General features: G+C 44.1%; 4 protein-coding genes and 1 long non-coding RNA gene across 13 annotated transcripts in view; 2 read left to right on the forward strand and 3 right to left on the reverse strand.

The window, feature by feature from the left end:
* MAF (MAF bZIP transcription factor) overlaps positions 1–269,884 on the reverse strand; it is a 309,074-nt gene extending 39,190 nt beyond the window's left edge. The window contains exons 1-3 of one of the 5 annotated variants that reach the window (XM_081118788.1): positions 268,251–269,456; positions 255,897–255,957; positions 252,222–253,140 (exon numbers count right to left, since the gene is read on the reverse strand). In XM_081118788.1, the coding sequence (XP_080974914.1) occupies positions 255,924–255,957; positions 268,251–269,377 (1,161 nt within the window). In that variant the 5' untranslated portion in view covers positions 269,378–269,456 and the 3' untranslated portion in view covers positions 252,222–253,140; positions 255,897–255,923. Of the gene's footprint in view, positions 1–252,221; positions 253,141–254,656; positions 255,667–255,896; positions 255,958–263,988; positions 264,131–266,163; positions 267,834–268,250 lie in introns of those variants that run through there. The other 4 variants (XM_081118789.1, XM_081118787.1, XM_081118790.1 and 1 more) reach the window with 4 other exon arrangements.
* A 588-nt stretch (positions 269,885–270,472) lies between these two features.
* On the forward strand, positions 270,473–279,863 carry LOC308547862. 4 transcript variants are annotated; one of them, XR_013997558.1, is made up of 5 exons: positions 270,473–270,695; positions 271,481–271,867; positions 274,491–274,557; positions 274,778–274,861; positions 279,392–279,863. It is a non-coding gene; the product is annotated as an uncharacterized lncRNA (long non-coding RNA). The 4 variants fall into 4 exon arrangements; XR_013997560.1 differs by lacking the exon at positions 279,392–279,863 and adding an exon at positions 275,149–276,172; XR_013997559.1 differs by lacking the exon at positions 279,392–279,863 and having other exon boundaries at positions 274,778–276,172.
* Positions 279,864–293,481: 13,618 nt separating this feature from the next.
* On the reverse strand, positions 293,482–939,436 carry LOC308547363 (uncharacterized protein). 2 transcript variants are annotated; one of them, XM_081117608.1, is made up of 8 exons: positions 939,371–939,436; positions 931,839–931,976; positions 904,700–904,837; positions 876,273–876,367; positions 648,087–648,168; positions 518,218–518,251; positions 379,305–379,381; positions 293,482–294,757 (listed from the first exon to the last, which is right to left on the reverse strand). In XM_081117608.1, the coding sequence occupies exons 4-8, from the start codon at positions 876,329–876,331 to the stop codon at positions 294,695–294,697; spliced, it is 315 nt and encodes a 104-aa protein (XP_080973734.1). In that variant the 5' UTR covers positions 876,332–876,367; positions 904,700–904,837; positions 931,839–931,976; positions 939,371–939,436; the 3' UTR covers positions 293,482–294,694. The 2 variants fall into 2 exon arrangements, 1 of the variants encoding a protein (XP_080973734.1); XR_013997504.1 differs by lacking the exons at positions 293,482–294,757; positions 518,218–518,251; positions 648,087–648,168; ... (2 more) ...; positions 931,839–931,976; positions 939,371–939,436 and adding exons at positions 330,793–332,273; positions 394,872–395,075.
* DYNLRB2 (dynein light chain roadblock-type 2) lies at positions 939,028–950,323 on the forward strand. The gene is made up of 4 exons (XM_081117609.1): positions 939,028–939,747; positions 941,851–941,926; positions 948,117–948,284; positions 949,159–950,323. Exons 1-4 carry the CDS (start codon positions 939,745–939,747, stop codon positions 949,200–949,202), a joined length of 291 nt encoding a protein of 96 aa, XP_080973735.1. The 5' UTR covers positions 939,028–939,744; the 3' UTR covers positions 949,203–950,323.
* Positions 950,324–981,820: 31,497 nt separating this feature from the next.
* On the reverse strand, positions 981,821–1,110,500 carry CDYL2 (chromodomain Y like 2). Its single transcript, XM_081117610.1, has 7 exons — positions 1,110,238–1,110,500; positions 1,022,248–1,022,836; positions 1,006,035–1,006,252; positions 1,002,066–1,002,238; positions 995,535–995,745; positions 993,020–993,163; positions 981,821–987,817 (listed from the first exon to the last, which is right to left on the reverse strand). Exons 1-7 carry the CDS (start codon positions 1,110,259–1,110,261, stop codon positions 987,659–987,661), a joined length of 1,518 nt encoding a protein of 505 aa, XP_080973736.1. The 5' UTR covers positions 1,110,262–1,110,500; the 3' UTR covers positions 981,821–987,658.
* Between the last annotated feature and the right edge of the window lie 42,933 nt (positions 1,110,501–1,153,433).

Consider the following 1,153,433-nt stretch of genomic DNA (forward strand, 5'->3'; position numbering starts at 1 on the left):
TCTCACCAGACGCTGCATCTACCAGCTTCTTGATCTTGAACTTCCCCGTCTCCTGAACTAAGAAATAAATGTCTATTGTTTAAGCCACCCAGTCTGTGATATTTTTGATATAGCAGCCTGAATGGACCAAGACATCATCTCTGTTTTATTCAGGTAAGTCCTCCCCCACTCCCACCTTTGGCTCTCTTTGAGGAGAAACAATAAGGCTCTGGCTGCATCTGTGGCTTACAGAGATTCAGGAGCACCACAGTCTCTTGACCACTAGTTAATAATACAGACATCTGATTGTCCAGCAGAGATTCCGATTCAGTAAGTCTAGGAGAGACCCAGAAATCTGTGTTTTAGCAAGCCTCCCAAAGGATTCAAATGCAAATGGTCTAAGAGCCACCTCTGGGAGACCCTGTCTCTAGAGAGCCATTGGCAGCAGATGGATTCCAGAATCGCCAATCCACTTCCAAGTAAGAAGCCTGATGGTCCAGGACAGGGGCAATGGCCCTGTTATAGGCTGGCAGTAACTGGGTCAGTCCTGGAGCCCAGAAAAACAGAACTCAGGGTTTTGCTCTTGAGCTTAAGAACTTTCTCTGTGCCATCGGTGCTCCAACTCTCTGCCAGATCAAAGTGCTCAGAGGCTATACCCTTCTAAGACTCAACTGAAAAGGTCATGAGTCGTCACAGGGGGGAGCTTCATTTTGAGTGAAAACATTCTGGACAGTCCAACATGGTATAGAAGAAAGGAGCTTAAATTCAAGTTGAGATGAGTAGTTATGAGACTTTGGGTGTGTTGCTTAAACCTTCTGAGCTGCAAAATAATGCCTACTTCAACTCTAACTGAGCTGTCTATATGCAAATAGAGGCCCGCTTTTCTACAGATTAAAAAATAATAGTAATAGTTAATATTTATTGAGAACTTACATGACTACCACTCTGCCAAACGCTTTTGTTTACTATTCATTGGGTACTCACAGCTCTAAAATGAGAGATATAACAGTGCCAACCTCATAAAGATGCGTGAACTCAGACATACTGCTGAAGTGACTTGCCCGAGTTCACAGATCTAATGGGGACATCTGAGCTCAGAGACTGGGCCCAGTGGGTACACTCGTAAGCAGATTGGCTTGGACAATTCAGATTTTGAATTTTCTGCCTCACTGTCAATCATGGCTTCTGTTTTTGCTTTTTTATTTGGAAAATACGGTCATTGACCTGACAGAATTTACAGCATCCAAATTTTTTGGACAGAGGGGAGAGTAAGAGAGGAAGTAGGGTGAAGAGTCTCTTCTGTCCAAAACCTGAACCAAAGGTCACTAGAAACCTTGTATTGATTGACAAATAAATTTGAAGTGAGCCACATACTCCACTTTGGAATTTTTGTGCCAGCAAATTCTATCTGAATAGTGTACATTAGGGGACTTTTTATATAGCAGGTCCTTGACCCTTCAGACCGATCCAAATATATGTTTGAAGTGGGATCCTTTGGGACTTGGGGGCCCACCACAGATTTGTCATCCAAGAAAGGACGGTTATGAAAGGAGCTAATGTTTACCCAGTGCTCTGTGGCTACCATTTTTCCATCTTTCTGTCTCTTGAACATTTCCCTAGGGAGACGTCTACATTACACCAGCTGGAGGGAGCTTGGGAAAGCATCAAAAAGCACAAATGTATGTGTATCATAAAAGAATCTTTTAAAAAATAATTTGGATGGAAATCAAAACAGTGTGTGTGGGTAAGTCCAAGTGGAGAACATGATTGAGACTAAGCAACTCCATCCTCATATGTCAGCACTGATCAGAGGCCACTGTTCTGCGATCTGAGTCCAGTGTGATGTCTTGTGCTCTATGAGGTGATGGTGAAGATGGCGATGGTGGTGGGGATGAGATGGCAAAGATGAGGGTGGTAAAGCTACCCTATTGGTTTCCTATGGCTGCTGAAATGAATCACCAAAGGCTTGGAGGCTGCAAACAATAAGAATGTATTCTCTGCATTCTGGAGGTCAGAAGTCCAAAATCAAGGAGCTGTCAGGGCCCTGTTCCCTCAGAAAATTCTGGGGAGAATCCTTTTTGCCTATTCCAGTGTCTGGTGCTTACTTGGCTTTCCTTGGCTTGTAGCTGCATCACTCCAATTTCTGCCTCTGTGTTCCCATGGCTATCTCCCCTCTGTGTCTAGTGTATCTAAATCTCTCTCCTTACAAGGATACCAGTCATTGGACTTAATCCAGTATGACCTCATTTAAACCTAACTCATTATATCTGCAAAGATTCTATTTCCAAATAAGGTCACATTCACAGGTACCAGGTGCTGGGATGTCAACATATCTTTGGGGCGGACACAGTCCAACCCACAACAGCTTTTAATAATACTTGACATTTATCGAGCTATTGCTTTATGCCAGGCACTGTACCCAGCACTTCCCAATTACTAGATAGACCTATTTGAAATTGGTAGGTCCTAAATGGTTGGACATCAACAATTTCATATGGCTAAACCTAATATCTCATTTAACCCTCCATAATTAGTATGTACTCTTACTATGCACTTCCTACTGTATCTACTAATAGATGAAGACACAGAGGCACCTATATTTGTCAGGGAGATAAAATAGTGGGTGAATTTAGGAATTGTACAGACACTAGTCAAATACGCCCCTTCCTCCCTGTGTTACCAAGAGGGGCTACCTAACTCCTCTGAGCCTCAGTTTCTCCATTTATAAAATCAGACATTTTTTTGTAATAAGGCTTTGTGTGTAAAAATACAATAATCATTCAAGTCAATAATTTGTAGGCTTGAAGAAACATTTTGTAAAGTGTCTGGTCCTTAGTAGGTGCTAAGTGTGGTCCTGGGAGCAGTATGCTTGAAAAATCACCTGGGGGTGGGGCATTTGTTAAGATTGCAGGTTCCTAGGCCCTACCCAGAGCTACTGAACTGGAATCTCCTTCTCTTCGTTCATCGTTAACAAGCTGGCCATTTAGAGAACCGCTCTAGAACCTTGACAAAGCATTGCCAGTTTAGGGGGAATTCTAGCTTGCTTTTCACAAAAAGGCAATCTCAATTATACAGATTTGGAAAATATAAATATGGGGCTTGCCAGGGCCACAGCCTGGGGACGGTGGAAGTGTGCTTGCAACTTTGATCTGGAGTGCCTTCTTGTCACATTGCTGCTTCTGATGACAGTGGGAGGAAATAGGAAGGCCATCAGCCCGATAAGCTGCCCTGCTTATGTTCAGAAGCTATGTTCAGCTATCTTCAAGAAGGGAAAAAATTACATTTAGGAAAATCCAGAAAAGGTTGCACGTGTTACTTACTCATGTTTGTAGCAGAAGGCACTCTGCAAACGGAGCCTTTTTTTGATCAACCTAATTCTGCATCAAAGTTGGGAGAATAGGCTCTAGGGAAGGCTCACTCCAACACCTGTGGGGACTGGACCAAGTTTACAGCCGGAGTCTCCATTTCTAATGGTTACCAAGCGAATTAACACACTGTTAAAAAGGACTCTACCCTCCTCTCTTGGCAAATATATGTTCATAACAACCTAGAGGGCCAGGTTCAGATGTAAAAGTTTCGAATTCTTGGAGTTCTGTTCCAAAATGTGGAAGCACGGGGAATGCCAGCTTCCCACCTAAGACTCCTTCCCAACATAGTGGGCCTCCTGTGTATATGTCATATTGGTTTCCTGTGGCTGCTGTAACCAAGTACCACAAACTGGGGGGCTTAAAACAATGGAAATTTATTCTTTAAGAGTTCAGGAGGCCACCAGTTGGACATTAAGGTGTCAGCAGGACCATGCTCCTCCTGAAGTCTCCAGGGGAGGACCCTTCCTTGCCTCTTCCAACTTCAGGTGGTGGCCAGCAATCCTAGGTGTCCCCTGGCTTGTGACTGCATCATTCAGTCTCTGCTTCTGTCCCCACAGAATCTTCTCCCCTGTGTCTCTCTTCTTATATAGACACCAGTCAGTGGATTTAGGCCCACAGGATCCAGGATAATCTAATTTTAACTTCACTAATTACGTCTACAAAGACTCTATTTCCAAATAAGGTCACATGAATTTGGGGGACACTTCAACCCATGTTCATACTGCAGTCTGCGTTTCCAGCTCTGTCCCTGGCATCCTCCCCTGTTAGCCACCCATCAGCCCAAGGGAGCACGCACTGTTCGCGGGTGTCTGAGCTGGCGTAGAGGCCACACCGGACCCAGAGGTGGGCCAGGGGGAGTTCTAGCTGCCTGGGTGTCTGGGTGGACCTGTCTCAGTGGTGCAATGTTGTCCTCACCACTTGGGGAGCGGGTCGCCGCAGGAGGGTTAGAGTGAGGCCCCCGAGAAGCAGCCCCCAGCACAGGGTGTCATGCAGTGATGCCAGGAAGCAGTGACAGCTGGGGGAAGGATCAGCACGATCGAGTAAGGCAGAGGTGGCCTGTAGGTAACGATAGACCACAGTGAGATACATTTTCAAGTAAATGCTCCCGACACACGGAAACAGAAATAATGGACGGGAAGTCCTACCTCAGCAATGAGCTTTTCTCCTAGTTGCTAGAAGTAGCATTAAGGTTTTGGGGCAGCCCTCAAGGAGGCCCTCAGTGATTTGCAGAGCAGCTGGGAGGAGTAGATGACTGCAATAGGAGTAATTAATGAAAATAAACACGATATGATGGAGTCAAAAGGAAAGGGGAGTTGTTAATTCTCATGAATTAAGCGGTGCTCGAGGGAACACACGCGTTTTACGGGGGAAGATCAGGAGCCTGCTGAGTCTTGAGGCGGGTGTGAAAGGGTGGGTGCTGTTAAGCTGCCGATGTAGCAGCACTTGGGTGCCACTTCCCAGGCTGCTGCACCCTCGACTCTTCCTAGTGCTCAGACACCCCCTTCTCCTGAGAATTGCCCGTGGCCAGCAGAAGTCTCTACATCTAAAAATGCCTGGACATTGTGACCTGCCTTTGGGGATAGTCTGTAGTTATTGTGACCGATTTGGGGAAACAACTCCAGAGCCCCTTGTGGGGTCAGCCTGAGACTGGACTTCAGCTGTACCCACATCTCTGCCTAACTCCTCGCCTTGCTCCATCCTGGCTCCCTCAGCCCCGTCAAGATCCGCCTTCTCACACTCCACTCTAGCGAACTGGACCTACGACAGCGTGGAGGTGTTTTCAATGACTCTGCTGCTGATCCTTTATTTGGTATCAATTTACTCTGAAGTATCTGAACTGCTCTTTCCTTGATCCATTGCCATGCCAGTCCAACCATGACCACCCCTGGCTGTGATGAGTGAACTATGTCTCCCAAAGCAGCATGACAGGCGGGAAGCAAAGAGAAAGAAGGGTGAGCCCTGAAGATGTGGCTCAGTGGGTGAGCGTCGACCTAGGGACCAAGAGGTCACAGATCGATTCCAGGCCAGGGCACATGCCCGGGTTCCAGGCTCCATCCCGTCGGGGGCGTGCAGGAGGCAGCCGATCAATGATGTTTCTCTCTCATCAATGTTTCTCTCTCTCTCTCCCTCTCCCTTCCTCTCTAAAAATCAATAAAAACATTTTTTTTTTTTTTTTTAAAAAAGGGTGAGAGAGGAGGAGGACAGTAGAAATAAGACAGAAAAGTAAAAAGCAGAGATGGGAAGGAAGAAGAGGGGGGGAAAAAGATGATGTTTGGATATCCAGAGGTAACCAGGAGGAAGAATTTGGAGCTAGGAGATTGGACAGGATATGTGCACATTTAACAGTTGAATGCTTGCATGGAACGGAGATAGGAAAATAGGGTTTAACGAGCGAGGGCAGTGGGTAAATGTTGCAGCTCATTCTTAGAAGAATTTTATTTTAGAAAAATGCATTACAATTCTTTACATCCAAGGCACCCACTCTTCCTCTGATGCATTAACTATAGAAACTTGCATTTCTACCTGTGGACAGCAAGGGCCACACCGAGGATGCTTAATCTGCCGGCCCAGCCCAGGACGCTTGGGTATGGAAAAAACTGGTCCTGGTGTCTGGTGCCTCATGATAAACAGGTAGGGGGGGGGGAGATGGCAGCCAGTCATCTCTTGGAGTCCTGGGATAGACATCGACAGTAAAGTGTGGCAAATCCTGCTCCGAGGCAAAAACAGTGCCAATTAAGCTGAAAGTCTGTGGCTAAACCTAGGGCGCCACTGTGGTCATTTATGTGGCCCTAAGTGGGGAGGAAACTCAGGGTGGTATCTCATAAACAGCCATGGCCCAGGCCTTGAGGAAGTCACTCCAAATTCCTTGGGAGAAGGGGTTATGAAACTCATGGGAGGCTTGGGGGATTAATTTCTCTTTTAACTTTGAGATCATAGAAACAGCAGAACTGTGACAACCATTGATGTGATATCAGTTACTTGGACAGTAGTGCTCCCCCACCCCCAAAAGCAAAATATTAATGGAAACACCAAGAGTGGGAGCCATCTGAGCAGAGAGGAGCCTTGCAAGTTGGACTCCTAGGAACCAAGAATTTGTAATTGGTTTCAGTCACGAGTCTCCCAAAAGCTACGGTAACGGTGAAATCACTCCCTTTAGTCTTTGATATTAGTGAGGAGCTCCTATGCAAGTTCTCAAGTTACTCCAGATCAGTTTTCCATGCCATCTTTCCCATCAAAACTTCAAGTAGATCTCTCTATTTTCTCCTTAGTTCCATAAGTAGCATTGGCAGATGGTTTTTTGGGGAGTTTATCACATGCCCTGGAACAGTGTTTTACCCTCTAATGAGCGTGATTCTGGGTGCAAAACCGCGAAGCTGATCTCAGTATGGATGCTGGGCTGTCAGCTATGCTCACTCATGAAGTCAAAGACTCCCTCTTGCTAATTCATTTCATTGAAGACACCATTGAAATCCACTGATGTCCATGCAGTAGCAAAAATGACAAAGCTTTGGGTTGCTCATAAGTGTTCAAAACCACAAGTGTTAAATTTGCCCATGCCAAGGGTCTATTTACCAGATTCTGAGCTCCTTGAGGGCAGGAAATAGGGAATGTTTCTGAGTCATCTCTGTATCTCTGGTAATCAGCATTGTGATAGGCATTGTGAATGAATAAATGAAAGGGTGGAGGAATGGAGAATGGGTGGATGGGTAGGTGAATAGATGAATGAATGGACAGGTGGACAGGTGGATGGATGGATGGATGGATGGATGGATGGATGGATGGATGGATGAAAAGGGTTTGTGTAAGACAAAAACTAGTAATTCTTTTCAGCTAGTGATAAACAAAGGAAACCACCTTTCTAGGGAAGCATATCATATTGCATTAGTCATAAGAAGCTTTCTCACATTCACAATATTTCAGAGATACTACAGCCTGAGCAAAAGTTTATAGCATCTTCTTTTCATGCTCTTTGAAATTGGTAAAAATTTTCCTTACTCTGGAGCGGCGTAAGCATAAATCTTTATATTCTAAAAAGACCCCCAAAAGTTGCCTGGCCTGTGGGGCTCAGCAGTTGAGCATTGATCTATGATCCAGGAGATTGGGGTTTGATTCCCAGTCAGGGCACATGCCTGGGTTTCGGGCTTGATCCCCAGCAGGAGGAGTGCAGGAGGCAGCCGATCAATGACTCTCATCATTGATGTTTCTATTTCTCTCTCCTCTTTTCCTCTCTCTCTAAAATCAATAAAAATATATTTAAAAAATAATAAAAAGACCCCCCCAAAGCTTATGTTATAGCCCCAAAGCTATACATACATCTCCTTTAGTCTGTTCATATGCTTTTTTCCCCCAATTACTAAGAGAAAGGAAAACAAACTTTTTTAAAAAGGTGTTTTAAAATATCCTTTGATAAAACATTTTGCAAGTCTTTGAAGGGATGTCACAAAAATCTTAGGTAGTTTCTAAAAATTGTCCAAATATGGTAGTGTGCCATACCCAACTACTCAGCCATCATTACTGACAGGGTTAGACCCGACAAAGGAAATAATATTCTGAAAACGAAAGTGTCTGAGAACCAAACACAGGCCACACCAAACCTCCCAACACTCTGCTTTGGGCCTTTGGAAACCTTGAGCAACCACAGCCGAATTTTATCAAGCTCTTTGGCCCTGTCCTCAAACAGAAAAGCCAGTATCTTCACATGCAGGCAGCTGGAGGGGCTCTCCTATTTTGCCCATGTCCCATTTAAACGAAACAGCAATTTTCCCAAGAAAAAAAAAAGTGGTACAAAGGTCCTGATGGTGGAGGGAGGGTCCTTTTAGGACCAATTTACACCTACTATGTTTCTCAACTACAAGTTATTTTAAGGAAGTTCATTTTCAGGTATTTATGGCACATGAAGGCTAGACATGGCTGGCATTAGGTGATGATTTAACAGAGCGTCACTAACCCATCAGCCATCTCTCAGCCTGTGAGCAGAAGCTAAACCAAGGTTGGCAGCCCACCACCACCTTCCCCAGGAGCCAGGCAGCACTTCCTTCCTTATGCAATGTGCCCTTTCTTCCCTCCACGTGCATTTCTGCTGCAAGAAAAGGCAAAAAGCCTGTGCTGCTTTCCAGTGCTTGAGCATCCAAAGGGAAATGCCAAATTCGCTGTGCAAAGTCACCGTTAGAGGGTCCCACTGGGTAATTACAGAATACCTGAGTGGCAACCCCATGCTGAGCGGAAATGAAGGCATCCAGAGATTTGCCAGAAAACCTTCAATCTGCCTCATTACTGTTCTCTGGGAAATAAAAAGACAACAAGCAGAGAAGCAGGGAGCGTTTTCAGTTCTGCACGCATCTGCAAAAATGTACCCACATTTTGACAATAGTCATAATAATGACAATACTATGATAATCACAGTAATATAATGATCATAATACGTGAGGGACGAAGCAGGGTGGGTTTTTAAGAAAGGCTGGGAAGTTGTTTTAAACGGTGCCAGGCAATGTCAAACTCTCCACTTCAACTTCTGTTTTCCAGGCACGAGCGCATTGCTTTGGGGGAGATCTTGGCACTACAAGAGCTCAACAAACTTCACACGCGTGCCTTCTCTCTTCCCTGCCCATCTCTCAACTCTCGCCTGGGCTCGTCCAAATGCAGAGCTCCAGGTCCAGCCAGGCTGAAGATGAGCTGCTCCCGGCCAACAGCCTCAGCCCGGATTTCCACCGAGGCAGGCGGCTCTCTTTACAGATTGCACAGTTCCGTGGTAAAAATAGAAACACGGGGCGCCACATGTATATGCAAATTTGCCAGCCAAACTCGGTGCTGAAAATAGTTATTTACTATTTGGCTTGCATATTGGCCCAAAAAACCCTCTATACCTATTTCATGCTCATTTAAATTCTTTCAGAGTTCCTGACCCATTTAAATTCCTTGAGGAATGCTTGGCTTCACACGGGCGTTCGTCTGCTCCTCTCCCCAGCTGCTTTTAAAGGAATACTGCCTGTCATTGCAGATTGGACTTTGGAGAAATAGACTGACCCCCATTTTTTTTTAAAGGCCCACCCTGGGCGCTGCTCAGCTGTGTGTGGCCTCCGACCTTAGGACCCTGGTTTCCTTCTAGAGAGCTCCTCAGGTGCAAGGGAAGAGGGGTTTTAAGCTACACACCTGGAAGATTTGGAGAGCAGTTTTCTGGAAGCATGGGCCTTGGACACCCACATTGGAGTCACGTGGGAGAGGGTGCTTGTGAAAAATGGCAGTTCCTGGCTCCTCCCCAGACTCACTAAATGCGAATTTCTGGGAGTGGGACCCTGGGTAGACTCTGCCCAAAGCTTCCTTAAGAAGCTCATTGAGGGGATCTTGATGGCCTACAAGGGTTGGGGATCCATTACTGAGAAACCAGCCAGAAATCATGAAAAGATACGGCTAGGGAGCTGAAGACCTGAAATCCAGGCAAGCCAGAGGGCACCGTGGCACTTGTCACCAAGTGACAGTACTGATGTCCTGAAAGGAAGTGACATGGGAATGGAGGTGAGCATCCAAAGCCACCAATGTACCCTGATCTCTGCACCAGCCCTCTTTCCAGGAGAGGTTCTGATGCTCACAGATTAAGCCCCTGTTCCCTAATGGAAATGAGGCAAATTTAGTCACTACAACATTGGCTGGGCGATGGGGGGGGTCTTCTCTGTCCCCATACCCAGGCATGAGAACTTGGGAGAGTTTGGGGTTTTAACGCTGGACAGTTTGCATCCAAATCCTGGCTCCACCATCTACCTAACTCTACAGAGGAAATAGTAACACAGTTCCTACCCAGTAAGTTTATTGGAAGGATCAAAAAAGACCCATATTGAGAAGCACTGGGGGCAATACCAGCCACGTAGTGAGCCCTTAACAAACATTAGCTGCTTTGTTAATGCATTTATGTCCCTGTGGAGTTTGTAGCATTCCAAGGATTCCCCATAAAGTCCATCCAGGCGAGCAAGCTCGGTTTGGAAAACAAGATGTGACGCAAAGTGAAGCCTTGAGGTGTCTCCAAGAAGTCCCTGTCATTACCGTCTGCTAGAACAGGAAGCTGAGTTTACCTGACTTTGCAAAGACGCCTCCCCTTCTATTGAAATATCCATCCAAGCAGACACCTGCTCCCCCGTATGGACATGGAACCTTGCTCGTGACCCATTCCCACATGTCCTTAATATGAGACAACTCACACCCGCGTGCATGCCCACACGCACATTCTGTTATCACTTAGTTGCATCCACATGCTCCTGCACAAACCCCTATCACAACTTCCTGTGCATTCACAACACACCTCCGTACAGATACAACTGTACAAATCCACTCAGGCTGCCAACCCCCAGCCCCACAAACACACACATACACGGGCCACTGCTACGAATATGGCACAGATTTGACTCTCTGGCAAAAAACCACGAAACAAACAACAAACACCTTTGGAAACCCATTAAAAAAAGGAAGCCAGAAGTGAGCATTCCCTCCGCCTTATGTCAGCAGCTGCTGATCAGAGAGCAGGGCCATGAACATGAACGAACTCTCCAGAAACGGCTTTGTCGCCCTCCATGTACCCTGCCTTCCGTGTTGTTGTGTGTGTTTTTTTTCCTTCAGCAACAACAGAAATCTGTAAAATGACTGAGGGTGGTTAATTAAGCATTGCAGCCCATATTCCGCTGCAATTTCAATTGGATATGGTTCTCTCTTTCGCTTCCTGTTATGCAGGATTGCAGCGGGCTGTTAGACACCTGCCAGGCTGCCGGCCCAGCTGCTGCTCTGCGACGGGCAGGGAGGAAGCGCTGGGCCCTCGGCCTGGAGAGGCGCTCCCTCTGCAAAGCAGCCTCTTCCTGGGGAGGTGGGGGGGCTGGGGGGGGCAGACACAGCTGAAGTGAGTCCACACTGGAGGCTTAAGGACCCACAGCTGGCAGGGAAGGCCTTGGCCTATTGTGAGGGTTGTGGCAGGAGGCCAACTGTTTGCCCCCAAGTTCCTTAGCCCCAAGTCCAGCCAAGACCTAAGTGTAATTAGAGCTGGAGCATCTACGCAGACCAGAATCAGATGTAATTCTTGGGTTAGCCTGGTTCCCTTAACATCAGGAACAGTGTGCAGAGCATCTGTTCATTTATTTGTTCACTCACTCATTCATTCAGTAGTCACCTTATGGAAACTTCCATGGGTTGGCTTCTCTGCGCTAGGCAGTGGCCAAACAAAAAGATATGGCACAATTTTTAATCTTAATTATACCAACACTGCTAATTATAGCTCTGATTTATGGAGAACCCATTATATGCCAAATAATTGACCAATGAGGCCCTCCTTTGTTCAAGGAAATCACTCCCTGTTTAATGGGGAGGTTTTGCACCATTTGTGATTACTCAGATCTTAGAGTGCAGCAGAGAGAGGGGCACCTGGGGCCAGAGAGGGTGAGGGAGAGTCAAAGAAAACTTACTGAAGAACCCCCGAGGCTGCCATGCTGTGAGGAAGCCCAAGCTGGCTGCTGGGAGGGGCCCAATGGAGAGAGACAGCAAGTTGTCTCAGTCCGGGCTTTTCTGCCCCAGCCCATTGAGTCATCTTAGTTTGCCCCAAACATCACTGAGCAAAGCTGAACCATGCCTGCTGGATCCTCTGTGGATTTTGGACCCATGGAATTTGGAGAAATAATAAAAAAAAATTGTTATTTTTAGCCATTAAGTTTGGGAGAGGGGAAGTTTGTTATGCAGAAATAGAGAATCAGAATAGTGACCTAATAGTGGAACCTTGCAGGTGAGTGAAGGAGGTAAAGGTGAGGGAAGGACATTCCAGGTGGAAGAGAATAAGCACAATTGAGGGTGTGCGTGCCTGTGAGTGCTCAGAGCTCTAAGTGGTTGGGTCTTACTGATGTATGGGGCAAGAAGGGGCTGTGGAAGGACTTGTATTCTAGCCTGAAGAAGTTTCACCCTGTTCCCAAGATCGTGGGGATTTTAAGCAGAGAATGAGAAGGTGTGATCACTGGCAGCAGAGAAGCGGGGATAGAAAGTGTCACGACAAGGTGGTCTGAGACAGTGGTGGTCTGAGAGAGCCATGGCAGTGGGGTGGAGGAGAGAGAAGAGACCCGAGAAATCTCTACAAGGTCCCAGAGAATGTCTGCATGAGGCATTAGGAGAAAAGATAGGAGAGGGAGGACGACATCCAGGTGTCCGGGTTGGTGGCTGTTTTGCTACCCACTGTGAGAGAGAACACAGAAGAAGCAGGTGTGTGGATTTGCAAGGAGAGGCTAAGAGGAACCGATTAAACAGAACATTTCTAGACCATTCCAGGACCTCTGCCTAATACAAAGAGGCAGACAGTGTGTGATGACTGTGACTATCATGTGGCCATCAGAAGAGGCCCTACACTGTGGACCTGCGGTTTTCCTAACAGCTTTGCAAAGCAGTTTAAGTGGGGCACCTAATACCCATTTCAGGAATATGGAAACTGAGGCTTAGAGAAGTCAAGTCATTCTTCCAAGGTTTCAGGGCTGGACTCTAAGTGCTCAGAGTCCAAAGTTCACTCCCTTAGGATGCATAAGTCACCTGACACTTGTTTCTAAGTCCTCTTAAAATCCCAAGCCTGAGATCCCATGAGGAGGAAGGCTATTTCCAATCAGATAAGAGTTATCTCCCAGGCAGCTTAGAACAGAGGGCAGAGCAGGCAGACAAGACCTGGCTCTTATCTGGTTAAGAGATACAGGCAACCTTTACATATTAATTTCCCTTAAATCATGAGGGCTCAGTTGTCCAATTATCTTTCCCCAGGACTAGTTACATGGGTCATTGAGTCAGTGCCCGAGATGGAGAAATCTCTTCTTTCTGAAGATCCTTTGGGTTGTAAAAGGTAAACCCAGCCTGAGAAGCAGAGTGGCCTTTTTTAGAGAGAGCTTAGCCATGAAGAGCTGAGATTTAATCCGGGTGCAGCTGACTCAAGAGCTAGTGTGCTTAAGCTCTATGTCATGTGTGTGCAATTTCTCTAATCTAGAGCAAAACAAAGGAATTTTGGCACAGGATTTGGGCTGGAGGGTAGGCCAACGAGAGCAGAGTGTCCTGTGGGTGTTGTGCATGAAAGAGGTATGCTTCCAGGCCCTGCGTGGCATTCTGTTCCACACAACCGCTTCCAGAGGTGCCTCATTCCTTCCTTTGGAATCTAGAATACTGTCCAACTCCTGAAGCTAGCTCAGTGTTTCTCAAATTATTGACCTTTAATCAGCATTGGAATCAGCAGAGCTGGTGTTCCACGAGAGGGCAGCCTCTGTTAATGATACAGGTTCCCAGTATCGGCCCGAAGGGGATCCGAAGCAGATTCAGTGGGCGGGGCCCGGGAATCTGAATTGCAAGTCTTTCCTTCAAGGTGCTTAGGGACAATGACAGCTGAGGACCATTGGGAAGAAATGCTAATTGTCCATCAGAAATACTCGAGTCTACAAGGGTCTATCCAGAGACTAGTTTTTTTCCCATCTTCCGGCCACAAATCTCAGGGCAGTGCATGAGTGCATGGACACATCCACACCTGGGACAGGGGCAGGCATCTGCTTATTGCTGTAAGAGCTCTTCCCTGCCCTCCCTCCTTCGCTCTGGATGACAGAACTAGCCACTGAGAATGACAGTTCCCAGCCCCTCCATGGACAGATGGTGCCCTGATAGATTTGGGAAATGGAACGTGTTGGAAGAAGACTGAGGGGTGAGAGGATTTTTACCCTTCATCCTCTTCAGGTGTCACATCGCCTTGCTGGTCCCAGGGCCCGCTCTCCACTGTCCAGCTCCTCTCTGCAGATGGCTCCCTCCTCTGGCCTCTGGTCCCCAACAAGACACTCCCTGGGTGACAGTGGCTCTCTGCGTATGCTGATCTCTGGGCAGGCTTACCTCTGCCTTTTTTCCTTTATAGCTCTTCCAACACCTTGGGAACTAGTTTCTCCTATTAAATTTCCTCCTCTGAACCTTGACTGTGTCCTGACTGATGCAAGGACTAACTTAGCAAAGGTCCCATCATATGAATGACTAGCCACCAGCGAGTGTGTGCTGCTGGTGGGCCGGTCATGGTGCTAAAAGCTTTATATAGTACATCATTTATTCGTTCACAAGTATTTTATTGAGCACCTATTATTGAGCAGGTGGTACTAGCATTAGGTTTTGCAGGCAGAAGCTACAGGTAGTGTTGTGGGTTGAACGTGTCCCCCAAAATATACATTGAAGTCCTAACGCCCGGTACCTGTGAGTGTGATCTTGCTTGGAAATAGGTGTGTGAGATGAAACTAGTGAAGATGAGGAAAGACTGGGTGAGGGTGGACCCTAAATTCAATGATTAGAGTCCTTATAAAAGGAGAGACACACAAGGAAGAATGCCATGTGACAGCAGAGGCAGAGATTGGGGTAATGTCACAACAAGACAAGGAACTGATGGTAGCCACCAAAACCAGAAGAGGCAAGGAAGGATTCTTCCCTCGGGCCTTCAGAGGGAGCGTGGCCCTGCCAGTACCTTGATCTCCAACTTCCCGTCTCCAGAACTGAGAGAAGTTATATTTCTGTTGTTTGTGGTCCTTGTTGTGACAGCCCTAGAGCTGATCCAGGCAGAAAGAAAGAACTCAGAAGTCTGTACTGACCAATACCACCTCTTGGGTGGGTGTTCCAGGACTGATGCTAAGCCATTCCAACAAGACCCCAATCACTAGGGCTCCCAAAACACAGATTCTATAAAAAGCATAGATTCAGGGGCCTTGCACACACAGACAACCTGGGGAGAAATTGCACTGTCTTTCAGGAACCTTGGAAGAGGGACAAGAGAACAAAATTAGATTGTGGGGGGTTAGAACGAGAGACCCCAAGATGTGCCTCAGTGGTAGATGGATTGTTTTGAGCTAAGGGAAGTTTTAGATTTTAGCTTCAGGCTCAGGAGAATCTTCTGCCCCTTCCTTTAACTACCTAGAAGAACTTGAAATAAAGGCTTCGCCCATAAGAAAAGATCATCAGACATAACTTCTTTTAAACTATCTGAACTATCACCCTGCAGTGACCCTTAGAAGCCCCCACGGTGATGACCTCATCCCTAGCTCAAGATATCTTATATACCCAGGTCCCCCTTCTGTCCCTGAACCTCTCCTGCATGTGGGGCCTCTGACTGTCATGTATGCTGGGTTCCCATACATATGTATGTATTAAATTCGGTTATTTTTTTCCTTGCTAATCTGCTTCATGTTTATTTGATTATTAGACCAGTTGAAAGAACCTTGAGGGTAAAGTTCCTTTCTCCCCCCTCAAGATTATGGTTTTCTAAAAATGCCTGCTGTGCCGTACTTTCGGTGCATTAACTATATTTTGCACATAATATGTAACATCCTATTTTTTTCTTGTAAGCAAATGGAAGGTCTATGTGATGATCGCCATCAAGTGAGCCACACAGGAGTAGCTCGTGAGATCTGATTCCACGACCTGTGCTCCGTGCACCCTGGCCCGCTGCTCCTGGCTGCCAGGCAGCCCACGACCGTCCTTTCCTCCTGCCCCTCGCCCTGGTCTTGGCGTTCACCTAGTCCAAGCTACGAACAGAATCTCTGGGAAGGAAAAGATAACTTTATCAGAGCGTCCCATTGTTGGATCGAAGATGTAAGAACCACACCAGATTCTATTATCTCCCTGGTTTCTCGCCGCAGAGAGAGAAGTGCTGGAGGAGAGGCCTGCTTTGTGTCTATCTGAGACTGGGATCAGACAATCAGTCCCATGCCCTCCACAGCTGGTAGGTCATTGCCTGGATGGGGCCCAGTGGAGAGATTCTCCACACAGATTTTCTGTAATAAGGTAAGATATGGCGATTGTGCAAGAGGTAGTGGCCCCCAGGGTAATTGAGATGCCATCGCAATCTACCTGGGGATCTCTAGAGCCTTCTACGGGAATGTTCTTAGGTAATTCTGAAGGGACTTGAATTCGGGGACAAAGCAACATTTCAGCTCCTTTGGAGATAATGTCAGGGTCATTCTTTGATGGCACGAGCTCCTAGTCATGTAATCATCACATGAACTGTTCTCAACATCCCTCCCCTTAAACTCTTGTATACGTGTCCCTTTTCCTTAGGAAAGGAATAGAATGGGGGAACGGTGACGAGCACTGTCTTTAGTGATGGGCTGTCTCTAAAAGGCTGTTTCTTTATATCAGTGGAGCTTGATTGTGAGTCCTTCACGGTAGGAGAAGCTCTTTACTAAAGTTGATCAAAAGTGAGCGTCCGCTCCCTCGGGCCAGCCACTGTCTCCCTGGGAAGAAGCCGGAGGCCGGGCCCGGGTGCTCTCGGGTCCAGGCCACTGATAGAATGTGACGCGCTCTGGGAACCAGTCGCTACCCCAGTGCGATCTCTAGGAACTATTCAGGTAGGTGCGACATTATCAAGAAGCGGCGTCTTATTTGGTCCTGGCCTCAAAGCTTCTAGGTAAACATTCTTTACGGTTGACAGAGGAAATTAGTCTCAGAGAGCTTAAGGGACTCACTCCGTATCACACTAGATAGTGGCAGAGGAGGAGTGGAGTGCGGGTTTATCTGGCTCCAAAGTCTACCTTTGTCCCGAGGGGCCAACTCTCTGTCCAGTACTGAGCAACTCTGACTGAGTAAGGGACTAAACCACATCCAAACCATAGCAACGCAGCATCAATCCAGTTTAAAATCAGCTGATGTCAGCTGGCCCTTTTGTTTCTTGTCATCCTGCCAACGAAACCCCGAGGTGAAAGCTATTGGCATCCCTGTCTCACAGATGAGCGTCTGAAGTCACCTTGTCCAAGGTCTTTAGGATACTAGCCAGCAGTGTTTGTGTTGTGCCGCTGTGATCTCTGCTCTGTGGTTTTTCTAAAGCCAAGATATCACCTCCCTCGGGCTGTGTGCCAGGCTTTCCTTAAGACAGAGATGATTGGGGGCCACCTCCGCCCCTCCTTTTATTCAGTCCCTCCACTTGCTGAGAAAGCTCTCTAAGGGGAGTGGTGGCTTTGAAACAGTAAAGGGAGGTCTAGAACTGATTCCAGCATCATCTAACTTGATCTTTCTTTGCCTCATCTGTACAATGGGACCATAGTAAAACCTCCCTCTTAGCATTACTGTGGGGTTTTACATACAAAGCAAGCACCTAAGGAATACACTCATTTATAAATGTGATCAGGGAGTCAAGTGGCCAAGGAAGTAGTAAACGCTTAAAAGTCCTATACCCGTTTAAGCGATTAATCTATTAAAAAATCAGCTTCACAGAGATTTCAGCAGCTTCCAGTCATGATATATCTACTCCATGTTTCAACGACTCACGATTCAAAAAAAAAATTTCCTCCAGTCTTTAAGTTGTCTGCATTAAGGACTTGACCTGGTTCCTCTCCTGCCCCAGGGTCAAGAGAAGAAGAAACCTCAGGGCCCAGCAAAAGCCCTTTGCAGAAAAGAGTCACTCGAGTCTCCCTGTTTACGGCCGTTGCCTGTGTTGCTGCGTGGGGTGTCCTCTGTCTCTGGCTGAGTCTGCTTGAACAGCCACTTCTTGCTCCCTACCAGGCATTTTCCAGGATATCTGTGGGGATGAGGCCTGGGTCATGTCAGTGCTCATGTCATGAAGTCCTGCTCCATAGCTTAACTCAAGGCCATCATAACATTATGGGGTAGCAAAGGGGACCCAAGTAAGACAGAATGAAAAATACATTAGAGGGGTTTTTCTTGGCAATTATTCTTGATAGCACTGAAAACAGCAAAAAGCTTCCTGCTGAAAGAAAATACCAAAACGTGGCAAAGCCTCTTGTGGAAGAACTGACTTCACAGGCGTTTGCTGTGAGCCTATTGTGTGCTAGGCATGATGCTGGGGAAATAGAGGTGAACAGGCACTGCCCGGGCCTGGGAGGGCGTCACAATTCTGCAAGAATGTCAGACTGTAAATGAGGAGAAAGAGTCCCAAGCCAACCATCCCTGATAGCTGTGCAAACTATTGAGGTGCTCAGAGCTCCAGCTTCCCGTCTGTAAACCAGTACAATATTGTGACCCGCCTTACAGAGTTTGAGACTCAAATTCGATGATGCATAAGAGCACTCAGGAGAGCACCTGGCTGACAGTGAGCACCCACTAAATAGCAGTATCATCATTCACGTGATCCCCACAATCAAGTGGGCTCAGTGCTATCCCCGGGAAGAATCGAGCTCCATAGAAATAAGAGCTGTGGGTCTTGGCTTTCTCTGCCTGAAGGAGTGCTGGGGAGAGCATGGATCCCCACCCTCCCATTTCCTTTATGCACAGGTTTCTTTGCTGGAGCTGTGGGTCCACACCTAACCTACCCATGGGCAGTCCCACATGATTAAGTCCAAAGGAACCTCCTGGATAGGGGCCATATATTTTAAAGCCCTCACGGGTGATTTTAAAGTACAGCTGAGGTCATGACCTGCACTATGATTCCCAGGGTCCAGTGCACACTGAAAACCCAGGCCCCATGTTCACAATTATTAAGAATATTCAAGACTATGGGAGCAGCGTATTACACCAGGGGCCGGGTACCCCTTTCTCTCTGAGGAAGCCACCGGGGCTGAGGCTGAGAACCACTGTGTTTGCAGGACATGCCTGCCTCTCTCTGCCCATGGAGCCTTTTGTCCCCAGAGAACACCAAGTGGCTTATCTGGCTGGTAAGTTTGGGGGAAGGAGCAACCATGCTGGGCCCACCACGTCCCTGCCTCTGTTCTGGGGATGGGCCTGTCTGCTCTGCTCTCCTCCTTTCTAACTAAGCTTTACAGAGGTGCCCCCTGCCTCGGAGGCCTCAGAGGTCTAACACTTCCTTCCAGGGGGGTTTTGTCTCATCCTGGGATGCGAACTCTGCAAGCCCTCTGGAAAAATCTGAGGAATAGAAGAATCAAGCCTTTCCTTTGAAAGCGGCTCCCGTTGGGGTTGGGGAGGGTCTGAGGAAGATAGTGCCTGGCTGCGGTTGAAAGAGTGAGTTCTGAAGACCAGCCCTCAAGTAGGGGGACAGACTGTGGAGCTGACCCGGGAAGCCGCCAGCAGGCAAAGACCCAGGGAGAGTTTTCTCATCATGGGAGAGAGCAATGCCAAGGCCGTGAGCTTGCATGGAGCTGGACATGCCACAGGGGCTGGGAGAGGCAGGATGGGGCTGAACTTTGGTGCAGACAGGGCAGTGCACACCGAGCAGCGCCCACCTGGTGAAGCCTTGCAAGGGGACCCCCTCTCCAAGAGTCTGTGTAGGGGAGCAATGGAAACTGTCATCACAGAGGCCCCCCAGGGGTCCAAAGGCAGGTGGTGGGAAGCCACCCGGTGGAGGGCTGAGCCCCTGAGACCCCCGCCCACCAGAACTGGCTCCCAGATCAGCGGTGCTTTCCAGGGCATCCTTGATGGGGCTGCATGGGGGTGCTGATGGGTGCCCTGGCTCAGCCGCAACAGTCTCACTGCCCAGCAAACCCGCTCCAGGGTCTGCAGCCTGAGCGCCGCGTTTATCATTCACTGCACTTCTCTGATTGCCATCCCGGAGAACCTAACTTGAGAATTAAGAGCAAATATTTGACTTTTTCTTCCCTTTTCTCCCTCCCCTCCCTGTCTTTTTACGCAGTCCTGTTTAGACTGGATGCTGGTTAATGGGCGACCTTCGCCCTTTGGCTAAAAGCTGTGACCAGGAAATCCCACCTCCCATTAATGAGAGTTTTGTTCGGAGAGCCCAGCACACAGCTTCTGCTCCAGGGACGCATTGTCTGCAGGGCTTAGGCAGAGAAAACAGAAACGTAAAACAAACAAAGAAAAAGAAAAAAAAAAAAACCTCCCACCGTTGAATTAAAGCAGCAAACTCCAGGCCCTGAGCAGGTTTCAGTCTCTATTAAGACAACAAAAGGTCCTAAATGCCAGGCCCCAGCACAAAGAGTGGAGGGAAGTAGGGTCGCCGGGGAGGGTTCACGGAAGAGAGGGAAATAAGCAATTAACCGCTGTGGGGGGTGTGTGTGTGTTTTAGAGTTATCTCCGGGTGGGTGAGCCTGCGTCCAGTCCCCAACAAGTTTTGCTGCCCCAAGCATTTCAGATTTCAAAGCAGGGGCCCCAGGAGGGCTCCGCATCCGACCAGGTGTCCCGCACTGAGACGCGGCATCCCATAGGTGCCTTGACCTTCATCCCTCTTATGCAATGCTTGCTCCCTGGCTCTGAGTGGAGCCCAGCACACTCCCATCACATGGCCAAAGTTGCTTGCTGCCTTGTTTCTCTCTCCTGTGTTGGTGCTGAGTGTGACTTTTTAAATTAAGGCTTTAATTTTTTGTTTTTTATGCTAAACCGTTCTGGCCCACCGCCGTATCTTTCACCCTAAAAAAGTGTAACCCCTGAGAACCAGGGTTCTCTGTGCCATGGTCCACCTCGATTAAATTGTCCAGCTCTTAGGACTTTTGTGTGACCCTCAGCAATTGCCCAGGGCAGGGAGCGCGTCTGCCCTGTTAGCCACCCTGTTCCCCCTCCCCGGAGCCCAGGAGCGCGTGTGGCGTGAAATGCACACCGCCTAAGTGTTTGACCATGGAAGGCTGGCATCGGAATAAATGCTGGTTATTGTTTGTATTATATCGGTCACAATGGCTAAAAATGTAAGACAGCCAGCTTTTGTTGACTCTTGACTATTTGCGTGTCAGATTAACCTAAGATCTCTGCAAGTTCCTAAAAATGATGGAGAATAAAATGAAACCCCGATTTTTATTTTTTATTTTTGAAGGGAGAGAACATGAGCAATGATTTAATAATTTCTGTTTGTTTTTCTAAGAGGTTGTTCAAGAGTCCTATTGAATTATACGTCAATAAAAAGCGTACTTTAAAAGGTCCGCTAAAGGGTCCCTTGCAGGCTTTGATACAATCAAAATGCTTGTATTTGGGTTTATTTTTGATCAACACACGGAGAGAAGAGGAAAGGAAAGCAGAGGTGTGTGGGGGGAGAGGAGAGGAAAGGGGAGGCGAAGAGGGGAAGCACTCGGTCACAAAGTACCTCCCCTAAAAAAAAAAAACAAATAAGAAATCTGAGGCTTGACAAAGGGGAGACCGCCTTCCCTGCCTTCCCCAGAGGTGTCTGATTTGATAGGATCCTGTTTTCCCATCTTTGTGGGGGACGATGAGACTCCCTAAGATGGAAAAGTGGGGGGCCCCTGCGTTTCAGTGCCCACTGGTCCACTGACCAGCCAGACTCGGGGAGTGACCTCTCCCCTGCCCTTCACCTCCTCCCTGGGGAATGGGGACACTGGCTTGCGCAGCAGGCTGGTTTTGAGGACCACAGGTAACCCTCCCCGGTGTGAAATCGGAGCACTGCTGTTATGAAATTTAAGGAAGCACTTTTTTCCCCACTGGAAGGAAAAAACCATTATAGGACAAAGCTGGAGGCCGACAAGGAGGGCTTGTGCTACTCCTGTCTCGTGGGATGGGCGTTTTATATGTTTACATAGTTATTACGCACATATTCCAACTTTAGACATTTCTACATAAGTCTATACATTTAATGTAGATGCGTTTTATCATATGTGATCTCTGTGTGTATCCACACATATGTGCACACATAACACGTTTTATTATATAGATTGTATGTGTATATGTTCATATACATAATACATATAATAAAGTGCATGTACATTTTATGCACCCATATGTACACACATATTAGGCATTATTGAGCACTGTGTTCCAGGTACATTGCTATGGGCTTTCACACTTGATTTTTTTTTTTTTTTTTTACCTTCATCTGAGGATATGTTTATTGATTTTTTTTTTTTTTTTTTTTTTAGAGAGAGAGAGAGAAACATCTATCATTGCCTCCTGTATGTGCCCCAACTGGGGATTGAACCTGCAACCTAGGTATGTGCCCTGATTGGGAATCGAACCCGCGACCTTTTGGTGAACAGGACAACTCTCCAATCAACTGAACCACCTGGCCAGGGCCACATTTGATCTTATTTAAGCCCCATAATAGTCCTTCAAAGTGGAAACTACACTATTGTCCCTCTGTGTGGGTGAGGAAACTGGCTCAGAGAAGTTAGGTTACTTCCCCAAGGTCTCACAGCCTGGTAGGGACAAAATTGAGAACCAAGCCCTGGTTTGCCCTGTGCCAAAGCGCAGCACTGATAACCACTTGGATTTCCTGCCTCTCACAGAAGAGCGTGGCCTCAGAGGACTCAGAAGACCCTCAGGCTTCGCCCACGGGGCCCTCTGTCACCTGCATCCCTCACATGCCCGCGGGGCCTGCCTTCCTGCCTGCGTGCACAGTGACAGTGCCTCTGATACCACGGTGCAGCAGTGGGGGGACCACCACTCTGAATGACTCAGAACCCCATTCTAGAAGAGCCGTGGCAGCCGGGACACGGAGCTAGAGGCCCAAGGATACGGGATTGAGTTCTGGTCGACTATCAATCAGGCCGTTGGCGGTCTAATTCCTGGTGAGTAATGGCCCCTCGGACTGTCTCCCTCTTGGAGAAAGTTTTAATTAACCCACCGACCACAGGCGACGGAGAGAAGTGGCCAGTGTGAGGACGGCTCCGCACATTAAGACCTTGTGCCAGAACCCGATCAATTGATACGGTCGTCCCCTTAATCAAATCGAGTGTCCCGATCTCAGACGCCTGGTCCCCGGCGGCACCGACGGCCGGCCCCTCCGTGACAGTCCCCACGCCTGTGATTTCCTACAGAAAGTTTGGTAACGACGGCGGCTCCTGTGATTTCAGCTGCGGAGCGCAGACACCCGCCTTCAGGCGCTCCGCTAGACCTTTTATCCATACTCAGGAAAAAGAATTGATTGATTTTGAAGTTCAGTGTTGGCATCTGCTGTTATTCAAAACCAGGACCTTGGCTGCGGCCCTACACGGAGCTTTCGGCACTGCCACCCGTGTGCGGCAAATGAAGACAAGCTGTTGTCAAATGAGAAATGCAAAATAGTCAATCTGTTTGTCTGTTTAATGTAACTGGGAACATAAGCTGCTGAAAGTGGTACCATTCGGCACTGTCAGATGGGAGACACTCTCCAACAAACAAAAGCCTAATGACCCGTTTTACTCGGCACTGCGGAGTTGCTCCTAATGGTACTTCCCATATGCACTCGAACATGCTTTTATCTGAAACTGCAAATGGTATGATTTTCCGTCCAACACGAGCGTGTAATCTGTGTGTGTGCGTGTGCGTGTGAAGGAGAGAGAGCGAGGGGGCGGGAGGTGTCCCCGCTCCTGGCCCCCGGAGGAGGCTGATTTTCTCGACGTCTTAAAGCAGGAAGCATATTGCAGGAGCATCTGACTCTCATGTTCCCTTTACACCTGTCATTGTACTGCATTAAAGGGGGGAAAAATCAAGTCATTAACCATGATAGATATGTTTTTAATAAGTAAGTGTTGTGCCTCGCCAGGCGGATAAATAGCGGGGCTTAAGATGGTTTCAGAGCCTGGCGCAGGATTACAGCGGCGAGTGAAAGGCGCCGCCGGCGTCTTCAAAGAGGGTGCAGTTTGGGAAGCGGGGGGCCCTCAGCCTCGCCCAGGGGAAAGCCTTCAAGAGGGCTCCCGGCTGGGCTGGCCTCGAACTTGCCTCTTACTTTGGGAGCTGTCCACACTTTTGTTCCTGAGGACTTCTGGTGCCTGGAGAAATGCATTCTCCCCAAAGGATGTTGGCCAAACCCACCGCCTACGGATGCCTTTAAAAACGCGTCTCTGTCGCCCTAGCCAGTGTGGCTCAGTGGTTACAGCGTCGGCATGCCCGGGCAGAAGAGCCGCAGGTCTGATTCCGGACAAGGGCACGGACCTCGGTTGCAGGCTCGATCCCCTGGCCCCAGCTGGGGCACCTGCAGGAGGCAGCCAATCGATGTGTCTCTCTCACGTCGATGTCTCTTTTTCCCTCCCTCCCTTCTACTCTTTCTTAAAAAAAAAAATTGAAAAAATATCCTCGGGGAGGGTTAAAAAGCAAAAGTGTCTCTCACTGGCACAGTAAATACGGATGCCTGTTGGTTCACCCTGACTGACAGGAGCACTGTGTTGAGAAGGCTTCTGAGGCACACCTGTAGAAAAGTGGGCTGTAACTGGACCCTCATATTACTTGTCTGCTGCTACAAGTCTATGTTTCTTTAAAAAACAGAAACAAAAAACAAGTTAGGACAATCAGAGCCCAATTCTTCACGCTCAGGGTTCAACCAAGACTCCCGTATTTATACCAGGAAGTCAAATCCACTTTGAGCCATGACAAAGTGTGGAGAAAAAAGAGGCACGTTAAGGGGGCTGATACACTCCGCTCGAAAGGCTCGCTGCAAAAGAACACGTCTGGCCTCAAACAGCGTTTGGATACATTCAGAGGAAATAAGGCGAAAGCATATGGTTTACATTTCCTCTATAAAGAAATATGGGTGGGAACCTTGTGGGACCCAAGATGCAATAACAAATACAGATACTTGACAAGGCTTGGCAGGCGAAGACAGAATATTTCTGTGTTTACCTGACAATGTGACTGGAGTCCAGCCCACTGGGGAGCAATCCATTTGGTTGTGACCGGTCGCACCCTGGCAGAATGTCCTTGCAGAGACATTAATGTCAGCCTGGGAAGCATCGCTCCCTCCCCCTTCCAGGCGAGCAGTCCCCCCAATGAGAACTGCTGATACCTTCACACCGGCTAATGATGAACAGTTACACCCCTTGGACACTGGGCAATACTGCATCGTATTACTGTGCAATATTACTGTGTAATTCTATGTAATAACATGCAGAAGGGAAGTGTTGACTTTTTTTTTTCAAGCTTCCCATTCAAAGCCTTTAAAAAAAATCTAACTCTGATCTCTTTTGGTATGTGACCATTTGAATTTGAATAACTTTTTTCTTTTTTTTTACCATTCATTTTTGTTTTGCTTATTTATTTATCATTTATTGGTCTCACTCTCAGGTCTAGCATTTTGGATTCTGTAAATTGGGGACAAAGGAGCCAAAGCGAAGTCAGTGAGAGCAAGGAAAAGAAGTGTTTGCTGAATTAGGATTATGAGAAATGGAAACGGGGGGTCTGGAAATGGGGGTAGGGGGAGAGTGAGACACCTCCCTCTCTATCTTATCTATTTTGTTTCAGAACAAAAGTGTCATTTGTATACTAGAGACTAAATGATTATTTCTGTGTCCATCACACCTATCATCAAGGAAAACAAAGTTAATAAATATGGGTCCCCCCCCCCCTTTCTTTCCATGACAGATCAAAAGTCACCTGAGTGGTATTGCCATGCAGCTGCCTGGATTATCCTTGGCCTCTGAATAATAAATAGGGAGTTTCTAGAACCACCAGCTCATTAATGAGCCCTAATTCAGAATGGATGGCACAATGTTCAGTAATTTAAGCAACGTGGACAATGAAGGTTCTCAACTCTGGTACAAAGAGCAGCCTACAGAATCCTGTGGAATAAGTAATTACAGCTAATATCTATTTCAGCTTGTATTAGAGCATCCAAAGAAAGGAGGTCGCGGCAGCGGGCTGGGAGCTGACCCCTGGAGCATCGCGGAGGGAGAGGGAGTCAGCAGGGCAGGTGAACTGTTTCTATTACTTGGGCTCGCCCATGAATAAGCCCCTGACAGCTCTCACCAGCACCTGGTGGCGGAGCTGCAATGGCTCAGTCACTGAGCATGTCCACTGCCAGCTGGGCCTTTCAGCAAAGGATGGCCAACAATGCAGAGGTGGCTCCAGGCCCGACCTACTTGCAGCCTCGGTCTGCAGTTGGAACAGACAGGGAGCAAAGTTCTGGATGTGTTTCCTCCCTGGGGCCCCTGGGAAAGTGTCTGTGCCACTGAGGGGTGCACCCTACCAGAAGGTGCCCCTGGTGGACAGCTGAGGGTCTACAAGGCTAAAGGCAAGGAGGTCATGAAACCAGCAGAGTCACCGGGAGGGGCTGGGTTGCAACTGGGGAGTTTAGACCCTCCTGGCACACTGGAGAGCTAACAGAGAAATTGGATACAATTTGGTGCTCAGTTTTAATCTGAGCTGTAGCAGGCAGGGTTCTTGGTTGCAAGCAATAGAAATCAGCTCTGGAAGATTTAAGCAGAGATGAATTCACTGAAAGGGTCATTGGGAAAGCTGGAGAGTGCTGCTCAGAAAACAGGAATGTGGGTTAGAAAGAGGCATCCTGTTCTCAGAGCAGTTCTGCAGCCACGGGCTTCGTGGTCTCTGTCACTGAACTGCCATGGGGCACGGGCTTGCTTCCCATGCCCCCACAGACCCTGGATCCTGGTGCCAGCACAGACACTCTGCCCTGTGAGTGGGTCACTCCTGACACTTCTTCGCAAGATTCTGTAAGTTGGGGACAAAAGGAACAAAAGAGAAGTGACAATTGATTCCAAGTCTTGGACTGTTGCATCTGATTGGTCAAGACCTGGTCATGTGCCTGCCAGCCCTCAAGGGACGCTGGGAAGGCAGCATTGACCTTTCTGGCTTCCCTGTTGGGACGGGGTCTCTGCCTCCCAAAGAGTCATAAGGTGGTAAATTCCTGTTAAATAAGACTGGCTACTGAATGCAGGGCCACACCAGTGTGTCCAACGTCTGCTCTCCCTGCTTTGTCTTGACTCCGTGTGACCTGCAAAAGCCACGTACCCATCTTAAATCTCTGCTCCTTGTGCAAAACTGAGAAAGAATGGTGCCACCCTCACAGGCTGTCATGATGACAACACCGGGCACTTCATTAATTCATCCCACACAGTTATTGAGTGCCTGCTGTGTGCGAGGGGCCAGCTTCATAGTGATGCTCACAGCAGAGCAACTCCCCTGCCTGCAGGGTGGCCTTTGGCTTCCTAGTGAAGATGAAGAGAGGTAAGTGGGATTGTGCTAGAATGACCATCAATGTGGGGTCCGACCTTTGATGGGACCCCTCTCAGCTTTGCATGCCATGTGGCATCAGACTAATGCTTACTGCAATGAAAGCTCACATGGACATGTGATTCAGCACCATGGCCAACAGATTACTGTCATTCTGGTGCACTAATTTATATGCATGAAAATATAATGTGAAGGGATATAGCTACTGAGCTGCCTCAGTTTCCCCATGTAGCTAGAGCAGCGTGATCTGAGCTTAGCCAGACTGGTGTGAGCAGAGATTCTTCCGTCCCCTTCTGAGAACATGTGTGATCTCCACAGCCCGGGGCCCGCGGCCTCACTGGTGCCCAAGCAGCCAGCCATCACTCACGGAGGCTACAGGAAACCCCAGAAGACAGGAAACGGTGGAAGCTGCTTCCTATGGGTCCCTGGATTGTTCCTAAGGTCAACTCTTCTTGCTTTTGTCTATCTGCTTTGACGGGTGGAAAATACATGAACAGACAAGAGCTCCGGCAACACGTCCTAGGAAACGACTGAAACAGCGGTACAGTAACAGTAACTGCTAGCACTTACTGAGCGCTCGTGTGTGTCAAGGGCCGGGTTGCACGGAGGCAGACCAACTCTTCTAGTTTTAGCCCTGAAAATCTTGTGTCCCAGGAGACCCCTCGGTTTGGGCAAACTTTAGGAAGTTTTTTTTTTGGATTTTTTTAACCCATTGTTTTCACACAGGGAAACAGCCTCGGTGGGTTACAATCTTGTCTCAAGCTCACACAGCTAAGGAAGAATAGAGCAAAGAATCCAGTCCCGGCTGTGGAGTCCAGGGCTTATGCTCTAACCACTGGCCAACACTGCCTCATCAGACCATCTGCTATCAAAGCTGTGGAACTAGATGGAGAACCTTCCCCAGAATCCCGACAAGCCCACTCCGCACTTCCTCTGTGCCCTACCCTTTGCCTCAGAAGTCCTTCATGACAGTAACTATGGGATTGGAATGTGCAAAAGCAGAACCCCCTCCCTGTCCTCTAAACCCATTGGCCCTGGGACCACCTGCCTGTGCCTCAGTTTCCCTTCTTTTAATGACAATGGTGATAATATCTGACAGAGCACTGGGAGGGGTCAGACCATGTCACGTCTGTGGTGTCCCTGAAGGCCATGGCCCTCCTGACCCAATCGATGGGGCTGTCTAGACAATCAATACTGGTCACTGCAGCTGAATTGACCCGACACAGGTCCACATTGATCATTTAAGACACCTGGAATGGTCGGATCAGCTGCGCCATGGTTCAGGGACTTTGGTCACAAAGGCCCTGGTTAAATAGGAATCTAGCCTTTTAAAAATATAAGGTGTTACTTAAAAAAACCCTTGCAATTCAGAAGCCCTTGGATGATGGGAATTGGATTTCCAGGCCGAGGGTGAAAGCCAAGTCTCACCTCCATCACATAAGGGCCCACGTGGCTGCAGGTCGGCTAAATACCCAATCTGAGCCTCGATTTACTGTTCAGAAAAGTGGGAGTGAAAGGGTATTTACCTCAGGGAATCACGGGGACCAGGCAATAAGAGGAGGTGGTGAAATGCTTAGCGTAGAGTCTGGAGATTTTAGAATGGACCGTCATTGCTATGATTTATTGTGAACAGGAACTTCATCCCATGTAAAAGTGCGTCATCTGTTGGCGTCTCCAAAACACCAAAGCCCTGCTAGACACTGCCTGAGTCTGTACTGAGAGATGCCTGTCTCAGTCCTCAGAATAATGCCCGAGTTTTCAAGGAGACAACTAACAGCAATTGCAGGTGGTGGCGGCGCTGGGAAGCCGCCGGCGCAGATACGAAGCCCGATTTCTCCTGACTCTGGGATCTGTGCTCTTTCCACGACCCAAGCTGCTTTCCCAAAGCCCAGCGGTGGGAATAGGAGAGATAAGAGGATGCAGGAGTCCCACCTTCAGGGGGCTGGGGGGCTACCCGGGTGACGAGCCATTGATGCCAATAACATAACACGAACACCACCACGAAATAAGTGTAAGCCGGGTGTAATCTGGCCCCGTGGGAGACAGACGGGCAGAAGAGCCTTCAGTACAGACGTGGAATTCGACCTGAGCACTGGGTGAGAGGTGGATTTTTAAGAAACGATGATAAGTAGGGAAACTGAGGCCAGAGGAACAGCCACTGCCGTGGAGGAAGAACAAAGTCGTCAGGCTAATTCAGGGAACGGCCTCAATTGGCCCAGGTTGAGCCATGGCCAGCTGCTCACAAGTGCCTGGTTATATAATCGCCTTTATTGGCTATTTGTAGAAGATTCACTTAAGGCTACCTTTCTGTCGGCTTTGCATTTCTCCCGTTTCCCCTCCCTCTGCTCCCTCTCCCTCTCCCTGTTTCTGCACCCATCTCTGTCTCCCCAGAAGTCCAGCTTCCCTTCTTTCCTGCTTAACAGTGAGCAACCCAAGTGAGGACTTATGTTTTCATATTCCAGTTGGGTTTTATATGTAAACTGTTTTGCCCTAGATTTTGGTGCATTGCCTCGCATTATAGAGCGTGAATATTTTATCTGGACATATATTTCATTTTTAAAGGAGGCTCCTAACACGTGTCCACAGCTAAAATGCTTCCACTGGAATACACTCCAGCAGCGGAACAGTATCCCAGTCCCCACCCGCAGAGGGAACGGATGTCAAGTTTGGTTAGAAATGTGCTCCCTGCACTAAACTTCTCCCATAAATGACGAGGCTGCCATCAGCATATCTCCCTCCCAGCCAGGCAGGGGACATGGAAACCCCCCCCCCCCCCCCGTCGTTTCAATTCCCGGCTCCTGCAAAATGAATATATTAAAAAAAAATCTCCGTGGCTGCTTTCACTCCAAGGACTTAGGAAATTGACTAATAATGCAAATATCTAGAGGTTAATAGCCTGGTGACATTACTGTAACTTACACGGTGTCTTAAAGGGCATTATCCATCACATGGCCGGCAGTGGTCAGTTAGCAGAACGAGTAGATAAAGAGGAAAAGAGGAATGAGCTCCCAGAATCGGGAATTAATAAAACCTGGGGATTTCCCAATCCCCCCACCCCCCCTTAATTTTTTTCCTTTAATGGAGCCAGGCATCATGTAATCTTAGTCTCATTTGCACAAGGTTCGGCCACCCTTATTTTTTATTTATTTATTTTTGCGCGTGAGGCCGATCCCTGACAGGGTACGTGAATGGGAATGCGAAACGCCCCTGTGGTCTCATTTTGCACTCGTGGGGAGGGAAAAGTCAGTGAGATCCAACCAAGGGCATAAAGGAGTCCCTGTGATGCCATTGGCTCTGGTTGCCTTGGACAAAAGGGAGCTAGCTGGAAGTCTGATGGAAACGGCTCCTAATAAATTCGGTTCGTAACCAGGCCAGCTCTCCGGGCCCAGGTTGACCGCCCTTACTGATCTGTCACCCTCACCTTTGGAGTTTGAGTGGCATGACTGCTGTCCCATCCCACAGAGGTGGTTCATCTCACCCCTGAGTGGGTTGATGCAAAGCCACTTCCCTGTCCCTGCTCAGGAACCAAGATCCTTTCAGTTGTCATCGGCTCTCCTGGGTAAATTTCTCTCCCTCTGCTACTGTTCTGGGCTCTACCAGGGAAGGGTGGAGTGGTGTTATCTTTGGGAAATTGTAGATTCTCAGCTCCTGCTGCTAAAAGGAAAATTACTGCCCTGAGCAGTCCCTGGTCGGGTTCCAAAGGAGTCTTGTCGCATTATTTAAATTCTGAATTGCGATATGATTGAAGTTGGTACCAAGTTGCTCTTGGCAGAGGCTGGTGGCTGGCAGGTGCTGAGTGTAAGGACTGCGTTGCTTCAGTTAACTGCTTTGGCTTGGCTGCTCCCGGCAGTGCCAGCCACAACCCAGGCTGCTGCTGCTTTTAAATTCTTTTTTTTTTTCCTTCTGCAAAATGCACAGAATCCAAACACCCATCCCTCCGCACGGGCCACTCCCCGGGTGGTGTCTTGTGGGCTCCTTAATCCGATTTCTCGCTGGGTTCCTGCCCCTTGCCAGGCTGGCTGGCCCATCAGCTGCCTCTCTCTCAGCTCTGAGCTGCACTGAGCCCAGGAGGAAGGAAAGGTGCCCCGGTCCAGCGAGCGACCTGCTCCGACTCCATTTTTTTCTTGCCTGTATATAGATTTTTCTCCAAACGAGCTCGTATTTGTACCCTTTGACCCCGAGAATGGCATGCAGGCATTGGCTTCTTTTGGGAAATGGAAGCAGGCACCAAGCAGCTTCTTCAATGATCCTTTGGGGCTAATGTGAGTTTTTCCAGAACTATTTGGAATGTCCAGGATTTAGTGCACCACAGTTTCACCAAAGCTGCTTGGTGTGTGTGTGTGTGTGTGTGTGTGTTACTTTTAAATGTATTTTATTTTTTAAATTTTATGGGGCAGCTTGTGTCTGCCCTCAGGGGCCCTCCCCTAGCCCCCTGGGTGCTAGGAGGGGTGGCTGCTGAGCCCAGGCCCGGCAGGAAGACCCTCCCTCTGCAGCTGGTTCTCAGTCCAGAAACTTCTGCCGTTTCACTCCAGAGACTCAATTTCACAGCTTGCCAGATTTTTTTTCCGCAAGCCCTTCAGCCCACTCCTGTGTCGCCTGGATGCCACCCCAGCATGTCCAGGTCCACTGAACTACGACAACACCCTGAAAGTGGTCCGAGGCTGTGCAGTCACGAAGGAGAGTGAAAACGCATCCCCGCCACCTCCGCAGGCCCCGGGACCTCGGCAGTGTCCTCAGGTCTCTCTGAGTCCTCGGCTCCCCCACAGGAAAGTGCAGGATGGCCATGGTGGGAGGGGAGAGGGGGGCTCAGGAGGGAGGGCTGCCGGTTAAAGCCCTTCCCACTGGGCCGATGACCTTGAGGAGCTTAGAAAATGTGTCCGAATCTCAGGGTTTCAACTCCATTTCTTTTCCCTTCCTCCCTCCCCCCCTCCTTCATTATTACGATTGTTACAAAAGCAATACTCGTTTCTGGTACAAAATATTAAGATTTTTGAACACCCCCTCCTAGGCTTTTTGCATACGTAACCACAAAACCACACATTTGCAAGACAGAGCTAACTGGCCCCGCGCTGAAGAGTCACGGTGTGCATTAAGTAAGACAATGGATGTGAAATAATAATATTGGCAGCTACCTTCTCTGGTGTCTGATTTGATTTCAGTTCCCTAACTTCTACATACGCCTTGCACACGGGCCAGCTGTGTGTGGATGTCCAGCACGTATGCCTCGCTCCTCGTTGGCTTCCCAGCCATAGCCCAAACCAGTTCCAGAATGATCGCTCGCTATTTTGTTCGAGTTTCCGCAAGCCACAGCAGAGAGACAGAAATCCCTTCCTCCTAGGCCCTTTTTGGGATCCACGGGACACTGTCTAAAAGAAATCTCTCAGTTATCAAGGTCAGGAGAACACGGCAGCTCCTCTGTAACCCAACGAGCCGCTACCTTCGTATCTAATCGCAGCGCCTGTCTTCGTGCCTGTCTCCCCGGGAAGAAAACATACCTTTCCTTGTCTCCCGCTGCATCTGCGATAAGGGTATTTGATGAGTCAGACTTTCTGGGCTGCACACGAGACAGGCACCTTCGCAAGTTTACATATTCTGCAACTGGGCAAGAGTCTGTTTTATGTTTGGCTCTTTGGGACTCCAAAGAGGCCCAAGAACATCTGTCTGAGGCATCATCTGATCAGTGTGGGATGAAGGGGGGTGGGGAGGGTGGAGAGAAAAGGAGTTGCATGTGGTTAAAAACAACCTTGGGATCCCAGAGAGGTGGACAAGTTATATAGAGCCACGTGACCCTCGGCAGAGACGGACTGCCGAGCCTCAGTTTCCTCATCTGTAACGGGGAATGACAATACCCATTGCACATGCCTTTTATGAAGACCGACTATAATACGTGGGAAGTGGTTAGGCTCGTGCTTGGCACAAGGGCACAGGGCACTGGCTTGATAAATGAATGCTTTAAAAAGAAGGGGGGGGCAACATTTTTTCCCACTACAATGATTAATTTTCCATGAACAGCAGGAAAGGGAAGGAAAGAGTCTTGCAGAATGGAAAGCAGAAGAACTGGTATTTTTTTTTTTTTTTTTTTGAGGTTCTCTGATGAAAAAGCAGAGTAGAAAGGAAGTAGGGATCAACACTGAGAAGCCGAGCCCTCTCTGCAGAAACGGCTCCATCACTGCCCACTTCCACAGTGCTGAGATCTCCAGGCATCGCCTCCCACTGCAAACATTATTAAACACACCTGTCAAAATTGACTCCACATCTCAGTGGCTGTCCAGGGTCTTGTATGAGAACTTTGCCCTTCCTCCAACACCCTCTGTTATTTTTATCTTGTTCTCATTTACTCGGAATCCCAGGAACCAGGCCCCTGTTTCTGTCTTCCTTGGTGGGGGCCACATTTCAGGCCAGCCTGATTTTTTTGTTTTTTGTTTTTGTTTTTTGTTTCTTTTCTTGAAGCATCTCCTAACGCCTTGGGTGAGGAATCCCAATTTTAGCCTTGCTTCTTCAGAACCCCAAGCCCCAGTCTTGGGAGTCTTTCCCCATCTCATTTGACTCCCACGTGGGGAAGAATAGACCCTGAAGATCTCAGCACAGGTTTCCAGCCAGGGGAGGGCAAAGGCCCAGCCTTGGAGCCAGGCAGACATGGGTGCGAGCCTCAGAACGCCCCAGTTTAGTCTGGGAAAATCAGAGAGACTCTGACTTGTTCACAGGGACATTTAACATAATGTCGCTTGCATTCTCAGGGCTCTGGTGATGAGGCACATGTAAGGACATATGGCCAGGGAGAATTCTACAGTTGGGATATAGCTGCCTTCCACCCATGGTGACTATTGTTTCTAGACTTCTCTGATTCCGAGACATGGGCACTGCACATTGTCACACTTCTACAGTGGTGATGTGGTTAAAACTGGTATGAGTGTTTCTTGTGGTGGAGCCCTTGCTTCCTGTTTGCCCCTGGGAAGCTGTTACTAAATTCACGGCACATCTTATGGTCAACAGCATCTTCAAACTGAGAAATATGGAGTCTGGTGGCCAAATATTTGCAGGACCTTCAGCTTTCCTGGAGGAGCAGCACATTTGGGGGAATGTTTTCAGGGTGACCTCCACTCTCCTGATGGCCACTTTTCTTTTGAGTAGTCATCCAGGGCTCTTTGAAGGCTGGGTAAATTTTCTAAAAAAATTCGAGGCTGCAAAATGTAGTGGGAACGCTGGGCCTGCACCAGATTGCACCTGGCAAGGCCTTTCATCCAAACTCAGGCTCCACTGTCCTCTAGGGAGATGGAGACTGAAGCAGGGGGTGGGGGTGTGGTGATAAGCAGGAAGGATAGTCTTCTGAAGGTGATGGCAAGTCCCTGAAATTTGGGTTCCTGTTTGGCAAATTCAGCGGGAGTTGGCTCAGGCTTCCCACAGCAGTTCCAATGGGAAGTTTCCTCCCCACAGGAACTGACTTGGGAATGGAAGGAAGAGGCAAAATCACTTGTGTGTTCATGAATTCCTCTGTAGGACTGATACCCAGGGCACCCACACGGACCGGAGAAGCTGCTGGGTGCTGTGCACTGTGCTAGAACTTCTGTGTCCATTAGCTTATTAACTGCATTCGTTAATTCATTCAAGTATTTATTGAGCAGCTGCTATGTGCCTGGCACTGTTTCAGAATTTGGGGGTCTAGAAATAAACTTAGTGAAGTCCCAGCCCTCAAGGAACTTACATTCCAGTGGGAGGAACCAGGCAACAACACATAAAAAAACCATGTAACGGGCCAGGAGGTGATAGGTGTATGAAGAAAAAGCCAGTTAGGGGAATGTGGAATTGGATAGATGAATGAGAGAGAGCTGAAACTACTGCTCTTTTCACTATAAAAATATTTATACCCTATTACTAATGATAGAAGCTACCATCTGTTGATTATAAGTATTTTAAACATAAAGATCAATTTAAAAGATTGATACTCTTACAGTGGAAGCATCATTGAGCCATAACTAGGTGCCACACACTTAATGCTGTAATTGAATCCATCCATTTTAAAGATGGGAAAACTGCGGCTGGGCTTGGTTAAGCAGCTTTCCCCAATTCATAATACTGAGTGGTGACTCTGGCTTTCACAACCTGCTCTGTCTGACTCTGGAAACTATGTTTTCAACCAAGTTTCTATAAAAACGTAGGTGGGTGGTATTTTATTCACATAGATGAAGAAACTGAGGGTCAGAGAGCTCATAAACCAGTCGGGGCAGAATTAAAATCCAGAGCTATTATACTTCAAAGCCCAAGTTAATTCCTCTCTCCACATCCCTTCTCATTAATCAGGGGAATCTTAAATGACCAAGAGAGAGGCTAGAAGTGAAACTTTCCGATAGGACCTAGAAATGCATGCCCAGTGCTCCTCATCTACCTACTCCTGGGACGGTCCCTGTAAATTTGCAGGACCTGTGGTGGCCCTAGGAACAGTGCCTGCTGTTCTGAAAATCTTGTGTGAGCTGTTGGTCCTTGCAAGGCAGACCGGCCCCTGATCATGACTGAGAATCAGTTGTCATTTTCACCCACATGCATAACCTCAATATGCAAAATATGGGCTTTATTTTGGCGAAAACAGAGTCCAACTTAACCCCAGGGCGTGGGCACATGTCAGAACGTGACTCACCCCATCTCGAGCTTTTTCCACTCCTGATTTGATGATGGAAGATGGCTTTGAAGTTACTGGTGACTTTACTTAGCAAATGACCGAAACAATAAAGATTGTACTGACAAGCTCACCACACTCCGCTTCTAGAGAACTTTGAGCCTGTGCAATGTTCTAGATGCATCTCTCCACAGAGCCATGTTTTCTCATCAATGGAGGAGGCAGCTGCCCACACAGCATGGTCTGCAGGACACTGGGAAAGCCCTCCTGCCCACCCAGGCTGTCTCCTCCCTGACACCCATGCTCCTGCTCCAGGGTAAACAACTGCACCATTCACGATGCAATTTTCATTTCTCCAAGCCTCCGTTTTCTCTTCTGCTAAATGGGATAAATGATACCTTCTTTGAGTTGCCAAAGCATCTTCTTTCAGTATGCCATTGTCCCAAAGCCACTGGAAACTGCCAGCAGTCACTGCTTCCTGAATGACAGGCCACTTGTCATCTTATAGCTTGCCAAGAATTGCCATCAGAGGAAATAGAAATGTTGCAAGAGGATGGGTGGAAAGTGAGGGATTGGAGGTCCTAGGGAATATTCAATGGGCATAGTAGAGGACCCTGAAGATAGTGACAGAGGAGAAAGCACCCACAAGAAAGACACAAAACAAATGGTTATCATTGACTCTATCTTCCCTCTCTGGGCTGGTTGGCAATACCAAGACCTTAGACTAAAGGAAGGGGTGAGGTTAGAGAGGCCAACGTTTGTTGAACACCAACAACGTAGCAGTCACTTGAAATGAGCCACTTCGTGGATTCTCATACTCCCCCTCTAGGGAAGGTTTATTACCCTTATTTAGCAAAAGAGCAAAATTAGGGCTCTGAGACATGATAATGTTATATTACAGTGAGAAAGGGATCTAGCCAGCAGTTACCTCGCCCATGCTGGGGCCCTGGGATCCCGGATTCCTGCCTCCCTCTTTCCCTCCCTCCTCCCTTTCTTCTCTCCTTTCTTCCTACCATCTTTACTTTCTCCCTCCCTTCCACAAATTCTCATTCATTCCTGGCACAAGAGCTACAACAGTGAGTAAAACCAGCACTCTTTCTGACCTCCTGGAGGTAACAGCCCAGGGCTGGAGGCAGACCCTTCTTATCCATCACCGACCCACATTCCTCATACCTTGGCTGCTGACATAGCTCTGGACTCCAACTGACTCGTATCTCACTAGACACATGACACTGTCTACATTTTTCATGTGACAGTTCCGAGCAGACTGCACTTTCTGCTCACCTGCTCCGTTCAGAGAGAACTTATAACCTGCAGGTAGTGGTCATTCACTTACTATTATCTTCTTATAACATGGGCACAGCTTGTTACATGATAGTGCCATGTAGTTCTCTTTCCAGGCCTTAAGGGGAGGATGCCCCATCATTCATTCATTCATTCATTCATTCATTCATTCATTCATTTTTCAAATATGTTTTGAGCATTTATAAATGTGCCAGAAATCACACTGTTATAGGCACTGGGGCTACAGAGGTGAGCAGGACTGACATGGTCCCTGTCCTTTGGGTCCTCAGGCCAGCAATAAAGATGATATTTATCAAGTGGCCCACCTGAGTACACCTGTTCCCAGGTTGCACCTATGGCAGGACACAGCTCTGCTGAAGAGCCACCACCGTGTCGTATGCAAAACTGTAAGGAGAAAATTGGATATGGAGCATAATCATGCTCATCAGGAAGGGCTTCCTGGAGGAGAGGAATTTGATTCCTCTTACCCAGTACAAGAGCAATTTCTAGAGTGACCACCATGTTCATCCTCTTAACTCCCTAGGGCCAAAAAGATACAGATAGGTAACAGCCCCCCAAACTGCCTTACAAATAGACAGGATGAGCCATCAACTCAGACCTGCCCTCGAAAAGAGGCACCGAAACTCCATCACAGGGTGTCATCTAAGTCACGGGGTGACCTACTGCCGACAGCCCCTAGCACACCCTCACTCCTTCTTGGGAGGAATAAGTTAAACATTCCATTTTTCTAGGCTACATCCATTTCATGACTCCTTTTAAAAGCATCTGTGCTGCATATTATATCGCTTAACAGTGTTTGCATCTCTTCCCGGAGTATCAAAGGGTGTGCCATAAAATACTCTGAGGCTAGAGGAGACCCAGGGAAAAGGGCATTTTAGGACATCAGGACACACAGCCTCTGCTGAAAGACTCCCCTGTTTTCCCGAGTCCAAGCTGTGATTTGGAAGAGAAAAGCTGTAGGTGCCTCCCCCACAGCAAACCGGCTTGACCCAACCTCCACAGGTGACTAGCAAGGACTGCAGCCAGAACCGCCCAACCTTAGTGAAACTTGCAGAGAAAAAAAAAAAGGTAAGGGGCTGAAATAAAATAGGAAATATAAAATAGCTAGGGAAGCTGGGAAGTTCACGTGTGTGACGGAACTAGAGGTTTTCACCCCCGCAGATCTGCCCTTTCAGCAGGCTCGTTTTCACTAAGTGCCCCCCGCGCCCTGAGAATCCAGGCAGAGATCCTGGAACAGTCTCGGGTGTCAAGGCCTGTTTTGGGGGGGGTCCCCTTCTGATTCTTCTATGTCTAGGTTGAAACCCAGATAATTACTAAACCATCGAGAGAGAAACAATGGCTAATTAAGATGAACTTTAAGGGGGAGAACTTAATTAATTTGACTTTATCTGAAACTCTTTCTAATTGAAATAAACTTTAGAAGTTCTATGGATCAATGCTCAGACTAGGTGTAGAAAGGTACATACAGAGCTTCGTTATAAAGCAGAAGGCTGGAAACCCGGATGCTGGCTAGTGTATTAACATTGACCTTCAGCCCCCTTCGCCATGCCCAACTGCTTGTGAAAATGCTCATTTATACACAGAAATAGCAAATTACGGCTGCAACAGATATGAAGTAGGTGTAAGGGGTCTGAGGCAACAACCACGGATTTCACAACAAACAAGTGGGATGTGTGTCATATTTCTTCTTATTACTAAAATATTAATTCATCTATTTACCCACTCATTTATGCATTCCCATATTTATTCCTCCAATAAGTAATTATTGAGCAACTATGACACAGTAGGGTTGTTTGGGAAGTTCTAGGCATAGAATGAAGAAGCATTGGGATAACTGTCTGCCCTCCTGAGATTTACAGTCTAATGAGGGTGGAAATAGGGAAGTAGTTCTGTCTGTCTGTGTCTCAGTGTGGGGTGGACCATGCTTCATTAGGACAACTGGGGATTTAAGCTGAAGCTTGAATATTGAGAAGATATTTAAAATATGCAGCTGCCAGGAGAGTCTAAGGTATAGCCAAGGGTGACATCTATGGCTTAGTAGAAGGATATGAGTCCAACCAGGCCTGGACTGTGCGGCCGATGGAAGGAGGTCCAGGGTCAAGGCTTAGGGGAAGCCAGGCACAAAGTGAAGCTTGAGGCAGAGGTGGGAGCCAGGTCCAGGAGGGCCTGGTTGGCCATGGATTTTATCCAGGTTCAGCGGAAGTCATTGAAGGGGTTTTACTGAGCAGTGACCTCGATCTGATTTGTATTTTTTGAAAGAGCAGCAGACAACAGATTGTAGTGAAAAAAAGGGTAAAGGAGAGAGCTGCTCCTTTTCTGCTAAACGTCAGCCAAACGAGACCCTGGGACTCCTGAAAAGGAACGAACTTCATGTTAGGGCTGGGGGTCCTTTGCTTGTATGTGCAAAGGTGTTTATATGTGTAAAGGTGTTCTAAGAACAGTACTGTCACAACCAGCCACTTTGAAGGTCCCCAGGGTCTAGGTGGAAAATAAATGTGTGACCCTCTAGATCAGCTCAAGGAAGATAATTTATTTTTCTGGATCATGCTTGAGACCCGAAGAGAACAAGATGTTTGCTGCAGAGAAAGGCAATAGAGAGGTGCCCAAGAATTCTTTGCAAAAGATAGAAAGAAAGTGAACAATAATATATTAGCTGTCTCCTGCGAGCCAGGCATTGTGCTGGGTGCCAGGAGTAACATGGTTAGCAGCACGAGGCCTTCCTTTCCTAGGGGAGCCAGGCAAAGCATCGCACAAATAAATGAAAGACTGCACAGTGTTCAGGTCAAAGAGGGGGGTACCGAGTTTATGGGTATTTGGGGAGATTGATCTAGCCGGGTTCAAGGTCATGGCTGAACAAATACGTATCCATCCCTTATGCTCAAAAAAGAATAAGTTAAAAAATTAGTAAAAAGGAGGGACAGGAATAAACTTGAGGCTGTAAGGCTCATGTAGAAAATGTGAATGAAGGTGAAAGAAGGGACAGGAAGAAATACCTAATGTTGGAAATTTCACGTGCTGCAGTGGGTGTCATGGGAGGAGGGGACATCTGGGGGAGGGGGCCATACTTTGCATTGGGCCGTTGGCACCAAGATACAGGGAGGGATCCTGGGTAATTTCCCAGCTGCCTGTGCAGCTTCTTGGAGATTTCCTCCCATCACACTGGGGCATCTGAGAGCTGCAGCAGCACCCATGCTGACCCCTGGGTTTCCCATAGGTCAGGAAGTAACAAGGGGAAGCGTGGGCCCAGGAGCAGGAACCATTGGTTAAGTAGAAGTGGCACAGCCTTGGGAGAAAGTGACCATGAGCTTCCAGCTTCTAAATTTCTCCCCTTTATTTTCCACAGCGGGCCCATAAACAGTGGGTAAATGTATTTATTGAATGATTACAACGTGCCTGTAGAACCATCAGAACTTTCCAAAATTTATGCCTCTCAGCTAGAACATAAGCTCTGTGGAAGGAGGGAGATTGTCTTCCTCTCCCCTTGTCTGCTGTGCTTAACACTGAGTACTCATTGCTTCAACCACGAATGTGTGAATTATCCATTCCCATGACCTTGACAAGTTACTTTAAACTGCGTGCTTCCGTTTCCTCATCTATAAAATCTGGGCAACGGTAGTGCCCTCTCCCAGGGTTATTGTGAGGATTCAATGAAATGACTCATTTTGAAGAGTGCGTGGCCGCCGACAGAGCTTGATCAATGATAGCTGTTGATGCCGCTGTTATTATTATGACCATCTGAGCAGTCGTTATTATTCATGCTATCAAACTAAGAAATGGGAGCTCAGGAAGGCAAAGTCGTTAGAAAAACCCAGATAATAAGCAGCAGAGTCCAGATGTGGGGTTAATGCAAAGCTCTGTGTAGGAGAAACTGGCGAATGCACAGAGAGGGTGTGCTGTGCACCAATGAAAGATGACCTACAGGAAAGATGGGAGGAGTGTTAGTTTCCTCCAGCTGCTCTAACAAACTACCACACCCTTGGTGGCTTAAAACAACAGAAACGTATTCTCCCAGTGCTGGAGGCCACAAGTCCAAAGTCAAGGTGTTGGCAGGGCCATGCTCCCTCTCAAGGCTCCAGGGTAGGATCATTCCTTGCCTCTTCCAGGTTCTGGTGGTTGCTGGAAATCTTTGGTTCCTTGGTTTGTAGAGGCATCACTCCAATTTCTGCCTCCATCTTTCCAGAGCCTTCTCTTCTGTGCCTTCTCCTCTAAGGACACTTGTCATTGGATCTGGGGCTCACCCTCATTCAGGATAACTTCATCTCGAGATCTTTAATTACATCTGCAAAGACCCCACATTCTGGAGAACATCTCTCTTTTGGGGGTCACTGTTCCACTCTCTATGGAGGTACATACCCTCAAGAGTAAATAGAAAAAAGAAAACTGATCTTTGGGAAGACGTTAGCCTGGAGTCAACTCTGAATTACAACCACGGATGTCACTGGCATTACCACGTGCTTTAGGCATGGCAAGCACAGTGCTAAAGTCATTGTCTTCAGATGCTATCTCTCTGAACCTTCATCACAGCCATGTGACTCCGGTACTGTCCCAGTCCTCTTATCATGGAAGAGATAAGCGAGGCTAGAGAGAGGAAGTAACTGGGCCAGGCCTACGGCTAGCTAGCGGGAAAAGGGATTCCAATGTACACACACACACACCCCTTTTGAGGTCTAGCAAGGACCAGAACAAAGCAAGATACAAGTACACTACTGGAAGCTGATGTATAAAGTGAAAAGATGACAGTGAGGAGGCATTTTCTTTGTCTTATCCATCAAAGAGAATGAGCTTAAACCGGAAAGGGCAGAATCAACATGGGAACCAAAGCCCAAGACATGTGAGCTCCATAATAAAGAGAGCTCCAATCCAGGCAAAATGCATTCAAGTGTTCAAGGAAGGTATTGGGTCCTCAGTCTCCGAGTTGAACAAGGAGAGACAACTGAGCCAAAAGGTTAGACCTACAAGAACTTGATTCTGACAGCCAGTCTGACTCCTGGATCCATCACTTAACCTGTTGTGCAATTTTGACAACCACTTTGTCCATTTCAACCTCAATTTTTAATCCACAAAATATAGCTTTGTCCATAACGTCTGAAGACATCGACACTTTATTGTTTTTTTTATAGACTGAAGATTGTTTTGGTGACACCATGCACAATCCCTTTGTTTTCAGAATTTATGACCTCCTGTAGAAATAACAACCTCTTAGGGTTGTTGTGAGGGTCACATTAATATCTGTAAAACTACTTATTATGATGCCTGGCATACTAGGTGTTCAACAAATTTTATTTAAGATGTTTTGGCCAATTCACTACCCAAAAAAAGTGGATGAACAGGGCTCTTTTCCCTTCCCAGTTTAAAATTTTTTTCATCCCAAATTGCAGCTTTTAAAAATATGCACTATAAATATCTAACTTAGCACATCTATATTTAATGAATTTGTGTTGAATATAGTAACATTTTATATGTTTCAACAGAAATGATCATGACATTAGATTTTTCTACACCTTAAATTAATTTTAGAGACACTGAATTAGGGCAGAGGTTGGCAAGCTTTTTCTGTAAAGGGCCAGATAGTAAATATTTTAGGCTTGTAGATCACATGGTGTCTGTTATAAAAGCTCAACTAGGCAGTTTTATCAGCCAGCAGCCTCAGAGAATATGTAAATGAGGGGGCGTGGCTGTGTTTCCATAAAACTTACTTTCCAGAGCCAGGTGGAGGCTGGATTTGACCATAGTTTTGTGGCCCTTCTATGAGGGTGCTCAGGAAATTTGGAAGATGTCATCAGTAATTTCTGAGGCCTCCAGGGAAACAAGGTCATGTCTGGGGGCCTCTGGACAGGAAGTGAGAAGATTTCCAAAAGAAAGGAAAGCAGGTGAAGGATTCCAGAGGGGATACTTTTGATTTGGGTCCTGAGGTTCAGAATAACTTGCCCGAGGCAATTCCCATTGACAATAGCCTCGGTGGGGTTTGAACATGGACATTCTGTGTGTTGACCTGCTCCCAGAACGAACAGGAGATGATTTGACCAGCAGGGGAAGCTAGTGTGGGTGTTCAGTGGAAGATGGTTGGATTTTTACTTTTTAAAAGGTTTTTAAAAGCCCACTTTCTGGAGAATGGCTTGGGATGGGAGCCTTGGGGAAGCGGGAGGCCAGTGTGGTGGTGCCTGAGGTGGAAAGAACAAAACTAGCTCCTGTGTTGGTTTCTCACAATGACATTTATTTTCTTATGACATTTATTACTAGAGAATGTGTTTTATATCCTTAAAGCACTTTTACTCACTTCTGTCTCTATTTTCTCAGCAATAGGCTCTCTTGGAGGCAGATGGGTTGGGACAGCTGTGACCATGTACAGATAAAGCCCTGAGTTATTATGTGACAGGAGAGAAAGCTGAGAGGCACCAATTTGACAAGGGCGCATGGCTAGCTTTGGAAAAACTTGCTGTAGGTGAGTCAGCTCCACCCAGAGTGGCCCACAAGTAGCTAAGGTGAAAATAGTGTTTTCCCAGCTCAAACCGAGCTCTCTCTCTATCCGAATGATGACTCACTTTTGTCATCACTTTTGTTGGAAAGTGATGTATTGAGCCTTGCAGTGTGCCAGGGACCGTGCCATGAGGCGTCTTGTCTGATTTACCTCTTTTACTCTCACAAGTCCACGTGGAGACTATTCTTAGGCTCCCATCGTATAGAGGAGGAAACTAAAGCTCAGTCCTAAAAACGTGAGCACTTGCAAGAACCTTAACTCACACGTAAGCAGCTTGGTTTGATCATAAAATCCCAGGCTTAGGTGCAAAGCTTAGCTGTGCTATTTCCTTTAGATATGAGAATCAGATAGGAAACTCCCCGAGCCTCAGTTTCCTTCTCAGTGCAATGGGGATAAGAATGCCCTCCTCTGAGTTGGAAAGATTAAGTGAAACAGTCAGTCATTCAATAACAAGCACACATTAAGTAAGTGCCTCTGTAGCTGATGAACACCTGGCATACAGTAGATGCCCAGTACCTACTACTTCCCTGAGCATCTCTCATTGTTTTCCTCACTGGTTTTCGGAGAGCCCTGGCTGGCCAAGAAATAGTTGTAAATGAGAGGCCCTATTTTTTTAAAAATCATATTTTGTTTCAGACCATCTTTCAAACCAGGAATGCACTGTGAAACATTTAGGGCAACTGTACCTTACAGGACCACTTGGTTGTGCTGGAGAGGAAAACAGAGGCAAAAGGGGGAATTTCACATCCTTGTGGGCTCCTGGGGGACAATGGAAATCATGGGAGAGGAGCCCTGTATGAAAAAAAAAAAATTGTTTTGATCTCTTGCCAATATCTTAATGAAATAGGAAAGCGAGAAGGAGCTAACTCTCTGCAGGGTCTAAATCCCTTGAGCTGAGCCGGCTCTTGTATGGAGACAAAGTGGAGGCAGGTTGGGGAGGGACATTGTCACTGCGAATTGGAAACCTTTCCTTTGGCTAATATAACTCCATTAGGTTTTGGAAGTGAACCCAGGTAGCCAGGGAGGAGGGGGGAGGTCCTGAAAGTAATATTCTCCAGCCAGCGTGTAATTAAAATGGAGCCCTTTGCAGACTTGCTCCTCTCAGTCACTCCAGCCACCCTCTAGCTGATCAAATGCCAGCAAGCCGCTGCCTTGAGCTTTGGCTACTTTTCTGCCAAGCAGTTTAACTATCAGTTCTGTGTTGCCTAAACTATGTTTAGTGCTAAGGTCACACCTGGATGCAGAATCAGATGCACCTTCCTGGTGTCTGGCTTTAGCTCTTCCCAGGAACCACAGCTCTGACACACGGAGGGGCTGCTTGGCAAGTGTCTTCTCTCCCTTTCTCCCAACCTGCCCCTTTCCTGCTGTGATTATTTTTTAAACTCACATTTCACTTCCCACATTCTGGTTCTTACTCTTCCTGGAGACTCAGACCAGCCAGAAAACACTAGGGCATGTCAGGTTAAAGGAAACTGCATTTCCCCCTCTCTGCTCGTGGTTTCAGAGTTGACCCATCTCCCCAACCCAGTTCCTCATAAAATGGGGGTGGTCAGCGAGTGATGGAGAAATGGGTGGTAACAATCTGACTCTGGCCTGGCCAGCTGGACTTTAGAGAAACTTTATGTAGGAAGAAAACACTGTGCAAATGAACTTTCATGCTATTGGTGCCCAGTGATTCCAGGACCATTTCTTCTGGGTCCATAGTGGAATTCATAAAGAAAAATGCAAGAGCCATAGCCGGTTTGGCTCAGTGGTCAGAGTGGCGACCCGTGGACTGAAGGGTCCTGGGTTCGATTCCAGGCCAAGGGCATGTACCTTGGTTGCAGGCTCGATCTCTGGCCTTGGTCTGGGTGCTTGCAAGAGGCAACCAATGGATGTGTCTTTCTCACATCGATGTTTCTCTCTCTCTCTCTCTTCCACTCTGAAAAGCAATGGAAAAAAATATCCTCGGGTGAGGATTTAAAAAAAAAAAAGGAAAAGAAAAGAGAAAGGACAAATGCAAGAGATGAATGATTGCATTAAAAAATTAGCTGTTGCAAACCTTCATTTAGGGTCTTAAAAACTCAAAAACTATACCGTAAACAATGAAATGGAAGAAATGCATTACCCCCAAATGTGAGCGAAGCGATGATTCACATCGCTGCTGGTGCCTTTCCCCAAACTTACAGCCTCCCAACCCTGCACCCCGGCGGTATGACATCAGCCCAAGATGCTTGCTCAACTTTCATAAAATGAAAATTAAAGCCACCTTAGAAAATTGTACTATTATTGACCTCTGGTATATAATCTAAGTAAAAACAGTATGTTTTCTATTTAAACGCAGCTTCAAAACAAGTTCGAAATTGCCTTCTTCCAACTCAGTCCCCTTTGCTCACTCCTCCCCACGTGGAGAGGTCGGTTATGTGCTGAAGAGCCGTAGTGTGTAAAGAGCAAATACACAAATTAAATAAACTCGAACTCACCACGGGGAAGGAGTAAAGATTATCGATCAGGCCATATTGAAGGGGCCAGCAAATCAATCAGCGAAAGTTCAATCTTACGAATAATCAAAGCTATCTCAGTTAAAATACATCTGCATCATTTTTTACTAATCAAGTTAGGGAAGCTGTTCTGTCATCGACTCAATGCAGGTAGAAGCGTGGGTTAAAAAGTAACCGCCCTGCTGTTGTGCTCAAAGGGGGCAAAGGTCACCTATAAATGCGGTGTGGCAATCCAATTTTATGGTTCAATCCCCCTTGCGACCAGGTCACTCCAAGCATAATTTGACACTAGCATGCATTTCATTTTTGAGAAGAATGTGCTGTGAGAGGTGGATTTGCTCAGGAAGCTAAAGTTCCAGGGTCCCCCCGACTTGTACAGACGGCCCCCGAGATGCCAGGGAGAGCCCTGGCAATTTTGTATTTATAATTTTGTAAGCGATCGAACCTTTTTATAAGCTCCGGGTCTCATAAACTAGGTCCACCTTTGAACAGAGTTGGAGGAAAGGTTAAGAAGCTATAAGGGGAATGCCCGGGTCATGGGCAAGGCTGGTGCCTTGGTTCAACTAAGATGGAAGGAAGCTAAGAGATGGGACTCTGGTCCTCTCACGGGGGTCGGGGTGGGGAGAAGTGCCGGTGAACAGGACGGAGACCCCCACCAAAGCAGCCTGTGGTGAGGATGCTCTGTTTCTGAGAAAAGGGAGAGATGCTCAGACAAAACTGCTCGAGTTCACTGAGCAGCTGGAGGCAGCCATGTGCCCTGCTGGCCAGTTGGAGGCATGAGCTTGGGCACCCGCCCCAGCGCCTCCCAGCAGGTATCGCCCGTCTCCGTGTAGCAATAAGGAACACGGGGCTTGGAGCGAGGAGGGGACTCGCTCAGGGTCACAGAGTGAGAGCAGCAGCTGAAGGGTTAACCCCAGCCAGGTCAGCCAGACTCCAAATTCCCCTCCCCTACACAAAGCCACCTTTCTTATCTCGCCAAGCCTCATAAACCCTGCACATGGAGGCCAACCCCACTCTGACGAGTGACAGAGCAGGGTAGGGAACCCTGAAGTTGCAGAACCAGAACAAAAACTGACCTCTGGGCTCACATGGGAAATCGCTTCAGGTATCTCAAGAAAAAGGTGGGTCGTTCGAGGAAGGAAGCATCTCGCATTTAGTCCATTGACCCACAGTGAGATCAAGCCCCTTAACAAATAAAGAGCTAATGGGGGCCTCATCCCGCGTGGAAGATGAAAAATATGTCTGAACCTTTTGCCTGGCCTGGAAAGCCACACTCGGAGTGGGGGTGGCCGCCACTCCCACGGGCCGGCGAAATGGGCAGCGGGACTTGACTTCCGGCCAGGAAAGGGCGGTGTCGCATAAAGTGGCTTTGGTTAAAATTTAAATGCTAGGTGACTGCACTCAGAGCTTAATAGTGGTTCTAGATGAACTGATAGACGTATGTGTCTACTCCCCCACCCTACAGGGCTCTGCTATCCAACTACTAGCTTTGACACTTGGTTTTCTTTCTCGATGCTGCAGACTCAGTTTGCTCACCTGCAACCTGGGACAGTAAGCGTGTGCTTCCCAGCAGAAATGCTGTGAGAACTGAGCGGGCAAATATTTGTGGAGATGCCAGCCTGGTATCTGGCATCAGCACTGCCAGTTTCCACTGCATTCGAGCTATTGTCCTGTATTATTTTAAAAACACCAGGCTACTCACTTTGCTGTTATCTCCCTACCAGGTTTTGTGGTTCCTGCAGGATCAGACCACTTCCCTGATGGGTCCCCAGGAACCAAACCATCATGATTTGGTCAGTTCTGAGTAGTTCTAACTAATGATCAGCACCGAGTAAGCCTAACTAATGGTCCTTTTTGATGACTTTTATTAGTTCTTAGTTCTAAGCCCTCCTTTCCCCATATCCCTGGCCAGGTTGATAGTATCACTTGAAGGGGAATATGAGCTCTGTGTGTGTCCATTACGATTATCAGTGGAGCACATAGTAGGTGATCCAAGAATATTGGTTATTGAATGGGTTTGGATACTAAGGCAAGTATCTAGAGTATTAGTTCTCCCACTGACTAGCTGGATTCCACAGAAATCTCACTCCTTTTTAAAAGCAGGGATGATAGCAGTGACTGCTTCACAGGATTGCTGCAAGGTTACATGAGACAGCATGTATATGGGGTTTAGCATGGCGCTTGCTGCAATGTAAGTATTCCAAAAACGCTCTCCAGCCCTGATATTACGGAATTTCCTGTTTCAGTGGAGTACCCATGAGGTCTCTCCTGTGCAGATGTGATGAGGAAACATCGCCCTGGGGTTTCTCTGCCTTCCACATTTGTCTCCATTAATATCAAGTCATAAGTTGGCTCTGTCCCCAAGCACTAGTACCCCAAGCTAGTTTTTAACGGGCTGAGCTGGGGCACCATTTTCACATCTTGGGTGAGCATCCTGCCTTTCTCTTCCCTTCTGGGCTTGCTCCATAATTGCTTTTAGAATCCCTAAGGGCCTCCAGTTGGTGCCAGGGCTGGGTGTTTATATCCATTGGGCTTTATAAGCCCAGTGATACTATTTACTTGGCACAGAACTGACATGTTATTTATTCATTCAATTATGCGTAGCATCTCATCTAATCCTTGCAACAACTCTCTTAGGTAAGACAGTGAAAAATAACCACGATCATAATTATGACAGCTAATATTTATCAGACATTCACTCCATGCCAAACAGCATCTTCAGGAGGCCAGTACTATTACAAGCCCCATGTCACAGATGAGTAAACTGAGACACAGTTTGATGAAATAACCAGCTCACACAATCAGCAAAGAGGGAAGTCAGGCTTCGAGGCATCTATGCCTGGACCTAAAGCCAGTGCTATTCTCCATCTGGTCTCACTGGCTGCAGAGGAAGTAACTTGCTTAAGGGCAGAGTTTTCAAAGTTGGAGTTCACATGTAGGTGCCGCTGGTCTCAAAGCCCAAGGTGCTCTTTGCATTTGACTGCCCAGCTCACCCTGGCGCCTGCAGCCCCTGGTCGACATCCCAGCACAGAGCAGCTGCTCCCTTGAGTTAGCTGGGTGAGTCAGAAATGACCTGAAGAGGACCTGGCCTGGATGGAAGGTGTAGCCCTCACTTCTCATCCAGTAGGCGATGGTGGCCCAGGGCCCTGGTCTGCACTGTCCCAGGTGGCTCCCAGGACCAGAACTCCTGATGCATCGCTTGGGGCTCAGCTGTGAGTCCCCTTTGAACCAAGCCTATTTTTCTTTGCTCATATGACCCCATATGATCTCAGACCTCAGGGGCTGGATAGTATGAACACACCAGATAGGTACTTGTTTCTAACTTAGTGCCCACACTCCCTGCCCATCACAAACATCAGGAAACTAGGAGGGACTTCACCGGTGGCAAGTCTGTAAAAAATCAGAGGGGGCAAGCCAAACAGAACATGCCACCAGGCCAAAGCAATCCAGCAGCCCCTGCCATGGGTCCTGAAATGGGCAGGTGTGCCAGCAGGATTGGCCAAGACCCCAGAAGGCATTTATGTCCATCTGGTTTCCACAGGTTAGGTGAGGAGAGAAGGCAGAAAATGTTATCTCAACCCAATGTCCAATTACGTTTTTTTTAGAAATGCCAGTTTTTATGCATGGAGACCAGAGTGAGAAAATAAATGGTCTAATGCTGGATCCCAACATCTCAGTGGGAGCTGGTGACATCACTGTACTCAGAAACCCACCTGATGGCTCCAGGAGGGGCACGCTTTCCCATCAGAGATCACGCTGCCTAAGAGACGCTTCCCTATGCCACATGCAACAAACACAGGTAGGACTAATGCTAACAAAAGACTGACCTCTGACGCAGCAAAGCGCCCAAGAGAAATCAATGCGTATGTCGCCAAAAGACCCAGCGAAGGGTGATCGTAGCAGCTTAATTCACAAACCAAGATGGGAGAACAACCCCAGTGCCCCCCATCAAGAGGAGAACAGATACACAAACTGGGGTAGAGAGGTGAAATGGGCCACTACAGAGCAGTAGCCAAGCAAGAACCTCCGGTCCTTCGAGAACATGGTGGAAGAATTCAGACACAAGCAAAAGGATCCACACTGTACCATCCCCTCCACACCCGAGTCACCACTAGGGGGCACTGACTGGGTGGGGGCAGGAGGGAGCTTCCCGGGCTGCACATGTTCTCTATCTGGATCAAAGAGGTGGTCACGTGGGTGTAGACATATAGCACAGCTCACTGATCTCGGCACTGGTGACGTCATTGCAACCCCCAGAGCAAGATGAAAACGAGGGGTCCCGTTAAACAAATGGACAGCAGCGATGGAGCAGCAAACCAAGCGCAGGCCCTTCTAGGGCGGGGCGCTGCGGGACTGGAAAGGCCCCACGCCCACGAAGTTGCCCTGGTTAAGCTGTACGCAAGATCAATACACTTTACGCACTTTAGCTCTACTTCACTAGAAAGGGAAAAGCAAGCACATAGAATTAGAGGGAAAGAAGTCTTGATATTTCGGGGAGGTTGAGGAAAGGGTGATTTTAAGAAAGGGCGTCACTCCAAATCCTTCCTTTAAGTGCTCCTATTAGACCCAGTCAGCCACTGAGGAAGGGAGGCAGTGATGGGGGCAGGGAGTGAGGACCAGGAGGCAGTTTCCACAGGGAGTGAATCAGCGGCTGATTCACAGGGGCTGCAGGGGCAGGGGGCTGATGGGCTGGGGGCACCCCTCGCTGCGCAGGCGCCGTGGGGCTTGGGGCAGAAGTTGGGGCTTTTGAGCTTTAGCACTAGGCTCAAATTTCATATCCTTCCCCCATTAGTTACCCCTTCCCCCAAGGGAACAAGCAGCATAACCTCAGGCACGGTGTTTAAGTCTCTAAGCTGCAGTCTTCTCATTCCAAAAAGGGAATCATAGTAACAAAAAAAATACACCATTACTGGTCACGTAGTCACATTACATAAATGCATTATACACATGACCTCATTTGGAGGTACCATGATATTATCATCTTTCTTTTCCAAGTAAGTGATCTGAAGCACAGAAAAGTTAAACAACTTGCCCAAGGTCACACAGCCAGTAAAGAGCTGAGCTGACATTTCAACCCAGGTAGCTTGAATCTGTGTCTCTAACCACTCCACCATCCTCCTTAGCGACACTGGAGGAAAACACTGAGAAATCCGAAGTCAAATTGCCTACGATGTGGTTGATACTGAAGGAACTTACCCAGTCCTATTTTCTTTCATTTCTCATTTCTCTGAAGCTCAATGGTGTGGTGGAGGGCATCATTTAACCATTCCAACTCAGTATTTAATGCAAAAAGGACACCCAGGAAGGTTAAGTCATTGGCCCAAGGTCACTCAGCATCTCTATACTGAAGCTGAGGACATAATTGAGAATTTAATATTTTACTCCAGGGAGCTTTAGGACTTTCTGCTGGGGCCCCTGTGTTACTTATTTTTCCGTTTCTTTTCTCCTTTAACTTGGTGAGGATTTTTCTCTTCAGGTTTGGAAAGGAGGACTGCTGCTGGAGCTATGAACTAATGAACACAGACATAATCTTGGTTTGGATTTATTTACATCTTCCATAAATCATATTTATTGAGTGCCTGGGGTGTACAAGGCATTGTGAGAGGTCCCACACATTAAAGCAAGGAAAAAATAAACATTACAGACACTTGGTGTATACTGCAGACTACTTAAATATCCAAAGGCATCAAATAAATCATCAGACTGTTTAGAAATCGGCTCTGGCACGCTCCCTGCAAACCTTCATACAGAATCCTGCAGTTGTGCAATGTGGGCTGAGGGCTGGTCTCTGCACGGCACTGGGGGTATTTGTTAACACGAGCGAGTGGGTCATAGGTCCCTGAAGTCATCCGTGTCTGGGAGTTTAGAAATACTGTGGTCTCCCCTCCATCTCCCTACTCAGACCGACATCTTCCTCAAACCGGCAATAAAAAGAAGGGGACCGTAAAACCTGACAGCATACCATCTGCAATTAAGCTGACCCAACCCAGAAATAATCTGCACCATCTTCAAAGGTGCCACACCCAGCATTTTTAGAGGTGAAGGCTGGGGAGCACCAGGTGTGTGCACAAGCACACGTGCACGCAGACACAGGAGCCTGCGGGCCACCCCTGCCTCCTGCTCGCATGGCGAGGAGGTCATGAGAGAGCCTGCAGGAGGCCTCTCTGTAAACTACGCAGCCTTTCTCCACATACACAAAGCCCTACTCCCTTTGCATATCTCGTAGCTCAGTAGGATTTATTTCCTCTTTTATGCAATAAAGATGGAATGAGCACCGACTTTGCATCAGGCACTGTACTAGGCATTGGGGAGATGAAAATAAATAGGAGGTGCCTCTGTCCTCAAGGGGCCCACAATCTAATGGGGGAAACTCAGGAGTAAGTCATCAGTCCCAGTCCAGCCCTGGAGTCTTCAGTCAGGCCTGTGTGGGGCTCTGATATCTCGGAGGAGGGAGCCCTGTTACAGCGGGATTTCCAGAAGCAGGGACTGAGCAGAATTTTGGAGGTGGAATCCGTCCTAACCCAGTGAAGACAAACAAAGCAATAACGTTCCAGATAGAGGAACAAGCATATGGAAGCAGGAGCCAGCCGGCCAGGGGATTACATGATGTGTGGGGAAGACTTTCAGGTTGGCAGAGAGACCGCCGGAGGTCCAGGTCCGAGTGAAGGCTGGGGAGGCCTTTAAGGGCGAGACCACGGATGACTCTACGCGCCAAGCCAGGGGGAGTGAACTCTCTGCTGAAGACGAGAGGGTGGCATGAAGGATTGTTATATAAGAGAGTGACAATCTCAGATTTGCCTTTTGGAAACATCTCTTTCTAAGACATCTCTTGCCTTTTCCCTTTTAAGCTGACTACGCTTTCGAGAGCAAACTGAATGCTGCAGACACCTCTAGCATGCTGCAGACACCTCTCTTCTAGCTTAAAGGCAGTTCAGCGGGGATACTTTTTGAGCCTAAAAGAGCAATCTTGTGAAAAACATACAAGGCTACAGAAGCACGATGTCGGTGTTTTGGAAGCTGTTGACGTTTAGGAGGAAAGAAGGGAAGAAGGGAAAGAATAGAGGGAGAGAAAGAAGAGAGAGAAGGCGGCAGAGAGAAAGGAGGGAGGCACACAGAGACAAAGAGAAAGGAAGAGGGAGGATGCATGTTTATAATCGGTACAGATACAAAGCTCAGTCCTGCCCCTGGCCAACTGCAAGAAACCTGGGTCAGTTGCTTAACTCCTCTGAGTCTTAGTTTCCTTATTTAGAAGAAGGGACAACCCTGACAGTTTCTCATAGGCTTGGTATGTGTCCACTTGTGGCCAGGGTGGCCAACTGTCCATCAAGGCTCAGACTGGCTAGCCGTCTGTCAAGGCCCAGGCTCTCCCTTCCACAAGAGGGCGTCACCACTGGGAAGGGACACCTTCCCTGGCCTCTCTTCCAGCCAGGTACGGCCACACGACTAATTCTTAGCAGAGGGACATGAGCGGAAGTGTTAAGTGTCACGTCTGGGCCAAGGTTTTTAAACATTGAGTCGGCCGGCTTTGTGCCCTCCTTCCCCTGCTGTTGGCCGGAAGCAGATGACACTGGGGCCATCGGGGGTAGTGGAACCGCAAGACAAAAGGAGCCTGAGTCCCTGAATCACTGCATGGAAGAGAGGCACCCTCAACTGGGAACTCCGATTGGGCTCTTATAGGAATGAGAAATCCTGTGTCATGCCACTAAAATGACAAGGTTTGTTTATTACAGCACCTAACGCTATCTTAGCTAATCTAGTATGCTAACACCAGGCATATATAGCAATTAACATGTGTTTAATAAGCGCCAGGTGAAGGGAAAATACAGCACACCTGCTTCGGGCATGCTCTTTTTAAGGATACGAAACATAGTACAATTTGGAGATGACTGTTTTTCCACCAATGTCTTTGGAAGAACCTTTTAATCAGGCAGCCCCCTGATGAGATGATCTCTTTGGAGGGAAACAAAGCCAATGCCGGGTTTCTTTCTCCCCTCCTCCCCCTTGAAAGCACCCTGCCAAGTTCTCACTGCCGTTATTTAGCAAGTTCTCCCATTTAAAAAGTTACCATCTACTCACCATCCTGGCGAGGCTGTCAGGGGCTGAGAGATGGAACTCAGCCAGCTGATTAGTTTTGATGGACTGCGGTGTGGAAATCCAGTCTCTGTCACTGAAGTGCCTGTTCATCCAATTAACCAAATTACTGCGGGGAACTGCAGCCAAGTGCAACACTTAGTGGACGGCTGCTCGGGAGGTCAGGGATGGGCGAGGAGGGATTTTATGAAATGCTTGTTCCTCCCCCCTTGTCCTCGAGCCAAAAAGAGCGCTAAGCAGAGAGCAAAGGAGATGAGCACCCACCCTGGCCCTCCCTGCCTGGCGTGAACCCTGAGGTGGGACTCTTTGAAAGGGTGTCTCTGGCTGTTGTTATTATTATCGCCATCAGCAGCGTTGTTTGTTTTCTTCAGTCATTGAACACCCACGTCTAAGGCACCTACTCTGTGCTTGGAACTGAGAATGGGGCAGAGAACAAAGCGGCCAAGTCTATGCTTTTCTGGAATTTGCGTGCCAGCAGGGAGAGAGTCCACAGCACAGTTTTTCAACCTTGGAAGTACTGGCACGTGGGACCAGCTCATTCTTCGTGGTGGGGCCGCCCTGAGCATTGTAGGACGCTGAGCAGCATCCCTGGCCTCACCCTGCTAGGTGCCAAGTAGTGCCCCTGACTTGTGCAACTAAAAATGTCCCAAGACATTACCAAATGTCCCCTGGAGGCAGACCCCCCCCCCCCCCCGCTTGGTTCCCATCCTCCTTTGAGCCATCGCTCAACACTTAGGGAAATAAACAGGTAGGTACTGGTTGTGATACAGGCTGGGAAAGATAGAAATAGCTCAGTCAGTTAGAGGTGGTCAGGGAAGGCTGTCTGGGGAGGTGACAATTAAGGTGGGACTAAAGATGAGGAGGAATACACAACGTGAAGAGCCTTCCAGGCAGAGGAACAAAGGGACAAAGGCCTGCATGGAACAGGGAAGCAAGTGCTAGGAGGAGCCAGGTTTGAATGAGTGAAAAGAGGGCAGCCGCAAGTGTGGGGCACACGGTGGTGGTAGAGAGAAGCCAAGTTCGGATCCTACCTCTTGTCGCCAAGGTAAGGAATTTAGATTTTATCTTAAGCACAACAAAAGAAGGCAGTATACTATGGTTTGGTGTTGGAGCCAGACTCCCTGCACCTCAGTTTCCCTATCTGTATAATGGGCACATAGGAAAGCACTGTCTGGTAGAGCTGCGGTGGGGATTTGATGAGCTCATGCATGTGACATGTGGATTCCTGCGCCTGGTACTGAGTAAACTTTCAATGGCTGCTCAGTGGGGTGTGCTGGAACTGGGGAACCAGCTCATGAGAGCCTATTGCACACATTTTTTTCTCAACTTACATCACTTTGGGAGCTTGAAATTGACCACGGTAGGAATATTTACACCATGAAAATTGGCAAATTCTAGGAATCAGGGTTTCTCCCCACCCTAGAGTGCTGATAGTTAGGCGTTTACCAGTAACCCCCGGTTATTGGCTATTATTATTAGGTTGGTTATTGAAGGATTTTGAACAGAGTGACACAATTGGATTTGTATTTTTAAAATATAACTCTGACTATTTCATAGAGAATCGATTGAGAGGTGGGGATAGGGGTGGAAGCAGGGAGAAATGGTAGTTATAACACGCAGCAATAGTCACTTAGAACAGGTAATAATTGGTGCACTTGGAGATCGGGTGCCAAATAGGAGACATATCCTGGAAATAAAAGGAATGAACTTGCTGGTGGATTGGATGCAGCAGAATAGACTGAACAGGGAGGACATTTCTGGACTTAGTAGCCAGGTGGCATGTGATGTGATTTCTTTACTACTACTGGCGATAACAACAAAATTTGTGGTTGCCTTTTATTAAGCACCTGCATACTAGGAACAGACAACTTCCACATATTTTTCTGATCTTCTCCAAAAAGCTATGAGAGAGTTATAATTAGTGGATGTGACACTGAGACTGAGAGGAGTTAAGGAACTTGCCCCAAACCACTGAGGGACAGGTGGCACATCCGGGGTCCCAGTCAACTCTCTCTGATTTGGAAGCCTGTGCCCACCACCAGCCTGCCTCACTTCCTTTCCATTCTGAATCTGCTCCACAAATGCCCCTTGCTCTTGGGGTTGATGTCCAGGTATATTTTTCAAAGTATTTTCCAAGTATGGAAACCAGGAAAGGCTACACACAGGGAAGTTAAAAGGGTTTATGTCTTAGCTCCCTCACTTCCAAGCACTTCTCCCAAACTTTCTGAGATTATTTTTTCCTTGTCAGGTCTTATAAGGATCCAAAAAAGTTCCTGGGTAGGAAATCATTATCATCATCATGATGATAAAACTAGCATTTATTGACATTAATACATATAAATATATTAACGTATATTGTTGAATTGCTAACAGTGCAATAGGTATTGTGCAAAATGCTTTCTTACTGGCCTATTAGAACTCTGTGTTGAGGTGGGTCATATTATTAACCCAAAATATCAATGGAGAAACCAAGGCATAGAAAATATTAAAGAAGTTGCTTAGATCACATGACCAGTAAATGGCAGAGGCAGATTTCAAATCCCTTAGGAGTTCATGGGGTTCTTGGGCTCCAGCACACTTGTTCTTACAATTAAATTGCTCATTAAACCATTGGTCACTTCAAAAGGCTAAGATATTGCATGTCCCGCAGGTATGTTTTTCATCAATGCTGCTAATATGAGGCAACTACAGGAAGAAAATCCATTTGACACCCTGCCTTGTTCCCACTCCAAGGTGAGTCAGCCACCCCATCCAGGCAAAAACTGGGTTGGAGGCAAAAATGTCAAGGCTCGTCAGAGCAAGTGGATGTGGTACAGGAATGGAGATGTACTTGGGTCCCCTGGGTCACATCCTGCCACCCATCAAGGAAATGTGCCCCAGTGCCACACATCTAAGATTATGACAGATTCTGCCCGCAGGGTCTGAAGAACTAGAAAAAAATAAGCGCCGATTTGTATATCCTGGTTCAAGTCGTCATCTCGTTAATTACCATGAGTGGTTCATAGAATCGGACAGTCAACTTCGAGGGCTCCATACATCAACATCTTTGCTGAATGGTCTCTTTAGAAAGAATGGAACAAGCCTATCTGGAACCGGGCAACTGTGTCATCTGGTTGAAACCCACAAATGTGCAGATAACCCCTAAAATGTTCCATGGAGTAGTCAGAAAAGTACATACCACACCAACTATAATCATAAGTGGAAACATTCTTTTTTTTCATTTTGCTTGAAAACAGATGGCCTGGTCTTTATAATTATTTGTGTCAGTTGCGTCGATACTTTCCTTGGCTTAGAGACATGCGTAAAGTCGCTGTCGTGAATGCAAATTTTGTGGTAAAGGCCATTTATATTAGCAAACTCTTGACTTTTCAATCAATAATCTTTAAGATGTCATGTGGATTAGGTCTCCTTTGAGTTAAGTATTAGAATTCTTTCTGCTGCAAATAGGACAGCAGATGTGCCTGCCTTGGGCAACAGGTCTGAAAGTTTCTAAATGGTTTATCGACTTGGTCTCCCTACCCCCACCCATCTTAGCACATTTTTTTTTTTCTTTCTCAATAGGTTGGCACAGTGACATATAAGACAACCTCAGGGTGTGGTTCTGAAAGTTTAAAAACAAAACTGTACTTCCTTGGTGAAATCAATCTGATGCTTACATTTATATGTTCCCTGAAAACTTTGAAATGTCCATATTTGCTCACTAAACCTTGGCTTGTGTCACTAGCTCACCACAGAGGTGCCCACATTCAACAGAAGCACTATGCTCAGGACCTTGAAGGTGCTTTGCAGCCTGATCTTAGGAATTCCCCAGCACTCCTATTAGAAGGGAGGAAGCTGGTGTTTGCAGAATACCTCCTGAGCTGTCTGCTTCTTTAGGAGGGATGAAACACGCATTTACACTTCTCAACAACCCAGCACGTAGAAATCCTTATACCTATTTTGCAGGTGAGAAAACTGAGGCCTCAATGAAGTTAAGGAACTCACCTAGGTAGGCTGAGGGAGAGTGGACCCATGGCACCGACGTTCTTCAGAGCTGTGCTTACTATAGCGTCCTTTTGATATGACCCTCCCAGGGTCCTGGTTAATAATGTAGGTCATTGTCCAGATGGGGATGATTTTGAGAGTTAAAATGGGTGCTACTAATAATTATGGTTGTGATACATTCCTATGTCAGGACAGTCCCAGACAACCCAGGACACGTGGTTACTGGAGCTAAAGGGGTAAGTTCCCATGCCCCATCCCAGACCCACCGAATCAAATCTCTAGAGGAGAGCTTGGACACTGTCTATATAATCAGCATCCCAGATGACTCTCACGGTTGTAAAGTGGTCCCCGAATCATGGTTGGCTCCTCCAGAATCATCTAGGGAGCCTATTAAATTACTGGTTTGTGGGACCCACCACCCCTGTGCATTCACATTTAGTGTGTCTGGTCTGGGGTTCAGGATTTGCACTTTTAACAGAGGGTTTCTCATGTTCTTTCTACATTTAGGATTCATTCTCAAGGGCACAGAGACTGAATTTAAAATGCAGGCTTCCATGTTGTCACATCTGGGGAGATAGAAAAATCTCCATCTTCAGCCTATTTAAAATTTGTTCAGAATTTTATTTAAAATTGTCTTGTGAAGAATATAATAAAAAAGAAGAAATACTCTGTCTCACCACAGGCTGTTGTGTGACCTTGGGGCAAGTTACTTAACTCCTCTGTACCTCAGTTTACTACACTTTAACCAAAGGAATATTCAAAGGAATATCCCAATTTAATTGTTTAACATTTAAATTACTTAGACTCATGCTGAGCGTGGAGAAAGAGCTCACTACATGTAACCACCATTATGATTTGTACCTGTACCTGATTTCCCCCAACCTGATTCACGATTTTTATAGTCTTTTTGTTTCACATGATACTTATGTATTATTTTATCTGATTACAATATAATATGTTCCCCAACTCTTAACCACTGTGCTGCCACCTGCCACCTGGCCACCCATTGTCACTGTGCTCAAAACCAATTTTGTGTAACTCTTCCTAAAATTCAACAGGGATAATTTGCTAAAATAATGATGGGCTGAAAAGTAGTAAAAATTAGTTTTCTGAAAAACAGAAAAGACATCATTAAAATCTTTCTTCAATATGCTTTGTAATGGCTGTATAGTACTCCACTATATACCATACACATATATCATACTTTAGTTCACCAGTTGTATAATGTTAGACATTTAGATTGCCTTGGTGTTCAGATACTATAATTATTTGTTTACTTGTTTGTTTGCTTAGCCTGATTAGCTATGATAATTTCCTCTTAGTGAAACCAAATGAATGATTTTGAACAGGGTAAATTTCATTCTGGTAAGAATGGAGCCTGAGACACAAATAAGCAACACGTCCTCAGTGCATCTGTGGCTCAGGACTCATTCTTTGTAACTTTCTTTATCTCCCATATTTGTTCTAAGGAAAAACAGGGCCAAGAATTGGCTAAAATGAATACCTGCTAAACGATACAAAATAAATAATACTCTGAAACAGAAAAAAAAATAAATGGGTCACTCTTTGTTTAACCGCAAGGAAAAATAAAAAGGCTTTCTCTTTCATGTCAAAATCCAAGCAATGCCTTCGGAGGCTTTAGTCTTCAACTTCAAGGAAGGAAGAAGGATTTTTAAGCTAAGGATGGATTTATTTTGTGTCGCAAAAATAAACGTCACAGGGGATCGAAATGATACCAGCCTTCTTACTGCATACGTGTGTCCTATTACCCCATTTCGGTAGTGACACTACATGTTTATAATTGACAGAGCCTGAACACAATGTCGCACAGCTCTAATTTTTAAAGACCCAAATCCCACATTTTTGCATACTTTTATTTACTTCCTAGGGAGAATTGACAAGTGATTCTCTTAGTACTTGACAAGATTTCACCTGCTGTCAAAATAATCCCATTAGCTTTCTTTTTTTAAGCTCACAAATAAAGTAAGACCAACGGTGCGACTGAGTACAGCTATTAGAGACAGATATAGGTGGGTGAATCCGATACTCAGCCATGTAGCAGCTGTATGACCTGGAGCAAGTTCCCAGACTCAGCACCAGGTCCGACACCTGGCAATCAGAGGGCTCCCAACAATTGCTGTTTGTACTGTAAGAAGCTGGCTGGGTTAGATCATTTGCTGCACTACCTGCAGCAACATGGAACTTCCAAGTGGAAGATCCGCCCTTGCTGCAGGAATATAACCTTTCGTTTTGATTGCAGCCACACGGACAAACACCTGGGTGTGCAGAAATAAGCGTGATGGGTGTGCAAAGCCCCAGGCCCCCTCCGGGTAGGACTCTGCCCTCCAAGGAGCTCCCTACCGGCTCTCGCCTACCCGGTCACTGACAGCGGATGTGAACAGCGAGCCCGGAGTGTCAGCTCTCACATTTGCCTGGCATGTTAGAGTTGACAAGAAGCGTCAGCTCCAGACCCAAAGCAAAGCTGTCCCCTGGATCTGCCTTAATGGACGTCGGCGACTTCTGTCCTTGCCTTGGCTGGAGTACATCTTCCCTGACACTGCTCCCAGCCCTCCCTATTACCGAGAAAAGTTCTTGTGCTTTGCACGCGCTGAGCAAGGAACAAAAGTGGCAGGGGAAGTGTCAGACAGAGATCTGAGCCGGGTTTAAAAATGATATGCTGGCAGGCAGCTCCGCCAGGCTGGGGACCGTCTGGCCATTATAAAGGTCCAGAGAGGTGGCACCGGCAGCCGAAATCCCAGCTCCGCTCACCCAGCGTCCCGCGTCCCTGCACTTCCAGGGCCAAGAGCTCGGGGATCTCCTCCGAACTCCTACCTTCTGCTCCCAAGTGGGCCACCAGCGAGCACTGGTGGCACTCGGGGACCACGCGTCCTTTTGTCCCAGGCAAGGGCCACAGGTCAAACGTAATCCCCTTTTCTCTCACGGGGGGCGGGGGGGGGGGAAGGGGCGTATCCGTATATATAAGATCATTTTTAAATTAAATTAGGAGATGAAGGAAATCCGCGCTCTCTTTTTTTTAACGCCGTCCTTTCAAGGATGTCTCTATTTGCATAGTCTGATCCGCTCCCGCTACCCAGCACCAACATTAGTGTGACCTTTTCCCGCTAATTGGAAAATCTTACGGAAATAAACCCTGTCAGGAAATGAGAAGTGACTCCCCCTTTGGATGGCCAAACGACCTCAGAGGGGAAAGAAGTTCTGAATTTCTGCCCCTTTTGCACACGCTGCAAAATCTTTATTACTTCGGAGAGCCTTGGAGCTCAGTAATGCCCCTCCAGTGCCGAGCGGAGTAAATAAATTTCTTCTTATGACCACTTTGGAGAAACACACAACCAGATTTACTCAGCAGGGATAGATAGTGGACAGGATAATGAAGAGAGAATAAGAATATGATCGGGGTTTACAGCCTCTTCTGTCTCTTTAAAGGGTTTTAATCCTTCAGAAACAGGATACGGGGTCCATTTCCTTAAAGATACAGTGTCCCTTCTGGGACGCGTCACGTTATAAAAAGCTAAGACGGGACATCTATCTCGCCGTATTGATTGGCACTTTAGTGTGATAAAAGGGGTTGAACCTGAAGGGGAAGAGAGGGGAAAAGGTAAGCGGGAATGGCTCTTTCAAGAATTCAAAGTGTCCCTCTAATCTCAGGCCAAACTTCAAACAAAGGCTCTTCTCCGGGCCAGGGGACCTTCTTTGGCAGAGCTGGGTGATGGGGGGGGGTCGTGTTTTTAGGGACGACCGATTCACCTCTGCCGGGAAGTGACTATTGTTTTAAAAGCAATCCTGATGACTTTGGTGGCACATTCTGATGGTTCTTAAATGGACCCCAAATGAGTCAGGCCCGATATTCCGATCCATGGCCATTGACCCAAAGGACAGGACCCTGTCCTCTTGAGAGGCCGGGAGTCGAATGCTGCAGGGGCTTATAGCTGGTTCACATCGATGGCCCAGATTTTGTGACGTCAATTTTGGTGACTCTCCTGCGGCATGTCCTCCGAGCTCTGGGTTTAGTCACCACCGCTATGTCCCCCTGGGCATGACAATCGTCTCCTTTCCCCACAGATGATGACACCTTTGTGGAGCGCTCACTCTGCATCCGGTGTTCTCACTTAATCCTCATGAAAACTTCAGAGGCAAGGCTGTTCACCCCAATTTGCAGAGTAGGAAAAGGGGCTCAGAGAGGTCATGCCTCTTGCCCAAGGACACAACTCGTAAGGGGCAGAGCTGGGAGTCAAACCCATGGCTTCTGAAATCTGAAGCCCACAGTCTCTCCCACTCATTATGTCTAGATCAGGATCCTGAGAGGGACCTGAGGTTGCTTTCCTGCAACTCTCCCCTGACACCCCAGAGCCCCTGAAGAACCCCTGATGTCATTTCAAATTTGTGTAGGACTCTAAGCGTCGCCCAGCTCAATCGTTTAGGAAATTTACTTGTCTCCACAGCCCAAATTCCCATTCTCTCTTTACCCTTTACCAGGAAAATGGAATGGTCATCACTGATTTCAAAAATGACAAGCTTACAATCCATCTCTGTTTTACTCTGTAACTAATCACTAGCAGATACCAGGCCGGCTCAGGTCTGCTCAAGAATACAGGGCCTGTGTCTACAGAGACCGCTTTATCTGAGTGCAGCCTCTGTCTCTGCAGGAACTCAGAGGTTCTTGTCCTATACCCATGCTGAGGACTAGGGTCATTGTGTGTCAGCATTTGCCTTGAGCATAAAGCTTTCCCTTGCATTGGCTCACAAGCACCTTTTACACCTGTCTTGTCTGAAATCTTCTGTGGCCTATTAGGTTGAAAACCTAACCCCTTATGATAAGGCCTTTGAAATATGTCTGTTCATTACCCCTCAACACCCCTTTCCTGTGATTCCAAACATACACAGTCTGTGTTCCACTTATACCAAACTTTTCATCACTCCCCCAAAACACAGCATCCTTCAAAACTCTTTGCTTTTGCTCTCAGTTTGACTGACTTTCCTCCTTGAAGGCACAATAAAAAGTCACCTCCTCTGAGAAGCCCCCCCCCCGATTGCCCTAGTCTGAAGCACATTAATTATTTCTCTGTTCTGGCTTCCTACTGCTCCTTTATATTGTCTCTCCTCCCAGCACAGCCTTCACATCACTCTTACAGGACCAATTTGTTCATATGCTGCCTCTCCATCCCTCGACTGCAGATTTATTAAAGCAGGGACAGTGTCTTTTTCATCTTAGGTTAACTACCTGCTCCAGATATGTTTGTTGGTGAAATAAATGAATGTGTGGGTGAGTTTAACCAGCACTGCTAAAATCCCACTGTGTGCCAGTCAATACTAGGCCCTAGAGTTTCCAAGTCATATAGACAATGCCTGAGTTAGAAATCTTTCCATCTCCCCAGAGTTCTGACCCAAGAAATGGGATTTGAATCTCTGCTGTGGACAGATAGATGTATGATGCCGTGACATACTGGCTAGCTATTCACCAAATCATTTACTTTTCTATTGAATACATGGCTAGACTACATTTCCCAGTCTCCCTTGCAGTTAGGTGTGGTCTTCTGACTGATTTCTGGACAGTGAGCAGAAGTGCTGAGCATCACTCCCAGGCCTAGCCCATAAAAACCTCCCATCGCTCCTCTCTGCACTTTCTCCATCCAACTACAGGCTGGAGAGGATTCCCAGGGTCTGGCAGAGGGCAGAGCTACAAGATAGAAGGAACCTGGGCTGCTGAGACCCTACCTGTAGAACAGCTACCTCGGGACTTGCTCAACCAGACGCATTAGCTTTGAGTGAGCAAGAAATACAATTGTAATGTGTTAAGCTGCTAAGATGTTGGGGTTATGTTTTACAGGAAGCTAGCCCTGATAGAGGGATAACTGTGTGTGTGTGTGTGTACAAGAGCAGGGGAATCCCAGACAATCGGAGATGGCCTGGCCCACATTCCTCTTTCACCTTTCAGCTTCTAGGCTCAAGTGTCCCAAAGACACACTGACCACTTCCACAGAGAGCCTGATGCTTCCCCTCCCTCTTTGTCAGCTGTCATAACAAGTGTCATGCTAACTTGAAAAGCTTCTCAACAAAGAGCTCGCTGTTGAGTCCTTGTTTTGGAAACTTGACTGCATTCCCTGTGGGTTCTTTCTCTTTCTGCATTTGGCAAAGGCCCTTTGTCTTGCCCCTGCAAGAGCTACAGAGCTCAGCAAGGGGGGCACTTTCCTCACCCATCCCTGTAGCCTGAGCCACAGAGAGATGTATTTCTGGCAGCGAGTAACAAGGTGCAGAGGTGATCTTCTGCCACCTCTTGCTTTGGTGTTTACAGAGAAACCCTCAGTACCTCTGAATGTGCTCCTCCCACCAGAGTGACGTGTTTTAGGGCTCTTATCCTAGACTTGTAGAGAGAACTTTCTATTGTCTTTTTTTTAATGGTAGGGTACTGTGAACGAGGGAGTGACATAACTGTGGTTTCAAAATCCACAGATCCATGCAAAAATGATCATGGAGTCTCAAAATTCCAGAGGCACAGAGTCCCGGGACCTCTGAATTCTAGAACTCTGGAATTGGGGATTCGGGGGATCTTGGAAACACAGAATCCTTTTTAAAGCAGTCTCTAGGTTACCAGTTTCTGGGGTGGAACTCGGAGCAGTGTTCCAGCCTCTGCAACCAGTGTTCATCCCCCACCCCCACCCCCAGGGAGCTGCGGCGGAATGTGACATGCCAGGTTCTCCAGTGACAAGTGTCAGGCAGAAGCCCGGAACAGCAGCCTGAGCATGCACTCATGGCCTCCACACAGTGCTGAAGAACCTGCCTGGCGACAGGCCTCCCTGGGCACACTGCTTGTTCACCTTTTTACCTGGGGGATACTAATGACACTGGAAATGCCAAGCCACCAGGTTTTCATACCCCGAGGTAGGCACGCCAGGATGCAGCCCAGTAATGGAAATATCACCCATTGAGATGACATTATCCCCCCGTTTGACCCCCGTTTGGCCCCAGTTCTTGTTTCTGGTTCTGAGCCTTCTGGGAAGTGTCCGACTTGAGTTCCAGGCAGCCAGAGACCTAGGCCAATTCTTAGGGGAAGTGGCACCTGCTGAGGGACCTGAGAAAGCGACGGAATCACAAAATGTCCTGCCAAAAGGCTGAGGCAGACACACCCTTGACGCAGAATGAAATCGTCCCCTCAATTCCAAGAGAGTGTAGGGCCAATCTCTGGGCAAGAATAACGTCATGAAGACTCCCCTTACCTGCTTTTGTCATTCCGGCGCTTGTCAGTAGCAGCAGTCACATGTCCCACCTCTTCTAGAATTACAGACTGCTCTAGGGTATTTTGGTCTCCAGGTTGGTTCACAGCTGGGAGCAAGGAGGCCTCATGGCTCAGAGGTGAGCTTGGGGTGAGGAGATCCCAGAGATGCAAGAATGACTCTTAACTCTGCCCTTTATTAGCTGTGAGACCTTGGGCAGTTTCTGAACTTCTCCAGGCCTGAGAATTACTATTGGAATTGCATGAAATAATAATAGCAGCTAATAATTCATGTGCTACGAATTCTGCTAAGTATCACCTAACTAACAACAGCCTCATCAGCTAAGTTTGATTTTTTTCAAAAGATTCCAAAAATGAGCAGCCAGTGCCTAAGCTCACTCAGCCAATAAAACATAGAGGCAGAGAGAAGGGATCTTTCAACCAGAGAGGGATCTTTCAGTGACAGAGAGGGCTTTTCCACCTCTATGCTGTTGACCTTTTGAGCCAGATAATTCTTCACAGCAGGGGACTGTCCTGTGCATTGTAAGATGTTTAGCTAGATGCCAGTGGCACACACCTCTCATCCAGCTGTGACAACCAAAGATGTATCCAGATATTGCCAAGCGTCAGGAAGGGGAGTTAAAAAATTTAAAAACCACTGCAATGGATGAAGAATCAGATGGGATACTGTATGAAGGTGTAGGGCTTAAAACATCATTATAATTCAAAATGTGGAACCCTTGTCTTATAACTAATGTCAAGGGCGGGGGGGGGGGAGAAGAAAAGAAGGGGGGATTGACACACACACAGAGGCACATATAAGGCTTTTATGGCCCCAGGATCATATAACAAAACTTAAATGGAAATGATAAAATAGGCAAACTCAGAGAGAAAATTTTCAAAGTATTTTGAGTTCCAAGACTGTCACTGTTGTGAGCATAAGTGTTACCCACTCACTCGATGGCATTAATCTTACTATACAAAGTGATCCCAAACCCATGGCACTGGATGTGAGAGACTGGCAAGGAGAGGGGGTCATCTGTGCAGCCTCACATTCTCCATGCTGTGTAATCCTCCCAAGAACCTTGTGAGGCGGACCCCGGCTTCTCTCCCTTTCCCTTGGGGGCAGCTGAAGGCAATGAACTTGGCCGAGATGAGACCAAGGATTGACATCAAAACCTTTCCTGTGCTTCCACAGCAGAATTTGAAGGACTACTGTATCTTCCATCTGTGGTGGAAAGCTGCCTTCCTATTTACTTTTGAGTCTCTTTACATAAATTCTTTTTTATGAACTATAAAAGAAAACATTTTGAAACTGAAACAAAATCTTTCAGACGACAGCCCGCACGCCTGGGGCCCCCAACTCTTACTCATAGTGTCATGTGAATGAGAGCGATCATTTGTCCACACCAAGGCCACCCGTTAGTGCCTCCTAGACTTCAAAAGTTCCTGAGAGCACCTGCACACCTGTCAGTGGGCCATGGCCTTCAAGACACCCAGAGATATGCACACAGATCATTTCCCTGGAAAGTCAAGACTGTACTAGGACAGAAACGCAAGCAAGGCTAGGGGAGAAAAGAGAAAGAGCACAGGTCCTGGAATATGCACACGCCAGGCCATTACCCGTGCTGGGTGACAGTCACATGCTCCACACTGCACCTTTTGGCCAAGGCGGATAGGAGCAGGTGGATAGGAGCAGGTCGGGGACATTTCCAAGTCGAGGGAATGCTGCCTGAGTTTCAAAGGGTGAAAAGCACTGGGGCTAAAGAGAGAAGAGGAAGGGAGCCGCAGCTAGAAAAATAGACCGGTGTGAGCACCAGTCAGATCTGGGTGATAACGAGGAATTATAAGCATTCTAACAGTGCACTTCTTGTTGCAGGAGCAAAGGCATTGGGACAGCAGAGGGAAAGACGTTAATGCAACACTCCACTTTATGTCCACCTGTCCAAGGGAAACTGTCCCTGGAAGCAGTCGAATTGCTACCCTTAGGGACACTTTAATCCCCTGATCTCCACTTTGAGTGTGATCTCTGTGACATCCTACTGCCTGGACCAGTGGGAAAGGCAAAGCTGTCTTAAAAGTAACAGGAATTCATTTTCTTCTCGTGGGAAAAAAGAAAACAAAAAAGGGGTGAAAAAAACCAACGAAACAAACCATGTGTATGAGAAATCCAGAAAAAGAGTGTCAGGTTGTGGGGGGAAAGGAGAGAGAACCCAGGAGCTGGCAAAGAAAGGAAAAAAAAAAAAAAATCTTTTGGGAAACAGAGTTGTTTCATAACATTTTAAAACCAAAGTTGGCTCAGATATAAAAGATTTCTCCTTTTTTGATAAGATTACTTTTTTCTTTGCCTCCATCATTTCTGCAGAGCTAAAATAATCTTTACTTTAGGACAGTTAATCCAGAGTCTATCTTCTTGGAGAATCCTTACTGAAACTCCCGCAAAGTGTTGGCAGTGCTTGGAGCTGTCTCCCCAATATTTCACAACCTTCCCTCCTGAAAAATGCATCTCACTTTCTTAAAATAGAATCAGATCTCTGGCTGAGGTTGGGGGGCAGGGGGTTGAACTCACGGCATGAAGGTGAGGGGCCCCTGGCTGAGGCCTTGCTCTGGCTGGGACCTGGGTTTCTCCAGATGGAGGAGACGAGGGACGGCTGGAAGGGACGTGTCCAACCATCACTTTCCTTCTGGCCTCCCAGTTCTCCGGAATCCTCAGACGCCTCCAAATTTAGACCAGCCTTGCCCCAGGGGAACAAGTACAGACAGCCAGGTGGAGTTCAGCGATTGCCCCGCAGGTAGAGGTAGGTGCCGCTTCCCTGACTATGGAATCCTCACACCGCAGGGCAGTGAGAGAAGGAGCCTGGAATTTGGTGTTGGAGGGCATGAGTGTGAGTCCTGACTCTACCACTCTGCTTGATGTCCTTAAAGACCAGCCCCAGCCGCCGCCTCTGAGAAGTAAGTCCTAGCTCCCCGAGCGGTTTTGATAATTAAATCTAAAAAACACACACAGCAGGGACTCACATATGATTTGTCTTAATCTGATGGAAGCTGTTTCTAGTATCCAAGAGGAAGTGGTTGGGAAAATTGTGCCTAAGAGAAATTCCCCCGTGGCAGTCAAAGCTGAGCTTTTGTGTTTTGCGGGAAGAGCTGCAGCCAGGTCAGCTACCCTGCCCTCCAGCTAAGTGGCCCTGGGAGTGGGGATGGGAACCGGGACGGGGTCCTAAGTCTTGAGTATTTGAGAGTATTTACTCTGTCAATATTCCCAAAGAGAGATGAGGTTCTGAATCACACTTAGAGGAACTCCAGATAAGAATCCTGAGCACCTAACTTCTTAAATTGTTTTTCACGACTAATATTTCCAGGGAATTCTCTAGGCCCCTCTTCTTGCTCCTCCCCTTCTAGCTACATCTCCACACACGTGCACGTTCATACGCATGCACACATTCACACTCACACGCTCACACACATGCATACTCACTCATACACTCACACAAGCTCACACACGCACGTGCCTCACCAAATCCCAATTCTTCTCTCAAGCTCTCAGCTTTAACTAAAGAGCAGGACATTCTCAGGTGGCGCCGTCCCCTCTCCGGATGTGCGAAGCAGCCGGCCTAGCCGCACGGTTTCGTTAAAGCCAAGCAAGCAGCCTTCCTGGGTCTAAGTCTTCCACCAGCTCTTCGAGCTGCCTCTGAAACTCCATTAAGGACGCTGGAGGCTTGCTCCCTGCCTTCTAGCCTGCCTCGCGAATCTTCCACCTGGTGTCTCACGTTTCTGCAGCCCGGGGCCACCCTCCCTGCGGATCCACACCTCCATGTGTCTGAGCACGCTTTGCTGTCTCTTCCTTGCCCATCTGGCAAACTAGATCTCATTCCTGCACCATTGGCTCATGTGCCAAATTTGGAGCTGGGTGTGTGTGGTGAGGTGGTGGGGGAGAGCTGATAAAAGAAATAGCACTGCCCTTTATGGCTTAGCTTAAAGCAACACTTCTTCTTGGAAGCCTCCCATGATGGCATCTCTCCCTCTTAGAGATCCCTGCTTCCTCCACTGCTACAAACAAGTTTAAAATCTCTCAGATTTTCCCTTCTCTCCATCCCCACGGCCATCACCCTAGTCCAAGCTGCCACCATCTCTGGCCTGGACTGTTACAGTAGACTCACCCTGTTGCCTGTAATTTAATCTCCTCACAGCAGCCAGGGCAATTTTTTTGAAATCACTAATGTCCCTGATTAGTTCACCTGCCCTTAGCTGCCTTCCTCCCACCCCTTCTATCCTCAAATGCTCCTGGTTTTCATGCTCTGACATTACATACCAAGACCACTGCCTCTGCCTCAGTAGCCCCAAGACCCACTATGTGCCCTTTCCCTGTCTGCAGCATTTTTTAGTTCCTTAAACCCACTCTCCTTCCTCGCCCCACAGGACCTCTGCACATGCTGTTCCCTGTGTCTGGAATACTCCCTTCCCCCTGATGATAACTCCCGCTTTCCACCAGCGCTCAGCTTAATTATTACCTTTGCAGGAAAAACGTTCCTGATCAGCCTACTCTCATAAAGATCCTGACAACGCTTGGGGCCAAGGCCACAGCACGATGTTCTTGGGCCCTCGGCACTCTGGTATTCGTGGGTCCCTTCCTGCACTCAGAAATTATAAAAAATAGATTTTATAATTGGTATAAAGATAAACATGATCCAGATGGGGCTGGTTCTTACACATTCATTATTATTGTACTCATGTTTTTCTTTTGATTCTAAAAGAAATGAAAACAAAAACATTTTCGTGGGCCACCAAACGTTTCGTGGGCCCAGCGCCTCCAGTTTCTGATGGATACTCCGGCCCTGCCGACTCAGTCCTTCGCTGAGCTTGGGGTATGTGGAAGTTTGCAGTTAGGAGAGCGATTTTCCTCACTGATGTCAGTCTCTGCCGCTGAGCTCCTTGAGGATGGGGCCACATCTGTCATCCTCACTGGGGAAGCTGCAGCAGCCAGCCGGGGCCGAGGGCTGCCCAGGTGAGCGCTCAGGAAGCGGCGGTGGAATGCGTGTACAGCGTGCGGGCCTCTGCCAGACGCTGAGCTGTGAGCAGCAGGGAAAGCTCTGATTCTCTGCTCCCAGTGTCTGACATCGAGGCTGTGAAACTCCGTGGACGGAGGGATGGAGGCTCCCTCCCGGCAGGAACTCTGCCGGCCTCAGCAGTGGTCAGCACCCCAGCTCCTCAATGGCCAGCCTGCTCTGGGCTGGGCCTGCTCAGCAGGACACTTGGTCTCGGTACAGAACACCCAGCATCGCTCTTGGACACCACATGGAGGAATGCAAATGGCCTATTTGTGGACAGTGTCACTTTACCACCAGCAACACCTCTCGGGTATGTGCAAGGAACTTGAGGTGCCCGTTCTGGGGCGCAGCTGCCTTATTTTATGGTCTTGGCCACAGAGGAAGAAGCAGTAGGGCCAGTGCCCAGAGGCCTTTTCCACCAACAGCTAAACTGTTGGATGAGATGAGAACCGGGCTTCTAGAGGAGGCAGATCCTGACCGCCTGCTTGGATCCCTGGGCGGGGAGGGGTCTAGCAGAGCGCCCCCCCCTCCCCGCACGCTGCAGGGTGACCACTGCCAGGATCAGCCGGTGTTCTCCCAGGCTGGTGTGCCAGGCTTATCAGTTAGAGCTTCCAGGGACAGGGAGCTCGACCCTTGACCCCTCTCTGCTCACTGATCCTAAGCTGTGATTATTTTTAATTTCAGTGACGTCCATGTGGGAGAAGGCAGTCCAACACAGCTACATGATCACAGGACCAGACATCTCACGCCTGGCATCACGCGGGCGTCGTGCTGAGTCCCGCCTCGGCTGTGGCTCATGAAATGTGGACCAGTCACTTCACCTTTTGGTGAGAATTAAAGGAGGTAATGTAGAGGAAGGGTTTATAGATGCCTGGCCCACAGAGAGGCAATAAATGTTGCTGTTAACTTTTAAGTGCGCTGGCTCCATCGTGAAACAAGAACACCTCTCAGTTACCAAGCTCAAGTCTCATTCTCTCACACGCGTGCTGCGGGGCCCATTTCCAGCGACTCTGCGACCGAGGCAGCCCAAGGAGCAGCCACCGGCCTGGCTTTTGCTGGGAGGATGATGCAGAGGCTGCTCTGATGGGAGCGGCATTTTCCCAGCAGGATTGGCTGACGCCATACACATCGGGACAGGCCGCCTCCAGCTGCCTGGGGAAGGCCACAGGTTTGAGTGTTGGGGGGAACTGAAGGCTTTTACAAAATGCACTTTTTCAGGGAGGCCTGAATAAGGCAGGATGGAGACAGAAACAGAAGCAGCGCCCAGGGCCCACGGGCATCCCTGGAAGCTGGCCGTGAGAGGAAGCTGGGCACGTTTAGAGCCCAGTGCAAGTTCAGAGCTGTAACCCACCTGCAGACTCCTAACCCATCTCCCTCCATGCATCGCCCTGTACATGTATCCCCTCCCTCACCACTCCGGAAAGGGAGAGTCGGGAGGCTTTTAATGCCATCACTTTCTTTCCTAAACAAGGTCATTCTGTGGCCCTGTTCCGAAAGGGCATGCTGGTAAATCTTTGAACGAGGTCTCAGGAAGTAATGGTGGCACCAGTCCTGGTACCTCACAGATATGTTTGTTCATAGTAACCTAACAGGAAGTTCTAGGGCACACACAAGAAGATAAGATGGTGATGTTTTGAGGCCACTTCTTGCTAAAGAATCATCTAGAAGTGAGGATAGTGCTGTCCTATAAGTTAATCAGACCATCCGCTCAGCCACCTGGAGCTAATGCTTACTGAGTCCCTATCATGCCAGGAGAGGGGGTCAAAAGCTGCCACAGTTCTTGCCTTTGAATTTGGAGAGCAATTAAGTAATCACCCAACTCAACTCCAAATTGCTCCTGGGGTGAGTACTACAGAGCAAGGCCACACCAATATCCCAGGTGCCCAGTTTTCATATTGCATCTTAAAAAGAGACACTGGCATTCGGGAGAAATTCCAGAAGCAGGTGGCAGTGATGATGGTGCCTCAACCAACTGTTTCACACATGGGACAGCTGGAAAGGGAAGGACCTTGGCCTGGTGAAGAGAAGGCCCTGGGAGGTTGGGTTGCCCTCTTGAGGAAGGGTTGCTATTGAAGGGGGAGGGAAAGGGGCGCTGTTATTTTGAGTGGGACCAGAAAGAAGAAAATGGAACAGTGGGTGGAAGGGGGTGAGGGTGACTCTCAGACCCTCATGAGGAATTTCTGACTCCCAACTCCTGGAATGGCTGCCTCGGGGCAAGAGGTATTGGGCCGCATTCCGGTCTCTGTGGGCCACCCTGCACCCATGCTGGTGATCGGCTCCAATGAGAAGGGTATTTCATATATTTTGATTGCTCACTGCATCCATTTGAGCTTCCTCACTTCTTTCCTGCCTCCCCTTCTACTACTTCTCTGCTTCAACTTTCCTGGGCAATCTCACTTGGTTTATTAGCCACTTGAAGCCTTCTGGATGTTCTTGAATGATGCTACTGCGAGACTGGTTGAGACATGGCGGTGGCTAAAAGTATAGGCTTTGGAGCAGGACAAACATGAGATCAAATATCAGTTCCACCACTCATAAGTCGTGGCTTTTTGCAAGTGGCCTCTCTGAGCCTGTTTCCTCATCTGCAAAATGGGAGAGGGGGAATGATAGCATCTGCTGGATTTTATGAGGTATTAGATAAGGTTGTGTGTAGATACCCACAGCCTCTGGGGAAACAATCTACTTTCAGTTTTTGGAAAGGCACTTAACCAATTTGACTGAATTGTTTTACTTTTGATCCAGGAGCTTGGGGACTAAATAGACGCAACCTTAGAAGATCAAAGTAGGGCAAGTTCTGCCTTTTCTGCTTGTTCTGCAAGTGCTATGGACATTCCCATCAACTGTCAGAGAAGAGGCAAGATCTGTGTTAAGGAGGCATGGTCTGCCCTGGAGAGGGGATCAGAACCAACCCAGTAGGGATGACCCTGGAATACTTACAAGCCCGTGTTGGAGCTACTTGTGCCGGGAGAACTGACTGTGCGAATCTTTTCCTAACTCTGTGCTCAGTATCATCACATTATTAGCTTGAAATCAGCCATGGTAGGAGCATTTACACCATGGCAATCGGCAAAGGCACAAATCAGGGTTCCTCCACTCCCAGAGAACTGGTTAGGAAGCATTTTCCAGCACACTGCTGTCTTCAACAGTAGGAAAAGAAAGGCCCAAATCACAATTCACGGTCAAAATATTTGTGTTTCTGAGGAAAAGGAATTATGGTGCAGGTGAACACCAAACCATAGAGCAGCTCTTTCTATCTAGTGGTGATGTGCACAAAGAACTTATCTGGCAGAGGTGGTAGCAGGCTCGGTGTCCCTCTCTGTTGCCTCCTCATTAGAGGAGCAGGGGGTACTTGCCTGCAGCATCACTTAACCTTAAATTGCCAGCATCCTGGGAGTGTACGTGGAGCCCCGCATCTGGACACTCAGGAAGGATGCAGGACTTGCTGGTAACTGGGAACAGGGAGCCCCTCTGAAGCCCGGAGCCTCTCAATAATTTACCATTTCCTTATAGTGACTAGAGGAGGCCAGCACAGTGTTGAAGTTTGATTAGTAATAAGAACATAGCAGCTTAACCTCTAACATTTAGCACTCTCCCCCGGATCGAATTACTGATCTCTATCTAGTTGAGCCATGCTAGCGGGCTGCCTGGGAACATTACACCTCTCTAAAAGCTGTCAGTCTCTGTCACTGTCTTTGCACAATGGAGCCCATAGCTATTTTTAAAGGACTGTGTCACCTTTCAAGAGAAATTGTGTCTGCACGGAAGATTGACTTTTTTCCACTGGTTGTTTTATATACAGATTTGGTGGTCTTTCATCTCCCAAGGTGAAGGTGGGTGCTTCATCCCCTGAAAAGCCACCATTGTTTTGATTTTGATTTTAGGAAAAATGTGAAAGAATCAAGAAAAAGAAAATAATTGCTAAACATCCTGGCTGTCAGTAGAAAGGAAAGGACTCAAACAGAAGGGACATTTGTCCTGCTACTATTGGGTAGTAAGCATTTGACTGAAATAATCACTGTTCTGTTTAATCCTTTCTAAAATTCCTAAATCAAGACATTAGAGATGCAAAGATGAACAAGGCAGGTAAGGGTGCCCCTGTCCTTGTAGATCTCTCACAGCCCAGTGAAAGAGACATGTCAAAGTAATTATAATACAGTGATATTGGTGCTTTTATAAAGGGAGGGCTGATGAAATATGTGGGAGCATAATGAAAGGAATGGTTAATTCTGCCCAGGGTTCCTGCGGCATAGAGAGGAGATTTGAGATGGGTTGTACAGGGTAGTTAGAAGTTCCCTAGATGGAAGGGCATCTGAACAAGGGAACAGAAAGAACAAAGGGTGAAGAGTGAAAGGGTGTGACCTATTGGGGGATGGCAAGTAGTTCAATATAGTTCAATGTAATATGCCTAATCCTTGTTGCTGAACATCCAGAGCCTAGTACAGTGCCTGGGATGGAGTTGCACTCAGTAAATATCTGCTAAAGGAACCCCTAATTGGCGGGTGGTCTCTCTACTATGCTTTGTGATCAGAGGTCCTAGCTCCCCTGTCAGAACTGCTATAGGTTTGAGAGTCTGCTGCAATTTACTTGGGGGGGGTCAAGGAGTGCCTTGATCTCAGCCAGGTTCACTCATATGTCTGCAGATTGGTTGGGAACTGACAGATCTAGGCTGGGTTGGTTGGGATAAAAATGTCTTTATTTCCCCAATTATCTCACAGGGGAGAAGTTTCTTAGAACCATGAAAGTGTTGGCAAGGTGCATGTTCCTTCCAAGTTACTCAGCATGTACTGCTTCCAGCCGAGAACACTAAGGAATGCTTTCAGGACAACACCTGGACTGGGTTTAAGGAACTCATTAGTCTGCAGATTTGACCTTTGGGAACTTAATGACTCTCTCAGTAACTGCTCTGATCTACTCTGCCAAGTCAACTTTTTCACCACGCGCATTTCCTCAGACAAATGTTTCATTTTGAGACCTCTTCCATCCTAGTTTCTCTGTAAAACCATTTAAGGTTCTGTTATGTTTTGTCTTTAGCAAAATAAATATTTGTTTACTGTTGCTAGGAACAACCTTGGTTTACCAGCTGTCATTCTCACGGTGACAAGCTTTTCCTGAGCCTGGGAATAGTGTCAGGACATTTGAAACCTTAAGGAAGGAGAATATTCAGCTGTAAGAGAGTCAACTTTCAAAAAATAATTAACTGCAGGGCAGAATCTCATGGTACCAAATATCTTTTGGAAACTTCTGTAGACAATAGAAGTTAAAACTATAGGCAGGGTAGGGCTTATGAATAGAGGCAAGACTGCCGATGTTCTATGCTCAAATACAAGTGGATCTCTTATTTGCTTTTGTGACCTTGGGTAAGTCTCAGAACCTTTCTAAGTCTCAGTTTCTTTAGCAGTAAAATTGCATTGTTAATAATAATAATCTACAGTTAGGAATTTTTACACATATTGAGTTTTCCTGACCTTTTGGGCACATGGTGAGATTATACTTCCCTGTCCCCTGAAGAAGGTATAACCATGTGACTTGCTTTGATAGATAAAATATGAGTGGAAGTAAAGGATGTGGCTTTTCTGGTGGAAGCTTTGAGAGTCAGGATGCAATTTTCCATGCTTTTTTTCTGCCTCCCATAACTGGCAACCTCCAGATGGGGTTCTCAGTCAAAGGACTGAGTCATGGAATGAGAAAGATGTGGAACCGGAGACCCCCCTGACCTATGATACATAGACAACATGAGCAAGAAATAAGCCAATGTTTCCTTAAGCCATTGAGACTTCAAAGTTGTTTGTTATTGCAGCATAGCCTGGCCCATACAGACTCCAAAGAGATTACTGAGATGATGTATAGAAAGAACGTATCACAGCACCCAGCATGTAATAAGTGCCCCATAAATATTATTGCCATGATTGTTATTCCCCATGAAAACACTAAGAACTTTCCCCCTCTGTCTGACAAAGAATAATTTCCCCCAGGCCAGCCATTTGTTATCCACCGCACTTAGCTCTCTCTGCGAGCGTGAACATCAGCCATGCAGAGGCTGCCGGCTTCCACACTTAGACACTTTGAATCAAGTAGCTCCTCTACGTTTCTTCCGTCAATTCTGTGGGAGCTTAACTTTGCTGAGTACCCACTTCCCTGAGGAAGTTAGCTCCCCGGCCCTGGCCACTCAAATGATAGCCTTACTGTTGATCAGGTGAGCCTTGTCTCAGAGCAGCGTCACTGAAGCCACCGTGGGAGCAGCCCTACCTTCTTTGGCTTAGAGGGGGCCGAGAAAGCCAAATAGACATAGTTACAGGGTGGTTTGTCACAATCAGAACAGACTCGATGGGGTGCAGGTTCTGAAGCCAAGCCAGGGCCTTAGGAAGACTTATTTTGTCAACAAAGTGCTTACATTCACGAAAGTGAAGGGACAGACTACTGTGTGTGAGGAAATCAGAGACTTAAGGACTTGGACATCTACAGAGACAGTGAATGGTCACCATGCGGGAAAGGAAGAGCAGGATTACCGCATATGAAGCACCGGCTGCGTAGGTTGTATACATTTTCTCATCTTTTGGGTAACTGAGTCCCCTAATCAAAATAATTTCAGCCATCATTTACTGAGTATGAGTGAGCTCCTTCCCCAAACTGACTTACATATGTGAACTCATTACCTCCTGACCCTAACTCTGTTCGAGATGTATCATCAATTTTAGGCCTTTCTACAAATAAAGGAATTGGGGATTCATGGGGGGCTAAGGGTGCCCCACCAGTCAGTGATCAGCAGGGCTGAGATTCCAGCCTAGGTTTCTCAGCCTCAAAAGCCATTCCCCATCTATTATGTCCACTTTTGACTTTCCCTGGCTATCCTGGTTATAATAATCATTGGGAGCTTATAAAAGTTAAAAAAAAATTCCCCAGCTCCTCTTGAGAGACCCTGATTCAGGACATCTGGGGCAGGGCCAGAGATTTTCATAAAATTCCCCTGGTGATTCTTATGGCCAGGTGAGTGTAGGTGTCACCGCTCAAGGGACTGGCTTGACGAGCAAACAAACTATGAGGTCACGTGGGGCCCCGGGTTCAGCAGGACTCCGGGTGTGGTTTCATACTCAGCTGTCACTGTCCTAAAATTCTTAATAATTTGATCTCTGAACTTGTGTTTTGTAAGTGAAGTCCCGAGGGACAAAGGAGCGGGCACAGGAGCAGAGGTGATACCCATGTGCATATCCACCAATCCTTGTCACCCTGTTGGCAGATGGCACTTTCACTGCCCCATGAGCACAGAATTCTAGTGCGCCCACAGCACGTATGCAAGTCCAGCTGGATGCAAAGCAAGTACATGTGCGACAAAGCGAGGTGCTGTCAACCCTGAGAGGACTCGCTCCCGTTCAAACCAGAACTTGCTTTGAAAACGGAAGAAAAGGTTATAGGAAACACGAGTGACCAAGGAGCCCTATCATATCCTGTCTTACTCATCTTACTTCCCTGTAGGAGGCAACCACTTACACTAAAAATGATGACAGAGAAGGACAGGGAAAGATGGGGTAACCCATAGTGCCTTTTAGTCGCCACCAATACGGCCTTTAGTCTTCCCATCCTACTTTTTTCTCCTTTCCTCTGTTCACTTCAGTCACAATGGCTAACTTGTGTGCCTGGAATATGCCATTCAGGTTTCTACCTCAGGACCTTTGCACATGCTGCTTGGCCCACTAATATTCACACAACTGCCTCCTCACATCATTAGTCTTTGCTTAAATGTCAGCTTCCCAGTCAAGCCTTCCTTGACTTTTCCAATTTAAAACTGGAGCCCTACCTTTGAGTTCTTCCCCCATTTCCTGCTTTACATTTCTCCATGTGACATCTCACTTTTGAATGCACCATAGTGTTTTTGGTTTGTCTATTGTCTGTCTCCTCTACTAGAAAATGGGTTCCATGGAGGCTGGCAGTTCGACCTACTTTGTTCTCTGCTATGTCATCAGCACCTAGAACAGTGTCGAGCATATAGTAGGAGGAACTCGGGGAATGTGTGTTGAATGCATAAGAATTCTCTCTCATTTAATTCTCATTATCGACTCTGCACACATTGATAAATGAGGCAACGGAAGCTAACTGCCCAAAGTCTCACAGCTAATAAGTAGCAGAACTTCATTAATTCCTCCAACAAATACTTTTTTGAGCATTCCCTTTCTATTGGCTCCGGGTTACAGGAATGAACAAGACAGACGAGATCTCTGTCTGTATGAAATTAACATTCTAGTGATTCCAGTGATTCTTAGGAGTCAAATTAAAGTCTACGTCAACCCAAGGCCATATTTTTCTCCTGGGTGACACTGCCTTCTATATTTAGGCAAACACTCTTGCGTCTGAGCATACAAACTAAGTCTGCTGTTCTTGGAGGTAGGAGGATCCCCTGATATCACAGATCCCCAAAGAAAGGACTTGACTTTCCATGAAGTTTACCTTGTTATTGGTGTGTTTGCAAACATTTCCTTCTCTTTATTTTTCCCGTGATGGCTCCCTGGGATGGTGACACCTGAAACTTGAGAGTTTGTGTAAATGGAAGTGACTTTGGAGAAACTGTAGCCTGGTCTCTCACTGGCATTTGGAAAAGTCGTCACTTAGGAAAACAGCCCCACGTCCAAGGCCAGAGGGCATACAGACAGATCTCAGCCCCCACTGCAAAGGCTTCGATCCTCCAGGGCGGATTCAAGGCTTGGCACCCAGGGCCACCGCGGCTAACCTCAAATCCTGAACACTCTGGACAAGAGCAGATTGCTGCGACCCGAGCCCCAGCTGGAGTGAAGCAATAACTTGAAAGGGAACTGAAATTCAGCAAATGCCAGGCCTCCAAGTCCTCCAGGATGGCCTCCTCCACAGGCGACCTCTCCTGGCCTCCTGAAGCTGTTCTCTTATTGGCATTCACTGGAAATGACATGAGGGTGACTCAGCTGACGGCCCGGAATGAAATACCGATAAGAGGAGCCTGACTCACCCACAATACTAGTTACTGGGTCAACCAGAAAAGACTTAGAAGTCTTTCTCCTCTAAAAGATTCCTTCCCCGCCCTGGGGAGGGGGGGTTACCTGGCAAAATCACTTTCGGTAAATTTCTGCGTGGGAGAAAGGAATGGTGTTGTGGTTTCCCCCCCGGGCTGGGAAGAGTTGGAGAAATGATGTTGAAAGGTGGTTGGCTTTGCGCCCTTTCTCTTTAGACTGAGATTGGAGATTATCGGCTGATTGTCACAGTGGGCAAAGAGGGACAGGTAGACTAGCTGGTGTCAGAGACCAGAAGCCCCAAGACACCCCAACTCTGGAGCAGTTGGTGTGCTGGGAGGTCTAACTGGCAATGAGACTTCTGGATATGCAGAGGTCCTGAATGGGCCTCCTCCTGCCCACATGGAAGCTTGCTCAGCGGTGGCCAAACCATTCTTGTGCCCCTTGCAAGGGCACGTAGCTGTCCTCCCTGGAGATAGGAGCATCGATTAGGAGCAAAACCAAAGCAGGGCAAATGCATTGTCTGTGGCCTGGAAAGGTATTGCCACCATTCTGGGACCTTAGGGGTGGCGGGGGGGGGGGGGGGTTCATTTTTCATTCCTTCCACTTCACCATCCCATCTTCAATCTATCAGTGAGTTCTGATTTTTGGGGTTTTTTCCAAAGCATATACCAGATTCACTACTTTTCTGTAGTTACCCTCACTGTCGTGCCTGAGTGACTGAAATACACTCTAAAATCTACCTCCCCGGTTCCACTCTTGCTCCACCCTCTCTCCCCATAATCCAGTCTCTACATAGGGGCTATAGTTATCTTTCTACAGTATGTTCACCAAGTCAAAACTCCCTGACATCCTTCAGTGACCTCCCATCTCTTTTGGATATCCTCTGCTAGGTAAAAATCTACCCCAATGTGTCATGGTTCAAAACAATTACCATTTGATTGTAACTCTCAGTTTTGGGGCCAGGAATTCAGACAGGGCTCAGTTGGATGGTGTTTTGCTTCACACAAAGTCAATTGAGGTCCCCTGGGGGTACTCAGCTGGTGGATGGCCTGGCCTGGAGGGTCTAAGATGGTTTTGCTCATATTTTGGGGTGCTTTGATGGGGGTGGCTGGAGGGCTGGGCTCAGGCAGGATTGTTGAATGAAATGTCTACATGTCACCGCTCCAGCATGACAGTCGCAGGTGATGTGGCTTCTTGCAAGTGGCTTAGGACTCCCAGAAAGTGTTTCAAAACAAGAAGTAGAAGCCCCTTCCTTGAGGTGAGGGGTTGGAAACTGGCACTATTACTTCCACCATATCCTTCTGCTCGAGGGAGTCAGAGAGCTTCCCAGAATCCAGAGAAGGGGACACAGATGCCACCCTCCAGGGGAAAAGTGTCCAGGAGGACACGGCTATCTTTAATTTGCCACACAATTACACTCAGAAAGACATCCACTGTCTTGGCTAAACAGCAAGGCCCTCAGGATCCAGCCCTTGACCATCTTCTACCAGTTTCTTTCTCCCACATCACCCTCCAACCACATAGGATCCTTCCCTGTTCTGAATCACCTCAGAAACTTCACACATGCTGTTCCCTCTGTGAAATGCCCTTCCCCGGGCCCTTTCCAGGTTAGCTTATCTTCGTGATTCAGATCTCAGCTCATGTGTTCTCTTTACACTGGTTGCCCCCACCAGCATATTCTCCCAGTGAACTCCCCTGAACCACTACCATTCAAAACTTCCAGACTAGAATGTTCTAGAATGTCAACATTCTAGAGATTAAAGGAAAGAACTAGTACGTAGCTCTAGGGAGGTAGAACACATCTTGGTCTTGGACACAGGTGAGTTTAAATTCTGCCTCTTGGTAAGTTATTTACTATCCCCCCCCCCCCGCCAACGCTTCAGTTTTCTCCTCTGTTAAACATGGATGAATAATATTCACCTCAAAGTTTTGTCATAAGAAAAAAAAACGAGATTCCCCATGTGTAAGCATCTTACAAAGTTCCTCAACATGATAAAGTTTCAATAAGAATTTGTTGAAAGACAGAGAAAGTTCTTTTCCAACAGCAAGGCCAGTTGCAGGCTATAATTTCCTTGTTACTAGACATTCTGGTTTGGCCTCCGAGTTCCAGATGTTTTTTTGTTTAATTTGAGAGCAGTCATCTCAGCCAGCCCAGGTCAGAGAATTCAGTGCACACCATTCCTCATGGGCAGGGTGAGGACAGGGTAACTTGCTCAGAGTAAACAAGCTTCAGGACTGTAGGAACAAACACATAACTGGCAAGAAAGATTTTTTTTTTAATAATAGATGCTTAAAAATGAATCCAAACAAGAGAAATATACCCACGGAATAGGGGTAAGTGTAATGTCTATCATGAACTGTGATATATGTCTGCTCTGAGACCAGCTCGACAAAAGGCCAAATTTTCTTAAAAGCATGTTAAAATATTAATAGATATCTGAAACAGTTTTCTTGCAACTGCTGCCAGTCTTCGGAAAGATTACATCAGACTGGAAAGAACTAGGAGAGACATCGTAATGTCTTAGCAGTGGCGACTTACTGGGGCACCTGAGAATCCACTTCAACAGGGCAGGCTGTGGTCTGGTGGGCAACCCCCCGGCAGGCTCCATTGTGTGAATCGGAATTACTGAGAAATTTCAGACTTGACCTCAAGCTGTGATTCACTCTCTCTAGTGGGTTCTGCCATCCTTCACACGGCCTACAAAGGCTCAGTTGGTTTGGCTCCAGCCTGTCTCGTTGGTCTCTTCTCCCACCAGGACCCTCTTGGCTCCAGTCCCAAGATTTTCTTTCCAGGCTCTCATACTTAACCTAGTTCCCTTCAACTGCAGGACCTTCAAACCACTCTTGCCTCTTTCTAGAACATTCTGTTCTCCCCTCAGAACTTATCTTCTCATCTGGATCTCTGCTGGAGAGCTGTTTCCTCCAGAGCATCCCCAGATAGTTCCTAGAAGTTGTATGTAGGACTCCCATCACCCACCCCCCGTTGCTGTTTTCACATTAGCAGCTCTACACGGTCACCTCTAACCTCTGTTATAAACTCTGTCGGGGCAGGATGACATCTCTTCTCACTCACTAGTGCCTCAACGGCATCAATAGAATAGGGGACCGATAAATAACTGAACAGATGGATAAGTTCAGAACTGTCCAACACAGCAAGCGAATCAAGTTCATCCTCATGATTATGAGAACTGGCGGATTCTTTGCAATGTCTGATTTAGCTTATTGGTTTTATCTGCTAAGAAAATCTACAGTCCCCTTGTCAGTGAAAACACATCAAGGGAAGGGAAAACATACACATAAAAGGCGAGCTACAGGCAACGTGGTGCTTGTCTCTCTCAAGCCCCATCTGTTCTTTGAGAGCTCTCAATTTACCAATCACCCTCGCTGTCTTTCCTCCACAACCTACCAGAATGAATGGTGCCCGAGCTCAGAATCTCAGTGTCCTCCTGGGCTCTGCTCTCACCTCCTGCAGCTGACTGGTCAGTGAGCTCTGCTGAATTTTCCTCCCAGCACCTCTGGTGCCTGCTCTCTCCCCCAGCCTTTGCCTCTGCTTTGGCTCACTCCTCCACGGTTCACTCTTGAATTGCTGCAATTGCCACAACAGCTCGGTTACCCACTTCTTACAACAACCCCTGCCGGTTATCCTTTTTCCAGTGACACCTGGTGATATTTCTAAGTTACAAAGCATCCATTCAGCACCTATTTATTGATGATGCTGTTACAGGACAGCCACCGTGAAGGCACTGGGGATATAAGGCCACTCGTGACCTCCCAGAAGAGACAGGTGTATAACCAATGGCCGGATTCTAGGGGGAAGGGGACACTGCTGTCACAGAGGGAAAAGCACAGTGACACAGGACGTTGCAGGAGGTCATTTATTCTCTCCTTCCCTCTCTTCATTTTTTTCTGTCTTCCACTCTGGATTTCTCTGTCTCATTCATTCATTCATTCATTCATTCATAAAACACTATCTGAAAACAGACAAGATAGACAAGATGTACAGATACTGGGGAGGCAGCAGCGAGTATATGTAAACATGATATGGAATCACCCCCTAAACAGCTGACTTCTTAGTGTGCATGTGTGCACAAACATGTACACACAAACTCACGCACATGTACACTGTGCACAGGGTGCCGAGTTCCCATAGGGTCAGAAACGTGTGTCATCTTCTGACCCCAATACATGCCATAGAGCTGGGACAGAGTGCATTCTAGGTGAGCATTTATAGAGTGAGCGAACAAACGAATGAATGAATAAATGAGTGAATACACATGAGTATTTTCAGAAGAATCAACCTTTGCCAGAAAGAAAGTTCCGATGCCTCAAACTGAGTAGAAATTCCCTGGGACCCAGAAGCAGGAGTCTCTAGAGTTCTGTCTACGTGAGAGGGCTCTCGGCTTTCATCCTGTCCCGCTAAGAGGAGGGAACTTCCCCTCTCCTAAAGTCCAAGTTCTTGTTCTTTGTTATATGTATTTCAGGTGCCCAGCTAGTTGGTATAGAGGCCTCACTGCTCTCCAGGAGAGGGAGAAACTGGGCTCAGTAATTCCACATGGACTTGATGTTATTTTCCAGAGGGCGTGATGATGATGATATGATGATGATAGCAGCTGCTTGCTACACACCTGCTACGTGCCAGGCACTGCCCTAGGCACTTGACTTTGGTAACCAAGTGGGAAAGTAATTATTAGCACCACATAATGAAAACTACTGTAGTTTACATCCAGTCAATCACCCATTTCTCTGCCCTGTTACATTTTGGCAAACCCCAGCTTGTTCTCTCATGATTTCCAGCCTCTGGACCCCAAATGGACTAGGAAACACAAAATAATAGCAGAGGGATGAAGGACCCCACAAGACATCATGGAAACATGGATAGAGTCCGATTATATCAAACCCTGAGCCCTAGGTATGGGTTAGGATAAATATGGGTTAACCAGGAATCCCTCAGGGTGGAAAGCAAGTCAACACTGTTGTTCTATTTCTGTATCCTGAGAAACCTGTCTGCAGGCTTCTTTCAAAATATTGATATTTCCTGGGAGAACAGCAAAGCAACAATCACCCAAATATCGGGGGAGGGGGAAGCAAAACACAGAAAAGGAGAAATGTTACTCCTTTACATGTATTAGAATTTTAGTTTTAGTTAGATTTAGTTTAGTTTGCTTTGGTTTTTGTATGTTTGCTTTATCCTTATAGTTTTATCCTAAAATAGGGTCGTGTCTATTTTGATCTGGATTTCTCAAGCCTTTGCCTTTGCATTTGATAAGCGGAGTTGTAACTGTTGTTATATTTTTAACATGTATTTTTCCATGGGAAAAGTTATTACCCTATGACCTAGGAATTCCACTTCTAGATAACCCTCTATGGAAATGTTCACGTATGTTCATCAAAAGCCAATGGCAAGAATATTTTCAGCAGCACTGCCACCCGGATGGCCCCAAAGTGGAAGAGTCCATCTGCCATGCAATGCTAGTCACACAGTGGAACCCTACATGGCAATGTAAACGAACATATTACAACTAATGCAACTGGATGAATTTCAGAAGCACAATGTTAAGAGCAAGAGGTCAATAGTAAAAAAGTACTTAACTTTTGATTCCATTATTATAGAATACAAAATCAGGCAAAACCAAGCTGCTCTGTTTCTAGATCTGGAGCCTGTGAGGTTCAATTACCCTGTTAAAATTTATTGAACTGTTCATTCATGACTTGAGTACTTTTCTGTATGTTACACTTCAATAACAATTTTAATGAAAAATAATTATATATGATTAAAAATAAAATAGTGATAAGTAGACCAAAGGAATAAATGTTTATCCATAATCTGACCACCAGAAGTGATTATTATATTTGTTTATCTCCTCCAAGTCTTTATAAATTAATTTTAATGCACATATCTTATAATTGTGTCATTTCAGTTGTTTCATAACAGTAAATCAAATGAGTATTACTAATTACTTATCTCTTTTCTTATTGTTGAGCATTTTGATTATTGTTATTGGTATTATAAATACTGACACAATGAACAGCTTTTTCCTGCAAGGAATTTCCTGAATTAACATTATTTCTTCAGTTTAGAGTCTCAGAAATGGAATTACTGGGTCAACTGGTCGACATTTCTTAAGATGCTATTTAAACAGTCAATACCTATTTTAATTTGGATTTGAGTAAAAATAAAGTGGGACCTTCTCTCAAGATGATTGCTTTGGCTTTATCCCATAGAATACAATTTTCTCCTTGTGAGGAGTCAGGAGCTTTTTAAAAATCAGATTCAGCTTGCAACAAAATGAAATGATTGGTAATGATTTTAAGATAATTTGAGTAACAGCTTCTCTGGATCACAGAGGCTGGCATGAGAAGGTTCTCCTCTCTCAGGGAGGGTAAACGGCTTTCATCTTGCCTGCCAGCGCCAACTGACTGGCCATGTCTGCCTGGAGAACTGTGCTGAGAAGAGCTCGGAGGCCGGGCCTGGCTGGAGGACCGGGGTGTCCTGATCCATTAGTGATGCCTGCCAGGACGGTGGCCATGGGTTTGCCAGCCCTCTTCTACAGTATAATGGCAGTCCACTTTGTTCATGTCACATTCTGTCATTGCCTTTATGCACAAGTTGTCAATATGGAACTGACTGGCAAAAGTATATCTATGATCTGGGCAGGAGTAGAAGTTGTGTGTTTCTTGGCCTGCTGTAAATGCAAGTGCGCATGCACACACACACGTGCACGCACACTAACATGTATATACACATATGCACACATCCACAGACACAGAGATGCATACACACATGCACACACATACATACACACACACATACACACACCCCTAGCAAGAATCCCTTCAAAAATATAAGCACACTCATAGCTCATGGGTAATCCTGTATGAAATTATGTTTTCTCATATTATAATAATATTATAATGATTAGTAGCATCATTGCTACAGACCAATAACCAAGTTACTCCCCATAACCTGCTCCATTGCACAGACAGGGAGACTGAAGCCAAAGCCTCAAAGCTAACCTGCAGCAGAGCCGCACACCGGTTCCAATCAAGAGCCACACACCTACCAGCCACTGGCCGTGCAGCCCTTGTGTTACTCTGATTCTTTAATCACCTGTGTGGCAACTTCCTTTGGTCATAACCAAAGTTACCTAGCGAGTCTGGGCAGCTAAGGATAGCCTTAAGCTGGGCGATCACTCTGGTCTTTCCTTTCAGGGGGGATGTTTGTGAACAGAGCTTTTCCCCAGAAGCCTCCTGTACCTGGGACCTCGGCTGCACCTTGGAAATCCTCTGGCCTCAAGGTCTGGCAGGGCCCAGCCCTGCTCTGGCCCCGAGGACGGGATGGAGGCATGTGTGCTCTCTTACCTTTGCATTCAGAAGTCACAGCTGCAGCTAGAGATCAATGATAAGTGGAAATCAACTGTGTTCGCCTGCGCTCCCCATGAATCACGTGACTTCCTATTAACGGTATCTCTCGTCTTACCAAACTGATATTTCCTGTAAAGGGTTTAGACTAATTGTGGTTTTAACAAGGGTAACATTATGCATTTCTGTGAGAGTGAGCAGCCATAGGTCAGACAGTCAGACGGTCAGTCTGGAAAACAGATCCATACTCAGAATCTTTAAGGCTGATATGAAACCCAGATAAGTGTGTTTGTGATGTGGAAGTTACCCTGGGAAAATATAATGGGAGAGAAACGATCTCTGGACAGCAGTAACTGCTTGGCTAATCGGGGTTCCTAAAAGATGGAGCATGACATTGTCCCTGGGTGTTTACATTGGAGAAGAGCAACCTATGAAGATTGGAGGCTCTGGACCCTAATAGTGAGGCCCCTACTGTTCTTGGCTCAAGTAGTATCAGACAGCTTTGTGGTGGCTGTCACTCTCTCGGGGGGTCCCAAGCTCCACCTCAATAGTTACAGCACAGATGACATGATTGCTAGTGGCAGTCTTCTCTTGGAGAGATTCCCTCTCTGCTTTGCTCTTTCTCAAGAGCTTAGAAGCCCTGCAATCATTCTGCTCTTGAGAAAGGCAGAGGCTGCCTTGGAGAACACATTTGCTCTGATTGGCTTGTTACTCCAAAGAGTGGATATGCTGTGATTGAACTCAACCTGCGCCTTGAAAAACAAAATGAAGACGAGAGAAAGGCTTGAACTCCCTCCCTAACCCACATCTGGCTCCACAGCCCCCTTTTCCTGTTAAGACGTCAAATACGATATGACAGGGTACCATTTATCACTTAGACATCCTCTGCTGCTTGCTTTCCTCTCCCCTGTCTCTTCCACTTACTTTAGGTCAAACTAAGACATTTCTTACAGGGAAGCTTTCAACTTGGGTGACACTTTCCTGATTCTGAATCTTGTTCCGAAATGCCACAAGCAAAGTCGCCAGTCTAGAATATCAACATGTCAGAGGGTTTTCATTTTTTTTAGACACAACTCAATCATTTTTCTTCCAGTTCATCTAGGAGTAAATGAGTGTCTAATCATACCAGAGAAAGTCAAAATAACCACCATACAACGCTAAAATCTCCTTCCCTCTCCCGCTTGGACTGATTTAGCAAAGAATATACATGCATAGATTTTATGCAGGATCTGTCCAATAAGACTCTTTGCAAGGATGGAGATGTCCCATCTCTGGGTTGTCCAATATAGTAGCCCCTAGCCACAGGGGTCTATTGAGCAATTGAAATGTGACTATTGGAACTGAGAAACTGAATTTTGAACTATGTTAATTTTAATTAATTTTAGTTTAAAGGTTATATTTAGATATCCAAATAATGTACAGTAGAGACTGGTAGAAATGATCAGACCGTGAAATGTGATAAAAGTGGTAAGTTTAAAAAAAAATTGCACTTATCCATTCAATTGTTTTCTCCAGCTCCAAACACTGGGACCATGTGTCTATTTGCATATGACCTTATTATTATTATTTTTTTTTTGGCCTGAACACAATAACTCGGAAAAAGCTAAAGTTGAAGAAAACAAGAAATTCATAAAATGATGCATTTCTGTTGAGGTTTGAAGCAAGACAAAAAAAACAAACAAAAAAAGAACTGGCTCAGTGCATGGGATGGGTAACAGGATGCACCCACATGAGAGAGAGTGGGAATACTTTGCAAAGAGTGCTAAAGGATTGGGCATTCTGAGCCCAGGCTCTAAGCTTCAGCATCCATTCATTCATTCATTCATTCATTCATTCATTCATTCATTCATATTTATTAAATCTCTACTACATACCTTCTGTAATGTCTCAGTTTCTCGTTTATAGAAGGGGAGAAATAATAGATCATGCCTGCATAGGTAATGTATGCAGTATGCTTGACGAACTTGTAGGCCACCAGAGAAATTTGAACCATTGGTCTATAGGTATTTTCTTTAGTCTTCTCAACTAGGAAGAAATGTTCAAACTGGAAGATGTATTTAAACTGCAGTTGAAAAATTCTAGATTGGGAGTGGGACAAAAGTTAAAGAATCCATTTTACCATTTTAGATGATTACTTTAGATGGTTCAGATTCAGGCATCCAGATAAGTAATATCCTGAGATAATGAAAAAACTCCCAGGGAAAATTCAAGAAATCAAGAAGAAGGTGAGGAGGACATAAAATCATATTTTGAAATGTCTCGGTTTCAAGAGAAACAATGAAGAAAGGACAGTCTTCAAAACCTCTATGATGGTAAACTATCTATCAGCACAATGTAAGAACGGGCTATTACCCAGTCGATTCTGGTAAAGGAAAGTGAAAATCTAATGTCTCAAGGAAATGCCACAGCACAGGTTCGTTCAGAGCTCAGGAAGGCATAAGATGCTGTTCCCCACGAAATACCCAAACACAAGGCGGAGAAACGTGAAAATAATGAGGATAATCAGCAGTTTGAGGCTACTTAAGTCAAGGAGGGCCTCATGGGTTCGTATTTTGACCTAAACAGAAGTGACTGCAGGTGCGCCACAGGGCCCTGTGTTCGAGTTGGTCCTCCTTGAGAGCATCATAATTTTCAATAAGGACTCAGATGGGAGCTCAGTAAATCTGCAATTGGTGCAAAACTGAGGAAAAAATGAGCAGGCTAGATGACATATCAGGGTTCGAAAAGATTTACACAGTTTCGAACGATGGACTAAGATAATCAAGATGAAATCTAAGCATGTCAAGACTTGCATTTAGATGAACAAATTTTTCCTCCCCCAAAATTACAAGATGTAGAGAGTCTTGCCTGAGAAGCCACGCATGTGAAAAAGCCCCATAGGCATGGGTCAACTCCAAGAGTGAGATAACAGCAGGACATAATGCTACTAAATCTATTTCGGCTCAGTTCAAGGGCCAGGGGTCCTCCTGTGTTGTGTAATCCATATGCCCCTGCCCAGAGCAGGAAGGGGGTCAGGGAAGTATTCCACATAAGCATTATTTGAAAAGCTTGGGGAAGTTCACCTTGGACAAGTGAAGATTCAGAAGTTATATGAATCTGTCTTCTAGTTAATAGACATCTTTCACGTGGAAGGGATTTGATGGTAGGAAACGATTGTATACAAAGAAGTAATTAGATATGAAAGTGCTAATGCAGTGGTTCTCAGAGTGTGGCCCTTGCACCTGCAGCATCAGCATCACCTGGAAACTTGTTAGAGATGCAAATTCTCCCACCCACCCCAGGCCCACTGAATCAGCCACTCTGGTGTGTCACCAAGCTTTCTGGGCAACGATTCTGGTGCTCGCTGAAGTTTGAGAGTCACAGTGCTGAGGTCAGACTCTACTGCTCCTTGAATTCTCATTGGCAAAAACCTGGAATCCTCCCTCGGCTTGAGGCTCTGGCTAAGGTTCCTGGAGGGTGAGTTGGGGAGGAAATACGGGAGGGCCCACTGTCCCCTTCCCCAAGAAAAATGTGAATTTTTTAAGTGCCTAGACTTTAATTTTTCAAGGGTTCTGGAGAACAGAGGCAGAACCAACATTTAGAGGTTAAAGAGATGGTTCCTCTTCAGGAAAGAAATGATAAACTAACAGTGAAAAGCTTTTGACTATGATATAGAGGGCGATTGCCTCACAGGGCTGTGAGTCCTCCATCACTGGACGGAAATAAATGGCAGGTATTTTGTAGCAGAATGTCCTGCGTGTGGAAGTTTGGGTCAGACTAAATAAAGATTTGTTCTAGTTTTGTTTTCTGTCTTGAAGTGGTGACTTACCTATCTCTCAGCTCCCAAATATTCACATAGTTGACCCTTTCCTACCCATCCATGTAACCCCTTCCCAAAGATGAGCCCCAGGCTTTGAGGAATCTAAACCCCCAAGAGGAGAGTTTGGGAGCTCTAGAATTTCTCCCTGGAAGTTCAAGATCAAATTCTATCTTTGAAGTCTGTTGTGGTAATAGAACTACTTCTTCATTGGAACCAGGTCACTACTCTAATTTCCTTGTTTGTTTCCTGCTCAGCAGCTGAAGATGGGCCTGAAAGCCTTGGCTGGGCACCTGACGCAGGCTGCTCCATTTCCTTCTGATGAGCTTCATCAGAGAGGCCCTGTGAGATCGCTGGCTAAGGAGCTTAACCCCAAGCCAGCCCCTGATGGTGTGATTTGGGCAGTCACTGCTTACTGCTTGGGCTTCCTCACCTGTAAAATGGGGACAGTCTGATTACTCAGTGCAGGTAGTGGGCAGCTATGATTATCATGAAAGGGGCAATGATGCTGACGTGGATATTACCCCAGCCTGTCCTCTTTCCTCATCTCCCCAGGAGGGTTCCACATTTCAGCTTTGCTCTGAGTGAAAGTGCAGAACTGAAGAAAGCAAAGTTACATATAAAAGAGGCTGGAGGGACTACAGAAGAGCACTATAGACCTGAAGGCTGGAAAGAGGGTGAGGCGGTGGGTTAGAGTTTGCAGGGGGGAGAGGAGGAGAGACGCAGGGCAGCTGGCATAATGGGGAAGTAAGGTGATTAAGGAGGCCTTTTAGAGAGTTTCCTGTATGGTATTGAAAATAACTCTCCCCTGGCTCCCTCTTCATATGGCTCCAGTAAAGGCTTAGATTGCTGCTCAAAGGTCTTGAAGACAGAGGGATGTTTGGCCTCCTAACAAGGGCCCAGCTAAATTTGATGATCATATTATTTGCTAATGAGGTCAACCCAACTTTTGTAAATCTGTCTGGGTTGCAATCGTCTAAGGTCAACCCTCTCCCACTGCCCGGCCTCCTGACTTCAAACATATAAACGTCACCCACTTATAAGACTGAGCGTATTTCCAGTTGGGGGTTGACCAGTTGTTCACCAGTGATAGTGGCTCTTGCAAGCACAATTCTGAGGCAAGTCCTAGCTTGTACAATGGGGCAGGAGAAGAGCACGCTGTAGTCAGAGTCGAGCAGTATGTCCTGGTTGTGGATTGCTGGGAACATACTTAGAGATGTGGTCAGCAAAGATCTGTAGAAAACAGGCACAGCCATAGGCCACAGGGGGATTTTACATGTACTTGCCTAGAAAGATTGCTGGGCACAGGTAGGTTTTTTTTTTTACAAATTCCTCTTCCAAAAGCCTTTCCCCGAATACACATACTGAGATGAAATAACGATCATGCCACCACTACATGAGAAGGATAATACGATATTAATATATAGCCCAAATAAATTCAACTCCCTTTGAGGGAAATGACTAGAGTGCCAATATGTATGATTCAATTTAACTTATAAAGGGAACAGAGTTGCTCAATGGATTATACTGAGAATAGTGATTAACAGACTGTCAATTCTAATATGAATTTTGTCTCTGCCCAAGTGAAGGTTTAAAATGCATTTCATTTTTATGCATAAAATTCTGTTACTTATGTTTTTCTTCAATTTTAAACTCTACATGTTCTCTCTGTAAGAAAAAAAAGAGAGAGGAAAGGGTTGAAATGAAAAATTCCAAAACTTCTCTTTTAATATATGCAAGCATGTATCTATTTATGTCTTTAAAAATAAGATTATACTTTACACACCATATTTGTAACTTGGTTTGAACAGTTATTAATTTATTTAATAGATATTTCCTGAGCACCTACTAGGTGCCTGACACTTTATTATGCTCTGAGGGATTGGAACCATGAGCTTGCCCTAGAGTTTAGCGTCTAGGGGGAGAGGAAAGAAAATAACCAAGTATATAAATAAGCACATAAATTTATAGATGTATAAAATATATAATCACAAATTGTGAAGTATGATGATAGAAGGGAGTAGGGACAGGAAACAGAATAACAAAGGAAGTCCTCTTCAGTGAGGGTGTCATGCATGGATGAGACCCAAAGGACCAGCCAGCCAGCATTTCAATCAGAGAGATTATTGTGAATTATTATAAATAAACCCCCCATTTGGTTGGTATTATTATAATTCTCATTGTACAGAAGAAGACACTGAAGCTCAGGGTGCCTGAAGAACTTTCTCAAATCATACATTAACTTCTGTAAGATCTAACCTACCCTTAGAGCTGGATAGGAGTTCAAGGCCTAACTGTTGAACTGCTCAACAATTTAGCTATGTCCCACGGCTTCAAGGGCAGATTTTCCCAGAATAAATATCTGCTCAAAAATGTCACACCTGCTCTTCTTGGTTTTGCTCTTATGACCTCCCGTTATGGTAAGCAACTTCTCCTCTGATCATTCCAGAAGCCAAGAGCACACAGCGATGGCGGGCCCTCTCTTCTCCGGGGCCAGCTGAACCACGCCGCCCTTCCGTGAACGGACGTCGCGCGTTACTGAGCACTGGTGTTCGATTAGCCAGCCACCTCTCTGCCCTTTTAACCCTTCCCGCAAGCACCTCTAAGAGATAGTCTTTCCAACGCACGGAGGGCCGAGAGAGGCTCTCTTTTTGGTATCTATATCCTTACTAGCTAGATGGAAATCCATCCTTAAGATCCCCATATCCACCGCTAAAGCAGAAAAATAAAAACCACCAGGTCAGGACATGAGTCCCATTGGGAAGTTATTAGTGTCATCTTGGTATTTACTCTACGTCTGGTCCGTCATTCTACATGAATGGTCAATGCGTGCCAGGTAAGGCAGCGGTTATCGGTGTGCTCCCTCTGAGGCTGTGGGGGGGTGTGTACGTGTGTGTGCAATCTTGTTACAAGTAATGTAATAATGGGTACCTATTGATCACTTGCCTATACCCAGACTTTTGGAGAGTGCAGTACTTTTAAGTACAATAAAAACAACAAACTGAAATTCTCATATCCAGATCAAGGATGTTTGCAGTTCATACTGTACCACTTATAACACTTGCTCCTTATAAGCAATTCTGGCAACCTAAATGGAGCCACCTATTTAAGAATGCTAAAGAATTTGAGAAGAATGTGAGGATTCCAATGAAGAATTTTAAGTTATTCCTTATTAATTAGACTTCTTGAGGGAAAAAGTTGTTTTTTTTTAAATTATATATATATATATATATATATATATATATATATCTTTATTGATTTCCGAGAGAGGAAGGAAGAGGAAGAGAGAGAGATAGAAACATCAATGATGATAGTCATTGATTGGCTGCCTCCTGCATGCCTCATGCTGGGGATTGAACCCGAAACCCAGGCATGGGCCCCGACCAGGAATCGAACTTCGATCTCCTGGATCCTAAGTCGATGCTCAACCACTGAGCCACACCGGTCGGGTGAGGGCAGAAGTTTTATTCAGTGACTCTCAGGTAGCAGAGTGCGTAGTAGATTGGAAACAAATAATGAATAGTAATTAATTTCTTTATGAATGGGTGAGAACATCGTGAGCTTGTAACAGTGGTGAGAATCTTGTCGCAAACCTTCTACAGTATTTTGTTAAGGAATCCATATTAGAATCAGAGCTAAATTACAGGTTACTTTTCTGTTTTCTCTTCTTCTTTCTCAGTGCTTAAGTGGCATAGAAGACCTATGAGGAGCTGAAGAAAATAAATGCATGAATATGTTCATTTACCACGCACTAAACTCAGCTACGTATAGCTGACCGAGTTATGCGCACTGGTCTGGCCTGTAGATAAACAGCATGCATTTTATAACCTTTACAAAAAGTTTATATTTCTTGGCTGTTTTGATTTCAACATCCTAGTAAAAGTACGTCATACAGACATTTAAAAAGACAACTGTGTGCTCTTAGATAAATCACTCACCCTAGTACCTCTTCCTCAAGTAGAAGATTCTCAGAGTGACATACCTGCCACCATATACAAGACACATAATATTTCTCTTCAACAAGTAGAGGCCAATCTGTCCTCTTTCTTGTATTTCTTGAATGTGTATTAAATCTATTTTTAAAAACCAAATAAACGACTAGGGGGCAATCTGCTTATCACAGCAGAGCCCTGCCTCCATCTCAGCCTTTGTTTAGTTTTCCTTATCTCGTTTGAAGGAATAGCCAATAAAATAGCATTAAAAAAGAATAAGTGATTTTAGAAAGGACTGAAATATGCTGATCTCTACAAAGACACAAAAACATACTGGATAATTTAGAGTATTTTGAAGAAAGGGAAGGGAGGAATTCAGGGTCTACGTGGAGGATGGCCTAGTGTCTTTTATACACATTCTCACAGCAACCCGAGAGCCCAGCCGCGGGATCTCTCCATTTCACAGATGAGAAAACTGAGGCCCAGAGAAGTTAAGTGACTGGCTTAAGAGCACCCAGCTAATTGGTCACAAAGCCAAAACTCAGCTAGCCTGACTTGAGGTGCACACTTCCTCCCAGGTCCCACATTCTAGGATGGTTTTATGACCCTGCCTTATTATTAGTGTCCTATAGGGAAACCCTTTCGACCTGAGTCTCAAGGTCATGGAATATGGATCTATTTTAGAAACACAAATTCACCTTAGAAAAATGGATCCCATGTAAGACTGTAACACATGTCCAGTTACAGTGGGACAGGCTGGGGTGGCAAACATTTGAATGACCACAACTAACAGCTTGACAACCTCCTACTTTCAAAATGGCCTATGGTCAGATTCCATTCATTGGTCCCTTCACCACTGTAGGAGCCTCTCCCACTGGCCGGAGATGGCTCATCTGTTGAATTTTTCTTTACTTTAGCTAAAGGGGGGAAAAGGAACATTTTTTTTTTTTAAACTGATGGCCTTTACTACACTCATTAGTCATCGAATCTTTAGATCACTTTTCTCATTTATTTTGGCAGAAAATGCTCTCCATGGTGTGTTTGGGGGGAATGTGTGCCTGGACCTGTGCTGGGTTGCATGTGCAAGCCCGTCCCCAACACTGGGGGGAAGCTGTCGGAGCTGAAGCATTAAGTGGCCTTAGCCAATCTGAATGACTCGCCTTGAAAGCCAGGTTTATTTTGGCAATGCCGCTTTTCTCCCAGTTCCCCCTGACCTCCTGTATTGCTGTCTGTGGATTATTTTTTGACTGAGGGAGATACTTAGGCATGGGCTGGAGGAGATAAGTGATATAGTCAAATCACTACTGCCAAAGCTTGAAATTCCTGACCACTTTAATAGCTCTGGCTGACCTCTAAATGAAACGCCACCTTTGGTTATTAACATGTCTCTCTCGACTTTTATGATTTTTCGGAACATAATTTGTCACAGTTTTTATCTGCACAGAGCAAGCTTTAAGCTTTTAAAAATGTGAGTTATCTTTTTACAACTGCTAACAATTACACATCACGGAACAGGCTGCTCTGAAAACCAATTATGAAAAACCGGCATGGACTCCCCACTCAGCCCCGGAGTGTGCCTGGGCCACTCGGAATTAGAGATTTCTGAACTCTTGCCATGGAGCTGCCGGTGCTCGGGAACTGGGAACCAGAGACTAAACTTGGAAATGGCTTGTGAGATCTGGGAGATAAGATAGGGGCAGGGAAATTAATTGTGCTTGTTCTGTATGATCATCTGATAACGACCACGGGGCTGTTCCAGGTCTGCATGTGCTGTGGTTGCTTCTGCCGGGGGAGGGTTTGCTCACCCCTGGGCATCGCATATTGTCTTTCAAAGGCCACCTGCTTGCCCTGAGATGCTTAGGGGAGAAAGGCGGGCTCTGGGCTCTGTTTCAGCCTCAAATACTTGTGAGATTTCGGGGCAGAAGTACATTGTCGAGACTGTTCTGGCTCTCAGCATGCCACCGTGCTCAATGGTTCCTCCTTGGTTCCACATCACTGCAGCATCAGTGCTTCATGTGGTTCAGCACCAGACTCCAGACAATGTTGGTCCAAACCCTGGCCCTGCAACCTAGTGCTCTGAGACCTTGAGCAAATTGCTCAACCTCTTTGTACCTCAGTTTCCTCATCTGTAAAATGGGCTTAAGAATCCTATGCCTCTCAAGGATGGTTAGGGACTTAAATAAGTACTTAGAAGAATGTTAGTAAGTTATTTTATTATGTTAGTTGTATTTATGGTTCTATCCCTAGATATCAGCACAGAGTGGAGGCGCAAGGTCCAAAGCACAGCCAGGGCCAAGAGGACTCCACAACGGGTGCCTTCTTGCCATTTTTATTAAGGTGGTAAGTTTTTATTTCGTGGCAGTTAAGACGATAATGAAGAGCTGGCAGGAAATGGTGTGAAAGCTGGGGGCAGTCTTTTCAACACGAGACTGAAAGAAACATCTGTGGTTAGACCACGAAGAGAAGTAGAACAGGGCGTGAAATGGGGGCACCCTGGACGTGAGCGCCCTCACTCCCCAGGCGCCGGTGACCTCCTTGGATGCTCCCACGCGGCAAACCTAGGCAAGCCCCTGCGTCCAGTGATGCTCCGTAAAGGGGAGCAGAGGGACGAAATGGAAAAGCTGCGACTTTGAGGTTTTCCGTTCTTCGTGCCAAAGTATAACATCTCCTTCTCTAGGGGGCTGATGGAAAAGCAACTGTGACCCCATTCCTAGGAATGAGACGAGGCCTTGATAAAGGAGACAGGAGGAAGCTGGAGGTGGGAGGGAGGGAGAGAGAGAAACAGAGAGAGATACACACAGAGAGAGAGTCAGCAAGAGAGAATTGTGATAAGCAATAAGCACAGGCTGAATCACCTAAGATATGTCTGCTCTCACATATTATCTCATTTAAGCCAGAGTTAGAAAAAACAGTGCCTAAGAATCTTACTGATGAGAGTTTTTCAAAGTAGGCCTCAAACTTTTTAGGAAGAAAGTGGGACTTGGAGAAAGCCTGAACCTCCCCCAAGCCCCCGTGCTAGACGGGTGACAGGTGACACAGCAGGGACCTTAGCCCATGTGCATCTGGCTATTTCTGAAGCCTACCACCCTCCTTCAGCACATGGGACCCTAAAATGCCTATGCAGCCTGCCCGGTTCCAGAACTAAGCGATGCCCCAAGGAAAACCACCGCTATGCGGGCCGTGCCTGTGGCTGGGGGGTTCTCAGCTGCTCTTGTGTCTGAGTGTGCGGAGACACCCCAATACCAGAGGACTCGTGCTGGGCCTTGGCAGCTCCTGCCTCCCTCTTAAAAGAACAATTAAAAGACTCTCTTCCAGGAAGTGATTTTTTTTCTCCTTTCCAGGACCACTGTCTGCCTCAGCCCCGGGGGTAAAACATTCCCTTCGCTCTCGTCTCCCTGGCAGGAAATCTATTCAGAAAGGATGTTGATTATACCCTTCAGCACTTATTTCCTTTACATTATTTTGATTCCGTTATTTCTCATTATGCTCCCAATATGTTTTGGCAGCCAGGGCTCGCAGATGGGAACAAACAAAGGCTTCTACAGTCCTTGGGCCGGACCTTCAGACTTGACTCCGAAATGATTGTTTTGGGGGCCAGCCATTCCCTCGCAGGCCTGGGCCAGTGGGCTGGGGCGAATTTACATGGTTGGCCAATTCCCAGGGCTGGCCGGGCATCCAGAACATAGGGATGCGGGGGCTAGGGCACTGCGCCCCTTCTGCCTCGTTCCGGGAAATTAAGACCATGCCCCCGAGACTCCGTAAGGAGCAGCTAGCCAGGGAGGCCACGGGCTTCCTCCTCTACACGTTTTGCTCCCTTAGGACCTCCTGCGCTAGTCTGGTTTCAGGGCACCGCCTGCTCCTAGCCCTTTCTTAGAATAGGCCCAGCGCCAGCCCAGGGGTCCAAATAGTCACATTCATGCCAGTTCCTTCCTCTCACCCCAGGGGACTAGAACAAGGGAAATCCTAGACTGCAGGGCAGTTCATCCAGAGGCAACCTGGTGACCTGGGACATGGGTCCTGGCCAGTCAGATCCTCTCTCTCTCCTGGCCATTTGAACTAAGACGTTCAAAGCCTAAGTCAGCAATTCCAGGGTCGAAAGCAGAGAGGGGTGTGTAGAGAGGGACCTGATGGATGCTGGGCCAGGAGGACACAAAAACAGTGAGCGCAGAGAAGGGGATTGATACTAATGACGATAAGAACAACCGAGGTAACATGAACAGTTTTGGGCGTCAAAGGTGCCAGGCACGGTCCCTCATTTTGCCTTCCCAAGAAAATACCCCGAAGGAGGTTTGCGATCCTGTTTCACAGATAAGGAAATAAGTTTACCATGCACGTCCTGTTCTATAGCCCACGTCCTTTATCATCACGCTCTTTATATGGTCGTCCGTGACGTTCTCAACAAAGAGAGAAAATATAAAGTAGGACGCTGGGGGAGGGCGCATCGTCGACGGCGCTGGAGAAGGCCCGCTCGGAGCCTCCGCAGATGGCGGCCTGGCCTCAGCCTGGCAGAGCAAACGGCCTGCTTCCATCCTTGCGGGAACTTGATTGGCTCTCTATTCCTGGCAGCCAGGAGTCAGACTGAAAATTTTCCTCCCAGACTCTGTTTAAAAGTCTTTTCTTCTGGGAGGCTCTCCCTGACTTCTTCCTCCCACGGGCCAAACTGGTTCCTCCCTCCCCTGGGCCTCCCCCCGGCAGCAGGCTCATGCATCTTTTACTGCCTCTGTCTCACTGCATTTTGATTATTTGTTTATAGCTCCATTTCCTCAACCAGACAGGACACCTATTCTCTGAATCCCAGCACATAGCATAGAGCCAAGTATATAGTAGGTGCTTATTAAATGCTTATTGAATTTATACATTCATCCAACTGATATATATTGTGCCAGGAATCATTCTAAGCCAGGGGTATGCATACTCTGGCCATGGGTCAAATATGGCCCTCTGCCTGTTTCTAACAAATAAAGTTTTATTGGAATGCAGCTATGTTCATTCATTTAAATGCTTTCTCTGGCTACTTTCCTGCTGTGATAGAAGAGTTGAGCAGTTGTGAAAGAGACCATATGGCCACAAAGCTGGAAATATTTATCTCAGGCCTTCACAGTACAAGCATGCCGAACCCTGTTTTATGCCAGTGGTTCCCAAACTTGTCTGCACATTGGAATCATCTGGAAAACTTCAAACCATACTATTGCCTGCATCTCACCCCTCGAGACAGATCCATTTACTCTGGACCGAGGTTTGGGGTTTATAGGAGATACCCCCATGATTGCACTGTACAGCCAAATTTGAGAACCACAATTCTAGTCATGATTATAGCAATTTAGCAATTAGAGGAAAAGTAGTAATTGTAGCAAATTAATAATTAGTCAAAAAAATTTAGGCTTGACAAAGCCATGGGCATGTGGACCCACCTAGTCTGAGGCTGAGGGCTCAGCCTGAAGGGGACAGGCCACTTTCCGAGCTGCACAATGGCCTAGAGGCACTGGCCAGAGCCACGAGCTGTCTTCACGTCCAGGGCATCTTCTGTCACCCCACAGTGACCTCTTGTCTCTGATTCTACTTCACCCAAATAAAACGACAGCAGTGGGGATGGGACTGGACCAAAGACAGGTAGGTGTCCCAGGTGGAAGTACTCTCAGACATCATTCCAGAGGTGCTCAATGCCAATGGGACTTAAAAAGCTCAGAAACTTGTTGACTACACGAGACATAAAAACAAGGTTTGAGCTGAGTGTGGCTTGTAAGTTTAGGGGCAATGTCTTCAACACCTTATGGAAAGTGAGGAGTACATATAAATGGGCGTATTTACCATTCTCTCACTAGAATGCTAGCTCCCCAAGAGTGGGGGCTTTGTACACCGTTATCTAGGATAACACCCGGTGCATAGTTAGGACTCAAGAATTTGAGTGGATGGATAGATGAAAGAAGGGAACTCACAGCAGAGTCCTGCAGGGGCTGTGCTATAATTCATCCAGTATTTCCCCCGGTCTCTAGACTATGCCTTGGAGACATAGCCATGAACAGAGAGAGACCATGGCAGAGACAGACCACAAACCTGATATGACAAGGAAGAGATCATTTCACATGGGGACGAGTGTTATGAAGAAAATAAAAGCATAGTGTGGTAAATAAGATAGAACAGTCTGAGAAGGAATGACAAAGAGGTGACACTGAACCTGAGACCTGCAGGAGAAGGAGTCACCTAAGGGTAGGACTGCAGGGAAGACGGAGAAGACAGAAGGGAAGAGCCCAGAGCTATGAACACAGCCCAGGATAGAAGCCTATGTGGTGAGCACTGGGCAGCGTGCTTCGGGCGGAGGTTGAAGAGCCACCCTCAGAGCCTGTGCCTGAGCTTATGGGAGCCTGGAGGCCAGGCCAGAGAGTTAGATTTTATCCTGAGGGCAATGAAAAGGGTTATCAACAGGCAGAGTGATAATCCAAGGTGCACTTTAGAATATCATACAGCTGAGCAGCACTGATTTGGCAAGATAGAAAGTAAGTGTACTGGGTGAATCCTGTTCTCCCAAAGTTCATGTCCACTGGAACCTCAGAAAGTGACCTTATTTGAAAATAGAATCTTTCATGTTGTAATTAGTTAGTTGAGATCATACTGGATTTGGATGGGCCCTAATCCAAAGAGGAATGTCATTATATGGGAGCCTAAGGAAACACAGGGGAGAGAGAGAATGCTATGTGACCGTGGAGGCATCATTGGAATGATGACCCTACATGCCAAGGAACACCAAGGATGGTGGCCACCACTACCAGCTCAGAGCAAGGCACAGAATAGATTTTTTTCTCAGAGGCTCCAAAGAGCATCTCACCTCCCCAAGACATTGACTCTGGACTTCTGGTCTCCAGAACCATAAGAGAATAAGTTTGCATTGTTTTACCCCACTAAATATGTGGTGATTTGTTAGAGCAGCAAGAGGAAACTAACAGCTGGAGAGGTGTGGTCTGGGGATTATGAGAGAGGGGAAGAGAGTGAGTGAGAAAGACAACTAGCCAGACAAATGAGAGGGGGAGAGGCAGACAGAGGGAGGGAGCAAGGAGAAGGGGATCAGACCTGGCTGCCAATGCTCCCTGGTTGTCTGCAGACTGAATGACTCCCACAGCCCAAACTTTCCCAGAAGAGGCTTTCCCTCAATGTCTTGGAGTCTTGGAGATACCAGTCACATCCCTACGTAGTTATTAATGAAAAGAGAAAATGCCCAAATCTCTTATGTGTGGAGGATCCTAGGTACGGCTCTGAGAACTGGGCTACTCCAGAGAAGTGAGTTTGTTTTGCAGGTCAGACTCCTGAAACACAGGTCAGGGGCTGGGGGCCACAGGAGGCCATACTTCTGAGGACTTGGAAACAGAAGCCCTCCTGGTCCTCTGGGCCTACCTCGGGTCTACATGGACCACGCCCTGTGAGTTTCTCCACTGTTAAAATATATATTTTATATAGATATATATATATACATACACACACACACACACACACACACACACATACACACACATATATGTTTAAGTAAATTCAATTAGGGGTTTAAAACTCCAGAGGAAAAAGGGGATGCTCACAGCAAAAGGAATTTCACTTTCATGGTTGTGCAAAGAACTAGAAACCACAAGATGGGAAAAAGCTTGATTCAATTTTTATACGTCCCCAAGGAACAATGCATTCCCCTGGAAGAAGCCTCTTTTGAACTACTAACAATACCCCACTAGGAAGGCGTTTTAGTCTAGTGGTTAAAAATGAGGGTACTCAAATGTTACGGGTCAGATCCTAACTCAATGGGTGTCACATGACCTCTCTGAGGCTCAGGCCTCTCATCTTTAAAATGGGTCAATAATAGTAATTCCTTTATAGGGATTTTAGGGGATTTCAGTGAAAGAATGCTTAGAAAGCAGTGGTTCCCTATCTTGGCTATGTTCTGGGGTCACCTGGGGATCTTTAAAAAGCACTGATGCCTGTCTGCCCCTGACTTTATAGGTCTAGGTGGACCCAGGCATCAGGTTTTTAAAGCTCCCTGGTGATTCTAATGCATAGCCAAGTTTGGGAACCATTGGCCTAAAACACTTACATGTTATAAGGCCCCTGATCACTGGCTCTTGTGGGCAGGCGTGGCCCTGCCTCCATTCCCCAGTGGTGAAGGGCCCGGCACTCTGGGGCCAGCCAGCCTTGTGCCAATATCTACCACTCTGTGGCCACACAAGCCATTTAGCCTCCTGAAGTCAGTTTCCTTCTCCGTAAAGTGGGAGGAAAATGCTTATCACTGAGCCTGTACCTGGGTTTTCTTGCCCCGGGAGAGGTTCGAGGGAAGCCCAGGGTCCCGTCAATGTGTGGAGAGTTAGAGGCCGATTCCTGCTGCTTTGTTCTTTAAATAGTGCCGTGCCCATGGCTCACTCTGTTCATCTGCCTGTTGAAATCAGTGGTGTAAATAATGGAGCCGTGTGATATTTGACTATTTCTACTGCTCGTATTTTTCACTCTAATTAAAGCCAAAATGTTCCTTTTTAGAAATGAGTATGAATAATAAAAACTCAGCTGCCTAAATAGAATTCTGTAGTTTTTTAAAAAAAAAGTAGAGGAAAGGACTGTATTCTTATAGCAGGCCGGGTATGAGCTACCGGCTCGTGCGTGCAGGGATGACAGACCTATGTGTGGAATTTCTGAGTCCCAAGGCCTGCTGTTTTCTTTCCCTTCCAGGCTCCAGGATTATCAAAACTCTCCAGGGTGTGTTTATGGTCTCTGATAAGAGATATTCCCATTTCTTATATCTAGGAGTGGATCACACCTCCCGGTCTGAGGGCTCTACCAGGTGGATAAAGGACTTCCTTTAGGTCCGCAAGAGTTTAGCATAACCTATGGTGCCCACAGTGTACACCTGCCAGTTGTATTAGGTGAACACTACAATTCACCTAATAGAGATGAAGAACAGGCCTGGTTCTGGAGAAGAAACTGTATGAGTTTCCTGTGTCTGCTGTAACAAATGACCACAAACGTAGTGGCTTAAAACAGCAGAAATGTATTCTCAGTTCTATAGGTCAGGTGTCTGACATGAGTCTCACTGGGCTAAAATCAAGGTGTGAGCAGGACTGTCCACCTTCTGGAGACCCCAGGGGAGAATCTGTTCTCTTGCCTTTTCTAGCTTCTGGGGGCTGCCCTCATGCCTTGGCTTGTGGCCCCTTCCTCCATCTTCAAGCACATCACTCTAATCCCTGGCTCTCATCACATTTCCTTCTCTGACTGACTCTCTTATATCCATCCCCCTTATAAGGACCCTCTGATTTTATTGGACTTACCCAGATAATTCAAAATAATCTCCTTCAAGCTCAAGTCAATAGCAACCTTAGTTCCACCTGCAACCTTAATTGCCCTATAACATATTCATAACATACCTTATTCCCATTCATATTCACATAATGCCCAGGGATTAGGATGCGGATGTTTTTTGGGGAGAGGAAGGGCATTATTCTGCCTATAGCAAAAGAGAAATGGAAAGACGAGATAATGTTCCCTTCCAGGGTATTGTACCCCCCACTCTGAGAGAACACACACTGTGCCTGCTAAGTTATCTGTCTCCCGTACTGGACTGTGGGCCCCGGAGGGCAGGGAGAGAGACTCTCATCTGTCAGTCCATTCTTTAGTGCTCAGCCTGGAGCAAGTAGACAAGAGATAGATGCTCACTGACTTGACCAAACTTTTACCATATCATGAGCTTTGCAGCTGACAAAGTTTCAGGACATCATGAACTTTGCAACTGACAGATCTGCCCTTAAATTCTGATTCTATCCTTGGACAAGTGTATGACTTGTCCAAGTTACTAATCTTCTTGGGACCTCAGACCCCATGAAACAGGGGATAAAGATAACTTCATGGGCTATGGTAAGGACTAAGAGAAATGACCCGTGGAAAGTGCTCATGACAAGACCAAGCATACAGTAAGTGCTCAGTCATTGTTAATGCATCATCATCATCATCACCATCATCACATGTCGTGGAAGCAGGGAGAGCACTCACTCTGATTGGAAAGATATTCCCCAAAGTGTGGTTCCCAAGGGGAACCCAGGTCTCCATAATTCAGGTGAACATATTGAGAACCCTAACAGTATGGTTGAACTCAGCTTAATGGGGGGGGACCCCACCAAAAAAAAGAGAGAAGAAAAACACCTGCCAGCAACTTCTTGGGGTCATTTTCCAATCAATTTAAGAAAATCAGGGACTAATCTGTGGATGTGGCTCTTAGAGGTCTCTCTGAGGGGTAGGAGCCCTTAAGTTAGAAAAAGCCCCCTAGATGAAGGCACCAAGAACTAATAAGAAGCTGCAGAGTGACACACCTGGCCTTTTTACCTGGACATCAGGTAGCAGAAATTGCCAAAGCAGAACTGACATTCACGCCAGTTTGCCTGCGATGGTGCCTGCATTTGACATAATTACTACTAATCCCCACTTTCATCTCTAAAGGGTCCTAGTTTGGACCATACATTTTATATTGACACTCACCTGAGTCAGTACTTGCCCAAACGCAAATTGGATACTGGCAAGGATGTCATAATCCCAGTGACCATCTCAATTAAATATAGCCATGAAAAATCATCACAGCCCCTGAGATAAGTCTACAGAAGTGGATCTCACTGGGGGCCATTTTGCCCCAGAGGAGCAGTTGACAATGTCTAGACATTTTTGGTTGTCAGAAGTTGGGGTGGGGGATTGATTTTGGATCTAGTGGGTTGAGGCCAGGGACCCTGCTAGGAACCCTACAATGCAAGACCAGCCCCAACAACAAGCAATGATCTGTCTCAAAATGTCAGTAGTGACACCTTTGACAGACCTGAGCTAGGGAGCATCCTTTTGTGTTTAGAAAGGAAGGAGGGGGGAAGAAGGGGTCCAGAGACCAACGGTTTAGGTTCAAATTCTGCCTACAACTCTTGCTAGCTGGGTAACTTCGGGCCATTTTTTAACTTCTCTCAGCATAATTTCTTCATCTAGTGGAGCAAAGGGAGTCCCCCATCCCTTTGGGTCATTAGGAAGATTTAGTGAAATAACCACCTTGTGCTCATAGCACAGCTGGGCTGACAGGTAAGCACTACACACATGAGCTGGAGTTTGCTCCCTTGGCAGAGCTCCTTCCCATGCATTATTTCATTTGTTCCTCGGTTTCCTGAGCTTTACAGGGTGGGCTAACACCTCACAGGTTTCCTCTCAGGATGAACGAGGGGACCGGTGGCAGAGCGTCTGTTGGGTTTGGATATGACTATTCCGGACCACTCTGCAAGGAGAATAGCGAGTAGGTCAAACATTATCACCCCTGCAATGTGATATGATGGGGATCCTACAGCCGGAAGCAGGAGCCAGGAATCCTGGCGCCCGGGCAGCATCTTGTCCTTGGCTATCTTGTTTGTGAAAGCCCAACAGTCGACTTTCAACCCTTTTTATTGGGAATGAATGTTGAGTAATGTACTGGGGTATACCCCGGGGAAGGAGGAGCTGCCACGTCCAAGCCCAACTGTGTCCAAAGTCTGGGCGGCTGACCCGCCTGCTGCAGGAAGAGGCCTGATAAACACTTCCAGCCTCCTGCCACAAGGACTCTGAGCCCTCCGATAAGGAGTCTCAGCCCTGCCTCCAAGGAAAGCTACAGATTTCATCGGGAACTTGGGAGGTCCTGGATCTCACTTTTTCTGATCTCCCAAGGGCCTGCCTGGCTTGAGACACAGTGTGGTGCTGGGTCCTCAGTCCCTGGTCCATCTTCTCATCTTCCCCAGTGGGTTCATCCAAGCAAAATGCATTTCTGTATTTTCTTTTCTGCTCCCCCAACTACCTGTGGTGCTTAACTCTGTTTCAACTAAATTCTGGTTTGGTAGTTCATTGAGCACTTACTACATGCCAGGCACTGCTTCCTGTTCTCTCTTTGAACTCTCTCCAAAGCCCCGTGAAGAGCAGTCTGCACATCTGATCATTCAACCCCAATTGGAAAAATATTTGCAGCTCAGAGGTGTTAAGAAAGTTGCCCAGAATCACACAGTTGCTAAGTGGTAGAACAGGCATTTAAATCCAGGCTCTCCTGACAAAGCACTTCATATATTTTATTGGGAGTAGGGAGAGCTCCTCACTTTGAATTGTCAGTCTTTCTGCAAAATAAGCCAACCCAGCTTAAGACATTAAATCAACTGGGAGAAATGTATGGATGAGCTTTAGGGGGAAAAACTGATGCCAAGATACCACTCTGGCATCCTGGCATGTGTCCTCACAAAAAAATAATAATGAAGATTATCCCAAAAATCTTTGGGGCTTGTACATGCAGAATGTGAAACAGAAGCGGTCAGAACAGAAGAGACAGCCTATGACAAAAGATGCTGGGGCAACTGCTAAGGTACTGAAGTGAGCCCCCAGTAGGAGCAGGCTTGTCCCGGGCCATGGAGAACAACACACAAACGTTCTCTACCACTCATGAGTCACTCCCCAGGGCCAGGTGCCATGCTAGGGATGCTCCATGCCCCCTGGCAGTGAGTCACGTGAGCCCCACAAAAGCTTCACACATTTGATGTTATTGTTAACCCTTCTTTACAGATGAGGGAACTGAGGCTGAGAGAGGTTAAATGACATGACCAAAGTCTCACAGCTGCTACATGGCTAGGAGCATGGGCTGGGGAATCAGAAAAACCTGGGTTTACATTCAGACTCTGACACTTACTTAGCTGTCTGAAACTTTGAGCAAAATTGCTTCATTTTTCTGAGCTTCAGTTTACTTGTCTGTAAAATGGGGTCCTCCCTTCATAGGACCTTTTGGGAAAAAGTTAGGATTAGATGAGATGATAAATATTAGCTTAACATAGTATCTGGTTAAAAAAAAAAAAAAAGCTATTATCCAGGGTTTAAACCCAGGTGTGTGTGTGGCAGGGAGGGAGGGAGAGAGAGAGAGGCCAGCAGCTGGGAAAGTGGGAGAAAGGGACACCCTTTCTTAAGCTGTGCCTCAAATGGTTTGGGCCAATTGTTAACCCTTTCAAAGCTATGCAAGTCTTTCCAGATGGGCCTCTCACATGCATAGGCCAAGCTAACCACAAGGAGCTTCACCCAGAAGCCCTGGTACGAGGCTGCCCTGGGAGCTCTCATCCTGCTGGGTGCAACTGGGGAGAGGCTGAGTGCTGGGTGGGGCCTGGCCAGGCTCCAGGAGCAGGCCTGGCGCCCAGGCTGAGGCCAGAGACAGGCCAAGGTCGGCCAGCAGGGCCAGAGGGGAAAGGTCGGAAGTGCCTGGGTGGGGTCGGATAAAGGCCAAAGAGGCCTGGCTGCCTGGCAGGGTGGGTTCCCAGACCCAGAGGGACAGGAGCTCACTGGTGGCGAGGCAAGATAGTGGCCCCACCCCTCCTCTCCCCGAGAGGCCCCACTGGCGAAACCATCCCCAGTGGGTATCCCTGGGGGAGCTCCGTGATGTTTCACTGCAACCTAAGGATGAGCTCAGCGACCAGCAATGGGGCTGAGTTGGGCCTGTCAGATGCCTTCTGTTTCTTTGACCATTCACGGTGATTCTGTTCCCGGATGGCAAGGCCATGGGCAGACCGGGTAGAGTCCTGGCTCTTACAGGCCCCGCCTTTGCTGTGGCAGTGACTTTACCTGCACTTCTGCTTGTCATCTTTAAAAACGACTAACTGTAGTAAATGCCTCCTGACCCCGCTGTCCAGGTTCGGGCGTAATCGCCGTGCGTGCTAACGCGTTAGTTCAGTGCTTGGGGTTTACTGATACAGCCGTGTTCCCACTAAAAGAAGGGACTCGGTCTCTTTCAGCTCCCAGCTGTCAGGAACTGGGGGAGGCCCCGCAGCAGGGGGGGAGCACAGTGTCTGCTAAGTGTGGGTAGGAGTGGTCAGCTCTCACCTGGAATATCAACATAAGCGGACGGAGTAGAAGGAAGCTCTGAGCCCTGGGTGGTATCTGACTTCCACCAGGGTAGCACTACCGTCCAGGGAGTGGGGTGGGCCCGGCCGTGAGCCAGACTCTCTCACCCCCAACCTCTGCATGGGCCCAATGCCAGGAACACCCTTTCTGGTCACGCACGCCCCAGCGTTGCCACCCTGGCTGCTGCTTTAGCCTGGATTCCAGGCCCTCGGGGGGCCCTGCCTGACCTGCAGGGCCAGATTAGGTCTCCACTGGCCTCTGGGCTCTCGAAAGAGCCATAGCATATTGAGATCATTCACTTGATCTCCTGTAAGGACTGTGAAATTTCGGGGACAGGGCCACTTGCAGAGAATAGGCCCTAACAGAGAATAGGCACTTGGTATAGATCTCTGGAGAAAACAATAAACGGGAGACTGTGTTAGAGACCAAATGTCACCATGGAAATCAGAGGTTTGGGACCCTGGTAGGGGGCGTCAGACGAATTTTTCAGATGTCTTTCTTTGTGGCTTGGACTCCTGGAGAGCAAGAGACCTGAGTTTTCATTCTATGGTGCTTCTCGCCTGGAAAAGTCAGAGTCTGGGCAAAGTGGAGGGTAATGATGAAGTAAACTCACTTCTACCCTTGCAGTGGGGAACCCTCCTGCCCCACCCCCGGCACTTCTAGAAACACTTGAACTTGTTTGAAGCGCTTTCCACTAGGATCTCTTTTCATTATTTGTTAAACCCCACGGCTGAAGATGTCTGATTCATCAGGACTCGCAAAATGCATTTTAGAGTCTGGGTTTTTGTTTTAAAAGACTTTTCCGCTTTAAGGGCCGGCGGAAGTTTGCACAGGGAAGGGGCCATTCTGTGCTCAGAGCCCCCAGACCGGCGCTGTGCTTACAGCTTGGGATGCCCCCGAGTCAGTCAGTGACGCTCACTGAGATGAGAAGGGCGGTGATCTCTCCCTCCCGCCCCCTTCTCTCTCTCTCTCTCTCTCTTTTATTTTTTTAGCAGCCTGAGCACTATTTATTCTTCACTGTGAGTAAGACTGGGGACATCTCCCCAGTGGACGACAGCAGGCAAGAACAGAATTTTCAAAACCAAAAAGGTAAATCTCAGATGTACATGAACGTGTCAGCTTGGCGTCCTGGCTTTTAGCACAGCTGAGGGGTGGCAGTTATGGAAGCTGCAAAATCCCCAAACCCGTTTATGCACATTCAGAGCGGCCCTGCCCTTCTCTCTCACCTCCCTACACATTCATTCTTTCATTCATGTCTTTCCTCACGTGACCTGGACTTATGTCGCGGCGTCTATAGATTGTGGATGCTGTAGGTTCACACGTAACCCTACATGCAAATACAACACGGGCCGCCGCGTCCCAGCACTGGGAGGTGCTGAGTGCTGTCTGCCTTTTCTAGAGGCCCCTCTGAATGTGAGTGACACTGTGGACACAGAGGTCCCCGACACTTCCAAACACAGCAGTGTGTCTGCATCCCAGTCAAAGCTGCGAGCCCTTGTCATCTAAGGACCCATGGGCCCTCCAGGGAATTTACCCTGGGGCCCTGTGGGGAGAGGCAAAGGCTGAGGAATGGAGGGCCTGTCCTGAGTTAAATGCCCTTTGGCGTGTCCACCCGCATTCCGGCGAACTCGAAGCGAGAGGCTCTGGGCACGTCCGCAGGGCTATTGCTACACCCTCTAATGAAGAAACTCCACTGGCCCACTGCACTGCAGAAGCTGCAGTCAGATGATCTAAGAAAGGAGGCACCTCTGGCCAGCCACTTGGAGCCACAACAAACTGACTCTCATTCACTGGCTCTCTCCTGGATGACAGTGCCCGTGGACTCCTTTTGTTCTTCATGCAAACGTGGCTCACAGAAGTCGCCCCTTCCCTTGTTTTCTTGTCTCAGGCAGGAAAAGCAAATTCTTTGACCTACACCATTTATCCCTTTAATGCCAAACATATAGTAAAATGTGTTTTCCAAAACACCAAAATCTCTGGGTCCTGAAGAAAACCTTATATGTGGGCAATTCACCCAGGTCCAATTTATGACCCTAATTGCTATAAATGTTCTCCTCCTCCGGGTTAGCAAGGATCCTCACTAATGTTTCTTGGGTTCTCGTTTTATGTCATCTGATCCTCATGACAATGTTAGGAGGTAGGGAGTGCAGGCTTCTTTTCTTTGCGGAAGGGAGGAACTGGGACTTCAGGTGGCAGATTCTGTCCCTCTCGTTTCCTCCCAGGTATTACCATTTCAGGTCACACCATCCATACTTCCAACCACCAGCGTCACTGTCTGGTTGTGGGAGCCCACTCTGCCCGGGGGGACCCCAGGACAGAAGCCGCTGGAGCGGCCCTCAGCCAGTGACTGGGATGGTGTATCTATGCTCCAGCTCCCTTGCCCCTCAGGTGGGAAGATTCTGAGGCACGTGTCTCCCGCTGCCTCCCAGAGGTCCCCAGTAGGGTTACCTCCAGTTGCCCACAGTGGTAACTTGCTAGGTGATGCGCAGTTCATGGCATCCTTCCCTTCCCTGTTGCTGCCTGCGATCATCTCACAAATAAACTACTTGCCTTCAAATTCTCATCTCAGGATCTGTTTCTGGTAGAAGCCAAACCAAGACAGAGTGGTCAGGTTTCTTGCCCAAGGTGCACAGAATAAAGTTGACATAGATGTGACTCTAGTATCCCATGACTGTGTTTGTAACCACAAAACAGATGCATTCCCTTCCAGTCCCCCAGACCTTATGATATACAGATAACCCAAGAGGCAAAAGGCAGTCATACCCTTCACTGGACAGAGGACAGAGGGACATCAGCTCTGGGCACCCCAGAGCCAGCAAGGGACAGACTCAACTTTTCGTCCAGGGCTCTCAGCAAACAGAGGCAGCTGACTTCTGGAGCAGCCGGGAGACAAGGCGGTGAGCCCATCCCACCCAGCTAGGAGAGAAGCACCTAACTTTCCCATTTGCTCAGCCCATTTCCAGCATGTACTAATATGCAAGGTTGGCACCAGGGAGGGTGTCGTCTGGCAGCGCCATCCTTCATATGGAACATTAAGCCGAGGTCCTGCACAGTCTTCAACATTAACCATCCCCTGGCACCCATGAAGAAGAGCTACGGGTTTTATTAACCTCTGTGTCCTGGACGCATTGCGCGAGGCGCACCATCATTAACCCACCTCCAGACGGGGGACAGGGGCCTCTTTCCTAGCTCTGTTCCAAGCATGCAGGCCCTATGAAATGCCTTCAATAATTTAAGGAAACTACCAAAATGTGACCATAAAGGATATAACTTCACCTCAAGGATGGCGATCCATAAAGATTTTGTGATAGTAAAAACTGTGCTTTGTTCTGTTACAAGCCATTTGAAAGTTTCTGTGCGTGTGTGCATGCGTGTGTGTGCATGTGTGTGTGTGTGTGTCGAGGGCAGGGTGAAGTCATGTAGTCGTGTTCCTGCAATTGGGATTTAGCTGAACTCACGGTTTAATTATTCCTAACATCATGGCCATAGCACGACCCATTAACAACAGCTCAGCCCGCGTTAGGAAGTCCCACCGGTAATCTCAGAAACACATCCTATCACTCATTTTTCCCCCCATGTCAAAGAATTTTTTCCCCCCAACTCCAGACAGATAGCTTCATTATAAAAATGAAACAAGCATAAGAACACCCCCTATGTCCCGATCCCGCTCAGCTGCCCCAGGAAGAGCGGTTGCTGGCGGGCTCCTTTCATGCAGCCTTGGTTTTTCTTATGCTGGCTGATCCACATTTAATTTGCACCCCTTCTGCAGGCTTCCAATTTGCCTCTAACAGGCAAGGAGAGGGGTGGGTTCCTTCAGGGGCAGGGGGATAGATCGATGATCCTGGGGGGGCGGAATTCCTTCTCAGAGGGAGATAAACCTTCTTCTACAGTTTTACACATTAAAAAGCTGGGGCCATAAAAGAATGGGTAATTACGTTCAAAGAATAGGCTTTTTACCTAAAAAAAATAGAGTGGGAGGCTGGGCGGAGTAAAGGTTTAAAGCCTGGGCTTTAGGGAAAGAACAGTTGAGGTTGCATTGTGGTGGCTCCACCATTAACTTGATGACTTTTAAATCAGGTCACTTAAAATCATTGCATTTCAGTTTCTTCCTCTGCAAACTGGAACTTATTTGTAATATATCGCAATCTTCCTCCCTCCCTCCGTTCCTCTGTCCCTCCGTCCCTCCCTTGGTTCATTTCTCCTCTTTTTCACTCCCTCCCTCCCTCCCTGTGTCCGTAGATGCTTCCTTCTACCCTCCTTCCTCCAACAACACATTAAACGCCTACTGTGTGTCAGAAGCTAACCTAGGTGCCAGGGGTACAGAGAGAACCAAGAGTCTCTGAACCCAAAGGCTTCCTTCCAGCCTTTATTGGGACAGTCTAATGAGGTCAAAAGCACTTTGCAAATTAAAAAGAGTTGCAGAAATATGCATATTTTTATTATAATTGCAGAAGGATGCATATTCTATGTTTCTTGTAAAGTTAGGATTGTGTGAAAATATGCATATTTTATGTTTTGTTTTAACATCAGGATTGCAGATAGGCCCGTGCGTGTGCAGGGCCGGAGGGGTCGCCACCTAGACTACCCTGTGAATAGCGCCCCCTGGAGTTGTGCCCTTTGATGGCACTGGAGGAAAGACCAAACAACGGGGTCCAGATCCCCCTCCCCGCTTTCAACCTGGGGAGCAACTCTTTTTATTTACTTTATACATTGGACTTGGATTCCAGGGGCCCACTTCAAAGAGAAAAAAATAATACTTGAAATCCACTGATCCTGAGGTTCAGTAAATGCCCTTAACTGAACTGGTGAACCAAGTGATCATGCGAAAAGGAGGAAGCCGGGTGTCTTTCCCCCAAGAAACATATACAAAAAAAAAAAAAACCCTCTCAAATATCTGTCCTTATTCTGCCCACTCAGAACATTTTCAATTAAAAGCTGCGAGACATCTGTGTTCCACGCCTGCCAGGTGTCTCGGAACCTCGCACTGTCCACTGGCGCTGAGTTCAGCTTGCTCTGTAGTTTGTTTCTAGCGTCTCCCATGACAGGTACCCCGTGTCCTAACACCACAGCTGCTGGGCTCTCTCTGCAGGCTCAAAGCCCACCCAGGAGGAGTGATTTGATTTACATGGTGCAATCATCACCCTAAGCAAACCCCAGCTAGCCTAATTCCTCTGCAGCTCTTGGCATTGTACAGAGTGATATTCAGCTGCTCAAAGAGTTGGCTGCAGCAAATCTTGCAGAGGGTACAAACAGAGGGGACAGGAGAACAGGCATAAGAGGCCATTCCCTAGTCTCTAAAGGAAAGACCGACGTTGTCCCGTGGAACTTCCGGCCAGGGTGAGAGTGCTCTGTGTCTGAGCTAGCCAATACCATAGCCACTAGCCACATAGGGCTATTGAGACCTTGAAATGTGGCCAGTGTGACAGAAACTGCATTTTAAATTTTATTTCATTGTAATTAATGTAAAGTGAAATAGCCCCGTGTGACTAGTGGTGACCATACTGGACAGAACAACTCTAAACGCACCCCAAGCCTCTGTGAGTAAGTCAGCTCATTGCAAAAGGTATTCAATTCCTAGTTCAATTCACCCATACAGCCAACAAGTAATTAATATGCTTTCAGTATGAGCCACGCCCTCTGCTAGGTTCAAAAGTGGAAGGAAATATAAAGTTAGACAGATTCCTGATCTCAAGGAGCTGCTTGCATTTCATTGAGGGGGTGAGTTATGACAACTGTTAATGTGTAGCTACTGTGACATAAAATAGAGCAGAGAGGGAAGAGCACAGGGAATCAGGAAGGCTCCTTGGAGGCGATGGCATTTAAGCGGATCATATAAGGATAGAGTAGTTCATTTTGTAGAGGAAGAGAAGAACATCTAACAGAGTAATGAGCATGGACAAAAGCTTGAAACCATAATCTGACAATAGATTGGAGGTAATTTATATCGGGCTGAGGTTTGGGTGTGAAGTGGAGGCAGGGAGGCCAGGGATGATTTTTTGCAAGGAGGATGAGACTAGACAATGAGGGACATTACATGATGTCCTAGGGAGTCTGGACCTGACCTGAATTTAGAATCTCTTGACTTGTCCTTAAGTATTGGTCTTAGGGACCTGTATCTGCTGCTAAATGAGAGGCCCTCATTAGCTTACTTCCCCTGTCCTTCCTGTCCTCCAAGGTTCAGCCTGAATCCTGCCTTCTCCAGAAGGCTGCATTGGTTTCACGTCTATATATCAATTCTTCCCCTTTCCAATTGTGGTTTCCACTCCACAGTCACTGTTAGGCCATTTCCCACTATATTTTTGGCTTTATTTGCTTTGCAGTTTTCCCACCAGACCTCAAAGTCCTGGTGGTTTGTATCTCGCCATTATCATGAAACTCTCTCCCATCTGTTCAAGAGGAGAGTAGGTGCTCAGTAAATAACCTCCATTGGTTAATTAATTTGGTTTGCTGTATCACATCCCTTCAAACTTGGACCTGGTGATTAGTCTAAATATTTGTAATTCTTGTGTTATTACAAATAACTTGAGCTGGTTCCCTAGTGTCCATACCCTGTGCCTCTTCTTTTTGATAATCAGCGTCAGAGTCATTCAAAGAGGCTTGACAATGAGCTTGGAGAAAGTTCTGGAAATTCTTGCTAGGGCAGGGGAAGGTGAGAACTCTGCAGGCGCCTGACTGGTTTTCTTTTCATGGAAGTCAACCTGGAGACCCTTTGGCCCTGAGTGATGAAGACTATCTACAAACTGAGTTGAGTCATACAGCCAGATTTATCTATGTGATCCAGACATCTGATCAACCTCAAATGTGATCTTTATTTGCTAAATTACTTCTTGGAATTTTCTAGACCCACTATGAGTTGGGTTCCCCCAGGCTTTTTTTCATGCTGCTCTTTCTGCCTGTTAATGCACTTTCTCTTCCAAGTCTCCCCTCAGGCCCTGTCACCTCTAAGTCATTTTCTTCAACCTCTGGGTAGCCTAGGAGACTGCTTTCTGTGTTCCCATGCGCCCATAATAAAACATGGGTCAACAGAGGGTTATAAGAGGTGATACTTCGATGGCATGAAAAGTTTAGTAAATGCTAGTGGTTGTAGTTGATGCTATGACTATTATAATAATTCACTCTATGTTACACTTTGATTTTCCCTGGTGCATATTTAGCACCCAGCAGAGGTGGAGCAGAGTAAGCATTTCCTGAACGAGTGAAACGTATCTTACAGCCTCAGATGAATGAGCCAGGCCTTCACATTCAGGGGCCTGTGATCTGAGGTAACTCAGAAATCAAGCTTGATAAAAAGATGAGGCTTCAGGGATGCTGGTGCAAAGAATACAAGTCCACAAAGGTGAGATACACATGCTGTCAAATAAGGGGTCAGCTGACACATCAGGGGAATGGTCAAAGTGGCGCTAAATGTGAGCAAGTCGTAGCAACCATGTGGAGATGTTGGAGAAGGGCTCTGTTGACTTTATGAGCCTTGTATCCATCTTTTCTCCATCGTGAGAGACAATTGGCATTGGCAGATGTGGCTTTAATTCCAGCCCTATTGCTTGAATGCTCCACAAAGTATCTAAGTCAAAGTTTCTCCCCCTGGGCACTATTGACATTTGGGCTGGGTAACTCTTTGCTGTGGGGGCTGTCCTGTGTAATGTAGGATGCTGAATAGCATTCTTGGCCTCTATCGTCTTGGCCATTGCATGGTCCTCCCACCCCTCAAGTTGTGATAATTACCCCCAGTTGAGAATCAATGCTCTAAACTAAGCCTTGGTTTCCTTAGCTGCAAAATAGGAACAATAGTCCCCATAGGGTCAGGGAGTTGTTAGGATCAAATAAGAAAAGAGGTATGAAAGTACTCAGCGCAGGGCTTGTGCAGGGCTTAATGGCCATATTAAAGGACAGAGGAGAGATGACCCTCCCCCATCCATGCCCAGTGAGTTCTGCGAGGCTGGACAAGAGATAACAGGGGAGGAGGTGATCCATCAGTCCTTGTCCTGAAATCCCACAAGAGTCAGCAGCTCATGGACCTTCCCTTGCCCTGTAGGTATGTAAATATGGGAATTATCAGGACCAGCATCTGTGAGAGTTAAAGCAGGAAGTCCTTACAGCTTCCTTTAAAAACACAAGTGACAAACTTGGATAAATAACAAGTAGAAAAAAGATATTCCTGTATCATCACCAGCGCCCCCCCCACCAAAAAAGTTGTTTTCTCTTTCTCTCTCTCTCTCTCTCTCTCACACACACACACACATATGCACACACACACACACACACACACACACAAACACTCACAAGCTCCCTCCAATAAGATGTAACATAAAATAGTTGTCAAGACCCTGCATTACGGAGTCACACTTGGGCCCAAGTCTCAGCCCTGCTACTTATGAGCTCTGTGGCTTTGATCCAGTTACTTCACCTCTCTGAGCCACATTTTCCTTTCTTTAACCCAGGGATAAGAATGGGACCGACTTCAAAGGGTTATCATGACACTTCAATGTAGCAACATAGATAAAGTCCACTGTGGGACCAGGTGCCTGGAATCTAGAAAATACTCAAATAATATTAGTTCTTCTCAGTAATGGCTTGCCCCGCAATCTTCCCTAAGCGGCAATTGTTAATTCTCTCTGTGGAAGGGTAGCTGTTGGGAGTGAAGCATGGAAAGCTCAGAAAATGAAGACCCAATCAAGGGGAGGCCCGTGGATGTGTTTGGAATGGAAAGACGACGGTCCTTGGAGTCAGACACATCTGAGTTCAAATCCTGACCTCACCAGTTACCAGCTGGACAAATCCCTCCTCTGTCTGAGCTCAGAAGTCCACCCTTTCTGTTCCTCTGAGGTCAATGCCACAGGTTAGCGTTGCCTTTGCCAACTCTGTGGTTGTAGACATTCATTTCACTCGTTCTGTCATTCACTCGCTGGGCGGCCAACATTTGCTTGACCCTGAACCAAGTATGAGGGATACAGAAGTAAATGAGACATGACCCCTGCTCTCAAGGAGCTCAAAGCCTAGTGGGAAAGACAAGCCCTCCATGAGAAGGTGTTGCTAAAAGAGAAGCCATAAGGAAGGAGGGGGTTGAAAACCACGATCAAAATGCAGCTGTATTAATTAAGAAAGACTAAGTTATGTTGCAATAGCAAGTAACCTCTAAATCTTAGCCACTTAAAACGAAAAAGATGAGCATGCACATAATGCCCACTGTGGGAACAGGGATTCCTTTGCACGGTTGTCCCTGTGTTGTTATCTTAGCATTTAAACTGTTCAGAGCCCATGCCACCTCCATTCCAGCAGGGTGTCTGCTATCATTGAGGCAAGGGAAGAGAGAGCTCAAGGAATTCCACACCGCTGCTTCTTCTATTTTACTTTTTTAATCTTCACCCTAGGATATTTTTTCCATTGCTTTTCAGAGAGAGTGGAAGGGAGAGAAAGAGAGACAGGGAAACACCGATCAATGGAAGAGAGGCACTTGGATTGGTTGCCTCCTGCACGCACCCCGACTGGGGCCGGGGATCGAGCTGTCAACCAAGGTACGTGCCTTTGACCGGAATCGAACCTGAAACCCTTCAGTCCGCTGGCCGACGCTCTAACCACTGAGCCAAGCCTGCTAGGGCTCCACACCCCGTTTTGATTGCTTCCACCTGTAATTGACATGCTTAATTCCCATCACATTTCCTTGGACAAAGTCAGTCAAGTATCTACGCCTAACCTCAAGGGCCTGTGTGTCCAGATGGAGGGGTGAAACAGAAATCTTGGTGAGCGGCTCTACCATGGACCCCCCCGAAATGAATGAGCTCAAGGCAACAGTGAGACCCATGGGGGCAGGACAGGACTGCCATTAGCCGTGAGCTCTTTTAGCACTTAGCACCGTGTCTGGCACAAGACAGAAACTCAACAAATTCTTGGAGGAGAAGAAAGAAAGGGGGCTGAGCAGGGAGGTAAATTATTGGGTTGTTCAGGATTTGAGTTATTAAGAAACTTCTCTGCTGTCCAGGAACAGAGCTGTGCGCTGGGGAAACAGTCTCCTTAAATTAGAAACAGTTCAGTTTGTGGCCGAGTGGGGCCCAGCTCAACATGGTCAGCATTCAAACCCTGGCTCACTTTTCCTTCTGCAGCTACAAAGCAGCTTGTGTCGGAAGCCCCAGTAGCCTCCAGGCCTCTGATAACCCTGCTCTCCCTGCTCAAGGCATCCACTCCCTCATTTCTGCATGGATGGTATTAGAAAGAACAAGGGCTGTGGAGTCAGTTAGACCTGGATGTGATTTCTGGACGCTCTCCTATCTAGCAGCATGCCTTGGATCTAGTTACTTGACATCCTTGAGACTCAGTTTCCTCATCTATAAAGCAAGGACATCTCTAAAGTCACAGACCCAGGAACAAATGTTAGCTTCCCTTTCCCTCATGGGCCACACCCTTGAATTCTTTAAGCATCATATTACAGCCCTTGGAATGCCACTCCCTATAAACATCTGAGCTTCCCACCAGCATCCCCCACGGGGGAGGCCTGCCCTGCCTCCTTTCAGCAAAGTGCCATGTGTCTGGGTACGCAGAGCACAGCACCTGTCTTCCTCCCGGCAGCACTGACAGAGGGGATGTACCCAGCTCAAGGCTGGTCACAGCTGCTGTGTGTGCCCCTGAGCTGCCACTAGCTGCCCAGGATGGGAGCAGCGCGATTACTCACTGCTAATAATTATAGACAGGGACACCACCGGGAGACGGCTGAGCCGAGCTCCCGGAGCCCGGGGCGGAGGGCTCTCAGAGCTGGCTCTGCTTCGGCTGCATTCTGCAGGGCTTCTGGGGGATTCAAGGGACCTGGGTTAAGTCTCCCCGCTCATTCATTTACCCATGAGTTATTGGGCAGTGACTCTGAGTCAGGCTCAGTATCAGCGTAACAGGGTGACAGATGAATAGTATGATAAACACACTTTGTTTTTGTAAACTCTTCAAAATATGACTGCTTCTGTTTCTCTTCAGGGTGATACAAGGCATTCCGAAAAATAAAAAAGGAAGTGGTTTATAGTTAAGTTGCAAAAAAAGAAAAAAAAAGAAAAAAGAAATCAGGAATCTCTTGCGACTCTCAAAGAATTATATATTTTTTAAGCTGACAGTTTTAAATATCATCTAGGCAGGCATGCCCCGTCCCTCCTCCAATCTTATATATGAAGAAAGTGGAACCAAGAGAGAAGTGACTCAGACATTGTCCCTAGGAAGCCGGCGCTCCAGATTTCCACATCTGTCCCCAGGGCTGGGTCTTGCACCAGGGTAAGAAAGGAGGGGAGCATTTGAAGGCACCAAGGGTCTGAAAGCATCAGGCAGCCTGGATGTTTCTGCCGCTTCCTCTCTTTATAAAGTTGGGGAAGCCACTTTATTGTTTCGTGACTGTTTCTTGATGGATAAAGGAGAAATAATGAAGCTTTTTATATTGTGTTTGGAGGACTGAAAACAGCAGCGAGCTCTCCACTCGCGAAGTATGATAGTGATGGTACAGCTATCATAATTATTCCCACTTCCACACCAGCTTCATTTCCAAGTTAGAAAAATGGAATCCAGGCAAATACATTCTTTTCAAAACTTCAAAATTTCCAAGGCTTGTTAAGAGCCAGACTCCCAGATCGAAAGGATGCTTTTTCTCAGCTCTTTCAGCCAAAGTTACCGAGTGAGAGGCGAGCCATTCCCGTTCTCTTCTCAGGCCGAGGAGGTGCCTCTGGCCCTCCCTTTCAGCAGACTGGAGCATTAATAGAACCTAATTCTTTAATGGACTCTGGGTGCATTTCTTTCTTGCATCTTGAGGTCTTTAAAAAGCCTGTGGTGAAATTGCATAAACCTTTTATAGAAACAATCAAATATCACTGGTAAAATAATTAGCATCAGAATAGCACAAAGTCAGTCTGTCCCATACTTGATGCCAAATATCAAAAGGCTCCTGCCAGCCTCATCCCCCACCCAGTTTGGGTGGTGGTGGTGGGGGGGGGGAGGGTGCTTTCTCTCCCTCTCCTAGCAAGTTCCCAGAGGGAGGCGAAGGTCCAAGGCATGCCATTAGATGTGTTGTATTATTCTGGGTTGGGAAATAGATGATCCTTAAGTGGAATTCGTCCAAGGCATCAGGGGACAGAGGATGACTAAGGAAAGAAGGGTGGGGGAGCAGGAGTTTGGGTGTCTGCAGCCCCCCTGGGCCTGCCAGGCCAACTTCCCTTTCGGTAAGCAGCGTGGCCATCCATCCCCTCCCCACATGGCCCCTAACTTCCTGCCTGCCTTTCCAAGTGTTTTCTCTTGTTGACCAAATATCAGGAGCTCGGTTTTGTTTGTGACTTATGGATAAAATATCTCAGGAAAGGAGTGTCCCCTCTCAGGTCCAGATAAGATGCCAAGTGCAGAAGAGCACCACACGGACCCCGTGGAGCATGACTTTCTACGTGTTTTAGCCAGGAAATGGGAATTCCTGGACACGTTGCATTACAGGGGTCTTCTGCTTAGGCCTCACACGGAGAGATCCCCCCGAGCAGACCGTGCCTCCCAGTGGGTACGTTCTCTCTACTTTCCCTGGTCCCTGCGAGAGGCAACAGATAATCAAGGAATTTTGCTAAAAAAGAGAAAATACTCTCCACATTTCCACTTGTCCACACCTCAAGCATGCAACTGGGCTAAGAAAAGAAACAGTGGATGGTTTTCTTTGCCAGCCCGAAGCTGGGTGATTCTATCTCATTGTATCTCCAGAACACCGGCTCCGGGCCGGCTGAGCTTGGGAGACCATCTTCTCCTGTCTCCTTTAATTTAGCTGATAGATATGAAAATGGGTTGAGTTTTTAAAAGAAATAGGCATTTCTGATGAGCTGGGGGCAGTTTGCGGGCGGGGACCTCACTGTCAGCTGGGAGCAGCCCCCCAGAAGACAGGAGGCCCTGTTCTCCCACACAAAAGCCCTGAATACCTGCACCTCCTGTTGGCTGGGGGTGACTGCTCACTCATTCTGTGTGGCAGACAGAAAGGGAATTCAGCAAACCACCAAATTTCCTAATTAGCGCGCTGGGAATTCTTCCCATGGTATTTGGAACGAAAAGAAGGCAGCCCCGTGGTGAGGGGGTGAGGGGAAGGGAAAACAATAAAACCCAGGGAGGTGGGGACGAGCAAGTGGCCTGCTCACTGTAGGCACGGAAAACGGTTCTAGAAGTTTCTCATAGGCGACAGAATTTCTTTTTTTTTTTTCCAGAGGCTGCTGCTCACATATGGCAACATGATCCCCAGGCGCCTACCATATGTAAGGACACAAGGCTTTATGACTTATTGTCCGTAAGATTTATGGAGATGATATATGATCAGCAATTTTTCATCTTCTCATCTCCGGAGCAAACAGGGAGAGGTGCAGGCCCCTGACGGTATCGCCGGGCAGAGCCGCAGGGTCCCAGCCCGGAGCCCCAAACATACCCGGCCCCAGCTGGGCAGTGCCGCCTCCCTCTTAATAAAGGAACAGCCTGTGGTAACGGCAGCAACAATTTATTTGATTAAAATGGGCTACTCTGGAGCTATTTTGCGGTATGTTAATGAGCGCTATATCATAGACATTTATTAAATTAGATTTCATAAATGTCAGCCGTGTTTGCACAGGAAATGCACGAGTCTAAATGCGGACCGAGCTCGGAATTAATGTCCCCCCTCAGGAGAAGGCGCGCTCCTGCCGGGGCCAAGGTGTGCTGGGGAGGTGAGGGCCCCGCTCCGCTCAGATGTTTAATATTAGCCCTGGTCAAACACAGCACTTCTGGCTCCCGGCCGCCTCCCGGAGGGGAGGATTCCAGGAGGCCGAAGGGAAGGAAATAACAGAACTCGACACTTCCTTGGAACGGGCCTTCAGATTTCGGTGTCACAATAGTTCACCTTTCCCTTACATTAGCATCAGCACAAATGCGCCCAGGGCGAGCGAGCAGCGCGCAAGAGGAAATGGAACTGGGTGGCCAGAAGCATCCTGCTTTCGGGGAGCAGTGACTCCTCGGCATCAGCCAGGGAGAGGGCCTCCTCAGCGCCAATGCGTTCAGACGGATGCAGAGGGGCTTCCTGATGAACCCATTCGGACGCCAGAGGCGGACACACTGAGCCCGGGGCTCTTTCTGGACCAGTATTCCCCATTCCCTATCTTCCACGGATGCCACGCAAGAGCTGCATCTGACACCTTCTCTTTAAAGCAACAAATAGACGCCATCAGAACAGCCCCATTAAAGTGTATTTCTGGTGCCAGGGAGATTGTCAGGGCCGATAGTACAATTCAGAGAGAAATCGAGATGGGGCCCACCTCCCTGTCACGAAGAAACCAGCTTTGCCCTGCTGGTGTGGCTCAGCGGTTGTGTGTCGACCCATGAACCAGGAGGTCACGGTTCGATTCCCGGTCAGGGCACATGCCCGGGTTGCAGGATCCATCCCCAGTAGGCGGCGTGCAGGAGGCAGCTGATCAATGACTCTCATCATTGGTGTTTCTCACATTCCCTCTCCCTTCCTCTCTTTAAAAATCAATAAAAACATTTAAAAAAATTATAAAAGGAAGAAACCAGCTTCAAATACCTGCTCAGAAGGTGAGTAGCCTGCGAATGACCATTGCACTAACACTGCCCTTACATCCTCGCCATTGTCCACGAACTGATTGACCACAAGTCCTAGTTTGCAAGCTTTGTTTCCTTCCCTTGTTCACAACCCAAAGCATTTTAAACCTCTGCAAAAAAAAAAAAAAAAAAAAAAAAATTTTTCCATTTACACTTTCAAAAGATAGCCGTGGATTAACCAGTGAATTCAAAGAATTTTTTAGAATGTAACATGTGATACGTATTTTTTTAGCCCACTAAACAACTCTTCAAGAAAAAAGAAAAAAATTTAGAAAAAAATAATGTAAAACTGGCCTCACCGGCGCCCGCAGAACTGCGGTAATCCAATCGCACGCCTGTGGATTTGGGAGACCGGGTAATACTTTGTGTTCATTCTGACAGAGGCACTTGGAAAAAAGAAAATCAATAAGATTGATCCTTCAGCTGTGCAGTTTATAGATGTATATCAGTGTTTTCAGATGGAGAACAAAGTGTGTGTCACTTTATATGTGATTTTGTGGGCACGAGGCCCCCGGGGGACAGGGCACCCACTTTGGGCAACAGCAGCCGCCAGTGAAAAGGTGTGAACACAGTCACGCTTCTGAACACAGTGGCAACGGGCCTAAACACCCTCCCCACGCAAAGAAAGGATTTGATCGGAACGCAGGGCTTCTAGGCGTTTCCAGATGGGAAGACGCAAACCTCTGAAGGGAAATGAGACATTCCGGCCCACGCTGGAGAAAAGGGAAAGCTAGGGAATGTAGCAAAGTGACCTCTGAATGGCAGCATGGAAAAAAGTAAAATTAACTGTGTCCATATGCTGAGGACAGAGAGTTCTCCAGGAAAAGGCAGGCCCTGGCCCTTACATTGCTGTGTTCTGCTGTGTTTTGTTTTCGTGACCACTCATTTTGAAGCCTTACTCAGCATGTTTTGTAGCTGCTGAGAGTTTGCTTAAAAGAAGAAGTGCTTTTGTCAATGAAGCCGAAGTGAGTGGCCTTCCCTTTCCACGGGGCCAGGTTTTTTGTTTCCCTTCTATTTCTATTAGTGTTCCAAAGGAGCGAGATTGAAAGAAAACAGGCACACGTTTGATATCCAAGAGACTCTTCGAGGGGTCCTGGAAACTCTAGAGTCTTGAGTTCAAAGGCAGCCCTGGTTTGGTTCCTGCCTCGACGGCTTACTGCTCCTGAGACCTTGAGCCCGTTAAATAGACCCCATGAGCCTCTGCCTGCTCCTCCTTTGACTGAGAATATGACGTTCTTCCTGGGCTTTGGGGTGTAGGGGAGATTAAGCAGCCGGCGCACGCCTGGTAGATACACTTTGGGGCTCAGTCAGTGTTAGTTTTTTATTCATATTTCCATCGCTTTCCAGCATGTTGAGCTTTCGGATGGATATGATTTAAGAGTCATTCAAGCATTTGTTCATGTGCTTAATCAATAAGTGTTTATGGAGGACCTATTATGTGCCAGAGATTGTCCTAGTCACTAGGATATAATAGGAAACACAAGAGGTGCGGTCCCTGCCCTCCTGGAGGGACGGACACTCGTCAACTAAACAAACAAGATGATTTCAGATGTGGAGAACATAAGACCGCAAGAGTGATCAAGGACCTGGGAGGGGAGACCACCTACACAGGGTGGCCTGTTTAAGACACAGCAAAGGGCACTGTGAGGAGCTGGCATTTACACTGAAAAATAAGTAGCAGGCAGGCAGATGAGGAAGAGTGTTTTAGGGTAGGGTTGAAAAATAAAATGCAGGACATCCAGTTCAATTTTATTTTCAAAACAACACTTTTTTAGCGAAAGTATGTCCCAAATGTTGCATAAGATGTCCTGTACTTGGTTTGCTAAATCTGATGAGCCTATGACAGGGACCCGGAGCAGTAAGGACATCACTGCTAAAGTAGGAATGAACTTGGGTTTGTCTGGGGAGCAGAAAGAAGGTTGGCGTGTCCAAGGGGTACGAGATATGGTTTCTGAGGGGAAGTCAGGACACCACCACTAAGGCTTTGGAGGCTGTGGTGAGAGTTTGGGCAAATCAAACATTATGACTCGTGTGTGTCCAATACATGGAATTATCTGGACCACGAGTGGCAGAACTACCACCAGGGGTTGGCTTACGACAGCTCATGAGTCATATCGAGCCTGCCAACTGTTTTTTGTAAATAAAGTTTTATGGAAACACAGCCACGTTCACTCATTTGTTTACGTAATGTCAATGGCTGCTTTCCTTCTACAAAGTCAGAGAGAAGCAGTTGCAACAGAGGCTCTAAGTCCCACAAAACCTAATACATTTACTAGCCAGCCTTTTACAGAAAAAAATATTCTGACTCTTGAACGATGCCATGTCCCAGGAATCAAAATGCAGCAACTCCTAGGAACCAGCAATCTGGCTGTACTGAGTTCTTATTTCCCACTCCAGTCTTTCTACACTTCATTTTCATATTCTTTCATTCCTACTCAATCAGAAGTTGAATGGATAGACAGATGTTTTAAAGCAGGCATGTCTTCAGGTTCTTGAGTCTGCTACTAAAATGGAAAGAAAACCAATCTGATTCCCTCATGCGGCTGCTAGCATGAAGGAGATTCATTAGCCTGCTGCGACGCAATCATAAATGAAGACTTATTTCTGATTTCATAGGCATTTGCCCATTAAGACTATTACTTTCTCTGCTAAGAGGTGCAGACAAGACATCAATACGTGCTGTTAAGTATTTATAATTTACACAAGCTTCATGGTGGTCAAGGCAGAGCTCGTGCAGAATAATTACCTGGTTGCAAGGTCGGCTATGAAAGGAAAGGGGCAAGATATGTAATGCTCTGTTCCTCTTAAGGAAAATAAAATAGTAATAATGAAGCTCTACTGAGACATGGAAAAAGAATGCTTTTAAAAGTTAATGCTAGAAAGCAGAAACAAGACAGCATGGTAGAGTCAACAGTTCATAGCTAGGATGCAGATTCTCCCATGTGACAGTTCAAGCAAAGTTTTGTAACCTAAATCTGGGTTTCTTTCTCAGTAAGGGACTAATCTCACCCAGGGTGAGACTATGGTTTCTGTAGGCCCTGGGCACTTCTGCTTTCATGATATACCCTGCAATTTAAGAAAATAAAAGGTAAAAACTATGTGAAATCATATGGCATTGATCTTTCTCTGTCTGACTTATTTCCCATAATACCCTCTAGGTCCAGCCACATTGTTGCAAATGGAAAGAGTTCGGCCTTTTTTATGGCCAAGTAATATTCCATTGTACATATGTATCACACTTTCTTTACCTAGTTGGCTATTGGTGGACACTTAGGTTGCTTCCATATCTTGACTATTGTAAATAATGCTGCAATGAACATAGGGATGCATATGTCATTGCAAATTAGTGTTTTGGATGTGGAATCTAAAATAAAATAAAAATGAATAAACAGAAACAGATTCATAGATACAGAAAACAAACTGATGGTTGCCAGAATGGAAGGGGATTGGGGAACTGGGTGAAAAAGGTGAAGGGATTAAGAAGAACAAATTGATAATTACAAAATAATTACAGGGATGTAAAGTACAGCACAGGGAACACAGACAATAATATTGTAATAATTATGGGTGGGGCCAGGTAGGTACTAGACTTATCTGAGGATTACTTCTTCAATCATATAAATGTCTAACCACTCTGCTGTACACCTGAAACTAATTTAATAATGAATAGTAACTGTAATTAAAAAATAAATAAAATAATAAAAAAAATAAAATAATTTGAAAAAAAGTATATTTTGTGACTGTGTTGGTATAAAGATGACTATGACCCAGGCTGGATTATCTCACTTGATCATTCTGATTTTAAAAGAAATTAAAACATTTTTGTGGGCTCCTGAAAGTGTCCTGAGTTCTAGGTGCTGAGTCTGCTGTGCCTAATGGAGACATCAGCCTTGGGCCCGCCCACTCCCAGGGGTGGGGTGAGGGCCGCTGGAGCTGCGTGTGCGGGGACAGCTGCCACACGGCTCTTACTGATCACACAGACACACGCACCTTTCAAAAATCAGAACATTCACGCTATAGCCAGTTTGTGGAGCGACACCCTTCGAAATAAAATACACATGTTCCTCTCCAAGTCCTAATAGCCATATATTTTTATTTAGAAATAAGAACACACAAAGGGGAAAATAAAATTCACTCATGATCTGCCATTGCCCTGAACTAAACTTCCAATGCTTCACCCTACACCTTCATGCTCCCTCTTTGTTTATACAAAGGCGACTTCTCTTCTAATAGAATTGAAACACACTCTACACGTGTTTTTGGTCACCTGCTTTTCCCATGTTTACCCAAAGATGACAGATATTTGTCATCCTATCAATGATTCTTTTATAATATCAGTTTAATGATATTATAACACCCCATCTGACAAGTGCACCCACGTTTATTTATATAATCTCCTCTCATCAGACATTCCCATCTGTTTTCTTAATTTACCATTATGGACAGTGTTGTGATGAATACTCTTGTGGCTATGTCTTTGCACATAAGTCTATGAGGTCTCTTTTTATTTTTAAAATGAAATTCCTGTGGGCTTAACACTATCTGGAGTGTGGCCTCCCTGGGTAAAAAAAGATCTTACTACACAGTTTGGAGAAGGAGACCCACAAAAGTAGAGAACACAATGAACGTCCCAGCCACGCCTCAGCAAACCGAGCCTTTGGAGCAGAAGGTCCCTCTCGGCCTCTCGGCCGCAGGGTGGGAGCTGGTTGGTGGAATGGGACAGGGCTCTTTGTCTTTTCTCACTCAAATTTCAAACCTGGCGCCCAGCTGGAGGGGCTCAGTGGGCAGAGCATCTTCCTGCGCCCTGAAGGGTTGTCAGCTCAGTTCCTGGTCGGGGCATGTTCAAAGGGCAACCAATAGATCTCTCTCTTTCTTCCCCACCCTTCCTCTCTCTCAGCATGTCCTCGAATGAGCATTAAGAAAGAAAAAAAATTTAAACCTAGTGACCCTGAAAATCAGTTAATAACCAAAACACTTGTTAGTTACTGGCCACCACTAATAAGAAAAAAAGTCAATTTATATATGGACCATCAACTCTGAATCTTCTTTTTTTTTAAATATATTTTTATTGATTTCAGAGAGAGGAAGGGAGAGGGAGAGAGAGAGAAACATCAGTGATGAGAGAGTCATTGATCGGCTGCCTCCTGCACGCCCCTGACTGGGGATCGAGCCGGCAACCCGGGCATGTGCCCTGACCAGGAATCGAACTGCGATCTCCTGGATCCTAGGCCGACACTCAACTGCTGAGCCACTCCGGGCAGGCTCAACTCTGAATCTTAATGATCTTCCTGATTTCACTGCAGTTGTGAAATCTGTGAGTCCAGTTCTCCCACAGTTGGGCCCTGCTGCATGAGGTCCTCACGCCAAAGTTTGTTTTCTCTGTAAAACTGGAAAAATAATTCCTACATCTTGCAAGACCGAAAGGACTGAGTCAGAGAGGAGTGTCATGTAGCTAGCACGGGGTCCAACACATAGCCTGTGCAAAACGATTGGCCCTCGCCCCTTGCCCAGGAGAAGAGCCACTTGTGAAGACTTCCCCCACCAACTGAATGTAAAGTAGGTGATTTGTTGAAAAGCTTTTGCTGTTCTTCAGCCAAAAGAGAAGTGGAAAGACCAGGTGATTCCTTACATTTATCCTGGACTTTGAAATCTTATTTCACAGAGTAATTCATCTTTTTGTTTTGTCTCTGAGCTGGAAAAGACATTCAGCCGCTTGAGGGATGGTGAAGGAGGGCACTGGAAAGAGGTTGCAGAAGATTCAAGTCCCATTAGTAATAGCTACTATTCTGAGCACCTAATCAAGGAGATGTATCTGCTCTAGGAGCGTAAACTTTCTTATAAAGAAGTTGCAGAGTAAAGATTATTCCCATTTAACAGAGAAGAAAAGGGAGGCGGGGAAAGGTGAAACGACTTGCTTCGTGCCACACAGCCAGTAAATGCCAGAAGCAGCACTAAAATCCAACTCAGTCCTTCCACATGAAGTACTCACTGAGTTCTTACCATGTACCAAGCACCGTGCTCAGTTACCGCCCTACCTTCCGGATACTTCTAGATACTACTAGATGCTTCTACATTTTTAGAGTTTTGCTTTTTTAAAATTGAGGTGTAACTGACATAACATTATATATTAGTTTCAGGGTGCAACATGATGATTCAGTTTGTATATATTGCGAAACGATCACAGTAAGTCCAGTTAACATCCATCACCACACATAGTTATGAACTTTTCTTATGATGAGAACTTTCAAGGTCCATCTCTTAGCTACTTTCAAGTACGCAATACAGTGTTGCTAACTGCAGTCATGATGCTGTACATGATGTCCTCATGGCTTATTCATTTTGTAACTGAAAATTTATACCCTTTGACTCCCTTCACCCATTTCACCCACTCCACACCCACCAATTTCCTCTCTGTACGCATTAGCTCGGGTGTTTCCCCCTCCTTGGTTTTTTTTGTGTCTGCTGTTTAGATTCCACAGTTAAGTGAAATCATACGATGTTTGCTTTCCTCTGTCCAACTTATTTCACTTATCATAATGCCCTCAAGGTCCATCCATGTTGTCAAAAATGGCAAGATTTCCTCCTTTTTATGGCCAAGTAATATTCCATTGTATATGTACACCAATTTTTTTTTACCCTTTCACCCATCGATGGGCACTTGAGTAGTTTCCATGCCTTGGCTGTTGTCAATAATCCTGCAATGAACAGGAGGGCACATGTATCTTTTCCAGTTAGTGTTTGTTTTCTTTGGATAAGTACCCAGAAGAGGAACTGCCAGGTCCTATGGTAGTCCTAGTTTTAATTTTTTGAGGAATCTCCATACGACTTTCCATAGTGGTTCCAGTTTTCATTCCCTCTTCTAGAGTGTTCTTCTAGATAGGATACTTAGAGATATTTCTTGGTACTTGCTACCTTCTAGCCCTGTGCTATCCAGTGTGACAGCCACTGGCCACAGGTGGCTATTGAGCACATGAAATGCAACAAGTGCCACTGAGGAATTGAATTGTCTAAATTTAATTTAATAATTAATTTAAAGTTAAATACTAATACTTAATTTGGTTATTGGCAAACTTTTAAGTATGTTTAGAATAACTTGGATAGGTGAATCTGCTTTTTCAACTGTAAATAGTATGAAATCTAAATAAAGATCAAGGGTTTCTGATAAAATTTTATATCCAACAGGGAAGGTACCATACGTATATAAAATACACACTGAACCTTGAAGACTTCATATGAAAAAAATATATATCTGATTCATAATTTTTATATTGATTACATGGTGAAATGATAATATTTTGGATAGATTGAGTTAAATAATGTATATTATTATAATGAATTCCACCTGTTTGGTTTTACCTTGTTTAATATGACTAATAAAACCTTTGAAAGTACGTATGGATATTTATGGTTTTACATGACCCCACCTCCTGTGCCTTAGACTTTTGGAATCTTACTAAAAATTTTCCTCCAGATCCAGCCCCACCCCACATGCATTCCCAGGTGAGACCCTGCTTCTAGCTCCAGAACAAAACATGTGACCCAGGATTGACCAAATTATAACCCTCAATGCCCCTAGCCAATGTGAGGGGGGGTTTGAGGGTAAGTCCCCCAAACTAGCCTAGCCAATCAGCTGTTAGTCCATCCTCATGGTCCCAGGGATTGGTTCACAGAGGACATGTGACCTAGGTTAATCTAGGCAAAGTGAACCCATCAATTTAGATGGAGCGTTCATACAAATTATGCTTTTTCCCTATAGGGTCTGCTAGCAGGAAGGATCATATGAGCTTGGAGCTGCCAAAGCCAATACTTAGAGACTAGAATGAAGTCCTAAAATGAAGCTGACACAAAAAACAGGCATTGCAGAGAGATGCCGGAAAACAGTCCTGATGACATCACTTGTGCTCCTGGATCAAACCACATCTGAAGCCCACATATACCTAGATTGGTGATTTGCATGAACCACTAAATTACCTTGCTTTCTGCTCAAGCCAGCTAAGCTGTATTCTGTCATTGGTACCAAAAGTCCAGAGTATTGCTCTCATGACCTCTATTTTTTTTTTATTGATTGATTTTAGAGAGCTCAGAGAGAGAGAGAAAGAAGCACTGATTTGCTGTTCCACTTATTTATGCATTCATTGGATCATTCCTGTATGTGCCCTGACTGGGGATCGAACACACAACCTTGGAGTACTGGCACTGTGCTCTAACCAACTGAGCTACCCAGCCAGGGTCACTCCTAATTTGGGATGGGGACCATTCAGAGGAATGGGTAGAAGATCCCTAGGAAATTATATGCTGTTACACATTTCAACTACCATTGATGGTTCTAAAAGAGAAAAACTAAACACGAATGGAAGACCTGAAGGAGCGCTACAATCAATGATTCTCAGTGCAAGTCAAAACCTGTGTTTGCAAACAGCCTGTCCAGAGCACTTAGCTCCGCCCGCAGGCCGTCTCATCCAGCTGTGCCTGGGCGCACTTCGATTGCCCACTTCCTATGGCCTGGGCTGCCCCGAACAGCTGCTGATGCTTCAACTGGGCTTGAACAGCACCATTAATCAGCCGTGTCTACCTGGTCCTTTGAGCAAATGATTCTGTTGTTGTCAATTCATTTTTTTTTTTTCATTCATTTGCTTATTTATTTCAAGCTGATGATGTCAGCTCGGTGATTTGGGACTGTGTTTGGAGAGCTGGCAGGACACAACCCTTTGGGCAGGCCATCTCTTTCTCAGGTTACACAGTGAGGCATGCTCCTTCCCCCACCTTGAAGGCCCTGTCTGAAGGCCCTCTGAAACCTCTCTCTCCTCTCTCTCTCTCCATTTCTTCCCCTCCACCCGCTGCTTCTCTGCCTCTCCTTTTGGGATCTGCTTGCTCAGGAAGCCTTTCCTGACAGCTCCCGGCCGGCCTCTGCGCTCCCCTCCCAACTCTCCGTTCCAGCCCCTATTAAACTTGGGTGTAATTGCTCTGTTTATTTATCTAGCTAGCTTTCCATTAGACCATGACCTCCTCATGGGCAGGAATCAGATTTTATTCATTTCTGTGCCTCGAGGACTTGGTCCACAGTGGCTGGAGCCTCCGGATGATTAATAGGTACAAAAGGAATAAATGAGTGCAATGTGGCTGAAGGAAGAGCTGCCCTGATCTCTCACAGTTCCCAACCTGCCTCAGCTTTTCTGTTGTAAAGCAGTTTCCAAGAGGTTCGACCGATGCTAAAAAAAATAGAGCTCTGAATGAAATAGATGAAGTGTCCCTCAAGTACCTTTGTCTCCTCCACCTACATCCAAAGGCTTGGGGTGGGGGATTTCCTGGTCGCCCCCCAAGCCTGGAGATGGTATAAATCACCAGAGACAGTGGATCAGTCCCAGAGACCTCACCCCCAGGGGACAGGGAGCACACACGAATGGTTAGACCTGTCTGCGGCCATCTCTAGCTGACGACCGGCTCAATACTCAGCTGTGTCAAGGACAAATTTTACATGGATCACTGTGTCCCAATGCTGCCTTGGAGTCCTCAAAGTGGCATTTTCCCTTTAATTGTTAGCTTGGGAGAATGGGGGGGGGGGAGGTGCTGCTTCCTCCCCAAAGATCATGGGAGGGGGATCTGTCCTGGGGTCACCAGAGGCCGGGATGAAACAGCTGCCATTAGCACATCTCTGGTGATGGACAGGGAAATGGAGGTTCCATGGAATGCATGAATAAGTCGCTCTGGAAATAGTTCATTTCAAGTCCATCACTCAGCAAGAACAAGGCTAAGATGTGCTATAAACAACGCGATATCTTTAAATGCCTATTGGAGCTAATTAAGTCGGGAGCAGCAACATTCAGATGTTTTTCCTTGGCACATTCTCCGGAGGGTTATCTCGGGGCCTTACTCAGGAACATCATCTCCCAGAATTAAGAAACTCTCTGAGCCTCACGCTGGACTGGCCCATCTCTGGGCAAGTTTAGATTATTCTGTAATGAGTCGACACAAATCTCCTGCCCTCTCCTCTGATACCTGCTGCTAAAGAAAGAACAGGCTGGTGCTGCGGACACAAAATAGGGGACCGAGGGAGACGACAGTGCCCACAATCTTTCCTGCACCCCCTTGTCCTCTCTCTGCCTCATCTGCTTGGCTTTTTCTGTCCCTTGGCAGGAGGCCTCCCCTCTGAGAAGCACCGCCCTTGCTTGATGCCACGAGATTAGCAATTTGCTTTTAATTAGGACTGCAGTCATTTCCAAAGGAAGCAGCGGAGAGAGTGGAGAGCAGGCTGGCTCTTTAAAGTTTAAGTGGATTCGATGCACATGGCAAATTCAGACCCCGCTTGTGGGCAGCCAATTTGAGCTTCTTGTCCCTTGCGCCCTGAGCTCCTTACCGAGGTCTGCAAGCATCTACTCTTATGTACCAGTTAACAGAGATGTTTGAAGGGGGTGGGGAGAAGGGAAAACCATCACCCCTTGGTTCCCTCTGTGTCTGGTGCTGAAATTCTATCCAGACAGCTGATCCGGCCTATTCTCTCCAGCATCCGCCTGATACTGTGGTCCATGCATCATTCAAACACTTTTGTCTCCGGCACAGCCCCCCCAGGAAGGGTGTCACCATAATTTGCAGCTCTTGCTGGAGGAATCTAAACAGTTTGCTGGGAGTGGGAAAGAGAGGAGAAAAGGAAGGAACACAGGCTGGGTGGCATGACCCGCCAACAGCTTCCACTATGGGGCTCTGGGCTGGAGACCAGTCCTCCGGCCTCACCCCGATTCCGGACCAGGCGTCCACCACAGGCCCTTCGCTCTGGAAGCCAAACAGGGCAGCCTCAACCCAGTTTCCCACTTTGGCTCCCCGTTCCCTGCACCCACACATTTTATGACGATAATTGGAAAGGAAAGAAAGGTAGCGGCTTTGTTTACAATGCAATTAGCATCTGAATAATTTACTACGAAATAAGCTGGAGCTATATTCAGCACACAGAGCCTGCTCCCTTTCTGAAGCCAGCTTGCAATCCTCAGTGGAGGGACTGGGTCTGTTCCCTTACCCTGGGCTGAGCTGGTCTCCGTGAGACAACCAGCCACTGGAGTCAACACCTCCCCTCTTGGACAAACCCAAACTGGACATTTTCTCTAGAAGTCACAGTTCCCTGATCTGGACCTGCGCTCAACATTGCTGTTTCCTCCCAGGGCTCTGGTGCCCCCTCATTCCTGGCCTGTCTCGCTCACCCTGTCCTCACCTAGAGCAACTCTGTTTCCAGATGGCCCCTCTGCCGGGCATGGAGCACATTTTCAGAAATGTCTGTTGAACGGGAGAGCGAGAGGCCAGGCCTGATGACGGTCAGAAGGAAGGTTGGCTCGCAGCTCCCAGCTTTGCTCCGCCCTGCCCAATGCCAAGCTTGGAAGATCCTAATGTTTGGATGAGTTGGCAGGAAGAAAGCAATTTTCAAAGTGGGCCCGACAGGGGAGAGGGTGCTGTCCGCACGAAGAGCCCCCGCTTGCCCCTCCAGCTGGCTCTGCTCGGTGCTTCTGGTTCAACAAGTAAGCACAGCCCTGCTTCATCATGCTAAGCGTGGCCCGGAGCCGCTGTCTCGCTTCCAAACGCATAGCTTTGCTTTGCCCACTTGCCTTGGCCTTGGCTCTCTTTCCTCCCTCCCCCCATTTTCCATCAAACCCTCAGGTTGCTCTTTCTCTCACTTACGGCTTTTTAAGACAACAGACATTCGGAGCCCTTCCATCGGGGAGACGGGAAGATGCTGCTGGATGGACACCCACATTCCTTTCTGCTGCTCCTGACTTCCATTTCCCTGGCACCTGTCTCCCTGCCAGGCCCAGAGGGCTCCCGGGAGGCTGTGCCATCCACCATCCTTTTGCTCCACTGCCAAGCATTGTAGGAAGGTAGCAACACTTTGGATTTTAAGTGTGTATGCGAGTAGGTTGGGGCAGCGGGAAGTTCTTGCAGGGGACATTGGGATAAGGGGTAGATGTCCCTCCTTTTTACTAGCCCTGAACAAAGTAACCTGAATCCAAGTAGGTAAATAGTTCAGCAGGGTGTTCTGTTTTTTTATATCTTGGGACCATGCAGGGCTGCAACTGGCCCACGTAGCACCTTTATTTGAATTAGAACAGGTGCCCTGGCCTCAAGGCAAAGGGAGACACCCCGGCCCACCTGCCAGGGCACACAGCTCGGTGATTGGCGTGCAGGGTGGATTTGCATCCTCACTTGGCCCCTCAGCCGAGCAGCTCCGTGGTGCACAACCTACTGAACCGTGCAGAGTAGCCCAGGCTCCTGGCGAAGGGAAGGGGCATGGCGGTAAGCTGTCCCGAATGCTAATACACAGGCCAAGGGTCACCATTCAAGAGCAAGGGCTATGGAGCCAGCAGCCCGGATTTACACCCACCTGCGCCACGTACCAGCCAAGAAACATGAGACAAGTTATTTAACGTCTCTGCACGTCACTTTCTTCATTTGTGCACTGAGCACAAAGTAGATCTTGAGTATAAATGCATACATTATACATCTTCTTATGAAATATTTAAATATTCCTGGGTCCTCCGCTCATAGGTAATGTTGGGCAAATCATTCCATCTTTCTGGGTCTCAGGTCGTTCACACTCAAAGGGTGATTTTATTGATAGTGCCTCTTACACGTCATCGTTAGGGACCTTCACCCAGATCTGTGGCTATGTGTGTCTCTCCTCCCTAGTGTGTTCTCACCTATATTTTCTGACTTGAGGCACCACTGTTGCTAATCTAACTATTTCATTAGCATTGCTAGCAGTGGCTGTTGACAAGATCAGGGCCTTTCTTCACAGAGGAGCATGCGTTCTGGGTGAGGGGTTCCTCAGAGAGGGCCACAGGGCGGGCTGGTGCTGAGCAGGGCTTCGCTCTCTTACCCGGCGTCATGAGTTGAAGTGTGTCATCTCACCCCCAAGACTCCTGTGTTGAAGTCCTAACTCTGAGTACCTCAGAATGGGACCTTATTTGGAAATAGGGTCATTACAGGTGTAATTAGTGAAGATGTGGTCATACTAGCAAGGGGTAGGCCCCTCATCCAGTATGACTGGTGTCCTTATAAAAAGGGGGGGAAAAGAGGCAATAAATTTCTGTCTCTGTTTTTAAAAATATATATATATTTTTATTGATTTCAGAGAGAGGAAAGGAAAGGGAAAGAGAGATAGAAACATCAATGAGAGAGAAACATCGATAAGACACCTCCTGCTGGGGATGGAGCCCACAACCGGGGCATGTGCCCTTACCGGGAATCAAACTGGTGACCTCCTGGTGCATGAGGCGATGCTCAACCACACCGGCTAGGCAAATTTCTGTCTCTTACGACACCAAGTCTGTAGTCCTTTGTTACGGTAGCCCAAGCAAACTAACAACTCAGGTAAGAGAGTTCCTCTTTCATGTTCCTGAAGCCGACAGAACATCATGGAACCCAAATCTGGGCCTCAGCAAAGCTACACATCCTGACAGGTCATAGACCCCTGGCAATGGTTCAAGAATGGTGAACGCCAACAGTCCTCCATTGCCAAAGGGTGACTGCAGTTATTTATACTCTTCTCTTTCCACAAAGGATTTGAAGTAGATTAAGGAAAACACATAAAGTAAGACAGTACAACCAATAAAAATAGTACAACCAGAAAAACTATAAATCTAATGAGAAGGTTAGTTGAAGGATGGGGTTGGTGCAGTTTTACCTTCCTGGGTAATGAAAACTACATGACTGATTGTGTTTTTCTTTCTGCTCTGGCCAGCAGGAAGCTCAGAGTCACATTTGCAGCTCAACTGTTTCCTCTGCTCAGAATGTAGCTCTGAGCTTCTTGGTGGTGATGATATGCCAGACCCATAGGGGAAATGACACTTTTCTAGCATGTCTAAAAAAAAGCGCATAAGAGGGAAATCTAAGTCCCTTAAGGAACTAAAAGGAGAGAGACATAATTTCAAACTATGATGGGAAAGGACCTACTATGTGAAGCCCAGAGGAAATGCTTCAACTCATTATACTTCTCCACTTACAGACCATCATTAACATACCCCTGTGTGGTCCCCTGGATTTTGGAGTCATACATGAAATCTAATGCAAGGCTGGGAGTTAGGCTCACAGTGTTTTAAAAACTGAAAAATTTTACATTATTTTTAATTTAGACTTTTTTCTTCTTTTTTAATAAATCCGGAAGATTTAGCATCACTGGCCCCCTGCATTCCCACTGCTGTGATGGACTACAGCTGCTCCTTTAGGTAGAACACATGGCCCCAGTTTGCCACAGTCCCCACCACCAGGTATTTGGCCTTGGTGTCCTGATCCATTAGCTTCCTTAGAGCAAGGCTGTGCAGTAGTGACAGTAACCCCATTGTGTAGGTAACAGAACTAAGGCCTAGTTGTGCAGTAGATAATCTTTGCAACGGCACACTGGGCCCTGCAAGATAGAGTGACTTGCCCAAGATTTCAAAAAGAGGAAATGCCAATGTTAAAAGATTGCAGTGAAGGTTAAATAAAATAATAAAGTGTACGTGTAGTGATTAACACAATTAAGGCTCAACAAAGCTTACACACACACACACACACACATACACACGCACACACACAGAGTGATATGCTTATAAATGCTAACAATTAGCTCACTGAGAGAGGGAAGATTTAATCTGTAATATTTGCTAATATCTGTGGTGTAAATCCTTACCATGGCTAACTTCAGATCATCAATGTGAAGTCAACTGGCTTGCAAAATACCTGAAAATTTAACAACTGGCTCTTCAGAACCAGTAACAAGCAAGTCCCAGTTCACTACTACCCTGGCTCATGCTGGCTTACAAGAGCCAGTTGTTAAATTTGTGTATTATGTTTTATATGATATAATATGCTATATTTTGTTATATTATATATTATACTTATAAAAGAATACAGCTTTTTAATATATAATATATATTTAATATGTAGATAGGTAAGAGATAATTTTAATGAATGAAATAGAGTTTTAATAGATAACATAGTTCATAAATATTGTATTTCCTATTAAAATTATGTCATAAGATATAAAATAAATGTTACATTTTAAAAGTGTATAAGGAAAAAAAATAGAACACCCACAGAGGTTAGTTTCTTCCTTTCCTTTCCATAAATTACAGGCGCAGGTTTCAGGACCGTCCTGCCATCCCTCCTCCCTGAGCCTAGCTTTCAGGGACTAGAATCCAAAGAGAAATCCAGGGCCAGGTACGGGATGCTTCAGTAGCGTGATGGAATGGTTTCCCGTGAGGCTAAGACTTGTTAATGGTCTGCAACTGCTGATGGGATTGCTCTCAGGCCCAGATCCGGCTGCTTATCTGATGGGAGCTCTCAGTGCTGGGCTCCAGCAGAGCATGGAGCGGTGAACGGAGCTGACAAAGACTCCACCTGTCCCAGACAGGCGTGCCTTAATACACGCTGCCGGTCTTGCTAAGGCTCCGCTTACACACACACACACACACACACACCCCCATGCACATGCACACACACAAGTTCACACATACACTCTCATACCCATACACACACTTTCTTCTTTAGAATCTTTCTCTAAATTATAATGATGGATTAAACACCTCAATGATTCCCAAATTCAAGGGCAATGCCTCATGCTTAGAAAAAAATACACTTTCTGTGATCAAACAGATTCAGTTAAATAGAGAAGTCTCTTTTAAAGTCTCAAATCACTGAGCTTTTCCCGAGTACCTAAAACTTCACATACATCCACCCACTCCCTCCTTAGGGCCACAACACAACATAGGGGCTCTATTTCCATCCATTTTCCCAGGAGGAAACAGACTCAGGAAGGCGAACAGTCTGCTTAGGGTCACACAGCTAACCAGCAGCAGTTTTTCTGACTGGTCTACCTCTAAGGGCGCTACTATTTTTTTTCCAAAATTCATCCTTCAAGCCCCCATGCCAGGTGTATACCAGTTTTAGAATTTTAATCAGAAGCCCGTCTCCCCCAAATCATGTGGTTGACAGATGTCTGTCTGTCTTGTGCATGTCCATGGTCATTTTTCAGTGCAATGAACGAGCTCAGCACTTTGTGGCTCAAATGGCTGAGAATGAACAAAGGCACGTTCTGCAATGGCTCGAGAGCAGCCCACCATCGCAAGTGAGGAAAGTCTGGTCTTGGGTTCAAGGGAGGGGACCTGCTCTAGGGAGTGTTTATTAGACAAGAGGGGTGTGTGAAGAGAGAGGAAGCCCTGTGATTCTGGGTATCTGCTTGGGGGACTGAGGTGTGTGAAGCTCATGATTCACTTTATGAAAGAGCAAAGCTTACAAGAAAATGAGATTATTTTTAACACAGGTCCGTTTGGACATTTCTAAAGCACCTGTTGTATGTCAGGCCTGCATGTAAACACTCTTCCAATAACACGGCAGGGACCTGTTGGGACCTGGTACGCTGATTACACGGGGGAGTGCTTCCATTGCTTTACCTCTCACTCCAGTGTAACTTTTACACCAAGGGATTATTTCCCACCTTGTTCTAGACTTGAGTATAACTCACTTTTCTGGGTTTCTCAAAATCAAATTCGCTTTGGAAACATTTGTCAGTTGTGAGGGTATTTAAAAGGCAACCCCCTGTGCTAACCTCTTCCTTAGCATATGCCACACATTACACACGCTGGTTCACCTGACCATCTGCCCCCAAGAAGACTTGAGCTCCCCTGGACACATCGGCTGGGCTGTCCCCTTGGTGTTCCCAGGATTCTGCCTGGCATGCAGTGCCACGTGCCCCTTGAGAATTTGCACACACACGTTCAGTGACGGAGCTGAAAGAGGGTTATGGGAGGTGGAGTTTAACTGTTTTTAGTAAAGCGACCTTATTGCACGGGGATAGCTTTGCTGCTTGAGGTGCCTCTTCTCCAAAGGGCTGATATGTGTCTGAAAATGAGAGATCTGACTATTTGTTCAGAAATCCTGCACTTTAGAGTAACACGGGAGGCTGTTTTCAGAAGTTGTTTAAACAGACATGACATGGTCATATGGGCCCCTGAACTCTTAGTAACTTCCGCATCTGGCCACCCAGAATGTGTGTGACAGGGACTTAGAATGGGAGACGGTTCTGTGTGTGTGTGTTTGTGTGCATGTGTGCACATGCACTCATGTTTGTGTGCGTCCATGCATGTCTGTGGACATGTGCATATTTTATATGCAGGAATGAGAAAGAGAGCATGCTGTAAGGGGAGAATGGGACCTGGGTGTCCTACTGGCTTGCATTGGCATCCTGGCTGCTCTTTGCTAGCAGAGAGACCTGGGGCAGTTCACATGTCATCCAAGAGCTAGGACCCCTCCTGTCAAATGGAAGTGTTAAGACCTACCTCATAGGTACAGGGGGACCTCAGGGTGCAAAACTACTGTGTGGCCTATTGGGGATTGTAGGGGGATGCTGGACTCAGCCACACACCCCACTCAAAATGCTTCGGCGAAGTCTCTAACTCCCTGTAAAGCTGGACCTATGTGACCTCGTGTCACACTTTATGGAGGAGACAGGCATGATGGAATATCTACCAAGAGCCAGGCACCGCACACCCACCCTCACAGCCACCCAGCGAGGCCTGCCTTGGCCCGTTTGACATCTAAGGAGGAGAGTACACCCCACAGAGCTGCAGGCCCTAGAGCTGGGTGACCCAGCTTAACCTCAGAGGAGGTGGCTGGCCTGGACCCCTGCCTTCTGAAAACCTCGCATTACTTTCCGGAAACTTCCAAAGCACGGGCCCCTCGTCCACAGCAGTTGTTGAGAGAAATGCAGGCTGGCGAGCAATGTTGCTCAATCATAGCACTTCCTTTTCCCCCTCATAATAGAAACTTCTGCCTCGGCTGGGAGGGAGGGGGCCCCGCAGGCTGAGGGGCAGGGCCTTCCCCCTTCCCCAGAGGCCAGCACAGGGCACGCAGGTTTCCGCTTGGCAGGGGCTGTGCCTGGGCTCCCAGGAGGCCTGTCCCTGGAGACAGGAGTCGGCCCCGGGCACCAGGACGTCGGGCCTCTGCTGAGCGCATTTCTGGGGCTGGAATGCCATCCCTTGGAGAGCCCGTCTCTTAGAGACGCCAGGTCCGAATGGGCTTTAGAAAGCTGCAGAGGCCTGTGGCGCTGGGGGGGCCGGCGGTGCCCACATGCCCGGCTGCGAGGCCCTTGGTAGGGGGTTCCCTCAGGCATTTCTAATTAGGGGAGTTATTTCTGCCCCGCAGATTATGTGGTTCTTGCACTTGGCGGGAGGAGTGGAGTCCGTCATGATTAACTGGGCGAGCGTCAGCCTGGGCCAGGGGCGCCCATTCGGAGGCAGAGCAGTTAATACGCGGGCGGATTAGGTGGCTCTTAGGCTTCTCCACAATTAGAAACTCAGGACGCTTGAAATATTAACTGGGGCATGTGGGTAAGAGGCAGCGCCGGGCTTCTCTGCCAAGGAGATAGCAGCCCCGAGGAGGCTGCGGGGATTATGTAAGGACCTGGCCGTGGGACGTGGCCTTCACTGAGCGCTTGCCTGCAAATGTGGTCTCGTGGACATTCCGCGCTCGAGCTTCCCTGGAACCCCCAGACAGCATTGTGTCTCCCCTTTTACAGAGGAAGCAATGGGGAAGATCTTGGGGAGGGCAAAGCAGGCTCCTAAGTCTGCACGGAGAGGAAGTGGGGCTGGGAATCCGAACCCAGGGCCGTCTTTTCTCTGCATCGTCCCGCACTGCGCCCTTGGTAATACCTGCCCACCTCCCTGGAGGCAATGTGATGCTCATAAAAAGTAAAAAGTGCTAAGGAAAAAATAATACTAGCAATAGTAATTCTAGCAGCTGCTATTAACTGACCACACACAATGGGCACACCTTGTGTTACAATCTGTGTACATTCACGTTTCATCCTTGGGAGCATGGCAGAAAGCAGGCGCTATTACCTTCCCTGTTACACAGCTGGGACACAGCTGGAGCATCCAGAGATTCGTAAAGAAGTTAAAAGAGCCGGGGTTAGGTTTGACCTCAGGCCTATCTGCCTCTAAAACCCATCCTGCTTCTAAGATGCTACTGTGCCTCCCCAAACCTGAAAGGCAGAGGCGGGTAGCCTGCACACCCTAATCTAGGGCTCCTCACCTGCGGGCCTGCCTGGCCTTCATTCATCCGTTCCTTCATTAATCAAGAATAAGCATTTGTTAAACACCCCTATGCACTGGGCATTGTGCTAGGAACATACCACAGATCCACCTATTTGGCTGTCCCTACAGTAGTGTGGAGTAGGTACTATTTATTACTCTTTTCATGGTCTGGATAAGACAACTGAGTTTCACAAGCAGTGTTCCGCTTAATGAACAGCCTACTCTGCTCCAATTGGTCCAAAGGTGCAAACCCATAGACTGTCACATAGAGAAAGGCCCATGTCGCATAGACTGCAAGGAGAGGACAGCAGATGACAAAGCAAACAGGGCAAGTGCTGGAGGAACCAGCATGAACTCCAGTGTGGGAGTGGCCCCCAGCAGTCCTGGGATGAAAATGGCCCAGACAGGTCTTTTGAGAACCCAAAAAGGCAGCTGGTGAAATATTAATTACAGGACATAAAATGCAACAAAACCCATGCCTTATGGACTTCACGTTTTATTTGTTTTGTTTTGTTTCTCTCGCTTTGGTTTGTTTTTTGGAGAGATCTTCTGGGCCCTGGTACTTTGCTGAGGTCCCTGTTTACAGTCTGGGAACAGACGGGCACAGTCAAAACCAGATTCCTTCGGCTCAGTTCTATCTTCCACTTCCCTAATTGCAACATTCCTTCCCTTTGGACACCGTTCAAGTTCTCCTTTCCCTCGAATTGCAAGGCTACCACCTGGATGTAGGAAGGAAGCAATAGACGGCATGTTTCTAAGAATGATAAGGGGGGGATGCCAGCAAAGGGAGCCCTCCCTGCCCAGGTTTGCAGCCTTGGGTCCTGCACATGCTTCACCGGAGTAGGGTGATGCGAGCACGGACCTCATCCACAGAGCTGAAAGGTGAGCGAAGCACACAGTAGACCCACAGGAGATGCCCAACCAAGACAGGTCCATACCCAGGGCAACCCAATCTCAATCATTTCTAATTATAGCCATTAAAACTCAGAAGCTTTAGAACGGGTTGCTGTTTTATTGTTAACACATTAATTTAAAGGAGATTGTATGCTTACCCTCTGACACTATCAGCTGGCTCATTTGCATTTTGGCCTGCTCTCGAGAGTGAGAAAGAAGGGATATGCAGAAAAAGGAGAGAGTTGTGCATAAGCCCCAGCCAGGCCATGTCCTCTGCAGCCCTCCATCAATGCTGGTTACTGACACAATCTTAAACTATGGTGATTCTGAATTGCAATGTGCTACCACCCCTTCACAGTTTGGGAGGCAGGTTAATGAAAACCTGTGTTCCTACATGGGTGGGGTCACTCATGGGTACCATATGCAGGATCTATTCCCTCCTGTAACTATGGCACCTTTACAATGTCTGTGGCCAAGGGCGGGAGCACAGATTACTACCTGGTTGCTTTACATTCTCCAGCTTGGAAAAAAAAAGTGTGAAATGCTTACTCCATTGCACACAAGACTTTCGACGTACCCAGCCCAAACTAGATAGTGGATTTGTCTTACTTCTGGCATTCATATCTAATTTCTAAGTGTTGTGAAACACTTCCCCTATGCTGGGAAGTTACGGGAAATGTGTTCTCTCTCTCCCAAACTGTCTGTTCTCCCTTAAATGTGGGAAGTAAAAGTTTAAAAATCATTGCTTTAAAGCAGGAGTCACAGACTCTTCCTGGAAAGGACCAGATTTTTTGGCTCATACACTTGCTGTGACAGATCCTCAACTCAGCCATTGTCATGTGAAAGCAGCCACGGACAATAGGTGGCCAAACGGGTGTAGATATGTTCTAATACAGCTTTATTTATGGACACCCAATTTTGAATGCCATACAATTTTCACAGGTCATGAAAAATTATCATGTTTTTTAAAAATTCTTTTCAATCCTTTAACAATGGAAAAGTATTCTAAACTCACCGGTCATCCACAAAAAGGCAGCAGGCCAGAATTGTCAAATGGGCCAGAGTTTGCTTATCCATTTAGTATAAGAGAATTAGTTCTACCACTATCCACAAGAGTCCACGTGCAGACCATGAACTCGGTCTGGGCCCCTGGTTAGCTTTAAGATGGAGGGTTGGAACAGGCCCGTGCTATCCAATGTGGTAGTGACTTGCCACTGGTAGTCACTTAAATGCAAATGTAATTAATTAAAATGAATAATTTAGTAACATTAGCCACATTTCACTTTTTTAATTGATTTTTTCCTTAGAGAGAGAGAAAGTGGGGGAGAGAGAGAAAGGAAGGGAGAGAGAGAGAGAAACATCACCTAGTCGTTCCATGCATTTATGTATTCATTGGTTGATTCCTATATGTGCCTTGACCAAGGATTGAACCCAAAAACCTTGGCATATCGGAATGAATCTCTAACCAACTGAGCTACCTGCCCAGGGTAAACATTAGCTAAGTTTTAAGTGTTAAATAGCCATCTGTGGCTAGTGGCTTCTATGCTGAATGGCATAGATATAAAACATTTCTATCATTGCAGAAAGTTCCACCAGACAGCTCCAGACTAGAATAATCTTTAAGACCCCTTGTTGGGCTCAAGAGTTCCTGTATCTATCTATGATGTTCAACCATGAAAGTATAGCCTGGAAAAGGAGAGGAAAGACCATTATTTATCTGCTTCCACATTATGAAGGAAGATATTGGAGTTTGTAGTGGGTTGAATAGTGTCCCCCCAAATTCTTGCTTAGGATGTAACCTTACTTGAAAATAGTATCTTTGCATAGGTAACTTAGGGTGGGCCCTCAATCCAATGGCTGATGTCCTTATAAGAGAAAGAAGAAGGCGGTATGTACACAGAGAGGCACAGAGAAGAAAGCGACATGAAGATGGAAGTAGAAACTGGGGGACAGCCACAAGCCAAGGAACATGAGCGAGCCTTGCCCATGCTTTCAATTCAGACTTAGCCTCCGGAATTGTAAAAGAATATGCTTCTGGCGTATTAAGCTACCAAGTGTGTGGTGATCTCTCCCGGCAGCCCGAGGAAACTAATGCAGGGGTTGAGGGAGTTTTGATGAGAAAGATGTCCAAGTTATTAGCAAATTACATAATCCCTGAAATAATTTGGGAAGTGATGAAAAAATCCAAGCAAGGATTTCAAAAGAACTCCGTAAAGAGCTGGGTCCAGAGAATACTATTTTATGTAGAAATCCCATTTCCCAATAGCTGATGTGGTTGAGAGAGGCTTTGGAAACACCAACGGGAGTGGCAAATACTAAGGGGGCAGAGAGGGCACAAGCTGCTTCCCCAAAGGGAAAACCGCACTTACTGGATGCTGGGGGGCTGGCCCTGCGGCAGAGGGAAATCAGGTGGTGAGGGAGCAGGGGCTGAGCCCACATCAACGTGCTTACGGCACTGGCTCTCCGGCCTGCAGCACCTGTGTGGACGGGGAGGGGGCCTCATAAAGTCCTTATCTTTGGAGAATGCCGAGCGGTGATGAAGGGCAGAGTCTAATTGGGCTACAGAGGAGACAAGCGCAAGATCATTTTGCTGAGCTCACTTTTCAAGCCAAGATGTTTGTGATGCGAGGCTACCAGGACTAAGAAGCAAAAATGATGGGTGGTCTCCTGCCTTTCTCCTTGGTGTTGAAGATGACATGGAGGAAGTCAGTTTGCTCCCTGCTAGGAAAACCCTTAAACAGAGACCTTCGCTCCGATTTCAGAGATGGTGGACTTCTTTGGCGAGAAGGCTTGAAAGGCTCAACCCCCATCCATCCCAACCCCTGCCAAACACGGGTGCTTTGATTGGACTTCTGTCCCCATCATCTGCCACTCCTGGGCCAACCAGTTCACTGGCCAGGAAGCACCTGACAGCTCCACTGCTGTCCAGGGGCCTTTCTGAGTGAGTCTGGGGGCAGCAGCTTGGGTGGCTTGAGCCTGGACTTCCCAGTGGGTAGTGGCCCTTTGTTGAGGAGTAAACCTCTTATCATATTGCTAAAGGGAGAGTGTGTTTTATGGAGGTCAATTTAGTCACCAATAACAAAAACTGGAGAGCAACACCTGTTCGTGTACCCAGCCACTCCCCTTCTAGGAACGAATCCTAGCAGGCTAATATCAGAAGCAAACAGGGCTTGATGGCCGGCCACATGGCACAGAACACAGGCTTGACCTTCTGCAAGTCTTGCATTTGACCCTTCCTCTGTCGTAAGTTGTCTGTGTCTGTCTGGATGATGTATTTCGCCCTGTTAAGCCTCTGCTTTTACATCAGTAAAATGGTACTAAGAATAACACCTATCTCATAGGGTCATCATGAGGATTAAATTAAACCATGTAGGTAACATGGTACACACATGGAAGACACTCGAGAAAAGGTAGGAACACCTGTTGCTATGGACTTTTTATTAAAATCAGGGATGTCCATCTAAGTGTTACTTATGATTGAAAAAAACTAGAAACAAGCACAATGTCTAAGGATTAATTAACTATGACATGTATATACACACGCACACGTGTGTATGAGAGAGAATATTATATGGACTGTAAACCATTATGTGTGAAGGCTATTTAACAATGGTTAATGATATGGGAAAGATTCAAGATAGAATATTAAATTTAAAAAGCAGAATTAAATTTTGTTTTATGGTAAGATTCTTCTTTATTATCACTATCACACACACACACACACGCACAGCCCTATGGGAAAAACAATAAGATTTATAGAAAAGTGAAAATACTGATTAAGTCTAGGCATATGGATAATTTTTACTTTTTCTTTATATTGTCACTCTACTTTCAAAATTTTTATAATGTACATCTATTCCTTTGATAATAAAAATGATTATAGAGGGGATAAATGGTGATGGAAAAAATAATAAAATAAAATATCAAAGAAAAATACTGTGAATTTTGCAATCAGACTGATACAATTTCAAAGGCTGGCTTTCTGCTTACGAATGGTATAACCTTGGGCGAGTTCTTCCACTGAGCCTCAGTTTCCTTGGGTTTAAGAAAGGGTGAGAGGAGGGATACTTGAGTTCATCTTAAGTGCTGTACTGAGAATTGCACAAGACAGTACAGGGGCAAAGCGCCTGACACATAGGAGGAGGCACGTACTATTTACCCAAGGTCAGGAGGTCCTTGTGGGAAGACTCCAGCCAGTTTGGGGAGGACGTCAACCTGCTCAGTGTATCCCTGGGAACTCGGAGACAGAGCCTCATGGCCCGGACACCGAAGCCCGACACTGCTGCTCGGACAGGGCTCCTCCGAGAAGTCACGGAACGCCGCCGGGAGGGACTTTGGCAGGTCGTTGCCCTGCTCATGTAACCTTTGCTTATCATAGCAACTCGTCTCAGAGTCCATTGGAAATCCCAGATTGATTTCATTGATGAATCACACCTGCTCCTTGCGCTGCAGGGTCCAAGAGAGGTGACATTTGGGGTAATCTTAAAAACAACCGCCAGAAACACGATGGCTGGTGTCTGTCTGCGTGAGGGAGGGCAGTTCAGTTTCTGGCAAAAATTAGTAATGATGATAAAAACAACATGCCCAAAACACATATGGATCTGCTTTTTATGTGCAAGTTCCTGTGAGAAGCACTGTCTTTCTATTTTCCAGCTCAATCGAGGCATAATTGGCCTATAACATTGTGTGAGTTTAAGGGGTACAATGTGTTGATCTGATGCACTTACATATTGGGAAATGATTAGCACCGGAGCATTAGCTAACTCCTCCATCACCTCACACAATAGTTAACAATACTATATTATGTACTTGAAAGTTGTTGAGAGTGGATCTTAAATGTTCTCACCCCAAAAAAGAAATGGTAATTACTTGTGGTAATTATGTTTGCTTTCCCATTGACTTTAAAAAATTTGTGTGTGTGTTTGTGTGTGAATGAAGACACCAAAGCTTGGGAAATGTAGCATGTCCAAAGACGGAGCTAGTAGGCAACTGAGCTGGGATTCGCTACCCTTAGAAAGCTAAGTCCAGAACCCAAACTCCAACCCACGCCCGATACACAGGTGTCCCTTTGCTCACCCACAGGCCCCAGAGCAGAATATCCCTCAATAGAGCCAGAGGAGCACAGAGGGGAAAGGGTGCAGAATGGCCTCTGTGGACTAACTGGCAGAGAAGGGCCAGCATTCTGGTCTCTTCCCTCATCCCCGTGTGATCCAGGGGGTGGTTTCGAAATATTCCGGTTTCCTTAGGCTCTTTTATTGTTATAATTACTCCTAAATGTTTTGATTGTGGATGTTATTATGGATGCTATTTCAAACCAGTGTTTAGCATTATAAGACACTAATGTAAGTACACCAGACCGTTCTCTTGAGCAGACCATCCTTAATAAAAACAATACATCAGGCACTGACTCTTATTAAAGGGGCACTTAATCCCCCACAGTAAGCCTCTCTTCAGACAATGCCTCCTCACCGTATGTCAGAAACCTGGCTTACAGGTCAATGACAAAGCAAAAGAATGAAAGAAAAAAAAAAATGGAAAGAGGGAGAGAGACGTAACTTTATCTCAGTTTCATAAATACGAGGGTGTGTGTCTCTCCAGGGTATTTACAAAGTGGTGCAGGTCATGGAGAGAGGCGCTGGGGTATGGTTTCTAGAACACTAGATCAGGAGCCTGAAGTCTTGGGTTGGAAGATCAGCGCAGCCAGTCACTAGTACGTGTCTTTGAACAGCAACTTACCTCTGTGTTTCTTCATTAGTAACCTCGTTTGCCCTTGTCTTGCCTAACTGGAGTGCCCACGTCTCCGTTTGCCCGGGACAGCCCCAGTTACACCTGTTGTCCTGGTGAGATTATTAATAGCACCCTTTCACCTCTAGAAGTGACCCTCTTTGGGTGATGAATTACATATCCATCCATGCCTAACTTAGAGTGTTATGATGGCCAAAGAGATAAGGCTTGGGACACGTTTTGTAATAGTTAAAACCTTGTTATCAATTCAAGGGTGGGAGGGAAGGCACTTCTCAGTGGCTCTGAATGCCACCTTTAAGAAATGGGGATTTGTTTAGGAAGAGTTTTCAGCAATGTGGAGAAAATGCTCAACATTGTAAACTGGGTATATTCAAAATGATGTTTGCAGTGTGGTCCCTGCACACAAACAAAAATATGCAATGGAAACACACAAAATGACAACACTGGTTGTCTTTGGTGAAACTGTGAATGAGATTATGCCACTTTTTTTTTTTTTTAATGAGTAGCTTTTATTTTGAAAGAAAAACACAGCTTCAAAAATAGGGAAGAAATAAATGACAGCTGTGACCTGTTCTAGAGGTAGACACCGTGAGCAGCAGGGCAAACAGAATGGCTGCCAGAGACAAGAGAAGCTCCCATAACAAGGATTTCTCTCCCCTTGAAAACACTCAGGTTGCAACAGTGTCCAAGCCACCTGCAGCTGGACTGCAAATAGGACTCAGGGGTCTCGTGAGCAGAGGCACCGCGGAATTGGAGGCTTGGACAGCAAGGATTTGCCTAACCTGGATGGGATTTCTATTTTCACATCCAACACAGCTTCGTGCATAATCCAATCTGAAAATTCTAGAGGGTCAAACAAGGTGACCTAAACACCATATCATAACAGTGTCAGCTTTTCTACTCATTAAAAAAAAAGAAGAAGAAAAAAAAAAGGAATAGTTAATTCAGGACGTTATAAGAATTTTATTTTGAACAAAGCAAACAAACCATATTTGTCTAACATGGAGTGAAGTCATGGAAACAGGCATTTACTGAGCAATATGTGGTCACATAACCCCCAAAACGATGTTCTGAGGTAGAGGCTAATTTCTCCATATTTTTGCCAGAGGTACAGTGAGGCTTTGGGAGGACAATTAACTTGCTCAGAATCACAGAAAAGGGGAAAGTTTGGGTCTTGCTCAAGACATATAGCTGACAAGTGGCAGAGTGGGGAATTGAACCCACACCTGCCTGCCTCTCAAACCTCCCGCTGCTGCAAGGCAGGAGCTGCGACGGACAGCCTGCATTCCCTGCATGTCAGCTGACTCTCAAGCACATCCGTGACCCACCTCGCTGAGCACCCAACCTCCCGAAGACATAATCCTCTGGGGCAGATTGCCCCCAGACATCCCTGAGATACCATGACTCCTCCCTGTTTCTTTCTCAGCCAGACTTCCATCGGCTCAAAGATACTGCCCTGTCTTGGAAAGTAATTCCACTCAACTTTCTGAGTTCTACTTCCTACCTGTTCTCATTCTAGGGGAGTTAAAATATCACCTCTTCACTCACACATCACTATGTGCAAGCCACGAACGCTGCAGCCGGGGCTTACCTAGCCCAGGGCAGAGGCAGACCTGGACTCCCACCAATGCATAGAGTGAGCAATCCACTGTGACCTCTGAGAAGTTATTTTCTTTTCCTGGGACTCAGTGTCTCCATCTGTAAAATAGAGGTACTTAGACCAGACGAATTCTGAGCTCCCTTCTGGCACTAAGGGGCTATTATTTACCCAGAAAGAATAGACTCTGATTCCCCAAATAACTTTGTAGAGAAGGTTCAACATTATATTTTAACCCCATTCCCTGATCCTTCCCCCAGAAAATTTTAGCAGTGACCATGTAAGCTTAAGGGCTTTAGACTTTTTAATGAGATTTTGACTTTCTGTTTTAAGGCAGGCATGTATCTCTTTTCAGATAGTTCAAGATTCATAACCACATCTTAAACAATTGCTCTTCTCTTAAACAATTCTGAAAACCTTGAGAGAAACGCATGTCCCTGTTTCCACAGAATCCCCTTATTCTTAAGCAATCAATGCTGAGAGTGTGACTCTTCATTACCATCAGCTCTCCCCCTAAAATCTACATGTCATCTCATTGGGGGAAACCCAGACAGACCAGTGAAGTGTCAGCTAAAAGCAAATATGTCTACTTGCATTCTCATTAATGTAATTTTAGCACAATTTTAAAAATTGGGAGTTTTAGGTCATTTGCAGTGTTCCCTTATTAGGTGGAAACTGCCTTTTATTGGTTTTACTTTCTAACAGATGCTAACTTGCACGAAAGAGGCTATCATAAAATGTACCTGCATTGGAGAAATGTCCATCTATCAATGTAGGCTCTCGTAAAGAATTCGAAGTGTTAGATAAATTGTTTCCATTAAGCTGAAAATACTCCTTCGGGTGTGAGCTTCTAATTCATGAGTTGCTGTAAACTGATTCAAATAATGAGACTTTTTTTTTTTTCCTGGGCTGATAATAATCTAGTGGAGAACATGCTGAATCCCTAAAGAAGATATTATCTAATGGTTTCTACAATTGTCCTGAAGTCGAAACAAAGCTGTTGCATTAAAATGTGGGTTTTGCAACGCTATATGATTTTGTCCAGCTGTTTTAGTCCTATTTTACAAAGAAAGTGTGATATTTGACTGACATCTGGGTAGATGGACGGTAATCAGAGCTGCAGTCCATGGAGAAATTAAGAGAGAAACCAGGAGCTAATAAAAACTTAAATCAGAAGAAGAAATGCAGCCGCATTTAAAGTTTTTACATTTCTCTGTTTTGGAAAAGCACCAGGCAGCACACAATAAATGAGAAGGAAGCTTGATGAAAAAGTCTGCTGATCACCAGAGCAGACAATAGACTCTGATATCTCTTTTCTTCATGATAATGTTCCGGGGATGCTGTCTGGGGTTAATTTAGGTTAATCATATCACCCAACACAAGGTAATCTCACCTATCACAGCAACAGTCCTGAAGTCTCACTGAATGTGTCTCTTTATTGCAATTCTAGGAGGAAAAGCACATCGACTCCAAAAGGCATAAGGCGACTTTGCCTGTAAATAAAATGCGATCTGCCACCTTTAGTTTGCTGCATCCATCCAATTAAATCTAGTGTGTGTTTAATGAATGTGTAGTATCTGTCAAGAACCTCGCTAAGTCACCGGGTAAGGAGAATAGGTAATGCATGCAGAGGAGCATTTATAAGTGCCTACTGTGCGCCGGCATATGGACCCTGCCCATCCACAGGGGCCTGAGATCACTCAGTGATGTGATAGGGGTGCTAGGAGGGGCCTTGCCAAGGGAGGGGGGGGAAAGATCCTTAAAGGCCATTCCTCTTCCCCTTTATCACTGTCCCTGTCAGCTAAATCATCAAAAGAGGAAGTCGAGACCTTGCCTTCCTCGAAGCATTTCAGGCTGTGTCAAAACTCTTCTCAATGTTATTTTGTGGTTCGGGCTATGATCCTGAAGCTTAACTGCAGCTGGTTGTTGAAAAATGCAAATGAGTCACATGCTCAGGCTTCAAATGTAACATTCTTCTCTGAGTCAGCAAAACGTTGGAAAGATATAGATTTAAAGTATCTTTTTATTACAATAGTAAAATATGCTCATTGGGGAAAAAATATCTAGACAACATAGGAAAAAATAAATAAATAAATAAATAAATAAATAAATAAATAAATAAATAGCAAAAATATCCCCTTCCCCCAAGCCCCTAGCTTATAAATTTCTTTCAATGTTTAAGGCTGATGCTTCTAGACTTCTGCTCTGCCTATCTAAACTTGTCTCCATTGAGCTTTAAGTGCTTAGAAGTCAAACCACTGTATGCATTTCAAGCTAAGTAGAGCATATTAATATTTACTGAGCACTACACGTGTGTAGGCCTCTCCGTGCTTTGCGTACATAAGTTCACATCCATCATATACTACAGGGGTTGGTAAGCTTTGGCCCTCAGGCCAAACCCAGTCTCCCTTCTGCTTTTGTAAATAAAGTCTTATTGGAACACAGCCACATCCATCTGTTTACATGTGGTCTGGGGCTGGTTTTGTGCTGCTACAGCAGAGCTGAGTAGTTGCTATAGACACTGCATGGCCTACAAAGCCTAAAATATTTACTACCTGACCTTTTACTGGAAAAGTTTTCTCACCCCTGAAGTAATAGATAGCTACGTGGAGGAAAAGGGCTAGATGAATATAAAACAGCTATTATCACAGGTTAAATGATGAGTGAGTCTAAATATTTTCTTTATCATTGTTGTATTGTCTAAATTTTCAGTGATGATTCATATATTAGATTGGTGGCTTAGTGACATATTCCATTTAAACTGAATTCTATATGAACATGAAAAAAATTAATGAACTATCACTACAAATGAAGATCATTTATAACTGGAATTTCCACTGTTTGCATGCAAACACAAGATCCTAAAAGGCATTTCTTTAAAAAAAAAAAAAAAGTTTGTAAACAGTTTACAAAATGACATTTCTGCAGTAATATTTACTCTATCATTTTCTAAGAACATATTTTTTTGGAGACTTGAGAATGTGGCAGACACTGCTAGCTGATTATATCTGCTGCTTCCTCTACCTGGGCAGCTAGACTACACCTTTCAGCTGCCTTTGGAGTGAACATAGTCATGTGCCTAAGTTCTGCATGAAGGGATGTGGACAGAGTTAAAGCACCCCACATAAAAACCCCTTTGCTAATGCCTCCTCCATTTGGCTGACATGGAGATAACCTCCTGGGTGCACTTGGGAAGCACATAATAAAGATGGCAGAGCCACAAGATGGAAAGAACCTGGGCCTCCTAATCAACACTTGGAGGAGAGCAACTCAGGAGAGACACATTTCATGTGAGCAAGAAATAAATTTTCGCATCAAGGCTTTGAGATATGGGGGTTTATCTATTATCTTTCCTAATGAGACTTCACTGTATTTATGGAGCTAGCTGTTGATGGGTGACTTTGAGATGAAGAAATGATATAGAATCCCTTTTTTAGATAACATCATTCAATAGCTTCCCCTTGAAATAAAAATACTAGAGGCCTCTTTTGGACCTCTGTCAACTGGTACTAGATCACAATGAGTAAGTGGTACCTAACACGCTCACCTAAGCCTTTGTCTGACTCTATTTCTAGTTCTCTACTCTAGCAGTAACTGTACCCTTAGGGACCACCTCGATCTCTCTCCAGCCAGCATCATATTCACCATGTTTCCTGGTCAAGCCTTTTCCTCTCTGTCACATGGTATTGGGTTCCATGTAACTTAAGATGGCATCCGGTAACAATTTTTACATTTATCAACCAGGATACTTTCTCACCTACTGACTCCTATATGTCTTGATAGAAGATAAAGCACCATTCTGCCATCAGCAAGGAAGCAATGTAGATAAATTCCATGCCATTTATAATTCATTCCACCTTCATTAAGTATTCATACACTACTTATTGGCACATCACCTAAGTATTCTATGTAATAGAAAACAGAATAGCTAGAAAAGAAACTGGGAGAGGCTGGTTTATTAGGAGACTGAGAGAGAGGAAAATAATTGATTTGCTGTATCCCTTAACCCAAGCTTCTTCTTGCAGGAACATTTTCTGGACAGGTCACTCACAAGTGAATTAGGTAGCTACCTTGAGGGTGAATTGAACAGCACCAGTAGGAAGATCGCTGCTATCCTCATTCATTATTTCAACCCACATTTATTGGAGACCTACTTTGGCAGGTTCTGAGAATAAAACAGATATCCCCTTCTGAAAGGCTGTACTTCTTATTCAAATATAGAAAAAAAAAATACAATGAATTCATACTGGAAATGTTAAACTGCTAGCTTTTTATTAAAGGTTAATTTCTCTGATTACCAATAGTGGTAATCACAGCATTAAGTCATAATAATGCATTATAATTAGTATAGCCAAAATGTATTACGATTGTATAACATGCCAACTACCAGACTGAGAAAAGTGTTGTATGAATTGTCTCACTTAATTTTCACAAGAACTCTGAGATTTAATTTCTATTATTTGTGCCCACTTTACAGATGAAGACACTGAGGTTCTTAGAGATTATATAATTGTTCAAAGCAAAATAATAAATCATTGACCAAGGAGAGGTTTATGTCTGTTTGGACCCAGAGCCCATGAGAAAGCTATTCATTACAACCTGATGGTAAGTAACAGATGACAGAAGTCCCCTTTGCTGAGCAAAGACCTTCTACATCATGACCTTAGAATGTCCCTATTCAGTTCTTCACACCCTAGCAGCCAGCTCCCCAGAAACAAGGAAATAACTCAAGTTCTACCTCTCAATGGGTGGTGGCCTATTCCTGGAGCCTCCTGTTCTTTATGAGACATTTAGTTAAAAATTAAACTTTTAATAAGAACGATTCTACTGATATGCAAATAAATGTCGGTCTTTTGCAGCATAGAAGAATAAATATATTTTCTTTCTTTCTACAAAGCCTTGTTTAGAAAATACAAACACACACACATACACATGAACTTAGAGCTTATGTATTTGCCTGGGTAATTCTCTGAGGGCTTGTAGGAAATTTGGGTCAAACATAACCTTGCGGATTTATCAAGAATTGATGGATATGGTGGTCATGGCTGTAGGAGAGAAAACCTGCTTAGAATCATGAGTACTCTCTCTTGATTAGAATGAGGTTGAAAGGAGCCATTCTTTTCAAGAAAAGATCTCTCCCTGAATTAATTTCCAAATGAGTTCTGCAGGAAATTTCTGTGCAACAAGTGTCACCTGCAATTTGCACCTTGGTTTGACGCCGCTTCCCTCCCAGCTCCATGGGCCGTGTAAAGGACAGCACCCAAAAGCCAGGCACCTCTCCATAATTGAGTAGCGCTTGAATTTTTTTTGAGCACGATCCTATTCGGACAATGATACTACATGGAATGAAACGACTAATAATAATACTAAAAATGTCAAGTGCAATATCGAAACATGTCAGTATGTTTTCATTCAACCATGTCAGCAGCAAATCCAATCTGAAATATGCTGACAATAGTGGAGTTACGAAAACCAATATACTTGATGAGCCAGCCGTCCAATAAATTATATATGTGTACGTATACATTTGTATGTACTTCCCACAAAAGTGGGCAACGTGGGCTGGGGGACTTGGGGGTGGCACGGCACATTACAGGAGCAGTTAGTTGATTCTCGACATTCTGTCCTCAGTGAGGAGGAAGCTTAATATGTAGTGATGGGACAGGCACCCAGGGTGATCAGGGCACCCCGCGGAGGTCACGGTGTCTCTCACAAGGGCCTGAGAGGCCACCGCAAGTGGAAATCAGGGCTGGCATCATCCAGCGCTACCGCCCACTGCGCGGGGAAGAGGGTGGTGCCCGCCGCCCAGAGCGGCCTTGTTACCCCGTCACTCCGAAATGTTGACTGGCCAATCTTCCCATCATTTTAAAGAAACCCACAATCATTCTGACGCTTCCTCTGATGGCTCATTAGAGAAAATTTTTTAAAATATGGATGATCGAAAAGAAGAAAATAAAAATTGCCCATTATTCCATCATCTGGAGAATAGCACTAACATTTTGGTGTATGTAATTGTGTGTGTGTGTGTGTGTGTGTGTGTGTGTGTGTGTGATGTGCCTTTAGTGCAACAAGAAAGAGCTCCCGACTCACATCTCATTTCTCTCACTACAACCTCTCAGTTAGCTGTCAGGTTAGACGGGGTGACACAATCGTGAGTGCCTTCCTTTCCTTTCCTTTGTCCTGCCGTCGTGGGGAAGCGCGTCTGTCTGGGCATCTTTGCGTAGAACAAGTACGAGTGAATCCTGTCGCTCTCTATTGCCGGCTGAAGGCGGCTTTGCCAACGACAGGGCCCACTTTGCCCTCAGAGGCTCCGGGCTGAGTGTCTTCATTTGACGAGGGAGCGTGTTCTTATGTGTTTCAGATCATTTAAGGACAGAGGAAAATATTCACAGCTTACAAAGACTAGGGGAAAAAAGCTTACAAAACAGATGCCAATTTGACTTAATTTCATTGACCACAATACCAGTAATTTCATTGACCACAATACCAATCATGGCCAGCTCAAGAAGGTGGAGGGGGAATTCTCCTCTCCATGCATTTCTGTGTTATCCAAAAATTCAACAATAAGCATGAATTGCCTTTTTAATAAAAAGGACAGTGATGAAAATGATTGGGGCGTTATGTTTGGTTTATGTTCTTAGATCGTCATTATATTAGTTTCAGAGTCTTGGTTAAAAATGCCATGGAGGATAATGTGTGACCTTGAGTGTTAGCCAAAGGTCAAAGGGCGGAGGTTAGTTGTCTCCTTGCTCGGGAGCTGTCTTGGGTAGATTCACTGAGAAATGTTTTTTCCTTGGGGGGACATCTCACTCTGGGGAGTTTGTGGAGAGATGCAGGAAAAGATGTATCTTTTTTTTTTTTTTACTTAAACATATATAATTTTTCTTTTTTCTTCTCCAGCTTTACAGGGAAGAAAATGAGTATGGAACATGGTACCCAGTGGTTACCACTTACTAAGTGCTTTGTGCTCACAATCTCCATTCCCTCCATTACACAGTAAGGCAGAAACTATTCTTATTTCAAATGCTCAGGGTAAGAGACTAAGATCAGTCCACCGGAGGCAGGGCCAGGGCTCAAATACAGTTTTGTCTGACATGAGAGCTCATTCTCGGAACTGCGATGGTGTACATAGATGATGAAAGGAACACAAAAAACAAAACAAAAAAAATCTGCAGGGTCCCCCATATCATTTTCACAGATATGCTTCCAGTCCCTCCCACCTACTATGTGCCAGGCATAGTTCTACGCGCTAGGGCTGCTGCAGGAAAAACCAACATTAAAAACACTGTTCTTGTGGGGCTATGTTCCCAGGGAGAGTTTTATCACATATCAAATACTAGTTATGGATTGTCTCGTGCTAGTCCTCCATCAATAACATACTTTTTCTCTATCTTAAGCTTCATAATATATTTTAACACCTGAAAGGAAAAGTCACTTCCTATGACTCACTTAAAAAGCTTTTTTGCTTGTTCTCAACCTTTTAACCAATGTTACAAAGAACATCCTCATACATGTATTTTTGCACACTGGAGGGGTTATATCTTTAACAATCAAGGAAACATATTGCTGGGTCAGAGGGTAGGCGCATTTAAAACATTTATACTTTTTTGCCATGTTAGCCTCCAAGTGGATCATTATATATACTTTTTATCCATTTTTATATGGATTTTATCTTTTTATTATTGCCTAATATAGATTTTTCTATATGGTGGACATTAGCCCTTTGATTAGCAAGAGTGTTGTAAATATTTTTCTGAGTTTATCATTAATATTTTCAACTTTGCATTTTTTTTACAATACAACTTTTTACAGTATGTGGTAACCAACCTTATCAGTCAATTCTCTTACTTTTTCTAACATTATGCTTTGGAATATTTTCCACGAAGATTTTAAATATCTCATGTGTTTTTCCTGCAAAAGCCATGTAGAAAACTAAGGAAAATATGAATAAGCAATTATTCTAATGTTATGTATTAAATAATCCATCTTTTATCCCCTACTTTGAAATCCTACTTTCATAATATACTAAACTCTCATATATAACTTGCCCAGATTCAGAACTCTATACTCAGTTTCATTACTTTATTTGGCTATTTCTGCAACATATTAAGGAAAATATGCTTGTATCCAATAGAGTAAGCTAGTAATCTTTTCTTTATCCCTACCAATTAGCTTTTAAAAACAATATTGGCTCTTCTGCATATTACTTCTTTTATATGATCTTTGGAGTCAACCTGCCATTAAAAAATTCATTTGGACCTTGAGCGAAATTCCCCTGAAAGTCAAGTCTCAATTGGCTTAGTGTTGATGTCATGAGAACCACCCCATCTAGGCCCTGGAAATAGTATATAAGCCTTATTTTTAAACCTCACATTTCTTTTTGACTTTATCCCAAGATATTTCAAAGTTTTTACTTTTATTATGAATATCCTTCCCCCACAACATTTTCCATTTCTTGATTGCTAATATTCAAACAAGTGATTTTAAAATATATAAAATAGTTTTCCCTTTTTTTTCTGTTTTCTTCAGCTCTCCAAATTTGCTGTAGCCTAAGTCTCCCTAGACTCCTATTACTTCACACACTTTAGAGGCATAGAGCAGAAAGTATGGAATTGGTGCCAAAAATCGGCTCCAACATATATTTGTGAATTTTAGGGAACTCTGATTCTTTATCTAGAAAAAAGGCACAATACTAATGACTTCAGTAGCCTGTATAAGCTTTTGAGTTGATGTATGTCTTGTTTATTTTAAATGTCATTTGTTCATTCTTAGAATGTAGATGCCTATTGGATATTTGTGATAGAGCATGCAGATGATACTTTCTTAAGGGTGGTATATTTAGTTAGCGTATGTTAGTTGCTATAACAAACAGCCCCCAAATTTCAGTGGCTTAATACAATGAAGTTTATTTCTTGCTCAAATGATACTTCAATGTAGGCTTTCTGGTCAGTTGTGTCCCTTGGGCCACTCTCCTCCAAAGGAAGGATTGGGGACCTAGGCTCCTTCCATCTTGCGGCCGCATAATCCTCCAGGTCCTTGGAACCATCTCAGTTTGACCAACGGATGGGACAGAGAGGTCATGGAGGAATGCGTGGGAGGCTTTCCTTTTGATGCCAGGTCAGAAAGGATCTTTACCACCTCTCCCTTTTTCCCATTGACCTGGACATGGTCATATGGCAAATTTAACTCAAAGGATGCTTGGAAACATAGTCTGCTATGTGCCCAGGAAGAAGAGAGCTAGGATTTGGTGAGTGTGTATAGCAGTCTATGCCATAGGTACTATTTGGGTAAAGGGGAGAGGGCACTTATGTCCGTGTGGTTTCTATTTGGGGAAAGGAGAGAGAACACTTGTGTCCCTGTGGTTAGTCTGAAAATAGTCCAGAAAAATGGAAATGATCCTTAAGTAAACAAGTCCCTTCCTCCTTTGTCCGGTGTTCTACCTCCTTTCACCCATGTACTGGGTGATCTATGATTTCTTTTTAGCAAAACCAGTCCTAACATATTTTGGGGTATTTTTTTTCTAGCTGTATTGAGAAGTATTGAGAAGTTGAAAGACTGAAGGACTGAAGCCCTATTTGTTGCTGTAGTATATGAGAAGGTACCTGTTACCCCTTCCACAAGACCTCAGGCCTCCCGAGCTGCACCTGAAATGGAGGCTCTGGTTCTCTCCACTTATCCCATCTTTCCCCTGTCAATCCAGGCCTAGCAGCAACTCATCCCCACACAAATTCTCTGGCTCATTCATTCAGTTTTGGGAAAATAATAACAATAAAAACAGCAACAATAGCAAATATTTATTGATCCTCTGAACATATTTCATTCTCCCAACAATTCTCTAAGGGAGACAATTTTATTATTCCCATTTTCAGATGAGGAAACTGTGATCCAACCTAACAGGGTGAAAAACTTACTCGAAGTCATGAAGTGGGAGGAAAGAGATCTATGTACAGCACAGTGACTATAATGAACAAAACTGTATCATGTACTTGAAATTTGCTAAGAAGGTAGATCTTAAGTGTTCTCACCACACACACAGAAAGGCAACTATCTGAGGTGATGGGTGTGTTAACTAGTCTGGTCGTGGCCATAATTTCATAGTGTATACATATATCAAATCATCACATCAAGTTGTACACTTTAAGTATATATAACTTTTATTTGTTAACTACACTCCAATAAAGCTAAAAAATAAAGAAAACACTTTGGAAAGTTTAAAATTAAGCTGAAAGAGTGTACATGTACATACACACCCATACCTGTACACACATTATGTACTGGGACCAATGCTTATACCCATCCCAGCACAAAGCAGATTTTGTCTACTCCAGACACACTAGCAATTCATTTCCTCTAGTCACCCATGCTTTCTTGCCTTCAAACCTATACCAAATGTTTATTAAGCACCTACTCAATGCCAGGCCCAGTTTTAGGTACTAGGGATAGACGTCAACAAGATAAACCAATAACTTGCCTCTATTAAGTTTCTGTTCTTACGGGAGAAGTAGGTAATAAGCAAGTAAAATAGAAATCCATATTTTGGGCTATTGCTTAGTGTTATGAAGACACATAAATCAGGGTAAGAGATTAGAGAGTGGCAGAGGGGAGGGCTGTTATAATCAGGGAGCTGAGAGAAGGCCCATTCAAGGGAATGACTATTTTAATTGGTGGGCGTTTTCAGTGCGATAAGAATGGCAGCCCCATAAAGTTGGGGAAGAAAACCATCTAAGGCAGGAGGAACAGCAAATGCAAAGACCAGAGATGGGAAGTTTGTCTGGTTTAAGGAACAGAGAGCAGATCCCTGTAGCTGGAAAAGAAAGAGCGAGTTAGAACTGGCCAGCGATGGGCTCAGAGAAGAAGGCAGGCCAGTTCACATGGGGCCCAGGGCGCTGGTAAGAAGCTGGGCTTCAACCTAGAGGCACTAGAAGACACGGAGTGGTTTAAGCAAGGTAATGATACCATCAGATTTACATTTTAATAAGATCACTCTTGCTGCTCTTGTTAAATGCCAAGTTATTTTGACACCCCGAAAGGCTTCCTTCTGCCCCATTTTAAGACAGCGGGAGCAGATATCATTAACATCCAAGGACAATTAGATTTGAAAACTCCATGTCCTGTATGAATTGTGGCAAACGTGCGTTGCTGAGAACATCGGCACTATCCAGCTACCACACCGACCATACTCACTGGGCCTGTGCGTTACGCAAAGCGGAGCTGAGCATGTTTGTAAGGTTCGGATTAGGACTGACTTTGGCCTATGGTCTCTCGGGCAAGTCAGTCCCCTCTGGACTAACAGGCCCATGGTGGGTCATAGGATTGGTGGGCACATTTGCCGCCCAGGCTGGCCATGGACGTGTAAACATATGCATTTCTCAAAACCTTCTTATTTTGACAGTTTCTTAACACGTGTTTATTAAAACTTTTCTCTAAACTACATTATGATTTTTTTTCTTGACGGAGCAGATCCCACTGCTAACGTGGAAACGGGGCTGCATCTCTGACCTGGTTGTTTTTGCAGGCATGTTGTTCTCTCATGCACCATCCCGCCCTAAAACAAATACGAACTGACACTGCTTCTGTAAGAAGAGTGTTAGGAGACAAAACCCTGGAAAGAGCTTAGACTTGCAAAAAATGCTAAGGGCGATAAAACGGGCCTTCGGAGCTATGTTTGGAGCTAGAAGGGAAAGGGAGGGATCGGGAGCAGATGATGCAATTCAACAGATGACAGCGTGAAAGCAGAAGTCCTCTCTTATTTTGCTTCCACCTTCTCCCCTGAGGAACAGGATCTGAAGCTGGAAAGAATCAAGCACACGATGTTACCAATGAATTAAGCATTGGTTTTGGAGTAGGAACAGAGGGTGGGTGCACACACCGGAGTAATGACTCACATGACTCCTGGCACGGGGCAGGGAAAGCACAAGAGCGAAGTGGGGGGTGGCCCGTGGAGCTAAGGAGAGGACACAGGGAGCAGGGTGCTGGGGACCGCAGCCGATGTGGAACGGGGCTGTCCCATCTTTATATTTTTCAAGACAAACCAGACCTCGAGTGATGTTACACTTGAATTGCCCAGATTTGTAAATGCTGACAAGGAATTCAGAATTTTTCTCAAAACACCATGCAGACCCGCAGAACACCTTCCTGCAGAGTGGGCTGAGCCCAAGGCAGACACTTTGAAAATTTTGTGCTAAATAAGTTTGGCTCTGCAGGGGACATGGCATCACCAAATACTACCGCAAGGGGTAGGGAGTAGCTGCGCGGTGGGTCATAGGAAAATGTGCATGGTTCCTGAAAGGGTCAGGATGGATTCCCAAAAGTAGGCTAGCCCCTGACCCTGATGTCCAGCCAATTCAAGAACTGGTACTAACAGCAGTAAGTACCGCAGGATAGTCAGGCATGGGATCTAGTTGCCTCTACAGCTTGAGTAAGATCAAGGAATTTTATAAAGGGCTCTTAGAATGGGAGCTCAAGGAAATTGTGTAGAAACGGCTTAAAGGGACAAGACAAAATGTAAGCTAGGTCATGTGTGGCCTAGTTGATAGTAATTTGAGGTGAATTTGTAGCTGGAAAACCACTCAAGTCCTAAAGATGTTGATTAATGTATTTATAGCCACCATGGAGAAGGTCTTTAGCAATCATTCCATGGAGGCCTAACATTTCAAATGTTTTGTTTTAATTAACTATCTGGATGAAGAACTGATGGCAGAATAGATATTAAAAACCTGAAAACATTTATTATTATTATTATTATTATTATTATTTTCATCAGACTGATCTTTGTTTTTCACTTCCACTATCACTAGCTGTGTGGCCCTGGCCAACTTACTTGATCTCTCTGATCTTCAATTTTCTTTCCCACAAAGTGGGAGCTATAAAAGGTTCTATTTCAACCTTTCCTTGAGAAAGATTCTATCTCAAGGTTCTATCTTGATATTGTATAGTCAAGCTCTTTACTATATCAATGGACACACCCATTAAAATGGCCTACAAGGATGACAGACCCCCAGACTCATTAATCCCCTGTCATCTCCTACCACCTCCTTCAAATCCCAGCTCCATTTTATTGGGGGGCTCTCTCTGGCTCCCTGATTAGGTTAGATATCCCTGTCAGAGCCTCTCATTGCTTTGCTCATAATATCATCCTCACACTTGAACAACCCTCCAGGTAGGAGCTCCAAGCAGGGAGGAACATCTCTGCTTTCCTCTCCCTTACCAAAAAAAAGGGAACAAGTATTGTGTGTTCATTGTGCACTAGGCACTGTGCGGGGTGTTTTCTAGATGCTACAGAATCTCATTTACTGCTCACAGCAATCTTATGAATTAGACTCAGTTATTATCCCCATTTCATGGGTGAGGACACTGAGGCATAGAAAGGTGAAGTTACTTGCCTGAAGCCACACAGCTTGTAAGTGGGACCTGAACCCAGGTGATTCCAGAGCTTGACCCCTTAACTTCTAAGCCAGTGGTTCTCAGAGTGGTGTCCCTGGACCAGTAGCAGCAGCCTTCCCTGGTCTCTGTTAGAAATGCAGGTTCTTGGGCCACCTCCCAGATCTACCAGATCAGAAACTCTGGGAGTGGGAGCCTGGGGATCAGTGGCCCCACAAGTCCCTCAGGGGATTCTGATGTACACTCAAGTTTGCAAACCACTGCTCTGAGCAGTATTTCCATCTTGCTAAGTCTCCACCTCCTAGGCACTTAAAACATTTAAATAGGAAGCCCTGGCCAGGTAGCTCAGTTGATTAGCACCTGGTCCCGATGCACCAAGATTTGGGGTTCCATCCTGGTAAAGGCACATACAAGAATCAACCAATGAATGCATAAATAAGTGGACCAACAAATTAATGTTTCTCTCCCTCAAATCAATAAACCAAAATTTAAAAATAAATAAATTAACAAACCTTTAAATATGGAAGGAAGAGAAAGGGGGAGATAGGCAGGCAGGCAGGCAGGGAAACCTTCTCCAAAAGAACCTTCTAAAGTGAGCGGATGATGCTGGAGGTTGCCGTGGCTTGACCATACTTTAATCTCCAAATTGCAAAAACATTAACATTATTGATTGATCAGACATTAATTCAACAGAAATTTAATTAAATTAGAATGTGTCACCGAGCAGACATGTCTGCGTCACGCATAAATCTCAGGTAATAAGTTGCCAAAGAGACAGGCGCCATTGATGCCCAGGTCTGGCTGAATTTATTCTCTACCCCTTTCCTTCCCGGGCTGCATGGAAGAAACAGGTAAAATGGGGTGAGCTCCTGATTTATGACACCCACGGAGTCCCCAGCAGCCCTGGCATCCAAGGAATGCCTTCTCCTGCGTGATTTACTGCTGCCCTGGGCTGGCCAGACAGCTGGGGGGGATGCCCCTGCCGGAGTCCAGCCCTCGGCTAAAATGCTGACCCACGCTTCGATCTCCTGGGTGAGAGGATTAGCACTCAGGGTGTCCTCGCTGCAAATGTGTCCTCTGGAGGAAGCTGAGTCCTCAGAGGGCGGGAGACCTGTTCTGGCTGGCCTGTCTGCCCTCGCTTTGAGAATGTATTTTGGTGTCAGTGATCGGCTGCACCTGCTGTCCCAGAAACAGGTCTGGAACAGGCCCAGAATGCTCCAGCCTCAAGGCAAAAGTATCCTTAGTTTGCACAGCCCCGGCTCACCCTGGGCAGACCTGGGGCGCTGGCACTGAGGTGCAGGCCGAGTGCACCGGGAGGTGCAGACAGTGGTAATGCGGCCCCCATGCCTGAAGATGCCCAAATTCTTTGGGATGGGGGAAAGGGGTGGCTGAGGACAAGATTATCCAGGGGCAGAAAAGAAACCAGAGAAGCAAGTGCTCTGGGGAGCATTGCAAATCACACAGGCTATTCTTGTCCTTGGTCAGAGAGACTACAGAGAGGAGAGAGACCCTTCAGATGGAGATCTCTTGTAGTGAATCCTCCTACTTTCTTCGACTGCCTTCAATCAATCACAGGCTCCCACTTCCTTTTTAATAGCTGTCATCCATAGGAAGAGTGTCACCGTAGTGACAAGCAGATGTTCTGCAGAGGCTAAAGGCTGTCCTCACTTATTCCTTAACTCCCTTCATGGTGTGACCAAGATACCCAGGCCCTGCCTCTGTAGCAGAGGTCAGCAAGCTACCTCCCTGCAAGCCCAACCTGGCCTACTGTCTGTTTTTGTAAATAAAGTTTTATTGGAACACAGCCATGCTCACTAGCTCATCTATTGTCTATGGCTGCTTTTATGCTATGAAGGCGGTGCTGAGTGGTTGCAAGAGACACCATCTGAACCACAAAGCTGAAAATATTTATTATCTGTCCCTTTACAGACAAGATGTGCTGACCCTTATGCTAAAGAAATGGTGATTGGTTAAGAACAGAGCAGCAGAACATAGAACATAGCTCAGGATTCAGACAGATCTGGGCTTGAAGATCTGGTTCTCTCACCTATTTATTAGCTGTGTGGTCTTAAGTGAATAAAGTTACCTCTCTTAGGTTCACTTTCCTTCCTATATATGGGGATAATAACATTGCCCACTTCACTGAACGATATGAAGCTGAAATAAGTTACAGCATAAAAAAATGGTCAGAGGCAGGCACTTTTAAATCCAGGGTTTTATATAGACTCACAAGTCCCCTCCTAATTGGGGTCATATTATTCCCATTATACAGATACAAGTTAGCTTAGATTTCAAAAAGCGCATGATACAAATATAGGACATCTGCCCTGCTCACAAATGTGGAGTCTGCTCCTTCCTCCCCCCCATTCCCCCACCCCAGCCTCTCGGGCAACGCCAGTCAATTTGTAAAGACAGGCATCACATGACCGGCCAACACTGGCCATTTTCTGGAACATGCTTACAGTTGGAACGTGAAGGATGTCCCAATATATCATGTGAGCCTAGGAGATAGGAACACTGGTTCTAAGGAAGTAGGAACTTCCTTGAAATGTCCCTTTCCTTTGTCCTCTGAACCCCAACACTTGGCCTGGTTGGACCCTTGCCAACAGGGACGCCTATCTGCCCTTTCCCGGCAGAGCTGGTCAGCGGGTGCAGGGTAAGCCACGGTACTGGGCGCCCAGAGCTCAGAGGGACCAGGGACCAGGGACCAGGACTACAGCAGGCGCATGGCAGCAAGGGGGTCCCACTCCACTGGGGCTAGAGAAAGTGCCAGGGAAGCAGAGGGGTGACCTCAGCCCTCACTGTGAGTTCCCAGAGGGCAGGGTCCATGTCTTCCCATGCAATACAAATACTATTACTGACAACAATAACAGCTAACATTTGTTAATTCGCTCTTGCCAGATACGATGTTAAGTGTATTTTATTTCTCATAACAACCCAATGGTATAGGCATTAGTACTCTCCCCATTTTTCAACTGAGGTTAGATGATTAAAGAGGTTAGATGATTTGTTTAATGTATCATAGGATGGGGAGCCAGGATTTTATTGTCCAATATGGTGCTTGGCCCATAGAAGGCACTCAATACAGGGTGGGGCAGAAGTAGGTTTACTGTTGCGAGTACTCAAAATAGAGTTTACTCTTGGATTATTATTTATTAATTATTGTATTATTTTCCATATGAACAACTGTAAACCTACTTTTGCCCCACCCTGTATATAATTTTAAAATGGATGGGTAGATCCATGGGTGCACAGGTGGGTGAATGGACAGAAAGGGATAAGTGAGTGGCACGTATCTGCCTGACTCCAGAACTTGTGCTCTTTGCCACCATGCACCACTGTCTCTTATTCATGCTCATATCCTGAGAGCCCAACACAGTGAGAGACACTCAAGTTGTTTAGTTTACTGAGAAAGGACAAGAAATTGGAAACACAAAGACCAGGGTTTCCCCCAGGTTTGCTACCAGCTGTGTCAGATACATCATCTGTAATACGCAGATAAATATCTGCCTCATGAGGTTGCCATGAGGACTGCAGATAGACAGATGATAGATGATAGATAGATAGATAGATAGATAGATAGATAGATGATAGATAGATAGATAGGATGATAGATAGATAGATAGATAGATAGATAGATAGATAGATAGATGATAGATAGATAGATGATAGATGATAGATAGATAGATAGATAGATAGATAGATAGATAGATAGATAGATGAAAGAAACTGGGTGGGCGAGTGGAAAGATGGATGGATGGATAGATGGATGGATGGATGGATGGATGGATGGATGGATGGATGGATGGATGAAGTATGTTACTTAATGTCTGAAAGATACTAGGTGGCCAATAAATGGTGGCCAACACCATCATGACTGTGTTTATTAATGCCACCCATCTTCACCCTCATCATCACTGTTATTCTTCTAGATGTTTGTTGAACAACTTGCCTGGCGTGTGCCATTTTATAGGTCCACAGTTTCATACCTTTTTACTGGCCTGCCTTCCTGCTGATCTTTCTCTTTCTGCTGAGGGAGGAGGTAACAGGGTAGGGTGGTGAGATAGAAGGGATGTCTTTCTAAGTTTCACAGCAGAGCTTCTCTGTCTATCAATCTACAAACTTTTTCTTTCTCCTCATCTTACAGATCCTAAAAGATGCAAGGACATCGCAAAGAGCTCGGCAGAATTCTCAACTCCCAATGTTCAAACACCCTGGGTCACGCACAGAGGGTTGAGAATACTGTGACTCACTAAACAAAGACTTTCAGACAGTTCTACCCATGTTGTCATGTTGAACCCTCACTCCAGGTTTATGGGATCACCAGGGCATTGGTTATATCTCCCACTATACACATATAAAAGCTTAAACGTAAGACAGTTATGCGCATTCCTTCACGCCCGTCTAGTTGTGCACACCCCTCACTCAGAGAGGGCAGCACCGCACTGTCACATCTTGGGGAAAAACACTTATGGACCTCATTTCTTCTCTTTAACTTTCTTCTCAGGACAGGGAAGGAGGCCTCATTTCTCTTTGCAATCCCTGGATATCTACATGTCAACAAGATGAATGAACACAGGAGCAGTCCCAGGATGCCCAAATCCGAGGAGGGCAACAGGGACATTTAACATGATGATGATTGTTCCTTGAACTTGACTCCTCCTTACCCCCCAGGGTTAGAGCTGGAGAGATGGAGTCAGAGCAGGCCTCTTACAATAGGGAGGACCCAGTCGTATCCCCTCGGGCTCCTGAACTGGTGCAAATGGCCAGTGGATATTTACCTTTACAAAGAGTTGGGGAAACAGTAGAAAGAACACACAGCCTTTTTGCCAAACAATGTCAGAAAACATAACAAGCAGAGAGAATGCATCCGATGGCCTCCTAAACCCTGCACAATTCAGGGCATACAGACCTGAGCCATTCCCCCGAGCTTGGGCTTGGGGAAAGGGCATGGGGTGAGCGTGTCTTTATGACATTATCGATCAATTCTCCACCTGCAGTTAAAAACCATGCCCAGACAGACAATAAAAGTAACTACTTAACCGTATCACAAGCTCTGCGGACTAAAATGGATTTTACACTTAAAGATACAGCTGATCTGGGCAAGGGTTTAATGGCATTTTTGAGTTTTAAATTAAAAAAAATCAAATCTTTGAAAGAATTAAATGAGAAATCACCAGCGTTGCTCTTTGTGGGGTCCTGCTCATGTCATCTACAGACCCCGGGGAGCTTGGATTACGGTTCACAAAGCATTGGGCAGGGAGGAAGCAACACAGAGAGTGTAGTTAGTAGAGATGAGCATCCCCATGGCTATAAGGATGGGGGAATGAACAAAAGGAAGGGAACAGCACAGAGGAAGCTGGATGGAGTATCTCCTTGAAGGAGAGAGCAGGAGAGAGGAGGAAATAAGGAGGGGAAGGAAGGAAGTGGGGGCGTAATGGGCTAGAATTATTTGTGGGCTCTAAGTTCGAGATCAGTGGCTAACCCCGCATCTGAGCCTCTCCAGATGGTGGGGAAGGTAATCCCACTGGAAACCTTAATGCATTGTGTTCTTTACTTCTTTGGGGGAAATGACCCCGCCTGGCTCACACTATTGGTATTTAGAAAAATACCCATTTCCCCTGATAAAGGCACGAATTACATTTGATTAATCCATGTGTTTCCATTCCTCACATATATATTAGGTGGTGAGAGAGTGGCTGGCTGGACAGACGAAGGAGCGAAAGGAAGAGCTAAATTCACAGGCAAAGGGAAGGGACTAGGGCTTCTCAGGCGCTTTCTGCCAAACATTGTGTTTTCAGCAGGAGAAAAAGCAACAATGAAGTTGAGTGGAGACACACAGAGAGAGGGACTCAGATGTTAAAAGAAATTGGCCCGAATGGCAAAGTCGCAGTTTGTCTGTCTGATTCCACATCCCTTTTTTCCTCCAGATGCCACACTGTCTCTTGTTATTTATTGTTTTGCTGGTGAGGGAGGAAAGCCCTGAGCACAGCTATAACCCAGACGTGCTTTTGGAGGCAAGAAGGGCCCACCCAACATTGGGAATTCGAGGGTAAGATTCCTCCCCAGCCCTAGCCGGAGATGTGTTCAGAGCATGTCGCAGTATCGGGAGAGATCTGAAAGCAAAGGGGTGTGATTGGCCGTGGTCTAAATCTAACACAGGCCCTAGCGATTAGAAATGTGTGGACCAGTGCAACGGAGATGAAAGCATCCACCATGGTTCCTAGACACCATGCTGGTAGCACAGCTGATCATGGTAACCTAATGGTAAGGCTGTCTACCCCCAAGATAAAGGGGTGTACATCATGGCCTCACCAGGCATCCTGACCAAAGCATTTCTGAAGTCTCCTCCCCAAGGCCATGTGCAGCTCAGCTGTGTCCCTTCTCTTTGCCTTTGTGGCGTCTCATGAAGAACTTGGACTTCAAGTTAAAAGAATTGGAAGAAAGCTCACATTTCTCGATTGCCTACATACTGTTGGGTATGATATTAAGTATCTTGTAATAACTATCAGCTTTTTTTAAAAATTAAAAAATATACATAAGTGTGTCTGACTAGGAAGGAATTTTCTGGGGTGATGGAAATATTCTAAGTTGTTATAAGTGCGTGGGTTATGCGGGGGTGCATCCCTTTGTCAAAACTGTACAGGTAAGATGTGTGCATTGCAATGTATCTGAGTTTTTCCTAAGAAATTGTAAAAATGAATAATGCTTAAGCAGGGGTGGGGAATGAAACAAGAATGGCAGAATGTTCATTATAAAAGCTGAGTGATGAGTCCGTGAGGGTTATAGTTGTAGGCAGAATTCTAAGATGATCCACAATGTATAGGCCCCTCCCATTGAGCGGGGGTGGGGCCTGTAAATATAGTGGGATGTGGATCCTATGATTATGTCACACTATGGGCAAAGGCAAAGGGGTTTTGCAGATGTAACTAAGGTTTCTAATCAGTTTGACTGAGTTAATCAAGAGGGACATAATCCCAGGAGGGCCAGGCCTAATCAGGTGAGCCCTTGGAAGTTGATTCAAGTTTGCCCTGAGCTGGGCCTCAAAGCAGCACAGTCTCCCTCTTGCTGGCCTTGAAGAAAAAAAAAAAAAAATTCCTCCATGAGCTCTACAGCTGGAAGGAAATGAATTCCTCCAACAATCACACAAACTTGGAAAAGAGCCTCCGACTTCAGATGAGACCCCCCACCCCCACCCCTTGACTATGGTCTTGGGAGACCCTGAGCAGGAGACCCAAATAAGCCATGCCCAGACTCCTGACCCACGGAAACTGAGATAATAAATGGGAGTTGTTTTCAGCTGCTACGTTTGTGATGACTTACTACATAGCAATAGGCAACTAATGCAACACTATGCTTACTTTGTGTACGTTTGAAATTTTCCATAATGGAAAGTTAAAAGAAAACAATTAAATAAAGTGTGGGTGGGCATTTGAGACAGCACAGAGCAGTGTCTAAGAGAATGAACATCGATTTTTGTCCCAACTCGACTCTTTTCTTGCGCTGTCTTAGCAAATTTACTTGTCCTCTCTGACCCTCAGTTTTTTCATCTTCAAAACTCCTAGAATAGTTTGAGGGTAAAACAGGAGGACTTGGGTATTCAAAGTGCATGACAGTGTTAGACGAGAGGAGGGATACCACTGTGGTGAGAAGGATGACAAGATGACAGTGAGTGAGTGGATGTGGAGTCACGTGGCAGAGGGCTCCTGTCACCGATTTCCTGTCTAACCTTAGGCAACGAAGACTGTCATCTCCGTGCTTGGTGTCTCCATCACTGGAATGTAAAAAAAAAAAAAAATGCGATTCCCTATACGTGCTCATATGTGCAGGCCTGAGAACGGCTGACAGAGAGATTCACGTGACTGTCCATGGCCATCTTGAAGGTCTTTTCTGGGCTTCTTTCTCCAAAAGGTCAAGTGAACTCAGACCTGTCACAGGTGATCATCCCCACCTCAAGCACATCAAGCATTTCTGACAAGGCCAACAGAAGTTCCCAGAGCACTGCGGGGCAAGAAGGGAATGAGCGCGCCAGCAAAGACTGAAAGAGCTCGGAGATGGAGCTCCTGTAATTACTTTAATTTGAACTTGGCGATGGCCAGAGCTGTCAACCACACTCTTCTCGGGAAGAAGGTGCCGCAGGGTCATTTTAATGACCACCAGGGCCTCTGTTGTGCGTTGTAGCTGAAAGATGCCACTTTGAGAGCCACGGGACCCAGGAGCGAGGGCTCAGGGTGGGCACAGATGACATTCGGATGTGATTTGCTGGACCCGGAACTCCCTATGGCTGTTCTGTCGCCGAGGCAGCCAGGACCAGCGCCATCGGATTCACATGGTAGGAATGTGCCCAGCTTCTGTGAACCTGGCTCTCTTGGTTGGAAATGTCATTTGCCATCTATGCTCTTCCAGCATAAGAAAACTTCCTTGAAAGCCTCGTGTTTATACAAGGAGGGGTCCAAGCATTTATTGAGCTCCTACAGCATGCCAAGCACGGCGGGTCACTTTATGTGCGCTCAGCTCCCTAGCATTCCAATGACTGACCTATTATTTTATTCTACTCTGGCTTTCCTTTCACCTTGAACTCTTTATTTATTTGTACGTCACTTGTGTGAATTTTTACATTTTGCCTGAAATCCATTGTGGAATGAAATGATTTATTAAAACAAATGAACAAATACTCAGAGGTAGCCATTATTAACCTCGCTTTACAGACAAGAAGACTAAAGCTTGGAGAATCACCTGCCCAAGGCCTCAGAGTGGCTGAGGGGTAGCGCTCACATTTCAAACGTTGTGCATCGAAACATTCAGGCCTTGTCCACCTCACTCCCGCACCACTGACAGAGTGGCCAGTAATAGCCACAGCCAACGTTGAGAGAGGACTTACTACGTGCTTTTCACTTATTACTGCATTTGTACTTTACGAGTCTACAAAGAAGGTTTTTTATTTCCCTCTTTTACAGATGAGAGAGTGAGCCAAAGCCTAGGGGGCTTAGGAACCTTCTCAGGCTCACATTGCCAAGAGTGGTGGGACAGAACTTGACACGAGGCAGTTTGTTTCCAAAGCCTGCACTGTACCCAGCTACAAGGTTCCATCAGGGAAACACAAAACCAACATTATCAGCCACATGACAAGCAGTGGGGTGAGTTTTAGAAGTGGCACTAGTAGGACCCTTTCCAGAGTCCATTTAGCATCTTTATGTACAGAATCTTACAATGCACCATCTGTGCACTCTCCCCTCATACCCATGTGCCATCTCCGTGTACTATCTCCATGTAACATCTATGTATACCTCCCAGCGTGCCTGTGTAACACCCCAGTGTACCATCCAAACATACCTGTGTACCATGCCATATACCATCCCAATGGTCCATCCTAGTGGCCCTGTGTTTCATCTCTGTGTACCACCCAGCACACATGTGTCATCCCCATGTACCAATGTCACATCTCAGTGCACCATCTAACTGCACGATTCCAGTGTACCTATGTCCTATCAGTATACCAGTGCACAGTGTCAGTGTTCCATCCCAGTACACCTGCGTACCATCCTAGGGTGCCACGGCAGCATACCTGTGTTCTATCCCAACAAACCAATCTACTGTGCCCATGAGGGCTCCATAGAACCAGGAATAACTGTGTATGGTTATGTATGTGCTGGATATGTACAAGTTGCAGGAATCAATGAATTGTTTATTTCAAATGTTTGAATGAGCATCAGTTTTAAGACCTGCCTTGGCTCTCCAGTTCCTTTCTGTGGTACCTACTTGAATGGAATTTGTCAGGGAGCGGCCATCACTGCAGATGTCAATAACTGCTGCACTTGCAAGAGATCAGCAGGAGTCCTCAGCCTCTCTCCCTGGAGCCCAGACAGCTCACCTGAACCGGAGAGGGAGACCCGTTGGTTGTGTTGACCACTGTGCTGCTTGAGCTCTCGCTCTACCCTACACCCTAGGCAGGATTTCCTGTTTCCTTCACAGGAAATAAAGGAAGGAAAAACACTACTCTGTGGTAAGGTCTGTGCTGGTACTTCATACCAATGATTTCATTTGTTGTCTGCTGGCATTGTTGAGCCCATTTTAGAGATGAGAAAACTGGTGGTCAGAGAAATTGTCAATTGGCTCAAATCGCAGGGCTAATGAGTGATGGGGCTGGGATTTGAACCAGGTCTTTATGGCTCAAATGCCCACAGTCCTACACTACTTCCTGCATGGTTTTGATGGGCAAAGTGATTAGGGGGATGGCTGCTGGTGAAAAAGGACATTAACATCCCTACAATTGGAGGCTTCCATGGAAGCCCATACTAACTTCCTTGGGTCGAACTCTATAGAGTACAAGATTAATAGAATCCTTGGCCTGTCCCCAAATGACTGCATTGCTGGGTCTGTCTGAGACGCCACCACTGAGAAACTCTATTTCAGATACGGTAAACTTGTGAATATGCACACGCTGGAGTGAGTGTGTTGAAACCCCAAGCCACACGGAAGGGACTGCTCAGATTCCCCAATTAGTAACATGTTGTCGGTTTCAATTCTTCTCCAGGTGAAACTGGGCAGGCGCAATTCTCAGCTGAGGTGAAAGACATTTTTTTCCCCACTCTTTTACTAAATACATTTTAATTGGTTTGGATTTTAAAATTAAAAAAGCCAACTCCAGGCACAAACTGGCATGACCCAGATTAAGAAAGCAGGGGAGGAAAGAGAAAGGAAGGGGGAGAAGGTTCCTCCTGCAAGCCATGGGTCAAGAGTATGAACATCATTATTCGAGAGAAAAGGTGTCCAAAGCCAGGTGATGTGCTCTATTTTGTACACCTGGCATCCAGTTATTCTGTCAGGTTTCCCTGTGAGGAGAGCATAGGATTGGGGGACAGCAGCTCTATATTGGATAGAATCTCAGGGGCCAGGGACAGAGCTGAAATCAGCAGGCTGGCTTGGAGGTGTGAGCTCGGTGTACTGTGTCTCAGCCAAGAGTGGACATGGAAAGCAGGTTCAACAGAGGCCACTAGGTGTTTACCAAACACATTTCCCTTTCTTTCTGGGAGAACAGCTGGACTACATTTCCCAGCATCCCATGCAGTTGAGACAGGGTCATGTGACCTGGCCTGGCCAATAGAATATGGGTGAGGTAAATGACGCTAGTTCCATCGTGGGCCATAAACATTTCCCCCTTGATGCATTTCTTTCTCTTTCTCCAACTGCTAGCTAAATAGAGTGGACAGTAGGGACCTAGGAAAATGAGAGAGTCACACTTCTGAGTCCCTGAAACACCGCTCGAAGGAGATCCACCCTCCCAGCCACACCCTGGTTGAATTTGTCTCCTAAAATGTTGAATGTTGTCTGCATAAATATTGTATTTTTTTTTTTTTTTAGCCTTATTAACCTACTCTAACTAATGTAAACAAGATAAGTAACATCAAATGCAAGGTATCATGCTGAGAGCAAGAACTGACCTGGGGAGATTTAAGGTGTTTAGCAAGATAAGGCAACCTGAGGTGGGGGTGTTGTGGGGGGAAACCAGGTGAGAGCTCTGAAGTCAAGCACAGAAGACAAGTGCACTTCCAGAGTGCCTCGGCACAGCCACAGAGGCGGGGAGGCCACTAAAGCAATGCAGACCCACATGCATGCTCTTCTGCATGAGGACCTCTTCCACTGCTTATCTCTGCTTCAGCATCCTAAACGTCACTCCTAGTCCTGAGCACTTCCTGCATGTCAGGCCCGGCACCAAGCACGTCCCATGGTTTATCTCATTCATTCCTCACAACTGCCCTCTGGAGAAAGCACTGCTAACAATCCCACTTTGCAGATGAGAAAGTCTGGCCTTAGATCACTTGCCCAAATTTATCAGAACACAAGCTCTGCTTGTCTGACTGTTGAGTCTGACTCTTAACCACTATATCCTGTCCTGTGAATACTGCCTCATCTCAGCATACACACCCAGGCCTCTTTATATCTTCCCACCCCTAACAATCCCATCAATCCAACCATCTATCCACCAATCCTTCCATCCATCCATCCGTCCATTTATTCATAAACATGTCTTAGTTCCTCCTGCCTCCCAAACCCTGCGCCTGCCCTGCCACTAGAATGGTGAGCGCTAGAATGAGTACACCTTGAGAAGCACCCATCTGGGCAGGAGGGACTGTCACAGGAAGGTGCCCCCCTTGGAACAGGGTGTGACCTGCTCAGACTTTGGGAAAGTTATTCTGACACAAGACAGAAGGTCATCCTGGAACCTGGAGACACTGAAGACAAAGGATGGACAACGAAAGCAGAAAGTGCTGGGTCATGGGATCGGGTCTTTGAAGGGCCATGAAAAGAAAAGGAGATGTGAAAAATGTTTCTAACTGCAGAGGCCTGGACAAACAGACAAGATTCTTATTAAAGAGACCCAACTGGCTTCAGTTTTGAGCTGGACTCATCCTAGTTGCTAAGAGCTTCTTCTCTTAATAAGGGAAGGCCACATTCATATGACAGTTTCATTTCCCTCAGGACATTCTTGGCACTTTCCTTCTTCTCTTTTTCCCCCTATATCTGGGGGTCCATTTCCTCTGCAGGGGAAGTGTGAGCTGCAGAACTCTGGCTCCTCTCCAGTGTTCCAGGAGGAGCCTCGCAGCAGCCTTCTGCCCCAACCTGAAATCTCTGAGGATGAAGAGACTGGAAAATCAGCGACCTGGGCTTTTACAAAACCTGAGCTGGCTGCTGGCTGCCAAGTGATGCTATCAATTGATTAAAGCACAGCCTGCCAGCTCCCTGCTTGATAAGAGGGAGCCCAGTCCGCCGGGGAAGTCTCCAGTCCCTCACCTAGGTCTCCACCTGCTCCTTCCCACGCGTCATCAGACTTCATGGGCTCATTTCCACGAGGCAGGCAGTGCAGCACCGAGCACACGCACAGGGAGGCCCTTCCCCAGGACCGGTGGTGGCTGCCGGAGGACGTCACCAGGCTGCCAGGACCCCACCGGGCCAAGCTGTCTCTCACTATGGACCAAGTGAGGGGTACAAGGGACAGGCTGTCGACTTCCCATAGTGCATGTCAGGCCCCATGGGGCACGCATCATTCCTTCCTCCTGCCTTAGATCAATAAGTGTGCATCCGGACCTGTGTGTACAAACACTGTGGGAGGCGACGGAGATACGATGGGGTTGGGAAGGGAAAGGAAGAGAGGAGAGGAGGGGAGGGGCAGATCTGTGGTCCCGGCTCTCACAGGGGAGCGCACACACTGGCGGCGAAGCAGCATTAAATGACTGTGAAGGTTTTAGAGAAAGGAGTGTGCAGGGTTCTGAGAGTACCTGATGGACAGGAGTGACCAGGTCGTGAGGCTTTTCGGAGGAAGTGACAAGCGAGAATGAAAGTTGGTGTGTTTTTCTGTTCTAGCAGAGGTAACAGCAATGCAAGTAAACTTCTAGAAGAGGGAGTTAAGGGCTCACTTAACTCAAAGAAGGACTGCAGGGCTGGGGTAGAGGGAGAGGGGCTGAGCCCAGCAGGAATTGGGACTAGAGCCGAAGGAAAGGCTTGAGGTCCCTGAGGAAGGACCAGCTCTTCATCCTGGTAGTGTCACGTTGTTAGACAAGCAGAGTGACATGACTGTCATGCCCTTTTGTGCCCTCTCTTGACTGGCCCCAGGTGACACGGCAGTGGCCCTAGGGATGAAAGAAGTGCTTTGAATGAGGAGGTGGGAGCAGACTGTGATGAGAAGACTTAGGAAAGAAATAGCAGCCCAGAGGCACCAGGCGTTCATCCCCCTGGGCAGTTTCCTATCTCATTTAACCATCTGGTCTCCTTTTATGGGGTTTGTTGTTAGCCCTCATTGTTCCACAGGGGGACACTAGGGTTTAAGGGGGACACTGAGGATTAAGGTCCTGCCTACTGTCACATAACAAGCAAGCAATAGAACTAGGGTGGGACTCTAGGTCCCCTGAGAGCCAGGTGAATCCTTTCCTCATTAGGCAATGGGCCAGGGGCAGGGCACATGTTTGCAATTCCTCTGAACTTGTGACTCTGTTAACTACTTTCTCTGCCAAATGACCTCTCTCTTCTCCCTCTGCTGGAGCCAGAGCACTCAAGTGACCCAGGCCCACAGTGGCTGAGAAAGGAGGGAGCAGGATATCTGTGAATGACCTCAGAGGTGACTCAGCCCTTTTGGCCACAAACACATCCACTGGGCATTCACTGGGGCCCAGGCCTCACCAAGGGTCAGTCAGGTTCACTTTTGTTGCTCTCGGTCCCTGCTCCGGTGGGAAGGGAAGGGGCCACCCTCAACTTCAAGAAAGGGTACTGGAGACAGGCTCCCATGGAAAATTCCCTGTGGCCCAGTCCCCAAGGCAGCCTGGGCCAGGTGTCAGCCACGGAGGAAGGTGGTGATGACATGACCTCGTGGCTGCAGCTCTGGGCTAAGTTCTGAAAAAGGGTGAGGCCACTACCATGGGCCCCTTTGTGACAACATTCCATCGCCAGAGTAAATAGAGCCACTGGTGTCTGGGGAAGAGTGTGTGCGTGTGCGTGTGCGTGTGTGTGTGTGTGTGTGTGTGTGTGTGAATACATTTAGCTAGAGAAAAAAACCTGTAGGTCTGGCCTAACAGAGGCATGGTGCAATTGAAAAGAATTTAGAATCAGGCAGACCTGGATTGGAACCATGGATCTGCCACTTCTAAGCTCCATGACTCTGGGCAAGCTACTCAACTTTCCTGAGCCTCAATTTATTATCTATAAAAATGGATATAATACTTCTTCGCCTTAAAAGCTTTTATGAAAATTAAACCAAATAATACATGAAAGAATTTAGTATGCATCTGGTCTACGGTAAACACTCAATAAAAGCCAGTTTCCTCCAGGAACGGTGATCTTTTCTTCAAAGCCTATAAACCCCACCTCTGCCACTGATTAGCTGTGTGACCTTAGGCAAGTGTGTTAACCTCTCTGTGCCTCAGTCTCCTCAGATTTAAACAAAAACAATAACAATACATACCTCATAGTGCTGAGGAGTAAAAGAATTAACATAATAGGAGTGCTAAGGACAGTGATAGGTACATAGTAAGCACTGCCCCTTCCATCTATCCCACCCACGTATTGTTATTTTGTGACTATTTATTACTTTTTAAAATAGATGGACTGCATACTCCTTCAGAATCAAGATTATCTGAGAATCCCTCTCAGAATCTAGCACATGATAGAAGCGCTGATTATATATTGAATTTAATTGAATGTAGTCCATGACACAAGCTAACAATCCAAGAAAACAACATTTTGCAACAACCAGGCTGATTTTTATCTCTCCTGAAATGTTTTAGGTCAGATGATTCAAAAGCATCGTTCAACTTGCCATGTGTCTTCTCTAAGCAGTGAGATCCGTCAGGTCCCTCCCGAACCTTTCCTCTCTCCAAAGGCCTGAATATACTAAAAGCAGCACATAGACTTCAGTCTGGCCAAACAAGAGTGAGCTGAAAAAGGTCCACGATGCCCAGAGGCTGGCAGAGAGCTTATGAATGAATTAGCAAGTTAGCAGAAACAACTTTTGTTGAAAAACTAATAAAATGTCCATCGGATAACTGATGAAACTCTATGGATTCCAGCAGACAGAAAATCTGGACCTCTGTGGAGAATGGGGGAACATTTTGGAAGCATTTATTGATTGCTCCAACACACATCACAGAGAAAAGAAAAGGTCAAAGGAGATAATGAACCCTGATTACAGAGTCTAGCATGACTCTCTGATAACTATCACTTCCCTCTTCACCCATGACCTTCCCTTGCCAGCTCAGGGGCCTCTAGTTCCATTTTGGGCTCATCTCTCTTGATTTTTTGAGATAGCAGTGCAGTTATGGGAAAGATAAGTATTTTTGGTCCCCTGTGATTCAAAATAATTAACTGCAGAATAAGAAAAATGTAGTTTACATAAGATGAATAAAATAAACTTTTTCAAAATGAATATTCCCAACTCATGCTAAGAAAAAAAGTTTTGATTATGATAGTATATTCAATTTGATGATTTCAATAATGTTTTAAAACCTCAGGACAATCTGAGAAAATACAGATGGAGGCCATATGTTTATCAGAACAAAAATGTAAACATAAAATTCTTCCACCCAAAGTCTGATTTTCCTTTCTGCTGGCTTTCAGTACCTACACTACAGAAAACATGAGCTCTGTGACATAGAACAAGGTTCTCTCCATAATAAAAGGATTCTGTGGACAAAGATGTTTAGCTAATGCTGATTCAACCAAATTAAATAGCTATCTTGACAGCAGGACTTATCAGTACCTTTAATATGCTAATTGCTGATGAACATTATAAATCTCCAAGATGGAGGTAGAGCATGAAATATTTTTTAAAATTAATTTCTCCACCAGATGTCCTCTACATTATTTAGAAGAATCATTAACTACCCTAAAATAAATAAATTCTTATTGCTACTCATCCTGGGTGGGCTAGAGCTGCCTGTGTGAGAAACAAGCTTTATCACAAATCAGTGCTTATAGCTGCTCCTGGGTCACCTAAGTCTTTGAGGGGCCCCTAAACCTCCTACAAAGTAGATTTCGAGAACACCACTTAATATGTTTTAAGCAGTCCATCCTAAACGTTTCCCACATTTGGTGTAGATTAATCCATTCATTTTCATTTCAGTGGAGGAAGGGGGCAGAAGCCTTAAAGTTCCTCTTCCTTTTGCAAAGAACATCCAAATCTCCTCCAAACATTGTTTCAGATACTTTCATTAAGACTTTTTAACCAGGAGACTATTTGGTTATATGTGGTTATATAGGGTGTCACCCAAAAATGTACATACACTTTGAATAATTATAAAGGCAGTGTCTATTAAAATACATTTTATTTTCAAATTGAGCTATCAGCTGTTACAGTGTGTATACATTTTTTGGGACACCCTGTATATTTGGTTATGGAGCATCAGCTTTCAATGCTAATTACATGTTTAATGATGAGCCAGCACCAAAAAAAATGCATCCTGTGTAATGCCACTTTCATGAAGTTCAAATCAGACAAAACTGAGCTATGATGATAGAAGTCAGAACAGTGGTTACTTAGAAGAGGTACCTACTGGAAAGAGACAGGAGAGACCCTCCCTGGGTGCTCGAAATGGTCCACATTTTGATCTGGGTGGTGGGCACAGGGGTGTATCTGTAGGCAAAAATTCATTGAGCTATTTTGCACTTAAAATTGTACATGTCCTGCATTGTACACCTCAATAAAAAAATAAATGACAAAGAACTGAAATGACTGAAAGGAGGCATTTTTCCTGTTTGGGGTGACTCAGAAGTTATTTTATTTATTTATTAATTTATTATTATTTTTTAATATATCTTTATTGACTTCAGAGAGAGGAAAGGAGAGAGAGAGAGAGAGAGAAACATCAATGATGAGATAGAGCTATTGATCGGCTGCCTCCTGCACACCCCTGACTGGGGATTGAGCCCCCAGCCCGGGCATGTGCCCTGACCGGCAATCGAACCCCGATCACCTGGATCCTAGGTCGACGCTCAAACGCTGAGTCACACCGGGCTGGACGAAAGTTATTTTAAAATGAAGAAAAAGAGCAAGAAGAAGTCCTTTTATCTGTTTGAGTCTGCTCCAAAGATATAATAATTTTCAATGCACCCTTTGGCGGGGGGATGTGTATGGAGGGGGAGATCCTTTTTTATTACCAAAACTATTAATGTGAAGGGAATGCAAAAAAGAACAAAGAAAAAATATTACTGTCTACATTGACTTAATGTTTTTTAGATTCAGAAAAGTTAGTCACTGGAGAGAACTTTGGGGGACTTGAGAGCACCCCCAGGTCGCTGGGAATCGCCTCTGGCTCCAAGAGCCCCACTCCCTTGTTCCTGATGGTAAATAGCTCTACTTTCGTCTTTGCATATGGATGAAACTCTCCAGCCTGCATCTTAAATGAGATCTTTCAGTGTAGAGGATAAGGCCCTGTGCTCACTGCGCTCAGATTGAGAAGACACAAGGAAATTAGACAGCCTGTCAATCCATTTATTTGAGAGGAACTTGGTTACAAAGCAGGAGGAGAATCATTTGCATGAAGCATCGAAAAGTAGAAGTCTTGAGACTCTAAAAGTCTGTCCCTGGAGGCCCAGGAGTAGCACCCTGGAGTGCCTGGCACTGCCACCATGGATCGTTCATCCTGCCCATGCCCATTTGGAAGAGCAGACAGAGAGCACGCTGGGCTCTGAGGATGTGGCTCTGACACTTCCCAGCCACCCGGGGACCACTTCTCAACCTTCTTTTCCAGTTAGTGAAGAAAAGAAAACCTGCCATGAGGACTGCAGGAGACCAGCCTGGAGACAAAACCTTACACTGGGCATCCAGAAACATTAGATCTTTCTCCCTTCTCACCCCCTCCCCCTAGGGGTGCAGCCAAGAGAGAAGGCTCTGAGGTCAGACTGCCTGGGGTTGGAGCCTAATCCTGCCTGCTAGTACCTGAGTGGCCCCGGGGAAGTTCCAGGGGCCCCAGAACTCTCCCTATAAATGGGAGGCTATATGTTACATTGTACTAACTCCTAGGATTACCCTGAGGATAACATTGACAATGCTTGGAATAGGTTGAACATGGTGGCTGGAACACAGATTGTGTTCCTTACATCATAGACTCCTATTATTATTATTATTATTATTATTATTATTATTATTATTTTAGTAGTATTATCATATTAGATAGAGAGAGTGAAGGAGCCAGCCTTCAAGGGAAAAATTTACCTTGGCCATTTGTTAGTTAACTTGTACTTTGTTTCTGGCTGAAGTGCCTTTGAGCCGCTCCCAGCAGCCCCCACCTTTCACTTATCAGCTTCTCCTCAGCATTTGGGAGAACCAATCTTCCCTCAAGCATTGTCAGAGGGGCTCCTGGTGTGGTACCTTAAGCAAGGTGAAGACAAGATCACCTCTCCTTCCAGACTTTGTTACTGCCCCAGGGGTCTTCCAGAGAAGAGGGCATTGTGTTGTGAACCAAAGGGAGGGATGAGTTATCTCAAACTGCCCAGCTCCATTCCACTGATACCCAAAACCAGAGTAGTATTGGCAGCTCTGCAGACTCTCCCATCCTTCCATCCTTCCATCCTTCCATCCATCCATCCATCCATCCATCCATCCATCCATCCATCCATCCATCCTATGTACACTGAATATATGTTATGTATCAGTTCCTGCAATAAGAGAAAAAAAGATACAAAGCTGAGTGAGGCAGGGTCTTCCCATCGGAGAACCCACAGAGAGTGCATCTGGATGTTTTCACTGCATGAGGTGAGGTCAGTAGTTGAGTGAGGGGCTGTCCCATTGGAGAGCAAAACCGAAGTACCTAATCCAGTCTAGGTGATCAGGGGAGGCTCCTTAGAGGAAGAAATTATCTTCTTAGACTTAAAGAAAGAGGTAGAGAGGATGACCCAGGGAGAAGACGCAGCATAGCCAAAGGGATGGCGGTGAGAAGCTGAGTGTCAAATACCTGTGCAGGTGAGGGTGGGCGGGAAGCACAGGGTCAGGGTGCGGAAGGCGTTCTGTGCCTGTGCTTTCCTTTGTAGGAGGTGGAGCGCCAGATGGGAGCGGTCTGTGTGGGACGTGGTCAGAGGAGGGCTTTTTTACAGTGACCCTGGGTGGTTTGGAGAGAGGCAAGAGTGGCCAAAGCTCTGCAGTGGCCAGAATCAGAAAAGTCATGATAGGCCTGGAGAGGAGGGCAGGCATCCTAGAAATGTTTGGGAGGCAGAGCATGAGGTAGACGGAAGAAGCCAACAAGGGTGAAAGCCAATGTTTCCTGGGGGCCCAATGAGGTAGAAAAGCTGGAGAAGAGGGGGAGCTTGAAGGAAGAGGCACTCAGCTTGGGCCATGCTAAGTCCTCGTGTCCACGCCTGCGTGTGGGAAGGTAGACTGGCAGTTATATTTCAAGTCCAGAGCAGATATGAAACTCGGTGAAGTAAATGAGGTTATGTAGAGCGAAGAGATAAAAGGGCCAAGGATGAGCTATCGGGGAGCCCTCACGTCTACATGGCAGTGATTCCACAGGTTATCTACTGGAACTGCTGCGCATCTTTCAAATATCTTGGACGTCAGCACAGCTGGAAATCTCCCTCAGCCCTGATGGAATTGCCAGCCATTCAAGAGGCAGCAATAAAGACATCGCCCCAGGGGCTTGGATCCATCAGAACTTTCTCTGCCCGAGGAAACCCAGGACTTGTGTGGGCTGGGCTAGCATTCCGCAGAGGTGCTGGAGAGGGGATTCCTCAGCCTCAAAACGCTAGCTGTGTTTTGAGATTCTCTGGTTTTAATTGGATAAATAAATTATGGTGCATTATACAGTACAACTCACTGCGGCTGTTAAAAGGAATGAGACAGATCTCTAGGTACTGACATAAAAAGATATCTCAGATGTATGGTTAAGTGGCCATGGAAACAGATGCACACATATACATACACACATACATAAATAAATTATAGATTTGGATGAACATATGCACAACCGTTGGAGAGGCTGGGGAAGATTACGAAGTACTTGCACTTTCTAAGGCATGTGCATTAAGATATGCAGGTATATATTTCTTTGGTAATGAGAACAAAATGGTGATCTGACTCTGATATTTCTAACTGTCTGGGTCCCACTTCTTGGCTGGCATATCCCCAGCGGTGCTTGGCACTCGGGGCTCTCTGACAAGGGGAAGGAGGGAGAGGGAACAAGCACTGTGCTTCATGGAGGATTTTGATCGCATTACTGATAGATGAGGAGTTCCAATGGTGATAATGGGGGGAACCACGGGTGCATGTTGGAGAAATCATGTTAGAAATTGGAGAAAATGGTAATGAGAATCTACAGATGGGAACATGCCACACGTAGTCCGAATTCAGATAGGACAGGAGCAGAATGGGAAGGTGAGATGAGGAGGGCTAGTGAGTAGATTTAAGACTGGTCGATCTGGGAGCCCACTAGCTTGATAGTATGTGGAGCTGATATATATGTGCTTAGTGGGCAGACCTGACAGCTGAAAGCAACCGTGAGGACCAGACATGAAAGCATAGCCTGAAAGCACTGTGCTTCATGGAGGAAGCACAAATGAGGCCATGTCACAGGTTGATGAGGTGGTTGGGGAGCCCAGTGGCTGGGAAGCAGTAGCTGCCTCAAGAAATTAACCAGCACACAGACATGAGGATGGGGCCCCTGGTCAGCCACACAAACAAGCAAACAAAACCTTTCCCTACAGGGCGATTACATTCTTAGTGCAGATTCCTCCTAGAGGGGACACAACACTGGCCTAGCTTTACAGCCCCAGGTCCCAGGCAATTCTGAGGTCCCCATTCCACAGCCGCATTTACCCCTCCTGAAATCCATCCCATCATTCCACTTAGAACCTCAGTTTCCAAGCCCAGCTCTGCCCTGCCTCCCAGCTGCAAGGGAGCCTGCTCTGCCCGGGACACCCGGCCACTCGCACGGAACAAAATAACAAACGTCCTGCTGCGGGTGAGTAAATTAGGCCGACTGATGAACCGTTTTTCTTAAGAGGATTTGCTTACCTAAACCCAATAAACCAAGCCCTGGAAAGCCTCATCCTATCAGGCTGATACCTGTTCGAGTAAGCCTGGGATAGAGCCGGCTAAAGAGATAGGAAATGGGTGATTGAGAATTTCTTCCAGTTAAAGAAATGGAGAAAAGGGGAATTTTATCGAGGAGCACTGGGGCCTCATCTGGCTGTGAGTGCAGCCCCTCCAACTAGCCAGACCTTTATAAACAGCAACCATCCTCTATCCTTGTTTTTTTTATTATTATTATTACTATTATGATTTTTTTTACATAGTCTAGAACAGAGAATGGGTGCCTGAGAGGCCAGCCTGGCCGCCCCAACACAATTAAATAATTAAATGTCAAACTGGAAATATTTTCCCCCAGGTCAACAGATCTCAGACCACATTGCAAAGGTTTTTGTGAAGAAAAAGAGCCCATTTGAAAATAAAAGAAAATGCCCTCATGAAATAGTGTGGGCACAGGCATAAGCTTTGAGGACAGGGTGTTTAATGCACTGTTCAAGCCGAGACGGCCTCAATGGACCTTTAGGGACCAAACATGGAGAGTGTAGGAAGGAGGCATCTATTACGCTTCTTAGACCTGCTCAGGGCTGGAAGTAGGGTGAAGAGAGTGAGGCCTTCATGCTGGGTGTAAAATTTAAGGGGGCACCAAAAATCAAAATTACAATCAATACAAAAAATCAAAATTAATGTCCAACAATCCACGATGAGCAAATATCAGAATTTGAAGTAAAGATAAGACCTGACCCTGTATTCGCACAACTCACGTCTTTCATGTCATCTAGCCCTAGGCCTGCATTCCTTGTAACTAGCAAAACCTGGAATCACCTCATCCCAGGTATCTGCACCCAAGAGAAATGTGTTCATGCATGAGAACTCCACAGTAGCACCATTCACAATAGCCCCAAACAGAAAGAACTGAAACGTTCTCGACATAAAAGGCCAAAGCAGACTGCATCCTGTCCACCCAATCGCCATCCAGCAATGGGAAGAAACTATTGCTGTGTGAACAAGCAATGAGTCTCACATGGGTATTTTCACTTTGTAAAAATCTATTCATGTGTGTTCTTTGCTGCATACTAGTCGTACTTCCATAAGATTACTTACAAAAATTTAAAAGCGGGAAGCTAAGGACAGCCTACATATACCTCCTGCATTAATGTGTATTTCTCATGGCAAAGCTCTCTTTATGTTTCCCTGGAAAGAGGATATCGGGATATCAGAACTTCCTGAGACAAGTTCCAAGGGAAGGCTCCTCCCCAGAGCCTTATCAGGAGCAAGGAGCTGATCCCAAGTCTCTGATCCTTTGTGGATGGGTATTAATAAAAACTGGGACGTTCTTTCCTGAGGTTCACAATGCCTGGTTCTATCAGGAGTTCCCTGAAAGTCAGGGTCTTTCAAAAGGCCTAAGACTTATGATCACTGGGTCATTTCAATGGTGACAGCAAATGCTAAACGTCTCCACTGCTATTTCCAAAGCCTTCATCATGCTTAGCTTAGCCAGACACCCAGAGCTGTTGAACAGTTGTATTTTTTTTTCTATTGCTGTCATAACAAATGACCACACATTTAGTGGGTGAAAACAACATACATTTACTACATTTTAGTTCTGGAGGTCAGAAGTCCATATGAGTCTCAGAGAACTAAAATTGAGGTGTTAGCAAGCTGTGTTTCTTTCTGGGGGTTTGATGGAAGAGTCAGTTTTGTCCGTTCAGGTTGTGGCAGGACTAAATTCCCTGTGGTTATAGTCCTGCGGTTCCTGTTTCCTTACTGGTTGTAAGCAAGAGTGGTTCTCAGCTCCCAGAGGACTTTCTCCAGTTCCCACACATATCACCTCCTACATCTCAGAACTAACCATGGGCATTATATCCTCAAGCTTCCGTCTTGGGGCCTTCTTCTGTCATCAGATCTGGCTCTGAGCCTCCGTAGGAACGCTTCTACCTTTTTAAGAACTCAGGTGATGAGTTTAGACTAGTCCATATAATCCAAAATAATCTCTTTATCCCAAGATCTCTAACTTCAATCACAGCTACAAAGTCCTTTTTTTGCCATCATCCTAGGTAACATAGTCACAGGTTCCAGAGATTAGAGCATAGAGGTCTTTGGAGAGGCACTGTTCTTACTTTCACAACTATTAAAAGAAACCTTTTTTCCTAAATAGGTTTTATGCTATTTCAAACTTTTGATGCTCAAAATATTTCCAAGTTTATTTACCCTAAAGAAAGAAAATAAATAAGATACACAAAAGACTTCTCTGGGGAGCAAAAGCAGTCTCTACATTGGTTCATTCATTAAACAAATATCTGGCATCATGGAGGTAGTGAGGAACAAACCAGAAAAATCTTTGCTTTTATGTAGTTTCTATTTTAGTCAGATAGAGATGGCATAAAAGTAAATAATTAAAATATGTGGTTTAATATGTAGCTTCTAAAATGGCTCCCATGATTCCCACTAGATCCCCATTTGAGTCTTGAGTTAACCACAGTCCTAGCCAACACCTTGGTTGCAGCCTTGTAAGATACCATGAGACAGGATCCAGCTAAACCATACCCAGGTTTCTGATCCACAAACAGTGTGTGACAATGTTGCTCTTTTAAAGCTACTGAGTGCTGAGGTATCTGTTATGCAGCATTAGCTAACCGATACACATGCTATGTCAGATAGTCATAAGGTTTAGTAGAAAAAAATATGTAGCAAGGAAGGAGAATAGGGAATATCAGATGAGAGTTTGACTGCATGTGCAAAAGGGTTCTCTGGCAAGGTTTCATATGATATCATAACAAATACTGGGATTCAAGAAAGGCTTCTAGGTAGCTAATTTCTGGGTAGGGTGGGGTTTCTGGGCATCGACGAGTGCAGTGAGCAGGCTTAGAAACGTCATACAGAGTGAGTTCCAAAGACACAACCTGAATTCTTTTACTGTACTTGATTCCTCTCCCTGCATGATTCCCTGGTTTCTGTTACCACAGCTGTTACTAGAAATTCCCCGGGTTTTATTAACGGAGCGGTTTCTTGCTGTGTTATACTATAACATACCTTTGCCTTCCTCTGTGTAGACTGAGAATTCCATACGGACTTAGTTTTCAATTGGGGGGGGTCACATAAGAAGGGAGGATAGTGTCTAGAGATGCCGTAAATGCAAGGATAGTTAATAAACAATGGGGCTGTGAAAATAAACACACCAGTGGAGAGAGAAGCGGGTCTTGCCTATGACATCCACTGTTGTTTTAATATGTAAGCCTGCCACACATGCAAATTCATCCCTACAGCAAAGTGGGTTTAGATTTTCCAGAATCAGATTTTTCCAATCATGATAAATTCCTCCGATTATTTCTTTTTCTTGCAAGTTACAATTTAAGGTTCTCTATGGCAGCAGTGGGCCTGAGAATATTGGTAGATGTAATTCTTGGTCTTGGTTGAGGCAGAAACTTAAGTGAGTGTAACGATTTATATCATCAAATAAAAGCTTCTGAATAATAATAATAATAAAAACATCTTTCCCAGGTCTCCCAACTCTCTGAAGTCATTTAGTGCCTTCACCAAAATGCAATGCCAGTGACTATATTGAGAAGGCCTAAGTGGCGGTGTATAAATTCTCTCTCTCTTTTACAAAGGAAGTTTCAGGAACAGGCAAAGAAAAATTGAACTCTCTATGCCTCGGAATCCCCATGTTTAAAAGAAACAATAACGGGGGAGAAAAAGAAAGAAAAAGGCTTATTGTATGGCTGCTTTCACTGCTGCAGGTACCCTCTCTGAGATGCCTCTTTTGGCTCAACCAGGGTTGGGTCAGATGCTGCCTTGAATGCTCTTCAATCTCCCCCACGCCTGCACCTCCCATGTCCCCCTTCTCCCTGTTAGCTGTTAGTGACCCCAGCAGACTCGGAGCCTTGTACAGTTGTGTCAGCTGCACCCTGCACAAGGTCATGGGCTTAAGAAGTTACCTGGGTTGATATCCAGTGCTTGGTACATGTACTAAGCCATGCATTCTGCCCAGAAGAATGAGGTAGCTTTATCTAATTCGCCCCTTGGCCCAGTGTGGGCCTGCACCGGTCCTGAGCCAAGGAGTTTGGTGAAGTCTAGACCAGAGGGTCTGTTCTGTTCACTGTTTGAGGCCCAGCACCTAGGATGCTTGGGATATAATAAGTACTCAATAATTATGTGTTCATGAGTTATTGAATGGATTAATTAATTACCTGGAAGGGAGAATGAAGCAGAAAAGAGGAAACCTCCGGATTTTCACAATAAATCAGAGAAAGCTGAGCTTGTCAGGAATATGTAACCCCTGAGTCCTGTTCCTCTCTTCCTATCTATTTATTTGTTATGTTTGTTTCCTATTTACTCATTGATAACCCGACACACAGCATTCTGAGAGTAATGAAGGATGCACACAGAGGACAAAAATTAAGGGGGAAAAGATGAAGATGTGAATTTCCATTTCCTGCTGTCCCTGTTCCAGATGAAATCAATAGCACTGCTAACCTGTGGTCATTTTTGCAGAAATCATCCTTAGACCGGCCGACTGAAGTGTGATCAAGCAGGGAGGCAGTGTTGGCTGGCCTCTGAGCTCCAGGACTTGGGCACATTTGCTGAGACTATAAGTTGTAAGAGCTGAGATCAAGAGCTAGAAAATTTTATCAGTGGTAAAAATTTTGAGGCTTGTGGGCCATATGGTCTCTGTCGCAACTACTTGCCTCTGCCATTGTAGCCTAGAAACTGCCATAGACTGTATGTCCACAAGTGGGCATGGCTGTGTTCCAATAAACCTTTATATATGGACACTATATTTTGAATTTCACATAACTTTCATGTGTCTTGAAATATTACCCTTTTAAGAAATTTGTTTTCAGCAATTTAAGAATACAAAAGCCAATCTTAGCTGGCAGGCCATATGACAACAGGCAGAGGGCCAGCTTCGGCCCATGGGCTGAAGTTCGCGGGGCCCTGGCTGAGAGAGTGCTTACCTGGTGCCAGCCCCTGTTCCAAGTGCTTACTCATTTTCAATTCACACCAGCCCTATGAGGTTTCACATATGGGTAAGAAACAGAGATGTTAAGGAGCTAGTTCAAGTCCCCATTCTTACTTAGTGGAAGATCCAGATTCATACCCAGGCCATCGAGCTCCGGGACCCTTGCAAGTAACCACTATGCACCCTAGCCCAGTGAAAAATTACTTTTTTATTCTTACAGCTCTTAGGAGTTGTGGCTGCTCTTGTCATTCACTGGTCTGCATTTTTATGCATTCATTCAGGTGTACAGAGACACTTCAGCAGTGTCCTCAACTCTACAGACACGCTAGTGGGCTAAATACATGTGTGGGAGTAAAGCATTGTGGGAATATACTTGCAAGGCCTCCACCTAGATTTTTTAAGCCTTTATAAAGGAAGAAAAGTAGGAAGCGCTCCCCAGATGGATAAGGTGTCAGACAGTTCAGGGAGACCATCATGCTCAAAGTCTAGAAGTATTACAGCGTCTACTTATAACCAACATGCAGTCTCCTTTGCATTAGTCAGCTTTTGCTGCAGTAACAAGCAGCCCCTAGGTTTCTGTAGTATACAGTAAGCTCCCTAGGTTGTGGCTTAGCTCCATTGGCTCTACTCTAAGCTGTGGGTCAGGTGAGGTCTATTCCTCCTGGGTCTCATTCTGGTTCCAGAATGAAGGAACAGCCACTACCTGGGACGCACTCATCTCTTGACAAAGCGACAGGAGTGTGAGAGGAGAGAGCAAAAATGCATGAACTCTCAAAGATAACCTCATCTAGTACAATGAGAGGCAGTACAGAACCACATAGCATGGAGGCTATCGTTGGCTGAATGGTGGCTCCCCAAAAAGATACACCCATGTCTCTATCCCTAGAATCTGTGAATATTTCCTTCTAGGGAGAAAGATGTGATTGGGTTAACATCTTGAGAAGAGGAATTTATCCTGGATCATCCAGGTTAACCCTAAATGTAATCGCATACATCCTTATAAGAGAGAGAAGGAATTTAAAGACAGGTACAGAGGAAAAGTCAGTGTGCATACAGAGAAGATGGAGATGCAGCCACAAGCCAAGGAATGCCAATCGCAGCCAGAGGTTGGAAGAGACAAGGTACAAGTTCTTCTCTAGGGCCCCCAGAGAGAGCAGAGCCCTGTCAACACCTACATTTCAGACTTCTGGCTTTCTGAACCGTGAGAGAATAAATTACTATTGTTTTAAGCCACTCAGTTTGTGTTAATTCATTATAGCAATCAGGGGAAACTGAGACAGAAGCTCAATCCTATTAAAGAGAGGCTAAGAGCTATGAACAATTCCATTTGCCACCACCATTAACCTTCTTCATGAAACAGTGTTATCTACTAGATGGTATATGCCATTTGGGCTAGACCAACCTCAGCACAATAGGCCTCCAGGCTATGGTAACCTAGAATTGAGTTTCAACAAGACCCCTCTCTGCAGAGGGCAGACTTTATGTGTCATACCCCAGTGGTTGCTTGTCATGTGAGCTCCCCTTGTCCCAGCATGTCTCTCTCTTGGCTCTAAGCCACTGTCTCTTCCCACTAGGTTGGATATTATGAACCCAACTGGTCTCCTTGAGAGTCTGGGTGGTTCCAGGCAAAAAAGAGACCCCAGGGGCTCTTCACTCAAGCTCTCCCGTGCTCAGAGCATGCTCCCTGGGAAGCCATCTGGGGCTCATCTTCTCTCATCTTCTGGTAGAAGTGTACTGTGTCAGCCTCACTACGGCTTTTTACTATAAAAGTTGAACAAGCATCAGCAAGAATGCAGATTGGTTTCCTGCTGGCAGCTTTAGGGTTCACTGAGGCCCCTGCTTCTCCTTTGCTGGAGGGGGAGGATAGCTAGAACTTCTCAGAGGGTATCTGGAAGAATTTCAAATGCTGACTCAAAATACCATGAACTCAGTCCCTTTGCTAGTAAAAGTCACTGCCCAGATTCCTTGCATTTCTACATCATGATCACGGATGGTTCTTGTTTCTAGAAAGAGGGTTCTGACACAACACCAGTGTATTGGTCAACTAGGGCCACCATAAGGGGTGCCCTTGATGGGTGGTTTGAAACAACAGAAATCTATTCTATCATAGTTCTAAGAGGCCTGTAGGACTAAATTAAGATGTCAGCAAAGCCACACTCCCCCTGAAGGTTCCAGGGGAAAGATTCTTCCTTGCCTCTTCCAGCTTCTTGTGGCTCCTGCAATTCTTGGTGTTCCTTGGCTTCTATCTGCATTACTCCAATATCTGTATCCATCATTATATCCCTCTTCTATGTGTGTGTGTGTGTGTGTCTGTATCACCTCTCCTCTTCTTAGAGATACCACTCATTGGTTTTAGGGCCCATCCCCATCCAGTATGACCCCATTTTAACTAATTATACCCACAAAAACCTATTTCTAAATAACTTTACACTCTGAGGTTCTGGATGGACATGGATTTTGGGGGATGCTAGTCAATCCACTACAAATGGAGACAGGCCATTTCTAATTTTCTATTGACAATGCATCTAGTAGAAGACTTTATATTACCCCAAACTGCATAAGGTCACAGTGCATTCAAAGGCTAACTTAGATTTTCCTGATTGGTAAATTCTCACTACATAAATCTCACGGAGACACCCCAAGCCCCGAACTTCAGAGTTGATGCTGAAATTATGCCGAATGTCAAAAGTACATCAAACCACGGCACTTATTTCCACCTGAAACACTGGATTGTTTCACTTTGATTTACATGGCATTCACCCCTCTCCTGTAAATGCTGACTTTGAGGTCCCCTTCAGCCCTGGACAATGAGAAGCGGGCTGTTTTCCATGGGAAAGGAAGCTTTCATTATATATGATACCATGTTTCTCTCTCCTTGATTTGAATGTTGTAATTGGATTGGTGAGCCATGTATTAGGAACTGTGTCTTCCTTTCCCCCAACTGCTTGAAGGGCATCTCTTAATTTGCTGCTCTCTTTGGACCTTTAAGGAAGTGGCTGTTAGGTATTATTCCCAACAAAACTCATTTCTTTCAAACATTTATTTAAGGGTATCATTTTCTCAATAATTCTGAGGATAATTCAGAAGAATTTCCACCACCACTGCAAATTTAACTTGAATAAAATGTATGTCACCTACTCTCTCCGCCCGTTCCTCTCCCGGGAGACCCTCCCTCAGCAGTAAGTGCCAGAACTGTTCAGGTAGGTCACGCAGTGGAAGGACACCTGGATGGCTCCCTCGGATCTTCCCTTAACTAGTCTAGGACAAGCCTGCTGGTTTCAGTTTCCCCACTGATAAAATAAAAGGGATGGACTTAATGAGTAGCGTCAACACTTTTGAACCTCGGCTGCATCTAAATCCTAACCTCATGAAGGGATTAAGCCAAACAAACAAATAAACAAACAAACAAATAAACAACTCATAGACATAGATAACAGCATGGTGCTTACCAGAGGGAAAGGGGGGTAAAGGGAGGTAGGAGACGGTAGAGGGGAGATTAAAGATGATGGAAAGAGACTTGACTTGGGGTCGTGGGTGAACACAACACAATATACAGATGATGTGTTATAGAATTGTTCACCTGAAACCTATATAATTTTATTAACTAATGTGACCCCAATAACTTCAATTAAAAAAAAGACTAACATGAAAAATAGATGAAAAATCCATCAGTTCAATTACTGGTTGCCTGAGGAGTGCGGGGCTTAATTATAAATAGATCCAAGGAAATGTTCTTGGGTGTTAGAAACGCTCTAGATCTTCTTTGAGGGGGTGGTTACACGGGGTAATCCACTCAGCAAAATTCATCAAGCCATTCACTCAAACTGTGCACATCTTATTGCATATGATTATGCTTCAATAACGTTGATTAAAAAGCTACCTACTTTTATCAGAGGACTTGAGTGAATATGTGAAAAACAGTAGTCTAGTATTTTCTAGTTCTAGCATTGCAGGAATGCCTGAGGGTAGAAATTCAAGGCCTAAAGTCTTTGGGAAGGGTGACTTTTTTAAAAGACAGGACACCAGTTCAGAAATCAATTAATCCTCAATTTGAAGAATTTCCAATATTTTATTAAATTCATCCTCTGTTTCTCTTTTCTCCACAGCCACTTTGTTTATATGCTATTCATTTACTCAGCAAATTTTTATTGAGTGTCTACAATGTGCCAGGAAGTACGCTAAGCAACTAGAATTCCTCATTAAATCCCCACAGCCACAAAGCTACCAGAATTTAGATGAGTTACAAATTTTATTAAAAAGAGCCTACATTTTCCAAGAGCTTTATAAAATTTGATAATAAAATATGTTTACTGCAAAATTAAAGTAAATCAAATTCTCAAAGATGAAGAATGTAAGTCACTGAAATCCCCAGTTTAAAATACCTTCTCTTTAATTTAGGACCCAGTTCCACACTGTACTGGAATGGCCATGGCTGCCTTGTTTTGACCATCCTGTGGGTATCACTGTGGCTGGATTCTCTGACTCTACCCACTAGAGTGTAAACTGTCCTTCATCTCTACCCTTAGAGAAACTGCTTTATTTTCTCTTCTTGGACAAGGAAAATCACATGACTGATTCTATTTCCCTTTGCACTTTGTTCACCGGGAAGCTCACAGCCAAATGTGTGGGTGAATCAGAGCAACTGCCCTATAGTTACTCCCTAGTCTTGACTTCCTTTTATAATGTACTATTTACATCATTTCTTGCTTTTATTTTTTGTTAGCTCCTAAGCACTGTTTTGTTGATATAGCCCATACACTACTTATGGAATTAGGCCAAGTATTCATAAATAAATGAAATAATCAAGTCTATAATTTCTATCTCTAACATGCATAGCATATTATACATACATGTCATGTATGTTACATGCCTACATAGTACAAAGCAAGGGCTCAGTCAGTGTCTTCCCACATTTTCCAGTCCTCAAAGATTTCATCAAAGGATAAGTTCTTCTAGTTATGTGATTTTAGATATTATCAGAATGTTTCCTAGAATTAGATATCCAGAAGTGTCTTTTTGCCTCCTGTTTAAGCCACCTGGGTGTGGCTGTCTTGCTGTAATCTGAATTTCAATATACCTAAGTGGAGACATTTGAAACCCTTTTCTGAAGGAGGCGGAATTGAACCAATTTGCCTATTATAAGGCATCCCATCCCTTCTCCTCTTCACCCTTCCAGCTGATGGCACCCGCCTGGCCCCCTCTGTCACTCCCCGCTTCCTGGGATAGCACGATGTAACAGCAGAAGCTCAGGCTCTGGAGTTAGACAATGGGGGGCTGAATTCCAGTTCAGCCTCTTTCAGCTGCATGACTTGGACAAGTTACTTCTTTGAGACTTTGCTCTCTCACCTGGGGAAAATGGTAAGTGCCTTTCCTTGTGGAGCTATTGTGAGGATTGAGAGCCCCACATAACTGCTGGAGCACAATGTCTGGCACAGAACAATCGCCCAATAATCCTTAGTTGAGTGGAAGGAAGGGGGAAGGAAGGGATGATTGATGGATAGATGAAGGATGGATTAATGAATGGATGAATGCATGCATGCATAGATGCATGGATGGACAAATGGACGATGAATGAATGTAGCATAGAATATGCCACTGGGCAGGGCAATGCCGTGCATTAAGCTGAGGAGTCTGTTCACTGTACTTTCTTGCCAGATTTTGGAAGGGACAACATCTCCCTCTCCCTGGCTCAAGGCTGTGACAATGTGTGTGCGCTCACACACACACACACACACACACACACACACACACACACACCGAGAGTGAGGTTTCCATAGCTAGCCTCCATGTCTCCACTCAGTTGCAAGTGCATGCGGCATGGTGTACATCTCAGAAAAGCAGAACCCAAAAGGTACCTGAGAAGAGCATGGTTTCCATCTACATTTTCAAACATGCATCTTGCCAAAAAGATAAGTTACTTTATTAACTCGTCTTTAAACTAAAAAATCCAAGTAGGAGGACAATAGGTGGCAGATCTTGACACTTAGCAAAATGTCACCTTATAGCACTGATATTTTTGTTTACTGAGCAACGACAACGAGAAACCCCCACCCTTCTTAAGGTAATCTGGAAATTCAGATTATAGCTCCTTCTCTGTCCCCATATTTCTCATTTCCCTACAGAGTGAGGCAGGGATAAGATAACGAGTGCTTTTCCACTGGGTAGGTGACAATTTGGAGGGTGGATCTATTTTGTGGAGCTGGTCTGTCCTTGCTCCCTAGTCACGGGAGAGGAGGGAAGTTTGTCAAAGGAGGAAGATTAAAATTTATAAAAAGGCCACAGAAAAAGGGACCCGTTGTTCCTAGGGGAAGAGTCTTCTGATCACCAGTTGGTCCGGAAGCCCTTGCTTCCTGTCCAAAACCATAGTGCTAGGACAAATAGCCACTCCCAGGACACTGGGATCTGAGATGACAGAGACAGACTGGCCTGAAGGGCTCTGCTGCCCAGGGGGAGCCAGCCCTGGCCGTGGGGCCCAAACCTTCCACCCGGGCCTGTTCAGTGTGCAAGGCAGCCTGCAAGACCATAAACCGAGACCACTGGGGTGTGGGCCTTACATCCCCAGGGTCAAGCTCTCCCTGGAGGGCTCAGAGACATGAAGTCTGCCCTTGGGGACAGGGAACTAGAGCACAAACGCATTGGTGAGAAAAGAAGCCAGAGCTAGTTATTCATCCCATCAGGGGACAAAGGCAGTTACCAGGACATGGGAGAACTTGGGCACCGCAGACACAACACATCAGCACACCCAACACAAGCAACAAATGGTACGGGAAAGAAGGAAAGACAGAAGAGAGAGGGAAGGAGGAGAGGAGACAGGAGGGGAAGGAGACATGAGAGGGGAAGGAGAGGTAGAAAGATCTGCCAGTGTTTCCTAGGCCGCAAGGAAGGCCTGGCCTCCCGCGTAGCAGTGGGATCCATTCCCCAGTGAAAAGGGCAAAGAGGAAGAGAGAAGGGAGCAAGAGCGCCTGGAGCTGGACTAACAGCAGCAAAGGCGGTGGGAGCGAAGGAATGTCCCCTCTGTAACTGGGCACTGGCCTACGTCCTTTCTTCCCACTGCATTTTCAGGCATGCCCCGAAGTGGATGGCTCCTGGTAATGTTGAGGGAGCCAAGCCTCAGAGAAGCCAAGGTCCTTGGGTTGCTGTGCCCATGGCTTTTCATGGCCCGGGGGAGGGATCTGGGGTTCAAACCAAGAGCGGCCCAACCTCAGAGTCTGCACACGTGACAAACATCTCACGGTGCTGTTGGCAAGAAGGGCAGCCGTTGAAGACCTCCATCCAGCCCAACACCCATAAGGGATGGGCTGCCACCAGGGGCACTGGGATGATGTGACAGCAGGGGGGTGTGGGGAGGCCTGAAGCCAGCAAGGGCCAATAGGAGAAATAGGCGAAACGTGGGACTAAGAAGAGGGGCCACAGAAGAAGGCCGGGGCAAGGACTCCGAGGAAGCTTCTAGATGCCATTCACCAGGTCCCTTCAAGGAACTGGAGGGAGCTTAGCCAAGTCAACACTCCTGCTGCTCTAATCAAGAAAGTATATAAAATATCTGTCTACCCATCTATCCATCCACCCATGCTGTTTACATGTGTCATTAGTGTTTTTAAAAATAAATAGCATATTTTATGACCTTGTCTGCATTTTGCCTTTCTACTTAACGGTTTATTTTAGAAATCTGTAAGTCAACAAATACACATATGTCATTGCATTAACAACTGCTAAATGCCCCATTTTATTTAGTATTCATAACCATTTTCTCTTCTCAAGGTTTGTCTGTTTCCGTTACGAATATATCTACAGTACCTAATTATCATGATTTAAAAATATTGGAGTTGAGTTTTATCAAATCTCGTTCTTTTTAAATGGGGGGAAGGGTCTGTTTCTAAATTTGTAAAGGAAACTAAAATTCATAATCGCTGCTGCGGTAACCTTCATAGTTGTGTCTTTGTGTTCCCTTCAGGGCTTCTACTCCAGACACCCAGGTGGGTCCCATCACTGAGGTCATTTGGCTGTTTCCTGACTTGGTGACACCATCTCTGAGGCACAGTAGCAGGAGAGCAAACGCTTAGCGTTCTAAGCAGGAGCAGAATAAAAATAGGACACGGCTTTGCAAAGGGGAAATGGAGCCCTGAACCGCACGTGTCTTTTAAAAAGCCCTCCAGGCCTGTGGTTCTGAGGGACACGAGGGCAGAGGAGGCACTGGGGAGGGAAGTCCGCACAAAGCAGGGCACATTAGGCCACATCCAGGGCCGGGAGGAGAGCCTTGTCTCTCCCCTCTCTGTCACCAGCTCTGCCAGGGGAGCGCGAATGTTTACACAGCTTGGCTGGCAAGCGTGTTGGCAGCGGAGGCCCTGGCTGGGCGGAGCGCGAGGGCCTGCTGGGCTCTGAGGCCAGCCGGTGAGGCTTCGCCTGTCCTCCCGGGCCTGGCTGGAGGCAGCCGGGTCTAGGCCAGCGCAGGGCAGGAAAGACCTGGGGATATTGGCCAAGGCCTCTGTTACCTTGGCCCAAGCGTGCAACTCACTCGGCTGGGGCCTGGGGCCTGGCCCGGCGGTGGCCCAGCCTTGATTTCTCCGGGGATGAGTGCTCTTTCAGGCCTTGGTTTCCAGATCGCTGCACTCCCTTCCTCAAAGGGACTAAGCTTATTTTGTTTCTTAGGTTCTGACGAGTCTCTTTCTTTCAATTCCTTTTCTGTGGCACGATGGAGAGGGGCCATCAGAGGACCCCGAGCAGGAGATGGGTAGCTACAGGAAAGGGGGGTGTACACTGAGCTGGGAGTGGGAACCAGGGCCCTGACCCTCCATTGCTTTGGAGGTTTCCAGAATCAGGTCCACGAGGCAGCTCTGCTACTTGCCAGCTATGTGATCTTTGGAAAGCTAGTGAACTTGAATGCACCTCAGTTTCTTTTTCTGTAAAATGGGTGTAACAGCTGTGCTTACTTCCTGTGTTGGTTGTGAGTTAAATACATGTGAAGTGCTTAAGGGTGCAATAAAGACTCAGTCTTACTAGAAGTATCTTCCCTTCTCTCAGGGCCTCAGTGTCTGCATTAGAAAAATGACGCTGATAAAAGAGACGATTTTAGGGGGTCCTGCAATTGTTCAGTTGTATATTTCTGGGATTTTAATAAGGTTTTTTTGATTGATCCCTGAAGGTGGGGCCTCTCCCAGGAGTTTGTTGATTGTCACTGGCCACCCTCTATTTCTGCCCACACCTCTGGGATACGGTTATACCTTGTCCATCTGACTTACTGGGTCCAGAACAGAAGGTTCTGTTGCATTTTCACCCACCTCTGAGGTAGCTGCTCATCAAAGGGACCATTCTTTGTAAAACTCCCTGGGCTCTATTTACTGTCACACCCACAGGCTTGGGACCTAAACAGGCAGCAATTGGAGGTAGCTTCTTGAGTGTGGGACTTACACAATCGTACAGGACCCGCACTTACAAGTTTTCTGTGCATTTTATGTTTTGCTGCTGCTGTCTGAACTGTTCATATGTTTTGAACAAGGGGTCCCACGTTTTTGTTCTTTGCTCTGGGCCCTGCACATCGTGAGTCAGTCACACCTGCATGTCACCACTCCCCAAGGTCACCACTGTCCACACTGCTCCAAGTGTGCATGTGTGTTTGCTCGCATGTGGTGTGTGTGCGTGCATGCAGTTGGGGCAGGGAGGGATTCTTCTGAATTTTAAATTGCTACCCATGAAGAGATGCCTCTATTAGCACCCGTGGCAGAAAAGAAACACAACTAATTATGAGAGGTCCCCCAACCAGGCCCAGCCTTCCCAAGAGAATGAAGCCAGCCCCACAGCAGCAGCAGCTGGGAGCCCAGAAAGCAGCAAATGAGCTGACTCATGAAAATCCCCCAGTTCACAGTGCGGGACGGTGATTTTTCTCTGCCTTACTCCCGTGTCTCTCCCCGATGATGTATGGATTGCCTTATTTACCTTTTCCCTCCAAACCTTCTCCTTTATTATTTTTATTAATATCATGCCAACCTGCAAAGGTGTTTCCTTTGCAAAAAGAAAAAAGGAAAGAAAATACCCCCCAACACCTCACTTCATTCACAGAGCAGAGGAAACATTTTTAAAAATAGTGTTTGTGTGTGTGTGAGGGGGGGGATTAGAATGGGTTAGCTATATGACAGTCTAAAATTTGAATATAAATAGTAAATTCAGGTCTTTATTTCAGAAAGGCTAGACTACCCAGGAAAATTTTAACATCCTTACTGATAATAAAAACATCACTGCATTTAAAGCACGTTATTTTCAAAAGTAAGGGGGGAGACAGAATGCATTTAGAATTCAGAGAATTGTGTAAGTGTAGCAATATCGAAAAAGTATATTATTGGGGTTCACCACAGCTTGGGCCTGGCACTTGCTGATGTATAAATGTGTATACCTGCCATCGTTGTCTGTTGAGAACTAAGCACTTGGCATATAGTGGGCCACTGAATCTGCAAAACTTCCTATAAGATAGGTATGTTCCAATTTATAAGGATAAAGCTGAGGCTTAGAGACCTTCCATAAACTTGCCCGAGGTCACATAGCCCATGCCAGGGCCAACTCTGGAGCCCAGGTCCATCCAGCTTCAGAGCTCACATGCATTAGTTCTCAACATCCTTCTGGCTTGTGTTGTAAACATGAGCCACTTTGATTACCAGTGGCAAATACAAGAGTCATAGATTTATGCTTGATAAGAGGGCTGATCGGTTATAAACTCATCTCAGGGGAGAAATAGACTTGAGAAATCATCTTTCCAATTTGTCACCCAACGCATGGATTTATTCTCTAGTGCCTCCTATTAGAGACTTTTTATTATTCCCTGTGATAAAGAACTCACTATCTGTTGAGGCAGATCCCATGATCCCACAGATTTTTGAACAAAAACATCTGTTTTTACCTTGAAAGACAGATCTTTCTCCTACAGTCTTGAATTCAAGCTGGAGGCACCAAGAACAAGCAAAGCCTCACCCCCAGGACAGCCCCCCCACCCTCTTGGATTCCTCCCATCTCAATCATTCTCTCACAAGCCAGTTTCCAGGCCATTTTCAAAGCAGTTCATGGTACTGATCTCTGGCTGACGAAAACAAAACCTTTCAGCTCTGGACACCTGCACGGGACCTTTGACGTAGGGGGGTACATTCTTGGGCCAGCAGGGCAATGGGCTCTGCATTCCACAGAGACGATGTGATCAAGGGCTCTTGAGGCAAAAGACAGCTTAGAGCCATCTCTGGGGGTCCTGCTGGGGAGCAGTGATGGCCCCACCTGGATTCCCAGTTCACCATCCAAGCCGTCTTTCTCCGCAGAAGGAACCCCTCTCCACTGGCGGTGGGGAGGCTCTCTGAGGATCCTGGGAGGGCGAGGGTGGGCCGTTTATGAAAACAACTGTTTAACAGCTCCCAGATCATCCATATTTGAATGAGAAGGAAATAATGGTAAAAACATCATAAAGAAACAGATGCACCCGAGTCAGGTTTCGTGGCAGGAAAAAATGTGGGCTTGCTGGTATTGATTTCATTCTCACAACTGATGAGAATGAATGGCTGTGTGTTCCCAGGATGGGTCATGTGGAGCCCGGTGCACGGCTGCACAGCATCCACCTTTACACACACACTCCCAGGGGTGGGGTGGGGAGGGAGATGTAAACTTCTAGCATTTGGGGGTGGGGGGCCTGGTGTCCAGCACAGAGGTGATGACTACTGCCCACAGGGGGTGCCTTTCACCTTTTCCTAATGTGCATAAAGGGGCCTATAAGGACTAGCAGCAGCACTGCATGCACGTGTGCATATGCGTGTGCAAGCTCACATATTCACACCCAACCACGCCAGGGCAGAGAATGGATCAGGCCCCTATGGCTTGGGGCACTGACTTGTCACTTCAGCAGCAGCTGAGAAGTAGCATGTCGAAGATGGAACACAGTTTTTGCAGCCAAGGAAACATGATTTTGAATCCTAGTCCTGCAGCTGACTAGCTATGTGGCCAAAGAAATGTCACAAAACCTCTCCGAGTCCCAAATCCCCCAATCAGAGCATAATCAAAGATAGTCACCTCATGGAGCTGTCATGAGGATGAGAGATAATGGACCGGCTCCCTAGGCCATTCCTGGAATGTAGGAGAAGCTCAATTAAACTGAGCTTTTCAGAACTCACTTTGCAGGTAAGCGCAGACATGCAGGGGGCCATCAGGCAAATTGGCTCCGGGCAGTGGTTCTGAAAGCAAAGAGCTTCAGTAGGATTCTCAGCTCCTCCTTTTACCAAGTGTGGGATCCTGGGCAAGTTAATTAACCTCCCTGTGCCTCACTTCCTCATCTGTAAAATGGGGGCAATCATAGCACCTGCCTCAGGAGCTTGCTGAGGGGATTAAGGAAAATAAACTATAGAAAGTGCTTAGCTTAGAACCTGGTGTATAGGACACACTCAATATGTACTGGTTAATAAAATAAAGCAACAACATAACCTCTTCCCTCCGTGGGGTAGGCTGTGTCTCAGGCATCATATCCTGGATGTTAAAATCGCAGTCTCTTTCAGCACTATACACCTCCAGGCAAGTAAAAGCACAATAAATCCCCATGAAATGAAATAATAGAATCAATAAAAAGTACATCCCCCCAGCCTTCAACAAAAAAAGTGGGGCATTAAATATTTGTTCTCAAAATCTATTCTAACCTTCCTTCCTCTCCATTTGAGTAAGTTTAATTTTTGAAATGTTTAACAGTTGTTTTCAGATAAATCACAGTCGAGTTTTCTGTCCCAATTCGCAGGACTTTTTATTGCGTGGGGAAATAAGCTCTTTAGGCTTATTGAAGAAAAGCATGTGTCCTCATCGTCTATTCACAAGGGTGTTGCTGGGAAGGGACCTGGACCACCCAACTTGTCAGACTTCCCATTACCTATCATTCAAATGTGTAGCACAATTCTTTTAAAAATAGATCTCTAGTCTCCTTTCCCTTTCTTCCTTCCTTCCTTCCTTCCTTCCTTCCTTCCTTCCTTCCTTCCTTCCTTCCTTTCTTCCTTCCTTTCTTCCTTTCTTTCTTTCTTTCTTTGGTGAGGGAGTGGTTTATAGGTATGGTTCCATGAATACTAGCTTTGCAAAGATGAGCTTGGTTTGCCTAAAAAATGACATGAAAGTATTCTCAGCATGGGTGTCAATATTACATATGCTCATGATTTCAAAGAGAGCATCCTAAATTACTTGTCAGTTGAGAACTGGACCATAACATAAACTTGCTACCCAAAGCTTTGATTTTCCTAAGCCAGTCCCACCATTTTCTTCCAATAGAATGATTAAAGATTCCAGCTCGAGTGGCAGAAAACTCTGGGTTTGAACCTGAGTTTTATCATTCTTCTGGACATCCTCTGTCTAATCCCACAGACCCCATCTCCACCTTGTACCCTGGGGAGCTGTCATGTGTGGCCTCCATCAACCAGGGACTCTATTGCCTTCTGGGTGCTGGCTGGGTTTGGCCAATGGGGGGCACTAAAGGGGCTGACACGGGATGGATGAGAGTGTATTTTATTTCCCCGGCTCCCTCATCAGTGGACCCCATGTTTGCAGTGGCTATTTCCTTTGGTGTAAGCCCTCTCCTTCCCCAGGACAGTCTCTGGGTTCTGACTCGATGGTCAGAACCCTTCATTAACTTGCCACCAAGACTCTGCTTGAATGAGCGTGAAAGATGACTCATGCTGTGTGACATTGTGTCAATGACTTCTCTCCCTCCAAGGAGTTAAGTTATCTCTGCCTGAACTTCTCATTGGTGAGCTCCCAAGGCTGTATGGGGAAGTGGTTAATAACCTAAGCTTTGAGCTTAGACAGACACATCTTGTATAACTATCATGGGGAACCCTAAAAACCACCAGCAGGGCTTCTTACTCAATAGACCATGTGGAACAGTGGTTTGGGAATATGGGTTATACAGCGAGCTGGCCTGGATTTGATCCTGGCACCAACTCTTACCAGCTGCCTGACTTTGAGAGAGTGACTTGGTCTCTCTGTGCCTCAGTTTCCTCATCTATAAAATAATAACAATAATAATACCTTACATAATAAGGTTATTGTGATGATTAAATTAGTTATATACATAGAATACTGAAAACGGTGCCTGGCACATAGTAGGTGCTTTGTAAGTCTTAGCTAGTATTATTAACTCTATTAATATACATGAGGACTATAAGCTGTTAGGGGTGGAAAATCCATGTGTCACACATCTGGGCACCCCCAGCACCTAGTACATAGTAGATGCTCAATAAGGGTCTATTGATATTAATATATTACTACTATAACTAATACTAAAAACAATTATATTCTACTTTAAACATTCTTCATGCTTATTATCTGGGTTGATCCTCATAAGCTCCCTGTGGCAGAGCCACCAAGATCATCCCCTTTGTACGCATTAAGAATAGGGAAGATCAGAGGGTCAGTGACTTGCCTAAGGCCACACAGCACAGACTGGCATCTCTGGAGCTGTTATCCAGAACTCATGAAACCTAGAAACAACAATGTGACCTCCTCAGGGATATTCAAGGACAGAGGAACCCCCAGAGATGGGATGAAAACTATCCCAGTCTCTGAAGAGAGGCTGGACATGTTACTGCAACTCCTGGAGTGGGTGAGCTCTGCCCATGGTAGAGAGTATCTGGGCTCTGCAGCCTGCTTTGTCTCAACTGGATGTTATGGGGCACTTTCACCCCCAAAGTTTCTAAGAAGATTTGTTCCCAAGAACCCTCAGTTCCTACCTTCAAGCCCGAGTGTACCAGCTGGTTTCTCTGGCACCCTGGAGAGTTGTGATCTCTAAAGCAATGTGCCTTAGCTCCCCGGCCTCTCTCCCTCCCTATTAGCTGCAATACAAAACTCAGTTCCTTATCACTTGTTATCGCTAACAATCCCCAGGCCCTTGGGGACCAAGAGGGCCTGTAACCCGGCAGCAGGCCAAGCCCCAAGCCAGGCGACGCTGCTCTCATATACCCAAGTTTCCTGCCTGTGGTTTGCACTGTGTAACTGTGCTGGTTCTCACTTCCTGTCCTAACCCACAGGCCAGTATGACAGTGTGTCCTCCAGGATGCTCTGGGTTCACAGTGCAGGTAGCCAGTCATGTCCTATGACCTGTCACCAGGTGGGAAAATAATCTAAAGCCCCAGACCGTTGTGACCTTTCACCCTTCTTGACTCGGCCCTCCCAGCTGGTCATATGTCCCCCATCCTGGGAGTGCACACTGTCTTCTCCTGCTAGAAGAGGTCCCTGTCTGCTCAGGGCGAGCTGGGCAGGAGGTCATCCTGGAGGCCTATGGGAGGCAAAACTGCTTTGAACAAATATTCGGGATGTATGCATTCATACTTTGAGCCAAAAGGATTGTACCTGTAGTGTAAAGAGGTGGGGCTCTTCTGGGTACTGAATACATACTGGTAAAACCTACAGCAATTGCCTGCTAACTGTTCTCCCGACTTCCCCTCTTGCCCATCAATCATGCCTTCAAATTGTCTCCATCTAGCAGCCGGAGTAATCTTATAAACTAATTCAGGTCAAGTCACACCCCTGATTCGAGACCTCCAATGGTCCGCATCCTTCTGAGAAGGGAAACTAGAGTTCTCACCCTGGCTTAAGAGACCCTTTGGTACCTGGCCCCTGCTTCCTGGCCATGTCCACTGAGGCCACACTGTGCTCCATTTCATCCCCGGGAGCTGACCCAGGCACATAAAGGGCTCTGGCAACCCCTCCCACCTTCCCCCACACTATCCCTCTCCCTCTGGCTCCCAAGCGCTTGCCCGTAGCCTTCGGAAATCTGGCTAAGGACGTGGAAATAAATGCCTTCTCTTATTTACTGTCTAATTGGTGCTCAAAAAACAGTGGCCAATTTGAAAGAAAAACATTGTTCCTGGTGCTGAGTCGAAAAGAGCACCAATCAGATCTGGCCTAAGTCCCAACTCTGTCACTTGGGCTCTCTTGGGCCACGTCTACCTACCTGCTGGAAGTTGTCATCGCTAGTAAGTAACAATATTTATTTGGAGGGTGTTGATCATGTGCTTGGGACTCAGCTGAGCATTTCACCTGCTTATCTTATTTCACCCTTTCGGACCCCGAGGAGGTAGGTGTTATGGTGGTCATCATATTTTAGATGAATAAACTGAGGCTCAGAGAGTGTAAGTAATTTATCCAAGATTGTTCAGTTAGTAATGCTGGAGCCTGGCCCCGGGGAATTCTCTTCTAACCATTATATTATACTTTCCTATAGGACTCAATAAAACTGTGAATTAAAGGCAAAAGCATACAGGAAATGCTTGGACATTGCTCAGGGGGGCACGGAGCACAGGCTGTTAAAGTGCACCCTGTGCTCCAGAGCCCAGGAGTTCTAAACCCAGGCTCCACGGTGGATGCCAGCCCTATTTACTTTTAGTTAATAAAATCACAAAATATCATTGGATCTTAATGGGACCTCGAGGGGGTTAATTACATGGTGGGGACTAGTCTTTGGGCTCCACCACTGTTGGTTTAATAGATGTGCCTTCAGAAAAAAGAAATATAGCACATTGATCTTTAAAAGGGGAAAGTAAAGATCTCCCAAATGCAGATGAGGAAAGGGAAAAGTCCTCGCTCAGCACTTAGGCCCACCATTAATCCTCGGGACACATTTCCTACAGGATCTCCGGGTTCTTCCTGTTGTGGACTCCGGAATTCTAGGGCTCAAGGCCTCCGAACAGAATTGTTTCCCAACCACTCTGAACAGAGCCTCCTACCTCTCAGTCTAAGGCTCTTGGGGGAGAAAGCAGCCCCCTCATCCTCTGCAAACGCTCACCATCACCAGCACAATCTGTGCACCAGCCAGTCATGTTTTCAAGAAGAAGAAACTCAAACAGGCTCATGTCTCTGAGACTCAGTTACACCAGCTGTAAAATGGGGATAAGACCCTCCATTCCAGTAGGTCTGTTCATTTCAGACAGCTACTGAATAAATGATTACAAAAGCTTTTCATATGCTTTCTATGTGGAAAAAGACACTATATCAAGCACTCTGATAAATATATCTCTACCTTACAAACCTATGTGATAGGGATTAGTATTATCATCTCCATTTTCCAGGAACAGTACTGGGCTCCAGGGCAATAAAGGTGAATTAAATACAGTCACTGCTTCCAAAGAGCTCAGCTTCTGGTTGGAGAAACAGCCATGGAATATGTAGTCACAAGGAAATTGGGTCTGTGTGAAGACAGACCTCAGGGTGCAGGAAGCACATAGACAGAGAATCTAAGATGTGTAGGGAGCCAGAGACAGTGTCCTGGGGCTTATGAAGCTCAGAGAGGTTAAGTATCTAGCTCAACGGCACCCAGCCTAGATTGAAATCCTGTTGCTTTTCAAAGCCATGGACCCTCCACTGCTCCAGGGTCATTTGATCTCCTCAGTCCCGCTCTCAGCTTCTCTGTGGTACTGGTCACATTTCTCTTTTGCATGCATCTCCCTATGTAGGCAAGACAGTGCCTCAGTGACTTCATTAGATGGAGGAGTAACGACCTTATAAACAGAGACCCATTTCCCTACCCAGAGCTGCTAAAGGAACTGTGTTTGTAGCTTCACCTCCAGTTGCATGCACAGGTGGAAGGAATAATTACCAAAATGAATGAAAGAATGAACTTAAGCAGCTCCGTAGACATATAGTAACTATTCCTGTGCCTGGCACAGGGTGAGTATGACTTGGCCACCTAGACTTTGTCCCTGCACTTTGGCAGTTTACAGTCAAGCCAGGGGAACAAAGGCATGCACGATGTATGTATCTGAAGGCAAAGTAGAGTGAATGCTGTGAGCAAGGTTTCTGCAAAGTGTTTTGGGAACCTGGAGAAGGCTGTGATTAAATCAAAGAATCCTCTTGCACTGGGATTGGTCCAATGATGACTTGCTTGCTGGGGCTTTGGGCAAAACTCATTTAATATCGCGAATGTTGTAAGGCTGAATTTGATTAAGACTAAATGCTTGAAGCTCCTTGGAGAAACTTGCTTCATAAATATCATGCATTTGGAGAACTTGGAGTAGCACATCTTCCTTGGAGAATCATGTTTAGCTTTCCAAATTCCAAAGAACAGACACAGTGTCTATTAACAGCTTCAAAATCTTACCCAGCACAGGGAGAAAGGCAGAATGAATGAAAAAGAATTTTGAGGGTTTTCTGAATGATAGCATTGGAGTGATCATAAAAAGGCCACTCCCCAAAGATTTCTCTCCTGCCATCTCAGTGGTTTTCATTTCTTTTTGTGCTTTTCCTGATCCATTGGTCAACACTGTTTGATATCACATATTATCATGAAATTGCAGCACAGGGCTTTCTATATGGTGAAACCAAAGTAGCACCTATTTCATTGAATTAATTGTTCTTCTTCCAGCCATGGTTGCTCTGACAGAAATTCTGCCCACAGCTCTGGTGAGAACACCCTTCTGCGGCAGCTCCCCAGGGGTGAGTAGGGTGAATTCTTCCCCCACTGGGGCAAGGAGACCAGAGGACCCTTCTCTGCCCTGGACCAATTTCCAGTACAGGAAACGAGGTTATGCTGAATCTCTAAAAGTCTTAAAAAAGAACTCTGCCATACCTTGCTATTTCTAGCCTCACACAATCCTTAAGCATTCATCCATTCTACACATATTTAATACTGAATGTCCACTATGGCCAGACACATTGCTGAGTGACAACACTGGACTGGCCAACAAGAGATACTAGCTGCCCGGAGAGTGAAGCTTACAGAGGGGTAGGCAAAGAATTACAAGGCAATTGAAGCCAGTTCTTGAGACAGTGGTGACAGAGGTAGAAGCACTGAGCTCAACAAATGTGAGAAGCCTCATTGTACAGAAGGGGAAACTGAGGTACAGAGGGGGTAAGTTAGCTCATCCAATGCTACCTATGTTCAAGTAATAAGCCTTTGAATGATGCATATTTTTATCTGGCAAGGCCTAGAGACTGACTCAGTCCCATGGAAATGAATTCATTAAGGCCAATATCAGCCTGAATTAAATGACTGGGTTTTTCAACTTTGAGGAGACTTAAAAGTTTATTGTGGTTTGTATAATTTTTTCTCTATCCTGGAATAATATAGTGTGATGATCCTGTGATCATCAGCATGAAATGGCCCCAAGCCATGGCAGATAAATGCACATACACCTACCCCAGAGGTACTTGGATTCTCCAGATATACTCAAGCCTACTCTACTCATGCCCTGGGGGATTGGTGGAGCTTTTGAAGGGACTTAAAGGCATCCAACTACCCATTAGCATCTTCAGTTGCTTTTCCTCCTTGATAAACCTTCTGATCCCTGTTCAAGTCAGTTTGAACGGGTGAACGGGAAGCCTGGAAAGCGATCTAAAGGCCTCAACCCTCTGCAGGGGGGGTTAGTTTGCTACATTAGCTGGGGGCCATGCAACCCCTCCTTGCTCAATTTCTTGCTCCACTCTGACCCATCTCTCATAAGGATTAGGTCTTCCTCTGTGACTGGACGTTGCGGCCAGTTTTTCAGATAAAGATTTAGTCTGATGATGGATTTTGGTGCATTTGAGGTTTTTTTTAAATGCTGATTTCCTCGACAGCTAAATGTCGACAGATACTTCTTTGGAAAAACATTATTTTCCATTGACCAAATATAGCAATCATTCGGTTATCATCTGGCAAAAAAAAATATGTCATTACTTTCTTTTCTCCAAATTCTTTATCCCATTGGATACAGGAATTAGATAAGATTAAGTTCTTAGGAAACATCAACTTATGGGGTGGACAGATTCTGTGCTGTTCAACTGTGTCAGGACGACGTTTCTATCTGCTTAGATAGAAGACAATGTGGCCGAACATGCACACAGAGATAGCTGCGTGAGGTTTGCTTTAAGCAGAGCAGCATTAGGTTACTTTAAGGTGACAATTTCTAAATGAGAGCAAAACTTGTAATAAGATTTAAAAAATTGGACCCATTCTTAGTTCACCAGCTCCCCAGCCAGTGACAAAATATGCCATTAGTGGCCACAGCACGATTCTGAAAATATACCTTCCTTACGATTTAACACTTTTTTTCTTCCCTGTGAGCTAAAAATTACAAAGCCCCGGATTTCATCGCTCTTGCAATCTATTCTTTTCCCCTGACTTCCTGTTTTCATGAAATTTTAATCAGGCACTTAAAATAAATAGCTATGCAGAGCTTCTCTGCCTCCCGCAATACCCGGGATGGATGTTTTGGGTAAAGTGATAGTCCAGAGACCTTGAGAACAGAGAATCCCATTCTGACTTGGCAAGACAACAGGAATTAAAACATAGCTCTGTCCACGCCGTGCACTCAGACGGGACAGACCGTTGGGAAGGCTCAAACAAAGACTTAGTATGTTAGATTTTTTTTTCTTTTCATTCCTCTTCCAAATATTGACAGCAACTTGATCAATTTTGAAAGGCAAGCAAGAGAAAACATAATGAAATTATTCCAGGAGAGCGAACAAAAACAACACACAAAACAACATAGTAAACTGGCAAATCCCTTTAAAGCTGAAAAATTAATCATTCAATTTAGGTTGCTACTTTTCATTGCTAATGGTTTTTGATTATGTGTATATGAGTCCCCCTCACTGGAAAAAAAAAAAAAGATGGCTTGTTTTTAAAGCAGCTAAGATTTTGTTTGCTATTTTTTTCATATAGTGATAGTATCTACAAATGACATTATAGAAAAGTTTAATTCATTTGTCACAAACCCATTATATTCAGGAGTGAAGGTCTTTCCTAGCGGTAACTGCAGTCTCATGCAGAGTGCTGTGTATCCAGGAAAAGGTAAACATGCTAGAGAATTATGCTATAACTAACCTTTATACCCTGTAAGTCAAAGGTCCTAGAAGCCTGGAAAGAAGATTCTTGGAGATACATGAGGAAATAACTTTCTTTGCCTTAAAATGCCAAGCTTCCCTAGGACAGTAGCTAAATAGCATGAAAGACCCTTAATTCATTAGTTAACACGAAGTGAAATAATGTGAGGGTTAACATCATTCAACCCCGAGAACAACATTCTTCTTCTTGTCTCTTTTGTCTCAGCTGTGAGCAGATTCATTCTAACTGCACGTTCCGATGAATGGCCATAGACAATTTTCCCAGCACACATCTCCCTGGTTCTGGAGGTCCAGCTGCTGGTTTCAAATACAGGGCGTGGCAAAAGTAGGTTTAGAGTTGTGCATATGCGAAACACATGGCTTATTCTTGTATTATTATTTTTTAATTGTATTCTTTTCCATTTGAACAACTGTAAACCTACTTTTGCCCCCACCTTGTGCTGGGAGATGGGTCTTGTAGATTAGTAGTGAAAATATAAAAAGGGGAAGGGACTTGACTTGTAGCATTTGCTCATTTCTATGATGTAAATACTCCCTCTGTGACTAATTTCAAGCTACAGAGTGTGGAGTTGGGAAGGAATGTGCAGTAGCACCTCACTATATGGTGTAATAGATACAAATCATAACAAGAACATAGATAATATCTAAATAAGATAATTCCGAAGTGAGAATTTTTGAGTTGTTAGTGCATTTTTAAATAAAATTTATTTGATTGTACGTTTGCATGATTTAATTTTTTAATGATGGCTGTGTCTAACAACTGACTCACAAAATTTCTGAAAATTTAACAATAGGCCCTTGTGAGCCAGCACAAGCCAACTCCAACACATCAGTGTTGGAGGAGAAGCTGGCTCCATTCAGTTGGAAATGGCTGTGGGTCATTTGTGGTTTAGTAAACTTGCGTGTTTCCAGGGATAGACCATATTTTTGGATCTGTACTAGAGAGACTCAGTTTGGTCTTGGTCCCCCAAAGCTCCCCCCTCAAATTCAATTGCCCACAAAATATCGGAGCTGCCTGGTTTCCGTGATATAGGGTTTCATCTGCTTCACTGTCTCCAAATATAGCTCTAAGCTGGCCTTCTTACCTTGCTTAAGTGGAATCTAAATAACCTCAAGAAGAGAAATCAACTCCTCATACAAAAGAAGTCATTCAGCTTTGTGGCATCTCATATTGGAAGATCTTAAAAAAACTTCTCCTACTAAAGGCCCAGAGGACAAGATTCCACCAGGGAAAAGAAAGGAGATGAAATGTCCACCAGGTTTGCTTTCTAATGCCAATGTTTGGTGATCCCGTAGAACAGGAGATCTGGGGTGCTTTGACCCCGAAGGGGGTCCCACCATTTCATCTCACAATCATCAAGACCACTTCTCAGGTAGGTTGTGTGAGGGCATCTGTGAGAATTCTCACAGCAGTCTGAAGGAGAGAATATTATCAGGCGATTCGGGAGAGCATCCTGAGAAAGGGCTCTTAGTAACATGGCACCAGCTACATGTTGGTTCAAGACCAACAGAAAAGAAGGCAACCATTTCAGAAAAAAGAAATCGAGGATTCAGTTCAAGTTGTCAGGGGTCTCATATTTCAATAATTTTTCTCTGCCCCCTTCAGTTCCTTGGCCATGTCCAATGCCAAGGTGCCAGGAGCTCTTTGCTCCTTCTTGTGGCAGTCCCAGCAGCAATGGTGTGATTTTCTGGAATCCGGTTCGTGGAGAAGAAAGCCAAGCTCATGCGGTTGGATGCATCTAGCTTCTGTAAACCACCCACACCATCAACAGACACTGTCCCAGTGGCCGGGAAATCATCCTGCTCTTGGCAAAAATGCTGCCAGTTGGGTAGGAACTGAGCAAAATCATCCAAGCCAAGCAAAACTGAGCAAAGCAGGGCTCTCTCTGCACTGAAATTCAGATTCAGCATGAAAGATCTTGGCAGAACTACAGCTGGGCTCGGCCCTGGTTAATGTCACAACCGTATCTCAAATAACCCATTCTCTTAATAAAACACAGTTTGACTTAAAGCTTTGAGATATCAATTTGAAGGGAGAAAAGAGGCAAGAGGGAAGCTGGTGGAGAGCTTCCTCCTATATTAGTGCTATTATTGAATACATATGCTTACATGCATTTCTGACAGAATAATCCAAAACTCTGAAAGTGAAATTGGCTGTCTTTGCCTTCTTTATTTATGATCACTAACTACTCAGGGATTCTCAGAAACTCAGAGAGTTCTCAGAGCCGGTTGCCTGCATTAATGTGCCTTCCCTTCAGGCCCATGGAGGTGCTTGATGACCTGGTGCAGGATTTCCCTGTCTTTGCATATTCAAAGGTCTCCTCCAGCTCAGAGGAACAGAGCCTGGTGCCAGCAAAAGGAAATCAAGCTGTCAGGAGTTTCTATTTTCGTTCCTACCTATAGTCTTAGTAAGCCAACCCAAGTTCTTCCCCAAATGAGAAGAAAACCACCCTAGACTCAGCGCGACATGGGTGGCATTCTGAGGCAGATAACTGACTGGAACGCCTACTTCCAGAATAAGATTCCAAAGGCTCTCATTAATCAGTAACACCTTCCCCTGGGCCCAGAGCAGGAAGGGGTTTACTTTAGATGCAAATGGATCCAAGTTTTAGCCTGGTTTTCACCCTTCTCTAGCTGGATGCCAACAGAAAGTTAAAAACATAAAGAAGACATAAAGAAAAACATAAGGGTAAAAATAATCTCTCATACTCTCAAAATTAGCAAGAAAACCCGATTCATGTTTTGATATTTTATTTTGCATCTATTTTTTGAGGCATACATAAATACACGTGTCCATTTGTATTTGTGTAAATGCATAGAAACACAGTTTATATAATTAATAATGTCCTTAAATATTTTATTCTGCATTTTCATTTAGGAAACTACTTAGGTATCCGAAGTCTTGGTTGTGAAAAAAAGAAAGAAGGAAGGAAGGAAGGAAGGGAGGGAGGGAGGGAGGGAGGGAGGGAGGGAGGAAGGAAGGAAGGAAGGAAGGAAGGAAGGAAGGAAGGAAGGAAGGAAGGAAGGAAGGGGGAAAGGGAAAGGAAAGGAAAGAAAAAGAAAGGAAAGGACAGAAAAAGAAAGGAAAGGGGGAGTGAAGTCATCAAAGGGAAAGTTAGAGGGTATTCAAAACCTATGTATTATTATAGCAACTTCTTGTGAGCCTACAATTATTTTAAAATAAAAATTTTAAAGAAGCATTAATAAGAGTAATATTTCAGAGGGAATTTTGGGAAGGGTTAAATAGAGGGTGTCCCCCAAAAATGTATACACACAATGTCTGTCAATTCTATTACATTTTGAAAATGAAATGTATTTTAATAAACTCTGCCTTTATAATTATTCCATGTGTGTATATATTTTGGGGGGACATGCTGTAGAGTCATAAATGCCTAGCATAGTGCCTGGCAGGTGGTTGACATTTATTAAATGTTGGTTAAATGCATATACGAATGTATGAATACTAAGTACTCAGTAAATATTATTTCAACTTAATTTCCAACAAGGGATGATGCAGATTATGTTCATTGAGTGTCACAAAAGAATTTCTAGAAAAGAGCTAGAACAATGGTTGGGCCTTGAAGTGGGGCCCAAACAAGCAGGTTAGTAACACTATGCATTTATGGAATACCCAAACTTGAAGACATCCCAAAACATTTTCTTTGAAAGTCCTGTTTATCTTTACATTTCATCTAACTTGAGAAGAACTCAGGGCCCGTTCCCACTTCTTATGTGGGAAAACTGGTACTGTCCACATGAATATGTTGGCCACTTGGGGACACAAATGGTTGGCTGGCTTTCTAAGGTCTCATGAGCAGTTCAAGCGGGCCAGGGGGTGGACACTCATCTCTAACCATCCAGAGCTTTTCCATGTGACTGTCCCACACACCAGGACCCTAAAGGGCCTGTTTAAAATTCAGAGTTCCCCGAGGGCATTATAGGAAACAGATGTGAATACTGGCGAGCACTTAAGCCCTATTTTCTCAAAGAACATTTAAATGCCCTTGGAAAATATATATGAAGTACGCTAAATAAAAAATCAGGATAAAATATTTAAGAACATTTTGAATTTTATAAAGTGTGTTTCTGGGAATTTACGTAAATATAAATGGACACATACATTTATGTATGCCTCAAAAAAATAAACGTATACAAAAAGGCTAAAATGTTAATATGGGTTTGCTTTTTTTTTTTTTATTGTTGAGAGTAAGACTGAGTGATTGTTATTTTAATCTTTATGGTTTTGTGAATTTTGTAAACTTTCTCTAATGTACTTTTATAGATAAAATAAATTAAATAATAAGAATACTAAATAATAAAAATAAATTAATGATTAACTGTGGTTTATTGCCTCCTTTCAAAATTAGTTATGGCTCCCTCTTAATATGCTGGAGATAATAACACAGCTGACCCAGGGAAGGAAGAAACGGCAATTGATTACCTTGAGCCATTTCCCTCAAGAACCAGCCAAATGCTGTGTCTGTTAAGGAGAGGCCGTAGGTGGGGACAGGCCCCGTGAAAGAGAAACCAGGAGGCTTTGTCAAGACTTGGGCCACTAGTACTTAGCTGTAGACTTTGGGTGAAGTCACAACTCCCCAATCTACTTTCCTAAAATTCCTGCCTCACTCAGCGTTTTGTGGGCCTACTGGGTAAAGCATGTATTTCAAACACTCTAGATGAAGAGCAGGTACCCACATGGGACATTTTAATTCTATTGCTATAGAGATATTACCATGATACCCTAGCGTGAGCATTTGGGGTAAACTCCAGGAATCCCCAACTGAAAACATTCAAAGACGAGGAAGGCAGTGAAGTTGGGAAGAAATAGTCCCCATTTGCTGCTTCCCTTTCCTCTAGCACAGTCCTAGGAGTCATGTCCTAAGGCAGGGAATCTTTAGGACCTCTTAAGAAAAAGAAAATAGACACCAGTGGGACCTAGGAGGTGTGGTGTCCTGTCCTGTTTTCTCAGTGCTGTGTGCCCTGAAAGTCAGGGTCTTGGACAGGCTGGAGCCCACAGGAACACCCCTAAGGAAGATGCCCTGGAACAGGGTGCAGGTTAATTGTAGTATGCCCAGTTCAATTTGAATTTCAAATAAACAATGGAAAATTATTAGCATAAATAGGGTCTAATATTGCATGGAACCTACTTATACTAAAAGTATATTTGTCATTTTACCTGAAATTCAAATTGAACTGGATGTTTTATGATTTTGTTTGCGATTACATCTACCCCAAGAGCACGAGAGGAGCATCTTGGCTTCCCAGTCTCCTCCTCCAGCCCTGGATTCCTCCAGGTACTTGGATGGAGTGTGGGGTAGAAACAGGCCTGACTCTGGTTTGAGAGGAGGGAGGAGTGCCATGGACAAATGGAAGCTCAGCCACCATGCTCAGCAGGGTCGTCTGCCACAGCACCGCCCCGAGCCAAAGTGAGACAAGTCTTTTGAGCAAGTAAGAGAGTTGAGCCTCAAGAAGCAGCTTGGCTCAGAGGTTCACTGAATAAAGAAAAACAAAACCAATGTGCATCTGGAAAGAAGTTTGTGCATTTCAGGTGCCATTTATTTCAGCTCAAATCACTAAATCCAATAGATTCTCAACTGCTATCATAGCCAAATCCAGTGTACTCTATTCCAGAGAGAGGCAGAAAATTATCTAGACTCTATAAACTCAGACAAGATCTAACCAGTGAGAAACAGCTGAAATAAAGCACCCTAATCCGATCATCAGGAGAAATGGACACGTCTTCCCCTCACGCTCTTTCAGGCTTCTAATAAAAGTTGAATGGCAATTGTGTGAGAGTTGGGGACATCCTTTCTGCTGCTGAAATAGGTCTACTGCTGGCGTGATCTTAGAGAGTGTGTATAATGAAGGCTCGTGTGTGTGTGTGTGTGTGTGTGTGTGTGTGTGTGTGTGTAGTGCCCAGGCCCAGAAGATGGACAAAAATAACACAAAAGAATCACTCAGGGCCTCAGATGTCTTTGAAGAAGCACATGAATCTTGTCTTGCTGTCCCCAAGTGGCCAACATATCCATGTGGTCAGTACCAGCTTCGCACAGTTAAAATAAAGAAAACAAATATCCAAATATCCAATATCATCGCTGGGAGCTGGCCTCTGGGTCTTTGCCGACATTTGAACTGCTTCACATAACCTCCTGGACTCTAAAAATAGATATTCTGTGGTACATATAATTTTTATAAGATGACTAATGCAGGAATGCCCTTTGGGATAACTTAGTGTCTTAGTTTCTTTCTTTTCTCTCTATATTTATCTTCCCTTCACTGGCCTCTTTGTATCAAAGTTAGACTGTAGCCGTGGACCGAGAACTTCAGCCAAGAAATTATTTATCTGTTCCTCAAAGGGCTATCACTTTTATTAACAGAAGAGAAGCTTATACTTTTAAAAGAGGGTAAAGCAATGGCCTTAGACTTGTATTTTGTTTCTCTGTCTCTAATATCCATACAAAAGACCAGTCAGAGGCACTTCCAGCCACCCCACTGCTTCTCTGTGTCATATGCAACTGAATCAAAAGCAGCAGGTAAACCTAAGGACTCTGAACATTCCTTATATTAGACCGGCTTTAAGCCCAATCATGAGGGCACTGTGGTCACTCCCAAGCACTGAAGCCTTAGTCTGAGCTGAGAGAGAGATGGGATAAGAGTTGACATCTGTTCCAATAGCCTTCAGCGCTCACTTAGTGCATAACCTGATCTTTTGTCCGGAGGTGAGGATTCCAGAAACAGAACACGAAGATCTGCTGAGGGGAAAGTAACAGTGATCCATTGCTCACTTCCTGTCACCTTTATTTCAACAGGCATGCAGCTCCAGTGACCTCCGCACGACCTCCTGGTGATTAACTCAGCTCACGAGGGCTCGGCTTATCCAGCGGTGTCCTCCCTTCGGAAATAGCAGTCCCCCTCTTCCACTGCCATCAAAACAGCGACTGCTAAACTCGGCGCACTGAGCAGGGCCACCGGGATCCCCCTGCACCCTCCCTGGGTGACGGACAGCAGGGAGAGAGTGAGGGCAAGGGGACAAGACCAGGTGGGGACAGGGCCTCAGCTTCCCCCACTCCCCCTCACCTGGAGCCTCACTACCACCATCCTTGCAAGCTAATTTTAGGAGATCGCTTTGCCTTCCAGTTATATTTTAAATTACAATCTACTTGGGAAGGTGACTGGCCAAAAGTTGACTATTTAGAATTACAGCTTGGGGACAGACAATGAGATTTTAAAACAAAGAAAGAAACTCATAGACACAGACAATAGTATGGTGATTACTAGAGGTAAAGGGGAGGGGGGGAGGTAGAAGAGGCTGTGGGGGGAGGAAATGGTGATGAAAGGGGACTTGACTTGGGCTGGTGAACACACACACACACACACACACACACACACACACACACACACGAGATTTTATTCCTAATCTTTAAAGTTGCATGTCAGTTTGTTTTACTTCTCTCAATGAAAGCAGAATCAGAATGGTTGTTGTTTTTTAGTAAAAAATAAAAAATGTTAGGCTTCATACACACTTCTGATTCACCCTTTTCCTGTGTCTCCCTTTATCTTACCACATTGCCATGTGGATTTGCTCTTGTGAACAAAGGAGTCAGGCCAGTTGGGCACCTGGGTCTAAGTGACCATTTATCACTCTGCAAAAGTGCCAGAAAGCTGCCCTGGAATGCAATGCCACAAAACTAACTCAATGCCCATATCCATGTGGGCTTTGATAGGTTACATGCAGTATCCTTTATCTCCAAGACCTGTGATGCACAGAATACTGCCAATAGCATCCATCTTAAAGACTAGCATAGCGACCAGTTGTCATCCCCCTTTCAGGGTATTGTCTACAGGGAGCCTAGAAGAAAGCAAAGGAGATTGGAAACGTACATGCAGGATTTGAGCCCAAGTGCTTCCATGGACAAGAGGCTGCCTCTTAGTCTCTCCAGGCCTCACTTTTAATTTTCTCATTCTCTGGGGATGATGACAATGACAATGACGAAAATACCACTTGCTTCACAAGCTTGCGGGGAGGGTTAGATGAACTTTCACTCTTGTTTCAAAGAGAGGCTCTGTAACTCTAACAAAACCCCACATGCTCCAGGGACTTTAACCATCAGAAGTTTATGTCTCATTTGTACTAAATTTCTAATGCAAATCTGCAGGGGCAGGTGTAACCCTTGCTTTTCACATCACGTAGTTACTCTGAGACTGGCTGTTGGCAGTGCCACCGTTTCTGTCGTCACTTTTTCAACATGTGGCTTCCTGGTTTGCCACAGCATTAGACAGGAGCTTAGATAATCCTGCCCTAACTCTTAAATGCTTCTGCCCGTAAATGGCACTAATCATTTCTGCTTATATTTTATTGGCCATATCAAGTTATGTGACCATGCCTATCATTAAGAGGTATGAGGAAATATCCTTGGGTGCAGGAAGAAAAGAGCTGGAAACATTAGTGAGTATTAATAATGTTTCTCCGACATTTGCATATAATATGTGTTATTCATAAAGGACTGGAGACAGCATCAAGCCCCACTTCTTCAGTTCAGCTACAGCCCAGTGTGAGATCTCACTGGGGACCATTATGATCATAAATGGAGGAAAGAATATAATTACGTGTTCATTATCTGCTTATATGCTTCTTTCACACAGTCAATAGTATTTCCAGAATCAAGGTCATGTCCAATTCACCTTTGGTTCAACATGTTAGGTAGACAATAGTTGCTCAATAAAGACTTACCAGATAGAACAGAACAGAGCAGAATAGAATAGAGAAATAAAGAGAAGCACCATTTAAGTTATGAGACATCATGATCCTAGCTCTGTACTCAAGACTATGTAGAGCAGCTCTTATCAACACTGCCTTGAGTAGGCAATATACTTTTATAAAACTTTGGCCCAGGCAGTCTATGAAATTTCAGAGCATGGGATTCACTGCCAATTTCTGCCACTCAAGAAAAACAGTAATGAGACACATATTTAATGCTGATGTTGGGAAGGAGACCTTCTGTGTGTAGTGCAGAATTAGATACATGAAGCAGGCATTTGCTTGGGGAGTGTGTGTGTGTGTGTGTGTGTGTGTGTGTGTGTGTGTGTGGATGGATGGATGTGCATGTACCAGGAGACTCACCATGTCTGCAAAGCAATAAGATCCTGGGAAGACTGAGCTCTCAACTTACCAAATCAGCACATTTTATTGAATGATAAAGTGGGTCATTTGGTGAATCTTTTCTCAGCTCAAATCTGCTTTCAAATGGCACAGAGTCACACTTAGACATGATGTTTCAAAGTTGGAGTCGTCTGGTTTTCAGGTGTGAGGTTGCACTAGTGAAGTGCATCCAAACACACATTGATACCTGATAACATCATTATCATCTCAGCCTCTAATAGTCCTTGAGTGTTTACTATGCTAGGCATTTTGATGAGTGCTTTACCATCAAGCTCATGTTTACTTGTCACAAAATTTCTAGAAGGAAGGCACTATTACAATGTCCATTTTATAACGGGGACACTGGCATTTAGAAAGGTTAAGTAGCATGCCCAAGGTCACACCGCTATAGGTCAGTAGAGGTGGTCTACAAGCCCAGCCAGTCTGACTCCAAAGCTAGACTCACTGTCCTTATGTTGCTGACCAACCCTAACCATAGAAGGATGTCACTCTAGCATGGATTTTATTCTGTAGCTCTCTGAGCTCCACCAGTTTTTTCAACTAAAAACAGGTTGTTGTTTGTGGCACATGGGCTGGAGAACAGGTGTCCCCTAGAAATTCTTCAGATGCCTTGAGATCTGCCACCTTGAAATGTCAAAGCAGCAAAATTCAAACCCAGGGGCTCTGGGTGCCAAGGAGACAGCTGGCATCTTTTTTACCCCACCAGATGAGGTCAGAGATGGAATGTGAAACCTCTGAACCTGAGAATAACAGTCATCATTGATTGTACACCTTGTGTATTTTAGGCCCTGAACTCCAAACTGGAAGTAGTTTCTCAGGGTATCATCTGACTGAATACTCTCTTACCCCATTGCACAGATGAGTAAACTGAATCCAAGGAGATAAAACAACTTGAGCCTACAATTAATAATCTGAAATTCAGAATGTAAGTCCTTGCCTGTCCTGTTGGAAAAGGTGAATTCAATTCTGTATCTCAGAGTAAAAAAATAAAAGGTATTACTTTTTCTTTTTAATTTCAAAGAAATTTTTGAAAAATAAGATTGCAAAGAATGTTAACTCTAGCAAACATTAAAATTTGTCATAAATATAATAAAAGAGTTCTGTCCTATTATAAGAATCAAATAAATCAATGGAGTAAAATACCCTTGAAAATAGATTTCTCTTTCTCTCTCTTTCCCTCTCTCTCTCTCTCTCTCTCTCTCTCTGTGTGTGTGTGTGTGTGTATAAAGCTAAAGCAGTATAAAAAGATGCATCAAAACCGCTGGAAAAATGAAGGCTCTTTTGACAATTACTGTTAAAACTTAGTTATGAAAAAAATCAAGTCAGTACCTCAGATCAAATAGCAAAATAAATTCTAGATAAATTGAAGGTTTAAATGTCAGATAACAAAAACATAAAAATGAAGAGAGTATGAGTAAAGAGTTAACTGATATAGATGGGGAAGCTTTCTGAACAAAAAAATGAAAGAAAATGTTAAGCTTGACTATAATATAAATATTATACATATAAAAATATAAATATGATTAAAAGGGATAAACATGGAAAAATTTTGCCACAAATATGACAAAGGGTTAATACACAATATATAAATAGCTATGAGAAATAAACAAGAAAAACAGCAACAATGATTTCAAATGGGGAAAAAAATATGGGGAGAAAAGGAAAAGAAAAGACACTTTATAGAAGGAAAAATAAAATCAGCCATATATAAAAACAAGAAAAAATTATCAAGAGTAAACAAAGATATAAATACAAGATATTGCATATTATATATAAATATAATATAGTATATATTATATGTAATATGGCATGAAAACAATAAGATATTTTGCTTCACTATCAAAAAAATTCTCTACAATGATCTAACAGGATAGCTACAGTGAAACTCGCTGTCTCCTATAGGGTCTATGGTCGTATAAACTGGTTCAGTCATTCTGGAAAGTAATTTTATTTTACATATTGAATTTTAAAATCATAGTTTAACAAATAATTCCACTTGTTAGCATTTATACTAAAGAATCAGAGATTCCAACAACGATTCATGTATAAAAATGTTCAGTACAGTGTTATCTCTAGTAGGAAAAAAATGGAAGTAACCTAAATATCCTATAGCAGTTTGATGATTAAATTATTTTATTCAAAAAGTGCTTGTGCACATAATCCAAATCCTTGCCCAGTGAAGCAGTCTTGTCTGGTCCTGGGAGGGACTCTATGTACATCACTGAAAATGATGTACCCCACCCCTGAAAATGCTGCCACACAAGAAGGGTCTCCTATGGGTGAGGGGACACAAGGCTTGGGGCCGTGAGGTCATCGGCCCGTGTTCGTTCAGCGTGTGAATGGCAGGGCTAGAGTTTGGATGAAGAGCTACCAGGACCCCTGCCTTCAGCTCAGTTACTAAAAGAGGTCCAGGCGCTGGCATTAGCCTGCGTCCTGATGGCCTGAGACGGGTTTTGGAACAATGTGGAGCTGAGCTGGTTCACCCAGTGCTCCTGACTCCAAGCACTGCAGTCCTTTGGTGACAGTTTCCCCCGCGGACTCATGAGCATTGGCGCATGTCGCGCCCAGGGCCCAGGAAAGCCTGTGCAGAAACGCGGCTGAAGAGGGACAGCAAATGGGCCCTCAGTACATTGAGGAAGTGGAAAAGCCAGGCCAGTGTCGCGATGCTGAAGCCGGTGGCCAGGAATGCAAACAGGAAAGCGGTTTCCTGGGCCTGTGGGGGCCTCTTCATAGCTGGACCTGGTGTCCCCAAGGTCCCCCTGGTGTATGTTATTTTTGGACCAGGCCACCTAATGAGTAAGTGCCTGTTGTATTAGATAGAGTCAAGGCCAGCTTCCAGACCCGTGTGTCCCAGGCCACTAGCGTCAGTGGCTCCAGGGATGAGGCCTATGGCTAGGTGCCAAATCACACCACCCCCACCAACCCCCAGAGCTCTCCTAGGCCCCCGGATAACAAAGGGAAGCAGTGAGCAAAAGAGGGAACTGCCCTTCCCCCCCTGCAACCCGAACTCCTCGTGCTGGGTACACAGGGGCCAGATCTGATGACGGTGGCAAAGCTGCCCTGGGCATGATCTTGCAAGCTTGGACTTTCTGGGGCCTGCGCTGATGGGTCAAATGGGTTTCCTGGGTTGGGAGGGATTAACTTCCTTCCCCTTTGGGCCTCACACCTCAACCCCGTAGCAATTCGCAGCACTGCTCCGGCCTCCGTTAATCCCAGTGACCATGACAAGCAAATCAGGCTGGACTTCAGGGGAGGAATGTCAGGTGGTTGGTTTCCACATAATTTGGACTCTGAGTGGCCTGTATATCATAAGCTGGCAGAACCTTTCCTATTATAGAAACGAAGCCACCCTGAGACATATCAGCACTGGGCTTGTGCGCACACTCACGCAGTTGTGTTGTATCTCTCTCTCACGAACACACAGGCAATAAAATGTGTAAAATATTAAGATTCTTAAAAAAGCAGAAGCGCGTCATCGTCAGTTTTGCATTTCACTGGACGAAGTTATTCAGGGGATAACATCATGAACGGTGACAACAGAAATCAAAGCAGATTCTTCCCAGGCTTTGTGTCTTCCCAGTACACGACACAAAGTCCCCGCCCATAGTCTGTGTCTGTCAGTATTATGCCCCAGTACCTTGTAAATAGGCAAGAGTGGAGCTAGAATGTGTTTGGGAGCCATAGAGAATCAGGGTCCAATTTTGGACCCTGCAACATGCAAGCAACATCACCCCGGTCAAGTTGCATTGTCGATTCTCCCTCTCCTCAAATATAAAATGTGAATGGTACCACCCTGGTCGGTGTGGCTCAGTTGGTTGGACGTCCCGTGCACCAAAAGGTTGCTGGTTCGATTCCTGGTCAGGGCACATGCCCAGCTTTCGGGCTGGATCCCAGTTAGGGGACAGTGTTTCACTCTCACATTGATGTTTCTCTCTCTCTCTCCTCTAAAAATCAACTGAAAACTATTAAAAAAATAAAATAAAATGTGAATAGTACCTACACTGAAGGTTTGATGCTAAGATCACAAGAGTTGTGTAAAACAAGGCATTTATGTCTGACACATAATAGATTCTCAACCAATTTTTGGATGTCCTCCAGATGGCAGCCCTTCCTGCTTTGCCATAGCTTCCAGTGAGCAGTAGAGGAAAACACAGCCACTGAAAAGTGCTCTCTGTCTAAATGCCCCGCCTTCTGGGGTGTCAACTCCTCAAGGTTGGCCGCGCTTTGATGCCAAGTGTTCAGCTGAGGAATGTCTATGTTCTCTCTTCTTGTACCAACATAAGCAACCATATGCAAAGACCCCCCCATCTTAGAATATTAGACTAAAATATGGGGAAAAGTTTGTAAAGATAAGGTTTTAAAGGCCATATAGCAGCCAGAAAATCAACCAGATAATTATTTTTTCTTCTCAGAGTGGGATGTTATGGACTTAATCCTAAACTACACTTAGAGAATAAGCTTTCCAGTCCTATGCCATAAGTTATTCCAGTTTCTGTATGGAGTGGGGTGCCCTGGGGTAGGAGAACAGCTAGGAAATTTTGGCATGTTTGAAAAATGCAGGAAGTGATAAAAAATTGCCTTTAAGGTTCCCAGCAGGGGAATCTATCTTTAAGGAAGCTTCTAAAAGTTAAAACTATTCCATTTCACGTTAAGACCATGATGGTCTTAAGAGAAGCGGCTTGTTTTCCGTAAGGACACATTAGCTGATTTTTATAAGCCCTGGAAGAAGTTGGCCATGAGCTCTATCTTTCATGCTTTATTGCTGGATTTGGGTAGAAACATCATGTGGTCAAGAGTAATATGGGGAGTTGGGAGCTGGCCTTCAAGGTAGCATCGCCATGGTCACCTGTTTAGAAAATGGAGTCAATATTGTTGAACGTGGGAAGGGGGGTAAGATCTTGTTAGGAATATACGCTGCTTCGAATCCTCCCTCTACTGCTCGCTAGCTGTTGTTATGTTGAGCAACTGCTCCTCTGCCTCAGTTTCCTTCTCTGTAAAGGGGACAAATGAGAGTACCTGCCTCGGTTGCCCATAAAGACCTTAACCTGACAACTGACCAACTGTTGTTATTATTGGAAGTCACTTCTATGACATATTTATGAACTGGAAACTAAGGAGGAGCCTACATACATAAAATATAATATTCTAAGCCCAGCTATTGGGGCATATGATTTGACATCCGCAAGTTTACTTGTGGGGCAATGATGTAAAAACATTTAATTCATGTCTATGCTGGGAAGTACAGGGACATGCGGCTGGGTAGGAAGTGAGTACTAGTCTAAAGTGGTTTTTTTTTATTCTTTGAAAAGCAACTTTCTGAAATATGGATGAAGGAATGAGATAAAGAATGAAGAGAGGCCTGGTGACTCTGAAGTGTCCTTCACTCCCAAACACACACACACACACTACACACACACACAGACTTGATCTTGAAAATATACTTAAAAATACCTTTGTGGAAAACTCCTAAAAAATAAATTAATTTTAAAACAAATGAAATGCCATATCTTATATGTTGCTGTACAGATGCAAAAAATCACTCCCTCTGGAATTGATATAACAGGATTCCCTGTGAAAGAGCATTTCAGAACCATCAGATCTGCCTTGGACCCCAAGCCGTTCAGTTGCTGATGTCCTGATGTCCCAAAGGCCAGTGTAATGCAGCTGCTTTACATACAAAGATAAATCCTAGAAACCATGTAAGAGTCAGGCTGGTACTGGGTGTTTGTCTACAATTGATCCTTTCTGTCTTCTGTCTCCTCTATCCCAGTCTAGTCTCACTGTTTTGGTTCACAGATTATATTTGTGTGTTATACACACACATACACACACATACATGCACACATGCTAACATATATAGTAAAAGTAACTTGTTTCCTAAATACATTCCTAATACATGGGCTCAGAAAAGATACACGTTCATGAGAAGCTGAGATCAGTTGCTTTAATAAACATATCATGGATTTGATAGGGTGGCTGTTTTCTTTTTTAGACTTGATTTATCTGTCACTTTCTTTCCAATTTTGATTTATTGGCCAATTTCTTTTCAAGGTTTGATTTATTGGCCAATTTCTCTTCAAGATTTGATTAAAACACATTACATAAGTCTTTTCAGATCTATTTCTAAATATCATATATATTTCTAAGTATGGATGTTTAAAGTCTTTATTCATAAATGTTCTTGATTGATGCCTGTATTTTCATTAGTTTTTTTTGTTTTTTTTTAACTCCAGGTAGTCATTTATTCTGCAATTGGAATCAGCATAAACCAACAATGAAGTCCAATTGTGTAATGAATTACTCACATCTCAGATTCAAGAGAAAAAAGAAGCTTACGGTAGAACAAGGTGAAAACAGCTTGTGGGCAAGGGAGCGTGTTGGTTGGTTAGTCTTCAGTCTCTGGATTTATATAAAACACTCCCAAAAGGAAGGCTTCTAGCCCAGCATCTCCAGGGACCATTAATTAGTGTGTGGCTACTTGGATGGCCTTGAAGACAGTGTTGTGTCATTCTGGAAAACACTGTTATTTTAATGGACTTTTCTGTTCTGTCTCTTCCATTTGGCTCTTCTCTATTGACTTCCAGAGGTGCCTGTGCCTTCATGTCCTGCCCATCAACTCATGGACTCATGACAAGAGAGTACAGTGGGACCCTGGGATGCTTGGTGCCTCAGGTAGGTGGCCCACAGCCTAGAAGTTAGGCTGCAGCATGGCCGAGTGGGAAAGTCTAGAACTGACACTGAGAGCCTCACTCCTCCCCTCCTGCCCATGTGCCTTAAACTTCTTTGGATAAAAAGGATGTTTGCTAACTAGTTACCAGTGTGTGTCCCTTTGGGATAGTGGGATTTGGGCTGATTTGATTCATCAACTACATTAGCAAGCAATATTGTTCAGAAAATAAATATCTTCCCAACACATACACATATACAAACAGTCCTTTGGCCTAGTTTTTTCTACTTAGCCTACTCTTAGTAAGATAAGAGTAGGCTACCTTTGGAAGGTGGTCGTAAGGATTAAATGAGCTAATGTCTGCAGAGTGCTGAGCCCAGTGCTAGGGGAGAGTAGCTGCCATGATCTCTTTCAATGGACGCTGATGATGTTGATTAACAACAAGGACATCTGAGAGGCATCCGGTGGCATCTACGGAGCAGTAGTGGTGTGTCCAGCATAGCGCACATTGAGCAGAAGAACTCTAGAGGGATGGCACTACAGAGAACCCCCCATTGGCAGCTGGGTAAACTGAGACCAGGTCAGCTGGCAGTGGCAGAGCTGGACTCCACTATAGACTGGGGCTGGACCACACCTCAGTACAGCCTTCTCCACTATACAAAAGCCATGGCATATTGTCTTGGAAAGCATGGAGGAGCTCTGAGTTACTCTACAACTTCGGGTCATCATGTCACATTCAAGGTAAGGAACTTGAGTGCTTTTAGCAGGGACTGAACTGGACTGATTCTTCGCCTGGCCCTTGGCATGGCCAGTGAAGCCCAGTTTCAGTTACGCTGGCCACCTCCCCGGTGTGGAAACCTCCCTTTCAGGTTGACACTCCTCTGAAAATGATCCCCTTTGGTTCCATTTTGTCTGTCCAAAGCCTGACACCGATGTGGGTCATCTTGCAGCATCTGAAAAGGTGCCATGGAGAAGCTTGGCAGGAAGGGAAAGACGGTCGCCTCCTCGGGGCAGCCCTGATTTCCACTAACACAGAAGGGTGAAGCCCACTACCCTCTCTCTCTACATTGAATCTATGGATAAAATGCCATTTCCATCACAGCACCGTATAAAGTAATGGTTTGAAAAATCAAGGAGAACCCCAAAAGCAGCTGGAAAGCAAGCAAGCTCATGCATGGTTCCATCTCAAGAGCATAACCTGCACTTAGCTGACTTCCTACACTCAGGCTCTCTGCCCAGCTTGGTGGCAGCACAAACCAAGGCTGGAGGAGCTGTCTCCACCACGGACGCCTCGCCTCCATCTCTCCACGGCAGCCACACTAACTTGTCCTCACAAACATGCTGCTCCCCCAAACCCTGACACTCCCCGAGAACAGGGGCTCAGAGCTCTGCTGCCCACCGCTGTGTCTGCAGAGCCCAGGACTCTGCGTGGTGATTGATAACTATGCTGGCTCAATGGATGGGGGATCATTAATCAAAGTTAGCTTTAATCAAAATTATGACCAAAGACATGGTGAGTAGGGAGAAAAGGGGAGAAAGAGAAGTGATGATGAAGATTTTCTGGGTGATAGGAAAGGGGACAGACAGAAGGGGACAAGAGTTCCACCCCTGCATAAAAATTAGGGGAAAGGAGATAGGTTGGGAGAGAGAGATGGACATCAACGCCCGGCTCACCACACTCTCCAGCTGGGCTCGGCTCCTCTCCTGACACTGGGTCAGCTGATGAGCCATCACTCTCCGAGGCCTCCCATCAGAAACTCTTGGAGACCTCACTCTGAGACAGCACGCCACCTGGCCCACCAGACGCTCCCTGGGTCGGGACAGCAGCTCGCAGAATACCATCAACGCCGCACGCAGGCAGCCTGAGCTGGGGCCGCACCCAGCACACAGGTCACCCTCCTCCTTGTAATGACGACGGCCTGCAGTGACCCCGCACTCAGAAGGTGTCCCCCTGCCCTTGCCCATCTTGATGGCCGCGATCATGGGGCGTAATGCTCCCAGCTTGGGTATGGTAGGATTCTGCACCCTCTAAGCTGTGTCCAGAGGAAGAGTCTCCTGCGGTTAGTCTACTGGCATTTTAGGCACATATAAGCATTCTTTCTGCATGTAGGTTCCCAACTAAATTATTATAAAAGAAAGGGGAACCCAGAGGACCCTGGGAGAGTGGCAGAGATGGCTCAGGAAGTACCTCTCCAGATTGAAGGTCACCTCCAGAACCATGGCATATGGGGCCACCATGGGTTGTTTTCCCCATGGCAGGGGCCATGGCACATCTTAGAAGGTCACGGTGGCCCCAAGGACAGCTGGGCGAAGTGCACTCATGCCTGTTGCGCACAGGTCCTCTCCAGAACCCACACCCTGGGGAGCCACAGAGTGCTGCCAAGCACCTCAACCCCGCCCCCTCTCTCGAGGGACCTCATATTCACAGGGGTGGCCCAAGGAAGAGAAGTCTTTACGATTGCTGGACCTCCGACCAGGATTTGCTCCCTCAGGATTGCTCTCTGACTACAGGTCCTTAAGTAGGTTTCTCTTTCTTGCCATCAGAATGCCAGGCAGGGCAGCAAAGGGCACTCGATGCATTGTTTCTGGCTGTGAAACAAGTTAGGTCTGGCCGTCTCTCAGGCATAGCCTCTTGCACTCCTGCCTGCACTATTTTCATGGCAGAAGTGCATACCCTAGGGTAACGTAAGAAAGCAATAAGGGCTTAATGGAGCTTGGGGCATAATCCCCTTTGCATGAAATTCCCAATTTGGCCCCGATAATTCCAAGTGGGAAGAATGTGGGCCTTGCTGTCTCTAGGATCTTTTGAAACAAAGATCCCATCAGGCAGACTCCATTCTGCTACATCAATTAGATTTGGGGGCAATAGAAGATGTGACAAGGGCCCCACATTTCCATGAATCAAGGTTAAAGAAACAAGGAGGCTTTGGATGTGGCAACATGAGATCTGAATTTCCACCTATGTGACCTTTGATCTTCAGTTTCTCCATCTGTAAAATGGGTTGTCAACATCCCCCAACCTGGCAGATTTGGGAGGATTAAGTGAAGTAAGGAAACAAGGTGCCTTGCACATAGTAGGTCCTCAAAGAATGCCAGCTATCACGCTGAACCTCTGCCTCGACAGCAGATAGAGGTCTCTTTTGAGGGAGGCACTCGATCCTCAAGGCCCAGCAGCTCCAGGGACTGCTGGCTTTCTCCATCTCCCTATAATGTAAGAGAAGCCTGCTTTGCCCGGCACTGGGCTGAATAGCCTCCAAAGGACCCAGGTCCCTCCAAACCCCTGGCCAAGAGCCAGAGACAGAGGAGCAGCTAGTGTGAGCCCATCCCGATGCTCCTGGAACCTTATGCCACCCTGCTACAGAAGCCTCCTTTTGGGAGAGGCTCTGGCAGACAGTTTGGAGTCAGTGTGTGCTCAGAAAGCACCTTTGTCAAAGAGATGCCTCAGCATATTATCTCTGCTACACAGTCTGCCGTCTTCCACGAGCCTGTGGACTGGCACAGCTGGAGTCAGCCTGGGCACAAAGCTGCCAGGTGCCAGCCCTGCTCCTAGCAGCATCAGCACCTCCAATGAAGCCCAAGGGAAAGTGGAAAGTCCTCAGTGTTCTTTTCTCTGCCTCCTTGAAGATGCATCTAGCATGGCACACAGAAAACACCATGGTTCTCTGGTTATTTCACTCAGTGAATAGACCTTCACTTCTTAGCTCTCACCACTGCTAATATTAATGACCCAAACCACCATACCAGCTAAAGTGCTGTTCAGTTACCTAATGTGCAGGGAGCTGTGCAATTGCAGGACACAGTTCACCTAATGTCACCCTCTCAACAAGCCCATGAAGTAAAGACCAGGATCTACAATTTATAGAAGAGGAAACTGAAGACATGAAAAGTGGCCAGGTGTGCTGGTCAGTGTTTAACAACCAGCTCTCCAAGGGGAGGAAAGCCCTGATTTATAGTGTTTGCCGATTTCTGTAGTGTAAATACTCCCACTATGGCTGATTTTAAGCCACCAATGTGACATGACTAACTGCAGTGCTGGGAAGAGACGTGCATTACCACATCAGTATATAGAATTTCTACCAAAAAGATACAATACATATACATAACCTCAAGGGCATAAATAGTAAAAGGTAGTAAAATAATTAGGAAGTATGGTTTTGTTTACTTATTCCCTTATTATAATTCCCTTATTATAATACATTTAGTTACAATTTTCTATAATTTAATTTTAAATAATGGCTGTTAAACATCAGCTAACCAAATTCTTGAAGATGTGACAATCATCTTGCGCCTTAGCACACTACTGTGGCTGAGTTTATGAAGGCACACGGTCAGTGATATCCAATGCGTTTTACTACCTCATGCGTCTATCGATCTGGGATATCTTCCTCTCCCTTCGGGTAGCCAGTAATTCCTATACCACCTTTACCACTTAGCTCAAGCCCCTGCTCAAAGTCTACCCTGAGTGTCTACAAGCTTTGCAATGATCTTATCCAGCATACTGATTTTAGATAGACAACTATGTTGGGTTCTTGTTTTCTATGGTCCCTGGCCGTTACCACCTGAACCCATAAGAAAAGTCCTTCAGAAGGAGATTGAAAGCTAAGGGATCTCATTTGAGAGGAATTCAGCCTTAAAGAGGTTGAAGCCTGGGAATTTGTTGGTGATTTGTGACCAACTCAACAATAACATACAGCAGAAGTCATGGAGTGAGGACTGAGCAGGAACAGGAGATAGCTGAGCAGCCTTTGAAAATGCCTTTCTGTTATTCTTAATCTCAAGCACAATCAGCACCTTCATGTATTAGCTATATGATCTCTATGCCTTGATTTGCTCATCTGAACAATGGGGATGATGAATCTTAACCACACTCTAGGGTTGTCATAAGAATTTAATATGTGTGAAGAGATTACAACAGTGCTGCCCTGGGGCAGTGTCAGCTATGTGGGGGATTTTCCACTATAGGTTCCCTGCCATGCTGTCTCTGTACACATGCAAGCTCTCTTCGGCCAACACTCCATTTAACCAACTGCAGCTAGTGAGGTTTTTTTTTGTAGTTCAATTCCATTGCTAGTGCCAGCTCTATAGGTCCTTGGGCTGCTGGGAAAGAGCTAGGAAAGACTTTTGTGCCAAAGTAATTTCCCGAAGTTTCCATTTTTGGAGGAGAAAATTAGACAATGGCCAAGGTCAGCATTGAAGCTTCTTTTTGCCAACCATCTTGTCACAGCATTTTCCAGGCCCCCAGGTGCAGGGGGAGTGAGAACGACCCTGGCTGTGAGCAGAAGCACTAGATCCACCAGTAGATTCAAGCCCAAATGCAGACCATAAATTTAATTAAGACTTTTGGTTCTGGGCACTGACTGTAGCCTACAGTTTGTACCCTGGCCCCTCAGTTGGCTGCTTATGTGGACTTGGGCATGTCAGAGTTTCTAGGACTCAGTTTCTTCATCTGCAATAGAGGGATCATAACAGTGGCCAACTTACAGAGTGTTGCAAAGATTAAGAGGTCATCCGTCAGTAATGCTAGTTATTATTACAAAGACAGGGTCCTGTGTAGTTTCTCATGTATTCAACTAATGCATATTAAATGCCTGGTATATGCTGAGTACTCTGTGAGTGGCAAGGATACGGGGGGGGGGGGGGGGGATATTCACCCCAACGAGCTGGACTGCACATATGAAAGAGATACTCAGATGGTATGGGGCCCTAAATCTGAGACTCAAAACCTAATTTAGTCAGTAGGAGAAGACTTCTCAGATTTGTAACCCGGTTCTCATGTTTGTAACAGGGGCTCCCTCCTGATCCTTAGGAGGCTTTTAAATTCTCAGAGATGATCACAAGGTAACCTTCATGCTTCCTTCTTCTGAAGTCAAGCAATTATTTACAGAATTTGTTTATTCTTGGCTGCACGCATACACTTCTCTTCTGAAACAACAGAAACACCACAAAACCCCAGCCCAGGGTGTGTCTTCACAATCTCTCCTGGCTGCTGTGTGTTTGGGGGCTGTTTACTTTGATCTAACTGGTGTTTCTGAAACCACACTGCAACTTGTCAAACACGAGCATTGCACCGGAGGACACTGGCCGTGGTTTGAGTGGGCTTAGCTATTAACCGAGCTCGCACCACCAAGAAGAAAGCCCAAAGAGGCCGCTGGATTCCGGCTACTGATGGTGTGTGCACCCTCAGAACACTCTCATTAGAATGAACCACTGTTGTTAGAAGCAGACAGTAGCTCGGTTTACCACTTGAATCACCCTGACCATCCACTTCACAAGAACCAAAAGGCCCCTGTCATTCTTTCTCTTCAACAATGTGCATCTCTATGCAAATTCTAAGTTCATGACAGCTGGCAAAAGTTACACTGGGTCTTTCAAAGGGGAAGCTGGCAAGTGGCAGATTTCAGAAGTCACAGCATCCACTCTGAGCTGCACTTACTTCTTACCCATGGCCCTGCCTTCCATTCAGTAGTAAAAACAGGAAACAAATACCAGGTGATTGAAAAGCTTGAGCCTTCCCATGTTCTACTGACTTGTCACTACAGATAAATTGACTATAATTTACTTCTAGAGTAAATTACTAGGTGTTCATTAAAAAACAAACAAAAAACTATTGCACATTACTGTCCCTAATTAAGATGTTAAACACGATTCAATTTTTAAGTTGGAGGAGCCAGTAGAAATGAAGCATGCTGATGCCCTATATTTCACACTATTTTTTCCTTCCTCTATCACATCAGTTTACAATTTGGATATCCGATGGGCAGATGTGGCAAAGCAGACAGGGGTCCTTGAGGGTTCTCCCACTATGTCATTGTTTTGGTTTGCTTAGTCTTGTTTTATGTGTCTCCCTTATGTCTATGTCACCAAAGTTAGCCTTTACAGAAATTCTGTAAGTCACATATTGCTGGGGAGACCCAGTGGGTTAAATCAGAGAACTAAAAAGCATTTGAGATGAGAAAGCAGAGGAGGGAAACCTAAGCAATCCTCCATTAAATTAAGTTGAACCATCATAGTATTGAAAATTTCATAAAAAATCAGAAACATAGGCTGTGCAGTTAAGAATAAAAAATAACCTGAATTATGTTGTGTGTTTTTCTCTAAACATGTATGTGACTGTGGGCAATGTCTTGGAGAAAGAAACAGAAAATGTCCTCCAAAGCCAAAGAAATTTAGAACAATCATCCACACAATTCAGAATGGAACTCAACGGGCTGAAAACAGAGAGGTGGTATGTCTGGGTGCTTGACAAGAGTTGCCCCCAAAGCTAGGGCTTCCCGGGATAACTATTTGCCGTCATTATTCAGAAAATATTTGTTGAGCGCCTGTGGTGTGCTGGGCACCAAGCTGGGTACAAAGGAGCCAAGAATATATACAACAGTGTCTCTAGCCTTGACATGAGGCATTTGCCCCCAGGCTCACACTCACTCACTGGCGAGCTCTCGGCTCCTTCCTGTCTTCAGCCTTCTGATATGATCCTTGTTCTACCTGGAAAACATTTTTCCTTTCCATCTTCATTCCCCTAACTTCTCGAGACATAGTCCTCTCATCCTTAAACACCCAATGCAAATCTTATGTCATCTAATATCCAGCTCAGGGCTGGTCAAGCTCTTGGTTCGCAGCCTTCATGGCACTTAGCACAATTGTAGTGTGTTTGTTTAAAGCCCAGCTATGCCAAGCTGCAGATGGACGGAACAGGTTTCTTTGGTTCCCACCTATATTCTCAGCATTCCACTGCCTCACACAATAGTATCTTAATAGGTGATGTGTCAGGCAAATGAATAAGTGAATGGAAGGATGAATGACTGACTGAGTAGACCCCCTCACCATGTTCCAGGGCCCAGGAATAGGAGACACAGCTCTTAGCCCTTAAGAAAAATCTATTTTAAAAGCTTAAAGGACCATTGTCTAAGCAAAGTACGCAAGATTTTTCTACATTATTTACACCAGAGATGCCAGTTAATACTACAGAATGTTTCTCAGCCTTGTTCCATTTGCAGACCTGGGAGAGTTTCAAGCTCTCTCCAACCCTCATTCTTAAGCCTCCCTGCTTTGGAGAAGGCCCCACACTCACCAGAAAGTGCTATTTAAGGCCCTAACCCAAGACCTACTTCTTAGAAGAACAAATATAAGAGGAAGAGGAAATACCATCCCGCCCAGGCCCAGGGAGTGGCTCTGTGGAGGAGACCTTCATGCTTGCCCCCTAGATCCAGCCCCTCCCGGTCCAGGAAATAGAATAGGCCCTCCCTCCTTCATTAGACAACACGCCCCCCAAACACACATACGCAAATCCCTTCAGGCTCCTATTCGAAACTCACATGCATCTACCTGGCAGGAAGTTCTTCATGTGTCCCTTGTCCTGTCCATCCATCCATTCAGCAAATATTTATTAAGTACAAATTATGTGCAGGTGCTGTGCTGGGCGTTTATACTACACAGGCACCTGGAGCTTACTCTCTGGTGGACCTAACACGCAGGGTGAGGGCCAGGTCGACAAGGCACTAGACCTTCCAGACACCAGACAAAGCTAAATCTCAAACTGGTAGTTCGTGATTTTCAACCAGGTAACTCCCAAACTCTAGAGCTCAGTGTGCTGTCCACCAGTGATATAGCTGCTGGCTTCACGTGCCTTCTGAACGCTTGGAATGTAGCTGGTGTGTCTTAGGAACTGAATTTTTGGTTGTATTTGATGCTCACTAATTTCCTTTTAAAAACTGAAGCAGTGCAAAAAAATATTTTTTTCTGTTAGCGCATCTCAGACTTTGCTTTGGTCAGACTCTAATCCACATTAACCATTGAACATTTAGCATCCGAACTGAGATACACATCGAATTTGAGACCTGGAACATGCAAAAAATAAATTGTGCAATATCTTATGAATATATTTTATATTGATCATGTGTTGTCATCATCACATTTTGATGTTTTGGGTTTAAGAGAATATTAAAATCAATTTTACCTATTTATTTCTACTTTTTAAAATGTGGCTGCTAGAAAACTGAAAATTTTAAATGTGGCTCCCATTGTATTTCTATTAGACCGCAGTGATCTAGATGTTTTAATAAGTAAAATAGCTAGCGACACACACACACACACACACACGGTAACATGGGTCTGACTGCTTGAATGACCTTCGGGGTGTCATATCTGATTTCATATCTGATTCTGATTTAGGGGTGTCACACCTGGCCATGTGGGGAAGGGGGAAGGAGAAAGCCTTTTCCTCCCCGTGAGATTGTTCGCCTTCAAAAAGCATCATCCAGACTCCTCGGGGCAGAATCATTTGTGACCATCTGGGGATGGTGGGAAAGGCAGCCCCAGACTATTAGCTGGGGGTTGAGGCTTCTTAACCTAGTTCACAATTCCAGGTATTTCCAAGGCAGAAAGGGGGAACCTTCCAGGTGGATGCATGTCAAATGCAGCAAACCCTGCTTTCAACAGATTCCTCCCCCCTCTCAGCTGCCACCCCTCAGGCCCCCTGGGACTTCCCACTGAGAGGTTTTCACTGCATAATTAAATGCACAGTCCTACAGGGCAGCCTCTCTCCTCTCCACCTCTTGCAATATTCTGCCTTGTTGGAGAGAAGGCAGGAGTATTGGTTGTAGGGAGCATGCCTGCCTTGCTGAAACACTTCTTTCTTGTATCTGTAACCTAGAAAGTTCATTTTCTGGTTGCAGGGGAGGAGGAAGGAGGAATTTGGGGGAGGAAGAGGAATCGGTTCTGAGCTAATACGGTCCACGCTGCCATAGTGGAAACCTGAGCCAGGTGAGGGGAAGAAGCTATGAACTGGTCGCAATGGCTCAGTGAAAAATAATATATCCGTGAGCCTAGTAACATCCCACTTGGAGTGAGACTGCAACTTGTCAGCATTTTGAAGGAACTGGGAGGACTGGGAGAGGGGTGGGAGGGGCCTGGGCTGGTCAGGGGAGGTGGAGCTGATCAGGGGTTAGGGCCACACTGCAAGGTCTCCATCCCTTTTGCTGCCCAGCCCTGCAAGTTCATGGTCAGCTGAGGAAGGAGCTGAGGCTCTTCAGTGGGGAAGACCATGGAAGTCTCTTGCCAACCAAATATATACGGGGCAGCGGGGGAGGAGGTGTTGATCCTGGCCTGGCACCCTGCTGGCACCTAACCCTCTGACCATGTCACAGTGTGTACCCTATTACCCCCATTTCCCAGAGGAGGGGACCAAGGTCAAAGACTGATATACAGAGCCACACTAGTTAGTGGCAACCCTGAACTAGAGTCTAGATTGCCTGCATCCATAGTCCTGGTAAGGTTTGAAGGGCACTGACTTGTCCTACCAGTCCCAGCCCTGGGTGTCTCACAAAGCCTTTAGAAGCTGTGGTTTCCTTTTCAAACTCTTTGACAATTGGATTGCTTGAGGCTCTGATGAAGGCAAGGACCCTCTTTCCAGAAAAAATGGACTTGGACAGAATCTTGAATACCTTTGTAAAGAATTTTATAGAGTCCTTGAAGGTAATCCTTGAGCTGTCCAGGGATGGATAAAATGCATATAAAGAGAGACCACCTACCGTTAAAATGCAACTCTTAGCCACAAGGGGCATTCATTCGATCTGATTTTTTATTACTACCTTAGTATGAATTATATATGTATAAAATATAAATATATATGTATATAATGTTCAATCAGTGGCAATGGGAAATGGGACCATATAAGCCACTGGCCAAGTATGTTTTTTTTTTTTATGTTTTGTTTTTTGCTTTTTCTTTTGAAAAAATAAAAAATAAAGACGGAAAAGGAATTTGCCATTGATATTGCAAAGCTAATTTTGTTCACTTCTTGTTATGTGCGTCCTGTCCTGCTACATGTCCTGGGGGCAAACTCTACCTCCTTATAGTCCTGGGGGCAGGGGGAGAGCCCTCATTGGATTGATGAGGAACCCAAATTTGCCTGGGGTCACACAGCTAGGACACGATAAGGCAGGGCTGGGCAAGGGCCTGACTCGAACAGCGGTGCTCTTAGCCACCATGGTGGCCTGGGAGCCACAGCTCCTGCCTTCCAGGAGCTCTTCCTGGGACCAGCAACCGCACTCAAACCTGCCTAGTCAAATGATGTTAAGATGGTCAGTCAGCCAGAGATGAGTACAACTCATAGAGAACACCGTTTTAAGTTGACAATAAGATCCCACAGGCTGGGACCAGGTTTTCATGGATGTCACCTTCCTCCCCACCGTCACCTCCATGAATAGCTTGATATTCAGTGTGCCCAATAAATAAATCCGATCTCTAGGTCAACCGGCCTTCCTGTGTCGGGGGAGGTGTGTGCAAAGTGCCTTCTGTCACAGTAATGCCCTCTTCTAGCTGCCAGCCAGTGTTTCCTTGAGCTTCCCAGTTATTTTTATAAGGCTCTAAAGGTGAATTTTCTCCTGCGCTGGAGAGCTGGAAGTTTAGCTTAATGTACAAACCTTTATTTTCCAAAGAGGCAGGTTGGCCTTCCTGTATCGACAGACTCCAGCGCTTAGATTTATTACAGAATGGTAATCAGGCAAAAGAATAAATACACTGCATCTTTAATTCATTAATCACCACGGAAAGCGAAATGAACTACAGTGAAGAAGACAATATGTTTTCCGATGCTGGGGGTGGGGAAGAGGGAGTTGGTTTCTCAATAAAATCCAGTTGCTAAAATCCATTTTGCGTGCAGATTAGAGGAAGGACATTCTACCTCTGAGGCTGTCGTTCAGATGGGAGCAGGAGGCTCTCTGCAGAGGTTGGCAAGACCGGTGTCTGCGGATGGCTGCTGGGGGTCCCTGGGGTCCGCTGCTGGACTCCTGTTGTAACTCACATCAGGAGCCCCAGGCTGGTTGAAAAACCAGGCAATGGAGTCTAACAGAGCTGAGTTCAAATTCCTGCTCCATCTGGAAAGTGGGGAGGGCTGAGGGGGGGGGTGGAGCCACCCTAAATCATTCATTGCCTTGAACCTGTCTACCTATGAAATGTGGGTACCAGAAGTGTTTTGTTTTTCTAAACATTTCATGTCACCAAATTCTCATTAAAGCAGATCTGTCCTAAGGCTAGAAATGTGTAAGCAAAAATTAAACATCAGGTTTTCTGACCAGCCCCATGCAGTGGGCACCCTGGAGCACCATCTGGCCTGGGAGTCTTGGGATGCTAAGAGGTCACCCTATTCCTGCTGCTTTTCCTGAGTCCTCACAACCCTGGAAACTAGAAATTGGCTGACTTCCCACCTATATCACAGACCTGCAAAGTGAGAAGTAGTTAAGTCAGCATCTTGGACTCTGCAAGGGAGAGAATCAGGTGTGTGGAAGGATATAATGGAAAACAATAATAATAGATAATGATTATTGAGCACTTCTAGGGGCTTTACATACATTCCCGCATTTAATCTTCACAATTGCCCTTCAGCAGTTTGGTCTTACTACTGTGCCCATTTCACAGATGAGAAAACAGGTCCATGGGGGTCAAGTTTCTCAGGCAAGTTTACAACACTGTAACTCACAGAAACTCAGCTGGGAGGTTAAGAACTACTACTGCTTACTGAGCACTTCCTGCCTACATACTAGAGAAACAAGTATGACTATTCCCACTTCATATATGAAGCCAAAAGGAGCTCGGAGACTTTAATCCAGGGTTTCTCAATCTCAGCACAATTCACTTTTTGACCTGGATAATGCTTTATCATGGGGTCTGTCCTGCACTATAGGATGCTTAGCAGCATCCCTCCCTTTCTCTCCACCCACTAGATGCCAGTACCAACCAGTCCCCAAGTCATGAGAACCAAAATTGTCTCCAGATGTTGCCAGGTGTTCCCTGAGGAGCAATATCACCCCTGGTTAAGATTCACTGCTTTAAACAAATGGTGAGGTCAAGCAGGTGAGTACTTCAGGGCTGGGGATGGGACCCAGTCGACCTGACTCCTCCATCAGACTGTCTTCCAAATGCTGCTTCAGTTACCTTAGGGCAGTGGTTCTTATCTGTGGCACATTCTAGCATCACCTTGGAACTCATTAGAAATGTAAATTATCAGGTCCTCCCCCCCATACGGCCTGACCAGGAAATTCTAGGGATGGGGGTTAGCAATCAGAGAGTTTTAACAAATCCTTCAGGTGATCTGATGCTCACTGAAGTCTGATATCCAGTGTCTTATACCAGTGTGTCTTAGCTTTGGCTGAGTGCTACAATCACCTGGGGACCTTCGAAAACAGGACAGGTGCTGGGGTACCACCTCAGGATTCTGAATTAATTGATCTGGGCGGGGGCATAGGCACTGGGATTTTTAAAGCTTTCCAGATGATTCTCACGGGTAGCTGAGGTTGAGAACCGCTGACCATGAGGGAGCTGACCCCAGTTCTCAAGGAGGCACCAGTCAAAGACCAAGCATTAAAATTAAAAACCACTGAGGTTGCTCCTGTGACCCATCAGCCCAAATCTTGGACAGAAGCAGCAAGAATCGTGGAGCAGTTCCCTTTGCTCTCAGCCTCAAACCACAGCCCCAGACAGCCCAGCGGCTCTCATTGTTCCTTTTTTTTTTTTTTTTTTATCTCTCTTCCATCGATTTACCTAAATTTCTAAACATTTTGGAAGCGATTTAGTTGGACTCCGTACCAGCTCAAGAGGTTAAGGAGGCCACTACCATTGTCAGGTTAAAGCTTTGCATTAAGTCGGACATATCTGCAAGGTAAAGGAATCATTGCTGCAGGTGGAAATGGAATTCAACTTTTAACAACACCTAAGCATCCTCCAAGGTCCTGCCTAATCTATTCTGTCCCTCCAACCGTCACCTTCCAAAACTATCCTGCTAGTCACCTACCCCTCCTCAGCTCTGGGGAAGCCGAGCTCACCTTCCTTTGCAAATTCCAAAGCCATTTCCTTACTAACCTGGCTGTGTCCTTTCCCATCCTGATCCCCATAGCCTGGAACAGCTTTTCACTTCTTCCTACATGCCTATCACCTCTCTGTCCCCTAAGATCCTTCTTTGATGCCTTCGGCCCACAACAATCTCCCCTTCTCAGCTCCTTTTGTCCTTACCTTCCCAGCAGTAGCGCTGCATTTGAAACACTTAGATACTGCTCTGTTCAATTTCCATGTTTTCATCTGGTGCGCTGCTAAATGCTTAACAACCAGCTCTCTGATGGATAGGGGTGGGAGGAGAAGGGCTCTGATTTTATAGCATTTGCATTCTGTGCTGTAAATATTCCTACCCTATGGCCTATTTCATGCTACCAAGGTGAAGTCCCTGAATATGGACTTGAGAAGAGATTCACACAGCTGGCTCTTGTGAGCCTGCAGGAGTGGGCTCGAGCACACCATTGAGAGTCTATCCAGTAAACATCTACTAGGAGTGTGCTCTGTGTGAGTCCCTGTGCTAAATGCTGATCATAACGAGCAAGAAATACGGACCCTGGATCACAGTCTAGTGCGGTGTAAAGGGAAAAACAGACAGGAGACAGGTAGCAGTGAACTTCTGCCAACTAGACTGTAGGATTCCCTTGAATCCTGAGAAAAAAGATCCTCAATATTTTTGAGCAAAAAAAGACACGGCTATGAATGGTCACTTCTGCTACCCCCTGAGTAATGAGAAGGGCCTACTGGCATTGCACTAAGGTGCTGCCTCGGCTTTCTCATTTAACCAGCATAGGAATCAACTGAGGCTGGTCCTATCATCCCCATCTATAGGAAGGAGGTGAATTTCCCCAAGTCACAAAGGCCTGACATTGACGTCTGCACAGTCTGCTCCACCCTGAGGAACCTCTAAGTGTTTCCAGTGAAGGATGGGGTTCTTCTGCTACATCAAAGACCATCTGATCTGGCATTTGTCTAGAGGACAATTCCCAAAAATGTTTTGAAGTTGGCTGTAGAGGTCATGGAGTCCTAGGGGTACAGGGAGAAGAGAGAAGGGACGTGAACTTGGAAGACCAGCTCCACCTTCGGCAGCTTCTCATTTCTCTTTTATATAGTGATCCCACATAGACTTTCATTTTACAATGGGTCCTCTGCTGAAACAAAACAAAACAAAACAAAACAAAACGAGTTTAAAAACCTCTGATTTCTGCCAAATCCTTCCATTTATGGAGGTGGTAACTGCAGCCTGAGGAGCTTCTAGTGGTCATTCCACCAACCCAGGTTTCTTTCTCACTTTTTACAATATTAGTGTGTTACGAGAATAAAATAAGTAACTTTGGGGAAATTTTCAGAAAATGCACCCAAGCTCAATTACCTACCCCTAGATGAGAGAACTCCTGAGGTGAAATTTTAAGCACATCAGTAACCACCGCCCCTGGACCAAAACAGTGGGAATCTCCCCCTTCTGTTCTCTCCTGGGGTCATGTCCCATGAAGTTACAGGGTTTCCAGCCTTGGCACCCACAACTTGCCTCAGTTCACCTTGGAAATGCTGTTTCAATGTTCACCTTGGAAAACCTGTTTCACATGATTTCTCTGCAGGCAGCTCTGCCCCTGAGTCAGGGTCTGCCCCCCGAATGCAGAAAGTTCATAGAGGTGGAGCTGCAGAATCTACCCCTCTCCTAACCACCTGGCACCTGACTCCCTCTCATTTCTCTCTTCCTAAGAGGAAACTAGAACTGCATTGCTGTATTTTTAAAATACAACTCACAAATTAAACCCTGAAAGAAGAAACACATTTTTCTGTCAATTGGCTTAAGGGAATTCTACCTCTAAGCTGCAACTAAAGCTCCCTTAGTCTTTCTTACATTTGTAGCATTTTGGAGCAATTTGCTAGAGTCAAAGAAAGCAGTGAGATTTCCACAACCAACTTCAAAGGCCCCAAATCCTGTAGCAGCGGAGGGGAGCCTGGTAGCAACACCAGAGGGGACGTTTTCAAAAGAGGTGTGTGGAGGGACTCCAGGCGTCTCTGGCCTGCCTCTGCGATTGATGTTAATGGCAGGCTCGTGAACAAATCCCCCTGTAGGTCTTTGAAAAATGCCCCTCCCTTGCCTCCCCCTAACACTAGGGCTGTGACAATGCAGATGAGATGGCAAAGGGCTGAAACAGAGGAACGGCTGCCATGGCTCAATGAACAATACTGTCCTTAATTCAATTAACACCTCCCGGTCTTTTATCTGGTGGGGAGCACAGAGCAAATTCAACTGATCAAGAGGTGGACGAACACCTAGATGCTTTCACAGTTGTCAAAACAAACTCGAGGTAGCAATGGCTTCGGGGAAGGCAAACATGCAAACTGCCAGGGCACCAACCACCCTAGTCCATGCCTCTCATTTGACTTTTGTCTTCTGTTTCCATGTTCCCTGTGGCCTGGCCTTTCCATTTCTTCTCCATGTGACCCGTTTGCCCATCTTGGTTCACGTCTAGGACAATCTTTCCTTCTCTAACTCACACCCATAAACAAAACTGTTTATTCCAGCTATACCCAGACTGCTGTACTGAATTAAAATCCCACAACATGAAATGTGTATAAAAGGATGCTTGGTCTGTGAATATTCTGTGCTATAAGATATTATTAAAATTAGCCCCCTAAGTGGTTGCCCAATTTACAGACTCACAACAGTGTATGAGACTGTCCATCGCCCCGCATTTCAGCCCAAAGGAAATATTAATCATTCTTATCATTATTACTATTTGGTGATGAGCCAGGATGAACATTGTTTCATAAGATTATTGGTTATTTGTCCATTCTTCCGCCCATATCCTATCAGGTTGTTTATCATCTTTCTAATGGATTTATAAGAGCTCTTCCTATTAAGGGAATTGGGTCTTTGACTCTCTTGTGGTTTGTAATTTTTTCCACTATATTGTCTGTCTTTCGATTTTGTTCATGGCATTTTTGCTATGCGTAGTTTGCTCATGGAGCCAAATTTATCAGTCCCTTTCTGGGTAGCATCTGGGTGGTGCATCAGGCTAAGGAAGAGCTTCCCTATGCGAGGTTTAAAAATAAAAACAAAAACCAAAACAAACAAACAAACAAAAACTAGTTTTCTTTTTTGGCGACTTTTTGTAGCTTTTGCTTTAGCACATGGTGTTCACAAAATGACGAAAACGACCGTGTTCCCCCTGTTCACCTCACAAACCCCATCTTCTGGAAAGCACTCATCAAACAGAACCGGTATTCACTCCTTTAACTATCTGTCTGCGTCAGTAATAAATCTTGAGAGCACAAACCGTGTCCTATTTTTTTCTGACTCCCCCCGCATCGAATCCATATTCTAGTCTATACAGGGTGTACAATAAGCATTCATTGAATTAAAGCTTAAACTAAAGCATAATAACTTTGACACTAAACCAGCCGGAGAAAAAAAAAAGGGTCTATTTTCCAATAGCTCTCCACAAGAGGACATTAAGAAATAGGTCTGGTGCTGACTATATTTAACAAGCTGTCCAGGAAAGGAAACTTCGCTCACCAAAGTGTCAAGGAAATGTCAGGACAGGGGCCCTTTGAAAAGCTGGGAGACGATTAAGACAAAAACCTCTAATTTTGACAGACTGCAAAGATGTCATGCTAGTCCTCTAAGAAACTTTCGCAAGGCTCTCGTTTGTTTGTTTGTGTGTGCACCTGGTTGCTTACCTGGGGACACCCTGCCACTTTCCAGACAGGACCCGAGGCACAGGTGCTGTGCACCGCTCCCCGATACGGGATGTGCCGGACACAAAAATAAATGAGGCGTGAACCCCACGCTCACGGAGTTTAGAGGCCGAGGGGAGATGAGAGATTTAAAAGGTAATTGTCTTAAAGGGAGAGTGAAGAGTGCCTTCGGAGCGGGCCACTTTTGTGTGGTTCAATGCCGTGCTTTAGTGGGCGATCAATGTGTCTGACAGTGCGTGATCAAACATCTTGGTTAATTCCAGCCAGCACCATTTTCCTCGGCCCTGTTTCTACTATAACCCCAGTCACGCACTAAAAAGGTGCCTGCCGGTAATGATGACAAATAATATAAATATCTCATTGGTATCTGCAAAAGTTCGTGCAAATAATTTGAAATGCATCTGTTCTTGTAACTCGACAACTAGATACATTATTCTATTTCCCATGCAGAATTAAAAACAAACAAAAAAACACCATCAAGTTTACAATTAGTCATTCTGCTAGCTCAAAATCCCCACTGTCTCCCCTGGTTCATGTGCTGGATCTGTGGTGACCTGGTCACCTAGCTGATTGTGTAGACTCACAGGCGATTTCTGATTCTACCTCAATGGACCCATTTCCCAAAAGAAAAGAATGAGACCCAGCAAGGTAATCAGGGCCTGTGGCCTGCCCAGGTCACATGGCTGCTTAGCGGCCAAGGCAGATCTAAAACGGAGGCTTCTGGACACCACCTCCAATTCGCTTTCCCTGTGTGTCTTCTCTGACTGCCTTAGCCCTCCTTCTAAAGAATAGAGTTGATTTTAATAGAGGACTGGGAAGGCCAGATGAAGCAAGAAAAACACAAAGCAATTGTTCATCCCTTTTAATTTTAAACTGAACCTGAAAAACGCTGAGTTGTAAGACGTAACAATAAAATATGGGAAATTCACCAGTGGATTTTTCACTTTCTGGGTCTCCATAGATAACTGTGTCCCTGGATTCCCCTACCAGGAATTCTCAATCCTGACTGTGCATTAGAATTGCTGAGAATCGTTTTAAAATATACTGATGTTTGCACCCCATCAGCCCTAGAGGTTCTGGTTTAATTGGTCTGGGGGCAGGGCATCTTTTTTTGAGTGGGGGGGGCATCATTTTTAAAAGCTCCCAGGTGTTTCCAGGGTTGACAACCCAGCCTCTAGGTTCCGAGACTTGCTCATGCCCTAATTCTACTCCCGCCTATGTCCTAAAGGGGTGTACATGAGTCTTGGGTACCAGTTTCCCTCCCGCACGTTGTGAAGTGCCCATCTCCCAAGCCCTGTCCAACCCCATTCTCAGAAAACTGGATTAGTCAGGGCCCATTAGTCAGGGATGAGAGAACTATACCTGACCAGGGTGGGCCAATCAGCTATCTCTTCTGAAAACTGGAACTTAGAATCTCTAACCAACCTCTGCCGGGGATGTGTAGGGGGGCACCAAGAGGTGGGAGTGGGGCTCACACGTACCCCAAAGCAGAGAAGGCCCGCCTGACTTCTATAGGGAGAATGAAGCAGATGTGCAAAGAGAAGGCAAGGAAGGGGGACAGAGGCATGAACCTCCATTCCAAATGCCCCCACCCTATGGCTTGTATTTCACGCCCTTAATATATACCTGTATGCTAATAAAAATCTAACAGAAACATGAAGGCAGAATTTTTATGTCCAAAATTAAAAAAATAATAATAATAGCATATTCCTTACAAGACCTCTGATTTCCTCGACAGGCTCATCTAATCACAAATGGCCAGGCTGAACTTGACAGTGATCTTGGGTTTTCTGTTAGAGCAGAGGATTTCAAACTGGGGTCTTGAAATCCAATAGGGAGTCCATGAATGTAATAATGGCACCCACGAGCCATTCTTATTATTATAAGGACCTACGGGATAACCCCCTCATAAGGTTTTCTAATGCTTCTGACTGAATAAATAACAGTGGAATTAGACCATTTCTCTTGGTGACCAGAAGCCCGATCAGGAGCTGTTATAGAGGGAGGGCTCTGATTAATAAAACAAACACAGAATTACAAACGAACCTTTCAGAACATGGGTTTCATGGAGGAAATTAGTAAAGAGGACCTTTGGTACTACATCAAATAACTCAGACTTCCATGCTTCAACAACCATTTTTCAAAACTGCCCTATGCAATGCTAGTTCCATGAGATGGTTGATTATAAGTAGGTTCTATGTTCAGATAAGTCTGGAAGATATTGTACTCCATCCCTGTTTGTGCGACCCCATGGAGGGTCACAAAGCCTATGAGCATTAAAACTTCTGAGACGAACAATAACGAAATTCAATATTTAATTTTGTATAATCCATAATTTTCCTAAATCATTTGACCACAGAATCCCCAAGCACACCTTTAAAAAAAACTTTTTATTTTTCCAGAGGTGGGGGTATTTCTCAAGGGAGAGTAGATAATTGTTATAAACTACCATTCTAGATTCTTCTAATCTTCCAATTTTGACAACATTTATTTTAAAGCAGAGAGGAAGAAGTCCAATGTCATCATCATAAAGTTTTTTTGTTTTGTTTTTAAACAAACCAAGAATTGCAACGTGTCAAGGTCAAAGCTTTATTCTCTGTAATACTGATCCAGGCCAAGCACCGTGGGTGTTCACTCTGCGCCAAGTGCTTTACATACATTATCGTATTTAATCCTTTGCACAGGCCTTTGAGGAACTGGCCCTATTTTACAGATGCAGAAACTGTGTATCCTTTTGCATGTCACCACAGATTTTGCTGACAACTTCTTATTAAAAAGGGCTTTCAATGGAGTGATTTAATGCTGATTTATCTTCACTATCCAGCAATTTCCTGAGTGTGGATTGTACACCTGGTGCATTGCACATTACAGAGTATTAAGGAAGTGTGCCATCTATTATTTTTTAAATGCTCTTGAAATGACAATCTTTATCTTTGAGTAGGGAAAGGTGGCTCTGTTACCTACCAAAATCAAACCACAGAATCACTTGTTTTTAGGGCTGAAGGAGTCCTTGGGGTCAAGACTATGAGAACAACTACTTTGGATCGTCTAGATATTAGATTATAATGTATTTTTTTCTAGGCCTCACTCAACCCCACTAAGAAAGTGATAACCAAGGAGAGAGGGTAACTGAGCTCATAATCCATGTGCTGAGGTTAAACGCCGGGCTTTTTTTATTGGGAAGGAGGGAATAAACTGACGAGGGCAGGGGTGTCATGGGCTCTAGCTAGAAATATCGGCATGACTACGGTGTAGGGTCAAATTATATCTTAATTACTTTGTGCCTGAGTTTCCTTATCTGTATAAAGGAGATTAAGATATCTACCTCTCTACTTGTTGTGAGGATCAGAGGTCCTGGTTCCCAAGAGACCCTCCATCAATGGTAGCTGTCATCACCGCCGCCTACCTTTGGATGACCTCCAAAGGGCAGGGCTGGGTGGAACAACAGGATCATCAACACTGCAAAAGTTTCCTCTAACTCTCAACCAACTGGTATGGCTCCAGAGTGACCAGAAGAAAGGCTAAATATCACCTCTTCGTTAAATATTTAAAAATCTGATTCTCAATAGTCCCTATAACGGCAGAGTTTAAGGGTTGGAGAGTCATCAGCCTGAAGTCTAGCTCATTTCTGAAACCCCTGAGATGTGAGATATGAAAATAAAATCTGTATACATTGTTTAATATGATACATACATGTTTTAGGAAGCAATAGTATTTGCATCCATGGTAAAAATGATTAAATGTTATGTTCAAGGCCTAAGAAACTGAATGCTCTAAGTCCTGTCCTTTGGAGCTCTGTGTATATCTGAGAACTCATGCATGGGCCCCTTTTACCTTCTTCATTTTTGTAATCTTTGCAGAAACTGAGCTCCAGATAACTGCTGACTCAATCTCCCCAATACCCTTGGTTACATGTGCTGGCATTCTGGTTTCAAATTTATGTCTCTGGCACTTTTGTGAAAATATTTTCCAATTTCAGAAAATAAAACTCTAACGAGAAAAAAACAAACAAGCAATAACCCCCCCCCCACAAAAACAACAACAACAACTAGCCAATACCAAGCAGACTCTCTGCTTTGAAAAAGAAATTGTATTTCAATGAATGTGATCATCTGGCATTCATTTAAAATGAACACTTACTTTACCACAATGCATAAATGTCATTCCTTCATTAAACATTTTATTATATGCCTATTATGTGCTATGTTCACTGTGTTTGTAATTTATAGAATACATTAATTTTTATTTTATTTTAATGGAATGTTTTGGGTGTGTTCATTTAAGTTTGTACCAGAGAACCACTCATTTTGCCTCAGTGATCCACACCAAGCTCTTCCATTAGTCAGGAATCCCAAGTCTAAACGCCCACGACTCAGGTGGATGCCAATATTTATATTGATACCTATCATCAATTTCATCTCCACTTTCACACAATGTGCCACTTTTCAAACATAAAGATTTTATTGTATAGTGACTTGTTTCTAGATAGAATTCTATAGCCCTCTTCATTTCTCATATTAAGGCTAATATTTAAAGCTGGAAAGACAGACAAGGAAATCTATAATGAGAAAACTTCAAGACACCCCAATAAATAACTCTTGTCGTCAATTTGACAAATACGGGACTGGGTTTGACACATGCAGCCTTTCAAAAAAAACTAGACTTCCAGGTTCCAACCCAACAGTCCCGAGATACATAGGACTAATTTTTGTTTGCTATTAATCACAAATTATTTTCTCCTTTAAAAAATTAATTAAAAACACGAGACAGAACAAATATTTCAGGCGACCAGCAGCAAAATGGGAAAATACCATGTGTTTGGAGTTTTAGTGCCCTCTGAGTACAGAAATTTATTTGCAGCAAGCAGAACATAGACAGCAAGCATAAAAATACAGCAGAGTCCCCCTAGTAAAATTATTTATCAAGCTAACAAGGGAGGGACCCTTCTAGTAACAACAAGCCAGCGAGGAAAAGACATGGCTTTATATTTTACCTTTGGGTTAGCAAACCAGTAAAAATGCCAACTGACAAGCACTTCACATAAAGATTTCTTTCTAAATGAGCTTCCTTGTTAGGAGGAAAGAAAAAAGCTCTTCCCGCCTAAGGAGCGCTCTAGCTTACAGACACAGGATTCCAGCGCGCACACGCTGGCTCTTTAGTGCAAAGACACTATAACTGAGAAGTAAGTTAGTGAATGGCAGGTGGGGCTTAAAAACCAAATTAGAAGTTCATTAAAGAAAATGTGCTTACATTCGTATCAGGCCATCCTCGTGGTTGGAGGCTCAGAGGAAGTCACAGCTCCGTAGGATGCTTTTTCAAGGCTAGCACGAAGAGTCTCCGGAAAAAAATACTTACCTCTATATTCACCTTCACATACACAGATATATATGTGCTGACATCGCCCCTGCCGTACAGGCCTCATTGCTAGATATTTTCCAAATATTTATTTTATGAGCACAGCCCCAAAGCTGGTGTTTACAGTTGAGTTTTATGATACCAAACTTTGATTATAAATTACAAGTCACTTGATTGCAGCAAAATGAAAAAAAAAAAGAAGGAAGGAAAGGAGGGAGGGAGGGAAGGAGGGAGGGAGGGAGGGAGGGAGGAAGGGAGGGAGGGAAAAGCAACCTCCAAGTTGAAACCACACAGTGGCCTGATCCCAATTAAATTATAAAGAAATAGTAAAAAGATGCATTCTCAGAATAACTGCACCCTCAAGAGCTCTGGAAATAACTTCTGACAAATTTACAATGAAATCCCACACTCCGGCCTCCTTCCTGGAGTGAAAATTTGACCAGTGAACCGTGGCAAACTCAGACAGGTGCCTTTTGTATTGCAAAGGGCAATGATGCTGGTGAGGGTGGGGACTCCGAAGGACACTGTAAAGGGCTGGGTAAAGGCAGACAAAACCCCTCGCAGGAACTGCGCCCCCGCGCCGACCCCGACCCGGGCCCACATGCCAACCAATGCCTTAAAAGTCGACAGTTCCCCCCAAAATGGGGACGGAAAGCTTTTCATCACCAAGATCAGCCAGCTCAAATAAAACAGGAGAAAAAACATTTAAAAAAAAAGGCTTCCTTACTTTTGCTTTCCTCTCTGGACTGGCCGCTCTCGCCGCGCCACCGTGAGAGCTCCGGGCTCCGGCCTGAGCAGTGAAACCCGCGCTCTCGGCGCTCGGGCAGGAAGGACGGCGGACTCCGTGCTTCACTTCCCGGGTCAGGGGCCAGCTCTGCAACTCACAGCCCAGCAGCTCAGCCGGGAGCTGGGCGCGTTAGGTGCCTGCAAGCCTATGGGCAGGTTTAGCAGCAGCACATCACGCCAGGCCATTTCTGCTGTTTTGCGACCCCTGATCTTTCTGTCCTTTTTCCTCGGCTCTGGTCAGGATGCTACTAAGTAAGCAAAGATCAGAGCAAACAGGGGTAACATTCTAAATAACGAGGCTCCCCAAACTGCTAACGGAGCCTGTGGGAAGGGGATGAGTCCAGGGAAAGAGCAAGATGCCCAGGGGCCTCCAATGCAAGGTGACTCTCGGAGGCTGCCTGGAGGAGGGCAGCTGGGAGCCCTCAGGCCTGGGCTGTGGCGGCACAGCACCCCGAGACTTGCAGAGAGTCCGTCCTCATGACACACCGTGTCCTTCCCTGCGAGGGGGAACCCCGGGTCCGACCTCCAAACACACCTGTGCCCTGCGCCATGGAGAGAGTGCTTCCCGGCTTTAAGAGGAGGCAAGAGAAGAGAAAGGGAACATAAGGAGCCTGGGGAGACCCAATGCCAAGGAAACGGCCTCTGAACCCCAGGACATGCGCTGCGCACGGGAGCCAAGGGGGAGAAAGCAGCTCTGAGCCTGGACCAGAGAGGGCAAGTGACCTGAGTAAGGGAGTCTCTGCTCTCTCCTGCCGCCCTCGCTGCCCAGAGGAGCGCGCCGGCCTTCCCAAGCGCGACGCGTGGTTCCCAACACGGCAGCCCCGGCGTGCGCCTGAAGGTGTTTTGAAAGGACTCTAATCACGCCACTGACAAGAGACCAGGAAAAAAAAGGCAAGTCCAGAAAGTAAACGGGATCTTCTATTCTCCTATTCAATTTTTTCAGCCCAGTAAGAGGCCCTGTGTCTGCTTTCCCCCCACCTCCCGTATGTCAGGAATGAACCTCATTTTAAAAAATAAAAAAGCAGCCCGGCTGGTGTGGCTCAGTGGTTGGGCGTCGACCCATGAACTGTAGAGGTCCCAGTTCGAGTCCCGGTCAGATTGATGTTTCTTTCACATCGATGTTTCTCTCTCTCTATCCCCCTCTCTCTAAAATCAGTAAAAACATAATTTTAAAGAAACATAAACAAGCGGGAGGCGCACCACAGCTGTATAGAGTCAAGCCCTTTAATGAACTGCCGTCGGTAACAAAAGAGGTCTATTTTGATTGACTTTGGGGGAGGAATCAACTCTGGTATCAGAACCCCGTTAAATAATTACAAACCCCAGCCCCAAACCCCGCTGCCGGCAGGAGCCAGGGGAGAAGAAAATAAACTTTGTCTGGAGAACCCAATTTAAAGGGGGCTGACCTGCATGTCAACTTCAGATCAATGTAATTCTGCCCTCCACTGCCTACCTGCTGGCAAAGAACTTGCTGTGCTTTTCAATAGACCCAAGTGACTAAAAAGAAATCCTCACTAGCTGCGTGTAAGAACTGTCAGATGATGCTATTGAGGGAAAGGCAAACAGAAACCGAACCAGCAACCAGCATTGTGCCTTCCTCTCTTCTGTCATTCTCACCTCACCTGTGATTAAGTAGTCAGATGCACCCCGATGGTTAATTAGGTGTTAAAATCTCCCAGGGGCTTATAGCCAAGGTCACTCCTATGTGGCTGTGTTGTCTCAGGTGACAATACCTGTAATTCCCATAACTAGTTTGATTTTCCCACTCAACACCTGAAACTGCTTCCCCCTCCCCCACAATGGGTATTACTTCCCATCTGAAATTTTATGTGCTAATAGCTTTATTATATTTCCTGTAGGTGCTGGAAAGAGTGGCGTACCGAATTTTCCCACTGGCTTAGCCTTGTCCCAGTGTTTTCCAAATATTGTTAAAAAAAAAGGAAACCAGCCCTTCTGCTTAGCTCATTTATTGCTGATAATTTCATTAGGTGCCAGGAAAAGCCAAAAAACGTAGACACTAAACAACAACTCTACGGTAATTTTTGGATTGAGGAAATGAAAGACTCAGCAAGTGGCAGGTGAAAGGAGTTCAACATTGGCATCTGTGAACGGGAGCAGTAAATCTGAGATTTTGGCAGGTAACTGGATGTGTGCTTTTAAAACAAAAGCTCTTTACAGAAGCATCATTTAGTTTTAAGTAATGAGTGCTGTACTTTGGCAAAAGTTCCTTCTTCTTTTCCCCCCCTACACACATAATGTGTCTTTCTTTCTTCAAGTTGTCCCCTCAGTAGGATCCTAGAGATGACTAAAAATAATATGAGTGCATATGGCCTCATTAGGCTAGTTACTCTGTACCTGCTCTGCTGTAATTAATAGATTAAATCAGCTCAGTAGTGGGCCGGTGCCCACAGAAAGAAAAACAGCCTGGCACGAAAAGGGGGTGTGGTGGTGGTGGTTAGGGGGAGCATCATCTAAACAAACAACAACGGCAAACAATTAAGTAAGTCCCAGTAATAAGACACTTTAAACAGAATTATTTCCTCCTATTTTCTCAGTGCCAACAAATACACTGATGTCATTTGCCTAGGACACACTCATGAAGTTGTGATGGATCGATTGGTCCTCTCTCCAAATCTGCGCACCGTATACAGCATCCTACTCTTTGCTGTCTCACAGGAGGGGACTCCCTCTAAAGACTGTGTCTTTAGAGACCCCAGGGGCCTGTAGTGAAGACAGAGTCAAGACTGGCCACTGCTTTCACCCGAGCTTTTCAAACAGAGGCGCCAGAAATCCAAACTTACAGTCTGTGTTTTCACATGTCCTTTGCATGAGAACACCTGATTCACCATTTCTGTTAAAATATTTTGATGGGCTCTGCAAGGGAAACAAGGTTATGACATCTTTAATGTTACATTTGAATTAAATAGCTGGGCTCAGGCATCCACATTGACACTGGGCATCAGGAAACCATGCTTGCGTTTATCTCTGGGTGATTAAAGGGCAACATGGGAAGGCAAGTTCTACAAAATAGAAACAAGATTTCTGAGTATTTTTACTGTTTGGGGGAGTGGGGAATTTTTTTGTTTTTATCCCAGTTCATAAAACAAGCAAGCCTTCCTTATATTTGTTTGAATTCATATTGGGATAGATACAATCAGGAAGAAACTTGTCCACTCTGCTGGCTATAAGGCTAGAGAGAGAAAAATTGATGGGTACTCAGAGCCCAGGAAGTGCTGTTTGTACAATATAGTTCCATCAGCTTCTCCCATAGGTGATGGGAAAGCTACAAACAGGCCTCTCCCCTGTGCCTATATCCCACCTGCCCTGCCCGAAGCAGCTCTGTAAGGCTTGGTTGCATCCGGATGGGTCTTAGCCAATGTCAGGACCATCTGAAATGGGCAGAGCCTAGACATGAGCAGGCTAAGGTCCTGATATCACCACCTTCTGAATTAGTGTTTCAGCACCCAAGATGAAAGAATGGGTTTTGAAGGCCTCCATTCAGCCTTGGTGCAAACCATGGGTAGCTATGTTATCTCCTTCTGATACTTCAAGCTGAGAGACAGCCTTTAAGATAAATTCCAAAACCAGCCTCGGTCTTAGGGCCAAGCAATATCATGACTTGTTCCTGTAGCAACAATGCTAACATCACACCTTACCCAGAGATGCTACCACGGAAAAATTTACATCGAATATCTGTTGATCTCCATGTTAGATCTTTCTTCAGTATAAATTATGCATTTTGATCGATTTACATAGGTTAAGCTAATGGAAAATATTAGTCAGGATCAAGGGGTGCTACAGAATGGAGAATCTAATTTTTGTGTGATACCGCTTAAGATAAAAATTTTATAACATGCTCAAGAACCACAATATAACCTAGACTGTGTTTCTGAGATTAAATGAAAGGTAATTAAATGGCTTCTCAAAAGGCTTGTGATTTAATTTTCATATTCTAGCTTAGAAAATTGCCAGAAATAAGCCATGAAGCTATACGGAGCTGAAATTACCCTGATAGCAGGAAGCTAGCAGTTTCCCATTTTTGACTTCCACTACTGAAACCCCTTAACCAAAGTGACTTTCTGAAAAATAAACTAAGTAACTCTCCCAAGAGTATCGAGTATTGGAACTTTCCATATATCAGCTCATAATATCTAATATCCCAGAGTAACTTTGAGGAATTGTCATACTCCTTCCCCAAATTCCCCATCTGGCCAAATGCCTTTCTCTTACTTGCTCTCACCTGTCAATCATGTTCACAGCTGAAATTTGATTTCTCTCCCACCAGTAACCTTATATGAAATATTACCAGGGAGGTCAGGGCTAGTGTGAACCTTGCCTTAAAAGTTCATTAATTCTTTGCTCAAAATGGATGTAACAAAACGGGCTGGTGGACATAGATCATCATATTTAATAGATGGCTTTCGAATTTCAATGATAAAGACAAAGATAAAAGGAAGGAACACAAAAGAAATGAATTAAGTATTGGTACTGCATGCAGGCACGTGGACACACAAATTAATCCCGAAGGCATACACCGGGTTAAAATCTACCTATGGGAACTGTTAAAGAGCATGTTAATTTTGTCTGAGGCTCGGAAAGAAATCATGTTACATATTCACAATCCAGTAATTCAAAGACTCTCATAATAGGCGTGCGGAGAAGTGAGTAATCAGATATGATTTTTGAATAGTGGGGGGAAAAATGGGGTTTCGTTTTCTGAGACAGTCTAAATTCACTGGGTCCTGAAAATGCCTCCTTTGCCAAGGGTTGCAATTTAACAGTGTGACGCTTGCCTCCTCCTCAGTTTCTCTAGAAAACAAAAACTTTGTACGTCATGCAAAAATCTCAGCAAGCAACATTTTTAATACAAAAAGCAAACTACTTTCCGTTGGCCAGTAAGAGGTAACAAGTATACGTAACAGGATGACACTCAATAATTATTGGTGTAAGAGTGCTGGTCTAGTTCTCTGAACAAAGAGGATTCATAATTACATTCACACTGGGATACTTGGCATTGACAACCCATTTAAAAAGCTTAATTTCATTTTTTTAGTAGATGAAAATCAGATTTCTGCCTCCCCCCATCCCCTCCCCTCTCTGTCCACCTACAGTTGGAGTAGAGAGTATCTCCAAAGTCACATTCGGATGCACCAGGGGGGACATGCCATGCTTTGAAATTACGCTAAATTTTCCAAATGTTCATATGGAGTGAATTAGGAGACTGGAGATGTGGAAGGTTCACAGGCTCAGGTGTGGGTGTGAGCCGTACAGATTCACCCAGGCTTTCTGACATTCGGGTAGAGGGGCTAGCTAGCCCTTTGAGTATCAGTAGACAGGCGCTGGTTAAGACCAAAGATCTGAGATTTACTCCAACTGGATTCATTACTCTGCACACCGCAGCTTTGAAATGAAATAAATACAGAAATACGAGCATGCTGGTCACACATATTGCATCACTTCCCCTCACCTCGTGTCACCGTTTCTGCTACTTGTGAAACCCAAATACTGAAACTACTAACAAGGGAGCTTTCCACACCCGCAGAATGATCAGCATTCCTTGCTCGCTTGCCTTCCCCCTCCGTGGAAAACTCACTAAGACAAGCACATGCAAATCAGAAATCAAGATGTACCTCTTTGACTTCAGGCAACAGGATTTCTCACATCACTGATGTAGAGGATTCCCTTGGGTACCTGATTTAGTAAATATATTAAAATAAACAAAGGGTAATTAATAAGTACGCAGACGGTTTCAAGGACGCTATGTTCAAGTCAGCCTCCCTCTCTATGGAAAGGGCAGAATGAGACCAGAGGGGAGTGATCCAGTCCCGCTTGCTTTGGCATCCTGGCCCGGGCCCTGCCAAGGGGGGGTTCTATGGAAGGGAATGGCGTGGCATGCAAGGTCACCTCCTCTGACCAGGGCTCCCACCCCAGGGAGGCCGAGATGGTGATACCCACTGGCCTGGCCGCCGGGATCCGTTTTGAAGCTGTCCTCAGTTCAGAGGACTAAGTGATTCGGGGCTCCCAGTGGGGGAGGGTGTGAATGGTGTCTGATGGGCCCCCCTCAAGTGCTCACAGACTGCCCATCCCTCAGAGAACCAAAGTGCTCCCACTTTCCCTGATGCTTCCCTCGGGCATGTCCCCTCCCACGTCCCCGCTCCTCCTTCCCTGCCCTGGTCTACTCTGCTAGTGCCGCTGACCTTAATTGCAAATGCTCTCTTAACAAATAGAACCATTTAGATACCACCCTTTTATTTATTAACTTCCTCTCTGTTTAAATTAGTAGCAGGGAATGCTTAGAACAGTAATATGAAAATGAGGTTGCTTTAAAAAAAAAAAAAAAAAAAAAGGCTTTTTGCCTCACAGTGAGTAACAAAGCACAGTAATTCAAAGTAGTTAGCTTTCTATGGTTCAAAAAACCCTTATTGCTATTAGCTGTACTAATGTAAGTGGCAAAATAATTATCATTTACTGTACGGAGTCCAATATTTTCCAGACAGCAGTTTAATAACAAAGCAGACCTGTCATTTCTCCCTACAGTTAGTCACACTGTACAAGTTCAGACTGTCAAAATATATTCAAAATCTAATTTTAAAAATTCAACATGGTTACAGGAAAATCTGTGTACAGGAATTGCGATAAACTAGTATGTCGGTCTGATATATTTTTCCAACATGGATATTCAGTATTTGTCTTTAATCCCCCACTTTTATTTGGATTACCTACCCCTACAATCGGTGTGAACAGAAGCACTACACTCATACACCTGCTAAAATCTGTCGGATGTGCAACCGGACATAGAATTGTTCTTTACTTAAATTTTCACTTAGCATTACTCTAGCTATTTCAAATGCCCTTTATCTCAATGCTCTGGGTATGCATCAGAACAGATAAACACATTTGCACCCTTGGATCTGTCAGAGCAGCCCCAAATACAAGCCTTCATTCACATTTCATGTTAAAAATGCTTTTAAAACCTTACAGTACAAACCACTCTTTTTCATGTAACAGGATACATTAATCTTTTGCCACATATATTATTTCTATGCCAAAAAGAAAAAGAAATAAGAAACATGCTGAAGTTATAAAACCTCGAAGGGTTATATCATTAATATCAGTTATTCTACATTGGAGTTTAAATGGCTAATCTAAAAAAAAAAAAAAATCCTATATAAGGTTACTTTTTTTTACAAAAATCTTTAGAAACAACAGATTCTTTTAGAAATGCAAGTGAATAGAGTTTAAAAGCTTAAGAGCTTGCGGAGAGAATATTTTTGTAATTCCTTTGGGGCATTGCAAACATATGTTAAGCTTCTGCAAGGAATATTTACATGAGATCATATACTTATGAGGCATTTTTCAATTTTAGAAAATATTACAAAGCAATAATTGAACACAGCCTTTGCAAAATGCCCCTTTGCCTTCCTGACCATCTCACTGATCGTCTCTGTTATTTTTGGAGAAAAAGAATCAGGCCTCATTAAATGTGATCTTTGGCATTGGGCCTGAAATCTCATAAAGTAGATGTCCTTTTTAGATCATTGGTGTCATTTTCCTCAAGATGACCTCTACTCTCTGGCTACCTGGGGACCCCATCCTGTTATCAAGGCATTTTCTTTCAAAAAGGAGGGGGGGGGAGAGATTCTGTTTGCACACCTGAATAGAGTCCAAAAGACATTGTGGTTTCTCTGTTCTCATCGCCTTCCCCGGGGCTAGTCACGGGGGAAGAGAGGTGGGGGCAAAGGGGTCTCACATGGGAGTGAGAGAGATTTTCGGGCTGGACCATTACGGTTTAGCCCAAGCCAGGCGTCTACCAGCACAGAGCCTCCAGCAGTTGGATCTATTTACCTAATGATTATATAATATTTTTTAATAGCATAGGAATGTGCAGTGATATTCCAAGGAAGATTTTAAAAGGTCTCATTAACTGTACAGCACAGGGAAATAAAAGGGACAGTGGCCCCTGACAACTCGCTACAGACCGACCGTCAGCGTGGGTCCCCAGGCCGCCCGGAGTGCTCACGAGCAGGGCGCAGGTTTTATGGGAAGATCGTGCTAAGACTGACATTTCAGGCTCTGCTCTGCTCCTGCCACCAAAACATACAGTAGACTGATCCACTCAGTTGTGTGATTATTTTTATTTCGTAATGTGGGAACTGCAGATTTATCTTTTAATAGCTTCCCCTTCTACAATGTTACTTTCAAGGGTTCTGGAGATAGATAGATAAATGATAGGTCGACAGAAGATAGATAGACAGATAAATGGCAGATGAAATAATATGCTGGAGTCACTGCCTGAATCTGGAAAGCGTCAAACATTTTTTACAGATTTAATCTTAGTGTGATTACCGGGGGGTTTCCCCCCATTCCATCAACAAGGAGTTTAGTATAATCTGACAGTATGAAAGTGTCTCCGATGCTGAGATCATTAACGTTTAGTTTTAACATGTTTATCTGAACCTGAACGAACCCTTCCCTGAGAGAAAGGAAAAGAAACTGGGGATCTACTTAGGAAGGCACAAGGAGACCTGCTGGTCTCCTCCATACTAATACTGGCCGATCAAAAACCTCAAGGTCCCCATAAGCAAAAGCCCCTTGGGGAAGGGCTCCTTTCTGAATTAGTCATTTTAAAGTTTGTGCCCTTCAGGCAGTTCCTGAGAGGCTGAGATCTGACTGCAACTGTGTTCAAGTCTGGGATGCAAGCAAGACCCTCCTGCTGGAGGTGTTGCCAAAACTCAGACAGAGTTTGCTTGACCTGCTTTCCTTTATAATGAGCATCAAACTACCACAGGAAAAACACACACACACACACAAAAAAAAACACACCCAGCCCTAGGGAGATTTCTATAAAGGTTTTAAAACAGGCTCTCTGGATTTCCTTCTATTTTTCCCCCTTACCCAGACTCTAACCAGATAGCTCTGGAAAATGGGTCGGAAAATTAATAGTGTAAAAACCCAGTTATCTGGAGCCACGATCTTATTTGCAGAAGGTTTCTAGGGTAGGGGGGTCCCAAGGTGGAGGGCAGAGCTTTCCAGGGCTGAATCCCGCTCCCTCCCTCCATGCGCCCACCTGGGCGCACAGCAGAGCGGCTAGTTTGGATGTCCCTTGGAGCCACCCCAGGGCAGGGCAGTCCTCTTGGAAAATTTAAACCAAATTCCGATACAAATCCGAGTCCGCTGCTGGGGGCGCGGGTGCCGGGGGTGCGGGGTCCTGAGCGCGCGCGGTTTGCCATTGTCAACGCGCCCGGGCGCTGGGCGGTGTTTGGGCATCTGCGGAAGGCGCAGCTTTGCGCCCGCCCCCTCTGGCGCAGTGGCGGTGCTGGGGCTGCCGTCTGGCCCTCAGGGACAACCCCCTGACCTCGGGCGGCTGCTGGGACCCACCCCCAAGGTCCTGCCTCCTGTCCTTCCGCACCTGGGAGCCCTCAAAGGAACCCCCAGGGTGAGGAGCACACCTGGCCCCGCTCCTCCCAGTCACTAGGGCCTGGGGCAGTGATGCCTGGGGCGAATGGTCCCAGCAGAGCAAGTATATAGGGAAGCTGGTGAGTGGAGGGGGGGGGGAGGAGGGTTTGGAGGGATAGGTGGAATGGAAACTGGGGGAGGGAGGGCACCTCAGCATCCTCCCTGCCTTCATCTCCTTCATTCTGGGCTGGGCTTCAAGACCCTTCCTTGGCACTAGAAGCTCCAGCCTGCATTAAACATTCTAGGTCATGTGCCCACTCTTCTCCCAGGGCAGCTCCCAGGCCTTTCTTCCCATCCTGGCCTTTGTCTACACTGAACCTGGGGCAGGAATGACTTAATGGGTCCAAGGCCTCAGCTTAAGTGACTGCCTTCTGAGTCTCTCTGCTGGCCCTGGGTGACCAGGCTTGGAAAGAAGAGGTTCCAAAAAGTATAGAGAGAACACTGGGGTGGAACAGGGTTCAGGCAGTAAGGGGCCGAAGCCTGGGAGCTAAGGACATCACTATTGTTTTTAGGAATCTTGGGATCTCAGGGTTGGCCGGGGGATTGTCAGTCACCCTGTGAACAGATCCTTCCTGGTTGGATGCAGGGGCCCTGGGAACCACCTAGAGGTGACCCCTGGCAAATGGGGGTCATAAGCCAAGCTGGGCTTCTCTTAGTAATACTTCCATCCCTGCACAGCAGCATCTCCCTGCTCTCTGCTCCTCTGGGCCTCCTTTGGGATTGCCTATTATGCTGGGATCTCAGGCCAGCTGGCTTTCCTTTGGGATAACCCCCCCCCCCAAAAAAAAGGCCAGAAACCCGTTGGTACAGGCCTCCAGAAGTGGATGAGGCCACATAGAACCAGAGGAAGTTTGTGGTGCCAAAAGGGAATCTGTATCACTGACCCGATTCTTCAGCCCAGGGTCCCCTCCACAAGCATCCTTGCTGGGGAGTCTCCTAGGAGAATGGTTTTCATTCCTTCCTGCCCAGCTCTATATGGTTTCCTGACCTCTCCTATTCCCCAACCGAAAGAACCAACCGCAGGAAAAGCAGCTCTTTGGAATCTTAGCTTGGAAACGCTCAAGGTTGGTGATCAGAATATTTAGAATAGAGAAACTGAACCCAAATCCCCAGTGTGCAGCTCACATCCAGGGCTGGGCTGCGTGGGGGTAAGGGGTGTGGGGGCTGAACACAGAACTATTTCCTCTCCTCCCCCTCCCCTTCCCAAATCTCCACAGACACCCCTCCCTCACCCTCCCTTTATGAATTAAGGCCCCTTTCTAATCCTAACCAAAGGTCCAAGAATCTGTGAAGGGAGGGATGTGATTTTGCAATCCAAAATCCTAATTATAGAAAAAAAAATTGTTATTTAACAGAAAGAACAGAAAAGAAAATGAATTATTTTTGAGCAAGGGGAGAAGTGCTCAGTAGATGATTATGCTTTGGGGTAAGGAACTGTATGTTCCAATGCTAGCCTCTCAGTGGAAAAGTGGAAAATGGGTCTTGTGAGTTTCTTAGAACTATCCAGCTCTGATGCAAGTTCATATAAAGATCTGAATTCGGTGTGCTGTTGATGTGTTCTTTCTTTCTCAGCCTTGTTATATTGGGCAAACTTATGGGAAACACACAGACGAAAGGCTTTCAAATTTAAACAGTAAAAACTGTCAGGAGGCCATCAAACCTATTGCGGTGACCACATAAATATTGGTATAGCGTGTCTAACAGTCCAAAACATCACTACCCAGAAATCGAAGACTGATATATTTATAAATGCCCCAAAGTTAAGACATCGACAATTTCCCCGGATTTGGATTTGATCTCTAAAATTGTTTTCAAAACGGAAACACATGTGAGCCTATTTGAAAGACGTAGGCAGCCGAACCTTGTTTGCACCTGGCCTGTATGAACTGTGGGTCTGACTTTAGCCAGTGAGCAAGTGAAATTCAGGCTGGCAACTGGGGTTATTCCTGGGACTCTTGCCTTTGAGGTCATCTTCTCCATTCTCTCTTGCTTTCCTCATTTCTCACCTCCTACAGATGGTGCAGCGAACAGGAGCCTAGGGTTTTGCTCCGCCTTCGTGCACAGCAATTTGACTTGCTTTGTTTTTTGTTCTGTCCCTCTCTAAAGGGTAAAGATGTTCCCACATTGTTGCAGGACTGTACTTCTTTATGCCTCGACAATCATGAGACAGCCTGGGAGACTGAAATCCTCTCACCCTGTCCCCTACCCCCGCTCGAGAAAAAATGTTAGACAGAGCTGGGTTTGTTCCGGAGCCGGGGCGGAGCAAGGCTTGGAGAGAATTCCTCTTTTCTGGGGCTGTTGGATGTCTAGATTTTGAAGATTTATATCCGAAGTGACAAAAGCAGTGTTATCAGAAGGTGGATTAAGGCCTCTGCTCTGTTTTCAAACAAGTGCAAAAACAAACAAACAAATGCTGCTGTGGATGGCTGGGCCCTGGACCACCTCCCTGATGGCTACGGTATGCCCTGCCTTGGACTTGGGATAGCTTCTAAATTTAGGGTGGGCCAAGAGTGGAAACAAACTTCAGGGTTTCTCTTATTTTTCCTCCAAACCACAAGGCACCGACTCCAAACTACTCATTCAGCATCCTGAGGAATAATCAGAAGTGTTAAAAAAAAAAAAAAAAAAAAAAGATAACTTATCACTGTAGATAAAGCTTCCCTAAAAAAATTAAAAAATTAAAAAATGAAGACTTTCTTCAAAGAAAGGGGTAAAATTATTATTTAAAAATATATATAATGAAAAGAATCGCCTTGCAAGTCAGCAATCTCAAGCTGTGAGTCTGCCTTGCTGTCCCCCCTTGTCGCGTGTTTATACGAGTGAGGCCCCAGAGCCTGGCTCGGTGCTTTACCGACAGGGAAATCAAATGGCTGAAGGTTGTCACTCATGTACTTTAGTGTTCCGACCTATGTCAGTTAGCCTTTAACTACCGACAGGCAAAAAATAGAGATACCTGTGTGGCAAGCCGACTTTTAAATGTATTGATTGGCCTAGAATACCCGAGGAGTGCCTTTTAGAAAGCCCGGCCTGTGTGGAGACGGAAGTAAGCTGGTCTTAACAAAACCAACAGCAACGAAAGCCTCCCCGATACTGTACTTGGGGACCTCTGCGTGCGTCTCAGCAACTCCGGTTATTTAGTTGAGGGAAATGTTAGGAATGCAGCTACTGTGACAGCTGTGCCCCATGTTTGTGAGGGTGGCTACCATGCGCCCTCTGCTCACTGCGCTTAGCAGGAAAGCTGGTGGCTTGGCAAGGGGAGGCCCTGTTTAAGAACGGAAGGATCTAGAATCGATGCTACGAAATAAAAACTACAGGGGGAAAGGGTACAAGGGTGAAAAGATCAGAGCGTTAGAAGCCGGCGTTCAGTTATAAATACAGAGCATTCCCCCCTGCAGCGGCCGGTGTTGAAAGGGGCCCAGGTGGTTATGGCATTGACACAGATAAATAAATAAGATATTGAGACATCGTTTCCTCACCAAGATCAGGAAGTGGAATCTCTGCCTATTTGATGTCACTCTATTAATGTGTCAGATACGTTGTAAAAAGTTATTGCATGGTTTTGAAAAGGGAGACATGCAAGGAGCAGGGAAATTCAAGGGAAGGGATTTCGTGACTGTTTGGCAACAGAAAAGGGAAAGGAGAAAAAAAAAGCACACACGGAGGGTGTGTATTTAACTTAACTTTGTATTTTGCCACACATTGTTTTCATTTACGGCCGTGTCTGATGAAAAAACACATTCGACATCACTGATAAATACAGAACTATCCAGGGCCTACGAGAAAGCCTGGCTCTGCTAAAGCTTCTGCCCATGGCGTCTGCTCGGGGCGGGGAGGGGCTGGGGGGGTGTCAAGTATTTTTTTTTCTCTTCGGTGAAATTATCTGCCAGAGAAACAATGAAGCGTGAAAAAGTCCTATTGAGAGCGTGTACGTCTACATATGCTTTACAACGGCTGGCTGTTACCTTTGGGATACCTCCCTTCTAACACACGTATATGGATCTATCTTTTACATTTCAGTGGGTTTTTAAAACTGCTATTGCAGATTGAAAACAACTGCACCTGTTCCGTTTCGCACATCTCAAAGCCAGAAGCACCAGTGCGCTTTGCTAGGGGCCTGTACAGACGACCCTCAGACAAGGGGCATGGTTAATGAATATGGAGCTTATATATTTAATAGCCTTTTTCTCTAATGCAAACATCTTTGTTTAAAAGAGGAGACTAAGCAGAAGTCAGGGGCAGGTTGCATTCTACCACTGCAGATAATACTACTACTATCAACAATATATATTTAATGCACAGGTCTCACATAAATGTCATTTCATGAAATACACTGGTAAGTACATGTTGCTGGGGCTTCCAAAATGTGGCGTATCCCACTGATGGCTCCAACTTGCGAGTGGGCTCAGTTCTGTAATTGGAATGAAAGGAATTTTAACACTATTTAGACAAAGACTTAAATGAAGTGTAAAGGGAAAGCTACATTTCATTATATGATTTTTTAAACTTAAGAGACTTATTTGTAATAGGGGCGCTTAGGCAGGATTTAGGATTTCTTTGTTAAAAAAGCATGTATTTGTGTTCACCGCTCCACTCCACTTCAAAGTTTTAGGAATGATTATTTCTAAAAATGCCTTTCCCTAGGCGCTAACCCTCTCTTAAAAGCCAGCCACCAAAACCTCATTTTTGTCAGCACCCCTCTACTTTGCCTTCTAACACTTGGGGCCAAAGCCTTCTTATTATATTGAGCTGCCTTGTAGGGTTCTATCAAAATGCTTAATTGTTGCCCAACTGTATTTTCCTCCCAAGTCGCATTCCTCATGAGATAATTGCAATAACTCCATCCCGAATGTCACTCTTATGTTAAGAATGTGTTTGCCTAAAATCTGTCATCTGATGCTGAGCGTTTTTACATCAGTGATATCTTCATTTCTGCTTCTTTGGGGGGAGGCTGCCTATCTCGTAGTCAGGATACTATTAAGACTTTTGTTACGCAAAATTAAATGTGGATTTGGGAGCCCTATCACAACTGGCACAGAAAGGAAGGTCAGAATGTACAGGGTATGTGCTGTCTGTGAAAAAAAAGTGGGGGAAGGAAAACAAGATGATAAACTCATCAGCGCCAAGCACAACCTGTTTTCTTCAAAATAAGGCCTTCGGTCGGAGTTGCAATATTATCTTTAAAAAAAAAAAAAAGGAAAGAAAAAAAGAAACGGAAAATGAAATAAAACAAAAGTCATCGTGTTTGGCTCTGTTTTCAAAACAGTGTTGGCTTTGTCTAACACTCTATTAGTGCTCTAAGGGAAGTTGACCAAGAGTTGCACGAATTTGTGTCATTTTAAAATAGGTCAGTGCTGTTAGTGAAGGTAGCTCAGGACTTTCCAAATGATACCCAGGGTATTTTGGGGGGTAGATGTCAATAAATCAAAGCCCAGCCTTTATTCCACCACAGCATTATTTTTTGGCGTGTATTTCAGGAGCGAAGGTGATCTGAAATCATTACCAGCTCGTCTCAGTGGAGAAGCCCTCCGCTAAATATTTATAGGAAAGTATGATTTAATAACAGAGTTTAAACCCAGATATGTACTTGGAGTTCTGTAAGAGAAGGGCGGATTTTTCTTTTTCTCATTGAAGAAAAATGACCTTCAAAGTTAAAACACAAACAACTTTGATTTGTCCAAAGTGTTGATGTTAAATCTTGTCAGGCCTTGCTAACAAGAAAATCATGGTGTGTAAGGGAAGAAGGGAAAATAACCAGTTTTAAACCCCAAAGCAAGCATTGTTGATCTTTGCCATTAAATGCATAGGCGCCCGAGCCACCCCTGCCATGCCTAATTTTCCTGGCTTTTTTCCCTAGTCTAGATGGGCACGCTGCTGGGTCAGGAGCTCAGGGCAATGCTGAGAAGGCCCTGCCTGCTGTATGGGAATTTTGTTTGTTTTCACCAGAGGGCAATGATAGTGCAACTCATTTGAAAACTGAAAACTTTGGGGTGCGGGCGGGGGTGTAAAATTTGAGAGGTTGTAATTTACATTTACATTAAATATTGCGAATTATTAAAAGGAACTGGCCTCCTCCCACCTCGAAAAACTGCCTATGTTTCACCCTGAATTATTGCCTCCCTACTCCTCCATTAATCCTTCCTCTGGAGAAATGGATGCATTTTACACTTCTAATGCGGTGTTGGGCCCAGTTAAACTGTACACTAAGAAACTGAGTGCAGAATCAAAAAAAAAATGCAGTTTATTATTGTAGATTATTCTTTCTCTTGATATAACCAGAATTGAAAATGAAAGAAAAGCACATAGGAACATCACGCGTGGTTAGTTAGTAACTCAAGATATAAAACAATTTTGCACAGCAAAATATGTAAAAGAAAAGTAACTGACAAGATTTTTTTATATTTATTGTGGTAAGATTTACTTTTCATTTTTTTTTTTTTTTTTAAAGACAGGATGTCAGTCCCTGAAAATAACATTTACTGATTATTGCCTTTAAAACTGTGGATTTTTTTAAGTTACAGAAAATCCAGTTCTGCACCACAATACAACTGTAAAAAAATCTGCATCATTTTAAAACTGTGCAGTAATGCCATTTTTATAACTGCATAAATTTTATTAGCGTTCTAAACAGTTTTGCAATTTTTTTTGTATTATATGCTTGCAGGTTATATCTTAGTGCAATTCAGTCCCAAATACTTTAATTTTGAAAAAAAAAACAAAAACATACATTTTGAATGTAAAATACCCCTACAGATATAAACAGGGGTGCTTCCCCTTTTAATACTTTGGTTTTCAATACAGTCAGTGGTATAGCAAAGACTACACATACCCAACTTATATTTAAGTTGCAAGCACATGCTGTATAAGCTACTTTTTAAACAGTCCCCTTGCAAACTCTACCCCCCTTAACATCACAACAGTAAACAATTTAGTGCATCAATCTTTAAAAAAATCTACAGCTAAACAGACCTAACTCTTTCAAATTTATCTATAACATTCCTTTATCTGTAGCATACATTTTAACTGGGCTAACAGATTATAAAAACTAGAATTAAATTATATACTAGAAACCCATAGCATTCCACATTTTGACAATGACCAAAAGCAAAAGAAAAAAAAAATAAAATAAAATAAAAACAAACCAAACCAAAAATAACGGGGCAGATTTCTTTTTTTAAAAAATAAATTTTAGACTGCTTTCGGCAACAGCACAATTTGAGTCCCCAAAGTGGGGTGTCATTCTTACTAAAAAGAAAACATTAAGAGTTCTTTAATGTTTGCCATGTCAAATGTTTAACCCATTCTGGCATCTTTGACAAGGAATGCCTTCAGTGCATTTACAATGGGAGGCTGAAGTTCTGGGTAACTCAAAGCAGTTTTGGAGCAGATGCAAACTTTCATGGGAAGAAGGCTCTAGGGTTGCACTTTTTCGTTCTGAACTCAAAAAGTCATGAGGCAATAAAACAAAAGTATGAATGCCATGCCATAAGTCTTCGAACGTCCATTTCCAAGCCAAAAGGGAAAAAAAAGAAAAAATAATTATACCATACATGTCCAGCATGCAGGCTTTTTTTTTTTTTATTAATATAATGTCTCTTTTCCATAAAGTCTTTGAAACAGTTATAGTTCATTGTTGCTAAGAGAAAGTAGCAAGCATAATAATGCATGAGATGAGAATGAGTTTTGTTTTGTTTTTTTAATGGCAGACTAACCTCTCAGATTTGGCATCATAAGGCCAAAACTCACAAGTCACACCCAGAAGGTTGATGCAGGCTTGATTGTGGCAGGTTCGTGAGGATATTTTTCCCCCTCTATTTTAGCATAACAGTGCTAAAAAAACCCGATGGAAATCAGCACGCTGCAAGTCTCTAATATTTCACATTTTTTTTCCTTTGCAAGCTCAATCTCACATGAAGAACTCAGAAGGAGAAAAACAAAAAAACTTAGCTTTTTCTTTCTTTTATCTCAGAAGAGATGGGTGGAGAGGGAGTGAGGGTGGAGGTTTGGAAAAAAAAAAAAAAAAAAAAGAGCAACACGGCAAGCTCCAAAAATTAAAAAAAAAAGAAATCCAAACAAAATAAAAACACACAGAAAATGGAACACCAGCTCATGAACTGAAGAAGAAACAGAAAAAAAATATATGTAAATGATGCAGGCTTCAAAGGTGAACATGAAGAACTCTGCTGAGATCTTTGAACATTGTGCAAGTGGGGAGGGGGGGGGCGCGTAAAAAAAAAACAACAAAAACAAAAAAACAAGCTACCAAGTTATGGAGAATTTCAGGTTGGCAATCCATGAGCCAGACATCCACTCCCTCCCCAATTTAAAAACAGCCGCCACCACCAGCAAGTCGGAGCAGGGTGTGCGTGTGGGTCTGTGTGTGTCTGGGGCCACTGGAGGGGGGGCGCAAACTTAGGGGAGGGGGCGAGGTGGTGGCGAGCATGGCTGGGGGTCTAGCAAGCCCACACCCGAGTCGGACCCCCGCGGAGCACTTATCAAGGTGGCTAGCTGGGGTCGCGAGTCAGACTCACATGAAAAACTCGGGAGAGGACGGGTTGTCGCTGCTGGAGCCGTTTTCTCGGAAGCCGCTGCTCACCAACTTCTCGTATTTCTCCTTGTACGCGTCCCTCTCGCGCACCAGCCTGGAGATCTCCTGCTTGAGGTGGTCGACCTGCTGCAGCAGCTGGTTCTTCTCCGACTCCAGGACGTGTCTCTGCTGCACCCTCTTGAAGCGGCAGGACTGGGCATAGCCGCGGTTTTTCAGGGTCCGCCTCTTCTGCTTCAGCCGGATCACCTCCTCTTTGCTGACCCCGCGCAGCTGCCGGTTCAGCTCGCGCACCGACATGGTCACCAGCTGCTCGTCGGAGAACCGGTCGTCGAAGTGCAGGCCGCCGGCGGCGTGGTGCGGGTGCAGGGCGCCCCCCGCCCCCGCCGCGCCCCCGCCGCCGCCGCCGCCGCCGCCACCTCCGCCGCCGCCGCCCCCAGCGCTAGCCGGGCCCCCGCCGCCCGCGCCGCCCGCGCCGCCGGCCGAGGCGGACGCGCTGCCCGCGGCGCCCGGCGCGCCGGCCGTCGGGTGGTGGTGGTGGCCGGCGGCGTGGTGGTGGTGGTGGTGGTGGTAGTGCGGGCCCGCGCCGCTCTGCGCGGCGGCCGCGGCGATCACGGCGGACACCACGGCGGCGGCGGGGCCCATCTCTTCGCCGCTGCCACCCAGGGAGGCGCCGGCGCCGGCCCCGGCCGCCGAGGCCAGCTGCTGCGCCCCGCGCGCGTAGCCATCGAAGCCGCCCTGGAGCTGGTGGCTGTTGCTGATGAGCGCCTCGACCGCGTCCTCGGGGCTGAAGCCCAGCGCCTCGGGGTTCAGCTGCTGCGGGTAGCCGGTCATCCAGTAGTAGTCTTCCAGGTGCGCCTTCTGCTCGCTGCCCGAGCCCGGGCTGGGCGCCGAGAAGCTGGGGGAAGGGGGCACCGAGCTGCACGGCGTGCTCATGGGGGTGGAGGACAGCGAGCCCCCGGCGATGAGACGGCCGCACTGGCTGATGATGCGGTCGGTCTCCACCGGTTCCTTTTTCACTTCAAACTTCATCAGATCGAAGTCATTAACATATTCCATGGCCAGGGGACTGGTGGGCAGGTCGGAGTTGCTCATTGCCAGTTCTGATGCCATTCTCCTGCCGCCGCCGCCGCCGCCGCTCCGCCAGATGGGCTGCAGGAGAGGGGCCAGCGGGCTGTGCTGGGTGGCCAGCGGGTGAGCCAGCTTGCCGGGCTGGGGTGCTTCTAGCTTGCGCGGCGGTGGCTGGCCCGAAACCTCCGAGCGCGCACACACCCCCCCCGCCCTGCCCGCGCCCCCCGCGTCCGCCCTCCCTCCCCCACTGCTCACGCCAATGTGCTCGCTCGCCCCGGCCCCTCCTCGCCTGCTCGCCTCGGTGCGCGCCGAGCCGGCGGCTTCAGGCTCGGAAAGGTCCTCCGCGGGCTGCGGCGGCTGCGGCGGCGGCGAAGCTGGAGGAGCCCGGCCCGGTGTGCGGCGTCCCCCGCTCGCCGCTCCGCTGCGCGCTTTGCATAAGGAGGGCTCGCCTCGCCGGCCGGGCTGCAGGCGGGGCGCGCGCGGCGGCCGCTCGGGGCTGGAGGCGCGGCGGGCGGCTGTCCGGGCGGCGCGGGCCTTGGCACTGGGGAGTTAACACTTCATGCTTCTCGCCTCTTCTTCTGCCTGGCTCTTTTTATTTTTTATATTTTTTTTTCCTTCCCTCTCTCTCTCTCCTCTCTCTCCCTCGCGCGCGCTCTCCGTGCAAAGTGCAAGACGGAGGTGCAGCGGGGCTCGAGGAAAGGGAGGGGGGAGTTTAAGTTCTTTCTTGCCTTTTTTGAAAAAAAAAAAAAAAAAAAAAAGCAAAATAGCGAAGTCCTGGGGAAAGGCGAGGCGGAGAGCAAAAGGGGGGAGGCCGAGCCGACGAGCAGCCCGAGCTCCAGCTCGAAGATGAAAAAAGATTTTAAAGCCTCTGATCCAGCAAGAAGAGTTTAAAGCAATTGCTGAGTTTTATAGCACTTGTGACGTCAGGCCCAGATGGGAAATTGACTGGTACTCCGGGCCAATGGCAGGCTGCGGGAGCTGCCGCGATTAGCATAATAGTATAGAAACAAGGAAACTTTTCGGAGCTGTCAATCAGGGCCCAATCAGCTGACTGTCAGCTGGGACGGGCTGGCTTAACCCTTCCCGCGCCGCCGCCTCCCCGGGAGGGAGCAAAGCCCGGTGCAAAGTTTGGTGCAAGAGAGGAAAGAGTTTTCCACCGGGGCTGCGGGAACCCGGGAGGAGAGGGGGGACGGTTTGCTTGTCTTTGGAGCTCGAGAGGCGCCCGCCGTCCCGAGCCCCGGCTGTCCCGCCGCCCACTTGGCGGGCATCGGCCTGACCGCCCTCCCCTGCCCGCTCTCGGTCCTCAGGATTGTGAATTAGCCTGGCAGCCTGCCCTCCTCGCTCCACCTTCGGCACCCAGGTGTCTGCCCCGGGGACCTTCCTTCCCCCCCAAGCCTGGCTGTGCAGGGAGCTTCAACTTGGCCCGAACTCTTTTGTCCCGCTCGCGGTGCCCGCGCGCGGAGGCGCAGGGATCCCCACGGCGCGCGGGGCGCGACTCTGCCTCGCTCGTGCCGGGGTGGCGCGGGTCCGCGACGGGAGAAAGCCCGTTTTGTCACCCTCTTTGAAAGGAGGTGAAACGAGTTGTTCGGGGGCCCTTGCGCGCGCGGGGACCGGCTGCGAGCGGGCGTCGCGTGCCCTTGGGGGCAGCGAGCGCCTAGGCGAGTCGCCTCGGAGAAAGCTCGGGGTTAGGTCCGCCCGGCTCAGCCCTCTGCCTTCCGACTCGGGCTCCAGTTTGACCTTTGAGATTAATTCCCTCTATTCTGTGTGTGTGTGTGTGTGTGTGTGTGTGTGTGTGTGTGCGCGTGTCCTCTCTGTCACACACGCGCGCACACTCATGCACAGGCTTACTCACCCCCCCATGAAATCTGACCCCTGTTTATCAGGGTCCCGCGCGCCCTTTGCACTTTTCCGTTTCACTAATTATTCCATACTCGATCATGGCGGGGAGAGACGAGGGGGGGGGGGGGAGGGAACAGCACCCCAGCCTTCCCCAGCTCCCCTCGAAGGGTTAAATTTTAAACCGCCGTTTCTCGGACCAGCCCGGAAACCCAGCGTGGGGGTGGGGTGGGATGGGGGAGCCGCTTCTCCCCCTCCCCGCGGCAGATGCTAATAACTGTTCAATTTTCTTGATCGATTCTTTTCCAGCTCGTGCAAGAAGAAAGAAGAAAAAGGAAAGAAAAGAGAAAGAACCAGCAACTTTGTTTCTAAGATTTTAAAGCGATAGGCAAGTCGGAGAAGCCGAGATTTACTCTTTGGGGGAAAGTAAGAGCGCGCGAGCGGACCCAGCGTTTGGACGACCAGCCCGCCGGCTTGGATGTTGGGACTGTGGATTCCTCCAATTAATGAAATGCATTTGGTGTTAATGATTTTTTTTTTATGATTTTTTTTTTACTTTTTGGGAGGGGGAGACGCTAGGAGGGTGCATTAAGGGGAAAAAAAAATCTGAAAAGCCTGCTGCTAAAGGAGCGAGGAGTGTAAACTATTGTTGGACCCAGTTGGTTTTTACCTCAACAGCGCCACCTTTCGGCAAAGGTCAGTTGAAATGGATCCGCGTCCAGTTTTGTTGAGCTTTTGAAAAGAAGCTGGTTTCCCAAAGGTGGGAGGTGGAAAGAGGCACAGAAAGTTATTTTGACCGCAGTGGGAGATCCCGACCTTGTAGGTAAGGGGCTGAAGACAGTGCGGGCAGCTGTGGGAGTCATTTTTCCCCCCCACTGTCCCCCTTGATTGTTCTCGAAGGGGACAGGGGACACAGAAGCCTTTGGGAGTATAATTCTGGCTGAGAGACTTTAGCAAGTGAATCCCATGTAACAGGGCCCCAAGCCCTTTAAAAGTGCCAGGATGGATTTCCAGAGGGCTTTATGGCAATATCAATAGAATTAAAGTTACTTGTAATTCAGTGATAAATGAGATGTCTCTAGTAAGTAAGATTAAGTGCGGCGCTATAAAGTTGTTTATCTGAAAAGTAATTCTCAGAAAACCTGACTTCTGACACTTAGTCATATATTAAGCCTGCTTCTTGAACGTTGCACTTTAGCAGGCTCTCACCCACCCCGCAGCATACTTTACTATTTATAACGAGACCTTAGGTGTCACTCACTGGCTTCAGACACCAGATTAGACTTGTGTTAATTTCTCTGATGCTGGCAGCCTTCAGTTTCAGCGGACCTCGGAGTCCGTAAGGAGAGACTCCCCCCGCCAAAAAAGGTTTGTAGGCACATCATAATCCTAAAAGGCCAGCAGCGCTGTTGGTATTTTCCAGAAAAGCACCTTTTCTTTTCATCATTACTTCAGCGAAGCTGTTTATAAGGGTAGTTTTGGTTTTATGGGAATACTTTGTAGGGATGGAATGAACTATGTCTATTACCAGTTTGGAGAAGAAAGAGTGACGGTTATGTCAATATTTACGCAACCTAACAGAATTCCTTTGCTTTCCACCTCACAAACAGTATGTTACCTAGTAATGAAGTTAAGGGATTGTAGCTTATTTATTTAGAGGAAAATCTTAAACTACATAAACATATAATGTCACTTAGCATTGTTCATAGCAATAGTTTTCTAGGCTTTTTCCTCCCCTTCAATCATTAGCCACAAATGTCTGAAGTTCATAGTTTTTCATGTACAACATGCATTTAAATGTAGTTAGGAAGAATTGATTTTTTTTTTTTGGTTTGTGATAATTTTTTTTTTTTTATCCTTTGGCATCACATTTTTGTTAAAAGCTGTAAGAAATGATCCTTGCCTCTCATGAAAGTGTTTTTGGCCAGGAACACTGGAACTTCTGCATTCATAAACAACATTTATAAACAAAGTTCGCTCATGACGAAGACCATGTGATGTAGATTCATGGCCGTGCACCTAATTGTTGCAATTATATATCATTTCTAGAGATTAAATGCCCATGTTTGGGCAGCTAAATGTATTATTATCTGTACTTTTTTATGGTTTATTTTTGTACACTGCTGTCAAGGCATGGTATTTTTCTTTCTCTTATTGCAGAGTCTTTTACAGTCTCCCATTTTCTCTTGTAAAAAAAAAGAGAGGATCAGAATTATTATTTTTTTTAGATGTATAGCCGTAAACTCTCAGGCTTAGAACTAAATTCTCATTTTTGTCTTTTTTACTTTATTATTTAGTGATTCACAGGGGTGTCTAAACATTTACAGTTCTCCGTTAGTGGCGTTTCTTTCACAACAATTGAGCTCTCTCATTTTAATTAGGACTATTCAGGTTTTTGATTCTGTACAATTACAGCAGGCCACATTCCTTTAGACTTCTTTGCTCACATTGTTTGTTTCGCTTGTCTCCAAGCCCATCTAATCCAAATACAATACGAACCGTGTTTTCGCACTGCTTAATATCCCCTTGCTATATATAATACGCTAGTAATCTCTGTAGAACAATATAGAGTAATTTCGAAACCATGCGTTTGTCATTATTGACCAATTCAAACCAGTAGCATTAAAGTTTCTGAAAGCTGTGAATATTTATAGAAGAGTTTTGGGAGGGAGGAGGGCATGAGTCGAATCATGCAGAAGATTGCGAAACCGTATCATCCAAAACACAACTGTAGTTTCATGTCAGTACATACACAACAACTTCACGCAAAAGGAAGAAAAATCCTGTTGGAGTCCAAATTGCAATGATTACGAGTTAAAAAAAAAAGTATGTATATTTTTTCCTGATGGTGAGGTACAGCTACTCAGATATATCACGTTGGAATCAGACATAGATAAGCTGAAAAGAGCAAACCGGATCAAGTGCAGTGCCTGTTTGTTTCTCCGGGAGCTGATTTACAGCACAGAACTAACCAGAGTCCACTCAGTTTCACTGTGAAGCCAACTACAGTGATTTGAGAAAAGTAAGAATGGTAAGGCATAGGCCGTTCTTAGGTCTAGCGTTAGGATGCATCCTTTTAACAGTCTTTAGTTAGCAGGGTAAGTAAATCACAAATCACTGTTAGCAGATTCATGGAAGAAAATGAATAGAATCAGACAAGATAATCTGATAAGGGCAACATCGCTGAGGAAACAGCCTTGCATAGTATTGGAGAATGTGAAACGGCAGCCTGATTACTAGGAGTCGTTATGAATAGGTGAATTATGTGCTAAATAATCATCAGAGTAATTCAGCATTTATTAATTTCTTTCTCTTTAAGCGATTCACCGTTGTAAGTTAAAGCCGCTCTCCCTTTGAAGACACATCTTTTATAATTTTTATTGGAGGTAATTTATTATTTGCATTACCTGTATTTACTTCATAATTGAACATTTTGCATTCAAATTTATGTAATGCATTATGCTTGAGAATATATTTCTGCCTGATTAGCATAAATAGTCACTTACCTCATGAATTACTAACAAAGTTTAACTTAAAATATAGGTTTTTTTATTAAGTGGAACGCAAACATATGTACAATAAATTCTGATGTTCCCGTGCCGTTAGAGAACAACTCACATCTGATTTCGGCGAAACGAGGCTGCAAGGGGAGGGGAGAGTCATCTTGAGAAGGAGGCAAAATACAGATAAGTAAGCTTGGTGGGTTTCTTTCAAGGGGGTGTTACTCAGATGGGGGTGTCTGCCCAGGGTGGGCTGGGGCCAGTGCTGAAGAAGGGCCTAGGCTCTGCATCCAGTGTTTAGATTGATTACTGCATGGTCTCGACGTGGACTGTGGATCCTGAAAAACAACAACCCTCTAACTTCTCCTCTATACCTTCCGAAAGGACCGTGGTAGCAGGTGAGTCATATGACTTAGTTTGGGGACTGTTCCTTTTATGTTGATTTTGTTTGTTTGCCCTTTGTTTCGGTCTCCCCAGAGTTCCACCGTAGAGCACAATACACATTATTCAATACAGCACTCGTCTGTTTTGCACGAGAGATGTGACAAACCCAGATGTTTTCTCAAGTGAGAATTCCCGGGCAGGTCTCCCAAAATTTGCTCAGTTCCCTTCCCGTTCATCACCTGACAAGGACACCCAATCTGGCCCCGCAGACGGGAGGTGATTAATAGTTTCGTGCCAATCCGAGCACTTGAACGCAAGGACGTCTACTGGCTTTAGGGCAATAGGTGGAAAGACAAAGAGCCGAGGCCTCTGTCCCCACTCCGGCCGTGCCTAACCCACAGATCCCCACGGCCGCCCCTTTCGCCTTGCTCCCTTTTTGAGGGCAAAGCCATCTCCTTCGAGCTCTCTTTTCCTTCCCTGGGAGACTGCTTGTGATCTGCTGCTCCACCGTCAACCATCTCGATCCAATTCACAGCCTACACCCATGAGGGATTTCGGCTCGAAAGCATTCAACCCTTCAAAGGTTTTTATTGTGCTGAAATCAGAACCGATTAAAAAAGAAAGCAGGGGTAAGAAGAGGGGCCTGGTATTGGGGCGGCGTTTATTCTGGCTGCGTGTTTTATGCAGGATAACTCAGAGGACAGGCTGTGGGCGGTGCCAGCTCTGAAAGTTCGGGTCACCCCGGGGATGGGGTGATTGGCGGGGCCTGCTCCAGAGGCATTTAGCAGCCATTCCACCTGGGAAACGGAACCTGGAGTTTCAGCAAACACAGAGCAAACTTAAACACTTGTGTGGATTACCAGGAGGAGTGTGTGGATGCAGAGGATTATTGAATCTGGGTGCTTCTGGATGAGTTTGCCTGGGGCCTGAGGGAAGGGACCCCTTGTGGCCCTGTTTTGTATCTTAGCTCTTGGTTGCATAATGGGTTTTGCTGAGCTTTCTCAGGAGCTGCTCTGTTCGTTGAACACACCAGATATGCCCAGTGACACCCTCCCGATCAGACAGAGGCCGGAGAATTGGGCTACACAACCCTCCTCACAATAAAAACTAAAGTCACATGTATAGACCTTTGCTGATGTTTCTATTTAGTTATTTTATAAAGGTGATAGATGCTGCCTGTTAAACATTTGAACAAGACAGAAATAGGAGGCTGTCAAACAAAAGAACTAATATTTCTCATCTTCACCCCAGTCCTTTAATCCTGCTCACAGTTGTCTCCATCTATAATAATTGGGGTTCACGCGTATACAGTTTACAGGATGAAGTCACTTCATACACACAGTTCTTTTACTTGGGTTCCCTACGACACATCCACCTTAACAACCTCAAAACATGATTTGGGGCTCCTCTCTCCATTTGCAGAATTTATCTAAAAGAGTCTCAGACTGGGGGCAGTTTAAAGCTCTTACCTTAACACTCTCCTTCCAAACAATGATGAGAATATTTTTTACAACATCCTGGCATGTGAGTTGACAGCACGCAGGATCAATTTTACTAGGCCCAGCAGATACCGTGCCTAGGACCCATGATTCTGTTTGGGACCCAGAAAAACATTTACATTTCTTTTAAAATTAGAGGAAAAGAAATGAATATATTGTAGCATCGGTTATATCTGTCATTATACCAACATAGTCATATAGTATAATTAAACGTTTATGGAAGAATGAGTCCACAGAAACCAAAGTGCTTAGCAGCTGCAAAAGTCCAAGCGTGGTCCCAGCAGCATGTGCTTGATTGCTTCCAGTGACAGGGTGCTCACTACCTCTCAATTTTACCTTACACCCTGTCCATCTATCTCCCCACAGTTCTTGAGGTTGTCAGCAAAGCTTTGTGTTTTTCTGTTTAGTATGAAATCGTATCCCCTTCTGTACATGAGTCCTGATTTCATACTCTCATAGGCCATGTACAATGAGTCCTTATATCCCTCATGTTCCCTGGAGAGTAGAAGACAACCAATGTGATGATACTTCCTCTCTGCCTTTCCTATCCCATTCTAAACATGGTCAGTGCCTTTAGCATTCCTACTTATGCCTGATTTTTTAAAAATATATATCTTTATTGATTTCAGAGAGAGGAAGGGAGAGGGAAAGAGAGAGATAGAAACATCAGTGAGGCCTCCTACACGTCCCCTACTGGGGATCAAGCCCACAACTTGGGCATGTGCCCTGACCGGGAATTGAACTGCGATCTTCCAGATCACAGGTCGATGCTCAACCACTGAGCCACGCTGGCTGGGCATGCCTGGATTTTAAGGGCCTCTACCTCCAGGTGGCTGACTCCCAGATCGTCCCACCTGGCTGTTGTCCACCTTGGAGTGTTCAGATCCTAGAACTGAACCCAGATCCCCAGGTGTGAGCCTCTCATCACAGAGCAACCACCACCTTCTGCCTCCTGGAGCCGCAGTCTGTCTGCTGCTCCTGCAGACCATAATTGCACCAGCCTCTCTGCAGACATATAACACTGGTGACTCATCATGTGCAGCCCCAGGCCTTTTCTTCTCGAATTTCCCCCATCCTCTATTTATGTGCTTATGTTTTTGAACCCAAGTGCAGAAACGCACAACCACGCCCAGTAGGCTTCATCTCATTAGACTCAGCCTGTTCCCTGCTTGTCTGGATTTCTGTGGATCTAGAATATGCCATTGATTTAGGTTTAATTTGCCTCCCAGCTTTGTGCCAGCTGCAAATGAAACTGATACACTCTTTTTATGACTTAGCTCCTTTAAAGCAGGTCCCTCGCCTGTAAAAGGGGATATTGTCAGGATTAGAGATTGTGCCTGTGGTGGGAGGCCATGGAGGAGCTCCATAAACCGTTGGTGTTTTTCTGAATTTCCTACCATCTCCCCGAGTTGTTGATAACAGCATCGGAAGGGACAAGGCCCCATGGCACCCCAGGAGAGACTGTCCCTCCCAACCCCAATCATGACACAAAATGACCCACCAGATTATTCAAGTCTCCTGGTGGACATTTTTAATTAAACGGGCTTATACCATCTCTAATCACCAGGGAAATGCATCAAAACCACAATGCGCTATCACTTCACACCTGTCATCATGGCTGTCATCAAACGGACAAAAGATAAGCGTCGGTGAGGATGTGGCAAAAAGGGGACCCTTGTACAGTGTTGGTGAGAATATCATTTGGTACAGCCATTATGGAAAACAGTAGGAAGGTTTCTCAAAAACTAAAAATAGAACTACCATAGGATCCAGAAATCCCACTTCTGGGTATACACCCAAAGGAAATGAAACCAGGATCTCGGAGAGATATCTGCAGTCCCATAGTCATTGCATCACTACTCACAATGACCAGAAGCTAAGTGTCTGCCCACGGGGGACTGGATAAAGAAGACGCCGTGTGACATACACTGTGGAATATTATTCAACCTTAAAAAATAAGGAAATCCGGGCATTCACGACAATACGGGTGAACCTGGAGGACATCATGCTTAGTGAAATAAGCCAGACACAGAAAGACAAATACAGTATGATCTCACTTATATGTGGAATCTAAAAAAGTCACACTCATAGATGCAGAGAGGAGAATGGTGGTTACCAGGGACTAGGGGATGGGGAGCTGGGGAGATATTGGTCAAAGGGTACAAACTTTCAGTTATGCATGTTGAGTAAGTCCTGGAGGTCTATGGTATAGCATAGTGACTATAGGTACAGTTATTACTGTATTATTACAATTACAGTGACTATAACCTATAGTTAATGCTGTATTGTATACTTGAAATTTGCTAAGGGGGTAGATCTTAGGTGCACACACACACACACACACACACACACAATAGTGACTGTGTAAGGTAATGGATATTTTAAATAGTTTGTGGTAGTCATTTCACAAGGTATACATATACCAAAACATTGAATTGTACCCCTTAAATATATATAATTTCTATTTGTCAATTATACCCCAATAAAGCTGTAAAAAAACTGAATTGGCCTATTTGGTAATTGGGGTAATTTGAAACTAAATAACCCCATCTGGATGTCCCACACACATCCTTCTAATCAATTCTAAAATAACTTTCCTTTCTTACGGTGTAGGCAAAGTTCTCTGTCAGAGAGGGAAGGTTACTTAATGGTTTGATGTGTCACCCGCTCTGATTTTTGTAAACCTTTGACTTGTCAAAATTGTCCAGAGTTGGGACCTCAGAGACTAATAAAAAATAGATGTAACCTAGAGAACCTAAGCAGGAGAGCTCTGTTTATGTATAAAAGTGTTTCTGAGATCTGCTCTTTCTTCCTTGTTGTCTTTTTTTCTTGTTTAGATTGCCAACTGCCCTGCCATTTCCTGATGCCACTTTTGAAGCCAGGAGGCTCTGAGCCGTTTTCTTGAATAGAAAGCGTTCAGCATTTCCAGAGCCCACCTTTGAGCTGCAACTGGTTCCCTCTGGACTCTCCTAAAAGGACCTAAATGTGCAGGCTTTTGCAGAATCTGCCCTTCATGGCTCCCATCTCGCCCCCTATCAGAGAAGCCTGGGGATGCGAGCAGAGAGGAGCCTGTGAGTTATTTATGACCTGCCAGCTGTGGCCTGGGTCCTGCCTGAGGCTTGGTGCTGACTGGTTCCACAGGCCCAGCCCGGGACATCAGGGCTCTCAGGCATGAAGGGACTCTCGGGGCAAACCTCACTGACTGGACTCCGGGTCTGTGAAGAGCTGCTGGTCAGGGACAAGTGATGTGGGCACTGGCAGATCAGGGTGGGGAAGGCAGGCCCACTGGAAGGCAGCCTGTTAATTCAACCTCTGACCCTCCTCCAGTTCATTTTTTCAAGCTGCAAAGGGGCTGAACTGCTTGTAGAGGTTAAAAAATTTCTGGTTTGCATGGAGGGAATGTTCTCAGCCCTTTGAGGTTGAACATAGGTAGGTAAACATGGACCAGACACCCAGACACACAGACAAAGCTGATAACGCCGCGTTGTGGTAGAGCACTGCTGGGTCAGAACAGTAAGTCAGAATATCTTTGGGGTCAGAATTGCAGGGCCAAATCCTCCAGCATCCCAGGCCAGAGGATGCTGTGGTTTTAGGCTAATAACGTTTAGAGCCTCTGGTGGCAGAGCAGTGAGACAGTAAAGCGTGGATTTCTGAGGGTCAGCAAGGAGACCTACTCAGGACATGCTGTACCTTGGCGTCAGGCCAACAAGGGTGCGAATCCTGCTCCATCCCGGGTGTGAGACCTGGGCAAGTCAGTTGACCAACGTGGGCCTCAGTTTCCTCCTCAGTTAAAGGTGAAGAGGTTTGTGGGTTTTTTTGGTGATCACGACAAGCACATACATCAAGCGCTTGGCACATGTCACCCTGGTAAGTGCTCAAATGAATGATATCTATTAGCATGTGCCAAGTCTGAGTCGATTTTGTTCATACACAGTTTCCATCAGTGGGGCCTCGTGTGTACTAGGGATTCAGGAGATGATTTCTTTTCTTCTGTGGTTTATGCTCCCAACTTACAGTTGTAGTTACCCTGAACTTTGGGTGCATTTTCCTCTCTCCTGAGTTTCGCATGATTTCGCTCCCCTGGAACTCCACCCGCCCCCTTCTTCCCTGCCCTCTGTCCCACCCTTTGGCTAATTTTGACACCCCTTCCGGTATTGTATGCCTTCTTCAAAGCCCAACCTGAGCCTTGTGCCCACTCGCCCCAAAGCAGGCTGAGCGTTCAGTCTCTGTACTCACTGCCATGTGGTCTTCGAGGTACCCTATCAGCTCCCCACCTACCCTGCCTCAAGCCCGGGCCTACACCTCTCATCTCCCATCCCCTTTGCCTATTGCAACCAACGTAGGTACTCAGTAAATGTCCATTAAATGAAAGTGACTACACACACGCCTGGATTCCTCACCTCTTTTTGGAAGGCCTAACCCACACACAATGTGCTGCCAGGTGTCCCAGAAAACATGGCTCCGATAGGGGCAGGGTGGCTGGTTGCTGTGTTGCAACAGGACAATCCTTCCATTCACCGCTCACCAGTGCCATTGGCCCGTCCCTCCATTACCAGGATGCTTATCTCACTCGCTGGTTGGCCTATATGCTCCCCAGATGGAATTGGGTGGAAAACCTGGTTGAGATGTGTGGGCCCTGGAACCGAAGTGTTGAAATCAATTGAAACTTTGGATGGAAGAAGGGATGCAGTTAAATACCAGGGTGAGCAAGGTATGCTGTTCCTTTTCCAGCACCAGCTGCCGCCGCCGAAGGCAGCCCTTTCCCCCCTTGAGTCACAGCTGCTCCAAGGCACACGGACACTATTGAGTAATCATAATATAGGAATGCTGGCCCGCCCCCATTTCCACACGCCCAGATCCTGCTCCTGCTCAAGGCACAGCTCACCTGCAAGGTTGCACATGAAGTGACTGGCTTCTAATAAGCATTTAATGAAGGGTAGCTGTTACTACAATGCCACGGCCTCCCGAAGGCCCCTCGGGCTCCTGCCTTTCATTTGTGGGCCCCTGAGGTTGTAGCTTGACCTGACTTCTGGGACCTTCTGTGGCTTTGCAGAGAAGCACTGTGTCGTGGTCAGGCAGAGAAGGGTTCGAGGAGGGGTTCTGCTACTTACTTGCTGTGCTATCTCTGAGGAGTTCTTTGTAGGCCCTTTGAGTCTCAGTCATCAGTGAATAGCAGAACGCCAATCAGCCCTCTTTCCGTTGTAGGTGAAACATTTTTTTACCTAGACTGGCTTCAGCAAAAAGAGAACGTACTGGTTCACATGACCAAAAGGTGCAGGGAAAAGCTGGTTTCAGGCGTCGCTGGGGACAGGAGCCCTGTGATGTCGTTGGATGTGGCTTCCTTTCACCCACAGTCCTGTATTTTACCGATTGGACTCCAGCAGGACTCCCTACGGGGGATGATGGTTGTACCAGCTCCAGTTCTAAATCGTCCCTTGGATAGGTCAGGGGGAGTCAGCCTGAGTCTCGAACAGGACAGATCAAAGTCATGGTTTGGTTGGTAGAATTGCTCTCGGTCATTTGGTTACCCACCCATGCCTGAAGCGATCTCTACGACAAAAGATGGAATATGCTGATTGACTCAGGCTTAGACTTGGAAATGGAGTGGGCAGGGACCAGGGACTTCTCTGAGCCTCTCTTGAGTGTGACGGAGGAGCCACTTCCCCCTTGAGCACCATGGACCCCTGCCCTCAAATGATAACATTACTAACAGCCTACTCGTACCTGCTACTCACCCAGGTCTTGCCCTCAGTTTTAACTCATTGATGTTTACAAACAGTCCTCTGAGATATGTGTTGCTGTTATTTGAATTTGACTGAGGAGGATGCTAAAGGTACAGGGATGTCATGAGGCTTTCCCAAGGTCCCTGGGCTGGTGAGGGGTACAAGCTATGAATCCAGGCGTGGTTGCAAAGTCCCCACTCCTGACCACTTTCCTTTATTACCTATTGTAAGAGGGAGACAGACAAGAAACTATTAGACAAATCAAGGTATACTATTCTATACTATACAGTAATTTAGTATAATATAATTAATATAATTAATATAATATAATATAATATAATATAATATAATATAATATAATATAATATAATATAATATAATATAATATAATATAATATAATATAAATATAATATAACAAGATAGCACTATATTATATTATAATATAGCATTGTATATCAGCATATCATATATCATATGATATGCTATCATATCATATGCTATCATAGCACATAGCAGGCCTTGGTAAGCAGCAGCCCATCTTTGTACCCATCCCAAGAGCATCTGCCACCAGCTTGGTGCATCAGAGCAATTGAATGACTGTTGACCAGCTCACCAAAGGAATCATTTTATGTGTGCACACACTTGGGCACCAACATGAGATTGCTGTCCATTTTCTTTCTTTTTTTTTTTAATATATCTTTATTGATTTCAGAGAGAGGGAAGGCGAGGAGAGAGATAGAAACATCAACGATGAAAGAGTCATTGATCGGCCGCCTCCTGCATGCCCCCGACTGGGGACCAAGCCCACAACCTGTGCATGTGCCCTGGCCCGGGAATCAAACCCCAGTCTCCTAGATCCTAGGTTGATGGTCAACCGCTGAGCCACGCCCGGCCAGGCTGTCCATTTTCTATGTGACAGGGTAGAAAGGCTGGGTTTAAAGATATATGCTGGCAGAATTCGACTTCTAGAGATTCCTCCGACATCTTTCCATGACTGTGGGGGCACTGAGTTCAATGCACCTGAAAATTATGAACTCATGGTGATTCAGGCCTGGGGACATATAAGGCCAGCTGGGCAAGTGACCTGCGCAAGGGGTTGGAGGTACCCAGCAAGAGTCTTAGGCTTTGTCCTCTTGAGACTCTCTCACAACAGGTTTGGGAGAAGGAAAGTCTCCTTTCATTGGGCCCTAGCCCCCCACTCCTGGGTTTCATCCTACTAGTGGCAGAACTTTCAGAAAAACGTCTTGGAGGAGTAGGGATTTTTAAGGTATCACCAAGTACCTAGTTATGTACTTCACGATGCATGTAGACACCCGTGAGACTTCTGAATTCCTAGGTTTTAATCAATGAACAAATATAAAAGTATGTCAGATGACTCTGCGTTCCCTTCAAGCCCAAGTCTTGAAAGGGCAGGGACCTCTCATTGAGATCACTAAGTGTCAGGTTTTCACTTATGGAAAGCTTGTTTATGTCAGGCTTTGTGCTAATTGGGTTGATAAAGGATGAATAATCTTGTTACTTGTCCATAGATCATTCCATCTGCCTGTCCATCCATCCATCCATCCATCCATCCATCCATCCATCCATCCATCCATTTTTATGTCCAGAGTGCAAACCTTTTTTAGGAACCCCAGGGGACATGTGAAAGGCCACTGAGGCAACCGTAGCTTTTTGAACTTGTTTGCAATTTTTTCTAAGCACAAACGTATCTTTGCCTCTTAGACACAACAAGAACACCAGCCCCTCAGAATATATGTAGAACAGCTCATGGGCGACAAAAAGAACCAATATTATTTTCTTCCTGCTTTAAGCAAGAAATAAACTTGAGCGTCTGAACAGAAAAGGAAATCTTTGTTGTGGATATGGGCCCCCTCCCCAGCACTTAATATATTTTATGTTTTGGTTTCCCAGAAGTGAAAAATCTCACGGAATATTATTTTTTTTTCTCACTGGTATCTATTCATACCTCCAGGGGGATCTACTACACATGGAATGCACTGTGATTATCCGTTTCACTGGGGAAGAATAAAATATCTCCTAACAGCTCCAGGGAGCCTTCACTAGGCTTCGCTTTGATGAAACACACCTCACGGATAGAAGTCCACGTCAATAGGCCCATCTTGTTGGGCTCCCTATCCTGAGAGCCAACTGATTCGGGTGGAACTGAATATCCTCTGGAAGGTTTAAAGGTATGTTTTCTTGAACTCAGTTTAAGAACCAAGATGCTCACCTAAAACAACAGAGGGTGCCCTGTGACGAACGCCCCATCATTCTGCACTGTGCTGACATTTTCCAGCTATTAGAAATAAAATACAACTGACTGGTCACTTAATTTCTTCAAATACAGTGATATACTCTCACGACAAGTGCCTTTACTGCAAAATTCTTATCTATACACATTTGGCACAAATTCTTATGTTATGCAACCAGAAGTTGGGCAGAAAAAAGGCATATTAAACCAATGCAAGGGAAAGAGAAAAAAATACAGAGAAAAATAAATCCAGGACTTCAAATTGTGCCCATGTTGCTGTGTTACAGGAACAGAAGCCAGAGGCACTAGGAGGGGTGTGAGAAAGAGAGACGGAGCTGGATCAGGGTCCTGTGCTGTTTTGAAGTTCCCTGGTATGAAGGTGTTACAGCCATATATCTTTACATATGTTAAGAGGTTAAGGAATTATTGACAACATATTCAGAGACAGGACTTTTCTCATTGCTCCAAGGCAGTCGGCACTTACATCTTGTCTTAAACCCTGATGAATGGGATGCTCAGGATAGTTTGGGAGAGTCATTTTGACTCTCTGAGCTTCTGTTCTCTCTAAAATGTGGGAGTTATGTCGAAGGACCACAGAACTGTGGTCCTCGAAGTCTGCAAATCTATATGTGTGTCCATATTTTTCAAAACTATTTCCATTTCAAAGCACGTGGCAGTGTCCCCACGCAGTGCCTGGCACATGGGAGCCAGAGTGGTACCTACTTTCCATCTGATTTCACCCTGGGAGGCCCTGGGAGGTGTCAATATACCTGCTGGAGTATCATCTCCATTGTAGAAACAGTTTCAATCAAATTACCCACCAAGATGTATTTTTATCATTATAGCTAATAACTGTTTTGAACAATCTTTGGAATTTCCACTGGGAAAGAAAGGTCTTTGGCCCAGTGGGGTTGGCAGGGCCAGGACAAGATCCTGGCTCTCCTGACCTCTGGCCACAAGACTGCGTAGCCTCTCTTCTTTAGACTCGCTGAGATGTAGTTTACTTAGGTGTGAAATGGGCTCCCCATGTCTCTGGGAGGCCCCCCTACAGCCCAGCTCTGTGAAGGCTGGCACCTGCACCCAATCAATAGGGCTACTGCTACTATTACTAATCATCGGCTCTAGGGGAGAATTCATAGAAATGTGTGACTTGGCTTGTTTTGCTTCTGAAAACCAGAGGTTAATGCTCATTCCTTGGAGGAAGTTCTGTGGCTCAGACAGACAGAGAAAGAAAATTGTAAATACCAAAGTGACCTTTTCCCCCAACTGTTGTGCAGATCACGAAACTAATTAGCCAGGTTCTAAGTGGGCTGGAAACTGAGAGCCATGGGAAAGGTCTCTCCGTGAAGATGACACAGCCCTCAGGGTTCCCTGTTTGTTCCCTTGGTGACTCCTGTATTAGACGTGTTCAGTTTGCTGGTCACAAGCTGGGTTTTGAGATGGGATGGCTTGGCAGCTCCTTCCAGGCCTCTAAGCCAGCAGCCAGGAAGTTGGGAGGGGCCCTGGGATGGTGGGGAGACCACAGACTGGGCCCTTCCTTGACGCACCCACCCTGGCCTTGCCCAAGTTGGAAGACAAAAAAATCACAGGCCCACTGTCGGTCAAGTATGTTGGGCCACCTGCCAAGGAGGTGGGGGCCGCGGGGCCTGGGAAAGGAGGGCACATGTAAGGCAGAGGCCTGGGCGCCGGAGCCTCCCCAGGCGCCGAGTCACCGAGAAGGCTGCGGGGGAGTGTTGTTGCGGGGTGAGGAGCCTGGGCTCAGACCAGCCTGTGGTGAGCACCCTCCCACACCCAGGAGCCAAGATGACTGCGCAGAGCGAGGGTGGGGGCGCCGAGTGTGGGGAGGAGGCGCAGGCTTGGGAAACAAAACCCGCCTCCTCTCCGTCTCCCCTGATGGGAAGCCAGGGCCGGCGAGGGGGCTGGTGGAGGGCACCGAGCCACCGAAACCGCACGGCTTTTGGTTGATTGGGCTTGAGGTCTAACCTAAGCCTCGAGGCAGCCCAAGAGAATAACCCCAGGTCCTCTAATTCCAGGGCAGGCTTCAGATGATGTTGGAATATACGAAAGGGAAATAATGATCCAAGTCACTTATTTTACTTCCCAATACCCCCAAAGCATACTTTATGGGGGCACCTGCAAAAGACCACTTGCATCTTAATAACATGCCCACCTTAATAATCTTCATGTGCCCACCTTCATATCACTTCTCTTAGAGGGTTTATCATTGACTATTATCTGTCTTTTTCTGCAGATGCCTTCGAGCTCTTTGGGAGCAGGGTTGGAATCTGATGTTCATCTCTCCAAATGAGAGCAGTAGCAAGTGGTTTATTATGTGGGTAAAGGGATGGATAAACGCAAAGTGAATAACTTCGGAAATTAGATGTTGCTAAGAATGTAAGAGCGTGTGCTTCTCGGTGGCTCCTGGGGCCAGAGGGAATTTCCTTGTCTCAGGATCCCGTGAGTAAAGGTGACTTCTGCCCCAGGCTTGGACACTCCTGTGAAGACAAAAGCGTGTTCCTTACTTGTCACTACCATTGAAACCAGATTAAAATGCATCCTCAAAAAAAATAAATAAATAAGAGTTGAGGACTTGCTACCTAATGTTCATGAGTTATGTGTTCTGTGTTTGTGAGTCTCTCTTTTTTTTTTTTGTCTTTTCTATCTTCATTTCTCATCAGCACGAAACAATGTTCTTTCTGCATCTGACTTTACCAGAAGTCACAGTTGCAGGGGTACGAAAAGCGAAGATAAGTTTCTAAGTAAAGGAAGCACCACCGTTCTCTCCCTGTGCGCTGAGCAGGACCCGGGGAGGGAAGCCGTCTGCGCTGAAACGCACCACATCCTTTCCATGAAAAACCTGCCACACTCATGAGGCTCTGCTGACCGGAGCCTGCGCCCCAGCATCCATGGGGTCAAAGGTTTCTGGCGATGAAGAAGAAAAAGGTCACCAAGAAGCAGGTTTTTTGATTTCTCTAAAAAAAGCAAATCTCCTACCCCAGAGCCCTTCCCTACCCCTTGACATGCCGATGAGAAAGAAGAGGTAGATTTTGAGAAAACCATCATGAGGTTAGTGAAGGTGATGCCACGAAAGGAACTGATGCCATGGAAGCAACATCAATTCAGGTACCAGGAAGCCAACCTTCACAGCCCTCTTTCCCTCCCTCACATGACATCTGTCCCCAGTGTCTGTGGGTCCCATCTTGAGTCCATCCTCAGTCTATCCCCAAGCATTTTTGTGCATTCATCACCTTTTTTTAAAAAAACTTTATTGAGAAATAATTCAGATAATCAACAACGGAACCATTTAAAGTGTATGATTTCGTGTTTTTTAAATACAGTCACAAAGTTGTGCAACCATCACCACTCTTTAATTCCAGAGAATTTTCATCCCCTCTCCCCAAAACTGTACCCATTAGCAGTCACTCTTCATTTCTCCCTCTCTCCAGTTCCCAGTAATCACCAATCTTGTTTTCTATGTCTACAGATTTGCCAATTCTGGACATTTCATATAAATGGAATAATAGAAAATGTAGTCCTTTATGTCTGGCTTATTTCACTTCATCCATATTGTAGCACGAATCAGTACTTTGTTCCTTTTTCATGGCTTGGTAATATTCTACCGTACTGATGGACCACATTTTGTTTATTTATTTGTCTGTTGATGAACATCGGACTTACCTCCACCTTTTGACGGTATGAATGGTACTGCTCTGAACAGCTGTGTACAAGGTGTTATATAGCCATGTATTTTCATTTGTCCAGGAGCAGAATGGCTGGGTCATCTGAGAACACAATGTTTAGTTGTTTGAGGAACTGCCTGTTTCCCACCTTTTTAAATTTTTTTCCTTAAGACCATACAATGGCCTCTTGAGTGTTTTCTTTGCCCGCAGGGTTTCCCCTCCTACCTGCCAGGCCTCCAACTAGAGCATCGGGGAGCAAAGCCTACCATCCAAGGGACACCTTTAGAACTTCACAGTGAACAGCAAGGACAGAGTACTTGGAGCATAAGCTGGGTCGTGGTACTTGTTACGCACTGCCTGAAGCAGCTCATTACCCCAGAATGATGCCGCAGCGCCCATCTCCGGCCCAGGCAGTCGGGAAGGGCCTCTCTGCTTCTCCCTCCCTCTTAGTATCTTCCAGTCGCTCTGGCCCTCCTCGGACACCGGCTCTCCTGCATCGAGCCCTAGCACACAGCCTGCACTTTGTCCCCTCTGCCTGGATTAGAGCATGCCCTTCTTCACAAAGCTGGCCAAATGAAGGAGCGATACATTGAATTCAATGCATTCAATATGGTAACACGTTCAAGGCCACACCGCTGGTCAGTGGCAGAGTCCCCACCGGATTCTCATATCAAACAGGTTTTTGTTTCTTTTGAATCTCTCCTAGGCGATCACCTAATATAAAACCTGTACTACAGACCCTCTCCTACCTCTATATGGGTGTTTCTCGACCTCAGCATTACTGACATTTGGGATTATATAATTCTTTGTGGTGGAGGCTGTCCTGTGAGTTGTAGGACATATTTATGCATCTCTAGCCTCCACCCACTGGACGCCAGCAGCAATCCCCTCACCTCCTCTGTTATAACAAACAAAAATACATCCAGACATTGCCAAAGTCCTTTGGGGGTGGGGGATTGGGGGTGGGGGTAAAGAATCATCCAGTTGAGAACAACTGTTCTATAGCTCTTGTCTTGTTTAATGAATATTGGGTGCTGAAAATAGCCAAGGGTATTTCCAGTCCCTACTCACCAGAGAAAGATTTTTACCCAATCCCTTTAATGAGGTAGGAAATAAGGCCCATATGAATTTAGGAGACATTTTAACAATAAAGTTGGAATCTGAAAGAGTTCATGATAAATCTACAGTTAATAAGAATACTTGATTTACCAGATTACTCATTTTTCCAGAATTTTGGTCAATATCAACTTAATGGGATTCCCAGCCATCCTGGGCCAGGCCAGTAGCATGACCTTGACACCTTAGGGAGTCATTTTTATAAAGTATTTTTCTGGGGGCTTGGCTCATCCTTTCCAAAAGATCAGGACTTTAGAGGAGAGCCATAGTAACAGGAAGGGGGACACATGATCAGAGGAAGAGACCCTATGATAAGGGTACATTTGTAAGTGCTTCATGCTAATGTCAACAGCTTGCACCTCCCACAGCCTCCTCTGAGGCCTGAGTCTGAGAAGCAGAAATTAACACAATTGCTCTGAGACTTTCCAATTCAGGATGCTTCCCAGCTCCTGCAGCGCCCTTCAAACTTGGCGGGGTGCGACCTGAGGCCCCATTAGTAACCCCGGCAAATATGCGAATCATCTTAGTTGGAGATGTCCAAATACAAGAATCATCTTCTTCCCCTGGGCAGGATTAATAAATCTGCATGATGTATATTAAGTGTTTAATTAAAACTCAATGCTAGAACATTCCCAGGAAGTTATACAAACTCTCTGGAGGAGGTCTGGAAGCCGGGGGTGCTTGCCTGCATCCACCAGATACCAGGTTTCATTTTAGTTTTCTCTTTGGTACCTGGGTTGTTTTGCAGGAATTAGAGCTGCTCATAATGATTCGATAATGCTCAGACAACTATTAAGATTACAGACATTTGAGCCGCGGGGGGCATAATGGCCATCTTCCCTCCAGCCAGAACCCCACCAGCTTCTGCCTCCTTGCCCCTGTCCTTGGTGGGAAGGTCGCTGGGTGCTCAACGCAGAATCTGTGTCGGAGGAACATAAGGATCCCAAGAGCAACTGGAAGCTTAAGGGGAAAGTGCTTCTTAGACACAAACGTTTTCTCCCCTGGTTCTAAATGCTAGTAGGACTTCCTGGGGCCTCGGGGCTGCATGTGCTCCGAGCAGAGAAGCCAGGCTCAGAGGGGGCACCCCAGGCGCTCTCACGCTGAGGGATGAAACCTTAGTGAGTAGCCGTATTAACTGAGTCCTCACTTCGCGTGGATTGATGGAATTCATATCAGAAAGTCCCCTCACTGCTGGAAAGGTCCTCCGCTGGTTGCCTCTGCCTTCCAAAATAGGGACTCCTACCTTCATCGCTGTGCTTTGTTTCTCCCATTTGCTCATTCATTCATGCTTTTATTCACTCATTTTTTCCACGCGAGTCTATTTAAAACCTTCTATGTATGGTGCACTGTATTTGTCCCCAAAGTTGCCCTCGGTCGATCTTCGACGACTATATGCCAAGCACCATTCTGAGCGACGTACGTGCACCATCTTTAATTTCATCTTTGAAAGTGGAGGGTCTTCTCCATTTGGCACCAGGAGGGAAAGTCAGGGAGATTCAGGGCACAAGAAGGGCCTGAGCGGCGGCTGCTGGCTTCGGAGTGTAGGGGCATGTGACAAGGAATGCAGGTGTGCTCCAGGAGCCGAGAGTGCCCCCACCCACTCCACCGCGACAGCCGACAGCCAGCAAGAAAATGGGGACCTCAATCCCACAGCTACAGAGAAATTAATTCTGCCAACAGTTTGAATGAGCCGGAAAGCAGAGTCTCCCCCAGGGCCTCCAGTTAGGAGCTCAGCCCAGATGGCACCTTGATTTTGACCTTGGATGGGCCCCTTTGCAGAGAACCCAACTGAGCCCACTCAGACTTCAAACCTGCAGCCTGTGATACAGCAGCGGGTACTGTTTTAAGTGCTAAGTTTGTGGTATCCGTCAGGCAGCAGTAGCAAACGATTACAGCTCTCATCATTACTGCTGCTAACAGACTCATTTCATTCCCATGATAAGCCCGTAAGCTGTATGTTTTTATCTTTTCGATATAGGTCAAGAAACTGAAATTCAGAGAAGATACCTATTCAAGCCCACACAGCTTGTAAGGGAGGCAGAGACAGATGCAAACCCAGCTCTCCTGACGACGGCGCTGATGTCTTTCTATCTGTCCACACAACTTCAGTCCTGGGGGCCTCAGAAATCACCGGGGTGAGTGCAACTATGCTCACTCTCTCCCCGTCGCCCTCTGGCACTGTGAATCAGGGGCATGCAATATTGGGAAGAAGAGGGGACCGCGGCTGTCCCATATAGAACTCCAGTGTGAGTGGAAGCAGCCCTGGACCCAAGAGCAAGGTGAGCCTGCAGGCAACACAGACAAGGGGCCACAGAGAAGAGGGGAGGGGCGTGGAAATGGAGGTGCCATCAAAGGGGAGAAAATTGGGATGAGATTAAGGTCAGGATGTTGGGAGCTTCTAGTTTTTAATCTTTTTTCACTGTCCAAGATGCACCCCCAAAGGTCCAAAGTGACAGTAGTCACTGCCACGTGCCACATGCCCCGAGTCTTCCAGAGGCTACCCCACCCTCTGTGCCGTCCTCTGACAGCTGTCATTCAGCGTGGTGACGAATCCCTGCCTGCAGCATCCACCTGGCTGTCTCTTCACTGTCCTATGCTTGGGGTCAGAGGCCACTCATCAAAGCCCCTTTTCCTGACCCTCTGTGGCACTGCTGCTGGCCTCACCTTTTGGGGAGCAGAGCCAACTGCATTGGAAAGAAAGATTATGCTAAAGAAAAACGACCAGAATTCTAAAGCTTGACTTCCTGAGCACTTTTGTAAATCTTATCTATCTCTTCTTTTTCTGATTATGATAATATTTTTTGCTCATTACAGAAACTTTAGAGAATGCAAAAAGGAGAAAGAGTGAAGTTCAGACAATATAAAAACAGTGGTTGTTAAGAGTGTTCTCCTCTAATTTATTCTTCTGTAATGAATACACAAAGATATATACACAAATATGCAAGTATATAACTGAAAATATTTTTAATGGAGTTGGGAGCAGACTGAATCTACTTTTTGTACCCAACTTTTTACTTTGTAATATACCATCGGTACTCTTCCAGGCCATTGAGTACTCTTTGAAAGCATGTCTTTATTGGCCACATAAAATTTAATTATGTGATCATAAAATAATTTAATTGATTATTTTGCTTATTTGGGGGCATTAAAATCCTTTCCATTCTTCCAGTAATATACATATTCTAATCTATATCCTTGTACCATTGCTGAATATCTGATCATTTCTCTAAGATAAATATAAAAAATTGGGGTTACTAGGCTGTGATGGTTAATTTTACTTGTCAGCTTGAGCAGGCCTTGGTTGGGGTGTCCAGAGCAAACAGTCTTTCTGAGTGTGTCTGCGAGGGTGATTCTGGATGAGGTGAGCATTTGACTCGTGGGCTCAGTAAAGTAGATGGTTCTCCCAATGCAGTGGGCACCACCAAGTCCATTGAGGATCTGGACAGAACAAAAGGCAGGGAAGAAGGAATTCGCTCCCTCTCTTTTCTGTCTCAATGTGTGAACTATAACACCTTCTACCCTTAGACTGGGTTGCACATAATTGGCTCCCAGGGTCCTCAGGCTTCTGGACTCCAACTGAATGACACCACCGCTCTCCTGGGTCTCCAGGTTGCAGACAGCAGGTAGGGGGACTTCTCAGCCTCCATACCCATGTGAGCTAGTTCCTCACAATAAATCTCCATACACACACACACACACACACACACACACACACATATAGACAAGATTATTCAATAAAATATATATATTATTCAGAAAGATTATATATATAAAATCTTTCTCTAGAGAAGCTGGACTCATACATAGGCTAAAAGGTATAAATATTTTAGGGCTTTGCTATGAAAAAGTATTTTCTAGAAATGTTGAATCTCTCCTTCCACACTCTTGCTAATGTAATGGGTTACACAGTTTCAAAAATCCATGTCAGTTTGAACTACATCTTTCCTTAAACAGCATTCTGTCTGCCCTGGATATTTTTCCTTTGACAATTCTTCCACATTCCTGACCCAAACAACCCCCCCCCCCCCATCCATTGGCCTCACTCAGATGTCTCCAAGCAGCAAAATAAATAAATAAATAAATAAATAAATAAATAAATAAATAAATAAATAAATAAAAATACTCCTTAGATGACTCTTTCCCTAGATATCTACATTTGTTTATCTATAAAGATACCCATATGCAGGCCCATGTAGTCGCACAGTACATGTATCAACTGAAGATCAAATGCCAAGCAATATTTACTTCCAAAGCTCTAAATCTTTATGTGTCTATATATCTATCTATATAGATTTATATCATTGTTCAATTAACTGTTTGCGTACAGCCTCCTGGTTCACAGCCAGGAGCAGCGGTGTCATTTGGCTGGGTCTCTCTGGTGAGGAGAGGAAAGAAAGAAAGCAAAACTCACTGAGGCTGTACCACGTGCCTCTCGGTTAGGCTCCGTGATGCACATTAACGTTTTAAAGCCACACGAGACATTCTTTCCTGCATGTCTGTGCCTAGAGAAGTCAATGTCAATGTTCAGGAACTCGCCAAGGCCTGCAGCCAGTGCTGCAGCGAGAGGGGAAGATTCGAACCCAAGCCTGCCGCTCCAAGTCCCACGCTCCCTTGTCACCGAGTCCCATCAGCAGGTCCTCTAGCGCAGGGTTACAGCAGCCACCGGACAGCAGGCCCCTGCACTGGCTTTCCTCCTGCTGCCCAGGACCCCTGCTCCCTCCTCCCACTTCCTTCAGCTCCAGGGGCTTGCGCAGCCTGGGCCTTGAGGGGTCTCCAAGCAGCTTTGGACAGACCCCGTGCAGCAGGGCACTGCCCAGGTGCGGGCCCTCACGTGCTCTTCCATCTTCAGGTCGCCCAGAGGCAATTTCAATGTGTCCCACCTCTCCAGGGAGCGACACCTGCCCGCAGAGCTTTCGCTTTCCTCAGAGATGGGCCCACGCATGACCACGAGTGAGTCACAACTGAAAACGGGAGACGTCTCCCCCGGCTGTCAGGCTCTGGGTCCTCAAACCACATTTATGTTTTTATGTATGTGTTGGGATGATTCAGCGGAAACTTCTGGTCAAACGGATCACCATAGCAACTTTCAATAGACATCCAGCATGCAAATTAGAGAGTGGAAAGCCACTTTCTCAATAGCCCCAAAGCACCCCCCCTGAGCCTCCATGGATTGAACACTCGCCACTTTGAAGGTGTAATGCAGAGTCTGCTGAAATGCACGTTGGCACCTGGCCTGCTCTGCCGGTATCTTCAGATGCTAAAATGAGAAAAACCAACTCCTCTGGGTGGTTTCTACACTCCGAGTTTTTCGGTTTGCAGGGAGACATCCACACAAGAGCTGGGAGATCGGGGTTCACATTTTCTCTGTATCATTCATAAGCCTCAGGATGTTGGTCAAATTGTGAAAACTCTCTGAGCTTCAGGATTTCCATCTGTAAAATGGGGGTAAAATACTTGTTTAGTAGAGATAAAGTGTGTCTGAGATAGTGATTAGAAAATGCTTTGCCTCTATTAATCTCTCCATAAATGATAATTACTGCTAATGTCCTCTTTGGACCTTCTGAAGCCTGTTTCCTTGCTTCCAGCCTCAGGCTTTGATGGAATGCCAGTTAGACAAAAACTGTGGTGTTAGCGTCTGGGAATATAAATGTCAACGTGGCATCTGCTCTCACGGAGCTCCAGGAGGTGCTGAGAAGATGGTGAAATGAGGTTATGGGCATTAGGCAGGGTTAGAGTCAGTTGGGTTCAAATTAATCCTGATGGAGTCTTCTCACTTAAAAATGAAAGTCTGTGGTACACAGATTTCAATGTACAAAGCAAATGGGTTATTGGAGAAAAACAAGTTATTTTTTGGAGACATTTATTCACTGTATCAAACAGGAGTGCCTTTGGCTGCAAGCAACAGAACAACCAATTAACAAAGAAATAAGCAATTAAATAAAGAAGGGTGAATGTCCCCTCTCTCTCTTTCTCTCTCTTTCACATACACACACACACACACACACACACACACACACACACACAATTCTGTAAGTGGTTGGTTGCTCACATTAGTTCAGAGGTTTAGTAATATCAAGGTCACCATCTCAACAATCTTCATGTTGTTTCCTTCTTACTGTCACCTCAGCTTCCTAAGGTAGCTGCTGAAGTTCCAGCCATCATGTCTACACTTCAAGCAGAAAAAAGAAAAAAAAGAAAAAAAAAAGGAAAATTGACGGTGCCATTGTAATACTTACATCTTATTCACAAGAACTGAGTTGCACGGCCATTCCTAGCTCCAAGAGTAGAGTGATTTAAAAATTTTTTTTAAATTTATTTTAGATTTACCAGCTTCTGTATTAGACGCAGACAAGAGCAAAGGCATTTAGGCAGTCAATTTCTAGCACCTAACACACTCCCCTTAGGTTTATTTCTTTTAGAATTATCTATTTAAGTATGATTTGACTTTGCAGAATTATGATATAATTTCAGAATTAGGCAAAGTAACTCCTTCTCTATGTTTAAGAGTTTAAATGTGAGTGGACACCCTTTGTCTGCCTATTTACAGCCCCAGAAGACGGTCTTGTGCCTTCCTTCAAAAATCACAAGGCAAATAGTAGCTGCTCAGCTATCATTTCATAAGCTCTCAGGTGCACTGGGGTAGATCCTGCAGAGGAACAGAAAACTGTGCACACGTCACAGTTTGTGGGGAGCCTACACTTACATTAACCAAACAGGAGCACACGCACTGGTTAACTGCATGACAGGTCTAAATCATCTTCCTATATTCTTCCTATCCTTTGAGGGCCAGATGACCCCAAGGAAACATGTATGTGACCCAAAGTCACACGGTAGCTCTGCCTTTTTGCACATCTTGGCTTTGACTCAGGGGTCCAGAGTTTTCACCCCTGAATTCACAATCGTCTGTACCGAGCCCTGATTATGTCTAAGGGGAGAAATGGAGAACCATAAGGGGGACTCCATGTGGCCCTCCTCCAAGCACCCCAGCAGAAGCACACTCATAGTGATTTATTTGGTCCACCCAGAGAGGAAACGAGGGGAGAGAGAGACAGTTGAGTAGACAGCACAGCCGGACTCTAGCTGTAACCTTCAGTCAAGGGACACAACCAGCCCACAGTGATCCCACAGGGTGGGAGGCAGGAGACAACCCCCCTTCCACCTCCACTATTACTCATAGGCCTGGCCCAAATGGAATCGGGTGGCTTGGGGAATCCATTCACGCGTCTGTGTAGTTCTGACCCAGGAGCACAGAGCTGAGAGAAAATAGATGGAGAGTGGAGGTGAGGGCGGGACAGGGGTGCACAACAGAAGGGCATCCAACACCAAACCCAATGAGGGAAAAGAGGCTCAGAGCACACGCCCAGTCTTTTGCGCTGTTGCAGTTATCCCCACCCGTGAATGTTCCAGAAGCTTCCTCGGGCGCTTACAGATGGGGCTCACCCGTAGGGCTCAGCCCCTTCGGGGGGGTTCTCTGCCTTATCCACGGCGCCTCGCTCACTGCCTGCTGTTCTCACGGCCGGGCCCAGGCTCTAAGCTCTGGGACGGGTTAGGTTTCCTCCTAGGTGGGCTCCAGAGAGTTACACTTTGATGATGAACACTCAGGGCCAGTTTTGTCATTGTCTCCATCTCACCAATAAAGCATAGGATCCAAATGCTAAGAACATAAGTTTCCTTAAGGGACTGTGCGGAATGAAGGGGGGGCATTTTTCCTTCCAATGGTAGTGCAGTTAGGAACTGCAACTGCGTGATTTGCAGACGGTCCGTAGATATTTAAAACAAATGACTGGTGACAAAGGGAGAGGAAAGCCATATGCATATCAGTTATATATGTATATACATGTGTGTGTATTTATTTAGCGATGTGTTTTCCCAGTTGATCAATCAACTCAGTCAAAATAAAGGTGGCAGTGGCCACATCCATAGCTCATTTGCTTCTTTCAAGATAACAATGAAAAGTGATGCTAGAACATTCTGTGCCATTCTCCTGAGCGGCTCCTGCCCTGAGGACGAGGCACAGTTTTCTGGTGCTTAGGAAATGTGTGTTGGGAGTGGCTGGGCATGCTGCGGTCCTTCTTGAGGTTCTGCTTGTCAGAGAATAGTCACCCAGGATGCCAACGCTGAGTTTCTGGAGTGGCAAGGGGCACATAAAAATGTTCTCAAGGTGTAGTGGTTAAATGGAAAACTCCAGGCTTCAAGGACAATCAGCTGTGCCTCTCCCAACCTGCCCCCACAGATGTGAAAAGGGTGGGACACGGCCTGGGAATCTTTGGGAGCAGGCGTTGTCTCTGGCACGAGATGTGGGCCACCAGATAGCATCATCTGAGATAGTAACACGGCAGCAGAGAGCTTGACGGGGTGCTCACACTGGGCCTCATCGAAAAATGGAAACAGGTCAAATAATTTGGGCAAACCAGGTTTCAATCCTCCCTTCCTCCTTGCCAGCACCATTGAAAGAGAGAGGGGGGGGAGAGAGAGTCATTTTCAGGTTGGGACACACCAGCAAATTGAGGGAACACTGTTACCATCCTGAAGGCACTCACTGAACACCTCTGTGTCAGACCCTGTGCTCAACACCAAAGCCTGCCCTCCAGGAGGTTTCGAGTGGGTGCAGGCCTGTGATTACAATGGAGGGTAACATGTCCTGTGATATAGATGGAAGCATGGGCCCCAGCGCCTGTGCCAAGGTGCGTCACCCAGAGCACAGGCTCAAGGGATCAGCAAAGCAACTGTTTCCGCACCCCAGAGAAATATATTTCTGTTGACAGCAATTTAAAACACAAATCGAAGTCATGATTGCGGGAATGTTTTAGCCTCTTTTTACTACTTTTCCAGTCTAACATTGTTTCCGTTTTTATTTTTTATTTAAAGACTTTTAAAATTTGATTTTTAGAGAAAGAGGAAGGAGTGGGGGTGGGGAGAGGAGGGGGTAAGAAACATCGATGTGAGATCGAAACATCAACTGGCTGCCTCCTGCAGTCCCCCTATCAGGGATCCAGCCCCAAACCAGAGCATGTGCCCTGACCGGGAATAGAGCCCTAACCTCCTGGTTCATGGGTCAATGCTGAACCACTGAACTACCCCAGCCAGGGTTGTTTTCATATTTAAATACATGTAGGACTACCATCATTTTCCAGTTCTTGGAGCCTCTGAAAGGTTGACTCCAGCCAGTTTCAGGGCACACATCCCCAAATCTGGAGGTTCAGGGGAGATTTCTGGGAGAAATGAGCCACTCATGCTTCAAAACAAAACAGAGCAGGGGTATACTGAGTGAGAGGAGTAGCAGATGGAGATGCCTAGCTGTAGGCATCCTTGATGAACAGTCCCAGGCCTTCCAAGCCATCTCCTCCCACCTGCACCCAGTTGCCTGTTGGGATGGGAGGTGGCAGCTGAGGGCTGGGGGCCTGTTGTGGTCTGAGTCAGGCGGCACCATTTGCACTCAACACTAAGTCTGGCCTGGAGTGAGGGCTCCAGAAATGTCGCGATTGTTGTTCCTGTTGGAGTTCATCTTCTATCTCATTATGAAAGATACCTATCTCTTGGAACGGAGACTATCAATGTTCCTGTTCCACATTCTAGGAGGAGGCAGGATGGTGCTGGCAAGATTTCTGAACTCTCATCAGTGCATTTATTGGGCATTTATGAAACGAACCGTGCTGGGTCCCAGAGCAGAGCTGGGCTGCGGGCCAAACCCGACCTTGGGCCTTCCGCCTCCAGAGTCAGCCACTCAGGCAGAACAGTCTGAGGGTTACTTCTGACACTACTGGTAAAACCTCAGAGAATAAAGGTGCCAAGGAATTTTACTGGAGACCCAGAGCTCACACACTGAATGAATCCCATACCTGTCCGGCTACTCCCAAATAAAAAGACCCTCCACTAAACTCTCCCAAATGACCTTCATCCTGAAGCCAGCACTGGGAAATGTTGGGGAGCCAGGGCAGGAAAGTAACATTTATTGAATATAGGCTGTGTGCCAAGTCCTGGGATTTTGCATATAAGATCAACTCCTGTCTTCTTAATGCTGGGCAATTGATGGAATTACCTCCTCAAATTATCGATAAAAAAAATTATGCCTAAAGAGATTAATTTTCTTCCTGGATATCACAGAGCAGATAAGAGTCTTGTTAGAACTTAGCTTTGCTTGACTTTATCCAGGCCTTTTCTTCTTGTACTTAATGCAAAATTGGACCAGGAAAATGACCCTGGCCTTCAGCCAACAGACCTCTAAGAAACTGCCTAAGGGAAAGGGACCCATGCTGCCTGTATACTAGCTGCTGCTTTCCAAGGGTTTCCAATGCAATCAGTGTTATTATGGGGAGAATTCCAAGTCTCCTTATGACCAGATAGGTCTCAGGCTTTAATCTCATGGGCCTGGAGTTTGTAGAAACTCCTGGGACAGGGGAGGTGATTACAACAGCTAGGTGTATGAAGGCAGGGCGGAGCAAAGCCAAGTAAATATTTGCTGGTCCAAATGGTATCACAGGACAACTTAGGAGGTTCCAGTGGTCCTGGAGCAGTGGGATATATGCCTAGAGCCTCATTACCTATTTCTGGACACCACAGACCCAGCCAGATAGCCTGAGAAAGAAACCAGCCTGTGTTCAGAGTAAATAGTTAACTCTTCTGGGCTGGAAGAAATGATTATTCAAAAGTTGGTCCCCACATACAAATGCAAATGACATCTCCGAGACACATGAATGCTAATTTCTCCAACGAAGTCTGTAGACAAATGCTAGTCATTAGAAACATTTCCGTGCATTTATATTAGGCCGTCCTCTAAAAGACTTTTCAGACAAATATGTCATCAAGATATTCAAAACCATGTAATCTTATCCAAAGTTTCATCTATCAACAGTACAGTTTTCATCTCTTGCAGCTGTGTGTCAGAACGCTTGGGGAGATTACTCAGCTGATACGGAGGAGCCAGGGAGGGGCTGAAGAAATCTGGGGGCCCGGAGAGTGTCACAACAGGAGGGTCTAGGTTTTCAGGGCAGGCTAGGTCTTTTAGCCACAGGTGAGAAATCCAAGGCAGGTAAGGGGTGGCTCTAATAAGTTAGAGAAGAAACCTTCAGCGGCCCCTCCTTCTGCTCAGCACCCCTCCATCAGCAGGCCTTCACACACGAGTGCTACCGAGGTGACAGATGAAGTTAAAGGCAGAGTGACTGGGAGCTCAAGATCTTGTCTTCACCACCTTCCACAAAGCAAGACCTCAGACCTGTGGACTGCCCCCGGGGAGGTGACGGGGGAGGGTAGAGCCTTAGGTGAAGTGACAGCATTTTTAAAAGGAGGGTGCAGTGCTAAGTCACTTATCGGAGTGTGAGGGCATGTGTGTTCTGTTCTGTTCCCTTCTCTCCCCTCCCTCCACTCCCTTCCCCTTTCCTTCCCTCAGCTTTCAACCCTTCCCTTTCCTTTTCTTTCTGGAAAGAGTGTTTGGGAAAAAGACTGACTAGAGGGAGGCTTCATGCTAGTCCTAGGGCTGCAAAAGTTACTGTTATGTGATTGTTTTCTGAGGGGTCATTTGTATTTGGGTCACTTGATTTAGTGTGTGAATGGATGGTAGCTTTAGTCAGTGATGGAAGAATATTTTTTAAAATTAATTACATAATAAAGTGATACCATTAAATAACTTCTTTATCTGTTCATCCACTCGCTCATCAATAGGAATATTCATCTACCCACTCAACCATCCGTCCATCTATCCATCCATCCACCCTCTACCCATTGATAGCAAGGTCTGAAGAATCCAAGACCATTGCACAACTATTATCCCAGTTCTGTGATTGGAGGAACTGAGGCATAGAGAGGTTGAAATACTGGACCAAGATCACTCGGCTAATAAGGAATGTTTCTGAGACTGACTCATCTATTCCCTGGTTCACTCCATTCAATCCATGGACAGCCCTTGCTTGGATGCCTGCCCTGTACCAGGTACCAAGCCCAAGTACAACAGGAAGGTAAAGATGTCTCTGGCTGGCCTCTGCCTTCAAGGGGCTCACATTCCTAAATCAGAGCCAAATGTCACAAGGCTGACTGTGAGTTGTGTGGCCTGAAAAGGTGTGGCCCAAATGCAATGGCAGTAAGCTGGTGCAAAAACCCACGAGCTGAGGTAGGTTCTTGGAGTACAACTGATATTGTTAGGGGGCGACTGTCACGGGGGCGAGGACTGAAGCTGCGGAGGCGCCTGGAGGGCCCGTGTGAGAGTGAGGAGTGAGCCCCATGGGACACTGGCACCTGCTAAAACACGCAGCTGTAATGGAAAGAGTGTGGGCTGTGACGGAAGACGACCTGGATTGAAGTCCCATTGTCACCGCTGAATGGCCGTGTTAACTTTGGGATTTACTTCCACGCCCTGGGTCTTAATTATTTATCTGTAAAACACGCACGGCGAGAGTAGCTCATAGCATTTTAGATAACATTATGGTCTTGTAAAGTGTTTAGAACAAGCTGACACATAGAAAATGCTCAATAAATGTTATCTGGGGGAAATGAGAAGAGCAAAGGGGCCTGTAAAGATTAAGAAGTTTCCTCAGAGACTTTATAAGTCCTAAGACATCATAATAACCCTAATCACAGGAGACCAGCTGGCATTTGGGAAGAATTCTGAACTCTGCTTTCTTAGCCTCAGTCCCCGATGTGGGGTGGCACGTGGTTCCCATGGATGCCTTGGTCCCTCCTTCAGCTCAAATGCTCAAATGCTGTTTGGGGGTTGGCTCTACACATTGATTAGACTTTGCCTGCTAATTTGTAACAGTTCGTCTATGCAGAGTTTAAAAAAACACACACGGGGATGCTTTGATTTAGCCCAGCAGCCACTGGGGCTGAGCTTCCTGTGTTTCACCAAGAATGGCAGAGGGACAGACGTTCGGCTGCGACCCAGGAGGTAAATGAACCGGAGTTCAGTTGTTTCCGAGCAAGAGGTCACTTTTTATTTTAGGTTGCCAAGTGTGTGTTACCTGAGAAAGGCCTTGTGGCCTGTCTAGAAAAGCCTGTTAAAAATAAATAAATACATATAATTTATTTATTTGCCTGGTTTGCTCTTTCCCAATCATTGTCCTCAATCTAAAGGCAGTTACGGTCTTTTGGGTGTAGTACAGCCTATAAAGTATTTAACAAAGTGGCCTCAAATTTATGTAGCAAGTATCATATTTATCTGGGTAAATGAAAGATTATGTTTTCTGAACTGCGCCTCTGCCGGCTCTGCCAGTCTTTAATAATCTTTGCCAAGAGACTGGAACCACTTTCTATGGGCTTCATGACCACAGAGTGGGGGAGGAGGGAGTGGCCTTTCAAAGTTATTTTTCACTACAGATGTGATGGTAAAGTGAATTATGCTGAATGCAAAGGGTCACACAGCTTCCTGGCCTGAAAGCAGAACTTCTGGTGACCTTGTGGTGAGGGCAGCAAGGCTTCAAGTTGTGACAAATCAGGAGATGCCAGGAGGCTCAAAGACTGGTTGATATTTTCGGTACAGTCTGCGTCCCTGGAATCTGTTGTTGGGCTCGCTATGGTTGATTTTCTCAGAACGCCGAGTTAAAGACATGTTTTTGGTCTTTACTGCTAATTTCCTGCTGGTGTGTTTGTGAGTATGTGTGTCTGTTCGTAGGAACATTAGTGTATTTGATTGTGTGTGTGTGTGTTTTGGTACAGATGGGAAGAGAGAAAAGGCCAGAGAGGCAAAGAGGGAGAAATAAGAGAGTGTGATGAAATGATGGGCAAAGATCATGGTGGACTCTTTAGAAGGAAGTTGTCCGGATTCATTCATTCTTCCATTTACGGACCAGGATTTGGCGTCTGGTACTGCTCCAGGTTCTGGGAATACTATAGTCACCTAGAGGGACCAAGTCCCTGATCTCATAGCTTTACTATCTAGTGAGGGACACTGATAATTTAGAAGGTAATTTCAGATAAATTGGCTGGTCCAATGATGGATTAATATAGCGCCTTCCGTCTCAGCAGGCCTGACTTTGTCACACTCCAGGGCAGCTCTAACCTCTGACTGTTTCTCCCCACAGGAGGTCATCCCTGGAAGACATCTGTTTCTCTCCTGACAGACAGTCTTCTACTTCTACTTAGACCCCTCATCCCATTTTAAGGTTGTTTACTTAAACTCTCTGTATGTCAGTGGTTCTCAACAGGGGGTGGTTTTGTCCCACACAGAACTGGCATTGTCTGGAGGCATTTTTGGTTATCACAACTGGAAGATGCTGCTAGAACCCAGTAGAGGCTGAAGATTCTGCTAAACATCCTACAATGCACAGGGCAGTGAGTTCCAACAGAAAGAGTTCGTCCACCTGGCCTCAGCAGAGCCAAACACTAGACACCGAGAACTGCAGTGGAGAAAGGCTGGCTAGTTTATTATGAGTGGCGCCTCCCACGAGAACAGGAAGCTAACTCTCAAAAGCCTGACCTCCCTGATGACATGTGGGCTACAGATTATAAAGGGCAAAATCACAAAACACCTTGGTTAGAGGTTCAGGGTCGTGCTGGGAGCTGACTGGTCTAAGGTGAAGAAAGGTAATAAATCATTTCTTCAGGTCTTGAGGACAGTTCTGAGGTCTGTTCTGCTGTCCCTCTGTCTGATCCTGTGGGAAAGCAGTCAGGGGGTCGTCCCACTTTAGGGCTCAGGTGCTGAATCATAACTTAGGTCAAGATGTTATCTGTAGCCTGTCAGAGGTCTAGACCTGTGATCACTTGTCAGGTCCAGGCTACTGTCTTCCGGACCTGACTAATTATCCAGGGGAAAGGCGAAGTCTCTGAGGGATATATATAAAAGAGGATTTCTAGTGCTAGCATTTAAAGCTACATTATTATTATTTTTTTTAATCCCCACCCAAGGATATGTTTTCATTGATTTTTAGAGAGAGTGGAAAGGAAAGAGAAAGGGAGAAACATTGATGTGAGAGAGGAACATGGATTGGTTGCCTCCCATATGCACCTCAACCTGAGATCGAACCTACAACCCACGTATGTGCCCGGATCGGGATTCGAACCTGCAACCTTTCGGTGTACAGGAGGATGTTCCAACCAACTGAGCCACCCGGCCAGGGCTTAAAGCTAAATTTAATCAAATTCATAAGGATCCTCCATTTCAGCAGCCCCACAACCAAGCATGACCAAGTCCCAAATGTCAGCAGTGCCGAGAAACTCCGGCTCACCTGTTTGTTTCCCGTCTCCCCCACAGTGAGAAGGTATGTGTCTGCTTCTCTCTTGTGTTCACAGTATTGACATCTTATAGATGTTCAATAAGTATTTGCTGGCTGGCAGTGCCTGCGATAAAGCTCAATACACAATAGGTGGTACAAAGTGTTTACTGAGTGACTACCCGATACACTGATTTAATAACATGTTGCTATGCTGAGCAGTCTAACCTTTCTGAGCTTCAACAATCCCCCAACCAAGAATGCTGAGACTCGAATGTCAACAGTGTCGAGGCTGAGAAACCCTGCCTTCAGGTGGTGGCCGAGGCACCCCTACCACCAGGGTTTGTAGGTGTGTGCCCATGTGTGGGTGAGTGTGAGATCTGCCAGGAAGCCTGGCACTGCCCCTTCTGGAAAAGCCCTCACCACAACCATTTGCCTCTTTCCCTAGGAATCTGCCTCCCCAGACTGAGTCTGGAACCTGCCTGGCTCTGGGGGGGCTGCTAGCAAATGCTTTCTGAGGAATGGGAATGGCTTGCGGGGCCAGGGGGATGGAAAACCCCCATGATGCCGGCCTGGGAAACTTAGGGCTCACTCCGGGGACACATGTCCCCAGAAAACCCTAGCCGCCCAATCCCTTCCTGTTCAAGAGCGTCTGTTGCCAACATGTTTCTTAACCACCTACAGGATCAGGCCGCAGTGCTCTCTGTCTGTAAATCCTGCCCCGGAGACCGCTTCCCAATGGGGGTCGCTTGGGCACCCCGGGAACAGGACCCAGGCTCGCTACCTGCAAGAGGTTATTGCCACTGCGGCCCGGGCCCGGGCGTCCGGGGGAAGGAAAACAGGAATGAAATCTCTGGGAAATCTGAGACATTGTTCTAAAACAACGGTTTTTTTAGGGTGTTTGATTTACTATTTAACTGTGCGCAGCTGCTGTTCGGAAAGTAGGAAGCGTGCCAAGCCCGGAGAGCGGGCGGGGGCCCGCGGCGCGGGGACAAAGGACGGAGCGGCGGTGTTTGCACACTTTGCGTGTCACCTCCACCAGGAAAGGACGCGTGCGGCTGACCCTCCCGCGGGCTGCAGCCTCCTTGGGCTGCTGTTCATCTGCTGAGCCGCCGCTCCCCCCGCCTCACTCTCGCCTTCTTTGTCTTAATTACAGAGATTTAGGAGGCGGCCCTGCCCTCCAAGTGCACGTTTTAAATCAGAGTTTCAACAATCGCTGCTCCCTTCTGCTTCTGTTTCCTTCATTCTGGCATCGAGACGCCCACACATGGACTTGGGAGGGTTTTGTTTTCCTTTTCAAATTTCGGTAAAATGGACAGACCCTAGAAGTAACCATTCTAAAGTGGCATTTTGAACATTTGCAATGGGGTGCAACCATCTTATGTATGTAGTTCCAGAACATTTTCATCCCTCACCAAAGGAAACCGTTTCCATTCCTCCTTCACCCTCCCCATGGCAACCACTAATGTGCCTTCTGACTTCTCGGATTTATCCATTCTGGGTATTTCAAATAAATGGGATTACACGTGACCTTCGGTGTCTGGCCTCTTTCATTTAGCATAAAGTTTTCGAAGTGCATCCATGTTGTAGCAGTACTTCCTTCCTTTTTTATGGCTAAATAGTATTCCGTTGTATGAACTGAACCCCAACTGCAACGTTTTGTGAATCCATTCATCCACGGATGGACACTGGGGTTGTTTTCACCTCTTGGCCATTGCAAGTAGTGCTCTGCGAATATTCATGTACAAGTATTTATTTGAAGCCTGTTTTCGGTTCTCCCTTGCAGACATCTAGAAATGGAATTGCTCAGTCAGATGGCAATTCTCTAACTTTTGGGGAAATTATAAGTTCTTTTGAGGCCCTCATTTCACAACCGTACTTGGGGTACAATCACCTAATATGTCCTCTATCCAAGAGGAACCCAGAGTTATACCTGGGGTCACCTCTTGAGACAGTTTTGGCTTTCTGCCCAGCAATGAGAAGGCTGAAGAGGGGCAGAGGCCATCATGGAGCCCCTCTGTTTCTCCATTACCAGAAGAGTTAACTATGCCCTCAATAGGGCACTAAGTATTCAATCACATGAAAACCCTGTGTAGGAGGCATTATCCTCTCAATTTTTTAAAAAAATGAAGAAATAGGGACCAGAGAGATTAATCCACTTCCCCAAGGATACACAGCTAAGAATTACAGGCCTTCTTAGGTCTAACGACCTACTGAAGTTATTTCACCAGATTTAAGAGACTGTTGGTTCCCTGACTAAGAAAGCTAAACCCTTCAAAAAGAACTGCCGCCCACTCAACTAGAAAAACACCTTCCCTTTTCTGGGAATTTTGATCCAAAGTCAGACCACAGGCAAGAGGAGACTTCCTTCAGCCCAGGTGACACAGGAAGTAGGGATTAACTTTTCCAAAATATTTGGTGACCTGTGTTGTTGGGAATGAATGCTTCTCTAACAGCTACAAATTCCTTGCCTCCATCTAGTCTCTTATCTCTGGTTTCCCCCAAGGGGGAAATAGCTACTTTTACCCTTTTTTTTCAGAGGATAGTCTGTTTTCAGAGAAGAAACCAGAGATCTCTCTCTTAGCATTTACCTTCCTTAGTGTGTGCTAAGTTCTTATGGTACATTAACACAATTCTCCCTACAGCTCTGTGAGTTTGGTGTGGCTGTTATTTATTTTTATTCGGAGGAGGAACTGAACATTCAGAGAGGTTAAGAAACTTGTGCAAAATCTCCCAATCAATAGGAGAAGAAGCCAAGATTTAAACCAAGAGCTTTCTGAATCTGAAGTCTATGGATCCTAGCACTCTGCCAGGCCAATCATTGATCAATCGCTTTCTATTGCTGGGTGTCCTAGCACCCTGGGCTAGGTGTTTTCACACATGGTCTCATTTAATCTTTGCAAACATCTAGCTTGTAGCAAAGGAACTTAAGGCTTAGTAACATCACATAACTTGCCCAAGCTCACAAAGCCATACCAGCCAAAGACACTGTTGCAGAGCCACCGGATTCCAAAGCCCCACTGGGTCTCCCATACTGCTCTATTTCTTTGTCCAACATGGTGCTAAGCTCATCCCAGGATCAGGAGCCAGGAGGAACTGGCTGCCAAGGAATCCCATGTGGTTGATCATAAATTTCTGACAATCTCACCTCACCGTGACTCCAGTCAATCCCTTGCTATTGGAGTTAGCAGATTCCCACATTAGAATGGAGCCCTTGGAAGAAATAGTTTCCCGAGATGCTACTGGTAAGTGATTTGCCTAAGATGAATTAAAAATAAAAATATTTCAAAGGGAGGTTTGTTAGACTCAACAAAAGCTGAGGTAGAGCATCTCTGTGTTAGGATAGGTGGGCAAGCAGATAAGATGTGTATGTGTGTATATGCTCAGCATTTGTGTGTAGCCATACACACAAAAACCATATGCACACACACAAATTGTGCACAGAAAGGTTTGTTTGCAAGGGCGGGTCTGCATACGTTTGTGGAGGGAGACTCATTTGAGTGTTTGTGCAAGTGTATTTCTGAGTGCACGCATTGGGGATGGCCTGTTAGGGAAAGGCACAGTGGAAGACGCAGACGATTCCCATTATGACTGATTCTTGAAGGCCTTAGACTAGAGGAATCGCCTTCAACTCTTTTTTGGGGGGAGGGAGTGGTTAAGGTTGAGCCTCTGTGCACCCACAGGGTTCTTCTGGCTGGATGAAAACAAGTTTCTTGGTGCCCATGATCTGGTTCCCTGGGCCAGATCTCCGTGTGGCCTCGGTTACTCCATGCCTTGCTTGTCACTTGCAACTTCCAGCTCCTTCCTTGTGTGGCCTTCTGATCTGATCTTCCCAACAGCCCTGGAGCGAGGATCTCGGAGTTCATGCTGGTGGGGCTTGCCTTAGCATGCAGAGTCCCTTTCCAAGAAGGTGCTGCAGACCTGCTCTGTGCCGTCACTGGAGGAGCCCATTGCAGGGTCCTGGCTTGAGTGTGATATTTATTCAACGTTAAAATTAGATTCTGTTTCCTCTTTTTGTGTTTGGAGCAGCTCTGGACACATTTTCAAGTCACCTACCCGTTTTGTGATGAACCCACACCTTTCATTAAGGACACTGGCAAAGGGTCTCTCTGTGAACCACTTCTCTGAAACCTGTTGCACACCAAAGAACAAAACAGCACGTTTTGAAGATCACACTCAGCAAATCCCTTTCTCCTGAAGTCCATAGACTCTACTGAACTTAAGTACATTTCCAAAATTAGTATTCCATGTTTCTAAATGCACACTCTAGAATTCTGGAGGATGAAGGACTGATAAACAGCAGTGATGATTTCTCACCCATTGGAAGTGACTTTTCCAATTTCCCATTTGCAATCCTATCCTACCTGGCAGTTTTCTCCCTCTTAACCTCTCTAAAGAGGTGAAGGTGGGCTGGCTTGCAGCAACTATTTGGCAATCCATTTCTTCACTCTCATCAAACGAATTCTGATTTCATCTGACACTGGAATGCAGCCGACGGCCCCTAAAAAAGGTGTGTGTGGGAGGGGATGCGATGGGAGACTTAATTTGACAGGGTTACAAGGAGACAAGCTGGAAGCAAACATTTGACACTCCAGCCCTGGAATGCTGTAAAAATTTAATTAGGTGGATCCATTAGTCATGCCCACATGAAGGTTTCATACGGGACTTACAAAAACGCAGGCTACTGAGGGAAAGTTTCAGACCTTCCTGTAAATGCCCTTTCCCTCATTATTGGGAAATGTGGTCTCCCTGGGACCATTGAACCGGGCTTTGTGTTTACAAAATATGGTTAGGACGAGATTAACTACATGGACTGAAGGGGTTTGCAAATCCAAATAAGAGACGATGTTTTATATGGGAGTTTGCCCTCCCTGGCTACCTCTGAGTCAACTGGGCTGAGAGACGAGTTTGGTGCCCACTGCCTTTTATCGCTTCCTGACTCCAAATTTTAGGTTTAAAGGCACCGGAACAATGTTGTATGGTAGAGTTTAATGGGATGAGCGTGTGTCTGTTTTCAAGTTGAAAATAATAGGCAGTTCCTCTAGTTCCAACCAGGGTGTGGAGTGGAGAGGGGGGTTAATTCGGGACTCAGTCTTCCAGATTTCAGGACCTGGGATACTGACAGCCTCGTTTGCAACCAGGCCTGTTCAGTTTACAAACACTGCTATTTTGATTGCTAGTCTCTGATTAGTCACTGTGGTTGGAAGGAGGTAGATGAGGAAGATATTTAATACAACTGTTTATGTGGTGATATTTGAAAGCCATTGAAAATTAACTCAAGACTCTTAGCTCTTAGTCAATTCAAATCACGTGAGATTTCCCACATAGACCATGGGCATTGTTTCTGCAGAAATCTTTCATGTAATTCAGACCAATATGGTGTTCAGCATTCAGTGGAAAATGAAAAGGTTTGGTATAGTATAATGTTACTGTTCTAGAGCCACAGTCCTCTAGAGATTGGCTGTGGGCTGACTTTTCTGTCTTCAGCTGTATGCATTCATCTATTTATTCATGTTATTATTTCAACAAACACGTACATCTTTATACTCTGGATTGAGACATAAAGTTTAACAAGACATAGTCCCTGCCCTAGAGGAGGTCCCTGCACATGGGAAAGACTGACTTATGAACAAGTAACCACAGTGCACTGGGATAGTAATTATAATGTTACAGTTTATTGTGTGTCTATGCACCAAGCAATTTACATATGTTAGCTCATGTTTTTTAAAAGCAACCCAGCAAGTCAGAATTTTTATTTTTTATAGATGAAGAAACTGAGACCCAGAAAAATTTAAGAGCTATCTTTCTAGACATAGATTAAGAAAAGCCAGCTCTGAGATTTGAACCCTGGATAGTCTAACTCCATTAAGCTGCATTGCCTCAGAGTCTCAGGTCAAGGCCTTGACTGAAGCAGAGAGACAGAAGAAGGCAGTGCATGGAAAACTCTTTGGAGAAGAGTTGGCAAAGCTTTGGGAGCCCTTGAAGAATGAATATGTGCCCACAAATTAGCAAGCAAAGCATTTGATATCTCAAGGGGAAACCCCACCACACTGTAACTAATATTTTCTAGTTATCATTACTCCTAAATATACCTTAGTTTGAGATGAAGAACCATATTTTATATAACTAAACATATGGTGTCCCTAAAGGTCCTTTGGTTTGGTCCTCGACTTTGAATCCTGTAAGATTTTTCACATCTTTGACCTCAGAGATCTTTGGTGTGAGATCAGTTGCCATCTTGGTTGAAAGCTCATTGTTTGCTGGGGGGAAAGAGAAACACAGACTACAACCCAGTTTCTTCAGGTTTCACTTTTCTAAATTTCCTGGGGATATGTAAACTTGGCCTTATTCTTTAAGCTCCCCCACTCTGATCTCTATCTGTCTCCTAAATTCAGCCACAGGGGACAAAACTTGTTAAAGTCAACTGGTCAAAACTAAAGCAAGACTCACACTGTGGCCCTCACCCTCAAGACGAGTGTCTTAAACTGAGCTCTTCATCTATAAAATTTCAAGCAGATCATTCGTCGTAAAGAGAAACTGGACCTTCTCAAAAGGCAATTTTCATAATCCAGCCAAAATGTTCCACTGGCCTCCATCACGAATGCCCATCTCTGGTGAACATCTAATAATGTGTGTCTGTCAACCATGACCCTTTCCTCTAGGGATCCCACCCCCATCCCCACTCTTTATTTCCCTTTAACATTTTTTAATGACCCCCAACCCCCACAGCCTTCACCACACTATAGTCTGTGTCCATGGGTTATGCATATGTGCGTATAAGCTCTTTGGTTAACCTCAACCCTCCCACCGCCCACCCGCCTTCCCTCTGCGATTTGTGAGTCTGTTCTATTGGAGTGCGCGTGGGACTGAGTGCGTAGGGTCCTGCCCTCACCTAATAGAAATTCCACAAATACTGGATTCTGCAGTGAGCAACCAAGCCAATAAGCCTCAAATTTAGGACTTTTTAGAGCTATTTGAGAAGAGAAGCTTATTCTATAGGGAGTGCTTGCGGTAAGGATAATTTAGGACTGTAGTTTCCAGCAGCCATACTTCTACCTCTGGGGGATCCAGGCAAAGAATGTAGGCAACCCTGAACTAGATGAATTTGGGGTCCACAGCTATATTATCAACATATCTGGATCCAGCCATGCCAGAAGCCAGGGTCACCACTGGACTTCTCAGAGTGTGAGCCAGTATGTTATTTGTGTATGTTCTTAAGCTAGGTTGCATTGAGTCTCCTGTCACCTATGAGCAAGAGCCTTGACACCATTTCTCCTTAGGGTGCCCCAGGCTGCCAACTTAAAGCATGTTATGAAATTCTCAAAATATATTTTAAAAACGTATAGCAAGTTCACTTTAATTTAAAATAGGAATATATGAGTGGGATATGAATGTCATTAAATCTGAAAGATCATTACAGGGCAGAGCAACTGATTCAAATTAGGATTCACTTTATGGTGACCAATTCATGATTCAGTGGAGCTCAGCTGTCCGGCCTGGGACCAGGAGCCTCATGTGGCAACAGAGCGCTTGATATCTGGCTGGTTTGGAAATGGAAATGAGCTGTAAGTATAGAACACACCCTAGATTTAGGACACTTAGTACAAACAAAGGAATGTAAATGATCTCATTAATAATGGTATTTTGATTGCATGCAAAGTGAGAATATTTTGGAAATATTCGGTTAAATAAAAAGTATCATTCAGGGATGGAGGGAGGTAGCAAAGAATAAAAGGGGCCCAATCTATGGTGACAAAAAAAGATCTGACTTTGGGAGGTGAACACAATGCAATATACAGGTGAGGTGATGTATTATGGAATTGTACGCTTGAAACCTAGATACATTTATTAGTCAATGTCACCCAGTAAATTGAATTTAAAAAGAATCATTCCAATGAATTCCACCTGTTTCTCTTTTACTTTTTACATTACGGCTGCTAGATAATTTTAAAATACATTATATAATTCACATTCTCTTTGTGCTGGTCAGTGCTGCACCAGAGCTGTAACTATTACAAGATCCCACTTTTAGTTGCACCCAAACCTCTGTCTCTGACACTCCCACCCTGTTTCTTATCTTGCACGACTGCGGTTGACTGTGGGGAACAACACATGAATCAAGATCATTATTCACAGTACAGCCCCTCAGCTATTTGAAGCAGCTCCAGACTCTTCCCATAACTTCTCTTTCCTCAGCCAAACACCCCACTTTCTTCACACACTTTTCGTATCATCTAGTTTCCTCACTTTTCCTTGGATACCTTCCAGGGTTCCCAAGGATCCCCTTAAAATACGGAGCTCACTTTCTTCCTGGCAGGCCAGCTGTAGTCCGAGCACCGAGCCTCTCACCTTCTTCGACTAGACGCCAGGTTTCTATTAAGTTGACCCCACGGATATGAGCAGATTTGGAAACTAAGGCTCGGAACAGTGGTTCTCAAAGTTTAATCCCCGGACCAGCAGCGTCTATACCACCTGAGAACGAGTTTGAAATGCAAATTCTCTGACTCCACCCACGACCTCCTGATTCACAGACTTTGGGTGTGGAACCCAGTGATCTGTGCTTTAACAAGCCTTCCAGGGGATTCTTGTATGTGAATGAATGTGAGAAGCACTGGCTTATACCCAAAGTCTTCTAAAATCTTTTGCCTTTCAGACAGGTTTTCCCTGTTTTAGTGGCTGGGTTTTTTGAACCATAATGCAGGAGTTTGCATTAGAATTTTAGTTTGTCTATACTAAACCTTCTCTAATACACACACTGCCCATTCTCCCTGCACTGTGTCAACGACACACTGAATAATGTTGATTTTCGCCTTTACCCAGAGCTCTGATACGAATGTTGAACAACCCGGCAGACCCCAAATCACGATCACACTTTAGGTCATGCTGTTCTCTCTGCCTCCGAGTTATGTTTTCAAAGCCCATCTCCCTCTCCCTTCAATTGGCTCTTCCTGGCTAGCTCCAGCAGGGCCTGCATCTCCACTCAGATGTCACCTCTACCAAAAAATGAAAACAAACCAAAAAATCCCCAAAACATCTCGTTCAGGGTGGATCATCTGAGCCCCCTGCGTGGACAGCCATCAGTGTTTTATTAATGACCCTCTCCTCTCAGGTACACTGTTTCTCGATTGGGGCAATGTTGCCCACAGGGGACACTTGGCAATGTTTTAAACACATTTTTCGTTGCCACAACAGGGAGTTACTACTGGCATCCAGTGGGTTGAGGCCAAGGCTGCTGAAAACCATCCTTCAAATGCACAGGGCAGTTGTCCACCGCGCCCACCACCCTCCCACCAAACAAAGGATGATCTGGGTCCAAATGCCAACTGTGCTGAGGTTGATAAACCTGCCCCAGACTTAAGCCCCATGCCCCTTTTGGTCACCAAGTTCATTTCTAGCCCCAACAGAATGCATGGCTTACGGGAGGTAAGTCCCATTCTCCTTACTGGGAGGAAACATGAGAAAACCCAATCAAGATTACCTGTAGATTGATAACTTTCTGTCTCAGGAAATAACTTACTGGAGATGAATATGGTTGAGGACATATGGAGACTGTTTTTAATGAGTAGCTAAACTAGCTTTATAATTAGCGTACCCATTGCTAATTAATACATGTGCCTCTAAAGTACTTACAAGCCGCTAAAATGTTCTTGGGCCTCTAAGTTGTCTGAGCTTGCACCTTCTGCTATTGCACTGTCCTCCTAATTATTGGCTAATATGATATTTATTAACTGTGAGCTTGGCCTACTTACTCTCTCCAAGCCTCAGTTCCTTCAGATGGGGTAAAGATACCAACCCCTCAGGCAGTCCTGTGATGCCAATGAGAAAGATGACATCAGATGGCGTTTGCAAGACCAAGAGTCATCTCCTCTCTTGGTGGTTTCCATTTCCTCATTTAATCCCCACAGACCCTGTGGGGCCAGTAACAAGTGTAGTCTTCATCTCATAGGCAATGACCCTGACGTTCAATCAGGCCAACCGGTTGAATTTTTATCCAGTTTGTCATCAATAAAGATATCTTACTGGTGTTTATGATTGATCTTGACTGATCCAGGAGAAAGTAATGCCTCCCATTGACAGAGTTTTTCTGGAAGCTTCTAAAATATTGAAAAGAATATTTATCAAGCCATCTAGCATGAGGATCCACACTTTTTCATTCAAAGTTGGTCACTACTTTCAGAGATTTCCAGGGGAGTGGGCTCGAGGAGGGAGATCACACTTGTGTTTAAAGTGATGATGTTTGAACTCTTGAAGGAGGTCAGCAAACACGGGCAGGGGATCCTGCACCAGGGCTGAGGCACAAAGGCTCTGGAGTGGAACCTTCCCTGTGTTGTGTTTCTATCTAAGCTCACTCTGCAGAGCCCTCATCGACCTGGAGCCGGATGGCAGCTGCTCCCCTGGCCTGTGGGGAGAAGGACCCTGGCTGAGTGTGTCCAGAGCGAGGCAAGGCAGTGAGTCATTCTGTCTTGGCACAGAGTCCCCAGGCTCTTGGGGAAACAAGCAGACTTTGTTGAAGGAAACCCTCCTGCGTATGAATGGCCCCTACTCAACTCTTCAGAGGGGGCCTGTAACCTGCTCCTGCCCCCTTCCCCACTCTTGGCCTGGAGAAACCACAATGACTTGGGGGTGGGGTGGGGGTGGGTTTGGAGTACAGGCCTTTGTTGTCAGCCTGAACAAAAAGGCCCAGACCCTGGCTGGACAGAAATCTCCTGGGGCGCAATCAGGGGCGCCTCTTTCCGACTCAAGTTTTAGCTGCCTCACCATCGCTCGGGGAAGCGGGAGCCAGGCTGGACACCCGGATCCCGCAACCTCGCTTTGTTTGGCCGGATAGCTGTCAGGTTTCTCCCTCATACTGAAAGTACTCTCACTTTGAGGGTCCATTTTTCTGATGTTTATCCACCTTTGTTCAAGGAATTTCTCTCCTGAACACGGCTTTATTTCTGTAATGTCAGGGGAGTAGTTTATTTTCTTGGCAGCTGTTGTGAAAATTTCTTAAGGGCAGATACCCACTCTCAGGAGAGAGGAATATTGAAAAAGATCTTCTTGGACACGGGTGATGGGAACTGTCTTCAGGGGCCCGAATGTGAGCAGGGGGACCATGACAGGCTTGTGTGTCGCTCAGGGAGGGAGGGAAGAGGCAGGCGGAGGAGCGGGTGTGGCACCGAAGTCCATCGGCCACGCGCCCTGCGCTGTACCCCTTCTTGTGATCATCTTTTGGTTACATCACCACACTCAAAATCTTTCTCACACACGGACTTATCCCTTTTCAGTGTGAGCTGCTTGTTCAGCTTCCTGAGAGTGGAATCTGAAGCCACATCCAGGTGCTTGTGACGAGCCCAGAAGTTGGGAGAAACGTGAGGATATAACTGCTGGGGGAATTCACAGCGCTTGTGGGGACAACTCCGGATTCTTGAAAATCTGCGAGATCAGGGTTTGGACTAATTTAAACAAAGTCTCCCAGGAGCAGGTGCCGTGGATAACGTCTGCGTTACATGCTTAACACCCCTCTGCTGGGCTGCGGGAATCGCCACTTCTCTAAGGAAGGGGGGGGCTCGGGCTGCATCTGCTGCGGCTCGCTCTGATCCGGGGCGTGAAATGGTCCCCAAGGAGGAGGCCATGCACCCACTATGAGGCGTGACCTTGTTTATTAGCTCCTTGGAGCAGGGCAGGCGAGCGGGGACAGTGTGGTAGGCGCATGGTACGTCTTCTACTCATTAACCCAGATGGAGGTCACAGCTCCATCTTGGCTGCTGCCAGGAAACAACAACTTGTCAAAACTTCAGGCGAAAGCACCAGGTTCCAGCTCATTGGAACCCCATTCCTAGATGAGTGCAGGCAGAAGAGGAAGCTGTGCTTGACTGGCCCCAGATAGGCCAAGCAGATGTTGTGTGGGGCTCCTCTCTGCAAAGCTCAAGCGCTGGCTGAGCTCATCACGCAAACAGGGCCCCGGGGAGAGCTGCTGATGAGGGCCCCGCAGCGCTGGGAGCCACGGAGCGCTTGGCTCTGGGCCCCCCACCCCTCCCAACCTGGGGTGGCCTGGCCCCCTGCCAGCTCGGTTTGGAAGGGAGGGCCAGGCAGTGAGTTGCACACCGGGAAACTCTTGCAAAAGACCCAGCAATGCTTTTGGATGACGTCCAGTTGTCACAGGCTGCGGAGGCTTCAGCGGGGCCGGGTTGGTAGGGAGACGGAAGCTGGGTGCTCAGAAGATGCTAAAGAGCCGATTTTCTGCACTGCCCCTACCGAGGGGGAGAGCGGTACTATAACCTGTGTAACCCAAAGCAGGTCCCTGAGCTGCTCTGCCCGCCGTGGCAGGGCGAATATCACGTCTTCCTCAGGCCGAACAACGGCTGCCTTGGAGCTCAGACACATTCCAGAAAGAAATGAGGGGACTCTGTGTACTGCTCAGGGGCATGTGTGCGCGCGTGTGCGTGTGTGTGTTTAAATGATGTGAGTATATGTTCATTATGGGTATATGTCTGAGTGTGGACATATTTAGTAAGTGTGTGGGAAGCTATGCCTGGGCAATGTTCTGCAGGTTCCCACGGACAGCGAGTGTGAGCTTTCTTCATGTGCCTGTGCATTCGGCACCTTGGGTGTGTGTTGCCTGACCAAGTGTGCCTGTATATGCACAGCCAGTGTGTACATGTATATTTGCATGCTTCCGTGTATGTCCTCAGGTGTACCTGCCTGCTTGGCCAGATGGTCAGTGACACATTTATTTTGGGTATATGTCCTCTACGTGTGTGCATGGACTTGAGCTTGTGTGCACACAGATACAGGCCCAAAATGCATCTGTCATCCCAGGAGGTATATTGTATGTGCATCCAGTGGGTGTGCATGTCCCATGTGTACGTATTTTTTGCAAAACCATTGTATGTGTGTCGAATGTGTGTGTCAGTTTGTGCAAATGAGTGAGAGAGAATAGCATGGAATTGGAAATGAGAACGTGCCTGTGCTAACCATCCTGCTGACCAACCTATCGCTGGCCATCTCAAGCCATCAGAGCTCCTTAGCACAGCACACAGGGCCTGTCCATCCTCAAGCCCTCCTCTCTCTCCTCCATGCCAACCTCCAGCCCCACCGCCCGGCATGCCCTGGGCCTCCCAACGCTCCCTTTGCTTGAAGCCCATAAAACTGCTACAGCTCCCTGAATGGCGAGGTTGCTCCATGCCTCTGCAGCTTTATTCATGCTCTTCCCTCGCCTGGAATACGTCTCCCCTCCTCCCAACTCCCATCTGTGTTACACCTACTCATCGTTTCAGATTCAGTTCAAGTGTCGACACATCGGTGAAGGCTCCCTGATACCACTGCTGGGACTAGCCATTTCCTATTTTGTCTCCCGACTATGAATGTGAACACTTTCCCCCAAAGCACCTCTTACATTTGAAGCACTTGTTTGCCTCTGTGTCTGTTCTCATGTCCAAATGGTAACTTCTAGAGTGAGGAAGACAACACTGGCCTCTGCATTATTACATCCCAGGCCTTCTACTAAACAGACTCTTGTCCTCACAGTGGCCCTGCTAGATGAGTGACTGTATTCTCAAATTAGAGACGGGGTTGCTGAAGCTCCCTGAGAGAGTTATAGACTTCTTGAGTGGCAAGGCAGGAAATGAATCCTGTATCCGATTCCAGGGTCCAGGCATTAATTTTTACACCATTCCTAGATTGGCACTTATTTTTCTGATTTATTTATTTATTCAAGAAATATTTATTGAGTGTTTGTAATGCGTATACCAGGTGAAATTCTAAGCACCCAGAATATAGCCCCAAATTGCTGTATTGCTCATGGAATTTTAATTCTAGTAGTGGTCCACCCCATGAGGCTGAGATGGATGGATGGATGGATGGATGGATGGATGATGTGTGTGTGTGTGTGTGTTTTAGTGCATTTTATATTTGAGCGGAAAGTCCCAGGATCCAAGATGATCTCAGAAGCATGTTACCTAAAAGATTAGTTGTGTAGTCACCAAGTAGAGATGAGGTACCGATCATCCGAAGAGGAACTACGGCAGGCAAATAATGGTCCCAAGATGTCCATATCCTACTCCCCAGAATCTGTGAATATGTATGGAATTAAGGTTGCCAATGGACTTAAGTTTGCTGCTAATTAGCTGATTTTAAGATAGGGAGATTATCCTGGATTGTAAGTGTGGGTCCAATATAATCATGTGTGTTCTTAAAAGTGCAAGAGATAAAAGAAGAGTCAGGGTGATGTGATGTGGGAAGGATCTTGACTCTGGCTTTGACGATGGAGGAAGGAGCCCAGAGCCAAAGCATGTGAGCAGCTTCTGGAAGCTAGAAAAGGCAGGATAATGGATTCTCTCCTAACACCTCCAGAAGGAACGCAGCCCTGCCAATAGCTTGAGAGCCCCACGTTGATACTCTGACCTTCAGAACCGTAAGAGGATGAATGTGTGTTGTTTTGAGCCATTAAGTTTGAGATAAATTGTTACAGCAGCCATGAAAAAAAGGATCCAATGTCTCAGACTGGGAGAAACTGGTTCTTACATTGAAATAGAATCTAGATGGGGACTTGATGGGCTACAGGAGTCATAGAGGGTGATGGATGTTGAACAAGAAGCATGAATGAGCAAGTTCTGACTATACACCCTCAAGAAGTTGATGGTCACAGATATGCACACTGAACGTCTGGTTGACCTTGACCTTTATGCAGTGATAGGTGCATTTCACGACAGCTACTTAAGTGAAGACCATGGGCTATTATTCTTGCTACTAATTTTTTGTGTATTTTTTTAAATATATTTTTTTTTTTAAATTGAGTTTTAGAGAACGAGGGGGAGGGATAGAGAGAGAGAAACATCGATGAGAGAGAAACATCATCCATCGATCGGCTGCCTCCCGCTTGGCCCCTACTGGGATCGAGCCCACAACCTGGGCATGTGCCCTGACCAGGAATCAAACTGTCTGTGACCTCCTGGTTCCTAGGTGGACACTCAACTACTGAGCTACACCAGCTGGGCTAATTTTTGGATGAAAATGAGCCCCACAGGAGACTAGTGCTATAGTTTCCTGTGACAATGTGAACTTGACCTCAAACCTCAGCTCCCAGAAGTTCTGTAGGCAAAGCTCTCTCTGGCGATGGTGGGCCTCACATTCCATCCCGAAAGAAGGTCATTCTTACTCCAGTACACTTGGACTGCATCCCCGCTGTCCAAAACCCTGGGGAGGCCCTGGCCACTCAGCATCGGCTGCATCAATAGCAATAAAATGAATAATTACATATTTCCCACTTATGCTCATTATTAGGGTCTGAGAGAAAGATCCACAAATAGGGCTGTGACTAAGGGAGCTTATGAGGGAAACTGGACTGAAGCTGAGCAAGACTACGGGTGGGTTCCATTACTGCAATTAGTGCACCCAGTAAACAGCACTTAAGGGCTGCCCTGGGAGTGTGTGGGGATCCATCTGAAATAGACAACTGTTTTATGCAGGGAGAAATAAGGGGAACTATTTCCATATCAATTTAATAGTCTGGTCTGCCCACAACCCTCTTCCTCCTTGCTCACCTCTCCCCTTCTCTCCCCTCCTTGGCTCCCAGTCACGTGTCCCCTTTTCACAGCTGTGTTCCCTTGAATGGTAAACCAAGCACCCTAAAAGCCTGGTGTGTGGAAATCTCTCGATCATGGCCGGGGCTCTGTTTATCCCAGGTTGTATTTCTGCTTCCTCGTTCACAATCACAACACTATCTCTGCTACTTTTTGTGTTGCAAATACAAGGGGGAAGGGAGCCCTGCTTGCTGTAGAGGGGAGGTGTTACTGCCAGTTGAGAGGGCCCAGGAGATTCCTGCTCAGAGCTTCTTGACTTTTCTCCCCCTTCTGAGGGTCTGCTGGGTTTCACATTTCTGTGCAGCTCCTGCATGCTTCACCCCCCGCCTCCCCCAACCCTGGCTGAGGCTACCATTTTCTCATCTTACTGGACTGTGGGTAAAGCAATTCTACTCAGAGCTGGGGAAATTCCAATTACTAGGCTTTAGAAACAAAAATATTTTATACCCTTTCTAGTGACCTATTCTTTTTCTTTTTATCTTTTCTTTCTGTTTTGGCTTTTTGGGAGGAAATAGCCAAAAATTCTCATGAAGACTTGTTAACCAGGTTAAAAAAAATTATAACATCTGCAGTAAGACTATTGCAGGGGCATGGTTTCCCTGATCTGTGCCCCTATCTCCCTGTATATGGAATTTGGGGTTATACACGTCTTCTTCATAAAGCTTTTGAAATGTTGAAAGTGAATGCCTCAGTTTTGACTGATGGCCCACAATTCAAAGGATGTTTCTGTGATTCCAAATGCCACACAACAGGTGATAAAGATGGTGTTTATTGTGACAGATTTGTGCCAGCATCTCCCATGGGCACCGTGGCTTCTGGTTGAGAACCACTGTCTTCAATGAACGAAGTTTGTCAGCATATCTATAAATTCCAGAGGTGAAGTGTCCTGCCTCCACCACCCAGGTCTCAGGAGTCTAGGTTCAGACCCAGAGCAGACCCCTTCCATAGCTCTGCGCCTGCCCAATGGATGGTTTTAGAAAATTCCACTCAGCCTCAAGCAGGGGTGGCCCATCCTGGGGTCTGTTTAATGGACACAGCCCAGGAGAGCCAGCTTTGTCAGCATGCAGAGGGCTTCTAGATCCAGCTGCAGACAAAAGAACAACATAGTCTCTGTTAGGAAGAAGCCCACAGCTTTGAAAAAAAAAAAAAGCCAGGCCACGTCTGATTCATCAGGGTGACTCATACCTGGGATCACTTAGCCTCTGCCTCTGCTCAGCTTCCCGCGGCCTGTCGAGGCTTGTGAAGGGCCACGGTGACTTGAAAAGAGAAAACTCCCTCTTGAATGCTGGCGACAGATCCACCCGTCTGGGCACCGAGAGAGCTCAGCGCAGCCATCAAGATAACTTTATCAGGGACGCGGAATCAAATTGCAGGGGATCCAGCATGTGGTGCTCGGAAGGCCCTCGGAAGTTTCCAAACCCGCCCTGGCCAGCTCAGGGCGCCCCTCTGCGGATAGCTCTCAGATTTGGGAGCAGTGGCCGGCAACGGGGTGCAGAGGAGGGCAGGCAATCGGGGATTCCTTAGCAAGACCGGAGCTGGAGGGGAAATGGATCTTCAGGTGGAGATATGGGTGGTAATTATCCTGGCAAAGGCATCAAGCCGAGGAGTTCATCTCTTTACATATAAACCCGTGTTGCCACCGTGATTGCATCGGGCTTCTGGGACGCCCTGTGCGAGGCCCTCTATTATCTGTTGAAAGATTACTTTGTAATGGCACTCACGTCGTTTTCTTAGGACAGGAGGGTGTAATCTTCTTGCTTCATGGGTCTCACATTTCTCGGTGCACAGTTAATCCCCCATCCGGCTTGCTGAGTGACTGGGTTGACAGAGGAGCTGGTGAATTTCCACCAACCCCATTAGGGGTCTTTGTGCCCCTGGAGCAGACAGTTGCCCAAATCCCACCCATTAAAAAAAAAGAAAAAAGAGAATGGGCTAATTAAGCCTGCCAGCCTAATTTTGTGCTTTCTAATTTCGCCCTTTAAGTGCATCATAATTATCAGATGCAAAATACATTTTCAAATGCAGAGCCACTGACGGGTGTATTTTTAAATGTGCAGGGCTAAGATGGGAGTTAGCAAGGAAGCAGACAATATTTTTAACTTGCATGGGGCAGGGAAAGGCCACTGCCTCACTGATTCCTGCCACTGCATTTGGAAGGAAAACAGCATTTAGTTGATGTGTTACTGAAAGGGATGTCACTGTGTTGCTGTCCCCGGTAATGCTGTTGGGCCCAAAGCCCTTTGGGGTGCACTTACACAAGTGGGTGTGTGGCCATAGCCCTGGGACTCTTGGCTTCATGCCAAAGCATGGGTACACGCCTCCTTGGAGGCTGCATGATGTCAGGGTTGACGTAGACGTGAGCTTGGAAGAGCTCTTGGTGACCAAAGGGTGCAATCCCTTCCTTATTATTTTTAAGGTTCTCTTTGCTATTGACAAGACCATGCACCTAAAGCCTTGGTCACTGGAGCTTTTGGAAAGAACTGTTTCCCTTACCCTCAACCTGTCCTAAGAGGCATTGTATGATTCTATTCAAAGTGAAGGTCAAAAACAACAACAAAAAGTCATAAACCATTACATATCATATTCTATTTAAAAGATAGCGTCGCTCTGACCTCTGCCTCCTTTGTCTGCCTCTGACCCTCCTGCCTCCTTTTCATAAGGACCCTTGTGATTACATTGGACCCACCAGAATAATCTCCCCATTAAGTTCCTTAATTTAACCACATCTGCGAAGTCCCCTTTGCCCTGTAAGATAACATATTGAAAGGTTCTGGGTTTAGAATGTAGACATCTTTCGGGGGGCCTCTATTCTGTCTTCACAGGAATATATTTATATTAATTTATGGTACAGGTGGTTAGAGCTATCCCCGATTGGGCAGGGGGGTAGGAAGTATCTGAGACACCAAGAGTCTATGGGTCAGGGGTCCCACGGAAGCCGGGTTGGGAGTCTAAGACTTAAACTCCAATCATTCTAGCCCCCAGCATCAGCGGGCAGGTGGGAAACCTTGTTTCTCATGAAAGGCATCCTCCGGCCAGGCGGCCTTCGCGCTCTCTGTTCCCTATTCCAGAACACAGTTCTCTTCAGGCTTCCTCCATCTGTGGGCGGAAATGTCACCCTCTCAGGGAGGCTTGCCCTGGTCATCCTATTTAAAATTGCAAGCTACCTTCTGCCCCAGCTGTTCTACCCTTATCTTCTGCTGAAATGTTCTCCATGTTACCATTTAATGCTCTGTATCATGTATGCATTTATCTAGTTTATTTCCTCTGCCCCCCGCTAGAATATAAGCTCCAGTCTCATGCACAAGCACCTAAAACAGAGCCTGGCACAAAGCTGGCACTCAGTATCTCTTGTTGACTCCATGGGCAAACGAATGACCCTCGATTAAGGCCTTTACATGCTGTATTATATCGTAGATTGAGACGCATCTCTCTTTCTGACTAGATTGCAAACTCCTGGGGACAAAACTAAGCCTGAGTCCTCTCAAGAGTCCTTTACACAGGGCTTATCTCACAGGAAGTGGAGTCTAAATAGAAATGGTCCACGGCACAGCTACAGTGAGGGTCAGCCATGTGCCTAGACTACACATCTAGGAGGGCTGAATGACAAGTGGGGGGTGCCAAGGTATTTTTGGCCTACGATACAAAAGAAGGCAGACCCTCCTACTCATGTGATTTATGACTTTTAACTTTAAATTGTTATTGTAATGATAATTTTTGCACAAGTGACTCTGCACAAAGAAGTTTGTTCTCAGATGATCCCTTAGTTGAACTGACACTGTAGAGTGCCTGTGTGCCGCCACCTGCAACTTGCAGGCCGGTGGGAATGTGCTGTCTTACTGGGCATGGTTTTGTGCAAAGCAGATCCGAGGCAGCACATCGCCCCCCATTATCTAACACCAGGCTGGCTTGATGCGTTCATGGGCCATTGTGGCCTTGGAGGCATCTGCTTTTGTGAAGCCTGGTAGAAGCTTGGAGCACACACCACTTCCTAGAGTCAACTTTATAAATATACCTACAGGAAAAATTAAAAACATCATTGTAATGACCTACCCCTCCTCTGTCATCAGAGCAGATGAAAAACTGAGGCCTAGAAAGGGCAACTGACTTATCCCATATCACAGAGGAGCTAGTGGTAGAGAGGCAATCAGTACTTGACAATCTTGGCTTTCAAGCCAATACTCTTTCATTATTCCCAGTGAAGAGGCAGGAGGTGTTCTCACTCACCCGCTCCCTCATCCGTTCACTCAGCCAGTCATTCATTCAGTTGATCATGCAGGCAATTGCTTTTCCTTGCCTCCCTCTCCAGGCCTGTCTGGCACCATACTGCCCCTAACTCTCTCTGGCCTTGCCATGCTAGTACACTTTGAAGTCCTGGCAGACCCCATGGTTTCTCCTGCCACAGGCCCTTTGCACATGCCATTCTCTTCCTGGAACACTCTCCTTTTCCTCCTTGCCCAATTGCTTCCTCTTTGCTCTTCTGCTTTCCTCAGGGGAGCTTTCTCTAACCTGCTTCAGTCATATCACTATATTCTACCCTCTCAGGGCATCATGTACCCTCCTTCCATGGTATTTGTTACAGTTTCCAACTTTCCTTTTCTTTTTTAAAAATTGTTTATTTTAAAGGACAGTTTGATTACTATCTCCCTCACCGGTTAGACTGTGAGTTCAATGATGGCAGATGCTGACAAGCTCAATACATTATCTTGAATGAATGAGTCAATGATGATTGAACAAATGAATTTAAAAATTGGCAACATGCAGGTGCTAGGGCGGCAAAGAATTAAAATAAGAAAGAAATGAACTCAGGAATGAACAAGCAGGAGGACAAGAGATAAGATGTTTGTGTGAATAGTTATAATTCAGCTGAGGGAGTGACATTTACCGCAAGAGAAGTTGAGATCCACACAGGGAGTCTTAGGGTTAAGAGCTCATTCCACGGTGGAGGGCAAGGGATTGGTGTGGGGAGTTTCCCAGAGGAAGGTGGATTTTAATCCAGATTTGCCCTAGGAAACCTCACAATCTAGCAGAGAGCACAAGGCAAATACCAGAAACTGGAGAAGTGTATGAGGTCATGGAATCCAGGGCCTAGTGAGCTAGTACAGACTGTGCCCGTATGGGTGTGCCCCCAAAACGACATTTGGGGCTCTGGCCTATGGGGATTCTTAGGGAGCTACCAAGCCTGTGTGGGATGGGACTTAAGGCAGCCTAACTAGCAGGTGGGGCACTTCCCACACCCTCACCCCATAAACATGGAGAGACCCAGGTTTTCCCACATGCCAGGGTCTAGGAGCTCTCTGGGGTGGGGTAGTTCCCTTCAGGGGATATTCCATCCCATGACCATTTGGATGGCAAAAAACTTGGCACAGCCCTTTCCTCCGCAGGGATATCTGGCATCCAGAAAACTCATGGGGTTGACAAATTATTTAAGTTGCTTTAACATAATGAAAGACATTAGTAGGACACTCTCTAACATGATTATATTAAGGTATCCAGTTCACAGAAAGGGTGGAGACTCACAACATTCTGAAAGCGGATTGCATCTCCAATTTACCTAGCCAGTGCAAAAATTTCCTGTCTAATATATTTTGTTCAATGTGGTCACCACGTATGCTTGGAGACACCTAATATACCCATATAAAAACTAACCCAGGAAGACTGCATTTTCTGTGTTTTTCCCCTGGATGCCCACACCAAAGCCATCTAGAGCGTGAGTGTGAAGATCTGCCCCGACCTAGGGTCTACAGGAGGTGTGCTTTTCTCACAAGAGCCCTTCAAGAGTGCCTGGAAGCAAGCCAAAGAGGAAGAGAGCCAAAGGGGTTCTTTTCTGTCTAAATCTATGCAAATTGATGGTTTGCCCTCTAATCACAAGTGTTTATCTTGGTTTCCTTTTTCAGCTAATTGAACAACTGGAAGAAAGCAGAGAAGTTGTGAGCCTTCCTTACACACGCACATTCTGAACCTCTGCTCCTCCAAAACCTTGCTACCTTGACCCCACCACCTCTTTCTAATGGAGGGGCCCAAAAGCCTCAGTCTACGTGGCTCCTTGCACAGTCCTGAAAATGCCCCCTACCCTGTTCCCAGACTCCTACGTGTCTTTGCACCAAAAATGACCTCTGTTCACCAAGTGAGACATTTTTGGAGGTAAAATGTAGAAGCCACCCTTCTTAGCCCTCTGGAAAATGAAGCACAAAACCAACCATGTTGGTATTGTTCTGCAGAGTCGGGATATTAACATCTGCTAGGTCTGGGTGAACACCAAGTCCAACTTTTCATGTTACAGACAAGAAACCAAAGAGAGGAAAGGATTTGCCTGCAATAACACGATGGGTCACTCAGAAGGGCCTATCTGAAGGGCTACAAGACACACAAAGTTTGGGGACAGTTTGATACAAAACGGAGAAGGCTCACTCCACCAAGCTAGGGATTGCACATTGGCTGCGATGGATTCTCACATTCTCATAATTTCATACATGTTATCCCCATCTTCATGAAAAAGTCTAAGGCCACCGTGATTTCTGCTTGTTGCTTTTTCAATTTTCTTAAGAAGTCAGTGACCTAGTTAAAGAATCTGATGAAATCGAAAACTCTTTCCTTTATAAAAATACATATGAATCAAAAGTTACACTCAATTTTAAGGGCTCCTTAAGGATCCATGGACTCCAGGCTAAAAGACCCTGCTTTAAATTAAGTATCCCTATTTTTCTCATGTAGAAAATGAGCACGCTGAGGCTTAGAGAAATTATGTGCTAAGCTCATGTATAGCATGGCAATTCAGTCCCTTAAATATAAATTGGCGGAGCTTCAAAGCTTAAGTTGGTTTCTTCCCCCAGAATACACTGAGATGAAATGCCACTGATTCCAGAAAGCAATCAATATGTTTTTTTTCAGCATCTGCTAAGTGCCTGGCATTGAAATAAGGGGTGGCCCCTTGGAGCTTCCAAAAAGTTTTGCATCGCGGGTAGCTAGCTTTCCTCTCTCCAAGAGAGAGCCTTCAAGTAAGAACACAAGGCCTGCATTTCCATGATGTATAAGGCAGGATGCCCTCAGTGAAGCAGGTGGGGCGGATACCCCACTGAGGGCTTTACTGGCTGAACAAAGCAGCAGCTGCGAACACAGTCCGCCATCTAAGTGGCTATGCGATGTATCCATTTCCTACAGGGAGCGTTTCCACCCTGTATACTTAAGATTAAGAGTTCAGGTTTTGTTTCAGGGTACTGCTATGGTAAATAGGCCCTCTTCTCCTGCCTTTCTCGAAGTGGTGGGGCCGGAGACCACCTGTCACCTGGTTGACCTCTTCAGCACCCTCATGGGTATCCAAGTGATGCCTGGTCAAAGCAAAGAGGATAGAGACAGCAGTGGGAATGGAGGTCACCAGGAGAGCCTGAATCTACGAAGTTAGACGGCTGTTTAGCAAGCAGCCCAGCCTGGTTTGTATAGGTGATGTGAGGAACTAAGTGGATTCTTCTTTGCACTCCATTTTCTATCTGACTCAGTGACCTCTCCACAGTCTCTGTAGCAGCTTGGATTTCTTCTGAATTTGGTCCCAGCATATTTTTCCTGATTTCTGGCTTCTACGGCTTCTTCTACTTGTCCTCAGAGCTGATAAAACTCTTTTAGGGACTCTCCAATAGCCTAAGGATGACCTGAAAACTAGACCTCCTATATCCAGAGATAATGGATGATTCAAGTTCATTCTCACTAGCCTAGCTCTGCACTGGTCTTCATGGAGACAAACCTTGGGAAATTATCTCCCTTGGTGAAGTATCATCAGAAGAGGTTGTGGAGGGGTAGGGAGCAGGGCAGGGATGGACAGAGGCACACACCAGGATGGCCGAGGTCCTACGGACAATTAATTGATAATACTAAAGCAAGGGGACTACAGAATTGAAGTAACTCTCAGCATTCCCTTGGAAAGTGGTCACTCAGTGAGGCTCTCAACTCTCCTGTATCTAAGATCATTGAGTTCTAGTCCTGCCTCAGCCACAAGTGTGTGTGACCTTGAACATATCCCTTCTCCTCTTGAGGACTCAGTTTCTCTACCTACACAGTGAGTGGGACCACATGATTTCCTAAGTCTAGTTTTTTTCTCTCTTTGAGACTTGAGAAACAAAGCATTCAATACGGTTTTCTTAAATTGGGGTATAATTTGCATACAGTGAAATGCTCTTCAGTGTACTGTTGACTCAATTTTGACAAATACATACACTTGTGTAACCTCACTGTCCCCAACCAAGATATAGAATGTTTCCATCACCACAAAAAGTTCCCATGTGCCATTTTCCAGTCAATTCTCTTCCCCAGAAGCAACCACTGATCTGATTTGTATCACTGTAGGTTAGTTTTGCATATTCTAGAATTTCACATAAATGCAATTGTACAGTATGTACTTTTGTGTCTGATTTCTTTCACTCAGTACATTAGTTTTAAGGTTCATCCACGTTGTTGCATGTATGTAGCTCATCCCATTTTTTTTTTTTCTGAGTAATATTTTATTGTATGAATATATCAGAATTTATTTATTTTCCTATTGATAGGCATTTGGTCTTTTTCCAGTGTTTGGCTGTTATGAGCAATGCTGCTATCAACATTCTTACACAGAGTTTTTTGTAGATTTATGTTTTTATTTCTCCTGGATAAATATCTCAGAGTAGAATTGCTGGGTGGTTAGGTATTTGTGTGCTTAACTTTTGAAAAATCTGTTAAACAGTTTTCCAAAGTGGTTTTTCCCATTTTATACTCCCACCAACAATGTATGGGAGTTTTGGTTGCTCCACATCTTCTCCATCATTTGATGCTGTTATTGTTTTTCTCCTTAGCTATTTCTTTCTGAACAGTTAAGTATGTGCTCCCCCCACTTTCTGTGTGTGTGTGCGTGTGTGTGTGTGCATGCGCATGTGTGTGTGTGCTGATTCTCTAGATTCTGTAGCTACAGGCTCTAGCAGTGCAGGGTGAGTGTAGTCCATTAGGTTTTCCCCCCCACAGCTGGTGATAATGGTCTGTTTTCTGCTGCTGCACATCACAGAGGGGCTCTTCTTTTCCAGAATTTGGACTTGCCTCTAAGGAGGAGGGAAGCAAAGAATGAGAGATCACAAGCAGAGTTTAGCAAAATTATTTGAGCTGCTGCTGGGCTAGGGGATGACAGTGAGGATGTGCTGATTAGAAATTCAGGCCACCTGTGTCAGAGATGCTCCCCAAGCCAGTTCTCATTCCTGACAGCAAGTGGAAAAGGCCCTGTGGACTAAAATTTTGAGGGCTCATGGTCTACAAAGAGCAGGATCTTGAACCATAAAATCTCCTAAGTCCTGAGAAAATCCAATGCTAAAGGAAGCTTCTCTCCAGGCTAGTCAGGAGTCAACCCTAGCAAGTCTGTTATGGGTAGGGACAGGTAAGCAAGCCCAAAGTAAAACTTCTACATGTTGTCATGAGTGACAAGGCAGAATCTCAACACATGTAGGATGAAAGTAACTGATTAAAAAGGAAGTTTTTGGTGAAACCTCCCATACTGGAAAGATATGACTCAACTATCCATAAACCATGGAACCTGGAAGCTGGAAAAAGTCAAGTGGCTCTGTGGGAGACAGTAGCTATACAACCCCGATTCCTCTGAGGATTAGGGTTGTGGTTGGCTATAGAGCTTGACTGTGAGCTAGATATTAAATAGCAGACCATCCCTTGTGAAACAACCACAGTGGTTGAGAGAAAAGCCTTTGTCTCAATACATGAAGTTCTGGACCTTATGGGAATCATGAAGAAGAGGGACTCTGGGAGTGGTCAGGAAATCAAGGTGCTTGTAGGGAGGAACAGTGAATTCTTTTTCAATGAGTCTACTTTTCCACGGGATGGTCTTAGGACTATCCTATGTCCCACATAGTCAGTTACCTGAGCTCTTCCTCTTTTCTTCTTCCACATCAAATCAATCCCCAATTAGTCCCCAAGTTCTGCTGGCCAACCTCATAAATACCTTATGAATTTACTCTGTTGCCTGGATTATTCTAGTACTTCCCTAAGTAGACTTCCCGTCTCCAATCCTGGCTCCCTCCAGGCTGATTTATGCTTTGGAGTCAGAGAGATTGTTTTAGAACTTGAGTCATTACTTAAACTTCCATAGCTGAGGTCACAAATCCTCCCTGATCTAACCTGGCCTACCTGGTCAGGCCATTGGCCTCACCCACACTCCCTACCCCCCAGGCTGCTCCACCACACCAGCTGCTGGTCGTTCCCCATACGCACCTCACTCACTCCTTCTTGCCTTTGTGATTTTGCTCATCCAGTTCCTCCCCCTGGAATGTGTTTCTACTCAAGCCAAGAGCTTCCTCCTCTGGGTTCCCAGGGCATCCTTGACCCACACCTTTTGTTTCACCTCCCACATAGTTGCACAATGATTTGTTTATGGACTGGACCTCTCTGGGTGGCTTCTCGAGGGAGCACCACTGGTTGAATTTGTCTTGTATCCTCAATTCTTATTTCGGGGCTGGCCACATGGTCAACATGCAGTAAACAATCCTTGAATGAGCAAATGGCTTACACAGTTTATCCTTAGCTCAAGCCCATGCAGGAGTTAAAAGACTTTACAGACATGAGTTCAAATCTCTTCCTCATAACTTTCCAGCTATGTGCTCAAGGACAAGTCACTTAACCCTTCTCAGTCTTTGCATCCACATATATAAAACGGTGAAACAATTAGGACAATTATTATTATTATTATAAGACAATTGTATTGTATGACAATTACAAAAGAGAATGTACGTAAAGCTCTCACCACACTGCTTCACATGTGCTCAGTAAATAGTCCGACTCTTGCCCCTATTACTGTCACTATTATCATTAGCAGGATTTCCTCTTCAGATTTTCTGCTGGGGTTTTCATTCCTGTTTGACCTTGATTTTCTTGATTACATTTATTCATCTTGATACCATGGGGTCACGGGAGACAGACCAATTCATATACAATACTTTCTTCCTTTTCATCAAATAATGGAAATGCAAGCCTCCCAGAGATCCCGCCTATGCCATTAACAAGGATGGTTGATCACAAGCATTTTGAGGGTGTGCCCAGAAACCAGAAAAATAAAATCAGGCAAAAGGCTCATTCGCTCTAATAAATACAAATGTATATCATGCACCATGTGTTTTTGCTTTTGAATGTGCTATATCTAAGCTAAAAGTCTGGCCTTGGTCTCCCTCCTAAAGCAGCAACCAAAAATGGCCTATGACCCCACTATCTAGTTTCATAGTCTCACTCCTCAATTTAGTGAAATCCAACAAGTGATTATGTTTAAGAATCTAGGGAGAGTCTCATTCTATTCGCACTTATTACCATTTCCAAAACAAACACACTGAAACAAGGTGTCAACGTGTGTGGGGGTCCTTGGAAATCCAGCAGTTACCATCGGCAGTCTCGATCAAGGCCGACTACACTTAACTTGTCAGAAGAGGTTGAAAGATTTACCCAATTTAAATCCCTTCCATGGCCTTCTGGTCTACTGTTGTTCCCTGACCTACCACAGACCAAAACAATCATTCTGTTTGTCAAATTCATGGTTGGCCGTTGTGCAAGAGCCCCATGTTCCTCAGGAAAGATCTTCAGAAACAATTATGGCAAATCCCTTGTTATTGTTGGTTGTCGCTTGTTTTTTTGTTAAGAACCCTTCTCAACCTTCTTGCTATCATTCCTTTTAAGTTGGCACAGCGTCTCATTGGAAATAAGGTGAGCCCTTCTGGATTTAGAAAATGGTATATGGGCTTGGTGTCAATTTTTTTAAAAAGAGATCATAATTGTGAGATTGGACTTGTTGCCAGGGACTGTGCAAGGGGCTATATCATAGGGATCTCATTTTATCTTCATGTTACATCCATGAAGAAACTGAGGTTCGGAGCAGTTTTTTAACTTGTCGAAGGTCACACAAACAGTAAGCAGTGGAGACGGAATTAAGAACCTTTTAGGGCTTAATCCAAATTCCACGTGTTGCATTGCGCTGTCTCTTTTTTAATACCTCTGGGATTTTGTTTCCTAGCCACGACTCTGAGCAAGCTTTTCCGCAGTGGAGAATACAGTCAGGGAACAATCACGGTGGTAATCCCACAGGAAGAGGAAAGAGCCTCCTGTGTCTCCATAGCTTGAGAAGACATACTGTTGGGCCAGAAATTAAATATCTACTCCTTGTCACAAAGGAGAGGCTATTGGCAGAGATGTGGGGAAAGCAGCCTGCAGAGATGTCCTCTTGAGTTGTGAAAGTGAATGTTCTTTATCTTAAAAATAAAAAAATAATCAGTTCAATTATAAAATAGAAGGTAAAATTTCTTTCCAGGTGCACTCAGAGACTACTGACTGCATCTCTGAAAGCAAAAGATTCTGTTAAAATAATCGGGCCTTAGCATTCCCATAGAACTCGAGCTTCCAGAATGCCCTTGCTCACCACAGTGGCAATCCCCACGTCCTGTGTTGGAAACTTGAAGAATTTCCCTTGAGTCTTAAAGTTTGCTGTGGCCAAATCTGGGTCCCTCCTCCCCAGAAGAGACTGTTCCCAGTTGGGATCCGTGCGGGTGCTTTTCTGCCAGCCAGAATTGCCAAGAGATTTGTTAATTCCAGAATCTGGGATAGCTACATATTAATTACATTTAATTACGCAAGACTAGATCATCAAATATCTTCGAGGGCCTTGGTGTATCATTTTAGGTACCGATGTACAATTTGAAGTATAAATAAGGCAAATGTCCCTTTTGAAAATCCTAACTAGTCCACTGTTCTACCGAATGGGGGTCATTCCTTTGCTGTTCGTGAGATTAAGTTTTCCTGTCTGCACTGGAGTTGGAGGGAACCAAAGAATCATCCTTGTCCCAGTAGAGAGTGTTTGGCCCTAAGCAATCTGTGAATAATTAAGCAATGAGTACAGCTGCAAGTCCTAAAATGTTCAACACTTGATACAGGTTAAGTAACATTTCTTCCTCCCATTGTAGAAGGGGAGACCAGACAAAATAGATTTTTTGTGTGTGTCTAGATTTGGTCCTGCTTTCCTCAGACTCATTTGGATGACTACTCTGTTCATAGACCAGTGTTTAAGAACTGTCCCCCTCCACCAACTAGGCCATGGGCTCAGTAAGACTTTACTAGGCAAAATCTCCAAACCTATAGACAGAGTGAATGAGATAAACGGTAGTGTGATTTACAGGAAGGCTGGGGTTCTGTACTTCAGCATATGTTTAAGTCTCATGTTTCCCTATAAATAAGAAGAATGACCTATCTGATTTCTAAGACGCCTTTAGAGCTAATGTTCTATGTAGTTATGGCAAAGTAAAGAAGAACCTGAAATGGTTCTGGAACATAATGGGAATTGAGCAAAGGGGAATCAGGGCAAGAGGTTAGAAGTAATGAAGAATCACATTTGACATCAAGGAGACCTGGGTTCAGGTTCTGCCTCTTACAGGTTGTGTGACCATCCTCACGTCCTCTCCCGCTTACTCTTCTTTAACTCCCTCTCTTAAGCCTTTTCGGTCTCTGTCTTTTGTCTAAAAAGCAGAGCAACTGTATTTGCTAATTGTTCAAAGTAGGGCTATCTAAGGTATCTTTATAATCCACAGAATTAAGAGCATGTTTTTCATTGGAAATTAACAGGGACACTTGTTTGTTGTGTACCTGTGCTGGCCGAAAGCTGGTCTCCCCACAGCTTGGCCACACACTCCTCAGTCTATTTTTACACCGTAGACAGGTGAACATACCTGTCCAATATGCAAATCACTTTAATAGCTTCCTACTGATTTTATTGATTAAGTGAAAATTCTTAACAGAGCCCTGTTAATTTTAGACCTTGGCAATTTCACCAGACTCACTTCGTATTTCTACTTTCTCCAATGATAAACTTTTTCTCAGCACCTTAAAAAAACATGTTCCTTTGTGTATCAGGACCATTGACACAATGCTTCTGCTACCTGAAATATTAGCACCCCCCCCAAGCATATTCTTGGTTTTTAGCTCAAAAGCTTCTTCTTCCAGAAAGCACTCCTTGATATTTACTCTCACTCCATCAATCCAAGACAAGATCAGGACCTTTGGTAAATGCATTCATGAGAAGCCTACACTATACAGCTCCTTTTTTTTTTTTTAATATAGCAATCATCACAATAGAAGTTTAACAATTATTGGTGCAAACCATAATTAGATGCCTATTCTCTCCTGCTCCCCATGTGAGTTCCAGGTTTAGGCTGTGACTTTCCACTACTCTGTTCACACTGCTCAATGCAGTGCCTAGTACATAGTAGGTGTTCAGTAATAGCGACTGAATGCCCGGCTATTTGAATGAAGACATACACACACAAAGTGAAGGTTCATCCTATATTGCAAGATGTGGAGTTGGATGCTCATAAATTATTTAAAAAGTTAGACAGTTGACAGGAACAAAATGATCCTGAGATCCTGAAAGGCTCCAGGATGTACAGTTGTTTAAATGTCACCTTTAAAACGTGGGTATTGATTTATAGTTTGTATTCCTGAGTACATAAGATTCTGTACTAGCAGAGAAAAAATCAAATTTCTGCATCTCAGTGAAGGAGAAGGCTAAGTCAGGTTTGGTATCATCTGTCGGAAGGTTGTGTGTGTGTGTGTATGTGTGTGTGTGTGTACACTCTTAAGGGTTTTGCATTGACTGGAATTCTTGGTGGTAAGAAGAAAAAAGCTTTAAGACTTACTGTTTTCTTAAATCAGAGATTAGTTTGTCCGTTTCAATATTTCAAATGAGTGGAGTAACACAGCAGGACTCTTGTGTCTGGCTTCTGCTCAGCCTAATGATTTTGAGGTCATCGATGTTGTGGGGTGTATTAGTAGCTTGTTACTTTTCATTACTATATAGTATTCTATTGTATGAATGATTCACAAGTTGTTTCCCTATTTCATTTTGATGGACATCTGGGCTCTCTTTGTAGCTATTTATATTATTAATAAAGTTTCCATAAATATTCTTGTACAGGTCTTTGTGAGCCTACCTGTTTTCATTTCTCTTGGGTAAGCATCTAAGAGTGATATTGCTGGGGTATGAGGTGGGTGGAAGTTTGCCTGATGATACTGCTATACTGGTTTTCAAAGCGACCCTACCATTTTTCACTCGCCCTGGGTCTACATCAACATACGGTGTTTTCAACCTCTTATCTTTGAGCCATCTCAGTGAGTGTCTAATATTATCTCATAGTTTTAATTTGCATTTTCCTGATGACCAGTGTTGAACATTGTTTCATATGCTTATTGACCACTTGATATTTTTCTTTATTAAGTTCTTGTTTGAGTCTTCTGTCCATAGTATTTTAAGTTGTGTCATTTACCTTTTTAATGTTGAGCTTTAGGGTTTTATATATAGTTATATAGATGCTTGCATATGCTCTATATCTAGGGATTTCTAGTGTATAGTTTGAATGTGAGTCAAAAGTCAGATACATTTAATGCAATGATTTTCCCTGAGCCTGTGACCTGTCTATCCACTTTTTCAAGGTGTCTTTTGAAGAGCATATGTGCTTAATTTTTATGAAGTACATTTGTTTCTTTACGGTTAGTACTTTTGTGTTCTAAGAAACCTTTGCTCATTTAAACGTCGTGAAGATGTTCTCCTACTCTCCTTATAGAAGCTTTAGTTTTCACTTTTATGTTGAGGTATAGGAACCATCTCAGATTGGTTTCTGTATACAGTGTGAGGTGTGAGTAAAAGTTCATTTTTCCCATATAGATAAATTTCCTTCTGTATTAAAATGCTTTGCTCCCTTTGCTGAAATGAATTGACCTTTTCTGATTATTTTACAGTTAATTATACTATTTATACGCATCATCTCTGTATGGTAGAAATATTATGTAACGATTTGTGACTATCCATCTCTTCCAAACTCTGTGTTCGGTGCCACCAGGTTGGTAGCTTTGAAATCATCCATGGGAATATTTACACCATGGAAAGAGGCAAACACCACACATCAAGGCTTAGTTTGGTGTTATTTTGATTCTCCAGACTAAAGAATGAGTCAGAAACAATGTTAATAATGCAGAGCACCCTTAAAATTACACCCCATTTACAACTATGACATCGTGAATGGCACACACATTTAAGGAAACAGTCTTCTAATATTTGAAAGCCATTATCTGAGCCAGCAGAGAAGTCACACACGTCATCCACAAATAAGTAAAGTTCCAGCACATCTCATTTCACGCTCACCTTGCTCCTTAATGTAAACAAAAACATCAACAGACATTCATGGGGAAGTATCATTACCAGCCTATTGAAACCAGAGGGGGGTTACAGATATAAACGTTTGACAAAAACATCAAGAAAAGCATCTTGTGAGAATCAGTTCGCTATATGGAATGTATAAAATAGAACATTGCATATTTCATTATTATTTTTAAATGTGCTTTCTATTCTTTATATTGGCAACATTTCTAATAATACAGGTACGCAGAGATAGGCACAGATTATTTCCCTCCTGCACCCCGAGAGCCGATGTTAAACATTTATCACCAGCACACACTAACTCACAGTATCGGGGGGATTACACTAAGAGTGCAATGAGAGTGCTTAGACGATGCAAGCAGCTAGCTACATGGAATAGAGAATTAGCATATTCAAGGTCTCAGCCCATCTAAATAAAAATTTTATGGGGGGGGGAGTTCTGATGGCTTTGAAAGAAGACATGAATGGCTATATGTCCCATGACCACAGCCCTGCTGAAGGGTCCACCTGAGGAAAAAGCACACAGATGGCAAGGCAGCCTTGGAAGTGGTCCCCCCTCCAGGTGGGACAGAGTGACGGTGGGTCAAGGCTAGTGGTGAAAAACAGACGGGGAAGGTTGAATCGGAGTGATTTTGTGACTACCCTTGAATTCTAAATTGTGGAGTTTGTATTTGCATGAGCAGGCAGTGGGAGCCATTGAAGATCTTCGAGCAAAGGAATCACATGGTCAGAGCTGTGTTTTCTGGCAGTGGAGGTAGGGTGGACTGGAGACGTCAGGAGATGGTTCCAAGGGCACAGATGAGAACAGCTGGCTAAGTCAGTGGCCAGCAGGACAGAAAGGTTATGACAACGGAAGAAATGTATCCAAGGTAGGAGTAATAGTACGTGGAAAAATAATTATATTTTTAAAATATTTTATTTTTAAATTTTCTTTGAACTTATACTTTTTATTTTTGGTGGAGGTTTAAGAATGAGGGAGATGTCAATGAATCAAAAAGTGGGAACTAGGGAGATTGAGAGAAAGCCCTCTGGATTACTTACACCCAACTCCCATCTTTCTTCATTTGCAAGATTTGGGGTATTTGAGGGTATTTTTACTCCATCAAATACTTCCATGTTTTCATTAATGAACATTTGAACATATATTTACTATTTCTTTTTTAGGTGCTTGCTATTTAATAAAAGAAATAAAATAGAGGCTTGCTATCTTTTTGTTTGTTTTAACAGAAATATTTAAAGAATGCTCTCTGTTTGCCTTTGGGTACATTCTGGCGAGGTGACTTTAGGCCATAAAGACTAGAGTGCTTGGGTCACATCCTGTCACAAAACTTTCTGGCTTTGTCTTGTTTATTTGGAATATAGAGGAGACATTGTGGAGTCCACTTAATTCTCAGGAGCCATCTGAAACCAGCCAAGCATAATTATCAAGAAAGAAATATATTCTTTTAAAAATGATTTCTTTTTTGGAATTGATCATAGATTAGAATATTCTAGAAGTTTTGGAAGTTTGTTTAGACTAAAAAAAAAAAATCCTAGAGAGAATATTCTCACAGACCAGAGATTTTCAACCTTTTTCATCTCATGGTACACATAAGCGAATTAATAAAATCCTGTAGCACATCAGGAAGTATATTATTTCTTGCCAATCTGACAAAAAAAAAGTGATTCATTCACACCTGATGGCTATTACTGTGTTGGCTGTTGTCACGTTTCTGTTTGACAATCTAGGGGAAAGAGGTCAGTGGCCCTGACTAAGTAGTCAGGCATTGCATGTTTTAAAAAATCTCTCCCCATACCAGTCTGCCATGGCACCCAGGTTGGAAATCTCAGTCACAGACCGTTGGCTCAGACACCTGGTGAATTGCTACCGTAGCGAAATTGGTCAAAGAGAAGGCATGTGTTTTCTTTTACAAATCAGGTTGCATTATTTTAAGCCACTTTTTTCCTTTTGTAATCGTAAAAGATAGGACTTACCCATTCACTTAAAACGGATCATGGTTGCAAATGGAAAACACGAAACTATAAAACTTTTAGAAAAACAATATGAGAAAATCTTTAGGCTCTAGGCCTAGTCAAAGAGATCTTAGACTTGATTCCAAAATGAAAAACTAATAAACTGGACCTCATCAAAACGAAAACCTTTTTCTGTGAAAGATCCCATTAAGAAGATAAAATGGCCAGCTACAGATGGAGAGAGAAGATTTTCGCCGCATATCCAACAAAAGCTTAGTATCTAGAATATGTAGAAAACTCTCAAAACTCAACATTAAAAATAAAAAAACCCCATAAAACCAAAAAACAAGCCACCCAATTAGAAAATGGACAAAAGACACGCATAGAGATTTCACCAGTGAGGATATGTAAACAGCAAATAGACGTGAAAAGGTGTTCAGCATCATGAGCCACTAGGTAAGTGCAACTTAACAGCCCGAGATACTCCACACACTGATCAGAAAGACCAGAGCAAAAAACAGGGACACCACTCAGTGCCAGTAAAGAGGCAGAAAGATGGATCATCAGACATTGCTGGTGGGAACGTGAAATGGCACAGACCCTCTGGGAACCAGTCTGGCAACCTCTATACAACTAAAGATGCCATTGTCCCATGACCCAGCCTTATACTCTTGGACATTTATCCCAGAAAAATGAAAATGTATCTTCACACAAAAACCTGTACATGGATATTCAGGGCAGCTTTACTAGTAATAGCCCCAAACTGGAAGCGACCCAGATGCCCTTCCCCACGCGAATGGTTAAAGGCGGTGGAACATCCATCATCCATACCAGGGAATATTACTCAGTGATAAAAAGGAATGAGCTATCGATTCATGGGTGAAACTAGATAATTATGGGGAGTGAAAAAGCCAGTCCCCCAAAGGTTACAAACCAGATGATTCCATTTATATAGCCTTCTTGAAGTGAGAAAATTATAGAAATGGAGGCCAGATTAACTGCTGCTGGGGACTAGGGACCAGGTCACACTGGGTAACCGATGGCCTTTACCAGGAGAGTCAAGTCTTGTTCAGCCCCCGTTTAGTTGGGAAATTCAAGCCCATTATCTCTTACTGGGGAGGTGGTATGACCTTCATGGAAGAAGGAGACCTCAATTTGAGCAAACAGCTGTCTTTCCTTGACAACAGAAGGGTAAACAGGGCTCAAGTTGGCCCTTAATGAAGTGATCCATGAAAAGGTAGTTTAAACAGATTCTCTCACTGAGCACAGTGAGGGAAACGCTCAGCCTCATTCCCTAGCCCAGCATAGGTAATGCACAGAGTCAAAGAAGCCCGTTTCCCTGGGAGCCAGGCAAAATAAAGGGGCCCCAGGCTTGCTGCCCTGGTTTCCAGCCCTCTCCCCAGGCTGCCTGTCCGGGATGAGTGCTGTCCTTCTAGGAAGGTTATTTGGAGCCCCAAGCTGGGAGGGCTGGTGGTCCCGTTTACCCAGTTATCTAATACTTAAGTGGTGGGCCCCCCGGTCAGTTTCCCTTGGCACAGTGAGGTGGTGGCATTAAAAATCTTTGCTCCTGGCCTTTGCAGCGGGGAGGACTCGGCTGCAGCACTGGAGGGCTGTCCCGACCCCTGTGACTGACAGTCAGCTGTGATTTTCCATCAGCTGCATCTGGATATCCTGCCAGGGCTTCCTCCTGCCCGTGGCAGAGAAACAATGCACAATCACTTGCAACTGATTGCAAATCACTGCACAGCCTGTGCGAGCCTTGCCCACGACCACATGGCCCAGCTGGCCAGTGGTTCCGGGGCTCTGTGGCCCCACGCCGCCTTCATAGTGGGGGCTCCAGGAGCTTGGAGCACAATGACCATCCTTTCTTCTTGGGGTGGAGTGGGAGAGGGGACCAGGTTAAAGAAGGACATTGGCTAATCAACAACTCCACAGAACTGCAGAGTCAGGTTCAGAACAGCTATTTTGTGGAACTCACTCCAGAGACAGGAAAGTGGCCAAGCCTCTCCTTTCATGGACAACTAGATGGGTTCTAGGATCCTAGAACCAATAATTTGATGGGGGTATGGGCCACATTTTAGAAAATAGAAACAGTAGAGCATACTGGTTGTAGAACTCAGACACTAAAGGCACTCAGATCCAATTCAAGTCCTGATTCTGATAGTTATGACCTGTGTGACATTGGGCTCTGAGCCTCAGTTTTCTCATCTGTAAAATGGAAATAATAGGAGCACCAAGCATTTAGAGATGTTTTAATGATTAAATGAGATAATAAATGCAAACTCTTTGTGTCAGTGAATTTCAGTTGTTGGTATTATTAATATGACTTGAAGTCAAGGGAGACACTTATTTCCTAGCATTGGATATCACCACCAATACTGTGCCCTCTTTCTGTTAAAAAAAAATTTAAAAAATCTGTGCCAGAAAAAAACCAAATTCTAAGTGCTTTCTACTGAAAGCTACACTAGTCCTACTAGGGTACACTAGGGACAGATAAATATGGCCAAATATACACGGAAAAGAAGTGTATACATCTGAAAACACATCAGCACATAAAAGCAATGAAGTCCATCATAGCAGCACATTAGAATCACTTGAAGAACTTTCCAAACAAACCAGTTGAATCAGAATCTCTTGGGGTGAGGCATTGGCATGTTTATTTTTCATGCCCTGCTTCCCCCTCTTTCCCTACCCCAGTCCTGCCAGGTGATGTGAATTCATGGCCAGGGTCATAGGTACAGTATGGAAGCTCTGAGAGATGCTGCAATTATATTTTTTAAATGTCCAATTTGTTTAAAAGGAGCAACTCCTACACTTCTTTGACAATGAAGCTCCTCCCCTTCCTCCGTCTCCACCTGCTTCTGAAATGCATGCTGAGAGAGCATGCTGGAAGGCTTCTCCAGCTCTTTCTCAGTAAGGGGGAGCCTGGGTTGAATGCTTTCTGACTATCCGCCTCTGGTGCTAAAGAGCTCCCAAGAGTCAGGACAATGCGGGAACAGTCTATAATTACCCTGATTATTCTCAGCAAGAATGCCCAGAAAAGGCAGACTCACAGACATGCCCAGACCTTCCTGCAGGCATCCAGAAAGCTTGCAGGAACCCAACTGGGCAAGAGCTTAGGAAGTGGCCAAGCATCCTGAGAGCAAATGGCAAGGTTGCTTCCTCCTTCGCTGGAAAGACTTCTCAACAATCCTCAAAAAGGAAGAAGGGTGTTCACTCTTACATTAAAAAAAAATAAAAATTAAATGATTGTCTATTTGCCAGCTCCCCAAGTATCACCACACCACTTGTGGAGAAGGCCAAGGCAAGTTTATTGCTTACCTCTGTAAGAAAGACCATCACCTTGACAGAGCTTGGGCAGCATCTCGGAGAAAGGAGGCAAGATCAGAATTTTTTGAGAATTGGAAGTTTGGTGTAAGGAGTTCTTTTCATGTGGGGGCCTGATTAGAATTGTGTAAGGGTCACACATAACAGACTAAGATGGGGGAGAAAAAGAAGGATTTAAAGATTCTTAGGGTACCAGTCCTCTGCTGATGGCTTTGCTGGAAGAGTTGGTAGGTCTTTCCAGAAACTCCTGCAATGAACGATCATTGCTTGGGGGAGAGTCTTCCCGAACAGTGAAGGCCATTAGTGTAGACAATGGGATAGCCGCGTCCTGATAATGCAATGCAGGCCGTACTTCTGGATATGCTGGGCTAGTTTCAGCTCTCAGTGTCCAACCTGCGAGTGGAGTGGATGCCTTTGCTTCTCGTTTTTTTATTATTTTAATTATTACGAGGGAGAGTTTTCTTTCAGACGGTAATCTCTTGAAGTTGCTGTGCTTTCCCTGAAAAGCTCTTTGGTGTTTGTGTTTTGGAAACTGCAAAGCTTGGGATTGATCAGGTTCCTCTCCTTGTCTGGGCCTCGAGGAAGGTCAGAGGCAAATCACCTTGAGTGAATGTAAGTCACATCCCTTTGCAGCACACCCAAGGCCATCTTACGTGTGCGGATCACAGTCCCAATATTTTTGTCTTGTGTTCATTTGTAGCGGTGGGGGGGGCATGCGGAATGAGGTCCTGTGACGGCTCTTGATAGGTAGGCATCACTTACTGTGAAGAAGGAAGTAGACGCCGAGGACAGGGGGCCGTATTTGTGACTCTGGGTTCCCCCAGTCTATGACACTTGGTACAAATGGCTTGACATTTAATAGGAGAAATTTCCAGAAGATATCAGGCAGTCAAGAAGAAAAACTACTTTCCTATTCAGTGGTTTCCTCACTGGGAAACTATTTCTCTCTTAGACCTTTATTTCTCTCCAATATGCCTTTACTTGGCATATGGGAACTGGGTTTTACTCCTTTAATTACAATTGTAATAGACATTTCTCACATGCTTGAAAATACACATATTTGCTATGTTATGAGATATTTCAAGTACATAGAATAGAGAGAATAGTGTAACAGCCAATGCAGTCATCAACTTTGTTAACTCTTAACTTTTTATTTGACCACGGTCACTTTTCCTTTCCCCCCCATATAATACACTGTCAGAAAGACAGTTGAAATCCACAGCATCTGCCCCATTCCATTCCTCTCCCTTTATTGCCAAAGGGACTCATTACCCTGAATTTGATGATAATCATTCTGCCTCATGGTTTTATGTTTTTACTAAATATATAAATTTCCATAAACAACATAATTGTATCATATTTATATTTTAAGTTTCAGATAACCAATAATGTTCTGCAACTTGCTTTTTTCGTCGAATATTATGTTTGGCAGATTCATTCCTTTCGATGCACGATGCATGTATTTCTAGTGGATTTATTTTATCTTCTGAGGAGCATCTCACTGAATGACTATGCCACAAGTCACCATCCTCCTGGTGACGGATATCTGGATGGCTTCCCACTTTAGCTACTGTGAACATTCTAGTTTATAGCAGAAACATTCCAATGCCGGCACATCATGCACACACTTGCAAAGGTTTTTCCAGGGCACAGTCCTAGAAGTGAAGTTTCTGGGTCTCAGTTACGCTCATGTTAGTTTCACTAGATTTTGCAAAACTAGTCTTCAGAGTGATTGGGGAAATTTAAACTCTGATCGGAAGAGGTTGAGAATTTACTTTGCATTCTGTCCGCACTTACTTGGTGGTGTTCACCTTTTCCAGTCTAGACTCTCATGGGTGCGAAATGGTACCCAAGTGTTCATTTTGTTTGCATTTCCTTTATTAGTAGCAAGATCGGGCATCTTTTCATTGACTTATTGGCTTGTTGGGTTTTCTCCTCTATGGCTCGTCTATTCATATATTTGCTCATTTTATCACTGGCTTCTTTGCCTTTTTCTGATCAATTGTAGGATATTCTGGATACCAACCCTTTGATGGTTATTTTGTGTTAATAACTTCTCTGTAGTCTTGTAGCTTTATATACAGTGTCTTTGTTGTATATAATTTTCAAAATTCAATTATGCCAAACTCACTAATAATTCCCTTTATGTATTATGCTTTTTGAGTCATGGTTAAGAAATCTTTTCTTATCAGAAGGCATAAAGATACTCTCCAATATATTCTGCTAAACTTTTAAAAATTTTGCTATTCAGATTTAGGTCTTAATCTGTCTGGAATTTTGTGTATGTGTGTGTGTGTAATGAGGAAGGAATCTAATTTATTTATCTTCTCTTGGAAAATCAGTTGTACTACGACTATTGATTATGTAGCCCTCTCCCACCCCACCAATTTCTATGCCCATTATATTCTATGTCAAGTTACCCTAAATGCTTGGCTCCGTTTTGGAACTCTCTATTCAATTCCATCACCCATTTCCCCCTTCTTACCACAATGCCACAATTGCTAGAGATGCTGTAATAAACCTGGATACCTGGTAAATCCCTTACTTTGTTCTGCGTCTCTAAAATGGTCTTGGCTCTTCTCTCCCCTTTCACCTCCCGCATGAAATTTCGGTATCTTCTTCTCAAGGTCCTTCTTGGGATATTGATTGGAATTACCTTGAACTTAAATATAGATTAATTAGGAAGAGTTGCCAATCTGTAATCTGCTCACCATGACCACGATCTGTTTCTTTGTGTTCTGAGATTGTCTTTTAAGACTTAAGATAGTATTTTCTATTTTTCACAGAGTTCTATACCTTTTTGTTAGATTCCCCTGCTAAGTATTTATTATTCAGTTGCCATTGTAAATAATGTGAATTTTATACCTTTTGTAATTACATGCAATAAGAACACGATTGATTTGTGTGTATTGGGCTTGAATCTGGCAATTTTGCAGGACTCTCCTATTAGTTTTAATAGTTTGTATCTGAAAAGCTTTTAAACATATGAGTGGGATAGGAGTCTGCCAAAATGTCTAATCAGTTGCTTCTAGATAAAGTGATTAGGGATGATTTCTTTTTCTCCTTTTTTATACTTTTCAGTACTTTAAATTTTTGTACAATATGCATCATCTCCTTAATAATTAAACTGAAAATTAAATAACGATAGTTCCAATGATAGCTACCATTTGATTAATACTACACTTGTCAAGGATTTGATAAAGGCTTCATATCCATAATTTAATTTTAATCTTGACACAACCTTGCACAGAAGTATTGCTTGTCACATTGCAAGTCACAGAGCAACTTGCCATATGGTCACCTACCCATTAAATAGTTGAGCTGGGTTGCATGGTGCTACGTTATTTTCTAGGCAAACTCAGAAGGACACATTCTTGTACTGAATGTTGTTTTACTTAAATCAATGTGTAGAGGGTTCAGTGGGCTAATTTGTCATCTATGTGGCTATTTGCCCTGACCTCTGAGCAGAGCCTCAGGGACTGCAGAGAAGAAAGCTTTAAAGACTTCCTCGTGGGGCTCCAATTTCTGGGTTTACAGTGGACAAGGGGAGCTAGGCATGAAAGCCAGCTACCTGGACTCCAAATCTTGAAAATAAAAAGATGGACAGTGACCAAAGTCTCTTAAAGTGTGGTCTTAGGCCACCTAAATCAAAACCCCTGGGATTCTTACCAACCTTTAGATTCCTGGGTCCCACCCCAAATGGGCTGATTATTTTTTATCAGTCTCTTAGCAATTTAATGCTGAAATTGGAGCAGGATTAGCCTAGACCAGGAGTGAACAATTTTTTTCTCTAAAGAGCCATATAGTAAACATTCTAGGCTTCACAGCCATCCAGCCTCTGTTTCAGTGACTCCAATGAGCACTGCATCCTGAAGGCAGCTATGAACAAAACAGAAATGGCCACGGCTGGATTTGGCCTAGGAGCCACAGTTTGCTGACCTCTGGGCTAGACCATTCAGCCAACCCAAAGGCCTTGAAGCCTGAATTTTTGAGTGAGCTGGTCTCCTTTACTCTCATGCGATAGAAGGAGACTCCATGAAATACCAGGCTACATGTTGGGAGGCCTGAGTCTGTGTGTTCTGCTCTCATCTCCCCATGTGGCTTCAGCAAGTCCCTTCCTTCACTAGGACTCAGTTTCCCCATCTTGTAGCAGTGGATCTCAGTCCTCAGTGAGCCTCAGTTGGCATGTGTCTTTACTTTCTCCTCTATCTGATGGCATCTGAGGGCCCTAGCAGACTTGTCTGCTGGCTGTACCAGCCTCTGTGTGGAGAAGGGGTGGAGGGGGCCCTGGCCTGGCCCAGGCCTCGCTTCCCAGCAGCGTCTCGTAGCAGCTCCAGGTTTCTTGGCACGGCTAGAGCTCCAAGGGCCAAGGGTGAGTCACAGGGCGGGGGTGCTGGGACTTGCTCTGCTCACTCCCTCTCTAGGCGCTGCCCTCCATGGCACTGGGCTGGAGGCCCAGGCAGCATAAGAGGGAGGGGCAGCTCTCCTTCTGGCCCTGCCCTTGTGCCACCCTGATGGCTCTCCATAGAATAGGCAGGGTCAGCTGGGGTCCACCCACAGACCTGGGATCTCTTCTCCATTCTCACCTGCCTGTCCTTGTTCACACGCCCAGCAGCCACGGGCAGATGCCCAGGTGGACCACGGTAGAGGGAGAGTGTCTCAGTTCTTCTTCCCATGTGGGAATGTCTTGTGTCTACCTTATCCATTTGGCAGATTCCTGCTTTTTTCTCATGTGCCACCACCTCTGAGAAGCCCTCCCTGAATCCCTGAGGAGGCTTACTCTGCTCCTCCTTGATGCCCTGACAACCCTTGCACAAACCAACTTCTCAGCATATGGACTTTTGTTGTTGTTGTGACTTGGTCACACCAGGCAACGTGTGCTTCAAGGGCGGGGAGTGTGTTTTACTAATCCTTATATCCCCTGGTCTCCATGCAAGTCCTTGTCCACACTAGGGTCTTAATCAGTGCATGTAAGTCAAATTTCATAGGGGAAGATTTCATTTTGGGCTTGAAAGAAAATGAAATAGGGCTTTTTCTACCCAGTAGCAGACTTATTATTTCCTCACTGAGGACTGAGATCCACTGCTACAAGATGGGGAAACTGAGTCCTAGTGAAGGAAGGGACTTGCTGAAGCCACATGGGGAGATGAGAGCAGAACACACAGACTCAGGCCTCCCAAGAATAGGCAAGAAATAGAAGGAGCAAAACTATGGATTTCTTGTAGGGAAATTGAGATACTTGGATGCTGAGAGAATCCTGATGGATTGTGGGAATTTCACCCACTTTTGTTTTCCCTTCATTTTCTCAGTGGCACATGCCTTGTCTCCCAATGTTGAGCACTGTCCAGATTTTGATCTTGAACCCTCCATTTCTTTCATTTCTCTGTCTTCAGAATTTTGGTCCTCAAACTTGAGAATGCCTTAGAATCTCTTAGGCAGCTAGGTAAACATTCATATTTCAGGGTCCACACTGGAAAGTGGGGATTATAAGGCTTGGGTGGGGTCCCGGAGACTGCATTTCTAACGAGCTCCCAAGGCGCCCTGCATGCAGGTGGTCCGCACTGAAGCAATGCTGCTATACGCTTTCATCCTGGGCAACTGGCCTCTTCTGAGATCTGCAGCTGGCATCGCCATACAAATCTCTCCCCGGTACTTAACGAGAATTTTCTGAGCACCGACTCTATGTCAGATCGAGCTCTAGGCAAGGACTCTGGAATGAGAACCAACACAGCGTAACAATTATACACTACCACGAGCCTCCCTAACCCCCATGACATCGGCACTGCCTTTTGCCCCAGACACTCTTCCATGACATCATTTGAGATCTCCACGGTTAGGCCATTCTGGAAATTCAGACTCAGTATGTCTAAAACATATTTTCTTCGCTTTTCTCCTGCCAGCTGCCCCTGACTTTCCTGTTTCCATCATGACAGCAGAATTCTCAGTTGTCACCCAGGTTGTCTGTGGATTATCTGCTCCATCCATGCAGGCACCACACCTTGTTGACTCGCCATCAACAACATTTGCCTCTTTCTATGTCTCTCATCAACACCAACAAGACGCTTAGAGGTCCGTGCTATGGATCTGCAGAAGACTCGTCACTGGCCACTCTGTCTTTACGCTCGCCTTACGTTAATTCATTTAAAGTGGTGTTCTAGTGCAGTGTTTCTCAAACTACAACATGCATCAGGGTTACCCAGAAATCCTGTGGAAAGGAGCTTTCAGGTCTGTATTTCTGGAGAATGGCCTGAGATTCTGGAATCTGACATCTTCCCAGGTGATGCTGAGGTCTGGTCCGTGCACATCAATTTGAGAAACAGGGTCCTCGAGCACACTGCTTGCTCTTTGTAACTTTCCTCTCTTCTAAATTTAGACCGGCATTCAAGGCCTAAGCCTGTCCATGACTTTCTTATTCATATTTTATCTCCCACTTCATAAATTACTTTTCTTGCACAAGATCTCCTGCTGCCTAGTCCCCACCTTTGTTTATGTCACCATCTTTCTCTCTATTCTTATAATCCTTACTTATCCTTCAAGTTAAGCTAAAGTTCCATCTCTTTCACTTTTCTGGCTAACAGACACCAGACAGTCTTTGAACTCCCAAGATGTTCACATTTCTATACATATCTCTGACACATTTCACTAGCACCCAATTTAATGGTGGTAACTTATCTGCCCAACTAACTCAATTTTTAATACCTTGTGGGGCAAGACTGCATATTTCCATCTGTTGTCATTTGCATAGCACTGTATATTTCTCTTTTGTAGTGGAAGTCACATCTGAAATTACTTTAATTTTACTATTGTTCCCAATTGTTTGTTCCTCTCCCTGTAAGAGGATCATGTATCTTTGCCTATTAGCACATGATCTGCATGCAGGTCCTTCCTATGGGAGCAGTACATTTTCCCACCCGATTTATGTCAAGCCTGGCCATGTGACTTGCTTTGGCCAAAGGATGTGAGAGGAAGTGATATATGTCATATCCCAGCAGAGCTTTAAAAAGAACCACTGTGTAATTTGACTACTATACTCTTCCCTCTATAACAAACAAGCATATCCTAGATAGGGTCTGCTCTTTCAGCGTAGATCTACAATTGGAGAAGAAACATAGATAAAAGCAATGCTTTTTATTTTAAATCAGATAGACAAAATAGAACCTCCTCAAACCATAGATGACATGCAATATGAAGGGATAAATAAACCTGTTATTTTAAGCCATGGAGACGTGGGGGTAGTTTTTTCCTAGAGCATAGCCTGGCAAAAGCTAATGGATACGAGGTCTATTTATCCTGCCAATCTACCAGCTGTGTAAGTTTAGAGCAAAGCTTACCTTGTCTCCCAGTGACTCTCCATGACCTACAAATATGCTTGTAACTACAGTCCCTCAATAGATACTTGTCTGATTGAAACACTCCTCTGATGAGCTCCTCTATAATGTCATCTCTATGTTAAACTGAACCTTTACGGAACCCCTACTATACAGTGGACACTGTGATAGATACTGTCTTGGAAAGGGGAACACAGACATGAATCACATGCTGAATCTACCCCATTAAAAATATTCATTTTGTAAATAAGTAAAATATATCAACATTTTTTAAAATAAAAAAAATCCAACCATACCAGATACCCGTTTTTGCAGATCATATTATATTAATTATATTATTATTATATTATAATATTGATGGTTCTGATTTTTTACCTTTGTATCCTGTGACTTTTCAGCTCCTTCCCCTAAAGGAGTAGAATACACTTCCCTGCCCTTGACTTTCTGTTTAAACCTGTGTCTTTCTTTGGCCAATAGAATGACAGTGCACCAGTTTCAAACCTAGGACTTAAGATGTCTTGTGTGTTTCTTTTGCTCTTTTGTGTTTTTGCCATTGCCATGAGAAGACCATGACCAGACTAGTCCACTGATCCCAGGAGGAAAATGAGAGACACGTGGAGCACAATCCAGCTAACACCACAACTGATCACCAGATGTGTGAATGAGCCTAGTCAAGATCAGCAGAGCCATTCTCCACACCCAGCCTGGATCAGCCTATTCTAGCCAATCCACAGATTCTGTGAGCCAAACAACTATATATATATTTTTTTGTAATAAAAATTGAGATTTTGTGTTTGTTTATTATGCAACTATATAGCTAACCAATAAAGGCATATATATTTTTAAACTACTAATTTTTGAGCAACACTTGTGGTGGGCACTGTGCTAAGGAGTTCACACACTGCAACATACAATCCTCCCCTCATTACAATGCTGTGAGGTGGATATTGATCTTATTCCAATAATGCAGATGAAGAAATCAAGATTCAAAGTAATTAAGTGAGTTGAATTGAGTAGGTACGTCTCATTCTGAGGCATATTTTTCCCTCTGAGGAATATATTTGTTTGGATGCACAAGAAAATATTTGGATTTGATTAGGGCAAGAGCGGGCTTGAATGTTTTAGCAGCATGTAGGAGGAATCAAGTCATCTCTATAGCCAGCTCTATACACATTAATCTTCTCAATCTGCAATTTTTAGGAACTCCATCCCAAGAAGTCAATTGTGGTCATGGGAGTATCTTTAATATATTGCTTAAATAAGGGAGTGCCTTTATTGATGTTGCCTGTCTGGTTCTGAGGACTTGAACCCAGACTCTGGTGGGTTGAATTCAGATATCTAGGAACTCTGTTAATGCTCCCCAACTGGGTAGGCAGCCAGAACCTGTGTGTTCAACTATTTTTGTCTTTGGGTTTGCAATAGCAATGGAAATCAGGGGAAAAAATGATAATGATACTTATGCTTAAGTTATGCTAGGATCTCAAGCCAGAATAATCTTTTACAATGCAAATATGATAATATTATGCCTTTACTTAAGTCCCTTCTATGGCTTATTTTGAGCTTATCAAGCCAAGGTACTCTCTCTTTCTTCTGACTCACTCCAAGGGAAGTCAGCTGTCACTTTATGTATTGCCCTGTGGAGAGGCCCACACAGAAAGAAACTGAGGGAATGGCCCCCACCCCAGTCAACAGTCAGCAAGGAACTGAGGCCCTCAGTACAACAGCCAGTGATGGACTTAGTGGTGCCAATCACCGTATGATTGAACTGGAAAGATCTCCCTTCATTTAAACCTTCAGATGAGATTGCAGCCCTGACAAACACCTTGATTGCAGCCCTATGAGAGACCTTAAGGCAAAGGCACCCAGTTAAGTCACACTTGGGTTCCTAACCACAGAAACTGCGAGATGATAGAACTTTATTGTTTCAAACCACTAGATTTTGGGGGGCAATTTGTTGCTCAGTGATAGATAACTAATAGAGTATGTTAAGCTAGTATTCCAACCTGTTTTGAAACTGCAAGATAAAATTAATCTTCTAATATAAACATTCAGTTCTTAACTCCACATATTTAGTTTTTGGCTTATATTTAGCTATTGATGAATCCACACATAAATACTCAATTTCCTTAATAGACTCCCACTGTGTGCTGGGCTATGAACTGTGGATACCCGGAAATGGAGGCCTTGTCACATTTCTCTCTGCACCCCAGGGCCTAGGGCAAGACTTATCCCATAATAGCTATTCAATAACCATGGGTTGAATTAAAATGTCTCATCCCTGGTTAGCTATTATGACTCACAGTTTACTGAGAGCGGTACCTAGAGTTTAAATGATTTAGAGAGGGTCATATAAGTGAAATTAGGTCTTTTACCCAAATTCTAAGACTGCTATTTGTGTACTCCAAAATTTCCATAGCGGGTAACATGGCCAACTACAATCTAAAATGGCAATGCTTTTCTTTCTCCCTAACACGCTAGCTCAAAATAAGCAGGTGGCTTAAAAAATGTTTTTATTAAGGGATTTCAACCAAAAGCCTTTATCTTTTTTCTCCCCTTAAGTACAGTGAAATGGCTTTTACCATATTTTAAACGGATTCCTGGGATATAGTTCTTCAATGATAACATGCTAGAAGTAAGTAACAATTAGGCTATTTTAGTCCTCGCTTAATAATGTTCATGGAGAGATTGGTGTTTCTTTCTGAGTTAATAAAAAACATTTGCAGCAAAAGCATGAGACGCTGCAGATAAAGCAATTGGCAAGAAGTGGTTTGTTTAAATACCAGAAAACAGCCCATATCCAAACAGGTGTGTGATAAAACAGTATAAATAAACTGCTCTGCGTGCAGTTTAGCCCTAACAAAATTGTGTAAGAAACTTTGCTCCCCTTCTGGAGGGAAAAAAAAAAAAAAAGAACCAGGCCTCTTGTGCCCTCTTCAGACTACACAGCTGGAAAAATAGTTCTTCCGAAAGTAAAAGGTGTTTCACTTTTTTTTTTAATGGCCAGATAAACAAAACCTTGCTAGGCGAACGATTATGCTTTTGCAAATGTGGCCTTGAGCTGGAATCTTGTGAAAGGCTCACCTCTTTGCAACCTTTAGAAAATATGTCTGCCTCTTTGAATTAGCGATGGTCACTTCCATGCTGTGTTGTGAATATTTTTTAAAAAATGTTTTTGTTGGTTCAGTTCTCTTAACCACGTGGGCACTTGACTGAGGGCGTTAAGAATATAGGTGCCTAAGAGAATGTTTGGTTTCCATTAAGACCTGCTAAGTGCACAGGAAACATGGTTTAGAGCTGAAGGAGGTTATAAAAATTGTCCTTCGTCTCATGCCATTTCTCTCTGGCAAGGAACAGAGGTGGGGCCAGAAATTCTAGAAGTATGTGGGTTAAATATTTCCCACTGGGCTGTGTTTGGCATTTGAGATCATTTGTTCTTTGCCATCCTGTGTCTAGGAGGTGGGGGTGGGGGCGGGGGGGGGAACAATTCAGACATAGCCTGAAGCCCCTGGGGATCTCTGGTACTCCACAAGCCTCAGTGGTAAGGAGGTGTCATGGGGAGTGAATGGTCCTGGGACTTCAACAGTTCAAATCCCATTCAGCTTCTGGTAGTGTGGAGCTTGCTCCTTCTGAGTTTGTTTTCTATCTGTAAAATGGCCTTGTTGGTAGGTTTTCATTCTTTTTTCAGGGCCGAGTAATATTCCATTGTATATATGTATTATACTTTCGTTACCCATTCGTCTAGCAATGGACACATAGGTTGCTTTCATATCTTGGCTATTGTAAACAATACTGCAATGAGTGCAGGGAAGAGGGGATCTGAGGGGTTGGGCGTAAAAATCAAAGAATTAAGGAGTACAAATTGACCTTTACAAAATAGTCACAGGGGTGTAAAATACAGCATAGGGAATATAGTCACTAATGTTTTGATAACTATGCATGGTGCCAGGTGGATGGATACTAGACTCATGGGGGGGGTCACTTCATAAGTTATATAAATATCAAACCACTATGCTGTACACCCGAAACTAATATAATATTAAATGTCAACTGCAATTGAAAAATAACATTTTTTAAAATGCCTTGTATGAATGGCAGCTATGATAATTGCAGACAAAAACATACATCAGGTCTCAAGAAGTTTCTGCTTGGAATACATCCCTCCTCTCCACACACACACTGCTGATTCCTGTCCCTTCCTTGGAATAGCTGCCCACACGCAGTGTGTGCAGAGGGGAGTCGGGCCCCGTGCAACAGGGGTGAAGATGGTTGTGTGGAGGTCATCTGGTGTGTAGTTAAGAGTGTGAATTATGCACTCAGGCTCACTTCAAATTCGGGCCCATTTTCTTTCTAGCCGAGTAAATTCTTTGAGCCTTAATCTCCTTTCTGTAAAAGGGAATAACTGCAGTATATTCCTTAGCGAGTCGCTCTCTTTAAAGCGCAGAGCACGGAGCGGAGAGGCCCTCGAGCGCTTTCTTTGTGCATCTGTGTCACCCCATGGACGTCAAATGGGATCTTCAACTGGATCCTACCCTGTTCTCATTTCTCATTCTCTTAACTGCTCTAAGAGTCCCAGCCTGTAAATAACCGCCTCAGAGCCAGAAATCACTGGCTAATATTTCAAACCCTAGGAAAAACTTTTTGACCTATGTTGAACGCAGGGGTTCTGAACTACAGTCGCCCGATCCTGCGTGTATCTAGAATGAGATGGAAAGCCAGCATTCCTCCCTGGAACGGGATTTTCTCGAAGACACCATGGGTGAGCAGGCAGGCGGGACAGAGCCCTCCTTCTGTTGGCGGAGAGGCGGAGGAAGGAAGCCGGCCCTGCCGCTGGCGCCCGGGGTGCATTTGGTATCATGTTGTGCAGCGGCTCGCTCTCTCCCCTTCTCGTTTTCGCTCTCCCCCCTTCCCCCTGGCGAGTTTTATAAATAGGCTTCTTCTTATCTGATCCTCCCCTAAATGTTTTTCATTTGAAAGCCACAGTTAATTTCAGATAATTGTCTGAGATAATCTCAAATTTGTGTGTAATAGAGGCCCTGGTTCTAAGAAAAACATGACGTTTCTGGGAGACCTGGTTCTGGTCCCTCTTCCTCTGTCAGCGTTCCGGCCAACATCTCTGACTTCCTGCCCTTCAGCAGACACAGGTTGCATCCTAGGCCTGCTGGCTCCCTTTTCCAGAAGCAGAGAAACTGCCTCCTCCTGGAAGGCTTCTGTCTAACCCAAGAGCTTCCCAGGCGTGACTTTAAAACTGGACGGGGGGCTCAGGGGACCGAGGGAACCCACCAGCATTGCCTCCAGGATCAACCTTGCAAAGGCAGAGTGGCCTCCACCCTCTGAGTCTCACCAGGCCAGCCCTCTCCCGATGCCCACGCAGATAACTGCAGTTGTAAATGTTGTGCAAAGGCCGCTATACAGCTCTTCTAAAGAACAAGCTGTTTCTCAGGGCCCGAACCACATTTGTCCTGGCCTGAGTTAAGAGGTAAAAAACATTCCAATTGTGAGCTTGCCTGGAAAAAATATATATTTGAAGTTTTCTGCTAACAAGGTATGCAGAGGATTCAAGTTCCAGTAAGAGAAGGTGAAAGACGGGCTGCTTGCAGAATACAGCCGTCTCCCCCCTCCTCTTTCATTTTTCCATAAAGTGCCATAAAAAGCCACTACACTAACAAACATTTTGGGAAGGGAACAGGCTCCAGGCCAAGAAGCCACAAGCTTAAATGAGGGAAATCTGAGCCTTGAGGCATGGTTTCCTGAGCAGAGTCATTACTCAAGAAAGGATCAGGCATTAACAGCACTGCCCAAACCCAACTGACTGCCACCCTGGGCTCCCCTGGGGCGTGGAGGTCAAGAGAGAGCCACCGTCCTCCACTGGAGTGGCATCTTCATCTTGACTCCGAAGTGCAATGAGAGTGCTTCTCCACCACTCAGCTTCTGTGCCTGAGACACATGCACACCCTGCTTTGTTTAAACTTTACAGAATGAATAGCAAGTCCAGTGCAATTGCAATCAAAACTCCAGCTGCATTTATTTATTTCTTTTAAATTTATTGTTGTGAAACACAGAAATATTATGCTCAAATGGATACAGAAGAGTGAAGTTCCCCAGAGAGCTAGGTCGACCACGAAAAAGAAGAATCGGGGGGAGGGGCTGACCCTACAAAATATTGACATACTACACAACTATAATAATAAAACCAGTATGGTACTGGCTCAAGAACAGAGAACAAGGAACAGAACAGGCCTATTTATAAATGAGGGCTTGAAATATGGTTAACACAGCTTATCCATCATGGGGAATGGTTAGGTTATTTGGTGGTGGTATTGAGAAACTCACCATATGGAAAACAATAAAATCTATATCCCCATGTTACACAAAGGTGGGCTCCAGATGAGTAAGGGGTTAAATGAGAGGCAAAATTAAAAGGTTAACAGAAAAAAATTTAGGGGAACATTTTTATGACTTGGAGGTGGAACACATTTTCTCATCAAGACCCAAACTCACAAACCATAAGGGGGGGAAATGGACGGCTTTGATTATTCCAAACTCGAGGAGTTCTTATTCATAAAGGCTAGCAAAGATGAAGTTAAAAAAGTAACAAATTGAAATACAATATTTTCAATGTCCAAAACTGACTTAGAATCAATTTAGGGTACGTGAGGGATACTTGTAAGTTAACAAGGACCATAAAATCCAATAGTAAGAGGGGCAAAGGATGTGACAGGCAACTCCCGGAGGTAGAAATCCACGTGGCTGCCGCAATATGAAGAGGTGTTTAAGCTCATTAGTCATCAGAGAAATGCAAATCCAGCCTAATGAGATGCAGCTCTCTACCCATCAGATTGGCAAGGATGGGAAAGCTGGGTATTGCAAAGTGTTGGCCTGAGATGTGGGAACATTTGATCCCTCACGTACTGCTCTCAGGAGTATCGATCCGAGAAGCCACCTTAAAGAGTAATCTCATAAAATCGAGCATCCACCTACAGTAGACGCAAGTGTCACTTCTGGGAGAGCCCAAAGAATCCTTACTGGGGTCCACGAGAGAGGCTGTAAGAGGATGTCATAGAGTCGACACTGGTGGTTGTTGGACCAAGGAGGCAGCCAAGGGGTCCAAGGAAATGGGGAGGTACGATGTTGGGGGGCCATCATGGAATGCTATGCATGCAGCATAGAAGAAATTAGATGGAATTATCACTTAGTAATATTCAAAGTTCTCAAAAATACGGCGCTGGGTGCAAAACAAGGCCGCAACCAGTCAGGACTGTTGGGTCACATGGCGAAGAGACAACGTGGCGGCCGGCCGTGTTCAAGTCTATTAGCAGGTAGGTGGGGCGATCGGAAGGGTCAGTCCGTGCTGATAAAAGTTTCAGGGTTGTAGTATCTGAAACTATTCAAACTGGAATGGAGGGACTGTCTGCCAGCTAATTTTCCTTCCTGTGTCCTTTCTTTCTCACTTGGAAGCCGAGTTGGGCCTTCACGAGGAGAAAACCCTACCCGTGAAGAACCACATTCCCGGCAGAGGGTCCACCTGTCCTGATGTTAGTGGAGAGGTCCAGTGTGACCCCCGCCAGCTGCTAGGTTTGCCAAAGTTAATTCACAGCTATTTATTTATGTGGATCGGTAATTCATCACCGCCTCTCTCGACCTTCCATGTGCAGCCTGTTACACCATTATGGGTGGAAATTCTGCTGAGGGTTTTTTCACTGTGCTTTGCCTCACAAGGTAGGAGTAAATTTCATATATGGTAGGCAGAAACCAATTTTGATTGATGGAATGAGATTTTTCTCCCTCTTCCTTTACCATGTAAACATTTTGGGGGCATATCTGTTCTATTAATGTACACTACCAAAATATTAGCGACTGACAGCCGTAGAAGGGAAGAAGGGAAATGAACGAGCCTGTCTAACATTCTTGCTCCGGGAAGCCCCAAGCCCGAGAGGAGTGATTCCATTCTGCAGGCAGGAGGTCAGGGAGTTCTCCTTCGTGTGGGAGACAGCAGGTTATTTACACTGTATTTGTGATCGGGGGTCACAGAGAGGGTCAAGGAGCTGAATTCCAAGAATGAAACAGAATCCAACTCTCTCTGAAGGAAATCCAGGGTTTGGAAAACTCCCAAGGAGCAATAATTCATCTGAACTAACCTGACGAACTGTTTTTAAAGGAGTTTGGAGAAATATAGTGAAACATTGAACAGCTTCCTAGAACAGAAACAACCGGGCAAAGGTAACCTTTTATTAGACCTTAGCAGTGCACTGGAGAACTGGTCAGAGTGTAGAGGTCAGCTCTCTCGGGAAGACATGTTTTATTATTATTTATTATTTTTAATCCTCAGCTGAGGATATGTTTTTATTGATTTTGGAAGAGAAGGGGAGAGAGAGAGGAAGAGAGAGAGAGAATCAGTTGCCTCCCATATGCACCCCGATCGGGGATCAAACCCAAAACCTAGGTATGCGCCCTGACTGGGAATCAACCCACAACCTTTTGGTGTATGGGGCAACTCCAACCAACTGAACCACCTGGCCAGGGTGAGGAAGACATGGTTTTATCCCTCCATTAATACGGTTTCTAGAGCAAGGCATAAGTTTTCCACTTTCTGATAATTACTTCCTCAAAGCTAAAATAGTGGGCAAGTGACTCACCGTGTTGAGTGCCTACTGTGTCCCTGTAGATCATCTAGGGCTTTTTGCTGTAATATCTCATGTAATCCTCTCACAATCTTGTAAGGAAGAGATTATCACTCTCCATTTTTCAGAAGAAGAAAGAGGGTCTCTGGGAGGTTAGAAAAGTTCTGAAGGTCACACAGCTTTTAAAAAGTAGATGTTGATTCAACCCCGATGGCTAATTCCAAATTGAAACTTTCTTCAACCCGTGGAGTTGTAGCCAGGTCCATGCTTCTAAAGGCTGACAGGAAGTCTAGAGGGTCCCATGAAGTCCTGGTGAAGGACAAGTTGTCCTGTCCCCAACCATCGTCAAACAACGATGCCACTGAGGAAGCTGTGTACTGAAATGAAGCTGGGGTAGAAGCAATGATCAATAGTGATGGTGAGCTTTTGTTGAGTGCTTCTTATGTGCCAAGCATGGTGACAAATGGCCTGTATGAGCCACAATCCTATGAGTTGATTATATTACTATTTCAATTTTTCCATTTGAGTTTCAACGTTAAATTTAATTGTCCAAACTCAAACACCTAGTACTTCATGGAGTAGACACTAAATTTGTCTGCCTCTCAAACCAGCATTTTTAAAAGACTACTCAAAATCGCTTTCTTAGGATACGGCAGCGTGCAGCAGGGGTAGCAATGAAAGCTGCGGTGGCGGTGTTATGGTGGCAGGAGCAGTGGTGATGCTGTTCTTGGCGGTGGTGGTGATGGTGATGAAGGTGGTGGTGACGGAGGTGGCGAAAGTGACAGTGGTGGTAGGGGTGTGGGGATGTTAATGGTGGTCATGGTGTGGGTGAGGGTGGGATCATGGTGATAATGGCTGTCGTGGTGGTGGTAGTGTCGACAGTATTAGCTATAACAGCAGTGACCGTTATGGTGGTGACAGTGGTGGTAATGGTGATGGCGGGAGTGATGATAGTGATGATAATACTAACGATGGAGGTAGCGGTGATCCTGTTGGTGGCGACAGAGGTGATGGGGATGATGGTGGAAGTGGTGATGGGGGGAGTGATGGCAGGGATGTTATTACTGACGGAGGTGGTGGTGTCCTGTTGGTGGTAATGATGGTAACGGGGCTGCTGGTGCTGCCGGTGGCAGTAGCAGAAGTAGTGGTGGTGGGTACAGTCCTAGTGATGGTGGTGGCTGTGACAGTGGTGACAGTCATGAGGGGGTTAGTGGTGGTTGTTACTATACCTCCTCTGGATTATTTCTGAGCCCTCTTCTGGAGAGTTTCTGGGAAACGTCTTTTATTTTCTGTGTGCCTTGAAGGGTTGATCAGCTTTTTCTCCATAAATTGTCCTTTAATTCTTCTCCCTCTATTCACTCCCTTGCTGTTGACAAGAGCTGTAGCTGTCCAGGACCTGCTGGGGAGAGACAGACCTTGTGACTGTCTCCCCAAAGGCGGCCTTTGGCCACTCTTCACTGGAGCACATGACCCCCTGCCTCGCCCCTGGCACATTAACCAGGTGACTGCCTCTTAGGGCCCAGCCCAGTCCAAAGGGATTTGGGATTCAGAGTCCCAAACAAGGCACTGATTAGCTGGTAATCAGGCAGCGATTAGCAGGTCGGGTCACCTGCAGTTCAGTGCCCATTGTTCCCTGTAAAGTCCTGGGATGTTTGCCTCGCGGCCAGAGTCTGAACGTCTGAGGATCCTGATGCCTGCAGCCCTGTTGTGCACAGCTGTGATTAGGGAGAAAAAATCCTCTGTTCCCCTAAGCCCATCCCTGCCGAGGAGGCAGGGCCCTGCATCCCCTCTGTCTATCCTCATACAAAGGCTTCAGGGGGAAGGAGGGCCTCCTAAGAGCCCAGCAGTGACTGGGAGGTGAGGCCCCAAGAATACACTAAAGAGCTAGAAGTAAATTAGCACATTCCTGCTCGTGTGTGATGTTGACAGTGTGAGCAGGGACATCTGACAGACCCAAGTCCAGATTGGGATTCTGCTACAGTCTTGATGTGTGACCTTGGACATGACATGTAACCTTGAAGCCTCGTTTACCTTAGTTTTTAAGGAGATTACTAATAACTCTTGTCTCTTTGCCTTTAAATTTAAAAACTGAATGTAAAGCAGGTAATAGAGTCTCTAGAATAGAGAAAGTGCCCAATAAGTGCCATCATCATGACCATCAGTCGTAGTAGAAATAGCATCATTTTTGAAATACTTTATTTAAAAAATGCCCAGTAACATCACTTCTAATCTGAGAGTAGTCCCTCTTTGTTCGCCATCATAAGAATGAAGTGAGATCATTCTTATAAAGCGTTCAACACATGGCCTGGCACATAATTAGTACTCAATGATAGCAATAATGATATTAAGTGTCATTATTATTTGCTCAAAGATGAATGTGAAAGTATTTCTCAAAGCATATTCTCCTGCATTGGACTATATAGTCATAAAAATCTAGACAGAGCATGATTTTCAACTAGAAGGGACTTAATGAGATGGTGCATTCTGACCATTGAGTCCTGTACAGTCTTATAATCTACATGCCCACAAGCACCTGGAGATCTTGTTAAAATGCAGATTCTGATTTGGTAAGTGTGAGTGTTTCCTCTCCCCTCCACTGAAATGTTCCATTTTTTTTTGCAAAAATTTAATAATAAACATGTAAAGAAAACATTTAAAAATGCAATAAATATTATCGATATCAAAAGATCTTCCCTTTGCTTAAATCTTGTCACATGTCCAGCTTTTCCAGCACATTTTTAGCTAGGCCCACATGCCTGATGCCCTGATTTTCTCTGATAGCCACAGTAGGCTTTTTCAGCGTCTTATCCACAAGGAAATCACATTAACACACGTTCATTCTGTAGGCTTCAGCTCTCTGGGGAGCAGGTAGACCCCAGCCCAGAAAGAAAAGTTGGCCAGAGTTCTGGACCTGGAGGCATGCAAACCAGTCAGGTACAGGACGGACAGCTGGGAACTTAGAGGAGCCCAGAGAGTTCTGAAGTCTGATTCTGGCTGCATGTGGAGAGGGCATTCCAGCTAAGATGGTGGGGTGTTCTCTGGAGCAGGAAAGAGCTCAAGAAAAGCCCATCCTACAAAAGGGGTGGCTCCACTGGCCCTTCCTCTAAGGGGTAAAATGAGGGGAGGACCCTGAAATCTATGGGTAGGTGGGCATAGGATTTTTTCTTCCTTTTGAGTGTCCCCCAGGGAGAATTGGTTATTTGAGTTCAGGATCTCACCCCCATCAGACTGTTATTCTCACTGAGAGGTTGACAGAAGTTTGAACAAGCATAGAGAAGTAGAGTTGGACAGAACCTGGGCTGAATTCTGACCCTGCCACTTAATAGGTAATCTGCCTTAGACTTAAGCAGAGGCTCTGTTTGCTCCCATGGAAAACGGGAAAAGCGGTCCAATGGTATGTTCAGGATTAAGAATTTTGGAGCTGAAGATCCCAGTTTCTGGTGAGGCACAAAGCAGGTTTGCGAATGCTAACACTAATAATTATGATTTTATTCAGTGTTCACTGTCCTTTTCGCCTTAGTGTACACCTTGTATCTACCTAGAGCACCCCCCCCCCCCCGTGAAGTCCCTTATACTGGTCTCCATCACCCCAACCCTCCAGATCTCAGTCAGAGGTTAGGGAGAAGCAGATGCATACTCAAACTGGGTAATAAGAGGGTTTAATAAAGGGACTTTTCACGGAGGTGAGAACAGGTTCGCAGGCCTAGCAGCAGCGGTAGGGATGGGGGTTGAGAATATGCATTACCTTTAAGCTTGAAGGGTCAAGGGGGGGAAGCAATGCAAGAACCAGAGAGGGCAGCTGTAAGGAGAGGGCCGCCTGACAATGAACTTGGTCTACATTAGGGGGAGCAGCCAGCTCACCGAGAAGCGGGTGGCCAGGGAATGAAGAGCCAGGCCCCTCTCTTCCTACCCTCCCATAACCACCTCGTGCCTTTGTAAGATCTTGGCTTGACTTCTCCTCTGACTGGTTTCACCTTGATACTTTCTCATCTTTGAGTGGCTAGCTAATGTGCACTGTTACACTCCCAAGAGATGAAAGCTGCATTTCCAAGGGGACACCCATAGCTACAACACAGAGACTAAACGTATTAAAAGTGGTACCCATAAAAATTCTTGTAAAATTGCTGTCGAGGACCACGACTGGACCCTACATCCTGAACCTCCAGTCCCACTGATGCTCTGACCTGAGACTCACTGGCGGACTTCCAGAACCTCCAGAAGTAGAAAGCTTCTCTCAAGATTCTACGGAACAAGATGGAACCATTGGGCAGATCCGAAAGGGAAGCCAGATCCAAGAGAAGCTGTGACTGTCATCTATAAAGGTTGCCTCCCAGGGGTCCAGAGCAAGGGGCAGAAGGAGGACAGTGAACTTGGAGGAACAGATAGCACACTGCACCAACCCTGCCTATCCAGGGCTGACCCTCACTTCATGAAACCTTCTAGACAACCCTCCTTCCTCGGAGCTCACATGCACCTTTCCTTTAGCATCTGACACTCATAACCTCCTAGGAATTCTTTATATGCCTGAACCATTTCCTGAGTAGATTGTCAAATCCTTGAGGGCAGGAAGGTGGCACATTAAAGTGGATAGCATTCTATGTTTCCAAACACTTACGAATATTTAGAAAGATAATCTATGCAACATCTTTAGCATGTTCATGGGCACACAGAGAAAGTGATGAATAAATATATTTATGATTATTTATGATTGTGCCATTCTTTATATCCTCGAACATGCTGAAGGCACACCCTCATCCCACACATCCCTGCAAGGAAATGGCCTTTCTGGGCACCTCCTTTGGGCCTTTTACCATGAATTTCACCTACATTAGAATGCTTCTCCAACTTAGTTATGCATAGAATCCATTTAAAGTACAGAAACAAAAACAAAAACAAAAACAACCTGACACATTTTTCAGTATAATGTTATTTCAACATTTAGAAAATAAAATTCTTTTCAGTCTCCTAATGCTTATTGCTTCTATGAAATGATAAAACAAATCATATTAATAATTTAACTGCCAACAGAGCTACAACATATTTAAAATTCAGGCTAATGATTTTAATTAAATGGGACAGATGATATGGTTTTTATAAAGCTGGTTCAAAACTTGCTGCATAGAAGTGGTGCCGAGTGCCCCGTGCGGGCGGGCGCATTGCAGTTGGCGGTGCCTACACGGCGTGAGGGCCCAGGCACCCCACCATTGCTCCACGTCGTTACTGGGCACCGTGAAGCTACCTGGAACTAACTGAACATTTCTCCATGAATTTGAACTTACTGCACCTTCATCTTCTCCTCATTAGTGCAATCAAATGAAACAGTACCAACTTGTTTGCAATCACTGGCACGAAGACGCAGTGGCAGTTATTAACTACAAAGATCCATCCAGATAACCCAGGATATGCTTTATCAATTTAACTTTAGATTATGTTTGAAATAGAAACGCACTATTAAAAAGTTCTGTTAGAGAAGGTGGTTTTCTTGCCCCACTTCTGGAATATGGCTCATGACACAGGCACCTTTAATCTCAACAGCACGGGTGAGGTGCGCGCTGTTATTTCTGTTTCTATATGAGGACATTGAGGTTCGGGGGGGGGGGCGGTCAATCACTTACTCAGATGCACACACCTCATAAGTGGGGTAGTGAGATTCAGACCCAAGGCCATGCGTCTCTACATGCAGTCTCTCGATTAGATTGGACTAACCTTTGAGCATTATTGAGTAGTTAACGCTATATGATACATTCTAGTAATGAGGGATGTGGGGAGGGGGGGTGCAGGTTGAAAAAAGAGATAGAAAGCAAAAAGGCAACAAAAGTTGCATGGCCAGAGATGGTGATCCAAACCCAGCCCACTGTGGTCTTGGGTGTAGTGTGGTTAGATGACAAGCAGTGGGGAGTTCAGAGCAATGGGGAAGCTGGGTAGCTGTACAGATGAGGTGCGCCCCAGGCACACTTCCCAGGTGGGGTCACTCTTGGCATCTCCACATGGGGCTTAGCAGTAATCAACTCACAAAGAATTGAAATGCATGGCTGCTCTCTCCAGAATCATGATCCCTGCTCTTAGTCCAGGCATTTGCTGTTTCCTGCTTTGAGCCTGAAGCTGGATGTTTCTCCCCAGAAATCTTTGTGTCAATCCTTTTGGGTCTTCAAAGAGTTATGGGACTGGTGACGCTCAGTTCACATCCACATCCTTTGGGAGAGCACAAAGCTGGGGCTCTCTCTGCCTCCAGGAATGAAAAGAGGCTATCGCAGAAGTGTTGTCAACTGGTGTTCTTATTGTGGAAAGTCATGGGAAGGTGCTGCCCCTTCCTCCAACAGCAAGTGTTGAGAATTTAGGAAACTAACAAATGTGGGTAACTAATAGGCAGATGTGATAAACTCTCACTCCGATTCAACAGGCAAATAATATTTAATACAACCTTTGCATAGCTTGCATTTCTAGAAAATACTCATTTATCTGCTACTAAAATCCCACTTCCCCCATCGCAAAGTTAACTTTCTGTTATTTTGGAATGGCAAATTGAGTCATGTGAAGTTTCAGGAATTGTACACACACACACACACACACACACACACACATACACACTGATCAGGTAAAGCCATAACAAAGGCCCCTTTGCCTTCTATATATTTTGAGGACAATGAAACCATTCAATCAAGTGCCCAGAATGATAATTATCTTTTTGGACACATGACCTCATATTGCCAATCTATTAAGCACACAAAATCTGAAAATGAGTGGTATTAGCAGTTCTATTGAAATAGATACAAGGGAACTGAAACACAATAAAGCCTGCTTTACTTCTATAATCCCCAAAGGAATAAGGGCTGAGAGAATGGGTGACTTAGGACACTTAGAGAAGAAAAAGGAACACAGGAAAATAAAACAGTGGATGCATGTGGCGTTTACTTACTAGGTGCCTGATCTTCCTTGGTTTGGGTCACATCGATTTAGGGTGGAGGTGGGAGTGGGGGTTGACTCATGTGCAGGTAACAGTTGTGATGAGCTAGGACAAAATTCCATGTAAAATGACTGGTCCCATGACTGCCCTTCAGATATTTCTGGTGTGTGTGTGTTAGCAACTAACATTCTGCTACTTAAGCCAATCCATGGAATGGTTAGATTTCAGTAATCTTACCTTCATTCCAGGGGCAATCTCGCCCAGTTTGTAGACCCCTTTCTTCTCTAGAGACATGGGTACAAGTTACACAAATCAGAGTATGTTAGAAGGTATATGACCATGCTGTGTGGCTCTCACAAATTTTATTCACTGATACAGACCCATGGGTGATCCAGGAGAGAGTGCAGTCACTGGGCATCTCTCCAATTTAGAGGCAGCTTTCTGCCTTTCTGGAATGCTTTCTGTCTTTCTGTACAGAAAAGGAGCCATGTTACCTGCTCTTAATATGTCTTTATTTCTGTGTCTTGGACCCCACCGTCTGTGGTTCCAAAGTTGTTATTATTTCTCTTAGAAGGCCTAGAAGTGGGTTCTCAGGCAAATGGAAACCTTGGGCAGGCTCCAGAAGTGCTAAGGTGGGAATGCTGGTCAAGTGTCTCTACTGGCCATCCTTTTACCCCTCTGTTGCACCCACTGCAGCCTCCTGGGGACCAACATTAAAAATGCTTCAGAGCAGGAAACCTGGTTGATGGATTAATCAATCAACCAACAAGTGTTTATTGAGGGCACCTAATTCTAACTCAGCAAATGCTGACTGGGATGGATGGTGCAGTGACAGGTAATGGAGGACTCTTCAAAGTCTGATGTTCAGCTCACCACGTATTCTTTCAACAGATAGCCACTGAATACCTATGCGTGACCTGTGTGGCATTCTGAGAAATGGGGATAAAGAAGAGAAATTAAACTTCTGTCCCATGGAATTTATAGTCAATCGGGGTCACAATTTTTTTAAGTACTTAAAATAAAGGTAATGTGTATTATGATTGAAAATGGTCTGCTTAGGCAGCTTATGGTGAGGAAGGAAGTAAAGAACTTTAAAGTAGTTTTAGATTTCTGAGACTTGGAAAGATATAACCAAGTGGTGGTGGCTGTGAATCTGATTTTGGTGGTGTTAGACGAGATGGACTGAACAATGTACTTGGTTAAATAATGTTCCCCCCAAAAAATTCATGTCTACCCAGAAACTGAGAGTATGATCTTATTTGGAAATAGGGTCTTTGTAGACATAATTTGTTAAGATGAGGTCATCCTGGCTTCAGGTGGTGCCTAAATTCAATGACTGGGATCCTTATAAGTAGGCTCAGTGAATAGGTAGACACACAGAGGAAGAAGGGCATGTGGAGATGGGGCAGAGACTATAGCGATGCAGCCAAGGAACACTGAGGATTACCTGCCATCACCAGAAGCTAGGGGAGAAGTATGGAACAGTCTCCCCTAGAGCCTGCAGAGAGAGCATGGCCTTGCTGACTCATTGATTTCAGATCTCTAGCTAAGAAACTCACAAAAGAGACGACTGGCTGGAGTCAAGGAGATCAGCAGGCTAGGCGATACAGAAGTCCTGACTTAAGGGGTGGAGGTCTCTGGCGACAAAGAAAGCCAAGTTTAATTTTTTTGGTTACATGCAAGATGATGCTGGAAGATTCTAGTAGAATAAACAGGAATTATCTTTCAAAGCTTGTTTTATGATCAACAAGCAAGCTTGGGGATCATGAATAGATAATAATTGGGGTTTTAAAGGCACCTTTGAATTTATGGGCCAGGGAAAGAGGCAGCAGGCAAAAGAGTGAAGAAACTACTGAAAATATTCCACTTAACTCAACAGATATTTATTGAGTCTTGCCTATTTCACGCCCCCGAGACGCTCACAGTGAGAATCAGGTGCAAAACAAGGGGATATGGGCAATGACAGAGGTAGGCTAAAGGAATGAAAACAGTACAGAGAAAAACAAATACTTGCCCCTGTCACAGGGTGGTCAGAGTGTCTTCGTAGAAAAGGAGGTGACATCTGAGCAGGGGTTAAAATAATTGATCAGGGTGGGCAGTAGCTGAGGGTGGAACAGAGAGGAAAGAGCCGGAATCCACTGCTGTGTCTGAACACTCCTTGAGAAGTCACGCCTACCTCGGGTCCCTCACACAGCACACGAAGGCCCACAGGAACTGCTGAGTGAGTGACTAGATGCATGAAATAATGAAAGGACCGAGGCGCCAAGGGAGGAGAGCATTTTGGTGAAGAGAGAGGGTAATGTGCATTGTCAAAAACCAGGGAGAGTCTGAGGAAGACAAGAACAAATCTCAAGTCATGAGCCGGTCAACGGGACCTGGGAGAGATCCGAGCTTTGGAAAGTCAGAAGGCAGCTTCTAGGAGTTAAGAAGCAAAGGGTGAGCAGTAAGAAATGAAGGTTCAAGTTGCTCGGCAGACAGAACTATTGGAGAAGGGTCAATAAACAGTGAGGGGCAGGTTCCCCTGGAAGGTGTGGAAGAAGGACTTTGGAAGATGTGAGAGACATGCAATTCCCCAGAAGCCAGGGCTGCGTGAATAAATGAATTAACCGATATTTATTGAGCACCTACTACCACATGGAAGACATTGCACTGGCCATTTTCAAATACATTTTCTCTTCATCTGAAGCCTAGACTTCATTTGAAGTGTTAGCTTTAGAAAGATGGACTAAGTTTCCATCTAACGATGGAAGACAGTCTTATAAGGGAACAGGTGAAGGGGGTCTCCCCTCATCCACCAAATATTCCCTGGGTACTTCCCCTGTGCTGAGCACTCCACTAAGGGCCTCAGGTGCATTACCTCATAGGGGCCTTGAAGCAACTCTAGAGTGTCCCATCATGATTCTCATCCTGGAGATGAGAACACTGAAGTTCTGTGAAACTTTTGCCAATTTTTTTTTTTTTTTTAACATGCAAGCAGTTGTTCATGAAACCAGGATTCAAAGCTGCGTGTGTCCGCACAAACAAGTAAATATTTCTCAGCCTCATTTTCTTCATGTGTTAAGCTCTCTCTCAGGGTTATTGTGAGGCTGGATCATGCAAAAAGTGCTTAAGAAATGGAGGCCCTTGTTGTCACTCTTACTTTCCCCCTTTGGGGTGAGGTCATTGGGTTCTCGCTAGACCCTCGCTCCTTTGACAGCATTCCCCACCACTCTTTGGAACTGGAGGCTTCCTGAAGCCCCCAAACAGGTGCCAGAAGCATTAGGAAATCAAATCCACCTGCTTCCTGGGGTCCGAGGTGTCTGCTCCTTAGTCTCAGAAAAGAAACCATGCTTGCAATGCCAACTAAATACAGAACATGACCAAGAAGCAGAGGGTGTCTCCAAGAGGGGTAATGCAACCCGAGACAATAGTTTCACAGATCAATCAGAAACCTTTAGAGGCCACTGATGGGCTAGACTGCAGGGACGCTCCTGTTCTGTAAAAAGGAAAATAAAACGAATCAATAAGAGACAAAAACTGGTATTAAATGGCTGAGATTTACTTCCTGCCCCCTGGCGCTCTTTGCCAAGCCGGTTCTCTGGTCCGACTTTCCTTCCTTCTCTCTGTGATGTGATCCTAAGGCCCTGGAAGAAGAGAAACAAGTCTGCAAACAGCCCCCTGAAAAGTGGTAGCAGAAAAGCCATAGATCGTTTCACTGCTCTTGTTACCTGTTATCATGATAAACAATGATTTGTCTGAATGCCACAAACTAGGTGGCATCGCTCCCCACCCTCCAAACTCCAGCATGGTGGTATATTTTAAAGAGTTTCCTGGTACAGTTTAAGAATTCATCTACCAACTGTGTGATCTTAGGCAAATTATTTAAATTCGTTGAGTCTTAGTTTCCTTACCTATAAATAGGTCTGGGTTATTGCGACAAAATTATATAAATGATCCCTGTCATCTGCCTCGTCACCACCATCAGCAACACTAGCTCCAGCCCAACAATTAGTGTTAATATGGCTGAATGCCCATGTGGCTTTGTGGGGAGCGGTTTAAAGGCAGAAAGACCATAACCGATTAGCTGGGTGGTCTTGAACAAGTTAGAAATCTTCTCTAATCATCATTTAATTCATCACAGACCCAGGACAACAACATCTTTTCTGGTTATTGTGAGGACTGGCTTAGCACAGTGCCTGGCATATAAGGAGTACTCGGTATGGGCCCTCTGTTTCCCCCCGTGACTCCAGCCTGTGATCAGACTGGATCTTTAGGCTAAAATCATGGTGAGCCCAGATAGGCACCTGAGAGAAAACGTTCAGCCACTCTTGGGGCTCCTTGTTCATCTCCCTCCTGACCGAGCACAGAGCCCACACCTGCACTCCAAGCTGCTTGGGTGCCTGTGGGCCAGGCAAAGGGGTGACAGCTTCTCCTCTGGGGACCCTGAGCATCTCCTTCCTGCACACATCACTGGACTGTTTGGGGACTTTCTGTCTCCCCACTCAGCACCCTCTACCCCACATTGCTGCTAGGGTCTGGGCTCCACTCACGGTCCAGGAGGGCAGGGTCCTTGGGAACCAAGATGACCACTCTTCCACCACTGGAACTGACCCACTCAACATTCCTTGAGCTCCTGCTGTGTACCAGGCACTGTGCTGGGCAGCAGGGTCCACGAGATGAACCAAGCAGTCTTTCCCTTTGAGAACACCCTCATGAACAGCAGAAGCTCTGCTCCCTAACACTGTCACTTCTCCTGAAAGAGAAGCCTCTTGGAGGATTTACAGTTCCGCCCCAGGTTTTTCTAACAGCTCCTTGGCGCTGCTTCTTGCATAACCCGTACACCCCAGGAGGCACCCTGACTCCTTTGCCTCCCTCATCTTCTCCTTCGCCGCGCCGAGGTGGTTTGTTACTGCTGTACCTCACCCTCTTTCCTCCTGGCAATATCTTTTTTCTTAATGCGCTTGGATACATTCCCCTCATCTTGTCTCTGCCGACTGTTGGCCAACTGTCCCGAGCAGAGGGTGGGGCATTCCCTTTACACGTCTCTATTTCTCTCTACCCTGGATAAATAAATGCGTAAGAGTCTGGGTGTCCGACTCATCCCCCAGCCCCAGAAGGGATGCTCATTAGCCTGACAGCCTAGTGTCCTTGTTGTGTGTGGTCTCCAGTGTGTCTGGGTGAGGCACATGCGAACTGTCAAAAACATTTTTTTAATTGGCAAGCCAACTCTTTCCTCTTGCTATCTCACTAACAAGAGTTTCTTCCACTGCGATAGATTTCCGCCATGCCGCTCTCATCACACACGTTGCCCGGTTCTTCTGGGCTCTCCTGCATTCTTCTGGAATTCTCTTTGACAGCTGTGTCTCCAGGAAGAGCTTTCTTTTGAACACAAAGAAAATCCCGCACGCCACTTCCTTTCTGTCTCCTTCACCTCCCTTTTCTATCTCCTTTCACACACAAGGTCCCTCAGAAGGAGGAAAGGGACTGACATTGTGGTTTTGATCAGGGGTGTTTTCTTCTAGTCACTTCTGGGCTCTGGACAGACTCAGAGAGAGACCAATGCAGACGTGAATAATCTTCCATGTCATCACCATCAACCTTGACAAGGCCATGTCTGTAGGGCCACTCACCAAGAATTTTAGGGGGCCACCTAGAAAAGGGGTGGGGTGGATTCCAGCTGATTACTCAGGCCAGACCACCTGTTGGTGGAAACTGAGAAGAGGAGAGTCCTTGACTGTCCCCTTGAATGCCTCTACATGCTAGATGTTATAAAATACTTCCATGGCTCTATCTCATGCAGAAGTGATTAGCTTCTTTTTAACAGTGAAGAAACTGAGGCTCAGAAAGCTTAAGCCATGTGTTGAAGATCACACATAATTACATGACAGGTCTCTAAGACTCCGTACTAGCTGTCCTTTGAAATACCCACACATGGATGACATATGTAAACGTATGTGAAGCCAGTCAGTTGGGTCCATGTGACATTCATTATAGAAAATGTTTGTTTGATTATGTCTCATTCCTGACTTTCACTAAGGAGATTTGTGCTGGCTTTAGAATTAACATCTTCTAAGTGATTCTGCGTTCAGAGTTATATAATGAAATGGAACAAATGTGGGCCAATCTCAGGCAGAGAGAAGACCTGAGTTCAAGTGCCAGCTCTTCCTATCCAGATGACCTCAACTTATGTTGATAATAGAAGCACCTTCATTATAGGGGTTGCTCTGGGTCTTTTATCTCCTGACTGTCTCCTCCAGGTGACTCAGGGTGAGGATCACATGGTCAGTATGCATAACCATGTAGACTGCTGGTGGCCACATGCAGTTCTGTATAAAGGTACACAGATGACTTTGTTATCTGGAGATCCAGTTGGACCTACCACTTATTAGCTGTGAGACTCTTGGATAAATCTCCTGACGTCACTAAACTTCATTTTTTCTGTTAATAAAAACAGAGGGAATACTCTGCCCATTGAAACCTTGCTATGAGCCTCTGATGAGAGAAACCATGTAAAGCTGCTAACTCAGGTGCTTGGTTGCAGCAGGTGTTTCCTCGCTCACTACATGTCAATACCCTTTCCCTTTGTTTGAGACAGCTCAAAGCACTATATATTCTAGGACCAACAGAAGAAATCAGAAGGAAACAAACTTTGGGGCAAGATCTGGCTGAAGATCAGCTTCATGGGAACAGACAAGAAATCTCTTCTCAGTTTCTACCAAGGGGTGGTCTGGCCTGAGTAATCAGTTGAAGTCCATCCCACCCCTTTTCTAGTTTGTTCTCCAAAATTCTTGGTGAGGGCCTACAGACCATCGTCAAGGGTGATGGTGATGATGTGAAAGATTAGTCACGTCTGCATCGGGCTCTCCCTGAGTCACTCCAGAGCTCAGTGGTGACTAGAAGAAAACACCTCTGATCAATACCACATTTCCAGATTTCATTAGTGTTTTTAATAGCTCAGTATTCTTTTGGAAGGCAGCATTGGGTGTGGATAAGTTTTTGGAGACAAATAGAAATGTTAAGAGGCCACCCGTTGAATTTGGACTTGAGGACACTCTGGATCATTTGAGAAATTTGTCTTCTTCCAGAAGCTGCAAGGAGTCCTATTGTCTTGACATGAGACAGTTCCCCCTGTACTTTCCAGAGGCTGAGCATCTCCCTATTATTCTATGCACTTGGGCTTTCCTTGGGACATCATGAGGTTGGTCTCTATGTCTCTCCCCAAATTCTACTCTTCTCACCCTCATAGTCACCAAGCTGTGACAGTAATATTACTCAAATGGCTGCCTGACTCTATCCTATCACTCTAGTCCAAGCCAACTCCCTGGAGATTGACCAACTACAGCAAACACCAGGCCTCCCAGCAGCTAGAGTGAGCTTTTCAAAATGTCATGTGCAAGGCCTTCCTCTCTCCCAGACACACCTGACTTGGTTCCTCAGTGCTCTCTGACCTGCCCTACAAGGCCAGCATCATCAGGTCCCTGTCATCTAATGAAACACATCTTGCTTGCTGTCCTTCCACTGTTACTCTAGCTCAGCTTTCCAGACCTCCTTTGTTGTTGGTTTTAGTTTCCAAAACATGCCAAGATTTTGTACACTCATGGTCTTCATCTGTGACATTCCCATAGCCTGGACAACTCTTCCCTAATTCCTTTAGAGCTGTTTTTGTTGCTGTTGTTGTTGTTTAATATTGTCCATATCTTGGTGTACATGTCTCCTTCCCAGGGATCTTCCCTGACAAGCTTATCTTGGGACACTGCTATTCTAACTGCCATTAGTCTCTCATATTTCACACTATTTCTTTTCACAATTATAGATTATAAATAAATGCGTTTGTTCACTTGTTTTAGTCATCTCCTCCACAGGACTGAAAGCTGCCTGATGACTTGGATTTCTCTGTCTTATGAACCACTGAATATTCCATCTGTATATGGTGCTTGGCACATATTAGGTCCATAATAAATGTGTTAAAAAAATGAATAAATGATTTCTACAAAGTGAATCATCTGGTGGGCTGGTTTTTCTTTATCTTGTTTGTGTGGGGGTTACAACGGGTATGTACACCAATGTATATGTGTATGTGAGTGGAAAAAGACTCTTCTGGAGCTTGAATTCCTCCCTGCTAAGACTCTTCAATGGCTCCCCACTTCCCCCTGGACAAGGCTCTAACTCAGCTTAGCTTATAAGGCCCTTCATGAATCCACTTGGCTTTCCTCTGCAGTCTTTTCTCTCACTTCACTTCCCCGCTCTCTTCTCTGCAGAACGTCTAATGTAATGTGCGTGCATGCCTACTAGGCTTGGCCTTTTTGGCTCTAAATTTTCTCCCCCGTGCTGACACCAGGATCATTTCTTGTGACACTCCCTCCTGAGAGCCTTTTCTGAACCTCCATTTCCTCTCTGTGGGTGGCTGGGTGCCCTGTCTTTGTGCTCCCTGTACTATCACCTAAAACTAGCCTCCAATGTGAGGGCGAAGTGGGGCCTTCTTTTGGGCAACTGGGGAAAAGTACTAACACTTTTTTTTTTTAATCCATACCTTTTTGTGTTTTACAATGTGTATAAAACATTAGCATACCATTATACATATATTTCTTTTAAAAAGGAAATATAAATGTATATAGGGGAATATGGTCAAGAAATTTATAAGGGTACCTATTCAAAATAACTTGGAGATCATGATAACATAATACTCTTCACACTGCACTGTATTTGTCTGTTTTTTGTCTGTCTCCTTCAAGACTTTCTTTAAAGAAACTCATGAGGGAAGGGATACCACACAGAGTAGTGTTACCCAAAGGTGGTAGAGGAGCTGGTTTTAGATGGTACATCAAAGAATGACACTTGAAAACACTGACTCCTGTTGAGAACTTGTTGCCCTTTTCAAGTCTCATTCATTCTTCCTCATTACCGCAGGATGAAGTTTAAGCTGGTATCAGTACATTTCTCATACCTCTGGGTGACACTTGCTAGCTTCACCTTTTAACAGAGAGAATCGAGTTTCCATTTAAGCCTTTGAAAAGGGCCAGAATCAGACAACTGGGCTTTATTTCCACCGCTCCTTTCTATTTGTGGCCAGTCATGTTGGTTTTCCTCAACTAACTGTGCAACATCTCTTAAAATGAATGTATTTAAAGAGTGAGTACATTTTTAAAATATTAAGTAAATTATAATAGATGTGAAAATTGGATATGGCAACTCACTTACATCTGGGAAATGTAATGAACGTAATCTTTGATGTACGAAGACTTTGTTAGATTTCTGGCTCTGGCAACGACTAAACAGGTGACCGCTGGCACAGTGTCTTCTGAATCTGTCTGCAAATTGGGGGCGAACATGCTTACTTTGTAGGGTTTTATGAAGATTAGAATGAATGCATTTAAAGATATTTCCCAATGCTTGCACTTGCTTGGTAATAGATAGAGGTTTGTACAATGAATGAATGGCCAAGCGTGAATTGGATAAATAGGAATCAATGAATCAATGAACCTGGATCTTCTCCGAAAGTCCCATCCTTCTCAGTTGGGATGAGTCAGGCTCTGGAGGGTCCCATTCTCTCTTTCACTAGAGTCCCATTTCACACCCAATTGACATTTACCCAGGAGGCTTGGGAAAGTTAATGAACTTTGCCTAGTCCCTTAACTCTCTCCTTTGGAGTGATTAGTGTGAGAGGAGAATGGAACATGGGTGAGACATAGGCTTATTTCGTGGCTCTGCTGGAATCCTGCTAGAACACTAACTACAGAACACAAGACATCTCTAAAGATAAACTCTGCCTTGGCAGTTGATGAGCTCCCCATACCAAGAAGTGTTCAAGACCAAAGGAAATGATGCCCTGACCCAGTCCTGACTCATCTTTTCTCTAAGAAACATCACATCCATCTTCCTGAAAACAAAGAGACATTTCAAGAACATCATGAACCAGGTCTTGAAAGTATGTTTCTGGAATCTATGTATAGACGGATCTGACTTTACAAACCAACATTCAGTCATATTCCTGTCTAACACTCGCAAACACAGTTGTTCTACTTTTATTTCAAAATGAAAGCTATGTTTTTAAGAGGTCAAACCACCTAAGAAACTTTTAAAACCAAATGAACCTCTCCTCTCCACATGGTTTCCCGCTTTTCAGTTGTCTACTGCCATCTTCTTTGCATGATGGCTGGGTCCCACGGGGGTGGAAATGGAAGCTTCCAGACTTATTAAGGCACAGAATTGCTCTGTTGCATTCTGTTGGTTAATACAAGGCAGAAGGACAGCTGAGATTCGAAGGAAGAGGACTCCTCTTGATAGAAGAAGTAGTGGCATGTGTGTACAGGAATGGGAGGAATTGTTGGCGCCTGTCTGTACAGACCATCTAATGCATCCACAGACACACAATCCAATTCACGAAACGTGGCTCACTTCTGCTAACACAAGGCTCAGAATGAGCATCACACCCCTGATCTCTGCCATGGGATGTTCACAGAGTCTCCATTGGATCCCCAAAGACGAAGAGCTCGGGTCCTTCCCTGTGGCTTTCATTTTCATTTCCATTGGAGGAAAATCTAATAGAAAGGGCTAGAGGTCCAATTTACTGATATGTGTCTGTAGGACCAAAAGGGAGGCCTCTGTGTGTCTGCGTGTGTATGTGTGCCTGTGCACATGTCCACGCACACGTGAATGTATATCTGGCAGGGAGGTAAAGGTTATTTTAGACTTTAAATTTATATCTTCAGCTGTCTTGTGATGCCCTGCTCTCAGTCCATCTTTCCCTGCCACTAAACCTTTGCCCGGACCATCCCTCATGCATGACTGACCTGCCTTCTGCATAAGACCATGTTTTGTTGTTTTCTTTTCTGATGAACAGATCAAGGTCCACTCAATTCAGGCTCTTCATAATGATTCTTTTGATAAAAACAAGTCTAATGGTTTTTATTTTTTTTTATTTTTTTTATTCTGAGATGTTAAAGGATATATAGGAGTTGGCTAGATGGTAGGGCAGACAGACCATGAAAGGGGAGGAAACAGACTATATTAAGTCTCAGCTCTGGAAGAGAGCATGTCTACAGTTACCTGATAGGATTTCTTTTCTAGCTTCACCTCACACAGAGAGACTTCTGCGGGGACCTGGGGTGAGATGAGATGGGCCTTACAAGGGAAAACAATACGCACGTGTAGCCTTCTGTGTGCAGAAGGCAAAGGTTGAGAAAGCACTGGAGAACAAAGGAAGTGCTCACATTTGGCGATTCATATTTGGCTTAACTTGGTTTTGACACAGAAGATAAGCACTAAAATGATTGTGACAGATTTCGGTATTCTTAGCAATAATTTCCCCTTATTACCAGCCCAAGGCCGCATCTGTCAGAATGCAGCCTACTCTATTTAACTCGTGGGGGAGAGGATTTTCTGCGCAAGTCAATACGTGCATAAATTCACTCATCAAACACAAAGAGAACCATACTTTTTTAAAAGGGACTAGCAGTTTTTATATTAAAATGCCTCAGACATGTGATAATAGCATCATAGCTACGTTTCTTGAAATGGAATTTATTGGGGTGACATTGGTTCAAAGCACCGTATAGGTCGGCTTCAGGCATACAACTCAACAAAACATCATCGGCCGCGCGCTGCACCGAGCACCCACCGTCCAAAGCAGTCTCCTTTTAATCCCCTTTGCCCACCTCCACATACCCTCACCCCCTTTTCCCTGTGGCTATCACCACACCGTTGTCTGTGTCTAGGTGTGAGATATATATACACTTTTTTTTCTGAATCCTTTCACCTTCTGAGAACTGTCACTTTCAAAACACGGAGTAAGAACACATCGATGCTTAACGAAACCAGCGTAAACATCTCCAAGCCAGAAGCAGGAATCATGACCAATGAACCCGGACCAAGGAAACCAAAGTTATTTCTTTGAAAAGATCAACAAAACTGACGTACCTTTAGCTGGACTAGCCAAGAAGAGAAAAAGAGAGAAGACTCATTACCACCCTCAGAAATGCAAGCACTCCGGACTTTGCAGAAAGGGTTACCAGCGAATACTAGGAAAGGTGGTATGCGGATCAGCGGGGCAGGCCCCGTCCCTGCCTCTGCGTTTCTCTCGGTCTCTCCCGGCGCAACGGGGAGACATCAGTCCAGACGACACTCCCAACCGGCCCTTCTCAGCATCTTTACCTCCTGCCTCGACACCAAAACTGTTCTTCCAACTTCGGGTTTTGCTTCTGTTTCTGACTCTTGCATTCGTCCCAAGTAACAGGCCTGCGCTGTCACATTTTGCCTTTCCTATCCAGAGAGAAGCATCCACTAACCCACACGTCCCTGTGACACGTGATGGTTACAGCGCACGACGCATCCGAGCACGGACCGGGGGCCTCCTCGAATCATCGCATCGCTGCCTCTGTTTTAGAGCCAAAAACGCTGAGGTCAGGGAGAGAAGCGACCTGCCCAGGGCCGAGCAATCCAAGAGGGTGCTTAACTCGGAGCTGCGCTGAGATTTTCTGTTATGGACACTGAGGTCATCCTCAATCCGCCTCCTGCACCACCATGTACGAACCCACTCCTGGGAAATGGTTACTAATGGGCAAGGGGTTTCTTTTCAGGGTCACGAGAATGCACCAGAATCAGCGGTGATGGCTGCACAATTCTGTGAATACACTAAAATCTACTGAACTGCACATTTTAAAGGGTACTTTTTATTGTATGTGAATTATATCTCAATTTAGAAAAGAACCCATTTGTACCCCCATTCTCTAACAACTCAGTCCAGTCAGAGATAAAATGTGAATAATTTATCACCTTTGACGGCTTCCCATCACAGTTAGAAAAAACACAAATGATTTCAGACCATTACCAGACTCTGAGGGTGCCCCACCCCAACCACTCAGCGCACCCCTCCAGAGCACACCCCCGCAGGCAGTATCCGACTGCGAGCACCCCCAACTCCTCACCTGAAGACCCTCTCTTCTCCAGAAGAGCCACAGAGGGACACCCCCTGGAGCAGCCCATAAGAAACCATGGGTGGGATCAGATAAATAAGCAGCCCACTTCACCCCCCCACAGGACGCGCCAGGGGACCATGCCTCACTCGCCTGTGTGGCAGTCAGGTCAACAACATCACCCGAATTGGAATCCTTCCCTTCCCTTCTCGCTTTCCCACTTCCCTTCCCATGCCTCCTGAAATCACCTTCCAAATAGCTGTTTGCACCCAAACCCTCATCTCAGGGTTTTCTTCTGGGGAAATCCAACCCAAGATAAGGCTCTTGATGAAGCAGCCACCACCTATCTCTCTAACTCCATCTCCTACCACCTGCCTCCTCTCCTCACTGAACCTGCCTTTCACAGCGCACCAAGTTTATTCCTACCTCAGGCCCTTTGCACTAGCACGTGACTTTTTCTTCTAAGACCGGTCTGCCCCTACTTTGTGCATCAGTGGCTTCCTCTCATGTGGCCACCGCTCAAATGTCCCTCCCCAAGAGAGGTCTTCCTTGGACGCTATCTAAAATAAATCCCAACGCCCCCATCTTATGCCCAAACACCCCCCCGTTTCGTCACTTCAAAGCTTTTTTATATAGGAGAAGGTGCTGGAAGGTTTGTTTGTTCCTCTAGGTCCAGTCTACGTCCTTCTCCACCCCCTTCTGTGCTCAGGAAGGTTGGTCTTTACGCACTACAGTAGTGAGGTCCCTGGAGCTCAGGCCGCAAGTCGGATTCAGCCATGGGGGGGTTCACACAGGTAGTCAGAGGCAGGGGGAGACCGAGCCAGAGTATTGATTTCCCCGGTGTCCTCCCTGCTGAACTCCTTGGTTCACCTTGAAGCTGCTCATGCCACTGGAAATAGTCCTTTGTGAAATTCTCCTAATTATTCAGGCTGTCCCATCTCTTCTGTGGTGTATATGCGTTTGTGCGTGTATGTCCTATTGCACACTCTCTAAAAGTATGTTAAGTATCTACATTTCTGTTCGCTCTCTCTATAGGAATATAAACTTCACAAGGGAAGGCATCCTGCCTGCCTTTTTCAGGACTGTGCCTCAGTGCCTAACACCATGCTCAGCCTGGAATAGGTGCTTATAAATATTTTTTGAATGTATAAATTCTGTTTATTTAAAAATTGTATCACAGGAAGGCCACATATTGCTCATGGATCATGTCCCGTGTATCTCTTGGGGTGACCATCTTTATCTAAGTTATTTCAGCTCCCTGGCAACAAAGTTTTCCGAGTTCATGCTTTTCTCCCTTAACCTCTTTGCTCTGGAAGCTGCAACAATGTGTTACAAATGAGTTATTCTCTGGAATGAATTTAGCTGTAAACCCCCTTCTGTTACCGGTTAATAAAATCTAGGAAATTGCCTCCAAACAGCCAGAAATATATTGTGGGAAAATGAGAAGACAGTTGAGAAATAAGGATTTGAGTTTTCAACATTTATGTTTGCTTTCACTCCTAATAAATATTTAAGTTAAATTGAATTTAAGTTAACTTGATGACTATTTAAGTTTAATAGTCATCTGTTTATAGCAGTGCTTTCCACAGATTTTTAGTTAAGAATCTTTGGCTCTTAACCAAAATGCATTAAAAACACACACACGCACACATACACCTTTCTTCTTCTACTATAAATTTATAACTCTACATTCACTTATGTAATTGTTGCAGGAAGTCTATTTCAGTTGTTTTTCTTTTGTAGAAAAACAGATGGGAAAAGATTCATTTGCATTTGGAATTTACTTGGTAAATTTTACAGAATAAATTAGAAATTATGGTAGGCAAAATAATGGCCCTCCAAAGATGTCCATGTCCTAATGCCTGTGACCTGTGATTGTATTATCTTGTATGGGAAACGAGACTTAATGTTGCAGATGGTTGCTAATCAGTTGACCTTAAAATAGAGAGATTATCTTGGATTTTCTGGGCAGGCCCAGTGTAATCACGAAGGACTTTAAAAGTGGAAGAGAGATGCCGAACAGGGCATTAGAGTGACGTAATGTAAGGAAATTCAACTCACCATTGCTGGCTTTGAAGATCGGGGAAGGGGCTGCAAGCCAAAGGATGCAGGAGGCCTCTGGAAGCTTGGACAGGCCCCTGGAAGAAAAGACAGGAAAATGGATTCTCACTGAGGGCTTCCAAAGGAATGCCACCCTCACACTTTGATGTTAGCTCAGTGAGACCGTCAAAATTCTGATTTACAGAACTGGAAGGTGATGAATTTGTGTTGTTTTAAGGCACCAATTCTGTTATAGCAGCATAGGAAACTAATGAAGAAACATAACTATCTTCTCTCTTCTAAAGGGGCAGCCCTATTGTCTCTCTCTTCTCCACTAGAGAGTTTTACTTTTGTATGAAATTCAATTGTGCAAACATGAGTATACGAGTCACTTGGGTACGTTTTTTTGGGTTTTCATGAAGGCATTTGTTTAAAAAACAAGTCTATATTACATTCCAAGTATTTCTATCAAAATGGGAGGTGCCCATAAATTACATTAGATGTAATCTTTCAATTCCCAGCTCTTTTGCAAGAAGCAAAGGAGAAAAAAAGGAATATTCAAGTACCTAAAAATGTGTTGAATGTCAAAATAATATAGATGCGCCCCTCTTGTTTTCCCACCCAGCAGAGTCGGTGAGCTGCGGTGCAAGGGGTTAATATCCATGAATAAGAGTAGATCTAAATCGTGAGGGAAATAGTTGATCCCTGGAGTACTGCATTATTTTCAAATTACATTTTCCTGCTTCTTGCTCTCTTGCTTCCATGGTGTGAAGGGAGCTTGCCCACCTCGACATGTTCCGGCGAGCTTAGACGCTTCGAGGGAGCCAAATGACTCAGTCCCTGGACCATTACCAATGTTTTCAGGATTGAATCCTGCTCTTATTTCCTGAGGAACAATGTTTAACTGGCCTTGGTGGCATTGTATCAACTGACATCACCCTTTCATTGCAGATATGTCACGTTAGACAACCACTAGTATGGAGGGTAGTGAAACACGATTATGGAGACTGCTGTGTGTTTTCCATGTCCTTGGCCAAGGGGAAGGTCCATATCATAAGGATATGTCGATTTTGAGCCCTCCCAATCCGACCTCAAAAATGCAGAAACAGGTTAAATTACATCTATAAACTAGCTATAGAGCAACCCAGTAGGTCTGTCCCTCTGAAAAGTACATCATTCTATTGCCATGTGTTTCATGTAACCCCCATGACTCAGATAACGCTTGAAACACACCATGCTAGGTTCACACTGGAAGTAAATTTGTTTCCTCCTGTGATTACCAATGTCTATACAATGAATTATGGAACTCAAAATAAGTATCCTCATACTATTGCTTAAGTATTTTGAAAGTTAATATCTGCATGGAAGATGATGAAGTCATGAGCCCAGTGGCCTCTGAATTGGCAAGATTTCTGTGAAGGAGCTCTTTCCCAAACTTGTTTTCAGTATCAGGAGAGCAAGAGTGGATCACGGTCCTTTACAGAACTGTCCACCCAGGCGTGATCTCATGAAGTCATTGGTTGTCCTCAAAATACTCAGCTTCTTTACATGAAAAACAACGGCTGCCTTTATTAAATTAAAAAAGGCAAAAGCCTCTCATCTCTTTCATACCTATGAGAATGGAGGCTGAGGACCCTCACGAAGGCCTCATGAGGCTAATTCCTGGGGAATGAAGGCGATTGGCCTGCAGGGACCTTGATGGAGATGCGGAGAAGAAAGCACAATGGGAAACCTTTCACAATGCTATAGAGTTCTTTGGATTTTCCTGAAAAGAGAATGCAGTTTTCTGGCTGAGGGGCACAAATTCTTCTCCTTTATGGGTACATTAGTAGAAGAATATGGGGTAGCATCATCTCTAAGTAGAAACCAAGATGGGGAAACCAAGACAGCAGAATTTGTGAAACATACATCAAATGGGGGCTCTGATCAGAATCAGACTGTGAGATGGAAGGCCAGGGACTGTCACCTTGAAGAGGGTTCTTGAAGATGTCTACAATGTACATTGAACTAATTTCATACAGGTCCTCCGTGGTTGGTTTTCTTTTCTTGGTCCTGTTCTGAAGCCCGCGTACGAGTTCTTTGAGTTTTAAGGGTGCTGTGGACTGAATGTTTGTGTCCCCCTAAAATTTCTATGTGGAAACCTAATCCCCAATGTGATGGTATTAGGGGGTGGGGGCTTTGGGCGGTGTAGACCTTATGAAAGGGATTAGTGCCCTTGTGAAAGAGACCCCAGAAAGCTCTCTTGCCCTTTCTGCAATATGAGGACATAGCAAGAAGATGGCTGGCTGCATGCGAACTAGGAAGTGGATATTCACCAGATACCAAACCCACTGGCTCCTTGCTCTTGGACTTCTTGCCCCAGAACTGTGAGAAATAAATATTTGTTGTTTAAGTCGCCCCACTTATGGTATTTTGGTTATAGCATCCCGAACATGCTAAGACCATAAGACCGAGGGCATCATCTTCTGTTCCTGGCGTTTAAGCTGTGATGGCAGCTTTAAAACAGATAAAGTTGGCTCTGTCCATGTCACCTTGTTTTGGGGCCTCACCTTTTGGCTCACCACATGCTTTAGGCACATTCTTCATAGTTAAGACATTGACTAAGCACCTTGGATAACACATGGTGGGGAGCTGGTCATTCTGTCTCCAACAGTCAAAGCACTGCCCTTTTCATCAGAGTAACACTTGGTTCCAGGCAAAGTACTAGGCATTTTCCAAGTATTATTTTATTACTTTCCTGACATGTTCTTAGAAAGAAGCCCAGCAAATGTCCCAGCAATTTGACCAGCATTGTCCTGGATGACCGGACTTTGTATCTGTCTGCAAAGGTACTGGGGAAGGCTAATGTGTACATTGTTTAAGCTAAAGTTGGATTTGGAAATGACCAGGATGGTGTAATGTTGTGTTCAATATTTGTGCCACATCAGATGACTTCAGATTCTCAGGCCAAAATGAGATGTCCAGGCTGACAGAATGACCTCTGCATAGCCCAAATAAAGGGGTAAACAGAAAAATAACAATAATCCTCCCCAGTCTAGCTACATTTAGCTTTATATCATCTTCCTTAAGCTGAAGCATGTTCTAGAAGGGTTCAAAGTGTGGTCACGTAGATCTTAACAGGTCAAGGCCTTTGGGGGTGAGACTCCGCAAATCTAACCCTTTGACAGCACTCCCGGGAACACCCACTCACAGGAAAGTTTTTAAACCACTGTTCAGGAGGGTTAACATCTCAAACTCTGGTGCCAAGGGTTCCTCCCTTCTTTATTTTTCTCCCCTCTCTTCTTCGCTTCCCGTCCCATGTGTTTCATTTCTTTTGTGATTTCATCTCTTCTTGTTTTCTCCCATATTTTCTGCCAAAGTTTACTTTTCTCCACATGTCAGGGAGAATCAAGATAAGGACAATTAAATCCAATGCAGTTAGGTAGTTAGGTTTAATTACACGGAAAAAAATGTATTCATCAGACTTTCCTGTAGAACGAGATATTTATTTAGAAAACTTCCTTGGCAAGTGCTTGGGATATAAGCCGAGGCCTTCACAGGCCTTGATAGGATCAGCGAGGCTCTGCAGGGGGCAGGGAGAGGAATGTGTTTATTGCTGCTCAGGAGAGGAGGGGAGAGAAGCCAGAGGGAGGGGCTGGAAGTAGGGGCAACACCAGTAAGATAGGAAGGTGGGGGCTTACACACCGCGCTCCCACCATGCCCAGCACCCTCCCCAACTTTAAATAAAGTGTAACCAAATGCTCACGTAATGAGTGAGTGGAGTTTCTGAGTCAATCAAGAGGGAGGGAGGGAGGGAGGGAGGGAGGGACGGAGGGAGGGAGGGAGGGAGGGAGGGAGGGAGGGAGGGAGGGAGGGAGGGAGGGAGGGAGGGAGTTTGTTTGAAGCTGTCTGTTCTGGGCTGCCTTCCTGAATGTACTAATGGTAGAATTCAAAACTCTGCCTTGGGATTTCCTTGGGATGGCTTGACTTCTCATATAAGTTATATAGATTTCAATGGGGTTGCAGTGGTTCCCAAGAAGTAGACAGTTATCCCCACATTAGCTGAAACTGAAGATCAAGGGAAAGTCCTTGTGACCTCTTGTTGAGAAGATGCCACAACAATTGGTGATGCTGTAAACTGGAAAAAAAAAGCAACATCATCGAAAAGCCCAGTGTACTCGAAAGCCATATCAATGGCACAAGAGGGAATGTTAGTGTCTTGAGAGGTTGATTTGTAACTTCTGCTCATGTGGGCAATTGGATGTTCCAGAGGATGTTGATCTGGAGCAACAGAGAGAAGACAACTGGTCTGAGTTCATCCTCGCCTGCAGAGGCCTTCCTTGCAATGTGCGTGCACATGGTTGGGACTTGGGGAGATGACATGGGTGGTGGCACCAAGCGGAGAGAAGGCATATGGCCATGGGGCCTCACTCCAGAGCAAGACCCGCATGGGCTGAAAAAGCCACCAAACATGAACAATCATAGTGTCATTCGTGTCAGAACTAAAGCTTTGCCTTTGAAATGCTTTGAGGGATTTATCAAAGCTGGAAAATCTATCACTTCAAATCTGTAAGCATTTTTTTCTGATAAATACATGGCTACTCCATTGGATACTATTATCTTGCCTGAGAAAAATTACCTGGAGGGACCCTTCAGTGGTACATAAATTAAACAAGTACCACCAGTGTTCTTGAGGAAATCTTGTGAAGAACCAGGAAGCTGAAGTCAGATTTAGAAAGAAAAATTTGGTAACTTCAAACGGAATGTTTGGTTGAGCCGTAGTTCTGCTTCTATTGTTAGTACTTTTGTTGAGGGGCTGAAGTACTTCTTGTTTCCACTGAAGCTCAGTCTGAGCTGTGCTGATGAGCATGGCTTGTCCTTATTGATCTAAGTGTATTTTTGTTAAAGGGTATGAAACAGATGAGGACAGGTGCATGGCCATCCTGGGCAAAGACCGGCCGAGACCGTTATGTTGATAAGCTGCGGGCAAGTTCTTGAATATTCAGTGGTCAGGCTTGGAGAACTGTCTGGGCGGCAGACTATTGCTTTGTGATCTATTATTTGAGGTGAGGAGCGGGCGAGGGTGGGAGGATGGGGCCAGGGGTGCGTGCTTTGGAAGTGAACTGAAAGTATCCATCATGCTGGGATGAGGTCAGCACTAGGACAGAGACGGAAGCTTGGTCTGGGTCCCATGGTGGTGAGGCATGGACACGGGGAGCGAGACACGCCTGCTGTCCTTCCCCAGAGGGAAACGTCAAGGCAGCTCTGTGCAGGCGTCATGAGGAAGGGTCTGGGCCTGCGCCTCTAAGCAGGGCCACAGTCTGTTTCCATTGAGAGAGTCTTGCTGCATTTCGCTTACAGCCAAAACTACAGTCACATCTTCCCCCAAACAGAACAGAGCAAAAACAAGCAACAGCAATAACAACGGCAACGTTCTAACTGTGTAGATAGGAGACTCCGTGGGAAGGGAGGGCAGCCGGAGCCTGGGATCAGCCCCGCCCAAGGAGGGTGAACAGAGGTCTTGGGGAAGCACAAGAGAAGGGAGATGAAGCAGCGGCCACGCGGATGCTGAGGGCTCGGGCCAGCGCTCCTGCGACGCAGCCAGCAGCGGAGGCCCCACGCGTGTCCGCTCCCTGGCTCGGTGACCTCACCAGGCTTCTAAGCTGGTGAAGCTAATGCACCATACAAATTACAGCAACAACCATGCCGGCGATATCTAATAACATGACAGCAGGAATACCACAACTGCTCTCTTCAAAACAGATACCACGAAGGACGTGCTGGTCCTAAGAACTTAAACTCTTGTAAAAGGCTTCTCCCACTGCCCTTGTCTCATCCTTCAGACTTGACTATTCCCTCCAAATGAGTCATTCCAATAGGAATGTTAATGCCTTTGACATGTGTCAACATTACCCCGAAAAAAAGATGTTGGATTGTTTTATTGGCACACACAGCACAAAGAAAACTGACAATGCACGTGTTTGTCTGGGCCTGACACTTACAAGGCAAAGTCCAACCTAATGTCTCATGGAACCCTTACATCAGCCCAGGGAAGGACTCTGCCCCCCACCTATGCTCCGGCCACCCTTCCTTTTAGTTAAAAAACGTGCTCTTGATAGATCTGGGCTGCTTTCTTTTTCGAACCAAAAACACCCGTGGAAGCTTAACGACATGCACTAGATATTAACAGTATGAAAATAAAGTATCTACAGTAACATGCAATTGGGAGTATAGAGATGACACGGGATAACGCGTGTAAAAATGTAGGTGTTACTAAAATAATTGCAGCTTTCTGACATTTCAGTTTTTAGTTGGTGATAGATCTCAGCCATTGCTCATGTCATGTTTGCTTCCTCATACCCCATTCGCCTTTCATCAACACCTCCACGATATGGTGCCCCATATTAATGTTTGCCATCGAGCTCCCTGGCTTTGCCTCTTCTCACTGGGGTGTGACTGATCCAGAACATTCCAAAGGGTAACATAAATGTGGGGCTGTTATCTGACTTGTGCCTTTTCAGCTCGTTTTCTGTCATCCCAAAGAGCATTCTAAAAATTACATAGGCTTAGATATTGTTCCACTCAAGCTTTCAGGGTAGGAGTTGTCTAATAATATTTTTGATATATGTGTGCAATAATTCTTGATATGAACAGAAAATAAAGAAGACCCTGAGGGATTTACAGTCTGGAGGTTGGGGGGATAGCTGAGGAAAAGTTTTCAGATGATTCTGAACTTGGGTGGGCAGACCTTGTTCAAACCAAAAGAGATGGCAAATCTCAGTAGACTAATTGGCTTCTCTCTCAGATCTCCCCATGTGCTCCATCCAGCCAGGGTATTTTATATCTCCTTTCCCAGGACAGGTTCTGTGTTCCTCCCAATTCACATGGGAGCTTGGCAAGGTGCTCAGATTAGGTGTTCCCTTGTTCATTAGACTTTATGTGTGAGAGAGAATTTGGTACCAGCCTGGAGGACTTGGCTAAGGGGAAGGTGAGGTCTGGCTTTTCTGGAACTTCAAGCAAGTTGTACCAAGGAGAAAAGGCTGCCACGCTGAAATGAAAGGAGGCTGCAGATCGCAGTGTGTTCATGCTGTGTGCATTGACGTGCAAGAGTGGTCTACAGCTCTCGGAGATCTGGTGAGGTCAAACCCAACCAAGTTTCCACAGTGAAGACTTGAGCCTCTAAGGTGCCAACAGGAGGGTACTCACAACAAGGCCCACTAAAACTTGGCCATGAAAGTTATCGATGGGCGTACCTCATAAAACATTAAGTTCAGGCTCATTTCAATTAAGCCTCTCAGAGCCTCAGGTGCTTGTCCAAAGCTTACCTGAGACTGAACTCTTGGAAACAACTGAGTTTGCTGAGTCCTGTAAGAACTTGTTTCCCCATGAGGAGTTTGGCAATGAGAACCCCCCCCCCAAATCCCCATCTCCACTCCAGCCTAAAAATATCCCATCTAAAGAAAACTAGGTTCCAAACATTTATAAACCATAGGTATTTTGGGTTTCAGGGGGTTGGTTGAGATCTCAAAAATTATCTTTCTGTCCCAGAAAAAGATATCTAATAATACAGAATTGTAATTTCTCCATTAGACAGAAAATCAGTGAAGGGCGTTGCCCAAAATATGGTTTTCTCTTTTCTATTCTAGGTTGAAAACTGTGGGTTGGACTGAGTTAGATTTGGGGGTTAGGTCAAATGGAGTTGGCTTCCCCTAACTTAGGTCATTAAAAGCCTTTATCTAATATATTTAATAACAATGATAATGACAACAATAACTGACACCAAGTGGAACCCTTATTCTATACCAGCGCTGTGCCGAGCATTTCATAAGTGATTATCTCATTTTATCCTCACGGACTAGGTACTGTGATTATATCGACATTGTATGGACAAGAGAAACAGGCTATGGGAGGTTCCATTATTTGTCTTGATTCACTGTTATTAAGTGGCAGGAACTGAACTTGGGTCTCTCCAGTTACATAGCCCATGCTCCCAAGCATTTTGCTAGATAAATCCCTGCTGAGATAGTTTTCACAAGAAAGAACAAAGCTCTCATCTAAATACATGAATCTGGTTCTGTTAATAAGATAATGGGCATGAAAATACTTTTAGAGCTGTGAAGCCTCACAGAAAGGTTAAGAATTAATTATTACAAAGAAAGAAATTCTATAGTGTGGGAGGGAAAGCGGAAAAGGGAAAGTGGGACAGATATTGATCATGGAATTAAAAGAACTATATCTTGAAAACATATCAATGTAATGATTATGAATTTGTAAAATGTAAGTATTCAAGGGCTGGGAGAAATATGGAGAAAAAGGGGAAAAGATTAATTTGTGGGGAGGTGTAAAATTAGGGACAGATCTTTTCTTTCTATAATTTAGATTTCCGTTAAGTCATTTGTGTAAATTAAAGAGGCACATGCATGAATCCATTTTGAGAAGTGGTCATTCAGGACTATTCAGTGGTTAACCACAGCCCTCCAAGACAGTCTTGGCATGTCAAGGCTTTGTCACTGACAGTATTTGGAGGGAGCTTAGATATTACATGGAAAATGTCTGTATTCTTCCACAAGGCCACACTCTCGGACATCACCCTGGTCAAAAGGAAAATCATGGATTGGGAGAGGAAGAAGAATGCAAAGTTTTGGCCTTGACTTAAAAAAGGCTGCAGGTTGCCCAGCTGGTGTGGCTCAGCAGTTGAGCATCGACCTAGGATCCAGGAGATCGTGGTTCAATTCCCATCAGGGCACATGCCCGGGTTGCAGACTCGATTGCCAGGAGGGGGCGTGCAGGAGGCAGCCGATCAATGACTCTCTCATCATTGATGTTTCTCTCTCTCTCTCTCCCTTCCTCCCTCTGAAATCAATAAAGACACATACACATTCCCCCCACCCCCAAAAAAGGCTACAGGTTCCTCTACTTGTTTTAGAAATGCTAGTAGCAATGGATCTAAAATTTACATGTGCATAAGAATCACCTGGAGACCCTTGGAACCTGTAGGTTCTCAGATTCATTCTTAGACACTGTGACTCAGAAGTCCAATGGGGCCAGAGACTCTGCATGTTAATCTGCCTATTTTCACAGGCTCCTATGGCTTGTTAATGGGGGGGGGGGGACAACATTCTCTGCAATTATAATTTCTCTCCTTTTATACTTTAATAATATTTATTTTTATGAATATAAAAAAGAGCATATCAATTTATTCAGAGAATATTTATTGAGTTCTGTCTAAGGCTGTGTGTTAGGTAGGGGAGGGGAGTGGGGTTTGGCACTGAACACAGCACAGTCCCTGCCTTCGGGAAGCGTGTACTTTAGAGGACGCAGCGACAGTGACACATAGCAAATAAACAACTAAATCCGTAGGGTGTCAGACAGTGAACATTGGCGTGCAGCAGAATAAAGCCAGGTAAGAAAAATAAAGAGGGGAAAGTAACTAATCTATGCGTTAGTTATAAATATACGTACATATTAATGTGTACATACTTTTGAAACCACTGAACACAGTGAAAAGAATATAAAATATCACCCATACTCCTATTACATAGAGATAACCACTGTTAAAAGTCTGTCCTATTTTCTTTCAAACTTTTTTCTGTGTATTGAATTGGGATCAGATCCTATCCACTTTCTTAGTGTAACCTGCTTTTTTTTCCCCCCTCAACATGCCACAATAATTCTCCCATGTCATTAACATGACTTTATATTTAAAGGTTTGCTAAGTGCCATTGTAGGAATGCACAATTGATTTAGCTATTTCCTCTGTCCTTGGTCATTTAGATTATTTCCCATTTTTCACCAATATAAATATGACACTGATGCTCATTCTTACCTATAAATCTTTGCATGGATATCTAATATATATATATATATATATATATATATATATATATATTTTTAGCAAAAATGTGTGTGTTTTTTAATGTTTTCTTGAAGGAGATGCTAAATTGTCCCTGAAGCAGGGTGGAGACTCGGCCATCTTATCCCCCAGGGTGTACTAAGCTCCCTAAAGAGTTCTGTTCTGGGTTTGCATTTCATTTGCCCCCATCTTGAGGGCCCAGTTCTCCCAGGTCTGGGACTATGTATGTGCCACTCCCCAGTGTGACATTCTAAAAGGACCCTCCCTGTCTATACAGTAGAGTACAGTGTCTCTGACCACATGGATACCTTCCCCAGAATCTGAAGGGGTGACCTTCATCCCTTCCCCCCGTCTTTGCTTGATGAGTTTTAATCTATTCCTGGCCTCTCAGGGCCCCCCTCCAGGATGCTGTAATCACCGCACTAACCTGTGTTCACATTTCCCATTATCGAGCACAAATCCCCCGTGCATAACAGAGCCCGGCTGCTTCCTAATGGCCCCACCTCCCAACTTCTAATGGCCCCAGCTCCCAACTTCTAATGGCCCCGTCCTCATTTCTCCCAAGGGCCAGCTCTTTTTGCTAGTGTTTTAAGATTCCTGGTCCAGACGAAATCTCCCCCATGATGTCCATCCGGCCAAATTGAAGGTGATACAGGCAGTGAGACAGCGAGACGGGTGTGTCTGAGTCAATAGGACAGAGGAACCTCTCAGGGCTATCCATCTTCTGTCTCCTCCAGTGACATCCAACTGCCCCGCTCCTTGTCTGCGATTAGGGGATGAGAGATGACATCCCTAATTGCTAGTGCCATGCCACGAAGAGGGGGTGGATGCTGGTACTCCGAGCACAGCCCTCCCTTCCAGGCCTGACAACTACTTCCTTGGAGATGCTGCTTCTTTCTTTGTGGGTAAAACCCATTCAAATGTGGACATCCCCTTTTGCGATTCGTCATGTGGGAAATTTAACTTCTGGAGGAAATATTAGCAAGGACAAAAAAGGCTCTTCTGGAGTCGATCCATATCAGGGCTTGAGCTGTCTGTGCTGTGCCTCACTCAAGAAAGAGGCCCTCACCCACTCTTGACCTCAACTGCAGCTTCCTCAAAATGGATAAAACGTTGTGCTGATGTAGAAAATGAGGGTCAGAAGTGATTACCAAGCATGCTGCAAGCACAAACATAATGATTGTTTTAAAAAAGGAAAATACTATAAGCAGTGGACAATGCCAGCATCTCCATTTTTATTTTTTTTTTGGTTCCTATAAAGCCACCTGGGGATCAAGTTTTCCATTTCTCCCTTCCTTGTTCAAGGTGAGAGATCATCATGTGCTTCCACAGCCAACTGCTAAGTATGTGGGTTTTATGTTTGGCACCAATTTCTCGGAAGAGAGAGGGGTGGGTGGTTAGGGAGTAGAAGAAACAAGAAGAAAAAAAAAGCTCTTCAGTTGCAAATTCAAGAAGTTATCTCTGAACTTGGATTTAATTGTTAACCAGTAATTAAATTATTAAAACAAAGAAGAGTCTTCTGTCCAAATCTCCAAAGGATTCCCAAGGAGCAGACTGGAGCCTCTTTGAGTGACAATAATACAAGCCAAGGGATGGACATTCCCAATAGGCACAGGTGGCTCTAACTGCCCCTTGTAACTTCTGCTCACTTTCTCTGGGGTGCTTCTAGCATTCCTGCCTCACTCAGGTTTGAAAAAAGAGTCAATTCATTGGCCCAACAAATATGACAGGGCTCTCACTTCCTTCCAGGAATTCTTGTGGTGCCTGGGGTTTAGAGGGGAGCAACTGAGAGAAAGTTCCTCCCTTCACAGAGCTTTCTTTCTAGTGGAGTAAAGGCAGATCATCAACTGGTAAAGAATTAAAAAAACAAAAGCCAGCAGCACTTTCAGGGCCTGAGCAGTGCTTACAGGAAATTAACAGGGAAGGGTGATTAAATGTTAGTGGTGGGAGCAACTGACGGAGACAATGTCCTCATCTCCATTTCCCATTCCATTCACAGGAGCCAGGAGCCAGAGGGAATATTTTGAAGGGGAGATGTAATCATGCATAATCATGGGGACTTGACATTTCATTACTGGTCCTTTAAACATTGTCTTTTTCCCTCCACTAGACTGTAAATGTCATGAAAGCAGGAACAGAACTGCTGTGTGAACATCCTCCCAGTGTTCCCATAGTAGGAGCTCAATAAATAGTTGTTGAATAGATGAGTGGAAGGATGGATGGATGGATGGATGGATGGATGGATGGACAGATGGACGAACTAAGAAAGACTTTGAGGAAGCTGCTGTGATTGACACTTACGATAGGTGCAAGCTAATTGGTGTCCATCAGGGAAGCACCCAAGAGGAAGGGCAACAAGAATATAGGATGCCTGGAGTTGGAAAGCTGACTCCAGATGCTCTGAAAAATGGCAACTCCATATCCCTTCATCACCAACCCAGGCATTAAAGCCTGTAAAGGTGAACCTGACAGCCTCATTTTGATAGTATTAAGTCAAGAAGAGTTTCCAATGGAAGACCACTGAGTAGAATGGATGACTCAATTAATGTCATAATTCAGGCTCCTGTGAACATAGGAGAGATTGTAGGGAGCAATGGGAGCATAGCCCTCAAGGACTTTTGGACACTTAGATTATGATCTTCATTATGAAGTTATTCTGGGTTCTTCCTTTATGTGCAGGGCTGATACCACCTCTAAGTCAGGAGCTTTGCTGATATTACACCTGATTCTGTTTATGCCTACTGCCTTTGTTTAAACACTGAATCAGTATCTTTCCTAAAAAGGTAATGTTTTCTGTTTGGGCCAATTGGAAGTCTTGAAGGTGAAAGCTTTTTAGGATAATCCAGATCTGAAATTCAACCTGGCTTCATCCAAAAAGCAGTGAATTTCCTATTAGGGAAGAAATTCAAGTTGAGGGTGGATATATCAGGGGTGTTCCAGATCAAACACTGTGTAAGAATTAACAAAAAAAGATAGTTGCTCTGAAATACTAATCAAACCTGATCTTTTGTGAGCCAGTGACATAAAACATTCATTCTGTGTGCTGTCAAAGAATACTTTATCGTAGTCTGCATCCATGACACACACTTGGAGTCAGGATCCAAGGGTTTTCTGGGCCTTGATTTTCTCATTTGCAGAAAGGGGTTGAAAAGTTCTATCTCCCAGAGTTGTTGTAAGGGTTCTCAGGGGGTAATACTTAGGAAATACCAGGCTTCTACTCAGCATGTAATAAATCTTGGTGGCATTTGAATCTGAACTCTTCAGTTCACAGACACTGAAAGTTTAACATTTCTTAATAATATAAGCTACACTGGGAGAAGGCAGAAATCAGTAGGGCTCCAATGTTCCCACTCCCTGATTATGGAAGCAGTGAAAAATGTGTTGATTTTATCCCTTTGGTGAGCTGTACACCCACCTAGCAAGACCAGGCCTAAACATATGGTCCCAATTTCTTGTCTTAGGGGAAAGATCAAGGTTTTTGGAGAAGGTGATTTTCACCAGCCTCAATAAAAAGTAACTTCCCATCTATAAAAAGTGGATTGAACTACAGCAGTCTCTGCTAATTGTACTCAGTGGACACGTGGACGTCAGACCCAACAGAGGACATTTGCCCATGCTGGTTCTTCTTCCTGTCGGCTCTCATCCCCAACACTATGTCCATCCATGTAACCTCAGCTCAAGCATCACATCATCCATGAAGCCTGTTTTGATGGCTCCAAACAATTTTCAGTCCCTTTGTCACGCTCTGTGATTATGTCATGCATCCACGTCTCCTTTGTAACATGGATAACAGTAAGTCTGATAGCTGGATGGGGTCTGGGTAATAATGCTTCTCCCACTTTATTGCAATGGGGTGGGGGGAATACCCAGTGTCTAGCACAGAGGCAGAGCATACTCCAAGGGAATTACTGTGGAAGAGAGAAAGGAGCTTGCAGGGTTCTTGGCTAAAAAGAATACCGAAAGGAGAGACAAAGCATTGTGCAGGTAGGTAGGTGTCTCACCGAATGGACAAAGCTTGGCAGGGAGTAGAGGTTGAAACAGGAGGGGTTTAGGTTAGTGTTCAGGAAGAAAGCTACTTTGCAAACATTCTCAAAAGCCAGGGCTGCCTAAAAAAGATAGTAAGACACTGGAGGCAACAACTATTCATTTTATCAGCCTCTACAAACAATAATCTGATTTGCTCCAATCCCGATTTTTCTTTTCCATAGGTTTTAAAGAAAAGTTGTAGAAAATAAACTTTATGGTGAAAGATTATAAGCAGGGTTTCAGCTAGGCTTTTTAAGCTAGGGGGATTTAAGGAAGGAGACAGTACTATCTTTCTGGGACAGAGGGAGTCTCTAGGGATGGGTGGAGCTAGAAAGACTCTCACCAGCTGGGTAATACTGGTTATGGAGTTCAAAGGCATCTCCTTTAAGTCATCAGAAAAAGAAACATCCCTTAGGCTTCTTCTTTGTTATGAAAGATGTACGTATGCCCAGGTCCTCTGCAGAGGGAAGAGAGAAGGCTAGTTGGGGCCTTTCTGCTGAGCCTATTAGGCAACAGCAGATTGAGTACAGACACGCTTCCCTCTGGTGCCAGGTTCAGAACAAGGGCTAGGATGGTAGGCAGCCCTCTGCCAAGTAGAAACCAGCCTTGCCAGCAGATGCTCCTCTACCAGTCAACCCTGCTCCCAGCTCAGGGGCCACTTCTCAGGAAGTCTCCAAACAAAAAGTAGAATATATTTCATTTCTCACTGACTTTTCTTTCTTTTTTTGCTTCTGGACTTCCCAAACCCTACATTTTGTTGTTTTAAATTCATAATGTTTAGGCAACAGGCATTCTTGGAGAGCAGGGAAGCTAGCTAGGGAGGAGGCAAATCTTGGGTCTGCCACTCTGCTATTGTGACTCTGGGCCAGGTGCACCGCTTCTCTGCGCCTAATTGTCCTCACCTGTAAATAGGGTTAATTTCGCTGCCATATTGACCACCATAGTGGTGAAGCCGTAAACAAGATGAATCGGAAGGAAGATCCACATAACATGCAAGTGTTAAAACTAGTGATGGGCTAGGAGAAGCCTGGGGTCATAAACACGCCCATTGGGAGCTGTGCTGGGACAGGGTACAGCCCGGTGGGGGGCATGAACTCCACTGAGACACGTGCACAGATGGGGGACCTACGAACACATGGGCTATCTTAGAGTTGTGCAACAACACAGGGATATGGAGAGAAACAAGGGTTCTGGAGCCAGAGGCATACTCAGGTTCAAGTCCTGCTTCTGCCTGTAGACCTGCAGCAAGCATGCCACTCACTGCTCTGTGCCTCGGTTTACCCATCCACAACAAGCTTGAAATAGAATACAGCATGGCAATTGCTCAGCACAGTGTCTGGTACGGCAGATGACAGTTATTATTATCAATGTGACTGTGTGTACAATAGTTTTGATTAATCCAAAGTACCCAATGCCGCATACATCTCACTTCTCTGTCTCGCAGAAACTTTCCCTCCTGGGCACTTTTCCAGGCTCTAAACGGAGGCCCTGCTTCTTCCATGCAAATGCTCCAGCCTGTGGGCTGGGGGGTGTAGGAGGTAGGAGGGCTGCTGCTTTTGCAAGTGACTCAGAGGCTGGTTATTGGTCAGGGGCGAAGAACGGAGGCCGGAGAAGCTGCAGGTGCTCTCGCCCAAGTTCACCGAGTTGACAGAGTTATTAAAACCTGAACCGCACACAGGGAGCAGGAAGGAGAAATCCTAATAGAGCCGCCCGCGCGCCCCGCCCTGTACCTTCGGGCTGTGCAAAGCCAGCAGGGCCCAGCCGGGAGCGGAGAACTAGTCTGACAGGTGCAACTCCGCAGACGCCCGGCCTCGGGCGAGGCGCAGGTGTGGGTCCGGCTCAGGCGGCGCCCCCAACTCCGTCCCGGCCCCTCGTTGGAAAACAAAACAGAACAACAACACCAAAAACAAAACCCAAAAACGCGGCAGAGGCGCGCTGCAGCCGCAACGGAGCCGGGGAAGGGGAGGAGCCCGCCGCCCCTCGCTCGCTCGCCATTGGTCCGTCCGCGTAGCAACAGCGGCGGGCGGACCAATAGGAGGCGCGGAGCCGCCGGCAGGCTCCGGGAACCGGGCTGCCAGAAAGTTCCCCGTCCCTGCCGAGCAAGCAAAGCCGGGCTTTTCAAACTTCCCGCTGCTAAGTGTTTCTTCTTTCTCTTTCTCTCTCCCCTCCCCCCTTTCCCTTTGCAACTTGTCTTCGCTCTCCCCTGAACCGGTGACCATTTGCAAACCCCATTGACAAGGGCTTCACTTTGAATATCTTATGTGTGTGTTTTGTTTGTTGGAACAGATTTGCAGACCTGTGCCCAAAGGAAGGGCAGTGTGAGCACCTGTTGGGGGCCCCCAAGGGTTTAGATGTCTGATTGCATTTAATATTACTTGTAATTCTGGGAAGTGGGTCGCCCTGTCACCATTTACTAGATGGGAAGTTGAAATTCAGAATGACCCATGGAAGTGTCCAAAGTGACTCTGTTTAGTAGTATGCGGTCCAGCAGGATTCAAACCAGGCTGGTCTGATCTTACAGACCCCTTGGTTTCCACGATGCCACCCACGTTCACAGCACATCCCGGGGTGATATATCCTATAAGCTGCAAGACACGGATCCAGGCTCACTATGAGTTGCCGAGCTGGATGGCTTCCTGGAGTGTGACCCCCGCAAGCACACCGGGCAGGCCTTGCGTGCAGAAAATCTCACACTAGGTTTCTTGCTCTGCTGTTGCTGTTTTGAAATTCCTAATATGTTTTGAAGAAGAGGCCCTGTGTTTTTATGTTGCACTGGGCCTGCAAATTATCTAGCCATCCCTGCATCCAGGTATGAGGCTTCTAGGACAATTATGAGGACAGCTTATTAAAATGCCCCAGAAGAATGCATATTTTGGGAACTTAAGACCTCAAGTAAAGAAGGCTTGTAAGTCTCTCTCTCTCCCTCTCTTTTTCTCTCTCTCTCTCTCTCACACACACAAAGACTTCTGCACACACCCTGAGGATTAGTCAGTTTTATGACACTGTAACTGTAATTTGAATCCCCAGTCTATTAAATGGGAGTGTATATATTTATGGCTGTGTTTATGTGTGTGTGCGTGCGCCTGTGCGTGCTAGCAGGAGAGGGCATAGGGGATTGGGGAATTTACAACACACAGACGCAGCCCTGATTACCCACCCTGTTCTTTCCCTTTGGAGACATTACAGGGGATTTGAACCAGGTCCTGTTTTTATGAAATACATACTTGGGAGGTTTGGAGTGGCCGTAAACGCTGGTCTGTGTGAGAGTGAGGTTGGGGCGGTGCTGGGTCCCCTAGGAGGAGACAAGCCTTGAATACACTGTCCAGCGAGCCTGGCAGAAAAACCCCCACATATTCGTGCATCTGTTTAACCCCCAAATCCGAGTCTTCTTTCCTGGAAAAGGGAGGCCTTGTTTTTAGTTCTCTGGATTGTGTTGACTTTACTCTCTGAGTGAAGAGATTATCAGTGCATCGCTAATGGTGGGGAAGTCTGGAATAAATGAGAAGAAAGTCTGGAAGTTTCTCTGACGCTTATTCTACGAACCAAGATGTAAATTCAATATCATAGGGGTTCTAAGGGAGTTGGAGATGGCCAGTAACTTTGGTGCACTTTGTTTTATGTGTAGGAAACTGAGGCCCAGAGAAGTAAGCCAAGTTTAGCAGCTGGGTGGTAGTATGTTTGGGTTAGAACCTACTTCTCCTGACTCCATCCCAGGCCTCTTTCTTGCTTTCATTTCTGAATGAATAGAAACATGCCATGAAGCATAACCTAATCAATTTGTATGGGAAGAGGTTGTGGATTTAATGACTAACAATATGAGGTCAAAGGGAAAGGTCATCAACATTTGTTAGTGCTTCGTATTTGCCCCTGCTTTGCCTACATGGGCTCATTTAATTAAATATTCAGGGCAACGTTGAGAGAATGTAGGTAATGTTATTTTTGTTTAACAGATGGGAAAAGTGAGGCACAGAGTCCTAGTTAACTTACCTAGGGTCTCTCAACTAGTAAATGGATTAGCCAAGATATGAATTTTAAATTTAGTTCTTCTTAATCCCTGCATAGCAGATTAAATTATTCAAATCATTATGGCTCCATGGTGGCTCGTTTTAAATGACTCAGTGGAATGCAAAACTTACAACTATAAAAACAGCCCAAGATGTGTGACCTAGTAAACCTGCATTGGTAGCACTGTAGGTCCCCAAAAAGATATGTTTAAGTCCTAACCCTCAGAACCCATGAAGGTGACTTTATTTGAAAACAGGTCTTTGCAGATGTAAGTAAGTTAAGAATCACAAGATGAGATGATCCTGGATTTGGGGTAGATCCTAAATCCCACAATAAGCATCCTTATGAGAAGAGGAGAGGACATGGAGTGAGGAAGGCCATGTGAAGAGGGAGGCAAAGATTGGAGTGATGTATTTACAAACCAGGGGGCACCAAGGATTGCTGGCAACCACCAAAAGCTAGGAGAGAGACAGGGAACACCTAAGGAGCCCCAAAAAGCAACCAAAACTACCTACACCTTGGCTTCAGATCACTGGTCTCCAGAACTGTGAAAGAATAAATTTCTGTTCTGTTAGGCCAACTAGTGTGTGGCAGTCTACTATGGCAGCCCTAAGACACCCATACAAGTGCTGAACTTTTTTACCGTACTGAAAAAGTAAAGAGACACAAGCATTAAAATAGTATTTAAAAAATTCCAAGCATAAATTGCCTGTAGGAAAATGTATTTGAAGAAATAATAAAAAATTAGATTCATGTGTCTGTATATCAACAAATAGTTCATGAAGAGCAATCAATACTTATGTATATAATGCAGAAAGATTTAGTTAATTTGATCACCTGACAAATGACTGGTTGGATATTAACATAGATGTATGTCTCTAAGAGAGGAAGGGATATTGCTGAAAGCTTAAAACCTTTATGTAGAGAGGGTGTCCCACTTCTACCCTGGGTATGGGAAGCTGGACAGAGTATTATTTCTGCCCTAACAACAAGAAAAAGCAGATGAACTAACTTTTCCCAGATCCACGAGAAGCTACAGGGCAAGCCAGCCCAATTTCCAAGTGAACACAGGCCTCTCTCCAAGGGGAGTTGAGATGGGAGCACAGGTTTTCCACATGGGAGGTCATGGGAAGAAGCAACACTAGGAATCATCTTAAAGTTTTCAGGGATTGCTCAAGATTGAGAGTATGGAACCAGTAGGAACCATAGACGCAACGGGAGCCCTCACTCACAAGCAGCATTTTTAACATGGACTTCCACAAGATGCTCACAAGTAAGACCAGGGGCAAGCAAGAGACCATCGTGAGCCTCCTTTGGGGGTGCAGAAGAAATTGACACAAGCAGTGCGTTACTTGGTGTCTCCAAGTCTAAAGGGCTAGTGGGTTGGTCTCTCTCCATTATCTAAGCTTGGAGGCTTGGTGGATGATCTGATAAGCCGGACTTAGCAAAAGTAGGACTCAAACTGTTCCAGGTGAGCATACAAATGCCTACGACATACCGTTTTTCCTGGTCCCTGCATTTTTCATTGGAGTCTGCCATTGGTAGTTTTCATTTATCATGGAATTGGTGTCTTAGGTATCTTTCAGTTGCAAGAAAGAAAACCCACTTGATCTAGAAAATATAAAGATATGTATAATAACACATAGAACATAGTATAAAGAATTAAGGAGTATCTCATTTATTTGTGGTTAGGACAGGCACCTGGCCTCATGAATTTGGAACCAAGAATAGAAAGAGAGCTTTGGGTATCTGAACATATCTTTCTCCCTCTATTTCCTTCTCTTACCCTCTCTGTTTCTTCTCATGACTTCTCTTCGCTCAGTGGGTCCGCACCAGGTGTTCACCCTCCCCGCCCCGAGTCACCATGCATTGGCATAAACATGACCATCCCAAATCTACTTCATATGTTCTTACACAGGACACCATCTGCAACCAAGTGACACCCCTTCCAGTATCCCAGGTGAGAGAATGTGACTGATCCAATTTGATTAGATGTTTGCCACTGGACCATTAAACTCTACAGGGGAGTGAGTTCAACTGACCAGTCTTACGAGAAATGGACCCACCTTTCAGAAACAGTGCTTGACCTGCCCTCAAGACTGTACAGCCCAGTATTTCCCAAATCTCTCCCTGAGGATAAGAATCACCTGGGGCACTTGTATACAGCCTCCAAGGTCCCAAAGTAGATCTGGTTGATTACAATTGCAACGATGGCTCTTGGCTGCACATGGGAGCCACCCAGGGAGCTCTCAAGCTACTGATGCCTGGATCCCACACCGAGTTTCTGATAGAATTGGTCTGGGAGACAGCTTGGTCAACAGCAATTTTAAAGCTCCCTGGTTGAATCTAATGTGAAACTGAGGTAGAGATCCATGAGAAGGACTTGGGAAGCAGTGTTGAGTAAGCATCACGGGTGATTCTTACCATCGGAGGAGTTTGAAAACACTCCTGCAAGTTATATTCTCTGTAGAAAGAAGAGAACAGACACTCTGACAGGTTCTATAAGAAGAGACTGTGCTAGGGAAGCCGGTGTTCACATAGAGGTCACCGAAAACCAGGCTCACTTGGTATAATTTGAGCACTTTCTGGGAAACAGAATTTTGAGTGGTGGGTTGAAGAGAAAAATAGCCAGGACCTTGGAACCCCTTAGAGTTAATGCCATCACTCCTCCATCCCCCCATTTCGTGCTTATTGGTCATCTAGTATAGACTAGAAACCACACTAGTAAAAGGGCGGTGGACCCAGTGGTGACACATCGGGATCCTACGGTAGTTAAAATGCCTTCGGCAGCCTTAAATGACTGAGCAAAGTCTTTACTGAATTAAAATAAACCGGATGGTGTATTTGCATCCTGACCCTTTTCATCACACTTATTCTTTCTCGGAGAAAGCTTCCACGTAAGGGCAGCACAATCCACTGAAATCCCGATTTAGAAACACTTAGCTGCCCTTGTCAACAATGAGTCCCATGATATTTTTAGCATCTTACCAGAATTCAAACAAACAAACAAACAAGCAAAATCTCTACACAATGGGGCAATCTTCCAGAGGGAAAATTATAGCTTTCTGGCCAAATTTTACGGATGGATTTCTAACCATTAACCGTTGGCTGCAAGAATACACAAATTTCTAAGTCACCTCTGGGCAGAGAGAAGTTGTGTGGATCTTGCGTCCCTTCCTCCCTCCCACCCTCCTCTTCCCCTTTCCTGTTCATACTCCGGTTCTCCCAACACTAAGTCATGTTTAATTTCAGCACGTCCAGCACTCTGATCCTTCCTGATGGTTCTTTTCTACTGGAAACATGTAAAAACGAAAGTGACTTTTCCAAATCAAGCTTCCCTTTGCCAGGCCATTCCTGAGCTCCTGGTTTTACTTCATATGCATGAGATTTCATTTTCTCCCTCTCCATCATCCAAATCCAAACATCCATAATTTCACAGGCTGCCAAACCATGTTTGATCAGAAGAGTGCTGCTGGATCTGGGCTGTGCAGACTAGAAAGAAGGCAGGGGAGGGACACTCACAGTCTGGGGTAACCCAAGTTCCAGGTGTCTTGAAAACATGCCCCTATCCATCTCTTTAAACCTCCCAGTGCCCTGTGAGCTGATATGTTGCCCCATTTTATAGGTGCAGAAATTGATCCCTGCAGGATTTTAATCTCAGGACTTGGGAAAGCATTGGACGACTGGAGGTGGCTAACCAGAGTAATCATTTTCACTTGCATTTATAAGAGGATTTGGGGCCTCACTTTCATGTTGGTGTGATTGGGTGTGGGGGGAGGACAGGCCAGCATCTAAGCATTTTATTGAGTATAAACCAAATCAAAGCTCCCATCTGACCCCTTACACTTCTGCTGTCTGGAATGGCTTGGGGTGGGGCACATCAAAGACTGATGCCACAGCAGAGTTTTCCTCTCCTTTTTTATAAGTGTCTTACAGGAACAGATCCTCCTGCCCTGTGTATTGGAATGCTAAGTAAGTGGGAACGAGCCTGGTGGCTCCAGGATGCAGCTCAGTGTGCACAGCTGAATGAAATCGAGCGTCCTCAGCAAACGTGGGCATTTTTGCAATGCTCTGTTCACAGGGGCCTATGCCCTGTTTGGGGTGTCCAAGTCATCGAGCATTGCCCCAGTTCCCCAGAGGACATTCTGTTTCTAGGAAGAAGCTGAAGAAAAATCATCCATGTTCAGAGGGAGAGGGTTACTACTCTTTTTGTTTGTTGGAGGGAGCATTTCACACTCGGGGCTATATTTTCTTGTGTGTGTGTGTGTGTGTGTGTGTGTGTGTGGTGTGAACAGGGGTGTGTGGGAACCACACAGCATCATATTCAACTATATCATTAGAAATGGTCAGATTCCTCAGGGACCACCTTCCTCCTTCCCCCTCCCAGAGAAATTCTAGCACCTTCTGAATGGATTAAGCAAAACAAAAGAAAACAAACAAAGGAACAAAACAAACCTCAGTGTGGTGAGGAAAGGGGGTGGGGGGAGGTAGAAGAGGGTAGAGGGGGGATAAATGGTGACAGAAGGAGACTTAACTTGGGGAGGAGAGCACACAATACAACCTACAGGTGACATTACAGAATTGTATGCCTGAAACCTGTATAATTTTATTAACAATGCCACTCCAATAAATTCAATAAAAAATTTTTAAAAAGGAACCCGTTTTATGTTTATGGAGGAGGGGTATGGGTGATGTATTTAAAATTTTCCACTAAATAGTAAATAGTGTTTGCCAAAGTTCCTATCATGAACAATGACATTATATATATATATATATATATATATATATATATATGCATGTACTTACACATATATGACTATGTACACATATATATGACATATATATAATTGAATGAATTCAGTCTTTCTTTTTCTTCATACTTAAAATTAAGCCAGAAAAGTTTTGATTTGCAAAATACTACTTATAATTTCAGCACCTCTTGCTCCCTGCGAATATCCTGCATGGCCCTCCTTTTTCTCCAACCCCCCTCCCTTCTCGTTGCTTTTGGATTCTGCCCTTCAAAACCCCAAGAGCACCCCTTCTAGATACGGAGCAAAATGTTTTTTTGTTTTTGCAATTTCTCCACTGGGCAGACTCTTGCTGAGTGTGTGGGATGCCCCAGCTCGGGTGTGAGGTTTGACGAAGCCGCCGACAGGTAAACGCGCTCACCAAAGAGGCTGCCCCTGTGGTTGCTTAAGAAAAACGTGTGTAGCCTCCGGGTCGCAGCTGCTCGCCCTTTGCTTTCCTAAATGCTGGACTGAGGCTTGCTTTTCCTCACAGGCCTGGGATGAGGCAGAAAGAGAGGCCTGCAGGCTCAGGGGAGGGACCCAGGACCGTGTGCCACAGAGACTCGGTGTGTGAGCACCATCCTTCTAGACCCTTCTTCCTGGTCTGATAGGGATTTGTATCTCCCTCCTGCCCTTCACCGCTTACACTCTTGGTCCCTATGACAGATCACAGCTCTGGTTCCCAGGAGCGGGGTGGCCTCCCTGACTTCTCCAGGCGACTGTAAGCCTCCCGAAGGCAGGCCCTCCTCCGAGCACAGGGCCCGGCACAGCGGAACCGCATTCATTGCAATCAATGAACCAATATCAATGAACCAATGTACATTATTATTATATTCAGATTTCCTTGTGTGTTGTTTTCTTTTTCACCTAGTGTTCCTTTTCTATTCCAGAAAATTCCATCAAGGACACCACATTTAATCATCATGTCTCCTTGGGCTCCTCTTGACTGTGACAATCTCTCAGACTTCCCTTGCTGGAATTTGTCTGATGTTTTTCTCATGATTAGACTGGTGTTAGGGATTTGGCGGAGGATGACCATCGAGGTAAAGTGCCATTCTCATCACATCGTGTCATATCACACACAGTACAAACTCTCGGGGTGACTTATCGCTGTTGATGTTGACCTTGATGACCTGGCTGAAGTAGGGTGTGTCAGGCCTCTGCGCCCTACAGGTCACCACACAGTTTACTCTTGCTCAGTCCTTCCCGTACCATACTCTTTGGAAGAGAGTCACTATTTCACATGTATGTTTGCTCTCTAATGTGAACGCAATGATGCGCTTCCTCCAGGGTATGTATTGCAATAGCTTTGTGGCCCTATGTGTGCATATCTCCATATACAGAGAGTGGACTCTCCATATAACTTTAATACTCTATAAACTGTATAAAACACAAAGACCTATGAGCAAGATTACTTGTGTGCGTGTGTGTGTGTGTGTGTGTGTGTTGGGACATCTGAATTCCATGCAAGAAAAACTTAATATATTTATTTCTATAACATTAAAAAAAAAAGTGTAGCCACCATGCAGAGGACTATTTCTTCTAGAAGTAGAGAGTATATAGCTAAGGAAAGGTTGGCATGGGTGATGTAATCACGATTGCAACCACTAAGGTGTATCAGGCATTTAGCAGGACCAGTTGTTGTGCCAAGGATTTTACATCCATTTTATTTGATTTCATATCAACCTTTGACATAGCTGTGTGGCCTTGGACCATTTACTTAACCTCTGTATCCCTCTGTTTCCTCGTCTGGCATATGGAGAAACAGCTACGTCAAGTAGTGCATGGAAAAAACGAGATCCTATGTGTGGGGGTATCAGAGGGCTTCATAACTTGCCCACGGTCACTCAAATAATCAACGGCAGAGCCATGGCTCAAATCCATGTGCGATTCGTGCCAAATCCCTGCTTGTGAGCACCGCACTATATGCCACACGTCCTCCCAGGTAAGGTATCACCTGGTTTGAACAATTCTGGGAGACAGAGTGGAAGAGAGGCCTGCCGACCCAGAGGGGCAGTTTCCCATTTTCCCCTCTCACCACCTAATTTTCAGGTAGGATTAGCTAGAGCATTAGAAGCCTCTGTGGAATAGGTTTTTCATGAGCTTTCTTTTTTGTGTCTTCCCAGAGGAACATTCTAGAGCATTCCAAGACCCTGGTGATAAAGTTGCTTTATTTTCTTCCCTCCTCGAAGCTGGGTTAATGGGGCCACATTACAGGAAACCCATCTGTTTCTTTCCTCGCTGGATGAGCTGTTGGCCAGCCCTCAAATACACCCCACCCCCCCAATCCCTGTGTGTATGGCATATTTCTGCCTCTACTTTTGTCTTTGGGAGCCACAACCACTGAGCATGAGCCTAAGTAGATGTATTCTGAAATTAAAATTAGCAATAGAAAATCCAAACTACTACCACCGCCCCTTGCCTACTGTGTGGCTTTATCATGCTGACTAACTTTAATTTCACCAAACTTTCTAGAAAGAAAATCACTCTTTACCTTTAGCTGCTCAGAAGTATGACATAGACTTTTGGAAGCCACAGTTAAAAAAAAAGAGAGAGAGAAGTGTCTTGAACAATTGGCTGAAAGGAGAAAAAATGCAACTGTTAAAGCTTTGTGCTGAAAAGTAGGAATAGTGATTATTAGAGAAGACTCTGGGCACCAAGTTCCCCCTCAGAAGCCCTAAGAAGTAGGAGTCCCTTCTCTCTTTTGGATGATCTCAAGGTGTCTTGAGTTGTAAATACAAACTGGTTTTAATTGGCTTCCAGAGTGGCCTGGCAACCCAAGACCAGGGCTGGTCACAGATCTTTATTTCCCCCAACCACGGGGAGGGAAATGAAGGCAGGGTGACTGGGTGCTTAATCAGCAGGCGAAGTCAAGCCTTTTATTTTTTGTAGGCCGCAGTCAACAGAAAGTTATTGCTTAATTAACCCCTCTGAATGAATACCTGATAATTAATAAACCCATGAAGTATACCCTAAGGCTTTAAGCTGAAGAAGGCTTCCTCTCTTCAAGTGGAAAAGAGAAAAAAAATTCATGCTGAACTAATGGGAAAAAATTCCCGTAGAAGGCAAAGCAATTAGGATTAGTGAATTCCATTTCATTTAAAGTTCTAAGATAGAGAAGCCATTTATCTAACAAATTAATAATAGGAGTGACTTGCCTAATATAGTAACGAGTCCTTATATTTTATTAGTGGAAATCCAAACTGAGTAATTTAATGATAGACAAGCTTCCATATATATAATTTTTTGTTACACTTTTTAAAGTAATGTCACTGCACGCAGATAGTTTTAGATTTATGCATCTTTTCTAAATTAGTCCCCACTTTAGTTTGGAATGGTACATTTAATATTACAGCTCTAGAAAATCAATATTTTTTAGTGTTTTCTTTCATTTTAAAGAGTTTTATCATCTGGCTAATTGTGTCAGCATAGGAAAAGAGGAAAGTTGATAAGGTGGCTCATCTTTCACAGGTATTATTAAATTTGCCATGGACTATAAATGGGGACCACTGGGGGACTGTCGAATGGGTCATGGGGGAACTGGGAGGTAGGGCAGAAAGGAAGGAATTAACTTAGAGCCACAAAACTAATCATTCTCTTTAAATTGAGAGAAAATAGGAGTTATGTCCTCAAAAAGTATTTATGATAGTGATATCATGACAGAGCCATATGCTCGAGCTTTTCATGGAGCCTCTGGGATTTTGCTTGGGGACCAAGACAGGTGATCGGGCGCTGAGAACACTGTCCCTCCGACCCTCTCTCTGTCTGAGGGATTCATCCACCCATTCGATAGGTGCTTACTGAGTCCCTGCTGTGTGTCAGGTGTTTGATACTAACTTCACCCATTTCCTCAAACTGGGGGAGCAGCTAGAATAGACCTTCCACAGTCCTCCACTCCCCGAGTTCTCTCTTGCATTAACTCCTAGGGAACAATGTGCTCCAGAGTGGTGAAGGGCAATAGCAACTAGCTGAGGTGACCCACAGTCCGAAGAAATAGAAGGCTTCAGAGAAAAGCAGAATGGCACTCAAGTCCCACCAGCCATGACCTTAAACAGGCCTGAGCCTCAGTTTACATAATCTGAAAAATAGGAATATAAATATTTTCTACATAGGCTAGTCTTTGTGTTGTAGGTAAAAGTTCCTGCATGTGGTGAGGACCTAGGATTGTTAATAATTTTTTTCCATTTTCTGCCAGTATGCAAAGTCTTAGAGGGATCCCAGAGTATTGAAATGCTGATACTAATGCTTATTCTAATAACTGTTACAGCAACGCTAAGAGTAAATACCATGCCAGGCATCCTGCATAGATTTTTTCCAAACTATTTCCAACAACCCTAAGAGAGCAACATCATTTAGCCCATTTTAGAGATGCAGATGTTTCTGTTGGCATCACTAGTCTTCCACTGCTGAACTTCTAGGTGAAAACATTTTAGCAGACACATTCTATCCCTGCTTAAAACACAAGCCTTCTTATATAGAGTGTCTCTGATATTTGTACAAGGCAATCAAATGCATATATCCAAACACACATGCTCAAAGATCAATTGTATTCAATAATATAACAGGTGCGTTTTTCATCTTTAAAATTCCTGCAAGAGTAGTTTTCCTTCCGAGATTGAATTAGCAAAGTAGGAACAGATGAAGTCGATTGTCAATTGTTCAAATGCAAGTTCATATTTTAGAGATAGATCACAACCTTGGGGGCTGCTAATGTGGAAAGATAAATCCCTCCTCATAAAACAAGGATTAGTAGCAATCTGCACCAATGCATTTAATTTCTCATATCCTGCAAATCTTCAGAGCTCGCATGAGGTGCTTACTTCCTACTACCTCGCTCAGACCAGAAAGTTCAGGATCATCCTACTCTATTTTCCCAGCCTGCTTTGCTTCATTCTAAAGAACTGTAGTGTCAACATTAAACAGAACTAGTTAACAGGGTTTTAAGAAAATTAAAGGTGCAGCCAAGTCTAGACATCCCAAAATAAGTGGATGGGGGGGTACATGCCTTTGGTCCAGTTCTTCAGGCCACCTTCTTAATGGACAATTTGGATTGCTGCACAGTCAATCCGCTTAATTGCCTCCGTGTTGGCCATTAAAACAAATTGAATGCGCTATGGCCAATTTGGTCATGTCATAAAGAAATGACCTATAGGGCCCATCGAGAAGCAGAATTTCAGCCATTATTCGATTATATCTGATCAATGGAGACAGCCTGTATGGGAAATCCAGGAGCCAGAGTGGATCATATAGGAGCCCCCAGCCTACTTTGCTGACCACATTATTAGGATCAACTGTCAACAGCAATGAAATTAGCCAGGTGGTTGACAAAGCATCACCTTACTTTGTCCTGGGGAGAGGAAAGTCAGTACCTCATGACTTTGCCTAAAATATCCAGTCAGCAAACCAACAGGTCAACTTTTCCACTTTGAGTCCTGAGTAATTTGAGAAGTAGAAAAAAAAATTCAAAATCTCCACTGGCTTTGACCTCTAATGTTGGTATAAAAATAAACCTCATGCAGCATTCATTGTGATTAATGCTGGGTAAAGGTAATTTAAGCAAGGCTTAATTTTCTTATTTTTCCAGATCTCATCTCCATGTACTGTACCTTTCCCTGTACCTCTGCTTATCTAAGAGGTCTCGGGATTTTCATCTGGGGCCCTTACTACTGAGTCTTTCATCTGAAGTCACCTTGGTCTTCAGCATCTTTGTGAAGCTGGAATGACCCTTAACAAAGGTATTGCTGGATTATACTTTATATTTTTAAGCCAAGAAGAAATAACTGTGTGTAGTATTTACTGAACATGTGTTATATGCTAGGTCCAACCTCAGCATTTTAAATATATTGTTTCATTTAATCTTCAACTGACCCTGAGAAGCAGGTTCTGGAATCTCTATTGTATAGATGAAGCAATGGATATTTAGAGTTTAATAACCTGTCAAGGTCGAGGTCACCCAATAGTGTCCAAATTGGGATGTAACTCCTGGCTTCTCTGACTTCAGAGCTTGCAATCTCAAATATCATATTGTCCTAAGTATCACTGGCTGCTCCCTCAGCCTAAGAGGGGAAGTGTTCTCAGTCAGGGGTCCCATGTTCATGGAGAGCTTAGCAATGGGATAAGAGCCAAAAAGAGATTACTACCTGCAGCAGCAGAGAGTGTTTGCCACCATTCCAGTTGCCAAGAGACCCTATGAAAATGTAAAATGCGTATCTTGGACATTGGCAGTCATCATGCAGGTGGCCCCTACGAGCACACCAGTGAGGCTGGATCACAGTGGATTGTGAGAAACCATGAGGGAGTAGCTGGAGGACCTCTCTCACACTGGCTTCCTCCTAGGAGCCAGTGGCCTTGGCACAGAGAGATTAGAAATGCAAGGAGCTTGTGACTCTAAACTAAGAAAGGGAGAAGACTTAGTGGTACATGGGCATGAGTAGGATCTGGATTCAGTGAGGCAAGTGGAATGGGCCCGAGGTTGGAAACTTCAATTTGGAAAGAGGAGGAGGGAGAAAGGAAGACGGCAAGATAGACTTATGTCAGGTGAGTAGACATATGGAAACACCAAGAGAAAAATAATGGTTGGAGCTCGGATGGATTGTAGAGGCCAAAGGGAGAGTGGAGACTGAGTCAAGAACAGTGGCTAAGACTATGTCTTAGTTCCAAGTATATCATAGTAACAACTACCACTGTCCACCACCACCACCATCACCACCACCACCGCCACCACCACCACCACCACCATCACTGCCATCACCACCACCATCACTGCCATCACCACCACCGCCACCGCCACCACCACCACCGCCACCGCCATCACCACCACCACCACCGCCATCACCACCACCACCACCACCATCACTGCCATCACCACCACCATCACTGCCATCATCACCACCATCACCGCCATCATCACCACCACCACCGCCATCACCACCACCACCACCACCGCCATCACCACCACCACCACCGCCATCACCACCACCATCACCGCCATCATCAGCACCACCACCGCCACCACCACCACCACCATCACTGCCATCACCACCACCATCACTGCCATCATCACCACCCTCATGACCACCACCACCACCACCATCACTGCCACCACCACCACCCTCATTACCACCACCATCACCACTACTACAACAAAAGAAACCAGGCATCCAGATTTTTGCATGCTTCCTATGGACCAGGGGTAGTGCTGAATGTGTATTTATTTAATCCTCACTGAAACCTTATGCTTTCTTTAAAGATACGAAAAGGGAGACTCGGAGAGTTCCAGAAAATTTTCCAAGGAAACACAGTAAAGTGTAGAGATATGCTTTTAACCATTATTTTTGGCTATTACAGAAAAGACAAAGCTGTGACAAAGACAGAAAAAATGGGCAGAGCTAAAGAACTAAATAAAACTCAAGCCTTCACCGTTTGGGATCAGTCTTTAATAGATCTGATCAGTATTTGGATGCCCACGCAGCAGTCTTGACCAAAGCTAACTCCTCGTGTGTTTTGCCCAGTGTTTGCTTCCTGGTGGCAAGTTCCCAGCATCTAGGAAGTCGGCTGTCAGTGTGGTCAGCTTGTAAACCAACACCCTACTGGGCAGTGACATAAAATAGATGCTCAGTAAAATGACATAAAATAGAAACTTAATAAACATACTGAAAAACCTGGAAATTTGTATTCACACTAATTGGTATAAGCCTGAAACCCAAGAAGAAATCAGGACTGCAACCTGCAAAGAAGAATAAACTTTACTGCTAAGTGAATGTTAAGACTTTGAAGAACCCCAAAGAAATTTCCATGTGAGCAAAATGATTCTTCAGTCCTTAAACCCACCACCTGACCTCCCTGCCCCCCAGACTGGGGTGGGGTTTCTTTTTGGTAGGGTTTTTCTTGCCAAATGAGATAATGGGGCACATTTTCAAAATGACCTGTGTCAGTGATTAGATGATGTCATGTCCCTTGAGAGAAGAGCAAATACATATATCAAGGCCTGGGAGCCCACGGGTTTGGCTAAATGATGGTAGATCCCCAGCACCTGAACTGGCCGGACCAGTTCCAGAGAAATGAACTAATCTCAGAAAACCATGGCGCAAAAGTGAGTCTGGACACAGTAATGGCTCCTTGAGGTCCTCCCCTGCTAGAGTAGTCATTCAGAACCAACTCGGGCACTCTGCCCGCCTGTCCTCTCTGCAAACCCTGCAGCAAGCTACCAAGCCCCCGAAACTGCTCACCCTGCCATCTGAGGCATTCCTGGGAGGAAAGCACAAGACTTCCCTTTCCTGCCCACGTAAGGCTCCTGCACCAGCTGGCCTTTCTCCTCAGTGTCCCCTGACCTCCAATGTGGACATCACCGCCAGAGGTCCTTACTTAAAGTTGTTCCTCAATTGCCACTGTTTTGTGTTGCCTGATCTAATCCCACACAGCCACTGAGCGCAGCTTAAATATCCCCTGTTCTAAGGGGATGTCTCCAGGGCCAGCCTGTGCTGGAGTTTGGCACCTTAGCTCCTACTATCTCCTTTGCCATTCCATCTTCATTCTTAGGGACCTCATCCATACACTGTGGGCAATGATGCCAACATCACTGGATCACTGCTCCTGAGGCAGGGACCATAGCTGACTCTTCTCTGGACCCTTGCCCCCTGGTATCATGCATGGCATGAAGAAGACATTCAACACATGAGTCCTAAGTGGAGGCAAGGAGGGACTCCCCCAATCCTTCGGTTCCCTGTCGTGTGTTGGCCATTGACCGTTGGAATTCTTTGAAGTGTGTTGGAATTCCTGCACGGAGAGTGCTTCTCACGTTGAGTAAAGGGTGACCAGCCATTGTAAGGTAACCAAGTCATGTTAACCATTTATGTTAGTCTCCAAAGGCTGCTGTGACAAATCATCACAAACTAAGTGGCTTAAAACAACAGAAATTTATTCTCTCACAGTTCTGGAGGCGAGAAGTCTGAAATCAAGGTGTTGGCAGGGCCCTGCTCTCTCTAAAGGCCCCAGGGGAGGATCTGCTCCATGTCTTTTTTCTTGGCTTCTACTGTTGCCAGCAAGGCAATTTTGGGTAGATGTATCACTCCAACCTCTGCCTCCATGGCCACATAGCATTCTCCCCATGTGTCCTTATGTCATTGTCTCTATGTTCACGTCTGTGTCCTCATATGGCATCTGTCTCTGTGTTTCTCCTTCTTTTCTTATAGGGATACCAGTCATACTAGATTAAGGGCCCACCCTGTTCCAGTATGACCTTATCTTAACTTGCATCACAATTATCTCTCCAAAGACCCCATTTCCAAATAAGATCATATTCACAGGCACCAGGGGTTAGGACTTCAACATCTGTTTAAGGGACACAATTCAACCACCAACAGCCTTGGACAACTTACTTCCCCACTCTGAGCCTCAGTTCCTGCATCTGTAAAATGGGGATGATTTTGCCCATCTCATTGAGGTCCAGTGGGGATTAAATGTGTAGGGCTTCCCCTATGACCCGTCTTCCTGTTCGCCCTCTTCTCAGCTATTTGCAGTATAATAAATGGACAGTAAAGGAAGTTCCAGAGGTAGGATTTTGTTCTACGGAGGCCAAATAGAAGTTTAGGAGTCTATTCATTCTCACAGAGCCTGCTGCCTCCCACCCTGGGACTTTTATTGTGGTGAGATTCTCTGCTTAACTTATGCTTCTCTGTGTAGGACACATGGCCTGGACTTGGTCAACTGACTCTAATAAAAGTTTCGGGTGATTCTAGGACAGCAGGCCAGCCGAGATGTGTGTCTTTGGCTGGTTACCCCTGTCATGAGTGGTTATTTTTTCATGGTCAAAACAAATAAATACATAAAAACGCCTAAAACCTATAGGGAATCAAGTTTCCAAACTCTGTTCTTGTGGGCTGACTTCTAAATCATAGTTTAGTAATTAAAAGATGAAAACACCAAGTTGCACTTGGCAGTGGAGCATAAATTGTACCTTTGTAAAGGTCAAATACTAGTTGTGATTAACCAGACAAGTCACACTTTCTCCTGGTTAAAACAATACTGAATGTTAAGGCTATTTATAGGATTCTACACCACCCCCACCCCCCGCCCGACCCCCTTCCTTGCAGAAGTTCATGCCTGGAATCTGACTTGAAATGGGCTTTTATTTTTTTTTTCTTTCAATTTGCGAGATGATTTCCATATACTGTGGTTTGGCAGTCTGCACTTGAGCGATACTATAGCATTATCAGGGTGCCGACAGCTGCTCTAGAATAAACAAGCAGTGATGCATTGAGCTGGCAAGTCCATATGGCTTGGAAAATAAAATGGAAATAAAATAAAAACATTTGTTATCATTTTTGGAGTTTCTGAACACAACCAGCTTCAGCTCCACTCTAATGCCTCGCATGACTTTTCTTTTAAAAAAAAAAAATAATTATAAACGGGAACATTTTGTTTTGCTAGGAAGAGTGAGTGGTTAACTGTGCAGATGGGGCTAGAAGCCTGGATGTCCAGCAGCTGTTGCTCATCTCTGGTTCAGGGGTCTCGTGATGGCTCTGATTTGGCTAAATACTGGAAGACTGAATCAGGGAAGCCAGTGGGCTCTTCTTCTGCTTATCTCAGACACTGCAGAGCACTGGCATTCACCGAAAGCCCTGGCTCTCCAACCCCTCCCTCCCCTCCTCTCACCCCACTGCCCCAGGAGACTAATGGGAGGCGGATAAAATATGAGGGCACAACCCCTAAAAAATGAACATGGGTTCTCTCTCCTAGAAAGGGAATTCTAGGATTGTGTTTGGTGTTATAAGGTCATATGCTTTTATTTTTAAATAGTAATTATTTAGTAATAATAACGCTAACAACTAATAATTACGGCAATTAGCACTGGCATGGGGAAAACACTGTCTTATTTTCAAAGCCCCGGAGAACATGCAGTCCCATTTGGGGGTCTCTGGCATCGATCTCTGTTCTTATACCCTTTCCTGAAGGAGCAAGCCTCCCCCTGCCAGGCCATCTCCTCAGATTTCTCATATAGATGGTGGGAACTGGAATTCCTACTCCAGGGGTTCATCCGTGATGTGAAGGGAACTCAGGTGTGCAATAAGACATCTCCACCCCCAATGCCATATAAAATACCTTTGCTTTTAGTGAGAGGACATCGGTTCATTGTGACCACGTTGCTTCTTGCAACTGATCCAAGGCTCTGATGGGCAGTATTGCATGACTTTAAGTCCCTTATAAAATGGAAAACGAATGAATAACTATAGAACACATGCTGATTGAAATGTGGAAGGAAAGGAAGCTCCATGAGGTCAGGGACCTCGTCTGTCTTTTTTACCTGCATTCCCAGTGCCTGGCAGAGGGCTGCCATTGAGTTTCTGGACAAGTCAGCTCACTTCTCTGAACTTCAGTTTTCATATGAATGAAATGGGGACTGGCTTCCTTCTCCAGAGTGCTGGCACGTAGTAAGGGCTCAATAAATACAGGGTGAGGAAATGAATAAATAGATATGCAATCTGGGGATAGCGAATGGATAATAGTGTGGGTATGAGGCATCTGTGTGCTGGCAAATGAGCTCTGAAAAAAGCTGAAGTCCTGGGTTAAAGCCATGAACAGTTTCCTGGTGTACATCTTTCCACCATGGCTGATCTTACGCTCCCAGTCAGGGGTGACTGAATGACGGGTGGGAAGAGAGGTGCCCTCCAGCTCCGCACACCTTCCTCTCAGGGGGTGAAATCGCTGCAGACCAGAGCTGCCTTTCCTGTTTGTTTTCACGAAGCTGCTCCCACCTGGCTGAAAGGTTAGGGGACTTCCACATGGCCTGAGTTAACACAATTCTAGTTGGAGCCCATGTCAGGACATTTCCCTTTATTCTGGCAGAGGAGGGAGAAGGGCATTGGTTGCCAGGCAGTGGGTATGGGAGGAAGACTTAGTGGGCCCATTGGTTGTCACCATCCTCCAGGAACGTGTGTCCTTTTACTCTTAGCTGCGGTCACGGTCCTGGGAACCCCTCCTTCTCCCCTGCCCCATGTCTGCAGTGATTAACCCAGGCACTTTGCAGCGGGCCATTCCCAGTGGCACCTTTGTGATTCCTGATATTTTCTAAGCTTTACAAAGGCTCCAGGTTCTTGTTTTCCTTCCGAGATTCATTCCCTACCAGGCAGAGCTCCTATTTCCCATCCTCTTGCAAAACTGCGAGGAGTGGCATCAGCACATCTTTGTAGAGAAGGCGAATATATTTGGAATGCTTATTTCCCAGAGCTGTTGAAGATGACTGAAAATTTTACACCGCGCAGAGGGACTGACGCTACATTTAGGAGTGGCGAATGGAAGCACTGTTCTGTTTCCCTCCTGGTAAATAAATAACTGCAAAGCCTGTACTCCAATCTCCAGTGCCCGAGCCGCAAATCCACGGCGCCCCAGTGATTAACAGAGAAAACGTATTTTGTGAAAGCCATACATTTCCAAGAGTCCTAGGGCTCGCCCCAGAAGCTGACGCTGAAGGTTTATTTTAATGTAGCACAAATCAGAGCGAATGACGTGAAAAGAGTTCGGTTTCTCGTAGACGATGCCCCTTGTTTCTGCTCCCGGGAAGCGTCTCCCGGCCTCTGGGCTGGATCTGCAGGCTGAACCGATTCCACGGTGGCTGCGATGCCCCCCAAACCTCAGGGCCCACCAAGAGCCCCAGAGGGCTGGAGCCTGCACAAGGTCTGGACCAGAAATCGGGTTCTTGAGTGATTTGTAATATAATGAGGTGTCCCTAGGGCCTTGTATGTTCTTTCACACCACTGAATGCTGACATTTATGTTGGGGCATATTTAGGTGGAAATTTGGAAGGAAAGCACGCAGCACTTATGTGAATCGGGACCCCATTCTCTAGCCCAGGGATCATCTCTATTTAATAACAGCAAGTAGGTTAATGCATATGAACTGCATTCGAAGAAAAACAAAAACATCATTAGAAGGAGTTGGAGAGGGGAGAGGACAGGGAGGGGAGGAAGAGAGGAGAAGAAGAAAAGAGAAGATTGATGTTAGAAAGCTTCGCCGCGCTTGGTAAAAGTGTGTTAGTGCATGCTGTTCACTTGTCTTCGAATGCCATTCCTCTCCTTACCTGGCTAACTCTGACTCAGCCTCTGGGCCTAAGTATTATTTCCCCAGGGAAAACTTCCATAAACCCAAAACTGGCCCATATGATGTGGTCTGACAAAACCATCTTTTCATTGTAGACTACGCCATGATTATAATGATTGTAATTATACCTTTGTGTATGTGACTAGTTTTTATAGGCCTGTAACTTTAAGATACCCATTGATGAATGATTGGATAGATATTTGAGATAAAAATATATTATCTGAGACTTGCTGGTTTTCCATAGTCCTGTTCTCATGTAAGCACCGCAAGCTAACCTTGTGAGATAAACAGGAAAGGGGTTCAATCCCCCACTGTCCAGTGCCATCTGGTCCTAAGGGTCGTTGGCTTGTCAAGGAGGGTCACCAACAGATACGAGGCAGAGCTTGTCCAGGGTTCAGTCTCCCAGCACTGCAACCCCCACCGCTCAGTGGGCAGCCCTCTCCGCAGAAGGGGAAGGGGAGGGCTGTGGGTTTGGGAAAAGGGCAGTGGAAAGGCAGGAAAAGTAATCATGACAGAAAAGATTTACTGCTGATTCTCTCTCCTTTCTTCTTGCATTAAGGACAAGTGTCGCCTGAACACGTAAGCACAAATGGGAACATGATGAGGCATCATTTTTTCCGGGTCTCTGACTAACTCCTCGGGGGGACCTGGAGAAGCTGTCCCTCTGAGTTAGCCCTTGAAGATTTTCTCAAATCTCTTGCTTTAGGGAAGCCTGTCAATCAACTCTGGGTTTCCATGGTGAGCTTCATTCATTCATTCATTCATTCATTCACTTCACAGATATTTTTCAAGAGTCTACCACATGCCAGGCATTGTGTTAGGAATGCCATGTGTGGATCTGAGTGAGGCTTGTGGGGTGACCAGCTGTCCCAGGTTCCCCAGAACATAGAACTGTCTATATGCAAACCAAGATAGTTGGTCACCGTATTTTGGATGTGAGCTTAGGACACAGTGTAACTTCCTATACAGAGTGTAGTTCTCTACTTTCCAAGAAGCATTTCCATCAAAGTCACCTGGAAATGTTTGCTAAAATGCAAATTGTCAGGCCCCACTCCATACTAGTGATTCCAAACCCTCTGGGAGCAGGTTTAAGAATTTGCATTAAATGAAACCCCCAAGTTTTGACTATACATATTTAAGTTAAATAACAGCTGAATTCATGCTTATAGCCACTCCAACATGGGTTCAGTGAATTGCATGATCAATATGGGCTTCAGTTTCCTTACTTATAAAATGAGTCTGATAGTACTATCTTCATAGTGTACTTGAATGGATTGAATTTAAAAAATGGATTAAAGTCTGAGTATAATACCTGGAATAAAATGAACTGTATATTACACCATCAAGGCTGAGACCGTGGTCCTGGTAGCTGGAGTCACAGGTTTCTGCTCCTGGAGTTGGGATTGTTTTCTCCTTTTTGATGCAACCAGCAAAAGCCAGACTTCATTAGCCTCATTATAGAAATGATTTGCTTTACCTCTTTCTTTCTACCATTTTCCTCGTTGCATCAAGAGCTTCGCCCTGCTCCCAGAAGATGCCACGTCCTTTCACACATTGGGACCCTCATATATGCTATTCTTTGTGTCTGAAATCTTGTCCTCTCCTCAGCCTGATAAACTGTCATTCATTCTTCAAAGCCCAGCTAAAGTATTTGCTCTGTTGGGAAACTCTCACTTCCTGCCCCTTCTTGGCTTCCTCTTTTCTCTGTTTATCCTACTTAGGCACACAACACATAATGACACGAAAATGTCTTCTCCAACTAGTATGAGCTCTGTCACTCATCTACAGGGATTGTAAATTAAGGCCCATGGTAAAATCCATGTGTATTTATAAATAAAGCTTTATTGGAACACAGTCGCCCCCATTCGTTTGTGTTTCACCTATGGCTGTTTTCACACTATAACAACAGAGGTGAGTAGTTGGGACAGAGTTCCTATGGCCCACAAAGCCTAAAATATTTCATCTCTGGATCTTTACAGAAAATGTTTGTGGGTCCCTGTCCTGTATGATGACCTCAGAGCCTAGCATATGATATGCCCTATAGTAGATGCTCAATAAATATTTTGAATGAACAGATCAGTACATTAGTGGATAGATTGCAAATCAGTGACTCTGTCACTGACAGTACAGGTTGTCTTCTCTAAATGCAATCTTCTCTAGATGAAAGAGAGTTCTAGTCACAGCTGTCTATAAGCCCTGTGCTTCAATCCACAACGTGGCAGAGAGTGCTCAGACAAAAGGGATGTCACGAAGGCCTAGTTTTACCTGCTTTCTTTTCACCATTTCATTTCCTAAGCAAATGTCAAGAGATAACTGGTACCAAGCATCCAAGAAATCTTCCCTAGGCTTATCTACCCAGCTCCTGGTTTCCAAATGTACCTGTCCTGGAAAGGTGCTGAGGTAAGTGCAAGGACAACTATAGTGACCCCCTTCTAACTCCACCTTACAGGCCAGTCTTGCTCCCATTAGATCACTCTATGTATTCTAGAAGGCCCAGGATAATTCTGTATGCAGAGTGGACCGTTACCAACTCCTGATGACCAAGGAACAGCAAATCCTCAGGAGATGCGGAAAAGGTGGGGTACAAGTCATTTTCAACTACAAATAAAATAGAAAGTTCCGGAGACAAGACAACACGTGGCACTTGCAAGAAGAATCACTTTTCAGCCATCGGTGTGCATTTAGGTCCACCCTAAATGAGTGGTGCCCTCCTCCTGCTGCAGCTCAGAGACCTGGGCCCGAGCTCAGGCTGAGCACCAGAAGCAGCAAACCCATCCCTGGTTCCTGCCTGTTGTTAGGCCTGTGTAAGGGTCAGACAGGAGAAGGGTACGGCAGGGAGGGATGATTACATTTCCTGGAATCGTCTTAAATACGAAGAAAGTCAAAACACAAGACTCTCCATCAAAGTGATTATGAATTTTGTTGGATCCTGAGATTTCTGCACGGGAGAAAAAAGCAAAGATTTCGGGAAAAACACCCCCACACACCATCCCCCCACCCCCCTGCCATACAAGAAGGCCTGTGGCTAGCAGGCCAGACAGAATTGGGAGCCAGTTTTCATTCTGAGACAGTCAGATTGCTTCCTGTTGGAGATAACACAGCCCTGGGAGGGTGAAGAGCTACAGCAAGCAGGAGCTGGGCCAGACCTTAGGAATCCTTTCTCTAAGCTCCTGGTTTTCCCCAGAGGACGCGGAGACTCAGAGACTTGGAAGAATTTGCATCACACCTTAGCGACAGCCCCAGGCCTAGAGCCCAGGTGGCTTACCCAGAAGACAGCGCCTTTGCCGGTTTACTTGTCTGCTTGCTTTTCTGCCATGGTGCTGCTCACACGGACTTTCAAGGGCTTATCCCAAATTAGATAATGTTCTGGAAAATGTAAACATGTGCTGGGCCTGTGGTAAGGTAGCAGGGATATTTGCTGGAGGTGGTGGACAAGAAAAAATGGCAGGGGGAGCTTTTGAGTGTAAAGAAAACGCTTTATAGGTAAGGACGGCCTTACTTGTCTTACGCAGGCAAGAAAAAGCTGATTAAAGACTTAGCGTTGGTCTTCTGCATGAGCTGCAACAGGGCCCCTCCAATCGTGCTGTAGGACTGTTTTCCTTCACGAAGATTCGGAGCGTGGGTGTCAGAGGCACACGGACCTGCACTCAGGGGCTGACTCTGACACTGCTGACTTCTATAAACATGGGCAAGCTCCAGAGCATCACTGGGCCTCAGCTTCCTCCTCTGCGAGGCAGGGGTAACAGCAGCACCCCCCCATGTTCATCCTGAGGATTCAGTGAGCTAATTGGAGCCACTGAGTACGAGATGCACCTAATTCCTCCTCTTATTATTTCAATACTTCTCTTGATCGCTGAGTGGCCAGTGCCCATTTAGCCCTCTCCTTCGGCCCATCTCAACACCCTCAGTGACCTCTACCTCATGTTCCCAAACTGTCATGGGTTGAATACTGACTGCCCCCCTAAGATTCATGTCCACCTGGAACCTCAGGACGTGACCTAATTTGGAAAGAGGGTTTTTGCAGATGTAATTCATTTAGGGTCTCGAGATGAGATCATACTTGATAAGAGTGGGCCTGGCATCCAATGAGAGTGTCCTTATGACAAGAGGAGGTGACACAGAGTGACACACACAGGAAAGAAGGCCACGTAAAATGGAGGTAGAGGTAGGAGTTATACTGCCGCAAGGCAAAGAATGCCAGGAGCACCAGAGCCTAGGAGCAGGCAAGGAAGGATGTCCCTTAGGGCCTCCAGAGGGGGCATGGCCTGCTGACACTTGGATTTCACATCTTGTTTTAAGGCGCCGCGTTGGTGGGAGCTCGTCGTGGCAGCCCTAGGAAACCAATAGACAAGTCAAGCCCTGACTTTGTCACCCAGTGCCCCATCTACACAGCCTTGGAGATTCTGAGCAGGTGGCGAGTGCCCATTTTTTCAGGCTCGAATGCCCAGGCCCCATGTGATGTAAGTGCTGGAGAGACCCACCTCTCCTTGAAAAACTTGTCGGCCCAGATGGCAGCAAAGATTTATTGAAAGAAAAAGAAAACAAGTAAATTAGACATACAAGGGAAAAACGAAGCCACCAAACTGCATAGCTGTTTCTGCTTTTCCCTGAAGGCATGCCCAGCATTTCGTAGCAGCTCAGTGGCATTTTGTGGCAATGTTTTACAAGTTTGTCTTGGCGGCAGTCATGTCCTTCCCTTTCTCACGCGGCTGGTAGGCCTCAGGGCTGCTTCTCTGCTCTTCTTTCTCCATCTCGCACAAATCCCCGCCCCGTGGTCTGCTTTCCTTTCTTTTCTCCAGGGCTGCCACCCCCACCTCCGCATCTTGGGGTCCCTCCTCCCCTCAGCCTGGCTGTCCCCTTCTTCATTGTCTTAGAATAAAATAATTAAGTTTCATTGTTCAAAAGGTTTCAATGCACAGTATTATGTGAAGCGTGGACAATAACAAAAATAGCAAATAGTTCTAATAGCCAACGTTTATCAAATGCTTATAGCAGGCCCAGGATATCTAGTCTCGTTTTATCCACAAAAGATTCACACAGGCAGATGCTATTGTTATTATCACATTATCCTCATGTTAAACATCAAGATGTGAAGCGGTAGGAAGTTAAGAAAGTTGCTGAGGTCACACCACGGCTCAGAAGGGAAGAGGGACTTAGCTTTTATTATAATGACTCCAGAGCTCAGGTCAGTAACTAAAGTCATGCTTAGGATTTTATTAAGGTGGTGAGTGGTCTCCCACCTTGAGGGTTTTTTTCGTTTTTTGTTTTTTAATTTATTGATAAAGCATGTTATTTTATAACTAGGTCTAAATAACACAAACGTCTGATAATCTTTACAGAAATTGCACCAACAAAACCTGACTGCAGTCTGGGCCCTCTCCAATTCAGCTCACAGTTTCCTAATTTTACGGTCTCGCTATAGAAACTTCTATTCCCATTACTACATTTAGAGAGCCCTTCAAAGGTGCCATAAAGTTCCAGTCTTGATAGCCTCCACTTAGTGCCCCAGCTACAATACTAACTCAGATGGTGTTATAGACTGAATGCGTGTGTCCCCCTAAAATTCACAAGTCAAAGCCTAAACTCAGATGTGAAGAGGTGGGGCTTTTGGGAGGTGATTAGGTCATGAGGGTGGAGACCTCATGAATGGGACTAGTGCCCCTTTAAAAGAGACCCCAGGGAATTCCCTAGCTCCTTCTGCTCTGTGAGGATACACAAGGGGAAGACAGCTCTCTGTGGAACCATCAGGCGGGTCCTCACCAGACACTGAATCTCCTGGTACCTTGATCTTGTGCTTACCAGGCTTTAAAACAGTGAGAAATAAATGTCTGTTGTTTATGCCCCCCCCCCCACTCTGTGGTAGTTTTGTTATAGCAGCCCAACTGGACTAAGATGATTGGCAATGACAAAAAAAGTCCAGAAAGTCTCTTGTATTTTTGAAGGCGATTTTCCTCCAGCCTCTCAGCGCCTTCTCTGAAAATCTGAGATAATTATCACCAGCTAGAATCTAGTCAGCAGGACTTTTGCTTGGGAGACATCTGTGAGGACTTGCAGATGGAGAAGAAATGTTTTCCTGTGTCTTTGCAACAATGGAAGCTGTTTCTTTGGCCAATTATTTCCTAGCAGTCACTCCAGGTCCTAGATGTGCCTTGAAAAAAATGTTTCCATGGGCAAATATTTTTCAGGAAACCCTGAAATGAAGTTTCATGACTGCAGGACTTCAGACTCTTTTGTTTGCTGATGTACTTTGGGGACCTCTAAGACGGAGCATTAACATGCATCCACTATTGGCAACAGAACCGTCTTTCCATGGAAGGTATCCAGATGTGGGCTTCCACAGGACACACTTTGGGAAATACCACCTTAGATCCTGCCTTTCGTTAAGCATTTTCTTCTCTGTGACTTAGGGAGGAGTGCTCACTTCATATTTCCTGGGAGTTCATTATTTTCTAAGCCTGATCTATGTAAATATCAAATCACTTACAAGACGTGGCAGGCCTTTCTGGTGATGAAATCTGCAATGACTTCATCTTTTCCATAATCACCCAAATGAGTCCTGAAGTGTGGGCCTTTGTCTGCTGGGAAATAGGAAACAGAGTCAAGCCTGGCCCTATCTCGAATTATATGTGACAGCTCACTCTCAGTTTCAGTGACAAGAAATGTGTTGAGCTAAAAATATTCTAAGCAGATGTAAATCTGGGAGATGTGACTGCAACACACCCATGCTTGCCATTACTTCTACTTCAAGCGTCTCCCAATGAACAGCGGCCACAACCCCAGGCAACCACAGTACCCTGTAGAAATGATTTGTTTGTGTGAGCGCCCTACTGACTCGCCTGGAGATGATCCGGTGGAGAACACCCACGCATGCATTAGCCAGGCACAGTGGCTCTTGGTGGCCCCTAAGTGTGCAGGTAGAAATTCCATCTCAGGAGAGGTGTTAGTTTTTCTTAAGCAAATGCTTGTGAATCAGTTTCTTTTTTCCAGCATTCCGTACTATTTTCAAGGGCTTGATTCTATTCTGTGACTGGAAGAACAAACTAACCTCAAGATTCCACGGGACAAGTGGGCTTCATCTTGGTCCAGGAGAACCAGCGGCCCATAGGCAATGGTGACATGTCCCCTCCATGCAAAGCAGTGGCGTGTGGGACTCTCTTGTGGGTTAGTTTTGTTTGGAAGCTGAATCTTTATAAGAATTCATTCAGCTCATGTATAAGTTAGATGAGAACGAATACCCATTTTTGCAGAATGACAATAAAAAATTACTATATAGATATTGAATATATCCTATATGCTAAGCATGAGAGCCAATAGTAGCTACTTTTTTTTGGCCTCTGCCTTCAAGCTCCAACAAATATGGCATTTCAGTGCATTGCGATGCGTGTTTGCATTTTGGTAAAGCTAAAGTGAGGTTTCACGTTTCTTTTTTTCATCTTGGGATCTTCAAGAAATGAAAGGAAGTGTGAGATTTAACCTGAAGAAGCTCAGTTATTTAGACTCCAAGTTTTCCTGAAGATTGTTCTTCATGTGGTCAGCTTCCTCAGAAAAAGCAAGGAGCTACCATGAACATACAACCCTTCCCAAGTGGATGTGATATTTGGGTTGGGGGTTGAGCGTTGGCAAATAGAATTGGGATAACTGGCCTGATCTAGCCACAGGTCCGTTGAGGAGAACACTGTGATCATTCTTGAGAACATTCTGAGCACAGAGCCTTGACATAGCCAATTAAATTCAGACTCTCAAATACTCTACCAGGTTCCACTGGGGAATCTCAGACTTGGGAGTCAGGCATGAAAGAATTTGATTTCTAGCTCTGTCAGTTAAAAGCTTGACTTTACTCCTATAACCCTCCATTTCATCATCTTGAAAATGGGGATAACTTTGCCTAGACAGAGCAGATGTGAGGACATACTACACACAGAGTACCTAGCACATATGGGTGGTGATCAGACGACTGCTCCCATTATTGTTGACAATGGTGTGTCTTGCTGGGAACATTCTCAGCCCATCTTTTATGCCCTGATTGAGTTCATGGTCCTTCTTGTCTCTGAGTGTTAAAGGCTTTTCCAGGAAGAGTGGCAACATCTCAGACTGAATTAGCCCCAGCAGAGACTCAGCCACACTGTGTTCCCTGAGCTGGGCCTGGATCTGTGAGTCACACAGCCTTCCCCGTGCGGACGCCAGAGCAAATCACTTTTCCCATTATGAACAACCAGACACACTCCAGTGTGGTGACGGAAAGTAATTATGAATGTAAATGATCTAACCAGACACGGATTCCACCGGGTTTAACCTCTGGTTCTTTTTTAACGCAGTCATCCCACACCGTCCCGCGGCGACCCACTAAGTAGGAGCCATTGCAGAGAACTGTCTGATCCCTCTGCCCACGGAGCCGCAGGCCGGGGTGCAGGCTGGGGCATGGCACATCTGGCTCCACTTCAGGTTCTGGTGACACCGGGAACATGGATACATGTCCTGCCCTAAGGATGGGGTGTTCCAGATCCAGGAGTCCATGTCTTGCAGGCGGTGTCTTCTTTTCCAAGCCAGATTTGGAGCTTCCCATTTGGACGTGATACGGCCACCCTGTCATTAGCTCTCCCAGCTCTCAGATCCTCCTTCCTGCGACACCTTCAGCTCGAAACCCAGCCATCCAAGCTGTGGTCTGTTCAGGCCGATGCGACTCCAGTTATGCCCTTTACTACGCTCTTGCTGTTCTACGATCGCTGCTTTGGAAACTATTAATACTGCCGCCAGTCACCCTTTTCTGTGCCAAGTGCCAGGCTAACCACTTTCACATACATTTTCTCATGTGACCCTTATGAGCTCAGGCTGATGTTACTCCCACTTTCTACATAAACGGACTGAGACTTAAAGAGGTTAAGGTAGAGTGTCCAAGGTCACACAGCTGGTACCATCAAAACTGGGATGTGAATCCAGTTCCCATGGCTCCTGAGTCCAAGCAGCGTATCACCGCCACGTAGCCCTTGCCTCTGAGCTGAAATAACCCTGTTACAAGCATCAGAGTAGCTGAACGGACTTTATTAATATAACGCCTAGGAAACCACCCAAAGCTAGTCATTGCTATAAGGGGAAAAAAAATAACAAGAAGAATGTACCAATGAATAAAGAGCCATGTGGTCTTGGCAGAGTTAGAGAGCCCTGACATTTTTAAACGAGGAATGCTTTACCCACAGCAGTGTGCACAGGCGCACTTGTCTTACATATACAGCTTGGGGATGTCGGATACCTATGTGCCCACCCCTGGGAACGAGATGGAAGGCATTGCCAGCGCCCCAGGAGGGTGCCCTGTGCGCCTCCTCAGTTTAGTCTCCTTCCTGTCACCCGCTGGTCAAACTTCCATCATCACTGATTAGTTTGGGCTGTTTTTCAAGTTTCTCTAAGTGAAGTTGCACTGTATTCACTCTTTTGTGCCTGACTTCTTTCACTCAACAAAATATATGTGAGATTCTTCCAGACTAATTTGAAATACTACTGTTGTACCAGTAGTTTGTTCTTTTTAACGGCCATATAGTATTCCATTGTATGGAGAAACCACATTTATTTATCTTTTGACTAAGATGCACCAGCCATCTAGAAACATTCTTGTGTATATCTCTTTTGGACACAAGAACTCATTTTAAGTGGGCGATATGCCTGTAATATTCCTAGGGGTAGAGTTCCTGAGTGATAGGGTAGGTGTGTGCTTACTATTAGTAGAAACTACAAACCGATTTCCAAAGTAGCTATACCATTTTACATTCTTACCATCAATGTGTGAGCATTCCATTCACATTCTTGTCAACACTTGGTAATGCCTTGATGTTTATTTCTATAAAGCCTGAATTGTGTCTGTGAAATGAATCATACATCATTTCATATTTTTGAGAAAAAATTTACAAAAAAGAATGCTGGTATTTATAGGTCTGGACTTGAGGAGGGGTAAGGTAGTGAGATGGGGAATGAAGAAAACAGACTTTAAAGAAAAGGACCTTCAAATCAAGGTGGAACTTAGATGTATGGAATTATTACAGAAAGTCTACAACCAAGGTTTTATTTCATGGATGCACAATCCTGGGTTTATTGTAGCTCCCAAATCATGGTTTATAAAGAGATATGTTCAATGACTGATTCTTTGCCACATACTTAATGAGCTGATAGATAATACCCAAATTTACCCAAGTCATCAGATGGCAAATGTTTTATTTAGCCAGAAACATTAACTATTCATTGAACCACCCCATGGCTTACTCAGTTATTCATTCACAAAACAAACATTTATAAGCATCCAGAGTGTGCCAGGCACTGTGTTTAGTCTGTGGACATGACACCAAGTAAAACCAGCTTACAGGTGCTGCCCGGAAAGATATGCTAGGAAATCAGCAAATATAATGCCTCTTGCTGTGTTAAATAATAGGGAAGGCAGTGCCCTAGTATTCATTCATTTATGAAGTACCTAATGAATGATTCCTGTGCATAACATTGCTGTGTTCTGTGTGTTGAGTGTGAGAAAGAGGCATAGAGGCTTTAGCTGCTCTTCAAAGCTTGTAGATGGGGGTTAGGGGGGAGAAGCCTAAACGCTATGGTCAGACATGGCGTCAGTAGGGCATGAAGACTTCTGAAGGGGGAGATGGCAGATATCAGGTAGGCCTTCATTCCAAGGGATCCCTCATCAGGACAACCAGGTGACATGTGCTGCCCCTGGAGTCCCTCCCCATACTCTCAAAGGCTTGTCAGGCAGCAGGACCTGACTCTGAGTTCATGATGAGAATGGGCAGGGGACACTACCGTGTACCCACACTGTGTGCCGAGGGTTGGACTTGCCATTTACATAGATGGCCCTGTTTATTTTGTACCCTACCTGATTCCACGCGTGATAATTAACACTTTGTTAATGTAGAAGCTGAGATTCCGTCCATTTCAACACACGCACTGCTGGAGTCGAATATAGCAAACTCAGGCTTTCAATACTGGTCACTTTTTAGGACAATGCCTAGGATCTTTGCAGTTTTGAGTGTGCATGGATTTTCATATTGGGGTCACCACAATACTAATAGGGCATCCAGTCAAAATATTTAGGCGATTGTCCCTAATCATGACAATAGCTGTGTGATCAGAATGAGTATATTATCACTTACTCCATGCCAGGAACTGTACAAACACTGACAATAATCCATTCTTATCCCATTTTACAGATGAGTAAACTGAGGTTCAAAGAAGGGCATGTGCAATGTCATCTCATAAGTAACAAGTAGGAAAAGCAAAATCAGAGCTCAGACAGCCAGGCACCAGAACCCCCTGTTCTGAAGCGATGCCACCTTCCTAAGAGACAGAGGCTAATTTAAAATGGACAAATCCATAATTCACATCAAACATTTCACGTACGGCGGGGGGATGAAAACATTTACCTTAACCTCAGAGATACTTGAAAACTCATGGGCTTCCTTCAGATTGAGGCAAGGTACAAAGGCCCATTTCAACTCTGCTCCCCCTTAAGCCCCTCGCATTCCAGAATAGTGAGGTCTCCTTTTTGTCTGATGCCAGGGTTTCCCTGCTGGGCTATGTCCACTCTGATGAGGCCTCTCTGTCCTGGTTTCTTTTGACAAATCAGGCCGGGAGCCCTGACTGTCTCACGTGGCCACTGGACATGCTGCTAGACAGCCAGGAGACCCCACCTCCACCCCCATCTCTGTACCGCAGGCATCTCTGTGAAATGGGGAATAAATGCCTTTCAGGACCCTGGGATGAAATGTGCCCTTTCTTTCAAAGTGATCATCGGTGTCTCTTTTTTTCAGCTGACTTTGTATCTAACATGTATCACTGTAAAGGATGCTGCTGACGTCCCACAGTTTGGTACCTTCAGCAGAGAATGGTGACTTCTCTCAAATACTGAACTTAATTTTTTTTTTTCCACAAGTGACATGAGGTTACTAAAAATAAACATCAGCTTAGAAAGGCTATGAACTTTCAGATGTTAAAATACATCTTTTTTCCCCCTACTATTCCGTTTTTGTTTGGGATTTTCTTTGTTATTGTTGTAGCTCCTCACTGATAATTTGAGAACCACTTCTCTGGGATTAGAAATGGACTCTTTTCAAGGCTTTTTGAGCATCTCGTGATCTAAGTTCTAACAGGCAATGTGCTACTCGGAGTGAGCGAGTCCCAGTGGAAAGGACTGGCTCTTTGATGACTCTCAGCCCTTCCAATTCCTCGTCTTTGTGATATGCCTGTGAGAACTGGCTTCTGGTAGCTGCAACACTGAAAGACAAAATGCAAACCAAACAAATAATCCATTTCCAAGGTTTGCTTACAGAGAGAGAGATCTATTTATGAAACATATATTGTTCAGTTTCAGGGGAAAATCATGTAATCATTGCAAGGGGAAAAGCATGGAAAGTGCTTTATTTTGCATAAAAATCTCCTTGCTCTATGATTTATGTGGCTCAGATTTTCAGGCCGGGGGAGCCACGGGTCTTAGTGTCCCACCAACGGAAAGGAGAATTTAAAATGCAGTGAGAATCGCAGGTCACATCAAAACACTGGCGTTTATTAACCTGGCCTGGGGAGGGGATGGGGGGGGGGATCATAGACAAAATAGAACAATAAAAATGCATTTTGCTTTGGGGGGATATTAGAGAATAAAGATTGATTAACCCAAGGCTCTAGGTAGCATTACCACCTAGAGCAGACAAATCGTTTCCTGCAATTAATATTTGAGCACTCCACTAGGTTCTGCGGAACTTTGGTAGGGTATTTGGGTCATTAGCATTGCTTTAATTTACCAATTCCCCAGTTGCTGAATAGGAGCTGCCTTTTCCCCACTCTCTCTTGTTGAGAATGCTTTATTGCAGTCTGTGCGTGTTTATGAAATGCCCCCTGGGCGGATCTACCACTTCAAAGGTACAATCTCCTAGGATATCAGGGCTGGGAAGAAACTAACAAGTCTTTTAGTCCAATCATCTTTTTGTTCGAATTCTCACCATCACATCCTAGAAAAGAAGTTGATCAGCTTCTGCTTCCACATGTTCAGAGATGGGAAGATAAAAACCTCCCAAGCAGTCCCTTCTATTGTCAGATAACTGTTGTTGCCACCTCTTATACTGGGCCAGATATTAGATCCTTTCTAACGTCTAGTTTTGCTCCTCCTGCCCAAAGATTTCACATTAGATTTAACCCCTCCACGTATCAGAGAGATTAAGTGCATGTGATTTGGAGCCAGCTCATCAGAATTCACATGACAGCTCCATCACTGACTGGATGTAGGACTTTAGGCAAGTTCCTTCCTCATTCGAAATAATGAAGACACTGATTACCGACTGTATCAGTCAGGGTGAACTTTGTTTTGCTGCAGTAACAAACAGTTCCCCAAATCTCAGTAGCTTTAAATAACTAAGGTTTCATATTTGCTCATGTTCATTGCAGTCTGGTGCTAGGGCCAGGCTCTGACCTATGTTGTCTTCACTCAGTGACTGCACTGATGGGTCTATATTGTTATATGCTTCCACCCCAAAATTATATGTATCATTTGTATATACTTATGAACTCACACTCATTGGCCAAAGAAAGCCACATGGCTACTGCTGATTTTAAAGTGCAATCCCTCCATGTTACTACAGGGTGGGGAACCAGAACAATGTGCTGAACATAGTGAGCCCACATCCCCTTATAGGCCTGCTCTGCAGACTTAAAGATTTATGGCAGAATGCCTGGTACCTGCCAAGTTTTATTCCCTAGTAGCTGGCAAATCATTGAAGGTGCTCTCTGGGTTAGACATTCTTAAATCCTATCCAAGTGTCCCTATTAATGTGTGATCCACCAGAAACAAACACGATATTCCAGCTGAGTAAAGAACTCAGAAGGAGAACAGAACAGTCTCTTCCCTTCCAGATAGTGCATCCCAAAGTCTTACTCTCTTTTTCCCTTTTGGCAATCACAATGTGCTGATGAACTTATTGTCAATTAAACATCCTCCATCTCTTCTATGTATTTTCCTGTGAAGTATTTTCTCCCCAGCCCCATAGTTGTGTCATTAGCTTTTGAGTCACAAAGAAGTTTCACACTGTTCCCCATTAAACAGCATCTGTTTAGTCTGGCCCATTCCTCAGACCCAGTTATAATTAGTTCAGATGAAGATCTTTCTGCTCCAACTTTCAAATAGACACTGTGAAATGGGAGAGGTATAAAAATGTCTGTCCCAACTAGACATGCCACGTCTTGGAAACAATTGCCTCACCATTTTGGAGGGCATCTTAGAAAGCTTTATTGAGATAACTTGACATACAATAAGCTGCATATATTTAAAGTGTACAGTTTGACGTGTTGACATTTGAATATACCTATGAAACCATGACCACAATTAAGATGAGAGGCATATCCATTGCGCCCCCCGCCCCCACACACGACTTCCTTGTGCCTTTTTCTAAACCTTCCTTCTGGCCTAGGATACAACTTTTAACCTCTCATTCTATTCTATTGATATCTGTAGGCCCGAGCATGGTGCTGAGCACAAAAGAGATAATTAATACATATTTGTTGGAGAACCAATGAGGTGCCCAGAATACCTAAATGCTTTTCATGCCCATCCAGAAATCACCTGAGATTGTTTATTATGCAAAAGTTGCCATTTGAGGCCATGTAGCTCACTCATCAGGCCACAGATGATTAGACAAGCAAAATGTCCCACCTTCAAAGGTGGCCAAGCTAAAGATGAGCCATGGGCCTGTGGGGAGCCTGGTGTCAGAGCTCTGCTCAGGTAACACAACAGTGCCTAGTTGAACCAGTCCAACCCTCTTTGGGAAAACATGTCATCAGAATCAGCACATGCAGAAGTGGGGGCACACATGTTTTTAAATTCTTACCCAAGGATATGTTTCTATTTATTTTAGAGAGAGAGAAAGGAAGAGTTAGAGAGAGCGAGAGAGAAACATTGGTGTGAGAGAGAAACATCGATCAGTTCCCTCCCCTACTTGTCCTGACTGGGGATCGAGACCACAACCTAGTTATGTGCCCTGACTGGGAATTGAACCCACAACCTTTTGGTGTACAGGATAATGTTTCAACCAACTTAGCCACCCGGCCAGGATCACATGTTGTCATTTGATAGGGCTTTCACCCAATCCCAAATATATATTCAGGCCATTCAACAAGTATGTGCTGAGTGTTTACTATGCATCACACATTATTCTAGGCCCTGGGCAATTAGCAGTGGAAAAATATGACAGGACCCTAGGAAAACAGTCTATTAATGTAGATAAATAGTAAGATGATGCAGAGATAAACCAGGAAGGGGGGAAAGAAGAGGCAAAAAGTAAGGGGCAGGAAAATCCTGATCATTTGAGGGAACTCCAGATGTGTCTTACAAAGGGGACTCTTTATTGTCCTGTACTTTTGATTTGCATTTGTTTGGGCAAAGAGAAGGTTATCTAATACCCTCTCTTCCACTTGTACTTTTCCTGCCTGTGCAACAATCAGAGCACATGTTCTAGCAATGTGTCTGGGAAACACACTCTCATCAATTAATCACTAACTGTTGTCTGGAGCTCTGGGGTGGTGTCCTGGACACGCAGGGCATAATCTTGAAATGAGGAGGCATTGCTGTGTCTTCTTTATCCAGCAAGGTAACTGGGCTTGCCTGCTGTCACAGTGGGGCTAATCTTGCAGAAAGACTGTCTTCTTGGTGAGAGAGCAAAGGGAAAGTGATTTGGAGAAATCCAAATTCTATCGACCCGCGCTGCACGAGCCCTGCATTATTCAGCTCCAAGACCTAATGTACGATGCATGCTATTACCATCAAACTTGTGTTGCAAATAATTCATGCTTGGAACTTTTAGAAGATATATTATTAACATTATCACCAGCAGAATTGGGCTGAATGAACCCTTGGAATTTGATGGAAATGATCACTCCAGTGTTCAAGATTCTCTTTAAGTGTTTAAGCATTCCAGTCTCTATAAGGGGAGACAATATAACACGGGAAAATTTGGCTCTTTAACTAACATCAAATATGCCTTATTTCTTCTTCTCCAATTTCACTGAGAAGCATTTCTCAAACCTTCTGAGTCTCCATTTGAAATAGGCAGCAGCAATACTGTTTACAAATCACACTTGGTAAAGCCAGAGGAGGGTTGGACTCAGAAACACAATTTCTGAGCTGCCTTGTTGGGAACTTTGGACAAATGTGTCATGGGTGGTCAATTATATAACTTATCAAAGATGTTTTCGTTGGCTCACCACATGTTTCAAAAGATTCACTAACCCCAGAACATTCTGTTCATGGAACCCTAATATTAACTTGATGAATGGGGTGGTGTCTACTGAGATGACACTGCTTAATTTCCTGTAGCTATTGTAAACTTTAAGTTCATTAGAGCCTTTGGCTCAGCGGTAAGCACTCTTCCATGGAGGGTACAAATGGCAATGATAAATCGACCTTGTAAAGTGATCACAGTGATATGAAGCGCAGTACTGTATAAACTCTTCATTTCTTGTTGACTAATTAAGAAAATACCCCAATTAATGGGAGGGTTTGTAGGTGATCTCTGCTCTAGGGCTGTGTTCTGTTCATTTAGCAAGGATGGAGCTGGCTTGCTTATTTCCATTGACTTGTAGTTTTCTTCTCAAAGAAGAAATCTGATTTGTTCCTACCTCTGTTTCCCAGAAGACTGTTGGAGTATAAAGCCCTTGGCAAAAGATGTCTATTACAGATGCTCTTCTGAGAAAAGAATGACTGTAAGATACTCTTGAAATGTATCCGTTTGTCTTGGGGCTCCTCACAGGCCCCCGGAAGGTCTTCTCTAGACAAGAGATCCCCCCGACCTGATATTGCCAAGCAGATTATTCATTTTGAAGTAAAGTATAAACAAAAGCCAAATGCAGTCATTCTGCTGCTGCTCGCAATAAAAGCCCCCAGTATGTAATAACGATAAGATTTGCCTGGCATGGTAGCTATCACTTTCAGAAAACATTTTGAGTCTTATCGTGACTATCTCTGGAAGGGAGTGACACTACTCTATCCCTTTTAGAAACATTTATTGAGTCCCTACTGTATTTCAGACACAGTGCCAGGGAAACAAAGATTAATAAAATGACATCCCCATTCTTGAGAAAGACTCCCACAGTCTCCTGGGGATATGAGACTCGTGGGCAATCATGGTGCAATTAGGTGAGCTGGGAAAACCACAGCCAACCTGGAGTTCTGGAAGCAGGCTAGGGCTCGGGGGTGAAGGTGAATGGAAGGGGCGCCGGGGCAAGGGGAACAGCAGGAGCAAAGGTGCCACAGAAGGAAGGACTGTGGCAAACTCGGGAACCCCTGCGAAGACCCACCTTATGGAAATAGAGGGCTCCATAGGGAAGCGCAGAGAGTTCTGGAAATAGAGGGCTCCATAGGGAAGCGCAGAGAGTTTGGGGTGGACATGGTGAGCCATAGGGGAGTGTGAAGGGGATCACACAGGGGAATTATGTGACCCTTTTTGTGATTTAAGGCCATCAGCATGGTGGGGCGGGGGAGGGTGTGTAGTGCAGTAACGTGGGTGAGGGGCCGGTGGGAGGCGGCCTGGAAGAGAGGGAACGGTGCGGGCTGAGCGAGCCGGGAGCGGGGGTGGAGAGGAGGGGCAGAGCACAGAAGGCAGCTCAGCAGTACAGTCTCTCCTTTTTCCCGTTAACACACTTCTTTCTGTTGTTATTCCAGACATCTTCCTGGGCTCCGGAGACACAAGACAAACGGAACGAAGCCGCTGTCATTATTTTACAGTCCTCGGCTTACACATTACACCTATGGGCCTGCCCTGACTTGCTACATACGCTAGAGCCCTTGCCAAGCGCCTCCGCTGCACATTGTCACCCGAGCACCCTTCTCTAATTCTTGCTGCACTTTAGTACAATCGTGTATTTAATTGACTGTCTTCCCTTCCCACATATAACACCCACCAGGAGAGGGACTGCTGTGTGTGTCTTGTTGACTGTCATGCTCACCAAGTACATTGTAGGTGCTCAATAAATATTGGTTGAATGAATGAATGAACCAAGGAGCTCACCAGCTCATAGGAAGCAGCAGGCAAGTTCAAAGTAAGTGTGACTGTCCCGTAAGTGCACGGACGGACAGGAGTGTAGACAGGCATGGCGGGGGCAGACAGAGCAATTCTTCTCTAGGCCGAAAGGTCCACAAAGACTTTGTAAGTGAGACACTCTAGAGCTGAGTCCTGAGTCCGTTCCCCTGGTGAATCCATTCCTGGCCATGGAGTCTTCCTCACACAGGGCATGCTCCTTCTTCATCTGGAGAGAATTATGACTCCCTCCCACATGGAAGCCTGAGAGAAGCTTCCCCGACGAAGGACGTCATAAAAGCATCTCCAGGAGGGAGCTTTGTGCAAGAAGCCCGGGCTGTCTCCCACCTGGGCCGGCAGCAAGGAGAAGCTCCTGGGGCTTCTCCTGCGCAAGCTGCGAAGGCTGAGGCGGGAAACGGGGAGGCGCACAAGACGGAAACACATTTGCTGGCAGCCAGAAATGCCCCTGAGCTGCCCACAGTGGCAGCCTCTGCAGATTCTCCGAGGGCAGTCTGAGGGCCCAGCATTTCCTTTCTCTTCTCCTCTGCCTCTGGGGACCCGGTGAGGCCTGGAGCGCACAGAATACCGTGATGTTTACTCAAACCAGAAGCATTCAACTTAAGAGACTCACAAATTGTTAGAACTTGGAGGAGATTTTAAAATCTTACATTGAGCTGTTTACCTTTTTAAACTAAACTTATACACACGCATGTTCACTGAATGTCATGTGAATAGGGAAGAGGCATCTTGGGGTGAGTGGGCGAGTGGGTGAGTAGGGGTGCAACTCAGATCCACGGATGTTTCTGCCTCCCCACCTTCCAGGTTTCAGGTTCATCTTTCCTTCCAAAGTCTTCTCTGTTTTCCCCAAAGCTGATCAGGAGACCACCCTAGAGGATCTGACACTTCTTTGAGGGACCCTAACAGCTGCTTACTTTCCATACCCACCAGCACCCCCAACAAGCATACAGTTCCCGTGGAGACAGGGCCACGCGCCTTCATTCATCGCACGGACGCACTAAAGTCCATAAGCCAGTCAGCGAGCCAGCTCATCGCCACGGTCGAGGGTGACATGACTCCTTCCCTTGAGCTCGTAGCCTGGAAATTTGACCACCTTCATAATGTTATACTTAAGCTAAGCTCTCGTCATCCGGGCCCTCTACATATCTGTCGCATGAGTGAATCAAACGGCAATAAAAGGAGCCGGGGATTGATATTGTTATTTGTTGTTCCACAAATACATTTTCTCAAATTGGACCACAGCCGTACTGAGAATAGCCCATCCTAATTTTCAGAGTTCAGATAAATCGTTCAACCTGTCTCTGCCCAGATGATTTATCAACGAGAAAAGAAGCTCTAAAAACATTTGCTTTGGGGGAGATGTGGCTAGCCCTTTGGGTAGGGATGCTGGCAGCCGACGGAGGCTGCTTAGTTTAACACCAGTAAAGAGGGTGCAGTCACGGTGCTTTTTACAGCCTCTGCGGGACTGATAGAGAAGAGCTGCCTGCATTTGTGAAGAATGCAGGTCAGGATATCGGCCTGATAGGGCACGCTCACCGTGGCCTGCCCGGCACTCTCCCGCCTTGCTAACAGACCCTCAGCTTGCTTGGGGCAGCAATGGACCCAGGCCCACCACGCAAGGCATTATCTACCCCAGACCCTCCGTGGGGTCACAGTTCTGGGTAGTCATATGGAAGTGGCAGTCTTCTCAGAGTTCTGGGGAGTCATTTCTCTTCCAGGTCAGTGGAAAAGACACAGCAATGGCAGCCACCTCTTTCTCCATCCCCCATCTCCCTGTCTCAAATAAGGAGGTGATTTAGTGGCCAATTTGAGGCCATGAGGCAGCAGCCAAGAGAAACGCAGCGAGATGGGCCTTGCTGTCATTCACGACTAGGTCCAGGCTTTTCCTCCTCGGCACTATGGACATTTGGGGCCAGATAATTCTTTGACGTGGGGCGCTGTCCTGCTCAGTCATTGTGGAACTATTAGCAGCATCCTTGGCTTTTAACAAGGAGATGCCTGTAGCCTTCAGTGATAAACAAAATGTGTCTCCCAGTTGTCACAACCCAAATTATATCCAGACATTGTCAAATGCCCCCCTGGGAGGCAAAATCATCCCTGGTTGAGAACCACAGTATTAGACTAATGCCAGAAACTTGCTACCACTGGATTTCGTGCAATAGGAGAAAATGAAATCCTTATTTGCTTAAGCCTCTGTTGTCAGGTGTTTGTTGCTGGCAGACAAAAGCATTGCTCTTGATGTGTACACGAGGCTGGTACATGTGCACTCTTCCACTCAGACCAACCCTGGCGCACTCCCCACTGCCCATCCAGGCTCCCACCTCTGCAAAAGCGACTTCCAACACAACCTGTTCCGCTCTCCACCTGCTTACTACTTGTGTGCTCTCTTCTCATCTGTGTGAGAACTTAGGACAGTGCCTGGTTCTCAGTACCATTAACTGAGAGGCTTAAGTAGTGGGTGGCTAAAAGTGCTGAATATGGAATTCCACCGGATGGGCTCAAATTCTGACTCTCAGAAATTCTGACTCGCTGAAGAAAGTACCTTAGGTCCTCTGAGTCTCATTTCTTTCATCTATAAAATTGCGATAATCACGTTATCTGTCTCCAAGTCCGTTAAAAGGGTAAAATATGTTAATCCAAGTAGTGCATATATTTTTTTGAAGTTAGATGATACAAAGAAGGGAAATAGTATAGTTGAGTTCTTCACACCGTATAAATCAAGAAAGAGGAACTGAATTGAAGAGCTGGAAGCAGTGAACTAGAAGACACCTCTGGACACTCTACTTCCATGGAAGAACCTCAATTTCCAAGGAAAAGAGTATTGAAGTCAATGGAATCGGTAATCTAAATTTTGTGCCACAGACATCAAAATATTTTTTTCCCAAAATATTTTGGCTTTGTCACAGAGCTCCAACCCAGAAGAACTGGTAAATGCCTCTGAAGATCATCGCTGCATCCTTCCGACTCCAGGGAGAATGTCCTTCTGCAGCACATGGCCATCGCCATGTGTATAAAGACATTCCCAAAGCTGAGAAGCTCATGGACAATCCCCTGGTTCCTTTCTGCCTGGTGCTGTGAGGAAGCTCTTCCTTCCATGTAACTCATTTCTCACGGTGCCCTGGACGACCGTGTTGTCTTGAACTACCTTCTCAGGAAACAAATCACAGCGCAAGAGAGTTGAACACCTTAAAATCACATTTAAGACGTTAGATGTATTTGGATCCTCAGAAAACAATTTGTTGTGTTTGTGAGTTTCATGTTCTACTCTCAGCCCCATGTCTCTGTCTTCATTGACCAAGACCCAGTACAAAATCTTTCAGGCTATGATACAGTCCAGAATGAAAGATCCCTGCACAAAAATACAAACCATCGGTCATGTCTCGAGGAAGTACCATCTCTTAAGAGAAGCAGAGTGGTTTTCCTCATCTTTCTCTCTTCCTGGCTACAGGAACAGAGTGGAATCTCTAAGGGCTGAAGTTTGTAATAATTACAACTTGGGCCCTGCCGTCACTTTGGTATAGTGTGAGTGTTAAAAATGGGATTTCTTAATTTGAATTATTGATCAGTAGGCTCTCTTAGGCAGCGATTCTCCCCTTCAAATAGGCAGTAAATCTCAGCTGACAAAGACTTACATTTTGAAAAATATTAACAAACTCTGGAGCTTCAAATACAGCCATGGACTTTTTCACATTATGAGTTGTCTCCCTAAGGCATTCTTCACAGAGTGTTGGTAGCACCAGTATTTTTAAGACACCAGCATGGGAGTGAGTGATCTCCAAGATAATAGGTGTGGCTACGATGGTCTTCTAGGACAGTGTTTTACAAATTTAGCACTCACAGAAATCACCTGGGGATTTTGTAAAAACGCAGATTTGGAATTTGGTAGGTCTGGAGTGGGGCCTGAGATTCTGCATTTCTAGCAACTTGCAAGCGATGGTCATACTTCTGGCGTATGGTGGAACCTTTGAGTGAGGTTCTAGCACACATGATGTTTTTGTTTCTTTAAATTTATCTTTATTTTTGAAAGTATTACAGATGCCACTTTTATTCCCCCCCACACATGATGTTTTAAAGAGACCAACTATAGGCCCGACTCTGCCATTAAGTAGATTACTTCCCTCCAAATTTTATAAATTCTCCATTTCCCTGAGTGGTAAATTGGGACAACTACATTCTCTGCTCCAATGTTCTTAAGCAGTGTGATCCAGTGGGAAGGTTATCTCAGGGGGCCCTGGCAGTGGCAACCACATACACTTGGCCCACTGTTCCAAGACATTAGCTAAAGCATGGCCTCAATGAAGGGACTCCTCAGAGCAAAGATCCAAGGGCTCAAGGAATAAATGATAAAACAGTAGAAGCAGATGAGAAATATTATGGCCAAACTCAGGAAAGCTACAAAAATAAGTAACTAAACTATCACAGAAATCAAGACCTTCGGAAGACACTTCAAAAGCTGACAAATAACTAGGGACACAAAGGAGGTCTTGAGAGAAATGATTAAAATTAAATTCAAAAAATGGCAAGAGTTAAAATAAATTCAGATAAAATGAGAGCAGTGGACTACAGTTAAAAAAAGGGAAGGTTTGACATAATTGATGTATGTTAGGTATATACATAACTGATATACCTAAACTAAACTAAAGCAATGAGAAAAACATTTAAAAGAGAATGAAAAGACATACCAAATGATATAACTCAAGAATGTTTTCCTGAAATAAAATAGTATGTGAATTTACAGTTTTAAAGAGTTAAAATGGATTAGAGATAAAAAAATAATAATAATAATGCTGTGGGGGAAAAAGAGATTAAGCATAATTATTATGCCTAAAACAAAGACTCAACAACATACAAAAAGGAGAAAAAAAAAACATTTGAAGATATGATTTAAGAGAGACCATAATGCACCCCAGGAAAAACTAATAGAAATTTATCTATACAAAGAAAAAGTGGGACTCTCCTGGTGATCCAGTTAAGTTACGTAGCAGAAGAAAAAAATCAGACGGATGTCAGACCTTGTGTCAGTGATGATTCAATACTAGCAGGCAGTGGGGCAATGTATAAAACACCCTCAGGGAAAGAAAGTGTGACCCCTACAATGTAGAGCCAGCCAAATTCAGCTATAAAGGCAATGGCCAGCTCTATCATGCAAGAACTCAAATGTAATTCTTCTCCATTGGATTTGAAAGGGTTTCTTTATTTGGATATGGGGACAGAGATAACCGGGGGTTGTTTCATATAATTTTTAGCACACACATAACTGTTTCTACCACACAGAGATGAAACTTCTGGCAGGGATGGACGAGGGACCGAAGCACATAGATAAGGCCGCACTTGTGGTCAGAGTGTCCTCTGCAAGCCACATGCCATGGGTGTTGCTGCTCCCTCCTTTTGGAGTTGGCTTAGCTTAGTGGGCCGATAGGCTCATCACTGAGCCTCTACCCCCTGCTGACTGGCAGCCGGCCATGGCTGGCTGTGCGGGAAAAGGCTCTGTTCCAAAGCCACCCTGACCACCCTTCTTCTCTTTGCTCATCCCCCTCAAGACCCACTTTACCCCACCCCACCCTTGCAGGCTGAGCACCCTGAGGGCCCCGCCCCTCGCAGTCTGCACAAATAGTCATTCGTGCAGACCATGGGCCAGGTGTTATGCTTCCCAGGAACCAAGCCAGAACGTGACGATAAAGGAGAGCGACATCAGCCCTGACATTATAAAGATTCTGTCCAGAGGGGCGTTAATTAAGCAACTGCATACTTGTCTCGTTAACTAACATAGCGATGACAAGTGAGGTGAGAGCGAAAGTCGGGCTGTGATGAGAAGACACAGAAGGGTGCTGTCGGGCATTCAGAAGGGTCGGGGGGATTGCCCAGGAGGAAGTGGGGCTGATGCCGAGGCTGGAAGGTGTGTGAGATGGACAGGAGGGGTGGGTCCTTTGAAGAACATCGAGACTATTTTTCAGGAACAAAGGTTGCATGTGTGCTGCTCTTGAGTTGGGCGGGAATATGTGCAGCCAACGATTAAAAGATCAGTGGCCTGCAGTGTCACTCGCGAGGGTGGGGGAAGGCATAAGAAGATGTTAAAGAGGGAGGTAGCATCAGATGGTGCACGGCCTTCAATGCCTTAATGAAGAGTTGATGCTAACGACTTGGGCAAATACAGGCCTTTCTTCATGACCGGATAACAAAAAAGTCTGAGACTCCTCCAAGAAGCTGTTGCAACAGCCTTCTGTCGGGCCCCTTCTGCCTCCTTCCTCCTCTCTCCCAACATTCCAGTCCAATAAATAATTCTCAACAAAATATGCTGCTCCTCGGAGTGGGTGAGAGGCTCCGTGTTGCCAAGGGGATAGAGTCTAGGCCCCATCTGCTGGTAATTGAGATCTTCCATGACCCAGGCAACCTTTCCCAACAGTCACAGTCCACTCCAGCCAGACGTATGTATTTACCAAGCAAGGTCTTGGTTTGTTCATAATTGCCTTTGCTGAGTTGCCAGAAACCTTTCCCTTTTCTGGAATTTTCATAAACTCCAGCATGTGTCAAGGCAATAGCATCTGCAGAAAGATCATGGGCTTTGGTATTGTGCAGAAATTGATTCAAATTCTGTGTTGCTACTTACTGGCTTTGTAACCTTTGGCAAGACCCTTAATCTCAATGTGCTTTTTATTTCCCCATTATTAAAAGGGGGGAAATAATAGTAGTTGTTGTAACTGTGTATTATAGATTTTGTTAGAGTTAAATAAGATTTCTCTCTCTGTCTCTCTAGACACACGCACATATGCATATCATATATCTCACGCCTGTTACTTACTGGAGGTTTAAATAATAGTAGTTACTGTTTGTGTACTGCTAGTGGTATTGCAGCTATTACTATTACTACTACAACTGCTACTACTGGTGTGGTTTTCTTTTAAATCCTAAATTGTCTATGTTAAAACTTTGTGGGTCATTGAATTTCATAAGAAAATTGCTCCTTCTGAAGGTGTTACTGTTTAAGCTGCTCACTTCACATCAGTCACATATTGTCTCTTATATTGTCAGTTCCACGCACTGTAAGAATGTAAGCAACTATTGTGTTGAGCAGAAACTGTGAAGGTGATAACACTATTCTAATCTGTAAGCCGATGATAAACACCAAATGGTAGGTAGGCTCATCTACCCACCAGTTTCTGGAAGCTTTTCACTTACTTATTAGTAAGAGAAGAATTTCAAATCAGCCTTCCCACTTAATTTCCTGTGTGTGTCTTGACTTTGAAGAAGTTGCTAAACTACGATGAGTTTCTCTACCTTCATCTCCTATCTCTGTGGTAACTAATGGCCTCTCACTCATCCCTCCCACTCATCTGGGTTCTTGACTGGATGAATGTTGTTACCTGCATCTTAGGAAGCCTTTGATCGCCCCGATGCCAGGGATATGCCTTGCTTCCCCCTTTCTTTTTCCAACTTAATCATTGTTTGTTGTGATCAGAATTTTTTAACCTCATATTCTACTTCTATTGAACATCTATGACCTCTGTCCATATTTCCCTCCATTCATTCACAAATTTTGAGTGAGGTTCATTTACAGGCCAGTCCTGTGTTATGCACCAGAGATGCAGAAATGACTTAATCCAATACTATTCCTGCTTTCATGGATCTTATAGAGCTTACAGTGTGGTGGAAGACCCTTCCAGGACCTTCATTGATCATGATTTCATGGGCTTCTGCTTTTTCCTGTTAAAAAGATCAATAGCACCATCCATGGTGTGTCTTCTTAGTGATTGAATGTCCAATATCCTGGGCTAGCTTTTGGGTTCACACCACTTCTGCTTTCCTTTCTTAGCACTCTTCCAGTGTTATTAATTGCTTAAAGTTTATTTCCCCCAGGCCATGTTCTGGAGGTCAGGAAACTAGTGTGACTTGTCCAGGACTCAGATCCCAGGTTGAATGCCACTTTTACCACTTGTGAGATAAATGACCTTGGGAAAGTTACTAACCTCCCCAAGGCTCTGTTGGATCATACACAAATGGGGATAACAAGAGTATCAAACTTATGGGTGGTTGTGAAGATTTACATAAATAATCGATAAGGAATTCTTAGTAAGCACTTAGCACAGTGCCTGGCTCATAGTAAACAATATATGTTGTCCTATTATTATTGACCCTTTTCTTAGATATCTGTGATAAGATAGCTGGACAAGGTTGGCACTGCACACTCTCATTTTAGGAAGAGATAGCTACTTGGCTATGTCTCTCCTCTTCCTCCAGATATCCCAGTGATGACTGAGGGAGATGCTCACATTTGCCACGTGGGCCACTGAGGTCCATTTCTCCCCAGGCATTTATGTAACATTTATTCCTTATAGGAGAGAAACTGTTATGCATGTTGTTCTGTGCCATGTATGTCTTTCTTGGTGAGCCACTCATTCCATAGAGATGAATCATCGATGACTTCAAGTACCCTAGAATAGCCTTCATGTGTAACAGACAGCTGGGAAGGACCTTATGTTGGGGAAGCATCTGAGGCAGGCACAGATGGAAAACAGGCTGACACATGGCCCCGGATTGTGGGTAGAGACCCTGATGATTTGCCAGAACTTACCATGATATGGGCTCTTTTCAGACTCCAGAGAAGTGGATCTTAACTTCATTTGGGGTGATAGAAATCTATTACAAACCCCTTTGAAAATCTGATATAATATCTGAGATACTGACCATCTCTGTAAGTAACCAATCAGATCTGACTAAATCAGAATGGACCCGTGCTATAAATAATTGGCACAATGATATCAGTTCATGCAACTAAATAGCAATATGGCTACTTAGTATGGAAAAATTGTATGGAATGCATGGACCCCTGCTCTCCAGGTATGAATTTCAATGGCAAGCATTATTTCTTCAGTGCATACTGTCAGGCCACAGCAATGCCCGAGGGTTACAGCAATGAATACTCTCCACTTGGTCCCTCAGACTTACACTGTGGTAGAGGAGACAGATGTTAAACCAATAATCACATCAATTCCTACATAATTAGACTCGTGGTAAGTGCTATGTTGAGCAGAAGAAGGGGCTATAAGCACAAGTAACAGAGAGGCCCTACCCAGTATGGAGACTAAAGGTAAAAGGTAGAGCCCATTATGAAAACCTCACTTAAAGTTGCTACACTGGAGCGAAATCAGGCAGGTGAACGTGGGAGAATAGGCCTGAGAGGCTGCAGGCAAGGAGACCTTGACGATGTAGAGGAGCAACGGTAATACAGATGAGCCTGGAGCACAGAGGAGAAGACCGCCGGGGCTGAGACATGACGCGGGAGAAGTAGGCAGAGCAGATGTGCGTGGCTGAGCAGACCACAGTGAGAAGTACAGAGAACTTACCAAAGATAAAGTCCATTTAGCAACTAAAAAATGTCTAGACTCGGAATCAGTTCATTGTCAACTATTGATTTTATGGGCCAATATCAGATGCTGGATCTCTAAACCAACCAAAAAAATGTTCTAGGTAGCTGAGGTTAGAAAACCACATTTCCAGTCCCAAGACATCCATCACATCCACTCATCCATCCATCTACCCACCTAGTCATCCACTCATCCATCCATCTACCCACCTAGTCATCCATCCATCCATCCACCCATCCATCCACTTATCCATGCATTCAAGTATTACGAATTCTCCAGGAACAGCATTGCTCTGGTTACTGAGGGATCATGGTGAACAGAACACCACCCGTGAAAACCCTTACTGTCAAATAAGAGAGACAATTCAGTAGGAAAAGATAACATAGGAAACTCTGGGCTGGGGTGGAGTAAACATTCAGTATTAAGAGAGTACAAAGAAGCTGGGCCTTTCTAGAAGTGTCTAAGCTGAGACGTGAAGATTGAAGAGGGTGTGGGACAGCAATGTGACAGGAAGTGCAGAGGCCAAGCGGTGAAGAAGCTGGAGATGTTTAACAGGCACAGGCTCGTTTCAAGGGGTCGGATGAGAGGATGGGATGGGGTGAAATGGTGAGAGGTAGTGTTGAGGAGAAAGTAGGGCTCAGGCCATGGCCTTTAAACAAGAGTCAACGGGTGGCTGTTAAAGTGGAAAATTGGGCCCACGGGGGAGAGGCCGTCGGCGAGGCCACACAGCTCGTGAGGGGCAGAGCCGGGTGTGGGCCCAGGGCTGTCTGGCTATGCCGCCTTCCCATTACTCCAGGCTACCACTCCACTTCTGCCAAACCGATCATTTCCAATTGTGTGGACTAGTGATTTCCAAGGCTGACTCGACGACACCCTCAATTACCCAGTTATCCCAGGCGAGAATGTACAGTTGCCAAACTTTCTCTCCAAGCAAGTTAGTCTGAAATGGTTTGAACGAAAAAACATTCTTACATGTAAAGTGTCTAAAAGGTTTTAAGTGGTTATTATGTATAAAGCAGGTGTGCTAAAGGCTTCTGCTCCCTTGTGAGGTGGGTACCGCTGTGGTCTCCGTTGAATGGAGGGAGAAATAGAGTCTCAGAAAAAGTATCTTGCCCATGCGTGCTCAGCACATTGGCGAGCAGGGATTTGAACCCAGGTAGTCTGACCCCAGGAGTTCCACTTATAACCATGTGTCAGCACCGCATATATATATACACCTGTATCAGCACGACAGGCAAGGCCTCTTCCACCCAAAGGAACGCTTAGGAGGAAAGTGGAGGCTGCTTGTAAAATCAGTCAATAGGCATGGAGCCTCAGAAGAGTGGGGGGCCAGTTGCACACACATGCCCCGTGCACCCCAGAAAACAGCTGTGGCAAAGAACCTCCAGCCACAGCAGCACCAGTGGTTGACCTTCCTTCAGGCTTCAGCTGCAGCTCTCTCGCTTGTCCTCACTGAGGACAGAACTTTCTGTTACTATGATTTCCCTTTCATCTTCTCTGTGGAAGAAAACCCAGAACCAGCTTTATGAGGGTCGCTTGAATTTGTTGTGAATTTTCTGTGAGCATGAAGAGCTCCAGCGTCATGCCCAGCAGCAGATCTGCCGTCCTCTGGTCTTCCCTTTCTTTCTTCCTTCCTTTGTTTTTCGCTTCCCCCCTTGTGTGCAGTTTATGGAGAACATCTGGTTTTAAAAGTGTCGCAATTTTTAAACATATTAGAATGCTCATGGGATCAGAATATCAACAGCTGTCTGTTGCGGTGAGCCGCACGTCTGGAAAACATTCCTTGAAACTGAGTTCTTAAATAAACATAAAGCATCTATAACACAAGATGCCGCGCAACAGCCATTTGTAAACTGAGTGTTTAGACCAGATGAGGTGCCAACGATGGTTTTCTTGGTCTGCCTGTCAGAGCGGGAAGGGAATCTTAATTTTTTCAGCCCTGAATTTCTCTGGAGATCCTGGGCCTTTGAGCTCAGTCAGGCATCCCGGGGTCTTCACTAAAACGCCTGCCTTTCTCTGCCGCTTCTCCCATTTCTGCAGGGCCTGCTGCTTTTCACTTTATTCTCTTACCACTTTCTTATCACTGACCCACACTTCATGAAACTACTTTTTTCCCCCCTATTTTTTTTTTTTTTTCTATATCAGGATCTTCAGAAAAGTAAATGATACTTAACTTTAGTCTATGGCTACTTCTATCTCTCTCTTCCCTCTGGCTTCTGAAGTCTTCAGGAGAGAATTCTCTGTGTGTGTGTGAATTTTCAACATTTATTGAGCACTTATTTGTGTCAGGCACAATTCTAAGGTCTTTCCATACATTAAATGAATTAATTCTCCAAATAACTCATGGTACAAGTACTATTATTATTAACAGCTTACAGATGGGCAAACTGGGGCACAGTGAAGTTAGGTAACTTGAACAAAATCACACAGCTTGTACACTGTGGTGAATTGAGTATCGTATATAATAAAAACTAGGAACCATTTCCCATAGTATGATCAGGGTTCTATTTGGGACTACAGAAGAGGTAGATTATCAAGTGTTTGGTAAAACAAATCTAAGTATACAATTTTACAAGTACAAGCATCTGTATGGGCTCAGTGGGGCTGAAGAGCTCTTGACAAAATTATGTGCTTTCCCCATTGAATCATTTCTATGGCACAAAGAAGTCCAGGTCAAGGTAGGTTGGGAGTAGGATGGTCTTATGAACAGCTGAGGCAAAAAAGAACTATATAAGTATATAACTTATCTAGATGTGAGTATGGCTACTGAATTTTGCCTCTTAACTAATGGCCTATCAATAAAACAAGGCAGAAGAGGAGGGCCGATCGTGATCTTTATTAACTTCCTTTAAAATGAACTTCATATGTTTCTACCACAGTTCAGCTAAAAAAAAAAAAAAAGCATATGTGGGGCAGGGGATAGATTCAAAGTGTGTTACGATGAAGGTTTATTTACAGTGTATATATTTTTATTCCACTTCTTCATAGTAGACATGGGCTCCTAACAAATGAAAAGAGATGGGAACAGGTCTTAAATATGCCCTTTTAATCCTATCTACCATTCATTCCAAGAGGTCACCAGCGGAGCCCCCACTGCACCAGGTCGGTGCCTATCCTAGTGCCCTGTGCCATCCTTGAGCATTTGGCTGGTGCTGTGGGCTCAGTAAGCATAGAGATCTGACTTGGGCAGTGTTTCGCCCTGGAGGGTACAAGGCAAATTGGAAATAAATGGCGCAGAATATTTGAACTGCACTCACCGGGCCCTACTTAGGGAGCCGGGGCATCCATCTCACGCTCATATTTGCACCTTGATGTTAATTCCGCCGCAGAAAGGCTCTCACCTCCCTCCCCAGTGTAAAGCCGAAATCTACATTTAAATGGAGACATTGCGGGCAATACAGCCCAGGAAAGCTAGTAAACACAATCCCTGCTGCGATTTAACTGGAAATAAGTTCTGATAAATTTTAAAAGAAAAGAAAGAAAAGAAACAAGGGCAAGAAATGACACACGAAGTAGTCCAAGAATTTCTGTTGGAAAAGGTGGAAAGCCCAACTAAACAAAAACAAAAGGAGGCTGATTTGGAAAAATTCCAGTGAACAGAATGCTTTTTATTGTAGTAGGTTGTTCAGCTGTAATAAGGGCACAGCCAAGGCACAGATACGATGGGCTTATCTTCATATTAAAACAACAACAGAAAGAGAGCAAGGGCAGATATGAGGGTGGTTTTTTTACACTCATATTTCCAAACCTCATAAAATATTAGTAGCTGCATCAGCTATAAAAATTAATGGCTCCAGATTCTATTGTGTCACCCTCTTCAATTTCATTTTATCACTTTTTTTTTCTTCCTCTCTTTCAGTTTTTGTCTTTCTATCTCCCTAAGTTGTTTGGGGTCCCAGTGTTTATGAGCTTCATAAGCTTGATAAGCCTCGTAGGGCAGAATTTCTAACAAAAAGGGTCGAACAAAAGCTCGCCTGATTCCTTACATTAGCGTTTCTATGGTACAGTTAGATTGTGAAAACAGATTGTGACAATATTGTCAAAAAAGAAAGGAAAAAATTCTGGTCTTCATTATTGAGTTTGTAGCAAACTCACTTTTTCTTTCTTTCATTCTTTTCGTCTTCTTTTTTTAATAGCAAAGACTGAAACTTTCAATTTCCTCAGGCCTAACCTGGCCTTTTAAAATGTTTTCAGGCCACTGTGAACACCAAACTCAATTCTGGATTTGCATTTACATAATATAATTTTTACCATCAATTAATCGATCATGTTTAAATTCCTCAAAGTACTCGGTGAGTAATAACTACCCCTCAGGTGCTGTAAAAAGTTAATTTCCAAACACAAAGGCCACTCTGACTTTCAAAAAGCTGAGTTGAGTTTCCCATTGAGTCAACCTCCCTCCCCCACAAAAAAAAAGTCTTTTTATTTTTATGACCATCTTGAAGATTATTCCAGAAAGTATTTCCTTTAAAGAATAAAGAAAAACATCAAGGTTGTGAGGGCAGGAAGGTGAATTAGGAGTAAACCACAGAAAGCTGCTTCTAGGAGATTCTATGAGGACTACCTAGGTTCATTATAAATGCCATTGTGCCAGGGCATTTCTTTCTTGGGTATAGAATGGCCATACACCTACAGTCATAGAATGGCTGACTGGGTGACGTACATGACCTAGCATCTAATACTGGAATTAGGCTATCCAACCATACAGTGAAATCCAAAGCTGAATGTACAAAAGGCATTCAATAAAGAATTATTGAACCAGGGCAGGGACGTTTAGGAATGGGAAGACCTGGGTTAGAGACCCTGTCCTACCACTAACTAGCTGGGTGGCTTGGGCAAGTTACCTAGCTTCTCCTTAGATGATAAAGCCTGTCTTCAAAGGTTGTTGCCAAGAGGTGATTGGCTTATGGGTGCGGCAGTGCTTTGGGAAGCCTGGGGCAGGTGGAGGGATTATTTTATTGGAATAAATGCAGGTGCCTTAGGGAAATGCTTTCTGTCCTTTGTCCACTTTGTTTGACCAAAGTGTACCAAGTAGACAAATGCTACCACTTCTATTCATCACCCTGAATTTAGCCATATAGACATCCAGTTGGTTGTTTCAATTTCAGTAGTAGATAAAAAATAAATTATAATTCAGTTACTGACTCTCAGGCAGTACAACCTGGTATTTGTAATAACCAAAGCAACTAAGCTATTATAAAATGAATTAATTTGGGACCTGTCATAGGTGTTGGTTTGGGTTTTGCATGTACCCTTCACTATCACTGTACATTTTCATGTCTGTCTCCCTGGAGAAACTGAGAGCTCCTCAAGGACAGACACCAGGGTTTATTTATCCTCGGACGTCTCCTTCTTTCCCTCCCCCAAGCACCTAGCACTGGGCCTGGCTATAGTTGGTGCTCAATAAATGTTTGGTGAATGAATGGACAAGCCGATGGGAGAAACATAAAGCCAATGAGGTGGAATCTAATTCCACAGCCTGCAAATCAAAATCAGACTGCAAATGGAGCTCATTTTCACAGGGATATATCTCAGCGTCACATGCAGGTAATCAGAACACAGCAATTTTGTTTTTAATAAGCACAAGACAGATTATATATTTTTTCACATGGCCCCTAAATAGCATCCTCTTCAACTAATTTCAAAACCAAACGGCCTGCTTGAAACACCAAATCGAATGCTGATGCAGGTTGGCGTGTGGATAATTCACAAAGGCGGAATCTTCACAGCCATGACCAAATCAAGCATGTCCAAGAGAGTTAGTGGAATTGATGGGGTATCCCTGTGGCTGTAAAATTGCCCCAAATTTTTCAGCAAATTGCTCTAGCCAGGGTGTCTTGAACTCTACAGCCCCAAACACAATTCTTCTCCATATAGACCCAACCTGAGACTATCACTTGGGTGGCAGGATGCACAGCAGAATGTAAATTAAAAGCTAGTTTATTTATCAGTTTCATAACCCAACCCATTTCATCTGAGCACAGTCCAATGCAGACCTGTGTATAACTTTAGCTCCCCTGTAATTCTTTGGTCCTGAGTCAAATGCAATGATAGTGTGCTTCATGCATTAGTAGTTATTCAGTTGACACCACCTCTAAGATTGTCCCATTTGGATGGCTTTGGGGAGGCACAGTCCAATGGATAAGTTCTGGTCCCAGCATGCCTACCTGGCAGGAGCTCTACCTCCTAACTAGCTGTGTGACCTTGGGCAAGTGACTTAGCATCTCAGTGCATCAGTACTGCACCTATAAAATGAAGATGATATTAATAGCACCTATCTCAAAGGATTGCTATAAGGATTATATGAGTTGATGTTGAAGAAGCACCTAGAACTTTCCTTAGCACATAGTAAACACTATGTAAGAGTTTGTTCTTATATACGAAGACTACATTAACTACTATACATTATATATTAAGACTACACTGAAAGCCACTTTTGTATAAAACTATTGAACTTAGATTTGCTTTGTGGGGGAAACAACTTCTTCCACTCAATTGCTTTTAAATCTAAAACTGAGACCTAAATGCTGTTGGATATCTGGTGCAAAGCTGCTTCCTGAAATGACAGATGCTACTATCTCCCAAGGGTGTAGGCTGGTGTTTCAAAGAGTCACACACCTAACATGGGTGTTTTTTCCACAGGTGCAAACAAACTAAAAAGTCAGTGTGTATCTCCTTGGAGCTGAAATTTTATGTGACAACTTGAAGGAAACTAAATGAATGAAAAACAGTGAAACTATTTTTATATCCAAACAAAAGTGGATATGTTGTGGAAGGAAGCGAAAATTCCACAAATGTTCAGGTTATAGGAGCCCTCAAAGAAATGCCACATTTGGATTACTGCTTCAGATTCGTCCATCTTCTGCCTCCCAACACTTGGACCCAGCACAGATGTCCTAGAAGCCGGGGCCCGAGGTGCCAGGACAGTAACCTAGCAAAGATTTCCTGAGTTAGTGCTTCTCAAACACTATGTGAAAAGCAGTTTTTAAAAAATATATATTTATTTCAGACTACTAGTTTTCTAAAATACAACCAAAATGATTTCTTAGAGAAAAGAAATAAAGGAACAGGACATATAAAACACAAGCCCCATGTTTTAAACTATTAGGTTAAGCCCATGAAATCACTGTCAAATTGCTATAAAATTTCCTAAATGCAGACCCCCCATCTCTGTACTTATCTGGTACCCCATCTCTGTCCTTATACCCAGACCATACCTGCATAGCTGCCCCATGGGACTCAAAGGTGGGATTCTGAGCCTTGTTGAGTGAGAAATGGGGCCCTGTGTGGCCTCAGAGTTCAGGCTTCTCACTGATTAGTTTCACCCTTCTGCAAAATATTGAATCATGTGAAAGTCCAGCAATAAGATTTTCTGACTCCCTGTTAGTGACTCAGACAGCATGGGGCCTGGACCACCCCGTTAGAAGGATGCACTGGGGTCCTTAGCATGCCCAAGTCCTGGCTCAGTTCCACAAATTACTGTAGCTGAGAGATACAGCTTGCTAATATAACCCTGTTGGGGGTGAGGAGTCTTCAGAAAATGAGCAAGGAAGTGAGGGGGTTAATTTGTTATTTGGGGAGTTTATCTCAGTGCAATGGATCTCGACCTTTCTGAGAATTCATTGCAAGCTGAAGCCCTTCCCATTAGAAAAGTCCAGTGTCTCAGGCCTGCATGCAGGTCATATATAAATAAAGGGGTTCAGTGATCATCTAAATTCCATCCAGGTGTCCCAGTGTGCAAACCCCAACTTCAGGGTTAGTAGTTTAGACTATTAAATAAACTGGGCACCTATAAACAGCCTTGCCAGGAGATATTTCCACCTTCTTTTGATACTTTTATCTCTATAGTCACTGAAACTCTTTGTTAGTTCTCCTGCCTCTGGCCAGCCTGACTTTGACTCTTGTCCCTGAGGCTCCAGAGTGCAAGGGCCTGGAAGGGGCATGATGGCTCCATCTGCCTTCTCATTGATTCTGGAAGCAAGACAGGCCTGCCCAGGACAACTCTCCATGGTGGTGCAGCCTCTGAGACATGGGCAGACAGGTGGGTCCTGGCCCCCCCGTTATGAGGTAGCGTCTCCTAGAGCTGACAGCTCCTTCCAAACTCAGAAGTTTAATGATGGGCTTCAGATGGGACTTAGGTGAGAGACGATATTACTAAGAGGAGGGCTCAGAGCTACAATTTCCAAATGCTTGGGGAGGTACTTTGAAAGCCAAGAACCATTTCAGAAACATAGTGGTTTAAACTTTATCCACCTGGCCAGGATGCTGAGCTGAACACAGTTAAGAAGTCTGGAAACCAACTTGGGCTATGGAGATAGTATAATGGACGCTGCTAGTTGTCTACCTAATATCTTCTGCCCTATTTGTCTTTCCTCACTGTACCCCAATTTTGTTCAGATACAATATAATGTGGTAATAGCTAACGGTTTTGCTTACCATGAGCCAGTACTGCCAAAGCGCCTCATTCAAGCTCCATAAGAATCCTGTGAAGTGGACATAATGTCTCTATCATACAGATCAGGAAACTGAGGCACAGAGCAATCAATCACTTGCCTAAATTCATATAGGTACTAAGCCACACGGGCAAGACTTGAATTCCAGTTTTCCCCTCTCTGAGTCCAAGCTATTAATCAGCATGTTGCACTGCCCTCAGCTCAATTTCAGCTCTAGGGGGTGGGTCTTGATTCATTTAAACCAGTGAGAGAAATGGCATTTTCCTGCTGACTGTCACTGTTTCAGGCCAGACACATGATCTGAGATGGGGACCACTCAGACAGCAGGAAGGACTGTGGCCTGCAACTAGGAACCAGAAGTATGGTGCTCCCTATGGTGACATCCCACAGGTAACTCCTGCCAATATTGGTGATACCAGAGTAGGAAAATGGGGGAAAAGTCCAAATCCTTCTTGACATCTTTGACCACTGAACCAACTAGTTCTGCAATCTGCCCTACTTCTGTTACTATAGACACTGTGCTATACAAAATAATGCATTTTCCTACTGCCGAAGCCAATTTGTATCTGCTACTTGTTTCTAAAATCGCTCAACCTGACATAGACAGGTCTGTCAGAGTGGGCATTGACCCAATGCCAGGACGGACACTTTGGGGAGTTACAGAATACCAGGTTAGGTATTAGCGACTAACTAGTAAGCCTTTAGGGAGAGGTTATCTATGTGGCAGGTCCCCAAGCCACTGGTAGCTCCCTTTTCATTATTATCTGGTGAGTATGTATGCATGTGCGTGTGTGTGTGTGTGTGTAAATGTGCACACATGCATGCACATGATGGTGCTCCTTCAAAGAGAAGGGGTAAAGAAAAAATGGGATGGGGATCTACATCTTGGATCCACTGGGCTTGTATTAGTAGTTCTAGTCAAGGCAGAGTAACTTATCCAGAATCGTACAACCAGTAAATTTCAGAGCCAATATAACCAGTGCTGGTAGGTGACTTCAGAGACCATAAATTAGCAACTACACTTCCTTTTTAGATCGAGTTCCCCAGAAACAGAGGCTGAGACAGGGTTGAGGTGCCCGTTTTGTTGAAGGAGAAAGGCAATGAGGGAATAGGACAGGACAGGGAGAAGAGATAAGCAAAGACATGCAAGAGACCCCTGCGTCGGTCAGGCAGGCAATGGGCCGCCCCTGAGTGGGAAGGGGGTTAGGAAAGATGGCACACCGTCTTGGCAAGGTGGCTCCATTTGGCTTAAAAGGGGACAGCTTTGAGCCCCTAGCAGTCGGCACAGCAGCTGGGAGACAGATGCAGTGGCCTGGTAAGGGGTATCTGAATGGATTGCCAACAAAATTTGCTTGAGCTTCTACGACTATACGCTGTCCCCTTTGTCTGGAAACTCCTTACCCCCGTTTCCACCCACATGCAACGGCACACACATCTCCATGACCCTTTGTCTCCCACTGGCCCTCAGGGATACAGCTTGTCTCTTATTTCTCTTAACGTCAGCATCCCAGAGCTGCACGCACACACCATGTCCCTCCCCGGGCCCAGCACCCGGCAGATGCCTGGCACAGAGTGGCGGCTTCAATAAATGTTTGTGGGATGCATGAATGGAGAAATGAATGGATTTCATGAATCCACACACTGCTAATTTGGAATTTGTGATACGTTGGAGACAGGATATTTATTGAGTAAAAGTTTGGAAAAAATACTCTAACTTGGACTTTTACTGCTTATGTAGTTCATTACTAAGGAATGCAAGTCTCTGGTCCTCCTGCCCCCCACCCCGTCACTTTGCACATGTTATAATATGTAGAATAATTACAATTCAAGAAACTGCTTTTCCTTTAGAGAAACAGCCAGCTTCTGTTATAATTAGACCTCTTGGTTAATTTGGAAGAACTTTCTTCACCCCTAAACCTCCCTCCCCTCCCCTACTCCTTAATCCAACTAAAGTTTCACAAGACTTGGCTAATGAGAACTTCACTTTCAGTTCAACTTATGTCTAATGCTTGAGGATGAATTATAGGACACAGCTGATTCTAAAGTAAGTTGGTTCTCTCAGCAAAACACAAGAGAAAACTGACAACAAAACTTGGTCACTGATTTAACTTGTCCATTTGATGATGCAAAAGTCTTCCACTGGATATCCGGCATTTAAGGAAGAGAGAGATTGTGCAGCGGTGAGGATTTTTGTCCCTGCTCTCTGGTGGAGAGGGTGCTGGGGACATGAACAAAGAGGAAGTTTACTTAGGGTCAGTGTTTCCCAAAGTGGTCCCTGGACAGCAGCGTCAGCATCACCTGCCAACTTCTTGGAAATGCACATTCATAGGCTTCCACCCCAGGCCTCCTGAATCAGGAATTCTGGAATGGGGACCAGTAACCTGCATTCTCAAAAAGCCTTTCAGGTAATTCTGATGCTGCTGAAGTTTGAGAACCACTGACCTGATTGTTAAGAATCGGGCAGACCTTGCTTAGGTTCTCATCTGCCTCTTTCAGCCTGTGAAGAATCTCAGCACCCCTCTTTGCCAAATGTGGATAAAATGGTGTTGCTGTGTGAATTAAGGAGTCTATATATGTGTTAAGCTCTCAACACAGTGCGGGCACCGATGGCTTTCTCTGTCACGCCTATATTATGGGTGAAAGGAAGAGAAACGGGGAGAACAGGGTAGGTCCTCACACTCCTCTGTGAGTGGCTTGGAGGCCAGAGGCGGGAGCAAAGAGGAGGCCTTGGGATAACAGGGAAACATAGCATCTATGATCCAGGAGGGAGGGAGAAGGGTGAGATTCCTGGGCAGTCCTGAGGACCCCGCAAATGTGTATTGAGGCTTATTCCGGGCCCTGCCACAGTTAGGGACTTGACATCAGAGGTGGACAAGTTGGGCATAGGTCCCCAGCCCTCAGAGGGACTTCCAGTCCTGCAGACGGGGTGGGAATTGTGTTTGCTGGAGCCAGCATCTCACAGAGGGTCTCCTGAGGGTGAGGGGGGACCTGAGCCCTTTCTTTTCAGGGTGTAGGTCTACAGATTCTGATGAACTAATATCCAAGCCAGAAGGCCTCTATGGGTGCTGGGAGGGGACGTGGGGTGGTCTGAAGTCCCTCATCACCAGGTGGTGCTATGGGCTGCTCCCCCTCGGCCCCCAGTTGTTCCTTCCCAGCCTCCCCCCGCAAGGCCTGGACTCAGAGTTCATTTCAAAATATCACAGCTATGTTGAAATTCAGGATATCGGAGGAGAAGGAACCCTGAGAATACCGGCAATGACAGTGAGCACCACTTCCTGCGCCCGAGACGCGGGCTGTGCTTTTTCTTTACGTGCCGCCTATTCGTTCTCATCGCAACCCCCAGAAGGAAACAGCGTTATTTCCTTTTCCACGTTGCAGACCAGAACACAGGGGCCTCAAGAGCTTAAACAGCTTGCCCGGGTGCAGAGCCGGCGAGGGCCCCTGCGCGCAAGCCCACGCCGGCGCCTGGGGAACCGAGCCCGGGAAACCCAGGGCCGGGGCCTTCCTCGAGGATTCGCAGCTGCCAGGGACCCGAGTGGGGACCGAAGCCCTAACATAGGCACTTTCGTTTATGGCAGACCACAACGCAATAACAGTTTTGTGGCAGATGGTTTAAACCCCCGAGAAAAAAAGAAAGAGAGATTATTAAAGCTACTGGTAACATCGGCTGAAAAGTCCTGGAATTTCAGATTTGTCTTAGGCGATTTCCACAATCACCGCAGCCGGGTTTACACAGAAAACGTATGGCCCCGGCTTTGATTGCCACGGGTAATAAACCCGCATAGCCCTCCCTCTTCCCTGCAACAAAAATGCTTTTCTTCCCCGGCTATTTAATATGCAAGGCAGATTGGAACATTAGCAGTGCAAAAGGGTAAATAATCTGGTAATTGATCTGGGATTTGTGGATTTTTACCTCAAATTTCTGTTTATGGTTGAAGGTCGTAAGCCATACAAACCTCTATTGATCAGAGTCCTTTGTTTAAACAGAACCTACTGTATTTATTTGTGCTGCTCCCCCAAAGTCAAACAAAAGGGCAGCCATCTCGCTAAGCCTCGGCATGGCACGGTGGCCATGTGGCCCGTTCGCTCGGCGTACAGCTGTTTTCAATCCGCACAGTTTGTCTTTCGTATCCATATGAGATGAAGCAGCCTTCACTCAGCCTGGGAGACAGGCCAGCAGGGGAAGAGACGCACTTAACCCTTCCCAGACAGCTTTTCTGCTGCGTGCCCCTGTCTGTAATCACTGGATAGCCCAGGACCCCTTTCCCCTTCGCTCTTATCTTCACCCTCTAGCCTGGATGTCCCCGCCCTTGACATTCCTCCAAGCTGTGTGCCCCTTGGGACAGATTTGGGGAGAACAGTTTTCTCTGCTGTCTCTGGGTGTTTCAACTCATCCTGCCTAGAGGATGGCCCAGGATATACTAAGAGTGAGGTTGGCCAGAGCCTGGGCCCCTAGAAGAAGGCAAGTTGCTATTCATAGGGTCCCTTTTCTACAGTAGACTCAATTCTGTCCTGTTTCTGTTCCCCTAACACCGCAGACTTAGCCCAAGTTTTCTCAACCTTGGCAGCCTAGGCATTTGGGGCTGAAAAGTTTTTTCTTAGGGGTGGAGTCTCTCCTATGCATTGTGGGATGTTTAGCAAAACCCTGGCCTCTACCCCAGATGCCCCCACCCCCAGTTGTGACAACCAAAAATGTCTCCAGGCATTTCTAATGTCCCTGGAGGGTACAGTCTCCCCCAGGTGAGAAGCCCTGCCTTGGATAGATTGGATGCCAGGTTGTCAATGGCAGGAGCCTTGGAGCAGGCAGGAGCTCTGAACGCCTCTGGACTCCTGAGAGCTGTTCAATCTTAGCCAAGTGTCTTCCCCTCTCTGGTTCCAGTTTTCTCACTAACAAGATGCTCATGAGAGGTCTTAACTTTCAGAGCTGCTCTGTGGACTCAATGCAATGTCGTGTGGTCAGCACCTCACCCCAGGCCTGGACTGAGGAACGTTGATACATGGACCTTACCACTGTCACCCCAGGGCAGCTCGGCGAACTCAGGAGCCAAGGCAGCTGATGAGAGATCCACTCCAATCAAGCACCCTCAGGTTTTTAACGCCCCTTGCCAATAGTAACAGCTCTTGATTTTTGGAGGGAGTTCTGTGGCTTGGCAAGCAGAATCAGAATGGATTTGCTATTTTCTTCCATCCCTGGCTTTGTTGAAGTACAGACATTTGCAGAGCTGGGGCTGAAGGCAGGAGGCTCGCAAATGCTTAGTAATTAATTGCTCCGAGTAGGTGACTGTATTAAATAAACTGAAACCGTTTCTATAATAGGGTTATTCTCAGCCTGGCTGTTACATTCTTCTGGCTGTTAAATCTCTGGAAAATAATATGTCAGGACCTGGATATAATATGTGTGTCTTTATCACCAGGCCGATCAAGGTTCAAATCCCAGCCCAGCTACTTCCTAGCTATGGAGTGTTCTTGGGCGAGTTCTTGCGCAAACCCCAGCTGCCACTGGTAATTGCTCTGAAAATATTGCTCTGAAAATAAACAGGGTGCCATACGTGAGTCTATCAGTGCGTGTGCGTGTGTGACACACTCTTGGCATTACCAAACTATAGCTACCATCATCATCATTTCAAAGCGTCTTTACTGGGTGTCTAATTCTTCCACAATTATACAGTTAAGCCCATGATCCAAGATCATTTTCTTTTCACTTTTTATTAGGAGATTTTCCGTTACACTTTCAGTCAAAATGTTTGGAGGTGGGGATTACTTCTATCTCTTTCAAACTCTAACTTCTCAAACCGGGAAAGTCTTCTTAGGTGTGGCAAAACCCAACCCGTGTGAAGGTCTTTCTAGGCAGAGTGAGCCAGCTACCATCCTGGGCCTTCTGACAGTCGCAAAGACCTGTGCACAGGCCCAGTATTTTGCAGCTCATAACGTGATCTCATACGTATTTTATTCACAGGCCCCCCCTTATTGGGAAGCATGAGGGCCTCGGGCAGGTCACGCTTTCAGAGTTGGAAATAGGACCCTGGGGCTTTGACTCGGAGGCCGGTTCCCAGTCCAGCCTCTGTATCTGCCAGCATGAAACTGGATGAGCCCTGCATCCTGGGGACGGCGGGTTCCCATTTCCTCCCTCGTCCACGGGTCCTTAAAAACACATCTTAGAGGGTGTAAGACAGGGAGAAAGTAGCTGAGAGTATCTCACGGGGAACGGAGAAAGGAGATAAACAACGACAGCCGTTTATCCCCACAGCTTTCTGCTTCCAGCCTTTTCTTCCATGTTCCTATCCCTCCCAAGTTCCCCCTGGGTCCCCACCCTCCCCCCAAACACCACATGCCTTATATTTTTCTTGGGAAGTTCCTGTTTATCTACTTTCACTGAATAAAACAGTTCGCCTTTGGGCCATTTGTGCTAGGAAGCTTCTCTCTTGAAATAGGCATTTTTTTAAAAAAAAATATATCTTTATTGATTTCAGAGAGAGGAAGGGAGAGGAAGAGAGAAACATCAGTGATGAGAGTCATTGATCGGCTGCCTCCTGCACGCCCCCTGCTGGGGATTGAGCCCACAACCCGGGCCTGTGCCCCAACCGGGTATTGAACAGCGATCTCTTGGATCCTAGATCCAACCGCCGAGCCACGCCAGCAGGGCGAAATATGCATTTTTCGAGACATACAAAATTATATATGCAATCTATACGTAAGTCATGCAACTGAATATAAAATGCCTATAAAACAAATGTCTTAGGAACCATAAACCAAGACGGGTGAACCTTCCTTCCAAGGCCCTTCTCTTTCCCTTCTCAAGTAACTGCTCTCCTAAATGTTATGTTTATTGTTAAAAACATTTATGACACTTTTCTTTAACGCTGTGCTCCTTGTGCAGGTATGCCTCATGTATACATAGGGTGTGTATCTTGTTTCTCAGCTTGGGAAAAATGTCACTATACTCCTATTAGCTACCTTGTTTATTCCTCTCTTCATTATGTTTCTAAGCTTCGTCCATGCTGGTGCCTGTAAGTAGTTCATTTATTTACCCTGCCGTACACTGTTCTGTTCCATTTATTTATCTGCTAATAGATAAAGAGGTAATTTCCAGTTACCTGGTTTTTGTGTAGCTGTTTCGCTTTTAGAAATACGACTCTGACATTCTTGTCCATAGCTTTTCGATGTTCTTGAACAGGAGCTTTTCCAATTCCTAGTTGACTTGAGGAGGGGTTAGGGTTCTGTAGATTTACTCCTACGATAAACTTTCTGATTAGTAAAAGATGCTCGTTTGCTCCTAAGAAGCCCCCTTGTTTCTTTCTGTAGAATTTATTTTCCAAACGTGAATGTCCACTTCCCAACTCCCTGAAAGACAGCTGCTCAGCCAAGGTCCCCGTCTCTCACTCTCACACAGGGGATCGTTTTAGGCGAAGAAAGCCCTTGGTTTGAATCCTGGCTCTTCCGCTAACTAATAAGGGAAAAAGCCTAAGCACTTCCCTGCTCCTGTCTTCTGCTTCCAACCATCCTGTGTCTCTCCTTGTGATCTTATGGGATGTGCCTCTGGTCCCCTAGGACTCTGTGGGCATAAGAAACTTTGTTTTCCTGAGCCTCTCTGTGCCCTCTTGGTAGCTGCACCAAGTAGCCATCACAGAAAAGAATACAAGCCATGCTGGGCGTGGCTCAGCGGTTGAGCAGCTGCCTAGGATCCAGGAGACTGCGGTTCGATTCCCGGTCGGGGCACGTGCCTGGGTTGCGGGCTCGATCCCCAGTTAGGGGCGTGCAGGAGGCAGCCGATCGATGACAACTCTCTCATCATCGATGTTTCCATCTCTCTCTCCCTCTCTCTGAAATTAAGAAAGATATATTTTTTTAAAAAAAAGGAATGCAAAATTGTTGTGATTTAGAATTTATCATGACTCTTGCCCCTGTATTATCAATGAGCAAATAGAGGTTGGTTGTGTGATGCCATAGCATCCCGAGTCTTGAGCCCCCTTTGCCTTAATAATGGAATGACCGTTTACACCTGCTTTCACATGCCATGGAAAATGACAACTTTTCTCCATCCAGGGAAGAAATGTGAACCCCTCCTAAAAGCAAGAGGAGACAGAGGTTGCATAGTCCAAGGCAATTGTTTGCTTTAGAACATGCTAGCCCTTCCTGCGAGGCCCCAGGGCGTTTGAGGTGGGTCCTGCTCCCCAGGGAGGTGGGGGGGCCTTGGCTAGTTCATGTCTTGAGTCTCCATATTTAGATTCTCTCTCTAACCCAAAGCCTCAGCATCTTCACCTGTCAAAGGGACATTATAGCAGGTAACTATTAAAAAACACAACAGTCATTACAGCTAATTACAGAGTTTACACCTGCTTTGGAGATCCAAGATGAAAGATACTTCATAAAGCCAGGTATTGGGACAGGTGAGCAATGCGATTAATTAAATAATCTTATGCATAATCACACACACGGAGAGTTCTTCGGTTGCCTGGAGGCTGGGTCATGACAGCTCCCAGGCCACTCCCAAATGCTGAGATTCAGGGGCACCTTTCATCTCTCTTCATTCAACCCCTCATATCTATGGCTCCCGGAGCTTACCCCTCCTCAGTGAAATGAGGACAACTCCAGCAACCAGCTTATAGGCCTTTTGTCCACACAAAAGCATTGGGAGTTAATTAGCAGGCTCAGTGAAAAGCCTTTGAAAGGCTTTGCGTTTCAAAGCCTGGCTCTGACTTATCTCTTTGTTCTGAGCAACCTGCTTCATCCCTCCTAGTCTTATTGTCCGCAGCTGTAAAATGGGATAATAATAGTACTAAGGCTTGGAGATCGAATTGTTGATTAAATAAGATATTATTAGCACAATGCCTGGCACATGGTCAGTTTCCACTACACGAGAGCTATTATATTGCTAGTAACTGGCACTTCCTTGGAAAACGGTTCAGCAGCTTGCCCAAGGTTGTCTAGTGCAGCCCTTTCTCCAGGCTGGAGATAGAGCGTTACAATATATATCCCTATACATATAATGAGCCTCTTTTTGTGCAAATAAAACTGGGTGGATGGATGTTCACCAAACTTGGAGGGCATGTTTAAGATCTGGCTCAGAATAAAAGCTAAGTGGTACATAGGAATTCCATGTGGGTTGTTAAAAAAAATAGGAAAAAAATACTCATCCAGAGTAGCTCAAACTGAGATAATAGTGTGTGGGCCATGTGGCTCATTGATTAGGAAAGTAGTTTATGACATAGGAAGATATGAAAGAGAGAGAGAGAGAGAGAGAATAAACCAAGATAGCTGTCTATAGGGGCTATAAGAAGATATTATTTCTTGCTGGGGCAACTTGATATGGCAGGGGAAGGAGCTGCAGGACTTATTTCATAATAATTAATGATTATTCTTAGCAGCTAGTTTACGATAAACCAATAGGGAGGATCTCTAAGTAGCCCGAGTCCTCAATTTGGGTACTGGGTTACTCATGCTAAAAACTCAGTGACAGGAGCCTCCTATGGAATTGACCCAGTGACAACCCCACCCCGTCGCAAGTAGAAGGAAGTCAGGACGGATGGGCAAATGTCAAGAAGAATGGGGTCACTGAGCAATGTCCCTACCCTTACAGAGAACATTCACGGTGCTCCAGAGCAAGGCGGATGCCTCACCGTTCCCACGCGAAGGCACACCAGTGCCCTCTTGGCTTCGGGATGTCACTTGGTTCTCATTAGGGCCTGGCAGATGGCCCAGAGGGACTCTGAACTTGAACAGTAAAGGGACCTGTAAATAGGGGCTAGGTGCCCAGTTGTTCTGCCGTTTTAGTTGTCACTAACTGTGCTCCATGAGAGGAGAATGCTCTGCCTTTGAGTTTGGGGTGGGCTTGGGGTAAGCCTCGAAGGCAAGGCCCTAGGAGGAGAGGAACAGGTGGGGGTCCCAGTGCCCTGGGATCAAGGCTGGGAGACCTCTGATCTTCTCAGCTGGGATGGGTGGCCAGGTGGGGGTGGCCCCAAACGGGAAGCAGGCAAGGAGATCCAAGACAGCAGGCCTTTTCTGTGTCTTGCTTTGTATCAGCGCTGAGGGGCTCTGTTGCTCAACCGTTTCTACATGAATTTTGTTTTTTCCACAGCTGTCAAATCAAATTGATTTTCAGTCATTTTAACTTGGGTAGGTTCAGCAAACCAGGTCCCCCAGGTGAAAAGCTAGTTTATCAAAGGAGTCATTTATCCAGTTCTTCGGAGAGAGAGACAGAATTTTTGAGTGGCTTTGGCAAACAAATCACCAGTTCCAAAGGGTGCTGGTAACAGTAACCATAATTGCCTTTTACGAAGCATCTACTACAAGCCTTCACTTCAGATCTTTTTTATGCTTCTCCAACAATCCTTTGAGGTAGATTATAGCTCAATTGATGAGTACTTACTCCTCGTGCATTCCTCGTTAAACCCTAACTCTCCCATTCAGTGTGTATTATTATGCCAATTATTTAGCCAATGAAACTGGAGCTCAAAGGATGGCAGGTAGCATGCCCAAAGTCACATAGGCAATGGCAGAGCTGGGGTTCTGACTCAGGGCTGGGTTTTGCCAACACAAACTCTTTCTGCCTGTGCCTCTTGGACCGAGTCCTTTCTCCCTTATCACCTACCAGAGTTGCCTTCAGATTTTGACTCACCTGAGACAGCACGTACAAGCAGGTGTTCAGATTTGAAACAGGGACATTGTAAAGGAATTGAGAACTAAACCCCCCGGTGAATGGTGAAGTCTGCCAGCCATTTGTTGAGTCCAACTCTGCCGCTTGTGGCCAGGGGACCCTAGGCTGGATCCCTGGCAAGCTCAGCTTCTGCATCTGTGCAGAGGAACTCCACACAGAAACAGAAATCCAACTCCTCAGATGGTTAGAGACATTAAATAAAACTGTATGTAAAACAGTTAGCATAGACCCTGGGATGCACTTGGACCACAATATAAGTGCCGGCTCTAGCCTCAAGTTCACCAGAGACTGATTTTCTCTGTTTGTTCCTTTCTTGCCAAGGAGAAAAATCGCCGTGTCATTTGGCAGGAGGATCAGACTTCAGCCCTCTCAAGCTGACGACTTTCCTGAGATAGGTGCGATTGGGGAATGAGTCTGAAAAATCAGCTCTCTTCCTATTTCTGCCACTGAAGTCAGGTCTGAGTTGCCTGTCGAGGGTGGCCAGATTTAGCCGATACAAATACAAAAAGCCCAGTTAAACTTGAATTTCAGGTAAGCAGTGCATACTTTTTTTTGTTTAAGTATGTCCCAAGGCCTGTCTCCTCCAGGTTCTGGGCATGCGTCCCCAAGGTTAGCTGTTCTAGGCAGAGGGGAAACCCCAAAGAGGATCCAACCCTGGGCAGACCTGGCACCATCCACCCTGGATTCTTGGACCTGGCCAAGAAACACAAGTAGCCCCAGGTGGTCACTGCGTTGGTCGCCTTCCCTTAGTAGGGACACACAGGGGAATCGGTGACTGTAGACATCGTCACAGATGTTGACAAACAGGTATGTCCTGGGGAAAGGCTTAAGGTGATGGATGGTGCTGCCACATCGGGCCACTCTGAGCTGTCTTTCCCACAATCTGTCCTTTGGGGCCCAATCTGAGGGAGGTCCCAGCTTGGAGAAGCCGCGACACTGGCTCCCGAGGCCATGCTTACACTGTAGGCACATTTTTCTCTCTCTCTCCTCTCCCTACTTCTCGATTCTTCCCCTTCTCTCCGCAGCGCCATCCTTCTCCTCTCCCCTCCTTTCTGCTTTGTAATAAAGACAGTGTGTGGTTCCCCCAGGGAACATTTGGCAATGTGTGGAGGCAATTTTGATTGTCACAACTCGGGGAGGAAGTGTTTAGGCACCTACTGGGAGGAGGCCAGGAATGCTACTGAGCATCCTATGGTGCACAGGGTGCTCCACCACAAAGGATGACTGAGCCCCACATTGCAGCGGAGCCAAGGCTGAGACCCCTGTGAAAGTCTGCCTTCCCTTGGCATGGACTTCCCAGGACCTTGGGAGCATTGCCTAGATTCTCTGGGCCTTCACTTTCTTACCTTTGCAAAGTGAGGCCTGAGCTAGGTGGTCCTGGGAGCCTGAGCAAGGGCACCATTACCTACAGGGGAGAAGCTGTTCCTCCTCTTCTGGTGCCAGCCCCTGTGGCCACCATGGAGGGCATTGGTGCCTGAACGCGGAGCCCCTCGGTCCCTTCCTGGCCATGAGGGCTCAGGGGGCCCCGCCCATCCCCGCCCTTCTGGGACATTCCTTCTGGCCCTGCGCCTGCACTGCGGTCAGGATCGGCAGGCCCTCACCCCAGGGCCTCGCATCCCAGCACACCTCGCCTCCATTGCCCAAGGGCTGGCACTGGATCAAAGAGCTTGGTTGGAACAACATTTGGCAGCAGGAGATGGATCAGCAAAATGGTCACGTTTGTGTGCAGCGGAAGCTCAGGCTCCCAGAGTGCGGTGTGCGCAGGCCCTGCAGCTTCTGTCTGAGCCAGGGCCGGGCCTTCTTCGTCCCTTCTCCTAGGACATTAGCACGTCCTTTCCCTCCTCCTGTCTCCCCCATTTATATGCGTAGGACCCTCAGTGGGGCCCGAGGCACCATGGGTGCACAGCCTGGCCCCAGTGCAGCCCCCTGCCTTCTGGTCTGAAATAAAACATCAGCAGCAGTAGCTACCCTTTTATGCGGCACTTGGTGTCCACGCTGAGCTGTGTGCTTCACATGCAGGATCATGTCGCATCCTTTCCACAACCCTCTAAGGTGGCTCTTAGTATTACTCCCATGTTATAGTCATTTTAATAACTATGTCTCGGGCAGTCATTTAAGCACTTTATATTCCATGACTTTCTATTAGCTCGTTTAATCCTCACAGCATCACGAGCAGGTAGGTACCAGTCTTAGTCCCATTTTACAGCTGGGAAACTGAGGCATAGAGATGGGATTCAGGCCCAGATAATCTGCTTCCAGAGTTGAAGCCCTTAACCACCTTGCATGCTGTCTTCCAAAACGAGCTAAAGCAGGTTCAGGGAGGTTGATTAACTTGCTTAAGTTCACAAAGCTAAGACACTTAGAATAAGTTGCAGGACCAGGTCTGCTGATCCAGAGCCCTGTTCTTACTCACTAGGGCACAGTTGCTATGTTGTATATACATATGTATTTACATACTATGTAGCACTAGTAAACAAATAAATGGAAACAAACAAATAAATAAAACATATGTATATCTCTCTTTGTTTACCTATTTTTGAGATAGAGGCTATTTAAAACACACATATGTGTAAATGTATTTAAAACAAACCGGTGTTGACAATCCACAATGGACTTTATAATATGCAAGTTCTTAATGAGCCTGGAAAATTACGTATTGTCTCCAATGGGCTTAATAAGAGAAACTAGTCACAGGAACATACTCCTTTAGTTCTGATCTCAGAAACTCTTCAAAGAAGGTGAGGTTTCCATTCTGATAAATGGAATGAAGCTCAGCAAACTCAACTACCAAGGTCCTGCACCGCACCTAAGATGGGTCCTAACCCAGTACTGGCTGAGCCCAGAGCCTGTTCTTTACCACTAGCCTATCCTGCCTCTTCCATGGGTCCAGACTCTGAGGCAGGTCTTAGGCGTGGGCACAGAGGATGTGGGAGCAGGTGGCCAAAGCCACAGAAATGAACTGTGACAGTCACCTCTCAATGAGCCCAATAGCCCTGCCCCATATCATGCCTTACAGGGTCCAGGCTTTCCCAGGGCTGTATTCTTCAACGAGGGCTAAATTCAACTGGGAACTACTCTAGCCTCCCCCAGCATTTTATTATTCTGCTCTGGAGCTTTTGGCTCGGAGATGAGTGCATTGGCATGCGTGGAAGTGGAGCCCTGCAGCTCCCTGCCTGCCTGCCTTGTGTGGAGCAGCACCAGGCCCACTGTGGGCTTGGAGGCAGGTGCAGGCCAGCCACCACCCCATAATCTGGAAACCTCCTTTTGTGCCCCAGGAGGGGCCGTGGCAGGGCCAGAGCTAGACTGTGCCTTGCAGAGTGTTTGCTTCTTAAGAACCTGCTGGGCCGTAGTTACAGAAAAGAAGCCACACGTTGTCCGTGGTGTGGGCTCAGCAGGCAGGGACGGTGGGACCCTCCTGCGGAGCAGCTGCAGGAGGTGGATGGAAGGAGACCTTTCTGCAGCTGCCCCCTCTGTCTCTTCTCCCCACCTCCCCTGGATGAACCCAGCTCCCCTTCTGCTGGTGGCTTGGCTGGTGTCTGCTGTTCACACGGTTAAGCTGCCCCAGACCTGCCTGTGTAGGCCCCACCTTGCCACTCCCACATTGTCTGCTCCCAGCACAGAAATGGTGCAAGAAGGCCCACATGCAAGCTGCCATCCGGGAGACGGCCAAAGAGGCTCCCTGCCTGGAAGGCTGGGGTGGGGAGGCTCACAGGAAGCTCTGCCCCTGGAGCAGGGTGACGTGGGCATGAAACTTGAGTGCTGGACTCATCAGATAACAGAAAGCATCAGGTGAGAAGAAGCTGCCAAGGGAAGCTATGCTGGCTACCAGCGCTAAGTGCCATGGTGGAGGCCTCCTGGGTGCCCAGGAGGGGTGCTGTCTCCGTGTTCCCTGAGTATAACCTCACCCCCTGGCGCAGTCTGTCATGCGCACCACAGTCCCTCTGAGGCTACTCTCACCTCTTCTCCACATGCCATAAGAAAGTCACCCTTTCTCTCCCATCATTGATGTTTCTCTCTCTCTCTCCCTCTCCCTTCCTCTCTCTGAAATCAATAAAACCATATTTAAAAAGAAAAGGAAAGGAAAGTCACCTGGTTGCTAAAGACATGGAAGATGTAGCTATTACTGAAGCTTTCCAGGAAATGGAAGAGGGATTTCCTCAAGCATCAGAGGGTCTCTGAAATCCTCTCCCAGCATCACTGCTCCACCTCTCCTGTGGGAGCTGTCCTCCTTCTAGTCTGCCTAGGACTCTCCCTCGCTTGCCTCTTCTGTCATCTAGCTTTGCAACCCTCCCAACTGCCCCTCAAAAACACCTTGGTCTTCATATCCTGCTCTGCAAAACAGAAGGGGCACCTCTTAGTAACACAGAGACCTCGTTAGCAAATTGCAGACCATAAGCCAGTCTGGGAAAGCTTTACCTCCTCTAATAATATGCCCATTCTTTTTCACTTTATTAATTAAAATTGATTCTATATTTAACTCAAACAGAAAAAGACAGACACCCAGGTACCCACCTAATCTGACTGATGTTATTATTTCCCTTAACTTTCCTTTAGATTCCATTTTCTCAATATCTTCTCTCTCTCTCCCGCATGCATGCGTACACACACACACACACACACACACACATACATTATACAGAAGATAAAGACCTACAGCCCATTTCTAATTTCTCCCTCTCTGGAAACATCTCATGCATGTCTGGTGAGTGCCATCTGGTCTGAATCCAGGACAGCACTGTGGTTATGAATGCAGACTTGGAGGCCAGACAGCCTGGCTATGAGCTCCAACTCTGCACCAAGTAGCTGGTTACCTGGGGCAAGTTACTTCACTTTTCTAAGCCTCAGTCAAATGAGGAAGGTAGTAAATCAATCCTGGGTACAGCAGTCAAATGCTGGTAACTCTAAAGTCCCTGGAACAGAGCCTGGGGTAAATAAATGCTTAATAATATTAGCTATTATTATGAACCATAAACAATGAATAGTTTTATTATGTTTTTAAATCTTGCCTAAATTGTGTTGCAGCATCACACACACTCTCTCTCTCTCTCTCCTTTTGTAACTTGCTCTTTTCAGGCACTCTTATTATGTTCAGACCTCTCCATTTTGATACATATAATTCATTCATTTTAGTTATTATAGTTATTATAATAGTTATTATTTTAGTTATTAGAGAGTGGCATATCATTGTTGCTTTAATTTCCCTGATTATTTCTCCTAAACTTTATTTGGAAAAAGAGCCAAAGCAATTTTCAAGATGAGGAAGAATGAAAGGGGACTTGCCCCATTATAATGATACTAAGACTTGTAAGTCATGGAAATATGCCCGACCATAATGGTAGCAGCAACATGGTACCAGAATGTTACCTGCCGTTAGGCCTTGGTTCAGCAACCCCCATACTGGAGTTCCGGCTAAGAAAGAATTCGGAACCAAGACTCAACTATAAGCAAAAGTATATTTAGAAAGTCACAAAGGTAGAAGAAGTGAGCCATGGAAGAAGTGAGCCAGGTGGGCTGCATGGTCTCAGGAAACAAGTTACAGAGGCAAAAGAAGGGCCATGGGAGCTCGGGGAAAAGAAAGCAAGGATATATGTGCCTGGGGGAAGGAAAAGAGGAAAGGCTCAGGCATGTTCCAGAGAGAGCAGGCACTGGGGATAAAAGGAGGTGGGGAAAGGCCTGGGCATGCTATTCAATATGGTAGCCACTAAACACATATGGCTATTGAGCACTTGAAATGTGGCTAGTATGGGCAAGGAACTGACTTTTTACTTTAACTTAAATTTAAATAGCCACGTGTGATAATGATTACCCTATTAGACAGCACAAGTTTAGGGCATCAAAACACTGTGATGAAGTGGCAGAGGCTACTTTATCTGGTGGACCAGTAGACCAAAGAAATAGAAGGACAGAGTCTAGAGACAGACACCAATGTGTGGCATGGGCCACAACAGGAAAGGTATTCCCAGCCTTGATTATAGGCAGAGGATGATGGCATGGTGGGGCTACCACTTCAGAATTTCCTCCGTATAATGCCAGGATATAAGGCACATAAAGTCAGCCTCAGTAATTTATAGTCACATCTCACTTCAGACCTCAACTAGGATTCCCAAACTGAATCAACCACCTTGGTTCCAGAATTGCCCAAATGTCCTTGAATCATTTCCAAAACAAAATCCTCTGTCTCCAGTTGATGGTGACATGTGCATTGGCCTGAGGATCCCAGCAGGCTGTCTGCTCTCTTAGCCCCAATCTCCAGCACAGAGCTAGGTCCCGCTAGCCCCAATCCAGGCTCCACCACTTTCCAGGATTAGAGCCAAGGCACAGGACTTTGCTGCACCAGGCGACCATCTACTCATCTGTACAATGGGAATAAGTAATTCCCTTAGAGGTTTGTTGGGGAGATGGCATGATATAATGAATGTATTGTGCTCAGCTCAATACAGTAATGAGTTTCTGTAATGAGTAGGTGCTCCGAAAGAAACATGAGCTAAGTCAATAAAAGAATATCACCTGTACAGCACAGGGTTTCAAGTTATGTAACAATAGCGGTATTAAAAACCAACAAATATTTCTCCTTCCCCTGTTCTAACATCCTGCTTGAGGTTTGGCCATGTGTCCTGTTTGGCCAATGGAACATGATCAGACGTGATCGTGTACCATTCAAGCAGAGTCTGTAAGAGATTCTGCATGTTTCTGCTCACCTTTCTTGAGTGCCTGCCCTCCATGAAGACCAGTCCCCAGGTGTTGCCTCTGCAGCTTAAAATGAGAGGTATGTGGAGCCTCTGGGCCACATGTGCAGACCTGGCTGCAAGAGAAGGAAATGCTTGTGGTTGTAAACCACAGATTTAGGGGGTTGTTCGTGATACTGGTGCAGCAAAACTTAAGACAGTGACCCACACTGAAAAGCATCAGTCTTATACAGGTGTGCTTTGAATGGTGCAATGCTTATTTAGGTGAGCAGGTTGTAGTGTTATTTGCAAATTAATCAGTAATATGGCTTAATACATTATCTCTTATATGGTCATGGCACACTTTTTCTTTGGCCAACAGCTTTGAATAAATCTTGTCACCTCTCTGGAAATCTGATGGTTTATTGTCTAAGGGGGAAGAACATTCAGAATGAGTTGAAAGTTCTACCCTCTAAAGGGCAATTACAAAAAGAAAAAGAAAAAAAAAGTCCAAAGAAACCCTTTTAATGCCTGTAATTTTCCTAGTACTTACATGTCCCATTAAAAAGAAAAATGACATTAAAATAATTTTAAAGGTTTTGGCTTCAGCCCATTGCAATAAGGAAATTCCCCGTCTTAGAATCCAGTTCTCATTATCTGGGCCCAGCCGGCATTAAGGGTGGCCTCCTGCAGAGATGCGACCTGGTGCCTGGGTTCCAGCTGGGAACAGCCACGCCGAAATTAACATGGCGCCAACCTCCCCGTAATGGGTCCTACGTGGCGGCCCCTTGCCTTTTGTGTCTCTTAAGGGCCGTTCCGATGGAAATCTGCCAAATTTCTTCCTGCAGCCATTCTATTAGGGGTTTGTCCCTATGTGTTTTCCTGATGCCAGGTCTGGCCTTTTAAGATTTTTTGGTCATTTTTTATATAAACACATAGATGTTCTAGCTCAGCTATAAGCAAGCAGCTGATCAGCATGAGTTTTTACAGTAACATTTTTCCCTTCGCGTCTGATTGTGTCCTGGTTTTGTTTTTTTGCCCCAGTTTTAATCAGATAACATTACTGCCAAGAGGTGGGTACTGGAATACAAACTGTCTAAGTGCCGTGGATGGACAAATGGATAAAGGCAATGTGGTATGTACATGCAGTGGAATATTACTCAGCCATAAAAATGACCGAAACCTTGCCATTTGCAACAACACGGATAGCCCTTGAGGGCATTACGCTAAGTAAAATAAGTCAGACAGAGAAAGACAAATTCTGTATAATCTCACTTATAGGTGGAAGGTTAAAAAAAATAAACAACCAAACTCACAGAGACAGAGAATACACTAGTGGTTCCCAGAGGTGGGGATGGGGTGGCGAAATGGATGAGTAAGGTCAAAAAGCACAAGCTTCCAGTTATAAAATAAATAAGTCCTGGGGATGGTGATGACTATAGTTAATTATACTGTATTGCATGTTTGAAATTTGCTAAGAGAGTAGATCTTAAAAGTTCTCATCATAAGAGGAAATATTTTCTAACTATATATGTTGATCATTTGCAATATATACAAATATCAAATCATCGCATCTTACACCTGAAACTAATATAACGTTACATATCAATAATACCTCAATTTTAAAAAATCATAATTCAGGTACAAATAAATGATCGATGTGTGTATGCCAAGACAACAATAAAACAAAAAAGAGGGAGAGAGAGGCAGGCATTGGAATCTTTTGGTAGGCCATTATCTATTAAATTGATAGAAGTGTTTAACCTGGTACGTAACAAGCTGCTGAGAGAGAAGACTGGTAGTTCAGCCCCTGTGTTCTCATTTACCCCAAAGTCTCCTCCCATCGTGTGGTTGGTTCTCCCAGAAGAAGCTGCAGGAATAGGAGACCAACAAGTCCCTGGCCACCAGTCAGGCCCCTGTCAACTGGCGCTGACTTTCAATCACTGCCCAACAGGTTCTTGATTTGAACCAGTGACCCGGGAGGAAAATCTCCATAGCCTATTAACAAATTCTTCCCTGAGCCCCTCACTGCCCCGACTAATACCATGTCCAATAAAACTCCACTTTTGTCATTGAATCTGTCAACATGCCTACAAATCCCTGAAGGGTGAAATTAATTTGAACTACAGAATTGGACAAACACACTCAAAAGTGCATTTCTCAGAAATAGAAGCCAACATTTCAGACATGGATCCATTTGAAACAGTGGCCTCTGTTTCCCTCTTGGAGCTTGGGCAGGGGTGGGAGACATACGCAGCTATATGTGGCATATCTGAACTGTTTCAAATTCTAATTTTTATGGCTTCAAGTAGATGAACCCTGTGTGCTGGTGGCTGAAACTTTGAGAGATTAAAAATGGGATCCCTCTTGAGAATCCTTCCTTCGCTGACCAGAGGCTCAGTTTGATTACATTAGGAAAACACAGTTTCCCAGCATGTCAAACCCGATTTATTTATTTATTTAACTTTCCTGTCAACCATAAACTCACTATGAGTAGCAGAAGCTTCCTGTGGCAGGAAATAGATTATCTTGTACTTTCTATCTCACTAACATCTGTGTAGTTTAAACCTTGTTGGGAGCCCAACATATTTTCTTAAACTTTGATAATTGCTGTCAACCGGCCCAGAAAATAACTAGATCATGCATGGAGCTAAGTTGAGCACCTTCTCTTACCTTGAAGGCAGGAAGGTGTGGTAGAGAGAGAGGGGAACTGTTGGTTCCTGTCATGAGTTGGTGAGTGACTGCCTGAGCCCCTGTGACCTGTCCCAGATCCCCAGGGTCAGTTTCCTGTGGTTTTATATACACACAGAAGGTACAGACACATTCATCGAGGACTAAACACAATCCACACTTTATTACAGAACAAATTTCAGCCTTACAGGGAGGTGAGAGGGGCAGGTGAAGGGTGGGTTTCAGAAAACAGCCAAGAAAGATACAAGTCAACCAAAAATATCACCTCAAAATCTCAAAAGTTAGAAATAACTATATATATATATATATATATATATATATATATATATATATATATATATTCAGTTCATCCATTAAACAGATCTGCATTTGCTACCTGCTCTGTGGAGAGGGTAGGTTCTAGAGACAAAGATCGGGGCTCTGGTTTCGCCTTTCCCTAGCCAACTGTGTGGTCTTAGGGCAGGAGCTGAAGCTCTCTGACTGTTCCCCTCCTCAGTGTGAAATATGAACCATAATGCCTTAGACATGGGGCTGCTGAGTTCAGTGAGACACATAATGGACCTACTACAGTAACCACCGCATGATAGGTGCTTAATAGATGACCAGTGTCCCATTATGATTATCACACACAAACGTGTCCATGACCCAGCTGTATGGGTTGTAGAAAACTCTGTCAGTGGCCAGTCAGGCTGATGGCTTTTAGATGTAAGTGTCCCTGACTCTCTGCCTGAGGGTCTTGTTAGGACACTTCAAGGCAGGTTAGAAGTGCTAGGATCTTAGTACCCTGGGAAGAGCCCTGATGCATAGTTGGGAGGTAAATACCCCTGGGCTTCCTTGGCCCTGGGTGGAATAACTGAAGCCCGTCCTACACACTCTCACAGCAGCCCACAGTGGACGGGGCCCCCGTCGCCCACACTGGTACCGACACGCTTACGCTCCCTCCTTTGACCATCTCACCTCCCTGTCAAAGTCGCCCATTTTCCCACCAGTGCCTTTGAGACCACGTCCCAAATAAGTTGCTCGCACTGAAATCCTTGCCTGCCTCTGGGGAACCCAACCTGAAACACTGTCATTAAGTACCAACCTCAGGCTCAAGCTCTGGGCCTGAGTTGTCATTCGAGCAATGAACCACATCCCAAATCAGCACCAACCGTTCGGAGAGTCCGACCTTATGACCTCAGCTTTGGGCTCAGGTTTGAAAGCGCTTTGTTTTCTCTGCTCAATGAGTCTAACACACATGGTTGTCCTTCCAGGCCACAGAGTGTCCTTGTTCAGCTCCTCTGGAGGACGTGTGACTGTCTTTAGAAGGGGCGCCCATCTTTAACACCCAAAGGTCTATTTAATATACAGGACACATCCTATACTTTAAGTCAGACCATCCCAGACACACCCTCCAAGCTCAGCGAAAACCCACCCAGCCATTTCACACAGTGTAATAATAGCAGGCACTTAATTTTATTAATAGAAATATAAACTATCCAATTGAAAATTGATTTTGCTTTATTCATAGAGCATGTAGGGAATAGAAATGATTCTCCAGATTTTTTTTTTCTTAAACCTACGCAGAAGAAACAAAATAATGATCCAGAAAAAGCAAATGAATAAAGTTAATCGGGTTTATAATTTAAGATGAGTGAATTTAATGGTGTATGAGTTAGAAATATTTGCCACACCAAGACCGACACTTGATCTAATAACATTGCTAAGAAGATGTATTTCAATGACCTCACAGTTTTTATTTTAAAGTAATTATTGCTCTTTGCATGTGCAATTATCATCTGGGCAATGAGAACATAAAACAGTTTCTTCCTGGGTCCCTCTCTCTAGTGTCGGTAGCATGACCCACGTGACAGGGATGGGCAGAGACAGCGAATGGAGGTAGCACTTTGATTTTAGTTCAGTTCTGAACTTGGGGCCCAGACCTTAGTTTGTGCACCGGCTCTGAACCTGGACAAGCCATGTGGTCTCAGCTACTTGAGCTCCTGTCTCTGTCAACAGGGAGGGAGCCTGACTCCATAGGACAGTCCTGAGTTTCAGTGAGATGAAGTGGATGTAACCACTTTATATCCTGTGTGCACACTAGTCAGTCACTGTTTTTATTCTCTCAGGCGATCTTTACAATTGCTCTACAAGCTGGGAAAGGCAGATGAGCGTCTCCTTTTCACAGAGGAGAAACTGGGGCGTACAAAGGTGTCCTCACGGTGGCTGGTGGGTATCAGAGGTCAGGCTGGCAGCCCTGCCCCTCCTCCGGCTCTGAGATGAATCCCTTTTGTCTCCACAGTAATTCCAGAGCTTTCCTGAGCACCCGGAATATCCAGCTGGGGAAGCTTGTTAAAAATGCAGCTTCCCATTCTTTCCTGCCTACCCTCCTCCCATCCCAAAGATACTGATTTGGCGGCTCTGAAATTGGTTTTAGGAATCGTCGTTATTTTTTATTCTCACCCGAGGATATGTTCATCGATTTTAGAGAGAGAGGAAAGGAGAGAGAGAGATAAAAAAACATTGATGTGAGAGAGAAACATCGATCGGTTGCCTCCCTTATGAGCCCAGGCTGGGGATTGAACCCACAGCCTAGGTATGTGCCCTGATGGGGAATCGAACCCGCAACCCTTGGTGTAGGGGACGACACTCCAACCAACCGAGCCACCCGGCCAGGGCTTCAGGAACCTTCAGATCACTCTGCAGCAGGAAGTCATGAACCACATTTTCAGAACACTCAGCTCTTACAACACATTGTCCACCAGAATGAAGTTCAAGAAGGACAGTCCTTTGGAATGAAAGAAAGTTTCTATTTGCTAGAGTAAGGGAATTTGGGTAATTATTTTTAAAGATAATAATAATGGTTACTATTAATTGAGTCCTTAATAAGTGCCAACCACTGTGCTAAATAAGTATTTTATGTACATTATCTAAATGGATCCGTGTAAGACCCCAGTGCCCCTGCGCTGTGCAACTCCAAGAAGTAAGTACTATTACCGTCCGTTTATGGTGAAACGCCTGATCTCAGAGAGATTAAATAAATGTCCACCAGCTTCCTACATAGCAAAGAGCAATGAAATGGCTTGAATCCAGATTTGTTAAACTTCAAACCCGTGCAATTAGTCTTTCTATTCGATAGGGAGCAAAAGAAATAAGAAGGGGAACGAATTCTGTACAAACTGAGTCTAATTCTGGCAAAGTCACCCCGTAGCTGAACAGATCCAAAGAGGGCTATGTCTGACTGTAGGTGCATTCTGTAATCTGTTTTATTTCATTCATTTTTAAGGGCCTAGTTCTGTTGTTTCAGATCTCAGGCTTGGGGTGGCGTATTATCTATTGCCCAGGAACAAATGCCCCCAAAGTAGCAGCGTAAAACAGCAAGCGTGGACTCCCTCATCTGGGTTTCTGAGGGTAAGGAACAGGAGAGCGGCTCAGCCCAGAATCTCTCCAGAGGGTGCAGTCAGGCTGTGGGCAGGGGCTACGGTCATCTGAAGGCCTGGCAAGGGCTAGAGAGAGGCTTCTGGGTCAGCTGGCTCATGGGGCAGCTGGCAGCACACCTCCGTTCCTCACCACGAGGACCTCTGCGCACGGCTGCTCGAGGGTCCTCAGGATAGGGAGCTGGCCTTGTCTAGGGCAAGTTATCTAGACAGAAGCGACAGTGCCCTTTTGTGACCCAGCCTCCCTTCTGCTTCTCAGTGAATCGCTAACTCCATGCGAGGGAGAAGGTCTGGGCTCTACTGCTTACACAGAGGAGTGTTAAAGAATCTGTGGACCAATCACTTGGCTGGTTCTCCTGACAACCAGCCCCCATCCTTAAGTGACGCAGAATGTTCCTAAAGTCGCCTCATTAGCGTAACAAAAGACACCTTCATCACCCTCACCACTTAGGAAATCCCAAGGGTTAACAAGTTCTGCTAGAAATGGGGACAAAGACCAAATATACATCTGCCTTATTACAAATCACAATATCACAATTATCTATTTATCTACTGGCCACAATTTATTTTTCTGCACCTGAATATTTCTTATTTCAAAGTTGATTACTTACTGGGGGGAAAAAGTCCATATGTTGTTACGTTTTTACAGGAAGGCAATGCGACATATTAGCAAAGATACAGGTCTTGGATTCTAATTCTGCCACATATTCATCCATCTTTTCATTGAACAAAGTCTAACTCAGCCTGACTAGGGGATAGCCTGACCTGGGTGCTGGGAATCATTTATTTACCTTTAAGCCAGACATGTATTAGGTTCTGGTGATGAGGGATCCATGAGGAAATAAATCTTAGAGTCCAGGGTGTCACTGGCATGTATCAAATAATTATCCAAGTAAGTTTATGACTATGGAAAAAGCACTGAAGGAAAGGAAACAGATGTCATGAGAGTGTATAAAGAGGGGATTAACTAGGTTTGTGTGGAATGTACATTATCCCACATAGAGAGAAAAGCATGTGCAAAAGCCCGGAGCCCGAGGACTATGGCAAGTCTGTGGAATTAATTTAGCTGAGGCACAGAGAAGTGGGGGAAAGGGCCTCAAGCTCTGCTAGAGATGTAGGCAGGGCTGACACCTATTGTATATCTTAGGTCAAATGCATTAAGTTGGATTTCCACTTAAAAAATGTTTGGAGATTGTAGAGCACTGGACTTACAGTGTGGCACAGAAGACAGAAACTTAAACCATTAGTGAAAGCAAAGTATGTTGTCGTGGAAAAACTGCCCGGTGCTATGAGAAGCATAGCCAGGGTCCATGCTAGTCTGTCCCTGGGGTGTCCTCCTGGGTGATGTCACCAATCTCTCGCACTTTCATGAAGGTCTTGAAATGCCTATGATCTTGTTTGAGCATCTTAGTCTGCTACCTTTTCCACAACCATTTGGAAGCAAAAGTTCATGTTCTCCAGAATGATTTTGCCCTTACCTGCAGCTTTCAACTTTGTTAGATCTTGCCTCTCATTTCTAGGCTAAAACATGCTTCTAAGAGTCTGGTCATGCACATTCCAACTCTTTTAAGGTAATGAAGGGCCCAGGGCTGGTGTGTCTGACTTTCAGAGGGCACAGACACTCAAATCAAGTGCCTATTTATTTACAAGTTCTTGGTTTGAGTGGCATCTCATCCAGAAACCCTATTAACCTCTGGAAATCTGACCAAAAGACCTATTTTTAATTATACATTGGCTGATTCTTTCTTTTCTTTCCTTTTTCTTTTTTTTTTTTTGGTATGTGACTATATGTGTCTGTACTGTAAACCTCTGAGCAGCGGCTGCAAGTCAGTAAGATGTGGAGCTTATAAAGTTAAATTCATTAAAAGTAAAATAATAATAAAAGCAATAATAATGAAGAACTGGCTCCCCTCCCCTCCCCCACAGCAGGGTTGTCTGCTTGATTATGAGTGGTTCCATTTTGATTTTCCAAGCTTGCTGCAAATGGGCTTCAATCGGTCTCGATTTCCCATCATAATTGCTTTCTGCGTGAAGAGGTCTTTTCCAGAACTGTCTGCTGCTGTTTTAATGGGAAGCCTGTCTATTTGTATGTTAATAGTTTCCTCTGGGTTATTGGGCTTGTCCATGGAAGAGCCCAAATCAGATGCTTCACTATTTTCAAGGTTTACTATTAATCTCTGATTTTTTTGTGCCAACGCGGAGCCATTTCAGCCTCGTCTGCTCTAAATCCTCTTAATGAAAGCGTGAGGAATGACGACAGGCTTCCTTTTATGAAGCACAGTTGTGCCAATGGACCCGCAACTTGCTGGCTCGGTGGAACCCTGGTGCCAGGGTAGTTCCACAGGTGAGTTTGCTCGAGAGAGCACAGTCCCAGGCAGCCCATTCACTCAGCTCCTGGGCAGCCCAGGCTCCTGTCTGCTGGCTTTGCCGAGTGAGGTCACCTGTGCCAGGTGAACGACCTTTGCAGCGATGCCAAGGCCATAATGAATCCAGGGAGACAACCCAGAACTCAGTGCTGGAAACGGAGCAGGCCAGCCTTTAAGTCCAGGCTCTGCACTTGTAATACGCAGCCAGTCCCTACCTCTCTGGTTTTCAGTTCCCTCATTGTTAAAAAAATAAAGAAAATAAAAGGAAAAAAAAACAAAACAAAACAAGAGCAATCATTCACTTGTATTATAGATCTCTTATTTATTGCGATGTCTAATACTATAGTCTCCCTAAAGATACCTAACGACCGGAAAACAGTAGCCCTCTGATACGTGATTGTTAAAATTCAAGCTCAGAATCTGGTCATTGTTATTCACTTGTCCATTGTTTGGTCCATCAGGGTTGGGATTTTCATCTCTTTTGCTTTTGGTTGCTTCTCGCCAGTGCCTAGAACAATGGCGTGCCCATAGTAGGTCCTTAGTATGTTGTCAGAGACAGAATGACTAGATGGATGCCGCCATCACATGTTCGCTGAGCATCTAGTGTGCCCCAGTACTCAGGTCAAACACCAGGGCCTTGGGAATGAAAACACGTTGTTCTCGTTTCTGAGCGCTCTTAACCTCTGAACCGTGGGGAGGTGGAGGTCGGTAGGGAACAGGGCTATAAATAAATAATTACGAGAAGGAGCAGTTTCTTAAAAGTAGCCCTGAGAAGCATCTGGATCGGAATTTTCTGCAGCATGTGATAAAAATACAGATCCCTCGGCCCCAGACTGGACTAATGAAATGGAAATGCCTGGGGGATGGGCCCTGGGAACCTCATGTTTGCCAGAACCCCAGATAACTGGAAGCTGCCTTCCTGTTTGGAAAGCCCAGCAGACAGGCAAGCCGAGAGCTGCGTATGACTTACTGCAAAGTGCTATGAAGGGATCGTCGGGGTCCAGGGGACGCAGGGAGGGCTTCTCAGGGAGCTGGTGTTGAAGCGAAGGTTTGAGGGGTGAGGGAGAGGTTGCAGATGAAGAAAGGCCTCAGGAAAGATGCAGACGCCAGACAGTTCCAGATAGTTCGGGTGAACAGAGGAGACCAGATAGAGGAGAGACAAGGAGTCAGTATGAGAAATTCAGACTTTATAAAGCTTATTTGGTAACCAGATAACACAAGCAGATCTTTAGAAATTGAGGTATAATGGTACTTTAACATCACATTCATTCCAGGTGGACAACATACTGATTCGATACTTGTATACATTTCTAAATGAGTCATCACCACAGTAAGTCGGTCTAACACCCGTCACCATACATGGTTACGAATATTTTTTTCTCTTGATGACACCTTTTAAGGTCTGCTTTCTGAGCAACTTTCAAAAGAGTAATGCAGTGTTATTCAGATTTGCTTTTTTTCAAAATAAAGGACAATCCTGTGGATTCATTCAAATACAGTTAAGACCCTGAACTGACTGAATTGCAAACGGATGTAGGAGTGTGATTCGTCCAATAGGTCCAAGGAGCATGGAAGGATCCCTGACCAGCACCTGGGAGCCTAAAAGGTACTGAGAAATAAATGGATAATTAAACCTAAGGTGATGTAGAAATCAACATGAGAAGGAAACCGAAACAGAAGCAAACACAAAGGACCTTGAGTTCAGGAAAAATTTTTTTTAAGTATATGTGCACTTCCAGATTTTTTTCTTTTCACACTGAATTCAATCTCTTATCCAGCTCTCCATATTTTTTCTGGACAGAATCCAGGACACAGATAACAGTATCTGTCCGGTGGATGTTTAGGGTGGGGTGGGCTTGAGGGAGGGACTAAGGGTCCAGGATTTGCCAGGCATAGCCCTGTGGCTTTGTCCACATTCTAGAACCTGCCAAGTCTTAGATTTATCATGTACTAATAATATCAATATTTAGTGTGGATAATAAGAGACATCTCCCAGGGCTATTTCTCGGGTTGGGTGATCTAAAGTATATACAGAGCTTGGCATACAGTGGGTGCTTGGCGAAGAATAGGTAAATAATGGGAATTGGTATCAGTGATAAAAGTCATTATAAAAATATAATTTCATTATTCCCCAGGAGCTGAGCCTGGAAACTTCCTAACCTCATTTGTCCTTAGAAGAATTTGGGCCTGGAAATAACTGAAACTGGGAGGCCCCCCACACGCCCCCCGAATCTATGTGTGGAGTGCAGCTCACTTTGCTCAGGACTCATTTGAAATGGCAAAGGCTTGTCACTCTAGTGACTCTGCTTATGGTATTGCCACAGAGTGACCCGTGGGAAACAGGTGCCGTGGGCAGCCGCTCTCCTAGGATCTGGACTGGCTGTCCTGGCCGCTGTCCCTCAGCCTAGGAGAGGTGGCCCTCTCCTACCAGGAAGGTGTCAGGATGGGCTGGGCTTGGCCCTAGGAAGGCCCTTCCCTGAATGGCAGCCCCGAGCAAGTCATCCCTCCTGACTCACAGCAGCGGGCGGGGCGCTCCAGGGAAAGGCGAGCCTGCCGTGACAGAGCCCCCAGACTCAGTGCTGAGTCACACCAGCCCCCTCTTCCCTTCTCAGCCTCCCCTCCAGACCTAACCGTGCCCATTTCTGGGAAGGCATTGGCAATGGTTTGCCCAAACCCAAAGATGCAGCCACAGCCCAGAAAGAGTTAAATAATTGGCCCAGGAGTCAGGCAAAGAGAGTCCAGGGTCTCAAGAAGCCCCTCAGTCCTTGGCAAACAGGGGAATTGGTCCCTAAAGGGACAGGGTGCTAGAGAAGACAGGTGTCTGTCCCCGGAGTGGCTAACTGGTGAACACACGTTGATGCCTGATATTTATATGGCTGGGTGCTTACCATGTGCCCGGCTCTACTAGTCCCCATTTAATCCTCACAGCAACCCCACGAGGCAGGTACTATGATGATCGCCATTTAACAATGAGTAAACTGAATCACCGAAGGGGTGAGCAACTCTGCGCAGTCACAGGGCTGGGGAGTGCCATTGTCAGCGTGAGAATCTTGGCAGTCTGGGTTCAGTCTGAGCTGGGTCTGAATTTACTGACTAGATCAACACACACACACTCTTACAAGCACACGCACGGATCCTAAGTGGCTCCGTGTCGCAGGAAATCTCATTTCAAAAAAGCCCAGGCCAGCAGTCAAAAATAACTAAAAAGAAAGACACTGGAATCTTTTCCTTTGTCTCCTGAAGACCAAGAGAGCCCAACTCATGCCTTTTTCTGCATTTCTTGCATCTGATCCACTGTTACTCCAGACTCTTCACTTTCTAAGCCTGCAAAACTCCCTTCCCCTTCTTTTCCCCTTCCTTTCTTATTTCCCCTTTTGCTTTAAAAAATTCCCTTCTGTTCTCCTCTCTATAACCCCTCGGACCAGGGGCCACCCTAACTGGAAGCAAAGCTGCACCCCTCCTCTGGCAGCCTCTGCAGGTCCCTTATCCCCCCAGCGCCTCACCACCGCCAGGGCCCAGGCAGGCGGAGGCAGAACTTTCCTTAGCAGTCAGAGGAGAGGAGAAGCTGGGCAGCCAGGTCAAGTTTCCTCTGAGTATTTGGTGAGAAGTGGGAAGACTGGGACCCTCGCCCACTGAACCATCTCTCCCCTAACCTTTGGTGCAGCTGCCTCCCCACCCATGGCTGAGCCACAAACTCTATGACCAGCCCCCCAGGACCTGGAGCCTAGGAAATCCCCTCGGCTCCACAGCTGCACCTTCATTTCAAACCCACCTGCTCACCCCTGGCGACTGCTTTTTATTCCCTGTGTCTGATTTTCTGCAGAATGCTTCAAAGGAACATTGAGCTCATTTTGTTTACTTATTGCTGAATTCCAGCTCCTTCCTGGGCCAGGGTTCTGAACCCTGAGTGTGCAGGAGAACCCATACTTGGGGATCAACTATATTGCTCTGTTGTCCAGGTTCCCTGACATATCAGTTGCCTCAGGCTCTGGTCTGGGCTCCCCAGTGGGTCTGATGCACAGTGATGACTGTGGAGCCTGCTTCTCTCAAGCATGGACTTCATAGCCGAGTCCAGGAACTCTCAGACCACTAGAGGGGAAATAAATTCAATAAAACCCATACCTTGTTAATATGTACACCCATTAACAATGAGAGAAAATGCACAGATGAGGGTTGGGTCCCTTGGCACGCATTTATTGTCTCCTAAATGCCAGACACTGTTTAGATGTTGGAATGACTAAGATTTATAGAGCATTGCCTCAGCCTGAGCACAGGTAAAAGCCTGGGTGGGGAGGTGGACAGGCCAGCAACAGCAAGAACAGAACATTAGAATTCGGTGTGATGATAGTCGCTGTGGCTCACGGATCAAAGGAGAGGGGTGCTGCAAAAAGTCGGGGAACATCTTATGGGTGCAGAGGACCAGCAGGATGCATCAGGAATGACAGAGCCACGAATCCCACCCACAGAGAAGGAAGGGTGCTGATGCTTTAACCAACACATCTTATTGCACATTTTTCTGGGCCGGCACTGTGCTAGATGCATGCCCACAAGCAGAATGCGAGACAGACAGGACCCTGCCCGCTGCAGGTGACGGGCGTGGGAGATGAAATTACACCTGTGACAATTACCATCCCCAAGAAGACCAAGGTGTTGTGGAGTCATAAAACAGGAGGGCTGATGGACAGATGCTGGGGGATCTCAGAGCACCTCCCTAAGAAAGAGACATTTAAGCTGGAACCTAAATGCTGAGCAGGAGTTATTCAGATGGAGAAGAGAATAGCGTAAGAGCTCCCATGCAGAGGGAGCCGGGTTATTAAAAAACAGAGACGTGAACAAGCATGTCAGAGTAGGCCGAGGGGGCACGGCATGGCTATGTGGAAGGAGGCAGGTGGACAGGTAGACTGGGCCACAGCGAGAGGCTAGGTGAGGTAGTGATCAGGAGCTGGAATGAATTCCCTGTAGGCCACAGGGAGTTACGCTATGCTCACTGTTCTTGGAGAGTCAACAAAAATGCGAAACTTTAATTATCTGTGTTTTAGGGGAGCTTTTTGGACATTTTTACAAAAACATGAATTCCCTAAGCAGTAAAGATGATCATTTTTATTAAGTCTTTATTAAATACTCATTATGTGCTGAGTTCTGGGCCAAGCCCAGGTAGCAGGAAGGGGGGCAGTGGAGATGTGGCCCTGAACTGGGAGGCAGGTGTTGGCAAATCTATTTACCTTTAATTATCTCATTAAAGTGAAGGTGGGTATCCTGAAGTGGGCCGTGAATACAAGGCACCATGAGGGTGTTTAACAGGGAAGGTCTAAAGGACTGAAGGACCCAGGAGAATGGCTTTGAAGAAGTACCAGTTCAGCTCAAATCTGAAAGTTGAGAAGATGGGGGCCACGTGAAGGGGTGCGATGTGAGTGTGGGGCCGCCAGGAGCAGAGCACGGGGGATTCAGGGGTATACTGGGTGTGCAGAGAGCTCTCCAGTCTTCCCCTCTCTCTCCCTCTCTCTTTTAAATACTTTTATTTTTGGGGGGAAAAACCCTGTAAATCCACTTTCAATTGTAAGAAATAAAACAGAGAGATTCCTTCCATTTCCCATCACAACAACTTGCATAGTTCTAGTATAATATCACAACCACTTTATTTAAAGAAAATAAAACTACACACATAACTAACAAAACAACCACTTTATTATCAAGTAATCCCAGCATCAAGGGTAACTCATAAATTTATTTTAGGTGAATCTTTATGTTTCTCTGGGAAACCTGTGTATGTGCACACACATATATGTATACATATGTATATGTATATAAGTATAGGGACATATATATGTTATTTTAAAAATGTATTAAGTCTGTAACTCAAACTTGGAATTATTAAATTATTAACTAACAAAAGATGACCTCTTCTGTCTTTAAGGAAAAAAATCCTAAGACTAGCTTTAGAGTATGTGAAATAGGACATTAAGTTATAAGTATCTGGGATGTCGATCTTGTAATTATTATGTTGAACAGGTTCCTTGGTTTGGAAGAAAAAGTGGGTAGGTAGATTTTTTTCCCCTTTTTATTAAATTCCAGTTTGGCCCTGAAACAGTCATCATTTTATAACAATTCCATGTCACCCCCGCACCATCATTCTGCTAGTCTCGCTTCCCTCAGGAGTTTTGAAATAGATTTCAAGGAAGAGGAAGTCAATGAAATGCCTTTCCTTACACACCAATATATTTTGCTTCTCGCTGCAGGTTCAGATTCCAAGTAAAGATTCTGCCCTGTGATACAGTTAGGCCCACTTTCTGCCAGGAGGGAGAGATCGAAAGAGGAATCAAAATGGAAATGTGAACCGATGCACAGGAAAGCTACAGGGATATTTATAAGAACCAAAGAGCGGCTTGTAATAATGCACAAACCATGCACACACATACTCTAATGATAGCTATGGCTATTTAGTACCTATGAGGCGGCAGTCACCAGGCTAAGCCCTTTAAAAATAAGTTGAGACACATCTACAACAAAAATGCAAGTTATGCACTACCACGGCCATTTTCCAGATGGGAAAACTGAGCCTCAGAGGGATCATGTAATTGGCCTAAAAGTCACACAGCGTTAAGAGAAAGAGCTAGAAAGTCAAATTTAGGTCATCCAACTCAAAACCCAATAATCTTTTCACTGCATCACAATACTGGTTTTCAGTTGATTTTTAGATAATGCATTGCTAAAGACAAAGAGAACATGTCGCTTGGTAATCCGAGATAAAAATCTATGACCTCCAAGTTTATGTTGAAGCCAACAAAGAATGAGAGTGACTGAACCGAATGGGGACCTTTTAGTAACTTTTGATCCTTATATAGTAACTGTGGATTCTTGTTCTGTCTCCAGTGGTCAAAGCCCCATGAATTTTGAAATAAAAATCCTAATTATAGATCCCTTAAGGGACGTCTTGAATGGTAAAATGTGGGCACTTATCCAGCCTTCAGGAGAACTACACTCCCAATCACTCTGTTTTACTCTGAAGGATGTTAACCTGGAAGGTTTGCCCCTCCCTTGCCATGGTTTATTGAATCTGACCGGGTGATGATAATTGTCACAGGTGCAATTTCATCTCCCATGCCTGTCACCTGCAGCGGGCAGGGTCCTGTCGGTCTCATACTCTGGTAGCTGTGCAACCTGAGGGAAGTATTTACTCTGTCTGGACTCAGTTTCTCATATGTTGAAGAGGGTTCTTCATAATGAGCCATAAGCAAGTTATTCTAAGAATTATAGTTAAACAAGATAAACCCATGTCATGGGGTAAATTGTGTCCCCCGAAATGATATGTTGAAATCCTTACTCCCAGCATCTCAGAATATGACCTTATTTGAAAATAGCACCATTGCAGATGTAGTCTGCAATTTAAGGTGAGGTCATATTGAAGTAAGATGTGCCCTTCAACTAATATGATTGGTATCCTTATAAGAAGACAGAGACAGAGAAACACAGGGAGAAGGCTTGTGACCACAGAAGTGGAGATTGGAGTGATGCACTTATAAGCCAAGGACTGCTGGCCACCACCAGGAGCTAGGAAGAGGCAGGATTCAATCCAGAGTTTCAGTAGGGGTATGGCCCTGCCAATACCTTGAGTTCAAACATCTAGCCTTCAGAACTGTAAGAGAAGAAATTCTTATTGTTTTAAGCCACCCAATTTATGGAAATCTGTCACAGAGACTTAAGAAACTAATATACACATAAATAGTTTTGCCAGATAAAATACAGGATGTCCAGTTGAATTCTAATATCAGATAAAAAAAGAACAATTGTTTGGCATATCACTTGTGGGATGTGAGATATATTTATACCTAGTTAGTGTCCTGTATTTATATTTGCTAAATCTGGCAACCCTAACCATAAACCACTTCACACAAAATACCTGTCTTTGACTTATGAGAAACAGTCCCAGAGAGAGTCAGCAGCAGATTTCCAAAATTTTAGCTAGTGGTTGGATATCACAATGGTTCAGTTAAGAGAGGGAATATGTAGAGATATGTGCGCTGTGTGTTAATAAAAATATACACCCTCCGGGTGTTCTAATTTTTTAGGGATTCACAAATGGATGCGTGATATGCATGTTAGCACAGAGTGAAATCAGAACTCCACAATCCGACAAATAAATACAGACGCAAATCATCACAGGTCAATGGGCCCGTGGAGCAATTTTCTCATTCCTTGGGGCACAAGGTCCAATTGCATCACAAGTGGCTGCTCCAAGAGCATGTCTGGACGTGTGGCACAGGGCTGCGTGTCTGGGCAGGCCCTGCAGCCTCGGAAAGCCACCCTGGCCCCACAGCCCCGCGTCCTCCGGGACTGCCGGTGCGTGCCCTTCCCCAATGCTCTGCTGGGCCCCTGCTGCTGGAGCCACAGATCGGCTGGGACAAACTGTCAATTTCGTTAGCCCAACAGATGTTATCGATATCTGGGAGATGCACCCATCAGGGAGCCGCTTCCTTTTCCGCCCCCTCCTCTCCATCCTGTCCCATCCCCAAGCTGTGGGCTTCCTGCCATTCATCCAGGAGATAGCTGCCCTTCCCGCAGGACCGTGTGGGGGCCTTCAGGCTAACACGACTCTACCCGGCAGAGATGAACTGGGCTGAATATTTATGGTCTTGTCTTTTGGGAAGAGCAGTTTCTGGGTGTGCTAAGTTCAGGAAGTTGATGAAAAGGTGGGAAAAAAATCAAGAAACAGATGTTTCTGGGAGTGTGTGTATGTGATAAAGATAACTATTTACTTTTGTGTCTTGAAGATTCTTACCAGGACTTGATAGGTGCCTGTATTAATCGATAATTAATCAACCCCACCAATATTTACTGAGAATGTATAAGGCACCATGTTTTAAGTGCTTGTGATCCAGGACTGAGCAAGAGAGATTAACCGCCATGGAGTTCACCTACCAATGAGCAGACACAGGTAATAAGTGAACAGTTAAACACTTTAAATGCAGTTTGTAATAATTACTGGAGAGTTAATTATTAGGCTCCAGAGACTCCTGGGAACAGGGACATGCACTTTAGGGAGGGATCTCTGAAAAGGTGGCATTAAGAAGACCCCCAAAGAATGACAAGGAAATAGCCATGGGGAGCCAGTGGTAAGTCACAGAAAACTTTTCAGAAGGAAGTGAGCTTGTATTAAGCAGGGCTTCAGGAACTTACTCTAGAACTTACTTTAGAAGCTTCTGGAAGAGCTGGGGTTTTGCCAGAGAATATGCTGTAAGCCATCGATTGCACGTGGTGAAAGGACCTGTCTTTTCTGCGCCTAGAACGATGCCAGCTATTAAATGGACTGCTCTGCACCGAGAAGGGTTCTAGTCATGCACCATCATTGAAAGAGTTGGGAAAACAGTCACTCGAACCACGGTCTGTCCTGTGGGTTCGGGTGAGGAGCGCCAGTTGAGAAAGGCTCTGAGCTTCAGATTCTGACTAGAAATCCAGATGACAAGGACCTAAGACTGAGGTGAGGAGAGAGAGGGGACTGAAACAGAAACGTGCCAAGCATGAGTAATCCACTGTAGCTTCAGCTTCTCCCACGATAGGTGGGTGCTCTGACACCCCCCGGAAGGTTTTCAGGAGGGTGAACAGAAACAACACAGGTGACATTGCCCAGTTTAGCGCTTGAGAGCAGGTGGCACAGAGTGAGTGTGAGTTTCCCCTCCCTTCTTTTCACACACAATCTACTTCACCCGAACAAGAGCAGGGCACATCAACCTAGCAAGGAAGGACTGTAAAAACCTGATATTCCCAAGATTTCCAGAGGATTTAGAACTTTCTTCAGACCCCCCCCCCAAAGTCATTTGGAAACCAGGCAAGGAAACACACACACCACACCCGTTTCCTTGACAAATCACAATCCTACCCCCAGCCACAAATACCTTTTTCCCTGTTCTGGGTGCAAAGTCCACAGTCCATGGTGATTTAGCTGTGGGGGGATGGGAGTGGAGTTACCATGCCCAGATCTGTGGTTCAGGATTTTGTGCAAATCTCCAAGGCTCCGGGGATGACCCTAACTTCACCATAAAGGGTCCCAATGGCCAACGTTTTCCTCAGCCCCTTGTAAAACTTCTGTTATTTTCCAAACACACACCATCACGCATCATTACACATTCTTACACGCACCCAGCTGGACAGAGGCGTTCACACTAGTAAACTCACTTGCAGCTCACTTTACGCACTTATCACACTGAATCACAATCGCCTATGACTGGACCTTACTTAAGCTTCCAGAGGACTGAGTCTTGTGGATTTTTCTCCACGCTGTGCCGCTATCTGGCAATAGCCATCTGTTAAGTAAGTAAATAAAACAAAATAGACAAACCAGCTCAAAACCACATATGAACTCACAACTAAACCCCCAACTCATGGGCGTTCCTGGCCACACTCAAATGCGCATTCTCACACACGCGTAGTTCACGTCTACACTTTGTATCTCCCAAGTTGTTCTCCTTGTCCTTCAGCATCCCTCCGTCTCTCTCTACGTAGATAACTGTAGATAACCCCGGTGCCTGCCTGGTTTATGTGGTGGCTTCCCAGACTGGAGCAGATAGAAGAGCTGCCCTAGGGGTTTAGAGTCCTCTGCTCTTCAAAGCTCACCGCTTGCACCCAAGGCCAGGTGGTCAGCAGGGTCCAATGTGGTCCATGTACCTGATTCTGAGGCTTCTCTTTTATGAGTCAGAGCTGGACATCAGCCATTGGAAGAGACAATCTATTTAATATGCTCTTTGCTCTGGGGTCCCAGATAGCGAAGACGCTAAAGGAAAGTTGTCAAACCATGTGTGGTCTTTAGCCCTTGATGTTTGTCACGAGAGTTGAGCCTGGGGCCTGGACCCATTCCAGTTGGTAATTGATAATTCCAGCTGGTAATTATGTGCTGCGGGTGGTTTCGGTTGGCATTCCGCACATCCTGTCCTCAAACAGTGAGAGGTGTTCCCAGATTTCATGCCAGAGGTGGCTCCATTTCAAACCCCATAAAGTTTCTAGATACCTTTGGAATGCTGCAGGATGAAAGATGCTATCCTCGTTAAACACATGGCTTCTCAAAGGAAACCCTTTACTTGCTGATAATGACAATTTTTCCTGGTCCTTATGTCCCTTGTGCATGGAAAAATGTCAATTAATAAAGAAGACACATAACCTGTCCCAGGAATTAACTAATTATGTCAACCAATGTCATAGGTAACTAAACAAGTAATCTGCTTGGAAATTATTGTATTCTCAATAGTTTGAGATTGTCTGGATACTTTTCTCTTTTTTTTCTTTTTCACTTTTTTGATGACAAAGAAGTCACTAAACACCCTGGATTGAGGTCTGCTCACTTGTCTCCCTGTAGAATATACCTCCTCTTAAGAAGACATAGTCCTTGGTAGAGTAGTAGCACCAGGGATAAAACTGGAGTCTCCGTCCTATTGTCTCAAAGGAATTCCAAACCAAATTAAGTTACAAACGTAAAATGTTGATCACGGAGGTGAGCAGTTTCAAGACCCAGAAGATGTGCGAGAGCCTTAGGTCAGAGTGGCCTTGCTCCACAAATGTCCTTCCTTCCTGAGAAAGTACTCAGATCTGGGATGAACTCAACCCATTACCTATGTGCTTCGTTCTCTGTTGCTGTGTAACAAACTACCCCAAAATGCAGTGCCTTAAAACAGCAGCATTTTGTCATTTCTCATTTTTAGGGGTTGACTGGTGGGCTCAGCGTGGTGGTCCTTATGTTGGTTTCACTGAGGGTCCCCCAAACTGCGACAGTCAGACGGTGCTGGGGCTGGACTCGTCTGAAGATGGGAAGCCGAGATGACTGTCTCCTCTTGGCCCTATTTTAGGGCTGTTCCTTTCCATTTGACCTCCCCACGCAGTCTTTCTCCGAGTGGTCTCTCCAGCTGAATTGTTGGACTTCTCATGTGGCGGCTCAGGGCTCCTGAGAGTAAACATCTCAAGAAGTAAGAAGCAGAAGCTGCCCGTGTCCTTAAAAGCTGGGCCTGGAACCGACACTGCGTTGGTTCCTCTGTGTTCTGTAGTTTAACACTCGTGTGAGCAGCCCAGGCTCAGTGTGGAAGGGACTACACTAGTGAGTGAGAGATGGGATGTGTGGTTCACTGGGGGCCTTTGGAGAACAGCTGCCAAACTATCCTTTTGTTTGGTTGTGGTGGTGTTTTGTCAGCCTCCAGCTACGGGTCTTAAACTTGACCACCGATGCTTCGTCTCATGCTCCCCTCACTCAGACCTGCGATTACCTCTTCCCTGGCCTGTCTCCTTCACGGCATCCACGTCGACCATTGCCCCCCGTTTTCAACTTCACCGTAAGCTCCTAATGACTTTCTCTGTCTTTACTTGGAATCTGATAGGAATTCCACCCACCTTCAATTCAAACAAGTTGAGAAATGATATATGTAGTATGATTTCCTTATTTAAAAAATGCATACATGAGTAATTGTATATGTTTACATAAGTGTGTGTATATAAAGAAAATATATCGATAGATACACGCTAAAAGGATCCCTAACAAAGATTTAATTTAGGGGATATTTGGACACTGGGAAAGAGGTAACCGGTGACTTTTCATTTTATACCCCTCTGAGTGTTAAAATTTTGTCATTATTTTGTATTTCTTTATAATAAAAATTAATTTAAAAGTCCAACCCAATTTTAGGAAGCATTTGCAGAACTTTTAACATAAACAAAGTTCTATTCTTGGGACAAGTAATTGTGAAAGTGATAAGATGTAGTCTTTTTTTAAAGAAGTGCTCAGCTAACTTGGACATATACAAACACACACAGAAAGATAACCACCCATATGCACACGCACCCTGCACAGACCACATACACATCACTAAACATTACTAAACAGCAGAGTTCAGCATACATCAAACAATGGCCAAAGCCTACACGATGTTTATAAAATCCAAAGTGGTGCTGAGAAGTTGACATTCTCAATTTTAAAATCAAAAAGGCACGGCCAAACCCTGCTTCGCCTGTCCTTCCCTGTGCTCAGCACTGAGAGTTTTCCCCTGGCACAGAGAAGCCAGGCATGCACTGAGAGCAGCCAGGTAGGAACCACCCTTGGCGCTCAGGGCAGGTGTGTCTCCTGCCCATCGATTGCCAATTTCCCAGAATGCCTCGCTCTCCAAGTGGGCCATATGCAGCCCAGGGGTCATTCCCAGATCACACGTGTATCTGAGAACATGCTCTTTCTTGACATGATGATGCAATGCAAGAGTTTCAGGGCTGATCAATGGCAGCAAGGGCTCTGTCAGGATGTACAGTAATTTGACTCAGCTCAATAAATCGAGCTCCTGGGGCAGGAAAAAGACCCCAGGTTCTAAAAATGCTTGCACAAAGAACCCTATGAGCTTCCATTTCCTCTGCCCCAGCCAACTCCCCTAAAGCACCCCCATCTCCATCTCGCTATTACTAAGACTCACACAAGTGGGGTGGATCTTGGTGGGAACATACTGGGCATATTGAAAAGCCCATTGATCTATAGCCTTCGCTGAGCCTAACATTCCGTCTGACAAGAGCTCTGAGTACTTCTGAGCACGTGCTCTCATCTGTCTGCCGGGGCCCGGATGATCAATCATGAGCCTTGCTCCAGTCCAGGGAGATGGAAGTATTAGAGAGCATCTATCCAGTGGTTCTGAGTCAGCTCCAAGGACTCCTTCCCTCAGAGGAAAATCTGGGGCTACAGAAGTGGGTGAGAGCTAGGCCTCCCCGAACAGGACAGGTGGTGAGGGGCTGGGATGAAATCGAGGCATACGTGTGCACTTTATATGAGCTAAACACTTTACATGCACCGTGTCATTTCCTCATGGCCCCAATGCCAGGACGTTAGTTCTATCAATAGTCCCCCTTTTCAGGAGAGGAAACTAAAGCTCTGAGATAGTAGGAGACTTTAATAAAGGCAAGTAAGAGACTTTACGTAAAGGCTGAGAGTTTATGCCAAAAGAGCCAGAAAACTCCACTTTTATCCATTCCCACATAGAATTTTGTTTCAATGCAAGATTCTTCAGCCAACATCAGAAATGTTTTTAAACCAATGAACTCGACTCTTCTTGTATTTTAAAGAGGAAGGGCCTGAAGCTTAGATAATAAGTGACATGGCCACTGAGTGTAGGGAGAGAAATGGGAGTTAGAACACTTACAGATAACAATCGTATTATAAGCTATTATTTATTGAAGGTATATTATGTGTCAGGTACCGTATGTGATCTGATCTAATCCTCACAGCACCTAGGAGATACTGTGGCATCTCTTTTGTGGGATTACTGTGAGTATTAAATAAGATACAGCACCTTTTATTAACTTTCTCGTACGTTTCTAAATGTGTGTATCTCTTACTATAAGATCAACCAGGCCCACAGAGCTTTCTATATACACAAGCTCACACATGTTAAATCTTATTTCCATGTGGCATCTAGGACTAAATGGTCACCCGGTATACACATTTAACTTTGCACTCAGTGTGTGGAAGTGCAAAGTGAGTGTGTACATATAACAAAATGGTGACTTTATTTTTTTGTCAAGAAACTCAAAATTGTGGTGAAACCTTTAATAAAGGTTAAATAGCTAATGATCAGCTCTTACCGCATTATTGGCCCTTTCGACATTTGTCTTAGCAGCCTTCTGCCTCTGAAACGGTATGTACAGGCTGTAAGACCCAGTTCTTTAGCTAGTCATGGGAAAATTCTACCCACGCTTCAGCCCAGCCCAGGGCAAAGGTAACTGCAGCTCACTGCCTCGCCCCTCTCCGCATCGCCCCCTTAAGTCTCCAAAACGTCACTTAGGAAATATCGGCAGGACGACCTATTGTCTTCCTATATGGCACTCCACCCTTCCATAGCTCCCGGCGGGCCTGAGAAACAGAGGTGGATGGGAAGTGACATGGTCCCATTCCAAGAACTTAGGTAATACCAGCTTCAACATCAGCTACCTTTGGGATCCAGGGTAAAAGATTCATCCTCACAGAGTCTCTAGACTTCTTATCTGTAAAATTTGAATAACAGTAGATCCCCTCATTGGGTTAAATATTATGCAAGCTCCATATGTGTTGGCAACCCTCCCTTGCTTCTCAAAGTGTGCTTCCCAGACCAGCAGCCTTAGCAGCACTGGGAACTACTGGAAATGCAACTTCTCAGGTCCTACCCCAAGCCCACTGAATCCAAAACTCTGGGGTAGACCCAGCGATCTGAGTTTTAACTCACCCTCCAGGGGATTCTGATACATGTTGAAATTTGAGAATTGGTGCTGCAGACTCTAGTCCCCTTGCCCCTTGCAAACCAAGCTCCCCATGTAAGAAACTTCTTTCAGTGCCTGAGTCTTTTATCTGCTCTTCTCAAGGGACATTATTCCATGTCCCTTTATCCTCCCTTCTCTTCCCTGGAGAACCCCTACTCAGCTTTCAGATCTTTACTTAGAAGTCACTTCCTCCAGGAAGCATGGCCTGGACTGCCAGGGCTGGATTGAATGTCCCCAAGCCCTTTGTATTTCTCTTTGCCATTTATCAAATTGTATAAGGGATCAAAAGACTTATTTCCCTAACCAAATGGGAAGTAAGATTCCTACAGGCAGGGCTCATGTGGATGTTGTCCCCAGCAGCAAGCAGATGGTCAATAAATGGATAGTTTCTAATATCCCGCCCCAAGGGGCCATCCTTTATCTTGCCCTCAAGACCACCTTCCTCCATGCAGCCTCCCAGACATCTCAACACACACATTCCTACTTTTCCCTAGGACTGGGGATCTGACTCAGGGAAGCCCCCTCGAGATCACACTGATAAACCGCCTCTGCTGGGGCAGGACTGTTTCGGTGAGTTGCAGGCTGCTTCCCAGCCCAGGTCATGAACATGAGGAGAGCTGAACCAATTCTTGAAATTTGTTTTCCTCTTTTCTCCAGCATTTCTCTATTTGTACAGAGTAGACACTTGGTAAATAGATGCTGATCTGGGGGAAAATTATGATGAGACAACATGGTGTCTAAAAGTCCAGCAAACCCAGTTATTTATTAATCGTTGACTTTCTCACATGGGAAAGGAAACCAAGTTTTAAGGAAAGAGACACATTATGCTTTTTTTAAGTTTGGGGGAGAAGAGTAAAAATTCAAGTCCCACTTTATATATAACCATAAAGGGGAGAGGAATAAAGGGTAAAAAAAAAAAAAAGAAAATGCAATATTGGAATTCTTCAAATTAATGTAAAAAAAATATTTACTGAATTCATATTTAGGAGAATGTGGTGAAATACATACACTGTGTAAGCCATTATGTGCTAACATCTGTGGCCCTGACCTGGAGGAGAGCGTAGTTTAGAAAAACTGAACATATTACAAGGAATTTCAGTAAGAGCTCACAGGATATTCTGAGCTGGTGGTGCAGAGAAGGAAGCCTGGGAAGGCTTCCTGGAAGAGGAAGAACATTCTGTGAAGAGTCAGCAGTGAGGGCAAAGGTGGGAAGATTTGAAACAGGCAGGTGGGAAAGCTGTTCTCTATAGGAAGGTCCCCAAAGCATGAGCGCTTGTGTGAGATGGTGAGAGATTCATGGGGGCCGCAGAAGGAAGACTTTACTCCAGATGGCAGAGGGCTCCTCATCACTCTTGCCTTATGCTATGCAGGGGGCTCCTATCATAGGCCTAGGCTAGTATTTCCCACACTGTGCTTTGCAGAGTTTGCCAACCCCAAGCGCTCACACCTGGCAGCAAAGATTGCCAGGGCCTCACAATGTATATCTAGATACCCAAGACTTGGCTCCTGTTGAAACGCGATGCGTTAATTATTCCAGCTAGTGAGGGACTCAGAGGAATGGGGACGGCTAATTACAAGTCTCCTGGGCGGCAACCAGTTTCCAGATTGGGCTGCTCCGGGTTCTAATTGTGGCGTTCACTCCGATTAGCCATGAGCGGCCCTTTATTATGACTGCTGTTAACATCTTGATCTGAGTTTCCTCATCTTTGAAGTGGGGATGAGGTCTCTTTATTGTTTCAGGTATGGTTGCCGCTTACTCAATGCTAATTAGTACAAGATAAGTGCAATTAGAGGGTCGGAGCTGAGGCTAAACCCTCCCAGCAGCTCGGCCTCTGAGCAGAACCAGTTTCCCAGCTCTCCAGAGAATAATTGGCAAGCACAGGAGTCTGGAACAGCTTGTTTGTTACCAAGGCCAAGTTCCAGTTATTGTTAAGATTTTATACCTTTTTCCATTTTTCCATTTATCTTATTTCTTCTCTGAAGGCAACAAGAGGGGCACCTCTCTGGTACCTCCTGCGCCTGCTGTAAGAAAGGGGAGCCCTACTAGTGAAGCGGATGGCTGCGTGACCTGCCTCTGTTGGTCTGGTGCTGCCAGTGAGAAGTCCTAAGGAGTGATCCCAGTTCTGAGGCTCTGCGACGCTCCCTGAATTTCCCTCATGAGCATAAGAAGGCTTCTGCCTTTATTATTTTTTTTTCAGATTCCCCATATAAGTGATATTATACAGTATTTGTCTGTGTCTGACTTATTTCACTCAGCACATAACGTCCTCCAGGTTCATTCATGTTGTCACAAATGGCAGGGTTTCCTTCTTATTATGGCTGAGTAATATTCCACTGTGTGTCTGTGTAATTTTATTTATCCATTCATCCATCACAGAAATTTTCAATTATACGATGAGTAAGTTCTGGGGATCTAATACACAGCATGGTGACTATAGTTGATAATACTGTATTGTATATTTGAAATTTGCCAAGAGTAGATCTCTAGTATTCTCACCACACACACACACACACACACACACACACAGATACTATGTGAAGTGATGTGTTAATTAACTTGATTGTGGTAATCATTTCACAATGTATATCAAATCCAGACATTATACACCTTAAATATATGCAATTATTATTTGTTGATTACGCCTCAATAAAACTGGAGAAAAAAGAAAATTTAAAAAAGCTTCTGTCACTCCAAGCTTAAGAACTCATTTGAGGCAGGAGGGGAAGGAATAGATGAGGCTGCCCCTTTTTTCCCCAGGAAAGTGAACGCTTGCCCAAAAGAGCACCGCCTCTCCCAGTGGGCTTTCCCTTACACCTGCGGGGTCTGTCCTCTGGTTAGCCAGCTGCAAGGGCTTCTGGGGGAGCAAGCATTTTGGGGTGGGCTCATTTGCTCTTCTGGATGAAAACAGGCTCTTGAGCAAAAGAAAAAGAGGATGGGTTTGGGTAAAGCAACTCCGGGATCCGTCAGTGGCTGGGTTGGGAGGCATGCCACACAGGTTGGAAACCCCTTCTCTGCAACTTACTGTACGCCCAGCTTCTTATTTGTATAATTGTGCTAATAGTCCCCTCACCCTCACCCCCTAGGTGTTTGCAGGAGTTAAATGATGTTGCATATGAAATCGCCCAGGACCTAGTGAGTGTTTTATGAAGGGTAACCATCCTAATTCGTAATGGAAATTCCTCCTTGATTCCACTGGCCCCGGCTTGGGCCCTGAATGTGGTGCTTTGCGATATCCCAGAGCCCCCAGGGCAAACCAGGGAGAGCACCTGAAGTCCCTGCTGTCATTGGAGCACACGGCCTGCGGGTTCCTTCCCGCAGCTGGACTTTGCTCATCCCTGCGGAGGGCACGTCCGGAAAGCGTCTGGACGGTGTAACCACAACTCCGCCTGACCTTTAAGCTCCGGGAGCAGGAGCCTCCTAGCATGTTGTTTTCCCCGGTTAGAGTCCACACCGCCAGCTCCCCTCCCCTGGGCTGGCTCGGGGCCAGTCGCTCTCCCAGAACTAGGAAGGGCAGAGCCTAATGACCCCAAATTGATAAGTAACTTGCCCTAATATTGACCCTGGCCCTGTGGTTAGTGATTCCCATCCCGGGGTAAATGATTGGACTGTTTTGGCTTTTACCCCGTTTGACTTTTCCATCATCCCCATCAGTGTTTCAAAGAACAAAAATAAGGAATTGAATTAATTGTCCGGTACCATTGAAAGGGCTGCTGTTCCTCTCTGGTGGATGGGTAGGGCAAGCAAATTTTGCAGTGTTTCTTGTGAGTCAACCAGGAGATTGTGACTGTCCTTCATTAAATATGGTAAAAATACAAGTCCCCCTGCTGAAAAGGTATCTATGTTAAACGATCCAAGTAAAAATAATAATGAAAAATATTAATTGAATGCTCAAGAAGTGGCTGGTGTGCTAAATATGTTAGACTAGATTCAGTCATTCGTTCCTCAGTCACTAAATTCCTAACATCTGCCCCACATGGGGATTCGGGCCATGGTTTGGTCTAGTGTCATCAGGGCTAGGAGGGGGCATACTAGTTATTAGTAGTAGGAATAACTTTATAGTTGCCAGGTCTTAACTGAGTGCTTCCTCCATGGTTGCTGTTTAGGGCACATTATATTTTTAGCTATCGTGACCATTATTACCTCTTAATGTAGGCTCTCTTTGTAACCCCATGTTTTAGATGAAGCAACTGAAGTTTAGAGAAGGTTAGGTAACCCAGCCAAGGTCACACAGTTGGTGAGACCCGAGGTGGGATTGGAATCCCATTCTAACCGGTTACAGAGACCAGGCTCTTAACACCAGAGCTGGGCTGCGTATGGTCAAATCCCAGCTCTGCCTCTTGCCAGCTTTGCAATCTTGGGCAAGTTACCTAGGCTCTCTGGACTTAGTTTCCTCATCTGTAAAATGGGTCTATAGTATTATTACTTACTTCATGAGTAAGTAACGCTGAAGTGTGGTGCTGAAGAGTAAATGAGTCAACATGTGCAAAATGCTGGAACAGTTAACATATGTAACTACCACGGCCTGCTATGCCCTACCCAGCAACCCTCTAACACAGCTGGAGAAGTGACAGCTGTGTTGAGGTTTGGAGGGTGATTAAGAATTACCCAGGTGGGGAAGGGAACATAGCCCCACAGGCAGAGAAAATGGTTTTTTGCAAAGGCACCAAAGTCTGGAAGGCATGAAGTTTAGTGGAGCTCAGTAAGAGTTTGGGATAACTGAGAGGCAATTGTGTGTAAGGAGGTGGGTGGAGCAGGGATGCAGGGAGAAGCAGGGTTCTGGAGGGCTCTGCTGAGTTTTTCTGAAGGCAGTGGGGAGATGTTAAAGAGAGTGAAGGAAGAGAATGACTCATTCACCCCAAAGACGAAACGATTCTAGAATCCAACTCCAGGACCCTAAGTCCCACTGTAGCCCATGCTGGAGAGAAGGAGACTTTCTTCTTACGGACCAAAGAAATGCCATTCCCTCAGAGTCCTCCCCCAGAGCTGGGCTTAGCAGGCACACGGGGTCCACAGCAGCTACTTTCCAACTCTCTCCCCGTTTGTCTTCCGAAGGGGTTCCCAACCTTGTGCAGAGGCCAAGGTGGGGCTGCAGGGAGGGCAGTCGGCTTTCTCGTTACCTTGCAATCTCTGGGCGAGGACTGCCACCTTCATGGGCATAGCTCACAGTGAGGGCACCCCGGCCATAAAATGATATCTGGTTTTTAAATACCCTGGGCTCTGAGATCTGTCTGAGATGGGGAGTTCCTTCTTACAAAGTAAGGAGCCATGAGCTTACAAATCTCCCCAGGATTACAGGGAGCCTGCACTCCCCAGAACCCAGATGCTCAGAGGATGGGTTTGCATTTGAAAGGCTGGGTCAGCTGCTTGGCCCACAGGGACCTCTCCCTTGGTTCTGTTCTCAGGAAAGTGCCCCAGAGGTGGAGAATGGAAAATGGAGCTCTTGGTGGGCCCCAGCCCGCCCAAGGGAAGAGGGCTGGCCTTCACATTTTCCCAGATCCGAGTGGGCAGCTACAAAGGAGCTTTTGAGGATAAACAAATACAGAATTGAGAAAATAAGGAAGGAGCTGGCATCTGAAGAATGTGAATATTTAGAAAATGCTGGGGAGTGAAGACAGGGCAGGCTGTTCTGCTGTAGGTTAGATGTCTGGTGGCCTGGGACAGGGGAACAGCAGAAAAGAAAAAAAGGAAGGGGAAAAACACACACAACATCTTGGTGGAGACAAGGTTCCTTCAGGGCGAATTGTTTCCCACAGGCAAAAATGAAGGCTGTGAAAGCAAAGGACTTTGAGGCCAGCTCCATCATTTCAATAAAATATGATAACACCATCCACCATTCTCTAAGTGTTATAGTTTAATTATTCCTTCCTCTTTTAAATGTTTTTATTGATTTCAGAGAGAGGAAGGAGAGGGAGAGAGAGGGAGAAACATCAATGATGAGAGAGTCATTGATCGGCTGCCTCCTGCACGCCCCCGATTGGGGATCGAGCCCACAACCCGGGCATGTGCCTTGACTGGGAATCGAACCAGGGTCCCCTGGATCCTACGTTGATGCTCAACCGCTGAGCCACACTGGCTGGGCTTTTCTTCTTTTTATTATTATTTCTTGATACAGAGATTCAAGGGGGCAGCAGTTAATCCATCAGTTTCTGAAGAGAATCATCATGGTAGCACAGAGAATGGCTAAACATGCCAGAAACTGGTTAATAGGGAAATTCAGAGCAGACATCAAGGAAGGGCCTGGTTACTGCATTCTTTCAGCTATTGCAGTGACCAGCACAGCTCAAGGAACTAACTGTTAACACACTCACCCTCAGGTTTGCAAGTATTTTGATTCTTTGTTGAACATGTCCTAGATTCTTTTCTTGCTTCTTGCCTCAAATGCCTCTGTCCATCCATTCATTCATTCCACAAACATATTTGCACATTTAACAAGCACTAAAACTTCCCATGTTAACCAGGCCCTCTTGCATGAAATCCTCATGGACTATTCCATTGGTTCTTCGCAGCAATACTGTGAGGTATGTGCTATTATGGGCCCATTTTATAGATGAGGAAATCAAGGCTTAGACCGTATATTAGCTTCCTAATGTCACTGTAGTAAATTACCATGAACTCGGTGGTTTAAAATAGCATGGATTTATTATCCTGTCATTCTGGGGATTGGAAGTCCAACATGGGTGTCACCTGGCTAAAATGAAGGTGAAGACAGGGCTGTACCCCCTTCTGTTGGCTCCAGGGACAAACTTGCTTTCTTGATTGTTCCAGCCCCTGGAGGTTGCCGGCACTTTTGGCTTGTGGCTCCTTCCATCTTTAAAGCCTGCAACACTGAGTCAAGTCTTTTTCATAAAGCATCATTTTGACACTTTTTCTTGTCTCTTGCTCCCAATTTTAAGGTCCCTTGTGGTTACACTAGACCCACCTGGATGGTCCAAGATAAACACCCTATTTTAAGGTAAGCTTTTTAGTATCCTGAATTCAATCTTCAACCTGAATCCTGTCTTGCTAATTAAGGTCACATAGTCATAGGTTCTGGGAATTAGAATGTGGTCATCTTTGGGGGGTCATTATTCTACCTACCACAGACAACTTAAGTGGCTCATGCCTGGTTACATGGTCAGTGAGTGGCAGGTCTTGCATTTTAGTTTGCTTTTTACCCCCTTTCGCCTCCTATGTGCCAAGGACTCACATCAGTATAAAATACTCTGTTTCTGACCTCATGGCTTTTATATTCCATTGGTGTTCTTGGAGCAGGGGAGTGTCATGTACTCTGGACAAGAAGAGTTTGTGGGACCAAAGGATGGAGATAAGATTTGAACTGCAGAAAGTACAGAAAAAAGTCATACTTAGATGAGCAAATTGAGTGTGAACATTTGGGGATGTATGAGGGGTGGGTAAGGAGATGGGCTCTAAAGGCAGCTTGGGACAGTACTTATAATGAGACACAATAGACACTAGGGACTCTGCCTGGGTCAATCCCTTTGCTCCCACTTTGACTATGCATTGACCTGTGCCAAGACTCAGAGCTGGCATTCTTGTTTTTATGTACTTTGTACTTGCCCGCATACACACTTGTGTTTGCATTGCCCAGGGCAATGCAGTATTGCAGACAGACACATAAGTTCACATAGACCCAGGTATATCAGGCCTGAGTGGCTGCCCAATCCATTTTACTGTTGTTAACTGGGGCATATTTCTCTTGGGTTTTCTGGAAGCCCAGCTATAATAATGCTGGTCACAGGCAAAAGGATAAATAGGTGGAGTCACAGTCCAAAGCCAGAGTCACACCTTTCCCAGTGCTCCTGACCAGGCACTTATCACTTATCCATCCTTTTGGAAGGAGAGAACCTGAATTGGAGACTGATCTCTGCCAGGTGTTGACTGATGGACATCAACCTCCCTGAGCCTCGGTTTCCACATATGTAAAAATAGGGATAGTAGTAATACATACCTCCAAGGAGATGTTTCAAAGATGAATTAAGACAAACATGAATGCACTTTGTGACTATAAGGCACATGTGAGCAAGTCCTATTATTAAAATAATGCGCACCGATGTAACAACGTCTTTCTCAGCTACCTGCAACAGATCCAGCCAAACTACAGAGATGGGACTGTAGGAACCAGAAGAGCTGCTTTGTAACAAATCTCTCAGAGACCACTTATTTAAATGACATCTGTCTCCTTGGGACACTGAACATGTACTGTATTTGAACATAATCAAAACGATTTTATTTAATTTGCCTTTGGAACCTATGATACCGTCATTTGAATATCTTCCGTGAAGGGAAATCTTGACCTTTGAAAATATACTTAATTTTTTTTTAAGCCAAAAGACATCCACTGTCAAGTGTTGTTAATAAGAAGGAGATAATGGTTTGGGGCCAAATGTCAAATTTTTCCTGACTGGCAGGAACTGGACAAGGGAGACATTCCTAAGGAATAGTTTTCAGATCCTTTGCACATAGGTGACATGGTCGGAATCACAGGAGAGCATCTCAAGGGAAAATACTTACCTGGAACTGTCAGATGTGTCCAGGTGGATGGATGGCTTATTATGCTCATTTGTTACAACAGAGTTTTTACTACAAAGGCTCCTTCTGTCATCCAAATCCAAGAAAACACAGAGCTTCTTTACCTTATAGTCTGAGCCTGGGAGACAACACAGCTTTGGTAAATAAGTGAGGTTTAGGAAACTTGCTGTCTGATTTCTGATCACAGCTCCAATACTTGATGCTGGGCGATCTTGGGAAGTCAATAAACTTCATCAGTTCATTTCATTTATTTACTCACCCAGTGGTTCTCAAATAGAGGATAATTTTGTCCCCCAGGGGACCTCTGACAATGCCTTGGGACATTACTGGTTGTCACACTGGGCTGAGCTGGGGGTGCTACTGGCATCTAGTGAGTCAGGTGAGGGATGCTACCAAACCCCCTACAGTGCACAAGACAGCTCCCCAAAACAAAACAATTATCTGGCCCCAATGCCCATAGTTTCAAAGTTGGAAAACCTTGTACTAAATAAAATAACAGTCATGCCGATCTCCCAGGTCTGCTATGGAGGCTGAATGAGGTAATGTATGAAAAGTGTTTACTGTGGTGTCTGGTGTGTTCGGATACAATCAATGTTAATTCTATTAATAAATATAAGTGGTGTATTGATTATCATATTCAACCTGTTGGTATACCAACCACCGCCCTCCATTCTTCACACCCTCGCCCCTATTCTAAAAATCATTACGGTTATAGCCGCATCTGGTATGCAGTTTCACAGAGGCCTTTGGAGGTAGAAAAGTTGTCATCTGTGCAGGTTTAGTAGACGAACAGGTTCTCTATATCTTTGAAAACTCTCATGCCCGGTCCCACCACTTGCAAATTCTCCATCCTGGGATGAAGGCCAAACACAGGTTATGTGACTATTACTACCTCAATTAAAACAATTAAGTTACCATGTATCTGGCACTTTATGTCCATTATTTTAATTAATATTTTCTATAACCCAGAAATGGTATTACTATAGCCCAGATGGCCAAGGCTCAGAAAATATTAAGTAACTTGGCCAACATTAAATGGCTAGAAAAGCAATAGCCAGATTTAATCCTGTATCCATTTGACCCATATGGTACATTCTAGAATTCCCTGAAGTTGAGTAGAGACATGGTGAAGAATTTGCTGCTCTCTGGCCATAGGAACAGCCCATGAGCTGAATGCCTGCTCCTTTTGTAAAGTATTTCTGTGTGCTTCTCTCCAGCTCCCTAGCATTAAGGAGAGCTGTTAACTATCTAATTAAAGAAATTTGTTTCAGGCATGAAACTGGCCTTAAAGAGTTAAAGCCTCTGAGTATTTGTAATGTCTTTCAATTGGTATTAAAATTTCATTTTCTAGAACACTGATAGATCTCCATTTCCTCCCCCCTCCCAAGCAACAGGATCTATGTTTTCACAATCCATAATTCAAACCCAATCTTGGAAGAAATGTTAAAATGATAAACATGTTGCTTGTGATATGTGGATGTTTAATGATGACACTATTGAGCAAGGAAATTAGACCCATGTCAGATGTGGATTTGAAGGAGATGCCTGCAGGAGGGAGAGACTTGCAAAGAGATTTTTCTTCCTGGGAAGAGCATGTGGCTTATGTACCTCTCTTCCTGAAGTTTCTTAAAAACACATTGGCCTTTTTCCTTCCTCTCAGACTCATGTTTCCAAAGTGTGTTGATCTATTTGTTTTAAGATTTCTCTTGCTAAATGGAGTCATAATTGATCATTCCTTGAATTTAAGCTTTTGTTATTGTTGTTAACTTTCCATTGTGGTAATGATGAAAGAATTGGCAGGGCCAAAGTTGGGTGGGGGGTTTCTTAACAGCTGATTTCCGAACATACTTTCTGATTTTTCTCACCCTCTAAAAGGAACATAAATGGGGTATCTTAGTGTCAATAAAGAAATAGGTAGTTAAGTGACTTAAATTTGTCCTTGTGTCCACAAAAATGAATTCATGGACCTATGTTGAAGAAAAATCTCCACTCCAACAGCCAGACTCCCTAGATTTGTCCCTTAGTATTTTATTTTTTGTCTTTTGTCCTGATCATACAATCTCACTACTTCTAAGTGTGGTCAATAAACCAACATCTCCTGGGAGCTTCTCAGAAATGCAGAATCTATGCTTCATCTCAGAACTGCTGAATTTAGATCTGCACCATGACAGAGAGCCCCAGGTGAGTCCTGTGCACATTAAAATCGGAAGAGCACTGAAGAGAGAGTCCCTTGTTCAAGGACCCATCACTAGTCACATTATCAGCCTTAGATTTACTTCCTCTTGTTGAAAGAGGGCATGGGATATAAGGCCCCTTTCAGTAATGTCCCGAAGTTAGTGACTTCATAACCACTGAGCACTTTCTCTGCACCAGGTTCCATACAAGGTATTGGGGCATCCTTCAAACTCGGTCCTGTCCCCATGTGCTTTTCCATGCACAGGAAACAGACCATAGAGCAGCACTTTTGAATAAAATATTCTTCAATATCCTATATCTATATGTGGGAACCAGTAGCCATATCTGGCTATTGAGCATTTGAAATATGTCTAGTGCAATGAGGCTCTGCATTTTAATTTTATTTCATTTTCATTAATTTAAAGTTAAATAGCCATATGTGGCTAATGACCACCATGTTGCATGGTGCAGCTATAAAAGATAACAATGTGGTAAGTAGAGTATGAACAGAGCCTGAGGGAGCAGTAAGGAGAAAGGTTTCCCATCCTAGGAGGGTGAAAGGGTATTTGGAGGCACCTGACCAACGCCAGGCCTCCATGTATCTTGGTTGATCCTAGATGGGCACTCAAACTTGGGACTACATCCCTTTGGCAGGTTGAAAGCCCACCTCATTTCCTTTTCCCACCTTATCTCTCACTTCCAAGCCTCCCTTCATTCAGAGCAGGAATCACCCTTGCTTTCCCACGTACAAGCTTCCTAATATCTCTTTCTTTCCTTCTCCTACCTAACAAATCCCTTTTTATTATTTAAGATCAAATTCAAAGCTCATCTTGTGATTCCTGTTCAATGTCACTTTCGTCTGGCTCCTTTCTCCCATTGCGCTCTGTTTGTCTCTACCTGGGTAGGAGGTAAGAGAGCCAAGAGGTGCACAGTTGGTGAGTGGAAGAGCAGGACCAGGAGTCTAGAGATCTGAATTTGAACCCCAGTCTAGCTTTGTAACCTTGAGCAAGTTCTCTGACCTAAGCTTCAGCTTCCAAGTCCTCGGTTCAAGGGAGGCAAATAAAAAAAAAAAAATGCACATGCTTATAAGATGATTGTGATTTAAATGACTGTCTACATGTAACTCTCTTAGCTCAGTGCCTAGTATGTTGTGAGCCCTCAAAATATTTGTTATTTGTACTACGTTTCTTTCTATCAGTATATACTTGATATCGCTTTATTATTGATGCCTAATTACAAAACTGTGATATGATAGTCTCCCAAAATCTTTTCATGGCTCCTTTTTTTTGCAACACAAAGCCTGGCACAAAGTAGGCGTTTAATGAATGTTTACTGAACACATGAATAAATTAATGAGTGGATGAGTAGGACAATGGATAAATGGTCAGATGGAGAAACGCTTGATTGGCCGTGGAGATGTGCAATGAAAAGAGCAATTTCTCTCCGGTCCACTAGCATTTGAAAGTGACCATCGCATGGAAAGGTGGACCATGCCTAATTCTGAAGCCTTACCCTAAATGCCCCACCTCACCTATTGCCTGATGAATAAAACAGGAATTACAATAATAAATGCTTTCTCTTATAGAGATAAGAAAATGTCAGGGAGAAAAGATGGAAGAATTTCAGCAACATAATTCCATCATCCACACAAAGCTGCTGACTTTTTCCCCCAATCACCGTTTATCCCCTCTATGCCCTCTCCCGCCTCCACCCGTCTCCCTCCACCCCCCATCACCACACTGTTTCTCGCTTTCGTTTCCCATAAAGCTTTGACTTTTAGCATGTTGAAGTATTTCCTTCCAGCTTTTTGTGTGCATACATATTTTCACAAATCTGTAATTATATTATAAAATAATTCTGACTCACTACACTGAGCTGGTGACTATTTGGAGCCGCTGAAGCTCTCATGCACTGCTGGGAGAAGTGAAATTAGTATAATCATATGGAAATCTGTCTGGTGGTCTCTGCGAAAGCTGAATATACGCCTACCCAATGATCCAGCTATTCTACGTCTAGGTATTTGCTCAACAGAAATTTGTACCTTTGGTAACAGGATCTCCAAAGTAACCTATGCAAGAACAACCACAGGCGCACTCTACGTGGTGGTCAAAACTGGAAACAGCCCAAGCGCTCAATAGTAGAGCGGATACATAATTGTAGTATATTCACTAACACAACGGAATCGATGAGGAGACTACAACTCAAGACAGCCACATGAGTGCGTTTTACAAGCAAAATATTCAACGAAAGAAGTCAACGACAAAAGAATATACAAGGGATGACTCCATTCGTGACATTCAAAAACAGGCAAAACTGACCTAAAGTGTTAGAACCAGTTGCCGTGGGCGGGAAGTAATGACCAGAATGGGCACGGGGAGGGCTCCCGGGCGCTGGGAATTCGTGCCTTTTTCCACCCAGGTTCCCGTTATATGGGCGTGTTCATTTTGTGAAAGTTCAGTGAACTGTATGCTTATGATTTATGCACTTTTCAGTGTGTTTGTTATACTTCAATAAAGCCTACTTGAAAAAAATATGCCATGATATTCTTGTCAACTCCTTTTGTCAACTCATGGTAATTGCTGCAAAATGTTTCATCTCACTGATGTGCTATGACTGACCTAACTTCTCCTATTGTTTAACAGGCACATTTTTCTTTCAGTTTCTTTTCACCCTTTTCAATAACACTTTGATGGCTATCCTTGTATGTGCTTGGAAATGTGGACAAAGGCCTTCCTTCCTTAGGATTAATTCCAATGAGTGGAATGAAAGGGTTTGAGGGCTCTTCATACTATTCCAAATGGCACATAAAGGGCTGCTTTGGTTGTCATTCTTGTTGCTGGTTTATTTGTTTGCATGAAATAAGTTCATGCCGTCAGGGTCCCGAGCAATTTAGACTTTCAAAAATATCGGATGAGCATGAACATTTGCTCATACCCACACAACTGTGGGCTCTCTCCAGAGAAAAAAATACATTTTTCGAGGAAAAACGTTCGAAGTGAGAATTCATGGCTCTCACTTTGAATTCTGTTTCCTCAGGGATGGCTTTTCCAGCATCAGGCAAGAAGGCGCCTATTCTTCAGGACCCAATTTCCTAGCCCAAGGAAAAGCCCAGCGCAGCCTGCTAAGTGCAGAGGGTGCTGAGAAGTATAGATTCCCACGCAGAACGCAGGCAATTTCATGCACAAAATGGATATTTTGCTCCGTTTGCTGAGCTGAAATCAAGGTGCACGCTGGAGGCCTGACAGCTCTTTAGCTGTAGCAGCACAAACGTGCTGTTACAAGACTTGAAAACTGTTTTGAAAGATTTGCTTAGTTTTCCAAAAAGAATTGTCAGTTCCCAGCTAGCGCGAGGCCAGCTGCTGAAGTGGGGAAGGAACCGAAGAGATAAATAAGCTTACGAATCCAAATGCATTCTTAATGTTAATGCCAGGAGGCTTTGGGGAGCGCGGAGCCAGACTTATTATTGATGCCGAGACACCCCGAGAGTCACGCGCGATCTGACAAGTCGAGGCTTAAAACCAGAAATAGCAGGAATTGATTCAAGACATTCACTCTCGCATCCAATTCACCCCAAGAAGAGCTTGGGAACCTAATGATCGGTGCTGGAGGGCGGAGACAAATGTTCCGGTCATTCTTCTTAAAAGGGGGGAAAAGTAGAGCAAATAAATCTTTGGGAGACTCGAGGCAACTGGTTTTTATTTTTTATTTTACTCAGGAGATAAAGATTATTTTCTGAGCACCCCTTCGGTTTTGAGAGAGGTGACAGAGGGGATAATTTGGTTCTGTAAATTTCACTCTGATCAGAGTGACCTCACCAAGTAATGTGGTTAATGCCAGAGACTCCTGGCTGGGACCCCAATAGCGCAAAAAAAAGGAGTCAGTGAATCAAGCTTAAATATTTTTTTCATCCTAAATCAGTTTTTACTGTGAGTAAGATGGTAGACCAAGTCACAAGAGCTGATTCTAAGAAACAGACTCATAGAAACAGAGAACATTTTGATGGTTGCCAGGTGGGAGAGGGGTTGAGGGGCTGGGTGAAAATGGTGAGGGGACTGGGAAGTACAGATTGGTAGTTACAGAACAGTCACGGGGATGTAAAGCACAGCACAGGGCATACAGTCCAAAATGTTCTAGTAACCATGGATGGTGTCAGGTGGGCATGAGATTTATTGGGATGATCACTTAGTAAATTATATAATATCTAATCACTGGGTTCTATACCTAAACTAATATAATATTGTATGTCAGCTGTAATTAAAAAATGAAAAATTATTTAAAGTCTAAAGCAATATAGGTATGTTATTGATTATAAAATTACATAAAATAAAAAGTATTTTTCAGGAGAATAAAAAATAGCTGGTTCTAAAGATAAAGGTAATGATCTGGCTATTGCCTTGGTGGTCTAGGTAGATAAAAGGCAGAGGGTGGCCTGTTAGGGTGGGTTGGGGAAGGGGAAGGAGTTGGGGGAACTCAGAAGGGGATGGGGCCGGGGTTCCACCCTTGGGAGAGAACTTCAGGGTCTGGGAGGCACTCTCTACCTGTCTCCCATGTGCGGAAATTATATATACCTATCAAAATCATTCAATTATTCTTCCCATTAATCATATTAAAAGTTGGTGTTTTATTTCATCTAATTCAACTTACAAAAAGCAATGGTATAAGAACACACATGTAAATAGAACAGAAATGCATTTTGCATCTGTAATAACTAAAGCTGGGAGGAAACAAGCTACATGTCCATCAGTAGGGGAATGAAAATAGTAAGTGATGGGGCCTCCACATAACAGGACTGCTGTGGCCCTTAAAGAGGATGAGACGGGCCCACTCCAACCTGAGAGAAGGCCCACGATATGTTCCTGAGACAGGCAATATAGATGGTTACATATTCCTTAACCATCTCTCCAGCTACCTTCATTTCCTTTTAAGTCAAGTCAATAATATTTTTCTAATGAAAGAAAAAATATATAGTGAAAGCAAATTCCTGGATTGTTGTTAAGAGATTTTGTTTGTGTTTGTGTTGGTTTTGGTTTAGGTTTGTTTCTTTATTTTTCTAAAATGAAAGTAGCTGTTTTGGCAAGAAATTTAAAACGGACAAGCTGTGGCCCTAACTCTGGGGGGATGAGTCCTCTTTAGAAGCATGTTTTTTGTTTGGTTGCCTGTGGTTCTTCCAATGTGCAGACCTCAATCACAGTTCCAGCTTTCCTTTCCTGACATTCTCCATGTGTTCTTTTCATGTTTGCCTGGAAGGCAGGTGTGATTAGGCCCAGAGGTGTCTTGCCTAAGATCATATTGCTGGAAGCAGCAGAACCAATCTTCCAGTTAATACTGTCTGACCCTAAATCCCAAGACTGGCAATTGCCCAGAGCTATTCCCATCCATTTATATCTCTGAAATGGTGCTTAGAACCTTAGTCTTTGATTCGTTGGACAAATTTGTAGCCGTTCATTCTGTCTTAAGAGTGGAGAGCTCAAAAATCATGCTCTCTGGTTTCAAATTGCTCGCTAGCTGTTTGACTTTGGAAAAGTTGCCTGACACCTCTGCGCTTCAGTTTTCTCAACCATAAAATAGGGATGGCAATTATACTTACCCTTCAGGATTACTGTGGAATTAAATGAACTAATATTTGCCGAGCAATAGAGATGGCTTCCGGTGTATAGTAAGAACCTAATACACGCTAGCTGTAATTGTTAATATTAAACTCATTTTGTACCCTTTGGCATATCAGATGCCTTGGTTTCCTCATGTATAAAATGGGGGCAGTAATGCCAATTTCTGAGAGGTTTTATGCTGATTAAATGAGATAATATATGTAAAGAGCCTGGCACCAGGTATAAACTTAAGACACATAGCCGGTTTTCTTATGTGACTTTCTACTTACTAGTTGGCCTTCATCGATGGTATAGTAATAATATTTCTGTGGACTGGTGGCTGACATTTATGAGGAGGAGATGCTCATGTTGGCCAAGGGTGACCTGGAGAATTATTTCTGAGTCAGATAAGCAGAGCAGCAAAGAAAGAGGTCCACCATTCGCACAGCCAACTATACCTGTACCCGAAAGCATGAAGGATGAAAAGGGATAGGGCATTCAGAGGGCGTTTGGAGGCCCCTGGAAACCTGGAGGGTGGACGGATATGGAAAGCAGTCAGCATGCACAGCCTGAGACAGCCCTCCCAGAGCCGGTGGAAGAAATTCTGCCGATCCAATGTATACCCGCTTGGAAAACCCAGGCCTGGTTGTTGCAGGCAACAACGAGCTAGGAATGGCCTTGCTGGGTAAGAAATGCATTGGGGAAAACCAAAAGTCCCTTAACCATAGCTGTGTACAAATTAGAGCTTTCAGCATGCAGTTCTCTGTGAGCTTTAAGTCTTAGGGGAAGAAATAATACAACACGTGCCGAAGGGTAAAAATTCGTCTAATTCCTAAGTGAAAACACAATCTCGGGCATTGCTTTCCATCTCAAGCGTATTTGCATTGATTGAACTCAGTGATAACTACTTTGATGTTTCTAGAATTGTTGATTTCATTGATCTCTAATGTTTAGCTTTTTTCTCCTTACCTCCTTCTGGAATCTTTTGACTTAGCATAGAAAACCATATTTTAGAGACAACACACTTACCCATGCAGAACTGTATTTTTCTTACTGAGAAAGCAACATAGCGTAATAGTTAAGAGTGTGGAGCTGGAGTTGCATTTACTGGGTTTGATTCCTGGCTCTATCATGTACTAGCTGTGTGACCCTGGACAGGTTACCTGCTTTCTCTGGGCTTCTGTTTTCTCATCAGTAAAATGGAGATAATAGTACTTCCACCTGGGTTTGTTGCAAGGCTTAAACAGGATAATGCCTGAAATGTGCTCAGCAAAGCACTTGATGCACTGCAAATGCTCAATATATGATAACTATTTTTTATCATAGTGATTCTATCATCATTACATGACCCTAACAATCCTTTTGTTAGTGGGGAAGCACCTACCTACAACATCAGCTTTGCAACTAACTCAGCTATTTCTTTGCTGTCTGGGTATGGGTTTTAGTGAGATTCTGTTAGTCTTTTAGCTTCTCCATCTGTAAAATGGAGATAATAATACCTTGCAAGGATGTCAAGAGGATTAAATGAGGTAATGTCTGTGGAATGCCTGGCCCGGAGTAAGTACTCAGCAAATGATAGTGTCATTATTTCCTTCTTTCTAATTACTCAACATTTTACTCATAGGTAAGAACATCCAATTTAGATGTTGCAGTTTTTATTGTTCTTAAAATCTTATTTACCTCATTTTACTTATATGCTCAAGTTTGTCTCTAGTAGAAACACTTGAAAGTGAGAAAAGAAGTACATACACACACACACACACACACACACACACAAGCAAACTTAACTGTGCTTTGTATATATATTAGGTGCTCAATAAAAATTTGTGGAAAAAATAAAATAACCTGTGAAATTCACTTTTATTATGTCAAACTTTGGTCTCCCTGTTTTTCTGGCCCTTATAGGTCTATGTTATTGAGGAGTAGTGTATTTCCTGCTTGTGTCTAAAAGAGGGGTGCAGGTATAGCAGACAAATGTTTTATCTTTGCCAAGGGCTTGGGGCTGACAGTCCAGAATTGGGGGACCTAGTCACAGCTCTACTGTGTGACCTTGGGCAAATCACTTTCCCTCTCTGAATTTATGTTTCCTCATCTGAAAAACGAGGGGCTGGATTAGATTACTTCTTTGTACCTCCTCCTGTATTCTGCTGATGGCGAGCAGGTCACTTGAAAGGATGGGGACTCCCAGGCAGCCTTCCTTTTGGAATTGGGAGAGGGAGGGGTGGAACGGATCTCCACGTGAAATCCGCTTTTCCAGTTACCAGCTGTGCGAACAGGACGAGCTTCCTGATTTCTTCAAACCTCAGTCATCCTCATCTGTAGAACAGGAATGAGCAGACCGTCTTCGCAGAACTGTTGCCCAATGCAACACGATATTGAACCTCAGGAACTTAGCATGGGGCCTGGCATGGACAGAATGTTCCATTAATGGCACCCATCATTACATGGGTCTCTGCTTCTGTCTTGGCCAGCCCCTCTGCATCAAAGGTTAACAGGCACAGTTCTTTTCTCCAATCCTCTCCTGGGCTAATTAAGAGCAACCTCTAGAAGGGACAATGCTGATGAGGCCAATAATATGAATTCAGTGTTTTTGAAATGGGCAGTTAAGTCATTCACTGTGCACTGGCCCTTCTCCACGTGCTCCAGAGATGCAGCATTTGATACCAGCACGGAGATCGGTCCCTTCCTCTCGCAGAGCTGGTTTTATTGATCTCATCATTCTCATGGGGGCGGGGGAGGAAGGGGAAATGGGGAAATGTTAGCAAAGGAGGAGGTGGGGGCAACCTGGTTTTGTTTTCACCCGCAGAAGTGGTGGCTGTAGAAAGGTTGGGAAAGAATGCAGAATTACCTTGATCTCCTGGCGTTGTGCTCCCTCCTTTTCCAATCAGTTACCAGCAGGTAGCCAATTTTATTCTCTATTTATCTTACTTGACCAGGGGTCATGTCTGTTTGCAGGGCAAAGATTAGAGAAGTGGCAGATAAGTGGCTGATAGTGCTGGTAATAAACGAGAATGAGCTTCAGGCCCGGTGTAATTAAAAATGTATAAACTCACATTTCACTCCCCCTTAAAAGTTTACAGTCACCCTTGGAAATCCTTTTTGAACCTGCATCTTAGTCATCTTTCCTGATAAGAAAAGGGAAGGAAGCTCGTGATCCAATAGAAGACACCCCCTTCTGTGCACAACCAAGCCCCTATCTGGGAGGGCGGCACCAAAGCTTTTCCTTGGCGTCTGCATGGCCACGGGGAGGGGAAGGTGTCACCATCAACTTCGGATCTACCTGTGCAGTTATCAAGCTGTGAGTCAGGGGCCTGCTAACTCCAACATCACAGGCCTAGTGCAGGAAGTGGGCAAAACCCACACAACAAGCCTAGGTCAGCTTCAGACAGGGAGTTCTCAGAACCTGGGCCAGGCTGCCATCAGCAACGTAGACCCAGCATTTGCTCCAGAGCCAGAGAAAGTTCAACTCAGCTTGGGACTTTCAGTCCATGTGCCTGCAAATGTCACCACTATGTGCTCTTTGGGGTCTGAACTGCGCCACCTTTTCCTTAGTCCAAAGTACCATCAGAATCCTGGTCACGGGAAATCTTTTATTTCAGGGGTAGGGTTGGGGTGGAGGAAAGACTTGGAATCAACCAGGCACTAGGCTCTGTCTTCTGAAAGCACTGTTTTATGCAATCTTTGCAACTGTGCCGTGAATGGGAGTATTTCCTCCATTTTGCAGATGAGGAAACGGAGGCTCCTGGAATGACTGAATCCAGGTCTTACTCATAAGAGAAGCAGCCAGCCTCCAAGCCCTCTCTCCTTCCAGCGGTCACACAGGGACAAGTGGGCTGGGTGCACTGTTGGCTTTGTTTCTGAGTGATCTGAACAACTCCTAAGAGTTAACTCAGAGCTGATGACAATCTCGGGCAGTGGCTCTGGTCCCATAAGGAAATTCCATGCCTTCCACTTCTAAGAAATTATATTGGAAAGAGTGATAAAGTTGCTTCTTCCTGGTGGTATAAGTGCCCGGCACTGAAGAGGTTACCAACCATTTTGTTCAACCAGACTATTTACAAGTAGTAACAGGGTATCTGTTTCCTGTCATCTCCATCATAGATCTTGAGGCAGAGAGATTGGAAGCCCATTACGGTCTGATATCTAATCAATACACACGGCATTCCTGCAGCAGGAAGTAAAAGAATAGGCCCTTGGGAACCGGAGTTCAGATTACTCCACTGTCGATTCCAGAGAGCGGCTAATGATAAGCTGTGCTTGAGGTGGGGGCTGGGCGGGGGCAGGGGAAGAAGCGACCATGCTTTAATGGGATAGTTAATTCAAAGATCAGACATGTATTCACATTTGTCTCATTTTAAAACTTCATGTAGTCCAGCAGAAGAAGGAAAGACGGGCATACCCGTGTCATGTGCTCCCCTCCGCCTCCAGAGGAATTTGCTTTGCTTTGTGGAGCGGAGAAATATGTTTTAGACATACACATGCATTACACATGATTTTTAAATGTTTGGGTATCAATTATATACCTGGATACACTTTCCTATAATACTAGAAGAAGGCTAAAGGAACTTAAGCATGTTCATTTGTTTTTTAATGAATATTTATTCAATGCATATATATACATACATATCTATATATCTATATATCTATATATATCTATAAAATCTGTATATAGATATATATAGATATATATATCTAGGAGCTCTGCTGGTTGGTTACCTGTATACCCAGTGCTGTCCTCATGGAACTTACACACCCATGGGGAAGACATAATTTCTTTTTTTCTTTTTTATTAAGTTTACTGATGAGTGTTTATGTCAGGTTAGTATGACCAAAGAGGGTGTAGAGAGCATTTTCAATTAGTGAAAAAGGAACAGTGTTGGGAATCACTAAGTTCTGTTTATCTCCTGCCTCTCCCACCTTCTTGCTGTGCAACCCTATGAAAGTGACTTAAATTATCTGAGCTTCAAATATTCCACTTGTAAAACAGAAATAATGCTCACCTCTTGGGTTATTGTAAGGATAAAATCAATTAAGAAATAGGAATGTTTTCACCTCAGCCCAAAGCCTATTGGCATTCCTCAAAATACACCAGTGACTCGCGTTTTCGTGCAGCCAGGGAGCGCCCCCATCCTGTGCTGGCGTTTGTGAGATCTTGGGGAGGAATCTGGTTATGAAACTTGGGTGTCTCATTTGCAGCACCCCTTCTCACTGCACTCGGTGAGGCTGGGGCTCCGTATACCAGGCGCTGGTTCAGTACTGGGATCTGCCAATAGGGGGCGTAAGAGGGAGACTGCAAGGCAATGGAGGGAGATGGGATTTGCTGCCTTCTCTTGGCTTGCCGTTCCTCTCAGCCTCACTTCACCTCGGCAATAGAGCTTAATCCCTGCAGCAGCTGTTGACGCCAGTTTCCAGCATTTGGAGAACTCCCAGGAGCCGTCTTACTGTGCCCTTCAGAGGCATGAACACCAACAAGCAACACTGCTTTCCCACACTGCTGAGTCTCAGCTCCGAGGGCCCCTCCCCTGAGCCACAAGTTGGGACTCACCTGCCCCTCAGAAGCCTCAGCTCCACCACGCTTCTCCCCTGAGCTCCTGGATTCTGAAATTCCTCCTACCTACCCTTTGTTTCCTGGCCCTAGGTGTGGTAGCCTCACACAGTTATTGTTGCCATGTGACCTCAGTGTTCCTGTTTTTGCCTTTTAAGTCTTCCAGTGCCTGTGTAGTCAAGTTCTTTCATTGAATTCTTTAGCGAAAACACCTAGTGTGGTTTGCGTTTTCCTGACTAACCCTGGCTGATACAAGAGTCAAAGGTGGCCATTGCTCTTCAAAGGAACTTCATGGTTTCTATTATTCTATCCCAGAGCAGCTTCCTTCCTCCCTGAGGATTCGAACACAAAAGCAACAACAACACACACACATACACACACACCAGCAACATGCATATTTCAGGCCCTCAATCCTCTATTCATAGGCTCTCAAACTCAGGTTCATAGAAAAGCCAGGGTAGAAACTTCACCCATCCTGCTGTCTTCCCAGCCCTTTCAACAAACCCAAACTCCTCTTTGGAGTAATTGACAAAACAAAATTTCTATGCTAAATCGTGGTCTCTGTGTCAGGGAGCTTTCCATTAGAAATTCTGAGTCTTGGCTCTGCTGGCCAAAAATGTCTTCTTGCATCAGTACGTTACACAAATTATGAAAACTGTGTTTGGACTTAAAAGTATTATCTTCAGTATGTGAGGTTTCGCATTGTCTTTAAAATGGAACAAAACGCTTTAATACATAGGACAGAATATGGTACGTAGCTTCTATTAAAATATAAAACTTTATTCAGCCCTATTAAAGCCTCGAGGTGGTGGGTATTGAATGTCTTTCTTTAATTTTTAAAATTTAGCCAAGATAGGATAAATGAAAGAGCTGAGAGCGTGTGGGTCTACTTGTCATTGCTTTCTCCACCATGACATTCAAGACTGATGGTGTGCCCTGCATGGAATAATCTCCCATCTGAGCATTAGTGTGTTTATTTCCATATACCCCTGCTGCTCCCCAACAGTCACACTCACCACCTGAAGTTCTAGGCCATTTTCAGTGCTTTCATCTCCCTCTTTGCCTTACTCTGAGTTGCGCATTGCCCTTACAATACATTTTCCTCCCCTGTGTTTATCCACATTCACCCATCCATTAAGAACCAAAAATGAACCTTTAACTGGAATCTTGCAGGCTTTGGACTTTAAAATCAATCATACACTGTCTTGTTTCAGTCTGAAACTATTCCAGGTTTATGTACGCCTGGAATTGTCTTTTGTCCTCAAAAAGCTGAGCACAACATTTCTATCTGTCGAATGTTTCTTTGATAAATATTCTTTTAGAAGTCAGAACTGGAAAAAATAAAATTGAAAAATGTTTCTCTAGATGAAATAACTTCTGGTTTATCTCTGAGGGCTCTAAGTACCACTATTTCCCTCTTTGTTTTGGCTGCCAGTAAGCTCACAGATAAGTTCTGTTCAATATCCAAAGCTTCTCTTAGTCTAGCTTTTCTGCTAAAATTACAGTGCTTCCTTTTCATGACCCTCTCACTGTTCTCCATTCAACCCATACACTCTCCACCCATTTCATTTTCTGTACCTTGGGCTTTTACCTCCATCTCGATTATTTTATTATTTTATTTAATCTATGTTTATGATATTTTGGAAATAAATATGAGGAGAAACTGTCAAGCTCAGAGTAGTGTACATGAAAAGGTAATCTGCATGTGCATGTTAATTTATGTAATTCTTTTGTAGATGAGACTTTTCTACTTTACAATTATTTCCTTAGCATTTGATTATTTTAAATAAAGCTTATTTTTACAATATAAAAATGATTTCTAAATTTTCATTAGAAAATATTAGAAATTTTTTTAAAGTACAAGGAATGAAAAATATATAATCCTAGCATCTAAAGACAACCACAACGAGGGCCCATAATATCTTTTCACACCATGTTTTTGTACAGCTAGCATAGTAACAGTAAGGTGCATATGCACATATATATCTTGTTTTTCACTATTAAAATATACATTCCTATTTTTTTGCAAAATCTTCATAATTTCTGGTTAAAAATATTAGTTGTCAGAAAAACACTGGAATAAATAACAACTCCAGATTTCCATTTCTGATTAATGTGAAGTAACAGAAACAAAATTTATTCTCTCACCTTAACAACTGACTCCAGGCAGAACAAGAAGGAAAAAGGGAAGAAAGAACAGAAGAATTAAATATGAAACAAAGAGAGGGTTGATAGATTAATACTCAACCATATCAAGAGTTACATTAAATGTAAATGGTCTAAACACTTCAATTAAAAATCAGAGTGTCATGTATGAAAAAGCAAGACCCAATATGTTAGGCAGGTTCTTCAGAGAATCAGACCCAACAGGATGTATGTATGGAGAGATTAACTTTAAGGAATTGCCTCATGTGACTGTGAGGTTTGGCAAGTCCAAAACCTGCAGCGCAGGCATACAGGCTATGGACACAGGAAAGAAATGATGTTCCAATTCTGAGTCTGAAAGAAATCTAGAGGCAGAATTACTATTTTCTTAGGAGAACTTAGTCTTTTAAGGCCTTCAGCTGATTGAATGTGGTTCATACATTAGGTAGGGTAATCTGCTTTGCTCAAAGTCTATTGATTTAAATGTTAATCTCATCTAAAAATTACCATCACAACAACATCTAGACTGGTGTTTGACCAAACAACTGGTACCATAGCCTAGCCAAGCTGACATATAAAATTAACTGTCACACTCAATTATATGCTTTTATAATAAACCCACTCTAAACATAAAAACACAGACATGCTAAAAAGATGGCAAGAGATATACCAAGCAAATATAAATCAAAAGAATGCTGCCTTGCTGGCGTGGCTCAGCGGTTGAACATTGACCTATGATCCAGGAGATCGAGGTTCAATTCCTGGTCAGGGCACATGCCTGGGTTGCAGGCTCGATCCCCATTGGGGGGCATGCAGGAGGCAGCCAGTCAATGACTCTCTCATCATTGATGTTTCTATCTCTCTCTCTACCTCTCCCTTCCTCTCTCTGAAATCAATAAAGGCATATTTTTAAAAAAAGAATGCCAAAGAGACTATATTAATATTATAAAAAGTAGACTTCAGAACAAGGAATATTACCAAGGATAAAGAAGGATATTTCATATGGCCAAGGGGTAAATTCATCTAGAGGACATAACACTCCTAAATGTATGTGTACCTAAAAGAGAGCCTCAAATTACATGAAGCAAAATTGAAATGAGGAATCGACAAATCCACAATTATGTTTGGAGACATCAAGACTCCTATCTCAGTAAATGATAGAATGAGTTGACAGAAAATCAGTAAGAATGTAGGAGGCTCAAACAACACTATCAACCAATTTGACCTACCTGACATTTATAGAACACTCCATCCATTAACAGTATAATACACAATCTTTTTCAGTGCACATGAAATATTCACCAAGATAAAACAGAATTCAATTAATTTAACACAGTTGTAATCATGTATAATATGTTCTTTGACGACAATAGAATTAAACTATTGATAACAGAAGAATATGTGAAAAATCTCCAGGCATTTGAAAATTAAGCTAAAAACTATTAAATAATTCATTGACCAAAGGAAAAAATCAAAAGAGGTATTAGATAATATTTTGAAATACATATACAAGATATTAGAATCTGTGAGATGCAGCCTCAACAGTACTTAGAGGAAAAATTATAACACTAAATGCTTATGTTAGAAAACAGGAAGGTCTCAAATCAGTGATCTTACCTGACCTACCTTAATAAATTAGAAGAAAGACAAATTAAAACCAACGAAGCTGAAGCAAGAAAATAATAAAGTGCAATCACCAATGAAAACAGAACCACAACAAAGAAAATCAGTGATACAAGAAGTAGGTTCTTAGAAAAGATCTATACAATTGATAAACCTTTAGTCAGACTGAAAACACACACATGTACATGCACATGCACATGTACATGTACATACACACTAGTGAGAGGAGTAGGGAAGACAAGATGCAAATTACTAATACCAAGTATTAAAAAAAGGGATCACAATACATCTTGCAGACATTAAAAGAACAAGGAAATATTATGAACAATTTCATTTCAATACATTCAATAACAGATAAAATTGGAAAATAACCAAAGTTCCTTCAAGAAGAAATAGATAGCCAGTATAGCCCTAAACCTATTAAAGAAATTGAATTTATAGTTAACAACACCGAAATCATGAAGCATGAAGGAAAAAGAGTGAAACATTGAGCTTTACCAAAGTTAAAGCTTTTGTTATTTAAAGAAAAAAGAAACTAAGTCTGGGATAAAACATTTATAAAACAAGTATCTAATAAAAGAATTATAACCAGAATATTAAAATGTATGTCTAGCAACTTAACAATAAGAAGACAAACAACTTTATTAAAAATTTAGCAAAATATTTGAAAGGACACTTACCCAAAGAAGAGAGACACAAATGACAAATATGCACCTGAAAATATAATCAACATCATTTGTTACTAAGGAAATGTAAATCAAAACCACAAGAGATACAATTATACATTTAGTAGAATGGCTCTAATTTAAAAGTCTGATAATACCAAATGTAGGTGAATGTGGGATAACTGGAACCCTCACACAGTGCTGGTGGGAAGGTGAAATGGTACAGCTACTTTGGAAAATCATTTGGCAGTTTTTTATAAACACACTTTCCAGACAACCCAGGAATCCTACTCCTACATATCTACCAAAATTAAATGAACACTTATGTTCAGTAAGTATAATACTATAATGCTCATAATAGCTTTACTTAATATAGCCCATAATTAGAAACAACTCAAACGACTGTCTACTGCTGAATAGATTGTGATATATCCATATAATGGAATATTACTCAGCAATGAAAAAGAACAAATTACTGATGCATTTAATAACATGGTTGAATCTCCAAAGCATTATGCTAAGTGAAGGCTGTAAAGCTCAAAGACTACATACAGTAGAATTCTATTTATATAAAATTCTAGATGCAGTAAAATTAAAGTTATGGAAAGTAAATCAGTGGATTTGAGGGGGGCTGGGTTAGGAGGAGGGAAGTGGTTGGAAGGGGCATGAGGGATCTTTTTGGGATGATGGAAATGTCCTATATGTTGACTGTAGAAATGATTACACAACTAGATATACTTATCAAAATATCATTTATATTCTCAAAATTAGTGAACTTTATGTAAATTTTATATCAATAATGCTGATTCTAAAACTACTAGTTGTCTTTGACATAGAAATATATAAAGAAAAATAACCCCTATATCCAATAACATTGAATCATTACAGAAAATGTACACTTTACAAGTAATGTCTCCATTCCACTCCCAATTCTGAATTTTCTAGCAAAAATAGCACATTTTGCATACAAAATATGCATTTGACTGACATAAAGTCACTAACACATATATAAAATAATTATTTAATACTTCATCACATTTGTGGGCCAAATTTTAATCATTTTCTAGTTATTGAAAATGTAAGTTGTTTACCATAATTCTCCATCATAAAGATGTTGGTATAAACACCTTTCACACAAAAAGCTTTCTTTCAATATTTCAGAGCTTCAGTTTTATTTTACCATTAACAAAAAAAAGTGGTCTTTATAGGGCTTTGGATAAAATAAACCACCCCGTTTTCCCCCTAGGAAGATATGTGTTGCCTGATCCACAGAACTAATCAGTAATCGATTACAGGACAATTGCGGTTTCTCTCTGTTGTAGGCTCCTGTTGCCTCTATGAACATGTTACTAGCTAGCGCTTAGGATGTGCTTATATGTGTCAGGAATATTTCTAATGAAATCTTTATGTTAACTCAGCTAATCTTTGTATCAACCTATGAGATGGGTACTATCATTTTCTCTATTTTACAGATGAGGCAACTGAGGCACAAAGAGGTTAAGCGACTTGCTCCACGTAACAGAGCTGGTGAGTGACAGAACTGGGACACAACCCATTCCCGCTTCCACCCAGCTGCCTCTTGAAATATGTTAGCAATCCTACTAAGATGACTTTCACATGCAAGAACCTTTAGAGGAAAATGGTCCTCCCACCAGCTTTTTCCTTCTCGTTTTTCTTTCCCTTTTCTTGGGCACTAGAGAAAGTTTCCAAATTCTACCCAGCAGACTTTTCGGCAACAAGTTAAAATATAACGAGAGCTTAAATAATCAAAAGAAGAACGTGTTACAATCAGAATTCCACAAAAAAGTGATCAAGCACCAGCCTTATAAATCCCCATCTGGACTGGATTTCAAAAATGGGTGGAGTTAAAGCGCTGACGTAAATCCTTTGTATGTTGCACCCTGATGTGTTCCTGCATTGTGACGCATGGGGACAAGTGGTGTAAAGACTCCTTTTGGAATCGGTGCCCTGTTTTGTACCCCCAGCTCACTTCCCGAGTCCCACCCTACCATACACAAACCTGTCACAGAGACCTGTTCCCCAATCAGAACGTCTACCTTCCTGCAGTGTCTTGAAATAACCAGAGATGTCTTCCAGCAGCTCTTTTCCTCACAAACCCCTCTTTTCCATCTACCCCTCCCCTCGGCCCTCTCATCCACTCCTGTGATTCTGCATATTTCCATTTTCTCTAAACAAAATGTCCAGCCTAGTTCCTCTCCGGGACCTTCAGACCTTTGCATCTCTGTCTTCTCTCTGTCTCCATTAAAAGCCCGTAATCACCTTCAGTTTTATATAGCTAAAGAAAGCTCCTCATTTCCTTGACCCACCCTCCTAACGTGGTTCTCCTAACTGCTCTCTCTCCTTAAATGGCACCACCATCTATATACTGTTGCTCGGGTACAGAAAAAAAAAGGTAATTGGACCTAACATTTCCCTTTCCTCGCACCCAATCAAACGCAAACACCATTGATTAAACTCCCAACTTCCATCTCAAACTGACTGTGCACTTCCATCTTCCGTAGCTTAATCGCCCTCCCCTCTCAGCTACATTCCCACAGTAGCCAATTGACTGAAAGGCCATGGCCAGGGTTGGCTCTCCTGCAAATCCATTCTCCCTTGGCAGCCCGAGGGATCTTCTTGAAACATAGATCTGACCATGGCAGTCCATGGCTGAAACCCCTCTATGTGTCCCCATTGTCCAGAGGGTGCAGTGGAAATCCACAGCAGGGCCTGCTGGGGCCTGTTTGTCCTGCATCTGACTTCACCCGCAGCCTCATCTCACTCTCTCCTCTACAGCCGCATGGACCCAGCTCTGCTCATTTAGACACAGCGAATTCCTTTCCCTTCGGGGGACACTCTTTCTTTGCCTCTTCAATCAGCCAAATCAGATTCACCCCTTAGTTCTCAGTTTAAATGCCATCTATTCAGAGGAATTTCCCCTACACCACAAGCTCTTCCTCCCTTGCGTACATCCAGGCTGAGTTTGTCCCCTTATGTGTCACTGTATTTGGTGGCACCTGCCATATTTGCAGTTATAAAGTCATTTTCATACCTTCTTACTAATGGCCTGACTCTGTCAGTAGACTTTGAGTTCCGTGGGGCAGGATCTATATCTTACTTGTTAATTTCTATATCTCCAGAACTAACACAGAGCCTGTCCCCACAGAGTGGTGTTCAATAAATGCACATGGAATCCACAAAATAAAGAAACCTTTCTCTACGCAGGCAGAAGTTCGAGACAGTCCTGATGCTGCTAAGTTTCCATGTTGGCACAGAAGGCTGCATGGCTCTGTAAAATCCGTGCCAGGACTGCATATCAGCTCAATTTCCTCTGCAGAGTCACCTTCAGAGACACTGTCTGCCTGCTGGTGACATCTTCTCCAGAGCTTCAAATCCCTCACATACCTCAGACCCTTCTGGGCAGGAGTCCTTGGCCCAACCCTCCTGGAAAAACTTAATCCAGAAAGAAAAAAAAAAAATGAAGAGAAACCAGAACTAGAAGGCTGCCTTTATTGCAGCTAAACTGTTGGCTTAACTTCCTAAAATACCGTTGAATTTTCTTTCTGCATACAGCTGTGTTTATAGAAGGCAATATCATGTATGTAAATAAATTCAGATGCCGCTCGAGTTATTTTAAAACAATCAGTCTAACACTAATCAGCTTACTCAGAGACATAATCCTACCCTAAAAAAGTGACAAATCAGAACACAGTGTGTGGAGTAGAAGGCATGGCAAGAAAGTGGCATGTAAGTGCGAGAATGCCCCCAGTGTCCCATCCGAACGTGGGACTGGCCGGTCCGGATGTGTCGGGGGAAATGCCTTCAGCTGCCGCCTCACCACCACATCCCAGCTTCCTGGGGGCAGAAGGTGGACATTCTGATTATTAATTAGTGCATTATTAATACATTTGTTCCCAGTTCTCTGTGAGAGCCACACCCTTTCCCACCAGCTTTGCCAGGAATCTGTGGGGCCTCCTAGCCTTCCAGAAAAACAGCCTCTGCTCCCAGGCCCACCTTACGCAGCCTCTCTTCTGCAGATTATACCTTCTTGCCTCACAGTCCTTCTTATGCCACCTCACATAATATGGATAATAATTGGTGCTAATTTCTAAAAGTCATTGAGCATTAACTCTATGTTGGAACCTCCCAAGTACAGGAAATGTGCATTCATTCAGTAACTCTTCACCTTATGAGGTCCTACCTTCATCACCTCACTTTACAGGTGAGGCAACTGAAGCAATGAGTGGTCAGGAGCCTGCCCAAGTCACCCAGCTGGTAAAGGGCTACGCCAGTGATCCAATACTTCTCCTCTGCCCATAGCTGCTTCAGTTGCCAGGTCCCAAGTGGTGTATTACGCTAACCTTTTTTCCAAGCATCTAAATTTGAAGAGTAAAATTTGTGTCTTGATTTTTTTTAAAAGATATGGAAACTGGCTCAAGGAGGTGATGTGACTTGCTATTCCCCTATTTCTCAGCTGACGAGGGAATGAGGGATAGGGCTAGATCTACACTCACCTCTATCTCCCCTCTATGTCTGATTTCTTTCTAGCTAAAATCATGTCAGAAGACTTGTTCAGTTTCACCCTGGCTCTTTGTACAAATAACTCCATCTGGAGGGCAATTGCCAGCACATGATAGTTGAACAACGAAATGTTTTTGTTGTTGTTGTTTTGTTTTTGTTTTTCTTAATGGGCACCATGTGTGATGCAAAGAAAATCCTCTGGTTTCACTTGAGAAGTTCACAGTCTAGATGAGGTCAAACTAATGCCCATGAGTTAGTAAGAGAACAAGTGAACACTAAGCCTTTTGTGCTCAGTAACCCAACAAGGCCTTCAGAAGAAGGAGATGCACTTGCCAGAGGAGCCTGGGCAGGTCCCTGGTGAGATGGACAGACCTAGGTTGTAATCCTGGTTCTCCTTGAACCGGTACATGGCCTTGGCCAAGTTCTGACACACCCCTGAGCCTTTACTCTTTCATTTATAATATGAGCTTCTTCTTTCTTGCTGTTCTGCATAGGAATAAATGGGGCAAGTGACAATGCCTGGTATTAGGTGGCACATATCAATGCCAGTCTCTCTGTTTTTTCCTCTCATTAAGCTTTTCACTACTACCAAGGGCCATGAATGAAACGGGGCATTCACAATTATTCATGTGTGTTCCCTTGTGTGCGCTTTAGGGAGCCCATTGTTTCCCATGTGGCAGACCCCTGGGTCATCTCCTAGAACTTTTCAAAAGTGATTCCGTGTTTTACAGGGCAAGTTCATCTGTTCTTTGGAACTTCACATATGTCAGGGACTCTGCAGAACTAGCCAGCGTACAGCCCTTACTGGTAATCTTGGGAACATGAGCCCAAGATGAAGGGAAGAACGTTTATGAAAACTGTTCTTGCTATTACTTTTACCATTATTGTTGCTGCTATAATTATTGTTTATACTAGTTTCAAATACTATTACAGTTTCTGAAGCTGTTACTATTTCTGTTTCTACCACTACTAATGCTATAATGACCACCATCGCTGCTGTATCATATCTACACACCCTTCCACACCTGTTGCTACTACACCTGCCCCCACCGCCACTGTAGTAAGTCTCTGTCGTGTTCTTCTCCTGGCCCGGTGACTACCGTAAACACCAACCTATTACAAGTCTTCCCTCTCTTACTACTAATACCACCGCTGCCAGAAGCTGTTCATCCTTTTGTCATGCTTTCTAGGTACCAAGCATTGTGCTAAACACTTCACGTGTATTTTTCACTTAACCACCATAAAAGTTCTGTGGTGCAGGTGTTTCTTTTGTTCTCATCTGACAGATGAACAAACCAAGACTTAGAGAGTCAATGAAGATCCCAAGCCCTTGCCTTGGTGAACAGAGGCGGGGCCGAGACTTCCACCATTTCTCTCAGGTCCCCAGGCCTGTGCTCTTTCTAAATCTCCATGCTGCTTACAGCCACCTCAGCTTGGACAAAGTGTTTTTTCATTTTTTTTTTTTCATGTTCTTGTGCAGGGAGATGGGAAGTCCTCCCAGTGGGGAAGGACAATGACTGGACATAGAGCTTCAGGGTAAACAGGAAGCTCACACAAAGCAGCCAGCCAGCCGGGGCAGCTTGTCTGCTGACCTTGGCCTTGGTCATCCTCCCCACATCCCCTTAAATGAGCAGTTCCACACCTGAGATGATCTATGCAATGACATTTCCAGGTAGATTTTTCTCTGCCACTTGGATGACCAGCAAGAGAACTGTAGACTGGACTCACAAAGACACACAAGCCAAAGATGGTGAATAATAAACAGCTTTTATTCACACAAAGCCTTTGTTGCTTGCTTCAGCTTTGCCCATATTTCTACCCAGGTACCCCACAGTTGAACAGGCTTGTCCTGTACATCCATGAACTAAATGGTCATTACTGCCTCTCCCTAATTCGGTGGCACTTCATTCTGCATACAAAGGGCACAACTATTGAAGGATGCATCCATTCTTGCATTCCATTAAACAATCATTCCTTCAATAAAGATGCAGAAAGGACACAGGTCATGCCATGGCCATAATGCTGAACAAGATGGAGCTTTCTTCACTCTTGAAGCCATCCTTACTCTCATGAAGATGACATTCTAGTGGGGAGGTGATCAAAAACAAGAAAAAGTAGGTAATCATAAACTGTGGTAAGAACTCAGAAGGAAATAAAGAAGGGTCAAAGACAGACAGTAAGGGGTGGTGGGTGGGACACACCATAGATAGAGTGGTAGGAAAGGCCCCTCAGGATTCACCATTTAAGACAAGCTTTGCAGAATGCTAAGGTGCCAGCTAAAGCGCATTTTCAGAACAATATAGGGGACAACATGTGCTTGAGGTAGAGAAAGAGAGCCAGCTCCACCCCTCTTTGTATCAGACTTGCTGCCCTAGGCCAAATCAAGACCCGTAAAGAACCACGCCCAGCTGGTGTCACTCAGTGGTTGAGTGTTGACCCCTGAACCAAGAGGTCCCTGGTTAGATCCACAGTCGGGGCACATGCCTGGGTTGCAGGCTCGATCCCCAGTAGGGGACATGCAGGAGGCAGCCAATCGATGTTTCTCTCTCATGGATGTTTCTATCTCTCTATCCCTCTCCCTCCCCCTCTCTCTAAAATCAATAAAAACATATTTAAAAAAAAGAAAACTGACACTTGAAGGACCCCTGTCTGATAAGGGATCTCTTCACCTTCATCACAGATCAGTACCACAGGCCCTTGAAACATGCTGCGGCAGAAACTCTAGTTCACTTAAAAACTCAGCCCCTCCCATTCTATTAACAGGATCCTCACTTACCACCTGTTTCTTTTTCAAAGTGCTTAGGAATAAGACGATCTTTCTCCTTTTCTCTATAGCTACTACATATTCTAGTTTAGGAATAGGGGAAAAATCAGCACATCCAGAATCTTTAATTTTAAAGAAAACTGTAAATTAATATTACGATAAAACAATGTTGATATTAGATGTAATCAATGAGGGCGGGGAGAGAGCTGGGGAAAAATACTTTCCCAAGACACTGGTCCAAAGTCTGACAACTCCTCCTCGTCTTATTTCTTATTCTGACGCAAGGTGAGTATGAAGAACAAGATGTTAATGTCTAAGAGCGATGAGAGTGGGTTCTGTCCATAGTGTGCAAACTCAGGCCCTGGGTGGGGAAGGTATTCGGGAATAAAACATGGTATTTTCTAAAAAAAAACCTGGTTTATTGTCACCATAGACAACAGAAAGATCTCAGTCATTGAGACATCCTATCATGTGATTCTCTCTTTAGGTCGAAAAGCTGTCAGTCAGTGGTTCTCCTTATGACATTGTTACCCAGCGCAGGCTAGCACTCAAAGAATGGGAGTTGGCTTAATTACTTCCCTTCCTCCGCTCTCCCTCCTGTCTTTTTCGCCTCTCTCCTTTCCTTTCTTCCTTACTTCCTTTCTTTTAACCGAGGTTGACAACTATTAGGATACTGGCCAATGTGTAGCCAATTTCTAAAACTCCTAGATGGAGATTTTGCCTTTTCAATTAGAGGGGTCACAGAGAATGAAGACTCACTCAGAGGGAGTATGTGGCATAAGGACTAGGAGCATCATCACCTTTGGTCTAGAAACAAGTTCAAATCCTGGCTCTATAACCTTGGGTCAGTGACTTCATTTCTTTGAGCCACAGTCCTTTAACCTATAGCATGACAAAAATGGTACGTCTTTTTTGCAGGATTGTGAGATGGATTGAGTAACACAACCTCAAGCAGTATCAGAATATTGTCAGGTCAACTCATTGAAGGTAATAGAGCTTGAGCTTTGAGGCCTTTCTCTTATAGAGACCAGAAGTATTGAATGTTTTTATAGTATTTGAAAGCTTGGTAAATTCGTACTTTGTAATCTTCTCATTCTAAATAAATATTCACTTTCATACTGAATTTTGTATTCATAATAATGTATAATTTTTCTTAGAGTCCCCAAATTCCATAAGTTCAGGCCCTACAAATCCTGTATAGTGTCCAGCTTGGTACTGGCACGTAGACAGCATTCACTAAATGGTAGATGATAGCAATTTCATTTAAATTTTTTAGAGGTTTTCAAGATTTTTCATATTAACCAGTTAGAAATAATAATGGCAATGAAAATAAAAGCATATATATCCTGATTATTATTATCACTAGTGACAATATTTAAAAATATGATCACCACATCTACAGGAAACTAAACGAATTTTTGTGTTAGCTACTCCGGTGCCTTGTGGTGAGCATCGCAGAATTTCTTTAAAGTCCCTAAAATAAAGATAGATAATTAATGACTAGGGCAGAGGGAGAAAGAGAAAAGATTCCCAATCATCAATGTCTGGTTAGTTATTTTTTCATAGATCACTCTCCCTGGACGTTTTCATTAGTAGTCCATGCCCCTGTGACAACAGTTACCAAGGGGCCCAGTAGCACCTCTCACCCACACAGAGTGTATTCAGCTATTTCTGTGTCTCTCCATTGTTTCTCACAATTGGAGTCTGAGAGGCTGTCATCTGTCCCACTCTCCTCCATACTGTGGTCTCATTTTTCTACAGAGTTGAACTCTGGAGAAAACATTGGTAAAAAATGTGAATACTTCAGTGCACATTAGAACGCTCTTTGTTTAAATTCACTCCCACCCCATTTCTATGCAAGGAGCCTGGTGAGGAGGAAGGAAGGCGTGATCAAAGGGACATGGCCAAGTTGCATATTTAAAATTCCATCAGTTCGATTTCTTTAATGCAATATGGTCATTTTTAATCTTGCCCTGTTTGATAAATACCCACATTTCAAGTAATTGTTAAGATTGTGTCTTTTTTTATTAGAACTTATTTGTCATTATTTGACAGTCGTTTCTAATCACATTTGTCATGTACTCCGTTTCCTTCATGAATACTGATGGCTCCTGAAATAGAAGCTTATGAAGCCCCATTCATTCCTTGAACACACACAGTATGCCCACCACCCAGGAGACCATTTTCCTCGTCATTCAAAAATGAGAAAATGAATAGCAAAAATGAGTGGGAGGTTTATCTTTAGACACAGAAACTAGAATTGTTTGGAATTTTTTAGAATTTTGAGGACAGATTTTTGTGCAGTGGATTCAATCACTTGTGTAGTTGGGGAGTTTAGATCTTCAGGCAGTTTGAACACACACATTGACAAGTTTAGAGTCAAAGTTGTCTACTGTATCAGTTCAGCCTGAATTCCTAGCACTGTGGGAAACTTCACACAGCCAAGTCATGTCATTCACCAAAGAGCCATCCGTGTGTTCATTCAGCAAATATTTAGTTATTTACAGTTTCCATTCACTGGACAGATATTTATTCATTCAATAGATGTTTATTCATCCATTTATTCAACAAATAATTTTGTGTTTCAATGGGCATTTGTTAAATTTCTACTGTAAGAAAGAAAGACACAGGATGAAGCGTCTTGGCAGTTGCACTGTTCCCACCATGTGCCTATAAATTTCAGGGATGTTATCCTTGGTCTTATGTCACCATCGAGGAAAGGCTATAAGTCTTTGGCTTGATTATGTCACGTGGTATCACAGCCTCTGTGAGGTGTAAGAATGGTGGCCAGCAAATGGTCGAGACCATGATGGGTCTCTCAATTACATTTTTTTTTCTCTTGCAATGAACATGCATCGGGGTCTGCTCTATATAAATATTTTGATACTAGGTGCTCAAAATGAAAATACAAGGAAAACATTGCCTCTACAAAGCCTCATAGTCCAGAGGTGTCCAGGACACTCTGGGAACCCAAATTTTAATGTGAAAGGGAGTTGGGAATTGAGGTGAATGAATGAATGAGGCAGTATTTTGGGTCTAGACTTCTGTGCCTGCTCCAGAAAGTAAGTCAGGCAGAGAAGACTCCCAAGAACAAGCAGAATCTCACTAAGCAGCTCCTTCTGGCCACAGAACCCTGGCTACAGACATTGAATCCCCCACCAGTGCAGGACTTAATTACTGTAAGAAGTAAAGTGAGCACTTTCCAAACTATCCTGTAGGTAGCTTGGGCTAAGCTTTGACCTTTGGCAGCTCTCACCTCCCATCATTGCAGAGCCTGCCTGGCTGGATATCAGCCCCTGGGTCTGAGGGAATTATGTACATCCAATGCTGGAGTGTCTGAGAGAAGAAATGACTGGTGGGTTGGGGAGTGAATTTCACAAGCATCAATTATAATCTCAGACCCCTCCAAACACTTTCCATCTCCCAAGCAGTTTATAATTAGGGAAGGATAATCATAAGTTTAGCAACTCCCAAAGGAGCACCTTTGCAAACTACACATGCTCAGCAACGTCTGTTAACCCCTTTGGATGAAGGATAAGCATATAATCTGCTCTAACTTGCTGCTTTCAAGGTGGGCAGTATCAGAACCAGGTGCTATATCTAAATGCCCATGACTTAATTTTTCATGCTTTATGAGTGACACTGGGCCATAGTGGAAAGTACGTGGGAGTTTCAGCTAAAGAGTAAAGACCAGATTTTCAATCACAGTTCTGCCGTTGATAACTGACTGTGAAGCCTGAGCAATTTCCCCAAGATCTCTGACTCTGTTTCTTCACCTGTAAAATGGAAAGAAAGTCAAATCTACATGGTGAGGCTATTAGAAAGTTAGTAAAATGTCTATAATGTGTGGGCGGTGACTACACATAGAGGATAAGAAATGCAATTATTACTTATATTAGTAAAACATACTATCATTTTACAAAAAAACACACACATATATTCCAAAATACGTATTTTTGTAAAATGAGCATGGCCTCTACAATTATCCAGTTCTTGATAAAACCTTTTATTTTATTCTAAGGGTTTTTTTACACTAAAAGACATAAGAGTTTCATTTTGGAAGAAAATTCTTCATTAAGATAATTTAGCATTTCAAAAGAACATAAAATCACTTCCCAGTTTGATTTGGAATTTAGCATCCGTTAATTTCTCTTTGTTCTTCTCTTCTGGTTGTGCTAATGTCCCCTTTGTGTGTGTACATTTGTCCAAAGCAATCTAAGAAACAATCACCTTAATTGATCGGGCGTTAACCTCTAACAGCTTAAGATATAGGCTTTTTCTCTATTGCTCAATCCTTGCTGCAGATGTAATTCTCTATAGTGCTTACATCTTTGTCACCATCACCAGTGGTTCCTTCTCAGGAAAGCATTTCAGTAAATAAATGCTATTGCAAACAAAACAGAACATTTACCAGAGAGGCCCCACCATCGCAGAAAAGCCCAGTTATGGTCTTACGCTTTGCCTGGTGGTGTACATAATGATAAATTTCATACAGGTGTCACGTTTTTCAAGCCCCCGGCAGGGATTGATGGTTTCCAGTAGGCTGATCCATCATCCAGGGCAGGTGGCACCCTATTGGAATTTCAGAAATCTGTTCCCAATCACATTCACTGTTGGGTGACTCTGTAACGACCCTATTTGCAGTGCGTTACTGAAAATCAATGTGCCACATTCAAGGTCAATGTACTGTTGGAAAACTCTTTAAGCACTGATGGATGGATTGTGCTCATTCAGAATAAATGTGAGAAAAAAGTGACAGCTGAGCATCCAGCAGTCACGCCAACTTTCAAAGGCAGGCTTCCTTCTTTAGTGGGCAGTGGACTCCCGGGGGGGTGACATCACACATTTCCTCTTGTTCTCTGTTTTGGGGGATGTGTCTGCATTGGTTAGTGTGCCTTTCCTCACACAATTAAAGCATCAACATCCAGAATCTCTGTGGATATTTTATCAGCCTAATGCGTTCAAATCCCTACAAGTCCATTTGGAATCCAAGGATTCAGTATGAGCAAAATCAAGGCTGAGCACAATGTGGACTATGTAAAAACGGTTATCTTAGGAGAAATAATCTGGTACCTAGCCAAAGGCAAGACACTCATTCATTCAGTTTACTCCACAAACATAAAATCTTCAAAACGTGCCATACAATGAACCTGGGGTCAGGGGTGCAAAGACGAACAGGCACACTCTCTCCTCTCCACAAGCTTATAGTCAAGGAAGAGCGATGGATGCACAGCCAAATTACTAAATGCCACGAGATGTATGCCTTGCGAGCAGTTGTATGGAGAGAGAGGTGAGTGCATAGTGATATATACCAGCAAAGAGCACACAGAAGGAAGCTGCCAATTCTCTCTGGGACCATTGCCTATTAGAATGGTTGTGATTAACACTTAGGAAACTGGAAAAGCAAGTAAGCTGGGGTTTGCTCAATGAATTCTAGTTGCCAGTATATTTAAAGATTTTCTTCTTTAAAAAAAAGAGGTCTCCAAAGTGGCAAGGTAACATTTGACAGTAATAGATACTAAGGTTATAAAACAGATCCCATTTTATCACCATATCACTTTGGTCCTTATGACCTACTTATCAGCCAGGCAGAAGTGATGCTTGCCCAAGCTTCTCAATGTTTCCCAACGACAAGTTAGAAGCCTTCCCATGGAAAACCAGAAAATATATCCTCTGTCTCCTTGGATAGAGACTAACTTTCACTTAAAGTTTCTCTCTTTTTTGGTTATTTTAATTATTAGATTCCAAAAGAAAACATAAAGGCAAAAACTGGGCAGCTGGTAAAATGATACTAGTACCTGGGAAATATTTTAAAATGTTTCATATGAACAAAACAGTGTTCATATAAACCAAAGATATCAAGAACAGATGAAGTGGTACAGATGTTTTAATCTCCAATCACAAAGCTTTAGGATTAGACATGCAGGCAATAGGGAGCCATTCACCGTTTATCTTTCTACAATACTGTACCACACACACGCGGAAGAACACACAGAGAAATGAGCAGATCCATGTTACAACCCTTAGTTCAAGAAGCAGAATATGACCAGTGCCCAGAAGCCCCCCATACCCATTTCTACTTACTTCCTCACTGAGGGTAACCGCTATCCTTATTTCTAACAGCATAGATTAGCTTTCTCAGGGTTATACTTCATCTAAATGGAATTATGTACTAAGTCTTTTTACTCAATATTATGTTGATTAGAGTCATCATATTGCTCGGTATAGTTGTAGGTTATTTCTTGTCATTGCTGCATACTATTAAATTATATAAATATACTACTTTTTAATACATTCTACTACTGACCTACATCTCTATGTCATTTGCATTTTGGATCTATGACAAAGGCAACTGCTATGGGCATTCTAATACATGTATTTTGGTGAATCCGTTTGGTTGCAGTAGAGTGTTTGGTTTTAGTAGGTAATGCCATATTGGTTTCCTAAATATGGTTGTTCTAACATAGTCTTCAATCGGCCCTACAAGAAACTTCTTGTACACCACAACTTCGACAAAACAACTATGATTTTTTTGTATATTCAATTAATGTTTGCCTTTTAAACTAGATTGTAAAGTTCATGAGGATCAGAACCACATCCGCCTTTTTTTAACCATTGCATTTCCAGTAGCTAGTACAATGCTTACCGCGTGGTAGGAGATACGCACACACACACACAAACATGCACACAAACACACATGCACACATAGTGTGAGGCAAAAGTAGGTTTTTCAGTTGTGAGTACACAAAACACAGTTTATTCTTGTATTATTATTTATTAATTATTGTGTTATTTTCCATACGAACAACTGTAAATCTACTTTTGTCCCACTCTGTGTACCACCCACCTAAACAAACGTACAAATATCTATTTTCTAGAAGACTTCTCAGATTATAATATTTTTCTTAGACCTTTTTCTGTTTAGGCAAAATCAGTACAATATCCTACATTCTTAATTGCTAAATCTATAATTATGGATGAAAATGGAGAGTTATAGGCGAGATAATAAATTAATTTCCATGCCATGCCAAAATACTCAGTGAATTTGATAATTCAATCCAAAATGTAGCTATTGTAATGAGGAAGACAAATTTTTTAATACAAGTAAATTGTAAGTAGCAAACAATTTTCTTCATTTATTTCCTTTACAGATGTTTTTGTATTGTGTTATATACAGCCTATGTGTGTTTTTGTGACTTTGTGGCAGGAAGAAAATGTCAGAGGAAAAGGGAACAGTAATGCAAATGTGTGCTTTATTAGAACCTCATCCCAAGTCCACATCCACAGCCATCGATTAAAGAACTAGCTCTCTTTCCACTGATTAATTTTCTACTTGACCATCGTTAATAATAAGGCTAGAGAAATGTGTTTACATAGGGCAAAATGAGAGACACAACATACATACGTGAGTCATCACTAAAGGGTATCAGAGGTGAGAGGGTAACTATATTAAGTCTAAAACCCTTGCTCCCTCCCGGAACCCTGTTTGCCCTTGGAGAAACCTTTAGTCATATTATATTAGTTGTAATGAATGATTATGTCTCAAGCACAGACTTAGAATTAGAAGTGGCTTGGTGATATATCAGTTTACACTTTCTCCATAGTTTAAGTCTGATTAGTTATCTAGTGCTATGGAACAAATCCCCACAAAACTTAGTGACTTGAAATCAAGATACTAATTGACTCTCACAGTTTCTGTGGGGCAGGAATTCAGAGCCGTAGTTCTGACCCAGTGTGTCTCATGAGCTTGTGGTCGAATGGTGGCTGGGTTTGGGGTCATCTCGAAGGCTGCTTCAGTCTCATGTCTGGTGCTGGCTAGGAAGACTTGACCACAGGAAGCAGGGCATCTTTGTTCAGTTCTGTGTGGTCTCTGCATGCAGTCTCTCCGGCATGGACCTCTTATTTGTTGGCCCAGGGGCTCCCGAGGTGCATGTCCCAAGAGAAAGCACCAGGCAAGGGCTATCTTATCTTTTATTACCTAACTGTGAAAGTCATGCAGCATCACATCTAGACTCACTCAGAATCAAGAGAAAGGAACATAGACGCCACCTCTAGATGCAGGGTGTCAGCATTACACCGTAAAAAGAGCATATGGGGTTTACGTGGTCATCTTTGGGAAATACTATCTGCCACCAGCTCATTGCTCCAGTGTTGGGAGTGTATCTTGTGCCTCAGCTTGGCCATACCCAGGACATTAGGAACCTAGGCAGGGATTGGGAAAAGGTGGGTACTCAATCAGCACACTCATGTGCTGGCTCTCTGGGGCAGCCACTCTCATAGGTCTCTGAGCCCATACTGCTTCTTCATTCAGAGTCAAATCTGCCCTCCTCTGGCTTCTTTCCTCATGATTCACTTCTGGCAACTTATTATGGACTGAAGGTGTGTGCTCCCTCAAAATTCATAGGTTGAAGCCCTATCCCCCCGTGTGATGGTGTTTGGAGGTGGGTCTCTGGAAGGTACTTAGGTTTAGATGTCTGGAGCCTGGGACCTTCATGATGGCACTAGTGTTTCTATAAAAAAGAGAAAGAGAGCCATAAAGGCCATGTGAGCACACAGTGAGAAGGAGGCTGTCTATAAACCATGAAGACAGCCCTCACCAAGATCTGAATGCGCTGGCACCTTGATCTTGGTTCCAGCTTCAGAACTGTGAGAAATAAGTGCCTGTTGTTTAGTCCACTCAGTCTATGGTATTTTCTTTAGCTGCCCAAACTAAGACACATCTATATCGTGTCCTATCTCTGTAGGCTTATATAAGTATACGCTATATAAATGTTGACTATATGAATCAATCAATTAATTGTATCTGTATTTATCAGCTCAGGCTGCCATGAAACAAAATACCACAGACTGGGGGGCTTAAACTACAGAAATTTATTCTCTCACAGATCTGAAGGCTGGGCATCCAAGAAAAAGGTGCCAGCAGGGCGGCTTACTCCGAGCCCCTCTCCGTGGGTGGCTTCTTGCTGCTTCCTCACATGGTTGACCCCCTGGTGTCTCTTCTTCCTACAAAGACACCAGTCACCCTGGATTAGGGTCCACACCAACGGCCTCATGTTAATGTAATCACCTCTTTAAAGACTTGACCTCCAAACAGTCACATTCTGAGGGAACACAATTTAGCCCGTAACACTAAGGTTATAAAGTAACAGTGCTTCTTTGGTCATGTGCTTCAAAGATCTGAACATAATGATTGTATTGCCCACTCTTGTCCCACCTTCTCAAAGCTCAAATCCACACCCTTGGCACCACTGGTGCTCCATAACGCTGGGGCACTTATTGTTTTGCCAGAAGTAATTGCTAGACTTTGGCACAACAAATCAAGGCTATCATTTCCCTGCCTTTGAAACTCCATCTGTTAGAAAGTTCCCTGTGCTCTGTTTCTCATTAACATTCAGAAATCTTAATTGTCCTTAAATATGCCAGTATTTTCATTATTATATTATTTAATCTTTACAGCCATTATGTAAATTCAATATTGGTATACCCATTATACAGGTACAGATACTGAGGACAAAAGAGTTGGGCAAAGATATAGGTCTAAGGATAATACCTGACCGTACATCTAAAGGTATATTATCTGCAGCACTTTTCATTCATTGTGTGCAACCTCCAAGGTCTACATGAAGACAGTGCTATATATAGCCTTCTCCTGAGCAATCGAGTGAGGTCAGAGGGGCCTGTTAATGTTTCCTGATTGCATTTCCTTACCTTTTCTTTGCACCATTTAAACACATTTATGTGCACATTTGTTATATAAATTCTGATCGTAAAAATAATGCATGCCTATTTTCCACAATTTGGAAGGTGTAAAAGAGTTTAAATTTGAAAATAAAAACCACCCATTATCCCACCAACCTAAAATGATAGCTCAGATATTCCTTTGTTTCTTCCAGCTATATATTCACACATACACACATACATGTATGTTTTATACATATAATATATGCCTATATCTCAATATCATAAAACACTCCTCATAAACTTGATTTTTAATGGCTGCTAAATAATTCCATTGTGTATATGTAGCCCAATTTATGCAATAATCAACCTCCTTTTTTAAAAAATACAGAAGATTGTAATATAATTCTCATGACTCCATTAATTACACTTTCTTGTTAAAACATTATTCCATTTCTTGGTAAAAAACAAAAAACAAAAAAAAACACAACTAATTTCTTCAGCTTGGAATATGATCTCTTGTCCTAATGAGGCTATATATGTTCTACTCATAAGCCATAAGATATTGTAGCTGGAAGGGCTCCTGGAAATCATAAGCCCCAACCCCTTTATTACATATGCAGAAAAGTAAGGCCCAGAGAGGGGAAGGGGCTTGCCAAAGTCAACAACAAAATCTGGGACGTCTAGGGTATAGATCATTACTACAATCTTTATAAAATGAGGTGTCTTTCCCATTCCTTTACTCATTCAACAAATATTTGGGCCGGCCGGGCATGGCTCAGCGGTTGAGCATTGACCTAGGATCCAGGCGATCAGGGTTTAATTCCCAGTCAGGGCACATGCCCGGGTTGCGGGCTCGATCAATGACTCTCATTATTGTTGTTTCTATCTCTCTCTCCCTCTCCTGTCTTCTCTCTGAAATCAATAAAGATATATTTTTTTAAAAAAAACAGCACACAAATATTTGTTGCGTGTCTTGTACGCATTAGGCAATATATACACATAAGGCAGGAAATGAAATAGGCCGGCTTCCTGTCCCTTGGAAGTTATAGTCACCACATCCCTTCCTTCTACTCCAGAGGTCTCCACAGGGTTTTCTGAACAGGTGCCCTGCATCCTTCTGCCCAGGGCCATTCTCCAGCTTCAGAAATGTGCCAAACCCTCTTGCTGAACAGGCTGATATGTCGGAGAATTAATAGTCCAGAAGTGACCTTCAACCAAGGATGGCTGGAGTCGGTGGATAGATACCCCAGCTCCCTTGCACCCCCCTCCTGGCAATGGGGCACTTGTGTGGCATGTTCCACAGTCCCCAATGGGTCCCCAGTGGGATGAAGCCCCAAAGGCCCCCAGAGGACCCATCCTTGTTTTGCTCATAGAACCTCCTGGGATTGCCTCCCTAGACAATGACAAAAACAAGAAAAACACAGCTACAAACTGCTCTGCCCTTTGATTATTATGACCAATTTGTACGGAAATATTTATTGGCAGAGAAAAGGAAATACATACCTAATCTAGGAGATATCTTTTTATTTGACCTAAGAGCTACCTGCAAGAAAATCCTTGTCTCAAGTTCTGCTTCTGAGGGAAATCCAAGCCAGGACAAACTCATTTCAGCGTTTACCATGTACAGTCCATGAAGAAAAAAATGGTGTCATAGGACACCATCAAATAACATGGCAGAGACAATCTTCCAGTTATCTATTGCGACGTGACAAACAAAACAGTGTCTAATAATAATAGCTTTCTATTATGTCTAATGGGTCTGAGGTGGACAGACTCAGCTGGGCGGTTCCCATTTGGGGTTGCTTCTATGGAAAAAGTTAGATGGTAAACAGCTGAAATTGGAGTCGCCTGAAGGCTTCTTCATTCACCTCCCTGGTGTGTGAACTGATCGGGCATCTCCCTCTAAATGGAGCCTCTCCATGTTGCTAGCTTGAGCTTCCTCACAGCATGAAGGTTTCTGGGCGGTCAGACTTTTTACATGATGGATGCTTTCTCCTAGCACCTAACCCAAGAGACATCAAATACAAGTGCTCAATATTAAAAGACAAGCCTGAATACTGGGACAGTATCCCATCCATCGCTCCTTATCGGACAAGCAGTCCCAGAGCCTGCCCCAGTTCAAAGGGGTAGGCATAGGCCCCACCTTTTAATGGAAGGGGAGTCAAATATTTTTATTAGTGGTGGTAGTGGTAGGAGAATGAGGCAGCACCTTCCTGCAGAAGAGATATTCGGGATGAGACCTGAAGAACGTAGGAGAAAGCCAGGCTGAGAGGCGGAGAAAACATTCCAGACAGAGAAGAGTTTGTGTGCAGACACTCAGCATTCTGAGGACTTGAAAGACAGTCAGTGTGACTCAGAGGATATATTGGAAGGGTGGACAAGGGCCTTATCTGGCTGGGCCATGCAAGTGATGTTCACTGTTTTAGTTGGTATTTTAACAAAAATCAGAACCAGTTGTTTTGTGCTCTGATTTGTATATATATTTTTTAAACCCCTCTATTTTAGTTAAACTCAAAATGTGAGCGTCAGGTCAGTTCCAGACTGAGAAGTTTGTTACTAGGCTGCACCATTTGTGCCAAACTATGATGAGTACAGAAATGGATCATAAGCATTTAGACGTTTTCTTAGCACTTTGACTGCTGCAACATCTAAGTAAACTGTATGTTTTTCATGTTTTACAAGAATGTTGGTCCACGATGGGGAAAAGGTATCTAGTCTTTTTTTCATAAATGATTTTAAGGCATGTCTCTGGCTACCGTGTAAGGGAATTTGGAGAATAGAGATCAGTTGGGAGACTATTAGTTGGCAACAGTAACATGGGTTAGAGTAGTAGCCATGCAGGTGGAGAGAGGGACAGATTTAAATGAAGTTTGGAAGGTAAAATAGGCAGCAGCTGGTGATGGGTTGGTGGCGGGGAAGAAAGAAGTGGGTTTCTAGGATGGCTCCCAGGTCTCTGGTTTGAGAAACAGACTTGATGGAGATGCCATGTAATGAGATACAAGTGATCAGAAATAAAAAAGAGAGAATTTAGCTCTGAATTGCTCTGCATTTGCCATCCCAACTTTTGTGTTGAAGCTTTTAAGGGTCATTGTAAAGGAACTATGTACTGAAGGCAAAGACATTATCTTTTTATTTTAATTGGAAGCCACCTACACTACAGAAATAAGTCAACATAATTCACGTTTTTAATCAAAATGAATTCTTTGAGAGCAGAAGAAATGTAGCATCCAAATAAATGAGTTGTAATTTCCTTAATGAACTAAGTCATCGTGAATCACTGTGTGGAATCACCCCTGTGCTGTGGAGCCTATGACATTTCCAACAATGCGACACTATTTGGTAAATATTAAAGACTGTTAGAGAAAGGGGATAAGAAATGACCTTTCAATCTATATGGAGCATGTTAATTACTAAAAAGGCGGCGATCGGTTATAAAGAATTGTCCTTCTGTCGTCACCACCGAAGCATGCGCCCGCCTTTTGGTTATGAATTATCCTTACAAGAAATATGGATGCATGACATTTACATTTGCAATGTCATTTAGCATAAGTATGCATTCTTATTAAGGTCTTCGAGTCCTACACAGTCTCAAATAAGGGTTTTTTTTTTACACTCAAATGTATTTTCAGGTTTCCTCCTAGAAAACACCAAGGAGGCAGTGTAATGCTGTAGGGGATCTAGAGTGGAGTCATATGTTCCTTGTCTTGAATCATGAACTGCTACTTACTACCAGTGTGATCTAACTGAATTTTATTTAACCAGAATGTCTCACACTTTTTTGACCACAGAAGCCTTTCAGTTGCATATAAACTTCTTGATATTCCCCAGCTTTGTGATGCAGTGGCTTACAAAATGGGAATTTGGAACATTGGGCCTGGGTTAACGCCCCAGCTCCCCCATCTACTAAACACAGACGTGGAACCTCTGTGATTGTGGCTTTCTTTCTCTGTTCAGTGCAAAGGAAACACTTTAGCTAGTAGGACCTATGATGAAAAGAATAAATAAAATGAGGAAAGGCGTGTAAAATGGTTGGCAAAGAACTATGCAAGTAGTATAGCTTAATATGTAGCACCCATGCTTTAGTTTTCTATGACCCCAGTGTGTGGCACATAATAAATGATCACAGTCTGTCAAATTCCTTCTGGGGAGATAGTGTGGGAGTTAAGAACCCAGGATTGAGGTCAAATGGCATAGCTGAGACAAGAACCAAGTCTCCCGAGGCCCATTTCTGAACCTTTTTCATTCTAGAGCATGGCTTCTCCATGATGGAAGAGGCTTACATGCAGTTTAGAGAGAAGCAAAGAAAAGGTGAGAGAATTGGGTAAAATTGTAGGTAGGAACTAAATATCCAAATAAAAGCCCAAGACATAGAAGACTGTCATCAGACTTATAAAAACTAAAGCATAATTCAGCAGGTTGGAGTTTTTCACTCTGGAATTAGATTGGATCAGTCCTGACTCTAGCTCTTGTGTGTAGGGTGACCACAGATGGGTTTGCTTAGTTTTCATAATCCCCAATTTCCTTATCTTTGAAGCAGGGGAAATAATATTCTCCTTTCAGGGTTGTTATGATGAGAAAATAAAATAGCATATGTAAGACACTTAGCCCAGTGCTTCCTGGCCCATGCTAACATTTATTCAGATAATCGCAGCCAGGGTGTAACCTGTGACACTTTCAGAACTGAAAACCTCAGGCTCAAGTCAGTACCAAGAGATGAGATGAGCAAAGAGGGAGGAATGCATGGGTGAGTTAAATACCTGTGGGTCAGGATTCAGTTTATGAATGTGAAGACTCCCAGAAATGAACTCGTAAATGAGAGATTTTATAAGGGTGAGGTAGATCCCTGGTATGCAGTAAAAAAAAGGTAGTACAAGGTGTTTTTCCTAATGGCAAATTGTCTGACGATTGGAAGGAAAAATATATATGATGTATTATTAAACCAATTATTGAGACCAGGTATGTAGGGTAGAAGGTGGTATAATTAATTAGACCAACTAACAGCCTAAAATATATGTTTGGTTTTTTAAAATGAGCTTGAATTTTTATGCAAGAAAAATGAGAGGGTGTCACATATAGAGGAAGAATGTCCCCCATTGTTGATCAATCCAATGAATTAATTTCTCAAGATCTGAAAATGTGAAAGAAATGAGAAAATTCCTGTTTTGAATTAAGGAAATTTTAGAAGTAAGGGTGATCAAGAAAGAAACTCTGCTTGCCTTTTAAATTTTCAGGGCTTTTTGGACATGCTAAAAATGTGTAGAAAAATATTCATAGGTAGGTCTCAGGAAAAAGCATGGGCGTAATCAAGAAATGGGAGGATGGTAGATGGTATGAAAGAGAACAAGCTGAAAGAACTAAAGGCTGAGCAGAGGCACAAGAACTATCGTGAAATGGTGTGTATCTATAGTAATCTGCAGAATCAAAACCAAAGATGGTAATATTGGTGAAAAGATGTAAGGTACAATAGTCTAGCAATTATTTTTAGGAATGAAATAAGCCTGCCTTAAGAGGTAGTGAGCTCTACATCACTTGAGGCATTAAAATGGCTGTGGATCATGATCTATCAGGGATGTTGAAGAGAGAATGACATTATGGAACAGAGGTATTGAATTGAATCACCATTCTTCATAGTGCTTGACAAAATATTCTTACAGGATACTAATAGTTATTAGAGAAAAAATAAAGAGAAGATCATCCGCTGCTCAGGTAAATTTGGGAAACATTAGATTAAACTAAGTTAATTAGACTCAACATGCCATAGAATCTTTAGCACTGAGATTCTCCAAGGGAAGATATTATGTGCATCACTTCTGATAAAACAAGAAAACCTTTTTGCAAGATGAATATCATGCTGGAGGCAGGGGGAGAGATGTGTGGTGAAATAATCTTTAGGAAACACTGGTGTCCATAATATCCCATATTATTTTCTACTTGACGGTTCCATGCATCCATATAAGAAAATCACATCAATGTTCCTAGCTGTGATCAAATTTAATGGAAGACATAGTTAGAAAAGCCAAGAAATCATAGCAAATTAGGGACTCTTAAATTAGAGGATATTAAAAAAAAGAATGAAGAATGAAAAAAGACTGAGAAGCGGACATAGTAGTGGTCATGAGAAATAGTGTAACAGACAATCAGTATGTTGCTAATAGAAAAGAAAAAAAACAAACACGGACAATGAGAGAATTAAACAATAAAATGAGAGCCAGAAAGAATGGGAAGGACATGAAGTAGTGGTGGATGTGGGTGCGTCTTTTATTTTTAAGTATGAGATGTACCTGGCCTGAGGCCAGACCAATGTGGACATAGTCAACTTCCTTCCCGATGGGAAGAGCTCCTCAGGAAATCCATCCAGAAGGCTTCACAGGAAATGTGGCTTCAGACAGCATTGACTCTTCATGACAGAGACTGTCCCTAAGCATACTGACCTGGTGAAGTTATTGTCCCCTTCTCTCATGGGGTGTGGCTGTTTGATGAACTGAAACCAGTGCCCATCTCCCTGTGACTAAAGACTCACAAAGAGCATGTTTAGTCTCAGCTTCTTCATTCTCCCAGCCTTGGGGGAAGTCGTAAGACTCTGCTGTTGTCAAGCACCACTTCCTAATTCCCTCCTGGCTGATCGTAAATTATCCTTGGTAGGATTTGCCTTTTCATTGCATCTCCAAAGTCCACCCAACATCCCACAGAATTTGAGTTGCAGCAGCACTTTCCCAGTCAAGTCCTAATCAGATCTTTCCTTCTTCCCTGCTCAAGCTTTGACCTCTTACGGCAGATTTCCAGCCAGCCTCTGCTGCACAGAAAGCTCTACTCCTCCCCATTGTTTTCGGAACCACTAAGCTTATTCTGAAGGAGTCCAAAGGAGAGATGCAACTCTTTTAAATCAGACATACCTATCCCTCCCTGTTAGAGCCCCATAGGAGGTCTGCTCTGGGACCTCTCAGCAGTCTACATTGAGAAGAACATCACATTTCTCACCAAATCTATAGCTTAAGAAATTACATTATAGCCCTTCAGTATATCTGGAAAGATTAGAGCCTATTAAAAAAAAAAAAAAAAAAAAAGCCTTTGGCAAAAGCAATTTAAAGCTCAAAGCTCTAATCTGGAATTGGTATATTTATCCTGGTCTTTAATTATTAATGTTGCTTTATTGATCCGATAACCTAAAACGCAAACAACAAAAACTGTTCAAACTAATTATTGTGGGCTTTCTACCTTTTGGGGCTTCTCTACTAGTCTTCAAACCTAAACCTTTTTTTCCACCAATCAATAGGGTTTAATTCATTAACAAGTTCTAGAGCCTTGTTTCCACTGCGGGGCGATTTCTCCCTGGATCAACAGGAAGTGCACTAAATCTCACCCCTGGCAGTAGTTGCACGGCCTATATAAATGTGTTTTCCTTGGAATTTTAAAACAAGATTTAACAAGCCCACGTTTTGGTATTCTGTGCTCAGTGGCTACCCAGTCCTTCATAAAAAATTATTGTATGTTTCTTTATCTTGCCACAGACATTATGTTATTAATGAATCTTATAAACTGGGGCAGGACAGTGTTTTCATGTAGACATGAGGTCACCTTGACACCTGCTCACGCCTTTTCACTGGGTCAGTCACCAGTGTTGGTTTTGTAGGAAAGGACTCTGAATAATATTTATGGATGGGGCGTCTGATGGGTTAAAGCAGGTTGCTACTTGTGAGGGGTATTTCCTATTTGTTCCATTAGCCTGATTTCTGATTCACAAGAGTGGCTCTAGACCCCACCCCAAGCAACTAGTTACTTGCCATCTTGTGCTATTGGCTGTAAAGCTAAGAGGAGCTGAAAGCATGTCAAGGTTGTTACCACCACTAGAAAGACAACTCTAATTCCTCTGAGTGGATTGCAGGACATAGAAATGTTAATTAAGCATTTATTTACCCCGGACAGTGCTAGACACAAAGTGGGTATGCCATAAATATTTGTAAAAAGAGTAAATGAATGTCATTTGTCAGATTCCTTGCCACCAAGGAACTTGCAACCTAGTAGGGATTCAAATGAAGATACCACTGACCCATCCCCCCTGTCACTTATGTGAACCCTAAGGATAATATATGAGATTTTCTGGCTTCCCAACATTCCTCAAAACCCTTTTGAACATAATTATGTGTTCTGTTTGTGTCACCTCTTGGGATAATGAGGACCATATGTTAAAATTTTCAGTGGAAAGTGGGAGGACATTTATTTTGTTGGTTAAATTATCTGCACGCCCTCGGGAAATCATTATGTTTAATATACTCGAGGTGCTACAAGAAGGTTCACACCAATAGGGTAGAGACAGTTCATTCTTCCTTGAGGAACTTACAATGTAAACAAAAAAATAAGTCAAGCTGACATGAACCAGCTAAAAAATATGATATATCTTTTAATTTTTCATGATCTTACCCTTTGGACCTAGTACACATTAACTCCATAGTTGTAAAAGGCACACATTTCTAATGACACGATTCAGACTCTCTGAAATAACACTTGAGTGATTTTCAGAAAATATTCTTAATCTCTGGTCAATTGTATTGCCTTCCATTCAAGACAATTTAACTTGGGTTTGAAGAGTGAAGCTGTGGTCATAAAGTGCCAAAATGCTAAAAAAGAACTGAAAATTTCAGCTATATTCCTAAATGTATACACCAAGTGAACATCAGGAAGACTGATACATGTTGGCAGAGGTCTGGGATGCTGAGTGAAGGGCAAGAGCTGACAATATTATATGTATGTCTGATGTTGTGCTTATGTATAAATATTAGAAAGTCTTCAAAACATTAAAATCTTCTAAAATGACACAATGAAACATGATCCATATGAATTCCATCAGCTTTAATTATGAAAAATTAATAATTTAAAGTTTACATATTTATTTGAAAGAGATAATATTCTCTAAATATTATTCTAAAATTATTTTGGTATTATAGATACATACTGATGTTTCAGAGGATATGTTTCCTTTGTCGTGCCCGGCAAACTAAAAAGAACTTTATGTAGTTATGTAGAAAATGGCTAAGTCTTTCCTTCGAGATATATGACAGCTATAAAAATCCCAGGAGCAGAGATGATGTCATATGGAAGACTAATTAACACAGCTAAGGGATAATGTATGTTATATGGTCTTTAAATTTTTATTAAGGTCACTGTGAAGTATGGCTTAAAACTAATGATGGTAAAGACTTTGGGCCCAGACACCACCTGTGTGAGTGAGGAATAGCAGGAGAGTGGTTTCATAAAGTGATGGGATCTCCTTTATCTATTTGTCACAAAAATTCATCATCCCTAAAAGAAAGCCCTCAAAGGGACTGAGATGTTCAAGTCATAGGAAGTTGTCAAGTGAAAGCATAGAGAGATGGCATCCAGTTAAGATGATCATGGCAAAGATGTAGATGTGTAATAGTTCATGACATGCCTCGAAATTTAGCAGTACTATTTCAAAACAGAAGGTGGATAATGGTGGGAGATTAAGAAGGCTGGGAAACAGCAAGATAAAAGCTATGGGACTGCAGATATTTTGTTTTGATTCTGATGGTAAAGGAGAGTATGGCAGGGACAGGGTTGATCACTTCTCATTCTATCCACTCCTCCTCCTTTCTGCGTTCTTGCACTTAGGGGCAGCCCCGTTACCAGCTCTGGCCAACAAGGCTACGGACAGATATGATGGCTGTCACTCTCAGGCTGAAATTAACAATGGATGGACCTGAATCCCCTCTCTCCCTCTCCTTCTGCCTCTTTCTCTCCCTACTGAAGACCCACACAAAGCCTCCAGCTGCTAGAGCAAAGCCATAAACACTGAGTAACCACCAGGAGAAAAGTTATTCTAGAGTCGCTGGGACCCACAGTGGACTTTGTCCGAGCAATAAATAAATAAATTTTGGTAGACTCTTGAGCATTATAAAATTAGATTAACATTATTAGATAGGCTTATTAGGAAGATGTTGTGGCATACTCAAAGCAAATGAATTATTCTGAAGAACTATAAACCTAACATTTATTGGCATTTGCAGGGGACCACTCCTTTATATTCAGATGAATTTTCTCATTTGATTCTCATAACCCTTTGAGGTTGGTATTACCATTCTTATTCGCATAATTTGTACAAAGTCAAGAGATAATGACGGCACCAGGATTCAAACTCAGTCTGTCTGACTTGAGAACCAAACCCTGAGCACTTCAATATAACCCTAGTCCTTGATTTCCTGTCATAACTTTCACTGATGTCCCAGAATGCCAGGGGATCAAGCCTGTTAGAGTAAGAACATAGGTTTTCTTTTAATTGGCACAGTCCTTGACAAAGGATACATCACACACACTTACACACACAATTTCTAAGTGGCTTTCTCTGGAGTGATGGCCTTGTCCAGTCCTTCCCCATTCCCAAACTACCTGAGCTGAGGTTGCTCAAAGCAGATTTGAAGACTCTATAATACCCATGAGAGGATTTTAACCACATTATTAATTCCCATTAATCATGCTTACACATAATTTATTAGACTTTGTCCCTGGAGGCTCTCATTCATACTAAGATAGGGCCCTAAATAAGATGTTTTCTTTTCCCACTTCCCTGATTCTATTCTAGAAAAATGGCTTCTCTTAAAATGTCAATGACCACTTGGTATTCAGAAATTCTCACTTAACTCAGTAGGTTCTTCAGCCACCTGCCCAGTCCATAAGGTCTTCTTTCAATCCTCACTTTTAGCATTCTCTGTTGGTGCATTAATAACTTTTGACCTTTTCCACTGAAAAAGGTTTAGCAACCTACGTTTTTTCTATTTCTCCCCAATTCCATTACTGACATTGTCCTTTAGGGACACCCTTCCATGAAATACCAATCATGTTGGCCTGATGCTCCCACTTTCCCAAGACACAGGTTTGGTCAGCCTCTTGCACTTCCAAGTTGAGATTATCATATGTCAGGAGGTCGGGAGCTACGGTTAGGGGCTGTAGGAAGGATTCCATGGGTTTCAAAACACTGTGTGACTATGAGGGAACACAAGTAGACTCTTAGAGACTGAGAAAACCTTCATTTTCTGCACTAGTGAGTACAGAGAACACTGTGGGCAAGGAGGATTTTGGCCATAGCACCAGGTAGGGAATTGGTGCCAAGAAGATACTTAGGAGTTCATATTAGGCCTCTTGCCCAAATGGCCATGGATCTGAAAATGCATGCATAAAGCAAGAACTTGGCACAAGATTCGAGGTGATGAGTGTGCATGATGTCTCGGTTTGTGCAAGGGAGGGAGGCTGATGGAAAGTTTCAAGTCATAGATCTAGACGATGTCTGGGTAAGTGTCATGGAGCCAGAGAGTGTCTCAGCCCAGGACTGCCGTGGTTTTGTTGCAGAGAGTAAATAAATATGCTGCCAACACTGTATTGAGAGAGAGGGAGAGAGATCCATATGAAAGAAAAGCACTTAGAAGCATCACAGTTGGCTAGACCAATGTTCCAGGGCTTAGGAGGGTTGATGAGTTGAAGGTAGCACTGATAAATACTCAATGAGTGGAAGGCTTACCTTGGTCCATCTTGCATCATCTGGGGAGGCAGATTAGAATGTCAAAGATAGAAAGTGGGAAAGAGAAATATCTTAAATGGATACAAGTCACTGTGTAAGGTTATCAAAATGTACTTTTATAACAGATTTATCATGTAATGCTATTAGGCAGATTAGGGCCAGGGCTAGTGTAAGTGAGGTACATGCTCCAGGTGCAAAATTAAAAGGAGCACCCTACATTTGTACAACTCAGACTCTCTCACCTCACCCTAATCCTGGTCCTATCAGATCCAATCTTTATTTAAAATTTCAATTAAAAATAATAAAATAAAATTCCAATTTTTTTCATTGTGGATTTTTTTTTTTGCATTAATTTAGAATTTTGTTAAATATTGTGCTACAATATTTTTTTAAATCTTGATTACTTGATTACAGAGTTACTTGGTGCCCCTTTAAATTTTTCAATTGAAGCAAATGCCTCACTTGCCTCACCCTAATCCTGGCCCTAAGGCCCATTTTGCAAATCGGGCAAGAAGACTCAGATAACATTTGTACTTTGCCCAAAGCCACATGTCTAGTCCCACACAGGAGATTACAAACTCAGGAAAGCCTGAGTCTGAAGCCCCACTCTTTTCAACCTATCTGTTGTCTGCCAAATAAGCTTATCTATTACTTCATGGGCAGGTGGGAACACCAGGCAACATGATTCCAAGTGAGGATGTCCCTAAAGGGCAATGTTAGTAATGGAATGGAGAGAAAAATAGGAGATAGGCTACTAAACTCTTTCTAATGATCATAATATAACAAAGAACTCATGTTAAAGTAGGAATTGAAATAAGACTTTTTGCATTGCACAGATAGCTGAGGAACCTGCTGAGTTAAAAGAGAATTTCTGAACACCAAGTGATCATTGACATCTTCAGAGAAGCCATTTCTCTAGAACTCAAGGAAGTAGGGAAGGAAAACATTTTATTTAGGGCCATACCACAGTATGAATGAGAACTTCCAGAGACACCATCTAACAAATGATGTGTTAGAGCGATTAATGAGAATTAGGCATGTGGTTAAAATAAATTCAAAGACCAATGAGCTCCTCAGGATGACAGTATTTATTTTTATGGAGCATGACAATTCACTGCCTTCGTTGGAAAGAGAGTTATGCTAAGGGGCTGGACTTTACCATCTGCAAATGTAATGCTCAAAACAGCACTAGGTTATCAAATACCTATTGTGCTACTTAAATTATTTCTTTTTAAAGTTTCTGTCTCCTCGTTGGCCATAAACTCAATGAGGGCAGATGTTATGTTAGCTTTGCTTACTCTTTTATCTTTCACACATAGTAAATGCTTAATAAATATTTTGGAATGAATAATGAACTTCAATATGTATTTGTCAAAGGTAGAAAATTACACAAGATGTTTCTGTCAGAGGCTGGGCTGTATTTTCGACCCAACCCCTCAATAAACACATTTACACTGTCTGAACTCAAGCATGCTGGCTTTTATTTGGCTCTTGAAGAAGCCACAGTTCCTGCTGTCTCATATCATTGACACATGTTGTACTTCCTGCTTGGAGTGCCTATGCCATGATTTTCCTGTGTCCAGCTTGTTCTACCACTCTGGATGCAGTTTTAAAGTCACCTCCTGAGAGAGACCTTCTCTGACCAGCCAGCTTGGGGGGTGCTTTTCCCCAGCCATGCTATTCCTTCTCTCTGAAAGGATCCTTCTATTTGCATTCTTGTTTACTTTCTGATTTTCCCACCAGCATCTTATCTCCTTGAAGGCAGGACATCACTGGTCTTGTTCAGAGCTAAAAATGCATGCTGGCTTTGGAAGCACTTGATAAATATTTGTTGAGTGATTGAATGAATTGATGAATTAATGAAAACCATGCGGCCTCACTATTGAGTCTTACAAAAGAATAGGGAGACCTGAATGAATGAACATGGACAAATCCCCAAGACACATAAGACAAATAAAAAGAAGTAAAAGATTCACAGAATACCCCACTTATTTTTAAGTTGGATGTTATATGCATGTATTTAGACAGAATCACACTCTTGAGGAAGTACCAGTATACAGAAAGCAGTAAAGAATAGATAATTATGCTTAATAGAAACATACGTTTTTAACTTGGCTCATAGTGGTTTTTCCCAAAGTGGGGAAGGGATTAGAATGTAACCCTTTCAGTCACAGCAAAATGCAGACCATGCTGAAGAACCCAGAGATACATTTAACTTCTCCACTTAGCAAGTCTAGCTCAGTGCTGGGCACACAGAAAACACTCAGCATTTATTTGTTGCACAAGCAAAATAAGCTAATCTCAAGGGGCAAAGCATCACATGCATCACACTGGAAAGAAGCATTGCTTTGAGAAATCATATGGGTCCTATATGTAATGTGAAATTTGGGCATATGTGCACCCAAAGAATAGAAGTTATAACAAATAGCAATAAAAGGTCAATGGGCAGCAGGTTCTGAGATGGAGATTTACATGCAGAAACTTTATTAGGGGAAGTTCTCAGAATCAATACATTCATGGGAGTGAAAGAAGTTGGGCTAAGATGCAGTAATAACTGAGGTTTCAACCAACCCCTCAGGGATCTGGGATTACTCTTTAGAGTTGTCTTGAATTGGGACAAGTGTGTCAGCCCTTCATACCACTGCATCTACAAGTCATTAGATGGTGAACTGCCTTTAGGAAGAAGTCATGACCTTGGACAGGGCAACTCTCATCAGCTAAGGGCCTTTCCCAAAGAGGCAATGCTCTCAACAAGTGGATGAATGACTGCCTGTGTGCTTCAGATCTGAAGGTAGGTCTGATGGTACATCACTGAGTTTACTATCCCATTAATCCCAATGCAAAAAAATACTATTCAATTATCCTAATAATATGGATGTTAATAGACAGAAATTATTTTACCTAGCTCTTAGGTTAGTGCATGAGTTTAATGACTCTGAACTAAGTATTGCATTGCTATCACAAAGCTCCAACTTAGAGACTAATAGCAACTACAATAATAATATTCATGAAGCCATTCAATATTTATTAAGTATTAAGTGCTAGGCACTGTTCTAGGTGCTGTGAATATAGCAGTGAGAAAAACACATGAAAATGTCTGCCCTACTTAAACATATATTCTAGAGGAAAGCGGCAGACAAGATAGCTATAGCTAGCTAGAAGGAAGGATGACGGATGGGTGAAGAGCTAGATAGTAAGATGGCTGGATGGAAGGATGAATGGGTGAGTGAGTGGGTGTGTTGGTGGATGGGTAGATCAATGGATAAATGGATGGATAGATGGATGGATGGATAGATACATAGATAGATGACAGATAGATGATGATGATAGATAGATAGATAGATGATAGATAGATAGATAGATAGATAGATAGATAGATAGATAGATAGATGATAGATAGATAGATAGATAGATAGATAGATAGATAGATAGATGATAGATAGATAGATAGATAGATAGATGATAGATAGATAGATGATAGATAGATAATAGATAGATGAATTAGTCTGAGGTTGTGAAAAGTACTATAGAGAAAAACAAGGCAGAAGAAAGAATGGAGTAGTACTGGGCAGGGGTGAAATTCAGTGTTTCATAAGTGAAACACTCAATAAAGTAGCTTCTGAGCAAAGCCCTGAAGGAAGTGATGAAGCCGTGTGTATACCTGGGGAAAGATGTTCTCAGCTAAGAAAACAATGATAATAGCTAGCATTTATTAAAAGCTCACCATGTAAACAGAAACCCTGCTAGATGTTTTATAAACTGTACTTTGTTCAATCCTCCAACAGGTAATATTAGCTCCCTTCAAGAAAACTGTGACCAACACAGATTAAGGGATTTTTCCCCCCAAGGTCACCCAGCTAGTAAATGCAGGAGCCAGGATTCAAACCTAGTGTGAAAGCCTCCTTCAGAGGAAGGAGAGCAAAGGGGAAACTGGACTATACCTGATAATAAAAACAGGTCCTATCCTCTAGCTCCTTGAAGCTGGTCATGCCAGAACATGTCTAGATGCTCCACCTCGTAGTGGAGGAGCAAAATGTTGACCCAGTCAGCCTGATTCCAAAGCCTGGGTGGTTAACCACTGGGATACCCTGCCTCCCAAACAGCCTCTGTGGGTGCATGCCAACTGGTTGGCCTGGCTAAGATTTTAATGCCCAGAGAGGCAGGCTTTGTCAAAGCAAGCCCGTCACAGAATGCTGCCTTAACCAGGTTTCCTGTGTCCAATTCACAAAATAACCAATTAATAAACAAACAAAAAATAGTACGGGGAAGGCCTGAGGGTGGGACAGACTCGGGGTGGAGGGGATCAATGGGGGTGGGGGACAACTGTAATACTTTCAACAATAAAGATAAATTAAAATAAAATAAAATATAAAATACCTCTAAAACAAAAGGGCGGGGGAAGACCTCAGGGCTTGGTGAAAAGCAGGACAAGCCTGGTTGGTGATAGACGGCCCAGCCGCCCTTGTTTAGAGGGAGGCCTGATGTTGGCTCTGCGCCCTCAGGCCCCATTGTATGTCCTCAACCCTCTGACAGAATTATTGGCCTCTTTGGCACCTGTTCCCTCGAGCATCCTCCCCAGCCCCCCGAGGCCACCTTACCCACAGGAAGCAGCCCCAGGGAAGAGGAACAGATGGACTTGACGGTGGACGGTTTGGACCTCACCCAACGCCTCACGCTTAGCTTTTCCCACACAGATCAAGCTGATGCTGCATCAGAAGACCCTTCACCTCTCAGCAGACACTGCGCTGAGGGAGTGAAAAAGAGGCTAAGATCTATTGCTATTTCACCCAACTTAGCTCTCCTCGTGGTCTTACTTCCCACAAGAGTCTAACCAGGTTTCAGAGACGGTAACAGAGTTGCCATCTATTAGTTAAGGCTAATAGGTAAGGATATTCTCCTTAGTGCTCATTCCATCGATGTCCATATTACAGTACATCCTGAGCTGTGTGCAAGGCCCTGCAAGGAATAGACACTCAGTTCAACGAGTATTTACTGAGCATGGAATTAAGTCCTAGAATTATGAGGTTTTAGATGAGAAACAGAGGCCCTGTTCCCTAGGAGTTCATCACTTAAAAGGGAGTGCGCAGTCTTGGTCAAATTTTTCTTTCACCTACGACACCCTCCATCATCTCCAAAAAAACAGGCCCAACTTTGAGAGATGCTGACCCAGAAACATGCTGAATTATTTTTTATTACTGTTCAAAATATTACAGATGTCCCCTTTTCCCCACTGACGCCTTCTGCCCCTCACCCACTGCCCTCCCCAGGCCTTCTGGACACCATTGTGTGTGTCCATGGGTCATGCATATGTGCATAGAGATTCTCAGGTTAATCTCTCCCCGCCCACCCACCTGCCCTCTAAGATTCCTCAGTCACCCAATCTGTTTTGTTCAGCAGTTTATTAAGCTCTTTAATGCACTGGAACCTGTCCTCTCCGGATCCTGCCTCTGAGTTCAGGGTGGACAAGGCTGCTTTCTCACTCCACTCTGCCCTCTTCTATCCCAATTGTAACGTCTCACTCGGGCGAGTTTCCCGCTTCCGCTTTCCCTCCCACGGACCCCTGGTGGCTGAGGTCATTCTCCCCTAATGGTTGACACTTTGAACTTTCCTGCCCCCAAGCCTGGGCAAAATTCTCATTTGAAAACTTTCAAAACATATAAGCTACCAACATATCCCTATTTCTACACATTTAAAACCTTCTCTTTACTGTCTTCTTGGACTCCCTCCTCATTTTATTTCCTCCCCACCTGTTGGCCCCCTAAGTGAATGCTCGAGACCTAATCGAGACTTTTGGGGGGGGGGAGAGGGGGGAAGGGCAGCCAGGAGTGAACCCAGTGAGTGGGGGATGCCAAGCCACCCAGAGGGGGCTTCTGGCTCCTGGCTTATTAAATTGCCTCTGATGCCTCCCTGATATCTCGTTGCTTCCTCCGTATTTGTAAGCATCCGAATCGCCTCATCACTAATCTCCACTTTGCTTCTCTGGCTTTGAATTGTTTAATCCTATTTGAAAGTCTCTTATCTGACTCGGCAATCTTTAAAATATTTTGAAGATGTTTTCTTTCCTACTGGAGAGTAGCCATCAAGTATGATCACAGGGCCATATGTTAATTAGGCATCTAATCTGCCATCTCCCAAGTGGGCCCTGATAACAGTTTTGCAGAAAAACTAAGTTTGAGATATCGCTTCCAGAAGACTTTGCTTGGCTTCTTTCTTTGACTTTTCCCTGGAAATGTATTCTCTTGAGTCTTTTATCTCAGTATTTATAATATACCTGATGCAAACCCTGTCCAAGGAAAATTTAAAAATAAGACTGTTTGCTAAAAAATTAGCGGGCGGGGGGGGGGGGGAAGAACACAGGTTATTAGGTATTTTTTCTAATTTTTTCAATTATATCTCCTCTCCCAAAAGTTAAAACATCTTCGTATTCTTGGATCCCACCCTACTATCATCACAGATGTGCCTATGTTCAAATTTCATCCGTTTCCTGACTAAGCCAGATGTTTCCTGGCCAAAACTATGACACTTGCCCAATGTCTTTTGGTGCGTCCTTTGGCCAGGACAAAAGCTATTTCCAGTCACCATTTCTCACACGGAATGAGTACCTTCCAACGTGGCCTTCCTCAACCTTCCTTTCCTTTCTCACCATGACTGCCAAGAGGGGTTCTGAGAAACCTCCACCCATTCCAAAGCAGGAACATGTTCAACAGGGAGCCCCCCAGAGCCCAGTCAGGTCAGCAGCATCCATGAAACAGTCTCACCTACTGTCCCCACTCTTTTATTTCTCTTCCTATGTAGAATACCCATTGGGTGCTGTGCCATCAGTACTGACTTTTTTCCCAAACTTTATTGATGGAGAGCATCAATAAAGCATCCTGTAGGATATCTCTCATCCACCTTAAAATGCATCATTCATGGGGCTCTGATGATGTCACAGAATACATTTCCTTTCCACGGGCATTGATGTAGTCTACTTGGCAATCCATTCAAACCATTAAAAGTGGTGTTGTTTATCCTAGACAATGTTGAAGAGGAGAGAGCAGCAAAGTAAATGTCACTGGTAGACTCAACCTTTCTTAGATCATGAAATGCCCATATTTCAATACAAAGAGCTAAACTCCAGAAGGGTCAGTAATTGCGTTACCTAATTTATTTGAATCAAGTTGATGGTACTGACTAGAGACTAGTATTCCTATTAATTTTTTCGGAATAAAAGTCTCCTTTCCGACCATGACTCTGTGTGTGTGTTCACGTCGCTCACATCCATGCAACCGTGGCCCAAAGTATGAAGCGTAACATCCTTTAGCATAAAACAAAACACTCAAAGTTTCTCCATCGCAAGCATTTCCTCATAATAGGTTTTAAAGAAAAAATAACAAATGTTAGCCAACCGAAGGAACTAGAAATGTTATCAAGCAAAGTTAACATTCCATTTGTAATTGTTATTGGAGATGGGTTAGTATGAAACACTCAAAATGGCAGTTCAATAGGCTGGAGAGAGAAGGCTGAGCCATGTGAGAGTGTAGCTCTGATACGATGTTGGCTATTTTGCCAAGAAAAGGAAATACCAATCGAGAACGTTTATAGAGAAGTATTGCCTACTTGCTATGTTTTTTAGACTGCTTCCTAAATAAGAATGTGGCAAGAGAGAAAGAAATCACTTGCTTTTACTTGTGTGTCCAGTTCCAGCCACCTTTCAAGGCTCTTTTGAATTCTACTATCTCTGTGAAGATTTTCTGCCCAGAGTTCATGGTTCACCATTCTTCCTGTACACTCCAGTGGAACATCTTGCCAGGATATATGGCTTGGGACAGCCTAGTCCAAGTCACTATCGTTTTTCAACTAGGTTACAGCAGTCTCCACTAGTCATCCTGTGCCCTTCCCTGCCTCTCCCCTATCTGTTCTCCCTATGTCACATAGATGGTGGGGTCCTTCTAAAACATTAAACCCTTCATTTGTTTCAGTAAATTAAATGCTGTTCAGATACCATCCAAAGCGCACCAGATCCATGTGATGTCTCCTGACCACCTCCCCTGTCTTCCTCCCCCTGTCCTCTTTGCTCCAGTGCCACTAAATACCTCTCAGTCCCAGCAAGAAGCCAAGCTCTTTCCTGCTTTAGAACCTCTTATGTGCTATTCCAAATGCATGGAATGCTCTCTTCCCCCAGCTCATCGACATTATAAATAATTTCTCCAGGTGATTTTTTTTCTGAGCACTAATGTTTCAGAACAGAGGGCAGCAAGCTTGTTCTGTAAAGGGCCAAATAGTAAATATTTTTTGGTTTTGTGGGCCAGACAGTGTCTGTCAAGAGTGCTCAACTCTGCCTATTGTAGCTTGAAAGCAGCCACAGACATTGCATAAATGAGTAGGCATGGCTATGGGCCAATAAAACTTTATTTACAAAACCAGATTTGAAAAAAGAAAAATAAAGAGGGAAAAGAAAACAAGAAACAAGATTTGGCCTATAGGCCACAGTCTGCCAACTCACTGATATAAAGAAATTCTTAAGTAGGAATATACTTCAGGACCCCTTCAGGACCATTTTCACAGAACAGATCTCTGGACTCTGAAAGGTACACATAACTGCATTGTTTGCAAAGTCCCACAGACATGTCTGATGGGCACTGAGGGGTGAAAAGAAGTTAGAAGGCAATTATGTACATATGGCTTAAAATGAGGAAGCGCTTTAGAATATTTCTTCCATTCCTCGGTAAACTGGGCTGCCTTGCAAAGAAGGGAAGCTTCCTGTTCCAAAAATATTCTAACAGAAAGTTAGGAAGTCTCTGACAGAAACTGTGCTTAAGAATTCCTATCAAAGCTTAATGAATAAAATAATTTGATTGTCTCCAGAACATTCTATGGCTCAACAGTGTGCTAGAAGAAGCTTGAACTATGGCATCAGATGGAACTGAGTTCAATCCCAGCTTTACCACTTATTAAGTGTTTAATCATGAGACAGTTTCTGAACTTCTCTGAGGCTTGGTTTGCTAATCGTTAACGCGGGGAAACTAATTAATACCTACTGGCATGGTGTCAGTTTAGATACATGATACATATATAAAGTAGCTAGCCCAAGCTCGGACCCTATAACAGATTCTGAACAAATTGAATGTATTTTTAGTGTTAGTGTTAGTATTTACTTTGTCTCAGGTCTCACTACTTTGAACCAATACCATACATTCCAAGTTATAGCCTAGGACGTCTAAAAATATGTCCCAATAATACTGGGCTCACTTTTCTCCATTTAGCCCTCTCATCGTCTTTGACAATCTGAGACCTTGGTTGAATACTATGGTCGCTCGCTAATCTCCATTCTCTTCAATCTCTTCTTTGTGGGACTCCACTCAGCCATTCAAAGAGCCCTTGTCTGTCCAGCTCACAAAATGTTTCTGAGGGTCATTGAAGCTGTCCTTGAAGAAGGGTCTACGTAGAGCCTTCTCATCTAGATGACTGCCCCAGAAACTTTCTCAGGCAATACAACCTTTACACATGGCTAAATGTACATACTTTGTTCTCTTTTTGTGCTAAAGCTGTGAGTCCACCTTCCTGTAATTCTGCCAACTGTTGGGACCATGTGAATATCCGGTCTCAGAGACCACCTTTTCTGATTCCAGGACATGCCGTCCCTGCACATTCTCAGCCCAGGCCAGCAGCCCAGAAACCACCTTGCAAAACATTTTGCAATACTGGCCCAAACACAAGAACTTATCAGCGTGAGCTTCCTACACATCCACACGGTACTTCTCAGTATTTACCTTTGAAGGAAACACAGGCCCAAATCATTAGTTTCCAGAGCCACAGATGGTACAGATAAATCTCCAATCAATATGTGCACTGATAAGTTCTTATCAGTGGGAATAGATCCCAGGAAGCGTTCTCCAGTTGATGCTATCGCACTAAGTAAGCCACTAATAACCCTGTCTTGTGTGTCATTCTGCATCCTAGAGACTCAATCCCACACCTTAAAACCCACACTGGGCCCAAGTGCTGCAAATTTCACACATGCCAGTGCTAAAGGATAGTGGGAAATAAATATATCTGTCTTTGGACTCTACTTTTCTGGCCCCATAACACATTAGAAACCTTGGTCATAGAGAAAGGTTTGAGAGAGTAGCAATGGAGGTGAGGTTTTCACTTGGAAAGTGGAGATCTCTATGCCTCACAAGGTAGGTGCTGAATCAGCAGTTTGCTGATTCCTCAAGGGACAGCTCAGGAGCTACCATGTCAGTGAGCCAGCTCTCTCCAAATTACATCCCCCAAGTTAATTATAGCTGATCTTCATGTTCCTCTCTTAAAAGAAATAAACTTTGGGTCAATTTTTAATATAAGGGAAATCCACTCTCAAACCTTGGGTTTTCAAAGGAATCATGGTATGGGCTAATCACCCAGATGGAACACAAGTCCTTCACATGGATGCCACCTTTGCCATGGAGTGATCAATGATCTCCTTGGGCTAGACTTACACTACTATATCCACATATATAGCTAAAATATAGAGCATGAATTAGGGTGGAATTAACTGGTGTAAAGGGAGCATCACTTAGTAAGATTTAATTTTTAGTGACTGTTGTAGCTTATACATATGTGTATGCCCACCAGGAAAGGAGGAGAGCATGACCTTCAGTCAGCAGTCGGAAGAGAGCTGAATTCTTCAGTCCAACAGCCCACGAGGACCTGAACGCTACCAACAACTAGCAAGGAAGCTTCTTCGAATGAGGCCCTTCCCTAGTCAAGCCTTCAGATGGGACTACAGACCGTCGACTGACACCTTGATTGTGGCCATGTGAGACACCAAGAAGCAGAGGACACAGATAAGTCACACCCAAATTCCTATTCCAAAGAAACTTTGAGACAATATGCGCTATTTTAAGAAGTTTTGGAGCGAAGACCTATCAAGATGGTGGCGTAGGTAACAGCTGCACCCACCGCCTCCCGCAACCACACCAAAATTACAACTAAATACAGAACCACCATCACTCAGAGCCTCCTGAGATCTGGCTGAACAGAAGCCCCACAACCAGGGACTGAAGAAGCACCGAGACGGCAGAAGGGGCGGAGACGCGGGGGGCTCGGGCTGAATCGCGGAGACAGGGCCGCCGCAGGCCCACACCCGGTGCCGCGGTTGAAACCCGGGAGGGACATCTCGGCGGTGGGGGTTTCCCGGAGGAGGGAGGGGTCCCAGCCCCACAGCAGGCCCCAGCCCAGGGTCCCAGGGCCGGGAAGAGACGGCCCCACACCTTGGGCTGTGAAACCAGCGGGGACTGTGGCTGCAGGTTGCGGAGGCTGCGGGAGCCCCAACAGCTCCTCTTAAAGGGCGGCGCAGGGACTCACTCGAACGCTCCCTCTGAGCCCAGCGCCGGGCAGCAGCCTGAAAGGACCCGGGACACTCGGGGAGGAACTAACCTGCCTGGAATCGGGGCGAGAGGTGGAGGGGCGGCTTCCTTCCAGGCAGAAGGGCTGGCGGAGTCCGTGGCTCCTTTGGCGAGTCCTCCCCCCACAGCCGGCAGATAGGCGCCATATTGGAATCGCCAGCACCTGACTGCACCTTTGGCCCCGCCCTTCCCCGTGATTCCCGGAGGCCCCGCCCCTCCCCACCTGCAGCTCATCCGGGCCATTTCCAGGGGCTTTTCTGTGCAAGTGGCCTCTCGAGCCTCATGCTTAGGACTTTCCTAAAATCTCTCAAACAAGCAGCAGCGGGCCCCATACGGCTTGATAAGCTGCGCCAGGCCTGGCACTAGCGGCAGCCTGCACTGGCTCATAGCTTGGCCTGTGCTGGACACCTCCAAGCCCAGCACAAGGAGCAGCCAACTACGGTTTGCTGTGTAGCTCATGCTGGGTGGCCCTGGGCAAGGCACTGGCACAGGCTGACTTTGCACCTCCCGGGAGGCCCCAGAGACAGTGCACCTGGTGGTCAGACTCCGCCATGCTGGATTACAACCCTACCACATCCACGAGTGACACTCAAGGGGTGCACTTGGTGAACACCAAAGCTCCACTGAAGTAAATCCTGATCCATAGGGGTGTCTCCAGCACAGCAGCTCTTTGGCTGTAGTTGCCAAAGTCACAGCCAATTGATCTGGGGTCAATTCCTCCCAGTGATGCCAACAGCAACCAAGGCTCAACTACAACAGGACAGTGCATACAGCCCACACAGGGGAGCACCTAGAAGGCCCAGCTCGGGTGACTGGGGAGGCTGAGCCACTGGACCCTACAGGACACCTACTACACAAAGCCACTCTACAAATTCCAGGAGATGTAGCAGCTCTACCTAATACATAGAAACAAACACCTGGAAGCAGCCAAAATGTAGAGGCCAAGAAACATGTCACAAAGGAAAGAACAAAAGAAATCTCTAGAAGAGGAACTAAATGAAAAAGATCCAAGCAAGCTAACAGACACAGAGTTCAGAATTTTGTTTATAAGGATGTTTAAGCAGACTATTAGAGAAATAACTGAGAAAATCGATAACAATATAGTACCAATTTCAAATGAAGGATGCACGAACTGAAATAAAGAATAATTTACAGGGAGTCAACAGTAGAGTAGAGGACACTGAGAATCAAATCAGCAATTTGGAACATGAGGAAACAAAAAGCACCCAACCAAAATAGCAAAAAGAAAAAAGAATCCAGAAATATGAAGACGGTATAAGGAGACTCTGGGACAACTTCAAGAGGCCCAACGTTCATATTATTAGTGTATGTAAGGGGAAGAAAGAGACCAAGAAATTGAAAACCTATTTGAAAAAATAATTACAGAAAACTTCCCCTACCTGGGGAAAGAAATAGACTTACAAGTCCAGGAAGCACAGAGTCCCAAACAAGAGGAACCCAAAGAGGCCCACAGCAAGACACATCATAATTAAAATGCCAAAGGCTAAAGACAAAGAGAGAATCTTAAAAGCAGCAAGAGAAAAGCAACTAGTTACCTACAAGGGAGCACCCATAGGACTGTCAGCTGATTTCTCAACAGAAACCTTGAAGGCCAGAAGGGAGTGGCAAGAAATATTCAAAGTGATGAAAAACAAGGAACTACAACCAAGATTGCTCTACCTAGCAAAGCTAGCATTTAGAACTGAAGGTCAAATAAAGAGTTCCACAGATAAGAAAAAGCTAAAGGAGTTCATCACCACCAGACCAGCACTACCGGAAAAGTTGAAGGGTCTTCTTTAAGAAGAAGTTAATGAACAAAAGAATCTGACGAACTAAATAGATCCAGAGTCATTGACGCAGGCAACAGACGATCATATTTCAGAGGAAAGAGGGAAGGGGGGTGAAGGGTGAGAAGAGATTAACCAAAGAAGTTATATACATATATGCATAACCCATGGACACAGTCAATAACGGGTGAAGGCCTGGGGAGGGGGTGGGAGTGAAGTGGAGGGGGTCAATTGGGGGGGGAAAATTGGGACACCTGTAATATTCTCAACAATGAAGATAAATTAAAAAAAAAGTTTTGGAGCAATTAGTTAAGCAGCAACAATAATTAATACAATGAGCAGACAGAAGCTTCACTGAAGAAGTTATGATCAACAGGTGAGATGGTCAAGTCTCAGACATCAAGGAATTTCCCTGGACTCTAACCTCATAGGATTTAGAACAATTCTGAATGTCCTCATTACTGTATCCCTGGTGCTGGCATTTAGCAGGCACAATAAACAATGAATGAATGAGTGAATGAATGAATGAATGAATGAATGAATGAATGTAGAATCCAGAATTGATCCAGGTTGAGTGAGTACACTAACAACCATATTTAGGCCAGGTGAAGATTTCAGAAGCATTTCCCAGTGTTTGGAGACATCCACTCTACCTTGAGCTGGTGGAGTCTGGAACATGCTGAGGTCTTGAGCATGATGAATGATAACATAGTCCAAATCACAAGTTAGTGATGTCCCACCTAAATCATCTGTCCAGAGTGACTGACAGCATTTTGAATCAGGAGTGACTGTTGTGAACTGGAATGAGGGTGATGGGATAAAGAGCATTCACAGCTGAGCAGGTCACTTGACAATGAGCACGTCTGGTGCCAGGTCTTTCCTGCTGACATGGAATTCTGCATCCACAAAAGGCCCTGGATGGGAATATGTTGCTGCTGCATGACCCACATGCTTCTGGAATCTCCAGCGGGCTCCATCTCCCCAGTGACTCTGGATGTGCAGTTCCAAACCCAAAAGTTGTGGACCCAAAAGGATCAGCGTCATCTGCTGGAAATTTGAATTCTCAGGCCCCACCCCAGACCTACTTGATCAGAAACCAGGAAGAAACAGACAGGCAGCAATAGATGTTTTAATTCCTTGAGAGGTTCTGATGCACACTCATGATAAGTTTTAGTGAGGGGTGACTAGCATGGAGGGTTCTGTGATGCTCCAGATGAGAACTGATGGGGGCATAGCCAATGGAGGTAGGAATACAAATGAGATACAGAGGCAAAATTAAATATATATTTAAAGTTAGAATTTTTTGGATTTGGTGACTGAGCAAGTGCAAAAAAGTAGTTGTGAAGGATGATGCCAGGATGGCTAAGGATTCTAGCTTGGGCATTGGTTGGCAAACCAATTAAAACCTTGTCTGTTTTAAATATGCTAGTGTGCAGCCTGCAACAGAGGCATACAGGGATGCAGGACTTGAATTGCTGAAACCAGGAACATCCTGGGCAAACCTGGAGACTTAGTCACCCAAACAGTAGAGTTTTGGAAATGGATAACCATGGTGATTATTGCTATGGACTGAACTATGCCTCTCCCCAATTCATATGTTAAAGGCCTAATCCTCAATTTGACTCTATCTGGAGATAGGGTCTTTAGGAGGTAGTTAAGGTTAACTGAAGTCATAAAGGTTGGGTCTCAATTCTATGAGACGGTGGCCTTCTGAGAAGAAAGCAGGGGAGAGATTTCTACCATGTGAGGACATAGCAAGAAGGAGCCAGTCTGAATGCCAGGAAGAGAATCCTCACCTGAACCCAACCCTGATCCTGGATTTCCAGCCTTCAGAACTGTGAGAAAATAAGTGTTTGTTGGTTAAGCCATCCAGTTTGTGGTATTTTGTTATGGCAGTCTGATCTTACTAAGATGATGATGGCTTTTTTTATTGAGCATTTCTTATGCGCTAAACACTGTAAAATACTTTTCATATGTCATCTCATGTATTCCTTATAACAATCTATAAAACAGGCATGACGATTATCCCCAATTTACAGATTAGTGGACTGAGGCTTGGTCAGATTAAACCACTCACCAAGATTACACAGCTAATAAACAGCAGGGGTAGGACACTGATTCTCCATTTTGACTGTACTCCCTTGGGAGTTTTAAAAAATACTGGTACATGGATCCCAATAATAATAACAATAATTGATGTGGGGTACAAGCTGCACATTGGGATATTTAAAACAGGCAAGGTTAAGATCCACTGTATTAGAACCAGCTAGGAAATGTAAAGAAACAGATATCCAGTCTCACTCTATACTAATTAAATCAACAATCCAGACACTCCTGATATTCAACCAGTTGTAAACACCCAGGCGGCAGTAGGAACCCATGTCTACCTGCTTCCAGGTGCCAGAGAAGCTACTTCTTCAGATTTGTTCATTTTAAATGCTTGATGAATATCCAAGAGGCGTTGCTAAAGGCATATATCCTAATATCCAGACGTATGGGGAGGGTTGAGGATGGCACTAAAAATAGAGTCCTAGAATATTCAACATGAGCATGGAAATTGAAGTCATGATTCCATAAGAATTAACCCAGGTAAGGCCAAAGAACACGACTGACTTTTGGATGTTGAAATATTTTGCTTCTCTGTGATAAAATAGCCTTCAGAGAGCATTTGGATATTACCTTTGGAAGGACCTTGCCCAAGGCTTGAAAATCAGTCCTTGGCCTTCCTTGGCCCACACAGCCCAGCTCAACAGGGTCAGAGACTCCAAGGAATGAGCCCAGGCTTGGGACATGCTGCTTGTCACTTGCTCCATAAGACACTTGAAAGGTCTTGTGGTTTAACATCATTGATACAAAAGAGTCAAGCCAATTAGGAATGATGATGTGATATGATATCAGGGAGAAAACCTGATAAAAAGTAAAAAAATAAAATAAAAAATTTTAAAGCCCTCTTTTTATTATCAGTGATCCTACTGGAAACAAATTTATCTCCATGCCATGAGAATAACAAAGGAAAAGCAGAAGAAGAGTTAGACATTTATTTTTATATTATTTCATTTCATTTTCTTTCTATTATTCTAGCATCTAGGTTAGGAATTCTTTTTAGCAGTGAAATATTGTGTCCATTTCTGTATACTTAAGGCCCATTTCAGTTCTTGGAGCATTGTAAATGCTCAATAAATGTTTGCTGGGTGAATTATCTACCTGACCTGAGGGACTGTAGGATTTCTATGCCGATGAAATGACTCAAATTGGTCAAAATTAAGAAAGTCTTTCAGAGGCAATGTTTTGGCCGAGTTTTGCAAAGGATCTGGGGGGCCAAATCCAACCACATCTCAGTTCTTGCTGATGTACCTAACCCCGAAGGGGGGAACATGTTGCTTGTTCATTCATTTGCAGCCATGAGATATAATAACGCCCAAGAAAAATGGACCTTAAAGGGAAGTGGTTTGTTGATGGTGGAAAAAAGTGCAGAAGGGAATGAAGAGAACTTTGAGACAAAGTTCATTTTACTTCTCATGCCAAGAATCATAGATCCAAAAATGTGATGTTTTCTCTCAGTGCTCTATCATCTATCTATCTATCTATCTATCTATCTATCTATCTATCTATCTATCTATCTATCTATCTATCATCTATTATCTATCTATCATCTATCTATCTATCTATCTATCTATCTATCTATCTATCTATCTATCTATCTATCATCTATCTATCTATCATCTATCTATCATCTACCTACGGATCATCTGTTGCTTTCTAACAATGAGAGATTCCACTCTTGGTCCTCTCAGGATGTAAAACATAACCAAATTCCTTAGAAAATTCCTCTTGCCCGGCCGGGCATGGCTCAGCGGTTGAGCGTCAACCTAGGATCCAGGCGATCAGGGTTCGATTCCCTGTCAGGGCACATGCCCGGGTTGTGGGTTCGATCCCCAGTCAGGGGCGTGCAGGAGGCAGCTGATCAGTGACTCTCTCATCATTGATGTCTCTCTCTCTCTCTCTCCTCCTCTCCCTTCCTCTCTAAAATCAGTAAAGACATATTAAAAAAAGAAAAAAAGAAAATTCCTCTTGAGAGTGCTGGATTCAGGTGATAAGAAATCCAAACTGCTTGAAAAATGGCTTTCATGTAGTAATTATCTAGATGAGAATGACTCTGGATTTCCTTCATGCACATAGTTAAATTTTGTTAAATGTCAAAAAGTTTCTTTTCTGTCAAAATCAACAAACTGGAAAGAAAGATCCACAAACCTGCCAGCCTTCTGGGGGCTTTTCTCAGGCTGGCAAAAGGACTCAATTGAAGAAACCACTTATTAGATGAAATTGGAAGATCCCCCAATTCATAAATTTGAATTTCCATATTGTAGGAAAAAATATTACTTTTTATTTATTTAAATTATATTTATTGGGGTGAAGCTGGTTAATAAAATTATATAGACTTCAAATATACAGTTTTAGGATACGGGATCTGTATATTGCGTTGTGTGGTCAAAAAGCTAGCCTCAACCAATTTGAGAATATTGAAATCATGCCAAGCATATTCTCTAACCACAAAGCTTTGAAATTAGAAATCAACTGCAAAAAGGAAGTGAAGTAAATATATATATATATATATATATATATATATATATATATATATGACTTTTTAAATGCCTGTAATTGTTATTCATTATTCCAGGAGTGAAAAGCTTCACCAGAACCATTAACTGATGAGGCAGCCTTCAGAAGACATCGTGCAAGCAGGCACAGGGGAGTGGAATGCTCAGAACCACACCAAAATCATGGATGCTGTTCACTTTGGGCTAATTCAGAAAATAAAAAGGGTTTTTTTTATTTGTATGGTTTTCTTTTTTGAGTTTCTTTTTCTTTTTAAGTAAAAAGGGAAAGAAAATTATGGGGGCATAGGGGACGGCTGTTGGAAAGAACACTGACATGAGCCTGGTTTTTCTCCTAAAAGCTAGCTTGGTAAGCCACCACATGTATTTGTAGACTCCAAACAGGAACCTCAGGTCTGATAACTACAACAGGATTTCTCAGAACCTAGCCTGCTAGGCAAGGAAAGTACCAGGCCTCCCTGGGAAGTTCTCTCACAGATCCACCTGGATCATCCAGGAAACACCTGGAAATATCCCCAATCCTGAAAGATAAATTTATGGTTGTTTTGCATGAGGGCATTTGATAAATGGACTGTGTCTTTGATAAGCCAATGCCAAAGAATTCTTTATGAGGAGCCCACAAGGCCAGAGGATTGTTTGTATGGTGCTCAACACTAAGCACTTAGCTTTGGGCTTCACAGTTGGCTCATTCATTCATGGCCCATCTTAACCACAATGGAGCCCAATTTCTTTGCCCTCGTTATCATTAAAACTCATCTAGAGCCATCCACATCCATATTCTTTAGTTTCTCAATTCCCATTCTTTCCAAATGCCACCTAAACAGCTACTATTAAGGTCACCACCACGTCAAGCCTTGCGGTCAATTGTCTGAATTCCTTTTAATCAGTGGCTCAGCCTCATTTGACACAGTTGCCTGCTCGCTTCTGAAAACACTGTAGCTTTCAAATGCCGTTCACATCCGGATGCATCTCTCACTATCATCTCCAACTCTGTCTTCTCCTTTGAGTTCCAGATATGTCCCCCTGACTCTTCCCCTGACTGCTTCACTCAGATATCTACTAGGAATCTCTGGTGTCATGCGCCCAGAAGAACACTCCAAAGTCCCCCACTCCAAACTTTTTGACCTGCAGCTAAAAAATAGGATAGGATAAGAAATTGAGGACTATTCCATTCTCCTTGTCTTGAACAAGGAGAGAGGACACTAATGCGTAATGATGGGCAGAAAAATTAAATGGCAAATTTCTAAAATTAATGACCATTTTGTTAGAGTCGGTAAGAAGCAGCCTCAAATGAAAATAGCCCAACATTTCGATCTGCGTATTTGCGTTAAGAATTCCAGGTTGTTCCTCATCCTGGCCAATGGAGCACTGTGTTCCAAAGTGACTTAGCTGTTCAGCAACATTTTGGGATTGCAAATAAAAGTCATTTTAGCAAAATGGAAATAATTTTTTAAATCACAAAATAATACATCACATTAATGACATTCTTTAGAGAGAGGGGGGTGGGGTACCTCGCCTCTGGCATTCAGAAGGCAGGAGAGACAAATATTTGTCACGTAAGTAAATATGCGCTAGCTGCTGCTGGAAAAGGAATCAGCTCTTCGTCAGAATCTAGGCGTAGAGGCTGGGAAGACCCAATGACCATTCCCACCCTAGGGGGACAGGTGCCTTGGAGACCAGCCGCGCCCCAGTGACGAGGTGGAGAGAGGCCAGGTGGAAGCGACAGTTTTTAGTGTGCGGTGTGAGGTGAGCATCGATCAGTGTACTCTTCCACATCTTTTTAATATCCATGAAAGCTCAGCACAACTTCGTGGCAGTAAATCCAAGGAGCTGCGGCAGCACAGGGCAGGGCTCACGCACAGGGCCTGGGAGGAGGGCTCCGGGAAGGCCCCTTTTTGTCTCTCTTTGTTCATTTCTTCTCCAAGTTTCTGAGCAATCTAAACAGAACTAATTCCAATGTGCCAGTTTTCACTGCCGGCCAAACAAAAGCAGCATTGGAGCCCAGCGATGTGGTCATGCCACCCCACTCCGCCTCGGCCGGGCCCGGGCTGGGGCTGCCGTCATCAATAGCCTCGTTGTTGCCCATCTCAGCCCCCGGTGGGTAACCAAGGGCCTCTCTCCTCTCAATGGGCCCCTCTCTGCCATTGTCTCCTCATATCAGTCTATAGTCTCGAGGATATAGACTGCATTACAATTAGTCATGTCCAGCAGTCCCTGAAACTTATTTGCCACGCAGAGTTTATTGGCCTCTGTGAAAGGAACAAAGGGAGGCTTGTTGGAAGCTGGACACAAAAGGCAAACACAATGTATGGATTTCTGAGTAATGCAAAGGCGGGGGAATAATAGCAGCGACACAGATGGCCGGGTTATGGAGCAGATAGCGGGCCCTTCCCAACTATTTCCAGATTTTCAATGAATGTGTCTGACCTGGTTCTTTAAGGTTTTTCTAGCAGGAAGGGGACACCCTGAACTAGGCAGGTAGCCTGACAGCCAGAGAGGCTCACTTCAGCCCAGAGGAATTTGTCTGACAGGATGCGTGGTGCATGTTTGTGGAGCCTGTCTTAGAAATTCTGTGAAAAACAGTAAAATCATTCCTGAGATTTGCAAATAAATAGCATGTTCAGATAATTCTGTGTTCAAGTGTGGGGGTGCAGGAGTGCATGTATGTGAGTGTGCGTGCATGAATGATTATGCGTGTAATTGTGTATGTGACTGTGTGTCTATGTGTGTATCTGAGTGAGTGCAGGCACAAGTATCTGTATGTACCAGTGTGTGAGTGCATGTGTGTATGCTGTGAGTGTGCATGTGTATTTGTGTGTGTCACTGTATGTGAGTGTGTGAACATGGGTGTTTGTGAATGTATATGAGAGTGTACACGTGTGAGAATTTATAAGTGTGACTATGTGTGGATGTGTGTATATGCGTGAGGGTGGGTGTGGGTGCTAACATGTAAGTGTGAAAGTGTATATTTATGAGTATTTGTGTGTAAACATGGGTCACGTGAGAGTTTGTGTGTAATAATGCATGTGAGGGTATGTTTACTTGAATTTTGGTGTGTGTGAGTACAAAAATGTTTATCAGTGTAAGAACATTCTCTGAGACCATTGTATATGTGAGTTTGAATTTATGTGTGAATATATGAGAGCATGTGGGAGGGTATGTGTAGGTATGTGATCATGTGAGTGTGTTTGAGTGTGTATATGTGTGAGCGTGTGGGAGTGAGGGTGTGTGTGTGTGTGAATGTGGGTGAGGGTGCAGGAGCATGTGAGACTGGAGAAGGGGACTGTGCGTGTATGTGAGTGTGTGCTGTGCACGTAATCATGTGTGAATGTGTGTACACACCTTGTCTGAGAGGTCAGTGTCAGTCCTGTCACAAGTTGGTTAAACCCTCCTAAGGGAAACAGCAGCTCAAAGACACCTTAGCCTGCCAGGCCTCCTTCCCTCCTCGACAGTCCTCCCAGTGGACTGCAGAAATCCGGCAGGATCACAGAGCGATCAGAGACAAGGTCTGCTGAACAACAGTAGCACTGATGACTGCAAGAAGCTCTGATCCCCCAAATGACCGAGGTAATTCCCTTTCGTATGTGATAGCTATTTCATCTCCCTCAGCATTTCATCAGCCTTCCTCCTCTGCAGGTTTTCCAGGCCCTTCCAGCTCCAACATAAGTTCCATACAAGCCTTATAAGCATACCTCCTGTGGCCAAGAACAGAATGATGAAGATTCTCAGAAACTAGAAATTTCTCTGGCTATTTCCACATTTTTATTGGTATACCTCCCCACCAAGTCAAATCAACAATTCTTCCCTCCTCCCCTCCCTCCCTCCCCCCCCCCATTTCTCCCTTTCTCTCTGAATGTTCAGCTCAGACACAACTGTCTGCAGACAGCTTTATTACGTCTCCCTCCTTTGCCACACCAACAAACCACCTCTGCACCCTTGAACTAATCCTAACAGCAAATATTTATAAAGTGCTTCCTATATGAGCTGCTTTGCTTAAAATGCATTAAGAAAACATGATGTGGTTTAGAAAACACCATCGCCGTGTGTTGATCGTGGGCATAAGTAGTTGTATTTGCAGATCACATTTGTCCATGAGATTAGAAACTGGGTTTTATAAATGCGTAGTATTTCCACAAAGCTTACTGTAAATCCAGAGACGCTCATCTTCCTCTTCATGCTCATTCATTTCGGACTGTCAGTAGTTGCTCACACTGCTGTTTAAGTTTATTAGCAGGAGTTGAGGGATGTGAGTGAGGTGGGGACACGCAGCCATCCCTGCTCTGGTACCTGCTCACTGTGTCGCAATATGCAAGTTCCCTCACTCATCCCTTTATTCATTCCTTCACTCATTTAGTTATTTCACAATTATTTTCAGTATCTGCTTACACACCAGGCACTGTTCTAAATCCTGGGAATGTAGCAGCGAGTCAAAAGAAAGCCCTTTTCCTATGAAGCATAAATTCTAAAGGAGAGAGATGACGGCGAATATGAAAATGAATAAATGCAAGGTAATTTCAGAGTGCTGAGTTACTTAACCTCCCTGTGCCTTGGATTCCTAGCTGCGAAAGTGGAACTGAAGCAGCATTTGCCTCCCTGCATGTAGCCATTGTGGAGGGGATACCTGGACGCTCTTAGCACAGGCCCTGGCAAAATAGGAGATGTCCAAGCACGATGCCTACTGTTACATTTGTATGGCCGTGCAAGTGAAATGTCTATGGGATGAAAACCCATCCGTGTCACTAAATTACTAATTCTCTAAGGCTGTGGGTTGGTTTGTGCTTTTGTAAATTTAGACCCTTAATGCTGACTCCTGGCCCTGACATTTACCAACTGCATAGGATTAAAATTTCCTCTTAATTTCTGATTTTTCCAATTACATTGGCCAATAAATGAGATATAATTCATAAAGTGCCCAGACCAGGACCAGGTCAAGAATAGTTAAAACCCTCATATGGTGAAGTTTAATCAGAATGGGCCTTGGGAGCCCACAAACCTGGATTCAGCTACTAGCCTAACTTTTAACCCTTAAGGTTCTCAATGAAGTTCCCGTGCCCACTCTGTCTCTTTAAAACTAATAATGTTTACCTTTTACAAAGATGAGATATGAAAATAACATGATCGTTAGCAGGTTAACATTGATTGATCAAATGTTAATTCTCTTGCCAGTCAATCAGGGTAGTGTGGATGAATGAATGAATGAATGAATGGACAAACTAAAAATGGAGTGGGACACATTTTTAATTTTAGCAAGAAGAAAATTCAGCTAAATCTACCTTTCATTTTTCTTACCCCCCTCATAATTTCTTTATCTTCATTTGTTTCAGATAGAATTTTTAAAAATCATTCAGCCCCATCTTCTATGTCAAAGGTCAACAAACCATGACCGTAGGCCCTACCCAGCCCACCACCCATTTTTGTCCAACTCATGAGTTAATAACGATTTTATCATTTTGAAATGATTGGAAAAACAAGTCAAAGGAAGAATAATATTTTGTGACCTGTAAAAAGCGCATGACATTCAGATTTCAGAGTTCACAAATGAAATTGTATTGGAACACAGCCGCACTCATTCATTGGCGTGTTGTCTGTGGCTGCTTTCAAGATACAAGTGCAGAGCTGAATATTGTGGCAGACTTTGCGGCCCATGGGACAGAAACTATTTACTACCCAGCTCTTTAAGAAAAAGTTTTCCAACCCCTGCTCCAGTTTGCTAATTTGACCTTTAATTGTGTTATTTCTGCCAGTCATTTCCAAGAACTCAAATTTTTAACAACAGAGTTTTCCTTGTATTAACGTTATGAGGTCCACTGAATTGGTCAAAGGGTAATAGAGGAAGTTAAACATATCATTTCCTCTGTTAAGTCTATTTCCTTGTATGTTGCCTCTTCCGTTTGAATTTTGTTCCTCTTTTCCAAGGGCCATTTCCCCTTAAATGTTATTTCTTGATTGCTATGTCCACGTGCAGTTGGGAGGATTGGGAGGCAAGACCACAGCAGCATCTCCCACAGGCCGCCTGAGAGCCCTGACCATCTGCTGAAGGCACCCCCGGAATATGAGCTTCCTCTCTGGCGTGGAGAGAAAGGGCTGGGCCAAATCTGAAATTCACTTATCTTCCTGTCGGGGAAGAGGGGGGCTGCTCATCACTCGGGGATCATAAGCCACCTGGGATCATCTGCTTCTGCATTTCCTGAGCCCGGCTGGAAGTCTCCTCTGTCCAGCCCTCTGGGCCATGGGTCCTTAATTGTACATTGATGATCAGCACAGGGTTTCATGAAGTATCCTGAATTCCATGCAAAATATGTTCAACTTTCTGAAAGAGGTTGCCTGCCTGTAGCAGCTTCTTAAGTGAATCTATGTCTGCCCCCCACCAAAAAATGTTAAGAATCGCTGTACTCACTGTGGAAATAAAAAGTGAACACTGATTCCGAGTATCTCACCCAGCTGCAGATGGTGAGCGGCTTGGGGGTGAAGAACAATGAATGTCCTCCTTATTTCTGATTCCTGACAGCCAAGTTAGTTACCTCGAAGGAAAGTGAACCTACAGACAGAAGGTGTTCTCACAATGCTACCGAAAGTCGGCAATATACCAGAAAGGCCCCATGTCTCCCTGCACGCTTGGTCTCAATTGCTCCACATAAAGCCACGATGAAAATCGTGATATTCAAATGTTACCAAAGCTCAAGACAGTGGATGAGTTTGAGTCAAATCAGATGAGAAGCCTCCAGCAGCGGGGCTTATTTACCCAATGGCACTTCAAGCACTTATAACTGCTTTATTTCCCCTGGTTTTTTTAAACCAGGGGAAATTGAACCCAGAGGAATTGAGCTTCCTGCCGTTGTCCAAGCGGCAGCGGAGCGAGCCAATCAGACCCCGACGCTCTGGTCCCGGGCCTGCATTTTAATCCCCAAACGCTCCTTCTCCCGCATAATGAGAGTCACCTTCCCTTTAATTAAAATTCCCTTACAAATGTAGACATTCCACTTTTACTAATAATTACTTGCAGAAGATTTTTAGCAATCAGCACTACATAAATATCCGTGCCTCCTTGAAGACCGTAAGAACTGCAGTCTCTCCCTTCCTCTAATTTATTATTTATATACTGCAGCAGATAGACATAGCTCTTTGTGGCAATTAAGATGGGCCTTCCAGTCTCCTCTTGGAATGAGGCTGGAGACGAGCATTACCGCTTCGATCACAATTACTATTAATTGGAGAGCTCTCCCTTGTCTATAAAATATGTACTACTCGAAAGTGCGATAAACCGCCCAAGGAATATGAACTACATGTGGAGAGATGTATTCTGAGGGCTCTGGATTTAACAAGTCATTTACCCTGTAATTACTGGGGGTGGGAGAAGCCTCTTAATGGGGCAAAGGATGGCAAGCTCCCGTCAGGGGAGCTCAGGCTCCACGCTGGAATGACTGTCCCATGAAAAAATGAACCACAGGCCGACAGCAAATGGCACGACACGTCACACTGGTGTTCTTACTTTTAACACAGAAGACTAGCAGGGACTCCTTTGTTCCTGAAATCCCTAGGTCTAGCCCAGAAGAAGCACACTCCCCAACAATTCAGCATTTGCTCACTTTTTAAAAAAACTTTTCTGCTATATGCCGGACATTATTCTTGAATCCAGACCCTAGGATCCCAAATGAGTGTGACATATTCCCAGCCCCACAGAAGCTGACCCGCTTATGAGGTTGATGCTGGGTATATTGACCTGTGGGTTACAGTGGAAAGAGCCATTCCAGAGAGGTCTGCTGGCTGTGGGAACAAAACAAAAGAAGAACTGCCATCTGCCTGCAGAAGTTAAAACTTAAATTCCTACGAGGAAAGTTGTAGGGATTATTGAAGGAATCAACAAGGAGATGACATTTTCAAAGACTAGAGCATCAGAGCATATTTAGAAATGTCAGAGATTCCATTTGGGTAGATGGGAGTGGTTGGCTTGTGTGCAGAAAGTGTGACGCTGTAGGTTGGTCCTTTAACAACCCCAACCAGGAGGACTTCCTTTCTCTCTTATTCTTACTGACTATAATCACCTCCAATCTGTAGCTCCATGCAATTCACAGGCTGGCCTCTGCTTCAGAATCGTCAGGACAGAATTTGGGGGGACTTAGCCATTCTCTCCAAGACCAATATCATCGGATCCTGGGTTGAAAAAATTATAACACAACCTTGCTTCCTAGAAATTCATGACCTGATTTACCATTTAAGGAAGCAATGCAATTCAGATATTCGTGACCAGAATTGTGCCTAAGTTGTCCTAAGAGGATTCAGCTGAACAATGGGACTGTCCTATCTTTAGAAGACTTTGTATGTGGACAGGCTGAGGTTCAAGTTTTAACTTCACTGCTTACTAACTGTACGACAAGATTTTTCATCTCTCCAAGATTGTGTTTCTATATCTGAACAATGGAGAGAATGCTAATCATCTCATCATCACTGCAAAGATATGATTGGAAAATTCTAGAAGCCTTTCTGCCAACTGAACCCCTAAGATGGTAGGAATTGCTATTATGGGTCATTGATTAAGTTTTGCCCAGAGGAGAGTTTCCCAACTTGGCTGCCCACTGCAATCATTTCAAAGTCATCAAAAAACAAAACAAAACAAAACAAACCCACAAAAAACCTCATGCCCAGGCCCCACACCAGAAATTGTGGTTTATTAATTAGTTCCAGGTACAGGGAACAAGACACAGTCAAAGGTGAAAAACACAGCTTTAAGAAGAGCATTTTAAATATAGATGTTGATTATTTATTTATTTATTAAACATCTTTAAAATTGATTTTTAAAGAGAGAGGAAGGAAGAGAGAGAGAGGGAGAAACATTGATGTGAGAGCACAACATCAATCAGTTGCCTCCTGCATGCCCCCCACCGGGGATTGAATCCACAGCCTGGGCATGTGCCTTGACAGGGAATCAAACCAGCAACCTTCCGGTGCACTGGGCAATGCCCAACCAACTGAGCCACACCAGCCAGGGCAGATGTTGATTATTTAAACTGAAATCTTACTCTCTTCCACCTTAAGAAACTGCACCCCTCCCCACCCCTACTGTTTTTATTAAGACCAGTTTCATTATAACATATACTACAGTATTTTCTTGGCTGGTTTTTTTTTGGGGGGGGATAAAATAATCAATGGTATTATCTTAAAATACAATCTAAGGTATGTTCCCAAGTCCCTAAGTATATAGCAAAGCCATCCTACACTGACTGGAAAACAAAACATGGAAACCCTTAATCCACAGGTAATGTTTATGTTGTCCATTTTAAGAGAGATCTAACCACAGAGGAAGTTCATGGGTTTATACGTCTCCATTGGTGCTCAGACATAAACAGATTCTGAATCACCAGGGAAGGAAGCTCATCCTGATCCCAAAGTTATTAGCCTTCTTGATTAAGAAGTGCAGCAATCAAACTGACTCAGTGCGAGGCAATGTGCTTAATGTTTGATCAATGGGTTGGTCATTCTATCTCTCATTCAGTTTAAACCTCTCGACAGTTTCGGAGATAGCTGCAATTATCCCATTTTGCACATAAGTAAATTGAGGTTCTGAGCATATAGGGAGGGAACTGGCCCAGGGTCATATAGCTAATGTATATTATAATCCAGGATACCTTACTCCTGATTCCAAACCCATAACTACTGTATTTCATTTAATTATGTTTTTTCTCCAAGCTGTAAGGACATGAGTGAGAGGGGGATATGGGCCTCAGGGTGTGGATTTCGTTTAAAAGGTCTGCCTTCCAGGGTCAATGTTGCTGTATTCTCAGGTCCCTAAACATCCCCTTTAAACTACCTTGATATGGGCCCGGCCGGGCGTGGCTCAGTGGTTGAGGGTCGACCTAGGATCCACGCGATCGGGGTTCGATTCCCGGTCAGGGCACATGCCCAGGTTGCGGGCTTGATCAATGACTCTCTCATCATTGATGTTTCTCTCTCTCTCTCCCTCTCCTTTCCTCTCTCTGAAATCAATAAAGATATATTTTTAAAAAATAATAATGATAATAAACATAAATAAATAAATTACCCTGATACAGTGATAGGAAAAAATAGAATTTTCTGAAATCGCAAATTAAGCCCAATAATGCACCATGGCACAAGTCAAGTTATTTCTCACACACACAAAGTTTGATGGGCATTGAGTGGCTCCCTCCATCTGGTACCTGTGCCAGGTAGAACATGTGTCCTCCAAAGCCACTGTGGCAGCAACAGAGAAATTGTGATAGAGATTTTGAAGGCCTGGCATCAGGCCATTGTCATCAACTTAATTCTAAGGGAGCCCAGGAAGCCCCGCTTGTGCCCAGCAAGAGGAACAGGCAGAGCACACACAGCATTCAGTCTCTAGCAGGAGCTGTGCTCACACACTTTGATGGCTGAGTCCTAGACACCCTCTCAGCCCATGGATCTCAAACTTAAACTTAAATTCATACTCAGTGCTAATCAATAGGCTTAAAATCTGTTCTCTCTGTCAAAGTCTAAAACAAATATAACAAACAGAATAAAGTAGCACCCAGAGCTCACACATGGACAGAAACAGGAGTTCCACTGTATTTGTGTCCCACGACTACAGCAAAGTACCACAAATGGGTGCCTTAAAACAAGAGACGCATTCTCCACAGTTCTGCAGGCTTAAAGCCCCAAACCAAGGAGCTGGCAGGGCCATGCTCCCTCTGAGCTTCTGGTGGCGCCCCCCAATCCTTGATGTTGTTGGCTTGTACCTGAACTGCTCTGGTCTTTGCTTCCATTGCCACATGGTTGCCTTCAAATGGTCTTCCTTCTGTGTGTGTCTGTCTAAATTTCCCCTTCTTATAAGAACACCAGTCATACTGGATCAGGGCCCACCCTAGTGACCTCATCTCAACTTGATTAAATATGCAATGACCCTATTTCCAAATAAGGTCATATTCTAAGGTACAAGGACTTCAATATATCTTCCTTTGGGGGACACAAGTCAACCCAGAGCACTTTTCTTAAGATTGGCATCTATGGGTTTTAAGGTATATTATCATTGAGTGTGAATTTGAAAGCATGAAAGTCATAACGGTGTTGAGGAAAGACATTTTTGTGTGCATTCTAGTACTTACGATGAATATCCCATATTCCACTGCCAGAGTCAGCTGAGACCTCAGCCCTCCGCCAACTCCAGTATCAATATTCTTAGATGAGAGAGAGAGAGAGAGAGAAAAGACTGGAAGGAAATCTAGAGATCTGTACAATGAAAATATAAATATTTTAAAATCCCTTCTTTATACAACCTGTTTTTACCTCCAGATTTTCTATAATAAAAAACACTGTTTCAGAATTTCAAACATCAGTAACTATTTTTCCCTTTGCCATACTATTTTTCATACCTGATATTCATTGACTAGATTAATGAAGACTCATGTCTTGTTTCTGACCCTCTGTTCTCTTAATTAATCCTCCAGATGGATGGTCATTCCTTATCACCTGGTGGTCAGCCAAAGTTTACAAGTTAAAAATTTATTGGATGTTTTTGCCTATCACACTTAGGTTCTCAGCTCTCCACTGAATGGCCTCGGGCACATCGCTGGACCCTGCATTCAGGGTCTTTCTAGGTAAGACAAAAAGGCTTTTAATGCTCCTGACCCACTTCAAACATTCAGAAACTACCTTTGGATGGTTTGATGCTGTAAGAGAGGTCATGTGCTTTTAATTCAGATAGAGGACATTTGAAAAACATGTAGCTTTTATATAGACTCAAATGAGATGACCAGTTATCAAGGCTAGAAACAAAGGTATATAGCATGTATCAATTTACTAGCATCACTGAAGCCATGCTAATAATCACTAACCTGAAGTTTGGATAAAATAAAGTGATATGAAGTAAAAACAAAGCAAAATAAGTCCTGGGAGTAAGTAGCTCACTTTATAACAATAAAGAAAAAAATGAGCCCAGCCAGGTTTCTGTGCCCTGAATTGGGGACTTGGAGCAGAGATGGGACCTTGGAGGAAGCCTGCTTCTCCCTTTGAACTGTCAAGTGTTTGTCTTTATAAGACAAACAACAGCTTCTCTACCTTGTCAACTGCCTTCAATGCATCCTCCCGTTTAATAGGACTGAACAAGCCACTCTGCAGTCCCACTTCCTACCTGGAGAATTCCTGTCTCAGGGGACACCCTCATGGCCCAGAACACAAAATGCCTCTTGGCACTGTCCTTGGACTGCATCTGAGTTGCCCCTGACAGTAAAATTTGCATACATCACCCGGCTGCTCCATCCACACCCATATGTGCCTCTGGGCCCTGGAGTCTGCTATGGGCTCCTGTTGCCTGGGTGTTGTCACCTGGCTGGAAGCAGGCCTTATAATAGAGTCTGTTCCCTGGGAGTTGGCTGTGCTAAGTGCTCGAGATTAAAAATGACAGGGAGCATTTAAATGTAAATTCACCATTAAAGAGCAAGTCTTTGCTGGTGGAAGTTTACCTCCCAATAATCTATAGCTTTCTCCGCAGAACTGTCCTGGGGTAAGGCCAGAATCCCCACCCAACCACTTCATGTTTCAAAGTGGGCAAGGAGGGAGGAAACCAGGGGTGGGACACCCACCGCTTGGGGAAACCTTTCATCGCATTAATAATGGCCCTATTCCAACCCTGGTGGCTGATGTTTTTCCGAGCTGAGAGACATATGCATACACGGTGCACATATACGCAGACCTTCTAACGTGAACAGACAGAATCAGATGCGCCCATCACACACCTACCTAATATGCACACAAGCACATAGAACACACCCCACTCCATGCATTTATCTACACATGTGTGCATATAACACAACTATGCTTGTGCTTACACACTCGTAGCAGTAGGAGGTAGTGTTGCGGAGTAGGTATGGACACCTGGCGTGCGGCTGCCAGGCCCCAGGGCCCGCTCCCGAAGAGGTGTGAACTTGGGCAACTCATTCCACACCATTAAATGAGAATAACGCTCTCCAGGTCCATATTATGCTAAGTGAAATAAGCTAAACACAGAAGGACAAATTCTGTATGATCTCCTTTATATATGGAGTCTAAAATAGTTAAACTCGTGAAACCAGAGAATGATGGTTGCCAAGGGCTTGGGGGAAGATAAAGAATTTTGAAGATCTGCTCCACAACATAGTGCCTATAGCAAGTAACACTGTATCATATACTTTCTAGGAAGATAGATCTTATGTTAAATGTTCAAATAATAATAATAATATTAATAATAATAATGGGAGTGGGAGGAAACTTTGGGTATGTCTGTGGCCTTGATGGTGGTGATGGGTTCCTGGGTGTACACATATTCCTAAACTCATCAACTTGTATACATTAAATATGTAAAGTTTTTAACATGCCAACCATACCTTAATAAAGTGTTTTTTAAGAAGAAAAAAATGAGAATAATAATCACATCTCCCCTCTGTTTTTCTTTTGTGGTGTAAACAAGAAAAGAAATGGAAAGTTTTTTGCACTCCAGAAATGCTCATTCAAGTTATCAACATCATCGCCATCACCATCACTATCGTCGCTGTCAACATCATCATCATCATCATCGCTGTCAACATCCTCATCATCGCCGTCACCATCATCCCTGCATTTCCATCTGAGGACAACAGCGAGTGAGCAGGTCCCTGAGCTGTTTGTGGCTCTGCCTCTTCCTGCCGGGAAAGGTCCCCAGTGGAAGCTGCGCATCACTCGGCCGGACGGACAAGCTGCCCGGGCAGGTGGATCCCTAGGGGACAGGGCCAAGCTTCTGTCGGCACCTCCGCCTCAAATGCACAGCGCCGAGATCACGGCAACTGTAAGGACAAAGGACTCCGCCTGCATCTGCAAGGGAGCTTACTGATGCCAAAGCTCCTTTACAGCCGCCCAGAGTCCTGGAGGAAGACTCTATTACTCACACGTTACAAAGCCACCCTACGTGCAGGACACGAAAGAGAAAGCAGCAGAGGCCTGGCCTCCGCCCTCCTGCAGGGCTCGCTCTAGTGAGGGAGGCAGGTCTGCAAACCGACCAGGAGACTGGGGCAGGGCAAGTGCCGGCAGGAATTAAACGCAGGACTTATCAGAGCCTAAGAAACAGGGCATGTGGACTAATGAGGGACAGGAGCTGGAAGGGCCCCCGAGGAGGGCTTTTGCAGAAGCGGGGACAGGCTAGCTGGGTTTGATGAACTGGAGAGTCACACGGTGAGCGAGGTGAGGAGGGTCCCTGGCATGCTTGGTTGTGGCTGCAGCTCGGGGCTTGCAGAGAGGAGCGGCTCCGCACGAAACTGGAGGGCAGGTGAGGGAAAGCCTTGTACTTGCTCTGCTCGTGCCTGGTTTAATCAGGCGCTACCTGCAAGATGCCAAAAGGGAACGCGGCCTTCAAAGTTACACTTGGTGTCTTCAGCACAGTCACAGCCACGCTGTCTTCAAAGCTCGCCTCTTCCAAGCTTTCCCTGATCCCTGCTACCGTGACGTTTCTACAGACTCATGCCCACGTGCCCTCGCCGTGGAACATGTGGCTTACACTTCCAAAGCACTAGCCAGAGAATGGGGTTTAAGCTCCAGGAGTCTGCATCGAATGGAAAGAACTGGGTCATTTTCAAATGGCCAGTTGCTATGTTTGGGGAGGTATCGAATTTGCTCATTGCTTTTTTTCATGAAAAGCATCCTAAAGCGCAGTTCTGCACCGCTGTGGAGCGCCTTCAGGGTGTTAGGAGTAGTCTGGCCCTTCTCTCCTGGGTGGCAGCTGTTGGCATCACCGGGCAGGTCACAGCCTGCTCCCAGGGCACCTGGTTGGGAGCCTGAGGACCCTGCGTCCCTCCCACCACTCAGAAGGAGGGCAGGCCCTCTCCTACAACTGTGGCCTTCACAATTGTGAATTCAAACAACCCAGTTACATAACGTGGCATTTGTGACGGCCCATTGTTCTGGCCAGCGCTCTCTGCCTTTGTCCCTCTGGGCCGGATCCTGAATGCACACCCATGCAGGGACCACGCGGCTCTCCGAATCTTTCCCTTTCCCCTCAGCTGAAGTGGATCTTTGCATCCCCAGTTGTTTACAAATCTAGTTTCCTCCTCCGCAGTGTGCCACAGTGTTTTCTAGCCAGCTAAAATTAGAGAATAGAAATATAGAGGAAGAAAGGTAGACTGAGGCCCTTGCTTGAGGGCTCTGCAAATAATAGAGTTAAGGGGGAGCTTGCAAGAGAGACTCTAGTCACTGGTATGGCTGGAACCCTCTCTCTTTCCCTATAGGGCTGACTTTATGATGTCACCTTACACCCAGCTCTAACTAAAAGATCCAATTGCCACTATGTGCCAGGTTGCTGTTTTGTTTGTGTTTTTTCTCAGTGACAAACTTGTCTTTTAAGATATATGTTTCTCTGAAAAAGCACTGCAGAATTCAAAGAAAAATAACAGGCCATAAACACATTGCCCCAAGTTACACATGCTTTAGAAAAAATGTTTAAAGGAGTGATACACACTTAAGACAGGAGCATGTTTGTAGATTTCTACCTTTGGCTCCTTGGCAAGGCTTGGAATGAACAAATGCCAGGAACCAGGCTTTTGTTAAGTCTGGCTTTGCCTACCTGGGGCTGCTGGCTCAACCGTTTTGAATGAATGGACAATCCTGTTTTTCAGCGGACCCTCTGTGAGTATCCCACCCCCTGAGTCAGCAGTCTGCATGACTGATTGGCAGTGGATCCCATACCTGCAGAAGTGTCCCAGCTGAGCCATGTGGCTCCCTGGTTTCCAAGCAGGGTCTCCAGTTGGGTTGCCCAACCATTTCCCTGGGATCTGGTCGTGCATCCCAGGGTCTACTGTGGGCATCATTTATCATGCTCACAGATCCCAGACTAAGTGTTGATCTGACCTGGTACAAAACCTGGCCTGAATTGAAAAAGACTGAGAGCTGTGTTAATGGCGATGATGTCTTAGCTCTTTTTCGTTGGAGTTTATTCATTCATTAATCCACCCAAGGAAAGATCTTGTGCACAGATCACAGGTACTGAGTGGTCACTGTGTGTTAGGCTGTGAATCAAATGCTTTATGAGTATTCTATCACTTAATCCACCCAACAACCCTAGTGTTATCCCTATTTTACAGAGGAAGACAGTGAGGCTGGAGAAACTGATTGAAAACTCAAAGTCAAACAATTATTAAGGGAGGAATTTGGATTTTGAATCTGGGAAGCCTGAAAAGCCTCTGCTCCATCCAGTCTTTCCTTCAGAAAACATATTTTCATCACTTTCATGTTTATTTGTTTGAGAGACAAGTAAAACAATGCCCCTTGATTTCACAGAACAAAAGCCCAGCAGTGTGCTATGCTGTAATGTGCTTGGGAATGGCAACTGGATTAGTCTTCTACCCCCATGTAACAAATTAGCACAAACTTAGTGGCTTAAAACGACACCCACTTTTTTATCTGACAGTTTCTGTAGGTCAGAAGTCCAGGTGGGCTTAGCAGGGTTCCCTGCTTAGGGTCTCCCAAGTCCAAAGCCAATGTGCCTGCCAGGCAGGGACTTAACTTCAGGCTCTAAGGAGAAATCTGTTTCCAAACTCATTTGGGTTGTGGGAAGAGCCCAGTTCCTCGCTGGTGCAGGACTGAGGCCTTAGCTTCCTTCCCGCTGGCAGCAGAGCCACTCCCAGTTTCTGTCGGCCCCTCAGGGGTCTTGGCCTCATGTCTTCTTTCTTCAAAGCCAGCAATGGCATGTCAAGTCCCCCTTGTGCTTTAAAACTCTCTGCTTTTAAAGGGCTCCTCTGATGGGGTCAGACCCCACCGGATAATCTCTACATGTTAAAGTGACTCGGGACTTTAATTACGTCTGCAAAATGCCCTCATAGCAGCACCTAGAACAGCATTTGATTAAATAATCAGGGGATGGGAGTCTTGGGGGGAAATCTTTAGAATTTTGCATGTTGGTCCAGTTGGTGGGGAAGTTCCTGTTAACTTCTCAGTCCACTTTCAGCCATAGATTCACCATTCAGAGTGAGTCGTGGTACCGAAGATGGTAGCAGGACTGAGCCAGGGATCTGGGGTGAGCACAAACTGGAGTTGAAGGCTCTGGGTATCATCCAGGGGTGAGGGGTTCAGCCGAGGTCATGGTTACCCGGGGCATCAAGGTAAAAGCCTGAGGCCAAGAACATCAGTTCCAATGACGGGCTGTACTGGCTGAATGAGTCTTCCCTTCCCTCACCATTTCTCTCCACTTTTCTTCTGAGCTTCCAAACCTACCTAGAATTTCTTCTGGGAAGCTGATCTTGGCTTTAGCACACACATCCCAGGTAAGAAATAAAAAACACATACTGTTGAATGTCCAAGCTCATTGCAAACTCTTTGGTACATCCTGTATCTTGTATCTGTTTAGAGAAATGCCAGATTATTCAAACCTACTGAAATATCTGGTAGGCATCTTAATTTCTCTAATTTCCATATCTCCATTGAAGGGTTTTTTCCCTCCCTTTGGGATTTTTTTTTTTTTTTAATTCCCTAGATTTCCCAAAGAACAGGAGAAAACAACAAAAAAAAGAAATTCCCCTTCCTAGAAAAAAGTCTAAAGTTTCCACAAACACAGATGGTCTAACTTAAGAAAAATTTTTATAGCCGTCTCCTTAAAAAAATATGTATTTAAGTTTTTCCCATATGGAACAAAATAAAGGGGGAAATAGCTCAAAACATAGACTGAATTATAAAGTAAGAAGGTCGTCCAAGCACAAAAAAAATATTGAAATGATCATGGTTCATGTGGATTTAGGGAAGAGAGCCCCTGGCGCTGGGGAGTGTAAAGTGAGAGCCAGCTGGGAGGCCCCCACGTGTGACTGAAACACACGCTTCTATTCACCAAGAGTGAGCACCCAGTGAAAAACGGCGGTGACTGGCAGGAAGATCACTAGCAATCTCGCCAACCACAGCCCCCTCCCCTCGCCCTGGTCACAGACATGATGTTCTGGTGGCTTTGGTTTGGGCTTGACTGAAGTGTCCCCACCTCTGACTGCCTTTGCCTCCATCTCTGGCAACCAGCGGACCTTTCCTCATCTCCACTGCTCTCATTTAGGCCCTTTCATGATTCCTAACTAGTGGTTATTTAGTCGTAATTGAGGCAGGAATCAGATCCTTGCCTTATAATCAGAGCTGGCCAGTTATCACGGGGCTCAGCAAGTTGAGTCAGTGCCACAGGGAGAATATATAATTCTGGGGTTTGGTTTAGACGTTCATTTTCCCTGATTTTCCCCCCTTCCATCTTAAGCCATTACCCAAAACTCGCTGGGCTCTGAGGTAAGGCAGCCCTATATTTGAACCCAGCACCTACCAGTATTGGATGAGGGAATCTTGGGCAAATTTCCTATGTTCAGAGTGTCATTATTTGTGCAATAAATTTTTTTTAATGTCAACTTAATAGAGAAATTGTAAAAAATAAATGAAACAATGTCTTAGTATCTACCTGGAAAAGTGCAAAACGTTCTCTCAGTTCATCAATCACTTAGTTGTTGGTGGGTGTTTTAATTGCTGCTGTGTTTTTTTGTTTGTTTGTTTTAGTTATTTTTGGAAAGAATAAGAAATAGCCCAAATTCATTGGGCTTCATCTATTCAGGAAAAAAGTCATTTTGGGGAAACATCAGACATGTTTAAACTGGAGTGCTTGATAGCAGAAAATAAGTGCATTCTTTGCACTTCAAAGAGATGACCATGCCAGGCTGAATCAGTTTGGATGTGGCCAAGTAAGACACTGCCCCTGACATGTGGCTGGCCCTTCACGTCCGTGTTGCAATACATGTGGCTTTGTTAATTTCCCCACATCACCATGCTCATCTCCTGCCTCAGGGCCTTTGCATGTGACATTTACTTTTCCTTAGAATCCTCTTCCTTCACGCAATAAATATTTATTCAGCGCTCACTGTCAGGTACTGTTCTAAGGGATGCATTGACGAACAGACTGTGACCTCTTGGGGCTTGTGTTTCGTGGGTGTGGGGGTTAGGGGTAGTTGTAGGAAGACTGAGGCAAATACTCTGATAAAGGGATAATTTGGAGTGACAATTACTCTGAAAATAATTTAAAATGATCATGGGAAAGAAAGTTACTGGATACAAAGGTCAATGAAAGCCTCTTTGAGGGGGATCTTTTAAGGAGGAGGTATTTTGAACTTAGACCTAAATAGTGCGGGTCATGTAAACATTTGGGGGGAAGATCATTCCAGGGGGAATGAACAGCAAGAGCAAACGCCACGTGTAGTAACGTGTGTCCGAGACGGCCGCCACTGCCTTCTACCTCCCTGTGTGTCCACGTCTTCCTGCCACTGAGAAGTGTAACTTATGTTTTCTCCCTTGACCTTGAATCTGGGCTGGTTTTGGCGAATAACCATTACAATGGGACAGAGGGGACATTGTGGCATAGCTGAAACCGGGTCATAAAAAGTCTTGTGGCTTTTACCTGGGCTTCTTGGAACACACTCATAGACGCTCCCCCTCAGGCCCCAGCTGCTGTGCTGTGAGAAGCCCAAGCTTCACAGAGGGTCCCCATGCAGATGCTACATTTGACAGGCCCAGCAAAGCTCCCAGCCCAGAGCCAGCAGCATCCTCTGTCACTGATGCCAGGGAGCCCTCCTGAACGTCCAGTCTGGTCAACAATCGACTGCAACTTCAGCACAAACCACCACAGAACTGGGAGAGGCAATCACAGTATTGTTAAAAACCACTAAGTTTTGGGGTGATTTGCTATTTGGTATGCAGATACGTTAATGCAGATATATTCCTCATGTGAGGTGATATATTATGATAACTGTGACTCATCTCTCTCTACCTTCAGCCCACTTAGCCTCGTTAATGCCTTTTATTCTTCAACCCAAACACTGTTCCCTCAGGGAGACCTTCCTGACAACCCTTACCCTAGGCTCTCAGGCACCCTCCCGTATGCTCTCTGGGAGCTTGTTCTTTTCCATCATAGCACTCACAACAATTTGTAATTTGTACTTCTGATGGTCTCCCTCACTAGAGTCTACGCTCAGTGACGATAAAGCCTTGTGTCTTTTGCTCACCTCAATATCCAGCACTTAGCAGAGAGCCTGGCACAAAGTAGGAACTACATAAATATTTGTTGAATAAAGTAACAAAGGAATAGTGGAATGAATGGGTTAGCTTCAGAGCAGAGATTTCATCGCCAAAATTAGCAGACCTTGATCACAGGCATTGTCCCCAAATACGAATTCCCCAGTGGCCATATCTGACTACAGCTTTTAGCAAAAGAAAGCTTGTAAGGTAAAACGTCAAGGATCCAGGACATGTGGATCCCAGAAAACTTGCTTTAAAATGGTTCTGTGATGTCCCAGAGTACAAGGAGCCCCTAACTGGCTATACGCCCTAATGGGAAATGAACCAGGGCCTTTGTCCTTCTGGTTCTCAGGCCACTCCCAGGAGATGATAACTTGAGGCTCCTTTAAATAGCCCCATCGTCGCACACCAAAGCCAGAAGCAGCACACGCACACAAAAATGCCTTTTCGTGGCCTCTAAATCATAGCCCAGGAAATTTCTCCCGGCTTACCTTCCTCCCAGTTTAGACAGGCACCTCTCTGTTTCCTTCTTGCTGCTTTTATATATAATAAAAACATTTTTATGTCTTGGTACCAAACATTATGAGCTTATTATTTATCAGGTACTATGCCAAGTGCTTTACCCTCATAATCTCATCTAATCCTCTCAGAAGCCTGTGAGCATCTCCCAATTACAGGTGAGTAAGTTAAGGCACAAAGAGATTAGGAAATTTGCCCCAAGCCATGGAGCTAACAAGAAGCAGAGCTGGGTCTTAAAAACAAAATAAATCAGCAAAGAATCACGCAAACAAATAAAACAGATCTAAATGTCTCCAAAAAGCAGGTTCGTATCCATTCTGTTTCCCTGCCTCATAAAAAAGAACATGCCTCCGTCCTTCTTCTGCCCCATCCTCTCTTAGAAACCTAACTTTAAACTACTTAATGTGCCCTGAGCTGAACACACCACAGGAGATGGCTCATGATGAGCCACCAAGTTTTTTTTTTAATTTTTATTTTATTTTTCAATTACAGTTGACATTCAGGCATATAGGATAGTGGTTAGATATTTATATAACTTACAAAGTAATCCCCTTCATGACTCTAGTGCCCACCTGTCACCATCCACAGTTATTACAATATTATTCCCTGTGCTGTACTTCATATCCCTGTGACTATTTTGAAACTGCCAGTTGGTACTTCTTAACCCACCAAGTCTTAATTCTGGGAAGCCTCCAGCACTGGGGTCAGACTCTCTCCCCCTTCGATGCCCACTCAAGCCCTGAAATACATCTGGATGGGCACCGCTGGCACAGAGGAGCTCAGCCAGCAGCCAATCACGGGCTGGCAGAGCAGATCACCCTCAATGATGCTTTGGGGACCCGGGAGACAGTAGAGGTGCTGAGTCCCTTATCACGAGGACAGCTAGGAAGGAGCTCGGATCTCAGGAGAATTCCCCGAAACACAGCCAGTGTGAAACATCAGGTGCAGCGGGGCTTTACCCTGGGTGGGCCCATTTTGAAACTCAAAACTGATAAACACGTCTGGGAATTTGAAAGACTGACTCAGAAATCCCCGGGCCCTCGGCTGTCCCATTACGCTAAGGCCGTGGATCCCACAGAGAGCTTGCCATAATCTTCTTTGTGCTTCCCCGACTCTGCCCCTCCGGCTCCCCTCCCCGCGTGATAGCTGCCTCATCAAGCGTGAATCACGAAACCACATAAACTGCAACGAGGCCATCCTCCCGCCGACTTCTGAGAACATAAACAATAATAACGTAAATACGATTTACTGAAGGCTTAAGCAAAGTGCTTAAAGGAAATCTATATTTTTTATGTAAACACTCTTCTGTTTACCGACGTGGTACAGTTGTTCTGCTCAACTCCAGAAGATCTGAAACCAGCTTGTCATGAAAGCAAAGGGTATAACCCATGGCCAGGAGGTTGCAAAGGAAAGGGAATGCAGAAACCTCACATTAAAATCATTCAAATGCCCCTTCCCCTTTCTACGGTGCTGGAAGGCAATAGGTGGCTGGTGATACTTTTCTTAGGTGATTAGACATCAACATTTTCCTTTGCATAGCTCTAGAAGAGTCTTTTGGAGGGCAAAAGGTATGGTGTGTGTGTGAGAGAGAGAGAAACAGAGAGAGAGAGAGATTGCAAGTATTAGAGGAGTTTAAACTCAGACATTGCACAAACCATAGAAAAATTTCCCACCATCCTTCTGTCTCCTTTTGTCTCGGAGCTGAACATTGATCCCAGGTGGTGATCTACATGGATAGAAGATGTCAGGCAACTTAAAAATTCCTTATTGTTGCTAACCACAAATATTTGGGGTTTGTGTTATCTAGGTTATAACGAGAACCTGCCAGGGAAAAATTCAGACATACAAATCTTTGTGTAAACTACCTTAAGAGTCTTAAGCTGACAAAAGCCAGAGCAAAGTCTGAAATTTTGTCCTCGGAGTACCCATAATTGAGGCTCTGGCTCTTCATATATTGTAACAGGATTCCCGCAGAGCTTGGGTTTTCCACGTATGCCATTCTGTGTTCGAGCCAGAAAAGTCTCACTTCGTTATATGGCTCCCTGGTCTGACGCAGGCACTTTTCAAAGCTTCTAAACATCTGGGGGACAGTCAGGGTGATGGAGAAGATAGTTTCCAAGGCTTCTGGGCAATGGTGGGGGAAGGGGTGAGAAGCGGCCTAAGATTACCCTTTCCTTCATCGCTGTTCTTTTTATCTGTCCAGAGTCAGTTCCCCTTCTTTTTCTAAGAGCTCAGGCCAATCACATTTCTACTTTCGGAACTTTAAACCTTGGGTAGAATCACCCAGTCACTAAACAATGGCAGCTAAATGTTTCCAATGTCCTTGTGCTAAGGGGACCGCTTGTGAATTTCTGGACACTGTCCTTTCCAAGTCTTGGTGGTCTGGCTGTTCCCTATAATCTGTGAGCTACCAAATGCCTTTCAACACATCCCCTATTTCATGTTTAAATTCATATGAGTTGGTTTCTTTCACTTACAATCAAAGAACCCTAACTAAACCCCCCTCTTTTCCAGATATTACACTAGCAGCTGGGGATTCGATGGTGAACAAGAAAACCTCTCTCTGGAGTCTTTGAACAAGATCGAAACTTAGCCATTCTTTTATTTTTTTATTTTTTTACATTTTATTTGGAGTCTCTACTATGTGTGTGTTGTGAAGATTCAGCATAAACAAGTGGACACAGCAGCCTCTTTCCTTATAGATCTCACTGTCTACTGGGGAGTAAAGACAGTTCACAAGCAATTACTACATAACATGGAAGTTTTAGGAGCTGGAAAGCTCGGAGGGTAATCAGACGACATCTAAAGAGGGTTTACAATCTCATCCCCTGACCTGGAAGGATCCTGCCCTTGATGGGCTTACTTAAGGGAGAGTAAGTCAATAAGTAGCTATTTCATGGAAACCAATGGAATTAATGGCAAGATACCAATGCCTATAATAACATGAGAAAAGGGGTAACTAATGTAAGCTACCCCTCCCTCCAATTCTGGAAAGCCAATCCCGTGGACGGGGGCTGCAGAATCTCTACCTTTATAGCTCACAGGCACAAATCTTTTTTTTAAAGGCTTTTTTATGGTGAGGGAGGGAAAGGAAGGAGAAAGAAACAAAAAAGAAAGGAGGAAGGGGGAGAGAGCAAGAAAGGAAGAAAAAAAGAAAGAGAGAGAAAGAAAAGACAAAGCAGAAAGCAGTGAGGCCATCTGGTCGACACTGGGCCTGTGACCTCCAGGCAGTCATGCACTCTGTTGGCTAGCATTTCCTATGAGGCTGCCCCTATTGAGGTTACATCCCTCCTCACTGTGGCCTCAAGGAACCCAAGAAACACACTCATTGCCTTTTTGGTTATTTTATAAACAGTGCTTGGAAACCAGGAGTCATTATCACTCTTCTGGCCAGCCAGTCAGACTTTCCATGCCCTTGTGTGTGATGCCCTTAATCTTCCCAAAGCCAGCAGCCTTATTCCCCTAAACCAAGAGGATTGTTTACTTTGGCCATAAGCAGAGCAGAGTTTAAATATTGCCCTGTCCTCTGTCAGTGTCCAACAGGTTTTAGGGCTATAATTCAAACATTCACCCCATCATCCATTCTTTTATTCACAAATTCATCCACTTGCCCCTAGATCCACCCAAGTTTTGTCCAGGCAGCTATACATCCATATATTTACCCATCCATTCATCTATTTATCCATTCCCCCTTTCATGCCTTTACTGATGTGGGCATCCACCAATGTACCCACATTTAATCATTTGTCTACTCATCATATCATCCATTTATCCATCCATTTACCCAATAACCAATTCAGTAATTTATCCATGCATCCATGCATAGATGCACTCATTCAATAATCACCTACTCAATCACCCACCATTTCTTCCCTCAGTCACCCAACCACTTTTTTTTCCTGCCTTGTGACTTGAGCAGGCTTTATTTTGCAGGCAAGAATGCAGCAGACAACGTAAAGGTAATGATTAAACTGAGCTCTCACGCAGGAAGAGGGCTGTACCAACCTCTTATTCAATCACTTAACCACCTATTCACTCAACCTGTAGTCGTCTATTATGAGCCAGGCACCGTTGCTGACGTTGGAAAAACAAGGATGAACATTATGGTTACCCATCCCCCATCCACCCACAAACCACCCATCGATTAGCATCTACTCATTTTTATATCCTGTAGAAATCCACTCCTGTGGGTACTAAATTGGTTAATGGGTAGATCCTAGGGAGATTCGAAGAGAGAAATAGAGATGAACCCTGATTCAAGTCCATGCAGAGGGTACAGCCAAAATGATAGTTGGGAAGGATTTGGCTAAGAGTCAAAAAACTAGGCAAGAGACAAGAATCCAGAATTCCAATTATCAAGAAAAGGGAAACAAATTTATAATAGAAGTACATCAATATGAAACCTAATGAGATTCATTCCAATAGCAACATTAGTTATAGGGACATTAATAAATTATTCTGAGCCTTCCTAAGGGTCAGAGGAAGCTTAAAAATGTGAAGGGATTAAGCAAAAACAAAACAAAAAACTCATAGACACTGACAACAGTTATGGTAATTACTAGAGGGAAATGTGGGTGGCCGCTGGTGGGAGAGGGTAAAGGGGGAATAAATGGCTATGGAAGGAGATTTAACTTTGGGTGGTGAACACACAATACAATATACAGATGATGTATCATAGAATTGTATACCCGAAACCTATATAATTTTATTATCCAATAAATTCAATAAAAATTTTAAAATTAACTAAAAAAAGATGCCTAGGTGATTAAGAAACTTCCATATATTTATCCATCCATCCATCTACATATTCATTGTTCAACAATTACAGCAGGAGCTCTTAACCGGGGTCCAATGACTAAGAACAATCATCTCAACCTGACTCATCCTTGCATTCCTATTGTCTTCCACTGCTACTGACACATAGAACATGCAAATTAAATGTTTGCTAAATAAATTAATGAGTGTTCTCAGTTATCACTAGATAAACCCAAACCAGAAAGGTGGCACCTTGATCAGATAATTTGCTGGCTCTAGGGCTGATATGAATAAGTTTGCTTTTATATGCTTGCTTAATGGTAATGTGCAGGCTTCATCTACATTTGCGAAATCAGTTTGCCCAGATGAAGCCATGGCTAGCTTAGGCATGTCTAAAAGACTTGGCTTTAGCTGTTTGACAGAGTAATTCCATTTCCTTCATATTCTAACACACCACTGGAAAGGGCTAAGGCCAGTTTCCTGCATTAGGAGCTAATCAGGCAGATCTCAGCAATCAGTAGACCCAATTATTTTTGTTTAACATCATTTCATGAGGTCACCACAGAGACTCTTCATCAAACTAAGTCTGGGATGCCTACATTTATGTAAACAGAACTCCTACTTGAGGAAGATCACTCTGTGAGTGGTCAATATAGTCAAACTATCTGGATAACTCAGATGGCACTCATATTTTATTTCTAAAAAACAACAATAACAAAGCAAGCAAGTCTGTGCAATTCAAAGCTGGAGGCAACACAGCATGTCACTAGTAGCATAGGGGATATGGGGGGATTAAGCAGAGGCAGATTTTTGTCCAGCATCACTTACCAAGTCTTCAGTCTTGGGCAAGTTACACTGAATGTCTCGAATCATCAGTTTCTCCCTCTGTAAAATGTAAAAATTATTTTCACCTAGCCAGATTCTAGTTGATAACCTATAGGAAGAGCCGAGCCCAATACTTAATAGAAAGGAAGCAGCCAAAAATAATAACTCCTAATTCCTTGTTTCTCTGAATGGTTGCTCTGCCTATATAGTTCCCTAAGGTCATTTGTTTAAAATTTTTAAAAATATCTTCCTTTGATGTGTGTTTGGAGCTCTAGATTCTGCAAAGGGCTTCCATGTTTATTGTCTCATTTGAGTTTCATCATGACCATCATTGTCATTATCATCAAAATCATAGCCATTCCCATTCTACAGATAAGAATACTGAGGCTTAAGTTGAATAAAAAAGTTTTCCCGCTTCATGTCAAAGTCAGACTTGAACCCATCATCTTTAGACTCAGAGCCCAGTTCTCCTTCTATCAACACAATTATAAATAGCAGACTCAGCAAAGCAAAGAAGATAAAAGAGGCAAACGGCCACTGAATCCCGAGCCCCCTCCAGAGTAGATTTGCTTAAGTAATAAGTGGGTGGCTTGCTGAGAAGGTCCAAACAGATGTTATGAACTCATGGGTCTGGTTTTCTTCCATGACTAATCAGCCCCATTAAGCCCTCCTGTGACCTTTTGATTGGCCTCCAACATATAAGACGATTCTATAGCCCAAAAAGCTGTCCTATTTGTCCAGATTCCTACAAGGAGTCTATGTTTTATTTCACTATTTTCCTGGGTGTGCTTCTATTTTCTTATTTATTTATTTGAACCACTAAATTATCTAATTAGTGACATATATTGCTGACACATGGGCCACTATGAATATTTACTGCACACTTGTTCACACATTTATCTAAATAGGTGGCATGCCAGAGCTATGTAATAAGGAATAATGATCCTTTAGAAGAGTTACAGGAAATTATAGAAGGGGGAAAAAGTTTTGCACAGTGGGTTGCAGCTTCCAGCCACATCTATCAATTCTTCCTGAGATAGAGCAATTGCATAGTAATGACAAAAAATTTATAGTAACGAATCAATCAATACTCAGCCCTGCAGCAGTTTCAGATGTTACTTTTATAGGCCTTCCCGTGTCTATTATATATCCCTTAGCGCTGGAGCCGAGAGAGTGCCGTGAATGCCAAGAGCTACAAGGAGAAAGGGAACGGCTCGGGCTCCTGAGATCACGGTGATCCATCACCATCCCCTCACAGGGGGATCCGTTTATATCTGTGGGCCCTAAAATGGAGCAGCTTACAGTGATCTACTATGCAGCTGACAAGTGTTTCTTTTAAGAATGGAACTGTCACTTCTTGTTGAGCAAAGTGAAAATGCAAAAACAAACAACCAAACAATTAATTATCGAGGATGAGTTAGATGGAGCAGGAGGAAGGGAGTGCTGGTGCAAAGGGGGGGAAAGAAATGTAGAAAGAGGATTTCAGCCCAAAGTGGTGGCTTCCAGGGCTTTCTTCATTCAGCAAATATTTACTGAGAGCCTACTACATACCATGCATAGGTCTAGGAAGGGGTCAGTGAAGTTTTTCTGTAAAGAACCAAACGGTCAAAGGGCCTCTGCTACCACAAAGTAATTGTGTTTGTATCACAAAAGCAGCTGAATACAACATGTAGATGAATGGGCCATGGCTGTGTTCCAATAAAACTTTATTTACAAAATAGGTGACAGGCTGGATTTGTCCCATGGGGGCACAGTTTGATACCCAGGACATGGTGCCACATTCCCCAAAAGATAAGCCATGTTCCAGTGGATTTGGGGGTGATTCGGTAGGTACACAGATACAGTGTAAATAACTTAGAAATGCACAACATTTCATGCCAATTATAAACCTCTTATAATCCCCTGATTACATTAAGGAGAGAATCTCTGTAGGGTGCTAGCCTTTGCTATTTCTCTAATGTTTTGCTAATTGCTCTCTTTTTCAACAAGAGAGATCCCAAGGCTCATAGCCCTGGCAAGCAACAGTTTCTAGAGAAATTTTTCAGCAGTTTGGTTTTTGTGGAGTTTCTATTTACTGCAAGTGATACTTGTTTCTGTTTACCGTTTAGAAAAGCAGACACAGGGGTTTTTAAATCTTGGCACTGTTGACATTTGGGCTGGATAATTCTTTGTTTGGGTGGGTGGGGGGTGCTATCCTGTGCACTGCAGAATGTTTAGCAGTATCCCTGTCTTCTACCCACACAATGCTAGCAGCACAAACTATGCCTCCGCCACTTACTTCTTTGGTGACAGCGAGCAACCAGTTCATCACCCATGCCTCATTTTCCTCATCTGTAAAATGGGGGTGATAATGACAGCATCTCAACCTCATAGAGTTGCTGTGAGGCGTAAATTAATTAGTGCAAAGTAATCAGGAGAGAGCTCGCCTGGAGTAATCATTCAGTAATTATTAGCCATGGTTATTTGTCCTAGCAACAAACTATTTCTGCTTTAAATATGTTTAATTTTTTTAGTTACTTATTCAAGTGAGCCAATTTAAAGAAAATATTATTATATATGTAACAGTTTAAATAGTATAAAAATATGCCAACATTTATTAAGATTTTTGTGAGTTTAAGTTGTGAAACTAATCTATTTAAAAGAACGGAATTTGGACATGTTTTAACCTAAGCACTCTTTTCATGAAATATGTGACTTTGGAAAAGTTATGAATGTTTTTGACCTCCAGTTTTCTCCCTGGGAAGAAACTTATCTTTCCTTGTAGAGGTATTATCAGGCAAAATCAAGATAATGTTCTCAGGAGTTACTCAACACAAAGTAGGCACTCAATAAATGTTACTTTTCTCCCTCCCTTTGTCTTTGCTGGTAATAAGTCTTACTGGTTGCATCAACCATCTATTGTTGTGTAACAAATAACTCCAAAACTTAGCTGTGTGCAACAACAGTCCCTCATTAGCTCACAATTCCATGGATTGGCACTTTGAGCTGAGCTCAGCAGGGTGGTTCTTCGATGGTCTTAATTAAGGCCTTTTATATGGCAGCAGTCAGCTAGTGACTTAATAGGGGCTGGATGATCCCAGATGGCTCATGCACACGTCTGGCTGTTAGTGCTGGCTCTGGTAGCACTCCACAGAGCTCTCGTCTTCCGAAAGGGTAGCCTGGACCTTTTCATGGAGGCAGCCCTATTTCAGAAGAACAAGAGCAGACGCCTCAAAGCTTCTTCAGGTCTAGACTCACAAGTCATTCCTTGTCATTTCTACCACACTTTCTCAGCCAAACCAAGCCACAGGGTCAGTCCAGATCAAAATACAGGGAAATAAGCTCCACTTTTAGATGGAAGAAAGAGCAAAGTCTCATTGCAAAGGAGTATGTGTGAGGGAGTGTGATTCACTGGGGCCCTTTCTGCAACAGGCTACCACATTGTCTGCCCAGGGCTGCAGTCCACAATGGCCCTCTCCCGTATTTTTCCATAAAGACCACATATGGATGTCATTCATATGACTAACATGCACCCATGGGGGTGTCCAGATGTCCAAGAAACACCCCAAATTACACGGGAAGTACAAAATACCACAAAAATTCACAGTCGCCACAAGCATTAACGGCACATCAGCTCAAGGTCGCTCGCTGCAGTTTGCATTATTGCCAGGACGGGCTGTGGAATCTGTAGGCTTTCCCACCCTGTTTTGAATCTGTCTCCTCTCTCACATGCAAAAAGGAATGGGCAATGAGAGCCATACACTGAGATTATTATAACCCTAAGTCTGTTTTCTTTTTAAATAAAAGTCTTTTATCTCAAATGTTAACACTTCATCATTTGTAACTGATAGCATAAGCCGAACTCAAAACTGCTCAGAAGAGAGGCAATGCTTTTGCGTAGGATTCACTGGTTTATATAACTTTAAGTTAGAAATTCATTCCCATCCCTCCATTTTTTCAGTAGCCACAGTCTAAAAATAATATGTCAATATTTCCTTGTTATGTTTTCTTCCCCCCTGGACAGTCACCTTCTAGGGATTTTCCCGCAGCACACATCAGCTACACTCTTCCAAAGACATACCTTAGGCCTTTCTGTCATCGACAGCCACACCATTTCCCATACGCAGGCTTCAAGCGTCAGGAATTCTGGGCACAGTCAGACCCCTTTTCCTAACCTACGCACGCCAGCGAACAGTGCTCACACCCCATCGGAGAGACTCCAATCCCAGCGGCACAGACGGGCACCCATCTTTCTCCGCTTTGGACTCCCTGGGTCACCCCAACAATAATTCCCTCACCTTCTCCCTTCTCAGTCCTCCTCTGCCACTGCTATGGTAAACGTCCTCCGGTTCAAACTCATCTCTCTTCTTGCCTCATGCCTGGATCTGAGGAGCAGAATGTGGAGAGAGAAAAATTTTACGGCCATGCTTACTGGCCTCACTTTAGATTTTTGGCCACATGTCATGTTCAGCACCACCTGCAAAGCCAACCACATTCCCCAGTCAATGCAGCGTCCACTTATTCAGATCACTCCTCATGCACCCGAAACTCGCTCTCAGTAGATGACCTTGATTCTTATTTTATTGAAAAAATACAAGAACCTAAAGAACATTTTCTCTTTTCTTTTAAATATAGTTTTATTGCTCTAGCCGCTTTGGATCAGTGGTTAGAGCGTCGGCCGGTGGACTGAAGGGTCTGGGGGTTGACTCTGGCCAAGGGGCGTATCTGGGTTGCAGGCTCGATCCCCAGCCCTGCTCAGCACTCGAGCAGGGGGCAACCAATCGATGCGTCTCTCTCACACTGGTGTTTCTCTCTCTCTCCCACCCTCCTTCCACTCTCTCTGAAAAAGCAATGAAAAAAGTACCCTCGAGTGAGGATTAAAAATAAATAATCAATAAATACATAAATAAATACATGTTTTTATTGATGTTAGAGATAGAGGAAGGGAGATGGAAAGAGAGAAACATCGATGAGAGAGAGAAACATTAATCAGCCGCCTCCTGCACACCCCCTTCCTGGGGATTGACCCAGAAACCTGGGCATATGCCCTGGCCGGGAATTGAACTAGCAACCTCCTGTTGCATGGGACAATGCCCAACCAACTGAGCAACACTGGCCAGAGCCATTTCCTTTTTCCTACCTGCATCTCTACACATAGTCTCAGCCTTCTCTTCTCTCCTATTATCATGACTTCGCTCAAACATCCCTCCTGCTCTCTAAACCCGCCCTCCCTCATCCATTCAAACACTTGGCTCCTATAGCTGCCACCCACCCCCTGCATTATCAGTCTACTAAACCATTCCCATCCACCTGCAAACACACCAGAAAGTCTCCCATCTACAGGTCAGGGAGCTTCCCCTTGACCTCACAGCTCTTTCTAGTAACTCAACTCATTTCCTTGCCGCCCTTTCAGCATATGCCAAAGCTTTCCTCCTTACTATGCCACTGAAACAGCTTTTGTTAAATTCCCTGATGGTGTGTATCTCCTTCAACCCACTTCCCGCGTTTTAGACTGCATTGCCCTTGACTTCTCGGTATCTATCGGTATGCTCGGTCAGGTGATTCCTTCTTGGGAGCCTTTCTTATCTTAGCATTTTGGTCGCCGTGTTTTCCTGTTTTTCCTTCCTTATCACTGGCCAATCCAACTCGTTGGTCTTTTCCGAATCCCTAAAGTTTCACCCAAGGAGGTGACCTGAGTCCACTTCTCTTCCATGTCTACAACTCATTCTCTAGGTGACCTCATATGGTCTCTTGGCTTTCTTTTTCTGCTGATGACTTCCAAATTTATGTCTTGATATATCAAGCTCAGATGTTTCTCTGGAGCTCCGGATTCACACATTCATCTGCATACTTGCTGTCTCCACTTGGATGCCTAATAAGCATCTCAGTGTTAGAGATGCAAAACAGAATTCAAGATTTGCCTCCTCAAACTCATTCCTCCCCCTTTCAGTAAATGACACTATCTTGTACTCAGTTGCTCAATCCAAAAACTAAGAGGTTGCCATCCTCATATCCGATCCATCAACAAGCCCTGTTGCCTTTATAACATATAAAAATTCGACTCTCCTCGCCACCTCTGTGGCCAACATGATTTCTAAATTGGACACGCGCAGTATCCTAACTGGTCTCCCTGTTTCCAACCTTGCCCCATAATCAAGTCTCCACACAGCAGCCAGAGTGAGTTTGGTCAAGATACATGTAAGTTGGGCTGTGTCACTTTCCTTTTCATGAAATTCCAGTGATGTTGCATCACTCCTAGAATACAATCCAGATACTCACCTCGGTCTTCATGATCTCCCTTTTGCTTCCCTCTCTGGACTCACCTCCTATACTACGCCTCACTTACTTTGCTCCACCTCATTGGTATTCATGCTTAGAGACAAACCAGAATCATTCTCACATCGGAACCCTGGAATCTGTGGTTCCCTCTGCCTGCAACTCTCTCCCTCAAGATCTTTCAATGACTCACTCATCTCTTTGTTCATTTCTTGGCCCAAACGTTGCCTCTTCAGAGACGCATCTCTGATTACCCTCCCTAAAGCCAACCTGTCATTCATCACCCCTATCCCTTGTTTTGTTTTTCTTTAAAAGAGTCTTGTTACCTGAAATTCCATTTCACATATATGTGTGTCCTCACTCACCATCCATGTCTCCACTAGAATATAATTTCCAAGAGATCAAGGACTTTGTCTCTCTCATTCAGTGTTCAATGACTAGGCCGCTGTAGACACTAAACAAACATTTTTTTAATAAATTGATATTATTAATAGAAATAAGAACCGTAAAATATTTTTAGCACTTTTGTTTCTGTGCATTCATATTAGACATAGACATTTGGCTTAAATAGGAAAGGAAACAAGGGAGGCACCAGCTTGTGTTGATATCAAGTTTATTTAAATTCTTTACCCACTACCTCCAACTCCTCCAGATTTAGATGGAGTTTAAATAAATGGAGGGGGCAGAGCTATGTGATGTTGCAATACATACTATATCAGTAGCTTTCTCTTCTTATTTCTCCTTATATTGTCTATAAGCTGTCTATACTTGTATCAGACACATCAGAATTTATAAGAACTCATTGATGTTGCTATTATATAAGGACATAAGCTATGGATAAACAGATTTATTTAGGATAAACATTAAATGCCATCAATTTATAGCATGCACCTACTCTTTTGGACTGACATCTGTCCAAAGCAAATTTTCAGAATGTTTATTTGGCTTATATAACTCAGAGATGTATTCTGGAATGGTGTTTTGGCATGTCCCTCCATAAAATTACCATTGGCTTTCATATAGAAGAGTTTTTTGGATGTAATATCTAAGTTTTATCATCAATGTTTCAAGTAAAAATACTATCTGGGCTCAGTCCTACTTGGGATACAAGACCAAGGGAAGAGATGCTTTAGCACTATGGAGACTTACTGGAAGGCAAGCTTCCCTTGCTCAGTGGATTCTAGTCACTCGTTACATGAGCAGTACTCAGTGATGGAATTGCTCTGAGATGTGCCCTCAGGATTTCTTTGGTTGTTAGTCTGCTTGGTCCAGCCTCTTATCCTTGAATTGGCCCTCCGTGGGGCTATGTGTTTGGCAGAGCCATGCCTAATGGCCAAGGAATGAGCCCACATTCCTCCGCACTACTTTGAACAGTTTATATTTCCCCATCCCCCTCTGAGATAGCTATGGCCATGTGACTTGGCTTTGCTAATGAACTGTGAGCGTAGGGGATGTGTGTCACTTCCTGGTGGAAGCTTTTAGAGCCAGTGCACAATTCGACATGCTCCCTCCTAACACCATGGTGACTGTAGAAGTACATGCTGGAAGGAAGCCTCCTTCGGCCAAGGAGGCTTATGTGACTCTGATGAGCAGAGCTCTCCCTCTGACCCTTGCTTGAGATGCATCAGGAAAGAGACAAAGGGGACAGAGGGGGCGGAGGGACAGAGGAGAGGAGTAGGGGCAGAGCAAGGGAGAGAGAGAGGAAGAGAGAGCTCCAGATAGAAACTTTAACTATTAAGCCACTGAGAGTTGGTGGGGAGGGAGGTTGGTTTCCCAGCATGACTTTGCCTATCCTGACTACTATCACCCTCTGAGGGCTCAAGATCTGGGGCAGGGCTGGCAGCTCTGCAAGCTTTGACATTAGCAATTCAGTCATGGGAGACTTCTTGACAAAACAGGGTCTGCGGTGAGGCAGGGGAAACAGGTGCTGAGGCAGTCATTACGAGAAACCCCTGCAGAGACTGAGTCATCTCTGAAATACTTCCAGAATTCTGCCTGGCCTCCACCCTCATCAGAAGCCAGGTCTCCAGCAGAATGCCTCTGTCTTGCCCTCCAGCTCCTTGCAGTTCCCGCCAAGCAGGAGAATGAGACACCATGATCAGGTTGACTTCAGAGGACAGAGAAGATGATTTGTAAAGGAGAAAAGACCCAAGTGGGCCCACACAGGCCCCAGGGCTCTCAATGGCCCCACAGGCTCCCCTACAGGAGGACAGCACTCCTGCATCAATCAGATAGTCACACTTGATGCCAAACAGACCATGTCTGTCCTGGTTTCTCTGGTGTGGCTTTGGGCAATTTATGTCACCTCACTAGGCCTCAGTTTCTTCAGCTGTGGAATGACAACTTTAATAATACAGAACTCAAATAGGTGATGTGAGATTTTGTGAGATAATAAATATCAAGAGCCCCACACTGTCCCTGCAACATGTTAGGTTAACCACACGAAACTGCCATTTTTACAGAGCAGAAGGGCTCAGCTCTGGCGGTTTCTTGTGGTTGAATTTATAAACATCAATTAATAGAAGCTGGTTTCCCTCCTGAAAAAATTCTCCTAATTTCATAGGAGATAGTCAGGGCTGTCATTTGCTCTTGCTCAGGCTTCACAAATCAGAGCATGGTCAGATGCTTCCAATTGTCCACGAATGGCACTAGATGCCCAACATGACATGAGCCTTATCCAAGTTCAGTCACCGAGTCTGTGAACCATCTGGCAGTAGGCAGCTGACCCAGGCCAACCGTCTTCTCTCAAGACCAAACCAGCACACGCCCATGCCTTTGCTTCCCTCACCTCTGCCTCGTGGCATAAATATGCCCCAGACAAACTGAAATGTGTCGATCATACCAAAATAAAGAGCTTCCTTTGAAAGATTTGTTCTAAGAATCTTAAAATTTGTTTTCTTCCCTGCCTGAGATATTGAAGAATTACTTGGAAGAATCATAAAAGAGGGAAGGTTCTAGTTTTTCTCTACTGCCTACTGGACACACTAGTGACATGGCCCTCTCCATGGCTATGTCTCCCCACTTTCAGCCTCAAAGGTTACAATGAGGTAATAATGAAGTCGGTATAGCTGCTGAAAGCATTGGGCTACTTCTTGCCTCCCTGCATTTGCTCCTGCTGTTCCTTCTACCTGGAATGCCTTTCCTCTCCTCCAATGCCCTCTTCCCCACACCTCAAGTCATGCTTTATGATCACCAACACTATATGCTTCATGAGAGAAGGGATCTCATCTGTCTTGTCCATAGCTTTACTCCTAAAAAGAAACATGCTTTCAATACATAATTGGTTGAATTAACAACTAAATGAATGAATGAAAAGGCCTCGTCTAGAATCAAGTGCTTCAGAAAAGTTGGCCTGACCACATGCCTTGTCGGTGGCGATACCCTCCCAAGTTCTCCAATGGCATTTCTGTACATGTCTCAGTCTTTGCATTTAAAATAAAAAAATGTGTGATAACACTTGATCACTCAAAGCCGGAGGCTGTCTTTGTCATATCGAGATGCCCTGAGTGAGGACTCGGGCCTGGCTTGTAGGGCGCTCTATAAAGGTATCCCTGACTCTTCCTTTCCTCTCTCTTTGGTTCTTCGGGAACAGCCTTGATACCTCTGGCTTCAGGCTGGAGGGCAGGACTCTCAGACCCTACCAGGAAAACGCGGTCAGCTCAGAGAACTACCTTAGCAGGGGGGACTTGTGTTTTTCACAGTCCATGCAGAGGCCTGAATTCTTCACATCTAAGCAAAATGGCAATAGGGAAATATAGGTCTTCAAACGAGTGATTTATTCTGTATCAGAAACGCATTTACCTGGCCGATTTTGCTGAACAGGAAAACCTCGGGTTCACTTAGTAAAACTCAATCTGAATATTTCTATCCTTTATTTCCATACAGATTAGCTTCATATGGCCTCAAGTATAAACACCACAGATTGGCTCGCGGGTTCTATGGGGGAAAGAGGCAGCGTGGAAGGGAGATCATTGCTATTTTAAGTTTCTCCATGGTTCAGCAGGCGGCTGCTAAGGGTTCTAAAGGAGCCAACCAAATAAGGAAAGTTTATTGATTAGTTTACAAATAACTGTTGTATGAGAAAAGGTACCGAATGGCAGGCTGGCTTACCAATGGCTTACTCCTTATGGCCCCTTTCACTCCGTGGCCTTGGGAGATGGGCTCAAGAGGGAAATAAAAGAAGCAAGCAAATGCGTTGTCCGGGTAAATAAGTGTTTGTGCAGGGATAAAAAATAAAATAAAATAAAGAAATAGGACCCTTTATTTGTTGCCGTTTTGGAAATAGACCAACACATGCCTTTCTCTTCATGAGAAAAATCTTTCTAAATTTCTTTTCCTCCTCTGGCCAACATAATAAAGCTGGACACACTGGACTCCATGGCTCAGGTAACAAGCTTTCATATGGTCCCCTCCAGTCACCAGGCATTCGCTGAGCAGTTTTAGAAAAGGAGTGTAAGTGTCAAGTCCATGCTCATTCCTGGGCTTGCATCTGAAGGATCCTTACCCAGGGGGAAAAAAGTCATTTCAGGAGGGGCTTTAGATCTGGAAAAATAAATACAGAAGCATCACTAGGGTTTCAATCCAGGCTTCATCTTTGGGAGACCTTGGTGCATTATCAGCTCCTTGCGGGAATTACCTAAAATATGGCACACAAGCCTGGAATGAGGTGAGCTCTTGCGCAATGCCTCAGTCATTAGCTATAGTGAGATTTCAGCTACGTGGAAGGTCTAGGAAGATATGGGGAGCAGCAACAGAAGTGGTTAAGATGTGAGCAGGGCTGATATTAAGGGACTTTCGAGACCTTTCAAGGACCTTGGTCCAGTGTCCATTGACTGGTATATCTCAAATGTGGAGGGAGTAGAATGTGCTAGATTCTCATGGTACAGTGACCAAGCACTAACCCTGGATCACAAAGAGACAGTGCTATTGCCCTTTCAACACCCTTTAAAACTTCCGCTAATGTACTAAGAAAGTCTCACCTTGACTCTGGTTGATCAAAATTTCTTAAGCATTTGGTAATTTCTCTTTTTAACAGAGTTATAGGACATCAGGCACAGGGAGTCAATAGCCACTGCTATAATATAAACTCACTTTTTGTCAATATTGCATTTATTTTCCAGATTATTTTTCTAGACAGTGATTTTTTTCAATCATGTTAGTGATAAATACATTTGATTTAAAAGAAGTCTTTTATAAGATTTTTAAAAAAATAAACTGCCTTAGGCACTCCCATACATTGCTGATAGGAATATGAATTGGTACAACTCTTCTACCAATTAGACAATATTTTATAAAAGAATGCATGCATTTAACATTCAACCAGCAATATAACTTCAAGGGATTTACTCTGAAGGTATATCTCTAACAGCAAGAAAATACATGTGTCCATGTCTATTTATTGCAGCATTGTTTGCAATTTACAAACATTGGAAACAACTTAAAGGTCCATATACAAAAGATGATTGAATCAACTCTGGTACATCCATTCACAACAGAGTATGATGTCATAGTAAAAAATAATGAGGATGGGTTCTGTTCACTAATAGACAGTGATCTCCAGGTATAACTAAGTGGAAAAAAATCAAAGTACAAGGAATATTTATAATATGCTACCTTTTATGTAAGAAAAAAGAAAACAAGGAAATATACATGTATCTCTTTATTTACATAAAAAGAAATACAGGAAGGATAAATCAGAAACTAAAGAGGTTGGTTATGTTGGGGAGGGTGGGAAGGGATTGGAAAGAGAGCAGGACGTTGGAGGGGTGGGATGAGGGATGGGGGAGGGCTACTTCTCCAAGGATGTCTTTCTGTAGACATTTGGAAGCATGTTAATGTTTCACGTTTTAAAAATCAACAAGAATGAAGAGAAAGCCCTAAAATGAAATACAAACTAACAGATGGACTAACTATTTCAAATTAATAACATGAACACATCAAAAGGAGAATGAGCCCAAATACTAAGCACAGTATTCAGGTGATGTCCCTCAAATTAAAGACAAAAAGAGCCACATGCAAATATTGAAATCCAGTTAGTAGGTTTGCCCTTCACAGTAACATGCATTAGCAACCCTGAAACCACTCTCTGTGTATTATAGGGTTAATGAAATAAGTAAACATATTGTGAATATCGAGACCACAGTTTCCCATAGTCACAGAAAGTAAAAATGTATGTGGAAAGGGGCCATATCAGCATGAACCTGGTGGGTTGGATTGGAATTCAAGGCATTGGTGTGCACTCATGATTCATGACATAGATAGATGGATAGATGATAGATAGATAGATAGATAGATAGATAGATAGATAGATAGATAGATAGATAGATGATAGATAGATGATAGATAGATAGATGATTGATGATGATAGATAGATAGATAGATAGATAGATAGATAGATAGATAGATAGATAGATAGAATTAGATATAGATGTGTTTGGGTATCCAAGTATATATATATATGCATACAACAAATGTATCACACATATATTTTGTAGCTCTGTCCACTGAGAGGGTCTAGAAGCAATGACAGTCCCATAACAATAAGCTACTTGTCATCCAGATTTTGGTTTTCAAATGTCATTACCCTTTAAAAGAATCCAGGTCTCCTAGAAGAAATGGCTGATTACAGAGCTGGACTGGGAAAGTCTAATATGAGCCTAATTTTGATAATTATACTCTGATTCATCCTAATTTTGATAATTATACTCTGATTTGTGAGAATATTCTTCATTTTAAGAAATATATTCATGTCTACAATGTATTTTCCAACTGCTCAGAAAAGAAATTATACATATATATATACACACACACCCCCTACATATCTATAAAAAGTTTAGAAAAAGAATTACATATCAAAATTTTCCTTTCATTTATATATGAAAATGATAAAGCAAATTTGATAAAATATTAACAGTTAGAGAATCTGCATAAAATGTATATGAGAATTCCTAGAAATTTGTGGTAACTATTTCAAAATAACAAATTGTGTGTGTGTTTTTAACATGAGCTAGTTAAGTAAGTAGAGCAAAATTCATCACAGCAGCAAAAACATAACCAAAGTTTGGGAGAGACTGTGGCTGATGATGAAGGCCCAATAAAGAGCTCATGGTCCTCAGAGACAGAATGATGCAGCTGATGATGTCTGAAATCCCCACCCCAAGTCCCTACCCCAACCTAGGACAGCTCAAAGTCATCTGAACATCAGCAAAGAGCAGCAGGAGTCCCGACTTCTGGTGGAGAGGGGTGGCCTCATGCTGCCCAGCTGGGAGGGGCGAGGACTGAAAGGTGGTATTCTAAGTCCCCCATTAGTCAGTAGCTACATGGGAATGTCCCAGCATGACAATGGCTCTGCGGCCCCAAGCCAGACACTGGAAAACTTTGAGTCATTTAGCACCACAGGACTGCCAAGAAGAGGGCACATTGAGCAGATGACCCTGATACAAAGGGGAAGAGATCTCCTCTAGGAGAAGGGCATGTGTCCACAGGTGCAACGATTTGTCCTACAGGGTTTAGCAGAGGAAAGCTGTGGTGTTTGAATGAAGGGGTCCTAATGCAGTGGCCCATCAGAAAGTCCTGATTTCTAAACCCAGTTTTACTACTTACTGGATTCCCCTCCTTCCAGAACCTCTTTTTATTCATCTGTAAAATGGTGATTTAAAAAATCCTGCTTCACGGGGTTGCTTTGAAGATTTAAGTTCATTTATTTAGTCAATAAATATTTATTGAGTGCTTAATACGCACCAGACACCATTCTGGGGAATACGGTATCACCAAGCCCTTATGTTGCAGGTCTATGTTCAAAGGCTCAACGTGAGAAAGATGAAAGGTTGGCTGGCTGGAGCCCAGTGAGTAAATGGGAGAGTTGGTGATGAGTGGAGGCAGGAAGGGCCTTCAGGCTTGAAGAGCCAGGTGGGAGCTGGATTGTTTTTGAAGTGAGAAGTTATTGCAAGTCTCTAATCAAGGGAAAACCATGCTCTGATTTGCATTCTGACCACCACGTGCAGAAAAAGTGTGGGGAGGAGACAGAGCAGCCCAGGGTATTGTACTAGTTCAACAGGAAATAGGGCTTGGGCAGGGGCTGGGGGTGGAGACAATGAAAACCTTCAGGAAATGCTTCCTTCAAGACCCACAGAGTAAATGTTTTAGGCAAAATTGTGGCCAAAAGGCAAACTAAAGACTTAATAGGTACATATTTACATAAGCATTTAAAACCATTGTGTTAAAAATAAATAAATAAAAGGCACTCTTAGCTCAAGAGCTATAAAACAAAACGCAGGCAGCTGGCTGGATTTGGACCCAGGGCTGCCGTCTGTCAAGCCCTGGGTAGGAGACAATGGAAACGAGGCGGCCCTTTGTAACGTGGAGGTGGCAGCTGTTTGCAGGATGAGCCAGGGCTCGGAAAGAACTTCACACCTCATGACTGGTGGCCAGTGTGTTTCAAAGTCCCTACCACTTAGCCGGATCAGAGGATTAACCAGACCGATGTACTGGGATGTGGGGATCTGGTTCAGCTCATGGTCTTCTTTTCATAACACGGGTTCCTGAAGATTGCATTTGGGGGGGGGGGGGGGGGACTCTCTTTTTTACACTCTGGGCGTAGGACCTCAATCTTATTGACATTCAGGTAGATTTGGAGTCCCACATCTCTGTTTGCGTTGGGGCTGGGAGTAAACATGCCCCTTGGCCATGACATAGCTACTCTATGACCCAGAAAAATCCTGTTCATTCCACACTTATCGACACTTATCGAAGGGGCGAGAAAAAAGGTGAAAGGGAGTGGGTAGCAAGGCAGGTGCCACCTGATTTACCTACTGCAAAGCTGGAAGACCTATAATGACTACACGTAAAAGCTGGTACCTGGCTCAGGCAATAGCAGGGGAGTGAATTGGGAGTTCTCGACTCAGATCTAATCCATAGGGATTAATACAGTGCGTAACCCACACCCACATAGATTTCTTCTAAAGGTTACAGGGCTCAAGTTACAAATCTGCTCAGTTTGGTTCACTATATTAATTTGCACATTAATATAGAGGAGAATGGTCTGCAGAACAAGACTTAAATAAACATAAAGCACTAAACGCAGAGTCCCCTCCTTCAAGTTTAATTTCATAGCTTGCTGCATATTATATCGTATCAATTTATATTATGTATGTTATATATACTATAAGCTACTTTTATATTATATATTCATGTTATATACAAACATATTCATTAATTTATAATATATTAATTTATATTTATTTATATTATAAAAACTGTTAATTAAAGAAAGTTTTGAAAATTTACCCAAGAGGGAAAAATGTTCACTGAATCCTGGTAACCACAAGTAACTTTTTAATGTTTCATTCTCATCTTTTACCTATGGAATTTTTTTTTTTTTCAGAGTGGTGCAAACTTTTGTGGTTGTTATTAATAATGTACCTTGGACCCTCAGGCTTAAAAAATTTTGTTTTATCGTTTATTATTTTACCCAGTATTCCAGCAGCAATAGCATTTTCTATGGTGTTGAGGACTTTTCACACCCTGGGACGTAGGGTTGTTTTCCACATTCCCTTATTTTAAGTAATAATTTAATCAACATTTTTCTCTTCATCGGTATCTTTGCTGTTTCAGATTGTGTCTTGAGCATAAAACCAGAAAGTCACGTGTCACAACTCTTATTAAGGCCAAGTTGCCATGAAAAATCTAACGATTTTCTGCCTCCGTGTGGGGGTGCGGTGTTTAGCCCTCTCTACCTTCACCCATTCCCATGCTAAAGGTGTTAACTTACTGATGCAAAAGCTTTACTCCCATGTTTGCTTAAAAAAAAACACGATTTATTCTATTGAGCTGCTTTTTAATCTAACTCCACTTTTTTTTTTACATAGTTTTTAAGGAGGAATCATTGCTTTTTATACCCCACTTGGGGGGGTACTAATTGATCTCTCTTTCAAGTACATTATCTACAGTTTTTCTCTTGTCCTGAGAAGTAATTTTTCTGTCTGTTTCAAGTTACAACCACATCAGTATTGATGATGATGATGATGATGATACAATCCTCGGGCACACATGAAAGAGGAGGCCTATGACAGGTGAGCAGAATTGTCTTGGAGATTCCAGGAAGTGTCTCTGGGCAAGTCTCCCCCTGAAAGCTCCCTCCCCTGTCTGTGGGGACAGATTTGGGCCTGTATGGCATTTGAATGCTCTTGATCTGTCCTTATGTAATAAGTATGACTCATATCAGAGCATGAGTCACCCAATCCCTTGCCGGGGGCACCTCCGCTAGGCCTGTGGAGCTTCCCACCTGCCTTGATCCCAGTCTGAATAGAAATAGCGTGACTCAGCGCCAGGGAAGGGTGGTTCTCTCTGTCTGGCCGGTGTCCTCAGCTCCAGGAAGCTTTGGGCTTGTGGCCGGGCAGCTAAGAGGAAAGCCACACTACCCACGTCAGCAGTGCCCCTGGGAAGGACCCACACACACAGGAAGGGATGGCCCTGAGGTCAGCCGGCATCCACCACCCAGCTACCAGGTGTGGAGAGGAAATACAAGGGCACAGTGTCTATTTAGATCTTTAGTGAATTTTTCTTCTTTTCCTCATGGCCTAGTGGGAAGTCAGAGTGACATGGATAGTAATAACCACTAGTTCTTTTGAGCACTTACCATTTGCAAGGCATTGTACAGGCACTTCACTTGTGTTCACACATTTAAGCCTCACAGTAAGACCACAAGGTAACTAGAACTATTATGCCCATTCAACAGATGTGGAAACTCTGGCCCAGTGAGGGTAAGTGATCTGCTCAGGCCCATACAGCTGAGTAAGAAGCATATCTAGAATTTGAAACCCATCTCCAGGGCTTTCTCTCCTTACTACTAAACCAGGCTTCTTAACCTGTAAAGTGCAAATGAATCACCAAGGGATCCCATTAAAATGAAGATTCTGATTGAGCACGAGCTTTGGGAGTAGGGAAATAAGAGTGGGGGAATGGCAGGTGGGGTCAGGAAAGGAGCAAAGATTCACAAGTGGACTCTGACTGCACCTCAGACCTCCCTAGGAAAGGGCCCAATGGACCCAACATTGTAACCTTGAGAGGTGCTAACGAATTTACCATCACAATGACTCAGAACCTGAGGCCCTGTGACACACTGCTGCAAGGTGAAGCTGGCCACCTGTTACAGCCAACAGGAAGGGCTCTGAGTGCACCCAGGCATGGGGGCAGGTCCAATCTCCTTCTGGCCATGGACGTTATCAGAGGGAACCCACTCCATGTGTGAAAGCACCCAAAGCCATGGGTCATTTGTTCCGCCCTCAATACCACACAGTCCCTGTCTCCCCCAAATCTGGGATAACCACCAAGATTCAAATAACATTACAGCTTCCCAATAATAATATCTAGTGCAAAGTTTCCCCAAGTGTGATCTCTGAACAAGAAGCATTAGCCTCTGGGAACTTATTAAAGTGTAAATTCTTGGGTCCCACCCCAGACCTACTGAATCAGAAACTCTAGGGGTGAGGCTGGGCAATATGTGTTTCAACAAGCTCTCCAGGTATATACTGAAGGTTGAGAGCCACTGTTCTATTCATCAAGTATTGGGCTCTGGCGTCAGACACCTGAGGTTTTAAATTCTGATTTGGCCAGTTGATAGCTGTTACCTTGTTTCTAGCTACCTAGGCTTTCTAAACCTCAGTTTCCCCACCTGTACAAAGAAATAATACATACTATCAATCACAGGATCGCTAGATGATTGACTGAAGTAACAGGTAAAGTGTCTAGCATGATTCTTTGCACACAGCAATGAATAAAGGTTAGTGCTGATTTTAATAGCAGTGGTTTTATTAGATGGTAGAGGGCTGGGCGGGGGGAGGATATTTATTTGTACTTCTATGGGATGTGGTAGTTTGGAAACTCCCCAGGGAGCTCTGATATAAACCAGTATGGACCACCAAGTATCCATCACCCAGCTTTAACAAATAACAGCATAAGACAAATTTTCTCCTAGCTAAACCAGAAATTTTAAAGCAAATTTTAGGTACTTATCATTTAATCTCTAAGTGTTTTAGGATAGATCTCTAATAGATAAGGGCCTTATATTTTAAAATATAACTACATACTATTGCTTTATACTTTTAGCGTAACACTGATATTCTGGTCCAAAAGAGGGAGGGGCTCTTTTTGAAAACCAGAGATTGAGGCTGAGAGACTGACAGAAAGTAAGGCACGATAAGAACCTGAGGATGCATGCTTTCAGAGGCAGAAGTGAGGGAGGTTTCCCTAGGCACTCTCTGTGGTCATTTCACCATGGTCAGTCCTCTCATGTTTATGGATACAGACTCCAGAGCAGCTCTGGGAAGGCTCTGCTTGTAGTGATTGCAGACTCACTTGTAGTAAACAAACCACTCACTAAGAATGACTAGAAAACCTGAATGCCATTAAAGAGCCATAAAGGCAGCCAAATCAGCAGGGGTCAAGATTTGAAAAGAAGAACTCATCGAAGTAAGCACAACAGTCCATACATCATTTGCCTGTGGGGCATTTAACAATTTGTAAGAATCCTGAGCAGAGAAAGTGAGAAGCCAAGGCACGATAGACTAGAAGCTAAACATAGCTTTTCACAGCCTTTTGGAGTAAGGGAGAGAGAAATCAAAGTTTAGGTTTCTAAAGTAGCCAAGACTTGTGGGTCCAACATTTTGCAAAGGGAAGCAGAGAAGACAAAGCCTAAAGGTCTGAGCTATTTATCCCCGGGAGACATTTCTCAATTAATAAGCTATATAAAGCAAGAGAGGCCAAGAAGAAATAGCAGGCGATAGACTGGAGAAAAACAGCTTCCATGGGTCTAATCAGTTAATGATGTATGGTTTGATCTCATGCAACAACTAAAGTAAAAAGAAGGTAACATATAACCAACAAGCCTATGGGAATGAATAATTAAGAAATGCTCGATTAATCCAAAAGAAAGAAAAAAAGAGGAAAAATGATTATAAATAGATGGGGAGAATAGAAAACCAATAATAGCAGGATGGAAAATTACATTAAATATAAATGAAATAAATACATTAATTAAAATACAAAGATTGTAGCCTGGAGGGCATGGCTCAGTGGTTGAGCATCAACCTATGATCCAGGAGATCACGGTTCAATTCCTGGTCAGGGCACATGCCCAGGCTGTGGGCTGAATCCCCAGTAGGGAGTGTGCAGGAGGCAGCCAATCAATGACTCTTTCTCATCATTGGTGTTTCTATCTCTCTCTCTCCCTCTCCCTTCCTCTCTCTGAAATCAATAAAAATATATTTAAAAAAAATACAGAGATTGTCAAACTGGTAAAATATGCTGTTTATAAGAGATATGTCTATACTATGAATCATTAAATATTGAAAGTAAAGTATAAAAAGATACTAAAATATTAATTCTCCTCAAATAAACTATAGAGTCAATGCAATCCCAATCAAAATTCCCACAGGGTGTTTGTGTAAGTTGACTAGTTTATCCTGTAATTTATATGAAAATGCAAAGGACTAAAAATAGCCAGAACAATTCTGAAGAAGAGCAAAGTTGGAGGACTTACTCTACAAGATATCAAAACTAATCCTAAACATATGGTAACTGAACAGCATAGTTATCGACACAAAGATAAACAAATGAATCAACAAAACATAATAGAGAATCCAGAAACAGATCTACATATATACGGTCTACATGTATATAATAATATATAAGTCTACATCTATAATATTATAAAATGTTATATGTATAAATAGCAATGCAGTGGGGGAAACTATGGTTATTTAATAAATGGTGCTGGATCAAGTAATTGAAAAAGTTGAATTTTGACTCCCACTTCACACCATACACAAACATAATTTCCAGGTCTATTGTTAACCTAAATATGAAATTTAAAACAGTCAAGTTTCTAGAATATAACCAAAAAGCATGTCTTCATGCCCTTAAGATAAGAAAATAGTAAACCAGACACAAATATCACCAATATTTGAGAAAACAATTTATAAATTGGCTTTCTTTAAAATAAAGAATTTCTATTCATCCAAAGATATCATCAATTTAGTAAAATAATAATACACAGAGTGGAATAATAGCATATAGATAGGTAGATAGATAGGTAGGTCAATAGATGAAACAAGATAGATGAAGATGGATATAGATAAATATCCACTAAAGAGCTCTTATCTAGAATATAAACTGAAATTCTATAAATCAAAAAAAGAGTGACAATCTGATGGAAAAGTGAGCAAAGGACTTGAATAGGCATTTCACAAAAGAAGATAACTGAATTGATAATATGCATATGAAAAGATGCTCAATTCCATGAGTCATCAAAGAAACGAAAATTTAAACCACAAGATACAATTGCATACCAACCAGGCAGGCTAAAATGAAGAAAAAAGATCTAGTGGGCATTACCAATGTCTTCAAAGATGTGAAGCAATTAGAACTCACCTGCACTGTTTGTGGGAGAGTAACTTGGGACAACCACTTCTGAAATCTGGCAGTTATCTCCTCGAGCCAAACACCAGTAATGTCTATGGTTATGGAGCAATTCTGCTCCTGTGTATAAACCTAAGAAAATGTATGTGTACCAAGAGACAGTGATAAGAGTTTCCATGAGATCATTACATAATAGTTAAACCCGAAGAAAACCCAAATGCCTATCAAAAATAGAACAGATAAATGCATTATGGAATATATTTTAAAACGAATCACATGTAATAGTAAAAAGTAATACTGCTATTTTTGCTATAGTAAAAAAATTATTGCTATATATATCAGCAGGGTTAAATTTCAAATATTGAGCAAAATAAAAATTAAGAAAAAGCACCTCCCATATAATAATTGTTATTACATACATTTCAAAAACAGGCAACACTAACCTATGATGACAGAAATCAGGACTGTGGCTACCTTTGGGGAGGAGAGCGTGGTGGCCACTGGACCAAAACACAAGGGAACTTCTAGGGAGCTAATAACTGTCTATTCTCTGATCTGAGCTGAGTGAAAATGTATATTATTTTGGTTCAAAGTGTTTGAGCTGTGTATTTATGATTTGTGTACTTTTCTGAATATGTGCTATCCCTTCGATAAAACATTTTTAAGGGATCTGAGATACCAGTGATATGTGTCTGGTGAAATAGCATGAAATTTAAAAAGTTTACAAGATGGTTCTGATGTGTCCACAATGCATGTCTTACATGAATCCTCCTTAAATTTAGCTCAACCACCCCCTATCCCCAGATAGAAGATAACATGGTATCTCTGGTGCTAATGGGCTGTGTGTGCTGGGGGTTGTTGGATCTGTTACCGGTCAGCAGCAACATCTTCAGAGTCCCTGTGCCTAGACACGGTTCTCCATTGTGAAGAGTCCTGGACTGTGACTCGTTTAGCCGGCTCTTTTGCTACATGACTCATGGTTTGGAAACGGAAACTTTCAAACGCAAGCCTGAGTCTGGGCCAAAGATATTCACAGGATAAACAAATAGCTACAGGAAATTAAATTCACTCACCCCCCCCCTCATTTGGAGTTGGTAAAAGGTATCAAAAGGGTGACAGAGATTCCCAAGGTAATGACCAGAAAGACAAGAAGAGGGAGGCAGAAACAGCCTTGCCCAGAGACAAGGGGTCAGTGACAGATATTATGGGGATAGAGCAATAGTGATGAGAGAATGATAATAATAATAATGCAGCAAGAACACTCCCATTTATTAAACCTCGACTGTGGGAAGGTATCATGGTAGTTAAATAGCTGCGTCTTCTTACTTAATGCTCACATTACCCACTCTGAGGCAGTGTTATCACGTGCACATAGATGAAAAACTGGAGACGTGCTTGAGAAACTCTCATCCAAATCATGTGATCACCCCTTTTGCTGGCTGAAGTCAAAGAACTGAAAAGAAATGGACTTAGTCTGTCGATGTATTTGTAGAGGGTGCCAGTTTTGCTGGGATTTCTAGGGAAGACCGTAAAATATCAGGAAGGATGTTGGTACAACTCTCAAGCAAGGTTTCTCAACCTCAACACTGTTGAGCTGGGGCCACATAACTCTTTGTTGAGGGACTGACTGTGCATCCTAATGTCTAGTAGCACGAATGTCTACTACACAGGGTAATTTAAAGAGTAATCGCATCAAAACTCCCAGTTACCCTGTGAGAAAGAGAGATGAGAGAAGAAGCTGGGGACCCAGAGAGGTTAAGTAAATAGTCCAGAATCAGCTAGCCAGTAAGGGGCAGAGCTGGGATTTAAAGCCAGGCTCTGAGTAGGATTCTCTCCACTTTTCCACATGCAAAATGATTATAACTGAAAATCTGAAAATTAGAGGAATCTGCCACCCACTGCAGGGGATCTCACTCCTAGCAAACTGCTCTCTCCTTTGGCACCTCAGTTTCCTTCCCTGTAAAGTCAGTTCCCTCTCTGCCCTGCCTATCTCATTGGATTAGCTTGAAGAACAAACTGGAGAATTCATGAGAAAGCTTCTTGGCTTACTGGTAATCCTCAAACTTCATTCAGGCTTTGTTGTTTGCAGTGATTTCATTTAGGTCAGTTTTGTTTTCAAAGTGCCAGGTGGTGAACAAAACCTGAAAAGGTTTTCCATCTCTTGGGAAGTAGTTCAACTTTTACTTAATTTTTGAAAGTCTATTGTGACACAAAGTGCAGTGATTCACTTGGCAAGCTCTACAGTACACGGAGAAGCTTCCAATTCAGACACAAAGCCCAGCTTCAGACATCAATTCAAACCAGGTATCTGGCACCTCTCAGGTGATGACTGAAGGTGATGGAAGGGGTGAAGAAACATGGACTTTCCTCTGTTTGGAACCCATGATGTGTTCCAGTCTAAGATTTGGAAGCAGGTTCACTGGAAGAAGAGTTAGAGGCTCTTGGTGCACGCCAGCCCCATACAGTTTCGCCAGCTGCAGTCAGTGACTCACCCCTGTTCAGTCACCCAAACATCGGTGAGAACCTGGACTGAGAAAGGTATGTGGTTTATCTGGCTGCACAATAAGGGAAAACAGATACCTGTCCCAATGTAGCACATCTGAGACTAGTCACAGTTACCTGAAAAACTTCTTTTATCATAGTGATATTAATATTTTCTTAGCCTTGTTTAGAAGTTATCATGACTGAGGAGAAAAGAAAAAGAGGAAACTGCTTTTCAATAATCCAGTCAAGAGACTCAGGCAGACCTAGCAGCCAACGCATGACATGTTAGCCAGAGGGAAGGATTTGGACCAGTTATTTTCAAACCTTAGTGGATACAGTATTACTGTGGAGCTTGTTTGAATGAAGCTTTCTCAGCCCCGGCCCTTGAGTTCCTGATTCATTAAATAATTCAGCATTGGGTTGTTGCAATATGCCATTTGGAGAAAAACACTCCTTGAAAGTATCTCCTAGTCATCACCTACTTACAAAGTTTGTTTCTGCTTTAAATCCTGCAGTTGAGCAAAGCTACTACCTCAAAAAAGCAATCATCTGTGCTAGGATCCCTTTCTGTTAAGGCACCTGTTTCCTGGTCTGTCACATGTGGCCACTGGGCAGGGATGGCATACATCAGAAAGTTCACCTGTTTTGGGTACACCTCCATTGTAAAACCTGCAGAGATTCTTTGGATCTGGGTCTCTAGAAGAGCTCTTGTGCTACAAAACAAATTAACCCTGGAATTTTAGTGATGAAACTTCACAAAGATCCCCAGTGCAGGTTAATGGGCAGATCTGCTCCACATGGTCACTCAGGGATCCAGTCTAATAGAAACTCTTGTAGCTGACCATCTGAAACACGCAGCTTACAAGGTCATCTCAGCAGCAAAAGAAAGCAAGGAAAGGTACACATTTGCTTTCACCTGCCTTGTTTCAGAAGTGACACATTTGAAATGACCTATATCCAGCTCTCTTCTTCTTAGGCACTGAAGATTACTTCTCAGCCCCTTGCTGTTAAGCCAACACCATGTGACCTCTTCTGACCAACAAGCTGTGAGTAATACAAATCTCTCCAAGCAGCCAGATTTGATTAATTGGCCCATCTCATAGAATGAACTTGGTACATTTTTCTAAGATTTAACATATGTATTATGTGTCCAGCTTGTTAAAATCGCCTTCAGGGCTTTAATTTAAATATTACTATTAAGGTTGACATTTGATGTTAATTTCTGATAGACAATCTTTATCATGATAAGAAGGGTCCCTGCACTTCTATTTTGAGGTATACATGGAGTAGATTTGCTAACAAAAAAATAAACAACTTAAAAATTAAGGATATAAAAGCATCTCAATGATACAACACCCAGAAAAGTACAAGGCAACTGAGCTAGTAGTTACCAAAGCTTTCACATGAATTTGTTGGTGAAGCATTTTGCCAGGTGTGGCTAGAGACGTGTCTGTTCTGATTCAGTTGGGATCTTCTTGCCTTTCATCACTGAGTTTCCATGTCATGTCAGGATCTCTTTCTAGTGCTCACATTGATCCATTTTAGAATGGCCTCCTCCTGATATCAGAGGTAATATAATTGCAAGAAGGGCCAGCTTTGCCCCAATTGCTCTTTAGTCTATAAAAACCAGACAATGTCTGCCTCCACCATTGTTCATTTTTTTTGAACACTCTAGAAACTGTGTCCCAACTTGCTCCTGCATTCATGCAACACCAAAGGAATGGATCAAGGGGTAAGTTTTTCCTACTCTCAGCTGAGGGTCTGTGAATTGCTTCTACAAATGCCCACTACAACTGCAATGGCAAGACACTTCCTCCCTTTTCTTTGGAAGATCCAAGCATTTCTCAGGTCAAGTTCTGCCCAGAATGCTCTCCCTAAAGTCCCTTTCTCTGTTTCTCTCTCTTTCATCTGCTTCTCCAGCTGCAGGAGCTGGGGTGGGAAGCTCAGGATTTGCAGCAGACACCCTGGCGTTGGGTGTGAACAAGAACTGCTATTTCTGTGGTTTCCCATGCTCTGCCTGCCAGTGTCCTAACGTGCCTTCACCTTTGAGCTGGGCTTTCAGGTGCCATGCTTGGCCCTGGCACAAGTGGGGACCTGGATGAGTGAAGCTGAATGAGAAAGGCAGGCTTCCTGGCGCAGTGGGAAGAACACTGGATTCAAACGCGGGTCATGAGCTTGCTAGCTATATGACAAGCAATAAACAAATTAACCTTTCTGGGGCACAGCTCCTCATGTGCAAACAGCAGACTAGGACTTTGCTGTGAGAATTAAATGAGATATTGTGCAAAATTTCTTGGTCAGTGCCTAGCTCATCCAAGGACCTCAGAAATGGATGTTTCCTAAAAGGGACTAGTTGATTCATCTGGTTTGCAGTAAAATGCTTCCCAGGTCCATCAGCTACAATAGAGGGTTTAGAGCAAGCAAAGACACAGTCTGTCTACTGACTAAATGAGGGACCAATAAGGGACAGGAGAAAAAGTAAAGCTAGGACTTCTCTAAGGAAGAAAAAATAGACATGATGACATATATTTACCTTTTCTGATAAGTATCCCCTGCTTTCCAAATCAGCCCAGAAGCCTTTTTATTTGCTAATGGATACAATCCAAAGCATGTGCCCTGGGAAATCATGATGCGCCTAATCATTTTAGCAATAATCCCTGAAAAATCGGCCATTACTGGAAGTGACCAACCATTTGGTTGTAACAGCCCGAAGCAAGATTTTTAACAGCAAACGTGAAGATGATTATTTTAGCAAATTGCCATGATTGGTAAATTCAGAACACAAAGGATTCAAGCCTGGCTGGAGTCTCTGGGAAATCATTTTATGGCCATAATAAATGTCTACTGCTTGAGATATAAAAGCCATTTAAGCCCATTTTCTCTCTGTTTGGGGCAGGAAGGCACCATCATGGGCAGGAAAGGGTAGGAATTTGTGGGTGAACTGAGGTGAGGGGTGCTGAGGTGAGTTACCACCTCTACCCTCTAATTTTGGGAGCCCATTTTTTCTATTTGCTGAACCAAAGGGAAGTTCAGTGATTATAAGGCTCAATGTGGACATAACACAGTAGCCCCTCTCAGCGAAATTATTATATCCATAAGTTAGTCAGATATTTTTTTGTTTGCAAGAGATAGGATGCCCAAACTAATTTATACAAAATTGGAATATTTGGGCTCATTTAGATGAAAGGCCCTGAAATCTGGCTAGCTTCAGGGCTGGATTGATCAAGGGGATCACACAGTGGCTCCCAGACTTAATTCTTCTTTATTAATTTCTTTACTTTCCCTCCTCTATGTCAGGTGCATACAGGTGCAAGGTGGGGCAGCTGGTCCAGACTGGCCCTATTCCAGGTTCACATCTCTTTCCCAGGAGTCCCAGCAATGGTCCTCCTTTCTGTCATTAGGATCCTGTTCTCATCACCACACCAATCACAGTGACAGGGGAATGCATGAGCTAACTGGCCAGGACCACTGCACAGAACCATTCCTGGAGCTAAAGCACATGTACTGAGAGCAGGGGAGAAATTGGATGCCCTGAAACATATCGAGGTGCTCGAACCAAAAGAAGGGGCCTGGAAGGGGGACAGATGCCTCCCCAAAGAGAAACAACCACCAAAGAGCGAGAATTAACCCCATAGTCAGAAAAAGACTCTGCACCCCGAGAAAGACTAAAATCTTAAGGTCACAGGCTGACGGCGGGCTGGCTAGGAAGACATCTTCAGCAAAAATTGTGGCAGTTGCTCTCAATACCTTCATCACTAACAAGAGGCAAGAAAGGGAAAAGTGACATATCCAAAGAGTTATTTTTTATCAACATTGGAGCTCCGAGTTTCCGAGTTGATGGCCAAATCTATAGTCTCACCTCGTGGCTGTTTTCTCTAAGAGCCCATAAGGTGGCCACATAGGTGCCGTTTTTGATAACCTTACGCACAGAGAGAGCCTGATGGAAACACGCAGAGAAGGAGCGAGGGCCGGGGAGCAAAGGCCGCGCGCTGGCTCCTCCCCCTCGCTCACCCACAGGGGCACTCCACGCTCCCAGATGTGCGTTCCTATTTGTCTGCAAAGGCCCTCAAACTCACCCTCCCAGAAGCTTCTGCGGGGCCCCTGCCGATCAATCATACCTGACCCTGAAACAAAACCCATGTCATTTCTTATCCAGCGGGTTCCACTGCCCCACTCCTATGTTGTCCCAGTGAAATCCATGCACCATCTCCACAGCATGCTGCGAGGTTAAGACTGTAGATTTCAGAGTCAGTTCGATCTGTGCTCAAATGTCAGAGGCAGGCTGGGTGGGGGGTGGGGGGGGTTAAGCCCCGGAAACTGGTGGGGGAGTGGGGAGGTGAGACAGGGAAGGAAAGGCAGTACGTTTTTAAAAATTTAAATCAGTATCAAGAAAGTGAGCACTGTGAGTAACTGGAGCTCACTCCCCTGGGGCTCTGGGAGCTGGCGTAGAACAGAATAGGACTGGAGTTCTCCCAGTAGGAGTGGGAGGCAGGGGCTTCCCTAGGTGGAAGAAAGCCCCCAGGAATGAGAAGAGTGGGCGAAGGAATGGGCTCTGTTGGGCAAAGCTCTTGGGCAAAGGAAAGCAGGCGCCAGCTGCTGAAGGTCAGACTAGTGCACATGCAAATGTCCTGGGGTAGGGCCCTCAGGGCACGTCATTCAAAATCCTTCACTGGGTTTATGAAGCTCGGAATGTGCCCTATTTTTCCAAGCTTCTTTATCCCCACTTATCAGATCAGGACACCAACACCTCTCTCATAGGGCTGTTCTGCAGCTCAACTGGCTGGTGGCTGGGGAGCCTCCAGTGTGTGGGAGATGCCTAGACCGTGTTCCTTCTCTTCCCCTTTCCTTGTGCTCTGACAGGAGAAGCTGGAGTCACAGGGCCTGTAGCAGGAGGCAGATTCCAACCCAGGGCAGAATCAATGCACAGTGAAAATGCATCCCGTGGGTTCCTCCCTTCAAACACAAACGCAAATGGATGAGGCGCTCCTGGCCAGAGTGGGTGCAAGGTGCTGCATCTATTTAATTGGATTTAATCTTCGTTCTGTGTAGTGAATGCTGGGAGGAAACAATTAAGCAAAATGGTGAAACCGTTTATCAGACTGAAAGAAGAGCCCAGCTCGGGGCTGGAGCCAGATTCCAGAAGAGAGGGGAAGGAGGAGAGAGGAGTGAGGCGAGAAGCATCATCGCGTGGGTCGCCCCGGGTCATTAAGAACTTGGAGCGTCACTTCGTGGTCTCTCCATCACCAGTGTAAACTCAGACTTGCTTCTGTGTAGATTCTCACGCCTCCGTAACTTTGCACAAGCTCTTCCCTCGGCCTAGAATTCCTTCATTCTGCTTTCCTGGGTGGCAGGCTTCAGCTGATCCTTCAAGACTCAGACTTACCTTCTCTGCCTGTAGCGACTGTCCAAGTCCCCTAGGCTTCTGGAGCCACATCTTATCACTGTGAAAGAAGTCACCCAATGATAGCAGTGCAGGGGACAACCCTGGTCTTCTCCCTCACACCTGCCACTCAGAGAAACTCCAGGGTGGCTCTGGCCAGTGAATAAAAGACACTGACTGGCCCTAGCTGGTTTTGCTCAGTGGTTAGAGCATCGGCCTACGGGCAGAAGGGTCTCAGGTTCAGTTCTGGTCAAGGGCACATACCTTGGTTATAGGCTCGATCCCTGGTCAAGGCCCATGCGGGAGGCAACCAATAGATGTGTCTCTCTCACATCAATGTTTCTATCTCTCTCTCTCTCTCCCTCCCACTCTCTCTGAAAAGCAATGGAAAAAAATATCCTTGGGTGGCGATTAAAAAAATAATAATAATTTTTTAAAAATAAAAGACACTGACTGAGGGCCACCAATGGTTCAGGCTCTGGGAGCCAGGGAGGGGGCTGACATCACTGTTGTGTTTCATGTTGCGAAGGACATTTCTGGGAGAAGATGGAGTTAGGTGGGGAACTTGAAAGGTCCCCAGTATTTAGACAGGCCGATGACAGAAGCGAGTTTAGTGTCAGCGGTGGGAGCTGAGGGGTATGTTCCGGGAACAGTTCCAACATGGGGAGGGGGCGTGCAATGAGAAGTTAATGGAAAAAACAGGGCACAGGCAGTCAATGAAGGGACATTCACATTTGTGTGTTTTTCTTATAGGCAATGGTGAGCTGCCAAAACTACGGAGTGACCTGAAAATGGGATTTTAGAGATATTAACCTGGCCAGGGTGTGCCTGGGCGACTGCATGCAGGCAGATGGGTTAGGGCACCATTGCAGCAAGCCACAGGTGTGACGTGAAAGGCATCCTCGTGTAGTACAAGCACCTGACGTTTAGAAATCAAAGCAGTTGGTGTGGATCAGAGACGTTCTGGGTGACCAGCACAATTCTGTGTTCTTTTCATCTAAGAATTTATTTAATCCTTTGAACAGCCCTATTTAAAAAAAGTACTAGTTTCATTCCCAGTTTTGTTTTCTTGTTTTTTTTTCAGATGAGGTGCTGAGAGGTGCTCAAAGTCACAAGGTTACCACAGGGCAGAGGCAGAATTCAAAAGCAGGCAGTCTGGCCCCAAAGCCCACACCTTCACCACGCCACTGAGCCAGACAGACCCCCGTTCAAAGCCCAGCGCTGCAGCATCGTGTCGGGAGTTTGGAGATGGACTTCTGAAGCTCAGTTTCCTTTCCTGCCTAGTAAGGCAATGGAGCCTGCCTCATGCCTGTGGCAATTAAATGACATAAAAGCTGAGCTTACAGCTGAACACCTGAAGGCCCTAATCAATACTAGTTTCCCTTCTGTCTCAATGGGCCACACCATCTTTCCATTGAAACATACTGTTAATGGAGCAGGAGTCCCCTTACCGGTAGCCCAGGTGGAGAGGGAGGGAGGAAACCGTCCTGTTGGGACAGAGCAGTCCTTTCCCCCTGTTCCCCTTGCAGCCCCTCCCTCCAAGTCCACCCCGCTTCCCAGATAGGGCTGATTTCTCTCCTTTCCTCAGTTCATTTAAGGTCTCTACCCCGTGGAAGAAACACGGGAATCTGTGGCAGTGAACTCAGCAACATTTGTTCCCCAGCCCAAGAATAGACAGAGAAAGCAGGCTCCCGGCAGCTTCAGAAGCGCATTTACTGTACTGGAAGCAGATGAGTTCTCTCTGTTTGCATTAATCGCATGACTATTTGGTCCAATTATTCTTCCCACTTCAGCAATCATGGTGTGCTTGTTCAAGAAGAAAGAAATAACAACAGCTTATCTTGTTGAGAGCAAAGAACAAACAGTGAAAAATCAGGGTCCGCTCCTAAATGCCACACTTGCTGTCATTGTGCTAAAGAGATGATTCATGTTCTCATAGCAACTCGGGGAAAAGGGAAGAAAAAAAGCGAGGGTTCTGAAAAGGATTCCGTCGCAATGGTTAAAAACCTCTTCGAAATTGGTCCGAATGCAGAGAAAACTCCCTATTTTTATCACGCAACTCAGCCCTGCCTGCCCCCCGCCCCAAACACATCTTCTCACATGGATCATTTTCCATAGGCTTACATAATCCTTTCAGATAATAACACATTTCATTAGGTTAGGGTCACGGACAGAGCACTGAATGCCGATTAATTGCCTCTCTAAAGAACCCTAAAGGATGGCTAATGTTTTCAGGGAACAAACAAGTTGGTGCTGAAAAAAGAAAAAAACAAAAACAAACAAAAAACCACAGGAAAGAAACTGCAAGGCAACTTGGGGTAAAAGTGAGTGATCTGGAAATCCTGCCCTTCCCTTCATGCCAGGCAGAGGTGCCTGTTCCGTGGGACAGTTACTCTCATCCTGTGCCTTTTCCCCATATAACCTTTCCCACACTAAGATCCCGCAACCAATAAGGACCTGGGGGCAAACAGTCTTTTTTTCATGGACTTGGTCTTGAACCAACACACACTCCACTTCCGGACCGGTTACTGGAATCCGTGGCCCCCGACTTCCTGCATCACCTCTGGGTGAACCCCGGGATAAGACAGGGGCTCTGTGTTCTGGTACCAGCCCTTGGTCCCGTCCTCAGCTGGGTCTGCCTGTGCCATCTTATGTAACATAAAACTTGATCCAGCCTGCTTGCTAAGCGTGTACCAGGCAACAAGTCTGGCTGCGGAGCTGCGAACACGAAACAAAGTCAAAGTCACAGTCTCAGGGACTCGTCCTTGCCTGATGGCTTCACGGGGGGGGGGATCAAAGGCATCCACATGCCCCTACCAGGCCAGGAGGGCCTTGCTCTCTTCCAACCAGTTGCGTCGTAAAATAACCTGGCTGGATGGCAGGATGTTTTACGTGTGAGCAATCACAGAGTGGGAAATTTAGGCTCCCAATGCATTTAAACACAGAGAGAGTAGGAAGGGACCAGGAGACAGCTGGTAAGCTGTGTGGACTAAACAAGAATTACGAAACATCTATAAAAAGGATTATTCTCTCGTTAGCAAGTGAGAGCTTTTGTAACTTCAGGGGTTTAACAGGGAGAGCTATTTTTTATTGAGATATATTTGATATATAACATTGTGTTCGTCTCAGATATACAACATAATGATTTAATATTTCTATATACAGAGTGGGGCAAAAGTAGGCTTACAGTTGTTCATATGGAAAATCATGCAATAATTAATAAATAATAACACAAGAATAAACTCTCTGTTTCATGTACTCAAAACTGTAAACCTACTTTTGCCCCACCCTGCATCGTGAAATGGTCTCTACAATTAGTGCAGTTAATATCTGTCACCAAAGGCAGAGCCATCTTTCATGGAACTGTAGTACTTTACAGATGCAGGAAGTCTCTGTTTGGCAAAAGATTCAGCTCAACAAAATAATAATCACTTCTGATGTACCCCACACTAAACTTTGTGACTAGAAGCATAAGACAGTTTTTCCCACCTTTGATGTATAGTTTAAAAGTGAAGACAGACGGATAAATATGAAATGAAAAAAAACAGTAACAAGAACAGTAATAGACATAGACACAAAGGATAGGCATGACATATAATATTGATATTGCACTATTGGGTAAGAAGTGACATCCCAAGAGGGCATCCCAGAGGAGATAATGTCTTAGAAAGGTTTTGAAGGATGAATAGGAGTTTGCCAAATGTCCAAGGGGAATGGAAGTATATTCCAGGTAGAGGAAACCAAATCTTCAAAGGAAAAATATTTGTAAACATATATACATGAGATGGCAGTCTGGGATATTTCTAAGAAGCTCATAATTACTGGATTGCACACAGAAAAGAGAGATGTGAAAAATAAAGTTGAGGATGTAAAGAGAGCTTTGGGAAGATGTTTTATGCCTCGTTTTATACCATAGAAGAGCAGGACCCATTGATATGCATTAAGAAGACATGCAACATGGTGAATTTTGCAACTTAAACGTGTACAAGTGGTGGAGCAGTTAGAAAATTAATCAAGAAGTTTTTATTGAATTATTGTTATCCCTCCACAATTTTGCTGAACACTTTGGGATATACAAATAAGGCCTAAGAAATGAAATTCATTTTTCAAAGATAAACACAATTAATCATATCATCATCATCATCATCGACAACAAAAACATTTACTAAGGGGTTGCTAAGTGCCAGAGACTGTTCTATGCACTGTTGGGGAATTATCTCACTTACCTAAACAGTTGGCTTGGATAAGAACACTATTATTATCCCCACTTTACAGGTAAGGAAACTGAGGCATGGTGAGCTTAAGTTTCCCAATGTCAAAAAGCTAGTAAGGAGCATAAAAACATATTATAAAAAGAAAACCTAATCATGCATATACAGTGTCATAGCTACGACAGATACTGTTAGCTGCTGACTAAAGAGCCATTTCTCTTTTTCTGTGCTAACAGAACCTCTGATTTTTTTTTTAAGTACCAATGTATCCAGTCTCAAGAGATGAATAATGATCTATCCAAGCCAAGAATATAATTATATTACCCTTTATCAGAAGCTAGCTTACTCTTGAAACTTGGGGTAATCATGTGCTTAAATTCTTGCCAGTAGCACCCCACTATCCCAAGTAAGACAACCAAAAATGTCTCCAGACATTGCCAAATGTCACCTGGGGCCCCAAATCACCCCTAGTTGAGGCCACAGACTCAAACCAAAACAATACATCTTCCATGCACTCCTGTTGACTACAGCTTGGGGACCATGGCCAAGGAAATAAACTTCTCCTGGCCTTTGTTTGTTTGAGAAAAAAGGGTAATAGGGTAGATTCGACCAATTTTCCAAAGAAGCTCTGAGCATCAGACGAGTTAATAGATGGGAAAGCCCTTTAAAATGATGGCTCCTTACCAGCTTTCCTCAAAGGGAGGCCTCTCAGTAGCTTCATCAGACTCAGAGCTGGGGTCAATAGCAATAGGACCCTGAGAGTCAGTTTTTAAATAAGAATTTTATATGTTTCTGATATTTATCCACACTGTAGAATGTCCTGGCTTTTCAAATATGGGATGTTGTTATTTCTGGAACATCATAGGATATCCACTGATTTTTAATGAGGAAGCAAGACTGGGCATTACCGAGAAACTTCTGAGTGTGCGAGTACAGTGGGAAGAGCTCCAACTTCAGTGCCTCAGGGTCTTCATCTACAAAATGAACTAATAGTGTCATCCGGTAGGATGATTGTAAGGCCTAGGGACTGAGTGTCCCAGGTACATGACTTAGAACCAGAACCCAGGGGGCCTCCATGGATGGCGCTCACCTGATGAGTGAACACCATTTTTCTGATGTTGATGATGAGACGGAGAAGCCCGGGAGGCGCCCGCAGAAAGCAGAGCTCGGCTCACAGTAGAGAACAGAGGCGACTCTCCCTTTGCAAACACAGAGGCACCTGCCCTCATGCAGAGCAAACTCCACTGCTCCAAGTGGCGCGGGTCCCACAGGAAAGCTCTGTGGCCTGTTGCTATCCAGACCTCAAGGAGATCAGAGGCTCTGTTTGTTATCAGCCATCCCACCTGCCCCTGACCGTTGCAGGCAGGTTTAGTTTCTCTGCTAAGAACAGCGGAAGCCCCCTGGGAGCAGGGCTGGGAGGGGCCTCGCTCACCACGGTGTCCCCCATGCCTCGAGTAACGCCTGCCACCTAGCATGTGCTCCATCCATATTTGTGGAGGGAATAAATGAATAAAGGCTGTGCTCAGGGAGATGCACCCCCCTTATCCTGGTCCCCACAACTCAGAGTGGACTTGGCTGGTCAGGACACATGATTTACCGAGTTACACCCCTGCCTGCCGTGTTTGGGAAGTGAATGGTGGTGACGGGGCCACTGTCACTCGTTTTCCCTGAACCTGGAAAGCGTGCACAGAAAGGAAAGAGTGCACAGAAAGGAAAGAGCAGCGTGGACATGCACATCAAGGGGCTTTACATCCGCGCCCTTGGATGCCAGGCTCCTGTGGAGAATGTAGGAGCCGTGCCCGCGGGAGGGCTCAGGCCAGCGGTAGCACAGGGTCGCCAAACAGCTGCTTCTGTCGGGGCTCCGCACTGTCGGGGGGCCTCAGCCTCTTTGGGAGTCAGCTGGTCAGTTTTACAAATCTCCGCATAGACTGCGAGGACTTTAAGAAAATACCTCAAATTTTCCAGGGGTGGGGAGAAACGGGGAAAGAAGGGGGGAAGAAAAGAGACTGAACTGGGCTGAGAGGGGAAAGAGAAACACAGGAAGAGGGGTGGGGAGAGAGACGGAGGGAGAGGGGAAGAGCTTGGCTTGCCAGGGCCCTGAGCAGACAGAGAAAGCCCGGTGGGGAAGCGGGAAGCCACCATCTCCATTTTTCCTGCCTCTGCTTCTCCCTCTGCCTGCCATCCAGGGTGCCTTCCACCAGGGGTGTCACGGAGCCCAAAGGGCCCAGGACCACAGCCTCAGGGAGAGGCTTCCCTGCCCTCTGGAGCCTTGGCACACTGTGGAGAGAGGCCAGGCCCCCCTCTCACAAATAACTCAGGCAGCAAGCTGGGGCCCGCCAGGAGGCTCACAGCTTCCTTGTCTGGTTGGCTTTGGTGTCAAGCGAGGCATTCCTGGGACTTCGTATAGCCTGTGCTGTTTTATGTCCCCGGCACACACCCACAGGCTCTAAATCCAGGCACTGTCTTATTGACAGCTGGGCGCTGAGCAGGACTCCCCACAGGGCCTTGAGGACACTAACACTTGGCAGGGATGGAGGAAGATCGGAGAGGCCATGGGAATTGCTTACTCCATATAAAAACACGTACAGAGCTGGTAGAGGGGAGTGGGTGAGGCCAGGGGCTCAAGGAGGGTCTGCATTTAAGTCCTTACTCTGACACTTGCTAACTGGGCACAATCGTGCCCAAGATATTTAACTGCCAGTGCCTTAGTTTCCCCACCTGACAAATGGGGATACTTATAGTACTAACTTAATTGGGAGTCAATGACACTGGTCATTCATTTAACAAATATTCATTGAGTGTCTACTATGGCCTCAGGATATTCCTCTTCGAGCTTCCTCAGGGGAAGATTATAATAAAAGTAATGCTGAAAACTACCACACATAAGTTGCCAAGCTCCGTGCCTCACCCATGATGACCTGAGAAGTGTTAGCTGGGACTAATCGGGGATCTGCGATGTAACAGGCCCTGTCATAGCACTTGAACCTCGCTCACCATCGCTTTGAAGCAGTACTCTACCTCTTACGCCTGAGGAAACTGACTTCAGAAGGTCGAAGTAGGCTTGTCTCATGCAACATAGTGAGCAAATAGGGGAGCCGAGCTTGGACACGGATCCGCCGGACTGACACCCCTGCTTTCAATACTGCGTCGCTGTGTCTACACAACTGTGCATCCTGGACGGTCCTGGCTCAGGGGCAACAAGGGGTGACCTGACGAGCATACGTTTGTTTCACCTGCCTGAGCTTCTGCGCGACTCATTGGCTGGAATCTTAGTTCCCCCTTGTCCCTCTCACTCCCAATGCATCCTTTGCAGAGCTGAAGAAAAACATTTCTCTTTTGTGATATGGAAATGTCATGGACCAAGATCTACCCTAATTTCCAGGCAAGGTATTCAATGTGCCCTCTACAGACAAGTAAAGAGAAAGTCCAGTGAACAGTGAGCAAGACCGGGGATCAATGTATGTATGTCAGTGATGTGCCTTCAAGACCCCCGTGGGGGTGAACCTGAGCCACACCCGGGTCAAGCCACTGCAGGGCAGCTGGTTGGAGTCATTGGGGGGGGGGGGAGGTGCACATGGAGGAGACCAAGGTGCGAGATATCAACTGAACCCACCAATCAGCTTCGTGGTCAGTGGCTGAAATCCCAAATCAGCTAATGTCACATCTTGGCGTAAACAACTCTATATAAAATTGTTATCACTAAATTAGCACTTATTAAAAGCTGCTAATTATTATTCTTACTCGCAGTGTGTGTGTGTGTGCGTGTGTGTGTCCCTCCTCTAAGCCTTGTTTATAAGCATCCTCCTAATTTATTTTTGACCGGACCGAGCAGGGCCAAGCCACTTTAGCTAATATTGACATTGGCTGGGTGACAGATGTCCAGGATTTGGAGAAACTGGAAGGGCTTGCTCTTGTACTGCTTTTTTTTTTTTAACTTAACTATTTTGAATCACCCCACAATTAAAACCTGACTTTTAAACCCCACCCCATTTCCCCTTTCTCTCAACTCTTAATTACATTCTCCCATTTGAAGCTGCTTATTTTCTCAAATGACTTCACCGACAACACATTTGCTCCTAGACTAGCCTGGCAGTTGTTCTCAACAGAAACCAAGCTTTCTTCCCCCTGCCCTTATTTCCTTGTTCCTGGTAGATCTGAGATGGCTTCAGAAAGAAACAACTAGATAAAACACAAAACAATAAAGCCAATGAAGGAACTGGGCAAAATGAGAAAATAAGGGGAGAAAAATATGAAGAGCAGGGTAATATTAGCATGCAAACGGTGCGCTCTATGATCGTCGGTGGTTTGCAGAAGCGAGCTGCAGATGGGACAGCGCTCTCTAGCTCTCAGGGCAGGCCCAGGTCTTCAGTGAGGGTTTGCGCTGCTCCTGAGATACACCAAACCAGGGAAAGCACAGCATTTTCCTGGTGCCGAGACTAGAGAGAGATTTCCACCATGGGCGCACACACACGATGATAGACTCACAAATCATCTTCAACAATATCATGTGGGTCACTACAAAGTTTCCACGAGATAATCTCAAACCAGCCAGCATCCGGCTTAGGCCTTAGTCGGGCACCAGGGCAACGCCGTGAGAGTGGGCCTTTCGGATGGTCTGCGCAGGTCCCAGCCCCACCTTCCTGTCCCTTCAGCCTGGCCGGGCCCCTGCTTGTGCTCCGTAGCATCACCCACTGGCCCTTTACTAAGTCACCTGGACACTTACTTCTCCTTGGACACTTTCTTCCCTGTTTATGGCTGGACCGGGAGGTCCAGGATGCAGGGGCACGGTCCCCTTACTCATATGCTGTCTCCAGGGTCTCCCATGGCCCCCGACCCCTAGTACAGATATTATTGAATAAAGAACATGATGAACGAGTGAATGAGGAAACATAGGAACATTTTTTGGAGAGGGGTCAACATACCTATGTTAATGACTAACTTTTGTTCAGCAAATACTTGTACACTGAGGATCATGCATCAGTCACAGAGCTGGGCCTCGTCCCTGCTTCTGATTTGCCCGTCTCACCCTCTCCAATGCAGCCAGGCCCATCGCAGCCTCCTTCCCAACCGCTGACTGCCCAGTCTCCATCCAGCATCCCCTTCGCCTGTGTTTTCCCATGAATGAGACACATGGGGGGATTTTCACCATCACGGCCCCATCCCAGTTTTACCAAGAGGTATTTGCCACCTAGAAAGAAATCTCTGTTTTTCTTTATACATTTGATGTGAAAATATTCGCTTTAACCCTTCACAGAGCCGATCTCTGGCCAACAATTGTTGGAAATAAGTTCGGCTGGCAGCCTAGCTTCCTTCAAAGCCTCTGAGGGTCCAGGAGGGGCTGCAGGGAGCATAACATGGGAGAAGGAGCTCAGCCTGTGCTCCTGTCCTCACATCCAAGCCGCCAGCATTTTTAACGAGAAACGAGGCCAGTGTCAGAGCCGGAAGAGGAGATGGGGACATTCTGAAACTGAGAAGAGAGATCTATAAACCAGCAGCCTGACCACATTACCCAGACTGCTGTTTTATAGCCATATTATGCACTCAATTAAAAAAATGTTGAATGTAAAAAATTTATACAGATAAGGCACTGGCAAAGGCTGGAGCTCTAGAGAGGCTTTTCTTTCCCCTTCCTATTAGATACTTTCCTTGATTCTAAGACTGAAAACGCTACAGTCAGCACCAACTTAATTCTACATTGCAATTAGGGTTATGCATTAAACCAGGCCTCTGTACACGACTACCCTAAAGGAACTCGAGACTAAATGAAAACCAGACGTGTGGCCGGAGCAGTTGGCACCAGCCAGGATCCCAATATATAGTAACAGTATGGATTTAAAATGAAAATTAAAAGCAGTCATTACCATTGAATTGATGTCATATTTGCCAGCTGTTTATCCAAAAGGAAAAAAGAGGGAGTGATGTGGGAATTATGGAGGCTGCTTCGACTACTGTGCCTGTACTTTACAGAAATGTGAGCTATTTGTTCAGCAGAGAGAAGACTTGACAACATACCTTTTGTTTCTCGCTGAAGTCTGCACTTTTCAAAGTCTAGATTGGGGTGTCTTAACTGGGGTTTACATCAGAATCACCCCAGTTTTACCATCTACATGAAGATGCTCCTATCCCGCTCCACAGACTCTGATGAACCAAGTTGGATGTGGGACCCGGGAATCTAGATTTCTATAATTCTCTGCTGATTTTTCTAAAATCGCCCCAGGTTGAAGACAGCCGAGGTCCCAACTTTGGTCTCCTGGTAGCTGGCCCAGCTCGTGAGCTCAGGGGTCCCTCCTGTTGGAGTCCCTGTTCTCCCAACTGCCCCTCAGAATCTCCCTTGTCCAGGCCGTGGAAGTCAGCTGGTGTCGGCTGTAGTGTTTTAGGTCTTAGCCTCAAGGAAAGTAATAGGGCAGGAGAGGTAAAGCCTCTCCAGAATTCCACCCCCTGGCCAAAGAGCCTTTTCTTTATACATTTTTTTAAATGATTTTTTTATTGATTCTTAGAGAGAGAGAGAAAGGGAGAGGGAGAGAAACATTGATGTGAGAGGGAAACATCCATTGGCTGCCTCTTGCACACCCCCCACCAGGGATTGAGTCTGCAATCTGGGTATGTGACCTGACCTGGAATCAAACTGGCAACCTTTTGGTACAAAGGACAATGCCCAACCAACTAAGCCACACCGGCCAGGGCTCTTTATACATTTTTATACTCAATATTTTGTTTGAGTCCACCCCATAGAAACTGCCACCACTGACCCCCCTCAGTGTCTCTGTGTTCCATTCCCACTGTGTTTCTTCCATGGCACATATCCCTGCCTGAAGTGACTGTGTGGTTCTTCTCAGTCACACCTATATCAGCAATTTAACCCACTGGGATCTAAAAGCCTAAAAAGGTCAGGCCCTCCCTGCCGGTCCGACTACATGCATAGCAAGGCCAACGCTTCGTGTGAATTCCAGAGTGAACGACCGACAGGTGGTGTGCTTCGCTCTGCTTGTGGAGAAAGGGGAGAAACCCTCTGGGAAGCCAGTGCTCAGATTCGGGGTATTCGGACAATTCCCAGGCAGAAAACTTCTAAACTACGTGACCCCACTGTTCACAGACATAGTTGCCCCAGGGGAAAGATGAAAATTGACCAAGCTCAGAGCCCCATTCCCAGGAGCTGTTTAATTTAATTGATCTAAGGTGGTGTGATTACCACCCTAGATCAATTAAATTGATGCTCTCTGGCATCAGTACTGTTTCAAAACCCCCAGGGAGGTTTGCATTTATAGCTGGGTGAGGCTCAGTCTTCTACCTTTGTGTAAAGTGCTACGGTTGAGGCAGTTTTGGGGGGAAAGCAGGGGACAAACATCTTTTTGTTTGCAACCCTCAGACCAACAAAAAACAGTTACTCCCTGGGATCCAGGGAGACATGCAAGTGCTCAGTCCCCTCCTGGGACCTCCGAATGACATCTGCATTGTGACAAGGTCCTAGGCGACTGGTGTGTGTGTGTCAAAGTTCCAGAAGCACTGATCTTAAAGTAAGGAAGCTAATATGCTCTCCCACCCATCATCCCTGGAGGCCCGAACATAGGATATCTTGAGTTTGGTGTGCCACAGTTAGTAAAATAATAAAACACATGTTTATACTTCTATTTCTTCTATCTGGCTAAAGTTCATCTTTGGAGTTACCAGCCTCCCAGATGCATCTCGGCCCCCATTCTTGCCCTGAGGCTCCCTGCTCTCTCCCATCAGTCACTATTCTGAGTTTTCTTTCACACTGAAGTGTACATGACTGACAAAAGCAGCACAGGGAGTTTCCACTTTGGGCAATGAGGATTTGAGCCTTGGCCCTGCCGCTTACTGTCTATAAAACCTTGAGCAAGTCACTGAAGCCCTACCTGATCCTCAGGTTCCTCATCCATCAAGGAGGAACAATAGTCCCTGCACAGCCCATGTTGCAGGGCTACCCTGAGGATCAAATCAGATCATTTACATGAACAAGGGGAGGTGTAATTACCATCCCTGCGCTAGAATGACTCACCGCTTCTAAGTCCATGAAAGACTTGCTTAGGGAGAATGGAGAGGTGCAAGTGTAGGTGCAATTTCAGGACTGTACCGGGAAATGGTCCTTTGAGAATTCAATGCCACGAGAAAGCTTTTCTTTTCAAAGAAACTTATGTGACTCTGCTACCTTTCGAAAAGACCCATATGATGCAAACATGTGTTCTTTCTTTTTTTTGCCTTAGCACCAGGGAGCTAAATTAAATTAGGTGGTTCATTGCAATCACTGGGTCTTCTCCGTTTTTCTGTAGCAAACCATCTAAAATATTGTTGCCAAAGTAGGCTAAGTATAAATCAAAGATAATAATATTAATACCAGGAGCCATGAGTTGCAACTCAAAACACAGTCCCCTTCCATTTTGGTCAGCATTCATCCGGTTCAGACCAGTGCTGTCCAATAAAACTATGAGAGACTTTTGTATCATTTTAAATGTTCTAAACACAATAAAAAGGTAAAAAAAAGATAAAAGTAGGATTTATTATAATATATTTGGGCCCATATAGCCAAAATATCACCTCAAAATGGAATCAACATAAAACATTACTGATGTACTTTACATTCATTTTCATATTTACTCTTTAAAAACTGGTGCGTATTTTGTGTTTACAGTCCTTCTCGATTGGGACTGAGCATATTCTAAGTGCTCTATAGTCACCTGTGGCCAGCAACTGCCCTATTGGACAGCAAGGGTTTAGACAATGATCTTCAGGAGAGAGAGTTATAACTGTTTATCACAGGTGTATTTTGTGCTTTAGAAACATTGTTAATTGCCTTAAGAGCACTTTGATTTTAGGGGCTACCATCTCTCATTTGCAGATGAGTAGACAGTTGTTCAGTGAAGTGAGACAATTTGTCCAAAATTGAAAAACAGAGTCCAAACTTAGTTCCTAAACCAGGACCCATAATCCCCCTACTACAGTGTTTTCGGATGTGCTGATTCGAGAGTGTAACGGAGATCAGAAGACCTCCATGGGCAGCCCCTGTGGGTCTGGCTCTCTTCCTGAACTCAGACGGATCTCCAGCCATAATTCCAGGGACTGTCTGGGAAGATGGGAGTGAGGCCTCCACCCACCACGACGGGATACATCTCTCCATCAAACCACCGACTTCAACCTGTACAGCTCAGATGAGAAGTTTGGAAGAAGCAATTATGATTTTATTGCACCCACTGTGCTGACGATTAATGCTGAGTGCGGGTGGAAAACGCACCCTCTCATTTGCTAACACGCACTATAATTATGCATGCCTCTCCAGGTACTATAATTTAGGACTTAAAAAAGGCCCATTTCGAACAAGTAGTGCTGCACTTGTAAAACATTACAGATGTGTTATCATATAAATGAGATAGCTGTGACATGATAGCTCGATAATAAATCCCCGACTTAGATTTGGAGACAAGATATGTCAAAAGCAAATCCACACTGCCACTTAATCTTCTCCATAAACTGTTTATTTTTTCCGAGTCCTACAATAACACATGTCAGACGGCTTTGATAGTTTCCAGATTAATGTGTTTTTTCCCTTCAGGTCATCAGAAGACTACTCATTTCATTAAATTAACTCTGCCGGCTGCAAGGCAGAAACGCGCTGCAAGACATAACTGTTCGCACCAAATCGGGAGCTGGCAAGATGGGATAAATAAATAAAGCTGATGTCCCCCCATTTCCAGGGAAGGTTGGAAATGCCATCTTAAATTGCATCTTGATTTCCTGAGCTCCCATTGGGAGCGATGAGCCCCACAGTTATGTATGTGCTGGCTGTAAGGTGCTCTCACCCAGAAACATTTGTTTGATGTCTGATGGATTCCACCCCCTTCCCATGATGCCTACGGTGTGGAGCTGGGCCTCAGCAGCCCACACCCTAATTTAAAAGAATGGCACCTGCCAAAGCAAAAGCCTTTGCATAGAAGCTTCCTTCTGGTCTCCTCCCTAAGGTGAAAGCCACCTGCAGCAAGAGCGAGATCTTTCACACCTGTGTGAGCTCCAGGAGCTTCAGGCAACACATCTACCTGACTCCATGCCCCGCCCCAAGCCTAATTTTCAAACTGGAAAACCCTCAAAACTCTCCCATCCCTCCCAATAATTTTAAGAGTAGCTACAGGAGGCTGTGTCAGTCCAGGAAACCTACTTGACAGCGTGGGAAAGAGTTACTACTCTAAGCCTCCCGCTCCCCTGTACACCAGAGGTCACAGACTTTTTCTGGAAAAGGCCAGGTAGTAAACATTTTAGACTTTGCAGGCCGTACATGCCTCTGTCTCAACCAGTCAATGCTGCCAGTGCAATGCACAAGCAACCACAGGCGATATCGAAACAAACGAGCACGGCTGCCGCCCATAAACCTTATTTATGGACATTGAAATGTGAATTTTATATAATTTTATTCTACGTGTGCCTAAATATTTTTCATGCCACTAAATTTTCTTCTTTTGATTTTTCTTCTGTCATTTAAAGGTGTAAAATCCACTTTTAGCTTGTGAGCTGTATAAGATCAGATTTGGCCCACAGGCGATAATTTGCTGACTCCTGGGCAAAGAGGGCATTGGGTTGAATGTCTTAGAATGCCTCTTCCAGCACCAAAATCCAAGGATGCTCTGTTGAGTGCAGAACTGCCTATAGTAGGCACCCGGTGTCTCTTCTCTCCTATGCACCCTCTTCCTGAGACACCAACCCTCTGAGAGCCCAATGGGGCAATTCCATGGAAGCAGGGACTCCTGGCTTGTATCCTGAAGGTGTCAAAGAGAATCTCAAGACCCCCCTGAGTGCATTTTCACTCTGCAGGCAGAGGAGAAAGTTTGTTGGATCGGAAAGAAATTAAAAAAAAAATCGCAACAAGGCATTCACCAGAACAGGGCTGCAACATGTGGCAATGCGAAGCGATTAATGGACTAGCACTTTCACCCATTGTGTTACAGCAACGCCTCAGAGTCTTTCTCAACCCAGTGATGTACACAGACACTAGCAACGGCGTGATGCAAGCACAACCTAGGACACTTGGCTGAAGGCACCTGGCTAGCTGCAGTGCAGGTGTTTGTTCTGCGAGGCAGCTGTGGTTAAGGGGGCTACGAGTGGTTGATGAAAACCAAGAATGTGAGAGGAGGCATTTTTACTCTCCAGAACTTCCACCCAGTAAAGAAATCACTGTGGCTACTTCTCAATCTAAAGAACGTCAGACCCAAACAAGGAAGAAATCAGTCTTGAAAAATATTTCATCAACTATCAAGATTGCTACTGAGCCAGCTGTGTTGGTCCTGGTTCCCTTCCCTCCCCACAGAAAGGCAAGGACATAGTCCTAGTCCTACTTTCCTGTGGTCATCTGGAAGCTGCAAGCCTGGGTGTTAATTATAAAAACAGCCTTTTCCCAGAATGGGCATTGAAAATGTCTGGTAGGAGAGCCACTGGGTAGAAATCTGGACCCTTATTTGTATTAACTGCATTGGTCATTGCAGACCAGCCTAACTGCTGTAGCAAACAGTAATTATCTCAGTGGCTTAACCAGGTAAGACTTTATTTTTCTTTGGCATTGAATCCAGTGCAGGTGACCCTGTTCAGCTGGCTCTCCTGAGTGGCTGTCCTCCAAATGGTGACTCAGGAATTTAGACTCCTCCCATCTGGAATTTTAGATGAAATCTTGGACATCATTGTTTCTCGAATTTTAGTGTGCAAAGTAATCACTTGGAGGGTGACCCACCACCAGAGAGTCTGATTCAGTAGATGTGAGGTGAGGCCAGGAGTTTGCATTTTGAACAAGTTGCCAGGTGCTGCTGGTGATGCTGGTCCATGGGCCACACTTTGAGTAGCACCTTCCACAGTGGACATGGGCATCCAGCTGTAAGGCTGGGAAGACACCTCTCAGGGGTTGTATAAGATGTGTCCATCACACCCTCATCTCAGCCTCTGTATTTAATATAATGAGTCTTCAAGTCCTGTCAATTTTATCTTTGAAATAGGTCCTGACTCTGTCCCTTCATTCTTGCACTGCCTTGTGTTCAAGTCCTCCCTCTGCAAGGTGGCCAAAGGCATCTTATTGAAATGCCAACTTCGTCTTGGACCTTTAGGATCTTTCTTAGGTCCTGCCAGATGATGTCTTCATTGACAACAGGATGACAGGCAGATTCCTTAGTGTGCTCCAGAACCCTACAACCCTGGCTTCAACCCCCCAACCAGCCTCATCCATATCCCTCTCTCTTTAAACCCGGTATTTCATCCGAGACTCATCCCCGAACCTGCGCTGGCTACTTTCACCCTGATGGCTTTCTTTTCCCTCCCTGGTCAACGTACCTGCCTGCTAGAGTCTTAATCATCTTCTAAATCCAAGCTCAAAGAAATATTAATGGCTGCTGTACATTTAAAACGATGCTCAGAGGAAGATTAATTTAAACATGATACTCATATATCCTGCTGGAAAACGATTCAATGTTTTCATCCATAAGATGGGGGGAGAAAAAAAATTGTGATAATACCAGGTATGTGGAATGGATGTAGAAAAACAGGCATTTCTATACCCGGCCGGTGGAGGAATACGGTGTGCATAGAGCTACTTGGGGTGGCGGGGAGGGAACCACTGTTGCATCCTTAACGACCTCAGCAAATGTCTATTTCTATCTCTCTCCCATTGAACACTCACATTTATTTACGAGAAGGCAGGAGCAGGATGTTGAGTGCAGCCCTGTTTGTAAAATGAAAGATCGAAAATTATGTAAATGCCCATCAACAGGAGAACAGCTCCACAAATGATGAGCCCCCTGTCAATGAACTCGCCTGCAGGAGGGCAGAAGAGCAGGTGGTTCTCATTGGCTGTCATATGTCATGAGGGTCACTGAGTGGAGCTAATAGGCAACGTGTTAAGTCCTTCTTACTTAGGGATCATTCTTGTGGAATCCTCATCATGTCGATCCATTCTATGGAAGGCTGAGGCCCCATATGCTTTAGGACAGAGCCTGGACCCAATCCCAGTTCTGCTGCCATTAAAAGAAAAGCTCTGGGGACCAGCTGGGCTGGAACCACAGATGGACTGTACAAGTCCTGGAACCCAGCCCTGCAAGAAAACACCCCTCCAGAGGTCACCTTCACATCCCCAGCCTCACTCAGCCGCATGTTCCCTTCCCAACGCGCTTTGAGCCCAGCCTGGCCCACTCCACTGCACGAGGCCCTGCACTTTCTGCAGAGCTTGTTCTTCCCCTTCCAAGAGTTCACCGAGTCCCCATGTGCACGGGAGACTGTCGATTGAACGGTTCACTGTACCAAGTTAAACAAAAACCTCTCCAGGATTGTGCAAGAGCCTCTGGAGTACCAAATGAGATGCCACATCTGCCCACTCCAGGGACCTGAAAGTTCAGGTGATTCTCTTTTCCCGCTGTTCCTTTTACACAACATGGGAATGAAAGGGAAATAGATAAATGTTATTTATCCACAAGACACTATAATCAAATTCTGCAAAAAAAAAAAAAAAAAAAAAAGTTGATTAATGTAGTCAGCATCCCAGAAATGACAAGCGACGTTTGTAATTGAAGCTAAATGCTTCAGGCTCCTGGGTGTGCTGAAGGAGGCGGCTGGGAGGTGACGGGCATTGGTTATGACAATGTAGCGGGCCCGGCTGGGAGAGCAGACTTCCGCTCTTGTAGCAAACCAGACAGGAGGAGCCTCAGCTCCCCTTAATCACAAATCAAGCTGAGTGACATTTGAAATGGTAATAATTTCCCCACGAATTGCAGCTGCCCCTCTGTGGTTCAGTTCTTGTTCCCAATCAGAGTGCCTTTACCCACTGCAAGCAGCAGCTGAACTTAATGCAAAAACCATCAGCGACGGGGCTGCAATTAATCCAGGAGGGAGATGAATATTTCTCTGTCGAAGAATGTATTTGCAGAAACAGCATGGAGGAGACGCTTTTTTTAAAAAAAAAAAAGAGAAGATATTTCTTCTGAATCCCTAAAGAAATGCATTTGGACGTTTCTCTGCCAGATAACACTGAATTGGGGAAGGCCGAGTGTGTCTCTCTCAACCAACCTGCAATCTGGCCCCTCAGTTTGCCTTAGGGTGCTATTCTCAATTGCAGTTTGTTAAGAAATAATCAATACCTGAGCGCCACCTCTGACCTCTTCAGTGGGAGGGGGGAGAAGACACTGATACTCAGTCCTTCATTCCTTCATTCATTTGCATCTCTCCAGGTGGCCCAAATGCCAACATAGCAGAAACAAGAATCTCATCCATCACCTGCCAACTCAAGTACTCCATTGGGTGGCAGTCAAAGTGAGTCTCCACAGGTGTATGTAGCACCTAGACCAGCAGCACCAGGCGTCATAAACTTTCGGCTTGGACCTCGGCCGCGAGAGGTCTGCTGGGAGGACTGCCCCCCCTTTTACTAGCACTTGGCAGCTTATGCTCCTGTGTAGGACTTTCTTCCGGAGTCTTGCGGTTCCACCTATTTGCTCATTTTGTCTTTTTTCTTCACCATCTCCAGATGCAAACTCCTTCCGTAGAGATTAAACATGAAGTGGTTTGTAGCTACTCAGGCTCTGAAAGAGACACAACGAGAGTGGCAGGAACAGGGAAGGACAAGGAGACCCACCTGGTGGCAGAAGAGGTGTCGGGAAGAGAAGGGAGGAAATGTGAAAGTGTCTGAGGCGGTTGAGTGATGTGTGCAAAATGCCTACTGTACGCCTGCTGCCAGGGTGTGGTCCCAGGACCAGCAGAGCCGCCGGTGTCTGAGGCGGTTGAGTGATGTGTGCAAAATGCCTACTGCACGCCTGCTGCCAGGGTGTGGTCCCAGGACCAGCAGAGCCGCCGGTGGCAGCTTCTGAGCAGTGCAGGGCCTCGGGCCCACCCCAGCCCTGGGGGTGAACCTGCTTTGAGAAAGATCCGCGGGGGATGGGTGCGCATGGTGAAGCCTGAAAAGATGCCATGGGTGCTCCGTCAGAGGGAGGCAGAACTCGCTCTGTGATCGGGGCTAATGCCTGTCCTCCATTCTTCTCCCCTTTCCTGACAGCTGGTCACAAACTCACAACTGGAGCCTTCATGTCACTCAGCGGCCCACAACTCCTCACAAATGGCCAGAGAGGCCGCTTGATTTGCTCAAGCTTGGGATGGTACTGGGGCATAGATGTGTAATTTATAGAAATAGCCATTTCAGAGGAAAAAAGAATCTCTGTCTCTTCTCTCAACTATTTCCTAAGATCCACGGTAGCTTTGTCCATTGAGTTTTTCTTTTTTTTTCCCCATCCATTGGGTTTTTCTCTTTTTTTCCTGTCAAGAATTGGTTGGGCTCATAAAGAGACACAGCTATCATGGTGGACAGGATGGGTTTTGTCTCAGAAGCTGAGGTCAAGCATCTTAAAGGGGGTACTCAGTTATGGTTATATGTTACTCATTGACGGCCATAATAATTCCATGAAAACCCACATGATTGAGAATTGTGAGAAGAACTAATATGTGCTAGTGCTTCTGTGTCCCAAGCTAGACACATTATATACATTTTTCCAAACCGTCGGAATAATGATGGATGTCAATTCGATTGTCCCCATTTTACAAATGAGGAATCAGAGGCTCAGAGAGGCTGGGCGAACTCGCCAAGGTGGAACAGAGAGTGAGCGGCAGGCCAGCGTCTGAACCAGGCGACCTCCCGGCCCTCTCCCAGTGCCCTTTCTGCTACATCCATCAGCGCTCTGTCATTTAAAAACAAGAATCAGCCTCTGGACACACAACAAGGCAGTGTTATGTCAGTGGTACAGGAAGCACGTGAATGCTAATAAGACCTTTATCCTCTTGGTTAATAGGTTATTAAACAAGGTTAATATTACTGTGATAGAGGGAAAAACCAGCCATCAAAATGCCCCCAGAGGCCATGTGCATACAATTCCCAAAGCCAGTAGAAAAGGGAGAAAGTTGCATGGCATCCAAGAGTTTTGCGACGCTAAACATAAGGCCAGAGTGGTGGGTGTGCAGACTGCCAGAGACTGTGTACACAGAGGGTTTTCAGGCAGAAGGTTGGGCCCCTGTTCACTTGCAGGGTCTTAAACGTGAGAACTTGGGGTCATACTCAAATTCTCTTGTGTGTGGCTCTCCGCTTATCACAGGAGGGTCATAAAGCTGAGCAGCCCACTGGGAACGTAACGAAGAGAAACAGAGGAAAGGATTGAAGAGCTCTGCCATGTAAGGGCTAGCCCCGGGTGGAGGGTGTTAGGCCGTGAGCAGGCCTAGAACTTGAGTCAGAGGCCACGCTTGACCACTCACTCCTTCGGTGACCCTCGCAAGTGCTGCGCTTCTCTGAGCAACAGGTTGCCCTGCGAGGCTGCAGGCGAGAGGTGCTGATGTTTTCATTTCTTTCGTCCCCTTTGTTTGGTGTTAGCAGTGACTGATGAAATTACTTCTCTAAGCCTCAGTTTCTACATCTATAAAATAAGGGTAATGTTACCTACCTCTTTGTGCTCTTTCTTGTGAGTACTAAGGATAAGAAAAGTGATTAGCACTGGATGAGGTGCAGAATACCGGACCCAAAAGAGACAACTGTCAGTATTTTGGCACCATTTTTAAAGATGACAATGACAACACTACTTAGCACTAAATATGAAGAAGAATTTGTAATTTAGGGAACATCAATAGCCACCATGGAAGGTATTACCAACAACTTTTTAAGGTGCAGGAATAAAAGATTTTTGTTGCTGCTGACAGTTCTCCCCATCGAAGTAGCCAAGAGCCTACTATGTCTTTTCTTATGCATCTGTGACGGCATCAATCAGAAGCTAGGCTTTAACCTGCCCCACTAAGGAAGCAATACTCAGAGTTTCTAGGTGAGTGTTTGGGAGTGTGGTCTGTGAACCAGATATCAGAGTAACCAGAGTGCTTGAGAAAATGAAGATTCACAGGTTCTAATGAGTCACTGTCTGAAAGAAAAGCAGAAACCTAAAACTCTAAGAAGCCATCCAGCACATTGAAGTCTGAGAAATACTCATTTAAGTCAGGGTCTCCAAAAAGGTACATATATACATACATAGAAAAGAAAATATGAAAGCCTCCATTTAAAGTTATGGTTGTTTCTCTCATTTTTAAATTCAAATTTTCACATGTTTTATAATGGCTATAGTACAATACGATAAATCTGTTATTTATTTTTAAAAATATGTATGTATACATTGTCTATGTATCTACACACACACAAACACACATGCGTTCAAAACAATTTGGAGATGACCAATCTGGAATATGGAATCCTTGGGAAGTGCATCCCTTAGTCTACCTCTCTGGAATTTGTCTCAGCTAAACTTTTGGCAAGAGAACAGCAAGTCCCTCAGAGGACTGGGGGGCTCCAGCAAGTGCCAGACATCCAGGTTTTCAGTGTAGTTGCTGAAAGGGAGCCACATGCAGAGGTGCCAGGCGTAGGTGGGCCAGTGGAAAGCTGCTGTCCATTTCATTTCAAAGGCTAATGTATGTTCTTGTTCATATAGCGACCCACAGGCCCTCCGCCGAAAGGTGGGCTTTGTGAAATGAGGACCAAAACTGTTCCTAAGGGGATCCTGAGGCCATAGCGGTCCACCACCCAGAGAGCCACCAATCTAGGCTGGAGCAGGTCAGAAGTCTCAGTGTTTTCCAAGAAGATGGTATTACTAGACTATCCTAGTCTGACAAGGTTCATGCAAACGATAGGCAGGATTGAGGGAAGAAAAATCATGTCCAGAACCACACACTTAATAATAATAATAACAGCAGCAACAATGACAACAAAAACTGTTCCGCTTCCAAAGAAACAAATCTATAAATGAAAATGGCATCATGCCATAGGCTACCTGTCTCCACTGTGAGTACAGTTTACATGATCATTACTAGGTAAACACCAAATACCTAGCTTAGTAAAATTACAAATAAGCATATTGGGAGGATGGCGCCTAGAAACTCAAACACGTGTAGTGGGGCCTGGAGGTTGGGCAGGGTTTTGCTGCCGCTGTGAATAGCAGCTCTGTTCTCTTCCAGAGCCGGGAGAGAATAGAAAAGAGTTAACGCTTAAAACGGAACCTGTGGTGCCCAGAACTAAACTCCCCCAGTGACGCGGCCGTGGAACCGAGAACCCTCTGTTCTGAACATCGTCATGATATTCTAGTCAAAACGGCTAAATGTTCAATTACTATTTTATTTCAATATCCCTCTACCCTGTGCGTATATGGATTGCTACCTCCTGATTGAGCTGTGTGAAAAAGAAAAAGAGAAAGATCATAATATATCCGACGAGAAGCTTGAAGACACAGTGACAGGGCCACATTTGGGTACAGAAAATTGAATTGCCGATCTAGCTTCCCAATATCCACAGCCCCCCACCCCCCGGTACCCCCCAAAACAGAAAGAATAAATGCTGAAGAATAAATGCTCCTGATCACAAGTGTTTTTATGTAGTGCAAGCGATAACATGAGCCGGGCCTACCTTTTAATTACATGGTTTGGCCATGCAAATATTCAAGACATTCTTAGGAAGGCAATGGACTTTTATTTAAATGTGTAATATAGAGAATCCACTACATCTGCTGATCGGTGCTCCTTTCTTATTTATTGCCTTCCCTTCTCTCATGCTCCAGCTTGCCCCAGCAATAAAATACCACTTAGCACTTGCTTTTTTAAAAAAAACAAAAACACACACACAAAAAACCCCATCATTTTTCATCATTTTAGGAGTGGAGAAAAGAGGAAATGGAAGATTTCTTCTTTCTTTTTCTCTTTCTCGGAGACTAACGTTCTTCTCTTCTCCCAAATATTTAATCATAATTATATTAAGAAACATTTATAAAAAATTAAGTAATAAAATTAAATAGGTTGGAGAAAAACAGAGAAGCAGACAGCAAGGATTAAGTGCAGCAATATAAAGAATAGATTATATTTAATGAAAATTTCCTCCGTGTTCAACATTTTTATTATACTTAATAGCGCTGGGCTTCATTTTTGTCTCCAGTAATTGTGTGTCCATAATGAATGGCCATTCTTATTCCCCCATTGAGCCCTGACAGAAATTAATAAACCTAATTCTGTAGGTTTAAGTTTAATTTTGTTGAAATATATAAAGTAGTTACATATTCACTTAGCAGCCAACCGAAATGCAGTGGCCCTCAGCGTCTCAGCAACTTTATAAGGAGGAAATTGTTTTCTGGATCCTTCCCCCCACTCCTCGTGCCTCCCCTTTCTGACTTTAGCCGGGAGCCCGGCCGGCGATGCCTCCAGCTCCGGAGGCCGTGCGTGGCCGCGCAGGCGGAACGGTGGCCGGGTGAGCGCTGTGACATGCACAATAATGCGATCTCGCCCTTTTCCAAGAACAGCTGTTAATGATTGCTAAGCACTCTCTGGTTGGTTTACAGTTTGATCAAGAAAGTATGTAATAAAAGAGTGGGGGATGGGCGCTGTGCATGCAGCAGTCCTCCTGCAATAAATAATGTGCTCAGCCTGGTTGCCAGAGCTCAGAGAGCATGGAATCTCCCCTTTGGGCTTTGAGCACCAGAGCGGGGCTTCCAGGAGGAGTGAACCCTGGGGAGCCAGAGGTATTGAAAAGAGCCATGTTGACTGAGGATCACGTCCGACTGGTTGACCCATTTAGTAATTGACTATAAACGTCTTCTCTGAGAAATGTCAGCTACGCCTGGGGATCATCCCTCCCACCTTTCCTCCATCTCTCTCTCAATCCCTTGCTCCATCTGTCCTTTCATTCGTTCGTTCAACAAATGCTTGGCTTTAACAGATATTCTCATTGTAGGGATACAATGGACAGCACAACCCGGCATGAACCCTAACCTCATGGAGTTTAGCATTATGTTTCTTTTTTTTTTTAACGGTAACTCACAAATAAACATCAAAGAATGATTTCAAGTGCTGAATGGGAGAGAAGACACACAACAGAAGGGACAGTGACATGCATGCAGAGATCAATAAATGCTTTCCTGAGGAAATGACAACAGGGATGAGATCAGCAGGACAAGTCTGAGGACCTGAGGATGGATGGGGAGGGAGGGATAGGAGGTGAGGTTTCCCAAGAAGAGGACACACAGGCCACTCTAAGGAATTGGGCTTTATAAAAATAAAAGGGGGGGGCCATCCAAGGGACAGTCAAAAGGCCCTAAGGAAGCAAGAGACTTGCTCAGCGATGCTGTTATGGGAATAAAAAGCACTGGGCAGGAAAAGGCTATAGGAAAGTTTCATCAATCCATGAGCAAAAACCAAGCATTCTCATTTCAGGAGTCTTTTCCCTATACCTTCTCAGACCCCTTCCCTGGAACCCTATCAACCCTCTTGACCAACCTCAATATTGAGAGCTCAAAGAACCATGCTCCTGAATTCCCTTCTGGAGTTAAAGGTCACTGAATTTAATTTATATCTACCAAATGCTTCCTAGTAATGTCTTCAAAGGCATTCTACTAATAGACTGGAAGGACGAAGTAATGAGAACCGTCCTGGACACAGCGTACCATAGTGGTCCCATTTTACAGATTAGCTACTTAGAGGCAGATATCTGGGATTTATATCCTCGTATCTTCTATCTCATTTTCCGATGTAATTTCCCCTGTGAATTGTGAGTTCATATGCAATAATCACATTGGACTACACAGGGGACTCAAAGTGTACCCAGAGCAACCACACTGGGATTCAAGAAATCACAGTTGTCATCCCAGTTCTTGCCTCAAATAATCATGGGGCAAGACCTTTCCTCTCCCTGGGCCTCAGCCTCCAGGCAGTAGGATCTAAGGTTTGGTAAGCTTCAGAGTTTGAGAATGAGGGGCTAGCCCAGTATGAAGGCCCTAGTTACTGCTCCACAGTTCAGATGCTTCCCTCTGACCCTTAGAACCTTCCTGGGCCATGCTCAATACCCACCTAATCACAAGCGTGAGAGACAGAGGCATCTACAAAGAGTCAGGTTTACTAGGCTTCAATTCTAGTTGCTGTGTGACCTTGTGTAAATTTATTAACTTTGCTGGGCCTCAGTTTGTTCATCTACGAAATGTAAGTCAACAAATCTGCATTGTCAGATTGCTGTGGATATTACAGAAAATGTATGAAAACATGTGGCTTAGTTCCTGACTTAAGCAGATACCCAATAAGCATTATATACCACTGTGCCTTTCTTCTTTCCACCTATCCTTTTAAACCTCTCTTCTCTCCTTCCTCTGTCCCTTTACACTGCCTTTCCCTCCTCTAGGGAATAAATGCAGTAGTTCTTGACTTCCATACCTTCCTTTACTGGGGCATCTGTTATTCTAAGACATGAGCTTCATTTCATTGGCCAAATGCAAACGGGAGCTTCAGATTACAGGAATAATTCCAATCCCCGGTGCAGCTGGGAGCTTTCTCAGTCCCTAATACATCTGTGGGTCAGTGTTGATCTGATTCCACTTTGATGACTTCTATAGAAGAAGGATGGGGCATAAGAGAGTTCCCAAATGACATCTGCAAGGAGGCATGTGAAGGAGGAGTACAGGGACCCAGGAACGAGACAGCCTGGTCCCCCAAGACCCACTCACCCCAGGATTGATCTCTGCTCAAGCTTTCTCAAGAACCAGAACCAGAACTAGAATCTGCTTCCCCTGAGGCCCAACAGATTGAGGCTGCTATTTTGCTTCCCAAGGTTATAAGTTCAAGTACACTGAGAGTGTGTGTTGGAGAAACATGCCGTTGATAAGAACAGGAGATTATATTGAGAGCGTTCCAATGGCCCTACCCACCTCATTTCTCTCTGAACCCTGATCTCTCCTCTGGGACCCTGTCACTGCCAAGACACAGGCTCTAGCTAGCATTGCTTTGCCTTTTGAACCGCTGCAATGAAAGACCATCTTCTGATAAGCAGCGCAATTAGTAGCCTGGTTATCAGCAGTTATCAGTCCGCCTCCTTCCCTTCAACACGCACAAAAAAAGAGGAGTCTAAGGTTCCAGAAACCATAAGCAGCCCCTTTTCCTGAGTGGAGGGCAGATTGTGGTAATGAGTGATAGAGTTTGGCGTCTACTCCTGCCAAAGAGAATTCTTTTTTTCTTTTCTGGAAGCTCGTGAAGAAGGCTTAGGAAATGTTTTTGTTTGTTTGCGGGCTTGGGTCGGACAGTGGCCCTTATCTGCCTGGGCAGGGTCAGCCTTGGGTGTTGCTTCTACCTATCTCAGGATGGTAGAAGCCAAGTGAGTTGGTAGTAAGCAGGACAGTGTTCCTAAAACTACCAGTGTGAATTGTGTGAGATCGAAAGTTACAATGAAGATACTTAAGCTAATTATCAAGTGATCCATTCTGTTCATCCATCAGTCCACCCTTCCCTCCTTCCATTTATCCCTCTGCCCACCCATTAGTCCGTCCATCCATCCATACATCCATCCATCCATCCATCCATCCCTCCACCCACCCATCAGTCCATGAATCAATCCAGCCATTCATTCTTCCATCCATCTGTTCTTCGTCCATTAACAGATATCTACTGACCACTCTAACATTTTAAGGTCTCTACTGGCACCTTGGGATTCCACAGTGAACCAGGTAGACACATTTCCTGCCACATCAAGGCCTCAGCTGAGGAGAGCTACATGAAAAATTAAGCAGTCTAAAGAACAGCGTGATAAGCATTAAGGTAGAAGTTCAAGGTGCAGGGAGAGAACATCCAACAGATACAGCTCGAGCTTGGTGTCGCCAGTCACAGCCTGCTGAGGAAACTCCCCCTGGGCAGAAGCCATTCCTCTAAGAGACGCTCTAGCTGGGCAGACTGAGGAAGCAGCAAGAAGTGCAAAGGGCTCTGCCACTTATTCGTACCTACTGCATGCCAGACCCTAGGCAGGGCCTATCGCAGATATTTCTACTCTCCCTTTTCACAGTGACCTGAGAAAATGGAGGCTCTCAGAAACTAAGTTGTCTGCCCAAATGCTTAGAGTTAAATGGCTTTATAAATGACCTGCTTTTCTCTGGTCCCCATGTGCTATTGTCCGACTTCTTCCATGAGTTCCCCTCCCCCACACCTCACTTTGGGATTATGAGGGAGCCTTCAAACCAGAGGCTTTTCACACATTCTACAACCAAGGCAGATTAAGAGTAGGGGCTCCAGATTCAAAGGAACCTTGATTTAAATTCCTCTCTGACATCTACTAGCAGTTGTGACTTTGGGCTATTCACTTAACCTCACGAAGCCTCATGCCCTCATCTGTAAAATGGGGGTAAGAATAGCATCTACCCCAGAGCTTTGTGAGAAATTAAATATGCCAAGTGCTAAGTCCAATATATTAAATGATATGTAATAATATGTAATTATTTTATACAGAAATACACAGAAGTAGTCTCTATGGAAGTAGCCTTGAGCTGGAGGAGGGAGAAGCGTGGGAGGCAGAGGAAAGAGTTCGTGCTTCAGGTGGAGACTGAACTGAGGCCCTTGGTGTGCTCGTCTCCTCTAGCCTGGGGCTCGCATGGGGAGAAGTCCTGGTGCACAGGGTGTCACGGGGCCTCACGATGGATCCCAATCTCTCCATATTGTCCAGCCCTGGCTTCCCCTGGCTAAGACATCTGAGACGCTAGGGCAGCCTCCTGGGGTAGCTCTGGTTCGTAAGCCTCTTCCAGCCCCTTGGGCCCCTCACACCAAAAAAGTGGCACCTGAGAGGACCCCCAACCTTCCAGTCTTGAGGGTCAAAGTCTCTGGGGTATGAAAGCCACCTGTCCTGAAGTTTCTTAGTTCCCCACTCCCCACAGCCCCCCTTTGCAATGTGCTTGGAGCGAGGGAACAGGTGTGGGGGAGGCCACTACAGGGAGACCTGGAGGGGTCCTGAAGGACAGGGCCCTCCGTTCGGGGGCCCTTCAGGGACTTTCCATGAGACTGTCCCCACTCTGGGCCTCTTTTCTCACTATTTTTACCCATGTATATGTGCTTCTCAGAGTCCTGCCAAGACACTTGGTTTTGTAATGTTGTTTAATAACATGAGCCACCTTAATGAAATATTCATACTCCTTTCTCTGTCGGAGCAATCACCCAGGTTCCAAGAAATTACTCTGTCTCTTGTTTTCAAAGACAGCCCCACAGGTGGAGGACCCTCCCTGGGTGAGGCCGGCAGAGAGGCTGTGGGATCACCCTCCACAGAGGGGAGCACTGGGGGGCACCGGTCCAGGCTCCTCCTGGGGATGCTGGGAGCCCTAAATAGAATGGCTAGGAGCAGAATATTTGAGTTGAGGCCCCCAGCACAAGACCCCACTCTGGGGAATGGGGAGGCCTTCCCCTGGAGATCAGCTTCCTGGCTAAGGCGCTGGCTGGGTGAAAGCGGCCCCTGCCGCGCCAGGAGCTGGCTGAGGCTGAGGGAAGAGTGCCACCTGTTGAATGCTCACGATAGCGTGCTCCTTCCCGGGCTCCCGCTCAGGCCCGCACGCCTCAGACAGCATGCCCTGTGCCCACGCAGGCTCAGAGCCGGGAAAGCCCGCGGTGCCCACTGCAGGGACCTTCTGCTCGCCCATCCGTAAGATGAGGCTGTTGTCCCGAGCACCTCCTACTGCTCAGGGAGGGGAGTTGACTTGCTCTCATCCCAAAAGCCAGTCCCGAGCCCCCACCCTGGCTCGGACCCCCACCCGAACACTTCCCACCCTTCCACTCTCTTTGGAAACTGACCTCTCAAGCCTCAGTTTTCCAGTCCAAACAACAATGCTCCTGTGAGCATTAATGAGACCAGGCAGGTAAAGTGCTTAGCAATGGGTAGCTATTATAATCCTTTTTATATGATTATAAACATATTTCCAACCAGGCGGCTGGCTCAGTTAATACACTTACCGCTAAGGAGAACTGACATGTAGCTATGGCACCAGTGGGTGACAGATCTTCAAGAATGAGGGGTAAACGTCTCAATAAAGAGCTAGAAAACACAAGAGATTTTGAGTTGCTTCTTTCCCCTGATCCATCTAAACCTTCACATCCCTTAAGACCCAGCTTGAATCCCGCCACCTGAAGATGCCTTCCCCACCACCTGGCCACCCAGATCTCTCTCCCTAAGAACTCCTGTAGCCTTCGTTGGAGAGGGTTCAGCTTTATTGTCACTCTACAATTGGGGGTATTGCTCCACTCGCATGCTCCCATGCTCACAAACCTTATCTTTCAGCTCGGCTGTGAACCCCAGAGGAACAGCTCAGTGTCCATGGTGGGGGGCCCATGTCACAAACCAGGCAGCTCTGGAGAGGCTGTGATCTGTGGGGTGATTACCTGGCTTCTCCACTGGGCATTGGAACCCCCTCTGCCTTTTATTTCTCTGATTGAAATAAATATGAAAAAGAAAATAAAACTTTCCCATGACCCCTCTATCCACAGATAACAACTTTAACCTTTCAGAATATTACCCCCTAATGTTCTAGCTAAGCACATTTTGTAATAGAGTTGAGATTCTTTTTTAGAGTCAGTTTTATTTCTAGACTTTGTTCAGTTGATGCTACCTTGTTTGCACTTTCCCAAACTATTTAATACTGTTCTTTAATAGCAACCTTAATAGTTACCTAGTGGAACTTAAAGGCACATCAAGGCTTATTCCACAATTCTTCTTTATTTGGATTTTTTTCTAATGTTCTGACACAAACAAATTCTGCCTTGTGAGGATAGACTCCCTGAATTGAGACCACCTGGTCAAAGAGGTTTTAATTACTGTGTTTTTTTTCAGTTGAGAAATAATTGCTATATAACCCTATATTAGTTTCAGATGTATGACACAATGATTTGATCTATTGCAAAATGATCACTACCTTAATATCCATCACTGTACATAGTCACAAAATTTATTTTTTGTGATGAGATCTACTCTTTTAGCAACTTTCAAATATGCAATACAGTATCATCAACCAATGTTAGTTATTTTTATTTATATTTCTTTTAAAGGGAAGAGCCATGTCCCTATGGCAAATGGGCTAAATCACAATCTTGGCAACAGGAAGAGGGGGCATCTTCTCAAGCTGACTCTTACCCTCTCACCTTCCCATTTTTGTTTCTGGACAAACACACACACACCCCTTACATCTCAGCTGTGCTAAAATATTTGTAGTTATCTCAACGTGTGCAGATATTCATGGCAAGGCTTTTGTACATGTTTCCTGACCAGAGAGATACTCTTTCCCTCTCCTGAACTTAGCCACTTCCTCATCTTTTCAAGAGGCAGATAGCACTGTCTTTCTGTGACGTTTTTGCTGAGCTTCCAGGCAAAATGAGCCCCTCACCCCCTCACACACATACATTCCTAGATGTTCCCATTGCAACCTGCCTCCTTAATAATAATAATTATATTGATCATAATAATAATCAAGATGTACTGAGCCCTTATCATGTGCTCAGACAGTATTGTAGGCACTTTTCATGGATTTTCCCAGCATTCTCTGCTTTGTAGCTTAATGATCAGCGAGTATGTACATCTGTTCCCCTGCCCCAGGCCATGAGTGGTCTCAGGGAGGGGGCTGCCCCAACTCCATTTTAGTTAGTCCTCCCAGGAGCTAGCACAATGCCCGGCACAGCAAATATCTCAGAAATGAATATCTGAACCCACCCACTCTGTATGACTCAGCCAATTTACGGCTGCATTAAAAATGACTAGAGAGCTGGGAAAAGATTGGCTGGATGCAAATCTCATGGCACACTTCCCCCGAGGGATCTGCACCCCTGGAGAAACAGAGCAAGGTAAAACCATCCAAGAAGTCTTGAGGATCATCACAGTGCAAACAGCCTTCCCTTCTCTCCAGAGCCCTACTGTCAGAGAAGGTAGGGTTAAAAAGAGAAAACAACAGAGAGAGAGAAAGATGGGGGGGAGAACAAATTAAATCTAAGCCACTGCTTATTTAAAAATTGATAGGAACTAATTAAATTAATAAAATTTGTGTTGAACTTTAAAACAAAAATCAGCTTTTAAAAAATTCCCTTCTTTCATCAAATCCCAAAACAATGAAATTCATTTTTTAATTAAATTGGATGGTGATCATTCCACTCCTTTGGCACTCAAAATATTAGTTCTAATAGAGATTTTTCTCTGGCTTCAAGTACATAAGTAGTGTTTGCCTATTTAAAACAGAAATAATATCTCTCCCTTGTTGGTGTGTCTCTGTTGATTGGAGCATCACTGAAAGGTGGAGGGGTCAATTCCCAGTCAGGGTACAAATCTAGGTTTCGAGTTTAAGCTCCAGTTGGGGTGCATGCAGGAAGCAATCAATGGATCTCTCTCTCTCTCCAAATATTAATTAAAAAACAAAAAAACAAACAAAGGCAACATCCTAATATATAATATAAATAGTTTCTTTACCTTTAATTAAGCCATTAACATGCTTCACTTCATTATCTGTCTGTCTGTCCAGTGGTGTGCTAGTTAATGTTCAGGAACCAGCCTTGGTGGGGGAAGGGGTATGTGCCAACTTGTGGCTTCTGCCAATTTCTGTGGTGTAAATATTCCCATTATGGCTCATTGTTTCAAACTACTAAGATGACTAAGGACAATGAACATGGAGTTAGGAAGAAATGTGCACAATCTACTTTCATGAGCTGGTATGAGGTGGCTCTGGTCCACCACTGAGTCCCCCTTTATAAGTCTGATTATGCCAGTATTGTCCAACTAGGATATTACCAATGAGATGGCAACAACATGACCTTTTGGCTTTATATGGAGTCAATCTGTTCACTTTCCCTTTAAGTTTTTCTTTTTGTCCCCCAAATCATATGAATGCTTACAATTGTTACAGTTCAAAGGAAATGTTGAGTTCATTCTTCTCCATTCCACTAACCTTTCCATGCATAATTACTAAATAATCCAAAATAAAATACACACAAGTTGGCTTAATTCCATGAAAAGATGTTGCAATGTCAAAGAATATTCTTTTGTTGCCCTAGACAGTTTAGCTCAGTGGTTAGAGAGTTGGCCTGCGGACAGGAGGGTCTGGGGTTCGATTTCGGCCAAAGGCACGTACCTCGGTTGCAGACTAGATCCCTAGCCCTGGCTGAGCGTGGGAGGCAACCAACTGATGTGTCTCTCCCACATTGATATTTCTCTCTCTCTCTCTCACCCCCTTTTGCTCTCTCTGAAAAAGGTGAGGATTAAAAAATAATAATAAATTTTAAAAAAGAGTCTTTTGTAAATTTTATGTCTCGTTTCTAGACAGAATCCCCAGAAGTCCTGCCCAATCATAGAAGATCTTAGCTATGCCAGGTCAGGGAATGGGAAAGAAAGGATGTATATAGGCAATTTAGAGAGGTGACGATACTTACTAATTCCAGATTGTTTATTATAACTGTAACTGTACTATATACTAGGGGTATATGTTATTTCATTTCATCCTCAAAATGCTCTTTGTTGGCTATTATTACCTTTTACTTTTTAATGGACAGAATGAGGTGAAATTTTACTATGTGTCTCTGGCCATACAACTAGTGAGTGGTGGAGTAGTATTCAAACCCATTATCTTTGACTGCCAAGCACATAATTGTTCCATGATTCCACCCAGCCCTTTAAAGTAATCTAAAAAATATTTCATCCAAGTTGATGAGTCTTCCCTTAGAAAGTGCATCTTCAGGGCTCCTCTCTTCTCATCTTGTAACCTACTTCTCTCCCTTGCCTTCTCTCCAACACCTAGCAGGACAAAAAGCAGGTGCACTGTCTCCCTTCATTTACCTCATCCAAAGACATTTCAGCCTCAGTGTAAGAATTAGGAAATCTCTCCAAAACCCTGTCATGGAGGAGAAAAACCAAAGGCCTTACCATGGCCTATGTGGCAGATTTTATTTTCTAAGGTGACCACAAGAGCATCTCCTGTCTCACATGCTCTTCTAGAATCTTGCTACTCCCCATAGAGGTGGAGTCTATGTCTCCTCCTCTTGAACCTAGGTGGCACTTTGTGACTGCCTGGATCAATAGAAAATGGTGAAAGTGACACTATGTGACTTTTGAGGTGTGGTCATGAAAATGCCATGCACCACTATCTTGTTCTCTTGGAACCCAGCCTCCTCTAGGAGAAAGTCCAAGCTACCCAAGGAGAGGAATGCAGCATTGGCTGAGTTTCCAGCCAACATCCAGCACCAGCTTATCAGCCATGTATAAGAATCATCTTGAAATTCTCCAGCCTTCAGTCCAGCTGCTCCAGCTGATGCAACATGGATCAGTGATGAACCATCCTGGCTGAGCCCTGCCCAAACTGCAGATTTGCAGGCAATTAAATATTGTTTTAAGTCCCAAGTTTGGGGTGATTTGTTACACAGCAGTAGGTAAAAGAAACAGCCCACAAGGTCCTATATGAACTGGCTTCCCGTTAACTCTGAAATCTCTCTCCAGCCACTCTGTGTGCCTTGTACACTCTGTACTCTGTGCTTTAACAAACATGGAAAGCATGTGACCACAATCCCTAATTTCTTTCAATGATGTTTCATAATTTCGTGAGCAAAAGTCTTGCACATATTTTATTAGACGTTTTCCCTAAGTATTTAATGTGTGTGATGCTATTGCTAATGAATCCTATTATCCTAATTTCATTTTCTAATTATTTGTTGTGGGGATGTAGAAATACAACTGATTTTTGCATATTGACTTCATATTTAGCAACCTTGCTAAATTCATTTATTAGTTCTTACAGTTTATTTATAGAGCCTTTTAGAGTTCTACTTTCCAATAATGATGTCTGTTAATGATAGTTGTTTTTCTTCCTTTCTTATGCTTAAATTTTAAAATTTCTTTTCCTTCCCTTATTGAACTGGAGGGGGCATGCAATGTGACACTAAAAAGAAGTGATGACAGTAGGAATTCTTACTTGGTTCCCAGTCTCAAGGGGAAGCTTTAAATACTTCACTACTAATTATGATATTCAGTATAGTTTTGTTTTTGTGTTTTTGATTTTTTGTTTTATAAATATCTGTTATCAGAATAAGGAAGGCTCCTCCTCAGGTCAATTCAACAAGTGTATGCTGATCACCCACTGTGTCCTAGACACTATCACAGGAAAGAGGAAAATATAAAAGTGAATGAGACACTATCCCTTCTCTGAGAACTCCACCAGGTAGGATGTAAAATAGGTAAATACAGCACAGCATGGCAGGGTAGAATCGGAAAACAACGCACTCTGTCCAGGGGAGCTAGTGAAGGCTCTCAAAGCACAGAGCATTTTAGAAGGGGCTCAACTGATGAGATAAATTATGTTCTAACTAAAAAGAATGACATATATGAGTTACTCTCTTAAAAACACTCTTCTGGGCTTACATCTATACACGTGGCCTTCATTTTATAGAGTCAAAAGATTAACCTAAATTTCTGTACGTGCACATCACATTTGGATAAACCTAATATTCTCAAGTATTCTTAAAGGAAGTTGTAATTGAAAGAAAATAGAAACCCATGGGAAATATTTTTAGTGGCAATTCCTGAGTTCTATGTACTCAGGTTTTCTAAGAATGTTATATGAGCCAAAATGCTAAGGAATTAACTATGCTTTATATCCCACAAACCCATTGTTAGCTCTCTTTCCATTTTTTTTATTGGTTGTATTTGCAAGTAATACCACAGGCAAAGAAGAAAAGTTGACTTAGAGCAAGTAACACAGTATGTGGCTTAGAAGTATTTACTTTAGGTAATCATGATACACACTAAGTGTTAAATAAATTCTTGTTGATTTGGTTTGGCCTGGCTACATTTGTAGCCTACCAAAGAATATAGTCTGGTCAAAATTCTATTACCTTGGGACAAAGGCTGTTGAAAGGCATACAAATCAAAGACCAAATACAATGGAGTCTTCCAGTTATAAAGTTTAAAGTCTTGTCTTTTTAAAAAGAAAACAAGGAGTATTTGAGAGTAAACATAGGTAACATTTCAGAGTTTGTTTCATAAGAGGAGTCATGAAGCTAATATAATACCTAGTGGGGCTATTTTACTGGGAGTGTCTAAAATAGCTTGAGCTTTGCAAGGAGACTGAATAGTTATGTACATGTCGGCCAGTGATTTACCTTCTCCAGGAGAATAGCAAGGTAAATACTCATCAAGTTCATGTCCAAACATCTACATTTGTTCTGAAAACGGAGAATAAAAGAAAGGTGGGCTCAGAGCTAGAATCCTAGGAAGTGAGGTCTTTGGCTTGAGGATGTCTGCAGGTACAGGTGGTGCCCCATCTACATCCCATGTATCTTTGCAGCACCAACCAGCCAGACTTCCCAGGCCAATGTCTGCCTCTCTTTGCTTGAGGGCTTTCCCTGTAAATTGGAGTCCATTCTCTCCCAAGTACTAAAGAGTTAATGCCCCCAGTCAAGGCCTTGAACAAAGACTGCTGGAAGTTCCTGCCTCTCCCTCAGGGCAACTCTAAGCAGAGTTCCACATTAGTTCTCAGATTTCCCCTGGAGGGGTAAACTCTGTACCCTCCGAGGTAATTGGATGTCTTATTTTCCCATCCTTCTACCAGCGTTTCCTAGAATCACTTCCAGGATAAACTATTTCATTTGGAGCCTGGTCTCAGGGTCTGCTTCTTGGGGAACCTGAACTAACAGCGGTTCTATTTGACTTAAACCAAAGACATCAGTATGAATCCCCCACTTTTTTGTAAGAAGATGGTGACCATGTCCTACAAAAAGAAACCACACACTGTCTAAAGGAGTTCATGCATTCTGTAGGACGGTCATAGAGGACTTGCAGCAATTATCTGGACAAGTCAAGTCAAAGCCACTGTCAACTAAAATCGTAGCTCACTGGAGCACAAGCCTCGTTTTTTGCTTGACTTAATTGCCTAATTGCCTCAGTTCTCATCTTAGCGTGCATAGACCTGGAGAAGAACAATTAATGAGCTAACGTGAGGGGAACCCATCTCTGTGGCTTCTGGCCAACAAGGAGATGTATCAATGTCAAAGACAGGTATCTGGGGAGACTATCTCAGGGGGAGAATTTTCTCTTTCAATTATAACCACCTAAAACCCATGATAAAAATTGCTTTGTATGAAATCAAGCCATGGAAATTAAACTTTGGGGGAAATAGTTAAATTTTAGCCTTGGAGCCCTCTGTCTGCTACATTGGAGAATTTCCAGAGCATGTCAGATATAGCTACAGGATCCCATAAGAGTCTTGCTTTTGATGTTTCAGTAAATTCAGTGAACATTTCTCTGTGTGTGAGCAAGCAGCATGGTTTTTAGAAGAGAACTGTATTTAAATTCCATGTTCATTCCTGTTACAGAGAAATTGTAATAAATGAGAATCTAGTCTTAAGCTTTTCAAGTTCAAATGAGAATATTATGCATAAAAGTTCCCAAATAATTAGTGAGTACAAGTGTCAGAACAATCTCTTAATCTAGGTACAGAGTGGTTGCTCCTAACGATGAGATTCAACTATATTACATGAGGCATAAAAGATCAACAAACACTACTAAAATAGAAAGCCACCGCTCGGTTTGGTTCTTGTTTAAATTAATTGCTAGATCTATTTGACAAGTTAAAGACTGAATTTAACTTCTTTATTTTCTTTACTTTTAAGCTTATCTCACTGGAGTTAACAGAAAAAATAAATAACCCCTTTCCCCATTAGACACCATTATTCTATTTAAATATGACTAAGATCAATCAATGTAATATCGATGAGTGTGGTTTAACTCTAATGACTCCAATATTATTTCTAGTATATTGTTAATTTAAAAACATGGGCAAAAATAATTTCCCTCATAAGGAGAACCTGGTTAGCACCAGGGATTTCTGTTCCGTTGTTTTGCTTTTTAAGCATGACCCAGAACAATGACTTAGTACCTTCTCCCTATACACGAAATGCTTTGGCTCAAACAAATGCATGTGGCTCAAAATCTCCAGCTAAGGGTTTAGCCTGTGGATGACCAGGGAGATGTTATCCCAGAGGGAGGTCAGGTTCAGGAAATGTTCAAACTGGACAATCCTCATTGAGTTTTTTAATCACTTCATGTCCTTTCTTGCCTTGAGGTTTTGTGTCTGCTCGTCTCTTGGCCTATTATTCTGCCTAGCCCACTATTCCCACTACCTACCCACAAACACTAGTTTTCATCCTACTAAAGCTCATATTTCAGGTCTTTGCCTAAATTCAGTTTTCTAGAGGGAGAGAATGCTTGTGTTGCCTTTTGCACTGTTGCTGTCTAAATCTTCACCCCACCTCTACTCCTTGGTTCAGTGTCTGCGTCTGTAAGTTCACAACTTAGCTTCCCCTTCCTGCCCAGATGCACTTTGAAGGCCCACCTCTCCAATTGGTGGTCTTACCTCTCCATTGGGCCTTGGAAGGTTCTCTGCTAAGCTACCCAAGGCCAACTTCAAAGTCCACAGCCTGCTACTTGGGGACCCCAATTTTCTAAGGTAAGGAAGAATCTCTCCCCTGCCACAGCTTTCCTAGGTTTGCTCTGGGCCTTAGGATAAGTTTATACCTGCTGGGACTTCTCAACACCATCATGACCCTTCCTTCAGGTTTGGCTGACCTTCAAGGCATCCCAGTTTAATCTCAGCTTCAACAATGCCTCAGAAAAAAAGCGAACCACAAATCAAAATGAGTCTTCTCTAGATGAGTCAGATGAGGGAAGAGTGGAAACCCCATGGATAGAAAACCAGTCTAACTTGTTTTGTGGTTAGTGGTTCTGCACATGTTTGATCCTGGAAAGAGAAACAGCGTCTCACTGGAGTGGAGGAGATCCTGCCCTCTTGCCTGAGAGATAGGACCACTTCACAGAGGCTGAGAGGAGCTAAATTTCAACAGTCCAGGGACAGTCCAGCCAGAAGACAGAAGGCCAGAATGATGGTCAAGTTGAAATCAGGCAGAGATAGACAACCTTCGAGGCTGGGCATTTCATCCAGGAAAAATGTCTATAAATCAATTCATTAAAAGGTGGGTCAGAAGATCAAACACATTTGGGGGAAATTAAGTTTTCCAACCATAGAATTTTTAAGACTTTTAAATATCTATTGGCCATTCAGAATCTCCAATGATGAATTAGAGCAGGGGTCACCAATTTTTTTCTGGAAAGGGCTAGACAGTAAATATTTTAGGCTTGATATGTCAAATGGTCTCTATGGCAACAACTCAACTCTGCTTTGTAGCCACGGAACAGCTGCAAATACATAGTGAACGATAAATAGCGAATGGTGTTGAGGGGTCCCAATAAAACTTTATTTACAAAAACAAGCAGAGGGCAGGATCTGGCCTTTAGGCCATAGTTTGCCCACCTCTGGGATAGTATTAACAAAATTTATTGGCCCACACAACCCTTCATGTATTTGTTCATGTGTTGGTTATTTTTATGGGACAAAACTAAGAGTCTTAGAGGCAGGACACATTCTGATTCACTGTGGTTTCCCTGATGTCTGTAAGGGAATCTGGAACATGGAAAACTCTCAACCAGAACTTGTTGGATGGGAAATATTCGACTAAATGGTCAAACAGCACAATCCTTCCAGAAGGAAGAGGCTCCCCAGGCTCCCCAGAGGATCACCGGCGATGACAACTGAACTACTTAAAGTGGTATTTCAGAGTAACACGAAGCAACTGTGCTTTGAAAGCAAAGCAAAGCTAGAGGAGCAGTGCAGAGGGCTCGGGATAAAGAGGGAGAGGAGGGAACACACAAGGGAAATGAATTGTAAGGAGGCAAAAGGGAAGACAAAGAGAAGGGTCTAAAGATGTGCTGCCACCCGTGAGAAAGCGGCTTTCTGTGCCCCTGGCTGTGCACAAGAGCCTCAGTGTCCTGAAAGGGAAAGCCCTTCGTGAGGTGCTGAGAAACCCTCTTTGGCATTAATTAGCAAGATCACTAGGCTGTCCTAATTGCAGGGGGAAAGATAAATCATCAAGAGATATTTCCTAACAGAAATGCAGGTCATTGCAAAATATGATTTCAAGTCACATTTACATATAAGAAGGATGGAGTGGATGTTGTCCCACCTGGCAGCCCCCCACCCCCGCGCCCCCCTGTGCTTGCTGTGGTGCACGGGAATCAGCACAGGCTCCAGGCAAGCCAGGGCCTTTGGAATATTTGCAGAGCATCCTCCCAGCGGGGCCTGGTGGATGCAGAGATGTGAGAACTGAAGGAAACCTTTGCAGGTGAAATCCCAGGGCTGAAACCCCCCATTCCCACCTGATGAACTGCCACTTGTGCTACTAGATGCCTGAATCCCTCGCTTACCTGGGGTCTCCATGAGACCAGTGACCTTACCTCGGGTTCTGCCGCACCACCCCCATTATGTTCTCAACACCCAGCCCATACAAGGACACTTAGTAGGTACATATGAGAAGCATTAATCAATCCTCGGGGACTCCCTCTGCTAAAGGGTGGTCTCTTTTGAGAAGCTTCCCCACGTGTTGGAACCCTACATGAAGGCTCTCTCCTCCGGGACACTGCAGCATCCCATGCTCCCTTGTGTGGTGGCCCTTAGAGAAGTAGGCTAACACTGAAAAAGGGTCAGGCCCTCGCCCACCCCAATGAGACACAGAGCTACTAGAGACAGGACCCTGCTTCATTAATTTCCATATCCTATATTTAGCACCTACCTGGGTATGTAGTACATTCTCTGGACAACTGCTTCTTGAATGGATATTGATAACACTACCATGGCCCAGAAAGGCAATGGACGCTATTATAGATCTGGGCAAACTCTGGGGTGGCTGTCAATGGGAGTTGAGCCATAATCTGGAAAGATTGAACAAGAAAAGGAAAGATGGCCAACACACACACACACACACACACACTGAAGTTGAACAAATAAACAAAGGGGTGGAAAATGATGAGAACCAGGCCTCTTACTGTTGGAGTGGAAAGGAGGTTATAGATAAGCAAAGGGGAAGGCTGGAATGATCCATGTGGTGATGGAGCCATGTGGTGATTAGAGTTACAGACAACTGTATGGACTTATATTTAGCTTAATATAGATTCAGGTAGATACATAGATAGATGCTAGATATGGATAGATTAGTTAGAGATAGAGATAGATATGTGTGTATGGGTGGGTAAGTTAATACCCACAGATACATTTCCTAGTTCTGGGTGCCACACCCAGGGACCCATCACTGTAATGGGACCACAAGCTATGAGAAATTAGATTTTTAAAAATCCACCAACACCCAAGGCCATTTGTTGTGCAGATCCTGATGGAGGTCCAACATGGTGGCAAAGATTTTCCTTCTCCAGTCTTGCTATTTGTTGTTCTGAAGCTAATATCATTTTTAACGGTTTTTACCTTTCCTTTTCTTTCCTTTCCTTGTCTTTCTGTTTTGCAGGCTGAAGGAGATAGGCCTGCCTTCTGAGTCAGCAGCCCAATAATTAGTTTGGTTGCAACTGCAGGTAGAAAACCTGGAGACACTCTTTTCCCTCACAGGCAGAAAGGTGCATGTGCAATTAGCTAACTGCAGGCCGGTCCTCATCTGGTGTTTGCTGGAAACACACTTCGACACACACCTGCATGTCCAAAACGCCATCTCTGACCTGGGGTGGGGGGGAGAGACTAGGAATGACATGCTCGAAAGAGGTGAGGCGTTTGAGCAGGGAAACGTCCCCTTTCCACAGGGGCTCCGCGGAGGCCGCCCCTCCCAGGAGCAGAAGGCCACGTGGGAAGGTGGAAGGCTCCCTGTTCCCAGTATCCCCTTAGAATGGCTGTCATTGTTTAAGTTAGAATATTGCCGGTTAATTGTTGGCCCTGAAAGAAAAATGATGGGCAGGGGACCGGTTCTGCACGGATTTAGTGTATTTGAATAATTTAGACCCCCGCCGTTCATCTGACAGGACTGTTTTTCTCTCGCAGTAGCCTGCTGGTACAGGAATTAAAACTGTCGGGAGTAGCAGGGGCTGTGCTAGAGCTTCGTAATGAGGTTTATCAGTCAATAAATGATTTTATACAGCAAATTGAACTGTAAATTTCAAATGGGTGGTAAATATTTAGAGAATAAAGATATCTGGTTAATGAGGAGGGCTGGATTTTTTTTTTTTTTAAAGGAGAGAGAAGGGAAAAAGGAAATGTCAACCTTTTAAATCTTGAATGGGATTGGGGTTGGATGATAATTTGCTCCCTTACATGTCTCTCTCTTTCTGTAAATAACAGAGGATGACTTCATTGCGTATTTAAGGATGCAATGGAAAACCCTCCCATCTTTGACTTGTGCTTACGGCCCGAACCAGGTAACTCTTCCCTCACAGCATCCTTAGGAATGCATGAGGAAAAAATTATGTAAATTGCTCATACAGTATCTGGCACAAAGCTCATCCTTTCTGCCATGATTTACTTTTAAATGCAGATACCCCCCCCTTCTGTGCTGTGCAATATGGTAGCCTCTCACTACATGTGGCTGTTCAAACGTAAACTGGCATTAATTGGATTGAATTAACAAAAAACTCAGTTTCCCAGTTGCATCTGCCACATTTCAGGTGCTCATGAGCTACGTGTGGCTAGTGGCTGTGGTTCTGGGCAGCGCAGACGTGGGCATTCCCATCATCACGGGGAGTTCTGCTGGACAGCACCCTTCCTGAAGTCGTCTGACAAGCTCATGTTTCCCGAGCTGGGGCAGCCATAGATCAGGTGGAACCTGGGATGGTTTAACTGGCGCAGGTTTTTTATTTTATTATCATTGTTATGTATCTGGGTGTATGTGCAAAAGGAACATCAGAAAGGAGCCCTATATGGTTTCACACGTATCGGTGCTCAAGAAAAGGCAGTTAAAGTAAAGTTTAAAAAAGCCAAGTGAGTCAGTTTAAGAAAATATTAAATACATCAATATTGGTTATAACTTTTTGGCAAGAATGTTGAAGGTATATACAAAAGAATAACTGATGTTCGAAAAATATTGAGCCAATCGACCCCATGGATCGGGAAACTTAAGAAGAGGTGAAAGAAGAAAGAAAAATAGCAGAGCTGAGAGGCAGAGAGATAAAAATGTGGGAGATGTGCCACTGCCAGGAGGCCCTTGCTCTGCATTTACCCCACAGCCCCTTTTCTGGAAACACTTCTATTTCCCACCTCTGAGAGGCTGAGTCTCTGCTGTCTACCCAGCTCCTTTGGAGCTTAGTCACAGGACTTGGGAGATCCCAGGCTCCCTCTTCCTCATGCTGGTCTAAACATGCACACCTCGGTGCACCCCCTTCCCTAAGCTCCCAGGAAACAGGCTTCAAGGCCGTGTGCAAGTGTAAATTCTTTCAACAGCAAGTAAAAGAAAATCCCGTCTCAAACTTGCTTAACAATAAGGATGTCCATTGGGCGACATGATTGGGAGTGCAGAGGTTCCTTGAACATCCTGTTCTGACTCTCTCCTCCCTCTGTCCCCTCCCTGTGTTGGCCTCACCCCAGGCTGATAGCAGTTCTTGGCCTCTCTCTGCAAACTACAGTGTCCAGAAGAAGAGAGGGAGTCACTTTAAAATAGCTCTGTTTAGCACAAATAGAATGCAAGCCATATATCTAATTTCAAATAGATTAATACTTATATTTTAAAAAGTAAAAAGAAATCGGTAAAATTAAATTTACCAAAATATATTGTATTTAACCCAGTATATGCAGAATACCAGAACTTCAACATGAAATCAATAGTTGAAAAAAAAAATATTGTCCTGGCCTAGTAGCTCAGTTGGTTAGAGCATGGCCCCAATACACCAAGGTTGTGGGTTTGATCCCTGGTCAGGCATATACAAAAATCAACCAATAAATGCATAAATAAGTGGAACAACAAATTGATGTTTCTCTCCCTTCCTCTCTTTAAGTAAATAAAAAATCAATAAATCAAATAGGAGAAAGAGAGTGTTGCAACCAAAAATAAAGTTATACTGTATTTTTTTAAAGAGTAAAAAAAATATATCAATAAGAGATTTTACATAGTTTTTCATGCTAAGCCTTTGAGATTTTATGTCTCTTTGGACTCACCATGTGTCAAGTGCTCAGTAGCCACATGTGGTTACCAGCTAATCTTATTATACAGAGCCATTCCAGAGAGTTCTCCCAGAAGAGCGAGGGAGCAGCTAGAAAACTGTGTCTTGTATCCTATTGCCCCAGTGGCGTCCTATGCCCCTAATGAAACAATCACTGGCAGGGGAGGCAATTTCTTTGGGACTAACCCAGCTCACCTTGGACGTTGTGAGTGGAGTCATTTCCCCCAAGGCACACGAACGACTTACAGACGCTGAGAAACATAGAACATAAATTGAAAGCCTAATACAACGAGTTTTCTGTTGGGGAGGGGTAGACTGAGCACTGAGTAACCCACAGACAGTGTCCACAGTGACGGGCGCCCCGTTGGGGGCCTTCCCTGCGCCTGGCTTGGGGGCCCATTCTATCCCTGATTTAGACTAGACGCCTTTCCTCTGAAAGGAGGGCCTCTGAGCTTGGGGTGGGGCAGGTTTTCCCTTCTGTGGATCCAAGAAAGCTGACGACGATGTAACAGACCGTGCCAGCCAGCTCCACAGAGATTGATTTAGGAGACATGTGCCTCATGGGGCTGATTGGGCCTTTTTGGGTAGAAAACTGCTTTGTCAAATAAACTCTATCTGCTGTTTAAGCAACCTTTGTGCCCTCAGTGTTGGAAGGAAGAAGCGTGGAAATGCAGGTGCTTCCTTTAGGGGGTGAGAGAGGCCAAAATGTGTCAAGATGCTGAGCGTGAGGTCGTAACAATGACGGTTACCAACTAATTAAACACACACCGAGTGGTCTGTGTGCATCACCTCATTTAATTTTCCAAAGAAAGTGTGAGTTAAACATGCAAATGGGTTTGTGTTCTTTATTAGATAAATATAAGCCCCTAAATTTCATTTTCTCACTTTCATCTCTATGAGACAGGCAGATATTTGGGGAGTCACCGCAGCAAGTCGCAGAATACGGGACTGTTCTCAAAGCATCGCTGTGGCCAGGACTTGTTGCTCATCAAATAGGAGTTAGGTGCAGCCTCTCTGAGCCTGGGCCCAGGGCAACACTGAGTTTAAGTTAGGATCATGAGTCCCAAAGTATACGATTCCTAGGGTGGCGATTGTCCCTCTGTGGCCCCTGTGTCTAGCCTCGTCAAGGGAAGGGCAGGCACAGAGAAAACACGAGTTGAATGGAATTGAAGCTCAGGGCCTCATGCCAGCTATTTTGAGAGCATGAACTCTGTTTTCAGCAGATATGGCCTCTGTTAGTGATCTGTCACTTCCTGATGATGTGACCTAGGACAAATGACACAGTATCTCTCGGCCTCAGTGTTCTCATCTGTAAAATGGGTCTAATGGCCACCTCACGGTGTTAGGGTTTGGAGTAAATGAGGTGATGTGGGTCAGATAGTTAGCACTGAGTTCTCCTATGTAGCGGGAGCCCAATACATGTCAGCGATCACCGATCATAATCTTCACCGTTATCGCCACCAGAAGAGTGAAAATGAAGCCATGTCCATTGTTCTGCATACAAGTTACGCTACTCGTAATGCCTTCTGATAACAGTCTTATTAATCTTTGCAAACACCCAAAAGAAGAAAAAATAATAGACAGGGAAGGGGCAAGGGAACTGAAATCTTTGTGGAAGGGAGAGTAAACGAATGAATGGAAAGATGAACTAATATGGAAATTGGTATCTTTTGAATGGAGGAAGGGTCTTCGACAGGTTTCTATCAATGTTTTCTGTAAAGGGCCTGGCAGTGCACGCTTTAGGCTTCATGGGCATACAGTCTCTGTCACAACCACTCACTTCTGCTATTGTAATGCAAAAACAGTCATAGCTTCTACATAGATGATGGTATGCCCATGTGCCCTCAAACTTTTTTCTTCAGTAGGTCTGACGTGCCGACTAGGAATCTGCATTTTTCCAGCTTTACTGAGGCATGATTCACAAATAAAAACTGTATATATTTAAGGTGTACAATTGATGATATTATATATTTGTAAATTGTGAAATGATGACCACAATCAAGCTAATTAACACATCCATCACCTCACCTCACATAGTTACCTTTTCCTTTTGGGGATGGGAGCATGTAAGATCAACTCAATGAGCAAATTTCAACTATACAATACTGTATTATTAACTGTAGTCACCATGCTGTATATTAGATCCCCAGAAGTTATTCATCCTATAACTGAAAGCTTGTACCCCTTGACCACCATCTCCCCATTTCTCCCACGCCCTGCTAGGGCCTTTTCCTCTATGCAGCTTTCCTGATCGTGGTGCCATCATGAACAACCTTCTTGGCAATTCCACAACCTTTGTTCATGCATCAACTGGGCAGATTGCTTACTAACTTGTCCTCTGGTGCCACTTGACATGTTTCCCACCTGCCGCATTTATCTTTGATGTTAGATCAGAAATCAGGAACTTCAGTACGAGCTAAGATCTGGCCCTTGAATGCTCTGTCTCTTTTGCGGTGACTAAAGCTAAGAGGAAACCATCACTCCTATTGAACTAATACCCATGGATGGTGCAGGAAAAAAGACAACTCTTCCCTACAAAAAGCCATGTTGGCCACACACAAACTAAGCCAGGACCAGGGTGAATCATTCTTATGGTCACGAGGGCCCCTGTTACCAGCCCAGCTCAGCTCAGACATGTCTCCAAAACCAGGGTGTGCACCGTGAACCATTCCTTTGTTTAACGTGGCATCTGTTAAACAGCTTTGATTTTTTTTTTTTAAATCTTATTTTGTCTCAGAACATCTGTTCCCATCTGGACACTCTCCTTCCCAGCATTTCACTTTTAAGTTTGATGTAATGATCAGATGTTCTTGCACAGATTCTGGGACAGATCTGGGCATTATTGAACAGACATCAATTATACTGATGTCATGAGGCATGTCAGTCTCAACAGGGAAAGTGACAGCTTCCTTATCATCAAACCAGAAAGCTTCCTGATTCGTTTGCTGGTATTGTCAATAACAGTCCACGGCAGCCTTGGATATGAGCATATGTCTCCATCTCCCTCTTCCCTGTTGGCTCTCTTCCCCCCCTAAAAGGACTGAATTTCCACTTTTTATGGTAATTCCCCACCTTATAGGCATTATTTGTCCTATTAACAAGTGCCCTTAAATAGAAAGATAAATTCCTCCTTTAAGCATGACTTTTGTAGCAGGCAGAGTGTTGCCTCTTTCCTTGAGCTTGTGCTGTTTTTATTTTTTGTTCAGGAAGCATCCAGCTCAGAATGTCTCCCTTCTATAGAAGGTCCTAGGAAATGAATGTAGGGACGACTTGCCATTTAGGTAATATTCAGACCAGGCCTCCTACAGGCAGTTGACTAGAAATCACCTAAGTTAATACCTGCTTCCCAGAAACCTGCTGATCTATTTTTCCAATCCTTTTCAATAGTTTGGTTACAGCTTTTGAAATAGCCCTGAGCTTCTGTGGAGATCTGGGGAGAGGGGCGTGTTTCCAGAGGGCATGGAGATTCCTGAGACCTTTCCCCACACCTTGCCCTGTGCACCTCTTCCATCTGGCTGTTCCTGCATTACCTCCTCTTATAATAACCCTGTAACCTAGAAAGAAAGAAAAACAATAGTCCTATCTTCTCTGTGCTTTTGGGAGTCCCTTACATCTTTTTCATTTTTGAAAATACAGGAGAGTCACATAAATCCCTACTCTATGATTTTACACAATTAAAATATTGGTTTTGCTTTTAATGCTTTTTTTTTTTTTTTTTCATTTTTTTTTACAACAGAGACTATTTAAGTTTCTCACAGGAGCCCAGAAAGTCATTTGATAGACTGAGTGAACTATATAATGGGCTCTGTCATACTTTTCTAAATGGAGTGAAAATTTGAAAGCCACCCTGTGACACATTACTGCTTAAGCTTAAGAATGACTCTTTGGGCTCCTGGTAACCAAATCCTACTTGGCCAGTAATTTCAGGCCTATTAATCACCTTATTCCAAAACTATTAATCACCTGTTCAAAAAGTATTAATCACCTACTTGAAAACAATCACTTTTTTTTTCTTTAGTGACTTCTGTCCTCATTAATTTCTGGTTATGAAACTGGGAGCGATGTTCCCTCTGGGAGTTTAGGGAGTGCCTCTTCTTTTATGTTCATACTGGGCATGTCATTGATCTGTCAACCCTAAAGCAAACAGGCTGTGGTCTATGTCATAATGATGGTCCCCTCTGTGATTAAGCAAAACAGAAAAAAGAAAAAGGCTGGTGTCTGGAAATAAGGACTACATGGTGCAGAAGTTGGGCTGAAGTAGATGCTGAGCTGTGGCCTATTAAGACGGTCTCTGTTTTAAATGTAAGGTGTGACAAAGAGTCGGTCTCCTCAAAAATAAAGTATTTGAAATTCCATTTTCTTGTCTATAAAATAGGAATTATAAGGCTTAACAAGCACTTTTGGATCTCTTCCCATCTGCCCCATAACCCTTTATCTGAGAACATCTCCCCCACAACATACGTGAAGGAGCCTCTAAAACCACATGGTGACAAGAAAAGTCCCCCTTCCCAACCATAGTAGTCATGTCCATTTGGACCAAAAATGGCCACTTGTCCCAGAAAGAAATGTCTGGTGGCTGGCTGCAAGAATCCGATTCTCCCTGCTGGGAACATGGAATCTGGACATAGAAATACCGAGTCCTAAGTTGTGGCCATGAAGAATCTAAAGTATTTCAAGGTGTGGCCATGCTTGGACCACAACGAGGTGTAATGAGGTGAAGAAGCCTGGTTTGCAACAAATGAGAGAAAGAGAGAGAGAGAAAAAAAAATGGAGAGAAACCTGTATAGAATTAGACACAGAAGCTGATGCGACCCTGGGAAGGGAGGACTTCCTTGCTTCCACTGACAATATTCTGGTCCCAGGTATCCCTAGTGAGACCTACTTTCCCTTCCTCTCCTTGGCGTCCATAAGGCCTCTCTGCATTTTTCTTCTTAACCCCCTTTTGCTTATGCTTAAGCTGTCCTTTGCCACTGAACATGGTAAGGCCTAAACATAAAGGGAGACGAGCACCTAACCTGCCTGAGACAGGGAATGGCTCAGGCGTATCCAATACTTTCGTCCCCTTTGCATGTACAGGTTGCTATGGGACGTGCATATAACAAACAGGGTTTGGTTCTGGAAAGCGCTCTAGCCGCCTTAGTTTAAGGGAGGTGATGTCAGCCCCGGGTCTGTGGGTAGTCAGTGTGGTTTAGACCCGGGAAAGAAAGGCTCCTTCAAGAATAAGGCCTGACTCACCTTCTGTCACTTGAACTTCAGCGTGTGTGCTCATGTGTCTCTGCGCGTACATGCTGGAAAAGCTGTTTTCAGAACCTTTAAGTCTATGCTCATCTGAGCATCGCTTCAAAGTATCGGGCCTTCCCTCCTGCCCGCTCTTCATGGAAAGTGTTCTTCCTCCGTGTCGTTCTGTTCCCTCTCCCCTCCCCTCCTCCCTCCCATGTCCTGGAAGAGCTCAGGGGGGGAAATAACTCGTTCTGGCTCTGCTAGAGGCAGGCGGGAAGGGTCACTGGAGCGGAATATTCCAGAATAATCAGGTGATCGCATGGGGTGGCGGAAGATGAGGAAACTGAAGAAAATAAGTATTTTACAGACCTCATTTCACGTATTGGGAGAGCACTGCAGCCTGTCACCAGGCAAGCCAGATGGTGAGGTCCCTGATAGTTATGCTAAGGAGCATGGCTTTTAACTCAAAAGCAGAAAGGTCACTTTGGAACCAATGAAACAGAAAATCCTTCTGCACGAGTCAGATCGGCAAGCGGTTTGGTGACAGCCAGATTGTGAAGGCGGCCTGCAATGAAACTCGCCTGCCGCTGTGACAGTCGGTGCAGTCACCTACCCTGCTGACGCGGGGCTGCCCTGGTATCTCCCGTTCACCTACAGGGTGGGCAGAGGTGACTCTATGCCTCTTTCACTTTGGGGCTTTGGAGATCGCTAAGGTGCCACGTAATATCCAGGACACGAAAGGACTTTGTGACTTGAAGTATGGTTAAAAATGTGATATAGTTGGGGCTGTGAACCACAACATTAAAATCACCGTATCACCCTGGCCAGTGTGGCTCAGTTGGTTGGAGCCTAGTCTCTTACATCAAAAGGTAGGGGGTTCGATTTCTGGCCAGGGCGCTTACCCAGGTTGCAGGTTTGATTCCCTTTTGGGGGCGTGTGGAAGGCAACCGATTGATGTTTCTCTCTCACATCGATGTCCCTCTCTCTCTCTCCCTCCATTCCTCTCTCTTAAAAAAATCAGTAAAATAAAAATCACAGTATTGCTTGGGTCCTGAGATGACGAGGGACATATATGCCTGGACTGCTGCCCATCAGAGGGAAATGGTGAGGTAAAGATGGCCTGGTACCTGACTGGTTGTCAGTGCCTAGAGAACTACAGTAAATGGGATTGTAAGACGCAGCTGGTTGAGTGTTAAAATGCTAAGATTGATTAGTGATGTCTGCCACAGCCACTGAGTGAGAAATTAGGCACATGTGATTTTTCATCTCAGAGACGAGGGTACTGCCCTTGGGCCTAGCTGACTTGAGAAGGTCAAACTCTACAGACTCAGGGGCAGGGAGAAGAGTTCTGATCAACTAGCTGACCCCCCTCAGCAGAGCAAAGTGCTAAGTGGGAAGAGAAGGGAGCAGCCCTTCCGAGAGAGAAAGCCACCACCTGAAAGCAAGAGTGCTCCCTTTATGTCCACATGAGCGAGCCCAGAGCCCCCAGCCACCGTCAGGCTCCAGGCCAGCAGATGTGAGGGACAGTCTGCACACTCCTCCCAAACAGCTCTGTCAAGGGCGATGCTGAAGGGCTGATGCGGAGCCAGCCTGGGAACTCGGAAGCTCATCAGCCCCTGGGCTCATCAGCTCCCCCGGCTGCCTGGGCCCCTCGGAGGCACCTGAGCCGCAGCCGCTAACAAGCTCTGACACAACGCAGCCAGCGCAGCCCTTCGCAGCAGAAGCCCCTCCCTGGGCCTCCCGGCCGGGCCTGTCTCCTTGTTTGCTCTCCAGCTCGGGGATGAAAAGGCGTGCCCAGGACTGCAGGCGAGGGGCTCAAAGCTTCCCCGCACACGTGGGGCACACATTGGTCTGCGCGTGTTTGCTACGTGGACTGCGCTCGTCGCTGGGCACCTCCTGCACAAAACCTTCTACAAGGTGTAAAACAAGACGTTTGTAAGACAACCAAGCCCAAGCGGCACGAGCATCTTCATTGTTGCAACCCTGAGATTGACAGTCAAAGACAAAATAGTTCAATAAAATAAAAGTATTGTCAGCAAAAAAAAGAAGAAAAAAAAAAAGAGGATTCGATGACATACTGAGAATGCAGCACTATGATAAACCGGTAAAAAAAAATTGACGAAAAGCAGAAACACATAAGACTGTAATTTAATCTTTTTATTTGAAATATAAATATTGTTACTATCAAGCTTGACAGTATAGAAAATGTGTGCCCTGCAGCCTTCTGACAAAACAAAATTTATATTTAAAACTTCCTGAAATAATACCTTTCATCCATAGGGTTTTGTCACATTGCAATGGCTCTGAGCCTACTGTATGGCCCTGCACCTTTAATTATTTTATGCCTAGAAGACACATTTTAAATAGAAGAGGCGGGTTACAAGAGTTTTGACAGCTGAAGCTGATTAAAATACTGACAACATGCACTCTATAGAATTCCCTGAGGTTTTTGTCAAAGACCCATAGGAAAGTTAAAAATGAGAATAAAAAAAAAAAAAGTATTTTTACCCACTAGCATGAAACATTCAGGCCAGGCTAGTGTCATTTGCTGCCTGGCCCTTGTCAGAGAAACTTTTAACAAAAATTCCCTTTTTCAAATGTTTTAAGGCCACAGACTGAAAAACCGGTCAGCCCATTGAATTTGCTAATCTGTTTCCAGTTAACAAAGCACAGGGCCTCTTTCCAAGGCCAGCTGTTTCATCTCATTTGCTGAGAAGAAAAGCTGGATGGCTCGCTTATTTATTTATCAGTCTCTTTTACAAGGGTGTTACCAACTGGGCTGGTTTCCTGGATCTAGTCCCCATGTTGTTTCTCATTAGGGAGTGTGACTTTTACAACCCCCAGTGAAAATCTACTCTCTACCAATCCAGTCACTCCTGTTGCCAGTTGCCCAGGGTAGTGAGCCAGAAGCCACTGCAGTAAAGGAGCCATCAGTCTGGAGGTGATTTCTCAAAGCAGAAGGTCTCTTGATATCTGAGGCCTGAACTTTAGGGCTGGATCTTCATGAGTGTGCATTCACTCATTCACTCATTCATTTATTCATTGATTGCACTGATGTAAATGGATAACCTTTTCTGGGCAATGTTTCCAGGGTCCTTGCCCTTGAGGAGGGCACCCATCTAAAAACCATGATCACATAACCTGGCAAAACTGTTCTTCTGAAATGATGAAGAAATAAAAGACATTCCCAGACAAATAAACGCTAAGGGAGTTCATCACCAGATCTGCCTTACAAGAAATGCTAAAGGGAGTTCTTCAAGTTGAAATAAAAAGACACTAAGCAACAACATGAAAACATAAAAGTATAATTAATACTCACTGGTAAAGGTAAATATATACTCAAATCCAGACTACCCAAATACTGTAATGATGATGTGTAAATGACTTTTATCTCTACTATAAGTTTAAAAAATTATGATATTAAAAAAACTATAACTACAATAATTTGTTAGTGGATGTACAATATAAAAAGATGTAGTTTTATATCAATAGAGTAAATTATGAGGGAAGGAGGAATAAAAGTGTAGAGTTTTCATATGCAACTGAAAGTCAATTAATAGACTAAAATCCATAAGATGTTTTATTTAAGCCTCATGGTAACCACAAAGCAAAGCCAATAGTAAGTAGAAATATATGAAGAAAAAAGAATTAAAATATACCACTACAAAAAATAAACCACAGAGGAAGAAAGGCCAATGGATAAAAAAAGAAAAAAAAAAATAGAAAACAAGTAACAAGATGTCAATAGTAAGGCCTATTAATAGTTACTTTAAACCTAAATGGACTAAATTGTCCCAACAACAGATACAGAGAACCAACAATATGCTGCCTGTAAAGGAGTCACTTTAGCCGAGTCAGTGTGGCTCAGTGGTTGAGTGTCAACCCAGGAACTGAGAGATCACTGGTTTGATTCTGGGTCAGGGCACATGCCCTGGTTTTGGACTTGATCCCCAGGAGGAGGTGTGCAGCAGGCAATTGATCTATGTTTCTCTCTCATGGATGTTTCTCTCTCTCTATCCCTCTCCCTTCCTCTATAATTTTTTTTTTTTTTAAAGAATCACTTTAGCTCTAAAGACACACAGAGACTGAAAGTGAAGGGAAGGAAAAAAAGTATTTCCTGAAAATGATAAGCAAAAGAGAGCAGGGTTGACTATCCTTATATTTTATAAAATATGTACACACACTTTGAATAATTATAAAGGCAGTGTTTATTAAAATACATTTCATTTTCAAAATTGAGCTATCAGCTGTTAAAGTGTGTATACATCAGTGTCCACTGATGAATGAATGGTTAAAGAAAACGCGATAGACATGTACTTCTTGGAGAATATTATTCAGACATAAAAAAGAAGGTAATTCTGCCATTTGCAACAATAGGAATGGACCTTGAAGGCATTATGCTAAGTGAAATTAGTCACACAGAGAAAGACGAATACTGCATGATCTCACTTATGTGTGGAATCTAAAAAACTCAAATTCATAGAAACAGAAAGAATGGAGGTTGCCAGGGCCTGGCAGAAGGGAATTAAAGGATACAAATTTCCAGTGATAAGATGAATAACTTCTGGAGATCTAATGTATAGCATAGTGACTATAGTTAACAACATTGCATTATATATTTGAAAGTTGCTAAAACAGTAAATCATAAATGTTGTCACCACACACACACACACACACACACACACACACACACACACAAACTGTAGTTACGTGATTTGTAGGTGTTAACTAAACATATAGTGGTCATCATTTTGAAATACATATGGGTATAAATCATCACATAGTATACCTTAAACTCACATAATGTTATATGTCAATTATATTTCAATGAAACTGGAAAAAATGAGTAGGTTTTTGAAAGAGAGCCACGGTGGGAAGGGGACTCTGAGTGAAAGGGACCATGTGAGGAAAGAGCAGGAGGCAGGGAAGAAATACTGATCCAAGAAGGCTGTAGCAAACCCTCTCTGGATGAGATCCAGAGGGTTTGAGGGGTGAAAGGGTTCAGCAAATGTTTTCTATGAAGAGGGTAAATACTAGCCGTAGCCAGTATCTCAGTGGTTAGAGAGTCAGCCAGTGGACTAAAGGGTTCTTGGTTCAATTCCTGCCAAGGGCACGTACCTCAGTTGCAGGCTCATCCCTGTCCCTGAGTCAGGGTGTGGACAGGAGACAACCAATCAATGTGCCTTTCTCACACTGATGTTTCTCTCCCTTCTCTGTCTCTGTCTCTCTCTCTCCCTTCTACTCTCTCTGAAAAGCAATAGAAAAAATACCCTTGGGTAAGGATTTAAAAAAAAGGGGGGGTAAATACTTTAGGGTTGTGGCCCATACTGTCTCTGTCACAACTACTCTCTCCATCCCTATTGAAGTGTGAAAGCAGCCATAGGCGATATGTAAGCAAATAGACACTGCTGGGTTCTAATAAAACTTTATTTACAAAAACAGGTGCGGGGGCCATGTTTGCCAGTGTCTGATCTAAGAAAGGCAAAAAAAAAAAGGCAAGGAAACATGTTGGGTTTGAGATGATTTACTAAGGAATGTATTCTATCAGCATTAGGGAGCCATTGAAGATATGAAAGAAATGGATTTCCATTTGAACTTTTGAGGAAATACCAAGAAGTGGGATGTTGTCATTATATGCTGTTCCTTTGTTTTAAAGGCTAGTAAAAGCAATTACCAATATTTATCAAGTAGTTACTTTGTCCCTAGGCTTCCTTTGCATCATTTCATTTAATACAGCAGCCCCAGAGCAATATACAGTGTTTTATCTTCCTTGTGTTCCCCAAGGGCTTGGAGAGGAATCCAGTCTCTGCTACGTCATCTGCAAGCAGAGGTGGCTTCTGCGGCTCACCCAGCTGGCCAAGGGCCCGGCAGGCAGCGTGCTTCTCGATATTCACAAGCCATTAGGTAGATGCAAGGAGCCCCCAGTGAGCAGGCTAGGGGTACAGCAACTGAGAGAGGGCTTGGCCGCCTCCAGTTTGTAATCAGCTAAAATGAGCAAATATGAGGAGGAAAGGCAAGGGACACCAGGTACACTGAAGGCCAACCACTTGCCTGAGCTCTCCAGTGGCACTTTCTACTGTTGCTGGCACTCGGGCGGTTTTCATATTTGGGCTGTTACAGAAAATCGCCCCTGTGAACACTGCACCACATGACTTTCAGTGAACATATGTAAGCATTTCTGTTGGGCATATATTCTTAGATTTGTTTTGTACCAGCAAGTTAGCCTGTCTATGCCAGATGTTTGCCTATTTATTAAGAAAATAGATGTATTGTGTATCATCTGGCTATATGCTCCCCTAAACAGAGCTCATGGACCCAAATCTCAATGAGGAGGAAGTAAAGGGGATGTTCAGAGGGGCTCAGCATTACAAATTAACAAGGAGGTGGGCAAGACTCAGGGAAAATTCACCTCGAGCCTGGGTCAGAAAATCCAGCTCATTATTACCTTATTGTGCTTTGATTAAAGCTTAATATCATTCCGAATCGCTCCCATTAAGCTATTCTTCTATGTCTCCCCTGCATAATGCCTTAAATAGATATAAATTGCAACACTAGTTAACAGCATTACATCATGGGAATTTTAAACACCACAACTCGGGGACGATAAAGCTTTATTAGGAGGAGTCTAGTTATAAATCTGCATTAGCCAAGGCTGCAGATATTTTGGAAAGTGTCGGCTATTTGAGCTACTAAAAGAAAACCTGTTTCTTTGAATTCTCTTAATGCTGTTGTGGCTTTCAATGAGGCCGCTGGCCTCATTGAAGTTGGGAGGTGGCGAGGTGGTGATGTTGGGGGGTGGTTGGAGCTTGATAACGTTGAATTTAAAGTGGGCTGCACATAGACACAAACAGTGTGGTGCTAGACAGGGAAAAAGAGGTGCAGATAGGTGGAGGTGGGCAAAGGGGGGAAAATGGGGATGGAAAGAGATTTTGCTTTGGGCAATTGGGCTCACAATGTTGTATGCGAATGTTGTTTTGTTGAGTTGTACACTTGAAACCTGTATGGTTTTAGTAACCAAAGTCACCCCAATAAATTCAATTTAAAAAAAGTGGACTGACTACGACATGCACAAAATAAAGAGGTTCTTAGTCAGAGGCAATCTGAGCTGAATTTGGAGAAACTAGCATTGTGCATTTTGTTACATCTAATCTTTGAAAGCTTTGGAGTCTGGATCATTGAATATTCTCAGTGTCCTTACAGCATCAATTTTATTCATTTACCAGTAAGTAGTTTGTTAAAGGAGCGAGAACATAAACTTCAGAGTCACTTAAACCTCTGTTTCTAATTTGTGACCTTGGGTAATTTTATCGACTTTTCTGAGCAGGGCCACCATGCACAGCTGTACAGGTTGCTAACTGCAAAAAGTTCTCAGCTGACAGGGCAAGAAGGCTGAAATCCCGCCTACGCCCCACTAGCCAAGTCGGAAGCTGTGTCTTCCAGGTGCCTGATTTGCACAGAGTCAAACATAAGCTTGTGGTGGCCCTGACACCAAGCCTCGGTTTACCCAGCTTTAAAATAGAAATAGAATCATGAACTTCACAGAATTGCTGTGGGAAATTTTGAAAAGATCACACAGGTAAAGTGTGCAGCACTGCCTGACATCCCACACTTTTTTTTTTTCTGCGCCACACTGTTTGCCTTTCCCACTGAGGTATATGCAGTCCCTGTTCTGGGTGCTAAGAACACAAGAGAAGGAAGTCATCTCCTTTTGTGGGGGTGAATATGTGGGAAGTTTCTCTTTTTACAGATCCACTCATAAAGGTGGCCTCTCTTTGGGTTCTATTTTTGGTTATAAAACCAACACAGTGAATATCACATGAATTTGAGGAACTAGGAAAATATCCCTGATAATCACATAGCTCATTAGCATCATGTCTGTGGATGTGATGATGGCTGTCACATGACAGTGTTTATCAAAGAAAATTCATGTAAATCAGGATACAAACCGTAACACGTGATCATGGAGAGTGGCCTTATGATCCTATTGAGAAAGATAATGCTTAAAAATGAGAGCTGAGTATGGCTCTAACCAAAAGACCAAATGGTTTTAGGTTCATTTCTATTCTGTGGGTTGGACCCTAAATATTCAATCTGACTCCTGTACAATCGCTGAACCATTGCGACCAGCGATAATGAAATAACTATATCAGCTTAACTATTCAAGCTCCTAATCTATCTTTTGCCACTTGACAGTTGAATTAACTAATGTGATTAAAATATGGTTGAGTTAGTGGCAGCAGAGAGAAGCCATCTAGAACTGAGCAAAGTGGAAAAACCATCCAGCGAGAGGTTATGTGAGAGGGGGAAGAAGGTGAACTATGCCTGAGGCTCGAGTCTAGACTCAAGCTTTGCATAATATCAGCAGATGATTGGTCCGTGGAAGGAATTTGCTAAACATTAGGGAGGTCCCCACGGGTGTGCCAAACAGGTGCCCTTGCCTGCTCAGTCTGGAATGACCCCAGACTAAAACAGGAGAGACGATCAGAACCGGGAAAACGGAGCTCAAATTTGAAGCCAGAAACATGGGAATTCAGCAAAGTTAGTGGAAGACACCAGGTCAGAGGTGGCATGGAGACCATACAAAACACAAAGACCACGAGAAGGTAGAGGGACCAGCAGAACAAGGAGTGATTTGTCGCTGTTGTAATTTTGCATCTGTTGAGTGTCTGTTCATAACATCTGCCTTAGATTGATTTTGTGATAGCCCATGATTGATGGGGGAGATTTTCGATGGGAAGGTTTAAAAGGAATAAAATAAGTCATATAAAATGAGTAGCATCCCATAACAATGACAGAGTTGAGATGTGAGTGAATGTGGTGGATGGTAATAAAAAGAATTTTTAAAATAAGCTCAATGAACATAGACACATGCTTGTGTGTCAGACAATGTCATAATAGCAGCGTTAACACCTACTTTGCGCCAATCTTTGTCATATATTTAAATGCTTGGGGTGTCTCTTCTTGTTTAATTTCACTTATTTTATAATTAAAAAGTTGAATTTTGAGAGAAAACTCCAAACATTGGAATGATCGCTCCTTTAGGAGAACGTATGTGACTTGATAGGAGAGGTTACCCCAGGGAGGAAAGAGACCGGCTGTTTTAGTCAAGGTGGCTACCAATCTTTATATACATCTTATTATTGTTTTTGCAATCAAAATTTATTTAGGCAACACAATTTTAATGAAAAAAAAGTAAATATTTTTTAAAAACAATTACTGTACTTACTTTTTAAATTTTTCAGCTTTATAGATAGAAAAATTTTTTGCCTGTAGTTCTACAAATGCTGACACATGCATAAGTTCATATAACTACCACCATAATCAAGATACAGAACATGTCCATTGCTACCAAAAGCCCCTCCTGCTAGACCTTTTAGCCACCCCTCTCCCATCCCTAACACCTAGCAACCACTGACCTAGTCACTGTCACTATCGTTTTATCTTTTTGAGAATGTCATAGAAATGGAATATAATGTAACCTATTGAGACTGGCCTAGTTTACTCAGCATAATGTCTCTGGGATTCATCTAAGTTGTTGTATCAAGAGTTCATTCCCGTTTGTTGCTGAGAGCATTCCACTGGATGGATGTACCACATTTGTTTTATCTATTCATCCACTGAAGGACCTTCGGGTTGTTTCCCATTTTTAGCAATTACGAATGGAGTTTTTATAAATATTCATGTGCAGGTTTTCGGGTGAACACAAGTTTTCACTTCTCTAGGGTAATGACCAAGAGTGGGATTGTTGCATCATATGATAAGTATGTATTTAACTTTATGAGAAACTACCAAATTGTTTTTCCAGAGAGGCTGTACTATTTTATACTCCCCCAAAAAACATATGAGCATTCCAGTTGCTCCACAATATCAACATTGTTGGTTCTCAGCCACAGGAGTTCCCAGGGTGAGATCTGAAACACCCCTGAACAGGGAAAGCAAGGAGAAACCCGAGAAAGAGGAAGGCCAACTCTAGATTGGTAGGTGGCAGGTTCAATAAACAAGGGGACTGACACACCAGGCTTGTCCTGGGTGGCCACAGATGAGTAGATTTCCACACCCACTTTCCAGAATCTTAAAATTTTATATAGAGGCCTAACTAGGTTCAGTCCCATATACTCTCCAGATGGTCTCAGCCATACACTGCTCTTTCAAGGCTGTGTCCTTGAAAATGGCTCCCACTCTGGGAACAGTGGGCAGAAATACACATTCCAAGGATAGGAGAGGGGGGAAGGAGCCTCCGGCTGCCTGGGTCCAGCTCACAGGTCAACCAGCGGTCATGTCATTTGATGGCCTTCTCTAATAGCCATCACTTGGGATTGTATTTGCTTCCTTGCCATTCTAATAAGTGTATAGTGGAATCTCATTATGGTTTGAATTTGCATTTAATTAATTGCTAATAACTGAGTATCTTTTCGTGTGCTAATTTTCCTTCTCTTTAATAAACTATATAGTCAAGTCTTTTGCCTTTTTTAAAAAATTAGGTTAATTTCTTTCTTACTATTGAGTCATGAGAGCTCTTTATATATTCTGGATATAAGCCTCTGGATATAATCTCCCTGGTACTTTCCACTTTCCTGGGGCTCCTTTTTAGGGCCCCCTGCCAGAAAGCTGGGGCTACTATTACCCTGCTCTGCGGCAGCTTTCCCACAGCTGCACCTACATCCACAGCCAAGTGGTGGGAAGACAGGTGAGGGAAAGAATAACAGATAGCCACACCCTCTGGCACCAATTAGAGAGGAAGGCTCCTCTCCCTCAGAGTTTTAGTAGCTTGAAGAGCCCAGTTTCCATCACTGATTCTGCACCATCAAAGGTATTTTTCAAAATAGAGGCTATCCCCCTTCTCTCTGAGCTTTGGGAGCCCCCTTTCCTGCTTCTCGAGCCAGAGCCAGATGGCTTCCTTTGGAGCTCTCTTTGTGCGTGTTGATGCCCACTTTGGGATGTGAATGCCTTGCGTCCACACTATGGGTAGAGGAAGAAAAAAGGTAGAAAAAAGGTAGTAAATGCAGCACAGGTTCAGTGACACTCTGAATCCTGCTTTGTCCCCACTCTGCCTGCTCCTGTTGCTTTCAGAGTCTTCCTACAGCTTCTCTGGGTATTCTCCTGAACTTTTACAGCTTCATTCAGCAGAAGAGACAGGATGGGGTGTGCGTACATCATTTTGCTGGAACTGAAACCTGCTCCACCTATGTCTTCAGGTTTATCTTGGAGAAGTATATTACCACGGACAGAACTTGGGTATTGAAGTCAGATCTGAGATAGAATCTTCTCCGACACTTACCAGCAGTGTGAACCTAGACACGCTGTTGGCTTCTATAAGCCTCACTTCCCCACCTTGTTAAGTGGGAGACGAATTGCATGTCACTGAGTGTGCTGTTGTCCAGTTCAAACAGATAACATGCAAAGCGCCTGACTCAGAGCAGGCGCTTAATCACTATTCACTTAGTACCTCCCTTTCCCAATCTGCCTCCCCAGTGCCGCTGTGATGGAGGTGACATTTCGAGTGTGAGGAGCCATGTTCAATCTGATTTCACAACATCCTGTGACTGGAAAGTGGTAGGAAGGGGAATGAAAAGGGTCAGTGGCTACGAAAGCTTTAGGCAACTTTAAACAGGAGAACCCCATAGTTCTACACAAACAGGGTACAAAGAGTTTTTAAAACAGCATAAAACCATCGAGGGAGCAAGGCTAGGGTGCCTCTGCTCTGTTTAATATATCATTAGAAAGATTCCTATTAATATACCCCTGCAGCTATTGATATTTCATTATAAATGCTCAGATATGACAGCAAGAAATGACAATATACATATTTAAAAGCCCAGTCATATATTCTTCAGCCCTGGAAATAAATTGGGATATAGTAGGAACTGATTAGTCATTTAGTTGACTTTTAAAAAGCAACCATTATTTTTGGGAGGTGCCCAAAATAATAATAAACAAAAATGCTATGAAAAGATTAAGTTGGAATTTCCAAACCCTGACAGAAGACACTGCAGGGTTCAGGGAGTGTGACCCATCGGCATTACCTCCTCTGTGGAGGGCCACTCAGGAAGCAGCACTATGGACTCTGTTGTTTTCACTGCTGAGTAAACATTCAGTATTTTGCACGTGGCCCTCACTTTGGGAACCACAGGGGAATTTGCTCTCTGGTTTCAGTAACAGCAAAGGCTGGACATCTCCAAAGTTACCATCCTATTTTCCTCTTACAACCTCTGTAAATCATGCGCCTTTTTTTCTGTGTTGGCCGCCAGAACACTAGGACCAAACTTGTGGCCCTCCGGACCCAGGAGACTAGATTGCATGACGTGTGTTTCTGTACTTTGTGTGCTGACTTCAGGGCTGGTTTTGTTTGTTTGCCTGTTTGTCGTAAACGTGCATGTCACTCACCCCATCGAGAAGGAAAGACTTTGGAAAGAACTGATCTCATGACCTCCAGTGTCACCCTCTACAAAATCTGTCTGAGGCTGTCATGCTTCTGCAGAGAAGGTCTTCGCTATCCCCTGCTGCCCAAGACACTGGGAGCCAGGCGGGCGTGGCCGCTTGGAGTGCGGGAGCTGCTGAGCCAAGCTTCGAGTTCCAGCCTCCTATGCCCCGGGAAAGTGCCTCGACCTCTCAGTGCCTCAGTTTCCTCATCATTAAGTAAGCAGGAGCTAGTGCTCTGAACCCTCTAGCATCTTTTCCCACCTGCCCTTGTAGCTTAAGTCTCACTATATCGCCTCCAACCCAACCTGAGTATTCCTAGCCCCTTAACGTATCTTTTCTTCCCCAAATTTTCTCAAGCCATTTCTCCCACAAGAAACGCCCTCTCCCACCCTACTCAAAAAAATTCAAACCAGCCCTAGCCAGTTTGGCTCAGTGGCTAGAATGTCTGCCTGTGGGCTGAAGGGTCCCGGGTTCACCTGGAATATCATATAAAAACTACAGTAATAATAACAACAAAACAAGGTCTTTAACCCCAAAGCCAGCACCTCAGAATTTCCAAAGAAGGGGCCTGGGAAGCTGTATTTTTTAAATCCTCACCCGAGGACATGCTTTTATTGATTTTAGAGAAAAGGGAGGGAGAGGGAGAGGGAGAGAGAAGAGCATTGATGTGAAAGTCAAACATTGATCGATTGCCTCCTGCACTCGCCCCCACTGGGGATCAAACCCACAACCTAGGTGTGTGCCCTGACCACGAATCAAAGCCATGACCTTGTGGTGTACCGCACGGTGCTCCAACCAGCTGAGCCACACCGGCCAGGGCTGGGAAGCTGTATTTTTAACAAGCACACGGGTGATGCTTATCATTAAGGAACTTGAAAAAAATCTGCACTGTGTCATTTTAATTACACAAAAGTTATCTTCGTTATGTGCTGTTACACACTATTAACCACACAATTGAATCAGTGAGGACAGGGAGGGGCAGGAAAGTTCAGGCACTGGCCCAACGTCACGTGGAGCCTGGACTTAAACCCAGGCAGTGTTATATCAGAGCCACCAGCCTTAACCACTACTGGATTGGGTTGGGACACGCTGAGGCCGGAGGATGCAGATGTCCCAGTGGAAACAGTTGACAACTTTTTGAGGGCAGGGACGATGTCTTACTCATCCCTGCAGCCCCCTTGCCTAACAGAGGGCTTGAGGCCTAGTAGGCATTTAATGCTTGTTGAAAAAAACTAAAGAAGTAATGGATGCACTATGACCCAGCAAACCTTTCCTGGAAATACCTAAGCTGAAGGTCATATCACTTAACATTTAGATGGAAGGACGTGAGACATGGCTCTCCATTTGGGCCTCTGAAGCTCTCATCATCTCACTGTGTGACATGAGGCCAACATTTAGCTTACCTCAGCCTCAAATCTATAAAATCGGAGAGATGCCACTCATCCACTTCCTCAGATAACATTTTGGAAATCTCAAGTTGTATACAGATACCAAACAATGATACAAATGTGTGCCAAAGGCGGGCTGTGCTGCAGGCTCCCCCACACATGTGCACCACTCATCGCTAAATTGCTCATTAGGACCATTGTTGCAAAACCAGTGCAGCTCACCCACCCTGTGATTTCCGCAAGTTCTAGAGAACATCTTGTAACTGATCATTGAGTTTCATCCCCTGTCTATCTGGACTGAATGGAGAAGCTTTTGGGGAGGAGGCGCCTAGGAGCAGAACTGTGAAATGTGCTGGAAAATTCCAGAGACTTGGGTTAAATCCCCAGTGGGTTAACCTCAGGTAGGCGCTTCACCTCGTAGTCATCAGTGTGTAAAACCCAGATGCTAATGGCAGCCATCTCCAACCAGATGATGCTTGTAAATCACTTAATAGTCCTGGCACCTAATAAGAAGTGAAATAAGTGGCCGTCATTATCATGAATCATCATCATTTCATTCTTGGTGCAAAAAGAATCTGTATTTTGCTCAGGGAAATCAATGTATTTCCACTGTTGATGGAAGAGGACCTTCCTCACCAACCCTAGACCCACCATCACCATGTACTCACACGTACATACCACAGAAGAAGATTTCCTAACCTCCATATGTGTGGGATGATGACTGTGTTGGGTGGGTGCCAGCAATATAATAATTTGAGAATGAAATGGGAGGAAAACTATTTCTACTTTTCATGTTTAAACTCTTTGATGGTATTCCATTGCACTTAAAATAAAATTTGAATTAAAGGTGCCTAACGTTTCCCCCCTTTGCTCATCAAAATCCAGGCATATGGGCTCTTCATGTTTTTGGAGCTGTACACTTATCTACACCACAGTCCTTTGCTCTTGCTCCCTCTCTTGCTGGGACACTCAATGCACGGTCTCTAAATGGTTGCCTTTTCCTCCTCTTTCAGGTCTATGTTGATATTCCAACTTTTCAAAAAAGTTGGATTTTCACCAACCCAAAGCCTCATCACCATCCCCAAGCTGCACCTCTCCCCACTCCTAGTTCAGCCAAACACTGTCACATAGCTACGTGCTTCAAAATACACATTACAACCTACTGTTATCTTCTGTGCTTGGCTTAATCACTATGCTATCTCCAGAACCTAATGGACTTTCTAGCTCATAGTAGGTGCTCAATAATACATGCTGAATAAATGAGTGAGCGCTAACACCTCTGGCACATATGACATATGCTGCCCCAATCTACACTTTTTAGAAAATAAATATTTGCCTTCAGATGGGCACAATTTTAAAGAAAATGGCAGCCCTGGGTCACTATTCATTTATCACATAACACTGAGCACCCACCACATCCCAGCCTTTACAGGGCCCTGGGGGCACAGTGATGAAGATGCCAGTCTTCCCCTCAGAAGCTCATAGGTTAGAGGAGGGGCAGACATGAACCCATTTATCGAGCCCCAACTATGTATCAGGCACCACCCTAAACGGTTTGCATGGAATAAGTCTGTAAAATACTTCCAATAGCCTGTGAGAAGAATGCTGTGCTTATCTTCCTCTTACTGAGGGGAACACTAAAGCCCAAAGACATTCAGTAACTTGACCAAGATGTGACAGTGAGCAAGTGGGAGAGCCAGGCTTAGAATCCAGAAATCCAGCTTTAAATCCTTGCTCTGAAACTCTCCACACTGCTCCATATGAGGGAGAACAAGGTGATTCCTCGAGGGAACCAATAAAGCTTCAGAGAGTTGTCGCTGGGCACGTAGGTTGTCTGCAAAGATGCCCAGCAAGGACTCTTCCCTTCCCCATGAGCACATGCAACCTGTCTGCATCAAGAGTTGAAGTGTGTTTCCCCTTCCCTGGAATCTGGGCTGGCTGGTGTCTTTCTGTGACCAGAGCGCTGTGGCAGAGGGCTGTGCAAATTCTGGAATCTAGCCCTTAAGAGCCCTGAAAATTTCCACATGCATTTTCTTAGGATCCAGAGACCATGCTGCAAAGCTCCCACCAGATTCCCAAACGACTCGCAGATGATTAAGTGACATGACAGCAACGTCTCCTGGAACAGAGACAAGCCAGCCCCGCCCAACCTTGCTGAAGCCGCAAGCAGGTGAGCCAATACACGGGTGTCGTTTTAGGCCGCTACATTCTAGGACATTTTATCGCACATTGATAAAATAACTGATAACTGAACCTTTGAGAAAGTTTCTACCACAGCCAATTAAACAGAGACCCTGTACTTTGGACTAAGTGCCGGTGATCCAAGGATGAGATGTAACATTTGGTTCCTGCATTTCCCTGAAGGTTGCCTTAGAGACAAGTGTAGTCTTAGAGGCAAGTGCAGCCTGGAGCGGGGTTTACTCTTGAAGCTCCTTTCTCTCCTTCTGTCCCAATGCACGCTGCGTAGAAGAGACTGTGCTGTGGGACATGGCCACACGGAATCATGGCAATTGAATGGCATCCATACCAAATTAGTTGTGTCCATCGCCAAGGCTGGTGGCTGGACCAGCAAAGATGAGGAAGGGGCTTTTGAAGCGAAAGCACACTCCTCCTTTCTCTTGGATTTTGAAACTCTCGGCTCAAATTCTGATCATTCCCCAGGTGAGGGAAAGTGGCCGATACCCTAGGTACACAACCCCTGCGATGCCGGTTCCTCGGCCTATAATGCACATTCGAGTGCAGACTATAGAGTGCTCATTCCGGTGGGGACTATAATGCGCATTAGCGTCTTCAGCCAGAAGGGGAGTCCCTGGTGCTCACAAAGCTTTAAAAATCAGCCCTAATGGCTGCCTCACCTAGTCTTCCCACAAAAGCCAAATGGTTCAGAAATTACGCTAAATTATCCTTATGGGTTAAACTAATTCAGAATCATAAACCAGAACTTGGAAATCTTCAGCGTGTGGGTCTGTCCAGTTCATATCAAGTTCAGTGTAATCTCTATTATATAGAAAGTGCCAACTGGGCAAACTGAGATTTACATTTAATTCACACATAATATTACGTAGCTCCTGAAACAGTTTTGCCTCAACAAAGGTATAATTAAGAGATGTACTTGGGAGCCAAAGAAAGGGATATTCTGCAGGTAGAATTATGATAGCTGGACGTAGTGAAAAGAAACATGGGCTTGGAAAGCTGAGTCCACGTGCCCTGTTCTTTTCACTGACTAGTAAAAGGTCCGAAGGTATAGGAATGGTGACACATGTCCGAGTCTGCCAGGCACACTGGTTGGCTGGCCTGACCCCTCTCCACAGCCCTGTCCCAGCCAGGGGTGGCCAAGTGAAAGTCCCAATCAATGAAAGGGAAGTGGGAAGGCCTCGGGGAGCTCTGGGGCAGCTTTGATTTGCTCGGGACAAAAGGACACTCTGGGCAGGCGTGGCTGTTGGCCCCTCGGCCCTTCGCCCTTCTTCCTTCTGAAAGTCTGCCAGAGGGGACAGAGGAGAGAGATGCGGCCTGCTGTTTGCCGCAGACTCTGCTCCGAAAGGCTCACCTCCAGACCAAGCGCAACCTCCGTTTCATCACTTCCAGGGCAGGTGTCCGTTCCTTGCCCCTGCAGGGACTTTGTATTTTTTATTTTTTAAATGATGCATGAGCTTCCTGGATTCCCTAACCTATAAGACGGAGACAGAGAATCCTGCCCTGCAGAGATTTTTGTAAGACGTGAATGGGATGATAGCAAGGAAAAAATAAATAGCCATGCACACACAGGCTGGCAGCCAGGTAAGCCAGGAGGGAGCATTTGTATCTGTATGTTGTATTTCAGTGCCCTCTTATTCTGATTATCTTTCCAAATACTTGGCACTTATTTCATCTTAGTTGAAGGAAGGAGTGTGGAGAATAGGTTTTGATGAGGAGAGGAAGGATTTGCTATCAATATTTTAGAACTAATATGGCTTCTGATTTTTCCAATCTTTTATGCCTAGCTTTTCTGGCTAATACACACACACACACACACACACACACACACACACATTGATATGTGTTAAGATGTTCCTTGATTATATATACACACATGTGTATTTATATATGTGTATATATTTTTATTTGTACACACACTGTAAGGATACAGGGAGTACGGTGTAGCTGGTCACCGGTAACAACTCCAAAACGTGCTTTCTAGAGCTTCTTTGGGAGTGTGTTGAAGCTCGTTGTCAAATTCCAATTATCTGGTTAATTCTTTGAAGGCCGGAACGATCTTTAGTTCTAAAACCTTGTAACTGACCCACGTAAGACCTACAATTTTGCTATCTGAAGCACAGTTTAATGATATGTGGACCGAGTGAAGACCTGACCAAAGAGGACATTTGTTTGTTTTGTTTTTAACGGCAACTGGGAAATCAGCTTATGCCATAAAGTTGGCTTTAGGGAGATTATTTCATTAGGTTTCAGGGTAATGTTAGCAGGCAGAAAATTCCTTTTGGCTTCCGAACGCTCTTAATCCAACTCTGGGACTATAATACATTCCTAAGGTATTTTTCATTGTTCTCAATACACTGAAAACATTGACTTTAACTTGTAAAGGCATAAAATATTTGCAGTGATTTTCAAGTAACAATACCAGAAAGCCTGTATCACGCTGGGTTAATTCTTGTTTTCTTTTATTTGGTTTCATTTTATTTTTCCCAGAAAGTGGAGTCTGAGATAAACCCGCAGCTCCAGCTTCAGGAGATAACACACAACGTGCCCTCGTATTTGTTTCGCGGTGTGTGTGGAAGATTCAAGGGCGATGTTTTGAGAAAATGAACCGCACATCCTTCAAGGACCCAGTAGACCCAACAGTGTGATCTGAGAGCCAGCTGCCTCCCTGGAGACCAAGAGCCTCCACCATTTCCAAAGGAAACCAAGAACTCAGTGTTACTTGGCCAAGTTCCCTATCCCTGAATTCAATTACCGCCCTGGCCAACCAGGAAAGCAATTATTGGTCAAATTTTGTATTCCCAGAGCTCAAGGCATTTTGATAATTCTCAAAGGAAAAATAAAAAGATTTGTTTTCAAAATGCAAATCTCCTTGGTGGAATTGCTGAGACCGAGGGTATTTCAGGTCACAATGTCAAAATGCCCTTTGACCCCGCTACCATTACCTCGTGGTTTCCTGTTCCTGGAAGCCTGCTCTTGAGATTGTTTTGATTAAGCCCAGTTTGCGGAGCCAGAATCTTAGTGCACTCTCCGCCATATTTTATGATAAATCTCATTCAATTTCCCATGTAGGGTGGCAAGCTTTATTGCTTAACAAACATTGCATCTACTCGGCCATAATTTATATCTGAATGGGTTTATTATAGGCGTTGCATTTCATTCATTGTGCAGCTAATTCCATAACATGCTGCCTGCTTTCTCTATGGCTGTTTGGCTATTATCAGCTTCCAAGACAATTGAATCTTTCCCTTGCAGTTTCACAAAATGGTTTATGAATATGTAATACAAACTGTGTTAACAAGGCAAATATACTTCATTTCTTTTATGGCTATTTCCAGGCTGTGGCTGGGAAGAAGAGGCATAGCACTGTGTCTCACTTAGAGTATGTTGTGCCCTTAATAGAGAAATGCACTCCCCTCAGTGGTTCTCTTTGAAGGCCTGCATTGTCTTTGAGCGAGCCATGTGCTGTTATGCGGGTTCCGTGTGAAATGAGCCCCAGTCGACCTCCCATGGATTCAATTATCTTCTCTACACGGATAGCACGCTCTTCTCCTTGCCTCCCCCGAGCTCTCTCTCCTAGTGTGGTCCTACGTGGTATCCTGACTACGAAATAGCTCCATTTAGGCTCCCTGCTGTCATGGTGGGAACAGAATTGCTAATTTTCTACATATGGCTCTTTCCCTCTGTACCTCTCCCCATGACCTTCATGCCCAAGGGCAGCTCCAGAGTAAAGGGCTTGTCCAGAGGATGGGAGATGCTCCGATCAAGCTCCATTCTAAAGAGAGACTGCTCACCTGGTCAGCAGGTACTTATAATTCCATAGTACTCCACTTGGATCTTAGCACCCAAAAGACCATTTTTTAAATTGAAGTATAATTGACATATGACTTATATTAGTTTCTGGTGTGTAACAATGACCCGATATTTGTATATATTGCAAAATGATCGCCATAAGAAGTCTGGTTAGCTTCCATCAGCATACGTAGTTATAGTATTTTTTTATTCTTGTGATGACAACATTTAAGACTTACTCTTTTAGCAACATTCAAATATGCAAGACAGTATTGTTAACTGTAGTCACCATGCTACATGTTACATCCCCATGAATTATGTTATAACTGGAAGTTTGTACTTTTTGACTCCCTCCACCCATTTTCCCATCCCCCACCCTCAGCCTGGACCTCTGGCAGCCACCAATGTGCTCTCTGTGTCTATGAGCTTTATCTTTTTTTTTGGGGGGGGGGGGGATTGTTTGTTTTCAAATGACCATTTTAAGTTGGAGTATGATATACCCTTTATCGAACAGGTATTATGTCAAGAATTCTACACTATAATATTCCTTATTGAAATAGGTATGATTCCCACTCACAGGTGAGGAAACTGAGGCTCCAAGAACAGAAGCAATTCATTTAAATGAGGCAGAAACTTTCCAATACCTGAGCACCAAAACCTACAGTTGCCTCCTATGGAGACTTCAAATCTACCTGCCTGTGTCCATGCTCACTGCCACCATTTTAGGTTGAACTACTAGCAAGTCCCTCCTGGAGAACTGGGGAGTTTCTTTCTGCCTGTTCGCCTTCATCCAGCCTATCTCCCTCCCCGTCCGCGCTCCCCTCTGCAGTCGGGCTGCTGCTCCCACAGCAGCGCTGTCCAACATGACCTTCTTTAACACTGGGAATGTCCTATACGTCTATCTGGTGCATTGTTGGTGTGTGTGGGGTGTGTGTGTGTGTGTGTGTGTGTGTTGAATGAATGAACGATGTAATTTCTCTATCAGAAAGAAGCCACCATGAAGAAAAAGAAACCCACAAACAGCTTACTAAACATCTATTTAGCCTATATATCTATAGAAACTACAATTGTCACTTGTGTTACACCAAGTATAAACTGAGGTGGGACTAAACACAAACCTGCCACCCTTCTTTGGTGGGTCTTCTCAGCATGCCTGTCTTGACTTTGGCCTGACTTTTTCCCCATTCCACCAGGCTTCTTCAGCATCACCTCCTACCCCTCATGACTAATAACGTTTCATGTTGAATTGATGGTCTCCATGACTTAGAGAAGAGTTGCCTCTTGAACAGGAATCCAGGTAAGTCAAGACGAACACGCTGATAGTACCCACAGTATTTGGTCTGGTTCCAGGGCATCAATAAGTTGCTTATTTTTTCCCTGAGGATTTTGAGTGGAGAAAACACCATTGTTCATGTCATGAGCTCATAGGCATGTGGATGTACACACATACACACACACACCCTGCCATTGCTCAATAGTCTATTTTTAAGGCATAGAACAAAAATCTCATGCTGACAGCTGTTGCCTCAATCACTGAATTTCAAAATCTATGTTTTTTCCCCATAAATTGTGCATAGTTCAGAATATTTTGGGAACTGTATGGGCATTGAAAACACCAAATCAATGGCCAAACATTTCCAGGCCTTCATTTCAGGTGAGGACTGAAATGCAGGGGACTGATTTGTTACAGGCCCATCTAGGTGTTGGTGGCACAGTGGATGCCTTGACTCCTAGTTCAGTGCTTTTTCAACAATCGCACTCTCTAGAGATAGTTCTTAGAATTTTGTTTCTTAGGTTTCTCACCTCCTGACCTCGCTGTGAACTGGGACTTACTGTCAAAGAAATCTAGATAGGAATCCTGGCTCTACACATTTACTATGCATGTGACACTGGCCAAGTTACTGACTCTGACTTTTTCTTCATGTGTATGAGAGAGGGAAGGAGAGAGAGAATACCAGCTCTCACACATGCCTGGTGTTGGAATCAAATGAGACAGTACTTATAAAACCACTTTTCATGGCACTTGTCATTCTGTTTCCATCTTCTCTTTTTTTCCCTTTTGTGTCTACTTTTATGAATATGTGTTTTCTCAGCAGTTTAAATATTGATCAGTTCATACAACCAATACTTGTCAAGCACAGCCATGAGCCACACATGCTACTAGGCCGTGGGACAGAAGGGTGAAGAAGACATTGGCCAGGGCCTCATGGTGCTTAGTGTCTAGAGACAGGTCCAGAGAGGTGAGCAGGTGATGGGGTTCTGGCCGGTCAGGGTAATTCAGGAGACAAAAGGGGCCACAGAGGGGGAGCCACAGCAGGCTTCGGCACAAGAGAGATATCTAGGAGAAAAAGCGATGTCCAAGATGACAACTAAGGAATGTGCAGGAGCTAGCAATGGAGAACAGGACAGAAGTTCCTGGCAGAAGAAGCGTGAGTGAGAGCCCGGAGGTGAACTGCATGGCACATGGGGGGGGGGGGGAGGGCGGACAGAGGTTAACTGGCTGTGTCTCATGTGTGCGGTGTGGCCGAAAGGTGGGACTCCAGAGGGGAACAGGGGTGAATGAAGCAGGTCTGTGAGATGGCCAGGCATAGAGAAGGGCAGGGTGTCCCCTAGGCCAGGTCATTCATGCATCTCGACCTGGGCTGGGCCTTGGGCATACAGCAGGGAACAGAGACCATCCCTGCTTCTGTGGCCTTACGATCCAGGCGGCGAGCAAAGCAGGACACATGGGCTGGTACTGTGGGCATTAGAAGCTCCAAGCAGATAAGAGCTACCAAACAATAAAATGTGAGGCTCTGCACCTCGGAGTGCTCAGAGATGGGGATTTTCAGTTGAGTCCGGCCCACCGGGCCACCTTGGGCCTTTACTAGGGTCCTTGAGATTCAGCCTCTCTGGCCCTTACATCAGTGCTCACAGTCAGGAATGTGGGGTTTTCCATAAAAGTGCAGGCAATGGGCCCGGAGGGAGCCCCGGCTCAAATGAGCTTTTATATTTTTATGTGGAATGTAATCACGTTTGGTCATGATCGAGGCTGCCCCGTTACTGCTATTAGAGCGTTTATGGTTCTAAGGGGGATTCGCGTCTTTGGTGATACGTGCTTGCAACTGAAAGCAACAGGGTGTGCTGATTCTAGAAGCTGCTGCAAAATCCTAAGAGCACAGAACTAGGGCTGGTGGGCGTTGCCTTTGGGAGCTTTGTGGAAAGGGCTGGTATTGTCCACAGGCCCAAGAGTGACCAGACCCAGGGAGGGTCCCCTGGGGAGGGACAATTTGGCTTGGTACTTTTCACAAACATCTGCCCTGGTGTAACGTCATAAAAGTAATAACCGCCCCATATGTGCAGGTTCTTTACCTGCTTAATCTACAGTCTTCAGAACTCAGCAAGGTGGTTACCAACCATCAGACCCATTCCCCATGTGGGCAACCTGAGGCCCAGAGAAGTTAGTGATTTCCCTGGGGGGACAGTCTTTAGGTGAGTGTTTCCTAGAGCTCTCTGGCAAATCACCACAAACCTGGTAACTTAAAACAACAGGAATTTATTCTCCCACAGCTTTGGAGGCCAGAAGTCCCACACCAAGTGTTGGCAGGGTTGGTTACCTCTGAGGCCCTGAGGGAGAAACTGTCGCACGCCTTTCTTCTCGCTTCTGGCGCACACCAGCAATCCTTGCCCTTCTGCGCCTTGTGGGGCATCACCCTGATCTCTGCCCGGGTCCTCACAAGGCCTCTTCCCTCTGTGTTCCAGTGTCCTCTCCTCTACATATACGGACACCTGCCGTTGGATATATAGCCCACCCTAAATCCAGGGTAATTTCATCTCGAGAGCCTTCACTATTTACATCGGCAAAGACTCTTTCCAAACAAGGGCACATTCCGAGTTTCTGGTTGGACATAAATTTTGGGAAGGCACTATCCAACCCAGCATGCTCTCTAAGTAATGGGAACAGGAGCTGGACCAGGTCTCTCTGAGGGCAAAGCCACCCAGGCAGGGGACATGTGGCTGTGTGATGCTACATTTGTTCATAGTACCCCGGGCTTTCTAGCTTACCACTGAGTTCCCTTCTATTTTCTTTATTTCCTTACTGCCAGCTGGCTCCAAAGCATTTATTACACTAATAGGGAGTGGCGGGGACTGTGGCAAACTGAAAAGCCAGCATGTGACCAAGCAAAATGTAGCAACTACTAATCTGCTCTACCCAACTGCTGTCATTTGGGACTGCAGATCTTGGTGCCAAGTTCCCAAGAAAGGCCAAAAATCCACTTTTTTTTTGTATGTGTACTTTGCCAATTTTTCAGTATAAATTTAATGTTTCTTAAGAATGTGTAGCCAATGTGTAGCAAACTATTTCTGTGGGCTGCCGGCAGTTGGCATCCTCCATTCTGACCCCGATCAGCTATTTTATAAAAGGGGAACAGGGCAGCCGAGAGAGGAGATGGCTCATTACAGATATCACAGTTAGTATGTGGCCAGATGTGTTCCGGGACCTGGGCTCAGAGCTCAATGCAGTTGCTACTCCACCCACAATGACAAAGACCTCTACGCACACATCTGGCTTAACTGAGATAAACCAGCCATCATAAAATTCAATTATGTCTTGGAATAAGCACACTGTACTGAGAAGATCCTGTGTGCCTCTTGTTATTAGCATTAAGTAAAAGCTGGTAGCCCAGTCGCATGGGCCCATCACAACAATCTTAGGAAAAGGGAGTGAGGCTGCTCTAACATTTCATATTAATTTACAGCCAACCTGGAGTCAGAGTGCCATACAAGGTGCCCAGTTTGAAAATGCTTCTTTGTGAAGACCTGAGCCCTTTTTGCTTGCAGCAGCCCCCCTTTTAATTCTATCTCAGCAGCCTGGGCCTAACCCTGTTATGGAAAGAGTCATCGTAAATCTGCATGAAGTTTCTGATGATTAGTTTTGCTTGGAATTGGGCCAAAGAGCCAGACTTTTGCCAATTCCACATGTACATGTAAGTCCTTTCAAGAAAGAATGCATTAATCCTTCCCACTGGGCTGGGGATGAGGCGGTTAGGGGTCTCGTGGAGGACTGTGCCTCCCTGACTTCAGTCCTGCATGTAAATGGTGTGCCAGGGCCACTTAACAGGCATTTCAATGAGTGGTCTCACTTCATCCTCAGTGCAGCACTGAGGGGTCAGCTATGAATGCGAGACTCAGATTTCAAGTAACTTGCCTAAGTGCATGTAGCTAATAAGATGTCAGCTGGGGTATGACCCTGTCCTATCTGATTGCAAAGTCCCTGTTGGAGGGACACGCAGCTGACATGGGTAGTTCATTCTGTACAAATGATGCCAAGGACTGCATTTTGCCAATCAGCCAGTGACAAACAACCCATGTCCCGATCACCCATCTCCCTGGCTTCCTTCTCTCTCTCCTTTAAAACTCTGACGATATGCAGGCCATGGTAGCAGTTGACTCAGCGAGGACATGGGAAAAAATTAGAGATGAAAGAGAAAAGCGGCCACTGATAAAAGTGCTTAGTGTACTACTTAAAAGGAAAGAAAGAAGAAAAAAATGGAAACACAAGAGCTCAAAACTCTGGGTATAAAAAAGACTTGTAAATGCATTTAATGACTCGGGGCTCAGTCCTGGCAATGAAGAGTTGGGGGTTGGTAGGCCTCAGTGACTGCAGTAATGTGAAGGTAATAAGAAGGGGCTATGTTGAGGTCAGAGAGTCAATGGGTTGGGTTTCAGACAATCGAGACTTCTACCTCTTCTCCCCTCTCACTAGATATGTCACTGAATGAGCTGACTTGTGTCTCCCTCTTCATCTCAGCTTCTGTACCCAAAACAAGGATAGCACCACCTGGTAACAGACTGAATTTCCAGGCTAGCCTTGAGAGGGCAAGTAGAGGCTCAGAGGAGAATTCCCACGGGCTTCAAGCCAACCTGCCCGCCTGTGTCTGCTCCCGGGCTCTCCACCTTCCTCCTGTTAGCTTGGCTCAGAACCACACCCGCCTGCTTCCGAAGACCCCAGGGTATGGGGACAGGAACTGGAATATGTGGCTGTGTTGGCAGGATGGATTTTGTTGTTGCAAGAGGGAGAGAACTCTCCATCCCAAAGCTGAGATAGGCTGGATTTTAGGGTGTCTGAGTTTCTTCTGGACAGCTGGGGGACCTCCAGAGCAGGAATGAATGTCTTAGAAGAGGTGTGTGTTTGAGGAATGTGTGTGTGTGTGTGTGTGTGTTGGAATCTTAAGCAGAGAAGAGGCAACTCCTCAAGGTCCTTGTTTGGAAAGACCTCCTGCATAAGTCCATTTGGGGACAATGAAGAATTTAGAATTTAGAATGAATTTGCGTTTGATTTTGAATTAGGCTAGCACAAGGACGGCGGAGTGTGTGGGTGCAAATGCAGGTGGGAAGGTAGACTGAAAGCCTGTGGAAATCCTCTCCTGATGGCTTCCATTTCTCCATGCAAGGCTGGAATGAGCAATTAATTTGTGAGCAGGGGGAAAGGATGGAGGCAAATGGAGGAGACTGGTTTAGAGCATGGAGGGAGTGGTTCGCCTTTCCAAGCTATTGTGTCCCCACCAGGTGGAGGGCAGGGAAGCAACTGTCAGCAGGCACGTTTATATTCCACAGGATTGTAAGAATTCTTTAGCAGCCACTTTCTTTCATTTTAATAAGAAAACCCAAGTTCTGATGAGATGATGTGACTCCTCACTTCTAGTGATAAATTAAGTGGTTCTCAAACAGGGGCTATTTTAATCTCTCATCCCCAAAAGGTAGTTGGCAAGATTTGGGAACAATGCTGGTTGTCACAGCTGTTGGGGAGGGAGCAGGTATTGCTACCTGTATCTGGTGGACAGGTCTGAGGATGCTGCTAAACGTGCTACAACACACGAGACAGCCTGGCAACAAGGAATGACCCAGCCAAGAGGTCAAGGGCTTCCAGGCTGGAAAGCTCTGGCTCAAAGTGAGATGTGACTGGTGCAAAGACCTATTACCCTTTCAAAGCAGCCCGGGCTTGTGGTTAACTAAAAATCCTTGAATGCCCCTCTCCCCCATTTCCTCCCCCCCACTCCTCAGATCATTGATTTTTCTGGACCTCAAAGTGTGAACTCACATTTCATCTTGGTTCCTATCTTACAGAGTTAAACAACCAATTATTGGAAACATTTGAGCATAATAATTGCTAGATAGAGGTTTGTGGTTGAATCAGGAAATAACAAAAGTCAATTTCCAACAGAGAGAACCCCTGAAAAAAAGAAGCTAATAGAAAAATTGGACATTCAAGGGCGTGTTATGAGTTTAAATGAACTGCGGGCTAAAATAAACTAGCTGATCGCCCAACACAAATGGTGATTGTGGGTTGAATTTGGTTTAGGTACACTGCTGTTGTAGGTAAATACACTGAATGCTAATGGTTTTATAATAGTCTTATTAATTCACCCTTCGTAGTTAATGTCTAAGATAAACTCTGTGTCTTTAGAGTAATTTATGCATTGCACTTTTAGAGAATTCCAATTGAATGAATATGAACATAATCATTTTGCACAAATGTTCTCTGAGGAGGGAGCAGGAAGTACGAACCCGGGCAGAGACTCCCCACTGCTCTATTCATAATGGATCAGCCGATTCATTCCTTATTAATTTAATGGAGTACAAGTAAGCAGCGTAACAGCTTGAGTTTAGGAGTGTTTCACAAATGGGGCTTTTTGTCTGTAATCGCTTAATCCTGCCGGCTAGGCCTCATAAATTGAATAAAAGAGGGAACTGGGTTTTAATTAAGTCCCAGGAATGAGGCTGCATCGAAGACACAACCATCCCGGCAGACACGGGGGTAAGGAGGTTGGTTAATATCCCGGGCTCACAGCCACCCGGCCGGGAGCCCCTCGCCCGAGCCTTTTGATGTCTGGCTGGAGGGGAAATCCTTTCCCCTGGATCAGCCTGCTTCTCCAAGGGCAGCGAGAAGAGAGCAGATGACTCTGAGTCTTGCCAGCCCAGACCTCCCCACCGAGCTGGTGTTCAAGCAAAAAAGGCATGACCGTCCCCGCCCCCCTTTCACACCTGTCCACATCTGCCTGGGAGACAGAGGTGGTTGACCAGTAGCCCAGTAGGTAGAAAAAGTGAGGAATCCTTCTCCAGGAATTTGTGTTCCATGGGGGGAAACACTGGGCTTCCAGGCCAGATTTGCTCAGATTCATGTCTCAGCCACGCGCTCTAATAGCCACAGGTCCTTGACTAGGAGAGTGGTGAAGCCTTGCTAGGTTTTGATAAAGATTCCATAAGTTTCTGCGGCCCAGCACTTTGTAAAATAGTGACTCACTGAGGATGTTCCATAAAGGGCAGTGAACATCATGATTATCACTTCCTTTCTGAAAAGTGTGATGATAAATTCAAATGGAACATTTTCCCACCTCTTTCCCCATAAACATGCCCAGAAAACCCCCAAGTGCCAAAGTCTCTAGTGGATTTCTCTGGGATCCTGCAAAGCCCCACTTAAGGCCCCTTGTGGGAGATCTCATCTGCTCCAAAGATGTTCATGTACTGTTCCTGGAAACTGTGACTGTTTCCTTACGTGGCGGAAAGGGCTTCGCAGAGGTTCCTTGAGGATGTGATTTGCAGATGTGAGCTGAAGGATACTGATAAGGGGAGACTATCCTGGATGACCCATGTCAGCCCAGTGTCATCACCTGGGTCCTCATAGGTGAAAGGGGAAGTCAGGAGAGTCAGAGCCAGAGTGAGGCAGATTAAGAAAGCCCCTGCTGCTGGTTTTGATGATGGAGGGAGAGGCCACTAGCCAAGGAATGCAGGAGCCTCCAGAAATGAAAAGACAAGGAAACAAGTCTTCTTCTAGAGCCGCCAGAAGGAACGACTTACATGGACCACACCATTCCCATAACTTATTTCTAACTCTCATGTGGTAGGTAAGCTGAATGCCTGTTTTGCTAGAGAGCACACTGAGAGGTTAGTAATGTGCTAAACCAAGATTCAAACTCAGTTGTCCTTCAGTTACAAAGCTCCTGATCTTTCCATTGCCCAGAAAACATGAGAATAAACCCTGGTCTTACAAATAGTTATTGTTTAACTAATTTTGTATGTGATTATGACATTGTTATTGTTAACACTTTAGGGGAAAATTTTTTCTTTTAAAGAAAAGCGACATTACTTTAAATGTCACCAATCAAAGATAACACACTTCACTTACTTCATTGGAGTCTTCTTTCCTTAGTTCTTCTGCCCAAGAAATGAACTACCACATGCTGCTCAGCAGCCAGGCCCTCAAAGACTGGATGGTTGACAGCTGGTCTCTGAAGTCAAGGGGCTCATAGGGCAGTGGGCAACGCAGACACAGAGTAGAAGACTGTTGTGTGACAAGAGCCATTATAGATGAATGCACATAGTAAGGCTCCCTAATCCAGACTGGGGCAGGGGGAGAGGGATCAGTCCACTTCTGGAAGGAATGACAGGCTGAGACAAATCAGATGACAAAGAGGAGATAGAGTGTCCCAGGCACAGAGGAGACAGAGTGTCCCAGGCACAAGACAGGGCTTGGGCACAGAACTGGGTGAAATAGTAAGGGGAGAAAGTCGGGGAGCAGAGGAGGCTGATTAAGAAACAACCTTGGAGGGGGTCACATGGCCGTGTATTTGTTTGACTGAAACTCGCCACTTTCTCAGTGTGTGACCTTAAGGAAATACCTTTTTCATTTCTTAAGCCGTAGTTTTCTTCTCTCTAAACTGGAGACACTTACTCTTACTACCCATGCCTAGGGGTCATAAGTATCGAATAACAGGACTTGTTTTCATGGTTGTATGTTGGGCACTTGCTTTGTTCCAGCCCTTCACTTACATTAGCTTGTTTCATCCCCACCCTTGCCCTATGAGACAGTTTCTATTATTGTCCCCATTTTACAGATGATGAAAGTGAGGGATAAAGGGTGATAGAGAGGGCAGAGCTGAGAGTCAAGCTCAGGATGTCTGGCTTCAGAGTTCAAACACTAATCTCTAAGCTATGTGCCTATCGAGGGAGACAGCAGCAAGCCTTACCTTCAATACAAGAGATGTTGGGAAGGGTAATGGTTAGTTGGTTCTCTCCTGAGTCACCCACACAGGCTAAATTTTTGTGTCTTGCATATCTGATGAATCAGTCTTTAGCTATTAATAATTGCTAGCATTTATTAAAATAGTGTTAGTTGCCAGGCATAATACTAGATCTTTTGCATGAGTTGCCTAACTTAATCCTTAGATGATCACCGTGACGAATCTCATTTAATTCATAAGGAAAGAAGGTTCAGAGAGGTCAAGTTGTTTTCCTGAGGCCACACAGCCAGGAAGTGGTAGAATTTTGATAGGAACAAGGTAGAGGCCTCAAGTCTACCTGCAGAACCATGTGGCATCAGACATAAATGAGCTGAGGTGGTAAGACTTTGGTTGGGTGGGTGTGAAGGCTGAGGGAGTTAAAGAGAATCACCTTGGCCCAGCACAGACACGAGCTGTGTCATGCCCAGACGGAAGGAGAAAGCCTTCTCTCCCGGCCACACCAGCAGGAAAGCTAGGGTAAATGGTGCCTGGAGACAATGTGTCATACTAACACCCTCTCTAGTCACATTCCACAGCAGAATTTGCAGATGGCTGTCTTCATGGTGCCTCTATTGTGAACAGTGGTCCCTGGGAATGCATGTCCCTCTCAGGCCTTCCTGCACTGTGTCTGCTCTGGGAGCCGGGTGCCCATGCCCTGACTCAACCATGGTAGTGTACCCAACAACCTCTTCTACTTTTGTTGGTGTCAGAGACCCATTGTGTGTCCCCCAGAATGGCCTGACTGGGCCCCAGGATGGCCCCTGCCAGTCCTCTCTGGGCTGGGGGCTTCCGTGGTTCCTCAGCACTGAGGGGTGGGGAGTGACTTGACTTGAGGTACAGGATCAGAAGAACCGTGCAACTGAATTCCAGGAGCCGTGCCCTGTGAGTAATTTAGTGTGCTCTGTTTACTCTATGCCCTTGATTGTCTCATTGGAGCTGTTTGATTAAAGTTTGTACAATGCTTCCTACGCATTAAAGCAGCATTTGGTAAATGGGTTTACTTTGGGAGGCTGAGACACACAGAGGCGTTGAGGCACCTGTCTGGGGCGGAGACACCTGAGGCATTATTGCAGATTTATATATTAAACAACCTGACTCTCCTTTCCTATTTCACAAAGGAGCTCTTTTTAGTCATCAGCCTTGGAGAGGGGCCTCTGCGTGCATGAAATGACCCTCCAGCATTGAGATTAGGCCAGGAGAGGAGGAGGGGGCGAAGGGAGAGAGAGTGTTGCTGAGTGCCTTGTATGTGACCCTGGCATCGCTGAGCTTCAAGCTCCCCAAATATAAACAGGGCTCTTAATAATGAAGACAGTGGTACTAATACCAACAACAACTAGCACTGACCAATCAATCAGCAAGCGTTCTGCGTGCCAGACATGGTGCTAACTGCTCTCGGGGAACCCTCACTGCACCCCCAAGGGGTGGTGCCATCTCACAGATAAGCATATCCAGGAGGAGAGCATTCCTGGCAGAGAAAGCAGAGCATGCAGAGCCCGATGGTAGGAGGCCTGAGTGTGCTCGTAATGAACAAGAACAGGGATCTATAAGGCAAGAGCATGGAGTGAGCGAGGCAGAGGTGCCCTTGACCTCGGGAATCTAACCCGAGACCTTCTGGTGCTTCGGACGGGCACTCTGACCCCTGGGGCACACCCGCCAGGGCAAGAATCCTCTTTTAAAGTGATTGCACGGGGTTGATGGGTTTTAGCGAAGGTTGCTGTTGTTCTTTCTCTTAAAGATGTGTGATTGGTAGAGTGCTGACAGGAAGAGGGATTAATGTTAATTGCTTTGAGGAGAACCTACTCTCAGGTCCTCGCACTCTATAGGCCCAGCTCCAGGTGGGCATGTAGGTGTCAGGAGGAAAAGGGGCTTCTGTCCCCTCCTGTGAAGGGAACAAAAAGAGGGCCACGGGAAACAAACACAGTGGCCCTCCCCAGCTTCCAGACCCTGCAGGCTGATTTCAGTGCCCTGGAGAGAGACAAGCACACATGATTTCAGGCTGGGGCTGGAAGCGGAGAATAGTGGTCCTTGTGCAATCTTTTTTAGAGTCATCTTGAGAAGGTGACAATGGTTGATTCAAAATGGTGTTGACACAGTGATGTCCCTGAATCAGGCCCCCGCACTCAGGAATACCCTAAGATATATCCTAGGTAGCTATTTTATAGACTATAGGTAGATATATGTTAGAAAACGCCAGCTCTGGAAAGGTCTCTCTCTCTCTCTCTTAATAACAGTTGAAAAAGCCCTTTTCATTAACAGCAAATCCTTTTGTCCCTGCCCTGCCCCCTACAAAATAAAAAGAGCACAAGAAATCCTGTTGGCTTTCATTCAAGAGCTTTTTTTCTTAAACTAGGGCCACCTTCCTTACCCAACTACTGACTTGTAGACAGATTATTGGACCTTGTACCAAATTAGGCAAAAGATTAGGACGCGGACACGCTGTGAAAACATGCACTGCCCCTTTAACATCTCGGGTTTTCTTTAAACGTAAAATTATAGCACAATGCATGAAAGGGCGCCGGCATTATCCTCTATCACAATACCCAGGCAACTTTAACTCGTCTCAAGTGTTATTATAAGAAATAGAATTTACTGCTATGGACTTCTCTTCAATAGTGCTCCTTCCCTGTTTAATGAAATGTCATTATTCCAATACAAACCCTTTCTGTTTGCGGCCTCTGTCCCCCCACCCAACCACTATATTTCATTTCCTGCAGTTACGTGATATTATTGCCTTTTTTCCACAGCTATTGATTTAGGTGTGTATGGTTATTACAATGCAAAATAAAACAGCTCCCCCATCCATTCTACCTTGTACCATTGAACATTAACTTAATTTGTTTCAAATCTGCATTTGATTTGGCAAGGAAACCATTTATCTTTATGAAGAAAGCCCTCATAAAGTAGGGAGTTTAGGAGATCACTGCTTTAAAAATTTAATAGCCTTGTGTCTTAGACACTAGAAAAATGAATTAAACCTTCAAATAGTATGTGTCTCAATGTAACCCTTTTGCATTTCATACTATGTTTAATTTATTATATTCTGGAGGGGGGGAAATTAGAGGACTGATGGCAGGATGTGGCTTGCTTTTGCGTTGCATGAATAAAGTTGGTGTCTACTGCGCGTGAGCGTTGGGATGTGTTGCAAATCCCTGTTCAGCTCATGCTGAAGCTGACGTTGTGGTTTCAATTTATATTTTGGAATTCAGGGTCAGTATGCATATTGCTATATAAGTTTCTTGTTTCCCCCACTTCTACCACCACCACCACCATCATCACAGTCACCGTCATCACCATTACAACATCCCCGGGGGGTGGTACCGTTTTACAGATGGAGGGTCTTCGTGATGGGACAGGGGCCTCCATGCCTGGAGCACTTGAAGTGCAGTGCGGGAAAGAGGGGAGGCGGAGGAAGACAGAGCTGGTGGAGGTCTGAAGTCACTTTTAAAGACTCAAAAATAAGTGAATGCTTCCACTGGAAGTCACAGGGCCCCTCTAAAAGGGTAAGAAGCAATGCCTGAGCCTAGGTCTCAGGCAGGACCAGAAGACGCTGATATCAGTGCCAATGATTCTGTTTTATAAAAGGGGGGCCAAGGCTCCAGCCTTCACTATCTCTCTATTGATGTGGGCAGCACAGAACACCTGGTCAATAGAAGATGAAGCTCAAAGAGTATAAAACTATAAACTTCTCCATCGTCAGTTGAATGAAAACATGGTTCAATTTATGTTCATTTTTAAAATGAGAAAATAGGATTAAAGAGATTAAGCGACTTGCCCAAGTTGCACATGAGGGTCAGAAACTGAACCCTAAATAGTATATCCCCCTCTATATACTCCCATCGCTGAGAGCTCTGAGTACCCCTTCTTTGGAGTTCATTACAAAATTTTTTCATGTTGTTCTTTCACGATAGGATCCCGTGAAACGTTTAACAGCCCACAGGAGTACAGGGCAGGGAAATGGGTGTGCAGGGGCTGCTACATGCATCTGTGTTTCGTGATTGACGATGCCTATCAGCCGAAGACACCCAGGGCGCACCTGTAACAAAGTTGGATTTATAGACCCCCTGGAACAAGAGACAGCCCATACCATTGGAGCTGTGCATTTTCTCAGCAAGAGGCTGGAAGGGAGTTACAGGATTTGGGCTTATGTTAGGCGATTTTGAAGTGGATTTAAGAAATTAGGGCTTTACTCTAGATTGGGTACTGAGAGCAAGCTGGGGTAGTGCTGTGACTGTGTATCATAAAATACCTTATCTGTAGGGAAGGCAGACAAGAGCAAGGCTGTAGCTGCGATTGGTAAAGAAGCCGCAGTCGCTCCTATTGGCTGGGAAAGTGAGCTGGTTGGTATTTTGTGGTTGGACAAGTCCGTGTTTTATCTGCGTTCAAACACGATCATGGAGTGGTTTGGCTGGGCCCTACTTCTACCTGGTCACAGAGTGGCACCGTCCGATGTGGGTGTTGCGTCAAACCATTAATGTGCAGGAGAAGAATCCTAGGGCCCCGCGGCAGGACCGGACCAGCTCCCAGGGTCACAGAAGCGGCTCTTAAGGTCGGGCCCACTCCCAGGTGTTAGCAACTGCCTTTCTCTTGCCCCACGGATTGCTGCTCTCAGGAAAACGTCCCTGGAGCTCAAAACCAGTTGGGACGTTTTGAAAGCAAACTTAAGAAAAAGAGCTGAACCAAAGAACTTATATGCGTACGTGCATAACCCACTCACAGACAGCAGTGCAGGGGAGGCCGGGCAGTGGTGGGAGCAGGGCGGAGGGGGTCAGTGGGGAAGGGGGGCGCCTGTAATGCTTGAGCAACAAAGATAAGTTTAAAAATGGAAAAGGAAATCCTAGCAGTTTGCATTCTTGTTCTTTCCTGCTGAATCCTCAGAATCCTTCTTAACACAAAGCGCAAGGCCGCGGTTACAAACGAACTGCAGTTAGGACACACGACGGAACTCATTTGCCATCCTCAGACAGTCACGACTGAAAAAAAAAGGTCCACAGTATTGGAGAAGGAACTAGGGAATTAAGGCTGGGGGAAAATAATGATAATCATATAACAGTAATTATAACAATAATTAATTGATTGCTATGTGCGGGGCACTGTCTTAGGCTTTGATATGCTCTATCTTATCAAATCCTCACATCAACTTTATGAAACGGGTCCTATTTTTATCCCACTTATACGGATGGAGAAACTGAAGCATAGAGAAGTTAAGTCACTTTTGCAAGGTCACACAGCCAAGAAGCAGCAGCACATATTTTAAACACAGAACTTTAATTCTGGACATCTCAAAGTTAATTATTATATATAGTATATATTTATTATATATAATATACAATATACAATATATAGTATATAGTATATAATATATAGTATATAGTATATGGTATATAGTATATAGTATAGAGTATAGAGTATATAAAACAAATATACATTATATAATATACATGTACACATATATAAAACAATACTACATATGTAGTTAACTTGAGATATGGAATGTGCCGTCGCTTCCTTTGAATATTTGAAGACCTGCCAAATAGGTTAGGATCCTGAGATCTGCTCTGTGTGCCTGTGAGGGCACCTAGACGGCCCTTCACATTTGCATAGTACACTCCCATAATTCATGAATTTTGTCCTCAAAGCACCCCAAGCGGTCGCTATAAAGACACAGGAATCTGACTTGGCGAGGAGGCTTACCTTGCCCAGCCCACGCAGTTCAAAAGCAGTGTGGGCAAGCTCCCCACCCAGTTCTCTTAATCACCTGCAGGGTCAGTTCAACCAAACTTGACTCTGCCTGGACTACAGATCTTGCACTCTGCTAAGCTCTGAGTTTCAAAGACAAAACAAACCTGCTTTTAAGAAATTTAGAGCCCTGGCCAGTGTGGCTTGGCTGGTTGGGCATCCTCCCATGTGCCAAAAGGTTGCCAGTTTGATTCCCAGTCAAGGGCACATGCTCAGGTTACAGGCTCAATCCACAGTAGGGGGCGTGCAGGAGGCAGCCGGTCCATGATTCTCTCTCATCATTGATGTTTCTATCTCTCTCTCCCTCTCCCTTCCTCTCTCTGAAATAAATAAAAACATATTAAAAAAAAAGAAAGAAATGATCCTTGAAGGTAGGCTGGTACCTTTCAACACTGACTTGTTCAACAAACACTTGTTCCACAAACATTTATTGAGTGCCAAACCCTCTGCCAGCTGCTGAGAGCACCTTCTTCAACTCAACAAAGGACCCTCCTACCTCCCAATGTGAGATAAATCACCACCACCTGAGGCCTAGAGGGACATGGTTGGTGTCCCGTGGACCATCGCCATGAAGGCAAAAAAAAGAATCTGTAAGTTTGTCACTTGTTAGGAGAGTCTTCAACAGGAACATTCAAGCAGGTAATAAAAAGAAGTGGAAAAAACAAATAGGGTGGTTTTAGTCCATAGTACAGACTTGTGGGAGACAGAATAAAGGCAAAGATGTCCACATCCTAATACCTGAACTTGTGAGCACGTTACCTTATGGGACAAAAGAGGACTTTGCAAGTGTGAGTACATTAAGGATCTTGAGATAGGGAGATTTATCTGAATTATCTGGTAGACCCGAGGTAACCACAAGGTCCTTATCGTAGGGAGGAGGCAGGAATGTTGGTCAGAAGCAGGTCAGTAGCTAATGTACAGCTGGCTTTGAAGATGGAAGAAGGGACCATGAGCCAAGTAAGGCAGGCGACTTCCAGAAGCCAGAAAAGTCAAGGAATGGATTCTCCTCTGGAGCCTCCAGAAGGTGCACGACCCACTTGACACACTGATTTTAAGGCTCCCGACCTTCAGGACTGTGAGATCATAAATTGGTACTCTAAGCCACAAAGTTTGTGGTAATTTATTACACCAGCAATAGCAAACTAATACAATACTATTTGCTGAGCCATACGTATATCAAGTAATTTTCATTCATTTATTTTAAAAAATATATTCACCAAGGAAGTACGATAATCCAGGAACTGTGCCTGGATCTAAGGGTACAGCAGTGGCCCAAACAGTCAGGAATGTATTTATAGTCTAGTGAGTAATAAATGAGAAGCTTGGTATTGCTGCCCCCAGTAAGCTTGGTATTGCTGCCCCCATTCTAGTGGTAGGAAAATGAAGGCACAGAGGAGCGAAGTAACGTCTTCGAAGTCTGTGGAGTTACAAATGGCCCAGCCAGGATCCAAACTCATCTGTCTCACAAAAGCACCAAAGCCCATTTCCACCACTTTCTCATTTGCCTTAGGGTCCGCTCAGCGACGCAGATCTCAAATCCTTTCCCACGCGTAACTCTCTCGTATTCTCTAAGTTCCCCCAGAAGCTGCACAGGCCCTCTCCTCGGGGACAGTGGCCATTGCTAAAGCCGCTTTCAGCCGTGGCACTGCTCGACTTTCTTCTCTTAGGGATCGCAGGCATGTATCTTGTTCTATGCGGCCCCTAATATTTTGATTATTTTGATGCAAATCCATCACCCATAATAAATCCCCCTGCTTTCCAAATGCAATCGATTTGAGAAGCGTGAAAGCAAAAACTAAGTAAGTCCTGCGGGTCTTTGCGAGTGTCCGTGACGGGAGAGACCTAAGTGCCTGGAAGCTATTTTCCTCACCGTCGGCCCGCCGCGCGATTTTCCTTGCACAAACACACACGCATACGGGCTGGCTAATGCTTGCCTTTCTGGACATATGTGAGCAAATAAATGTAATTATGAGCAAGATGTAATCACAATGGCTTCGCTATTAAAGCTGTTGTGTGCTCTCGCGGCTTGGTTAACAATACGTGCAGAAGGATGGCATTGCTTGCCATTCTCCCAGGAAGAAGAACAGGCCAGAAGTATGGCCTCTTTTATATTATATCTGCGAAAATGCAACATTTAAATGCAGAATTTGACTTTCCAAGAATCGCACCAGAAAACCTTTTAACAGAAACAGCAGGGAGAGAAAGCTTTTTAAATCATGATACTCCATGAAGGATTATGAAAATGGAGGTCATCGCATGAGGCGGAATTGCAAATACAATGAGCAAAATCTCCTCCTCTGTGTAAATACATGAGGACAATTTATTTTTCTCTGTTGAGCCATCAGGGGATATTTTCAGCCTCTGGGAAAAAGAAAAGGCAGGAAGCCACCATGTCCAAGCGGGTCAGAGTGACAGGTTTGGCTGGTACCTGGCGGCAGTGGTGAGCTTCTCACATAAGGAACCCGGCGCCCTCAGAGCAGCTGCCCTGAGACTTTGTTTCTGATGCTTTTAAGCAGCTGGACTGAGGACGTTCCCCTGTGTTGTGTCCTTAAGGGAAAAACAAGAATGGGTGTCGGGATGCCCGAATGCCAGCTTGCCAGGCTAGGGAGGCATTCAATATGATCAGGCATCGACTGTCTTCATACTCAATTTATCCCTCAGAAATATCCGACCCTACAAACCGGGTTATTTGGCCAGCTCTGAGTGATGGGCTCTTGGGTGAGATTGTCAGGAGGAAACAGGTTACTGGACAATGTATCTGATTTCTAAGTCATAATGAAAGATGTGTGAAAGTAGCTCATTCACATTCTGTAAGGGTATACCCAAACTCGGACATGCCTTCCTGAGGAGTCATGGTACACAGGCAGGCAGATGACAGACAGAGATAGGTCCATAGATGATTGCTAGATAGATGATAGATAGATAGATGATAGATAGATAGATAGATAGATAGATAGATAGATAGATAGATAGATAATAGATGATAGATTAGATGATAGACAGATAGATAGATAGATAGATAGATAGATAGATAGATAGATAGATAGATAGATATAGATAGATGATAGATAGATAGCTATAGATAGATAGATAGATAGATAGATAGATAGATAGATAGATAGATATAGATAGATGATGATGATAGATGATAGATAGATAGATAGATAGATAGAGAGATAGATAGATAGATAGATGATAGATAGATAGATAGATATAGATAGATGATAGATAGATAGCTATAGATAGATGATAGATAGATAGATAGATAGATAGATAGATAGATAGATATAGATAGATGATGATAGATGATAGATAGATAGATAGATAGATAGATGATAGATAGATACAGATAGATGATGATGATAGATGATAGATGATGATGATAGATAGATAGATAGATAGATAGATAGATAGATAGATATAGATAGATGATGATGATAGATGATAGATAGATAGATAGATAGATAGATAGATAGATAGATAGATAGATAGATAGATGATAGACAGACAGACACACATGGATGGGTGACATAGATCATAGACTATGATACATAGATGTTTTTCACTTGCCATTTCTTGATCACTTACGGTGGGCTGGATAGCAACCTCAATACCAGGAATGTAAAGGACAATAAGACACAGGGGTCCTGCCCTCATTCATGCTGTTATCTAGAAAGACGGATGATTCAATAAGCAAACTGTATCAATAAAAAGCAGGACGTGCATGTGAGAGCAGGTGAAAGAGGGCTGCTTCTTTGATTTGCCTACATGAGGTCTCACATCTTGACTCAGATTATGAACTGGGTTTACCAAGTTCAAATACTTTAGTTAAACTTCGAACACTGTTTTGCATTCTTTGTTTATTGATTTTTGTTCGTTTTTAAACAGGACTCTGTAAGCCCTTTATATGAAGCTAAGCATTTTATATGAATAACAGATGCATACAATAAAATAAACTGTACAGTGAATGTTAGTAATGTATTTCGTCAATGCTAAAGTTCAGGTTTTCTCACATTTTAGTGCAGCTGACAATTGGGTGTGCCCTCTAACAATGGAATTTCGAAATTTAAATTGATAGCATTTTTCTTTCTTAGATACACATAAAATCATGCTGTGTGTTACTCTTCGATGCAAGGAATTATAACTTATGTGAATATATTAATATATCAATAATAATTACATACAGAGTATGGACTATATAGTGGTGTGCTGAGAAAGGTCTAACAACCAGCTCTCTGGGAGGGAAAGTCCCTGATTAGCCAAATTTTCATGGTGTAAGTATTCCTACCATAGTGAATTTCTAGCTACCGAGATGATATCATGGAATGTAAGTCTGGAAGAGACACTGTCGACTGTAGAGCCTGTGCAAGCCGCACCCAGTGCACCGCTGCACACACCTCCTTCCCAACAGTGTGGCTCAGGAAGCAGGCTGAGGCCAGCTGTGAGAACACACAAAGCCCTTGTTTCTACTTAATATCACCCTGACAATATCAAGTTATAAGTAATCTAAAGCACAGGTCTGATATTAATTTACAGTCCCTTCTCATTAGGGTCTTAAGTCTCTTTGTGAGGGGACTATTTCTGTCCTTAATCCTGCTTAAATCCTGTTTTCGTGTCAGCTGCTGACTCTGATTTTTGTGTAATGATATTCCACATTCCACAGCAATCTTCATCAGAAATGGGCAAATATATACATTTGGGGCTTTATACAGACTGCAGAGCACAGATGGTCTCTTCTGCAAATGCTCTGACTTTGTACTTGAAGGCTGAATTCTTTCCCTCTATAATCAGGAAAAAGGGAAAGAATGTCCACTCACACTACTTGTGTTCAGTGTTGTACTGGACACTCTAGCCAGTGCAATAAGGTAAGTAAAAGAAATAAAAGTAAAGTGGTACCAACTGGAAAGAAGTAACTAAAGCTGTTCTTATTTATGTATGACATGATCTCCTATGTAGAAAACCTGGTGGAATCCCCTAAAAGGATACTGGAACTAGTAAAAGAGTTTAACAAGTTGCAATATACAAGATCAATATACAAAAATCAGTTATATTTCTATACACTGTCATCAAACAACTGGAAATTAAAGATTTTTAAATAGCATTTACATTATGATCAAAAATATAAAATGCTTAGGAATAAAACTGACAAAAGATGTGAAAGACCTGTACACGGAAACCTATAAAACATTGCTGGAGAAATTAAAGACACAAAAAATGGAACAATATGCTGCGTTCATGGGTCAGAAGCCTCAATATAGGTGAGATGTCAATTTTCCCTAATCAAAATCCCAGCAGGCTTCTTACGGTAGAAACTGATAATATTCTAAAAGCCACATGGAAATCTGAAATAGCTAAAATAGCCAAAACAACCTTGAAAAAGAATAAAGCTGTAGTGCAAACACTCCTGGATTTCAAGACTTATACTAAAGTTTCAATAATCAATACACAGACAACTGATTTTCTACATGGTGCACAGGAAGCTCAGTGGATGAAGGGTGGTCTTTACAACAAATGGTGCTGGAACAATTGTAAAAGAGTATTAACTTTGATCCATACCTTGAACAATATATAATATTAACTCAAAATGGATCATAGACCTAAATATAAACCTAAAACCAGAAGGTTTCAAGAAGAAAATATAGCAGAAAGCCTTTTTAATATTGGATTAGTCAATAATTTCTCGGACATAACATCAAAAGCATGATCCATAAAGGAACAAATTGATAAATTAGACTTCATAAAAATTTAAAATGCCTACTCTTCAAAGGACACTTTGAGGAGAATGAAAAAACAAGCCACAAACTGAGAGAAAATATTTGCAAATCATACATTTGGTAAAGGATTTCTATTCAAAAAATATAAAGAACCCTTTAAAGTCAATAATAACAAACAAGTAACAAACCACCAAATAAATAAAAAGATACATGGGTAGCAAGTATGTACATGAAAAGGTGCCCAATATAATTAGTCATAAGGGAAATGAAGATTAAAACTACGAGATACCATTACATACCTATTAGAATGACTACAATTAAAATGACGGGTCACACCAAGTCTCAGAAGAGGTGTGAAAAAAACTTGAACTCTCAAACAGTGCTGGTGGGAATGTAAAATGACTTAACCACTTTGAAAAAGACCTTGACAAGTTTTAAAAAGTTAAACACCCACCTATCACAGTATTCAACTATTCCATTCCTTGGTATTTGCTCAACAGAAATAAAAATATTTTTCTATGCAAAGTCTTTTACATGAATGTTCAGAGAAGTCTAATTTGTAACCATCCCAAACTGGAAACTACCCAAATACCCAACAACAGGTGGATGGTTAAACAGAGGAATATTCATACAATGGGATATTTCTCAGCAAAACAAGAATGAACTCTCGGTACACACTGCAACATGGATTGGTCTCAAGATAATTGTGATGAGTGAAAAGAGCCAAACAAAAATGAGTACACACTGTGCAATTCCACTACATGAAATTCTAGAAAATACAAACATATATAAAGTGACAAAAAGCAGATCAGTGGTTGCCTAACAAGAAGGAGGGATTACCAAGGGACCCGAGAAAACTTTTGGGGATAATGGATATGTTTATTATCTTGTGTGATGGTTTCCCAGTGTCTACATATATCACAACTTATGAAATTGTACCTTTTAAATATGTGCAGTTTATTATATATCAATTATACCTCAATAGAGCTGTTTTAAAAAAAACAGGTACTAAAATTATTTTAGTGTCAGAATTTTAAAATACATCCAAACATACAAAGCGTATTGATGAATCAGAATACAGAAATAGATGAATTAATTTAACAACCATTTTTAGCACAATATGTTTGTTCTGCGAAGTGAAGTTTGAGTGCAAAGGTATTAAGTAACGAGACTGACCACTCTCTTCCCTTTTAAGTTGGTTATTTGGGTTTCTGTGTATTTATTCATTCACTCATTCAGTAAATAATTACTGAACACGAGCAACCAGCACTCTTCTAACACAGTATTTAGAGGGGAAAAAAAATGAAGTCTGTATTTCATGGAGCTTGCAATCTAGTGAGGGAGGCAGATAATTAAAATGCAACACTAATCAATATACTATACCTTTTATTAGAAAAATATTTTGTGTACCTACTATGTGCCAGACAATGTCTAGAGAAAGGGAATGGGTAACTAGTCTCCTATCTCCTGGGACTGTAACATTCACGCTAAGAGACGCACATCAAAGGAGAGATTATAATAAAAGGCAGGCCATACTGGGGAAGCCGCATACAGAGAGGTTATCCCAGACTCCCAGAAAAAGCAAGGTTGAAACTGTGGTTTTGCTCTCTAACCTTGCCACAGCGTCTTGAGTAGCAGATTTGCAGCTATGTTTCCTAAGGTTTGAGGGTTGCGTTCTAGGGTTGGCATCTGGATGGTCCTTTGCGATCAACACTATAGTCAGCCTTCTCTGAAGCACCAAAAGAGAAAATACTGATAATTCAGAAAACACCAGGTCCTAGGTCCCAACAATATAGGAGATAACCCACTGTCATCCTAGAGATATTTCAACTGTGATTAGGGCATACTTTAGACATTCCTACATAGATAGGGTTTTTGTTTCCCCAAATGTTCCATTCTCATGTCTTTGGAAGAGTTCCACATGTGCTATTCTTAGTTACACCACCATAGTAAAGGCCTATCTGCTGAAGCATTCAATACTGAGTGAAGCCAATGCCCACCTAATAAGAAAGAATAAATTCTTTAAATACAGCAAAGGTAGAATGTGTGTACAGCAAAGGTGCTGCAGAGAGGCGGTAATTCCCAGGGGAACTTACATTCCAAATCCAATCACCTTTCAGGTGCCAGCAAGAACATATATTCAATATCAGATATCAGATTTTCTGCACTCAGAATCATCTCCCTTCTAGTCCTTCGGAAGAACCACAAAGTTTGTTCTTTTTTTTTTAGCATGAACAGTGCATCAATAGTGTTTCATGAGATACATAAAAGGATAAAGCAATTTTTTTCTACAGTGCAAAGTGGTCTTCCAGGAAACCTGCTGTCAGTCGCATCCTCTGAGACCAAGTCTTCACTAGGGAGTCACGTAAAGCCAGTCACAGCAGCAAATGAGCATTCTTCTCATCACCTGGCTTTTGGGATAAGAGCAATTTTAGGGAGGCCAGAGGAGTCACTAAGGGTTCTTCTCTCAGAAATCTTTTATTTCTTGTCCTTTGACATTACAGGACACCAAACCAAATTTTCTTATACTTAGCACAACATGCTAAGTACAAGCCTCTAAAATAGGGAAGCAGCAGGAAATTACAGATTTGAGCTGTAAAGAATTCAAAAGCATCTAACTCAACCTTTTCATTTTACAAATGAGGAGACTATAGCCTAGAGAGTCAGAGGGTCTCCAATGTCTCTTTTCCATTCGTTCAATAAATACCTATTTGAGTATCAATATGCTATGCCTACATCATTGAGTCCTCATGACTTCTTGGGCTGCAGGAGTCACACTAACTTTTTAAATGGAAAAAAAATGGAACTACAAAGTCTTTAATACCGTGCCTAAGGTATTAATGACATAACTGAACTTCAAATTTGTATCTTAAGACCCTAAGTCCAGTGGTCTCTCTAACATAATGCTGGCTGATGTCAGAAATGTTACAACTCATAACATTTAAACTTCTGCTATCAGTAAAGTAGAAGAACTTGACATTACAGCCATTTAATTCATTTTGCCATAGCTAACCCTAAGACTACCTCTGTTTACAAGTGGTCTCTGGATAGGGTCTTGGGCCATGGGTGTTAACGCTCTTGTCATGACTTCAACTCTTGGCTGTGAACCTCTTTAGATGGGTTTACTGTGACTCTATTCTAGTACATGCAGAATTGGAACAAATGGAGCACAGAGGGGTGTTCTTGGGGTAAAAGATCAAAATCAAAGGGTGCAGCTGGTTCAAGGTTGTTTCTGGGGAAAGAGACATTGCAACGTGAGGTCTCACCAGGTTTACAAATGCATCGGATCTCCATAGGACCAATCATAGACTATGAATAGAATGTCCACAGCGATATTTCCAAAATGCGTGTCTGGTCACACCTCTCCTCTCTTCTCCTTTACCCTCAGGATAAAGTCCACGCTGGTTAACAGGCCTTACAGAGCTCCTTGTGATATGATCCCAGCCTCCCTCCGCCCTCACCCTTCCCGGACAACCTGGCCCCTGCTCTGCCTTCTTCGTGCCCATATACCTGCTTTCCATCTTCAGCCTGCCCACCTGCCTTCCCACCTCCAGACGTCTCAGCCAGTGAAGCTCTCCCCAGTCCTCAGGGCTCAGCTTCGGTGTAATTCCCTCTGAGGAGCCTTGCCTGTGCCCTCAGCACTGGAATAAATGTGCCGAAGCTGGGCCTCTTTCTCTCCCCGTCATCTCCCTACCGCACTGTAAAGGAATCGCTTGCTTAATTGTGTCTGTCCACCACTGCTCTACGCTCCCTGCTCACCACTGAGCCCAGCGCCAGGCCCAACGTCTCACGCACAGCAGATGCACAAGGATCATGTCAAGTGAGTGAGTGAATGAAGGGACGAATAATTCTACAACTCGGTCTATCAGCAGTTACACTAAGGCTACCTCAATTGAAGGCAGCAAAGAATGACTAAGTTTAGACCTGTCTTTCCAGGTGTGTTTTTTTTTTGGAGAATTCATGGGGTCAGCCCATTGCCATGATATGTCTCTAGACCACCTAGGAGACATGCAGAATGCATATCTGCCACACACACACGAGAGGCTTCAGGAGAATCTCTAAAGAACCGTCAGCTAACAAAGGCGGTAACTCTAAAAAGCAAACATGCAATGTCTCCTGTGCTACAGAATTTATTTCTCATTGATACTTAAATGGAACCTGACATAGGCAGAGACTTAATGGACAAAAAGACTCTAGAAGAGGCAGCCCGTCCATGGGCAAAATGTAATCATTCCCGATTACCTCCAATGGACAGCAGTTATGAGCTCCTGTACACAATTTAAAGGTAATTGTGTAATTTTAAAAGGAAAAAAATGCCAATGGAACTTAATGGCAAGTGACATTTTGGCTCAATCACTATTAGAATGGAGCAGCTTTCTTCTGGTGGCTTCCCCGGGTTCACAGAGGGTTAATTCTCTGATCCTTAGGGATGCCTTAATGGTCCTGGTTAGCCAAACCTTGATTCAGAGCAGAGGCCGGAGATTATGTTTTCTCTGCACATCCACAGACATATTAGGACATGAAGTGAAGATGACAGGAGGAGAATATCTCCTTTCTCCTCGGAATTGCCCCAGGAGAGTTTTGCACTGCGACCTCCTCAGACCCCGGCCTTGCATTAGAGTTATTGTCCTGAGAGGAGATTCGGTTAGAGCCCCTGATTCATTTCGGATAGTGCTCTCTTGTTTATTCTCGGTGGCAGCTAACTTGTAAAATTTTATTATGATTTTTTTCCCCTTGGTTTGTGTCATGGAAGGGATAAAAATAACAATGATTCTATCATCGGTCCTAAATGCAGTTGTATAAATCTGCACCAAGGCCGTGTGTCCACAGGCGAAACGCAGGATAACAGATTATTCTGCTCCCAGTGGTCGTTCTCTGGGTCAGATTTCGTGTTTCTGACAGCCCAGAGGGAGGGAGGAAAGCATAAGGCTTGTGGGTGCCGCTGGTACAGTGGTCACACTGACTTGGATTCGGATGCCATCCTTTCCCCATACCGTCATTAGGGCGATCTTATCAAACACAGTGCCCTCAGATCGCCACCACCACCAGTGGGTGATTCACCAAAATTGCTGCGGGTCACTAATTGCCACAGGAGCGCCACCCAGACCCCTCTGCTCCCCGCCTCCAGCTACATACTCCAGTCGCACTGCAGCAGGCCAAGCGCTCACCATGGGCCCACTGCTCCGCGACTGCGCTTTGCACATGCTGTTCCCTCGCTTAGAGCTTCCTCCATGTCCTCTCTCCAAGCTTTCCCCCGCTATCTGCTACTTATTTGTCCAGAGTTAACTCAGACATCAACCCACCAAGCTGATCCCACCGGGCCGAACAGCAAGCTATTGAAATAGTCCATGTGACTATCTTTACGCCTCGTCCAACTCTGCGCTGCCTTAGCATTCAGACCTTCCTCTTTCCATCCTCGTATTTGCAAAGCCTGGCACAGTGATTGCAACACTGCGGGCGTCCAGAGCAGCTTCCCTGGACTCCAGGTTCTAGCCTAGACATCACTACCTCCAAGAAGTGATCTCGCTCCCCCATTTGCTCCTGTAGCACACCACTTACTCTGACTTGCAACATTCATTGGCATCTCTGAAAATTTCTCACTTACTTGTCTTTTCTCCCTCTGGATCAGAAGCTTCTCAAGGGCAGCGAGTATATATTCTTTGCTCTCCAGTGCATGCCTAGAGCCATGTACAGCACCTAAAACAAAACAGGCACTTAGAAAGGGCATGCAAAATAAGTCAGTGAGCGAACAAAGTATGCAGAGAAAGAGCGCCGCTGGTTAAGAGCCTAACAGGTCTTTAGAGTGGCCTCTAGTGACTTCCATTAGACTTTTGAAAACCATGATCCCACAAACAGTGCCTCCAAGAGAGGAACAGATGGGAGAGAAGTCCTTCCCAGTAGGAGTATTACGCTCCTGCCCGGCACCTTCTGCAAAGCCCAGAATACCATACTGTCATAACGTGATGACAGATGAAAACTGCAAAATTAAATTCAAGCTCATCTTGCAGTTCTGTGTTTAGCCTTCTGTTGCCAACCTAGGAGGTACTTATAAAACAGCTTGAGGATTTACCACTAATACCGTCTCTAAGACAACAGCGTCTTTTGGCAGTCAGGGCTCCACCAAATTGCTGTTTTGGTGTTGGGTGTGTTAAGGGAACAGGGGAGGCGCAGGGCAACAATAGGATTAATCTTGCAGTTGTCAGTTCATTTTAGGTGGGCAGGTACAATGGTTTTTGAGTTTTATGACGGCTCCAAAAAAATGGATGGGAACAGCCCAAACGCTAATCTACATTATTGTTGTCTTGGTTTGGGGGTTTGTTTTAATATAGGTTTCATTCTCTCCTCTACACTTGGCCATGTCCATTCCTCTAGCCTGAGGAGGAAACAATTCCATTGTCTTTCCCTCCGTCCTGTGGAGATCCAGGTTTACAATTGGTTTTAAGAGAGAAAATTATCTTACCAAAGTCACTATTAGAGTGAATTGTAGTTGACTTTGACAATTCTTTCAAATTTTCTGCAAGTTTCTGTCCAAACCGTGATTCTAAGGACCTGTCTTCATGGATGGGCTGTGTCAATAGGGCAGGAATCAAGCTGAACTCTTTAAAGGCTGGCAATGAGCTTCCTTTCAACGTGTTTGGGGAAGAAATGAGCGCTCCATGATAAAGCTCAGGGCTCTGAAATAAGTTTGATCTGAATCTAGAATTTCTACTTTTTAAGTTGTTTATTTCAAGTAGATTTATTATTAAAGTGTAACGTATAGAGAGCAATACACAAAGTTATAATTGTGCAGCTAAATAAATTTTTACAAACTGAACGTACCCATATAACTAGCATCCAGATAAATGGACACTACCAGAGACACAGAAGCTCTGCACAGGTACCCTCTTCATCACTACCGGACTCCAAGGTAATCATTATCCTGACATCTGTCACCATAGATTAATTTTTCTTGCTCTTGAATAATACAATATGGACTCATACAGTATGAACTCTTTGTATATGACTTTTTTAGTCAACGAACTATTTGTGGCATTTGTTCATGTTTGTAGATAGCTATCATTTATTTATTCATTCTCAGTACGATAGAGTATCCCATCGTGTTAATACATCACAATCAATTTCTTTATTCCATTGGTGGATTTGGGATGTTTTCAGTTTGGGGCTCTTATGAAGAGTGCATCTATGAACATTGTATAAACATGCATTTTAGTGAACATATGTGTGCATTTGGGGGAAAGTACTCAGGAATGGAACTACTGGGTCACAGAGTCTTATATTTAGCTATGGATTGACCTAAATTTAATTCATCCTTCCAATATTGGGTTGAGTGACCTTAAACAAGTCATTTAAGATTGCTGAGCCTGTCTGCCCAACAGTGAATGGGGAAATTTTGCATTGCAAAGTTGTTTTAAAGATAAGATTAAGCAGTAAAAAGTATCTGGCATAGTTCTGACATTTAAGTAATATTTTTCCCAAAGATGTTTAGTGCTGACTAAATATTCCACATGCTCCCCTATCTATCTTTTGTTGCAGCTACGTGATTTGAGTTCTGACCAGTGGGATGTGAGTGGAAATGAGGTGTGCCGCTTCTGGGCCAAGAAGCCACTCCCCAGCTCTCTCTTGCCCTGCTGCAGAATCCTGGAAAGCAAGCATTTGGGTGGTGGCATCACAAAACAATAGAGTTCCCTAGGGTCCCTGAGTGACAACATGGAGCAGAAACTGCACCAGCTGGCACTGGACACATAGCATGAGCAAGAAATTTTTAAAGTGTTAAGTTGCTGATATGTCTAGGGCTCGTTATTTTAGCATGCCATTGGCAGTCGGATAAACACAGCACTCAAATGATATAACATGGCCCCACCCCAATGAAACCACTAGAATTTCCCTTCAAAGAGTTATGTGACTCAGGCTCAACACAGACATCAGACATTACAGATTACTTCATGTTCGAATGGCAAGGAAATATTTTCTTGGTGTGACTAAAGAGAAAAGATTGAAAGTGATCTTTTGCTGGAATATGTTAACTGAAGAATCTCTCTTCTCTGCTGAGAAACCAGATTGCAATTCCAAAATTGTGTCTGATGTACCCCAAACACAGCACTGCCTTCACAAAGAGAAGGCCCTTGGTGATTATTAGTTTTAAAAAATAAAATCCTCTCCCACCAGGTTCAAAGCCAGCCTCATTCTTTTGGTCCTATAAAGACTTTCTTTCTTCATGTTCCCTGGTGTCTACGTGGCCTGTGAGTTTTCTCCTAATGATTAAAATCCTAAAAATACTACAAAGAATGCTTAATAAGGCTTTTGTGTTTTGCTGGTTGCTATAGCGACTATTTAGTGTAGGATTTAAAGTATGTGTAAATATGTATTTTAGACAGTGTTTAAAAACACATATAATTTACCCAGCCATAACAGCTACTTCAGTGTTGCAGTTCAGTGCGATAAGGCATATGTAAAGCATTTTATAGTGTGTTATTTATAGTTCTTTACTTAATAGCCTACAACAGTTCCTTCCATTGTGTAAAGGAAATAGGCATTTGCCCTGTTTTAACAATGGGTATCATTTACTCCACTTAGCAATTGATAGTCTTGAGTCCCGCGCAGGCTGGTGAACATGCGGCTGGTGTAATGTTGATGCAAGAACGGAAACCATGTTGACAGAGGGCTCCTAAGAAAACAAAGGGTCCTGCTGATGGAGTCTTGAGCTCATTAGGGAAGTTGTTGACTGAACTACTCTGGCTCCATAGGAAACCCCTGGAAAGAGGCCACTATCTGCTTTGAAGCTACCCCCAGGAAGGGACCCAAGGGTGAAATAACACCAATAATAATAGCAACAATAACTAATAGTAATTCAGCAAACTTGACTCAGCCACAGGCACGGTGCTCAGTGTTTCACGTTCATGATCTTGTTTAATCCTCACAACATAGCAACTCTATGGGAAGGGTACTGTTATTATTTTTGTCAGATAAGGAAACTGAGGCAGAGAGGTTACACACATTGACCAAAATTATCACATAGTGATTAGATGGTGGATCCAGGAGTTGAACCTAGGTCTGTCTCACCCCCAAAGCTTGTGCTCTTAACTGTTGCTCCATATCACTCATGTCCTGCCAGGGAGTTCTTAGACCACATAGAGGTTAGTTCTTTCTCAGTCTATCAACCAAAAAATAAGATGTGATCAGTCACTGAGCTTCTGCACTGTTCAGGCCCTTTACACATGTCATCTTTTAAACCTCACCATAATGCCAGGCTTCAGAACCAACTTTGTTCAGATGACAAAGCCAACTCTCAGGCTAGGCCTGCCCAACGTCATATAGCTTGTGTGCAGCAGTATCCATACTCGACACCAGAGCAGATGTAGCTCAAGAAATGTAGCCAGATACATGCAATGCAGTGTTTTTAACTGTGGGATAATTTTTCTCCTAGGGGATAGTTGGCAATACCTAGAGATACTTCTTGGTTGTCACAACCTGGGGGAAAGCCACTGGCATCTAGTAGGTAGAAGGCAAGAAGGTTGCTAAACATCCTACAATGTACAGGACCACAAAGAATCACCTGTTCCCAAATTTCAATAGTGCCAAGGTTGAGAAACCCTGGCTTAATGTAATTAAATACAGTAAGATGGACTGGGCAACATTATGTCAATTGAAGTTAAATTAAAATAATGTCAGTTGTTCACTTATCAGCTTAATTAAAAATGAATATCAAGATTTAAAAACTTGGAAAGCCAACTCACCATACCACAAAATATGCTCAGTGAAACTTGGGATCAGGATGGACCTTCCAGCATTTGGGATGATATGGTAAAATGCTCTGAGCTCACTCAGACATAGGGAAAACCAAGAAAGAATGTTTAGCTGGACAGGCAGGAATTAGTCTGTCGTTCATTGCAAAATTCATCTTTCCAATAGCTAGCACATGGTCAAATCTCAAAGCCAGTCTCATTCTTTTGTTCTTGGTCATTCCTAATGGAGGGAGCGACTGGTCCCCAAGAAGAACGGGAATGACCCCATCTCTCTTCTCTCCCATCTTCTCTTTGTATCCTTCACAATTGTATATTCATCGATTTAATCAGTGAGCAGGTAAGTATCTACTGTGTGTGCTTTCCTACTAGGACCTCTGCTAGGCTGAGACTCATCCTAGGCACCATCTTGATTCCTGAATGAGTAAAAAATCTACCTCACTTTGCAAAATACATTTAAGCTCCGTTAAGGACAGGCCCTTTCCCTGGCTTATTCCGCACTATATCCTTGGATGTGTCTTGTCCTAGGAGAGTGTCTGGCATAGAGAAGACAGTCACTAAATATTTGTTGAGAAACTAAATAAATTAAATCAATATATTCTATGACTGCTTAGAAAATATAAGCATGAGTATGGAACCAATTTTGTCTTTCTTTTTTTCTTTTTAAATATATCTTTATTGATTTCAGAGAGAGGAAGGGAGAGGGAGAGAGAGATAGAAACATCAATGATGAAAGTCATTGATTGAGCCCGCAACCCGAGCATGTGCCCTGCCCGGGAATTGAACCCCGATCGCCTGGATCCTAGGTCGACGCTCAACCGCTGAGCCACGCCCGGCTGGGCGAGGATGGAACCAGTTCTGGACAAGCGTTGGGTGGTGTGTACAGGTACAAGCATACCCATAGCAAGGAGGCTTGAAAGGCATTACCGGAGTCTCGGGCAGTCCCAGGGGTACAGACATCTGAGCTACTCTGTTGGATAGATCCATGGCCCACTTACTCTCATCACAGGGGCTCCTTGTGGGGTGACAGCCTTGTGTTTTCACTATTTATTCTTTGTTCTCTACCAGACCCAACTTTCTCTCTTCCATGATGAGCTGTTAGACATATGACCCTGAATTCACTGGAGCCCTTCCCTGGGGCTCCAAATAAAAAGAACTACCCTTTATGGAGCACTTCCCATGTGTCAGACCTCAAGATAAGCATTTTATGTCTATTGTATCACAACTTCACCTTAATTAAAACTCCACAAGGATGGTGCAGCTATTCCCATTTGCATCCGAGGAAACTGAGGCTTAGATAGTTTGTATAATGGATAATTGCTTTTGGCTTTTTAAAAATGCATCCTAAGGAGAGGGTGCCAAGTTTCTGGGTGGGAACTCAAACGAAGATGCTGATGATGATCTTACATTTCAATGTTAGTCCTTTATGTCATCACTGGCCTAGTTCCAGCTCCAACCTTGCAGCTTTCCTGGGATTTCTAAGTAAGAAAGCAGGAAGGTGCTAAAATATTTGGGGGAAATTAACCAAGCCAGAAGATCTGTAATAGGAAGAGGTCAACAGTGGCAATCGTTGAGTCTAAGACAATGTAAAAAACTCTAATAAAATATTTAGCTAGCCCGGCCGGCCGTGGCTCAGCGGTTGAGCATCGACCTAGGATCTAAGCAATTGGGGTTCGACTCCCGCTCAGAGCACATGCCCGGGTTGTGGGCTCGATCAATGACTCTCTCATCATTGATGTTTCTATCTCTCTCTCTCCCTCTCCTTTCCTCTCTCTGAAATCAATAAAGATATATTTTAAAAAATAATAATAAAAAAATAAAAATAAAATATTTAGCTATAATCCATATCCAGCTGATTTGTCCATGGGCACAACATAGAGAATGGTATAAGTAGTCAATGAAAGGAATGCCTCAAATCAGACAGGTACTCAAGCATTCAGATGAGGTTTATTCAAATCTAGAAGAGGCTGTGTGTCACATGGTCCAGTCCTGGACTTCCAGGCTGTCTTGAATTAGGTGAGGGGTCAAGACTGCAGCCCATGAGATAGATGCAGATCCAGGCTCCATTCACAGCATCAAACTGGAAGAACATTAGGTAAACTTCCCCATACACACATCCATGAAAAATGGGTGGGGTATTAGGAGGCTTTTTTTGACAAATATTTATTGAGATTTTTCTGTGTGCCTGGCACTGGCAATATAGTTGCAGGCAAGAAATAGGTGCTATCTCCACGTGAGTTTACAGTTCAGCCAGATAGATGAGCTATCAGTAGGCCTCTGTTCAGCCCTGCTACAATATTCACTAGTGTAGAAGGCACTGTCAATCTTCTATAATTTTCCTACTCAAAATGTGGCCCACAGATCAGCAGCGTCGGCAGGACATGGGAGCTTATTAGAAAAACAGAATCTCAAGCCTCACCTCAGACCTCCTGAATCAGAATCTGCATTTTGGCAAGACCCCAGGGGACCCACATGCTCATTAAAGTTTGAGAAGTCATGGTCTGCAAGGCTTCCTTCCAGAGTGGGGACTTTGGTGTGTTCCACCAGGCACACAAAGGTTGTCACTTCCTGCCACAGATGTCCTCAGAGATATGAAGGTTATACCAGAATCAGCAGAGATCAGGCAAAGAGGAAGCAAAGTGTAGTCGCAAGAGCTCCTGGAAATAATTACCGTTCTCTTAATAATAAATGAATAGGCTGCAGTCCCAGAACACATTGAGAACAAAGCAAAACATGTCAATATAAAATCCAGCAAATAAAACAATCAATTTAAAATAGATTTCTCTAAATGGTTCGCCTGCTTGGGCTAAGTGCCCCGCCTCTAGAAGCTCATAGCATAGTGTACTTACACCTGCCTCAGTCCTTGTATTTGAATCTTGAAGTTTTCTGTTTCTGTGTCTGCCTCCCATTCTAAACTATAAGTTCTTGGAGGACCCTCTTTCCTGAAAAGACAAGAAAGGGGTGCTGGCACTGAAAAAAAAGACTAGAGGCAGTTGTAAAAGACTGAAAGAATAGTTTTCTGTGTGAAATATTTTCAACAGAAAGATAACAGTACAAATAATTCTAAATTCCTTCACAAGTATGGCTGAAAAGTCCACTCCACATGCCTTAGCCACCCATCCACCCCCCTGTAAAGTTTTAAATTCTCAGGGTCTCACATCAGCAATCAGCATTTTCCAACCCAATGACTAGAGTCTGTTCTCTTCTGAACTTTATGAATGTTCACTAGAAATAACAGAATATACTTATATATTTCTGCCCTTTAGTGATGCCTTCCCACAATGACTCTGGACTTGGCCATGTAACTTACTCCAGCAGATGGGACAGAAACAAACTCAATATAAACAGAAGCTTAAAGTGTCTTTTGCATTTTCTCTCTCTCATTCCTATATCTTCAGCATGAAAACAAGCCTGGACTTGCCTGCTAGAAAACGTGAAAACACATGAAGCAGAGTCCTGACCATATAGGAGACCATAGTCAACGTCGGCAAAGCTGCCCAGCCAACACAAATCTGAGAAATGGGGAAGTTCTACCAAGCCCAGCAATCCAGTAGAACCACCTAACCATCTGCAAATTCAGAGCTAAATCAATGCTCATCACTTTGAATCACTGAGTTTCAGGTTGTTTGTTATATAGCAATAATTGCTATGCAGCAATGACTAACTGCTACAAGCCAGCAAATAGAAGCAGCTTCTATTCAGAGAGCATCTAATTCCTTTCACACATAAACCTTCCTTGCATTTAAGTTCTCTGCTCATGCTGAGTAGGCTGTTGGTATGGTTCAGGCAAAGAAAAGAAAAAACCTATAGAAACAGGTCCTTCCTTTGAGAGTGCTCACATCTTGGTTTCACCTAGGAAGTCACTTAAGCATCAAGAAATGATCCCCAGAGGCAGCTATCAGCAGCAACAGCTTTAGAGTCAGTCTTGTTTCTTATTGTCAATGGAGAATACGTGTGTAAATGAAAGCTTGTGTGAATATGAGGAGTAGACAATAAGTTGAGCTGGTTTAAACAATTAAAAGGGGAAATTAAATAAAGATGTTTTTATCAGGACATTTCTAGTTCTGAAACAAACTCAAACTAACATAAATCAAAAATAAGGCCTATGATAGCTAACCTGACTGAGAAGGCATCCAAGGATGTTGAGATATGTTGGATCACAAGCAGCAATGCCTCATCTCACCCAAATAATTTGGAGACCCTGAGAAAAATAGTTTTTCATAATAACTCTGACTCACAAGGCCAGGGGAGGCCTCTGATTGGCCTGACTTGACCCAGTCGTGGCTGAACAAATCATGACGGGCAGAAAGATACTGCTACACTGTGATTGGCAAGACTGGCCATGAGGCTAGGTGGCAAGGTCAGCCCTTCCTAAGTGACATGGGATAGGAGAGGTGGAGCTTCCCGAACAGGAGTTCTGGGTGAATTACACAACCCGACTACTGAAGGAGACTAGGGAATCTCACAGGATTCAAGGGATAGGTGGGCAGGTAGGTGGGAGTTCCTCCTGGGGGAAACCACAGCAGATGTGAGGCCAGAAGCCCAAGAGGGATACTGTGAACCTACCTCAGCTCCCAAAACCCTGGGTCTCTCGTTTCAAATTTTTAAATATTTCTTAAGAGGAAAACTGTTTGTCTTACCACAGTCAGGTATGTACCCCTGACCCAATCTTCTGTCTCATGGCCATGGTATCCCTGGCCACTCCGGACTGGGAGCATCCTGCAGATAGCCCCAAAGCTAGCAGCACAGCTCTCTGCCTTCTCTCGTCTCTCCCTTTCCGCTTCACTCATTCCCTTCCCCCACAGTCTCAGCCATTCATTTCCTACAATCGGGAGGCAGGTGGAAATGTTTGCAAAGTGAGTATTTGTTTAAAAGAAAAATAGTGGTACCACTGGAGTTTTACTTTCTTCTCATGTCCGCACCTTTAAAGAAAGGTATCCATGTTCGGGCCGGGTGACTCTGCTGGTTAGAGCGTCATCCCGCGCACCAAAAGGCTGCAGGTTCAATTCCCAGTCAGGGCACATACCTAGGTTTCGGGTTCGATCCCCAGTAGGGGCACATACGGGATGTTTCTTTCTCACATCAATGTTTCTCTCTCTCTCCCTTTCTCTCTAAAAACCAATAAATATATCTTTGGGTGAGGATTTTTTTAAAAGAAGACTTGAAATGAATGGGAAAGAAAGACAGGTGGGAAGGAAATACACAGAATGGACCGTCAATAAACTCAGGAGCTCTGTTCTTGACCAGCTGGGTGATATCCTAAAAGTGATTTGAACTCTCAGAGGATGAGATTTTTCAGCTACTAAATTCTCAGCAGAGATGATAAAGTCTGCTTTGTACGGTTGCTTCAAGGAATCTTTAAAGCTCTATTCAAAAGCAAGTTTTAATTCCACCACAGCAACTACTATCACTATTGTTGCTGCTATTGCTCTTACTACAAACAATAACAACAACATATATGTGGGGCACAGCACTGAACAAGGCTCACCTTGGTCAAGAATCAAACAAACCCAAACCATGAAAGCCAAGTGTCTCTTTCGATGCCTTTGAATCCAGCTTGCTGGCCTTCAGTCTGAGCAGCTGGCCATGCGCTCCAATCTCTGTTTTAGTGTCTCTCTGCGTGTATGTGCATAGCTCTCGTTTCTGACTTTATCTCTTTCTGGGTGTCTCTATCTTTGTCTCTCACTGCCTGTTCCAAAGGCCCCTTTAATGTATTATTTGCCTTTTGTCATGTCTTCTCTTAGTTTCCCATTCTGCCCCATTTTCCCCGCTCCCTTTCCCCTCCTTAATTCATCCGAACTCCCTAGCAGCCTTGTCACTCCCAAGTTAGAACCCCCCCCCGCCCCCGCTTGCTCCTACAAGGCCATCAGGCCTGTCCTGTGCTTCTTCTTCCCTGACACAAACAGCTCTGCCCTATCTTGATAGCTTAAACAAACACAGTTTAAAAGGTGGTGCCAACCTCTTGATGTTCAAGCCAATGTAGAGGACCCTTGCAAGAGTGAGGGTTCACCCAGCTTGCCAAACCTGAGGCCCCTGTGTGGGCACAAAGGCACAGAAGGGGCCACCTGGCTGCTGTCATCCAGCCAAGGTCTCACCCACCACGCAGACACCTGAGGAGCAGCAGTGCTAAAGCAGGCACCCTGCTATTTGTTAGCAGTGGGCCATCAGGGAGTTTCCAAGCTTGGTTTTGATGAAACTGAAAAGGTTGACTCATTAATGTTTGGAGACTGTGAAGCTGGCGCTCTGCCCTGTGTTTTCTGTAATATCAATTATTCCCGGAGACCTCTGCTGCTTGCTGGGCTGGGAGATATCAGAGAGGGAGGAATTAACCACTCACCTCTAAGCTGTAGGAATGACACCGCCAAGGTGAGAGACAAGGTGGGTGGTCTTAAGAAAGACTCAAGGAGCAGGGGAGGGGCTGCCCAGCCTGGAGGGGTCTAAGTGGGAAGAAGAGAGATGAAGAGAGAGCAGGGAGGCTGCATAATTGCTGTTGTTGACCACTCCCCTGCGACTGATTAGAGAGCCATCCAGGATGCACCTATTCTGCAGATGCTGCTTGCATTTAAACGACCAGCTCCACTCACATCTCTGGGAGGAGGGCACAATGACTTGTTTTGTCCCAGGAAGTTTATTCCTGTGCATATCCTCAACCTCTATCTACATACATGCCTCCCAACTATGGTCAGACGTCCCCCAGCTTCAGAATCCTACCTCCGCCCACCTTCTCGCCAGCTCCTCTGTGATGCACCAAAGGGACCTGGACTCAGTGGGCCTAAGATTAGGCCCAAGCTCTTTTCCCACCCTCACCTGTCGGTCGCATAAACCGGTCCCTGGACAAAATCCTCACCTCCTGTGCCACCTGTGTTTCCCTGCCTCCAAATCCATCCCCTCCCAGGGACCACCAGTTTGCCTCCCAGCAAGGTCTCCAGCGCATTTTATCACTTCTTTGTTGTGGCCACACCCTTTTCAGTTCAGCACAACAGCTTCTTGTCTGGGCAAAGGCAGAGGCCCCACGCTGAGCTCCCCCAAGCAGGCTGTCAATACAGCCAGAGCGGCTTTCCGAGATGCGAACCTGATGGAGGCACCCCCCTGCTGCCCAGAGCCCTGCAGTTACTCTGAGGGTAATGACCCAGAAATCTTCAAAAAGTCCTCGGGGTGTGCTGTGGATCCCTCCTCTGCTTAGTCACCGACCCCCCAGTTCCCTGAACATCTCAGGCTCCTGTTCCAAGTGTTACCCCCCCACCTGGAATGCCCTTCTCCCTCCTCCTGCCACAATCTGTCATGTAATTTCTGCATAGGTAATACATTTGATTCATAAACCAAAAACCTAAAATTTTATAGGGAATAAATTCTCCACCACCTACTCAGTTCCCTCCCTATATTCAGTCCCCGCCTCCATATACTTTAAGGGATTTTTAAAGCATATTCAAGAACATGCACACATATACTATCTTCCTGGTTTTACAAAAAGCACAATATATACTCAGAGCTGTGCCTTGCTTCCTCTTTTTACTAAACAGTATAACTTAAGATTGTCCCATTTCAGTACACAAACTGGCCCCTCGGTTTTTACAGTTGCATAGTATTCCACTCTACAAATGTTCCATAATATATATAAACTATCCTCAAGTCCCAAAGCCATGTGTTGGGTTTTTTCCTACTTTAAGCAATATTACAGCGAATAATAATGGACATATAACATTGGGAGCAAGTTTAGCTACAGGATAAAATCCTAGAAGAGGAATGGATGGGTGTGAAAGATTAGGCACTCGCGATTTGGATAGATGTTGCTAAACTGCCCTCCTTTGGGGGTTGCAAGTGGCATCCTCACTCATAAGAACCTGTTTTCCATGACCTCGCTGAAAGGTTGCTTTTTTTTACCACTCTGCTAGGCCAAAAAAAAAAAAAGATTCTATTCGATATTTTTAAATGCCATAAAGACTTAATATTTATCCAGTATGATGCCTGCACCTAATGGTATCTGAGCAGCCACCAGGGTATGTAAATGAAGCTGCTCATGACCAAAGGCAACTGAACTCAGGAAACCTGGACCAGGATGCCCACTGGCCTAGGGCATCAATGGTCTCAGCAACTTGTGTATGATAGCACAACTATGAGGAAACTATGATTTTGAGAAAAAATTGGCTCACTTTTATTATTTACAAATGTAGCTTTCATCCAATGAACACAAAGGCATATTTGGGGGCAGGTGAATTAGCTGGAGTCATGAGAGAATGCAGGAGAATTAAGAAGGAAACTGGACAGGACACTTAGGTCCGGGTTTTAAAGAGAAATGCCTTTCCCATGCTGTGCATGCTCAGGTACAACCTAATACTCAGCTACTTAACAAAATACCTACTGGGTAGCTGACAAGGCAGGTTCCAGCAGACAGGGATCAGAGTGAATGAGAACACAGACTTGGCATTCAATAGTCCTGGCACAGATCCCACCTCTAGCAATAGTTGTGTAGCTTAGCAGAAGTTACTGGACCTCTCTCTGAGACTCAGTTCCTTCATTTGTAATATAGAGAATAGTAAGTTCATACAGTTGTTTGGGGATTAAATTAGATAAGCTATGTAGAGTGCATAGCATTGTGCCTGGCACCCTAAATAAATGGCATTTATTATTCCATGACAATGACAATAGTTATTATTTTATGGCATTAGGGTGTGAGCTACAGCTCGCTTATTAGTATAAGGTACAAGGAAGGGCCTTGGGTCAAACAGAATTGGGTGTTTCCCAGGGTTTGAACTTCACTGGGTACCTATAATGGGTAATTTTAATTCTTGGTTTCCTCACCTATTGGTGGGGGAGGTGATATCAGGTAACTCACATAACTTCTATAAAGATGGTAGGAGATAATATAAACAGAGTGCATAGCACATGCATCATTTTAAACCTCAGCATCCAGTAGAGAGCCAGGTGCAAGGGAAGTGATAGGAAATCTTTGTGGTTTTTGTCGGGCTTTGTTTTTAGTGTTTTGGTTTTTGCTATGAGAAACTGATTTGGTTTTCCCTACAGCTTAGATACACACACACTCCTCACACACACACTACCTCCACCACCGCCTAACAGTAAGATCTGAAACCAGCTTCCTTTCTGGCAGGTCTCTGCTCTGGACCAAATGGAATCTGTAGCTGTGGGCCCCAAGCCCTTCCCATCCAGCTCCAGAAGTCAAAACTCTAATTCACTCTGAAAGGGCTTCAGCACCACCCCTGTGAGGTCCTTAAATGTTTTATGAGCTCCCTGAAATGCTCAGATAATTAAAAACACTTTCTTAATTTAATAGCTTGGCTTAATGAAACCAGGACTTTATGTTGTATTTGGAAAGGGGTGAACATCCCAGTCACACTTACTAATATTTTTAAGAGTATGCCCAATTGTGTCCAGGGATTGAGGGAAATCATTGCTTCAAGGGGGGAAACGGGCTTTCCTGAGTCTGTGACAAGTCTTGGGCTTATTAGAGCTCATTACATCCAGGAAGCCTGCAAACCTAAATTAGCAATCATCACATATGATGAGGCAGGCTCTTATTAAGGAGGCCACTTATTATAGAAACATGAATTATCAATTAAAAAGTAGTCCTCCCAGGCCCCAAAGGTCCGACAGGGTTACCTGTGCGATCTAGGCAGCCATTTCAAAGGTGAATGCAGACAGAAGAATCCTCTGAGAGTGACTTTTTCTGTCAAGTCAAATAAGTATGAACCTCTTAGGAGGAAAATGCCATCATTCAAACAAGTCAAATGTGAACCCAACTGGTTTGGGGGGATGGAGGTATCAGCAAGAGCCAGGAATTCTAGAGTGTAGTGGTCACCTGGTCTCTAGAAAGGAGGGATTTTTTTAGAAGGGTCTGCTTGCTCTTTTCTAGGAGTGGCCATATGCTACAGTGGGATTAGCTTGGACTTCAAGGTCACACGCAGTGGTACACTGGAGCCTGCACAGCTCAGGAGAACAGATTGCGCACACCTCTTTCCAACTCCATGGTCAGTGAGATCATATCAATAGCTTGCAATCAGCCATGGTGGGAGTATTTATACATGGAAACAGGCAAATGTTGCAAACCTGTGCTTATTTTTTCTCCAAAGAGGCAGTTGTGAAACATGAACCAACATCATACTGGATGTAGGTTCAGATTCTGGCTGGCCCATTGTGTATATGATCATGGGCAATTCACTTAACTTTCCTAAGCCATAGTTTCCTATTAAAAATGCTGACTGAAACACTTTCCATATAATGTGTGTTTTTCACACATCCCCTTGGTAATTATCACTAACGGACATAATAAATCTATATCTGTTTATGCTGTTGTTATTGTGCTGTTGTTATGTCTTTCTCCACAAAGCTCCTCCATGCATTCAAAAATGTTTATTGAGCACTTACTATATCCCAGACACTATTCTAGGCACTGGATGCAGAAGTGAACAAAGCAGACAAAAATCTCTACCTTTGTGAAATATACAAACAGTAAACAAATAAATGTGCAAAGGGTATGTATGTCAGATGGTGACCGCACCTATGGAGAAAAATAAAGTAAGGTGGGCAATAGGCCACAGAAAGGTAAGAAACGGGCACTGCGAATTTAACTAGGGTAGCCACGAGGGCATGACTGAGGTTACGTATGAGAAAAGAATTGCAAGAAGCAAGGGAATGAGCCAAGTGTCTGTGTGCTAGACAGAGGGAGAAATAGGCAGGCAGGTAGGACTGTGACTTTGAGTGTGTGAGAACCACTGGGGCTGGGGGGTTGAAAGGGGAGCACTGTGGTTGGAGCAGAAAGGCTAAGCGCAAGAGTAGTAGTAGATGAGAAAAGAATGGCAACAGAGATCAGATTTTATAGGCATTATATGACCAATCGAATTTTCTGTGAGGATGGAAATGTTCTATTCCGGTGTTGCCCACTATGGTAGCCACTTGCACACATACCTTAGGGCACTTGAAGTACAATGAAGGGATTTTGGATGATCAATTTCTAATTCTATTTAACTTTACAGAATTTAAATAGCCATGTGTGGCTAGTGGCTGCAGTTCAAGGCAGCTCAGTTACAGACCACTGTAGACAATCTTGGCTTTTGCCATGAAGAACAATGGGAGAAACTGAACAAAGTTGTGCTGTGATCTACCTAAGCTTGTGAAAGTTCACTCTGGCTGCTCTTCAGAGAATGAATGGCAGGGAAGGCCAGGGAAGGAGCTACTGCAACCATCTGGCAGGACATGAGGAGGGCTCCGCGATGGAAGCAACTGTACTTTGCTCTTCTCTATTCCCAGCACCTAGAACAGGTACCAGGACATAAAACAGATGAAAATTTAATGATTGAAGAGGTGGGATGGGCTGAATAAAAAAATAAGCTCCTTCTTGACTCACTCAATGCAGTTCTTTCTGCTTTGCCTAATTTTTTTGGTTTGGCAATGACGCGTGGACCAACTTCTTTGTGGGGGATGTAGAAGAATTTTGCTGAATAAATACCATTCGATTCAAGCAGCAGATCCCAAAGATTATTCCATAGACCTGGGCTTCCTGGACTGCTAATGGGTGCTAAATATTAAAAGACCAAAAGTTTTATCAAAAAATTGGGAAGTGCCATGTTAAGCAAAATAAAAATGTCTTTACTGCAGTAAGTATTAATGTCTTTAATATACTAATATAAACTGTGTAGCTCCAACTGGGGATAAACAAGCAGGATGCATTTTCCAACTGTTTTTGACAACGGGTCCCTCGGTTTTCCTTAGCTGAGCATCTGGCCCAGGAGCTCCTTAGGGAATATTGTATTTGATTGCTGAGTAATGGAAAGAGAAGACTGATGTAGGCTGCCACCCCCGGTCATTCTCTAAGACATCGCCCTGTTGTGTTTTCTTTGTAGGGTTTAACCCTATCTTGAACTATTGCCTTCATTTATGTCTTGACTTGCTTATTTGATTGTAATTTATGCTAGGATGAAACCTGTGGGAGGTTGAGGGGTCCTGGGCATCCTGTTCACAGATGCACTTCAGTGCCTAGCACAGTGGAAGGACTGCCCTGGAAACTATGAAGACCGAGTCTCTAAGATTGGGTAGGACAACCCTTATCCAAGCTCTAAAAAGAATACAGCATAGCCTCTGCTTTCAAGCTTCTCACCATGAGTCTGAGATTAAATATAGATGCGGGGTGGAGGGGATCAATGGGGGTAAAAAGGTGACATCTGTAATATTTTCAACAATAAAGACAAAGAAACTTAAATAAATAAATATAAATAAATAAATAAAATTTAAAAAGCAAAAATAAATATAGATATTTGAGAAACAAACAGGTGGAAAGGATACAGTTGACAGTAATCCCAGATATATAGGGTGGGAATTCAGTCCCTGAGATCCCTGGGGCTAGGTGGGGCTGAGATTCTTTGGAGAAGGTCAGCCTTGGCAGTGAGGATCGGAATGCCGCAGAGAGGCTGTGGAAAGCATGCCAAGCATAACTAATGGTGTTTGTCCAGCACAGAGCTGGGGACATGCAAGTAGGCAGAGACCAGTCTCCCCGGGGAGGTGAACTTGGGGCTCCAAGTCACATTAGCCTGAGCTCAGCTCTCTGCACAGAGTAGGTGGCCAAAGGGGGTCTAGCAGGGGGAAAGGGGGAGGTGCTGAATGGCCAGCAATAAATAGATATCACTACTTGAGGGCACCTACTAAGCATTTACCAGGATCATCTATCTCATTTAACTCTCCCAGCAACCCAAAGGATGGATATTATCTCACTTCTCTCAACAAGGAAATTGGGTCTGGATTAGGAGTCAGTCTCCACCACCATGTGGTATTGCCACCTCTAATCATTAGAAGCCCTTCATGGAGAGCCAGGCTTCAATAAAGCATGAGATAGGTTCGGGAAGCAGCCTGAAGTTGGGATCTCAGAGGGAGAAGAGCCCATCTGTGCTTGGCACGGTCATAGGAAGGTTCAGGAAAGTGTTCACAAGGGAGGTGATGTTTGAGCAATATTTGATGAAAGGATGTCTCCACTTAGAAAGCAGGGTGGAAGGGATGGCATCAGAGGCAAAGGCATAACACAGACCAAGGCGGGGGGCCTGACACAGCGCACGTGGGCAACATCGCAGGCAAGGCCCACCCCTCTCAGTTCGTGTTTGAGTGGTCTGAGCAGTTTGAGGGAATGCTTGAGTATTCAAATCAATGTTTAAAAAGGCACCAACTGCCAGACCTCTCAGGAGTCATCCAAAATTATTTCTTCAGAATGTCCTGGAAACAAAAAGCCAATTACAACCCTAGGAGTCAGTGACTGAGCACAAAAAAAAAAAACACAAGAAATCCTCCTGAGGTGACGTGTCCTCTCCTCTGGTTCTTTCTCCTCATTGATCGAATTTAATTGGAAGATGTGGCCATGGGTACCGCGACTGTGAGAGCAAGTATCCCACTTAAAATGGGCCCCATAATAATTATTGACTGTGCCGTCTATAATAAGCCATATAATTTATCGTTCCAGCTTCACTTCCTGGGCCTCACATCGATACCATTCACATGCGGTGGCAGTAGGGAAATAAGTGTCAGGCAGTGAGCACAGACTTATTTAATACTTTATTCCTTAAATTCACTCTCTCTCTGCAGTATATTAGCCACAGTCAGGAGCTCAAATAGCCCCTGGTCAGGATAAAAAAAAAACACACAAAAAAAACCAGCATAGGATTAAGGAGAGAGGCAGAGCCTTGGTGTCAGGCTGACCTGTCTTCAAATACTGATTCACCCACTTATTAACACCCTGACTCTGTTCCCCCAGCTTTAAAACATGAGCACTGTCTTTCAGGGTTGCTAAATAAACCAAAATTAATAATGTATGTCAGGAACCTGACCCAAGACCTCGCACGCAGTACTTAATATATGCTTGTTTCCTTTAAACCTTCCACTTTTATGCAGCTGTGCACTGGCAGGATCACCACTGGTCCCTACTGAGGGCTCACTCCATGTTCTGCTCTGGGATGGGGACGGTGGAAGACACCTAAGACGAAAAACATATGCCTTTGGTTATAGGGGGCTTGTGATCCAGTTGGGGGCACAGGTTATACAGACATGATGGAATGAGAGAGAGGATACCTCTCATTCGAAGCTGGTTTCTGAGTGCTGAAAGAATTCAAAAGGTGCATGATGGAAGTCTTCCAGAAGGAGGCGAGACTTACTAAATCATAAGGATTTGGACTGGTGCATGGCAGGGAAGGAGAACACCATGAGCAAAGATCCCCAATTGAGATGGTCTTCAGATGATTAAGAAAACTTAACTACTAAACCTATCAATATTCAGACATTAGTCCTCAAGTGGGTAACAGGGTAGGATCCAGAAAATTCTAGAAAAGCACAGGATTTAAAAATGGGAATTTGTAATTCCTCAGATGTCATCGTGGTGTTCTGTTGTTGGTTGAAACTCTCTTTATTATGGACATACGTGCATGGCCCTCTGGCATGGTGCGATTAACCTTTGCATCTTCACATAAACATTAGTCATTTTAATGAAGCCAAATATAAGGATGCTCCCTGGCTTCATTTCAAAGTGATGCTCCAACCCATACTGGGGAAAGAGAAGTTGCCACCAAGCTACTAATCATTTCATTGTTTCTTAATATCCCCAAAGACCTGTTCGTCTTTAGAAAAATTACGTCTAGGATTTTATGACAGAGTATGTGTGAAAGTTGCTAATATCATGTGTGTCTTTTTTCATGGCTTTGCATGACTACATGTTGGAAGGGAGAAGCCATCAAGGGCTTCTGTGGTTTGGGTTTTGCTGAATGCAACGCTCAGTGAGAAACTGCTCTGGGAAAATGAGACTGAAGAGACAACTTTATAGGGGACATAGGCAGTAAAATATCATTAAGTCATAATCAGTTTATGGAGAGTGGCTGCCAAGTCAAAACAAGAACCATTACCTGTTATTCTACTGGAGCTCTTTGCATAGACCCGCATCAGCTAAATCCAAACCTTTGTTTCTTGCTCTTGAGACTTTCTTTTAACAGGACATTACCCCATCACTCACTCTTGCGCCCTGCTCTTTGCAGCCAACCAACCTGTAGCCCCAATATACATTCTTGTTTCGTTGGGGTCAACTGGCAACCACATCAACACTCACCACTGCCTACCACCCCACCTCCATTTTCCACAAATGTAATCAGTTCTGTGGCATCACTGTTCTCTTAAGTCTTGAATTGTCAATACATTACAAAAAAATTCTAATGCCATTCACTATACCACATGATCTGGACATAAGGGCCCTACCAAGAGTTTAAAAAACAACAACAAAAAAACACGGAAAAACATTTATTGAGCAGCTGCTACATGCAAATTACCCTCCTGGGGATGCAAAGATACTAAGGCAAGGTACCTGACTTCAAGAAGCTCAGTTTATTAAATTGCAAGCTATATCCTCCATGGACTCCATTGGAAAATAAGTTTCATTATTAAATGATTTAAAAACAGTGTCGCCCTAGCCAGTTTGGCTCAATGGTTAGAGCAGTCGGCCTGTGAACTGAAGGGTCCCAGGTTCGATTCCAGCCAAGAACACGTACCTCGGTTGCAGGCTTGATCTCCAGCTCTGGTCAGGGTGAGTGCAGGAGGCAACCGATCAATGTGTCTCCCTCACATCGATGTTTCTCTCTCTCTCTCCCTTCCACTCTCTCTGAAAAGCACTGGAAAAAATAGCCTCAAGTGAGGATTTAAAAAACAAACAAACAGAGTTGAATTCACTGAACATCCATATCCACTGTGATGCCTCAGGATGATAACTGGGTTCCCTATTTCTCCCTCCTACCCGGCCAACTCCAGGTTAGTCAGCTACCCTTCAAGAAGGAGAGCGAAGGTTTTCCTGGGCTTGGGTAGCTCAGGAAATTCTTACTCCCTCTTTTATATCACTGCCTTGCTGAGCAGGTATTTCTCTTATAGCCTTAATCACTCCACAGTAAACTGTTTTATTGATGTTTATGCCTTCTTTACTAGACTCGAGCTCCTTGAATGCTAGTCCTTGACTTTTTTCACTTCTATACCCAGCATCTAGTTCAGTGCCTGACTCACATCACACTTGTTACCTGAGTATGGTGAATTAAGTGAGGCTGCTGCTTTAATATGTTTATGCTCCTCTGCATGGAAACACATATTCAGTATATTCTATTATCCAGAATATCTGGGGAGATACAAGGTAAGGCAGCATGGAGACCAGATCATTCCGTTGAGGCCTATGTGCCTCTGGGATCTGCCCTTTGCTATTAAATGCATATCTAGCCTGTCTCTTCAAAGCAGTGCTCTCCTCACTATAAGACGCAATATTATGCTGTTGTTAGTCTTTTACCCAAAGGACCCATGCTTTAAAGGTTTGTTTGGTTGGTTGGTTGGTTGATTGCTTGGTGTGCTTCTGTTCTGTTCTGTTTTTTGCTTGTTTGAATGGCAAACTTCATTTAATAAGTAAAGACTTCTTTTTTTCTGGCTACTATTCTGATCAGCATGGATAAGCAGAACTACTACTCTGAATTAATAAAATCCCAGCCCAAACAAAGAAAATTAACATGTTTTGCTAGACTGGGCCACCTTTTCTCAGTAAAAGTGTGAGTTATTTCTGTATTTGAAATATTAAAAATGGTTTTAGAAACCCCAGTAACACTTTTATAGGCCTCTAGGAGTGTGTGGAACATGGACAGCCAACCGCGGCTTGGAGAAAGGTTAGTAATCATCAGTAGACGTGACTGTCTGAGTAATCACCAGTAACTTCCTTGTCAACTACTTGCCAGGCACTTGCCTCAGCTCGGCCACTAACTCTTGGCCTTAGAAAAGTCACATGATCTCCCCATGTCTGTTTCCCATGTATATGAAATAGGGAAAGTGTCGCTCTCCTTCTTCAAGGGGGGATTATGAAGATTTATAAGATTTAATTAGAAAATGAATAAACTCCTTACTGAAGTGCACAGTGCATTTTTTTTGGAACACTGTCCTGCTCTCTAAGTGATAGGTAGGGTAGCTATTACTATTTTTCAGACTTCCTTTAGCCTGTTCTCTTTTCCAACTTTCCCACTGCATAAAAACCCATGGCATTTCGGAGTATGGAGCACTAGATTTTAAGGAAGAAATTTAATAGGATCACATAGCCCAGAGAGGAAAGAATTAAGGCAAGTGAGCCTGTGGATTTCCATAAATCATGAAGAATTTAATTGGAAGCTGTGGTGTTTTCTGTGGCTGGACGACAAGAGAACAGAGGCAGCCTATTACACTGATCCGTCAGTCCCGAGCAGGTGAGACTGAGAACTGGAGAGAGGGCAGCGGAGACTGATCATCCATTACTGAGATTTAAGTAAATCAATTAGCTGTTGATGAAGGCTCATGAGGAATCTACACTGTGCTATGTTCATAAGCAGGATTATTGGTTGAGGTGGAGCTGCTAAGATGAGCTCGAAGTGATTTTTTCCCAGTGAAATACAATATTCCAGCTGTCTCTTGGGCTCACACTGAGAGAGAAAAGAGGAAATAAAAAAGCCAACAAATTAATACTCTGCCAATCCATGTTTGTGGAAGCCTTCAAGGGAAGAGCCAGAGTCTACTTGGTCGGTTGAGTCCAACTCTCCTGGCCCCACTGTAAACGGAATTTATAGTTGGCTCTAAGAAGTGATGCAAGCCCATCCATTCTGATTTTTACCTTCACAGTACTGTAGCTTCTCACTGCCCTCCTCTAGCCTTCCCCCCCTCGCTCATTCATCTTCTCCCTCGAGGGGGTCCAGCCACGGGGTCAGTGTCAGCACTCGAGTTGGCCGCTTTCAGTCATCTCGGCCTGGGAACTGCCTGGGCTCGGAGCTGCAGGCAACACTGGTGAGCAGTTTATGTAGGGAGCAGAGACCCGAGAAAAACCCATCCTCATGTTCTGTTTGTTGAAACTCTAGGCCATGAACTTCGTGTGACCCTAACACTGAGCCTGTGATAGGATGACATGTCAATATGCGCGCACACAGTATTGCTGACTACGAATGTCCCGAGGTGACCCATTCTGGGGAGAATGAGGGTTTCTGTCCCCAGCTTGCTTTGCCACTCATTTTCCAAGCTGAGTAATTTAAGATTTGAAGTCTTGGCTTTAATTTCTTTTTGTGGGAACATGGTTGCGACCTCTAGTATATTAACTGTCTTTAGAGTCGTATTGATCTATTAAAATCTTTAGTAATAACCAGTTTTAACATGTAGCTAATTGCACCCCATCTATATCCTTAGGAATCATCATTTACAAGTTATCCAACAGGTCTGAGAACACAGAAGCCTTCTTTTTAAACCATACATCTTCAGGGAAGACACGTATTATTTTTATATAATGAAGCGGTTGTCTGACTAGTGATATAACAACTCAGGTGTTTTTAAATAAGTAGAAAAAATATAGCAAGGAAATTTAATTCTGCTCCTGGAGCAGGTTGATAAATCTAACCAAACTTTTTTTTTTTTTTTTACACAGTACATTAAGGGAACATTTTTATCTAGCTGAGTCATAGATCTTCACATTATTGGGAAGCATGTTCTTATATTGCGTTTTCGTCTTCAGAACGGCCTTAGGAAGACATCCTTTCACTGGAAGTCCTATTGATGTTATTCTAGGGGAGGAAACTCAGCTCAAACTTGATTTGAATTAATTGGGCATTACAGAATGGTGTCTTTATGCCCCTTGCCGCCAAAGCCTTTGTCTGCAGAAGAGTCTTGCTTTTAAAAAAAAAAAAAAAAATAGACATGATTTTTGAAACTGGATGAGGAATACATGGTTTGCCAAACTATTCTCTCAACTTCTGTGTACTTTGAAAATTTCCATAATAAGTAGTTCTTTCAAAGAAACTGGCAATAAGAGGGGACAAGGATATCTATGGGAAAACTATTAAAATTCATTTCCCATAGATACATGGGCACTCACTGTATCCGGGACTGTGAGCTAAGCAGCACAAAGTAGAAACAAGAAACTGTCCTCAATAAACTCACTCCCTGGTTGAAGTGAGAGACACTTGCCATGGACTCAATGTTCACATGTCGAAAGCTAAATCCCCAATGTGACAGCACTTGGAAGTGGAGTCTCTGTGAAGTCATTAGGTCATGAGGGTGGAACCCCCATGAATGGGATTAGTGTCCTTACGAGAAAGGACACGAGAGATTCACCACCACCACCCTCTCTGCCCCCACCCAACCCCTTTTCACACCATGTGAAGATACAATGAAAAAATGGCCATCTGCAAACCAAGAAGAGAGCTCTCACCAGACACCAGATCTGCTGGCATCTTGACCTTGGACTTCCCAGCCTCCAGAACTGTAAGAAAAAGTGCTTGTTGTTTATGCCACCCAGTCTATGACATTTTGTGATAGCAGCCTGAACTAGGACCCTACTGTAACTATAGGGAGACCAAACAAGCTGTGATGGGCTCCATGGTGCCACGGTCAAATGGTTCTAGGAGCAAAGTTAAAGGGAAAGTTTATTTTAACCATGGGACTCTGGGAAAATTTCCTAGAGAAGGTTATAATTGAGTCAATATTAAAAGGTGATTCTGTCTTTAAAATTCCAAGAAAGGTATACAGAAAGGCATACAAATATAGATTAAGAAGGACAGAGATATAGGAGTGCTCCACGTTCCCTGCCCTTCCCCCTAAAGGGGTCTGGAGTGATGTCAGGGGTGGTGCTTGGTAGGATTCAGAGGGAAATGAGGTTAGAGAGCTGAGTTGCAGGCACATGAAATCCAGAGCATTAAGTCTCACGAAGAGGCACGTGAAATTTAACTTGGAGAATCAGACACTCATTCGAGAGATGAAGTAAAGGGAACATACTGCTCCCAGTTTGGTTTTAAAAGAATACTGTTGGTAGCAGTTTAAAGGATTTCAGAATTTAAACTGAACTTTAGCCAGAGCTTCCTCACTGGCCAGAGCACCTTCAGTGACTTCACAGCCAGGCGCTGAGCCTGAACAAGCTGGTGGCAGCGGCTCAGAGCGGGGGCTCCGCTTACAGACATAGGTTCAGACAAACCTCCGCGCGCTAATCGTGCGGGATGACGTACAGCCTGTCGCCACATAGCTAGCTGCCAGACTCCCAAATTATCCCCCCCACACACCTTTGATTTCAAATGGGTTTCTTGCTCTGCCCGATCCCAGCTGGAGATGGCCTCCCAGTTCAACTGGAGGGTGAAAGAAGGGCAGAAAAATCAGAGAGAAAGGGGGGGAATAAATGAGCCACGTGGGATGAGGTGACAAGTGTCCAGGAACAAGGGAGCACTGATGGTCAGAGCAAGGAGGGCTCATTCTAGACCTGTACTGGGGAAGGCGAGAGTTGAAGGGACCAGGGACAGGCCTCACTGAGGTGGCGTAGCTCCTGCAGTCTGCACCCAGGTCCAGAACGTTCTCCTGAACTTTGCCTGGGCCGATTCCACTGCCTGTGGACTATATTAAGTGCCAACTAGGAAATATGTCAGGCACTGTGCTAGACATTGGGGGAAATGGTGTGTCCATATACAAACAATTTCTGCTCTCCTGGAAAGTACAGAGAGAAATACATTTCGGAAATAGCAAATAATACCAGAGGAAGAAAACAACTGAGACCAGCACTCAAGGAGAAGGAACTCTGTCTCCTTAGACTTTATAATGACCTAGAGATATTTAGGAAGAGACCTAGAGATAATCACTAAATACTTATTCCATGTCTAACCCTCCACTAAAGCCTGAAGACGCAGAGAGCACGCTGCGTGTCGTTCAGGAACTTGCTGTCTAGGAGAGGAAGGCGCCACAGACGCAGCAATTCGGTGTGATGACTGCCAGCAACACAGGGCCCCGGCAGGATATTAGCTGTTTGGAGACACAGATCTAGGATCAGAGGAAGGTTTTCAGAGGCTGTTACCGCTGGAATGTCTTGCACGGAAGGAGCACCAGTTCCTCCGACACGTGTAGAAACATGCCGTCAATACGGTGCCGAGAGTCAGAGCGCGGGAACGATGGGTATTGAACATAAAGAGGGTCTGAGTTTACCGCCCTGGTGCAGCATGTTGGTGGAAGCTTAGGGTTATTTATTTATGTTTTATTGTGGCTTAGGTTTAATGTTCATTGCCATAGACCAGCTTTTGTGCTTCTAAACCAGTGTGCATCAATACCTCCTTGAATTAAAAAATAATAATGTTGGGATTAAAAGAAGAAGAATCTCTATTGGGACCAGGAAGAAATATTCAGATTTGGCAACTGAATTTTTACCTTCATGCATTAAGGGGAGACATTCGGCACCATGTCCCTCACTGTCTCCTGGTGGCCACCAGGAAGTACTAAGTGTGACCGTGCATGACAGAGGTCCTCAGATTTGTAGCCACGACACCCAGTCGTGCTGTGTGGTGAGAGTCAAGTTCAAGAACTCCTCCATGGTTGGAAAGAGTTTGTTTTAACCAAAAAAGCTAGGGGTCGATGGCCTCTCAAATGAAACAGATAAGGCAAACAGAGGGTTCTTGTCAGAAACAAATGTTATGTCTCTCCCTCCTGAAAAGCTTACAGATATTATCAGTAGGAGTCTAGTTGGGCCTAAAATGAGACCCTGAGAAGTAATATTAACCAGACGCTTGGCAGATCGTTTATTTATCTCCCACTAAATTCAATAAAGAGACCCATATATAAATAAGGGAAAATAATGCGACTGTTAGTGATTTATCACTGGATAGAAAGCCATTGTTGCCCTTATCTCTTCAATGATGTTCTATTTCCAACTGGTCATGGATTATGGGGTTACGACACCCTTCCCCTGTGACAGTGGGGCTACAGCTCAGACCCCATGTTCCCGAGACCCAGTGGGCAGCCCAAGGTCGGGGACTGGAATGTCTCACCCATCCTCCTTGGGAGAAAAAGCCATTATTTCCAAGAAACATTTATTCCTATCTTTTAGGTGCCTCGGAGGGAGGTGTGTTATGTTTAAGGGCTCATTAATGAGGCAGCATTGTATTCATTATTTTCACAATTCCCATCTTCTTTCTGGCGATTTATTAAAGAAATGTGTTCAACTTGGCTTCAGGGAAATGGGTGAGATAACAAAATTGGGAATCTAAGAAAGCTGGAGGTCTAGGAATCAAAATGGTGACTTATTTGTTTGACCATGGTGTTAATTTTATTGGTGAAGATACTGACAGTAACAGGTAGTGTTTACTACCTACTTAGTGCATTCCAGGCATCACTGAAAGCATTTTACATGGATTATTTTATTCAGTTCTTCCCACAGACTTATGTGTGGGTATTTTTAATTTTTGTTTTATGGAGGAGGAAATGAAGACCTAAGAGGATAAGTATCTTGCCCACTGTCACAGAGGCAGTCTGCGGTGGAGGGGCGGGTCTGATCCCATTGCCTGAATCCAGGGTCTGATCCCATTGCCCTTCCTGTTAGTTGAGTTGGACAACCTGAAAAATTTATCTGGTGGTTGTGAGCAATCAGGAAGTGAGGCCAAAAGCAATGGCTGGCATCCTGAAGAGCAGAGCAAAACATATGAATTTCTTAGGGCCACTGGAGCCACTAATGTTTCCAAGAGTGAAGGTGACATGGCCAGGTTTGAGCTTTAGCAAACCCAGTCTCTGACAGCACTACAGGAAATAGGCAGGAGTGAGAATGGGGAGTCCATGATGTAGGGAGGCCAGATAATTGGGCCATTGATTATTTGTGGTATGAGAGGTTTAAGACTTTAAAGAAGGGCAACAGCCATGAGGATGGACAAAAAAGCATATTTTAAGAGACTAATTGATGAGATGTTCTGACCCCATGAATGAATTGTCCATGCCATAAGGTCAAGCCCTGAGTCCCCTTTCTTAGTAGCATTGTTCATTAGTCTCTAAGACGGCATATCCTAGATGTTTTGTTGGAATATTTGGGTCCTTTCTCAACCTTCTGGCGTTCCCAGGGGAGGAGAAAACCATCCTGAGACATTAATATCACTAATGGACTAATGTAATAGCCACCAATTTGGCTGTATTCTTGGTATTGCTGCTGGGAGCTATCCTGCCCAATACCCGCTGTCCATTTGGCCACAAGGGTAGGCTCCTGGCTGAGACGGAGTAGAACACAGGTGATATCTGACCTCAAGTGAGCTAAAGACTCTTCCCCAGGTGTAGATTCTAAGAGAACCCAGTCTGGTCTCAGAGTAGACATGGGGGTGGGCATTTTTAGTCATGTGAACTGATAAAGACTATAGCAAGAAAGAGGGATGGACTAGATACATAAAAAGGAGCCAAGACTAGAGATGGAGAGGGAGTCCTGATGACACGTAAGGGGCAAGCCCTATCCTCATGGTGGCCCCTTCCCTGTCCCTGATTACCATACCATACCCCATAGCCTTGTAATACAACTTCCCTCTTGCCAATTCTTCTGGTTAAAGCTGATTTTAGTTGCTTGAAACCCAAAGACTCCTAACTAAGAAGACACTAGCGTCTATTCTGTTCTACAGAGACATTGAGATCTTCATGATTTCCTTTTTCCCAACTTCTTCCCCAGGGCCTCACCAATTAACCATTTTCCTAGAATTGGAATGAGAGGAGTGACAGAGTATGGTATCTGGTGCAGTATGGCATCCCATGGGCAAATTGAAAGGGAATGCTCAATTGTTGAGCATCTGCTCTACTCAGGCATGGTACCGGATACAAATACTAGGTCTGAATTAATGTGATAGGCTTTAAGAGGGATATTTATAAAGTATAAGCATATTACTTGTGCTTTTGTGGACTGACCTATGAATGCCCAGTCCCTTTCAATAAAAGCTATGGCTGTGTAAGTCCAGACCATCCAAGAAAAAGCTGTCTCACACTCTCTCTGGGCCATGCCATCATAGCTGTGCCTACTAGATGCTGCTGGCTGAACTTATTACCCTCCCCAGACCAAACAAGTAGAAATAAGCACTCTCAGGGACCCCAAGACAGCCAAGATATAACACACTCCAGATTTAATGGCAGTGTCTTCATCCCCCTGCCTGGAGTTCTGAGACTGTAACTCTCTGAGCTAGAAACCCTCTTCTTAACATCCCTTTGAGTGGTGGAAAGTGCAACTAAATTTTGCTTTCATTTTTGGATATCCACTGAGTCTTTTTCTCTGTATAAAATCCCACTCAAGACAAAATACTTTTCAATAATTCAACCTTCAGAGCCAGCAAAGTCATCATTACAATAGATATAAATAAGGAATATTCTACAAATGATTCTTCACCCCCAGCATGGACAACACCCAAACATCCAGCTTTTGGTTTGATAGTAGGCTTTTGCCACAGATGTTACTTATCTTAATGTTTCAACACCACGTGATTTCAAAAGACTGTGTGACAGACCCATGAAAATAATAAGAAAAAATAGAGTGTAATTTATCCTGACCCAGAGATGAGGACTTGAGAAATGGTCATAATTCAACCGTCACTTGGCCTAAGTAGAATGACCTTGGTGTCGTTCTGGGTTCCCTGAAGCATGTGCTCCAGCATCTAGTTGACAGTTGGGATACAAAGAGTATGACCTTGAAGAGTTGAGGCATCTCCATGACTCAGACAGTCCTCTGAGGTCCTAAGCACTTATTTCCTCTATCCCACCATCGGAGTGCGGTACTATGTGACATCTGAAGATGGTCACTCCATAGTCATTGTAGCTAACATCTCTTGAGCTCTTGCTTACGCTCCACCACTTCACTCACTTTATGCAGATGATGCAGTAGTCACAACAACCTTAGGGGTTAATTCAGTATTTTACATATGAAGAAACTGAAGCTCAGAGAGAGTAAATAAAATTTGTTCCAAGTTACTCAGGGAGCGTGTGTGACTTCAATCCAAATAGCCTGACTCTGAAGCTGTGCCTTCACCACTACCTCCCAATGTTTGGTACCCAGCCTGGAGATGGTAACTTCTGTGCCTGGATAAAGGAGACAAAGACTCAAACAAATATCTGAGTACCTGTTACATGCCAGACACTATACTACGTGCTAGCCACTTTACGTACATTATTTGGCTTAAATGTCAAAATAATCCTGTGAGGCTCTGAAGTTGAGTGACTTGCTCATGTGGCTAAAAGAGGAGCCAACACTTGAACCCATGTCTGTCCAGCTCCAAAGCTGGAGGTCTTTGTGCTACTGTGTAATGTTCCCCTGTTCTTTTCAAATAATCCACCATCACATGCATCCTTTAGGGGAAGGGAAAATTGGTTTTAAGGATTAGTGAAGGATTTGAAATAACTTGGGTCAGATATATTTATCTCAATGATACTCCTCAAAACTGGCCCTTCCCACAAGAGTCTTTGCTTACCTCCAAGTCATGAAGATATCTCCTGTTTTATCCCAGAAAGTTTTAGATTTTTACATTTAAGTCTCAGATCCACCTCAACTTAATTTTTGTCTCAGGAGCAGGGTAGGAGGCCAAGGTCGATTTTTTTTTCTCTATAATGATTGTCCTGATGTTCCACAAAAACCCACTGACTGAATATATAGGAATCTATTTCTGCATATTCTTTTGTCCCATTGACCCAGCTTTCTATCCTTGCCCCAATATCACAAAGTTTAGAGGAAAATAAAGGGACTCAGCATCTCACAGTAATAGGACTTCCTATTATTCAGGGCTAATATTGCCAATATTTTGGACTGTTTTCTTTTGGACACACAAAGGCACACATTTTTACAGGACTCTTATGGTACTATATATATATAAATGTTTATCTTGGTTATTTTTTAACTTAACATGATAAGAGGCAAACTTTCCATGTCATTACATATCTTTTGAAAACATTTTTATGGCTGCATAAGGTCCATCATTTCTATTTAACATAATTTACTTAGCCACTTTGGCATGCATTCCATTCCCACATTTTTGTTATTTATAAATAATGTTGCAATGAACATATTTGTGCATAAATATTCATACCCATTTCTGACTTTTCCCCAAGAAGAAAAATGGCTGTGTCAAAGGGCATGAACTTTGCTTAGGCTCTCTATATATCCTGCCAAATTACTTTCCATATTGATTGTATAACAAACTCCCCATCCCCCAACACTTTATATAATGTTTCTTTTTCTGCATTCTTGCCAAAACTGAATATTACCATTTAAAAATCTTGCTAATTTTATAACTAAACCGATTCTTTATTCATATCCTAATTTTCTTTAACTTACTTTCCAGTGAAACTGAGTATTTTTGCATATGTAGCTATTTGCATTTTTTCTACTGTGTCTTGTCTTGCTTGTGTCTTTAGCCCAAGATGCTGCAATTAAGAGTTGGGTGATTTGTTTTCTTAATGATCCCTATGTACAAGACCGCTTATAAATTAATTTTTAAAAACCCTCTGTCACATAGGGAGTTCTGATATTTCTTCAGTAAGTTTTATGTACACATTTATAATGTTCCTCTTCCCAGGGAGCTCATGGTGAAACAGGACAGCGGATCCTGCCTGCAAATAACTGTAGTGCCTACAAAGAATAATAAATACTCGAAGGGAATTCAGGTGAACTGCTGTGGGGATGTAGAAAAGAGAACGTTTCCAGCTAAGAGAAGCAGAAGACACCGAGGAAGGGGTGGTGCTCTGTAGCTGTGCCCTGGTGTACAAATGATGACAGTGGAGCTCAAACTCTAAGTTTCACCAGAATCACTCAAGGGTTTGTCAAAAGAGATGGCAGGTCTGGAGCGAGGCCTGAAATCTTGCATTTCTAGCATACTCCCAGCCAATTCGAGGTCTCTGGCCCTCATGTAGAGAACCACTGAGCTAAGCAAAACTTGGGAAGAAAGCATAAGGAATGAAAGGGGAAAAGAAATTCCAAACAAGAAAACAGTCTGAATGAAAATCTGAATCTCTTACTCAGGCATTGCGGTCTCATTGGGTCCTAAGATAATAACAACAACAAATCTATAGCAATTTGGGAATTTCCCCTTCCTGCATTATAAGAATTCACAGGGGGAGCAGTGGAACCCCTGACTTCTCTTCAAGTATTCTATTTCTATCTCAGGTTTATATGCAACATATATCTAATTACAGGGGGAAAAGGGGGTATCCCAACCTCAGTAATTCTGGTACACATTCATGTTCACTCTATACTAACATTTTAAAAATCTATCCTTTTTTTTTTTAGTTTTTAATTAAATTTAATTTTAAATTAACATTATTTTTAAAAAGAACTAATATAAATACACAACCAGTGTTATTTGCCCTAAGTTAAAAGGTACATGCAAAAATAAATACTGTGAAAACAAAATCTTGATATTAAATTTTAATTAGATAGTATTGCCAGCGATAGGTTCTGACCCTGAAGTCTAATCAATCTTTGTTAAAGAGGACCCATTAGAAATCAGAAAAGGGTGGAATTAACTGATAAAATACAGGGCACACAGTTAAATCTGAATTTCAGATAAACAAGTACTTTTTCAGTATAAGTACATCCCATGTACTCTTTCGAACATACTATGAAAAACGTACTGGTTGTTAATCTGAAATTCAGATTTAACCGGGTATTTTATATTTTTATTTGCTGAAATTGGGAACCCTAGAAAGGGATTGACAATTTAGACCTTTTCTGCTAGACACCTTCAGAAATATTGAAGGAAAATTGAAAAGGCAGTAACTGTCCTATGAAGTGTCCTGGTGTTATTTAATGCCTTGTCTATGTGCCAACTAAACTAAGGCATCCAAGTAGGAAGGTCCCTCGGGGGACAAGGGTCCCTGACTCTGTAAAACACTGCCTTAAACCACGGGGGGAAACAGAGTGGGGAGAGGTTTCAGACCACCCTGGGCTCCGCAGCCAAGATTGGCATCTGTGCTTTTTTAAAGACACCACTGATCTATCTTTTGCATACCAGGAGAGAATCTAAATCCCTGTGGGGACCATAAAGGGGGCTTCAGGCAAGAAGAAACCGGGAGATGAGTAGGCAAGTCCTCGAGCAATTAGTCCGACTAATGGGGAAAGTTTACACACAAATGGCTGGGCTTTCAAACCAGCCTTCTTTAAGAAAACCATCAAATCCCTGGATGTCAATTGAGGTTAATAAAAAATTCTAAAGTGTTTCTGCTTGCCTGCAAAATTGCTCCTTTCTGGGTGAAAATTAATTCCCTGTAATCTTAATGCCTGCTAATAAAACTTTCTCATAAACGAAATGCAATCCGAGAGATTCATAAGATTATGTTGTTCTGTTGCGCATCGATGTTGTTAGGTATGATGGGGGTGCCTCTCTAATCAGACGCTAAGATTTTCTCTTAGATTTGGGGCTGTTTTCCCCCACAAAATGGGACTGAAGAAAATCAGTGGGTGACAGGAGCGAAGATGACAGGGTATACCCAATCTCTAAGTGCCCAGTGTTCACTCTTCCCACAGGCAGTGACCTAAGCGTGAGTCTCCTTACGCCCTCTCCTGGATTGTGCCACCCGGCAGCCTCACCCACAGGCCCGGAGAGCCTGAGCTGCTCTTACAGCCAGGAACCAAATAGGGGTGTCACAGCCACAGACTGCCGGTAACTACTTTTAGTTGAAGGCTGAGGGTCATTTTAATGGGTCAGAATAGCCCTGATCTAAGAAATGTAAGAAATAAAGAAAATGGTTCTCGGTAACAACAATGTAGTGTGCCAGAGGGTTTAGATAAAACAGCGCATGTAGATACTACTTCATTCCCACTTTACAGGTGACAAGACTGAGGCAAGGAAAACTTCAGTGGCTCACCAGGTCCACTGTCGCCAAATCCTAGACCATAGTAAACAAAGAGACGGGAAAGGAAATGTGTGATCCCAGGTCATCGTCACATCCAGACTTCCTGGCCACCCTCCCCTCACGGCGGAGCCAGAAGGCTGAGTTGAAGATACCAGCGGTTTCAGGGGCCCACCTGCCTTGTTCTTGTGGCACATTCATCAAGCAACCTTCTAATCGCAATTTGGCTCGTCCTGCAACCATTCAAGGGCCACAAATCGGGCCAGCGGTGACAACGCGAGCCTTTCCATCTGCAAGGCAACGACAATCCTGGGCTTGCCAGACAAGGCCTAGACCTGAGTGACGATGACCTGACCGAGGTGCTGCCGATGGGCGGCTTGCGACTCGGTTTCTCCTCCCCCTCGCCAGCCTCCGGGACATGCGGGAGCTCTTGTTCCCCTGCCCTCCCTCTCTCTTTCCTCCTCTCTCTCTGCAGATCTGGAAGCCTGGCGGAGGACTGGTGAGTGAGAAAGCGCACTCTTCTGTGCCCTGCAGACCCAAGCCCACCTTTGTCCTCAATGTCATTAGTTTCCAAGAAGGCAGTCCATTCGGAATGGGCTTCTCAGTGCTCCTTAGCCTTCCTTTCAGACTCTGAAATACGACATCCCTGTGGGTACCAGAGGCGGGCCAAGGCCATGAATATTCTGTGTCTTCCTGAAACCTTTATCCAGAAAAGGTCAGGGACAGCTCTTTCCTTTTCAAAATTCAAGGCAGGTGTCCAAAATGTTTATCCATGTGAATTTTTGAAGTAACAAAATCGAGACTATTTAACCAGTTAACATTTCACATTTATTTATTCCGTTGCTTGATAAGCCGTTGTTCCATTACTTTATAAAAGAATTGGAGCTGGATTAAGAATATTGAGGTATACCTTATATTTATGGAAGGCAGGATTCGTGGGTAAAAATCTCTCTTTTGCTTTAGCTTATTTGTATTTTCTAAGTTGTCTTCAATCACCAAGTATTGCCTTATAATATTCTAAAGTACTTTCAAACATAAACAGGAATGAAAAGCAGCCCCAGGCAGCTTCTTGCATTACGTCTGGGCAACTGTTGACATTCTAGGATCAAAAATTGAAACCAATATGTCTCGTTAGTCCAGCAGGAGACAAGGCAGCCCTCATTCTGACCCACAGACAGGAAAGGGGAGTTTACTCTTGGCCCGAGAGGACCACTCTGGGATCAAATTGATCCCCAGCTGGCTTGGCATTGATACTGCCTTTGTGTGAAGGGCAAGTGGGTCAACCTCAAGGTCAGACCATGTGGTGACAAATAAGTGAGTTCCTCTGGGAAGATAAAACCAATACATGACCCTCCTCCCAGCCCAGGGGGCCCAGCCAGCCTCTCTGGAGGGCCAGGACATCCCTACCTGTGTCAATCATCTCTCCCTCCCTCTCTGTCTCTCCCTCTGTCTGTCTGTCTGTCTGTCTCTTCCCCTTTCCCCTTCTCCCATCTCTCTCTCTCCCTATCTGATCCCCATCTCTCCTCTCTCTCTTCTCCCCTCCCCTTAATGTTTGTGGGACGCCAGCCAGGATGAAATCCCTGACTGGGTTTAGTGCTTATGTCTGGACTAACCTTGGGGGTAGGCATGCTCCAAGCTTTGAGGGATGTTTTTGTGATAACAAACTCACAAAAACATCTACTTTGGGGTTGAAATTATAACAATAACAACACATTTGTTTTCCTGCTTTGTCAGGAATTTTGCTAGGAGGGTTGTGCGTGCCAGTTTATTAAAATCTCCCCAATGATACTTCGAGCTAATACTATAATGGCCATTTTACAGGAGCAGTACAGTTTCCCCAGAAGTTCAGAGCCAAAACTGGACAGAGCAGGGAGTTATTTTAGCCGGGACCCCACTTGGTCATTCCTAGTCTCAAGCTTTGTGATTCTGAGGATTCCACGCCCAGTGGGTTTGAGCACCAGCAGCTCAACATACAAAACAGTGACATCCTTGTGTTTCTACTTCTGTTTCAGCTCTTGATTTCCTTCTAGCGCTTTCTTTCATTTCCTGTGTGATCTTGGGCAAGTGTCTTTGAGTTTTACATTCCTCAGCAACACAGCTACAATCATTACCCACTTCAGAGGGTTTTAAAAAGGGAACGGCTATGCCCAGGTATGAGAGGCAGCTTCACTCCCTGGGGTTAAGAGTTTGGCCCTGGGGCGGCCTGGCCACACCGAATCCCAGATCTGTGACTTGGGGCAAGTGACTCTGCTCCTCAGTGCAGAATGAGAATATGTAAGCACAGAGTTGCTGTGCATTTACATTAACTTATGCCAATGGGCTGGAAACAGTACCCCTCTGCTCTTCCCGCATTAAGTTGTTATGATTTGTTCTAAATAAAATCACCTTAACAGAACAAGCAACACATATTAGATGCTCAGTAATGGGTAGTGATGTCCCTAAGCCTTTTATTTGCACAATTAGACACCATTTCGTATGATTCCACACCGATCATAACAGAGCATAGCTTCGGGAGGCCAGTGCAACAGCAGCTCCAGACCAGTATTTCGGTGTCTTGCAGTCATCCCTCCCGCCCTTCCTGAGCCTCCCAGGGAAGCTCGCAGCCCTGCACGCAGAGGCGGCTGTGACCCCAAGCAGTAGGAAATGCCTGTGTAACTCAGGGGAGGTGCAGCCAGGGATTCAACTGTCAGCTGAGCTTCTCAAGGAGTCACTTTCTCCCCTCCCCCTGGCCCCACCAGGGGCAAACTCAAAGAAACTTTACACAAAAAAGCAATTTACTTAGCCAGTCATTTTCTAGATTTGCTCAGCAATTATTTCAGCTATTTGTGTTTAAATGAGAGTTTTCTCCGTCCCTGCCCAGTGCCTTTCTGCTTCACAGGATAGGGAAGCCTCGGCAGCATTTTCTCTCTTGATAGCTGAACCTTCATGGGCACAGAGGCTGGGGGGGTGTGGGGTGTAGCATAGAGAGTGGCTTAGAGAAAGCAAACGTTGTAGGTCCAGAGTTTCAGAGACTCTCAGTCACTGATTCAAATGTAGACTGAGCAGCGGAATCACCTGGATGGCAGGCAGCTTCATAATAAGCATGGATACCTGGGGTCCTGCGCGTAGAGCTTCTGACTCAGTAGGTTTTGGGTAGGGGCAGTTGGAGTGATGGTAAATTTTGCAACCAGCTCTCTTGGGAGGCTGGGAGGAGAAAAGCAAAGCCTTGATTTGTGGCATTTGCCAATTTTCTGGTGTAAATTTCTCACCGTGGCCAATTTCATCTACCAATGTGATGTCACTAAACAGAGTTGGGAAGAGATGTGCCCAGTTAGCTCTTGTGAGCTTGTAAGAGCTGGTTCCAGAACACCACTGGGTCAGGGCCAGTAATCTGCATGTTTACTAGGTTTTCCTGGCTGATTCTGACACACGGGACATTGTACTAGGCTTTTCAGAAGGAGCAGAAATAGGTAGAAAAGCACTGCAATTCTGAGCCTAGAATTTTCGGGTTTTTTTGAGGCAACACTTCAGTCTATAGATATTCATGTGCCAGCATCACCATTTCTGTCATATCCATGTACATGCTGTACCATTTGTTACTTATTTTTAATCTACTAATATTTTATCTTTTCCTTTATAGCATTGTATAAAAGCTTTAATCAGCACTTTAAGTGTAAAGCTATTACTATTTGCTATAAATTACTATTTGCTATAAATGCCATACTGTTAAATTCTAGTTACATAACATCTATCTACAGTTCTGAGCCTAAGGCCTGCTTTTGCTTTGTTAAGAAGCCTTAGCGAGGCATTCAAGTCCTGTTACCACCAAATGGTGACATTCCCTCCAAATAATCAGGATTTAAAAGTAGTTGAAAAGGGAGTAATTTCCTCTCTATGAGAAACAAGTTATATAAAGCAAGGTTTTTAGCACAACTTAAAAGCATTTCCCATACCAAATAACACTGAGCTTCATCTCACTGAGCCTCCCAGAAATGGAGGCAATCAAGGCTCATTGTGGTGGTGGTAATGATTGTAAGGATGGTAATGGTGATAAAGGTAATGATGATGGTGGTGGTGGTGGTGATGGTGGTGATGATGGTGATGGTGGTGATGATTGGGTGATGATGGTGGTCATGGTGGTGGTGGTAATGCGATGGTAATGATGGTAATGGTGATGAAGATTAGCTACCCATTACTGACCTCTTAATATATGATGTGCTTTAGGCCGAGCACTCCACTTGCAGGTAAAGAAACTGGGGCTTAGAGAAATTAGTCTACTTGGCCTCAATCACATATGGATCATGGAGTCATGATTCGATCCTAAATCAGACAGACTCCAGAGTTCATATTAACAATAGGTATATCCAGTTTTGCTTTCCTTTCCTCATGGCTTTGTGGAAGGATTAAGTAGTATTAGGTATGCAAAGCACCTGACCTACATCCAGCGCACAGTAGGCTCACATGAGATGTTGGCCTCCACATTTCATAGGATGATGAGCTTGTGACATGTTCAGATTTTCCACATTCCCTGACAGAACCCCATAACTGATTCTTCCCTTAAAGTTATTTCCAAAGCAGAGGTCTCTTGAGCCCCCAAACAAATTAAGGTTTCTCTGTGACCTGCCACATGCTCATACTAAGGTCTTACCATGACCCATGTACTCCCTAATCCCTCTGATCCCCAATCTAAGTCCTCACATAAATGGAAAAACATTAACTTGGCTCCAGCTGATAAGATGTTGTTTTCCTTCTCATTGACCTCCTCAAGATAAAACTTTTGAACTTTGATAAGGCATTTCCTCACAGCCAGCCAGAGGCTGTTCTACAAAAAGGGTTAACAAAGTCATTGATACAAAATTCTGAAATCACAAAAGGAGACAGACCAAGATTCTGAAATCACAAAAAGACAATTTGGATTTTCTGCACAACTCATTTTACAATGGGAGGGCAAAATGGAAATATCGTGTCAAACCCCATAGACCCCCAGCCTTCAACTAAAAGTACTAGCTAACAATTTATGTCTCCCTCACATTCCTGATCACAAGACCAGCACAAACGTCTCAGAGCTGTAGCTGAGGTTGAATGGTGAGATGATCCACTGCCAGTTTCTGAAGTCCTAAAACCCGTTACCAGTAATGAGACACTCAGCCTTGCTGGGCCTGTTTGCATCTCCAAAATGGGGGGGGCAAAGCATATCTTTCCAAGTCTCAAACTGGTGTAATGATGGCACTACTAATTACTGATATTAATAATCATCATCACAGTTTTTGAAATTATTAAATGAACTGTATCTGCAAAATAGCTTTATAATTTCTAAATAATTCTATAAATGTTTGTTATTAATGGTGTCCCACCCCAGAGGGAGCAGTTTATCGAGAAGTTGAAATGAGTGCTGATTAATCACCCCGCTCTGATATATACAAAAGTCAAGGGTTATAAGAAGCCTGGGCTAAAGCTGCAAGCCTCTTTATATGGCCTGGCCTTGGATGTTGCTGAACATCATTTCTGTTGCCTTGTTAAGCGACTGACTAAGGCCATTCAGATTCAAGGTAAGGAAATAAGATTCCACCTTTAATCTCCCCAAATACACCCAAGTGTCCTTAGGAACATGGTCACTCAGCCAAAGGAGTGAAGGACATGACCCCAAAGTCCTATGAACCATATCCTATGTGAGTTTTAAAGTTTGCCATCAGCCTATAAACACCTGGTCAGCCACTGCATGAAAGGACAAGATCACTGAAAGTTTATTCAGAAAGTTTCTGGAGAATTAAATCCAAGAGATTGGAAGGCCCCAGACATCCTGGGTTATTTGGAGACAGGATTTCAACCCAAACAACCATAGCATTTTCTTTTTTGCCCCAAATCCTTGGTTGGAGAAAAAGGAGATGGTTCTGATGACAACCTGCCCAGTACCCACCAAGCAAGTGATAGAAAATGGACTTCGCAGGAGCCATTAGCCGGCAGCAGACTGGAGGTCCCGGCCACAATGTGGGCCTTGAACACAGAGCGCATTTACATGCTGCCCTGGAATCCTTGTGAACTCGGGATTAAGAGCGCGCAGTAAAAGCACCAGAAGACGTCGCCATGTGGCTAAGCATTTCAAGCTCTGGGCCACAGCTTCAGAATGCAGTCAGAGGAAATGAAACAGAAGGGCACTATGTTCCAATCCCCTTCCAGTACTGAGCACGGCAAATTAGATGCCCTGGGGGCCTCCAGGCTCTCTGCACCTTTGGTGGTAAGAGGCGCAATCACCATGCCCGCCAACTGTCTGTAAACTGTACTCAAACCCTAGAAGTATTTACTGTGGCGTGAACGAGCACCACGGAGGGCATGCCACGCCCGGGGCCTCGCCCTCCTTCAGCAGCGCAGGGAGGGGAGCACTCCAGGACTGTCAGGCTGTCCCTGCTGGTGGACTGGGCATGGTGCCCTCTGCAGTGCGAGGCCTCAGAGCCCAGGAGGCCTGCCTCACCCCACCACCCTGGCAGCGAAAGGGATGGATGCTGGGTCAGCACACAAGCAGGAGAAGGTGGGGGGGCGGCTAATAAGCCATGCCCTGGAAACAGAAAGTCAGATTCGAGGTGACGTGTGGGCCACAGGGAAAGCTCCAGGCCTTGGCAAAAGCAGTGGCACCACGCTGACAGGTTGAAAGGCTGAACGATGTTGACACTCGGCGGGTCTCCTCTTCCCCCCTGACCTGCACGCCCGGCCCCCCCTCCCTGCCTCCCTGCTCCCAACCACATCCCTCTCCAGGCCTGTTCCTGAGATTTCCAGAGGCTGGAAGGGAAACTAATGACACCGACCAACAGGACAGCAGGGTGCGCCTCATCTCGGTACCCAAGGGCATCAAATAACAGGGCGAGGAAGGGATATTTCTTTTCTTTTTTCATTACACGGAATCTGAATTGTCCCCAGTGTCTCCTACCACTGATCATGGAAGGAAAGGGCAAGTCCAATAATTCAATGATCAGCCCAGCGAAGTTTCCTTATTACCTAATTCTTTCTCTTCTTTCCTCCCTTCAGTTCTTCTCTCCCACTCTCTCTTCTCTCCCTCCCTCCCTCCTTCCCCCTTCCCTCCTTCAGCTCTTATTATGGTTTTCTAACTTACACATGTAGACTTCTCAATAGCCTTCTCAGTCACTACCTCAGCCCTGTATCTAAAAGTAAGCACCGTGATGCTGGGACAAAGCCTGCATCCCTGGACCCATCTTGTATCCCCTTCCTAGAGCCAAGGCTCTAGCCAGGTATGTGGGAAAGAAAGGATTTCTCAGGGAAAGCAAGAACCTAACCACAGGCACTGGGGGAGGGGGGCACCCTGCAAAGCTCATGATTCCAAAAAGGGAGGTAAACTGGGGGTAGTTATGCTTGGCTTCACAAATATGACAGGAAAGTGTAGGCTTTGAATTCTCATGGGACTGTGTGCAAATCCTGTATTTGTCACTTACAAGTATGAACCTGAGCCAGTAACTTAACCTGTAAGATGGGATCATAGTAATTACATCGTGAGGTTAAAGAGCATTTAAATGAACTGGAACGTGGAGAAGCCCCTAGCACAGAGCTTGACCTACAGGTGGGGCTCAATAAACATTGGTTTTCCATGACGAGTAATTTATACCCAAAGAGGTGCCATTGTATAATCTACACCAATCCACCTCCCCAAAACTGTTATATCCGGGCAGCAAGTTCCCAGTGTCTGCCATCCCTACAACTTCATTCGTTCACTCCCTCAACCCTTCCTCCATCGCTCAGCATTTATTGAATGCCTACTCCATGCCAGGTTTTACTAAGAGAGGTCCACAGAGATACCAACAAGAACACAGGCTTGGTTTGTTCTTCCGGGGGAACCCGGACCTTCCAAAACAACCAGTAGCTGAAACGTGAGGGAGTTCTCCTCTGGCCTAGCTCGTCCTTTGTTATCATTGGCAGCATTTGCTCTGCTTTAATCATTACCTGACCTGACAGGGTTCCACAGTGCTCCACAGCCCAGGATCTGCTTGCACGTTTCATAAAAGCGCAGCGAGCCAGAGATTAAAGGGCCAACCAAGGGTGTGGCACCAGCTCATCTTGCTTTGTTTCTGACCAGCGACCTGCCCCAGGGGCAGGACAATAGGGGCACCCAGGGCAGTGTGTAGAGGCATTCTCTCTGCTGAGAGTGGGGTGGGGCTGGTATGTTTTCTGAAAAACATACCAGTTTGAACAGCAGGTTTCAGGCTCGGCAGCCTTTCCCAGCCCGGCTGTTGATTCAGGCACAGAGGTGTGCCCTGCACAACTTCGGGGACCCCACTACATAGACGATGATGGATACACCCTTGAGTTGCTCAGTACACAGCCTGCACAGACATACGTAGCAGCCGTGCCTCCCCTTATGTTTGCTGGATATGAACACAGCTTGTTGAACTCTAAAGCTTTTAATAAGTGAACTTCTGAGCTATATTGCATCTCGCTGAATAGGATCAATGTCAGACACTGTGTGGTCTCGCATTTCCTTTTTCCATAAGTACAATTTTATTTGATAAGTGCAGTCCAAAGACATAAAGAATTAATCTAGGGTCTGCATTGTGGGATGTTGAGTCTGTAATATCAAAATAAATGTCAGTGAACCCACCTCTCCATGCCTCGGATTCCTCATCTGTACAGAGCTAAGGTCTGAGGCCTTCTGGAAGGATTGTTGAGAGAGTGCCTACAGCGTGCTTCATTCGCACTGTGCCTGGGCAGAGAGGGCCTGCCACCCCAGCTCTCCGGGAGTCTCAGCTAAGTCGGCTGAAACCTGGCTCCACCCCTTCTGAGCCGTGAACCTGTGTGTCCTGGGTTTGCTCCTCTGTAAAATGTTTCTCATTACACTTCTGCAAAGGATTGCTGAGAGGCCCCAGTATGTGCACGCTTGGGGCTCTGCTGCATACTAATTTTTGTAATGGGCTCTGTGGATGAAGAAAGTTCTATCTATTTAGACCCGCACTTTATCAACTCATCCGGTGAAAAACCCAATTTTCTTTTTCTTCTTTCCCAATTCATTGTGTTTCCAATGAATAAAAATTAATTACTAGCAAATGATATGTCTAAAACAGTGAAATGCAAGCTATAAGGCCAAATTTCTATTATTCTTCCTATTAGATCCCACAGACATAAAGGACAGCGTCCAATGGCTATAAAAGTTTCTAAATGCCCAATAGCAATTTCTGTGCTTTTTTTCACCATAGACAGCAACTAGCAGTTGGCAGGCCACGGGCCACAGTTTGAGTCAAGTGGGAGCTAAAGCAAGCAGTTGGCAAGTGCGTGCCTGTTGTGTGTGCCTGGGTGAATGAGTGGGCCTTATTATTTCTGTCTGAGCCCAGTGCACTTTAATTTTCCCGTCACTTCTTGCTTTCTCTCCCAGGTTCTAAGTCTGCTTGGCAGAGACTCTACGGCATCCCCAGCTAAGGATAAACTCTTAATACGTGGCCACCAGTAAGCACACTAAATGCATGGGTGTGATGTGGGAATCTGAGAAAATAACGCCCCCCACACCTTCCCCTCCACCTTCTCACCCTGCAGCCTTTATTCCCGTGATCACTACGTATGGAATCCCTCGAAATGATCAAATGCCCACGCCTACTGTACACACAGGCATCCCTCAAAGATCCTGTGGGCTCAGTCCCAGGCCCCTGCAATAAAACGAGTACAGAAATAAAGCGAGGTGTAATCTTTTTGCTAGTGGAGGGTCTTGCCTTCGATTTTTTTTTAAAAATGCAACATCTGCAAAGCGCAATAAAGTGACACACAATACAACGAGGTAGGTGTGTGCCCCTGGGCACACAAACATTCAGAGCGGAATGTGACTCTGCTCTTCCCGAAAGGTCCGGTTTGCCATTCGGGAGCAGCTGAAGTTAGGAGAGAGTTCAGGGCCAAGGTTGTCTCGTGAAAACCAGACCCTTCACCCCAGTCAGGAGTGTTTCGGTTAAAAGGAAATAATTGTACTCTTCTGACAGAGATGATAAAAAAAACAACAACACACCTACCTCTTTCTGAAAGGAAGCCAGTCACTGCTTTTAATAAACTCTTTGGCTACCAAGATGAAACAGGCAGACAACAACAACAAAGGAGATATTATTAACATAATTTTATGTAATTGGATAGAGGGGTAATATTTATTTTAATATTACAGAGGAAATTTCCCACAATGCAGACCCTGGATTAATTCTTTATATCTTCGGACTGCACTTATCAAATAAAATTGTACTTATGGAAAAAGCAAACACATAAATCTTGCCCCATTGTCAGCTGGCAACTCTCAGCAAGGGCTAATTGTATTATATATCTTCTGCGGCCATGCCTAGTGCTTGCCAGGTCCAAATGCATTATTATTTATTACATGAACAAATGCAATTTTCTTCTTGGAATCTGAGTTTGGAATTCCATGAAGGCATAAAATGTGCCCCTCTTCCACTCAGGAGGGAAGAGAAAGACCCCAGTGAGTGCAACCTGCTGTAGAAATCTGTGAAGGTAAAAATCTAAGTTTCCCTTGAGACGCATCAAACCAAGTCTACAAGGTGTGGCCTCTGAAGGCCACGAGGACGGAGGTGAAACTTCTTTGAAATGCTCCTTGCCCCCAGGGGGAAGGTTTGCTCTGGCTTTGCCATAACCTGGACCAGAATTTGACTTAGCCCTTCTGTTGGTGGTCAGGGTCACTGTGCACTTGAGTGCATGATTATATCTCTGCCTCCTCTCATTCTTACTCTGGCTCTCCGTCTCTTCCTCTCTCCCCTGTCCTTGTAGGACAGACGCACTCCCGTACCGGAGGCTGACTGGTGGACATCTTGCCCTTTCTGGTTCACTTGTCAACCAGACCCAGGCAGGCTGGAGCAAGCAGGTTCTTTCTTGCTCTCTGTTAACCTTCTCCCAGGCCTCGTGGGTGTGTTGGTCCGGAACATGTGTGAAGCCTAACCACGTAAGTAAAATGGGTTTCTGCATGCTCCACCTTGCCTCAATCCCTTGCATCGAGGTTAGGGCACAAATGCCAATTATTGTAATTTGGGGTTTCTTTATCACAATCCTCTGTATATTTATCTCCCTTAGAAAATTAACAGGGAGTCAACATGAGCAAATGAAGCAGAATTGGTTCAACCCTAGATTCCTGCCAAAAGAACATTTAACAACAATAAAAACACTAGCAATGTAAACACTAAAAAAACTAACAATTTACTAACAATAAAAACACTAACACAGAATTACTCCTCTGCTCTGGTTCGGCTAAATGCAATTTGAACAGCTGTTAGGCACTAGATGCTAGCTTAGGGAGTTTGCAGACTGTACGCTGTAACCGTTGCAGTCACTCTGAGATGCATGACCTTCACCCACCCCTTCCGAAGAATGAGGAAGATGAGAGTCAGAAGCTTGACCGCTACTCATGCTGCTAGAACTTGAAACCTGACTTCCCAATTCCGTTCCCAAGACTCTTTACATTTCCTGGAAAGAGAGGCCCTGGATAGGACAGACAGTGAACGTGGGGTTTTAAAAGAAAATAACTTGTTTAATTCATTCCTCCACCAAATCAAGAACTGGATGAAAACCAAAGAAATAAGTAAACACAATCTTGCCCAGAATTCTATCCACTAAGTAGGAATTATACAATGGAGCATTCTGCTGCGGGGGGATCGTTTCCTGTCTTTCGTTCATTAACCCAATTAAAATCTCATCACACACAAAAGAAAATCAAAGGCAAAGTCAGAAAGAGAGCGTGGCTTATGCCTCCAGGATGAAAAGTCAGATGGTCAGTTCTCTTCACCAACCTGTCTGCCCTTTCTGAAATATAAGTCCCCTTGGCCCCATGGGCCACACTTCTCAGAGAATGTGGAAGTTATCTTCTCTAATTCTAGCAAAATGTCACCAGCACTCCTGAAGTGAGGAACTTCTACAGAAAACAAATACATAACCAGATTGAAATGTGCCTTGAATGCCTGGCAAAGGAGGAACTGGTTGATTTGTTTGTTTCTACTAGGAGGTCCAACTCAAGGTTTGGGACAAAGGTACAGGAAATGAAAACATTTTTCTGTTGGCTTACCAGAGTCTAATCCCTGGACATAGCACATCCCACAAGAGGCAATGGTGCAATCTTTGGCAGAAATTCACAGGTCATTTCTGCTAAGTTTAAGAGGACACTGGGAGAAACAACCACCAAAGGAAAATTATTGATTACATAAGTAGGACATAGGACTCCATACCAAACCTAAAGGGATGTAACCTTCAAGGATCCTGGGGCCACAAATTCAAAGAGCTTCTCAGATAAGCCAAGACTGATTTCCTGGGAAGTACCTTGGACCTTGCTTCCTTCCATCCATAAAAATGTTGCTATCGGTGAATGAGCTCACCACCCCATGTAATTAGAAATTCTTTGTCTCTTTAAGCTAAATCATTGTTGAACTCACCTCTCCCCTTTGAACCCTGAGAAATATTAAGATGTTTTCCCAGGTCCAGGGACGTATATAGGTGTCCCTGAACCTCCCGAGATGAGGACAATGGGAACTCCCATTTATTTTCCAACAACATTTGCTGGATTAATGATATGCAAAGAGAAATGGTTAGAATTCTATATAGAGAATCAAGACAGGCTTCATTATTTGTGGGACCCAGTGCAAAATCAAAATGGAGACACTCTTGTTCAAAGATTATTAAGAATTTTTAAGATGGCAACAGCAGACCATTTAACCAATTGAGAGTCCCTTCTGAGTATGGGGACCTGTGCAACTTGCTCAAGTCACAGGCCCAAGCAGCTGGTCCTACAGAGAATCATCAATCAGCTACTGTCACAGATTTCTGAGAATGATCTGAAGAGTGGACATATCAAGAAGATATATGTTCTTTATGATCTGCTAGCTTTTGGGGGTCCTTCCTGGCATGGAAGAGCCACTATGATGGTTTTTGTCCCTCTAACCTCAGAAGCAATCTAAAGCAGGTCTCCATAGACCCCACATCTTGGCCCAGGGGAGATTTCTGAGATTTTAAGGAAGAAAGGAGTGATGAGTGAAAGATAATTGATACAACAAAAGGAACAGAGTATATCACTGAGGCTTCGAAAGAATTGGCCTGACCTCCCCGACCCAGCAGGGTGAGCAGGCAGTGAACGGGAGAGGGAACGTAATCATTGCATTATACCAGGGAGATGCAAGAGAGAGGAGCAGTACCAAGAGGATGATTTTTAAAAAGAGGACAAGACACAGAACTTAAAATACCTAGGGTAGCCACACGTCACGCCAAGCTTCTACCCTCAGCATGGATGCAGCGCAGTTTAACCAGCACAGTTATAGCAGGGATCAAACTCCTAAGGAAAATGAAGAATGAGAGAAATTCTAAGACTGAGACCCTTAAATCTATTTTTGCCCCGTGAATTTGGAAAAGACAACCATTTTTTGGTTTACTTTAGTAGCAAGGCTGAAAAATCAAGCTCTTTAGCCTCTTCATACTTTTACTGTGTATATTTTACACAAATGCACAGTAGACTTTCTTTAATAAAAACAGTCATTATAAAGAGAATTCACAACTATCTCTGCACTTTTAGCACCCTAACAAACAGAAGCAGAATACATAGATATGTACACATCAAAGATTAAAAAAATAAATTCCCCGGACATGCAGCACATAAACAAATATGAAAATATTGGGGGATGAAAAATGGGGAAGCCAAACAAGTAAGCTGGTAACTGAGTCAAAGCCTTTCTTTCTTCTTTAGGGATCAGGTGATAATGGCAATATTTTTCCAGGGTTTTTTTTTCCAACTATCCCCTTATCTTAGGCTCTAAGCGCAGATGTACTGAGATATTACTGTCTCTTCTCCCAAGAGGGACATGGAACTAAGGCATCTCCCATTCAGTTTCCAGCAGCTGCTGAGTATGACGGCCTCTGCATTTGTCTGGGAATAACATCTCACCCCTCGATATTCAAAGGGTTTAGGGGTGGAGGTTGCATTGCAGGAACCCCTCCCCCACTAAAACAAAAAAAGTATGCTTTGACATTTAACCAAATTAACAAACATTAATTGCACACAAAAGCCACTTTGCTGGATCGTAATGAGCCGTTTAACCCTGTGGACCAATCCACCCGAGAGTTATGCGAGGAGAGCAGAGTTGGCAATTCTCAGACATTAAGATACTCCGCTGCGTACACCCTGGCTCCTTCGAGGTCAGGGAAAGCTATGTTGCAGAAAAAGAGCGTGAGTCCAAATTAGCAATTTGGCAGCATTCTTCAAAAAGAAAAATGTAACCTCAGGACTTTCAGCGCTTTCAGCCCAGCCTGCGGGGCCGTGGCGGCCGAGGTGGAGCGCAGTCTCCTCCGCACCCAGGGCCGAGGAGGCCGCTCCCCAGTACCCCCTTTCCTTAGCATATACGGAAAAATTAAGGAACTTTTTTTTCCATCTTCAATTTTTTCTGGGGGGCAGGGTGGGGCCATATCTCTCTCTGGCTAATTGCTGATTTTCTCTTAGCCCAAGGCTATGACACTTTCTGTCACATCACTTTTCTCGCCAGCAGTTCCTCATCACAAAAATCACCTCTCCATACTGTCTTCTCCAAGATGTGAGGGAATCGTAGAAATCCGTGTCTATTCCTGCCCCCATGAGAGTATGATTCTTGGGAACCGGTGACCTACAACCACAGCTATATTGATTTCTCTTCCAGGGGGACAGGTTCTCCGTCCCAGGAGGGAGTGTGTGGGCCACGTCTGTTTTATGCCTGTTCTTCCTAGCTTCGGGGCTGGACTCTTCCTACAGCCACACGAGCTTCTCCATAAAAGTTTAATGAATGAACAAGGAGTGGTGAGGTGCCGTGACTTACTGCTTATTTCTTCCAAAAAAGTCTTCTGAAGCAGGGTGGGTCCTGAAGGGCTCGCCCCCGGCCACCGGCATCAGCTCACACCCCTAAGTGCTGAAATAAAATGCAAGTCCACGGAATCCAGGACACAGGAATCCTGTCGTTGGGGTCCCCTTGGCTCACCAACAGCTTCTTCAGAGAGAATGCAGCTGGAAATGAACAGCCCGTCCTGTGAAACGTGGAAAGGCCGTTGAGTGCTGTCCTCATGTCTTTCCTCCATTAGCAAGTTTCAAACGCTGGCATGAAAATCCACATTTCCCGCATTTGGTGTCAATTTCTAATCCTATTTTTAATTACTCTGACTTTATGTATTTTGAACCCATTATTTTGCCCATAGAGCTGCAGGACTATTATATTAAATTTCTATCCTGTTAATCCACCTGGCGTGTGGTCGTTTGTTAGGGCAGCCCTAGGAGATGCATACACCATCTTAAGCCACAATCCAACAGCACGCTTACCTGGGAAACACCAAAAGCTTGCCCATTAATTTCAGCAATGAGGCAACAATTCCTGGAGAATAGTAATAACTGAGAATGTGGCCCGACAAACAGAAGGCCCTGTCCCCTCATGCACAGGGCACCCTTTCAATCCATTTAGCCCACACGCACAGTGCCTGAGCGGATACTCTGCAAACAAGGAGAGGGGACAATGCTGGTGGCGTGCTTGACTGTCACTGCATTTACTCCTATATCCACTCCTTCTGCAGGTGACAGACATCAGCTTGAATTCTTGAATCCTGTTTTTCCCACTTCTCCGGTCACCACTTAGCTTCCCTTAGCTGCCTTCCTCTAATCTATAAGGCAGAGATAATATTTTTGCTATAGGAAAGAGGAAGAGGAAACGTGAGTGGGTTAGAAAGGCACTTCGCTCAATACCTGCCACATAGTAGGTGCTCAATAAATGCTGGCTTCTTTCCTTTCTGAAATATTGACATCTCATGGTGAGCCTCAGAGATGAGAATTATATTTGGTCAATTATGCTATTCAGATTCTCCCAACTGTGGTAAAATTATAGATTTAAAAATCTCTTTGTAGATCAATTTCTGTAAGTCTATTGAATTACAGAGAAGCAAATCACATACTGAAACAAGAGGGAGGAAAGAATGTGGGTGGGTGGGAGGATTTTTTTTTTAATTGGCTCGCAAGGAAGAATCATTGAGATGTAGGTAATGTTTCATCACTATTTTCTGTCTGTTTATAAAGACAGTGGTAGCCAAATGGTTTGAACCATACACACCAATGGGGCAAACTGAGATTTATGTACCAACGGTGGTCGATTTCACAAGTTGTTTAATGCACAGACAGTTTTTAATTTAATATTTTCCCAGAGGCCTTTAAAAGTATTGGGTGCATTTTGAAAAGGCCAATAAATATTTGTCATTTTATAAAGGGCCATCACTTTTTGTTTGTTTGTGGTTTTTCCCTCCCGCTCAAACACAAGTCAAGTGAAATATTTAAGGTCTGAGCCAAGTGCCCAGGAGCTTATTAAAAATGAGTCCAAATGAATTTGCTGGCAAATACTGAGACTATGGAAATGAGGCCACATTTAAGAATCCCTGAGTGGGCTGGAGAAGGAATGTTATGCATGATGCCCTTTGGGGTAAGCCAGGACTAGAAACCTGAGTAGCTGAGAATTAGCCCAGAGAGATGTGCAGGGAGAGAGAGGTACCTCAGAGGTCAAAGGGCAGGGGGCATGGAAGATCTAGTTTATAAAAAACATGAGGGAGGGACTGCTGCCCCTCAAGCCCACCCCCAACACACACACACACACAAACACACACACTCTCTCTCTCCAAGTCAGTTATCTGATAGCCAAAGAATATCCAACTAAAACTAACCTCATAACTCCCTCCCTCCCTATGCTCTCCAACCAGCTGTAACATATTTATTTGTATATGTCTCAATCACTGAGCTGCATCAACCCTACTGTTTAACATTACAAGGATCACTTGTCACTTATTCATCAGATATATATTTATTGCGTGTCCACTGACCCTTTGAAGGGTCTGGGGTAAAATGTTGGGCAAAAATTGCCACAGTCACACCCTCATAAAATTTGGTGTTTATCGGGGAGCTCTGCCCCTCCATCCTGGTTCTCACTGCCTTAACTCAGAACATGAACATCCCTCTCATGAACCATTCCAATCCCCCTGCCTTCAGTCTGCCTTCTCCATTACCCTCCACCCTCCAGCCTCAGGAGATGTAAATGTGATTATATCACTCAACTTAGAAAGCCATGATGCTTCCCTATTGTCTACAGAACAAAGCCCCAACTCCTCAGAAGCATGTAGAAGAATCTAGCATACATTTTAATTTTTTCCCTTCAGCCTCATCTTTAGGCTCTGTTCCTACTTTAATTTTATGTTTCAGCAACCTCTACAGATTATTACTGACCCAAGAAACTATGTTGGAACACACCCCCTAACCTTGGGGCTTCCACCCAACATTTTAAATTATGCTGGACTTTTATATCTCACCCAATGTCTACCTGTTTCATGGGCCATCAGCCTGGTTGTTCCTACATGTTGGATGATCTCTTCACAGAGTGCCCATATTGGAAATACTCAAAGTGCAATCTGTGTATCATGAAGTGTGTCCTTCAGTTCAGGTGAACATTTACTGAAACCTAAGCTAGACTCTGCTCAGTTCTGGGCTACAGACATGAATAAGACATAATCCTTTACCTCAAGGGTCTGACCATCTAGTTCAGGGGATGTAAGAAAGAAAATAAGGGGCATGCGACATGACATATTAAATCATATAACATCATATAATAAACTAAGATTGTGTGTTTCATAGGAATGGGTACTTGGTTTTAGTTGCTTTGGACTCAAGAGTAAGAGGTCTTCACAGAATAGCTGAATAATGTTTTAACAGATTGTGGCAGACAGAATGAAGGCCCCCAAAGATGCCCACTTCCTAATCCCAGGAAACTGTGAATATGTTTGCCCGGCTTGGTAAAGGGGACTTACAGGTGCATTAAGAACATTGAGGTGGGGAGATTATTCTGGGTTATCCAGATAAGCCCCATGTCATCACAAGGGTCCTTATAAGAGGGAGGCAGGAGCGTCAGATTCAGAGAGAAATCTGAAGATGCTGCTGGCTTTGAAGGTGGAGGAAAGGGCCAACGAATGAAGGCAGGACCCAAAGAAACAGATTCTCCCCTAGAGTATCCAGAAGAAACACAGCCCTTGGACACCCTGATTTTAGCCCAGTGAAACCCATTTTGGGCTCCTGACCTCCAGAACTGTAAAAGAATAAATTTGTTTGTAGAAATTTGTGATAGCAACAATAGGAAACGAATATACAGACATACAGGAGTTTACTGGGAATTTATTAGACAAACATGTAAAGCAAGCATCCTATACCACTTTGCAGTCTAAGAGGAGTTGAGCAGGGTCATCAGGGAGGCCTCAAGCCAACATCAGCTGTTAGATGAGTCCTCTGTCTCTCAGAACTGGGCCCGCCACACTCAGTCGTTGGCTGGGAGCCACTCAAGAGAGGAGTGACATTGGCACAAACACAGTGAAAGGTTCAGAGCACAGCAGGTGGGTCTTGACCCATCTCCCTCTCTGGAGTTGGGGGCTGCAGGGCAGATTCTCATAACCACCGCAGGGACTGTGCCATTGCCGCTGCACCTGATGGAAACTGCGCTTCCCCTCCTCCGCCACCTCAAGGTGGGCCAGTCCTCAGTGGGGCTCTCAGGGTGCTAAGAATAACCAGGCTCCTCCCTTCTCTGCCCACACCTGGGATTGTGGGAATGGCCATACCTATTCTCCCCAGGACTAGAAACCCTCCTTTCCCTGGCAGGTGAGTCAGTGTTCTCTGTGTAAATTTTCAGTTTGAGAAAACTAATCACCTTTTAGTTCTTCCTTAAGAACCAGGAGATTCGTATTTAATATGATTAAAATGTCCCGCTTTGTGGTTTATCTTAGTTACGAAATAGTCATGAGGATGTGAAGTACAGCATAGAGAATATAGTCAATAATACTGTAATAACTATGTATGGTGCCAGGTGGGTGCTAGAATTATCAAGTGGATCACTTTGTAAATTATATGATTGTCTAACCACTATGCTGTACACCTGAAACTAATATAAAGTAATATTGAAAGTGGACTGTAATTGAAAAATAAAATAAAATCTGATCTAGAGAGGGGGGGGGAAAGCATGGCATAAAGTAAACACTCTGGAGTGTAACCCTCCCATTTCTTTATTCTTTCTGATATTGTCAGATCTCTGATGTAGACACCCATCCTACCTGGCTTGGAAATTCATCTACTGCCCTCCAGATTTGAGTTTCTGGGCCAGAATGGCACCATCATTTTGACAGAGCACTCTGGTCTGCTTGGCTAAACTTTTGCAGGCCAATTTCAAGGCCATCAATCCCTTCCTGAGCCAGACACTGCCTGGCCTCCTCCTTCTCCTCCCCGGGACTCCCAGGAGGTGCCAGCAAGACCTGCTGTCCTTACCTACTGTAAAATTGTTTGTACCATACAATGCTAAATGCAGAATCCACTCAGCACCTTGAGCATCATTTATCCGGGACGAACAGCACAGGCAGCCTTGAGGCAGAATCTGTCATTCTAACTGTGTTTAGAAATTCCCACCTTTGTGGCCTGTGTGCTACACGAGTGTCGTGTGGCCCTCATGGTGATGGAAAACAGAAGACCTACAGAGACAAGGCTGCTATGGGCGGAAAAGTAAAAATTGCTGAAGTTAGTCATGAAAGATCCAAATATCTCCTATTGTTGACTCTGAGGCATGTATATGTGCAGTGGGAATAAAGTTATTAAAAACATTTTTTCACTATTTATATGTGTCCTATCATCTGGCTTGGCTCTTTATGGGGAAGTAGGACAGGGAGCCAATTATGTCCTTATGGGAGGAAAGGGGCCAAGGGAGGTGGCCTTGGGTTAAACACCACATCTGCTGTTGACCCCAAAGATGCCTGGGCTAGAGACCTCACGTCATGGATGCCCATAGCTTCTGTCTGTCCGCAATAGCAAGCGGACAGTCAGCAAGTTTCCTTGAGACTAACTTAGTGACAGCAAGGAAATACAGCCTCTATGTGATCCATTTACTGAAGTTGTTTTTTCCTAAGTGAAATTACATCATTCCATCAGTTTCTGTTAGGTGAAATATTGGTAGCATACGGGGCCTGTCATCAGGCCTGGATTTGAGTCCCAATTCTGCCATTTACTAGCTGTGTGATCTTAGATGACTTCCCTAACCTCCCCAAGCCCTAGAATCCTCAGTTTTAAAGCAGAAACCATAGAAGTGTAGGGCCTTTGTGTGGATTGCATGAGATACTGCATGTCAAATGCTCAGCATGTCACCAGATTAATTGTGGGAGCTCTGTGCCTGTCAGCAATGATAATGGTGAAGGGGTAGGTGATGACCATTCTCCATTCTATTTGCACAGGAGGAATTCAATAAAAGTGTCCCTATTCGGTCTTTTGGATAAATGCCACCTGGACCCAAGAGAAGGTACCAATAAGCTCTTTGGTGTCAGAGCAGATCGTGAGAAAAAAATTGATTTCCTGGGCAATGGTGACAAACAGCCACATGTGACCCTCTGAAGAGTCAGTGGCTCCCTTCAGTTCGATCAGCGGGCAAAAGTTCAGCCACTGACACCGAGTCTTGCAAATGCTCCTCTCTCTTGGGACTGCGGAGTCTGGTGGGAAATCTCTGGAGATGAGGATCTCTGGAGACCATGGGTTCTTCCTATTTTGGGTGAGGCCAGAAATACCCCAGGCAGGACTGACTTCTAGCAGGATGTTTCCACAGCTGACCACATGTGGCGATCAGGAGAGGAAGACAGAGGCAAGCAAGACCAGTAGGGGAGAAGTTGGGTGAACTCCTTTAAAGTTCAAACATTTAATTTTGTCTTGATTTTGTTCCAGGCTAAGGGGTCCAGTCATTTCTTATTTTATCCAAATCAGCTCAGCACCCTCTAGGGAGACAGCGAAGGCACTGCTATAATATTCCCCAAACCCTTGACTAACTGTCTATACAAAATGCCACTGGAAGTTAGAACCTTACATAGCTAAAATAATAAGAATGTTACAGTTCCCGTACTCAGCAGTAGACACATGGCGTGGGAGATTTCAGTATTATGTGATGCACATATCAGCTGGTCTGATGCTTTTTAGTTGTTTTGGGGAAGATTGGGTTTGGTTTGATGCAAAAGTTTCCTTGAGACTTAGGACTCGCGCTCCAAGAGTCATTTTGACAAAAAGGTTCCATCTCAAAAGAGTGCTTCAGGGTACAGAGACCATCGCACTGGTTTCTCGTGAAAAATGGAAAAGACTGGAAAGGTCTCTCAGACTCTCAGGGTTTTCATCTGCAACAAAGATCCAGTTGAGACTTCTGAGTGAGTGACAACTGAGTGGAGATCTGAAGGATGAGTGGGCATTAACTAGGCAAAGGTGGGGCATGTGTCCCAGTAAAGGGCATATTTAAGAACCCAGGAGGACCGGTGGTGGGCTGGAGCCAGGTTGTACCACTTCACCAGAGCCAACTGTGCCTACCTCTTCCCGACTCCATGATTGGTGACATCTCATTTGTAGCCTGAAATTGGCCTTGGTGGGAGTATTTACATCACAGAAATTGGCAGATGCTACAAATCAGGGCTTTTTTTTTTTAAGGCTAAGGACCTCATATTTCGTGTACTCTTGTTGCTAGCAGTCTGCATGGCAGATTATAGAAGCTCATTAAAGGTGAATTTTCTGGGAAGTAAGTTGGAGATAGTTACAGAATTCAGTCATCTACTTTCCCTACAGAATGGTTGAGAATCAGCATGGAGAATCAGCTGACAAAACCCGCGCAAACATCTCGATTCCTGATTGGTTCTCAGAGAAGTAGGTTTCCATCTGCCTTGAGTGGCAAATCTTCCACTTGCTGAGAGCACAGGCAATCAAACACCTGAGTTTTACTTTCTTCATAGCTTTGATGATTGTGCTCAGTTATAACTTTCGAATGAAAGCATTGTTATGGTATGTACTGGGTTTTTCTTGTCCTGAAGCCACTCAGGGGCTCACAACGACTCACTAAGTAGGTCTCCCCACTTTACAGCAAGAGAAGGAAACTGATGTCCAGCCTTTTCTACATAAGAGATAATATTCATGGACACATATTATTAACAAGGGCTTAATTTTAAGAGTGGGCGTTCTGGAGTCGGTAATATTTAGATTCAAATCTTGACTCCATCACTATTTTTTGTGGCAGAGGGAGCTTATTTATCTTTGTTGTGCCCAGGTGTCCTTATCTACAAGGATTTTGATTGCACCTAACTTCTAAAATTGTGATGAAGGTTTAATGAGATAGCACAAGTATAATCCTTGGCATTGAGCCTACTCTGTAGTAAGTTCCCCATAAACAGCAGTCAAAGGTTTTGAAAAACTAAAATTATAGGCTTGCAAAGGATCTAGAGATTCCTTAGTCAAAATCCCTCATTGTAGAGATGCCACTTACCGGGAACCACTGTGTGTGTGCCAACTTGCTCTCTGGATGCTGGTTACATCTTAGTTGCAGTTTGTGAAGAGCCCTGCAAGCTACCTGTCATTATCCTCCCCTTCCTAATGAAGGACCTGGCGGTGAGTGAGGCTAAGTGACTCGCTTAAGGACACAGTTAATACCGGGCTACACCAGAATTTTAATTTTAATCTAGATTTGTCTGTCTTCAAAACCGGTGTTACTTCTCTATATTATGCTGCCTCAACAGGTAAGAAAGTCCAGAGAGAGGAACTAAGTTGCCCAAGATAAAAAAAAAACATTCATAGCTCAACTCCAACTTAAGTCTTTGAGTCCTATGTTAGCAGGGTTTGCTTCAACCCTCAATCTCTCACTCAGCACCACACAAACAGATTTAGATCAGTTCTATTCAGGACATTTGTAGGTTAAAATAAACCATATGTTATGTGTTGGTCAATAATGGAATTTGAAGACTCCTGTTCATAAGTGGAAGCAGGGGACATTAAATACATTTTTCTTGCCCAAGGGTATGAACTACCACCTTAGTTTCCCCCCAAAAAAACCATATTTCTAAGCTTCCCAGCATCTCTTCTAGTCCTATTGCCTGTTGGACTTGTGACTCAGTTTCCACATTTGGAAAGGGAATCATAACTCTTCACAATGCCATTGTGAGAAGGAAGCAACCTGAAAGCACTAAGTAAAATTCAGCATATACAACAGGTGCCCACCCACAATTAGTTTCCTTCCTCCCCCAGAGAAACTACTTTGCCATATAGCTGTATCTTAATCTCAGCATTGGGGAGGACATGATGTTCTGTAGGATATGCCCTGAACTGTGAGTAACCCCAGCCCTTGTTTACACCAAAAGACATCCCTCTATCAGGACTCTCACTCTCAATGATGGGCGGTGGTGACAAGGAACCAAAGTCCAGTCCTAGTACATTCAGCAAACATTAACCACTTCATTAGTGATTGCTTCCCATCTAGCTCTATCGTGTGCCAATTAATCACTCACACAGGTCCAGGAGTGCGGACAGGTTAGTCACAGCGATGAATGTGCACCACACTCAGGCGCTTTCGGAGAACCAGGTCGGGCCCCCATCTGGGAGGAGTCTGTGTTCACATCCGATCTCTTTTATGACTTTGGACAAAATGATTTGGAGAATGAGGACCACATCCCAGCCCAGTTCTGCTAGCAACTGGCCCTGGGCCCTTGAGTGAGTCACTCTGCAGGTCATGTTTATGAAGAAGGGAGCCAGGCATGGTCAGAAAGACGTGGCTTTGGATTCCAGCAGTGTGCTTTCTGGCTGTGTGGCCTTGACTTCAGGGGAGCTGGCTTCACAATCCATGCATATTCTGAATGTTTCTCTATGTCCACAGTGGAGCTCTACTTATTTGGATGCTTATGAAGGTGTTTTAGTTGGATTGTTTGCCATAGAAAATCATTTGGTCTGATCCTCTGTATTAGTTTCTTATTGCTGCTATAACAAATTACCATCACCTTTATGGCTTAAAATAATACAAAGTTAGTAGCTTAAAACTCAGTGCCTTACAGGTCTTCGGGTGAGAAGTCCAGTGGGTCTTACTGGACTAAAATTGCAGCGTCAGCAGGACTAGGTTCCTCCGGAGGCTCTAGGGGGGAATCCACTTCCTTGCCTTTTCCAGCTTCCCAAGGTTCCTGCATTCCTTGGCTCTGAACTCTTATTTCGTCTTCAGAGTCTATCCCTCCAGCCTCTGCTTTGTCATTCTGGGTCCTCCTCTGACTTCTGGATTACACCGGACTGTGGCGATTCCATTGGGACCATCCACATAATCTAGTATTAATCCCCCCATCTCAAGGTCTTTGCCTTCATCGTATCTGCAAAGCCCCTTTCACCATGTGAGGTAACATAGTCACGGGTCTTGAGGTTGGATTGTGGACATTCTGGCGGGAGGCACTGCCCGGCCTATCAGACCATCCTCCAGTCGGCCAGAATCAAATCACATGACAGTCATCCGGGACAAAGAGTTTAACATCCAATGGCAAACCACTTTGATGACAAGGGAATGGAAGGGAAAAGAAGAAGTTGGGATGAAAATAAATTACCAACTGGCAGGGCTACCTTGAGCAAATTGAACCAATCTGTTCTCAGTTCCCATCTGTGAAGTGAGGATTATAACATTACCAATCATCACATAGATTTGTTGGGATTCAATGAAATAATATTCGCAAAGCCTTTGGCACAGCGTCTAGCACATCATGGCATACGAAGAATTCTAACCCTAATGTTTGACCTTCCTTGTAATTACTGTGCCACTCACACAAGAGGAAAGGAACCGGTTGTCAAGTGCTCAAGGGTGTCGTTATGACTTTCTGACACAATATGGCATCTCCAAATAACTCTCCGAAAACACCTCGCAGGCTTCTCTTGCCAGATTTAATGATACTCTTAGATTTTAGTAGTGGTAACAGGGATGGCAATTTAGCGTTGCAAAGCATTTTCTCCCCTCATCTTCACCACAACTCCCTACCCAGAGGAAGATACTGAGGGTCAGAGTGGTTAACCCCAAAGTCATACCACTGCCAAGTAGAAAGCCAGGCTCTAGTGCTGCTTTTCCAGTTCCAAACCCCATGCCTTCTCCGCTGTGCCATGCTGTCTGTGACTTATCTCATATCCACCTCATACTCGGGTATCATGACTGAGAAAATAAGGATAAGAGAATCCAACAGAAATTAACAGGTGATTCAACTTCAAAACACCTGGGAATCATATGTATGAAATGACTGCACGTAACTTCTATTGCTGAAATTTTCTTTTGAGGATGTTCCTTGGGCTCAAAATACTGGAGTTGGAGCGAACTGGGTTTGAATTCTGGTTCTGTGACAGTTAGAACTCAGTAATATTCAGCAAGTCATCTAACCTCTGCGTCTCAGTGCCCGCTCCTGCTCAGGTAAGGCCCTGTGTTGGGCATAACTGTAAAAGCGAACGTAATTGTTGAGTGACAGATTAGAGGGGTCAGGCTATACTTATGGCAATGTTCCAAGGAAGGTTTGATTGGATTGTTTCTTCTAGAGCCATTGCAGGTAAGTGGAAACAATGACAGAGGCTAATTGACAGGCTTGGCTAAGGTGAGCTGGCTTTCCTTCCATCATTCTTGCCCACATTTTCTAGGGACACTTATTTGGGGAGATAAATATTTAGGTTTCAAGAAATCATACTCAGTTTCTCTGGGGCCTTCTCCCTTCAGCTGGATATGAAAAGAGTTACAATTTAGACGGTGCCTCATAAATCCAATGACAGCTATTCTGGAACTGATTGGAGACACTTTCAAACCTAATTAAAGTGGTCTCCCTTTTTGAATTTGCTCCAGGTATCCATTTATTGCCTGGGCTAGAGACTGATTTGTAGCAAGATTTGGGATGCAGGCCCTTAATACTGGGAGGTTTGTTATATGTGATTAAGCTAAACCATTTAGTTTAATACCAGAGAAGTAATTTGAAATAAAAGAGATTACATTCTATATTCACGAAATGAAATACTCTTCTAAGTATAAACATAATTAAATTGCATTAAAATATATTTTCTGAAACCAAGTACCTATTCCGAGTGCTTTCCGAACATACACTTAGAAATATTTGCCTTAGAATCATTTCTTCAACCACAAACCCAGCTCTTCCAGACGTGAACTTGGTGCCTTTTCTCCCCGTTGTCTTTTGCCCATTCTCCTCTCTAATCTCACGCTGCCCTCTTTCTATTGCAGTGTCATTATGAAGAATGACAAAGATGTTGTTCAGTGACTCCCCACAGTACCTGGCACAAAGAAGGCACCCACCAAGCCAGGGCCAACCTCAACGCCATCAACAGCATCAACACCATCATTTGTCTAGAGACCCTCTCATCTGGAGACTTAGGGAGGGTGGGAGGCTACAACTGGAAACCACAGAGCCATTCACTGAGGGATCTAATCTGTGCCTACCAACAGCTTTCACTGAGTTCCCCAGACCACTTGTTATGTGTATCTGGCTAACTCCATATTGTACAGGAAGAGCTGAGGCATAGACACATTAACACTGTTGCTCATGATCAAATATCTGCTTACCTCTCATTCAGCCTGCACATCTCAGCTCAACCACTGCCTCCCCAGGGAAACCTTCCCTGAAGCCCTGAACAAAGTCCAGTCTTCCCGGGATAGAATCTCATCACATCGTGCACCGCCCCCACCTTGGTAATTCTTCTCCCAATTGCAAGTTTACTTCTATTCATATTATAATTTGATGACTGTTTGTCTCTGCCAAAGCTAGATAAGCTTCTTGCGTGATTTTATTACTGTTATACTGTAGTCTGCACACGTTGGTGCTCGGTAACTAACTCATGAATGAATAAATGAAAGAATAAATGGATGAATTAAAAAGACCAACAATAACAAGTGCTGGTGGGAACATGGAGAAATTGGAACGCTTACACATGGCTGGTGGAATTGTAAAATGGTTCCGCCACTTTGGAAAAGAGTCTGGCAGGTCTTCAAAATGTTAAACATAGGGTTACCATATGACCCAGCAATTCCAATCCTAGGTATATAATCAAGAAAATTGAAAATATATGTCTACTCAAAAACCATTACATGAATGTTCAACGTATCATTGTTCATAATAGCAAAAAAAATTTTTTTATCTCAAACAGCTATCAACTAATGAATGCATGAACAAAATGTGTTATATTCATACCGTGGAATATTATTTGGCAACGAAAAAGAATAAATAACTGATACGTGCTACAACATGGATGAATCTTGAAACTTTATATTAAATGAAATGATTAATCCAGGCACAAAAAGCCATATATTATATGATTCTATTTATATGGAATGTACAGAATAGAAAAACCCAGAGACAGAAAGCAGATTAGCAATTGTCAGGGGCTTATAGGGAAAAGAATTGAGAGTGACTGCTCAGAGATAAGGAGTTCCTCTTTAGGGATCACAAAAGTGTTCTGGAATTCGATAGTGGTGATAGTTGCACAACTGTGTTCATAAACTAAAAAACCACTAACATGTACACTTTAAAATGGTGAATTTGAGCACAGAGGATTTTTTGAGCTGTGAAACTACTCTGTATGATACTGCAATGGTGGATACATGTAATTATATATTTGCGCAAACCCACAGAATGTACATCAATTGTGAATCCTAATGTTGAACAATTATGATGTGTTAATGTAGGTTCATGGACTGTAGCAAATGTATCAGTCTGATAGCTCTTGATGAGGGGGAGGCTGCACATGTGTGGGGACTGGGGGTGTACGGGAGACCTTTGTAGCTCCTACCCCATTGTACTGTGAACCTAAAACTACTCTAAAAAATAAAATCTAGTTTGAAATGGTGAATTTTATGAGTCACATGTCAATTAAGCTATTATTTAAAACTCAACCCATAGAGGTTTGGTAGTCTCTTTTCTGGGCCCCTTCATGTCTCAGTCTTTATTTTATACGATCCTTAGTCAGTCAGTCTTCATGAAAGCTTTCTAATGTATACGTTATTACACTTATATGTTACAGATTAAAAAACTAAGATCGGGTTCATAAACTGATTTGCTGAAGGTTTCAGTTAGTAAGTGGAGGCGAAGGGGTTGTAAACGGCTTCTTGATGGATCTCTAACATGTCTTTGGACAACAATATGTTTCCTTCTTCCCAACCTCTTTGAACTTGAGTTCCTCATTTTATAGTTTGGGGAAACTGACACTTGTGAAGACTGCCCAGGTTAGAATCAGCAGTGTAGCTCTTAGCCATGACGTCACACTGCTATCCCCATGGAGGCGGAATGGATTCAAATTAATAAATATCTTCCCTTTGTCTAATGATGGAAGGTGTTCCATAAACGAGAACTCTGACAACCTTTTATTAGTTGGAAACGAAACATCAAAAAGTCTGTAAAAATGATTGGAAAATACAATATAATTGTTAACCAAATGTTGAAAGTTTCAGAGAGAAACTGTATGAGATATGGTAGCCACAAAAATACTTTTTAGAGAAGGGCTGCTAACCTGAGTCCTAAACAATGAATAGTACTTGGAACAGTACGTGGGTTACCGACAGATAAATCAAATGCTATAGCACTGAATTTTGTCATCTCCACCATGTTCATTCTCAGCTTTGTTATGGGAACAGGGGAGAAGGGAGGTTGAATTTCTGCTTCTCTGCGTAGTACAGTGGGAGGGGAGAGCGGTCAACTTTATTTCTGTGGGGGATGTGTGGAGCAAGAGCCTCAGGCCCTTTGCACACTACTTTCCCAAGCTCTTCCCACCAAAGGAGAAGTTTCTAAGCTGGTTGTCCAGAGTGGAAGATATTCACTGGGCTATGTGTCACCAGTTCCTGTGCCTTGAAGCATAAACCTTACAGTGACCCTAGAGCAGTGGTTCTCAACTTTAGAGGGCATATTTGACAATGTCTGGAGACATTTTCAGTTGTTATGACTTGGGGGAGGTGACTTCTACTAGCATCTAGTGAGTAGAGGTCAGGTCTGCTCCTAAACATCCTACAAGTACAAGAATAAACCCCACAACAAAGAACTGTCTAGCCCCAAATGCCAATAGTGTGAGACTGAGAAACCCTTCCTTGTTTCCCATTTAGTTTTTGCCCTTGTTTTCACAGCTTCCTTGACTTCGGAGACTTGAGAACAAGATGGTGAATGACAAAACTTAGGTACTACAACTGACACAGAGCTCCAAATGCTAGTGTCACATTTAAATCTATCTTACCAGCAATCCCATCACCTGTGAAAGTGGGAAGTGGTATCATAGGAAATGGAGCAGAGATATTTCATTTGCAGTGAAAATTCCAGATTATCCTAAACCCAATGGCTGAGATGCATTTTCAAGAGATACAGACAGGTGCCTGTGAACATGGGGGCTTCAGACATTCAGGAGAAGATGTTTTAGCCAAGCCTTCTTGGGAAGCCCATCTGGTCTAGGCCAACCCAACTTCTTACCCCATCAGGAGGCTAGATGAGGCCTGAAAAAGCCTGCAGCTCTGAGGAGGCAGGCCTTGAAAGGGCCCACATTCTCATTAGGTACTGGTCTGTTTGGGTGTCGATGGCAACTCTTTCATGAGGAGGCAACCCCATGAATCTGCTCCACCATTTATGAACGCCCTTTATAGGAGGACTGTGCAAGTAACCCACGTGTGGCCCAGCCTGGGTCCTCCTTAATGGGAGGTTGACAGTTACAGGTTCTGTGAGTACAGGATGAAAGATTGACATATCCAAGAGTAACTCTCATTGGGCATTCAGTCCTCACCAGCTGTTTGGTATTGTTTTTCACGGCATGGCTTTCCATGCTGCAAGTCATTAGGCCTTCAAAATCCCAAATTCCTTAGCCCTGCAAAACCTCCGCTGGTAATGTAATGTGATCACTCTCTGAAATACAATGCTCTCTGGGGTGGTGCACATCTGCAGGTTAAAAACAAAAGTAGCACACCACTCTGAGAGCAGAGAAGATCAAGGAGGTGACAGTGAAGGTCTTGGATGTCAGTTCTCAAAGTTTTGGTCTTAAGGACCCATTCACACACATACAGTCTATTGAAGTCCCCCAAAAACTTTCATTTACATGAGTTATGTCTATCAATATTTACATTTTAGAGATTCAAACTGATAAAAATTTAAAGATTAAATAACAACCCTAAATCTATTACATGTCAACATAAATAATTTTTATTTAAAAATAGCCATGGTTTTCAAGACAAAAACAAACAATTTAGTGAGAAGAGTAGCATTGTTTCACATTTTTTGCAAATCCCTTTTGATGTCTGGCTTAATAGACTACAGCTAGATTCTCACATCTAACTTCCACATTCAAGCTGTTATAATTTAGTTTTGAGTTGAAATTCTATCAGTTATTATTTGAATACTACACTAAAACTCAACAAGGGTAATTTCTTAAAGGTTAGTTGGCACATAGAATCTGAAACCATATCAATAATTTTTTTGTATTCTGTCCAATTAAAATCCATTGGTCGATCTTTCACTTTGAATGGTTCTTTAACCCATGCATGATGATTCACTTGGAATATATAGATTCCCTGAATTAGGCAGATGTTTTCCAAATATTTTCACATTTCATCAATACAATATATCCAAATACACCTTTGTTAATGCCACCAATTTCATCCCAAAAGTATTCAAGTACTGGGAAGCTGTGAAGCTCACTGTTAGAACATACCAGTTTTCCAAAATTCTAATTTTCACTTGAAAGCTTGAATTTTAGCTTTGGTAATGCACGTGGTCAGTTGTTTTCCTTGAAATGACAGGCTCACCATATTAATTTTCAAGAAGCTGTCTGCCAAATGCCCAAGTCCGAATAATTATAATTTGTCAGTTCCAGTTCCAAGTACCAATGATGCTGGTTGAAAACAAGTGGCTAGCTGAGCTCACAACTCAAACCATCCCACACAGTTTTCCTTTAGGCAACCACTGTCTTTTGCTGGGCAACAGAAGCGCTTTCTTGAGTCCTTCCCCCTTCATCACACAAAGCTTCAAGAAACGTGTCTTCAAGCGTGGAGATTCAGTGAAATTAATAATTTTTACTGCCTTATCAAAGACATTCTTAAGAAAATCTGGCTTTATTTATTTGCTTGTTTCCTATTGCAAGACTGCCTGGTAGTGAGGAATGAAATGACAGCTTGTCCAAGTGGCTGCTGCTGCTCTGGCACCAGCATGTTCATCCCTCATGCTTTTGCACCATCGGGACAACTGTCAACACAGCTAAAAAGGCGAGTTGTTTTAGTATCATGAAAGAAGTTCTGACCTCGCAGGCTCCCTGAAAGAGTCTAGGGGACCCACTGGAGTCCATGGATCATGCTTAAAGAACCATTGATCTAGGGAACAGGGCAGCCCTAGGAAGCTTAAGTGACATAGCAATGAAGTGCCACTGGACAGTTTCCCCTGGGCAGGGGGCACCAAATGTTCTTCTGAGGAATCTTCCATTGGCCGCAATGTGGAGATGCTGTGAAGGGAGGTCTCGTGAGTAAACACAGGAAACCAAGTGGGGGCCCACTTCATTCATCTGGGTGAGAAATGAGGAGGGTTTCGAGGAGGGCGGAGGAAGCGGGGTGGAGGGAAAGCTCTGCAGAGCTGTGTAAGGGTGGCTGTGTTATGAATCCTGTATCTAGATCGCAACCCCATCACCAGGCAGGTCATTAGAGCTATAAATTACAAATTAATCTTTAAAAAAAAAAAAGCCAGGGAAGAAAGTGTTGCGCGTGAATTCTTCCTCTGCCCTCCGCGTGTGGATTTGATGACTCTGGGTTTCCTCGGCAAAAGTCAATGAAACAATTAAGTCTCTGCCCATTTTTCCTCATCTTGATCTCAAACAGTGTTAAAAAGGCTTGCACTACACTTTTCACACCCGGGCCTGTTAATAATTCATGCGTCCGCTTTCTTTGGTTCTTTTGTCTTTACTGCTTAAACCCCGTGGAAATGTGGAAGCCTTCCTTCGGTTTCTGAATGTCCCATCCTTACAAACATTCAAACAGCCCCTGTCTTCAACGCCAATGACTGGGGCTGCTGAAATCCCTTCTGCCCTCCACCAAAACCTCAACAGGGGATAAAAATTGATCTTTGCTCATTCTGTCAGCTTGCTTTGTGACAAATCTTCAGTGTCATTTAAATAACTTAGCCCAGGGTCCTTGTGGCTGAGCTGGAGACAGGGATTCTCTTGCTTCTCAGAGTGCGGTCTGCGGGCCAGAAGCATTGGCTTTATTCTAGAAAAGGGTTTCCTCAACCTTGGCACTACTGATATTTGAGGCCTGAAAATTCTTTTTTGTGGGAGCAGCATCCTTGGCCTGCACCCACTAGATGCTATAATAGCACCAAGATCCGCCCCCAGTTCTGACAACCAAAAATGTTTCCAGGGGTAGAAATCACCCCAGCTGAGAACACTACCCAAGGCCTTGTTAGACATGTAAACACTGCAGCCCCCTCCTAGAGCTGATCAATCACCGTCTGCATGTTCCAAGACACTAGGTGATTCACTGGTACATTAAAGTATGAGAAGTGCTGGGCTGGAGCACTGGTTCCCAAATTTGGCTGTACACTGGGATCACCAGGAATCTCTAAGAAAATTTTAGTGTCTGGGCCCCAGCCCCCAGAGATCCTGACTTAGTTGGCACCAGTACAATCTGGGGACTGGGATTTTTAAGATTTCTCCAAGTCATTCTGATGTAGCAAAGTTTAAAACCGCCATTTCTCGCATGGGTTAGCTCTAATCCTCACATTTTGCAAATGAGGAAACTAAGGCATAGAAGGCTCCAGGAACTTTCCCATCTGATAATCAGTAGAGCCAAGATCCTCACTGTAAACGTGCATCATGCTTAAGGAGCCCTAATAATGCTCCACTAGTCCTTTCTAGCTTCTCTGGCAAGTGTGATAATTATTTGTATATTTCTTTGTCTAATTTCTCTCTCCCTAATTACATGATAAGGTCTCTGAGGGCAAGGATCATGTCTGTCTGGCTCGCCGTGCCCAGGTGCCTCCCCGATGCGGAAAACATCTTCATGCACAACAGACAATTAACATCGAAGTGAGCAAATGTGTGATCAGAATGAACGGTCAACAGAATAAAGAGCTGAATCCACAGCTGTTGGTGCCAAAGCCCTCTTCTCCACCGAGGGAGGCAGGGACGAAACGACAGGTGCTCTGTCCGCGGCTGAGTGCAGCTGGATGTTCCTCCCGCCTGCTCGCTGGCCGGACTTCCAGGCTCTGCGTCTGCCAACTGAAGTGAGAGGGGCTGAAGTCCAGGTCCAGGCCACACCACAGCATCAGCATCTCCAGGGGGAGCCTTTGCCACATAGTAACAGTGAACCTAGCATGCCACCTCCAATTCTCCCATCTTCACGTGTGGCCAGGCCAAAAATGTCTCTTTGTAGGTAAGGACACCAAGGTTCAGGGTGGTAGACACTCGCTCTTGAGTGTTGGGAAGCTAGGATTCAGAGGTGCCCTGTAATTCCTGCCCTACTAATGACCTGGCAGAGAAGGCTCTCTCTCTGGATGTCTCAGGGTCAGGGCGACACTATGGATACCAGGCCCAGCTACTTTTTCCAGCCTCGTTTCTTCCTTCTAACCCAACAGCACTCTCCCCCCACTTCAGCCACACTGACCCCTTTTCACTTCCTTGAGTTTGCCATGTTGTCTCTCATCTCTAAGTCTTTCTTTGCACGTGCTAGTCCAGTGGCTTATAATACTCTCCCACAGCTCATTCTTCTCCATTCTTCAGGTCTCAACTCACATGTTAACACCTCCAGGAAGCCTTCCCAGGCCACTCCTCACCAGGGAGATGCCTCTGTTTTATGTTCCTACAGCACACTCTGATTTCTTCCACTGTATCCCAACACCGCCTGATGGTGAGTCCCTGTTTCATTCTCCTCCCTAACATATGATAACCTTTGGGAGGGCTGTGACCATGTTCAAGTGCTTCGCCTCATGTTCCAACACCTAGCATCATTCCTGGCATGATCTGTGTGCTGAATAAACATTTACTCAAGGAATCGATAAACCAAACAATGTTCGCAGCATCCTAGCCAAGGCTTGGGTCTCTATGCTCCCCCTTTCAGCCAGGCCCCAGACTGGGATTAGAACAAAGGGGTGGAAGAAGGGAGGGAAGAATTTGATTTATATTTGCATATTTGGAAAGTAGCATTATTTGTCAAGGGATCACAAAAGAATCAGTCGCCAGACTCCTGCCTCCATATAGGCCTCCTCCATCTCCAGGTCTCCTGGATAAAACCTAGATGATAAAGAATAAGGAGAGGTTCCTGGCAGCAACCAAGCTCAGGAGTACATGTGAGAGGTGAGTCCATCCCAGGGCAGGGAGTCAGAGCCTGGATCAGCCCTGCTAAAGATAGGCCTATGGCCACACTCAGAAGACCTGTTGGCATTTACCAGGAATGGGCCACCTAAGACTGGCATTTTGCCCAGTAGGACACTTGAATGCAAATATTTGCAAGATTATAATTTAGCAAACAGGGATGTGCATTCTCCTGAGCCAACCCTGGGATACGGGGCTGCATATGTGGCTGTGAATTTCCGTAGGCAGCTCAGCAGCCAGAGCAAGGAGAAAAGTTCCGTATGGCCATTTGCATGAAGATAGATGACTGCTTGGAATCCCGCAAAAAGAACTGTAGACCTTCAAGGATCATGTCCCTCCTTCTTCTTTTTTGGAATAATTTATTGAGGTGAAACTCATGTAACATAAAATTATCCATTTTCAAGTGAGAAGTTCAGTGGCAGTTAGTGTATTCACCAATTTCTTCTGCAAGTCTATCTAGTTCCAAAATATTTCCATCACTCAAAAGTAAAACCCTGTGTCAATGAAGTGCTCACTCCCCATTCCCCATTCCTCCAGCCACCAGCAACTACTGATCTGCTTTCTTGTCTCTGTGGACCTGTCTATTCTGGTCATTGCATATCAACGGAATCATAAACCTGTGGTCTTTGGTGACTGTCTTCTTTCACTTAGTGCAGTGTGTTGGAGGTTCATCCACTCTGTAGCATGCTCAGTGCAATTTTCCCTGATGGCTCTTCCCACCTCTTATTATCCCCCTAAACGTTCTTGAAGCTCACAGCTGTCTGGCATAGGCTAAGCCTTTCCCCTCAGATAGTGCTTATGGCAAGTAATGGCACAAATACTTCCAAGTGGAGTGAGAAATTGCAAGTAAATGTGGAGATGTGCACGCTGATCTACTGTCTCATCTCTAAATGTGGCCCTGTACCCTGATATTGTGAATGGCAAGAGGAGGTTCCCTGGGAGGAGCAGATCTGAGGGTCCACGCTGCTCTTCTCTCTTTATCTCTTGTTCCCTCTAGGCATCAGAGACCACAGCTGGTGCTTTGGCACAGAGGTTGAGAAGCTAGATCTCAGTGAATCGTAATTTCGTCCTGACGCAGAACTGTCAAGACGTCCCATTTCAAAGGCAGCGGTTGTTTGGAATGCCAACAATAAGCTCTTGTTTTTTGACTCACTCTGTGAACTCCACAGGGTTTTAGAATTTTTTTTTTCAATCTTTGGGTTTAGATCTTTTTAAAGCGAGCACAGCACAAAGCAGAGGCATACCAGTGAATTCCTGATTAGAGCTCTGTGTGTTGCCAGCAATGAGCCTTAGAGGGACTGATGTGACAATACCTTTATGGAACCCAGCAGCTTGTGGTCAAGTGCAGACTAGAACGGCTGGGGGCATTTCCCTTGCACTTCTATCCAGATTGGAGCTGAGTGCTCTGAGAAGCACAGCAGAGCTCAAAAACAGACACATGCCCTAGTTCAACCTTTAGCATCTCTCCTCTGGGCTATTGCTACAAAAGTTCCTCACTCCAGTCTCATGCTTTCCATACCCCCCGACTGCAGCCAGAGCCATTGTCACCAAAGGGACTGACTGCTTTGCTGTCATCTTTAAAATCCTTCAATGGCTCTCTAACCAGGGCAGCAGGGGTTAACCTGGGTCTAGGCACCCCATCCCCTCAGCACTCTCTAAACCACAAGTGGGCAGGCAAACTTTTTCTGTAAAGGGCCAAAAGCAAATATTTGAGGATTTGCAGGCCATCAGTGCCTCTGTTACAACTACTCAACTCTGCCCTGTTGGACCTCTAGTGCTCTTGAACCTCATAAAGCCACACATCCATGCCGATGAAAGAGATCTGAGGTCCAGGCACTCAGTGTTCCTGTTTTTTAAATGAAGCTTTGGTTTACAGCAGAAAAGTCATGAAGGATCTTCTCTGAGTGTCTCAGAACGTGCACAAAGACACGCGCAAAGGTATGTTCCACCGGGCTGTATTAAAAATGGAGATTGAAAGTTAAAATGCTCTACACCAGCATCACCAGTTACTTCTAAATGGGTGAATCCTTCTTCCCCGACATAATAGATGGGCTCCTGCTGCCTCAGCCTTTTGGGAAAATAAGCACCCCAGAAGCCCCTGTGCAGATTTTATTGTGAATCGGGTGTAAAAATCAGATGGTGCTCTTCTTACCGCCTCCTGAAAACCTGCTGATTTATGGAAGCTGGGAGAGATTGCATTGCAAGGTTGAAATCAGTACTCTCCCTTTCTTCTGTTCCCCATAACACTTTGCAGAACTCAGAGAAGGGTCCTGGCGCTAAAGATGGGAAAATAAATAGCTCTGGGAGGGTGTGTGAAGAAAAGCTAGCCATTTTATCAACTGTGAAGATAATAGAAGAGCTGAGACTAGGAAAGTAAAAAGGTAAGAGAAACAATAATAGTAAAAGTGAAGTCTTAGTCCTGCCTATCTGTTTTTAGTTATGTGGTCTTGGGCAAGTAAAGCAGGCACACTCAGACTGACACAAGGTTGCTGGGTGCCTGCCAATGTCCATTGTCTCTTTCTCTCTCATCAGATGTTACTCTACTAATAGACTATTTTCCTAGCCTCCCTTGAAAATAGGTGTAGCCATATGACAACGAGCTATAAACGGAAGTGTGGTAGCAAACTTCCAAAAATGACCTTTAAGAAGACAGGGTATGGCCTTCCACTTCCACTTTTTTGTCACTGGAATATATACATAATGGCTGGAGCTTGAGCAGCCATTTCGGACCCTGAGGCAGCATGCTAAAAACTGCAGTGACTGTTCTGTGTCCCTTGGTGATTTCATGAAGCTGCCATACCAGCCTTGACTTGCCTAGCTTCAGTTACTCCTTTATTGTGAGAATAAACCTTGTGTGTTTAAGTAACTGTTGGAGATTTTTCTGTCATGGAAAAATATAATTGTAATTGTATACAAGTACTAATATAACTGTAATGATACAAGTACTAATTTCATAGGTTTGCTGTGAGACTTACAGCCAATGTGAGTGCAAAGGGCCTGGAAGGAATACAAGATTATACGCTTCTCTCATTTTCTTTCTCACACATATCACACACACACACACACACACGCCTTACTTCAAGCGATACTCTTCATCAAAAGTTTATAGTAAGTATATAAGAAAAATATATGAAATTCTGTCTTACTCTGGATGAAGATTTAAAGAACAAAGATTCTTACCACACAAGGAAGGATTTGGACCTTGTCAAACTAGAAAGGTATTTTAACTTAGCCTGAGTGTCAAATTTTTATCTTTAAACTATTAGAAGAGAGCAGCAGCTAGACTAGAATGATACAGCAGGTCCTCGAATAACATCATTTCATTCAACGTCACTTTGTTATAACATTGATGAGGCCTTAGGAACTTAACTCTTGTTTATACCAATTAGCCTGTGGGAAACTGGTTTTGTTAGACGTCATTTCTCTTGAAGTCACAGAACCTATGGACAATGTTAAGTGAGGACTTATTGTACACAAGACTCCCCATAGGACTTCTACACTTGAATGTCTAAAAACCAAGGCTAAAACAAAACCACTAACTTATTTTTTAAGCCAGCTTCTCTCTCAGTGATCTTTCTCCTGGGAAATGGCACTTCCCTGTCATTGTGACCCACCTCCCAAGAGCTATCCTAATTCCCTCCTGACAGCTGATTCATCTCCTGACAGCTATTTAATCACCTCCAAAGCCTCTCCCAAATCCACCCATGCCCCTTCCACACTCCCCACTGCCTGATGCCAGGCTCCACTGCTTCCTCCCCTGCAGCTGCGGCTCCTTGACTGGTGCTCTTGGTGCCGCTCTTGCTCTCTCCTAAGGAAGCCAGAATGACTTCTTAAAAAATGACTATCAGATGATGTCCTGAGTCCAGTGAAAACTGCCTAGTGATTTCCCAACACATTTTAGTGTACGGTCCTTACCCTGCCTACCTCAGCAACACCTCCTGCCTCTCCCCTCTCCATTCCTCAGCTCTAGTCATGTGGCTTATTTCTGTTTTCTAAATGCCCTGAGTCTATTCCTGCCTTGGCAACTTTGTACCCTTTACTGAAGAGCTCTTCTCCCACATCTTTGCATGGCGTCATCCTCGATGTTCAGGTTTCAGTTGACCGGCACCTCCTCAGGATGCCCTCCCTGACCACCCTCCCCCCGTCTCTATCACTTCACTCTGTTGTGGCATCATCATAACACATGTACATACCTGATGTTGGGGGATTTGTTTGTTTGTTTGTTTGTTTGTTTGTTTGAAACCCCCACTAGACTGAGCTCCATAGGGGAAGAGATCTTGTGTTCATGGCTATATCACCTGTTCGTAGCATTAGCAGGTACTTAGTAATTATATCTTAAATTAGTGTTGATAGATCATAACAATCAAAATATTAAAACCATCTCGGCTGATTTGACGCCACTACTGAAGGCAATATTGTTAATATTAACTTGAAAGTGAATCCAAACAGAGTTGCTAAGATTATTGCAGCAAGTACTGCAGACTTTAGTGGCTTTTCCACTATACCCACTGCTCCACAGTGCATCCCATCACTCCAGCCAAAGGCTTTCCTTGGGCGCCAGTGGCCATTTCTTTAGCTAAACAAGCTTAGCAGGGACTAAATTGCTTATCAATAGCAGGTGGGGGTGGTTAGAGAGTAATAAACAGATTCCTCCTGTTTACACTCACCCCTCTTCCTTTTCTTTCTATTGGCAAATGATAAGGGTTGTTAAGAGATTATTGAACCACTTTCACCATCTATAGTTGATGGGCTAAGCTTTTCTCTAATTAAGCAAATGCTAGAGATACAAGTCAGCAGAGGGAAGATTTTTATTTCTAATGTTAGGCAGCCAGGACTGAGATAAGTATTTTCTCACCTTTTTTGGTCTCCGCCTATGGACATGCTAAATGCAGTCAACCACCACATCTGTAGGGTACCCCACCCACACGCCTCCCACCCCAAGTATTGAGCCTGTTAAGCACAGCAAACAGAAGAACAGAAAAAAAGTTTGACTAAGCTTGACAAGGCAGGGTGACCCACATTTGTTAATACTTTTATTGAACAGAAAACATAGTGAGTTAAATAGCAATTAAGTTAATAAACCAAGTCTCACTTTCCTCACTGAATCAAAAGATCTCAGACTAATTTTCTAACTGGCAACTCCCTGCTTATTAATGATTTTAAACAGTGGTTTTGATAAAGCGAAGATGGCACAGTGACTTACTAATTGGAATATCATTAAGCCAGAGAGATCTGGGTTCAAATCTCAACCCCTGGCAACCCTCTTAGCTTTAGGTAACTTAGCCAAACTCCCTGATCTTCCATTTTCTCATCTTGTAAACAGGAAGAGACATTTCCCAGGTTGAAAGCATTAAAATGATGTGACAGTCATAAAGCACTTTGCCCAATGGGTGGCATTAAGGAACTTCTCAGCAAATATGACTTCCTTGCCCATCTTTACTATTGTCAGTCCCTGAATGTAGCCCTTATCAGCAGTGATGATTTAGTCTAATAATTTTTTCAGATGGTTCACTTGCAAGTGGCCCAGTTTCTTCACGTGGATTTTTTAAGTTAAGTTTCTGCTCTCTCTTAAAATAAAATATAAGGTCTTAAGAGAGCCCCTAAGAGCATGGTCAATCTGGGTGCTACCTACCTTACCTACCTTGGTTCTCATGTTAAATCCTATCACTCCCCATGCTCAACACTCCAAACTCAATGTCCCCCTCTGTCTTTCTCGAACCCTTCAGTGCTGCCCTAGTCTTTGCCCATCTCGAAGGATACTTCATGACTGCTCTGCACAAGTGTTCTCCTGCCCCTCTCTCCCAAGTTTATTTCCAGCAGGACTCTTACCTACAATCAGAAACTATTCTTTCCATGTCTGTTTGCTTCTTTAACATCTGTCTACCTATCAGGGTCTGTGCTCCTCCAGGAAGGAGACTTACCTGGTTCTCAGCCCCTGCTCTGAACAGGCTTCCAACAAGTGTTTAAAGAAAAGGCAAATGAATGAACTTGTTGGTATAATGTTTTGATTTGGTTTCCCCCAAAGGACACAAGACAAGGATTTGGGTGCAAGTGGTTTAAGTGGAAGGTAATTTCAGGAAAAACCAGCAAGGAAGTGGGAGAATAAGTCAGGGAAGGGACAGAAACTGGGAAAATGGTGGATTTTCATGCTTGTTACTACTATGGGCAACTGAGGCTCTCTCTGGGGAGCACTAAGAATAGCCACGTGGCTGGCCACACACACCTCAGAGAAGAATGTCTCTGCCTCTCCACCAATTCACATGAGGTACTGATTGAGGGCGACTAATTCCTAAATGTTTCCAGCTTGCTTCAAGACACAGGCAGAGTGGGCTTCAGTGGCCAGAGAGAACACTAAAAAAATTACAGGGATGGGCATTTGGAAATCAGGCAGGGCATGCCCAAAGTGTTGAAACAAAATTTGGGGTGCACACACAGCCCAGCATTGAAAATCAGGGCCACTCCTCCCTCAAGTCTATAAACCATGCCCCAAACACACAGACATGACCCACGGATGATGAGTAGAGGGGGCACACACGTGGTACACCCACAGCAGCCACCCTTTCTGATCTCTTCCCAAATGACATGTTGAACAAAGCCTAATCAAAGGAAACAGCGCCATTCTGGTCAGCAGTACATAAAAAATGAGATGCATAGCAATGTGGTGTTGAACACCACTCCAGAACATCTATTCGGCACACTGAGTCACCCCAACAGGGGTCTGGGGAATGGCTCTGGCTTACAATCTGACATGGTTCTGAAATAACCAATACAACATTAACAAGGTTTATGCTGCAAATTACTCTGTACAAAGTGCTATTAAAAGTCAGTGATGAGTGAAAATAGCCTTCAAAATTTCATGTCAACATTCAAACCCTAGATGGAGTTTCTCCTCTCCACTTTCATTCAAATAATTATCTTCCCTGGATTAAATGATATTTTTTAATTCGATTGCATCCCATAGCCGTACGCTTATTTTATTTGGATGAGGGAGAAAGGTATCTTAATTTCTCATAATAAGAGCTTTCATGAAAGCTGGAACTTCAGTGACATGGCAGTAATCAAAACTGAGTTCTATACAAGAGGCAAATTATATCGCCTTCCAAATTAATTTGCAACCGGTCACAATGCTAATAAAATTCAGGCGAGCTGGTGATTTCCCTTTTGCAAAGCCCAGCTCCTCAGGAAGCAGAGGCGAACTCGCTGAGGAGCACAGTGTCAGCTGCAGTCACGTGCCAGGAAGCCCGAGATGTGCGGCGCAAGCTGCGGAGACCGAAGCATGACAGATTTGGAGGAAATTTGCTTCTGATGCTTGTCTTTGGTTTTCTTAGGTTCTGTGGCTGATCCTGGAAGATGCCAGGATCCAGCCTCAGAAATTGGAATGAAGAAAGGACCTTCTGTAGGACATGGCTCTGCAGAATTGTTGCCCTCTAACCCCTTCTTTGGGAAGGCCTTTGAGGCTGATCCCTGGCCCCATGCATTGCTTAACTTTATTCTTGACACCCGCAGCATAGGTTTTTCTTTGAGAGCTAACTTCAGTTTACGGCTGAGTCTGTTAGCACAGTGAACAGCTGAAAGACAAAGAGTTGTTGGGTGCGTAGTTTCCTATGGCTGCTGCAACAAATGACTCCCATAAATTCAGTGTCTTGAAGCAGCAGATTGATTCTTTTGCAGTTCTGGAGGTCAGAGGTGAATCCATTGCCTTGTCATTTTCAGCTTCTGGAGGCCACTAGTATTCCTGGGCTCATGGAGCCCGTCGCTCCGACTTCTTCTTTCGCCCTCCTGTCTCTTGCTCCCTTCTTTGACCTTCTTGCCTTCCTCTTGTAAGTACCCTTGTCCTAATGCCCATCTGGATGAGCCCGGATCATCTTTGCATTTCAAGGCCCTTAACCATATCTGCAAAGTCCCTTTTGCCATAGAAGGTAACATGTTCACAGTTCTGGGAATTAGGACGTGGACATCTTTGGGGCCATTATTTTGCCCACCATAGCGGTAATTGCCACTGTGTCCCAAGCACCCTACCCCAGAGAAGCCACATCCAGGAAATGTGGAATTATAGTGAAATAGCAACGAAGTGAGGAAATTCAGGGCACGTGCTTGGAGTATGAAATCAGACAGGCTTGGATGCAAATCCTGATTCTGTCTTGTTAGACTGACTGGCTCCCAGAAACTCTATGAAACTCAGTTCTTTACCTGAATAATACTTACCCACGTTGAACAGTTAAGATAAATTCGATAATGCCTGTTGAGAGTTTCACCTTGCCTGTTACACTCCGAGCTCAATAAGCTCTCACTGAGACACAGAATGAAACCAGAGATCAGCAAGTGTTTTCTGTAAAGGGCCAGGAGGTATTTTCAGTTTTGAAAACCATACCGTCTCTGTAGCAACTCTGCCATTTAGAGCACAAAAGCACCCGTTTATAATAGACAAATGAATGAATGGGGCTATGTTCCAATAAAACTTTATTTATGGACATTCGAATTTGAATTTCATGTCATTTTCACATCATGTAATATTATTATTTTGATTCCCCCCCCAACCATTTAAAAATGTAAAAACGTCCTTAGCTTGTGGGCCATTCAAAAGCAGGCAGCAGGCTGGATTTGGCCCATGGGTCATGGGTTGCTGAATCCTGAACTAGATGATCTCCAAACTCCCTTCCATCAAAGGGTCTCTGATTCTATTAACCAAGAAAATGGGGTTGGAGGGGCGCTAAGAGAGTTCAAATCCAAATTTTACTTCTTTGATAGTAGGGTTACCTCCAGTTGCTGATCCAACCTCTCTGAGTTTATGTTTTCTCACCAGCCACATCTCATATGGAAATTACAAAGGTTAACGTAAGCACATGACACAATGCTGTGTCCAGCTTGACTGCTGTCACATAAGAAGTGCTCAGTAAATATTAGGCATTCATCCATCTTCATTCGCTTGGAGGAAGGATGTTCCTTCATTGGAAGAATTTGGCTCCAAACTGATCTGTTTTCAAACAGGCGATTTCCAATAGCAAGATGGGAATGCTGAAGAAGGCATTCTCCACTCTCAAGAGAGCGTCCCACCCAGGGGTTCACCCCAAGTCCTGATGAGTAAGAAACAGCAGTGACTCTAGATGATTTTGCACACTAAGCTCTCGCTCGGCCAAGACCGGGCTGGATAGTGGGACAGTGTGTCGGCTGCTGAGTCCTTTGGAATGCTCCCTTCCTACTGGAGGCTGGGGCTTGGAGAGGAGTCCTTGGGTTGAGTCCAAGGTTAATTGTGGTTGAATTGAGGGTTAGGAATTTCTCAACTCACTGAGAGTAAAAGAAGGAAGAGGCAAAGAGAGGTGGTGTCCCGTGCATCCTACTCAATCTCATCTCCATCTGCCCCCCACCACACGCATACACACAACCGAACTCTGTCCCTGCGACATCCGAGGCAGCAGCGGACGGGAGCACGCAGTGATAAAACACCAGCTAAGCGCTTACATCATCTCACAATCAAACGTCTCCAAATCTGTTTATCTGATCAGCCCCAAATTCTGTCAGAGCGTTGACATGTGCATTTCTAAATAATTTCAGGATGTCAACCTGAATAGACCCGCAGAATCGGAAAGTTAATTATCTTTGACAACTTTGCCAGCTAATTTCCCATTTCTATGGAGCAAACCAGGGGCCTCTTTCATCCCCTCTTGTCACAAAGGATTTATCAATCAAATCAAGGCCTAAAATCCTCTGCCAAGGCATTTGGCTTCCCAAAGGGGCGTTTATCTGCTTGAAATCTCGCCGACTACCCAATGACAGCAAAGTTGACACGGAGCAGGAGGAGCTGCTTGCTTTCTGGGTGAGGTCCGGCAGCAGAGGCCCCCCCACGGCCCGTCTCCCCCAGCTCAGCACCCCCACCCTTTCTTCCTCCTCCTGTCTCTATCTGGCGGTACTTGTCATGCCCCAATTTCCAAAGTGACACCAGCTTTGGATTTCAGCTGACAGGCCCCGCCGACAGCCAGGGCCCTGCCTGTTCCGGTCAATCCTCTAGCCCTCGCTCAGGAAAGTAGGCCCCGGGAAACCCAGAGGGCTGGGCGCTGACAGGCAGTTTGATGGCGGCGACTGGGGCTCGTGTTGTTGCTACTTCCCTCTGACAGGCAGTCATGTTTAACTTTAATGGCCATTTCCGCCGCCGAGTTCCCCGGCCCGACCCGGGCTGCCGCTTGACAACATTGCAGCCGGCTGTCACTGAACTGGCCGGGGATGGGGCGGTGGCAGGGCCCGCCTGTAACTCTGCTATTGGTTTCTCATGTGAAAGTCTGGCTGCTGAGGAGGCAGCTGCAACAAAGGCAGAATAACAAGACCGGCCTGCCCTGCGCACTTGCTGCCCAGCCGCCGGGGGCAAGGAGTGGGAGGAAGGCGCTCCACTCTTTCACTCACCTGCTCCGCACACATTCGCCTGCCACGTTCTCTGAGCCCATCACAGTGTACACAGGGCCCTGCCTTTCAGGATTTCCCAGTGCGACAGAGACAGTCCATTCATTTCTCTTGTTTAACAAACCTATGTCCAGTACCTTCTATGTGCCAGGCACTGCTCCAAGCACTAAGGAGATAGCCGTGAAAAAAAGAAAAGAGACCTGTTCTCATGGAGTTTATATTCTATTGCAGGGATCAGCAAACTATGGCCAGTGAGCAAATCCGGCCCCCCACCTATTTTTGTAAATAAAGTTTCCTTAGAACACAGCTGTACCCCTTTGTTTGCGTATTATCTCTGGCCGCTTTTGTACTACAACAGAGACCATATGTCTGCAGAGTCTAAAGTATTTACTATCTGGCCCTTTACGGAAAACGTTTGCCAACCAATACAGGTAATTTCAACGCAAGATGAGTGTAAATGAAAACATGTAGAGTCCAGAGGGAGTCTAGATGACGGTTGGCCTGTGAGGTCTGTTTTGCTCACTGTTGTTGCTACAATGCCTGGAAATGAGCTTGGCACAGAATAGGTGCTCACTAAAAAGTTCTCATCGATGAGATAAGAAAAAGAATGGATGCTCTGATGGGTAGGGAACTGGGAAGATGGAAAGATTCTAGAAGTTTTGATTTTAGAAAAAGGGGGTAATAAATAAGCTTGATTTTGAAGAATAAAAAGCACTCATCAGAGTAAGAAGAGGGACAAAGGCTTTCTGGGAGAAGGAAATTCGCTTGTAACATCTGCCATACGGAGGCATGGGACAGGGAATCCCCCTGGGGAACAAAGAGCTGGTGGAACTCAGGAACCAGAGTGGAGGTCAAAGGGGAGAGCATGAGGGAATCAGAGACAAGTGATCATTTGAAGACTTGTATTTATAATCTCATTGAAGACGAGCAGCATGCCCGCAGGCCCAGGCTAGCAGGGACCCTGTCCCAGCTCCGCCCTTCCATGACCCTGCGCTGTGAAGTGCCTTCCATAAAACAGATCTCGATCTCCATTATCACTTTGGGAGCACTCTTGGGCCCCTAACCTCATATGTGGAGTCAAACTGAAATCCCCAAAAGCTCCAGGATTCCTACCTATGGAGTCATCCTGAGGCTTCATGGGCAGGCCCCAGGTCCAGGAAGGAGCATGGCTGGGCAAGGTCATGCTGGAGAAGAGACACTCCTCACACAAATGGACAGCTCGCCTTTCTCCACCATGGGCCCCTTGCCTGTCTTCCCCTCTGCATACCGCTGTGTGGAAGGCAGGTGCCATCAACATTGACAGGGATCACATACTAGGCCCACGCTGATTATGTCCCTAAGAGTTCGAAGAAAACATCAGTGGAAGATGTGTTGTTCTACGTTCTGTGTTGATACAAAGAAATTCTAAATGATTTAATGGGACCATGAATCATCATTCCCATTTTCAGGCACACTCTTGCTAAGATCGCATTTGTGGTCACTGTTGATGAAGCCAAAGTTTCGAGAGAATCACCGGAAGCCAGCACTGACAGGTAACATGAGGATGATGCAGCGCCATGAGTTATGACAGAACCAGAGCTAAAAGCATGGTATTGGGAGCTGCAGAGGCAAGGCTATCTGTACTGTTACAAACTGGTCAAGAAAAGCCATGGCATTATAAGTAATAACGGTGTTGCTACCTTTTGCTCACCAGGGAAGCTATGAAGTCAGCCAGGAACGGCTTATTGACAATAAAGAACACAAAGAGGTCCCCAAACCTGAATTAACAGTCCCTGGACTCTGCATGCCCGGACTGGCCAATAAAAAAATGTATGCTCTCTGCCCATTGCTCTACAGCCTCAGCAGTAAGTCACGATGCCTCACATGGGCCCGTACATTTTGAATAAACCTTATAATTAAATTGTTCACATAGGCAAGGGCCCCACAAAAATATTTTCCCAGGGTCCCACATACCCTCAACATATCCTGGAGACACACGATGTGCATTTCCATGTCAGAGAAGTATCATGTGTGTGTGTTTTTTTAAAAAGCAGACAATTAAAGAGCTAGTAGTGAACTGAAGGGATCTTCCACTTTACTCATTTCCCCCAAAGGGCATCTTGCATTGACCAGAAACCTGTCTTGAATCCCCTTTTCTTTCCTGCTAGTCTTCGCTTCCTGCACGCTCCAGAGCTTTCCCAAATATTCCCTTTCCTCCCGAGCCCACTCACTTCTTACTTTCTCTCCTCCTGCCACTTATTATGTTTCTCTGTAGCTCCCTTCGACTTCCTGAGTTCCTCATAGTCTGGTCTCTCTCATCTTCTGCCTTCAAGTCACTACTTGATTCTACATCTCAAGAGTCTAGAAACGGCCCTGACCCAGAGACACTCTCGCTGCTTCTGACCACAGCTTCCTCCTCAACGGAGGAAGGGCGCCTCTCACACACTGACACCACGGCTCTCACATGAATCATAGCATGTTCGCCAGACTAAGTCTCTGCACTTCCCCCCAAAGGCAGAGGGGTGAATAAGAACCTAAATACGGCCCGTGGTGCTGGCCAGAACACTGCCTTCCGGTTGAAATAAAGTTTTGAACAGCTAGGTAAAAATTATACGAGAGGCTGTGCCAAGGAAAATTTGAAATTATGCAAGAGCTTGAGTTTATGTCAAAGGGTGTCTGTGGCAGAAATGAGGATACAAGATCAGGGGCATTCACTATGCAATGCGTTAGCAGTTTCACCTTGGTTCTTCCACGCCTGGGCATCTGCACAGGAACATTAACCTATGGAGCTGAGGTGGGTAAAAACTCTTGCCACAGGGGCAAACGGAAGCAAGCAAGGCCGTTTCTCATACCCCTTCTCCACAGCTAACTCCGTATAAACTACCTAGTTGTGTGTGTGTGTGTGGTCTTGATAGTAACCCTGGAAAGTAAGTCCAAGTCTTCAGAAAATAAGAAAATGGGATTTTTTTGTGTGTTTAGATATTTTTAAATTAATAGACTTTATTGTCAGAGCACTTTTAGGTTTGTAGAAAACCTGAGCAGAAAGGACAGTGAGTTCCCACAGATGCTCTCTCCTCCTGTCTTCTCTTCCCCCTGCCCCATCTGCCCTGTTATTAGTATTTCACATTAGTGTGGTGCATTTGTTATAACTGACGAACAAATATTAATGCGCTATTAGGAATTAGTGCCCACAGTTCACGTTAGGGCTCACACCTCGTGCTGGATAGTTCTAGGGGTTTTGAGATGTTTTGTTTCCCGTTACTTTTTCCCTCTGCCTTTTAGCACCTAAGGACTCCTTAAAATTTCCTTTAAGGTACTAAAGCAGCCACATCTATAAACAATGGCTGATTCTTTTTTTAAGGATATATAATCGCACGTGAATTCAACCCAATTACACGAGGCACGTACCATGTATCATGTAGTGGGTGTCACGCCGAGGACAAGAGTGAAAAAGATAACTAGCCCTTACCCACGTGAAACTTGAGTTCACCAGAAAAGATGAATGTTCTGTAAGCAATTACCGGGAGGACCCTTTCCCAAGGGCACGTGAAGAAGCTGCCAGAATCTGCACCAGCTGGCAGAATGATGGCTCTGACTTCACAGGCCTCACAGACACAAAGATCCCTGGTGCCCTGGTTCCTTTGGGGCCGTCTCTGAGTCAGCTCATGATCCCAGGGGGCTTTGCCTAAGGCGAAAGCTGGTTTCCAGTTTCCTGGGTCCCAGGTATCCCCAGAGTCTCCAGACCACGAGGCCCATGCAGGTCCTGCGGGGCTCAGGCCGTGGCTTCCAGAGGCGCCCCTGTCACATCCCCTCTCTGTGGGAGTGAAGAATTCGCTGTCGCATCACACTGACATCCTCTGTCTGGCAGTGCTGAGTTGGCCTGTTTGTGCCCAGGGTTTATTTCAGTCACGAATTTCCTGAGCTGCAAGGACTGGCTGAGGGGACAGGAACACTTGGAGACTGTCTGCCTGGTATATTAGTTTCCTGGAACTGCTATAACAAGTCACCACAGACTGGGGGGCTTAAAACAACAGAAGTTTATTCTCTCGGTCTGGAGGCCAGAAGTCTGGGGCTACCAAGGTGTCAGCCGGCCCACGCCCCCTCTGAAGGCTCTGTCCCATGCCTGTCTCTCAATGCCAGTGGCTGCTACAATCCTTGTCATGCTTTGGCCTGTAGACACGTCACTCCAAGCTCTGCCTCCATCATCACATGGAATCTCCTGTGTGACTTCATGTCTCTACGTCCAATTTCCTCTTTTCACAAGGTCACCAGTCACTGACTTTAGGGACCACCTTAATCCAGCATGACCTCATCGTGACTGCATTACATCTACAAAGACCCTATTTCCAAATAAGTCCACATTCACAGGTGCTGGCTTGGGCCTTGGACATATCTTTTAGGGGACATGATTTAACCGGAAGCACCTTGAGTTTCCAATGTTGCTTCACAAGTGAGTTCCCCCAGAATGAAACTGAGTGGAAGCAGAGCTGAGGCCAGGAGAAGACACAGACACTATTTCTTGACACCCCGGCTGCCTTGCTCTAGCATTGATTGCTGACTGGGCCTAAGAACACGGTCGATGCCAAATGTGACATGTATGTGTAGGGACCGGGCAGAGTGGGAAAGGCTGTACTATACTGAAGAGCTGAAAAATCCAAGTGCTACAACTCCCTATGGTCCTAGAAAAACAATTCCTTTATCCCAGGTGAGATCCAGATGTGCGGCGGGGCCTTCTGCCTTCAGAAGTTTCATCCAACATCACCTATCATGCGTTCATTCCAAAACATACTTACTAGGTGCCCACAGCACCTACACTCTTCTAGGCACTGGAGATAGAGCCATGGTGGGGAAAAGGGCCTTACATAGGAGCTCATATTCTACTCAAAGGAGACCAGCATTAGGTAAGCAAACAAGTGGAAAGTAGAGAAAGGCACCCCCGCTGCTGCAGTGGGGCATGGAGTGATGACAAGCAGGTGGAGACAGGGAACGAGGTCACTCTTGGAGGTGTGGCTCTGAATGGGGACCCCCGAGACTGGGAGTGCAGGAGCCGGGGAGGCAATGCAGGGGAACGTTTCCTGAGCGAGCTTGGTTTTCATTTTTCTTTGGGGGATGACTTGTATGTGGCCAGGTGCAGAGATAAAGATTGGGTGACAGAGGTTAAAAATGCAGGAAAGAAAGGGAGGGCGTTACCGATGGCTGAGGGCCCTGGGGCCAGGGGATGGCCCGTGCTGAGGAAGACGGGAAGCAGAGGGCAGAGTGGCCGACAGGTGTGGAGGGGGACATATGCGAGGCTGGGAGCACACACCTCACACTGTGTTCACTCATCGAGCTCACGGTCTTCCAGCTCGGTTGGGTCAGAATCGGGGGGTGGGGGGATGAAGTTCTGCAACTTTTATGAAATGGAAAGAAAAATGGGCCTTTGAGGGGGGAGAGGAAGGGAAGGAGATGCCGGCAGAGCCAGCCAGGTGGAGGTGAGACACCAAGACTCTGTGGGCGCCAATGGAACTTGGAACCCCTTACAACGCCCTGGTTCCTGACAGCAGGGCAGGCTCTGAGGCTGGCCTCCTGGGTTTCCCATCCTGGCTCCGCCACCTCCGAGCTCCAGCACCCTGGGCAGGTCCCTCAACCTCTCCAGGCTTTAGTTTCACATCTATAAATCAGGGGTAACCACGGTCCCTACCTCCCATGGCTGCTGGAAGACAGAATGAATGACCCCATGAAAAGTGCTTAGAACAGCGTCTGGTGCAGAGTAAGGCATACTAAATGGCCCTTATAGCAGAGGGTCTCATCCCTTTACGTGGCCACTCATAGAAATTTTGTGTGTCTGGTACATGCCAGGCACTATTTCAGATGCTGATCAAATGGGGATAAATACGACACAGTCCCTGCCCTCAAAGAAACCATGGCCAACTCAGAGAGACTCATATATGCCAGCTCAGAGGCAGAATTGCTAGACAGATCAGGGCGAAGGGAACATGGCTCTGTGGGGTGATGAAAGAAAGGCCCCATGCTCATCCCTGGCTCTCAGCCCTTATTTTCAGCTGGAAAAATCACTGCCGTTTCCCCTAAGTGAAAGGTGCCCAGACAAGCCTCTGTCTTTGCCACATCCTGTATCTGGCCTGAATGAGCTGAGCTCTTTGCTGCCACACTCATTCTGAATGGCACTGTCAGAGCCCACAGTGGCCACTGCCTTCACCGCCTCTACCCATCCCGGTGTCCAGTCTGGAGGCTGCAGGTAGCTGGACACCTGGGGGAAGATACCCTCCCACCATGTCCACTGTAAACAGCCCACAAAACAAAGCCTTTGGGTGACAGCGTGGTGGGACCATGCGGTGACACCTTCCCTACTCTATATGATCCTGCTCACCTTCCAGGCTTTGGCAGATCCTCTCTAAGATTCACCGTTCCCTCTGACGAACATGTTTAGCACTGACTGTCCAAGACAGGTGCACGGGGCCAATGATCATTTACCTGAAGCCTCTACTTCCCAGGAAGTTGGGTGGAGACCACTGGGGACATCAAGTTTGGAATTGCCCATCTGGGCACAGTGGTGTCAACCAGGTACGATTTTGGTGAACTCATGCTGGTGCTCAGTTTGCTCACCTGTAAGACAGAGCTAACACTCCCAGTCTCTCCCAGTGCGGCGAAAGGCACAGTGAGAAAATGCTTCGAAGGGTCTGCTGGCCGCAGCAGAGCTTTGTTGGAAGCAACTGTCCAGCAAAAAGTATGGAGAGATTCTTCATAGTTGCTGGGCAACTCTGGGAAAACCCAATGCTTATCAGAGGATCAGCTGCCTAAAATCCTTTCAGAAACAAGGCAAAAATGTATGCATTCATTCAGAGCCCTAGAAAGCGCAAAGGGAGGACCCTTAGAGATAATACAATGAAATGCCCTCATTACACAGTCAAGAAAACTGGCTCTGGGAGCTTCTCTGAAAAAATGTCAAGTCGTTATTCTATTTTTTAACATTATTTAGTGGGAAAAGAAGAAGGTTTTCTAAATGGGTGTGTGGGGATGGGAAAGTAGAACCAAATAATTTTAGACAATGACTTATTAGAAATTTTACTAATTATCATCATCATCATCTTTTCCTTGCTTAATCAAGAAAACCACATTTCTCAACAGCACAGGAGCCAACGCACCTAATGAGATACAGCCAGGATATGGATGTCTTCCTGGTATTTCATTTCTTGCCGTCAATGCGGTCTAAACTCCAAGATACCACTGCATGAAGGCTTCTCAGAAAAAACTGCATGCTCCCAGGCTTTTATCCGTTTGTATTCCTATGAGGAGCAGCTGCAACTTTGCATACAAGTGATTTCTTTTTACATAAATAAAATGTTTTTTCTTGGCCATTTTTAGTCACTGAAGCATTAAAAAAAAATAAAGTAGAAGCAGTTGAAAGGGCCTGCTTTAAAAAATAACTTTGTTGGCTTACTGAATAATTACTTCTTGGTTTTTTGAAAAGTTTGTCGTACATCCTATTTCCAATTCAATTTACATTTACTCCCATAGACCTCTATGCCTTTTAATTGCAACTCTGATTTTTTTATGCAAAGATGTCTTTCTTCCAAAGATGTACTGCTGCCTGAGATAAATGATATTCTGGGATTTTGAAAGTACTTTTAAACATGGCATTAAGAAATCTAAACATGAACACTGTGAACATCAAAGGCAAATGTGTCCACAAGTAGCCCGCCTTAGAAAGAGATCTGTCAGTCTATAGATTAGCCAGATGTTATAAAAACACGGGAAGAAGCATCGTCCTATGACTCACAGCCAAGCTGGGCTCAGTGCTCCATATGGACTGTTGAGTTGGCTTATGAGTTTGGTGGAATTTCTTTCCACCAAAGAAATTCTGTAGTTGGATGCCCATATGCCCTAGGCTAGCAGAATTTCTTCCCCCACTCACTTTGCTTTCCCCTCTCCCCTTTACCTGGAGTAGAGCAGGGGAGGACTCCACTTACTAAGTTAAAAAGCCTTGGTTGGATAAGCTTAGAACATTTTTCTTCTTCTTTTTAGTATGTTTTTATTGATTTTGAGAGAGAGAGGAAGCGAGAGGGAGAGAGAGAGAGAGAAACATCAATGAGAGAAGCGTCATTGATCAGCTGCCTCCTGCTCGCCCCCTTCTGCGGAGGGAGCCCGCAGCCCGGGCATGTGCCCTGGCCAGGATTCAAACTGTGACCTCTTGATTCCTGGGTTAATGCTCAACCATTGAGCAACACAGGCCAGGCAGAACACTTTTCTATTTAACTCTTGACATAACCCAATCTTAGTTGCCCCAGGTGGTCACATTTTTAACTGGCAAGAAGCCACAAGGAACAGTTATTCTTTAACTTAGTGGGTTGAAGCAATTTGTCCCACGCCTTCTTTATTTCTCATGGTTCTATGTGTCTTCTGATCTGAGCCGGCTCGTCCGGGATGGATGACCTAGCATGGCCTCCTTCACATGTCTGACAGTTGGAATGACGTCAGATGGAAAGACAGGATGGGGATGACTTGGCCACATGCCCCATCATCCAGCAGGATAACCTGGGCTCTCTCATGTGACAGTGGCTGCAGGATTCCAGACACCAAGAGAGCAAGCCACGGTGCCTAAGCCCGGTTTGTGTCTGCCATTGTCCCACTGGCCAAAGCAAGTCCTGAGGCCAGCCCAGGGTCAGTAAAGGGGTCTCTACCAAAGGGTGAGCTAGAAGGAGAGGAATAATTTGTGGTCTTTTTAAATTTATCGCATTTGTTTGTTAAACAAATGTAGGTGATCCTTGTTACTTGCGGATTCCATACATGCGGATTTGCCTGCTCACTAAATTTATTCGTAACCCAAAATACCAACCCACAGCACTTTCATGGCCATTCGCAGACATGCACAGAATGGTGAAAAAAGTGAGTCATTCAACACATGCATTCCCACCTGAGGTCAAAGAAGGCAATGCTCTTTTTCTTTCAGAATAAGTGTCATCCTTACAATCTACTCAGTACCACATTTTTCACATACTTATGTGGTTTTTGGTGACTTTTCTTTTTAAAATGGACTCCAAGTGGAGAGCTGAAGTGCTCTCTAGTGTCCTAAGTTCAAGAAGGCTGTGATGTGCCTTACAGAAAAAAATACGTTAGATAAGCTTCATTCAGGCATGAGTTATATTGCTGTTGGCCAAGAGTTTTATGTTAATGGATCAACAAAATATATTACATATGGTGAATTTAAATAGAAACACACATATAACAAGGTTATATATTGATTGGCTGATGAAAATGTTGTGACCAGAAGCTTGCAGGGACCTAACCCTATGTTTATGGGAGGAACAGTGATTCAGTGTTGGCTAATTCAGTGTTGACAGTGATGTTACAGAACATAATTACCATGAGTAATAAAAAATGACTGTTTAGACTTTTTAAATTGATTTGAGGGAGAAAGGATAGGAGAGAGAGGAAAGGGGGAGGGCCAGGGAGAGAGATTGATTGATTTGTTCTATTTATTTATGCGTTCATTGGTTGATTTTTTTTTTTTTAATATATCTTTATTGATTTCAGAGAGAGGAAAGGAGAGGAAGGGAGAGAGATAGAGACATCAATGATGAGAGAGTCATTGATCGGCTGCCTCCTGAACGCCTCTGACTGGGGATCAAGCCCACAACCCGGGCATGTGCCCTGACTGGGAATCGAACCCCGATTGCCCAGATCCTAGGTCGACGCTCAACTGCTGAGCCACGCCCAGCCAGGCTTTTGGTTGATTCTTGTATGAGCCCTGACGAAACCTTGATGCTCTAACCAACTGAACTACCCAACCATGGCCAATAATTGACTGTTTAATGAGCACCTCCTTTGTGCCAAGCACTATGCGTAGAGCTAGATGTTTGGTGAGCTCCCTGCTTTCAAGGAGCTTAAAGTCCAGGGGAGGAACAATGCATTAATCAATGCATTAGTTAATGCACTACTGAAAGCACAGGTGACTCAGGGGAGCTGCCATGAGGAGGTGAAGTGTGAGCGAAGGCCTAAAGGACAAATGGGAAGTCTATAGCTCAGGTTCCCAGAAAAGAAACTCTGAGTGCAGAGGGACTGTTAGAGAGTGCTCTCAGGAATGACACTTGCAAGGTAGTGAGGGAAGCTGTACTGGACAGAGGGAAAAGTGCAATAAAGGGTTCAACCAAGCCCACAAGATTTGGCGGTGGGAAGGCTTACATGAAATGTCCCCAGTTGAGGCAAGAGGCCTGAGCCTTTGCACCACCACATCAACCAGTTGTAATCTTGGGTGAGGCAGCTTCCTTCAGTTGAGGACAACCTGGGAAGAGACTTGGCTGTCGGCTGACAACAGTTGAGGGAATGAATACTTAAGTGGGAATAGTGATTGGTGCCTTCCCGGCATCCCTAAAAGGAGCTAGAGACAAAGGAGAATACCAAAAGTGGGGAGAGCATATGCAAAGGTCCTGTGGTAGAAAGGAACATATGGACAATGTAGAGAAGTCCCAAGTAGGGCTGGGGCACAGAGAGCAAGTATAAGCATGGGATGAGCTGAAGGTGGAGAGCAGTCCAGGATGAGAGCATGTGGGGCCTCGTGGCCCATAATAAGAGTTTTGTCCTCAAAGAGTAATGTGAAACCCCAGAGGATTTTAAGCAAAGGAAGTAATCTGCTTTGGTGAAGAGAACAGAATTGAGCAGAGTGGGGAGAGATGAGGTTGAGTGGATGCTGGAAGACCAGCTCATGTGCAGTAAGGTGGTGGCTCAGGAGATGCTGAGGACTGAATGGAGTCGAGAGAAGTTTAGGAGGACCTGACGCTGGTGTAGATGAGGGGAGTGAAAGGTAAAGGGCATCATGGATGCTGCTTGGTTCCTGGTTCCTGAATAAATAAATGGAGGTCCCCGTGCTAGAACAGAGAGCTCCAAAGTAGTTAGAATCAACCACGTTGTACTTGAAACAGTCAATGGGGATAATTAGTTGATGCTCAGATCTCTGTGTCTGGCACTCTGGTTTGGAATGAAGATTTTAATATAGGAGTCCCAGCATAGAGATGGTAATGAAAGCCTCTGTGTGGAGATGGGATTGTCCAGGAACCATAGAAGAGAAGTCTGGGGAACATCCACATTCAAAAGCCAGGTGGGAGGAAACCGAGAGAAAAAGGGACCTCAAAGAGCAGCTAGAGAAGCAAAAGGAAATAGGGGAAAACAAGGTCACAGACCCCAAAGGAACACATGGTTTTAAGGGGACAGTGGCCCAATGTCAAGAGTTGCTGAGTGTCCAGTAGTATGAACACTAAAAGTTTTCCACTGAATTAATGTCTGACAACAAAGCAGGTCTCAAATGTGAGAAAACAAATAATTAAGGGAATTTTATTTTCTGTTTGGGGAAAGATAACCCTGGGTTAGCATGTTGCTGGATAACTCATTCCCTCTCTTTTTGTGTTTGGTTCATAAAAGGAGAAGCTACAGGAATTCTTAGCACTCAGAGAAATGATTGTGTCTGATTTAAAGCCAAGTACACACTGCCTTTGATGAGCTTGGGAACAGCCAGGTCTCTCTTGCTAGAAAGATAAAAAGCTTGGAGAGAAATCGAATACATAAAAACTAAGCAAAACTAAGGTTCTCTCTCAAACCTAAATTTCACAAGTTGTAGCACCAGATCCAGGTGAGTTTTCAGTGGGCCCTATATTCATTCATTCCTTCACTCACTCATTCTCTGGAAATTGAGACACCATGCTCAAAAGCACTATAGTACTCTGTAATGAGATCCACCAAAACAGTCCTATTCCTAAGGTAACGACCCTGCTCCTATTAATTTTATCCAAGGATATAATTCAACAGAAACAGAAGGAAATAAAATAACACGCATGCAGATATTTAGTGCAGATTGTCTCTAAAAGTTAATCTTTGAAAACCACATAAAGGTTCAATATTGGGGAATGATTTAAATAAATATTTGCAAAGCAACAGGATGGAATACTAATGAATCATTAAATTGACTTTGTAGCCCCGGAGAGGAAAATGAAGTACAAATAAAACACAAAAGAGTAGGCATAGCGTCACTTTATGTGTGTCAATTGCACAAGAATATAGAGATAAAAATGAAATCATGATGAGTTAGATAGTGGGGTCACAGATCTGTGATTTTTAAAGTCATTCATTTTGTGCCTATTTATTTAAAATATGTAAGAGTAATATCTGGGGGGGGGGGGGTGGACACCAAAAGAAGAAAAATGGCTTCTGAAAGGGGCTTTGATATAAAATTGAGCTGAAACACACAACTGTGCCCAGAGTAAGATGGTCTTGATTCCACACTGAAGTATTCACGCTAAATGAAAAGGAAATATCAGACTTCATTAGCTTCGGCACTCAGGGATAGAAAGGAAAATGAACTCCCCAACCTGCCTAAGTGACGTCTTTGAAACTTTGTTCCATCTTTCACATCACCTCTGCAAAAGGAATCATTTGGGGTTAGCAGAGAATCCTACAAAATTAAGCAGACAAAGCCTACTTCTCTGGTAGTTATACCTGGAGACCAGTAAGGCAGGTCACACTGGGTGTTGTCTGTGAACCTTCTCCCAAGCTGAGAGCAGGTACCAGATCTGGAAGAATCTTACAGCATCCTGAACACTTTGCCACTCTGCCCTGTGACCAGGAGATCCATGGGGCCGGATCAGTATCCAAGCAGCCTCTTTGCCTCCTGCCCCCCTGGTCCCTGATGATGTCCCTGGCAAGCAGGGCCTGGCTCTCATACCCATTGGAATTGGGGACAAGAGCTGGCATGTGCTGGTGTGAAGACCGAGTGCTCAGATTCCCAGCATCCACACGGCGCTCGTCCAGTAAAATTAAAATGTCTCCTTTCGTTTTCACCTCACTGAATCACAGGGCTTATTCTAGCTGCTGTAACTGTCTTCTTGAGAAGCAAGTGATTATTAAGTCCTGGCATGGACACTCCATCTCAGCTCTGAGTGTCCAGAAAGGAACAGTACCTTTTCTGTGCAGGGAACGAAAGGTTTTGCTGTTGGTTGTGAAATAAGAGGAGGGAAGACACACCATGAAGTGATAACCAGGGACCACCTCTGACTGCCGATCGTTGCTTCCAGGCACCTAGCTTCTCATAGCAAATGTTTGTTATATTTGAGGTGATGCTTGCAAGAAGCAACATCCACAAGGGACAAAGAACGAAAATTTGCACCAGATGCTCCACCAATTTCATTAATATTCCTTCCCTGCCTCTTGCAGAGAGATAATCTAGAGTTATTTGAGCTGATGGAAGAGACTTTGAATCTACAACAAAAATGACCAGCCATCTCCTTCAAGGATCTGGAGTCCTTTGGGGAGACAAGAGTATAAACCAACTATCATTTTCTTTAAATTATCTTCTTCCCAAACTTTTAAGCCACGCCCTTTCCCCAACCAAGAACCTATTTCCCAACAGTGGGTGGCAATATCAGCATCTTAAATCAGGGCCAAGGACCAGCCAAGAGAACTAGAATCTGTTTGCCAAAGTGTAGGTCTTGTTAAATAAATTCTTCCTTGACAGCAGAGAAAGGCCTGGCTCAGAAAATGGCTCCTTAAACATTTTAATTTAATTCAACAAGGATTTATTGTGCACCAGACTCCTGGAGCTGAGACTTTCAGCAAGAGGTGTGTGTGCTCTTATGCATTTGTCTGGAGAAGGGGTGGCCGATTTCAAACCCTCCAAAGTAAGTTGCATCGTGCAGGCATTTCTCCTGATTGCCTGCCTCTTTACTCTGTCCCTGAAACCTGTTCCTTTCCTCTTTGGGGCACAGATTTCTGCCTCCTGTCAGTTCTGCCTCTTGCAGATGACTCTATCCTCTGTTATTTATGTCTCCAGTATCTCACCTAGCTCAAACCCAGCCCACTCCATCTCCTGGGCCCCCTGTCCCATTGAGTCTAAGATACAGCATTCCACCCCCTCACAGTCTTCTGATCCTCTCATCCCACACTCATTTTCTAGTTTGAATATCTTCCCTACCCAAGACAGTTCACATCAGCCCTGCCTCTCAACACCCATGAACTCAGGGACATACTGTGGACCATGCAAGGCTATGAGCCTATGGAGGTTGCCCTGCATAAGAAAGGCCTGGCTCACACACTCTAGGAGTGCATAATAACAGATCTTCAAAGCACAGGAAGCGAAAGCGTTGTTAGAAAGTCTTTCCTTCCAAACACTAAAAATAAATCTGTCCGTTGGCCACTATCACCCATGTGGCCTAACTAGACCCTCCATCCAGATGGTCTGACCGGAGCTGACCTATGACGCAGGCCGGGTCAAGCAACATGCAATACATTCAGAGTCAATAAGATTCGATCTGGGGCCTAAAAACATTTTTTTGAACCATAGGGAAAAATAACGCTGTGTTCTTCTGGGGTAGCTGAGAAGCTGGAGTGGCGTTACTGGCAGCCATCCGGCCTTTCTGAGAACAGAGCCATGATGAAGAAAAGCTGAGCAGAGAGAAGAGCCTTGATAGTATTATTTGAGTCTCTGGATCCAGCCATGCCTGAAGACATAACCTCTGGACTCTTCTGTCCCATTAGCTAATCAACACCTTTTGGGTTTCAGCTGGTTTAAGTTAAAAGCTTTTGCCTTCTTTCAATCAGAGTCCTGATTGATATATCACACTGACTTCCCCACAGACACTCTGATACCAATATTCTACATGCTCGTTCTCAGGGATTAGCTCCCCCATTGAAAAATTGCTTTTATAGTGAATATCAGTAATGATGAGAAGATAGCCAACCCCTCTGGGTGGGGTGCAAAGTGATATTGAGGATAACTGCTATGTATAAAATTCCTGGATTATACCTGCCATAGGAAGCAGCCTTTTGCTTCCCAGTTCCATGCTTCTCAGGTAGGAAAAGACTGAAATAAGTAGGAATGAGTTGAGTTGAGAATATAAGGCTCTTGTGTCCCCTGATTCTAGGAAGCCTGAGACAGCCAGTGAGGTGGGATCCTGGTGTTTGGGGAGAGGCTGCTACGGGTGTGTGGGCTGGGTCCAAACTCCATCCACGTCACAGGATGGATCAGGACAGATGGGGACGACCGGCCAAGCCAAGCAGAATCCTAGCCTGCAGCTGGCAGCAAGGAGAGCAGGCAGAGTTTTCAGAAATGTCCTTATGCTTTTGGCCTCCTTCGTATGGCCTCGCAGCGTCACAGCTGACTGAGGCCGCAGGATGGAAGAGCCGCCAGGAGAGGCAAGGGAGCAGAGTAACTCGGGGGGCCATTGCTGCTTATTTGGGGGGTTGCTATTTCCTGAAACATGGCAGCGTGGGGGAGAAACATTACCTAAAGGGGGGTGAGGCAGCAGGAATCGGGAATGGGCAGCCCCTTCTTGCCCGCATTCCCTCAGACAGGCAAAGCAGCAGCCTTCACGCTTCGTGACCGAGAATGAAATGGAAGAACAGACGTTGGGTGCTCTTGGCAAACGTCCTTTGAGCAAGTGCTCGGCTACGCCCTGGACCTTAATGCTCTTCTCTCTCCACTTAGTCTCAGCGCGCCTTCCCAGGAGATAGTGAGATATGGGGGTGCCTGGTCCCCCAGACTCCTATGAGAAGGAGACAGAAGGGAAGGGGAGAGGAGGGAGGGAGAGGGGAGGGGAGAGGAAGGCGAGACTGAGAGAAGAAAGAAGAGTACCTCGTCGTCGTGACTCCACTAGCTCATTCCTTTATTGGTGTAGCAAATATACACTCACTGAGTATTCTCTATGCACCAGACAGTGGATGAGGGACACGGTGATTGCTCGGATGAAACTGAACCCTTGCCTTATGGGACATGAAGCAACTATTAACGAAAACATTGGGTTATCAGGGATGAACTTCCCCTTACATTTTAAGCCAGAGAAGGCACCTAATAGAATAATACATTGTGGGGTCTCCCCAGCCACCCTGTTCAACCCCCTTCTCAGCACTTGATCCGTTCCCCTGACCCCAGTGCCCCAGCTCCCTCAGCACAGTTTCCTTTGTGCTCTCAAAATAAGACAACAATACAGTAATAACAAAACAACAACGTCATGATTTATTATGCCATTAAGTGGCACCACTCCATGTGCTAAATCCTTCGTGAATTTAATTCTCACTGCATTCCGATAAGATAGAATCACGGCGTTTGCCTTGAACAGATGAGTAACCAACCCTCAGAGAGGGTGAAGGGCTGGTTAAGGGGCAAACCTGGAGGTGAATTCAGCTCCGGATGCACAGACACACCACTCTCCTGTGATAAACCCAGTGGACCAGGAGTGTCCATGGCTTGGGATAGCTTCAAAAAGAACCCTTATCACCGAGATTTTTATCTGAAAAGGGACAAAAGCCTTCAATGGACCTTTGATGGCAACATGCTAAGCCTCAGGGAGTAGGTTGTAGAGCATTTCAAGAAAAGGGACTCCCCAGGGTATAGAAAATGGAAAATTTTACCTCGTTCCTACAAATTTCTCTTTGCCTCTCTGTGCCTTAACTTGCTTATGTGTGATACGGGGATAGTTAAAATATCTATGCCATAGATTTAAGAGGAAATTCAATAAGATGACCCTGTGAAAGCTGGCGGTTTGTATGAGGCATCCTTGGCATTTTTCTTTATTGAGACCCATGCCAACAGGGGTGAGAGGAATCGATCACTACATAGAATTATTCATTGCACGGTATTTGTTGTAACCAAATCAATACGCTAGTGTTCCCGACGGTCTGCCTACCATGAAGAATGTCCCTGTGCCCGTCTCTGTCCTTTCTGAGATTTTAGCAGGAGGTGAGTGGAGGGTCCCAGCCAATGCAACCGCTAGCTGTCCTCCCAGCCTACCAGTGTCCTCCCAGCCAAGAGATCAAGGAAATAAGCATTCCACTTAGCTCGGCCATGTCATTTTTCTCGCCAGGTGCCTCTGTTGATGGTTGTGGTTGATGGGGGGGAGGGTAGTATTTGCTATACCTGTAAAACTTCCTGAAGCCCTGCCTGAGCACCCCAAAGATCCTCATCTTCATTCTGATCACCAGTCTGCTGAATGCTTACAGTGGTCAGACACTGTGTTGCGTACTTTTCTTATACAAGCCCATTGATGCCTCCTGTCAGTTCTATGAGGTTCAAACTACTAATAGGGAAACCTGTCCAAGGTCATAGACTTGAACGTGGCAAAGCCTGGAATGCCACATGCTTTGGTCAGGCTCCAGAGCCCATGCTCTGAATACCACTACATGTCCTCTCCCCTCCCCGGGGCTGGATTTCAGGGGCTAGAGTGGCGTTTCTTCGCCTTGACCAGTGCATCCTGCAACCTCTTGGCCTTTCAGGAAGAGCCAGAGAGAAACTCAGGGATCACTAGAAAGAACTATTCCTTTACCAGACAGCTTCAAGTTCCTTCTCCCGATCATAGTACATGTAATGTTGGGTATGTGTGCTTGTGTGTGTGTGTGTGTGTGTGTCAGAGAGAGAGACAGAGAGATGATAGATAGATAGATAGATAGATAGATAGATAGATAGATAGATAGATAGATAGATAGACAGATAGAGATATTTTAGTGTTTGAACAAAGGTAAATAAGAAAAAGCCGGAATTGGAGGTAACATCCTTCAGAAGTGGGTCACCTTAAGGTGGGTAGCCAAACCAGCTCCTCTGCAAAGCACTGTCATCGCCTTTTGCACATCAGTAACGGAGCCTGCACATGTTCCTCCAATCTGTTCCAATCTCCGTGCTCTCTGTGTTTTTAAATAAACTCTCTAAGTCAGGCCTTTGTGCCCCCCCCAACACTTCCTGTTCACGAGCTCCCAGGTGTCCGGCAGCATATACTCATTTTCAGTGGTCTTGCCTCTGCCGACGGCGGTGCTGGTAATTGCCACTGCACCCACCCCCGTTAGGACTGCTCTCTGTGCGCCAGGCGCCGAGCTAAGGGCTTTACGGGGACTGCCTCATTTATTCTTTCCACCGCTGCATACATTTAAGTGACGCTCCTCTCATTTTACAGGTCAGGAAACTGTAGCTCAGAGGAGCTAACTTGCCTAAATCCACAGAGCTATTAAAGTGGCAAAGTTGAAACTTTGAACCTTTATTTGTTCAGATTCAAAGCCCATATCCCCAACCCTCTGAACACATGGGAAGACCTAAGAATATCTGACTGTCCCCTCATGTTTGGAGATAAAAGGACCTCAAAGAAGCAGGCGTTGCCTACCCTCTGAGAACAGGAATCCAACTAGTTAAACAACTCCGATTTCTCTCTGGGAAAAAATAATCCTAATACCAAGGCTCTTCAATTACTCTGTGCAATTAAGTCCTGAGTGCTTGTTTGAACAATTAACTGAAATAATTATAAATGTATCTCTGTTACTACAACTGCATATTAACAAAGGCTCAGGGCCAATTAATCATTACTCCATCAATATCTAATTTGCATAAACCTATTCTCTTTAAAGACTCCATGTTTGGGGTGACAGGGCTCCCTCATCGATTATGGAAATCTCCCCGTCAAACTTCCCTGAGGCCGTCAAGAGGAATAAAAGGGGTTGTCTGTTGTGGGCTGCTTAGCGCCCCTGCCCAGCTCTCCCAGGGACAGGCAAGGGTGAGAACAAAAGGGAAGAGACACAATGAGCGTGCAGTTCCCCTCTGGAGAGGGAATGACAGGCTCAGGTACAGGGTGATGGGCAGGGAGGAGACCAGGCATCTAGCCAAGGTCAGGAGGAAACTAGCATCTGAGCCTCCCTTGGAGTTATCCAAATTCATTCATTCATTCATTCATTCATTCATTCATTCAATAGATCCGTCAGTAAATAGCTACTCTCTGCTGTGTAATAATAAGTACTGGGGTATAATAGTGAAGGAGACTCTCCCTGCCCTCACTGGGGCAGATGGACAATTAGCTAGATGACATAGGGTGGGTTTTCCAGAAACAAAATGTGAGATGGAGCTTGATGTGCAAGATGTTTAGTAGAGTTGAACATTCTGTGAAAGAAGAGTGAGCAGGTTTGGGCAGACAGAGAAGTCGGGCTATGTCGCAGGCTCAACAAGGCCTTAGCTCACCTGGTGGGGCCTTCTGGGGCAGAAATCCCCTGTCAGACTTGTTCTCAACCAGGGCATCAAGTCCTCCCTCGAAGGGGATCTGGGCGGTACATCTCCATGTCCACCACACTGGAAAGTCGCTACAGACGGCAAAACAACACTGGGGAAAGGGAAGATGTGTGCCAGGTAACACTGAGAAGGGGCCCTTAATGCTGGCCCACGGGGCAGGGAAGTCAGGATCAGGTGCTCAGAGAAGGTGACATGGAAACCGAGATCTGAAAAATTACAGACCTTAAGTCAAGAGGATAGGGCAATAGTGTTTCAGGCTGTGCTGAAGCTTGAGGGGCAAAGGCTTGTTAAAGAAAAACAAGATTGGGCTGTAGACACAGACGGAGGTGATTATTCAGTATGGAGTTTGGGACCATTGCTGGAAGCTCCCAGAACCTCCTCCTCGTAATTGGGTTTCTGAGAAAATGGGCCCCTCCATTTCTCTGGAGGAAGGCATGGTGAGCCATCATCACCATGGAGATGAGGTATGTGCGGCAGGGTCCTGACGTGTTCAATAACCTCTTTTCTAGACATGAGAGCAAGTCATTGTGCTGGGGTTGTTTCCGTTTGATTGTAAATGGGTGAGCCACTACAAATTCCATTAAAATTATATAGACATATATATTTATATATTGATGGGTTTATATAAGAATTGAAAAAGCTAGAGAGTAACACACATCCAAATGTTCACACCGCTCCCTGATGTGTAGAAACTGGAGAAGGGTAAGAAGTGATTACTTACATTTTCATTTTTCTTTTTACTTGTTAAAACAAGCATTTTTCAGAAATTTAAAATGAGTAAATGCTTTTATAACTTAGAATTAAATTTTGCACATTTTCAAAAATAAGATGTTGGAATTTTGTGTATTATTGTTTTGCTATACATGTCTTGGGAAATTTGGGGCCCAACATTTCACTCAGCAAGCAGTCACTGAGCTCTCCTGGGTGCCCTGGGTGTTGCAAAGACATTAGTGGGAAAAACCCCTGATCTCAAAGAATGGTACAGGATAAAAAGCGAATTATTGCTATTAGTCAGAGAACAATGAGAGCTAACAAGGAGCTAGGGATACGAGGAGAAAGTGACCAATGCAGAAACAAGCAGACACCTTCAGAAATTTACAGATCCAATGTTCTCCTTCTTATCTGCTTGACAAACGGCAGTGCCTGCCTGCGCGTTGTTGTGTGTGTGTGTGGTGATCAGGAGGAGGACTGGAAAGGAAGCTGCCCTGATGTGTCCAGGTAAGTGCTACAAGGTGGCCGCCTGGGGACAGCAGTCTCCATCCCTGCAAGGAGAGTCACTACCATAGCAAAGGCCTCATCTTCACCAGCCTGGACACCTCAAACACAAGGATAAAATTAGAAGCCCCAGAATGATTTAGTGAAAATAAAATGAAAGGTGAGAGCCCCAGAGGCAACCCTGAATTTGCTGGAGAGGCAAAGTGAAGTGCAATCTGATGGACCCCAAGGTCAAGGGCAGGAAGCTTTATTGGAAGCGAGAGCTTAGGAAGGGGGCAGCTTGACCTGGCCCCAGGGTGGGCAGCAGGATATGAGAACCAGATGACAATAATGATTATAATAAGGATCATGCTTCACTCAGTGCTCGCAGATGCTTCGAGAAACTCTTAGTCTTGCAAAACAACAAACCTGCCTGACTCAGGACAGGCAAAGGGAATACTTTTCACAAAATACTATTCCAGGTCTATCACCAAGAAATACCATCGAGTGATTCCTTATACTCATGGCCCTGCAGCCGGCAAAATCTTCAGAAACTCTGGCTCCACGCAAACACTTCTGGATAATACGCATTATGGAAGGCCTCCCGCGTGCACTGCATGGATGCTGTTCACTCAGTTACAACACTGCTCCACTCCAGGCCCCAGCATAAAGACAGGCAAGAAGTCCTAGTATTGAAAAAGTCACAATCTGGGTGATGAAGAAGACCATGACCTACACCAGCGATTCTTAAACCTGGTTGTTTTTGTGAAATAGCAGGGGATCAATTCCAGGGCCCCACCCTCAGGCTCCCAGACCCCCAGGCCCCAGACCCCCAGAATCTCTGGGGGAGGAGCCTGCAAGTCATTTGAAAGAGGAAGTTCTCCAGGAGGTGCTACTGACTGGCTGGGTTTAGGGGAAATAGCACTATTTTTTTCAGAGTGATCATCTCCTCCCCCCCAGTCCCACCTACACTACTGAATCAGAATATGGGGAGTAGGGCCCAGGAATCTGTGCTTTAATCAGATCTCCGGTGACTCCTGTGCATTCTCAACCTTAAGAAGCACTGGATCGGGGTAGTGGTGACAGGGAGAGAGGAGGGTGTGTGGAGATATATTTTGAAAAGGTGAATGAATTACTGAATCAATGAGGATTGGTGAACAGACTTTCATAAATCCTTATTATACAATATGACGGAACTGTTAAGAATTAGATGATGCATATACATGGGGAAAGATACTTCAGATGTGCTATTAAGTAAAAAAGCAAAATGCTGAATAGAGTGTAGCATCTCATTAAAAAGATATAGCCACACATGCCTATAATTTATATACTGATGTGTTCATATAAGAATAGAAAGAGCCATAGACTACCATATATTGAATATTAACATCAGTTTCTAAGTGAGTAGTGACTGGAGAAGGGTAGAGAGTGATTATTTATATTTTAATAACTTTTTCTCTCTTTTTTACTTGTTAGAACAAGAATTTTTAATAGATGTTTTTATGACTTGAAACTAAAAGAAAGTTTACAGTGACGCAGCATATATAAATGCTTCCTGATAATTCCAACACAACTAGCATAGCATTAGTGTGTAAACTGGGGTGAGCACAGGGCACACTGGCCTCAGCGCCAAGAGGGTTGTGTTCTGTTTGGTTCTGCCCCCAGTTCCTCTTGGCTTCCCCTCCTGCGAGATGAGCCAGCTGCACTGAATCTATATGTCCAAGCCTGTCCCTTGTCACCATTCAGTGCTCCACTTTTTAAGTGGGTTTTTTTATCTTTTTGGTTCCTGGGTTTGGAGGGATGGTTACCAAACTAAAGTCATTTATTCACTCGGGGCTTCTGTTCTCATTAAATGTAGAATTTCCATTAAGCCTTTTAGAATATCAAAATCGACCCGAGGTCCTATTCTGGGGTCCACAGAACAGGAGGGTATGGAGGTTCCTTTTCAGTCAACCAGATGCTCACTCACGATGCTGTGATTTTTCTTAGAAATTTCCATGAGGAGTGTGGCCACTGGCAAAGGGGAAATAGACCATTGTGGGGCTCCATGCTCTGTGCTCATGAGGTATAACTAGTATGACAAAGGCCCACAGAGGCGCTTAGCTGTCCCCAAGGCATCAGTGTCAGGGCACTGGGGCGGGGGTAGCCTTTGAGTGCAAGCAGCGTTCTCGGCTCAAAAGAGCCAACTATGCTGATTCAAAAAAAAAAAAAAAAAAACATTTTCAAAAACGCCTGTGGGTAAATTTGAGCTGCCCACAGCTCCCCAGGGGCATCTCGAACTTGCTGTCGAGCCATTTCTGTGGATTTCAGTCAAATTCTAATTTTAGTGTTCATTAAACACGGGTAATTCCCCAGCCGGTCCCTGCCTCACCTCGTACACAGAGAGCATTGGCAATATAGGTCACCAAGGCTTCGAAAACACTCCCACATCAAAGAGAAACCTTTTCATCATGAGTATTAACTTTATAAATAATGATGAACTTGAAAAGTTTTCCAAAACCATGGAGCAGGTGTGAGAAGAGCTGGCATCCTCCATGTGGACATTTGCCTGAGTGTGGCTTATTATGGGGGCGACTGTTCACAAGGTCTCGTGTTCAGGGAAATGAGATGGGATGGAGATGTTTCTGCATCTATCGTTCCATTTGGAATGTTATTTACTTAGACTGATAAAGCAGGGACACAATTGGAGTGGGCGATGCTGGAAAAATACACTCAAATGTGTGTGCACATGCTTGCACATACACACACACCCATCATGGGTATGACATGCCTAGAGAAAACACTGCTTAGAGCTACATTTTATGTCTTCCCATTGTCATAAAGTAAAGACCAAATTCCTTGTCATAGCTACATCAGTTAGTATGTTTTAAACTGAAAATAGCAAAAAATTATGTGCGGCTTAGGTGCTAAAAATATTTAATACTTTACAGAACATCCCAAGGGAGTTGTCTCTAAACCTCAGGCTCATAGCCTCATGGTCACAAGGTGGCTGCTGCCATGCCAGACAGCACTTTCTCACAACAAAGCATCCATTTGGTTGGCAAGTCTTAATCCCATCATTGTCCCATCAGGAAACACTCAGAAATGTCTTCTCCCTTGGTCATACCTTTACATACGCTGTGCCCTCTGCCGGAACAGCCTCTCCCTTTTTTCTCCGCGCAGGTAACGCCCGTCAATCCCAGGACCCAGCGCAGGCAGCAGCTCCCTTTGGAACAGGCTACCTGTCCCTCCCACTTCGGTTGCTACTATCAAGCATTTCCTATGGATGCCATCGCTCGTTTATCCAAGCTCAACAAGGCAGGGACTGTGGCCTGTTTGCCTCTGGATGTCCTGTGCTTTGTGCCGAACCTGGCTTGTCTGTATCTGTTGACTGAATGAACAGGCAGAAGAGAACTGCCCAAGTGCCACCCTGGACTCAGAATATCAAATCACTGCCTGTGGGGGGCACGGAGTCGACACAAGGGGTGTGCCTTTCCCAGGGCACCATCCAGAGAGGCCGAGCCTGCAGACCTTGTTTCCAGCTGCCTCGTGGGGTGCCAGAGAACAGCCCCACAGAATAATGACAGGACTTCAAAGGAGCTGTGAACAGAACATGGGCATTTTTGCCCTAAACTCTGGGATGTGGTGGGGACAGGTGGCAATCAGGGTAGGTACAGCAGGAGGTTTCACCGTGTTTTCCATTGGCATCCCCTTGTCAGTTTCCAAGAAAGGGTATGGCGATGCTGCTGGGAGCGGGGCACCCCAGTGGGCACAGGGTGTTGGAGACCTTCCCGAGGGGTGGCGGGCTCAAGGTCTGGTGGCTCGGGCAAGTGAAGGGGGGTAGGGGGAGGGAGCTACTCCCCACTCCTCCCTCCTGGCCTCATGACGCGGCAAGGCCAAGGTCAGACAAGCAGACAGAATCCAACTCTCCAAGAGCATGGGGCTGGTGTGAGGAAGGCCAGAGGACCCGGAGTACGAGAAGTGTGGCCTCTAACCCAGAGCAGAGGGGGCAAGCAGGAAGTCACTAGAGCACGCCCAGATCTCTCAGCCCAAGATGGCATCGTTGGAACTAAACCAATCTTTCTGGGTTTTAATCCTAGCTCTGCCACTTCTCGCTACAGGAGAAAATTAATTAACCTCTCTGGTCCTCAGTTTTTCCATCACTCAAACTGGAATAACAAGAGTCCCTGCCTCGAAGGTGGTTATGAAGATCAAATAAATTCCTATCTTTAAGTGCTTAAAAGAATGCCTGGCACATAGTATGTGGCTGTATAAATACCATATAAATAATGAAGTGAGATAATTTGTGAGAACACCAGGGAGGAGATAAGCACAGACTGTCCAGTTCATCCAGCCTTTGGGTGTTAAACTCTGTCCATACAAGGGTATGAGGACATGGAAGCTACAACCAGTTAACCTGGTTAATTAAACAAGTTAAGGGATGTTAAGTTAGTATCTCATCTGTTACTTTTTCCCAATATTGACTGTAGTTTCTTTCATAATATAGTTCAAAACAAATCAGTCTAGATTTTTTACCTGAGCTGGATATTTGCTATTTGAATGTTACTACATGGGCAGGGTAGAAGGAAATCTGAATTCTGGTGTGAAAGACTTATCTATGAGCTCAACCAATCCTAAAAGCCAGCACAGGGTCCTAAGTTCACCTGCAAAACCTGCAAGAGCTCAGGGGCTGAATTCTGTACAGAAGACATCTCTCAGATGAGATGCGTGGAAAGGGGGAAAGAACATGGTCTTATCCCGCAAAATATAAAAATCAAACCATCACCGTCTTGATCTTTTGATCAGCATCTGTTACTAATACAGAAAACACATTTCACCTTGGGACTCAGTCCAAATATGTTAGCACGGGTTGCTCCAATATTCTCCAGCCCCTTGTATCCTACCAGTCCTGGAGTTAATATTGTTTATGGGCTGCTGGTTTCCTTTGATTAGTTTTATTGACGTTCAGTGCTTATGAATCAGCAGACTGAGGGCACCTCTGGAGCCAGGAGAACTGCCAGCAGATGCCGACCGGCTTCCTTTTCTCAGAGGACCCAAATCCCAACCCAAGGCACCTAGGCAAGCCCACAGGTGCCTTGCTGAATAGGTACAGAGGCCAGTGTTATTTAGAAAGACCATCGGGAGCCCGGAATAGAGGAGAGGCACCGCCTACCCAGCCACACCTGTCATCATCCCCGACATGGACACAAGGCTGCTCCCTGGGACTCACCACCCATTCCTCTAACTTGCTCCATGGCTTTGCACATGTCACTCCCTCCCGCTGCCCAGTGTCCCTGGATATTCGCCGTTCTTAAAGACTCTGCTCCAACTGCACCTTGACCTCTTCTGAACTCTCACTCTCCACTCCTGTAGTATCCTAGGCCTGTCTTACTTTGAACCTACAGCCAAAGGCTCCTAATTTTCTATGTTTTTGCTCTCTGCTCTGAAGCCTTAGCTGGGAAGAGCCTGCCTCCATCTCTGCCTGCCCTTCCTCGTCCTGTTCCTTGCACGGAAAATGAGTCAACAAATTCTAAATGGCTAACGCTCACATACAGTGTGCAAAGCTGTTGCTATTATGACAGACAGCAGTTCCCTATGGCTGCTTTAACAAATTACTACAAACCAAATGAATTAAAACAACACAAATTATCTTACCGTTCTGGAGGTCAGAAGTCCAAAATGACTCTCAGGGCGATAAAATCAAAGTAGCAGCAGATCTGCATTCCTTTTGGAGGTTCCAGGGGAAAACGCTTCATCTTACCTATTCTAGCTTCTAGAGCCTGCCTACATTCCTTGGCTCAGGACCCTTATCCTCTACTTCGAACCCAACAGACACTATCATATTTGACCCCCAAACTACCCTATAATAATACCTAATTTACACACAGGGAAATGCAGGTCTTGGAGATGAGATGTTGAAAAGATACAGTCAAGAACTGGCAGGAGAGAATTAAATTTAAATCCAGGCTTCAGAGTGCAAAGTGCAAAGCCCCTGTACTTGCTCACTATCAAGTCTTTGTCATCATAGCTTTTACAGGGCAGCATCCAGTTCTGTTAATTTTCCTTTCATCTGATGTAGTGAAAAGTACCACTCTTCTCACAGTCCCTCAAACCTCCCTACAATCTCTATACACACTGGCTCATTTACAAGGGCCAACACCTGCATCTTTTTTGGAGTTCTGCCCTCAGGCTGCTGGAACCCAATTTGCCCTTGAGAGTGGTCAGCTGGTGGTCCCTGGGAAATGAACATCCCCCTGTAGATAGCCCTTCACCACTGACTGACAGAGGTGGGATACAGATACTCCAGATTCCTCACACTTAAAATGGAATCATTTGGAGCATGCATTTTATACCATTTCTCAGAGCTTTCATTTAGGAGTTAGTTTTGGTTGCCAGCTGTGGCAGGAAGCTTAATACAGGCGTACCCAGTTTTATTGGGCTTCGCTTTATTTCATTTCACAGGTGTTGCATTTTTTTTTTAACAAATTGAAGACAAGACCCTCCACCAGTAAAAACATTGCAACTTGCTTGATTGCCATACTCACTTTATTGCAGTAGCCTGGAACCGAACCCGCACTATCTCTGAGCTATGCCTGTACCTCATCCTTACTGCCTGCCTTCTCTTAACATGAATTGGGTCCGACATGAGAATCTATTTCAGGAGAGGGGCAGGACTCAAATAAGACATGTGGGTAGGACAATCTAGAGGGTGGTAATGGTTCCCAACATATGCTAGGATAAGCAAAATAACCCCACAACTGAATTAAAAATAAAATGCATTAAAAACTGTGAAGACTAAAATCAACATTGAAATACAATGTGGAGAACAAGCTTGGTGTGCTCTGCACAAAACACCAAGTAAAAGAGCAAAGGGATGTTGAGAGGGAAGGTGACAGGTAAGAGAAACAAATGGCAAAGATCCAACTCCAACATATGGATAATCCATGTTGCAGGAAACCAAAACAAAGGAACAAAGTAAAATGCAAAGCTACAAAGACGATGAATACCTATTTTGTAAGTGCAAAATCAACACAACCTGTTTTATCATTGTTGTTTGTTTCATCTTTTAAATTCAAAAAAGGAAGATTATTAAGAGGATTCAGGAAGAAAACTCTGGTTAACTATATAGGAAAAAAAATCCTGCAGGCCTTCCATCAGTACATGCCAAAGCAAACTGAATAGTGTCCATGTTAATAGTGCTTTGAAAGGGGGAAAGAATGGGTAACCTGAGACTACTATACCCAGCCAAATAGACAGGGAATCTGACCAGGAATCTGAAGAAAATTAAATAATAGTCTTAGGAGCAATAGAAATTTTAACATTCATTCATGATTTTAGCAGAGAAAATTAAAATATTAGGGAAATGTAAAACCATAAATCCCACATGTTTAATTCATTCTTGATTAAAATCAAATTTAAAACAGGTCTTCAATAACCTTGAGAGAATATAAAACGTTGATTACTGATACAAAGCTGTGAGAATATCATGCACTGCAAACTATTACATTGTATAGTATAGATGAAGGTAAAAATTGGAAAAGAACCAGAAAACGTAAAAATACCAAGAATATAAATATTAGCCAGTGTGAGGTAAAAGTCCTTTCTTGTTAGAAGTATGTGTTTGTCATTAAAAGAAAATTAAATTTTGGCTAGTTTATCTGAAGCTCTGAGGTAAGAATCTACTTTAACATCAGTTATTCCTTGTTACAAAACATTAAGCTTGAGAAAATAACGACCCTTTTATAATGAAGAATTTCTATTTACTCACTGCTTTTGTTTTAGGAAACTGAATTTTAGTTTCCTCACCAAACATGGCAACTGTGAATGAACTGAAGTTGTTATAACTACCTCAACCAATCTCAAAACAGTCCATATTCTCACAGAGATATGAAGCAAATGAAATGAACCAACAGTCTATACCTCTTTCCCACCTTGCACAACTGATGGTACAGGGACAATAAATGGGACTATAACAGAAACATTTTTAAATAGCACTGCGTCTTGACCTTCTCCTCGCCAATATGCAGAATGAAAGAACAAGAGATAAATGAAAATGAAGAACTCAGACATTAGCATATTTGATAAACTGATTAGTGGTGAATATTGAAATCTTCCATATAGTTATAAGAAACAAATAAAACAAAACTAATTATTTAAAGATATAATACCTATAAAATGACAATCATCTGAAGAGTAAAAGAAACTCCAGATTCTGCACCACCTCACCTTCTTAAAAAGAAATAATGTCTGTTGTTACATGTGTCCATTGTTTAACCACCACTGTGTGTTATTACCGACAACTCCAGGAGAAGGCTTGTTTGGTCTGCGCTGTCTGAGCTGATCTCAGCTGGACTTGGTCATGCATCTGTGATTAGCTGGCAGGGTCTGGTGGTCAAAGGCAACCCTATTTACCAGCCCGGCAGTTGGCCTGTTGTCTGCTAAGGAAATAAGGTGACAGTGCCATGTGTCTCTATCATCCAGCAGGCTAGCCCAGGCTTGTACAAATGGCAGTAGCAGGATTCCCAGAGAGAGAACAGAAGCATGCAAAGCCTCACAAGGTACAACGTCCCTTCCTCCTCATGCTTTTGGCCAAAGCGAGTCTCAAAGGCACCAGAATCAAGGTTCCATCTCTAGATGGAAGGAGCTGCAAAGTCATATTGCAAAGGGCAGAGGTACAAGGAAGAGAAGAGAATCGGGGATGTTTGGGTTGACTTTTGCCACCTATCATAGTTAGGGAGAGATATTTGGAGGAGGTTAAGTGGATCCATCTTCTTGAAATTAATATAAAAATTATTCTATTGATATAGAAGTATGTTAACTACATAGTTGAAATTAAGAAAGGCACACTATAAAATACAGCAGGCCTCATATTTGTAAAAGAAATATATTAAAACCCATAAGTAAATAAGAAAAGGGTCAATACTCATTTAAAAATTGGGCAAGTGACATGACAAGGCAATTGGTGAAGAAATGTAGTCGCTTAAGTTGAAAATAGTCTAACCTTGTTAGAAATTAAATAGCTGCAATTAAACATACACACATAAATATATATATATAAGTACACACATATACAAATATATGAACATACATATATTCACGTATGCTTTTAATAAAAATATATAAATTTATGAATGTATCCTAAATACACTGAACAGAAACAATTTTGCCCTTCAAATTAGCACAGATTTTCTTAAAATAGGAAGTCTTGCTGTTCTAGGAGTAAAGTTACTCCTATATGCAACCAAAGGAAATACACATTGGAATAAGTTTTCTGGAGGCCAATTTGTCAACAGGTATCAAAGCTTCAGACATTGGTACGCTCTCTGACAAGGAATACTAGGAAATAAACAAGGCATCCTTCACGATTTAGCTATAGGTTTGTTCTTCAGAGTGTTACATGTAAGAGTAAAACATTGCAAAGAACCTGAATGATCAACCAAAGGAAGTAAATTAAATAAACTACGTTATATCCATATAATGGAACACTTTTCAATCACTAAAATTAGGTTAAAGATGAAGTAACCTTGAGAGGTTTGTAATATAATAACTAAAAAGTACTACACGTCAGGTGATCTTTTTGCGTAAATAGACATATACCAACCAGGAAAAGCATAAATATCAAGGTCTAAATAAAGCTGCACTTTTAAAATTCTTCTTTTGTGTTTATTTTCTCATTTTTCTAAAATCATTTTGTATTCTATTATCAGAAAATTAAATTAATTAATAGTCAAACAGCATACTGGTGAAATATTTGCAACAAATATGATAAATGAGGGCTCCATGTATTCTCTGTGTAAAGACTTTATAAGAAATATTTGGCAAGTAACATGAACTCATAAAACAAGATAAACAGCTAATTAAGAAACAATCAACTTTAATGGTGAGGAAATATAATGTGTCCCAAAAAAATGCACACACATGCTTTGAATAATTAGAAGGGCAGTGTTTATTAAAATACATTTCATTTTCAAAATTGAGCTATCAGCTCTTAAAGTGTGTGTACATTTTTTGGGACACCCTGTATATATGAATTTTAACACTAGCTAAAATACAGTTAAAAAAATTCTGATACTTTTCTGGTAGAATAATAAGTGTGTACAACTCTTCCAGAAAGCAATTTTATGTGAATCAGGAGCCTTTAAATGTAAGTCACAGAGCTGTAAAAATATTAGAGAAAAAGTGCGAGGGAATTTTTTAATGGTCTCAGGATGGAGAAAGTCTCCCTAAACAAGACCAAAAAATATAGATGCCAAAATAGAAATATTGACACGCATGTCTACACAAAAATTAAAATCATTATATGAAAATAGACCTCACAGCTAAGTTAAAAGACAATCAAAAGATTGACAAACAGCGTGAGCCTTCCAGCTATGGCTGAATGAGGAGATCGGCAACTAATTTCCCCCAAAGCAACTCTAAAGCAGGAAAAAATCGACAAAAGCAACCATTTCGGTATCCTGGAAATCACCAAAGGCATACAACAACCTAAAAGTGTTTATGTTTGTAGAACAGATGGATTTGGACAAGCACAGTGGGACTCTGCAGCATGCTGATCTGGGGCTGCAACACTCGCTCACGGCCACCGCCGCCACCATGGGGTCACTGCCCTTCTGCTAGTTAGTTTGGCAGAGCAGCAGAGCTTCCGAGGGGGGTTGTTGTGAGCAGTGGCAGCTTCACACATCGACAGGGCGATGTCCAGGCCCAGCGGTGTTATCAGTGGAGGTGACAATCATGGAAGCAGGGAGGGCCAATGGCACTACATGGCGGAGGTGTGGTGTCAGCTGGGGGAAGCATATTCCTGGCTGAGGTTGTACACACACCACACACACACACACGCTATATCCCTCCAATGGAACACTATCCAACAATAAAAAGAAATGAAGTCCTGACATACACTACAACATGGATGAACTTCCATTATTCTAAGTGAAAAGAAGCCGGACGGAAAAGACTATATATTGTATGTGTCCATGTGCTATGAGAAGTCCAGAGGACTCCCAGTGTATTGAGGCAGAAAACAGGTCAGTGGTTGCCTGGCCGGGGAACGGGGGTAGGGACTCCCAGTGGGCACAAGGAGAATTCTGGGTTGGTGGGAAAGGTCGAACACTGGAGTGTGGTGATGGCTACACCACTCTATACATTTACCAAAAAATCCTCCAACTGTAGCCTTACAATGCTTGAGTCTTATAGTATGTAAATTATACCTCAAGACAGCTGTTTAAAAAAAGAGATGGGAAGACAATATTTGCATTGTACCTGACAGAAAAATTAATATCCATAGCACAGAGGTCAATGACTTAAAAGAAGACTAAACTAAACAGAAAACAGGCAGTTCACAGAATGACCAAGAGTCACATAGAAAAATGTATCCAAATAATCTAGAAAGCAGAGAAGTTCAAGTTGAAACAATGAGATTTAATGACCTCATTTTGCCTTCTCAACAACGCTATAAGAGAGCATGGTTGTTCCCATTTTACAGATTGGAAGCAGGATCTCACTGCATTTCAATAACCTGTCCAAGTCCAGTCCTTTAGTTAGTGAGTGAAGGTCTCTATCATTAACTTTTACAGTTCTACTCCCTTAGTTACTCTTAGTCCCAGTCCAACAGATGTGTGTTGGACACCGATCTTAAAATTTTAATATCACAAATATTAAAATATTAAGATGTTATGGACTGTGATAGGCTGGGCGAGGCCCACTTAGGTCAGTAATGTGCTCTGTTGGGCATTTATATTATTCCTATTAACACCTAATCATCTATCAGGGCCCATTATGGATTTTTTGTTTTTCTCTTCATAGGTAGATATTGAGATTTCATTAATGCCAATTTATCACCAGAGCCCTAAGTCTAGCTAGTGTCACCCTGGTGTGTGGTAGAAGCTGCACTTTGTGAGTGCCTTGTTAAATACAGTTTTTGGAGATTTCTCCCAACCTGCACCTTCAGCTCCTAGTCATCAAGGCCCATAAGCTGCCATGGGAGCCAGTGTGTAGGGGCCAGCACGGCCTGTCCAATCACCACCTGGCATCAAAATTCTGTTACTGCCCCAGCCATGAAACTCATTCACCTTGAGACCCTGAGCAGGTCCCTTCATCTCTCTGTGCCTCGACCTCCTCTTTTGTAAACTAGGCCCCTTCAATCTTACTGAACTTGGAGAGAATTGGAAGAGACAGTGGGTTGGTGGAAAGGGCTTAAGAAAATGTAACACAGGCGCAGGCTTCCCTAGAGACGTGGCCTACCTTAACCCGCACAAAACAGAAACCTAGCCTTGGGCTCTACGAGTTTCAGTAAGCCAAATCAAGCCGGGCTTCAGAAAACAGACCGAGCCCAAGCCACTGAGAGCAAAAACACACTGCATTTGAAATAAAAGGCAAAGGCCTCCTGATCTTAGCAAAAGTCTCTACTCCCAGGGCTTTGCTCCCAGGATGTCAGGTCCTTGCAGACCCTCCTGCAGGAGGCTGAAGAACATGGAGGGAAGGGAGAGCTGGAGTACTCAGGACGCAGGAAAAGCCTTCCCATAACCACAAGTGTGCAGCGGGTAGAGTAAAAGACAAGGTGATTCTGGTGATGCTGACCCTGAATCAGAATCACCAGGGCACCCACATCCTCAGCACTGAAAGCTCCTCCAAGTAATTCCAACGTCCCCTAAAGTAGGAGGGCCACTGGCTTAATACAAAGGATCTCAAACTTAAGTATCAGAATCACCTGGAAGGCCACTAAAGCGCAGAGGTCAGGGCCCTGGAAATACAATAGCATCTGGGTCTCTGTATTTTTGCCAGATTCTCCAGGTGATCTTGACATGACCAAAGTTTGAAGACCAGTGAATTAGGGGATTGGCAATATCTGGTGAGTGGAACCATTCAACCTCCTGAGCAAGGTGCCCGTAAGCTATGTGGTGGCAGGGGTGTTACCTGTGCAATGCCTGACACACAACAGGTGTTGAGTAAATGATAACTCTACATTACTTACCTGACACAAGATGCAAGAGAAGAGGGTTCTGGGCATGTTAGGACTTCTGGGAAGTCCATAGAGACTGCCCCTATGCATGAGGTTTGGAAAACTGATTAGTTCCCCTGTTCTTGTCCCAGCCCCATGGAATAACTGTGGATATCAACACCGGGCATCCAACAGTGAATATCAACAATTTAACAATGTGCCTTATGAGAAGGGTCATGTTAGGGGTGGGGAAGAAAGAAGAGAGGGGCTATTTACTAGGAAGTTCCCCTTCAAAACTTTCTGTCCAGTGCCTGTCTCAAAGGAATTTGTGATGAAATCAAAAGCCAGCTATGAGAAAAAATACAGTTTAGGCTAGCAGAGAGCAAAGCTTCCTATTGTCCTAAGGGTTTCCCCAACATACTATGCATTAATTATTCCAGGAGAAAATGGGATGGGGTGACACAAAAATCATTCATTCAGTCCAGGAATTTGGGAGGATTTGATGAGTTAAGTAAGTATGAGGACACTGTCAAACACATAAGCAAGAGTGAGCACTATATGAGTACTGGCTATTATTCCAATTGACTTAGTGTCTCATGAGGAGTGGCTCGTTGCTGCATGCTGGGGATGTAGACAAGAAAATCCCACTCCTGCCTCAGGACAGGTAAAGGAGAGGGCAGGTGAATCGGTTACTCTGAATCAGTCCAGTGTGGTTGGGCTCCAGGGTGCAGAGGCTGGCATTTAAACCAAATAATCCAGGGAGTTATTTGGTGGAAAAAAGAAGGGTTGGTAATCTCAGAAGCTCTCCTGGATGCTTAAACAGAGTTCCCAAAGTTGAGCCGGCCAAAGAATCTGCAGGTAAGTTTTTCAAAATGCAGATTCCCTGGACCTGTCCCTAGAGATTCAGAGTCCCTACATTTCTGAAGCATCCCAGGGTTGTCCATTTATAATTTCCCTAAGAAACTGCAGTGATCAGCCAAGCTTGGTAACCACGGGCCTAGGAGCAGAAATGAGTAAGAGAAGGGCAGAAAGGAACTCCTGGGTGGAGAGTAGTGTGTGGAGGTTGGGGCACACAAAATGGCCTGGTCAGACCTTCAGCTTACATCCGGAATGCCCTCACCCCAAGCTAAGTCAGAGCCCGTCACACCTATAGTTAGTCTCTGCACTGCTCTCTGCACTTTTCCTTCAAAGATGCTCCCCCAGTTTGAAACTGAATTATTGGAATGCATTGGCTTGTATTTCATCTCACCCACTAGACGTTTAGCTCCGTGAATGTAGGGATCTTATCTGATTCTTCATCCCTGGGAGGCCAGCACTTAGCACAGTACTAGCACTTAGTAGGAGCTCAATAAATTTGTTGCACAATGAATTAATTGGGTCACTGCATACAATTGGATATGGACAGTCTGTATACATTTGAATATGTTTAGAGTCATGGGCTTCTGCCTCCAAATCATTGTCAAGGTCAGGTCTCAGATTTGTTTTTGGCCCCCCTAAAATTTTTTTCCACCATTTTCATTTATCTGATGCTGGTGTTTCTTCAAAATAAATTCTCTGTGTGTTTGGACATGCCTCATGTGCTTGAGCTTAGGCAGGTGTACTGCTGAACTCCACCTCCCAAGATGACTCTTGGTTAGAGTTCAAATCTAAATCTGATGGGTGAATTCTTTGGTTACACTTGAAGCAAACCTAAAAAAAAAAAAAAAAAAAAAAGCACACAGCCCTCTTGTCAACAAATTTCCTTCTCCAGATCATGAAAAATGTGGACTGTACATGAAAATCTCAGGGGAAAAAAATGAAAATCATAAATCAATATAAGGCTTCAAAATATGCATTTCAAATCCCAATGAGATCCATATTTCATCTGGACTGTGAATGATCCCAAGAGTGCATTAAATATTGCCATGAACTCAGAGCCTTGACAGATCATTGGGGAATCAGAATGTGGAATTTTAAAGGAATTCTCGTTCAGAAACTGTGGGCCCAGATGTTAGCATCACTGGCCTTCGATAGAAAGTGCAGGTAAAAGTAATTACAATAAACCCAGAGCAGTGTTACTAAACTTCACCTAAATAACTATCACTCACGAATGTCAAAAACCAGTTCTCTCACTCAGCCACTCAACAAAATTTTTAATGAGCATCTTCTATTTGCCAGGCACTGCTCCAAGTCCTAGGAATACGTCAGTGAACCAAGGGGACAAAAATTCCTGCATTTATGAAGCTTATCTCCTCATGGGGAAGACATGCAATAAACAAGTAAGTAACTCTATAAAATGATGGGTAATGAAAAGTGCTATGAAAATAAAATAAAGCAGAGCCAGGAGACAGGGACTGCCAGAGATGGGGTGCCATTTGAAATAGAGTGGACAGAGCCAGCCTCACGGAAAAGGCAGCATTTGATTAAAGATCAGACAGAGGGGAGGGATTGAGTCACGTAGATTAATGAGGGAAGAACAGTCCAGAACAGAGGGGAAGAGCTGTGCTAAGTTTCCAAGGTAGGAACGTGCTTGGTGTGTTAACACACAGCAAGGAGATCGACCAAGTGGCTGGACCAGAGTGAGTGAGATAAGAAAGGTGGGGATGAGCAGGGAACTATGAGGGATGGGAAGGCGGAGGCTGCAGAACATTGAGGGCCCTGCAGTCTTAGGTACTAAGACTGGCTACTGCTCTCTGTGACACAGAAAAGTTAACAGAGTTTGAGAAAGACAAAAATCAAACATAAACTTTCATCTCATGTAATCAGAAAAAATGGTTTGAGGGTGGATCATTAATGAGCAGGGTACCAAAGGCCCTTGGTTACAGCTTGAAGCCACCTAAGCTATTTAGTAAGCCAGCGAGAGTTAGAACCCACGGTTTGGAAATACAGCACAATACTATTCCTGCTTCCCACTTTTCCCCTTCAATTCAAAAATGAGTCCTGGTCCACTTGAGAATATACTTCTTCCTCCAGAAATGAGAGAAATTGACATTTCCGGAAATTAAATGGGTCCCCTGTTATTTTTAGGGATTGGACAGCTGAAGTCGCTGAACTCCAAAGTGCTCCCTTGATCAAAGAGTCCTGAAAGGATTCCCTGGCACTGAGAGCTCTGTCTCTAATAGGATGACGCTCGAATTAAAAGACGGAACCATTTATAACTGAGGGCACTCTCTGGCTTTGAAGTCTGCCTCAACAAATGATCCATTTCTGTATAAGCCGGAGCTGGAGAGTGACAAGGAAACCCACGACGATTCCCAAATGGAGAGCTTTGTTCAAGGTAATCAGGGGAGAAGAAACATTTGAATGAACATTCGGGATCCGCCTTTGAGCAAATGATGGCATAAAAGAGAAAATGTTTGTTTGACAAGGCAGAGGGTTTTAATATTATTATTCATAAGTAGAGTGCCCAGTGTCTTCAAACTGTGTGTGTGTGTGTGTGTGTGTGTGTGTGTGTGTGTGTCCATGCTGAGCACACACGCTTAGAGGAGCTCAGTGCAAACTCCCTTATGGTCTTTGTTAAGTCAACATGTATCAGGTACCTACAAGGTGGCATGTGGAGAGAGGTTAATAAAACATGGCTTTCCCCCCTCGAATTGCTCACAGAGAGAAGAGGCAGGGGAGGAAGAAGGGCGGAGGAAGAGGGAGAGGGAGGAACATAATCCCCTACCCCTTGACTGTGCTTGGCCATGTAGCTTACTTTGGCCAATGAAATGTTCTTTTTGGCCAAAGTCATTCTCCCTACATCTTCAGCTATTTCTTTTACATTAGAGAACATCCTAGTGACAAACTAACAAAATTGCAGGAAAAAAAGTCAATAGGCTCTTTCTGACCAAAAAAAAAAAAAAAAAATTTAATATAAAACAATGTCACATTGCTCACATTTCTTCTGACACAGCCCTATGGGTCTGACAGAGCAAACACAGGAAAGATTTAAATTTTAACTTAAATGTTGGGGTTTCTTTGGCCCAGGAACAAGTCATCTCTCTTTAAGTTCTCAGGAACCCCAGTAATAAAACAAGATCAAAGTCTCCCAAAGTGTAAATCATCTACTCTCAAGTGGTTTCCAAAATGTATATCAGTTTGCATCGAATTTATTTTCCTGGTTAGATTTCCTTTTAGCTGCACCAGAGCCAGAGGGATGCGATGCCAGGACCACCAGACAATTTCACAAAGAAATCCATCAATCCAAAAGGAAAGCCTGCCCACTCCCTTCCTCCAGAGTTTCTAGAGCTTTCTGTGAAGAGATGCTGGGACAGAGCTCAGGTGACGAAACAAAAAGGGTATTTTTACGAAGTGGCTGAGGTTACACTTCCCCAGGAATGTCAGAGGAGGAAAGGAACCTGGATGAGTTGTGCACCTACTATGTGCTATATATGTGCTAGCCATGTTCACATGATTGAGTTATCTTACTTAATTCTCACAATAATTCTGGGAGATATACAGTGTCCCATTTTTATAAATGAGAAAACAGAGGCTTGAAGAGCTTTAAGAAAACTTACACAGAAGTTACTTAACTAGTAAATGGGATAATCAATATTTGAGAACTTTTCCAACCCTAAATATTATGTGGTGTTTCATTAAAACACACTAATTCCTCCCAGCAAGCACGGCTCAGCAGTTGAGCGTCGACCTGGGATCCAGGAGATCATGGTTCGTTTCCGGGTCAGGGCACATGCCCAGGTTGTGGGCTCGATCCCCAGTAGGAGTGTGCAAGAGGCAGCCAATCAATGACTCTCATCACTGATGTTTCTGTCTCTCTCCCTCTCCCTTCCTCTCTCTGAAATCAATAAAGATATTTAAAAACAAAAATACTAATTCCTAAATGGAGGGAAATCATAAGTTAGGAGCCCAAAACAAGTTTCTGTTGAATTTTTAGAGTTGTATAATTTAGGAGATTGTATAATATAAGAACCCTTTAGCTGTATATAAGAAAAATCTATTGAAAGTGGCTTAAATAATGAGATGTGTTTATGTCAAAGGTGGCTCTGGGGTTGGCTAATTCAGGGACAGACTCTGAACACAGCATAGGTACTACCACCTTGGTACCCTTGGCAGGCATTACCCATCAACCACAATATTCTTTCTATGGAGCCTCAGAATCTTTCTTAACTAGGGGCTCCAAGAAGCTATTGTCAACCAACTGGGGTTGGCAAATTGTATAAAACCTATTCTTTTCTGATTCCAACTCTTTCTTGCCCAGTGAATAAATAATTATGAAGTGCCTGTCACATCCCCAGTTCTAACAGCCAAAGTAGTGGGAAACATAGAGAAACAGAGCAAATGGTTTGGTCCTTGCCCTCAGTAGCCTGAAGTCTTGCTTGAGAAACAAAATATAGATACATGAAACAGTGAAGGGGCTTCTTTTAAAGCTGCACGAGTGCAGATAATAAAGAACACACTGGCTGCATCACTGATAAAGGAAACACACTAACAAGGGACAATTTGGAGGGTACCCTGGTTTTTCTATTTCTGACCTGGGTCTTGCAACATTTTTATTAGCAGGACCTATACTTCCAATCAGAATATGTCTTGCATTGATTTCACTTTATTGTTTTTATTTGTAAAATATCTTCCCAAAGCTAGAGAACTTCTGACAAGAAGCGGGATTTGTGGAAGAAACACTGTCTTTGTTCGACCATTAATAGAATGCTATTGATGAGTATTATGCTGTAGAATATTTTTCAAAATTCTCCTCTGGCCATGATTACAAAGCCACTTTCAAATGTATGTTTGTTGTTGTTTTTGTTGTTGTTCTTTATATTCAGCTGCAAAGATACCTTTTCAAAAACATTTAATTTTGTTTAACTTGTTCAGAAGAATTCTTACTCCCTCCTTCCAGCTGCTCCATAACTTAGACAAAACCTGGAGTCACAATACAAATTTCAGGCCTCAGGTTTTGCACTCTGCATCAAATTCTATTAAAGAAACAACTTCTTGCATGGGATTTGCAAACACCACTGGCTAAAATTCCTACTGTGCTGCAGTATTTTAAAATAAGGTTTGGCCCTGGCCTGTGTGGCTCAGTGGTTAGAATGTCGGTCCTTACACTGAAGGGTCGTGGGTTTGATTCCTGGTCAAGGGCCCGTACCTGGGTTGTAGGTTTGATCCCCAGCCCAGGTCAGGGCACATTCATGAGGCAACCAATTAATGTGTCTCTCCCATTGATGTTTCTCCCCCTCTCTCTCCCTCTCTCCCCCTCTCTTTCCCCATCCCTCTCTCCCTTCCACTCTCTCTAAAAATCAGTGGGAAAAATACATCCTCAGGTGAGAATTAACTAAAATAAAATAAAATAATAAAATTTAAAAATAAAATAGAATAAAGTTTGATTGCAATGATGTTTAAACAAGAAAAAGCCCTCATTTCAGGAGACATGGGCATGACAGTCTTTTTTTTTGGATACTTATGACAGCCAGTTCTCAGCCAGGGGGCCAAGTATATGTTCTTCAACATTTAGAGATAGGGCAGAAGATTATAAGAGGAAAGCACAGCCGAATTTGGAATTATGCACAAATAGAAGAAAAATCAAAATTAAAGGAAAAGTGAAAATTGTAGTCATGCCACAAATTCTCACACTTATTTGTCCAAGAATCACTTTTGTGGCCACAGCACACACATATATCATCTGCACTCACCATTATTGCAAGAATATTACTTTTATTTGGCTGTTGCTACCAATTCTCTATCTATACCTTTGCCTTAAGTCAGAACCCCCAGTCTCTACTCTGTCTTACACTGCTCAGTTGATATTTATAATATAATCCATAAAATATGCATGTCACTTACTTTTCAACTTACACAGCTAATCCAAAAATTCCTTGGAGATTTTATTCTCTAAATTTAATTTTTTATTTATCTAATAGTATTCTGCCTTAAGTTGGCCAATAAAGGCAAGTAATGTAAAAGCTTTAGGAAATCCTAAGATTTCATTTCATTACAACAAATAAAATAGAGCAGGTTTCAAACATTAAAAAAAAAAAAAAAAATTTTTCTTGTTAGAAAATCAAGACATAGTCAGTGCAAAAACTTCAGACACTAGCCAGGAGGAATTTAAAAGTCGCCTTCAATCTCGCAGAGTAGCCGGTTAACGTTGGGGCGTGTCAATAAATAGCATTCACTTCCATATGCACACCCCGACACGGGTGCTCAACTTCTGTAACTGGGGTCATGCGTATTTGGCTGCCTGCTTTTTCCCACTCAATAATTTACCATGGGCATTTTTTTCCAGTGTCCATAAGCATAGATTTTAATAATCATATTAAATGCTGCATAGGATCCCACCTTATTGATGTACAAAACTGTATTTTGCTAATCCTGTTGATCATATAGGACCATTCCGATATTTCAATATTAGACTCCACCTTGCTGTGAGCATACCCCGGCATTGTTAGTCAATCATGACCGAGCTGATATTTGGGAAACAGAATAACAGTACTGCTAGTCTGCTTCAGAAACTTTTATGGTTGCCGTTCTCTTTGGACAGTATAGAGTATAGGGCCTGATGCAGACTCAATGCCTGTGAACATGGGACCAGAGACTAAGATGTACCAAGAGCAGGACAGTGGTCTCTCGAGACTCCTTCAAGAGTTAACACAAGATATTCTCTGGGGCTCCAGGAACAGCTGGGAGACGTGAAGGCAGAAAGCTGAAATTGTTACCAGTGTTGTTAGGGGCAGCTCAGAGAAAGGCTATTAACATGACTACTAATGTTCCTATTAATTGACTGGTTTCTGACTGCCAGGAGGGAAACTTGTATTATAAAAAGAACAAACGAATGATCAAGCCTTGGATGCACCACCAAGGGCTAGCTTATTTTAAAATCCCCCCAGAAACCACGAGGGTGAGGAATAGGTCTCAGAATCACCACTTTCAGACGCCAGACAGAGACCACCGGGAGAGCCTTCGCTGACCCTCAACAGTTCCCCGGACTGCAGCTCAGAAGCCACCAGCCCAGGAGAGGCCACCTCCCCGAGAGCAGCTTTATCTATTATCCGATGCTGCCTCCTTCAGCCGGCCCTTTGCAGGTGAACTTTTCATTTCCCGAGGAGTACATTGCTAACTTTCGGTTTCTAGAGCCAGGGCTCTCACAGTGTGGTGGCAGGGAGCTCAGCAGCCCATGACCACTCCCGGTGAGAAGACAACTCCGAAGTCGCGGCGCAGGTTCCTTCCCTGGTGGAAAAGGGGCAGCGTGGCAGTGCGTTTTGCTATGCTTCTGCCATCATAAACGGCTCATAATTGCCGCGATCTCTCTGAAATCAGTTGTTTCTGCAATTAATGACTGATTTCACAGGGCATTAACCATCCCCAGGAACAGTTCATTAACTGCTGACGAGTGGGAATACGCTGCTGTTCGAAGGTGCTTAGGCTACCTTCAGAAGACTTGTACCCGGAGGAAAATGACAAAAAACACAGCCTTTCTGGGCACCTGAAGTCACAGCGCAGGGTGGTAGGTCTTGGCCAAATACTTTTGGTGTCTGAAACTGGGGCTAAGCAGCCAAGAGGCAAGAGAATAGAGCAGGGACGAAACTGAGAACTAACCCTGGACCATAATGGGTAGGACCATTGTCACCCTTGCAAATGGTCCACAGTCTGGCCCCTCTCCAAGCTCCTGTGAAAATGGAAGGTGGGCAGCAGGCAATCCATGGAGGGTGAGAGCAGGAGGTTTGGACAATGGGCAGAGTAGAAAGCAATATCTGATGGGGGAGAATCCAAGCCACTGCCCTCCCCGCCGAGCTGGACTAGAACCTTCTCTAGAGCAGGGAACAGGCCTTCTTTCAGTCAACACAACATCCCCAGTGGTTGGCACATGATAAATGTTCAATAAATATTTGTTGAGTGAATGGGAAAACTAGAGAGAGAGGGGAGTTCAAGGTCAGAGCAAGACATGCTGAGTTCAGAATAGAGATCTAGACCGGCAGGGAAATGGAGGCAAAACCCTTGTGTATGAACTAGACCAAAAGGAGACCTAGAAAGGGCTTGGCAGGTATGCTCTCCAGGCTCCACATTCCAGGTTCAGCTGCACTATGAGCTACAGAGCACCTGCCTTTGAGGTAAAACTTTCTAATGGCCCTGCCTTGGTCAAGATCAGCACAGACACTGGACAGGCCTGGGGAGCGCACAGGTGAGGACTCTCCAAGCACCTCCAGAAGAGTGAGACTGGTGAGGTAATTCCTCCTTTCCCAAACAGTACAAGCTCAACAAGACCCCCATTTTGGCCCCTACTACTCCTTCAGCCTCACCCCAAACTCCTCTTTCCTTGGCTTTCTGCCACACTACCACACTGGCTTCCTCCTGGTTCCTCCTATATGTGTTTTGTCCCACTTTGGGGCCTTTGCACACACTATTCTCTCTGCATCTAATGTGTTCCCCTTCCTTTTGGTTCAGTTGATCTCTGAATGTCCCCACCTAGAGAAGTCTCTATTGGAGACACTCCCACTACTGGGTGCTCGTTTGTTGCCATTTGTCAATGCCCTGTCACTATTTGGTTAACATCACCTTCATTCAATGATAAACTCCAGATGCTCATGTGCATTGTGCTGAGTGGCATACCCCAGGACCTAGCACTGTGCCTAGAACATAGTGGGTTTTCAATACATATTTGTTAAAAGAAGGCTGACATATGAATGGGGTCCATATTTTTCCAGTAAATGAGCAGATCGGAATAAATGAACTGAAGGAATCGGTCACGTCCTTCAGCAACCAGCCATCTTCACAACATATACCTTTGGCCATCTTAGGGAATGTGAAGATTTTACTAGAAATACCAGTAAAAGATAAAGCAAAACATAGGCAGAGGTGGCATGTTTTCATCCTGTGTGTTGTCCTTTGCCCACTCAGGCTAAAATAGCACATTTCCGGGCAATCTGGGTATCTTTTACTGATGAATTCACCTCTTTCAAGCATTTGACAAAGGTTGACTTGTTCCATCTAGGTTGACACCCGTTGCTGGGTCTCATGGGTCTCTGGCTTGAAAATACATTGAAAACATCTCAAACTCCTAGTAAAGTTAAATTGGAATCCACTGACCTAATCTCTATGGTGAGCATCATAAATCATTTTTAAGATTAGCATATTTTGGTTTTTGTTTGTATTTATCTTTGTGCCTCTTAGAAATAGAAACAAGAAGAAATGTGCCCCATGGGAGGCTCACAGCTGGCTGCAACTGTCAAAGCCTTGTCATCTGAACCTCCATTTGGGGCATAAGGGGCCAGGATTAGGAGAAAACCAGCAATGAGCTCAGAAAGGCAGGAACAAAAGCCGAAAAAGATGACCTCACCTCACAGCACCAAGGGAACAAAGCTTCCACCAGCCCTCGGCGAGGTCACTGCAGTTTGGTCCCGGTCTTTGTAACCACGGCTTCACAGTTTACATGGGTGACTTGCAAAGCACTTTCATGTTCATTAACTCATTTGATCCTCACAACTCAGGGGAGGAGAGCAGGGCAGGACATAGTGGCCTCCTTTTGCCAAGGGAGGAAAACAAGAACAAGCTTGGCTTGCAAGAGATAGTGACCCAGCCAGAATTTGACATCCACCCTTTTGACCCCCTTAATCATTTTTACTGTCCTGTGCAAATCTTTCTCCCAGCTTCAAAATAAAATAATCAAAGCTAATACTTGTTGAGAGTTTACTATACAAAATGTCTTATATGCATTATCTTATTTAATCTTCTCAATGACACCATAAAGATGTGTATGAGTTCCATGTGGCTGTTGTAACAAATTACCCCAAACAACAAAATTTATTCTCCGACAATTCTGGAAGCCAGAAGTCCAAAATCAGCCTCACTGGCTGAAATGAAGGTGTCAGGAGGGCTGGTTCCTTCTGGAGGCTCCAAGGAAGAATCTGTTTCTTGCCTCTTTCAGCTTCTTTTGGTTGGCTGCTGGCGTTTCTTGGCTTGTGGCCACATCACCCCAATTTCCAAGGCCAGTATATTCAAATCTCTATTCCATCTCCATCTTTCCATTCCCTTCTTTGTGTGTCTGTGAAATCTCTCTGCTTCCCTCTTATGAGGACCTTTGTGTTGGCAATAAGGGCCCACCTGGGCCCTTACACTGCCGCCAATCAAAAATGCCAATTTCCAGAGAGACACAGGGAGCCTCTTTCAGGCTGTATTCAGTCACTACAGGTGACTTCAAAGGATGAAACTAAATCACAGCAACAAAGTCAACTCGGCTATTTGATCACCTTCAAATGGCAGGGTCCCCCATTTTTTTCCTTTTGAGAGTTCTGGTATGTGTGAGTCCTTCACCATCACAGGAGAGGGACTGTTGTTGAGCCAAGGAACTGACCCAACACGCCATGCTGTAGGACAGAAGGCAGTGGTGTGTCTTATTGTGGGCACAATCACAGAGCCACCTCAGAGCTTCTGGGACCCAGGTCATTCACTTGCTTCAACTTACAAATGTGACCTTCAAAGCCACAGCTACTCAGCAGCAAATGAAGTCCTCTCAACTCTATAACCTCAGGCAAGGTATCCGATCAAATTTTGCATCAGGATTCCAGATCAGGATTCAAATACCTAAAGAATCTGTTACAGACCCTGTGAGCCACCACACACCTCTGAGAAACCACACTAGTTAAAACAGAAACAAAGTCAGTCACGTGTAACCGTAAGTCCTGGAATCTTTCTGACTTTGTGTCTTCTCACCCATGTAATGGGCTTAAGAATCCCTGCCCCTGCCCGGCCGCCATGGCTTAGCGGTTGAGTGTTGACCTAGGATCCAGGAAATCGTGGTTCGAGTCCCAGTCAGGGCACATGCCCGGGTTGTGGGCTCAATCCCCAGTCGGGGGCATGCAGGAGGCAGCCGATCAATGACTCTCATCATCTATGTTTCTCTCTCTCTCCCTCTCCCTTCCTCTCTCTGAAATCAATAAAGACATAATTTAAAAATAAAATAAAATCTCTGCCCCTGATGTAAAGAAGATCTTGTAAAGAATACATATATGACAACACTTTGAAAACTATAAAGGGCTTAGACTGAGTGAAGAATTATAGATTTTCACCAAAAAAGTAATACTAAAAAAAAACAACAACACACAATTATTTTCAAAAGCAACTTCACATGGCATTCATAAAAAATTTAAAAAATTTAAAAAAAGTGTTTAATGTTATTCAACAAGTTTTGTTGCAGCTGAAAAAGGGGGTCTTTAAAAATTACAGCTTGGGGCTTTCCCTGTATTAGGACAGTTCTATTCATGACAGTGAGCTGCCCACCCCAGCGAGGGACTGACTTCTGGGTCAGGGTTTACTCCCACTACGAAATCTGCCCCTCACCAACAGTATCCAACAAGAAGGCATCTACAATGCACTATCTTGCAGTTGCATCCATTGTTGCCAACACAGAGCAGGGCCTACACAACTTTCACTCCTGGGCCTCGCTCCTGAAGAATGCAGACCCCATCCGCCCTGCCAGGAGAATCCGTGCACCACTTGTCTGGACAATCAGGTGAGCAAAGTCAGCTCTGAAGCAAATGTAAGACAAAAGGCAATTCCTTCTCTCCCACCCAAGGACTTCTACCGTGGGCTGGGGATGCAACAGAGCTGAATGTTTGCGTAAGATGATGAATAATAACCAGGGTATTTGTAAGGATTAGCAGAAGGGGTTCCCTCTGGGTGGAATAATTTTTAAAAACACACCTCATTCCCTGAGTGACCAACCCTGGACCAGAGTTTCCAGCTTTGATAAGGTCCAGTGTTTTCCTTGGTCTGCAGGTTCTTAACTGTAAAGTAGCCATCTACTTGGAGAAACTCCTCATAGGGTTTATGCTCATTCCTTGGTCATGCTGGCCACTTGTACACCTTTGCCTTTGACTTCTCTTTTCCAAGAAGTCCTCTCCCCAATCATCCACTTTTTTTAACCTGCAAAACTTCTATCCATCTTTCAAGGTCTAACAAAGTTGGCCCCTTATGTGAAGCTTTCTCCCCACTCTCATCTTGGCTTCACCCTTGACTCATGGTTGGCCCAATGCCTAGCTCATAGTAGGTGCTTATATCTGTTGGTTGAACGAATGAATCAGTCCTTTAAGGCCCAACAGTACTTTGTACATATCTCAGTAAGCCTCCCAATGCCCCATTTGGAGCATATATCACCTTGTACTATAAATGTGAATTCTTAGAGGAGAGGGTTTGTGCCTTTTAAGTTCTGCATCCCCCAAGTCCAGCACAGAGCTTGGCAGAGCCTGAGTGCTCATACTGTGCCTGCTGAACTGAAATTATCCAAAACAGGGACCTACAAAAGCCAGCTGCTTCAAAAATCTCTATTTCCAGCAAACTTTCTACAGCCAATACTCAGCAGACTGAATGTCGAAGATGAAACGTCTGTGCCACTAGTGAGGGAACAGATTTCCTCAGGGAAGGAGCCTGCTCCAATGGTTCAGATCCTGTTCCTTCTGAGCCCTGTGCCATTGACCTTATCCTGAAGGATAGAGGGTGCAGGGCATAGGACACAGAAGGCATTGCAGACAAGATTAGGTTTCCTTACTTCCCTGTCTTTAAACTTTGTTGACTGTAGCTTTAAATATTTATAACCAGTGCAGGAAGTTTGGCTGGAATGGAGGCGAGGGGGAGGAGGGTCAGGTTCCCTTGACTCGAGGATGCTAGCAGAGTGCGCGCTCAGCACTGTTCTCACCAAGCCCAGCGCTCCCAAATGTCAGCCCCATCCAGGGCTGGTGGGGGCGACTGTGTGGGGATTTTAAATGATGGTTTTGTTTTCATCCATAAGCTATTTTTCCTATTCTAAGGGATGTACTATTGACCCAGTCGTGGCACTCAGACACAATGCAGAAAATTGTCACTCATCCTGTCCCTCCGCAGAGGGCCGTTATATAAAAAGGCACAAAAGCTGTGATTGGGGCCACAAATTCCAAGTCCCTGCTGAGTGGGCTAGGAAGTTGGAAGTGGGATGCCTCAGAGAAATGATGGATTTTCTGTCTTTTTTTTTTTTTTTTTTTTTTTTTTGAGAGAGGCGGAATCTTCCAGATATGGCCTGCCCAATAGTTCTTAGCAGAAATACCGCCAGGAAGATAAGTCCCGACAATCTCCACTGTTTATGCAGAATCTCTGGCAAACGACTTCCAACTCAGCGAGTGTTCAAATATGCATCACCCCACCGCAGTACTCTCTCCCCACTCCATTTCCAGCGAGTGGATTTTGTTTAGGAGCGTTTTCATGATTTGCACTCGTTTTGCAAGCAATGTAAGGACCGACTCCAAGAGAAAAGCTAATCAGGGCTCTACCCAGAGACCCTGCAATCGAAATCAGATGTGTTGAAGGCAAAATTAATGGAAACACAGAAAGGGAAGGGCTCATTGCAGATTTCATAGCGGAGGGGAGGAGCTGACAGGAGGGAATCTTCGCTGAGCAGAGGGTGTGCGGGGATTCCAGCTGTGCGATCGCCCATTGTATTTATCATGCATGAGGCGACATCTGTAAAAAACATCAAACCTTCCTGGGTCCCAAACATCAGGGTAAAGAAAGGGTGTTTGGGGAAGGGGGGTGAAATAGCTAAATGGTTTGCGCTGCCTACAAATAGCTGTGAATAACCACTCTGGCGGGGTGAGAGGAGGCACTGCCCTCAGCTTTGTGCCTTTCAAGCAGTTCCGTCAAGCGTAGCAGGTTTGGGGAGAACCATCTAAGTCACGTGGCAATAAAAACAAACCAACACAAGCGAAACAGGGAGGTTGAACAATAACCCCCGGAGGTCACCTCTACTCCTGGCTCGGCTCATGAGGTGCCCTGTCGGTGAAAGTGTGACTTGGAATATAAATTAATGAGAGTCTCGTGAGTTGTGAAATCATGGGAGTAACAAGGTCTCTCACAACTGCCGAGGTGTGTGCCAACAACACGAATGAATGGAAAGAGCCAAAATGGTTTCAGACTCACAGATGTTACCTTATTAGTCCACTTATTCATTCCAAGGGTTAGAAAGGAGCTTTTGCACCCTGAAGGAGTTGAAGAAACTCATTCAGCCTGTCACAAATTATGTGATTGTAGGTAATCGGTGGTGTCAACTTAAACATTCTTTTATTAAAGATAAAAATGCCTTGGAAAGGCAGCAGAGGCTCAGCCATCTTCTGATAAAACAGTTCTGCTCTGAGTGATCCTTTCCCTTATTTTTCAGCAATCTCTCCCTTTCCATTCCAGGACCAGTTCCAATGGCAGGCTTAGGGGGGAAAAAGTCTCATGAGGTTAGCTCGCACTTCCCTGGCCTTCCCCTGGATTTTTCTTATGTCTCCTTTCATGCATTTCTACATATACCCTTACATGATTGAAGACGCACATATGTGTGCAGATAAAATGCACATTATGGCCACATCCAGGCACTAATAGTCGCTATATCCATTCACCCAAATCAGAGAGAATTAGCACATGGTGCAGCTTTCGTTGGAAGGGACAAGGTGCATCAGAAAGGTGACCTAATGAAGAATTCATTGCAACAATCTCTGAAAACATGCACCATGTCACCAGCTAAAGGTCACAGGCTCTATTCCCTATATCTGCCTCCTGCCTTTAAAAACAGAAATAGAAAGCTGTGCAATTTAAAAATTCAATTTCTAAATTGCTCTGCTGTGCTCTGTAACCGCCATTAATAAATGATAATTACCTTTACTGTTCTGTAACTACCTTTGCTTCGCTCGGGATACGTAGTCAATTAGGTAGCAATAATGACGGCCGCCTGCTCCGCTGCTGCTTAATTTCACAGGCCCGAGGACGGTCCCAGATAAAGAGGGAACGCAGGCAAAAACGGCAAGTTTCTCCCTTTATTTAACACAGCTCAACTTTGAACCTGCCATCAGAGGGGGGGCGGTCAGAGGCAGGAGCTGCTGCTTCATGCATTTTCCGCAGGCGGCAGAGCAGCATCTCAGGGGCACACAATCTGCCTGAACGACCCGCCCGAGGCGGAGAAAGGCTGTCTAGATGGCGCAGCAGCCCTTGTCCCCGCGCTTGTAAACCGGCCTCCCGACCCCTGACAACAAGGGAAATCAGGCGTTGGCGCTGCGGGGGAGAACCTACGTGACTGTTTTATGTTGAACTCCGATCCCACCCCCAGGAACTGCTTTTTCATTTCATTGCTGTCCCTGTCTCGTCACCCCGACCTGCCTCCGCATTCCCCAGCCCCTCGACTTTTATCTGCCCGTCAGAGGGCAGAGCCTGCCTCTCCCAGTCCTGCTCTGGAGGAGGCTTTCCCCTGGAGGCTCTTAGGAAACGCGCCCGCTGTTTCTTCACTGAGAGCGGCTGGCTCTGCGGCACCGTGAAACGCTTGCTAGCAGGGTGCCTGAGAGTCCAGAGGTCATGGATCCTGGGGTTTTCCTCCCAATCTGAGTTATCTTCAGCCATTTCAAGAGGCGCTGTGGACTGAATTATGACTCCCACCACCACCAAAAACGTACGTTACAGCCCTAATCCCCAGTGTGACGGTGTCTGGAAATGAGGCCTCGGGGAGGACATTAGGCTTAGAGGAGATCATGAGGGTGGGGCCCCATGATGGGATCAGTGCCCTCATAAGAAGAGATACTAGAGAACCTGCTCTCTGTGTGTGTGTGTATGTGTGTGTGTATGTGTGTGTGTCTCCACCACGTGAGCACACAGAGAGAAGGTGGTCATTTGCAAGCCAGGAGGAGAGCTCTCACCACAACCTAACTAACCATGCTGACTCCCTGATCTCAGCCTTCTAGCCTCCAGAACTGTAAGAAATTAATGTCTGTCAGTTAAGCCCGCCTCCCCCCTCCCCTGCCCTCAGTCTATAGTAAATTGTTATAGCAGCCTGAGCAGACTAAGACATGAGGTTAAAAAAACACAAAAATAGAACATTAGTTAAGAATAACAGACACCTGCGTGTATCCTGTTATCTACTCACACCGTTACCTGGGAAAGTGCCCTTGCTTCTCTGGACCTCAGTTTCCTCATCCACTAAACATAAATGCTTCCCCTCACCCCGCTCCCCCCATCACAGAGGACTGTCATCAGAAATCAGAAAACATCGAAATTCGACTCATAAATATTTAGCGCAGTGCTGGGCATTGAGCAAATTCTGGAGATAAATATAATCAAGATTGCCAGTGAGCCTGGAAACAAGATTGTCCTGAGAAAGAATACAATAAGAAGCTGCACCTTAAAAAAAAATAACAAAGCGAAATCCCTAGCGGCCCTCAGGGTACCAACCACCTGGAAATAGTAAGAACATTGCACCCCCACCCTGCAGTCCATCTCTGCTCCCACAGGACAGCATCTGCTCTCCACCACATCAGGGTCTGAGACAAATGCCAAAACCAAACCTGCTGATGAAAGTTGATGATTCGGCTCTCTGACGTCCAAGTATGAGCTCATCTCCTCTCCTCACCCCACAGCCCCAAACCCCGCTATCCACCAGTGACTCTGTTTTCATTTCAGTATCAACATCTGGTGCCTCTAATTCTATCAACACCCAAACATATGGAAGGAACAACAAGACCCAGCAACGTGAACCATTATTTTTTAAAAACAAACCGGGCCCTAAATACCAATTGATTGCTAAAAGGGCACTTACCAAGGTTTATTAAGTACATAGAACATAAATCTGTTTGGCATGTAATTAATTCAAAATTACAGGAACACTAAATGTGTAATTAAATCTACACGGAACGTTTAGGCCTTTAGCTGGCATTTACAAAGGAAGCTTCGGGAAATTTATTAGCTAGCAATTTATTGCTCAAAATACTGGCAAATCATGAGTATGTTGATTGAAATCTAGCTTGCTGTCACTCTGCTGTTATGGGCCAATTAAAGGTTCAAAGTCCTGCAAATCAGTGGCCAAACTAGAGCGTGTTGCTGAGAATGGAGTTCAATAGTTACAGTTAAGTTCACCTTTTCATTCAGTATCAACAAGTGTTTTCATTGCCCTGGATGATACGCATACTATGCAGCATTCCTTCAGTGTACTTAAATATTTAATTGACACATTAAAATATGATGCACAGGAGATCTGGTTAAGATAAGAGCAATATTATATTTGGAATCCTCACTCATTGACAAACTTCAATGCATTTAGCCAGAATAAAGTATTTTCTCTGGCCTGCTTTAAGTCAAAAGTGTAATATGAGAAATATGCAAAGTGAAAGATGCCAAAGTCATCTTAGAACCATCTCCGCTCATTTCTAGGCCCTGAGTCACTGGACTAGAGAGGACTGTCCAGTGTCCAGAGCTGGTGTGCTTCACAGGTCCCATTGGTCAGCATGGGTACAGGTGCTCTGGGGTGCCCTTCAGGAAGCAGCTTTACTGATGCTACCTCCAAAATCTCCTAGAAGGTCTTGAGAACAGAGCAAACAGCTGGAGCACCATTCCAGCCAAACCTGAGCAGAACTGTGTTTCAATGCTTCCAGTGGGCCCAGTCTCTAATTCTTTACTTGATTACCTGGTCAGAAATATTACTGCCTTCAGTTGCTGTGTTCCTAGTGGCTGGAGGTTGTAAACTTTAAGCTTTGGAGAAGAATCCTCTTCATCGTTACATCAGGAGGGATTAGGGGGTTCTACTCATTCTAGCTGTGTTAGTTAGAATTACATCTGTGTGCAACTACTATAAAACCCAACCATAATACCTTCAAAAACAGGAATGTATTTTTCCTTCACACAACAATAAACCTGGAGAAATGTAGCCCAAGGCTGGTGCAGACTCCACAGCATTATGCCCCACCTTTCTCTATCATTTGCTCTATCATGTCAGTCTATTCACTTCTCACCTCATAGACACAGAATAGCTGCTGCAGCCCCACCCATCATACCTGTACTCTAATGGGGATGAAGAAGGGAAACACTTTATCATCTGGCAGAAAAGGACATTGTGATAATACCAGTGTTGGAAAAGTAAAAGAACTCCATAGCAGACGTATAGCTACATTTCCCAGTGGCCACTGTGTCATGTTGCCACCTCTGCCTAAGAGGGTGTTGCAGAGATTGAGCCAAAAAATTAACACTGTCAAACACACTATCTCTTTTTCATTCAGTCCCAATGACCAGACATTCAGTGTTTGATAGAGTAGGAACTCAATATATGTCAAATAAGTTTCTGAAACCCTTCAGAAACTACTTTCCCAGTTTATTCAATCAGACACCACGTCAGACCGAAGCAATACAGAGGTGAACAGGTCAAATACTTGCCACTTTAAACCATAAAAAAATGTTTTTTGGATGAAGAAGATAGGACTCCACCGTCCAATGAAACTTTCTATAAGAACGGAAAGGTTCTCTACCTACACTGTCTAATACAACAGCCACCAGCCACATACAGCTTACAAGCACTTGAAATGTGGCTTATGTGACTGAGGAAATGAATTTACTACTTTATTTAATTTTAAGTAATTTAAATTTATATTGAAATAGCCACATGTGGCTACTGTCTACCATATTATCCAATTCAGGCCTGGACATTATGCACACAAACATTAAAAAATCAGAGGATCTCATTTTAATAGAAGGATATCAGATGTCATGAGACCTTAAAGGTAGAAGTCAATTACTAGGGAGAGACAGGGAGAAAATAAAAGGGAATGGGTTATTTAACCAGGGTTTTGTAAGATGGATAGGAGTTTGCCACTTGATAAAGGAAGGCAGAGCAAGAGCACTGCCAAAAGAGAGAAAACTGTGTGCAAAGAAAAAGGGATGAAAATGAGGGTCAAGAGAGATCCTAAGCCGGAACCACCTAGTTAAGTCACTCACAAATGCCTCACCCACAGACACTGAGATAATTAATGTTTGCTATTTTAAGTCACCACATCCTGTGATCACCTGTTACACAACAATAACTAACGAATACAGGATAAAACACCATGCTGTGTGTGTGCTGCTAACTTCTTCCTGTGACTAGTGATGGGGATGCAGAAGATATCAGAGGTGATGCTGTGGCTCAGAAGTGAACATGTACATATGCTGAGCTGATCCTCCGCCACATCCAGAGTCAGCCTCCCAGGGGAGCCCCAAAGGCTCTACACAGCCAGTGCTTCCGAGCCCTCCCAGCACTGGCCAGCCCATGGTCCTCGAAACCAGAAGGCCGTTTAATTCCCAAAGCAACATTTCAAAGGACATTAAGTTAGCCTCCCTAATAGTGGTCCATGAGGACAATCACCTTTTCTGCCCAAAAATAAGCCAACAAGAATTTCAAGGGCAGAACTCATATTTTTTACTTTCATATACCAAGCTGAGAAAAGGGCTTTATGCAGATACAACAAAAAATATATATATATACACCCTAGGAGTCATCATCATTAGGCTTATTTCAAAATCAGATCTAATATTAATTCCCAGTCAATAACACCCTTTGAAATGAAAAGACTTGATTACTCTATAGGAATTCTAATGAATAGCACTCGACACTTCCCATCCACCCCATCCCTCCTTCCTTCTTTGCTGAGAAGCATGTTAAAGTATCTTCCTTTCTTTCTTTCTTTCTTTCTTTCTTTCTTTCTTTCTTTCTTTCTTTCTTTCTTTCTTTCTCTTTCTTTCTTGTAACATTATATATAATTAGGAAGCACCAGCTAGAAAACATTTTGGCTTTGGAATTAAAAGATCATAACCCTTGGGAGTCCTGGTGACAGGGGCCAGAGAGCATTGTGGGAAAAGGAAAATGAGATCATTGATCCCAAAGGAAGTTAATGCTTCTCTGCAGGACTTAGGGCCAGTGTCAGACCTGACATGGGCGGGAGACCAGGGGCAGGATCTCTGGAGCAAGTATATCCACATGGGTCACACACACTAGGGGTGGGAGGGGGAGCTTCAAAACAAACAGTAGAGAGGCAAAAAGCCTAAGATGGCTGTTTGAATTCTGTGACATTGTTTTTTAAATGATCCTAATATTTAAACTAAATTATAAAAAAAAAAAAAAAAAAAAAAAAGGTCTAGGCAGCGAGATCCAATCAGCAAGGGTCAGCAGTTGTATCTTGGTATCCATGGGCTGGAAAAATTGTCTCCTGCATCTCTCCTTCATTCCTTCATTAATCTCATCAAACTGTGGGATACCAGAACTGAAGGGTCCCAGCAGTGATGAGTGACCCTGCCTTTCACAAGGGAGGAAACTGAGAGGCTGGAGAGGGAAGGTGACTGGCCCCAAACTGCACACACATTGACCCAGCTGGGACAGAAGCCTGGGGCTCCTAGTTTTAGTCCAGGCTCCTCCTGGCAATTCACAGGAGTCAATCCAGCGCTCCCCGGATCCAGGCTCAGAGCGGGGGCAACCAAGAAAGGACCGTTATTCTCACAAACTGATTGTGAATCGCTCATTTCTCCTGCTTAGGCGATCTTAAGAAGAGACGCTTCTTGGTTCTAATTGGTGTGGCTCTTTTAGGAACTCACCTGCTTGCTTCTACTCAGTGCCAGGAACAAGACAGACAGGTACAAATTTCACTCAACCAACACCCCGTCCACATTCCCATGGGGCAAAATGAGATAGGGCAATCAGCAATGAGGTGGTTCCACCGGTGACAGATTTGACAAGGTATAGAATTTTCTAGAAGGGACCTGGAAGGATGCTTTCAGGCTCAAGGACCATGACGGTGCCCCTATTCCCAACCCCAGGCCTGCAGCCTTCTCTGTCTTCCCTGGAGAGGGGGGGTTTCTCTTCTGTTATCTTTCTTCAACTGAAAAATTAATGTACACATGAGGGGGGAATGAAAACATAACAGTAGTATATACAAAGAAAGGAAGTTTCCATCACACTCCTGAACCCAGGCCCTGTCTGTATGTATATCTCCATTTTCTTTCCACCAAGGGGAATGGTATTTTTTTACTCAACAAAAGAGCTTTGGGATCTTTCTGGGACACCATCTAGAGATCCATTTTCATCTTTATTCACAAGTTCGTAATGTACCATTGTTTTGATGTACAATCATTTATTTACCATTCTCTTATTAATGAACACCCTGGTGGTTTCTAGTCTTTTGTTTCTCAAATCCATGCTGGATGAACAGTCTCATACACAGGTCTGGTGGACAAATCCCCAGCAGGAGACATGCTGGCTTGTGCATGATAAACATTTAAAACTCAGAGATGGGATTTAAGGCAGCCCAGTGATCACAGTGCCTCGAGAAACCTCAGTCTCCATTCCCCCCTCAGCCTGGCTTCTTTTTCCAGGTGCCTCCAGCCCCCCTGACCCTCCCTCCTGCCTCCATAGAACTCCTATAGTATCTCTGCCACTGAGCCAAAAACTCCACGGAGGACCACGTCCCCATTCCCCTTAGAGCCCCACTGAACGAACTGCCTCCCTTTGCAGAGAACCACCACTCATTAAATGTCTGCTAAAAGAATCCATGGCCGCCTCGACAGATGATGGAGTGAACAGCAGGCGCTTATTAAGGGTCTCAGAGTTTTTTCAATGAGTGTTGCTCTCAACCCTTTCAACAGGAAGACTTGAGAACTCTCCCTTCTTGAGTGCGGAGGGAGATGTCTTCCTTTCGGTCACATCCCTGTTCTTCAAGGTGACCCTGCAGGTGCAGAAGGGGTGACGAACAGACCTGGGCCCTTACAGATCATTGGTCATGGTGCGTGTGTATGTGTGTGTGTGTCTGTCTGTGTGTGTGTGTGTGTCTGCACATACCTGAGCACAAAGCACACCATTCCATAAACAGCAAAAAATAACAAAAGCAGACAGCCAGTGACCTTTCGAAGAACCCCGTGTTCCCCCAGCAAAGGCTGTCGCAGGACTGCCTGGTGCGCTTTTGTTCCGGGCTGATTGGAGCTGTCGTGGACACAGTGCATCTCCCAGTGGCAGCTCGGCGTAAGCCAGGCAGGCTCTGTACAGACGGGCGGCCCGGGGTTCACTCTGGCGAGAACTAGGGCCTTGCTCCTCCAAGGGAGAGTCTGCGGGAGAGGAGGAATCACAGCAGCGGAATCCACAGCAGCCCATGCTGAGGGCTAACGAAGTGCTGGGCACAGTCCCGAGTCCTGGGTGCTCTGCATACAACAGCACATCCGACAGCCGCCCAGCAGTGGCAGCACTACCATCACCCGCATTTACAGAGGAGGAAGCCAAGGCGCGGAGCTTGAGAAACTTGTCTAGAGTCGCACAGAGAGTACGTGGCAGACGTGGGAAAGGGCTCCAGGCCCATGACCTTCTCTCAGGGATCTGTCTGCACTGCAGGCACTGCTCTGAGCAATCCACAATATCTCGGGGGGTCTTCCCAGCAGCTCTGTGAGGCAGGAACCATAAATAACTCCATTTGCCAGTGGGGACACAGGAGGTCACCTCAAAGAGCCTGTGCAAAATCATGCTATTAGTAATTGGGGGGCTAGGGAACCCACACCCCTTGAACTTCAAAGCCTGTGTTCCGAGCCACCGCTCTGCCCCACCTCTGACCCCACTGGCCCAGCCAGAAACAGCTGCTCTCGTGTTTTACACATAAACCGCAAGTGACATTTACACCTGATTTGGGGACCTTAGCAAACATCAGCCAGCCTCAAGGGCTTGTGAAACCTTTCGGTTTTAAAAATGTTCAGTGTCTAACAGTACAAAGATACAGACAAACAGGCAATCAGAAACAAAATAAACTTGAAAATGGAACAGAGGCCACCAACTGGCTTGCAGCTCCCAGGAGACAACAGGTATCACTTCGTGAGTGCTCATTGCCAGCTATGATTCTAGGTGCTTGACCTTTCTGTTTTTTCTTTAAATCCTCACCAGAGGATATTTTTTCCATTGCTTTGCAGAAAGAATGAAAGGGGGAGAGAGAGAGAGAGAAACATCTACGTGAGAGAGACACATCGATTGGTTGCCTCCCACAAGCACCTGAACCTGCAACTGAGGTCCATGCCCTTGACAGGAATTGAACCTGAGACCCTTCAGTCTGCAGGCCGATGCTCCAGCCACTGAGCCAAACTGGATAGGGTGGTGCTTGACCTTTTTAATCCTCCCAACAACCTTCCAAAGTCGGTAGCACTGTCTGCATTTTACAGGTGAGACAAAGCACAGAGTGGTTTAGTCAGCTGCCCGGAGTCACACAGCTTGTAAGGGATTCAAGACCAGGTAGTCAAGCACTGGAGTAAGGTTGTTTAGCAAATGACAAAAAAACATGAACAGCAGTGATTGTTTTAGTATAAGAATGTCACATGCAATATCCTTGTTCCATGGCCTGCTTGTTTCACATACAATGCACATCCCTGCAGGTGTGACCAGCTCAGTGTCTGATAGACTCACCTTCACCCTGGATCCTGAGTAGGGGAGATGCCCACAGCCTGCGTCATCCTCTCTGACCACACCAAAGCCGTGAGACCTCCCCCTCTCCAGCACCCAGTTTTTCTCATCTGAGGGTACAAGGTATAAGCATGCATTGCTGGCCACACAGAGTCCCCTCACAGCCCCCATGTACTTTGTGATGCTAAAGAGGGGATTCTTTCCTCACTTCAACCACAGAGCTCTTCTGGGTGGCCAGAGGCTTATTTCTCCCCGCCCAGAACCGAGGTTTGGAATAAAGCTGTAGCCACTGTTTTGCATTTGCAGGAAGTGGAGGAGGCTGACACTTCCCCCTGAGCTTGCAAATGGGTGAAGAGCTGGAAGGACCCTCCCGCCCCTCCGCAGGGAGTTCTGAGCATAAAGCCTGGGCTTCAGTCGGGGTGTGGGTGCAGGGAGAGGTGAGGCTTCTCTGAAAATAAACTAGAGAGGGCTTGTGTGGATGTGTATGGGGGAAGAGGGCCCACAGAGGTTTTCGGGGGGGGGCAGAGCTGGAGCATGGATAAACCCTCAAACCAATCAAAAGCCCAAGTTAAAAGTAAAGGCAGCTCAGAGACGAGACAGACTCCAGTATTTACAGGGCCTGCTGTAGCATGTGTGCGTGGATCCAGATGTGAATTTCGAGATTGCCATTTGGGGTGCTTCTTGGGGCTAAGAACCATGAAGACACATATCCCCCCCTGTGGTTTTATGACCGTGTTTAGCAATGAGTGATGCTATACGGAACAGAACCATTCGCAGCCGCCGCCTCCCTCCTCCCCAGAGCTAGGCTAGCTGACTCCTCTCTGCCTCCCTTCCCAACACCCCGCCAAGCTTTCTGTTTCCACAAAAGGGATTTTCAGCAAAACAGCATCCTGGCCACAGGTAATCTCAGGCCTCTTTCTCTTTAAATAGCTTCTTTGTAACCACAAACATGTATGTTTTTCATAAAGCTCTGAAAATTGTACTAGGCCCTGGGGAGGTACCAAGTGGAAACGCGGGTGCTGGGAGATTAGAACTCCGCTCCTCCAGAGGTACAATGTGCTGTTTGTAACAATTATAATAATACACCTGTACCACCATTGTCAGTGTGGACCAGCCACACGGGGGCTCATTAGTGTTGTATTAGGGCTGCATGGGGAAACAGATAATGGCCCATAATGAAAAATGCCAAATTTTCTATATAATAAAAATGAACTTGATTAATGAAAATCACTTTCAGGGAAAGAGTTACAACGTTGTTAGAAATAAAAAATGATGTATTAATCCGACATTCTTACAGATGGTCCCAACCTCCTGACAACTGCTATTCATTTGAGATGCTATTAGCATGCATAATTATGCTAATTAAGTTGTAATTAAGCACCAATTCTTCAGAGGGCTTTTTTTGTCTATCATTTAATACAACTCAGTTGCAAAGAGTGCTTAAAGCTTTGTACAGTGTTTCATTCAAAAGGGGTTCCCAAATTTCTTAGCAAAGATTTAGCAGCTGAGCTGTGGATAGGAGCTATAATCCTTGTTTTGGTTAAAGAAAAGTCAGTAAATACCAGCAGGGTCTGCCAGTTGTTGATAAAATAATGAACACTTTCTGCTAAAATAAGCATGGTTCAAACCAGGGCAATTACAATGAGAACAAAATGTATTATCAGTAGTGATGGAACCATTGTCCTACAACATGGTCGGTTTTATTCTTTTTATTTGAAAAAAGGGGACTTAAAGAGTACATTCAATAAGAAATAATTAGAGCAAATGGCATTCAATATTTTATTAAAAGTAAAATAAAACCAAAAGCTGAAGATATCTCCTGGGGGAGGGGGTGTAGTAGAGAAGGAATCAGTGATTTTGTTTCCAGTTCCAAAAGCTATTGGGATGAACATTTTTAAAAGAACATCATAAAATGATAAAATGAACATGAAAGAATTTCTTCAACTCCACTGTCCACAGAGGTGAAAGTAGGTTTTCTTAGCAGAGAACTTGAACTGACAATTTCAAAGACATGTTTACCCACCAGTTTGACCAAATTCTAGCATTTCTGTTCCCAAATATTTATTGTGTATAGGTATGTTGGATGTAGATTAAGTTTTTGGTTTTGCGTTGTTGCTGTTTTCTCAGTAGTTTAGCTGTGAGGAAGCCAGAAACAGCCAGAGTGCTTAGAACAAAGGATACAGGGTTGAGAAGTGTTTTAAAGAGGGGCCAGCAGGGGCCCAGTTTCCTGGGGAGCCAGCACCCTGCTCACTCTCCTTTCAAAGCAGAGAAATGGTTCCCATGAGCCGCCTTGTCAACTTTATTCTGCCCTGAGCTGAAGGTGCAGAATCAATAAGCAGACCTCGAGAAGCCCAATTTTCCCTAAATTTAACTTTAAATGACTTACTTGGTGGGGGGACACAAGAGCGTATACCATTGCAACCCCATCTCCCAATTGCCACATAAAAACCAACCAGCTGAAGTTAAAGAAAGAGCTCCAGGAGGGAGCATTTGAAACAGTTATGTCACGACTTCTCATAACAACACTGGGTCATTTCCAATCAGGCAGTGATGTTTTCATGCTGGCTTCGGGAGGGAGTTGGGTTGTAGGTGAGCAAGAGGTGAGCTGAGATAGGAACCTCTTGCAGTGATACAGAGAGGAGACCCAAAAGATGGCCTTCAGCTGACCGTGCTGGCACACTGACCTCAGGCTTCTGGCGTGCAAGACTGTGAGAAATAAATGTCTGTTGTTTATAAGCCACCCAGTTTGTGGTATTTTGTTATAGCATCAAATATTGGAGGGGCAATGCATACTCTACTGATAAATGTATATTTTGCAACTTGGCAGCATCTAGTAACGTTAAAGACATCCAAATCTTGCCTACCAGCAACCCCATTTCTCTAACATACGTACTTCAGAGAAATGCTCATACACATTTACAAGAAGAAACTAACACATGTGTTAATGGCTTGTGAGAACAAAATAAATAAATACATAAATGAATAAGAGAAAAACACCTAAGTGTTCACTGGGAAAGAAATAGATGAAATTACGTTATATTCAAATAATAAAAAATTCAACACCCAAAATGAAAGAGCCTGATTAATAAGTAGGTTGAATTTCAAAACAAGTTGCAGAAGTATAAACGAGCACTTGCATAATATACCACTGATGCATTTTAATACCATATATTATCTATTGATACATCCTTATGTAGTAAATTTATAAAATTAGGGAAGTGAAAGATATTTGCCAAGTGTTCTCTTAGGAGAGGGAAAGGGAAATAAGGCTGGTGAGAATTACAAAAGAGGTTTCAATGATATCTATCATAGTTTATGTAATAATAATTATAAAAATAAAAATCTGAAACAAAAAATATCAAAATATTAAACATTATTGCTTTTAATTAGCAAGCAGGAGTATTTGTTAAATTATGTATATTAACTCATTTATATTAAACATATTAAGTGCCAATAAATTTAGTTATTAGACCCTTGGTGGCAAGTGTAAGAATCTCAAGTCAACTAGATTAGATGAAAATGGAATCTTCTGACTCACAGAATCCCAGAACAGTTTGAAAGATCAGGCACTGGGAAGCACAAATTTGCAGCAGATCTTAGAAACAAACTTGAATCAAGAAACGTGAATGCCACTAGGATGCCCTCACCCACCCTGGTGTCTGCACCTTTCTGCATATCCTACTGCCATGATTGCCACAACTGCTACTCCTGCTGCTATCACTAGCAGCAATGAACATTTATATAGAGCTTATTGTGTGCACATTAATGATCTAAGCACTTTACATTTATTAACTAATTTAATCCTCAAAACAATCTCATTTTATGATTGAGAAACTGAGGCACTCGCAGAAAGGTGAAATGACTTGCCCATGTCACACAGCTGGTAAAGAGAAAGACAAGGAATGAAACCCAGGCAGGCATATTTATTCCTGATCACTAGAAGCTAATTTTCACCACCTTGTAGAAATATGAGTATTGAGTATTTTTTTAATATTTTTTTTTTATCTCTTACTTTCCACTACTGGAGAAAGACAGATGCTCTTTCTGGTCCCATATTTAAAAATCCAAAGGAAGGGTTGTAATTAGCTTATCTTGGGTCAGGTGCTCCTCCTGGACCCAAGTCATTTTTGGCCTGTAGGGGGCTTTGGTAGCCGTATAAGAATCATAGAACAAAATGGAAGTTTCTGTGGAAACCATAAACCTGGAGCAGGCAAAGGAATTACCAGAAAAAATAAAGATGGGATTCCCTAAGGCAGTGGGGGGAATGTGAGAATGAGAGACTCAGCAGACAAATAATCATAGATGCTCACCACATTCTAGCATGGTATTAACTATGGAGTTTGTTGTTTTCTATACTCTTCTGTTTTACCTAAAATGTGTACAATGAGCATGTGTTGTTTTTAAGTTCTTTCAGTGGCTGCCCCTTTTCTGAATTCTTGTCTTCTTCTCTTTTCTCCCCCTGGAAACGAGTTCTGGCCCATTGTGCTGGTGGATGAATGGAGTCAATGTCTCCTACACAGTCTCTGAATTCCTCCTGAGAAGCTGAAAATGCTCTTTGTAAACATCCCATAGTGAAGAAACTAGGAAAGTTATTTAAAGGTCATGTTTAAAAGTTGTTTTAAATGCCTAATTAAATGTTTTAGTTTCTTTATTTTGGAATCAGGGTGATAGAACAGAAAGAAACAGTGTGCTGAAGACACACAGACTGAGGTTCCAATCTTGGCTCTGACACTAACAGAGAAATAATTTTGAACATTTCTTAATCTTTCTTATCTCAAGGTCATCATTTTAAAATAGGGCAAATAATAACAACCTCATAGGATTTGTGGGGGAGGAGGATGTTGTTTGGAAGGGAGTACATCACAATGGTAAGGGGGTAAGGTAATCATAGACGAGAATTTGTCAGTCATCCAGAAGAGCATCAGTGGTCTTCCAGAAAGTTGTCGTGTAATTGGAGATGCATGTGCAGGCTATTTTTTTTCTTTATTCCAGGGGAGGAGTTAAAGTTCCTCAGATGTGTGCTCTGGTAGGGAATATTGCCCCTGGAGAAGGAACCTTCCCTTAGTGTCTTCACCAAGCATTCTTGCTAGAATATAGTGAATATTTTTATTTATTGTGTTTTTAAAAATTTATCTATATGCTAAAAAACATTCTCCTACTTGTCTGAAACTGGGGCCCTACGAAGAGCCTCCTGTTACCCTCCTCAACTAGGATTCAGCCCAAGGGCATGAATGATGAGCTGTCTTGAACACTAATTTCTTTCTGCCGTATCCAAGAGGCAGACCAGAAAGCTGCCTCTTAAGAGAGTATTCGGGAAGAGCATATTAGGTGTGGGGGTCCAACAGGAGTTGTGGTGGCCAAGGAAGGCAGAGGGAAGAGCATTCCTGAGAGGGAAACAGATCCCAAACTAGAAGGGTCCTTTATCAGTGGGAAAAGCAAGGCGAGAACACGAGTCTAACATTTGACTTATCAGCAGGGCATAATCATCTTTCAGACAGAGGGACCAACAGCTCATTTCAAAGACTTAACAGAAGGTGATGATTGGTCTTAACCCCCAAACTGAGTTTGGGAGCCATTGCTCTGGTATGGCGTGGAGGGCCAACGAAAGTAAAGAAATGTTTAGAAGGCGATGCAGTTGTGGGGTAATGGGGGCCTGAACTTGTGGAGTGCAGGTGAGGGAGGGGGGAGTGAAACAACTCAAGCGACAGCCAGGAGACTGAATTTGTCAGACTTGGTGATCATTTTGATGTATGGAGTGAGGAAAAGGAGCATGTGGAGAAAGAGTGCCCGGTACAGGCAGAGCAGTTGTGTGAGTAATGGCGCCTTTTGTTGAAACGGGGCATCTGGACACAGTGGCAAGTTCCAGGGAGCGAGAAGTCCGAGAGGTAGCCCTGAAGACCTAAACCAAGTACTCCTACCCCTGTAGCAATGAAATTCCCCACGGGAAATCAATATATTGACTCTTGTTTATATAATACTCTATTATGAATTTGGTCATCATAAGACATCGCCACAAATTCCAGATAAGTCAATAAAATTGAAGTTGTGGGATGGAATAACCTCACCCTTGTGCAGCCCCTTTCCTAGATTCCACAGAGCACATCTTCCTCTCCATCTCTCTGTTTAACATCAACAGGGAGCTAGGAGTTCAAGCCCCATAAATTACCACAAGAGGGGTAAAAATAAGATGCTAAGGGCATTCAAAGACAGGAGAAATTGTGTGCATTGGGAAGGACAAGGGATTTGACCTGGGGTCAAAAGACAAGCAGGATTTGGAGCTGCAGAGAAGACTGGCATCCACTTGATTTTAAAAGAAGATGGTAGCCCGGCCGCTGTGGCTCAGCAGTTGAGCATCGACCTAGGATCCAGGAGATCATGGTTCAATTCCCGGTCAGGGCCCATGCCCGGGTTGCGGGCTCGATCCCCAGTCAGGGGCGTGCAGGAGGCAGCTGATCAATGACTCTCATCACTGATATTTCTCTCTCTCTTCCTCTCCCTTCCTCTCGCTGAAATCAATAAAGATACTTTTTTTTTTTTTTAATGTAAAAGATGGTAGAGGGTATCAGAGGATGAAAAATCTGATTTAAAAATGAGAAAGTCTGAGTACACAGTACCTGGCATACAGTAGGCACTCATTAAGTGAGTCTGATCTGGGTCTAAATCTTAGCACCTTTCAAGTCACAAAGATCACTTTCTTCCTTTGCTCATATCTATACCCAAACTTTCAGCTCAGATTCTTAGAGTTATCAAGGTCATATTTCCTCAGTGATGACTGTTTTTCTTATATTGGGATCCATTTTCTTTTTAATCCAGCAGCCCTTATTTGGAGAAGAAGGAATAAAAGACTACTCTGCATTGGGAGGAAATTCTAAAGTTGCTCTTGAGCCAGGTGGGTTGGGCCCAGAATGGGGGGGGGGGGGGTGAGGGACAGAAGCTACCACATCTGAGGGTTGCTCAGTTCTTGCCTAAAGAAAATCCCCATCAAAAGAGTGTCTAGCACATAATAAATAAATACTCAGTAAATTGTTGTTGAAGGAGTAAGGGAATGAATTCATATTCAGTCATGTTAATAATAATAGCTTAAGTTTGTAAAAGAACTTGCCCTGTCACCATCACTGCACACAGTGATGTATGTTCATTCCTTCCTCTCAGATTTCCCTCTTTTTATAAATGAGAGGTGAGGTAACCTTCCTAATATCACACAACTAGTAAGAGGTGAAACCAGGACAAGAGCCATCACTGCGTTTATTTTAGCCCTACACTAATCCTGTTGCTATATCGTGTTCTCTCCCAAATATTCATTCAACAGGTATTTACTGAGCACTTCTTATGTGCCAGGTGTATACTAGACATTGGGGGTAGACTGGTGAAGTAGATTAATATGGTCCCCTTCGTGGATCTTAAAGTGGAAGAAACAAATAAATAGAAAAATAGGCAATGAAACACTAAACGCTCTGTAACCAATTATTTCAGATATTGATGGTCTCTTAAAGCAACAGCAAGAAGTGAAGGGCTACTTTTAATATGGTAGTCAGGGAAGGCATCTCTAAAATTAAAACATTTAAGATAAGACCTGAAAATTAAGAGTTTGTCATACAAAGGACCAGGAGGAAAAGTCATTTTTTAAATTCCCTATATGAAAAAACAACAAAAGAGTCAGCATTGCCATGGTAACTTTTAATTTCCCAAGCATCTCTGCATGCATCATTTCACTTCGCCTCATGGGGACAAACCTTTGAAAATCATTCCACTTTGGGGTCCTTTCCACAGACTGTCTCTAGTTGTTTGTGCACATTTCCCCATCACTATTTTGTTAGGTTGGTTAATAATTGCAGGTCATCAGCAAGGCTGGCATAAAGGTCAGCCACCTCTGGGAGGAAGAAAACCCTCCACTTAGTTAAGAATCAGTGGAGAGTGATGCCTGGAGCCAGGGTGAAGACTATCAAAGAAATCAAATCAAAAGGTTGCTGATCATCGTCCAAAAAGAAACTTTAGGGAAAGCCAAACCTGGCCTAATGAGCCTTGAAACTCTGAGCAAACAAATTCAGTCAGCATTAGAGGCAAACACAGGGCAACAAAGAGGGGATCGCTAAACATGCAGGTTGGATGTGACCCTCTCTGCACTGTTGAGGAACCTGGCCACCCAGGTGAGCCATCACGGGGAGATGCAGTCAGGATGGGCTGAGACAAGGCATCCCATAGAGGAGACCTGCCCAACCTCCCTGTTTATTCCTTCCCCTCGCAATTCCCAAATCCCTCATCCTTAGCCCCATACTGGGCAACCAGAGCAGTTTCACAAAGAAGACTCAGCGACTACCAATGTATGAGATGTGAACTGCCACCATTAACAGGGCAGTGATTGCAAATCCTTCGTGGCACCCTCTTCTTCGAGCCTGCAGGCAACTTCAGAATCCCTCTAAACACAAATCTATGGGCAGTTGCTCTTACACAGTAAGAATCAGAGCACAGTAAGAAATCTATGTGGCATTCTTGCATCCTAAACCATTTTAATATCATCGTCTCTAATGTTGAATCACCACATAGCTCTCTACAGGAGCTGTTGCATTTGCGATGATCCATTACAGTAGTAACCACCATTCAGTGACAGCACTAAACACCAGAGCACTATGAATTCTCTACAGACGCCCTCCTAACATGCCCCCATGCAACCCCATGAGACAGGAGATACTAGCCCCATTTTACAGATGAGAGAACCAAGGCTCAAAGAAGTAACTAAAGACATGAAGCTGGTAAGTGACTGAGCCAGAACACTAACCTAGATTTTGATTTATGCCGAACTTAGGGCATTTTTTAGTACACCACACATCATGGTTAATTTTAAGAGAATAATATGGGGCACTTGAGAATGAAATTTCTCCAGGTTCTACTAAACATGGACAAAAACCACTATGGCTTCCATCTAGGATGTCTGTCTCACTCCCTCTGAGCTGCCCTCCAGACTCTCATGTGTCAAGGAACTAAGGGAGGCCTTTAGCCAACAGGCAGTGAAGTACAGAGGTGCTCATTCCCACAGCTCATGAGGAAATGGATCCTGCCAATAACTACGTGAGTGAACTTGGAAGTGGATCTTCCCTGAGTCAAGCCTTCAGATGAGACCACAGGCTTGGCCCACAGCTCAAAGAGAGGACTCAACTAAGCCATGTGCAGATTCCTGACCCACAGAAATTGTGAGATAATTAATGTCTGTTCTTTTAGCCACTAAAGAATGGGGGTAATTTGTTATGCTACAATAGATAACAAAGACAAGTGATATTAAGTAACTTGCCCAAACCCACTATAGGATAAGTAAATTTTCAAATATAAAATAGCAACCAATATAAATTAGGCTCTCAGTAGTGATTGTGATGATAATAATGATGATCTAAATAAATAAGCCAAAAAATGTTGTATCAAAGCTGTGGCCCAATGGCTCTCTGGATGAACTCTCCAAAATGCATCCTTGTTCTGACGATAAAGAAAGACACGCTCTGCTTTCTCCAGCTGTCTGTCTCTGGATGCAAAAACGTTTGGCATAAAAGAGCATCATACCTGCTCCTTTCAGAAGGGGTGGAACTACCTAACAGTGTCCATATCTCACTGGAGAAAGTTCTGGTGTTTGGGTGAAGTAAATATGCACACTAGAGGCAATCCAAACTCCAATCTCTGGGCTTTTTAAAAGCTCGTATTTGTATATTTGATGTGCAACCTAATTAGACCAGAGCATCTTTAATTAAGTGTGTCAGCCCCACTGGAAGCCACAGAGTTCAATGCTAATAAAGCTGATAAAGGTTTTTGTTTCCCAGACTTCTTTTATTTAATGCCTCAACCATGTTAAGCCAATCTGTAACATATGGGCAGTTCTCCCACTATGGATTTATCATTTGGGTGTTTCTTTCTGTGAATTAATGCAATCAAACTCCTGCCAGTGTTAATTATTTTTCTCCAAGAAGCAAATCCCACCATTTAGCAACAACCAGCTGCGATTTACTGCTGGCAATGCAGCAGAAATGACGGACTCGTGCTGTCTGCCACCACCCCGGGCAGACAGACAGAGGCCTCTGTGCTCTGGGGCTGACCTCAGCTTCCACTGCTTCCAGACACACGCAGCATTCTTGGCATTTGCCAGCTTCACCACCCCTCTAGGAGCATAAATCTCATGGTTTGCAATAAGCTGCCCCTCTAGAAGTTTTCTGGTCACTAGGAGACTACCTGCCCTGTGGACTCCCTCATGTGGAAGACACTGCCTACACCACCTGCCTGGACTCTTATGTCTGGTTTTGCTAACAGAACAAAACTCTTCAAGACAGAAGTCCTGACCTCTGGGTCTTTTTAGTGCTCTTCCCTGTAGCTGGAATGCTATTCCCCACATTGGCCCATGGAACTAGTAATCATTCATCCTCCAGGTCTTAGCTTAAATGTCACTTCTCTGTGTCCATCCCATTTAACAGAGTCCTCAGCCACACTGAAACCCTCTCTCTGTCCCTATTTCCTTCAAAGCCCTTAGCATGGGATCTCAATTACCTATTTTATTTATTTATTTATCATGTGCCTCCCCCCACAATATTAGCTTCTTGAGGTGGGGTCACTTGGCTGTATTTAGTGCTGCATCCCCAGCTCCCAGCTCATCATGGGAGACAGAGTAGGTGCTTAGTCAATAGTCATGCCCTGAATGAGTAATGAAATCTCAAAGGGAGTGCTGGGTGTCTTTTCTACCCCGCTCATGGTCTGCATCAGAAATACTACATGTTTCAAATAGCTTCAAGGGCTGTTCTGATGATAAGTCAGAAGAGTCGCCCTGTAGCCAAGAATAGGACCAAAAAATAAATGTCAACAATAAGACAAATGATGTAACCATAGTTGTACTTGGACCATACTTGGCCAATTGGTGACGTGGGTCAGAATTTAGAATGAGCACACCGGAGTTTGAGTTCTGGCTGTGTGGCCTCGGGTGAGTCATTTCCCCTCTAAGTTTTTGTTTTCTCATCTACAAGAATGAACACCACCATCACCAAGGAGGTATGAAAGCGTAATTGGAATGCAATTGTTCAACAAATATTCTTTGAATCCGAACTGGAGGAAAACCAATCTTAGGAGAAGAAAAGGTGTTGTCCTTGAAAATATCCACATATAACAGTAAATGAAAACCCAATTGAATTATTAAATTTGTGGCATAGGCCCACATGACTATGTGGAATGCAGAGTCCAAGGACCAATTCTCAACATAGTATTCTTGCAGAAGTTACTTCACCATAGTTTCAAGTATCAGTGCATAAAGAAAGTTTCAAGTATCAGTGCATAAAGAAAGTTTCAAGTATCAGTGCATAAAGAAAGTTCTTGGAGAGCCAATTAAAAAAGAAAGAAAAAGACTAGACTTCCTTCAAATTTACCTTCATTTCTCTTTTCACTCATCCCAGCCTTGCTAAGCTTCTCCCCTCATGACAGTAATTTCCATGTCTCTGTGTCTTAATATAACCGATTAAAACAAATCCCAGATCCCCTTAAAACGGACACCTAAAAACTATGGAGCAGAAGTAGAGGAGGTTCTATGGGGCACAGGTGTTTGATCAGGGTTTTCTATCCTTAATAATGATGATCTTTATCTCACAGGGAGTGGGACAACGTTGAAAGCTTTTAAAACAGTTAAGTAGCGTGATCAGATTAACATTATAGCAAATGTTTTCTGAGCTCATCAGAACCAGGAGACAGCCATCTCAGTTTTCTGTCTCAGAGAGAGAAGTTCCAAATACTAGGGGTCACAATGGTTTCCGCCAACTTTCCTGTGCTGTGAACTTCCCTGTGTTGAGAAAAGAGGAGTGGTGAGATGTGCACTGGGCAGGGCTTAATCTCTGCCTGATAAAGTTAAAGTGTTAACTCAGAAAATTGCCCTTTCTGAACAAAATCATTAATAAAAACACTCAGGCCTCCATCTGGACACATGATAGATAAACCTTTTTAGAACAGGCTCAGACACCAGCCCAGAAGGTTTTACAAGCATTACCATGATCCTTCCATAGGCTGCCAGGTTCCAAATTAAGCCCGATAAATGACCACCAGCTAACAATTAATAGCCAGCTCAAACCCATAATTACATTGACCCCATTACACTTACCCAACACTGGGAAGAGGAACCAAAGCCACTCTGAGAGCAGACAAACTTACAGTGACTAAGGGTGAATATTTTCTAATTTATATATTAGACTCCAGATGTGAGGCAAGTTGATTTTATGAGCCTTCCCTTTCCTGAGAGCTTCCCTAGATTCTTTCTTCTTTATCCCCAATTTTAGAAGCTTTAAACTCAAGAGAAGTGACGTTTACCAAGCACTGTGTATGTAAGTAGAGCTTCATGGTGGCAGTAAAACATTGAATATTTTTAGAAATATATGTATGTATCCATATAACAAACATATTGTTATGTATGGGGGGATGTATATAAATATATATATATGTGTGTATATATATATGTGTGTGTGTGTGTGTATATATACATATATATATATCGCAGTTTCTGCTCTCAAAGCACTTGCATTCCAATGCAGAAGCCAGTCTGATGCACACAACTAATGGAAGATTCTTAGAACAAGGAAAAGTGCTTCATAGAAACATCAGATATATCCTGCAGGGTGCAAGACTGGGGCATCAGGAAAGGGCTCATTTCTTTGAAAACCTAAGGGGTGGGCCTCTTTGGACTGAAATTAATTATTCCCACTGAGGTTGGTCACAGATCCAAGGACTTGTGTAACACCTAGAAAATGTATCACACTGGGGTAGAATTCACGCTGAAGTCATAAATGCAGTCTGAGACCAACGTTTAGGACAGGAAGTTGCGAGAGCTGCTGCTTATGGTAACTTGCAATTACTTGGAAACTTGTTCTGAGATCACAGGGAGAGAGTAGGGGGGTTACAAAAAGAGATTTTATTAAATAAAAGAGCTGAGGTTGCTAGACCAGCCCAGCTCTGGGACTTAGAGACTGAGGGCACTGCAGGACCAGGATTCCCAGTGGGAGCAGAACAGCAAGAGGCCACCAAGCACAGTGGCTAGAGGAGTGGCTGCCACCATGAGCCAGGAAACAGGGGGAGGGGGGAAGGGACACCATATGGGGCTGTGTATGGAATTGTTCTTAGCGACAACTGGAGCCAGTTGAGAGTGGATTGGGACTGGCTTTTGGAAAACCTCAGCAGTGAATTCAGAAAATCAGTTTCTCAAACTATTTATCCCCTCTGTAACCAATAAAAATGGATACCAAGGGAATTGGGAAACCCTATCCTCATGTTCCCTCTCTGACCTGAATGAGCTGTGTGACCATGGGTGGTTCAAGTCTCCTTCCTGAGCCTCTGCTTACTCATTACTAAATGGAGGGTGTGGAATGAAAGAAATAACAGTTTTAATATAACAGCATCTAATGAGCACCTGATAAATTCCAAGCCTGTACAGGGTAATTAATATAATATTATCTATATAAAATATGTATTATTTTCACAATACAAGGATGGGCAAAAGTAGGTTTACAGCTGTGAGTACATGAAGCAGAGTTTATTCTTGTATTATTATTTATTAATCATTGTATTATTTTCCATACGAACAATTATAAACATACTTTTTCCCACCTCTACATTTATTTGAAATATATATTTCATATCTATTTATTTCATATATAACTGTATTTTTATATATATATATATATATATATATATATATATATATATGAAAAAATATATACCCCATGAGGTATGAATATGTCATTGTTATCAGAAGGAGTAACTCTGTTTCTCTAGGTCACAAACTTGTAAGTGGTGTTAGTGGGACTCAACACAAGGGCATCCAAGGCCAGACCTTTGAACCTTCAAACCATACAAGTTTATCATGAGGACCAGAAAATAAATAAAAGAAAAGAACGTATACAAAGCCCTGATGCACTCTACAAATTCAGGAATATTATTACATTTCTTTAAATAATGAAAAAATAAACTGCTATTCTACCACAATTTGATGTAACATGCAGTTTTTTCTCCTAGCATCTTCCATTTTGCATTCTGGAAATACTTATCTAGCACTCAAAGTCCAAACAGAAAGATCCATCCACTTCTCAAATACACCTGTAATTATTTTTTTGTTGTTCCATGTGCTGTGCTCTCATAAAGCCATCTCCAATACATCTTTTCTTGGCATCTGTGTCCTGGTTTATCTCCTCCCCACACCCTGTCTGCTTTGAGCCTTACAATAAAACCAGAGGTTAAATGTTTGTAGATTCACTCAACACCCACAACATTAAAACAATTGGATGGGAAATAATCTCATCTCCACATGCTGGGGGAGATGTGCTAGGCGCCCATTAGAGTTAATGGGAGCTACAGTCAAAATCAAGGTGAAGGCTCTGCTCCCAAGGGCACAATGGCAAAGGCAAGAACAGGGAAAGTTTAAACTGGAAGAGCTCAGCAGCTGCATAAAGGACTCTAGGAATCCGACTGCTAGGCTTTGTGAAAAGCACATATCTTTGAGAGCTGGTCTCTAGCCCTGGACCCAGACAAAAGTGGGACTAGCTCTTCCATTCAATAGCTGTATAACCTTGAGAAACTCATTAACCTTAATTAGACCTCAGTTTATTCATCTTTAGAAAGAGCTTAACAGAGGTATATAGTTAATCCAGTTATGATGGATTATATATGGGAGGTAAAGTGGTATTATGCATGTAGAATGCCTTGTACAAAGTGACTATCAGTGAGCTGGGGCTGTCATATCATCTTCATTATCATCATCATAATTAACAGCAAATTCACCACTTTTACAGAACAGATAACCGTCTTCGATACTAACTCAAGTCAAACACCTTCCAAAAGCAAAATCATCACAAATGGCTAGGACCCCAATGGCTACCACCTAAATCAGACCCTACGGGCAGTCACAGATTGGTAGCTTTATCTTCTTATACAGTCTCTCCTGAGGGCTCTCACACACAGATTTTATTCCCATTTCACACCTGGCAGAAACAGAGGCTCAGCGAAGTTAACCATGGTAAATAGAGCATCATTTGTCATATCTGATAAACAAGGGTCAAGGTCAAGATTTTTACAAAACTTGAGACAGGCTAAATCCACGACCACATGTTCATGTCTTCCCAGTCCTTTTCTAGCTTCCCTATACCATCACAATTATCCCCAAATTTGACCATAAGTAGTGTAGATCCCAAGAATGGGGTCATACACTACAAATACGGATTTTACACCCAGTCAGTTCAGAAAGTATTTGTCCTTTGGGCTTGTATATGGGACATTGAGAGCCCTTGATAAGTACCAGTCAATCTACATTTGAGACTCCCTGCCTGATCAATACCTCCTGAGTAGCATCAAAGACATCCTTCTAAACCAGGAGTTCAGCATCAACACAGAAGGTCCAAAGAGAAACCATAGAAAAGGAAAAGAGTTCCATCTCCTTTGAAAAATGCCCCAGTCACAACAGGAAAATATGAGCTAGTCTAAGGTTTCAAAGGGCACTCAGCTATATCTGAGGATGGGAGGTGGCTATGAAAGTGACAGACAGAAGAAACCTGGGGAACAGAGACAAATATACCCAGCACTCAATGTCCACTGACCTCAGAATCTACTTCCTAGTCTCAGTCCCCAGGAAGCTTCACACTAATTCTGTTTAAATATTGCCTTTCTATGCTTCCTTAGGACAAAATGCCCAAGACTTGCAGGCAAACCTCTGGTCTCCTAGTAGAGTGCCCCGGGAAATTGTCACCTTGGTCTCTTTGTGGGTCTCCTACATGAATTCCTCTTTAGGGAAGAATTCATCATCTTGGGGGAGTCAGATGTAAGATAAAAGCAGATAGAAAGCTCTGGAGCTTAAAATAAAATGGAGAAAAAATGGTCAAACAACAGCAGATCTAGCAGCCCCAGGCCTGTGGATAAATCAAGTAAGGACAGAAGTCATTTGGACAGGAGGGTCTACACACCTGCAGTCCAGGTCAGCTTCCCTCTCTCCTATGTCACCTGCCTCCCTCTCTTACCACAAGTGTTCAAGGATGAGTTGCTTTGGGTTTGAAATGTAATGCAAAATACAAAACATCTCACTTGAGATGAATTTGGGTAAATAGAAACCTTAGTTATAAATGAAAAGCCAAATTACAACTAAAATGAGATATGTGACCCCTGGGGTCAGAGACATTCTCTTGCCAAGTCAGATTGAGTGTCAGATTTAAACTCTAATTTTTAAGCAAAGTCCTGTTCATGCATTAACTCATAATCCTCACGACAACACTTTGGGATGAGTATTAAATTACCATTCCCAGTGCCCAGATTAGGAACCTGAGGCAGGCAGAGTTCAATCAAACTCCCAAGGCCAGACAACACTGCAATAGCAGAGCCAGGCTTCAAACCTAGGTCTCCTAATTTCAAATCCAAGGCTCTTTGTACCACACCAAACTATTTCCCTCATATTTTACCACGAGGCTATGTCCTGTCCCAATATGAAGATGAGTTCTCAGTGTTGTATGTCTGAGGTTCACGTGGACTCCACTTTGCTTTATCTAAGTTAATCTTTCTTCCTGCTTCTATTCCCAGAAACATTCAATCTAAAAACGAAAGAGACCTTCCCTTAAATTCTCTAGTGGAAGAAAAACAGTAGTCTTCTGTTCCTTTCTTGGATTCACTGATAACTGTCAGGCACGGCGTAGCCTCGGATCTCCGCAGCTATTGTCCTCTGTATGTTTTGTTCTTTCATATACACCTCCATTTGCCTGGGACAGAAACAGATATCTGATACGACAAGGGTATGTTGTTGTTTTTTTCCCTGAGATCTGACTGTTCATTTTTTCCTTGGAAGGGCCAGAGTGTCTTTCAAAAGTTTCAGCCCTGGGTTTTTGAGAAACTTATCCGTGTGGCATGTCTGTCACTTTTCGCAGTCCTCAAGCGAGCCTTGGCAATTTTCACATAATGGCATTTGTTGACAGGTTGTTAGGGCTGACAGTGAATATGTTTGAAAAACTGTCAAGCTGGTGAAAAAAAAAATTAAAGAGAGAGCCTCCTTACATTTGAAACAGCATGTTAAACTGTGAGTACGTCCTCAGAATGCCGAGACCTCCACTTCGCATCAACTTACATGCTCAACAGTGACAGCCTGAGAAGGTAGAATCCCTAAAAATTAATGTCATCTTGTCACTTCAAAGGTCATATGGCACATTACCACTAAACTCCATTTATCTGCATAAAATTGAGTTTGCCTTTAATGCTCAATAACAGGTGGATGAGAAGCGAAGTCACTGCAGAGGCAGTCAGGGTGAGGCGAGGTGTTTAATTGGGCAAGCAGAACTTCCCGAGGAGTTGGCAGAGAGCCCTAAGACGTGGCATTCCAACTCCAGTCATTCAGGCCACTTCTGTGGTTGATCTTTAATCAATAGATTTTGGAGGAATGAGCTAAGTGATGAGCAGCGACTGAGGCGATGAATGGACAGAGTGGCAATGTCATTTACTCACCAGTTTGACAAAAGAAAACCCATCACGTCCCGAAGGGGCTCCATTTACTGGGTATACCAGAGGTTATAGGGAAGGACCAAGGGCCAAGGACGTGGCATTTTTTCTATGGCCGTTGAGATGTGGTAATGAACAAGTGTGACTATCAAATGGACACTGGGCGATCATTATGTGCACAGTCCGAGCCTAGATGCTATGTAAGAACTGGACACAGGTAGGAATGTATGCTTGCCCTGGGAAGCTTGCAATCTGGCCAGTAATTTAAGACTAGCACCTGGACCATGAAATCACAAGCTGACAGAATGAGACATCCAAAAAGCAAGAAACCTGATGGTGTAGATGCCAGTGCTGCCTTCTCTTGTCTTGTTCAACTCTTGCTTGCTGAACTTTCCTCACCTGTAGGTTTATCCTTGATGTTTTCCGAAGACAATCCTAGCACAATGTGTTGGGTTCTTCCAGGTATGAAATTCAGGCCCCCAACCCTGGTCCTACTGAGGTGTCATAGGTGCTTTGAACAGGGAAATGATTAACCTGCCAGGCCTCTCCTCGTCTCCCAAGAACATATTTCTCATGACCCACATTAACTGTGTAACTTAACCCCCGCCCTTTCTAATGTTCCAGGCTTCATCACTCCCTTCAGCTGAAGCCTGAGCTTGTCCCCACTTTCAGACAGAGGACTCCACTGAAAACCCAAAGAGTACTTATCTTTGGCTTCTACTTCCTTGGAGAGACAAAAATGTCTCCCTGGCAGCTGTCCTTCACATGACAGGCTGCTCATAACTATTTGGCTACTGCTGTACAAGGTAAACTCCCAGCCTATTGGGTCATACCGAGAGAAGAAGAGATAGAAACTGTATCTGCCACTCTTGCTCCCTCCTTCCAATGGGGCCTGAAATTGAGTTATGCTGTTGACCAGGGCTGGGGTGATGGATGGCTTCCCTTAATCAGGTAGTATCTAAATCACCCAGCCCCTACATTGAATGTCCCTCTACCCTAATTTTGTAATCTACCAGTGGATCACCAAAGAATTCATGCCATTTAGCAGTTTGTCTACAACCTTAGTTCAATTCAAGATACCAGACAGATCTAAAAGTTTGACATTCATTCTTCTGTGTTTGTAGACTCTTTTTAAATATGTGTAGATAATCTGGAGAAAATTTTCAAAAATTATGTCATTCATCAGTAATACATTCACTTTCTTTTTCCCCCTCTCTCATCCTGGAGCTTTCTATCCCCTGCCTCTAGATCCCAAGTGCCTGTGCATCACCCTTTAACTGCCCATGGACCCCAAACCTGATACCCCTATTCATCTAATGCTTCTCCTGTCTGAGGCCCTGCTGCATAACGGTGACCCTTTGACAGGATGCCCAGTGAGCCATTTTTAGATTCATCATGCCCTAGCTAACACTAACTCTGCTCACAAAAGTCCTTTTAGATCAGCGGGCAATGTCAATGAGATGAATTTACACTAAAGTCATAGACCATATCACTGTTTCAAGGGTATTTGCATTTTAAAAGGGTATGTGTTAAACCAACTGAATCTCTTCCCCTGCAATGAGAGGCAACATGACTAAAGCACTTCCAGGCTCTATAGAAAGACTGCACTAAGGGCTGAAGCACCTGGCCAGCACGTTAGATCACACATACTCTGCCTGTCTTACGATCTATCTGTCTGTCTCTGGGATGAGGGTTTAGGTGTATCATTGAGGCTGATTTTCTAATTTCTCATCACAGCATAGTGCAAGGTCTCCAAAGAGCATGAGTAAGTGTTGAAATGCAGAAAATAACTGTACTTATGAAACCCATGCACTGTGCAGAGCATATGTTAGATGTTATGAGGATGCAAAGAAAGAGAGTCTCTGTGCTGGAGCACCTACGGTCAGGATGACCCTGCCGTCACTCCCTTCTATGTTTCTAGTATCTCCATTTCTAGAACCTACTTTCTCATAGGGGTTCAGCTTAGATTTTCCCAATGACAGGGACTCACAGGAAATTTGGAAGGCTACAGTGAAGTGGAAGCCATTGTTTGGAGGACACTGTGGCAGCCAAATATGGCAGCTTCTCAGACTTCTCCATGAGCTCCCACTGTGCAGGGCAGTGCTAGACACAGAGGCTCTTTCCCCTCCCCAGGGGCTCTGATTTCCCCATCTACCCCAATGTCTCAAGCCCCAGTCATTAGTGACTGCGTCTCTGATATTCTGGCTTCCAAACCATCACACCTGACTTTTCCCACCATCATGGAACCAGGTCCATCCATGTAGGGAACTCCTTTCCCATAATATATGTCATGACTCTCTTTTCCTGACTAATTCCTTTTCCTTTCCTTTTTTTTTTTCCATTTTGTGGAAAATTAAACATGGCTATATTTGCTACTCCTGCCATTGAAAGGGAAAGTCTAATTCTACTCTCTTTGAATATGGACTGGCCTTGGTGGCAGCAGATTCAGTTGTATCCAGCAGAAACAGCAGTTAGACTCAAAAGACAAATCCGACAGTACATGTGAGTCACACATACTCAGGGCTGAGCACCTGCTTGAATATGGAGGGTATTACTATATACGGGTTATTATGGTTAATGAAGCCTTGCTTACACCCACAAGCTGAAGAAGCCGATGTAAACTGAGCATACATTTCAAAGACTTGTTTGTCATTATTATAAATCCCAACACAGTGTACATCTGCACCATAGACTAATTATTAGCCCTAGAATAGGAGTGTATTGATATGTTTATTATAAATGTAATAACTCCACTAGAGACACTTGGGGAAGGATATGGGTTCTCAGAGACCTGGGGATTGCACTAAGTTACAAAGAAGCTGATACTAAAGAAACCCTATGGCCTGATTGCAGGACCCTGGGTGGGTTTAGCGTTCTGCAAGATGTTCGGAAAGAAAGAAAATGTTATACAGCCTGGGAGGCTCTTGATTGCTCCAAAATCCTAGATAGATATCAAGAAACCAGGTGAGCCAAGAAAATGATCTTTAAGGCACCTCTGTGGGGATCTGAAATATTCTTTTAAAAACTTACATTTGTCCTTTAAAAAATAAAAGTGGAATAGACACTAAGGATATGGCCAGAATTTTTGAATAGCAAAATTGCTTTTATAGCCCTAAAGTTTGAAAATGAAAGTGTATTTGGAGACAGAAAGTGGGAGAGGCTGTCTGCCTATTGTGGAATCTAAAAGGCTTATAAAACATAGGCTGTTTCTCAAAGCAGCTATATTGTACAAGCTCAGTAGGCACTTACTGACTATACTCCAGGCAGACAGGAGTCTCTCTAAGAAAGCTCCAGGGAAATAGGAATCCTGATCAGTGAGATGAGGCGAGAGGGGCATACACATGAAAGACAACTTGGCCAAATAAATAAATAAATAAATAAATAGAAAATATTATTTTAAAAATTGCATACTCTTTAAATTTCATACCCTTATCATTTCACTTCTGGTAATATGTCTTACGCAAACGATGAAGATAAGCATATACACAGACACACACAAAGATGTTTACTGCGGCATTGTTTACTCTATCAATCAACTGTAAGGACTTAAATTATGAAGAGTATTAAAATATTATGAGAAAAACACTAAAAGAAGTCAAATGTGAAACAATGGGATTATGTAAGAAATCAGTAAGAAAAAATATCTATAAAACACCCAAGTATTTTTTTAAATATGCAACATGCTTCTAAATAATGTATGGTTCAAAGAAAAAAATACGTGTATAGGAAAATGATAAAATATTTTTAGCTGAACGATAAGGAAAACCACCATGTATCAAAAATGAATGATGCACCTAAAGCAATACTTGGAGGGCAATTTTATAGCTTTAAAAACTTATATTATATGCCCTGGCTGGTTTGGCTCAGTGGTTAGAGCGTCGGCCTGCGGACCCGGACCGAAGGGTCGAGGGTCTGATTCCCAGTCAAGGGCACATACCTGAGTTGCAGGTTCAGTCCCTGGCCCTGGCAGGGGCAGGTGCAGGAGGGAACCAATTGATGTGTCTCACATCATGTTTCTCTCTCTCTCTCCCCTTCCCTTCCACTCTCTCTAAAAATAAATGAGAAAAAAAAAACCTTATATAACCACTGTACTGTACACCTGAAATTAATAATATTGAATGACAACTGTAATTGAAAAATAAAAATTTAGTTGTTGACTCTTAAAAATAAGTGAATAAATGATAAATACTTATATTAGAAAATAATAGGGTCTCAAATGAATGATCCATTGCTGGAAAGAAGTTCAAAAAAGAGAAGAAATTTAAATCGAGTGACAGAGGGGAGGAAATAATAAAGAGGGGAAGTCAATGAAATGAAAGTCAACAAAATCAAAAGCTGATTCTTTAAAAATATATTTAACATTGAGCACTACTGGCATATCTGATCAAAAAAAAAAAAAGAAAAACATAAATTACCAACATCAGTCATGCAAGAGAGAACATAATGATGAGGGACTATTGTGAAAACTGTATCATGTAAATATAATGCAGACGAAGTGAACAAATTCCTAGAAAGACACAAATTACCAGAACTTCACAAGAAGTAATAAACCTGAAGAGTGCTATATCTGTTTTAAAAACTAAATTTGTAGCTAAAAACTTTTCTACAAAGAAAATTCTAGGCCTACATGGCTTCATTGATGAATTCAATCACCTACTGAAGGAATAAATATTATCACTCTTGCACAAAGTCTTTCAGGAAATAGAGGAGGGGATACTTCCCAATTCATTTTATGAGGCCAATATAACTCAGAGGCAAAAAACAGAAAAGGACAGGAAGGAAGGAAGGAAGGAAGGAAGGAAGGAAGGAAGGAAGGAAGGAAGGAAGGAAGGAAGGAAGGAAGGAAGGAAGGAAGGAAGGAAGGAAGGAAGGAGGGAGGGAGGGAGGGAGGGAGGGAGGGAGGGAGGGAGGGAGGGAGGGAGGGAGGGAGGGAGGGAGGGAGGGAGGGAGGGAGGGAGGGAGGGAGGGAGGGAGGGAGGGAGGGAGAGAGGGAGAGAGGGAGAGAGGGAGAGAGGGAGAGAGGGAGAGAGGGAGAGAGGGAGAGAGGGAGAGAGGGAGAGAGGGAGAGAGGGAGAGAGGGAGAGGAAGGAAGGAAGGAAGGAAGGAAGGAAGGAAGGAAGGAAGGAAGGAAGGAAGGAAGGAAGGAAGGAAGGAAGGAAGGAAGGAAGGAAGGAAGAGAGAGAAAGAAATTCCTCAAAAATTTGTTACAAAGGTCAGAGGCCCACGATCAGAGACGCCATGGGAACACACACCAATTGTGTGCAATCAATCTTATAGCCCTTAGTTGTTTGGTGGAATGAGTTTGAGCCTTGATTTCCCCACTTGTAAAGTAAAAAAATAATATCTTAAAAGATTAAATGCTATAATGCATGTAAAATGCCAAGGATAACGGCTAACACAAAATACGAATTCAACAAATATTCCCTTCTCTCTCTCCCTTCGTGGGGCTTTATCCTTAAGCCCCCTCGTAAGTACGGACTGTGTCTGTCGTATTCCTGTCATTGGTCTAGAAGAATAAAACAATATAACTCTTGTATTTTAATACTGTCCCACCAATAGGTTGCACATAAAATATACATCGAAATAAAGACCATACCAGTTATGATTGTAAACAAGCTAACTCCTTTTGTTAAATAAACCAGCCTGCCTTAAATTTTCAGCACTGTCCTTTAGCCTGTTCACTCAGGAAATGCACAAACCAAAGGAGTAAAAGCCCCAGGAAACAGAACTTTATAGATAACCTGACAAACAAATATTAATTTAGCAGCAGTGAGCTCCTCGGAGCTCACCGTGGTGGTCAAAATCCCATCATTAGAAGAGGCTGTTTCAGGGCAGAGTGGAATAGTGATAAGAGCACACCTGTTGAAGTCACGCGGATGATGGCTCCATAACCAGCCCTGTCATTTACGGGCTGGGGCCCCGTGCACAAGGTACCAAACAATTGTGTGTTTGTTTTCTCAGCATAGGCTCTTCCATAAAATAACAAATCCCAATAATCCATGCTGACAGAATGAATAAATAAATGGGTGATACTAAAGTATGTTCCTCATGGTAGTAATATAAGCATTAAAGGAAATAATTTATGTTTAAACACCCTGCAAGTCTCCAGCCTTTGGACCACTCACTATACACCACTCTGTTGTACTTATTTACCAATCTGAATGGGTACTTCAGTGAGGATGCCGCACATATGGACCAAAATGTTAATACACATCCCTGATACCTGGAACCATGATTGTCCTATTGTGTTTGTCAGTGACCTATTTACCTACACACACACACACACACAATTGTCTCAGAGAACCAACCTATATTTAAAGGGATCTTGGGGGAAAAGCAACTCTGACCTCACCAGACACTTCAGACTCTCCCTCTCAGTAAGCTGAGGCTTTCCTATACAGGAAGTATGTCTCACCAAAATCAAGCACCTGCTTCCAAAAATCTGCCCAATGCATTGTTAGCACGAGTCACATTGAGAGAGTAACAGACTAATCATTGAGAAACATTCCAAGATTTGCTCATAAAATCAGTAATTTTTTTGTCATTTGTTGCCATTAACAAGTAACTTGTGACCTAATAAATGTCACTATCCATTTTCTTTAATTAAAATAATAAATATTATGCAGTGACACAGATTGGCATTTATGCCTTCATTTCTGTGACGTGGGATTTATAACCAAGGCTTTCTTTGAGGGATTCCACAAATAAAGGTTATTAAGCTGCCACAAGATGAACACAGGCTCAGGTTAATGAAATTGGACTAGGAAGGGCAGTGATGGATGGAGCCCTCATGCACGGAGAAAAAGGGAATTCCCACCCAAAGCAAGAAGCATTCTTGGGCTGGCAAAATGTATGCTCCATTTTTCTCAGCAGTTCAACTTTAAATATATGCAGGATAAATGATGCAGAGGCAACATCAAGTCCACTGCCACCCCCTTGGGAGAACTTAAGTGTGGCCCCATTCCCTTGGGAACCACTCTTCAATACTTGGCGGTGTGTTCTAAGGTAGGAGGGGTTTTCACATAAAGAACAAACTACTCTGGCATGTGAATCTGCTACCAGAGACGCAAAATTAATTATTATAATGTCCCAGCCACCTACTTCAAAGACATGGTTCTATAAAAGACAAAAAAATAAAACAAACAAAAAACAGGACAAGAAGCTTAACAGCATTTCCTGAATCTCTTTTTAAAAAAAAAAAATATATATATATATATATATATATATATATATATATATATATATATATATGTTTTATTTATTTTAGAGAGAGAGGAAAGGAGAGAGAGAGAGAAAAACATTGATGTGAGAGAGAAACATCAAACGGCTGCCTCCTGCACGACCCCACCCGCCCCCACTGGAGATCAAGCCTACAATCCTTGCATGTACCCCAATGGGAATCAAACCGACGACCTTTTGGTGCATGGGATGACATCCAACCAACTGAGCCACACTGGCCAGGGCTGAAAGAATATCTTCTTAACTCTTGCTCAAAGGGAAGACATGAATCCAGTGCTCCCAACCTGAGATCCACCCCGGCTCAGCTCCATCACTAGCTGGTCCGACCCTGGAAATGCAGCTCAGCAAAAGGCCTCAAACTGCCCTCATGGGCAAATGTTCAACTGCCACTGCTCAAAGCCTATGAGAAACAGTGAGTAAAGTGGAACTACACCTCCATGGTTAAGATTTATCTCTATAGATTTATTTACACATCAGGACTGCAGACACCTCAGTTCACCTTACCCCAAAGCCATCTCAGAGCCACAGGAGGGCGGGCCAGGCTAGCTGAGCAGTGCTCCTCAATTACTGGACCATAACAAAGGCCACCAATCCTGCACACCTGGCTTCCAACCCCTGCACACCTCTAGTCCCAGCTGCTTTTCTTGGCTCCGGCCAAATAAAAGAGTACTTATGTCTACTTGAGGCTCAGTTAGAGATCAGATTTCTCAATTGATGGGTATTTCAAAGAAAGGGAAGAAAATACAGCAACTCTCATCTGGAAGAGCTATAACTTTGAAAGGGACCAGAGTTGAGTTCAGATGTTGGCTCTACCACATGCTAGAGGAAACTGACACATAGCAAGGACTCAACAAATACTAGTTCCCAGCACGGAGAGAAAGCTTTGCCTTCCCATTCCCTCCAGCACCACCTCAGGAGATCCAAAACAGTACATATTACATGCACTGTTACATATTAGATATATATTTTATATAAACATATGCACACATATATTCATGGTTTTACTTATATACCCATTACAGATTATATATTCTTAATGTAGTTTCAGTTACGATACAAACAAAATGAATTTATTGTCCCAAATTGATGCCCACTTAAGCAATAGCAAAGAGGAGTTCCTGCAGTAGACAACCTTCCCCAGGGAAGGGCTAACATGGCCAGGATATGACAAAGCTCAAGGACACACACACCCCCACAAGAATCCTTCTCCTCTGAATAATGCCTGGGCAGCTCTTGCCCTCTGAGACTCCGCTTCTGTGTCTTTCCAGGAGCCATGGTTTTCTGGGGCAGTGGACAACTTTGTCCTGACCATGTCCATCACCAAGGCCCCTGCAGGTGGGAAGCTTTGTTCCCGTTCAGCCACACTAATGACCCATGGCCCTACTCACCCCATCTGAGAGGGGGCAGCACCACAGGCCCTGATTCTCCTCTTACTCCATGCTCTTTCACAGGGAGCCAAGGAACCACTGGGGTCCTTTTCTGAGCTCCCCAAGGGTCACAAGGGCCTGGGATGGATAGTTTCCTCAGCTGCTTTCCCAAATACATCCTGACTTCCGAAATCTCAAGAAGAGAAGCATCGGCGTCTACTCCCTATGCTCATATATACTCCCAAATTTCAGGGGACCCGTGTCAATGTCTCCCAAGAATGCCCTCTCCATGCTCCTCTCTGGTAAAATGATACCACCAGGCTGGGCCTTAAGGGTCCCAACTCAGCCACCATGCAATGGGCATGGCACACCTATTTCTGCTTCTTTCAAGAATCTCCAGTCTTCAATAGTGATGCTCCCAAAGATATCCCTTACTGGGCTTTTGGGGAGCAGAAGGAAAACTTCACAAATCCACTGTACTCTAAGCCAACTCCTGACTGATAATTGGGTCCCCAACTCCCAGGCTTCTGCTAATTTAGACTAGTGGGAGAGTCAGCTCTGTAGACCCTCAGAAAGCTGGGCTGGAATCTGAGTCCAGAAGAGTATCCAGCTCCAATTACTGACAGCTCCCTGAAATGGATGGGATCCTTCACACCTCTGTTTCCAGCTCTGAGGTCACAGAAAAACCCTCCCTCACAATATCCTGTAACAGGAGTGAGTCCAGCGCTTGTCTTTAATGTGCATGCAAATTACCTGGGATCGTGTCCACCTGCAGATGTTCATTCAGCAGGTGCAAGGTGCTGCCTGACATGCTGCATCCCTCTAACAAGCTCCCTGGTGGTGACGCTGCTGCGGCAGGTCTGCAGACCACACTTTAGCAGGTGGATTTCATTCTCTCCTCTCATTGCCTTTGAGGCCCAGGGTATCTCTTCATTCTCAAACTAATACCTAACATTTATTGAGTGACTCACATAGGTCAAACATTGTGCTCAGTATATCACATGCATCCATTTAATTCAACAACTTTTGAAACAGCTAGAAATCATTGTATCCATTTTAAACACAGGAAGCCGGTCCTGAGAGGGGCTGGGCAGCCAAACTCAGGCTTCAAGATTAGCAGTTGGCATAGCTGGGATTTGAGTGCAGGATATGGGCTCCTCAACACTGCAGTCAGAGTAAGGCAGACCCCAAAATGAAGATTATAGCAAAGAAACTGAGATAAGCGGTTGGAGGGAGGGTACAGGAAACTCCATCCAGTGGCGCTTACATCACTCGGATGTCCCCGAGCTGGTCATCCCTCTGGAAAATTGCAATACTGAGCTCCCGAAATAGTCCAAGACACATTTAAGCAAAGGTTTACATTGCAAGCTCCATTACTTTCCTCTTTTTTCATCTATGAACGCCAAATTCAAGCAATCTCGTCTATGTCAGGGGGGACCCCATGAATAATAGATATGTCATTTTTAACTGTCAACAACATACCTTGTAAATGGTGTATGCAGGCTTTTAAATAATCCAGCAAACCATTCTTCTGACATCATTTTTATACCAGGCTTTACAATGAAACTCGAACAGATCTGGAAAAAAAAAAAAAGCCACGTGGATTAAACTACAGAATCACACTTCCTCACCTGCTCTTGTCTGCATTTAATATCTAACTGGGTTCCTCTTCTCCCTCCTTCACCCTGATAACAACCGTCTGCTATGGAGACAAGACAATTAAAATATTTGAGCATTTTTCTGCAGTTAAATAGGCTTATCTTTCCCTGTGACAGTCAGTTTATGGAGTCAGGAAGGGACTGCTGTCGTTCATTCCTACCTGTAAGTGACATAAGACGATTAAGAAAAACAAACAGTTTCCTTGCAACAAGGCCCGGGCTGGTCATAGGTTTTGACTGCTATGGATTTCGACAAGGTGACTTGAATTTCCCATTCGCCTGTGATGAAAGGGCATTTATCCTAAGACAAAATCTTGTCACAGATGTGCGTGCCTCCACACAAAGTAAATCTTTAGGCCTGTTTGTTAGGTGAAACAAGAATGTCATATCGCTGAAAAAACAAATAAATCAATGGACGCCCCACGTCCATCAACTAGGGGCTCAGCAGACGGCAGGCAAACCGTGGTTGCTTAACCAACATTGAAATTTAATTAATAAGTAATTAACATGGAAATAGAGCATTCTTGTTTATTTTCTTTTGAAATGTTTTTATTTCAGAAATTTTCAAACAGATGCAAAAGTAAAAAGGATAATATAATGGCTCCATACACCCCCCAGCTTTAATCGTTTCTTGACTTGTGGCAATTTTGTTTAATTTATGCGCCACCCACTTCCTCCCCATTTTGGGGTTTTTGTGAAGTAAGTCTTGGACATAGTTATCATTCTAAACGTTAATCTCGATTATCTTCTAAATATTGTTCAAATATATCATCTCATCTCCATTGCTACTGCACTGTCTTTATTCAAACTCTTACATCTGCTACGGTAAGTTGAATGGTAGCCCCCAAGTGTGCCTACATCCTAACCCCCAGAACCTGTGAATGTGACCTTATTTGGAAAAAGGGTCTTCGCAGATGCGGTTAAGGGTGTCAAGATGAGATCATCTTGGATTTAGGATGGGCCATAATCCAATGCCAGGTGTCCTTACAAGAGAAAGGCAGAGGGAGAGCCCAGACGCACAGGGGACAAGGCCATGTGGAGCACAGGCAGAGACTGGCGGGATGCTGCCCCAAGCCAAAAAACGCCTGCTGCCTCCAGAAGCGTTCCTGTTCCAAGGTGAAGGATTCTTCCTAGAACCCCAGAGAGAACATGGCCCTGTGGACACCTTGACTTTGGACTTCTGGCCTCCAGAACTATGAGAGAACACAACACATTCCTGTTGGCTTAAGGCACCAAGTTTGTGGTAATCTGTTACAGCAGCCACGGGAAATAAATAAACCTGTCCTGGGCAGACACTATCTCGGCACCTTCTACCAACCAGAGTGCCCCCACTCCCGGCCGATTGTCCTGAGATGAATAACATAAACCCACCCATGAGGTCTCCACTTTGGAACTCTTCGTGGCTCCCCAGGGCAGTCAGGATGTCACTCAACCTTGCTCAGATGGTTTGGTCTGTGCCTACCTTTCCAGTCACATTTCCCACCTCTCCCCAAGCCTCACATTTGCAGCCTTTCTGCTCCAACTGGGTTAGCGAGTGTCCTACGCTAGCTCATGCTTTGCCTGCCTCTGTCCCTTTGCACATGAGGCAGTGATCTATATACACGCTCCTCCCCACTGAGGACAATATAAAGGTGTGACCCATACTTCCTCAGGGCTTGGTGCTTACTCTTCTCTCTCCTGAAACACCCTAACCCTGTGCATTGGAATCCTGCCTGCCCAACATCTGTTCCCTGAAACCTTTCATTTTTGCCTTTGTCTTCAGATCTTGTCTCCTCCAAGCTGCCATGGTGCTTTGCTTCTCTCTTACAGCACACACACTTCCCCTATTCTGTGAAAATTATTTGTGCTTTAATTTCTTTTACTGAAGAGAAGAACTCTGATCTATCCATGTCTGTATCCAATCCAGCATCTGACACTGAGCAGTTATTCCATAAACACTATGGAACATAAATAAATGAAACATAATGTGTTACCTATTTAAGACACTCATTGTTTTTTAAGACTTCTCCCATATCAGCAGGATAATTAACTTTAGGTCTAGCCAGTCAGTATAAGTGCTCAGGGCTCTTGAAGTGCCCTTTCTAAGTGAGCACAGCTGCCCCCAAAGTGCCACCCCAGCTCATTCCTGGTCGCAGAAAATACTGATAGCTAGCATGCATTGAGTGTTTATTGGGTTCCAGGCATTCTTCCAAGTATTTTACATGCATTCACTCACGTAACTCTTGCAACCACCTTAAAGTAGATGCAATTATTTATAATCTCTATTGTACAGAGGAGCAAACCGAGGTACAGAGAAGTTAAGTTTCCTCTAAATGGCATATAGCTAAGAAGCATTAAGACAAAATCTCAAAGCCAGATAGCCTGGCTCCAAAACCCACAATGTTACATTTGTTCTCCACAGAAAAAGGAGCTGCCACCCCTATTAGCTGCCACCATTGGGCTTCACCTAATCTCTTTGAGTCTCAGATTTTCTCACCTCTAAACTGGGACACCAGCAGTTCCCATCCCACAGGTCACTGTGAGGATAAATGGCCTCCTTGCAGTGCCTAGAACATAGTGGGCACTCAAAAACGGTAGCTATTTGTATCAACCACAAATCTTTCTGTCAAGAAACCAGTTTAAATCAGCAAAAGGGAAAAGAAGAATTCACTGATTTCTGTAATAGTAAGTCTAGGATAGAGGGGCCTTCAGAGACAGCTGAATTGGGGGCTCAAACTTCATTAGGACTGAACTCTTTCTCTCAGCTCTTCTACTCTTTGAGTTGGTTCACCCTCTAGCTAACCTTTTCCACATGGTGATTCCGAAAAATTCCAGGCTTCCATCCAGTTTGGTGACTGCAGGGAGAAAAGGCATCACTTTTCCAATAATTGTGGCAAAAGGCACAAAGCTGAGTCTCACTGGACTGTCTTGGGCCACCAGCCCTTCCCTGAAGCAATCACTGTGGTGGGGGGAACGGGCATGTGGGTTGGCTAATCCCTGGAGCCAGGAAGCCGGGGTGGGAGGGGTGTCCAAGCAAATGACAGTAGAGGTGGGGTAACTTGCTAAGGGATAAATGAGGCGTTGTTACCAGGAGAAGGGAGAATGGATTCTGGGCAGGCAGTTCACTGTGGATATTTTCAATGTTCTCGCGTTCTAAGCAGCTGGGGTTCCCTGGCCTGTTGCCCACCGACAATGGGTTCCTCCCGCCTGCGTCCACTGCCAGCCTGTCTCACAGGCTTCTCCAAGCCCTAAGAGTGCATGGGCCCCTCGCCTCCTCCCAGCCACTGCAAAGCTCAAATTAGTCACTCCGGGGGCCCCTTCCGAGGCATATCAGAGACCAGCTGTGCAAGGACCTGTCACCTTCTTGTCAGCGAAAGTTTTCTGTCCAAAGAACTTTCGTCATCGCTCCTTTCTCAAGTAGCTGGATGTCACTTGAAGAGACAGCTGAAGTCACTCACAATGGCTGGTCTCAAATCAGCGCTCACTGGCCTTGTCAGTGAAAGCCTCACCCCGCAGCGAAAACTGTCACTGATCATGTTTAGATATGTACGCGGAGGTATTAGATTAGAAGAGAGAATGCACGAGATAGGAGTTTAAAAGAGGCCAAGTTGCAAGGGAAATCTTAATAGCAAGAAGCGAAGGCTTATAGTGGAGGTAGTGGGGGGCATCTTTTTCCAAAACCCAATTTATACTTCCCATCAAAACCAGCAAGTGGGCACACACACACACACACACACACCGCAACAGCCTATATGTATACACAACCTACCTCACACAAAGGGCGTACACCCCACAAACCAACACACTTTATAAACATACCTGAACCTTGACAAGACATCAGTGGTAGCTGCTTTATCCAGATGATTATAAATGGCTAGTTTTCACCTTCATATCAAAACACTGCTAAATGTCAGAAAACAAATACTCAAAAAACCTCTATTATCTTTTATTTTTTTAAAAAGGAGACAGAATCCACATGTTCACCCAATTCCATTTGTTGCCTTTTCTGCATATGCTCTTTTTTTTAAGGGCAGGTTTTCTCAACCTCAGCATGGCCAATGTTCTAGTCTGGATAATTCTTTGTTGGGGTAGGAGTGGGAATATCTTGTGCTTTGTGGGATATTTAACAGCATTCTTGGTGTCAACCCGCTAGATGCCAGGAGCACTCCCCCAGTCATTTCCAAATGTCCCCTTGGGGCACCATCACCCCTGGTTGAGAACCACTAATTTAAGGGCTCTAATAAATGCTACCCTCAGTGTTACTATGGTAGAATAATTGGCTAATTATTAATTAATATGCATTGGCTGGGGATAAATATTGTGCTTCAGTTTGGGGTAGCTTTATTTTAGACTCCTACTGCTGCTAACCAATATATTTGTGATTAAAACATTGTACTTATAGTTTTAGGTGGCTGACAGTCATTTCTGCAACTGTTCTGCCTACATCTTGGGTGAGAGCAGCATGGGGAGAAGGGAACTTAGGCTCTCAAAGCAAACAGATCAGGTTTGAATTCAAATGTGCTACTAAGTTGCTGCACAATTTAAGGCTACTTTCTTATTTTTTCTATGTTATTTTTCCCACAGTGAAGTTGTATTTTATAAAAGGTAATTATATTCAAGAAGGTACTGACACATAATGGATGCTCAATAAATATTGGTTTACCCTAAGAATGTACTTTGCTCTAAAACGTCTTGCCCTATGTTGAAACACAAGTCCAGGCTTTCTCTGTGACGGTGATTAACCAAGTTAAGTGCAATGATACTATTGCTCTGCTTGTACAGCTTTTTGTTTTTCATGGAGTTTTAAATTGCCTTTCTGTTCTCTAACTATTTGTCTTTATCAAATGCCTAAGTATTTCTAGTGTCTTAAGAAAGGATCAGAGACTTGCTCCCCAAAATACCTCTTTTCTGGAGCTTCCATCCAACCTAAATAAATGGTATTGTAGAAACAAACACAGCCCATCTACATCCCAGGGCTTCCCTTCATTACTCTTCTAAGCTGGATGCACTATTTCCTGGATCCCTTGGATTCCCCCCTACTTTGCTGGTGTGTATCCTGTGTGAGAGACCAAAATTTTAATTCACATACAAATGTGAAAATTGTGAAGATAAATCAAGTTATGAAATATAAGTACAAAGTTCTGAAACTGCATTTTTAACAAACAGATCCAAGAGTCACACATCCACGGAGTTTTGAATAGAAAATCATCACTATAGGGGGCCACACGTTTATTATAAGAGCACTGCTGTGACCCAAACTACATGTATCCTCTCCTTGGGCTATTCTTTCCACACCTATGTTGCATGCTTTAGAAACCTCACAAAGGGAGAGAGATCTGGTCTGAGAAACAATCAGAAGTTCTAAAGCCAAGTGAGATAAAGATGAAGGTGTTAAATCAGGACTTTTTCTGTGATGGGGAATTAATGAGGTTACTTTCCTAATTTTCCACCACAGTTCACTGTACTCCTAACCTGGGGGACATATACCTCCAGGCTTTGGTCAAATTACAGAGATGAGATAAATCCTAGAAAAGAGATAAATTTTCTTTAAAAGATTGTGGTTTCTTTCTTAAAAAAAAAATTCACTTGCATGCCACACCATAAAATATCACTCTCTGATGGAAACATTTTTTCCTGATTTCGAAATCATATTGGAGGTCAAGAAAGATGCAGAGCATATATCACATAACCTTTTGCGTAACTCTTGGCAGGAGTCATCACCCGGATTGAAAAGTACAGAGCTAGTAAGTCAAGGAAAAAGCCAAAGAATTAGCAGTCTGCACACAGAGTCCAGCTGGTATCAGAGCACAGAAATCTGTAAAGGAGCTGGTCATTCTCCAGCTACACTCGCTCCCTTGGGATATCGTGCACGCCAATGTCTTTAAATACCATCTATATCCTGGCTACTCCCAATTTTATATTTCTAGCACAGACCTCTCTCCTATAATCTGCCCTACTCTACCTACTTAATCTCTCTCCCCTAGAATCCTAATTAGACATCTCACACACAACATGTCCAAAAGCAATCCCCAGTCTTCAACCCCAAAGCCCGCTCCTCCCATAACCTTCCCCACCTCAGCTGATGGCAGCCCACCCTACCAACTGCTCATGCCAGAAACCTTGGAGTTATCCTGTTTTCCTCCAACACCTGGAATCCAGTCTAGCGGTCAATCCAGTCGGCTGTACCTTCAAAATATGTCTAAAATCTGATAACCTCTCTCTACCTCCACTGCTGCTCCCTGGACCAAGCTGCCATCCTCTCTGACCGGTACCACACAGTTACGTAGCTCCCACCTTTGCCCCTCCACAAGAAGCTTCTCATCACAGCCACCTGAGCGGCCCTTTCAAACCTGAGTTAGATCAAGTCGCTCCTCTGATCGGGCCCCACTCCTCCATCCACGCAGAGTAAATGCCACACTCCTTGGAATGACCTTACATAGCCTGGACTCTTTCTTACCTCTCTATTTTTCCCCATCACGGTTCCACTCTAGCCAATGCTGTCCTTTGAACACACCAGGTACACCCTCACCTCAGGGCTCCTTGAGGGCTGTTTTCTTTGCCTGGAACGCTCTTCCTCAAGATCTTGCACATCTGTCCCCCTCACCTGCTTTAAAGTCTTTGCTCAAATCTCACCTTTCTATTAAAGGCTAAGCCGACCAGGCCACTTAAAATGACAACCACCCTCCAGTCTCTGATCTCCTGTACTCTGCTCTACCTTTTCATTTTCCACAGCACATGTGACTAGTATATGTATTTTTGTTTACTGATTACTGTATGTCTCCCCCTAGAGTGCAAGCTGAGGGCAGTAGCCTTTGTTTATGGACGTATCCCAAACACCTGGGACAGTGGCTGAAACACAGTAGACGCTCAAGTAAGTGCATTGAATAATTCCACTTGTGAGACTCTCTCTAGAAGTGTTCCCACATATTAAGTATGAGATGGGTTTATGGAGGATTTGGGATTGGCCAAGTAGATGCATTGGAAGGTCAAGGCAATGAGCCAGATGGCAATAGCGCTGAAGTGACTACACGTGAGGTCACGGTTGAGCAATTACATCATCAACATTTGAAGTTTGCAGTTTGCAAAGGAAACTGGTAGCCCAGGAGAAGAAGATTGAGATGGGGAAATTCAGCTCATTAGGCTGACAAAAAGCACTCTCGGAGGGAAGTAAAGAACGGGATGGGGTAGAGATGGGGGTTATGGCCAGAAAGGGCCATTTACAGCTAATTAAAAAACACTAACAAGTGAAAATAGTAGAACTAGTCAATAAAAGTGATTAATACATAGATCAAGGAAGTTCTAAAAGTAGTTTGAGTTCCCAGTAAAAGGACATATATTTAGAATTGAGTATTTTCAGAATATGAAACGCAAAGAGAGAATATCATGTGGAAAAACATTGACCTTGAATGTTGATCAAAACATGCTGAATAAAACAAAAGTAAAACACTATTTTTACATATCGTCATAGAAAAGATTTTAAAAAGCGCAATAAACAACGGTTCGGGGGTGTAATAAGGCAAGCAGCCTCATCCTCAAGGTAGAATGTAAACTGGACAATTCGTTCAAAAAGAAATTTGTAATATAAATCAAGACCATTAAAGCCGTCACATGCTTTGGCCAGGGATTCTACTTTTAAGAATCTGTGCCAAGAACAAATCAGAAATATGGACAAAGATTTATGTATAAACATTCAGTATAATGAAAAACTTAAAATATATATGTATTTATTTATTTATGATTATATAAATTATGGCATTTCTGTACAGCAGAATGTTATGCAGCCATCAGTAATTACATTTATGTAAAATGTTAATGACATGGGAAATGCTCATGATCTAAGGCCAAATGAACTGAAGTAGGGACAATGCCATCTATGACATATGGTATCAACTAATATTATAAGAATTCATTTCAAATCAATTGGAGAGTGGATTTTTTTTTCCATTTAATCTCTCTTTGATTAGGGTTATCAAAAACAGCTTATTAGGTTTTTTTTAAGAAAAGCAAAAACATAGCCATCTTTTTTTCATGCAGAGAGAAATGAACCATAATGCTAAAATTATATCATTTTCAAATGGTTATGCGCATAGACCCTGAAGATGATTTTCTCACCCTAATGGTTCGCTATACACAGCTCTGCACGTGGGGAATCCACACACTGTCCACACCCAGGAGGGGGGGTAAGGTGAAGCCACTGAGCAGCCACCCTGTGTCTCCACCACCTTGGATTGGGCTGGAGCTGGAATATATGCTGTGGGCTAAACTCAAGGCCTGTTTAACATTCTCTTGGGCTCCATATGAACCCGAGTGGCCACACATAAGAGCTTTCGGATAGAGCTTACCGCTCCTCCGTTGTCCTGTGAAGAACATCTCGGGGTTAATTACAAGATGGTTCTAGAAACAGATACTTAATAAGTATTCCCTTTTCTCTCTTCCACTGTCTTACTATACCCCTCAATGTTTCAGGAATCTCAAAAGTGAATATAATTCAGGTGATATATTTGCACCTAAAGAAGGGGAGGAAGAACAGGAGAGGCAGCCGATGTGTCACAAGCAAGCACTGCACTACCAAGCATTTCCCACATCCTCTCACTTACACAACTATCCCATGAGAAGATGCTATTAGGCTCTATGTACTGATGAGAAACCAAGATGTCAGAAAAGAGAAGCGATTTGCCCAGGCCCCTAGTCCTAGGTGACTAGGTGACACACCCAGGTCGGCCCTGGCTCCAAACTCCACACTCCCTCAGCCAGCCTTGAATGTGCCTGGGGCCTAGAGCCTGGTCTGCTTTATTGCATTCCATGTGACCTCCTGTCACAGAAATTAGCCAGAAAAATACAAATCCCCAGAATATTTGTACCCTGAAGCCTTACTCATTGGGTTTGGACCTGAATGAAAAATATGTGCAGGAATAATACAGGGACACATAGGGAAGGGATGGGGTGGGAATGGACTTGGAGACTGAGGCTGGGATTCTAACATAGCATCTGCCAGCAATGTTCTGTCAGACCCTGATCAAGTACCTGCCCCTCAGAAAGGGCCTCAGTATCCCTTTCCGTCGCACGGGAGGATGGTTGAGTCAGGGCTGTGCCAGCAAGCCCCTGGGGGCAAACGTTTTATCACAGGCTCTGTCTTCTAACACACTGAGCTGAAATCTTTGGAGCCTGCATTTTCCAGACGACTGGCTCAATTCACAACTCTGTTTGCCCGTCTCCACAGCCAAAACAACAGCAGCGGATTTCTTAAGAAAGTTGAATGGAAACCAGGCTAAATACGGTCGCCAGTAAAGAGAGCCACTCCGTCCAAAGGCAGATTCGCAAACGGAAAATCACATTCCGTGAGTTCCTGGAGGGGGAGGAGAGGGGAGGAAGCTGCCGCTTCCAACAAGGACTTCATTCCAGAAATCCCACATAATGGCCTCACAAGCGCCCTGGTGTGATAAAGAGATGACTATTTTGGTGGAGAGAATCCAGTCCTCGGGGAGAGGTGGGTGGAGGGCGAGGCGAGTGTTCTTTCCAAGAGAAGTTGAGCTGAACTCTTTAAGCTGGAATACGGACTCTTCCGTTTGCAGTGTAATGACTTTAACCCGGTGAAGACCTGGCCTCTGCCAAAAACCTGTCGGTATTACGTGTGGTTTCAATTGGAAAATGGCAGGAGAACAGGGGAGCAGATCTTTATTAGAGCCTGGAGTTCACACCAGTGTGCGAGTCCGTAGGTGCCCATCTGCCAACACAAGGGAGCATTACCCTGCCTCGGAAACTCGGAAGTCAGAACCGGAGGACACCAAGGCAATTTCTTTTCTTAAGTAAATTTCCATATTTAAAAAGAAAAACAAAACAAAAGCCTGCTTTTTCATTTTCAATTGTTTAAAAAGTATAAGGAGTTCCTCTACATTTGTATGTCTCCCTTTTCCAAGTTCCCCATCTCGACCCACATGCGTGGACCGGCAGGGTCGAGTGTGACTTCTGCGCCGTGTCCTTCCAGCGTGGCATACAGTCACATCACGCTGCCACGTTTTCCCGTGTCTGTTCCCTCCTAATACCTAAGCCCCTCCAACCTTCCTCACTCCATTCCTCTCTCTGCTAAACACCAGACAAAATCCAACATAACGCTTTGAAGTCAGAGCTGGTTCTAACCTCAGCCCACGATTTACAGCTCTGGGCTCCATGGTTTCACATCTGTGCAACTTTGCAACGGGTCAGAGCGAGGCCTTCATCACAGGCTCCTTCTGTTGACTGAGTGAGGACGTGCAAGGGAAGAGCCTAACACGGGGCTGCCGGGGTCCGCTCTCCTCCCTCCTCCAGGCACAGAGCTACACACTGTCCTTCCCTGCGGGAATTGCGCTCCTGCAGAAAGGTGATGGTCAGGGCTCCACATGTCGTGCTCTAGGGCAGGGCTCGCAGAGGAAGGGTGAGAGCTCATCGTGGGGGAGGCATCCACCCCAATCCAGGTGGCGTTAGGTCAGATTCTGGGAAGAGGTGACACCGAAACCTAGAACTTGGTCTTGAATGACAACTGGAAATCTATCGGGAGAAGGGGCCGCAGCCTCAGGTGGAGGAAAGGAGACACTTGGACAAAGCGGAAGAGAACAGGATAAACCTGGGGGCGCTGATGGTGTGGGAGGAGGGGGCAGTTTAGGATGTGGTCTGGGATAAAGGTCCCTGCTATCTGGCACATGGCAGGTGCTCAAAAATATGGAACCTATTAGAAAATTGATCTCAAAAGGCATCATTTGGTTTGCTTAAAACCTTCTATATTCATTACTCTGACCAAAATAACAATCATAGTAATACATGAAGAGAAAATAAGAGAAGGGTATTCAGAAAAGGGAGATAGTTGGAGAAAAATAATTACATGTATGTGTGCATAAATTTATTGTTTTCATGCCAAAGAGATAACTATAATTATTCATTGTCCATGTGTCAGGGGAGATGCGGCCCTGTGCTCACACATCACACAGCCCTCCTGGAGCCCCTGGCTACAAGGGGCACTTGCCTGGCTCAATTCCCTTACAGGGTCATGAGCTTACTATCACAAACCCTGCAGGAAAGTCAGGCAACATAAGAAGGAAGGATTTTGTCTCTGTTGTTGCATAACTAGCATACAGTAACTGCAGAAAGATTCAAAAATATACTCACACAATGAGAGAGCTAACACAAAACTCTGCCTCCCAGAAGACCATTGTTTCTATGCTTGGTGTACAGACTGCAGACTTTCCCTTGCACCCAGGCACACACCTATGCATCCCACACTTGTATGCACATGTGTGCACATGCACACAGGCATGTGTACTGAAGTCCCTACAGATTTGTCCTCAGAAATGTAGCATCATCAGAGGACCACTGGGGTAGAGATCGAGCACCATTGCCCATCAACAGCCACAAAATGTCTAGAACAGAGGCCAGCAAGCTTTTGCTATAAAAGGTCAGACAGAAAATGGTTCAGGCTTTGTGGGCCAGAAGACATTCGTTGCAGCCACTGGACTCTACTGTTGTAGCGAGAAGAGCAGACATAGACAATATGTAAAACAAATGGGTGTGGTTCTGCTCCAATAAAGCTTTATTTAAAAATCAGGAGGTGGGCCAGATTTGACCTGAGAGCTATAAATTGCCCGCCCCTGGTTTAGAACATACCATAAGCTGAAAAGACTTGGGAGGGAGAGAGATTAAAGGACACCCCCCACTGAAAGGCAAACTTCATTTCCAGTAGTCTGCACTATTCTATTTCAACAAATGTTTGAGCTTTCATGTGCATCCTTTGATAAATTAATGACTAGAGAGAATTAGATTGAGTGAAATGCCCCTTCTCCCCAAACAAGCATTTTGAGACAACCACTTTCACTCCCATTTTCTAGCTCAGAGAGAGCCAAAGCAGAAATAACTCAGACACATCAAAGAACAGGAGTAAGGTGGGATAGGGCGGTGCTCCCCTCATGTATAACGCCCTGGACCACACACAATCAGCTTATGATTTATTAAAGGCTACAAGATAAATACCAATAAAGTCTTCAAATAGAGAGGCCCTTGACGTGCACAGGGGGGGAGACTCGGAATGATGAATAGGGAAGGAGACAGGCTGCAAAAAAGCTTCTCCACCTGTGGGGAGGCTCCTGGCAAAAGCATTTCCAGTCTGCAAACAGCCTTTCAAACTACGGTCATAAAATACACTTCTAATAACAAAAGCCACTTCACACCACTTTTCCCCATAGGTTTTGAGACATAATTCACAAGTCCTTCTATGGTCCAGACCTGAGCTCGTACAGTCTGTTCTCAACAAGCATCTTCAAGACAGAGAGACTCTGCTGCCCCCCCTGAATCTCAATGGCCAAACAACTGTGGACACCCAGCCACGGGGCTGGAAGGTTTTGCCAACATGAAGACACACATCCCGTCCCCTCGGGTCGCCCTCTCTCCCTGGCTGAGCAGGGCCTTTCAGGGATCAGCGCCCACACTTAACTCAATGTTCTGCTCAGCTGCTCTCTCCAACTTTGCCCTTCTTGCAGCTTCTGTAGGGATCCCAGATGTCTTCTGGGAATTTTAGCCAAAGTGGGGAGGTTACACTCCAATTAAATTGTCCTCTCCTGCTTTCCCCTCCACATCCGCCTGTCCTTTACCCCACCTCACACCAGTGTGCACACCCTCAACCACACTTGTTTGCTAGGCAGGTACCTAGGGAAACACACCCTTGTGTGCCTGGTTCGGTGCTGGGCCCTGGAGTTAAAAAGATTGATATACAGTGGGTACCCTTTAATAGTCTGTAGCCTAGTGGGTGAGACAGATATAGAAACAAAACATTCAATATTAATGCAATAGAGGTTGTTAGCAGGGCACACAGAGTGCTAAAGATAAACCAACCTGTGCACAAGCAAATGTAATAGCAAAAAGTCTAAATGGATACATTTTAAAGGGAGAACAGTGGAAGTCCCTCAACTTCATTCCAAAAATGGATGTGGGGATCAGAATGGGGTGAGGAAGGCTGCCAGAGAGAAGCTGTTTGTTTGGGGGGTTTTTTCTGCAATAGGACCAGGACTAGAGTGAAACTGATGAGGCACCTAGAATGCAAAATTCAGCAGGCATTCACTCCTGAAGTTGTGGAGGCATAGGGTGGACTAGAGAAGAGGAAATGGATTTGGGGGACCCCTGGGGAAGACTTCAGGACAGAGTGGCATGAAGAGTCGGGCCTTGATGAGGAAGCGGGGCTTTCACTAAGAGAGAAGAAAGGTGCAGAGCATGAGGGAGGGAGGGTGGCCTGGGGAAAGGGAAGGAAGCATGATGAAAGATTAATGGGTAATCATGAATTTCCAGCACAGAGGAGGAAAGATAAAAGGACAGAAAGCAGAAAAAGAAAAGCATATATACCTACGCACACGCCTTACAGCTAGTCAACTCTTTCCATTATCGGGTCCACGTCTATGGCTCTCAGCAGCGTTACGATCAGACTGAGTGACCAGCAGCCCTAGCCTCGTGGTCCCCGTCCCGATGCCCTCATGAAGCTCACCATCACTGCGTCTGCACCCCACCACTCTGCAGGATGTCTCTGTCCATGGCTCCGGGTGCCACTCAGACCCCGTGTCTCTTCATCCTCCAGGCCTTAAGTTCCTTCTTTCCGGGGATCTTCTGACGGGGCTAAGTCATGCGATACACAGTTTTCTGCTAGGTATGCCAGGCATTGCTCCAAGCGTCTCACTTTTACTGCCTCATTTACATTTCACAAAGACCTCCTGTGTATGTATTGCTACTATCCCCGGTTTACAATGGGGTGACTTCAGATCAGAGTAACCTACCCAAAACACAAAGGAAATTCATGATTCTGTCAGGACTCGCACCCACAAGGCTGCTGCCTAATGTTATGTTAACTGCTGTGCTGCTCGCTGTGAATTACCTGGGGACTCTGCAGGGAAACTGCAGCCCAGTGTCAGCATCGGGTAAGCTGTAGGGGAATTACCTTAAGGTTTTGCCTGCAGTCTGTTTCTGTTCTCAGGCAACGCACGGTGATTGGAGGCTCTCTGCTCTTCAAATAGTGTCGGGAGTCGTTTGACATTCGTGTTTGCAGGCTAATTGTTGGGGTCTCACTTACCTAAAGCCACTGATGATGGTACTTAGATATGGAATAGAGAAATGAAAGTCCATTAAAGCCCAAGAACCAAGTGTGCAACACCTGTGAGCCACTGGGCACAGTTTTCTGAAAACAGACCAAAGCTGTCCGTAACAACGGCTTGCCCATCTAGAAATAAGGAAAGTTGCTTTCCTTGGGCCAACTCTGAATATGCTCTGTGCCTACAGGGGCATGAGATTCTACTGAGAGAAGCTGGAATTGTCCTACCCACATCCCAATAGTGGACCATGGGGACACCATGACTGTCAGCAGGGACACCAGGCACCTGGAACAGGATTTTGGGGCATGGAAACCAGGGGAGGGATGCGGGGGCCTCTGGGCCATGACAAGGGAAACATCACCATCTGGTGGCTGCATGAGAGATAAGCTATATTCCAGCCCATTGTCTCAGGCAGGGACAAAGTTAACTTAGGCAAGAAGAAATTCATGGGTAGTAGTTAAAAAACAAAGGTCAATCGTGCCTTTATTGATGCATGGAAGGCAAAACCTGGCCCAGTCCCAGTCTGTCTGACCTGTGGCTAAGAGACAGAGAAATGGCTGTGGTGAAAGGTGTTTAGGGTGAAAGTTGTTCTGCCAAATATGGGCACTCCTGGGGCCAGCAAAGCATTCCTCGCTTGGCATTATAAGGGGCATGCTCTTGGCACAAGCTCAGAAGGTCCTTTCAGAAGCTGAAAGGGGGCAAGACAGAGATTACAAGATCATGGGAAGGGCAGAGAAAATAACCTGATGATGCTGGTTGGTGATGGTAGCAGCAAATCTAAAGCATTTAGGACTGTCAGGCACTAAAACTAACCCTCAAAGAAACCCACAGAAAGCAAGGTGCTATTACTATGTCCGTTTTACAGATGAACAAACTGAGTCTCTTAGAGACAGAAGTGATATAGAGTACTCTAGACTAGGCCACCCAAATAGCAAGTGCTAGAGCCAGAATTTAAGTAGTCTCATGCTCATAATGTGACCCCTGGTATTTCTCACAGGGTGTTCCAGAGACCACCTGTTCTGGACATGCCTGGGCTGCAAACTAAAACACAGAATCTTTGATCCCACCCCAGGCATACTGAGGCAGAATCTCTGGGGAGGGCATGAGAATTGATATTTTAACAAGCTTCCCAGGTGATGGGATAACCAGCACATAAGTAATATGGACTGGCTGGTGCCCCTGCCCCACTGTTCTTATGTTGACGCCCTAATCCTCATGGGGGTGATCTTTGGAGATGGGTCCTTTGGGAGAAAATTAGCTTTAGATGAGGCCATGAGGTGGGGCCCCCATGATGGGATTAGTGTCCTTATAGGAAGAGGAAAAGACACCAGGGTTTTCTCTCTCTGTCCTGTGAGGACACAGCCAGAAGGTGGCTGGCCATCCGCAGGCCAGGAAGAGATGTCTCACCAGGACCCCACCATGCTGGCACCTTGATCTTGGACTTCCAGACTCCAGATCTGTGAGCAAATGTATTTTTGTCTTTTAAAGCACCAGTCTATGGTAATCTGTCATGGCAGCCCGATCTAAGACACTAGACAATACAGCCCTACCTGTCTCATTCAAGATGCTTAGTAGATGCCTGTTAAATTAATAAATGACCAGGATGCTTCACTGCTCTGTCCCTCAGAAGAGATGCACTGAGGGCACATATGTGCAATTTCCATGATTTAGCCTCTTTTCCAACCTCCAGGTGACACTTACTGGAGTTTGTTTTCTTCCAAATCTAAGAACAGGCATTCTTCCTACACTGCTAAGGATTCATGGGGGAGGCTCTTGAAAGCAGATGTGATAACGTGGTGTTAATGCGGGGAAGTGAGGATGGTAACAGCAGCTTCACTTAGTGCAGTGCTGTGTCGTTTACAAAGCTCTCTGCCATATAAGATTTCTTTAGATGGCTGGAATTGCCCTGTGAGGTCTGGAGGCCAGATAATTATGATCTCAGTTAAACAGATGATGAAGCCAAGGCTGCCAAAATCAAGGAGCCCTGCCCAGGGTCACCTCACTAATTACACGGAGAACTGAGCCCAGCCGAAGGTGGAAGTAAGATGTACTAGCAGAAAACGTGGGGTCACCGAGGAATGAAATTAGAGGAGTCAACATAGCTTAGAAGTGGGGTTTGTCTATCAGAGTACTCACCCCAGGTCTTTCAAATGACAATGAAAAGGCCTTAGTGAAAAGACGACTTACAAGGTGTGAGCAAGGTCTAAGGGAACAAGCACAGAATGGGGGTGCCTAAGACTAACATAACCAGGGAAGGAGGGGACAGTGTTACAGACTAAGGAGAGGGCAGGAGGTAAAATAAACAAGCAACAACAAGGACACCACAGAGAGAGGCTGTCTTTGGAGATCCGCCTCTAGCCCTAACCATCCCACTTTCCCCTGAGTGGGTAGAACTGTTTCCTAAGAAACAAGTCAACCAGTGGCCTTGGAAGGGACCACCTGAAGGGGCCTGTTTCTCAACCTCAGTCACCCTGGGAGTGCACAATGGGCACTCACTGTCCAGTGACGAAGGACAGATGAGAGGACCCCTCTGCTGAGTCACCTGGCCACCTGGCTTCTCTTAGCCCAGCCGGCCCTGTGTGAAGTAGACAATTCAATGGCTGGGAAGTTGAAACAACGTAGTATTACTTCGCAGGCTCTTTTTCCAAAATAGGGAGGGGAAACATATCCCTTTTACTGAGGTTGTTCACTACCATGCCAAACTCTCCTTGATACATTCTGCCTAGTTATGTAGAGCTTTTTAAAACAAGGGAACAATATTTTTAAGTACCTTTAAGACAGAATTTATCACTCTTGGCACTACTGACACCTGGATCAGACCATTCTCTGTTGTGGGAGCTGCCCTGTGCCCTGTAGGATGTTCAGCAGCATCCCTGACCTCTATGCTCTAGATGCCAGTAGCACCCCCACCTCACCCCAGTGTGATACCCCAAAGTGTCTCCAAACAGTGCCAACTGTCTCTTGGGGGACAAAGTCACTTCCCCTCCCATTGAGAACTCCTGTTCTAAATGATTACAATTTGCTGAACTAAATATCCTCATTGGCAATGGGAAGACCAGGGTCGAGGTTAGGTGAATTATGATGTTATATTAAAATCCTGCCTATATTTAAATTTTTATATTTTGTTTGATATGGATTTTTTGCACTGATTTTGAAAAGTTTTTTAATATTGCATTAAAAAGTTTCTTTCTTTCTTAGTGTTTGTGTTACCCCCTTAAATTTTGTACCTGGGGCGTATGCCTCATTTGTCTCCCCCTAGTCCCAGCCCTGGGAAGGTGCCACTGGAGTCATCAACATAAGGAAGGAGAAAGTTGTCCCCTCATTCATTCACTCATTCAATATTCCTAAATCCCCTGGTATATAGCTAGCTCATGGTTAGCAATGGCTGCATAATATCTCAAAGTGTGGGTCACCCAGATTTACATAACACCCTGTTTAATGGGAAAGAGGTGTTAACAGAGTTGTATCGGGAGCTATGTAGAAAACATAATAGAAGGGAACTACTAAGAGCCAAGGGACCAGTTACAAGGGCAAAGCAGCAGTCTTCAATGTGTGGTATTGGCTATGGACAAGGAAAGGACTGGAAAGATTAAGGGGAAAGGATCAGCAGGTATTGGTGATTAGTCGAATGTAAAAGATGAGGGTGACAAAGTTGTTACGGTGACTCCCAGCCTTCTACCTGGGTGCAGATCGTGACTGTTGATGAGCGAGGGAAGCCTGCAGAAGGAGCAGGTTGGGAGGCAGGCGCATCAGGGATCAGAAGATGACTGGAGAGTTGGTTAGTGAGGTCCTGTGATCCAGCCACGGTGAGTTCCCAAGACAGAAAGGTGGCTGGAGATGGAGCTGTAGGATCCAGCAGCGTTTACATGGTCCCCGAAGCTATGGGGTGCATGAGATTTCCTAGGTGCGAGCTGGAGAGTGACAAGAGGGCCTAGGCCCACACCATAAGGAACTCTCAAACTTAAAAGGCAGGTGGAAAGTCAACAAGGGAAGAATGAAATTCGTGGGCTGCAGGTATGATACAAAAGCAGTATATTTGCATAATCTCAAAGGATCTCCCCTTGAGATAATTATGAATTACAAAGGGGAAAGGAGTAATTTTAAAGTGGAGAGACCTGGCAGATGCTACTTTAACCAATTAAAACTAACCTCACAGCAATGAGACACATCCGTGTCATGAGCCTGCTGGTATGATGCACTGAGAAGGACCCAGAATCACTTCTGAATTTCTTTCCAAAAATGCATAACCTCAGTGTAATCGTGAGCAGACAGATAGATCCTAAATGAAGGACAGTCTACAAATTAACTGGTTGGTGCTCTTCAAATGTGCCAAGGTCATGAAAGACATTATCTCTGGAACCAAAAGGTTTGGGTCCTAGGAGAAGAGAGGCTTGAGCCATGGTCCCCAGAGAACAAATAGGATTTGCATTCTAACAAAGTGAAGATAGCATCTTTTCAGAGCCTGGTCCTGCTTCCAGAATAGGCAAAGATCCCTGAGCAGCCAACGAGAGAAATTTGTGGTTAACGGATCCATTTATTACTTGCAGCTTACTTAGCAAAGGTCACCACATGGCCTTTGAAAGATACATAAAAATGCTGTTAGATCTTGCCAGAGGCGAGTGTATTGGAAAACTATGCTAGCCTGTTTCTTTAAATTTGGGGTGGGGAGGGAGCAGAAGGCAGCTGCATGTTAAAACTACCTGCTGTATTTTTGTTCCTTTCCAATATGACATAAAGGAGTCCTTTTCTTATACAGAGAGACATTTGCAGTGAGACTACAAGAGTGAATTATTGCCAAGTCCCAATTACCCATTCATTTCTTCCTTCCAGATGTTCAAAGGGTGGCCAAAGAGTGAGTGACTAAAGGTACAGCCTATTCATAAAAGGGCATGCCCCAATGTGCAAGCATTTTTTCAGACCTCTGCTCCTGTCACATATACTAGCAACTCCTTAGCCAAAACAAATCTCGTGTCCAAACCCAAATTCAAGGGAGCGGGAAAGTACATTTCACCCACCATAAGATCCTGGCAAGGATATGGATATAAAATACTACTGCAGACTGTGCAAAAAGAACATGCATGGCTATTGAGGGGTGGAAATGTTGCCAGTTCAAGCTGAGATGCGCTATATGTGTAAAACATACATAGAACTTTGAAGACTTAGCCCCCCAAAATGTAAATATATCAATAATTTTTATATTATTGTTTGAAATGATATTTTGCATATGTTGGGCTAAGTTAAATATATTTAATTTTTTTTAAGTACTAATGCAGAGTATTGAAAAATTGGGGACCAGACATATAATACAACATATTAAGATAGAATAGTGGATGTCACTATGAAAACAAGGGGGGAAATTGACTATTGATCAATAGTAGCTAACACATAAACACACTTTATATTTGCAGAAAGGAACCAGTTTTATATGGACCAACCCAAACACTGGCATTTGGATTTGTGGTTTCTCCTACAGGGGTGAGGTTATGGTTGATCATGGAGGTTTCAAGGGCTACATCATGAGAAATGTTCAAAGGGAGAAAGAATCTCAGATAACTGCATTTCCCAAATTCCACTCAGATACAAAATAAGAGATCTAACCTCCAATTCTCCTTGGCATGGCTCCCAGTGTGTGCCAGGCACAGGAAGACATCAAGCTGCCCCTCAATTGTAACTGTCATAACATGCTGGCAGTTGCACCAGCCCATAGTTGGTGCCCTCAGCAGCTGGCGTGGCATGGTGGAAAGAGCAGGTGGAACCAGGCAAGCTGGGGTCACATTGCAGCTGGACTTACAACTACTGGGTGAGTCCTTCACCTCTCTGGCCTCAGTTTTACCTCCTCTGAAATCAGACAGATCGACTAGAAGATGTTTATGTCCCTCTGACTCTGAGAGCTTATAGTTTTATGACAACTTGGCTACATGGCAGGATCTGCGGTGCTCAGGTGACAGAAGTGGCCAAGGTAACAAACATAATCATCAGAAAGCAGTGAAAACTGTGTTGATGGGCAAAGACTGAGTTGACTGCCACGTGTGGCTGAGGTACAGGGTTCCACATGCCACCAAATGAGCCCTTATCAACCACCCAGAGGCCTAAGTCTTCCTCCAGGCTCCGCCTTTGAGCTAAGATGTGGTCTCCGGAGCAAGATGGGTCTGAGAAGATCTTCCAACTCTCACCCCCACTCTTTCCCCGAGTCCCATGGTACCCCAAAGATCTGGGTTTCCACAATTCTCTCTCCCCACAAATGAGACTGCAAGAGCCACTTTCTCCAGCAGCCCAGCAGATAGGGAAAAAAATACACGCAATAAAAGGAATTTTAATACAGAAATGTATTTTGAGGCAACGAAGCAAAGTCCCTTTAGCAGGAGCCACAATTTTCTTAAATAATCGTTCCCATAATTGGCTACTTGTGGGAACAACTAATTGTGCATGTAATCATTTGCCTGTACAACTCAGCATCAACCAGTAATTAAAGACAGAGCCGTCCTTGCTAAAATTGGCTCCAGAAATAATGGTAATATTTCCAAGTGTCCAATGTCTCCCTGCCAAGGAACTTTAAGCCCTGTTCAAATGAGTTTGTTATTTTTAAAAACATCTTGCAAAGGGGAGACCTGCGTCCTTGCCGGAAGCCAACACCCAGCGAGAGAAGAATGCTTCTGCAATAATCCTCTACTTGCAGTTATTCCGCAGCACATGTTGTGTATTGAGCATCCTTTGTGCTGGGTCAGACCCTTCCTTGAACTGGTGTCTCCTTGATCTTCTGGGTCTTTCTCTTTTCACACTCTCTCAGAGGAAAGTAGAAAAAAATTGCCTGACTTTGCAAGAGACCCACCTTAATTAACTTCCTCCGGACCACAGATAGCTTCCTGATGAAGGTGCTCCATCCACAACACTTCCCCACCCCTGCCCATCACAGGGTCACCATGTTTGAGAGTGTCTGTCATCTCCCATCTGGAAGCTCCAGCAGACTCTTAGCTGGTCCTCCTGGTTTCACACTTGTGCCTCTTCAATACAATCTCCTGCCCCAAGAAAGCAAGCAGCAGTCTTAAATTCAAAATCATGTTACTCTCTCGATGGTGCACTAAATGATACCAAAATTCAACAACAAAAAGGATATGTTCATGTCCTAACCCCCTGTATCTATGAATGAGACCTTATTTGGAAATAAGGGTCTCTGCAGATATAATTAAGGGTCTCAAAATGAGATCACCCTGGATTTAGGATGGGCCCTCAAGTCAATGACTTGTGTCCTTATAAGAGAAAAGAGAGGAAGGTGTGGCAACAGACACAGAGGAGGTAGCCATGTGAAGACAGAGGCAGAGATTAGAGTGATGAGGCCACAAGCCAAGTAACATGTGGAGCCACCAGAAGCTAGAAGAAGCAAGAAGGATCCTCCCCTGCAACCTTCAGTGGGAGCTGGGACCTGCTGACACCTTGATTTAGGACCTCTGGCCTCCAAAATTGTGACAAAATAAATTTCTGTTGTTTTAAGCCATAAAGTGTGTGGTAATCTTTTGTGGCAGCCCTAGGAAATGAATATTCTCTACTTAGAATCTTTCCATGGCTTCCATTCACACTTTGAATAAATTCCAACTTTCTTATCTGGCCCCTGATAACAGCCCTAGCCTCCTTGCCACATCACTCGTGGCTGTAACTCTGGCCTTCTTCCTGTTTGTGGGACACCCCAAGCTCCTGCCTCAGGGCTTTTGCATGTCCTGCCCTCCCACCCCTACCAGCAACAGTAACACCTCCCTTAGCTGCTCCACCTCATCCTCAGGCCCCAGCAAGGGTCATCTCTGCCCACCTTAACTCAGAGGTTACCCTGAAATGGATGTCCGTGTATGTGTGTGTATCCTGTCTCTCTGGAGGACAGTTCCCTGACTGAGACACCATCAAGATTCAATAATTTGCATAGACTGTAGGGACGAATGAAGGCAGAAAGGCCATGTTTCCTCTCTCCTTTCTAGCTCGGCTTCTTCGGGGATGGTGTGTGGCACAAAAGATGCAACACCACCTTCCCCATCTATAACTAAAAGGCCTCTAAGAGCAAATGCTGAAGAGAGCCCGTTTGTTCTGATGGGAGTTGCTTCTGTGTCTCAAGGGAAGGCGATGAAGGGGTTGGTGGTGGTGGAAGCACCACTAGTAACAGCAGCAATAGCAGGAGGGAGTGCTGGCTGTTGTGGCACCACTGACTGGTTAGTAGAGGCCAGGCATGTCGTCCTGACCAGGAGAACCCACTCCAGAGAGCTCGGGTGCAAATGTTAATCTTGGAAGCCCCTCTGTTCCAGACTCCCACTCCCTTAGGCAGGAGATACTAACAAAGGACCCGCTGAGCACCAGGCCCCACCTTAGGTGCTCAGGGCTATGTCTCTGACCTGGAAAAGCTGAGTTGATTTGTGGACAACACGGGGAAAGAAACCATGACAAGTCAACATAGACATGGTCTCTCAAGGGATTCCCAGAGGACTGAGGATTTGGAGGACAGAGCCCTGCTAACCACCAGCATTCCTGCTCCCCTCCCACCCCACTCCCCAACATCCAAGACTCCTCCCACCCCAAACAAGCCTGATCTGGCATCCAGGTAAGACCTCGGATCTTATCCTCGAGTGATATGAAGTCCTCAAAGGGTTTTAAATGGAGAGAAAGAGGACCTGATTGGATTTGTATTATGAAATTCTTATAATGGCCTTTAGGGCTATAATCAGCCTAACCTCTGGCCTCTACATGTAGCCTGTACCCCCCACTCTGTTCTCTAAGTCACTTGAACCTTCCCTCCACCCCTTGAATGAGCCACACTCCCTTCTGCCACAGGACCTTTGCATGTAGCAGTACCGCCCCCTCATCCAAATCAGTCTTTCCTTGTTTGTTTTTCCCCCCAGATAGATGCCAAGAACCTAGTTTGGAGGCTATTAAAGCCACAGAACCTCATATCTGAAACATTTAATTTACGTTCTTATAATAAACACCATCTAGTGCTGTATTAAGTTTAAACTTTATCAAAACTCTCAAAGTTCAATATAAAGGGACCCAATGTTTTAAAGCAAGAGCTGAGAAACCTTTTCTGTAAAAAGGGTCAGATAGCACATATTTTTTGTCACATTTGAGCTCATACAGTCTCTGTAGTAACTAGCCAACTCTGCCTTTGCAGTGTGAAACAGTCATGGACAATATGAAAACAAACGGGCATAGCTGTGTGACAATAAAACTTTATTTACAGAAACAGGCAGCGGGCCAGATCTGGCAAGTGGGCCAGAGGCTGCTGACTCCTGTTTTAGAAGAAAGCCCTTCAACCTGAGTCTTTTTTTCTCCCTGCTCAAGCTAGCTGTCAAATCAGTAAACCGGCAAACAGCTCCCAGATGAAGATACAAACGCACGTCAGCAGCTATGGTCCGAATTGAGAGCTCTCAGAAGAAAGTCTCGAAAGCAAAACCTTGCAAGAAGAAGGTTTTCCCTCACATTAAAAGTTAACGTTTTAAATGACTTTCCCTTAAATAAATAGGTAATCTTTTGAGCCAGCTAATCCTTAATAAATTAGAATCTTTACACCACACTGAACTGAGGGAGCATCTGTGTTCCCACAGCCATGTCCCCTCACCCTGAGCCTCTTTAAAGATCCATTGATTACTGCCAAGCCTCCATTGGTGGGATTAATTAATTTATGAACTTGTCATTACAATTCATTGATTAAAACGTCCTTTCTTAAAGATTTAATTATGCCCAAAGATAAAAGATCTGCTAATTATTGTCCTTTATCTAATTGAAGTTTTGTATTACAAATAAAGTTCAAAGGTTTAAGACAGTTGCCCTTTCAAGCATTTGGGCAAAGATGAGAATTTAATTAGATGCAAGACACCATTCTCTCTGATCTATTCTAATGGGAGAGACACATCAGGCTGGACAAGATGTCTGGTCAGGGTGGGAAGACCTGGAAAATCTGTCAGCCTTTCTTGTCACAAAAATGGTTTTTAGCAAACAGCTCCAGTCACATGGGTTGTAGAAACAGTTTGGATTGCTGGCACAAGCAGAGTTATACATTGTGTCAAGAGCAGGAATTCTGCCAACCAAAATTACTCTGTGTATTTAATTTTTCTTAAAAATACTGATGCATGAAAAAGTCTACAAAGAGTAATTTTTTTTCCTAAGATATTATAATAGGAAATCAAAGTTGTTCAGTAAACAAACCACTGAGGGGTAGGGAAGCAAGTTAAAAGGTATAAGCACCCAGAGAGGTCTGGGTTTGAATCTAGAAGGAGGATTAGTGGGGGCCCTCCTTTCCCTGGAATCGTGTCTCCATGGTGATGGATCTGCATGGAAGGAGCTTGCAGCCTCTCTTGCTCTGTCCACAGAGGGGTGACTTGGACCTGTGGGCACTCATTGGTCCATGTTTGATGACTGAGTAAAGCCATTCTATTTAAAGCACTAGATTGTGTTTATTGTAAGAATGTAAATTAAATATTTTATATATGAGGTTCTGTGGCTTTAATTGCCTCTAAATCAGGTTCCTGGCATCTGGGAAGAAAACAAGGGAAGACTGATTTGGATGAGGGGGAGGAACTGGCACATGCAAAGATCCTGTGGCTGAAGGGAGTGTGGCTCATTCAAGGGGCTCAGGAAAGATCTAAATGTGTAGAAGGTAGAGGTTAGGCAGATCAAGGGCTATAAAGGCCACGATAAGTCTTTCATAGTGTAAATCTAATCAGGCCCTCCTTTCAATTTAAAACCCTTCAGGAACTTCACTCCAGGAATTCCTCTCCTCGCAGCAAACTGCTCTCCAATCTCTAACTTTCCCTTGAGCGGACTCTCTGAAAATCTTGATTCATGAGGAGAACAAGGCGTCAACAAGCTCTGTTGGCCATAAATCAATAACCACATTTTCCCATCAGCTTTACAACATTAATGGTGATCTTTTCATATCCATCTCTTTCATTCCTATGTCTATCAATTTGCGAGAGCAAGGAAATATTGTTAAGTATGATCCGGCTAAAAATCCCACCATTTTAACAGCTGTGTGACTTTGGGTATTTTGCTTCACCTCTCTGAATTCCAGGTTCCACACCTGTTACAGTGAGGATAGTAGAATAACTCCCTTCATTGGGCTGTTGGAAGAATTCAGTGCATTTAAGATACGGTAGCTGGCACCCAGTAAGTGCTCAATGCACAATGACTATTAATAGCAGGGTCCCGATCGGGGAAACAAGAAGAACAATGTAAGGTCCCCGACCTCAAGAAGTACACAGAGTGTTATTTCCACACTCGGGATGTTTTTATATTGATAATCCCATCAAAATCTGCCCTTAAGAGGACACAGGAAGCAAGTGACATCGGGTATCAAAACAGTTCATGTTTCACCGCTGCTCCTTTTTAAAAACAGAATTCACTCGCTCAGCAGTGTCCCTCCGCCGCTGTCTCCTGAGACTGGAAGAGAATAGAGGCTCTGGGAAGGGAAGACCCCTGTGCACTCAAAGGAGAACCCATTGGGTATCAAGTCACAAAGGTAAGTTTTTGCCTAGGGAGGTGGGGGGGGGGGGATGGGGAGAAGATTAAGAGAAGAGAGCTAAAGCCATTCAAAATGGGTCCAAATGGAAGCCTCTTCAGGAGAGAGAGAAATGAATGGGGTGAAGGCGGGTGACTTGCTATCCTATGCAAAACAAGGTAATCAGGGTCAAGAAGAGAAGACTGAGACAGGGATACGACAGGTGCAGCCCCTTAAAGTTGCCATAGCAACTAGCAGGGAACAAATACATTCTTTGTTATGTGAACGTGCGGACAGTGTCATAATCATGGCTGACTTTTATTGAGCTCTTACTAGGCACTCCATGTGCCGTATCTCACTTAACATTCCTAACAACTGTCTGAGACAGCTGCTATTTGATTGTACCCACTTTACAGATGAGGAAACTGAGGGTCAGAGACGTTAAGCCTTTTTCCCAAAGGCACAGAGCCAATGGGTGGGAGAGCCAGGAGTCTAGATGCAGTCTGACTCCAGACCCCCATGTTCAAAAGCCGATTCTGGATGGTTTTGTGAAGAAATATCTAACAAGTGAATCACTGGCTTTCTGACACAGGGAGTGCCCAGCCCCTGTCAAATAGAGGCTGGGCCACACAAGGGATTATAAATGGCACCACATAAAATAAGGTTGAAGTTTGCCCAAACCGCAGCTAAGCTCTCTTCCTACCCTGAGGGTCCATGACTCCAGAAGCATTCCATATTTCTTCCCCAGCAAACCTCAGGATTTCGCTATTAGAGGTACAGCTCGGGGGAGAGAATCCCCCCAAACTACCAGCAAGAGCAGCATGTCCATCTCTAGGCAATGAGATCGAACACAATCATACAGAGGAATACTATTAATCCATCAAAAACAATGTTGCAGACATATGAGGAAGTGTCTTCAATATTGAGGAAGATTATGATATACATAAAATATTACACATATTGCTCTGGTTTTGTTTATCTCTCATACTTTACAAACCAGGCTGAGGACACATTTCTTTATTGGTGACCCATCCACGAGGGTGGGTGCTGCTCCAATCCCCACTCTCCAAAGGTGAGCGGTGCCTGGGCTCAGATGCCCCTCCTCAAGTCTAACCCTTGTGTGTATCAGAATCCTGGCCCCTCTGAGCCCACCCCCGAGCCTCGGCCTCGATGCTCCACCCAACCCAGACCTTCCCAGTTGTCACCCTTGTTGCTAGCCTGAAGCCATGCCTCCTCTTTGTTTGGGTTGTTGACCTGGGGGTTTTCTTGTTGTTTTTAATGTGTCTGCTTGCTTTGTTTTTGTGTCTTAACTCTGAACATAATCCTACCCTACCTAAAAGAGGTGGAAAGGCTTCCCTTCTTTGCCTATGATGGGATGTTTGGGAGGAAAACCATAATTAAGTCATGAGTGGAGAGAGGCAACACTGAGGATTGGGACAGCACTGTGGGGGTGAGCCAGAGAGAAAGCCCACTCCTGAGGCAACACAGAGCCCACCATGCAGGCTGACTCTTGACTCCAGGTGTTTGCTCCAGCTGCCAGGGCTGGTGATCGGAGTGGGGACGAGATTCATGCTGTCCCCAAGTTTGGTTACTTCCTGGGCTGTTCTGCTGGGGCACCGGACCTAAGAGGCTTTCAGGATGTTCTGACCAGAGAGGATCCCTGGACTCAATCCTGAAAGTCTGTGGAAGCACAGAGGAGACCAGGCTGCTAGTATCCTGCCCTCATCCAACATGGCACTGGCCTGGCTGCATCTCCACATAGCCAGGCAGAGCCCTCTAGAGCAGGAAAGGTCAACAGCTAAAGACAACCTGGGAGAGCATGGCTGTGGGGCCCTTTGCCCAGCCCTGCAGGATGTCCTTCTAGAACTTTCTTGACCTCAAAGATCAGTGCCCACATGATCTTTTCCATCTGCAGCCCACAACTTCCAGAAGCACAGCGGATGTGCCTGGGCTGTTTCACATCTCAAAACTGTCACATGGGTCGGGTCTATATTTTTAACCTACTAAGAAAACAACTCGATATTTGTTATGAATTTAAGAAACAACCTATTAATGGCATCAAGCTATTGAGCAGCATTCACCAACTGTCGATTTACATTATGTAATGGAATGCGAAGCCGATTTCCCTGTGTCACACGTGTAATGATTGAATTATCAGCAGATGGAAAGTTGTTCTGAGCTGTAACAAGGTCCTATAAGGTGCTAATTAACTTGGCACCTTTCTAAAGAAAGAACTTCTGTCACATTTTGATAGGAAATGTTGCTACTGGGGGATACTTATTGGTCCTCAGTAACATACTTAAGACTTATTGAGAGATTTTTTTCTTGTTGTTAGTTCCTGAGAAGAATGATAATGTCATAAACTTACTGATTCTCCCACTTGGTCCAAAACCCATACTGCAACAACCTCTATTGATTCTAAAATAGAATAAATCACCTTTGACCTGGCCAGTGTGGCTCAGTTGGTTGGGCGTTGTCCCATATACCCAAGAGTTGTAGGTTCACTTCCCGATCAGGGCACATGCCCAGGTTATGGGTTCGGTCCCTGGTTGGGGGCATGCAGGAGACAGTCGATTGATGTTTTGCTCTCACATCAATGTTTCTCTCTCTCCCTCTCCCTTCCTCTCTCTCTAAAAATGAATTTTAAAAATCTTAAAAAAAAAAGAAAGAAATGTCCTTTTATCAATAATACAAGTGATTACTCACATTGGTGTCTACAAGTCCTTAGAAACTTCCATCTTCCTGTAATCTCTGCTGGGTGGGAGCTCAGAAATGCTATGTGGTCACTCCATAGACTTTGCTTCTTTCTTCTTCATAATGTTAGAATGTGCCAGATTTTCTAATCTGTAGGTAGGGGTGAAGGCCAAGATCACAGAGTGCTCAGGCTTTACAAGTCCTTATTTTCTCAACCTGCATGGCTCCTTAGTGAACCTTGACTATTATCCATTTCCTCCATTCAAATAGTGACATAACATTTTTAAATTATTTTAAATTTTTTGAAGTGATAATTGCACTGTAGTTATACTTTTACAAGATACTTTTGAAATGACAAGATATCGTGGATTTTCCCTAAAACAATCCAATGGTAAGAAGGAAGTAGAAGATATAAATGAAGAGGCCTTTTGCTGGTGCACACATTCTCTTTGTAGCAACCAACATGTAGATACCTCTGCAGCCTGGCAGCCACATGCCTTACCTTTTCCAAATTACATTTTAAATATGCTTTCCTAGTCTCCCTGAAATTGCACTTACACCTATCAGACCACACAGAATGTACTCTTTCCCCTCTCTCCACTCAACCTTCTTGGTGACTTCTTGTCACTTCTTGTCATGGACACACAAATTATAAGGGGTAGGTGAAACCTTAAATTTCCTTGAGTATAATTGGTCCATTTTACAGGTAAGAAAATTGACTCAGAAGATTCAATTTGGCCACAGTTAAACAGCTTCTTTCCTTTAGAAGGCTGTTCTTGATGGTCCCCATAAGTCACCATAATCACTTTTATAAGAGACTTAACTATCACTATAATCAAAAATTATCCATATGAAAAAGTGGGACTGTGCAAAAATGTGACAAGGGAACACACCTGTGACTGACGTATCCTGAGTCTATAAAGGCCCTTGATTCCATGAGTTCTGGGTTTTGCTCATCTGTTCATTTTTAATGTATTTGGCAAAATAATACTTAACTAGGAGGTAAATGTCATGAGGGAAGGACTTTTCACAGATATGCCCCCTAGAGCCTAATACAATCCTTGTCACATAGTAGGTTCTCAAAAATAGCTGTTGAATAAATACTTATTGAGCATTACTTTAAGTACTCTATGTGAATTAATAAATTTAGTCCTCACAAATGCCTTAGGAGATAAATTCCAGTATGCTAACGTCATAAATGATAAATCTGAGGCACAGAAAATCAAAACAATTTGCCAGAGATCACATGGCTACTAAGTCTTGGCGGTGGAATTCAAACCCAAGCAGTCTGGATCCAGAGTGTACACTAGTAACTAAATAGGGATGGTAAGTGATAGATAGATAGATAGACCAGTTACCAACAGCTGCATAACAAAGCACCCCAAAAGTTAAGAGCTTAAAAACAGCCATTTTATTTTGGCCAGGAATTCACAAAAGTCTCAGCCAGGGAGTCTGTCTCTGATCCATGTGGCCTAAGGTGGGCAACTGGGACTGGAGGAATCTATGTCCAAGATAGCTTCTTCTTTGCCATGTTTGGTGCCTTAGCAGGAATGACTGGAAAGCTGGGCACAACTGGAGCCCTCTCTCTCCACATAGTTTTGAGCCTGTCCACATGAAATTTAAGGATCCCAGAAGAAATACTTTAAGAAACAGGAAACGCTGCCTTAGCCTGGGTCTGGAAACTGGCACAGGGTCACTTCCTCCATATTTTATTGATCTCAGCAGTCACAGAGCTAGGACCCACATCTCTCACTGGGATTTGCTTTAAAGAATCTGTAGCCACTTTTAGACCACAAAAATGGAAGTCCAACCTAGTTTGGAGATTCTGCGCACTTACTTCACATAATTTTATTGACACCTCATAGTTCAGAATCACAGTTCTAGAAGAATGCTTTTCGACAATGAAGCATTGATGGCATCCACATGTTAGAAGACCGTTTTGTCACTGTGACAAGGCTTCATCATTACAGAACCTAAAGAAGCATTTCCTGATCTTAACACAAATCTCTGCAACCAAACTTTAATTACTTTGATTGGGGGAGGGGGAGGGTGTCCTCAGTCATTTTAATGTGCATTTTATGCTTCCAGATGCTCTATCCTAGTTTTCGAAGGAAATGTTTCTCATTATCATAAAATTTACATGCTCATACATTTCACTGAAAGACTTAATCTTTTTAGGTGATAATAAACAATTCAGTAATTTGGAGGAAAAACGTCACAGAAATAATTGTGAAAAGGTACTATAGAAATCTCCAGGAGAAGAGAGGCAGGGTGATTAAGTAGGAAGAACAAAATTCAATTCTGTTCTTAATGCATCCCACATCTTGAAAAGTTTGTTCAACCCCTAGGAACCTAAGTTTAACCATATACAAAATAAAATACTTTTTTGGATAGAGTCCTCAACTGTGGCTCAGAACTTCTTACCTTACTTCTAAGTCCTAATTCTACCAACAACTGGTTCTGTAAATTAAACAAACAGTATTTCATCTCTCGCATTTGATAATGACGATGATAAGTCAGTATGTCAGAAACAGCTCACTGAATAGTCTGTGTGTGGCCCCATATTTCTCACACTATCCTGCAGTTAGGACAGGACCATGCAATTAGTTCTGACCAGCAGGATGTGAGCAGAGAAGAAGTAGCGTCCCTTCCAGCCAGGGCAGATGAGAACCCAGGCCCCCTGTACTCAAAGTGCAGGCGTTTAACTTCCTCTAAATATGGTTTCCTACAGTTCTTTATCTATATGATTAAGAGTTTGTTCCAATTGATCTATAAGGACTTGTCACGGTCTAAAATATTTCGTTCACTTTAACAGCTTTTGTGCACAAAATTTTGAATTTGGAGATCGGTGTTCCACGTTCCACAGGTCTACATTGACAACAGAAGTAACAGGAATTGGATCTATATTGATTAAAAAGAAATCACACGTATTCTCTCCCAGCCCCACCCATGTTCATTGAGTTTGGGATTTTTCTTTACGGGTTGACTGATTGTTATCAAGCAGTGCCCAGTTCCATCAATTCCAAGCCGATGCATTTAAATGGAAGGCATCGGATGTGAACCAGTCAGATTTGTTTCATCCTTGATCAAAACTCACTGTGCTTTACAGACACAGTTTCTACAGAGTCCAACCTAAAAGTAATCTGAATAATGGGAAAGTGCCCCAGCTCTTGCTCCCTGCTAAAATACCGGAGTCTGTTTTCTGGAATCCGTTGTTTGGTAGCAGCCAACCTGTTTGAACTTTAGACCACTTAATAAGCCTATGTGTCACTCTCGGGAAAAACTCTGAGTTTCAGCCACTCTCTCTTAAAAGGGGAGAACTGCAGTAAGGTTTGGGTCTCAAAAACACCAGGACACGAACGGGAATAAGAAAAAAAGAGGGTGAGATGAAGTAAAGTTCTACACATGGAGTAGTCACCCCCCTTTCTGCACGTTCAGAATGTCCTAAAGGCAAGTGTTTACCTGCAGCGAAAACAACCACAAGGGAAAACAACAGCAATAACAGCAGCCAGGACTCTTCCTCTTAAAAAAAACACACATGTGAATGAGCAGGGAAAACGCAGGGCAGCCAGGGTGTGTGCAGTGTGGACGGCACTCCGCCTGTGGGCAGGCGTTAGGAGCTCCGGGGCGGAATGTGCAGATTCCTGCCGACTGCACCAAGGAGAAGCCTGAGAGTCAACCAGCCCCTCCACGCCCAGCTCCACTCGGCCTTGCTATGCCTCCTTCTAACAGGTGAGTGAATGAGAACCGCCCTGCCAGGAAAGGGTAGCAGAGAAAACAGAGTACACGGAAGCCTAAACTTCATCTTCAAGAACATTGGGAAAGTACTTATATCCATAAAATAAGAATGGGATGTTACACAAAGGTAATAACCCAAGAACACAGAAAGACAAAGTAAAGGGAATCCCTCAGCACACAGCACAAAGTAACAAGCAGGGAAACTGTAATAAGGAAGCGTCTACTTATATCCATGCTTATAAATAAAGAGGCAAACATCTGGAAGGAACATACCAGCAATGAACTGTTTGCCTCTGGGGAGGGGGACTGAATTGACTGAGGGTAATTCATCGTTTATGTTGTACGTTTCTGTATTATTCATATAAGCATTTATTAATTCGTAACTTAAAATGTAATCTTTTTTTAATCTCACTCATATCAAACAATGTTTAAGAGACCGTTACCACACAGACCTTCCAACTGAGTATATAATATGGTGACCCTCTGAGAAGATACTCCTACTTCTGTTTATAAGCTGGTCTTTTTGAGGATTTCATTTAACTGAATTAATGCTTTAGAGCAGACTTTCTCAAAATGAGGTTTTCCCCATGCACTTACTAAACTAGAATTTCTACAGATGAGGCCCCAGAGATTGCATCATAACAAGCCTCTCAGTGATTCTGCGTACACCAAAGTTATGAGAACCAGCATTTTAGAGTCCAGTTTTGTCTGAGACAACTGATCAGACTGAGCCACCAAGATACTGCCCTCCTCAGGAAGCCAGAAGCCTCCCTCGCCAACATTTTCTGGAGCTGCCATACAGTTCTTCTGATTTCCAGGTCAAATTAATGGTTGCTGGATGGGGCCTCCAAATCTAGATTTGTAGATCTTGAACTCCAAAGGCACTGGGGGACTGAAGGATGCTCAAACATGCACCGAATTTGGATTTTCCAGATTAGAGAGGACAGTAAAGGCATAATTACAGTGTTCTGACACTTCTGGCTTGAAGTGGCCCAAGATCTTAATCGTGCGATTGGATGGCTAAACCAGGAACCACCCTTTTCAAGATCAGTGTCATCACCTGATGTTTCAACAGAAACAAAACAGGCTCCCAAACCCAACCAAGCCTGGAATTCAAGCTCTTGAGATGCTGAGCTTTTGTTTACTCCTGAATAAATTCAATAAAATGGAGTAACCATTATAATAAATGTAGACGTCACTAATTACAACACTAGATTTTAAGTGCAATGCTAGTGTCTCAAGTGGCCTTTAAAACTAAGTAAAATCACAGCCAATTCAAATTTAATTAAAACTATCAGTTTAATTTAGTTTGCTTTTACAATAAAAACTGCACTAACCCATTAACTGCATTCCGAATCTCCCATTACGCAGAGCAGCCAGCAGCTTGCGGGCCTCCGCTCCAGTGAATGCTGCGATGCATTCATTTACCTTGTTATCTGGTGAAGTTTCAGTTGTTCTACGGCCAACAGATGACCAGTTTCTGTCTTTGAAAATGAGGCTCTTGGACTCGTTCAGGTAATTCACCGAGTGATTAGAACAGGCTTCTGGCCAGCTTCTTGTGTTTTTACAAATTCATCCCATGGCGCCTTTGTTGATCACGGTATCTGCTCTTAAGCTGAACTCACAGTAGCCAAGTTTGCAAACTGAACAGAAGAACTGAATTAGGAACCTGGTCAGTCATGACCTAACTCTTGTCCTGCTGCTATCAAGCTGAGTTGGCTTTGGACAAACCTCTTCCCGTTTCAGAGCCTCAGTTTTCCTCTTGTGTAGCACTGAGGGGGATGGAGAAGATCGGTGCTTCCAAAAATTTGACATTCCTGACCTTTGTCATATCTGAGTATTACCTGTCAGCACCTGCACTTCGTGGATAATGACTACAATAGGTTTCTACGGCATCATCTGCTTCAAACTCATCCTAGACAGTAGTATTTATGAACTCATGCAGTTTAATGTGCCAGCTATATACACTTTTCTAATAGGATTGAGCTAAATATACAACAACTAAAGTTATTTAAATGTTCAGCTAGGATCATCCTGTGTACCCCAGTGGGTTATGCATCACATTCGAAGAATATTAGCCTCCCGGACCTCTGAGATCCCTTCCTGCTCCAGGGATTTGCAAGCCTATGAAAAAGAATTTTATCACTTGACTCAGGTGAGCAACTGCACACACAGAAAACTGAACTGCCTGCAGGGCTCGTCTGCTTCAGAGCAGACAGGGTAGTGTCTGCTGAGGAGAAAGCACTGATCAGAAATGAAATTCAGGGGGTTATGTATTTTATTTTAGGAGAGAAAGGCATTAGTAGTTTAGCAAATTCATGATGAACTGTACAATTCCACCAAATGCTGAAGAGACAAAGACAGACCCTGTAGGAAGGAAGAACGAAAGCAAAACGAAAAAGAAAAAAAAAAGACCTGTGAAAGGTTTGCAATCTCTTAACAACCCATGAGTGAGAAACCTGGAACACAAAAGGAACCCAATCACATCTGCTTTGGCCCGAATGGAGGTTCCACTAGGCACATTCCATGCTGGGTCATCCTGGTTCAAAGGTGCCTCTTATGGAGATAAAAGTGTAATGAGAAAAACGGCATACAAATGAAACAAGGAATCACTGGAGAAGATTCCACACATGATGTGGTTGGGTCCACCTCATGGCGGGCGAGACCTGGGAAGGCATTAGGAGGGGATTATGCTGCCAAGAATGAGATCGCTCAGGGAAAATTTTGAGATTTATGTAGAAGGGTTGACTTAAGTCTGCTTTTACAAGGAATTCAGGGAATCAGGCGACAGCTTCTCTTGGTAACACTGGTTAAGTCGGTGTAGTGATAATCAGGTAGCGACAGATCCATTTTAAGTCACGGGTGTGTCTGCATGAGCGGAAAGGGAACGCTCATGGCCAGGTGCCTGTGTGAGCTGGCACAGAGCAGAGAAGCTGCCTGCTCTTTGGGAGGCAGCAGAGCCAGAACAGTGAGTCAACAGTAACCTGTATAACTTGAAAGACTGAATATACAAATATACCAGTGGCAGACCATGAATGACAATAGATCTCAGACCCACAACCCCTGCGGCAGCCAGCCCAGAAAGCCAAACCACAACGTCTGCAGCACTCAACCCAAAACGGGCGGGACTCAGTCAACAACTCCCGGCTTCCCTAATGGTTGCCTCCTCCAATTTATGACCAACTAGAGAACTGCCAAATATGCTCCCAAAACCAGCCACATAGGCCATCCCGCTTCTGGTTACGCCACCTCCACCTGTGCCAACAGCCTTCAAGCAGGGGACACCAGAAACCTTCCTTTTTATACTATCAAGCTTTCCCTCTGCCCTGCCTGTCTTTGAGTCTCTCCCAAATGCCAGTTTGGGCTTCTGTTTGTTCTCACTTGGGTGGTCATTGTTTTATTTCCACTCCCATCTAAAATGGCCTAAAGATTTGCCTGGTGCCCACATCCACCTCAAAGTCCACTGGCTTCACTAGGAGACAGATTACATGCCTTTGGGCTGTGCCCATCTGATCCACACGTAATTCACACATTGCCCTTTTGCTCATGACATATAACACAACATGCACACTTGTGCACGTGCGCACACACTACTGGCATTGACTTGAATCGTTTATGTATTCAATTCAATTATTTATGGCTTCATTTCAAGTGTGCTAAAGGCTTCCACCCAAGTTTACCCTGGTGTGTGTGAAGCCTGTATTAGGACAATTGCTCTAATTTATGTGACACCCTGGGCAGAAACCAAGTGAAGGCAGGCCTTTACCAAAAAGATTTCAGGCCACTGCTGCTGTCATCTGCTGCTACCCAAAAAATGAATGACTGTGTTTATGTTGGACCCAACACATAAACGATTCTCTGAGACCAAGTGTCAGCAAACTATGACTGTGTATTTGGCCCACTGTCTGTTTTGCAAATAAAGTTTTATTGGCACACAGCCACAGCCACTGACGTATTTATTATCTATGACTGCTTTTACCCTACAATAGCAGAGTTCAGTAGCTGCAACAAAGATGGCATGTTCCACTCCCAGATCCATTCCTTTCTGCCCTGTTCTGTTCCTGGAAGCCCTGGCAGACTGCATCTTCCGGCTTCCCTTGACCATGAGGATCCAGTTGGGTTTGATCAACAAGAAGTCCTTACAGAAAATCAGAGGGTGGGAGGAGAGAGAGGCCAGAGCATTTCTTCCCTGCTTCACCACGTCTCCTATGGTATCTGTGTCTCTCCATGGTCGCGGCTCCTTCCAGATGGCTCTTCCTCCACATTGCCATCTCACTGGGTTCCCATAATGCTACGACACCCTAGGGGTTGAAACAGCTTCCATTTATGGCTCATCTCTAAGGACTTCACTCACCATCCCCTATCTATTTTAGTAACCCTGACTATATTTCGATCCTTTTGCCCTTCCACTCGAATCATCAAGAAGCAACCCTGCTCATATCTTGGTGACGCAAGTCCCTCCATATGAACAATTTGAAACTCCATTTGAACCATCTGTTTCTTGCTGGGGCCTTGACCAAACACAGCCCTTGTCTGTCTTTCAATAACTCACTTAGTAAATCAACTGGCCTAATCCACTCACTCAGGACATAAGGTCCATAAGGTCAAAACACATTCCCCCAACACATGCATGAACGCACAGCATTTTATCAGAGGACAGGCATGTAAAAGCTGACATTTATATTCATAAAAATGTCTCTTAATCAGCCCTATTCAGTCCCATTCTGCTAGTGTGCTTTAAGGATAAGAAGCTTTTTCTGTGAGCAATCAGAGTTTATGTAAGGCCTTCCATCCATATGAGCAGATGAACATCATTATAAGCCCGCTCTTGAGATTGCAATGTTCCCAAACATTATTGCTACGCAGTCAACAGTTATAATGAGTCAGGATCTCACTGCTCACCAATAAGTGGCACTGGCCTTTTTGTTCTCTTCTGAGTCAATCTCTTTATTGTTTCACTCCTTTGGTAGAGATTGTTTTAATATGTCCCATTTCTGAGCAAATTCTCTCAGCTCCTCTTCAAAATTCTGAAATTCCACTTGGTTTCCCACTGGGCTATGTTTGTTTATAAGGTCACCAAAGGTTCCTTTAAGCTAAATCAAGCTGGGCAGCCTTGCTGTGCCTGAAGTTTTCTATAAGCAATATCTGTAGCAAGGCAGAGTGGGTTTTAAATCATTTGTAAGAGATTGAGCTCCTTGTCCAGGCTGACCCTAAGGACATTTCTTGCTTGTTCTTTTTTATTTTTTTTATGTTGAATGACATAATGGATTTGAAAGTTCTTTGTGAACCATAAAGACCTTTCTAATGTAGGGGATTATGACCATGATCTCAGAGTTTGGGAACATCCTGTCTCCTCGGGTTTATTTTATTCCCCATTTTTCAGGGGTCATCAGATTCTAAAGGAGACCAGAACTTTTTTCCAGGACTCCTTGTACATTTGGGGCAGAATAGAACCTCATTCATTTATTTACAAAATAGTCATTGGGTACTGTCTATGTGCCAAGCCTTGGGCCAGGCTGCTAGCAATAAAATGGTGTAAATAACACAGTTCTTGTCTTTCAGGAATTTAACATTTACTTCGTTCTCACTCTGTGCCAGGCACAGTGCTAAGTATTTCACTCACATTATCTCAATTAGTCTTTACAAGTTAATTACATTATCCACGTTTTACAAATAACACATAACAAAAACAATGATGTCAATGTTGAACATTTATTGAGTTCTTAGTATGTGTCAGGTAGTGACCTAAATGCTTTACAAGCATCTCAGCTAATCCTCAAAATATCCCTGAAAGCATTATATCGTCCCTATTTCCCATATTAAAACTAACATTTATTGACCACTTAATACTGGAAAGTATGATGCTAAGCACTTTACATGCATTATCTCATTTAATTCTTTCAAGGACATCATGAAGGAGATACTGCTCTTATCCAAGTACTTAGCCTCCAAGTGCTTAGGGAGTGTGCCCCAAGTTCACAAGGCTGGATATGGTAGAGCTGACACCCTAACTCAGCTCTTTATAAAGCCCATGACCTTAACCATGACACTAAATTGGCTCTCAGAAACACATTTTATTCCCAGAATAACTGACTCTCAGAAGAAAAACAAACAAAAAGATGTCAAGGTACACATCACAGCCAACACTGAAGAAGGCTGGTTGAGAAATAAATCTGAAAGCAGATATTGTCTTTCTTCCCCTTGTGGGGTTTTTTTTATTTGGTGGTTTCCAACTTCCAAATAGAGCTTCAGTTTCTCTTAATTTACCACAGGATTTGCACCACTTGTAAATATGGTCTCTAACAGATATTAGCAAAGAAACACAAAGGGCTTAAAACCTTGAACTTTAATACCTGAGTATTCCAAGAGAGGGGCTTAAGAAATATGGAATTTCTGTCAATCATAATGATATCCTGAAAACTACTCCTTAAAAGACATATGTGCATTGTGTATGCCACACATGGGCACGCGTGTGTGTGTGCATGCATATACCCACACATACACAGGAGTTTTCTTGCAACATTTAGCAAAACCCCTGCATTAAGCAAGAACTCAGTACATGGCTGTAGAGTGGAATGGAATGGACCAGCATAATACAGAACAAAAAGTCGTAAGTTCAAATGGAATGAGACAGCATAGACTAGAATGTCTAGTAATTAAATATAATAGCGTAGAATGGCACAGAGTGGAATGGAGGAGAATGGAATAGAACAGATGCCTGACATCCGATTTGCTTCAGTGTATTATCATTTCCTTTTACTTGCGGAATTCAAGAGGAAGGGCTTGTCTAATAACTGGTCCCTGACAGCCATAGCAGATCATGCTGGGCTTTGTAGATCAAAATAGGGCCACTCAACAGAGGAGGAGTCCCCTGCACCCTGAAGAGCCTCAAGTTCAGAGCAGCCAACACCAAGAATCTTCTTTTATTTCCAGGTAGAATAGTTGCTGGGAAATCCTAAACTCACATGGTTCCCTTTTAAGCTCTGCATTCCTTGGAGCTGGAGCTCTTGTGAATGCTGGGGATGAGACATATCTATGACAAAGAGATTCTGAAGTAAAATCACACAGAAAGAGTTTTGGCTTTGGGTAGTCTGTCTACAGTCTTCAGAAATACTATGTTGGAAGGCTTGGATATTGCTAAGAGGTTAAGCAAATCTGTCTAACTCTTAGTTGTCTAATATCTTCAGAGAAGGCACAGGCACTTCCAAAGAGCACTACTGTAACAGCTCCCCCGGGTCAGCTTGGAGCCAGGACTGTTATTCTCCGGAGAGGGACGTTATCCTGTATCACCATGACATCCTTGGGGACCATGTCCTTAAATGGTAGGCTATGAGCCTGGAAATCAAGAGGGAAAACTGAATGCAAGAAGGCTTATGCTGATCTATTTAAAGGTGGTGGTGGGAATGGGGACGTCTCTGGTGAATTAAGAGAGTCAAAGAGTCTCCAAGACAGGACCACAGACATTTCACCAGCTCCCCTCAAACAGATATGTTCATATTGGTTCTTTTCTTCTGGAGAAGCCTGACTAATATACCATTGCTCTGCCTTTTCCCATATTAATGTATAATGTATTGATTTCCCCCCATTAACTCACATATCTAGATCTATCTCTGTGATCAAGAGAGAGATAGAGAGACAGAGAGAGGTGGGCAGGGAGGAGGGAAATGTACAAGAAATTGGCTCATACAGTTATGGAGGGTGACAAGTCCCAAGATAACAGTCAGCAAGCTGGAGACCCAGGAGATCCAATGGTGTAGTTCCAGTCTGAACACCAGCAGGCTCAAGGGCCAGAAAGAGCCATTGTTTCAGTCTGAGTCTGAAGGCCGGGGGGGGGGGGGGGGGGGGATGCCTGAAGGCAGTCAGGCAGAAGGAAATTCCTCCTTACTCAAGGGAGGGTCAACATTTTGTTCTATTCAGGCCTTCAACTGATTGGACAAAGCCCACCCAGATTAGAGAGAACAATCTGCTTTACTCAGTCTATCTATTTAACAGAAACATCCAAAATAATATTTAACCAAATATCCAAGCACTCTGTGGGCCAGTTAAGTTGATACATAAAAGGAACAGACATAAATGGGTTCATTCATGCAGAGAAATGCCATGAAGCCATTCTTTTCAATGTAATAGATGTATATATTCTGACGTAGGAGACTGGTATTAATTAAAAAAAAAAAAAAAATGCGGAGGTCCAAGATGGCGGCAGACTGAGCGGAAGCTACACTTACACTCTCCCAGGACTAATCTGGATTTACAACTAAAACATAGAAAAACCATCCTGAAAACCAACTGAAGACGAGCTGGAGAGCACCCTCGTGACCAAGGAGGAAAAGTGGAGACCGCAAGGAGACTGGTAGGAAGTGCGGACGCGAGAGGGCTGGCTGGGCTCCCACAGGCAGCAGGTAAAGGTCCGGAGGAGATGTCAGCTGTGGGGGTTCCCACTGAGGACTCTGGGGCCTAACCCCAGGCCGGGCCTCCCAGCCCAGAGCACAGAACTGAGAAAGGTGCCCACATAACATCTGGCTGTGAAAAGCAGCTGGGTTTCTGTCTGCCAGGGAGAGGTGGCTGGAACTGCAGGCACCCGCTTAAAGAGCCATTGCACAATGTTTAGTGTGAAGCCACTCACCCTGGGCTCCGGCGGAGGGGGAGTGGAGTGGACTGGAGCTGTCTGGGGAGAGTCATTCCCCTAGACTGTGGGGGACATTTTTCTTGGGAGGCAAACTTTTGGCTTTTACCTGAGGGGGGAAGCAATTGTCCCACCTTCTGGAGAGCCTCTTGCCCCACCCTGTGGAGCTTCTACAGCCTGAGGCTCATTAAGAGAATCAGATTAACAAGTCTGTAGACTGAGGCAGACCTCAGGGGGCTTTGAGTTTTTGCCTGATCTGTTTTGCGACCCCAGGTCTTAGAAAAGCAGACTTTGGTGTGCATCTCGGTCCTGTCCAAACGCATCCAGCCCCAGCAGTGGAGACCTCAAGCCTGAGGTTGTTGATAGCCCCAAACAGGGTACTCAGGGCCAGTCACAAACTGTGTCTGACATTGGCCTGTACCAGAGACCCTCCCAAGAGACTGAAAATCCTAGCAGATCTACCTAACATTTAGCCAAAATGGGGAGACCAAAAAACAAGCCCCAAATGAAAGAACAAGAGAAGTCTCCAGAAAAAGAGCCAAATGAAACAGAGATAAGCAACCTCTCAGATATAGAGTTTAGAATACTGATTGTAAGGATGCTCAACAGCATGAAAAAAGATTTGGAAACTATGAAAAAGGACCAGTCAGAAATGAAGAATGACATAGCAGAAATAAAGAATACGCTAGAAGGAATAAACAGCAGATTAGAAGAATCTGAGGACCGGATCAGTGAACTAGAAGACAGGGTAGAAAAAAATCACTCAATCAGAGACGCAAAAACAAAAAACAATTAAAAAACAGGTCAGTCTATGGGAGCTGTGGGACAGCATAAAACATAACAAGATTCATATTATAGGAGTGCCAGAGGAGGTTGAAAGTAAGCAGGGGTTAGAGAACCTGTTTGATGAAATAATAGCAGAACACTTCCCTAACCTGGTCAAGGAAAAAGGCACACAGGTTCTGGAGGCACAGAGAGTCCCAAGCAAGAAGACTCCAAAGAGGCACATGCCCAGACACATCATAATTAAAATGTCAAAAATCCAAGACAAAGAGATAATCTTAAAGGAAGCTAGAGAAAAGCAAACTGTTACCTACAAAGGGGCTCCCATATGGCTGTCATCTGATTTCTCATCGGAAACTCTACAGGCCAGAAGGGAATAGCATGAAGTATTCAAGGTAATGTAAGAGAAGGATCTGAAACCAAGACTACTCTACCCAGCAAGATTATCAATCAATGTGGATGGTGAAATAAAGAGCTTCTGAGACAAAAAAAGGTTAAAAGACTTTATCACTACAAAACCAGCATTACTTCTCCAAAGAGGACATACAAATGGCTAAGAGACATAAGAAAAAATGCTCAACGTCGCTAATCATCAGAGAGATGCAAATTAAAACCACAATGAGGTATCACTTCACACCTGTCAGAATGGCTCCATCAGCAAGTCAACGAACTACAAGTGCCGGCGAGGGTGTGGAGAAAAGGGCACCCTAGTACACTGCCAGTGGGAATGCAGACTGGTGCAGCCACTATGGAAAGCAGAATGGAGTTTCCTCAAAAAGATTAAAAATTGACCTACCATTTGACTGAGTGATCCTACTTCTGGGAATGTATCCTAAGGAACCCCAAACACCAACCACAAAGAACTTATGCACCCCTATGTTCATAGCAGTGCAATTCACAATAGCTAAGATTTGGAAACAGCCCAAGTGCCCATCAATAGATGAGTGGATAAAAAAGCTGTGGCACATTTACACCATGAAGTACTATGAGGCTGTGAAGAGGAAGGACCTTTTGGCCTTTGGCACAGCATGGAGGGAACTAGAGAGTATTATGCTAAGTGAAATAAGCCAGTCAGAGAAGGACAAGTACCAAATTATCTCACTTATATGTGGAATATAATAAACAAATAAACTGATGAACAAAGTGGATCCAGTAACATAGAAGCTTGGAACAAACTGAGGGATCTCAGAGGGAAGGCGGGGAGGGGGTTGTGGATGGGGAGAGATTAATCAGGGAACTTGTATGTTTATAGGCATGGCCCATGGATGGGGACATTGGTGTGGGGAGGGCCTAGGGGTGGGATGGATGTGGGGTGGAGGGATCAGTGGGGTTATAAGGGGGACATCTGTAATGGTCTCAACAATAAAGATAAAGAAACATTAAAAATAAATAAATAAATAAATAAATAAATAATAAATAAATAAATAAATAAATAATTTTTTAAAATTTCAGGAGAGTATGTATACTATGATCCCACGTGCATTAAAAGGAAGAAAGTTCACAAAAGTGAATATGCATATGCACTTTTTAGAAAGTTTTATAAACATAGATAAACTTCTGGAAAGATACACAGCAGCCACAGTAGTTTTCTCCCCGTCTCTGTCCCTCCCCAGGGAGTAGGGGGAGTGTGTACAGTTTAGTGGAGACATTTGTTCTGTTTTTTTTTTATAATAATCACTGAAATACTCTAAGTGCCTGCCAAATGCTCAGACCCATGCTAGTGCACTACATACACAATGTCAATTAATATGCCTAACAACCCTGTACAATGCTCACTCTATTTTACAGGAGCTGGAACAAAGGCCTAGGAAGGGTCAATCACTATCCCACGTTCACAAGACTTGAATGCTATAGAGCACAATTCAACACCAGGTCTGTCTGACCCAAGACTGAGTTCTGCCCATGATGTACTTTCTCCACAAAGAGATGACTTTCACATTAAAAAAAAATCTACACATGTCTAAAATAAAATATACATGTATGTGTATAGAAATATATAAATACATATACATGTATGTACATATGCAGAGAAAAACAAAATATTTTTTTCAATGCACCTATATTACTCCTGCATTTTTTTAAGGAAAAAAAAGAAACATTCAGTGGAAGAACCTCTTTTTTTTTACCGTTTTATTTTGTGTTTCCCTAAAAGCAGAGCCTGGGAGGAGGATTTGGGTGTATGATGCAGGGAAGGTGATCCAGGGAAACAGGAAAAGCCAAGATAAGGAAGTGCTTTGGAGTCGCTGCTGCAGACAACAGTGTTGGGCTCTGAGAAGCAGATAATAGTGCCTCTCGGAACTGCCCACCTGAAGGAGAAGCTGGGTCACCTTCTAGTGGCTCCAGACCCCCCTAATGGAGGGTTACCCCAGGGTGCTGACCCCCTCACCCCCTGAGAGAGAAAGTCTGAGATGGGATTGTGCCATTTGAGGTGTGTCTTACCTGAGGCTGAAATAGAGGTAGGCAAAGGGGTGTGACACAGGATACCAAAGGAATCCGTTATGTGCACTGTGTAAAAATTATATGAAAGGGAGATCTTTAGATCAGTTTTTGTTTTTAAGCAGTGTTTACTCTAAAAATAAAATGCAAAAAGTTGCAGACTACTCATTTTAGCCAACCCTGACCACTAATCTGTTGACATACAGTTTAGAATGGCCTTGGCTAGGAGAGATGGAGCCCCCAGCCAGCAGACAAAGACACAGGGGGAAGGCAATCCACAAACGTGAGTGTGGCTCCCTTGCAGAGAGGCCTTTCGGACACTGGTGATGAACCTCACCAGCGCCACTGCTCTGAACTGATGCTCAGAGAAAGGAACACACAGCAGGGAGAGTTTAACATCAAATCGCAAGTGAACTTTCTGTTCCTCCTAACAGCTGCCTTGGGTACGGATCCTGGTGAGTGCTTTTAGATTTTTATTCATGTGCAGGCAGGAGAGGAGGTGAGGAGACAATTCTGAGATGAAGAACTCTAAATTATGAGAAGAATGCCAACTGTCAATAATCAAAATAATTCTTCTCTGCATAATCAACACCACGTCGGCACAGCTGCTGACGAAGAGACAATAAACGCCAAGTAAAAATAAAAATCTTTTTTTCATGCTACCTTCTAAGGGAAAGCTGTACTGGAGCAAGGCTTTGTGAAATAGATCCTAAAGCACGCAATCAACATTTTCTTGAAATTACAGCTGGCATCTTGCATCTAGCAAACGTCTTTCCATATTCTTATTTATTTATACCTTGTAGAGATGATTTAACACTCAATTGCTAGAGCCATTTGCTTGACAATTGACTGTGTGCTGCCCTATGGCATACCTCGCACTGGAATATTGGGATTACATATTAGTATAATGTCACGCCTGACAAGTTTTGCTCAGTGGTTAGAGTATCGGCCAGCAGACCGAAGGGTCCTAGGTTCGATTCCTGGTCAAGAGCACATACCTCAGTTGCAGGCTCAATCCCCGGCCCCAGTAGGGGCATGTGCAGGAGGCAACTAGTGTATGTGTCTCTCTCACATCAATGTTTCTCTCTCTCTCTTCTTCTCTCCCCTCCACTCTCTCTAAAGAAAAATCAATGGAAAAAATATCCTCTGGTGAGGATTAATTAACATGATGTCTATGGTGTATGTGATTAGGATCATGTGACACTTGGCCAGTGTTACAAAGCAATTAGGCTCTGTAGGGTCTCAACCTTACTACGTGTCATAGTATGGCATCAATTGTTCTGTGGGAGGGGGACAATCTCAGGTTTCTTAAATTAAATATCAGAGAATTCACACTCATTAAGGGTGTAAAATGTTGGTTCTGGAGTTACACAGCTTGGGTTTGAATTGAACTCTGCCATTTACTATCATATGACCTTGAGAATGTCACTTGACCCCTGGAGGCCTCAATGTACTCATCTGTAGAATGGAAATAAGAATACTCCCTTAGAAGTTTGCGGTGGGAATTAAGTAAAATACTAATTTGTGTGACATGCTCTGCACAATGGATGGCCCTCGGTAAGTGCATGGTCAATGGTAACTGTTATAATTGCTCTGGAGTTAGCTCAGAGAGTCAATAAAGATTAATTAATATTATTATCATTTACTAGTGATCATTCACAAATGTGTTAGTATATCTAGAAAATGATCATATTAGCTACCCAGAACTAAGCCCAGAACTTTCTCAAACATATCAGAAAGGAATGAGATGAAAGAGGTGGACGAGGGGTAGCCAAGTTCATGGACTGATGCTTTAATGGCACCTCAGCCTCTCATTCACAGCCTATTTGTTCTTATAGTGCATGTTATTCTAGCAGGCTTAATTATCTGGCTCCCAGTTCCAGAACAAATTAGAAGAAGATAAACTGACGGGAACAGAGAACTGCTGCGAGTAGACATACCATGTCCTATAAGACAATCTATCCCTGCCCCCCAGCCCTCCACCTCTCACAAGTTCACACCACCATTGCCTTCCACATTCCTCATATAATATGATTTCAATTCCCTTTGCCACCTTAGTTCTCTCCTTTAAACCTACTCTTTTTTATATCTTTCTTAAATCAAAATTAAATGCAATGTTGCATGTGTGGCTCAGCCAAAAATTATTGGAGTCCAGGTTTTATGAAGAGGTCACAAACTCACACACTTCCAGAGATAGTGAGGTATAGTAAATGGGTGAAGAAATTAAGAATAAGGCTGTAAGAAATGGTGTCTCTTGTGGTGAGTAAGTGAAGAGGAAAGGCCCAAAGGCATCCCTGCATCCATCACAAGAATATCCAATAGTCTGACCCAGACAATTTGTGTAAGCCAATTTGGGATATGGTATTTGGGCCCAATAAGACTGAAGGAAAGAACAAATATTTCAAGTTTGGAAGAGAGGTGTCTTCGTGCCTCCTTTTGGACGCAAACATGGAAGCATGGGCCACCATCTGCTCCTGGATGCTATCTTACAACCGTGGGAGGAGGGAGCCCCAAGTCGAGAAAGTCAGAAAGGAAGAACAGCAAGAGCCAGCGCCCCTGAATGGCAGCGTGAACTGCTGACCAACCAATCCCAGAGCGCACTCTAACTCTTAACATAGTAAGAAAATAAATGTGCTCACTGTTCAAGACAGTTTGAGTGGGAGTTTCTCAACAGCAGCCTAGAAAATACAGAATTCACCCTGGCCAGGTAGCTCAGTTTGTTAGAGCTTCACCCCGATACGCCAAGGTTGCAGGGTTTGATCCCCAGTCAGGGCACATATAAGAACAAACCAATGAATGTATAAATACGTGGAATAACAAATTGATGCTTCTCTTTCTCTCTCTCTGTACAAAGATGCTCAGAGAAACATTTAAAAAAAAAAATACAGAATTCAAGTTTTAATTTTTAAGCACTGTGATAACCAAGAAAGACTTGGCTGGGAGCAATATAGAACCCTTGAACACTTGAAATGTGAGATATGCTCTGCGTGTAAAACAGAGTTAGAAAGACTTTATATAAAAAATTTACAATGTATCTCATTAATATACTTTTTATATTGATTATATCTTGAAAAAATATTATTTTGGGGTATGCTGGGTTAAATAAAATAAATTCATTAAGTTAATTTCATCTGTTTCTTGTTACCATTTTTTGGAATGTGGCCCCTAGAAAATTTGAAATTACATATGTACTCATGTTATATTTCTACTGAACAGCACTGATCTAGTTATTGTGCTCCTTCCAGTCGGCCTAACGATATTTGGTCACACGAAACTATGTACTCATATTTCACTTACTCTCAACAGACATTTCTGAACTTTTCTTATCCTGTCTTGCGCTAAATCATTTTTATCCATCCTGTTTTCTACAGTTATTTTCTCGATCTAAGTGAAGAACTTAAACTGATCCTAATTATAGCTTATCCACTGCAACAGCCCAATGAATGTCACAGCAGCGGTCATGATGAAAACCTGAGGGTGCAGTTGGGGCTGTCAGGTGATGTCACTGTTTTTCAGTGGGCAGGGGCTTGCCTGTCCAAAGTGAGTAAGAGAACTTGCCGCCACGCCATTCCTATAGGTGAAAATGTTTACACATAACTAGCCAGAATGGAATTCCATTTTAGTTAAAAATACAGGTATATTTTTGCATGAGGTTAATGTAAATGAATTTTCCAGGAAAGCGACTACTGTGTAAATCAAGGGAGAGGTGTGCTTTGTCTTGTTCAGAATTTGAGAAGTTATTCAACATTCTAGAAAATCACATCATTTATCACAATGCCACTGCCGGTGTTCGAGTCACCGGGATAGCCCAGCTGCCTTGGTCTACATTTGAGCTGTTACAGTGAGGCAAGTCTACGCACATGTACTAATACACTTAATCCACGTTTCACCCTTACTTCAAAATGCCCAATATAAAACTGTCGACACTTTTCAGCTGAAGACAGTCTTACTTCTCTTAAATCCAAACTAATTCATTACGCCAGAGGCAAGCAACTGCATCAAGTCTGTTCTGATCGGACACAATATATGTGTTCCTAAAAAGTCACCACACTGCACGACATTGCGTGCCAAAAACCACGGGACCTATGGGGAAAGTGGAATGAGGGGAACCACACCCAAAAACTTCCATTCAAAAAAAGAACCACGTAAGAATGGTTGCTCATTTTTGCACAGGTTAAATGGTTAAGAAGGACATAAGTAACCCAATAAAAGGGATGTGCTACCTTGAGAAAGACCCGAGGCTTGCTTGTGTAAGTGTGGGCCACGAAAGGGCTCAGCCTCGGGTTACCGTGAAGTGGAGGCAGAGGACTGTCTAAGCGGGAGGGAAGTTGTAAGAGCAGGTTGGGGGGAGCCTTCCAGCGAGGGGTGTCTGGCCAACAGCTGAGCCGTGTGCGTGCCCGAGTTCTATGTACTGTACAGCCTGCGCGCAGCTTTCTGTGTCCGCCTGTGCTTCCCGGGGACGAATCCACGCAAAAGCCAACCTGGGTGCTCAAGGTGCTCCTAATGTACCAGTCACCCTGGAACAGATTCACATTTCCAAAAACAAGTGCAATTGATAACAGAACTGACTGTGCTTCATTATGTCTCCTAGTGTAGTTTTGTTCTAAAATTACTTTCCCTTTATTTCTCCTTTATATTACATTTAGAGCATTGCATTGATAGTTAGAAACCCCATATATAGCTAGCTTATGTTATCTTATGATCTTCACGTCACAATAATGAGAGTGGGTTACAAAATATTTCATGTAAAGAGGGCACTGAGCCTGAGAAGGTTGAGGACCTCTGTTCTAACCTACTGGGTGGTTGTTAAAGAATTGTTTCTCTATGCATTTGTTGTTCCTCTTTAGTAAGTGTATCCATAGATTTATTGTGCCATTCAAATCACTGAAATGATTCTTTCCAGGACAGGACTAAAGAAGGAGCTCAGGTCATGCCACTAAAAGTCACTCTTCAACACTCCCATGAACCAGCCCCCTAGACATTCTTTCAGTCCCCACATCACCTAAGCTTTCCTATCTGTGTTGTGTTCAGAGCCTAGAGAAAGAAACCCTGCCCAGAGCCAGCTGGTGCGCCTGCCGCATTCCCATCATACTGTAGCCTATAATCCTCACCCAGGAGAACAGCACACTCCAGGAACTTTTCTGAAAAGGCCGGCGCCTGCCGATGTTCCCATCAGAAAATGACACCCTGTGTGGAAACCAGCGCTCTGTGGTCTCATCCGCACAGGAAATGTTAACAGGTGAATATAGCACCTATTTTGGTTTTTGTTTTCATTTTTATAAATAAAATCATCTTCCGAGGAGAAGGAAAGTGATTCATGGGCTAGAGCAATAGTTCTCAAATCCAATCACCCAAGTAGCATTTTAAAATACAAAATCCCAGGTCCTACTCCAGATCCACCAAGGTAAAATTTCTGGAGGTGGATCTTAAAAAAATGGTATTTACAATGATTTTTGCAGGAGTTTCTGGTGTGGAGCAGTCATGCTTAGAAGTGAGTATTTCAATCATCTATTCCTTCAAGTAAATACATCATGAACGCCCATATTTGTCAAGCACTACGCTGGAGGCTGGGGTTTCAAAGTCATGGTTTTCCGACTTGTAAGAGACACACAGTATAATACAAAGTAATGATTGTCATACAAGGGGCAAGTGTTATGATAAAACAGAGTTTCTCAACTTTTTTTCCATCACCACCACCCAAAAATTAAGTATTTTTTAAGATACCTTTTTCCTAATCTTCCCCCACACTGTGAAATGTTATATACTGTATATCTGTCTATGTATGGTATGTATATCTGTGTTTTATACATTAAAGAATAATTTTTTGTTCCCCAAGAACAAACATTTGCCCCCTTGGGGACAACAGCGCCCACAGTGAGAATGCATGTGACCGAGGTATGAAGATAAGATGGTGGAGAACAGAGCAGGGGTGACTCACTGCCTGGGACAGCAGGGCAGGCCCTTCAAGAAGTGACGTTTGAACCAGGTTTTGTAGGATGAGTAAGACTTGCCATCTGGGAAAAGAAAGGGAAGTGGTTCTAGAAGGAACAGCTTCCAGGCATGTTTACTAAATGTTTGAGCAGCACATGTGCCCTGAGAGCTACACATACACAGAAAGAGTGGGGAATATAAAAATATAAATTTTAGTACAATTTTAGATACAAACAGACTCTTATAAGGTATCAAATCCCAGACCCCTTTCAGGGGTGGAGGGTGCACAGGGAGCGGAAACTGGGAAGAACGTTATCATTAAAGGCAGGTATTTTGTTCCTTTCATTTCGGCCTCTGTCTCAGAGAGAAAGACTCCTGAGTAATAAATAATAGAGCACACTTTGGGCACAGTTCATTCGCCACACTCCCAGACACATTCCGAACACCATTCAAAGTGAGTCGTGAAAGCTCTGATTAATATACAACACAGAGCTCTCTCTATATACTCTCAAGGGTAAAAATACTGCTGAAAAGCCAGTTCTTTTCAAAGCTGAGCATCTAACACCACCTTGTGAATGATAATGAATCGCAGGCTGAGCCAGAGGTAGGCTGCCGTCTGTCTAGGCCTGGGAGTTTCCTATCCGCAGACGTGCATACCCATTCTTTGGCCAAGAGATCAGCATTGTCTTCCCCTGAGATAAGATCTCCTGTGAGACTCCTGGGATGTCTCGATCCTAACTTGGTCAGAAATAGCAACCCCAACTCACATGGGCGATTTTCTTTTCATTTTCCCCCCTCCATATTTCCCATTCAAATCTGCTAAAAATGTGTATCTATTTGCTATTAAAGCAACGTGGCAGTTATTTTTACTTAAGGTCAGACACATTTAGGGATCTTTAACAACCTCAGTCCCTCCCTGGCCCCACGGAGCTCGTCCTCCTCTAAGAGAGACAAGCCTGGAGCACAACTGTGACCATGGCAAGGAAGAATTAAACAGTAGTAGACAAATGCAACAAACATAACTTAGAACATACAACTCCGTGTGCAAATCAGGATGCTGCATCCTGTGCAGGACACCACGACACGTACAAATTTATGTCATGGGTGAGGAAAAAGCAGAGAAAACCAATCCTCGTGAAAAAAAATATGCAACCATGTTTGCCCTCTCTGATTATTATAATTATGGCTCCGGCCACTTGAATGAGTACTGTCTAGCTACAGATTTATTTCTTGATGGTCATCATGGGCCAAAGAGAATTACACAAGGATATTACAGCATTGTTTGCGGAAGAAAAAGTACTAATCCAAGTGTCCTTCCAAAGGGGATTATTTACATGCATAGAGTATTTCTATACAGTATTTAAAAGAATGGACTGGGGCTATATACACTAATATAAAGTGACAAAAAATATTGTTGGGTGGAAAAAAAAATGAATTGTGGAATGACACATAGAGTGTGCTGCCATTGATGTGAAAATTACAGGTTCTAGTAAACTTGTACATAGAATATCTCCAGAAGAACACGTAAAACTTGGTGACAGTGGTTGTCTCTGGAGGAGAAAACTGGGTGGGTGAAGGTCAGGGGTGGTAAAGAGACATATTATTTATTATTTTTACTTCACTATTATTGGAAGTTAACCACATCTGATTAGAGGGAAACTATCTCCAACAGCAAATGCAGAGAAAAGTCGTGCTAACAACAGAAACTAATCATTTTGTAAGCTGCCCTCCATCCCAAGTGTGTTTGCTTAACAGATTTCTCTAAATGTTTAGGAATAAGGTAATTAGATGGGTGGAGAGTGAGGTTCAAATACTATTGGGGGGAAGCTGGGGAGTAAAGGGGGCCAAAGGTTCATAAGAGCAGCACACAAACATACATGGGCTGTTGATCGCAAAGGTGGAGGAGGCACCTCTGGTGGGAAACACGATTTTGGGTGGTATATGGACACTTTGTTGGATAAAACTGATTCACAAAATAAAAAGTTATTCCCTTTTCAAATATTTTTTTATTTTTCAGATATGATAAAAGAGGAAGTCTCCGCTTGGTACAAGTATGTCCTCATGACCTCTAGACACTCCTGGAGTTAAAATTTGATAACAATGTTTTGATTTAATTGTATTTCTTTTCACTCATTTCCTTCTTAGAGCAAGGGACTCTAGTTTCCTACTCATGATTGTAAAACAAAGCTTCCTTCTAAAATAAAGGTATTTCATTTTGATTTTTTTAAACACACCACATTAAGTCAAAATATTAAGTAATACAAGAAGTACGGGACGATGCTAAAAATTGTGTATGTGATACATGAATGATTGTAGCTTAGGAAACAGTGACTTGAAAGAAAAAAGATTCTCAGCCTAGAGTACAGAAGTTGCAGTTGTGTAGCTGTGATTTCTGTTAATTTTTTTTTTAATTTTCATCCTACCAAACAAGCTCTGAATAAAAATGAAGATTTTTTTTTAGGAAAATGCAGTTTTGTTCTCATTCCTGATGGTATTTAAACAGAATATCGTTAGTTTCCTAGAGCTGATTCTTTGGATGACTAAGAGCACTTAGAACTAAAAATGCAGCACAAACTCTGAAGGCCTAAGTAAAAGTATGATTCCTGCCCCCGTGAGCAACACTGGCCCTTTTGTTAGCATCCCAGGAGAGGAGAAACACCTCCACTGAAATCACAGTTTCCTACTCTCTCCCTCTCCGGTCCCACCTCTTTTTTATTAGCTAATCCCAATTAGAACACTTTTTTACTAAAACCATAAATCTCTGCCACTCTCGATAGCATAAATTATACAGTAAATAACTGTGTTCTGTCTGTCCAGAAAAATAAAAATCTTTTTCTTTTTTTTTTTAGTCCATGGGACTCACAGCTGCTAAATCGACAGTCATGCCTTTTGATTTTGGGTTCCCCCCTTTCTATCAGGTGTCTGTAAAAGCAACACTTGTTTTCAAAAGAAAGTTACCACTAATGCCCTTCTCTTTAATTATAATCAAAGTATGCTTTTTCTTCCTGTTTGTGAGCACTTTACGGTAGTGGGAAAAGCCTGATCACTGTGTTAAAATCTACCTCACCCATTTACTGGCTGAGTGACCTGGGACACCCATGCTGGCTCAAACCTGGGCCTGTAGCATCCACCAAGGAGACAGATCTCATAGGATTTCAGTTTAAAATAAATGAAGGGACTTAAGGGACAGTGTTTAACACAGTGCCTGGCAGAGTATGTGCTCATTGGTATCAGTTGTTCGTATTGTGTAAACAAGAGTGGTGATTTTTCTCCCTGTTGTTCCGTTTGTGGTAATTCCTTAACCCAACATTTCATACATTAAACTAATTAAAAGAAACATACCTTATCCCATGATTGATTTTCAAACTCATTTGTTACTCATTTCTCTGTGGTTTAATTCAATTAAATTGAGCAGCATATCAAATATTGATTTTAATAAAATCTTGATTAAGATTTGAGCAATTATCAAACACAATTTTTCCAACCATTTCCTGCACTTCAAATGGAACCAACCTGAAAACCAATTTGCTTTTAAAATAAGTGATTTTTTTAATATATATAAACCTTAGGCCATTTTCAGAAATAAAGGAAAAATGGCCTCCTAATCTTTTTACTAGCAAATATATGCAGCAATGTCTGATTAGGGTTTTTAAAAGCTTAATCCAGTTAGTCATCTCATCTCCAATAAGTCATAAAAAGAGAAAAACAAGTCAATTATTTTGATAAACATTAACTTAGCATCTACTATGTACAAGGAACTGTCCTACACTGGCCAACACAAGCAGAGGTAAAGAAGAGCTAATCCTGTCACCAGTTTTAATGCGTGGAAGAATTAAGACACACAGGAAAGCTTTAATTTTATTCAGTAATAACCAGAGAAGCACATGTATTCCAACTCTTGAAATTACTGTTATGCAATGTATGTTAGGAGAATATAATGTAAATATGATGGCATAAATTATCAGTAGTATCCTACTAGCAATTAACCATAAGTATAGGACACTTAATAAGTTAAATATTTGGTTTGATGGTTAAGTGCTAACAATTTCCAGCCCATAGCTGTCACAGCAGCACCACCTAGAGGATTCTAAAAAGTAACACAGGGTCACTTCCCCCCAACTTGCCATCCTTCCTATTTAGAGGGGGAGAAAGGTAGCCCCTGAGTTTCAACATCTTACGTCATTTAAAGCATTTTAACTCTATCCACGTCATTTAGGGTCTCTTAAATCTTGACATTTTTAAATAGCTAAGCGAAATTGAATATTCTGAAACTCACAATACAATTGGTCAGAGGATCCCAATTTTCCTCCTGGGAGGGCAGATGGTACTGGTGTGTGCGCTGGAGCATCCCAGGCCCTGGGACATGATGACCTGAGCTATGGCTGTCACCCCAACCCTGACACACACACCCCTGTTCTGTCTTGATCCTAAGCACATGAGCGCCTAAGCTGACTGGACAAAGTCATATTCCTGAGCTACTGTCCAATGTTTTAGAGTTCAGAAGAAATTAATTTTCTCTTGTTAAAAATGTCTACACCACATCCACTTACGAATTCCTTTCCACTGGCCAAAGCTGAATCAGTGTTCTGGGGGTGGGGCTGAAAGAGCAATAACAAAACATTTCCCATTTTTTATAGCTCCCGTTCTCTCCTCCATTATTTTTTCTCAACCAGGAAACTGCTTTGGAGCATAGTAAAAGGATTACAATTTAGATAATAAGTCAGCTCTTCATAAGAACTAGCACTCCTTGTGTTATTTGGTCTCAGAATTTCAGCGGACTCGGCTGACTCTCATCTGACTACCACCTCACAGGGGAATGGCAACAATGCGTTCAATACGGTTGGGGCGAGCGAGGTCCACGAGGAGCGCTCGTCTTCATTTCCACTGGAGGGCGCTGTCTGCCTCAGTGAGATGGGACCAACTGGCATTTTGCCTGGCAAGGCATTCAATACAGAAATCTGAGTTAACCTGCACTTTGAAGTCATGGTTCTTACCTGAGCACACTATTAAAGGGGGGAAGAGAACAGTAGCTCATTCATGTCAATTCTCTAATTTTTGGGTAATGCACCTGGGCCCAGTTTACTAAAGGAATACTAGGTTTTGCCTGGAGAGATCTTTTCCCCACTCTGCATGCTAAAGCCATAGCTAACGTCATAGCAAACTGCAATTTTAGTTCTTTGAATGCCTTCATTTTTTTGTACATGCTTTCCCTCTATTCTCCCTCCGTACTTATTCACCTAACGAGGGTCAGATTCTCCTTTATGACTCAGCTTAGATGTCACTAACACCAGAAACTGTTCCAGGACTCCCTGACACTTGGTCAAGGTGACCTCCTATGTGCCCCAATTGCAACCTATACTCCTCCCATAAAACCTGATGTGCAGTTTTGTTAATTCCTAGTTTAACCATATCCCCCACTAGGCTGTAGGTGCCATGAAAGCAGGGGATGTTTCTAGCTTATTTACAGTCCCTGCATCCCCACGGTTCTGGCTCAAGTATTCTATCAGTATTACTGAAGGAATGATTGCTCTCTGTAAGTACGACTTACCTTGGGAAGGACTCTTAAGTTCCATATATAGTCTCCATTTTTTTGCCTTCCAAACATGTGCCTCAATGCTCCCATTTTTCCTCCCCACTTACCTTGTTCTCGTAATCCCTAAACGGGTCAGAAGAAAGGCCTGAGATTCCACAAAGAAAGCTGCTCCTTGCTAGTCAATATCTTCACCATCTCCAGACTCATTCTAGGATCCAGACAACTCATCTCAATTCCTGAGTCAGCTGCAAGAGAAGTGGTCAACCAAAATATTTACAGAAGGGGTATTTCTGGGATGTCTGGTGTGCTATTACGAAGCAGCAATCAGCTGGCAGGGAGGTGAGACCCCTCCCTCTTTCCAAGCAGGTAACAAAGTCCTGTTCTCTCTTGTATGTTGGCATAATAGCACAGGAGGAAGACAAGGGAATTCAGCTTTGTTTCTGGCTGGGCTAGTTATTTTGTCCGTGGAAGGACTATAATATCTTGGAACTAGAAGAACATAGGGCTGTTTATGTGACTTGATGAGAATATAATAGGAACTCGAATACAGAGTCAGAGCCATCCTGGAAAGTTACAGACTGGCATAAAATGGGATTTACCACTCAGGGTCCTTATTCTGTCATTTGACCTCTTTGCCTCAAAGACTACATCAGCAAAATGGAACTAAGCCTGCTAAGAGTCACTTGCCTTCACCAGGGGCCATTGTGAAGGCAAATGACAGAGGGCACATCAAAGCGCTTTCAAACTATGCCCAGCTAACAAAAAATTAGAGGTTATTAATTGTTAACAGAAAGGCCACAAACTGTCCCTCACCCAGTAGCCATTGTCTTTAGTTTTTAAAGGTCTGGAGATAATGTTTCACTGCTTACATCCTGACAGAGGTTTAATTAAGAAATTGAACTTACAGCAAAATTATCCTAACATGTATTAAGTGACAACCGGCAGATCCTGAGACTAAGAACTAGGTAGAAATCATTAAGGTGCAATAAAGGGGAAACAACATATACAGCTGTACTGTTTTGCTTATTTTCATACATATAATTGTGTAGATGGGAATCTACATTCAGAGTACAAGTAAATATTTTTCAGCCAATTCCTTTACATAAACTCTTTATTCGTACATAAAAAAATGTTTTTTAAATTACTGGAAACTGGCAAAACATAGGATGAGAATGTTACAAGACTGACAAAAGATACCAAACCTCAATTTCAAGAAGTACAACAAATCCCTGGCAGGATAAATACAAAGAAAACCACCCAAAATGGAACTGCAATGTATGGGTGACCCAGTTTCTCCACATCCTCACCAGCATTTGGTGGTGTCACTGTTTTTTTGTTTTTTTTTAACCCATTCTGATAGGTGTGTACAGCCATCTGTATATTCTCTTCAGTGGAAAGTCTTTTGCCCATTTTCTAACTGCATCATTTGTCTTTTCACTGTTGAGTTTTGAGACTTCTTTAATTATTTTATTATTTAGATGATATTTAAATAATGTATCTAAATGTCCTTTATCAGATACATGGTGTGCAAATGTTTGCTCCCAGTCTATAGTTTGCCTTTCAGAAATTCTCTTAACGTGGTCTTCACAGGGCAAAGTTTTTAACTTAGATGAAGTCTAATTTATTAATTTTTCCTTTTCTGTGTTGTGCTTTGGTGCTAAGTCTAAGAGCTCTTTGTTTAACCCTAGAGTATAGAGGTTTTCTCTTATATGTTTTTCTTAAAATTTTATAGTTTTACATTTTACATTTATGTCTGTGATCCATTTTTAATTAATCTGTATATAAGGTGTGAGCCTTAAGTCAAGGATTTTTTTTGGTTTTGTTTGTTTTGTTTACGGATGTTGAATTTCTCTAACACCATTTATTGAAAAAGCTATACTTCCTCCACTGAATGCTTTTGCACCTTTGTCAAAAATCATTAGGTATATTTATGTGCGATGAATTCTGTTGGATTGATCTATCTGTTTACCCTCCACTAATACCACAAAGTGTTAATCTATAATGGGTCTTGAAATTGGGCACTGTGATTTCTCCAACTTAATTCTCAGCTATTATATTTCTTTTGCTTTTCAATATAAATATTAGAATAACCTTCTCTATAATAAAAATCTTGCTGGGATTTTGTTAAGCCTGCATATCAATTTGGAGAGAAGTGACATGACCCCATTTATTTTTATGTTCTTCATTTTCTTTAATCAGTAGTTTGTCGTTTTCAGCATATAAGTCCTATGCATGTCTTGTTAGATTTATACCTGAGCATTTCATTTCTAGGAGTTGTTTCTGTAGATTATTTGGCATTTTCTACATATTCAATTGTGTCATCTCCAAATAGGAGCAGTTTTTATTTCTTCACTTCCATCTGTTTGTCTTTTATTTCCTTTTCTTGCCTTATTGCACTGGATAAAATTTCTAGCACTGTGTTAAACAAGTATAGTGAGAAAGGACATTCTTTCCTTGTTTCCGATTTTAGAAGGAATGCATTTAATCTTTCAACACTAAGAATGTTATCTATAGCTTTTTTTGTAGATGCTCTTTATAAAGTTACAGATATTTCCTTTGTTCCTAGTTTGCTGAGTGTTATTTTAAATCATGAATATTAAGTACTGTCAAATTATTTTTCTGTCATATGATTATTTTTCTTCTTTGGCCTGTTAATACAGAGAATTACACTGCCTGATTTTTGAATGGTGAACCAGCCTTGCATCCCTGGGATGAACTCCAGTTGGCAATAGTGTATAATTCTTTTTATATATTGGTAATTATATTATCAACTATTTCACTGAGGAGTCTGCATGTACTCATGGAGGATATTAACCCATAGTTTTCATCTTTCCTTTTTGTATGTGTGTGTTGAGGGGAGGGGGAAATACTCTTTGTCTGGTTTTGGAGTCAGGATAATGCTAAATTCATAAAATGAACTGGGAAGCTTTCTCCCCTCTATTCTCTTATACTTCAAACATTTCATAGAATTGCCTAGTAAACCTCCAATGGAGATTTCTCTGGGGGAATTTTTCAAACTATGAATTCAATGTCATTAATAATATAGGGTTATTCAAATTATCTATTTTATATTGGATGAATTTTTGTGGTGAGTGGTTTGAAGGAATTGGTCCATTTCATCTAAGTTGTCAACGGTATGTATGTGGAGTTGTTCATAGTGTTGCCTCTTTTTTATATCAGCAGAGTATGTATGGCATTCCATATTTCATTCATGATACTGCTAATTTGTTTTCTCCCATTGTTGTCATTGCCCATCTTGCTAGAGGTTTGTCAATTCTAATGATCTTTTCAAAGAACAAACTCTCTATTGTTTTTGTTTCAATTTTTTATCTCTGCTCTTATCTTTGTTAAATTATATTAGTTCATTAAATTACTTTGGGTTTATTTTGCTCTTCTTATTCTAAGTTCTTGATGTGAGAGCTCACATTAAGATGTTTCATCTTTTCTAAGGTAAGCATTTAGTGTTATGAATTTCTCTCTCATCACTGTTTTAGTTGTATCCCACAGTTTTGATATGCTGTATTTTTATTTTCCTTCCATTCAATGTAATTCTTTTTATCTCCCTTAAGATCTCCTCTGTGACTCGTGGATTATTTAGAAAAGTGTTGTTAATTTTCCAAGTGTTTGGAGATTTTCCTGTTATCTTTCTGTTACTGATTTCTAGCCTGACTCCACTATAACTGGAGAACATACTCTGTATGATTTCAAGTCTTTTAAATTTATTGAGGTTTGTCTAATGGCCCAGGATGTGGTCTATCTTGGTATATGCTCTATGGGCACTTGAAACAAATATGGATTCTGCTGATGTTGGACGGAGTGTTCTATGTCAACTAGATTCTGTTAGTTGATGATGTTGAGTTTTCTATCCCTGATGATTTTCTGTATGATTCTTCTATCAATTGGTCAGAAAGGGGCATTGACTTTTTAACTGTCACTGAGAATGTTTTTACTTCTTTCAATTCCATCATTTTTTGCTTTATATAATTTGCAGCTTTGTTGTTTGATGCAGACATTTTTAGATTTGCTATGTCTTCTTGGTGGAGTGACCATTTTACCATTATATGATGTTCTCTGTATTTAGCAATTTCCTTTTATCTGAAGTCTATTTATCTGATATTAATATAACCACTCTTTCTCTCTTCGGATTGTTTACATGATATATCTTTTTCCATCCTTTTATTTTCTACATTCGTATAATGTTGTATTTGGAGTCAGTTACTTGTAGACAGATGTAGTTAGGTCATGTTTTTCATCCACTATGATGATCTTTGTCTTTTTATTGGTGTATTTGGGTTGTTTATATTTAATGTAACTATTCATATGCTAGAGTGGAGGTGGCAATGCAGGCTCCCCACCTGGACTTCACTAAAACCATTGCAGGGAGTGGGGAAGGTGACTATTAACACCCAGTGGGATGAAAGTACTGACTCCCTACTCAGTCTTCTTTTACAATACCCTGGTGGGGGGAAAGGAGTAGTAGGATGTTGAGAATCTAAGTCTATACTCTCCACTTGGCCTCTGTGGCTTTTGGCTGGAAAAGAGTGGTTATTTTCTAAGTTTCTGTCTTGTTAGCTGTTCCTTTCCTGGTCTTTTGGCTAGAGAACAAGCTTTTGTTGGGGATTTTTAAAACTTCTGTGCCTGTCAACAATGCTGGGTTTACCAGAGTCTTCAGCTGGATATTTTCAAAGAATCTAGTACTTTCTGGAATGAAACCAGTACAGTACTAAGAGATGTTCTGTTTAAGTTGACAAACAATGCCTTACCTTACAAGAAAATGGGCACAAAATATATTCCATGGCTCTGTTTATAGCATTTGCCAACTAGAAAGGAATGCCAAAGATATATGGGGTGGTATAGAAAATCCCAGGAGAAAACTCAAGATTACCAAGTTACCTGAATTTCTTTGGGCAGTAGCAAATTATCAAAGAGAGAGACCTGAGAAGTAAATCAACTTATTTTGACAAAATTATGTGAAGAATTGTGGACTTTGTCTCTGCATGTACCACAAAATTTGGGGTGACTTCAGAGTACTTTTAAAAAGTAATACTCATTAATTCTTTCATTTAAATTCAAAGTTATTTAGCACTTACTGTGGGTCCAAATAAGGGGTGGGAAAAAGAGAAGGGAACAGGATAATTCACATGCGTTAAAAATGGGGCATTTTTTTTAATTAATAAGCAGAGGTTCCAATATTCAAACCAAGGTGTGCTGTCTGCCCTTGAACCTGATGGGCAGGTTTTTCTCCTATAAGGGTAAATTTTTTTATGAGAATACTTGTTAAGGAAATATTTTTTTCTCAAACTTAAAAGCAAGTATGTAGGTTAAGGATTCCATTTCATTTTTTTATTTTTTATTTAACAGCTACATATTGAGAGTTTACTAATGGTAATACACTGTGCTAGTTTTTGGAGGTAAGAAATTGAATAAGTTGATCATAGCCTCTCTTTATGAACTGGGTCACCTACCAGAGAAAATTAGAGAGATAAACAGATAAATAAAAGTGTGATGAATGTTTAAAAAAAAAAAAAAAAAAAGAATGGGGTAAGGAACATGTCAGACACTGCCAGGATACTTTATATAGCACAGCTCTGGATATTCATTATAGTCCCAAAAAGGCATAAAAATTAAACCAAGCTACCTCCAACGAATAATTAGAAGTGAAAATCGATAAGGAGAAAATGGCTCATATTCTCCTCATTGATTTCCTGTGCACAGTGAGTCAAACTTGACTGTTGGTTAGAAGTCAGTTTGGCTACTTCTTATTACTTTTTCAGCAGTTGGGTACTCCTGTCAGTGCCTTTCATTCCAGAATCTTTCTTCGCTCTAATCACAGCTGTCAGCTATCGAACGAGCCTGACACCCTGACTCCAGAAATGTGGGGATTCACACTCTATGCATATGAAGTCAGGTTCCTTCATTAAAAAGCTGATTGACATAACAGAAATGGTGCACTGCCACTGATTTTGATAAGCAAAACAAATGGCTACACAATCAAGTAGGGATCTCCTTGAACAGAAACACCTAGAGAGCCCCCAAAACAGTCAACAGCCAGTATCACTGTAAATATCTACACTTCTAGTACTTAAAATGGTAGATACAGACAATCAGTCCAGAGCTAGATCTGTGTACACACACACACACACACACACACCAGACTCCTCCCCCACAATCCTAGCTGTCCAGTCCAAGTCATCTTGGTTGGACTTCTAGGTAAGGAATGACAAACGAGACGAGTTAGCTATTGTGACCTGGAATTTTGAGAAGCATGAGTTTCTTGGAGGGAAAAGAAGATGACAAGTGACCAAAATCTCCTCCCCTGTGGAGGGGGGGAAAAAAAAAATGAAACAGAACTAGAGCTTCTCAGAGTGTTTCTGTACATAACTTAAGGTCATAAAACGAAAGACTCCGAGTACAAATGGATCATCTAATCCAACATTACCAAAAAGCTCAAAATAACTTCAGAGCCTCCCTGACAAGGGCCCATTCGGACTCCAGCTGACATGCCTCGCAATAGGGATGCCTCGTTTGGCGTGAGATCGCTTCCAGGAAATGGGGGCCCAACCTGAATCAGTATTATAGACAGACAGTCGCCACCCCACGGCCCCTATGGGGATGCCTTCCCAAACTACCGCCTGCATCTATCACTCATGTCTGCCCCCTTCAAACCCCAGGCCTTTAGGCCTCCAGACACAAAATCGTCCTGCTGCACTTCACACAGTAGTTGGTCCCGGCCTCCCAGGCTGCAAAGATGTTATCAGTGCCCTTCGAAAGGCCAAGCGGCTTCCGACCGCCCCTGCTGACCCTGAGCCCTGCTGACCCTGAGCCCTGCTGACCCCGAGCCCTGCTGACCCCGAGCCCTGCTGACCCTGAGCCCTGCTGAGCCTGAGCCCTGCTGACCCCGAGCCCTGCTGACCCCGAGCCCTGCTGAGCCTGAGCCCTGCTGACCCCGAGCCCTGCTGACCCCGAGCCCTGCTGACCCTGAGCCCTGCTGACCCCGAGCGCGGCTCCTGCACCTGCTCCGCCAGCGCCCAGACGAACGCTGGGCCATTGGTGGAACTTCCGCCACCAACAACACCGGCACTTTTTTCAGCGACTCTGAACTGTTGGACAAATAATGACCACAGAAGAAAGACCCTAACGGATTAAACCAAAATACTGGTAAACGGCAACTTTTCAACCGAGTGAAAGCCGGGGCTTCAAGGAGCTGAGAACGTGTAAGAGGAAAGGTGGCGCTCCCCCTGCTGCTTCGGGGGTGGGGAGAAAACACACATATATATGACTGTGCCATTCGATGCTGAGATATACTGCTTCTTTAATTTTAAAAAACAAACACCAAGCGCGCGCGCGCACCCCCAAGTAACCGTGTCGGGCGAGGGAACCAGCGTTGTCAGCGCCGCGCAAGGAAGCGGCCCGAGCCTCCGGACGCGGCTGAGGCCGCTGCCAGGTCTACAGGGCCCCACCCCGAGCGTCCGAGGCGCCCCTGCGCTGCGCACGCTGCGGAGCAGGTGTCACGCCGGGAGGGCGCTGCTGCTTTGGCCGCGTTCCGTCCGTCTGCCGAGCGGGAAGGCTCCCGGGCCCGAGGAGAGCTGGCACGTGGCGGCGGTCTTGAGTGAGGAAGTGGCTGTTAATTAATGCGTACCTCAAAGAACGAGGGAGGGAATGAAGGCACGCACGCACGAATGACCCGCAGCAGCCGGCCTAAGCCCCCGCTCCGTTCGGCTTTGCTCCGCTGCGGGGCTCCCCGGCCCTCAACGCCCCGCGGGTGCGCGGGGAAACCAGGTGAGCGCCCAGAGCCGCGAGCGCCAAACCCCGCCTACGGCAGCCGGGAGGAGCCAGGCCCGGCTGGGCGGAAAGGCCCCCTGCGGCGGCCGCCCGGCCCTTTGCGCAGGCGCGGGCTCCCCGGCTTCCGGGGGCGCACTTCCTCCTCCGTCTCCTAGCAACGGCTGGAAGCGTTGTTGACAACCCAGGCAGCCGTAGAGCCGGACTGAGCCCGGAGTTTTCGCCGCCGGCGCGATGGTAAATCTGGGGTCTCCGTCCGCGAGCCGCAGCTGCAAGGGCGCGGACCCGCGTGGGCCTTCGCTGTCCCGAGGTCCAGCAGGCGGGGGTCTCCGGAAGCTTCTTGGGAGGGAGACTAGGAGACCCCTAGAGGGCCGAGAGGGCGGCCATGGGGGCGGGGAGGAAGAAGTCCACATGGGGAGCGCTGTCTTGGGGCCTAGGCACCTAAGGGAGTGATTTTTGGAGGTGGTCCTTGGGGAGGGGCGATATCGAGAAAGAGAAGAGAGACCCTGAGGGGATGAAAGTCCCTGTGGGGGGTGAGAGATCTCGACCACGAGGAAAGTGTGAAAAGGGGAGGAAGGGGACGGAGAGGAAAAATCACCCCGAAAGGAAAGGAAGAGGGGGGCAGGGGGCGCAAAGCAGTGGAGAGAGGGGAGAAGGAAGAGAGATTGAGAGGGAAGAAAATAAACGAAGAGAACGGAGGGAAGAGGAAAGGGAGGGGAGAGAATAAATAGGGAGGGAGGGAGGGAAAGGGAAAGGAAAGTGGAGATGGGGAAGTTTGAAGAGGAGCAAGGTGAAAGCAAAGAGTTTTAAGAGGAATGGGAAGGGGGTGGGGATCCAGAGATTGTAGCAGGAGGGCTCGGAAAGCAAGAAAGACGAGAACTGGGAAAAGGGAAGGAAAGTTTAGGGAAAGCAGAGAGAGGCGTTGGGGAGAGAAGTGAAAGAGAAAGGGGTGAACGAGGCAGCGATGGTAAGGGGCTGTGGACATTGTCTTAGAGATGGCAATGAGGTAATAAATTCCTGATCCCCTGTACAGCTATTATGCTTTAAGTGCAGTATTTCCCAAAATGAAATGCAAACATTCGTTGTTATGGGAGGCCGTTATAATGCTGTCATTTCACATTGTCAAATTTTCACTCAAGAATAGACTTCAGGCTTGGGGGGTTTTATTAGGGTAGAATATAATAATATGATTCACCCCTTGTTTTCCTTGGTTATTTCTGTTTATGACTAATAACACCAGGTTTCCATTTCTGGTAGTGATGTATAATTTCCTTTGAAAATGCATTCACTTAAGCTTTTAGCAGTGAGGTCATTTAAAGGACGTGCTAGGTAAATCATATAGATGGTATTCATAATGTCATTCATAATGTCACAAATTGTGACTCTAGCACATAAATGCCTGAAATTTAGAAAACACCTCTATAGTGGTAACAAAAGAGGAAATAACTTTTCCCACTCACATCAGGTGCAAAAGAAAACTGTCTTGCCTAAATAACATAATGTTCACTTGTACAGTGTTGGGAGGGGGAAAAATATCGCAAACCCTCAAGAGACTCTGCAGAATAATGTCTGAATTCAGAATATCCAGTAGTTACTCAGTTATGAACAATATGCAGGTTTGGAAAAGATGATTCTTGCTGTTAGCATTTGTAGAAGGGAAAAAAACCGCTACAGTGTAGTTTATGCATAAAATTCAATCAGAAGGCTGAGGTTAATACCCAGGGATGGGGTTCTAACATAATCATTCATGGTTGAACATTCAGCTTGCACTGAGAAACAGGCCATAGTTACCAAGCGATTCCTGGAATCCTGGAATATGTTTTTACAGAATATCCTCAATTTAATCATCTGAACTCCCAAATAGGTAACATCTAGGACTGAAAAATAAGATTTATCATTAAGGGACACTTTTAGACAGAGGGTGGCATGATATAACTCTATAAATGTTAAAGTACTACAATGTAAAAAGGGAATTTTTCATATAAATATGGAAAGATCAATGAGTGAAAGATGATCTGGAGCAGATTTCTGTCCAATGTAAAGAATACTTTTCCAGTAAGTAGAAAAAAATGGAATGAGCTCTTGTGAGGCAGTAAGCTTTCTGACTGTAGAGGAGTTCAAGCCAAGAGACGTGTCAGGGTTGTCAGCCAGGGGTCCTAGGTAGGCTTGTATATGGGACTGGAGAGTTTCCAAGCTCTCTTCCAAAAGTCTGAGATTATAGTATCTAGTACCTTAGGTTAAAGAAATAGGAGAGTAGTGCTCTTTCCAAATATTATTCTCTATAGGATTGGGGTCACCACAAACAACCTTTTGGTTACTTGCCATCTTGATCTCTTCCAGGCAGAAGTGGAGGAAACCCTAAAGAGGATACAAAGCCATAAAGGGGTTATTGGAACAATGGTTGTAAATGCAGAAGGTAAATACATCACCGGCTGCCTTCTTGACCTGCAGAAGCCAACCAAGCCCCTGATTGTTGTGCCATGCCTTAAGACAAGCATCTTAGAATTTGAACTCAAAAGCATATTCTGTATATTTTAGTTATAACATTTACTTACCAAACACCTATTGAGTATTACATGCCAAGCACTCTGCTAAGAACTAGGGATATAAATGTGAATAAGACATGTCTAAAAATGTCTACATATTGCTAAGAAACACTATACCTTGTCTAATTTTGAAAGCTTTGGTAACTCTCTTCTAACATTTCAGGAGTACCAGTGAGACTTCTATATTGAAGACAGGAAAAATATCATTGTTGGCAGTTTTTGTTTTAACATGGTAGAGGGTACAGAGGTTTGGCCTTCATTTTAAATGAAATTGTTCCTTTACCATATTTAATAAAATTCTTTAAGAATTAGTTGAAATTTATAGTATAGTTTTTGTGGTTATAGTATAAGAAAGGCCAGTACATTTCCACCTATGAAACCTGTAGATTTATACCAGAAAGTTGCTCTCACTCCACAGTGCCTATTAATCCACAAAGCATTTATCTGGCACATTGCCTGCCCCAGGTTCAGCTATGGTGGCAACCTCTTAAAGGCTCTTGCTCATTTCATTGCTAAATCAGGCATTTGTAAGGGCAAGAGGTGCCACAAATCCCAGAGTATTTGTTGAAATAAGAGTAGTTACTTCATATAATTCATGGTGCAACCATGGGATTGGCACATTGCCAACCCAGTGCTTGGCAACAGAACCTCACAGCTAATCATTATTTTGAGCAAATCCATCAATATTTATTGATGGCTTTAAATCTTAAACAATTTAAAGTCTGTTTAAACTCTGAACTTCAATCCCTTATTATTAAAAATGGAAAATAACCTACTTTACTGATGGTTGTGATAAGTGAAATAATAATTTTCAAGTGCCTGGCACAATACCCAACACTTAATATAATTATAAATAAATAGTTCTGAGAATGTGGGGGTTTTTAACTGATTTGTACAGATAAAACATCTGATGTGTTTTACAAAATTAAATGAAATATAACATCAAATGAATATAATAAATACTCCCAGCTAGAGTGATCAGAAGAGAGTGGACTTAAGATCAGCCCTATAGTTAAGTCCAGATCTATGTCTAATATTTCCAGGAAGCAATCCAACCCTAGTGCTTGGTTCTGGTGGAACTGATTTTAGGTCCAAGCATTTACATAAACTCTGCCACCTCCTAAGATGGGTTAATCTTTGCCACTCCACAGAGGTGCTATATTCCTTTCCTTTGGCTGCCGTAACAAAGTACTACGTACCTAGTGGCTTAAAAAAAAGCTATTCTCTCTCAGTTCTGGAAGCTAGAAGTTGAAATAAAGATGTCATCAGGGCCAAGCTGTCTTTGGAGGCTCTACTACAAGATCCTTCCTTGCCTGTCTCCCAGTTTCTGGTGGTTTCCAGCAATCATTGGCATGCTTGGCTTGTAGATGCATCCCTCCAATCTCCATCTCCATCATCTTCTCCGTGTTTCTGTTTTTCTTCTTATAAAGAAAAGACACCAGTCATTGGATAAGGGTCCACCTTAATTCAGTGTGACTTCATCTTAACTCATCACATCTGCAAAGACCCTATCTCCAAATAAGGTCACATTCTGAGGTTTAGGTTAAACCTGAATTGTGTGCGTATTGGGGGGTGGGGCACACACTATTCAGCCCAATATAGGTGCATTCATACGTGACATCCAGGTCAGCTCACCTGTGTGTTACTTTGGAAGATCTTAGTCTCAAGTACATAATCTTGGCAATATGCATCAGATGTCTGAACAGATATATCCATACCCTTTGATCTGTAATTCCACTCCTAGGAATTTATCCTAAGAAGTGATGAAGAAAGATTTAGGTACAAAAGATACTCACTGAGGCATCATACAGAATAGCAATATATAAACAGAGAAATAAGTAAATAAACTTATTCCAGTGATTTTCAACCAGTGTGCCACAGAATTTTTAAAACATGCAGTACCTGACTATTTAGTCAGGGGCACTGACCTCTTTTCTCTTAGATTGTCAAATTAAAAAACAAAAACAAAAAAAGACAGCCAACAGAACAATAGCCATCTCATGTGAATAAATCTAAATTATACCATTTTTTTTTTTGTCAGATCGGCAAAAAAAATGTATTTTTGGTGTGCTGCAGAATTTTTGCAATTGGTTTGTGTGCCATGAGATGAAAAAGGTTGAAAATCGCTGATCTATCCCAACAGTAGGGGAAATTTTAAATTAGCTATGTAATATTTACTTGATGAACTATTTCTCTATTTAAAATGCTGAAGAATATTTAGACTCATGGGAAACTATTCATAATAGTAGATGAAAAAAATCAGGAAACATAGCAGTACCCAACATTTTCTAATCAAAAATACAGCCAAGCACACATGTAGAAACTTAAAATAAATATGGAAGAAAAGGTTGAGATGTTTTACGGTAATTATCTCCAAGAGGCAGAATTAAAAGTGATTTTTATATTATTTTCCTGGGGTTTCGTAACATTTTTCTCGTACAAAAGCAACAAAATATTATTTTTAAGACCCATTAACTTCTTCTAATTAACCTCTACTTTGATAAGGTTGTGTTAGGATTCAGGGCACTCTTCTGAAATCCAAATTAGCCTTTTCCCTAAAAATATAAATGAGGGGTTTATTTTTACGGTCAGATTATTAATAACCAGAGTATAAGACAAGGATGTTTATTAATAGAATGTGGTATAAGTTATGTGACCAGAATGTAATAAAATACTCCATTTCAACAGCCTACTCCATTTTAGATGAAAGTGCCATTTATTATAGTGCAGCTTTGTAGCTTTCAGAAGTCCCATGAAATTTGATACTGAAAATATTTAACTAAGATGGTGTTTATGTGGTCTTGTTCTCTGCTAGTGGTGTTAGTCCACTAAGTCTAGGCAAATCATTTTAACATATTTTCAGGTGTTATTTGTGGTTACGCAGGCCGCCTACCATGTTTATACATTTGGACCTTTTCATATGCCAAGTTAAATAGAGTTTTGTGGTTTCACCGTTATTGAAACATAGACTTCCTTTTCGTGACAATAAAGGAGACTTATCATTTTAGCCCAAGGCTGAATGGTATAGGTTTTTGTTAGAGAAGACTCTGTGTTAGCATTGATTTCCCATTTAGAAAACCATTCATTATTTACAATGATACAGCACTGATCATTGAATTAGAATGTGTATATATAGGGTATCCCCAAAATGTATACGCACACTTTGAATAATTATTAAGACAGTGTTTATTAAAATACATTTCTTTTTCTAAATTGGGCTGTCAGCTCTTAAAGTGTGTATACATTTTTTGGGACACTGTGTCTGTGTGTGTGTATGTATATATGTGTGTGTGAGTGTGCGTATATATTTCCCAGGCAGTCACACCTGTCATATATTCTTATGGATATAAGCCTGATTTCTGTAGGATCTTAATTTTAAATATTCTTGACATTTCTAACAACTTATCCTTTGACTTTCATTAGATATTATCAGCCATCCAGCCAACTCCTTTTATTTTTGAAATACAATCTATCAACCAAAGAACAAATATACAGTGGAAGAGTACCAGCGTACTGGGATCATAAAGAGTCGTTTTAAAACAGTGCCATAAATTCAGCAATATCAAATTCATGCTCTCTGTTCCAAAGTTCCATTTTAGGAATTTATCCTATGCATATATGCAAATGGGAGATGGCATGCACAAGGACATACTCTGCAGCCTTGTTTATAAAAGTCAGAGATGGGGAACAGCCTAGATGCAAGTCAGGAGGATGCGTTAGTTAAGCGTATTACAAAGCATCCACTCGACAGTCCTATTACGTAGTCATTAACGTGAATGACCTAGCCTTGTGGGTACTGAATGGAACCATTTCCAAAGTACATTAAATGAAAAAAATGGGTGCAAAATAGAGAATGATACGATTAAAGAATACAAGCACATACCTACTTTAAAAGGCTTAGAGGCCCTCGGGAAGAGTACCAGAGAGACCCGGAGCAGTGGTTACCTCTCAGAAGGGGAAGTGGGAGAGTTTTACACCATCTGCCAAAATTACTTCTTAACAAATTATTTTTTAATTACCTTGCATGGCACCAAGCAAGAGCTCCATAAATCTTTGTTGACTGATTTTTTTTTCAAGTGTCTATAGGGGATATGAAAAAGTCCAAGACTTTCCACAGTGTGCACTTACTACTCAGAAAGGCCGGCTGCTTTATTTATCGCCTTGGATCAGGAAAAGACTAGCTAAATAGGTCTGAGCATCTGATTCATATCTTGTCATCTGCATTTTAAATAATTTATTCTGGTTGTATTTCTTGTTTTGACACTGAGCAATGCAGACTTTGTAGGTAGTCACTATTCAGGATGCAAAATAAAACTGTTCATCAAAAAAGGGCTCTTACAAGGTTGAGTGCTTGCTACGTTCCACTCTCCTGCCTGTTAAAGACACATGCTGTGGGATGTGTCATCAGCCGTGAAAGACAAAACTGACTTCTGGGGGGAGGTGGCCAACAAATAATAATACGAAAATTAACAAGTGTAGATGGAACCTTGTTCATTGAGTAGGTTTTCCTGTAAATATTGCCCTCCTATTGTTTTACTCTAAGACCTATTCTAGAGAGAACACTTTTCATAAAAAAGAAAGCAGTTAATCTGTTTCAGAGTCAGAATTGAGACTCTCAAAGTTTCATGGAAAACAGCTAAAATCCCAAGTTTGTGATGCTGTTCCACTGTTGAAGTGCTCATCTCGTTCAAGAGTTTCTGAAATTACATTCTCTGAGGGAAAACTAAGAGTCACGTTAGCCTCTTATTGATTGGCCTCAGTTCGAGTACCTGAGGAGTCTAACAGTGATCCCTAACTCACCTTCATATGTCCCCCTAAATTAAAGGCAAATTTGCAAATCAAATTTCTGGGATTCCCTGGCTATGCGGTAGTTCTCAAAATAATACGAAAACCACTTCTGATTAGATACAATATATGAAAAATACCTAGCACAGAGCCTGTTACTTAATGAGCACTGAGCGCTGAGTGACCCGAATTAAACTAGATTGATTTGAACTGAATTGAATTATACTTGCATATTTGTCTGGCTAGATTTTTCCAGTTAAATTAATAGGTTCTATTTTAAACACATATCATAGAGCAATAGAGCACACAAGTAGCCAAATTTAATAATACTTATACCAGGAATGAGGGCAAACCAGGAAATGCCCAGCGAAACTACAGTGTCTTTGTCGCTGTGTTTTCTAATATAAAATTTTAAGTTTTGCTAAATACTGTATGTTACAAAGAAACTCCCAAAGTCCCTTTTGCTACACTGTCCAGCATATGCAGGGATACCGCCTTCTAACTCTGGCCTTGGGAGGAAACCAGCACCACATCAAACACCAAGCATTTCAAAGCAGACTCTCCATAATCAGGACACTTGGAATGCATTTTGTCTAGTAGTAGTATGTTCACTTAGTACTGAAATAATCATTTAACAACTTACAAAAGATTTGTGCACAGAAATGTTCATCACACCATTAGCTACAAAAACAAAAACCACGATACCTAATAATCCAACAGTAGCGATTGATTATAATATATCCATAAAATAGTAAAATGTACAGCCGTTCAAAATAATATGGATGACATTGTCATGGACAACTTGTATATTGTCATTTAAATGAAGAAAAAAGCAATCACCAAATTTATAATTACAGTTTGACCCAAGTATTTTTTTTTAATCTCACCCAAGGATATGTTTAGAGAAAGAGAGAGAGACTGATATGAGAGAGACAAACATCGATGGGTTGCCTCCCATACATGCCCTGACCAAGGATCAAACCCGAAACCTGAGTCTGTGCCTGACCAGAAATCAAACCCACTACCTCTTGGTGTACAGGAGGACGCTCCAACCAACTGGGCTGCCCAGCCAGGGCTGACCCAAGTATTTTTTTTAAATCTGTGCAGAAACAACAGATTGGAAGAAAATAAACTAAAATTGTTACAGTGAGTAATGCCAGCCATCGCTTTTTCTTCCTCCTAACAATTATAACTGGTTTCCATATTTCTGGAATGTGCATATTACTTTTATAATAAAATAAAAAAATTTTAACACCAAATTAAATCTCATAACAGGCATTCCGATCCGAACAACCTTGGACAACTCAACAACAGTTCAATATGCAGGTCTTCTCCATCAGCTGACTATGAAAGCCAGGAGCACAGTCCGTGATATTGATCCTCAGAATGACCTCACCTTTCTTAGGATCAGATCAAAGAAACACGAAATCATGGTGGCTCCAGGTAATTTGGCATTTTATTTCATATTTAAAGCATCTTTCTACTTTACCATATGAAAGCTCTGTTTCAGAGAACAAGGAGTATAGGTTTTAATATGCAACATGACACGTCATGTTCTTCAATTATAAAATGAAGACATGTTTGCATCTGAAAATTCCATCTTGAAAGTTGTGTGACATTAGTGATGAATTTGACCTTTGAAGAAGATGAGTTTTGCCCACTTGCATTTATCATTAGTATTTTAAAAATTTAGGAGATGTAGGTCTCATGCAGGGTGAACGTAGCACACAGATTTTCTCTAGAGTGGGATAAATGCCTCCTGTCCAGGGGACCAAATGGGGGTGGATCAAAGGCCTATAGATTCTTAAATCCCCCTCGTGAGGAGCTCACATCGTCCTGGCCTACCCAAAGAGAGCAGCCACCAAAATACTTCTTTCCATGAAGGAAAGGCATTTCCAGTGTTGGTAGATGTCAGTGTGAAACAAGACTCATGCTCCTAGACCTAGTCCAGAATAAACTTCTCCCCAGTAGTACATCTATAGAATCAGAATTACCCATAAACTAAATAAAGCTTTTTCTACACCTGCATTCTCACCCTGGCTGTACATTGGAACCACTTGGAGAGCTTTACAGAAATGATTGATTGATACCAGGACTGTACCCCAGACCAATGGAATCAGAATATCTGGGGCTGGGCCCCAGGTAATGGTATTTTTTTAAAGCTCAACAGGTGATTCTGATGTGCATCCAGTGTGGAAAGCCCCTGGTCTACACAAGGTCCAAGTGATGTTTCAAAGAGAAAAGCAGATTAGCTAAAGTATTCATTTATTATATTTAATTTTCCGAGTGGATTAATTCTGCCCGTATCTTTCCACAGATAAGGAATATCTTCTGATTGTCATTCAGAATCCATGTGAATAGCCCTGCTACGGCCAAGTCCCTCCTGTGACACCGTGTTGCAAACACCTTGCGTGTTAACAATTCCTAAGATTCCATTCCAACTTAACTGATCTTTTTTGGACTTAACTGATTCTTTTCTATTTTTACATTTAAACTATTGCCCGTGTCTCATTTAGTCCCTTTTGAATGTATTGTAAAGTTGTGATTTAGCTATATAATAAATAAATTCTAGTATGTATGTCTCTTTTCTTATAATACACAAAGTGCAGCATTATAGTGAGAAGACAGCCTTCCTCGCAGGAGCTCTTTTAGTCGAGAAGTCAACTGTCACCGAGCGTCAGTAGGGAAGTATGATTTTGGCCGTTTTGTTAACATGCCAAGGAGATGCACGGGGCACCGCGGGAACTACCAGGGAAGTCCCAGCCCTCCAGGAGTGTTGGGTGCTTTCCCAGGCTCAGTGAGGACAGGGCAAGATCAGAAGCGTTGTTCGCAGCCAGGCCAGCACCACAGCCAAGCTTGCAGAACTCGGGACTGTGCTTCCATCGCCCCAGCCTGAGGTCTCGGGCAGGGGTGCATACTTCAGAGGCTCACTAGATGACTCCAGAGGGTTTCGTTTTTACTAAATAATTCAAACATTCAGAAGATGATGAAAATCAAACAAAAAATAGAACAGATTTCCAAAACCCATATAGAACAGATATTAATATTTTGCCATATTTGCCTTATAGCCTCTCTCTTTTAAATTAAGCTTTTTCATTTTGAGATGACTGAGGATTCACGTCAAATTGTTAAAAAATAACATAGAGGTCCTGTGTACCCTTCACCCAGTTTCCCACTATGGCAACATCTTTCAAAATTACAGGACAAGATCTCAAGCAGGAAATTGACACTGATTCAGTCCAGGTACAGAGCATTTCCATCGCCACCAGGGTCCCTCATGGTGTCCTTCACTAGCAATCCGCCAGCCCCTGACCCCTGGCCACCACTAATCTGCCCTATTTCTGTAACACTGTCACATCAAGAAGATTATATAAATGGAATAATACAGTATATAGCCTTTTGGAATTGACTTTTTTCGCTCAGCATAATTCCCTTGAGATTCATTCAAAAAATAAGAAATAAAACATTGCAGATACAGCCACAGCCTGCACCTCCTGTGGTTCCTCTGTCCCCTCCTCCTAGAGGACTCAGAAGGCACACCTCACTCTGCACCAGGGTCCACAGGAGCCCACACCTGAGTTCCTAAAATACCTCCACAGGCCAAGCGTGAGGAATGGTGCACAGTAGGTTTACTAGTTCAACCAAACCCATGGCCCCAGCTTGCACCCTGTGAGGCTACCATGGCCAACGCAAGCAGACAGTGATCTGAGCAGAAAGGAAGGGCTGAGGCAAACCCCTCAGGTTAAAGGGGTTGACTCTCCAAGTGGTGATGGGAGAGGAGACGGGTTACCGATGGAACTCACCCAAGGCTTAGAGAGACAATGGACCCACGCCTATCCATGCAACAGATGTCTGAGCCCCACTGCAGATCCAGTACTCCTGGGGGTGGGGCCCACAGGGGTGTATTTGGAATATACTCACCAGGTAATTGCAATGACCTCCAGCCTGAGATAAACTCAATGGTGGTCAAGAACAAAGGCTTGAGAGGAGTCCTGGGTTCCTCTCATTCTGGCTCTGCCATTTGTAAGCAAGTCTTGCTGTTGAGAATCAGCTGAGCTGATGCAGCTAAAGAGCACTCACTCGAGTGCTCAACAAGTGTTAGCAGAAGCTGCCTTCAGTGTTACTCAACAGTGGCTCTTCCTGGGGTGGTGGGGAAAGTGGCCCACAACACATAAATATGAGCTCTGGGAACAGCCTGAGGTTTCCCACATCATCAAAGCCAGCTGAGCCCTAGACTTACAAGGAGGATGCTGAATCCATCTCCAAAGAGAACAGAACACATGAGGAAATGATCTTAAATCACAACGGGAGTGGGTTCTTCTTAACATATGGGATGAATAAACTCAGAAGAGATTATAGGAATGGAGAACCTAAACTATAGCACATTTCTGACTTTCGAGCAATTTTCCAACACTTTTTATTTTTAAAAACCTCAGACTTGCAGAATAGTAGAAGGCATAGCACAATGAACACCACATAAGCTTCACCCACACTCACCAACTTTTAATATTTAACATTTGCTTCATCTCTCTGTATGTGTGTACATATATATTCATAACAACCCCCATTTTATACTTAAAATTTAATACCGATACATTCAAATTCCCCCAATAGCCCCAATATGTCTTTTATGTGTGTCTTTAAATCCAGTACCCTACTGAGGGTCACATGTTACATTTGGTTGTCATGTTTCTAGTTTTTAACTCTTTTTACAACCCCCTTTGCTCTCTTCTTTACCTCCAGGTGGTATCAAATTTGTATCTGCTCTCCCTGGAGTCCCTAGAGCCACCTGTTCCCCATCCCCCTTGAGCCCCTCCTGATTAGAGCCAGATGCAGCCTGGAAGTAGGGGAAATTCTGCTGAAGAGCAGGTCTTAGTCACAAATGAGCACTTCCCTTCCTTCTGCACCTGATTCAGAGACCAGACACATCTCCATGGACCCAGCCTCATGCTTCAGCCCAGGGAGGTCTGGGTACAATAATACCCCCTCCCCCAGGGACAGCTTTAGCATCTGCTGACAGCTTTCATCATAAACAAGATCTTGTTAGAATTCAAACAGCAAGGAAATACATCATTGAGGGAGAGGACCTCAGAGATCATCTATCTGACCCCTTGGTTTTACAAGTGAAGGTTTCACCTGAGCCAGGGGTCAGGTGTCTTTCAGGAATCAGGTACATGGGTTTGTATTGGACTGGTCATACCTATGAATTGAGGGTTATGATCTTATCATAGGGCTCAGGCTCTTTTAAGACCCCCTTCGTACACTCCTAAAATTTGTTTTTATTTTATTTTATTTTATTTTATTTTTTTAAATATATCTTTATTGATTTCAGAGAGAGAAAAGGAGAGGGAGAGAGAGAGATAGAAACATCAATGGTGAGAGAGTCATTGATCGGCTGCAGCCCGCAACCCGGGCATGTGCCCTGACCGGGAATCGAACCCTGATCTCCTGGATCCTAGGCTGATGCTCAACCGCTGAGCCACGCCCGGACAGGCCTAAAATTTGTTTTTAGAAGGTACATATTAGCTCATTGTTATAAAATGTACCAGAGGTAGCATTTGATTTCAATACCTGAATCTGTCACCTCCCCACAGTTGCCCAGCCCACCCAGAGCTCATCAGCAGACGCACGGCCGAGCGGTAAAGCTACTTCCTTCCTCCTGGCCCAGCCAGAATTTCAAGCCCCATTTGAGATGTGACGGTGGGAAATCCCTGGCAGGGGCAGAGGACATCGCTCAAGTGCCAGAGCTCTGTGTGGGTTCATCTGGGGGAAGACAACCCATCCATCCCACTGGGCAGCGCATTCTGCCGTGGTCCTGCTGCACTTTTGCCTCCAGAGGAAACTGTAGCCCCCTGTTGGAGACAGAGAAGGTGGCAGCAAAGAGTAGACCTTGCCAAAGCCAGTCACATGGGAGGATGATATGACCTTTGGGAATTTGTACCACCCCTCTCTGCCTTCCAGCACACAGACATCCACATCCCCCTCGGATTCACAACATGATTAATTAGCTCTATTTAAAAGATGCCTGGAACGAAATATTCACACCCATACAGAACCATTGGTAAAGCTCTCATTTCCTATGAGAAGTACCAGCCTGGGCTCACTGGTGCGTCCCCTTAGTCCAGCTTGGTAGGAATTTTACCTAAACAATAGGAGAGTTATTTGCAGAATCAAATCAATCAACCAATATTTGGTCTTATATTCTCTGTTTTTAAAAAAGTAGATCACGTTTGGGGCCCTAGCAGAGCTCTCAGAGTGGTGGTAACATCTCCAGTCAGGAGTCTTACCAAAGATAAATTGCTATCTCAAGTCCTGGAATGATGGAGCTAGAGAACTCCCTTAATATAAAATCACCTCTAATAATGGAAACTCAGGCTTCCCTAGGGGAGACTGGAATATCTTTAATATTTGCAATATTTAAGGTTACTAACTCTTTTCTGTATATTTCTTATGCAAGATTAGACATCCAGAGTTGGGTTAGCCATGTACTCAGCCATCCTTTGATCACAGAGAAAAGAAAACTGAACTTTCTTACTTCCTCCTGGCCTCTTACTCTGAGAAACCTCCACTCCTTATTTCCCTTTACCATACATGACCTCAGGACAGCCTCTCTGGGTGTCATCAACCATGAACATTTCTGCTGCATGCAGAAATGATTTTAAAATTGTCCTTTGGTCAACGTGACACAACTCCTCTGAACCTCAGGTCACTTGCCTACTCTGAACCTCAGGTCACTTGCCTACTCTGTGAAGAACGCCCAGCCACAGTGGCCTTGCCTTCTGGACTACACAATACAGAACAGATGCCAATTATATTATTAATAACAACGGCAGCAGAATAAGCCAAGTTTATTAGTATCTAAGCCATTAAATACACTTCACTGTGGCCTCTTTTAATTTAATCATATGCATAAATACATTGAAGGGGTTGTAATCCTGTTGGGTACACAATTATGTCTAATTCCTTTACTTATCATTTAATAAGCATTGCCATGCTCCTATGTAGGGTTAATATGGATTTTTATTAATATCTGTGTGCATTTCCATCAAATTTGCCAGTGGTGACCTGGCCCAGATGAGGCCAATGAGAGATGCTTCCTTGGTATTTAGAATTGGAAAAGAGTCAGAGAGCAAGGCCCCATGTGGCTGGACCTCTGAACAAAAACACAGGTGTTGGGGGTGGCCATATCCTCCACAGGGGAGTAGCAGAAAGAGACAGTTCTCAGGAGGAAGGACACAGAGCAAGGGTAGGATGTTCATTCTATGGGTTCCCTGAAGGCCCTCAGCTACATTTTACATTAGAGGGCTCATAAGGCACCTCTAAAGCCTTCCAGCAGGCTTTCCTCTTTTGCGTACACTCCCAGGATGGATTTCATCTGTTGCCTGAAACCAAAAAGCCCTTACCTAACACATTTGGGCTATATTTGGGTCACCCCAGGTTGCTTAATCAGACACAGCCAAGCAGCCCAGTGGCTCCCCAGGACTAGTATATTAATCAGAGGCCCTGAACAGATGGGTTGGGGGTCACTCACTTCCTTGCTTCAAAACACAGCCTGTGGCTTTGGCTAAACAAAGGGACAGGCCACTGCTGGACCTTCAGGAGGCAGAGCTCTGGGTGGGAGAGAGGTGCTGAGACATCCCTATCACTGGAGGCAGCGTCTCTAGTTCATTGCCACCTGGTGAGTGGTTTCTGCCTCTGTCATTGGCTAGAAAGAGAATTGACCACCTGGACAGTGGGCAGACGGGTTCCCAAAGCACCCCTCCAGGTGGCCCAGGGTGTCTGGAGTAGCAAGAAGCCACCTGAGAGACAAAAGGGGTGAGGAAGCGCAAACCAGACTCGCCTGACAACTTACTACCCCCTTGTCCCCAGGAGGCAGCGTGGTGCCGAAGAAAGGACATTGATTTGTGGTCAGACAGGTCTATCTTTGATGCCTAGCCCTGCCAATAATAATAAAAATGTTCAGAATAAAAATAGAAAGAGAAAGGAGAGATGAAGAACAGCAGCACACATTTGTTGATCACTTACTATGTGACAGGCACATTCAATTTTCACAACAGTCCCATTTTATAGACAAGAACACCAAGGCTTCGAGTAGTTTCATGGCTTGCCCAAGGTCATTCAAGCTTTTAAGCATCAGAGGAGGCACTGAAACCCCGATATCTGACTGGGGCACACACTCAACCACTCCCTTAGATTGCTGACTCACCGGACATGTGACAAGGAAATTAACACCCCTGAGCCTTAAAGCCTTACCTATAAAATACATACCGTAACTCCTACATTATGAGTTGTTGGGAAGCAAGAAGAAATTATATAAAGCACCTGACACTTAGTAGATGTTTAACAAAGGGAAGTTGCTACTATCACCATAACTATCATCAGTACTACTGAGAGAATCAGTAACTGCTAGGAGATGACTATCATAACAGTTATGTTATTATAAATATGGCCACTGTCACAATGTTGATGTTTGACAATATTCCACGGGGTTCATTAGGTAGAGTAGTTCTCCTAATCCTTTCATCAACCCCCTAAAATCAACAATCAACTATCCATCTGGATCTACAGGATGTCAGACCACCATTCCACTCATGGAATGTCATCATATCAGGAATTGCTCATAGGACTAATCTCCCCATTGAGAAAGCATCTACTATTTCCTGTGTCACCAAGCCTATGGTTTACCCCTCTCCGGTTGTGTTTACACATTAAACTAGTTTGTACTATGCTTTTTCCCCTCCCATTCTATTCCACTTGTAACCAGTTTGAACCATTCCTTCCCATTCCCCACTCTGTCTACACAGAGGACCAGCCTTTCTATTTGGATGGGCCAATTCAGTATATCAGACTGATTAACTTAACTATCCAATCAAGAGAAGTTGTGCATTTGATAGTCTTTTAGGCTTAAAGACAAAATCATTCTTATTCTTACCCCCCAGTAACTGGAAGAATATCTGGCACTGGGTGGGTACTCAGTGTTTGTGTGGTAAATTATTCCCACCCAGGCCCTCTTTCGGAAACACCTTTTTCCGTTTGTCATGAATTGTTTGCGAAGGGGTCCACCGAGTTAATGTGCACCTTTCAAGTAGACATAATGAGCTACATCCCCCGAGAATACTCAAGACAGGGTTCTGACCGATTAGAAGCTTTAAAACTTCTCAATTCAGGTTGCAAAATGAAGTTCTCAATTCACGTTGCAAAATGAATTAAGGCAGGTCATTGACTCCCATGGGCTTCCTTCCACATCTGCTTCTGCTTCTGCTTCTGCTTCCCGAATGGCCCCAAGGAAATAGCTGGGGCCTCCCCATCAACGCCAGGAGAGCAGAAGGCCCAGCTTCTCAGGACAGGTTCCGGCACTCACAGCTGCACCCTCTGTGGAGCAGGGATGGGAGGCCTGTACCAGCTAGTCCTAGACCTCTGGGGAATGGGCTGGTGCCAGCATCATCCGATTACAATGCCCTAAATGGTGCTGTCAGCCAGTCCTTTATTCAGCGTGAACTTCAGGTTGTTCACAAACTCCGAACCTTTTGGTTGGGTATTTGATCATATCTCAGGGAAGTGGGACAAAACACAACACCATCAGTGATGTCAGAACAGGAAAGAAAATATCATCTGAAAAAGTTTGCCCGCCCTTGCCAAGCCCAGCAATTTCCAGGAGATGCAAGCAGAGATTAATAACCACTTATGAAATCTCAAATTAATAATAATACTGGCTTCCTCTGAGAATTTAAAGGAAAGAAGGTATGCTTCTTAACCACGGAACCATTAACCAGGTAGTATCCCATTCCACGAGCATTTAACCAATAATTAATTTAGGCCAGGCACACTCTGTGCCCAGGAGAAGACATGGGTGATGTCATCCCTGCCCCAAAGAGCCCCTGGTGTATAATGGAGGTAGCTGAGCAAAGGATACATTTGCAGACAGTGAGTCAAAGCAACCAAAGAAGTATGTGCGAGGGATGGGCAACTGCAGTGAAGATAAAGGACTGATAAAGGCTGGGTGTTGAGGACGGCTGCACTCAAGCAGAGGCGCCTGAGCTGGAGGTTCCCGCCGGCTAGGAGTTCACCGTGTTCAGAAGAGGGAACAGGGGCCTGGGCAGAGGAACTGCCCAGCGAGGCCCATTCTGGGCGGCGCCCTTCAGACCTCGCTGGGAGCAGCGGCCTTCAGAGGCCAGCAGAGCAGCGAGCTCGCCATGAAGCAGGAGACGCCTCTTCCACGCAGCCCTCCTCTCCTGCCCCTCCCCACCCCAGACCTGCTGAATCAGAGCCTGCCTTTGGGAGGAGTCCCGGGGAGTTTTTATTCCCATTAAGTCTGAGAAGCGCTACGCCAGGGTGAGGAAATCTATTTTCGCCAACAAGTGCCCCAGGGGAGAGGGGTTATGATTAGGCGCGTTAAGTAACGCCGCTGCTCTACCATTTTTCTCTTCTGGAAACCTTCCTCCGTTGCAAGCCCAGGCCACCCAAAGCCACAGTTAATAACAGGTAGGGAGAGGCGTAAAGGAGTGTTGTATAAAAGTCAACTAAGTCCCATTCCTAACTAAAAAATAGAGGAGATGGGCTGTGAAATCCAACCAAAGTGATCCCCCTGCCAGGTTTCACTCTAAGCGTTTGGGGGTCTCCTCGGGCTGCCAATGAGCCAGGCCAGCCAGTTTCTACGTGTCATCTCGATGACCTTCCCCTTCCCCTGTTCCAACTCTCTCTGTGGCACTGCCACATCCCCAGGAAGCTGCTGCTCCCCCTGAACTACGGGGTTCTGACCATCATGGACACCCTGGGATCCACTGTAGTAGCAGGCACCACCCCTGTCACCTGCCACCACCATCTCCTCCCATGCCTGGCACAACTACCTCCTGCGAGGCCTGCTGGGAAGTAGCAGAAGGGAAAGCCTTCCTCTCCCTTCTGGAGTCCTTCAGCTTGAGCTCCTTGTGAAGCCTGCCCCTTGGGTTTTTACGTACAGAGCCCTTCCCTGGGTATGGACCGCCCTCTCTAACCAGGTGCCCCTCCACTCAGACAGGTGGGGCCTCACTGGGTTCATCCTGGGTTGTTTCTTGACTTCCCCTCACTGAGGGTGAAATCTCATTTGGGAGGCTCCGAAACACCCATGCAAACAGGTTTCTAGCAACGCCAGCCTACCTGTCGGCTAGACACGCTTGGACCCCAGCGTGGGCTCAAACGGGCCTCCTACAGATTTGCTCAGTGTCACACACAGCACTGGAGCCCATGCGTGGTCCAGGTTCTTTAGGATGTTACCCCACTGATCTCCGAATAACCTCGCCAGGGAGAGGTTATTATCCCCGCTTTCCTAATGAGTAATAAGAGGCTCACGTGAGGTTATCTTGCCCAGAGTCACAATGCTTGCTCAGCTCAAAGGCCCTCAAGGGCAGAAACCAATTCTTATCATTGCGCCCCTCCCATGCATTGTTCAGAGTCTGTAGGAGTCCACACTCGGTGTAGAAAGCTTGGGTGAAGAATAAATGGTGTATTATAAGCCACATCGCCAGTTTGGGGGGCGGGGATGCAAAGAGGAGCACACACTTTAAATAAATAAAGGCATATTTATCACTGGAGCACAGGCTGACCCACTCTCAAGATTAGGGTAATTGACCCCGACACAGCCAGGAACTCTGTCACATGTGCCTGTGTGTGTATGCACGTGTGCACACACACGTGTGGAAAGGTTTTCAAAATCTACACAAGACACTAACAATATAGATTCCTGAGTGAGTGGGAGTGTGCCTGGTTTGGTTTTCTCCATTTTGCCCTCTTTGTGGTTTGTTTCTTTCACTTTTTTTCGGCAATTTAAATTTTTATGGAACTATGAGATCATATTAAAAGCACACATAACTTGCTTGGCCGGTGTGGCTCAGTTGGTTGGGCGTCGTCCTGTGTACCAAAAGGTTTCCAGTTCGATTCCCCGTCAGGGCACATACCCAGGTTGCAGGCTCAGTTCCCAGTAGGGGGCATGTGGGAGGCAGCCCATCAAAGTTTCGCTCTCACATCAATGTGTCTCTTTCTCTCTCTAAAAATCAATTTTAAAAATCTTTTTTAAAAAAGTACACATAATAAGTACACAGCTCAAATTTTCTCAAACTGAACACACCAGTGTAACCAACACCCAAATCAAGAGACTAAACATGACCACCCCCAAGAAGTAGGCCTGTGCTTCCTTCTGGCCTCCAATGCCCACCCCAGGGCCACTGAGAGCCTGACTTTTGCCACCAGAGGTTATTTTTTTTCTTTTTGTGTACTTTGTATAAGTGGAATCTCACTCTTCGGGGTCCAGTGTCATTTGACCGCCGGTACACTGCTGAGATTCATCCGTATTGTGTGTGTGTGGTAGATCACTCATTCTTATTGCCATTTCTGTTGTAGTTTAAAGCATAGAAAATGTTACCTAAACGTTTTTTCTTTGGTGGCAGTAGGGAGTCTATGTAGAAGGAAGTGGGGAGCCAGATCTCTCCCCCTTGCAGAAAGTAGGTCCCTGAAGTCATGGCTCACATATCTCGGGGAGACAGTAAAAAGAAAGGGGAAAGGTCAATGCTCCCATCCACTGGTTCCCAGATGCCGGCAAGTCCACCCACCACCACTGTCCAGTGGAAGGACATGTGCTTTGAAAGCTTAGGTTCAACCCTGACATGGTCACTCACCTCTCCAGGGAATGTTGTTTCATTCTCTGAGCCTCAGTTTCTTCATCTGCAAAATGAGGATCTTGACTGCCCCCTGTAGCAGACACTGCTGGCTTCCACCGAGCTCCCTTTAAATCCTTTTTATCACTTCTGTGTGCTCTTCTGCTGCGGTAGGGGGTTTTTGCTTCCACCTGCCCTTGGGCTATGACAGCCACCTTGTAAGCACGCCCAGGGAGGCTCAGGTGCCCAGGCCTTTGCTCATGCTGACCCCGGAGGCCCTCAGCGGGCGAGTGCTGAGTGCCCCGGGTGTGGATCTCCAGCTCCCTTACACCCAGGGCAGGTGCAGTTTTCCCTCCAGAAGCCCCTGCAGGAGCCGACTACAGCTCCCCTCTGCGGGTCTTGGCCTCCTATCTCTCCCCCTCTCTCTTATTGGTTCCACCGAGAGGTCTTCCTGAAACAGTCACATGCACAGGAATCCTCGAGCAGGCCCCGCCTTCTAGGGAGCCAGCCCAAAGACGCCCTCAGGGTTGTTGTGAGGGATACACGGACAATTGTGCAGAAAACTCCTAGCACCTGGTTGGTACACACACCTGTTAAATCTCTTCCCCGTCAGCCACAGGCTAGCCTTGCCGTGTGGCCACAGGCCTCGAATCATAAAATCCCCGGGGTTCAAAGGAACCGTAAAAGTCCTGGACGCCTAGAGTCCTGAATTACCTTGAATCACTCCCATCTCTCCCTGAAGAGTATTTCAGTAGCTTCTAAATGAAATAACCAGGGACAGCAGAGCCACCCCCACGGTCACCCCAGCTTTATTGCGCTACAATCAGCACAGCCATCTCGAGTGGAGATGAAGCTGTGGAGAGCGGATATTAAAGCCACCGGCTGCACTGAGCTTCCCAGATCCGAGGCCAGATTTCCACCAGCTGCTCCGCGCAGCATTTGCACCCCCTCAACCCCACCCTGGCCCTGGGGAGGGGGCTCGGTCCTTGGGCAGTGGTGGGCAGCTCTGTGTGTGAGCACCCACTCTCCCCGGGAATGGGATCTTCCTGCACCATGAGCTAAGAAGGGCAAAAAGCTATATTAAAAAGGGGCGGTGAGGAAAACATAGCACACGTGGGATGATCCTCTCTTTTGAAAAGAAAAGTTATTGTTTTTGAATAATCCATGGCATTGATCTGTATTCTAAGAGCAGGCTTTAGACTGATTCCCCTCAACAGGGAGGGAGCATGGGGGCCAGATACTGACAAGGAGCGGTTGTTGAATATTAACAGTTGCCATTCGTGCACCAGGTGTTACTTGAAATGTCTAACAGTCTTTGAGGGAACATGTTCATCTTTGATTTACAGATGAGGAAATGGAGACTCCAAGGAGGTAAATTGCTTCTCCTGCCCATGCAGCTGGTAGTGATGGGGCTGAGAATCACCCAGTCCCGCCTGCCTCCAAGGCTGGATGGATTCTTAAGCAGAGCTATTGCCAGGGACTTGGGCACAAAGGCTGTTTTAGTTCCTAGGGCTGTTGTAACAATGGACCACAAACTGGGTGACTTAAGACAACAGAAATTATTCTCTCCAGTTCCGAAGGCTCAGAGCCTTCCTTGCTTCTCCCTAGCTTCTGCTGGTGGCCAGCAATCTCTGGCGTTCCTTGGTTGCAGCTGTATTGCTCCAATCTCTGCCTGTGTCATCACGTGGCCTTCTTCCCTCTGTGTGTCCCTACCTCTATTTGTCTTCTCCTCTTCTTATAAAAACACCAGTCATACTACATGAAGGGCCCACCCTACTCCAGTGTGACCTCATCCTAGCTAATTACATCTTCAATGACCCTGTTTCCAAATAAGATCACATTCTTAGGTGTTAGGGGTTAGTAGTACTCCTATGTATATTTTGGGGAGACACAATTCAACCCAAAAGGGAGGACAAGCAGCCAGAAACTCAGTTTTTAATTGAGGAGATTCAGAGAGAGTGGGGAGGGGTTTGGCCTTCTCCCTAAGAGAGGGACCCCAGGATAGGCACCCAATGCCTTTGATCTTGAGTCTCCATTTCCATCTTTGTCCACCTGCTACTAAGCAGATGGCCAGGAGGAAGAGGCCAGCTCACCACTGCACTGCATGCAGCAGGAATAAAGAGGAACGTGGGTTAGCGGGGTTCAATCTTTAAAACATGGTACCCTTTATATTGCAGGATTCTAGGGAAAAACCTCTGTCAACCTATTCTGGTTAAGACTCTACTCTTATAAAACACTTCTTATTAATCCAAGACAGAGTTCTTAGCTACAAGCATGAAAACCAACTCTGGATGATTTTAGCTAAAAGGGAATCTCTTTTAAAAATAGGATCTAGCTCTCACAATAGCTAGCAAGATTGAAGGATCTGGCTGAAAAAAATGAGTTAGAACAAAGGAATCTGAGAGAGAGTCAGAATCGGAACCAGCCCAGTGAGAACACTGGTATCACCGGGCATAATCCCCACTGTCATGGACTCATATCATGACTGCCCAAAGCCCTTAGACATTCTGAGGCCACCACAACTACCAGCAAAGACTCTCCACTGTCCCTGATTTGGAGGGCCACTAGTTCCAGGTTTTAAGTCCTTGGCTGAGCCTAGCTAACATATCTGAGGTCTAGCTGCAAGGGAATCTAGGAAAGCATGTACCTAGGTTTTTAAGCTTTAATAGAGAGAGACAGCCTCTGCCCCCTACAGTGAGCCACACACTAGGGAATTCCATAAGTACAGGCAGGAGGTACAAATGTGAGGAAAATAATGAAAAATAGCTCTTAGGAAGTATTAAACCTGCTTTATCCAAGAGCAAAGGTAAGGTAGGGATATTAAGGCCAAAGCTGTTAAAAATGGAGATCATGACACACAGACTTGAGATATTGGTGCGAGAAGTTTCTAAGGGACCACAGAGACAGAAAGTAGACTAGGGACGGAGTGGGCTGCAGATGTGGAAATGGGAATGCCTCCTAATAAGTACAGGATTTTTCAGTGAGGTCAGGAAAATATTCTGAAATTAGATAATGGTGATAATTGTACAGCCAAATTGTACACTTTAAGGGAGTAAATTTTATGTTATGTGAATTGTATCTCAATAAAAAAAGAGGTCTCAGAAACCTTCAGGAGAAGGAACACTCCAGGTCATAGAAAAGTAAGGGGCTGGGCACTGGGGCAGGTATATATGGGGAAGAGGCACAGTCCCTTGATTTTCCCATGATGGTAACACAATTTGATGGACATGTGTTGGTCTTGGAAGATGGAGCAGAGTTGGTCAAATAGGTCAGTGGTTCCAAGCATCCCATTTTCTTCTTTGAAAATACTCCACGCCTCTACACATTGGGTCACAGTGAAGACACACATTCCCACTATTTCTGCTCAGAATCATAGAAACAGAAGCCCAGTGGTGATGGTTTTCTACTTGAGATGGAAACTTTTTTTTTAATGAACTCCTTTGGGAGCCATAGTAGGGCAGGTAATATAGAACTTAAATATCAATTATACCACAAATGCCCTAGACCCTGTGCCAACCACTGTCCCACTGAGTCCTCTCCCCAATTCTTTGTGAGGGGTTTATTGTCTCCCTTTTGCAGGTAAGAAAAGTGAGCGACAGAGAAACTATGCCACTGTCATCTAGCTCCTCTAACTTCAAAGCCCTCCTCCCTTCAGCACCTCAGCTTCCTCCAGTGTATGGAGACAAGGGTGTGCATCCCCTGAGAGTAAATGAGGTGGAAGGGGAGGAGGGAGGCAAGAGAAGAAGGGGGAGAGTAGCTGCAGGAGGTAACAAATGGCTTTAAAAAGTGTTTAATTTTCAATTTTTACCTTTTTGGGGTAATGCCCCCCAAACCGTCAGCCAAGTGTGCTATACAAAGTTCTTGACTAAGTGGGGGATTTGGGGGCAAAGTTTTGGCCAAGGCTGGTTGACTGATGGATAAAAAAGGTGTCTCCCAGCCCGGTGGGGCGTGGCTCAGCGGTTCAGCATCGACCTAGGATCCAGGCGATTAGGGTTCGATTCCCGGTCAGGGCACATGCCTGGGTTGTGGGCTCGATCAATGACTCTCTCATCATTGATGTTTCTGTCTCTCTCCCTCTCCTTTCCCCTCTCTGAAATCAATAAACATATATAAAAATAAAAATAATTAAAAAAAAAAAGGTGTCTCCCATTTGGATCAACACTGGCAGAAATAAAGCAACAGAGATAAGATTTGCAGATAGGAACATCCCAAAAGAAGCCAGAAGTCTGATCTAAATTTGAACTTGAGGTTGTAAAACTGCCTTGGAATTCACAGGTGTTCAGCTGATCAAAACTAGATCTTAGGGAGCAAGGAGACCCCCCTTCATTAGGAGGATTCCACATTTCTTACCTCCCACGTTAAACGTTGAGCTCTTTCAGGGCAGAGTAGAAATCTGACTCACCTTTGTAGTGGCTCTGCCCAGCACCTGTTAGGGACTCGATAAACATTTGTCCAATGAATAAATTCAGAGATAAGGCCTCATGTGAACAGATCACTATATACATCAGAAATTACATTTGCCTACAAGCAGAAAATAAAAACTCATCTCAGTGTTAAAATGGATAAGAGGTCTGAAGGTGAACAGCTGAAGCCTGGATGTCCCAGGGCCTCAAAGGTGCTTCTATTGTTCTGTTCTTTCATCTTGATCACCTCTTCATGGCCTCAAGGTGGCTGCTATACCTCCAGGAATCACGCCCATGCCCCGAGGAAGAAGAGGGAAACCAATGGTTTCCTCTGAGCCAGGTCTTAGCTGCGGAGGGAAGCCTTTCCGAGGAAACTTTCCACTTCACTTGCCAGAACTGACTCCAGGAGGTGCTGGGAATTTAAGTAGAGGAGAAGGGATTTAAATAAACAGGTGATTAGAGCCAGTATCCGAGGGAGGAAGGGTCTCCCTTGTCATTCTTTCCAACTGAAGTGGGGATGTCTTTGGAACTCAAGCACTGTTCATGTCATTCCAAGAGTAATCAGACCGATGAAAGAGAACAATAGGGGCCTGCAAAGGAAGAAACTGAGGCTTGCAGAGATTCCGCTGCCTGAAGTTACGTGGCTGGGACTCAGGACCAACTCTTGGGGGCTTAGAAGCTCAATGTCTTTGCATTCCCTTCCTGAGCCAAGTCTCTGGGATGCTCGGTGCCCAGGGAGAGGGTGGCGCAGGAGGGAGACACGCACAGCCCCTCGTTCTCGTGTTCTCTGGTCCTCAGGCCCTGTCCCGTGAGATTTGTGTGTGCGCCTTTTCAGAGGCCAGGCCAAGCCAGGCCTCGCCGGCAGTGCACACCATCTGGCGGCAAAGTCTTACATCAAACAAATTAAAGGCCTCTCAGCTCTGCAGCCCCGCTCCTGCCTGGCGGCCAGGGATGGACGGACGAGGCTGGGGCCACCGGGACTCTGACTCATCGCCGAGGGGCTGGCAGTGCGGAATATTACAGCAGATTAGACCGGTCAGCCCCGTGCTCTCAGGGAGCAGGAGTCCAGCCTGGGCTGGGCCCTGAGTTATGGAGAACTCATCTGGCCTTTCCCTCACCCCGGGCCACCTCCACTGTGGCAGCTCAGGCTGTGGACCTGGCTGCTCTGCCAGCCCTCCCCCCACTTCACCATGCTGGGGTATGAAAAACCAGAAGGTGCTCAGAGGGTGGGGGACAGAGTGCCTCTCCTGGGACTCGTTACCAGGACCCAGAGTCAGCGAGAGACGGGGCACAGGGTGATCACAACAGCCTCTCAGAGCAGCATTTTCCAGCCTTGCCTTGGTCATGACCAGCCTCAGGAAACAGTTTTCACAGCACAACCTGGGACTCCCAGCTACAGATATGCGTATGAAATGGAAACACCTACAGGCAGCTATCCTTACCTTTACATGTGATACCCAGGGCTTTGTCGTCTTCTATCCCATTTCCCACCCCCACTTTTTTTTTTTTGCATATGCTGGTTACGACCCACAAAAATTATGTCAAGAATCCATGAGGGGGAACCCACAGTTATAACTCAGTGACTTAGTGCACAGGCTTTGCAAGACAACAGAACTAGGTTTGAACTTGCTGGGTTGTGAACCCAGCCAAGTGACTAACCTCTGGCATCCAGCCAGCTTTTTTTAACTTACACCATGGTCCCAGGTCCCGCCCTCCCTCTGGACCAGGGCATGGTCTCCTGACCAGTCTCCCTACAATGCACCCTGGAACCCCCTCCTTGCATATTCCGCATGTAGCCTGAGGCATGTTGGTAAGTGTGGGCAGGCTACCCCGTGTTAAATGCCTTCACTCAGTCCCTTTGATCTCCTGCCTTGGCTGACAAGCCAACAAAGCCTGAGTGGTTTGGCTCCTGCCCACCTGCTCCACCCCCCTCTCTGTGCCCTCTGCTCCCCACCTCCTGGCTCCGGCCACACCCTCTCCTCCTGGCTGCCTTGTCAGTGTCCTCACCACGCTCCCTCTGGCCACAGGGCCATTGCACGTGCTTTTTCCTCACCTCTTTACCAAGTTCACGCCTACCCACCTATCCTTCAAATCTCAAAGTCACTTCCTCTGAGAAGCCTTCCCTGACTTCCCAAGCCAAGTCAAACCCCCCAATGTCCCCTCTGGACTCCACTCCCATCACCATAGCACTTGACAGGGTTGCCGTTTTATATTATTTAGTTATTGGGTTAACCCATTAGCCTTCTAGGCCAGGACTTCTCAGTCCCAATGGGCATTAGAATCAACCAGAGACATTTCAAAAAGTACAGAAGCCTCACTCCCCCACTCACCACCATCACCACCACCCCCCAAATCCAATTCACTTGTTCTGGGGCGTGGACATCTGTGCTTTCCACCGCTTAGGATTGTGTGGTTGTGGGGGAAGGGTGTGTTTTTTTTTTGTCTCCCCCCATATCACCGAATTTGTCAGCTCCCCAGGAGCTGTTTAATTGCTTCTCTAATTGTTTCTCACTGCTCCGGCACGAGGATGATGGCTGGGCTGCAGCAGTCCTCAATATTTGCATGTTTCGATGTGTGAATGCGTGAATGAGTGAATGTATGAATCAGTGAACGAAGGAATGCGTGAGCGAGTGAACAAGTGAACAGCGCAGTGGCGGGCAGGGTCAGTGCTAACAGGCGTTGTTTATTTAATGTCATTCTTATCACGATGATCGCGAGGAGAAAGCTTGTTAACAGAGGAGCCCGCGCACGTGTGGCATCCGCGTTAACTTATTAGCTTCCCTCTAGGGGGACAGCCAGCTGGGATGGCTTTGGGTCTCAGCAACCCCCAAGAGTCAAGTTGAGCCACAGGAGCTTGTGATGGGGTGCAGGAAGTCTGGGCTGGTCGAGACCCAGTCTGGTGGCCAGATGTGAGGGCCAAAACTTCCTTGGGGGAGGCACTTGTGTTATTACAAATGCTAACTCAGGCAACAAATGCCCATTTTCAGTGCACACACACAGACACACACACTTCCGCGCCACCGGGGCCCTGCCAGCGGATCCAGCAAATAAGGCAACCCTGGAGGGTGGATTTGCAGGTGCCTCCCGGGGCCTGACTGCAGCAAACCTCCTCCCCCCGTTAATACCCCATGCAGCTGAGCACAGGCTTTTTATTGGGATGAGTATAAATAAACAGCAACAGGATCCTTGAAAGAAATGACCCCCCAGAGGAAACCTGATCCTCAGGCAATTAGAGCACTTCTGTTCAGATAATTGCCCCTGAAATAGTGAGCTGGGTGCCAATCCTCAAAAGGCGCCAGAGCTGCCACCCCAGGCTGATTGCAGCCCCCCACCAGGCCATGCACTGGGAGATGGCGCTCCAGCAGGCATTTTTGCCTTGGTCTGTTGCATGGTGAAGGGACACAGCTCTCAGGCGTGAACAGCACCTGTGCCACCTCCAGTGAATCTGGGGATGAGTACAGCTAGAGCAGGGGTTGTCACCGAGAGGTGTGGAGGGAATGTTTCACCCCCAGGGATAATTAACAAAGTCTGGGAACATTGTTGGTCGTTCTAACTGGCATTTGGTGGGTAGAGGCCAAGGATTCTGCTAAACATCCTGCAGCACACAGGACAGCCCCCACCACAAAGAATCGTCAGCTCAGATGTCAACCGTGCTGAGGTTGAGAAGCTCCTGTCTAGGGCGAGGAGACAGCTGCAAGGCAGGAGTTTCTAATGTGAGCCGAACACCCACTATGAGCCACTTTGTCAAACATAGACCTCAATCATTGAATCCTCCAAACAGCATTATGAGGTTTAATTACTACCCTCTTTTTACAGATATGGAAACCGAAATTTAAAGTGCTTTTTAAAGTTCTTAAGCAACTTGCTCAAGATCCCCTTCTAGCCCACACAGAGCCAGATTTCAAAGCTGAACTGATGCCACAAAGCCTGAGCTTCCACCACCACACTGGGCCATCGCTCACAGTTAGAAAGCCCCTACCCTGTGCCTGTTAGTCTCACATAATCTTTGGGACCCATGGGCAGTGCGGAACACTGTGAGAAGCAGGGCCTTTGGCTTCCTATAGACCTGAGTTCAATTCCCTGCTCTGCCATTTTCACCTGCCATGCAACCTTGGGCATGTTAGTGAAACTCTTGGGCCTCAGTTTCCTCATCTGTAAAATGGGCTGATCATGTGACCCACCAGAGGGTTTTTACAACATTGCATATAAATACCTTCAAACAGTGCCTAGTGCATCAAGGACTTCCACAAACTGTAGCTATGGTTGTGATTGCTACCGCTGAGTTTGAAATTCCCAGCCACAGAGGTGCTGGTTTTTATTAGGAAAGTGGAGCAGTGTGGGGCAAGTAGGGGGAACTGAGGGTGAAGGGTGAGAAGGGAAAGGGGTGAGGGGGTGAGTATATAAGACAGGGAGTCCACTCCTATGAAGGCCAGACTCTTGCCTCTAACTCCCCTCTACACTCCTTCCTTTGGGGAAAGTGTTATATTTTGTTTACTGGTGAAGGTATGAGTCTCTGTCTCACCGAATCCCCAAACCTATAAAAATCAGGTTCCAAACAGGACTAACTGGGTCTAGAAAAGTAGGCTGAGGTGAGGTTTGGGGAGTTTCTCTGCGGTTTGTGGGGCCACCTAGCTTTGACCTTCACCCACTAGGTCTTCTCTCCAGTGACAGGGAAGAAAATGAACACTTCTGCACAACCTGTTCAGTGCAAGTGCTTTTGATTCAGCTCATCTAATTTTCCCAGAAGGCCCTGTGAAGTTGTAGCATACCCATTTCACAGTAGAGGAAACTGAGGCCCAGGGAGGTTTATTAATTAGTCCACATTTGCTCAGCTGGGAAATGGAGATATGAACCCAGATGCTAATGCTGATGTTTTTAACCCCTTCACCTCAAGATGTTGATAAGACTGACGGGCCCACTAGAAGCTTCTCTCTGGTTCCTCTCTCCATCCCACTGGTATGTGTTGGCCACACTGAGCATATTTCCCAAGCCCCAGACCAGCCTCCTGGTCTGAAAAGATTAGTGTACTTAGAAGGCATAAGATGACTGAAAATCAGAACCTTCTAGAACAGCACCCATAGAACTTTCTGCAGTGATACAATGTTCTATATATATGCTATCCAATATGGTAGTCACTAGCCGCAGGTGCATTTGAAATACGGCTAGTATAACTATAGAACTGAATTTTACATTTTATTTAATTTTAAATAATTGCATTTTTAAATTTAAATAGTCACAAGTGGCTAGTGGCTTCCATATTGGACAGTGCAGAGAAAATGTAGGACTCTTTGTCTCTGGGCTTTCTGCTTACTGTGCTCTTCTCAGAGCTCTCTCCCATAGAAATTTCAGGTTTAGGATCTACCAGACCTCGGCTTTTCTGAGCACAGGGACGAGAAAGCCTCTTGGATGAGCTGAGTTCATAGGGGATCGCACCATTCGTGTTTCCCCTCAGGCATAGGTCCTTCGGCCAATCCACAGACACGTGCTGAGATCCTGCTGTGTACCAGGCCCAAACTGCGTGTGGACACCCACCCTACACTGGAAGAGCTCGAGAGCTAATGGGAGCAGGTAATTAACAATAATCATGATCCAATGATAGTGATGATGAGGATGGCAATGAGGATGGCAGTGTTGATGATGATGGTGATGACAGTGAAGGTAATGATGCTGTTGATGACAAAGGCAGGATAGATGACATAGCATATGAACTTGGAGTCACTCTCTGGATTCACATCCACCATTTACTACTAGCTGTGAGATCATGGGCAAGTCATTTGGCCTCTTTAATCCTTAGATCTCTCTTTGAAAATAAAGTTAATAAAAGCATGTCTCCCTAAGGTGGCTGAAAGCATTAAATAAAATACATAATGTGTGTAGCACATAGGAAGGAGTGAATAAATGTTAGCTCTTGTATCATTTATTCCAGGCGCACTATTTCCCAAGTGTATGTCTTACTCAGTCTCAGTCTTCACACTGACTCTGCTCTCAGTCCCATTTGACAGGTAAAAAGACTGAGGCTTAGATAAGTTTAGAGGATTTGCTCAGGGTCTTAGAGCAGCGCTGTGATTTGAGCCCCAGTCTACATGACTTCAAAACATTTTAAGTTGCTGAACTGCCCTGTATGTTACAAATTAGACATGATAGAGGCTCTCAACATGGCACTGTGGAAAGAGAAAATTGTGCTAACCATGCTCCAGCTGTGCGACTTGGACAAGTCACTTCATTTCTTGGATCCTCAGGACAATTTCAGCCCCTGGATCCTTGTACAGATTATGTGGAATCGCATGGGTGCGTCTATAAGACAGTCCATGTAAACACTGTCACGTGGAGCTGGCATACATGGAACACTCAGTATAAGCTCCCATCAGCATTAAATCATTTAGCACAAGCCTGACGCACAGGCAGGACGACAAATGTTCCCCCCAAGACCTTTTCTCCATTCCCCCGCCCCCTTTAATGACACACAGCACTAACCTCCAAACCCCTTTATCTGAGCGGGACTAAGGAAAGTGTCATCTTCCCCACTACAGCATTTGACTGCCTGGCAATGCCGAGCTCAGGAGGGAGGCAGCTCCTGAAAGCTGTGCTCTGCGGGGTCATGCCACAACCCTGCTGCAGGCCCTCCTGGGCCTGGGGGTGCAGAGGCTCCTAGAGAAACTCTGAAACGCCCCACGATCAGCTGGGGTCAGAACTGCCAGGGAAGGGAGCGGGTATTTATAAACCTGGCGCCGGTGACTGAGGCCTCAGGAACCTGAGAGGGGAGCAGCTTCCCCACCCGCAGGGAAATCAAAGAGGAAAAACACCAACACATTCCAAGCTTGGGCACCGTCAGAAGCCACCGAGGGCGCATCCAAGTCCCCTTCTAAATTTAGAACATTCAGCCAAACCAGTTCTCCAGCTTACCTGACATCTCTCCCCGCTGGACCAGGATGTTCTGAGAGCCAGGCACGCAGATGGGAGCCTGGATCCCAACCCACACTGTCTCCATTTCTGCTCCTATCACACTGAGTGCCAGGAGCCAGGGCTTTATCACACCTGAGACAGCCGCCCGCCAGGAAGGGACCTGGAGTTAGAGATGGGGGCTCAAGGGTCGGTGCTGCTGACGCTGACCAGCCCAAGGCCTCAGGCAGGCGTCGGAGCCTCCTACCCGCAGTGACTCACCCACAGTGTGAGCAGAACCTTCCACAAACGCCTTCATTTCATTATCTCTTTCCAGGGCAGGACAAGATGTGCAAGGGATCTCCCAGTCCGTGAGCCTCAGTTTCTCTACCTTTCAGAGCGGGGGCATCGAACCTCAGAAAAATTCTGTGAGAATTAAATCCAATGGCAAGGAGAGAGTGCCCAACACAGTGGCATATGGCAGGCCCCCAAACCATGTGGCCCCACCAAGACGAGAAGTGGGACCTGCAAGTTCCTTTTCTTAGTCTCTCTCCATTTTTTTTTATTTTTATTTTTTTACAAATTTCAACTCATTTATTTAAATATTATTTGTGTGTTCCAAGCTCTATTTTTAGTCTAAGGATAAAAACAGAGGTCATGGTAATTGCAATAAAAAAGTATTTCTCTATCCTTGACCCTGTCTACCATTGAGTAGAATCTAGCCCATCTTTAAACACCTCATGGTATTCTAGCACCACTACTCCCATTAATAATTATAATAATAATATTTAGAATAGCTAAAAGCTATGGAGCACCTACTATGCACAGGCATTGGGTTAAAGGTTTTATATTATATAATTTAATTCAATTCTTAACAGTATATATATAGACGTACATATACACACATCTATATACGTGTGTATATATTAGAACCAAAGTTCATTTGACAAAACAACAAAAAATATAAAACAGCAATACCAATACCAATGATTTTATTCTCGCATTTAATCCTCACATCGGTCCTAGGATATGCTACCTCACCTCCCTCGTTGGACTCAACTAGGGGGAACTCAAGAGCACCCCCTCTTGGATACTCCATGGAGCCTGCTATGTATCCCTCCTGGCCAGCTCTAGTTTAATCTCTCTATGGGAGCGTCACCGTCATGCCCAAGGCCCCATTGCCCCGCACTATGCCCTTTAGCGTGATATCATTCTGTGCTCCAACAGCCACCCCATCTGGGAAAGTACCTGTCCCCAGTTGTGCTACATCCTGTTTCCCTGGTTACAAACCACCACAGCCATGGGTTCTCAAGGCCTCACCAAGCTTCATGCGCAGCAGCCCTCGGGTTCTATGCGCAGGTTTTATTATAGCTGCCTTGCCCGAGCATGTGCACTCCCCACAAACTGACCCCTGTTCTTGGACCAAGCTTCTTGGTCTGGGCTCAGTCTCCCCTCAGAATGCTTCTTTCCCAAGGGCCTCGAGCACATAACCCCATGAGTCCACCCCACAATCCTCTAGACTTGTCTGGGCATTTTTTACTCTGAGGTGAACATAATAGTTTGCACTGCTCAACTGGGACTATCACTCAGAAGATCGAGCTGCTGACCAACCAGAGGCTCAAATCTTTGGGTTAACTTCTGAGTACTAGGTTTGTTTTATAATGACTCATCCAGAGCCTCTCTGCGATTGTGAGAAACCCTATGCATTGTTGAGACAACTGGCTAGCACTAGGAGTGCTTCGATGCTCATGATGATTGTCCAGTAAGTGCTTGATGACTTAGACTAACTTTCCTTCATGTGTCATGTACTCATCAGGAAGATAAAAGATTCATGTGAGGTCCAGCTCATGACTTCACCTCTCCAATTCCATGTCCCAGCAGCATGAGCTAATCGAGAGGAAGGTGAAGTTCTGAGTTGTCAACCAGGAACTCCCAAGAAAGGTGCTTGAGCTCTGCACATGTTTGGAATGCAGAAGTGTCCCTTGATGTGGACCAACCATCGTAAACTGTGAAAACAGCCTGGCCTCTGAGACCTGCAAACACAGCAGCGCCAAGATGACAACTGACTGATGAAGTGTTCTTGCAGGAAGCGACCCAGGCCACTTGGCTCCCGGCCTGTGAGTCAGCAGCCATGGCTACTGCTTCTTACCACAAAATTGCACATGTTTGGAAATTTGGTGACATCTGGAGTTTCAATCTTAGTAAGACTGCTTTTGGCATTTCCTTTCCTGGCATGGAGCTGTTTCTGGGTATTTTTCAAACTTGTATATAGGGAATTCCATAGAAAAACCCCTAAGCTGAATCCTGCTAAAGCCTCAGCTTGAAATTCCATGAGCTGCACATCTGTCGTATGGTTTGAAGTGTAGCCACACCAAGAAACATTGACCAGAGACGGTGAAGATAGGACGCTAAGCTGTAACTAAGCAGAGCAATCTCCCTCCACCTGTTGCCTTCAGACCCAGCTCTGCCATGCACCAGGTGTGAACTTGGCAGATCTCTTTTCCAGGTTTCTCTTACTTCATCTTAAAAAATGGGGGGAGATGCTGACTCTCTGGTAGCAGCCATTCTGACTGCTGCGAGGCGTTATCTCACCGTGGCTTTCCCTGATGTGCGTTTCCCTGATGATGAGGGGTGTTGAGCACCTTTTCATGTCTGTTGGCCACTGTATGTCTTCTTTGGAGAAATGTTTTTTCATGTCCTCTGCCCATTTTTTTTTAATCAGATCATTTAATTTTTTTGTTATTGAGTTGTATGAGTTTGTGAATATATTCTTCCATTCAGTAGGTTGCCTTTTTTATTGTGTTGATGGTTTCCTTTTAAGTTTGATGACGTCTTTTATTTATTTTTGCTTTTGTTTCCCTTACTTGAGGGGATGTGTGGAAAAAGACATTACTCAGGCTGATGTCAAATAGTTTACTTCCTATGTTTTCTTCTAGGAGTTTTATGGCTTCAGGCCTTACATTTAAGCCTTTAACCCATTTTGAGCTTATGGGTTAATATAAATAACCCATTATTTTTGTATATGATATAAGAGAGTGGTCTCATTTCATTTTTTTGCATGTACCTGGCCAGTTTCCCCAACACCACTTGTTGAAGAGACTGTCATTACTCCACTGTATATCCTTACTGCCTTTGTAGTATATTAGTTGACCATATAAGCCAGGGTTTATTTCTGGGCTCTCTATTCTGTTCTACTGATCTATGTGTCTGTTTTTGTGCCAGCGCCATACAGTTTGATTATTATAGCTTTGTAGTATATTATAAAACAGTCAACAGACAACATGTGTTGGGGAGGCCGTGGAGAAAAGGTAACCAGTGTGCACTGTTGGTGGGACTGCAAACTGATGCACCCACAATGGAAAACAGTGTGGTGTTTCCTAAAAAAACTGAAAATGGATATACCATACAACTCAGAAATTCCACTTCTGGATATCCAAAGAAAACAAAAACACTACTTCGAAAAGATATATGCACCCCTGTGTTCATTGCAGCATTATTACAATAGCTAAGATATGGAAGCAACCTAGGTGTCCATTGATAGATGAATGGATAAAGAAGATGTGAGATATTTAGATAGAAGATATATAGATATATAGATAGATATAAAATGATAATGGAATATTACACAGCAATAAAAAAGAATGAAATCTTGCCATTTGTGACAACATGGATGGATCTAGAGGGTATTATGCTAAGTGAAATAAGTCAGGCAGAGAAAGATAAATACCATATGGTTTCACTTATATGTGAAATCTAAAAACGAAACAAAAACAGACTTATAGAAACAGAGACCAAAGGGATGGTTACCAGAAAGGAGGGCTGAGGGGATGGGTGGAAAGGAGAAGGGGACTATAGTCCAAAATACTGCAATAAGTTTGCAAAGTGACAGATGATTACTAGAATGAGTGAGGTGATCACACCGTAAGGTATAAAACTGTCAAATCACTATATTGTATACCTGACACTAATACCAGCAATATAGGATTGTATACCAACTACACTGAAATAAAAAATAAAATAAAATTACCTTAAAATGTGGGGAACTATATGAAAATAAAGGACTTAGAAATTAATGAAATACTTAGCTATTTCTACTATATAAGAATTTTTTTAAAAGCATAATATTTGTATGCTTTTCCATTCTAATCTGTTAATGTGGTAAATGGCATTGTTTGGGAGTTTTTCTTAGGTGAAACCAACTTTATACTTCTAAAATAAACCCAAACTTTGCCGTATTAGGAAAAAAAAAAAGCATAACCACAGTGTCCTTGTCCCACGAAAATATTACCAACAATTCCTTAATAATTCTCTCTCTCTCACACACACACACCGTTGATTTTTATGCACCCAGGATCAAAGCAGATATAATCTCTGTTTAGAAAAGAAAAATAGCTGTAAAAAAAAAAAAAAAAAGGACTTTTTTTTTAGATAAAACAGCTATTTCTCCCTTTCTCCTACACAGAGAGGTTTCATTCATTTCAGCTTAATAGAGTACCTACTGTTGGCAGGCACTACAGAAAATAAAGGGACAAATAAGGTGCATTTTCCTGAGAATCTCATTCATTCATGCATTCCTTATTTTACGTGTTTATTCATTCAACAAACATCACCATAGCTTTTCCTCTGTGCAAGGCACAAAAGCGCTGAAGATTCCAAATCGGTTTTTGCCCTCAAGTAACCTCACAGTGTAAACGCAACATTTTGAGTTGCAATATCATTTAATATTATTTTCAACTGCCTTAACGACAGTATCCATTCTGACAGTGTGAGCACAGGATACAGAAATCAGAACGTGGGTAGCACGGTGTACTTGAAAGAACAAGAAGCTTGGAATCTAAGCCCAAATGACTAAGTGAATGTCACCAGTAAGGGAACAAATGGACAGGATGTGCCTCCAGATACGATGCACTGGGAGAGACATAACATCGCTTCTGTGATTTCCTTGCCAAAAATGTATAGCCTAAATCTAATAACGGGCAAAGGTGACTCAAGCCCAAATCGAGGGGCATCCTACAAAATATCAGTAGCCTGTGACAGTCTCTTCACATTGTCAAGGTCACGAAAATCTCAGAAAGGTGAAGGAACTCTTCCAGACTGAGAGAGATCTAAATGTGATGCATGATCCTGGTGCGGATTCTGGACCAGAAAAAAGGACATTTGTGGGATGACCAGTAAAATCTAAATAATTAGATCGTAATATCGTTATGAGTGTTAACTTCCTGATTTTTATAATTGTGCCATGCTTACAAGGTGTTATCATGTGGGGGATCTCGGCGAAGGGTACGTGGGATCTTTGCAACGTTTTTTGTAAATCTGCAACGATTCCAGAATGGAAAGACAAACAGACAAATAAGTTGGGGTTCCTGCTCACTGCTTACCACTGTGTGCCTTGGGGCAAGTCACTTCACCTCTCTGAGCCCTAGTTTTCTCTCCTATTAAGTGGAGGCATTAAAAGAGATTGGGCATAAAAACACTTCATAGGGAAGAAACTAACCTGAAATTAGTGCCCATTATTCAATAGTATGTCTGCACGTTATTTCTTAATCCTAAAAACAAAACAAAACAAAAAAACCTAGAAGAGGTATGTGACGCCAAGAGGAGCTGTGTCGTCACAATACACGACAGGGGAGGGAGGCCGAATTTGAACTCAGCTCTATTTGACTCCAAATGTCATGCTCTTCCTGCTACCCCATAGATGTTGCTATGATGATAATATGACAAACAACCCAAGACTGTGGGAGAGGAAGACTCGCAATCGAACAGGAAATGTGGCCAAGAGTAGATAGTATCTTAAAGATACAACCACAAGACTTCTAAAAAAAAATTGTCAACCACAGGTCTACTTCACCAGGAATTGGTCCACAAGGTCTGAATTTTCTCCTCTTGGCCAGGAACTGCTTGTTACCATCCCAATGGCCGTGAGAGCAGCTCGTGTGCCTCTCTTTGAAAGTGAAAGTGTAAACAAGTGTGGCAGCCCAGGTGGCACCCTGGGACACCGAGTGTGCCATGAAGCTAAAACCCACTAGGTCCCTTGTCACCTCGAAACAGCTCGTTTGCCATCTGTCCTGACAGAGCCTAGGGTTCTACCTTCAACAATAGCTGGAAGATCTCAAGGATCAGCCTTCCCCACCCTCGCCCAACAGGCACGTCCCTGAGTGTCCTATCGTATGTGCGTGAGAGCCTGTTCCTGTCTCACGGTGGCTAAGCCCAGGGACCCCGACCATCCTACAGCCACAGATCATTTTTAAGGCACTTAATCCATGAGGTTATTAAGTTACACCCCGAAAGTCACCATCTGGCAGGGTGGGGTGGGGGGATTCCCACATGGATGGGGTCTCCTGGTGCTTCTCCAATTACACCAGCTTGGATGTCAGTCCCTGATGACAGAGTGGAAGACACCCTCCCTTTCTCTGGGTCCACTCCCTCCCCTCCCCCGTGCGTCAGCCAGGTTTCCATTGTTTTTAAGGGAAAGGTGAGGGGGTGGATATTAGGAATCAACATTTATGGGACACCTACCACGTGCCAGGCCCTCTTCCGGGTACTTCCTGCACGTAGCTCACAAAAGCTTCATCATAAGCTGTCATGGGAATTAGTGTGCCCATTGTACAGATTAGAAAATCAAGATTATGTCATTTATTGAAGCCAAACCAGAGGTTTAAATGCAAAGTTGTCTGACTTCACATCATGCTCTTTTCACAAAGACCTAAGATTCTAACATTCTTGCCTTTGATCTCTCCAGTTGCTTCTCTCGGCAAAATCTCCCCACCTTTCTTACAAAGCGACAGTCCTGGAGGAGGAATTATCATTGATTCATACACACAGCGGTGCCCTGGACAGTCCCCTCCCCATCCTTGGACGAGACGGCAGCTGGCCTATGAAAGTGCACAGAGTAACCAGAGTAACCCTCCCGCCTCCACCCTGAGCCTCCCACGGTGGCTCTGGTCCCTGCTGTACACGCTGTCGCTGGGTGCTGGCTCCCGGCCAGCCGCTCCGGGCCGTGCACTGATCGGCCTCCTCTGCTCCGGACGCTGCCATCTCGACTTGGCCCGGTGTCCCAGCGGCTCTCAGTCCCCCCGGCGCAGAGGGTGCCATCCCGTCCCTGGCCCAGTGCCACCACATCTGCATGGCCGGGACGGGCTTTGGAGGGTGGGAAGTGCACACCTCCCTGGAAGCCGCAGAGCCAAGAGCCGCTGACAGGGCCGCTTCACGGAATCCCCGGGAGAAGCGCACAGGCCTCCCGCACACGCGCCCGCAACCCCCACAGTCCCCCTGCGAGGCGCGCGAGCCCCACACGCAGGGGGCGCAGAGGCCAGCGGGAGGGTGTCACAGCCAGGGGGCTTCCATCAGCTACCAGCAGGGACAGGCTCTCACCTGAGAGGCCAAAGGGACTTGGCCACGTCCTGCCCAAGTTCCTCCCGACCGCGGGCCTGTGTGTGCCCGCGACAAACGCAACCGCACAGGGTCCCCGACGGGCGTGCCGGCCTCTGCCCGTGGCACTTGCCAGCATTGAAGTACTAACAGGGCTACTACTGAGGCAGCAGCAATGCCATGCCCACACCGGCCCTCGAGGGGTGCGTGTGTGTGTGTGTGTCTGTGTGTGTCTGTGTGTGGGTGTGTGTGGGTGTGTGTGTGGGTGGGTGTGTGCATGCACGCGAGAGCAGGTAACCGTCTAAATACACATATAATCTCCCACATACACATTAAGCTCATTTCAGCACTAACGAGTGATGATGTGCCCGCAACTGTTCTAAACGTTTTATACGTAGATAAAATCTTCATATCTTTCATATATTTATGTAAATCTTATCTATAAAACTTCACATACATATCCACATATATAAATCATATTAAGTCATTAAACAGTGACTATCTGCCCACAACAGCTCTACACAATACATGTAATAATGACATTTATACATACTCTCATTATATAAATCTTATATATAAAACTATGCATATACATATGAAAATCTCATTTAATCATTGTGACTGTATGTTAGTAACTGTTCCAAAAACCACATGTAAAATTTCATACACACACACACACACATATATATATATATATAAATTTCACTACAAATCTCATTTAATCATTAAAAGGCTATATGCCCAAAACTGTTTGAAATATTACACATATAATTTAATTTTATATATTAATGCCATTTATATATTTAAAGAAATCTCATATATACATACACAGTTATATGTATACTTGTGTGTGTGTGTGTAAAACATAATTCCATTTAATCATTTAAAAAATCCCTATGAGGCAAGCACAGCTGTAACCCCCAAAGGCTGAGCGAGGCCGAACACTTCATGCTTGTGATACCAGGTCTCAGCTGAACTGCAGTCACCCTGACTCAGACCTGCTCCCCCAGAGCTCGGAGCTGTCCCTGCCTCAGTCAGGGGCAATTCCAGTTTTCCAGCTGTCAGGCCCCAAGTCCCATCACCACCCCTGACTCCTCTCTCTGACTCCACAGCAAGTCCACCAGCAGATCCTGGTCCGCCTTCAAAGCTCACTCCGGACTTGACTGCTCACCACCTCAGCCACCGCACCCGATTCAAGCCTTTGTGGAGGACAGTTGTACAAGTGCAAGAATCTCCTCGCCCTCACTCCACTCTTACCTCCTGTCAGAGAGCAAATCTGCTGAAGCACAAGTCGGGGAGGCCACTCCTTTCCACATTCTCCAGGGTCTCCCATCTCACCTGGAGTGAGAGCTGGAGTCCTGTCACAACCCGCAGGCCTTATAGCACGTGTCTCCCCTGTGAAGACCACCCAACATGTTGAAATCACCACCTTCAAGAGCCTGAATAGTTTCTAGATGTCGTTTATATATCTAAGACTTATTAAGAAGGGTTGGTAAGAATTTCTTTGGAGAGAACTAGGCTACCCACATCACACACACACACACACACACACCAGGAAAGTGAGGAGGCCTCCCCATTCATCTGAAGCCAAAGGAGAAGGGGCTTCAGTGAGAGATTTGTGTGTACCTCCTAAAAATTAGGGGACACTAGGGATTGGCACCTGGCTCATGCCTGAGAAATTCAATGGAGAAGACATGGAGGCAGACTCTACCCCACCAGTGAGACGGTCACTGCTGTTCAGAAGTCAGCGTGTACTCCTCGACTGCTTGGGCAGAAGCTGTGAGTGTTTCCGTGAACCACACGTGGTCCAGGCATGGCAAGGAGCTGGCTTGGGGATTGTCTTGCCCTAACGGGGCCGACAGACCTACCTCAACAGGAGAAGTTGGTGGTTGACCATTAGACTTCTAGGGGCTGAAGAGGGAGGGGTACTGGGCTGGTAGAGCTCATCTGGCAATTCTGAGCCTGGCCACCATCAACTGAGGGAAGTCACCAAGAAACCCATACAAGTTTAAAGAGATGGATAGATGAGAGATGGAAAGATAGGTGATAGATAGATCTATGAGGCCCAGAGAACAAAGATGCCCATCTGCAAACAGTAGCATTTGGTTCTTGTAAAATCCTTCCTGCTCCCCCCAATCCCACCAGAAAAGGCAATGAGGGTCAGCAAGAATGAGTGGAACCTTTATACCATCAATGCCATTGGAAGCATTGATACTTAAATAGAACATGGCCATTTTTGATTATTGAATTGAGGCTGTATTATTTATCATAAAGGGCCTACAGCCTACCTGTGTTTTCATCTAGGGTCAGGAGAGGACTATTCCATGAAGCAGACTTAAAGGCACAGTGGGAGAAAAAATAACATTGCTTTTGGAATTAAACTCCATTACTGTTCACTTATTCAATGCAGTGGTGAATCACCTACTTGTTGATGTATCTGACCAGATGGGCACTTCAGCCCACTTCACTCTGTTTCTTATTTTCCTCCCACTATTGGGTAAGGGGTCCTTTTAGCATAATATTACATCACAGTTAGCCTTGGGAGACAGTCAAAGGAACAGAGGTTTGTCTTAGAGGTGCCACACTCTGAAACATCCAAAAGGCCTTGTCCAGTCTTCTGGAAGGACCAGAAGTAGTTAGGAGCAAAGGACTTTCCAGGTGTGACCTTGACTACTTAGGATGAATCAGGACTCTGGAGAAAGGTCAAAGAGGCACACAAAACCGCAATGAGGACAACGACACCAAGAACAATAGGAAGAAAAAGAAAAGGCAGGCCAGCAGAGGAGCAACCATGGGCTCCAGGCCAAGGCCGGCTGGCCCACACAGACTGAGAGGTGGCCTGATGGCAAATGGACAATTCCTGGTGCACCATCTTCTAGACTCTGAGGGTTTGTTGTTGTGCATGAGTGTTCTCTCCAGTACTGCACTGTGGGCAGTTCAGGAATCAGGGCAGAATTACTTGCCTTCCTCACAGTCCTAGACCCCAAACTCCTTCAGGACAGGAACTGAGTAATTTGTGCCTTGCAGCAGCTGTGCAGTGCCCAAGACAGAGCAGGGGGCTCACTACGGCTGCTGGATGGACAGATGGGCAGGCAATGACCTTGTGCAAATCCTTTCCCAGGATTCTCCGTTGCCAGGAAGCCCTGAAAGACTCCTTCTTCCTCTTTCCTGCAGGCCCTGCAAAGTCTCGGGGGCCAGGCTCTGGAAGCAAGGGGCCCTCGGCAGTGCACCTCTCATAAGAGCCCATCTTGTGATGATCCAGGCACTGAGGTTACGTAGGTGGAAGGATTCTGCATGATTCTATAGTGACAAATATCGTTGTCAGCCATGTGTGGTAGCTGGGGTTGTACGAGATCAAACTCCATGAGTGAGGAAAGAGCCCTGTGCGTGAAACCTTCCAGGCATACCAGGGAATGGGTGAATGCTCATTTCAACACCCTAAAAATAATCGTGTGCCCCCATTCTCGGGTCCTCTGGAATCAAGCTGTTGCCACCCAGTGACTACCTGCCTGAATAACCAAAGCCTCGAGCCAGATGTGGGTGGGCAGGCCTGTGCTCACCAGGAACCCAGACACAACCTAGAAGCATCAGACATCTCAACCCCCTGGGGGCCCCAGAAACTTCTCCATTCAGAAACCACAGAACCTGTTTGTGAATTTCATGCATGGGCTGCAAAGTGGGGGGGACACAGGCAAATGCAGACCAAGTTCCAACCTTTTTATTCAAAGCAGCTTTGCACAATGTATAAATACTGCATATTAGCACACATGAAAATACAACTTCTAAGGCACCCAGAAATGTGTTCATACACGTTACAGGACCATTCACAAAGAGAGTGTACAATTTGCTCTAGACAGTCAGCATTTGACAAATCAGAAGATTATTATCCCCCAGCACTGTACCCAGTCTCAGGAAATATTTACAACGTGGTGAGAAAGGGTCAGCTGTACCTGCTCGGCAATTCTATGAAGTATTCATACTTACAAATATTCAGAACTAGTTCAAGACTCTCCCATGACAACCTGGCAAAAGAAAACGAGTAGCCTAATTCGCAAAGGTCTCCTTGGATTTTGGTGTGTGTGCTACATCCAGGATCAAATCCAAACACTCCTAGGGTGGGCTGGATAAGTTTTTGGTAGCCTGCTTCATTATCAGAAGTTTGGTAATAAGCCTTACCACTAGAATACCACTTCTTCAGCATCAAGCATTTCTCAACCAGTTAACGGATCAATAATTTTGTCATGAATGAGAATGGAGAGCATCACCTGGTGTGAGAACTGAAGAAAATTCTTCTCACATCAAGCAGGAATTGGAATGGGTTGATGTAGAACACAAGGAGGTGGAAATTCAGCGATTGCAGAATGACTGCTTAGTATAGACACATCTGAAAAACTCCCACTGAGGGTTATTATTCAGATGGCGCCGTCTACACTGGTCAGAGAACCTGGACGAATGCCAGACCTCCACCTTTAATGATAATGGATGAAGACTGGGACTGCACAGCAAAAACGCCCACCTGAGATAGCGAGTTTCAATCTGAGAAACTCATCTTTCAGGGCTTTATCAAGGTGACAACATATCCCTCTGTATGGCCAGCCAGGGGGGCATGAGGTTGGTGGAAGTGAGCAGTTTCTTTGTCCATGAAGCATGCACACCTGTCTCGATGTGCCTACAATCTATGAAACTCATGCTTTGTTGAAATAATGAAATTCTTTGGTCCTTGGTTTTATGAAAGGCAATATTTTCACAATCCTGTCAACATGGGCATCAGCAAATGACTTCAGGCTGGGACTAATGGCACAGGGACAAATTAAATACTAGATGGAAAACTCTACACCCTCCTAACTTCCCAGAGTCACCTTACTGAGCGCCAGCATCAGGCCAGGTGTTAGGCTAATGAGGCACGGTCAACCGGTGGAGATGCCAGAGCTGAAGATGAAAACCGGATGTCAGTTTTTCTGAAGGCTACATCCTGCCAACATCTGAAGCATATCTCCATCCCATTGGTAGATCAGTTGACTTTATGAACACTATTCAAGATGAACCAAATAATAACTTGACTTTAGCCATGCTATAGCCTTGGTTTCAAAATTATCTTTAAAGCCTAGGTAAGAAGAATCAGTTGGTAACTATGGAAGTGTGACCAACCAAAAAGAATCATAATTTTAAGAAAAGTTAAGTCCGAATTTTAGTTGGTTTTATTAGGTCCCAAACATAGTGGGTGCACCACCAATGAGCTTGAAGACTTATGCTCCATTGATACAGCCCCAGGTGGACGGACTCAGCTGAGGTGTATGCTCTGCACCTAGTTTGCGTTTGCCCTGCTGAACATGAGTGTAGTATGGCTTAACACACACAGTTCATTGATAAGATGCTCAGGACACATGGGAATGCTGATTATGTAACTGAAATCGACTTCAGATTGTCTACACAAGTAAGACTCACATGTAAACTTTAACATCTCTCAAGGAATGCTGATCTCAGCCAGGCTGGACGTTTCGAAGTCATCCACAAGAAACCTGGGGTCAACCACCAAGGTCAGGAGCAGGAAATGCCATTTGTTCAGAACAAATGATGGACCAGCAGCCCTCCCTGTGACCGTGTCTAAACCGTGTGAATAGTATAAAGGTGGCTCCAGAAAACCTGTCCTTGGTCCATGTGTATGGCCAAAGACAATCACCAAGGTGCCTATCTGGCCCCTGCCGCCATCAACTCAACCAAACTCTGCAGATAAGCCATGACTTACAGACTGCAACATGGCTTACGTTGCTTGGAAGAAACAACCCGTATTACCCTTTTTTTTTTTGCAACAAGCTTAAGGCTCTGTTCACAAATTCCATCGACTGCCACACAGTGAGAATTTATGGGGAGATCTTAAACTACGCATGTAGTTGCAAAGGTTGGAAAATTTACTGATCCTAATGGTAAGGCTTATTCACAAATGCAATACATTTTCAAATTATACTTCAAGAAAAAAAAAAAATTAACCTGCTCTCTAATAATATAAGAGCATTAGAGTCTAATGGGGAAAAAAAAACAACATTGGCACCAAACCAGTATGCTATTTTTTGAAAGAACAAGTGATATTAATGGAAAGGATTGCCTAAAACGCATATTCTAACTTACCACAGAAATATAAAAGTTTATATTTTGAAAATATATACTGTATTAAAGTCTGTAAGCATTTCAACCAAAATTTGCAGAAATAACTAAGCAACACTTATCTACAACAAAAATATACATGCAAGACAACCCCCAAATGGTTTCCCTTAAATATCTACAAAGGCAAAGTGTAGATTTTTAAAGATTATACAAAACCATTTACAGAGAATAAAATAAAATACTTAAGAAATCTCATTTAGAGTCTTAAATACTGTGTATATTAGTGAGTGTCTAAACTAATATATACAACAGACCTCAGTATGTGAATATAGAAGACAGAGGAGAAGTAATTCTGCATTTTAAATATTCACTTAGGAAAATCTGAAGATGTTTCTATGTGTTTCGCTTTGTTTAAAAAAAAACTTCCGCAGAAACCAGATTGTAAAACTGCATGAATGTAACTAAATTTCAAATTTTAAAAAGTTTACAAATTTTTAAACCAACAATTAATAATGGGAAATGCAATTCAGCACTCAGTCAAGGCTATTTTTAAATGTGGCTATTCAGAGATACAGTTGCATTGTTCAAAGTCTATTATGATTATTATTTTCCATCCTCATACTAAACTTTATATAGAAAAAACCACATTTTTATGATTCAGAGAGAACTTTTCCTAATTTAATCTAAACCAAACAAGAATAACATTTTAAATCAATCCTCTACTACCTTCGCATAGTTATCCAATTTCATCCTTGAAGGGTAATTTCGATGGTGTTTACCCACAGACATTATTCCACAGCCAGAAGAGACACGTGGGTGTATCAGCATTATCCTGTGGCTTCTGAATGGCGAGGAGCTCTGCCCACCTTCGCCAAGCTCTACACAAAGTCCTTTTGGAATGTGGCTGTCAACGCAAGTGGTTCCACTACAAGACCAGGATGCTCATCACCAGGGACTGGAGCAGGGAGGAAGGAGGGTTCTAATGCCTGGCTAACAAGATGGCAAGAAGTGGACTGCCTACAAGGTTCCTTGACTAAAGAGGGACCCTCAACTTCCCACCCAGAGCTGTTTTTCCAACTCCACAGGTAATTCTGGGATGCAGCTGCCAAAACAAGACACAATTCCTCAAAGACTTGTCCAGGAACTGACAGACACAGGGTGGAGGGTGGGCAAGGCAGGGCAGAGAGTGAAGAAAAGGGTCCTACGGGGGAAGGGAGGGTGCTGGGGTAGAGGATGACAAGTGAAAGCCAGAGCCCGATTTCACGGAAGCTGTTAGGACAAACCCTGACACACCCACAGGCCTGGTATTTTCCATCCCAAGTCACTTTGCTGTGTTTCACCTACACATTACCCAAACAACTACTCAGAAAGTGAAAAAATTCAGAGCGTCAGTCTACCCTGCAGTAAAGATTTAACCAACTTTTGCCCAATTTGTGGAACATCCCTCTTGAATTGACTATATGGAAACAACCCAAACACAGACCATCTTTTGAACACCTCCTTTTGTAACTAGAACCTAGAAATTAACAACGGGAATTCCACCTTAGTGATGGTTTCACATTCCTACCTTATCATAGATCCTTGAAATGTTTAGAAGTTTGGATATGTCCAAAGCTAAAATAGTTCTGGCGCTTTCAGCAGGGAACAAAGATAGGCATTGACCGAAATAAATTTCCAAACCTTCTCTTCCATCTCCAACAAGAATCCTGACACTGCTCCTATGGTAAACACATCTGCCCCTAGAAGGTAAGCAGAAAGCAAGGGTCTCTTTCTTTAGAGGATTTAGCAATGCTGCACAGATCATCTGCCACAACACCCAAGAATGAGGTTTCTCTGGGGGCTTCGGGAAAGCATACATTTGCTTTCTCAAAGAGACAAAACCCAAGTGGAAATGCGACAACAGGCATTTGGGCAGAAGCAGGTGTTTCCCTAGGATAATTCCCTATAGTCCAGGTGTGCAGTTCCTACAGGATCCCACGTGCCAAGATGGCCCAGATGAAAGAGGGTAGAAGATAAGAAGCTTCATGAAGTCATGGAGAAGCTCAAAAGTAGAGAGGCTTTCCACAGAAGGAACGAAGGCCATCTTAGGGATCAAGAGTCCAGATAAACTTCAGATTCACTGTCTAAAGGACCATGTCCCTGGCCATAGAATAGTTGCTCAGGGTGTTCTCTGCAACACAAAGCTCAGAGCCATGAATCCTATCTGCCTGGTCCACTGCATCTGGTCACCTTTCAGAGAGAAAAAGGACCAGAGAGAAGCTCATGACCAACCATAGCAATGACCCTCCTTCTCTCAGCCCACCTCTCCTCCCCCGGCTGTGCCCAACTCTCACTGCTCCACTCAACTCTCTACAAGGAAGGGTCCTGAGAGACCGGTGACTAACATAGGAAAAGAGAAGACGGGCGAGCAAAGGGCCTCTGAGGACACTCAAGGGCAGCAGAGTGAAGAGAAAAGCTCCATCGTGATTTCTCCCAAGAACAAGTATTCCATCGCCACAGTGAGAGCCGTTTTACACGCAGAGGACCTGGTGCAGAGCGATCCCTTTTAGCCACAGACGTTCTTTCATATTTACCTCTCTGAATTTTATTTCTACGTGGTTCCTTGCTACAATGCACCAAAAAGCATAAACCTCATACGGGATTTGGTCCAGGGCAGTATGAAAATAGTATCTGTGTGAACGACAGATATCATAATATATAAACAAAAATAAATAAATTAAATAAGTCTGATTAAAGAAAAAAAACATTTTCCTAGAAGTTTATGTTTTTGCAAAACTAGCTTTACATATAATACACATAAATTATCAGAAATTCCACTTACATTGTTTTAAAAAATATATATTTAACAAAACATTCCTAAATGTACAATATCTGGGTTTGTAAATCACTCAGGTGGGTTTTAAGACCAAGCCCTAAAAGTCACACAGATGTACATCAGAGAGGAGACTGAGGCTGGCTCTGCACAATCTCATTGGTCTGGGAATTCCCTAAGATGGACCGTCTCCCTTCACCAGATCTGCACTTAACGAGAAAGGGCATGGTAGCCTAGTCTCCAGATCAGAGGCACTGTGTAGACACGGTCTGAGTCAGAAAATTGGGGAAACTGGTCTTCCCCTTCCTGGACCAGGATGGTGCATTTCAACAAGTGGGGACAGAACGGTACCTGGAAGAGGCCTGGGAAGATATAGCCCTCGATAGCTCCTAGCCAGTTGGGGTAGGGACATGGGGGAGGCCAAGTATGCTGCGTTTCCCATCTGTTACACAAAATCAAACCAATGCGGAACAACCAAAGGAGAAAACGAAATTAACACAACCCTAGGTATAGAGACACCTTGACAAACTCCTTGGCCGGGCTTACTCTGGGCTCCGATTTCTGAAACACAGGGCAAAGCTGGAAGTCAGGTGCCCTTGATCACTGGGGCAAGTGAGCTGGGGCCCTTCAGACTTCGTAAATTTTGTCCTGCAGGTAGCTGAACAGGGAATCCAGGCCTTTGGAGGAACTCCAGAGCTGCTTCAGCATGAGGCATTCCTTCTCATTCACATCTTCAAGCACCGATTTCAGGAAGCTCCGAACGAGGCATTTCGACTCCTCCAGCACCTGAGGGGAAAGGCACAGCCTCATTAGCCGGGCATCAGCGACTCTGCTCCAGGAGGCACCGGTCAACCTGATGTCCAAAGCCACAGGACTGCCTACTGTAGTCGGGGCTTCCCGGGCCCATGTCCCTAGCCATGCCAGGAATGGATTCCATGCCACCATGTTGAGCCCACATCATCCCAGCCCCAGAAGCTTTGTCTTTTACCCAAAGATAACATAAACTGTTTCATCTCCTAGGGTGTCATGAAAATGTTTAGCAAACACTGCTTTCCCCTCCCTGCACTTCATTTTCATTAACTGTGAAACAGAGCAACGATACCTAACTCAAGGATGGTTGGGATCACAGTAAGATAATGAAATGAGCTAAGGGTTGTCTGAGCATCCACATGAGCCACCTCAACAGCAATGCCCCTCCTCCAAGCTTAGTAGTAAGAGCAGCAGTAATAACAGTAGCAAGCATTGTAGTAATGAGTATAATAATTACAACAATAGTAGTAGTAATGAGTGAGAATAGTGAGAATAACAATAGTAGTAATGCTATAGTGTTATAGAATAACAGTAGTAATGTTATTAAAGGGGTAGTAATAGTAGTAATGTTATTAATAGAGTAGTGATAATGGTAACAATACTAATAATACTGTAGCATTATAGCAGTAATTATACCAATAGTAGTAGTAGTGTTATTAAAGGAGTAAGTGATGTTAGTAATATAGTAGTAATAGTGGTAATGATACTGATACATTATAGCAGTAATTATAATGATATTAAGAATGCAGTGGTAATCATAGTAATACTAACCATAGTAATGCATAACAATTGTAGTGATCATATTATTAATAATAATAATGCCACTACAATCACCATTAACCAATAGGTCTATGAGAAACATTTTCCTGCATTCTTTCATCTTTTGCTCATGGTAGCTTCATCTATCCTTATAGATGAAGGATCTACACTCAATAAAGTAAGGCTGCCCAGAGTTGCTTGATGGACGTGGCCTGCAAACATCTGCTGATCCTAACAGGCTGCACTCTGCCTCATTCTGGCAGAGGCTCCACCAGCAAGTGCAGCATCTGACTGGCCTCCACCATCCTCTGCTGATGTCACAGCTTCAGGTCCCACTCTCAAATAGAAAAAAGCAAGACAAGAGCTTGCCTGCTCAAGCAGGCTGGAAAGGGGCTATGACCTTATTCTTCAGCTTGGGCTGGGGGCGAACAGGTGGTGAGAATGGGCTGGCAGACCAAGAATTCCTCTGAAGAACACCATCTCCCAGAGGCTGTGCGTAGATTCCTTTCTTTGACAAATCGACCTAAAGCTCCTGAATTCATAACCATTGATAGGAGAGGTTCCCTTGCCATGTCTAACAGCCGGTTCCACCTGAAAACCTCCACTGCCCAAAGACCAAACTCCTCAGTGGAGCTTTGGGGCCTTTCTCCTACCTTCATTTTCATGCTTTGTCCCTTGACTACCCTGTGAACCTGCTCACACCACCATGACCTGCTGCCTAACCTCCATGTGGGTCTTTGGACTTGAGTGCTCTAAACTCACGCTGTTTCTTCTTCTTAGAATTTCTACCTGCCTCCCCAAACTGGAACAGAAGAAGCAGAACTGTTACTATAAGTGGATGACCTGATATTATATATAAAAAACCCTACAGACTCCACCCAAAATCTGTTAGAACTAATCAATGAATTTGGTTAAGTTGCAAGATACAAAATGAATATTCAGAAATATGTTGCATTTCTATACATTAAAAAACAATCCAATTTACAATTGTATCAAAAAGAATAAAATAGCTAGGAATAAATTTAACCAAGGAGATTAAACACCTTTACTCTGAAAACTCTAAGACACTGAGGAAAGAAACGGAAGATGACACAAATAAATGGAAGGATAGACCATGCTCATGGATTGGGAGGATTAATGTTAAAATGCCCATACTACCCGAGGCAATCGACATAAAATTTAATGCAATCCCTATAAAATCACTAATGACTTATTTCACAGAACGAGAACGATAATCCTAAAAAAATTTTTACAATATTTTTAATGATTTTCAGAGAGGAAGGGAGAGGAAGAGAAAGAGAGAGAAAAACATAGACGTGAGAGCAAAACATTGATCGGCTGCCTCCCGCACACCTCCCACCAGGGACTGCGCCCACAATCCAGTTATGTGCCTCTACCAGGAATCAAACCACAACCCTTCGATGCACCGCACGATGCCCAACCAACCGAGCCACAATGACAAGAGCACTAATCCTAAAATTTATATGGAACCACAAAAGACCCCAAATTGCCAAAGCAATCTGGAGAAATAAGAACAAAGTTGATGGCATCATGCTCTCTAGTTTCAAATTACAGTAATACTACAAGGCTATAGCAATCAAAACAGTATAGCACTGGCACAAAAACAGATCAATGGAACAGAACAGAGAGTCAGAAATAGACACACAATTCTATGGTCAATTAGTCTACAACAAGGGAGGCTAGAACATACAATGGGGAAATGACAGTCTCTTCCCTGTGTTGGGGAAACCGGGTAGATACATGCAAAAAATGAATGTGGACCACTTTCTTCCTCCATATACGAAAATACACTCAATGCCATAAAACTCCTCGAAGAAAACATAGGCAGGGAACTCTTTGACATCAGTCTCAGAGATGTCTTTTGGATATGTCTCCCAAGCAAAGGCAACAAAAGCAAAAGTAAACAAATGAAACTACATCAAACTAAAAAGCTTTTGCACAGTGAAGGAAACCATCAACAAAATGAAAAGGCAACATACTGAATGAGAGAAGATATTTGCAAAGATACATCTGATAAGGGGTAAATATTCAAAATATGTAAGAAATGCACATAGTTTATCACCAAAAAAATCCAATTAAAAGGTGGACAGAAGACCTGAATAGACATTTCTCTAAAGAGGACATACAGATTTCCAAAAGGCATGTGAAAGGATGCTCAACATCACTAATCATCAGGGAAACACAAATCAAAACCACAATGAGATACCGCTTCACACCTGTCAGAGAGGCTCTTATGAAAAAGTCAACAAATGGGCATTAGCGAGGCTGGGGTGAAATGGGAAACCCTTGTGCATGGTGGGTGGGGTTATAAATTAGCGTAGCCACTGTGGAAAACAGTAAGGAGATTCCTCAAAAAAATTAAATACAGAACTACCATACAACCCAGCAATTGCACTTCTGGGCATCTATTCAAGGAAAAGAAAACACCAATTCAGAAAAGATATATGCAGCTCTCTGTTCACTGCAGCACTATTTAAATAGCCAAATATTAAAGCAACCTAGGTTTCCATCAATAGACGAATGGATAATGAAGATGATGTATACATACAATGGGATATTATTCAGCAATAAAAAGAGTAAAATCTTACCATTTGAAGCAACATAGATGGACTTAGAGGATATCTATGCTAAGTGAAATAAATCAGACAGAGAAAGACAAATACCATATGACTTCACTTTTATGTGGAATCTAAAGAACAAAATAAACAAAACAGAAACAGATTCATAGATACAGAGAACAAACTGATGGTTGGCAGATGGGAGGAGGGTTGGGGGGCTGGGTGAAAAACGCGACGGATTAAGAAGTGCAAAATGGTAGTCACGAAAAGTCACAGGGGTGTAAAGTACAGCATAGGGAATATAGTCGGTAATATTGTAATAATTACGTATGATGCCAAGTGGGTACTAGAATTACCAGGGGAATCTCTTTGTAAAACTTATAAATGTCTAACCACTATGGGGTACACCTAAAACTAATATAAAATAATATTGAATGTCAACTGTAAAAAAACCTTAAAAAACACACAAAAGAATAAAAAATAAAACCAAAGAACAAACAAAACAAAATAGCAACAGACTCCTAGATACAGAGGACAAACTGATGGTTGCTGGGGGGGAGGGGATGGGTGGAAAAGGTGAAGGGGAATGAGTGGTACAAACTTGCAGTTGTAAAATAAATCAGTCAGGGGGACGCAGGGAAGAGTCAATAATATTGTAATAACTTTGTACGCTGACAGATGGGTACTACACTCATCGTGATGATCACATCGTAAGCTACATAAATGCAGTAGCACTAGGTTGTACACCTGAAATTACTACAATATTGTATGTCAACAATACTTTAATAAAAAGTATTTTTTCAAATTCCTACCTGCCCATGCAGCTGACCCTAGGGTCATCAACCATCCATGTTTGCCCAGGACCAGGGGGTTTCTGGGGAACCAGGGATTTTTCAGTGCTAAAACCACAAGAGTCCCAGGCAAATGGGGACAAGTTGGTCACCATAGTTATTGGGAAGATTACAAGAGAATCCGTAATAAGTGTTCATCAGCGATGCAGGACCATGACCACCCATCGTCATCACTGGTACAGTCAGGCTTCTGGGGAGAGGAGCTTACATACAGTAAGTGCCCTATAAAGGCTGAGGGGTCGAATCCGGAGAGGCACAGCAGCTGGCTGGGGGCTCGGGATAGACGGGGAGAAGGGAGGGTCACAGGTCTGGCCCCCTAAACCCAGCCCAGAAAGGGTCCTCCAGCCTTATTCTACCAGCGCGCCTTTCTCATTTCCTGAGCAGGCCCTGTGGTTTCGGGGCAGCCCATTCTCCACCTTTCAACAGGATATTTCCACACTGTGCTCGGAGTGACTTTTATGAGATAAAAATCAACACTTAATTAAAATCTGCGCCTGGGAGGAGGTGTCATTTATTTATCTATTTTTCACTGTGTCTTCAGAGTCACACGGTGATGCTGGAACGTGCCAAGTGCTCCGTGGGCAGGAGAAACACCGGGACGGCATGGGCTGCCTTCTCTCATCCCTCGGCCGGCTTAATACACTTGGTCCTTACTTGCCCCTGCTCGTCTTTGCAAACTACAGATGCTTTGTGTTTTGGGGGTGTTGAGGACTTTCTTTTAAGGCAATGCTTTCTTCCCCAGAGTATAAATCTCTTCTGTGAGGTTTTTTAAATTGGAAATGATGGGGAATACCAATAGCGCTGACCTCAGCACCTCCCTCTTGGGTTTAAGCACTCAAGTGAGACGGGGCATCTGTTAAATTACACAGGGCCTCTCACGTACTCCCTGCATGATCTTTGGCAAATCAATGAGTCCCTGTCGGCCTCACTGCCCTCATCTGCAAAAAGGGTCTCTTGTGATGACAAGAACACAAAGACAAAGGACTCACCAGTGCACTGCAGGCCGCCATCTCCTTGACCCGCAGCATGACCTCCTGGCTGAACGTGGTGGGCCAGAAGACCTGGGACACCAGTCCTCTGCTGCACGCCTCCTGGGCAGTGAGCTTCCGCCCACAGAAGAGCATCTCATTAGCCTGAAAAAGCAAAAGCAGGGGAAGGCTGAGAGCCGGGGGACCACCTCCCGTGTCTGTTAGCGACGCCTGGGCCTGCTGTAAGTGTTCCAGGTCTGGAAGGCAGGGTTCTTAACCCGGGTCTGATAAACTTTGGGAACTATGAGCAAATATTTGTGTCTGTGTGCATCTTTCTGAGCAGAGGGTCCACAGCTTTCATTAAATTCCCAAAAAAAGCCAGGTACCTAATGTGGCTTCGTCTGCCCGATCCCCTGCCTCTGCCATCTGGCAGCAGACCCCCAGAAGTGAGCATGCACCTCTGGCTGGGTGCATTTCCACACTGCGTGACTGGCCTGGGGTTGAACAGATGATCCCCTCCCCTAAATAATAAGGCTCTCTGTGAGGTTTCTAAGCTGGAGGTGATGGGTAAGAATCTTTCTCCCTCCCTGGTTGCAGGCTAAAGTCAATGGGTCCAGGGCCACCGGCTGCTGTGCCCCCGCTCTGTGGACAGGCAGGTCCCCAAAGAAGGAAGGAATGGAGGACACGAGTGCTGACAGTGCTTGAATCCCTGGACCAGTCACCCCCAGGGGCATTCCACTTCTGGGCTTGTCAGTTATGGGAATCACCCTTCCCCCCACCCTCCTTCAAGCCAAAGTGTTTCCATCACTGGCAGCCAAAAGGCTCTTGCGTAACCGTGACACCAACACAGAGGAGCGTCTCCTGGTGGCCCAGGGCTGTGCACAGGCACTGCCCAGTCTTGAAAGGTGGAAAAGTACCCCCTGCCTTCTGAGGCTCCTCTGCACACCACTCCCACAAAGAATTTCCTTTTGCTTTGAAGTTCACGGCTGTCATACACGTTCTGGGAGGACCTACGTGAACAAGGTCCTGGGCACAGACAGAGCACAGTGCTGTCACCTCTGAAACTCACCAACAGGAGATTCTCGCACTGATAATTAGGGCTTAATGGTAGCAGCCATGTGACAGGGCCCTTATCTCTTTCAGGATGAGTCTCCACCTCCTCACAGGGCAGCCGACTCCTTCCCTAGCCTGCCATCGACCTGCTTCCCCTACTCTTCCTTCCCCATAGTCTTAGCCACTCTCGGATCAACACTGAAATGCCAAGCTCTCCAGGCCTCTGCGTCCATGCACGGCTTCCCTCTTTGTTCTGGTTGTCACTAATAGGTCATGATGACCCAAAGGACAATCTTTCATGCCAGAATGGGAAACTCAATAGAGTCGGTCACAAGCCCATAGCTTGCATTGGCTAGAGGCTGGAAGACAAATATATCTATCATTATACTTATTTAGGACCACCTCTGTCTCAGGACAAAGGAAAGGAACTCAGTGGAAGGGCCACATTCTTAGAGTTTCAGAAATGACTGAAATGAGAGAGAGAAAGAGATAAGACTGTACAATGTTAACATTTTTGTGACCACAAAGGACGGGAAGGCACTGGAGTGGCACTGAGCTTGGGCAGAACACAGTGGCTGAGATCAGAAGGGAAAGTGTTTGCTTCCTGGGCTCCCTGCCTGCCTCATTTTTCTGCCCCTGGTAAGACTGAGTGGCCTAAAGCAGCCGAATGAGTTGTGAATCCGAATGGCCTTATCTGTCCCTGCTGTGGGCCCTGCTGCATAGACGTGGTGCTGGGGGTTTGAGGGCTGAGGGTAACCTCCGCTGGTCTCTTGGTTGCTATTCCTGCTTCATGCTACCATCAAAGCGAGACAGCCCACGCAGAAGTGGGGGAAGGGGAGCTCCACCCTTCCCGGCTCACTGGAGCAGTACCCTGCTAGGGCCTCCTCTAACCTGCCCCATGGAGCTTGGCCCTGTCGTCTGGGTCATGATTCTTTGGTGATTTTCTGGGGTCTCCTAGGACGTCCAGCATCTGTAGGCAGAATGCTCCCAGCAGCCTTGGGGAGCAGAAGCAGACCTTGGTGGGGCCTGTACTGCATCAAAGCCACTTCAAAGTGCCACCTGTCAGACCTAGTATACCAACCACCCACTGAACCCCTCCTGTGTCCTGGTGGTGCTAATCTCAGACTCACTATTCAGGCGGGTGCTATTTTACAGAATACTGATTAAGAACACAGATTCTGTGTTCATATCCCACAACTTCCATTACCACTGTGTGACCTTAGACAACTCACTAAACCTCTCTGATTCTCAGTCTCCACATCTGTCAAGAGGGGATAACAGTGGTCCTACCTACAGGGCTGACATGAAGATGAACTGAGTTCATGGCTGTCAAGCCCTGGCCCCAGTGAGTGCTTTCTGAGCTGTTATGACTCACCCCTGCCCAGATTTGCTTCCGGCTGCTGGTGCAGAACCTGACCACAGCCTACAATGGATTCTGTGACCTTGCTTGAACACCACTCTGCCTGCTTACAAGGAGGCTTACCAGCGCGACGCCCAGGATCTGGGGGAAGGTGTAGGAGGAGCAGCCGGCGGGCGTGAGGCGGATGGTGGCATAGGGGGTCTGAAACCAGGCCTTCTCGCTGGCCCACACGATGTCGCAGAGGGGCAGGATGGAGGCACCCAGGCCCAGGGCGGGCCCGTTGATTGCCACCACGATGGGCTTCTTAAACTGGATAAAGGCCTTCACAAAATCCCTGGGGAAAAGAGAAGACCCGCTTTAACATGTGGCCAGGCTTGCTGAGACCATGTGACGCCCCTGGTTGCACTGAGACTGAAATGAGCTTCCCCAGGTGCTGTGAAGCACCTGCAGGTCCTCAGAGAAGAGTGGGTGCAAGGCTAGGGTCTCATTCTCCCAAATGCCGGGCCACTGAGCTGCATTTACAGGCCTGGCACCCTCAGAGGTTCATGCCCAATTTACAGAAGGGACCTAATGGAGTGAGCACATGTCCGAGTCCACCCAGAGGACCCGTCACACCCACTGTGCCAACACTCCACCAGCTCCCCTGCCCTTCCACTCCCTAGATACTGACAACCTGTAAATATCCCAAGGAAGACAACCTGAATATTAAGATTCAGAACCAGAACCAGAACTAGAACCAAAAGGAGGGTGTTACAAAGAGGCATATCTGAACTCAAGGAGAGAAGAAATGTTCCAGCGGCACTGGCTGAAGGCGGCATGGGCAGCTTCAGGAGGTGTAAATTCCTCATTATTGGAGATCATGTTGGCTTGATGATAACTTTGGGTGATGTTATACAGAGAATTCAAGCTTCAAATGGTGGGCGTGGGTCAGGATTGATGACATCTAAGATTTCTTTCAGTACAAGGGTTGTCTGATTCTGAATTACCTAAAGGGATGCCAGATTCTCAAGGGTGGTTCTAGAATGCTGACAAGTGTCTGTGTTAGGGTAACTTTGACCAAAACTGGGGAGAGATGCTGGGCTCCCCTGGAGGCATGAGGCATCTGGAATCATGGCTACAGGATTAGGCAATATTTTATCTCCCTCACCTTCTGCATTGAGCAAGGCTACAGCCTGCATCTTTATCTATTATGCAGAGCCACCCGAAATAACCCTACTTCCTTTACCTTACACGCCTTTTGCCTCCCCGCTACTTGCTACATAAGACCTATAAAATTTTAATATTCATCTGGACATGGAGGAAAGATCCAAGATGTCTAGTAAAGCCTGCATCCTTCATTATTCTCAGGTGATAAATTGGAAACTACCAAGAACTCACAAGAATAAAATCGAAACTCCCAACAGTGACCTTGGTCTACCTCTGCTTAGGTCTCCAGGCTTATCTCATGTCTCACACGCCCCTGCTCTCTGTGCATGAGCTGCACGGCCCTTCTGAGAGCTCTTGGAAAACACCATTATCACAATTTGCAGTTACCCTAATTACTTGCTTGCTTACTTGTGTCTGAATTCTCCTCCCCTTCAGCTCCTTAAGAAAACCCATAGGCCTGCCTTGTGCACTGCTTGGTCTCATATATATTGGAATTAACACTTGGTAAATATCTGTTGAATAGATACAGGACTCTCCCAGAGCAAGAGCAAAGACTACAGATGTATGGGAGTGACATACTATTTCTTCACCAGACCTGATTCCCCCCTTCCCTCTTCTTCCTGAGTCTACTGCTAAAACACATTTCCCAGCCTCCTTGCAATTAGCTGTGGCCAAGTAACCAAGTGCTGGCCAATGGAATGTGAGTGGAAACCATATACACACTTCCAGGCTTGGTGTGTGGAAACTTGTCACCATGCAGTCCTCCCGGCCCTTTCATCTTGACAAGCATGGCAATCTTAGAAGACATTTGTTGAGCCACAAAATAGGAGTTTGGGTTACTGAGTCACCACTTGGAGGATAGCCATGGGCTGATCAGTAACATCTGTTTTAGGTTCACATATGCTAGAAGTACATTTCCAGCACAACTGAGTGATGATATATACTTGGGGTTTATTTGTTACAGCAGCTAATACTTAACTAATACAAATATCAAGTGGATTCATCCCTTTTCAATGGTTACCATTACCCCCCAATTCTTATCAAAAGATGTGGATATCATGGTGATATGCTGAGATCGAATTCAATTGTGAAAAGACTTCTTAATATTGCGCTGGGGCTGGGGTTATCTTATGACCCACGTCTTCATGAAAGTATGCACCCAGGCTTGAGGCATCACATTTCCTGACTCCCGTATGACTCTGTGAGTAGATGGCAGAGTTATCCCAGCCACTGCTGCCCTACTGCAGCTGACCCCAAAAGGACACTGCTCCAAAGAGGGAGTGCTGGCACCACCACCCTCTGATTCCCACTTTTCCAGGCCCATTTCCTGGTTTGTTTCCTAACATGATGGTCTCAGTCACTGGTTTTAACAAGTGCATTTTACCAAAAGCGATTTGGAGGGTGCAGGGAAATGGCATTTCTTTGCAGGATCTTTGGAACCACAGGGTTTGAGTGATTTTCAACAGACATTCCATTCCTAAAAACACTTTTTCAGTTACAGGATCCTGGATCTCAGAGTGAGAAGGACTTCAAGAGTCATTGAGTCAGCCCAGCCAGCGTGGCCTATGATCCAGGCGATCGTGGTTGAATTCCCGGTCAGGGCACATGCCCAGGTTGCAGGCTCAATCCCCAGTGGAGGTTGTGAGGAGGCAGCTGACCAATGACTCTCTCATCATTGATGTTTCTATCTCTCTCTCCCTCTCCCTTCCTCTCTCTGAAATCAATAAAGACATATTTTTTTTAAAAGTTTTTTTTAAAATGCCTTCCCATTATGACCTCATGTGGGCCTCTGATACTAGCATTCGCTCTGCTCCATCATCCCCATGACAGCCCTTTCAGGAATTCACCTCAGCCCTCAACCTTCTTGGAGCTTCCCCTTCCACACCCCAGAGCGTTTCACTCTGTGGTTTCCAACCTGAGCCCTGTGCAGGGGCATCAAGAACCCCCGAGAAGGGCCAAGGGGACTAAGTATCCTGACTCCACCCTCCCACCACCCCTCCTGACAGTCCAAGCAGTTCATTTCCTTGATACGAAAAGATGATGCACAGACCGTCTCTCCATTCTTTCCCTCTCACCTCAAGCAGATCTCTATCGCAAGGGCCCAGAGGGTGTAGAAGCCAGATAGCAAACAGGATATTGCATTACAGACCCTGCTGCTCAGATATCTGATCCTGACTCGGATAGCGGGGCTGCGCTAGGGAGATGGCTCCCTGTCTTCCCCAGCAGCCAAGTCCACCACACTGACTCCGGCCCTTGAAGCTTCCTTCACTCAACCTGAGTCCTGCGGTTTCTGCTTCCTGAGCTGCTGGGCTGTTCGGATGCAGAAGAAGACACAGGAACTTTGGGTTTGAAAGACTTGGGGTCAAGTTTCAACTGTGCCCCTAACCAGGGGTGAGGTCTTGGACAAGTTGCACAGTCTCTGCAGCCTTGTTTTCTGCCTTGGAATTTGGGAAAGCCACTGGTGTGTCCCCATAGGCCACATGAGAATTACGTGAGACATCCACCCAGGGCATCAGCATAGTACCTGCCACAGGGGAGCCCTCGATCACTGCTGCAGAGGGCACACACAGCTTTCATCCCACTCTCAGTGGTCTGTGAGCCACTCTCCTGGCCTAAAGGAGACTCAGAAGCAAAATTCTGCTCATGGGGGTGTCTTGATTTCACCAGGAGCAACTGGCATTTCTTTTGTAACCCAGCTGTGCATTCCTTTTAACCAGAGCCATGGAGTACAGCCCTCCCACTGCCAAAGTTCAGAGCCAAGTCAGCTGGCACAGGACCTGTGAGCACACAGTGATCATCACCCTGGGGACCCCAGAGGGGTACTCTAGGAGCCCACTCCATCGTCAGACCCAGGCTCAGCTAAAACTGGGAGTAACATGAAAATAATTCTTTACACCTATTCCAAGTATGTATTATGTGCCAGGAACAGGCCAAGTGTTTCATGTGGGTTATCTGATTGCTCTTCCTACAACCCGCCAGCAGGCCAGCACCGCAGCACCTGTGAGACCTCAGGATGGGGCAGACAGCTGCGTTTGGGTCCCGGAGGGAGGCGTCTGCTGACTGAATCATCTGAGCTCTTCCCACATCTGCCCGTTCATTCAGCAAATATCTGCAGTGAGCGTGGCGCCCTGGGTCCTGTGTGCACCTGCTTTCTTTAGGGAGCGACGAGGGCGTGGTGGGGGCGCTGCTGGAGGGACAGCCGTGGCCGTGTGGCACACTCAGATCCTGGAGGTCAGCCCAGCTGAGGGCATACAAGTCCCAAGAGAGCCGTGAGGGATCTCACTGGGTTATAAGGTCATATGGCTAAAATGGGTTTCCGCCATGCTTGATTTTGAACAAAGTCCTTTCCCAAGAAATTTCAGACTGTCAATATGCTAATATGCCTGGAAAATCTGTAGGAGCAGGGAAAGAACTTCGGGCGTGGCCCAAACTCAGTATGACACTGCCCTTTGCTTACGATGCTCCTCTAGAAACCTGTCCCAAACTCTGGAGTGTGGCGGCTGGAGCACTCCAAGGTTGGGGGCACTGGGGCTCCCCACAGGAGTGTGGTGGTGACGAGCATGCTGGGGTCATTTTCTGACCCGGGACCCACTCTTCTCTACAAGGCCATACAGTCTACACCCCACTTATCCCCTCTTGAAGCTCCTCACCCTCCCTTACCCCCCCATCACCTTCCTCTTCACCCTCTTCTCTTACAGCCACTTTTCTTCTCTTGCATAAAAATAAGGACCTTTTTGTTTCCACAACTTTTAGTGCTCTCAGTCAACAGTGCAAAAACCTCTTGGATGGGATGGGACAGGAGTTCTCAACCCTGGCTGCACATTAGAATCATGGAGGGAATTTTAAAACTAAAGATATGCTGGCCCCACCCCATGCTCATTAATTCAGAATCTCCTGGAAGTGCCACCAAGCAGATGGGTTTTGAAAAGCTCCCTAGGGAGTCTCTGTGCTGCTGGGGCTGAGAACCAGTGGTCTAGGGGACATCCCCATTCCCCCTCCCTCCCCACATCTCTGGCAGCTCATGCATTGCGAGCTTCTGCTCCCTTTGAAGCATTGGGAAGATTTGCCTCGACTGTCTTTCCGTCTGCTCTGCCTGAGAGAAACTTACCTTCCTGATGAGATGGCAAATGTCTGAATTCCACTGGCCACGCTTCTCTAGAGGTAAGCTAATATATTCAGCATCTCCTCAAACTTGGGACCTCTGGAAATCAGCCAATGCCTCCATAGAAATTCATAAACCAGATGAAGTCTACAGCCAAGGTGCTCCTCAGTGGCAGAGATGGACACCCCATCTCTGACGGTCCCACAAACAAGGAAGGAAGCTTACTGGGGACCATCCTGTTCCCCCACCACTTGACAAAGCAGCTAAGTAGTAGCAGAGAACAGACTGCCATGGACATGGCCAGGGCTGTCTGCACCCAGAGAGCCTAAGAGCTGCGTGAAACTATGATGCCTTTTCTAATAACAGTGTTCGGGCTTTTCACGTCTCTGTTGAGAGACATGAGTTCTGCAACAGGAAGCACAAAGGTGTTTGGAACACAGACTCCAGTAGGTACGTCACTCTGAATTGGGACTTAGAGCCCCACACCTGAGGGCATCCCTGTGCCATCTCTTAGAGACTCTGCACCTCCTAGAAGTCTCCCGCAGCCTCTTAGGAATCGGCACCTGTGCGATGACGTCACAGTGCAGTGAGACTGGAGGGCCCAGAAAATCCCTAACCTGCAGCCCAGGGCTCCCTGACACCATGGAATAAATGTCCCTTCTCAAGAGACCAGGCAGCATCACTGAACTGTGACTCTTGTCCGAGGGCTTTGCAAGGTGCATCAGTGAGCATATGTGCCCCCCTCAGGTGGAAGATGAGTGACAGCCCTTGCTGGAGATCACGTGAGCTCACTTGCTTTTGATAAACCTATAAAGAAGGGGGACATAACTACCCTTCAATGTCCCAAAAAGATACTGATTCCTGGGATCAGATGTCACCCCAAGATCCCAACTTTTGCCCCAAAGGCAACAAGAGAGGAGATAACACTCCCCAGTCCCTAGGGTCTGCAAATACACAGCTGCCTAGGGAACCTCTCCCTCCTCCTCCCCAGTGATGAGCCAAGTCAGCTCCAGGAACAGAGATGCCCAGGAAATCAAAGATTTCACCATCAGACAGAGGGCAGGAGAAGTGTGGATAGTACATGGGCATTACCAGGTGCTGAAAATATAAGAAAGTAAAATATTTTGGGGATCAGAAGAATAAAATGCAATCTTACCTAGACAGCAAAGGCATCCCTAATTTGGGAAAGAAAGTACAGGATGCCCAATCAAACTCCAAATTTCAGATAAACAGCAACTTTTAAATTTTCTTTTTTAGTATAAGTATATCCCAAATGTTGCATGGGACATACTTATGCTAAAAAGTAATTTGTCGTCTGAAGAGTTTAACTGAGCAGCCTGTATTTTTATGTACTCAATTTGGCAATCTTAGGCAGGTCCCCTAGTGTCTGAACAGGAGCAGCTCACCTGATGGATTCTGCAATACGGGTGCTCTCCTTTCGCCGGTCACTGGACAACCGACCGATTAGGTAGGAGTAATCCAGGCCACTGCAGAACACGCTGCCCACAGCGCTGAGGAGTAGCAGTTTGCTGTCGTCCGTGGCCGCATTGCAGAGAGCTCGTCGAACCTCCTTCATGATCTGTGGACAGAGATAAATTTGTGGAGATGTTAAATGTTCATCTGGAAGCCAGGGGCAGAGGGGAGTAAATCTGCTCTGTCTGTGCAGGGAGCCTCCCCTGAAGATAAGCCACGTCCAGACCTAGAATGTGGAGTAACTATGTAGCAAGGAACTGATGTATGTGGCCAGTGAGGATCTGAGACCTGCCAACAGCCACTAGGCGAGCCTGGGCTATAAGGGTTACTAAGGAAATTGAGAGAAGAAAACGCATTAGAGAGCTATTCAAGATACTAAAGTTAACAGGCCTTCAGGATGGTGTGGGGATGGGGTATGATCAAGAGGGAGTGACGTGTGACTCCTGCACGCGGGGTGTGCCCCATGGATGGAGGTGTGCTGTCTCTGAGCACTGGAGACAACCAGGAGCTGAGCAAGGGCTTGCGGTCCTGTCCTAATGGGAAAGTGGAAGGGCTTTGAATAACCAAGACTTTGGCCAATCTATTCTGCTGACTCTTTCCTTAAGGGGCATTTTCATTATTCTCCTGACTCTTTATTTTATTCCAGACAGGGGAAATATTACAACATACCTGCTGGCCTCAGAATCTAGTTAACAAACCCAGTGACATATGAATTTCTGCCATGAGGCCAATGTCAACTAGAAAAAGAAGTTCAATTATGACCCTGAAGGTGGCGCCCTCCCAGTTCCTCCATGAAAGAGCAAGAGGGAGTCTGCTGGTGGCCATTAAATCCCCTCTGTTTCATCTTAACAATGACAGGAACACCCACTGAATACCTCCTATGTGCCAGGTACTTTGTGAACCTCTTTGCAGACATTATTTCTAATCTCACAAGTAAGATACTTCTATAAATGAGGGAGCTCAGGGAGGCAAAGTAACTTCCTAAGGTAACAGAATTGGTGAGGTGGTGGAGGCAGGATTCAAACAATAGGTCGGCTAGACTCCAAAATCTGTATTCCTCCACCAACACCACCTCTTCATTTCAATAGGATCTTTCTTTTGGGACTACTTTACCCAGTTAGCCGGTTTATCCATATAGTCGATCCACACTGGTTGTTGAGACAGCCAAAAACACCAGATCAATGTTTCTTTCCATTTTTCTACTATACTGTTACCAACCAACACCAATTATAAATAAACCTCTAATTAACCAAGCCCACATCTCAGGAAGTAAGAACCTATACACCTTAAATCAGTCGGAGGCCACACATTTTCCATGATGAGTAACAGTTAACACACAAAGCTGCTCCAAAGAGACAGAATGAACTGGGAGACTTCACACTTACTCAATTAATCGAAGGAAAATGCTCTGTCTTTTAAAGCATGCTTTTAAAAAGCAGTGAAGTAGAAAAAAATCCAAGAATTGGTCTCAGGTGGATGTTTTATGATGCGCTTAAAAATAACAAGGTTTCCAGGTGTACAAACATGTAAAGAGCAGCCTTCACGGTAAACCACAGGCTCTGGACTTCTCTGAAGCCTAAACAGAGGTCTACACAGCAGAGAACCCCAAGGTGGCTCCTGAATGTGGAGGAGAGAGAAAGCCCAGAACACCAAGCTTAGACGAGGGGCAACATGCAGCCACGAGCCCCATGAACTGCACAGGCTTTAGCCACATCCCTTCTCCTACACTTGGCATCATTCCTGATGGTTACACCCACAATCCCATAAAACAGCCGTAGTCTATGTAAATCATAATGATGGCATGTGATTACAAGTTCAAGGAGACAGCACCTCCCACCCCATCGCACTTCCTGGGCCTCCCAAGTATACTGGAGACACTGGGCAATGCCAGGCTATCCTACCAACCCCAGTCTGGGTGGGCAGTCACCCCTTGACCCTTGACTGTGTCCCCCCAAACACACTCCTGTGTTAACCCTGCATGTCTTCATTGCTACTATGGAAATCAGAGGGCAGGATACTGCAGGGACAGGAAAAGGGAGGCCAAGGGGAGGTTGGAATTAACCGTATTCAGGGGGCCAGATAGAGGGCCAAGTGCAAGAAATAAAATGGGGGACAAACATGACAACAGTCCTGACCTCCTGAAGCTAAGCTGTGTGAGCCTGGGCCTGCTAAGTTCTCTAAGTCTGTTTTCTCACCTGTGAAGATATGGATCATAATAATCCTACATCAGAAGCGTACTGGTGGGATAAAATGGGATAAATAGCAAATACAAGGCCCGAAGAGTCGCTGCGAGCTGGCACTGCTGTCACTTTTGCCCTTTACCACTCTGCCACCCTGCCCTAGGTCAGCTGAGTTGGACAAAACTGCTTGGATGATTGTCTCCCACATTTGCACAAGAATCTCTCCAAAAAAATCTCTTCTTCGCTCCTCCTAAGAACCCCGTATTTTGAATGGTGTTGTCTCCCCAACTGCATTAAATAGTCAGTTTCCCTGTTGTAGTCACCTAAGGCATCAGCGTGATTAGCATTAAAAAAGTAATGTAGAAAAAATAAATTGGACTTCATCGAAATTTTGAAACTTGTATGTCCAAGGACACTATCTAGAGAGTAAAAAGACAACCCACAGAATGGGTGGGAGTACTTTCAAATCATATACCTCATAAGGGTATAGTATCCAGAATATAGTATAAAGAACAGTAAAAACTCAGTAATAAAAAATGCACCCCAATTTTAAAAATAGGCAAAGGATTGGAATAGACATTTCTCCAAAGAAGGCAGATAGACAAATGGCCAATAAGAGCATGAAAAGATGCCCAATATCATTAGCCATCAAGAAAATGCAAATCAAAACCACCTCACACCCGCTAACATGATTACAATAAAAAAGATATAATAACAAGTGTTAGCAAGGATGCAGAGAAATTATAACCCTCACACACTGCTCGTGCAAATGTAAAATGGTCAGTACCTGTGGAAAATAGTTTGGCAGTTTCTCTAAAAGTTAAATGTAGAGTTACCTTATCCCCTAGCAACTCCACAATTAGGAGTATACCCAAGAAAACTAAAAACATAATGTTCATGCAAAAACTTGTACACAAATGTTCACAGCAATATTATTCATAATGTCAAAGTGGAACCAGCCCAAATCTCCATCAGCTGAAGAACTAATTCACAAAATGGACCCTATCCATGCAATAAAAAGGAACGAAGCACTGACACACGCTGCAACACAGATAAACCCTGAAAAGATTATGCTGAGTGAAAGAAGCCAGTCACAGAGAGCCACATAGTGTAGGGTTCCATTTACATGAGATGCCCAGAAGAGACAAATCTATAGAGACAGAAAGCAGATTAGTGGTTTCCATGGGTTGGGATCAGGGAGAGTGGGAATGACTGCTAATGGGTACAGGGTTTCCATTTGGGGTGATGGAAATGTTCTGCAATTAGTGGTGATGGTTCCACAACTTTGTAAATACAGTACAAAATCACTGAATGGTACATTTTGAAAGGGTGAAATTCATGGTATGTGAATTATATCTCCAAAAAAAATGTAAGCGGGCTGAGTGAATGTAGTTCCATCTGCAGCAATGAAACTGCTTATTATAATGCGGCCTAGCTGGACAAGCCCGAGCTGCGACGTTTGGATTCTGGGGCCTCCCCCGACTGAGTCCTGACCAGCTGACTGAACCTCTGTTTACCAGGGCCTGCATCTGTACAGATATAATAAGTGTTACTGACATCGTTACCTGGTCATAGAGCTCAAACGGACAGTGCATGTAAAGTGCTCAGTACTGTGCCCCGCAGTCTCGCTGTTCTCCTCGGCCCCGAAGGAACAGAGAAGCCAGCGCCCAGGCTGATGAATGAGAGGCCCTCCCAACCTGCCCCCTCCGCTCCGCCCCTCACCTCGGGGGTCAGCGCGTTGTTGTCTGAGGTCTGGCTGGACAGCAGGATGTGTGTGAACCCCTCTTCCTTCCGCACGACAATGTCCCGGAACCGACAGTTGCTTTCATTCTGGCGGACGCTGTACCTGAGCCTCTTGTCAAAGACATAATCCTTCTCTGCTTCCAGCTTCCTCTTCACCGGGCTGTGCATGTTCAATCCACCGTTGGTCAGAGCAGAGCCTTCCAAAATCAGATAAACCATGTGAGAAACCAAGACGGAACAATCGTGCAAGGGTAAGATCAGAGAGCATTCAGATGTTCACTGGATGTCGCTGGGACCCCGTGCACCCTCTCTTCTGGGTGGGGAAGGGCCTGAGTTACTATATCTCCAAACTCAGAAGAGGACAGGGAGGGCTCTCTGAGAAGGACCCCCTGTGATCCTTGATTCCCCTGTCCCACACATCCGCCCGTGAGTACACAGATTTTGTCCAGACGCCTTCAGCAAAAGGGAACCACTGCTTTAAAAGCTTACGGCCACAAGACAAAACAAAAACTCTGCAGCTTTATAATCACCAAAGACTGGAAGCAGCCAACATGCCCTTTACTAGGTGCATGGATAAACAAACTATGGTCCATTCATACAATGGAATATTATTCAGCAATAAAACATTATTAGTTATCAAACCACAAAAATACATGAACACATCTTAAATGCAAACCACTAAGTGAAATAAGCTAGTCTGAAAAGGCTACACAATGCATGATTCCAGTTATATAACATTCCAGAAAAGACAAAAGTATAGAAACAGTAAAAAGGTCAGTGGCTGCCAGGAGTTCAGATGGAGTAAGAGAAGGGTGGGAAGGTGAAGCACGGGAGATTTTTTTAGGGCAGTGAAACTATTCTGTATGACACTATGACGGTGAATACAAGACATTATGCATTTGTTGAATCCCAAAGAATTTTACAGCACAGTGTACCTTAAAGTATGCAAATTTTAAAAAATGAAGAAGCTGGGAGATTCCCAGGATGGAATGCAGAATGTGATAAAAGAACTGGGTTACAAAGTATGAAACAACCTCACTGAAGGGGGAGGGGGAAAGTGCTGACCTAAGGAACCTCAGGAATGGGTGGAGTCTGTAAAACTACAGGCAAAATCGCCTGTACAGAAGCACTGCACTCTAGCTGATAAGGTTGATTGCCATGGAGGTAGGCAGGAGTTAAAGATTTTGATACCGCAATACACGTGTGCTGGAACTGAACGGTTATGAAGACAGCGGGTGGTAGGAAAGGTTTCTCACTGTTGGAGACTTTACAGATAAGCAAGGGGAGGAGGCTAGAATGATCCATGTGATGATGGATTCGAGTTGAAGACATCAATGTGAGCTCATGTTTAGTTTAATACAGTTGCAGATGATTACACACAGAAATCTTTATAGATAAGTGCACATACACATGTATTCCCTTGCTCTGTCAGCTGAGAGGGTCCAGAATCAATGACATGCCAACAGCAGCAAGCACACCTAGGGCCCAGATCTCGGTTTCTGATACCGTTCTGAATCAAAGGAGCCAGGGCTCCCTGGAGAAATGGCTGATTCCAAGACTGGAGTAGGAAACATATCAGATAGGCTTGTAGTGGCTGAAAGGAAGGAAGCACTAAAAAAATTTTAATTACCTTACAACGATGAGGGTATGCTAAAAGGACACAGGAGCCAAGTGAATGAGCTCCTAACGGCCAAGGATGGAACAATTTGGGCAAGAAAATAAAGTAGTATTGCCTTATAACTGAGAGTATAAAATCAAGATCCATGAGTCCATACTAATATAAATTAATGATGGAATAAATGAATAAATGGAAGAGAGGAGACAATTCTCCCATGCACAAGAATTCCAAATAGTTTATGTAGACACTCTGCCTTCAAGGAGGAGGGGCTTAAGGCCCCACTGTTTAAGTGTGGGCTGCACACAGTGACTCCTTCTAAGCAGCACAATATGGAAAGTTGGGGGGAGCGGAGTGACAGTGGAGAACCATGATGGAGAAGTCAAGCTCCCTCAGCCAGGTGATCAGGGTCAACACCCACAGTGATACGTCAAGGTGGTGCACCCTTGATTATGATGCGAGGAGGATGGCACTTCACCTCTATGGTCTTCCTCTCGATAACTTACATCACGAGATCCACGTCCAACAAACCCAGAGTGAGGGACATTCTACAGAATACTTCATCAGTACATTTCAAAGCTGTGAAGGTCATCAAAAACCAGTGAAGTCTGAGCACCTGTCACAGCCCAGAGGGACCCAAGGAGACGAGAGGATGAAAGGTAAGTGGGATCCCGGATAGGATTTGGGACAGACATTAGATAGAGACGAAGGAAACCTGACTGATGCATGGACTTTAGTTAATAACAATTCATCAATACTGGCCCATCAACTGTAACAAATGTACCACACGAATGCAGGGTATTAATAATAGCAGAAGCTGAATGTGGGCATATAGGAACTCTCTGTCTTATCTTTCAAATTTCTCTGTAAATCTGAAATGGTTTAAAAAGTGAAGTTTGTTTTAAAGAATACATTTCAATATTAAGTTAATAATAATAGATTTTTAAAAACCACAATACACTTCTTAGGCGATTCTGACATGCAGGCAAGTTTGAGAACCTGGCCCAGTGGTTCTTAAACCTGAAAGTGCATCAGGATCACCTGAAGAACTCTGAAAACCCAGCCTGCTGGGCCCATGCATGGTGCTGCCACCATTCCCGAGATTAGGCTTTGAGAAGCAGGGTCCAGACAACCCAGGTATTCTCCACCACCAGGCAGCTCCCTGCCCCCAGAGTGCCAAGGTGTGAGAAGTCTCCCTCAAGCCCTATGCTTGCATGCTGATGAAGGTCTGAAAATCTTGTTGAGTTCAGCATTTCTGCTGGGGGTAGGGGGATGGAGCCAGATGTCAAAGCCAGCCTCACTAGGCTGCAGTGATGTGGCAGGAAGGGTACAAGAACACGCAGAGGATTTACTACGTGCTAAGCATAGTCGGAACCTTTCATTTCGTTTTTGGCAGGGAAGGGAAAGAAGTCACGATGGAGACTGAAATGCTGCATCCCAACCAGAAGCTGGTCCCCTGAGGCCAAACCGGGCCCCTCTCAGAAAAATTACTGTGTGGGCAGAGTGGACTCGTCCTGGTTACTAATCCTCAGAGAGCAGGATCGAATGAAATAACATATTTAAAGGACCCATGATATAAGAAGCAAGGAATAAATGGTAGTCCTTGTTTTCTAATCATTACAGCCCAGCTCAACATAAAAGTATTTCAATAATATTTTCTGCATGAATCCTGTTTCCAACAACATTGTAAGCATTTTGAGGACAGAGCCACTGTCACACGCAACATGGCCCAGCATAATACCTGTGCGCCAGAAGTCCACAGAAAGTGTTCCCTGGCTTCTGGAGCCGTGAGTCCACCTCTGAGTGGACTCAGATCCTTAATTAACATTGGGGGTCCTGGAAGTTCAAGAACCAAGCCACAGGCAGCAACCAGGAAATGCTTCACTGGACCCCCCCTCCAGAATGCCAGGTCCCCACCCCGGTGAGCGCCCAGCCTCGAAGGGGCACAGAGGCAGCAATGCCTGTGTCATCCCAGCTTCCCTGAAGCCGCCTCATCCTGCACTCTTCCATTACTCGAAGCAACTGGGCTTTGTCAAACACCACAATGCCGCTAAAATGATTCAATGAACTCTGGAAAGCAAACGGGAGCACTTAATTAACAGGGTTGTGTAAAGGGAGCTGTTTCTTGAGGGTTAACCTCAAAACCTTCAGCTCCTCGGAAGGGCTTCCTAATTGGAGCTGGGCACGGTTTCCACAGCAGCCCAGGCAAATCCACACGGCGGTCCTGCTGGCAGGAGTTAGCGCATTACAGCAGCTGCTCTTGGTGGACACGCGCTCTCGCCTGGGGAGAAGTCAGAAGCTCAGGGCTCTGATACATCAGTGCTTTCCAGGATTGGGAAAGGTTTGAATAAAATCCTCCTGGCCTCCATTCACTTAAAATCTATTTATTACCTCCTATGGGCTGGCTCTCATACTAGATGATGGATATCCAGAAAATTTTGGAAAAATAAGGTCCCTGCCCTCACGGAGCTTGCTTGGTGAAGGGTGATGAAAAATAAATAAGTAAATTAATACCTAAAATAATTATAGATGGGAAAACAACAGGGTAATGTGGTAAAGAATGGGTGGGGTGTCTCTGTGAATTCAAAGCTTTTTTTCTCTATCAGGACACTGAGCTCAAGTCTCCAGTGGTAACTTGGAAGTTGCACCATCTTTGGCCAAGGAAGGGAGGAGAGACTCCTTAGGGCGTGAATTCACACCACCTACACTATATCCTGTTTCCGACTGTAAGTGGATAAAATGGACCCTGTGTTTTAGGAGACTCAGAGGGAAGTCACCCCCCAGAGCCCAACAGACTAACTTCACACGGAGCTGCCCTCAAGGCCTCTCCCCTTCTGGAGCATGGTACCTTCTGAAAGACTGCAGCAAGCTGGCAGGAAAGACGCCATGGGAAACAGAACATTCCAGAAGCATGGAAGTTGAGGGCTTTGCTGCCAGACAGTATAAAAACTCCAGCCCTGCATTTGCTAACTGTGACCCATTCCATATTCATTTCTCAATGTGTTGATCACAATTCTAAACCTTTGTATTAGTTATATGCATGAAAACATTGGTTTTCTGAAATCAGGTTGATCCCACACCTAGATGACTTTGTACTTACATCACACCTGGCCCTCCTGCCTCACAACAGCGAAGTGAGATCTCACCTCTCAAAGGTGCCGGGGAAGAGAACACGGTGTGAGTGCTACGAAGTTTCCTTCCCTTGCAAAGAAAATAGTAACACCTTTGGCAGTTTGAGCCATCACAACACAGAAGGGAGAAGCTGGGATCCCAGAGTCATTCTCTCTCCTGGAAGGTTCTCGCTCTCCTGCCCCTCACACTTCTCACTAAAGCTGTGCTGTTATCTGGCTAGGAATTCTTCCAGAGCAGCTCATCCCTCTTCTCGTGGGTATGTGTACATGCTTCTGTTTTGGGGGGTGTGTGTGTGTTTTCAGCCTTTACAGTACAAGTAATCATTCTGCAGGATAATTATCTTGCAAACTCTGACATACCTTTTCTCACATGCCTGACTCACCCCGACCCTCAGAGAGATTCTTAAAGGCAGGGGCTATGTTAGTCATTCCTATATCTTCAGAAACAGTGCAGCCCAGCACACTGAAAGGGCTCAATTGTTGCTGAATGAATGAGCAGATAAACAAAGAAGTGCTGGATGTATAATGGACCTATAGAGGTTCCTACCTCCTGACCAAAAGAGGGAACATGAGAGAGAAGCTGGAAAGCAAGATAAGGAAATCTCAATGAATCTGCTACTAGACCCATAAAAAGACCAAGAGTCAGGCATTTCCCTTCCTGTCCACGCTCCTCAGCACTCCAGTCCTTATCAGCACCTTAGGTACCAGCACCTTAGATAGACAGAAGTGGGGGCTGGGACCACCCTGAGGGCAATTCGCACTGGAGCCCCTTCAGCTGCAAACTGGGGCAGAGGGTTAGGTGGAGGGTAGGCTTAAAAAAGCAGAAGAAAAGTCACTGGTCCCACAGTTGGGTAAAACCATCACTTTGTTGACGACGGTTAGAGTTTTCGAGCTGCAGTTTTTAGAAGAGAGAGTGAGAGTTCTTGAGCATCAGAACAGTTTCCCATTCTGTGGTTGACTCACCAAAGCGTGGCGGACCGTTCTGGGAGGGGAAGTGTGAGGGTGCAAAGTTTACATGTCAAGACCCTTTTCTGTCTCAGCACATCAGACTCAGCAGCTAGGACAGCAGCTTCTTTCAACAGGAGCCAGCTGAGTGCTCAGAATCTCTAGTGGGAGAAGGGGACTGAAGTTGAAAAAAACCCCAATCACTCCACCCACTCGTGCCACGAGAGTTCAAAGTGCCTAACCTGCACCTGAACTCGGTATTTCATAGCCGCTCATTGCCCCAGACCTTCACTGTCACCATAGACACCCTGATCTCGGGGCTGAATTCAACAGCAAAGCTCAAATTTGCAGGTAGGTTTTTAAAATCTTACTTAGCCACACTAGCCACCATTTAGCATGTTATAATTATGCCTCCTGAGAAAATTCACACACTATGAACTTCAAGGAAGTTTAGGTTCCAGGATCACTTAGGATTGCTGAGAGTGACGATCGTACATCTTATGATATTTACTGTCAGATGTCTTAACAGCAGAGCAAAGCATGAATATAAAATGCAAAATAACCTGATTAAAAGGACCTTTTCCCACAGGTTAAATTATGTTTTCTGTGTTAAAACCCTCCAAGGCCATGCTGACCCTCAAAGCACCCTGAGGCCAGACTCCTGGGACTCACAGAAAGATCCCCTGGGGTCTTCAAAGTATACAACGACCCAGTTGAAAATCCATTTTCTCATCTCTTCTTGCCACAACTCTGCTCACAAACTCTACCTTCTGGCCTCATCCTGTTTTCCAACCTGAACCCCCTCTCCTGCCCCTTAAACACCCTAATTTCCAGGACTGTTCGAGGTTCTCTGAAACGCCCTGCTCTTCCCTGCTCCTGGAGCATTTGCTTCAGTGTCCCCTCGGCCCAGAATGCCACTGCCATCTACCTTCACACATGGAACCCTCAGGGCTTTCAGAAGCAGCACAGTCTAAGAAAGGGGGGAAGAGAAACTAACATTCACTCAGCACTGGCTATGAGTTGGGAACCATCATTTAATGCTTTGTGGTAGGTACTGTTAGTCCCATAATACAGAGGTGAAAACTGAGGCTCCAAAGCTGGTGAGACCTTATTAGAGTCACCGACTCAGCAAGAGACAGAGTTTGCACTTGAGTTCACAGACCCTCTGTCTCCAAAGCACACTCGCTCCTTCGTTTCTTCCTCCCCATGCTGCCTCCAAAGTTCACAGCAAGTTTAAAAGAGAAATCTCAAAATCCTTTCTGTAACTGGGACTTCTAGTAAAAAGTCCACTGAGTTTTCTCTTCCATAGTGAGGGACTACACTAAACACAGAAAATACCACCCAATTGAAATGTACTCTGCTGAAAATGAATCCACACAACCCAACCCTTGATGGAGCTCGGAGTGTGGGGGATGAGCCCAGGAGCTTAATTAAGAGCTGGCGAGACTGCGTGAATATTAAGGGTGGAGAAGCGTAGCAAGTCGGGCCGTCAGAGCAGATGGTGAAAACAACTCTCAGACAAGACAGGGGAGAGGGAATCCTTCAGCTGCTGCAAAAAGCCCTGACAAAACATTAGCTCTCCATGACACGCTCCCAGGAGCAGGGAGCGCAAGACAAGCCCGGGTGGGAGGGTGACACTGAGACAGTGATGGGAGCATTTGACAGATGTGAGGACAATTCACAGCGAGGCCTCAGGACCCACATCTTAAGCAGGAAAGGCTTCTTGCTGCTTCTTTTGTCAATGCACCCATTCATTCACTCCCGCGTTTGGCGGGTACTTCTTAAGCACCTACTATGTGCCTGACACTGTTAGGTGCTGGAGATACAACTGTGAGCAAAAACAGAGACGATGCCTGCCCCAGCAGAGCTCATGATCTAGTGAGGGAGGAGATTATTCGTGGAATCAGGCTGTGACCATTACAAAGCAGGGTGAGTGGTGTCAGGGAAGAAACACGGTTCTACCTGAGCGAACAACACTGGAAGCTGACCTACGGGGCTCGTCGGGGAAGGTTCCCATGGGGGAATCGCTGCTCGAGCGAGCCATGAAGAATGAAGAGGCCAACTACGCACTCAGGGCTGGAGGGGAGGGCGCCAGGGCAGAGCACAGGGAGCCGGTGTGGGGAAGGGTACGAGGCAGACCTGGAGAGTGTAGGCTGCGTGAGGATGTCCTCGCCCCTTCCAGAAAGAACCCAAAACACCGTCCTACTGCAGGCTCCATCTACCTGGTTCTTAAGGCAACCCTGACAGCACAGGGAATTCCCTGGAGCCTCAGCCTCCCCTGCAGGGTGGTCTAGAACTGCCTGGGCTCCCACAGTCTTTGTGATCTGCTATCACACCCACATGCTGATCCTGGGCTCTATGCCCCTGTGTCATCTGTCATCCCACCATCCCTGCCTCTTTCCTCATTCATTCTGGCTCATTCCAGCAGACGCAGCTTGCATAGCACCTCTTCCAAGAAGCCCTCTCCTAATTCCCTTCCCAAACTTGGCTTAGGAGCCTCTGCCTATAGCTCCCTCAGTATCTTCTGCATATCTCCATCATGGTATAAGGTATTTCAATGATTTGTCTAAACAGTTTCCGGTATACAGTAGTCACCCCATGAGTACTGGTTAACATACATAATGAGGGATTAATATGTACAATACGTAAAGTGCTCTAAAAATCAAATAGGAAAATACAAAGACCCAGGTAGAAAAATAGGCAAAGGATTGAAATAACAATAGCTAATATTTATCAAATGTCTACCATATGCCAGGTAATATTCTACGGACTTTCTATGAATGAAATCACTTATTCTTTACCCCAACTCCATGAGGTATGATTATATTTGCATCTTATGAATGAAGAATTTGGCCCAGAGAGGCAAAGCAATTTGCCTGAAGCAAGGTGGCCAAATGCCCTTGTCCACCCACCATACTGAGTGTCACCTTCTCTACACTTGGCCTGACTATGCTTGGGCCACTCCCAGGGAAAGAAACACAAGCGGCAGGAACATGAGAAGATGCTCACCCTCATCTGCAAACTAAAATCAGAACAACAGAGGCTGGGAAAGCATGACAATGACTTGGGCAATGCCAGGGTTGGCAAGACTGTGTGTCCTCGGAGGCAGCCTAAGTGACCATCAGAGAGAGGACAGTTTATCTGCATACTATAAAACCCTGGGCTGCTAAAAGAGGGAAACAGATCTACATATCTGACACAGACGGATTTTTAAGTTTAAAACAAGATGTTTTCACCACCTCCCGTCTTTACTCAGATGTCACCTTCTCAGTGGAGGTCTTGGCTTCTTGTGCATGTGTGTGTGTCTTTTCATCTAAGGCCCAGAGAAAAATCACTCAGGACCAAAGGGTCCACCTCCCTGGAACGCCAAATCAGCATCTTTGGAACCACAGAAGATGTTTCAAAGGAAGGCTCTGGAATGCTAACCAGAACTTTCTCAGAACCCAGGGGAAGGTCTGCTGGTTTGAACCTAAATCCCAGAAGTGCCTTTTTTCCTTTATAAAATGAGTCAGACCTCTGACAGCTTCAGCATCGCCAGGCCTGACACCGCATCCCAACTCCTGCCCTCGACATTCTGTGTCTCAACCTCTCTGAGCCTCAGTTTCCCCACCTAGAAGCAAGGCTGTTCACAGCTAACCTTGTTATGATGCTACGTTGTTAAGCTGCTAAATCAGAAAACCGCTGAGGAGATTAAGTGGTATCCATCCCAGATGTCAGACACAAAGAAAGAGACTTAGCCTCCAGATGGAGCTCAGCACCCCCATAATCATTTGTATGGGCAGTGGGGGTGGCGGACAAGCTGTGGGTCTGGAGTTCACCCCAACAGAGAAAAGCTTTGATTTTTATTACTGTTTTGCCACCCTCTGCAGACCCTTAACTGCTTACACCTGGGGTGGGGACAGGGCTTCTACTGCCCACCCCACTTAGTTTGGTTTACCACTGATGATAAATGGCAACTTCAGGTCCTAAGGGTTTTTTGTTTGTTTGGTGGGATTTTTTTTTTTTTTTTGAGGTAGTTGAAAGAGGAAGACAGTATCTGAGCTGGCAGAGAAAGTAACTAGTCCATTTCCAAATCTTGACAGTGGTCAAGATTCCATCAGCCTCTTCTGGATGCCAAAATCAAATCCAGAATCGGGGAACCAACTGGGAGAATCTATTTCCCCCTTGGATTTGCCATGGGTCAAGTTTGCAGTCAGATTTTCCATCACAGTCTGGCTATTTCCACTCAGAGGCGGTGGCCAAGTCTAAGTCAGACGGTCTTCACATTACCACATAAAAGGGTTTCATTAGCACAAGTCACTTACTTGCCACACTCTGAAAGACAAAACAGAAGAACCACTTAGGTTTTTGTTGTTGTTACTGGTTTGGAAAACGAGCCACTTTTGAAAAAGAAAAAGGTTGGTCAAAGTCTGTTGGCTTGGGATTGGGTGTCTGAAGTGTGTTAAAAGAACAGCTGTGCCCAGGGAAACAAATACCTGTGTTAACAAGAGGCCGTGGAGTGGACACCCTCTGTGGACTTTCTGTGATTTACTAGATGGATTGGGGCCGCTGCCCAGGACATGTGGCTGGCCTGAGCCAGCTTCCCCTAGGCCTCTCCCAGGGACAAGCTGGGCACCTGGAGAAGCAGTGGTGATTCTAAAGGTCACGAACTGGGGTCGAGTTCAGGGCACAGAGTGCGAAGTTTCTGGCACACTCACGACTTTAAGGAAGCATCAAGGACGCTGTAGCAAGCCCGGGGGGGGGGGGGGGGGTGTCATTCAGGACTCTGAGGACTGTTATCTTCAAGTGAAATTGACCTATAATTTTCCTTGTTCCTCCTGTCGGATTTGAAATCCAGGTTAGACTGGCCTCATCAAAGGAACTGGAGTGTTTTCTCTTTTTCTGTTCTCTGCAACCATTTGGATATCTGTTCTAGAATAGTTGGTAGACTTGCCTATAAAACCATGGGGCCTCATGTGCCTTCTTCCCTGCTTTTTATGAGAGCTTTGTAATGGCTGAGTTAATGACTTCTTCAATAGTTCTTGCTCTGTTTGGGTTTTCTAATCCTCCTTGAGTCTGTTTTGTTGTATTTTTCTAGGATATTGAGCAGATCTTCAAACTCAATGGCACAGAGTTAGTGATAGTATCTCAAGCTCGAAAGGATTATATCCATCCATCAATAAGCAAGAGGGTGAGTCCAAGAAGTGGCTCCTGCCCCACCAGCACTCCCCGCCCCCTGCAGGGCATGTGTGTGGAACCTGGCTGGACAGTGATCCAGGGGCCAGCCCTGGACTCCAGTTGCCTGGATTTCTCTTCTCTTCCCAACCTGAACATTTGTAACCTCAGTCCCCTCCTCTATTAAATGGGTATGTCAACAGCTACCACTCAGGACTGCTATGAGGATCACAGAAAGTCCTTTGCAAACTCCCAGGCCTCACCACTGGGAAGTTCCCATACTCTCAAACTTTCAACTTGTAAATTCTCAAGAATGCAAACTCAAGGTCCAGACCAAAGGCGTTTCAATTCTCCTCGATACCATCAACTGGTATTTTCTTTTTTTCTTTTTATTGAATTTACTGGGGTGACATTGGTTAATAAAATTCTATAGGTTTCAACTCTATAATACAGCATCTGTACACTGTATTGTGTGTTCACCACCCCAAGTTAAGTCGTTAAGTCTCCTTCCATCACCATTTATCCTCCCTTTACCCTCTTCTACCTCCCCTCACCCCTCTTTCCCCCTGGTAATCACCATAGGTTGCCTGTGTCTATGAGTTGTGTTGGCTCTTATGCTTAATCCCTTCGCTTTTTTCACCCAGCCACCGAACCCACTCCCCTCTGACAGATGTCAGTCTGTCTGTATCCATAAGTCTGTTACCACCAACTGGTATTCTCAACCACTGTCTGTCATTTTCGTCTCTACCATCTTGGGGCTTATTTGGCTAGAGCAGTGGTCCTGAAAGTGGGTCTCTGGACCTGCAGCAGCATCTAGGATAATGTGCTAGAAATGCAGATTTTCAGGTTCTCCTCCATACCCACTGAGCCAGAAACTCTGGGGTTGGCACAGCCATCTGTGTGGGAGTTTTTGTTTTCTTGTTTATTTGTGTTTTCAATTTTAGTAATCTGTGTTTTAACATGCCCTCCAGGGGACCTGATACTGGCTTCATGTTTGAGAGCCCTAGGTTCTCGAAAGTCCCAGGGCATGTCCCATGCTGGTGCTCAGTTCTGGACTGCTGTTAAAACACGGTAACTCCACTATGTTCAACAAAGGAAAAAATGATAATCATGTTGAAAACGTGAGCAGGAAGAGATAAACAAACACTATACCAGTGAAAGCTGAGATAACTGTAAAAGATCAATGGAGAGAACGTGGCAAACGCGCGCATCGGTGTGGGATGACTCATTCAATGACAGGAACAATTCTGAAAGCACGAATCAAGCAGTGTCTGGAGGGCAGTGCCTGTGCGACAGACAACAGTCTCGGGAAACAAGGAAAATTATCTCAAAATTCGAAGCCATGTGAACCCAGGCCACGGGCTCAGCATCAACAGTGGAAACTCATTGGTTTCACGGAAATTCAGAGAATGTGTCGTGCTGGGGTTCAGAGCGACGCGCTGGCTCCTGGTTAGGGATGTTTCCGTCGGTGAAAGGCTCATCTGAATCTGTAAAGTGTTGACACTCTGGCTTATTGGAGACCAGGAAACACTAACCAGTGTTCCTGCACCAGACCACGGAAGCTAGCTAACCAAAAGCTTTTTCATACAGATGAAACTGTTCTGTTTTAGAATACAAAGAGATGCCTGGTAGAAAGTGCATGAGCAAGGAGAAATTATGCCAGGTATTAAGCCTTCGAAGGACCAAATTACATTCCCATGTACGAGGTGACCATCCAACGAGTCACTTGGGATCTACCCCAAGTCGATCTATGAAGCATCACTTACAACCAAACACATCCACGGGAACTACGGGACATATACACCCATGGCCATTAAAATTCAGTATTTAAAATGCATAGCCCCCGCCCTGTCTCCTGAAATCCTGATCCATTCCATTGGGGTGGAGCTCATTTTAAACAAGCTCCCCAAGCGATACTGAGGCAGATGGTCCCCAGACCACAGGGCCGTTAGGGAAGAAGAAATAGAACCAAGAGCAGTACCTAGTCGCTACAGAGGCTTCACAAGCACTGCTGGGGAAAACGTAGCCTGAAACCAAAACACCGGAGCCCTGATTTAGCACTTGTTCCCACAGCACAGATCAGGGAAGTCAGCAGTAAATGAGTAACGTGTTACATAAGTTGCTTTTCTGTATGCAGAACCTTAATCTACCAAAGAGAAGTTAAAATCATACAAAAAGCAACAGCCCACCCCCAAAACAAATGCTGGGGAAGCGCAGCCAGGATCTCCCCAGCCATCTTCTGCCAGGCAAAGATGAGTCTGCCTCGATGCTGAAAACCCCCCGTCAGCTTACCCTTTGTGCCACTGGGAACTGGATCCTTTGGTAAAGGTGGTCAGGAGAAAGGGGTTAAGGAGTGGGGAGGAAGAAGACACTCAGTCCCACATGAGCACTGGCACTGGCTTCATCAAGGCTTCCCTCTGGTTGAAAACATAAGTGGAACCATGCACTTGACTACAGCTTTGACCCCTTGCTGCAAAGTTCTGGAACCACAAAACACCTTCTGTCTTGGGTCTTGTCCAAGAACCCCAAACCACTCTCTCTCTCTTTCTCTGGAAAGGATTCCCAGCCTTTGCCTCTCCCCAGTTACCCCAAGACCTGAATAATAAGCTAGTTCTCACCAAAGTGTTAAAGACTGACAGTGTTTGGGGCATTTACCACCCTAGTGACCACAGAAGATGTCAAGACAGGTATGAAAAGGCATATCATGTATATAACATATGTGTTATTCCTTCTAATGAGCGAGTTTTCTCAACACTGACCTAGAGACATCCACTCTGAACTTATTGGAGAGTATGTTGTTTCAGAGGAATAAGTCCTTACCTGTCTTTTTATTATGCTACTCCAAGCAGCTAACATAGTGATTAACCCTTAGGAAGTTTTCAAAAAAATAAGTATTGAATTGATTTAAATTTATACCTGATGTAAAACTTAACTGCCATCCCCATATTGCCACAGTGTGTGTCTCAAAATGCATAAGAGTCTCTCAGCATGCTTGTTAAAAACCATGTTTGCCCTGCCCAGTGTGGCTCAGTAGGTAGAGTGTTATCCTGTGCACCAAGAGCTCTCAGGTTCCATTCCCAGTCAGGGCACATGCCCGGGTTGCAGGCTCGACCCCCAGTGGGGGGGAAATGCAGGAGGCAGCTGATCAATGCATCTCAATGATGTTTCTCTCTCTCCCTCTCCCTTTCTCTCTCTCTAAAAAAAAAAAAAAAAATCAAACATATTTTAATTAATTAACTAATTAAAACCCATCTTCTCAGCTCTACCCAAGATGTAGTAAATCAGACTCTCTGGGACCTGCATTCTTACACATGTAATCTTACACATGTACAATCTGAGAACCACTGCCTTAACCTTATGGGGAATCTCAAGGACACCAATACTATGAGATGTGATTAAACAAAAGGGTCCTTTGGGAACACCTAAAGCAGAACACAACAGAGGCAGGCAGCTTCCTCCTCTCTATCCAGGCATGGGCCCAAGTGGAGTAAAGAACACAGGAAAAAAATGAGGCCAACAAGAGACCAGAGATGTGGAAACTCTCAGCAGCATTCTGGAGCTAAGGCTGGAAGTTAACAAGGCCACCAACTCATCCAAACAGACTTATCCTTGCCTATTTTCCCCAATGTGGGGTAGCGTGCCCATCATCAGATCGTGAACAAGGCCCAAGGATGGAGAGGAACTGGCCGGCACTCTGCCCCACTTTGGAATGTTGCAGGGAACCAGAGGCGCTCCTTCACCCAGACTCCTCCACTGGCTTCTCTCCTCACGCGGCAGGCTGGCAGCTAAAGTGAGCAAACCATCCTCCCTCATGCTTCTCCTCTCGCTCTGCAGCCACAGTTTGAGCAGGACAGGGCACTTCTACCAGTCAGACTGCAAGGAATCATGCCCAGGTTTCCTCTGCCTGCACACCAGAAGCCTCAGAAGCTCCACTCACCAGCAACCCTCCCCAAGACAGGGAATTCCTCCACTGCCAGCAGTTATCACAGGAGCGTCAAACACAGATAAAGTCTGTGCCAGACCTCATTTACACAAACCCACTCCTCCGGGAGAGGTGAATTTTTAAAAACAAACAGCATTTACACACAGTAGCAGGCAGAGTCACGTCAGCATCAGGGATCCCCAGACGGAAAGGGGGGATCAATCTGGGGCAGAGGCTGCTAAATAAATCCTGTTTGGGTGAAACTCCTCTCTGGAGACAGAGGAATCTCAAAGTGATTGCTCAGATTCCCTGGCAAGACCCCCTAAGGATGTCATGCTCTCCCCAGTAGAACATGCTCTGGGCACTCGGAACTCTGAAAGCATCGTCACTGTCCTGTGCAGTTGCCCCCATCACCCCATCCCTCCAGGACCTCTTCCAGCCTGTCCTACTGGCATCCAGTACCCCTGCTCCCACACACACCCTGGTTCCATCCAGGGCATTGATGGCCCTACTCTGTTGGACACAGGCTCTCCACACTCATGCAGGGTTTCCTGACATCCCAAGGCTCAGGGTTCTGGCAGCTAAAGAGAAACCACGCAGACACACAGGTATCCAAGAAATGGGTGAGTGCGCATTGTGGGTAAAGACAGGTAACCTGGAAGACTTGGCCACAAGGACTCGACTGAGGAGCAATTTGACTACTGGAGAAATGTCAGGCTTGGGAGCTTGAATTACCTAGGTCATTGCCTCTCTGTTCTTAATTTTGCCTGTGGGGACAAGGTAAGGGGGACGAATGCTATCACCTTTGCTGTGTTACTTCCAGGATGGAGTAAGAAGGTAGGGAGCAACCAAAAGAATTAGCACAGGATGGGGACAGGGCAGCATTTAGGACCTAACATAGAAATGGGGCCAGATCATGCATGTTAGCTATAGATGAAGGGCAAGAGGCTCCAGCTTACGAACGGGTTAGAAGAATCCCAAGTCCAAACTGGGTCTGAGGAGGACCAGACATGAACCCAAACCTCACCTCTGGGCTATACTGCTGGGGGTCCCAAGAGATTGATAGCAAGGGCTCTGAGAGGTGCGTGCTGCCCTGAAAAGGCACTGGCCTTCTGGGGACATCAGTCTCAGATCCTGGCAGGTGAGGAATCTGAGCTGCCCTCACAGGAGAACCTCTAGTGTCAGGAATTTTCAACCCATTCCCGGCCTTGGCTGGAGTACCAGTGGCTTGGTCCCCCCACATGCATGGGTGACTGTAACCAATGTGGGCACATGACCAAATCCACATGGCCCTAGGTGAGAGAGACAAAGGGAGAATAACTTCCTAGCTAAGAGTCAGGGACAGAGTGGGGACCTTATGTGTGCATGCAGAACCCCCATCTGCCATGGCTGGAGCCAAACGCAGGAGAAAGACAAGCCACGTACCGAGCCCGTTCTCTGCCAGTGCCACATGGTTGATATCACACTCGCCCAGGTCTTGCTCTCCAACATCATTCAGATCCAAGCCGGGCTGGTGGGACCCGTTTCCAAAGTGCCTCTCATCCTTCTCAGATCCGGTGTCCCCGTTTTCTATCCCATTCTGAGCCTTTTTCAGGGGCATTATTTGCAAACCACTGGGGGTAGTCCTGTAAGACACCGTCTTGGCAGCCCTGTCACCTCCCGCAGGGGGCTTGGCTGGATACCCCTTCTTCGGCTTGGACAGGGAAGGGTTGATCCGCTTCCGTTTATGAGAAGTCCCTTTGCTCTTTCCAGATTCTGAAGGTCTACTGGAGAGTTTCTCCACTGATGGGCCTCGGCTGTCGCGCAGGAGCTTGGAGGCGCTGGCCTGCTTCCCTGACTTAATCCTCTTGTCCTTGGATAGGTGCAGCCCATTGAATTCATCGATAAACTCCTCACAGTGCAGTAGATGGTGCTCTGGCTCCCACGTGTCCTCTGTGCTCCCGTAGCCTTTCCATCGGATAAGGTACTCCCATTTTCCTTTCTTGTTCTTTCTCTTGTCTACAATCCTTTCGACCTGGGATACGAGATGAGAGTCAGAAAAGAGAGAAAGGAAAAATTCAGTCCCAGACAACAAGAACAGCACAAAGTCCTCAGGATAAAGGTGAAACCCTGGCCATAGGGCAAGCTATCCAAAGCCCCTGACGCTTCCAGGAGCGTTCAAGGTGGCTGGTTTATTTTAAGACATCCCTGAATGGAACTCAAGGTACATGGTCATTTCCCATGACTCAGCGACACCAGGCCTGGCTGGCAGCATCTGCCTGTCCAACCATCCAAAGGCTTACTCTCGCTTGAAATCACATTGCAAGTTTTCACTAAAAATCTTCATTCTTTTCATTGCACCAAAGTAGAATTAGACTTTTAAAGACCAATTTGGTGTTGGTTTTTCACCCCTACTTATAATAATAATAATAATAAGAAGAAGAAACATTTATTAAGCATTTATATGGTAGGCGCTATGCTGATGTACCTCTACTTATAATAATACTATATGATTAGTAACATCCATTGGGCACATATGAGGCAGACGTTATACTAAATGTGGACATGGATGTCCCCATTTCCTTTTCTCCTGACAACAACCCAAAGCGGTAGATATTCTTTCTATCCCCATTTTACAGTGAGGAAACCTGGGCTCAGAGAGATTAAGTCACTCAACCAAGTTCCAAGCTGGTAAGGGAAGAGCTGGGATTGGAACCACTCTTCCCCGAGATTTATTTTCTTAATTATTAGGCCATACCAACTCTCAATGACAAAAATCTTCTATATTGATCAAAAATGACTTGGATCAACAAAACCCAATTCCCCCAATTCAGAGCCCCAAGCTGCAACACAGGGGGCTGAGGCAAGGTGATAGGTAATATTTGTTGAGATCCTACTGTGTGCCTTGCATAACCCCATGGGTGTATGTACACTATCATTACTCCCATTTGATAGATGAAGGACTGAGGATGAGGCAACTTGCCTGCGACACAGGGCTAAGAGATGGTGGGGGTGAGATCTGAACCCAAGTCCCTCTGGGTGTAAAGCCACGTGCTACTGCCTTCCTACCTTCCAGTAAGAATATCTCCCATCTTCAAGTAATCCCATGAAAAACACACTTAGGAAAATGCCAGTCCCAATGCTAATAACCAATGTGTTTAGGTGAAGAGTATGTGAGGGTGGATTTATTATCCTTTCAACTCTACTATAGATTTGAATTTTTTTATTTTAAAAAAAAATGACAGAAAATTCCAATGCTCTACCTCAAAAAAGCAAGATTTCAAAGAAAAATTAAACAATTACATTCAAATGTTCCTTATAATTCAATGTCAACATAATATACTTTTCTAGAATGGAATTTTGACCTAAGGACATTAATAAGTGAGGAATATACCCTTGAAACTTATGAAAAGAAAAATAATATGAGAGGGGAGAAGTGGGTACAGTTATAGTTGGAAATTGTTGAACATGGGTAATGGGTATGTGGAGGTTCATTATATGATTGTTTATGTTTACATGTTTAATTTTTCCATAATAAAGAGAAAATTTTGAAAACTGAAATCGTGTACCACAACAGAGGCTATGCAAAATAATTAAGTGACTTTCATTGTTTTGCACTTAATAAATATGCAAATAGCCAAGCTTTACTGCCTCTTCATAACACTGCTTCTTCATAGACAATTCTAATTGTTTCTTTAATTGATTTATCTCAAATCAAACTGGCCTGTTTCTATTAAAAATTCTTTCCTTATAAAATGCCCTGTGAACATCTGTTTTAGATTTATTACATAATTTTCAGAAGTATCACACAAACTCTATAACAGTTTTAAAAAGTAAAATCATACCAAACTAATCCAACTTTCAACCTTTGGGTCAGGGAATGGGGCTAGCTAAGTAGTCATTTATGATAATGCTTCAGAAAGTCAAGAGTGTTTCTGGAAGATCCTGCAGCTTTGCACACTTGGAGGACGTTACAGAGGGGAACCTCCACAGGTTTACAGAGGGAGAAAAGTGAACGAGCAGCCTCCTCCTGCCTGAAGCAGGAGCAAGCCCAGATATGTCTTGGGAGCTAAGGGATTTCTGTTGGCACAGGGGTCTCCAACTTCAGGAAGCAGATGCTTGGCCCCTAGGATGGAGACACTGCTTCTCCAGGATGAAGCAAAAAACCAGGCTAGACAAATAGCCAACACAATGAACAGGTCTGTGGGTGGAGAGGTGGGTGAGTGGGTGGATGGATGGATGGATGGATGGAAAAATGGATGGTTAGTGGAAGGATGAACAGATGTGAGGATAGTAGAATCAGGGATAAGTAAAAAGATGGATAAATGAACTGATGGCTAGATAGGTGGGTGATGAGTGAAAGGGTGGGTAGAGAGATGAATTCTGCAATAAATGGGTAGATGGATAGCACTCATCAAAATGAATGTGTATTTAAGAACAGAGGCCCTGGAGCAAGATTATCTGGTTTAAATCTACTGGGAAGCCTTTTATCATGTGTTCTTCAGCAAGTTACTAAACCTCTTTGGGCCTCAGATGACTCATCGAGCAAGGGGGAAATAACAGCACGTACCTCACAGTGTGGTTGTGGAGAGTATACAAATAAGTAGTTTTGCATTCCATAGTAAAGGTCACTTAATCTTGCAAAATCTAAAGACAGATTGTTTCCCCGCCCTGCAGAATATGACTCTTAGAATAAGCAATTCCTCCCTGGGAAGAAGACAAAGTCCACCTACTACAATGGCTATGCAGAGTAGGGCCACTCGAGGGCCTGGGGAGTCAGCAAGGGTGCAGTGTCTGCAAGCCTATTTGGAGCCACTGTGGGGGAGGGGAGGAGAGCTTATTTTTCCCTCCACATTACTGGAGGATTGAGTCACAGAGTCACAAGTGGCTTTGAGGTGACAGAAATCCACTGCTTCCACCTCTGGTCCCATCCACTGGGCGGTATGACTGCCATTTCTACTTAAATCAACTCAGTACCAACAATGAACAGTACTAATAGGATCATCCCTAATAGTCTGATGTGTGGGGAGGAAACACAGCTGGCTCTGCCACTTTCTATCAACATGACCCAGGGCAAGTTGCCCAACCTCTCTGGCCCTCGGTGCCCCCACCAATAAAACAGAAATCGTAATAATAACACTGATGATAATAATAGCAGCAGCTACCTGCAAGGTTATCGGAAGACAGAAAAGAACACAATGGGGAAAGTAAAGGGCCTTGAATATCATGAAGCACAAGGAGGTGGGTGGAAAGCCTCTAAAAAGTATGAAACTTCAGTGGGCAAAAGTGCTGTATATACCTTATTTCCTCCATGCTTTAAACATTTTTAAAAGTTTTTTTCAGGTTTAGAAAAACAATCACTTCTTCTGAAAGACCAAAATGCCCACAAGGAGCTCAGAAGAAAGCTGGCTCTCGAGTATCCCCCCTATTGGGAATGTGCCATCTCCTGGGACCTAATCTCCTGCTTCACATCCCTGCGTGGGACCAGAAGAACCCCTTTTCCTCGCCTTCTGAATAGCATCTCAAACAGAACCAGAATTCTAACTTGTTCTGCTGCTGACAACAGCCCGCGTTATTGAGGACTTGACCTTGCATAGGATTGCAACATTCTCTGTCTGCGAAATCTTTTCTTCCTCTTAAGCTCCCCAAACCTCCCCCACAGTCCCCTAACTCTATGCACCTGCTGACAAGAGAGACTGTGCCTCCAGGTGCTGGTGGCTCTGCTCCTGGTGCCCACCCCCACCCTACGTGTACCACCCGCCCCCCCCCCACACATGTCCTGAAGCTCAGTCCCTCCAAATGAAGTCAGCCCTGTCAATCCCCTTCCCTTTTCCATGTACTTACTAACTTCTGCATGGATGATATTAAAAAACAGTGTGCTCACACACACACGTCAGCTTCTTTTTTCAAAGATAAGCAATCTGAGACCCTGGACTATTCCTTAAAGTTCAACCAAATCATTAATTAACATTTACTCTCTCCCATCCCAGCTAATACGACAGGCCATTCTACTGCAGGGGAATTCTGATGCATTATTAGCGGTGCCACAATGACAAACGGAGAGCTGTCTCATTAGGAAAAATAATGATGACGATCGCCGTTATTAGTACATGCTAAGTTGCAGGAACTGTGCTAAGCACTTATCTACAAGGCGTTAGATTTCACCTTCATACCCAGGCTTTCAGCTGCACGTTATTATTCTAACACCACTGACAGGGGAGGAAACTGAGGCTCAGAGAAGGTAGGTAACTTTCCCTGCATCACACAGTCAGCAGGTGGTTGGCCGAGACTGGAACCCTAGTTTGTCTGACTCTGCAGGCGGAGATCTTAGCCACCTGGCCACACTGCGCCCGTGGGAAACCATCGGGCTGGCAGGGGACACAGTCCTTAAATGAGTGAGCAGAAAGTAGCACGTGGTGACACATGATGGAAAGCGCTCTGGCGGTGAGGAGATGGACAGGAAGGAAGGTTCCTCTGAGAAAGAACAGTCCAAGCTGAGACCACACTGGGCCTTGAGAGACAGAGAAACTCTGGACCAGGGAGAGGCCTGACCAAGCAGAGAGGGGCTGCTCCCCACCCTCCTCCTCAGCCTTCCGCTGGCAGGCAACCACCCACCACCCACCACCACCCGACACATTCCCAGTAGACCAAGGGCCAGCCACTTGGGTGGGATCCCTACACATTAACTATATGTTATACACGTGAGCTCATTCAATCTTCAAAATAACCCAACAAGGCAGGTAATTTTATTCTTTTTTTTTATAGATGATAAAACCGAGGTACCCAGAGGTAAAGGGCCTTGGCCAAGGCCTCACCTCTAACAATCAGCGGAGAGTTGAGACTTGGTCTAATGTGTCTTGGCTCCGGACCCCATCCTTTCAATGACTACTCTATACTAATCCAGTGAGCCCAACCTGACTGAGGCTGACAGCATATCTGCAGCTTCAGACACTTGCCTTCAACCCCTGCCAAAGTCACTTGACTCTCCTGGGGTCCCCTAGCGTGCCATGTGGGCTCCCTCCCTTTCTGCTCCAATTCCCCATTGGCTCCAATGGAAACAGACAAATCATCAATCGTATGCCCTATCCCAGCTTCCCACCAAGAGAAACAGCATATAAAATTATAATAACCTAGAAACCCAGGATTACTAATCAAAGATGTTCCAGGCTTAAAGGAATGCCCCCACACCAGATGAGGTTGGGTTGAGAAACTTTGGGTTACTAGTACATGGCTCTGAATGCAAAGAGCAAGACCAATAAAGAATAAAGGAATTGCCCTGGCCAGTGTGGCTCAGTTGGTTGGAGCATCATCTCATACACCAAAAGGTGGCACGTTCAATTTCTGATCAGGGCACATACCCAGGTTGTGGGCTCCATCCCCAGTCAGGCCACAAGCAAGAAGCAACCAATGTTTTTCTCTCACACGGATGTTTCTCTCTTTCTATCTCCGCCTTCCTCTCTCTAAAAATCTTTTTATTTTTATTTTTAAAAGGGGATAAAGAAAGATGTCCATGCCTACTTTCTGCCCATACATATAACAGAGCAGCCATCCCTAGACACTCCCTGATTCTGGACCTCAAGCCACCCATCCACAAGGACCTCTCTCTGCATCCTTTCAACATCCTGGGATGGTTCCCTTGGGGGTAGAAAGGCACAGGGGCCCCATTATTACAACTTGGGGTATGAAGTCCTTGGGAAAAATAAAGACAAGAGGATTTCTGGGAGCAACTAGATATGGGCTGTTTCAGGTCTATAAGACTGATTGCTTTGGATTCTCTAGTCAGAGAAGGCAGGACAAACAGGTGGCATTTCCTGTTCTGTCCAGCAAAACTACACCAGGAAAACAGACCAAGACATTCAATTCAGTGCCATGTAATTTAATCCAGTCTCTGGGTGAGTCTGAACAGGGATCTCAGTGGCATCCAGGTGATGAAGGTGCCAAGAAGAATTCCCACACCCATTCTATTGGAAAATGCAAAACCAGAGAAACCTCTTTTTGATCAAAACACAAAGACAAAAACTGGTAACAACAACCTCATCAAAGGACATACTTATAAAAATGTCTAAAGAATATAAGAATGTGGCCCTAACTAAAAATTCTCAATAAAATCCAAGAAAAGTTCTACTACACATTCAATAACATTTATGTCATCATTCAAAAAGCTGCAGAAAAAGTGATGAAATAAAACCAACTAGATAAGGAAACTGAAATAAAAAGAAGACTCATTTACATAAGAAAGGATGTAAGGAAACCACAAAAAAAGATGCAAGCAAAGAAATAAAATTCCCATTGGAACCAGGAAAGGACAGAATCCACATATTGAGAATAAAATCAGTGATATGGATAATGTACTTCAAAAGCTCTCCCAGAATGCTGAAGAACATAGAGTTTTAAAGAAAACATTAAGGAAACTGAGAAAAGATATCCAGAAAAGTTAATAGACATTCAACCAATGTAAGTCTAGCAGAGGGGAAAAAATCAAAATATCACAAGAACACTAAGAAGGTAGAACAGAAAAAAATCTCTGTATCTTGAGTCTGTAGGTCAAAAAAGATCTCCGTGGTGGAAGAAGCAGAGGTTGAAAATAAATCAACTTTGTCTCTATTCTGGCAAAACTTCTTAACTTCAAAAAATTAAACTCCCCATCCTCACACTACAACCCTGCTCCAACAAAAATGGCAGGAAAAAATCAGGCAGGCTTTAGAGAACATTAAATGCTAGATCACAAGTTAAAAATAAAATAAGTATTATAAACTTAAGAACTCAAAAACCAGTCAAATGGACTTTCAGATGAGAAGGAAGGGGGAAGACAACTCCTGTGTTAAGGGACAAAACATAAGCTACTCATTTGAAAAATGAGTGTGGAGGATCATGTAGTGCCAGAAAATAAGAAAGTGCTCAAAAAATAAGTAAATAAATCCTAAATGATGGGGGCATGCCTAAGGAGCCCACTGAAAAAGTTCCCAATGCAAAAGCTGAAACAATTTGAATGACAAAATAAACAGTGATAGTACTACATTTCTAACCCAAAGAATAACATAAATATCCGGGAGTTCATCTAACATTAAAAAATGAATTGTCAGAAGCTGGCCTGCAGGCCAAATCTGGCCTGATGTCTGTTTTTAAAAATAAAGATTTATTGGAACATAACCATGCCCGTCCATTTATGTGTTATCTATGGCTGTTTCACACTACACAAGTTAGAGTTAATCATGTGACAGAGACCTATGGCCCACAAAGTCTACAATATTTGCTATCTGGCCCATTATATAAAAAGTTTGCTGACTCTGGAATAACTAAAACTAACAGGGAGAAGAGTCAAATGGTGCTTGTAGAAGTACTCCAATAATAAATTTAAAAGAATACAGGAAACAGAAAAATCAGCATTAGAGCATCACAGTAATAACTGGTATAGGCAAGATCCACAGAAGAATGCTAAAATTAGTAATCTTTAGAGAGAAATAGGACATTTGCACAGCCTCACTGTATCTCACCTGACATATTAATTAACCACCATGATAGTTTTAACAGACGCCCACCAATTGATACCCCTCTCTTCAGGGGGCAGAACTTAATTCCTCTGACCTTGAGGGACTGGACTTAATGACTCCTTTCTAACAAACAGAGTAAGCAAAGGAAAAATAGGTGTACAGTGGAGAAAGCTGGCAAACCCCAGCGATCAAGGTTGCACCACCAGTGATAGACCATGCTGATGTCATGTGTGCTCTGACATGATTCACTGAGAAGGCCACTTCCCCTCTGTGATATGATCCCCCAAACCCATAACCTCATGAAGAAACATCAGACAAACCCAAATTGAGGAACAGTCTACGAAATACTTGACCAGTCCGCTTGAAAAGTGTCAAGGTCATGCAATGCAGTGGAAGACCAAGACACTGCCTCAGATTGGAGGTCACGGAGGAAAGGTAATAACTAAAAGCAATACGGTATCCTGGACTGGATCCTGAAACAGAAAAGGCTGCTCCTGGAAATCCTGGAACATCCTAATAAAGTCTGTTGTTCAGTTCACAGCACAGCACCAATGCTAATTTCTTTGTTTTGATAAATGTACAAGGTATCAGACGTAAATAATCATGAAAACTGGCTAAGGGTATATGGGAACTCTGTACTATGTAACTTCTGAAAAATACATAAATTATTTCAAAAGTGCTTTAAAAAGTACACCTATGGATTATACTAAAACTTTTTAAAAAGCATCTGAATAACAGTAACAACAATCATAAAAGCCTAGCACTTATAAGTATTCATTATATACTCATTCACTCAGTGATGAGTTAAAAGAAGGCAAAAACACATTGGGAAGGATCAAGTCCTATGAAGAATATCAAAGTAAAACCGAGGCGCAAAATGCACTCAGAAAGGAAGACTATTTTAATTACAAATACTAAATGCATAACAGTCCCGAGCTTTTCTGCACTGAATAGACCAAGAAGTAACCTTTTAAAATTTAACAGAAAATAAATGGAAACAGTTTGAACTGAAGACTTAAACTCAGTGCTTTCCGACAGAGGCAGGTCAACAGATAGAAAATATGGATATAAAGAATCTGAGTGATGTAAATATGATGGTCAATCTGGCAAGTATTACACATATTTGCAGAAATTAACTGAAAGTGATAAAAGAAAATATTCTCAAGCAATAACTTGATAGCCAACAAAGATATTTTTTTAAAGTGAAAAAGAATTCCTCGCAGAAAAGCTAAGGGAATTAATCTCCAGCAGACGTATTATACGCAAAACGTTAAAGGAAGTTCTTCAGACAGAAGGAATATAATACCAGACAGAAACTTGGATCTATACAAAGAAATAGAGAGCACTGAAATTGGGATAAATGAGGGTAAAAATAAACTCTTTTTTTCTTGCCTTTAATTGCTCTGAAGTTAAATGCCTATCTTCAGTAAAAAGAGCAACGTATTATGTGTCCAAGGCATATGTAAAGGTAACATGGGTGACAGCAATAGGACAAAGGCAGGAGAGAAGTAAGGATATATTGCTGCAAGGCTGTTAAATTATACAAGCAGCAGTAGAAGCTATAAGAAGGTAAACTAAGTGAAGATATGTAGTGTAAGCTTTAGGGCAATTACTTTTAAAAATAAACAGATAAATAACTGCAAGGGTTAAAAATCATGAGAAATGCTGAGCTTTAAAAAAAAGTTAAGTCAAAAGAAGGCAATAAAATGAAGCAAAGAACAGATGGAGCAAATAGAAAACAGATAGATCAAAAATTTTAATACAATTATACAAATAATTACATTAATGTAAATGGCATAAACATCAACTAAAATGCCAATATAGTCAAATTGGATAAAAAAGCAAGACTCCAATGTATGTTGTTTCTAAGAAATCTACTTTCAGTCTGAAGGCCTAGGCTACAAGTAAAATGATGGGAAAATATACTGTGAAACAATACTGAAAAGAAAGCTTGAGTAGTTATATTAATATCATAAACAGCAAAGTTTAGAACACAGAATATTACTGAAGACAAACAGGAACATCACATAACAATAAAAGAGTCAGTTCTCTAATAATGTATAACAATACAAAATGTTTATAACTTAACAATAGTTACAAAAATAGGAAACAAAAATTGAGCAAACTGATGGAGAATTAGACATACACACAATTATGGTTGAAGACGTCAGCATTACTGTTGGTAATTAACAGAACAAGAAAATATAAAATCAGTAAGGATGCAAAATACCTTAAAAACACTATGAATCAATTTGGCCTAACTGACATTTAGAAAAGACCTCACACAAAAACAACAGAATATACGCTCATTTCAAGGGCTCATGGTACACTTATCATACTCTGGGCCATAAAACAAACCTTAAAAGTTCAAAAGCATAGAAATCATACAAACTATATTCTCTGACCATAAAAAAGTAAACTACAAATTAACAAAAATATACTTAGAACACTCACCCTTAATATTTGCAAATTAAACCACATACTTCTAAATTAACCCATGGGTCAAAGAAGTCTCAAAAGGAATTTAAAAATATCTTAAAACAAAATGAAAAGGAAATGAGTACAACATATAAAAATGTGTGGGAGGTAGGTAAAACAGTGTTCAAAGGAAGGTTCATAGCATTTTATGCTTATGTAAGAAAAGAAGAGAGGTCTAAACTAAATAATCTAAATTTCCACCCTAGAAAATTAGAAAGAAGAAAAAATTAAACTCAAAACTGGCAGAAGAGAAGAAAGTAATAAATATAGAAACAGAAATACATGAAATGTAAAATTGATAAACCTCTAGCTAGACTTAGCACACACAAAAAAGTGAAAACACAAATAACCTATAACAGGAATGAAAGGGTGGCTATCCACAGAGACCCACAGATACACATTTAGGTGCATAATCCATGGTTGCCATGGGTTGGGGGCAGGGATGAGTCGGTGAAAGACAGGATTTTTAGGACAGTGAAACTACTCTGTATATTATAATGATGGCTCCATGTCATCACATATGTCTCCAAACCCCTAAAAGCACACCACCCAGAATGAACCCTAATGTAAACTATGGACTTTGGACAACAATGATGTGTCAATGTAGATTTATCAATAATAATAATTTGTAAAAAGACACATGACAGACTAATGAAATAGTGACCTTTATAACAAACAGTTACTGTCCAGGTTATATTAAAAACTTTGAAGTCAAAAACAATACAAATGGGCAAAGAACCAGAATAAAAAATTCAAATAAGTAAAAATGAACACAGCATACTAAAAAGTGGGGTCAAACTCATCACTAATCAGGAAAAGTAAAAACTAAAACAATAAGGTCAGGCAAAACTAGGTCAGGGTGTAAGGAAATGAGTAGCCACATCACATAAGCCCTTGGTCAGAGTACATACTAGTATGCCCTTTAGGGAGGGTAATTTAACAGACACCTATAAAAATGTAAAATGCATAGATATCAGATATCTTTTAAAAAATTTAATATCCCCTGCCACACACACACACACACACACACACACACGCAGTATTCAGGGTCACATCACAGTAGCTCAGGCCAAGGGACCATAAGCAGAAGAAATGTGCGTCCCCTCTGAACAAGAACATTTCATTTCCTGCCTGCTCTCTCTTCCATACTAGTAACCACGGAGTTGCTTTTGGTGCAGCAACAGAACAGTTGAGCCTCCCCCATTAGCCAGGGCCCCTGAGGGACGGGGTGGAGCTGAATCCCCCACCGCCCCATGTGGCATGAGTGAGAAATATATCTTTGTTGTATAAAACTGCACAAACCTTCAACTCAGCAATTTGGCTTCTGGGTATCCATCCTAACTGTACAACTATTTCTAATGGAAAAACAGAATAAGGTACACTGTAGGTAATCATCTACCGAATGACTAAAGAAATTAAAATAGAGCTCTGTTCTTTGACATAATAGTCTGAGCCCATTTATGTAAAATATACATATGCAAATAATAAAGGTCCAGAACAATTCACTGTTAATTGTCTATAACTGTTGCTTAATAATTAACAATGTTTGGCTCTCAGGCAGGGAGTGGGATGGGAAAGAGGCACTCACGGGGATCTTTCATTTTTATTCAATATCCTTCTGTATTGTTTAGCTTTTTTAATGCAAGCTATTTATATAGTATCTGTGCCATTTTAAAATCAATAACAATATTTTTTAAATTAAGGCATTTCCTATACAATGTAAACAACCAGTTAAAAGATATAGTGGGAAAACTGAGCACATTCCAAAAAGCAACCAAAAAGATTAAATAGCAAAGGTTGACTTTAAAAAAAACAACTATTGAGAAATTCTAAGAAGAACCACAAAATTCTCCAGAGCTATTTTAAAAAGCGCAAATGTATGAAGGTATATGTACAATGTTTCTGGATGGGAAGTCTTAAGATATTAAAGATGTCAGATTGCAACTCGCTGATCAATAAAAATAATGCAGTTACAATCATAATCCCAGGGGATCCCTTTTCAGAACTTCACAAAATGAGTTTCAAATACCTCGGGGAGAAGTCAACGAAAACAGTCGAGAAAGTCTGAAAAAGATGAATATTGAGGAGGCACTTCCACATTATATAAAACACAATATAAAGCCACAGTCATTGTACGTGTAGTATTGGAACAGGAAAAAACTACCAACTGAACAATAGAGGAAGCTTAGAAGCATCCCTTCGTGTACTGGGAAAAGAATTTGTAAAAAAAAAAAAAAAAAATTGCCTGAAAAATTAGTGTCAGATGAAAGAATTTTTGGCTAAATGGCACTGAAAGAATTAAATAGCAATGGGGTGGGAAACAGGTTCCCACTTCACAAGAGGAACCCGAGTTTGGGATTCGCTGTAAAAATTAATTTCAGGTGATGCTAAGAGTCAGCAAGCTGAAACACACACACACACACACACACACACACACAGCCACCACCACCACACCCCACAAAACTATGAAAATATAGAGCAAGAAAAACGAGGGAGGGAGCCGCCTGATTTTTACTAGAAAGATATCCTAGAATTTAAACGAATACTTTTTCACGCAGAAAAAAAAGATTATGCAGGAAAATAGAAACAAAATCAAATGGTACATAGAAACATATGTCAGATAAAAGCTTAAGTGATTAATATATGAAGATTTTCTCGGGAATATTAATAAAAGTACATAAATGAGCCAAGGACATGAAGAAATGGTTCACAGATGGAATATACAAAGGGCTATTAAATATGTAAAAAAACACTTTATCTCATGAATGAGCAAAACATATAAACAAAAACAAGAATGAGGTTCTGGTTTTTATTCATTAAATTAACAAATATCATTTTGAAAATCAAGAATGCTTCATGCTTATGAGGATGAGATGGACACCATGGATGAATCGTTGTGATGCACAACTTTCAGAAGGGACTTTTGTAATATGTTTCGAGTCTTAAACTGTACATATCTTAAACCTAGTAATTTCTCTTCAAGGACTCCAAAAACTTGACAAGGTATCATGCATGTTTACTGCATTACATGGAAACCGACAAATCTCCAAAAAACTGGTTAAAAGGAAAGATGCATGCTCTAAAAATTATATGTACAACTAGGTTTTAAGGATGTGGAAAGTGATGAAATATTAAATTAAAAACAATGCTTTTCATACTTCCAGGGAATCCTAGATTTTTCCAGTTAGTTGCTCTCAATAAATCACATCTTTTCTGTATCCATGCCCTTTTGCAATTCATCTTTGCCTCTCTTCACATCAAGGGATGGCATGTGTTTTCCAACTCCTGACTCTAGACTTTGCTTTAACCAACAGAATATGGTAGAAGTGACTTCATTCATCTCCAAAGGCTAAATAAATAAGCCTTAAGAGACACTGTAGCTTCTACTTTCACTACCTTGGTCGACTGCCCTGCTGCCACCAGGTCAAGAAGCTGGTCTAGCCTACTAGAGAATGACAGCAAGTGAGGTGTCCAGCCACCTGACAGCACCACATGCCAGAAAGGTGGGTGAGGCTCTCTTGGACCTTCCATCCCAGCTGCATGAGTGAGCTCAGATGACACCAACAGAGGAACCACCCAGCCCATCCCCTGAATTATGAGAAATAATAAATGGTTATCTTCAGCCATTGAGTCTATAACTGATACATCATGATATCAAATATTATTATAGAATTAGCTCAATTATGTAGACTATACACATGCATGCACACACACAAACACACATACACACGGCAAAAGAGAGGAAGAAATGTTAATAGAAATGCTATTTCCAGGAAGTAGGATTAGAATCGTCTTCTTTACACTCTTACGTAGTACTTACAAAGTTCCCTTTTACTCATAAAAATATATTTATAAATAGCATTGTGCTTTAAAAATTAATTTATCTACCCAAATACATTGTGAACTCCTTGATAGCAGAGGCTATGTCTTTCAACTGTGAACCCCAAGACTTATAGCTATACAATAGATGCTTGACAAATGAAAGAACCATGGAGAGCCTTAGGCTTGTTACCTCCCCAGATTCAGGATTGGGCTTCAGCTGCCAAACTCTTTATTGCTCCCAGGATTGCTCCTAATGTCCACTGGACCAGACCCAGTGCCCACGGGTCAATGACCACTCATCCAAGTTGCCCTATGGCAGTTCTTCTGGTCACCCCATTCTGGCTCAGGCCATAGCCTTCCTATGGGATCCTCTAGGAACTGTTCTGGTTACCCTGCATCATCTTCTGGCTCAAGGAGAGTGAAGAATAGCCCGCCCTTCTGCCAGAACTGAAACCTGGTGGCCAGGGTCTCCTCCATGCAGGGCTCCTGGGTTAGGATTATCTGAGTCCTGCCTCCCTGATGGGGATTCCCCATCCCCTCCCAGACCTCTGTTTCCAGAACCTCACCTGGCCTTGCCTACCCTTGCATAACAACACTCACCTGTGGAACCAACATGTTGGACTCAAACATTGTGTTCAGGTAAGCAGAGGAGCCCCACTCCCTCCTCTCTCCCAGCTGCATGCTGTTCTGTGTGCCCACTGTCACGTCTCAGTTCCAAAGTTCACAGGGAGATGCTCTGAGCTGCCGAAGATGGCAGATGTGTGCATATGGTCGGGGGACTGCGCAGTGAAGGTGACTAGTAAAAACTCAAGTATTTGAGTTGAGCAAAATGTTTGTGCTAGGGATCAATGAGGTATATCAGGGGACACTCTCTGAATACTCACCAACTAACTCCCTTCTTTCCTTTCCTTTCTTACCCTCCCCTCATCCAAACCAGACACTGCTAGTCAATCACAGCATTGCCCCAATCAGTGGTACTTCAAGGGCGCTGTTACATAAGACACAATTGTTTCATTGTCATTCACTGGAAAAATTCCAGTAAGAGACCATTAATATCTCTTAGGCCACAAGTGTTTTCTCTCCAGTAGGGTGCTGGGGTACCGAGTAAGCCTAGATGACCTTATGAATCATTCTTCTATCAGCAGAAAGGCTGGAGCAAACAGGGCGCCCTTCCCTCCCTCGTGCCTCATGGGAAGGTCACAGAGGATGTTGGGTCAACAGAAAAACCAGAATGGGATGGAAGAATAGAAGGAAACTGTAATTTACCCAACAGGAACTGGAGAAGTTGTATCTATTGCCTCAGTACACCCTCCATATCCCTTATGAGGACGCCAACACCATCCCATTTTGAGAATGAGGTTCAGAGAGGAGTTCCACCAAGGAGAAAACTCAACCTGTCCCATCAGACTGTAAAGGACATAGCTTTACCCAGGAGGCAATCAATATATATTAGCTGGTAGTCTGGCTTCCATTTTTAAATGAATGAATGGGTTTTAAACTTCATAAATGGAAAGTACTAGAAACCCATTTTGTAGTTCAAATTGTTCTCAGTCCCCAAGTATGAAGACAGAGCAGATGGGAATCTGATAATGATGGAATCTTTATTATAAAGAAAAATTGATGCAATCCTTATTTATTATAAAGCAAAGTGAGGCAATTGCCTATCTACATTCCTATTTTTAAATACGAAGATAAAAATACTATTCTAGCAACACAGCTCCTGTTTGCAAATTGAACAAGAGCGTAAGATGCCAGTCAAACAAGAGGAAATTATACAAACAGAAAGCACAGTAAGTTCTGCTGTAACTTGTTTGAAAACACAAATTTGTTCCAACGCAACTGATATAAGGGGACAATCTGAGCATAACGCAGATTCTGCATTGGCTTGTGGATGATTTTTGTCCACCAAAAACACTAGGTGAGCTCGGCCGGGCGTGGCTCAGCAGCTGAGCATCGAACTAGGATCCAGGAGATGGCAGTTTGATTCCCGGTCAGGGCACACGCCCGGGTTGCGGGCTCGATCCCTGGTCAGGGGCGTGCAGGAGGCAGTCGATCAATGACTCTCTCATCACTGATGTCTCTCTCTCTCTTTCTCTCTCTCCTCTCTCCCCCAACACCCCCCCCGAAATCAAAAAAGATATATTCAAAACAAAAACAAAACACTAGGTGAATGCAGAAACCCACACGCAGCCAAACAGAGCCACATCGGGTACACAAAACATGCACACGCACACACCTCACATGTCTATCAGCTGCCCCAGTTCTCCAAGCGTTTGAGCCACACAGATCCACAGTTTTCCTCGACTCAGATGACCCTCCTTCCTCACCACACAATCACTCCCAAGCTGCCGGCTTCGCACAGCCACCTCCACAGGCACCTTCCGGGCACACTAACTGCAGCCACTCAGCAAGCGCTGCCATCTTTTCTATTAGTGTGTCACTGATAAAGTTTTTGAGTTTTGTGGCCTAACCCACTTTTCCCATAAGCTGTGTTGGTTTTTTAATTGCATGATTCTGGATAGCACGGTGCTTTTTAGGAATATCCGTCACATGATAGCAGAACTTACTGTTCTTCCATAGTTGGTTCAATTTTTTAAGGAAATAGCATTATAAATTGGGACAATCCTTCTAGCAGTCAGGTAGCAAATACAGGGCGGCACAAAAGTAGCTTTACAGTTGTGAATATGTGAAACACAGAGTTTATTCTTGTATTATTTTCCTTATGAATACTTGTACACCTTTTGCCCCACTCTGTATTTACCGAGCTATGTCCATATCTTTTGACCAAGTAATCCCATTGTAGGAAACACAGACATAATTCAAGAGAGATGTGTGCATTAAGGTGTTCATTGTGATACTGATGGGTGTGAATGTGTGTGTGTGTGTGTGTGTGTGTGTGTGTGTAAAGCCACCAAACTTTATAATTATAAACACTATGTAACCTTAGTATTTTATATAATATATTGTATGTTAGGTGAAAAGTGGGGAAAAGTAAACTAAATTGGTTAACAGTATAAAAACAAAGAGAAGACAATATTTGTTTATACACACACACATACAGAGTTGTGTTTTTAAAATTTTTAAAAAGCTAAGTCACCAAGAAGGGTTTTAAATATGCTAATTTTCCATTTAAAAAAAAAATCAGAAATAGTTCTTCACTGCAGATCACATACCCAGCACACTATTTCTAGATGTGAAGGAAGTAATTTGAAATTTTAGTTTCATGAACACATATTTTTGTAACAGTACAAATCTGAATTCTGAACTACAGCTGGTTATCTTCAGTTTGTCACTAAAACTAATTTACAGCCCTGCTGCTTGCTGTAAATATGGAAACAATAGTCCCTTTGCAACATGCAAACACACAGGACAAAACATACCAACAGAAAGTAAAGGTTTTGTTGACAACAGGTAAACTGCACAATGTTTGCATACTGGTTGTGTTAGTGGACGAAAAGAGGTGGGAGGGTTTGATGCAAGGAGGGCTATTGCCAGGAAGACAACTTTCTGGACAAACCAGATGGTCAACAGGAAGTGGGGCATTTTCATGTTTAGCACAGAAGGAACCACTCAGTGGATTCTGTGAAAAATATAAAGTCTATATATTGAACCATCGGTGTCAGAGTCTCCAAATCTGCCCAAACTCTCATGCAGGGAACCAGACGTGGACAGTGCATGTGGGGTCTGGGGGTGGGCAGACATGCCTGAGTGCACACGTGGGGGGGAATAAAGATGGGATTACTCTGAATGTTTAAGAGAAAGTCCTGTTTTTATTAACATTTCATGAGTTGGCTTTCCCATATAAAAAAGCTCTTTCCTCCTCTGAACACCTGTGATACAGAGTAGGAAAGAGTGCTCAAGCTCTGGATCTTACCCACCCTGGGATTTAATTCAAACTATTTGCTGTGCGACCCTCAGCAAATTATTTTACTTCTCTGAGCCTCCCTTTCCTCTTCAGAAATGCAGGAATAACTCTCTCTCTCAAATGGTTGTTCTGAGGAGTGTTTTAAAAAGCAACGTTCCTGGCCCTAAGAGGGGCTTGGTAAATACTCATCAAATCTCACGTTTAATACTTTGAGACCTTCCTGCTGCCTCTACTCCCAACCTTGCCCTCATCCATGCCTGGTGTCCCCAGAAAGAATATAATGGCCTGGCTGACCACACTCAATGTGGCACCAAGGGACAGAAACTCCAACAGGATCCCAAATTACCCATTATCCAACCAACATTGGATTAGGCCAACCAGCTTCACCCACCCGCACAATCCAAGCCACATGTGTAGGGATGGTGGGGTTGGAAGGCAATAGGGAGATGAACATTAAGTATTGCTTTTCACACTTAATAAAAAATCCACACCACTACTCATTGTGATTCAACTGACCACAATTACGTTTGTGTCTGTCTTAAAATAATATCCAAAAGCCCCTCAAAAATAATCACTTGATGTTGAAGAGGTGGGAGAGAAAAAGGAACCCTCACTCACTGCTGGTGGGATTGTAAACTGGTTCAGCCACTGTGGGAAACAATATGGAGGGTCCTCCAAAAATTAAGACTAGAACTACCATATGGTCCAGCAACCCCTCTTCTGGTTATCTACCCCCCAAACACTTGAAAACAAGATACATGCATTCCTGTGTTCACTGCAGCATTATTCACAGTGGCCAAGACATAGAAACAACCAAAGTGTCTTTTGATAGAGGACTGGATAAAGAAGATGTGGCACATATTTACAATGGAATACTACTCAGTGATAAGAAAAGATGAAATACTGCCATTTGCAACAACACAGATGGATCTTGAGAATATCATGCTGAGTGAAATAAATCAGACGATAAAAGTCAAGAACCATATGATCTCTCTCAGATGTGGGATATAAAATTGAAAGCAATAAATGATCAAACAAGACAAACCAAAACTCATAGACACAGATAACAGTATGGTTGTTACCACAGGGAAAGGGGAGGTAGCAAAGGGTAAAGCAGGGTCAAATACACGGTGACAGAAGGAGATTTTACCTTGGGCAGTAGACACATAATGCAATATACAGGTGATGATGTATTATAGAATTGTACACTTGAAACCTATATAATTTTATTAACCAATGTAAGCCAAGTAAATTTAATTAAAAAATTTTTTAAATCACTTTATCATCTGGACTCTGTGCATGAAAACCATTGGTGTAAATTATCACTGCCTGGTACCCTTTGTCTGCCCCTGAGATTCTCTAATTTATTTCTCAGCATCACAATGATGCTGGTTGCTGGCTTCTCTACATGGCAGCTAGCCCCTCACAGCTCTCTGTTGCCTCACCACAGCAGCAAGAAACTGAATACTCACAGACAGGATCCCATCCCAAGCAGCAGCCTAGGGGCAGCCACATCTCCTCCCTCCTCTGCACGGGAAAAGGTGGGCTGCAGGGAGGAGGACTCCGTAGGCCTGAGCAGGGTGCTTGGGGGAAAATCGTAATGCTCCCCTTGACAGGTGCATAAGGTAACACAGCCCTAAGCTGCAGAGCAGAGCTCTGAGATGAAAGGGAAATATGGTGGCTAAAAGAAAATGCAATTGCCACCAAATACGTTTCCCTTCTTCTGATTTATGTAGGATGCTATGCCTGGCATACCGTAGGCACTTAATAAGTGCTAGGTGGATGGGCGGGTGGGTGCATGTGTGGGCAGAAGTATGGATGAATACATAGATGGATGGGTAGCTGGATGGAGTTTTGAGACAAGCTTTCATTGCATTGAAAGGGAAATTCTAAAATCATTCAGGTGACAATCAGATTGCCATCTGCTATTTGTAGACAAACATTCAGAAGATTGGCAACATTTTTAATTAAATCAAATGGCCATTGAGATGCACTGTAGCAACAGCCTGGGCTACTGTTCAAGAGGTTCCATTGGAATACTGATGCTTAGCCTAGAGCTCAAAAGATCCCTCTGAACCTTTGATTAACTTCAATCAGAGATTTGATAGTCATCTAAGGATAACCAAGGCCATGAGATTTGTTCCACCATCCTGCCTCTATCAACAGATTTATGCAAGTGACCTGTGTAGCTAGATCATAAAGTGTCATTCATTTCCACCATGCTCTCTTAGGACACTTACTCTTGGAACCCAGCAGCCATGCTGTGAGGAAGCCCAAGAAAGCCCACATGGGAAGAACACATGTAGGTGTTCCAGGTGACAGCACAGCTCAGGTCCCAGCCAACAGCCAGGATCAACCAACCACCAGACATGCAAGTAAAGATGCTTCCAAATGACTCCAACCCCCAGCTATCAAGTCACCTCAGCCTTCAGGTCTTCACAGTGGAGGCCCCAGACACTGTGGAGTAGAGACAAACCATTCCCGTGCTCCCTGTCTGAATTCCTGACCCACAGAATCTACAACCATTAATGTTTTACACCATTAATTTATGAGGTGGTTTGCTTGGCAGCAATTTTAATTGGAACACTAAAACTGAAACATTGTTCCCAAATCCACACCACTTAGCTTAAGCCTTGACACTGAGCCTCCATCCTGTTAGTCCCAAAATGTCAGAGGTGGCCCTTTCCTCCTATACCCTTAGATGCTTTGTTAATGTCTAACTATCCAACACCAATAAAATATATAAATCAAGAGGCTGTTGCCCACCTGGTTTGCTGCCCATTATTTATACATCTGCTCCTGCTTCTTATGCTTTAGGTCAGACTTCCTGGGATTTGCCACAAGGTCTAGCCACTTCAGTAAAATCAGTTACCCTATCCCTGACCCCAGCTCTCTCCGCTTCTCCAACTGCTCTGGTCCATAAAATCCAGCATAGTTCACATAGATGCCAACCTGGGAACCCTCAGAAGGAAATACCACCTCTGTATTTCACTAAATCACTCCAAGGCTCACCTGAGGCTGACAGTGAAAGGTAAATTAGTGCAAAAATACGCTATTGTCATATCTGATCAAAAGCTCCATTTTTAGAGATCAAGGGAAAGGTAAGTATTTATAAAGCTCCCTTAGTGAGCAGGCAGATTCCACAGAGCAGCATCAATATGATGTTTCAATCCATCCTGCCAAGTGGGACATAACCAGAGCCTCAAAGCACACCCAGAGCCCCTGACGTCACTCAGGATCAGAGACATAATCTTCAGATAGAAACATCAGTAGACAAAGAGCGGGTGGTTAAGGCTATACAAATCAGTGGACACTTTTTTCTTTTAAATATATGTTTGTATTGATTTCAGAGAGAGGAAGGAAGAGAAAGAGAGAGAGGTAGAAACATCAATGATGAGAGAGTCATTGATCAGCTGCCTCCTGCACACACACACACACACACACACACACACACACACACACGCTGGGGATGGAGCCCGCAATCCAGGCATATTCCTTGACCGGGAATCGAACCGTGATCTCCTGGATCCTAGGTCGATGCTCCACTGCTGAGCCACCAGGCAGTGGACACATCATAAATCACCCAGAGGAGCAACTGAGAGGAGATCCAAGTAAGTGCAACTGAAGCATGACACACAAACACAACTGGGGCCTCGGTTTGAGCCATGAACCTGACTGTGGCTGCAAGAATCAGAGCAGCAGAGAAGAAGAAATGTTGTGTGTGCCTCAGGCCCCAAAGAAGGAGAAACTGGAGAGCACGTACTACACTCCTGGATCTTGGCAATGGCCTGAGGATATAGGAAAGCTTGTGGGACCCCAAGTTATGACCCCTCCATAATCAACAGTGACCGATGGCTTTGGAAGACCATAAGTACCACCAACACCCCGACTAAGGTAGCCATCCAAGAGGACTTATTTTACAACCAGAGGGTTTTTCATCTTTGCCTCCCACATCTAAGACCTACTATTCTGCCGCCTCAGTCTCCTCCCAAGACATTTACAGCTCTGCACCAGCACTGCCCCAGGGCAGTCCACCAGCCCCACACAGCAGCCTCCAAATGGAAACCCTCCATTCTGCACACTGCCTCCAGTGAGATTTTTTTCATAGCGAAAATATACTGGTGGCACCTGCACCGTAACCCTTCTTAAAATTCTCAATGGCATCCCAGTAAGGCACTGCACAGTTTGGAATCTGCCTACACCTCTTTCTCTGTCACCCCACCCCCACCCTCTCCACACTCTCTATCCTCCAGCCACTTTCTGGGACCATCATATGCCCCTGACCCTCACCTCGGGGCCTGACCCGGGTGCTCCAGAAGGTGCTTTCATTTCCCATCCTTCTTCCCCTAATTAACGGCTACCCACACCTTAGGTGCAAGAAAAAAATGGCTTCTGAGCCAGGCTTCCTGGGTTCAAGTTCCATCCCTGCCACTCACTTGTTGTGCCCTTGGGCAGAGGGCTAAAATTCTAGGCATCTCAGTTTCTCATGGGGACAAATAATCATTCCTGCTTCATGGGGTTCTGAGGATAAACAATTAGCATACATAACCTAGGTTAAAATTACCATAAGTGGGCCTCGTGCATCAAAATCACTTAGTAACTATAAGCTCCTTATTTTTATTCCAGCTGAAATATCACTTTCACAGAGAGAAGCTTCCTCTGGGGCTCCCCATACTAAGCTTTATTCATTAAGTGCTTTCCTTCAAAGCATGTATTGCCTCAATTATACATCTGTTAGTGGGACTATTTGAATTAGTATATGTCCCACCCACTGGTCACATGAGCAGGTTATGTGTCTGGTTTTGCTCACATTATATGCCAGTACTTAGTATGGCTCCTGTCATACAGTAGATATTCAAATTATTCAAATTAAAATCCCGTGAATGGATGGATCGATGGGTATGGGTAGGTGAGTGGATGGATGGATGGATGGATGGATGGATGGATGGATGGATGGATGCATGGATGCATGGATGAATGAATGGGTAGGTGGGTAGATGAATGGATGGATAATAAATGAAGGACGGATGGATAGATGGATGGATAAAGGGATAGATAGATGCAGGGATGGAGGAATATAAACACAGCCCAGATGACACAGAGTACAGAGGCTAGCCACTCTCACTATCCAAGATTACGCCCAGCAGCTTCGCCTTCAGGAGCGACCCATAGCCCTCGGCTGTCTGTGTGTCTTCTATGATGATCTTGAGTATCATCAGTTATCTTTCCCACTTTACTGTTTCCCCACATGGTTTTGAGGAGGCAAACCAGGGATGCATTAATCATGTCTGCTGCTAATAAGTTTCTCATTTTAAAGGCCAAATGGTGCTGTAAGGTCCTCATAGAGAGGTGCAGAGGTGCCCAGCTCTCCCTGCACATGTAATGTGCCTCGGCTGTCTGGTTCATATTGGGTCTTCCCACGTACTGGCACTAAATCACCCTGACAAACCCAGGAAAGGCAATCACCCCCACTTAACAGATGTAGCAACTGACGCTCGAAGGGGTTAAATAAGTTGGTCACATGGCTGAGCCAGGAATGAAATCCAACACTGTCTCCTAAGCCCATGCTCTTACTGCTATACTGGGCCCCATGGGGAGTGAGAAGTGGGTTTGGTTTTGTCTTTGCATAAAATTGGGGACCTAATTTAAAATAAAATGTTAATGTACAATACTCATTGTCAAGATAATCAGCAAGTGAAACTCAAAGTGTTAAAGATGGATTGCAAACTGTCACGTAATAAATAAAAGTGATACACTCATGGCCACCTTGACAGTAAGTAACCAGAAGCCACTTCTAGCATCTAAGGAATAGGAAAAAGTTAATTAGGATGAGAGATGGGAAGTGAAAGTACCTGATAACCACAATTCCACTTAATTCTCACATCTCCCCACTGAGGGAGAGGCTGTTAGGACCATCATACCTAATTAACAGATGTGGAAACAGAGGCTCCAGAGTTAAAGTGCTTACTTAAGGGCCAAGAGTTGAACTCAAGCCTACCCACTCCGGCACATAAGATCACCCAACCATCTTGAACAGAGCTGACTTATTGCTCTGAGGCAAGGCAGGCAGGGAAGGTGGCCAGGCTCAGGTGTAAAATCAGCCACTATGGAGAAAGGGTGCATCTGAAGGAGCTGGACATCCAGTCTAGCAAGAGTAACCTGACACCCAAGGCCCCAGCAGCAGATGGTAGGTGGTGCTGCCTGGCAGGATGGAGAACCCAGAAAAGTGGGCCTGCAGGCAGCATCAGCAAACCCTCCCCAAGTAAGAGTCCCAGTAGCCAGGCCTTTATTGGAGACAGAAGCCTGGTCCATAAGAAAGGTACTGACCAGAGCAAGGGAGGGCCTGGTGTCTAGAGATAAGGGGAGGGTACAAAGGAGTCAAGGACTTGGGGCCAGGGAACAATGCAGGGTTCCAGGAGCAAAATCAGGAAGCCAGACGGAATTATTTTTGGCAATGAGACCAAAGTTATCAGGACACAAGTACTGGGCTTGATGACTTAATGCTCCCAGGGAACTCCCAAGGGACTCCTTTGAAGAGAACAACACTCTTTCATTCCTTCAGTAAGTATTGATTAAACACCTGTTATGTCCCTGCCCAAGCCGAGGCCCTGGAGATAGAGCTTTGAACAAGACAGACACACCCTGTTCCCCCGCTCACCCCCCTGCCTTGAGTTTCAAGTCCAGGGCAATGTCTCAGAAGCAGCATCTGAAGACCCTCTGGGAGGTGTTTAAAAAGTACAGATTCCTGAGCCCCGTCCCAGACCTGCTGAAAGAGGTTAGGAGCGGGAGCCTGTGTGGCCTTCAGCAAGTCAGTGGACTTCTTAGAGCCTCAGTTTCCCCATTTGTAAATGAGACTAGGAATAGGACTGGCTCATGGGTAGCTATCTTAAATGATTATACTCAGCACACGGTAGGGATCTGACACAAGCCAAGATCATCATGATCTTCATTTTCATTTTCTGCATCAACATCTAGGAATAGGGTCTGTGAGTCTTCATTTGAACAAGACCACTATGCACTAAATTTTGAGAATCACTTTATTGTTTTTAGCTCTATGGGCAGTTCCTGCTTTTCCAACAGGGGGAACAGCCAACAACTCAGAATTCAGACAAACAAGCATCTGTATGTACCCGAGCTGCCTGGAGTAAAACAAGGTCACCTGGGACCCCAATTCTGAAGCCCCCCCCCCCCCCCCCAGCACGCTGCTATCTCTCCTAGGAGCCTAGACATAACAACAGGAAACAAGGAGGCCATCCAGATGAGCTTCACGCTGTGCAGCCATGGAGGACAGGAAGCACCTTGCTCACAGCTTGTTTCTGTCTGTGCAGAGATTATAACAGAATCAGCCCAAGGGAAACCAAGAAGTGGCCAAGGTCTGCCTCTGTCACCTTCTTTCCCACTCCAGCCCTCCCCTGGCATCTCTACCTCTCAGCCCCGTTAATTAAAAGCATCATCCAGGAGTTAGGGGGGGAAATGGGGACAACTGTAATATTTTCAACAATAAAGATAAAGTAAAAAATAAATAAATAAAAGCATCGTCCATATTACCTGTGCTGAATCATTTCACAACAATGTCCCTGTCTCCCACGCCTCACACTGTAAAGCTTTTGGCCTCTAACTATAAAGCAAAATGATATTTAGGCAGAAACGGGCAGGTCACGAATAAAGCTGGGAAGAGAGAAAATCCGGGCTTCTCCAGGGCCCTGAAACTCCAGTATCCTCGCAGACTAAGAGGGTGAACACACTCAGCTAGTTCAGGGAGCTCCCTTCACTTCCCCTTACCTGCTCCCCTCCCTGTGGACACACCGGATTCCATGCTGGAACCTGGAATTCACTGAAGGTCACCTGACCTCTAAGTGCCAGGAAACCGATGAAGCAAGGAAACAAAAACTAGGGACCAGGTTTACCCATGCAGATTTGTGCTAATTCGTGCCACGTTTGTGGACAGTCGCCATTTAGGGCCAGGCAGTGCAAAAACAACCCATGCATATAAATGCCTCCAGGCACATTGTCGCTTTCATTTGCTCCAACAGGAAATACTCTGGCAATGAGTACACGCTCTTCTACCAGAGCAAGGAACACCAGATGTTAAAGGCACTTTGCTCAGGACCCATCCCATCAACACGGCCTCTGAGGGAGTTGCTGCTGCTGGGAACCCATGTCCCTGGCATTTCTACCTGGGCCCCAGGATGCGTTTTCCTGTTGGACCACCATACAAATGAGGCAGCCCATGCTCCGCTTGGCACTATTGCTCTGCAGCATCAGCGAGTGAGCACCTCAGTGGGCTGGCCTGGGAATACAACTTAGAATACTGTTTCTGGTTTAAAATTAAACCCTGAGAGCCCAACCACTTCAGAAATTGAGCAAGTGTGGTTGTTGAAAGGCTTTCTTTAGAGTCATCAGTGGGGTAACTTTTCTTAAATAAGAGAACAGACTAAAATAACCAATGAGAACCCACATCATATCATTAGAAGGAAGTGGCTACAGAGAGATGTGCTCATCCTGAAGAGACTCTAAACACAGGGAACAGAGTTGCTCTAAGACCCCAGGGGGGAAAAAGCACCTCCCCTTGGGCAGTAGAGGCTTCCTCCTCAGTGTCCCCAATGCCTGGCCCAAACAAGGAGTACAATAAATCACAATGAGAACCCCCCCAGGACACGGGCACTAAGAAAGCGATCACTGCCATTAGCTGGTTGTTCCCATGTGCCTGACTCCTGCGAATCATGTCACCAGTGGTAACTTACTCACTCCTCACAAAGATCCTCAAGGGTGCTGACTGCTATTCTCATTCGACAGGTGAGCACACCGAGGCTCTGAAATACTGAGGGGTCTGCCTCAAGTCATACGGCTAACGCCTGCTGGAGCCAGGATTCAAAGCCATACCTGACTCCAAAGCCTGAGGCGCAAGCAAGTCTGAGCAGAGAACACACTGCCCCTCAGGCAGTCCCTCCATCCGGACTATTAGGAAAGGTGATGGTGACTGTCCAAAGTGCCCCTAGGGCTGCGAGATCTTCCTTGTCTTCTGGAGTCGAACACAGCCCGGCATCCACTGCCCAGCTGAGACACCGGTGACCATCTCCCTTCTAAGCAGATGTATCATCTAGCATATAATCCGCCATATCTTACTCTGCGATCAGAACCGAAATCAAAGCTGACCTTCTGCTTCTCCAGGACTAAGCTGAGAAGTACCCCCAGAGAAAATTCGGCTGTTATGCCCCTTCCCTACCATCGAACCTGAAACAGGAGCCCCCAAAACCGCATGCTTGGGGACTGCGCACCGGGCCAGGCAAGTGAGAAATCCTGGCCACTGCCCAGGTCTGACATCTCCCACCTGCACCAGTGGCCCTGTAGAGAGCCTTCTTGATGAAGAGATGGGTGGGGAACTTCTCCGGAGCTGAGGGAGTTTCTAAAAGGGCTCTATAAACTAAATAAAACAAAAATTTCAAGTGGTAAGGAAGCATTGCGCTACCATTAAGCCATCACATAATGAACGGAGAGGTATTTCTTTTAGTGCAGTAGGTTTCAATTTTGGCTGCACACTGGCATCACCTGGGGAGGTTTGTTTTTATACTGATAAAAAATAAATAAGGTGGGAAATGAACAAATGAATGAAAAAAATGAATGCATGAGTAAAACCCATGCTTAAATCCCAAATTACTGATGTAATTGGCCTAGGGGACGGCCTGGGCATCAAGATGTATGAAAGCTCTCCTGGAGACTCTCATGTTTAAAGGTATGTAAAAGAAGAGAGAACCTCAGCATTGATCGTTTTTCAGGTTACGAAAAACAAATACAGTGCCGAACCTTCAGAATCTGCCCAGTGAGCTCAACTGGATTTCCCAAACACAGCCCAGCTCCTTATGATAAGATACTTTATCAAGTCAGCAATGGCCAAGCTGTCAACAATAGCATAGGTACGCAAGCTTCATGTCTATTTTATCTTTACTCCTCAGGACATATCTAAGACTGGTTTTATCAGGCCCACTATACAGATGAGAGAACTGAGTCTCTAATCAGTCCAATAACTTATCCAAGATAGCAGAGGAAGTCATTGGCAGACTTTCAAAACCTAATGCCCTTTGCAAAAGGCATGCTGGCTCCCCAATATATTGTGTTCCCTCTAGGAGCTAGAATCTAAGGATGGATAAACCATAGACTATATGTTCTAAGAGTTTATTATCCACTCCAGAAGGCAGACTGGTAGCCTAGTCACTGTCATACAAGCCACCCTGAGCTCTCCAAAGTAGAAAGGGCTGAAGGAGTCCACAAGAGGGGAAAATATTCTTGACTGAAGGAGTCAGTCTCAATAGAGAGGACCACTCTGGGCTTGGTCCTTGGAGGGGCAGGATGATTTCCACTGGCAGAGCAGAGCAGAGGACCAAGGCACAGAGGGGCCAGGTCCATGGCCCATCCTGCTGCCGGACAAAGGCCTCTTCCCCGCCAAGGGCAGCAAGAGTGCTGTACATCCATCCTCCATGGCCCCTGTGTGTCACAGTACCCGTTTCAGGCGCGTGCTCAGGCCCACCATTTGCCTCGAAGTGTATTTAGGAGCATGGTGAAGGTCCAGGAATTCCTGGAGAGAGGAAAAGCAGTCCCAGGGAACCATCTCCTCTTAGGAGTTGTTTCTCCGGGCACGAAGGCTGCATTCCCCGAAGCGTGGACCTAACAGCAGGGAGCTTTGCCCAGAAGGGTTGTGATAATTAATCGCTGGCCTGGTATCAAGTCCAGCTTCCACCTCGCAGCCCTGAGGAACTGAGCTGAATATCTAACTTACAGTTTGCATTCTGCCTGTGGCTGATTCTGAGGCTGGCAGACATCTCTAAGTAAGGACCTTCACTCCAGCTGCTTCTGCACCCAAGACTCCCCAAATGCAGACCCTCCAAGTGCCAAAATGCACTTTGGTCCCACTGGGTCTCCCTTGGGAAGGGCCACCACACTGCAGTGCTGTGATCCCACTGGGAGGCCGGTGGGACAAACACCATCCCCCAGCACACTGACTTGGTCCCAACAAGTCCTCCTCCTTTCCTATTGATCCCACCACAGGTTATTCCCCTCTGTTCCTCAGGACAGGGGTTGGCAAACCACAGCCTGCAAATCTGGCCCACCATCTGTTTTTGTAAATAAAGTTTTATTAATAACACAGTCATGCCCTTTTGTTTACATATTGTCTATATGAGGCTACTTTCCCCCTGACAATGGCCACAAAAAACAATGCTCCTGAAACAAGCGCTGGATATGAAGAGTGAATGAGAAATTGGCCTTTTATAGTTCAATCCACTGAGAGTTGAAGTTGTTGTTAACCACAGCATAAATTAGCCCATAATAGCTGTTACACTCCAGGGATAGTAAAAAAAAAAAAAAGTAAGGTGTAGACATAGGTTAAAAGGTAAGAGAAGACATACTGAGAATTATAAACACATAAAAATAAGTTGACCCAGGACAACATAAATGACTCTCTTAATGCTGAATATAATTGGTTGCCAATCTGTTTTACCAGGAAAGTGAAAATAAATATGTAAATAACCTTTTTAATAAACAAAAAAAAATCTGGGATTCAAATTAGATAATTCACTTTAATCTACTTTGAAAAATTTACACGAGAATTTTATGAGTACTTTTATTGCCCACCTTACTAAACACATATGTGCTGAGAACAGGTAAGAATCATTAAAGTTTTCAGCACACTAATAAATTTAGCACTGTTCTAGTTGTTAAAAGAAAGGAGAGAGAATTGAAATATTGGGCACTTTCACATTCTTTGTTTCATATTTCTAAAATACATTTATTTTAATAAGAAGTTTCTGCTTTACTATATGCAAGGAAAAGTAAAGATGAAAGCAAACAAACATTTTTTAAAGAAGTTTGCCAACCCCTGCCAAAAACAAAGAAGAAAAGGAGAGACCTAGAGAAATTATTTGTGTCTTAGGTTCCCTGTCACAGAGCTCTTTTATTTTATTAACTGATTTTAGAGAGAGACAGAGAGACAGAGAGAAACATGGATTTGTTGTTCCATTTATTTATGCATTCATTGGTTGCTTGTATGTACCAAGGATAGAATCCGCAACCTTGGCATATGGGGATGACGCTCTAACCAACTGAGCTATCCAGCCAGGGCACAGAGCTTTGTTTCCTATGCTATTAGGGTTCTCTCAAAGAATAAATCTGCTTTAAACCATTGGAGATAACTCCACTTCATGCAGGACGAAGATCCCAATTCCTTAATATGGTTCATAAAATCCCGTAACGGCCTCCGCCAACCTCAACCACACAACAAGCACACATTGCATGACATGACATGGCATGAAATAGATCAGTGTGCCTTGCCCGTAGTAAATGCAACACTTTGTAAAATTTTTGTTTCATACACATATACATACACACGAATTTGTGTACTGAGCGCACATGCAAAATATATTTCTTTTGGTAGGCAACAATCAAAAAAGTCTAAAAGCCACTAGACTAAAACTCTGTGAATCAGATCTGAAATCTACCCACTTCTCTGCGTCACCAAGTCAGGAAACCTCCCACCTGGACCTTCCCTGCAGCCCCCACCTGGTCTTCCTCCTTCTGTCTTGACCTCCTACCAATGTGCTTGCACATGGTGGCCAACTCTAAAAACCTAGTTCTGAAGCCCTTCGGGGTTTCCCACTATTTTAGGAATAAAATCCATGCTTCTTACAGCAGCCTATAGACTTACCCATGGTCTGGAGCCTGCCTGCCTGCCCCACTCCTCGACCACATTCCAGTCATGCTGCCTCAGACATGTTCAGTTTGTTTTCATTAGAGAACATTTATGGGTATCATACCCTTGAATATGGGAGTTGAACTGGTCTTAAGTTAAATCAATATATTAACCTCACATATTGAGGATATATTGGAGATGCATATTCTCAGTTCTATACACCCACCCCCAACACACACATACACACACACATGCCTTGCCTCGCCAACTCCAATTCATCCCTTAGGTCCTACTTTAATGTCACTTCCCTGAGTATCCTAGACAAAATCAGGGGTGCCTATATTTTCGGCACTCTTTTCTATCCCTTACAACACTTAGTTCAACTGTAATTAGCAATTTGTGTGATTCATAGTAACTGTACCCTTTTACCTTTGGACTGCAAGCCCCATGTAGCAGGATCTATATGTGTCCCATCCAACACTGTCCACAGCAATCCCCTGGCACACAGTAGGTGCTCAAGAAACATTCATTGAATGAGTGAGTCCACAAATCTCATCCTACAGTCTGCAAATCTCACTCAGTTCACAAATTTCAAAGTCCCATTTTCACATCTAGAAGCTATACTCAGTCACTATGGCCTAAACCAGATATGGACATTCCAGCAGTTCACAAGAAATTCTGGCAACGAGTATTTCTGACTGATCTGAAAAACCTGAACCCCTACAGAATTGGAAAATACTTGCCATATTTGGCTCCTGAAAACCTGCCAGTCCCAGTGTTAAGTGGGCATGCTTGTAAGATGAGCAAGTGCCCTGCTATCCAAGAAGAGTGGGATCTGAGCTCTATAGCCTGGATGAGTGAACTCCCATTTTTTACAAATTCTCACTTGTCACCAACATTCTTAGTGTCATTCTATCCACAAGCTTCTAATATGCTGGAGCATGTATCTTTCATCTTCTGAAGTAGAATGACAATTAGTCACTCGTTGACTCAAAAGGGCCAACTGTGAAGTGTTCCTTAGCATTACTTAAGCTTCTTCCATTATGTGTGTCTGAGTCACAAAAAAGCAGTGACATCTACTTCAAGTTCAAAAATGATATGCTAATCCAGAAAAAATGTCAGGTTCAGGTGAATTAAGATTGGCCATGAGTTCAAACTGTTCAAGCTGGCTAATGGGTCCTTACAATACTCCCTCTATTTCTGTGTATGTTTGACATTTTCCATGTAAACACTGAAAAATTATTTGATGAGCATTTAGTGACTCAAGTCAATATTCATCCATATGTTTGCGCCCAATAATAAGCATTTGTTATTAAAATTGGCAAATGAAGAAAAATACACAATAAAACTACTGATTTTAGCACAGCAAACAATAATTGTATGTCCCTATTCCAATTTAATTATAACTCTTTACTAAAGTAACATTAAATTACGAATGAATTTCTAATTACTATGCATAAAAAGTTAAATTCTACTTAGAAGAAGTTTTAAATAACTAAAAACATGAACTCAAGTACAGAGCTTGGCATTCAATACCTATTTACTGAATGAAAGACCAGCTGAGGCAGCTTTCCCAATTAAACTACAACTATTTTTAGCTTAAGCAAAGAGAAAAAAAGATTAATAATGCCTAAGGTTCATATCTTGGTTCTGATATCATTCTCTAATAAAAGTAAAAAGGGCTCCTTGGAGAAATGGCTGATTCTAGGGTTGGGGCAGGGAATACACAAAATGAGCCTGGAGCATCTTGCAGTGACAGAACATAAGAAAGTGACATTAAAGTAATTTTTTTTTAATGCAGGCATGTCAAAGGCACACAGGAGCCAATCTGAAAAAGCTTCCAATGGCCAAAGCTGGAACAATCTGAGCAAACAAAATAAATGATGTGGCACTGGATTATAACCCAAATTATAAAATAAATATCCCTGAGTCCAATCATGTATATTTGTGATTAAATAACTAAATAAATTAGGGAAAAGAGACAAATCTCCCATACAGAATTTCAAATCATTTCCAAATAACATTTCAAAATAATGTAGATATTCCCCCCTCAAGAAAGTGGAGCTTAACTCTTCACTCTTAAATGTGGGTTGAACTTGTGACTTGCTTCCAAAGAACAGAGTAGGAAGAGGAAGGAGAGTACATTTACAGTGGAGAAGCCAAACAAACATGACCTCAACCAGGTGGTCAAGGTCAACATCAACAGTGATAAGTCATGCAACCTTTTAATGTGATGAGAATGGCACTTTACCTCTGGGGTCTTTTTTTTTTTTAAATAGGTCTTTATTGATTTCAGAAAGGGGAAGGGAGAGGGGGAGAGAGAGAGAAACATCAATGATGAGAGAGTCATTGATCGGCTGCCTCCTGCATGCCCCCGACTGGGGATCAAGCCCGCAACCTGGGCATGTGGCCTGGCTGGGAATTGAATCTCGATCTCCTGGATCCTAGGTCAATGCTCAACCGCTGAGCCATGCCTGGCCGGGTCCTCTGGAGTCTTCTTGTAAAAACTCATAACCCAATCCCATCAAGAGAAAAACATCAGACAAACCCAAGTTGAGAGACATTCTACAAAATGCCTGCCTGGTACTTTTCAGAAAACAGTCAAGGGCAATAGCTTAAGAGTCTGAGGAACTGCAACAGATTAGAGATGGCCAAGAAGACATGACAACTAAGTGTGATGTGTTATTCTGGATAGAATCCTTCGTTCTAGAAATGAGTCACAGATGCCCCCTATAGATTGGCCCCTACGTTGTTTACTTCTTCATAAAAGTTTGTAAAACTTGCCGACACAAAACTCAAAATTTCATATATCCTATTATTTTTAACATAGCCCAAACAATAGCTAAGCACATGTTTAGCTATTTAGAACCTGCTTGCTTTGATACTCCCCAAAACTGCACCTAACATCTGCTAGTCATAGATTAGATAAACTCTGTAACTATAAAGATCCCAAGCCCCAACTGCCCTTCGGAGACCTTCCACTGGGTTGCTGAGCAACATCACCTAGACACCAAAGGGCCCTGTCCAGTCCCTTGTGCCCCTAGGAGTTCCTCTGTCCTCCCCCCTTCTGAGCAGTGGCCCTTTACCATAGCCTCTGGATTATACCATGACTACCATAGTAACCTAACAGGTTAGCCATAGAGAAAACTGGGTGAGGAGTATACAGACACTCTGTGTAGTATTTTTGTAGATTTTCCATGAATCTAAAACTATTCTGAAATGAAAATATATTTAAATTTAAAGAATGGTGAGAGGCAGGACTTCTGTAATAGCTATCTGAGCACAGAAAATCCCCTTGTATAACTTTCTGAAAATTACAGAAGAAAAATAACACTTAACATCTCTGGAAATTGTCCTAAGTGCATACAAAAAAACCAGAGACATTTATAAAATAATATCTACTAAGTCTCAATAACAATAGCAAGAGTTTGTAGCATTTGATCCATGACCTGCCTCTAAGTTACAGAAGCTCTACTCCAGGTGGTGTGGCCAAGAAAAAGGAGGTTCCCTATCCCCCAGCTCCAAATCTAAAGCTACAATTCTGCTCTAGGTGAGGCAAGGCCCTAGAGTCTTCATCCCCCCTTCCTGCCCCACCCCTTCCCCAGCTTCATGTTGAAGAAACTCAGGCCCAGGCAAGGGACTACGAATTCCTTCCCCAACAGAATCCCATTTATAGGATGAGTGTTCTACACAGGCTTGACAGGGTTCAAGAATACTGGGGCTTCAATCACCTCCCTTCAACTCAGATTGCTTGTATAATGAAGGCTCATGCAAGGAAAACTGAGAAGACCAGGGGCTACCGTTTTTCCCCAGTGCCCATGCACAGAATAGAGGGAGGTATCACTCTGGGAGATGTGAGCTTCTGTCCCCACCCCCAACCTTGGTGCCGCAGTGGAAAGGTTCTGTCCACGGGGAGAGAAGCCATCAGAACTGGCAAGCCAAAATTTATGCCTGAGAGAACTAATGTTGTCTGCAATGGAGCATGGAGAAAATCATGCTCAAGGACATTGTTGAAAACAATGAAGAACTTGGTGGGAAGCAATTAAGAGGGGACTCATAGTTCCATGAAACTAGTAGCAACACACAAAATGGCACACCAATCTTAAGTTTAATAGAGAGTATCAGGGAAAGGGACAATCAAGAACGGCCCTCCTGGAATCACACTCATCTCTGGGAATCCAGAATCCTGGTACACGTGTTAGGCAACACCCATCGGAAGCAATCAGAGCTGGATGTGGAGCATTCCCCCACATGTACCCATCAGCAATGGGCCTTACTGGTTCTAGCAGTTTAAGCATAACCTCTGATCAAACACTGAACAATAAACTACAATATCCCCAGGAAGCTAGGCTTTAAATCGCTCATCCCTGCTGGTGTGAAAGACTGTGTGCATGCACAGGGCTGCATCCTCTCAAGAATGACCACAGAGAAAACATCCCAGATACCAGTCCTCAGCATAGGAAAAATTTGTAAACCTTCTAAACTGTGAAAGTAGTCTCCAAGCCACAGGCAAATTCCAACAGTAAAGCGTGAAAATCTAACTGGTCGAAAGGGCACATGCACAACTTTAGACCAATAAGTGGCTTATGTTGACCCACGGGGAATCCCTAGAAAGCCAGGCTAAAAGATAGAAACAAGAGGGATATGCAGAGCAGAGATCTAAGAAGCTGCACACTGCAAAGAAAAGAGGCTTTACAGAATTAGTTCAGCCTAGTCATTAAACACATAAATAAATGACCATACATAAACAAAAACAAGCCCTGGTTGAGGTGTAGAGGGAGAATCGGTATCCATATTTCCTACAATATATTATCTAAAATGATCAGTTTTCAACCAAAAATTATGAGGCATGCGAAGAAACATGAAGGTGTGATGAATATGCAGGTGAAAAATGCAGACAACAGAAACTGTCTTTGAGGGGGCACAAATGTTAGACATAGCACACAGAGGCTTTGAAACAGCTGTTATAAAGATGTTCCAAGAACTAAAGGAAGCAAAATTTGAAGAATTAAAGGAAAGTATTATGACTGTGACACATCAAATAGAAAATATCAACAAGATGGAAATTTTTTTAAAGAAAAACCAAATGGAAATCCTGAAGTTGAAAAATATAATAACCAAAATGAAGATGTCATTAGCAAGGCTCATTTGAGTTGACAGAAAAAAGAATCCGTGAACTTCAAGATAAATCAGTAGAGATTATGCAATCCGAAGAACAGAAAAAAAAGAGTTAAAAAATTGAACAAAGCCTTAGAGAAATGTGAGACACCATTAAGAACCAACATATGCATAATGGAAGCACCAGAAGGAGAAAAAGAGAAAATAGTAAAAGAAATAACGGCAGAATATGTCTCAAATTTGATGAGAAACACTAATCTACACCTCCGAGAAGCTCAATGAACTCTAAGTAGAATAAGCACAAACATGTCATATCCAGACACATTAGTCAAATGCTGAAAGCCAAAGATAGGGGGAAACTCTTTAAAGCAGTAAGAGAAAAATGGCTCATCACATACAAGGGAACTACAAGAAGATTACTAGATGACTTATCATCAGAAACAATGGATATCGGAAGGCAGTGGGGTAACATATTCAAAGTAGCAAAAGAAAAATGTTGTCAACCATGAATCCAATATCTAGCAAACATAACTTTCAAAACTTAAGGCAAAGTAAAGACATCCCAAGATAAACAAAAACAAAGTATTTCTTGTAAAGCTAAGTAAAAAGAAAGAATATATGCACCCCTATGTTCATAGCAGCACAATTTACAATAGCTAAGGTCTGGAAACAGCCCAAGTGCCCATCAGTAGATGAGTGGATAAAAAAGCCGTGGGACATTTATACCATGGAATACTACGCAGCTGTAAAGAAGGATCTCATACCCTTTGGGACAGTATGGATGGACCTGGAGAATTTTATGCTAAGTGAAATCAGCCGGTCAGAGAAAGACGAACATCCAATGATCTCACTTATATGTGGAATCTAAAGAACATAATAAACTGATGAACAAAATAAATTCAGTGACACAGAAGCATGGAACAGACTGACGAATCTCAGAGGGAAGGTGGGGGTGGGTGGGAGGGCAGGGAGAGATTAACCAAGAATTTATATGCATATATGACATGGACATAGACAATAGTGTGGTGAAGGCCTGGGGGGGGAGTGGGTGCAGGGTGGAAGGGGTCAATGAGGAAAAAGGGGACATCTGTAATATTTTCAACAATAAAGATAAATTTAAAAATAAAAATAAAATAACAAAACAGATGTATAGCTAATAATCCAACAATGGAGATTTACATTTTTAAGAATTATTTAATCAATACAAAAGAAGGCAGAAAAGAGAGTGAAAGAAATAATGTACACATAGGACAAATAGAAAACAAACATTAAAATGCTAGAAGTAAGCCTAGTCACATTGACAATAACATTAAATGTAAATGGTCTAAACACCCCAATTAAAAGAGATTGTCAAATTGGATAAAAAAGCAAGAACAACTATATTCTGGCTACATGGAACACAATTTAAATATAGACACATAAATTGTTTAAATGGAAAAGTATGGAAAAAGATATATCATGCTAACACTCAAAAGAAAGCCAGGGGCCATATTAATATCAAAGATTTCACAGCAAGGTATATCAAAGAAAAGGAAAGTCATTTCATAATGATAAAAGGTCAATTCATCAAGAGGACATAAACTTAACGTTTATGTACCTAATAATAGAACTTCAAATTACAAAACGCAAAAACTGATAGAAGTGGAAGGAGACAGACTAACAATTATTGTCAAAACCTTAAATATACCTCTCAAAAATTAGTGAAACAAGTACACAGAAAATCAGTACATATACACAATCAGGATATAAAAAAATCTGAACACTACTATCAGCCAACTTAACCTAGTTGGCACTCCATCATTACTAGCAATCTCTAATTTACATGCACATGCTAACCACTAACAGTAGAATAAACATTATTTCTAAATGTATATAGTATATTTGCCAATACAGGTCACAGATGCAGTTATAAAACAAGTTTCAATGAGGTTAAGAGGACTGAAGTCATACAAAGTATGTTCTCTGATGAAAATGGAATTAAATTAGAAATTTCAAACAAAAGGATATCAGAAAAATCCCTATATATTTGGAAATTAAGCAATACACTTCTAAATAATCCATAGGTCAAAGAAGAAATCAAAAGAAAACTAGAAAGTATTTTAAACTGAATAAAAATGAAAAGAAAGCATATCAAATTTGCAGTATGTTGCTAATGCCTATATTAGTAAAGAAGTAAGGTCTCAAGTCAATTATCTCAGATTCTATCTTTAGAACTTAAAAAAAGAGAACAAATTAAAACCCAAAGCAAAATAAAGGAAATAATGAAGATAAGAGGAGAAAGTAATGAAATGGAAAAAAGAAAAATGATAGAGGAAAAAAAAAATCAATGAAACCTAAAGTTGGTTCAATGGGAAAAATGAACAAAATTGATATACTTCTATCCAGACTGATCAGAAAAAGAGAGAAGCTACAAATTAATAATACCAATAATGAGGGAGATAACATCACTACAGATTCTATAAATATTAAAAGGATAATCAGGGAATATTATCCTTTTAACTTTTTTCAATAAATTTGACAACTTTATAAAATGAAAAGATTATTGGAGAGACACAAAGATAAGACTCTTGAATTCAAGAAGAAATAGATAACAGTAATAGCTCAGTATCTACTAAATAAATTTATTTTCTAGTTTAAAATATTTTCACAATAGAAATCCCATGTTTGCCAAATTTACAATAATAATAACAACAACAACAATAACTCCAATTCAACACAAACTCTTCCAGAAAAGTGAAGGGAATACTTCCCAACTCACTCAATCAGGTCAACATTAATTCTGCCACCAAAATCACACAAAGATATTACAAGAAAAGAAAACAAACTATGAACCAGTATCTACCATGCATATAAATGCTAAATTTCTACAGACAATTTTAGCAAATACAATCCAAAAATACATAAAAGGGGATTATACATCATGACCAAGTGGAATTTCATCCCCTAGAATGTAAGGTTAATTTAACATTCAAAAGGAAAATCAATGGAATTCACCATACTGACAAACAAAACAATAAAAACCATACAAATAACTCAGCTACAGAAAAGAAAGCATTTGACAAAATCCAATATCCATTTTTTACTTTAAAATTTCAGCAAATTAGGGACAGAAGATTTCCTCTACTTGCATCACACCTAACACTGAAAGTCTGAATGCTTCCCCCTTACGCCATGACAAGCCAAGGATGTCTCTCACCACTTCTATGCAACATTTACTGGAGGTTCTATCCAGAGCAATCAAGGAAGAAAAAGAAAGAAATGGCATCCAGGTTGAAAACAAAGAAGCAATACTGGTTTTAGTCCCAGAAGACATGATTGTCTAGGTGGTTAATCAAATTGAATATTTAAAAAATCTACTAGAACTCAGTTTTGCCAGGCTGCACGATACAAGGTGAATATACAAACATCAATCATATTTCTACACGCTAGCAATGAACAATCAGAAGTTGAAAAAAAAATTTTTAATGCCATTCACAATAACATTAAAATATATGAAATACTTAAGAATAAATCTAATAAAAGATGTCAAAACTTATATCCTGAAAACTACAAAACTGTTGAAAACCCAGCAAATGCAGCATCTGAAAAACAGGAGTTCAAGAAAGTAAAAACAAGAGAAATTAAATGGGAGAAAATCAATAAAATAATTCTGAAAAACTCCCACAACAAATATATAAAGTTTTCAGACTCACAGAGCCCACTAGGTATCCCACACAATTACCAAAAACAGGCTAACCCAAGGCACATCCCTATGGAAATTCAGAACTGAATTTCACAGGTAAGATTCTGAAATCTTTCAAAAAGGAAAATAATGTTTTGCATCCAAAGGACCAGGAACCAGAATAGCTGCAGATTTCTCAAGAGCAACCCTGAATACCAGAAGTAATAGAGCAATACTTCTAAAATCTTAAGGAAAATTCTTCCCAACCTAGAATTCTACACTAAGCCAAATCAACAATCAAGTGGTAGAACAGAATAAAGGCGTTTTTATAAATGGACAATCTCAAAAAATTAACTTCCCATCCACCTTTCTCAAGAATCCTTTTGAGAATGTGCTCCACCATAACACGGGTGTAAATCAAGAAAGAGAGCGCATAAAAGATGCAGCACAGTTACAAAAGCAGGGAGTCCCCAAGCTGATAGTGAAGGGACGACAGCTGTGCACTAGACCTTGAGGGAAATCAATCCAGACTGGAGCAGGTGTGACATTATTTTTGGCCAACAGTAGCGCAAGGCTCTAGGGCCACTTTCTCTCCGGAATAAACAGGCATAATCAAAGTCACTACAGCCATCACCTCTTTAATTTTATTTTTCAATTACAGTTCATATTCAATGTTATTTTGTATTCGTTTCAGGTGTACAGCATAGTGGTTAGATAATCATATACTTTACAAAGTATTCCCCCAATATTTCCAGTACCTACCTGGCACCATACACGGCCATCACTTTTTATTGATGAGATCCATAATGATAACAGTGTCCGAATAGCACTGAATGAGAAAATAAAGCACGCTGACACCACTTTTTCACTTTAACGTCTCTGCAATCAAGATATATCTTACAATTGAGCAAGCATCATAGTTTTATTGGCTACATGTTTCCTGTCTTAGTAGTCTTATCATATCCCTGACAGCATTTTAGGTTCAGTGAAATTTAGCATGTTCCCTACAAGAGTGGCTACACTGGTCTGGAGGCCCCTACCGATCAAAATCATGCCAAGAGCCTTTCTTGCTCTCCGTAGGCTGCAATACCAAGAAATACACAAATCTGATCAATCAAGAAAAAGTCTTCTCCATAAACATACAAGCTTGCACATGCGCTGGTAACTCATGTAGTCATGCCTGGGAGATGTTTAAGGAATACGACTTTCCGTGTTTACACTTTTGCTCCTTTTGATTTTGTACTATAAGCATGCTTTGCCTATCAAGAAAAGAATAAAACTTTAAAATAATTTAGTAAATAAATGTATAAAAATATTTAGAAGGAAGTCTAAGAATCTGGCATTAGCTGTGATGAAGATGACATTGAAGTGCCACACAGTGGTATAAGAACTTCCTTTTGTTCCATTTATTCTCAAAAAACTAAACTAACCTCTCTTTTATTTATTTTTTTATTTAAATATAGTTGGTATACAATCTTATATTGGTAATATTAGTTTCAGGCGTACAATACAGTGATTCAACATTTTTATACCCTACAATGTGATCACCTCACTAATTTTAGTCATCATCTGTTAATAATATCACACTATTATTGACTATATTCCCCTTCCCTTTTTCATCCATCCCTCCACCCCCTCCCTTCTGGTAACCATCCCTTTGGTCTCTGTTTCTATTAAACTAGCCTCTCTTAAGGTCCACACCCTTTCTTTGGATTAATTAAACAGCCCTCCCGAAATAAGAGTCAAGTTGGGAATGCTGAGGAATTAAAAAAAAAAAACACATTTTAATTCGTCACCTGTCTCAAGGTGTCACAATCCATTCAGTCTATCAAAAGATGTGAAAGGGTGAAGACTGTAGCAACAAACTAATGCATCCCATGTCTCTGGACAATGTACTTCCCACAGCCATTTCCAGCCCGCCCCCATAGCACTGGCATCCTTGTGGGAGGGATTAAGGTAGTTTACTGGGAGGAGTACGGAGTTAGGAGGAAATGGAGGAAGGTGGATTCATAAAATCAGTTTTAAAAAAAAAAAAAAAAAAAGCTCTTAACATTATTCCAGAATCTCTGCTACATATATTTTAAAAAACCCTGAGAATCTCAAAGGGGCTGTAGCTGCAGCCTGGTTGGCGAGTGGGATGGAAGGAGCAGGAAGCCAATTTCTATATGTGCTGGAAGCACTCTGAATAGTTTCATAATGCCACTTTGGCTAAGCAATGGCCTCACCCTATTCCAACATTCTGAAAATGCTAAAAATTCTGGACATTCTCCAAGGCTCCCTGGACAGGTTTATGGCAGCTTCCTGGAAGGCATTTGTGACCTCTCTTCATAACCAGTAGGATGTGGCAGTTTCTAAACTCCCTCTGGGGACATCGCCACTATGCCAAGATGGAGAAATGCCTGTCTAAACGAGAGGAAAAGGAGTATCTTGGATGTGCGTCTTCCCCAGTGCTTTGTCAATAAAATCAAATAAAGCACTTGTCACCACACAAAAAAACAAAAAACTACCCTGAGGATAAAATATGCAGTAGTGAGACTGGGATTTTAGATGCTCCCATAACAGATCACACACAGTGATTACCTTTGACTGGAACTACTAGCTGATCTTCTACCTAGAGTCTCCTTCCTCCAATCTCATCTCCGCATAGACACCAGGCTGAGCTTTCTAAAATACAAAACTCTGCAATGGCTCCCCAAAATGATTGAGTCCATTCTTGATGGAAAGACAAACAAGGTCTCCCATTATTCTGAATGGGAGACTGGCTTTGCTAACTAATCATTGCCAGGAATAAAGGCAGCAGATAAATTAGTATACACGAAAAAGTTATATTCAATGAACTTAATACTAAACCATCAATAATTTACTTAGCCACCTGCGTGGACATTTCATAAAAGTTATCTTCTCATAGACTATATTAGGAAATGCCATCATGCAAGGTGTGGTATTTCAACAGTGCTGCTTTGAGACTTTATTTGGCAAACGTGTACATCTTGTTGAATCTAATGGTGGCATGGGAGAACTTTCAAATTAGAACCATGGTAGCCAGGCTAAACAGAGGAGAACTTTGGGGTTATGACCACTTATGTGCTTGTACCACATAGTTTTGGGGGGGCATTTTACCTGGGCATGAAGTTGACATGGTTGGAATGTGGGCCAAGAAGATAAGAGAGTGCTAGAGGCACTGGGGGTAAAGGTGCAGCTGGAAACCAGACACACTGTGAACAGACAGGACATCTAGGTAGAAAGCAACTGGACAGAAACTCGAAAAGGGAAGTAGACTTGGGAAGGAGATAAGAGGAAGTCAATCTGTCTCAATTAGAGGCATGGGATTTGCACTCATTTGAATAATAAGGTTTATTACATTAGCACCCACTATATGAAAGACAGTGTGTTGGGCCTTGGGGGTACAGACATATATTCCAGGAAATGGAGGTACTGAATGACCTGATGCCACATGCACATTCCCTCAAGAGCTGGTCCCAACTTTTGTAACCTGGCAGTAACTACTGTTTCTTCAATTTAAGGCCAGGAAGTCCTGATGGATCTCTCACCACAATATGCTCCAACTACTGACAATCACTGGACCTCCAAGGCTGTGATGCTGTTGTTCCATTCCACTCAAAGGCTTTCCAGCAATCCCTGAGTGCCGAGCTCCTCCTGTCTCCCTCACTCATTCCGCGAAGGTGCACCTGCCCCCCCTCACTGCAAAACTTGCATTTATCTCCCAGCTAGATCCTCTTTCTCAGTACTTGGTTGGTTCCTGTAGGCATGTCACTTAATTCCCTTCTCTCTGCCATCAAGGGCAAGAGCTCTTCAAAAGAGCACGAAATGACAGCAGGATAAAAAGTAAGGGACATGCTAGAACCCGACAACCAAAGAGATAAATGGTACCCATTTATCTGAACTTGCCAATAAGCCATGAAGAAAATTTATATTAATTGGACTCTTCTGCATTATAATGGGTCTGTACATAAATCACGAAAATATCTGCAATGAAATGGTGTTATATGGGCAATACGAAACCAAGTATAGTATGATCACATCCTTACAGACTTACAGCAAGTTTCCCCCCACTCTATGCATCAGTTTCCTCAACTGTACAATGGGGTTAATAATGACCTCCTCACTGTCAGAACTAAATGGCCTAATTCATGTAAGCACTTAGCCCTGTGCCTGGCACAGCATATACACTCCTGAATGGGGGTGATTACCATTTTCATCGTGCCTAATATTAGAAGGTTCCAGTGGCCCAGTAGGAGTGTCATGGGAATTCTCAGAGGCAGCACAGACCACCACCACCACCACCACCACCCGCCAGAGGATTGCTCCAGATTCCAATTAGGGCTCTGGGGATTTGGTCTAGGAGAACACCTCAGAATTTTTGCTCATAGATGTCACAGAAATAATTTTTCTCAGGACGTCATAGAAATAATCATGGGACTCTTTACAGAGTGCTCTGCAAGCCACAGCACTGCTTTCAGACAACACCTACCACTGGAACATTGTCTCCAAAAGAAACCTAAGCCAGCCAGGGAGCTTTGATCAGCTCCTACTTTTGGACAAGATGTCCCTCACCAGCCTCCAACACTGCCCATCCACAACAGAGGCCAGAGAGAGTGGTGAAAAGGCAGGGACTTTGGAATCACCGAGCCTAGGTCTGTATGTACCAGTCCAGGCAGGGGCCTCAAGCAGGTCAATAACCACTGCCAACCTCGGCCAGCTCTGGCCTCTGGACTAAAGGTCACCTTCCCAGCTTGCCCTTAGTAACCAGCCCTTTATGGCACAGGACAGTGACCTTGAGACTGTGGAACACCCAGCTGTGGTGCTGGCCACAGGCCCAGGGGCAATGTGTGTAAACTTCCATCTCATGGGCCGTTCGTCAGCTCCTAAATCTAATTGCAAACAGTGACACATCCCCACCATCAATACATTTATAATTCACATTGTTTCAGAGCCTTTAATGAACATTTCCTCATTTGTCTGTTCTCGTTTCTAATGGCAAAATATGACACATAACCATCGAGCACAGAATACTAATACGAATAACCCCTTGCATGAGTTTGGCTTGCAAAACTGTCCAAAACACTGCATTCAATAAATTAAGTATGTATTGTTAATTTACTAAGCGCTTACTACATGCCACAACAACAGTGGGAAACAGAAGTACAAAGCTGAATCCCCATCTCATGTTGTGAAAAGGAACTGGGAAGGTGCAGCTGGTCAACATAGTCAACGTGAACGTGTCTGCATGTTGAGGGGAGGCAGGGCAGCTGTGTGGCCGAACTATGGGACTGGGTCAGACTTCACATGTTCAAAAAGAGACTTTTGGGCCCTAAAAAGGAATGAAGTACTGATACACGCTACCATTGGATGAACCTTGAAAACATTATGCCAAGTGAACGAAGCCAGAAACAAAAGGCCATGTATTGCATGATTCCATCTATAGGAAAAGTCCAGAACAGGCAAATCCCCTAAAGACAGAAAGAAGATTTGTAGTTGCCAGGCGCTGGGGGGAAGAGGAAAAGGGGAGTGACTGATAATGGGCATGAGTTGCTTTTTGAGGTGATAAAAATGTTCTAAAATCGACTGTGGTGATGGTTATGCATATCTGTGACTACTTCTATACTTTAAATGGATAAATTATATGGTAAGTGAATTATATATCTCAGTAAAGGTGTTTTTAAAGTAATGACTTTGGGAAAATATATTAACTTCTTCAAGCCTCAGTTTCTTCATCTGTAAAAAAAAATAGAGATAGCAATAGTGGCAAATTTTAAATTATTGTGAAAATTCAGAGGTATAACTGCATTAAAATCACTCGCTGCTTTAACCACTCTTATCATCAGCTATAAAACATTGGGGGATCATTCATAATAGGCAAAAGGTGGAAGCAACCCAGTGTCCATTAAGGAATAAATGGGTAAAGAAAGTAAGGTATATACATACGTATAATAAAAAATTATTCAGCCTTAAAAAGGAAGTCCTACCATATGCCACAACATGGATGAACCCGGAGGACACTATGCTACTTGAAACAAACCAGTCAGAGAAAGACAAATACCGTATGATTCCACTTAGATGAGGTACTTAGAGTAGTCAAATTCATAGAAATAGAAAGTAGAAAGTGGTTACCAAGGGCTGGGGGTGGGGAAATGGGAAGATAGTGTTTAATGAGAGCACAATTCAGTTTTGTAAGATGAAAAGACTTCTGGAGATGGATAGTGGTGATGGTCATGCAACCACATGAATGTACTTAATGCCACAGAACTGTACACTTAAAAATGGCTAAGATGGTAAATTTTATGTTATATGTATTTTGCCACAATAAAAATAAAAAAAAAACTTAAAATTGGGGAGATATAAGGGCTGCAGAAAAGAATGTTGTGGAAAGGAGGGAGAATTGTGGAGAAGACTTCATAAGATAAAAAAGCAGAGCAGACTGATGGCGCTTCTCAGTGCCAGCAGTCACAGGACTGAACCCAGCACACCAGACGGACCCCAGTGCTGCCTTCCAGGAGTGCTCTGCCTTCCTCCCACTCTGCCAATCACTCTGCCACCCAGCACCCGGCCACAGAGCACCAAGTGCCAGCTGAGAGCTGAGGGGTGTGGGAGCAGGAGTGAGTCACAAGAGCTCTGTTGTCAGACAGGCTGACTTCCTGCCAGTCAAAGACACTCCCCAGAAAGAGAAGCCCCATACCTGGGAAGTCCCATCCACACACAGGTCGTACAGTCAAATTATCAAGAAATGTTGATCTGGATAATCCCAACCAAACAGTTCAAATCTGCTGAGGGTGAAGCTGAGTCACACTAATGTTCAGGAACATAAGGCTTTGGTGTTATCTCATGGTTTTCCTTTGTTAGATTTCTCCCCAAGTGGCTGTGCTGGGGGTGGGTACAGGAGGTGGGAGGGGTGCTGGGGAGAAATTACAGAAGACAAGAGAGTTTCATATAGGTCTCTAACTCAGGAAAAAAAAAAGACTGACTAAATTAGGCCAAAATGGCATCCACTGGACAAGTTTGTCCCTTCAGTGTTCCTTGTCACCCTGGTGCAGCCTGAAGAAAAACCATGTCCAGGAAGATACAGAAAAAAAAAACAAGGTGCCTGAAATTTGGCACTTGTGTTCCCTACTGCCATCTCCATCACTTAAAAGGCCCAAGATCCTACATATATATTCTCTTTCTTTATCTTTCCCTTCTAAAGTGGTACAGGTTGGGGGAGGAAAGGAGAGAGCACAAAAACAGCTGGACGTAAGCATGAGGAACCCAAAGAGTCCCACACCAAGACACATCATAATTAAAATGCCAAAGGTTAAAGACAAAGAAAGAATCTTAAAAGCAGCAAGAGAAAAGCAATTAATTACATACAAGGGAGCACCCATACAACTGTCAGCTGATTTCTCAACAGAAACTTTGCAGGCCAGAAGGGAGTGGCAAGAAATATTCAAAGTGATAAAAAACATGGAACTACAACCAAGATTACTCTACCCAGCAAAGCTATCATTTAGAATTGAAGGTCAGATAAAGAGTTTCTCAGACAAGGAAAACCTAAAGGAGTTCATCACCACCAAACCAGCACTACAGGAAATGATGAAGGGTCTTCTTTAACAAGAAGCTAATGAACAAAAGAATCTGATGAACTAAATAAATCCAGAGACATTGACACATGTAACAGACGACCATATTTCAGAGGGAAGAGGGAAGGGGGTGAAGGGTGGGAAGAGATTAACCAAAGAAGTTATATGCATATATGCATAACTCATGGACACAGACAATGATGGGGTGAAGGCCTGGGGAGGGGGTGGGAGCAAGGTGGAGGGGGTCAATTGGGGGGGGGGATTGGGACACCTGTAATTCTTTGAACAATAAATTTAAAAATAAAATTTAAAAAAAAGTTTTCAAACCTAAAAAAAAAATGTCCAGTTACAAAATAAAGATCTAATCAACATTCAGCAATAAATCATTAGAAAATATAGTAGGCAAAAAATCCTATTTATGGAGGCAACAGGAATATTAAATGCCTAGAAATAAATTTAATAAAAAATGTGCAAGATTAAGTGAGGAAATCCACAAGACAACTGTGATACATAAAGAAATGATTTTACCAAATGGAGATACTTCTGTATTTGTGGATGGAAAGTTACACTACTATAAACATGCTAATTTTCTTAAAATTAACTTCAAATTTAAAGCAATTTCCATCAGAATCCCATCTGGACATTTTAAACATGACAAATTTATTTTAAGTAAATAAGAAACAATAATAGCCCAGAAATTTTTGAAATAATCAAAAAAAAATGAATCTGGAACTTGCACTACTGTTTATTAAAACATAAATCTACAATAAAGTAGTAACTAGTATAAGCATAGACAAAAAATAAAGCTGCACAAAAAGTCCCAAAACAGACTGATATATACACAAATATATAATTAGCATTTTAGATTCTAGATTCAGCAAAGAAAGTGGGTCTAGATAACTAGTTAACTATTTAAAGAAAAACTGTGAGATGTCTAAGTCATATTATCAACCAACATAAACACAGTTTAATTCAAGAATTAAATGTAAAAAGAATACACACACATATGGGATAGAGAAAGGTCTTTCTAAGCTTAAAGGAAATTTTTAAAGCTTTTACTACATAAATATTTAAATTTTTACATATCAGTGCCATAATCTAAATTTTAAAAATATTATAAAGGAAAGACTTGTAAATGGTCAATAAACACTTATTTTTAATATTGAAATGAATCCTATGATTCAGTAAGAAACAGATGAACACATTAATGGAAAAGACAAAAAAAAAAAGAAGTAAGGGAGGGTAAAGAAATGTGAAATAACCAGCAAACAAACAAAAGATATTTAAACTCACCAGTAATAAAAGTTAGAAAAATAAAACAATGAATTGACTTTTTTTTTTTTTCGCAAAACTGGTAAAAGTTAAAATAACTGACCAGCACTGGCAGACATTTGAGTAAATGGGCACCCTTACATACTACTGGGGGTGGGGGTGGGGGGTATAAATTTACAACATTCCTGAAGGGCAATTTTTTGGCAATACCCATGAAAAAACCTTTGAAACAGTCACATCTTTTGATCAGTAATCCCACTTTTAGAAAACAGCCTAAGGAAATAACAGAACTATGTGCAAAGTTTCAACATCATCATCACATGTTATGGGCAGCATGTATATTTACTTATTAGACTTATCGTGTAATTTAATCCTTAAAAAATAATACCTAGATCCTGATGTCATCTCCACTTTTACAGATGAGGAAGCTTAAAGAGCGAGAGACAAAGAAAATCATCCAAGGTCACAAAACTAATATGTGGTAAAGCCAATATTCAAACCCAGTCAGTGTGACTGCCTAGGCCCAGACTCTTAAATACTAAAACACCATTGGGGAAGCATCGATATCAATAGCAAAACTTTACATTACCTAAGGTCCAACAATAGGGGAATGATGAACTGTATTTTGTCATGTGCACATATTAGAATGGAGAGATAAATGGGGAAAAAGATAGCCTTATGTGAAAATTTTTAAATAAAGTAAGAAGAATGAAAATATGTGAAGTCGTACAAAAAGCTGAAAACAAAAAACAAAAATGATCCTAATCAAAGCAAGAGAAAGGGATTAATCTTTAATCACAAAATAATTAAGAGAAATAAAAAGTAAAAAGGGTAAACTGGGTAAAAAACATATAACTATCAGTGCCTTTTAAAAGGACTGATAAAAAAGACAAACCCCTGTCGAATCAAATGAGAGAGAGAGGAAGAGAGAGAGAGAGAGAGAGAGACTCAAAACCCAAAACACTATTTATGAAAAAAAGGCTATAAACACAGAGAGATCTTAAACTATTATATTTCCTCTGCAACCAATAAACTGAAAAATACAGAAGAAACTAATGATTATATTAAAACCAAGAACTCAATTTTCAAAAGACCTGACTAAACTAATAACCAGGAAAGAAATTAGAAAAAGCTGCCAGTGAACAACTGGAGCTAGGGAAGAATGTGCCATGCCCAAGTGATTATATTAATAAATTCTTTCAAACTTCCCAAGGATAATGTAAAAGCTAGTCAACAGAATTTAGATTACAGAAAAATATGGGAATCTCCCAGTCTATTTTGGAACCATAATTCTGGTTCCAAAGCCAACATAGACAATGCAAGAAAAACAAAACAAAAAACAAAAAGACTTTAGATTTCTATTCCAGCCAACACAGAGCAACTTTTAGGAAACCAATGTCCCTGCCAAGAACAACTAGGAAAGCTGCTAAGATATATCACCTGTTCTGAGACATTCAAGAGCCGCCGAGGCAGCCAGGATTTGAAGCACCAAAACCTTCGAGAAAAAATTCATGGAGGTGTGCCTGACATTCTGCATTCCCGCCTCCTTCTTGGGTTATTTACCAGTCTTTAAGGGGTGGGGTTAGATGCTGAAAAGCTTGGCAGAAACACACACACACAAATATAGAACACCACATGGAAGCTAAGGAGAGCTTTCCACAGTCTAATGGGGCTAGGAAGACAAAAATTGTCGTTAGCACCTATCAAGGGCTTAAGAGGCCAATCAAGACTTGTGGGTCCAAAAGATGGGATAGAAAGGAGGCAGAAAGAAGTATGCCTATACACTGTACCTGCTTTCCCTTCAAAGCAGCTGATGATTCCTAATCAAAGAAAATGAGAGACTAACGTGCTGAGCAAAAAGAGGCTGAATAGCTGAGCTTAACCTTCAGGAGGCTTGTGGTGCTGGGGAAATTATTTTTGGAGTTCAGGATCTACTGCGGCAGAAATAAACACCAAGGCTCTCAGATAGGGAGGAAGGGTATTCAGAAGTAGCCAAGCCTTACAGACTGCAAACCAGCCTCATTTCTGATCAAACTGAGGTTATCTGACGCTTCTCTGCCTGATGGGGGACCGGGTAAGTCCTCTCAGAAGACAGGCGGGGCGGGGCGAATCCTCCTCGCCCGAAGGGCACATCATCCAGGCCCTGAACAGATGCCCAGCATTCAGGCACACCAAGGAGTAGGACCAAGTTAGATCCATGGGGGTTACAAATACTGGCGTTATCAAACACAGCCTTTAAAATAACTGCAAAAAAATTACCATGTGGACAATTTCACCAGGGCAAAATTCATCTAAATCTGAAAAACAGTAACTAAAATTAAGAATTCAGCCTTAGCTGGAGAGGCTCAGTTGGTTGACCGTCGTCCTGTGCACTGAAGGGTTGCCGGTTCGATCCCCAGTCAGGGCACATTTGGAAGTAAACCAATCGATGTTTCTCTCTCACATTGATGTTTCTCTCCCTCTCCCTCCCTCTCCCTCTCTCTCTCATCTCTATTTATCTCCTTTCTCCCTTCCTCTCTCTAAGCATGTCCTCAGGTAACAATTTAAAAAAAGGAATTCAATAAATGAGTTTAACAGCATATAAAACACAGATTGAATCAGTAAAGTGAAAGATAAGTTAGAAGAAAAAGCAAGATAAGAGCAGGGAGCAAAACTAGGTAGAAATACACAAAAGAACATAGCAGGCGTGGGGAACATGTTAGCAAAGTCTAAAAACGTGCACGACAGAAACCCCAGGAGAGGAAGGGAGAAAGAGCAGAGTAGGAGCATTATGTGAGATGATCACCAACAATCTTCTAAAAATAAAGATAACATCAAGTCACAAAGATTCCAATCAGAACAGACAAAAAGAAAATGATACATAGAAACATCACAGGAAAACTTCAGAAAACCAAAGACAAAGAAAAATTCTCAAAAGTAGAAAGATGAGGGGGGAAAAAGTCACAGTATCTTTTAGAAAAGGGCAATAATAAAACTAACAGCTGAGTTCTCAGTAAATACAGAAGAGCTGAGAGAAAATAAATGCCACTTAGAATGTCTTATCCTATGGAAACATCCTTCTAAAGCGAAGTAATTGGAGTGGTGAACACACAATACAATATACAGGTGATGTATTATAGAATTGTACATCTGAAACCTATAAAATTTTTATTAACCAATGTCACCCCAATAAATTCAATTAAGAATAAAAATAAAATAAAATTAATTTGGAAGAAAAGTAAATAAATAAAGTGAAGTAAAATGAAGACACGTTGAGATGCTCAACAACTGAGACAATCTGCCACCAACCAGTGACAAGCTAGTAAATGTTCCACAACTGGCTCCAAAAAAAAGTTCCAATTTGTAGTTTCTAATTTCTGTGACATAAATACATCTACCGTGGCTGATTTTGAACTACCAACGTGAGTGACATCACTGAAAGTAGAGCTGGAAAGAGATGTGCATAGTCAGCTGTCAGGAGCATACCATCATTACCAACAGAACTTGAAAAAAAAACTCTTTAGGAAGAAGAAACATTCTGAAATTTGGAAATGTAAGAAAGAATGAAAAACAACAGAAAAAATAAATATGAGTAAACATATTAATATTCATCGTATAAAACAACAGTAACAGCATGTGGTCTTTAAATAAATGTAGAATTAAAAAGCATGACAATATTAACAAAAAAAGAAGAAATGGAGTAAACAGAGTCAATGTGTCCTCAGGTCTGGGGAGTGGTAAAGTTCTCATTTACATTAGTCTTTAATAAGTCAAAGAATCAGAACCACATATATGTGGTCAATCAATTTATTATCAAGGGAACACTGCAATAGGGAAAGAATGGCCTTTTCAAGAAATAGTGGATTCCCAACTTTTAAAAAAAAGTTTGACTCCTACCTCACACCATATACAAAAATGATCAATTTCAGATCCATCATCTTAAACTAGGACCCAAAAAGCATAAAGGAACATTATAAACAAAAAGACTGATAAACTGAATTTCATTAAAACCAAGAACTTGTACTTATCAAAAGACACAATTAAGAGAATTAAAAAGGTAATCCACAGATCATAAGAAGATATGTATAACACATATTTCTGACAAAGGATTTGTTTCCAAAACATATAATCCACTTTGTCAAAAACCAGGGCAAATAGCCAGGTTTCAGGACAGAACCAAGTTTCTGAGCAGAACAGATGTAACTAGTAGAATGGGTTATAGCGGAATAATGATGATGAAGGCATGCCTTAAATATCATCTTATTTAATCTTCACACTAATCTTTTGAGGCAAGTGTAATTTTTTATCCCTGTTTTACAGGCTTGGGACAGTATTAGCCTCCAACACACCCAAAAGCCACCACCACTGAGATGATTGGTTAGACACAAACTGTAACCAATCCTTGCCAATCTGTGATGCACCAGTAAGGAAGAGACTATATCACAGGCCTACCTGGGAAAAGAGGTTGTAACCAATACATGGGCATACTATGTTATATTTAGACTATATGGCTTTCTGAGGGCTGTGTGGACAAGAGTTTGGGATTCAGGACAAATGGAGATTAAGTCAGGAGCAAAGGCCACCCCAATATCAGAAATTAGGAGATGCTGCCATTAGAGAAGATTTTTTTGCAAAGGAATTTGTGTAGTTTGGAAAATATGCCAGAATCTGCGCATTGTCACATCCCTCATGATCCATAAAGGGTAGCCTCATGTGGCCAAGAGTAATACTATAGAGAAGGGCAATCCAGTGTCAGCCCATGTGTCTCCATGGCTTGTCTGTGGTGTGACTTTGGACAAGTCAATTTGTCATTCTGAGCCTTGCTTCCCTTATCTGTACAATGGAGATGATAATAGCCCTCCATCAGGGGGACTCAGCAGGGGAAGCCACATGGAGTCCTCACATACAGTAAGAGCTCAATAAGTTCCTATGTTGGGGTTTTAAAGTTCATTTGGGAGTGTGATGGGGTTTGGCCTGTCCTCTCAAAGATTAATGACCCTGGAGGTCAGTGGGCTCCCAAGGGCCCCTCCTACAGCAGGGTCTCAGATGGAAAGGTGGACTCTGCTGATTAGGTGAGAAGCAGCCTCAGAACCTCACTCCTGAACTTGGGCAGTGACCCACCAACACAACTGCACTTTCACTGAGTGGGAGGAAAAGAGGTGAAAGCTGTGGGGAACCAGAGCCCATACTCAGCACTTCACTGCTCGTCTACAGAGAACTGGCATCTGTGGGAAGTGACTTTTAATACCTACAACCAAGAAAAGGCATAGCTGTCCTTGATGACTAAAAGGGCCAATAAAGAATCTGGCCATAGCGAGCAAAAGCCTGGAAAATATTCTTACCCTTTGACCTGCTAATCCTGCTTCTGGAAACCTATCCTAAGAGAACAATTTTAGACACAGAAAAATGCAAAATATTCATCACAGAGCTATAAGGAAATTACAAACATATAAACAAAAGCCTCCGCCATGTAGGAAAGACTCTCTTAAACAATTATTGGGTCAATGGGTAAAGAAAGAAAATTACAAATGAATTACAAAATCACAAAATGATAATATGGCATGTAATAATCTAGAAGAAAGATATGGCCAAAACGATAATCGTAAGGAAATCATTAAGTGATTTTATTATTTAAAAAGAAAGTATGAAACTAAATGCAGCAATAATCCAGTTCAAGAAGGTAGAAAGAGAGCAAGAAAATAAAACCTAAGAAAAACATAATCAAGGCATTAGTAAGGTTAAAAGCAGAAATGGATTCACTAAAAACTAAAAAAGGGTAGAATTCAAGAGCTGGTTCTCTGAAAAACACTACTATAAACAAAAACTACCACCAACAGGCAAACCTCTATCTAGTCTAATGAAAAATATAATGAAAAAACACAAATAAACACAGTAAAGAATGAAAAAAAAATAGTATTTAACAAGAAATATGCCAGCAACTCAAATATGAGGGGAAATTATTTAAAATTTAATACATTTGAAAATGCTCAATGAAATATAAGATGTTCTGAATAAATACAAAAGAACACAATTTACTTAATAAGAAATAAGAACATCAAATTAAGCAAAAGCTATAGATGAATTTGAAAAGGTTGCTAAAGAAAGCTCTCTGAAGCTTTATAAAATGTTCCCAACAGAGTAAAAAAGGAACGTTTCCCCATTCATTCTATGACATTTAGTGACCTTGACAGAAAAATCTGACAAACACACCGCACAATAAAACCACAGCCCAGTATCACTTAGAAATATACATGAAAAGAATTCTAAGTAAAATATTTTGAAATCCACTAGTATAAGTAAAGAACATACACCTTTATCAGCAAGAATATGTCCCAGAAAAAAATAATTAATATAATCATCATATCCATTAGTGGGGGAAAATCATGATTTCAATAATTTTTAAAAGGCATCTGATAACATTCTCTATTTTTTTTAAGTAGTAAACTAGGGCCAAGAAAAACATTCTTAGCCTTAAACTACTAGCTAGCATCAAAGTTAAGGTGATATAATATAGGCATTTCCATTAAAGTCATGGGTCAGGACCCTATCACAACTAGTATTTAACACTGGTAAAGAAATTTTAGAAGTATTTAACACTGGTAAACAAAGCATGTAAAAGACATAAGGGCTCCCACTGTCAGGAAGGACAGAGAAATTGACCATTATATGCTTAAGATAAAATTGGAGAATTAAGCAGAAGACTGCAATAACTAATAAGAGAGTCAAAATATTGCAAGTTATACAGTAAGTATTCAATAACCAGCAATTTACCCTATAAAATTAATAAACAAAAAATATAATAGGAAAGGGTGTATTTTCAATAATAAAAACAAAACTGAACAGAACAATATACCTGGGGGAGAGGGGAAGAATGTAACAAGAAATATATAAAATCCACATGAGGAAAACAAAACAAAAAGTTACTAAAGGATATAAATGAGACCTGGGTAAATCAGAGAGAAAAGCCATTTGGTCCTATTGTAAATAAGTCAATTCTTCCCAAGTTTAACAATAAATTAAATACCATTCTGATCCCAGCTACTAAGATTTTATTTTACTTGAAAACTGATTCCATAAATCCATACAGAAGATAACTGGGGAATAAAACTTTGAAATATAAGAGTAAAAGGCGGGTTTTAAAAATTGTTAAATATGTTAAATAAAAAGTTTAGTCCTAAGTAGTATGATATTTTTTTGTCGGGGAGCCCTTCAACATGAACTGGCCTCTAATGTGTTCTCTCAGGTAACTGAGAGATTTTAACTTACTGATTAGAGTCATGACCTACATACCAACTGAGTATTATCTCATTTTAAAATAACATGCTAAATAAATAAATGACATGCTAAAAAGAATGATCAGTCAAAAATAATAAATTCTAAAACTTGGAATACTTTTGTGATGATGGTTATGAGCACAGCAATCAAATCATTCTTTTTTAAAATATGTTTTTACGGATTTTTAGAGAGAAAGGAAGAGAGGGGGAGAAAGAGAGAGAAAAACATCGATGTGAGAAACATGGATCTGTTGCCTCCCACACGCACCCCTACCAGGGACTGAACCTGAAACCTGGGCATGTACCCGGACCAGGAATTGAACAAGCGACCTTTCGGCACATGGGATGACACTCAACCAACTGAGCCACACTGGCCAGGATAGTGTTTACTGTTTATAAGGATAAGAAAAGAGAGTTACAACTGCCTCTCCCCTTTATGGTAGCAAAACAGACCCCGCTCAAGAATATGAGGCTGTACTTGGAAGTAAAGATGCTGTTGCTTAGGAAGAACTACACTGAAAAGAAAAGAAAAGAAACTTATAATAATTACAAATTCGGGGATTACACAAACCACTTCAAGTCTAACCACACTTGCAAAAGTTTCCCTAAGAACAGGAAACTCATAGGGGAATTCTAAAATTCCCTGAAACATGTGGAAAGTCTTGAACTATATATTTTTTTTCCTTTGAGGTCCTGTCCTAAATTCTAAGAAAATTGACTCAGACTATTTTGAAATTAATAGAGTTATTACAATTACTAGAAATTACAGTCAGGGTAAATTAACTGTAGAGGCACAAAGACTGTTTAGAGATCAGGGCTCCAACTTGAAGGCATATTTCATTTTAAGGAAAAGGTGAGAATCTAGATTTATAAATTGGGTGTCACTACTCCTTCAAAAATAGCAGACTGCCCTCAAGCAATTACAATATTATGTGACTTGGTAATGCATTCATCTATTGTACAGGCAAGGCACACCTACGCTAGGTAAGAACTTAATGTCAATAGCAACTGCCCCTAACAAAGCAGGATGCTACTTACCCAAGAAAGTGTATTGCTTCTGGTATGTTAAAAACACTGTCAAAATAGTTGAATTCCTTGCAAGCATCTTCTCACCTAGGTTTCTATTATTGGTGGGAAGGTAAAAGTCTTCTAAACTAAATAGATCACTAACTACACCACTGGGTATTTAATGCAGGAAGAATGAAATGAGAGGAAGAAGACTCAGTGGTGACCAGTTATTCAGGGCTATATTCTCAAAATTATAGAATACAAAGTCATAGAAATAAGAATTCCAATCCATCTCCCAGGAGCTGTATAACTGGAAAAGTTACTTAGCCACTGTGAGCTTCTGTTCTATCATCTATAACTTTGGGTTCATCAAAGTATGTATCTATGCCCAAAGGTTGTAATATTAAAACACACAAAGAGCTTGATAAGGAGCCTGACACCTAGTAAATGTACCATTAATGTTGATTGTGATGGTTTTGATGGTTATTAATCACTGTCGACTTTACCATAGCTCTCAATACAATTGGCTCTCAAGCCCCTCCCCACCCACAGATCAGAATCACCTATGGAAACTTTTATAACACATCCATACATAGACTACACCTCTTGCAATTGCTGACTTAGTTGGTTCGGGCAAGGCCAATGCCACCGTACGTTTAAAATCACACAGGTGACTTAGATATGCACCTCTGTTTGAGAACCCAAACTTTAGGAAAGCAGACTCAAAACATTTTAAGACTCAAAGGCTATGTCCATTGTCCAGGGATGCTAAGAAGAAAGAGGGTCCCAATGAATTTTGGAAGGGCCCCCAGAGTGCAATTCTGACTATGTAAGTGCAGACGATCCCAAGAAACAGGGAAAAAAGTACGTGAGGAAAAATGTGACTGCAGGAGGTGAGCTTGGGCTCCAAAGGGACATGAACCAAAGCCAGAAGAAGCTAACAGAACTATGGTCAAAACCAGTAGGCAACACTAAGACCCAAAAGGAGCTCACAATAGTCAGGCTGTTAGGATCAAAGTCATTTCAGACCACAAGGTAATCACGGAAGGCTACTCTACCACTTGGAAAAGACACTACAGTCAAACCAAGTGAAACTGTTATTCGAAGATTCTGTATCTGCAAATTTGCCTACTCACTAAAATTCATTTCTCACCCCCAAAATCACTACCCAAGGGATTTTGTGGTCGTTCAAGGATGTGCATAGAGCAGGAAGAAACTTGAGTGGTCCAGCATGCATGTGTTCCCAGCTGAGGGTGAATTAGGCAACATCTGCCTTCACAGTTCAGCTCTCACACTGTAAACAAGTGTCCTTCTTCTGTCAATTTAGTGCCATGTTTTTCACATTGTTGTGCTTCTTGTTGGTAATTTCACTGTTTAAAATAGCCCCCAGGTGCACTGTTGACGTGCTATATAGTGTCCCCAAGAGTGAGAAGGCTGTGACATGCCTTATGGAGAAAACACATGAGTTAGATGAGCTTTCTTCAGGCATGCGTTTGATGCTAATGAATCGACTGTATGTATTAAATATGGTGTCCTTGCGCAAAAACACACATAAAACGAGGTTATATATTGATCAGTTAACAAAAATATGACCAGAGGCTCGCAAGAACAAAACCCTGTATTTCCCCCAGGGAAATGGTTCAGTATTGGCTAACCGCGTGTTCTCAGGGACTCTATAAAGAACGTAACGACCATGACTAACAAGCACCGCAAACACTGAGAATCAACTGCAGCCCCTCAGAACCTCACTTGCTCCTGTCATCTCCAACAAGGACTGGGTAGGAACTTCCCATCAGAAAGAGTAAAACAAAGTCAGAGAAGGGGAACACCAAGCCACTTTAAAAGTTTCAGACCACTGAGCTCAGATTAATTACAATCTCAAGTTCCAAAATAATGCGAGTTCATTCATCCAACAAACATCTACTGAGACAACACCAGGCGCCGTATCTAGGGATACAGTGGTGAAGGTGTACAAAAATCACTACTGTTGGGGAGCTTGCATTGCACTATTTAAAAAGTTATATTTTTAAATAAGGTTTTTTAAGTAAAATATATGGTATTTCAAAAAGTATTAAAAACTAGGCAAAAGGCACAATAGAGAAGGGGGTATCAAGTGAGAAAGAAATGTTGAAAATAAAATAGAATACCAAGGAAAAGCATGGAGAAGTAAGAGATGTAAAAGAAATGAGTAATAAATATTGAAAAGGACTGGACAAAAAGTAGTCTTTAAATGTGGTATGATTTAATATGTTTAAAAAATTGTGTGAAATATAAGCATTTAATAAAAACAAGCATTTATTGTATATAAGTCCTCAGTGTCATCCGTAGATTCTGCAACTTTAGGCAAAATGATGTATAAAGAAACCAATTTCACCACAGGCTAATTGATATAAACAAGAATTAAGTTCCTACAGCATCTCATCAACATAACAAAATGATGTTGAACGAAGCAACGTTATCTATATAAAAATCACTTATTTTCTCATATTCCAGCACTAGCCACTATAAAACATGATTTTAAAACATTCTTTACACGGTAGCCTCAAAAGCTATGTACGACCTAAGAATGGCCTTAACAAGAAATATCCATGACCTATATAAACACAACCGCAAAACTGTTCTGAGAGGTATAAAAAGAGATTTGGAACAATGGAGCTAGGTGTCTTACTCCAGAGAGGAACGCTAAAGAGAAAAAGTACCAAAGTCTCCCCAAAGTACACTTTAAGAATGATGCCATTCCAATACTTATCCCATGTGAAAAGAGAAAATAAAATTTTTTCCTATTAAGAATAATTAAAAGAGACAAGCATTATCAATACCCAAATATTTAGAATGAATAAAAGGGTATGTCGCTGGGACAAGAACAGAGCTCCGGGACAGAATATAGAGACTGAACGCTTGCTAGTCTGCATTATGCGCTGCAGTGAGCCGCCAGGGAGACAAATGGTCCTTGACATACACTGTAGGAGTCACCGCCATCGGTGGGAGAGAGGTTTAGTACATAAACGGACCTGGGCCAATAGGGGAGTAACACGGAGTGGGATGAATTTAGCTCCTCATACAATATGCCTGAATTAATTCCATACCAATTATACACCAAGAAAACCTGTATGAATATTGCATAAAAGATTCCTTAATGTTCTCCTGGTTTTTATCTTACTCCAGAGGGTGAGCAAAAGAGCAAAGTGTCAGTCTGAAAATGAGGAATTGTCCACAAACTCTTATGATTATTTCCCTTTGGAAATAGAAGAATTATTAAAAAAAAAAAAAAGGCAGCCCTGGCCAAGGTGGCTCAGTTGGTTGGAGCATCATCTCATACATGGAAAGGTGTGGGTTCAATTCCCGGTGAGGGTGCATGTGGAAGGCAACCAACCAATGCCTCTCTCTCTCTCTCTGTCTCTTTCTCTCTCTCCCTCCCCTCTCTCTCTCTAAAATCAATAAGTATGTCCTCAGATGAGGTTAAAAAAGAAAATGTCATCTGCCTTTAGTGTCTGATAGTATATTTTCACTTAAATGTGCAATGAAGCAGAGATAACTTTGTCATGGTCAGAAGACTATTTTGATCCCCCTGAGCAAAATAAAGTAGTGGGACCCACATCCCATGTAGACTTGAATTCTCTAACTAGATTTTGAGAAGTGAGGCAACAAGAAACCAGCCCAGGTTAAGATAGAAAAGGCTGGGGCAGATGCCAGATGCTTTCTGGTTGGAAAAGACACATGGGGGTGGGGACAGTGAAGAGAATGAGAGACATTCTTAAGAAAAGTGTGGCCCTGCCAGAAACTGGGGGTCTTAGCACCCATCTTTTTGTTTCAGGGATGCTCTGGGGACCAACTACACTCTGAGGACTCCTCCCACTAAAACCAAACAAGCAACTGAAAAGAGGCTCCAGGGGCAAGGCCCACCCCCCAGCCACTTCCAGCCTGAGAAAGCCCCTGGCCTGGGAGACGCTGGCCTTGGTGCTGAGGGTGGGGAAGGGATGAGAGGGCAGTAGGCGCCAACTCTACCTTGTACATCTTTTTATAGAGCCTAATAAATAGGCCTCTTTGCCTTCTCACTGGTCTGGTGTCAAGAGCTCTCAATACAGAATTTCACTGCAAGGAGGGTCAGGTGAAGTCTCAGTAAGCTTGCCCGTATCACACTCTGCATTCATCTAACATTCATCTAATTCCTGACGGCAGAAGGTTTCTAAGAAGAAATGACAACGGACACAGTAATAGATTTAAATACATACAGGTTGTAAAAGAATGGTTAAAAAGCAAACAGATCAAATGTTTTCAACACTCTGACAAAGATCTGAAATCTGTAACATGAAAAGCATACAACTCTATTAGAAAAGTACTTATATCACAATTTTAAAATATTAAGCATGCTGTGTGGAAAAGAGTCTGGCAGCTCCTCAAAAAGTTAAAATAGAGTTACCATATGACCCAGCAATTCCACTCTTAGGTATATACCAGAGAGAAATGAAAACCTATATCCGCACAAAAACTTAATAGTAATTCTCTATGTTTAATGAAATCAGCATTCTCTGAAGTTGGTAATCAGAGTCAACATTATTACTTTTCTAGAAAAAAAAAGAGTGATAAGTATCAAAAGCTGTTAAAAATAATGAGCTGTACACAGTTGAAACCTGTATGATTTCGTGAACCAATATCACTCCAATAAATACAATTTAAATAAATAAATAAATAAATAAATAAATAAATAAATAAATAAATAAATAAAACACAATCTCAACACAACCCAGTGAGGTAGGTACCACTCTTATTTAACCAAGAGGTGCAGAAATTGTCCAAGACAACACAACACAAGGGGCTGACTCAAGATATGTCATAAATTTGACTGCAGATTCCAAGCTCTAAAACACAAGGCAAAACTGCCTCTCCAAAAAGAAATCTAAAAAGCAACGCCGCAAAACAGAGAGTAACATTTGAAACCTGAATAGTAAATTAAGGACAAAGTACCAGCCACACAATCTTTACAGGTATAAATCACAAAAACCATTCAGTAAGCACTTATTATTCACCAGGCTGACTGGCCCTCTCCCCTCTGTTCCACTGTCCCATACCATTAGTGTCAGTGAGAATGACTCCCTCCTCTGAAGAGCCTTCTCTGTACCCAGCGCTTTGTGAGTGCCAAGCATATAACATGAATTAACTCGTGTAGTCTTCCTATTAATCCTGCAACATCGTGTCACCATGAACATAGAAACGAATCCTTAGCAGAGATTGGAAGTCCCCAGTCATGCCAACACTTCTAACTGCAGCTCCTTCTGCTAATGTAGCAAAGCAAAACTAGAGGAAGTATAAATTCCAACTTCCTTTTATCTCAACCTGAAAGATCTGAGCAGGTACCAATACTTATACTGGTAGAATCTTAGCTGAATTCCTTACACTGCAAAAATAAACATAGATAGACACTGGGAAAAAATAACCAGACATATTTGCATAGGTGAAATTAAAGAAACTAAACTTAGGAGTCATATTTCTTATTTCCTAGTACAACAGTATTAAAAAATGTTTCATAAGGCTAAATTATATAATATGTATTCTCAATGATATTGAAAATATTGTATCCATGAAAAGAAGGGCTTAAAAATAAGATAACTGCAAAAATATTAAACAAAATGGATGTTTCTGTGTTGTTTATATTATAAAGTACTGGGTTTTATAAAAACAATAAAACTATTATCCAAAACAAATCAAGTGAGCAATGGTCACTGCAGAAAACTGAGTGAATTAGAAGACTAGCTAAAAAATTTTATCTGAGAAAAGGAAGAAAAAAATGATAAACAAAATGATAGAAAGATTGAGGGTATATCCAGAAAAACTACAATATGTTAGTCAATATCCTGGAAGAAAGTAATAACTAATGACATAATTTTACAGGAATTCACCACAAATAAAAAGCCTAGGTACCAACCTATATTAATTTATACAATTTTATTCCAATTCTATAAAGTTCAAAACCAGGATAAATCAAGCAATGAACATTTTAGCAATCCATAAATATGTTGTAAAAATATAGAGAAAGCAAAGAAAATAATTAACCAGAAATCCAGTAGAAGAGTTACCTCTTAGAGAAAGAAATGAGTGTACACGGGGAAAGGAACACACAGGGGGCTAAAAAGATGTTCTATTTTTTTTAATAATGTGATTAATGCACTTGTTATTGTTATTATTATTATTAAATTATATACATACATTATGTATACTTGTTTGCATATTATATTTCATAATTAAAAGTAAAAAAGTAAATAGATGAAGGAATGAATAATGAGAAATCAGAAACTGATTAACAGAGCAGAAAATAGTAAAATGAGAAAATAAAGCCAAGAGATGAATTTATAAAAAAAATTCAACATGAGACAAACTCCTTACAACCTGAAAAACAGGAAAAAGAGGAAAAGCACAAAGCTACAACCCTAGGAAGAGCCTCACCAAGTAAGTGAAAAGATATTTTGAAAATATAAGAGAAGCCCTGGCCAGGTGGCTCAGTTGCTTGAAGCACTGTTCTGTGCACCAAAAGGTTGCAGGTTTGATTCCCTGTCAGGGCACATGCCTGGGTTGTGGGTTCGATTCCCCAGTCAGGATGCATACAGGAGGCAACCTATCAATCTCTCTCTCTCTCTCTCTCTCTCTCCCCTCTTCCCCTTTTCCCCCCTCCCTTCCTCTCTCTAATATCAATAACCATATCCTCAGGTGAGGTTTAAAAAAATATATATGTGAAAACTATTTGCACTTCTTCCAAAAAAAATGTTAAAATAAGGATAATATGGTGTTCTGATTAAATATAAATTACCAAAAATTATTCAAGAGGAAATATGAAAAACTCAACAGCCATTGAAAATGCTATCCAAAAACTGTGTCAAGCCCGGCTGGTGTGCGCAGTGGTTGAGCACTGACCCATGAACCAGGAGGTCACGGTTCGATTCTGGGTCAGGGGACATGCCGGGGTTGCTGGCTCGATCCTCAGTAGGGGGCGTGCAGGAGGCAGCCGATCGATGACTATCATCATTGATGTTTCTATCTCCCTCTCCCTTCTTCTCTCTGAAAACAACAAAAACATATCTAAAAAATTATCTCGGGAAAATAGTCTAGAACCAGAAAATATAACCAACTTATTTCTTTCAAAATACATTCAAAAGAAAGCTTAATTGACATGTTGTATAAACTATTTCTGAAAACAGAAAAAATTAAAGGTGAATAAATTACTTTCACGAAACCTACATTATCCTGACATTAACAATTTCACTAAATTAGCACACACACAAGGAAAACCAAGACCAATCACATTTATGAGTATCAATACTAAAATTCTAAACACACAGCAGCTGGCTGAACTTAGCAATTTTAAAATAAAAACTGTGTTGTCACCAAATGTGCTTATTTCAAAATAATGAAAGTTAGCGTTCGAAAATCGGTTACTGAATTATGCCAAGTGATAAGGAGGAAGATTATACGATCGCCCCAGTAAATATGAAAAAGCACCTAATAAAATGTAACAGCCATTCCTTGTTAAAAAGAATAAATGAGGTATAGGAACTTTAACAGAAAATATGATATCTACCTTTTATTAATAGCCACTGCCTTAATTAATGGTGAAACAAAAGGCAGTTTTATTAAATCAGAAACAAGATATAAGACACAAATGTTGGATATCACACTCCTGTTTAGTGCTTGCTGAAAATTATGGCTAATAAAATAAGAATAGAAAAATATACAAGTGTACAACTAATAGAAAAGATCAGTGAGATAATATAATTTGAGCACAGCATGGAGGGAACTAGAAAGTATTATGCTAAGTGAAATAAGCCAGTCAGAGAAAAGACAAGTACCACGTGATCTCACTTATACGTGGAATATAATAAACAAAATAAACTCATGAACAAAATGGATCCAGAGACACAGAAGCATGGATCAGACTGAGGGATCTCAGAGAGAAGTTGGGAAGGGGGGAGTGAGGGGGTAGAGATTAATTAAAGAACTTATATGTTTATAAGCATAACCCATGGACACAGACACTGGTCTGGGGAAGGCCTGGGGGTGGGTGGATGCAGGGTAGAGGGGGTCAATGGGGGTAAAAAGGGGACATCTGTAATATTTTCAACAATATTCAAATAAACAAAAACCAAAGAAAAATAAAATAAAATACTGAAAATTTCAAAACAAGCTAATAATCTAATATACTTCAACAAGGTGATAAATTATATGGTAGAGCATATTAAAATTATGTCATAGCACTACTAAATTAAGGAAAACTTATAAAATATCATTAAAAAGTGTTGCAAGATATTTTGTATAGTATGGTCATAATTTTGTATTATATAGTTATTACATATGCATTTAGATATCCCTTATGTAAGTAGAAAAAGAAATTAGACGGATATACATCTATGTTAACAGTGGATACTACTAAATAAAATAACTGAGTTATTTTTTTCTTTTATTTTTTACCATTTTAAAAATTTTGACAGGAAATACATCTTTGCTTTATAATCTGATTTTTTAAATACATTTGTTGAGAAAACATATAATAGGGAAAAGGAACTGAGTTAAGATAGTTGAGAAGAAGACATGTGAGCACCTATTACTGTAGCTGGTTTCATACAACCTGAGGACCTGAAAGCAATCTTGTAAAGAAAGTCTTAGAACAATGACTGCCAATTTTTTTTTAATCCTGAAAAATAAGAATTGCATGGAGAACAGAGACACACACCCTGCTTTTCCTGTTCTACAAACTGCTAAGTAACTGTCTGTGAATTCTTGGTAAAAATCCTAAAATGGATTTTTTAAAGTCAGTTTATAGTTCTCTATGAAAGTGTGTAATGATTTATCAATAATAACATCGAGCCACTATAATGACCAATCTCATTTCCTCCTTTAATAGGTCTCACACAGTTGTAGACGAGGGAAATGATACAAATATACAATATCTGAAAAGAAACAAAGCATTTGACAAAATTTTCCATATCATTTAGAATAAGACTGAAAAATGTTACTAACACAAGGGCAGTGTCAGTAAAAAATAGTAACTTAAGGACTTCCAAAAATTCTCTCCTTCATAAAGGCAATAAGAAAACTTGCAAAAATTGTGAGAACCAACTTGTTCAGATCTCTGGAAATGAACCAAAGGCTTACAGCAATCTGGGGAGTAGACAGTCAAGAAAAATATCTTAATCTCAGTAAGAACAGTGAGCTTTGTGATGTTTTAACTTGCCCTATTTCATGCCTGGTAGTCACTTGTCCAAAACACTTCTCTATTTTATCTGTGTTAAAAACCAGAAATTTAAAAAAAAAAAAGGAAGAAACCACATAAACAGGAGATAGCATCCAATCAGATTTTCAAAATAATTTCAGTAGGCTAAAAAGTGGCAAGGTGCAAATTTAACAGAAATCATTGTAATATATATATTTAGGTTAGAAAACCAAAAGAAAAGAATATGCTAGAACAGGTTTCTAAATCCATTACTAGGAACTATTTGTGTAAAAAGAAATCTAGAAAGTTTAAATTGACCTCAAGATTCATATCACACAACCAAATAACAAAATGGCATTTTAAAAATGACCATACTGTTCAATCCATCAAAAGATATAATGATTATAAACATGTGTACCTAACAACATAGCCCCCAAAAAATGTATATGAAGCAAATGGACAGAATGGAAGGGAGAAATATATAGTTCTACAATAGCTGAGACTTTAATACCCCACACTTAATAAGGAACAGAACACACAGATCAATAAGGGAACCGACTATTTAAAGAACATTATAAACCAATTATACCAAACATACATATAACAGGATTCTCAACAGCAGCAGAATATACTTCTTCTCAAGTGCACATGGTACATTCTCCAGGACAGACCACATGTTAGGCCACAAAACAAGTTTTAATAAATTTTAAAAGATTTAAATGGCACAAAGTATCTTTTCTGACCACAATGGAGTAAAGTTAGAAATCAATAATAGAAGGAAAACTGGAAAACTCACAAATAATTAAACAGAACTCTCTTAACCAGTGAAAGAGAAAAATCAAAGGAGAAATTAGAAACTATTTTAAGACAACTTTAAACATATCAAACCTTATGAGATGCAATGAAAACAAGGCTCAGAGGGAAATTTATAGCTATAAACACCTACATTAAAAAGGAGTAAAGATTAAGAATCAATAACCCAACTATATACCTTAAGGAACTAGAAAAAGAACAGCAAACTAAGCCCAAAACTAGCAGAAGGAAGGAAATAATAAAGATGAGAGTGGAAACAAACAAAACAGAGAATAAAAAAGACAAATACCGTATGATCTCACTTATATGTGGAATTTAATGAACAGAATAAGTTGACAAACAAAATAGAAATAGAGGCATGGATACATGGAACAGACTAACAGTTGTCAGAGGGGAGAGGGGAGGGGGAACTGAATGAAAGAAGGTGAAGGGATTAGCCAAAGAACATGTAGACATAACCCATAGACATGGACAGCAGTATTGGGATGGCCAGAGGGAAGGGGGAGTGGGGGCTGAGTGGAGATGGGCAAAGAGGAGGGATGGGGACACATGTAATAGTGTCAACAATGGGGGGGAAAAAGAAAATTCCAAGAAAAGATAAAAGCTAAAAATTTTAATTAATAAATAAATAAATAGGACAAATCAACAAAACCAAAGGTTGGTTCTTCGAAAAGATCAAAAAAATGGCCAAACCTTTAGATAGACTAAGGAAAAAAAATGAGAAGACTTAAATTGCTAAAATCAGAAATAAAGAAAGGACATTACTACAGACCTTACAGAAATAAAAAATAATTATGAGAGAATGCTATAAACAAATAGCATTGTTTGTGTAGGTTATCCAATTTGTTGGATACCTACCTTCATAACAAATTGAATAACCTACATGAAATGGAAAAATTCCTAGAAACACACAAACTACCAAAACTGACTCAGGAATAAATAGAAAATCTGTATAAACCTATAACTGAATCAGTAATCAAAAACTTTCCAACAAAGAAAAGGCCAGGATGCTTCTCTGGTAAATTCTACCAAATATTTCAAGAAAAATTAACACCAACCCTTCTTAAATTCTTCCAAAAATTTAAAGAGGAGGAAATACTTGCTAGTTAATTCTATAATGCCAACATTACCCTGATACCAAAGCCAAACAGAACTCAACAACAACATAAAAACTGGGCCAATATCTCTTATGAATACAGCTGCAAAAATCCTCATCAAAATACTAGCAAATCAAATCCAGCAGCATATTAAAGGGATCACACACCAGACCAAATGGGATTTATATTAGGAATGTAAGGGTAGTTCAACATATAAAAACCAATAGATGTAATACACTACATTAATAAAATGCAGGGAGAAACACATGATCATTTCAACTGACACAGAAAAGACATTTGACAATATCCAACACCATTTCATAAGAAAAACATCCAGAAAACCAGGTACAGAGGGAAATGTTCTCAACATGATAAAGAGCATTTATGAAAAATCCACAGCCAACATCATATTCAATGGTAAAGGGTGAAAGCCCTTCTCCTAAGATCAAGAACAAGACTACAACGCCTGCTTTCTCCACTTTTATTCAACCTACTATTGAAGTTCTCTAAATCTGACATCAAAACCACAGGCAATTAAAGAAAAAATAGATACTGCATTAAAATTACAACTTTTGTGCATCAAACAAAGGACACTGTCAAAAGAGTGAAAAGACAACCTATATAGAATGTGAGAAAATATTTTCAAATCATGTATCTGATAAGAATTTAATCCATGGGAAAACATATTTGCCAAGGATGTATCTGATAAGGGGCTAATTTCCAAAGTGTACAAAGAACTTATAGTACTCAGTAAGAGGAAGACAAACAACCCAATTAAGAAATGGGCAAAGGACTTGAATAGACACTTCTCCAAAGAGGACATACGGACGGCCAAGAGACACATGAGAAAATGCTCAACGTCACTAATCATCAGAGAGATGCAAATGAAAACCACAATGAGGTATCGCTTCACACCTGTCAGAGTGGCTCCATCAACAAATCAACAAACAACATGTGCTGGCGAGGGTGTGGAGAAAGGGGAACCTAGTACACTGCTGGTGGGAATGCAGACTGATGCAGCCACTATGAAAAACAGTATGGGGGTTCCTCAAAAGATTAAAAATGGAGCTGCCATTTGACCCAGTGATTTCACTCCTAGGAATGTATCCTAAGAATCCTGAAACATTCATCAGAAAGGATTTATGCACCCCGATGTTCATAGCAGCACAGTTTACAATAGCCAAGATCTGGAAACAGCCCAAGTGCCCATCAGTAGATGAGTGGATAAAAAAGCTGTGGGACATTTACACCATGGAATACTACGCAGCTGTAGAAGAAGAATCTCGTACCCTTTGGGACAGTATGGATGGATCTGGAGAATATTATGCTAAGTGAAATAAGCCAGGCAGAGAAAGACAAATATCACATGATCTCGCTTATACGTGGAATCTAAAGAACTTAATAAACTGATGAACAGAATAGATTCAATGACATGGAAGCACAGATGAGACTGATGAATGTCAGAGGGATGGAGGAGGGCGGGTGGGTGGAGGGGGAGAGAGTAACCAAAGAATTTATGTGCATATATGCACAACCCAAGGTCACGGACAGTGGTGGGGAGCGGGCCTGGGGAGGGGGAAGGAACGGGGTGGAACGGGTCATTGGGGAGAAAAAGGGACATCTGTAATATTTTAAACAAAAATTTTAAAAATAAAATAAAAAGAATTCAATCCAGAATATATAAAGAACTCCTACAACTCAACACAGAAAGACAAACAACCCAATTTAAAAAGGACATGAGTAAACATTTCTTCAAAGACACACAAATGCCAATATTTTCGTAACTACCAATATAGCTATAATTTTTTTTAAAAATGGAAAGTAACAAGTATTAGCGAAGATGTGAATTAATTGGAACCCTCAATACATTGCTGGTGAGAATGTAAGATGCTGCAGATGCTCTGGAAGACAGTTGGGCAGTTTCTCAGACTTAAATATAGAATTACACTATAACCCAGCAATTCCACTCTTGGGTATATACCCAAAAGAATAGAAAATGGGGACTCAAACAGATACTTGAAAACCAAGTTCACAGCACCATTATTTACACAGCCAAAAGTTGAAAACAACCCAAGTGCCCATCAACAGATGACCAGATAAACAAAATGTGGTATATATATTTAGGCATTATTCAGGCATAAAAGGAATGAAATTCTGACTACATGCCACAATATGAATAAACCTTAAAAACACTACAGTAAGTAAAAATATATATATACATACAAATAGAAAAGGTTATATATTGTATGATTCTATTTGTATGAAACATCCAAAATAGGCAAATCCATAAAGACAGAAAGCAGATTAGTGGTTGCCAGGAGATGGGGAAATGAGGGGTGACTACTTAATGGACATGGGGTTTCCTCCTAGTATGATAAAAATGTTTTAGAATAAGACTGTGGTGATGGTTGCACAACATTGTGAAAATACTAAATGCCACTGAACTGTACATTTAAAAATGGTTAAAATGGCAAATTTTATGTTATATATGTTTTACAACAAAAAGTAGTAAAAATATATATGTGTGTGTATATATGTGTAAAACGTTGACATAAAAAAGCTAATACAACTTTTACTGTACTTATTCTACTATTTTTCTTTTATATTTTATTAATCTTTTTGCTTTTATTTATATTTATTTCTTCCTTTCCTTCATTTTGTTCTTTTTCTAAGTTTTTGAGATGAATAATGAATTTATTCTGTTTTGTTTTTAATGTGTTTGTTATAAATGTTCTTCAAACCACCAATTTACCAACTGCATAGAAGTTCCAATACTGCTGTTTTCATTCATGTTATTTTTAAAATATTTATTCTGCAACTTAGGTTCTAGTTTTTCCTGAGACTAAATTAATAAAAAGTCCAGTGTTGAAATTACAAGAAGTGAACTTTGCTGATAAAGCGAGAATTAGTCTAGTTAATACATTTAAAGTAGGGCATTAAACAGATTAGAGATATCCATGAGAGAACAACCAGGGGGGTGAAGAATTGGGAAATATATCTGATAAGAGTAGGAGAAAAAAAAAGATAGGGATGCTTACTCTGGAAGAGAAAACAATCCTAATTTCTAGAGGCCCAGAACTTTCTGGAATACTTGAAAGACTTCCACAAGCACCTCTTAGGCTCTAGGTGCTGGAGATAAATCACTGAACCAGACATGACCCTGCCTTCAAGAAGAGAGTCCTTAAATAAGTACAAAAATAACTGACTGATTACAAGCACCAGTGCTTGACGGATAAGCACAGGATTCTCAGAGAGCAGGTAACAGGGACGTCTACCCTGGTCTGGGGCTCAGGGAAGGCACCCTTTGGTGAATCAACTTTAAAGCCGAAAAGAGAGGAAAGAGCAGACCAGGCAGAGCCAGGGGCCTTCAAATGCAAGAAACAGCATGAGGAAAGGTCCTGAGGCAAAGGACATTTGAATGAACTGAAAAGAGGCAGTGAGTGTGCCGCATAGAGAAGAAAAGGGAGCGTGGTCTTAGCTGAGCCTGGAAAGGCAAGCGTTAGGTCATGTTAAGTATTTGGGATATTTGCCCAAGAGTGATGGGAGGCCAGTGAAGACTTTGGAAAGAGGGTGACGTGTTCAGAATCAGCTTTTCAATCAATCGCTTTAGATACAGTATGAGAATACAGGGTGGCAAAGAGGAAAGGTTGGGGAGTCCAGTTAAGAGGCTAGTTTCTTCCAGAGGGAGAAAACAACAGCATGGACTCGGACGGTAAGCAGGGGAAATGGCATTACCTAGGAAATGAAACTGATAGTTCTATGTGACTGAATTTATTGCACTTACCAACAGGTAGATATTGCTCAAGGCAAACTTTGGCTCACAGAGCATTTTCCAACAGCTAGCACCCTATGCCAAAATAAAAGAGGCTGCCCTTCAAGACAGAGCACCCTATTTCCTTGGAAAGTTTCCCAGGAGGTGATCCATACGTGAAGGGTGTATGTGCTGGGTGAGGAATTGGACTAGAGGAAATCTAAGATATTCCGACCTCTAAGACTCTTTGCTAAAATCAATATAAATGTCAGGCCATCTGGACAACTCAATGTAAAATGCCTAGGAAAGAAATAAATCATGTCTGTTTATGTATGTATATGAATTATCTCATATCTCTGTTTTCCTCTCTATTCAAGCTGAGTTTCGTACCAAAAAAATGCACTGATAAATCACCATCAGTACTTTACAGCTTGTCATGCAGATGCTGAAAAAAAAAACAAAACAGTATTATGTCTCTTTCTGGTTCTTTGTATTTCTTTAAGTATTGGTGTAAATACTTCTATTTATTTGTACCTTTTATCTTAATTTAAGTAAATATCAATAATGTGTATGCTCTGCCAATATTGTTTTTAAAGCCAAGTGCGCTGACCCATTTGATAGAATCTGGGAGTATTCATCTCACCAATGGGAAACCTAGATGTTTTGAGCACAGATCTATATAAGAAACCATTGTCCATCAAGCACCAAACTGTAAGTACAGTATATGGTAGTAAAGAAAGAGTTTCAAAAACACTGTCCTGCCAATTCCAACCACGAATGGATAAACACCATGCCAACCAAAAGGAGGGGGAAAGCACATGGAAAAATGTACTGAGGCTCAGAAATATGCTGAAATAATGAGACTGCCCAAGAAATGTTACCAACTGCCCTCAAAAACAGTGTTCTCCTCAATATTAAAGCCTGAGTAAAAGTCAACCAACACCAAGATCGCTGGCCCTGACCAGTGTGGCTCAGTTGGTTGAACACTGTCCCACACACCAAAGGGTCACCAGTTCAGTTCCCTGTCAGGGCACGTGCCAGGGCTGTGGGCTTGATCCCCAGTGCGGGGCATACAGGAGGCAGCTGATCGATGTTTCTCTCTCCCTCTCCCTTCCTCTCTCTCTAAAATCAATAAAAACATATTTTTTAAAAATAGGTCAACCAACACCAAGACCCCTGAAATTGGTTCCTCCATGACAATCACCAGCAGGCAGAGCCATAACTATTTCTGAAGCAGTTTGGCTTAAAGCAGTGTTGACAAACATCTATTCAGACAGACTCAAGGGAGGATTTCCCATCCCAATTAACTCGTTTCACAGGCACTCCACATACCAACACGCAGGCTGGCCTATGTAATCCCTCTCTTGAGCGATACGACATACACAACCGTGTTTTCGTGCTATTGGCATGAAGAAGCAAGATTTCCGTGTTCCTTTCCGTGTTCTTGGTGCAACCCTCGCTGACCCACAGCTGGGATTTGGTGTAAAGAACAGGTGCAAGAGAGTGTTAAGGTAGAAGCACCACCTAGCAACAAAAGGAGGGAAGTTAGTAGGGAAAGATGAGCAGTGGTGCCTCAGATGACCTAGTTTAAATCTTGGCTCTACCATCTGGTCGCTGTGAGCTTCAGCTTCTGAATCATAAAATGGGGATAATACTAGTACGCATCCGGCAGGGAGATCTAATTGAGTCCTGCACGTGAAGAATTTAGGCAGCGACTGGCACACAATAAACGCTCATTAAGTGCTATCATTACTGTTTTGCCTATTTTTGTTAGGATTATTTTATACAAGAATCATAGCAAGTTGCACTTCAATAACCTCTTCGTTCATCAACCAGAATCAGAGATTAGATTTCTTCAAAAGATAGACAGATTCATTAAGTCAAAAACTAATGGGATTTACATCAACTTCCCCTAAAGTCACTACCATAGACAAGGCCACACACGAGTGGGCGGTGGGGGATAATAAAACATAGAAGTGTCTCAACATATCAAATGCTTTGCCATCTTTGCCCTATCTGATAACCAAGGTAAGGAAGCAATCTATGACTTTCTACATAGTACCAAAATATACATCGATTCAGAGATAAAATTAGGCCTAAAGTTGGAAGAAAGTCCCTATGTTTTTGCATCCCAAAGGCAGTCACTGTGTGGTTCCCTTCCTCTTTCTACTAACTACAAGACCCTTACCAAAACTGTTTCTCAGGTCTCCGTGTGCACCATATCCTTCAACATGAATGTGGTTTTAGGTGGCAACACAGACCAGCAAATATAGCAATGTAAATATCAAGACACGAAAATTTTTACCCTTCCTTTTTTGCTGCAACAGATGCTTCAGATTCCACTACTTGATCTGACTTCCAACAGTTCATAAATGAATTTAGATTTCCAAGGAAAGTTAAGATATCAAGTGCTCCCCATAATGTCAAGGCCTGTGATGTCAGCTGGCTGAGGCAGGTCCTGACCCCACTGTTCATCAACAAGAGAATTAAACAAGACTCAAGGCTATGCTGTGCCTCAATGGCCTCCTTAACTAAATCTTGCGTAAGAAAGCAATAATGGCGTCAAGATTTTCAAGGCGATTCTACAGCATAGTCCAGGAATATATTGTATTGGTCTCATGTATGATTTTAGTGAAGGCAAGTAGCCAGCATTTGTATCCCTTAATAGGGTAAAAGAGGACAACACTTTTTTTATCTTTATTATTTTTCTTTTATTGAATTTATTGGGCTGACACTGGTTAACAAAATTACACAGGTTTCAGATGCACGACTCCACAACACATCATCTGTGCCCTGTATTGTGTGTTCACTACCCCAAGTCAAGTCTCTGTCCATCACCATTTATGCCCCCATGCCCCCCTCCAACCCCCAGCACACCCCTCCTCACAGCAGTCGCCACACTATTGTCCATGCCCATGAGTTTTTCTCTTTTTTTTCTTTTTCCGCTCAATCCCTCCACATTCCCCCAACTACCAGCCCCCACTGACAGTTGTCAGCCTGCTCTCTATCTATAAATCTGTCACTATTTTGCTTGTTAGTTCATTTTGTTCATTAGATCACATGGTCCTTGTCTTTCTCTGACTGGCTTATTTCACTTAGCATAAAGCTCTCCAGGTCTATCCATGCTGTCACAAGAGGCAAGACTTCCTTCTTTTTTATGGCCAAGTAGTATTCCACTGTGTAAATGTACCACAGCTTTTTTATCCACTCATCTACTGATGGAAACTTGAGCTGCTTCCAAATCTTGGCTATTGTAAATAACACTGCAATATCGGGGTGCATATATTCTTTTGAATGAGTGTTTTGGATTTCTTTGGATATATTCCCAGAAGTGGAATCAGTGGGTCATAAGGGAGCCTCATTTTCAATTTTTTTGAGGTAACTCCATACCACTTTCCACAGTAGCAACACCAATCTGCATTCCCACACACAGTGCTTGTGGGTTCCCTCTTCTCCACATTCTTGCCAACATTTGTTGTTTATTTTTTTAACATATGTAATATTTTTGGTTTTAGAGAGAGAGAGAGGAAGGGAGAGACAGAGATAAGCATCAATAGGCTGCCTCCTGAACACCCCCTACTGGGGATCGAGCCTGCAACCTGAGCCATGTGCCCTGACCTGGAACTGAACCAGCAACCTCTCCATGCATGAGACAACATTCGACCAAGATCGGCCAGGGCATGTTTGTTGATTTATTGATGATAGCCACTCTGACAGGTGTGAGGTGATATCTCATTGTCGTTTTAATTTGCATTTCTCTGATGATTAGTGATGCCGAGCATCTTTGCATATGTGTGTGGGCCACCTGTATGTCCCCTTTGGAGAAGTATCTATTCAGGTCCCTTGGCCATTTTTCTAATTGTTTGTTTGTTTTTGGCGTTGAGAAGAGGCCAACACTTTTGATCACTTGCTGGAGATGATAGTGAAGACTAAAAAGATGACTTCAAAACTCCCGTCCAACTCCAAGCTTCAGCAACCCTCTGAATACAAGACTGCATTAGCTTTATTAAAAATACAAAGCTGGATGCCATCAGTGAGTTTTGCTTATAAAAACCCAATTCCACTGATTAATTCATCAATAAAGACACAGAAAGTAGGCTCAAGAGTTATAAGCCCTTAGGAAAACTGAAATGTTAAAAATGCCTTCAAGCTTCATACAAAATAGTATATAGAGATATCAAAGACAATTTCAACATGAATTTATTAAGTCTTCCATTCAACAGACTGCTTTTTGAGTCTTGCACTGTGTTAGGTGCTAAAGATGGAACAAGAAAAACACGGAGAATCACTGCCCTCGCAAAACTTCCGATCTAGTGGGAGATTTAGAAAATAGGATAATAAATTACAACATATTTGAGTGCTCTAATGAGAGGAAAACGGGGTTCTATTGGAGCCTAAAGAAAACCCTTGATGAGTCAGGAAAGTTCTGCCAAGAGCAGCACTGAAGGATGGGTAGAAATCAATCATGCAAAAATGTGGGCTGGTGGCGGAGAGTGTGCCAGTCATCGGGAGCGTGTGACTAAAGTAGAGCGCAGGGAGCACAAGGAACGGAGGGCAGCTCGCTCTGGGTGGACGATATGCTAAGTGGGGAGCTTAGCAGGAGGTGCGGGGTCGTCAAATCTCAAAGCACCTAGATCACTTAAAGGTAGTTCATCAGGAGAGAGACATGATAAAATGGGGCTTTTAGGAAGATCTTTGCGAGTACAATATGGAGGAAAAACTGGACTAGATGCAGGGATATCAGCTGAGAGGTGCTGGAGTGACCTAAACAGTGGGACTTGTCTCCTGAATTAAAGTGATGAGAGTGAATGTGAAGAGAAAAGGTGACTCAAGAAATATGCAGGACGCTGATTCAGCAGAATATGCATGGTGCCTGGGCCAGCAGGGGCCACATTTCTAGCTAAGGAACGGGGGAATGGAGGAAGGACAGAGCTAGGAACCCAGGAGGAAAAGCGAGTTTCACATAGGAAGATCCTAAGTTCAACTTTGGGTATTCTGAGTTTTATAGAGAACAAGAGGAGTTCAGTGAACGGCAAGAACTGTTGGTGTGGTGAGTAATGAGATACTCTACCAGCTCCCCTTTAGGGCCGATGTGCCTGTTCTCAGCTTCTAGAAATATGCAGCTGCTCAAGGCTCACAGATGTGTCCCTCAAAGGGAACTGTCCTCCACCACAGGAACCATTCCTGCTCAAGAACATACTCCCTCCTATGGGCTGTCTACCAGCAATGACTGGCTGATGCAGAGACAGGAGGGCCCAATTCCCTTGCCTTGATCTGGGACATTTCTGAAGGCCCATCCCAGCGTCAGAGCTGCCCATAGGACCAGATGAGACATCAGCTGTAACCTCATTGCAGATCAGCCTCACCACCCGCCCAGTCCTGCCTTCCTCACTTCCTTACAGGTGTATCTCTCAAGAGCACCCTCTGGATACAATTCTTCATTTCAGAGTCTATTTCCAGGCAGCCCAGCGTAAATGAATGGTGTACGTCAAACTGGGCCAAGCCACTGAGGCTAGAGAAGAGAGGCCGAGTTGCCAATGCAGAGGCAGCTGTAACCATGCAGCAGTCTTTGTGTGTGTTGATGTGAAAGGGGCTCTGTCATGTGCAGGACTTCACAGAGATTGGCTACTCTCCATCCAGTCGTCACTCGTGATGAGGGACAATGGCTTGAATGTTCCAATTCACTTTAAGGGACTTTTATTACCTAATAAAGCTATACAAGATCTGGTAGAAGGCAAAATGGAAACTTGAAGTTCAAGGACAATCTGAAGGAATCCTCTTAGAAAAGGGAGAGAGTAACACCCAACAGAAAGCAGTAAAGAAAACTCACTCAAGAGAAGGCCAAGGTGGCCTGGGAGCACAGGCTTGAAGATTTTCAATGATTCACTCAACAAATATTTGTTCAAAGGCTACTGTGTGCCCAGCCAAGTGCCACGAGTTGAGAATACCATCATGAATAATGCAGACATGGGCCCTGCCCTCACAGAGCTTAGAGTCTAGCAGAAAATGCTCAACTCAGCAATGCCAGCCTTTCCCCAAAGTGTTTCCAGGAAACCTAACACAACAAATCAGATGCATGTGGTCTGATTATTAGTGCAGATATCTTTTGTAAGTTTAAGTTATGATACTTTCTTATCACTGAGTTAACTAAATAGTTCAGCAAAATCTATTTTGATTAATAGCAAAATTTTTAAACGAGGTCTTGCTGTCTTCCTAGAACAGCCTGGGCAATTTATATCTGCATTTGGTTAGTTTTCAAATAAGAAACTGATCTTTGGTTTGCTCTGAAACATGGTTATAAGTGGTGGCAGGTTTGGTCTGGTTTGGTTTGGTATGGTTTGGTCATCCTGTCTTGTAATCTCAGGGCATTCTGCACTATAACTGATCCTGAAGTCTAAAAGAAGAGATGAAGGAAATGTCTGTTTCATGGTGGAACCTCTAACATATAACAACTGCTCACATTCCTTCTCTCAAACTAAAAAGTCAGGGCAGAAAGACCTAGAATTCTCAATAATCCCCAACACTACATTTTATACTATATAAGGAGACAGGGTGTTAGACATTCAGTCATTATCACACACTATTACAGCACATCTAGAACATTCGCTAACCACCACCACCTGAACCTTGAGTCATTTTTAATTAGAGTGGGGTGCATTGTGCTACAAAGTGTGTTTGCTTGTACATTTTTGTATGAGATATGAACAGGCCTAAATTTTTTTTAAGAGCACTGCAGACCTACAACAGTGCTAAAACAATGCATATACTGAAAGTTCAAATATATCCAGACATGGCAGGAAAAGCTGTATTCTGAGGCCTGCTCACAAAAAAAAGAGTTGACCTGGCTGTCCTGTTAATACACGGAACACTTCTATGTGCTAAAAATGTGGTCTATAACTACGTGTGGGTGTTAGCTTTTTTAATTATCACATTCTGAACAATTTTTAAGGACATTCATGGATGCAGCCCCAGCATCCTAGCATAGTTCTAGGCACATAGTTGATGAACAATAAATATTTGATTGATGGATTACTGAACAAATGACTATTTTTAAATAAAATAAAATCCAGCATTTGTAGAAAATCCATGGTTTATTAGTAAGACCCATTGAGACATAATTTTTAAAACACTGGACTAAGAGACAAAGAAATGAAAATCAAAGAGAAAAATTCCCTCATCGAGAATCAGAATATGGTGGTGACCTTTGGCAGGGGAATTCCTGGCGTGGCAGAGTGTGGCTCAGAGCCCCAGTCCCACAAATGTGTCCCTAAAGTCTCCATGCTGACACTTCTCTGAGTCGTCTACAAAGCAATGTAATGATGGGTCAATGCTGGGAATCCTGGGAGAGAGATGGGGTGACTGGAGTCAAGAGGGAATAACTGGGAGCAGTGTCCTTTATAATAAAAGGGTATACAATGACAAACTAATGGCCCTCCAAGGCTTCTATGGAATCTGTTGCTTTAAAAGGCCTGGTCAACTGGTGGGCCTTTCAGCTTCTATCCACTGGCTAAGGCTACCTGAGAAATGTCCAAAAGAAATGATGTGCTGAAAGAAGGGACGAGAAGGGGTGGGTCAGGACCAAGAGGAGTTACTCTTCATCATTCACTCAACTACCAGAGTCAAAAGCTGACTCAAGGCAGGGGTGAATTTCAGACCTAGGAGAGGGCTGACCTAGAGGTCCGGCACCACCTATGCCTGCTATCCCAAGCGTGGCTCCACTGGAACACTCCAGTGTGACACCAAGGCGGGGCAGGGTTCCTGGAGCTCTAGGCTTGCCCTCTTCACACATGCATACAAACAGGATGCTGACAGCTACTAACAGGTAAGGTGTTTATTGAAGAGGCAACAGACTCAATTAGGCGAGTTTTCAAAAACAGAAGTGATCTCATCTTATAGCAGAGGCCACCAAGTTTCAAAAGGATTAAAAGAATTATTGGGCCACACAATGTTATCAGATGGCAGAGTGTGGACAGGAACCCTGATTGTTTTGATCAGGATTCATCTAGAGAAGCAGAACTGCTAGAATATACACGTTAATTTATTGCAAGGAATTGGCTTACGTGGTTGTGGGGCTGGCTAGGAACGTCGGAAATTCATAGGGCAGGCCATTAGGAAGGGCCAGCTGGAGCTCTTCCAGGCTGACGCCGCTGTCTACAGGTAGGATTTCTTCTTCAGGAAAGCCTCAGTTCTACTCTTAAGGCATTTCAACTGTTTGAATCAGGTCCACCAAGATAATGTAGGATAATCTCCCTTAGTTAAAGTCAACTGATTATGGACTTTAATCACATCTACACAATACCTTTACAACACCTGGATTAGTGTTTGAATGAACAGCTGAGGACTGCAGCCAATCAAGTTGACACATAAAACTGACCATCACATCCATTTATCAGTAGTGTTCCATCCACTCTACCTCTCCTCTCAGAAGAATGCTGGTGTGGCAAAACCTTAATGAAGAACTTTAGTTCCTTGTCCTCAACTTAGCAATATCTTTTCCTTGAACAAATTTTACTTAGAAAGGTTCTGTATGGCTACATTATATGTCCTACTTTTTTTCTCCAGGTAAAATCACTGAAGACACCAGACCCCACTGTAAAAGGTCATCGAGAAGAATATGTAGGGTTTATGAAAAATCACTACTTCTAAAAGTGCAGGTCCGATAACCAAAAGTCTATATGTACCACAGTATTTTATTATCCAAGTCATCAAAGTAGCAGAGCATGTGTAGAAATAGAATGGAGATGGCTGATCCATTCTCCCACTCCACCCCTGGATATCACCCATAAAAGAAGTCTCTACATCCACATGCCCCACACCCCCACTCATCATTACACTATAATCAAGTCCTCCCCCACCTGCCAACACACATATAGAACAGATCCTCCCCCAGAATACCAATGACTTACTGGTTATGAAATCCAAAGGACACTGGTTGTTGACTATACCTTCTTTCTTGAAATGTAATTTTCCACTGCCTTCCATAACAACAAAGCCTCTTGTTTTTCCTTCTACCTCTCTTGCTAGTCCTTGCATACGTGATCTTTCTCTTCTCCCATCCCTTAAATGTCCACTTTCTCCAGTACTCCATCATTGAACTCTCTTCATATTTACACACTGTCATTTGGCTTTTATTGTAATCTATACACAAATGATTCCCAATCTCTACCTCCATGCCAAGTACTGCTTCTGAGCTTCAGACTCACATGGCCTACCACTATGGACATCTATACCTGAATGTGACACGAACACTCTAAATTCACTGTCCTTTCCACTGTCCCCACTGCTTTCAATCAATGCGTCTTCCCAGGTTTTCTATCTCCATGACTGGTCGCACCGTACACCTAATGGACTAAAAGAGAAACCAAACCCTACATACTATCAATAAGGTTTTATTTGCAGCTGAAAATCACATTTTCCAGCCTCCTTTGCAGCTAGATGACCACATAATTAGGTTCAGGCCAATGAGCTGAAAGCAGGATTGTATGGAATTTCTAGATAGCTGTTTATAGAAGATGGCTCAACTTTTAACCTTCCCTCTTTCCTGTTTTTTCCTTCCTTTTACAAAAAAGATCACGAGGGCTCCATGGCCATCTTGAACCAAGTAGTGTTAGAAGCCACAGCTGAAGATGAAAGAGACAGAAGGAGTCTGGTACCCTGAGAACCTCACAGAGAATAACACCAACCTTGAACAGCCTACCTCCATGCTTATTTAAATTTACATTTGAAAACACACCTTGTTTAAGCTACTGTATATTTTCTATTATATGCATTCAAACAATCCTGACTGATATGCCAAATTGTGTTGATTCTTTTTATATCTTTCAATTCCACCCAGGTCTCTCCATCTCCACTACCACTCTCTTAGTTCAAGCCACCAACACTGATTGTTTCAATTACTGAAACAGCATATTAACTGGTGACCCTGCTTCTAGTCTTACTTCAGTCTAATCCACTGTCCATTTCTGAAGGGCAATCTGAGATTATGTAATAATAGTGTTAAAAATGTTCACATTCTTCAAACTAGTAATCACACCTCTGAGAGTTTATACTGAGGAAAATAATAAGATATGCATACGAATAATTATGTTCATGGAGGTCAATGACAACAATATTTAAAATGGTTTTCAAATAGAAACAATCTAGATATGCAACAACAGGGGATTATAGACAAACTAGTGCATCTATTCAAGTGAAAATTAACCGGTTATTTAAAATTATGATCTAGAATATTATTTTAGGATATAAGAAAAAGTTCACTTTATTTACTTATTTACAAGGGGAAAATGGGTTATGAAATAGTATGTACCCTATGTTCCAATTTGTTTTTTTAAATTACATAAATATATGTAGAAGACAACTTTACTCTTACTTTGTATATATACCAAGAAAGCCAACATTTAATTAATTCAGATATTACATTAGTATTTATTGAACATCAAGTATGTTCAAATGCACAGTAGTTATTTTAGATTATCATTTTTTTCTTTATGCTTGCATTTTTTAAAGATGCAAGAATTAAATTGCTTTCAAAAACAGAAAAGATAATATTCTCAATAAGTCTTGCAAATCTGATCATGCTCATTTCCTAATTTAAACTCAATAGCCATCACCTCCTCTGGGAAACGTCTCATTCCATCAAGGCTGGATCCTCCCATGCTTCTAGAAAACCCTATCTCCCCCTGTGCTAACACTTTTCCCACTGCGCTCACTGTAAACTGGCTTCCCTAATTCTACCTCCCACTAACCCATAGGCTCATTGGGAGCACAATGTCATCGTTTCTCTAGTGCTTGGCATATATTTGATGTTCTATTAATGTGACATAAATGATGATGGTGCTATGAATTCAACCATATCTATGCCTCTCTTCACCATCCAAGAGATGCAGAATGACCCCATCTTTGAAATCTAAGTGTATGTCTCTAATACCTAAGATCTTCGATTATTACAATGCCTAAACCATTCATTAGCAATTGGTCAGGCTGCAAGGAGCTACACAAACTCCTTTCAAGGACAGTTTAAGCCTCTGAAGGAATGATCTTATGAAATGAGAAATGACTTGACATAAAGTCTACTTAAAAATAAACTGATGTCTACCCAGAGGGAATAATTTTAAATAACTTTCTAAAGGTAGGAGAATTATACATCTATTCAATCTTCATCAGTGCCTACTATGTGCCAAGAAATTAATTCAACTCAACCGATATATTTTCTTTGAAGATATTTGCCTCTTCAAAAACTTTGTACAGAGATCCAAGCAGTTATATCACTGACTGTCTATTCCTCTACTATACATGTTTCTTTGGCAGAAATCACCTGAGACACGCTTGGTAAACAGGGTGATAATGTCAGTATAAGAAGCTGTGTTGATTCTTACATGATTTTTTCCTGGTTTGTTGATATTTTTGAAGCAATCATAGTAAAGTGCTCTGACAAGGAAACAGAAACGATGATGTATGAAGACCTTGGAACAAACCTGAAAATGCACACAAGTGTCTTCTTTTAATATGAGTAGTGACTGATCCTGGCTTCAAGAACCACTATGCTTTGTATCATGTTGATCTGCCTGGAGAAGCTGAAAGTTACAGATAAAGAAACTACAGAGACAATATTATGGGTGATCACTTTATAAAGAATAAATATCTAATTACTATGTTGTATACCTGAAAGTAATATATTGTATGTCAACTATCGTTGAAAAAAAAAATTTTTTTTTTAAAGACCTATAAGGATGAATGAAGAGGGCTACGCCCTGGGCCAGATTTAATTTTGATGACACTGATCTCTATTAGATGCAAATGCCCTCTCCCATCTACAGAAAGAAGGAAGCGCAAACCTGACTTGAGGTTGTAAGGGATAGACTGGCCTGTTAAGGACAAACACCAGCCAGATAGAGATTTAACCAAACTGTATTTTTATTAGATTTTTGCTTGTTTGCTTTTTATTCTGGTTACAAAGTTCCACAGGCTTTCAACAGTCTGCCTCAATCCTTTTTTTCGCATAAGCCCTACTAATTTTTAGTGCATGATTTTGCAAAACACAAGGGGTATATGTAGCACTGTAACAGAAATGCCTATAGAGATTAAAGACGGCGGCGGACTGAGTGGAAGCTACACTGACGCTCTCCCGGGACCAAACTGGAATTACAACTAAAATATAGAAAAAGCATCCTGAATCATCAACTGCAACTGAAGGCTAGGTGGAGAGCACCCCCATAAACAAGGGCAACAAGTAGAGACCACATAGAGGCTGGTAGGAAATGCAGAAGCATGAGAGGGCTGGCTGGGCTCCCACAGGCAGAAATGCCTATATTCATCAAAGCAGCAGAGTCCATTTTTAACTAAAGTCAATTTCTTTCAACAAAACTAAAATTATCCTATTACTATTGTTATTTATTTTATTTGGAATGAAATGAAAGTAGTATTTTCTAACATATATATATGTACACACACACACATACACATAATCACACGCACATATACATTAAATAAATATCGATGCATCAACCCCAAAGACATATGGCATATTTCATCCTTTTAGGGTAGAATTTAGGGAGTATAAATACACTGAATATTGACGAACACACAAGGAACTATCACTGTCAAGTCCATCTCTAAACTGGCCACTGCTGACTTTCTCTATAGACAAACAGCATTCGCTTTGAATATTTTTGCCAAGTGCAGACCTCGTCCACAATGTCAGCTAACCACAAGGGAGGGGGTGTCAAATACCAACAGCCACATGGAAAGCCACATGGTCGAAGCTTAGATGCATTCAGTCCTTCTAATGAGTAACAGTGTGGTTCTCTGGAAAGGGGCTCACTCACTTCCTTCCAGGAGGAACTGACAGCCACCCCTTCACGTGGTGTTAACACCACTAAGAGACCATGGGCCAGGGAAGAAAAGAGAACAGAGAGAGGGTAACACAGGTCACCCAATGAACTTTATATATACTTAATCCAGTCTTCTGTTCACTGACTCAGTCAAAAAGTACCCGAATGTGCAAGGAGTTAGGGACACAGAGACAGACAAGACAAGAGAACTGGGGTCCTATTCCACTGACTATGTCTTCCTGATACCCAAACATCTTAGCAAATGATTGACTAGAATCCCGGGTTTGCAAACTCTGATGCTTCCTGGAGCCAGCTAAGTAATGTAAGAGTGAAGGAGAATGGGACATGGTAACAGGAGGCATGGGACAACGACACACCAGAGATCACAGGCTCCATCTAAAGGTACTCAAATCCATTTTTCTTATTTACCTTTGAGGTAAAGCAAAATACATAGACAGCCTAGACCTTGCTCACACACTGCCACTTTATGGCCCTTATCTTCAGCAGAATATAGACCAGAGCACCTGGGTAAGGAATTTCCTTTTGTATCCAGAGAAGATCAACCAATATTTAAAGATCCCTTTTCTGTAAGTGATGGCTGTGATACACAAGTGATGAGAACTCTGCTATAGGAAAAACAACGTAGAACAATCCATCAAGATCCAAAGTTTTGGAAACTGAGCTTGATTCCGTATTTCTTCATTATGACTGAAGAGTGTCATTTCATAAACAGAGTTCATTTTCTGGCCTAAAATCTACTATTTGGGGAAGGTTTACGCTTTACAATTTAATTGTCTGAAACACCAAAGAGAAGATGAAGAATCTCTACAATCCAAATCACATATTCACCAGGAAGGGTCAAGAATATTATCAGTAGACACACAGGTGAAATATATCAGTTACAAATGTAATAGTTCTTAGCCCACTCAAAATGTGATTTCTTGGTTAGAGGTTACAAGCAGCCATTTTATAAACACTCAAATATATGTTTAATTAATGTAATGCCAATACTGAGAATTAGATCAGTTTTCTTCTTTTTTTTCTTTCAAGGTCAAGCAATGTACTAAATATTACAAGTGTTATCCTAAAACCAACATCCTATATTTTACACACAAAACAATTTTACAGTTAGAGCTATAGATGTTAATGTACAATTAGCACTTCCTAATTGTTTTTAAAGCTAAATTTGGACAACAATTTAAATTCCTCAGAATATGTCGTGCGTTGTAGACACAGGCTATAAAAATGTTGACACTGGTATGTTCTCGTAATTCAATTTAGCCCTTTAAGTAATGAGACTATGCAAATAATCAGCCACGGGAAAATTATTTTACATCTAGTACAATTACCTACCATCACAGAAGTAATTATTATTATTGTCTTGTTTATTGAACTTTAGTAAGAACTCTTGAGGTGCTAAGACAGTTCCAAGGCCAATGAGAAAACTCCCCTTTTAACAGACTCATCTGGAAACTATAATTACCAATGTTGAGGGCAGCTTCAGATGAACATTAAACAAGAAATTATCCCCTGAAGGTTCATAAGTCCAAACTTTAAATGGATAAACACTGACAGCTTTTAATACATCCTCTGAACACCTTCATGATGCAACTTTTCACCCAGGCATGGTCAACAGCTCCAAGATGACTCAATGACAATGGGTAGAAGAACCCATACTCCCGACGGGATGAGTTTTGCTCCTTAACAAATATCTACTTTTAGCCAATGCCCTCATAGTGCTAGTGATATAGTTTGGGAAGCTCAGTCAAACCTCCCATTTTACTATGCTTCAGCTTTTGGTTTCAGAAATTGCTCCAGCATCTTGAAACAGACCACGATGCTTCTTGGGTGACCCACGGGCCACAATCTGACAAAGTTCTTCACCAGGTTCCTACCCAACTTCATCTTCCTTATTAGCACAGGGATGAGGAAGGCAGTAGGGCAGAGCAGAACTCAACCTGCGTCATTCTTTCCATGAGTGCTAAGATCACCCATCCATCCCGCCTGAGCCTGGGCCTGCGCCTGCGCCTGAGCCTGCTCCCCAGCGGTCCATGACTGGGCCTCACCAAGTCCAGAATCCTCTTAAAGACCCTGGTGGCACAGGAAGCCCAGAGTGTTCTCCATTCTTCTTCTCACACCAGCCAGCAAATCCACCATCTTCAAAAAACTTTGGCTGTCCAGAGGGCCAGAGAGAAAAAAGCTCATCACAGGTGAATCAACGCTGCATTCTCTTGTGGGTGAATCACCCCTGCAGTCTCTTACCCATAAGGCTAATTCCACGTTTGCGGAATTTTACCAAAACCATGTTTATCAAAAGCCTTGAGGACCAGGGTTAGTGTTAAGGGATTTCCGTTCGGGGAGTCAAGGTCCAGGCTGACCGACGGCGCTGGCTTCTTGGAGGATCAGCAGGCCTCTGGCTGACGACGGCTGGTCTCTTCGCTGTCTCATCCTGGGCCTTCTCTTGGGGGACCAACACCTCTTCGGGGGCGCTCTCCCCAGGGAGCGGAGGTGGTTTCTGGTTTTGTCCACTTGTGGGGAATCCAAACGCCTTTAACAGTTGTGTCCAGAGGTAGCGAAAACCTAGCTGCCCAGAGGCCATGGCGATTTCTCTACCGTCTCAAAGATGCCAGGCTAAGGCATTCCTTGCCCGCTTTTGAGACGCTCTCAAACTCTCGGGTGCGAGGCCACTACCTGCGTGCACCTGGACATGGGTGTCCACCGAGGGCGACACTGCGCTGGGCGCGCCGCTCGCACCCCAGGTCTTCCAGCCACGCGTTACCCTCCGCCGCCGACTTCCAGGGCTCTTCCTCCCACCGAGGCCCAGCCGCAGCGCCCCCTTTCGCCCTCAGCGAGCACGACACCCGCAAGGACCGCCCCCCGCGCCCCGGCCCGGAGGGCTGCAGAGCCCGCGGCCCGGGCAGCAGGTGGGGGGGAGGGGGCGGTGGCCTGGCGGCCCCGGGGAGCGGTTTGACGGGCGTCCTCCGAACCCTCACCCGGCCGCCCCCTCACGCCTCCCCCACAGGACCCCGCCGCGCCCGGGCTGGGCTGCGCTCCCCTCGCTCGCCCCCCTCGCCGCCGCGCCCCTCCCCTCCCGCGCCCCCGGCCCACCCCGGGCCGCGCACCTCCCGCCCCGCACCCCCGGCGGCCGCGATGCGGCCCCCCGCATTCCCGGCACGTCCGGCGCCGACTTTTACCTGTACTTTCTGCACTCGAGGCGGCTCGTCGGGCGAGAAACACCTCCCCGGGACCGCTACCTCCCCCGCCCCGGCTCCGCCCGGCTTCCTCCTTCCCCTCCAAGGCCGCAAAGTAGATGGAGTAAGAGAGTGTGTGCGAGAGAAAGAGAAAGAGGGAGCGGGCGCGGGCGCCGCGGGAGGGCGGGCGGGAGGGAGGCGCGCCCGGCCCCCGCCGCCCTCCGGTCGCCGCCGCCGCCGCCGCCGCGAGCTCGGCAACTCCGGCTCGCGCCCGGCCCGGGCTCCGGCCCGCTCCCCGCCGCCCGCCGCCCGCGCCCCCGCGTCCCCGTACCTCGTAAAGGTCCCCAGAAGCCATGCCAGGCTGCGGAACTTGGCTCGCCGGGTGTGCGCGTCTGCTCGCTCGCTCGCGCCCTCCGTGCGTGTGCGCGAGGGGCTAGGGTGCGCGTGTGTGTGCGCGCGTGTGTGTGTGAGTGTGTGTGGTGTGTTGAGTAAACTGTGTTTTTGCAGAATGACAGGCTTGGGGGCTGCCTATGCGCAGAATCAGAGCGGGCGGCGGCGGAGCTGGCGTAACCGGCAGCGGCGGCGGCGGCGGCGGCGGCGGCACCGGCGCGGGCAGCAGCGACGGCCGCGCAGCGCGCCCGGATGGCACCGACGCGGCCCGAGCGCCGCGGCCCCGCGACCCGGCGGCGGTGGCTGCAGCGGGCAACGGCTCGCCCCGGCGCCGCCTGCAGGAAGCCGCCCCGCGCCCGCCGCCGGCCCGGACGCTGCTGCCACTGGGCGAGTCCCCGCCCCCCGGGAGCCCAGCCCGGCCCCCGGGGCGGGGGGGCGGGGGCGATCGCCCGGCCGCGCCCCGGGGGACCGGCCCCGGAGTAGGGGAGCGCCTGGGCCCTCCCCGCCGCCCCGGGCCGGCTCTGGAGGCGGCCGGCCGAGCCCCCCGGGGGTGGCGGGCCAGGTGCCCGCGGACGAACCCGGGCCCAGGCTGCGAAGGGGCGGCCGGAGAGACAGGTAGAGGGCTGCGGGGACGGGTCGCGGGGCAGGGGCCCCGGCGGGGCTCGGCGGTCCCGGGTCCTCACCTTTTCCCCCGACCCCCGAAAGGGAGTGGGCGCCGCCCTGGGAGACCGGCTCCTCGGGCTGCACAGCCCGACCTGGCCGTGCCCTCTCCCTCCGGGCTGGTCGGTAAGGCGCGGAGGCCACGGGGAGGGGAGAGTGGCCCTCCAGAAGCGCCAGCGAGGGCCAGGCGGCCGCCCACAAGCCCTGGAAACCCTTTAGAGCCAGGCTTGGCCTTCCGTCAGCAACCCCCCACACCTCAAAATTCATTCGCTCACCCACTACTCAACAAACGTTTTCCGAAGTCTCCCCCAAACTGCACAGTGTTCCCGGACAGACACACCTGAGACCCTGCTGCCCACAAGGGACGTGGAATCCAAAAGGAGAGGCTAGCCACAGCACGTGAGGACTCAACCCTGCAGCAAAAAGGAGTTCCTACTGTGTGCCAGCTGCAGAGCTGGAGGGACTGGAGAAGCTCCCTAAAATCCAAACTCCTTAAGTCACCTCTGTCTACTAATATCGTGGATATCTGGTCACCCTTCTGTCTAAACGCTTCTCTGTGTACAAGATATAGTTAACTCAGAACCTGGGAGGGCAAGGTGTTCGAAATGGGAGGAAAGGGGTTCCTCATCCCAGTCCAAAATGCCCTGCTACTCGGGTAGTTTCTCCAGAGGTGTTATAATTGCCTATTTGTGACACTTTGAACAGGTCATTTCATCCATCTGAACCTGGATTTCCTCATCTCTAAACTGGAGATGATGATAAACACCTAAGATGGTGTGAGAATTAAATAGAGGGTTTATGTATATATGAAGCGAACTCTACACCAGCAGATCTCAATAAAGGTTATTTGTGTCTGGATCTAGACCCCGAACTTCCCTTGTGGAGAGCAAGATGCCAAAGGGATATGTCTGACAAAGGGAACGGGTTTAATTCAATCCAGAGGCTGTCAAACTTTTAAAATTCACCAAATTTTTCAATTAAAAAAAAAATTCCACAGAATCTGGACCACAGAGTTTTCACGTCTGGCTCATTCTAGGACACAGGAGTTTGCATATGCTGTTCCCTCTGCGAAAATGTCTTTGTACATTGAATCTATCGGGAAAACTCTTCCTCTTCAGGCAGGGGCTTGTTTATCTTTGTATCACAGGCATCTATCACTATTCCTGCCAGAGACTTAGGTACACAATGAATGTTTGTCAGACTATCCCAACACAACGAATTTTATACCGATTTCTAGTTTAAAATCCCATATTAAAATGGTGAGGGGAGGGAAGGTGAGGGTGTGGAAAATAATAACGAAGTGTGTTTGGTTTAGAAACTGTGGAAATTATTATAGCAGCTCTCTTTTTCATACTATTTTCCCAATGGTCATGGTTTTAAATAATAACATTAATAATAAGCAGTTCTCTATCTGTACATTGCAAAACAAATTTTAATGATCCTTAATTTGTACTTGGGAATAAATGCACCACCATAGCATGAGGATGTAATTTGGAAGTAGAAGACAAGAAAGAAACTGGGTTTGGAAATAATATGCTCGGCCAAATTTGAATATATAATCAGTAGTTTTAGAAAAACACCAAAAGCTTGACTTGTGCTGGCTAAATACTCCCTGGAAATGTGAGCACGGTTTGAAAAACTCTAGTCTAGACAACAATTGTTTACAGAGTTCACAGAAGGGGATAGTCACTGTGGATTGGCATGCTAAGGAAGTATTTTATGGAGGAGTGGGATTGAAATGGATCTTGAAGACTCAGAGAAAAGGAGTGTTCTAATTTGAGGAGAGAGGTGCGGGTAGATGGTAAGCAGTGCTGCAATGGGAAGGGTATGAGACAACTAGAAGATTGATTCATGGAATTTACAGATCATTGGATAGCAAATGGGAGTCAGTTCATGAAGAGCTGTGAACGCCGAGCTAAGAAGTTTGCAATTTAGCATGTCGGCAGTGGAAAACTGAAGACTTGAATCCATCAAAAGCACATGGCAATCAAAAGTGTGCATTAGAAAACAAATGCTAGAAGAAATATGAGAAATGGGCTGCAGGAGGTGAGGTTAGAGGCAAGGAGACGGATTGCAATGGCCCACGGTGGTGGCGGTAGAAATGAAGAAGAAGAACTGGATTTGCAAGATGTCCAGAAGGAAGAACCCGCCGGCCACCAACTTCCATTATAGTTACTCCACCTACTTCCATAAAGCATTTGATCCAAATCAGCAGGACTCGATGACTAACAGGATGTCTGTGTGTATGCTGAGAACTGGGGGAAGGGGTGAGCAACTAAGGAAAGAAAGGACACAGAAATGGCTAAAGTTTGAAACTAAATGACTCAGCTACCCATCCGTCCTAATAACACTGTTTTATTTTGCTTACCCACAGGCCATCTCTGGCTTCCAGAAAAGCCAGATGCTTCCTGAAGGATGCAGGGAAGGGTCTTCGCCCTCGGTGGGAAGGTCAGCCCAATCAATGGACAGTTCTTCTCCAGGTTCTTCTGATGACACAGAACCATTATTGCTCATAGAGAATGGAAGATACCTACCAATGTTCCGCGGACTAGAATAGACTCTTCATATAGTCATAACTCAAGCAATAGAAACTCAACTCAAACTAACTTAAAACAAAGAGAATTTATTAACTCACAGAGATTAGAAAAGATGGAATTGCTCTCAGGGTTGGCTATGTTCGAGTTCTCAAAGGATATAAAATGGCCTCTCTCGCTCTCTGCCTCTTTCCACATACTGGCATCTTGCCTGTTTGAAGATCAGCTTCTTCCACGCAGCTGAAAATAGGGCACCTACAAGCTCACATCCTCTGGCTTAGAGACTTCATACAGTATTTCTAAATCCTATGGAAGTCGTTTACGAATGAGTGGGATTGAAATGGATCTTGATGTAGCTCATATGAACTGGGTTTGGCCCAATTACTGTGGTCAGTCGCTGATAGTGCTCTGTGATTGTCCAGCTTGTCATATGCCCACCCAAAGGACAGGAAGAGTACAGTGACTGGCAGCTTTACCAGAATGACACGATTGCAAGTGGGGATGAGCACAAGCCCAAAGGAACAGGTGAATCGATACTGGGAAGATAAGTGTCCACTATATGCTGGAACAAGCCTGGGGCACATAGAAAACTTAGAAGCGAGGGCAGTGGCTGCCTAGAACATGACCTTGCAATGGAGCAATACCAGCCAGTTTAATATCCAAGGAAAGATTTCATCCTCTGTCCTGACAGTGGCATTAGAGTGTGACAATATTCTCCTTCTGGTATTACTTGAGACATGATCTTGACCTCCTGTATAATGTGGTGGTTGAAAATATGGGCTCTAGAGTCAGATTGCCTGAGCCGATTCTTGCATTATCACTGCTAGCTATATACTATGGGGCTCTTAACTTAACCTCTCTGTCCTTTCGTTTCCAAATATACTTTTTTTTTTTTTTTTTTCTGCACAATAAATTATCCCCAAAACTTAGTGGCTTGAAACAAAAGATATTTCTTATCTCACAGTTTCTGTGCATAGGGAAATCAGGAGCAGCTTAGCTGGGTGCTTCTGGCTTACAGAGTTTTATGGGATTGCAGGCAATATGTCAGCGAGGACTGCAATTATTTGAAAACTTGACAGACTAGAGGACCTACTTCCAAGATAGTGCCCACACATGGCTATTAGCAGGAGGCTTCAGCTCCTAGCCATGTGAGTCTCTTCATAGGGATAATTGAGTGTCCTCATGCCATTCTCATCTAGTCCCCCAAATCCAACTAAATAAAGCAAAACTGTCAAAGCTTTAGCTCTTTAGCATAGAGCAGCTAATTAATCTGATGTCTTAGTCCATACTAAGAAGGCTATTTGATACAGAGGTCATGTGCAGCATGTCAGACTGAATGGCTGGGGATATCATCTGATCCACACACCCTCACATTAAAAAAGAGAAAACTAAAACCCGGATTGGGTGATGCAGGAGAGAGAGAAAGCAAGGAGGAAGTCACGATGCCTTTGACCATCTAAGCTTGGAAGCCAAACACTGTCACTTCCACCATATTCTGTTCTTTAGAACAGAGCCACTAAGCCTACACCACACTCAAAGGGAGGTAAATTAGTTCCTACCTTTTAAAGGGAGGGCTGTCAAAAGAAATTGTGGACATATTTTAAAACCACAACACCGCATTTGTAAATTGAAGTAACAGATAGCCCATAGAGTTGTTTTGAGAATTAGATAGGATAATCCATGCAAGGCACCTGCCACTACTAACAGCTGAATAATGATACCTGTTTTAATTACTATTACAAGTACAATTACCAGTTTCAAACTTGATATGTGTCACTAATACCCTTGAATAGTTAAGATTAATATCAAAAGGCATTAAATCAAATAAAGCCTTCAAAATGAATATTGTCCGCAAGTCACATAGAAAATTTTATTACAAATTAACTTTATTTTAGCACTTATTTTAAACTATTTCACTTCAACAACAATAACAATAGCAATAGAAGTAAAGCTGTATTTATTCAGTGCCTATAAAGTGCTAGGTATTATTCTCATTGAACAAAGCAAAGAATGCCCTGCCTTCACGGAGCTTATAGTACAGTGGAGCAGACAGAGAAAAAACAAGAAAACAAACAAACTATATACATACATGTTGATAAGATGTACAAAAAAATCAACTAGGTAAAAAGACACAGTACCTATGTCTGGGCCAGGTACTGGTTTAGATGAGGTGTTTAGGCAAGATGTCACTAAGGTGGCGACATTTGAGCTGAAACCTAAACAACGTGATGGAGAACACAAATTAAATCAGAGAGCAGAGAATGTCAGGGAAAACAGCAAGGGTGAAGCCCTGAGGCTGAAGACCGCCTGGTATGTTCAAGGTCCAGCAATTAAGCAGGTGGGGCTGAGGCGGAGCAGGAGAGCGCGCGGGAAAAGGTAAGTCAAGAGCTAATCGAAGGCCGGGTATCTGCAGGGACTTGTAGCCCCGGCAGAGAATTGGGACTTGAAGTGATAGGAGAGGTCATTAGGGTAACACTGAACGAGCGAATGAGCTGATTGGATCGCTTGGCTCCTGGGCAGAGAATGGAATGAAGACAGACGAGGGCTCCTGAACACCATTGCAGGACCCAGGCCTGAGCCCCTGGAGATGTGCACTGCGGAGGAAGGTGGTGAAACGAAGAGTGGTTGGATTGGGGGTCTGTGGGAGGACATGTGGGACATGAGGAAAGCAGGAGAACCCTAAAATTCTGGTCTGAATATGTGGATGAGTGGAGGTGCCACTTAGATGGGGGAAATGGGGCTGAGGAGTGAAGTATATATATTTTGTAGGTGGTAGTCGGGCTGGGTGAGGGGAAATCAATAGTTCAGTTTTAGGGCATGCTGATTTTAAGTGTGTATGAGACATTCAAATAAAGACGGGGTATTCGATATGTAAGTCAGGAACTCAAACTGGACATATAGTGGGAAGGGTCGGCACACTGATGGTAAGGAAAGGGGCTAGTTATGATCGCGGGCAGAGTGGGCACAGGCCTGAAAAAGAAAGGACCCTGGATGGAGCCCCATGGCAGCTGAGTATTTAAAAGGCCAGGAAGAGAGTGAGGAGCCAGCAGAGGAGTCTGAGAGGGGGTGATTGAAACAGGAGGAAACCAAGAGAGGGTTGCGTCCCAAATCCAAGTGAGGGACAGAGGCCTGAAAAACATCGGGGGATGGTTGGGTAAAAAAAGACTGCCCGCCCGGCCAGGCGTGGCTCAGCGGTTGAGCGTCAACCTAGGATCCAGGCGATCGGGGTTCGATTCCCGGTAGGGGCACATGCCCGGGTTGCGGGCTCGATCAATGACTCTCTCATCATTGATGTTTCTATCTCTGTCTCTCCCTCTCCCTCCCTCTCTCTGAAATCAATAAAGATAAAAAAAAAAAAAAGACTGCCCATGGGACTTGGCAACGTGGAGATCTTGGACAGGGCCTGTTTCGGTGGAGCGGTAAAGTTGGAAGCTCGACTGAAGGGAGTTAAAGGGAGTTTGGGCAGAGAGGAAGTGCAGATGGTGAGCACAGGTGACTCATGCAAGGTCTTTTGCTATAAAGAGCCAAGAAATGGGTCAGTAGGTGGAGGGGGCGTTTGATGCAGGAAGGGTTTTTTAAATAGACGATATGACAGCATGTCTATACAATGATAAGAATAACACAATAAAGGAGAGGAAATGCCCATGGAGTGCAGAGGAGAGAAGCTGCAGAAACAGTTCTCTCCCAAGGGGGAGGGGACACAGAAGGCCGAAGCGGAGGAGTTGGAGTTAAGAGCACAGAGTCTACCTGTACTGGGTTGAATAGCGTATCCCTAAAAATGCATGTCCACGTGGAACCCCAGAATGTGGCCTTATTGACAGATGTGACTAGTTAAGATGAGATCATGCAGGATTAAGGTTGGCCCTAATACAGTAACTACTGTCCTCATAATAAGAGGAAATAGAGACAGGAACATGGGGAGAATGCCACGTGATGATGGAAACAGAGATTGGAGCAATGTGTCTACAAGCCAAGTGATGCCAAGGATTGTCAGCCACCACTGGGAACTAGGAAGGATTATTCTTTCCCAAAGCCACTGGAGGGAGTGTGGCCCTGCCAACACCTTGATTTCAGACTTCTAGCCTCCAGAACTGTGAGAGAATACATTTTTGTTATTTTTAAGCCACCAAGTTTATGGTAAGCTGTTATGGCAGACACAGAGAACAGCACACCATCCATTGGAGGAACAAGGAAGGCCAAGTACACGGCTGCAGGCGAAGCTGTTGGCAGGTGGCACTCTTTCCCATTATTTCTATATTCTCTGTGAAATAAGCCATGAAATCATCCGATGAAAGTGAGGAGAAAGGAAAGGTATCGGGGGAATGTGATTTGCCTGGAACAACACTGGTTTAGTTTGTTGTCCCCCCAAATCTATTAACAGCAGCCCCTTTCACTCCCAAGTATATCCAGATTTAGACAACAAATGTATGGTTTTTCAAGTTTAGATGTCTGAAGACAGATTTAAAAATAAGAAAAGTAGATGCCTGGCCGAGTGTGGCTCAGCAGTTAAGCATCGACCTAGGATCCAGGAGACTGAGGTTCGATCCCCGGTCGGGGCACGTGCTTGGGCTGTGGGCTCGATCCCCAGTTGGTGACACGCAGGAGGCAACCGATCAATGACTCTCTCCCATCACTGATGTTTCTCTCTCTCTCTCTCCCTTCCTCTCTTTGAAATCAATAAAGATATGTTTTTTAAAAAAAAGAAAAAAGGAAAAAAGTCATCTCAGAAGAGTGGACTAGAAAAATACAATGGCATTGCTGGGAGGTACTGAAGGCCCACTGAAAATGTGTGGTCATAAGGTAATCAGACCAGTCAGACCAGTAAGAATGTGATGTATCCAATCACATTGTTGTTCAGGGAACAGTCTGGGCACTGGGTTTGGCCCACGGCGGGATTTGCTAGGTGAGTTCAATGGAAGAAGAGGGGAAAAGTGTTAGGAATATATCTAAGGAAGTGCTTATAATGAAAGGATGGTGGTTGCCCAACGTAAGCTCGATAAGGGGAGGCGTGATGGCATGGGGACTGGGGTAGAGGTAATACAAACAAAACTATTGATCAATGAATTGGAGCAAAGATTGTTAGAGCAAGAAGGACTCTTGGAGTGATGCAGTCAGTAATAAAGGCTCTGCCCGGTAGCGACTACCGTGGGCTACATGCTTCCCATATGTGACCGTTTCTTGTTTCCTTCAACTCTTTCTTGCCTCCCCTACTCTCACTGGAAGGACCTGCAGTTGTCCCAGCAGGATGGAGGCAGAATCAATGTTCAGAACCTTGAAGATGTTAAGAACAGAGGGTGAATTTGGGGTGAAGACTGAGGGATGGAAAAAACACAGATATTAGGGCTGGGAGAGGGGCTGAAAAGTAAGAACAGAAGAGCAAAATGGAAGGACCTCCTGGAAACCCAACAGGAATATTTTTGAACTCAGTGGAAGGAAAAAGTAAAGAAATGTGTTGAGATGCTTATGGGCTCCAGTGATTTTTAATGGAGTGAACCTGCCATTCTTTCTCGGCATTGCAGGCAGAACTCAATTATTATATGCATGTTGTATCATTTTATCATTTCAACAAGGTAGGAACCATTGGTCCCATTTTATTGATGTCAGAAGAAAAGGTCATGAACTCTAGCAAATGCTTTAGAAGTAGCAGGTAGAGCTTCTGTTACCTTAAGTTGGCCCAGACTCCCTGAGGGCTATGTGCTTGGGGAAAAGTTATTTCTTGCAGAGAACACCAGGAGAGAAAGAAAACCCAAGTGTTTGTCCTCGAACTTTGACTAAGAATTGATCCTGTACTTTGAAATCTTGGGGTAGGAAATGGGTGGATTCTGGGAAGCAAGCAATATCATTTTTAGGGGGGGGGGGGCTGTTGTAAGAAGAAGGAGCTTGATTTAAGTTTTTTGGCCCAACACTCCTTTGTCTAGAAAGATCAAATACAATTTTTATTTCTACATATATTTAACAGTGACATTATTATGAAACATGTGCCTATCAGTACGGTTTCAAGTGACTAAACTGCCCTGTGTATAAGACGTTTTCAATTTTTTTATCTCATTGACACTCTTCAACGTGATTAAGAACTACAAAGAGTTTGGTTTATGTGGGGTATACTTGAAAAATTTAAAACACAGGAATTCATGCACATAAAAATAGCACACAAGCACACACTCAGTTACCTACCAGAGGGATCAAGTTATCTAGAGCTAGAGTCGTGTAACTTCTAGGAAAGTCCTTTGTACGCTGGTGAAAGAATGAGAGTGAAAAGGGCGAAATTATTACAAAAATAATTTGGACTGTATGGATCCCTGAAATGGTTCCAGGGGCCATGAGTTTGCCTGGACCACTCTGAAAATTGCAGCTCTACAGAATCGTGTCAAAGGATGTCTTTGTTGTATGTAACCTTGCATCTTGGAAGGTTATATGAAAATGTTTCTTTTCTAAGTCCAGGAGACTGCATTGTTCTTACATCTTGGGAGGTGAGAGTGCATGTTCTCCTCCGGGAAGTTTTCCCCAAGGAGCCGGGGATAGAGGCCCGGAGTTCCCTACACATCCGTCTTCACCACAAGCTTCTGGAGGAACCTAAGAGGAGCACAGCTAAAAGTATTGGTGAAGCCCTAAGGGGGGGTTTCCTCCTGCTGCTCCTCCTTCTATCCCTCCTCCTCCTCTTCCTTCTTTCATTTAACCTTTTTGGAAAGTGAACATTTCCAAACCTATGCAAAAGTAGAGAGAGAAATGCAGCGAGCCTGCATGTACCCATTACCCAGCCACAACACCCACCAGGCCATCACCATCCTCAGGTCATCTCTACCCCCCATTCCCTCACCCCACACACTGGATTATTCTGGAGCAGATCTCAAACATCACCCCATTTCATGTGAAACATGTCACTATGGATCTCTATAAGTACTGGCCTCTTAAGTGTAAGCACAACACCACTATCACACAAATGAACATTAATTCCATGATAGTGTCAAATAGTCAGTTGATACATTCCCCCCATAAGGCACATAATGTCTGCTTTCTCTTTCTTTCTGTGATTTTAGTAGCAAGTGATGATCCTCGCCTAGATCCATTTCGCTGGGGTTTGCAAGGTGGTGATGGTCATTCCTGCCTTATTTATCAGCTGGATACTTCTATAAAATCTTCCCTGTGCAATTCTTGGGTAGCTCTAAGGTATATTTGTACCAAAGAGGCTGGCTAAATGCTTCATTCTTTCCTTTTATTTGAAAATTTTCCAAATCATGAGTTGGTTCTCTAACATCTCCAAAAGATCATGAGGTATTTGTTTTTTAGTGTCATTATAAACTCATGAATGTTAACATATTTAATATGTCTCATTCCATTACCATTGTTCCTCTTCTTATGGCTCAAATAACTCCTGTTTTGGCCAGCAGGAGCCCCTTCCAGTTAGTTCTTGAGTCTTTGAATGCATCCTTGCTTGCTGTTATGAGGAGATGCTCAGATATCTTGACCACTTCCTGCACCAGACCTGGAATCCACTATTTCACCAATGATCCCTGGTTGTTTTTACTGAGAAATGGCATTAAGATACCATAAAATGAACACCAGCTTGTGGCTATAGGTTGGTCATTATTTCTAGGCTGGACAAAGCTGAAAATGTTTTGTAGGTATTTTAGTCCTTAGGGTATTCCACAAAGAATGTCCATTCATATTCTTTTGTTTTAAAGCCACTTGAAATAGCTTCTCTATGATTGGCTAAGTCACCAACTCACTACACATTTAAATTCATTTGTTTTCATTTTTATTTTGGTTTTTAGAATTACATTTTTATTTTTATTTAGTTTTTTAATTGTGTAAGTATTTACATGGCTCCAAAGTTCAATTTGAAAATGGGGTATATTTGAGGAAGTCTAACTTCTACCATGTTCCTTTCACTCTATTCCCTCCCTCTCCATGTAAGCAACCATTTTATTTCATGGTTTATTATAGCATTTTTAATGTAAACAAGTATATACATTTCCCCTCTTTTTTCTTAGATAAATGTTAGTATAGTATGCACATTTTTTCTACCTTACATTTGTCACTAAACATCATACCCTGGAAATAATTATTTCACATTATTTAGAATTATTCTTCTTATAGCTGCATAATGCTCCATGATGTGGCAATATCATAGTTTATTCATCCTGTTTATGGACAACTTGTTGCAGTTACAAATAGTACTGCAACGATTAGCTTTATGTCTTTTTAAATTTACGCTAGTCTATCAGAGGATTTCAATTTTAGGCTGAATAATTGGACTTCAGAAAATGTACTGATCATTACAATCTGTTAGGGACAGGGTATCCAAAAGCAAGCCCCACCCCTGTGGGCAGGGCACTAGCCTTATTTTTATTTCTGAGAGGAGTGGCCACCGGAACTGTCAGTCATCATGGCAGGACACTAACATGAAGATGACAGCCTAGTAGGTGACTGGGGAGGGAACCTGAGTCTCCGTGAGAGAGAAAGGCATTCGATGAAGCCACCGGAGAATGGAGGCGAGTGAGGTGAGCTTGCCCAGAATTAGCCGATGTAGGAAGTGGCCCTGGCACAGCCAGCTGGGGCTGGGTGGAGGAATTGAGCCCTGTGGTCTCCGAGAACAATCCAGTAATTTGTCTTAAGTTTCTCTGGGCTCAATGTCTCTTCTTTTATCGCAAGTTCTTTAGACAAGTTTTGTGAAATGTTATAGCGATATCTTAGTTGTGCACTGGGAAAACCCAGAGACGAGCCTGTACGTAGGACTGGAATGCAGCGATAGCGGAGAGTGGCTGTCCTTCCTTGTTCCCTGACCCAAAGCGAGGAGAGTGGCCGCGGCAGCTCACGAGAGCGTAGTGGCTCCCGTTCCAGAGAGAGGGTGGACATTCACCCACAGAAATCCTGTGGCACAGAGGATGGTGCCACGGAGCTAGAAGATGGTCCAGACTGGGGCCCTCAGCAGACTGGTGAGTGGAGTCAGACTTCTGGTGAAGAAAGGCCGCAGAAAAGAGCCATAGATGCATAGAAACTGATTTTCAATATATCTTTCCTTTTAAGTAGAAAAGGACTACTTTGTGTGTTGGCTGAGGAATATTAATGATATTACATTAAGTGATTAATAAGCAGGCTACAGAACAAGAAGTCAATTTTTCTAATTAACTATCTACACAACCTAAAACATTGATTTCTGATATGTAAATAGACACATCAGAATGAAAATGATAGCAATGAAATCAGAATGAGTGATGAGGTCATGGGTAATTTTTCTCATTGTTTTTACGGTTTTTCTATATTGAGTATGGGTTTATTGTGAAATTAAAATGTTATATGAAAATAATAAAAGATAAAAAATACCTAACAAAAATGGGCAAACACTCATAGGCAATGAAGAAATATTAATGAACAATGAACTTATGAAGAGAGTATTCAAACACACTTGTAATAAAAGAAATCCAATGTAAAACAACAGCAAGGTGTCATTTTAATTAACCAATGGATGATTTTACAAAATTATTCCAATACCCAGTATTGCTAAGGATGGAGAGAAAATGGCTTATATGCAATCCTGGTAGGAAGCTATATTAATGTTATCTTTTGTGGAAGGAATTTGACAGTGTGTCATTTCCCTAAGGCCTAGTAATTTAACTTCCACAAAATATTATAAATAAAAAATTAGTTATATACATAATGACTTATATTTAGGGGTATTTATTATAGTTATTTATAATACCAAATATCATTAAAATGTGAACGTCCAAAAGGTCTGTAGGTAATTAAAATCATGACCTTCAAGAATAGTTCATGACATGAGAGAAAGCTCATTCTAGATTGTTTAGTGGGAAGGGCCAATTACAAAATGGTATATGTAGAATGAAATAGAAATGGATTATATCCAAAGTATTAAATAAATATTTACAAATCAATATAAATATAAATGAATAACTGAATAAATAAATAGGTAAAAAGAGATGAATTTCTTATGCAAAAGAATTCCAAGTAACTTATAGATACTCCACCCTCAAGGAGGTGGAGCGGAAAACTCCCCCCACCTTGGGCATGAGCTTCACATAGTGAGCCCCTTCCGAAGAGCGCAGTATAGAAAGAGGGGGGCAGGATTTTACAGTAGAGGAACCCGACAAGCATGGCCTCATCCCTGTGGTCTTCCTCTCAAAGCTCCATAATCCCAGTCTAAGCAAGAGAAAATCATCAGATAAATACCAGCTGAGGGGCAATATACAAAATATCCAACTAGTACTCCTCAAAAACAAGGAAAGTCTAGGAAACTGTTACAGCCCAGAGGGATCTAAGGCAGCGTGGCGATTAAATGGAAGGTGACATCCTTGAGGGGATCCTGAAACAGAAAAAGGGTATTCGGTAAAAATTAAGGTAATATGAATAAAGTATGGCCTTTAGTTAATAATAATATATCAGCCCAGCCAGGCGTGGCTCAGAGGTTGAGCATCGACCTAGGATCCAAGCGATCAGGTTTCGATTCCCGGTCAGGGCACATGCCTGGGTTGTGGGCTCGATCAGTGACTCTCTCATCATTGATATTTCTGTCTCTCTCTCCCTCTCCCTTCTTCTCTCTGAAATCAATAAAGATATTAAAAAAAAATTGTTTAAAAAAAGTATTTAAAATAATAATAATAATAATAATAATAATAATATATCAGTATCAGTCGCTAATTGTGATAAATGTACCATACTTCTGTAAGGTGTTAATAATAAGGGAAACTGAATGAAAAGTATATGGGGACTCTCTGTATTATCTTTGCAATTTTTTTGCAAATGTAAAACTATTTTTTTTTAAAAAGCAAGTTTCTGAAACATAATATAATAAAAAGCATTTTCAGAAATTATGTCTACAGGACAGGTAGGAGATAATTAAAGACATGATTTTTTTTCTGGAGAAAGTTATTACTGTATTGATTGCAACTGATAGCATGGCTAAAAATACACATTAAGAGGAAGACTATTTTTCTCTTCATTAATAGAAGGGTGAAATAGTACATTTTTCTGAACTTACAAATGTCCATAAGGCTATAATTTCACTCTTCTCTCTCACAAATTAAGAGGGAAAACAGTGAATTTATCTGAGAAAAAGGCAGACCTAAACAAGAAGAAGCCTGGAAAGGTAAAAACCTGCCTCAGAAGGTGAGCTACTCCAAAGTCAAGAAGAAATTTTTTAAAATCTGGTTGGGATTCTCAAACAAGGACAAAAAGTAATAGGTTCTATAAATAATGATAAGAGTGTCGTAAGAAAATATAGATAGTGTCATAAACAGGCAAAAGAGATAAAAGGGGAAATGAGTGACAGAAAACTTAAAATGTTGTAGCAGAATTAAAATCAGCATTAAAGACAATATATGATAGTATGTGATACAGACGGCTAATTTAAGAATACCTCCCAGAATTTAAAATAAAAGGACAAAGATTTAAATGAAGAGAGAAAATACAATAATCATGGAAAATGGAGAGTGGAGAACAAAGATATGATATTTTAAAAGTGCCACTGAAGAAGAGAAAACAGAGAACAGAAGCAAAACCTTAAAATATAGAAAAAAACAGTGATGAGCTAAAGACTTACCACTTTATAGAAATTTAAAATATTAATCATTTTGTTTTCTTCAATCAAAATAAAATCCTCAGGAATAGAACAATCATAAAGAGACAAGCAATAAACACTAAAGTTGGTCACAATGCTTAAGTCTAAATAATTGTTTTAAATCTAATTTTAAAACTGAAAGTGAATGTAAAAGTAACTGTGCTGATATCTGGTACTAAAACACTAATGATAACCACTACTAAAATTTACATGATATCTTAGCCCCAAAACACAAATATAAAATCAAAGTCAATATAATCCACATAGCATAAGATAGGAAATAAAGGAGATAGCAAAAAAATGTAAAAAACAGAAAAATGTGAGTTAAAATGACAGAGGTAATATTTTTTATAATGACAAAAGTAAATGGGATAAAGGCCCATGATACAGACAAAGAATCTTAAATTAGGCCACAAAAACATATTAGGCCAAAAGGTACATGTCTTTCAAAAAATATAAATATAATCCTGGCCAGCATGGCTCAGTGGTTAGAGCGTCGGCCTGCACTCCAGAGGGCTGTGGGTTCGATACCCAGTCAAGGGCACATGCCTGGGTTGCAGGTTCAATCAGATCCCCACCCCCAGTAGGGGTGGGTGAGAGGCAACCAATTGATGAGTCTCTCACATCGATGTTTCTCTCTCTCTCTCCTCCCTCTCACTTCCTCCCCCCCCCATCCACCCTCTCTAAAAATCAATGGAAAAAATATTCTCAACTCCTTGGTGAGGATTAAAATTTTTTTTAAATATATATATAAATAAAAGTGATATAACACACTTTAAAAACAAAAGAATATAAGAAGACATGGTACAAATGTAAAATGAATATTAGATGAAAAAGAAACCTAGGGGAAAAAACTACTAAATGAGACAAAGAGGAACATTTTATAGTAATAAGGGATATAATTCAAAATGAAGATATGGCACAATATTCAGCAAATACCTATCAATTCCCATAGCTTTTCAGAAGTAAAAAATGCACGTAAAGCATTTAATGCTACCTACTAAAATTTGAAATAAGATATATAACTTTTTTATTTTTCTTTTCTTTACACAAGTCCACTTAAATTTATAAAGAACAAACTGTTAGAAAAACTGACCCAAACAATGTGATTTTGTAAAACATCAAATACCATTATTGTTTGGGGAAGATAAATAAACCAAAAAATAAATCATCTAAATCATAAAATTAGCAGGGTTTTTTTTTAATGGGGTAGAGAGTATGTTTTCCTGGCAATTATAGAAAATTTATAAGCATAGAATACATAATAATAAAATGCAAAAATTCAATGCAATTACATATTAATAACAGACATTAACTGAGGATAATTAATTCTGAGAATAATCTATTTAAAGTAAACCCCCTTAAAAGGAAGTTCAAAATTTCACAATGACCACTGAAGAAAAGTTGGAATGGAACCTTACCTTGAAAACTGAAACAAAATTATTAAGATACATTTACTTTATTGCATAGTTAATGAAATTAAAGAACAAAACATATTGATTTTAGCATATTGTTCTGACAGAATCTGGGATCTCATGATATAACATACTTCATGCTGGAATAATAGAGTAATTTTTCTGGGAAAAAAAATCACTGCTTTTATCAGTTTTCCAGGGTTCCTTTCAATGCTTTTCTATTTAGATATTTCTCCTCTAAAGCCATCATGGTATCATCTTGTAGATTTTCCTTTTCTTTCATTTGCATTATGTCAGATCCTTATTTGTCAAAGAAATTTGGGTGATTCCAGCAGTTCTCCAACACCACCTTCAACCTTACAAAATTGTGCAGGCTCTTTTTTAAATCAAATGTAGTGTATTTGCTTTGTTTTGTCAGGAAAACAACCAACAGTCAGCTGGAGGTAACTGGACAAAGATATCAGACAGGCAGGTAAAGACCCTGGTTTTACCACTGAAGGGATCTTTCAGATGAGACTGATTTTTTATAAGGGGTTAATTCATCAGGAAACATTTCCTATTATAAGAATGTTGCACCCCTATACAACTTCATAACTGTGAGGAATTAAATATTGAAACCTCCCCTTCATGAAATGTAAAACACTGCCCTACAAAATTATATATAAGAAAATATCAAAACTGCAGTGGCATTGTTTAGAAGTTATACACAACAAAAATAGATAATATTAAAACTAATGGAATACAGTCAAGGAGTTTATCTGCGGGAAATTGATGGAGTTAAATGTCTTCATTATTAAACAATATTGAAAATGAATAAACTAAACACTTAACTTTTAAAACACTGGGAAAATTTTAAAATATGGAATTAGCCCGGCCGGAGTGGCTTTGGGGCTGAGCATTGACCTAGGATCCTGGAGACTGAGGTTCTATTCCAGGTCAGGATACCTGCCTGGGTTTCGGGCTCGATCCCCAGCAGGGGGCCTGCAGGAGGCAGCGATCAGTGACTCTCTCCTTGATGTTTCTATCTCTCTCTCCCTCTCCCTCTCTCTCCCTGAAATCAATAAAGACATATTTTAAAAATAATACAATAAACTACGGAATTAACACAGCTATAAATGGCAGTCAAAAAATAAATGTGAACTCTGATTCCTTGGAAACACCAACACATTCCAAGGCCAGGCAAGAGAAGGAAGGAAGGAAACTAGGGAAGGAGGGAGGAAGTGAAGGAGGGAGAGAGAGACATGGGGGCTGGGGGGGAATAAAATGAGAAAGAAGGAAACGAGGGAAGGAGAGGGGACAGGGAAGAATCAGAGCACGATTATATAATGTTAGGAATGGTAAAAGATCTTGTTCGGAACAGATTCAGTTCTAAAATACTGTGGAAGTCCATTTGCTCCTGTAACTAAGGTAACAGTATGAAGTGACTGCTATCGCCATCTGTTGGTGGCAGACAGAATTTACACCTCCGCTCTGGCTCTTCCTTCACATCAAGAAATCCGGAAAATTGACACTGAAATATCAAAATTGTTTTAAACTTACAGCTTCTGAAATATTTTAAATGATTCAAGATACCTTAGATGTTATGTCAGTTCATTTTTAAATTTTTATTAAATGTAAAACTGTGTAGAAAATTATAAATAGCTAACGCTGACTTAAGACACAAGTGACCATGCAAGGAAAGTATATACAGACTCCCCGATCCAACTGCCCATCCTTCCAAAGGAATGCGTGAATTCAGCTTAACCAGGATGACCAGAAGAAACAGGGAAACATGTCCTACTCTGGTCTGGTCCGATCTTCTTCCTGAGTTTGCGGTCCCTCATGTCCTATACTGAGTCTCTATTTCTTTATCCAGGATGAGTGATGTTTCTGCTTTCTCACCTGAATTTTGTCCTACATCTGTGTCCACTTTGCCTGTTATGTTTTCTCACCACCTTATTCTGTCTAATGATGGAGTGAAGGAGACTCTATGTTCCTCCCTCTCCCTGAAGGACACCACCAATGGTTGAGTTCCGAACTGAAAACCCACCACCTCCTTCTAGCTGCCAAAGCCGGCGCAGCGTTAGTCCCGGGGGATCACTATCCAGCTAGTTCACATTCCGTAACGTCGAGCCCTGAAAGTGCATTGATTTCCTTCAGAGACAAGGCATTCCAAAGGCTCCTGAGACCCTGAGATCACCCACCCACCAGAACAACTGCTGGCGCTTGAATTCCTTCTAAGCTGAAAGATTGAATGAATGGCGTTATAACACCTAACAGCTTCTACAAGTAAAGGTAAGTCAAATTAATAAGCTTTTATTGCACTTCTGTAATAGTTTAGCTCTGTAGGAGGTCTTAGCAGAGACACAGATTAAGAAGAATTTATGATGGTAACCTCTAAACATGTGAAATTTCTAGGCAACAAGATAATATGTTTATCCAAATATTTAAAGGGAAATGTTGCAGAAATGGGAAGTTTACTGTTTTCAAGCAGAAGCTTTAAAAAAATGGAAATTTTTCAGAACTAAAACATGTTCTTGCCTTAAGCAGAATACATGGAGCATAGATTAAGCTTTTCTATACATTTCTGGATAAGTAGGAATGTCAATTTTGGCACTATGCTGTGATCTAGGAATCCCCTTGGGGATTTTCAAGTGTAGAGGGTGCCTGAAGCTGTACTAAATGAGAGCTACTACAATGCTCACTTCATATTTTTGCTTTTTATAGGTGTTTTTTGGCCTCCTCCTATGTTGTCATCACTTTCTTGCTTTGCGCAAGATTCCAACCACTTGACCAAGTTTTGATAAAAATTGTATCCAAAGTAAGAGTATATAATCTATAAGTAAGAACTGAGAGGTGCTCTGCTTAGATTCTTTTTACTTTTAAATTCTTACTACTTTTAGAGTATGAAGTTCTGAATCTAATTTTCTGCACAATTGCCACTAATTCTTTCCTTTTCCCCTAGAGTCTCGGCTATGTTGAACAAAGGTAGGTTTGGTTGATAGGTGACATTCGGTCAAATAAGATGTTATTTGGTAAAATTAAATGTGTAATGAAGACATACAGAAAAGAAAGAAATGGGGTCCATGAGAAATGACACTGGAAAAGCAGAACTTAACCAGAAGAAAGGAGGAAAGTTTCCTGGCCAGCATGGCTCAGCGGTTGAGCATCGACCTATGATCCAGGAGATCACAGTTGGATTCCCGGTCAGGCCACATGCCCAGGTTTCAGGATGGATCCCCAATAGGGGGCGTGCAGGAGGCAGTCAATCAATGACTCTCGTCATTGATGTTTCTCTCTCCCTTCGTCTCTCTGAAATCAATAAAAAAAGTATTTTTAAAAGAAGAAGAAGAAAAGAGGAAAGAGAAAAAAGACTTGGCATTTATTGACTTTCACTATTGCTAAGTACTGGGATGATTACATACTGTTTCACATTTAGGATTCACAGTGAAGATTGCATTTGTCTGCAATAGAAAACAGGAATTTATTTAACTTATATAACAAAAAGCCTAGCATCTAGTAGTAGCTGCCTTTGGTTCAGCTTCTCAGTGATACCATCAGTGACTTGGGCTCTTTCTCTTTCTGATCTGCCATCAATTACAAATTGCTTATATCCTTGTGGTTACAGGATGGCTGCTGCAGCCCCAGATATCACATCCAACATTCAAAGCAGAATAAAGGGGAAGGGGCAGAGGCTTTATCCCTGTGAGACTTAGACTTTTTATTTGGAATATTGGCCTTCTTTGGCAAACTCCCATTTCATCTCCTTATCTAGATCTAGGTCACAGACCTCAGGCTGTTAGATAGCTATATATGAGGATAGCTACTGAGTAGGCCACAGGCAATGTCTGCCATGCATATATTTTCTCATTTAATCCTAACAAAAATAACTTTTTAAAATTCTAATAGGGAGACTGAGGCTCAGATATGTGACTTACCCAAATGCACATGGGACTAAATTTGGATTTGAACCTACCGCCCTACCTTTTTCCATGACCATGCAATGAGAATGAAAACAGACTACTCATCTTTAGAAAATATATTCCAGCATGAGGGGTTAAGCTACTTCCTGAATAGATAAATAACCCTCCAAGAAGCAATATCTTTATCTTTGCTCTAATTGTAAGGACAGCATGGCTATCGTCCAAGAGCTGGGAAGGAAGGTGGAATCCCACGAGGTGGGAGCCCCGCTCAGTGTGCTGTCCCTTCTCCATGGTTCTAAGGCTAACACTGCTCTCCCTGCCTCTTGTCAGAGCTGCTTGGTCATGGCCAGGAACCTCACCAGGTACCTGCCTTGCCCCAGGCATTGACCTTTCAGCAGCAGCCTCACCTCTGGCCCTAGAAGTCACAAAACGTAACCATCCCATCCACCTCTCCCTTACCTCTCCACCTAATTCCAGTGAATTGGGAGAAGATAGTACTTATTCTCGGGTGTTTTTCTTCACGGCAGTACCATCATCTTTTAGCACACTGCGGAAATTAAAATCGTTGTTCCATTTTGTTTTATTAAAAATCCTGCCTTGGATCACATGATAGGCCACCTTATTAATTTTCTTTTGTGTTTAAATGTTTTGAGTAAAATAACGCAGTATTTTGCAAAAGTGTGAAAAGGGAAGCAACTGCACTAATTCTTTCTCAGTATTTAAAATCTCTCCTATCCATCTCTAGGTTGCTTCCATGATGACTGTTCTGAAATCCCCACCGGTTGTGTCTGTGATGTCCCATTATCTAGAGAAAGAGTTCTTAACTTTGGGACTCACAAACGACCTTCCGAACATCCACTACATTGAAAGCAAAACTGTACAAGAGTTTGCATACAAACATGGCTTTTCCTGGAGAGAGGGTCCATAGATTTCATCAAATTCTCTAAGAGATTGGATTAGTTTCCTAAAGTAGCCATACAAATTACTAAAAAATTGGACCACATTGTCTCCAAATGTTCTAGGGGAGAATTCTTCCTTGCCTCTTCCAGCCTCTGGTGGCTTCTGGCATTCCTTTGTGGTCACATCATTCAAATATTTGCTTCTGTCTCCACACAGCCTTCTTCCCGGTGTCTCTAGGTGTCATTTTCTGTCTGTTATAAGCACACTGTTTGGGTTTAGGGCTCACCCTAATCCAGCTTGATCTCATCCCGAGCCTTACCTTAATTCCATGCGCAAAGACTATTTCTGTACAAAGTCAAATTCTGAGGTTTGGGGTGGATGTGAATTTGTGGGGGACCGTGCTCAACATACTAGGGATCCATGACCCTAAGCAGTTAAGAACAAATGATGCCCCAGGCTCCTGGGATGACGATGACACCCGGGGCCCTCCGCTCCGCTGCCTTGCGTCCCCTGGCCTGGCTTCTGCAGCCACACTCGGCCGCTGGCACTGCCCCGGCTGCCCCGGCGCCGCTCCGCCTCCTGCCCGCTCTCGGTGCCTTTCCTCCGAGCCTTCCCGTCTTGCTGCGCATGCAGCACACAGCTCAGCCCTCGGCCCGCCACGCCTCCGCTTCACATCCATCCCACTGGAAAACATAGTCACACTGTGACTTTTTTTTTTTAATCTTCACCCGAGGATATTTTTTCCCCTGCTTTTCAGAGGAGTGGAAGGGACAGAGAGAGGGAGAGAAGCATCGCTGTGACAGAGACACATCCATCGGTTGCTCCCGCGCCCACCTCGACGCGGGCTGGAGATGGAACCCGCAAGCGAGGTACATGCCCTTGGCCGAATCGAACCCAGACCCTTCCGTCCACCACCTGACGCTCTGACCCCTGAGAAAAACTGGCGAGGGCGTGACTGACTTTATTTCCCAGAAAAACTATTGCAACTTACATCTACAACCCTGCCCCAATCCATGCTGTGTTGATAAAAGTTAACATCTATTATTGAGACTTCCTTAATCCTCTGAGTATGTGGCCTCGTGTAGTTACTACCTATGAGTTAAGTGCTATCATTCCTCGCATTTTACAGATGAGAGAAGTGAAGGTTAGACAGGTAAAGAATCTGCCCAGCATCACACAACTAGCCACAGGCAGAGCTGGGGCTCAAACCCAGACTCAGGCAAGTCCAGGGCCCGTGCTCTTGACCCTCAAGAATAAGCTTACCACGTTCAAATAACAGAAAAGATGGTGTTAGTGAGGCAAAGCAAAGAGTGGTAGGAGATACAAAGGTAAACACCTGATCAGGTAGAGCCTGTTAAGTGTAGAAAGTTAAACAGTAATCCTGAGCGTGGTGGGAAGGCAACAGGGACACAGAGGAGAAAGACATCTGAGGGAAGACCGTCAAGTTATCCATTTTAAAGAGTGGCCTCACTTATTCATTCATTTGTTCAGTTACTAAATGAGCATTTACTGAGAACCTGTTACATGCAGGACACAACTGTAATAGTGGAACTACAGTGGTGAGCATGGAACCTAGAGCACAGCGATGATACGCAAACACTGCAATTTCTACAGCTGCGTGTAAACAGCTTTGGTAAGATTGGGGGGAAAGGTGAATTACTGTCATCTGGACCCTCTGATTGTTCATTAGTACTCCTGACTATTGGAGGGTGACAAAGATTGGGCAAGAAAAATGACTGCAGCAGATGCCTGGGCATCTCCAACTTTTCACCTTTGGCAGACAGCCTCCTCAGCAGCCTCCTGCTCTGTGTTTGGCAGCTGGGCACTTCCAGAACTGCAGGGGGTACAGCAGACGTGATCTTTGCAGTGCAGCAAAACCAAGAGGTCTTCAGGGGACAGACTCCAGAATTCGTCTCCAGGGAAGTCGACGTAGAATTCATCCATCTTCTAAAGCAAGCGATGCCATCAGAAAGCCCAGGCTCTACCCATGCAACCCAGGCTGTCCCATCTCAGAGCCATTCCTGTCACATCTCCCTTCCCCTCTTTCCTGTAGCCAAGTTACACAAGAAGGATTAGACTCCAGCTCCTTGGGAGAGCTTCAGGCTGCATGTGCCACCAAAAGACTTTGAAAAAACCATGAGAAAATTTATAGATATCTGTGTAGGAAACATTTTCCCAAGGAGACTCATGAAAGGGCAGGGCCTGCTTTGCAGATCTGGCAGATGTCACTGTTGCTTGACAACTCTCATTGGCTCGGTTCTGTAAACCAGATGTCCCCGGCACTCTCTAGCTTGCTGAAGGCACATAGTCTTTCATTATCCAAATAACATGCCTCCAGCCCCCATCTCAGTGCTAAGAGAAGCCCTGAGACCCTTCTAGTATCTGTGAGAGTGAGAGTGAGGGGAGGAATGAACAGGGTAAGGCTTATATTGCTACTGCTCACTGCTTTTCCCTGCATCTTCTGAGCACCACTCATCTCCTTTCTCCCCCTTTCTCCCCAACGACACTGTCCAAGGCTCTTGTGTGTGGTAAATATTTACTGAGGTGTTTAAAGATAACAGAAGTGGTTTCTCCAAAATCACTTCTTCACAACCAGGGGGGAAAAAAAGGGATTCAAGCAGAGGCGCCTGAGCTGGATGTTACCGGCGGGCTAGGAGTTCACCATGTTCAGAAGAGGGAACAGGGGTCCTGGCAGAGGAACTGCCCAGTGAGGCCCATTCTGGGCGGCGCCCTTCAGACCTCGCTGGGAGCAGCGGCCTCCTGCGCGCGCGGCCTTCAGAGGCCAGCAGAGCGGCGAGCTCGCCATGAAGCAGGAGACGCCTCTTCCACGCAGCCCTCCTCTCCTGCCCCTCCCCACCCCAGACCTGCTGAATCAGAGCCTGCCTTTGGGAAGAGCCCCGGGGAGTTTTTATTCCCATTAAGTCTGAGAAGCGCTACGCCAGGATGAGGAAATCTATTTTCGCCAACAAGTGCCCCAGGGGAGAGGGGTTATGATTAGGCGCGTTAAGTAACACCGCTGCTCTACCATTTTTCTCTTCTGGAAACCTTCCTCCATTGCAAGCCCAGGCCACCCAAAGCCACAGTTAATAACAGCATAAGAGAGGCATAAAGGAGTGTTGTATAAAAGTCAACTTATGCCCAATCCCAAAAGCTGTGGTGCATTTACACAATAGAATACTACACGGCTATAACAAAGAGGAAACTCTTACTCTTTGTGACAGCATGGATGGACCCAGAAATTATTATAATAAGTGAATTAAGCCAGTGAGAGAAAGACAAATACCATATGATCTCACTAATATGTGGAATCTAATGAACAAAATAAACTGACAAACTGACAGGGAAATAAAAAAGAGGCATGGATACATGGAACAGACTGACAGCTGTCAGAAGGGAAGGGGGACTGGATGAAAGAAGGTGAAGAGATTAGCCAAAGAACACGTATACATAGCCCAAGGACACCGACCACAGTGTGGTGAGGGCCAGGGGAGGGGGGGCTGTGTGGGGGTGGGCAGAGGGGAAGGGCGGGAATGGGGGACAGCTGTAACAGTGTCAAGAATAAAAAATAAAAAATAAAAATAAATAAAACACACACAAAAAAAGTCTTCACTTATGAAAAAAGTTCAGTAAAACTTGAGCTTAATTGTTTTTGACAGCTCATAGTTAAAGCAACTGTGATATTTAGTGGACATAAATCATATCATCAGCAAGTCTAATTCATCTAGCCTTTTCACACCAGAAAGAAAGAAAGAAAGAAAGAAAGAAAGAAAGAAAGAAAGAAAGAAAGAAAGAAAGAAAGAAAGAAAGAAAGAAAGAAAGAGAGAGAGAGAGAGAGAGAGAGAGAGAGAGAGAGAGGGAGGGAGGGAGGGAGGGAGGGAGGGAGGGAGGGAGGGAGGGAGGGAGGGAGGGAGGAAGGAAGGAAGGAAGGAAGGAAGGAAGGAAGGAAGGAAGGAAGGAAGGAAGGAAGGAAGGAAGGAAGGAAGGAAGGAAGGAAGGAAGGAAAGGCAGCCATGCTGTGAAATCCAGCCAAAGCTGATCCCCACAGTAGGTTTCACTCTAAGCACTTGGGGTTCCCCTCAGGCTGCCAGCGAGCCAGTTCCGCCAGTTTCCACAAGGCATCTCCATGACCTTCACCCTCCCCTGCTCCATCTCTTTCCTTGGCACCGCCACGTCTATGGGACGGTGCAACTACAGTGCACATAAAGGGCAGATGAAGGCTTGGTGTGTCCGGAAGGCTGCATTCATCTTCGCATAGTTCCCCATATTTCCTCCTCCTTAAGGAATTTCTCATTGCCACGATTTTCCCCAAGGTGCTGCCTGCTGCCGTGTTACTGGCAGCCTCTTCTCACACGCTGCATCCCTCAAACCCACCAAGTCGGGCTGCCCACCAGCACTCACAGTCCTTACTTTCTTAGTGGAAGCGGTTGAGCTTTCTCACTCACCCTCACAAGTCTAGGCTTTGCCTGGAAGCTGGCAAAAAAGCAAGACAGAAGCTCCTCTTTCTCAACCACACAGTCCCATCAAAGTATTTTACTCCATCAAAGAGCCATTCCACCTCTGATGTTGCTGCTGTTCTTCCCCTCAAAGGCAGAAACTTGATACCCTTTTTATTTTTACTAAATAGCAATTTTTTCTGCCCTGCTGCCTCATGATCCTATCAAGATATATCAAGACAAATACCATCAACAAATTCACTTCTCTCCACAGTACACTGACATGATGCTTTAAAGAGAAAAAAAAAAAAAGTCCAGAAATTAAATCAGGTCATTCAAATGTTTTGAATTGGTGTCAACATATGGTGATGTCCTAGACTCAGTTTGATGGCTAATTAATGACCACATTGATAAGTTATCCCATCCTTTCTAAAAATAAGCTTGGATAGGAAGGAAAATGAAAAGATTAACGTAGTCCAGTAGAATATTAGATGGAGAAGTTCTTAAGGGGGGAAGGGACATTAGCTTCCTTCCATGCTGACCAAGAGTAGCCCTACTTTTCTTTATTCACTTGCCTGGGCTGCTCCTTTCAATTCTCCATACTCATTCATTCATCCTTTCAGTAAATGTTGACCAAGGACTGCTCTGGGCTATGACCTGTATTAGTGACTGGAGATTCAAGGATGAGTAAGTCTTGAGAAAGCAGAACATCATGATGAAGAACTGAAGTCACAGAATCAGATATACCTGGGTTCTAATCCTGACTCTGCCGCTTAATGATTTGTGTAAGTCATTTACTCTTCTTAGCTTCAATTTTTTCCTTTGTAGAAGAATTATAAAATTTAAATGAGACAACGACAGGCCTTGGAACAGTCAATGGTCTATAAATGTTAGACATGGTGATGGTGATAATTATGATATTTCTTATGCTATTCTCAGAGAGCTTAAGATCAAGTATGTATCAGGGGAGAAGGGAGATCAGAAAAACTGACAGGGAATTGAAGCCAAGTATGCTGGGTGCTAGAACAGAAATCTCATGGAGCGCAGCGGTGACACACACAAGAGAATGGCTCACCATGCTACAAGAGAGAAAGAAGAAGGAAGTCACCCTAGAGAAACAATCTGTAAGATGGCACCAGGGTTGTCATATAATCACTCCTCTCCTCATGAGTGTTGCCCTTTGACCAAGGCTCAAAGTAATTCTACTTGAGAACCCAAAAGGGTGGCCGTTGGAAGAGCCTATACAAGCTCTTCTCTAATCGGAAGGGGGATGAAGTCACATATCAGCTGTGTCAAAGGAAACAAGTCTACACCAAGGTGGAGAAGGTCAAGGAAAGGCATGGGAACAGAAGAGCAAGTTCCTACACAAAGCCAGAAGGCTTAACTGCTACACTACAATTCTTGTTTCCACTCCACATCTTTTTTAAGGTGACCAAGTTTAGAAATGTTCACAACCCAACGATGAGAAGACAAGCAGGAGAAGACAAGGAGCTACTGTTTCCAACAACTAATATGTTAAACTTACATAGCTTTCAGTCTTTCAGATGTCCCAAGATTTTGGAAAGAAGACAGACTATAGAAGAGTTACAAGGGTTTTGTAGAGGAAACCTATAATGGGTGTTTAAGGATTCTTTCATCTCCACAAATTAGAAAAATGCAAAGCTTTCATGCTCATTCCTTCTTATAATTTAGAGGGGTATTTCATGCCCAAGGTGTAGAATTTATAAAGAATATAGAGTTTTATTTAGGGACTGAAACTCAGGGCACCACATTTACTCAACTCCAGGATGAGAAAATGACACCCAAATCACCATTAAAGTTTTCATAACAAGTGGAAAGGTCAACAGGGAGCTTACTGGGCTATTTCTAGAGCATGAATATTGCCTTGGGAAGAAATATTTTGTTCTTTTTGTTTTTTGTTTTTTAATATATCTGCTTTGAAGACTTTCCTGTTTTGATATCCTATCGGTTCTAAAAATCAAGATGTTTTCTTCAGTTTATTTATGCAAGAAGAAGGTTTCTTATTGATATGTCTTTCACAAAGGCATTGAGAGTCCCAAGATAGGAAGTTATTCACAAGCTGCCTGTTTTGGCATATGCTTGACTATTTACCTTTTTATTTCAAGTCCTGGAAAATGAACTTTAACACCTCTTTCTGATTGCTAGGGTACACATTTAAGCTGCCGATGGAAATGTAAAAGACTGCTTGTATTTTTGAAGGTCCTTATTATTTCTTGTGTAATTATTGGCTATTATTTGAGATTAAGTAAATTAAGGTTTGTTTTTTTTACTGTTCTCCTTTCCCTGTGCATCCCACTTAAATTAGTGCTCTATTCCCTATACACCATAAACCTTTGTGAAGAGACTGGTTCACAAAGAGATTTAAAAGCTTGTCCTCATTTTGAAGGGGGGTGCTTATATTAAAGATTTATGGACACTGAGCTTCCTCACTCTTCGATAAGAAAAAGAAGATGCATTGTAAAATGATTTTGTTAAAACAAGCAACTGATTCTTCAACTGTCTTTTTTCTTTAGCCTTAAATTTCCTGGTTATTTATGAGTCTGTAGTCTTTCCCAACACCATGGTAAATGAGTTGTAAAATCTGGTGACATTTTGGGGGTCAAATGCATAAATGTAAACGAAAAATGCTCTTGGCTCCAGGGACTAATCTCTTATTCCTTAGAAGAATAAAACCCATTTGATACACACCTATGAACAACAGGCTCTTACCTTTTCATTGATTTAATTTTTCATTCAACTAATATTTAAATAATGTATTAAAGGAAATTCAGCCACTAGAGAGAGGAAGGCCAATCAGAACAAACAAAACATTTGGCCAGTGAAATAGAGCTTCTAGAAATAGAGGACAACCTGAACAAGGGCAGTTAAGGAGATTCAAATTCAGCACACAAAAAGAATGTCTGAACCTCAGAAAAAATATGATTTCTTCAGTGACTAGGGTTTCCAGATTTAGCATACAGGAAAAACTACAGGGTGGCCCATTAAATCTGAATTTCACATAAACAATAAGTAACTTTAGTGTATTATGACTCATGCTATATTTCAACATACTTATATTAAAAAATTATTATTTATCTGAGATTCATATTTAGTTGACTGTTCTGTATTTATCTGGAAGCCCTACCATTGAACAACTCAGTGAATGAGTTGAAAAGAAGATGGTCATTGAAGATATATGAACTAGTGACTGGGAAGAACACAGAAAAACTCTTATTGCACAGAGCAAGCAGGGAAGTGGACAAATAAGAGAAAAGATGAGACTCAGGACTGGATCCAGGAGACACACTATTAGCAATAATATGAATTCCAAGAGCAAAAGGAAGCACAGGAGAAACAATTTTAAAGTGTGTAATAAAAGAACATTCTTCCTCAGCTGAAGAGACTCAGAATCTGGAGATTGAAAAGACCCCCAGAGTTCTAGATTTGATTGGTAAAGAAAAGCACTCATGTAGGAATGTCCTGGTAAAATTCCTGAATGAAATTACATAACAAAACTCTGACAATCTTCCAGACAGAAAGAACAAATTACCTGCAAATGAAAAAGCATACTATTGACATCTGACTTATTATTGGCACCAATGGAAGAGAGATGATGGAGTGGCATTTGCCAATGACCATGCTGAAATCCATTAGGAATCCTTTGCTTAGTCAAGATGACATTCACTGGCCAAGATGAAGTGAGAATTGTAAACATGCAAAAATTTCTAGAGTATATCACTCACAATTCCCACTTGAGGAAAACAGTCAAAGGCTTTAAGAATTTGATTAGAGAATTTAAGATACAGGAAGATGAAGAGAGAAAACAGTGATGAACAATGAACCAACACAGACTGTTAAGGATAAGTGGATATTAATGGACTTGGGCACTGTACGATGTAAATGCTACTTAAGCTATTTAAGACCTTTGGAGACAGAAGGGACATATGGCAAGAGGAATTTTAATAATTACCTAGAACTGAAGTCCTGGAGAAGCCCAGGAAAACCTAGGCATTAGAGTTGAAGATGAAGGGAAAAAAATAAAATATCCCAAAAATCTCACTCTAAGGAGTGAGAAAGAGATGATGAGGGGAGAGGAAAAGGAAATGTTCCAGAGGTTTCGTATTTCTCAATTGGGATGTACAGGGAGCAGGACAGCATGGTGAGTGAACAGTGTGCCTTTCTCAAGGAAATAGTTGGGACTCTTATTTGCAAATAATAATGTATAGATGTCTTACGAATGAACACAAGAGAAGGAAACAGAATAAAACGGAAAATTTCAATAGAAAACCCAAATTAACAAGGGGGAAAACAATGAAAAACAGAATGAATCACAATCTAATAAAATCAGTAAAAAATATGTTTTGAAAAAGTGAAAAGAATTCATAATTAAAATAAATAATTTTGAAATAATAACCATTCTTAGAACATGCCGTTAACTTGACTCCCCCACATCTGTGCTGCCCCTCCAGGTGTGCCGTCCATGCCTTTCTCTGCCCCACGAGGCTGACCTGTGCGGATTCCTTCAATGGGTTCTCTTGCCCTCTGTCTTCCTGTTGTGTGCAGCCAGTGAGAGGGACCAACAGAAATTGGAGGGAGGGAGGAGAATGAGTCTCTTATTCCCTGGGTAGTTATTTCCTGGGCTCTGTCCACACCAGATTCCTGTTGTTGCTGTGCCCCTCTGTAGAAAGTAGGCCCATGTTTATAGTGACCCAACTGTGTTCCTATAGCAGCCTCTTCCCCTTGACCCTTCAGGTCCAGGATGGTAATGCTTCAGGTTGTTACTGTCCCGTTTGGTTCCCTTGAACTCTGCCCATATCTTCATAAGTAATCACTATATTGATCTCTCTTCAAATTATACAGATGACCTGTGCCATCTGATTCCTGCTGGTAACTTGACCATGCATTTCTCTCTGCCTAAATGCCCCTCTCTGGCCATCTCTGCCTCTTGAGCTCCTGCTGATACTTCAAGGAATAAAGTAAACATCACCTCCTCTGTGTGAGTTAGAACCAATGTTGACTGAAGTCCTACAGACTGGGGCCCTTATCCTGGCTCGGCTCTGTGGCCAGGGACAAGTTATAGCCATTCTCTGAAAATGGAGATGATGACACATCACAGGCTATCATGAGGATTGTGCATCCTGTAAGTGGTAGTTCCCATCCTCATGACATTGGCAGGGATCTGTGTATTTTCTTTGCTTTCATAGCATTTATAACAGCTTTGTTCAGATATTCACGTATCAAGCAATTCACCTATTTAAAGTGTGTAACTTGGGGGAATGGGTGAAAAGGGTGAAGGGATTAAGAAACACAAATTGGTAGTTACAGAATAGTCACGGGGATGCAAAGTACAGCACAGGGAATACAGTCAATAATATTGTAATAACTATGGATGGTGTCGGGTGGGTACAAAATTTATCAGGGTGATTGCTTCCTAAGTTACATAAATTGTCTAATCGCTGGGTTGTACGCCTGAAACTAATATAATACTGTGCATTAACCGTAATTGAAAATTTTAAAAAGATCACACTAATGTAATACACTATTAAGTATACCTGCCAAGATCAGGGGTCTGCAAACTTCTGTAAAAGGCCAAATAGTAAACATTTGGTCTCTGTCACAACTACTCAACTCTGCCATAGCAGGGAAAAAGCAGCCATGGGTGTGGTTGTGTTCCAATAAAACTCTATTTTAAAAAATAATAATAAAGCATGTAACTCAATGACTTTTAGTATATTGAGAGCTGTGCATCCATCACCACAATCAATATAAAAGCATTCTCATTATTCCCAGAAGGAACCTGCTCCCTTAACCGTCACCCCTCCCGCCTCCCTCCCCCAGCTCCTAGCCCTAGGCAACCACTTCTCTACTTTCTATATCCATAGATTTGCCTGTTCTAAACATTCTATGTAAATGGAATCATACAATATGTGGTCCTTTGTGTCTGACTTCTATCACTTAGCATAATGTTTTCAAGGTTCGCGCATATTGTACCATTAGTACTTAATTGCTTTTCAATGCTAAATCGTCTCCCTTTTGTTCCATTCATCAGTTGATGTACATTTGGGTTGTTTCCACTTTTTGGCTATCAGGAATAATGTTGCTGTGAACATCTGTGTATTCCATTGAATTTTTTTTTTTAACCCACATCCAAAGATATTTTTTCCATTGCTTTTTCAGAGAGAGAGAAAGAGAGAGAGAGAGAAAGAGAGAGAGAGAGAGAGAGAGAAACATTGATGTGAGAGAGACACATTGATTGGTTGCTTCCCACACATGCCCCGACCTGGGCCAGGGACTGAGCCTGCAACCGAGGTATGTGCCCTTGGCTGAAATTGAGCCAGGGACCCTTCAGTCCTCAGGCCAACACTCTAACCACTGGGCCAAACCAGCCAGGGCTCCCATAGCATTTTATACAGACCTAGAGGAGAGCTCTTACTTACTATAACACTTGTTGGCATGTCTGCTCTTTTCCCCATTCCCCACTTGTTCACCAAACGGTAAAATTCCTGTGGGAAGTGTGCATGCCAGGGCCACTCCTGCTATGCACAGGAACTAGCACAGTGTCTGCCACTGGCATTCTATAATGTCTATAAGATAATGAATACAGTCATTCCACCATCTTTGACAAGCAGCCAAAATGGCCATGGCCATATCTATATCCAGCAGTTGAACAAGCAAGGAGGCAAAATTCTTGGGTCTGACACTTTCTCTCACTTCCATTGAGCCCAGGCCTCAGTAATCTCACCATCAGTTTTGTTTTGGTTAATCCTCACCAGAGGATATTTTTTCCATTGATTTTTAAAGAGAGTGGAAGGAAGAGAGAGAGAGAGTGGAGGGGGACACCTATGTGAGAGACACATTGATTGGTTGCCTCCCATGCGCCCCATCAGACCAGGGCCCGGGATCGAACCTGCAACCCAGGTCCATGCTCTTGACCGGGAATTGAACCTGCAACCCTTTGGTGCATGGGCCGACACTCTAACCAGTGAGCCACACTGGCCAAGGCTCACCATCAGTTTTTAAAAGCCATTGGTCTTATGCTTCTTCACTTTCTAAAACACAACACTATTTATAAAGGCCTTTAATCTTACCTAGGTTGTTTTGATATTTGGGAAATCTCATTAAACTTTTGCTATGCACCAATAACAGACATACTCACTACACACAAAACTACCATCAACCTCAGATACAGAAGAGGGTATCCACCAGCATCTGTACCCCCAGGAGGGAACTGAGAACAATTCTAATTGTTCTTCAAAACTGGACATTGACCTTATGGTACATTCAAGAAGGAACAGAAAGAAAGTTAAAATCAACGAAGGATCAAGACTGAAAATAGTATATTAAATAGGAAGACGTTTGGGTCTGATTAAATATAGCACCTGAAAGTGGACTTTGTATGCGGTTCTGTATGTGGTGATGAATGTATGGGGTTATTAGAATATAATATAGCAATAATTGAAAGAGAATTACTGAATTAGAATTAAACAAGCATCTCAGTTAAAAAAAAAAAAAAAATCATGTCTTGGTTAGGAAAACACTTGAGCCTGTGGACCCGATAAAGAATGTAAATGCACATGAAAGAGAGAGGTGGGGGAGAGTCTGGTACAGCCTGAGAGAAGTTTCTGCAGCTGACAGATAATAAACTCCTTTCTGGATGAGTAAAAAGGGTCTATTGCGACGAGATGCTTGAGAGCGCCTTAGTGTGTGGCATCACCCTGCCGTCTTTTTCCATCTTTATGCTTGCAGCTCTTAAAAGCTGTGTTGTGTGAAGAAAAAAGTAGATAATAAGATGGTGAAATTACTTGTCTGACATTTCTGAATGTTGACTGGTGATGCCGGCTATTGTGGTGACAATCAATCATTCTTCCTGTCCCTTGCCATGCCAAAATGGCAGAGTCCACCTGGAGTCTCTATGATGAGAAATCAAGAGCGATCACAAAATGTTCTGCAGTTCAAGAGAAAGAAGTGAAATTCTAAGTAAGGTTCAAAGAAGATTTTCCGGTGAAACAGTTTTACAATGGAAGCTAATTTAGCCAGAATATCCATGATTTGACCTCATACAGAACCATGTGATATTTTCAGATTTAGATGTCTTAGCTTCAAGTGAGCACAATAATTTTTTTAAAGCATTTGAAAATGTTATGTGGTACCTAGGACACAGTAAAAAAAAATAAACTAGTTTCAAAGGTATATGTATCCTGGAAGAGTTTCATCTAACACAAATGTATTCATGCAAACTAACTGAAGAATGTGCTAACTAACTGAAGAATTCGTCATCATTCTGCACCCACGAAAAACATCTGGATTAACTTGAAAATGGAAGACAAATAACATATCTAAATAGTTAATAATGAAAACACAGCAAATATTTGCTTTGTACTCATTTCCTTTAAAAATGACAAGTACATAAAAAATGACAAATGAGTTTTTAAAACGAAGTTTATTTCCCAGGAAATCCTTGTTGATCTAAACAGAGAGATGTAGCAAGGATTCCTTATCAACAGGATTTGATGTAACGGCAGCACAGAAACTGAAAAATGGAACAGTGCTAAAGCGCTGGGGAAAGGATCCGTAGTCTGCTTTTCCCTCCTCTGCTTTTGTTTTTTTTTCAGGTTTCTCTTCCAGCCTCTATATCTGAGCCATCTCCAGCTCAGTAATAAATGACATTTGTCCCATGAAATTTATGAGCTTTCACAGTATAAAATTGCATTGGATAAAGGCATTCTTCATCCATCCATTACAACTCTCACCACCCCAGACCCAGCTCAGTGGTTCTCACCATCAGAATGAACCATGAGCTTCAGAAAATTATTCTTCAATTATTATAATAAATGATTTTTTTAAAGTAGGCAATAGGTTTTTTTCTTTTTAAAAAAATGACTATATAATAATTCCATTATATACTCTTATGTTTAGACTTCTGGATAAATGATCTTCTACTAAAGTTCATGAAATAAAAGAATACTTCATAAAATATCAACCTCTTATGTTCAGTAAGATACAGAGATATATTTTCTATGAAATAAGGACAAACTGAGCTAAACCAACACATATAACCAATTGTAATTAAAAATCACAGTTGTGCCTGGCCTCTGTGGCTCAGAGATTGAGCATCGACCTATGATCCAGGAGATCTCAGTTTGATTCCCAGTCAGGGAACATGCCTGGGTTGTGGGTTCGATCCCCAGTAAGGGGCGTGCAGGAGGCAGCTGATCAATGACTCTCTCATCATTGATGTTTCTCTCTCTCTCCCTCTCCGTTCCTCTCTCTGAAATCAATAAAGACATATTTTTAAAATACAAAAATAACACTTGTATGGGAAATGGTGAAGAAAGACTTAATGCTGCCAAAACTTAATTAAATGATGCAGAGAATGACTTTAAGAAACACTGACAGAATTTTAAAAATCAATTATCAAAGCAATATTGAGTGAAAATGAACATATTACAGGAGTTGGCAGATAAATTGGATAGACTGCAAAGATTCAACTAATTAGTGGATACTTTGGCAGAAAAAGACAAAGCAAATAGATGAAAGCAATCAAAAGTGTAATAAGAGAAAATTTATACAAACTAAGCATTTTTAACTTTTGGGAATGAAATAAACATATTTCAGGCAAAATTGACAAACAAACATCCTTACCAAGACATATAATGGTCAAATTTTCAAAGAAACACGCAGTGCTCCTTGTCTTACAATGGCCTTGCTTCCTGACAAACACATCATAAGTTGAAAATATTGTAAGTCAAAAATGCATCTAATACATCTAACCTACCAAGCATCGTAGCTTAGCCTGGCCTCCCTTAAACATGCTCAGAACACTCACATTAGCCTACAGCTGGGCAGAATCATCTAACAGGGAATACACTGCAGGGTATAGGTTGTTGACTCATGTGATGGAGTGGGCAACTGGGAACGGTGGCTCCCTGCCACTTCCCAGCATCACAGAGGAGTATCGAACCTCGTATCACTAGCCCAAGAAAAAAAAATCAAAACTCAAAATTCAAAGTACAGTTTCTACTAAATGTGTCTTGCTTTTGCACCACCATAATGTCAAAAATCGAAAGGGTAGCCATCGTAAGTCAGGGACAATTTGTATAGGACTGGAAAGCGGCCTTGAGATTAGGCAACTAGGACGTCAGGGTAAGAGTCAGTCTGTTTTCACAGCCTTCGCTTCTTTACCACCAACTTAGCACTCATCCAGCTTACTATGACTTCCACCTGTTCCATTGAAACTTCCCTCACCAAGAAAACTCGATGCCTTCTTGTGACTAAATCCGATGGACTTCTCAGGCCCCATCTTGGTGGACCTCCCCGACTGCTCTTGTTGAGAAAGGTCGTTTTCCTTGGTTTCAAGGGTGCTGAACTTTCCTGGTTTCCCTCCACCTTTTCTAAGTATTTGTACTTGTCTTCCTTTCCTGGATCTACCTTTTATCCGCCCTGAACATTAGTTGGTCTTCTGGGTTCTGTCTTTCTTCCTGACCCCACCCGAACAGCTTCTGTCAGCAGCCCCACCTGCTTCCCGAGCTGCCACTGGCACCCATGTGCCACTGCTGTCAGCCGCCTCTCGCCCGAGCAAAGCCTCTTGCCTTCGCAACAGGATCCCTTAGCAGGGAGAGGTTTGGTTGATGCGGCTCCTAGCTCGCTGTTCACCAGACTCAACAAATGGGCCTCATCCTTTCAGGAGACTAGCGAGGAGCGTTCAGTTCAATGGTTCCCATCTGGGTGGGTTTGGGGTGATCCAAATATCCCCCCTCAAACCAGATTTTAAATGCTCTAGCTCTAGGTAACAAAGAAGCCAACCGGAACAGCAAGTGTGGGCAAAACTACACCTGTTCATTGATAAAATGTACTCTATGACTTGAATAAAGCAAACTACATTCCCGAACCAAAGCATAGGTTTTGTTTAATCTTTCCGAACCAACGCATAGGTTTTGTTTAGTATGATTCCCATCAATATCCCAGTGGATGAGTTTTGAACTTGGCAAAATTGTGACAAAAGCTAGGATTATTTAGAATTTACTCCCCGCCAGATATTAATCTACGTGCCTTGCGTGTTTTAACTCTGTTCATCTTCACCACTGCCCCATGAGGAATATGCAGTTTTATTTTCCTTAGAAGATAGAACTGTCATTCTCAAACGAGGAAACTGAAGCAAACTGCCCAAGGTTTTAGGCAGGATACGAACTTGCCAAGTTCAGCTCCAGAGCCCATGGTCTAAGCACCTCTGCAACTTGTCCTTTAAAATGAAACGGGAAGGGTAAATAGCCAAGGCTACCAAATAGTAACACCAAAGGCAGACTAGCCCTGGCAGCTATCTTGGGGTGCAATCAACAGGGTGATGCTATCGGAGAACAGATAAAGGAAATCGCTGGAACAAAGCCAATCACTGAGAAACGATGTATGTATACGGTAATTTAATTAAAGGTATATTCAAAATCAGAGACAGAGATTTTTTTAAGTTGTGTTAGTGTAGCAGGCTAACAACTGCAAGGGGAGTGTAAAGATTCACTTTCTTTTTTTAAGTGTTGTTGTTTTTTAACATTCAGTATTATTCTGTATTAGTTTCAGACGTACAGCATAGTGGCTAGACAATCGTGTACTTTACAGAGTGGTCTCCCGGATATTTCAAATACTCATCTAGCACCATACCTAGTTATTACAGTACTACTGACTCTATTCCCTATACTGTAATTTACATCTCTGGGACTGTTCTCTAACTACCAATTTGAACGTCTCAAACTCTTCACCTTTTTCACCCAGCCCCCAACACCCATCCCCTCTGTCAGCCGTCAGTCTGTTCTCTGTATCTATGAGTCTGTTTCTATTTTGTTTGTTTTATGCTTCAGATTCCACATATAAGTGAGATTATATGGTATTTGTCTTTCTCTGTCTGACTTATTTCACTTAGCATAATACCCTCTAGTGCACCCTTCTAGCTTAATTGCAACATCAAAGATTCACTTTCAATTAAGAATTTTTCCTTTTACCCTACATAAACAGAAATCCTAGCTAGAATGAAGAGTTAAATAAAACAAAATTGTATCATAAAAACAGAACCAATATTACTAAATATTTATCAACCTCTTGAGGGAGAAGGAATACCTACGTAATAAATTATAAAGGGGAATAGCAACTGACTTGATAGTATAAAAATGTAAATTTTCTATAAACCAAATAAAAACTCAGAAAGAAAATTCAGAGGCAAAGGCAAACAAAAAATTACAACAAATATAATTCAAAATCATGCAAAATACAACTGCACTATTTTATCAAGGTGCTTTACATTTGAAGGATTAGATGATATCTTTAAAATAGAATTTTCAGAAATCAAAGAACAAAATACTAAATCCCCAGAATGAAAACTAACATAAACAGAAAATCTACAGAAGAGACACTAAAGTCAATAAGTTCACTTTTAATTCAATAAAAATACAAATTAAAACAACAGATCATTTTACATTTTCTTTTGTTGACAAACATTTCTTATAAATAATAATAGTAAGATTGTAATAGAGATATTAAACTCATGCAAACTTTCTGTAATGCAATTTAAGAAAATGATATAGTTACATTTTGTATGATTATGAATTAAGTAAATTTAAGTATAATATAATCATCTTGAAAAAATTGTACTTTATATGCAAAATTTGAAATAATGCAATGCCAGCATTTTTAGAACTTGAAAATCATATCAAAACTACAGACCTTTCAAACTAAGTAAATTAAAAACTGTGGAGAGGCAGCATAGCATAATAGTAGGAAGTTTGGACTCAAGAGTCAGGACATCTGGGTTTAAATTCTGCCATTTACAAGCTGTGCCATTTACAAGCTGTACCATTTACAAGCTGTGTTAACCATTGATAAGTTGCTTTACCTTTCTGTGCCTTGGTTTCTTCAACTAAAAGATGGGGATAATAATAACAACATTATATGATGTTACAAGTATTAAATGAGTTAATATAGTCAAAGCAGTTAGAACACAGCATGCCAAATGCAAGTATTACACAGTGTTTGCTATGACAATGATGATGATAATGATCATGATAATGATTGATGTTACCACATGATGGCACCACATTAGCAGAAAACAAATATACTCACTATCCTTTGTCATTATATTGGCATCCATATTATTGTTAAATGCTAGGACTTCTGCAGGTGATTTTGGTGGGCATTTATTATTTTACTACAGTATACAGTACAAATAATAGTTTATAGTGAAAAGTAATTTTTAAATTTAAAATGTAAACTTTTGTGTATTTATAAGAATTCTTGTTAAATAATTACAATTATTGCAGAAATGGTAAAACAAAATTAACTTTAAAATAGAAGTCAGGTAGGATACAACATTATAAGAAGTGTTAAAAAACAACATGATATACTATGCCCTTTGGAAAAAATATAAGAAGAATGCTGAAAGGTAAAGAATCATTAAAGCAAAAATACAGTGTCATTGTAGTGGCTGAAGATTTATGCACACAGGACTACCCTCTCACACACTTCGCAATCATTCCAATGGGAAAAATCAGGCTTGGATTTGCAAAGTCTTCAGGAACACTTCCTTCACATGGCATGCAAATATCTGGTAAAGGCAGAACCAACAAATCCACAATGGTCAAGACCCTTTATTTACTGGCATCAAAATACATAAAGCAATTGCTATAAAAATATCAAGAAAGAACTGACATAAAAAGTAAACAAAAACACTTGGTTTTCTTTTAAATAGAACCCATATATAGATATAGATACCAAAATATATACCCATTATCTATCTGTTTAAAAAGAAAACCTCAAAACTTTTTCAAAAATAGAATTTGTACAGGCCATGTACTCTCACCATTTTATCACTAGCAAAATTCTAAATTCTTTACAAAGTAGTTTTGGGGCCACACTGGAAATAAAATTTGTATATTGAGATAATTTAGAAAATTGCTTCAACAAAAATAAATGGCGCACTTCATAGAATGCAGTCAAAGCTGTATTAAGAGGAATATTCATAGTTTTGGAGGCTTTTATTATTAAACAAAAAGTAATAAAAACAAACATTCAACATAGGAAGCTACAAACCTATAGAAAAGGAAGCAAATATTTACAATAAAGGAGAAATTAATCCACTAGAAAATATAATAGAACTGATATACCTGAGAACTAGTTGTTTGAAATGGCCAGTTAAGCACAGGATAAAATTTAGCAAGTTTAATAAGAAAAAAAAATAGCAGAAAATGCAATGGAAATTTTAAGATGAAAAATAAAGTATCTCTTTTAGAAATCTCATTTCTAAGTATAGCCATATATATCCAAAAAACATTTAAACAAGCCTAACAAAGTGGCACATAAAAGATCCATAGCCACAACAAAATGCAATTTAAGAATGCAAAAATGGGTTCATATCAATAGAACTAAATAGTAAAAACTTTGTCAATTTCAAGAAAGGTAGAAAAGCATTTTATAAAATAAAGCATCCATCCCTAATTATTAAAAAACCTTCCAGCCCTGGCTGGGTGGCTCAGTTGGTTAGAGTATCATCCCATATACCAAAAGGTTGCAGGTTCGATCTCCGGTCAGGGTGCATATGGAAGGTAACCAGTCAATGTTTTTCTCTCACATCAATGTTTTTTTTCACTCTCTCTCTCTCTCTCTCTCTCTCTCAAATCAATAAACATATCCTCTAGTGAGGATAAAATAATAATCTTTCAACATAATAGGAATTGAAATATACTTCTATAATTTAGTAAAGAATATCAATATCAAGTGGTAAAACAATAAGTAGTATCAAAGCTATCTTTAAAAAAATACTAAAGCCATTCTCATTAAAATAGACATAACAATATCACTTCTGCTATTTAAGATTATGGTGGAAGTTCTATGTAGCGTAGCAAAAATACAAGTAAAGTGAGGCATCTACTAAAAAGGAGACAGATTTACCTTCATTTGCACACAACACAAGTATAGATGTCAAAAAATCTATTGTAAAACTATTGAAACTTAATAGGAAAGTTTTCTAAAGTGTCTGGTTACACAAAAGTCAATGTCTCCATGCAGAGTTTCAATTTGGGATGATGAAGAAGTTCTAGAGATATTTAGTTGTGGTCGGTGAACAACAATGTGAATACACTTAATTTCACTAAACTGTACACTTAACAATGCCTAAATAGTAAATTGTATGTTATGATATTTTTGTGACAAAAAATAAAGCCAATCACTTGGATTACTTGGAATAAGACTGGCACTATACAAGTGTTCAAAAATTATTTTTTAAATGAATAACTAGTTTTGAAAGGTTAGTAGAGAAAAAAAACATCCATTCACAATAGAGACAAGAAAGAAAGAGAGAAAGGGAAGGAAGGAAGGAAGGAAGGAAGGAAGGAAGGAAGGAAGGAAGGAAGGAAGGAAGGAAGGAAGGAAGGAAGGAAGGAAGGAGATGCAAGACTCATATGAAAATTAAAATGTTTATAAAGGGACATCAAAGACAACTGAGTAAAAATTTTAAAAAGCATATCATGTTCCTGAATGAAAATATTCAATATTTCAAAGATATAAAAATTCCCCAAATTAATCTTTAAATGTAATTCAATTCTAGTCAAAACATCCGCAGGATTTCCCTTTCAGAATTTGATACAATAATTGTAAGGTTTAGCTGGGATAATAAATGACTGAGAATAGCCAAGAAGATTTTGAAAATTAGTAATGAAGATGGAGGAGCCAACTCAAAAACGCATAATGTGTTCTACAATTTTTTTAAAAACAATTTCTTTTACTTCCTTCCAGACCAGAGAAATTCAGCTCCTTCCAGCTCACTCACAGTTGTCCAGAGAAAGAAAAGAACATTGCTACAAACTGCTAAATGTTGCTTTAACCTAGTGAATAGACACTTTCAGTAGAATGTACTTTTAATATATTCTACATATATATATATTTTAAATATATCTTTATTGATCTCAGAGAGAGGAAAGGAGAGGGAGAGAGAGATAGAAACATCAATGATGAGAGAGTCATTGATCAAGCCCGCAACCCGGGCATGTGCCCTGACCGGGAATTGAACCCCGATCGCCTGGATCCTAGGTCGATGCTCAACCGCTGAGCCATGCCCGGCCAGGCATATTCTATATTTGTATTTTTAAAATAGAACACCACAATTAGAAATAAGCCTGACTGACATAGCTCAGCAGTTGAGCATCGACCTAGGATCCAGGAGATGGCGGTTCAATTCCCGGTCAGGGCACATGCCCACATTGCGGGCTCGATCCCCAGTAGGGGTTGTGCAGGAGGCAGCCGATCAATGACTCTCATCATTGATGTTTCTCTGTCTCTCTCCCTCGCCTTTCCTCTCTCTGATATCAATAAAGACATATTTTTTTAAAAGAAAGAGAGAGAGAGAGAGGGAGGGAGGGAGGGAGGGAGGGAGGGAGGAAGGAAGGAAGGAAGGAAGGAAGGAAGGAAGGAAGGAAGGAAGGAAGGAAGGAAGGAAGGAAGGAAGGAAGGAAGGAAGGAAGGAAGGAAGGAAGGAAATGACTAGCTGTGCTATATAAATTAACTGAAGTGTGTTAACAGAATGCAATATTTTGATCTGTGATTTTGGCTCTGAGCTTTACAAACATGCAAATATTATCTTCTTGTACAATCTATGAAAGCAAGGCCTTTCTACAAAAATAAGTAAATTTTCTACTGGCCGTTGTAAAAACATAAATCAAGAAAAATTTTTAAAAGGGTGATGGTATGCCCATCGGGCTTGGCTCAGAGGTTGAGCGTCGACCTAGGATCCAGGCAATCAGGGTTCTATTCCCAGTCAGGGCACATGCCCGGGTTGCAGGCTGCAGCCGATCAATGACTCTCTCATCATTGATGTTTCTGTCTCTCTCTCTCCCTCTCCTTTCCTCTCTCTGAAATCAATAAAGATATATTTAAAAAATAAATAAAATAAAATAAAATAAAATAAAATGGCAATGGTAAGGGTAAACAAGCCTTACCTTGGTAAACAAATGTTTAGCAAGCACGAATTTATGAGCTAAACTCCTCAGAGGTAGCATGATAGGGCAGAGCAGTGAAGGAGACCCCTAGGGATTCCCACGCTCAAAGGTGATTCCCACACTCAAGGGGGTTACCACCTAGCTGTTGCCTAATAATATGTACTAATAACTTCAGTGGAATTAGGAAAATGTTCTACAGTTGGGGATCAGGGGTCTAATCATAGCAACTCCGGGATTCGGTGATGCTTCTCTTCCCACCTCACTTTTTTTCAATCTGGTGAGCAAGGCCACCAGGTAATAACCCTGTGGCTTGTTACCATTCCCTTGGATGGTAAACTTCAGGTACTTCCCTGCTTACCTTTTGGAAATAGTGGGTGGGGAGCTAACCAAGCAGTAGGAGGCTTAAAACCCAGCTGCTTCCACATTTCAGGGCAGAAGACAGAGAGCCAGAAGTTCCCAAAAAGGTGGAGGGGATCTCCCAGAACAAAGGCGAAGGTAGCAACGAGATCACTTATCCTGCTGCTTTTTCTCCATCAGAGTCCGAGTCAATGAAAGGAGAGAGATTCGGCTTAAAAATATATACATGAGTCATTCTCTTTCATTCTCTCCCCACCACACACACACTTCTCCCTCCCTCCCTCCTCCTCAGTGCTTGGCCTGGGATGTTATCTGACAGGTATGGTGTGAGGTGTGGCCTGTGGCCAATAAAACTGCTCTGATTCTGCCTTCCATTTGTCTCCACCTTAAT

This window comes from Miniopterus schreibersii, assembly GCF_964146895.1.
Source record: "Miniopterus schreibersii genome assembly, chromosome: 18".
Taxonomy (NCBI): Eukaryota; Metazoa; Chordata; class Mammalia; order Chiroptera; family Miniopteridae; genus Miniopterus; species Miniopterus schreibersii.

Bases quoted from the DNA above. Each gene is read 5' to 3' on its own strand.
- DYNLRB2 (XM_081117609.1), top strand. The intron at 941,927-948,116 runs GTAAATACATCA...ATCTCATAACAG, and splicing joins AATGGTTGTAAATGCAGAAG to GCATTCCGATCCGAACAACC. The intron at 948,285-949,158 runs GTAATTTGGCAT...ATCTTTCCACAG, and splicing joins CGAAATCATGGTGGCTCCAG to ATAAGGAATATCTTCTGATT.
- LOC308547363 (XM_081117608.1), bottom strand. From the start codon at position 876,331: ATGATGTCAGAAGAATGGTTTGCTGGATTATTTAAAAGCCTGCATACA. The intron at 648,169-876,272 runs GTATGTTGTTGA...TGTGTTTTCTAG, and splicing joins CTGCATACACCATTTACAAG to CTCTTTATTGAGACGTTTAC. The intron at 379,382-518,217 runs GTAAGTGTCCTT...CTTTTCTTCCAG, and splicing joins TTTGTGTCTCTCTTCTTTGG to GGGCCTGTCCAAGCTTCCAG.
- CDYL2 (XM_081117610.1), bottom strand. From the start codon at position 1,110,261: ATGGCTTCTGGGGACCTTTACGAG. The intron at 1,022,837-1,110,237 runs GTACGGGGACGC...CTCGTATCCCAG, and splicing joins CTTCTGGGGACCTTTACGAG to GTCGAAAGGATTGTAGACAA. The intron at 995,746-1,002,065 runs GTGAGCTGCTCC...TCTTTTCCCCAG, and splicing joins CGTATTGCAGAATCCATCAG to GGATTTTGTGAAGGCCTTTA.